A 1,132,383-nucleotide genomic window follows, 5' to 3' on the forward strand; every position below is an offset into this window, starting at 1 on the left:
CGCTGCACACAAAGGTTCGATTTAGGTGGCCAACGGACGGCTTGTGGTACGCGTGTCTGCATTTAATTTAATAATATGGTGTCATGTAGCAGTTGTTAGGATGCGCTAAATGCCCCGTCCCCAATGGCTGAGTCTGCGCTCGTACAGAGTGGAACGGCCAAAGCAGTGCCCCGTCCCGGCATCTGTTTGAGTTGTGTAACCTAATGCCCTAGCCAACTGTTCCCCAGCTCTGAATGGGCATTATGGCGTAGTGCACTTCATTTGAGACGATTGTTAGGTGCGTTGCCTTTATACTAACAAGGCGTGTGTTGAATGCTTTTTAAAGTATCTGTCCGAGAATTCTCGCTAAGCGCAAGTAACAAAGGATGCGTCTAGGTAAGTCCACTTGGACCAGTCCAGTTTAGTAGGAATGCGCTAAGAGCTCAGCTAAATACTTCAGCTGGCCACACAGGGTAGGATAGATATTTGAGATATGATCTGAAGAGAGATAGGACGTTAAGTAGCAGAGAGTCACAAGCAAGAATCAATATTACTGATAATTGGCAGATAAGAGGAAGCGTGTAGAAAACTAAACTACACATATTAATATATATGTATAACAATTTTTAAAACGCTTTATTATAATAATTATATAATCAAAATTAATAAACTATTAAAAATTGTAATATAATATCAATGATATACTATCTGTAATCATTTAATTTTCGAGTAGGAATAAGCCCTTAAATTAAGATATTGTATATTAAACAAATTTTTAAAAATTTTGTTTGAATGAATTTTGAATTTTAAACGAATAATTTAAAAATATAAAAAGAAATAATTAAAAAATGTATTTAACAAATAATTTAAAAATATAACTAAAAATATTTATTAATTTTTTTTAATGCATTTTTATTTTTATTTATTTATTTATTTTTTTACACAATTAAATTACACATATATTTATTATTATTTTTTTTTTTTTTGTTTTTTTTTTTAATGTATATATTCGATAATTCTCAGCTTGGAACAAATAATAAATTTACATATATTTATATGTATTCATATATATTTGTATTTTATTTTTAAAATATATATTTTTTCATCATTCACAATAAAAATTAATTTTCATTTCTATTGCCAGCATTCGTTGCTCATAAATTTCAGCTTTCACTCGCATTGAGGCCAAACAAATAATCCATAATCGCTTTATCTGTGCTTCGAGTTCAGTCGAGCATTTGCCGTCATTTGAGAAATCAGCTATGCAAGAGCCAATGCTCTGTAGTTATTATTATTTGAGGCAGTTGCCCTCGCTTATCGCTTTGTGATTGCCATAAGAGCCTGATTATCATATCCATCAGTTGTCCAGACAGCTGAGTGCGTCCTTTTACTTATTACATATGCAAATGGCAAACAGATTTCAGACCCTAACAGCCCGACGGACTGACGGACGGATGGACGACTGTCAACTTTTATTTGACAACTTTCTATACGGAGTAGCTGAACTATATACATACATATATTCAAATGCAAATCCCCAAACTAATTTTGTTTCGAAAAACATTTACGCCCGGTTGCATTCTTTTTTTATTGTTGTATTTTTGGAAAACCCTTTTCGAGGGTTACCAGCTGGTCCATGGCGAATGGCAGTCACAATTTTGGCCACAAAAGCCACTTGGATATATTAAAATCGAGCCACAGACTATGACAGCGACGTCTGACAATAAATCGCATCAAAGCATTTTTCATTTCATTTCGAAATGTTGCGTGCAATAAAATCTAATAATTTTCCACGGCTGGTGGTGGGGGGCAAGAGCGGCTAGATGGATACATACTTTGGGGTTGCTGCACGAACAAAACAGTTGCAAACAATTGGCAACACTTGTGACTCAGACGTAAAAGCCCAAAACAGTGGCAAGCAACCCTCAAGTGCACTTGCCTATCCATCCGGGTAGTTGGGGTGGACTGGGTGGACTGTGTGGAGTGGGTGGAGTGGGTGTGCTGGGTGGTGCGGGGCTTTCGTAATTGCAATCAAAACGAAATTATTTTTATGCTTACCGCCCCCAAACTAGCCGGAAAGCCGGCAAAGCAAACTGATATATGAGACATAATTAAAGCGGCGACCGCAGCCATCGACGTTGTCCAAATATTCGCAAATCAGTTTTTGGGCCATAGTTACATGGCCATGGCCATTGCGAGTGCGGGGGTAGTGGCTGCAAATTGGTCATAGTCTGTTGGTGACGTGTCTTTGATTACGCCGCAAGTCGTTGGCGCCTGTCATCGTACGGGATTCCAGCTTCAGTCTTGCTCCTGCTGCTGCTCCTGCTGCTGCTGCCTGGTTTGTTGTTTGTTTTTAATATAAATGCAAATTTGGCCAACGGCATACGCCCTGACTCTGGTACTTTGAGCAGGGCTCACACACACACACACAGCCATACACACTCGGATCTGTCATAATTAATATTTTGAAGCTTTGTCTACGATTTCCTACACGTCCTGCATAGCTGCATGCCGCATATTAAACAGGCAGCTCCATTTCCTGAGATAGTTGCGCCTACTGCCGCCTCGCAGTTTAATGCAATCTAAAGTTTTTGACAGACCCCCCGACCCATCACCCCGGCGGCGCATTGCCCGGCCTTATCTATCTGTCGCACCCAGACAACGCCCCTTTGGGCTTGGCTTGGCTCGGCTTGGCCTGGCTTAATTTATGGCTTGCAATTAGCAACTGGCAAATGTGTCATTTTATTGGCCCGAAAGTTCGCCTAACACAATAAGTGGACATGCTTGAAAAGTTACTACGCTAGTTGCCTTTGAATTGCTTACATATGACAGCTAATGAACAAGACCCTCGGGCTCTACGGACATTGAATTATATTTGAATTAAAGTATTCAGAATTTAATAAAGAGGCCTTAAATGAATTCTTTGGAAAGTGTGAAAAGTCTAGTGAGTTAAGAATATCTTAGTGTGGCTTGAGAAATGAAATAGTTTTAATTAATCTGTTTTTCTTATATAATCTGTTTGAATAATGCCAATCATAAAAATTTAAATCTGTCAGTGGTTTATAAAACAAACATTACAAGGTCTGCTGACAGCAATCAACACATTTTACAGAGTAAGTAGAGAAAATGTAAGGCTGTTCATTATGGAATTCGATTTTTTGAAGGAAAATAAATATAATTTTTTCTATTTATTTAAAATTAATCAGGGAGAGCTTTTCCAATGAGAACTTATTGAATTGATAAATTAATCAGGGAATTGCTAAATTAATCTTCCAATGAGAAATTATTATCAATTCATAAGCATAACAACGATATGTTAAATATCCCTATCGATAATATTAGTTCTAAAGTTCTTAATAATTCAATATACTCTTCATTTCATGTATCATCACTAGATCATCTGCCAAATACCTTAAAATGCAATAGATAGATCCTTATACCTAATAATATCATCAATTACAAGTTCAAGCTGTACCAAAGCAATTTCGTATATTTGGTAATGAATCAATATGCATTTCATTTAATTCATGCATCACCGCTAGATCATCTGCCAAATGCCCTCAGGTACTAGACGAGATAGATCCCTTTAGATAATAATATCATCAATTACTCCGCATGCTGTATCAAAGATATAGCTCTTAATGAATCTATATGTACTGCAATTTACCTGATGTATTACACTAGATTATCTCCCAAATACCCTCAAGTTTGCTACGTTTCTCATCTATCGCATAATTTGAAAGTAGCCAAACATAGACATCGCTTCGATCGCAGACAATGTCAACCTTCATATCTGTCTCTCTATCGGGCAGTGTGTATAAAACAAAACCATTAAATCGCCGGCTAGACAGATAAATTGACTCGAAAATCGGTGCTGCGGCTACGTGTGCTGTTGACATGCCACGAACTTGAAAACAATTAACGTAGCATTTTGATATGTGAGCTAATCGAAAATCCAGACACAAACACACACACGCACACACAGACACACACACACACACACACAGACATAAGCTAGCAGAGACAATACAGGTAACTCTGTAATATTTGCCAAATGGCTGAACAGCAACAAGCAGCCAAAGAGCTAGCCAGAGTGAGAGAGAGAGAGTGAGTGAGAGGGAGCGAGATGCTGATGGCCTTACCTGGCCAGAGGGAAAACAAGTGCTTTGAATGATAACAAAAGGTGTTGCACAAGCCCGCAAGGCTGATGGCATGCAGCTCTCCTGCTGGCCGCAACGATTTATGCGATTACATAAACCAGATACGAGGACGAGCTCCGGTCTGTGAACTGAGCTGTGGACTGAGCTGTGGAGCTGGGTCGCATTCTCGGGCTCATTAAATGTCAATTTTTGGCTCACAGAGGACATTGTCGAGTCGCGTCGCCTCACATCAAACGTTGTCCTGCTGCGCGCGTGTCGCATCGTTAGCGAGCCAGAGAGTCCCACAGTACTCAACAGTCCTGAATCCTGAATCCTGAATCCTTTGTGCAGGACAAGTGCATGCAATCCCCTATGTGAGAGACTAATGCCCAAAAAAGAAAAAAAAGCAACAACAACGAGAAAAAATCTATGCCCATAATGCGGTCAGCTCTGGTTCATCTGGCGCGCCTGAATTATTATTATATGGTCAGGTCCATTGTTTGTTGTGAATTATTATCCCTTTCGCATATGTTGTTGTCCTTTTATATCCTTCGTTCTCAAGCGTCTGTTGCCTGTTGCCAGTTGCCTGACTGCCCGCACGGCCCGCCTTGCCCTCGGCCTGCCTGCACATTTGAACTGCCACGCCCACGTCTTTTGTTTTTGTGTCGTATTCCATTTCTTTTAGTCTCGCTGGGCGTCGCGTTTCTAAAGTTCCCAAAGGCGTGTTCCGCCATAAATTGTTTTGCTTTCTTTGGAATTCTTGTGGCTTCGTTGATTGGGTTCGTTTTTAGTTCAAATTTCATAATTATCGGGGCGTGTATTGCAACATTCTGCATACAATTTCCAACTGCCTTTCGGCCGCGCTCCTGCCTCTGGCCCTGGCCCTGGCCCTCAGCCTGGCGAATGGCCACATTTCGCTTTTATATCCTGCACTTGTTCTCAAAGATACAAAATCAATTTATTGTTTTTGTGCTGCGGTCAATGTTCTGTCCTTTGCTATTGTTGTTGTTGTTGCAGTTGTTGTTGTTGTCGTTGTCGTTGTTGTGGTCAGCCAAGTGTTGGACAGCATTATAAATATTTTAGCTTGCTTTTGCAGCTTATGGACAACAAATGCTTGCCACCAGACTTTGGTTTTTCTCGAGCAGGAGACGGGAGCGGGGTGCAGTTGGCCTCTGGCTGGGCAACTACAGTCCATTGAATTGTTTAAGTATCCGAAAAGCTCAACTGTTTGTTGTTGTTTTTACAGCAAAATGTTTTGTTTGCATTTGGTTTTTAAGTCCTTGTAATGAAAAACTTCAGTCCACAAAAGAGATTTCATGATTTTAGCACATCTGAAGAGCAAAGTGCTTATTGCTCTAACGAAATAAAACGATTATAATAACTAATTTCAAGTGTTGCACATAAAATTTATTGAATGTGACAATATTGAAGAGAATTTGCCTTTAATAACATTCAAAGAATTTTTCTCAATAATTTATATTTATAAATGTATAAATTTTTTGGGCAGAGCTGTTATGCATATAAATAAAAAATAAATATGTAAAATATATATATTAACGCATTTTAATATTGTAAAGAGGGAAATAAATATATATATATATGTTCATTGACAAACCTCAATCATCAATATTTTATTGTAAAGTCAATAGTGTCTCTGCTCTTGTAATCTCCATTGCAATTTAAATCTCTCTAAATAGTAAAATAAATCTGAAATTTCTCACGCCCTACAGAATGTTTGATTTAACAAACAAATCGCTTAGCATTTGCACTCTGTGGCCCTCTAAAATAATATTAAAACCCCGAGCACATGATTCAGCAAACACATTTGCTGGGTACACCCCCCTCACCACCCTCCCCCTAGGGGCACCCTGACTCCACTTATGAGTAAGTGCTTCGTAGACAAGTCCTTGAACATCGACCACATTGCGGCCAAATGCCGGTCACATTCTGGGCACCAGCTGTTGTGCAACCACCACCACCACCACCACCCATGCCCGTGCCACGCCCCCAGAACAACCAACTGAATTCTAATAATTTTTAAACAAAAACAAACTTCCTTCCCATGCAACCGAACACAAATTCTGAAACATTACAAAAATTACAATGAGACACATTCGCTACGAGTTTCGTGAGCTTTGTTGTTGTTGTTGCTGCTGCTGTTGTTGTTGTTGTTGTTGTTTAGAGAATTCGTTTCGAAATTTCACGCCAACGTCTGTGACGAAATTTTCGCCGGCATGTTCGGTCGTTTGGGTCAGGGCAAGGAAACAAGTGCAGCAGCAGCCTTAGATGACAACCCCCACGTGAACGTGGAACCAAATGGAAATGGGAATGGGAATGGAAATGGAAAAGGTTGTGCAACACGAAACCAAAACGAGCAACAACAAAAAAAATCGAAGAACTCAACCCCATGGCCATCGCGTTTGCCACTTTTAATCAGCGCCCTGCGCAGCTATTTAAGGGACCGGGAGCAGCAACCGTCCGCCGGATTCCCCTGGCACTACGGCACTTTCTGCAGCGGCATTAAAATTCAGCTAGAGATACAAAATGAAAATTTCTATACTGCGGGCTTGGCGTTAGTTTTTTAACGCCACAGCCCAAAATGAACCGGGGAATGAGTCGCTGAATGCATGAATTCCAAAGCAATTTTGATGTTGACATTGAGTAATGTTGGCACTGGGCCCACGGCCTGAACCCTAGTTCGGATTTCGGATTTCGTATTTCGTATTTGTGGGGCACTTTCGTTGGGTGGTTGTTTGGTTTGGCATTTTCATATCATTTTCGAATATTACATGCGGATTAGCATTTCCTCATTGGGATTGCAACAAAACGTGCCATCGTTATGCCCAGCGAGAGCGGGAGACAAAGACAGAGATGGGGCTATGCGCGGTGGGAGGCGGGAGCATGTGGGCACCGTTAAAAAAGGGGGTAGCTTGCATGCGGGTGGTTGGGTGGCTTAATGGGTGGGTTTTTCCGACAGTCACCAGACGGCATGGTATATTGTCTCAGCCAAAAAACACCATAACTCATTGAAGGGTTACGAAATGAACTCTGAAGGAATATATCAGCGCATAAACGAAGAGCTCAAAGGAGTAGTCTGGGTAGCTAAACTGGGCTGAATAAAATAGATGCAGTTAACAGAAATTATAGGGATAGAAATTACAAGTTTTCTGGATGACTTTAAGTTAGTTTTTTTTTTTTTTCGTTTGAATAACAACCAGGGACCGCAAGAGTTATTAATTTTAAAAAATTGCAATTTTTTGTTAAATTTTTTTTTTTTAATTTTTATTTTATCAGAAATTATAATGATAGAAATTTAAAATTTTTTGAATGACTTTTACTTTTATAATTTTTATTTTATTTTATTTTATTTTTTTGCGTTTTGTTTAATTTAATTTTTTTAATAACAACTGTTCTGTTTGTTTTACAACAGTTATTTAAATATATTTAAATTTAAATGTTTACAGCGTAATTACAATAATTTCCTTCAAAGTATTCCATCATCGCCTTAAGACATAAGCTTTCAATTATATTTTAAGCAATTTCCGGCTATTTTGAAACTATTTCTTTAATTGCAAATATTTCAGTTACACCATTTCATCATCACTCTCATATCTTCTGCATTTTATAAAACTTTCAACAAATTATATTTCAGCCATCCTCGAGTATTTGGTAAACTTTGAAAAATCCGAGCAAATGAAGCCCTCTTAGAGCTTGTCTTAGCCCAATCGAATTCGCTGGCAAGTTGTTTCAACTTTTTTAGGAATTCTCAAATCAACAGCCTTTCACAACTCAGCCACGAGCAAGTTTCCAATTTGCTTTTCACGCTTGCAGTTTTACAAGCTGCTACATGATTGGGGTCGTCCGGCCATAGTTCCTACGACTGCTCGCTCCAGCCAGCAGTCTCCGCCGTCTGTCCGCCTGTCCGTCCGTCCCATAACAAGCTGCCAAATTTCACACTTGGCTCTGCTGCGGGAAAAATTCAATAGCCGAGCACCTAAACTAAAAGTTTCAGCGCGTGGCGCTTGAAATGTGTCAGTGATATGAAAAATTCTAGAGCTGCAATCGAACTTCCCTAATCCCTGCCCCAGCACAGCCCCAACGGCTACCCTTTCGTCGGGCGTCATCCAATTTACTCGGCATTTTATTATTAACTGACAGTTTATTAAAAACTCATCGAAACTGGGTCTGATTTCGATTCAGATTTGGTTTTCCACTCTTTGGGGTTGCCCCCTTATCAAGATCCACGACACATGTCAGAGCTGCGTTAGCTGATTACCGACGCTAGATAAATATTAAGCAACTATATAACAACTTCCCCCGCCTGGCCCCCTCCAATCATCGCCCTCTCAGCCAACAGTCGCTACTGTCTCCATTGCGAACGACGTCATCGCCTGTTTGTTTGGGAAGCGCCAAAACAGCTTCCTTTCTGTAATTGACTCACCGCCAAGGGGCAAGACCCCGCCTCGCTACGACCCTCGCCCCTCCCCCCTCTGCCCATGCAGCGTGGTAATGAAATTTTTTGGCTTCGAGTGCTATAAATGTATGCAGGGCAACTCCTGGATTGTTATTGTTGTTGTTTGGCACGTGGCACGCGGCAGTTGCTACGTGCAGCCGGGTGGGGCAAGGAAATGGCATCAAATTGATTTAGATTTTAGTTATGTTGTTATTCAACATGCTGCCCCACGGCATGTTCGTAATTATTTTTGAACAGGGAATTGTGCAATAATTAAAAATGATTAGCTCATAAAGATTTCCGCATGAGGGCAGGCAACCCTCGACACTTTCCATTGCAATGGATATTTAAAGTTGCAGCTTAATAAACTCCATCTCAATGCAAACAACATAAGAGGACAAAAAAATAAGTTTCGAAACAAAACGGAAAGACTTTAGCTCAGCTTAAACTTTTTAAAACTTTGCCTTAGACAAAGTCCTTTTCGTTAAATGCCTTCTCTTTAGGGGCGCAGCTCAGTTTGGAAGTGATAAATTTCCATCTTTTTTTTTTATGGCATCAAGAAAAATCAAAACAATTTCGTGTGAAAAATTATGTATTTTTGGAAAATTTATCACACTCACACAGACATCAGCATCGGGGCAGACAGATTCTTGGATTCTTGGGGCCGGCGCATGTCAAAAATCTTGAAGAGCTCCTCAACTGGAGCGAGGCATCGGATGCATCAAGTGGACGACGGACCAGCATGACGATAATGTGACCATGCTGAAGATGATGCTGATGCTGCTGTTGATGTTGTGCGTGCTTGCTGACGATGACGAAGCTGCTCTGCTCTGCTCTGCCTTGCCGGCACTTGCTCTATAACTCTGTATCTGTGTCTGTGTCTGAGTCTGGGTTTTATGGTAATGCCAAGTACGTGAATGATGCACCAAGCTTGGCTGCTGATTCCCGGTATATGGCAGACAGCGGGGCGAATTTGTGCGCCAGCCAAGATTTATAGAAATAAGTCGAAGGCACTTGTTTACCGCCCCAGCACAATGCGCTGCGCTACCAAGAAATCTGCACAAGCAACCAAATGAATCTTCGCTACAGACGAATAAAGCCGAATATAAAACTTACTACAAGATTATGGCCATCATATAAATTATGTTGCTTTAGATACTTTTGTCGACTTAGTAGCTGAAAGAGAGATGGCGAGTGACAGAGGGAGAGAGAACGAGATGTTGAAAATTTAAAATGTATTTTATAACAATTTAAAAGCTTACTAAACTGCTATTTAAACAGTCCATAAGAGGAAAAATAATTTACATAATATCTAAGAATTAATAATAAATATTTATATATATAATTATAATATAATATATAATCGAATCTAGACTTCCTATTCGAAAGAATCTTAACCTCTACGACATAATCAATAACTACTCTACTTAAGCACTGTCTGACAGCTCTTTAAACAATGTAAGGGTGAAAATAAATATAAATACATATATACGAATGTAGACTTCCCATTCGAAAGTGTATCAAAAAACCTTTCCGACATAATCAATAACTACTCTACTCAAGTACCCTTAGATTGCTCTTTAAACAATATTTTGCGCACTATTTTCTATTCTTTTCAGAGCTCTACTCGGATTAAGTTTACAAATTTAAGACAATTTGATGAAATGACTTACAAAACCCGGCTGGGTGCTAAACCCAGCCCCAAATCTAGTTTACAAATTAGAAACCGCAAAACCAACAACAGCAGCAACAACAACAAGGAACCGCAGCAACATCAGCTGCAACAGCAGCAACAACAACAACAGCTGTAAAATCAGTTTTCGCCTCTGCCCAGCCACAAAGCCACACCCCCTAAGGAACAGAAAAAAAAAAGTATAAAGCGCCCAACGTGCTATGGGGGGCAAGAGCTACTAAAGGCTTTTGTCTAATGTCCAGCTGGAGTCTGGGATGTGGGATGAGAGCTGTGGGATATGGAATATGAGTGTGTGTAAGTGTGTGTGTGTGAGTGTGAGTGTGTTGCACTTTTGAATTTCAACTTTGTCTGCTGCGTGTAAAATTTACTTGCTCCAAATTCAATTCAAAAGCGATTATCACCACTTAGCTGTCAACGACACGACGCCAGCTCCAACAGATCCCAGCCGGACGAAGTCCTAAGAGCGCGCAGAGCTCTGCCAATAACCAGCGCAGCCACTTGAGCACTTCACAAAGGGCATGGCCAAATGTACACACATACATATGCATCCGTGTGCATAGATGTATGTATATGTATGTCCATGTATATGCATGTAGCTACATCTATAACACTCGGTTGGCTCAAATAAAATTTACACTTACAAGTGGCGCTAAAGTCAAGTGTAATGCCTCAGCCCCTGCCCCTGCCGCTGCCCCTGCCCCTGGCCTAAGCAGCCGTCAGCTGGTTAGACATGGCCAAAAGGCTGGCGGTGGTGACGGTGGTGCTGCTGCTGCGGCAAATGTGGTCAAGAGTTTTATAAAGTTCATCATCCATGGCCTGGTCCTAAGCATTTTCCAAGTGCAGCGCCAAAAGATTTTCAATTTCAAATACACAAGTATGCATTATATAAGCAGTTGGCCGCCCAGCAGTCGCTGCCTCTGCGAATCCCCTGTCCACACCTAGCCGCAGCGGCTTTAAGCCATTTCATTATGCCCTGCACAATGGCCACAATGGCTAGCTCATCCCGTTGGCAGCGCTCCAAGTTTGCAGTTGAATCTGCTTTTCGGCTAATCGTGATAATATTTAATATATGATGTAAGTAGGAATCATGTGGACGTGAATTTTGAAACGGGATTTGATGGAATTATTAAATTAAATAAATACATAAAATCAATGAAAATGTATAAATGTTAGCATGATTAGAATTTCAATTTGAATTTATATAAAATTAAATACATAAAATAAATTTAAAAAAAAAAAATAAAAAATAAAATAAAAAATAAAAACTATACATGTGAGAATAACTAGAATTTGGATTTTTTTTTAAATAAAGTAAATAAATAAAATTAAATTAAAAAAAAAAAGAAAATTAAATAAAAATATAAGATAAACAATAAGATTAAATAATCCTAATATTAGAATTTGGATTTAATTTATTAAATTATTATTTTGATCATTATTAATTATTAATTATTTAGATAAACTTTTGACTGCTTTAATTCAAATTAAATACATACAAAAGGAAGAGCATCTGAAGCATATAATTGATATTTCTCACCCACTCTCCCTCCCTCTCATACACACACTCACTCGCACTGTCTAGCCCTCTCTCTTTCCGTCTTCAACTTGTCTTGACTGCACATACATAAAGTACATAATCATGTTCATGACGTGAGCTGAAGTGGGTTTGGGTTTTGAGTTTTGGGCTGGACGGTGTTGGCCTGTGTTGGGCGCCTGTTATAAAAGCTTAAACCGTTACAAGTATTTAAAAAGCACTTCACTTCAGCTTGAGGACTAACACAAATGTATTAAAAGCATATTGAAATGTATTGCATTGTTTATTTTAATTAAATCAACAGCGTTCGGTTACATAATCCTCCTCTTTGCTTGAGGTGCTGTCTTGAGGCGGACTACGGGCGCCTGGGCGGCATTCTAGCTGCTGCGGCAATGTTATTTTCAGGTTATTTTCGGTTATTTTCAGTAACTCTGGTTTCCTGCAGAGCTGTGACCTGTGCCAATGTGCGTCGTATAATAAACTAACGGATGGAAATAGAGAGAAGATGTGTAAATGACTAAATTGAGAAATGTATTGCATTGTACAAGTTAAGAAAATATAATAACATTTTATTTCAACCCACACAAAAATCAGTTAATCAATAGTTGACAAAATGAAAAAAAGTACGTGAATCACGCCCACTTTGTTGACTCAAATAATAATAATATCAAAGTGTGGAATTTTCCTGCGTATATGTTAAGTATAGTCTATATAGCCTCACTAATTCGCACACAATATCCAACAGGGGCGCTTATCAGTCAAGTGCATAGCTTCCCTCTATCTCTCTCCCTCGCTCTCTCACTCTTGATAGTTGTTTAACACTCTCTCTCTTGCGACTTTCTTAGCTCAGCCTAACTCACCACACGCATGCAGCTAAGCTTACATATACATTTGTATATTCACCACAGCTCAGCTGTTTCTGGCGCTGTGTCTACCACACAGCAATCAAAGCGTCGCGACGCTGCTCTCGCATGTAAACAAAACTTGATGAGATGCAGAGAGGAAAGCCAAACAACAGACACACACGCACACACACACATACAGCTCTATCTGGCTCTCTCTACAGTCGTCTGTCTGTTTGTCTGCCGATCTATCTGCTAAAATACACATGGTGATAATAAAGATTGCGAGCCGAAAACAAAATTTTTTGTGCGGCGTTAGTCGTTGTCATCGTTGCTGTTACTGTTGTTGTTGTTGTTGTTGTTATTGTTAATTTTTCACGCACACAAACAGGCCAAACAACGTAGGAGCTCTTGATACTCGTAATAAGCCAGCTGCACGTCCAGTCGCAGTCGCCTAGTTGACAGTTGTCGCGAGTGTCGCGTGAGCCCGAAGAGCAAAAAATAAAAACAGAAAGAATAAAAGTAAAAAAAAAATACCTCACATTTCACCATTGCTTCTGTGTATAAATTGCCATATTGATCGACTGAACTGATTGATTAAGTGTTTCGTGTGTGAGTGGAGCAAAGTGTGCTGAGTGGAGCAAAGTGAAGTGGAGTGGAGTGGAGTGGAGCAGTGCAGCAGCTGCTGCCAATGCGGATGCCAAAATGTCAAATAGCACATTTACGCATCTGGCCAAACTGCAGCCGCTCCTCCGTGTGGTGGGCAGCAGCTTCGCGGCGCTACCAGCCACCGACGACGTTTATTCACCAGACTTGCAAAGTATTCGCAGCTACAGCAACAACAACAACAACAACATGAATGTGGGCAGCCACCAAAACAACAACAACAACAGCCACAGTAACGATATTTTGGTGATGTACGAGCAGGAGAATTACACATACCGTTCCACATCGACCATTGTGCTAATGGTCGCCGCCTGGATACTGCTGATACTGGGCTTTGTCTTCTGCTGCTGTGCGGAGTGCTTCGGCGTGAGCGTCTGGCGGGGGAAGAAGCGCGCCAGCATCTCGCGGAGCGGCGCTGAGAGCTCTGCCACCAACACCACCGCCACTGGCAACCAGTCGAGCCAACTTCATGCAGGTGAGTTTCTTGGCTTTTCAGAGCTTTGCTGCGGCGCAAATGCCAATGCAGCGGCATACTTTTCGGCGCGGCTGAGAAATGTGACAGCAGCAGCAGCAGCTGAAGCAGAAGCAGCAGCAACAAGAGCCACAACAACAATGAAACTTTTGTGTCCCGTTGGCCAAAGCAACACTCAACTTCCTACACACCTCTCTGTCTCTCTCTCTCTCTCTCCCGCTCCCTCTACTATACAGTTCAAAAATGCAAAATGGCAACAATAACCTAAAAATGACAGTGTAACAGATAAATAACGAACTATAAATACCCTATATGAAAAATATTTGTGCATTCATTGAGCTGAGGCTGCCTAAGGCAAACTTAGCTATAATTCTGGTCACTTTTTGGGCAAACATCCAATGGGAAATACTTTTATGCAGCACTCTCTATATAATTAGAATATTATAATATTGCTATAAAATACTCTTAAATATTCATAGATATATAATTCGAATATAATCATGTTTAACATTTTTATTTAATCACACATAATAATTATAATAGAGTAACGTCTACTTACCTAAACCATACTATAATCCAATCCTCAATAACTTTCTCAACTGCAGCTACCCTCAATTCTATAGCTATCCAGCATATAGTTGCTATTGTATTTATAAAACCTGCCCGCTTTGTTACAAAGTTTTTACCTAAGAGTCATCAGTTTGCATTGAAAATGTCGAAAACTTTGTGCTCCATGGGGATGGCCGCTGCTGCACATGTGCGATTGCTAAACAAAGTGAATTTCTCTGGGGCTTAGGGTATGGCAACGCATTTGTAAGGGCTGTCAATGCGCTCAGCTGCCACTGCTGAACTACTTTTGGAAAAAGGCAAAAGGCAACGGAGCAGAGCTCCATGCAAATGTATTTTGCGTTTTGAGTGCTGAGAATTGTGCACTGCCTGCAGTTTTTCTGATGGGGTAGTCTGCCCGCCTGCACTCCCACCCTCTCTCCTGCCCGTCCCGCCCGCTCGCTAGCCTTATCGATATCATAAAATATTTAGCTATTTTTCGTATCTCGTTTCGTTTTGTTATTGGTAAATTTGGCATGCGTTTCGGCTAAAATTGGCTTTTGGCCAAGTAAACGAGTGGCAGCTACACACGTACGACTCCACACACACACACACACACACACACACACATCCACACATAAATTGCCCATATTTCTGGCATCATTTTGAGTTTATGCGCCTCTGCCTAGCTCCCCCCACCCCAGGCGGTTATCGGTTGAAACTTGTGCATTGCACAATGCCCACTAAATTCTCCAAGATATTGAGTTTCATTAAGCCAATGCTCATGTGTGTGTGTGTGTGTGTGTGTGTGTGTGTGGGTGCGGGTATGTAGGCCAGACGGAGCATCAGCAGCCGTCAGTGGGTCATTAGACTCTCGTATCGATAACGCAAAATTTGTTTGCAATTTATTTGGCCTACTAGTTGGCTGCAGATTTGTGGAATGTTAGCTTAAAGTGGCTTTTGCTTGCCGCATTCTTTCCAAAGCTGCTGCAGCTCCAAATATGCCTTTTGTTTGCTTCGACAAAGTGCTAAGCCTTTATTGGAATGTATATTTCATAAAAGTTATTTCAACTGAAATACTGAAATGATTTAGAAATATGAGCAAATTTTAATGAAAACTAAGGGAAGGCTGAGTCAAATATAAAATATTATTTGCAGAGGAAATGCCAATAAATGTTAATTGTTTGCATTTTCTTTCGCTTGTCAGCTTTCGATAAATATTTATTACCAAGCTCTTCAGGTCAAGTCTCTCAAATATTCCGTTCAATTGTCAGTTAACAGAGTAAATACTTAAAGGTAATAATAATGAGTTTTCAATGAGCTTTACCAAGCAATTGACTTTAGTAATAAATTATCGATAAATAAATTAAATTATCGATATACAAATGCAATTCAAACAAGCTTTTGATCAACATTTCTTACCAGCATTCCCTCCTTTAATATTCAATAACAATAAACATTTCTACTTATCGATCATCGATTAAACATATATCGATAAGCCGTAAACTGCAGCTGCAGTAAGAGCAGCATTGATTTGAAATCAGGACACATTGTTCTCCCCAACGACAGCGTCGTGAAATGTTATTTTAATACACCGCCGTGCGTTAGCAACATGAACCGTAAGCCGTAAATACTAAACTGCAAGCAGGAGCACGCCGTGCCGAAGAAGCCCGTAAGTAATCGATTTGATGGTCCGTTCCCCCACTCAATGTATGCAGTTGAGCGCATTGGCCCATTTCGATAACTACATAAGACCCGTCTTAGTGTGTCAAGCGATAAATTCGCGCACTAGCCGCACTCCCCCCTCAGCCAGCAGCAAATCAATGCCAACAAAGCGCAGCGAGGGCAAAGCGATGCGGTAGATAACTTTAAGTTGCAGCTATAAAAAATTGCGAAAGTCACAAATGTTTTATGAAAGTTTCTCATTTTATTTAGCCTTTTATATTATATTATGTACATACATACATATATATGTATAGATATGTATATAGATATCAGCGCGCCCTGTGCATCGACTCGGCAGAGTTCGCATACTGCACAAGTTTTTAATAAAAGTTCTGCAGCCGCTATTGCAATAGCCACCACAGCACCACTTCCACTTGCAGCACCACTTCCACTTCCACTTCCTCCAGGGGCTGTCTGTTCAGGAATTCATAACCGCATTTCTCTCAGCGACTGCCAAGCCGAGCAGCAGGCGCAGTTGTACATACCAATTACTTATATATCGACGATATGGGGGCTGAGACAATAACTGAGCATATCCCCACAGCCCAGCACGCCCCTCTCTCCTTTGTGCTGGGCACAGCTGATGCAGCTTTGGCTTATAATAAGTTTTTGTCTCCTCGCTTCGGATTGCGCTTGCCAAGTTCCATTGAGTTGCCCAACTCAAATCTATAATATAATTCAGTTTTCCTTCTCGATTTGTAGGCACTTTAAAATTGGGTTTCCATTTATTTATGTTGCGAAATATTGTCAGTTTTATTTGCTGTTTACGCGCTCCACTGCTATCTGTCTCGCCCCACCTGCTGTTTATTCGTGTACATCATTTTTTACAGCCCCTCATCAGCGGCAAGACAGGCAGGAGGCGCTGCTTAGTTAGTCCTTCATGGCACTTTGATTGCTCATTTGGCATTTATTTGACGGCCTTATTCTCCGCCTGCCATCTTCTATCTCCTACTGCTGCTCTTAAATTATTCATTGTGCGTGCCTCCTGCCCCACTCCTGGCGCCTGCAGCATCTTCAATCTTCTGCTGCCCACGTACAGCACTGCATTGAGAGCTATGCGAATTTTTAAAATATTCATGTCCTGCCGCTGGCATCGCTGGCCAAGAAACTCGCTGAAAACATCATCGGACCAGGCACTAACTAAATGTGCGTAATTTTTACCGACAGCGCATTGAAAATATCGCTCGCAGCTATCAGACAGCAGCTGTACGTGAGTTTGCAACTTGCCCCCCTCCGCTCCGCTCCACTGTGCCCCGCACAGACAGGGAGAGTCGGAGGCTCGCATCACATTGGATTTGCTGCCTGTTTAGCTAGACGATGTACACTGAAACCTAATATTCCGCTCTTTCGGTCAGACCAAATTGGCTGTGAAAGCAATGAAATTTGAGAAAACTTAGTTTAAATATAATATTCCTTCAATGTGTAAGCGTTACAAGTTTATTTACAATTTTTTAAATAGAATTCTCGTATTTATACTCATTCACGAAAGTGAATCAGTATATTGGTTTTGTGCAATGTCCGTCTTGCTGTCCGTCCGTCTGTCCGTCTGTCCGTCTGTCCGTATGAACGCAATCTATTTCGGCGCTATTGAAGCTAGAGACTTGAAATTTGGAACACATACTCGTGTATATCTCCGATTTATAAAGTGTTAAAATTTTCCCGATCCGCCCACTAGGGGCGTGGCAAATCGGAAAATGCATTTTCCGATATACCAGAAATCATGTTTGTTGAAGAGCTAGAAAGCTGAAACTTGGTATGTAGGTCCGCGTTGACCACCCAAGATCACGAGCTATGGCGGATATATCTACGCCCATTGGGGGCGTGGCAAATCGGATAAAACTGTATCTCCTAAAGTTGTAAACCTAGAATGCTGAAATTTTGCACGTCAGCTAATGGTATGATTCTATAAAGTCTGAAGATAAATTATAAGTCTACGCCCGTTGGGGGCGTGGCAAATCGGACCAGAAGATATAGTGATTTTTTAAATTCTCCTATATTTTGGACACTATTGATGGCAGAGACCTCAAATTTTGTATATATACTCGGACTGATCACCCAAGACCAAAAAGTTTTGTCGGATATATGTCCGCCCACAGGGGGCGTGGCAAACCGCAAAAGTGTATATCTCCTAAAGTATAATAGCTAGAAGCTTCAAATTTGGATAGTTGAGTTACTGGTAGCCTCCTCTATCGATTCCCCAAAAATAATTTTTACGCCTCTTTAGGGGCGTGGCATATCGAAAAATACCCTGTAATTTTCACATTTTTTTAGGGTAAGCATTCAAACTTTGCAGTTAGGGTAACGTTATCTCTTTCTAAAAACTGACCAAAAATGAGGTGTCTACGCCCAGTTGGGGCGTGGCAAATCGGAAAAACCTGTATATTCTACAGTATTAGAACGAAACTTAACTACTAAATTGTTGATGGGATGTGAATGAGTATTCCGCAGTCGGTTACGCCCGACTGCAACGTTCTTACTTGTTTATTTATGGTTTATGTTGACATTTATATATTTTTATGTGGAGCTTACAGATATTCTCTCTATTGAGATTACTCCTTCTAATATCAAGATTAAATTATTATAAATATAATAATAAAATATATAATTTTTTTTTTTGTTTTTTTTTTTTTTTAACATATTATTTCATATATATATTTTTATATTTATCGATTTGCTTACTACTTTTATGTTATTTTTTTTTTTTATGTATATGATATTGTTGATAGTCTTACCACATACAAAACAAAATATCTTATAAGAATTGCCAAAAATACATGTGAAATTCTTTTCTCTATGCAACACAATGATCCACTTTGAGTTTTACTCTCATATTTATTCTATATATTTGCCATTAGATTTTTATTTGCTTGGCTGTCAGTGGTGGTTCACCCTAATCCATGTGACCGACATCTCAGTGGACTTGCGCCTTAACACTGCCTCTAATTTATATTTATTCAACAATTTATATTTATTTTTTCGTTCCATTTCTATTTCTGTATATTTTTTTTTCTGCTATTCAAATTGTGCATAAAATTTACATTTTTTATTAGCGCTGACCACTCCAAAGCAGAAAAACAAGAAGAAGAAGCTGAAGATGAAGAGGAATGATCCAATGGCACAAATATTGCTCGGACTCTCTGACATTTCGCACGTTTCGACTGCTGATTGTGGGTAATTTTTATTGATTGTTCGCATCTACGGACATGGCAGATACACGCAGCTGAATATATGTTGATGTCGATAATGTTGTTGTTGTTGTTGTTCTGGTTGCTGTCTGTAGTTATACTTGTATTGGGGTCAATTGGATTTGTGAAAATGGGGCTGGAAGTGGAGGAAATGGAGATTTGAGCCTGGTCGCTGGGGCAGCTGCCTGTGCAGTTGCATTTGGAGCTGACATTATGCAATTTGATTAAGTTGCATTTAATTGCTTTTGCTGTACAATTATAAATAAATGCAAATTGCTTTGGTTTTGTAGTGTCATTTATATTAATTAATAATGTTAAATTTCTGTATTGATGACTCTGTAGCTCGTTCACCGAACTCTGTGTCATTTAGGCCGAAACAATGAATACATTTGCCTGACAACAACCATTGGCAATTGCCATTGCAATTGCCATTGCAATTGCTATTGCCATTGCCATTGCCATTGCCATAATTATGGGCAGGTGCTCAATTATACATGCACCTATTAAGTGCCTACCACTACATACATACATATATGGCATATACATGGCTTAGAAGTGCACATCCTTTATTTATGACGGCAAATTTCATATATTGCATTACTGCAATTACAATAGCAGCAAGTAATTGGTTTTCCATTATCTGGCCAAGAGCAAAGAGCCTAGCCTAATGCTAGAATATGCTATATACATAAATAAAGTTAATTATAGTTCTGCATAAGTAGTTTAATTTTAGAGCTATAGACAGTTAAATTATGAAACATAACTTTGGCTTTATGCTCTATTTTATTTTGACTCATTTGGTAAAGTGATAAAATAAATATATTCAAGCCAAAACTCCAATTTTAATATTTAGTGAGAACAGCTATCCATGCTGCCTTTGATGAATGAAATCAGAAATATTTGTTGATTCTTACTCAAAGGAGCAAAACCTTTTTTATCCAGCTTCCATCTAATAATTTGAGCAATCATTTTATATATAGTATATATGATTTGTTATGGAATCACAATTGATTTTGCATATATACATATACAGTGTCCAACATTCATTTTCGTTTTTTTTTTTTTTTTTTTTTTTTTTTTAAGTAACAAGTAATACTAGTTGAAATAAAAAATTTGAAAATACAAAATTGTAGATTGAAGAATTACCTTTCCGATGAGTTATATATCAATATAGTAGATTTAGTATAACTAATAAAAATTATACATAAACCGAAATGACACAAAATTTAACGTTACCTTAAAATATTTAATTTTTTATATATTCACACTCTTCTTTGCCAACACAAAACTTCAGCCAAAGCCAGTTTTCATTGCTGTATGATGCCTCGAGCACACAACAAATCATTGAATATAAAACTTATATGAACTATAAACCGTGCGAAGGAACTTTTTAAGCATTTCTTATAAATTTAATTTCCACCTATTCATACATTAAATTTAATGCATATACATATAAATCCCATATAGAAGCACTAAGAAACTACTCCTTTCACGCGCTATAAACTGTACGCTATTAAGCTCAAAAGAGCTCTCTCATTTCATATTCTTTTCTCCCTTTAGTGTTCTTTAAATATATATTTAATAACAAGCCAAAAATAATATGAACTGCATGTATATACTATATAGCATATGTTAACGATAAAACAGCTCCACAAACAATTTCATTTATGTATGCTTCATAGACTGTAAAGAACTATCAGAGAGTGTGTATGTGTGCGTGTGTGTGTGTGTGTGTGAGTATGCCCTAAAGTGATTTTTACGCACACTTCTCTTACTTACTTGTGCATATAAGTATGTGTACTCCTTGCTCTGGCCTCCCTGGGCAAATCCCTTGCTCACTTGGCAGCCTTTCAACGTAAATTACCATAATTCGCGCTTTCAAAAGGCGCACACTTAACCTTTAATTAAGATACTCGAAACTTTTCAATATTCAACGCTTTTGTATGCAATGGCGCCGCATTGGCGCCCATTTTCTTTTATCCCCCTCCAGGCAGGGCTGTCGTTTACACACGCACACACACGCACACTACTTACACCATTCACACACACACACACACACACGCGCTCACACGTCAAGTCGCTGCATTTTGCCATAACGAAATTAACGCCACGTCTGCCTGCGCTGCAAAGTATGCAACATAAATTTTTGCGTCATGCCAATAAAAATAATTGAAGCAAAATGTGCTGCACATGAGCTGACGAGCGAGCGAGCGAGCAAGCTGAGTGAGGGGCGGAGGGGGGGTGGGCTGGGCAGAGTTCATGTAGGTTGTTCGACTCCAATGAGGCTCCAATAAGACTCCGATTGCAATTTTACTTTTATTGCCAGCCGCTTGACGTGGCTGCCTGCCTTTTAAGTGCTTGCTCTTTGTTGCGGGCGCTGTTCATTGGCTCAATAGGTGTTGTTGTTGTTGTTGTTGTTGTTGGCTGTCTGCTGCCTGCTGCCTGCTGTTACTATTGTTGTTGGCTATGACAATACCCATCCATCCAACGTCAACGCTCACTTGTGCTTGTTTTCATTTCCGCTGCGCTTATCACATTATGGCAAGCTCATTGCCGGCTCCTCCTTTGATTCGCATTTTTCCGTGCTATTGCTATCAGTCAAGTTGACTTTAGCATTTCCTTTGTGACGTCACTGGCAAGCAGCTCTGATGCATTTGCCATGTACACCGCGCAGCAGCTGTCATATCATTCACAATTTATAGAATGTACACGTATATGAAATGACACGTAAAACTCCTCAGTTGGGTAAGCTTTAAAATCGTATGCCACAACAAATACAGTCACTGTGATATTATTAATAGCCTAAACCTGAATAATTCGCCTAATTCCGTTATAAGTAGACTTTGGCCTGAAAGCCGTTTATAGCTCACGACCAAACAAATTTCTAATCGATTTTCCAATGGCCTGTGACGCTTTTCACAGTCAGCCAGAGCCGAGCTAAATATAAATTCGAGAAAATAAAAAACCAACGGGAACTGTCAAAGTGTCATTCCTCTCAAGGGCTGCGAGCTGCCAGCTTAGCGACACATTTTGCATAGAACATTAATAAATAATTTGGTTTGTGTGAATGATTTTCACATGAATTCCCGTCCAGTCGTCGTTACTGTTACTCTTTGTATGTGTGTGTGTGTGTGTGTGTGTGTGTGTGTGTGTGTGTGTGTGTGTGTGTGTTGTCCTGTGTGTAACGTTTGTCTACTTTGCAGCTCATGTAATATTCATGATTATTTGAAATTTGCGCTTCGTTATCCTTTATCCTTTTTATGTGCACACACACACATACACACACACACAGTCACCAGAGACACACGACAATCATATGTTAGCGCGTCCGGGCGCCTTCTGTGTTTGCACAGATATACATGAATACAAACACTCGCACACACAAACACACACACACACACATACATACAGAGAGGGTGTGCAAGTCCTTGCATATCATCAGCCTTTAGTCGCCAGCTAACGTAATCGGTTTTCAATGTCGCCGAGGAACTCGCCTGGGGAATTCCAACAGCGGCATTGATAGCAGCTCCGTCCATCAATATGGCCCTAACAAACTGTTGCGTACCTTCAACAGCTCCTGCTACATACTCCTCCTGCTGCTCATCCCCCTCCTCATCCCGCTCTGAACTGTCTCTTGGTTGCGTTTTTATTTGTCACACGTTTGACGCCGCCATATTGTCAATACACACAGACAGGCTACTACTACTATGTGTGTGTGTGTGTTTGTGTGTGTGTGTGTGTGAGGCACTTCCGTTTCAGCGCTTATCAGTTGTCGCTGCGCGTTTGTTGTTGTCAGCTCCCATGGCGCGCTTTTTCCAACTAGGTTGATGCAAACGGCGAATGGCAAACGGCGAACGGCAAACGAGCAGCGAACGCCACTTGCAACGTGCCACCTCGAACGGTGGCAAAGTCAACGGCTTTTGTTAGGACTTAGGGACAGCGCCCGCTGCGCTTGCCTTGCCTTGCCTTGCCTCGCGTTGATGTGGGCGTGGCGCTGCGCGTCGTCTGGTTGCATTGCGATAAAATTGTGTGTATGGCAACTTCAACAAGTGAAGCGCTTCACTTGGCTTCGCATCGCTCGCGCGCTCTGCAAGTTTTGTTGACAAACTGAAAAACAATTATGATTGATTGCTCAACACTGGCAAAAAGATAGCCGAGCACGAAAGGTGTGCGCAGTCGTGTGTGTGTGTGTGAGTGTGGGAGTACTTTTAAGATAGTCAACTAAACAAGTTTGGAGCAACTTCGAATTGTCTGCGTGGATCGTGCTTATGAACTAGTTCCAAAAGTGAGCTAAGAAAACTTTGCAGATTGTTTGAGAGCAGGTGCTTTGCTAAACCAATATTTAGATACAAACTATGCGACAATGTACTCATATAGTTCTCCAGGATATTTCATTCATTCTCATTTGATTTGATGGAACTCAAAAATATTTATAATTAAAATGTCCGTTTTACAGAATTGTGCATATGGGAATAAAGAACGAGTAGCTTAAATTGAATAAAAAACTAAACAGCTTAAGACGTTTCAGCTCAGAAACTTGTAAAATTAAAAAATATAAATATTTATATATATTAAGTCTAAGGATATACAGTGATTTTATTTTCAACTTCAACTGCAAGCGCCTATAAAACATACAATATAAAATTAATTGAAATTAAAAAAGTGTAAATGCTAAATTATATACATATATAAATATTTTTGTCATAACTAACAAAAATACATAAGCCGGAAAAAGTTGAAAAATAAAAAAAGAATATCAATGTTACTCAATGTTACTGTATATATTAATATAGGAATTTTTATATTTTTCTTATTAAAAGTTTTTGCTGAGGAATTAATTAGTTCAAGAAACTGCTTTTCACGTTATAATACAATATATATTTATTGCTTGTCTGATAATTGGGAAAATATAATACAGCGCTATTACTAAGGAACTTCTGGAATATATTGACTTTTTCTAGTTTATGTAAGTAGTTCATGATAGTAATAAACATTTAATAATTTATAAATAATAAATATATATGGGAATTTAAATCACTTATTCAATAATATATTTATTTGGAATTAAGCCTAAGACTAACCTAATACGTAATCACAGCCAGTTACGTCTTCTAGCTGAATCGATAACATGATCTGATTGCCATACATGTATCAATTACCTGGTAAGCGAAAGGGAAATGGCAATTAGTTAACCCTAACGAAAGCAACTATTATTAGCCGAACATAAGCCCAATCAGCTGGCATGGCTCAACGAATTGCGTGAACAACCTGAGCTCTATTCTCTGCCGTCACCTTTGTCTTGGGCGACACGCAACTCGTTTAAGGCCAAGCCCACTATGCGCTACAATCTTATCAGGGCCAACATGCCGCATCTCCAGCGTGTCCTTTGTGCCAGCACATGTCAGCCAAAAAAGAAACAAAAAAGGATACAGATACAACAAAGTGCCGTCAGCTGTTGCCGCAGTTGTTGTTGTTGTTGCTTTGCTTTTGCCTTTGCCTTTGCCTCAGCCGGAGATAGCTGTTTAAGCCAATTTGTAAACCATCAAATCGCGTTAAATGCGCTTTTCCGGTCTACGTCGATGCTGCACGGGCCCCTCGCTATCGCTCGAGAGAAATCTCTCATTGTTATTGTTTTCTTTGCTAAACGGAAACGGTTAGGCACCCCTCGCAAAAGGCACTCACTGCACGGCTCGCTACGCGCATCCTTTGCGACTCTGTTGTATTCAGTTCCTCTTTTCTTTTTATTCCCTGCGTTTGCACCTCGAAGCGAGTGCACAGGTATGCGAGCATTCATTGACATATGTACAGAGATATATATAAATATGGTATATACTATAAAGGCATTGGCTGCAATCGTTGGCGCTTCTTTTTCATCTCTCGACTGGGTTATTCATATTGATTTGTTTGCCTTTTGGCTATGCTTTGTGCGTGAGAACGAGATATTGAATAGCGGCCGGGCACAGAGAGCAGGAGCAGACAGCCTCAGAGGCAATGCCTCATGCGAGTTATGCAAACGCTATTCAATTATCGATCCTCAATGCCGGATTGTCACCAACTCCAACTGGCATTCTTTGACCTCATTCTTCGACTTCCGTTCGGGCGGTGCATTCAAGCGACGCATGGAATGACCGCTGGCCCGGACCTAAAACCAAACCGTGGCCAATGAGCCTCGCACAAGGTGAAAAGCCTCTGCCTCTGCCTCTGTCTCAGCTCCCTCCCTCCACACATTAACTGCCTAAAAAATGAGCGTGTAATTTACGAGCTGATTGTCAACAATGTCCACAACAGAAACAGAGCCCAGAAATCTACTTTGTATTTTTATTAAAAAAGGAAACCAAATTGAAACTGAAACTGAGGCGTAATGAGGCGTTTGATCACTTCCGTTCTTTAATATATATCGAATAAATTTAAATGTGCCAAAGGATTTTAACATACAAATCGTATTTTGTGTCATTAACGGAGACAGAGGCTCATAAATTTGACTGCATTATGAGTTTGGCTCAACACAGCAGGAAGACCAAGTAGGGTTTGGTCGAGACTGGGGCTGAATATGCAAATGGAGACTTTGAACAATGTTGAGGCATTATTTATTTAGGGAAAATAAAACGTCTTATGGCTATAAACTACTTTTAATTAATATTCAAAGCTATGAGCTTCTGTTTATACAGCAACTACACATAGATCAATATACTAAACAGCAATTCAAGCGAATTATCGTAAATTAAATGCAACTTGGTATTCATCTACGCTCATCTACTTGAAACTGCATAGACTTTTAATTTATTTTATTGGTTAAGCTAAATTGAGAACATATTTAGCAGCAAGCTATGCGTAAAGATTTTAAATTAGCTGGCTAATTGCTGCTGCTATCTTCTGCGCTATCTGACTCTGAAAATGGCATATACATTTTTAAGAAACATACATATTTGAAAACTTGGCTAATTTTATAAATATATTACCATATGTTAAGTGTTTTTATTTTTTTATATAAAAACCTTAACTGTTCATTAAAATAAATTAATAAACAAATTAAAGTAAAAACAACTAAATTAATAAACAAAAAAATAATAATAAATAGACATATATGAATCGAATAATTAAACTATTTTTATTTTCTTTACCTAAGAAGGAATAAATAATTTTTCAGAAAAATATAATTATAATAAATATATAATAAAATATTTTCAGAAAAATAAATAATAATTAAAAATCACACATTTTATTATGAATACAATTTAATTTATTTAAAAATAATTACAAATTTATAATATATATGAAATATTTATTAAATACAGCCAAAAACCTTTAATTTGATAATGATTACAAACATATTTATAATTTCCAATTTATTTATTATAATTTATTTAAAAAAAAAAAAAAAAAAAAAAAACTCTTCTTGTATATTTAACTTTCAATTTATTCATTTTATTCATTTAAAAATAAATAAATAAATGAACAACAAATATGTTTATGTTCTTTATATTTATTTGCTTAAGACTATTTTGCTCGTGACATGAAGTATGTTTTATCTTTATCTGTATCATAAATATTTTCTACATTATTAATTTATAAAGAAAAGCAACAATTTGTTATCAACAACTCCTCCGTTGACTCCGTTGCGAGTTCTGAGCCCCTTGAATCACATACTTTTTGTTTATTTGCAAATATTATTTGCATTTTCTAATTATTTGCGTGAATTTCTCATCGTTCAAGTATGTTGTTTGTCAATAACAGAACAAAAATTGTTTAAATAGTTTATGTTTATTCAATTTGTCGACAGGCTGAGCGTCTGTCTTCGCTCAAAGAGCTAAACAGGTGTACGAAAGTCCAAAGAACTTAATCATAATCTAAATTTAAAGCGTAGTTAATGTGGCTGAAACTGTAGTACTATGGGCGCGCCTACCGTATACACTGAGTTTTGAGGTATATTTAGATTTTACATATATTTTATTACTTCTAGTATATTTAATCTGACTAGCAGCTTGTGCAGCACATAGAGCAAATATTTACTCAGTTAGACCTTAGCCGAGCCAACAGCCGATAGACCCTTAGTAATGCCTATAAATAGAGCCGGCTACCTGTGTTTTTGTACCTTCAGGCTGGGAGACAGTGCCAACAGAGATGACGCTGTGTTTAATCGTGCTCAACTCTGTGAACTTAAGAACTGTCCGAAAGGCTAATAGCACAATGCCAATATCAGCGTGACTCGCAGTCGCACGTACAAAGTCTACCTTGATTTTGTGAAATTCCAGAGATAGACAAGTCAAACAGCGAGGCGCATAGCTAACTGATAGATTTACAGCCGGGCTCGATGACAATCTTTTATCTCTCAGCCAGACTGACTGGCGCTTGAGTCAGTGCTGAGAAGACTCCACTGTAGTCGCTATCATGTGAGCCGTGTGAATCCCATGACTCAGTGAGTGTGACTCTGCGCTAGTTTTTTCCTTATAGTCATATTATTTCACGCATGCGCAACCAGTAACCAGTTTGCACCTGTTGATTGTCAACAACAACAACAGCAGGCAACAATAGCAGCAGCAAATAAAATAAGAATAACAAAAGGTACTCAAAGAATGTACAAAATATATATATTGGCCCCCTTTTTTGTTTCAGTGATGACTTGCACAACAGTCGCTACCGGGGTTGATTTTATTTTAATATTGTGGTTATCAACCCCTTGAATGCATACAATATGAGATTCTTATTGGCGAGTCTTATTGGAGTTCGCCTGCATTTAGCAGAGACACACACCTTTATATAGGTGCAATTAGAAGAGTTTATATATTTATAGCAGTCAGGACTCAACCCGCAGTTGATCTCCTTTAAATATACATATACATATTTAGCGAAGACGCAAACTCTTCTAAGGCTGAATCGATTCTCTTTGTATACTGTATAAGTTGATTAAAATGTTGGTATGCGTAAGACTCAAACCACCACAGTCGATCTCCTTTTTATGTATAAGTGATATTTTGACATAAACTCCTAAGTGATAATTTTCGTTGAAATTAAATACTGTTATGTTCGGAATATGCTCAGCTCAAGGCAAACCTCAATGCTCAATGTTAATTAATTATTAGAAGACACAGAACCTTATATTCTCCAGGCAATAGCCTGATTGATAACTACAATTAGGACACAAACCTGATTGTGATCTACATTAAATAAATATTATGCTTAGTGAGTACACAAAACCTTATATTTATTGACATGCTAGCTATAAAGGTTGCCGTCAAGTTCCTCATGTTAGTGTGGACATAAAAACTTATTAGCGGACTGCTATGCTATGCTAAATAAGGAAATAATTCAAATTCGAGCAAATAACTTTATTTGTTAGATTTACAATTGTAAAGGAAAAACAATTTGTTATATGTTAGCTAATTGCTTTAATTGGAACCAGCTGTAACCGAATTGTGCCGATATTTACAGCATTTTTCCGCATTGGTTTAAATATTTAATTCTCACATTTGAACAGTTCCTTGCACAGATTTACACAATTGTAAAAGTCAAATAATAGCAAACAACAGAATGCAATCAATGCCGAGAGATATGCGCAATAAATATTATATACATATATTTCGAGTGATACTTAACACACATATTTATAATGCTCTGCTCCATTTGACATACGCCAAATGGCAGTGCGGCATTTAAGTTGTCAGAGATAATAAACGACACTTCAGATAAGCATCCATCGCCATAGAATGCAGCCCACTCATAAATCATGCGAATTTCACACAGAATGTTTTATCTACGCACTTAAGACTAGACACACAAACTGGGTTAGGAGGCCACAGCGCGCTAGGCCTTAGTTGAGCTAAGTAAATAAATAGACTAGCTGTAAGTCCCACTTGCATTCATGAGAATCGCAAAGAGAGATACTATTTGTTGATTGTAAATGCTAAGTGTTTATGCCACGTGTATACGATATTCCGTTTTAAATACTATAATTAATCGAGCGACAAGCTGATAACTCAAATCGTGTGTAACTAAGCTGTGTGGAATGCTAATTGATTTGAGCACAGCTTATACAAATGTGAACAAAATGAATTGGAATGCTGTAGAACGCGAGGGAACGCTTAGCTTATACTCTGTAAGCATTGTATAAGAGATAAATATAAGTTCTGCAATTGCACTTATACACAATTTCAATACTATTCGTCTTATATGATTTACCATAATAATGCCAGACTTTGTCTTATACTCCAAACTTTAAACCTATCATACACATAAGTACAGGGTATATCAAGCACATCATCATAGATTGTTGCAGCTGAGGATTAATAGGACAAATATTTTATTCAACTCTTTAGCATAAAGTTCATATAATTTGCAAAGATGTCAAATATAAGTGCATTGAATGTGATTACGAGTATTATGCCATTGTGATTGTGAATGTGACTGCTATTGTGATTTTGATTATCGCCATAGCCACGCCTTAAACAATTGCATAAATTGCATCCATACCACAATTTGCATGCAAAAAGTTCACGCAACTATGCAACGCATGCCGCATTATTCGCATTATCAATGTTGCTGCCGCAAATTGCGCAAATAATCAAAGTGGAATTTTTGACTATAAATTTCGAACAAAATAATTAAATGCAAATTTTAATAAAGCCGCGCAGAAGAGGCATGCAATACGTAGAAATACCGATTAAAAACAGAGTAATTAATTAAGAATAATAAATTAAAAAATTAATAATAATTAAAAATTAAAAATAAAATATAATTGATCAAATATTAAATTTTTTAAGCAACCAGATATTAAATATTTTTTAAATATTTAAAAATCGTTCATAATATAAAATTGTATTCAAAATATTTATAAAATAAACTTAAGGCAAATTGAGACAATGTTTCCTATCTTTCTGACCTCGAAATTGATCTTCTCGTGTTATTACAGGGTATTAAAAGCAAAAATGTCTTTACGGTCAGTTAAAAGTTCAATTGAATTAGCCTATGCAAAATTGTCTGTGAAATTTGGCAGTTAATATAAATGAAATATTTTGCGTGTACGAAATGAAAAATGCCAGAACTAAGCCGAGAGGTGTTCGAAATGCACTCGGTAAAATAAACAAATAAATAGCACATATGCAATAAATCTACGTATCTCTTCAGTAACATTGATAGAATGTTGTAAGGCACAAATACTCAAGCACATGTTAAATTCCAATTAAAGTTAAAGAAAATTACGACTATGCAAAGAAAAAACTAAAAATAAAGTCGAGCTTCGCGTTTGCTGTTATCGCCACAATTAGCCCTGTTTTGTGATTGTTCTATTTTTGTTTGTATATACTAGAATCGGGTATGCTAGTTAGCTAACTGATTTTGTAACACAAATATAATAAATAAAATAAAATAAAAAAATAAAAAAAAAAAAAAAAAAAAAAAAAAACAATATTGTCAATAATATTTATGTAACATACACATATTAATAAAACAATATTGCCAATAATATTGTCTCTTATTCTAGTCTAGATTTGCCTGCAAGTTATAATTGTTTATATAAATATAAATATATTATTAACACTATTTATCAAATGTTATTGTTTTTTGTTCATCAACTGATGAAATAACAAAAGAAAGAAAAACAAAAGCAAAGAAATGAATCGAACTTTAGACTAAATCTGCTCGAATATAATCAAATATAAATAAAGCTGAATCAAAGCAGCTAAAAAAAATTTTTTATAAATCATTTTATTTTTTCATATACAATATCTATATATATACATATATTTAGATATATATTTTTACCATATAATCAATTAAATGAATTATTTTATGTGGAATTTGTAGAAAATAGGATAGAAAATAGTAAAAATACAGGCGAAAGTTGATTTTAAATCATATTTGCAAAGGTAAATTATATTTATGTATACATATAAAACCTAATCAAAATGCATTCTTATATGTAGTTCAATTGACATTTTGATGATAAATTCGCCAAGCAATTTGCAAGCTAAGAATTTCAATGTGCAAAACCAACAACAAATTTGATTACTAATTCTTGTAGCCTTGATTAGGATTGTCTGTGCATGGGCATACCCTACATCTGACGAATAAACACTCAAAGCAATCTGGGTGTAAGTGTATTTAAGCTTCGTCAACTCAGAGATAGGAATGTGTATGTATGTATGAGTGTGTGTGTGTGCTGTTGTTGTTGTTGTTTCTAATTTATTTCCGATAGTGGAAAACATTGACGATCTGCCTGACTCGCAGTCGGTGGGGCCTGCGTTGTTTCAGTTTATTTAATTTTTTATTTTTATTTTTGCGGCGTCTTCACGTCACAGACACACACAGGCACACCTACACATGGAGCGAGATACAGATACAGTCCGAGTCGGCAGCGCGGGCCGCAGTCAGCAGTCAGCTGTGTGCGGGCTCTTTGCTCTAGGCGGTGTTTGTTTGTGTCGCGCTGTCCAGATACAGAGACTCTCGAACTGGGACCGCAATCGCAGTCGCAGTCGTACAGCAACAGCAGCGGCAGTAGAGGCAGCAGAGGCAGCGACGTCAACTGCGTCGCTGGCAGCGCAGTCGGCGGCAAGTTAACGTTAACGTTAACTCAAGCACTTGGCAGCTAACTTGGCTGTAATTGCTGCTCCGCTACGTAGCTCTTTTTAATTGTTGTAAACAAGCGCGCGCGTTCGGACTCAGCTTAAAAATAATAAAAACAAAAATTCTAGAGAAAACATAAAAATAAAGCAACGAAATGACAAATCAGCCGCGAGTTGTTTTTCGACACACAGAAACATTTGTTGACAGAGGTCATGAAGTATTCGTGAATTTGTTTTGTTGTGCGCCCATATGAAAAACAGTTATGCAAATTAATTAATAGAAACGGCGCCAAAAATTTCAAATTGAAAGTCTACAGAATTTGCTTATAATTTGTGTCTCAATCAAATTAAACAAAATGTAAGCAGAGTCGTCAACAAAATCTCTCAATAAATTACTCAATATATATCTGTTTATAAGTGTACATACATAGCTATATAGATAGATACAGATATACATATATAACGAGCCGCATATAGTAATTCCATAGATATTTGCAATCGCTTCCTACTTTTCCATTTCGCGTGTTGCGCTTTTGTCTTTGCTCTGTATTCTATAGATTATTTGTTTTGTTTTCATTTCTTTATTATTTTTATAAATAATGCCATAGAAAATTGTTTCTGTGCTTTTACAATGCTGAGAATGCGCTCCTCAATTACATAAAAAGCGTCTGATTGAAATGGAATTGTCTATTGAACAAAAGTGCTAAGAATAAAAACCTATATATGAATCGAGAAATTCATTTCTCATATCTCACAATTGAACGTACAAGAAATACAAATGTCAGGCAAATTTTGATTACAAACCCAATATGAATGACAGTTGTTATCAAGTGAAAGATCAAAGATAGAGTGAACCATAAGTCTCAAGCAAATCAAATATATTTACTTTACTTGTTTTTAAAAATAAAAGTGCTCTAGTTGAGGCTAAACTCGACGAGGAGATGCCCTGTAAAGAGTTGACACTTCGATAATGACAGTTAATGCAGTAAATTTAAAATCTTTAGCTCGTAAGGTATTCAAGTTATGTTTCAAAATTGAGTGCAATTAACGATTTTTATTTATACTAATTGAAAAATGGATTGTGTTATCGATAACAATGGTAATATTCCAATTATGCTTACAAATTGAGTGAAATTATAGATTTTTATTTAAATTAATTGAAAAAAAAAATAATTGAAATATATCGATAACAATGGTAAATGCATAGAATAGACAAGAATACGTTGAATGTGTGGAATGTGTTATCGATAACAATGGCCAATGCATAGAATAGACAAGAATACATTTAAAATTTCAAGTCTTTAGCCTTTGGATCTACCCTAGTTCAACTCATTTCGCCAGCCTAATCAGCAATATGGGGTCTACCACGCCTCTTTCTGCCTGTCACATACCTTTCAACAAAATCAGCATGTCCTAATTTTCCCTTTTGCTGCCTGCATTAAAACTGCATTTAATTTATAAAAAAAGTATATTTATAAATATATTTATTTATATATCAGGCATTAATGGATGTTTGTTAATTACATTGATTCCCCACGACTTGAGCCCATTCTAATACAGTTATAATTTACTCTTTATGCAAGCGTTGAAAACTTGAAATTTTCCACTTGATTTATTCATTAATTGCGCCCTTAACGCTTGCAATTGTATAAAAAAAAATTAATATGTACATATATACAAATTAATAAAAGAAAATTACATTGCAAACAGCGCAGCTGCATATTAAGAACTGAGGCCTACAACACTTATAATTGCAAGTCGCTTAATGAGCGACAACTTAACGACTTTTATGAGCTGCAATCAAGTGTTAAGCTGCATACAATTGAGTCTAATTGGATCTGCCTGGAGATGTTCCTCTCCCCTTGATCTAGATAACAATTGGCGACAAGTTGTGTGAGCCACAAAATAAAAATGTTGCTCAAATCGTTTAATCAGTAATAAACACACACTTATGCATATATCCCTATATATGAATATGAGTGTAAGTTAATGAGTTGCTTTTATTTTTATCGAATTTAGATTTATATCTTTATTAACTCAGCAGTTTATATGTGCATGAGCTTTATTTATGGCAAGGCATTTAGTCTTATCATATTGGAATTTATACTTTTGATCAAGCTTAGCAAGATTTACTACATTAACAGTTAACTTTGTAAGCGGATATATAACCGAATACCCAAGCTGAATAGCTGCCATAGCTCACACAACCTCTGAATCGACATTGAATTATTTGCTGACATAAGTCAAGTACGAGTCTTACATAGCACCTACATATCAGATCCTAAGCTGGGCGCAATCTATAATCGAATTGCGCCAGCTTCGGCGATCTTGGCATGTAGCTAACAATTGTTAACTCAAACAGAAGAGCACTTTTTATGGCATTGCAGGCAGTAGGAAACGGCAGGTAAATGAAACAGAGCAAGGCACGAGCACGAGTAACACTTCCATACACTTTTACAGCCCGAACGAAATCAACTTGGCACCTTAATAAAAGCAGCGCCATATGGATAGAGAGATACCGATACCAAGATCGAGACCGAGCCGCGACTCACAAGTCAGATACATCATTTAGAAACGTTTATTGCTAAGATAAATTCAGCAAGGAGTTTAATAGCCACTATCAATATTTGTACAACAAATAAGCGACGAGCGCGACCGAGCTCAATGCGAGGCGGCGTAAAATGTCGCAGCCATAAGATAGAGACGAAATCGTAGCAGCAACAGCAGCAGCAGCAGCAGCAGCAACAACAGATGCGTAAGGCGAATTAACACAAACGCGTTAATACAATTAGTTTAAAAGTGAAAAATCTCGTATACAATATATATATTTATATATACACATATATATGCATGATTCGATGAGGCGAAAAAAAAAACTGTTAACTAAATAATAAAATTGAAAAAAAGAAAAAAACAAAATATATACGCAGCGAGGCTGTCGACAAAAAGCGCCACAACAAATTTGCAACTTTACACTCGTCGTCGGTTTTCAGTCGCGAAATGAAGCCACAGCCTCAGAGCTGAACCACAGAGCGCGTGTGCCCACACATACAAAACAGAAATATAAAACGAAATATTACAATAAGAGCATCAAGTGAATATAGCTGAAACATGGTCGAGTTACTCAAGGCGCTCAATTTGACGGGCAATCTGCTGGCGGGCCTGGAAGACAACAGCCTCGAGAATGTATCGAATCCAATTGCACTGATCGCTGCCGCAGATCCAAGCATCAATGGGACGGCCTTGAATGTAACCACCACCACAACGACGACCACCACGCTGTCCAATGCCACTGCCAGCAGCAGCGGCGAGAAACTCCAATTGGATGGCTTCGATCTGCCGGGCAACTATTCCATATTGATCAATAAGCTGGAGCAGCTGGCGCTGGGCCTGGACTCGGCGCTGGGCAACTTCACCATCGATCGCCAGGAGGTGGAGATCAACTTGAGCGGTGCCTCGGCCAACGATGTGGCCGACGTGGCCGACGACTTGATCTTCAGCGATGTCCTGCCCGCTGCACGGCCGCCAACGACGCACATTGCGCACGGCTCGCGGATCTACACTGGCGAAGAGGAGGATTTCGCCCATGTGGTGAGCGACATTTGGATTGGAGTCATCCTGACGCTGCTCATTGTGTTTGTGATCTTCTTCATCTGCGCGTGCTTTTTGTATCACAAGTTTCAACAGTGGAAGAATTCATGTGAGTGCACGCCACACGGCGTATACTTGATAAGCCATTAAGAAAACATTGTGTATACGAGGTGTGGGACACATAAAGAGACTTTACAGCCAGCTTGGCTTGTGATATGTGGTAATACTTTGCAGTAAATTCATTTCAAGATTCATTAATAACAAATAAATTATCTGTGGACTTTAATTATAATTAACGAGCAATAAGACTCAGACACATTCAGCCTATGAATACTTCCACTCAATAATGTGATTCAGGCAAATAAACAGTGTGGTAAGACAAAAGAGCTTACGCATCGATTTGGATAAGAGATTAAAATCAGAAAGTAAATCTAAAAACATATGGGCTCTTGCTATGCCTTTAACGCCCATGATATTGATTTTTGTGGTCTGACTGTCTCTCTCTCTCTCTCTCTCTCTGAGGGAATGACGGCCACTTAGAGGCAGACAAATTTTAGCACCAAGTATTTGCCGAGCATGCTGACTCCGAGAACTCTCTTGAAATAATTCCGTAGAATATGGAAATAAACAAATAACTTATTTATCTTGCCAATTGGAAAATAACTGTGGGCCTCAAAGCATAGGCCGAAGCAGAAACATAAGTTCTGTTCTGTTCTGTTCCGTTGTTGGGCTGGCGGGCGAATGCTGCTATCATAATTTGTGTCTGGCTTTGTTCAATTATAAATTATAAGGCAATTAGCTAATAAATTCTAAACTGCAAATGATTAGGCTCTTACGCACACAGACACGCACACAGACAGAGAAATGCATTTAGATCTTATCTCTGTGCGGCGTTGGCTCTGCCTTTTGCTTGACAGCCGAAAACAAACATAACATTTTCAGTTAATTAAAGCTGCAGTCAAGTGGCCCATCGGCTGGGCCAAGACCTGGGCCAGCTACGTACTATGCAATCAAGTGCTCTGTTTGCTCAGTTCGAGGCTCGATTACACTGCAAATGTGTGTTAATGAATTCAAATTGTTTTCTACTGCTGCTGCTGCTGCTGCATAGTGAACAAAAGAATCGTCATCTCGATTGCTTGTTAATGGCCAAATACCAAGTCACTGGGCCACTTTCGTTTTGATTAGCCCAGCAATTCAGCAGAGGTGCATCGATTGACACTGGCGAGGCGGCCATCAAATGCAGGCAGCAGCCGAAGGCAGCTCAAGTGCCTCACAAGGGGAAGGGGCTGCAGGCGAGTCAAGTGGCTTGTGGTGAACGAACGATATCCATTTCAATGGGCCAGATAACGAACTGGGCAATAAGATAGTAATCAAGTCCCATGCCACTGCTCTATTCATATTTGTTTGCCAACAAAAGACTTTCAGCTAGAACAATGCGTTCTACAAATAGACAGAGCTTTGCTGCTCTCGTTTCCTCGACTCGCCTCTCTGCTTAAGATTCTGGAAACCATCTGGAACTCAGACTCACGCCATTGTTATGCAAATATTTAAAAAATGATTTCGCCAATTAATGCAGGTCCAGAATGCTGTAAATAAATATGCAAGAATAAGGAAAAACACAGTCGAATCTCAATTACACTGTAAAGCTATTAAAAAAAAGTAATTTGCGCAGCGAAAGAGTGTGTCAACATATTTTATATTTTGAGCACATGTGCACACACTTAACAAACAATGCGACGTCACTCATACGCAACGCTATACGCATTGTCGGCGCGGTTATGGTGCGTATGAGTGACGTTTTTTCAGGCAGTTCACGGCTGTTTAATTTACCTTTAATGAGCTTGTTTATCTTTGTTTGGGCTGTTGTTGCTGCTGCTGTCGCTGCTGATTTTGGAGTTGCCTGTGCAGCTGTCACATTTTGGAGGCGCTGCGTGATTATTATCATAACTGTTTTTGGCAACAACTTTATCGTTGCTTTTTTATAGTTTTTTTTATTATTTTAGAGGAAAAACTTTTGCTGAAAGCTGTGAAAATATGTATAAAATGTGAAAAAGTTCAGAAAAATTTAATTTTATATGCATTGAAAACTAATGGCGATTTAAATAAAAATATATATTTCTATTTATCATTATATTATAATTAAAAAAAAAATATGTAGAAAATGCGAGATCATTAATTCAAAAATTTAGCTCGCTCTTACGACATATTCATATGAAAAAAATATATATTTTTATTTTTTTTTTTTTCCACAATTTAATTCATATTACCATTCTATGTAGAACATTTTTCCAAGTGTACTCACTGAAGGTGTTTCTTTCGAGCACTCTTTATGATACTTTTGGAGAATTAAAATCCTCAAAAAAGTCGTTAAACTTTTCCATGCGTCGCCCATCCACACACCGCCCGCACTTCAATACAATGTCTGAGTGGCTGGCAAATAAAGCTGCGAAATGTTAATTAAATTAGGCATTGATTAAATTTGCAAGTAATTAATAAAGCGTAAATTGTAATGGCAATGCAGCCGCAGCAGCAGCAACAGTAGCAGCGCATCATCATCATAAGCAACATCATTATGGCGTTGTCAGTTGGGAATTAAATGTGACTTTCACTTGCCCAAACCCCGCTTTAGCCTTAAGCAGCTTTGACGTCAATACATTTCCCACTTGGCTATGAAATGTTTTTCACAGCGTGCAACAAATTTAAGCCGCTTATTCATAAGTAGATAAATGGTATATGTGTGCGTGTATATGTATACAGAATTATATTATACGCACGCTAATATTATTTGTTATTTTCGATTTATTGAATCGCACGCAAATTTCGCAAAAATATGCTAAATGAATAAAAACCCCAGACCCAAAAAGCCAGCGAAAACCAACAGAAAGGCAAAGCGAATTAGCAACAGTAACTAAAATCAAGTTTGTTATTGTATTGCCAATGCTAATACGCGTAACAGGCCAATAACTAAACAGAGAGTAACCCACAAAGCAGCCAAAGCCGTTGGGGTCAGCGGGCGGAGTTTGGCTAACCAAAGTCGACATGATGCTTCAGTTTATAAGCCACAAAACGTGTTGGATTTGTTTCAATGGCGCTAATTGCTTAATTGAAACTGTTTTTGCATTGCATTTACTGTTAGCTTACTTTCCGCCCGCCTCCTCCGGTGCCCCCTCCAGTACCTTCCGCTGCCTTTCCGTTCTTCCGCACTTCGCCGCCGACGCGCCTGTTGTGCCGTTCATAGCAAAATGTCAATTAGTATTTGCCTGCTAAAAGCCAAAAAATCGACAATAGCCCAAATTAGCTGTTCGCCTGACACATACACACACACACACACATACACACTCGCACTCACACACCCTGCCGCGCCACTCCTCAATATTCCAACATGTGTCACGCTGTCGTATACGTAATATACACTTTGATTAGCATTGCGCATACGCCACGCCACGCTCGGCATTCGATATTGGAAATGCATTGCGAAAAATTGTTCCATTTTAATTACAAATTTGTAAATATATGTATGTATGTATGTATGTAGCCGATTCGCAGCACATCATCATCATAATTGGCCGAAGGGCAGCTGCATGCAGTTGCTGCTGCAGCATATTTCAATAATTGAAGCACGCTATATTTTTAATTAGTTAAATGCGCGTTTAATTAGCTTTATAAATTATGCACATGCAGCGGTTAGTTGAAAACCCGGCACAAGTTTTTTTATCTCCTTTTTTGTAATATTATTTACTGGCCTCTGCAGTTGTATCTCTCTTTTTTTCGATGCTCGCTGACTTTGGAGTTTATTTTTGTATAATTTATGAATATTTGCTTAACGGACAGCAATGCTGGAATGATGGTCTTTCAGTTATGATTTATTTATACATTTTTGGCATTTTTTTTTACCACACTCCGCTTGTTTGTCTATTTATTTGTTTGTCTTTTCGCTGTCGACGGAAATGAACTGTGATTTTTATTTATTAATCGGCGCATGATTTATGTATAAATAATTGTAATGCATTTTTTAATACGCGGATGAGCTGTCAGCAACGGTATTAAATTACGTGCGGCACGCCAACTAGAAAGAGCGAAAGCAAGTCAGAGAGAATATACTCAAAGCGGCTAAACTGCAGAGAATAAATTAAATCATTAAATGTGCTCAAATTTAAATGAAATAATTTGATATGCAAATTGCCAAATTTAATATGAACGCAAAAATTCTAAACTTCAGCATTTTACATATTTGACTTCATTATTTATTTAACATCAATCATACGCACCGTTACAATTCAAATATCTAAAATGCGCGCTCAGCATAGTATTGGAAAACGTCAAACAGCCGACAAGCGCTTACACAGCTGCCCAAGCGGTTTAACAAGCGGAGCGAGAGCGCGAGCGAGAGAGAGAGAGAGAGAGAGCGCACAGAAAGCCAAGCAAAGCAAAGCAAAACAAAACAAAACAAAATGCGACGCGCAATTAACACTCACACACGCGCACGCATACGCACACAGAACTAATAACAGACGCTACCAGACAATAACAACAGCAACTACAACAACTAGAAGAAGAGCAGTGAGCAAACATGTTCCACAGTTTAACGGCAGCGCATGTTAACGACCGCGCAAAGAATGCAGCAGGCAGCAGGCAGCGAGCAGCGAGCAACAAGCGGCAACCAGAACATCGTGCAGAGCGGCGCAGAAGAGCGACGCGACTTGGCAAGCGGACAGACTAAAGACAGGAGAGCGCAAAGAAGAACAAAAAAAAAACACACGCACACAAGAGAGGCACAACAAAGAGATTAAGAGAGAGCGGCAGTGAGAGCGAGAGCGCGAGAGAGCACAGAAGAACTGGCTGGTAAATTGTATTGGCGACAAAAGCCAAGCGGCGCTGCTGCCGCCGTCGCTGCGTGTGGCTTTTATGGCTAGTTTTAAAATTAACCACAGCTGCAAAAAGAAGAAAGAACAACAGCAAAAGCGTAAAAATCAAAAGAAGAGACAGACAAAGTCGCAGACTGAAACGAAATTCAATTAAAAGGCAACAGCACATAAAAGTGTGAAAATGCTGACACAGCCAAAAAGGGCTGCGACTCTGGCTGTGGCTGCGGCTGTGGCTGAGGTTGCGGCCGAGACTGTGGCTTTCGGCGGCGATCAGCACAGACACACTCGCACACTCGCACACACACACACTAGTGCATGCTTGGAAAGCAGCGCCGCTTTTGGCGTTGCTTTTGTTGACTGTACAACGGGGCGTATACTCGTTTTTTTCGGCTTGCCTGCTTTCTACAGCCGTCAGCCAAATAATGTGTATACGTTTGTGGATTTTTTTAATCATATTTGTTGGTATTGTTGTTGCGCGCTTTTTACGCTTTCTACACCAGCAGCAGCAACAACAACAGTAACAACAATGACAACAACGATAGCAAAGCTCGCCACACTTAATTTGCATATTTTTGCACAACAAAAATCGTTGAATCTGTCCAAGTGTGCGTGTGTGTGTGTGTGTTTGCTTGCGTTCTCTTGTCTGCATGTTAGCTGTCACGTTGACTATCTTTTTGGCTATTGTGCGACACACACACACACACACAACCACTTACACACACACTGAGACACGCGGTGCACTGGCACCACGTCGTATGCGTAATATTGCATTGAAAGCGCATGCAGTAACCAAATTTTTTGTTGTTCCATTTTTTATTCTAGCTTTTTCTGCTTAGCAACGTTTTTTTTCTTTATTTTTTTTTTTATATTTATTTTATTCTAGTTTTTCGCTGATTCTTTATACAACAGAGAAAAAAAGAGTAGATTTCATGCTTTTGTTTGTCGCTCGCTTTTGTTTACAAACGATATGCTGCTACGCCAGAGTGTCAAAAAATACACACACAAATGCATATATATTTATATAAGTAAAATAAATTGTCATAGCGACGCGCTACTGATGATAAGAGCTGAATAATAAAGAAAACATTTCGCCATTATAAACAACACAATAAATATACAATACGCTCGATTTAAATGAAAGTAAACTATGCTCAAATATTTTCATGGCAATGGGCAACAATGGAAATGGCATAGCTATTGATTTTTAGTTTCAGCTCAATTTATTGAATATGTTGAGCCTAAATCAGAAAATGCCTTCTAAGCCTCTTTCAAATATTTCGAATATTTTACAGCTGAACAGAGCTGATTCCATACCGAACTAGATCATTTCGTTCTCTTTCTCTCGGTGTTGCCACCCCTTTGAACCACATGCACCCCATTTGTGAATTGACAAACTATCTTGAGTTTTGCTCTCTAACATTTGCTCTCGCAATAAATACTTGGTACGTGTGCACACCCACCCCCTTTGCCGATCCCAATAGACGCCCTATAAAGTTGACAAAGGGGCTGATAGCAGCAGCAGCTGCTGCGGCTGCTGCTTGGCTATAAACATGAAACTGAAGGCCGTCGAAAGCACGCTAAAGGTAGAAGAGACAGATGCACACACACACACACACCAAACGACATTGAGGTAATTGCACCAGGGGTTGGTTGGGTTGGTTGGGTTGGTTGATTGGCTGCAGCAGTAAGCAACAATTGCATATATGGAAATCATAATAAATGTATTTTCATTGGATATCTTGGCTTATATATTATTTATATAAATGCTCGTTGTCTTAAATTACAAAAAATGCTTTATTCCGCAAAAATCGCAGAATTCATGCGTGCGCTTGTCTTTTCGCTTAGCTTAAGATTCGAGAGAAATATGATGATGAGAGCGAATCTCTTAAAAATGAGTTGCTTAAACCAAACTATGAAATAAATATATAATTATATATAATTATATGTGTAAAATAAGCTGCATTTGCGTGAGTTGGGTATGCATTAAGTGTTTCTGGTTGCATATATAGAAATATGTATGTATGTATAACTAGATTCAATTTGGAATTTGATTGTGTGTTATGTTAATGAATTTACACATAACATAAATTGCATAATTCATGACTGGCAATTTACTCGCTTCAATGATAATTCATTAAATTACATATTATTTGCATATATCAAATCAGATTCGGATGACAAAAATGAAAAACAACTCTGTATATTGACTGCGGTTGTTGTTTTTGTATACAATTATTATATAAACTCATTCAAGTCGAAATGTCATGGATCTATGCCAAATATTACCTTTGGCAATCCACAACAATTCAAGTTCAATGGAATTTCATTTGTTCTCTGCTTCGCTTTAACAATTCATATGGTACCTTAAAATTATTTACAATGTATATAGTTTGACTGTTTGTCCATATCAAAAATATGCTGTATATATAAATATATAAACTCTTTGCAGTCTCTGATTTTTTTTTTTTTTTTTTTAGTTTTCTTTTTTTTATGTTTTTTTATACAATTAATGCTTTTAAAACGTAGTCTTTTCTGTTCGTAAATGTTAATTAAATGCAAAAAATTAGATTATCTTTAGATGGGTTTGCTCTTCAAAATGTTTGCTTCATTCATTATGGTAATAAGTCTGTATACATAGAGAATACTTAATCCCTGCAAAATGGAAATTCTTATAAAGAGAGTGAAATCGTCTCCAGGTCTGCGAGGTTTGCGCTAAGCTACAGAATTTCAAGTACAGTTGCATCTTAACCTAATGAGTAAGAGTTGTGGATTGGAGTCTGATAAGTCTTTAGAGTTCCGCCTGCTGCCCAACTACCGTAAAGTAGCTTGTAATCTTGCGATTAGTCTTTGTCTTGCCAGTGCTGGCCACGGCGTCCGGTGCTGAGCCACTGGACAGTGCATTTTCCTTCTCCGGCGTTGTCTCCTCATCGTCATCCCCCTTGGCCGGCTCCACTTGCATTGAAACGGTGACCGAGACCTGTGCACAGCCACCACCGGTGCCTGTGCCTGCGCCCGCATCAGCTGCCAGCTCGGGTAAATTGCGTTTGCTCTCCGGCACCGGGGTGGCAGGTGTCTCCTCGGCAATGTCGTTCAGCGTGCTGAGGCTACGCTTCAGCTCATCCAGCAACTTTTCTTGTGCGGCAATCTTCTCCTGCAGCTTCTCGCGACGCGGACGACGCGTAGCTGGCTTCGACTTGTTACTGTCTGGAGACTCCTGTTGCGCTTGGTTACTCGATTCGTTTGCCGTTTGTCCGCCGTGCTCGCGCTGCTGATGACGCTGCAAATTGACGCGCGAGGAATAGCCACGCTGGCATGTGCTGCAGGTAAAGGGTTTTTCGCCTAAAAGAAAATTTGGATAGTTAGATGAAGGCAATCATGCCAGATGCTACCCGATCACTCACCTGTGTGCCGGCGCATGTGGACGCGCATGTCGATTTTGCGCGAGAAACGCTTGTCGCACATCTCGCACTGGATGGGCTTGTCGCCCAGATGCGTGCGCCGATGCACAATGAGATTCTGGCGTGCGCGGAACGCCTTGCCGCACAGGTCACAGCTGTAGGGCTTCTCGCCGGTGTGGACACGCACGTGAATGGCCAAATCGGAGCTGCGCACAAAGCCTTTGCCGCACAGCTCGCACTTGTAGCGCCGATCGTTCTTGTGGTGGCGCATGTGCAGCGCCATGTCCTGCTTGGTGGCCAGCGGGAGGCCGCACAGCTCGCACTTGAATGCCTTCTCGGTGCGATGCCGCAACTGATGCTCGGCCAGGCGCATCTTAAGACGGAACGCGCGTCCACACTGGCCACAGACATGCGGCTTCTCGCCAGTGTGCAGACGCAGGTGATCCTGCAGCCGAGAGAAGCGCTGAAAGGTCTTGCTGCAAAAATTGCAGGTGTGGATGGTGCCATTGCGCTGCAACTCCTCGGATGATTCGCGCTTGATGGAGACCGCTGCATTGCTCTCGTCCGTGGAGCTATTGTGCGGCGTCAAGCTCTCGACATCGGAATCAGTATCTTTGTCTTCCTCAAAGTCGTCGTCGTCCTCATCCTTCACATCGACCACGTAGTCCACATAGCTGCGAGACTTACGGGCACGTCTCGGCTGCAATTCCTCTTTGATCTCTTGCTGCAGCTCCTTATCATCCTTTTCAAGCTCTTTTCCGATCTTGGCTGGCTGCTCCTTGGGCTGCTTTTCCTCCTTTTCATCCCTCGCCTTTTCCACCTTCTGCTTCTGCTGCTCTTTGCTTTGCTTTTGCTCTGTTTCTTTCTTCTCTTGCTGCACCTGTGCTTTTTCGCTCTCTTTCGGCATCTGCTCATCCTCGACCTGTGCTGTCTTTTGCGCCTTGCGTCCTCGTTTACGGCTGTCATTGCTGACTGTGGCCTGACTATTTTCTTGCTGTTCCTTCTCCTGCTTTGGTTTCTCCTCTTTCTTGCGCTTACGGGCAGGAGCCCGCTTGGCCACCGGCAGTTTGATGATCATCTTCTTGACCTTACGCTCGGCTGAAATTTCCGCCACCATGGCGCTTATCATAGCGAGATCATCTTTATCAGCCGTCTCATTCTCTGGTGGCGGTGTCTCTGGCAGCTCCAAGGCTTGCACCTGCACCTGCAGCTGCACCTGCGGCAGCGCCTGCGCCAGAGCTGCAACGGACTCACTTGGAATACTGACCATGGGTTCGCTGGGTTCCTCTTTGGGCACCAAAAGCTCGAAGATGCCATGGCTCTCGCTGAGATGCAAATGCAGCTGTTTGCTCTGCTCAAATATTGAATCACAAACATTGCAGAGCAACTGCTGTTTGAGTCCATCTTGAAGGTCCACCAGCAGCAGCTGCGCGCAGTTCTTTAAATCGCTCAATCGGACTCCATCGCTCAGTTCCAGTGGCGGCTCCAGCTTCACTTGCTCATCCGCGGGCGTTTTGCTTTTGAAACGTTTGTTCTCCCTCTCCATCAGCTGCTGCGGCTGGTGCTCTTTGTGCCAGTGCTGAGAGAGCGCCAATGCATCCCCATAGAGCAGAGAGCAATTGGCGCAGCTGTAAATGAAACGATGCGCTTTCTCATCGGCGTGTATTTTGGCAGCCACAACGGGCAATGGAGCGGGGACGGGGACGGGAACGGGGGCGGAGACAAAGGCCGGCATATTAACTGCGACGCCTGCGCTAATGCTGGCGCTGGGGCTATTTGAGCTTTTGCGTTTGTTTTTGTTTTTCTGGTTTTTGTTGTTGTTTTTATTTGTGCTACCCGGTGGACGCCCACGCGGCTTGCGTGAAGCAGCTAGCGACTGCGACGACTCGGGCTGCGTCTCTGACAGCTGTTTCTGTTGCTGCTGCGCTGCATCTGTCATTTTACCGTTACTGACCTGCGACTTTGCTGCTGCGGCCGCTGCCTTCATATCATCCAAGCGAATACGCTGCGCTTCCAGCTCGGCCTCGTCCTCACTATCAATTTGCAGCACAACATCATCGGCATCGTCCAGCAATATATCCTCCTCTTCAATATCCAAATCCGACTCAGAGTCCTCGTCCGATTCGTCCGTGTCGTCTGTTGCGCAGCGCAGCGACGCAGCTGCGACGGCCGCTAAACCATTATGCTGTGTCTTTTTTGTTGTCGCTGCTGCGGCGCTGCCCAGCTTGAGCGTGTTCGGCATCGGCACATTTGTCATTTTGAGCATGTCAGAAAACAGCAAATGAATAGTTTGCGTTTTATATTAATTAATTACACCTTTTTTTTTGTTTAAATTATTATAATTATTGTTACTTTGAGAGCACAGCAACGCGCACCACTGAGGCCACTACAACAAAACTAAATCCACTGACGCCGCTGGCAGACTTTTTTTAACGCTCTTGCGCGCTCTCTCTCTCTCTCTCTCTCTTTTGTCGCTCTCACTCACTGCGTCTCTTTTGTTCTTTGAGTAGCATTGCCAGATGGTGGTTGAGTGAACTTGGTTCACTTTTTCGTGCTGCCAGACAATAACAAAGCAGATCATTATTGCCACCCTGTTAAGATCTTTGTTATTCTAAACGATGTGGCAAGACTAAAACGGTTTCAGCAATGTTATTCACATTAACATGCTAATTTATTTGTTATTTAGCATATGAATATGTACAGAGAGCAAAAACAAAAGATCAATCGATATACATAGTTTCTTATATTATCGATAATGATAATATAACGTATATTTGAAAGCAATGCAGCTGCTGCTTAGCCCTGCTAATGTCGTTTTGATAGATATTTGACTTTTACGAACCCATATTTGGCAGTAAACCTAAAACGTTTTGACTATGCGGCTCACGCGCCCAATTGGCACGTTTTAAGTGTGGCCTCCAGTGCATCTTTCGTTGTTATTTTTCTTCGTTTTATGCGGTTTTTCTTCAACTTGGTCTTTTTGTGCTATTTCGTGGTGAGCGCACAGACACACACACATAAATGGTAGCGCACAGGCCTATTGTGTATGTTTTCTTCTTTTTTTTTTATCATGCCCGAAGTGTGTGTACATTGTTTGGCCGCATTTTGTTACGCCGGGCAACATGTGCAAAAGTCAATTTGAAAATTGCGGCACAGCCAGCCGCAGCAATGTCGAGTTCCGCCTCCAACCCGCCCCACTACTAAACATGCTGCTGCTGCTGCTACTCTTACTGGTGCTCGTAGTACCAACTGGTACTTTGCGGTCCACTTTTCATTGACGCCGCCGACGCACATAAACAACGTGCTACGACGACTCCGGCCGGAACCCCTCTAAAAACCCTGGCCCGGGCCCGACCCCCTTCCATTGGCAAGTTGTTTATATTGTTTTTAATAACATTTAACGCTGTGGCAACATGTGCGCGGTGCACTGCATAAATTACTCCAAATGCCTATGCGGCATTATAAGTCAAATGCTTTCAACTTAAATTAAAAATAAACAACAATATCAAATCACTTCCATTTTTTGTATATATAAATTAAATTCTTTATATTTAAGTTAAAATTAGTTGAATGTCCTAAACCGTGTGCCATGACCTTTAAAATATAATACTTATACAGTTAAATTGTTGCAGTTTGAGATGCACTTTAATCAATTTTATTTAAAAGCTAAAGGTATCGATGAATTTAAACGCACCTGTTTGCTAACATTACAGGCTCTTAACAGGATCTGAAATCAAAACGATCATATTTGCAATTTAACAGAGAAGCGTTAAATTCAAATGACTATTGACATTTTTTATGAGTTCTGTGTATTCAGTAAATTTAAAGAAAGAAACCTGATTTCACACATAATTATATAATACAATGCGAATACCTGTACCTAACTAACTTAAGCTATAATTAATTGGCACAGACATCTGTTCTTCTTTTCGTGCAATCTAAACAAAATATATCTAATATAAAGCAATAATTAATTAACTTATAAAGCAAACAGCTTCATCAACGTTATTAGCTTTTCAGTTTACCTGACCCAAGCAAGAAGATAATCAGATGTGAAAACACTGTCGCCTAATATCTTGGCCATTGTTATCATAAAGTTAAATTAAGTTTTTGGGGTTTCGTGTTCGTGATTCGCTCATTTTTCTAAGCTATAAACGCATTGTGTGCGCGGCGTCTTTGCGCCGGTGAAGTGAAATAAAGGCACGGGAAATGAAATATTTGCGAACAAATAGACACACTTATTACATTTTCGTCCTGGACGCCACAGATGCTGATGCCGATGCTGGGCTCCTCCTTCCCCTTCGTTGTTAATGTTGTTGTTGAATGCTTTTGGCGCGTGTTCGCTGCTCTGGCAATGTCTTCTTCATGTTGTCTGTTTTGTCCCTTTTTATTGTTGTTGTGCCTCTAACTGACATGCCGCAATTTTTCTTCATTTTTTGTTTTCGCCTGTGCACGGTGAAGTCGGCGGCTAGCGCCCCCACCAAAAGGTCTCGGAGATGGATGGGTTACTTTCCTAATAATTTCGCAGTTAGTTTTAATGCGCTACGTAAAACTATAAGGAGTTTGACTAAACTAAAATAGTGGAGGATTGCTTGGGTTAGTTAAAGGTTGATATATCTATTTCTAAAATAACTCACTGATTAAATATATTATTTCGTACAGTTCTTGCCTGAAATTCATTTTGTAGCTCATCTAGAAGTCCTTACGATCGAACCACACACAGCATTCTTGTCCTGTTCTCATGTTCTGCGCAGCCATGCTAACATGTTCATAATCATTTTTCTTGTTTCCACAACGCCGCAGCCAAAGAAAAACATGCAATTTGCTCAGAAGTAGACTCGAAAAACATGTTGAGAGTGGACCGAAAACAAAAAATATTTGCATATACCTGGGAACAAGTTTAATTAGTTAAGCGAAATCCTCTTACCGTTAGGCCAGACGCATAAACCTTTGGGCGTCTCAAGTGCTTGACGAGAATCAGACTCCACTGGGAGGTATTGGTTGCAGTTAACGCCTACCGGATAATTCTCCAGACATTGTCTGACTGCCACAACTTCAAATATAAAGTTGAAGCAGAGCCGCCAAAGGGGACCTTGGAGCAGGGCGTCGAGGTATTTTTGGAGGCAAGCAACTAACAGTAGTCAAAATAATGTTTCAAGGCCGCCCATGCCCCACACAAAGGGAGAAATTTAAACGGCAATTTGGTGCCGTGTTTACCAACCCCAAGGACAAAGGACAACGTACAAGCGAACGACAGCAGCAGCATCCAAAACTGTGGCTTCTGCTGTTTTCTTTTTGTGCGCCCTTACTTTGATGAGTGGGGGGGCTGGGGACGCTACCGCAGGGGCAGCAACTGCTTACGTGCCTGGCGAGCATCACACAACGAGACCTTATCCTCCCGTTCAATGGGGCTGTTGTTATTCTTGGTTATGCCTGCCGGGCGGTGGAGGGCTCAGGGTCTTGCCGACATTCGCCAAACCTTCCTACTGGGCACGTCATTTTTGGCTGCTTTGGGCTGAGTCGTTTGTTTTCTTTTTTCCTTCGCTATTGGCGCCCAAATCCTCAAAAAAAAAAGAAAGAAAGAACGAAGAGAAGAAGAAGATAGAAGCACCAACGCATAGCCCCCCTTAACATAAACTGTGTTTAACTTTTTCGTGAACGCCCAAATATCTTTAGCCTGCCTTAGGTTATGCTTTTTGCTTCTCTGTTCTTGCTCTAAGCCGGCGCTGCTACCACTGCGTCCTAGTTATTTCTGTTTGGGTTCTTCATGACCTTTAGCATATTGACTAGTGAGGTTTTTGGTGTCCATTTTGCTTTTGGCTTATAACTTGCGGCGCATACTTTATGCACAACGCACTTACACTTTGTGCCTTCTTCTTTATATATGTATGTATATATATTGTATACATATACATATACCGTTTCATTCGTTTTACTGCTGCACTTCATTTTATTGTGGTGCTAAGCTGCGCTTGGGGAATTGAAATGCGTATATCCTTGGGGCTTATGGCGACAGACAGTTCATCAAATGAAGCTTTTAAGTGGCCCTCCATCCATCTCATAATTTAATATTTGATGCAGCTTTAGCACTGAGACTTTAAGCAGCGACGTTTTAAGTAGAGAAAATGCTGCCGGACTGATGGAAATTAGTTATGAGCAGTAACCGTCTTATCGCAACTATCGATTGCTCTGTACGCAAAAACAAAGCAGATCAATGTTAAGTAAATCATCGAGTAAGTTGTGCGGTCTCAGATAATTTAAATGCAGGCAGACTCATTGTTTGGAAAAATCAAAGAAGATCAATGCTAAGTAGAAAGTATGACATGACAGATTAGTTTAATTAGGTAAATTACATGGGCAGTCGCTGCTCCATCACACTCATCGATTCTCTTGGCACACAGAAACATCGATCGTTACATATGTATGCATGTACCATCGATATATCAGCAAATGAAGCTGATTTACCGCAATTAAACAAAAGTCAATTGAAAATTACATAAAGTCTTAAGCTTGCTAAGCTGCTTCCACAACTGAGCAGCTTTACAGAGTCAAAGTGGGGTTTTGCCATATGGTTGAACTACCCTTAGGGCCCCGTCCCCCGCCCCCACACGCCCACTGCCTACACACAAATGACAATGAGTTTCCATTTTGTCTGCTCGTCCTGTGCCCTGTGTGCATCATCAATTTAATTTCGTAAGCTTACAAAGCGTTGCATAAAAAATGAACGTCCGTTCATGTGGGTGTGAAAACGCTCCTGGTTTTTCCGGTACCACACCCCAGCCGGCAAGCTTCTGAATTTCCACCCACACAAAAGGGTGTGAATCGAAGCGTGCGCCATTTTCGTGTGTTTTTTAAAGCCACGCAGCATGCGGCTAATCTTCAAAATCGTGTAGCACGTCTCTAAACGCTTGCCGCATCAACAGTTTCCTCTGTAGTTCTCCCGGTGGCTGGCTTGCTGACTCACCTCTATGTGGGGGGAGGTGGGACATTGGGCATTTCCCCACACATTGTAGAACAGGGCAATTGCAATAAAAATTGTGTTGCCTACTTTTAAGGGTTGGACGCAGGTTGCACATTTCCGGTGGCAGCAGTTTTTAGTAGCTTTTAACAAAACGTTGCGACATTCCAACATAAAAATTTCATTAATGTAAATGCCGGTCCCCCCACCCCAGCCACTACTAAGAGTGCCTGGAGATGGGAGGCATTGCATAGTCCCAAAGGTACATCGGAATTGATTTGGCAATTCGGATTGCTTTTGTCTTTTTGCTGCCAGTTCCGGCAGCGAGCTGAGAGTTAAATAAAACTGGAAGTAGGGGAAGCAACTGGCCTTCCATTTACAGATATCCATCTCTATATATCATTCCACTTCAGGGCATTAGCAGGTCAGCTGGATTATGTTTATTTCATTTCTTTCTTCTTCTTTTTTCAGATCGAGCCAATCATGGCGATGCCACCATTGAAGTCTGCCGCCATTGCCCGCCTGAGTACGAAGCCGAATCTCTGCCCTCCTACACCATTGTCTCTGGCTTGCCCACCTACGATGATGCACTCGAGGAGTTCCGTAAAGCGGGTATCATACTAACTCCCTCCTTTGTGCCCGTCATCAAGATCTTCGAAAGCGCCAGCAATGAAGCCGGTGGGGCCAAGGAGCCAGCCGTTTCCTATAGCTTGGTGGAGACTACGGCTAGCGATGTCAATGCAGATAACATTTCAATTACCTCCATCACCTGCAATTGTGGCGGCTCCTCGCCCACTGGCTCGCTGCCCAGCTACAGTGCCGCCACGGCAGCTGCCATGGTGGCGGCCAGCGCCAGTGGCTCGCAGCTCAGCTCGCAGGTAATTGAGCTGTCGCCGGAGCATTTGGCCTCGCTCTCCGAGAAACGCCTCTCGTTGCAGATCTCATTCAACAACTCGCTACGCCGCCGCTCCCGCTCCACGTTGCGCAATCACTTGCTGCGCTCCCGCGCTGTGGGGAACACCGCCGGCCTCGGCCCCATTGAGACAACGATGCCCAATGTCACGATCGCCACTGGCACCGAGGTGCTGCCGCCCATACATCGAACCTCCTCCTCGGTGTCGCTGTCCAGTGAACGCCAGCTGCTGGATCAGCGCTTGAGGCATTTGCATCATCGTGGCTCCTTGTACTAAGGAGCAGCTCCGAATGCCAAACGCTCAAATTTCAATTACTTAATTTTTAGTTATAAGCGACAACAACTGATATATGGAATAATAAAGTGTTTATACAAATGTTGTAATCAAATGTGCCCATGATTATACTCATTCACGAAAGTGAATCAGTATATTGGTTTTGTGCAATGTCCGTCTTGCTGTCCGTCCGTCTGTCCGTCTGTCCGTCCGTCCGTCTGTCCGTCTGTCCGTATGAACGCAATCTATTTCGGCGCTATTGAAGCTAGAGACTTGAAATTTGGAACACATATTCGTGTATATCTCCGATTTATAAAGTGTTAAAATTTTCCCGATCCGCCTACTAGGGGCGTGGCAAATCGGAAAATGCATTTTCCGATATACCAGAAATCATGTTTGTTGAAGAGCTAGAAAGCTGAAACTTGGTATGTAGGTCCGCGTTGACCACCCAAGATCACGAGCTATGGCGGATATATCTACGCCCATTGGGGGCGTGGCAAATCGGATAAAACTGTATCTCCTAAAGTTGTAAACCTAGAATGCTGAAATTTTGCACGTCAGCTAATGGTATGATTCTATAAAGTCTGAAGATAAATTATAAGTGTACGCCCGTTGGGGGCGTGGCAAATCGGACCTGAAGATATAGTGATTTTTTAAATTCTCCTATATTTTGGACACTATTGATGCCAGAGATCTCAAATTTTGTATATATACTCGGACTGATCACCCAAGACCAAAAAGTTTTGTCGAATATATGTCCGCCCACAGGGGGCGTGGCAAACCGCAAAAGTTTATATCTCCTAAAGTATAATAGCTAGAAGCTTCAAATTTGGATAGTTGAGTTACTGGTGGCCTCCTCTATCGATGCACCAAAAATAATTTTTACGCCTCTTTAGGGGCGTGGCATATCGAAAAATACCCTGTAATTTTCACATTTTTTTAGGGTAAGCATTCAAACTTTGCAGTTAGGGTAACGTTATCTCTTTCTAAAAACTGACCAAAAATGAGGTGTCTACGCCCAGTTGGGGCGTGGCAAATCGGAAAAACCTGTATATTCTACAGTATTAGAACGAAACTTAACTACTAAATTGTTGATGGGATGTGAATGAGTATTCCGCAGTCGGTAACGCCCGACTGCAACGTTCTTACTTGTTATACTCATTCACGAAAGTGAATCAGTATATTGGTTTTGTGCAATGTCCGTCTTGCTGTCCGTCCGTCTGTCCGTCTGTCCGTCTGTCCGTCCGTCCGTCTGTCCGTCTGTCCGTATGAACGCAATCTATTTCGGCGCTATTGAAGCTAGAGACTTGAAATTTGGAACACATATTCGTGTATATCTCCGATTTATAAAGTGTTAAAATTTTCCCGATCCGCCTACTAGGGGCGTGGCAAATCGGAAAATGCATTTTCCGATATACCAGAAATCATGTTTGTTGAAGAGCTAGAAAGCTGAAACTTGGTATGTAGGTCCGCGTTGACCACCCAAGATCACGAGCTATGGCGGATATATCTACGCCCATTGGGGGCGTGGCAAATCGGATAAAACTGTATCTCCTAAAGTTGTAAACCTAGAATGCTGAAATTTTGCACGTCAGCTAATGGTATGATTCTATAAAGTCTGAAGATAAATTATAAGTGTACGCCCGTTGGGGGCGTGGCAAATCGGACCTGAAGATATAGTGATTTTTTAAATTTTCCTATATTTTGGACACTATTGATGCCAGAGATCTCAAATTTTGTATATATACTCGGACTGATCACCCAAGACCAAAAAGTTTTGTCGAATATATGTCCGCCCACAGGGGGCGTGGCAAACCGCAAAAGTTTATATCTCCTAAAGTATAATAGCTAGAAGCTTCAAATTTGGATAGTTGAGTTACTGGTGGCCTCCTCTATCGATGCACCAAAAATAATTTTTACGCCTCTTTAGGGGCGTGGCATATCGAAAAATACCCTGTAATTTTCACATTTTTTTAGGGTAAGCATTTAAACTTTGCAGTTAGGGTAACGTTATCTCTTTCTAAAAACTGACCAAAAATGAGGTGTCTACGCCCAGTTGGGGCGTGGCAAATCGGAAAAACCTGTATATTCTACAGTATTAGAACGAAACTTAACTACTAAATTGTTGATGGGATGTGAATGAGTATTCCGCAGTCGGTAACGCCCGACTGCAACGTTCTTACTTGTTTTCTTTTGGGAATTCACTGAATGGGATTTAATTAGTGGAAGCCTAAATTGTTCGAGTCTACACTTGAGTTAAGGAATTTTAAATAACTTAAGAATGAGTAAAATCATCAAGAGGTTGAAGCTTGAACAGCTTTAAAATATGAAACCTTTAGTGATCTGATTTATTTATGCTTTAATATTCATAGTAATATAGAAAGCGAATTTGAACTGTAGTACATTGGGAATTGAAATAGATAAATAATGGTATTTCAAGAATACATATTATATAGATAGCTGACATGGGATAAGGGGATAGGACTGCCAACATTTTTTTAATCTTATATGTCTAGAACTTCATTTTAGACTATTCTCTTATTTTAACTACCAATCCTCCCTAGCTAAACCAGAAATATATAGGGTACAAATCAAAAGTCGAAATGCTAAGAAATAGGTATATCCAAAAACTGCAATTTGCTTTCCTCTCTTACAGCTTGCCGTGGTTAGCTTTCAGATTGAACACATATCAAACTGACACGGCTCTAGGCGTAAAAAGAAAAAATGAAACATTGCACATGTATCTGACACCGCATAGGGGGGAATAGAACTGCCAGCTATCCATATAACAGAACGAAACTCTGGCTTGGCGCATGCCATGGCAACGATTTCGGTTTGTTTATGAAGCGCCGAGGGCTTTGGTGTCTTTTCGCAATAGTTTTCTGTGAACGATGAGCGGCACCACACGCAGCGGGCTGGTGCCTACGCCGAAGCGGCATATCAAATATGTGAGAAAGGTAAAGGAACAGGCGTCTGCTAGAATATGCTGTGTAGATGTTCGTCTAACGTGAGCGTATGCATCCACAGAGGAAAAATCACCATGCCGACGATTCGCGGATGCCGTTGAAATTCGAGGCACAGCCGATGCCACTATCGCTGCGTCCGTTTGGTGGACTATTCAATCCATTCGCCAAGGGCTGTTCCGTGCTCTGCAACCATCCAGCGCCGCCGGCCGTGAAGGATGTCATCAACCAGCTGAAAACATCGCTGGCCATTGAGGGCAAGTGTGTGACGCACGCGGCCAAGGAGAAGCCACTGGAGCAGCAGTTACAGCCGCACGAAGCGGACAATATACCCGAGGATTTGTTTCGGCGCTATGCTGAAACCGATTCCCGGCCCATGACACCGACTCCAACAGTGACCAGCATCCATACGCGCACCAGTGCCGGCTCTTTCTATCGGCGCTGCATCACGCCGGAGTGGGGCAAGCACGAGAACATTCAGCGCAAGAAGATCATATTGGATCTGCGACGGACACACTCGCAGGAGACGCTCTACTGGAAGCCCAGCTCGGAGCTGACACAAAGCGGCATCGAGGAGGGCAAGAAGCCAAAGAGCGCGGGCGCCAACGAGGACAAGAAGCCACGCCACCAGCAGTCCAATGAGCAAAGACCTAAATCTTCGCTAGCCACGGCGAACCTCTCACCTGGAGATGATCAGCATGCGGAGCTGGAACCGAAGCCACACAAGATTTGCATCAATGAGCACGACATGAGCGACGACGACGCGCGACGGGGCAAGAAGCGTAAAAGGCTAAAGCCAACGCCGGGTGCGTAAATCACATAGATAACCAGGAACTACATTCAGGAAACTGGCTCTAATTTCAGATAGGAACTTCAAATTTCATAAAGCTTTTGCTGTCCCATATTTCTAATCCTAAATACATAAATTATTATTCAACTCTTATTCATACTCTTAGCCACCACAACATTTCACCTAAGCGAGGATCCAGAGACTCAGGTGGCTGCATTGGGACCCGATTCACTGAATGCCAGCACCAGACCCAGCTTAATACCCAACGCGACTGGCCTACTGCCCAAGGATCGACGCGAGGTGGAGCGGGAGCCCATTTTGCTCAAAGGCAGCTTCCTAACCGATGAGGCCTTTCAGGCACTTAAAACGGATCTAACAGTAGATCTAATAGAGAACACCTTTGGCAGATATGTATGTTAATATAGGTTGAGAATCCCAGCTCCTTTTTAATAACTTTTGCTGCAGCTAAACCGTGCACTGCGCGAGGCCATTAAATACATACCCAAACCAGTGCACAAGACGGTTGAAGAAGTAGACAAAACAACTGTTGGTACGAATTCCAAAATGCCACGAAAATTCTCCAAGTCCGCGACACGTTTCGATGTACCCATGGACTTAGCCATGCTAAAGAGTTTGTACCTAATAGAGCATTGATGGAATATAAATTTTAATGTAATATTCAATTCTTGCAGACATGACTCCATGGGACTACCTCAGCAAGTATGTTTGGGTCTCGCAGCAACGCAAACAGCTCTATAAACGCGTTTTCCTCAAATATTTAAACCGTTGCGAAGAACCGGAAGCGGAAACGGATGATGCGACTCTCATTGAGTACAAAGAGCGCACAATGGTCTGGCGTAGTCTGCCGCAGGCCCTGGAGGATGTATTAGAGTTTCATGGCAATGAGAAAAATGTACAAAATACACTTAATCATTTGGACTATAAGGAGGATGGCAACGGAATTTTGGATTTTCGCGCCTGGTGCGGCATTGTGTCCTTTGCTGAGCGTTTGACACTATCGGATCCTGCCTGCAGTGATGATGATTCATGCGATGAATTGGAAAAGGCCGACTTCAATAGCATGGAGCAGATAATTGACCAGTTTGAAGTGCCCGATAAGCTACAGAAAATATTTAATATAATTCGTATCACACACAAAATAAAGCATTAACTTTTGAAATTTTCGCACCAACTTAAACGATATGTTTCCATTTAGATTTGCGATAGCTTTTTGGCATAATTGCCATTCACCAAATTCGACCACACAATCAGCTGTTGCTGCAAACTTATCGATACTTTTGTATACTTCGGATTGAGTGCTTTTGATAAATTTTCTATAATTAAATTAGAAAAATATAAATTAAAAAACAATCATGGCCACATTAGAGGACAAGTTATTAGGTGAAAAGCTAGAGTACTACTGCAGTAGCAGCGAAGGCGAAGACAATGGCGACGACGGCGACGGCGACTGCGACGACGAACAGGGTGCTCGCGGTAGCAAAGGGTCTGCTAGCTCCGGATTGACAATCAACACGGATCCTAATGCAGCACCACCGGGCGGTTTTCGCCAGCAAGGCTCGACCAATACCGGACCCAAGGGAGTTGTGCAGGACTGGCAGCGTTTCAAGCAACTCGAAGCCGAGCGCCGTGAAGAAACCGAACGCCAGCGCTTGGCTTTGGCTAAAAAGCTCAGCATGACGACTACAACATCTGCCGAGGACGAGGAACGCAAACGCCAAGAGGAACTGGACGCAGAATTTGCAGAATTGATGAGCGAAGATTTTCTGCAGCAATATCAAAAGCAGCGCATGGCCGAAATGCTGCGCCAAACAGGCCACCATCAGCAGTTCGGCAAGGTGCTGCAGCTCAGCACCCACGAGGAGTTTCTCTCCTGTGTGGAAGAGGAGAATAAGCACACGACCATTATAATACACATATACGAGCGCAGTCAATCGGCCTGCGCCACGCTCAACAGCTGCTTAGACACGCTAGCCAGCGACTATCCTTCCATAAAGTTTGCCAAGATCTGCAGCTCTGTGGCGGGCATGAGTCGTGACTTTCGCACCAAGGGCCTCCCCGCTCTATTAGTGTACAAGGCACAGGCGCTAATTGGCAACTTTGTGCGGCTGACCGACGATCTGAGCGACGACTTCTTCGCCTCCGATGTGGAGAGTTTCCTCATCGAGCATGGCATCATAGTCGATAGAGCCTTGTACAATTAAGTCCACAGATTGTGAATTTTATAGGATATAAGCTAAAAGAGCTGACCAATTAATGTGTTCGAAAGTCTCGCATTTAAGCAGATCACACTTAAGTTTTCAGTTAGTTTCTTCAGGTCTCAAATGTTTCAATTTAGTTATTTATTTTTCCCATTTCAATAATTGGTTACATTTTATCTTGAAGAAGTTTTGTATACAATTTCTATGCAACTTTTTCGGTTTTTTGTTATGAAAAAAAGAAACGCAGAATGTCAATTTATTTTTGTTCTTTATATATATGTGTGTTTATATATACAAATGAAGTCAAATTTGTTTAAAAATATATTCGAAATGCATTCGCAGCAGAATTATAAAATATGTATTTTATATAAATATGGAAATCGACCCTGCACATTTTTTATGGTTATTCCATTTCTCATTTGTTTTGTGTTTTTTTTTTTTTTATGAATCATATACAATAAACATAAGATTTATAATATTTAAGTGCTAATGAATGTACTTCACTCAAAATCGTACTATGTAAGATTTATACATATTCAATAATATATCTATATTTATTATATATATATATATAGCTTATAGCCTAACATAAACGGGCATTATAAAAAATGATGTTGGTAATAAAAGGTTTACTAATCAACAAATTGGTGTTGCTCGTATTCATTTCACTTTTTAGTAGGTCCAGCATAATTGGCTTCATACTATGTATGAAATGGCCAAATTCTTAAAATTTGTTTTCAACTTTAACTAAGCCTAATTAGATTTATGTAAATATAAATTCAAGTTTTCATATCTTCTTGTTTTCTTGTCAAACGAACTCTGCAGCACAACGTGTGAATGTTTTCTTAACTTTGTTCGATTTTTCGCTAAACTGTGCGAAATATCAGCAAGTTTTTTCAGTTAAATGGTAAAAGGCTGGGAAATGGTACAGATTTTGGGCATTATGTGGAGGATTTAGCGGGGCAGTGAACGAGTTTGGAGCGTACATTATGCAGAGGATAATGACATACTGTTCAGTTGGGATGGCTTGGCTTTAACTGGGCTAAAGATCGTTAAGTCTGTGTCTGCTTCGCATTTTACTTGAAATTTGTTTCAATATTTGAGTTTAAACTATTTTCACTTCTGCACCTTTACTGTGGGTTGCTCGAGCTGTGCTAGCACTAGTTTTAGTTTAACATTTTATATGTAAACATGTATAATATATAGTTTCTTTCTTAGTTTTGTTTTGTTTTTGGACACACAGACATTAGCTATAAATATAATTACAACTTTGTTTGAATTTTCTTGGCGCCTAGATATTATGTAATATTATTAATTAAATGCTACATATTTGTATATATACAATGGGTTTTTATAAGTATGTGTGTGGTAATATAATAGTATGCATATTTCGCAATTCATTCTCATGATTTACTTATTCACTTTTATGTTATTTTTTTTTTTTTAATTTTTTCGAATTTGTTTTTGTACTTTTACGTATATAATATATATAATATTGAGTTTTTGAGTTACGGTTCTAACAATATTGAACTCTTTTTATTTTATTTTGATTGCTGGGCGAGTCTTTGCTTTGAAAACTTGAAAAATCGTGTATATTCTATATACAATAAATATTATTCAAACTGTATTTAGCATTTAACATTTGTTGTTTGTTTGTTTGTTTGTTTCTCGTTGTTGCTTTGATATCTCTGTTTATGCTCAGGTCAATTGTTTCTAAAAGAAATGCAGCTAGCCTAAGAGTTTCCGGTTGACAATGTTTACGAGTGGATTGAATTTGAATGCTGTTCTCAGTTCAGAATTAAATTTAATTGCAGAGATTCTTTATATCAAAAAGGAAATAATTTATAAAATTCAACGTATTCGAATAATAAAATAATGCATTACATTTCATTTCGTAGTTTCTTCTTTTTTTTTTTTTTGCAATTTTGCTTTTCAGTTGTCTCAAATAAAATTTGGCAATTTGTTGCAATATCCGTTAAATTTTATCGTTATTAACTAAAGAAAATCAGCCTTTTCTTGCTATACACATAAATACAAGTACATATACATGTTAATATATAAATGTGTTTGTGTATGTGTGTGTGTGTGTGTTAGATTTCAATATTTAATTAAACGCTAGTCAAATATTAAATCCATTAAATCGATTTTTTTTAGAAATGTTGCTTGAGCCTGCGTCGCTTGCCTCCAACTTGGATTACTCCTGCTGCTGCTTCTGGTGTTGCTGCTGCTGTTACAGCCGCGGCGGCTTGAAGCTCAGCGTTGTGCTGCACTCCAAGCTCAGCTGGTGCTCCATGGTGTCCATTTTGTCATAGTCGTGGCTGCCACAGTCCGCTATGGAGTTGCGCACAGACGGCGGCTGCTCGGCGCCCGGCAGGAGGCCCACCAGCAACAGCGGCTTGTTCAGCGGCACTCCAGCTGCAGCGGCTGCCGTTGCGCCGCCAACTGTTGCTGCTGGCGCTGTGCTGCCGGTCAGCTGTTCGTTGCTGATGCTGTTGCTGCTGTTGCTCTGGCTGCCGCCAATCTGCTTCTCCTTGTGGCGTCGCAGCGACGATCGCAGTGGATACTGCCGCGGCACATTGATGAGCAGGCGGCGTGTGTTGCTGTTGGGATTGCTGATGCTGCTGCTGCTGATGATGTTGATGTTGCTGCTGTTGGGATTGCCGACGATGTTGGGTCGGCGCGTTGCGTACTGTATGGACTCGGCGCTGTTACTCAAACGGATGTTGCCAACTGATTAAATGCGGATTTATATACACAGGTTACGCATTGATCGCATATAGATATATATATGTACACACATCGGATGGCGGAGGGGGAGAGAAAGAAGAAAAACGAAAAATAAAATTTGTTTATGAATTTGAGCAGGGCTTCACATAAAGAATGGGACGTTGTTTTTTTTTTTATCAAATGTATATTATTTTGTTGTTTCATTTATGGTTTTAGTCGGATGGTTGTTGGTACAGCTAACTGTTCTTATGGTTGCTGTTGTTGTTGGGCGTGTTGCTGACAGCCAAAAACAACTCAAAACATACATGAAAAACACAAACATAAAATACAAAATTTCTTCCTTCTGGGTTGCGTTAGTACACATAAAATCATAATAATAATAATAATAGAAACAACAATTACAATATATGTGTGTGGGTGTGTGTGAGTGTGTGTATAGGTGTTGATGTGAGGTGTGTTTACAACAATTTCTAAATGTCATATATACGATTTTAAAAAAATAAATAAATGAAAACATTTAAACAAAACAAAAGCTTAACATTTAATAAATAAATGTAAATATTTATTGTATACAAACAAAATACTAATTGTTTACACATAAAAAGCATTCAGAAAACAAAAAGATATTTTCTATTTGTTGAAAATTTCTGAAAGCGCAAGCGTTCTACATATAAAACAATATCAAATAATTATCAATAATTACAATTAGAATTATAAATAAATATTTCGATAACAAAATTAAATGGTCTTTAATTTTTAATAAATATTTTGTATTCATGCAAATGGATGGATATTCGGCGAATATTCGCAAAATTGTATTTAACCCTAATTCTGATATTTAATCTAACTCATAATGAGCTAACTTTGGATTTTGAGAATTGCATAGGAAGGCTACTTAAACAAATATCGCTTAGAAATTGATTTTAAATGAGCTTAACTCTGCAGAGATATATATTAGGGAGATGAGCTGATTAAAGACTATGATATGTATATATATTTAAGGTATATATTAGATACAACTGACCGAGTCAGCTTATCATATCTGACAGGGCAGACGACAATTTATGTTCGATCGTTAATTAATGCATGATTTACACAAATTACGAGTTAATAAGTTAACATTCATGGCGATGCTTCGATAAATTTTGCATGGGGACAAAGTTCAGAGATCGCTGAAACATTTCCTATACATGTATGTATATAAATTACAATGTTAGTTCTGGTATGACTTGTACAACTCCACGGAGTTTTACAAATGAGCGCAATGAGTTCGTCGGGAGCTTTACTCGATTTATCTACAAGACACAGGACATGCCACTTGCAAACTGTTTCTGATTATTTGGTTAAGCGATGATTGTACAAATGAAAACATATTTTGGAACATAACGAAGATTTTAAAACAAGAAATCCAAAACATTAAAAATGACTGTGACAAAGTTGTTGTTGCTGTTGCCGCTGCTGTTGTTGCTGCTGCTGGCATGACTGTTGCTGTTGCTGTTGATGTTGCTAATGTTATGGTTGCTGTTGCTGTTGTTGCGATAAATGATGCTGCTGCTGCTGCTGCCGCGCTGCGTCTCAAACGACTGATACAGCGACAAAGCGGAAGCATTACTGTCCAAGCGCACGCGCTGGCGCTGGCGCTGACGCAGACGGCGCTGCAGCATGAGCGGCGTGGAGTGGCGCAGCTGACGCAATGTGGGCTGCACATGCTGCTGCAGCTCATGCGCCTGCAGCGTGTGCAGCACACGGCCATCTAGCGAATCGCAGTCGCTGTCCGAGTCAATCTTGTTGCTGGCGCTGTCCACATGAGCAACAACAACACCAACAGCGCCAGCAGCAGTTGCAGCTGCGGCAGCAGCAGCGGCTGACAGATTCTGTGTCGAGTAGTAACACGTATTATTGTTCTTGTTGCTGTTGTTGTTGAATGTTGTTTCGTGTAGATGAAAGCTACGAGCATGCGGCAACATCAGGTTGTTGTTATTGCTGCTGCTGCTGCTGCTGGTGTTGCCCCTGCTGCTGTTGTTGTTGCTGTTGTTAAGCATTTGCTGGGCAGCAGGTGCGTTGTTGGTGAATTGGTGATTGTTGGTTAGTGCTGCTGCCGTTTTATAACTACCCGAATTGGCGTCCAGCAACAGGCGACGCTGTTGCTGCTGCTGCGGCGGTCGCAGCAGACCCTTGGAATGTATATGTTGCTGTTGTTGTTGTTTTTGTTGCTGCTGCTGCTGCTGATGACGGCTGTAGCTGTAGCTGTCCTCGGTGTCCATCATATCGTCCAGCTGCGGCTGCTTCTCCCTTTCCAGTTCCAGTTCCAGTTCGCGTTCGCGCTGCTGCCGGCGATAGAAGTGATAGAGCAGCGCGGCTTGGCTGCGCTCCGCCTCGATGTCGGCGGCACCGCCGACGCCGCCCACCGTCTGGCGCATGTCACGCGTGCTGCCGCCACCCAGGTAGCCAGCGGCAGCGGCGGCGGCGACCGCCAGGCAGCAGTTGCTGCACGTGTCCACCGGCAGCTGCAGCGAGACGACCGCATCCCGTGGCCCCAAGAACCATTCGGAGCGGGTGCGCATGCGTGCGGTTTGGCGTTCATGGACCTAACACATATTTGTGTGTGATTTATATATTTTGGAATATTTTTGCATTGATATTGTTGTATTGTTGTAGTTGTAGTTGTTGTCATGTGTCGTTGTTGTTGTGGTTGTTGTGATGTGTTGTTGTTGTTTTGGGGAAGACGGGGATTCAAAAATTTCGCATTAGAGTTTTGTCATTTAAAGTATTCGATTTTGTTCATAATTAATATAGGATTTTTGTATTTTTATTTTTAGAAGCTGAATTTTAAATTTGTTTTCCTTAATTTGTAGATTTGTAGATTTTCAATAAAAATTAAATAAATTGAAAAAAAAAACAAACAAAAATAAATAAAATACAAAGGAAAATTGTAATAATTAAAAGAGTTGTTAACAATTTTAAATTAGAATTTTGTAATTATTTACACAAGTTTTAAGGCAGCGCAGCAGAGAAAAAAGTGCGATCAAAAATTATAGTTTATAAAATATTAAATAAACATATATTAAGGTTATTCACAAGGATAGCATGAAATTTAAAGTCACATATAATATAATTAAATTTTTTTAGTCACTTGTGAATAACCCTTTTCATTATAAACAAAATAAGATTGAAGCAAACGAATTTGCAGCTGATAATAAATTTATATATAAATAATAATTAGGGAACCGCCAACAAGCGTTTGCTGAGCACACTTTATGAAACATACAAAAAAAAATATATATATATATATAGTTTATATTATTTATTGTGAAACAAATGAAAGAAATTTCATATGCAGTTGCGGAGCTCTCCGAGGTGTGTGTGTGCGTGTGTGAGTGTGTGAATGTGTGTGTGTTCGTTAATCTGTGTTAATTCTGTGGCAAACTACAAATTAAAAGACAAAGAAACAAGAGACAAGATACAAGAGACAAGATACGAGCACAGGCAACAAACAAAGAGTTGGTTGGGTTAATTGAGGCAACGACAAGACGACAACAAAACAAAACTACGAATTAACAATAAACAATTAACAATTAACAATGCAAATTCAACAATTGCGTGGCTTAATCAAAACATAACTTAAGCTATTAACTAGATAGCTAAAAAAAACAAATTCGTTTGTGTTGGTGCGGCAGTTTATGTGTTTTTTGTATTTTTAGTTTGGCTTCAACATAAAAAAATAATTATTATAATGATAAGATATACAAACTATGTTTAATTGTCTGAACACATTCGGGAAACAATGATAAGACATAATTTGCTTGAGTTCCTTATAAACTTATAAATAAATATATATGTACAATGCCTAAATTGTTTAGTTTTTTGGTTTGCAAAAAAAGAAGTTTATAGAATATTCATTTTTTTTTTGTTTAATGGAAAAAGAATTAATTTAACAAAATTTCTGTAAAATTTTGTTTTATATTTTATATAAAATTTTATTCGTTTTTGGTTGATTCTTGTTTTCTTCTTCTTCACTTTTAAAGTTTGGCTAAAGAACATATAAAATAATTAAAATTATAAATGATTTTAATGTAGTTACAAAAAATGAACAGAGTACAGTTATTTTTGTTGTTTGCTCTTCATTTTTTGCATAATTAAATGTGTGTTTTTTGTGTAGTTTTTGTACTTTTTTTTCGAGTTTTATTCTGATCTTTTTTGTGCCAGATTTGCTTAAAGATATACTTAAATGTAAAAATAAATTGTTGTTTTATATATATTCATATATATAAATATATTTGTGAGCGTGTATGTGTGTTTGTGTATTTGTGAGTCTGTAAGTGGTAGTTGTTGTTTTTGTTGTTGTTGTTGCAGGCGCAGCTTTAGTAAGATTCATAAGTATATAGTATATAGAGCATAGAATAAAATACAAAACTAGTGACAGAGAGAGAGAGAGAAAAAGGCGCAAACGTTCAAAATTTTGAGAAATTAATTTCAAAACATTTTTGTTTTTGTGTTTGTTGTTTGTTTTAGATTAGTTAAAAAACAATTTCGTAAGTAAGAAAGGTGAGAGGGAGGGGAAGAAGTTCATAGCGTGGGGGCGGCCGTCCAAAGGTTATTTTTTTTTTTTTTATCAAATTAAGAAAATTAAACAACAAAATATATATATAATTGAACAAAATTGGTAATCAATTGGAAAATAAACAAATAAACAGCGTAAATGATAATATTACAGAAAAATAAAATAAAATCAAAATAAAGAAAGTAAAAATAATACAAATCAAGAGTTAAAAATTCATCAAATCAAGAAAAACTTATCGACTATCGATTAATTCGGAATTTCTTTTGCAGTTTGCTTGCTCAAACCTGCAAATAGAATACAGAACTTAAAATTCGAGCAGGATTGCTAATGGCAAAGGGAAGGTTGAGTGGATTAGGATATCGTTTCTTATTATTTTTTTTTTTTTTTTGAGGGGTAAGGATTTGATTGCCCTTTTCAAACGGATATTCTAGAACCAGGCCAGAACTTGTCCCTCACCTGTGGCAAATATGAGAGACTCTTGGTGCTCTCCGCATAGCGATTGACGGCGCGCAGCTCCTCCATGGTCATGCCGCCAGAGTTGGCACCGCTGTTGCCGGCAGTGACGCCGATGCCGCCAGCGCCCCCATTGGAGCCAGCAGCTCCGCCGGAATTCGAGCTGCACGAGCTGCTGTGGCGAATGCCACGATTGCAGCGACTGCAGGTCCGCTGCGGCTGCTTCAGCTTGCCGCCATTGCTGCTGCTGTTGGCCAGGGCTGCACTGGTGGTTGCTGTGGGGGCAGCAATGACTCCAGTGGAGGCTGCATTGCTGCCACGACGGTCGCTGCTGCCGTCGAGGCTTTTGGTGCCGGTGCGCAGGCGTCGCTGATGATGGCCGCTGGGCAAGGGCTTCTTTTTGTTCTGACGGTAGCGACGCTTCACGGTGGTCAGCTCGTCATCCTCGTCGTCCTCCTCATCGTCGTCGTCGTCCTGTGAGTTGCTCGTTGTGCCCATCAGCTGCTGCTGCCGTTGCTTGAATTGTTGCAGGCCCCGCAGCTGCTGCTGCTGCTGCAGATGCGATGGCGTGGCCGGAGCAATGCTGCTCAGCTCCAGATCGGCGGCAAAGTCATGGGCCAGCTCATCATTATCCTCCTCATCGTCCACATAATCGTCGTAATCATAGTCAGTGCCGTTGCCATTCCCGTTGCCAGCGCGCTTGGCCGGCAGCGGCGAGCTGGTCATGGCAAAGATGCCCGGCCCCTCCAGCGACACGGAGAGACGGGCACAGCTCTCGATGAACGAGTGCTCCGGCGACACGCCCAGCGACAGCACGCTGTTCTCCAGCGCCGAACTGGAGCTGGTCAGCAGTGCGGGCGTCGAGCGAGATTCCTCCTGGGCCACTGCATGCAACACGTTTCGATTTTAAGAGTAATTTATAGTTAAGAGGTTTGGTATGAGCAATGAAATAGACATGAAATATGTACAGGGCGTGTGTGAGTCAAAGCAGAGTGCAGAGTTAGAGGAATAGATAGATATAGCGAAGGCAGAGAAGACAGACATAGGGAGAGGAGAGACAGAGAAAGAGAGAGTGGGAAAAGCGAGTCTAGTGTGTGAAGAATTTGTGTTAAGCCCAAAGCATAGAAACCCCAAAAGCCTGTTGCCCAAGCAATGGACTTAAGAACTAAGCACATAGCTAGCCCCAAATACGAATAGTAGCACAGCTTATAGATAGCCAGATAGAGCTAATCAAGATAGTAAAGGTACTCACGTAAGCCCCAACGCTCGCATTGGCACTGCAGCCAAGTCTTTTCGGCCTCCAGAGAATGTTGTACTGTGATAAGCAAAAGGAAAAATTCATTAATCATTGTGTATTTATATTAAATATATAAATCAATAAACTTAGATATAATGATTATATTGAATTATATATATTTTTAAATTTATATATTTAAAACTTTATAAAAACCATAGTTGCCTTTGTTATAATAATTGAATTCTTATGCAATGAAAATCTATATGCCTTAATAATATGTATTCACTTATTGTGGGTGCTTTTGATACTATAAATATTCCATATCGTATTGCGACTCAGAAACAGGTCTAACTGCTTATATGGAACAAGCATTCCGTATTCATAATATATAATTATATACATATTGCTCACGTATTTATCTGACTTTATTTTACGAATTGACAATATTAAATAGTTCTATATTGAGTATGGTTCTAGAAATCAAATATGGATTATAGATCCTAACTTATGCAGACAGACTTGCAAATATATGATTCCATTCAGCTAAAGTTCTTAAGTACAAAGTTTCAATTCTAAATAGTTTCATTCAGTAAAGTAAGTCTAACTACAACAAATGTAATTCCTAATCTTAACTCGGGCATTACTCCGACACCTCTTCCCACTCCACTTACATGCATATTTCTGTTGTGCCAATTTGCCGCGTGGCGGCGGCGGATATTGGAAACTGCAGATCCATTCGTCCTGCACCTTTAGAATGCGCCCCGTGACGCGGGCATAGTATTCATAGTTGTCGCGCCCAAAGATATCGTGAGTGGCAAACTTATCGATTATGTGCTGCATGATCTTGGTGGCCACCTGAAATGGAAGAGTGATTAGTATACATTATAATCACTATAAGTATTTTATGTATTTGGAGCTCACCTTAAACTTGAGCACATCCTCCATGCGTGCGGTTTTGCCATCGCTGACGCAGGATTGAAAGAAACTGGGCGCAACCGAGACGCCGAGAGCTTCGCTGGTCATGCCCGTGGATGCGTGGGCCGCATTGCTGGCGATAACGCGGAATGTGCCAAAGAGTAAAACTAATAGATGTTGCGTATATTTGGGCAGTGATGCAAACAATCTGTAAGAAAAGCGGAATGCGGTAAAGAGGAAATGAGTACATTGAATGCGAAATGAAGGCAAGCGTAAATGTCAAGCCAGAAGCCCGTATAAAGATCGTCTTATCTATGCATATCTAGGTGGCAGTGGCGGCAGCAATTGTTACTCATGTTTTTATTACACAGTGCACTGACTCATTGTCTAGCCAGGGCCATCGAAGAAAGCCATCCAGGTGGGTGCAGCAGGCGGGCGTATGCGGGTGCCGGCGGGGGGTTGACGTTAGACAGAGGTAGAGGAAGACTAAAATTCAGCTGCTTGAATTGTTCACACTTTCATTTTGGCATGCGCGGCTTGGAAAACCTGACAAACAAACTACCAAAACTGGTCTGCCTCTCTCAGTCCCTCTTTCTCTCTCTCTCTCTCTCTCTCTCTCTCTGTCTGTCTGTCTTTCTTTATGCCTCTCTTTCGGTCTATCGTGCTCGTTACACAACCTAGAGACCAACCAAGCGAACTAAGCAACTATCACAGCCATCCAATCAATTAATGCTCTTTGCTCTTCGCATCTGCGGCTCCCATAAAAAAGTGAAAACTCGAAGATACAAACACATAGTCAACGTCCATAACCGACGCGTCGCTTGACAATGAATTATACTATAATACATGGTATATAAGAAGTAAGCTCCAGGGGCCGCCATCGTCTATTAAGCTGCCGGTGTGAATTGCCATACAATGAGCAAACAGACAGACTGAAAGAAAAGCGCACTAACACAAAGACAACAGCGACAACAACAACTACAACAAATGTAACACTCTAAAGGTGTTAAATGCATTGATAAGGCACAATAATAGGCCGCCAGCAAATGCAGCTCCAATTATAGACAGAAAAAAGTAAATAAATGAGACTTTTGTATAAAAAGAAATTATGACTTGGCAAAAGGTCCTCAGTAAACGAGAAGTTCATCCAATTATTTATTTGGATTATTGGAAACCAAGACGCAGGCTTCTTATTTCTATGATATTTGTAAACACAACTTACGGCAGACTAAGCAAATTCCGAACAGTATATGATAGATTCTACAGTAAGCCAAGTCGCTTGATAGCAGGCTGACTCGGTCTTCTTAAATACTTTTTGCTTTCTGTTTCAGCTCAGCAGATTTTACAGATTTTTTGTTAACTCTTTTAATCAACGGGCTGGGCATTAGTGATAAACATTGTTTACCAACAGCGTAGTGCTCATATCGTGGGTCAAGGCTTTATAAAGTTACTTCATCTTTAAACTATCAGCGCGTTCACCTGTTTCCTCATAGCACAAAAAAAAAAAAAAAAAAAAAAAAAACACGCAAATAAAGAGAAGCAAACAGAGCAAACCCGAGCAATGGCCGCCTAGCCTATGGCTTGAACTTTTTAGGTCTGGCCCCCAACGATATCAACGACCCGAAGTGCAGCAAACAAGACCCCAAAAAAATTAAATATTAAAAAATGAAAACGTGCCGCCGCTGTAATACCATAAATATATTGTACATGGCCCACGGTCCAATCTTATCGAAGAGTGCGTTAAGCTCCATTCTTTTTCAACTTCTTCATATGGAGGACAACGCCGTGTGATGCCTCGAACTCGAACTCGAACCCATCAAATCAAAGCAATCTAAGCCAAATAATAGATAACTTATCTATTATTATTAATACGTATCTGGCTATGTATGTGGCTTGGCTTTTGTTTACAACTTTATGCTGTTCGGCGACACTCGTAAATGGAATGCGTACAAATTGTTTACTAATTGCATTAATTACGAGGAATTCCGTTTGGAAAAACAACAACAGCAATAACAACAACGAAAACAATATAATAGTAGAATTGAACGATTGGTTAACGAAACAAGTGTTTACGTTGTCGTTTGATATGGACGCGATAAGGCATTAATTATTATTTTTGTATTTTATTTTTCGGGGTATCGTACGTAAACTCAAATGGATGATTAATGTCCCCCATCGATTTAATTATTCTAAATTATTTGATTTTGATTTAACTATACAATTTTATTATATTTTACAATCAGCTTGAATTAATCGAGCTGTTTCAAAGCTGTTTCCACATATTTCACATGGATGACGCGAAATTCTTTAAATTAAGTGAAAAATAGTTAAACTGCAATTAAATGGGTATACCCAGACTGCGTTGCACAGTATCAAGAGTGGTCCCTAGAACAGCTGTTACAATTATTTAAAGCATCTAAAATCTAAATCTAAAATATTTATTAGTTTCAGAGGTGACTACTACGCGTGAGTATTCGATTTATTTACACAGAAAGTCAAGTTCTCTCAATGAACTTAAGTTTAATTAAGTTTTCCTATCAACTATATAGATCCACTCTATTTAACGTGATCTAATTAATCTTCAAAATGAAAATCGCATAGAAAGGCGACCTCTTCACTTTATCTCCAATCAAACTTTCGTTTTCTTTAGGGCATTTCTGATTAAATTCTTTCAAAGAGACCCAATGTTTTCTTTTCGTTCAATATGATTTATTATGTTTTTTTCATATGAAAATCGCATAGAAAGGCTCACTGCCCATTAATCTCTCCTTTTCTTCAGGGCATTTCATAGTCGAGTTCTCTCAAAGACACCCAATTCAAGTTTGTATTGTTTCTACACATGACTTTATGCATATTATTAATGGGATACATTAGAGACCCGCATTTTGGGCACACGCACCCAGCTGCCTCCTTATATAATCGCTGATCGAGACGCGTTACGCATGCGCCGTGTTGCCAGCCAGACAGCGCTGATTTTACATAATGCTTAAGAAACCGGCTATATTTAAAGGCATTTCTGTGAATTGGATGCTAAATAGTATTTCGTATGCTTAACACACATATTTATATGTATATTCGTGCGTGCTCGTGTGTGTGTAAGTGCTACTGTTAAGGCCAACGCTGCGTCACATTATAGATGAATCATTTATTATTATTATTGTATTTTTTCATTCATAAAAAAGAAATATGTCAGCCGTAGCCGCAGTCGAATACAATGTTTGTATTTCTCTCGCACTCGTCTGCCTTTTCAAGTGCCGCATTTGATTTGCCTTTTTTAAATGTTGTTGTAACTGTTTTATTTCTTTCTTTCATTTCTTTTTTTTTTTTTTTTTAATTTCTTTTATATTTATCAGAGATATATGTATATGCACATATAAATGAATGTATGTTTTATATATATATATTGTTACGTATTTGTGCCCTACAGAGAAACCAGTTTTGATATTCCCACAACTCTTGTGCCACTTGAGCGACTTCAGATGCCAGCTCTACCGGCTGATAAGACCCATAAACAAACTCTGCAGGGCGGGGCACTGAGAGTTGAGAGTAGCTGAAGTGCTGAACTGCTGAACTCGGAAGCAACCAGGCTTTATCACAACTTTATACTATGCCGCATATAACCAGAATAAGAAATCAGGCGTAATTCTTATTAAAGAAATGTTTGCACATTAATTAGATCGCACTGCAGATTAGTCAAATAGTGAGTCAATGTAATATGTCTACATATAGTGCATAGGAATTGCTTGAGTCACAATTAAAACAGCAAGAACAAAGGACAGCAAATCGCATAGTTGCTGTAAGCCGCAGAGTTGGTCAGTCACTCTATTTAAAGGGCTATTTTCCCTCAAATTCTCAGTTATATCTTTAAAGTCTGCATCAGCTGCAGCTGCATCAATATTCATCGTTGCGGCGGCTTCGATTGCGTCTCATCGTCTGCGGCAACGCGGCTCCACGCCCAAAAGCCTTTGTGTTAATTTAGCAAAAAAAAAAAAAAAAATAAGTGGAGAAAAAAATGAGAGATGCGAAACGCGAACCGCAGCAGCAGCAGATTTAGCTGTTGTTGTTTTTGTTGTTGGCGGTAACAAAAAACAAAAAACGAATGAAAAATACAATACGTCATAATAATGAGCCAAGTAAAACAGCAAACGCAACGCACGATAATCATAAAAAAATATGAAGCGGTTTCAACATATAAATTTACTCACTTATACAAATATACCCTATATATATATGTATATATACATATACAAGTGCAGACAGCCAGATACTGACATGGCCCAGGCACAAGATACAAATGAGAATGGTAAAGTCGAGCGTACTTGACATACGGATACCGTTTACTCTTCACTTGCACGCTTCTCTGCGATTCTCATTTGGCAATTAATTAAGTCAAAAGGCACAAAACGTTGCAGAAGCATCAATTAAGATGGCATTAGCTATAAATTATAGAGAAATTTATATAGAAATACATAAGGCATCGTCGACTGATCTAACTTCTAGCTTTATAGTGCAGACAATTAACACTAATAATCCACATGCCTTAGATATATGTATATATATTTAACAATTATAATCTCAGCTGCAAAACCCATTTAATTTTTTATTTGACTTACATAATAATGTGAGCAAAGTTTTATATAGAGTCCAAAGATTAATATCGTAGTATTAGTCCGGCATATGGTTTGGTTATGACCGCGCCAAGAGATCAGCGTTCAGGGCAATCAATGGAAAAGTCAAGCCAGACAGGCAGCCCAAGCCAAGAGCGACCCAGAGAAGTAGGGTAAATGGAGACAGATACAGAATGTGAATATGAATATGATGATGATGATGAAAATGAGAATGAATAAGCCAAAACAGGGCCAGGCGAACAACGCGCGACGCACTCGATGAGCTCTACTGACGCACAATTTAGTGACTGTATGTACTGTGGAAGAGATCGCTGTTTATATGCGTTATATATGAATGTATATTTATATTGTGCACTCGCTTATTTTACTTTTATTGGTTTTGTTTGGGCATTGGGCATTATGTGTTGTTTATACTGGGCGACTGACTGACTGACTGACTGACTCTGGCGGCAGTTTAAGTTTATTTATGCAGCGTGGCCAAATGGAAACTCTGAGGTAGCAATTTTTTCTTATATGTATATACATACAGATATATAATATTTATTTTTTATATTTGTTATTGCGATTGGCGAAGCCCTTTACAACAACTATGACTATGACGACTTTAGCACACAGAACCCAGTAAAGAGTAGAGGCGACAACAAAATCGAACGAAACGAAACAAAACAAAACAAAACACAATTCTGTGCAGTCCGTGACTGACTACATAATGTAATAATCAGGAAGTGAACATCAGTCGATATTGCAATAGACCCAAACAGACGTCCACGTCGCCTCTTGTTAATGCATTGGACAATGCGGCTTTTGTTATAAACTGTTTCCCTGTCGCCGTCTCTGTCTCAATCGCAGTCCCTTCTTTTTCTTTAGCTCGTTTTTTTTATTTTTTTCACTTATATTCCAGACAGCCGTCTCTGCTCAGTTGCCATTTCGCCTGTCTAGCCCAACAAAAGCGGGCAATTTTTGCATTCTTTTTGCACTTATTGATATTCGCCAGCAGCAGAAGAAGGTTTGTGCCTAACTATTGTCACAGACAGGCAACTGGGCAACCGGACAGCCGGACAGACAGACAGTCCAATCGACCGACCAGGCAGCAATTGTGTAAATATCCTATTAGCTTTGGCAGTGTGCATGATATGACAGGCAGCTGGCATATGAAAAGGTCGAAACCAAAAAAAGAAATTTAAAAATAAATCTTTTCCGCGACACAAAGTCTAAATACCCTAGACAATAGACAGAAATCAGATTTGCCTCATCATTAAAAAGATTTTATTTTTATTGTCCAACTCAAGCACTAAACTACTTTTAACAATAAAAGAAAATTTTCATTTTATTTGATTAGTATTTTATTTGTAAGAGAATTCGCTAATCTTCACACTTCGTAGCAAATGGTTTGGTAAAGTTCTTAAGCTCTGCCTTGGGACAGGCGTATGAGCGCAACAGGCGTTCGAAAAAGCTTCAAAACGAAGCGAAAAAAGCTTTGGCTAGGCAACAAGTTGAAGCTAACAGGAAACCGAAACAATTGACAGAGCCACAAGACGGAAAGAGAGAGATAGATAGACAGATTGAGAGCAGCAGGCAAGAAGCGGGGTTGGGTCATTTATACACACACACACACATACATACGCACACACCTGACTGCAGTCAAACTTTTTTAGCTACCAACGACGTCAGCGTCTTGTTTGTGTTTTGTTGTTTGTTGTTTTTCTAACAGGTAAATTTACAAATAAAAGTCTACAGAAATAACAAACTCACATGGTCTTATGCATTTAGCACACTAGACAGATACATACGTGGATATATGTATGTACATATGCATTGGTATTGCTGAGGATTATCTAGTATATTGCAAAAACGTGCAACAATGACGTCGTAGGTGCCGTCGTTCGTCTGCTGCAATAATAATAACACTTAGCAGCAACCAGCAACAACAACAACAACGGCAACCAAATGAAGTGCCAACTGATTGAATTGAGTGCCAATAGTTTTGTGGGGGACCTGTTGGGCTGCTCTTACGTTTTACGTTTACGTTAATTGATACAAAGTCTCAAACGCGCGTCTACTGTGTGTATCTATTTATAAAAAGTTTCAGTGGCAGAGTCGCTATTTTCGCGCATTGGTTTGATTCGGCAACGAATCTGATTGCGATTGCTCAATGTGTGCGTGTTTGTTTGTGTATATACATGTCTATATAAATGTGCATGTGTGTGTGTGTGTGTGTGTGCATGTGTCTGTTTGTAGAGATATCATTTTGCCGTTGCTCTTGCTGGTTTGGCGGCCTGCGCCTGCCCTAAAATGTAAATAAACAAAAGAAAGGTAACAGCAACAGCAACAGCAGCAGCGGCTACACATAAACAATTACAACAATAAATGTGTATATAATTGTATGCTGGCCACGAACGCAAAGTTTACAGTAACCAAATTAAAATTTACGTTTGAACCGCTGCTCTGCTGAAAATGCTGAAATGGAAAAATCATTTGGCGGTCGATTTTTACGCATGTACCGATATCCGAATTTTAAATTTATGTTTTATTGCTGACGTTATTTGTTTACACGCACATTAGCATTAATGTAACAGCGTTGATGCTGTTGTTGTTGTTGCTGCTGATGCTGATGCTGTTGCCGCTGCTTCTACTTCTGTTTCTGCTGACGCAGTTGCCGCATCCAACCACCCATTCATCCTCATATATCAAAGTGGCAGAGTGTATTAACAAAAGCGAAATCTGAATAGACGCATATAAAGCGTTTGCAATCAAACAGCTGTCAAATGCCAATTCAGCAGCATTAAGTTGGCAAGGCCACTGCAGCTCCGATAAAAACGAAAGATAATATCGATTGCGATTGTTAATGCTTAATTGCCAGTGCCGCTCACTTCACTTCACTTCACTATGCTTCACGCACAGCCAACTTTAGCTTCTCCTCTCTACACACTTCACCCACATTGCAAACTGCGATTGCAATTGCAAAAACAAAACAAAAAGTAACAGAAGCAATTGTAAATTACAAAACTGCAATATTTTTTGTTTTATTTTAATTGAGCATGCGTGGGCCTGTCTGTTTGTCTGTCTCTTCGTCGGTTGGCCCACGCTTTATGCTCTAATTCAGTTCGGTTAGAAATCGATTGCAGCAACAAAGTAAAGCAAAGCAATGCGAATCAACGCAAAGCAAACAGGCAAACAAAACATTTCAATTTACAGCTGCAAACTAAGTACTTACTACAAGCCCAGAGAATTACTCTCCACCAATTTTTGTCGCCTGCGCTTAGCGCTCAAGTGAAAATTGGTGAAAATCTAGCAAATATGTCAACAAGTGCCAAGCCAAACGGGCGTGAAACGCAGCAAAAGCAACAAACGCAGCGATAGCAAAACATAGTCAACGCTTTTCACTTAATTTCAACTAAATTCGCAGACGTCTTCACCCGCTCGCACACCCACCCAACATCTGCCAACACATACACACATACACGAGTGTGTACATGTAGATACAGGTACAGGTATGTGTGTGTATTGAAGATTCTTGAGCTGCAACCAAATCTAGATCCGGTTCAGCAAGTTTACCGCAAGCTAGTTACAATATATACACACACACAGACACAAGATGGGTACATCAGTGCTGCTAGAGATGGTCGTGTGTGAGCACGATATACAGTACATTTAACTAGGCTCTATGAAGATCATGTGCCACATTATTTATGAAGTTCAAATTTAGCAGGTAAAAACAAACACTCATAAATATTACCTCAACTGATAAGGTATATTTTAGAAAATGGCGCGCAAACCATTTAGATATATACTACAGGTCGTGTCACGTCGCTAGCACATAGCTATATTCAATATACAAAAGTTTGCATAAATGTGTGTATATATTTATATGTATGTGCATCTACATCTGCACATAATTGACAAAGTTGTCAACTCACCTGTGTAAACGGTCCGTTTGCTCGGCTTCGTTTTGCAGCTCGTTAATGGCAAAGAGCTCCATCTCGCCACTGCGTCCAAAGATGCCGTTCGGTATCTTGCGGAGGAACTTCTTTAGTACGCTGGCAATAGTGAACACCGAATAATTATCAACGTTGACGAGTCGGCCCGCCTGCAGGAAATGGATGAGCTTCTTCATTGCGCCTTGATGGCCGGGCGCACGGAAAACATCGCGTCGATTGGGCGATTCCTTGTTCAGTTTCAATATTAATACAAGCAGAGGGCCTGGAATGTTGTTGTTGTGCTTGCACACCTCCTCCAGGGGTACACCGAACTTCACCTTCTCCAAGCGGTACGGATAGGCGGGAGCGGTAGCTGGATGGCCACAGGATGTGACAACGTTGCCCAAATCAGCAGCGCGTCGATGCACGCGTTCAGCCCAGCTGGACATTGTGTATGTGTGTGTGTGTGTATGTGAGCGTCGGTTAGTTTATGTGCGGCTATTTGCCTGCGTACGCGCGTATGTATATTAAATTATGTGTGTATGCGTGCGTGTGTGTGTGGGCAACACTTTTCTTTCGGGCGTTCGGTTTTCACAGAAAAATGTGCTCGCTCACAATTTTATGCTGTTTTATGCTGGTTGAAAACATGTTCCTCGGTTCCCCTTTACTTTCCCACTGGAATGTAACTGCGTTGTTATTGTAGTAGTTGTTGTTTCTGTCGCTATTTTGTCTCTGTATGCATTTATCTTTCGTTGTTGTCGTTTTTACTCTGCTCCTCGTACTTGTATCTGTTAATTTTGTGTTTTTTCTTTTTTTGTTTTGGGCGTTGTTTGAATTTTCTTCGTACGTAGTAATTATTTTCTTCGTTAAGATTACACAAATGTTAAATTAAATTTAACAAAAGCTGTGTTTTATGTATGTATTTATATAGATGAGTGTGTGCGCGTGTGTATGCTTGCTTAGATTTGGCAATTTCAATTTTATATGCTCGCGCACTCACAGCAGCAGCCACTCCTGTATGCACTTTTTTTGTTGCTTTGCTACTTCTTTCTTTTTCACAGTTGCCGTCTCTTTAGAGTTGAAGCGTAGATAGCGCGGCGCGTCGCAGCATATTGAGCGAAAGATATTTAATCCACATACTAAGTGATAAGTATAACGACGCGGCTGGTTGTTGCTTTGTTTTTTTTATTAAATTAATTGGTTAGTTTTCGTGGCTCTTAAAATAATTCTCGCGTCCCTACACGCACGACTTGCAGCTTCAGCACTTGTGTATACACTAGCGATGCGCAGCTTTTTTCCACTAGGGATGTACTGATAATATCGGATTGTTGATACCAAATTCGGAGTTATCGATGTATCGATATAATTCTCAAATATCATTGATTCGTGAGCTATGCTAATGACGATGTATCGACATCGAGTTACAAAATGTCACCCTGCTTGTTCCCAATAGTATCGAATCTCTAATTATGGCGAATATGTGTAAAGTGAAATTGTTGCAAAGGAAATAACAATAATACAAATCTATAAATAAGCCGTATATTCAATTTAAGTTATTTGGCCAAAAGAAGTACGTATTGAACACAGTAGGCTGCAAAGAAGCTGGCAACTCCACTGGCATATATTCATTTAATTTATTTTTGTTTGTCTGAATCATTTTGTTGTCTGCTTCAAAATAACACCAGCAACAACAACACATAATTTTCTTCTCATTCCATACAAAAAGTTAATAAAAAGGCGACAAAAGCAAGGCAACGCGACACAACGCATTTGTCCCAATCGTTTATCCAAAATTTTCAAGTTCCACTTGCAAAAACAATTTCAATATGTGTGAGTGCCGCTGCTCACCTTGAATCCGTAGTCGTTGTTGTTTTCCCCTCCCGTACGCGTTAACATATACAAGATATTGACCCTGTACGCTTGATTCATATACATACATATAACATTTAAGCACTCACATACACTCTCAAGCGTACACATACACCCATACATACGTACATACCAACAAAAGTCGCTGCATAGAAACATTTTTCATTTGGTAGGTGAACAAATGACCACTGCTGCCTCCACATCGCAAAATGCGTCATCGACGTTGATGGCTGCTGCCGGAGCTGGCGGCGCAAGCTCCACGACGACAGCAACGCTGTCAACGACGCCCAGTAGCTCAGCGGTACGTGCCCTGGCCATGGAATACAAGTCCCTGCAGGAGGAACCAGTAGAGGGATTTCGCGTCAAGCTCATTAATGATGATAATCTGTTTGAATGGGAGGTGGCTATCTTTGGCCCACCAGACACGCTATATCAAGGTGGCTATTTCAAGGCGCACATGAAATTCCCACACGATTATCCGTACTCGCCGCCAACCATACGCTTCCTCACCAAGGTGTGGCATCCGAATGTCTACGAGAATGGCGACCTTTGTATATCTATACTGCATCCGCCTGTCGATGATCCCCAAAGTGGTGAGCTGCCCTGCGAACGCTGGAATCCGACCCAGAACGTGCGCACCATTCTCCTCTCAGTCATTTCGCTGCTCAATGAGCCCAATACATACTCGCCGGCCAATGTAGATGCCTCGGTGATGTATCGTCGATGGCGGGACTCCCAGGTAAGCAAAGTTGGAATTTTATTACTATAATCTATGCTCAAGTATATACTAACTGTATTCTTGTATGTAATGCAGGGCAAAGACAACGAATATCCAAACATCATACGCAAGCAGGCGTTGGCCGCCAATGCGGAAGCCAAGCGAGAGGGTATTGTGGTGCCTATGACCCTGGAGGACTATTGCCTTAAGCCCACTGTTAAGCCTAGCACAGAATCTGGCCTGGATGCGAATTTCTATGATGATGATTTTGACTTGGAGACGGAAGATTTGCCAACAGACTCGGATGAGGATGAGGACGATGAGGATGAGGAGGATGAAGATGATGGGGAGGACGGCGGAAATGGGGATAGTGCAGCAATTAGCAAAAATAATGGCAATACAAAGTGCACGAACAACAATGGTCTCTCCGCGAAATCAGTTACGGCATCTGCAACAGATGATGCCGAGTCCGCTGACGACAGCGGTAAGGGCGAGACAACATAATGCAGATACACCCGCTCCGCTCCGCTCAACTCCATCTCCAACTCAACTCTGCTCCTGCCCTAGGCGTCTACGTAGCATTTAAATGAAATACTAAGTGTGCAAATGAATCGAGTTAAACAGCTAGGAGGCGCCCCGGATGCCAAACGAGCTGGCGTCTAATCATTTCTCCTAACACAATTATTAATTTTGTACTTTTAATTTGTGTACAATTGTAAAACTGAAACGTGAATCACTTATTAGCTGGCTTTTATTTCTCAGCTAGCCTCTGGCTAGGCACGTTTTGAATCCGTTCATAGAGTTTCAAGAGCTTGCGATTCCTTTTACAGCAACTAAATAACACTCAAAACTGATAATGATTATACAAGATATATATACAATATACATATGTATTAGCTATTAATTATTATTTAAAAATATACATACAATTACACACATCCGTATGCGCTTGTATATGGTACAGATCATTAACGGGGGGCGCTGCAGATGCAAACAATTTTAACGTGAACTAACCTCCTCCTAGAAAGCGAGAGACCTCCTAACAAAAGCTAAACTAATAAAAGAAACAACATAATTTACAATTTACAATCAACGGATTTCAACAATATAAAGCAAATATTAAACGTAGCAATTAAGCCATTTGTAAGTGCAAAATTAAAAGCAAAACACCAATTGCAATATTAAAATGAGAAACTGCATTGTGTAATTAATTGCAAAGATAAATAAGCCAAATAAAATTATAAAAAAAAAAACTCATGTGTCTATTTTAAACTGCGAATAATGGAAAATATTCTCGGGGCCGTTTAACTGGATAGTAAAAGGACAACTTAATAATCTGCTAGTAAATATAAAACTTCAATAAATATATTATTTGCTACATCAGTAAGTTTTAACGAGTTCATAAATATATTTATAGGATTGAGACAACACTCGAAGTAAATTTAAAATCACGATTACTGTATTTGATATCACGATTCGTGCTTCCAAGTTTATCTCAATTAATCGATCGATTGTGACAGTAACAAAAGTTGTTAAACCTCTAATTTATTTCTTAAATTTCGAAATATTTTAGATTTGAGTTATGAGTTTGGCTCGTTTGCGCCATGCAAGAAGCGCTGGAGTAAGATCCTTATCCTTAATGGTAGGCATGCGTATCAAAGAGCTATAGACGCCAATGTCTGCCACAGACATTTGATTGCCGCCAAAATATTGCTGATCATTTAGTCGCTTGTCGAGCAGGCGAACCATGGCCACTTGGCTTTTGTGTGTGTTGCACCGCAGCAGTTGATAGCAGATGTCTAGCACAGCATCGATTTCATTGCAGAGAGGCGAGTTCTCATAGCGATATTCTGCGGGGCCCACTCGTCCCAGGTATCTAATGATATTCACTTCACCATATATGGGCACATACATTGTGGGCGAGCTAATCATCTCGGTGTGTTCACCTGATGATAGATTAATTATTTGAAATAAGTATATTACAATGGGATTTTAGTAAAACAAGCTTACAGTTCTTCCAGATTAGTGTTACTTTGATCTTGGGCAACGATTCGTTGACTGCTATTTTGGCCAAATTAGCCTCAAATTCGCGCGCTGCTGGTCCAATATCTGCCATAGTCGAGTGTGTAAATGTCTTCACATCAATTGTGTACAAATCGCGCCAAGCGTTCTTCAATGCCAGCAGTGCGTATGGTATAAAGTTGGGATGCCCATTAACGACTACATCATGCAGTGGTACCTATCGAAAACCAATTCGTTAGCTTCCGTAATTTAAGCCATTAGGACTACCTCCTATATTACCTCTTTAAGTCCACCGTTATTACAGGCTGTCGTCTGCTGCACGCTCTTGTCGCACACTTTGACACCCAAACCTTTCCGCATAAGACTCAATTGTGCTTTCAGTTCCTCCAGCTGCTTCAGCACCTTCTCTTGGCGCTGCAAAATTGCTGCCGCGTCTGCGTTCTGTAAATAGTACAAACAAATTACATCATTGCAGGATAGCCGATTTATAAACTAAGAAAGTAAACCAAAATAGAGATGGGGGCGTGACAATTTGACTATGGCGATCGCAGTGCCTTATAAATGAAATTAATGTTTTCGTTTACTTAAGAAGCCACACTTATTGTGATGATTATGAGTATTTATTTAAATCACCACACTTTGACATAGAGTTTAAAACGGAATTCGATGGGAACACACACTTAACTATAAACAACACGTATTATCATGCGCCCATTTCCAAGATGAACACACAAATGCAAAAGTACGGTGCGTGTTATGCAGTTTTGTTAGTATTGTTTATAATTAGATTTGAATATTTTTATAACCTTTAGTAAATGTTGTATTTGTTTGCCTAAAATGTCCAAATCAAGTGCACAGGTGGCCGATTTTGAATTGTTCCTTTCACTCTTTGCAGCGCCATTGCATCGAATTTGACGGGCCTTTTTCGAAATCATACATTGAATGAAAATTAATGTTTTTGTTTCTAATTTTTCACGAAGTTGAGTTATTTAATTTTTGATAATCAATTATAAAGCAATTCACTGTCACAGTGAATTTCTGCTGTTCACAACAATGCGCATCTCTAATTTTGGCCACGGCAGCTGGGGACAACACACTTACTTCAGAGCATGGCGCAGAGCCAACAGAGAGGCTGACATTCTTTAATTCGTACATGCAGGTGGGCAGTTTAATATCGAATTGCGGCAACAAGGTTTTCAGCTCGTACATTTCACAATCCAATTTTGGATAAGCTTAAGCAGATCTAACACAGAAAAATGTGCTTGGCGGTAGTGTTGAGTCAAGTCTATTATCGAATCGTTGTACTTACGATAGGTTAACTATATTATGCAAATGCAATCGATAACGATAGCTAGCGGCCAGCTGATTAACATTAATAAAAATATTTAAATGCTTAAAAATAATATTTTCTATTAAGCAACTGATAATATATTATATTTATCCACTCTTGTTAGGTTAGTGATTCAGTGTAGAGAATTTATCATTATGCCTATTCTACAAAATATTTTCTATCATAAGCATTACAAATAAAATTTTCCAGCTCAGAATTAAAATTATGTGGCGTAACACATTGTTAATTGCAGACAAATCTGGAGGATGTCAACGAAGAAATTTGATGTATTAAAGTACAAAAATGTGACCGCACTTCTTTAATATTTGAATAAAGCAACCACACTATTTAGACACAATTTAAATATAACTGCTCAAATATCTTATCGATATATCGATAACTGTCAGTCGTATAGTAGAGGCGAAAAATAATTATACAAGTTGGCAGTCACATATATTATGGCGTCTGTATTTTAAATTACGAGAACAGTAATATTTATCTAACAAAACAAAATGAATAATAAGAAAGCAAGAAGTTCGGTGAGTAAAATATTAAAACAAATAAGCAGAGGCTATAAAAAATCTCCTATTCTAGCTTAAGAAAGTGTCGAAACTGCCAGATGAAGAGGCTGATCATGTACGAACAAAGCGTCGCATCAGTTTCAGCGGCAAAAAGTTTATACGGTACGTATTATACATAATATAAACGAATTCTTCTAGTTACGGAGCTCTTTTCCAAATACAGAGAATTTGATACAACAGAAAAAGCGCGAGACTATGACAACTCATATGAAATATCAGATCACACCAATGGAGAGGATAGCTCAGGGCACTCCCATGGCACAGTAGCAGCGTCTGTTTTGCAAAGTACAGCACATCTCTATGTGGCCGATGAGACGGATAAGGAAAATGCATCTCCCGAAGGTCTCATAGCTGCCGTCAACAGTGCATCAGTATTGGAGCAGAATTCGCGATTCAGCGATTTCACATTCAAATTGCAGACAAGCATCAATGTGACGCTGCTGCCGGATGAACTAAACCGAAACCGGCGGCGCAATGAATCGCCACCCCGATTGGAGCAAACGGTCAGTGACAGTTTATCTTTGAATGAAATAGAACGTGAGAAGCTGAGAGAAAATAGTGTATACAAAATGACAGTTTTAGAAAAAACTGTGGATCTTATGCCAGAAACGTTAGCTTATGCTGGGGTGAGTTGAAACTGGTGATAAGAGTTACACTGAAATTAAGAAATGCTAAGTACAGCTTTAATATGATGTGAAGAAAATGTACTTCGATTCTCATTTATACAGATCTTGACTAATTTCTGGTTTATTACAGTCGCAGCCAAAGCATATCGAAAAAGTCAACATGCAAAAAACTACTATAATGTCTACAGACATAAGTGTTTTACCTGAAAAGCAAACTGAAGTGAAGCAAAAGACAATGGTATTTGAGAACAAAGATATTACGTGTGACTTTAGTGATATTGGTAACTACAATTATATAGAAATCTGACAGACTGTAGATAAAAATATCAATTCTTTTATATCACAGAGCCAAAAGGGATGATTGAAGATGTGCCGAAGGCAACTCAAGAGAATTTATCTATGGATATGGCAGAACAAGACTATATTAACTATTTGGCCGATGATTCAACGTTGTCATCGCCTTTAATTCCATTAGACGTCATTTCAGAGAACGGCATTAGCAAGAAACTGAACTTTCGGCAATTGAACGATGCATTGAATTCTGGCCGCATACAGCTATTTCCCAATGGCCCAAGAACTCCAACTACTGATCGCAAAGGCAATCAGCGTTTCTGGCATGGATTGGAACAGCAACCCATGGAAGAGGAAGTTCCAGATAAAGTAATGATCAAGCCGCGCGGAACACTCAATTTCAATGAGAGCATGATGATGTCGCCCGCCGTTCCACAAAAGTCCGAAACAAAAGCAGACCATGCAGAGCAACATGTGAACGCGAAGAGCTCACTCAATGCTAAGCGCAATTATCGTTTCTCTCAGGCAGACGAATTAATGCTGGACAACACAAATTTTCTAGTTAATGCCAAAATGGGCGATGAAACACACTCACGAAATAACTCCAAGTGCTCATCGAGGCGTGAAACTACATACGATAATACTGCCATGGAATTGGATGACCTAGAGAAGCATGAGGCAGCGGTTGCAGCAGCTCTGGAAGGCGCAAAACTTAAGCAAGCCATGCATGAGCCAATGGAGCAAGATGATTTCTTAAGCCCCTGCAAAAATGTGAAGAACAATTTGACGACGCCAGCTGTGGCTCAACAATCCAATCAAACACATTTAAGATCTCAGGAAGCAGTCGTAGCTCAACACCGCACCAAGTCAAGGCCAACATTGCTCATGGCTGAGCCCATTGAAGAAGATGAGGCTAAACCAAATTCCGAGTCTTCAGCTCCTAAAACAAAATTCAATGTTCGCAGGCAAACATTGCATTTGGCAGAGGCCATGGATGAAGATCTTGAAATGCCAAAGCTGGAATTGCAATCAAATGCAATCAATAATCGTCAGCAGACATTACATATGGATGATTTCATGGACGAAGATTCGTTGTGCTCAAAGAAAGAAATTGATGGTGCTTCTATGAAATTCAATTCCAAAAAGCAAAGGCAAACATTGCACATGACTGAGCCAATTGAAGAAGAGAGCGTAAGGCCACAAAAGGAATCTCAGGCAATGCCCGTTGTTGACAAGGATTCCAGCAGACGTAGGCAATCTATACACTTACCCGAACCAATTGAAGAGGACTCGTTTTGCGTTCCAGCTTTTGCACCAAAGGAAGTGCATCAGAGCAAGAACAGACACACAATGCACATGTCCGAGCAGATTGAAACGGATTACGTACAGTCACGGACTGCAGCTCCTGCAGAAATTGTGCATCAGTACACCAGACATCGACAAACATTGGTCTTGTCTGAATCCATTGAAGAAGTTGCTGTTCAGCCGCAAAGAGAGGAACCATTGATGACAAAATCCAATGCATTGGCACCGGAGGGCACCAGGCGTAGGCAAACAATGCATCTGGCTGATCCAATTGAGGAAGATTCCTTTTGCTCAACTTCCACGTCTGCCGAACAACATAGGGAAACATTGCAGAGCAATAAGAAAGATGATGTAAAACCTCAAGAAGTGAAGCCAAAGTCAGCACCTACTGAAGCAGACTCTCAATATGATAGACGCAGACAAACTTTACATCTGGCTGATCCAATTGAAGACGATTCAATGTGCCCAACATCCACAGCTACCAAGCAGCAAAGCAAGGAAACCAATAGACGCAGGCAGACTTTACATCACACTGATGACATTGAAGAAGATCCCTTCTGCTCAGCATCCACAGCTGGCAAGCAGCATAACATTGATGGAGGCAATCGACGTAGACAAACATTACTTCAGGAAGATCCCATAGAAGAAGATCCAATCTGCTCAAGATTACAAGCTGAAAAGTCAGTTAAGGCTGCTAAGTTGGATCTACAATACAATAGACGTAGACAAACATTGCGCGTAGATGATCCCATAGAAGAAGACTCCTTCAGTATAAAATCCACATCAGCCAATCAGAATAAGCATAATTTACAGAGAGATGCCACCATGAAGGAAGAGAAGTTAAAGCATGAGGCACCTGTCAAACAACAATCCGCAGCTAACTTGCTATGCGCCCAACGTAGACAAACATTGCATCTAGCTGAACCCATTGAAGAAGATTCAATCTGCTCAACATCCGCTGCCCCCACGCAGCAATGGGAAGAATGCAATCGTCGTAGGCAAACTGTACATCACGCAGACCCCATCGAAGAGGATCCATTCGATTCGACAGTCCCTGCTGCCAATCAGCATAGACATCAACTTCGAGGAGTCGAGACAGTTGAGCAAGCAGAAAAAGAGGCAACATCAGCTGCCTCTCTTGTTGATAGGCGTAGGAAAACCATTATACAGGCTGACCCCATTGAAGAAGATTCCTTTAATTTAACATCGTTCTCTGAGAATCTGCATAAGCAAAATTTACAAACAGATGCTCCAATTGAGGAAGGTATATTGGAATCTAAGAATGAAATGAAGCAAGCCGTTAGCTTGAAATGCAATAATCGTAGACAAACAACTCACGTGGCTGATCCCATCGAAGAAGATTCCTTCAATTTATCACCACCCTCAGATAATCTACATAAGCATAATTTACAGGGAGGTCCGCCAAGTAAGCAGAATGCACCTAAGGTTGACCTGAAATACAATAACCGTAGAGAAACCACTCACCTGGCTGATCCTATTGAAGAAGATTCCTTCAATTTCGCACCACCTTCAGATAATCTACATAAGCATAATTTACAAAGAGATGTGCCAAGTAAACAGAATGCTCCTGAATACAATACCCGTAGACAAACAACTCACCTGGCTGATCCCATCGAAGAAGATTCCTTCAATTTAGCACACTCTGACAATCTACATAAGCATAATTTACAGGGAGATCAGCCAGGTAAACAGAATGCGCCTAAGGTTGACCTGAAATACAATAACCGTAGACAAACCACTCACCTGGCTGATCCTATTGAAGAAGATTCTTTCTGCTCAACATCCAACGCTGTCTATCAGCAGCAAGGGAATGCGGGAATTGAGAAGGATATCTTAAATATGCAGAAGGAAGTAAAGCAGTCCCATCGGCCTAGGCAGACGTTGCATGTGGTTGATCCCATGGACGAAGACTCTTTCTGTTCAAAGTCAACCGTTGGGTCGAAAGGCAATCACTTCAGCAAATATAGAGCAACAATGCTGGCCACAGAAGCCATCGATGTCGATCAGAATTTAGCTCCCACACATACAGTTGCTCTAGCTAAAAAAGAAAGCATCAAACATAGACAAACTCTACTCATGACGGAGTCCATTCTGGAGGAGGATAAAGCAAACGCAAACAACGACAGCAACTGCAAGCAGTTGCCCAGCGAAACATTAAATCTAAGTGAAGCCCTTGACGAAGTCAAGTCATCAAAGGCGGCTGCCCAAAGCCAGCGCTTGGCAAGCAAACCAAGGCAGACACAATACCAAGAGGAAGCCATGGATGTGGAGATGTCAAATGTGGAGTGCACTGAGCAGCGCGCCAGCAGATCCAAGCCCAAACTGAGGGAAGCTGTGCTGAGGAACGATCTCTTACGTAAAACTCTGGATAAAGAAAACGTTTTTATCAGCTCCAGCTTCGAAACGCCTGAAATGAAGAAGAAGCGTCAGATGTTTGCCCTTACACCAGGTCGATCAATGATTGAATTCGAAGACTTGGAGGAGGATTGCAAGGTCAGAACTCCAGCTGGAAAAACTGCTTGCCGATCCATATACCAAGCGATGGACATGGAGCTAGACATGGACACATCAAACTACGCCACGCCCGAGAAGAAAACTTCGTTCAATGTGAAACGCCTGCCAATACATTTGACACCCAATTTGCCGGAACCGAAGAAGCGCAACCTGCAGCTGCATCTGGACATGGAGGAGGAGAATATGTAAGTATTATCTTCGCTTAGACAGCGATGGGATCTCATTTGTTATTATTTAAATTAGCTCGCAGCCTGAACTGGAAACATCAGAGCAACAAGTGGAGGAATTGGAATATCCAACGAATAGGTCACGCATTCCTGTTTTGTGCAAAAGCTTGAATTCGCCTTGGCGTGAAACGGAGCAGCTGGACGGCACCGTGCAGATGGTTAGAGCACAAATGATTCGCCAAACGGGTAGCCACGGAATGGCAATTCCACACTTCACGGAGCATAAAATGAACAAAGATGCAACGGTCTATGAAGATAATCCCATTACCATATCTGATGTGTCGAACCATTTCAAGTCACAGCGAGAGTTGGCCAAGAACTTAGCTGAGCAGCGCCAGCAACCCAAGGAGACGTCCATTGAGAGTCGCAACTCGAATGAGCTGAGCAACAAGAGCTACGCTACGGCCCATAAGAAGTTCATAAATCTAAGTGGGGATACCATAATCTTTAACAATATGGATGATCTTAGCGACAAGTCGGACAATTGTGAAATTGACAAGACACGACTCAGTCTGGTGTCGACCTTGCTGGACGAGGCGGACGACGAGCAAATTCGAGCAGCTAACAGCAGCCACATTGACTTGGTGAACAATGAGACATGCCTTGGGCAGCTCGATCCGCCAGTCGTGGCTGGAGCTGAGGATGCGTGCAAGAAGTGCAAACATTGCCGGCGCTCCATGGACAGAACGAGGACACGTAGGAGTGCTGAAGAGACATTTGAGTTGCCGGTTTGGCCGGACCTGGGCGTGCAACTTGAGCGTCTAAAGCGTCTGCGACAAAAGCCACGCATATCAGATGTCCACAAGTATTGGGAGCTCAAGAAGCTGGAAAATAATTCCGAAGATGACGAGCACGAGGAGACGGAATCGGAATGCGATTCACGTAACACAAGTCGCTTAAGCTTGCTGCAAATGCAGGAGATGTTCAACAGCAAGTGGGAGGAGTAAGTGAAAATAAAATATATGCAATAGAATGCAAAAATCTAATATTATTGTTCTCTTTTCTCTTCTAGATACGCACAAAGCTTGCCCAAGCCCAAGCCAGCGGAAACGTTTGCAAAGTGCTTAAAAACAGCATTGCATGCTGAGCTGCCCAATTGGATATTTGATTCTAATCTGCAAATCTATCGTACCTACATATTCTCCCATCGTAAAATAACCACCTTTAAAATCTATATGGGTTATGAGCCGTTGGACTTGTTGGAAACCAAAATACGCGTAGGCAACATTCAACTAGAGTCAAAATACGCACCTCCCTCACGTAAGTGTAGATCAAAGGCATTCCAATTTGGTTTAACCTTACATTTTAAATTTTTGTACAGCTTTAAAGACTGCTTTTGCTGAGCTGTTGGATTTTCAACTTAAACTTAATCTGCCGCTGAATCTGGATAGGCTGTTGGACGGCAATGATGTGGCAGATCTTGTCAAATTTCTAAAACACATCGATGGAGTTTGTTTGCAAACCACTAACATATGCAGGAAGCTGCTCTTAACCATAATTACAGCAAATGCGCGCCTAATCAGGTAAAAATAATAATTTTTATAAGTAATTTACTTAATTAATTTGATATTTCTATTATTAGTGATTCGAATCGGATTATCGTGAGAAAAACTGTGCGCAGATCAGTTAAGAAAGAGGATGAGGCATATGCGCGCACAGAGAGGATCCATTTTAATATTCAAATTGGTAATGTTCAGGAGATCTCATTTGAGGATATTTTGCAGCCGCCGCTGCATCAATTCGATGAGAAGATTCGATTTTTGCCCAGGGGCATAGAGTTTTTAAAAGCCTTCTTGCAGAGCCCCGAACAATATTTAAAACACAACGTCGACTACAATAAATAATAATCCAGTGCGGATGTTTCGATGAGCCAGCAATATAACCAAAATATCTTATATTATATTATCGTCAAGATAAATGTATAATTTTATATATCAATGATAAGCAGTTCTGTTTTTTTTTATTAAAAAAAAGTATACATTTAATTAAATAATAGTTGTATAAATGTTAAATTAATATAAAAATAAAATTCAATTCTGATTTTCTTGTTTCTAATGTTTAAATTAAATATTTGGTTTTTAATGTTAACGGCCTTGAAAAAGTTCACCATTGAGTTTAGTATTTAGAAAGTATTTCAGTATTTAAATCAGTTTGCAAACTGGTCACATTCCTGTTGTGGAAGTCATCAAAACAAAAAGCTTGTAATCGTAATAAAATATAAACGCCAAAACTGGGCAAATATATTGAACATGTGGTTTGATCCTTCGGGCTACTATGTGGTGGCCTTGACCACTCTGTTGTTATGTATTCTAATAGCTCTTTATTTTGCCAACTTTTTAAAGGACGATGCCGTGAGTAAAGAATTGTTAGAAGCCAACCCCTCAGAATCATAATTCATATACTCGATGCAGGACCTGGAGGACGAAGGCCTTGGCGCTGACGAAGTACGCTTGGAGGACGATCCCGTGTTGAAGGCACAGATGCAAGCGCGCCTGCAAAGCGAGATCGATGATGACGAGGCGTACGAGGAAGAGCAGGAGCCGATGAGCGAGAGCGACACGGAGCCGGGACCAGGACGGGCACCCAACTATAGCAACCTGGTGGGCAAATTCAAGGCCAAGCGCTACCAGCACAAGCTGGAAAAGAACCTGTCGCCCAGCCAGATAGAAGAAGAGCGACGCATTGAGCGCGAGCAATTGGCGGCCATTTTCGAGCTACTGCGCAAACAGGAGGATGAACTGAATCTCAAGGATCGCATTAGCGATCGTGAGCTGAAGCAACAAGTTAAATTATATCGTTAGACTGCTCGATGTCGGCTTTAATCTTACTAAAACGTGTGATTATATCGCTTATGTGTATAGTATCTGTTTACCGCTTAACTTACAAAATGTGGGCTGGAGCCTTAATGTAAACTGTTGACCCCAAAGTCCTGGCGAGTAAACCATTTACTATTTGTAGTCAAAGACACTTAGATTTTATTCCATATATATATATTTATATGATGTATATACGCTATATAACGAGTATTAACTAACTGCAAAGCGTGTGCTTAGGCTAACTTAGCCCAAAGGATGTGAAATTTAATTTCAACTAATTATTATCCAGTTATTTTATTTCAAATAGAATCTGAATGTACAAAATGTTGAAATGAAATCGCCTATTATTTATTTATCTCATTTATCTAATTGCGGGTAATGCTCGACATCCACCCCAACTTTTAAAACTTTAGAATAATAACCACTGCAACCCCTTGATAGCTTCTCTTAGAAGGAACCTAGCAACCGGAGCCAGTTTAGTTTCCATGACAGCAGGAAAGTTGTTTATTTGAAGTATTATCCACATCATTTTCACTCGACGATCTTCTTGAGAAGTGAATAGTTTAGTAATTCAGTTAAATCATTTTAAAAATCTATAAATATGGTCAACTTTGTATATCCCGAGGAGCTGTACTTGTTTGTGGAGAGCATTCGCTGCTTCCAGGTGCGCGATGTGGGCAGCAACAAGTGGCTGGAAGTGCACGAGATGATCATCAAGCTGAGCCAGCAGGCGGCTCTGGAGGTGGCCGAGCAGCGTGAGGAGGAAGTCAAGGAGTTTCTCATATCCCGGGACAAGCTGTCGGTGCTTATCAATGAGGCCTATTGCGTTAATCTCTGGAAGTCGCGTGTGCTGCCTCATTTGCTGGAAATTGATCCGAACCCACAGGCCACGTTCCTGATTTACACCGTGCTTTACCATGAGGCGGCAGTGGTTGCACTGCTGGATCTCTGCCTCTACCATCCCAGTGGCTGTGAGTCACTGCAGGACTCGGTGCTAGATCTGATCGACTATGCGGCCCAAGGTGTCGCTCAGGTCATCGGCTTGGTCAGCATGGGATATCATGAGAACGAGACCAAAGTAGATGTGGACGAAGCCGTGCTCACAGAGCTCGAGCGCCAGAAGCGCGATCTCATCTATAAGATTGGGCTGCGTTGCGTGTCCCTACTCAGCTACCTGGCCGACAACGTGTCTCTCTTCCACTTGGGCGCAGCTCGTAGAATGCTGACCACCCACGATGTACCCTGGCTGATGGTAGACGTACTTTGCTTCAGGCCCTGGCAACGCAACACCAGCAAGGGCTTGGAGAAGTATATTGATGAAAAGTGGACTTCCGTGGAGGATGCCACTAAAATCATAAAGACTGAAGCCCAGGCCTGGTTCTGTGTTCGCCAGCTGCTGCTCTCCCCCCAGATAGCCGACAACTATCCCCTGAACGAGGCGCGTTGCAAGCAAATATCAAAGGTAAAATATGCTATAGGACTTTAAAATCCTTTCTAAATGCTTGTTTTCACAGCTTCTGGGCATGCTACATGAGACGCTCTTGGATCAGCTGCCCGTGCTGATCGAGCTCAAGCACTTCGTCAGTCGCTTGACAATTAGCGGCACAACCGGCAAAAAGACTCAAAACTTGATTTTGGAGGACATGCCACAGATACAGGACAATCTCATCAAGGAGGTGGAGCGTGACGGCGGCTTCTACCAGGTCGCTCAGAACCAGGATGGCGTCTTCCTCAACAACAATCGTGAAGAGATCTGTGCACTGGCTACAAAGCTGACCAATGCCTACGGCACCGAACTATTGTGTGAATTGGAGCAGCACATGGCAGATTTGGAACTGAAAAAGGATGAATCTAAATCAGAGGACAGTGCAACGGCTACCACTAGCGAAGACTCGGAGGAAAAGACTCACAAGTGCGGCAACTGCCAGGTGCCGGCCAAAAAGAAGTGCGCCAACTGCAAGCTGGTTCACTATTGTTCACGGTGCGTTCCACAGATTACACAGATTTGCGCGCGAATTTTCACAATTAAATTTCCTTCAAATTGCAGAGAGTGCCAGCTAAAGGATTGGCCACAGCACAAGGAAACCTGCTTGAGCTGCGTCGATTAGCTTTTATCATTTCATTTGTATTATTGATAATAATTATTAAATAAAGAACATTCCAAAAATTGCGAACGCCTCCATTGTTTGATTGTGAATGTTGGTTTTTCGTTAAGTTTTTGTTTTTATTTAGCAATAAAAAATTTGCCAGGTAGTCTCTCATTCAGCAGACAGGGGAACAGCAATGGCAACATGTTTAACTGTTCTGTCTGAGATGGTCCTTAACTACATCCAATGCGGGCGTCTCCTCACCGTAGTCCTTGATGACGACAACAGAGCAGCCGCAGACCTTGCGGGGCTTGCCCTCCTTGTCGATCTTGCACAGGCCGGACCATTCGCCCAATTTCTTGTGCGAATCGACGCGGATCAGTGGAATCTGATGCTCATTGCACAAGGCAGTGATCAATTTCTTGTAGTTGGGCTCATCAAAGGATTCGGCCAGAATGCAGAGGACAGCTTGACGCCTGTAAAACAAAATGGAAAAGTTAATTATAATGGTTTACAATAATTCGTGTATATATTGATTGAATTTAAGGCGTTTTCAGTAATTGGAAGAATTGATAATCAATGTAAAATTCATAAACACGGACCAATTAATTTCATCAGCAAAAAATTAAAAACTAAACTAAGAATTGCTTTTGCTTACTTGTCCAAAGCCTTGCAGGCCTGGTGGATGCCATGGACGAGTCCATCGGCGATCAGCGACTTCTTCAGCACTTCCTGTAGCGCGGTGTTTATGTCCATGGCGCCGCCAAGAACGGGCGCTGCGGAGGGCACATCTCTACCGGAAAGAAAGAAAATATTTCAAATTAATAATCAAATCTATAAATTATCACAGAGCTTCTAGCTCAAAACTTATTTCAAAGAACTTGCTCAGTAATTGGAAGGTTTCTAATCAATGTAAAATTCATAAACACGGACCAATTAATTTCATCATAGTGAAACCATTTCAAGTTCAAATTTTATTGTGTTCTGCACTTACACATCAACGTCGGCCATATCTGAAAGGTTGAGGCTGCACTGCACTGTAAAGGATATTAATAAAACTATTATTAGATATGATGCCGTACATAATTGTAAATTAAATTCTTCGTAGCGACTTCAGCACAAAATTAATACGCTTTCGTACCTATTTGACAACCGGAAAGAAAGAGAGCCAAGCCGCGTTGCAACCAACTTCATGTTTTTGGCTTTAGTGATGTTTTGACATATCGATATCAGCTGTTTACCTGAAATGGCATTCAAAAGCTAGAAGCTATAACACAAAGGCACACATTGCTTTTGAATTACTAGACTAAATGAATTTAAAACTTTCTTTTTTTAATATCCTACATCTTTATCTTTAACTATATTTTGATTTATTATGCATATTAACTCATTACTATATTGTTAAATAAAATATTGTAAATATGCAAAAATGGGTACAATAGAAAAATACAATTTTGATCGTTATGAACTGGGTATTTTTTAGCATATTATCAACGGTTGGTTTTTGTGCCATTTTGCGCCCAAAATCTTTGGAGCCAATCAGCTCCCGCATCTCGATAACAACGCTAAAAATAGCTCCTAATAAGTCTAATTAAACTAAGTCATAGGATATATAGTGATTTAAAATCAATTGTAAGCTACAGCTTCCTAGTGCAACAACGTGTTTATGTTTACATAAGCCGACGGGCAACATCACAGCACCCTCAACAACAATAACAACAAAATGACAAGCAAACTACAGTAAGTTGAGTGAATCCGCCCCGGCTGCCCTCAGCCCGCAACACTTTGTCGTGAATTATGAATGTCTACAAATTCGGTCCACGTGTTCGTGTTGATTCGTGTCTAATTGTCGAAATTTACAGCAACATGTGAAGATCGTGTGCCATTGGCTGACGCTCTAGTTAGTGTCGTCTTTTATTTGTATGCTTTATGTTATCTGAATTGGATTCCTGCACTTTTGATCCAATTGGAATGGGATTTTTGTATGAATGAATTTAACTAATATTTGCTGAAGGCATGCGACGCTCTGATAAGAAACATTCTTCTATACAAATACAACAATGCACATCGTAAACAACACTGGCAACCAAAAAAAACACCCAAGCTGAAGTTGATATCAATATTCGACACAACGTACCTACATATGTATTTGGATGATCTCTCTGTAATAATATAACATAGCTCTCGAACATTATACACAATATAGGCTAATATTATTCGGTATTTATTCAGTATCATTAGCAGTGTGCACATCAATTTAGCCCGCACTGTAGCTTTATTTGGGGCTATCGCTTCGGTTCATCGGCAAATGATACTGAATATTAACATTGAAGCGGCAGGCGTTGATATTGGACTAGGTTTCAATTGCTAGTTAACGACAAGCCCTCGACTAGACAACATGAGCAACAAAAGCAACGCGAGGTTGCGTATCTATAGGGCGCACCATCAACTGTAGCCTAATCCTTTTGAATTCGATTTTATTTGCAGAGAAGGCATCCTGGTAGGATGTGGGAATCCCCTGCTGGACATTTCGGCACCTGTCCCCTTGCAATTCCTGGAAGGCTATGGCATGAATGTGGATGATGCCATATTGGCAGAGGAGCGACACATGCCCATTTACCGTGAGCTGGTCGACGGATATCAGGCGGAGTACCTGGCTGGTGGCTCGGTGCAGAACTCCCTGCGCATAGCACAGTGGATATTGCGTCAGCCAAACGTTGCTGTCTTCTTTGGTTGTGTGGGCCAGGACGATTATGCGGATATACTGCGGGAAAAGGCGCGCGCTGCCGGCGTCGATGCCCATTATCAAGTGAGCCCAGACACGCCCACGGGAACATGCGCGGTTCTCATCACGGGCACGCATCGTTCATTGTGCGCCAACCTGGCGGCTGCCAACAAATTCACCATTGATCACCTGGAGCAGCCTGCAAATAAGGCGTTGATCGACAATGCTCAATACTATTATATCTCGGTGGGTAAACAATCTTCATAATCTCGCATACTTACTGATTAATCTATTGTGTAATCCTTGCGTACAGGGCTTCTTCTTGACCGTCAATCCGCCCAGTATAATGCGCGTAGCTGCCACAGCCAATGCCAAGCAGCGGCCGTTCCTAATGAACCTCAGCGCACCATTCATATCGCAATACTTCATGGAGCCGCTCATGGCGGTTATGCCTTATGTGGATATCATTTTTGGCAACGAAGCAGAGGCCCATGCCTTTGCCACGGCGCAAGGCTGGCCCGCCGATGCGGATCTGCGTGAGATTGGCAAACGTCTGGTGGCACTGCCCAAAATTAATTCAGAGCGACCACGCATTGCCATACTCACGCAGGGCTGTGACCCCGTGCTGCTCATCCAGCACGACAAGGTCCAGGAGTTCCCAGTCACACGTTTGGCGGTCCATGAAATTGTAGATACCAATGGCGCTGGGGATGCATTCGTTGGTGGATTCCTCTCGCAGTATGTGCAGGGCAAGTCGCTCGATGTTTGCATACGCTGTGGCAACTATGCAGCGGGTCACATTATCAAAAATCCGGGCTGCACATATTCCGGTGAGCCGGAGTTTAATGAGTGAAGACAAACCGGAATCACACACACTAACACAGACACAAGCACACACACACACACAGACACAACGAGCACTCGCAGATAAGCCTGTAAGAGGCACTAAGCATGGCGCAAATCTATTTGCAATTAATGCAAATAAGTTCTAAACGTGACTAAGAAAATGTTGTTAACACTATTAATTATTTGTACATATTATGTATACACATGAACACACACACAAACACACATGCACATATAACACAGTTGGCAACGAACATGTGAATTATGCACGGCCTTGTCGTTTATATACAATGTTAGAGCAATATTCGAATTTAAATTGATAATAAAATAACAAAAGCCCAGAAGCAAATCCTATTTAACCGTTGATTGGTGAGCTGACCTCTAAATGACCCCGAAGAAATCATAATTGATAATAATTGCTTAAGCTCGTTTCTTTTGGCAATTTGTCAGCTTTCGTTTGCATCCCTTTTGTGTTTTGTTACATTCGCTGTGTTTTGTGCGTTTTATGACTTTGGCTTTATTTAACAATTGAATCAGCGGCAGATTAGATACGACACGATTACTGCTATGAGATGTTGGGTTTGCTCAATTATCATAGTTTATTTATTTATTTTTTTCAATGTAATATATCACATCATAGCAAGCTAATTTATGTCGCTCGTCGTTTGTACAACCTGTTGATAAGCCTGTTTCTGGTTTATCATTGACATATTGATACAGTGAATCAGGGATTATAATCAAGCTATAAAAAACACTGCAAGCTACTGAAAAAAGACTTTGCACATATATAGGTAACAGAATGCATTACCTTATTCACACTTCTAAATTTATTTCATTGTTGCAAAATACAAAAAGATAATAAACAATAACGCTTAAATACATTCTTATACTTTTACATTTTGAGACAATACAAATAGACTCGATAATAATTGAAAAAGGTTCGTCACTATATCTATTGTTGCTCTGTGCCCAAATTTCAAAAGGGGAAAATACTAAGATTAGATTTGTTGTTTGCTTTGCATTAACATTTGCATTTGCATTTGTGTGGATGACATTTGATCCCGTAAATATGATTCCTAGTCAATCAGATAGCCTTTGATGAAGGGCAGCCCCGTTGGCACTTGCTTCTGATACCGTGCGTAGTCAGACTGAAAGAAGTAGAGCAGCGAATACTCCTCAACGTATATGCGATCGTGAAAGAAGAGCCAGCTGACTAATGCATAAATGCAGATGCACAGCGGGTTCATCAAGATTAATTGTGTGCCAATTGACCAGTAGAACCAGCCCACATAGGACGGATGCCGGCTGTACGCGTATACGCCGTGGGTTATCAGCTTGTGATCCGAGTGCTTCTCATCCTGGACCTATTTGAGAACACATTAGATTATAAATAGCCATTTCAACTGGAGATAAGCATGTACTTACTAAATGCGTAAAACTGCGACCTGCTGTGATGATTGCCGTTTTTCGTACAATCTCGCCGAAAGTGCATAGTGCCACGCCCACAAACCAAATGTGGGCGTATCGCTTGAAATCGGGCAGGAAGTGAAGCTCTAGACCGAACTCTATCCAACTGGCTGCTGCGGCCAAACCATAATGCACTGAATGGTTCAGCATGAAGGAGTCCAGTGAGAGTGTTCGAGGATTTGCTACCGCAATAACCAGAAACTCCGAGTAGTGGAAGAAAGCCATAAAGCAGCCATAGACGCCAAATTGCTGCCATGGTGCGGGCGCAAAACAGACGACTAGTACGCTCGCCGCCATGACGAAGCCAAGAAAAGAGGCGCGTATAGCAACCTTGTTGATAAAATAATCAGATTGAGATATGCTTGTATTTTTGTGCAATGGAAGTGTGAGTCATGCGAAATACCTGATATTCCATGTTGCGGAGGACAAACCGTATAATTAAGTTGATCAGGGCGTAATATAGCACTGGACCCCACAGAATGGCACCCCATACGTTTGGCACTATTTCATAGTATATCTGGGGTACTGAGGGCAACAGGATTAGACCTGCCGTCGCTAGAAAACAATATAAGCTGATCCGGCCTTCAGGACACAGATGGCAGCGGGCTCCTGCCGAAGACCGTGAATTCATTGCGCACATTATAATGCAATTAAATGTGCTTTTATGTGAATTTCTGTATAAATCACATTGAAATTTTGATTTTTTGTAGCATTTGCAGAAGCGTAAATAAATATTCTAAAACCGGCAGCAGCTGTGTATGTCAATAGTAAAGGTTAAGAAAATTAGAAGGTTGAGCAGCATTGTTGTGCGCAATGACGTCATAAGGTATGCAAAACCAGACATTCAGAGCTCTAATATTTTTAAGGTTCATTAACCATATAGTCGAGTGGTTTTATATATAGACTTTCTGCAGATTTCACATTACAATTTTAGTATTCCTTTTCTAAACAGGTTTTTGTCTATGCATTTTGTGTAACCTTCTTTGATTATTCAATGGCTTGATAGTTGTCATCGATAGTTAAGAATGCGATGTATAATGTATCGGTCGTCAGCTGCGCGTGCAAAACATCATTGCGATAAACTGATGTGTGCAGGTTATGTAAATTTATAGAATTGTTAATGAAAATATAAAGGATTGCTGCACTTCTTGTTAATAAGACATTGCTATGGTATTCTTGAATCTTCCTTTGATGGTAAGGGCCCGTGGCCCCGATGAATTCTGGCGAAAACGGCGTATTTTTAAGCTCGCTGCGGTAAGTATAAGAATACTATTTAATAACGTTATTTTAACTAGTTATCTATCCTCTTGTTAATTAGCATTATCGCAGTCGAACACGGAATGTTTACACCTTTGCCATACGCAGCGTACATCGTGCCCTCGCCTACGCAACCAAGGGACGTAAACTCAAGAAACTGGATATGGCACAGCTGTGGACAACGCGTGTTGAAGCCGGTTGCCAACAGTATGGAGTTTCTTTAGATGCCTTCAAGGAGGGCCTTGCACGCTCTGATATCTTGCTGAACAAGTCAGTTGCCGGTTAATGCATCATTTGCCTGATTATTAATAGTTTCAAATCTTAATTTATAGAAAAATATTGTCGGAATTGGCAATTTGGGAGCCACGCTCATTTGAGGCATTGGTCAATATTTCACGAGAACGTGCTGCTGTCGAAGGCTACCCCGACATTAAACGAAGGTCGGCCTTTAATCAGGTCTATGGATTGAATAACCTGAAACTGGATTAGTTTTTAAGTATCTAGATGCAAATATAGTTTTTATATGTTAACACTGAAGTTCTCAAGCTTTATTTTTTGTATGTTATGCAAACATAAACATTGCATAGGACTTTTATTGTAGGTAATTACGTACTAATAGAAAACAGAATTCATAGAATTGTTACGGGTCATCTATTCCAACTTAGCCAAAATATCCGATTCGCGGAAGAGGAACAGCTCTTTCTTGTCGTCGCTATCCAATTGGACCTTGGTGCCACCAAATTCAGGCAGCAAAACGCGGTCACCTTCCTTCACTCCAATTGGAATATGACTGCCAGTGGTCTATAAAAAATTCAAAGTTGATCATTAATGAAAAACTGTTGTAATCATCGCACCCAACAATGAAATACTTACAGTATTGCGAGTGCCGGGACCAACGGCAATTACAGTGCCCTCTAGCACTTTGCCCACCGATTTTTCAGGCAAGACAATGCCACCTTTCGTTTTGGTAAGAGCTTCCGCGCGTTGAATCAAAATACGATCCAGCATGGGGATGATTTTCTTGATTGCGGCTGCCTAAAAACATTTATAAATAATTTCATTTACTGAGCAATCTATGGTAATTGATGTCAGACAATATCCCCCCCTGGTGCCCAAAAGCTGCGACAGAGCAGAGTTACACAACAACCCGGCAAGGCGAATGAGTTATCAGCATATGTAGAAACTTCGAGAAGCGCAAATGGGTTTTTGTGATTTCCACAGCCGGTAAACAGAATCAAATCAAACTTAGCAATGTACTCACCATTTTTTATGTTATTAAATGCAAAACTGGACTGCTTTAAATATCTTTAAACTTAATTGATAACTGTAAGTGAAGATTCACTACACGTGCGGACCGGTCGCGGTTGTTCGTAATAGTGATACACAACCGTCCCATACTGTGTATCGATGCTTGGTGGGTGTGCGATGTATCGTTCTATCGGCGATACAATTTACTCGTTCGATTTAAATTTAACCGTTTTAGTATTTTAATAAAAATATAAACAATGCTGATTAAGGCTTGTGCAACTAAATTAGATATTACAAATTAATGTATTAAGAATCTCCATCGAAACAATTAAATTACATTAACTCTTATGAAATTCATAATGTCTTAAGTGGAATATTTTAAATACCTACATATTTCAGTTCAATAAAACACTATATTATTATTCGTTAATTATTAATGTATTATCGCAATAACAATCAAGTTTTATTACCTGAACTCATTGAAAATAGGAAATCAGCGTATAATTGATTTGTATTTATTTTTAGGACATTGTAGAGTTCAGGGGATCTCCTAGTCGTGCACTCTCGACAATTGCTTTCTTACTGGTTCTATTAAGAATAGCCCAGCACATAATTGATTATATTCTTTTAACTATAAGGAATGTGATCAGCATGCATGTGTCAGCTTCATACAAATACGAATATAATAGAACCTACTCTATAGATGTAGATATTTGGTAGTATGGATTTATGCAGTCAAAGCCAGTAGTGCTGCCTGGATGCATTTTCATTGCCACTTCATCGGATTTTGTTTGTTTGTTAAATTCACAGCTGAATTTTCCTGACATTTCTAGAAGATCGCTGCAAATATTTCCATAGATAAGCGTGTCGTGTAGCTTATGTTGTAATATTGCGAGTTTAGCCAAATACCGGAGTTGGCTCTTGGACAGCGGACGTGCTGTAAAGTTCCGAACTGATTCGTTAGCCTGCATTAAAAATAAGATATTTTTATTAAAATGTAAAGAATCACAATTATAGGTCTTACGCTCGTTATTTCATGACAGGTTAGCTCATTTGGCGATATTTCCAAAACTATCGTAATGGCATCCTGCAATGTGCAATGGCTACGATCCTGTCGAGCGACGCACAAGGCAACGAACGTGTCACTAACTCCATTTATTATTAGTTTATGCTGATGAAACAGAAGATCACATATTCGATGACTGTAGTGCAATATCTTCCTAGGATATTCCGCTTCCAGCAGAACACACAGTTCGGGAAAAATGACACCAAGGGCTTTCAGATCAAATACATAAGTGTTATTCGCCGTGGCAATCACAATCACAGATGTTTTACAGTGTCGGCCATAGAAACTGGGCTCCACCAATACCGAAATTATAGTCTGGTCGCGTATGTCTTTTAACGCCTGATGATAGGACTGGTCCGTTTGCTGGATTACAACAATGCGGTTCAATTTATGATCCAGTGACAACAATTCGTGCGGCTGCAGACTTTTTGTTTTAACAGACTTTCGCTCCCAACTATCAGCTGTAGCGAAAGATTCCGTGCTGGTATTATTGATGTCCTCGCAATTGCTCGTATCATCATCCATTGTATTTTTAGTCTTAATCTGCACAAATAAAATTGTATTACAATAAACAAGAAAGAATATGACATACTTTTAAATTGAAACAAGGTGGCAACGCTTCAATAACTATCAGCCGTTTAATGGTAAACAAAAGCGAGAGCGCATGAAGTGCCGATTTTATATTCGATTTTGTAATAACAAATTTATAGTTACGTTTAGTGTTTGATCATATTGCGAAACAATGTGTAGAACATTAAATATATTAACCATAATATAATAATCTCTTAAGCAACATACCCTTATAATTTTTCTAATTAACACAAGAGGCGAAACTAAAAGAAAGCAAAACAAAAACACATGTAAAAGTGAACGGGATCTAAGCAAAGCTAGAATTAGTGATGGCCAATACATACTACCATCACTGTTACTGCGATTTCGATAATTTCTATAAGTTATTAAAGAAAGAGAATGCAAATACATATGTACATGTATGTTTTTATTACTTTAAATGGCATTACTATTAAAGAAATGTTGTGAGGTATTTAATTTGCTATAATGTAATTTTTGCTGTCCTTTGAACTCAATTACGTCTAAAAGAGACGAAGCAAATTCAATTTCAAAGTGAAAGAAAATAAAACCTGTAAATAGACAATATTTGTTCACGAATTTCGCATTATTTTGCTCGCATTCATACAAATGCAATTCGAACTACCAAAAAATGCTGTGACAAAATGTAGTTCAATTTATTAAATGGCTTCTCGGTGTTAGGGCACAGAAACTTTCGCAATCGAGTGAAGTGCTTCTGGCGATGCAATAAGCTCAATTCATGATCTACTTGAAAGGGGCGCACAATGCGAATAAAGATTTTGCGAAAACTTTGATACTCGAATTTACTAATTGCAGTTGACTTTAGTTGCAATCATCGAAATACAGACGTGCCTTCAGTCAAATTAATATTTAGAGCTATCATCTAGGCCAATTTTGAGAACCTTCCTGCCATGGCAGCCAGACAGCAATCGGACGTTAACCGCACTTTGGCTGAGTGTGTTGCTAGGTTTCTGATGCGGACTTAATACTATAGCCCGATTAGCTTTCAATTTGAGCAATTGTGACATTTCCAATGCTAACCGTTTTTCTATGCTATTCTTTGTTATGAAATAAAAAAGAGCATTAGCCAAATAAAATATATATATAAATACATTTGCTTGTTTTACATATGTATATGTACATACCATATGTATATAGGTAAGTATATATGCTTGGAGCGTATACATAGAATAGTATATAAATAATCATATATCAGTATATATTAATTCATACATATAATATTGAAACATACATAACTTATATAAATTTAACATTATTCTAGTTAGTTGTCTATTCATTCATTCATTATTTTATATTGCCCATTATAATGTACAATGTTCGTCATTGTAATATAAATATATTATGAAATCTGTATTAAACCAATGTCTAGAACAAGCGTATCTATATAACTAAATTAGAAAACGCCAATGCCCGAAAAGGTATCGATATTTTTTAATTAATTAATTAGTTTAATTCATTTTTAATTAACTGTTCTATCCTATCCCTGCTCGCACAATCTACGATAACATTAGCAACTAACCAACCGCAGCTTTGCTCTAGGATCCAGCTATTGGCGACGAGGCGGTGCCCACTAGTATTTCCAAGTATTGCCCAAGAATTTCCTCGAAAAATTCTTCTAAGTATTTCCTCCAGGAATTTCTACTAAGTTCCTCCTCCATGGATTTTCCCTAGGTCATTAACGCTTAGCTTAGCGATCACTAAATATGTATTTGTACACACTTCACATAACTTCACTTTACCTTACTTCACTGCACGACTGACCCCCACCAGGCCTGGGCGACTGAAGAAATGCTGCAGTTGCTGCCCTTTATATACGGGGACTCACTTAAAGCCGAAGTTGCGCTCAAATGTTGAGCCCGATGACAGGTAGAGGTCGTGGTCGTTCGAGTGACCAATGGGAATACTCTCTGCTGCTGCAATCTAGCTTCGTTTTACTCAAATATAAATGCCCACTGAATACTCCTGCATAAATATAGACAACTTAAACGATCTTACGGAGAGACAGACTGTGAGATGCACAGGGAGAGAGTAGAGACAGAGAGCCAGATATACAGACAGACATACGAATAGATATATAGACAAACAACACACATACGTAGTTAAATCGGATTACTTCATAACGCTGCTCAAGAATATATATGTATGTATGATTTGATCTAGCCTTAAATAGGCTAAGCTGGCAACACTGCTACTGTACGCCGCAGCTGCGCTCTCGGCTGTGCGCTGTTATGCGCTCACTTCTATGCTTTCTTTGCTCTGCGCTCCCTCTCCGATGTGCGCTGATATGTATTGCTTCTATGCGCTCGCTTTGCTTGTGTTGGTCGCTGTTAATCCTCTTTCGGTTGTCTGTGTCTTCGCTGGATGCCGTTCTTCGTCTTGTCGTTGTAGTTGTTAAACGCTGTGGTCGTTTGTGCTGTTGCTGAGCGCTGCTATCCGTATTGTCGTTGTTCTCTGCCGTTGCTCTTTGCTGCTGCTCTGCGCTGTTGCTCCGCTTCACTTTGTCATTGTTGTTCGCTACTTTGTCGCTGTGCTTATACCCTGTACTCTGGCCGCTCCTCTATGGGGTATAAGCCTTACACAAGTCAATCTACTATTCATGTAAAGTGTTTTTAATAATGTTAAGCTAAAGTTAATTCTACTTGACCTGTTGACCACGTTGTGAATCACAACATATTTAGCTCATTATTTACCTTAAATAGATATGAAAACGCCAAGAATGAGCATCATGTTATAGAGTATCATAAAGTAACCTGCCTTTGATCAACCAACGCAAACTAAAAATGCTTTGATAATAATTCAAACTAATAATTAATTGATAAAGCAAGCTGTGGTTGCTGTGGGTGGTCATTTTGTACTTTATTTTTGTGTTTTCTTTCCTGGTACATTGGAAGATGCTTTCGATTTTCTACTCAATGGTCTTTGTGACTTAAGTTAAACTTCGTTTCGTTCTTGAAATCCACACTAATTAGGCGACTTACGAACGGTAAGCGACTGCGTGGCGAAAAGGTTAATTGCATTGTAAGCGGCTTGATGAAAAAATGTGGAGCTAACCACGCGGCATCCAGCTTGGCCGCTGACTCGACTTAATTGGCGCACGAGGCGCATACTTAATGCGCTTAGATGCGGGCCAGGCTCATCTCATCTCGTCTCATCTCATCGCAGCGCCTCGAATCGCATTGCACCGCCTCATTGCCATTACAGAAGCGGCTTTTGTGCTTCTAATTAGATCCATAGTGCAGCAGCTGGTCCTTTTGGTTCGACCTGGACCTCGAGCAACACAAATTGAAACGTTTCCAAAGACGAATTTGGTTTAATGCGTTTGCTAAGTAAATTAGGTGTGAAAATAAGAAGAACTTACCTGACTGTTTGTGTGCGTGTGCAATGACTGTGAAATGATTTTAATTGATACTGCAAAGGCTGCAATTCGAAATCTATCTGCCAACTTTGGCATTAAGTGTTTGATTTATTTAGCTGACATTACGGTAACTAAGGCCTGATTAAAGCTTCCACTTAACCCATCAAATAAGAAGCTGAACATAAATTTAATGACACCATTTTGTTCAATCTCCCTGCAATGTTAATCTTTGTGTATCTATTAATTGCTTTTGGTGTCACATCGATTGAAGGCGAGCTGAAATTTCCCATGGGCAGGTAAATGCAAATCAACTGTCTGATCGAAATTCCACAAATAAATGAACTAATTAAATATTCTGATTGTGCGACAAGCGACATATTTGATTATTGCAAATTTAATGCATAACAGCACCCAAAAACCTTAGCTAGGGTCAACTGCGGGCCAAGCTCTGATTCGATGTCACAAGTTAGATCAACAATAACAAACGAACAGAGGCAACAGCAACAGCAACAGCAACAACAACAATGATGATGATAAACACGCGACGACAACAAAAATAAATGAAACAAATTATGCTGCGGCACTGAACGAAGAGATACCCTGCAGAGTGCGGGGGTGTTGCGAGATATTATTGTACACGTTCATGTTGTGAAAAGGGTAAATAAATTGGGTTCGCGATAAAGCTATAAGATAGGGAAGGGAGATATACGTAAGCCCTTGATATTTCGAATTGAATAAAAACTCATTTCTACACCTGATATGTTGAATATGCTAGATTGCTAGGACCTGGGATTCTTCAATAACAAATGAACAATTTGGAACCTATAATTTCACATTGCTTTTACTATTATGCTGCTCTTCAAATTGTCTCAATATTATTCATTTGCATGATAACTCGTCTTATCCTGTATCATTGGAGTTAGAATAACCAAAAATGGTATACGGCTATACAAAAGTTCAAAGTAAACTCAAGTAAATTGGATTCATGTTGCTTAATTTACTTTAAAATCTAGCAGAATTATTATAAATATTATATATTATTTCTTATCCTTTTTGTGGTATAACTATCTTTGCTAACTACTTCAGCTATTAGCAACTCTTCTCAAATTATATTTTTATATTTATCTGGTCTTCCAATTATGCCTATGTCCTTTTTAATCTCACTTTCAATCGATCCATTTGCACACATATTACAAATACAGGGTGTACTAAAATAAATGAACGACTGATTGTGTTGGCGGTTTAATACTTGTGCATGTGAAACATGAAAATGGCTTTGCATGTTATGTGTGCTGAGAGCAACAACAAAGGCAGCCACTGCTACAACACCAGCAGCAACAACAACAAGAACGGCAATCGTAGTAGCAGCGACAACAACAAGAACGTTCCACTAATTACTCTAATTGTGCACGGGAGGTGTGGAAACACTTCGAGCAACGATGACGACAAAACTCCAATTTGGACTTTGACTTTTGTCTGCCAAAGTTTCTAACAATGTTTGAGCTGGTCACGTGACAGCATCATGAACTAACCAGCAGGTAGCAGGACAAGGTAGGTAAGGTAGCAAAGCAAGCAGCCAAAAGGTTTTAAGCTCGACGTATCACTTTACTTTATGCTACTAATTGTAACGGAAAGCTGCAAAGTTCCAAGGTAAAAATTCAACTTGATTTTCCCTTTCTCTTTTTTAATAGCTTAATTAACCATATAAAAAGTTTTGCTATAAGCAGCAGCAAAGCGGAAATAATTTGCAATCAATCAATCAAAAAGAAAATAGAATACAAATTTAAATGAAAATTATAAAATAAAATTATTGCTTTTATTTTTCTAGATTTTCTAATTATTAAAATAAAATTATTGTTTTTAATTTCATATGCTTACTTAATAAAAAATGGAAGCACAAATATTGTCTGTATTTATTTTAATTATAAATTCAATTTTTGTTTTCATTTGTATAATGATTATAAAATAAATAAAATATTTAATATGTAATATTTAAACTAATTAAAAATAAATATATTTTAATTCAGAAATCTAGCCTCATAGAAATCTAAAGAAATACAAAAAAAATAGCAAAACTTTAACAGTAAACAGAAAACTTTTAAAAAATATTTGACACTTGGCTACGTTTCCATTTCGACTGAATTGTCTAACTGAAATAGTGCAACACGATCTCAAATCACGTGCGCAGCTCTATTTAGTACAGCTTGTTTGGGGTGCTAGTGTTGCCGTTAACGTCATCAGGTTAGAAGGCCGCAGCACGTTGGCATCGCGTGCTCGACATGTGCCGACTGTTATTACGTATACGCCAGCGCGGCCAACTGTGTAGAAATAAAACATTAAATTACGTAGGTCGCCAGTTGCCCATTGTTTCTGTCTCTGACTTGGAGTTGTGTGTGTATGTGTGTGTGCGCGTGTGTATGTGAGTGTGAGTGTGTGTGTGTGTGTGTGTGTGTGTGTGCAACTGCGATTCCAACTGCGACTCGTGCAGGTGTGGCACACACGTAGACCGCGCACGTAGCTGAAATTTTAAGCAATCAGCCAGGTAGCGGGGCAGACACAGACAGACAGACAGACAGATAGTGGGACAGCAAGACAGGCTGACAGACATTCGGGAAGGGCTTGCTGTTGGTAGAGGAGAATTCGGACCGCCTGCGGTTTCCTACCGAAGTGGCCTTTAATAGTTTGCTGTCTGCAACTGCAGCAGAATGTGGCATGCACACATACACACACACATACATACCTACATATATCCAGCCATGCCGCATGTTGAGTTGTGCGATTGTGGCGTGTGTGTGCTCGCCAAACCAAAGACCAGCTTAATGAAATAGCAAAGAAAATTGTGGCCGCTGCCACGGCTACATAAATGCCACTGCTGCAACACGAACTAAAATTGTAATTATGCAGCAATTGCAATGAATGTCCAGTGCCGAGTGACGAGAGACGAGAGCCGTGAGTCCAGTGCCGCATTTCAAATGACCACAAGCGCGGCATCCACAAAACTAAAAGTCCACTTTGTTTAAGTAAATTATATAAATTCCACATTGGCCAATAATTATTCCCGACTGACTCGAAATGCTTCTGCCTCGTCACTCAAGCTGAATAGTATTTGGTCAACAATTTTTGTATAGGTCTGCCTCCTCTTTAAGATACTTAAAAAGCTAATAAGAGTGGTGTGAATCGAAACTTCATGGGAAACACAAATTTTGAACAGACACAATAATAGAGGGAATAACATATTCCCAGAATCAAGTTCGCAATTTCAATTTGGACGCTGATTGCAGATTTGCATGTATTTTATTTTTACGTAATTTTGTTTGTCAACGTTACATAAATGTGCCTCAAATAAACGGATGCACGTTTTTCATATTAAAATGTATTCTATTTTTAACTTTTTTCCAGAAAAAAAAAAAAAACAAGCACATATACATACACGCGCACGCACAAACGAGGCATTGATTTGTATTGGGAAACATTGCTCCGCCTTTCCAGAGGGGGAAAAATTCGTGTAAGCAACAATTGGCAATATTTCAATTCAAGCTAAGACTTTTATATAGCCTTGGGAAAATGCTGAGGCTTAAATAAAATCCATAGCAGCTGGCACGCAAGTAGCCACAAAACATGGCTTAAAGACTATTTGGCCACAACTTTAAGGCAACAATCCACAAGACGAAAAAAAAAAACCGTCGCAATAAAACTAAATGTGTATGTGTGTGTGTTTGTGTGTGTGGGTGGTAGTAGGGGGCATAGGACAAGCAACATTTGCATTGTACATGTTGTTTGTATGTGTATATATGTATGTGTATATGTTTGGGTATATATGTGTGTGTGCGTGTAATAACAGAGCAAACAAACAATGGCAAGAAAACAAATATTAACAATGCCAATAAACATAAGTAAAGCACATACTGCGAGAAGTACCAAGAAATAATCCTCAAAATAATCATTATGGCCATAAGGAGGCGATGCCAGAGAACCAGACCCAGAGCAAGAGGAAGAGCTACAGACATTGCCATAGCCATGTAAAAATTGCAATGGGCTATCAAAAAACAAGCAAAACAACATGAAAATGGACAAAACTGAAATATGTCCACATCCTTGGCCAAGCACTTTGGGTGTATTAGAGCCCCGAGTCACAATGTTTATCTTAACATCCATGTACTCGCATTAGGCAACCACATACCAGATATTTTAGCATACACAAGCAGACACACACTCACACACACATGCATACACTTGCTCAGCCCAGACAGCGAGACATTGGCTAAGCCCAAAAGGATAATCGGCAAAGATTTAATGGTATTTTTATGTTAGCAAAAGGATTTTTAATTGCTTATACGGGGCTTCTGACCCAAACACCTCGATGACTTGGGTCTCCTTGGGCTACTTATATATATATGTGCATGCGCATGTATGTGTGTGTGTGTGTGTGTGTGTGTGTGTGTGTGTGTGTGTGTGTGTGTGTGTGTGTGTGTGTGTGTGTGTGTGTGTGACAGGTGTATCGCAAATTAGACAAGAATTAGCAGGAGCCACAGACAGACGCACAAGGCCAGGCCCCACTCGCTCCCAAAATTGATGATAGCCCTGGGCATTCAAATGCTGTGTTAATTAGTTTTGTGTCCTTTTAGGCTTGAGGATATATATTTAATAGCAGATTCCAGCCTGATTGATAGGACTTGCAGCAAAAAGCTTGATTAACGCATTGGCAATTGACAGGAGGAGGCGGAGTGTAAGCTGCAGTCTAGGTTTTCCAATCAATAATCAAGTTTATTTAATTTACGGAAAATGTTTCTAGCATATGCCAAATAGCATATAAACTTATATAGTAAATATGTGGAAAAATAAATTTTTAAATATGCTTAAGTGTATAGGTATATATTTATATCTGCACTGTGGGATAAATATTTGCTTTTCCGTTGTGATGATTGGCAAACGAAATTGTTTTGTAATAGAATTAAATAACAGAAATTAATATATTTAAGGAAAAATGTTGGCCTACTTACATATAAACATTTATACACAACACAAATTAAATAAGTTTGTTATGTATATATTGAGATTAACACAAATTGTTTTATTTATTTAGTTATTGGTATTAAGCTAATCATCCTTATTGTCTAACTAGCATTTAGTACCCAATTTTATTTTAATGATCGCAGCTGTATATACATACGTATATGCATACATGCATGCGTAAATAAACTTGTACATACACATACATGCTGCTCTGACTTGGATGGGACTGAAATGCAAAGGCTTAATACTTCAGCGCACAGTAAGCGAACATAAGGAGAGCGAACGCAGGCAGAGCGAGCGAAGGAGAGCGAACGTAGGGAGAACAAGTGCAAGGAGATCGAACGTAGGCAGAGCGAGCGTAAGGAGAGCGTGCGTAAGGAGAGCGAGTATAAGGAGTGCGTGCGTAAGTAGAGCACAGAGAAATCGAACACTGGGAGAGCGAGCTTAGGGAGAGCAGCATGCCCACTCTTACAACACCAAATTCAAGTGCTGTTCTTGCAAAAGTAATGTAATTGAATGATACAAATGATTTGCACACATGCAAGCAGATGATCACACAAAACATACATGCAAGCATGCAAACGTACAATTATTCACGAGCACACATAAACATACACGCATACATAAACACTTCCATACAGCTGCGGTCATGATGATAACAGTCCGACTGAGCACAAAATGTTGAACAAAAGTGATAAGCTGAATATTTTTCAAACTATTTAAATCATTTATTAAGATTAACATATATTGTTATTAATGTCTACTAATAGAGCAAAAAGATGCTCTGGTGCTTCCTAATGAACAATAATAAAAAAAAAAAATAATAATAAAAAAAATTAATGTATATATTGATATTTGGTTTAAGTTTTTGTCCAAAATGTAACCATATATATTAGTGTATACATATGTACGCATGTCTATATACGTGTTTATAAAATAAATATGTATTTATAACATCCACTAGCATACATACATACTCACAAGTTTACAGTTTCTCAAATTTACGGCTTACCATAAGCCATGAAAATCGTGACTTTTACAATTTTTATTTGCTCAAAGCCCAGCTGGAAATCTTTATATATAGAAGAGGTATTACACAAAACTAATGCTTAAGCTTTGGCTTATTTAGTTTTCTGTTTAAGCGATTTCCGTTGCTTAACAAACAGCCAGACAGTCAATCACACAATCTATCAATCAGTCCGTCAGTCACGACAAACAACTTCTTATATTAAGAGGATAAACTAACAGCGATAATTCGAGCAGCAATAAATTATTTAGCTAGCGTAAATTATATTTGGTTTCAATTGATTTTCCTCTGACTTTTCACTTCACATTGTTGTTGCTGTTCTCTCGAGTCTGTTGTCAACAAAGTTTTGATAAATGTCTTGTCAGTTGCATTAATGATTTTGCGCTAGCCAAAAATGGCGAAGCAAAACAAATGTAAGCTCAGAATCTGGTCAGAAAACAGAAAAAAAAAGAAATCATAAATCAAGAAGATACTCATTAATTCAGAGCTTGACAATTGGTCAATGTTCACGATTTAAAATGCATTAAATAGCATGGCCTTAACACAAAATAAAATAAAATAAGAGTAAAGAAAAAACAGAAAAATGGAAACATTATGTCAAATAAAAAATAATGAAACTCGCCGGGCAGAGGTTCGGTGTCCCGGTCCTGGTCATGTCCTGGCCACGAAAATGATAAATGATAAATTATTTAAGGAACGTTGACAGCAAATAAAACAACAGCGCGCCACGGCAAGGCAGGTGGAATATTTACGGGCATTTAATGTATTTAAAATGTTATTACGGGTCGTGCGCCAAGCACTCGAAGGGCCCCAAACACAGAACAATATAAAGCACAAAAGGAAATAAATTATGAATATTAAGTTGCGCGACAAAGAACAAAAGTCAATTGCTCAACTTCATTGATGGGCTCCAAAGCTGACTTTGCCGCATGGCACTTGGGAGCTTAACGGCTTAGAAAATGCCAGCCATCAGACACAAAACACCAGCACATACCGCCCACCACCCACCACCCACCACCTACCACCCACCCGCACAGGCATCGCCCACCGCTTACGGACAGCAAATGCCATAAGTTTGATAAGATTGTCCGTCCGTCCAGCTATGATTCGAAATGGACCCGAGGGTACCAAATGCTTATGCAATTGGATTCAATTTTGCTATCTTCCGATTGAAGCAATTCTACCATTCAACAGCAGAGAGCACTATGACCCCACTGGGTGTAAGTATATGTATGTGTCTGTGTGTGTGTGTATGCCTGTGTTTGTGCAGTCTCTTGCTGTTTTAGCATGCAGTCTACTTTCCCAGCATTTATGGTTTCGTTTATCAAATTCCGACCACAAGATTTTTGAAGCTCTAACCAAATGCCTGTCAGCAGCACTCCCCCCCCCCCCCCATCCTCCTACCATCACGTGTTCACTCACAATTCCTGCACAAACTGTTTACAAAATTTGAAACAAATCTGTTAGGCTATGCATTTTTAAAGCTTCCATTTACGGAAATTTTCCCAAGTTTTGCAACTTTACCCCAGATGGCACTTTAGTGAACTAAAAGTGAGGCATGTTTCAAAAAGGGCATATCAATAGGTCAAATAATTGAAAGAATTTGTTAGTTTTTATTGTTCAAGAAATATGGATGTATATATATATATATATATACATATATATATATATATATATATGTATATGCCGTTGTAGCAGTTTTTTATTTTACAACGCCATAAAAATACTAACAAATAATTTTAATAATTTTATATAATATACAAATATATACATACCTCTATGAAAAAGTAATTCTATAACTACCTTTTGACCTTTTTTATTATAATTAATTTTATATTTATTTATTTGCATTGGGAAAATAAAATACGGATTATGAAGGTTTCACGCTCTATATCTTGCTATAAGCAAATAAATTTAGATATTAATAAAAAGGATTTATATTCAAATTTTGCACAGAGAAAATAATTGGAAGATCAAAAACCGTATATTAATGTTACATACGGTATAGCATGCCGAAAATAAATTTATTTTGATTGATAAAAATGTGGGGTTTCATTTAAATTTGGTAAAAAAAAAATGTCTAAAATTTTATATGTAAATAAAGTTTGCTTTGCTTATCGTTTAAATTTCATCATTTCTTTTGATCAATCTTCATATTATTATGCTTAATATTATTAAATTGAAATACTCAGGAATAGCTAACAAAATTTGACAGTTTAAAGCAATTTCAATATGCTTTCCCCAATATAATTTAATTTAATCTTTCCCTTTTGATTATTTTTATTATACGGTATCTAACAGTGCGGCATACCCTACCAGAGCACTTTTGTTTGTTTAAATATGCAGTCAGCTATTCCAATCAAATTTTATTGCATGTTAGCTTGACTTCCGGCTGAGTTGATATTGCTATGCTATTAGTATTTGTATACCCCGGACCTATTGATTAGTGATAGAAGTACGTAATTATACACTTGCGCTGGCAATTACATTGTGATGATTGTGATGAAAGTACGACAACAATTGCTGTACATGTGTGTGTGTGTGTGTGTATGTGTGTATGTATGTGTGATTGTAATAAGCCTGTGGAAATCTTAAAGCTCAGCAGCTCAATTGCTTGTAAAGTAACAATTTAATTGGGCTTACCTTTTCCACACATCTAAATGCCATGAAAATCTTATGGCAGCCATAAAATGCACAATTGTTGAACCGTCAATGGGGCACGCAAAATTCAGACAACATAAAAATAACACAGACAACGCAGCCGCAACGAGAGACAGAGGCAGCAGCAGGAGCAGAGGCAGCAGCAGAGGCAAAGGCAGAGCAAGCAAAGCTAATTTCATCTAAGTGGGTAAAAGAAATGCTGAGACTTTCTGCAGCAATGTCAGCCCAATTCCAGTCGTAATCCTCCCCAGCAACCAGGGCGCAATGCTCAGCTTTTCTTCTTCTTCCCACTCGGTATTTTTTTGTTGTTGCTTTTTTTTGTCATATTTGTTTTGCCTGAATTTTACTGCTTGCTGGGGAGCGGCCCAAGCCGGTTGTAACTTCAAAGGAAACCAAGGGCAAAAACAACCCAAGCAAATGACAAACAATAAAAATCGAGTATACGCATTGGTTACTTAAAGGATCAGCGCATGTGTCCTGAATTGTGTGGTGGCATTGGTGGGCGTGGCAACAATTTAAGTGCCTTGCTGGCCCGTTAAAGTGATTGCAGCATAATTTCTCCCCTAAAAAAAGAAAAAAAAAAAGTCCTGAACATTTTCGCTGCACATAATTACGCGCATAACGAGGCAGCGCATAAAATCTCAAGTGAATATATAACAGAGCCTAGCAAAATTCTAAAAACACCAAAGGCTCTGTATATATATGTGTATATATGTATGTATATATTAATATATATTGTGGCTGCCGCATGTGGCGCTGCGATAAAAAACTGCCTGTTAATGTTTGTGCTGCCTTGCCCGCTACAATTGTCCTGCGGGACGCCGTATGTGTGTGTGTGTGTGTGTGCCGCGGCCATTTTGCTGGGGCTTATGGCCGGCCCATTATGGACAACTGCAATGGCGACAATAACGTGCCGTTGATGTTTCACACCTGAGACACATTTTCTGCGCCATTCCGCCAGTCGAACAGGTGGTTGGCGCAGCGCCCAAAAGTGTGCTATTAAAATTGACTGCGCTATAGCCGAATACACACATGTATATATACATGCATACACACATGTATACATATACCAAGCTGGGCCTGAAGTGTTGCCAAACTGGCAAATGCAGCACAAATTTTGTGGTTTTGTGGTTATCCTTTTAAGATGCCAAATGCCAACAACAACGCCAACAACAACAACAACAGTGGCAACAACAAGGATACGCTGCTTACTAAGCTTGTTAGGCGTGAAATATGTTTATTTTGCACATTTTATTTGCAAAGGGTATTTAATAAATAAATCTACATGTGATTCAGCGCTTTGTGCGTCGCAGCAGCTGGCAAATTGACACGCATTGAATCAATTTTAATTTCTTTGTTGGATTTTCAGAAGTTATCCAACTGAATGGGGCTGGGCTATTAAATTCGAATTACATCTATGAGATGTAATCGAAATTCCTTCGGTTAGGGGCGCTTCAAAGAGAAATATGAGCTGGCACATTTTCGGTTATTTAACGGTAAAGGATTACATTTTGCACATTCGCTTGCCTTAAAGAGAAACCTTCTTTTTAAGGGCAGTTCTGCTTTACTTCGACTGCTTAGATAGCTGAGAGAGATACGTACTTCGTTGTTCAGATAGGTGACAGAGATGTGAGAGAGTGTAATCATATGGCATGGCATAACCAAAGAAAAGATTTGGAATATTTTAAATAACCCAAAAGATGCCTTTAAAGACAATGTTTTATATTACATATTAAAACAGCTGTTGTGCTGCTGAAAAGGTTATTGTCTGGCAAATTGAGCTGCTTTTGGAAATGCCTTCGGCCTTGGAGATTTCTAAGAAAAAGTAAGCAAAGCAAGATTTATCATATTTGAACTCGGTTTGTGTATGCTAAATATTAAAGCTTAACTCACTGAACTTTTGAAAGCTTTAAAGGCAGAGTTTGTTGGAGACCGAAACTCTTTAGGTGCATTTCATTTTTGCAGCTTAAAGTGAATTTTGCAGAGAGAATTAAAAATTTGCTTTGGTGTTCTAGAGTGGTATAAATATATTTGACTTGAAAATAGTAAAATGAAAAAACAGTCAATCATATTCGGAGCGTATGCAAAATATGAAAGGTGTACAATATATATTTTTTAAAATCCCTAAACAAATTTTGACGACTTTAATAAATTTGGCCTAAGTTTAAGCAAAAATGTAATGCTTAATTTTGTTGGGTTTAGAATATAGAAATATTTATTTATAATATAATAATAATATTTAATAATATTTAATATTTATTTACAATGTTCTACAATATCCTTAGGCTATAGAAATTGTATTTGAATCAAATATTTGTAAAGTGATTCTTTTTTTTTTTTTTTTTTTTTTTTAACTCGAGATGAATGTAAATATTTCAATATTCAAATCATTTTATTATTTTTACTAATTTAAAGTATATTTACCTGATAGAGATTTCTTAAAAATGCCAATTAAATATTTTTAAAGTCAATTTTTAGTTAAGTAAATTGTGAAAGATTTACCCAAAGCAATCAATTTTTTCAACTTTAGGTTAAACACAAAATATGTGAAACTCTCAAATTTTAATTAGTTTCAAATTAAATTTTGTTAACAATTTCTTTAACATTTTACGTAAGTATTCTAATAAGTCATTTAAACTAGAAAAGTGTTTAATTTATACAGTTTGCAAAGCATTTTATGCCAAGTTTGTTGAGCTATGAATGAAATCTAGCCAGCTTTAAGTTAAATCTACATAAATTCTACGATTACTTAACTTAGATTTGAGGCGAACAATTTATGCGCCTTATGCAAGTGGTAAGATTTTTAAGCAACGGTTTTCGTGCCTCACCGTAATTAGCCTAAGCACACAAAATGATTTCGTGTATGCCGCTGGCAGTTCGCCAATCAAATTGAGCATAAATCTAAACAAAATTCTAGGCTCACTTGGCGGGCTGGCACTTTTTGGGCTACTTGAGCCAGAGAGGGGAGCGGGGGACCGGGCGTTCGGTCTAGGTATGAGTTTAATTAAACCTGAGCCGCGCGAAATTTAAGCGTTTAATTGAAAAACTTTAAACGGCATTTGTCCCCGAGAGAATATAAACGACACTTTTTAGTTGAGTGCCGGCTGCTAGGTGGTAGCTGGTAGATGGTAGATGGTAGCTGGTAGATGCCAGGTATTGGGTATAGGGTGTTGGCTGTTGGTTGCTGGCGCTTGGTAAAAGGCATTCCACTGGCATCTAATAATGCCACAAGCGGCAACTTTGACGCAAAGTCAAACGAGAATTTTTGAGCGACAGTTTTTGGTTGCTGGCTGGAAAATAAATTTGCGACACTGAGCAAAGTTATCAAGAGCCAACAATATGGCTCCCAGGCAGGCAGGCAGGCAGGCAGGCAGGCAGGCAGGCCAGGCAACAGAGCTGGTGAATGGGCGGAGGGATGGACGGACGGATGGGTTTGTCAGGCAGGCAGCGAAAATTATGGCACTTGATAGTTGGCAGACAGTGGAGGTGCAGCATTAAAATCACTCATACGCACCGTGAGCTGGGAAAAGCGACTAACATCAGTTCTTGTTGGCAGTTGCTCTGGGAGCAGCATTAATTGACACGTGATAATTTAATTAACGTGGCTTCCAACGTGGCCAGAGCCGGGCTAAGCGTCATCATCGCCATCGCCAACACCATCGATGGCAGCAGCAGCAGCAGCAGCAGCAGCGGAGCCAGTGCCAGTGCCAAAGCAAAAGCTAAAGAAACATCGCTGGCATTTTTCTCTGTTTTTTTTTTCCCAGTGAGTCTGCTAATTGGGTCAGCTTTGTGGGCTTGGACAGGGCATGGCCAGCATTGTTTGCGCCATGCCATTGGCCACAGGCGCTACCCATTGGCAGCGCTCTGCCATGCCACTGCTACGCAGTTCTGTTGAGTGTCTTTTAATTACAGTGTGCGGCGCTTGTTGGCAAAAGGGATTTTCTTGTTGTTTGCCGATGACGCACCGTCACAGTTTTCCACTTCGCTACGTTTCAGAGCGGCAATGTATGCAGAGATAATTGACATCAGCTCAACGCTGAACAGCGCGTTTTGAGACCCTCAGCCTCGGTTGCCCCACACTCACCGCATTTATCATAAACTACATGTGCCTCGAATCAACTTCAAGTTGGCCCTCAAACTTCAGGCCGTTGTTGTTGCCAACCAGCTCGGCAGCTGGGCCCAGCACATTCTGTTAGTGCTATGAACTAACTGACGTTAGCAACGCTGGCCATACGCTGTAAATAGTATAGGTATTACTTACACATGATTTCCAGTTATTTACATTATATTCGGCGCATAACAAGACACAATTATTTTATGCAAATTCTTTGAGGAAATTTAAGGTTTGTAAGAAGTTGAGTGTAACTTAACGCTGAACTATCAGAATATAGTATTTTGCTATTGTCATATAAAGGTACATTTTGATGGATTGGTTAAGAGAAGAGACAATTTCTTAAAAATTAAGACAAAGTTTGAAAAGTCAAGTCAATAGAAGCTAAAGAGGAGACAGTTTAGATAGGTGAGAGAGCAGTGACTTGTTAATAAGAGGGGATAATGAGAAGTACTCCTACTACTAAGATAGATAAAATAAGCATAGAAAAAGCATTGATTAGCTTTATTAAAATAGCTTAAAATCCATTTGCCAACAATAACTAGAGCAGTTAGGTACACAAAGTAATTTTCTGCTAGGGTTTCATCTGCAAAAATAAAATCTCTCTTCGATACCAATAAAATGCAAATGAAGATACTAATATAGAGTAGAAAGAGTAATGCATAAGCATAAATATTCTCCATAAAAATTTAATATATTTTAAATCTGTAATTAACTGGAACCTTAAAGTACATAGAGTACTACGTTGCTAGGGTTACGTCCGTAAAATTCAAATCTGAAACTGCTTTTACGGTAGAAGGTTTGACTTTGAGGAGAAATCATATGACTTTGCCAAGAACATCTATTAAGCTTAAGTGTTTAGGGCTATCATTTCAGTCTAATTAAATGCCCTTTGACACGCCTAATTCTTGTCTGAATGGAACTTCAGTAAGTATCAAAAAGGAAATGTTTTGCCTTTGACCTTAATTTTCGGAACAGCATCTCAAGCAAAATCTCTTTAAGAATGATTTTAAATACTTTAAGAGTCTCAAAGAGGGTCAACAGCATAATCAAAGTGCGCAAGCTTTTCAGTTTCAGCTAATGCAGTGAAAATTGCATAAGTAGAGCGATGCTAAAAGTGACACGATTTATAATTCAATTTGGGTCTTGCTTGGTTTAAATTATCTGAACGTATATATAAATTTTTATACGTATATAAGTAAATACGTGGAACTAATTCTCATTCGCAAAAATTTAAATTTCTATTTCTGAAATAATTAAATTAATTAAAAACTCGCAATTTATTTAAATCAAGTTGTAGTTTATTTAATTAAATTCAATGGAAACCTGAGAGTTTTTATCAACGCTACAGCTGTCATAACATTAATTAAGTTTATTTGTGCTTAAATTTAAATGAGCAAATGTAAATTTGCTCCAGTGCTTCGCATTTGTCGTTGTTGTTATGCGCTTTGGATGGCTCCATTTAGTTGGAATTTCAGTTGATGGGATTTTCTAGTTTAGATTTGTTGCTGTGCTTTAAACAGTGCTAGATTTCCCATCAGGCTAAACTTACTGGCTGGGAATTTGGTTGTTATTTCATTCACGCAGCCATAAAGGCTTTAAAAATAGCAGCATGCGCTGAAAGTTAAACTTGTGATATTAAACATAAAATCATGTATTTTTTTTACATGGCTGTTTTCTTAATGATCAACCAACATTTTCTATTGAGTAATGAAACGCCCTGATTAGAGGGCGGTAGCTCGTTATCTGTTGTGCGATATACTTTAATAACGCCTCACTTTTAATAACCTTAAGCTATATTTATGCGATTAAGCGTATAAACTTTGTCAACCAGCAGTGACGCGCTAAAGTATACTATGAATATTGACCTACTTTAACAGTGGGACAAGATTGAGCAAATGCTCGACAAATAATTAACATATTTAATATAAATAATGTTTATATGTGCTATATGTTTTAAATTAAAAAAAAAATTCTATTATTATATACTATTATTATAAATTATTTTTGCAAAATGAATATATATTAAAAAAATATATATAGTAATATTATACAGTTTATATTGTCAGCTAAAAAAAAAAAAAATAAAAAAATAAAAAAAAATAAAAAAATAAATAAATTATAATTTGGTTAAAACATTTTATTTGATTAAAATTAAATACAAAACCAATTAAAAATGTTTTAAAATAAAATAAATATGATTAAATAATAATTTAATATATTCATTTTGTTCAAACAACAGTTGTCAGGATCAAAAGCCAAATCGATCTCTTCCCATTGCAGTTCATATATGTATGTATATGAACATTTTAATCTACTCTACAGAACTTTATATTTTGCCTAGTAAGTTTCGATCACTGATTGCAAAACGTTTGATCTATTATGCTCTGCTCGTGAAATGAACCGGAAAATCATATTCAATTGGTCTCGCTCTGAACAATATTCTTCTTCTTCATATTCTTCTATTGAGCATCTTGATTTGAACTATTCGTGTGGCGCTCTTTAAACGAACATTGTTCAGTGATCGATGCGATCGACGTTCATCAATGAGTGCGAGTCTATTCTTTGGTCTTCTCATTCACATACACATGCACACACACAAGTCACATGAGTTATTGATATGTATAACGAACACAATTCTCGTATACCAATACATACAGAAAAGTTTCTGCTTGATCTCGAACGAACTCGTTGAAGAACCGACCGCCAGGTGTTCTTCGGTAGCTCTCTGAGTTTTCTCTGAGTGCCACATATTTACTATCGAGAAACTAATTATTTGCCAGCTAGAGTTTTCATACATTAAACTCTAAAAAGTTTTATTACGTTTTGGTATACTCTAGAATAAATACTCAATACATTAAAAACAATCAGTTATCATTCAGCTGAAGCTCATATTTTATTTGAGTAAATATATGCTTAAAATTGCATTACATTTGAATTGCCATTGACCCAAGTATATTTTCTACTCTGACACTCTTTACAGCTTCCTTGCTTACACTTTAATTGCTTTAAAAATTCAGCTCTTCTGTCCCACAGTGCTGCAGCTAGCCAAATGGGCTGAGGCGAAGTTAAGTGCCGCTTGAGCCATTTTAAATATAGACACTCAGTGACGCTCGCATAAAAATTCTCATACGCATCATTGCCAACAAGCTCAGCTGCTCATGTTTCGTTCGTTCTTCGTCCCCATCTGCTCGGCGCTCGTTGGCATTGTCAGCCGACAATGCGGCCAGCTAGTGAAAGCTTGGAAAAGTGGGGGAAAACTGGGAGAGTAGTGGCGGAAAAGTGGGGAGAAAAGCGAAGCGTAGCTGTTGCAATGCAAATATTAATAGCGCAAATTTTCTGTCGCACAACAGAAATATTGCGGATACATGGCATGCATGTGTGTATGTATACATGTGTGCATGTATGCATGTATGCATGTATGCATGTTCGGCCGTGTCCGTGTATGCATGTCCATTCATAGCATACATACATATAAGCAAATACGGGCGTGTGTCATTCGAAGCTGATAGAGATGAGAAGAGCTTGACACGTCCAGATTACGGAATGATATAAAGTCACAGGAGAATACATTCACACAAATATGTGTAGACATATATACATATGCATATATACGAATCAGGTTTGATTAAAATGAATTTACATTTATTTTTCACTTGAAAGTGAATTTTTCCCCTAAAATTAATTTATGAAAATTTAATTCGACTTTAACCTTTGTTGTTATATTTAACTTTTATTTACAATAAATATATTCCAAGAAATATATAATTTGCTGTAATATTTCAAGCGAATTATGCTCAACCCAAAATACAAATTTTCTTTTTCATTGGAAACCGAAATCAATCGGAAGTATATTTGTCTTTAAATCATATTTATCTTGCGATATTTCATTTGAAATTGAAAATAATATTGGCATACATACATATGTATATGACGAGTGAAGGCTTATATAAAAAAACAAATATATTATTTTGGCAATTGTGAATAAAGCCACTAATAATTTTCAATGTTGATATCAATATTCACTTTTATAGCATTACTAAAATTCCCCAGCAAACACGAAACTTCAGCTGTCCATAATTAAATTTTCAGAAACAGCATATCCCCATTTAGGGATAGTTGATTGCATATTGAGTGTATCTCCTGCTTTTCAAAAACAAATCAATTCCGAAAACTGATTTAATTTGAGAATATGAGCATATTCTGTGCAACATTTATAAAACATTTCCGTGCAACTCGACACGAGTGCATTTCTATCTTTTCTCTCTTTGTGTGTGTAAAGCGAAAATCATCAGCTTGCAAGGGAAAATTGTTGTTGTTGTTTTTTTTTTTCATATACATTTTTTGCTTACTGAATTAATTTAATATAGTTATACAACTTGTTTACACTTGCAATACTCAGTGTTTGCGTTCTTAATTTGAGCACAATAATTTATTCCTCATTTATTTTTTAATTTTAATATGCACATTTTTGTATTAAAGGCTTGTTAATATTTTCAGGCCTTTGTTTTTTGTGCTTAACAGATAATTAATTAACCAGTTTGAATAGTCCATTTATAATTTGCAGACGATGTAGGGTATATATGTTTAAATAGTGTGATTTTGAGTATAGAGATAATTTAATGTGTGTAGAGTACTGAGAAACAGAGAGCGAAAGAGATAAAGAGAGAGAGAGAGAAGGAGAGATATAGACAGGTGAGCTGAGAAGGAGAGAAGTAGAGAAAAAATTATGAGTGAGGCGTAGGAAAAGATGGAAAAACAACAAAACAACGAGAAGAAAAATATATATATATATTGAGAGAGAGAGAGAGAGAGAGAAAGGGTTTCCACCTTTTTGGAAGGAGTGAGGCGTAGGATAATATGGAAAAACAACAAAACAACGAGAATAGGATACAGCAAGAAAACCCGATAGAAAGAGTGAGAGCGAGAGAAAGACAGAAAGAGAGAGAGAGAGAGAGAGAGAGTACAATAAGCAAAGAATGTTAAGGTACACAACGATTTTTCAACTTAACTTTATTGGAAATGGTTTAAGTGAAACGAAATTAACAAAACTGGGGATTAGGTATGTTTAATTCGATATTTAACAACATAAAAATGTTTTCTTCAATTTTTTGCAATCAAAAACAAAAAAGTTAGACTGAAATATGTAATCCGATACATGAGGTGTGTAAGTTTTATTGAAGCATTAACAGCAAAGAAGTGCAATCCAATTATGCTAAAAGCAGACAAGTTGCCAAAATATGGCAAACTAACAAATACAAAGAGATTCCGTTCCTCAAGCTTAAGTTTTTAGTTTTTGTTTACCATGAATATAGATAATCATAGATAATCTTGAACAAGAGCGAAATAGCAATGCAGAGGGCGATAAATATTTTCCTATTTAATATAATATCAAAGAAATTGCAAGCATTACTCTAACAAATTAAAATCTTACAGAGGTGGAAATCTAATCTTATTCACAGGATTTTAAAATAGTTTGGCTCACATGCTCAGAGCAGTGGCATAAGCAGCCTTATCGCTTTTACTTAATTAACTTTTGCCGAAAGTCAGAGAATGAGCCATGGCATGCAGGCCGAAGCATGCAACTGACCTATAGTAGAAGTCCAGCAGCAATTGCCTCTGAATGGTGGGGGCGGGGTCAGCCAATGGTGGCATAAGGTTTAATTAATGCCAGCATATGGTAACGAAGTGCCACAGTCTAGAAAAATGAGCAGCTCCATTAAAATTTAATTAAATCCGTTGCCAACTTGGTCGCATATGCAGCTAATGCCAAAGACATGTGCTGCACCCGCTTGAAAAATCGAAAAATAAATATATTTAAAATTGCAATAATCTGCGAGTACTAACAATTAGAAACAATTAAAGCGCTTGCTAATAATAGCCATGATACGCTAATACAGCTCAATGCAGTCTAGTGGAAAATGCTGATTAATTGCGAATAACCGGCTGAGTTGGAGCTCTGGCTGCTTGATTAAATTTTAGCTGCATGTGGTAATTATGACACCTCAACACACTTGACACACACACACACACACACACATAGAGGGAGCAATAAGCCAATGCAATTGGATGAGTTGTCATTAAGCAGACGAGTTGAAGGCAACGTTTGAAATATTGCACAATCAGCGCATTAAATAATTAAGTGCTTAATTAAATGGAGACCAGGAGGAGAATGGCCAACAACAGAAGCTGACTGTGTAGGGCAATATAATATCCTGATTGTATACCAGTCTATCTCTTTCTCTCCCTTTCTCTCTCTGTCTCTCTGTCTCGCTCTGTGTGTCTGTCTGCCTGGCTGAGCTTCGACTAATTTTTGTATTGTATTTCGTGTGCTAATGGCGCATACAAATGCGAATAGTTAGTGGCATGAGATGAGCAGGAACAGGACATTATCTGTTGGTCATCTAGTGAAAATGGAAATGGAAAGGCAAAGGGAAGTAGCATGCCCCGAGCATGGCACCACGGCATGCACATCACGTGCGGCCTCAAATTTGTAATGAAAATTAAATAAGAGCCGAATAAATGGAGTAAATGGCGGCATTAGCTGCGCCAGTTTGTTGGCCAGCCTGTTGCATGCCTCATGCGCGATACGCCCATTAACTTGTATGGCGATTAGCCGACCACACCCCCCACCCCCCCAGGCGATTATTGATGTTCAACGGGGAATATTAGTTGCCGAGATATGGAGATACTACCGGCGCCCGCAAAGTCAGCTAATGACTGTAATTAATTATAAGCGCCACAAGCTGAGCGCCTCATCAGATGCAGCCAAGACAGGAATGGTTTATGAGTCTGAAGCATACACATTTATTCGAACTATTTTTGTAGGACATTTTGTTTGGAATTTGGAAAATATGCAGTAGAAGATAGATTCAAAGATAGCATAGATTAAATTTACACAATACAATGGGGCAGCAGGTGAAGGACTAAAGCTTAAATATTGACTCGAGGCTAATGGGACACTCGCTCGCCGAGTCGTTTGGCTTATTACGGGACTTTTTGCCACGCGGCTTTTTGGCTTTCGGTGGGGTGACGCGACTCGTAGATCCTCTTAGGCGAGGTACACTGTCCATGATGTAGACGTCCTGCGCCTGCTTGAGTGCTGCGTGCAGTTCCCTCTGACTGCTGTGGCGTATTGGGGGATTGTTCGGGTTCTCGTAGATGATGAGCTCAATGGGTATGCCAGGCCGGAGCTGGGGAGTTGCCTCGCCGTGGCTCATGCTCATGAAGCTCTTCACCTCCGAGTCACGCAGCAGCAGGTAGTTGTCCTCGTTTGGCAGAAATTCGCTGGGATTCTGTGATTGAGTGTAGTCGCGCACCACACGAATAACACTGCGCGAGTTCAAATAGTAGCGATCATAGATGGTCAGGGTGTAGTAGAGTTTGCGTGTCGTTTTGGGTGCCACCAGCCAAAAGACGTAGATGCCGGCCTTCCTGGCATTTATCGACACCAGCTGGGCCTCCAGGAGCTTGTCCTTGAGCTGGGCATACCAGGTGGTGCGGCAGACGATCAGCATTATGGGCAGAAAGTGGTCGAACCGATGGTGATCGTTGATGAGCGCCGAGTTCGGATTGCACAGGTAGGTGAGGCCCGGACGCGTCCTAATTTTCCCCTTCTTTCCGCCGTACATCAGTGTGGCGAAGCAGTTATTGACACCAAACTCGGTGAAATTATTGGGATCGAAACACATTATCAGGGGCTTGTGCTCATAGATCTCCGAGTTGGTGCTGCCAATGGCGTTCACGTGCTTGTGGAGCATGTGCATCATCAGATTCGATGGGAATATAATCTCACGGCATTTGCTCACTGGACAGTTGCCTGGCACGCGGGATAAATGGCGCACGGCTGTGCGGTACTCGGAGTCTTTGCTCTCATTATATTTGGTTTCTTGCAATTTCTCTTCCAATTTTTTCTCAATTTCCTGCTGCATCTGTCTATATGAAATCCTGTCTTTATTCATGTTGACGGCTTCAGTTGAATTTAATTAGCATATCTTAAAAATAAATCTTAGCATATGAAATATTTTTGAAGAACTAACGAGAGTTCCTATCAAACTGAAGCACGTCACATGGCCGGCTTGACGGACTTGGCAAAGATTGCTTCAGACGAATCCCTTTTCTCTCAAAGTTCTGTTTCTGTAGAATAATTATTTTTTTTTTTTTTACAGAATTTCATTGCCAACTGTTGACCTCGAGCCAGAGTCGAAGGCCTCTGTTTTAGTGATTCAGTTTCGGGAGCTTTATCATTGTGTTGTTGTGTGTGTGGCTTGTTTATTCTTCTCATTTGGAGTTTTCTTTTGAACAGTCGGCGTCAAGTTTGGGCAAAGAATGAAATGAAAATTGGATTGGACTGCGAGTACAAAGAGCAAAAATGGTTGGCATTCAAAACCATTTAGAGAGGTGCGCGGGTAATTTAAAAACTTTGTGCATTGCCGCCAAACGGACAGCAGCCAGAGCAGAGCAGAGCTGAGCACTTCAATTTAAACTTTTGGCTGCTGGCAAGTTGCTTTTCTGGCCCAGAGACTGAGAAAGATGTTGCATAAAATTAGACTAGAGTATGACAGCAGGATGTTGCTGTTTTTGTTAGGCTTGGCTTGGCTTCGCTTGGCTTAGAGCATCTAATTTTTGCCTGGGTCGCGCTCTCTATCAAAAAAGGGTCGCGTCCGCCTTTAATTAATGAGAGTAAATTAATTGCTTCACTAATCGCCTTTGATTAGCCAACTATACGATATTAGAGAAGGGAAATGTATACATAATTATGTTTATAAAAATGTGTCTACATATATGTATGTGTATGTGTGTGATTGAAACTACATAATATTGGTTTGCATTACGGTATTCGCATTACTTCTTCGGTCGGCCAATGTGCATGATCCGTGTCCCACTTGGCCAGAAAATGTCGGAATTTGATGTGGGTGCGTAGCACCTATATCTCAATTTGACCACAAAAGCTAGCACTCTAATGCCATGAGCTGCAAAAAGGTCGACTCAGTCGGCTCTTCCCTTTTCAAATTAGCTTCAATTCGCTTAGCTCCAAACTTTGCAACAGAATTCAATTCACAAAAAAATTTCACAAACACTCACACACAAATTACGCCAGTGTCAATAGTTCCTTCACATTTTTTTTTTTTTTTTTTTTTTTTTTTTTTTTGATTTGGCTTTAGCCCCGAACTTTATCAAGACTTTGAAGTGAGTTGAATAGGTGCGTGTCTAATTTGGGACGGCTCTCTTAAGCTTTGACAGCTTCGACTCGCAGGCCGTAAAATTGAGAATCGCCCACTTTTGGGCTGGAAAAAACTTTAATGCGAATGCAAAGGGAAACATGAGTATGCATGCCAAAAAAAAAGGAAAGTAAAAAATAAAATGACATGCCATTGCCGAAAGGGCAATTTAAGACAAGTCAAGTATGCTCGAATAGCAGGTGAAGTATGCAAAGAATTTTATTCTGCTGACAATTTTGCATATTGATGGCGAATAGTACTTGAGGCAAATATAAAATGCATGGAGAGTTTGTCTCTATTTTTTTTTTTTTTTTTTTTTTTTTTTTTTCAAATAGGCAAAAAATTTTTTGTGGAAATGCATGAGGAAATTCAATTTAATTTACGCAATTGGAATATTAAAGTATTATCATATTAAAATATTATCGTATGATTTATTTAAATTTTTTTTATGGAATTACATAAGGACATGTAATTTAATATTTGTAAATATAAGCAATTAAATTATTTTCATATTAATATTGGTGTAGACATTAATAATGTTTTTTTTATGGAAATGCATGAGGAAAATAATTTTGTCATATATAAGCAATTGGAATATTATTAAATTAAAATCATATTAATATTGGACTAAACGTTGTTAATGTTTTTTTATGGAAATAAATGAAGAAATTGAATTGAATTTTGTTAAATATAAGCAGCTGGAATATTATTAATTTTATTAATTTTATCATTTTAATAATGAACTAGACATTGCTAATATTTTTTATTGCAAATCAAAAATAATTAAAATTTTTTAAAATTAATGTAGTTAAAATATTATTAAATCATTATAATATTTATATTGGACTATATACTGTTAATATTTTTTATGGGAATGCATGATTTATTATCATATTAATATTGGACTAGTATTGATAATTTTGAATTTTTTTTGGAATTGCATGTAGAGAATCAATTTAATTTAACGTAAATATAAGTAATTAGAATATTATTAAATCATTATCATATTAATATTATGTTTGGTAATATTTTTTATGGAAAAAAATGAAGAAATTCAATTGAATTTTTGTAAATATTATTAATTGATTATAATATTAAATAAATATTAAATATAAGTTGGAATATTATTAAATTATTATTTAGATTGTTATCATATTAATATTGGATGATCTAACGATTTATCAGTTTATTGATTCAATAAAAACGATGCCTTTTTTATTTATATAACCAATCATTTAAGCATCATTCACCCGATTAATAATTATTCCTCATATTCATGCACTCGATACACGCCCGACGCGAACATTAATCAAAAATGTTCTGAATGACATTGAAGCTCTTCCCTGTGACGTCCGGACAATGGGTTCAATCAGCGAATATATTGATTGACATATCAAATTTTTGGGAATCTAATAACGTGTGTGACACTCACTGAGGATGAGCAGAGCGAGTGCACATTTATAGAGTGGAGCGTATTTTGCCACAGTTAAGAGTGTAATGCGGACTGGATGCACAATTACCCAAACGAGAATCATCGAGTTATGCGCTAAATTTCGTCGACATTATGTGAACTGTAGTTTCTCATTTGCATGTGAACTCAAACACGAATACGAACACAAACACAAATACACACACACACACACAAATTCAAGCACAACTGCTAATACAAATACACAAATACAGATACACAGTTCGTACAAGGACAAACAAATACATACACATACACACACACACACACACACAGACAGAGAGACTCCACTTAATTTGTTAATAGATGCGGCTATACGAACTAAAGTTGTTTGGCATACAAACCGGGCGCATGTCGGTTGCCAATTTGAAGTTGATTTTGAAAACCCACTTAGGGGCACAACATCAATGGCGCAATGGTTTGTAAAATTCGTTGAATGGATGCAAATGAGCTGCGATAGGAGTGCTCGCTCATACACCAAAGGGCTCATAAAATGTAACAAAAACCCAATAGCGGACGATTCGATAATGATGTACCAGAGCAGTAGTACTCTGTGTTCAGTTTGCGTTCCGGCTTACCGCAAAATGCAAAACATGATGCTTATCTGCACTACTGGGGCAATGCGAGCACAAAAGGTGGCCCATCAATTTAGTCTGTATGCAAATACTGTTTCTATAGTGTGTGAGTTTGTATAGCTTCCATTTGATGTGAGCTTATATAATTAAGGAATTGTAATATTGGCCTACGAGCTTGTCTGACCAGGGGTTTGTGGCAGTGCATTCGGTCTATGGCAACAAAGGCCATTCAGAATAACAAACAATTGAATCAAATACAAATAAGGTTTACAAAATAATCAAATATCAATCGAATATGGGCAACATTACTATTGAATGAAATAAGGGAATCTGAGAGCTTCTCAAGGACATCTGACGTATGCCAATATATATATTTCATTACAGCTTTTTTTATACCCTGAACCCATTGAAAATGGGAAATCAGGGTATAATGGTTTTGTGAAAAAGTATGTAACGGGCAGAAGGAGGTGTGGCAGACCCCACAAAGTATATATATTCTTGATCAGCGCGATGAGCTGAGTCGATATAGCCCTGTCCGTCTGTCCGTCCGTCCGTCCGTATGAGTGCGTCGATCTCAGAAGTTATAAGAGCTAGAAAGCTGAAATTTGGCATGCATACTCGTGTGTACCATACGCAGTACGAGTTTGCTTTATTTTTTCGATAAATCATCCGATAACTTTTTTATCGAGAATAATCGAAAAATTGATTTTGTTTTTTTAGCCTAATTTGAACACTTTTAGACCTGGAGTCTTCAAATTTGCGTTGTATATAAAGTTAATGAATACAAAGATTTTGTAATTTAAAGATTTGGGATACCACGCCCCTTTTGCCCCCAATTTGCAAAAAACGCATTTCAAGTACTAGGGACTTGTGCTTTGGAATGTACACACATATTCACCATATAATTACGTTCTGAAAGTTTCATTAAGATCGTACGTCTACAAAAGAAACAAGTAAGAACGTTGCAGTCGGGCGATACCGATTGCAGAAGACTCATTCACAGCCCAAACGCTGTCAACCAGAGTATATAGTGCAATTTTCAAGTCTAGTGCGCAACAAAAAACAGGGCATGATCCCATTTAAAATGGGAAAATCATCGATAGCTATTGCTATGATCATTGCATAATTGCATTCAAATTACATGCATATGTATATAATTTATACAATTTTGACTTTTAATAATATACATGTATTTATATCCATATATTGGATACCGGCTTCAAGCTAGCAGCAGATCAGCGCGATTTTACTATACATGTGCACACACTCATCGTCTATTCTATGCGTACAGACAGAAGCGCGCCTTTTCTCACATTCTTAGAATTTCGATTGATTTCTGGACTTTCTAGCCGTTACTGTAGTTTTGTCTGATGACGCTCTCTTATTAAGCTATTCTATTTTAGCAGCTGAGTGCTCGAGCAAAGCAATGGCGCGGGTGCTAAGGGCGACGCAAGTAACGTTAGAGTAGGGAGGTTCGAACCTCTACTATGTTTTTTTTTTTTTTTTCATACATTTTTCGTTTTTTATAAAATAGATATTTTATTGGGAAGGTGCGAGCTTGACTGAATGGCACTTAATACTTTTCATTTTCTTAGTCGAATAATTTTATAAGTTTAAATTTGTTTCTTCTTAAATAGCCCTCAAATACATATATGCAAATACATACATATGTATATATGTAAGTCTGCACGCATAGCATCAAGCATTCCAGCCTTATACACGCGCTCATTTGTATGTGTGTATGTATGCACACATAAATGCGTACTCTAGCATATTCTAAGAATCTCGTTGCGATTGATTTGTCTTTGCATTGTTTTTGAATTTCCAGCCACCACTCTGGCTTTTCTTTGCTATGTGGCGTCATAACAATAATGTGATTTCGTTTTAACTTCTATTGATCGAAACGACGCGGTGGTGCTGTAGGCTGAAGCGCCGACGACCATTATTTTAGCTATTTTGACAAACATGCTGTTTGGGTTGGGTGCGAGTTCAAATCCCGCGGAAAACACTTTTTTGTAAATTGCAAATTTTTTGTTATTTTAGCTTATTTTAAATTTTTTTAAATTCATAAAAATGTTTCCTTTTGTATTATGAATATCTATTAAGCTTATTTATATGTACAAATGCATAAATAGATGGCTGACGCATATAAATGTCGCGATACGGGCACTGTAAATGCCGATTGCCACGCCCCTAGTGGCCGTCGACTCCTCAATTTTAGCCAGTTCTTAGAACGAGTAACCGGTTACCTAAATGCAAAATTTGAATTCTTACGCTCAAAAAATGTGAAAATTACAGGGTATTTTTCGATATGCCACGCCCCTAAAGAGGCTTAAAAATTATTTTTGGGGCATCGATAGAGGAGGCTACCAGTAACTTAACTATCCAAATTTGAAGCTTCTAGCTCTTAAATTGTAGGAGATATAAACTTTTGCGGTTTGCCACGCCCCCTATGGGCGGACATATATCTACCATAGCTCGTTGGACTTGGGTGATCAACCCGCGTATATATACCAAATTTCAGATCTCTAGCATCAATAGTGCCTAAAATATAGCAGAATTCGAAAAATCACTATATCTTCAGGTCCGATTTGCCACGCCCCTAAGGGACGTAGATATATAATTTTTTCACCCATCTTCATAGAATTAAAACATTAGCTTACGTGCAAAATTTCAGCATTCTAGGTTTATAACTTTAGGAGATACAGTTTTGTCCGATTTGCCACGCCCCTAATGGGCGGAGATATATCCGCCATAGCTTGTGATCTTGGGTGGTTGGCGCGGACCTACATACCAAATTTCAGCTTTCTAGCTCTTCAACAAACATGATTTCTGGTATATCGGAAAATGCATTTTCCGATTTGCCACGCCCCTAGTGGGCGGATCGGGAAAATTTTAACACTTTATAAATCGGAGATATACACGAGTATGTGTTCCAAATTTCAAGTCTCTAGCTTCAATAGCGCCGAAATAGATTGCGTTCATACGGACAGACGGACAGACGGACAGACGGACAGACGGACAGACGGACGGACAGCAAGACGGACATTGCACAAAACCAATATACTCATTTCACTTTCGTGAATGAGTCTAATTATTCAACAAATAAATTATCATAATATTGCCCACGCTGCAGCGCAGCCCAAGCGCAGTCACTGCTTACTGCGCAGTTAGCAGAGCGCGTTGTTATACGCGCGTCTGGATGCATGTGTACGTATGTGTGCATAGAAGAAGTGCAGAATGATTAGAAAATCAGCTTAGAGGGTTCAGGGTATCTCCTAGTTGAGCAGTCTCTTTCCTGTGACATAATCAATAAAAACAATCAGTTGCTGTTCAAGAATGATGTGTATATAGATATATTTAATTGCCATGCGAGAGGAAGATGAATCGACATTGTTGCATGCGCCACAGCTTTATCGGGGAGCTATATACTTTAGCCGTTAAGTACAGACACGTATCTGCGAAATGCTCTGGCCCAGATCCACTTGAAGGCCAACGTATGCACGCAAACGATGATAAATGATGACAGAGATGCTGTTAATGCAAAAGAGAATACCAAAACACAAAAAACACAAAAAAAAAAGAGGCCAACATTTCGACTGACCCATAAATACACCTTCGCTTAATACGCTATGTCTATATCTATGTTGTCGCCAGAGCCACATGATGGCCTCCAGGCGGAGCAGCCAGCAGCAGCCGAAATAAATTCAAGGCAGCCATCGGGCTGCCCCTGAGCATCATTAATATTCTCTTATGCACTAAGAAATTTATTTATTGATTTTATGACGCAAAAATGTGCGTGCGCTTTGATTTGGTTGCCTTTGATAAAATGGGGCGCGGTCGCTGGAAATTCAGCGCGCCTACGCGGCGTATACGTAATGTGCATAAAAAGCATTAACAAAGCGTTGTTAATATTTGCACATTCATACATTACACATGTACGTATATGTATATGTATAAATGCGCTTAATTGGCTAAATTATGTGCAGCCAAAAAATGTGCATGCAGCAGAATGAAAGCCAAAAAGGTTTGCAAAATAATACTACGAATTGTGAATGCCCTAAAGGAAGTTTGAATGGAAATATAAAATAAAATTAATATATAAAAAATTTGAGTTTAAAATATAATCTAATATTAAATAAATTTAATAACAAGTGTTTAGTTAAAATATATACATTTTTATTTTATTTTTTTAAATTTAATAATAATATATATATGTATATATACATATATTTTTTTAAATTTAATAATAATATAAAAAAAAAAAGCTTATGATACAAATTTATTTTTATACAAAGGTTAGCTATGCATTTTTAGCTGAAATATATATAGCTCTACTAGTTAAGGGTATTCTGTAGTTAAAATTTTTACAGCCAGCTGATGTGCCATGCTCTGTGGAGAACTGAGTAAACCTTGTGGCTTAAAATGCTGCCAATTGCAGTTGAGTTGTGGTGTTGGTGGTGCTGTGGTAGTGCGTAAATTGGGGGTATTTTCTCTCTCTCTTTTTTTTTTTTTTTGTTGAACTGGAACAGCGTTTAATTTAAAATGAAATACATCATGTTGGCCAATTATTTCAGCAATTTTGCAAATTAGTGGCCTGGACTATTGCTGTTGCCCAAAAAGCCGAAAAGCGACCAATTATCAAGGAAGCCACTGTCTCTATCCATCTCCTTGTTGTCTGCCTGTCTCTGTGTGTGTATGTGCGAGTGTGTGTGTGAGCAAATTTCCGTAGCATACTTTTTAGCAGCTGGCGCTAATTACGAATGGAAAAAGTAATTGCAAAAGTTGAAAGGGGCTAAGAAAGTCGAGCGGGCGGGAGGACGGGCTCGTGGTTGGTCGTGCCACAATGCAAGGCTAACAAGTGGCCATTGTCTATGTCTCAAGGGTCCTGGCAAACAATATGACAAGGGCCAAACGCATTAGCACAAAAACAATTGTTTAACTGACGAAGGAGTTAAATCAGAATGTGAATGAAACAACACACACACACACACACATAAAAAAAAGGGAAAAATAGAGAAAAGCAGTAAAAGGTGAACCGCATACAATGAAATTTTAATTAAGTCTGAGTCGGTTCGCTTTTGTGCTGATGCAGCCAAATGAAAATGCCACTGATTATATGTGTGTGTATCTCGCTCACTCGCACGCTCGCTCTCTCTCACTCTCTCGCTCTCCCTCTAAGCGTGTGTGTGCGACCGAGTGTATCTAAAATGTTGGCATACATGTATGTGTGTTTGTATGTGTGTGCATACATATTTTGTTTACACTTTGCTTTATGTACTTTTACTTTTGTATGTATGTGTGTGTGTGTGTGTGTGTGTTTGTGTTTTGTTGTGTTTTGTTCTGTTCTGAATGGCTGCACAAATACAAAACGTCTGCAACTTTGTGTGCGTATGTATGTCTGTGAGTGTGTGTGTGTGTGTGTCCCTCTGTGTGTCTGTGCATGTGTTTCGGTCTCTGTGCAACATAAATGCATTTGTGTAATTACACAACAAACACAATTGTATCTATATCATGTACTTTGTAGCATTTTAGCCTTGTTGCCGTTTAAAGCCTTTTTCCCTAATTGAAGTAAATGTGCTAGAAATACTCTTAAACTTATGGCAATAAGAAAATATCTTGAGCATTGTTTCCAATTTTGGCTCATTAGCCAATTTCGTACATTTGAACAACAATCCCAAATATTATTAGCATTTGCTGCAATTCGGCTTACTCAAAAGATTTTCCGGCCCCACAAAGCAGAAACAAAATGAAATTCGGCTGGAATTTTTGCATAAAACCGAACGAACTGTAATGTTGATTATGCGGGAATGCGATGCTGTTGGAAGCGAGAAAAGTCGGTTTGGTAAAGTTTGGAAAATTTCAATTTAGTTCAAATCACTTTTCACATTGAAGGAGAATTTATCTAAAAGGAATTAGACTCATCTCCAAAAACAAATTACATTTCAGGCCAGTGGGTCGAACATCTAAAGTTCTCTATGAAATTTCGGTGAATGATGTAAAGCTGAATTGAAATTGGCTCTTGAAATGCTTCAGCCTCAATTGAAAATGCTGTCGGCCTTCAAAAGGTCTTCCCGCGGCCGAGTGCGTCTGTTTTACTTCAATTAATTAAAAATGCAGCTCAATGCATGTTGAATGCGCTGAGAATTACCAGAGAGCCCAGAGCTCTGCTGACCCTGGCTGAGAAACTGTGTCGAGAAAGGCGAAAAGTAAAACGCGTTATTAATTTGACCTTTGTGCCCAGGGTGGCTCGGACAAGCCGTCGGATGAAGTTGTTCGTGGCTCTCGTTGCTCTTGTTGTGTTGTGCTGCGTGAAGTGAATAAAGCCCCTCAGCCGGCGGCACTCGAGTGGTAAGCCGGCGCGTTAAATGGCTCCAATTAATCAGCGCAGAGATTGCCACAGCATAACAAGATAAAATTGCGGCTTAAAGACAGTTAAATCGCCTTCCGACGGACTTACACTTACGCGTCCTGAAGGTCAAGGATCGGCCCGAAAAGGAACAGAAAAGTGACAGCAAAAACAAAAGGCGAGCGACGAAAGCAAAGAGCAACAGCAAGAGAATCTGAATGGCAACTGCTGTTTATTTTAATTTCGCAATTTGTTTGCTTAAAGTTAACAAATTTGCATAGGTCGCAGCATTTTCAGTTCTATTTTTTATAAAACTGAAATATTTTGTGATAAATGCACAAAAATGTCAATTGGCTCGTCTGCGAAATAGCAGTTGAATTTCATAAATAAATAAAAAGCAGGTCATGCCAAATGTGACCGAATCACACACACATACACACACACACACACAGAGAAAGAGAGAGCGAAACAGAGACAGTCGAAACACTAGCATAAACAGAAACACTCACACGCAAACAAGCCGAGAGACGATTTATTTCAATCAGGCTGGAAAATTGCGCATACGCCCCGTCAACCAGGGCCAACAACATCTGACAACTGAAATCATTATAGTAAAGGCAGCAAAATAGACGCTAAAGAATATATCGACATGCAGTTTGACAGTTTGACTATTTGACTTGAGCGAACTCGGATGCCAGCAGACGGCAGACAGCAGACATCGGCTAGTTGCTAGTCGAAGCTCAGTATTTCCGTAAATTTCGTATAACTTCCATGCGAAATGACGTTGCAAACGGGCTGCCAAACGAACAGTGAGCCAGGGGGCTGGCACTAAATAAACTCGCACAAGATGAAAATCGCAAACATGCTGCTGCTGCTGCTGCTGCTGTTGCTCGATTCCTTAGCCCCCAATGGTGGCCATAGCCGCTGGCAATGGCAAAACTTTTCCTCAATGTGTGAGCAAATAAAATATGTTTAGTGCACAGGCGCAAAACTGCAACTGCCAGCCTTGTTGACGTGTTGCATTGTCGTTTGTTTACACAGCCACACAGCGTCAAGAGCAGGCAGCAAAACTTTTCGACATGCTCCAAAAAATTGCACCACACTCGCAGTCGCACTCGCATTCGCCTCTGCCTTAAAGTCGAGCGAAAATTGCAAATAAATCTTAAATGATTTCCATACATTTGTTTTTTATTTATTCATTGTGCTTGGGAAATTCGCTATAAATAGGATTGCTCCTTAGAACTAATTCACGTATTCTCTATGCATTCATTCTCTCCGTCTGACTCATCAATCCACTTTATGATGGTGGCTTCTTGCATACCATGCATAATAAACAAAAAACAAGAGGAAAACGTTTCTGGCGCGACTCACGCGTTTCAAATAAAATGCTGCCAATAAAATGTCATAACGCGGCAGCGTGTATGTGCACAATTGTGAGACGTGTGTGTATGTGTGTGTCTGTATATGTTGCTGTGCTTTTGTTTATAGCTGTTGCGATCACGTGCTGGAAAGTTTGTCGGGCCGACAGTACCCAATCCCTTTATGCGGCTCACGCAGTTCGCTCCAACTGTAAAAATGTCTAAACAAAGCAAATAGAATCAGAGCCATGTAACAGCAATGGAAACGCCAATAAATGCACAAACCATATGTGTGTATATTTATTTAGAAATGTATATACATATATAATATATATGCATCTGCATGTCTGTACAGAAGACAATAAAAATAATCATGATTGCAAGTGCTTTAAGAATACCAAAAAAAAAAAAAAAAAAACATTAGCTATAGAGCTGAATGCATTTAAAGGTAATTTATACGTGCGATTTCTTTAATGGGGCCAATACGTGCATATACCAACTATATATGAGTGCAATATCAATAGATTGACAGTGGTAGATATTGAGGCAGTTGAATGGAGAATTTGACGTCACGTTTGCAACTGTTACGACACCTGTTTATCAATCAGCTTTGATATGCGTCAGAAGTGTCCTTATCACAGCTTAACTAGGAACAAAAGGTTTACCTTTCCCTAACCGAAGCTTCAATTTGCTACTAGAAATATTTGAAATATATATCATGATGGAAACTGAAATAAAAACAAAAAATCTTAAAAAAGAAAATAATAATAATAATAATAATAATAATAAAATATAAATAATATAAAATAAATAATAATAAATAAAAATAATAAAATAAAAAATAAAATAAAATAATTAATTAATAATAATATCAAAAATAATAAAAAATAATAATAATTTTGTTTCATTTTCATTTTTATTTTCAAAATAATTGTAAAAGAATTGGATTTATTTTGATTGGGTCCTTTAATTTTGAATATTTTTTGGAGTATAAAAAATTTGTTTTTATAGAAGAATGTTTTATTTTTTTTTATAAAAAGTTAGAATTTTTTCATTCCAGATAATTATATAAATATTTGCATACGGATTTTCTTTTGGTTTCTTATTTTTAATATTTTTTTCGTACAGAAAAATTTGAATTAATATTTATTTATATATATTTTTATTAATATATTTAATAAGTATATTTATAATAAGTATGTATTTATAATAAGTATGTTGTAGAATTTTATTTTGTTTTTGTTTTACTTTTTTTTTTATTTTTTTTATTTTCTTCTATAAATGTAATTATTTTTCTATAAGAATATCACAAATAACTATAGTACTATAATATAAATAATGTATGTACATAGTTAAATTTACAAATAAATTAAATTAAATTAATACCCTAAATGCATTACATACCTGCTGAGAAAATTATTATGCTCACCTGAAAGGGTGAAAATCCCATCAACTTTCATTGCGCATTTATTTACAATTGTTTTTTTGTGCTATTTTTGTATTTACGTTGCATTATTCAAATTCAGTTAGCTGGCAGGGCTTATGCAACTCATCGCAAGGGCAAATAATAATTTGTTAAATAAAATGGCTTGAAAACTCTGTGAGTTATTTCATTTATGCAATACAAACAATTTTTGTGCAGTTGATTTGATTGCATTAAAATAACTGGAAATATATGAAAATTGATTGCATTACATTTATTAAATAATCTTGTTTAATGAATCACAATTAAATGTTGCCCAACAATTTGCGAAATTCGTGTGCGCTGGACGTGAAGCGTCGAGCTGAGCGAGCTGAACGAGCTGGTCCTGGTCCTGGCTCTGGGACCAGTTAAATTTACAAAACACCGCACACAAATATAATTAAGCGACCAGCAAATAAGCAAACATTGGCAAACAATAGACAAATCGAGTGTGGGGGCGTGTCACGGGCGTGAGTGGATTTTCGGGCTGGCTGTGCAAATGCGCTAGGTGGACGTTGTTTGCCTCGCATTGCGTATACGCCATGTATTGCGTCAGAAAATAAAGCAGCGCTTGCAAATTGCAATGTTAAGTGCGTCAACATGGGCCACGAACATTATCCAATCCTCGCTCGCTCACTCGCTCACTTGCTTACTTCCGCCCTCAGCCCCAACAGCTTCGATTCACGCCCTGCCACACCGCCACGGTCGTGGCATAATGACACCAACAAATCGACGACAAATGTGCTGGCATACACACAACTGCTGGCTCTCCCCCCTCCCAGCCTTGGGGCCGACGAGCGAGCTGCAATAACAAATATTGGTCGCTGGCAAAGTGCTAGCGCATTTTCAATTGCATTGCATTGCGATATGGGGTTTTTGTTGATATCTATCATCAGATGATACTCGCAGCGGCTTTCGTATTATTTGTAGTTGAGCTATTTGTCATGTGACTTTCCTGCTGTTTGTTTAGCCAGCGCCAGCTGAAATGCATAGCAAAGTGCTTGGCGCATTACTTAACAAAGTAATTGAAAATGATTTCTCTGCCCTTATCGCGTGAAATATGATCGATTAACTAAACTTGTCTATGCGTTTCTCGTTACGGTAGAGTGCAGAGTGCAGAGTGCAGAGTGCAGAGTTTAGGGGGTGGTTAACTCCATCCATTTGCCGTTTGAAGTCTGGGGGCAATCAATGAACGGAAGGATTCTTGGCAAAACTCGTTAGGCTGCCAGTCATGAGGCGCAGCCAATGATTACAATCAACATGGACGCGGGCGAAATGCAATTGCTGTTAATACCAGAAACTCGCTGCAGCGAGTCATTGTCCCAAATGGATGGCACGGAAATCGATTTGCGCTTTGATTGACTCCTCAATGCAAGCCATTGCATGTGCGCTGTACGTGTGTGTGTGTGTGTGTGTGTGTGTGTGTGCGCGAGTGTGTGTGTATGGCAACAAAATGGCGGCACTGGCAAACACATGACTCGGACCATAACGCAGCGAAATTAACAAAAGTCAACGCATAGTCAATTACTGGCAGCCGATGTTGACCATGTCGAGGACATGGTGTCTCATCAGCCAAATGGCTGACTACGCCTAGCCTAGCCAGAGAGAGAAAGAGAGAGAGACAGACAGACAGAGAGCCTCAGCTGGTCAGCCCACTTACCGTAAAGTACGCACAATGCACACACCCACACACACACCCACACACACACCCACACACACCCACTCACACAGCTAGACACACGCACTCGTGCAATCGTAACCAATTTGTGGGCAGGATTTTCCGGCTGTCCTCGACTAAGTTCTGGCTCGTAGTTTGCGGCTTGCATGCTCAATGCTCATTGATCGCTGCACAAAAGTTTAGAAATAATTAGTAAACTTTTAATTGGAAACTAGTACGCAATGCTAAATCGATTGGTGCGCTTCTGCGCCAGCTCCAGCCCCAGCACCAGCACCAGCTACAGCTCCAGCTGCATTCCCAGTTTTTCAGTTCCATTCATTCAATGCATGCCTCCAGTCTATTGAGAGACCCTTCGTTTTTGGTATTTGCCGCTGATTTTTCGAGTGCTTTCTACTTCGATTGCATTTTCGGTGTTCTTTTGATGTTGTTTTCTTGTGCCAGCAATTGTTGTTGTTTGTTTTTATTTGTGTGTTGTATATTTGTTGGTATGCCTGTGTGAACGTGTATGTGTGTGTGTGTGTTTGTGGAAGTTTATTTCGTTGCAATTTTATTCCCATGAAATTTGTGGCTCCGCACAAATTTTCAAGTCTTTTGTGGCTTACAAGGATTTCCTAACGAAATATGCACTGCGTGCTGTCGGGTTTAGCAGTTGCTGCAAAACTTTACGGCCCATACTTTTAAGAGGGATTGCCACCGGAATGACGCAAAGTTGGCATTGGGGGGTGGTGCAGTGTGGTGTTCGTGCGGTGCGGTGTGCGGGGCGCCTGCGTTGCAAAATTAGCAACAAAAATAGCAACATCTGCCCTTGCACTTTGAGCGACACTGTGCGTATACGTAATTTCTATTTCGTTACGCCCTGTGCACTAGTTCGGCAATTTGGGTCAGTGCAGAGTCAAATGTGAATTGCGGTCGATAATAATTCGAGAATTTCCAAAGTGAACATCTTTTTGTACTCTTTATCTTTACGCTCTTTCGTATCTTAATTCGGCCTATTGGCACTTCCTTAAGAAACTTGCTGCAGTTCCTTCCGCCTGCTAACAAATTTGATCACAATTTATTATATTAAGTAGCACAGGGTAAATAGAATTTGTGCAGTGCACTTTAAATCTTAAGCGTAATTTAATTTCCAATGCAAAGCAACAGTCGGGCGTACAACGCACCTGGGCAGTCGCCTAAGCGTGCAAATCCGCCCACTGGGCTGGGTACACCTGCTGGTGGTGGAGAGAAGACAGGTACGAGGTTGCCGGAAGGAGCGCAGAGGCAAACAGAGGGTTGCATATTAGCAGTTGGGACAGCTTCTTTCTATCCATTCCGATGCGCAACACTTGCTATGAGTTATTTATATATATACATATATAAACAAGCAGGAATGCGGCAGCAGGCGATGATAGACTGTGAAATACCCTGTGAGCAAACACATTTTGTTGCTAATACTAAAAGATAAATTTTGATATCTTGTTGAAATTGAAATTGTATTAGGTAAATTTAAGTTTGTAAACTTATTCGTAGAAAGCTTTGCAATAATATTATATAATAATAATAATAATAATAATAATAATAATAATAATAATAATAATAATAATAATAATAATAATAATAATAATAATAATAATAATAATAATAATAATAATAATAATAATAATAATTATAATAATAATAATAATAATAATAACATAATGTATAAGATGTTAAATACCTATTATTTCAATATACACATTTGCTGTAGGCATTTATAAGGTATATTAAATGCTCAAGCATTCAGAACGCATTAGCGTGAATGTTCATAACTGTCGTTCTGTGCAAGAATGTGTGTGCTAAAGTGCGTGTGTGTGTGTGTGTGAGTGGATGTGGGTAGGTGAATTCATCTGGCAGCCACTACCACAACGACGACAGCGACGACGACGACAGAGACTCGGACGGTGCCTCTGACTCCGGTTTGGACGCCGGCTCTAAACTGTGCCTGTCTCTAATGCGTTGCGTACCTCAAGGCTCTGTTGGCGTAGCTCGCTAACGGTAACGGCCGCCATTTTAAACTCGTTTCGCATGCAGCAGTTTTTGCATTCTTATTTCATGCCCAACGTGAAAATGCCGCATGCTATAATGAAATGAAATGTAATTTGCATTTAAACACACACCCACACACTCACACACCCACATATATAAATGGCAGAAAAAAATGTTGAAAGGCATGCAAGGCTCGTTGGGCTGGAGGGGCCGTTGAACGTGCGTGTCAGGCGGCGCATTTACATTTACACCGTTGAGTCTGAACCTGAGCCCGAGCCCAAGCCAAAGCCCGAGCCCGAGCCCGAGCCGGAGCCCACATGCATTTCATTTCATTAAAATTGCAAAAATACATTTAAACTGAAGTTGGTTACATTTTTCCTTTACATTTTTTACCCTTCACCCATTGAAAAGCCAAGAGGGGTATAAACAAGCCGTGCATGTGTATGTGCCAGTGCCAGGCCTTGACTTCTGATATACAAATAGCTCACTCAGCGCACGGTAAATGGGCAATCTCTTGCATAATGAATGGGCAAGTTAATTAAAATTACAAAATTAATTAAAGGTGGGTATCTCCTAGCCGCTCATAGTCAGCCACAACCTTTCGGGTTTAGTTTTTATTTTTTGCTTTTTGTTTTTGTGTGTTTGGCATTGCTGCTGTGATCTTTACTTTTTTTTCATATTGACAGTTACAGCATTTGGTTTTTCATATTTATTTCAGTCTTTTTTTTATACGTAACTTTCGTTTAATTAATTTTTTATACGGAATATTTATGTGCAAATTTGTAGAGCTATGCGCTTTATGAAAATTCTGAGAAGAAAATGGAGAGTACATATGGAATTTCCGATGAGCATAGACCGTGATATTATTATATTTTGATAAAATATTTTTAGTAAATTTTAAATTTATATTTTCGAAAATGTAAAAAAGCTTTTTGTTTATATAAATATGAATTTGATTATGAATTAAAATATTAATAGTAATGGGTATTCTGTAAGTCGTGCTCATTTCGGCATAAAACACGCCTTGTTGTATTTATTTGCATATCATATGTAGCCATAAAAAAGTTATTTTTAGCTAACGTTTTGTTATTTCCTTAGCAATAGTCGTGACAATTTAGAATTTCATATTTTGTTTTTTATTTTTTTGCTGAAGTACGGTTGGAAGCTTTTAAAATGTGTATTGATTGGAACAATATAGTTATATTTATTTTGGATGGAATGTGTTCGCTGTACTCTACAATATGTTGTGCCATTTCAGAGTTTCCGAAAGCCTTTTAGATATTAAATAATGCGATACTCTATATAAAATTTAATAAAATATAATATATATATACATAATATGACATTATTATCAATATAAATTAATTTATACACATAAATGTAAAATAGTTATTATATGTTATACATATACACATATACACATATATATATATATATATATATATATATATATATATATATATTTATTTTGCAGTGTAATATTCAGCCTTATGAACTTTGTCTTTTCTTCCCTTGCCATTGAACTGCAAACTATTATTTTTTAACGAACTCGGTTGATTGAACACCAGCAAAGCGTAAAACTGGCCGATGACATGGACAACAAGTAAAAAGGATATATATGGATATACATATACATATATATATATATTTGTATTTACTATATAAATGGATTACGAGACGACGTTTTGTGCATATTGCGGATAGCTCTAAAAATATTTGTCCTTTATTTGAACAAAAATGAAAAGCGAAACTACAGTAATTCGATTTGATGCCAAACAGAACACAAATAGTTGATAGTTTTTTAAACCATCTATAGGTCATAAATTCAGTTTGTGTAAATATTTGATTGTTTTAAATATTGAGTTTGATTGATGTGGGAGCTGCTGTCGCAGCTCGACTCTAACCAATTCGGCCCATTTGTGAGGGCGTAATTGAATTATGTTTTCGGCCGGATCTCAATTTGTGATAATAGCCATTCCAGCCGTGACAGGAGAGGCCTGCCATTGCATCAGAATTGTGCAAGCGTATTAAATTGCTGAAAATTACAAATGCTGTGCTACCTGTTCAATGCAAATCGATAACTCACCTGTGGCCACAACGACTGCTGTACCGCCTGCCGCCCGCACGTTCATATGCACAATTTTGACAATTATCGCTGTCGGTGATGAACAATGAATGACCTTTATTCGGTCAGCATTTCCTTTATATTCACCCAGCGAACGCAGCTCGTAATCTTTGCTCTGGCTGTCTATTTGAAAATTATCGTAGTGAGCATATCGAATGCTTCCCTCAAGGTCATTCAGTTCTATATAGAGCCCATGGGGTCATTGTTTTGTTAGCATGTGCAGCTTTTAAAAAGCTATAAATAAGTGAGCTCTTAAAAGTTCTTTGCTTTTATGCCCTGAACCCATTGAAAATGGAAAATCAGGGTTTTGTTTTTCTAATAATATTTTATTAATTAATGAGGCACTCCAGTAGCCCCTTTGTGAGCTTATTGTCTTAGAAGTAAATAACTAAATGACGTAGCTAAAACTTAAGTCAGAAAATAAATCAAGCAGTCAGTTGGCTTTGATTTACATTAATTTTCATCGTATTCGTCACAATTCCTTTTCTTATAAATTATATAAATACAGCAAAGCTAAATAAATTTACATCTTACAAATTAAATCTAAAGCAATATGATATTAGGATTTGTAATTAATTTAATAGAACATTTATATATAGGAGAAAATACATGAACCGATGAACATATATAAAATATAAACGATACAAAATTTCAATTTACTTTACTTTAAGATAGTGCCAAATAGTCTGCTACATTATATAAACTGGGCTCCTAAACTGTCTTAGCGCAAACACAAACCACTTGACTTATTTAGTTAACAACGTTAAGCGAAGCTCAAAGCAGCTGCAGCTTTGGAGTTGACTGTATTGCATACCTTATGGCTAAATAGTTAAACGGGAATGATGTGAGTTGATATAACGTATAATTAAATTAGAATAAAATAAACTGTAAAGTGTCTAAATTTTTATAAGGAAATATATGTATAAATAAAACACAGAAATTTTAGGTAGATGAAATTCCTTATTAGTATAAAAGCTTGTTCTTTCCTCATTAACACAAGCTTTTAGCTGGCAGATATTCTAGTAAATAACTTCAACACTCAACAAACTCAGATTTTAAGTTCTACTCAGAAGTGTGGATCAAGGGATAAACCAAGGAATGAGAGAGGATTGCACTACAAAAAAAAAAATAAATAAATAAATAAAAAAAAAAATAAAATAAAATAAAAAATAAAAAAAATACTAATACAAATTCAATTAAAATCTGCAACATTTATAAATTTGTAAAGCAGCCAAGTGCTATGCATAAATATTATAAATTAACGCTGGCATTGTAGTTTACATATGACATTCTTGCCATATGAAGAAGATGCCCACGTTACAGGTGTTTGCCGTAGATATGAATAAAATATTAGTGTAGAATAGAGATAATTATGTGAGTTGAATAGAAAGCCAATAATTTTCAATTATTTATAAGCATTCTATGACAAGTGTAGAACGAAATCTTAGAATGATGGAGAAATAAAAATGAAATATGTAAACGCGAATATACCCCTTAAAATTTTTAATGAAAATAAATAAAAAAATATTAAAATTTCCTTTAATAATTTCACTTATGTATTGTTGAAATGTTTATTTTACAAAACAGAATTCACAACTTAAATTAACATCCACATCATTATTATCGAAGGTATTTTTTCAGTTTTCAGCTTTCATCCAAAATATACAAACTAAATTTGTTTAGGCCACTAAATAGCAAGTATTTCGCGTTCTAGTTATGATGATACCTAATAGTGTGCCGCATAGGGACTAGTGTAGTGTCCGTAGTGTCCTGCGTCGTACTGTGGCACATATTCGTATTGGGGCTGGTTGTAGTAGCTGCCGTCGTCGTAGTCGTAGTGGATGGGCGCAGCAGCGGGCGCGTATTGCTTGGTGACTGTAAGTAATGAAAGATAAATATATATACATATATATATGTATGTAATATGATGCAAAATAAGCTACGCTTAATGTTTGTACACTGCGCTAAGCGAACTTTGCAAAATGATTCGACAGAAAAAGTAAAGCAATGCTCAGCAGCAGCTGTTTGGCTCTTTGCATTTTTGTAGTTGTTGATCAAATTTTTATTTCAAACTAGTTCAGTTCAGCTGACGAAATAATTTCTCGGTTTGTCACGAATTCGTAGGCACCAAAGTCAATTGGTCACAGGTGTTGTTGTTGCTGTTGTTGTTGCCAGTTGAATTTCCTTTCAGGTATTTTGCATCCCACTGGGGTTTGAGGTTCGTTGCCTAAGTCTTTTGTGTTTTGCCAAAAGTCTTTTGCTTTTGTGTGCGAGTGCGCCCCTTATGATTCTTAAATATGAAAATGGCAGCCACAATCAAAATAATTTTCACATGCAGTCACAACAATAAAACCAACAACAACCATTCCCACGAGAATTCGCATTACGACATTGAGAAAAGATGTGGGCTTTTGGCTTGCAAATGAAAATGAAATGCTGAACATAATTTCCCGTACAACTCTTACACCTGCGCCCAAAGATGATGCGCTACTGTTTCTGCTACTGCTGCTGCTGCTGCTGTTGCTGCATCTGACATAATTAGTGTGGGAATATTGCGGAGAATATGAGAGCAAAACCGCAGCTAATCTCTTGATCAGAGTTGAGGAAAACGTACTCTCATGACATAATTAACATAAGGTGCAGGGGCGTGGCGGCTGTTGTTGCATTAGTCAACTAAATGCAGGTTTTGTAAATTAACGTACATTTCACGATGCGATGATTCAGTTTACATGCCTCAACGCACACGCTCTCAAAACTAATTGCAAATGCGAAGTGAACTAAAGCGTTTTTAATAATAATTTTTAAAAAATATATGGTTAGATATGGTATATGTATATGCATGTTTATGTATGTGTGATGGGAAACTGATTCAGTAGGCTGCATAATAATCGGCATCGGTAATAGCCTCCGCATCAGCGTTGTCATCATAGACGTCTGGGCGTAATTTGCGATATTGATTGTTAAAATAGTTGGCGTGACGCCTGAACAGCTTGAGCATGCGATACGTGTTCATGCCTAGAAAAGCAAGAGCAGCAAGTCAGTGTGCAGAATGCGTCGACTGATGCATAGAGAGTGCTACCACAACAACAACAACAACTAACTGGATGTGCGCCTGAGGAACTATCCATAAGCCTGTACAACCATTACGACTACGATAAGGATAGTTTGATGTCTGATTCGGACTTACCATAGGGCGCTGGCGAGGCGGCGACGATCACCGGCGCAGCCACTGGAGCCACATGTGGTTGGTAGTGGCTCAGAATTGGCTTGTGCGCCACAATGGGCTTGGTGACTAGCGCTTGGGCGTGCACAGTGGGTCCAGATTTGGTGACAACAGCGTTGAAGCCATGAATTGAATCAGCTGTGTAGTCCACGGTGCGAATGGAACCATCGGGCTCAACCAAAGAGTATTGGCCTAAAGAAGAGTTTGATAAACGATGGATATATACACATATAATGTGTAAAAGTGTGTGTGTGTGTGTGTGTGAATTTACGGAGTGAAACTTACCCTTGACAACATCGCCATCACGCGTCTCATGCTGGGACTTGACATCGCCTGTGCTGTGATCAGCAACGCCATAGTTAAAGGAATATTTGGGATGGTCCTGTAAAATATAAAAATTAAATAAATATAAAATTGAAAATTTATATATTTTCATAATTTTATGTCATATATTTAGATTTTTAAATATATTTATATTGTATATTTATTTACTTATCGCAATATAATTTATATAAATCAAATCTAAATCTCTAAATCTCTATTTCTATAAAAATCTGTCTTTCTATATATATATCCAAATATGAAAATTTTGAGATTCACAAATTATAATGAGAAATATGATATTTTTTTTAAGCATAAATGCATAAAAGTTATAGATACTTTTTGTAGCATAAATAATATTTCCTGAACTTTACTTCCTTTGTATATTTCTTTTATTAAGTTTTAAAATATTTTCCACTGAACTATAGTATCGATACTAGCTCCAAGACTCCTCCCTCTGTTTTGTCTCTCAAACTCGAATTATATTTCTCACACAATCACACATAAATCTCCAACTCACATAGTAATCCACAGCATATCCAGGACGCGCCACGGCTACGCTGGCGAACAGCGCCAGGGAGAGGATAACAAAGCACACGAAATTTGCCATTTTCTGGAGATTTTTTGATATCGTATTGTCGATTGCAAATTTGTTTCGATAACTGGCTAAAAGCAAACAAACACAAAAGGTTGATTTAGCGTAAGCACTTCACAGGGATCCTTAGATTTGAGGATTTACTTTTAGTACTGCAACGGCAACAGATACAAACAACGCCAAGTTCACCGGAATACTGTGGCTATTCTAGAGTCAAGTTGCCATTTAAATAAGCGCAAGAGCAGCGACGCAGCTGCGCAGCCAGCTCTTCAAGACACTGGGCCTTTTCTCAGTCAGTCAACTGTAGCGATGTCGACGTCGTAGCCACAGCCGCAGCCGCAGCCGCAGTCAACGTCACTGGCGTGGTGAGTACGACGATTGCTTGGCGGGGGCCATGTGAATGAAGTTGCAGCATGAATCGGGATGTTGCTACACAAGAGTCGTTGAATGGGGTCGGGTTGTGCTATATGTATGTATGTATGTCGATGTGTAAGTAGTGCAAATTGGCGACAGACTCGGCCATAGATCTCAAACGAGAGCTGCATTGTGAATACCTATGTAATGCCGCTATCCGCCGCCAGTCACTGCAGAATTGTTGGTGTTATTAATCATAGATGTTGTCATTAATTCCGCACGGCACAAACAAATGACTTGGGCCACAAGCTAGCCAGCTCCAATGATTGTGGCCCTAGACCAAAACAAATAGTGGCCAATAAAGCGCAATTTATTTAACAACTTAATTCAATAAAAAATATCTAGGCTATTTTAGCCAAGTTCAAGCCAATGCGAAACACACAAATGCAAATAGTGTAAAGAGCACCCTATGTAAAATTCTGACTGCCAACTGTTATTAGTTACTCCAAGCCACAGGCCTCTCCTCTGTCTCGCTTCCTCCCAGTTGAGTCTTAGCCATCAATGCCGAAGGTCAAGCGCGGCTAACTACCATTCTTGGCAACAAATGAAAGCAAAAGTTACGAAAACGAAAACGAAGCGAAAAGCAAATATAAAGATATGACACCAGAGCAATTTAAGCTAATTTATATCTTTATCTATAATAATGCTGACTAGTGACTAGTGCTGACTCAATCAGTGATTAATTGACTGCTCCCCACTTCCATATAAACAATTATGTCAGATAACGCGCATTATATGTAGGCAAGCCATACCGAGGCTAGTTCTAATTGTTGCCCAGGTACAAGCGCAGGATTTGAAGTCGTTGCTGGGGTGTTCTTTGCACTTATTGTTCCCACGGGTTCCGGTCGTAATACATTGAATTAATTAAGCGAAAAAAGGTGTAAATTGTGTGGATGTAGGCGAGTGAATACCCTACAGTGTAGGGTAAGGGAAGATGTGCATGTGGAATACTTTGTCTTCCATGATCATTTTCTTATATTTCTTGTATGAAAATACGTTGTACAGTCGAGTCTCGATAATTTGTACCCCGCGAAATCGAAAATTACGTCAAATCGGAACAAGTTCTATCTCCTTAAAAAACTGCGTTATCGATAATTCTCGATAATCTGAATTTTTGTGTAGATCGAAAAAAAAGACTGACCCCTTGCCTTTCGGGACTTGACTTTATATCTCGGTCAGCATAATACTAATATATATTTAAGAATAAACACTTAGTCAAACTCCTTATAATTTAATTGTATATATGTATAAAGATTGAGTCTTGATTATTATAATATAAATTTTAATATTTCAATGAGAACATGTACATATCATTATATCCCACTCACGACATTCTCATAGCTGCCTAGCATAACACATGAACTTTTATAGCTACCCACTGCAAGGGTATATTGAGTGACCTATGTATCCTAACGTAGTTAGAGCATGTTTTTGTAGCACTTCAAGTCGGTATGTTTTTAATGCAAAATTGTTAATTGAGTAATTTGTCGTTATGAAGTGCATGAGAACTGAACAAACAGTTTATATCAGAGTAAACCGATCAGGAATACGTATGCGTTTATCTAGTGATTTATTGCTAGCGGCCAATTTTCGCTTGAAGATAGCTGAGACAAATTTCAGCTTAGTCGGCTGAAGTTAAGTTCATCCTTGAACCACGCTGAGAACGTGCCAATTGAGGTTGGCGGCTAGCAAATTTATCAGAAATATTGACAAACCGCAAGACTCCCAGTCGCAATTGCAGCAGTTGAAAACAAAACACAGCAAAAATCAGCAAAAAAAAAGCAAAATAACAAAAAAACAAAAAGCAAATATAACAAAAGCGTTAGTCAAAACAATTTGTGTGGCCCACTATACAAGATGATAATGTGTGGTAGTTTATGTCTGGGTCAGCGTTACGGACTGCCCTTTTTCACACAATTAAATACGACGGGGCGTACTAAAGACTTTAATTAGAGCAAGCTCCAAGTGCAGAGAATTGCGCGAAAACTTACCAAAAAAAAAAAGCGAAAAGAAAAAACAGATGAAAAATGAATAAAAAAAAAAAAAAAAACAACAACAAAAATTAACCTTCAGCACTTGCATACAATTGTCTCAATGCGCTACGCCTCCGTTTTTTCCTCACTCCGAGGCTTGAATTTCCAATTCGACTTCGGCCTGCGGTTTGTCGGCAGCTAAAAAAAAAAAAAAAAAAAACTAAAACTAAATACTAGATTAAGACAATTTGCATGTTTGTGAGCGCCGCCAAAGCATTTGCTACGCAGACATGATAACTCGACTCTGGCCAAGACTCGACTCCGCTCTCAAGGGGCTGGGAAAATTTCAAGCGATTGTCGGCATTTTCCGAAGGTTTTTCATATGTAGCTTGACAGATTTTTAGCCACATATGCGTGGCTTCCTCCAATACGGTTGGACAGCCGTAAGTATGCCCAACTACCTAGAATGGAAACTATCATAATGTCTAGGCAGCAAAATAAATACCATTCATACATTCACATATGTTCATGTTAAATGTAGCGTGCAGCTAAACTTCAGGTTAATGACAAATCGTGCCAGCTGGGAGTGGAATTTAATATATGTATAAATAGTTTATTTCTGTGCGAAAATAAAAACATACTCGGCTTTAAGCATTATAATTAAGTGAATCGTAAAAATATGAAATGTGATTTGTTCGTTTGGGATTGGATCATAAAAGATAATACGACATTAATAATAAAACGGAAAATGAATGAATGTGAATGCTTGTAGAATTCTAAAGTTGGAATTATGCTGTAGAACAGAGAAAAGAATAGGGTAGTAAAATATATGTATACACACTTATGTAATAAATATATATATGCAGATATATATGTATCATAAATGTAAATTATGGATTTCGTTTGACTAATTTATATACCCATATATATGAGTTGCTGAATGGTGAGATTTGCTGGAATTGAAGCTTGACTATTAGCAACAACAACAACAACAACAACGACAATGATGGCGACTTTGACTTGGTTTACTTTGGTCGCCTAATTTCAGTTTGTTTGCACAAACTAATTTGACAATGGGCAATGACCATTGCTGGAGCATTGCTGGGGAGCATTGTCGCTTGCAACACGCGACAACTTCAAGGTGCAAATGTTGCAAGTCAGGCCACGAAAACAGAGACAGAGAGACAGAGAGAGAGATAGAGAGCATATGTACAGGCAGATACAAGGTAGTTTGTGTGGGTGTGGGCGGGCATCATTGTTGTCGCTTAGTTGGGTATGCTTCAGTGCTTTGGAGACTACCGCATCTGCAGTCCGAGCCAATTGACTGGCCATTGTTAACAAGAGATGTTTTTCTGTAACGCGCCATGAAAATGACCCGTGGCAAATGCGGCCGCTGTAATAAAATGCAAATTAATGTGCTTCCAGGCCCGAGGAGGTGCTATAAATTTTCAGTTGTTTAGCGTGTGCTCCAGAAAGAGATGGAGATGGATTCTCGCACCTTTTTGGCCAATTTGTTGCAGACTGTTGAGCTGCTGCTGCTGTTGCTGTTGTTACTACTACAACTACAACTACAACTACTACTACTACCACTGCCTGTCATGCATCAAATTAATCCTCAAATAATCCAGTTAGCTCTCGTTATATAATTGATGCTGACAGGCGGCATGCATAACTACAAAGATACACATCTCGGCCAGCCTCCAGTGAATCCGCACAGCTCTTGAGCTGTTGCTGTTGAAATGTTTATTTATGCGCGGCAAAACACAAATCTCTTATACCTGTAATTATGTCTGCCCAGTTGCTTAGTGGCTCGACTATCCAGTCGTTCAATTGCTAAGTTGCTCATCTACTGGGCAATAGTTAATTATTAATGGTATTTTTCAATTACGCCGACAGACGCGGCGACATTTACATGGCACAGTGGTTCGCAAAAGTTAATGGCAACGAGCAGAACTAATACTAATACTATATAGTTGCACTTATACTTATGCGAATATTCATAATAATGCAAGTACTTTTACTAATTGTCATATGTAGTAATACTATTGCTGATAACAATACTAAGTCATACTAATACTATTAGTAACGCGAACGTGAATGATAATACTAATTAATGATAGATAGTACCATTTGTCATAGTAATTCTAATGATACTAATTTTAAGTCATACTATGGTATGACTTAAAATAGGGGTTTTTGGAGTACGCTGTATTTCTTATTAAGCATACTACTTATATATATATATATATCTTATAGTAATACAATTAATACGGATAATACTAATTTTAATAGTAAAACTAATATGAATAATACAAATACTAAGACTAATGCTAAACAAAATAGCCAATAATTATAATTATATACCAACATAAAGAATCCCCATAATAGTTCTACTACTACTACTACTACTACTAATATCAATACCAATTATAAAGATCAATATTAATTAATGTATCAACAAATAAACCACTGTGCACTGTGCCTTCTAATTTCAAACGATGCACATCCAAAAGGTGGTCAGAGCTCTAAGAGCTTCAGTAGCCACAGCCGCAGTATGTGATTATCTATAAATTGTATCAACGACTTTAACTGTCGATGCATATCTGAGACTTGTATCTTGATGGTACGCGACAGACTACCAACAAAACAAATCCAGTCCAATCCAAGCACGTGTTGACGGGGGCAGGAGAAGCAGCTCTACTTGAATGTCAACTACTCGCATCAATTGGCCAAGTGCAGCAAAAAGTAGTTAGCCAGTGTCGTTTCAATGCTGAAGAAGACTCCAGCAATGCCGCATAGCTGATATTTCGCTCACATCTTTATTTCGTGTGCTGCGAATGAAATGTGGTTATGAAAAGGTTATTGGAGCAGTGGCTACCAGTTTTTGCTTACATTTTCATTAAATTTTTGCTGGTCACTGAGTCAGATGCTTAGCTGACTTACTTAAGCTTTACTTAAGCTTTGGGGTATTATGCATAAGTAAACACTGGGGCGTTGGGTTTGCCAGCTACCGGCACTTCCTTCCGGCATTTCCTAGCAACGCGAAAAACCCAATTGAGATGACCTTAACTGTTAAAGAACCCGGCCAGAGGGCAGCTGCCACAACAGCAACAGCCCGATCTCTCAGACGAGTCGCTGTCTAATTAATGGAGTGCACGTATAACTTATTTTAGGTATTTTTTGCTTTACTTTTTCCATGTATTCTTTTTGTGTTTTTAGCGCACATTTAAACGCTTCGCTGGGTTTTGATTTTCAGTCTATGATAAATACGTATTTTTGCGCCAGTTTTCAAGCGACTTGAGCTCTTTATTTTATTTTTGTTTGTTTCTGCTTTTTTTCGTTTTGTGTCCAAATATCTGCGTTCATTAAGAGATCAATATGTCGCTTTCTTGTTGCTGTGGACTGCTTAGACATAAAAGTGACGGAAATGCGAAGATTTGTGGATGGCGGAAGCAACTAGCTCGGCTCAACTTTTTGTTTTAAATGTTCATAACTTCTGTTACTTACATAAAGTTTCGCCCACTCGGGAAAAAGAAACACAATCACCTGTCTAAAGACGTTTGTTATCAAATATGAACTGCTCAGTGGCATCATTTATGTATCAAGTGGAAGTCTAATGGCCGAGCAATGTGCCTTAATTGTTCAAAATAAATATAATTAGATATATATATATATATATATATATATATATATATATATATATATATATATATATATATATATTTCTTTTTAACATATTTTATTTCTACTATATTACTACTACCATATAATTTCCCATATAAAGTTAATTTACAAAATTTTAGTTGATAGTATTTTAATAAAAGCAGTCAATTCGTGTGTTATTTAAGGTTTGACCAACTAAGCTGTCGTTGAAAGTTTTTCTTTTATAATCATTTGAAGATTTTGTTTTCCCTTTTTATCTACTAAATAGAAATACCCTTCTGCAAATACACATTTAAAGTAATAGCAAAGCTAAACCTACCAATCTTCATACTCTAAGAAGACTCAAACGGCAAGGCTTTGCCAAAACTATTGGACAATAGTAAAACCTCCACAACTTAAAATCCCCATAACTCGGTATGGGGTTCGGCTCTATTATTAATTTACCTTCCCTGTGTTGTTATGGTTCTATTTTTGATGTACCGGTTCTACACTTAATAAATATATTTAAAAAAAAAAAAAAAAAAAAAAAAAAAAAAAAAAGAAATCAATCTTCATAAAACAAAATGTTTACAGTAGAGCAACAATAAGATCTGAGTGGTTCCTAAAAACTTAAATAAAAAAATACAAAAAAATAATAATTTTATGGAATGTGGAATGTATTTCACAAAATATAAAATCCACATTTTTCCTAAAAGTAGATTTTAACAAAATTTCAAATTTTATCAGCCTAAAAGTATGATAGAGAAAACTATTTGATTTATTTATTTAAAATTTAAAAAAACATGAGACATGCGAGATACTAAAAAAACCGCTTTGTGATCTCAGTATCAAAAATCTAGTCATTTGGGCGCGCCAGCTAACTTAGCTTAGTTAGCAATAAAGAATGTACAATACATTTTTATAAATCAATATTAAATCCTGCTTTTATGTACGTGTGTATGGGGGATAATAAAATATTAAAAATTATATATACATATGTACGTAAAATTAGTTCAACATATATTATCCTACTATATTATTATTAATATTATTATTATTATTATTATTATTATTATTATTATTATTATTATTATTATTATTATTATTATTATTATTATTATTATTATTATTATTATTATTATACTATGATCAGGTTAGCAAAATTACTGATAAAAATATGATATTATTATTAATATTATTATTATTATTATTATTATTAATATTATTATTATTATTATTATTATTATTATTATTATTATTATTATTATTATTATTATTATTATTATTATTATTATTATTATACTATGATCAGGTTAGCAAAATTACTGATAAAAATATGATATTACACAGATAATATTAATATTAATATATAGATGATTGCAATTCTCAAGAGAATGTTAAATCACGCTCAATCTACTATGTTTATAAGAGTAGAGACAACTGTTAGATGAGTATGAGCAAAATAAGTGCATTCTTAATTTATTCATGTATGTAAGAATAAACATTTACGATATATTCTTGATACTAACTTTCAAAATGGTTACTAATAAGCTATTAGTACCTAGCTGGGTTTTTAGCTAACCCATAATTGTCAATCATGTGATCATGATTATGATCATGAGCTGGGCAATTATCATATCTTAGCTATATAAATAAGTATTGTAAATTATAAACAATTAAAAACCAATCGCTTTCGCATAAATTAAATGCTGAGAACTATCTGAAGCGATAATTATGTGCTATACACATCTTTACAGATATACTCGCATCTGCTGGTGAAGTAAAAGTTAATCAGTTTTGGTTTTCTGTAATTTACTACAGGTTATATTTATAGCATTTTATACAACTTAAGTACTAGGCAGAAATTATGAGACATGTTACAAGATATAAATTCCCAATTTATATTTGTGTATGTACATTCCATGCGGAGTTCTTCTGTTCATCATCATCTTCCATTTCATGATCATCTTTCGTTTATGCAATTACGTGGGTCGTGGTTTTGTGGGCGTGGCTTTGTTGATGGGCGTTTGTGTGTTGGCAGTATATACAGTAAGAGAAGTTTAATGTTGTATGTGAGTATGTATGGATGTATAAGTGAGACAGAGACGGTGCATGTGTGCGAGCAAGATGGATGCCATTTGATGGTTCCGTATAAGTGAACTTGAGTGACTTGAGTATTGAGCAGGCGATGCTGGAAGCCAAGGCGCATTGGTTAAGTCGTCAACGTGTGTTTAATAAATATGAAAGAATAGGCATGACAAATGGGATGCGGGCGGGTGGGGAGCTGTGTGAATGTTCCAAGCAGATTCCTTAGTAGTGGGCGACATGCGCGTGGGCATTGTGGGTGGCATAGCCGTAAGCGGGCACAGCAGCGGCATGATGTGCCACAGAGCCACCATAAGCCACAGCTGGAGCGGCAGACACATGGTGAGCGATGGCAGGAGCGTGGGCCACCAAGGGAGCAGCATGGGCAACCAAAGGAGCAGCATGGACGGCGGGCGCAGCGTGCACAGTGGGCGCACTCTTGTGCACAACAGCGTTGAAGCCATTGTGATCATCGGCGGTGTACTCCACGGTGCGCACGGAGCCATCAGGCTCCACCAGAGAGTAGGAGCCCTTGACAACATCACCGTCGCGCACCTCATGCTGGGACTTCACATCGCCGGTATGGGAGTCAGAGACGCCATAGTTGTAGTGGTACTTGGGATAGGCCTGCCAAGAGATAAGAAAGAGAGACAAAGAGAGAGAGAGAGAGAGAGAGAGAGAGGGAGAAGATTTTACGTTAGCTAGGCACGAATATAAGATGCACGCGATGCCAATTGGCCAATATGCTAATTGGCTAATGGACAATCGTGAGAAAACGCGCACTAAATGTCAGCATGACATATGACCCTGGCACACACAGCATTAATTCCAGCTGCTGCAATTCACTTACGTGATAATCCAGACCCTCATCGTGGTGGTGGCCATGAGCAGCATAGCCCAGAGCAGGAGCGGCGGCATAGACAGCGGGACCGCTATGCAGGACACCGGCGGAGGCGATGCTCACAAGAGCCAAGCATATCAGAGACTAGCACCAAAATAGAGCACAATTATTACAATATAGACACACTGGGCACAGTACTGCTGGCTGGCACTGTAGGTAGCCACAGTAAGCACTCACTTTGAAGAAAGCCATTTGAAGGATTTAGAGTTGGGATTTGCGGTGGCTTTATTTCCTGGTTAGCGGCGCGTGTGTGCGATACGTTGAGCGTAGTTCAACTGATAACTAGAACCCAGAAGGCAGTCTCTTTTATATCCGAAGACAACGCCCGACCGATCAAGCCAAAAGCTACACGATTACCCCCGAGCCGAACGAGCGAACGGCTGGTCGACAGCAGCAGCAGCGACGACGGCGGCGCTGGCTGAAACAATTGCCATTTGCAAGTAAAGCTTAAGAAGTTGCAACAGCATTAACAACAAACTTAACAATAACAGCAACAACCACAACAAAAGCAACAACATTAACGACAATAGCGCCGGCAGCAAAAAGCGACGTCAGCGCCGACGCTGACTGTGAAAACGAGAGTGAAGTTCAGTCAGACGTCAGTAAATGGACTGTGCATTGTTGTTGTTGTTGTTGCTGCTATTGTTGTTGTTGTTGCTACTGCTAGTGCTGATATTGTGGTTTGCGTCTTTGCTTTGCTCTACACATTAACGAACATTTGTTGGTAAATGTGACTCAAAGTTGACTCTGAAATTTTTGGAATTTGAATATAATTATGTCTGATAAAAAAATTATTAATTCTATTTGGTTTTATATATGTTGATTTATAATTTTTTATTTTTTTTTTATTACATATAGGAATGTATTAAATATTACTATAATATCGTAAATGTGAATTTGTGTACATAATGATACCAAAATATAAAAGCTATAATATCATACGATCTGGTTGAGAATGAATACAATTTGGTCATATATGAAATAATATATGCCTGAAGGCCTTTGTCGCTCTGGCTTAACAAATTGTTATTTAGAATTAAATCTTGACAACAATAAATAATAATAAGAATATAATAGTATATAAATAATAATAAATTCCTAATAATTTAAAGAGGATTTACGAAAGATTAGCCATACCTGCATTCATATATATGTAATATATGTACATATATCATATATACGTTTATAATTTGATACAATAAATTATCTATAAATTGTTAAAAAACTAAATTAACAACTTGTGCTATTATTGTGTTATTATTGTTATGTTATTATTGTTAGATAATAAAGTGAGTAAACTAATTGAATTTTATACAATAAACTCAATCTCAATCAATTTAAATTTAATAACAAAACATGAATAATTCATGTATAAATATTTTATCTTAACAAATCAAAATATTTTATATTGTAAATTAGGCAATGCGATATAATTACTTTGGCCTCTCCCTAGCACAAATTTCAACGAAAAGAAAAACACGATGCAAAAAATATGTATATTTATATATTTATAAAAAAATATATATATTTATACATTTTTGTCTACTTTGTAACGTACAAATATTGTATACATATATATTTGCTAATAAATTGAATGAAGCAATGGGAACTAAACATTGTCTGGTGGGCGGAGGTGTTGCCTCTCATAGTGTAACGTAGATTGCATGCGCTCATTGTAGTTGTTGTTGCTGTCTATGCTGGCATTGCATACTTCGTGTTCTTGTGCTTCATCTGCTGCCACGCCCCTCGCCCCCTCGCCTTCTCTTCTCTCTCACCTGATCGACCTCCTCTACAGCTCACATGATTCATTTATGCTTGTGGCATGCTCCGCGGACTTTTGATTACCATGTAGGTCGTTCGGCTTATTAAACAAAAAATGCTTGCGCAAAAGAGCTAGCGAATGTAGGTGGTACGTAATAAAGGAGGAGGAGACTGAGAGACCTCATACAATGAGTGTGTGGCCAGGGGTCAGTTTACCGTACTTCATAGTGTATGACACTTTTGTTTGTTGTTGCTCTGCTTTGCTTATTTAATTAATTGTCTTGAATTAGTAGCTCCAGCTGTGACTCTGGCTTTGGCATCAAATCAAGAGGCAGCCGGGCAGCGGGGACAAGTCTGGGGTTTGCTCTGCATGGCTGGCCAGCGTGAACTTACAAAATTGTAGCAATCGATTCAAGGTTAGCACGACGACAACGTGCAACGGCTCACTAACTGTCGCTACAACAATTACTGGCAATCGCAGTGGTAGATCTCATTGGATTTTTAGAGCTAAACAGATTTGTAACAGTTTATTTGCCATTTTTATTATACCATACTCTTGTTGTGCCATAGATAATCCACTATGATCGTCTCTAATTTTTGTTGTTTTGTATGCAAGTTGTCAATGAGTCAGTTAGTCAGTCAGTAATTCCGTTAGTCCGTTGAAGATAAAGGGGCCTATGGTATGAAATGAGTTGCAGCGAATCATGTAGGATTGAAGAAAAATGGGTCTTCAAATGAGTTACGGAGAATGTGTGCATAGTCCAAGGTTTGTATGTCTGTAGTTTTAATTGGAGCTGTATGGTGCTCTATAGCGATGTTTTGTGTAGTTCTTTATCAGAGAAAATACTTTTCATTTGATTTGTATTGTTTAATAATTTTATTTTAATAGTTATTATTTTATTATTTTAATAATTAAAGTTCCCACAAAAATCAATCCAGTATAATATAATGAATAAAGTATAAGTCAATTTTTGAAATTTTCTATTTCTGCATAAGCCTTAATATACTTGACTGAAAAATACCTTAATTATAATAAAATTTAATTTCGTTTCGCAGTCTCTTCTTCTATTCACTAGACTTCGCCAATTCATTAATTCATATGTGAAACATTAAAGCACTTTATAGAAACCTTTTTAGCTCTATACAAATTTTACTTGATTTTAGTTTTTCATTGAGCAACATATTTCCAGTGAATCATATCAGCAGATCATCTCAACTGTTTGTTTATATTGCTGCACAAATATGACTTTAGAACCACTGTGCCTGTGTCTCTGGACACTGTGCTGTGTGCAGGCAAAACGCCCAGAAAACGAGAGCACGATGACAATTACAAACGTGTTTATTGTTGTTGCCGTTGCTCTCATTGCTATTAGAGTTTTGCCATATTTTGCGCTTAGTTTTCATATAATTATACGGGCCATGCGGCCATGCAATTGCTTACGTCTTGTTTTGCATTAGATCCGGTCTACGAAATGCACCAAGCTAGAAGTCCAGAAGCAACGAGCCAACATAGCTGCAATCCGATTCATGGAAACGAGCAAGCATGAACATTAAGGCAGGCAAATCGACTCTCTCGTGATGTTGGATGCTGTCTGCGATTGGGTTTTGGCTGTTATGGCTGCGAATGGCAGTTAGCGCTGCAGTTAAACATTTGAAACTCGAGCATATTTCTAGTTGCGGGTGTTTGACTCTAGCAATTGTTGACTTATCTTGTGCGATTGTGCGGCAGCCTGGTGAGTCGGCTACCTGGCGGCTCGTAATCTCCATAAACTTACCATCAGACTTCAAGTTGATGCTGAGTGCTCGTAAAATTTGTTGCAATTAAAGCAATTTGTGTGCGTTGCTCGCTATTGTTGTTATTTTTGTTGTTGTTGTTGTTGTTGCTGTGTTGTTGTCGCTGCTGTTGATTGAGTGGCAAATTTGTTGTCCGTTGTTTTGTAATATATGCAAGCTCGCTGTCTGTCCGCGAAAAAGTAATAGTATATGGTTTGAGCAATTGTATCAGATCACTCGGGTAGTCATATTAACCAAGATATGAATTAAAATAATTGTGTGGAAATTATAATAAGCAGCTTATTGAGGCAAATCATTTTCAACTCAACAGTTGCTCTACGAATAACAGTGCACAAAGGAACTGCATTTGAAAATTATTAATTTGTGTACTACGCGGCGACCTTGAACTGCGGCTGCGAATGGAAATGGTAAATCGGTGAATTCAAATACCACAAAGATTGACCAAAAGAGCATGAAAAAATCATTCATAAAAGCGCCGACGAGATAATAAATAATCCGCTCTAAAGGTGTTTCACGAATATGCAGGTCATTATCAAAATGGATTGTGTGTGTGTGTGGAATTTATATGGAATTTCAAAATGTACTTTATCGCATTTATATGTACTTTATCTGATAATCTGTATGCTGTTAAAAGTCTCTTTGGCTAGTCGAAAGAGCTAAGAATGTTTCTTGGTATATATGTATATTATATATATTATAAAGTATCTGTAAATTTCGAATGTAGTTAATATAGGCATATAGTCATCCAATTATGTATTATAATAGAAATTTAATGAGAGTTTTTTCATGACCAATAAATTTGATTAAATATATGTAAATTTATGTTAAATCGTAAATTTCTTAAGAAAACTCCTCAATTCAATGAATTGAAAAGCAAAGTGCATTCGCTATAAGGTCATTCAATAGCTATACAATGTTTCATTGTTATTGACAGCTTTTCTTCTCGCCCAGCATTCAATAGCAAATTGAAATTTCGTTGGCTTTTCTGACAGCTTAATGTCAAAGTCAACGCAGCTGTGGGCGTGGCTGATCGGCCGTTCAATTACATAGGGCGCACAGAAAAGGCTTAGATAGTATAATGTAATCTATGCAATTGTGTCGAATAGTCGATCACGACGGCCTTGTGTGACTGTTAGGCAAATGGAGTGGGAGTCGTGGAGAAGGGGGGAGCATTGTGTTGCGGCACGGCAGCGGGAGCCAACGTTCAAATTTCCATGACCACAGCGCCAAAGCGAGCCCAGCTCCAAAAGTGGAACCGGCCCATTGCCTTACGAATCGGGGAGACTTACAATTTGTGTTTTGTAGCTGTGCATTTTAGTTGCTTTTCGCAATGCTGCACACCCATCGACCCGGCCAGTGGGCGTGGCAGCTGAGCCAACTTTACAACATTTCCGTTTTTATACCCTGAACCCATTGAAAATGGGAAATCAGGGTATAATGGTTTTGTTAAAAGTATGTAACAGGCAGAAGGAGGCGTGGCAGACCCCACAAAGTATATATATTCTTGATCAGGGCGACGAGCTGAGTTGATTTGGCCCTGTCCGTCTGTCTGTCCGTCCGTCCGTCCGTCCGTCCGTCCGTCCGTCCGTCCGTCCGTCCGTCCGTCCGTCCGTATGTATGAACGCGTCGATTTCAGAAGATACAAGAGCTAGAGACTTCAAATTTTTTTTAAAATGTCCGTAATTACAGCGCGCATATCAAGTTTATCATTAAAAATCGATAACTCATCCCGATCTTTTTTTATCGATAAAAAACCTTATCGAAAACCAGTTATAAAATTATATCTTCTACACCCTTATTGCTAGAGTCTCCAAATTTTTAATGTATGCTTATATGCAATTTATACAATTTCGGTTTTTGTGTAAATTTACCCCCCACCCTTAAATTCACCCCCTCACCCTCACTTTTGTAAAAAGCGTATTTCAAATACTAGAGACTTGGGCTTTGGAATATACACACATATTCACCATATGATTACGCTCTAAAAGTTTCATTAAGATCGTATGTCTACAAAAGAAATTATTTAACAAATAAATTCTCATAATATTGCCCACACTGCAGCGCAGCCCAAGCGCAGTCGCTGCTTACTGCGCAGTTAGCAGAGCGCAGGCTTATGCGTGCGTGTGGATGCATGTGTATGTATGTGTGTATAAAAGAAGTGCAGAATGATTAGAATATCAGCTTGGAGGGTTCAGGGTATCTCCTAGTCGAGCAGTCTCGACTGGAGCTTTCTTACTTGTTTAAGTTTGCCGTATCGAATTCGCTTCTAATAATTGTTGGCATTATCATTGTTTGTGCTCATTGTTCTAGTTTTTGGAAAAGGCTGCTTGGCTGGCTGATTTATTGGCTCCAGTTATTGTCTAGTCCATTGTTGGGCCTGCATGTCGATCTGTTGATTGCTTAGCGCATTGTTTCGACTCTGAAGGCTGGCCATGTCCAGCTGTCCAACTTTTAAAAGCCGCCGCCGTCGAATGTTAATTTTTCATTACATTTTGATTAGGGTGCCAGAATGTCGAAAATCGTAAGAGTATATATTATATAATGAACTTGGTTTCAAAAAATGGGTACCAAAAATGAAAATAATTCTAGCTAAGCCGGATTTACCATTTAAATGTAGTGAAATATTAAAAACCTTGAGAATAAATAAAAATAATTTTAAAAAAATTTTTTAATGAAAAGTTAATTAGTAAACTGATGTTGCATTTGCTAGAGGAGCCTGAACAACTGTTGCCTGGCATTGCTTGAACAGTTATGAACGTCGCTTGACCGTTTGCCATTTCCATTTTCGCAAGTTTTTTCATGCAATTTGGTTTTCTCGCCTGGCCAAGAGCCGTTGTTGGCTGCGTGTTTGCATAGTTTACCTTCAGTTGAGATCTGCCCCAGCAGTTGGACACGCCCAAACGTCCCTACGCCCACACGCCCACACGCCCACACGCCTGTAGCATTTTATTTTCACATTTTCAGGCGTCTCGTTTTGGGTTATTTATGCAGCAACCCTTCGGCCAGGCCCCGACCACACTTTTAATGCTATTTGCTTGCCATTTGGGCCAATAAATCATTTTGGGCGCAGATAAGTAATTTTTTACAGTGTTACGTCTACATTTTCTTACCAGCGCGCAGCTTGTGCACTCAGCTTTTCTTCTTTTTCAATTTTTTCATTTCTTCTTGTTCTTTTTTGTTTTCATTTTGCTTCCGTTCCGTTGGCTTCTGCTTTTGCTTTCACATCTTACAATGTTTTTCTTAGCGGCAATGCGATTTTGGGGTCTGTTGTGCCCTCGTCTTGAAATTCCTTTCCACAGCGGGAAGCAGGACTCTTGATTCATGACGCTGCTGTTTGGTCCAAACACAGCTCGATAGCTGAATGGTAGCTACATGGCTCTCAAGGTGGGGCCGGCTGGGCTCCTCCAGAGGAGTCGTCTGCTTATTGTGCTCTTGTGCGTAAAATTATTTGTGCTGCCTTCCCGAAACGTAGGCAAACGTCGAGTACACTTTGCTTTTAAATGACCTTTATCGAAACTGCGCAGCTATTTCAAATTTATCATAAAATTGCAATAACTGCTTTCCGTTCCTCTCTCTCTCTCTTTCTCTGCCTCGCCCTCTCTCTTGGTCACTCAATCTTGTAGTTTTCCATTCATAAATAGTCTTGAGAAGCAACAAAGGAAAGCAGCTTTCGAATAAATGTGAACTCTATACTTTCATTGTGAATTCATAATTGAGTCGAAAACAAATACGAATCCTGAATGTAAAAAGGGAATACGCAAGCTGCTTTACTGCGGACTGAAGCCTTTAAGCTGCACACTTAAGTCGGCTCTTCTTATCTTTAAAGTTTTGCGGTCGCGTGCGAACTGACATACTTTGCAAACTACCCACCCGGCGCAGCTATATTTGATTAGCTCTGGGAACTAGTTTATGTTTGTCATTTGCTGCCGCTGGCAAAATATTAATATTAATGTAATTTTAGCATCTGCGCTTAGAAGTGCCTAAATATGCCCAATCAAGCGTCTTGTAGTTAGCAACACCTGCGGATATACACGGCCGAACACACTGTGCATGTGTGTGTGTGTGTGTGGGTGTGCTTGTGCTTGTGTGTGGGTGAGTGGTTAGGTGGTTTGTTGGCTGTATACTTAGGTAGCTTGAATGTGTATCTCACGAAATTTCACAGACAATTTGTTTGTGGGCGTTGTACCGGTAAAGTGGCACGCATTAAGCGGTCTGATTGAAATTTACGCCTGAAAGTTTTTGGGATTCTGTGGTCGTGTCTTTGTTAGGGGTGTGTCAATAAATGCGCCAGCGGGGAGGGGGTGCCTCCACATTAAAGCAGTTTAGAACATATTCTTGTGGACAGGAGAGCTCAAGAGTGCTCGCCGTGAGCTGCTTGAAATAAGGTTAAAAGGGAAATAAATAAATCATGCTTATTATACTATATGTTCCCATCTTCTCCGAATTCGTGTCTAAAATTAAACTACAGAAGTATTTGATGTTTAAATTTCAATTCTATTTTGATATAGCAAGAATTGGTTATAGCATTTTTAAGGCTCTTTTGCTTTTTAGCTTTTAACCAAGCCACAGAAACATTTAAAGCTTAAGTTTCCGCTGCTTAAGGAGCAAGGATTTGGCATAGTCTGTTCGACAGGATTGCCAGGCGAAATGCAATCAAGGCGCATGGTGAATAGGAAATAAGACTGCGATGTTAATATTCTGCCAAAAACTTACCACAATTGTGTTTGTTTGCGTAATGCATGTTGCTTGCAGCTTGCTGCATGCTGCATGCTGCATGTTGTTTGTTTACCTTACCGAAAGTATACGTTTATTATTCCGAGCTGTCAGAAACGCTCGGCGCACATTTGCCAAGCTATTTCCTAAACTGACTTGATGCAAACCGCATTTTCAGTTTGTGTTTTGCTTTCTTCAAATAACGAACTCAACTTGACATCGGCCCTAACCATTTGGCAAGAGCAGCTGCTGCTAGCAACAGCAGCCAGCAGCTTATATGGGAAAACTTTTCTATTTTGTGTAAGAAAAGTTTATAGAAGCTTGTTATTTTTGATCTAATATAGTAGATGTTATAAAGGACTATATATACATTTTAGAGACTAATTGAAGTCACAGTTAAATATTTTTAATGTATGACATCCGGCTGGTCTAACTTTTGGCTAACTCACAGAGTCGAAACATGATCTGTGGCAGCCAATGCATGCAGAGTTCATTACACGCTTTTTACCTTGACTTTTATGCCATTTATTTGCATATGCCAGAAGCGACCAACTTTGGCTTACAACGTTTTTGGTAAAAAGGGAAAAAGTTCGACTCAAACTTTTGACTGCATGCAAGTTGTTTCATGCCTCATTGTTGGCCATTTATATTGCGGCTATCCAGCCAGAGTTGTTTTATGGCTTACACTCATTATATACCATTGCGTCTAAAATATGCAAACCAAATACATGCGTAAGCTCTGCAGACTCTGCCAGTTCCGGCTCGGATCAGAATTCATAATAATTAGCAAATTGAAGCCAAACTGACCGCAACTCGTGAGCTCGACCCACAGAGATGTTGCTAATTTCTGCAACATATTAAACGTGATTAATATTTTCTTGGACTCTGTTTTTTTTTTCTGCCTTTGGTTTGTTGCTGTCGTTGTTGTTGTTGTTGTTGCTGTAGTTGTGGTTGTGGCTATGGCACTCGTATCCTGCTGTGCCCAACATTTTCGTTAGGGCTCCTTATTAATGAGCCCTGTTGTGTCTGGGCAGGACTCGGCTATTTGTTGCTGTGTTGTTGTTATTTATTATACGAGTATTTGCCGCTTTGCCATGTTGATTGCGTTGAGGTTAAATGCGTTTACTTTTTGTATCGCCCCTTTCAGCTGACTTGCTTTACGGTCTAGCCGCCCCACCCGAAAATTCGGACCATAAAGGCCAAACGGCCCCAAGCGTTAAGTGTGTTCTCATTTGCTTGATGTGGAATGGGCCCTAATTAATATGAATTAATTTAAGTGTTAATTGCAAGTGGATGGGTGTTCCATACGACTGCCGTCTGAATAGCTACACATACACTGAGCGAAAACTAGCATGCAATTGTGCCTCAACTTTATCTTATTTGTCTTCAAATGAGATTTCTTTAAGAATTTCAATTTGAGTTTTGTTCTTACTTGCGCCTTATGCATGTTGCTTTAATGGCTGAATTTCATGTGTAGCCCGAACGAGGCCCATCAATCACGGCGACCCCGCCCCATCTTCCCCATATTGTAATGTATTGTTGCAGCAAAAGGCGATAAGAGCATTACTCAACCGAGTTCGGTGAACGTAATTTAGCTAACGACTTAATAATATAATTAACTGGACCAATTACAGTGTATACACTGGCATGACGATTGCACAATGTAGTAGCTAATTCTTGCAGTGTAGCAGGACAGCTTTGAAGATGTTTATCATCTTCAGTTACTTTGCTTTCAAATGTTTGCTAGATTTTGTGTGATTTTTAGTGAGACAGTCAAAGATTAGTGAGAGGCAAAGGCATAGTTGGGTTGCTTTGCTTTGTGGTGTCTATGTAATTAATATTAAGTATACGCCGTGCTTGACAGCTTGCCGTTGTGCACCGTGGCACGTACTGGAAAAGGACACGCAGGATCCTCGCTGCCAGCAATGTCAAGTCAATTTTTTTGGCCAACAAGGTGAGCCCTAGGACGATCAGAGGAGTAAATAATAAATAAATATTTACGAAAACGTTTCGGCGGCAGGACACGTACTGGGGATTAGCTGGAGCAACAGCACCAAACGCTGCTGCCAAGACGTGCCGGCTATCTGCCCAAATCTCTGACCAAAACTCAGCACAGAAAACTTTTCTAGCTATTAAACTTTAAAGATGAAAGTGACAGCTGCCGCAACTGCTGTTACTGCTCGGACTTCTGCTCCTGCTCCTTCTCTTGCTCCTGCTCCTCGTCGTGGTAAGGCAACCGAGACCGCAAGCGCTGACCCCCAGCGGCAATAACCGCAGGGAAACGGCCTAGGGATTGGTTGCCCGCATAGATTTACAATCAGCTGCTGCCTCTGCTGCTGCTGCCGCTACCGTTGCTGCTGCTGCTGCTGCTGCTGGTTGCTTGGCTGGCATTATGCCACAAATCATAAAAGCGCATCTAGTATACACGCCAGTTACGCGTGTTCTTGTTCTTGTGTGCGGCTCTGTCCTTCTGCTTTCACTGCTGTGCGTATACGTGATATTTTATGGGTCACTCGTTTCGCAAACGTCTCATAATTTTATGGCCACGCCCCAAGTGTCCACAACTCGATTCTCTGGACAACAATAGCAGCCGTAAAGCCCTGCTTGTAACTGTTACTGTATCTCATTACAGTTGATTTACAGATTGGGTAAGCGCGAAGCTATTGAAATATTATCAACACCTTTGTCTGCAGCGTTGGCATTCTCTTCCAGCTAATGGTACTCAAGTGAGGGCTAAGATTTCCACGTCTGCCTATTATGGGAGAGACGTGGGACGTAACAGACTCAAGAGAGCTTTTAGAACGAACTCAGTAATTACTTCTGAATGACTAATGCATGTTAATTATCAAATTTGAAGACAATAAAATATACAAATTTAATATATAATATAACATATAATATATTGGAATTAACTATAAGTGCTAGATCTAATTTAATCTTCTAATTTCAAATAAATTTTGTTGTCTGAAATGTTTGGTCGAAGGCTCACGGATGTTTAAGCCAAAATCGATTGACTTTATTATTTGTAGTTCATCAGAGCAATATGCCTGCATATATGGATATTTTCGTAAGCGTAAAGAAAATAAATATTCAAATACAGCAAATAAACTTGTCGAATGCAGAAATTCAATTAGTGAAATGAATTCATTTTCACACTTTGTTAAATGCCAAAATGCGAAGGACTGCTCACAATGGAGTCAAACATGCTCTGGCAATCCTTTTGCAGAGCAGAGAAGGAATCTGCATGATGGACCATTAAATACTCATTAATGCGTAGAGCTCGTACATGAACTAAGACGAAGGAGAAAGCTAAGAGTTAACTTTATTGTCATTGCATTTACTATTATAAGAATTATTATCATTAATATTATTATTACTTTAATTATAACTATTTTTAGTATCTGCATGTTCACCTGTGCATATAAATTATTCAAGGCTTTTAAGTCTCTTTGCTTGCCTCAATATTCACAATTTTTCACATCGCTGCGTGTTCGAAGCACAAAAACACTTCATATACAATTAAATGTCTAAAAAAGATTGTGTGAAAAATTCGAGTGCTTGTAAAATAATTCAATTATTTTTCATATCGTCCACTCACTGAGAATGTGCTACAACAATAAAATAAAGTAAAATAAAAGAATTGGTATTCATTATAAAATACAAGCATATGGAATATATTGTCTGATATGCCAGGGACAACAAATCTTTATTGACATCAAATTTATTGCAATATTTACAGAGTACAGACGAGTCTGACATTCTTAGTTTGTTTGCTTTGCTTACTTTGCTGCGCACTTTAAAATTCATGTGCAATTTTCGCAGCTGGCGAATAATTTATTGATAGATGCTGTTCGACTTGAGTAGCCCTGAGCAGGAGACAGTTCGTAGAGTGCTTGAATTATTTGTGGTAATTTTAATACATTTTATTGATGCTCTTTCGACGAAATGAAAATCGCACTCAGCTCTTGATTATATTATTAAAGTGTTGAAATTAAACACTTCTAGCTTAACTCCTTAACTTGAGGAGGCGTTCAATAATTGAAAATCATATTGCCAGTGGAGAGCACTGTGTAAATGTTTATGGGGCTAGCAGCAGCCATATTTGAAAAGTAAAATTGAAAAGAACACCAACGGAAGCCACACACTTGAGGAGATTGCACAGAAATTGTGTGCGAAATTAAAAAGAGCTTGATGTTGAAATAAATTGAGCAAAATAGTGGCAGCTACTTAAGTGAAAATATTTTTTTTGGCGCTTGTAATAACTTGACTGCTGCTCTGGTATTATGTCCTCCACCGGCCGATGGAGGGAGAATACGAGTCGAAAAAGAGCAATATGAAAAGGGACTTAAGTGCAGAGAGTGTTGCGGCTTTGGGTGCAGATGCCGGCTGCCGGCTGCTAGCTGGCTCCTGCCTCCTGCCTGCGCTACTATATAAGCATTTGGGAGTGGGCCATGTCCTATGCTTGTGCTACATTCATACGTTTTCGATTAAGCGGCTCTGGACTGGTTCGACGCTGGCAGCCAACAAACACTTGCCAAAGGGATGCGGAAATTTACACAAAGACAGGATGTAGCAGAACTTGCAGTTGTAAGTGGCCAAGCTGCAGCCGAAATGAGGCGAAATTGCAACGTGCTAGCTGAGGCACCGAAAGGCCAAACACGTGGCTGTTGCCTGTGCCGTGGAGGCTCTGACTGACAGGCCATTAATTTTGGATTACCCGAGCACTACAGGCACCGCCACCAAATCCGACGGCTGGCGGGCTCCAGCCGAACCTACAAATTCACAAGCTTGCGGCTTGCCACTTAGCTGGGCTGTTAAGCATTTCATAATGCCCTCAACATGCCTAGTTTTCTTCCTTTCCATATATATTTTTTCTCGTTGCCTCTTGGCCAGGTCGTTAACGTTAATGACAACTTAAGTGGTCATATATAATTTCTGAAAATTACTTCTACCTGTGCAACAAAGTGGCACAAAGCAGCAAACTGCGCTATTATTGCAAGGATAATAAGCTGCAGTGCGAGGATTGCTGTACTCGTAAAGTAAAATATAGCTCGCTTTTAATTACAGCTTTGGCAAATTGAATGGCCAAAAACAATATTCAAATGCCATAAATGTCAACAAGCAGCTGGAATCAAAGGTAAAATCGTTTGGAATGAATACCATTTGCATTGCAAGTCGTCCTCAATGCCCGAGTAAACACTTGGTCAGACTTCAAAAGTTTCGGCTAGTTTAGTTGGAAAAAGTATTTACTTTCCTTTTTGTGCTGTTCGGCATAATGCGACGAGTGTGTCAATATTCAAGATATTTCACGGCTGAATACGTATTGGCTTTCATCAAGAAATCAAGAGCTGGGTAAACAAACAGTTCAGAGCAAAATTTAAGGAAATAAATTGATATATGAAATAATATAAATACAAATAAAACATGCAAACAGAATTGAGTCCAAGCGAAAGCAAAATACGCTAGCGCTTAGTAGTTTAATATCCGAGCAGGTTTAATGTATTCAAAAAATCGATAAAATATGCCTCGGTATATGGACTATACATTATTCATAGGCTTATCGGCTGAGGAGACCGAAAATATATAATATATTGAGACCTGAGCAGTTATTAATTTGGCACTCCCACATCAGGCAGTGAGTGATATAGACTTTATAGGATAACAGAACTTTATGTAGCTTCCTGGACAGACTATTTATTTTATAAATACTATTTATTTTATAAATATTGTGATAGCACATATACCATTTTCCATTTCGTCGAAATGCTTAACGACAAATTATAAAAGAGTATCCATAAAGGGTAAATAGCCTGAAGGATATATTGCACGAAGTGCACATACACAACATAAGTTATAGACTTTAATAAAATTTTAAATAAATGAGTTCGGGCAAGAAAGCTGTTATATACATTTCAAAAAGCAGAAAATTGGTTAAAGTGCGTTTTGGGGCATCTTAAAAATATAACGTATACCCTTTGGAGCCACGTAACGCATTCGCCCAGTTGTCCAAACTACTTTCGCCTAATTTATCTTGTTGTCAGCCTGGCAGCAACAAATGCAGCCGCAATAGTTGAATTACTTCACATATAACCGAACACCCACACACACACAGAGAGAGAGAGAGAGAGAGAGAGAGAGAGAGAGAAAGAGAGAGAGAGAGAGAGAGAGAGGAACACAGAGACACACAGACTCATGGGCAGGTGGCGTAAAGTGCTAGAAAGTGTAACTGGGTCGTTGGTAAGTAACTAAGTAGGCGAACTAAAAGCAAAAGCAAAAACAGCCGAGAAAAGTTTTTCACTCGATGTTACAGCTTTTTTGGGGCCAACGAGATAAAATGGACACACCTTATGTGTTTTCTGTTCGGGGCCAAGTGTGAAATAAAGTGAAGAAAATTGCAGGTAGCTACACACACACACACACACACACATACATGGGTGCCTACCAACTGCTGCCTACTTATAAGCAGCCAACTCAGCCTGAGCGAAATGCCATAGCAATTTGTTAGCGGGTCGGTGGAGCATCGTGCAAATGTAATTTACTGGTTGCTCTTGCCTCATGCCGCCAAAAGAATGTAGCCGGAATTTATTTGCGGCTATTTGGTAAAGTGAAAGCAAATTCAAGTCTGCACATACAAAGAAAAAAAAAAAAAAAAGAAAATGCCAAGCCATGCTTTAAGATCAGGAAAAAAAACTAGCAAATCGTTAAGTACCTAATTAAACATTCGATTTAAAGCTTTTACTTGAAAAGAATATCCTTAAATATGTCGAGCCTATATAAGCGAATAGCGCAAAACATATATTTACGATAAATAAATATATACATGCATATGTATATATGAAGCCCAAGTCTCAGAATTCCCAGTCGCTTATTCAAATGTATTTTAGATCGCACTGCCAAACATTTCCGTTGGCTTCGTCTAAATGTCGTGACGGCTCTTGTCCTGTTAGCAACAAGCGAGAAATCGTTGAGGCACGACTGAGGCAAGTACACTGAAAGAAATCGTTTTTAAAACTGAATTTTAACATAGATAAATATTTATTAAATTAATAAGTAAATATATATTACAATTAATTTTGCTTATATATATTTTTATTTATATATTTATGTATATATTTATTTATTTATTTTTTATTGTATTTATTTTAAACAGTCATTTTTGTCAGTTCATAATTTTTGTATTTTTAATTCACGCTTTTCGCCATAATTTGCATCATCAATAATATTTAAAGCGTAACTTTTAGTTTTGTGGCAGTGTTCGCGGTTTGCCGTCTTGGGTGTCCTGCCACATCCTTTGTACTGTCGCCATTATGGCCATGGTGTTTAGGAAGCAAAGCCCGACGCTCTCGCTTCATCATCAACTTTAGAAGTGCCGCAAATCTTTGCGGTTTCGTCTTAATGGCTAAGAAATTGTGATTTATGCCTTCACTTGTATATGTATGTATGTATGTATGTGTATATTTTCCATGCTTGGCGCATGTTTATCTGTCTGCGAGTGTACTGGCGCGTGATTTACATGCTCGTTAGATTTCACTAAAAGGGTATATAAGCTATGGGCGTATTTCTTTTGATCTGTGCAAAAAAAATGTACGAACGACTAACGGGCGAATCCGTGGACTGGCAGTTTTAAGGCGTTGCGTTACCTAATTAGCCAGAAATTAATTGCCATCTGAAGGTGCTCAAAGAAGTCTCAAAGTAAGCTCCTCCTTTCTTTAGAGTTAGCTTCACAGCTTTTGCGTTCCCCATTCTCAATTTTTCGATTTTTGTTTGCTGTCACTGTCGTCTTGCCCATGAAATAAGTTTAATTAAATTACAAAAATTGGAGATTGGGTGGAATCTTTTCGTTTCGAGTGCCAAACTGGAATATTTCACTAATAAACTTAGCAAATAAAAATTGGTTATTAAGTAATTGGATTTGGATGAACTTAAATATCCGCTTCAGCTTATTTTCTGCAAAGTTCAGAAAGTTGAATGGATTGAGACAGTTTTACTTTGCCAAAATAACAATTACTATGGATGATGGAGCTAAATATGTTTGATATATTTTAAGGCTCTCCTTATGTTGGAAACCCCCTTCACAGTTAAGCACATATACTATTAATTATAATGCCAATAATTACCATACCGAGGTATTTTATTTTATACAATTTTTTATAAATAATTTTCAAATTTAGATATTTTCAAGTATGCTTCCGAATTTAAAGCGCTCTGCAAGAGAAATAAGAAAATATATAAACTTGATCAATATTTTTTGCACCGCTGTAAACTTACCTGCTCCGGTGTTAGGCCTGCAAAATATGGAACACGTAACTCTAGTGGACCTTGTTCGATTGGGTTCCTGACCGCCTTAAGGACCTTCAAGGCTGCACTTATAAACTCCACACATGCAAATCGTGTGCCGTAATAAAAGTCAATGGCTTTCAATTTGCAACACACTTCTAAAATTCGTAAAAGATCTTGGGAAATATCATGATAGTCATGGTACGAAGTGATTTCGAGCACTTCAAGATCTTTCAAATATGTTAAGTAATGCAAGCTTTCCTTTTTAGCCAATCCACACTTCAGTCTGCGAAGCGAATTTATTTTGATTATTTCCCGAATCTCTTCAGGGCTCACGTCATTTTCTGTAATATTCAGACTCTGTAATATCTGGTTTGACCTTAGCGACATCGCCTTGAGGAGACCCGTTAGGGATCCCACCTCTGTTGATACGACTTCAAGTGCAGTTAAGTTGTTGAACTGTGCAATGCATTTAATACTATCATTATCCGACTTGTGATGCATTAAATGCAAGGACAGATCACGAAGATACTGCAATTCACCCAAAAGCTCAACGCTCTCATTGTGGGTGAATGCGCAGTGTAAGCTGTCCAATGTTTGAATTTCAACTAGAAACTGTGAGTCGCTAAGGTCAATGGGTGTAGATATTATATCCAGGAGACGGAGAGTGCGCGGACCTCCAGCAGCCAATACTTCAATCAATTGCGACAATATTTCTTTTTCTATTGATGTTATAATAAGTTCTTCCAGGTTATTCATCTGAGCCAGCGATTCAATATTATGTCCATCAAATCCACATTCCAATCTCTTCAATGAGTTTACTTTTGAAACTTGGGCGGTTTCTTCAGCAGTAAGTCGATTCTCCTCTACGATCAAACATCGAAGATTTGATGACTTACGCAAAGATAGTGCTTTGAGGAACGGTGTAAGAGAGCCCTGCTTGTGGGTTGTTATGAAGAGCTCTTCAAGCGCTGTTAGCTGAGCCAAGACATCAATGCTATCACCATCCACGAATCCACATTTTAGTTTTCTCAGAGTCAATATTTTTGTAATAGCATTAGCTTCATCTATGTTGATCGTGGGCTTCGGAAAAGTATAACTAATCCTACTCTGCACAATCTGAATTTCCTGAAGAGCTGAATTCTTGACCTCTCCAAGTGCCTGGAATAAATCTGTAAATGAGCCAAGCGTGTGCACTCCTTCAATATATAGAGTATTCAAAGGAGGCAGCTGAGCCAGCAGCGCATAATCCCGAGCGTTGTACACCAACTCCTCGTAAGAAGCGTTTACAATTTTAAGTTTCTGAAGATTTTTGATGTACGTAATCTCACGGTACTCTCGAATAATAGATACTTCATTGCCGCACCCCAAGAGAACACTCAAAACGCCTTCCGCAATGTCGTTCAAATTATTCACCGACTTTATGCGCAAGTGCCGAAGAAGAGGCAGACTAGCCAAGAGCTTGATACTTCGAGGATCGATGAATTGACACTCTACATACTTCAGTGTTTTGATTTGACTAATGAGGAGCACTTCGTAATGGCATAAGGGATTCATTTCAATGCATATCTCTTGAAGAACCGTCGATTGCTTGTTGGCAAATGCTTTCAATAGCGGGGCCAGAGACCCAATGGCATGTGATCCGTTTATTACTAGATAAAGTAAATTGGGAAAATTTGATAAGGGTTCAAACTCTTCTGAATACATAGTCTTATTCATTTGAATAGTAAGTGTTTGCATACTCCTATCTACACTCAGGACATCCGTATAATAGATGCTAAAAGTCCGATTACATGACATTATTAGCTTTAATAGATTTTCTGAGATTTCCTTGAGCTTATGCCGTGAGATTATTCCAAATATTTGCAATTTTGGTAGTTTGCTAATCATATATAGGTTTTTAATGTCGGCAAATCCACATTTTAGGGAATTTAAGCACTTTAGCTTCACGATCTGAGAGATCTCTTCAGTGCTGAGTGGGTGTTCCTCTATGCGCAAATCACAGAGCTTTGAGTCTTCCTGCAATGCTAGTGCGCGAAGAAGATTTGCCAGAGATCCGCCTCTGAAAGAACGAATGGACAAGTCTTCAATTTGAGGCAATTGGGAAGGAAACTCTGTGTCTCGTAGATCACATAATTGACAATCTATAATTTTGAGGGATTGTATCTTTAGTAGCGCCATGAATTCTTCATTGTTAAATGTAGTAATTTTTCTAGGTGATATCTGCCTGTCGTAATCTTCAGAATTGATGCCATCAAAAATAATAGATGACGTTGAGCTTAATCGTTTCAGTTTCGGTGATTCTAGTGACGACATAGCTTCAAAGAGTGGCTTCAATGTTCCCATCTTGTGATTTGCAACAAGCAATAAAGAAGAGATGTTAATCAAATCTGGCAAGGCAGCCAAGACTGTGGCATCGATTTTTTTCTTAAAGTATATGGTCAGATCTGCTGACTTATGATTGAAGTTTATCGATCGAAGGATTATTTTAACACCTTCATTTCCATTGATTTCCACATGCTCTGAAGGCTGTACTTGAAGAAGTTCTGCAATCTCCTCAAAATCAATCTTAGCTTGATCAATAATCAGCTTTTTAGGCATATTGGGCTCTCTTGGGCTTAGTGCCATAATAGCTGTAGTTAGTAATTGACCTATTGACGTATGCTCAGAGTCAGTAGAATCCCTCTTTAGTTTAGAGTTCGTGTGTTAACAGTTAATAGTTGATTGCAATGCGACTATTATTAACCTCTAATCGGATCAATCAAATTCTATAGCTGTTGCTCAGCCTTCGATAAATTTCGAAAACAATTCAAACTAGATCCTGCAAATAGAATAAATTAATATAAATTTAAAAATATAAATAAATCAACAAACAAATAATAAATATGTATTTTTTCATATTTCTTTATATCAGTTTCTTTTTTATTTTTATGAATAAAAGAACACTCACCTTTTATACAAAATATTGAAATATTTTATTATCAGCATCAGTTCACTGGGAACACTAGCATGTGACTGATGATTATGCAATAGTTGTGTTTACTGTATTATATGTATTTTAGATACAGATATATTGATTTTTAAATATATTTATTTTCTATAAATATATATTTATGTTTATAAAATATTTGAATATTTTAGGATCTGTTTGCCGTGAGCACTAGTATGAGACTACTGAATATATCGTTGTGTTTATTGAGATATGCCTACAGATTCGGTTGAATTCTCAAAGCATGCTATTCTGTTAAAATGTTAATAAAGTTGTGTCTCATGTTTTTTCATTGATTAAGAAAACTGCCGTTATAGAAGTTCCTGAATTTTTGTTAACGAAATATCGCAAAATCTCTCAGTCAAGCGTCGAATGAATTAGATCAAAGTAAATACATTTTTACAATATTTTCACATCTGGTTTTTTATTTTAAATGTACAATTTTCATGCAATTGTAATTTATTTGTTACATAAATATTTCATTAAAATTGTTTGCATTTTGTGAGGTATAGTTACTAGTTTTATTTTAGAAGAAATATTCAGCTGTAAATAAATGAAATTTAATGGTTAATCAAAGGCCATAACTTTGTTGTATGACTCTTACAATAACGATATATATTAAAAGTTATGTTCTTACCTATATATGTATGTAACTAAAGGCTATATACACTTATATGTGGACACACGCAGCGTCAACTAGCTCACGATAAGAATGTAAGCAATCTAAGAGAGAAAGGGAGAGTCAGATCACATTAGAGCTAGACCGCATAGACGATAGCAATAGACGTGTGAGAGAGTGAGAGAGTACGAGTGTATTAAAGGTTTTATTGCTGACCTTCCACTCTAGGAGCATGAAATTCTTTTTGTGCGGGGAGAAATAATAAATTCTTTAATACACATATTTATGCTTTCCGCTGCGCGTGTGCAAACGAGCGTGATAATCGGCAATGGGATGTCTTCATAATAAAATGATGTGAATATGGTTGTTAGCCGTCAGACTAGTATATCTAGTCTAAGAGAGTGGAGTGCTTGTAAGGAATAAAGAGCAATAACATTGCTTAATACACTGCGAAGTCAAAATCTATATTATTAGACTAGTAATGAGCTCCTAGGCGAGGCAAACTGCAAAGCTTGCATTTACACAAATTGCCCAAGTCGTAATAATAAATCCAATAAAAGCAAATAAATTCAGTCTTAAATAATGGAATAATTAATCTTAATTTACGAACATTTTTTCGGACGGCAGTCAGCTGTATTTTTCACACTATTTTTGCCGAATAGTTGAAAGTTTGAATGTGAAGGCAGCTGAGCTGGAAAATCCGTTTAATTTTCATGGGCGATGCACATAAATTTCGCCGCTTGGGCATCATTGGCGAGCGGGGAAGGTGAGGAGGTAGTATGAGGAGGGGGCGAGAACGGATAGGGATCTCGGAAATCTTGTAAACAACACGAACAAAAGTCGCCGCTTGAAATTTAGTTTCGATTGAATTTATAGCTGCTGACCAAGGTCCGAAATGGGTCATACGCTTGCTGTCGGCCCAACCAAATCCGAACCCAATCCAAGTGTTTTGGCAATTTATTTAAGCTGCGGCCAAAAACAAGCGCGTAATTTTCAGAAATCCCCTCTAAATTAGTAGCATGTGCTGGCTGGCCAGCAACCAGGGCCAGCATGGCTGCGAGCAAGTGTTGCTCCAAGCCTAATTAGTTTAAAAGGCTGCCCTCCTCCAGCGAATCGATAAATCCAACAGTTGGACGCACTTCTTTACAGTTGTCAGTAGCCAAGATGGATGCCATTGCCATTGGCAATGGCTGCCAAGTATTCAAAGTGACTACCAGGCAAGTGGCATTTGGCTGGACTACGTCCATAAATTCCAGGCGGACACGCTGCCAGCCAAAACTATTACTCACACTCACGCCAGCCTCCCGTCGCCTACCACCCACACTCCACCTTCAATGGCCGTTATGCCTGCCGCCTTCACTTGGTTATAATTTAGATTGTCTATTTCGCGCAGCTGCCGCTCGAGTTGAGCTTCAGCTGAGTCCTGGCAATTGACGTTGTGTACGTGCCGCACTCGAGATCTATCTGCGGGGCAAGTCTATTTGGCCAGAACAACATTGTTGCCGTTGCCAAATTTTCGCCGCTCAGTTTGTCTTGGCGCTGCACGCGCCGAGCGCAAATTGAGTCCAAAGTGGCTAAAAGCATCAGTTCGCTTTTACATAATGCGAAAGACTGCAACTGCCCAATAGGATCAATAAAAATATCATATAGATATATACATATATACTATATAAAGTAAAGGTAGTAATAGAATGAAAAATTTAACGAGTGCACGTCTGCTCTGGTCCATATTAAATAAATGTTTTGGCTCTTGTTAGTTCAATTAGAGTTTCGACATGACAGCAGCAATTGTTTTCGATTTCTATCAATAGGAGAGATGCCAAAAGAGTTTCCAGTGGAACTCGCCATCAAGCAGAACTCGTTAGCAGCAAGCAGTGCTCAGCTAAAATTGACGCTAACTCTGTCAATCAATAAAAACAATTTAAAAGCAATCAAAGTTTAATTACCACAACAAGCGACCGGCAAGAGGTGACGCGCAGCAAAAAATAAACAAAAAAAAAAAAAAGCGAAAACAATAAACACTAACGAATTCACAAGGATAAAGAAACACAATGACTGGAGCATAAAGCGAAAGGGCCAAGTCAAGGCGAATTCATAGACATAGACACTCCCCCCGGAGCCAAGACAGAGGCTTACCATATGAGGCGCGACCGTACGAACCACATAAATATAAAAGCGACAATCAGAATGTTGCGGTGGGACGATGCAAAAGAAGAAGAGGAGGAGGAGAAAAAAAAGGAAGAAACGAAGGCAGCCATAAAAACAAGAATGGCCATAAACAAAGAAATAAACAAGGCATCAAGCGGTAAGTACGAAACATATACGAGTGCACGCCGAATCTGACTGTTTGCCACAAAGCTTCCGGCGGAAATGGAGTGTGCGCGCACACACACACATAGACAGACACATACAGCGAAAGAAATAGACGCACAATAATGCCAGCCAGCGCTGCTGGCAACAGCGACAGCAGCAGCGGGCTAAATATAAAAGACTGATAGCCGGCTTAAAGGCATCACATTATGAGGTTGACACAAATATAAAAGAAATAAACAAACGACTGTCTTCGTTATTTGCTTGTCACAGAAGCTTCTGCTTGATGTAGACAGTGCCTCAAAACGACAACGCACCAGCACATAAAAACATATTTACAGCCATAAATGCCGGCAAGCAAACACACCTGATCTCTTTAATAGAAACTGTGAAAATTATGGCTTAAAGTTTTGCACATTTCCCAGCGAAACGAATAAATAATAAAGCCAAAATAATTGTGTTGGCCAAAGGGCGCAGTTGGCAAATGCATTTAAATAGTTGAATATTCTGCAAATCAACTGAGCTTCATAAATTATGAAAGTTTCTTTTTTCCCTTTATTTTCAAATGCTATTTGCAGCAGCTTCACTTCAACTTCCGTTTGATTGTGTTTGGCACTTAATCCGGGCCAAGAGCAAGCTCATCTTTGGCATTCACACCTCCATTTCATATCCTGCCGAGCTAGCCAAACTGATGGCGGCCAGTTACATTTCTATTATGGCGAATCTCTGGCTTTAGCCACGGCAATGGCACCGCCAATGGCACAGGGAAGAGCAACAACGGTGATAAATCTGCACAGTGCTCTCAGAACTTTTGCAATTTTTCAGCAGAGACGAAACTTGAACACTTACCGAACGGCAAATAGAAATATTAAATATTTAAAAGTACTTTGGTTCGCCTTTTTATATTAATATTTAAAGTGCTCGCAGCCTTGACTAAAAGTTCATGCAAATGGGACAAGTTGCGAGCACCTAAATGGTTTGCTTTTCTTTTTTTTTTTGAGAATTGATGGGAAGCGAAGGTAGCCGTGGCAGTTAGTCGTTAATCTAATTGATCATATGCTTATTCCCAGGAGCTCATTATATACTATCTCTATTTTATTCCCCTATTACGTCCAAATTGCTCAATATCAAAGCAGTGCAAATTGTTTAATGAGCGCTTTGATTACGCCGCTCCATATTCGGCCTATAAAAGCTGACTCCAAGCTGACAGCCTGACTATATAAGTTTTGGACAACGTGCAGAATGCAGCTGTATGATTTCATGCACTACCCGAGCATTGGCTGCCGACTGGCTATGATGCGCCGCTACGAGTGGAATGGCAGCGGAATGCCCCGTGCTCATCAGAGTTTGCTGCAGCGTCTGTGGTTTCAATTTGGCGCATTGAATTTGATCTATCAAAACGTGGGCATGCTCATCTATTTGTGCCTGGCAGAGCCACCCGCCGAGCAGCTGGGCGCCTATGTTGCACAAATTTCAGAAACATGCAGCGTGATGGGCCTCACGTTGGTCGGTGCCACCAACATGTGGATGCTGCTGCACCGTCGCAGCGATATTGAGTCGATGCTCGCCGAACTGCAGCAGCTGTATCCAGTGCAAGGTAATCAAAGCCGAATCTATCGCATTGCCCATTACTACGAGAAGTCGACACGCCCAATGAGATGCACGACTATCTTCTTCATCTTCGCTTTCGGCTACTACAATGCGCTGCCCGTGCTGCAGCTGCTGTACGAGTGGATCTCCGAATCGCAGCATGTCAGCTACAAATTCCAAAGCAATACCTGGTATCCCTGGCTCTTAGTGTCCGATCTGCACCCGTCAGCCAGTTTTATGACATCGTATCTCTGCCAGGCCCTCTCCTCCCTGGTGGGCGTCGCATTCATCATGGCAGGTCAATTTTTGCTCTGCTTTTTCATTACCCAAATGCAGTTGCATTTCGATGCGCTGGCCAATGCCCTGCGCCTGCTGGATGCTGCTCGGCCTGGAGCTAATGAAGAGCTCAAGGCGTTGCTTTCGTACCACAGCCGCCTGCTGCACCTGGCCAACCGAATCAATCACATCTTCAATTTTACGTTCCTAATTAATTTCACGACATCCACAATTGCGATCTGCATGATGGGCTTTGCCATGGTCATGATCAATGTGGCCTCTGCCTTTAAATACTCTGTCGGATTAGTTGCATTTCTGATATTCACACTCTTCATCTGTTACAATGGCACCGCCTTCACATCTGCGGTAAGTTTCTGCCCCGAGTAATCAGAAATATTCAAGTGTTTTCCTGCAGGGCGACAAACTCCTGCCGGCTGCCTTTTACAATAATTGGTACGAAGGTGATATGCACTACAGAAAGATGTTGCTCTTCTTTATGATGCGCTCCTCTGAGTCCCGAGTACTGCGGGCCTACAAATTTACGCCCGTTTCGATGGCTACCTACACGGCCGTAAGTGAACGATTCTACAAATTTCTATATATTAAATTACATTTTATGCCTTGTTGACAGATCCTAAAGTTTTCGTATCAGCTGTTTACGTTTGTGCGTGCGATTATATAATAGGTTATTTTAAAAAGAAATTAGCAAAAAGTTTTTAGCTGCATATATATATTTAAGCAAAATAACAGCTAAAATTGCATTATTAAATCCAGCTCTAGATTGCACAGCTACATATATATAGAGTAATCATCATACGAAAATCAATAAAATATATTCTCAAGAAAATCCTCAAAATTTGTAATCGAAATTGAATTTCACTGAGGTATTTTGGTTATTGACAATTAAATTAAAAAAAAAAAAAAAAAAAAAAAAAAAACAACTAAAATGACTTTCATTATCAAATCCAGAGCTATATAACTACAGAGCTATATTTATATTACGTAATCGAATTAAATTAATTTTATTTTTTTAATTTTGTATTTTAAACTTGAAAATTATTGTCATTGATCTATTTTAAAGTTTGTAGTTCTATATTATATTAGTTCTATATTATAAAATTAAATAAAAACAAGTAAGAAAGCTCTAGTCGAGACTGCTCGACTACGAGATCCCCTGAACCCTTGGAGCAATAGATATTTCAATAATTTTTCGCGTCTTTCAGCTTACACAAGAAACACGCACACACACACAGGCATACATATACACACACGCATACAGACACACATACACACACACACACACACACGCATACATACACAAACGCATACACACACATACACATACACACACACATACACAAACACATACACACACACATACACAAACACATACACACACACATACACAAACACATACACACACAAGCACCCACGCATAAACACGCATGGGCTGCAGTGTGCGCTTACTATGAGAACTTAATTGTTTAATAACTTTTTTTATGGACGTACGATCTTCATGAAACTTTCAGATTATGATTATAACATGGATATGCATGTAATTGCCAAAGCACAAGTCTCTAGTATTTGAAATACGCTTTTTACAAAAGTGAGGGTGAGGGGGTGAATTTAAGGGTGGGGGGTAAATTTTAACAAAAACCGAAATTGTATAAATTGCATATAAGCATACATTAAAAATTTGGAGACTCTAGCAATAAAGGTGTAGAAGATATAATTTTATAACTGGTTTTCGATAAGGTTTTTTATCGATAAAAAAAGATCGGGATGAGTTATCGAATTTTAATGATAAACTTGATATGCGCGCTGTAATTACGGACATTTTAAAAAAAATTTGAAGTCTCTAGCTCTTATATCTTCTGAAATCGACGCGTTCATACATACGGACAGACGGACAGACGGACAGACGGACAGACGGACAGACGGACAGACAGACGGACAGGGCCAAATCAACTCAGCTCGTCACCCTGATCAAGAATATATATACTTTGTGGGGTCTGCCACGCCTCCTTCTCCCTGTTACATACATTTCAACAAAACCATTATACCCTGATTTCCCATTGAAAATGGGTTCAGGGTATAAAAAAAAAGCTTAAAATGATTTTCATTATCTCAGCTCAGCTATATATAGAGTAATCATCATTATGAAAATCAATATATTATAAACTCAGTAAAATCTCCAAAGTTCGTAATCGAATTAAATTTTGTATTTTTAAACTCGAAATTGAATTGCGCCAAGGTATTTGCTTTAATGTGCCGAGTGGCTGCCAAGCAGCGGCAGGCGAACTTATTAAAATTGGATCAGGTCCAAAGGTTGTTGTTCGTCTGGCTTTCATTTAAGCAAGTGAATTTCTTCAATTCCATTTGCCGGTAGCAGTATTAGGCGCCGTTTCATGTGCCTTCAGTCCCTTGGTTATTTACGTTAACATAGAATGCAAAAGCGTAAAATTAAGTTCGGTACAATGGTTGGCGAGGGAGGGGAAAAGTAAAAATTGAGAATTATATACAAGTCACCTGCCTGTTATTATGTCTGTCTATCTGACTGTCTGTCATGCAGTAGCCCGTGTTGACTGTACAGGTTGGGCTGGCGTGTGATTATCGCGTCGTTATCCGGGATCAGTGGCTGGCCTCGGCGGCAGCCACTTGGCACCACCAACCTTGCCCGCCCACCGCCCGTCCACCGACGCCCGTGTCCCTGGCTTCTACTTTTATTTTATATAATAACATTTTAATTCCCTTAATACACGCTACGCTGCCTGTAAAGCTAAACAAACTGAAAGCCGCAGCCCCATAGCCCTCGGCTGTTGACGTTGGACGTTGGACGTTGCCTGCTCTTAGGCGCCCAAGCTGCTCGCTCAGTTTTAGGCGTTTGTTTCTCCTTTCCTTTTGTGTTTATTTTTTTTCTCTGTTTTGTGTTTTTTTTTTTTTTTTGCTTGTTGGCGTAAATCATTAATCATAAGCTGCGCATATTTATTGTATTTTGCCCCTGTTGACAGCTTTTAGTTGCGCCTGGGCATAACCACGTATAGTCCTCCGTTCGCCATTTACCACGTGCACTCACAGCACTCAGCTAGAATTTATGGTTTTGCTCAGCGTTGGCTAGGCGCTCGCATCTGTAATTCAACATTAAAAAGCTGAAAGCATTCGCCTTTGACATAAGCATCTGATTTACTAAACTAAAAATGCGAAAAGCTCAGATTAGAGACCGCTTCAAGCCAGATGAATGAGCGACTGAAAATGGCCTAAAAATAAATGCAGCTATCTGCATTGGCTATAGTAGGTGCTCGGACATATTCGAAGATAATTGTGGCATATATGTATATTAGAAATCAATTCACTGACTCTTAGCGTCTACATGGCTAAACAGTCTCAGTCTGAGTCTCACTCTGCTCGATTAAAGGACTTACTTAAAGTAAAACCAACTAGCTTTAATACGTGTTTTCTGGCATCACTCTGCTGATTTCTTATGGGTATTGTGTGGGGCACATTGAAAACCCAAACACAAAATGCGATGTGTGCCAGTTAATTTACCCATCAGCTTTTGGGCGCTTAGACAATGCCCAGTTGCAAATTGCCCAATCAAGTGAACTGACCAGCAAACCCTCCTAGAGAACACACACACAAACAGACACACACGCACACACATGCAGACACGTATATATGTATATGTATATACAAACAGAGTGCATTTGGCTCGGATGGCCATGTGCAGAGGGTAAACGATATCGACAGTGGCCATAAAAGTTGACTATGCACTGAGATGGGCCAGATCAATGCAGCTTCAAGCATTTTGCTGCTGGATTGCGGTGGTTCGCTGCTCTTAGCCATCCACTTGCTATGGCCTTGATAAGTTTTAAGCAAACAAAGTCGGCTCGTTACAGTACATGAATTTTTGGACAGGGACTGTTACGTAGAGCATTTTCCCACTCAGGCTCCACTCACGCCCCTCTGCCAAACTGTGCCCCTTGAGCAAACCGCAAAATGTAGTTAAGGCACATGTCTCAATTTCCTACTGCAAGTCTAAACGAGTCTACGGGCCAAAGGGCGAAAGCCTCAGGTGCAGTTTGTACTAACTATCGGTAATTATCCGTGGTTCAGAAGCAAGTTCTTAAGTGCATTACCCAATGCTATATATGGGGAGAGAGCTCTTAATTGCATTAGCACATATTCAGTGAGCTAACATTTATTTATGGTTATATAAATATGTGTAGTATATGGAAATATGTTCCTGGTTGAAATTGAGGAAAGCAACATAATAATGATAAGCCGATAAGCAGCTGAAAGAAATATTAAACAGGAGGGAATAATTTAAATCTGCAAAAAGAGATGGAAATGAGTAGCAGCATTTATATGAGAATAATGAAGGATAATACGGACAAGAGTCTTAACAGGAATTCCTTTAGTTTGAAGTGCGAAAGGATAAAGTGATTTAGCTCTAGCTAATGCAAATTCATCTCTATTTATGTACTCCAAGCTAATGCGTGCATACGTTTATTTATGCTCTGTAATATGGAAAAGCATTTTGGTCTGCATTTGACTTTCGCAGTGTCCATCAATTACTTAGTCTTATCTGCGGGGGCCATATGGCGTCGCAGCGCGCGAAAAGAAAATAAAACAAATAACGAGAAACCAAAATTTTTACACACAATTTAGAGACATTTCCGCACGTAGCCAACTACGGGCTCCCCTAAGCTCCAACTGCGCCATGATGTCGCGTTAGAAAATAGCAAAAAAAAAAAGAAGAGAATTTATATATATATTCCCACTGCGGAGAAAGCCATGAGATGCGAGCTTAAACCAAAAAAAAAATATATATATATATATATGTATGTATGAAAACAAAAGCCATAAAAAAATGTAAGTTTGTTACTTTTGAACGAAGTGCATGTACACTGTACAAAATAAGTGATTAAAGGCATAATAATAATTGCTATTATATTCTTGTATTATGCTAAAATGGATTATAATCTGTTATTTTGTTTAAGCAAATTTATTATATAGATTACATATTTATAGTGTATAAAGAAGTCGTCAAACTGGAGTAGCAAAACATTTCAGTATGCATGAATGTACCTATTTCGCCGCCTGCTGCTGTTGTTGTTGTTGTTGCTGCTGCTGTTGCTGGTGCGTGCTGTTGCAGGGTAGTTGGCGGTTCTGGAACGATGGATTCAAAACAATGCTCGTGGTGCTCGTGGCATGACAGCATTTATGTCTATTAAACAAGTAATAAACTTCATAAATTTAGCAAATTGGAATTGTTAAATTTCGTGTCTGCGGCGTATATTTCTGTCTTCTGTTTAGCGACAGGCGCGTTTTGCATTAACGCTAATGGAGTTCCTCAATGGCTCACTCAAGCAAGGCCGAATAATTGATGGACCGTAATTTGCTAAAGCTGCGACAGTATTGCCGAAGCCGGCCTATTTAAAGCATAATCTGTGGCAACAGGTAGCCATAATGCCAGCGACCCACCGCAGATGGATTTGTCAAAGTGCATTTGTAGTGCCAAAAATAAATTGTAATTATGTCACGTATAACCGCTCAAGTGTTAGTTGTTCAATGCTCGAATTGCCATTATTTGAATGCTGCTCAAACGCGGCGTGCGGCATGCGGCATGCGGCATGTGGTGTGAACCGTGAGGCGTGAGGCCTGCAGCATGCAGCATGCAGCGTGGCACGCTAATAAAGTCATCAACATGACTGAGAGCTCGACACATCGCGTCATGTGATACTCTTTGAGTTGCAACCGCAATACAGCGGTGGGGGCGGCACGAGTTCACGCTGACCACGCCGTCAGAACGCCACCTATTTCCAATTACCGCTGACGCTGCAGCTGGTGGCGTGGTGTGTCGTTGGTGTCAGTGCCCTGGATCTGCCACCGGCACTGGCCATGATTGATTGCAACAAAACCAGATTTTGGTCGCTGTCATTTAAGCGCCGGCTAACTTTCGACATCGTCCGAATACATTATTGACATGAGCGACCTTTTGCTTGCTCGCGCTCGATGCGGCTCATTGCGTCCATAAGGCGGATCACAATTTAAATTACGGCACGGCTGCATTTTTTAATTAAGCCCAAATTAAAAATTGATTGCTTTTTGTCGCCGTAACTCCGTAACAGGCGATAATGCGATGTGGGCCAACAGCTATACAGCTACATGTACAGCTATCCAGCCAGCCCAGCACGGCCAGCGCTTTCGATATTTCTGGCATACTTTCAGGCGCGAATATATCAACATATTTTGCTGATTTCATGCTCTTCTTCTTACTCGTTGATTACACGTTTTAACACAGTACAGCGACGGCCGAGCGTTAAATTCGCCTATGCGTGCCACATGCGATGCGAAAAGTTTGAGTATTTGCCGCTTGCAGATTTTGTTGTTCTTTTGTTGTAGACATTTTAGCTGCATTGCAAACCGGAAGTGAAAGGTTTTAAGCGGAAGTGCGCAGAGTTGTAACGTCATTGGTGTGTGCGTGTGAGTGTGAGTGCATGCATATATTTTTATGTGTGCGCGTGTGTGTGTGTGTATTGGTAATTACATGGCTTGACTGCTAAATGTTAACGTCGCATGCAAACTCGCTAACGGTTTGTTTTTTCGAACACCAAAAATAGTGCCGGCCCTTAAAATACTCGCTATAGCGCAGCAGAAATGTGAAAATAATGAGATGTGTATAAAAAATTAAGATTAAATACTGCAATGACTGAACAATGAAAAAGTTGATAACCTGTGCTAAATGTGTTTGCTTTGTAATCAACTGCCGCCAGCCGACCTAATTCTCTTTTTATATAAATTATATAAATTATATTATATTACAATTCAATTGGAAAATAGGTATTTAAATCACATAAAAGATTGCACTCTCTAATGCATAATGCATACGTTTTAATAGCTATATACTACATATATATGTATCAATCTATATACCTATATTTCGTTTTTCAATCAGTCGCTCTTAATTGCATTTATTGTCTGGAGCTAAATGCATAATGACACAATTAATTATTTACATTTAAATGTGCATTCATTTCGCCATTTTTGCACACAATTAACGTAAATTTTGTTATGGAAATTAATTATATCGAACGGACGGATGCATTTAAATTTAGTTACGAGTTAAATGTATAAACGGCGACATTGTCAATATGCCGACTGGACGTACCTGATTAATGCAGAAATGTTAATGAATTACTTGCCAATAAATAAATATGCTCTGCGCTCTCATTGAAATAATGCTGCATTATCGGAATTTGTAAACAGCATATTTAATTAAAAAATCAACAAGTCGCAAATTAATTAAATTTCAATTGAAGTCACTCACCGATTATCCTATATAACCGATAGCCGATGGAAATTGCTGTGATGCAGCTAAACTATATCATGATTTATTTCAGCTTTTTTGCTTGCTTGTAATAAGAGCAAAATACTTAGCTTACTTGGTAAAAGTTCCCTTGCTGCCATTTCTTCCATTTCTTGCTTTTCCTTATTTTTTCCTCATTTCTTTCAATTTTACATGCTTTTAATGTTGCATGGCGTGAGACTGGTTAAATACCCCTTGCAGAAATTGAATTCCCCCAACGAATTTGGTGTGACTTTCGACCCTCGATCCCATCTCATCTCATCTCGTCTCGTCTCTCTCTCGTCTAGTCTAGTCTGGTGCTGTGTAGTCTAGTGTAGCGAGTGCAGTTGCGAGCTGCTCCTGCTGGAACGAGCTGCTCCTGCTGCCATGCAAAGGCGGAAGCACTTAAATTGGGCGTAACAAAATGTCTGACACGCCAATTATTTTGCTTTTTATATAACAGTCAGACAGACAGAGAGACAGACATAGAGACGGGCAGGCGTGTTTGTTGCTCTTGTTGGCTTTCCTGCTGTTCAGCCATGCTGCGTGTTAGTTTTTATACTCACGACTATGTGGGTGACTCGCAGTTTGGAGTTCGTCTTGTCTGTTGGTTGCTTTTTAAGTGGTTTTATCGTTTACTTGTTTGTATTTTATGTTAACCTACTCCACGGCTCGCTTTAACCCACATCAACTGTTGCCCGTTATTGGCCACTTTGTTGGCGGAGTCGACTGCGTGCAAGTATGAAAACTGCATTATCCCCTTCAATAATAAACCTGCATTATTAGCTTGTTACTGTAGACCTCAGGCAATGGCTGAGCAATTGGGCTTGGCTTGAAGAGAATATTTAAATATTTAAATATTTAAATTTGTGCCATTATCAATTTTTAATTCAAGTTATGCCAAGTCTGAAATGTGTTTACAAATTGATTGCATGATGTTTACTATATTCACTGATATTTCATTTGCATTTAAGTAAATGTATATTTAAATCACTATTGTTCTATAATGGAAAATGAAATAGTTTCTCTTGACATTTCGCATGCTGACCCTAATAGACTGCCTCAAGCTCTTCTAAATAATGTTCACAGAAAGCTATTTAACCTGTGCACAATTTGATTCTGGTTGGCCCTTTGCAGCACACAATCGTGTTTTAGTTATTCAGTTTGGTTTGTTGGCTTTCAGAAAAGTTGTTATTACCGTTTTGTTGTTGCTTGCAAACAAAGGAATAAATGTAGAAACACAAAAAATAAAACAAAACTAATAAATGAGCACTAACTACATATTGGAGTTTTTTTTTTTTGTGGAAAACTTTTCATTTGAATTTAGTTTTGGATTTTTTTTCTGGCAGCAATAATTGGATGAACATTTTTTTGGCTTGAATAATGTACTTAACATAGTTATTCTGTTAATTGGTAATCCAAAAAAGCTTTCAACAATTAGCTACAAATCTACTTTAGCAACTTGCCATGTTTTGCAAACCGAGTTTATGCACCACAGACAAAATTCCCTTTAATATAGCAAATGTAATCGACTTACAGCATTGCAAAAGGCTTGTCGAACATCAAAGCCGATGCGCATGCATTGCAAGTATTCGAGGAGGCAGTTACTCAAGTAATGAAACAGACGACGTCGGGTGGAACTTTTGCACTTACAGCCAGTACGATATATGCGATACTCATATATGTGCATATGTGTGTTTGCATGTCTGTGTGTATGTGTGTGTGTACAGTAGGTATACTGAAGCCTGTTTTATGATTATGTGCGCTCTGCAAAGATATTCATGAGGTGTATGTCGGAATGGTCTTTTAAGTGTGCCTCCTGGCATATTAATTTGTGATTGCTTTGCTCACAAACACCTGCAGAACTTTTACAGCCGAATGCTTCCATAATAAGTAGTACACAGAGTCCTGACATTATGCGAGTTAGCTGTTCAGGATGCCAGCTGGTGGCACACACAGACTTCTGTTTACGTTTATTAAATGTGTGTGTGTGTGTGTGTGTGTGTGAGTGTGGGTGTGTGTACCTGCTGCACACATGATGTGCCAGAACATTTGCTTACACTTACTGTCAGTTGCCATGCATCTGTTCGAACTTTGTCTGTCAATCGGAGCAGAGCGAAGCAGCAGTTTGTTTAGACAGTTCATTTGATTTCATGCTGGATCTAATTTGATATCGTTCCTTGTTGTTCAGGCAATTAGAAAATGAGCAGATTAAATGTCATGAACTCAACTTTTCAAATAAGTTTCAATCAGTAAATTCATGCATTTCTACTTACAGATCAAGAGACTCTCCCTCTCTCTCCCTCTCCCTCTCTCTATCGTTTTCTCTCTCTGTGTAGCAAATTTAAAGTTTAAAGTTGACATTTGTGTGCTAGCTAAGAGTTCCCTCCGCACAGAGCTATTCAGCTGAGTCCACCTCAACAAGAGCAGCTACAAATTAGCGCACTGCTGTTTAGAATTAAAAGCTAAAACCCGAAATGGCCAACTGCGATGCAGTTAATCACAGCGCCAATCGGCGTATTGTTGTCGTCATTGTCCTCATCGATGTGGTCGCTCTTTTCTCTGGCTGTCGCAATGGGACTGTGCAAGTGGCGTTCGCTTCGGCCATAGCCATAGCAATAGCCATAGCCATGGCCATTACGAATGGATGTCAGCCATGCCGCGCTTTCATTATGCCAAAGCAAGAGCTGCGAACACAGTTACAAACGGGCTCCTGCGGCCACAGTCTGCTCGGCCCTATGAATGAGAAATTTTCAGAGAATTTGTACGCATGGCATAATTGTTGCTGCGATGGCATTGGCATCGCTGTTGCTGGCCAGGCACAGATTAAATCGACGCTCCACAAGCGAACAAAACGGAAATGCAAAAATGGCACTAAACTGCCAAATGAACCCGGCTCACGGCTCACGACCATTGCCCCGCATCAATGATTGCAAAAATGTGAATGCAGTTTACCGTAAATTTACAATTCGCTTGAATTTACAATAAAAGCCGTATAGTATTAAAAAAACAAAACAACAGCAAAAAAAGAATTTTTACAGCACGTTCAATTGCCAATAAATTAAATTTTCACATTTGCCACAAGTTTTTGATAAAGCTCTCACAGTTGGCCCGTATTTATAAGGTTTATAACAAAAGCTGCATCGATGCAAATGTTAATCCACTTATGACATCTTAATTAGAAATTTATACTTGTAAAGTTGCGCATCGATGAATATGCTAATTCAATTATGATAGCCTAATGTGAGAACTGAGATAGAAATGATTTCCAATGATAATTTCTTAGTCAGCTGCTATTTAATTCCTATTCAAAATTTATTCTTGTTGCTTAGCTCTAAAATAAATTGTCCAAGAGCTAGAGACTCCTCTAAGTGCTGGGGCGAGTACCGAGCACGGCGAGAGCTTAATAATTTGAGTATATTCAAATGGTATTCATTACGCAGTCAAAGCTGTGCACCATTTCCGCTGATATAACAATAATCCAGCATAATGAACACATGCATATTCATAACACACAGACCGAGTGTACCAGCACACACACACCCACATTGGGGTGTACAGGTGTGTGCGTGCTACTCGTGCCTGCATGTGACATAAATCTTGGGCATATAAATCCGGCAAGAGGAAAAAATGTATACGTGAAAACTCCAGCATACGCAGAAGACAGCAAATGAAAACTCACGCGCAGCTGTAAATAACCCAAAAGGGGGCGTGGCAGCTGCTTGGCATAGCAATCATGAACACCTAGCCTAGCCGCCCATAAACGCAACTGTCGACGGTTTTTGCATTTAAATGTGCGCAATTTGCTCTGAGCGTGCAAAAAAAGCAAAGAGGAAGAGGAAGACAAGAGGGAATAGTGAGGGAAGAACTGACTGTTGCCTACTTGGCCGGGCAAGTTAAGAATATGGTGTTAACGGATGTGAAACATGTGCGATCCTCACACTCCAATTTCTACCAGCAACAGGAGCACGAACCAAAAAAAAAAAAAAAAAAAAAAAAAAAAAACTCCGAAAAGGAGAAATGAATAACGAAATCCGTGCTGGCAGCGGAAGCACAAAATGAAAATGATAATAACAATGCTGCGGCGGGAGTTCAATTATTCGATATGCCACGATTTGCATGGTAAGCATTTCATTTGACAGCGGAAGTTCATTAGCGTCGGGCGAGAAGAGCAGGCTCCCGCAGACTCCCGCACAACAATCGAGAGTCGACAATGTGTGCGAGTCGGCAAAAAATAAAAAAAAGTCCTAAACACTTAATTTGAAACCAGAAAGGCGAGGCACAAAAAGAAAAATCACAATGTAACCGCTGAGATTCACTTATTTCATTTGTATTTTAGTCAAGTGTATGGCTCTATGGGAGAGTGAGAGTGAAAGAGAGAGAGAAGTTAAATACATGGCAGCCATTAGGGAGCATCAGCGAGATTTATTTAATAATTTAGCCCGAGCTGAACTCATTATAATATGATTTATCAAGTGTCTAGTATAAATTGTAATATCTTTAATTTTGGCAGCATACGTATCAGAACTAATTCGATTTGAGCAGCATGTGAGGCGGCAGCTCTATTCAATTAAGCTGGACATTTTGTAGCCACGGCAACCGAGTGTGGACATTCTCGCCTTTGTCCTTTGCAATCGCTTTCGACTGCTGATGGGACAATCCAGCGCAGCTTTATTCAACATTAATTACGCTCGCGGTTGCAATTCGATTGGGATATATATAAATATATATATATATACATACATATGTATATATATATGTATATATATTTTTGTGATTCCTTTTCGTTTCGGTGCGCATTTAAATCACTGCCACAAGCTCTTGGCCCGTACAGCTTGATACGTACGTCCATCATAGACGTCGCTTTGGGGCCCGCCAACCACATCAGGCTGCACAAAAAAACGGGGCTGTGGCTACGTAATCCAGTTGGCTGCCAAATGCAGTCTTTGCCTCAATTGAATTGAATAATTTGCAGTGCTCGACGTATGTGTGTGTGTGTGTGCGTGCGTTTTATATGCTCTTAACTTTTGATTGCCCTTTTTATTGCTGTTAGTGCTTTGTCGCTCGACCAATTTGAATAAAAATTATATTTTTCTATTAGCTGAACATGATTACCTGCGTTTTATTTTATGACTGACACTTTACGGTTTAGGTTTAATTGCAGTTTGCAATTTGTTTTTAATATCCACTTTTGTGTTTCCTGCTTGACGAATGCAAATCTAGATAAAAATGCCAATTGGGGTTTATGACAGAGAATGGCAAAGAGAACCCATTTAGAGATGATAAATATTTAGACTAAAAATATAATTTAAAACATTTAATATTCAAACAATATAAAACGCATTTAGAAGGTCTACTAGGCTCTCGAAATTGTTTAATATTTTTCCATTTTGAAATTTCTACTCTACTCATATTTTAGCTTCAAATATGACGTATTTAAGAGAAACATTGCCCTAGCTTTCAATAGTTTAGCTTTCAGACATATTTACAACACATCGTATCGTACGATAACATAGAATTATGGGGGATACAGTGCAGAAAAAGATAAGTGTTGATATGCTTTGCGAGGTTTGGGAGCAGAAGCAGCGCAAGTTCGAAATGGACATTCGAATGCTACTCGACAGCGCTAAGCACTTGGCCGTGCAGCTGAGCCAGACTATAGAGTCATCGGCAGAGCCAATTGACAGGATACGGTCACAGCAGCAGTTCAAGCTAAATTACTTGATGATCCACTTGACCGAGGAGCTGCAGCGGCAGAGCGACAAAGCCGGTGCCAAACGGCGGCTGCAGGAGTGGAACAAGTCCCTGGACAAGATGCGCCTCAAGATCGCTGTACTGTCAGAGAGCCTGTCCAAATTGGGTCTAGTCGATGTCTTGGCCATGAAGAAGCTGTGTGAGCTACCGGATAATTCGCAGCAAAACTATGAGAAGCTCAGCCAAACGCTGCAACACTGCGAGGCCATGCGAGCTGAGCATCTGAAGGCTCTCATCGGCCACGTGCACACGGAGATCAACGAGTGGTGTGATCTCACCTTGCAGTATCCGAGTGCTCGGAATTATCAGAAGGACTGTTGCACAGTGGAACTGCTGGAGTTGCTAGAGGAGCAGCTGAAGGACATTAAGGACTATTACAATGCCAATAAGGCAATCTTCGAGGTGTACGCCAAACGCGCGAGGCTGTGGATGCGCATGGAGGCGCTGGACGAGAAGGCTAAGAAACCCAATCGCTACCAAAATCGAGGTGGCGCCCTACTACGGGAGGAGCGGGAGCGCAAGGCAATTAATATTAAGCTACCTAGGATCGAGCAGCAAATAAGGGAACTGGCGCAGGACTATGAGCGACGCAATGGACAACCGTTTCTGGTGCAAGGCGAGGATATATTGGCACGCATTGCAAACGAATGGGAGGATTATCGCATGGCCAAGGAGCAGCAAAGTGCAGCACGAAAAAAGACAGCTTCCGACAATCTGCTGGAGCCCCTGAACAACTCGGCCCGTTCCGGCTTTATATCGCTACGCAAGACGACATCGGTCCCATATTTCAACTCCACAACGGTCAGTCCCACATGGACTGCGAAGCTCCAGCCAGAGAAGAGGCAGAGGGAGCGTTCAAAATAGTTTCAATTTTTATAGGCACTAGCTCGCCTCGAGCGAGCACTGTGAGTTAGGTCGGTTTTTCAGTCTTTTATACAAGTCAAATTATAAATTGGTTGTACAGGGTTTTGTCAATGCAACTTATAATGTGAACATTAACTAGTAAGGTAAAAGCCGGCACTATGCAAATAAATGTATTAGAAAGCAACAATTGAGCTCGAGGCGGACTTGCATAGACAATGAATTGAATTTATGCAGAGTTTTTAAATATTCCCTGTTCGATTTTAGCCACAAGTATGACAGCTGGCCTTCTATAATTGTTTGCCTCAGCTAATCCATCCGTGCCCGCAGCACACTTGGAGACCTTCAAATTGGATATCCCAGTCCTTGCACTAAGCTGTCACTCAGCCATTTTGACAGGCATTTGGCAATTTCAGCGTTGGCCACTAATCCAGAGGAGCGCGGCTTAATTACTTCCAAGCAAATTGAGGCCATAAATAAAATACGGCGAAGGCACCGCTGAAACGGGAACTTCGGCGCCCGATCAATGCGAACTGCTGGGTGTTGGTAAAACAGTCGAAGTTAATGCCTATATTGATAACTTAAGCTGCAGTACACGCAGATATACACATCCATATATATTTCACTCAGCTGCATGGGCTGAGCAGCACTGAGCAGTTCACTCAATCAGCAGTCGAATTGTGGCCGTGACTTGTGCCAGGCTAAGTCGTATCGATTCGGCTTTTGATTGATACATAAGTTGGGTTTCATGCCAAACTGGCCAAAAGCGCACACGCGCTGTCTCGGGCTGTGTATTTGATTAGGCCAACACATAAATCTCCCCAAATGAAGTTGGTAAGCTCGCGCGTCTGGCTCAGCGTATCAATTTGAATAAATTTACACATGGTCCGCCATTAATTTGAGTTAATTTGCAATTTTTCATGCCTACCGCATGACACTTGGTTGCCACGCCCACGTCATCACCCACCGTGCATCTGGCCCACCTGGTTATCTTTTGCATACGCCAGCCGTACATCAATGACACACAGGTGAGCAGACAGCGCCGTAAATATCCACGGAGGCAGGCAATATGAACATATTGCACACACGCACACGATTTCAGCGCCTGAGCGGTTTTAGGCTTCCGCATTTGGCCTTAGTCCTCCTGATTTTCCGGCCCCCCGCCTCCTCCTCCTCCGGCTGTGCAGCACATTCAATGGATCATAAATTCTCCAATGTGTCGTAATTCTTCAACCCAGCTCTCCATATAGAGCGGTGCCGGAAGGAGCGGAGGGAGCGGAAGGAGCAGTGCTGGGAGCTACAAGTTATTCGGCTTATTGGCGCTTAGCAGCAGCGATTTGGCTAATAGTTGGCAAAACTTTCGCAGTCTGCAGCTAAAGACATTCAACTTCGACTGGGCTAAATATTGAAATTGTCAAAACTTTGCCAGCAGCTTCAGCCACTGCCGCTGCTTACTCAACTCAACCCTGAAAAAAATATCGAGAACTTGAAAGCTCCGGCAATTATTACAGGTTCATCCGAGCGGATACTTAGGAACTCCTTTCGGACCATGAAAAGTACAAGCTGTTATTTGATGTTTTTTTTTTTTTTTATTGAAGAACTCTATTATGATGGCTTGACTGAATTATGTGATTTATGTAATATTGTTTTGGGGCGCTTCCGAAAGGGATTGAAAAATGAAAAGTAAACTTTTGCGATTAGTTTTTAGCTGGTTGCGTGTTGCCGGGCTTAATGTGCGGCAGTGTGTTAATAAATTTGCCGCGGGCGGAATCCATAGCCGAACGCAGCTCGAGAATAGTTAAAATTTCCATCGTAGGCGCTCAACTAATTTGAAATTAATTAAGAACCTGTCACGAACAGATCGGGGCTGATGAGTGGCAACGGCCAGGAGGCGTGGCACAAGGCACAAGGCAGAAGGCAAAGGGCACATTCAGTGTGAAGCCATAGCGAATTTACACGCGCGATGTTCACGTGTTAAGTATACGCATTGTGTGGCATCGACGATGGAAAGAATTCCATCTGCCGGAAATTACCAGGTGAGTCAACAGTTCTGCTTTCCTCTTTTTTTCGCTCTCATATTCTGCGGCTCCATTATCAAGAAAACCTTTTAAAACGCATAACAATAACGAAAATTTGAAAGAGATAAAAGACGTACGTGGGCCGGCAACGGAAATGATTATATCTCCTTGCGAGCTGGCGCCAGGTGGAGGGCCTCAGCATTGTGTTGGCAGCAACGTTGTTGTCATTGCCTTCCATTGTTCCATTGCCATGCCATTGCAATTTTCATTTGGGGGGCGGGTGTCCTCCACTGGCCGCCGTCCTCCACTTGCGCCGTTATCAGTGACAAACGGCCAGGTCGTAAACTGTGAGAGCGAACCGGAGAAATCAAGCAACACGAGCACAATTTACACATTTAAAATTCAAATAAAGTCATTTGCATGCAGACACAATGAGTAGAGCAGTGGACCAGCCACCGAGCCACCGAGCCGCCAAGCGGACAAGCTGGACAGCCCGAAAGACCGACAGACGGACAGGCGGACAGGCGGACAAGCTGGACACTGTCGCTCTATACATATGCGACTATTTTGACCGTCTGACCTTTGCAGCGCGGCCCAGGCACCCACCGAAAAGGCCGTCTGCTATTTTTGCTTTATATACATTTGTCATCATTAGTCCCCCGGCCTAACAAGACTGTCAAAAGAGGAAAAAAATAGAAGGTGGGCAGGATAATGAAATGGCAGCTGTATGGTGACTAGACCAGAATCTGCTATCAGACGGGCCAGCAACAGGGAGTTATTCTTGTTTTGGGTCAATGCACAACAGGGGTGGCTAAAACTGTACAAAAAAAAAAAAAAAAAAAAAAAAAAAGAAAAGAAATAAACCGAATGTTTATCAAAACAAAAAGCTGCAAATTACAGAAAACTCACTGAACTATAAATCACTAAAAACTTTGACCTTTAATTCAAATTAACATAGCAACGCGATTTTTGCGTAAGTTATCCTGTGAAACGGGGCAAATTCAACAATTTCACATATGACTCAAATTAAAGTCAGCCAGCGAATGGCTACACATGCAGAGCGAATATTTAATTAATTGAAACGTAAAACAAGTGCCAGACAAATATTGAGTTTATTGCGTTGAAATGCATTTAAGCAAATATCAACTACTATTTGTGATGACTCTGCGGACTGCTGACTGCTGACTGCTGACACATTACTGTCCGTCCGTAATGGCCATTTGCAATGATTTATTAACTGACTCCATTGAGACTTTCAACTATTTTGTCCATTTTCCATTTCTCATTTCGGTTTGGCTTTCAGCCCGCATGACTTCGGCATGCCAAAAGGCTTTCTGACAATTTTGGCTAGAAAGCAAATATTATTTTTCTACTTTTCTCCATGTGGCACGCACAAAATATGGAAAATTCAGTTAGACTGGCCCAGTGTCTGGGGCCATGTCAAAAACTTTTCACTGTACAGAAGTATATGTGTCTAACAGATAGGCATACACAAACACACACACAGACAGACAAAACACAAACAGAACAACGAGTAATACTCGCACACCCACACACAGACACACACACACACATTTAGAGTTTGTGTGCCTGTTTATTCAATCAACAAACAGCAACTTGATAAGAGTGGAACAGGAACTCAGACGCAATGCGAGAAGCACATGACAAACGTTAGATGACAGTTGCCATGTTGGAAAATGTCCCAACTACACGTACAAGCGTGCATCTCCCTCTCTCCCTCTTTCTCTGTGTGTGTGTGTGTGCTGGCACAACAGTTGCTTTTTTTTACATTTGTGCCAGGTGTCTTGTCAAGGCTCCAAAAAGTTTTTCTGCCATTTAAATCATGTCAGTTTATCTAAGCAACACCTAACAATCCACCCTCGGCAACAGTTGCCACGCCCACACGGTACGCCCCTCCGCATAGGCCCCTTTTTATATTGTGGCCACAACATTTTCCGCTGTTTTTGGCATCTTGTCAAGTTTACCATCAGTGGGCAACATTTTCAGTGTGTGCTTCCCCTTGTTCGCTTTGCCTGACTTGCAATTTCCATTGCGTGCAGAGCGGACATAAAACATTTTATCCTCCAATTTTTATTTCTATACAAAGTGCGCTTAGTAGTTGCTTCGCATACAACTGCAGTTGGTCATTTCGATTTAGTGAGTTTTTTAGCGTAGGTTTTTTGCGGTGCTCTCAAAAGTCTTTTATGGTTTAACGAACTACAAAAGCAGTCGATTTTTGTTTTTTTTTTTTTTTTTTTTTTTAGTTTAAACAAATTCAAATGCAAATAATGATAATTTCCATTGTACGCGCAAATAACACACAGCATAGTCAATTATTTTAATTGGAAACTGCACGAGCAGCAGGATATTAAATAATTAAAAACATTTTCGCAACTGGGAAATTGGCAGGCGCAATGCATTGATCAACAATTGCTAATTAAACAGAAACAGTTAATTACTCAGCTTACAGTGTGTGCATTTGTGCTGCTGATGTTTGTTGAATTAATTTCAGAGTTAGCCCCGTAATTGAACAATAAATATGACCATGTTAAATGTTGTAAATATAAATGGAAGCTCACAAAACTGTCGACGCTCGGAGAGAATGCCAGAACAGCTGAACAGATGAGACAGCACCGTAATCAACTGAATGTGCGACAAATGTATGGCTGTCTGAGAGAGAGAAGACACACTCAGTGGCATTTAAAATTAATTATACGCCGAGTGTGGCAGCCAACAGCTATGCGTCATTCAGTTAAGCGCCTCATTTGCTGACCCCGCCCAGCCCCGCCCTGCCCCACCCTGCCCGGGAGTGTCTTCTGTCGAGCTGCAGCTCAGAAATGCAGAAAGCAAACTGCAAAAATGTATGACCGCATTTGAAATTCACTTTAGTATCTAATTAATGTGAGCCGAGACTTCATTTGTTTTGTTTTATGCTCAGTTGCGTGGCTCTGGTTTCTTGCTTTGGCTTCTATAGCCGCGTTTAATCAGCTCATAACGCGCTCCCAGGCCTCGCTTCTATTACTTATATTTATACAAAATCAACTCTGATTCTAGGTTGGAGAAACTAATTATGACTCATGTTAATAAACATAGCTAACGACTTGGCTTGTCTTTAATTGTTTTACTTATGTTTAGCTGTGCGCAGAGTCGACTTGAAGGACATTTAAAAAGACTTTGTCAAACCCCCAGGCAGCTCTGAGGAATAATTAAGTGTAATTCATTGAAATACAAATACAAACTGCCAGCATCAAGTTGAAGACATTTATTCAACATTTTACAACTAGACATGATGTGCACGCATCCACTGCACTGATCCATGGACACACTCATCTCAGCTGAGCTACTCCTACACAGTTGTGCTGGGGGCTGCTGGGGGCTGCCGGGGGCTGAGGGAAGCTGAACCAATTCAAACACAGACAGTTAATGATGCTGCAGCTCAATCCATTTAAACATTGTGTAAGTTTTATGAAACTTTATACTATTTGATTTTTGCTAAAGAGTGAAGTCATATGCATATATATGAAACAAAACGGTGGGCGTGTTCCAGCAATTCGGTGCCAAATACAGAAAACATATGTATGTATAATGTAAATGCAAGGGCGTGCTCTAGCAAGAGGATTGTTTGACTTGAATGTATACCCTGTAATCTTTCCTATAATTGTGTGGACTATACTCAATTTGTTGTATAAGAATTTTCGTAAATTTTAAATTGTATTTGTATTATTATTATCATCATCATTTATTCTTGATTATCTTAAACAAAATAAATTAATTATGCAATGAATTAATTTTTATAGTTTAGTATTAATTATATTAAAAGATTTTATTTAGTTTATTATTTTAAGTTTTTTTTAACATAAATATTTATTTATTTTATTATAAACATAAATATTAATCCAAATTAATTAATACTTAAATATTTGCATAGTTTATAAACATGTCTTTTTTTTCAAATTTAAATATTTAACTAAAATATTTTCATAATTAATAAATATGTTTTATTTATGTATACAGTTTAAATACTTAACTTAAATATTTTTATAATTTTTAAATATGTTTTATTTATTTTTAAATTAAAATATTTATTATATATTCATATATGTGTTTATTATATGTATTAATATTATTATATTTATATAATTTACAAAACTTATTTAAGAAGCGAACTGCACCTCGACCGATCAGCATCGTGCCCGAGAGTCAACTAAGTAAGCACAGCAGCTGGCTTGCTCTTTTTATACCTATCAAAATTTCACTAAAAATTGATCTACAATTGTAGAGCCTTGCTCTTGCTCACTCATTCACTCTGAAAGGGTTGGATATGGACAGGTAGTACAAAAGGAAAGAGACAGAGAGAGAGAGAGAGAGAGAGAGAGAGAGAGAGAGAGAGAGAGAGAGTCACATGAGTAGAGTGAATTCTAATCCACGCCCCTATTTCTCATGCTCCTATTTATCTATTACGAAAACTCGCTCGCAATCATAATACCCGCTTTTGTCATTTCAACTGATTGCAGGATATGCATATCCGACATATAAACATATAGCACAAGGACTGTGGCATTTCTGATTTGACCCCGCAAGGAAATTGAAAGCATATCGAAAACTCAGCCACGCGGTCAATGTGGCAAAACAGCGCAAACAAAAGTTTTTTTTTTGGTTTCTTTTTTTTTATTTTATGTGTGTGTGTGTGTGTGTGTGTGTGTGTGTGTGGATTTGTGTGTGGGCCATAAAATAGAAATTAGTTGCAATTGGAGTTTGCGTTTTGCTTTTGGTTTTACGGTTTTGTTGCGGTCGATTTTTCCCTGACCATCGTCATGTAGCTGCAGCTGCTGCCCCAAACAAACCGTATCCGCCGTCCCACTGTCCAGTCTGTAGTCCGGCTGCTCTGTCTGCCCAGCTTGCATTTCCGCTTTGGCTTGCCAGAGGGCAAACTATTTGGCTGCCTTGAAACTACAATTTCACATACTAATTTACAATTTTTCTATGCTAGGGCAGCAGACAAGGGAGCAGGGCATCAGTTGTTGTCCAAAGTTTAGCTGCCCAATAGATACACACATATATCTATATATGTATATATTTCGGATGATCTCTGGTTGAATTTTATAGCTTTAATATGCACGCCGGAAATGCGTCTTAATCGAACAGGAAGAGGAAGTGCCATCTAATGTTTGTTGGCAATTTCATTTGTATTCTAGTTTGTTGATTTAATTGTAATTAAAGATGGGATAGAACTCTGCACACTTATGCGACTCGTTTCTGATACTTCGCACAGAGTGGAGCTCGCATCTGTAATTTGATGACAAATTGATTTAGCTTCAAGTCGAAGCGCATTTCCGACTAAATTGATGTTATTACCGATAATTGATTGGCATCCATTGAAGCGGACATTTCCATTCCAGCTAATTATCGAAATTAAAAGCAATTTTAATCGTTGTGCCCAAAATCCATTTAAGCAAATTGCTGACTAATTCAGCAGTTATGCTCGTTTGCTACATAATGTTACTTAACGCATATTGCGTATACGCCGTGTCATTATCAGCGCTCGAATCGTTTTGGGCTTTCATGGGAATCAATTTTAAATTTGTATTGTTGACCTCACAACAATTTGTGGCAACTTTTTTAATTTTATCGAATAAGGCTTGCAATAAATCAATAAATATCCCTGGACTGTTCGGCTGACTTTTTGTCGGCTAAAAACGCCAATAAAAAAGAAAAGTTTTGTTGACCGCATTATAAATATGTCCTCACATGACAATCAATAAAATCAAACAAATATTTTTTACGCCATCCCGAATTGACACAAGCAACAAATCAAAAGCGCGTCCATCAATATAGAGCGTTTACCGCACGCACACATGCATCGCCAAATAACATATATAGACTTTGCCCGAAAGCCAAACACAAGTGCCACACGAGACACTTGACTGCCTCCAAAAATATGCAATTGGTTGGCTTTTTTCGTTCTTTTAGCCATTTTGGCGATTTGGCCGGGAAGAGCTCGTTGCCATTTGTAGGACATCATTTTTGGATATTTTCTTTTTTGGGTCAGATGGATGGAAAAGCGGAGTGAAAAATGCTTTGTGCATATGGGCGATAAATATAATATTTTTTTTGATATTTCCATTTTGCGTTTATCTGCTGTTATTTTCATTGGTAATATGCACCTGTGTTAACGTTTTTTGTCGGCTCCATGGCCTGACAACTGACAGCTGGCTGCTGCGCTTGGTTATTTCAATTAGCCTTATCACTTTTCATGGCATTACATGGCCGCGCATCGTACCGCGTAAATATTAAATATGTATTTAAAACTCATTAATTGACAACTTTATAAGCCATTTATTGCATATGCCTGACAATGGGAGCTTTTGTCGTACGGATTGCAGAGACATTGAGTGCCTCGACTTATTTTTATTGATTGGAATTCAATTTACCTGTGCGGGCTCCAGGGTATCACACAGTGAAGCATATAACACTCTCGTTTTCCCTTTTTTTTCCCTCCTGGTGCAGCTTCGCAATATTCCAATGATTTTCAAACGCGACAAATTGATTTATGTATGCATTAATTGGCCCAATTTATTTATAGGTACAGAAAAACAGATATTTTTATTTATTTCGACTATTCATTTTGCAGTTCGCGAAGTTTCGATTTTAAGGGTTATTAAAAAATGTATACTTTTTATATGTCAAATCTCGATATAATATGTCGCTCAATTAAATATTTAAAGCGCAACCAATCACTTTAGAAGCACTTTGTGGCCAACGGATCAAGCGGAGATATGTTATGACTGTATATAAAAAAAAGTAGCTATATTCCTAAATTTCGTTGTTTTTGCTTCTGTTTTGATACCATAAGTAAAAAACGTAATTTGAAAAAGAGAAAAAAGTTTATCTTGCGGTGATATCATTCATTTCCACGCGGAAATCAGCTTAAAATATTTGCAAAAATACGTAGATTTATGTATTTATATAAACGATTGCATGGCTAGACTTAAATATGGTTTTTCCATTGCAAGCGCAATAAATAAAATATCACAAATATAAAAAATCTGCTGTGTATACTAAAAATGCGCTTAAGAGCTTAGAGCAAACTCAGCCAACGCTTTTTGTGCATTTTGTGATTGGGCATTTTTTTTTTTTTTTTACCACTATATTGACGACACGTATTTCAATGACTAAAGTAAACTATAACGAGCTGTTGTTCTATCTTTTTTTTTATGTAAAGCTGCGCTTGAGCGCACTTAATATGATCATAGTACAATGTATGCACATATCGATGGCAGACTTTAGCCAAGAGTCGAACTGTTGTTTCACCTCAACAAAAAAGTCAGCTGAGAGCTGTCTTTCTATTCATGAACATGTCACAATTATCCTCGTGTGAGTGCTCAATGCATGCAATGCGGATTAAATAGCATTTAACATCTTGTTGGCCACCAATCAAAGTCCGTTTAAGCTTTTGTCTCATTTCAGTAAATAGGAAGACACATTCAATATTACATCCGCAATGGCTCATGTAATTGAATTCAAATGTTTAAGTATAACTTCTGTTCATTAGCCCATTGCGCAAACAGTTTCAATTGCAAATTGTTTATTCGATTTTCCGCAATCGCCTCGAGCAAGTGTAAATTATGCCTGTAAATGGACCGTGAGGAAAAACAAATGGCGGAAAATAGGCAAAAACATTGAGCAGCATGGCGAATGCTGTACATCCTTTCTTGAGACACAAAGTTAATTTGTTATTTGATTATAATTGTGTTTGATGAGATTTCACGACTTCAAACGCAATAATTATGCTTAAATTATGCAAAATGTATTAACATGCTGCTGCTTGTACTGTGCATTCGAGATGAGCGAAACGTTTGATGCTACTAATTTAATATTACCACACACACACACACGCAGATACACATGCATTCACTCATTCGCCCACTCACATGCACACACATAAATTCCCTTCGTTTATGTTGTTTGTTTAACTCATTTACCATGTTGACTTTCATGCGCGTAATTTGTATGTCAACAAGCCGAGTGTGAGGGACCCCCTCCCCCAACACTTCAGTTCGCCCCGTTTTTTAGTGAGCCAACTAAGCACTTTTTAATGAATAAGCCGGCGAATTACCTGGGAGTGGCCAACAGCAAAAACACACTTACCTAGCTCACCTGGCTACTGGCCGGGGTCAAGTGCACGGCGACCATAACTGTATATTTTGTAATATATACCATCTCTGCTGCAGACTTTAAGGTGAATTGTTCTAATGTTGACTTATCTACTCTGTGTATACACGTGTGTGTTTGTGTGTGTGTAAGCGCAGATGTTGCTAGCATGTTGTTGTTGCTATTGTATTTTATGTACTTCCCTCTGCCATATGTGTCGCATAATAATTAGAAATTTAATTGGATTTGAAAGAAAATGAAATTTTAATGTGTTGGCTATGCAATTACATTAAAAACAAGCAAAGCACACGCACACGCACACACACACACTGACACCCACGCAGCCACACACATATGGCATGGCAAATACATGAATAATAAAGCAGACACCGAGCACAGGTGTAAAGAAAAGAAAAGAAAGATAAATGGAGGCAAAAAATGAGTATGCCGAACAAGTGCAACTTACACTAATTAACTACGAACTAATTTTAATATATTGCGTATACGAAGCCTCTGTCACTGGCATGTCAAACAGTTAACGGGGGGTGGGGCGATGTGTGTTTGAACTTTGACACCTGCTTCGCCTTGGCCTGGAAAGTTTGACTGAAAATATTGCCTATGCGGTTATTATATTACACCTGGGAGTGAACTTTGTATGCAAAGGCACAAATTATATGAAATTCATCTGATCAACGGTAGTTAACAGCCTGCTACACCCTAAATCAAGTTTCGGTATCTGCTCTGCTTCTAATGCACGACCAGTAATTAAAGTCACTCGAAGCAACAATTACGCTCGTGAATTGTTGCTCTGGGTGATAATACAGCCAAGCGCTAGCTACATCATTGTGGATACATTTTTATGTGGGGCAACAGCCGAACCAGCAACAATTAGGCGCAGCGCCATTTTGTGCCAACAGGAAATTCAACGGAAAATGTGAAGAGGCGCAAAATCAAAGCACGCACCAAATTATAATTATTTCATGTGTGGAATATGTGTGGCATACCTAAACAGAGAGCCACGCAACCAACGCCGAGGGGCAAACGAACAGTTTGCGAGAAGCCCAACACACCTAAATAAACAGAGCGCTTCAATACGTTTTTGCGAAATTCGAAAGAAATCTTACACTGATTAATTTAAGAAATAATTTACATTTCAAATTATTTTTATGAAATTGTTTTGCAAACACTTGAAGTAAATTCTAGGAGCCGCCCTTCTGGAAAGTTTTGAATTAAATTTCATGAAAATTAACAGAGTGTGTCGCATTTGTGTTTTACATAATGCAGGTTAAACATGAGCAAGCGGGAAGGGACTCGCATCGCCGTAGATGTGCGAATACAGTTTCACAGCCAACGCACATGCATATAAATAAATGTTTGTGTGTGTGTCAGCATGTATGTGTGCATGGTAATCATCTATCAAATATTACGTTGTTGTAGTCGCACGGTAGCCCTGTACCGTATCCACATGGATTCGAATGCACGCTTATTTTAATTGTTGCTTTTGCTTTTGATATGCAAAATTGTGCACAGTTTATTATCTACGGTACGCAGGTTCCTTTATCCTTGGTCCGGCTTTTGGGTTTTTGTGGCTCGTTGACAAAATTGAAATATAATTTTCCGCAGTTTAGACAGCACATAATAAAAATGCATTTGGCGAGCCATTAAAACGGCTCTAAATTTTAATTAAAATTGCGCATACGCCATGTGAGCTATTATCCAATGTGCGCTAAAGCATTTCACGTGACAAGAATATTCATGAATATAAAACACGCAATAAACAGCGCCAAATTGTCCAGATACTGGCAAGCCAAGCCACAGAAATGGCCCAATTCAAAATATTTAAATATCTAGTTCTTGCAGATAATTTTAAGCAAAGCGCACAAAGGTAAGCGAATCAACTTTAAAAGGCAACCACAAATTGAAAGCACAAACAATAATAGTAAATGTATATACAATTTGCATTGTATTACAAGTCTGGGCAAGCTGCGAATGGCAGCGGGTTGATAAATCCCGAAGCGAGATTCGCTGAACAAAATATGACCACAAGCAGCCAAAGAGTGCAAAAGCCACGACCACGACCTCCGATTGCGCTGCATTCCGACAAATTTTTTATAATCAAAATGGCGCAGATAATAAATAATTAACTTTAGTAATAAATCGTTGCTTAAAGCAGTCACAAATATTTTCATAATTATATGCCCGATTAATTTATAGCAGAAATATAAAATAATGGCATAACAAATATTTGCATGATTCAATAAGCATGAATTATGTTAATTATTCTATGAAAGTCAATGAATTATTAAAGGCACAAAATCAACTTTGAGCATGAAAAACAGCTGCAGCATTTGACATTTTCCCGTCGTCATTTGACCACTGACTGCTGAAAATTTAGCTAAAAATTAATAACTGACAGCGGGAAGCTCGGAGTCACATTAACGGACTACAAAATGCTGCTGAAATAGCAAAAAAAAAAAAAAAAAAAAAAAAAAAAAAAAAAGAGAGATAGAGAAAGAATTCCATTGGTAGCTTTGGTAGCTTCATTGTTGAACTCGCAGCTGCGTTGACTTTTCCATGCACAGAATTACAGAAATTGTTGTTTGAGCTGGCTGATGCCGTGCTGTACGGCTGCTGCATCTATCTAGGATTTTCCAGCTGCACAGGACAATTGTGGCTGGCTGTATTATCTAGCGCTTTCGCCGCCCAGGCGTGCTGCTGCAGCTGCTGCTGCTGCTGCTGCTGCAATTGTGTCCTTGTACTCGTCGCTATAGAGACGTATTTGATATCTGTGTGGCTGTATCTGTTGCTAAATATGCATCTAGAGTTGCTCAATTGTTTGCCTTGTGAATGGTCGGCTGGGTGTTGTCTCTGCTCTTGGCCTGCTTGGTTAGCTCTCGTTCTGTGAATTTGCGCATCACGTGGCACTAACAAAACAAATGGCAACTGTCTGCGCTCGGACGATCATCATCGTTGTCATCATTATCAACAGCATCATAATCCTCTGTGGATGACGGGCTGAAAGGCGACAAATTTTGTTGCTGTTGTTGTTGTTGCTGTTGCTGTTGCTGCTGGCCTGTGTTTTGTTGTCTTTTGGTTGCTTAATTAAAAAGTCATCATAACTCTTGTTGCAGCTGCCTTCGACTTGCGACTTTGTTATAATTTTCTAAAGCTAATAAAATTGCTTTGTAGCTAAAAATGGGAATAAAGCATTTTAAGTGCTCCGCGCTTATCGCAGACGCAGTATTCAAAAATTTAAGCTCAATGCAACGGGCCTCAATTTCAACACGCCTCTCTCTCTCTCTCTCTCTGTCTCTCTCTCTTCCGCTCTGCCTTTACGTCACTCCCTCCCCGCTTCGGCCAACAAGTTCAAGTACTTGTTGAAAATTTTATGACATTTTAAAACTTGAAGCAGGGCCTCCAATGGCAACGCAGCAGCAGCCAGTTCCGAGGCCATTAAAATGTTATAAAGCTACATTTAAGCACTTAACTTGATATCTTTCAATCTCTTCAACTTAGTCTATACATAAAATGCTGAACAAGTCTAAGCTGGGCCAAAAAAGTTATTATTACAATGCGGGCAAAACAACAAAGATAAATATCAAGCATAGAATCGCTTGTTTGCATTTTTTGGGCATAAAAGTTAACAATTAACTGGCATCAGCCTGCTTGAGGAGGCAAAATAAAAGCAACCCTGACCCCGCCCACAATAAAAAATTGTAAAAAAAAGCGCCAAGCGAAATTGCTCAATTGGTTGCATGAGAAAGAATATCATAAATTTCAACGGGATAATGTTTATTTAGTCTGTAGCACAACATTTATACTACCAAGGGTGTTTGCTATAGGAACCTCTGAAATTGGAATTCTCGGGCAGAATTTTCTTAAGACTTTGCGAGTAATAATTGCGTATTATTCTTTAAAATTGGTTGGCCTACTAAGAATAAGCCGTCGGTCAAGATTCACAAAAAAGGTAATTTAATAATTGTTAAATAAACTTGAAGCTTAAAAACATATAAGAATAAGAAAAAAAATAACATTTCACATTTAATTAAATTATTATTTAGTTCAAGGGCTTATAAGAGCTTAGTCTGAGGTCCAAATATTTTTAGCTCAAGCAGAACATTTACAATCTGTCTTCCAAATAATTCCTCTTAAAAATAACAAAAATTAGAAGAAAAAAAATAAAAATAAAAATAAAAATAAAAATATTAAATCTGAAGGAATTCCGCATGGACTAACAAAATCGTTGAACAATTCTCTACTAACTTCAAAATATATTGTTTTTCAAGTGATTTTCATGCATGCTGACGAGCTTATCAATTTATTTCTGTCATGTGTAGCTCAAATGCAAGTTGAAATTGAGTTTAAAGTATGGGTGAAAAGTTTTTCGGGCACCTCGCTCGTTTTTATTCTCCCTTATATTAATATGAAAAATTTGTGCAGAAATTGAATGTAAGTTGGAGCGCCAGAGTCAGCCCGCATTGTTGCATTGCATTCATTTTTTTGAGTCATGTGGCGCCTGCAGGTATGCAACACGCAACGTGCAACATGCGCACAGAGCGCCCACATGGCGTTTGCGTAATAATATTTCAAACAGAGCGCTGCGAAATTTTGCATAATTTCAACTTATAAGCTTTTGCGTGAGAGGGAGACGCCGAGCAGCCAAGGGCGCGTGGAAAACTCGCGAGTGCCACAAACAGAAAATTAAATTTTATCAACTAATTTTCATAAAAAACAACTTCAAATTGCAACAAATTAGAAACATGAGGTCTGGGCGGCTGGGCGGCGGGGCGGCGGGGAGCGCAGCTTGAGGGACAAAACTCCTGTAAAGCTGAGCAGCGGCGCTTCATCGAAAAACATTTGGCACTTGAGCAGCAGCTTCGACATTGCCTTTGCTTGGCTCAACTTGACTTTTGCTTTGCCTCACGCCGCCACTGCCACATGTTGAGTGGCGCAAAATTGTGTCACAGCTTAGCCAGCGGGTGGGCGGTGGGTGGTGGGCGTTGGTGGTGCTACACTTTCTGGCTGTGCTGGCGGTTAGAATGTCACGCGTAGCATAAAATTTGCATAAATTAAAGAGCACAAGCTCAGCAATGGCGGCTCTGAAAAATACGTATAAGCAAAAAGGCAATAAGTTGTTTAATTTTGCGTAACAATTTTATGGTTGCTCTTAGCTACTTGTTGCATCCACTACATCTCAGTCTCTCTCTCTCTCTCTATCTCTCTCTCTCTCTCTCAATTATTGTATTCAAATGTGCGGTAAGAGTTGAAGCAGTACACGATAACTGCTTGAGTCGAGAGAACTCACTCAGCACAAAACAAATCGCAGTGAAGAAAGTATTTTTCTCCGATTTTCCGCTCGGTAAATTCAGTCATGGATATTTCAAAATGAAACGAGTAATAAATGCAAATACATAAATTGTTCAACTTTATGACTAATCCAATTAAATTATCAAAGTTCAATCTGTCGATGGTAATTGAAATGTATATCGTTTTGCCCAAATCTCAGCTCAATAAACATAGTTTTAAAATTGAACATAGTTTCTTTTCCCTACGACAAGCTCTATTCATGCTCACATTACAAAACAAACACTCAACTTTTATTGTATAGAAACACACACATACATACAAATATACACACACACACACAACCTTGCCTCTAGGAGAAGAACTTTATCTGCATTTTCACTTGCGTGGCAGAAAAAATGAAGCAAGTAAAAACCGAAAACCGCACAGAATATTTCTCTTATATATTTTTTACTATTTTTTTTTCGCTCTCTCTTTTTTGCACATTAAGCGTTTTTTCCCCACAGCATAATATAATATTTAAAAAGCAACAGCCAAAATCAAATGAGCATGAGAGCGTACAAAAAAAGAGCAACAGCTAGCAAAAAGTAAGCGCAGTGCATAAAAGAATTGGAAAAATAAGATTTTTGCTGAGATTTGACTGCTTCATTAAATGCTTCAGCACATGGCACAGAAATGGCAATGGAAATGGAAACGCGCTGCGTTCGCACAAGCGGAAGGAGTTGACAGAGAGAGAGAGAGAGAAAGTTGGGCGCGAGTCATGAATATGTGCGTTGACTATGCACAGATATCCTGTATGCGTAGCGATTAAATCAATCCTTCCTGTAGTAACGGCGCTACAAAATGTTAAACTAACGTTTTAATTTTTTTGTTGAACTTGTTTTTTTTTGTTCGTCATCCACTAACTGCTAAATAAGCCCCGGGCTACTGCCAACTGCCAACTGACGTAAAGTTGTACAACTTGCTCCTGCGCCCAACGTCATCCTACTCCGCCCGCCTCCTGCCAACTGCCGACCGCCGCCCGCCGCCCGCTGTGCCTGTGCCTGTGCCCGAAAGCGCTGCGAAGCGGAAATGTCAATGCAGCGGCACTTGCACTTCCGTTGCCTACTTTCGTGCGTCGGCAACGCCGTCACCAAACTTTGCCTGCGCCTCAACTTTTTGTTCTAGCGCGCTCAGCCTGCTGACGTTAACACAAAATGGAAACAAATGGCAGCCGTCGTCATCGTCGTCGTTGCAGCACTCCCCCGGGGTGCCTTCCACACAAAACTTCGATTATGATAAATGTGAGCATGTGTGAAAGTATATATATATATGTGTGTGTGTGTGGCACATACAGCTAAAACAAAAAAACAAAAAGAAAAAAGGGAGGCGGCCCATCTGGAGAAATGCACGCCGAGAAGCTTCCCTGCGAAAAAGCCACGAGTGATATATTAGTTTTACTTGAAAAGGATATAAGCCAATGTCGCTTGGGCGCTGCCAGGAGATAAACTGAATGCTCATGCATGCTCATGTATGTGAGTTTTAATTTCAGCAAAAAGTAAATAATATCGTGAATTGACATTAAGCGAACCTGACACACTGAGAAGCTTAACTTTTGCAGCCAGCAGAATGAAATTTATTGAAATATTATATATATATTCAAATTTCATAGACACCCCATAACTCTGAGATCCGTTACAGAGAATACGAACTACGCCAGAGTGCTGCTGCATGGCAATACAAGTTTTTAAAATTGTCAACGTCGCTTTTTACGCGTCATCAATTTCCGTTTATTTAGTAGCCACTGGGGCGCTGTCGCATGTGTTTGGTACAGAGTAGTTTTCTTAGATATTGACCGGCAGCTGTCTTTTGTTTGTAGGCCATAAATTTGCTCCTGTTGACAACACTGAGGGGTCGAGCGAGCTGGCCGCAATGCAAGACGCGCATAAATTACAAGGGCAAGGGTGCGTGGCAGCGCCCTGGGTGGGCCATTTTATTGTATCAGACTCAGGAATGGCATCAGAAAGCTCGTTGTGCAATTGCCGCATACTTAAGGTAATCTCGTAGAGCGTTGTGCTTACTTCTAATGGCCATTCATCAGCTCGTTGAATGCAAACGGCAAATAAATGGCAGCCCCGACCAAAGCAAAAGAACAGAGCATAACAGGGCAGACCAGGCCAGCAACAATGGGGCTGACCAGGCCAGCAATTGTCATACAAAACTGTCGACTCGAGTCCACTTGCTGAAGCGTAGTAACAGACAGACAGAGAGACAGCGAGACAGAGAGAGGTAAAGAGGAAAAAGTAAAGAACAGACAGAGAGACAGAGAGAGAGAGAGAGAGAGTCAGTGGAGCTGATTTTGAAGATGGCCAGGGGCAGGGCGGGTCGCGGTCTGTAATTGCAACTATAGCTGCACACTTAGCGCTATTTTACTTTAATGCGACTTTCTTTGCAATTTTCAAATGCCATTGTGTCTTTGTGCTGGATAAATGTTTTGAAAACTATTTCCATTTGCAACAAAATGCGTGTCAATAGAAAGCAGCAATGCGCGCTTAAAGGATTTGCCCCAACTACACTGACAAATACTTTTGATAAGTCTGTTAAATGTACTTCAGCAAAGTTTCTGGACGGCGACTTCAACAGAGCTCATCCATGCTTTGGCAATTAGAGAGTAAATGTATATTATTAAGAATCTTGGCACTTGGCTAGTAAGCAGCTCGTTTCACTTGACAGCATACAGCACAACAATGAAGTAATTATGGTCTGTCGTTCACCTAAGACCTATTAAATATAACTATAGTAGAAAATACATATTTTTAATGACAGAAATTTTACTTAAGCACTTATATAGAGAAGATTTCAAGTACTTAATGCAAATGTAACATTAACTTGCGCTTCGTTTTCCTACTGCGCCTAGGCTTATTGCTGCCAAGTTATGGAAACTAATGGGATTTTTGTAACAATATTTAACTAATCTCTAGTTGCAAGTTACGAGAGAATGATATTGCGAAAAAAGAAGTCAGAGTCCCATCAGAATTCGAAAACCGTATGGGCCTGCCAAGAAATGGCCACATGCCGCTGGCTTAGCGCCAGTTGCTCTAACAAGTTTAGCCACTTTTTGATGGCCATAATTCAAATTAGGACGCCAGCGGTTCGCCGTTGGGGTGCAGATGGGGCGCTTTGAATGCGGCGGTCATCTGACAAATAGGCCGGACAGCAGTCGCCTTTAAGCGTACTTTAAGTTGCCCCAAATTGGGTCGCAGATTGCCTGAGACAATGGAGAACGCATCCTCGCAGCGGTTACGACTGCGGCGGAAACAGCGGAAACGGAAGCGAGCAATGGCGAGCGCGGCCTAATGTTCGGTGGGCGTTAGTTGATGGGCAGCCGGGTGAATGGCTGGATGGACGGCTGCGCGGATGGGTGGTTGGGCGGTTGGATAAATGGCTGGCACTGGGCGGCGGCGGTAACGGAAGCTTTCAATTTCAAGCTGCAATGCAAAAGGAGCCACGACAGCCTCGGACTGCAGCTCAAAGCAGAAAAAGTAATTTATTTCGTATTGCGGTTTTTAACCACATTTTCCACTTTGTACAGCAGCAACGACAGTCAAAAAAAAAAAAAAAAAAAAAAAAAACAAAAAAAGAGCTGCCCCAGCAGTCGTAGTAGCTCCAGCTCGAGCTCGAGCTCCAGCAGTAGCCAAGACTATATTCTCTCTATGGCCGAGCCAAACGTTCCCTCCACGGCTCCATGACTATAATATAAATTTGCTTTGCTCTGCATTGCCGCCCTGTCTGTATAGCTCGATAAAAAAGGCTCAAATGCGGTTCCGCTTTTTCTTTTGCCCTCTTTTTAGCACATTTTCTGGCCATTTTTTGCCGCTCACGAAAAATTTCATCGTTTAAATTGCATTTGACCCAAAAAGTGTACCAAGTGCGACGTGTTTTCTATTTCGTTTTGTTTTCTTTCATCTTCTTTTGCACCTGCAAGCCTGAACAAAGCGCCAACTAACTTCAAGTTGAAGTTATGAGCGACAAGTGTGCGAATGCGACTTCCGGAAGAGCTGGCCGTGCCAGCGTTCGCCGTGTGGCTTTCCGGTCCGGACAAGATACACTTCTTGATGTCTACTATTTGGTATGCAAGGCGCAGACGAGAAGAGTTATTCATTGGGAAACTCGAGCTGAACAGTTGGCCGGCATTAATAGACACGCACAGAGGCGCAAAGGCTGCATGATGAATGAAGAGATAACTGCATAGTTGTCAAAGAGAGAACATTGCATTAGTCAAAGACCCAGCACGAAAGTTGTGAAGGATGAACGGAATTAACATTCGGGTAATCACTTGGCCCCAGAGGCCAAGTACATCCGAGGCAACTAATTTGAATATCAAATTAATTTACTCAACCAAAGTGCAGTCTCTCTGCCCTTAATTTGCCTATTCACCAAGGATATATTTGCAAGCAAATTGAATGTACGACTATGCGATAAGAGCTCCACTCTTGATAATCAAATTTCCAGGCACATCTAACACTTTGCTTTGTATTCTCCGAGCAGTCGGTCGGCTCTATTTACTTGTAATTTACCATATACAAAGTCTATTCCAATCAATTGTACGAAAGAGTAAAACAAACAAACAAAGAGGCTGACCATGTTATTTCTTTTGTATAATTTCATTTGCTCTTTTCGAGCAACTCTGACGACAAAGAACCGCCGAAGAGCGACGTACATGGAGTGTGCAAAAACCCAACCGCACTGAACCAAAAGCCAAATAAGCCCCATGGAGGAGGCAACTAAGAAGAATTGATTTGGGGCAACAGCATGCTGAAAGAAATTCACTTGATTAGGGACTCTGGTGCAATCAAACTGCTTAATGTGCAGTTAACGCCAAGAGGAACCCTAACAGCAGCAACAGCAGCAACAACAACAACAACAATGACATCGACAATGGCAATAGCAACAAAATCGAAAGCAACAACGACATCAACAGCTACAAAAACTAAGTGAAATCAAATCGCAGCTTCGAAGGGAGCAGCTCTGCTGAGCTAATTCAATTGGCAATGTCAATGTAGGTGAGGAAACAAGCAAACAGGCGCAAGTAGTCGGGAATAAGTAGCCAACGGCCAACAAAGCCAACGGCCAACAGGCAATGGGCAATGGCCAGGAGTCGGTAGCTTCGACCAACCCACTTAGCTGATCGATTTCACATCGTCTCACAGGCTGCCAGCTGTGGTTGGATGTTCTTCTTGCAGTTGCTGTTGCCTCAATTGAAGCTGATGACTTGACTTTCAGCATAGCTTAAGCCTGACCGAAGGGCAAGCACAGCTGCCGAGCAGCATTAAGTTGCATGCACTGTGTGCGCCGTGTACTCCGTGTTGCACAGACATTTGCTCCAGCCGAGCTGCTCCTCTTGGCAGCACAGCTTAAGTGGTATATACAGATGTTTCGAGTAAATTGCGCATACGTCACGTGGTCTGTGTGTGATGTTGTAATAATAAATGACAAGTGTCAGATTCAAATGCTTCAATATTTAATTTAATTTATATTCAAGCAAGCCAAATTAGAATGCACCGCTCGGGTGCTGGACTAAAGGTGCAACTTGTAGTAGTCGCTGCATTCATGTATTCAATGATGTCTTCAAGTTTTCTTTTATGCTACGCTAGACACACAACGCTTTAAGCAACTCGAGCGGGTTCGTCATGCAATGTGGCTTGCATGCCATAAATGTGCTCTCAAATATTTGCATATTAATGCAACAAATGTGAATCGTGCGTGTGGCCATGGGTGTGTGTGTGTGGGTGTGTGTAGGTGTGCGTGTCCTCGATGTCCACGTATGTGACATATTTGTGCAAACCCCTGACCCCTTTGTCATTGCTGCTGCTCAACTCTGTTCTGGCACTCGTGCAGACAGCTCAAACATTTACACACCGAAAAAAAAAAACACAGCACCCAACAAAAAATACCAACGATAGACATGCCAAACCAGCTAAGCTCACTTTGCGGAACTGTGGAATACGTGATTCCCAAATTTCACGATTGCATTCCGATTTTTGTGCACCTTTTTGACATGTTAAGTTTATTAATGACTGCGGATCATAAACCGGTCTAACACAAAATACAATATATTTATATATGTACATACGTACATATGTATATATTGTGACATAAATCATGCAAATGTTCTCAGCTAAGATTCAACTCGTTGCGGCTCTACCATATATTACCTGGAAATCTGTGACATTTGTGTGTCAAAATGCTGCTCACCTCTAAGGTGGAATTTTTGTATGCATGCATATGCGTCCCTCCGTGTGCGCCAGTGGGTATTCGTTTATTTGTTTTTGTTTTCTTTTTTCGGCTTAACCCTTTTGTAAATTGTTACATTTTCGCACGTCTGTATGCGCCTTGTATTTCTGACTGTATGTGTGTGTGTGAGTTTGTGTGGGTTTTGTGTATGTGTGTGTGTGTAAGTATAAATTGAGGTGTATTTGGGTGCGCACCTTTGCTTTTTAGGCCATTTGAAGCGCGCATGCATCTGCCCCATGTGTGTGGGTGTATCCTGTATGTCTGTGTGTGTGTGTCTGTGTGGGGACACATTCCCCATTAGGCTACGACTGAAAATGTATTTTCGTATGCTTTAATGGACTTTTCTGGTTAAGTCTGTAATAACTTAGTTTTTTTGCATTGCTTTAATCATTAGCCGTTTTATTGGCTGACCAGCTTTTGAAAATACATAGATGAGCACTGATAGGAAAATGTAGTTAAACACAGCTCGCATTTCATGCGCTTAGCCAGCAAATCTCGAACTTGAGTTTGCACTCAGAGCAAAGCTCTTCAGTTGATTTTAGCAACACAAAATGTTGCCATCGAAAATCTTTAAACATTTTTAAAATAATATTCACGAGTCTTAAATTCTTCTGCATTCATCGCTTTAATATTTCAATAAAAATAGCACAAAAGTAGAAACATAAGTTGAAAACACACCTGAGCTGAAAACAACACAGGCACCTCTAAAACGTTTTTCATTTTTTTAAAATCCCTAACAAACATTTTTGTTTCAGATTTTCCATCGACTAACAGAGGGATGAATACGCCTATAGACGTGTGTATGTATGTCTATGTGTATGGATGGATGGGCCTACCCCAGCCAAGGCTAGCTCTTCAATATTCTGTTGTAAGCCGCTTTATTGCCAGCCTGGGGCAATATGCAAACTCCGCTGCAATCCCCAGACAGAAAAACGCTTGCCTATGCAAATTTTGAAAGCATCAAAACAGCCAAACAAGCGAACACACTCAAATCAAACGCGAGCAACATTTCCAAATGGGAGTAACGGCCAGAAGCAAACCCTTTTTGCTTTTTGCTATGCATGAAAAACAGCAAACAGAGAACAGTAGTTCGATGAGCAAACAATTGAAGCAGTTTGAACAATTGGAAGCATAGTTTATTTTATTATTGTTTTTGTATTGGTTTTTGTTTTGGTTTTGGTTTTGGTTTTGGGTTTGCTTTGTTTTTGTTTTCGTTTTGTTTCGGCTCTCTCCCAGGAGGTGCACGTGCTTAAAAGGCAAACAATGCGGTCGGACAATAGCTCCATCAGAAGAGCAAACTAATTAAAATTAAAGCCACACTTTAACACCATCTGGGCAATAATTCATCTTTAATGCAGCACGGCAAATTCACTTGCATTGGCCTCTGCCAAATTTATGACCGTAATAAAAGCCAGGACAATAATTCTAATTTCCCGTTCGAGTGATAAGGCCAAGCGTAGCCATAAACCTGCCCACCATAACACCAATAATAAATACAATTGCAGACCATTAAAGAATACTTCATTCTTTTCCGGCTCCCCCCGAATTTAACATTTCGAATTGCATCATAAATTCCAAAAAAAATAGAAAATTTCAAAATAACTTTACTTTTTTCCTTCCTGGCATTTCTGCTGTGTGTGTGTGTGTGTGTGACATATCTCTTGGATATATCGTTCGAGTATTTAAGCCAATTGTTGCCATAAATTTGCAATGATTTATACTGAAAAGACATAAAATACAATTTAGCTCATTGGGACGATCTGCAGGACTTACAAAATAAATTGACATTCGAATTAATTAAATGCATACCAAACCTCAACTTCGCCTTCGACTCTCACCCACTAGCAGCAGCTTTAAACGTTATTTGCAACAGCTTTAATGGAGGCAACCAATCATCGACCTCAACCGAGTCGGTTGTAAACAGAAACCGCAGCCAAGAAAACGCATGTAACAAGCTACAAACAAGTTAGTTGGCAAGCCAGCTTGACTTGCACAGCAAACTTTCCATTCCTTTAGGGACCCTTGTTGAACACTTAGCTCTATTAATAATGTTATACCGTAGCTGTCGTTATTGCTGTTGGCCCACTCGCCTCGCCCAGTCAGGGATGCTTGCACTTTAAGCTGCCACTTCTTGAGCTATTTATCATTAGCAGCAAAGTGTTAATGTTCATGTACGGCAAACATAAACAAAGTGAGGCAGCTCCGTTTGCTGCTTGCAGCACCAGCAATCTGTGCCCTCCCATTCACTCAATTCCTTGCTTACATATACATATATAATACGTCAAGTGACTTGTGCTCTCAATTGTAGCAGCATGTGCAGCCATAATTATTGGCTTTAGATATGTATATTGCTTGTTTTAGATATTTCCATCATTGATTTTGAAATGATAACTAGTAGGTATTAGCAATTATTTTCGCAGGAAGGGCAGCCACAGCATTTCATGATTATTATCTTGGTATTGAGAAATCAAATTAAATTTAGAGTAAACTAAAGCCTAGCACTCGTTCAATTGAAAATCACTTCAGAGCTTTAGGTAATATTAAAAATTGCAGCATATGTGTACATATATTTTATTTGTATTTATTTCATGATTAATATCTTGATATTGAAAATTCAAATTAAATTTGGAATAAACTAAAGCTTAGCTCGTTGAAAAATCGCTTCAGTGCTTTAGGTAATATTAAAAATTGCAGCATATATATAAGTTATTTGTGTTTATTATACACATAGTAAATCTCTATATGGAGATATGCATGAACTGGCATGCTAATGACTTTTTGGGACAGGCATGTCAAATTGAAATTGTTATTGCTGGCAGCAAAATGGCCACATCAGTCTTGCGACGTTGCAACATTTTGTGTGCACTTCTTCCACTTGCCACTAACATCATTCTGTGGCACACATCTTTCGAACATTCGGCTAATCCCCGACCGATCCAACTGAGCTGGTATTTTCCCATGCCGGAGACTTCAAGTGCTGCAGTTGCAGCTGCAGCCTCTTGGCAGCATTTGCTTTTTTCTCTTCGCTCGTCCTATGCTGCTCACATTGTCACTGCCGGCAGCCCAAAGATGACAGTTTGGATGGCAAAGCGTATATCACAAAAGCACATGGACAGATTCTGCGTGAAGGTTGCGGGAACAAAAACTGCAAGCAGGCAGTAAACAATATATCTTTGCATGTAAGTATGTATGTACAGGGCGAAGCCAGCTGCCGAGAATGTGATAAAGCGTATGGGTAGGTGGAGCGAGCGAATGGTTGTGGGCGTTTTTTAACATTGTCCTGAATTTGTCGAGCAGTCGAGCACTTGAATCGTTTTCCTGGCATTCACATTCGTTATACGGAGCCGTTTTTACTGTTACTCGCGCAAGAAAGCAAGAAAAAAAAAACCACATCAGCTTTTGACATTTGTGGAGTGGAAGAAATATATATATATAAATTGCAATATATTAACCCAAGCAATATAGTCGCCCTGTTGTTGTTGTTGTTGGTGTTGGTGTCAACACATTGCAGGTGAGCATTCGAACGAGCACCATTCTGTGTGCCAATTCCATCTATAAGGGCTGCATTTTCTTTTACATGGATATGGATTATATCGATAAAGCTAATATACTGTAGGCATTCAGAATTTATAGAATAATAATTTAATGTGCTTTATGTACCTTCGTCTCTACTATCTATCATTCTTAATACCTATCTCTCGTTATGTATTTTTTCGTATATCCCTCTCTGTCTGTACTTTTACCCTTCATGCTCTCTACATCTCTATCTCTCTTTCTCTATCTCTATTCCTATCTCTCTCTCTCTCTCTCCCTCTCTCCCTCTCACGCTCGGTTACCTCTTCAACCTCTCTATATATCGTTCTATTAGCTATTTTTATTTATTTTCCGTATTTCTCACTCCCTCTCTCGCATATTAATAATTGTAATTTATCATTGACATTATATATGGTTAGGATTATTCTACATTTTCAGTCTCGTAGACTGTTCCTCAAGAGAGACCTCACTCAAATAGTAGAGCTACCATCGAATTAATTATTGCAGTATGACTGAGTCAATCTGGTAATCGCCTGTATATTGTTGATATTCCATATATGTATGGAAGAGAACACAATCGCCTGATATAAATTATGACTACATTATAATTTATAAAGTACTTATTGGCATAATAATGCCAAAAACAAAATATCAAATATTTTGTATATATTTTTAAATTATATTACTATATTATTATTATTTTTTAAATAAAAAAAATTGTATATTTCAATAAATAGTAAGGTAAATACTAAAGGAGTAGCAACTTAAATTAATTTTACACATATCAAATTTTTACAATGTTTTTCCTTGACTTACTTTGAGCTCAGAATGAATTTATGATGAATTGTTTAACATATTTTTGCAGCTTATTTTTAATTACAACTGCAAAGGACATCATTTGAAATACCATAATTTTTAGAGTGAATAAACGCATTTTGGCTTACAGCTGGGCTTGCTGCTTTGTCGGGCTGTGGGCTCGACGGATTAGCGGTATGCGTTCAGATGGAGTGCACAAGTACAAACGCAGCTACCAGTGGCAGTCGAATAACAGCAGGCTTGTGGCGTGGCCCAGGCCGCGTGGGCCGCTTTGCCAGCATTCTTATCCAACCACCGATAACAGTGAATAACTGCTATGAAAGGCATAATTTAAGTGGGTGCGGGCTGTTTACCGCATTTACGGCACTTACCCAAACCAGTCAATGGCCGTGCTCCATCATCGGGACTGCAGCGCACAGCACATATTTCTCATGATTAAAATTGCATGTGTGGCAAGTGGTTGGCTGCACTTGTTGTTGGGTGGTGCGGGCGGCGCCCCGAGCTCCCGAGCTCCCAGGCTGGCTCAGCCCAAATGCGCAACAATTGCCCAGCCCACCACGGCGTAGCTGTATACTCCATATAATATCCGAGCTAAGCGGTTTGTGATTTGCCATTGCCCGCTTTTAGGCATTCAAGCAAATTGTAATACAATTAGCGTCATTTACATGGAATGCTGAATGGTTGCATGTGTATTGAAGTGTCTCTGTGTGTGTGTGCGTGTGGATGCATGCACAAAAGCTGCTTAGTCCACACACCTTGCGGCTGTGGGAAGACTCAGGCTCCGACTCCGGCCTTTGGCAATTTATGTGCACTTGGTTTTCAATCAGCTGTCTGCTTATTATATAATAATGTGCTTACCACTCAAATTGAACCAATTCTGCAGGTATCCTGGCAACAGACTGCTCTTAGACTCTGCTGCACTCATGTATTATATTTCCCTGCATATTAGTCGATTATAATAGAAACAGTCAAGCTCATAGCTCATATGTGATTTTATTAGATTTAACATAAAATTTCAAAATCAGACGTGCTCGGTGCAGAGATTGTAATTGGGGCTAGAAATATTTAATGTAAGGCATGGGCATGAGCTAGATTAGCCTTGGTCTTGGAGAGTGGCTTTCTGGTGAGTGACATCTTGCCCGAAACTTCCCGATTAACAGTCCCCTTAGTGCGTGGCATTATGTACGTGGAGTACATATTCCGGGCCTCCTTCAGCGCCGCCTGCATCTCTGCCTGACTACTGGGATTGCCAGAGTGCTTTAATGGGGTCTGATAGACAATCAGTTCCATTGGAATGCCGCGTGGACCCTTCTTTCCGCCTTTGCTCTGAGCCAATCTGCTGATGGTCATTAGTTCGAGAACATCCGAGTCGCGCAACATAATATAGTTCTCATCAATGGGTAAAAAATCGCTAGGATCCTGGAAGTTGGTGTAGTCGCGCACCGTGCGAATCAAACTACGCGAGCTAATGTAGTGACGATCGAAGATGGTGAGTGTGTAAAACACCTTGCGCGTGGTAATGGGAGACACCAGCCACAATACATAGATGCCGCCCTTGCCTTCGTTCTTTGAGAGCATTTCGCGCTCCAGCTGCTTGTCCTTCATATGAGCAAACCAGGTGGTACGGCAGGCCATCATCATTATGGGCAAGTAGGTCTCATACTTCCGGTAACTGTTCAACAGACCCGAATTCAGCAAGCTCAGATTATCCACTCCCGGTCGCGTATTTGGCTTTCCCTTTACGCCTCCATACATGAGGGCGGCGATGCAGTAGTTGTCTCCGCGCTCGTAGCCAGTCGGATCGAAGGTCAGCAGCAATGGTCGATGATCATATACCTCGGCGGTTATGCAAGTGCTATTGGAGTGCTTGTGCAACATGTGCAGCATTACATTGGACGGAAATATGATGTCAGAGCAGCCGGCCACAGGACAATGGGCAGGCATCCGAGATAGGTTCTGCACGATAATTTTGCGTTTTTTCTTTCCTTTTACATCTTTATTTTTTGTCTGTCGTCCCCTTGGTGATTCCATGTTTCGCTTAGTATTCATTTCCGCAAATATTTTTTCAAATTATTCATACTTATTTAAAAGAAAGAAACGAAATTAGATTTCAGTCAATATTTGTCTCAAGTGCATATTAAAATGACTTTTGTACTTTCATCACTCATGAAATGTAAAACTTGACCTACTAGCAGAAATGATTTAGAATTAATTGTCATGTCTCACAAAGCAAAGTTTCTGCACTTTATCTTAAATATATAAATGGAACAAAGCTCTACACTTTGGCAGTGCAATTAAGCCAGGGAGCAGAGTAGAGTTCCTTCTGCCCCGGTGCCACTAAATATCCGCACTCCCTGGTCTTGTGGCACGTTAAGCCTCTGCAGCATGCATACATATATGCAGACATATGCACTAAGAGACACAGCTGCTGTGCGGCAGCTCTAAAGCTAGTAAATTGCCCTTTTTCTTCTCAAATGCTACGGCTGCAGAGTATAAAAACTGCCAAGTCTCTCTTTGTATGTGTGTGTGTGTGTGTGTGTATGTGCGTGTGGGGAAATAAACAAAAAACTGAATTAGTCGACAAAAGGCTAAAGCAAAGTGCCAAAATATTCGGTTTACTTGTTTCTCTTTTAGTTTTTTTTTTTTTTTTTCGTTCCTTTGAGTGCCTCAAAAACCACAAAACTTGAAATGCCTAAAGCTTTGAGCCAGCTGTTGCTAAGTTAACCGTTGTTGACGTTAAAAGCCTTTCGGCCAACACAACAAATGAGCCAGAAAAAGCCACGGCTGAAAGTATTAAGACAGTGTGCAAAGCCTCTGGCTCAGACCCCGATTCATATCAATATTTACTCGGCCATGGAATTAACTTTTGATTATGATTATTGATCTCCGAATTGCAGAGTTAGCCTTAAGCAATGTTCGTTGGCAGCAATTGCAGGATTATGATAAAAAATTGCATGTGAAGCGCTATCAAAATGGCAGTCAACAGTCAGCAGCCAAAGTTTCAGCCAGCTTCAATGTTGGCTTATGCAAATCGGCATAAACTAATTTTAGATTGTATGACAGCCGCAAATTAATTCAAATTGAGTGATCACCGCAAGGCAAACAATGGCAGCCATGCGGCCGAGCAGCGGACAGTGAGAGGAGCGAGCCAATTGCAGTCCATATACTTAAGCGTCCGGCGCCGGGCCCAGTGTGAGAGAAATTGTTAGCAAAGCCTCTAATATATGGCACAATATATATGCCATAATATATGCAGCCTTATTACACACACACACACACAGAGACAGACACACACACATGCATACACACGCTGCAGCAGTTACAGGCACTCGAATGAAATCGCATGCACATGCATTGTATATCAGTGAGATGGGTGTGGGCCATCGCCTGGGTCAGCTGGTGCCAGTTCAGCAGGTCAGGCGAGGTCAAACGCCATTGTTCAGCAATCTTAAATTTCCATTGCATGTTGCTAACAAAATTAATGTGCGCCTGGACAAACGGTGCTTAAAATGAATTTCAGCTGACTTTCATGCATACCAACATAACATACTTGGCCGTTACAGTGCTGCCAGTTTGGCCAATTTCCGGCTAGATGTAGCCTATTCGCAAATGTCGTAGCCTATTGAAAATAAATTTATGCAAAATGAGAATCGGATGGAATAGCCAGAATTTGTTTAAGAGAATAGAAGAAACTGTTGCCTGTAATTATTAAATTAAATAAATTAAAATATTAATCGACATAAGTTATTTAGCTTATCAACATTAAACCTTATCAAACATACATATTCTTTAGAAGCGTAGTGAGCTGTGTGGGTTGTGCCTATATATCTATTCATATGTCTGTATGTACATCTGCCTATTGTCTGTCTCTGTCTATCTGTCCCAAAAAGAAAGAGCCTAAGAAGAACTACAGATCATTTGTTGTCTCTATATATATAGCAGCAGTATTCATTTGGTATTTATAAATGAGTAAAACGAGTCAAGAATGCTTGCAGGAGAAGAGAGTGTACCCATTGTTCCCATTTGTCACATACAGCTCAACCGTAACGATCTCTACCTGGTGACGAGCTCAACATTGAGTGAAAGTCGCCCTACATAAAGGGAAGATGCTGCTGCATTTCTTCAGTCGTCTAGAACTCGTGGAAGTCAATCGTGCAGTGCAGTAAACTGAAGTGAAGTGTGTGTAAAAATGTAAAAATCGTTCAGCTAAGCATTAAAGACTTAAAGGAAAGAATTAGAACAAATGTTGAGAGGAAATTCTTAGGGGAAATTCTTAGAGGAAAGACTTGGAAGAAAATCTCAGAAAAGACTTAGAGGTAAAAGTAAGAAGAAATACTTGGAAACAATTCTTAGAGAAAACACTTAGCAGAAATACTTAAAGGAAATTCTTAGAGGAAAGATTTAGAAGAAAATCTCATAATCATACTTTGAGGAAACATGCGAGCTGATTTTCCTTTATTTTAGCCGGTTTTACTACTTTTAACCACAATCCAACTTACTTCGGAGCTCAACAACTGGCATCACTGGGCCGTTAGTGCTTGAGCTGAATCTAGGTTAATGTTGGCGGCTTATCGTTTGATATTAATATAATAATTGAATTTAAATTCCAACAGTTTGCCAACTTTAATATCGAACCTGGCTGTTCGGCCAAATGGTTGTTTGATTTGTCAACAGCAGTTAACTGGCATTATTGCTCAACTGCTGGCCGAGTCATGTCATCGCCGAACATTGATCGGAGACAAAGGACCCAGACATCTAACAGGCCGCCCATTTGTCACTGGAACAGCTCGACATGCTCAACCTGGGATGCTGTTTGCTGTCTGTAACTGGTCTGCAATTTGCGTCACGCACATCTTGGAGTCAGCTTCCGTTATGCCCTGGCTATGCCTTGGCTGTGTGTCATAAGCAGCCGACCGATAATCAGTCAAACCGTACGGGCGTGCTCTATCCAAGGGACGCCGAATCCTTGGCTGAGGATTTCGCTGGTCACGTAGCCAAAGTAGCCATTTTTGTTTGATTTATTTACCTGGCACGCTGCTAACTGTTAACTGTCATCTGTGGCGACATTAGCCACTCGCCGCCTGACCAAGATGATGTTCTGCGCTCTATTTGTGTTTGTATGTGTGAGAGTGTGAGTGTGTGTGTATGCTAGGATTTGGTTAACAGCAGCTGTGGCCATGCCACAGGCTGGGATAACGCCACGCATGCCAAATATCTGAGCGTCACGGTTGAACAGCCGACTGACTAGGTAGGTGACCGACTGACTGACTGCCAGACTGGTTGAATGACTGATTTTTGTTGTTGTTGTTGTTGTTGCTGCTGTTGCTTTTTGTGTCCACTGTCTTGGTTATCAACTGGCTTCCACGTGTGTTTTTGCGGTTTGCTTTGTAATGGTCGCAAGCTAAAAAAAAAAAAAAAAAAAAAAAAAAACCAAGAGATAAGAAAAAAAATTTAATAATAAAATGTTTGAAGATAAGTGCATGCAATAATGAAAGAAAGCATATATATATATATTTTTTTTTAAATTAAAATAATTTTTTTTCGTAACCCCATTTTTTAAATAAAGATATTAAGATTTTATATTTTATATTTATATTTATATCTATTCGATTACAAATTGAAGTAAACTAAATGTTGATTCCACCTAAATTGTAAAATAAAAAAAAAAAACAATGAGGTAAAATAAACAAAGAAATAAATAAGTAGATAAATAAACCAAATTTAATAAGTTAAATATATATAAAGATATATATAAATAAAAAAATAAAAATTAAGTAAAATGAACAATTTAATAAATTAATGAAATAAATAAAACAAACTTAGCATGAAGTAAATAACAAAAAAAAAAATATGAAAAGATAAATAGGAAATAAATAAATAAAGAAATAAATAGGATTTAATAGCAAGAAAGATTTACGATAGAAAATAGAACCATTTAAAGAATAGCATAAAAAAATAAAAATGTAAAATAATAACAACATTGTTAGTATAAGAAAAATAATAGATTTTTAATTTTAGTATCCCAATGTCTAGATGTTACTTAAATGAATGAAAATGAATACTATGAATAATAGGAATGAAACCAAGAATGATATGAGTCGTTGATCTGGAAGAAGGGTGAAATAATGGGGTAGGCTAGTTAGTGTTGGAGCTTCTTTGGGGTTTTTCTGTTAAAATTATTTAAGAAAAACTATGGTTGGGTGGGTAAAGAGCGCGTGTGCCGAATGCCATCTATGGCCACGCTTAGTTGTGTCGGTGTTCTTGTTAATTTGTGCCAGTCCTTCCCCTACTTCCCCAATATAATTTGTTTTTTTTTTTCGTGGAGTATAGCTCCACCTCGAGTTTAAGGGATCTTAAAAATTAAAATTTATGAACTCTGATCGCAAGGCAGAAAAGAACCCCCCCACACTCCCGACGAGCGACGGTACTAGAAGGTCCCGCTTATCTGTCTTGCGACCGAAAAACAAAGCCCAGCCCGTGCTTTGTTTAATCTCATCCGAGAGAGTCTCTCAGCATTGAAGAGTTTGTTTACATAAATTTTTGGCGCCCAACGTGGGGCATGAAAGTATGCAGCTTTATAGGCATCACGCTTTCAGAGTCCCATTTTTAATGTTCAAATAATCAACACGGTCTTTTCTCTATTCGCAGAGAAAGAGTTGGCTGTTTGAAACACCCATTTTGGTGATGGTTGAAAAACTCAGTGTCCAGAGTGCTGAAATAGATTGGACTTGCTTGGTCGGCCTATCGCAACTGTGACAGATGAGTCAAATCAATTCTTAATAGGGACTACGAAGCTGAAAGATTCGAGCTGAATCTCAGACCGAGAAACCCAAATAAGATAAATTCAACTTATAATAACACCTGTATCACCATGTTTGCTCGTTTGTTTTCGTATAGTTGTTATTTCATCTAGATATTGTTTTAATTGTGTTTTGTAAAATTATCAGATACGATTCCAGAATATTGTATATTGGGCTCAGCTCGGATATCAATACTGATTGTTCTCTGGTAGTTGTTGCAGAGCCAAATGAGATAAATCTGGGTGCAATATAAACTCATACTCGTCTGGCCAGTAGATGTTGTTATGACGGAAGTTGCTAATGTTGATAGTGTTGTCTGGAACTTGTGTATATGCTGCATTGGCGTATCCTTGCCGAACACTCACACTTTAGTTAGCTTTTGCATAGCAATACTCTATAACCAGCATTAGTAGCAATAGCCCAAAATCCATTGTTTCCCCTAATTGTATAATATAGCAAGAACAGCACACAACAGCACAAAACCTAGCTACCTTCCCCATTATATCAACCCAAACTTGTCACATTTATTAGCAAAGCATAAAATATTTAGATACAAAATGCCTATTTCAAGAAGTCCTCAAGATATGCGCACAGTAGAGAAAACTGTTAGTTTGTGTAGTCTTTGCAGCCAAGGGATGAGCAATACCCAGCAATGTTATTGTACCCCTTGTAAGCACAATTTTCACAAGTTATGTCTAGAACAGTGGCTAGAAAATAAGCAAGAATGTCCGGAATGTCAGTCCACATTGGACTCAAGGTCAATTAAGTTGGTTATTGGCAACTGTTCACCTGACCCGAAACCAGCTTCCACATCAGCAATTCCAGGTAGTTCGCGTATGGTAACGCGTAATTTAGCTAAAGCATTAGGTGAAGTTCCGCCTGAGTCTCTAGAGCATCCCCAAGAGCGATCGCTCGAAGGCAGTGAGGTAATTATATCCGGTTTAGATGCAAGCCATAATTCTGACCGAAACATAGTTCCTCCTCCAAGAGGCATTAGTACCCGTCGACGAGGCCGACCCCATCGAGCCGGCCATAATCGTCAAGAATCTGCAGGCGTTGATTATAATATAATTCAGCAAATGATCGAGCAGTCAGTCACTCGTGTGATGTCGGCGCTCCGTATTGATTCACGGCCCAGCTCAAGCGAGCAGCTGCCGTCTATTCCGACTCCTATGGCATACTCGCCCGGAAGCTCGTCTGTCCAAAGCAGAAGAACAGCTGACATTATGCAGAAATGGAATCTCCATTTTGATGGGTCATCTGAAGGATTAGGAGTGGAAGAATTTATTTATCGTGTGAGAGTCCTTACTGACGAAACTCTCGATAGTGATTTTATGGGGCTTTGCAAACATTTGCACATTCTTTTCTCTGGGAAAGCTAGAGATTGGTTCTGGAGGCACCATAAACAAGTAGATAGAATCGTATGGAATGATTTTTGTGCAGCACTTCGACAGCAATATAAAGATTATCGCTCAGAATTTATGAGTAAAGAGTTAGTGAGAGCGAGAAAGCAAAAGGTCGGTGAATCTTTTGTCGCTTTTCATGATTCGGTGGCAGCATTAATTGATAAATTTGGCCTCAAAATAGGCGAAGAAGAATTATTAGAAATTTTGCAAAATAACCTGTTGCCTGAGATGCGGCACAAATTACTGTACCAATCTATCAGTTCAGTTGGCCATTTGCGTAGGTTAGTGCAAATGAGCGAAAATTTAACAAATGACCTTATAAGTCAATCAGACAATTCTTCTCGACCCAAAACGGTTGCGTTTCGTCGTCAAATTAATGAAATCGAGAATACTGGTCTCGGAATTGAGGTTGAAGCAGAGACAGATTCAGCAGAGTTAGAAATTGCAGCGATGCAAAAAGCACATTCCAACTTGACATGCTGGAACTGTGAAGAAAAGGGGCATGTCTGGGAAAATTGCCTGAGGGATCGTAGAGTCTTTTGTTATGGTTGTGGCACACCACAAGTATACAAGCCACAATGTAAAATTTGTATCCGTAGATTGGCGGAAAACCAGCAGAAGGGGACATCCCCCAAAAATCGGATGCCCCCGAATTAATAGACCCAATCAGCAACAATCTCGCGCCATCATTACAATCTTCAAATGAAATTGATGCACGGGTGCTTGATCTCCGTTTTCTTCCATACAAGGACAAGCTATCTAAATATCTGGAAATACGAAAAAGAATTTTTAATGAACCAAATTCGGTTATGAGTAAGCGTAGTGCCAGGTTGAGAAAATACTATAGAGAAATGAAAAGTAGACGTAAATTAGTAATCTCAAACATATTTAGCAATCAAAAAGATATGCGCAGTTATGCGAAAGTATCTTTTTTGGATTTTCAAGAATCCGGCTTACTAGATACTGGCGCAAATATCAGTTGCATTGGCGCTACTCTAGCGAAAAATGACTTTTCAAAAAGTCCTTGTTTCAAGTCGCTCAAATCTTTTGTAAAAACTGCAGGTGGTGAAAATCAATCAGTCATAGGAGTTTTGAGTGTTGTCATGCAATATAAAACAATATCAAAGCCCATGAAACTGTACGTTATCCCAAGCATTAAACAGAATTTAATTCTCGGCCATGACTTTTGGAAAATATTTGCCCTTGCTCCAGATATTATCAGTGCTGTAGAAGCAGACCTCGATGTTGTTGACGAAGATGTTGAAGATAAATATCCACTAACAAGCCTTCAGTTGCAACAGCTCAATGCAGTTAAGCAGTTGTTTCCCAATGCTGCAGAAAAGTTAGGTCGCACTTCTCTTATCAAACATCACATTGACGTGGGAGAAGCAATGCCAGTGAAGCAACGCTTTTATCCTGTTAGTCCTGCAGTCGAGCAGTTGCTATATAAAGAAATCGATCGGATGATTAGCCTAGGTGTGATAGAGCCCTCAACCAGTGCATGGAGTTCTCCTATGAGATTAGTTGTAAAACCAAACAAAGTTCGTCTTTGCTTAGATGCCCGAAAGCTTAACGCGGTGACCAAAAAGGACGCATATCCATTGCCTAGTATAGATGGAATCTTTTCGAGATTGCCAAAAGCTAACATTATCTCCAAACTTGATTTAAAAGACGCCTACTGGCAAATAGAACTGACGGACGACTCAAAGCCACTGACAGCTTTCACAGTACCAGGTAGACCCCTATATCAATTCAAGGTCATGCCGTTTGGTCTGTGCAATGCGCCATCAACTATGTGTAGACTAATAGACGAAATCATTCCCCCTGATTTACGTAATTGTGTCTTTGGATATTTAGATGATTTATGCATTGTATCTGAAGATTTCAATTCTCACATCTCCGTGCTAGTACGAATTGCAGAGCAATTCCGGAAAGCCAATGTTACCTTAAATATTACGAAAAGTCATTTTGCAGTCACAAAAGTTAACTATCTTGGTTACGTGATTGACAAGACAGGCATATGCACAGACCCTGATAAAATCTCTTGCATACAAAACTGGCCACCTCCGAAAAATTTAAAGCAAGTGAGAGGCTTTTTAGGTGTATGTGGGTGGTATCGCCGTTTTATAAAAAACTTTTCAGACTTAGCCTGTCCCATAACTGAAGTCTTATCTTCTAAAAAGAAGTTTAACTGGACTCCAGAAGCCCAAACTGCTATGGAAAAACTAAAAGCTGTGTTAACTACGTCTCCAGTTTTGCAAAATCCAAAGTTTGATCAGAAATTCTTTTTGCATTGTGACGCTAGTGATTTTGGAATTGGGGCCGTGTTGGTACAACTTTCTGAAGATAATGAAGAAAAACCAGTAGCATTCATGTCTAAAAAACTCAGTCGATCTCAGCGTAACTATAGTGTTACAGAGCGTGAATGTCTTGCAGTTATTCTAGCTATAGAAAAGTTTCGTTGTTATTTAGAGCTTCAAGAATTCGAAGTCATTACTGACCACTCCAGTCTCTTGTGGCTGATGAGACAACAAAATGTTTCTGGACGATTAGCTAGATGGATTTTTCGTTTGCAACAGTATAAGTTCACTATGTCGCACCGTAAGGGCAAAGATCACATTGTGCCCGACGCTTTATCGCGATTGCACGATTGCAATGAAATCGCTTCGTTAGACATGAGTCCCATCATAAATTTAGAATCAGACGCATTTCAGTCGGACGATTACAATCAATTGAAGTCTAATATAGAGCAAAATAGTTCACGTTTTCCAGATATCAAAATTGTGGATCATAAAATCTATATCCGAACTGAACACTCCACCGGAGATGAAGTTCAAGATAAGTTTTTGTGGAAACTATGGGTGCCAGAGCCACTTAAAGGCGAGGTATTAAAGCAAGCCCATGATAGTGTCACGTCAGCACATTCAGGTATACAGAAAACAATCGAGAAATTGCGAAGAAATCTTTTTTGGCCTGGGTTAGCAAAAGATGTTCGCGATTATATTAAAAATTGTTCAGTATGCAAACAATCCAAAGCCCCGAATTATACTCTCCGTCCTCCAATGGGAGCTCAAAGTCCGACTTATCGACCTTTTCAGAGGTTGTATATAGATTTATTAGGGCCATATCCCAGGAGCAAAAGTGGACATGTAGGACTTTTAATAGTATTAGATCATTTCAGTAAATTTCATTGGCTTTGGCCTTTAAAAAAATTGACGTCATCTGTTATTCAAGAGTTTCTATTAAAACATATATTCCACAGTTTTGGCGTTCCAGAGACAATAGTAAGCGATAATGGAAAGCAGTTTAAATCTAATAAGTTTAATGCTTTTTTAACGGAACTGGGAATACGTCATATATATACAGCTTTATACTCCCCTCAGAGCAATGCTGCTGAGCGAGTTAATCGCTCTTTGTTAGCTGCTATTCGGTCGTACCTCGAAAGTGACCAGAGTTATTGGGATCAACATATTTCTAGTATCTCATGCGCCTTACGAGCAGCTTTGCATCAATCCATAGGATGCTCCCCTTATAGAGCTTTATTTGGGTTAGATATGATCACTCATGGTTCAGACTACAAGTTGATAAAGCAATTAACATTGCTTGAAGAACCATTAGTACCATTATCTCGATCAGATAACTTATCTCTAATTCGTAAAGATATACAGGCCAACATAAAACGAGCTTACGAACGGAATGTTAAACAGTATAATTTGCGTTCTAAGCCTGTTACATTTAGGGAAGGGCAAGAAGTGTATCGCCGAAATTTTGCACTTAGCAAATTCGCTCACAATTATAATGCGAAATTGGCACCCCAATTTTTGAAATGTAGAGTGAAAAAGAAACTGGGAAATTGCTTTTATCTTTTAGAGAATCTGCAAGGTCAAGAGATAGGTACCTTTCATGCCAAAGACATTAAGCAATAGACATCCGAACATATTCCCGCTAATATTCCGTCTAACGGTGGTATATTATCGGGTGGTGTAATGGTCGCAAGCTAAAAAAAAAAAAAAAAAAAAAAAAAAAAAAAAAAAAAAAAATAGCAAAAGTATCTGTTCAAAAAGTACGCGCGCTTGCAAAAGCTTTGGAAAGGTACACTGAACCCTTTCATTGCATGCAGAGCTGCATTGAGAGCTTTCGGTGGGGGCCGAAAAAGTTGTCGCGCACGCGCAACAGCTGATCGTGTCGCGCTGTGCGAATTCTGCAGCGACAAATATTAGTGCAGCCAACTTTAGGGGCAATAAAACCTTTAAGCTTTTATCTGCCCAAAGCTATATAAGCCGAAAAAGTAAAAAATTCAGCCTTTTTTTCTAGAACTCCACGTTGCGACTTTACAATAAGTCCATATATATATATAATATATATACATATATGGCGAGGAACACGTGCACTACAATAATTTAAAAAAAGCGCAGCAAAACAAAATTTTCTTGACGCCCGTGTCAAATTTGGGCACGGCAATATAGAAAAGCCTGCCCTAGACACGGGCTCTGCTTTAAATTTTTTTTGCCCCATCAAGATCGATCGGAGCAACTTTATCGAAAGGCTGGAGGAACTTCAACAGCAGGCGGGGGAAACACAAAATTGAATAGTGGCCCATAAATCGAATAGTGGCATAGTGACATATAAACATATAAAACTTTTAACCCCAAAAACTCTAAGCCGCGAAAATCTAAAAGTGAAAGAAAAAAAAAAAACTTTACACAGCCAAGAACAAAAACTCTAGTTCTATCATAATCAACTAAACGAAAAAACAAAAGAAAAAAAAAAAAGAACAAAAAAACACACCTCAATTACATATGTGACGTACACTGTAAAAATTTTGTTACTAGCAACTAAAATAGTTCACCCCAAATTAAAAAGTAAAATGTAAAATTAAAACTAGCATGAAAATAGAAAAAAATAATACGATGACGTAAAAAAAAAAAAAAAAAAAAAAAAAAAAGAAAAAAAAAAAACCCAATTACATAATAATGAAATCATAAAATTTATCATATATATGCATATATATATATATATAGATGCATATATACACATAACAAAGTAGAAAATACCAAAAGCAAAAAAAAAAAAAAAAAAAAAAAAACATGAAATAAAAGAAATAATAAAATAAATTATAAATAAGTGTATAACCAAAACTAAAAGAAAAAAAAATATTTTTTTGTTAAAAAAAAAAAAAAAAAAAAAAAAAATTCCAAAAAGTAAGAAAGAAAAAATAATAATAATTTGAATAGATATAAATATAAAAAGAAGTATAAAAATGTAGAGGTAAAAAAAAAAAAAAAAAAAAAAAAAAAAAACAACAAAAACTGTGTGTTTGTCCGCCCCTATATTCTTTTTGTAACCTCAACGCCACGCTACAGCTACCACGAGGAAAGGCCTTTCATCGCTGGAGTCAAAAAAATCTAAAGATCATGTAAGTGCTGGAAGATACCCTGTACTCCCACTCCCCCCAATCCAAACCATTATATTTTCTTTTAATTAATGAATTATTAAAAAGGAATATATATATAAAAAAAAAAAAAAAAAAAAAAAAAAAAAAAAAAACCAAGAGATAAGAAAAAAAATTTAATAATAAAATGTTTGAAGATAAGTGCATGCAATAATGAAAGAAAGCATATATATATATATTTTTTTTTAAATTAAAATAATTTTTTTTCGTAACCCCATTTTTTAAATAAAGATATTAAGATTTTATATTTTATATTTATATTTATATCTATTCGATTACAAATTGAAGTAAACTAAATGTTGATTCCACCTAAATTGTAAAATAAAAAAAAAAACAATGAGGTAAAATAAACAAAGAAATAAATAAGTAGATAAATAAACCAAATTTAATAAGTTAAATATATATAAAGATATATATAAATAAAAAAATAAAAATTAAGTAAAATGAACAATTTAATAAATTAATGAAATAAATAAAACAAACTTAGCATGAAGTAAATAACAAAAAAAAAAATATGAAAAGATAAATAGGAAATAAATAAATAAAGAAATAAATAGGATTTAATAGCAAGAAAGATTTACGATAGAAAATAGAACCATTTAAAGAATAGCATAAAAAAATAAAAATGTAAAATAATAACAACATTGTTAGTATAAGAAAAATAATAGATTTTTAATTTTAGTATCCCAATGTCTAGATGTTACTTAAATGAATGAAAATGAATACTATGAATAATAGGAATGAAACCAAGAATGATATGAGTCGTTAATCTGGAAGAAGGGTGAAATAATGGGGTAGGCTAGTTAGTGTTGGAGCTTCTTTGGGGTTTTTCTGTTAAAATTATTTAAGAAAAACTATGGTTGGGTGGGTAAAGAGCGCGTGTGCCGAATGCCATCTATGGCCACGCTTAGTTGTGTCGGTGTTCTTGTTAATTTGTGCCAGTCCTTCCCCTACTTCCCCAATATAATTTGTTTTTTTTTTTCGTGGAGTATAGCTCCACCTCGAGTTTAAGGGATCTTAAAAATTAAAATTTATGAACTCTGATCGCAAGGCAGAAAAGAACCCCCCCACACTCCCGACGAGCGACGGTACTAGAAGGTCCCGCTTATCTGTCTTGCGACCGAAAAACAAAGCCCAGCCCGTGCTTTGTTTAATCTCATCCGAGAGAGTCTCTCAGCATTGAAGAGTTTGTTTACAGCTTTGTACTCCGCGCACATGGCGTACATGTATCGTCTATTTGTTATGCTCTTTGGCTCTGCGCGCAAATTCAATTTGAACGTTGGCCTTGCTGCATATGTTTGTTTATTTAGGGCGCTGCCCACCTGCCCGGCCTAGACTCCATCTTTATTTGCTGTCCAGCGTGTAAACAGCTTTAATTCATTGCCGAACTTCACATTCGTGGAACCATTATGAACTGCGTAAGACACAAGCGGGCATTTGAAATTGAGTTGGGTCAGCTCAGTGAGGCCAGGGCCAAAAGGGTCGTCATTAATTTTTCAGCTAAGCCAAAGATAATTTTTAAGCCCTTTTGGAAACTGCTGTACAGAGTATCTTTTAATTGACTTTAATTTGGGTGCATGGAAATATTTTCATGTTGCCTAACCCAAAAGAAAATGCCTGAATATTATGCAGTTATGTATTATATATTTTCGCTTTATTTTTTAAGTTCGTTAACGGATTTCTGCTGGGCCATTTTCCCCAAATAAGCTGAGTGTATATGTATATATTTGTAAGAGTTTGGGCAATGTTCTTTTCAAATTAGTTTATCGCGTGACGCCTGCATAATTTGTGCCCAAATTAAGTATACGCCATGTGTTGCCGAGCTGCCGATTTGCATGTTAGTGGAGTGGCAATTTCGGTGTCTACTACTGCTGTCCCTCGCTGATTGCAGCAACAAATTGCAAACTTATTAAGTTTATTAAAAACAACAGCGGCTACAAAGACATCACTGGGCGAAGTAGGAAGCCAGAATAAATTCCACTTTGTTGTACGCTTAACTTTCGCTGCTGCAACTCTGCATAATTTACTTGAAGCATTTTGCAAACAATGCAAACAGCACTGCAGCCCCTCAACCACTCTACTACTCAACCCCTCTCACCGTCAACCCAGCCCAGCCCAACGCAACGCAACGCAACTCGTCCAGCTGCCAAGCACCAATTTGCAGTTTCAACTGTGAGTTGCAAGTTTTTCGCAGATGCTCGTTAATGTTTGGGCAATTTTTAGTTGCCAGCAGCTCGTCCAGTGCTGCTCGGCCCTGTTATTCATTATCAAAACAAGAGGCCAGCAGCCTTTTAGCGTCCTCAGATGCCCGCCACGTCGCGTTGTCACAGGCAGCTCTTCGAGGCATTTGCATGGCATGGCCGTCTGTTTGCCCCGTTGTGTAGTGGTGGCTGGGCTCCATATTGTTTTCATTCCATTTCTACTTGAAGTTTTTGGCCCTATTTATTTTACTTTTATACGTATGCTAAATATCTTCATTTCCAGGCCGAACAGCGAGCGGGCAAAGTTTTTTTGGCGCTGTTTGTTTTAAATTATTTTTAATGAGACTCCTAATGCAATTGTCTTCAATTTTATTGTTTAGCTTTTATTTTTCCGTAATTATGCGAAATCGGGAATTTTAATTTATTTTCTTATTTCTATGTTAATTTAACTGTTGTCCTTTTAAGCCGACAAACAACGAAAAAAGTTTCAAATCTTCTAAATTTCGATGAGACTGCAGATTGTTCTCTGCTGTTGTTGTTATTGTTGTTGTTGGCTGCATGTTAGATGATTTGTTTGACTTAGAAAGTTGGTCCACGATTTCATTTTCAATTTGTAACATCGCCTACAGCTGCATCCTGAGCCTGTTGCAATTTGCGCCAGTTTACAGCAACTTTCCTGTTCTGGCTTAGCTGGGCTATGCCTTTGCCCTTGCCGTTGCCGTTGCCGTTGCCGTTGCCGTTGCCTTGCTTAGATGGGATGGCAAGGAGCAGGTAAATGTCTGTGCACATTTTCTACATTAGTCAACATTAAAAATTTATTTGCTTTGAGTAGATTACACGCATACAGCGCGTTATGGATAAGGAGAGTCAGCTGGAGCCGAGAGCGCAGCGGGCAAGGCAACAATAAGTAACTGGGGTCTAAGTTTTTGCATATTCCCTTATAACCCACACAGAAGATGTAAATAAATGGTGGGAAGAAAAAGAAGAAAAAACGAAGAAAATAGAGAACCGAGAGCACAAATGAGCTGCCAGCAAATTAAGTGCAGCTGGCAGCTTCGGTTCGGATCGGCAACTACTTTAACAAACTTTTAATACTCGCTGCGCTTTAAGTTTTCCATTAAAAGCCGCAGCTTGAATGAATCCATGAATTGCGGCCCAGCACCTTGTATACCAGGACTTAATGACGCCAGCCAACCAACCAGCCTGCCGGCCTGCCAGGCAGTCAGCACATAGTTAATCACCAATGGCTACGGCGGCAGCAGCAGCCTCCAGTCGAACCGAAACATGTTTTCAATTCGACGCCCAGTGGCTGCCCAGCTGAGCGAGAGAATTATTGCCAACAGGTGAGGCTCCGGGCACTCGGATATGTGTTAAATTTTGTGTGAAAATTGTTGTTCGAAGCGGGAATGGGAAATTATTCACAGCGATGATTCAACGCCTCTCCGTGAACCTTTTCATTTTTTATATTTTCGATTTTATAGTTTATTTTTTATCGAGCCACATAATCAAAGACAAATAAAAATATATGTAGATATATGACTGCATACAATTTAATATTTTATACCACTTTAATTGCTTTTTGCAATGCTCACATATCTTTCCAGTAAAAAATTCATGTATGCATATTTGTCATGCATAACATTTTCTGAGATTCGATTGAGTGACTTGAATTTATATTTATTAAAATGCATCACACTGAAATCACTTCTGGATTTTAATAAATGTATAAATTTCATGTAATTATAATATTTTATTCAACTAATAATGAAATGGGTAAAAGTAAGGATGCAGTAAGCTTTGTTTTATTCATAAACGCTCACAAATGCAGCTTATTTATTTATTAATATCACAAATGTCATAAATAACAAGCAAAACTTGCACGGCCAGCAAATAAATACAGTGCAATTTAAGCCTGAAAATAATGGCAATTTAGTTGTTAGCTGTGATTTACAAGTTTCCCAATTCGAATTGCAAACATGGCACATTGCGAGTGTCGAAATGGAGGAAACAATTGTTTGCTGAGCTCTATTGAGGTCAATAATTCCTTAAACACATTTATTTATTTATTTATTTTGCATCTCAGTTGCATTTTAATCACAGCCAACCGCAGCTGGGCGGTGAAAATTGGGCGGCCCTTCGAATCAGAGACAGGTGTTTATTTTCGAGAATGCAATTGAGTGGAATTTGGCCGACAAGACATTTTGTCAGCTGCTCTGCGGCTTGAGTAATAATTAAATCAATCACGCATGAGAAACGAAATGCATGCATTTCGAGCCGGTGGGAAGAGAACTTTTCAATTAGAATGCATTTGTAATATCCCTCAATATTAGAGCTCTCATGCATATTGATTTAATTTATTGACTTGCTGTGAGTTTGTGAAATAAATAAATTAAATAAATTATTTGAAGATTTATTTGGTCGCCAACAATTAGAGTGCCCCTCGCATTTGTGCTGAAATTGCAGTTTTTCGCAAGCTACAAATGGAAATTGGCATCTAATAAACAAAAGGCATCTGCCGGTTGTCTGCCTCTGCCTCTACCTCTGCCTCTGCCTCTGCATGTGCGATGAAAGCCGCTCGGGGCGGATGCGTTATATGCAAATTGCGTATACGCAGCGTGACAAATATATGCTATACGAACAACAACGAAACTATCTGTGCTTCATTCACGCACTGAAAACTCACACACAATGCCAGAGATCAATTATTCAGGCCCAGTGCATTAGCGCTCAGCCCACATTGGCATAATTTGTCAGCTGTCGGGAGTCGTGCTCGCCTATTAAATATGCCAACGTGCAAAATAAATTGCCAAAGTGCTTGTCACTGAGTGCTAAACAAATAGCAAACGAATCAAAACCAAATGCTTAACGGCATGTCATTCCGCATTTCACTTCCAGCCAAGTCCGAGCCAAACCCAACCGAGCCACACCCAATAAAATCAAACAATTCGCCAGTCACCAAGAACTGCCCAAGTAAATGTATTGCACTTTGTTTTGTGGTCTAGTGAATTGCAATTGCCAATCAGACAATGTCAGCAATTCTCTGGCACAATTTCCAAATGTTAGTTTGTTGTTTTTTGACTTGGTCGCATTGGCTTAGCCCCGTTTTTTTAGACTAAGCCAATTTCACTGAAATTACTTACTGTTGCTAGCATAAATTGAGTTGTTTAAGATGCTGCCTAATACTGTTTAGAAATCTTAAAAATTAATGCTTATTAATGCAACTTTTTAATTTAATAATTTTCACTTGTAAACTCTGTATATAAACTCAGTATCTGTATTTTGTATTTTGTATTTTAACTCGGTCTGTCATGCAGAATATTTCCAGCAAGTCTATTAAAATCCACTAAGAGCTACGCCATGCTAATTATGTATTAAACAGTAATGTTTAATTTTCCCCTGCTGTATGCGTACAATATTAACTTTTGATTGCCGCTTCGTTGGGCTCGTACAAATTGAGAGAAAGTTGCTTTTACCCGCTTTGTTTTATACATCAACAACTGGGCTCAGAATAATTATGTAACGAGGCGTATGATTAACTGGCTTTAAAATTATGCATGCCCGCAAAAAGTGTGGAAATATTATGCTTTTTATGTTCAATTATAATTAACTTACATTGTTTATTTTTTGTATCTAGTCTTTTACTAAGAATGGGAAGGAATGCTGTGAACGAATGACCTATAGCTGTTATTTATCCAAAGTGACTCTGCATGTTTAAAGTGAAGTGAGGAATGTATTTACCGATGATGCGCTCCACTCGAGCCGCTATCAGGTTACAAGTGTATAAAAGACATTAGGGCCCTTTGGCGCACATTCAATTAGATTTTCTGATTGGTCGTTAGCCACATGCCAATTATGTTACCTTTCTCGAAAACCAATTAGCCATTTTATATATCCAGCCGGGAGTGGGTGCCACGAGCTGAAACTTCAAACCGGGCACCGACGGCAATTTGACTGGCTTGATGTGAAACCTTTACCTTTACCTTTGCCGTAAACCAATTAGGTCTCAAAAGGAGCAGCGCGTTGTCCTTGTGCATTAATTGGATTAAATATGTCTAGTTTGAGCGAAACAAAACGGTTTGCCTTTTAAATGGGCTACATAGGGCTAGCTCACGAGAGAAAATGGAATTTTCCGAACAATTATTGCGTCTATCCGATGCTTTATTACAATTTATTGTTTGTTGACAAGAGTCCTTCACACACCCACACACTCACACACACACATACATATATGTGTATTTCCATATGCATATTTGCCAAACATAAAAAGCACAAATTGTAAATTCATGTTAGAACAAACCCATTGAAATAATAACGAACAGAAAGCAGAAAGAGTATCCGCCATGGTGTTGCACTACATTTTGAGTAAATTTTATGCAGTGTATTTATAGCATGTATAAACATAATTTTCTACTTCCTTATTGAATCTCTTCTATGCACCTGGCCCACATTTATTTCAACTCCAATCATACATATATACAATAAATATATTAGTTTTCTATATTAATTCACAGCTTTGGCATACAAATTGAATAGCTCAATATATCCCGAGGCGTGGCAGAGCACAGGGTATGTATTTGATCTCATTAACATTTTCCATTTATTATTTTGCCATATATTGAATTCCACATTATTGTGTTAGCATAATCAAAATAAATTAATTACATTGTTCGCCAAATCAAACATATGACCGCAAATAGAGAATTTTGTGTTCAATATAAATTAAAATTCATGGCAAAATTGTACAAACTTGTAAATAAAAGGCTTAAACGTTGCAACTGCCCCAGTCTTAAATATTGAGTTATTGAGTTTCAACAAAAATTGTGACTGAAGACGACAAAATGCTTTCATATATGTATGTATTAAAATTGTTTGAAGGGCAGACTACGCTGTGGATGATTTACATAGGGACGCAAAGTGCCAATGCAAACGTCTTTCCATTAAGCTATGGAAACTGACATTGGGTAAGCCTTACAACTTCAGTGTATGAGTGTGTGTGTGTGTGTGTGAGGAGGCTCGTGTATCGACACTTGACATGTGCCTTGAAGGCTGACATAGCCTGTTTTTCACTGTTCAATAAATGTCAACAAGTTTTCAAGTTATAATTGAAGCACTTCAACAAGTTTACATGGAACTTCAAAGAAATTCACACAATATACACACATTTGTACGTACATAGTATATACCCATGAGGCTGCTGTGATGCTGTTGCCAAAAAATCTGCATCAGCTGCAGGCTGTCAAGTAAGTTCAAGAGTCAACAAGGCTTTCGTAGAGTTTTCCTTTTGGCTTAGCTGCCGGCCCTGCCGTAGACCGCTGTACATAAGTCAAGACTATAAACTGTCAAAAGGTCATATGTATTGCTGGGTCTTTGTCAAACAATGCAATTTTCAAGAAAATCTCAGACAACAACAGCAACCGCAACATGAGCAATTTGTCTCCCAGTTCCTGTTCACTACAAGTTAATTAATGAATGGCAAATGCGGACAAAATACTTTCCACACACGCAGCACTGCACAATGAACCCTCATGTGTTTCATAAGTTTTATTTTCCTGCTATAAGACAACAGAAAGTGAAGTAGTTCTTCAGAAATATGTTTAGCTTATGAATTTCTATATTTCTTCAGCTGTATTATTGCCAAGTTTACGCTAACCATAATAATAAGATATCGGAGAGTGAAGCTTGATATAAAAACTTTCATCATAATCGTTAAAGATTTTCTGCAAAGGCAAATAAAAGAAACTTTTCAAAATCAAATGGCTGATGATGATTTCTGTGCTTCGATAAGACTTATAACTACATGAACCACAAACATATATTTCGGATGAACTTCAGACAGAAAGTGCAAGAGAGTGTATTTGAATAAGAGTATGAGCTGAGATAAACTCAATTAAAGGTACAAACAGAAAGCATAAGGGAGAGTGTATTTGAGTAAGAGTATAAGCTGGGATGAAACTAATTAGACGAACTATCCCGAACGGCAAGACGTGAAATTACTTTGATGATGCCGACATTAATTGAATTCGGCCTCCCAGCCAGCATTTACTGTCTCGACTGTGAGCTGACTGGCAAACAGTCAGTCAGTCGGCCAGTGGAAACATTTTATATACTATGTTAAATGTTGGCCGGACAAACAAGAGATCTAAGGGTCAACCTGACATAACTTATTTAAGCGAAGTGGATTTCATACACAGCTTTAAGTCCTGGAGACGAGATAGAGCCCAGGGCTGGCAAGCCTGGCAATGTTTGCCATAATCTTAACTGAAAAGCTGTCTCACTGAACACGCTGCTCAGAGTGTTAGAAAACAAGAATAGAAACAATAATTTCCGTTATTGTCAACGCTTCACTCCACAGCGCACAATGGTGGCATCGAGGAAGCTGTCGCCTGGCCGTTTCCTGGCCATCTTTACCCGCTATCCGGCTATCCGGCTACCCAGCTACCCAGCTCATCTCATCGAAGGCTTTCAGCGCTCACACTTGATGTATTTCCGACTCCGACAGTTGCTATTTTGTTGCGTAGACATTTCATTTGTCAGTCTCTCGGGACGCAATCGCATTGTTTGCACTTGAATTGCTAATACCCTGTACTATGGCGCACAGTGTATATTTGTTTTCAACGTACCATCAATTTGATAATGTGCCATCTAGAGATTGTATATGAGTTTCCTTTAAAGTCGAGCAGGTTCATTTCATTTTCACACTGTCGCTTGTATAGATAATGCCAACTTGCTAGGTAAATAATTTAATTTTGTATTTTCTTTTCTTTTTTTTCTTCAACTTCATTATTTCTAATTATATACGTTGATGGCGGCTGTTAAGTGAAAATTTTGCCTAATTGTTTTTGACAGATTTAATTAACAGTTCGAAGTTTGGCATAATTGAAAACGTTGTTGGTCTTATATTGCGCTGTTCTTTTTATAAATTTAACTTTGAAGTTTTCTTTCTTTTTCGATGCCCGAGGGAAATTTCCAAGCTTCAACTGTACAAACACAATATTAAATGGAAAGTAAGTTGTTGTCTCCATGCTTTAAGCATATCCCACTTAATAATGATTTAAAGAACAATTCAAAATTACTAGCTGAATATTTACTGAAAATATTTTTGCTTCAGGAAAACTCAAACCAGGATTGTCGATCCCCCTTATTAATGTCTTTGGCTTCATATGGAAACTGATTTGCTGGAAATACGAACAATGGGGTATGTCATCTTTCAGAGTCTATATGTTTCCTTCAACCGTCAAACACTTAGCTAATAAATTCTTAGTGCTCAACGGTTCCTTCAATGATAGAAACTCCTGTTTTTTAAATCCCCTAAGACTGCAGCTTCGCATTTTATATAGACTAATACTTACACAACGTTTTATTTAATCTATATGGGTAGACCTAATATTATAATATTATATTACGTTTTATCAAATAAAAAAATGAAGCTGCAATATAGACGCGTCGAGTCATAAGCTAAGCACATAGATTGGACTTCATCCAAGCAATTAGCTAAACTCTTGATAGCCAAGAGCTGATTATAGTTGCAAAAATAAGTCAGAACGACTTTTCCAGAGTCGATTTCAAATAAATGATACAATTTGCAGTCGGCGCAGTTTGCCGTAAATGTGTTAACTGTCATTTTAAAATTCCATAAATATTAAAAAATATCAACAAGGTAGCGCAAATACCGGTATTCCATATGCCATTCACACACGAGCGCATTAACTTTTATTGGCATCACATATACAACGACTGACCTACTTTGTATAACCGAAGCGGGCTACTGGACCCGTACAAATGCACACGCTTCCAGTAGAGACACAGGTGCTGGCACACCTGCTGACAAGGCACACACGGAGCGCGCACACATACACACTAACACACACATGCAAGTGCAACCTGAGATGAGTTGCGACGATGCACAGCACGAGAGGTGCTTTGATCTATGGCTCGTCCCTGAAGCCTTCTGCCAACCGGGCTAAGCAAACAGAAAAAACTTTTCTGAAAGTAATTTCAGCCATTTGCACGTTAATTTAATTAACAGAGCAAGTGCTCATCATTAGCCACAAAAGAGCCGGCGCTCCGTACTAAATAAAGAATGGAGTATAGAATAAGCTGAAAAGGAACATATATTTGCCCGCCCTTTATTATATCCTTTTCAGCCCTAATGTAAGCTTATCTATAGAAAATAAAACTCACAAAAAGGTTTTCTCTTTTTTTTTTTTTTCTAATGAAAACCAAAGCTGTTTAACAATCGACCCACAGTCCATTAAATTGGGCGCTTAAGCATCTGCAAGATTAAATTCTGATAGAAATCCGCATCCGAAACTCTAAATCACAGTTTATGGTCCTTTGGCAAATGCAAAGAGGGGCGCGCCCATTATTTTATTTTTTCCTTATTTTATTTTATTTCGTCTTATAGATGTGCACGCATATGAATACATAAAAACTCGATCAAAATGCATGGCAGAAACAATTTAAAATAATTCAAGAGACCCTTGCGGGCAGCCACAAACAAGCAACTGGCAGATGGCCTCACAAGCCCAGTGGATACGCAGGATTATCTTGCAGATACTCGTACTTACTTATCGTACATGCGAGCACATCCAAGCCGGAGTGCGTGTATGCAAGGAATTATCAAGTGTTTGTCAACACACTCGCACAAAAACACACGCCCACACGGCCAGACACACTCACACACTCGCACACACACATACATACTCAGACACTCAGAGGGGTGTCAGCCAGTAAGCACTACAAAGAGCTTATGTAAAGTGAAAGTGTGCGCGGTCGTGTTATAAGAAAGTGTCCGTCTTGTCGCTCAGTGCGTCCCTCGGACAGCTTCAATATACATATATGTATGTATGTATGTATGTATAAGCTATGAGAAAATGCGTAAGCCAAACGACCGGAAAGATGTATACACAACCATATATATACATATATACGTGAAGACATATATGCTTCTGCACATACATAAATAAGTTTCCGGATTAAACACACACCTCGGCCGCCATTGTCATCAGCCCAAGTTGGCGCAATAAAACCAATCTGAAACTGTGCATGAAACTTTTCCTTTGGCCTGCTGACTCTAAGTAGGTAAAGTATGTCATTTTGTCTGATGCTTATACTGCGCCTGTATCTGTGTGTGTGTGTGTGTGTGTGTGTGTGGGTACGATATTGCTATCTTATGAGCAGACATCAAAGGCATAACTTACATGCGTGAGCCAGTCACATGTGCCATTTGCATACATATCTTACCAAATGTAAATTAATGCTAAATTTATTGCTTTTTGCCAAATTAAGTATCTCAAAAATAAAATGCTTAAAAAGGCTTGAATAATATATAAACATTATTTGTAATTCATTAATTAACAGGAATGACTATTAAATTGCTTACATATATCAAGATAACTTGAAGGTCGTTTCAGTAAAGCTGCTATGCATAGGTGTGTGTAAAAGCTTTATATTAGATTATATCACTAAGGACACCTTGAGATGCAATACATACAAAGTTTTTTCTCTGAAATGCTTTTCAGCATCCTGCATAAAAGGCTTTGGCGGTTTTCTAAGCAGATTTGGGGCGGGCAAATGATTTATATAAGCTATGAATATATCAGTTATGCATGTGTGAATATTATTTTTCCAGTTAAACAATTTCAGCAGAGATATGTGTATTAATGCACATGTATATATCACATACATTATACATTTACACATATATAGAAATATATATATATATTTATATATGTATGTATGTATGCATGCGTACTTTTACATGCTTTTCACATTGTCCTTGTTTCTGTTAATACGAAAATATTTCATTTTTATTATGTATTTGTTTTTGTGTCTTCTTGTTCTTGGGCCACATACAATATTTAACAGTCTCAACAAATTACTTTAACCCTTTTCAAAACTGTGTACCCTTAAGGCTTTAAGTCATTTGTCAAAAACTGCAAAAACGGCTCACGGAAAACTCAAGCCCGCAAACACACACACACACATACACACACAAATACTGACGCATCCCCATACTTAGTCATGGTGAGACTTTCACACTTTCTTATGCAAATTTTCTGCTTATACGCATGTCTTTAAGGCTATTCTAGTGAAGCCAAACAAACGTATCCATATATATAGGTATATCATATATGTATATAGCAGCTGAGAGCTGCCGAAGGGCGCATTTCAAACACGTTGCCGTCAACTTCTTCACACATTAAGCCTATTTATTTTTGGCTCTTGTCAGATTAAATTACTTGGCCAGTCGACAGGCGTTGAAATATCATTCTCCGCCTAAACAATTCGAATTGGCGCAAATCAACATGGATTCCTGTGTGAAAGCAAAAATCAAAGCATGTCAAACATTGCAAATGAATTTTTTGTGTTTCGTCAAAAATAAAACGAGACAGAACAAACATAACTGTTGCTAGTAGAAGCTGGAACAAAAATTTAAATTTAATGAATGCTAGAATTCAAGTGGTTAAATAGTCAAAATATTGCTACTATTATTATTAAAGGTTGACGGATGAATAAAATAAAATATCGTTGCATTCATTCTTAATCTTTTAAACATACATACTTGACATATCAATTACATAGTAAACTACGGAAACCTCAGAATTATATACAGTCTGCTTTACATGTGAGCAGCTTAGAAGAAGTTCTAGTAGTAAAACTTTTAGCGTGAAAATATCCCAATTCACCTATAATTATGTATTACACTACATTACATATACATACATTATACAATTAAACATACATACATACACATTATACAATTAAAAAGCAAATAAACTGGTAGATCTTATTATATTATCAGAGAGTCATACGAAACACAGAGCTGGTTCTATAATATATTTAAGTTAGATTAGATTACTTTTGATTTAATATAAATTTACAATAGTAATATGTTAAATAAGTCAATTACATCTTTAGTAACTTATTCACTTTGCATGCATGAATCAACTCTTGCAATCAATATAAAAATACTTCACCCAGCTTATTTGGCCACAGCTTTAATGTAATCAAGCCATTTACGTACACCACCAAGCCCTGGCAGATAATGTGCATTCCCTTGTACACAGGAACCGCATGCAGTGGTGTCAGAGTCAAGCCTACGCTATTATAAATGCTTATAATTGAATTTTTTATATTTCGCTGAGCTAGGCAACCGACCGACGGACCAGCTGAAACAACTCTGACCAACCGAAAGTGGTTGCCGGTTTTTTTTTTCTTTTTGCGCTCAAGGATGCTGTCCAGCGACCCAGCTACATTTACGTGGGCCACATAAAACACAGCCGGCGTGCGGCCAGAAACTCGGACGTTTAATAGTTGGAGCCATAAATTCGCCTGCTCTTTGATGCAATTAGGAAAAAATGCTGGGTATTGGATTCTGGTCATCGCTGATAGCCTTACGTGGCTGGTTTTGTGGTTTTCTTTATTGGCTGGCTGCTGTGAAGGGAACGCGAATTAGAGCTATTCAATTTAGCAGTCTCGGTGCTGATATTTAATGTCATTTGGAGGTTAACCCAATGGCATGGGCGGAATATTAGAAGTGTCTGCACAACATTTACATACACAGACTACAATTTGATTATATCATTAATTGAAAAAAACTCTTACTGTGTGGCATTACTATAGAAAATATTTAATTTGGTTCATCAAACCAGTTTGAAAAATCAATCAACAGTAAGCGATATGTTGCTCAAATCACAAACAACAACAAAATAAACACTTTTGGATATATGATAAATCTGAGATTAACAAATGTACTAACGATCCCACTGAGAAGAGGCAGAGCCAATTCCAGTTGATAATTTTTGAACGTATCAAATTCCAGTTGCGCTTTTAAGCCCTTAAAATATGTGCAGTAGCACTGAATCCACAAACAAGTCTAGATTTCAGATACAGTTGCTGGCTGACAGGAGTGTTGTATTAGTGAATGCGCGGGGCTATGAATCCGAAATATTTCTGCCCGAACTGCTAAAGGGCCGAGTCTGTTTGCGGAATGTGATATGTAGCCGGCAGCCCAAGTCGCCGCCAGGTGAGATGAGCTCCCAGTCATCGTCGTCGGATCTTCGATGCCCGAGGATAAGGAACCTGAAGCTGACCACAGCAACGGCTGGCTTGGCGCCCAACCCGGGAAGGAGGGATAACACTAGCAGGCTACGCTTCGAGCTTAAGCTCATTTCGAACGGCAAGGTGGTGCTTGTGGAATGTAATGGCTACGAATCTGAGATTTTCCTTCCTCACATTCGTAGCCGTTGCGTTGCTATGAAGCGCATCTCTGCTAAGGAGCTGGCGCAATGTGCATCTGCAAGATCGAGTAGAAGTCAGTGTACACAAAAGTCGCCAAATAATTCGGCTGCCTCTTTGGCAACCCAGGCTGTGGGGCTATCCTGCCTGTGGGCAACTTCCCCCAAGTCAGGAAATGTTATTGATAAACAGAAAAGTGGACAGAGAATACAGAAAAGCCAAGAAGTGAAAAAAATGAAAAAGCCGCTAAAGGACAAATCTTCAACTAGACAAAAAAAGAAACGCTGCAAGCAGTATTCTAAGGAAACCAGAGATGTGTCAAATTAATTTATTAAAGCTCGACAGAATTCGTATGAGTTGACAAAACAAACGGGTGCTAAACTTCAATATATATAAATACATTATATTCTGATGTGTAAATAGCAATAATATTTTCCAGTTCAGTAATGTAAAAGTTTGTCTATGATAAAGTAAAGATTTGGCCAAACCAATGCATTTCAAAACCAATCAGTTAAAATTTTCTTTGAAGCTAATACTAAGCCAAAGCGCTATTTTGGTTGAGTATCCAGGACGGGAGCCGCAGCTGTTTATGCCAACGTTGATCAACAATAAAATCGTATTGCGAAACATCATATTTGATCACATCAATCCGCCGAACAGTGATGGCAAGCCAAAGCTACAATTCTCCAATAAGAAGTGCCGTTCCGAAGCGGACACCGTGAGGAGGAAACGCAGGGGTAAGCCAAACAGTTCAACTAGCGGCGATAGCTCTGGAGTATGCGGCACCAAGAGCTCCAAATATGTGGCTTCCCGTGGCAATAACGATGAATGCTCCGAGTCGGTGCATTCCACTGACACCAAATCAGAGCCGCCCGACATCGACAGCCCCAAGTTGCTGCAGTTTGGCGATAACTATAACGGTAAAACATTAATGCCGAGTAACGACCGTTTCCATTGGGTGCGCTCTGGGAAAACCAAGAAATTGACACCATATGAGAAGCAAAAGCTGCACAGCGGCACGAAGACCACACCGATTGCGGGTCCCGCAATTAAACCGACCATTGAGGACTACCAGGAGCGATTGCAGCTGCAGCTGAAAAAGGTGCATTCTCATGTTGTATGCAATCCCTTACCGCCGTTCGAGGGCCTGCGATCCACTTACCTGGACAAAGAGCCTAAAAGAGGCCGAACGCCGGTCTTAAGAAAGAAAGCGAACACACGAGGCTTAGCATTTCGCAATGGACAGACTTAAAACTTACGAGTTTGTATAATCTATAAATTTTCGTTTTAATAAATTTTAGCACAAAAATAATTATTTATTTGTTAGTTATTTTGCACAGCATAGCTTACAAATGCAAATGCCATTTCAATGCTCAACCGAAAAAAATGATATTCACTCGCTTTTGCTTTGAGCAAGACGCTTTGGTTTACTTCGTTTCAGTTTTCTCTTGAGCCCTCGGGTTGAAAAATTCGTGTGACGCTCTTTAACGAACATGGTTTACGATTGACTTTCGTACAATGAGATTCCCAATGCAAGTGGTTAAATAACTCAAGAATTCTATGCATATTCTTCATATTTAAGTACACATGCATGCACTCAACTCGCGTATGCTAGTGATGATACCAATACTATTGCCCCAATGAGCTCGGGACAGAACCAGATTGAAAAAAGCCCAAGTCGATCGCTAACGAACTCAACGAAGAACCGACGTAATCAATTGCTCTCAGAGTTTTTCTCAGAAACATTGGGAAATCTTCAGCAAGTATTTACGAGCTATGCCAACAAGTGCTATTTTTACGACTTTATTAGACGATGATGTTTGTTATGAAATTATAAATAAATGAAATCAATTGCACAATAAACAGCTTTGCGGAGGGTCAGTTACAGTGTCCGAAGTAGAACCGGTCTAGCGGGCCGCACACTCTTTAATGTGTGTGTGTGTGTGTGTCTATTTAATCTGTGTATGAATGGCAGCTGATTACTCATGCTGTTTGAGATACGTGGCCTTTTGTTGGCATTGCAAATTGCTTCATATTTATTCACATTTGCGATTTAGTCTCACAATCAAAACACGGGGCGCTGCTCGTTTTGCAAAAATGAGCGCTTCACATATTTTGGATTTGAAGGATGACTGTCTAAGATATGTGCTTGACTATCTGTCGACTGAAGATCAAATAAGCTATGCCCAAGCCTGCCAGCGATTTCGCGACGTTTTCATCGATTGGGCCGGCAGACATTACCGACACTTCACGATCGATGAGAAGAGCTCAAGGCAGGAGCTGATAAGATTTTGTATTTGCCGCGAGGCTGTCGACGAGCTAACCATCGATCTGGATCACTTTGATTCGTCCCGAGCGCTGAGGAACTATGGATGTGTAGCACCTCTAAACTGTTTCAGCATATTAAGCTTAGCATTGACAGGCATGACAAATCTAAGAAAATTGATAGTCAAACAGCTCAAGTTTATGCTCCTTTTTGCGCAACCCTTTGAGAAGACATTGGCTGCAGTCAAAGACTTGAAGCAGCTTAAAGTCCTAGAGTTGCATGCGATCGATGGTATAGAAATATATTCAGGGATTATTTTTTAAAGCTCTCTTGATCGTTCTGATTTTTCAGATTTTACCTTTGACAACTTAGGCCAACTGAAGCATCTGGAGGAATTACATTTGATTGTGAAGACACTAAGTGGCCCAACTCTAACCTACTGCTGCAAGTCAAATCCCAATCTGCGTTATCTGCACCTTGGATTTTCCAGTGTCCAGCGGATTCTGAGCGACATTGCACCCCACTGTGCTAATCTGGAAACTCTTCAGTTTGGCATGATAGGGGAAGCGCCGGCATACAAAGCAATCGCCAAGCTGCCCAAGCTCAGGCAGCTCATATATTACGGCATTCGGAGCACAAACTCCTTTCTGCCGCTGCTCACTGGATTGGCTGCGCGACCGCAGCTTCAACGCCTCGACATCGACGGAGGCAGCCTTAGCACCGAAGAGACTCAACAACTGGTTCGACTGAGCGGATTGCAGCAGCTAAAGTGCTTCTGCTCGACAGCTGAGTGTGCGGAGATGCTAGCGCAGCTAACACAGCTCCGGGCACTTAGCATATGGACGTCCAGCAGAGTCGACATTTCTGCAGCTATGCTAAGAGTGATAGGGGAATGCAAGCAACTGCAGCACCTGCGCATTGCATCGGGCAACTTGAACTCTGATTTCATTAATGACGTCTCTGAAATACTCTGTGCAAACAAAACAGGACCGGATAAACGATCGCTAAAGCTCGAAGTTCCCGTTCTGAAATATGTGACTCCGAAACTGGTAAAGTGCTGAAACCTAAGTGATCTAATGTATATAAATTAACTTTCATTTTTATTTTCATTTATATTTCATTTATAGCAACTCATTGAAGGAAACCAAGCTCTCAGCTGCTCAGAGTTTGAGTTGGCTTCATGGAGAAACTCAAATTAAATTATAGGGTTAACTCACAGTGGGATCATGTATTATTGTGGCAATACTCGGTTCCGAAACCGACTCGAATATAGGTATTCAATCTTGTACTCACTTAAAATAGGTAAAAGTTACAGCACAAATGAAATAATTTATTTAATATTCACTTTCAATGCTTTTCAATGAATGCAAGCGCATCAGGGACAGGCGTAAAGCTTTGACTTAATTACAGACTGATTGATTATTGGTCGGGATTCAATTTCAATTTCATTCGCCGCCGCACTGCAAGCAATGAAATTAAAATCAAATTAAATGAGAGAATTTAACATTTCCATTGTCGCAGATGCTGATGGGACCACCTCATGCGCGTAACATGATACATGTATGTATGTATGTATGTGTGTATGTATGCATGATGATGATGCTGCTACTGCCTGTCAGACGAGCAGGCAGGCAGCAGTTGAAGTGGTTCGATCGTCTGCAAGTGGAGCCCATCAGTCAGCCAGTCAGTTGTACCGCCATTGCTTATTTGTATCAATTTAAAACAGTTTTTCTGTTTTTTCGCATGCGGGGCACGCTTTAACACGTTTACATTGAATTAAACGTTGCAGCCAGCACAACGGCAACATTACAGATACCAACAATAGCGCACACAAAAGCAACAACAGCAACAACAGCAACAGCAACTGCAGCAACATGGTAAAGTTAAAATCAACATACATTGTTGCTGAACATTTCCTTTTGTGCCAGAGAGCCCAGTGCTCAGGGAGAGCAAAAGCCGGAAAGTGAAACGAGCTACGTCTGAAGTGAAAGAAAAATAGCAACAGGCAACAGGCAACAAACAACGGAACAACAATGGCAACAATAATGCGCTTCAGGCGACCCTCTCTCATCGAAATGGATTACATATAAATATACTTATTGTTCCATTTGGCAGCCGAATAAATATTTCGGTCAGAATTTGTGCCAAGTGAAGGCACAGAGTACGTGATAATGGATAATCGCCATACTTTATCAATGAGACAAAAGACAAGCCCAACTGACGGACTGACATATTTGCAGCACTTTGGTTACCTTCAGTTTATGCAATTACAACAGAATTATTTGCTCCCACGCATGCTCGATCACGCAAGGTGCAGTCTTGAATCAAACATTATGATCTCAGACTTAACCCGTATAAGTTTAATAAAAGCTGGAGCTAAGCAGCATAAGGCACTCGTAATTTTATCAATAAAATTCAACGGCAGTCTAAAGTACCCACTGAGCCAGCATGAATATTTTATGGCAATGTGTGAAGCCGCACATTATTAATTAAAATTTGCTCCATCAACAACAACAAAAACAACAACAACGGGAACAACACGTAGAGCAACAGCGTGCGCGGAATTACAGCAAACGAGGCGGCAGTAAAAACTTCCAATTACTCAAGCGTGCCCTCATCCTTCTTCGACAACGGCAGCAAGCACACAACGCAGGGACATCACATAAACGTTCATACATACACATGTGTGTAAGTGTAAGTGTGTTTGTATTTGCATTTAATATCCTTTTCTTTGAATAATTCATGCATACAGGGCTGACCAAACGACTGAACAGCATCAACTGCACACAGCGGCGTTGCAGGGCACAGGCAAAAGGCTGATGACCGAAGGGCTTCCATTTCATTGCTGTTGTTGTTGTGGCTGTTGCTGTTGTTGTTGTGGCTGCTGCTGCTGTTGCTGGGCACTTTTTACGCATACCGATGGCGAAACTTATTAATTGGCACTTGAGCTGTGGTTACCACAGCTCGACAGAGTCCAGGTTTTTTTTTTAATTTTTTAATATTTTTTTTATTTTGTATTTTTGCCCTGGGCTCAACCAAAGCGCGCCGTCATTCAAATTTTTGAGCAGGCATAATTTAACAACTTTTTCGTCCACGGGCTGCGCCCGTCTCTTTGGATATTGGATGTTGAACATCACTGGTAATCCACTCAAGTAACAAGCTATAACCACCACAGCGGCAACAATAACAGTGGCAAAAATGTACACGAGACTGACAATGACAGAGCAACAAGATAGGCGGACATGCAGCAAGAGCAAACATGCAACAGCAACATGGGAATACCCTGCAATAGATAGGACACTACTACTCTAGAAAAGTACTTCACATTGAATAGTAATCTGAATTGTAGAGATTTCCCTTAATGGCAATTATAGCTCTGTGTCTGGGTCAATTCTATGCCAGATATGAAGAGAATAAGTGAGTTGTTGACTTGGAAGCTTACTGCCGGTAATGCTAGTGTGCATATTATGCATAAATGCATATGTCGTTGACTGACTGACATTTTGACGCACAGGAGACAGCCTCATATCCCCCAGTGACTGCGCCATCGTCACGTTTTACCATTTAAATTAAAATGTTTCGCTTAAAAGAAAGAGAGCTGCAAAAATTGCTTACGCCTGGCGAGAGCACAACAAAAATCTCAGCCACATCCCCTTCAAAAAAAAATAAAATAAAAAAAATATTAAAAAATAAAAAAATTAAAAAACAAAAGAGAGAAAAAAGCTACGAAAATGTATAAAAAATGAGTGCGCTGCTTTTTTCGCTGCCCTGTTTGGCGCTGTCTTTTGCAGTTGGCGCGTTTGCCAGCTGCACTTGAAAGCCGCCTTGTTGGCCATCAGTGCCAGTGGCAGTGGCCGGTTTGGCCATAGCCATCGCCATCGCCATCGCCAACGCCATCTACATTGCTCCTTCTTCTTCTTCTTCATTTATTCAATGCCGCGCTGCTGCCATCAACAGCGTCGGCCACACGGCGTATCAGTGTTATTCGAGGGGGCTTATACGCTATACAAGAGCTTTTCAGCTCACTCTTTACCAAACGTTGAACAAGAAGATGAAAAGCTATAACTATATATATATGCATATTTTAGCAGACGATTTCATTTCCCATGCACATTAAAGAAGTTTTTTTTAAATATTAAGTGACTGTTCTATATAGATAAATAAATATACATATATTCATACTAATCTGAACTTTATTTAAAGCTTCTCAGATTTCTTAACTCAAATATATGATATACAAAAATATATATACATAGTTTTTACTTATATAGTACTGTTCTTAGAAAGGAATCATAATTCATATCATACACAACAGTCTCAATATTTCAATTTTCCATCTATTGCTCTCATATTTAATTGCAACATTGTGCACAGAAATTATTTGCAGCAACGTTCAATGTCGTTTACTGCAGCTGCCCCTGACGAATTAAGCACTTTCATTAAGTGACTGCAATCAGGTAAGAAATTATCAGCCAGCAGCTGGCGCCTTAGCATTGGCGACCCGCTCTGCGATATCTTAATGCACTTTTAATTGAGCAGAGACCTGCGAGCTGCACTGAGCAGCCATCTGTCAAGGGCGATGGGGTGAACATTGAAAAGAAGTGCAAATGAAAAATTATAATTAACGTGGCCATTAGCAAGAGTGCCAAGTGCCAAGTGGCAGATGCTGTTGCTGTTGCTCTCTTGTGCCATCTTCCGTCTTCCTTCTCCCTTTTCCCATTTCTGATTTCAATTTGGGCAACTATTTTAATTGGCAACCAATGACAAGACCAATGCGTATACGCCATGTGTTACCATTAGTTAACATAAATTATTGAAAATCATAATTTATGCGCAAGTTGTCATTGCCAGTGCTGCCTAGCTGAATATGCAGCCCCAGTTATAAGGCACGAAAATGAATACAAGCCCAATTAACTCATTCATTTGCAGCATTTAGGTAGACAGCCAGGCAATTGTAATGGGTGCATAGCACAATTGCGACATGGATTTTGCGTTCGAGTTTTCATAAATAAATCAAGCTAATTAATAGACTGTCGATGTCATGTAGTCGCAAATTGCGTGAGAATGGCACTCGAAATTATTCCGTTGCCAAATCAGAAATTTTGGCGCCTGTTATCAGCGAACAGTGACAAGCGCCCATTGATTAGCACTTGCTTAGAGTAACTATCTGAATTAAATCAACAACTACGTCAAGGGCCATTCTATTGATAAATATTTCTTTTCGAGTCAATTGACATGCATCGAGAAGTGCTCACTTATTTATTGCATTTTATTGGCAGGACCTCTGTGGGTCTGTGGGTCTGTGAGTAGCAGCTGTCAGCAACAAATGCGAATAAATTGTATTTCTGCAAATCCAATTACCAAATGATTTGTTTTTACATATAATTTCGATGTTTTCTTTTCTCTTATGGAGCATACCCTATGCCCACAAAATGATTGCCGTGGGCTATAAGAGAAATCGGAAACAGTTTGCTTTCGCCTTGGGTCTGAGTGCAGGGTATTATATAGTCAAGCCCGTTTTCGTATTTATTTTCGACAGACGCTCTGCTTTTTTACCACCGAAATTGGGGAATTCCATTGCCGAAATTCGCACGCACGTACAGTGCTGCAAATTAGTCTACATACGCATCGGTAGATTATTTGGTGTGGGTCTTTAGTGCAAATAATCGCATGAAGTGCCTTTGCCTGTCGTTGATTTTGATGGTATTGATGCCAGTGCTTTTTGGGCCCCAAACAAATATTTGATTCCTGTGCTCATAAATGGCTTCTAAATTGCAAATGTCGGCAAAGGAAATCAATTAGTGTTTGACAGATCGATTTTGGTATTGCTTTTGTGCGCACGAATTACTAGGAAATATGCCTATTTCACTTCCAAATATAAACATTTTGTATAATCAAATAATTGTACCATAAACTTCGATAAGAAATTATTATGGCATTAGTTAGGAATTATACTATGGTTGGCCTTAAATGCTAAAAACAAAGAGTTTTTTTAAGAAATGCGACTATATCCAGTCATTCAGATATTGCAATAAATTCTATGCCCGTAGTCTAATAGTTGATAAGTCTATATATTGAACACCTGTCAGCTCATAAGTGGCTTATACATACATATATATTATACATTCAAGAGGTAAATTCCAAGTCATTTCGTGAGCGTTGGTCAGTCCACATCTACTTGCGCTGCCGCAATCGTAATCTGTAATACAATCAACTGCCATAAATAAGTGCGTCCGAGCACTGTTATGATAACAGTACTGTTATGATAACAGTATCGTCGCATTGTCTTGGCCATATAAAGAAGGCATTGCTCGACGAAAGGGTTGGCATAATGCACTCGCGTGTAGTATTATGAGGTGCGACGTGTCTGTGATCCTAATCCTAGAGCTGCTGGTCGGCCTCAGCTCCACCGCTGCACGTTTATCGCGTGTGTTGCCCTTTGCCGAAGGGGAGCAGGGCGTGACCGTGTTCGGAGACTGCGAGTTTCGAGTCAATGGCGATCTCAATGATCCCGCTCCGCTTTTTGCGCGACATAACTCTTTCGAGATTATCGTGCCAGACCCTACGGACACAGTGCGTCTAAAAAATGGCGAGCTACTGGATATGTTCTGCCCTGGCGCTGGTTTTGCGGCACCCTTTCAAACGCGAACGCAGCTGACTGCGCAGTGTCTGCAGCAAAAGTATTTCCTGATCGATGGCCTGATCTATCCCTTTGCCAACTTCAGCTGCACGGCCTGGCCGACCTTCTCGGCGCTGCGCACTGGTCGGCAGTGCAACGGTGGCACGGATCTGGTCAAAGTTGGCTTCGAGTTGGACGACGACGGATTCCTGCAAACCTTCGATGTGTGCCATGACGAGCTTGCCGAGGCCACACGCTATGTACACCATGTGCTGTACCCATCCAGCTACGATTATCAACACGGTGTGGCGCGACCGAATTTCATTACTCTAGACTTCTACGGCGGCCGAGATGTCAATAAAAAGTACACGCAAATAGAGCAGAATATCACAATAAGCAACATTCTGGGCCTGGACGCTAGCCCATACTTCAACTATAGCGACGATCGGATATTGGCACGCGGCCACTTGATTGCGAAAACGGATCAGATCTTTGGCGCTGCCCAAATGTCCACTTTCATCTTCATCAATGTGGCGCCTCAGTGGCAGAGCTTCAATGGCGGCAACTGGGAGCGTGTCGAATCGAGCGTTCGCAAATTTGTTGCCGATCAGCATTTGACTGTTGACTGCTATACCGGAACCTGGGGCGTGTCCACGCTGCCTGACTTCGAGGGCATCGAACGTGAACTCTACCTGGACTTTGATGAGAACAACAATGGCCTGATACCAGTTCCCAAACTCTATTTCCGCGTCATAATTGATCGTGCCAGTCGAGAGGGCATTGTCCTGGTGGGTGTCAACAATCCCTATGTCACCTTGGAACAAATTCAAAGTGATTATATTTTGTGCGAGGATATTGGACATCTGGTGAGTTGGGTTTCATGGATTAAGGAGGATCTACATGAGGGCTATTCGTATGCGTGCTCTGTGGAGGATTTCACGGAAGTGGTTAAGGACTTGCCCCTTGATGATCTGCACACGACTGGTATCCTTGGCTTAGATAAAGACACCACCAGCGATGCACCAACCACTGTTAGCACTACTGAAGTGCCTTCTCCAACGGCATCTGAGACCACCACTGAGATCCCCACGACTGCTGAGAGCACTACAGATATTCCAACTGAATTGCCAACGACTATTGAGAGCTCCACAGATATTCCCAGCACAGTTTCTTCTACCAGTACTACTGAACTACCGTCTACGACTTCTGAGAGCACTAGTGATATTCCTAGCACAGTTTCTTCTACCAGCACCACTGAGCTGCCATCTACAACGACTTATGAGAGCACTACCGAGTCCTCCAGCACCGCATCCAGCTCAACAACAACAACACCCAGTCCAGCTCCAACACCTCAGCCCAATCAATGCTACTTCAGCATCAACGGAGATCTCACAGATCCTGCCCCACTGCTCACGCCGGAGGGAGCACTTAGCTGGCTCTTGCCGGATGAATCGGGTATTTACACGGTGGATGATGGATCGAGCATTGATTTGCACTGCACCGCTGCACTGGCCATTCCATTCAATAGATATACCGCACTGACGGCACGCTGTGTGGGTGACCAGATGTATGAGGCGGAGGGCCAGAGGGTAACGATAGGGGAATTCTTCTGCCAAACTTGGCCCAGCTACCAGGCAGTTCGCACTGGAGTCTCGTGTGAGGGCGGCACTGAGCTCCTGCAGATTGGCTTTAGCGTGGCTGCCGGGCTGTTGTCGCAGCTGGAACTGTGCTATGACGAGAGTGCACAGATCACACGCTACGCTCGCTACGAGCTGACGCCAGCCAATGTTGCCTATCAGCGGAACGTGGCACAGCCCGGGTATCTGCGGGCCGACTTCTATGCGGGCAAGGACGTTAGTGTGGTCTACAGCCAGTCGCATCAGTACGAGATGCTTAGTGAAACTCTTGGCCTGGATGCCAGTCAATACCTGGACAGCAGTCGCGATCTGTACCTCACTCGGGGTCATCTCGCTGCGCGTCAAGATTTTGTGCATGGCTCGGCGCAGCGTGCGACGCACTTTTATGTGAATGTGGTGCCCCAGTGGCGCAGCATTACCATAGGCAACTGGCTGGCCGTGGAGCGTAGTCTGCGCCAATTCGTGGCCAATGAGGCGATCAACGTGAGCGTGCATGCAGGCAGCTGGGGCGTAGCCACATTGCCGAATGCCGAGGGCAAACAAACGCCGATCTATTTAAATGCCGACACGCAGCAGCTGCCGGTGCCACGACTGGTGTATCGCATTGTCATTGACCAGGAGAGCCGCAAGGGCATTGCCCTAGTGGTGGCAAACGATCCACATGCCAGCCTTGGCGAAATCTTGCAGGATTATGTCGTCTGTGAGGATGTGGGTGCGCAGCTGGATTGGCTGGACTGGGAGAAGGCCAACATTGAGAAGGGCTATGCCTACGCGTGCGCTGTCGAAGATTTCACTGAAGTGGTCAAAGATCTGCCACTCGATCAACTGAATACGACTGGAGTGCTTGGGCTGCCGGCAGAGCCATCTCAGGAGTTGTGCAGCTTCCGCGTGAATGGCGATCTCAAAGATCCAGCTCCGCTTTTTGTACTACGCGACGAGCAGGGCACCGCACAATATTTGGAGCCAAATCCACAAGGTGTGGTGGAACTGAAGCATGGCCAAGCAATAGAGCTGCACTGCAGCGGCCCAAAGTCATTTCAAGGAGACTTCGCCGGATTCTCTCAACTAAGTGCCAGTTGCTGGCAAGAAGCAAATTTCTTGGTGCAGGGCAACGTCCGCCATATCAACGACTTTGTGTGCGCCTCTTGGCCCGGCTACACGGCTCGACGCACAAATCGTGAGTGCAATGGAGGCACCAATCTATTGGAAGTTGGCTTTCAGCTAGCCAACGATGACAGCCAAGATGACTTCCTGCAAACCTACGATGTGTGCCACGATGAGCTGGCGGAGGTAACACGCTATGTGCATCATGTGCTGACGCCCAGCAGCGCCCAGTATCAGCGCTCGGTAAGCCGGCCAAGCTTTATCACGGGCGACTTCTATGGCGGCAAGGACGTCAATCAGAAGTATACGCAGGTGCAGCAGAATATCACAATCAGCGGAATTCTGGGCATGGATGCCTCGCAATACTTCAATATAGGCAGCAACGTGTATCTGGCCAGGGGCCATCTATCCGCCAAGACTGACTTCATATTTGGCGCCGCGCAGCAGGCGAGCTTCTTCTTTGTGAATGCCGCACCCCAGTGGCAGACCTTCAATGCGGGCAACTGGGAGCGCATTGAGGATAGCGTGCGAAAATTTGTGGCTGATGAAAACATAACTGTGGATTGCTACACTGGAACGTGGGGCGTGTCCACGCTGCCAGATGCAGAGGGCGTGCCCCAAGAGCTCTACCTAGACTTCGATGAGAACAACAATGGGCTGATACCAGTGCCTAAGCTATACTTCCGTGTGATCATCGATCGGGATAGCCGCAGGGGCATTGTGCTGCTGGGCGTTAACAATCCACACATTGGCGTGGAAGAGATTGAGGAGGACTATATTATCTGTCCTGATATCGGCGATCAAATTAACTGGATAAGTTGGTCAAGGAAGGACTTACAGAAGGGCTACTCGTATGCCTGCACTGTGGAGGACTTTATAGAAACTGTTCAAGATTTGCCATTGGACGATCTGCAAACGAATGGCGTTCTAGGTGTTACGGCGTAACGCTAATAACCACACTCTATTACTATATAATGGTCTAATCAAACTAGCTGAGCATACAATAAATTATAATCAACATTAATAACTCACCAACGATAAGCAATATTTTAAATTATCATTCCACAATTGCTCACGTGTCACACGTTTCGCATAGCCGAAACTCCGTATATTTTCATTCGGCTTGACAAGGCATATCAGCACTTTTAGATTTTGTAACATAAACAAAAACATTTTTTTTTTTTTTAATTTTTTTGCTATGATAATCTAATCTCTAAACGTTTACGTCTCGCGTTCATTAAAATCAAAAGTCAATGGCATTTGATGTTTTAATTATGTCTGTAAATCAACTAAACATTTGCCTTTTTTATGCACAAAATAAGTTTAAAATTTAGCTAGAGTACTCTGTTAAATCACCCATAACTATCAGAATTGCCACGTTTAATCTTTAGGTATTAATTAAATCAAGCAAGCTTCGCTTAAATCATTTGCACACTAAATGCTAAAAATCATTCAGGCATAGCTTGCAAATCATATAAAACGAAGCTCACATTGAGAAGAGAATTCAGTTATCAAATCAAAAGTACTTGAAGCAACTGGGTCATGTTTATAAAGTGGCAAGTCGGCTACATAGCCTGTTGTCTATTGGCCATAATTGTGGCCGTAACAGCCCATGTCAATGCCTACAAAAGTAAGTGATGGAAACTGCCTGCAATCGGGTCGCAATGATTTAACAACTTCATTGACTTTGTCAGAGTTTGGACGCGACTGTCGCGACATTAGTTGTGTCGGCACTGAACGATGCATATTAACCAGCGTGGCATGCGAAAAGGATCAACTGGATGGCGAACACTGTGGCCAATATCCGAAATGTGTCGAGCGTTCAAGTAGCCCAGGTGTGTAAAGCCCACTCAACCCATTCACCGTCTAGCGGCACGCACTCATTGCAAACCCTTTTCCTGAACCGTTTCAGATCAGCATTTGAATCGGTTCATGATCGACACCACATCCACCACAGCTAACACTCGCAGCATCAGCGCACCCATCTCCGGTCCCAGCACCAGCACGCTCCATTTGAATCACCAGCCGTACACTGAGTCGAACCCAGACAGGGACAATGGCTTTGAGCTCCTTGATGGAGTCACTGGGCCAATGCCAGGGGCCAGTCATGCCGATCAGCGACAGGCAAACGTTCTGGTCATTGTGCAGGATGGGTCCCAGCCGCCCATGCCAAATCCCAATTCCAATCCCAATCTCAATTATAACAGACAGCTCTGGCGACAGCCGTGCATTGTTAGTCCATATTATCCATACGCCTGCACCAATGCGCCCCCACCAAACATGCCCGTCTCGAGATCAGTTCCCCCTTACGGCAACGCACGGGCCGCCTCCGGACCGCAGCTAGTGCCACCAACTCCGCCGTGCTATTACAACTGTTATCCCAGACTGGCAGCTGGGTATCCGCTTGCTCGATCCTCTAGACCTACCGCATCGACAAGCAACTACTTGCTTTACATATCCATTTAGTGGCAAATAGTTTGTGCACCTGCTCCTGCTGTATGTTTCAGGTGTTCTGCCCGAAACAATACCAAGTTACTATTCCTGATCAGTCTCTCTGTTTTTCTTTTGGCAATTCATCTTCCTAGATTCGCCAGACTTCATTGACTCGGAATTCGAATCGTCTTACCCACTGCATAATGTAACCGCAAGACAAGTCTATATGCCTGGACGCATGCCCATGCCTATGCCAGTCCCAATGCCAATGCCAATGCCAATGCCCATGCCCATGGCAAGACCCCTTCCTGGTCCGGCACCCATTCCCGGTCGTGTGTACTATCCTCCGGTAAAACGCAGACCCATGCCAATGCCAATGCCAATTCCAGTGCCAATGCCTCCACCTCCGCCTCCGCTGCCAATTGTCATCCTGCCCATTGGTGTGGGCAGTTTTTCAGGCATGGGCTACAATTACAATCAGTATTATGGGCCAAGTGGCATCTACCCCAATAACCAATACAGCCCTCAGACTCCCAACTATGACTATTATAACAACAACAACAACAATAATAATAATAATAATTACAATTATGTTAACAATAATTACGATTACAACTCATACGGATAAATAAATAGCTTAAAAGTCAACTGATCCTCAGAACAATATTTTATTTTTAATGCTTATCCCAATTGCTTTCAGGATTTCCATTAGGAAGGCTTAAGCGACAAGCTGGACAGATGGGTGGTAATGGAATGGGGGTAAATGGAAGAGGTGGTAACGGGATGGGAGCCAATGGAAATGGCATGGGTGGTAGAGGTGGAAATGGAGTAGGACCCAATGGAAATGGCAATGGATATGGCGTGGCTGGTAGAGGTGGCAACGGAATGGGAGCCAATGGAAATCCAAATGGAATGGGTGGCAATGGAATGGGCATGGGAAGAAACGGAAATGGAATGGGAGCGAATGGTATGGGTGGTAGAGGTGGCAATGGAATGGGAGGCAATGGAAATGCCAATGGATATGGTATGGGTGGTAGAGGTGGCTATGGAATGGGACCCAATGGTGGTAGAGGTGGCAACGGCATGGGTGGCAATGGAAATGGAATGGGTGGCAATGGAATGGGTGGCAATGGAATGGGTGGCAATGGAATGGGTATGGGAAGGAACGGCAATGGCATGGGTGGCTACGGAATGGGAGGCAATGGAAATAGCAACGGAAATGGTATGGGTGGAATGGGTATGGGAATGGGAAGAAATGGTTACGGTATGGGTGGTAACGGTATGGGTGGTAACGGTATGGGTGGTAATGGAAATGGAGGCTATGGAATGGGAATGGGAATGGGTATGGGCGGAAGGGGTGGCAATATCAATGGAGGAATGGGCATGGGCTCTGGTGGACAGAGTCCACGGGTTTACACAATGTGTGGACCTGGATATCCTAGTCCATTAATTAATGGTAATAACGGCAATGGTAATGGAATAAATATGAATCAAAAGAATGGAAACGGTGTAAATACAAATGAAACGCTTGAGAGCACAAGTTCATCCTATCGAAAGAAAAGGAATGTACATGGATTTAACAATCGAAGAGATGCTGGCCAACAGAACCAGCAGGGCGGTGGCAATAGAGTGGAAGGCTATGGAATGGGTGGGAACGGCATGCGTGGAATGGGCTATGGTAGAATGTGTGGCCCTGGAATAGTCCACGGGCACGTTGGTATAGGCATGGGTGGAGGCAGGGGAATGGGCACAATGGGAGGCGGCAATGGACAATGGAGCAACAATAACTCTGGCGCCTACATGACTCAAGTGTCATTTAATCAGAGCCCAGATGGTGCCTCTGTGGATGCCAGTGTCACCGTAAACAGTTTAAACAGTGATACCTCACAAAGACCAAAACGTCGCAGGAACGAAACCGAATGGTGAAGAATTTTTGCTGGATCACATATTCAATTTGTAAGAAAATAAATATACAAACTTTGAACTGCATAGCACAATTTTTAATTGTTTTAAATCGATTACTATATTAACAAGTTAAGTTCTCTGAATTATTTATTGTAGCCTTTTGAACAACTGAAAGGCTAAGCTCATTTCGTAAATATCATGTGTGAAACGCTAGATAAAGGTTACAGAAATTTCCTGCTATTTCAATACCAAACAATATTACAGTGTATTCAATATGACAGCAATCATTCATGCTTGGCAGAACTATTACGAATCATAAGATTCTGGCTGATAACCGGTTTAGAGAGAGTTACACGTAAAGAAAGAATCAAAGAAGAGAGAGATTGAGAGAGAGATTGAGGGAAAGAGAAAATTAAAGCTGTGTATAAAAACACCTGTTGAGACCACAACTAATTGAATACGTAAACAGACGCCGCACGAGACAGTTCGAGAGCAGAACATGGCTAGCGTGCATATATTTTGGATCGCTTTGTTGTTATTCGCGTCAACGAACGAGATTCGAGCACGAGAAGCAATTAGGCCAGCAGAAGAAGTGGGTCAAATAATCAAAGATCTTGTGGGAGCGAATGGGGCAGCTGAAGACGGTAAGTGCATGATGCCCTCATTCAGCAATATCAAAATCAATATTTAAAAGTGCAGTTAACAATGAGCCACTTTGTATATCTAAGCCAGAACGAAATGGCTTATACATATTGCCAGTTTCGTGGGCTTAGAGTGAACTGAAGTGATGAGTAATTTCTCTTATACTACAAATTGTAAATAATGATTTGCATCTAACTACTATGTATTATAGGCGCCGCGTGTATATTGGACATTCAAAAGGATTTGCCACACTCCAAACAGCAGCCGCTTTACCTGCACCCCGACACGGACACCTACTGGCTGCCCAATAAAGAGGGAAAGTTGGAGATACCAACAAATGAAAATATCGAGCTCTATTGTGAGAATTCATTTTCGATTGGCGATAGCATTGAGCACGGCTCATCCCTACGGGTTCGCTGCCTGAATGACAACATATTTCAGTGGAACGGGCAAAAATGGGAGTTGGAAGACTTTACCTGCTCCACACCACTGATCTATACTGTGGAGCGACTGAGCCAGCCGTGTGGGGATGGAGACGACCTGTCGCCGGCTCGACTGTATCGCGTGGGCTACAACATCAGCGAGGGTCGATTTGTGCGTACCAATGACCTCTGCCACGATGCAAGTCAGCTACAAACACTCTACGCTGCCTACCAATTGATCCCGGCAAATTCGCTCTTTCAGCGAGGAGTTAAACGCATTAAGTTCAGTGCCGCTGGCCACTTTTCCGGTTACGATATGAACACACTCTACTCACAAAAAAGGCAGCTAAGACGAGTGGGGGAACTGTTTCAAAGACTCAATGCCACAGAGAACGGGTCGAGTTTCCTGGCAAAGGGACAGTACCTCACACGCGGCCACCTGGCAGCCAAAGCAGACTTCATTTATGCCAGCCAGCAACGCACGACCTTTAACTACATGAATGTGGCACCGCAGTGGCAGATATTCAATGGTGGCCCCTGGCAAATCATAGAGGACAAAATTCGAGAGCTTGTGTCTCGCCTAGATCTCTCGGTGAGCGTCTATACGGGCACCTATGGTGTCATGCCGCTTTCAAAGCAGACTGCCTTCCATTTGGCCAACAATGCAAATGGCAATGGCAATGGCGTGCTGCCCGTTCCGCTTCTCTACTATCGCTTGCTCATTGATAATCAAAATCCCAGTCGTGGCCTGGCCATCATGGGTGTCAATAATCCGCATGCTACGCAGAGCGAGATAGAGGAATCGTACATTATTTGTCCACGTGTCGAAGTACCCTCGCTTCATAGCTGGCTGCAGGCGAAAGATCTCAGAAAAGCATATCTCTATGCGTGTCGTGTGGCAGATTTGGCAATGGCCGTGGGCCATTTGCCGCCTCAGCTGCAAGATGTAAACGAGCTGATAGAGGAGTCGTAAAATCTTGAATTTAAATCATGGTCATGCCATTATCAGAAGACTGTGTGCGAAAGCTTGGGAATTTTAAATAAAAGTAGACACCACAAATAATAAATTTTGTTATTGTCAACAATTTTATTGTTTTTCTTTCGGAAACTCAAGAATATTAATGGAGACATGGTAATTTGTGAATTCCAAGGTAAAGTAAAGTAAACCGAGTATTTTGATATTTATTTTGGTTTTTTCTTAATTTCGCTCAACAAATAATTGAGCACAAGAAAAAAAACACCATAATAATGGAATATCAGTGAGCTCTTAAGTCAACACAGAAATTTTACGCACACATTGTTTACTGCCAGCTAACATGAAAAATATAATTTTCGTCACCCAGACACGACTTCACCTTGCCGGACGGACGTAGCGAATTGTAGACGTACGGAAGGCGGCTGGAAGTACGTTTCGGCGTTTTCAAATCAGTAAATGCAAATATAAATGTATTGAAAGCTCAAATGGGACCGAATTCAAAGCGAAGCAAAAGCAAAAAGAATTTATGGTAATGCGGAAAAGAAGCGCAACAGCAAAGAAAAGGAAGAAAAAAAGAGAATTCAAGGACGTAAAATACCGGAAAACGGCAACAAAGGCAACGGAAAATTTAAGAAATTGTGCCAAACGACAACGCTGTTGGATATGGGCGCTGTATATGTGTGGGCGGTGTATGTATGTGTGTCTGTGTGTGTTTGAGTGAAGCAGAAGAAAAGGATTAAATCAATGTTGCGGAACAAATTGTGTTATGTGGGGCGCCTTCATGGAGGTAATACAAACCTATTTCATTTCTTCAAGCCAACAAGTCATGGCCATAATGGGTAGCCGAATGTGAGCCAACTTTTCGACCACAAGCGACGACCCAATTTGATGGTGTCAAAGTCACACGAGCGTTAATAATGTGGGATACATGTTAGACGGCTAGTGTAAAGTCAAGAGAGAATGATATGATTAACTATGCACACATACATGTAAATATACTCAATTAACTGCATATGTAACGGCATTTAGGGTTACCTTAAGTCACCTTTATCGGGATGTTTGTTGGCAAAATGCCAAAGGAATATCTATTTCGTCAAAGCCACAGCAAATACATATTGATGACATTTATTATACGGGTGTATCGTTAACCCAATGTTTACCCAGACCGCAAATATGGCTGCAAACGGTCTTACAATTCAATCGATTGCAACTTGCGGTTGCAGTTTTTGCTGAATTCAACAAGAGAATTTCTTTCTCTGCAAAACAAAGTTAGGTCGCTGAAACAATTGTAAAAACTGAAGACATTGTTTGTCTGCTAGTGGATTTTGTTTTCAGGGTCGACGACATGACTTCAAATGGCTGCCCTGGTGACTTTCGTTTGTTTGTTTGTTTTTTTTTTTGGCAATTGTTGTGGGCTAAGCAGTGTGGGTTCTGTTTCAGTACAGACTTAAAAACTTGATGAAAGTTTATCTGCGCGGAAACGCGGGTGCAGAGACGGAGAGAGAGAGAGAGTGGCAAGAAACCCCGATGAAAACAGAGTGAAAAATACAACGAAAAAAATAATTGAACGCACTTTACGCAGCTGTTGTCGAGGGGTTTTTGTTTTCCTTTTTTTTTTCATTTGCCTTTCTCGTTTTTATTTGTTACTGTGTGGAAATGAAGGATATGTTATGTCCTGCGGTGGACTACGGAAATTATTATTTATATTTTCGTATTCGGTTCGTTGCATTGTTAGTGGGTTTTCATCTCGATGTACTTTTTAATATTGCAACTTTTTGGTCACGCATTTTTTATTTTGATTAAAATGCATATTAAATCTTGGCAAACAAAAATTACAGCAACAACTGAATAAAAAAAACATTAAAATAAAAATCAACACAAAAATAATATAAATAATTTCCTGTGACCGGCTGTGCTCTGTGCGCCGTACGCCTTGTTTCCTTCCGCCTTCAGCCGTGCAACTACAAGCCCTCCAGCCACACTGCCACTCTGCACGGATCCAATGGCCCGTACGTTCGAGCCAAATCGAGTCGAGCCGAGGCGGCCGCATTGCATGCAAAAGGCAGTCAAGTTGAAATATTTTGTTAACAGTGCGTAGGTTTCCCAAAAGACAAAAAATACATAATATAGCCGACATTCATACACACACAAGCACACACACACATACTTACAGTCATACATGTATGCTATATACCTACTTGGTATATAGGATATGCATATAAAGTTTCGCCTTCTGCGTTATTTACATGTGTAACAACAATGGGCGCTCCCAGAGGCAGGCGCCGGGCCGATGGAATCGGGGACTCCGACAAGACAGGCAGGAAGCACGCATGCAAGAGGCATGATTTATATTGGAAAATTGAGGTATCCATTTGCTCACCCATTGAAAATGGGTAAAAAGGGGTATAATGGATTTGAGCAAATGTCTTAAATAGACAAAAGAAGGTATTACCAGCGCCATTGAGTAGATATATATGTATATATATGACGAACATGTTCGTGCAAGCACCGCTCTAGCTCAGACAAAAGCTGAAATCAATAATCATTGCTATCGATTCGCAGCTCTGCTACCCATTAAATTTAAAAAGTAATTAAACAATATATGTCAACTAAGTTGAGAGAAGTAAGTTATATGAGAAGCAAATTCCTATTCAATTCATAGCGTAACACAATCATGTGCTTCGTATCTCCCAAGTGTAGGTTTACAACTTCTTGATTATTCATTTAAACATGGAACTTGTTCGAATCGGCGTAATTAATGCTTCATGTCAGGTCTGGGGTCTGGAGTAGATTGAATGATTCAACCACTCGTATTTAACGGCAGTTTTGTTAATTCCCCATAACTTGAATTTAATTTAATTCAAGATATGCTGAGGCAGAACAGAGCTGAACAGCACAGATAACAAGAAGGATAAAAGATGAATAAAGTACGTGCACACAATGAACAATGAACACACACACACAGAGATACAGATTCACACAGACGCACAGCAATGACTACAATATGAAAATGGCCAAGAAATTGCCGTTTCATTTTACTTGTTTGTAGGGAAAATCGAGAAGGAAAATGCATTGCAGTGGAAATTGCATTGCTGAACTGTAGACTCCAAGCAACGTACAAACAAGGCATGACGACAGTGACATCTAATATCCTTATTGTTAGCAAGAGGGAATTTATGGCTAACACAGTTCTTGGCTCGGTTTAACTAGGAAAGTGCCGCGTTTGCCTGAGCTGCCTAAGCTGCCTGAGCTGCCTGAGCTGCCTTCAGTTACAGACCAAAGGCACTCCTGATGTTGCTAATGAGCCCTGGGTCGTTGTGAAATTTAACACTCAGCTCGCTGTCGCCAGTGTCAACGAGTTCGAAGTGCGCAATCACCTCAATAGCTGTTTGGTTAATGGACTAACGACAGCTCACGTGCCCTGTCAGGATTGCCAGGATTGGGATACTTCAGAGTAAGTGCGCTTCAACTAAAGCTGTGTAAGTTTTCTTTTTTATGCGCCCATTATGGACTATTAACAATGGCTACAAGTGCGAATTAAGGTTTTACATTCTAGTTACCCAGACTAATTGATAGCTGCTATTAAAGTCAACGATAGTCTAGATATCAATCTGAGCAGCTGTAAAAGGTGTGAGAAATCTGTATATGTATATATAGAGAGTGAATACATTTGCATTAGATTAACGCTTGCTGAGTTTTGAAAATATGTCAGCAATGGTCGGGGCTGTTTGACCCCCCCAACTGAAATATCACAAATGCCAAGCCCTCGGCCGATTCGTTTGTCGTTGACGTCGCCCTTTCATTCTCTCATTCAAGTTATGAAATATTTTATATATAAATATTCACACATATTAAAATTCATACCTACAGTGGCCCTTTGTGCTGGGTGCCGAGTAATGGCTTTATGCGACAGAAAGCAATTTATTCACCCATCCTGTTCCCTTTCTGAAATTACGCCCAGGTGAAGTGAAGTGCCCTTAAAAATGGGCAAGACCGTGTAAAGTGGAACGAATTTAAAGTGATTTTTGCCATTGCCAGCTTAAAGCAGGCGTGATTCTCCTGACTTTATAACAAAAATCAATATGCGAAGTGAAAACTTAATGACTTTCGCAGTAAAAACTGAATGCATATCCTTAGATATTTTGAGGAGGAGCATAAATATGTGAAGTTGTTGTTTAAGGAATATTAACAAACTAACAAGATTTGCAGTAACAAGTGCTATAAACCTTCTTATTATATCATCTTTTGTTGATGCGTCTGGGAATCATATAAATCTAATATATACCTTGTACCTAAACTGTCACGATTTGCTTTTTTAGAGGTTATTAAACGGATTTATCACTCATTCATAGTCCAATAAAGGCAAAAAATAAGAAGAGGTTTTAGTACAACTCAAAGATGAGATCTTAAATTAAATTGACAGTAAAACTAGATGCGAATCAGCAGTAACTACTCGAATAAAAGAAGCGTCAATTGACAAATTAGGTGTCGAGGAAAATAAGACGTAAATTTATGTACATATAGAAAATAAAAGCGCAAAAATAAAATGTGAGCATAAAAAAATAGAGGGTAGTCAAGCGAGGCGTGAAAAGTCAAAGGAATCATAAAGCGCGAATAACTCAATGAAGATGAACCCGTGTTAGAGCTAGACGAAGGTCTCGCTAAAGGCTGAAACGTGTCACGGAACAATAACAGCATATTCTAAATGGATAAACATATTCTTAAGGCCCTCCCAGTGTGCTTGCTGAATTCTATTCAGCTATTCATGTAGAATGTTTTTTCTAAAGCTGTGAATGCGCTGCTCATTTCGTAGCCGACTTAATAGTCATTTTAGGTGCAGCATTTTGCAGAGCCCCTCAGTTTGCTGCTACATTTTGTGTATGGCAATGTGTGCAGTGCTTTCAAACATGTTTTCAAGCTTGTTTCCCCTGTATTGCCTCATCTGCAGAAATCCGCAACATTTGCCACAATTGGCATGTCGCTGTGGTCGGATCGTTGCGGATTCTGGCTACGGGCTACGGAGGCTGGGGACTGGGAGCTGCAGGCACTGAGGGCGCTGAGCAATGCATGTGAGACCACAAAAATGCGGTAAAACGATTACCAAAACTGTGTGCAGAAATATAAAAGACAGCAGACGCCAGACACGTAGCGTGTGGCAAAAGGAGCTACATAAAAATTCCAAGAAATACGCCAGCGACTGTCATGAAACTTCACGTATTTCTGATATCTTTCATTTTATTGATAGTACATTTTAATTCCATTTAATGTGTCTTTTTTGGTAATACTTTAAAAATGTGTAGACTTAATATTACATTAATGTTATAAATTGAATTTAATTAATTATTTAATATTAATATTAAAGGATATAAAATTTTATATTACAAATAATAATACAGAACTTTTAATATTTCAAATTGAAAATTAATTCTCTAAAAATGTATTCTTAAAGAAAAAATCACTCAAATAGGTAAAGTTCAATGCTTCAATTACCATTGGCAAACCGTAGGAATTAAATTCATTTTACACTTCGTGAATTGAGTGCAAAAGTTAGGTGGACATGGAATAGGTGTACGCCCATGCTCTCTGTCCCGAATTGGGTCAGTTGTCGCTAGAGACACTTCAAGTGTAAATTTGATGTCTTCGAGGCGTCTTAACATGTTCAATCAATGATGAAACCGCACGCACTCAAAAAAAAAGAAAGCCAAAAGCAAAAATACATTTGTGTCAAACATACAACAACTTGAACATGTACATACTATATGTACACGCATACATACACACGTATATATATATAAGACTTGACCCACACCAATTTTATTGGTTTTGATAGTATCAAAGCGATTGAATTGAATTGAAAAGCGTTGAAAAGGAATTTGGGGGAAATGTTTTTGCGCCAATCGATGTGGATTTGTAAAGGGCAGTTGAGTTCGTCAATGGCATTCATTAGAGCGCTTTAAGGCACTGCCACGGCCACCGCCACCGCCACCGCTGGCAGTGGGTTAACCCTGGCAATGACTGCTGCTCGCAGGGCTGACAAATTGCATGCCAGCAACTGCTGTTTAGGTTGGAGCGAATCCCCCAGAGATCTCAAGGGACGTTTGCCAGAAAATAATAGCAAATGCGCGAATCGGTATAAAAAATGTATTCCGTTCTATTTTCGACTGCCTGAAACTGGTTCAGTTGGAGATTTATGGGCCATGCGGTTAAATATGCCATCGGACAATGCGAGCACCCACAAAAGGGTTCGATTCCGGGCAAATAAATTGGGGGCGCAACAGTTGTACGTCAAGCCCTTAACTACTTATGTGCATATGATATGGGTAGCATTCTGAATTCTGTGACCCAACTGCCCATGGCACGCAACGCAGTAAACTAAATCTGTTACGCACATACCATTCCAAATGAATATTTCATGGTGCATTTATAGCTCGAAACTAAATATGAAAATACAAGACATGCCTATGCTTGGCCTGTATTTATAAAAACCTAAACAATTTTAGTTTAGTTACGCTCTTAGCGACTTCGTGAGTTCAAATAGTTTTTAATTTTGAAAAGAAAACTTTTCGGGGTAAGTGTCTCGGTACATGTTAATGTCTTTACACGTATCTGAGCTCACAGAATGTAGGACTCTCACATAAGTTCATAGAGCAGGATACACGCATCGCATACACACAAATGCAAGTACACTTAATGTCAAAACCTTTAAACTCTAGTTTAACGAGCTCTTGCCAAAAGCCCTGTCTCCTGTCCCCTGTCCTTTGACCCCTTTCCCCTTTCTATACCTTGCACACGCATACGCACACACACACCCATAACGTAATGTCTCTTGCAGTAGAAAGTGACTCTAATGTGACGTTTATAAGTGCTGTGCGACGGCATGTGCGACACATGATGAGAATTACAAAGTGCATTTCCCATCGTGCTGCCAAGGAGAACGAAACTTTCGCTTTTGCACTGAAAATCGTGAAATTTATTGTTTGTCCCACTTGTCTGCGCTTGCCCTTAGCATGTTAGCATGTCAGATGATTCTTTGTGTTTCAGCCTAATTGGAATGTAATAATAAATTAATACTTATACTCCATTATGGATTGCCTGCACAATTTCAATCTTGGCAGGCTTTTGGCCCAGCAGGCCCGTTCCAGCAGCTGGCAGTATGAAGATCTTGTCTGCCTCCGATTCCGTTGCTAGCATCACATCGTGTATGGCCCCGGCCACCACATCGACATTAGCCGCACATAATGCACCAAGATTAATGCGTCCGTTCTCGGGCACATAGACATGTTTACTGCGCAGCCTTCGCAGGTCATTTGGCTTCAGATTTGTGTAGAGATGCGGGCCAGTTTGCTTCTTGATGTGATCCCACTTGCCAGGTGTCTTCAGGACTGTCAATTTATTGCTTAAGGCCAGGCGCATTTGCTGCAATCGCTGATGCACATCTTGCAGAGAGACAGACCTGGTTAGGGGAGACATGTGGTTGGCTATTTTAAAAACATCTGAATCACTCGTTTTACCAATCACGCCGCAATGATGCATTATTGAGTATCTTGGCCACAATACGGCTTGCAAATGCCGAGAAGCACTTCTCCTTGCTTCGCAGCATCATGTCCTCGAACTGTCCCCGCACCACACTCAGCTGAATGGAATTGTTAAGCACGACCATTAAGTGACCCAGGGTCTCATCTGCATACAAATGATTCAACTTAGTGAGTGCATTGGAGCCGTGCCCCCATTCCGCCCCCTTCCATCACCCTTTCACACTTACTGTAGAGACCGAAATTCTTGACAAACGACTGAGCACACAGCAAATCAAAGCCACTGTCGACAAAGTAACGCACTGGCCATGAGTCCTGCACAGTATCGCCACTGGCGAGTCCGTGTGACTCCAAGTGGAAGAGCGGCAACAGTTTCTTGCACCTAATAATGTGGGCAATCAGCTTCCACTCATCGACGGTCGGATCCAGGCCAGTGGGATTATGTGCACATGTATCCAGTACCACAACGGCACCCTCCGGTGCCGTCATGAGGTCGGCGACCAGCCCATAGATATTCAGCTCGCCCTTCTCCTCGCTGTAGTACTGGTAGCTCTGGCAGTTGAAGCCAGCACTCTTGAATATGTGCACCCACTGGTCACAGCTGGGACGGGCCAGCATGCAAACGGTGCACCTCATCTTCTCACGCAGAAACTGTGCGGCCAGGCACAATGCATCAATGCTAGAACGTGTCTGGATGCCAAGCACCTGTGTTGAAAAGCAAGATAATGAGCAGGATTAACAGTGATGCTCCATTTGGTAATTTCCAACAGGTCTGTGCAAGCTCTGTCTGTGTATCTGCCCGAGCCTTTGCTTCTATGCCATGTCTATTTTTTACCTCTTACTATTCTGTTTTATCAGAGTTTCTTTTTCTGTCCCTCTTGCTTTCCCCCTCCCCATTTGACTGCATTGATTTGAGTTATATTCACACATTTTCACCTAAAACTGAGCTCTCTAAATCTTTTGCCCCTCATAGTGTAACCTCTCGGAGAAATTGGGCCAATTATTTCATATTATTTGCTTACACGATTTTGCAGCATAGCTGGCGCCGCTTTATTCAGGACCAGCTCATTGGCAGCTCGCGTAAAGTCCGGATTGCCCAGCGGAGGGTAAGGCTCATGGTTGTACGAGTCGTCACAGGCAACACCGATCTCAGCCCTGCGCACCGCATTGTGGATGTGGACTTTGCCGTCACTGTTGCGATAGACCTCCCCAGCTAGGTTGACCTTCTTGGGATCGGAGTCCAGATCAAAGGCCATCTGCAGGTTGCTCTCCTCCGAGGGCATCAGGCGCTCGACCCGAGTGAAAGGCTGAAACTTGCTCATTGAGGAACAGCGAGTGGTGGACATGCAAATCCGTTGCTGCAGAAGGCTCTGCGTCAGGGCGCAGATAGTGGCGGACATTCTGAACTAATTTGGTTTATTTCAACTGAGCCGAAATGGAATACAAAACAGACTGAATTTTTTTGTTCTTTTTTTTTTTTTTGTTTTAAATGAGTGTCAAAGTGTCAAAGCTAAGGTCTCAGTCTACTATAATATCAGAAATTACAGTTCTATTATAGCCAAGATTATAACAAGATGCTAGCGAAAATGTCTGTCTCTAGTAATTTTATTTGAATTGTGTGGAAAAATATAGTTTGTGCATACACATACACACTTCACTTAATCAAATGGTAACAAGTGAAAATTTGTTCAATGCACACGCAAAGCACAGCTGACGGGCAGACAGACAGACAGACAGACCGACAGACAGGCAGTTAGAGACAGAAAGACACTGACTCAAGCTGTGCCACGCCCCTAGCGGCAAGAGAACGATGCCGAAAAAGTATTTGCAACAGAAAACTAGCAGCAAAGGCATTTTAGACGCCCTCGCAATAGTTTCAAGTGCCCCGCGTGTGGATCCTTCGCAAGCCCGACGGCGTGACGACGTCCTTGTTTGGGCGCGTCTGTTAGTCTGCTCGTCTGCGCGTCCCTGAGTTTTCTTTCCATTGCTTGCAAGTTGCCGTTGCCGTTGCCTCTGTTGCCGTTGCCGTTGTCGTCTTTCCACTTTCATCAACATCATCAACATTTGTATGTAAATAATTTCGCTAAAAAGTATGCTATACAAAAAGTTGTTTCTTGCTTCTCGTTTGCCACTGTCATTGTGTGTGCGCACGTCTGCGTGTGCGTGTGCGTTCGCGTTAGCGAATAAAAGGCTTTCCTTTCCTTTCCATTTTATTTATTTATTTTTTATTTTTTTTTTTTTTTCATGTCCATCATCATATTTTGCTCTCACACTGAAATTGTACACGCTTTTGAATTGGAATCAGCATATGCACAACTCTACAACTCATTTCGGCCTGTGGACCAAGTTCGCCCCCTTCACGTTCTGCTTGGCACACGTATGAGCCATATTAAGTTCAGTTCGGTTTATTGCCATCTCAGACAACCTTGAACTCTGGCCAATTTTCCGGCTAAGGCATTAATTATGTACGAGATTCGGTTAGTTTCACATGTGTCAAATGCTGCGATAACAATTTGCCAACATTCGCTTAATTTACGAGCCTGAACTTTGAGTGATTCCGACTACTTTATTGCGGCACAAAACTTTTAGCTAAACATGTTAAAGCATAAGTAATTCATGTACATATATCGAAATAAGTTTTAGCCCACTCCCGCACGTGATTTTGGCTAATAGCTGGCGCACTCTGTTCATCAATAACGTCATAATAGCCAATCATTAACAACTGAGAATAAAAATAGAGCGTATATAAAAATAACTTTAAACACTTGTATTGGGTTTATTGAAGGTAAAATATATACGTATATGTAGCTTTATTAATACGTTTGCAGAACTTAAAATAGTTAACTTTGTTTCGAAAAGTTTTCCACTCGGCAATAAAAAGATGTTTTATTTCAGCAAAGTAATAAAACTATTTTGATTGAACAATCAATCAAATACTATAAGCTGATTAAAGTTTTATGAATTCAATATAGCATTGAAGAACTTTCAATGCAAAGCAATTCATTTGACACGCTCCGACCGAGAGCAGAGGAGAGATAACTAGAGCCCTCTACAAAGTGCAGGCCAAAGTACGGCGAATGTGTAAAGGGCCGAGTGAAATGCGTTCGCAATACGACCGCAAAAGCACTAACTGAGATGTGCCCATTAAATGGGAATAAGTATGTAATTATGAATCAGACTGGCACAGCCGCCTGCCCTTTATTGGCGCCCACGCCCACGCGGCGTATGAGCAATGGACGAGGCAGAGCAAGCGCAAGCGAAAGAATTGCCCTAATAAGGCAACCAGAGACGCTCGTTAAATATTTGAGCCACATTTACGACACTTATGATCCGCTTTAAGTTCTCAGCACTCTCGGACCTCGAATGAGAGTGAATGTGCATACATACATACATATGTACATAGTATATGGCATACAGCTAACTTAATAACTAAACAAGCAATTTGCCTTGGCGCACAGTTTGCTCTCGCCAAATGTGAAAAGTTTTTTTGGCAAGCAAAATTTAAATATCATTAAACTTGAAGCTGCTGTGGGTTGTTTGTGTAAACAACTTTAATAAACTCATACGTACTATATATGAAGTCAAATTATTAAACTAAATTATGTTGGGATTGCCCAAGTGCGGACCGGGCGGAAAAAGTTTCACGTACTTTAGTTGCATAATTCAACTAATAAATGTTCAAGGCCCGAGCTCTAATGACCTTAGTTGTAGTTCAGAACTTTGTAAGTTTTATATATTAATTAAATGTTGAAGTCCGCATTTCACATTCAGAATTCCATTTCAATAATTTCAAGGATTTGTCCGCGATTCACGCAAACCGAATTAAATCGTTTGCGTTATTCTCCTCTAATTCATTCAAATGCCAACAGCAAAAGCTAATCTACAAATATTTCGCTGTGCAAATTGAGACTGGCGTCAAATTACATTATTACCTGGCCTCTGCCACGAGCCAGCCAATTAGATGCGGAACAAAAATACTTTAAGGAATTTAAGCTGCTGCTTAAAGAGCAAACACTATTAGCAAACAGATAGGTCAGAGGGCAGATGGCAAAGGGCAGGGGACAGAGGGCGCTGTAAGTAGGTCGTAGAGGGCAGCTAAATTACTCGGGTCTGAATAGCTGTTCCGCTCGCACAACTGATCAATTATTTAGCAAGTATCGAACTGGGTCATGTTCAATGACTCGAGCTGCCTCTGAGCCGCACAGAGTCCACTGATTGACTTGAGTTAGCCAAGGTCACATTGATTTTTCCCTGCTGCTCCACGTTGCTAATTTTCCAAGTAATTTTTCTTTGAGCGTTTCGCTACGTAGCGCTAGCTGTAATTAAATTTGATCATGCCTAAATATAAGCTGCACAATTGTTTGGCATGCAAAAACTTCAACCACTGACAATAGCCAAATGCCGAACGAACCTTTTCACCGCTCACGCTGAGTACAGCTGGATACGCACAAGGACCTCAACATGGACTGGACGTGGGCTGAATAAATGGAGCGCACTGCCTCAATGGCAAATTAAATAACGCGCCTAAAGTTTGTACAACTGATGCGATTTCACGCAACGTAGCCCACCGGTTAGACAACGTCCGTCCCAGAAATAAATAAAAAAAAAAATAAAATAAAAACAAAAAATTAAAAAAAAAAAATGGAACGCAAAAGAAATGAAAAAAATACAAAAATAAATTGGAATAACTTGGCCAGAGAATTCGTTGCTGACGAGAGAGAGAGAGCAAAACCGAGAATGAAAATTGAAAACGTAGCGCGAAATAAACGAAATATAAATAAAAAGAAAATTTCAGCAACGTGAACACCAAACGATGGCTGTGCTAAATGATTTCGTGGATGATGAAAACAAATGAACCGAAACTAAACCAAATTCGAAGAGAAAAATTAAATAAAAGCAATCACAAGTCACGATATCTTCAACAAATTTACGGTGACTAGATGTAGATCTAATGACTTTAAAAACTAAAACAGAGAGCGAAATTTTCAACAAAGTTCATCCCAATTAAAAGTTGAGCGAAATTTAAAACAAATGTTAAGTTAATCAAGTCTAAGCATTGATTTCACTTTCCCTAATTATTTCTGCACAGATTTCCCCATTGGGTCGATAAGCAAACAAAATAATAAAGAAATTGAATACAGAAAGTGCCTAAACCTACATTTTTTGTATAAATTTCGGAGCATAATTTGTAGGGATGGCAACAACAACAAAAATATATCCAGTGTTATGCATGGCCCAAAAAAGAATTAGATGGAATTAGAAATAGAAATAGAAGCAGCGCAACACAAAAAACCGAATAACAAACATGTTACGAACTGCGGAGCTGCGGAGGGGGCAGATGATAGGGCAGAGATGCGTTAAATTTAAACAAATAAACAGCAGCAGGCACAAATAAAAAGCATGGAATATACATACATAGGTATGCGAGTGAATGTATGTATGTATGCATGTATGCATGTGTATATATCCAAATTGCTGCAGGCTGTAAAACGTGTGCAAATACACAGACCATGAGACCTGGCCCAAAAACTTTGCTATGCACTACACACATAGAGAGTGAGTGAGAGAGAGTGGTGGAAAGGGACACATATGTATATGTAAGCAGAGGATAAAAGCGCCGAAATGTGTGCTTCTGGGTCAAAGACGTTGGCGGCAGGGCGAACAAACAGACAGACAGACAAACAGTCGACTAAACAGGCTCGCAGAATGTGAGGAATAGACGGCGCGGCCTAGACAACAACTTGCATAATTTAAATGTAGATATGCGGTTGGATGGCGCCTAAAGATATGCCACACACGCCCACACCCACACGCACGCACACACACACACACACACATACACATACACACAAGCATAGACACTCCAAAGTCTCAGAGGAAAAACCACTTGAACTGGCTGCTGTGAACGCCCATGCGGCCACATCCTTAGTCTCAGCTGCTGTTGTTGTTGTGGCTGTTGTTGTTTGTGTTGTTGTTGTTATTCTTCTTGTTCTTTCTGAGCAGGTTCGCTGCCAGCTGCGTGGGTGTTGATAATGAGCCATTCACTGTGCGTGTGCCTATGGCTCTCCATGTGTGCTGCACATATGCTCTATATGCATGAATTTATAGTCTACTTTATGGCTTACTAATGAACTTTCAACTTTGGCTGAGCACAGCGCGCATCTTTGATCCAACCATTTGCAAAGCAGCATCTGTGCTAAATTAATAGAGCCGAGCATCTCAAGTGCTTGGCAGCTGATCCGCGTAATGAAATCTACGTAATGAATTACGTTTTTCTAACCATGTCAAACTAAAATACACACACTAGAGTATTGAAGCCTCTTTGGAAATTAAAGGACGATTATTGAAGGATTTGTGATTGGCAGAGAAGGCTGGCGAGGCAGGCTCTGAATTGGTTGCCAATTGAAATCCTAAATAAGACAAATATTGACCTTGGCAATTTCTGAGAAAAAAGGCAGCTGAATAAAATAACTGTAGAATGTAGAGTGGACTGAAAACCAAATCAATTGGCACGGCACGAGCCAGCAGAGACAGTAGGCCGTGGGCAGTTGGCAGCAGGACTCTGTTTTATCAATTGATAGACATTTTTTGCGCCAGCTGCTTCCATAAATCGCTCAACAGTGGCAAGCAAAGTTTAACAAATTGAAGTGCGGCACAACTGGGTAGGCAAATGCTGCATTTGTCGTGCAAAAGCGGCTGGAAAAAAGCAAAAAGGGCAAACTGGAATTGCTAGGCGCACAAATGAAGTCGTAAAGCAAACGAACTGCAGCCATTGCCCTTATATAGTACACCGTCTACCGTAGGCCGAGACTGGGATTGAGACTGGAATGGGCACGGAGATGGGGACGGTGACGGGAAGCCGTGCCTGGCTGTTACTCTCGGTGCAGCATGTGGCCGCATTTCTTGTTGCTGTTGTTTTTTTGTGTTGTCTCCTTGGTATTCTGCATGCATATGCACGCATATTTACGAGTATGATGCGAAATGCGCGCCGCGCCCCAGGCAGACTAGGCAGGAATTTGCAGAGCAAGGCAAGCTGGCAAATATGGATTTACTGGATGCGAACTACACCAGAGAATGCGCTACATATCGAAGCGATGCCAGAAATATATGAGAATTCCAAGCAAAATATCTTCCTTACGCAAGGCCTTTCATTCCTCTCCATTCGTATTCATCACACTGAGTTTAAAGAGACTGCGCTACATGTTAATTCAATTTTTCAAACAATAAATATGGATTTGTGTCTGCATAAAACAAATTATTATGCGCCACTTGGAGTCCTGCTGAATAGGTCTCGTCATTAGGTTCGGTTTCTTTATGTCAATCCGCAGGCAATTTTCCATCATATTGTGTAATGCGTGTCGGTCCGTCAGTTTGTCAATTTGTCAATACGCGACTATTATGCGCAATTATTTTCCAATAAATCAAATTAAAGTAGCACAAAGTCGTGCATTCAAAATAATTGCCAATAATTGACAGTAATCTTTAAAAATCATAGCGAAAAAGTTACCTAAAAAAAAGAAAGAAGAAAGAGTCGAATATACGGAATTATGACAAAGCTGTCGACTCATTAAAACACAATTTCTCTCCATTAGCCCGGGGTTCAAGGCGGCACAGATAGGATTTCTAGGCTGGACAAGGAGACAGCAGAAAGGCGAAGGACAATGGGGGAAAATGGGGGGTAAAAGGCAAACAAACTGATGATAAACACTCACGAGTTTCCCTTTTCCTGCTGCTGCATGTTATAAAATCAATAGGGCAACCTTTTATTTATAGTCTATACACGCCCCCAATGCGACACACGAGCCAGTTCCGCCCAACGCCCCTCCCCCCTCTCCGGCCCCACAACCAAAAAAGAAAATAAGAAAACAGAACTCATGCCCACCGAAAAGCAAGAACATTCGCCATTTTTATTTGAGTTTCCATTGGTGCGCTTTTCATTTGACTTGACTTGCAGTTCAAAGGCACAACGCTTCAGTCTGGCTGGGCCTAGGCTGGACTGGGACTGGGACTGGGACTGATCCCGGCCCATTGGAGGTCAGTAGCGGCAAAGTGTTTGCCTTGGCCTGTCAAGTGTCACGAATATGTGCGCGTGTGTGTGTGTGTATATGTTGGTCTGTGTGTTTGACTGCGTATATCGTGCATGTCCAAATGCCTTTCAATAAAAAAAAAAAAAACTTTTTTCATTCCCTCTGTTTCTGTTTTGCTGTTTCTTTTTCTTCTTGCTTTTCAAAAGAAAAACCATTAAGTCGATAACTGTGCGATTAGCCAAGCTCCGATGTCGATAGGCTGAGTGCCTGGTGGGCAGGCCGGATGACCGGCTATCAACCTGACCCAGCAGCTCGCTGCCGGCCGCCTGTCAATATTCATTTATTAGTTGTCATTGTTGGTCTACAACTTTGGCTACAACTGAATGACTCAAACAGTTTGCCAAGTTCTTGGATATGCTGCTGGCGATACGCAAGTCCGGTAAGCAAATATAGGCTTAAACTCTCAAGTAAATAATCCTTAACGAGTGTGTGCCTCGAAACAATACAGATTTATTGAATTTTCCCAAACTTAAATTTAAGTCGGCCATCATAATTGGCTACGATTTGATCTATTCAGAAGCCAATAAAGTATTTCTCTACATTACCTTAAGCTTATCCCATAGCTCAGCCAGCCACGCCCCCAACATGATGCGAAATGCAGAGCAAGTAAAGTCGAAACAAATTGCAATACAAGACATTTTATGTCTTTTACAAATCGTCCAACATTATGTGGTATAAAATGAGTATAAAAAAAATCACCCATACGCCCATCCTCAGCAGAGGTTGCTGGAGAGGCGGTGCATGTATTACACACAATTAGGCCAATATCGTGGCCATATTTATAGCCGCAAATAAGTTTATAAATTTTTACTGGTAGCATAAAACTATGCGGCCAAAAAATGACCGCAATAAACTATGTGAACTTAAGCAACGGAAGCGCCATAAAAATCGAAGCTTTATAAATGGGCCCGCATTCGGGGAAAATATAGAAAAAAAAAAAAAAAACAAAAAGAAATTGCCAACTAGAAAAAAAAAACTAAAACAAATTTCTAGCTATACGAGTTTGATTTTTCTTCATCTCTCTTCTTCTTTTTTTTTTTTTTTTTTGCTGGTTTCTCTTTGAAGTGCCGCCCACTTACACAAACTGATTAATTGGCCTGTGAAGAGCGGCTTTCAGCTGCCGGCCCCATCGCAAGCCTTTTGTGGCACAACGCATTGTGTGCGATTTGTGGCAGCAAGACTGAAGCCCGAAGACCAAAGAGCTGCCACTCAATGCTGCGTTAACCGTGCTCTGCTCCTGGCCGTGCTCCTGCTCCCGCTCCAGTTCCCACTCCTGCTCTTGCTCCTGCTCCTGCTTTATACTTGTAGCTAAAGCTGTGGCCGTACTCGTGGTCGTGCTCGTAGCCGTAGTCGTGGTCGTGGGCCTGTCACTGATTGTTGCTTTTACCCTCATCCCGACCCCAGCAGCTGGGGCCAACAATGCTCTGTGCCCCTGCCCCCTGTCCGTCTCCTGTCGCTTAGCATGGCAAATTAAAATGCTGTGCTGCGACTGTCGTCGGCCCCTGTCGCCTGATGAATGACAGAAAGTTAAACGAAACTTCAAATGCTTTGCGCCCACAACGTGGCTGCCTTAAAACTTATGTAAATCAAAATCAAACAAATCGAGACGAGGGAACAAAGGCAATTTCAATTGTATGATTTGCAGTTATTTGCCTAATAGACGTATGCAAACAGCAAAATAGTTTCATTACTGCGCCAGCTTTGGCTCAATTGACGTCATTGTCGAAAAACACAAACAGAAATAATTTAATATTCAGAATTCATATTTAGCTCCACTAATCACTTCCCCTTGGCGGCGCACGATGCTCAGTTGGAGCCAGACAGATAGATTCTGGCAATGATGTTGTGAAGCGGCATTTGTGCCACCAACACCACTCAGCACTCGCCGCGCACCACTCAGCACTCAGCAACCGCTCATTAATATGGCTTAGGCAAATGCAAATGGGCGTTGCGACGCCTCGTGACAAATGACATGCAATTTTCCGACACAACAAAAATGCAATTAAAACCGAGCACCTCCGCCACACGGAGTTACGGAGCTGAAGAGCCGCAATCTACGCCCGAAGGGTTTAAAATGGAGCAGACCCGGGGCCGAAAAGAATGGCGCATTAAAAGGACTTACAAGCTGGCGCCAAACATTTGCAGACGGTCACAAAGCTGGGTGTTGGCCAGCATTAGGCACCACAATGGCAGCGTTTTCAGCTATCATCAGTATCCAAGCCGAGCCGCGCCCACTCCTGGCCACTGCTGCCCTGCCCAGTCCCGATCCCCTCTCACAGTTGTTGCTGGACGAATGTGACTGCAATTTTTAGACGTTGGCGTCGCTTGGATTTTCATGTCAGCTCTGAGCAGCGGCGCAAACAAAGCGCCCGCAGTCCAAGTGCGATAAATCCTGCTGAAACACAACACACACACACACACACAGTTACACAAATGCGAATGGAATAAAAACAATAAAACAAAAGCCCAGGCAATAAGTATGTGTAAGCCATTCACAAAACAGGGGCAAGCGTTTGCCCCAGACACACATACAAACACACACACACACACACACACACATAGCTAAATATGCTTTGTATATATTGCAATATTATTATATTTTTATTGTTTGTGATATATGAATTCGACATCCATACGTATTATTTCCACTGAGCATGGAATTTGATTTCCAAGAAAGCACAAAATGTTTTGCACCATTGAACATCAAAAGCCTTTACCAATTCGGGTTACAGGCCGCACTCAGCCATAAAGCTCGCAATATAATTCTGTGTGAGACAACACAAATTCCAAACAACCATACCAAATAAATCTGCAAATTTCACAGCTGACCTAATCAAATAAATGGTTCATTCTAAATTGACATATTATTCGATTATGATTATTTAATGCACGACGATATCAAAAATTTAAATAATGATAAGTGATATATTATAGAAATTGAATGAAGAATGAAAGCTGATAATAATGGCAGAAATTTCCATTTTAATTATAATCACAAAATAATGATAATGATAATTTTTTGAGATGTATACTATACATTAATAGAAATAAAAATACTAATAATAATGGCAGAAATTTCTAATTTTTAGATTTTAATTACAATTTCAAAATAATGATAAAATATATTTTATAAATTAATAAAAATGAAAGTTAATTAAGTTAATTAAGTAATGAAATCTCTAAAAATATTTTATAAATTTAAAAATTAATAATAATTGCATGAATTTCGATTTTAATTATTATTTTAATTTAATGATAAAATTAAAAAAAAAAAAAAGAAGAATAATATCAATAATAATGACATGCATTTCAATTATAATTAAAATTTAAAACATTCTAACTGCTCTTGGGAACTTTAATATATTATTGACTTTAATACATTATCTTAGTTTTTTTATTTGAATATAAGCATAAATAAACTTTTGCATATTCTCCAGTCCTTTATAGACTTTCTAGATATATGCATATAACTAAATAAATATTACATAAAATTATATTACGATTCATTACTGCTGGAATATATTAAAAAATTAAAATACTGTCAACAAATATATTTTTTAAATTCAATAGAATAACAACTGAAAATAATGTCATCAATTTCAATGACAAAGTAAAAAGCTTTCAGAATTTTATTATAACTTACAAATTTTACATATCTGCCAGCTCTTTCATAGAAAACTTCAAGATTTGATGACTTCTTCGTCAGCTCATTTACATCTTTCAACCAAAGTGGCAACTGCCCTACGGCCATGGCCAAAACTGCAGCACGGCACGCATACAGATAATCTCTTTGAGATCCTTCGCCTGCAGGCAGCGCATAAGTAGGGGTGCAAAATGTACGTCCACAGACGGACAGACGTTTCCAGGGCGGTTGACACCTATGATGGCCAAGCGACGACTCTGATTTTGATCATCTATTGGCAGAAGTGGAACAGGCAGCCAGCCAGTGCCATTTGCATTAGTGGCCCAACGAAAGGTAACTTGGCTACTCTTTGAGAGCAGCATGACACCCCAGGTGCCCGTATAGACGCTCACTGGGAGCTCAGTGCGAGCCACGCACTTCGTGCTCCGCGATTCACCTATGGCCATTATTGAATCCTTGCCACTGGAGCGCCACACTCAGCTGCGCTGCTGGCTGGCTGAATGAAATGCGGCGCCGTGTCAGAAACTGTTTCGCTTTTAGGAAACTGAACGCGTGCTTTGTGACATTGGCTTGTTGAAACAGTTCCGCCACTTAATTCAGCTGGCATTTTCCGTGAATGGATCCGTTCATATTGCAGCCAGCAATGTGGCCAGCGGCACTAAACCTAACACATTTAACTCGTCGCCAAAAGAGCGAGCGCCCTGCCTGTGGCTATTCGCAGTTGATTTGCATCGTGGCGCAGCCCGAATAAACCAGCACAGATATCGCAGCCCCCACCACGAGACCCCACGAGCTCCGTAGTGCTGGTCATTTCGCACCTAATCCAATGTCGTGCTGTGTGGGCAACACGCAACCATGGAATAGAGGCTAAGGGAATCATTCTCGATGCTAGCGACTATTGAAAATGATTGACTACAAGAGACTTCGATGTTTGCAGCTCTCGCTTTGTGCCAGTAGGTGTCCATGGCCACGACATATCCGTTTGAATGTCCAGCATGCAAACCACTTCTAAAAGCAGTTGGAGTAGTTGTAGCTGCAGCTAGTAGCAAGCTGTGGCACTTCTAATAGTTCATTAAACTTTACGCACAGTATGCATGGGTGATATGCATCAGAATTCATCTTGCCTTGAATTGTGTGCTGCTTCTCTAGACGCTTAAGAGATTAGAGTGGCCCTTCGATGATGCGAATACAGTCGAATCCCGATAATTTGAAATGACAAGAGGATACATTTTTTTTGTTTTTTTTTTTTTTTTTTCGATTTGCACCGAAATTCAAATTGGAGAAAATTATCCAGAACGTATTTTTTCAAGGAGATTAATTTTTTCCATTTTAATTTAACGGGGTACAAATTTCGAAACTCGACTGCAGCAACAAAAGTGAAATATATCTGTATCAAATATCTATCAGAGCATATCATGAGTTTAATATTATCAACGATATCTTGTACATATGGTGAATTCGTATTTTATAAGTCGAAAGTGTGCAAAATTAAATGCAAAATAATTTTTAAATTTTATTTTATTTTATCAATTACATGATAATGGAAGAAAATTACGTTGACGCATGCTATAAACGGACGAAGGTGTAGAAACCCTAACTCTAGCAGGATGTGAGATAGACATTTTCAGACATAAGGATAACTGCACGACGTACAAAAAATAATTATAAGACTAAAATACTATGAAGCTGCATATTAAGAATTCAATATGTGCCTCCTTCTGTCTGGCATAAAAGTAATATACTTTGAATTACCATTTTTAATGGGCTCAGAAAAGAATAAAAAAATGCCCTGATGAAAGGGGTTTGATAATACAAATAAAGTTGTCATAACTTATGTTAATTCATCAGAAATCTACGATAAAAATGATAATGTAATTTCCTTTAAGGCTTTCAGTCATAATGCAATAGTCAGCAGTCTTAAATCCCGAGAGTACTATGTAATGTTATTTGCTAACGATTATCCCAGCTATATAATTCACTGATGAGTTTTATTTTATTGAGCAGCTCAACATGTTGAGAGAGAGAGAGAGAGAGAGAGAGAGAGAGTGAGAGAGAGAGAGAGTGAGAGAGAGCGCGAGTGTCATGTAATTGTAGCTGTCCAGTCGGCCCGACTATGAGTGTGTGTGTGTGTGTGTGCGTGTGTCCGATATAAGTTTTTTGTTGTTGTTGCTTTGTGATTGTTTCCGCTTGAGCGACAAAACACGAATTGCAAATTTCAGCCACGCATCAATGATATCTCGTCATTGGAATTCAATTTGCATTGTCCATACGCTACGAGGTCCGCCGCATTGCCACAAGGCCACATTCTACAATTCATGCTTTGGCATGGCCGTGGGTGTATGTGTGTATGTATGTGTGTGTATACGGAGTATACCATTTGGCTTTCGTCTTTTGGTCTGTTTGTGGTCCCACAGTGCGGAGTGGCTTGACCCGCAGCTTGTGGCTATCAATTTCCGCGAACGTTTCAGCAACAAAAACTACAGATACATATACATATACATATACATATGTATATGCATATATATTCTTCAATATTGTCATTAAATAAATATTGAAATAATAAATGTATATAGAGACAGAGATTTAATTTACACACACTTAATAGTATGCGCCGGATAATTAATTTAAATCACTTTTCGTTTTACATTTGCCCGAGCCTGAATATTATTTCAATTTAATTTTTATTTTTATTACTCATTCGGGCTCTTTTTATGGCCCTTACACTGTTGGCTAATTAGGTTTACCTGTTTTGACGGCTCGTTGTAACAAATTTGCATAATTTAAATAAAGTAAAATAAAATAATACCTTTTAATCACACACACACACACACATACGAAATAATAAGCGGGCGAGCATTTGCATTTGATTTCGTATTTAATTAAACTGTAACCATATCAACGGCGAAAAATACCTTTAAAGTCAACTAAAAATAAATAGGTTTTTGAGGGGTTATTAATCCTCATAATGCAAACAATCTGATGATTCGGTAACGGGAGTACTTTTCAGGCACTGCTACATATTATGTAACAATTGATATTATTTGACTAATGAGTGGCCTGGAAAAATTATTTATTTTAAAGTAAAATGAAGCTTATTTGTTTTTATGCTTATTCATATATTACATATGTTTTTATACCACGTAGTAGGTACATACATACATGTTAACTTGTTGAGTAATGAAAATGTGAGTATTATGCTTTTCTGCAAGTTTATGTAACAGAATAATAATAATATTATTATTATATATCAAAATATTATAGGTAAATATTTTTGAGTTAATGTCGAATCAACACATTTGCCTATCATTGCGAACAATGTTTATTCCATTTGCCAAGGTAAGCACCTGAATGCCCAAAGCAGTGCGAGTAAACGCAGTGCGAGCTTAGGTGTATGTGTGTGTGAGGGAGCTGTTAGTTATTTATGGGCTAAAAAGAAGAAAAGAAGAAGTCACAGTATCTGCTAGCCGGGCAATTCCAACTAGAACTGACTTGTTGTAACTGTGAACCTTTTTTTATTTAATAAACTCAAACTTTTTTGTATGCCACTTAAAAGTGGTTCATATCTTATCATGTTTCCATTGTATTTTCAAACAAACAATGTCCATAAGTTGACTTAGCACAGACTGCAAAAGGGCATCAGATTTACATTATACCAACAGAAAGTTTTCAAATTGTCCCGATCTCCATTTACATAACTAAATAATGTATGTGCATAAAAATATATGTATTATAAATATGCATATAAGTATGCCACACATATACATACATATGTGTGTATGTGGATTTGAATGTGTGTGCTTCGTTTTTGAAAAGGGCTTCCAAATTTGATGCTGTCGAATGGAAATGGCGAACAAAACTCATTAGCAAATATTTGACCTTAAAAAGCTGACGACGACAACGACAACAACAACAACAACAGCAGCAACGTCAATACTAACAAGGTCTACAGCAACAGCAGCAGCAACAACAACACGCACAACAAAAAATTCACTTAACACTTGGCCACAAAAGTTTTGCGGGTTGGCAATGAGTCGAGGGAATAGCCGCAAAGCCCAAAGGTCGCACTGCAGTGAAGTTTGGCGAATCGTTTATAAATCGTTTTGGCTGCCGGCAGCGTCAGCATCAGCATCAGCATTCAGCTGCCCAGCCAGCCAAGTGGTACAGGTGGTGCAGGTGGCGCCATTGGCGCAGGTGACGCAGGTGCTGGCAACCGCAGAGGATTTTGTACAGCTCGGCCGAGGCAAAGCAACAGAAATGTAGAAAGCTTTACGAGGGCTGCGGCACACATCCGGCGCACAACTAGGGCTGCAGCATTTGCAGCTGCTATCGCAAACAAAATTGTAGCAAAAGGTTAATAATTTGCAATATCCGCTGCATACAGCGCCACTTCCTGTTTCCGTTGTCCAGGCTAGAGCCAGCCACAAAACAATGATCCCAACAGCACACACACACACATAGAGAGAGAGAGAGAGAGATATTCACACACCCACACACACCTATACATTGACGCCTGCTCCCGCTCTCAAACAAAATCAGACAATTTTAATCCGGCTTTGATTGCGAAGCCCAATAATCACACACACATACACCCACACACTTTGCCTGTCTCTCACGCACACACACTTAAGCACATCACGTAAATTTAACAAGCAGCGACCGCGTTTATAATTTTGGCTCATTGTCTAAGCGAAATGAGTAAATTTGTGGTAGGTCCGCAGCACACGCAAAGCAACTTTGTGAACGTCCCGAAGGTCCTTGCTGTTAGATTTTTCAACTTTTCAATTTTTCATGTTTCACCGTCGGCATATTTGCTAGCGCTTGAAAAGCCGAAAAACTTCAGGATTTCAGCAAAGAAATTTTGACATACAAACATTGGTGCGTGAGCGTTTGCATAGAACATGTTTGAGAGAGACTAGACAATAACATACATGTTTGAGAGAGCATAGTCAACAGTTCAGAGAGAGCGAGAGAGAGAGCGTGGATAACATTCCTGTGAGAGTAACATAATGTTAAGTGATGTTGCAGGAGCAGAAGCTAACAGGTTCGATTCGAACAGGACCTGAACAACAGCGAAGGGGTAACACAAGTTCGTCTAACTTTCATGTAGAAGAGTATTTCCCTGTTTAGAAAAAGGGAAATAACTTGGTATGTTCGGCTAACACCGTAATTATACGAATTTATCATCGTATGCGGTATTTGTTATTGTCGGCATCCCAGCTGTGGCGCACGTGCTACGACAGCGATGCAACAAGTTTGAAGTACCAAATGTTATGCTGTCTCACTGGAATCGTAAGTAACTTAATTCTAGCTACATTTTTCATTGCATACTTTTACATCTTTGGGTAACTGTGTAACAGCTTTATAAACTCGCGCTGCCTCTCTCTATCTCTATCTCTTTCCTTCTATTTTCTTAATCGTAGCTATTGAAAGGATTCCGTTCAGCATGAAATTGCTTTAACAGATTGATGTTACAATTTAAAATTTTTTCGGCGGATGCTTTAAGTCGACCAACCGCAACGGGTGACGGGACTTGGCAGTGGATCTCGGTCTTCGCTAGAACAACATCAACACGGGGACAATGTCTGGGGCTGGCACAACAGCAACGCTAACGCAACAAAAACAATGCCAGCACCGAACACACTTACAACAACAACAACAAAGGGAATAACAACAACGTGAATAGCAGCAGGATAGCAAAAGCTGCTATGAGCTGGAGTGACTAGGCTAGAGTGAGATAGCTCGAGAGAGCTGGAGACGCGGGACAGCGAAGGAGCGAGAGAGCGGGCGGTGGCTCTAGTACTCAAAGTAGGCTTCATTCTAACACTTAACATGTTAAAATTACATTCGCCGCTGTTATTACAGTTTTCAGCATTTTTTTTTTTTTTTTTTTTTTGTTCCTTGTTTTGCTCGTTAAATGTCAAGCAGAAGTTGAGAGAAAGTCAATGACCGACAACCCTTACGGGAGAGCAAAATGAAAACAAAATGCAATAACAATAGCAAAAGTTTGTTTTTGGAGTTGAATGAGCGCACTTAGTTAGTGCACGAAGGGTTAGGGTTTGCCGTAGTTTGTTTTTGTTCTCTCCGATGTTTCTCGCTTGGTGTTGAAAACAAACTCCGTTATTCCGTAGGCGTGTTGACAACTTGCCAAACAATGCGAAATGAGCAAGGCGAAACGAGAGATGAATTGCATGAGGGAGCAAATAAGCTCTGATTAAATTAAGAATCGCAATTTAAATTTGTAATGCGATGCAGCACGTATAAACGCTTGAGCAGCACTGTTAAGCTTATGCATGTATAAGTATGTATGTTAAGTGTATATATGTATATGTATGCATACGTTTGTGTGTATATGGTTTTCGTTTTGATTTCGCTTAACGCTTAATTAAATGAGAAGCTTATGTAAATCGCGATTAGAATGCATATTATCTTATGCTATTTCTTCCCAATATTAGAGCAAAGCTCAATTTGCATTTGCGAACTGTGTGAGAAATTAAATTATTTATTTACCTGAAGCGAATGCAAATTTGATAAAAAAATAAAAATAAAAAATAAACAAAACATAAAAAAGCACAGGTCCTGCGAAAACATCAGTTGCCTGCCAATGCTGGAAGCGTGGGGCGCTTGGCGCTTGGCGTTTGGCGTTTGGCGAATAGTCTGAAAACGAACACAATAGTAAAGCGGTGTAAAATCAAGAAACAGTTACGTACACAGCTCTGACGGTTGCCCGCCAACCAAACTCCATTCCCACTCGGGGAATCCAGGCTTTGCCCACCTTTAAAGGGGCCAGCGGTGGCGGGGCTGGGGCGGCCGCATCGTAAAATCGCAGAGATCCAACCGCACTCAAAGAAATTATGCGAAAACAAAAATGTAGAGCTTGACGGTGGCTCAGCAGGTGGGACACGAGAAAAGTGTGGAATATCGCAAACAAAACGGAACAGGCAACAAAATGGCAATACACCCATACACACTCACACAGCCACTCGCAAAAACACACTCGCACACACACTTTACCCCTTGCTGGGTAAACATAAAAGCGACGCGAGCTGCTAGCGAGCGAATAAGCAAACAGCCTTAATAAAAATTTCATTTCCTTAATCAAATGCATTATCAAATTACAAAAACAACAACAACAACAATAGCAGCAGCAACAGCAGCGGCAGCAGCAGTGGCAGCAGTAGTAGTAGCAATGTAGGCGTGTGGGCGTGCTGAAATGATGTGCAGCCACAAGAGGCAGCATAAAAAGAATTTTGTTACCCTTCAGTTCAGTCAGCTCTGTCAGCGCCCGCTTAACTTCATCACAAAGCCAACTTCAATCGGTATTGGAGCACAGCGCACACCTCATTTCGGGTGCACACACATACACACGAAGCTGAAATTGTCAAGCGAAACTTGAGATTGAACTAAAGTAGTAGCATAAAAAAGCGTATAAGCCATCAGATACCCAACAATTATCAAGATAAGGTCTTTGAAACGATTTAAAGCAGCTGAGATTATCTGGAAAAAATACTAAAATACTTATCAAAGCATAGGCGGCTCTATGTACAATGTCTTGCAATCTTCAATAACAGCAATTGTTATTACACATCTATTATTAACGCTCGAGCTGCCTAAACAGAACACCCCATTAACATTTAGCAGCGATGGCAAGCGCATCGAATACATATATGTGTAGGTGTACGTGCGTGTGGGTGTGCTTGTAATGTGTTTGTATGAGAGCCACTTGCTGCTGAGTGTTTGAGTAAAGAGTAAAGTAGAAGAGCCAATGGCTGCAATTTAAACCACACTTTCAGCTTAAGCTGAGTAACAGAGCGGAGATTTTAATATGCAGATCAGGAGAGTATGTAAAAGAGAAGAGACAGCAGTATAAATAAAGCTGCCCACTACGAATACATTTTAGCTAAGCCTTTGAACAGCAGTGCAGTGTCACTGTTCTCTTCTGTTGTTTACGTATGTGCGTCTGTGTTGGTGAGAAAAACTGAGCTGAAGATCCTGCATTTACATGCATACATATGCGACCGCAAGCAGAAGAGCGAGCAAATACGTTTTAGTTGAGTCTGTGAGAGCGGAGTGTGACGTACATCGAGATCATACATGCATGATCGCATAACTAGAGCCAAAGCGGTATAAATAAAGCTGCACATGGCAATTAGAGTTCAGTTGGACTTGTGAAATTGTGTGGTGCGGACGGAGCAGTCGTGGGACGAAGAAAAATGGAGGAAGCAAAGTATAAATGGAGGAAGCAGGGTATAAAAGGAGGAAGCAGATTTTACAAGAAAGTGCCTAGGGATTTTCAATATCAATTGACAAGCGAGGTAAGCAAAATTATTTTACTTAATTTTATATTTTAATATATAAACTTTTCTGAATAAATATTAATATAATTCTATATATATTTGTCTTTTTTTTTAAGAGAAATTATAAATTTTTTTTATTTACAGCTTAGCGCACCGTTACCTTATTGAAAACTTAATCTACGCAGAGAATTACATTAATTTACCTGATATGCAAGGCAAAATTATTTTATTTAATTTTATATTTTAATATATGTTTTTCTGAATAAATTTCAACATAATTCTATATATATTTGTCGAAAATATATATTGTTTATGTATAAATTTGTTTTTCTATTACTCATATATTGTTTTAAAATTGAAAGATTATTTCATATATAATTTTTCTGATTATTTTACTCTTATTTTAGTATTATTTTTGCCCTTGCATTAATGTTGTCTGTCTTTCTGGTAGGCCTTGTTATAGTTCCTTTAATAGGAACAATTGGGCCAATGTTCTGCACAAACAAATACATGCGATGCACATTTCGTTTATAAGCTGAAAAATCAATGATTGCATTTGCATTTTGTTAGATTTCTGTAGTTCTGGAATTATGCCAACGTCTGGCGCGTCCTTCTACTTTTGCTGCTGCCGTCGGTGTTGTTGTTGTTGCTTGTACTATTGGGGTTATTGCTTGTTGCTGTTGCTACCGGAAACACGGCCAAGAAGGCGGAGGAGGCAGCTGCAGCAGCAGCAGCAGCAGGTCCTCCTGGTAGTTGGCAACAGCAAAGTCCTTTGGCATGGTGAGGAAATTAGAAATGGAAATTATTATCGTAATTCGTAATGTTGTTGTTGCTTTTGCAATTTCTGCTATCGCTGCTGTCATGTAATTGCACAGCAACACAACAACCCGCCGAACACCAGACTTAACCGCTCTAATCGTTGTAATTGTTGTTGTCGATGCTCAGCTGCGCTCCCAAGTATATTATTAAGCAATGCAATGCCTGAGCCCGCTTCAATGCTTAGATTAGCCAACTAATTGCGCTGCGATTAAAACTTTGAATCAAAGAAGAAATTAGTAAATACTTTATTTCATGAAAAATATAATCAGCTTAACAAAAGTGATAAGTCGCAGTGTGACTGGCATCGAAATGATTCCTTCTTAGTTTACAGCTAATTTGCATCTATTGCTTCTATACCAAGCATATCTTCGTGTCCGATTACAATTCCTATAATTTCGTTAGACTATAATAATAAAACGGAGCCGCTACCAATATACAAATCCAGATTCAGCGAAATTGGCGTCCAGCTCAAACACTGCATAGAGTAACATGTAAGTGGATATCCTGTAGGAGTCCTCTAGCCGCAAGACTAACCAGTTAGACAAACAATTATTCTCGACAAGCGGCATAGCTGTACCCAGTCAAAAACTTGAATTTTTTAAGTGCGCTCCTCCTCCTCCTCTGCGTGTGGCTGACCCTACTTAGGACTCAATGCGACTCAAGGGCCGTGCACATGGCGCTACAAGTCTCGAGCCCTTTTTTCTTTTTAGGAATTCCAAAAGTCTCCAAATTCTGACAAGTAAATGGGGAAAAAAAAAAGAAAAAATTAACATTTCTATCCTTTTGTTGTTGTTCAGTAAACTGTCAATTCGAACTTTAAACTTGAATTTTGTTTATAGCAACATTAAAAATATCTAAATATCGCTACTGGAACTATCGTTGCAACTATGTATATCAAAGCTGCTTTTCACTTCATTCCATTACTGCCAATATATTATGTTGATACCTTGTTAAGATCTGCTATAGCATATAGTGTATTTACACCAAGAACTGTCTGACATCTAGTGTTGCATCGCACTCTTATCGATAGTCTGGGCCAAAGCACAACTTGAATCGTCTAGCAGTCCTTGACTTTCACAGCTGCTAAATAATTTCTCAGAAGCTCAAATTCACTTCAAGCAGCAACATCTCGCTTTCAAATAATATTTAATTTTTTCTTGAAATGGTAAGTTAATTAACTTTTATTTCTAATATCAAATTTTCCCCAATCTGCTTTTTTTTTCCTGCAGGAGTCGTATAATCTACCGATGCCTAGCATTAAGTTGCCGACTCGAGTGCAGCCGGAGGTGATGCCGGAGCCAGGCGAAGCTGGTATGTACACCAATAAAATACACTATTTGCGGAAGTATCTGCTCGACGAGCTGGTCACTAAGAAGTTTGCCATGGACTTCATGGAGCCCGTGGACACAGCGATACTGCAGGTGCCCAACTACTACACCGTCATAAAGCGCCCGATGGACGTGGGCACGATTATCAAGCGGGTGCAGAATCGCTACTACCATCGCGTGGACGATCTGATCAGTGACTTCCAATTGGTCATTAGCAACTGCTTCACGTTCAATCGCCCGGGGGATGTGGTTTACCGCAACTGTCAGAAGCTGGAGAAGTTCTTTCATCGCGTGCTCAATAAGATGCCCAAGGGCGAGGAGAAGCCCAGCACCAAGGATCCGCGTGCCCCCGGCCGACAGCATGGCTACGAGAAGGCATCGGAAATCGTGCAGCGGCAGTGCCAGGAGCACCTGGCCAAGCTGCATATAGCTATCTCCAAGGAGGATGACCCGAGCATCTGCAAATACTTTAGGGCTAAGTTCGATTGCCTGTCGCAGAAAGTGGATAGATTCTACTTCAAGACCATCGAGGAGTTCCGCTTTGAGGTGACGGGCATCTTCAAGAACTTCGACAACCACATTAGGACGTTCCACGAGCTCTTCCACAGGACCTGTGATCAGGACACACAACAGTACTTGGCGAGCTGCAAGTGGTCTCGCGAGCTCGATGGCAATAAGTCGGCGGCCGCGGCCGACTCGACTTTGAAAATGGACAAACGCGATATAACCGAGGTGCTCCATGCACTCAAGAGAGCTGAGAGCAGCGTGGAGCACTGCCTCAAGTCTTACACCAAGGACAAGGCCAACCGTGCCAAGGGCCTGATCAACGCGTTCGAGGCCACCGCCGACAAACTCAAAGCGAAGCTATCGACGGGACGCAAGGTTGAAACAACTAGAGACGATAGAAGGAGGGAAGCACAAATATTTTACAATAAACTCCCAGATGAGAGCAGTGAGGAGCAGTCATCCGAGCAGTCCGACGATGAGGATGAGCCCATGGAAGAAGAGAATCCGGCAGTACAAGTTTTTAAAAACGATTGTGCCAGCATGGATGCAGATTCCGATTCAGATGCAGATGCAAATGGAGATGGAGAAAGAGATGGAGATAGAGATAGAGATAGAAATACAGGTGCAAATGCAGATGAGGAATCAGATGCAGATTCAGATGCAGGAGCAGAAGCAGATGCAGATCCAGATGATGAATCAGTTTCAGATGCGGATGATGAATCAGATGCAGATGCTAAAGCTGCTGCAGCAGTGGGTGCAGATGCTAATGCGAATGCAGTTAAGGCTGTAGATGCAGAGGAAGATGAAGAATCAGATTCGGAAACAGATGTAGAATCTTCTACAGATACAGATGACGAATCGGATGCAGCTGCTGGTGCAGCTGCAGTTGTAGAAACTAATGCTAATGCAGTTGCAGAAACTGATGCTAATGCAGTTAAGGACCTAGATGCTGCTGCAGGAGCAGCTGCAGCTGCCATTCCCACTCCCGCTCCCACTCCCACTTCAAATGAAGCTGCTTTAAAAACGATGAATTCAACGCTCTGGTCTGACCTGCAACTGACCAGCAGCGAAGACAGCGAAGATAGCGCAGGAAGTGCAGAAAGTAACTGAGGGGAATCATCGTAGTTGCCTCGGAGTCCGATTTCACATATCTGACAAATACATAAATATAATAATTATACATCATTACAGATATCAGCTTTAGCACAAATTTGAATACTCACCCATCAACTCACATGGCGCAGTGCAGCAGCTCCAAAGTTGTGGCTCGTTCCAGGGCAATGACACCGACACAGCCAATAAATGGAACACCTTTTTGATGGGGCGACCCATCGACGTCAAAGGCGCCCAAATGTAGGCAATGTGCGAACTTTACCAATCGATAAAAGTTTCAACTTCACGTGCAACACCAACACCTACCCGCTGCTCCAAGTTTCCGCCTTGTTAGTGGGTAAGTTATTTGCCCCAGCCTGCTTGTGTGTAGATAAGGCTTAGCGGCTGCTACCTGGTCCACCCTAAAAAAAAAAAAACACCCAAAGGTCCTCGAATGCAAATGTCCAGTTGTGTTTACCACTCAAAATACGTTTAATTGCGGGATATCTGCCGACTCAGCCTGTTGGCTGCACATAAGGAAAAACGAATTGGAAAAGAAAATGGAAAATGGAAATTCATTGATTTTCATTTTGGTGAGGGCAGAAAATATATCAAATATAAATAAAGACAAGGTCGAATACCCATTGCTGCAGCTGTTAACTTAGAAATTGTTTATTCAAGAATAAAAACTCTCTTGAATTCCATCTCAGCTGTTGCACACATTCATACAAACTCAGCATACCCGTTTCGTGTGCACAAAACATCAAATTACCTAAATAGCACTTCAATTTGAATGTAGCATAAGTTGACGCGGCTCCTTACGCATCCGCTTCGACTTGGACTCCTGCTGGATGCTGCCTAATTTATTTCATTTGTATTCATTCGGGCCCAGACAAACAGCAAATTTATTCAGACACCTGCCCCGGCGCGAATCTAAAATACAATTAGAATAAAATCAAAACTCCAATTATACGTCAATATTTTACATTTAAATGAAAAATAAAACCCCCATGATGTACACAAAAAAAACGAAAATAAAGCAGACTTTAATAAATTATTTTGTTTATGTATAGGATTTTTTATTATATTTATTCTTATTTCTATACACAAATTATTATTTTTATCTCAGCATTAAATTTTTAGAGCGCTAGTTTAAGGAAATATCCAAAATCTCTTTAAAAACATTCAAATCTCATTGGGCAAAACATTTAAATTTCGCGCCAAGCACTTAAACAATTGTATATTTCCTTTTTATACCCTGAAAACATTGAAAATGGGAAATCAGGGTATAATGGTTTTGTTCGAATATGCGCAAAAGTATAAGAACAAAAAGTCCTAAATTGGCACCCCTCAACTCAAAAAAGGGATGTTTAATTCATTTGCAAAGAATTTCCCAGGAGGGGCATATGAACCAAATATACCACTAAATGTCTTATAATTATAGCCACAGGACTTATGGCAATATTTCGAAATAAAATTCTTTAAAGATGGCGGCACAGTGAAACAAAAATATTTGAATTGTACAAAAGATGGCGGCAATGTTTTATAGTTAGTCGAGCAGCTCTTTTGGAATTTATAGAAACTATCATAAAGAGAACATTAATTTTTATGAAATTCTCGCTAGTAATTATTTCCCTAAAATTCCAACAATTTTCTGTTGAATCTCCTTAAACAATATGAATTTTATTGATATAAAAATATTTGGCTATTTAATGTCAACATTTTTATTTAAAATGTAAAGAGTACAAATAATTTAAAAATATTAACAATAAAATCTATCAAATTAATCAAATAAAAATTTATATATATACTTAGATATTTTTTTTTCTTCATAATTTTATTGTTTTTCTTTCGAAAATTTTCTTAAATTTCTCTTTAACATATGTCTGCATTATAATTATTACAGTTAAACGCACTTTATTATAGTAAAGGTATTGTTGCTAAAAGTTTTGCTAAAATATTTTTGAAAACTTCACTTCGATTTGTAATAACATTGCAACTAAAAGAGCAAATGAGATTAAGGCCGTAATATACTTATATACACATCAATATTAGCACATATACATACATCTATATATCCATACATATGTATGCATATTTGTGTATAGATACACATCGAAATTTGTTACTATTTTGGAACGGATTCTCTATAGCTAGCTTCAAAGTTCGACTGTTTTTTTTTTTTTTTTTGTGCCTTACTTTTGTTTTAGAGTATTATTAAAGCTAACTAGCACTCGAAAAAAACAAATAACATTTACTATTCCATCATCAATCATTAATCATTCAATACATTTTTTAGCAAACTATACTCGAAATGTTAATTTTTCGAGATCAAAATACACCCAAAGTCCTGCATCGCCAATAACTGATTAATAATTAATATACACATACGCATATATATTATTCATATGTATTATATATGTATATGTTTATATGCATATAGCCCTCACAACAATTATGACTAGCGTTCTTTATAAAAATATTCGTGATCTTTAACCAACAATATGCATATTTCCGTATTATCCATAACCTAATATACATACATAGGCACACAAACACACTTACACACACACGCAGAGACATAGATAGATTTGCACACGCACACAGGCACAGGCACACACACATATAGAATTCTCTTATCTAACTGTGCTTTCTTACCTAACTCGAAATTAACTTGGATATTAGAGCTCTTAATTTGAGTATATGTTAACAAAATAATTAAAGTTTTTTAAATACTATTAGCAGTACGAGTATTTGAAACAAGTACAGAGATAATTTGATAGATTTTCTATTATATGTCTTACGATCTGATCTATTTGCATTTGTCATGCATTTGAAGAAAATGAGTTTCGCTATCGACGTAAAGCCTTATTGTGAGAGATTTAACTCTTTTCGTTCCCACTTGCACTGTATACATACGAGGGTAGTCTGACAAGTTTACGAACTGACATAAAATATCAACTATAATAATTCAGGTTTTTCTATCTGCTTCATCTTGTCGTTCAAGTCGTTCATTGTGGATATCTCTCAGACCACACTCGTACAAATATATATGGACATACATATGGACTTATCGGTCGTATCATTTCCAGATCGTCTGAGATCCAAGGGGTTATTTAAAATGTATCTTGTAGATACTTTTAAGTCTGCACAAACATATATTTAAACTGGAGTCCAACTTAGATCTCCTGCAAGAGTGCCTCGGGCGTTTGGGGATCTGTTGTGCTGCCTCCCAGCTCTCCACTCATATCGCCAACCGATGAGGAGACCGCCGACAGCATCGTGGTGACCGTGGCATTGATCAACTCCGTGCTGGTGGTTGCTACAGTGCTATACAGGGCCAGAGCCGTGGTGGTGATCACTGTGGCCAGGGCGGGCACGGACACGGCGCTGGTGGAGCTTGTCTCTGTGCTGCTGATGCTGGCCATGGTGGTGTTGAGCAAGAATGGAGCAAGTGTTGTGTTTGCTGCCAGTGTTGAGCTGGTGGTGGGCAGCAGCGGGGGCAGATGGCCGTGGTAGTGATCCAGCATGCCGGTGGGTGGCGTATATGGATACATGGGACACGGATTCTCCAGCTGGGGGCCCAACATGTTCTCGAACAGGTAGCCAATCATGGAGCCTGCTGTGAGTCCAATATTGTAGGATAGTGTCATTATGTTGCCGGTGACTTCTTTGAGGGTGCCCGGCACCTTGGCCGGTGCCAACATCATGGGCAAGCTGCCTGCCAGGCCATTGCTGATGCCCAGTGCAATGGTGAAGAGAAAGGGCGCCGTCTCTCCAGAGATGATCGGGCGATGTCGCGGTGCACAACACAGCAGAAACAACGGCACCAACACAATGCGCAATCCGGACAACAGAATCAGCTGACGACGCGACCAGGGATATGGACTGGCCGCCAGTATCTTGCCAATGACGTCTGAAGTATTGAAGCAGAACATCAGTAGGACAGGCATCCAGGTGCGCAGGGAGCACGAATTGACCTCCACCTCGATGCCGGGATACAGGGAAAGCGTCACACAGTAGGCCAATGCAATGCACACCATGTACGGATAGATAACCTGGGCCACACGCCAGCGCGTCACAAATCCCTCACGTATATCGCCCAACTTGCTGGGTCGACAGCGACGTGGCGTTATCACATGTTCCACCTTGAAGGCGACAGTTGTGGGTGTAGCCGGCTCATGCGGTGTGCCTGGCAGCTCGGGCATTTGTCCCAGGCCCTCAATGATGCTCTCTCCAGCCGTGGGATTAGACAGTTCATAGACAGGATTGCTGAAGCTCAGCGTATTGGCTGTATTCGAGTTGGAATGATGGGGTCCAGCTGATGTGGTTGTCGTAGTGCCATCCATGGAAAGAACGCCGTACTTGGCGCTGGTGGTGGCACCATCGATCTCTTGCTACAAAAAGAATTTATGAATAATATACAGATTTCTCTTCCTTTTCACTCACGTCATCCGGTCGCAAGACGATCTTGGAGCACGCCTCCACGTGGAATCGCACAAATGGCGAATTGATGGTGGCCAAGTGCAGCAGGTAACTGAAGAGTATATACAGCGTGGATGTCAGAAAGAAGATGACCGTCGAGACGCGATCATTGTTGATGAGCAATTTGGTAACCACGCGATTGGAAGACACCAGAAATCCCGCAATGCTCTCGCCAGCCATCACAGCCTGTGTGTATTGCTTGGGCAGCATCGAGGCGAATCCATAGAAGCTGGACTGCTGCACAGTGCAGCCAATGGCTGTCAGTGCCACAGCCGACATGTTCACCACATACGCCGTATTCGTGGCGAACATGTGCCAGGCCACCTCGCAGACGGCCACAAAGATCAATGTGGTAAAGGACACCATGTAGCCAAAGAGCACGCGCGTCTGGAATGGTGCCAATGAGAGCACAATGTTGTTAAACAAAACCGTGATGAAGGCCACAAAGATGTACGTCATGGACATGTCCAGCGCCACGGGACGGCCGGGAAAGCGACCTTGCCAATAATCCGCAGCGATTATGAAACTAAACAAAAGATAGATTAAAAATAGACGTGGTTTAAATTATTCTATGTGGTAGTTGAATTATATTTTAATTTACATTTATTTACTTACACCTAATTGTTGAAAATATAAATTATGCGTTTTAATTAAAAATAATAAAATAAAAATATGTGTAAAATTACATTTAAAATAAATTCTAAAACAAAGCATAAATACACAGTAATCAATATTATTTTTAAATATAAATTTATTTATTATATATATTGTAATATTATAACATATAAAAATTAAATAAATATAAATGTATTTATGCAATAAATAAACAGAATAAAATTGTTATTAACTATCAACAATCACATTACCAACAACATTTATGAAGACTCACTCAAGTGCGCAAATTAATCCTAATAAATTACTTTTCGACTACATAAATTAAGTTGATGTCAACTCTGACTATGATAATCGCTCGTAATCAATCTTTGTCCCGTGCAAATCCCATTCACACAACGCCTACACATTCACATGCCCATTCACATTCACACACTCAAATTCACATTCTCACACACACACACACACACATCCCCATTCCCATTCTGCTTTACATTTGAATTTCTACATTGGTTTTGCACTCACCTATTGTATGGCAAAACAAATCCTATGCCCGCTGCAAGCAGTGCCAGATAGACGGCATGCCGATGGTCCTTGGGGGCGCGTGTATCATACTCGGGACTATCGATGCTCGCTGGATGCCTCATGCCAGAGCCCGAGCCACGGCCGCTGCGCCCTTCGAGTGGTTCGTATGTGGTTTCTTGTGCGCCTACGTCCATTTTGCTGTTGTTTTTCCTATTGCTTTATTTCGCAACTATTGTTGCGATTGTTTTGATCTTTCTTTTTTTTAGTTTTTAATTTAAATGTATCGCAATGCAATGGGCTTTTGCATAATTTACGCGTTCGATTCGACACGCCTGCAGCGAAGGGAGTACCAAACGCTGAGAGTTCGTCATACGCACTAATACAGGGTGCTTGCTGTCTCTTCAGGCTGCAGGAGAACAACCAAGCTGTTTTGACCAACACAAATCGATAAACAGCAGGCACAAGTTGTTGCTCCAATAAATTGCACTCACTGTGCCAATCGATTACAATGTAAATGTTGCAAAAACAAATCTGTTCCAAAGGCTGCTTCACATTTATGACTTTACGTAAGTGCTATTTGATTTTATTGCTGTGGTCAAATGCACTTGTTTTAATTGTTGATGTCTCCACGTCTGTTTTTTATTGACTATCATTTTAGGAAAACATGCCGCAAGTGTACACTAGGCATGCACAACTAACTGGCCATCCGTTGGCAGAAAATGTTACAGCAGGCTTTTCACCACACTTTTTTCACCACGGCATGCGCAATGGCCATTGGCCACTGCGTAAATGGCAGGCAGATGATTGATTTTCCATGCAGCGCAGACATGCAGTCACTTATCCTTTGGTCGTTGGACTGGCTGGTCGACATCGCTCCTGAGCTCTGCTGAAAAAGCACTCCCAGACGTGTGTATGTATAACAATGACAAAATTTTCTTGTCTGCATTTTTTATGACTATTGATTGACATAAAGTGCTTATAATTTTGAAGTATATTATCTGGTATTAAAATTGTTTTCCCGTTTGCAATTTGCAATAATGACAGTTAAGGCTGAGGACTATGACAGCTGTTCAGTAAATTGCTGCTTACATACATATATTTTGTGAATTTTCTTATTAGTTGGACAGAGAACTAATTTCAATCGTTTACAATATATTTAAATATTCGAAATATCAAATATTTTTATAACTAATAAATAATATATATGCAATACTAATTTCAATTTATCTTATGTTTATTCGCAGATGTATAGATGAGGTGGTCGATACGATGCAATTGGTAAAACAAAAGGTAAAACAGGTAATCATATAGCGGCTTTTTCCAGGTAAGAAAACGTCATGTACCAATCAAATTATTATTGCGATATTTTCCCCCATCAAATTTTAATTTACATAAGTACGTCTACTTGAAAGTGGTATATAGATTTGTATGTATCCAAACATCCCTCGAAAATCCGTGTATATCTAATATCTGGACATCCACCTGAAAATTGAATACATACTAAATTACCTGTTCAAAGGGTTGATAGACAGATACACATCTTTATATATCTATGAATCTACATACATATATACCTCCCATGCATACATGCAAGTGACTTGCAAATGAGACATGCATATGCAACTATGTATATAGGAACAGAACATCCCGCCGTATCCGTCGATGCTTTAAATAGTAAAAAGACAAATATTTTTCCCAACCACTCAGCATGGGCTCTTTTCCACTGTTCAAAGCAAAGACAGCGGCGCGTTTTTCCGTTGGAAAAATCAGCAGGAATACAATTAAGATAATTAAAAGTGATTTTAGAGTCTGTAAACGCCGTTATTAAAGATGTGGCGCAGAAGTTTGCAACTTAAACGATATCCCGCACTTGTCGCTGGCTATTGTGCAAGTCATCGTTAATGTTGCCGGATTCTGTGACCTTAAAGTACAACCACAAATGGTTTTTATAAAATTGGTAGGCCAGACTAATATAAGAAGTGCAAGGAAGTACCATTACTATAAAAGAACCGAACATCTCGCCGTATTTGTTGATGCTTTCATTAGTAAAAAGACAAATATTTTTCCCAGAAATCAGCTTGGGCTCTTTTCTACTACTCAAAGCAAAAACGATGGCACGTTGTTCTGTTTATCAGCTCAGCTAAAATATTAGTAATAGTATAATTAAGATGGCTAAAGGTGAATTAACCAGCCTGTGATACACTTATATTAAACGTATGGTGCAGAAGTTTGCAACTTAAACGATATCCCGCACTTGTCGCTGGCTATCGTGCAAGTCATCGTTAATGTTGCCGGATTCTGTGACCTAAGACAACATGCGAATGGACATTAAAAATATGAGCTAAGACGAGTTTTGATAAAGCTAATGCGTAGCCCATCATTTGTCGCGTTCTCAATCTATTTACAGCTTTAAATGTATTTATATTCCCCAGTTTCCTGAAGTAGCGGATGGCCAGGAAGTCACCATACATCACGGAACGAGGTCAACGTCCAACAACTTCAATTCATTTTAATCAAATATTATAATTATATATTTATTCCATTAAAAAATGTTTATTTGTATTACTTGGATATAACAATAATAGTTTTCGTTTATGCAGATATTTTAATGTTAATAATTATATTAACATAAATAAACAAAATAAAACAAATATTTTAACAGCAATCTTGTGACTTCACATTGACTAAATATTAAATTTGTCTAATAAAAAATATATAATACAAACAGCATTTAACATAATTTAATTATTTTTCAATACATATCGTGACTTTGAGGTGTGTAAAAATATAATGAAATATACGCCAATTAATTGTTATCGCATTGCCGCATTTGTTTTCCTTTAATCAAAGAAATATGTATTATTATTGTCAGCAATGCAAACATTACTTAAATAATGCTGTGTATTATTTTACATGCCGAAACAGACCTCAATCAAAAGGTGTAATTTAAGAACTACGATACTTTTTTGTGTTTAACTAATCGGAATGAGCCGTTTTGTTTTGGTCTGTTTTGTTAAATATATCTTTTAAATTTTGACAAGCTTGTTTTATTGTTTCTTCTTCGAGGCTTCGCTGTAGCTGGGTGGCAAATTCTGGAAAACCAAGAAATCGTATTAAATGATAATTTTGTGGAATATAAAAATATTTCGGATACTCACATTATATGATGGTGGCATATCGTTCGGGCCTGGTCCGCGGGATCCGCCTTGATTATAGGGTGTATTATAAGCACTAGCAGCGGCCTCGGCTTCTTTGGAATCTGTGTAGATTAATACGAAGTTAGTATTTCGATTCTTATATTAAAAAGACATACAGAATATGTATTTTATACGAATAGAGGAGTGTCTTACAATCCTTTTTATGGATATATAACTGGTATTGGTATAAAACAGAAGGGTCTTGCAACTTGGTAACAATTGGGATAATAATAATATTGCGTGCTGCTGGTTCCTGCAAAGTTTGCATGGAAAATCAAAAAAGAAAGAATAATTCGTTATACAAGTTACTAAAAACAAGTTTAAATTGCGGAACTATAGGCTCGGCTTTTGTTGGAAAATTTAAGCAACTGAATTTTAGTTATTTATATGATGTTCGAAACGAATAAAAGCATTACAAAATCTTACTTGTTTGCTTGGCTGTAAAGTAGTTTTGCACGAATTTGCAGTTTACACTGTGGAGTAGGTAAGGAAATAAAATTATTTCAGATGCCAAATAATTGATAAGGTGTTTTTGAGTTTAGTAACTTGTTAGATTTCTAGAAATTAAATACGAAAAATTAGAATGAAGGGATAAGTGTAAATCAAAAATTATGCAGCTAGGGATCTATTGTAAGGATTGCAAAAAATATCAGTTCGTCTCTGTTTCCTACTCAAATATTAATTTAACAATTTTCACAATATTTGATTAATTAAAATTAAAAGTTATGAAAATGTTACCAACCATTCAATGTTTAATTTATAAAGTTTTTATGATATTGACAGACTGCTCATTCAGACATGAGTCCAAATTCATTCTGTGAGGCGTGATTAATTAGTATGGACAACACTAAAAATGAATGATGAAGTTCTATGTAAAATACTAACTTCCAGGTGGCAAGCTGAAGCCCATAAAATTAGCCGCAGCACTACTTCCTCCTGCGTTGGCAGCAGACATTCCTGCAGATGTGTTTCCTCCAGGCTGCTGTGGAGGAGCACCGCCTGGGTAACCGTTTGGTTGCTGTGGTGGAGCTGCGCCAGGATAACCGCCAGGTTGCTGAGGCGGAATAAAGCTTGGTTGCATAAATCCACCAGGTATATTTGGATTAAAGCCTCCATAGGGAACTACGGGTGGCGGTCCACTATAAGGTGCCTGTGGTGGCATATCAGGCCTACATGCTGCGTACGGCGGCGGTTGTGCATAGCCGCCACCCCAACCAGCTTGGGGGCCATAGCCAGGCTGTTGTTGAGGCTGCTGATCTGGCGGTGCTGAAAAACCATACCAAGTGGGATCAGTTTGCTGCTCCTGCTGCTGCGGAGGGTGTGGTGCTGGTTGGTTGTTTGGTGGTGCTATTAAAGATATAGAAAGAAATGGATTGTGCAAAGGTGCGTTAGAGCTGGAGAATGCGCAAGCGTGTTACAAATATGCATTCAATTTTTTGGCCGATTAAAATACAAATGTCGTTATATGTACAAGAACAAAAGCCGAGTATGGGAAGGATAAAATCATATACACAAAACTTACTAATGCCCGGATACGGCGGAGGATTGTCACTTATAAAAACAGTGTTGGGTGCCGGTCCACTGAAGGCATCATGTTGTGGCAACCAGCCATAATAACCTGGTGGTGGCTGGTAAGCTGGTGGTGGAGCCTCATGCCAGGCACCGGCTGGCGCATATGGTGGCGGATCATCGCCAGCAAGACCGCCACGATGAAAGTTGCTTTGAGCGGTCTTAGCAGCCCGCAACAACGCTTGACCATACTCTATGGCTCCGCCTGACTTGAAGTACAGCTTGAACTTAACCTCGCCCACATAATTGCCATTAGGCTGGGCACGGACCTTGCCCTTAATGTAGTTGGCTCCAAAAACGGGTTGTTCAATTTCAACCTAAAATGCAATACGATTCAGATTATAGTGTGTCTGATTTGGAAAAGCAAAGCCATGTAACACTTACATCCGAAAGAGCTACAAAGGGTGCGCTAAACGATTGCATTACATCGCTTGGTTTCTTGCTGTTAAAAATCATTCTATGTGACGTCAAATAAACTCGTCCTTGCTTAGAGCCTCTGAACAGGTCATTATCCTGTCCAGAAAATTCCATTGAGACGCTGTCGCTATGCAACAGAATGCTATAGAAGAGGAGAAAATTTGGATTAGCTGTGGATATTCTTTTATAACAGAATGTTTTTAATTCTATACAGCTGTTGGGGTTTCCACTGCACGAAGTCAAACACCGTTTTCCGGCAAATAATTTCGCAAAATTATTTCATATTTCTTACTAATCCGCTCATATTATATATTTTGGAATTAAGTTTACAAATCCAATGGTTTTTTTTTTAGCGGCTTCGGTAGGAAATTTGAACGTACCGTTTGCAATTAGCAAAACAATATAATTATACTGATACCTATGTAAATATATGTATGTATGTATATTGTACTTTTATATGACGTCAGAGTTCGCTGGTTGCCCCAACAAAAGCTTGAAGTTCTCATTATACTTACTACTCTCCTGCATGTATGAGCACACCATTATTTGCGTGTGCCGTATTGATCGACATGTTGGATAGTTTTTTAAATAATTTTCTCAAAGATTTCAAAAGTTTGTTGTAAACTACGTTGTGCTTTCCTGTTGTTTTTGACCTAAACTTTCTCGAATTAACGACAGCTGATGAATCATGAACAGTGTGTACACATGTGCAGCGGTGCCGCATTGGAATGCCTAAAAAATACCACATTTTTGTTATGGAGTTATTTGCAGCAGCCCTGTGTATCAATGTAAGAAAACTTTTACACTTCTACACGGCACAGCCGGAGTCAAAATTTAGTTAAACTATTTTCATAACACAAATCGACTGCTTAAAATAGTCTTAAATGATTGTAAACGCACTACGTATGCTTTTACAACGCAAACTGTTTGGAAATCGTGCCCAACTATAACACAGCGTAACTAAATCGTTACCCTAATACTGAAAATGGTATTTATCGTGTAGTTCATATAAAACAATTTTCGAATGGCGTTTAATTATGCAAATTTGGCTGATAATATGTGTAAGTCAATGCTTTCGTATGTAATTTACCATAAAAGTATAGATATCTACTTAAATATGAATAATTTTTTGTTCAAACTACTGCGAGAAACGTCTGCTATGTCTAAAATAGAGACCCGACCACAAATCAGAACACATAATAGAAAAAAATACCGAACCACCTATCACGTTACGCTTTGTGTTCGTACATATTGCGTCGTTTGCTTTACTGTTTAGTTCGTGTCTGGTAAACAGCTGATTTTTATTTGTATTTTTTTTTTTTCTTTCTTCATATCGGCGTGTTCTACTGCCGGTTATAGTACCAGTTTTTGGGAGCATGCCAAATGGCGTCAGCTTGCCAAATCATCCAAATTTTATTAATCAACTGGCTGCTGCCATTACGACCGGCACGGTTGGCGTTGCCACGCCCACAGCAACGAACAGCATTGGCGCAGTGGCACAAACAACCGCCCCAACAAATAACAAGGCAAAAAGCAGTAAATTGAAGCAGCACAACGCACAGGGCAGTGCTCCTATGGATTTGGAAAATGACAATGATGCGGAAACAACAGAGGCCATGGCAGCTGTAAAATCTGTAGATAAATTGCCAGGCTCAGCTCTATCGCTGCCTGAAGCCCAGCAACTCTATTTAAATGGTTTGATGCACACACCGCCCGGCTACTTGTACTTTCCTACCGCACAAAATGCTGCAGCTGCTGTAGCAGCGACTACGCCAAGTGGCACAACGTCATCATCAGGTAATGCCTCGAATCCTAATGCACAAATGCTACTCGATCACTCCGCGATGATGGCGGCAATGCAACAAATGCAGCATAACTATGCAGCTGGCTATGTGGCCGCAACAACAGTTGGTGGACTGCCGTCTGATGGGGCTGGACCGGGAATAGATGGTACTATAGCAACCGGCAAGTATTAAATTATATTCTATTTCGTTAGTAATCTAATGTATCTTGTAATTTGTTCCGCAGATGGCACAAGCAATACTGCCGGCTTGAAAGAAGTGATCAAAACCAAGAATTGCATATTGTTTCCACCCAACCCGAATGCACCGCCACCTACCATACGCGAACGTCCGCCGGGCTGTCGTACTGTGTTTGTGGGTGGCTTGCCAGAGAACATTACAGAAGACGTTATTCGAGAGATATTTGAGTCATGTGGCGAAATCACCACACTACGCATGTCTAAGAAGAACTTTTGCCATATACGCTACCGACACGAGGCAGCCATAGATCGTGCCATTTACTTGTCGGGTTACCGACTACGCATCTCTAGCCAAAATGAGCCCCCGAATTTCGGGCGTCTGCATGTGGACTACGCTCAGGCGCGAGATGATCAGTACGACTACGAATGTAAGCAGCGTCAATTACAGAGGGAGCAGCGTCATAGAGAACGCATGTCGCTGGATCGCATGCGTTCACAATCGCCACCCCCAATACCACATTATACGGATCATGAGGCTACCGCAGTGGCAGAGCATCTGCGCAATAACGAAACGTTTGTGAAAGCCATACAAACTATTACCGCCTGGCTGGAACGTGGCGACTGCACTAAGCGCAATGCGAACGTCTTTTACTCAATGATCCAAAGCACACATGCGCATGTGCGGCGTCTGCATACGGATAAGCAGCAGCTCGAGGAGGATCTGCGTAAGGCGCGTGAATGTTATCGCAAACAAATGGGCACCATGTCAACACAATGTAAGTAGCCCATTTTGCAGGTCTAGTATGTAGATTTAGATGGGTTTTAGGTGCGCTCCTTTTACATTTCTTTCTGTTTTTGTTGCCGGTTAGCGTCTAGCGTCTGTATCATGAACAATCAATTAAATACAATTCACACTTAAACAGAACACACACGCTTACACACCCACACTTTCTAGCAATCTAGTCATCGTTCTCTCAAAAGCGAAAATAATACCAATTCCACATACAAGAATTCACTGTCTAAAATTTGCTCTCAAAGTACAATTCCAAAAACAAGGAGAAGGAGCAAATCAAGAAGCAAAAGCTGCAGGTAAAAGTTCAGTCACATCAGTGCTGCACAGTGGCCGAAACTCGATGGCGATGCGATCAAATTAAGATGATTTCTGACTCGATTGAATTGAATATGAGCAATTTCTCTCGTTATTTTGACGACTTTAAACTGAATCGAATTTAATGACACGTGTAAAGAGTTTTGCATTATTTGATTTTTTATAGCTAAGAAAAACTAAATCTTTTAAAGCTTAGTTCGTCATTACTTAACATATGTTTCTTTATTAGTAAGTGTAATGACTGCCATAGTAATTACATTTTTATCGCAACATTGTTTGTTTGAGCCACTGTGCAGTAACTCATTCTACTGTATCTGACTGTACGCCAAGTCTGAAGACTTAACATATGAATAAATAGATATATGTAAAGTGTAAGCCCAGGCCAAAGGTTTGTAAACCAACAGACATATACGATAAAGCCTTCGGACCAGACACCAACCGCCTTTCTGGCTGTCTGTAGAAAACAACTAACAACTAACTGCAATTGAAGTCTTTGAATATATATAACTATATACATAAACATATGTAGGTAACAAGCTGTTGTACAATATTTTTAGACTGTACTTTACCATATAAACTATACAAAATATTGTGTTATGCGAGGGACGCTGAAGTAGTTTTATTCTACTTATTATTTTCCATTGATTTTATTAGAAACCGCAAACTAGTTAAACGGTGAAAAATCAAACCAAACGAAACCCAAACAAAAAAAAAAAACAAAAAAAAAAATATCTACCCTCTGTCCTCCCTTAATATTATTATATATTATTGCATTATTGTTCAGTCACTCAGATTGAAAAAGTGTTCAATGCCGCTAGTCACAAGAAGGTTTGGGACCATTTCACCAAAGCCCAAAGAAAAAACATCGACCAATGGAAGAAATTAGCGACGGTACGTACAAAATTGTTCAAAGAATGTATTACGGCAAGTTCAGCTACGCAGATATCGTTCTAAACACATACTACATGTGGTACTCGTGCCTGTTCTTATTGTTCTGTCAGTATTGCTAGTCGTAAAATATTAATTAGTATCTTTGTTATCACCCTTTCGTATCCGTATCTGTTCTGCATGTTGGTTTCTGTACATATATCATATTGCTTTCCAACTTGAAATTTTTCATTCATTTGGTATTGTTTGCATTGTTCAGCTTAATTAATATTTGATAATTAGATCGATTGACAATCCAAATGTTTAACATCTTAACTTGTTAATAATGTTTTTCGTATATCTGTCTCTCTAAAACTTGCTATAAAATATGTTGATAATCAAAACTCACTTTCTTATTGGCGTCATGTTTATTGTTTTGTCTTTATTTGATCTATTTATATTTATCATTAATTTTTAGAATCATATATTATTTTTGTAAATAATTGAAATTGCAATCAAGGGAAACTGTTCCCCAAAATATATAAATATACGAGAATTTTATATATAAGATAATATACATTTTATTAAATCAGAGAAATTTTCTGATTTTATGGAACAGTTTCCCTTTTTCAGAGCTTTCTCATCTGCTTTTCATACTTAAGAATTATATTTTATAATATTTCCATTTGGCACAATTGATAGCAATATTTCTTTCTTTATCAATGACAAATTAACTAACCTTTTGCATAACGATTTTTTTCGATAAGCTTTCGATTTCCATTTAAGTCTAAACTTAACTTGTAGCCGAATGCCAAAGAACTTGTGTAATATATGTTCAATTTTCGAATAATTACAAACCCAGATAATTCATATATAGCTAAAATTTTGCAAGTTTCTAAGGCACTTACTGAGTTCGATTGGCTGTGCGTTTGCGTTGGTAAACAGTAAAACCTAAACATCTTATGATAAAACTCATTGTGCAACATTTAACATGTTACATGCAAATAATAAGTATATAAGAACATAATAAAAACAATTAAAATTAATAGAACTTTTTGAATGTGGCGAGGTAAGTAAGCGGACCAAAAGAGAAACGAAGAGCCAAATGAGAATTGTATGATGCATTTTCAATATACAAACCAATTATAATACCTAGGCTATAGAAATTACCATCGTAAACACTGGTTATGCAACAAAATATGTTATAACTCTATTTTATGAACTATTTAATGATAGTTAAAAATTTTGAAATGCCATGCAGGAACTGCGCACGGTCCAAATCGACGATGATGAAATGGAAATCTCAGATGACGAGCGCGACTACGAGAGGCGCAGCAAACGTACTCGCTACGATAGCGATGGACTAAAAGTAAGCGGGATTGATTGAATCAAGTTGTATACATTAATTATATTACTGATTATTTAACTTCTATTTTAGGATGAGAATGACTCACTACGTTGTCAATTAGAGGCCATTCGTAATGAGATGTCAGTGGAGCGCAGTGACTGTGTGCAGCGCGAAAAGCAAATCAAGGTGTTACAAGAAACAATACGTAACATGCAGACACAGTTGTTGCAAACAAAGCTGCGCGAGCAAAAAGACTGCAAAACCATTGAGCAGCTGGAAAGGAATCTCAAGGAGGCAGGCGTAAAGCAGCTGTTACTTAAGACAAAAATTAAGGAGACTGCAGATAGACTAAAAGACAGGGAAGCATACAGCACCAGTGCTTCTGTTGCTTCAAATCCCGAATACAGCAGCGGTGATTCGTGCAGTAGAAATGCGGATGATCTCAAAGCAGCTGCAAAGAAAGAAAATGCCATAGAATTAGAAATAATAGATATTGATAAAGTGGACGATGATGTACGCATTATCGAGCATCAAAGCGGTGTTGTCGAAATTCATGAGATTGAGGATGATGAGAAACTGGAGGCAGCTTCTGAGCCATTAAAGGCTTGTGATGAAGCCAAACAATTGCCCAAAACGGATGAAAGTCTAAAGTCTGATAAAATGGAAACTGTAGTGCAAACAACCGTTGAACCGTTGGCCACTCCAAAGGTAGATCCTGATTGCATAGATGTATACATGCGATAGATGGATATTGAACTTAACTTTTTTTTTATCTTTTGCAGAATGAGCTAATGTCGCTGGCACTTTTTGAAGCTAAGATTATAGCATTGACTTCCGCCTATTTGGTACTGCATCCCCATGGCGTGGACATTGACAGCATTTCCAGCTATTTACGTGGAATGTTGCTCAAGTCTCTTGAATTAAAGAGCAACGATGACCTACTAAATATACTCACAAAATATACAAATCTTTTCAAGTCTGAACAGTCGAAGTGGACATTCTGTGGTTTTTCCGACGAACCTACGGATGCGAATGCAACCACGGCGCAGTAAATCACAGGCGTTAACAAAAACAATTAAGGCTTTAACTAATTAACGTAGAAGTAAGGAATGAGCGCCAATGACATGTTAACCAAAAATGTGATTGTTGTAATCACAGAAATGAGACCAGTTTTCTAAACGTAGGAACTTGTAATTAAGTTAAGCTACACTAACGACAACAATTATTACAACAACAACAAAGATCTACCGTTTCAATTATTTTAACAATTAGATTGTAATGTGTAAACAAATACAATATGTACACAAATATACTGAATACATAATGCACATTATGTAAAGACACCAAACAAATGTTGCTAAAATTGCTTTTAATGTAATACGAACCAATAAATTTTATGCTATATTTACCTGGTAACAAAACTCGTTAAAATACCTTAAAAGGGTTTGAGAAACTAAGAGACTCTGCGAAGCAAAAAACACTGGGATACTTATAGAAATATATATTTAATGGTCTCTACGACTACCTATTCCTAATAGCTAATATGCAAGTGTTTCTCAGATTGGATTACTGGATCGTATGACGTAAAAGTGAGTCTCTATGTAAAATGTATTCAAAAGTATTAATTTTATTTCGCCTTTACATATTCGCCAATTATAAACCATAAAACCTTAACGTGGGCGTCTATACACAAAAATGCTCTCAATATTCTTATTGAGAGCTTATCCCTAAAATGATGCCTTTTATCGTTGTTTCGTCAAAATTTCGCAACTGCTCTACAATTACGTGCCAAGCTTACGATTCTTGCGTAAGCTTTAACGAAATATGAGAGCGTCCTTTGCCAAGGACACTCAAAAGCAAAACGTTTCTCACAGCATCCCTGCACACATAAGAGCCCACGCACACGCACACTGACATTCTTGTTAAGTTCAGTCATTCAAGCCTACTCACATTCGCACATCCTGTGCAAGGCCATGACGAAAATATCGAAACTTGAATTCCTGTCTCATTCCACATTTGACGTCATACGCTCTTTTCAATCTACATTTTATTATTCGATTAGTTAAAACCCAGCAATGAGATTAAATAACAACAAAGTTTAACAAAATCAAACGTAATTTTCCCGCTTTGACGCAGGCAGCATCACGGCTCTGTCTTTGAGTGTGTCGCTGTCGAGAGCAGTGGTTCGCTTTTTATAAAAAAAAAAAAAAAAGAATCTAAATTAAATGTTTATATACTATATATATAATGTTAAAATTTTGTAATACATTTTTGTTTTGTTAGTTTTTATTTATTTCCATTTTTTATTTTCTTACTTTTTGACTGCCAACTTGCATAGTTCGTAACACTGTGCGCTGTCGCCTCACCGTAAAATTCTGTTGAGCCACTTACCCAACAACGGACGCCCGCCATATCAACGATATCAGTTGTTTTAGCGAATTCGTCGCGCGCGGTTACTAAACGGGCGACGCGCTGAAAGACCAGCAGCCAGAACAGACTTCGTTATCCATGTCCATGTCCACTACATCGTAACTCTGTGTGTGTGTCACTGCTTGCTTGTGTACTCCTCCAATCGACAGTGAACTGTTTTTAAAAAATAAGAGAAAATACAAAAAGCAAACTGTAAATTTGTCTGCGCTGCGCTGTGTGCCTTTTCGTATATTTTAATAAAATTACGTGCACTTTCTTTTCACCGCGTGCTGGACTACATACCCAGCCTCCAGGAAGGACGAGTCAAGTTCAAAGTTTCTGCTGGAAGCTGCTGACGACCATCAGCGGGAGCTCGTGTTTGTTTTTGTTTTCTTCTTTCGGTAAGTTTTCGCCGGCATGTGTACAGTTTGACAAGCTGTGACTAACGAATGCCGGACAATAGATGGGACAATTGTGCCATGACTGCAAGTAAAGATAAAAGCAATGATAGCGAATAATAAAAAAATGAAGATTAGCTTCGTGCATATTAACTAAAGCAAATTGAAATTACTTTAAATCGATATTATCCCTTTAAATATAATTCGTTTAAGCTTCACATACGAACACTTAAAAAATAAAAATTATTTATTTCCGCTCACTCAATTCAAAAAGACATGTAATTATATTAGATGAGATAGCCAACTCAAAATTTTCTGATAACCAAATATACCAACAACAATTATTAATCATAGAGCGCTACATGCATTCTGGAACTGAACAATATAAAGCGGTAGCGTGTTACATTAAGGTCCAAGTTGAAAACATCGCTGAACTCAGCTGAAATTTTGGCGAGACATTGGAACGTGCCCGTTGGTAATCTTATGGAAAAGACAAATTAATTCATAACTACATGAGTTAACAAGACATACAAATAAATATCATCCGACATATTATAAATCAAACTAAATCACATCTCAAACTAAATAAAACTTTTCTCTGTAACTTGAGTTTTTTCCCTTTAAAAAAATATTTACTGCGCATTTTTCCCATCTTTCAAAAACAGATAAATAAGATACGCAAATACTAATCGAATCTGCCGACTGGAATTCCAGTATGCAATTAGGTAGAATGTTCTTTCCGAAACCAAAAAAATCCCCAGCTTTGTGATACATATATACTTATATATATACATGTAATATATATGTATAGCCAACACTTTAAACAACAGCAATTTTATATGGTATTTGAATTGAAAAAAATTCAACTTTCCTGAACTGATACAGAATCACGTACTTTTGGTTTTGGTACATGCTATAAAATTTTTTGTTTTGGATTTTATTTTACTGTTTTCGCTTGATAAGGCTTATAAATTTTCGTAATGTTTTAATCAAGATTTTGTATTAAAGTAAGGTATATTGATAAGCAGGTGTTTGCAATGAATGGAACAGAATCTTTGTTCCATGTACGTGCAGTTCTACCTGATCCCAACGTCATTCACAGATCGAATTGGGTAAATGGAAATCCAATGGATTCGACAGCGTGTTTAAAGTGAGTTAAATGGCAATAATATATTGCGCCTCATGATTTGCATGGAATGGAAAAACAACTCAATAGATAATAATTATAACGCCGTGTAAATTAGATAAATAACTGTAATTAATGATGAGCATATTATAAGAGAACTTCCATATAGGAAATCCGAATGCATTTTAATGAACTCGGCTTTTGTTTTATATAAATATAATAATAAATTTGCGTTTTGTGAAAAATAACAAATTGCGACAATTATCAGCGGGTGGGAAATCTGAAAAAGCAACTCACGTGCACACTATGCAAATGGCAGGTGAATGTGAGTGATGGGGCGTGGCTGTCGCAGTTCAACAGTATCCAAATGACGTGAGGTAATTTTCACAGGCAATTAGTAAACAATTTTGTGCACTTGCACCAGCTCAGATACAGATACAGTTACAGTTATTTGCCATTAGCCATGTTGACTCACCCCACCTGACAATAAGTTCAGGTTTGATTGACTTTAAATCAATGGAACTAAGATATGTACCCTGAGTGCAACAGCACCTGGAAAAGTTTTGGCAACATTGCTCATCTACAAAATCAAGTTCACAAATATGTAGATACATATGTATATAGATATTTATAGAAATGTGATTCCTCAGACTGTTGAACCGATAGGAAAAGAATAACAGACAGATCAAACGCATTCTTTACGCAAGATCTGCTTTGAGACGTACATTCAAAAATAGAGACACATAGACAAACAAAAATATTAAAAAAGTAGACAGCAACACCCACGCATTGCCTATGGATAACATTGAAATTAAAATAGAGAATGTAAAGAAAAGATATATTAGCCAAAGAGAAAAAATATGTCAACAGCTGCACAAATAGGAAATAGCTCAAATTGTTTATTTGGTTTTCGAATAAGAATTTCAAAACTTAACAGTTTTCATATTTATTTATTAATTAGCATCGCCAATGTATTTGTTATCACAGTTTAATATGAAACAATATGCAACGTGAAATAAAGTTGTAAACAAAAATCAACTCGGATGTTAATGTCGTTGGAAGAAATTCACGGGTCTGCGTTGTTGTTGCTTTACTTTGTTGATGTATTAGTAAGCAAGTATGATTCTTTTAGCAACATTTGTCAGCGGAAAACTTAAAGTCTTATTCAGTCATGGATTTTAGGCCTTTGTTCTAACTTAAACTAATACTGCACTTTGCACAATTTACTAGAAAATTAACTTTTATTTTTATTTCACTTAACAAATAGAGCAAAGAAAAGTGTTTTTTTGTTTTTGGTTTTAGCGTCTTACATAAACTCTAAAATTTATTTTCGTGTTTATTTTTTATTATTAAACCAAACCAACTAAATTAATAAAGGCAAAAACACACACAACGAAATTCAATTAAGTTTATTTTTACATCTGTTTAAGTTTCCGAGAAAGCTTTAAAAATGTCAATGTCTCATGACATATGTGAAAAATCTGGTTTTGCGTTCTTATTTTAAATGTTCGTTATTCGAGTTTATTTTGTTTGTAATACATTGAAATACGATTATTATATTTACTCGTTCCGGCACTGTTGCTGTACGATTCAGGTTCTTATTCAAAAAGACCGAAAATCACGGTGAAATTTCAGCTATCTGTTGCTCGAACTGGTCTGATAAGAAACTGTTTGATTCAGCTAATGTAAGCAGCAACCAAAAATTGTACTCATATCCGTATGTGTGGAGAATATAATTATGGACGTCACATGACTTGCTGCAGCTCCGAAGCACGCAATAGAATTAACAGCTGGGTGCTATTAGTATATATTATCGTATAAATAATATATAAAATATATTTTAACCGATTTCAAATGTTACACATAACAATAACTAAGTCCGGCTTGAAACGGGTTTAAAGAATTTCATATATTTTAAAGTATAATAAAATCGTACAAATCAAATGTCAGCATCATAATTAATTTTTTTTTAAGAAGCCTTAACCTCTAGAGTATAAATTAAAAATTTAATAGATTCGAAACTTTCTAATTATATGAGGTAATGTATAGTTGAATTTATAATCCTTTTTTATATATACTTGTAGTATTTGTAATCCTTTTATATACCCACTTTTTTCAGATTTATTGATAATAATTTATTTATTAGTTGTACTTAGATAACAGTAGAATGCTATATGAAACCCACATTAGTAATGACAAGTTGATAAGGCAGTTAATAGTTAATATATATGTGCCATAGACGTTTCAATTACATTGGAAAATACAATGTGATTATAAAGAGGTTACGATTCTCATATGATATGATATCAGCTGTATATTGAATGGCTAACTGTATATTGATGAAGAATGATCAGGCCTTATCAGAAGATTCTTTATTAATTGTAATTCATTTCAACAACTTGGGCTTGAGTGTCGAACTTGAGAGCAAAATTTTTAGAACGGGAACACGACCTTCAAGTGGAGGTTTAGTTCCGAGTTTTCCTATCTCTTTAAAATTGATGTGCATGTGTTTGAATCGTTTAATATAATAGTTTCCATTTCAAATCGACTTATCTATCAAATATTAATGGCACACGGCTTTAATCTTGTTTTATAGTATACGTATATGCATTATTATAGAAATCGTCTAGGCTTGTTATCAACAGATTTAACTACTGCTGGGAAAGGCTTATCATAATGCACTCAAACGTACTTTGAACGCTAGACCTTAAAACATTTTCAAGAAAGAGGGGCAAAGCGCTTTTAGCGAGTCAAGGAAAAATAGGCAAAAAATGTAAATGAAATCAAGCAAGTATTAAATTCAATTGAGATCCCGGAGACGGGCCTCTCCGCAGACCATTGATAACCCGCTTGAACTTTTGTCGTTCTCCGTTGTCAGTTGTCAGTAGTCGTTTGTCCTTGTCAGCTATTATTGTTGTCAACATGTGGACAATGTCGTTACGTGTGATAGCGATGCACAGGCGCATCTGGAGTCGGACACACCTCTGCCAAAACAAATCGTAAAATCCAGCAAATTGGCTCAAGTGCAGTCACTACAATATATATTAAATTGCTCAGTATGTATGTGAGATTAAACATAAAAAGAAATGAATAGAAACGTAAGTGTGTCTCATGTTTTTTGCAATCCTCTTTACGCAAATACAAGCTCGGTCTATGAACTTCAACTTGAGCAATTGTGCCTTACAAAACAACTTGCTTGAGGTCATGGTTGACTAATGTCGAGAATAGCCAATGATTATTTCAAGAACAAATACAAGATTATGCTGCCCTATGTTATGGAAAACCACAAGCTTTTTTATTTATAAAGTGCTGATACGGTTAATGAAATAATAAACATTTTGAATAAATATAACAAATATATATATATATATATATATATATATATAAATATATATATATATATATATATATATATATATATATATATATATATATATATATATATATATATATATATATTTAATAAATAGGTAATACAAAGTAAGCTCTCAAATACCCTGTAGTCATAAACTCTGATTTACAATGATATAAATACACATAGATATACAAACTCACAAAGTAAATTTAAAAATTGTTTCCCCCCGGTTGTATTTGTTTCTAGTATCTAGGGACCCTACCGTCTCTAGTTGTTCTTTTATATATCTCAGCACAAGTGCCATAAAGATTACTTTGAATAGAACACAAGCGTGCTCAATTGGCACTAATAAATGCCGAACTAGGTAGACTTATGTATGGCGCGTTTATCCTCCAAACTATGTATGTACACACATATATTAATTCTCAATTTTTTGTGCATCTAATAAGGAAATTACTTGTTAACGTACGCGTGTGCGTCTACTATATGTGGGCGTGTATTTTTCGTCGTGTTTTTAGTCAATGGACGAGTATTTACCACTCACTATATGAGCTGTCTATCCCGAGTGGCATCAACAATGTACTCCATAAATAATTCACTGTACGCATTTACATACATGTATATGTATATAAATAACCGAAAATAGGCGCACCATATCTGAGTAACTGATATCGATAGGGCCATAAAGCGATTTAGCGGCTCATATAACACCAAATGTCATAATGCGATATGGTATGGGAACTGGCGATAAGCCATCAATGATTAGTGCAATATCTCATAGCTCATGTTCACATACGTAAATACTATGTATGCATACATGTGTACATATAAATACGTACATAAATATATATATAAATATATTTTAGAGAGCTGTTAAATATTGCTAGTATTTGGCTGCACTGTGACATGTTTTGGTTAAGCTGATAAGCATTGAAAAGATTACGAAATTTGTCTTATTGCCTGCTCTTGATTTCGTTTCCATTGCCTACAAATATTTAATCATGAGAAAAATCAACAAGCCTAGACATTTTATGGACATATTGGTCTATGATATGATCAAGGTGTTACAGGTAATTACTGTCGGTTCTTTTTTCTGATTTGTAAAGCGTTATCATTTGTCATTTACTCTGTAAAAGTTGATTAAAGGTATTCGCTTGGCTGGATCTGTAAACATCACCATTATTATCATCTGACATTTTTGTATCTGCTGTTTTCAGCTACTAAATAATCTAAAAAAAATTAAATAAATAAATGATTACAGCTAGATCTGAATTGGTTTTGATCCACAGTTTGAGTTGCACTGCATACAGCGTTGGCAAGTAATGCTTTCAAACTGTTTGTAAAGCTTTCGCGAGGAGCTTTTGTGCTGCGCGTGATTTCAGCTTTAGCCGTTACAATTCAAAAGCGAATTTTTGCCTACATTAGATACAGTACAAGCTAATGCAATTTTATTTTATCTTCTGAGCTAACAAATATGTTTATGTTAATTCTGATACGATAGATTCTTGCGATAAAATAAATGCAAATTTCTCATATATATAATTATTGGTTAATTTTGATTGTGGTGTAGTTGTCTTTACTATCATATCAAAATTAATTTCATTTTATAAGTAACGACACATCAGCCGCTGCACGTGCGGAGGCGTAAATACCTTAATATACAGCCTAGCTGAGGGCGACTTATCGATTTTTTAATTTAAAAAATAAAACGAAAATATATCGAATTGTGACGCGTGTCTCTACACAAGTTCAAATGTAGGTCATAGTGAATAAAACTATATTGTGTTAGTTCAGCGAAATTCAGACAACTGCACTTGAACTGACTGAAATCGCGTGATTTGCGTGGGCCGACAGCAACTAAAAAAGCTGCACTGAAATTTTAGCACAGATGTTGAAATGTATGAATCACTCTGTATGTGTGTAATGTATAAATGCACCCTTATATGTGTGAGCATGCACGATTATGTGTGTGTGAGTAGAGGGGCACGCTTGCGTTTGCTGATTGGCCAAATGTTTTGGGGCTTGGCTCTCGTGACGTCACACGCACATCTAACTCAACAGACGTATAAATATGTAAATATAACTGTAGTATATACAGTTGCATGACGTCGCCGGCATTGACGTAGTCACAGTTCAGTATGAGGCAATTTTGTTGCCTTAATGAGCTTTTACGTAACACTCGAGTGCTGAGGGCAACTTGGTTAGATGGGCGGGTCTATAGAGTTTTGACCATGCTCTGCGTGTAGGTCGCCTGAGCTCCGTAATTAGTATACACACACAGTTTGGCATTGCGTGCTGCTCTGGCCATGGCCCGAAGGTTCGGCCACAGCAGCAGATACACACTGAGCAGCAATACCAAGAGCTACATGTGAGCATGCTTTTAGGCGCTCTGTGCGCCTGGTCCGAGCTTGAAGCGTGCCAAATGTTTGGTTGTATTTCAGTCCCAACTTGCAACGCAGCTAAACAATGTCACCCCAGATGTTGTTGCACGTGACGTAGGGTACACTCTTTTTAAAGAGAGTAAATCAAAAGCTCAACAATATTCACTCCGTTCTAAACTAATTCGTATGCCGGATATCCTTTCTTATGTTAATCATATAAACGATAGTAGACTCTGTTGTTTCAGGTTGTTGTTTTATTCTACATATGTGACTTGCGTATACGATGTGCTCGTTGCCTAACTCATATCGTCAGCAGCACTCGTTTTCAGCACTGTCATGTTTATTCATTTGTGGCGATACTCTGGAATTTTTAGTAATGCGGGTATATGTATTTGAAAGAGAACAGAAATATAAATGATAAGGAGAGTACATAATGAGAGATTTTTTTATTTTTGTAATCAAAATGGTTGCATCTTTAAGACACTTGAACTGAAAAATATATCTAATATAATCTTAATAATTCCATTGTCATGCAAATGCACGCATGCTACACTTGCACTTCTTTGCATTTCAAACACTTCTTAAGAATAAATTTAGATTGCTATCATATTCTGGAGTTTTGCTGGGAGCAGCTAAGGGTTGAAATATTTTGTAGATGTTTATTTTGGGATAACACTGAGCTTATTATATTTTTGTACTAATAATATATATATGAAGAGTTCGCGTTTGAACATATTTATAGGATATCATAGTTCGGTATCAAAAGTAAAGTACTTAAAGTTCTTGACGATACGAGGCAAATGTAATTTCTATTCGAATTTACGAAAAGAAAAACACTCATGTTTACTCACACGTACATATGTAGACGCACATTGATTCATTACCGCATATTCATTGGGGATCTACAGTGTCTGCCTTTCTCAAGTGTCAGAAAGACAAGCGTGATCCATTGAGTGAATGCGCTGATGCGTAAAGAGCGACGCATTACTCGAAGACTGAAACCAAACAAGAATGAGCGCCTTTATCGAAGAGTATAATATACTATATAAGAAAATTCTCGTATGCATTTTCGAATCGTATGTAAACAATGTGAACAGGCACCTGGAGCTGTGTGAGTGCGCGTGTGTGCATATGGAAATGCAACTGCGGGCTGGCTTATTTACACTGTGTGCATCTATATATAAATTGTGAATACCTCATATACATACATATTTGTACATATATTGTATATCTATAAGTTATTTGGAGAATTGGAAAATGTAAATTTCGCCTTTGTCGTGCGACAATTTCGTGTTTACTAAAATATGTAAACAGATTGGCCTGAATTTGTTAATTATATGATAATACAAGGCTCAGATAAAATTTATTAATTGTAAACAATATTTCCTTATATTATTAAGATTTTCATCTATACTATAATCTGAAAACAGTTTATTAACCATACAATATTCCCAATGCTATTTTAAATGTACTGAAATTTGTTATAGTATATTTTTATGTTTTCTATTTGATTTTATTATAAATATATAGTATTTTTATTGATTTAGAAATATATAAATCCATATGATAATTATATAATAATAAATATTTATAATTTATTTAGGCATTTGTATATTTAAAATACTTTTTATATTAAAATAATAATATAGGTATATATAATATTTTAAAAAAATATATATATTTACGCACATAATATTATTTATTGATTCATTCAATAATGATATAAAAACTAAGCCATTCCTTAATGTCAATTCCCATATTTTAAACGATCATCGTCTAGATTGAGCAGGAAATGTTTTGTAAAGTTTTGTAATTGATTTATGTATGGGATCAATTGTACACTTGATTTTACTTAACAGTACTATAAAGGATACATATTTATATAGAGTAGCCAATGAGCTGTAACCCAGTGTAACCCAATTAAGGTCACAATCTGCACGATGCAGAGGATCGTTTGCCTTTTAACGCAGCTGTGACAGAAATCTGAACTGAATGCATTTGCGTAGACTACAGAATGCACTTTTCCATTATTGTTGTTGTTGCCGGCGAAGCGAAAGCTGAAGGCGGCAGTCTGAAGTAGAATAAAAAGCAAAAAGGAAACAACGCACTCAATTTCCAGTTTTTGTTGCTGCTGCAAGTCAATAGCCTCAGCCTCGAAGCGTCGCGACGATGGCCACCCCGTGGCGGACTGGGAGAGCATTGAGAGCATACAAGAGAGAGAGTCGAAGACTGAGAGTGCTCGAGAGAGACAGAGGGAAAGAGAGAGAGATTCCACATCCAGTACAGAGCCCGGCGTGGCTGGTTTTATTTTATATTTTGGCGCGTCACTTGCGCTCAAGCAGTCGCTGCGTGCAGTTAAGAGATACAGATACATTTACGCTCCAGAGACAAGCGGCCTAACGAACTGTCTGTTGATATTCAAAAAACGCGGCTCAGCTGAAGCTGATTGTTTATCTTGGCTCGCCTGAAGTGCAGTCTGTGAACAGCAACATGTTCGCTATGCATTGCGCATGCGCTTAAAAGTATTCATTGTGGCTACGTGGGTGGGCCAGTTGTGTAAAAGGACAAACTGCCAAAGGACATTGAAACGCGCACGTATTATTCAACAGTCGAGCAGTGAAAAATGAACAGCTAAGCGCGAAAAACACACAAAATCTAAAAATAAATACAAAATTAAACATAAAATGAACTTCACAACTTAAGCAATTGAAAATAACGCGTTGAATACTAAACATATCCACAAGTGACACAATACACATCAGAAACGAAATCGAGCGCTGCATTTGTTTAAACAATTAGTGGAAATATACACGAAAAATATTAATTATACAAGAGCTACGAATTAGAGCAACATGTCAACCGTTTCCTCCAGTAACTCAAGCGGCGATGAGCCCAACAAAAAGCCCGGTGTCAACAGCGAGGAGAGCTCCCACCTGCTGGAGGCCACTGAGAACGGTGCCAAATATGGTTCCCGGCAAGCGGTAAAAATCATCAAGACCCCAGTCAATGACAGTGCCAATGCCAATGCCAGACCTCAAGTAGGCCCAATTAAAATTTTATTCAAATTTTTCTAACTGGTGCTGGTACTAAAAACCCCTATAATTTAAGTAACTCTAGGCTGTGTATCTATGTATCTACTACGTATGACCTTGACAGAGGTACGGAAAAAAATTAAAGTACCATTGCGCGCCCTATTAGCTGTGTGTAAAGCGACTCTCGCTTTGTTTGTCAAGAGCAAACAATCTTTAATGTCTGTTTAGTACAAAGTATCTGAAAAGAACTTGAACGGATAGCAGTCGAAATTTAGAGCATTTTCTTAGTCACCAGGCCCAAAATAAGATATGATAAAGAGACAAAACATTAGTCTCTTATCTACGAAAGTAGTTCAACAAATTAAAGTTGTGTTTGAGAAGAATGCGCTTCTTTTTTTTTTTTTTGATATATCAGATTTTCATATACACGCAATATATACGACTTTCAACATTTCAGAACCAGAATTAAAAAATGTTATGCTTTAATTCCCTGAAATCGTAAACCGGCTTACGGTTTGTGACCGTGAAATTTGTGAATTCATTCAAAGCATACTCTGGAACGGGTCTGAAATTAAATATCAATTTTAATTTTTTATGTTTTTAATATATGTATTTCGTTAGTGTATATTATGTTTATTATTGTTATTAAAAATTACGCATTATATGTATTATTCAGAGATACAGATTGGCTTTGCTTTGTACGCCCCACAAATACACAGAAGCCTCTTATCATGTTTGGTTTGTTTTCTTTTTTTTTTTTTTTTTTTTTTTTTTTTTTTTTTTGGCAAAATTGGTTAACAGAAAAGTGATTTGGTTGTTAATGAGTTGCTTTGTTTTCATTCGACGACCTTGGCCAGCATGGTATACAACATTGTATAGAAATGGAATGTTATGAAATATTTATTAACCTATTATCCAATTAACTGATAAGCCTAACAAGGTACGTCATAAAAATTGACAGCAAATGAAACCAAATTACCAAAAATATTTGATTCGTAAAATATCAATAATTATTATATATTACTTATTCAATGTGATTGACCTGTAAAGCTATTTAAGCTGTAAACAAAGAGAGTTTCCTTGCGTTGTCAAAAAGAAAGAAAAACCTCGCCCTGTATATCATCATATTTGAATACATCATATTTGAATACATAGTATTTCATTCTCCAGCATTTAAAAATATCCAGAAAATAAGGAAGGAATTTATTTTATGCATTAAGTAAATATAAACTTAATATGAGTAGTCTTGACAAATAAAATTTAATTTTTATTATGGGGTTTATTCGCATACCTGCATATCAGAAGCTGCGTGAATTAATCTGAATATTTTTATACATTTGAAATGGTTAAAGGAAACCTGTTTATTGCTTTGACAGTCGGACTGGAAGTATGTTAATGTAAATTCTGGGCTTTAAAATGCAATTTCAGTTATTTCTTACTGAATGTGGCCCACACAAATGCGTATTGCCTGACATTGAAATGAACTTGGCCTGGCCAACGATGACAATGACATTTGGCGTTCGCTTAGCTATTATCCTGACCAACTTAAAGCGTCAAGCGACCGTCGTTAATGCGTGGGCGCCCCACAAGTTATTGGCTCGGTTGACTGCCAACGTAAATCTATATATAGTTGCGCATATTGGCATTGGCAGCAGCACCACAACCAGTCGCAGTGACCACATAAACAACGCCAACGGCGTCGCAAATATCGATTTCAGTGCAGACTTACTGCCCAGCCGGAGGTGTGTCCCAGCCACAAGCAGGAGGTGGCGTGGGCGCGCCTCTTCTCGGTTACCGGTTGGGTAACGCTACTCTCGGCCAGCATTCTCCATGTGCGGAAATGCATTTGTAGACATAAACCTGCACCAATGTGGGCTTTGATTGGATATATAAGAGCATGTATGTGTGAGCAACAGTGATTGCCGCGCATTCTGCGAGTGGGCGTAAAATGAGATAAACTAAATGGCAAAAAGAAAAGTCAGCAGGGGAAAGAAATTTAAAAAGCACTTAGCTATATAAATGCATTTAATATCTGGGCAAAATCTGTAATGAGTGCGTAAATAGAAAAGCTTTTACGATATATATTTTGCTGATACTCTTTAGACAATCCATTAGTTTCATTACTTAAATATTCTGTTCTAAAATTAATCTAGACGTTAATTTACTTAGCTAATTATATTAAGCATAAGTTTCAAGCCAAAAATATATTGCGCATAATTACAATAAATATTTATATATATTCACAGCAATTTTATGAACAATAAATTTGGCAGAATTAACGTTTATTAATTAGCAGAAATGTTACAAAATTCCTCATATGTGTTATTGGTACATATGTATATGTATATATAGGTACTGGCCATATTCATTCGGCACTCGATAACATTACCTACATTCATATGTAGACATATGCATCGGAGAATATGGTTTATGGCCACGCAGCGCGCCATGGCCAAGGCAACAAACTTATAATTGGCGCCGCTTCACTAAGCTGCAGACAATGCCAAATGCACCTATGCAATAAAATAATATTTTAAGTTAATTATTAATAATTAAATTTACAATGATTTACATTATTAAGTCCATTACAAGTTGCAAATTATTTCATTTTAAAGTTGTGTTTGACAGCATAAAGTGTTAATTTTGATGTGAGCTGACAAAATATAATATAAGAACAATAATAATAACAGCAACATCACGTTTTCTATATTATCATATCCGTTCCAATTGAAAAAAGTTGCTTAGCTACTCTTATAATAATCTACTTAAATCTTATCACATATTCATATGTGCTTACATTTTCCATTAATATCGTTGATTGGGACGAATGAAATGGCTCTAATTAAGTTGTTTGACGTATATCTAATCTTCAGCATTCCATCCCAGTTTCTTGACTCTCAAATGGCTATAAAACTTATCAGTGATGCATATCGCCAAACATTAATGAATAAATATCTTGTTATTGCAATTATTGTTGAATAGTTTTATTATAATGCAGGAAGTTAACACTTGGGCTTATCAGTGCAAGCGTAAATAAACCTATCAAGAGCTATGAATTCTTAGTTGGGCCATTAGGCACCTTATTAAGCACCTTATCAATAAGCATTTGATACTTACCCATGAGAAATTTCTCTTTCCCAATCAACTTTTTTGTTTGGCAAACCAATAAAACTTGGGACTTTGGGGCATTCCTCTTTGGCACATGCCGCAATAAATTCCGTAATCGCAGGAGGTGGGCATTATTGCGGCTTACTTGCTGTCGGTGAGATTAGACCTATGTGATAATGGGCTTCGATTGCAGTTCTGCTCAGTTGGCCGAACCGTTAAGTGGTCGAATACTAAACACGCTACTTGTTTTCTACTGATTTGCAGGATCAGGAAAATCTACTTGGCAACATGGTACACACGTCCACCGAGAATCGGTCGAACACTTTTCCGCAATATGTTGCTGCTTTGGCAGCAGCTGGCGGTGCTTTTGCAGCCGGTACCCTGCTCGGCTGGACTTCACCGGCGGAGACGGATATCGTTAATGAAGGCAATGCGTATGGCTTTCATGTGAGCAGCGAGCAGTACTCCTGGGTCAGTTCGTTTATGACCCTGGGTGCTGCCTGTGTGTGCATTCCGATTGGCTTTCTCATCAATTTCATTGGACGCAAATGGACCATGCTGCTACTGGTCGCACCCTTCGTATTGGGCTGGGCCCTGCTGATCTGGGCACAGAACGTGATCATGATGTACATTGCACGCTTCATTCTGGGTATTGCTGGCGGTGCCTTCTGCGTAACTGCGCCCATGTACACTGGTGAAATTGCCCAAAAGGATATTCGCGGCACACTTGGCAGCTTCTTTCAACTGATGATCACCATTGGTATATTGTTCGTGTATGGAATTGGTGCGGGTCTCAAGGTCTTCTGGATGAGCATTGTGTGTGGCATTTTACCCATTATCTTTGGCGTCATATTCTTCTTCATGCCGGAATCTCCCACATATTTGGTAAGTTTGAGATAGACACATATATATTTCCAGGGTACTTTTAAATTTTTATCAGAAATACTTTATCATATTCAATACCTTTCAATATTAATGTATGTATATACCTCGCTCTGTATCAGGTTTCAAAGAATCGCTCAGAGTCCGCCGTGAAATCTATTCAATGGCTGCGTGGTACGGAATACGATTATAGACCAGAATTGGAGGAACTGCATCAAACCGATCAAGAGATCCGTAAGAACAAAGTGAATGTTTTGGCAGCCTTGGCCCGTCCCGTTACCATCAAGGCATTGTGCATTAGCTTGGGCCTGATGTTCTTCCAGCAGCTGAGCGGTATTAACGCTGTCATTTTCTACTCGGAAGCCATCTTTGAGGTAAGGCTTAGGCTGTACAGATCTAATATATGCTAGATATCTAATATGTATTTTTTTCGAACAGGATGCCAATACTGGAATAAGCTCCAGCATGTCTACGATTCTGATTGGTGTGATGCAGGTCGTCGCCACCTTTGTATCCACAATGGTGGTGGATAAGTTGGGACGCCGCATTCTGTTGCTCGCCTCGGGAGCTGTCATGGCGCTGTCAACCACCGCAATTGGCGTGTACTTCTTTATGAAAGATCGGAATGCGGACAGTGTGGAAAATTTGGGCTGGCTGCCGGTGGCAAGTTTGTGCATTTTCATGATCATGTTCTCGATTGGCTATGGCCCGGTGCCATGGCTGATGATGGGCGAGCTCTTTGCCACCGACATCAAGGGCTTTGCCGGCTCTATTGCGGGCACCATCAACTGGGTGCTCGCCTTCATAGTGACGAAAACGTTTAAGAATCTTAATGAATCGCTGGGCAGTGGCGGCACGTTCTGGTTGTTCGCTGGCGTTACTCTTGTTGGCGTAGTCTTCGTCTTCTTAGCTGTGCCCGAGACGAAGGGCAAGAGTCTGAACGAGATTCAAATGGAATTGGGTGGCAAACGAAATGCATCCACAATGCAGCCAGCGAATGGTGAACCCAAGTAAACCAACTTCACTGTTAAATTTAACGATTTTTTTATTTTATTTAAGTGTAACTGTATGTTAAGTGAAAAGTCAAGTTCCGTTTTGCAATTGATGAATTTGTTAAAAATTTAATGTGTAAAATCAGTTACATTGGCACAGCTAAACGATATAAAGACAGAAAGACCGTAACGAAGGAAGAGTACTAAGAATGAAGACTGAAGGTCAAGTGCATAATAGGCAGATATATTAGGGCTCTCTTGAATTCAACCACTCCAGGCTCAGCCTCAGGCCATACTATCGCATCTATCGCAATTTATGTTAACTGCTACCTTCGAGTGGTCCATAGAAAAGACAATAGATATCAACAGTAACTATAATTAATAGGCGAAAGCACAAGGTATTACACAATGAAAATAACTCATACAATGATTGTGTAGCCTGGCTTGGTATGCGTTTGTTTAGATATATCGAAAACTGTTCCGTGTGTTATTCGAAACATTCAGTTTATTTTTTTCATAAGCATTTTTAGCCTGTTTAGTTTTAAGCCAAGCATTTTGCCAACATATTTATTTACTAAACGATTTTCTAACATTTTATATATATTATTTTTAACATTATTTGATATCAGACATTTCGAATCGCAAGCATTACAAAATAAAATTATTCACTCGCGATCGCTACCTATCAACAAGCTCAACAGAAAAAGCGTTATATCATTGTTAATGCATCCGCATTCGTTTTGCAAAATATTGATGTACAATTAATAACCAAGTATCATATATAATGCCGATCAAATGTAGAGAAATATATGAAAAATATATATATATGTATGTTGTAAATACAATTTTGTCGTTTTTAATACCATATATCAGATATCCCATGCAGCTTAGAAAAATTAATTCTTCATAGAATTCTCTGTTTCCTGGCATTTGTTCTCTTGTTCTTTCTCGATGATTTCGTTTATATCAGCCTCAACATCCTTGTCTTCTTTGGACAGCTGCTCATCGTGAGTATCCTCCTCCTCCTCAAGCAAATCCTCCTCTTCAGTAAACATGTTGTTTGCACGATTGACCAATGGAATCGATTCCAATGATGCTTCCAGTCTCTCCATACGCTCCAGTAAATGTGTTAATCGTCGATGATACTCATCCAACGTGCGTTGATCAGCATAATTGTTTTGTTCACTATTTATCTCCATTTCAAAAGCCCTATTGACGTCTTCTTTTCAGGATTAAAATACAGAATTTATTTATTTATCGAATTTTGAAATATCCAGAGCTTGTCATTTACCAATTTATAGTTTTCAATGATACACTGATTTGTTGTTTAAATATGTTTGATTTAACAAAGCTAATGCTACAAAACTCAAAAGTAATATATATATTGATCCTCGTATCTCCCGCTCTTCATTCAATATTAATATAATGACTGAGTTTTCCCCTTATTGCAGCCAATAAAAATTTATATATATACACGTCTGAATGAATTTCAACATTTATATTTTATATTTGAATTTGTATTTAGAAATGTAATAAATATATTTCATTATATTAATATATTACATACTTTTAGTAATGCAATTACAGGATATCAAATATATATATGATTATATACAATTCATTGCCTATTGTTTTAACAGCTATCAATAAATTATTACAAGTTAATCCAAAAATATTTTTAAAGCGTCAGAACTTCATAAACCGTTACTTTTATAATATTAACATAATTATTTATTACAACTAAAATCTCAATAGTGGGTATATCAAAAATATTTAAATTTTTTATCCGCATCAAAATTGATTATACGAAGTAAACCATGCTCAGCACCAACGGCTACCCAATTACGTGCTTCAACATTCCAGTTCCATCGTACACAATTGAGACGCATAAGGGATACCAGATCTAAATTTGGTAGTCTCTTTATGTTTAAATAAGTTGACTTCTTCTTCTTCTGAGCTATTCTTGTAAGTGGCTTGAGGATCAACCCGTAGTCTTGCTTAAATTCTTCTGGGGTAACCAAATTCGATTCCGCACTGCCGTTCAAGCAACGCACATCCATTGTCGATGCGACACGACAGTCCCTCGATCGTCTTTGTAGCAAATTTAATTGATCGCAAAACAAGAAGTCCACATCTCCGTTATCCGTCACAGCAACTAATGTCAAATGCTCCCAATTGAAATGCACTGAACGGGCACTACTCAGCGTTATATCAAACGTCGCATGGCTGAAATTCATGCCCGATGGATTTAGCGTTAGCAAGCGCGGAAACTCTACAAATCAAGTACAAAATATGTAGTTCTGAATATGTACGTTATGAATTTAAGATAGACTTACGAGCTTTATAAACTTCGGTGCATCCAATAACCACGGACTCCCACAAAGGAGACCAGGCAAGGCATCCCAAATACAAATTACATACGGTGTCACCAATAATTGGCATCGGTTGCGATAAGTTTGCTACGTCATAGACCCAAAGCTTACGCACCGTGGTACCAATAACCAACCAACGGACTCCATTCGTGTCATAGTGCAGTTCCAGATCTTGAAAAATATTATAGATTAGATAAAGATATACTGTAAGAGAATTATATTAATTACGATATATATTTCTTTCGCCAAAATAAAAGAAATGAGCAGGTACACAGTAACGTTGATTATTACGTTCCATGTAATTCAGTCCTTGGTCGTCCGAAATGTCATAAAATGCCACATTTCCACTGACGTAGCCACTCACTATCAAACTGTGACCAGAACTCTTGAATAAGTGTAAAATAATAAGATTATAGAATTGTATTTAGCTTAAAACTGAGTAATCATTCTCTTACTTCAGACCAACATATTTTAGTGCACGCATCCTGCACAGGATTATCTATATCCAAGCTAAGTGTAAGCACTGGTTGCAAAACAATAACATCACGCTGTTTATTCGTATGGTCGCTCTCGTTCTTAAGGCATAATGGCAGCGCATAAATAACTGTACCCGATAAACTGCCCACGGCAAGTAAACCCAATCGGTTTATAGATTCATCGTAGCCGCCGCTAGGCATAAATGCTATGCTATGCACCGGTCCTTCTGGCACACATATACTATAATGCACTCGAATCTGCAATGGAAAGACGTTGTCCTCACAACCTGGCGACATCTTGCATTCGACCAGGAACAGTAATGCTTTTTCCGGGTTGTCCTTAAATTGACGGGAATAGCCGAGCACCTTATTGCGTTGAGAGCATAACAAATATTGTGTCTTTACAGTCGATGGTAAAGGCACCCATGCAAGCTCCTTAATAGGTGTGCCAAGATAGCAGACAGACTCATCTGGAAGAAAAATCAAAGTGAGTAAATAAAAATATAGGCATATCGAGATTTAAAGTACCCTCTTTTTGAAAGCCCTCCTCCGGCGTCAAATGCATCCAGGCGTTCTCATGCTCTTCGCCATAGGCGTAACGCATGGAAGTGGACTCCATAGATGGCAACAGTTCTTCAGCATCGGCAGGCAAAAGCTTTTCATATCGGGGCAGTAAATGCGGATACAAAGTGTCTTTGGCATAATTCTTTTTGATACTAATGGATAGAAATATTTTATTATTAAAATGATGAATATATAATATAAGAATAAGTAATATAATATGAAGCTCATTACACTCTTTAATACTTACAAATAATTGCTGCGCTCCTTCATCGCTTTTCTAATATTAATACGATTACACACTATAATTTCAAATACGTATTGAATAGAAAATAGAAAATAGAAAAACTTCAATCAAATTGAATGATGCAACTTACATGCATTTTCTCGTTTGGGCGGTATTTTAACAGGCTCATCACTTATACTCGAGACTTCCGACTCATCGTCTTCATCATCAGATGATTCTTTATCCGCGGTAATTTCATAGTCGGATGCGTCGCCATCGGTGTCCTTGCTATTTTCTGTTTGACTTGCAATCTTCTCCAATTTTGTTTCAGCTCTAAATTTAAAAATGAATCATTTAAATATATCTTCTAAGCATTCTTAATATGATATTTAACATACTTCAAGGTGGACTTGCGCTTGGTGCGACCTGTATTACTGTAAACTGTATCTACATCTGGCGCTGCCTCAGCTGCCGGCTCCTTTTCACTTTGCACTGACACACGCTTAAAGCAGGAGCGACTGTGCGTCGCAAAGGATAGCTTGGTATAACTACCGTTGCAGTGCTCGCACACTATGCGCTGCTTGGTACCACAACCTTCCAAGTGTATTAACAATCCCATAGCGGAAATCAGTTCACTTTTACATAAACGACAACTCAGTTGCCTGGTACCCCCATTCATATAAGTTTTAATCATTTTCACCACGTTATTGCGAGTGAGCAACTGTAATAGATGTATTATAGTTATCAATATACACTGGCTCAAAGGTACATACCGGAGCAGGTTCCCCGATAGGCCAGCCAACGCCGTAGTGCTCTGCGATATGCGACTGCCAGGCGTCACTGTTACAGCGCACGAGACACAAGCCACATTGCAGATCGCCCTCACCTCGGCCATCCTCTCGCAACTCCTCATCGGTCTCCAATTGCGATCGCTTGCGTATGAGTAACAGTCGCTTGTAGTAGTCGTTGATTTGCTTGCAGGAATCAGGGACATCATTGACGCCTTCCATTCCTTTGGGTTTGCGACCACGGCGCTTTGGCGTCGGTGTTATTAACGTCTTAGGAGTGGATGCGGCAGCCTTAGACAAGCTGCTGCTCTTATCTTTCGATTGTACTTTGGCTTTTGGTGTAATTAGCTTAACAGAAGAATCTAACGCTTCGGATTTTGGCGGCCGACCTCGCCTTTTCTTTACTGGAGATGGTTCAACTTCATCCGGCGTATTTATTTCCATGACATTTTCAATTTTCATAGCATCTGTCGAAGGATTCACATCCTTCGACTCGGGACTTTTGACGTTTACTGCCGACTTCGAGCCGCTTTTCGCGTCTTTTACTTTCATAGTCCTACGGGCACGTTTCGGCGCAGATTCTAATCCCGCCTCCTGCGCGCTAGCGTTCCTCTTAGATGCTTTTCGCTTCAATGACCCCCCTACAACTGGCTCAGTTGGAACGACAACTTCTTTACTCATGGTTTTTACCTCTACTTCCTGGTCAATTGATTCATTGGTCACATTATTATTTACAACAGCTTCAGTCTTTGGTTTATTGGTTAGCAATTCGATGTCCGAGTGGGGATCTTCTTCGGTCTCATCATAGTCCGGCGAGGCATCATCACTTATGTCCGTTTCTCTAGCCTTGGAATGCTTGACACGTTTACTGCTCGATTTCTCTTCGAAACCATGAAAAAATTCACCATCGTCATCGCTGGTGCTGGATGTTTTTGTTCGATGGGCCCCATTTGTATTGCTCTCCACATGAAGTGGTCTTTTCATTGCATGTAGAGATTCTGCTTTGTCGGATGCGGTTGCCTTTGCTTGGGCAGCTTTTGCAGGTCTCTTGGCGGTCAGCACCGGTCGCGTTTTCACTAGCTTCTTTCTAGGCAGCTTAGCTGTCGACTCCGGCTTGACCTCGTTGCTGCACGGCACCACTTTCTCTGCTGCCAAGTGGGTCACAAGATTTTTGATACCCAATGCTTCTGCAAACATATTTTCCATGGACATTAATTTGTTATTATTTTGTGTGCTTTTTCTAAAAGGTAATTGAGGCTCACCTTGTGGCGGAGGCTGTTTTTGCTTTACAGCATCGAAAAGTGACACAGCTGATGTTGGTGTAAATGCCGAATTAGCTTCCTCATGAACGGTCCCATTATTGTCATCCTTCTTGTTTGACATGCCAGACTTAAGCTTTGACATCTTAGGCGGATGATATAGCTGCGATAGGTCTCTTTCTTTGACGGGATTCACTTGAACCGTATTAGTAACAACATTATTTACGTCTTCATCATCTTTAGTTATCACACGTTCTATTTTATTTGAGATCACACTTTTATCACCTGATGTGCTGGTTAAATTTTCTATGCTGTTCCTGACTGTTTCTGTTGCATATGTATTTTCATTCATGGAATCCTTTACGTCTTCCATAGACTGTCCATTATATGTTTCTATTTCTTTTTCATCTATAGTTTCTTTTGATTGTTCAATTTTATTTTTCACTTCAGCGGGATTTTTATGGGACACGTTTTGATTTAAATCATTCCGTGATTGTGTTTTACTGTCCGTCACACCTTCAAGGGATTCATTCATTAAATTCTGAACACACTGTACATCCTTCAGCTCTATACTATCAGATGAAATATCCATATCAGATGTGCGTAACAGTTCTTCAGCTACATTTTTTCCTATACTCTCATTCGGCTTAGAAACATTTGGTTTTTTGTTACGTTGTACCAAATTGATTTTGCCCTTTTTGGGTTTGTAAGGTATCGGCTTAGCAATCTGCTTTTTTTCTTCCACTCCATGTAATTGAACTTTAGTCTCAGGCACTGAAATTATTTGCCCTTTGGGCGTGTCATCCACAGAAGACTCTGCTTCTACTACAGTTGAGGACTTCGATAAAGCATTGTTCTTTTCTGGATTGCCACACACATTTTTTAGCGCTGTTATCTTCATAGGTTTAAACTTGACCTTGTCTGACTGTTCTTCGTTATTGCTATCCAAGGCTGGAATTTCAGTATCTTTTGTACATGCGCTGCTCTCCACAATCGTTGCATTTGGACTAATAGATAAGACATTGGGTTCCTTGCCATTCACATTTAATGTGGCGTGCAAAAAATCCATATCCTGCAGTTGTAATATCTTGCCTATGGCCAAATCATCCTTCGGCTTTGTAGTTTGTGCAGGTGGAGGTGGAATTGAGGACTGAGAATTGCCAAATTTTGCATTCAAACTCATTTCCTCAGGGGACAGCTCAAAATAGTTATTTGAATCGCCATCCTCAGTTGCAGTCAGCTGTGCTATGAAATCCACGGCGGATAAATCATGGTTTGTTGGGTCGTTCTTAACCTCTGCTGACGCTGATAAAGAAGATGGCGCTGATGATGGCAGGGGTGACGACGAAGATGATGATGATGGTGAGCGAATCTCGATAGTTGTCTTATTTGTTGTTCCTTTGGTGGCCTTGCTTGGTGGGGAAACTGTTATTGTTGTCGAGCAAGTTTCAATGCTTGGATTTATTAAAGATGCGCCAACAGTATCTGTGCGCGGTATTGCTGTAACTGAGGATCGCGAGATTACTGAAGATGGGCCGGAAGATTCTAAATTTGTAGAAGCTTTAGTAACTAGAATTTTAGAAGGCGCGGCGATTTCTGGTGATGAACCAAGTTTAATGCTCCCAGGTGTTATTATCGAGGAAGCTATTATAAGTGACGAAGGAGGTTTTTTACTTGTGACTGAAGTTATCAACGGAGCTGATGATAATAAAGAAAGGTTCGGACTAGGTAACGTTTCAATAATTGGACTTGTTAGCGGTGAGGGTATTGCAGATGAGGAAGATGGTTCAGTACTCGTGGAAGTTTTAATGACTGGAGCATTTGAAGATGCACAAGTCGCATTCATAGGAGGTATGGTTTTGATATTGCTGGCGACTGAGCCTAAAGCTTCCACTAATTCTACAGCTTGAGTGTCTCTGCTGGGCGGCTTCTGCTGCTGGACATGCTGCATTGCTTGCTTGTGCACTTCTTTGGCCAATTGAGCGATTTGCTCACGTGGCAATTTTCGTTTATTCATATTCAGTATGATCTTCTTGATCGGAGCAGTGGGCTTCTTATCTGCTGTTTTTTCCTTATCTGCATGTTCCAAATCCGCTGCAGAGGATGGTGAAGTGGTCGGAACTGCCGTGGATTGGCCATTTGGCAATCGCAAAGCCCTCAAATCAATTTTCTCTTCAGGGGCCAGCACCTTGTTCTCCAGTACAATCAGCGGCGGCGGAGATTTTGGCTGATGTGCAGCTTCTGGTGTTTGTGGTGCTGGTGCAGCCGATACTGTTCGAGCTGGTGAAGATGCTCGATTTATTGAAATGTCTACATCTGACGCTCGTGCTGGCGTTGACTGCCTCTTTTGCGGTGATTGTATACTTCCACACTTTGCACGCTGTCTGGGCAATTGATTCACCAAATTGAGCAACAACGGCGGCTTGGAACGTACCGCTAAGTCGGCTTTGGCTATGGGCCCTGAGAAGCCACTTGACTGGCCAGAACGATGGCTTGTAGGTCCCAAGCTTGTCGATGCTGTTTTTGCCGTAGCTGCTGGCGCCCGTTTTGGTTGCTGTTGTGGCTCCAAATGTGCAGATTTGTTCAGAATTTTATTTTTTATTAGCCTTTTAATATATAACGATTGTTCAGTGCTAGACATCGGCTTATTATTCCCGATATGGTTTGCAGCTAGAAAAAAAATGTACAAATGTAAAATGTTAACAGAATCAAACTTAGTTCATAATAATTACTTTCAAACTAATCATAGTTTATTTATACATTTGTTGCATACGTTTATTTAAAATTGTATACTATTGAAAAAATAAAAAATCAAAACAATTGCAAATTTGAAAAACTGGCACAGACTGTCTGTGACGTGAATTGAACCTAGTCCACGTGTCTAACCCTAAAACAGTCATACATCCTACCATGTACATTATCATGCTACACCATCGAAAGCGTCCAAACATTGGGGTCGAATGTAATACTTCAATCAATCTAAAGATGTTCGGGCTCAAAAAAAAATTAATACCCTACATTTTAGTACAAGATTAATTTTAATAACTCACTAGATCGCTATAAAAGTAATCTAATATTGAAATTCATTTTTAGCATGTATTTTTTTTTATAAATAATTTGAAGTAAGTATAAATTTAAAAAAAAAAAAAAAAAAAAAAAAAAAAAAAAAAAAAAAAATTGCCCCATTTTCTTTTAATTTATAAAAATTACTTTCTTTAAATTAAAAACTTTGTTCGGTTCTTGACACGAACCAGGGCCGAACGCTCGTTCGCAACATTAAATACCAAGAACTTAAGCAGCAGCGCCACCGACGAATAAACGAATTGCATGGCTAACACAGCTACATAATGACATATCTAATGAAATCATCTTAACAAAATACCCATCAAAATTTTAAAGTATTCTGATTTTAATTATGAAAAAAAAAAAGAAAAAGATATATTAAATGTTAAAGTATTTTTAATACCATTCTGTTCCTCGCATTGTTGCTTTCCTTGTATGCGTGTTTGTGTATGTGTTGCAGGCGTTGTCGCATTTGTCGGCGCTGCTGTGGACAGAATTACAGAGTTTGATGGCGACGCTTTTGTTGTTTCTGATGCAATACTTTCTGTTCCGAGCACATTTTGTGTGCTTAACGCCACTGCCAGTTTTCTATGCAAGCCTGCATCTTTTAGTTTCTTAAAATCTAATGGTATTTGATTGATGATTCGCCTAGGCAATGATCCTTCTGTATCAAGTGACTGTGCAGACGACGGCGTAGACGAAGGCATCGGCATTTTATTGTTTTTGGCTTTGCCCTGCCCAGAAGTTGGCATTGTTGTTGGTGGTTTGAATGATTGCTGCTTTGCTTCATCCATATTTTATTTAAAACCGAGTCTACAGTCAAATTACGCAGCGAACTGACGTAAATTACAAGATTTACATTCACAATTTATTTTTCACAGCTCATATTTTCATGCAGCCAAGCTTTGAAAATACGACTTACATATTTTACATTTGTATAAAATATGTACATTTATTATTCTCAAATATTAGGTGCCAATAATTGGCAAACCTTTCAATATATTTCAACTTTTATATGCAAGAAATACGAACATGTGCAACTCTTAGCGCTGACCAGAGTGCCTGAATTTGGAAAATACAAAAATACTAGCCTTTTACAACTCATTTAATGATCGATATATCGATGTTCCGGACTTTTAGCATTCAGTAAACACTATTGTATACTATAAAAAAGGATGATTTCCACAGTATATTCTAGGAATAAATAAATAGTTCATTTAAATTGTGAATTCTTAATCCTCATGTTTCTTAATATCGGTATATTATGAACAGCTATCGATTTTATGGTTAAACATTTATCAAGCCAAATAAATAGCCTGACAACCCTGCTGTCAAGTAGCAGAAATACAGCGTTTTTTTTTCTTGTAGCAAGTAAAAAGTTGAATTAAACCATGGATTTCCAAAATCGCGCCGGTGGTAAAACCGGTAGCGGTGGCGTCGCCTCCTGGTCGGAGACAAACCGCGAGCGAAAGGAACGTCTCCGTCAGCTAGCGCTCGAGACCATCGATCTGAATAAGGATCCGTATTTTATGAAAAACCATCTCGGCTCATATGAGTGCAAATTGTGCTTAACACTGCACAACAATGAGGGTAGCTACTTGGCCCACACACAGGGCAAAAAGCATCAGGAGAATTTGGCCCGGCGTGCAGCCAAAGAAGCCAAAGATGCGCCCTCTTCGCTTCTGGCGCCAGAGAAACCCCGCGTCGAGCCCAAAAAGTTTGTGAAAATCGGCCGTCCTGGCTACCGTGTGACCAAGCAACGAGAGCCGACGAATGGTCAGCAGTCGCTGCTTTTCCAGATTGACTATCCAGAGATTAGCGATGGTATTGTGCCCCGTCATCGTTTTATGTCCGCCTATGAGCAAAAGATTGAGCCGCCAGACCGCAAATGGCAATATTTACTCTTCGCTGCTGAGCCATATGAAACAATCGGCTTTAAAGTGCCGTCGCGGGAGGTGGAGAAAACTGAGGGCAAGTTCTGGACGCACTGGAATCGTGATACAAAACAGTTCTTTTTGCAGTTCGCATTCAAATTCGAGCCAAAGATATTGCCACCACCGCCACCGAATTTGCATCGCGCCTTGGGCCCACCAGCTGGCTTCCCCATTCCGGGTCCGCCGCGTCCGGCAATGCATCCCATGTTCAATGGTGTGCCGCCTCCACCACCCATGTAATCGCACCAACTCTATTCGTATAACATAATAAAATGCAATAAGTCTATACAGTTGTTTGTGTTTCGCCTCAGTGGGAGTACGAATATTAGTCTATATATAGTGGCTGGGAAAATTGTGCACAGGTTTAAAATATAACAATTAAATTTATAGTAATCATTTTAAGGGATCATCAATCGTAATCGAAAACAGTATGAAACCATTAATCATTGAGGTGCGAGCGCAGTGGTATGGACTTGTTTCTCTTAATATAAAGTGGGTCCTTTAAATCAGGTGACGACGAAAATGGACTTTGTTGTTTGCTTAAATGTTTTGGAAAAAGTAATGCTGCCCCATGTGGAAGATAAGATGCTCCTTGATTGGATATTGAAACAAACATATGGAAAAGAAAGAAGATTGGATAACGAATTCGATTGACCAGGGCAGATATCAATTCCATCGAAAATCTGTAGGCAGTTGCCCAATCTCAGCCAGTCAGCAAGAGGTCATGGTGTGCTGTTTGTAAGCTCTGACTGAATCGATTTCAAGACGTCAGTCACAGTCGTCATTGTCAGCAAAGACTTAATTTCGGTCAAGCTAAGCACTTCGCCTTTCTCGACAATTGAACCAATTCATAAATGTAAAATCAAATACATATTATTATTTCATTTTAAGAACTTGAAAAAATATTACATACTTAATTTTAATTGGTGTTTAGTTGTTTTGTGTTGTGTGATTCCTTTTGCTTATGCATTTTTTGTAAATTATATCTTACAAATTTTGTATGTGTTCGTTAAATTAATTATAACTAATGACGTACATAGTTATCTTAGGCAATATACAAACTTATCGTTATTTGTATTAATAACTAAACGCGCAACATGTCGTTGTATTCTTCTCCAAACTGCTTTACATTTCTATACACGTAAATGTACTTAAAGTTTCTCGCGTTTCTTAAAATTGCGCTTCGATTGCAAACGGTTGATGATATCCGAGACATGAGGTTGATGATCAAAGATCTTCATTAGCTGATTTTGCGCCTCATTGATGCCATCGGTTATGATCTTGCTACGCTGAATGTTGCCCTGCATATGATAATAATTAATTAGTTAAATTCTGAAGAGGTAATTAATTACTTGGAATTTACCTTTAAAAGCTCGCTAATGCGCTCAATTTCGCCGAGCTTATCTTTGTCCTTTTCCAGAACTTTTAACATAGTTTCCAGTTGGCTTAAACTCACCATTTCCGAATCGTTCTGTAAATTGTAATGGATTTAATAAACGAGCAACGATTGCTTGGATTTTCTTTGTCTTACCAGATCCTCCATTTGTGAGCGTAGATGATGAATTTTCCAGCCACTAATTTTCTTCTGCACATTTGGTTGGTTGGCCAGATCAATCACTGTGGCGCGTCGCTCATCACGTGGCTTTACATCCGTATAGCGATGAAAATGATTGTTCGCTAGCTTGTGCGTCGGCTTGTAAGTCTGCATTGTGTGGAAGAAGCATATATAATAATCACAAATAGTTATAGATTACAACAAACTCACATTCAGCAGCGCACAATTACGCGGACGGCGCAGCACATAGTCCACCGGATTTGCGTTCTCCTTATTGCCTGCCACAGGCGGCGCACCGCCCAGTCGATGATTATTTACATCGCCAGTGCCACTGGCATTGGGAGTGGTGCTGGCGCTGCCCGCGGCTGCCAGTAGCAGGCCACCGTTGTTGATGCCCGACGGATGCTGCTGCTGTTGCTGTTGCACGAAAGTTGATGCTGCCTCTTGTGCGGTGCTGCTGCCCACGCTGCCCATTGGCGGCGGCAGCGACAGCGATAACGATGCCTGACTCTGGTTGGACTGCTGGCTATCGTTGCTGTAGATGATAGAGCATAAGTTTATTTTAGTATATGCATGTGCATATGGTAAGTCATTCACAACTCACGTGGATCGTCGCGGCTTCTTGCGCGCCACGCTGTACTCAGAATTGCTGCCACTGCCGCTGGTGCCGTTTATGCGCGCCTGCTGCAATTGGCTGGCCGTCAGTGTAGCGGCTTGCGTTGCCGCCAGATGCGAGTTCTGTTGCTGTGGCACATCCACAAAAGCGCTGGCTATGCCACTGCCACGCGCTCCCAGTGTTGGGTGCGTCACATTCGACGGATGCGTGGGATACATCTAAAGGACAAAACAATTGATTTGGGAATAGTTCAACATGGCGAAAACTTACCTCGTTTATGGGATTGAAGTGTGTTGCATTGTCGCGCACAGCCGCTCCAGTTGGCTCATCACCAATCCGATTAATAGACAGATTACTGTCCTGCATTTGCTGATCCACGCCGGGCGATGAATTGGCCGAGACGGTGGTAGAACCGTCCGAAGAAGCCGGCGAATCGGCACGCACATTCCGCGTGCTCACAATACTGCCACCTGTTGTCGAGACGGATGCTGTGGATGCCGAGGATGCACCCACTATGGCAGCAGCTGCCGCTGAGACGGAGCTGACGCGCTCTCGCTCCTTCTTGGCTAGCGCCTCAACAGTCAGAGCTGAGCCACTCACCGTTGTTGTGGCTGACTGCGTTGCCGGTGCCACCGAGACGGGCTGTATATTGAAGGCGGAGCCACCAGCCAGGTTAACGGCTGTTACATTCCCCACCGAGCCTGAAGCATTGCTATTGCTGCTCATGGAGAGCAGCGTGGGTGCCAGATTCTTGACGCCGCGTATAGGCGAGCCCTCGGCATCGCGTTTACGCATGAAATTGGACACCAGTGTATTCGCGCCCACTGGCACCGGCATCTGCATGGGCAAAGCACTAACTGTGGCGCCGCCGCCTGTCGTCGTGGGCACAGCGCCCGTTGTCACCTTGACGGAGGTGTGCAGCGGTATCACCATGTGCTGAGGTGGTCCGCCAGTCGCGTGTGCTGCGCTTGCTGGTATGATCAGCTGCTGATGTCCAATGGCCCGATTGCCACCTGCAGATGCCGACGATGGCAGCACCGTAAAAGTGGCCGTGGATCCTGCCCCAGTTCCCACCTGCTGCGCATGGGTGGCAAAGGGCAGCGATGATACGGAGAGGCTGCTGTTGCCAGAGCTGCTCACTAGCTGGGCCTGCGCTTGCTGAGCCTGAGCTTGAGCTTGGCCATGTGTGTGTGTACTCTGCGTGACCGTTGTGGTGGTCAGCGATAGAACGCCCGTTGAGGCCGGCATAGATTCATAGTAGATGGCAGAGCTGCCCGGTGGCAAGAAGGATGTGCCTGCCGCAGACGTTGCCACTGATGATGCAGTTGATGTTACGCTAACGCCACTGCCGCCTCCGCTGCGTTGCTGTATGAATACATTTGTTCCCGCACCGCTGGACGGTAGGCCACTGCTGGATGCTGCCGCATCTACTCCGCTCGACTGAGCCATCATCATTTTGCCCACAGTTATGCCACTGGCATTCTTGATGGGTGTCAGTGTGCCCGTCAAGATGTTGCTCGCGGGTCCACCACGCCCGCCAATCGTCAAAGGTAGCACCGTGGCAGAGCCGCCAGTAGACCCTGCCCCTGCTGCTGCAGCGGATCCACTCGACACCGAACTGGTTGTCACACTAGATGCAACACTCGGCACCGCCTGTATGCTGGCCACGCCTTGCGGTGTCATTGTAGGTCCACTTCCCGCCGTCGATAGCTTGCCAATAGGATTCAACTGCGTTATGGTTAGTGAAGGCTGAACTTTGGCTGTCATTGTCACCGGCGGTCGAATGCCTGCAAGAATTAATTAAAAAAAAAAAAAAGAGAGAAAATGATTATCCCGTTGAGTATTTGTATGTCAATGGAAAAATCATGGCATACTTCTACAGAATATTTCTTATACAGAATATTTTGCTACGTGTCCCTAATTATACGCACGAACTGTAGTCTGTTTAAGAATCTATCGATTAATTGCTGTGCTGACAATCAATTTAGTTTCTATTCGAATTTCATTTGAACGAGACACAGAAGGCTATGAAGCAAATAAATCTAAAATTGAAGTATTAGCACAGTTTGGAAAACATTTGGTTAGTTTTATAATAGTTACTAATTATCAGTTACTAATTTTGTTATATAAATTAAACTTTCTAATTGAATTGAAGTAAGTCAAAGCCTGTCATTTTTGACACTAGAAATTGGCTCTATATCTTCCGCAAAGTTTAGAGTTCGAATTATTTTAACTGAATACCTTAAATTTAGTTTACAATACAAAGCTCACAAAATCCTGTTATTTCTCTAGTCAATTTTTTTAAATTTCTCTTTCAGATTGCTTACCCATTTTGGCTGCTGCACTGGTGCTCATCAAAAACGGCTGCAGCATAACATTCGCCGCTAGGCGAGTGGTGGAGCCAATTATTTGCTGTCCCCCGCCTGTGGCCGGCTGCTGCAGCTGTATGATGCGTGTGGTGGGCAGATTCGCGGCAGTTAGGGCAACTGGAGCAACGCCTGCGGCTCCACCACTGCCGCCCGGGCCACGGCCGGCCACACTGACGCCGCCCGAGACGCTCACTGGTGTGGGCGGCGCAACGTTGGAGTTGAGCTGCGGTATGCTGGGCGCTCGAATGCTGATGCTTGTGGTGTTTAGCTTGGTGGCCGGGAAACTCTTGCCCAGCGGTATGGGACGCACCTGACGGGGCGTCACTGTGGTGCCGCCTGGCGTTGTGGACGCACCGCTTGTGGCGTTGCCTATTGGCGTCGCAACGGCAAAGCGAGGATTGAACTGTTGATTTGGATTCGTATTGGGCGCGCTAGTGGCAGACACGTTCGATGAATAGACCAGTGTCGCCTGATGTTGACGCGGTGGCAGCACAGTAGCCACATAAGCTTGCGGCACACCCGTGGGCCCCGAGGACTGCGTTGGCATAGACTGTGCTGCAGAGACGGTAAGAGCTAGTAGAAGTAGTGTAAACACAATTTAAAACTAGCTCATTCAAAAGTCTTAATAGATTTTATATTTACCTGTCGGTGCCTGCACAGGTGTTGCTGTTGTAGAGACGCTGGCACTACTCACGCTCGCCGATGTCGTTATGAGACGCTGCCTGGGCTGATGAATGGCACGAATAAGTTGCACCTGTCCATTACTCTGCATCCAGGCCGTTGCACCGGGCGTATTGGCCGACGAGATGACTGTTGTTGACGGCTGCGAGGTACGTACAAAATTGCCCGTGCTGGTAAGACCCGCTGGCGCTGGGCTGACACTAGCCGAGGATGTTGCACGCAAGGGGGTGACAAGGCGTTGGGCACCCGTCACACCCACGCCACTCATCTGGGTGGCCGTTACGCTTGCACGCGGCAAATATGTGGCCTGGGTAACGGGTCGAGTTACTGTAATCGATGCATTCGATACGCTGCGTGCCGGCGCTGCCGGTATGGCTGTGATTTGTGTACGGCCCGTGGCGGTGACATTTTCCAGCTGCTTGATCATCGGCATGACGACGCGCACCTGTGTCGAGGGACCGGCCGATGCCAGAGTTCGTATAGAGGCGGCGGTAGTCGCTTGACCCGAGTTTAAGGCGATGGGCGTACCGCTGAGCGATGTTTGTACCGTATTGCCGGCAGTGGCCACTTTAATGGTACCACCGCTAATGATGGGCGTGCCAGTGATAGAAATACCTCCGTCGGTCTTCACGTGCGTTATCTTGGCGGCAACTGTGGAGTGTGCTGCTGGTGGCAAATGGGGTAATGAATATCTATGTATAGCGCCACGCAATTGTACGTGCGATTGTGTGGATGATGATGATGCCATATGCATTGCATTTGATTTAGTTGCTGTTGTGTTCTGTGCTATCAAGTGCATTGTGTTTAGATGAGGATGAGTGCGTATCTTAACGGCTTTTAATGTGGCTGTGTTTTAGATAAATAAAAAACGGAATGGAGCAACACTTTTAAGCTAATTGGCAACGCCACGAAAATACTATTGACTCTGGCATCACTACGACGAACGAGCACACAATAACAAAGCACATACAAATACTCTCACACACAGCCATATGCTACGAATGTGATTGAAAAGCAAAACGTAACAAACACTGCGCGCGTTTGCTATGACAAAAGAGAACTAACAAGAAAGTACACTGGCACAAACACACACACACATGCATATATACACACATATGTATATATACACGTGCAATTGTAAAGCACAAATATGTTATGAATACACACTAATGCAAACAAATACATACACACACATATGTATTTATATCTACCTATGGACGTGAATACATTATAGATATCAAATACATACCAGGCGCCGTTGTCGTAGCTGTACCTCCAGTGCTACCACCCACCGCACCGCCTGCTCCACCTTCACTCGACGCACTCATGCTTTCCAAAATTCCAGTAAATTTATTGGTAAAAGTACTGCAAAACATTTCATTAATTAAACATTCTTGCTTGGAGTCTATACTGTTGCGTTTTTTCTTTTCTTATCAAACCACGGTTCATACATATATATAAACTTACGTATGTATACATTTGAATACGCATGTATGTATATATGCATTGCATGTTTAAACGCAATAGTATCAAATTGTGCACTACACTTCTTTAATAATGTTATGCTCGTGCAATTTTTTACCTTGGTCTTCACAAATTTTTTTGTATACGTTGTGTACAATGCAAAAGTTTTCACTATCTGTTGTGTACCCTTCTGTTTATTTTAATAATGGTAATGCTCCTTCTTAGAGACGTGTGCATATCGCTGCATACTATCGATATTGTTTACAAGTATTATATATCAATGGATTATTTCTGAAATGTTGGACTCGATATATTGGCGCGCTCAGTTTGTATACTTTACCACAAGTGTATTTTGGGTACAAATCATTAAAAATGTCTTATATGTAAATATTGGTATGTATATAAATATATATATACGTTACCGAGGTAATTCTGGTCGCCAGCGATCATTAAAGTGCAAAAGATATTACATGACAACTCTGACCGATACAACTAACAGCACATTGTGAGTATAACAGAGTTGTTGCATTGCCACTGCGACAAGAAGAAGACAAATGTTAAGCATTCCTAAAAGAAGAAGCAGTGCTGTAGAGCATAACATTGCCAATCGCGAAGTAGAAAAAGACATACACAATTGAGAGTAATTGGAAAAAATTAAAAAATATAGAACTTAGTTTGTTAACAAAAAATACAGACCGGGATTGAGTAACCTATTTTTCTTTTGTGCGCGCGCGTGTGTGTGTGTGTGAGTGTGTGTGTGGATACTGAATAAATTGCACACACAGCAGTACTAACACACAGTAATACACCAGTTTTATTTAATTACAAGCCAAAAAGTAAATGCAGGTGTGTGTGAGTGAGTGCGCTCGATAATTGTTTATGGCAAGTGCAAGCTAAAGAAACAGCTGGCAATAAACTAGCCCCAGTTCACAAAGGTTCACGAAAAGCTATCTGTGGCTGTTAGTTATGCGAAAAAATTGATTTTCCACAACGATTGCAGTTGCAGAAGGCAGCACAAAAACCAGCTGAAAATAACCCCTCGCCCAACACCCCCAATTTGTGAGTGTGTGCGTGCCATTGTAAGTGTGTGCGAGTGACGTGAGTAAGGGCTGCAAGTGATAAAAGCAGAGAAAAAATAAAAATAAAATAAAAAAATCAAAGCGCGTCTTTGCCGGCGCATGCAATGAATATTGTCGGGGAATATGAATACAGCTCCAAGGATATGCTTGGCCACGGCGCCTTCGCCGTGGTCTACAAAGGACGTCACCGCAAGGTAAGAAATTGCCATGTAATGCAACTAATTAATTGTTTAACTGTAAGACCTAAGTGTGTGAATGTATTTGTGCTTTGTTATTGTTAATTTCAGTATATGGGCTTGGCTCGAGTTTCTAAAAATAACAACAACAATATTATTAACAATACGCCATTGTCAAAGCAAACAACGCAAACACCAAACGACCTGCCATGCGAAATTCGCATAAAACGCAATTAAGAAAAAGTGTGCCCACACCTACATACATATTGTACTTCTGCAGTACCTTCTGCTCCTGCTTTTTGTTACACTTGCCAAATGTCAAAGGCAGCCTAAAAAGTGACAGCGCGATTTCAGCTGACGCCGCGTGTCGCGCCCTCATCAGCGCGTGCCTCTTTGTGTGTAAACACTTGCAAACATACACACATACATCTATGTGCGTCTATTATTTTCCTGTTTTCAACTCCTTATGCTTCGCTCTCTATATAACTTTGTTATTGGCAATGTGTTTTTGTTTTCGCGTTGCTTTTACTCTTATCTCACTCAGTTTTTTCTTACAATAAATAATTTCAAGAGAATAAATTCTATGAAAACAGTTTGAAACACGTGCGTTGGTTTCTTTTTCTATTCTCTGTTTTCGATTTGCGACGCTTTTCGAGGCCTATGGACAAGCATATGTATGTACATATGTATGTATGTACATAGTACACAATATATGTATGCTTAACCGTGTGTATGTGTGCGTTTCTGCGTGTTGACTTTCGAGTGTTTTGAACTATTTCAGGGTCGTGTCAAACAATATTTCACATGTGCTTGAATTCGTTTATGTAGGCGGAATTTTAGGCGTTGGCGAAGCTCATCAAGTTTGATTTAAATAACTTTTACCGTTCAGCTTGATAGACGCTCTAGGGTTATTTATTACATTAATTTATTTTATTATTAACATTTTCCCAAGATACGTTTCTTTTGTTGGAATATATTTTTTTTACATATATCCTTAACTGCAGTGATGGATTTGTAAGTTAGTTTAAAATATGAATGTATTTATTTTAACAACATACAATTTAAGCTAACTGTTATAAATACATATGTAAACAATGGGCCTTACTAAATGCCTTATTGGATGAGGCCGAAAACAAAAAGGAAAAACGAAAACAGGTTCCCCCAATCCGTGCACATATATATGTACATAGTATGTATGTATGTATATAAGAAATCAAAAGTTTCAGTCAGCTCTTGTGAAAAAGACATTTATTCACTAATCAGTCGGAAGATAAAGTAGAAAATAAGAGAGATGGCTATACGAAGAGCAAGCGAGACAAAAGTCTATTGTACATAAGCAACAAATGGGTCGCACTCTATTGTTGTTGTTTGTTATTGTAGGTGCCGCTTGTGAACGCGTTGTAATTAATAGGCTACACGAACTTGAGTAATTATAAAATATAAAACAAATGAAATAACAAATACATATGACTGTTTCAGCTTTTTTTTTCTACCTCAACTGATAAGCGCTGGGAATTTCATATAGAGCTCTAGTTTTTGTGTTTTTTGCTTGGCCCAGTTTCATCTGTTTGTTATAAACAAATTGAATTTGCTCTCACACAAATCTGTCTGCCGCTCTTCGGGCCATTGGGTGTGTAAGCACCAAAAATCAGTTTGAGTAAACATATGTATATATGTATATATGTATGTGCGGCAGTATGGAGAGAGCGATACTGTGTATCTGATGGATACACAAAAAACAGCTGATGCAATCGCGGGCAGCTGTTGCCGTAAATGTTTTCATTTAAAGCTTTTTGTATACTATAGCATTATGTGTTTTGATTATTGCTTTGGAAGTTTTATAAGTTTTACTTTTACCTTGATATCAGTTGGTTATGTGGTTTTTAATTTTGCGTGTTTATTTTCCATTAACACTAACTGATATTTTCTTTGATTTGACTTAATTGTAAAAGTTAAATGTCTAAAGTATATAAAAATCAGTAATTATATGTGAATTTCTTTATACGCTCCTCTAAGATATCTTGTTATACATATATACATACCTACAATATATATTTATATATGTATATAGTGCCAACATCTCAGTTAATTTATTGCTGTCGCATTCTTGTTTTGCGCTCGAATTTTCGATTGCCTTTTTGCTTAGCTGAAGCGTAATACTCTTTAATCTATGACATTTCGTTCTTAATGCTGGCAGACAGATGCACGTGTAGTGCATGCTAGCTAGAGCGAGCTATAAATAGATGACCGCATGGAGCATAGGCAGGCAGACAGCAGACAACAAAAGATACAGAGCCTTCTATATATATGCCCATATGCTAAGGGCCAGATAGGGAACGAAATTGCAGCCGGCAGACATGTGCGACAGTCCTTGCAAGACTTGCGATCTAAAATAAACACATATCGTATACGTTTGGAACGGAGAACTGAATGAATACATTCATATCTAACAGATACGCACACACATGGCCAAATCATTAGCGGTTGACACGTGTTTCAATATTATTCTGGTTTTGTTTCTACTGCTAGCATTGCATAATTTATACATACACACACACTTACATACACCCCACGTTGAGAATCATGCAAAAATGTCATATTGTGATAAATGTACATAAACGGGGGCTGCTCGACAAGTAGGAGACATGTCAAATGTATTTACATATAGTTTACAGAATTTTTATAGAATAAAACAAATAGTTGATTCGTTCATGAAAAAATATATTTGGATAATATGTGCATAAACGAGGGTTGCGCGAGGGGTTTGAAATGAATTTACGTGTAGCTGAGAGTGTTCATATAGCTAAATACATAATCAATTGGTCAATTTAGCTACCGAAACAAAAGTCAATTTAAAAAATGCTTATAAATATACTATATGTTATCTATTTCTCATTACATGTTACATGTTAAGCTTTCGCTTAGCCCTCGCAATCGTTCTTTATGTTTTATAAAATATGGCAAGGTTTCGTAATACCCTTTCGCCCCCTCGGTTTCGTTTTTGTTTTCCTATCTGTCTGCCGCACGGCTGCACGCGTTTTAATTCTGTCTCCTGTTGTTGTTGTTTCTGTTTATACTGTGCTTATATTTACTTTTTATAATTGTGCAATTGCATTTGCATTTTGCATTTGATTTGGTCATACTTGTTGCTGTTGTTGTTGCTTTTTATTGCTGCATTATACAGCTGCTTTAAATGCGTCTCTAGAAATTGACAACTTTAATGTGCAATGAACAGCGTCTAATCGAAATAGAAGATTAAATTCAATTATACAATAATTACAAAAATAAACAGCATTATTAAAATGGCAGTAAGTCGAGATATTTTAAAATATTTATAGCATTTTAAAATGTGAAAAGGTAAAATTCGGTTTCCAAATGTTCAATGAAAATAAATATATGCATACTTATGCATAAACATAGATTCGCTAAGTAGATCTGAAGTCAATGCAAGGTAATTAGATTCCACGTAGTTGCGGAAGTTATTTAGAATGCCATCGACTTCAATGTTGTGCTTAATTCTTGACCCATATGGAGAAAATGAGTACAAAACATATGCTCGAAACTCGAGCCAAGCAATAAATGAATATCAAATGTTTTGCAAATGCTGTAGAAAAGTGAACGTGAAAGTTGATGACTCTTCAAAGCGGAAGCTGACACCGCACGACCTCTCCGTAATACTCCTCCCGAGCAGTGCTAAAAAAACACATTTCAATTGTACTAAATTAGTTTGCTCATATGACGAATGTTAATTGGGGTTCAATGTGCCGTGAGGCTTTGATAAGGCTACCAGGCCACATAAAAAATAATTGCGAAGAGCAAAAGAAATTTCAGCCAAAGTGCATTGGCCCCCAACTAAAAGAGGAAAACAAAATTTTGTCTTTGGACAGAAATGGCAAAACGAAAACAACAACAAATAATAATTGCGCAGAAAATGCGAAAAACAAAACAAAGCTGCTGCCACAAAGTATCTGACAGATATAAATACATGTACATACATGCACACACAGATAGAGATACAAATATAGAGACAGAGATACACTTGAGCCGTTGGTTGCTGCAGCAACTGGTTTGGCTCGGTGAAAATGCAGCTGGAAAAGCAAACCGAATCGCTTGGCGGAAAACTCTTTTGGCAAAACTACGTCGCAGGTCTCGAATTTCGCGCAGCGCGTGATTGACGGAATATAAGCAAAGATGTGAGCAATGCGGCAGTCGAATGTGCCTGACCATGAAATACCCTGTTTCAATTTTACCTGAATTGTTATGCTATTTTTATAAAAATATATTGAAAAAACATCAATTTGTAGCTACTATTTTATTGTGTGTACAATACTGATATACCTGTTTACTGGCCTTAAGACAGGGTATTTGCCAAAAGTCTACCGGGTATTGTTTCCTCCATAATATGCCTCATGAATGGCTAAACTGAATATATAGAACATCAGCGAACTGCGAATCGTTTGCCAAACCAGTTTGTCTGCGAATTCTGAACTGACTATTTATTATATATGCGTCTATATATACTTAGAAGTATGTGTACGTATGTGTGTGCGTATTCAATTCAAGACCAGACAAGTTATGCGCATATTCTAATAAGTCTGTCTGCGCATGGAAGCTGTTTAATCTCTGGAACATGACTGAAATTCGATCGATTCATTATTGATTGTAGCTTTCGTTTCAGAATGTTTGTTTTGATTATGTAACAAAAGCTAATGTAAGATAGAGAAATATGCAAATAATGCGAAATAAGAAAGCTATAAATAGAATAAACAGCTAAAGCTAATGTGATTAATTTTACAAAAGAGTCTAAATATTTAATGCTAATTATGCCCAATAATGGAATTTAAATCATATTATATATTGTTATTCAAATATCATTATATATGTACATATACAGTGTTGTTGCTAATTATAATTTTATTTATTATGGGTTTGTGCTTATTAATTTTGTTTGTGGTTTCATTTTATTGTTATCTGCTTTGTTCCTCGCTTCGTAACTCTGACCTATGACAGAGTGTGTAATCTATCGCAAGTAAACGCCATATCTCCCAGTGGACCCCACGACGCTCTGCTGGAGTACCGTTAAGTGAATGTTTTTGCTTGAGTTGAGATGCCGTGTGGCATCAAAAGCAATTTATTACTATCTTTCATATAATTATACTTTGAACAAACAAACAAACAGATGTGTGTGGGTTATCGGTCAAGTTGGAAGAATTTCTTGATTGTAAATATTTATAGAAGATGCAATTCTGTTAAATAAATGTCTCGCTTATCAGCTGGGAGTTGAGATGTTGCGAAGCGATAGATTCTATAGAAAGTTATAATATTAATGTCAAGTTTAACAGGACAAAGAGCGAAATAGAAGCATAGTAGACAATAGTAAAGATTTAAATAACGAAGCGTGAAATGAAAGACTGAAAAAGTTCTTAAACAAGAAAAGAACAGGAGCGCAAAGAACACACTTCCGTATTTGGTAACACTATGAAATTGATTTTGTGCAAGAGTCTAGCCACGTTGGACTAGCGTATCAACGATATGGAGAATTATCGCATCGCGTCATGCCAGTGTTTTATACAAGTGCGAAACGAAAGGTAGTTACACAAATTAACACTTTCCTTTGTTGATTGGGCGGGTGTGAGGCGTGGCAAGCCAACAGGTAAACACAGACAAAGAGTCATTGTCGTTTGTTAAGTGCCAGGTAAATAATAACAAGCTGGACGAGACAAAGGGAAAGGGGAGACATTACTCTTATCATTTAAGGTAAAGTAACGACTAGTCAATGGTAAAGCGCAGATATCCCACAAAGTCTGGCAGACAGACAGTCATGCGCTTAGACAGTCAACGCAATTGAATGCATTTATTTTGCGTATCTAATTGGACAGCGAGACACGAGGCAGATTTAATTTATTTATACTTATACCACATATACAAATATATATGTATATACAATGCGACAGGCCGATAAACTTTGCTGCGAATCAGTAAACAAGAGTTGGGCTATATCTAAAGATTTTTGAACCTGAATTCGGGTAAATTTAGATTGCAAGTAAAAGAAAACGTTCTTCGAGATCATGTTAAATTAATATAGTTCGGGTAACTATAGTCTGATTCATAGTAACTCAATTGTTGGAGGAAGTTATCTTTCATATTATAAGTTTATAGCTTAGGGCATATAGAATACTGATAAAAATATCTATTTATAAATATTTTGGTCATAAAAATATGTATTTAGTTAATAGTATTCAATTTACTTTAAGCTACAGAAAAACTTATTGCTAACATCTACGCCTCTCTATGCACTTCTCACAGTGCTGACAATTGAACAATGAATATTCTGTAAAGTAATTAATTTTAATAATTTGACCTCATTATTCAATCAAAGCTCTTAAAGAAATAACTTTTTTAGTATATACCTAAGCAATTCGCCTTTACTGTTAATTGGGAATTATAGAAAATTGTACAAAAATTGCATACCTAAAATAGAAATTGCGTGTTGTTTACACCATTTAAATCATCTATTGCAAGCTGATTTTGTTTATAACCAACAATCGTAAAAATCGCACCTGAAAGAGCGTCATATTTAACGGTCAGCGGTACTAGTTTAATGCCTATTTGGTACTGCCAATCAGATTAACGGCAGTTGACACGTGACTCAGTATGATGAAGCAGTGAACCCTGACTTTATTGTTAGCTTTCCCAAAGAGCATTACGTTTAAATCGTATAGAATATTACTTGGATATTGACAGGTCAGCATGTTTTTTATTAATTAAAATAAAAATAAGTTCAGTGACTTCAGTACGCTGCTAAGCAACTCTAATGAATGTTAATTCATACTTTGTTTTTTTTTTCTGTTTTCACCTTTCAGAAACACATGCCCGTGGCCATCAAATGTATTACCAAGAAGGGGCTCATAAAGACGCAGAATTTACTCGGCAAGGAGATTAAAATTCTAAAGGAACTAACTGAGCTGCATCATGAGAACGTTGTGGCTCTGTTGGATTGCAAGGAGTCGCAGGACTGCGTCAATCTGGTCATGGAGGTGAGTTGTTTTCTTTTTGCTATCTATTACCTGATTCAAAACAGCCTAATCAGCAGTTCTGTACGAATTCTGTTGTGTCATTGTTTATGCCTTAGTGTTTTTTGTTGTTGTTGTTGGACAACTGGGTATGATACTGCGCGACGGCCATCATTAATGATATGTGGCCTAATCGTATGACTCAATTCGTTCGCCATTCGTTGCAAAAAAAGTGCACGTAGGCAAGATTTGTCGTCATTGAGCAGCGTTCCACATCCCGCTTCACATGAGGGCCCTTTCAGCTGAAAACACTACGCATTTAATCGCGGAAGTTACAAAGTCTGTGTGAAAGCAAAATAAATATGCAGTAACTAAACGAAATTAACCATTTAAGCAGCTTCTACGACTACAGAATACCCTTTAATGAATGCCAGATTTATTATGCATATATTATCGTATGCATATATTAATGATAAAGACTTTCTACATTTATGATCTGAAATTAAGATGTCTTTACTTTTCATCATATACTACGGTTCGGTTAAATTCCTCTTAACAACACATTTAAGAAGTCTGCTTTGTTACACATATACCTCGTAGTTTATTTAATTTCTACATATACCTGAAATGAGTCTTTCCTTTGTATTCCGTATCATCCTATTCTTGCATATAGCTATTTCTAAATTTATAAAGCATAGTATACATAAATTATTGTACGTTTGCATTCTACGACAATTCTTAATTCCACTTATCCACTATTTATTCAATATATTCACTAATCTGTTTCCCTGAATCTACCTGTTTCGTATATGTAAACAAGTTTTTAGTTTTTCGCAAATTTTGCAATTAATGAAAATATTTCTCACCTAAAACTTTGAATGCTTTGTTTATTGATTTATTCGTATGACTAAATACTTCCTATATATTTATGTATATGCCTATTTATGCAACAGGTTCATATAGACTTTTAGCACGCACTGTTTAACGATTAAATATGAAATTAGGTCAGACTCCTGTGCGAGGCATTAGTTAAGGCCTTGTTGATAAGATTAGATGGCATTGTTGTGCGCACTTTTATTTACATAGATATCAAGATCATTTATGAAAGAGAAATGCGGATGTTTTCATTTTGTCTACAACTGTAGAACCCAAGTGCAGGCTCTTCAAATTTGCAAATGTACGGATTTATCTATAGATTTAATTATCTAATTTTAGTCAAGTGTAAAAACGAAAAATATGTAAGCATTCAATTAGTTCCGTTTGTTTTGGCTGACTTTGACCTCATTTCGATGTCTGCGCCGTGTTTACCCGATTTCTCTCTATTTTTCTACTGTGCGCTCTAATTTCTAGTGTAATCAGTTTATTTTCGTAGTACTTAATGAACCTGTTGAACGAATTTTGACTTATGACAATGCTTTACTGTAGTTGACTTATGAAATATGATTGAGAATCAATTTGCTTATACAGTTCGAAAAGCCTCTTATTATTTTGGTAGTGAAAATCTTGTGAATTGCGCGCAGTTCGATTGTAACTTATAATGATCTAAAAACGGAATGGTGAACATTAGTAAAAGGCCGATTAGGGGTTTATACTATTTACAACAATTAATTTTATTGTATAATTGGCAAAGTATCTATTATTAAGAGTAGGGAAGTTCTAATAGCTATAGCAATTTATTAGACACTATCGATATGATGTGTATTAATGTGCTTGAAACGTAACCACAGAATATATTTATAATTTTAGTTGTTTGCTACCCGAAACACACAAAAATGCAAGACAAACTACAAATTATACATGTCCATGAAATCAATATCTAGTCGACTAGGTGACTTATAACTAGAGGGGGAACTATTAACTAAAATTTCCGCTGCAATTCGGAAATTTGTATTGAATACAATGCAAACAGAGTTCAAGTCTCGTAACGTTGGCAAATGCTGCTGGCTGTATTGACAATGTGGTTTTTATCATTTTGGAATCATCGAAGGCAGCGAGCGAGTGTGGTGTGTGCGTGTGTTTGTGTGTGTATGTATATCTTAGGCTAGCTTATTTAGCGGTATTTCCTCAGTGGGATGCACCTGATCCTTTGGCTCCGGTTTGCTAGTGCGACAGCATTTCGTTTTAATGCCGCCCAGATCTTTGCGACAAATCAAGCCCACAATGATGCCCACAACGGCAACGACCATGATGCCTGCGAATTGTTGAACAAATCAATTAATTGTTTATCACAATATTTGTACATCGTTGCACTCACATATGAGCAGTATATTGATGGTCTCCTGCGAGATGGGCACTTGATATGGCTCCTCCTTGTCTGTGGGTTTATCGCTGCTGCTTTCAGTCATGACGCCCGCCTTCGCTACGCTGGCCGTCTCGTTGGCCACCCGGTTGCGATTGCGATTGGCTGCTGAAACAATATTTGCACAGTTACTTAAATGCCCATATATTTGCTTATATTCGAGTTTTTGTTTATTACCAGTGCGTGGCGGCGCTGGAGTCGTTGGCTTCGGAGTGCTGGGCGCCGCAGTCGTTCGGCTGAAGGGCGGATCTGATGAGGCTTGGATGAGGCTGTCGTTAAATGATGTTCCTAGGACCAGCTCGAAGCAGCTGACATCAAAATTCTTGAAGCTGATGTTGTCAATTGATTTGAGCAGATTGCACAGTTCCTCAATGTTGGGTTGATCCAGTTCTGGCAATTTCAGTTTAATTATATATTTAAGCGGCGTGAAAGCTCTCGTATTGATTTGCTGTCAAAAAATTAAAAAGAACAAGACAGCATCTATATAAGTGTGCTCTGCGCAAGTAAGTGCCAGAACGAGACAACTATGTAGGCACACTTGGTAGTGCTGCCAACTCGTCAGCGGACTGCTATCGTCTATCGATAGACATATGCGATAGTTTGGCGCGTAACTTACTCGTTTGAATTCATTGTTGTCCAAGCGCAGTGCATTCAGTCCACTCATATTCGTAAATATTTGTTCCGGAAGCTCCGTCCAGCTGCAGTTCGAGCAGCTAAACTCAATCAAACTGGGCTGATTCAAAAACGAACCATCTGTGCGCTGAATGATGCTATTATTGCTCAAATCCAGCAAGGCTAAATCAGTGGCGCTGGAAAACGTATCTGGATCGATTTTGGTCAACTGATTGTTGGCCAAGCGCAGGCGACGCAAACGTTCCATGCCAGTGAATGCCTGAAAAATATAAACATTAGCTAATAATTCATTTTATAGGAATGTGCTTGACTGACCTCCTTGTCAATGCGTCTGATCAAATTGTGATTTAAATTGATTTCGACCACTTTGGACAAATTGGCAAAGTCTTCGGCACGCAGCTCCGAAATGACATTGTGGCTCAAATCAATAATGGCTGCCGTTTTTGGCAAATCCAGTGGCACATGAGTCAAATGTGCATTCGTGCATTGCACATACTTGAAATCCTCCAAGCATAGGCAATGCCGTGGACAGCTTGGCTCCAGCACATGGCTGCTGCGTCGTGGAATGCCTGAAAGCAAAATCAATGTATTAGAATTAAGCAATTTTCAACTTCTTCTTCAACTTACTAAAAATGGGCCTAAATGTGGTTGTTGTTGTCGATGAGGCTATGCCCAATTGTCGATTTGCTGCAATCTCTGGATGTAGTTTATCCGACGACTCGCTGCTCTGCACCTCGTCAGCATAATCATCATCGTCATATTCGTAATAATTATTAACGCTATTGTTGTTGCTGCTGTCTTTTTGGCTTTTGTCCGCGGGTGCTGTTTGGCTTATGCTGCAAAAAAAAAGTAAACAAATGGAAAATTAGCAAAATTAGAAGTGAACGCAAACAAGTACACCCTATTTTGGCTATTAGCCGAGGTAAGCGGGCTTAATTAGCAATTGCTGGCCAAGTGGTTTTGGCCAAAATAAAGAAACTCAATTGACTGCGAATGTTTGCCAATTCGAGATAATGTACGATTACATCACGAACACGGACACACCCAACAATTTGTCCTGAAAACCGCTCTTGACCCATTTGCAAACATGCTATCAGTGATGCCCTGTAATGGCTGTGAAATGGGGTATACCACAAATTGTTGGCTATGAAATACCAATTCTAATTGGAATTTAAAGAGAAGCCATTCTCACTGAGAATTCTAGAATTTATTATTATTCAATGAGGCAATCATAATGAGGTTAATGATTTTCACTATCGTTAGCTGATTTTTGTACTCCCTGTGTTTATTTACAGGGCATTTTGAGTACAACGCCTTAAGAACACTTTGCTTTGCTCTTTTTACTGGTATATCTTTTAGTTTCGTGCCTTTTTGCTGTCTGTTCGCTCTTTATCATTATTCGCTTTTGTTTGCTGTGGCCGTGTTTGTTGGGCTTTTCGAGCCACATGAATGAAAACAAGCGGGAAACCTGTTTACGTCATGGTTACAGTGAAATCTTAGCCGGTTTTTCTACGTTCTCGCTTACTCTCTACCTCTCACTCTGTCTCTTCTGCTCACTCTCACTTTCGTTCTCTGTCTCTCTCTGTGATAACTTGTCGTGATTTGGTGACCAAATAACTTGGCGAATTCTGAAACCTTCATTAGGAGCGCGTCAGATTGTGCGGGAATTAAATAGCTTTCCTTTCAGTTTATGAGTAAAAAAAAAAAAAAACATTACGAGCTGACACACATTACATACATATGTACATATATAGAGATGTGTGCTTGTTTGTGTGTCAGCTCAAGTGCTTCTTATAATCACCCGTTTGCTACTTGCTACTATAAATTGCGTGACTGTTGGATTCTCGAGTATATATAAAATAGTATATATGAGAGCTTTGTCTGAGCCGCCTGCTAGGAATTAGCTTGTTAGCAAAATGAGTCGATGTTTATAGTTTTTGGAATGAGTTTAAGTATAGCTCTAGTAAGTGCTATAAATAACTGTGTTTTAGATTGTTTACTTTGCAGTTTATAGAAAAAATGAAGTATTATTCTTAGTTCGAAATTTGTCTACTATAAAATTGAACTTCAAATGGCTTATCCAACTTGGATCTGGCATACAGTTTAGCTTGACTAACTGCAATTGAAATAAAATGCCAACCTTGAGAAATGTGTTTACACACACATACACATTCACAAATTTTATAGTTTGCGAAATAAATCGATAGAGAAGCTCCTTTGGGTCTTTTGCTGGCTGTCTGTAAATAGAGCCACGCTTGAGTCATAAAACGGTTCGTTTTGTTTGCACTCAAAGCGCTTTGACTGTTTACCGCATTGAATAAACATATTTGATAAGTGAAAATTATCGGTGCAACTGTGGCTGGCCTTATCAATGGGTCGATTAGGGAATTCATACATAAGTATAATAACATTAATTGCGGGTGGGACTTGTGTCACTGTTACCGTGTTACCGTGCCAGCCATAAATAAAATGGTATTTAATACAACGAAAATTGAGTTCGATTAATGCCGGTTCAAGGTCCGTTTAACTGATGTGCTGTCGGAGGCTTTTATTTTTCAACAGGTTTACGTTTCACTTTATACGAATACATATCTGACCACAGGGAAGAACTTTGTACTTTAGCTTAGCGATCTGTAATTGGCTGTCACACCTCAACAATGCGAAAGGTGATCGATGTGTCACGGAAGATTTGATGAATGAATTGGACGAGCCCGAATATGCTATGGGAATTTTATTTTTAATAATAAAACTAAAGTGTTTGGCAGGGGCTAGAAGCAGATTACAGATTATATATTATTTATGTTTATTCATTTGTGTTTACCTTACGCTCAGCAAAAATATTAGAAATAATCCAAATTTGTAGTAAACGTGCATATTGTTGATTGTTTTCTCTTTTCTTTGAATGATAGTTGCTTAGAAATGTTTTATAATTTTATGTTGCTTAATGTTTTTATTCAGGGCATTAATTTCATGTCATTGTTGAATCACTTTTTTATGCTGTTGAATAAAGGTGAAGAAATTTGATTATATAATAATACAATTATACAGTTCAGTCGACGTTAAACCAACTGGATGGGATTTTGTTTCGTGTTTACTTTATTTTTAATATATATTTGCTGTATTTTGCACAGTTTGGTAATAATTCGCTCATTTCAACGGCAAGTGTTTCGTATATATTTATATACATTCATCTGAACAGCTCTCAGATTTCAAAGAATATGTAATTGTGAAGCCCACATGTTAGAATCACATTTTAAGCTTGAGAACTGTAGTTAGCACACTTGCATACAAATCAATTTCTGATTCATATACATATATATATATCACATTATACCAATGGACTCGTGCAATATTTGTTTCACTGTGAGATTTTCCGTTAGCTTTTCTAAAACACTGCGATATAAATTATATATACATTCCTAAACACAAATTGCCGCTATTTTATATGTATAATATATCTATCATTTATATGTATATGCCAAAATAAATTTGGCATTTGTCTCGTCGACCACAACGCGCCACAAACCGAACACGCTCGCTGCCAACTTGTGACTAAATGGATAAAAAAAGGTGAGCGCAAAGCAAAAAAAAATTTGCCCAATGCATCAGCTACGAGGGAAATTTTACTTTATGCTATGAGCAGGTGTTTGCCAGAGAGAGATAGAGAGTGCAGGGACTTTTTTTTTGCATTTGGTTTTGCTTATGAGCGAAATGAGCCTCTCACGTCTGCGCTGAACTGACGTTTCCATGGCAGCGCATTTTGCACGTCATCTCTCTCTTTCTCTCTCCCTCTCTCACTGTCATCTTCATTTCTTTTTGGTGCTCTCTGGCTCTGCTGGCGTGTTAGACATTTTACTTTTACTTGATTTGTTGTTGCTAGTAAAAGTTTGCTTTGCCTAATCGTTAGAATGTTTAATTGCTAATCTTATCAAATTGTGAGCAGCGCTTATTACGGATTCTGCTTTAATTAAAAAATAAGCGTCATTTGTTGTCAACTGATATGTATTTCGCTCTACATTTGTTATTGTCCATATAATATTTGTTATGACTCTTATATATTCCAGTTTCAATTGGCCCATTTATTTATTATAACACAAAGAACTGAAACACAGACACACAAGCACATTCAATTGTAGGCTTCTTATAAGTATGCCGCAATAGACACATTTTTGTAATATTTGTATGAATATTTCTTTATCACTAATGTGCTGCTCTTCCAGCTAGGCACTACTAAGTATTTGCTTTATGTGGAACTGATGTTGTGTTTATCGCCTCAGATTCGCTACAAAATGATTGACCTTTAGTCGTTGAGTTTTGTTGTTGTTTAATTCTACATAGTTGTTTTGTTAAAACGCACTCAATGTTTGAAGTCTACAAATTCCGCAAGCTCTCAACATTTGTTGTTGCTTAGCACATGCTTCGATTTCTTCAAGTCGAGCGCGAGTCATGCGAGTGGTGCGAACGTCCCTGACAAACTGAGCAGCGCGCGATTGCGGCGTCGATGACGGTGCTTTAAAGCTTCAGTTTGGAGAGCGCCGCACATAGTCGACTCTCTGTCACTTTATCTCTCTCTCTGTCCTCTCCCTCTCGCTCTTTCAGTTCTTCGGCAAAACTCTTTTTGGTTCTCCACATTTGATTTAATTTACTATGTAATGTATTATATTAGAATTAATAGTTATTGATACGCTGACTCATGCGCAGTTGCATCATTATTATTATAATTAATTATTATTATTATTATTATTTGTCATTTCTTATAGCTCTTACATTGATTATAGAAATTTTGTCCAAAGTACACATGAAATAGCGCTCTTCCCTCTGTACGCTTTACATGTCATTGACTTTTTATATCTCTCTTTATTCTGAGTGGTTTTTGTTTTGTAAATGTGCCTGCCCGGCAGCCCAAACTGAATCTTTTGTCATTTTTAATTGCATAATGTTGTTGTTGCTTTTATTATTATTATTAGAGCGCTTTGTTTGCTCATTACAGTGGAAGCGGGCCACACATTTCGTCAGTTTTATCAAACAACCATGAAAATTGTTGCTCGTGCTTATTATTCATAATATTTTCCAGCTGAAGTCTTTTTTCCTGCCAACGAAATTTCTTATGCTGTCTGAAGGTCAAATGAATCCTTTATCATCTCGGATAAAAAAATGGACGGTTGTTTCTTGTATGTGTTATATATTATATATGTAAATTAGCGAGGGCTGCTTACATAGTTTACATAAAACAAATGACTCGATTTTATTCTTGCTTCCTTTAACTTACAGTAAAGCTCTCATGTCTTTATATCGCTATTCTTATTGACTCTACACTAATATATTCAACTCTCAAGATGTCTCCAAAAAAGGAAATATGCTCTTCAGCTCTTTGCCTGGAAGCTTCCTTAAACAGCAGCTGCTCTTGTTATGTTAAAAAAAATAAGTGATTTTAGCAGCTGCAGATGCTCACAAGCTATGCCAGTATACCCCTTTAAGAAACGAGAGCAAGATGAAGGGGTTAATCAGCTTTTTTGATTTCTAAATTGTCGGAAATAATTTCACTTTGACCTTGAGTCAACATCAGAGTCGGCAAACCTATAAAGATGCTGTATGGGCACACACATTTGTTCCATAATTGTCTGACGGGCGAACAAAAGACCTCGTTGAGCCTGAGGAACCAGCTGGAAAGAGAATCCATGCATAATTCACAAACTACAATCGCATGTGTTTTCACTTGATTGAGCTTAATTCATTCGCATAGTATGCGATTTGCTTGTCGCAGTTTCTCGGGCTGAGAATTTAATTCACATAATTTTTGTTCTTTTCTTTTGATTTCCCTTTTTTTTTTTTTTGGTTTTTGTTTTATTCCTTTTAGAACTTTGCATTTAGATTATACATTCAGAATTTTTTATAGAGCGCACTACAAATAATTGGTTTGTTATAGTAAAACTATTACAAAGATATTACGCATTCGGTCAGCTTTTCCTGTTCAAATATCACGCGAAGATCGGATTCCGGGTCGTCTGTGTCGTTGTCAGCGTTGTCCGCATTCGAGAGTCCTTGTTGTCATCATCGGAGCTCAGCTTAAGCTGCAGTTGTTTGCTGTTGCTCCTGGGTTGTTGTTGACGCCGCCGAGCTGGCCTCGGGCGCCTTCTCATTGATGGCCAGCCAGGGGCAACGTTTCTGCAGCTCCATGCGGTACCTCGGGTGGCTGATGGCATAGACGAATGGGTCTATGCAGGCCACCAGCTTGCAGGTGCAGGCCGGTATCATAGTGGCTCCTGGTGTTAGCAAGCTTTTGTCCCCGAACGCGCCTATTAGGGACATCACGCCGTACGGCGTCCAGGACACGAAGAATAGGAAGCATATGGTAATGGCTGCCTTTGCAATGCGTATCTCAGCCGTATCCTTGCTCTTGTCCACGTTGGAGCGCAGCGACTCAACGTTCATCTTCTTGGCCTGGTCGCGCAACGCTTTCTCATGGCTGATCACATGCCCAACTATCTGGCTGTAGTAGTAGATTATCATCAGAGAGGGGCACACGAAGCTGAAGAAGAAAATGGTGCCCACAAATAGGCGCGTATCAAAGTTATCCGTTAGGTAATCGAAGGAACAGGACGTCAGATAGCCCTCCGGCACGAATCGATCCCAGAACTGGGTGAGCGGCATAACAACCCACGGAGTGCAATAGAGCCAGATGATTATGTTCATTATAATCGCCTTGGTGAACGTCATGTTGCGATTCATGGGCTTCGTGATGACATTGAAGCGATCGTAGCCAATAGCCGCATTGGTCATTCCGGCGCCAATGCCCGAGTAGGAGCCGATGGCCGCAAAGATCTGGCAGCCAGTGTTGCCCAGGGCGAAGCCTCGATGGAAACTGTTGTAGATGAAGATGGGTGCTTTCAGGCACATTATGAGGTCAAGCACGGCCAGATTCAACACAAACATGTTGGAGGGCGTGCGCAACGACTTCGATGTCGAAAAGATCCAGATGACCATGCCATTGCCCACGGTCGAGGCGCAAAACAGAAATATGTAGAAGACGCCGAGCATGTAGTGCATTGAGGCCGGCGGCTCTAGCTGGGTGAGCCAATGCTCCGGTATATACTGTATCTGATCCGGCGGCACATTCCAGCCCAAGAACTGCAGCTCACCGTTGCCCGAGATCCGTGCCTCCGGCCTTAGAACAGGACTCACGCTGGCGTTGCACAGCGGCGGCCCCACAGCGTCCACCATGGCGCGTTTACGAGCTGCGATTCAAATTTGTGGCTTGTGGTCTGTGCGTGCCACAGCGGCTTTTATACCTTTGACAGACCTTTGGCTAATTGAATTTGGTCGTGGGCTCGCGTGCTGCCAAATACCTTTTTTTGCCAATTGTGCACTTACCACAAATGCCCAGCAACAAGCTGGCTTACATTCTGGCTTTGCAGGCCAATGTCTAGCTTGTATGATGGCTGGCTCTGATACTTTACTTTAGAGAATTCACAATAATGTTTGTTTATTAATTATTTAAATATGATAAATAATATTTATGTATTCTTAAATTTTTTATATATTTTTAAAGTCATCTCCGATTCTCCCTCGCTAATATCCTCCTTTGATTCTCTTTTCCAGTATTGCAATGGCGGCGATTTGGCGGATTATCTGAGTGTTAAGGGCACTTTGAGCGAGGATACTGTCAGGCTGTTTCTCATACAACTAGGTAAGTAACTTTATATATATATACATATATATATTTTTACATGATTGCTGACATTATTTATTGTTCATACCCAGCTGGTGCCATGAAAGCACTTTATACCAAAGGAATTGTGCATCGTGATCTCAAACCACAAAACATTCTGTTATCGCACAACTATGGCAAGACCTTGCCAGCACCATCCAAAATTACATTGAAAATTGGTAAGCCATAGAGATTATTGAATGTTTTTATGAAAAAATTAAATTTAAAATAATGTAAGAGGAAAGTCTGGGAAAAGTTAAATAAAATAAGTATTTGCAATCAAATTATATTTAAGTTAAAGTAGTTTCTAAACTCAATTTGGGATAACAGTATTCTATATGAATTTTAAAAAATTCACAGTGTAGTTTATAAACAGCTCGAATTAAATTTTTATTAACATATACATACATATTCTTTTCATATGTTTAAAATTGAAATTTTCTATACTATTATACTTATTTTTATTTTTATTTTTATTATTATTATTATTATTTTTTTTTTTTTGCAAGAATTAAAAAATATTAAATAGTCATAAAATCATTTTATGATTTATTTTCTATATATATTATTATATTATTTCTTACTAACGATACATTATTTCTGAAAATTTTCCTACAGCTGATTTTGGCTTTGCGCGCTTCTTGAACGAGGGCGTCATGGCAGCCACGCTGTGCGGCTCACCCATGTACATGGTAAGCGTTCGACTTCAGCTAAATTCATTTTCATTACAATAATATTATAAATACATTTACTAGGCACCGGAAGTGATTATGTCATTGCAATACGATGCAAAGGCCGACCTCTGGTCGCTGGGCACTATTGTCTACCAGTGCCTGACAGGCAAGGCTCCATTCTATGCTCAAACCCCCAACGAGCTAAAGTTCTACTACGAGCAGAATGCGAATCTGGCACCCAAGTAAGTGAGATTTGATATCACAAGTTATTTACATCGAATCACAGAGCTTAGATAAATAATGAATTTGTTAATTAATTAATTGGCCCAATATATTATGGAAATTCACACATTATGAGTAATTAAGTGTAAATTAAGGAAATTAACGCCAATATGAATGCCTTTTTAGAATACCGCATGGTGTGTCCCCGGATCTACGTGATTTGCTGCTCTCTCTGCTGCGCCGTAATTCCAAGGATCGTATATCCTATGAGAGCTTCTTTGTGCATCCTTTCCTGCAGGGCAAGAAGCCACCCGTGTCACCAGGTATAGCCATTATATTTGAATAAATTGGCATCGAATGCTCATTAACTCTATGTTATGGAACAGTTGATATGCCACCGCTGTCCAGTGGCACCCCGCCCGTGAAGGCCAAGAGTCCGTTGCAGCAGCAGATGGAGCAGGAGCTGCAGCTGGTGAAACAGGCCGAGCAGCAGCAGAAGGAGCGCGAGGAGCAGGAGGCTGCTCTGGAAGAGGAGAATACCGGTAAGCTGAATGCAAAGTGTAAAATGCGTTGAGCGATATCATCCAATCTAAAAGTTTTACCTCTTGCAGTCTCTGTGGTAGCTAATCCTGCTATTTGCGCCACCATTACCAATGTGGGTGTGCTGTGCGACAGCGAGAATAACAGTGCTTCCTGTAGCTCTCATGAGGACTCGGATGACTTTGTGTTGGTGTCGAAAAATCTGCCCGAGGATCAGCGCCAGAGTCAGGGCCATGCAGCGGCCACTCAGCCACGACAGCAGCAGCAGCAGCAGCCTACACAAAATCAGTCCAGTCCGCCGCGTCCCAGCAGCTTGCCCATTTCGGAGCCGAAGCCTGTGCCGGCACCGGCGCGACGCCAGCTGCCTAATGCTGGCGGTGCTGCTGGCTCTCCGGGCAGGCAGGGCGGAATGCCGCTGACTGTGGCCACTTTGGCTGGCGGACATCAAATTCCTCGCTCTCAGCCAATTAGTGTCAAGCAGCCGCGTGCCGATCAGCGGAAGAGCAGTGTGAGCAGCGACATCAATTCGATTTCGCCGCCGGCGGTGCAATTCGCAATTGGCACACCGCCAACCAGGGTGCGCTCCGCGTCTGGTGGCTCTCTGTCAGAGACACCGCCAGCGCATGCACCGAGCACGTGGCAGGTGTCGCCCGGGCACTCTCAGTCGCCATTGCGTCGCAGCGGCAACAGTTCGCCGGTGCTTCCGTCCGCAGCTCTGACCAAGTTGCCAACGCTGTCCAGTCCCACATTGCTAGTTGCTCCAGGATCGCTGGGCTCGATTGGCTCTGCGGGCAGTGGTTCTGAGAACAACAATCAACATCATATGCTGGGACCGCGTGCCTTTACGCTGCCCGAATTGGGAGCCACTGGCGGTTTGCAGAGCCTGCTAGATACGGCCGGTGTCGGCGGGCCAGGCGCTGAGCCGCATGCATTCCAGGCACCCGAGCTCTCGGAGGAGACGCTGATGGATCGCGAGCACAACGAAACTCTCTCCAAGCTGAACTTTGTGGTTGCACTCACCGATTGCATCCAGGAGGTGGCCGATTCACGCTGTGCACCGCTCTCCACACTTATGGTTGGCGGCAGCCAAACGGCTACGGATCAGAAACAGATACCACCCCACGCCCCGGAGCACTGCAAGCGAGCAGAGCGTTTGGTGTTACTGGTGCGCGCCCTCCAGCTGCTATCGTCCGGCCTTAATTTAGCCTCGCAGCAGCTGCGCAATGGGCAGTTGAAGCCGTCAGCGAACGTAAAGAATGGTAAGTCAAGCAAATACAATTATGATTATTTATTATTTATTTTTAATTATTTATTAATTCACTATTTTCATATGCACTGCAGCGCTGCTCACTATGAACGCTAAATATCGCAGCATTTTGTTCGAGTCGAAGCGTCTCAATGGCAGCGGTCTCCTCCAAAAAGCAAATGCATTTAACATAACGGCGGATAAAATACTCTACGATTATGCGCTGGATATGGTGAGTTTATAGAGAACCATCCAATTAACCAGATGTGTGATCCTAACTGTCTTTCGTTGCCTTTGCAGTGCCAGGCGGCGGCCCTGGACGAGTTGTTGAAGAACACCAAGAACTGCTTTGAGCGCTACAACACGGCACACATATTGTTACACTCCTTGGTGCAAAAGTGCAATCATCCACAGGATAAAAAGCAATTGAATAAATGTGAGTGTTCTTAGAATATTATTTGCTTCATTGAATTCAATTTTTATTATTTTCAGATCGCGATGCCGTCGAGAAACGTTTGAGTATATTGCAACAGCATGGCTACATCTACGTCACCGATGAGAATACTTAGAGAGAGAAAAAGCGAAGAGCATTCATTCGTCGATAATTCCTTAAATTATTTAACCCATTTTCGTTGAGCGTACAACATGTGATTAAAGCAGAACTACGAGTACTCTATATATCCATAAATGCATACATAAATAGAAACAAACATAGCTAAAAGTAATTGAGATACCTTACACGTCATTTCAAGTGCAACAAGATATTAGCTAAAGACTTGAAAACCTTTTTAAATAGACAGGCTAACTGACAAATGTCCAATGTAAATAGTTTGAAATATGTACGTAGTTTTTGTTTAACTTTTTATTTGATATATATACATATAAACAATTTTTGTTAAAGGTTATAAATGCGCCTGCGCTCGACGCCCATTTAGTCTTTAAGTTAATCAATAATAAATAAACACACACATTATATATAGAAATATATGTACGTTTCGATTTATATATATATATATAAATGTATACACAAAAACACAAACACGACAACAAACGGATAATCAATTAATGTTTATGGGCAAAATGCAAGCCAAACTCAGTTTAATCTATGTTTCTAAGCTTCATAGGTGCAGGCAACTTGAAGTAGGTTTGTTCGCATAGTTCATATGTCTTCTTTATATCTTAAACATACAATTTTCTCATAACAATTTTCATCTATATATTCCTTTATAAGCTACGCGTATTTATGGCTGCACTACACAAACAATTATAAATGTGCTATGTTCATAGTTTTAGTTAGGATTTCCTCTAAAAAAAAAAAAAATTAAGTGAACAAACAAATAATTTTATGTATAAAATACTTTAAACAAACCTAAGTTTTTCTACAAAGCCCACAAATTAAATAAGATTTATGTACATGATATACAAACAAGCAAACACATATGAAAGTGTATAAAATGCAAATTCAAACTAATAAAAAATAACTCGAAATGTAAGAACAGCTTGTACTTTGGTTTTTAAAACAATTTATTTTTGAACTATACAATTTTGTAAAACGGAGATATTGCTCTATCGATAGATTTGATATGGTTGAGCGAAACTATCAAAACTACCGATAGGTTTCTAGCTCTGTAACATGGTAGACGGAATCTGATATATATATTTAAACCTATTTCACTTTCAAATTTATCGAGTGGTCATCATTAAAAGCTCTAAAGTGGCGCCCAGTCAATGTTCGTCGCCTGTGGTTGTGGCATCATCATCGACGGTATCCTCGATCCGGAGTTCTTAAATCCTCGCCGCTGCTGCTGCTGTTGTTGTTGCTCCTGTTGTTGCTGCTGCTGCAGCTGTTGTTGGGACATATAAGGCGGACTGGCGTGGCCCGGAGATGGTGGCCTTGTGGGCGAGAAAGATATGAACGAATTAAGTCCACTGGGGCCGCTGCTGTTCACGTACTGATTGTATCCCATCCAAGGCTTGACCTGTTCTTCGCCTTCCGGCTGGAATGGCGCTACATCTCCGGCCATGAAGCGATCGTCTTTCTTCGTGGCGTCTTTGGGCGCTGATTGGCTTTTCGGTGATTTGTTACCATCCTTCTTTGAGTTTGGTTTTGACTGCTGAGACTTGGCTGGCAAGGGGCAGCAAGCACCGGCGGAATTGCTACAGCCATTGGAGCAGCCGTTGGAACAGCCATTGGAGCAGCAGCAGCTATTGTACCAGCAATAGCGACCCGTATAAGCATTATAGTAGCAGGCGCGTCGTGGCCACCGACAGCAGCCAGACGTACAACCGGAGCCATTGGCATTGTTGTTATCATCTCCGACATTGTCAGCTCCACCCTCAATATTCCTGTTCTGTGAGCTATGCACGGAATTTATCAATGAACATGGGATTCGCTGGATTCTGATTCGCAACTTACTTTCCACGGATTTCCGTATTGCAACCACAGTTGCGCATAGTGCGTGGTACGCATTCGTTTTGGGGTCTGTATTCGGGTCCACTATTGCCATAGCCGGCAGCAGGATTGTATTCTTGGGCGCCTTGATTATTACCTTTGGCATTTTGCCCGGCATTGTCTCTACCCTTGGTGGACATTGTAATTGGCAGCAAGAGATAACAGCTTTCCGGTGGACGTGGAACTTGCAGCGAGTTACAAATGCTGCCAAATAAAATGTCAACACATGAGCAATATATTACTCCAAAGAGGGGCTATTTCATTGTAGGTGCTAAGGTAATTTTTCAGATTTTTTTTTTACTGATATTGACTGAGCTTTTTTTGTGTGTGTGTGTGTTGTGAGCTGTGTTGTGTGTTGTGCCGAATGAGTGTAGAATTGAGACTGCTGCTATATAGATGTGTGTCTGACACATAACTCACCGCGTCATGAGATCAGGACTCGCATTGCAGCAGTTGACAACTTGAATCTCATTGTTACCCTGTCGTTTGCCCTTATTATTGTTGCTGGGCTTGCCGAACTTATTCTTATCAGCCGACGGCGAGTTGGTGACCTTTCTGCCATCACCGGCACTATAGAAAGAGACATTGACATTGGCATTAAGAGTGATAAGAGCACCAATACTACTTACTTTTTGGAGGGCACCTTTTTGGTCGTAGGATAATCAGGTGTGGTCTTCTTTGCTGTATTGGGCCCTTTGCTGTTTGCACTGCAACAATTACAACAATCATTTTGCTTCGGGCCTGCGGATGCTGATCTCTTGTCGCCTCGCTGCCATAGGACTTTGTCCACGCCTTTGTCTTGGGTATAGCTGTTGGTTTTTCTGACTTTGTTCTTGGCCTTGCCAAGGGCATTAGTGCTCGAGGTTTTATTCTTGCCCTTGGATTTGCCTAAGCTGATCCCCGATGAGGTTTTCTTTGGCGTACTTTGCATATCTGGCCATGAAGGACAGGGTGGACAGCTGCATCTGCTTAGGAGCAATTGGGGATCTGATCCAAACTGTATATTAGGAGCAAACGGGTTATTCATTCCTGGCAGTGGAAATGATGCTGGTATAGATTGAGGACCGGGTAATCGCGGTGCTGATTGGATTGGGTTCCATAATTCCCTGCCTGTACAGGGATCAAAGGGTGGGCATTTCTTGCTAGGTAAACCAGCCGGTCGAAGTCTCTGTAATGACGGGTCAGCATCTATAGGATTCAGTGGATTCATTGGAGCGGGATTTAATTGATTCACAAAAACATCAGGGGAAGACCACACCGATGGAAATTCAGGAAAACCAGTTAGCTGACCACAACATTTGCAGACGGGGGGATACTCAAAGTTAGGTGGCTCACAAGTATTACATCCAACATCTTTGCATTGACAACACTTTTTTTTATTGGGACAAGTTTTGGGTTTTGCTTTCGGCTTTGGTTTCACACGACTGGTCAGAAAGCTGGGCACCACCACATTTGAGAATTTTAGCTCATCATAATTCTTTTGAGACGCATTGGACTGGGGAAAGCTGAGACAATCAAGAATGTAAAATACCAGAAATAATTACATGAATTAAAATTCCACTTACCCTTTACCTTGATTAGGAGACACACTAGAATATATGGATATTAATCAAGAAAATTTACCAACATAAGTTATAAGAAAAAATTGCAATAGAATTTGACTTACCCATTATCTTGAAATGGAGCCCCACTGGAATGCGAAGAGGTAAAGCAAGAAAATTTACCAATATATGTTATAAGAAAATATTGCAAAAGAATTTAAATTACCCAATATCCTGATATGGAGACCCACTAGAATTCAGAAAGCTGAAATAAGAAAAAATTTATGAATACAAGCTATGCGAAAAAACTACAGTACAATTTGACTTACCTACTACCTTGATAAGGAGATCCCCCACTGGAATTCATAAAGCTAAAACAAGAAAATTTACCAATGTTAGTAATGCAATAAATTGCAGTATAATATTACCTACCCACTACCTTGATTAGCAGGCACCCCAGAATTCAGAAAGCTAACAGAAGAAAACTGACCAATATAAGTTATCATGTAACATTGCAGCAGAATTTTGTTTACCTATTATCTTGATGAGAGCCAACAGGATTCAGGAGGCTAAAACAAGAGAATATAAGTAAAAGCCACCTCGACTTCCCGTGGAATTTAACTTACCTATTATCTTCATAAGGAGACCCAACAGGATTCAGAAGGCTAAAGCAAGAGAATTGGCAAATATAAGTAAAAAGAACCTCGAGTTCCCGTAGAATCTGACTTACCTATTATCTTCGTAAGGAGGCCCACCACAATCCGGAAAGCTAAAACAGTAAAATTTACCAATATAAGTCATAAGAAGAGATAAAATGAATTTGGCTTACCTATTTTCTTGATAAGGACAACTAAAATTACTTATTAGAAAAAATAAAAAAATAAATAAGTAAAAAAAAAAGTCATCAAAATGAATGAACTTGAAGAACTCACTTCTCCGTATAACAGGCACACATTTTAAAAGCAATTTGTCCACCTAAAAGTTCATTGTAAGAAACATTAACTCATAATTTTTTTCTAAGATAAAAATAAATAAATATTTGATGTTTAGATCAAGGTTTGTTTCCATAATGCTACAGATATTTCTGGAGCTTGAAAAGCCTCTAAAATTATTATGACTATAAGAAATGAATGTTTACGTTTCTATTTATGGAGTGAATTAAAAGAGAAGTTGGATTATTTAAATTCCATTTTCTAATTGATAGTAAGAAATCGATAATTAACTATATGTATACTAAATTGGATTCTCGAATAACATAAATAGAAATGATTTATATATATTTTATATAGCAGTCAATGATCTATAATAGCTCTAGTGCATATGGGATATAGGAATGTGAAGACTCTTCTCTGTATTCACAGTACTTTTGTGTTGGTTAGATATTCTGCATAAGTTCGCCTGATTGACTTGACATTTCAAAATATGTTTCCAACACATCAAAGTTGTTTATTGAAATTCTGTAATGTGGTAGCAAAGTAAATTAGGGCGGAAGTGTTGTTGAATTCGGTTGCATGCGGTCAACAAAATGCGCAGAAATGTTAGCAGAAGCCAAGCAAGAAGTCGTAGTCCAATGTGGTACAACGCAGCTGCTCACTATGCACTGAAGGGCTGCCTTGCTGCTAATCCTTTGACAGCCAACCAAAGCCGGGATCCTTTAAGGTGCATGGCCGGACAGACCAACCAATTTCTATCGCCTCAATACCCGTCGAGAAACAGGAGTAGTTCGCCTCAACGGCGTCGCCTACTCAGCAGTTCCACGAGAAATGTGTTCTTGGCACCCAGGACTAGACCACAAACAAAGTTCCGCACAGAAGCGCCGTATGTGGTGGATATGCAACGACCAATTCATAACTATGAGGCGTTGGAGATAAGTCGAAGTTTTTGTACGAATGGCAACGAACAAGAGTTGGCTAAAAATCAGGAGGAAAAGTTACAAAATGTTGCGTCATTGGAGAGATCAGGCTCCAGGGATATGTTGACATCAGATGCGTTACCACTGATTATGGTGGATGCACAGGTAAAGAGAAGAAAGCCCTCAAAGACAACACAGAGTGTCAAAAAAATGCGCTCTTCGAAAGCGTCAATCACTAGCAAGGAAAGAGATGAACTAGAGCAGCAGACCAAACTTACCAAAAACGATGTAGAGCCAGAGGTTGCCGAGGCAGAGGAAGCAGAACCAGAGGAGGCCGAGGCAGAGGAAGCAGAAGCGGAGGAAGCAGAGGCGGATGCTGAGGCCGCTGGCGTCATCGAATACAAAGCGGAAACACAAACCGAAACCGAAGTAGAGCCAGATGCAACAACAGCTCAGGATCCACTGGTGAATAATTTGGATTTTAGTCAAACATTGAAATGTGAATGTCCAGGATTTCATGATCCCAAAAGTCCAGTGAATGTGCGTGAAGAGATCGGAAATGAGATGAGCGTGGTAGCTGCTTGTGAGCTAACCGAGGAGAAATATATATGGTAAATGTGTTCTGTAATTTCAATTTAGAAATATACTCATGGATATCCCTGTATAGCTTTGACAGTGCCGACATGAACCAGAGGAACTTAGAGGAGCTCGATTTGGAGCAAAGCAGCTTCTGGCGACCCGCTCCAACATTCTACATGTCGTCATTCATGTCGCCCGGTCAGCTGGGAAAGACATCCTGCATCAATGCGAACCAGCCAACGAACTGCGGATGTCAGCAGTGCCAGACCCAGTCAAACAGCAGAATGAATAGTGGCTGTCCGTGTAGCAATTGTGGCTGGAGCAGGCCGGCGTGCATGCCACAGCAACACAACGGCTATGCGGGCCCACAGATGCAGCCCAGCTCATGCTGCAACATGACCGGCCATCAGAGGCCATCCGTGCCAGTGCTCCACCAGGTGCCGGTTCAGAGTAACCCAGCCGGTCTGACGGAAATGTTGGCCCAGCAACTGCAGACGCAAATGAAACAGGCTCAGGCTCACATCGATCAGGTTCAAATGCAATTGAACAAAGTCTGCGCCACAAAGCGAATGTGGGCGCTGCCTCATACGACGAATGACAGAGAGCAGGACGCCTGTTGCACTTCGAAGGCGAATCAAATCGATAGAAATCCTCCACTGTTAGCGGACATCGAAGAGACACCGCCAAGACATTCAGTGCCGTGTGTCAGGCAGCCTCCGGTTTTAGCCTTTGGTTTCTATGCCATGAACGATGAAAATAAGCCATGCACGCCGTACTTCAATGCAGCAGGTTTAGCGCAACACCAACGAATATATACGCCGCAACAGAATCCAATGCCATTTTCACAACAGCAACAATTTCCGCCGCTGCAGCAGCAGCAACAGTCGCAGCTACCGGGCAATCAACATAGACAACCCTGTTGCCGGCAGCGTTATGCCAAGATGCGTTTCATGATGCCACGCTGCTGGCCGGGTGGCCAATAGGGCGCCTGGCAACTGGCAGGCTTTACCCACGAAAAGGGGTTCGTAAGGTAGCGTGCCGTGTACAGCGAGAGGGGAGTGCAACAGCGGCCCTATGTATAAGGTACGGTACGTTACAGACTCGATTTAACGGAGAGCTTCACCCAGATTTGGGCTACATTCAATTTGGGCTACATTCAATTTGGTCAATGCATCCGTTTCGAATGTATCACAAAATTTGTCCAGTATGAATAAAAGTAATTTACGTAGTGGTGGGCTTGCAGAAGGAATTACCTCAACATGACGATGATGTCGTTAAACATCATGAATTGATAATGCTGTCAATCGTTTCAAATATTTTCAAATAATTTCGGTACAAAATTTTGGGTTTTCCTTTCGATTTGTGAACTTTTTGCTTATGTGAATGGGATTGACGACATATTTTGTTTGAATTACAGATTTTTTGTTGAAAAGCTAGCTGGAAAGGCTTTTTAAAGAAAATGTATAATTCGAATGCAATAGGTTCCTGTCCACAGGAAGGGTGCAACTGCTCCCGCTGTTGCTTCCTTAGGCAAAAGTCTTATGCACATCGAATGGCAAGCCACACGGACAAATCCTCTAAAAACGGACAGATGTCTTCTAATTGCCCTAAAACTATTTCCAATAACGCTTCGACAAAGCAAAAGACAACGAAATGTTACTGTAGAGCAACACGAACATTAACTGTTTTTCCGATTAAATGTAATGATTTATCAAATTCTAAGGACACTAACGCAATGAAATGTGCAAATATTTACACTGAAAGTATAGTCCATAAATCATCTGAATCTCCGTGTAAAAATCCATCTGTTGATATTAAAATTGAAAACACGAGAGAGATGGAATTTCAAAGCATCGCTTCGAATGCGGCATCATCAGAGCCCGCCTTACCTCTAACAGTTCCCAGCGAAAACTTAGTGGAGGATGCTGAAAGAATAGGATCTCTGTCATCACATCTAACAGCTCTAAACGAAGAAAAAGTGGAGACCATTACGAGCATAAGGAGTATGTCGGCACCACCGATAGATCTAACAAATGGAACCGCTTTAAGAATAGGGTCTAAGTCGTCTGGTCTAACAGAACCAAACGGAGAGGTGGTGCAGGCCGGCTCGAAAAAGGGGTCGTCGAAGTCGTCCGGTCTAACAGTTCCTAACGGAGAAATATTTCCCATATCAAGAATGCAGTCCAAGACGTCAGAGCCAGTAGAATCTACAAAAGGATCAGAGGAGGTCGCTTCAAGAATGGGGTCTAAGTCGTCTGATTCAACAACGCTTAACGGAGAGTTGGTGAAAGGCGCTTCGTATTATGTTACAGCTTCAGAAGGGTTAATAGAGATTGATTCAGAAATTGGTTCAAAGTTGACAACTCTAAAGGCTCTTGGTGATAAAACAGAGAAGACCGATTCCGTAATTTGGTGTAAGTCGTCACCAACAAAAGCTTGCCATGGAAAAATAGTGGAGACAACTGCGGGAACGTTCTCGTGTTCGTCACCGCCAAGAGAGTCTACTAAAGGATCAGCTGAGCTAGCATCGAGAACGTACTCGCAGTCGTCACCTCTAATAATTCCTAAAGAACGACGAGCAGACACTAACTCAGCAAACCGAAGTAGGTTGATTCCTTCAACAACTTCCAACAGAGAGTCGGTAGAGGTCAATTCCAAAAGTGGCTGTAAAGCGTTGCCGCTGTCCAACAGATGTTTCTGTTCGGCACCTCGCAAAGGTAGATTGGAGACATCTGACAAAAAATCAAGAAGTGATGCAAAGCCGCAGTTTAACAGTCGATCGAACGCTTTGGAATCCTTGAAAAGATCTACCCGAGAGCCTCCAACAATGGCAACACAAAAACCAATCAAATCAATCAATAATAATAATAATAATAAGCCTACAGCATTTGGCAATAATTTAAAACTTTTCGAAGATCTAAAGCGCTATTTAAATGAGAAATGTTTTTGTGGGTTTCCTTTCAACTCCAAGTCATTAAAGCAACCACAAAAATCCGAAGAAATCAAGCCAAAACACAATAAATCGAAGAGTGAGCAGCTAGCGAAGATTAAACCCAAGACGAAGCCCAAGAAACTGAAGAAGAAAGCTCCTCAATCTCTTCCCCCTTCTGTGCCGACTACCGAGCCACCAGCAAAGCCTGGTCCGATGACTGATATGTGGTAAGTATTGAGAATGGTGTTTGTATCGTTGAATTCAATAATACACGCTCTTTGTTCTGAAATAGCTTTGAATGCAATGTGCCTATGAGAGTTTGCATCCCCATTTCCAAATGTATTGAATGTTTTTGTAACATGGGTACGAAGCTTTTCGCAACAAGCGATATGACGAAGCTACAGCCTGATCAATGTGCCGGGGCCTTGGTTAAGGCAGCTGACCACATGTCCTCTCCTGCACCATCGATTGAGTCGGCTTGCAAATTGTGCATCACATTGTGTCCGGTGGGATGCTGTTCACTTACTATGCCGCTTGGAGGTATAACTCCTACTGCACCGCCCCCTGCTGCTGCAGACCCATCTCCAGACCCAACAAATCTTGCAAAGAAGGAGAAGCCCAAGTCGACTGTCTCAGAGAAAGCTTTGAAGAAAAAGAAAAAAGTAGTGAAACCTATAGAATTACCGAGGCAACCAAAGGATATACCAAGGCAACCAAGGGAAATACCAATTCAACCGAAGGAGTTCAGAAGGCAACCGAAGGAATTTGTAAGGAAACCGAAGGAATTTTCAACACAGTATGGAACTTGCAGCTATTGTAGAAAGGCCCCACAAAAGAATCAGAATTATTGGAACTCAGACAATGATGAAAACATATCCAGTATATTAGATTTAAAGAAAACTGCTGATCGAACTCCACCAAACTCTGTTGTAACAATGGCATCCAAAATAAAAAGTCAAGAAATGATTCAGATCGATAACTCAAACTTAGACAATAATAATAAAAAGTATACTTGGCCAATCCCAGTTCCTGCAACTCTGAGTAAGAAAACGAAGAAAAGCCAGCAGATGAAGACAATATCATCCTCATACATAGAAAAAGAATCATCGCATGATGCATTATCTGAGGTAAAGATAGCAACCAATCGAGAGCTATTAACTTCTAAGCAGATAGCTGATCCTCCATGTGTTGGAGCTCGCATAAAGCTATCAAGCTGTGAAGGGATAACAGATCCTTCATGTGGTGGAAGCTCTGAGCAGATAACAGATCTGTCATTCGGTGGACCTCAAAATCAAAGAAGCCGCAGTAAACTTTCTAAAGAGAAGCCCAAAAATAATAGTTCCTCATCATTCCAAGGTTCACAAGCAAGTTCACTCAAATCTGAAGCTCTTAAGGACCTATTGACTTCCATTAAAGAACCAATAATAAATAATGTTGATGCCAATGAGAAATCGAGCAGAAACAAGACAAATAACCAAAAGCAATCCGAGGAGTCACAGAAACTTGTCGCTCAGCTGGTTCGCAGGTGCAACTCGCAATGTGAAAAAACATTCTTAGCTACTCAAGAGATTTTGAAACGTATTAACGATGTAGGCAATAGTCGCATTGTTGACAAAGGTAAATCAAATAATTCTATCTATGGCGAGAGGCAAAAAGAAGAGAGTGCAGACAGGTCAAGTGTGGATAAATCAGCTAATAAGTCAATGAGCCAAATACCCCTGCAATGTCATTCATCATGCCAAACAAATGATGAAGCTGATCTGAATTCTTTGAACAGCGAATGTAGAAAATGCCATCTCGTTAAAAATTCGCTGAATCTTAAGCTCTCTCGCTTGAAGCAGGACAATAGTGAATATCCTCCCACTTTGGTAGAATATAATGTGGAGGCAATTACACGTTGCCCCAGCAAGGCGGACGTTGACTCCAAGGCGAGCTTGATGTGTGATCTTCAAGACTTGAATGAATCGAATATAGAAGATATGATGCAAGACATGAAAAAATGTTGCAATCAGACGCAGTCAAAGTAAGTCTTTATTTGAAAAAAAAAAGTAAATACATAAATAAAAAAAATTAATTTTCAGTTCGAAACTTCCGCTGTTACTTTTGCCTTTTCCGCTGAACGGAGAAACAGATGGAAACATGGGCACCATTTGTCAACCAGATGAATGGTAAGTTTGAACTCGTTTACTTTTACTGTTCATAATATGAGGTACTGCCCCCTAAAAATAGGCAAGAGATTGATGAAAGCCAGTTACCAAATATTTTAAACAGCGTCAGTCAACGGCCGTCAGAGTGTTTGGATAATTCAAGCAATGGTCCACAGGCTGATAAGTCAGGTTTTAATAAGCAGAAAGATCCGTCAATTTGTGACGATAAGGAAAACGTCATACAAACATCCTTCAATGCAAGTGAAGCTCTAACAGAAGCTGATCAGGCCTCAGTCAAGTATGAATCCACTATAGCCACGGATTCAAAGGATGTCATAAATCAGATGAGATCAACTGAAGTCGATAAGCAGAACTACTCTCAAACATCATTAAATACGAGAGAGGCATTAGCAAAATCAGACCAGACTTCAGCCAAGTATGAGTCCACCTTAACCATAGCATCGACTGAAGTCGATAAGGAAAGCGACTATCAAATGTCGTTAAGTGCCAGTGAGGCTTTTGCAAAAGCAAATCAGACTTCAGCCAAGTATGAATCAACTAAAAAGACAGGTTCAAAGGGCGTCACAAATCAGATGGGATCACAGAACAGTTCAGTGGCCCCAATTAGATATAATTCTCGTCAAACATTCCCCAAGAACAAATGCTTAGATAATATCCAAACTACGAGAAATAGCTACTCCCAAACTGATGACAAACAAGCAATTCAATCGCAAAAAGATCGTAATGCATCCAAAGTGCCGGGGAAACGGGAGCTATTGCCAAATAAAACCCTTTATGATGCTGCTGAGAGACGTTCAGATCACAGAAAACCTTTCGAAGAAAGGGACAATCAAAGAAATCAAGCCGATGCAAGGGATAAAGATGTCGTCGTGCTTATGAACAAGCGTAAATTGCGAAGGACAAGCAGAGGGGTCACGGACATTGACGAACTGAAATCAAACATCGAGTGTCCACAGTGCCGCAGGAAGCTTGTTGCAGAAGCTGATTGTAATTTCAATGATAGAAGAGAACGACCGCAAATGTTGCAGCAGGAGCAACAGCTGAGACGGTTGCCGCAGGTGCAGCAACACCAATGGGGCAATGGCTATGCAACATTGGAACAATGTTATCAACAGCTGCAAGCGGATTATGGGCCGCAACAACAATTTCGGAGGATGATGCCACAGACAGTCCATCCGGCCGACATGCAACGTAACGGAGTTGCTAGAAATATTACAGATTCCTTCTATCAGGGCACTTTGTACAAATATGGCGTGCCGTGCATGCCCAGACAATACTCCAACCGTAATTAGGTAATAAATTGTAGACAACAGAAGTCGGATCAACCTTTGCTTTATTTAGTTCTTTTCCAATTTGTGTGACCAGGTGTAGCGACAGACGCGTCTGGTCAGCAATCGTGGCGGCGCTGTGGATGAGGAGGGCTTCAGTATCAAGCAGGTGCGTCCAAAGCGCGCCAAGAATACCTTTCCAGGCGCACAGCTGCCGCCCGCCCTGTTGCGCGCACAGTTAGCCTTCTGCTGCTGTGACGTGTCCAGCTTCTGCTCATCCTTGCGCTTGCTGCTGTAGGTCCTCATATGCCTGACAGTCGTTTGGGATGCGTTGGCATGCAGCTCCGTACCTGCCTTCTCCTGTATATCACAATATATATCCTCCTGTGGGTCCGCCAGTATATCCGCCTGTATATCCGCCTCAGTATCCCCGTGTAGGCTCGACTGTGTAGCCTCCTTAGATGGAGTCGTAGAACTCTCGCGCTGTAACTGCCATTTAGATGACTTTAGCTCTACCGTAGTTGATGGCTTGACATCTGAACAGCTCTTGTCACAGTGGCAGCCGTGTTGCTGTGGTTGCTGAGGCTGCTGAGGTTGCTGAGGTTGCTGCGGCTGCTTGGGTTGCTGCGACAGCTGTTGCTGTTGGCAATCGTTGCAGCGAGGGGTTATGCAAGAAGGGGGCTGCATCGGGCAGTGTAGGCAGTGCGGCGTGTTGCAGTTGGTCATGCTGACCGTTGGCGTTCTATAACACAGGCAAGGAGCCGTACAGGCTCCTACTGACTGCAATCTCTGTTGCAGTGCAAATGATTCAGGCGACGGCAACATGTGATGACTGCAATGGCCAGGTATCGCCGGTGCAAGGCCAAAGCCGAGCATGGTTTGAGCCATTGTTGGTTTCAACAAACAGCAGCTGCTGCAGCAATGGCCATAAGTTGCTGCTGGGCCAGGATGCTGCTGCTGTGCATAAGCTTGAAATTGTTGCTGCTGCTGGCAGCAGTGGCAGCGCATGCAACAGTTGCTGCAGCTACCAGCGGACTGCAGATATGGACAGCTTGCACAGATGTGAGCACAACTTGCAGCCGGCAGTTGTTGTGGCTGTTGCTGCTTTACAGGTTGCTGCTGTGCATTAATTGTGGATGCTTTGTGTGTGGCAACTGGCAGGAAGCTGATAGTCACCTGTGGCGTCGTGCCCGCCTCCGCCCTTCCACTGAGTGCTGCAGCACTCTCAGCAACAGTTGGCGTCTGCTTCAGCTTGGCCAGCTGAGCGGCGCACATCTCGCCCAGTCGCCGCAGCGATTTCACATTGGTGTTATTTCTATTGGCTGTGCACTGGCAGCAGGTGCACTCCGGCAACATGCAGCTGGCGTCTGTCGCCTGGCAGCCTCGACTCCTGCCCTTGTTGATCGTGCTCGTTCGCAGCGCGCACTTCAGCAGAAACTCGTCCGTCTGGGAGCCCATATGGGCGCTCATATCGGCGGGCGTTGTCTGCTGTTCGGCATGCGAGTGGCTGCTGGGGGCATGCAGCGTCTCCTCCACCCGTTTGCGTATCAGCGCATCCTCGAGCACCACAAAGCTGGGCTTGCCACGCAGCTTCTTATTGTAGCTCTTGACAAAGCGATCGTGCATTGTCTCCAAGGAACGCGCATCAATGCTAATGATGTCATTCGTCTCCCCACTGTTATCCACCTCGCCATCCGAACTCTCCTCGAGCAGCGCTATGCGTATGCGCTGTTTTCCCCTCTTCGACGACTTGGCAGAGACGTTGCGCATCTTCTTCGGGCTTCGGACTTGCTCGACCTGGTCGCTGGGCCGAACATCGATTTTACCATTATCGTCCACTGTTATCAGAAAGCTGCGTTTTCCATTATTCTGATTCGATTGACTGGCGTCATAGTCATTCGACTCATGCGCCACGGTGGGCATTCTTAAGTTTCTGATTTTTTGGGATCCGAAAAAAAAAAGTTTTTTGGTATGTGTATATAAAGTTTGTTATTAGAAGTTCACATCTGGATTTTGTTATGACCTCACGCTGTACAAAATTCCCGCCTACTTAACCGGAAGTGGTTGAGCTTTTCAATGTAGTAGGCCGAAGCCAGGAAAGATTTTGTATTATTGATAGTATTTGTAGCATAAAATGAGCAAAATTAGGTAAATATATGTATAGAAGTGATTTGTCACAACTGCCTCGCAGTCCGTTGTTGCAACTGAAGTGGGCGTGTAAGTGGGCTAGAGATCGCGTGCAGAAATGTTTTGTACTCAGAGCTGTGAGCATCATATCAATGCGACCTCATCCGGTCGAGTTTTGGGCTCGAATGGTGGGCAGCAGCAGCAGCAGCAACAGCAGCAGCAGGTGCAACAGGCGCAGCAGCAGCAAGGACAAGAGCAACAGCCAGAGCAACAAAATGTCAACAGGAGCTTTGCTCTGATACCAGCGCCAGGACTCGGGGCAGTTGCATCCCAGCTAGGCGTTTGCATTGTGACCGAGACTCCAGAGGGTTTAAGGTACAGCAGCAACAACTTCTCCAATATTTCTCTTTAATGGACATTTCATCTTTCTCTTAAAGCTTCGACTGCAATGTTCCATTGCCCAATTGTTACGACTTCGATACGGGCAACGAATCAATGTCAGTCAAAACTCCGCCGGGCAGCCCATTTTCCTTTCAACATATCGACAGCCCCTTCGAGGCGCCACTGCTGTACCAGGCGGCTGCGCAGCCGTGCCCGGAAGAGCAGCCACTGTCGAGGGACAGCCAGTACACGCAATTTGAGAATGACTGCCAAATGGATCGCTCACAGACCGGAAAGCCGCAGCAACAGGCAGCGGTGCATAACATGCAATCCCTACAGCAGATGCAGCCGCCACAATTTCATCTGCAACTGCCCATTTTGTTTGGCAGCATTCAATCTGCGCCTGCTCCGTGCACGCATCAACTGACTTCGTTTTGTGGTTTCTCCCAAACTATAGGCCAACAGCCTTGGCCACTGCAACAGCAGCAGCAACAGCCGCAGCAGCCTGCACAGTGCGAGTGTCCACAGCTGGAGCAGCAGCAACTCCCACAGCAACAGCAACAAGTGCAGCAACAACAACTGCCGCAGCAACTGCCACAGCTGCAGCCCTGCCAAATCCAGTTAATACCAACTTTTCTGGGTGATCAGTCAACAGTTGGAAGGAGCTTTGATCTGCCCTGTCGTATTATGGGAGTCCAAGGGACTGGCGCATGCACGAACCCAATGCAGCCCATATTTATCCTGGAAATCCTGCCCCAAGAGCGTGCCACGCAAGAAACTAAGGAGCTGAATCAACAAAGCTTGCCCATGCCAAGTATGTCCTCGGTCGCAAAGTGCGCAACAGAAACACCAAGGAAGTCAGCAACCTGGGCACCAATGAACACATCCTATCCGTGTACCTCATCACCACCAGCAACTCCTCCCAAATCGATATGCAAGAGAGTCGCCTCCAATGTAACGACTGTGAGCACTGGTCAAAAGTCTCGAAAGTCAGAGACTTGTTTTTCGCATCGGCTCTCGGGTTGTAGAACGCCAAATTCCTTGGCAAATAGAAATCGCAATGCAAAAGCAAGAGGAAATGCACTCGAAAATAGAAACGGAAATTCACAGAGCAATGGAAATGGCTTTGCACACAGAAGCGGAACCATCTTGGGAAGTAGAAATTGTAATGGAATTGGGAATAGATATGATAGTAAAGACGCTTACAGAACAGCCAATGGATGCACGATGGCAAATAGAAACGGGAATACCAATGCTTGTGGATATGGTAATGCAACCACCTATGGGCGGGCTAGTGCATATGGTCACGCAAGAGCCACTGCCAATTGTAGTGGAAATGAATGTACCAACAATGGCTGGTATCATCCACGCTGCTCTTATTGGCGTTATCCGGCGGGCGGTCGTCAAAGCGGTGAATGGAACCAGAGATTCTAGAGGCTTACGCTTGAGATGCTGTCAAAAACCTCCATCCAGAAGGTAATAGTATCTATCCAATGAAATGAAATGCAAACTGAGTATACATATAAATAATTCAAATTTTTAAGAATCATATTCATAAGATAAGTCAATTGGTCAGCACCTCCTAAGTCTTTTTTCTGAACTAGTTGACTGGCTTCCTTAATCATTTAAGCAACAGTCAATTAATGTTGTAAAATGGGACATAGGAAAATCTGCTTCTTTTGATTAATATAAAAATAATCGTGTCTTAATAATCTTATAGAGTTTCATACAACTAAATTATAAAATTCAATTACGTAAAGTCGGACACATTCGACTGCTTCGCATTCATTCACGGTCCAGCAATTTAATTTATTAAAAAATCAATGTTGTACATTTTGACACGCCTACAATAGGCGAGGCAGTTGAGCAGGAGTTTATCTTGTTCATCACGTGATTTATATTATTATTTATTACCTTAATCGACTGCTGTCAAGCATTGATCGAATGGAAAAAGCTATCAAAGTGTGAATATCTGTAACAAAATATAAGTAAATCAAAGACCACAGCTAATGCTTAAAAAAATATTAACATAAATATATATATGCATACATTTATGTACACACATATAAAAATACTCGCAATAATAATTGTAATAGGAACACTGCTCTCATTCAAAGCACTTATAGCATAAACAACAGATCACAAATAGAGTAATTAGCTATAATTAGTCTATAGTTAGGAATTGTTTGACTCCATATCGTTCAGATAATTGGAGACATAGTTGCTCATAATGGACGTTATCGCAGTTTGCTCAATTGCCGGATTCAACGAGCTCCTGCCACCAGGAGTCGGAGTTTCAGTCAGCGTAACATGATGGCCAGTTGCCATTATATTGCTTGTGGTTGTTGCCGTAGCAAAGCTTGGGTAGTTTGTTCTGCAAGGATTCACAAGGCCATTCGATGTGGATTGAAGTGGATGCGGAGTGCTGCATCTGTCCAGCGTGTGTCGATGTGGCAGAATGCTATCGCTGTAGGATTGGAATTCATTTGAGCGAACTGTCACCGGAGGTTGCATGTAGACAACTTGCGGCGGTGCTGGCAAGAGTCGGCGCTGTCCCTTCAGCTGTGAACCTGGCGACTTGGACCTGGCTACGCACTGTGCAAATGCATCCTGAAAGCATTGCAAACGCGGTTGATAGGCGGGTGGCGGCAAACGTGGAAGGAAAGGCTGTTGTTGTTGTTGTTGTTGACTGAATCCGAATTGCAGTTGCTGCTGCTGCTGCTGCTGTTGCTGCTGCATCTGTTGCTGTTGCTGCTGTTGTTGTTGTTGCTGGTATTCGTATTGTTGTCGCTGCCATTGCAATGACCGCGAACATTCCTGCAGCTGGTGCTGCTTTTTAGCAATGCGCTCTTGCAGGCTATTTAGTTCAGCATCCAGCTGTCTTTTTATTTCGTTCTTATGGGCCTGAATAGTCTCCTCTTGCTTTTTGCTCTCGATCATTTTAATCATGAATTTTCTATGATAGTCAGCATGTTCGCGTTCACAAATCAGCCGATTCGCATGGATCTCCTTGAGTGCCTTGCTAAATTCCTTGAGCTGCTTATCCTCATGGCCTTTCAGTTTCTGATACTGTGCATTGAGCTGGCTCAACTCCTTTTGACCCGCTTCTAAATATTGCTTTTGAAAGTAATTTTGCTGCTGCTGTAACTGCAAAGCTTGCGCTTGCGCTTGAGCCTGAGCCTGAGCTTGCGTCTGCGCCTGCGCTTCCGCCTCCACCTGCTGCTGCCAGTCATGTAACTGTTGTTGTTGTTGATGCTGCTGCTGCTGCTGCTGCCAGTTATGTAACAACTGTTGCTGTGCAGTTGGCTGCGAGTAATCATACTTATCAAAGCTATCTTTATTCCACTGCTGCATATAATCGGCTCGCTCTATATGCTGTTGCATATTTTCATTCGACAACAGATTGTTGTTGTTGACGATAGTAGATTGCAGTTGGTTGCCAGGATAAAGGGGCGGCAAGACAGTGTCTGGCATCAGGTGTGGCGTCTCACTGGACGCATAACTTGAGGTTGTGACTCGCTCAGTGGGCATTGCATACTGCCCATTAGGAATATATTGCATACTTTCAGCTGGCAACTGCTGCTGCGGCGACTCTTCTAGCTCCTCACATTGTTGCTCTGTAGCAGTATCGTAACATTGTTGTTGTAGCTCTGTATCTTCTGTATGCTCCAGTTGCTGTTGTTTCATTCTTTCTAGTATCTGGAATTCGTCTAGAGACACATCTGAAAAATTCTGAAACTGTCCATTGAGCTGCTCCTCTCGTTGTTCCACATGAACTGCGGCCGCTGTTGTTACCCCATTGAAGCCCACATTGGCCGACAAACTCATATGCTCCAGCTCCTCCACAACTCCCATTTTGATATCCTGCTCATTCCCGTCCGGATTGTGCCAACGTAAGAGTGGCATTTTGAACGGCTCTTGCTTGTCCACCAGCGGCTCTGGCTTGTCCAGCGGCTCATCTTCGCTCTTGGGCCTGCAAGTAGTCTAAATTAGGTACACACACATGCACATCGAAAGTACACTCTTTGCTCACTTTAACTCTAAGTTCGCAGCTTGACTAAGTTGACGATTGGAGACGACCTCTATGAACTCCTCGGTGCCATCCTCTTTGGAGCCGGATAAAGACGTATTGAGTATCTCTTCCAGTATGATGCAGCCCTCGTCATCGCTGTGTAGCTGATTTCTATTCGTATGCTCCAAGTTGAGGTTGGTCATGCTAAGAGCCTGGTTCAAGTCATCAAACTTATCTATCTCTGGGCTTTCGTTCGGCTCTTGCTTGATGTACAACTCTTCATTGCTGCTGTCTACTGAGATCTCGCATTTTTCTTTTGACGTTGTCTCGTCGGGTAGTTCTTTTGGAACTTCCATTAATTTCTTTGTTTTTTTCCTCTTCATTTGTTGGGCTACGTAACGCGCTCGACCCGATCCAACCGGAAATTTGAGCATTCTCATGCAGTAATCAGTGTTTTTACTAATTTGATCCAAAGACTGATATTTGCGCAGATAGAGCTTACCCCGAGCCAACTCTTTGGGTATAAACAGATTCTCATTGGAGTAGACGTTGGCCCGACGCTTCTTTGTTTCGGCTCTGGGTGAAGCGAAAGCATAGTTAGATAAATTTTTGTATACTTAATTTCCTTTAGAATAACTACATAGAAAGCGAGTGCCTTTCCTCCAGAACAAGTGGTCGCTCCTCACGCTCTTTCAGCCGATTCTCCTTCGCCTTGTTACACTCTTGCGCAGAATTATCATCTTCCTTGATTTGCCTATGCCACAAAATGTAATTATTTCTTCTGAATACGCGAGCAAAGTTTATATACGACTTACTCCAGGTCTGGTAGCTCTCCATTATTTGTTTCATGGCTCGAATCAGACTCTGCCTCTGACTCAAACTTTGAATCGTCCGCCGCCATATCCGTTTGACGACTGCTCTCATGCGACTCCATGCGTTTGTCTTTTATAGCACTTATCAATGTTTACAACAAACTCTCATTTAATAGCGAAGCTAATTCAATTGCAGGCTCTCCGATTTGGAAATCTGATTTTTGTTTACATTGGACTTGGCAAGCTTCGCACTGCTCGTTCCAACTTGTCCATCCACGCTAAAAGTAAAAAGAAAAGAAATACGACGTAAGCTCAGCTCTTCATATTTATATACACACATACATATGTATGTACATATATACATCTCGTATAACGGTTAATAAATTATTATTAATTATTGTAACCTGCTGCGACGTTTATTTTCTGCATTGTTCGCCCTCAAATTACCATCTTGTTGCTGTAAACTAAACACCAATTCGCGTCAATTCGCACACGTCAGCGTTTTGAGCTGCAGATCACAATACGCTTCTAATATGTTTATTAACATTAACTACCTTTATGAGGCAGAATTAGAACAGTTTATTTTAATATTTTAAACAAAATGAAGTCAATTCAATATTTATACATAGGTATGTTATTAAGCATTATAATTAGAAAATTATTTAAAGCCGATTTCGATGCCATTCTTTCATTATTGAAATATTTTTATTGTTTATTCAGGGTGCACATTATATTTGTTTCAGTTATCTTAAGTCGTATTTTTAATTTCCATTTGTAATTAGATAAACAATGATTTATAAGCTTAATTCTTTAACATGTGTAGGCTTATGTCAATTCGAAATGTTCACCGCCATTTGTATGTATACATATGTGTGAATGTATTTACATATGTATCTATGTATTTACATATGTATGTACATAAGTATTTCTGTACGTACAAAACTTTAGGTTTTTTTCTTGCGTTTCCCGCGAATTGGGCAATTAAGCATAATTTTGTTTGTTTACAATCGCGACTCGTTACTCTCAAGCGCAGACAAATAATAAACATAACGTTCCCTTTTGACAGGAGGTCCCGTTTGATTTTGGTTTCGGCTCTCGATGACGACGACGCCGACGCTGGCGCGACGAAATTTGAGTTGGCCGATACCGATAGAAAGCGAGCGTCGTGTTGCACCGCCGAAAACTGAATGAATGCAACGTTTTCTGTTATTATTATTATTTTTGCATTTCTACTTGTGTTAAAGGCGACGGAAACACCACCCGCCGGCCGTAAAATTATGGCACACTATACTTATAAAGTGAAACAAATAGTGGACTAAACATGTGAGCTGGATTCACCCGTTATACATACATACATACATACATATGTAGATCAAAGAGCTCAGATATTGCTATACAGCAATTCGTTCGTATTAGAATAACACCAACAACACAGGATTAACGGAGCTTGCCTAACGGTAAGGACACGTCAGCGTAATTCCTTTATGGCACATTCACCTGGCATACTCGTATGAATGTAGTTTTTTTCTTACGCGTAATTGTAATGTATTTCAAACGCCTTCGCCGCACCTGAGACACGTTGCAGCGTAGAAATGTCGGCCGTGTTAATTTTAAATGACAATTGTTTACTGTTCTATTAATAGCTATTCTATATTAAAACCGCTAAATGTGGCTAGGATGCGAAATAAAGATAAGTTGTCAAAGGCTTTGTCGACATAGCTGTCAAACTTGCAGTTGGAAATAGATTAAGATAAATTAAACGTCATATTTAACCATATACAATCATTAAATATAGTAAAACAAGTTTAATAAAAATAAATAAAATGTTATATCATCCCTTTTTCTTTTTATATATTCCTATGGTTAGAGATATATTCTAATTGAGCGGGTAAGCAAAAACTTTGAATTTTATTTAAAACTTATCGATTAGTCGATAACAAGGCAACAGCTATTGGCAGAGTTGGCAGCCCGATTCCCACCCGTATTTTCGTTTTCATTTTCTCTGGTCACATTGTCACTTAAAGAGTAGAAACAATTGGAAAATAATAATAAATTTACTGAAAACGTGGAAATTGTGCAATAAATATGGACAAATTAACGACAATTAGTGCTACGCTGTTCATGGCCGCCGATGTGTTCGCTATTGTTAGTCTAGCTCTGCCCGATTGGATAATTACAGAGGAAGCTGGTAGCCGCTGTTTAAAACACCAACAAAAGCTAAGCAATAATAATTTATTGTTTTTGTATATTGTAGGGGACATACGTCTTGGCCTAATGTGGACTTGCATGACGCTGTATAACCGCCCACAGGTTTGCTACACTCCAGATCTTCAGCCGGAATGGCTAATCGCGCTCGTTTGCATTTTCATCGGCTGCATTTGTATCACCACGACAATTATATTGCTGGCATCCAGCACTTGGGACCGCAACGTTATTCCATATGCTCGCTGGGTGGGCTTTGCTGCAATGGTTCTGTTCTGTATGGCAGCGGTTGTGTTTCCCCTGGGATTCCATATTGAGGAGATAGGCGGACAAGCGTATCAGCTGCCAAATACGTTTAAAATTGGCATATCATATATAATGTTTGTGCTAGCGCTGTGGATAACAGTTGTCTCAGAACTGTTTGCCGGTAAAGTCTGCTTGCCACACTTCTAAAGCGTACAGTCCATTGAATAGATTTACGTGTATATAGAGGACACCTAGTATTAAGGTTTTAAGTACAATTTGTTTACATATTTTCTGTGATTTGTTACATATTTTGTTTTTATGTGTACTGTTCATATCAATTTATTCAATAATTTTAAAAAAATATTTTTTAATGCTACTTGAACAACATAGAACTGTCCTGCGACGATTATTGAAATCTCGTTAGTATTTAAGTGTTTGATTTTTCTTTTGATTTATATACATACATATATATATTTATACTATATATAACATATAAAACTATACATTTCGGCTAGGCATTTACATTTACTAACAATTAAATAAACAAATAAAAAAAGAGTAATAAATCTGACATTTACTCACATTTAAAATATACAAATTTTAGATACTTTTCTTCACAACACTTTCGGTTTTAAATGTAAAAGACGGCGTACTTATGAACGGTCAAATGGCAACTGGATTATCGCCGCCTTTGCGCCTGCGTTGTGTCAATATGTAAAAAAGGCCGTCTTGAATAAAATATGAGATCCAGATTCAGATTCAGAAATACGACACGATAAGCAATGCTGAGCAAATGCATTGCCACGTATTCATTTTTAAAATTGTGCTGATGGAAGGCATTGCAACCGGACACCACTTGACGGCTGTCCACTTAGGGCATGAAGAATATAAATATAACTTAAAGATTTTTTGTGTACATACCAAGTGATCAGATTTTAGATGTGATAGTCATGCTCATACACCAACAGCTTGTAGTAGTTCTTGCTTAGAGTGTCCTCCTCCATCCAGCATAAAATTGCGAATATAAAGACCGTTGTTTGCCACGCGAACTGACATTTCAAACTAGTCAACATATCTTCAGCATTCTCCAGCCGCAGGCCATAAGTGGCCAAGTAAAGCTGATGATGGGCACGCAGTATTGAGACGAAACCAATCACGTATAAAACCAGCCAGAGACTCTTCGACAACCAGAAAATCTTAATCATCCACTTCCACAAGCGGTGATGAAACTCTTCGGTGGATAAAAATCGGAGACACAGCGAGTGCAGAGTATCACAGCCCATGCAGGCTAATGCGGCAGCTATTGCTGGCAGCGTGTACTGATACTCCCGTTCGTGGATCTCCAGGACTGGGTGTGTCGCATAAGGTATGCCCAAGAATGTCTTATACTGGTTGGTAAGCGTGTAAGGGCGCTTCGCCGTTATGTTGGCCAGATTCAGAAAACAGAGATACGCGACGAATAGCTTAAATATAAATTCGCAAACAAAACAGACATAATAAAACGAAATACTAGCTGTTCGGAGAACGATTTGACTTTACGTTAATTTTGTCTTGCAATAAATAAATATCTCAAGAAAACAATATTTACAATTAGATGGCGCACAGTGTTGTAACAAATTCTACTCTCTGACTGAAGACTTACAAGCAAACTTTACGTTAAGTTCAATTTCTGACACTTGCTCCAAAGCCAACTTCAATGTGTTGAATATAAGTATTTTTTATTCTTGGTACTAAACCAAGCCTAGTTAGTTTTATTTCTCGTTCATTGTAAGCCTCTAGTACAGAACCAGTGACTATGGGCGTCGCAACAAGTACTTGACAACGTTGGACAACGGAGATGAGCATAAAAGAGTGAAAGACGAGACTCGATGCTTTATATTCAAGTGTTATTTTGTTTCTAGTTCATCGTATGGAAAGGTATGGTCTTATATATGGTTATTTTGACTATCTATTTTTACATAGCCATAGCCTAAATAAATATAACAAGTTTTTAGTATGATCTGAGGGCTATCTTGTAACTGATAATGATGGGTTATTTGCTTACCGTCTGGTGCAACTGATGCCCCTTATACCTGGTATCCTAATATATTTAAAGTTATCTAAACTGTTGACTGTGGGATGAACGTAAACTCGCATATGAATGAAAACACTTCCTTGTCTTTTATTGTATATTTTATTTAATAAATAGTATTTGATAAAATTATTCAGTTACAATAATCGCATATTTTCTAAATAGCCAAACAACTTGAAATACTTATTAATATTTTTATTATATGTATTTATAAAAAAAAAGCACTGCACTATGTATGTGTAATTATTTTATATATATTTTTTTAACAAATTCAAATGAATATATATTTAATACATTCGTAAATATTTCGATTATTTTGTGGATATTTGTAAATCTTGATAGCAAATAGACAGATATGCATGCACACATTAATTTTCCATAGATAAGAAACAATCATCAGAATAGTGTGTATCGGAGGTATAGCTCATATTTGATGGGATATGTTCAGTTAGGGACTCTTTGACTCGCTCAGTTTGGATGTTATTTATTCAGAAAGAGTGGCACAATATCAAAAATTATTTGGTAAAAAAATATACAGTTACATAGATCGTTTGAGGTCTCCAACATTGCTAGAGCTCTGATGGCACATAGTTTGTTTAACTTTCGAAGATTAGAAATTAAATGGAGTGCTCCAATAGATAATAATAACAATAATAGAAAGATTGGCAATTAGTTCAAGCATCTATTGGAGCACCCACTCAATAAATAGGCTATGTCCTATAATAATGTGATTAATGTGTTGATTATTTACTTTGGGGTGGGCTAATTTGCATTTGTTATTTAAAGTTAGTTAGTTCTCTGTTCAGACGAGTATAGTTGTATTCCTTAAGCAATATTTTCTATATAATTATTCGCTGTTTAAGTGAGCTACGCAATTTGTGCTAAATAACAATTAAACATTAACTAAGACGAACACTTAATGCATATAATTCTTAATGTGCAACGCAAATTAAATGCTTAAAATTCATGAAATCACTTAAATAACATAGTTCCAACAGAAATAAATAACAACATGCCTTAACATAAATATGTATGTATGTATCTATACACAAATAGCATTTACTATTAACAAGAACGAATTGCGCGCTTTTTATTGGATCGCTTCCAATTACAATTTCCCATCGAAGGGTGTCTTTACAAAGTATGTGACTAGATTGCCTTTGCCCTTGACGTAGGTGAGGCCCCGGCATTCGCACTCATATCCGGCGGCCATTAATATCTTGGCTGTATTCTCCGTTGTCTGCCGCATATAAAAGAGTTTTGATGAGTGAGAGGCTGGGCCAGAAGGAGATGTCACTATTGTCACTCACCTGGAGTCGGCCCATGACGCCGCATGAGTCCATGCGGGACGCCACATTAACGGTGTTGCTCCATATATCGTACTGTGGCTTCTGGGCGCCAATCACGCCCGCAATCACCGGACCGTGATTCAGGCCGATGCGTAAGCGGAAGCGCTGGAACGACTCGCGATTAATTGAATCCAATATGGACATCAAAGCAATCGCAAATTCAACCAATATGACCACATTGTGCTCCTCGGTACGTTTCTCATCCTAAACGAAATTGCAGAAGATAAAAAACGAAAAAAACGAGTATGAACAAAAGTTACTCCACGTTGGCGTTTGGGTATTTTCATTATGCTCGTTGTCGCTTTTATTGGCCTGGTCAGCCGACGTGAAAGCCAATTGAGCGTATGCTGCCCAAAGTTTGGCTAATCCCTGCCCAATGCCAACCCTCATTTAGAATCCCTTTTTTTCCCTTACTTTTATTTTCTATTTTGTGAAGGGTCATTGTTTGATTTAACTGCTGGGTGCGCTTTGTGTGCGCCAACACGGTTTAATTAAACTACTAAATAGCGATTAAGAGACATTTAAACAGTAAATCAGATTCGAGCAGTCGAAATTGGTCTTTTGCCTGTGTCTCTCAAATGTGACCCAATTGAAATAAAATTGAGGAAATGCGGAATCAGATAGGAGCTATTAGCGAAGACTTAACTGACTAGTCCTTAGTAGCATCAGCTAAGAGTTAGTTAGTATCGATAGCTCTATTTTAATATAAAATATTAATTATAGTAAAATATACATGTATTTTATAAGCCCAACCCAGGGTTATTATATCGTATATTGACTACGATTTTATAGCTGCTTAAATGCATAGATTAACTTACCGCAAAGCTACGCGACTATTTATAGCATGCCAGGTAGTCGCAGTGTTGTTATTTATAGTATTAGTCAAGCGTTAAAGAAATATTAATTAATTTACATAGACATTCCAGAGTTTAAAGAAGCTTGGCAAAGTGCTGCAGCAACTTACCGTGGCGCCATCCTCCTTGCCGGGTCGCAGGCCAGATGCACACATATAGGTGCTGGCTATGGTTTTAATCTTTTCGATGCCACTGAATTTCGGTTTTAAGAGTAACTGCAAGAGAGGACAATTTTAATTAGACCTGCAAGACAACTGTTTACTCCCACACTCACCTTGTCGAAATCGCAAATGATCTCGTTCAACAGACGCAAGCACTCCAGGCCCTGCTTATTGACGTCTGTCTCATCGTAGAACTCCTTGTAGTTGGGTATGGAGGCAAACATGACGGCCACGCAGGAGTAGCTCTCGTGATACAGCTCCGTGGAGCGCTCCAGATGCAGAAAGTGGGTGGCCACGTGAGCCGGCAGAATGTTCTCCAGCAGAATCTGAGGGAATTTTATTGTGATGAATAAAGCAATTCACTTGCGATTTATGAGTCAACTTTACCTTATTGATGCCTCGCATTGTCTCGACCTCCTCCTGCTCCACCTTCAGCTTGGCCTTCCACAGAAAGTCGGTGCGTGCCACATATTCACCCTGACGATCCAGGGTATGCAGCACAGCAATCACCAGCAACAGCAGCAGGAAGCCTTTGACTTCCAGAGGGAGGCTAGCAGAGCAAAAAAAGGTTTAGTTCTAACTGTTCTCAACTGGATTTGGCCAGGACTCACCCATTGTTATAGTTGACCACATTGTAATGCACAAACAGATCGCTGTAGCCCAGCACAATCGTCTGTCCGATCAGGGCCAATATCATGGCAACCAGCTTGAGTATGAATCCCGATCTGAGGAAAGCCGAAATGGCCGCCAAGCTGACGGCGCAGCAGCAAAGGAATATGGGAGCTTTCGGTATGGCATTGGCAATATCCAGGGGTAGCATCTCGTCCGGCAGCGTGCTGTTGTTGAATGTATCGCTGCTGTTGGTACTGGTGGCATTACTCTCCCCATAGGACATATCGTCCGGCAGCGAGTAGTTGATCTATTATAAATGCTGGCTAAAGACCCGTTGGTTTACACATCGAAAAACCTCTTCCACTTACCACACTGAATACGGCACAGGACGAGATGAGTATGTTGACAATGATGAACATGGCCATGCGCAGAAAGCGACTGCTGGCCACCACCTGGCCGGGACCATTACGCTCCGTGCTCGAGGCATGCACATCCGGCACGGACATATTGCTCAAATAGAGAAACAATGCTAGGGATATGAAGCTGGCCAGCAACGAGCCCAGCATCGCCAGGTTCCTGTCATGGGGGGCATTCAAATCTGAGTTAAATAAATCGTTCTCGGTACTGGATCTCACCTACAGTTCAATAACAATCAGCTGCACCACGGCCAGCGAGAGGAAGAGCACGAAGGCGCATATCAGATCGAAGCGGAAGTGTGTATCCGGCTGCTCTCGGTACATGGCCTCCCGAGGCGTATTCCGGTACCACATGCTGAATGGCTTCAGCTCGGTGGGGGGCCCCAAGAAGTTAAAATTGAAACATTTACGCTCGGGCGGCAGCAAATTTGATTCAATCATGGCAATGCTCTGCAAGGGATAATAGAGGTTTGTCAGCTTGATGCCCAGAGGCGCAGTTGGAGGCGATGCCGTCCATAGAAAGCAAGAGTAGCAGCAGCAGCAGCAGCCGGTGTGCCCAATGGCTACGAAATCAAGCCTGTTGCTTGCTGTTTATTTAATTTAACCAAACGACCAAGTCCGCAAAACAAATTGAGTTTAATTCAATTTAATTTTAATGTCATTCTCGGCTGTTGCTGCTTGACCCCAGGCAGTTGGCAAAACTATGGTCCACACGGACCAACCAGGCCATCCACCCACACCCACTCACCGCCAGTCCAATGTTTTTCACCAGCTTGGATTCGGCAATGTTGGCAAAGGGTCGATCGGCGCCCCAGCATTCCACATATTTGGTCATCTTTGAAGAGGGACGATTGCGTGTGACATGGCCTGTTAAAAAAAAAAAACACACAACCACACACAATTCAATTTTGATTTTTCATTTAATAGATTTATGTAGGGCTTGAAGAGTTTTCCTTTAAAATTATAAATAAATTTGCATGCAAAAAACAAGCGCAGATAATCTGAGTTGAATAGAAAACCGACTAAAATCCGATTAGACAAGCGAAATGTGTTTAGTCTGATTGGAAAATCTATAAACATGGAATTTAGAAGTATATTTATTACATATTTCTAAATGTATAGCCTATATCTACACCCAATATTACAGTCATCTAGCTATTTGCTTTGGTTTCTGCTATCCATTTGTAATTCATTCTGGCTTTTCTGGCAATGCTCCGGCGTGATATTTATCGTGTTATTATCCTTAATCCTTGACTTTTAAGCTACGTGTTAATTCGTTTGTCAACTTCCCACACAATATTTAATCAGTTTTATTCATGTCCGAGCTTGCATTAAAAATGCCATCAAATTAAGCATTTGGCAGCCGTCGCGATGGCACGTGAGGCACCCATATAAAAAGCCATAAAACGAACAATGGGCCGCAGCTGCAGCAGTGGCAACGAGCACATAGCTCAGCTGGCTGTCAAAGGAAGCTTAATTGCCAGCGTTGGCCAGGTGCTGTGGTCCGGTCCGTGCACGCCTGGAAGCACCTGGGCCAGTGCGCTGCGCGCTTGGTCATGCCCAACTTTGCACAAAGGCCAACCAACAACAAACAACAACAAGCAACAACAACAAACAACAACAAACGCAAGCACATTAAGCTTATGATGCAAAAGTTGGGACACTGACGATAAAATTATGCATGAACTGGAGCTCATTTGCAAAAGTGATTTTCAACTGTTGCGCTTTATGCTCTGCCCGTGCCTCAAGCCTCTTTCACGCCCCTGCCGCACCCAAGGCCCGTTGCAATCTTCACTCCGTCTGTGGCAACTCACCTGCATGACTGCGAAAACTTTCGCCGCTGTGTATGGATAATTTGCGACCCTCGATAAAGGCGCCAGAGGAGCGACGTCTGTCGGCGAAGGACATCAGTCCTGAATGAACGAAAAAAAGAAATAAAATTAAAGAAGCTTTATTGAGAAAGACGCATTTTTATGCTGCCTGTATATTTATATTATTTACAAAATTAATCCATAGCTACAAATATAAATAATTTCTAAATTTAGGCAAGATTGGTGCAACTTTGAAGTCAAGTTGCATATATGTATGTGTATGTATATTTATATATTTATTTCCTTATGTATGCAGTCATTCCAGCTTTCAACTGCTCCAACTTACCCTGTACAGAGAGTTTGCGTCGGGAGCGCTCGGGTGCCTCGGCCACAGTCAAACTATTGGCGCCTCCTGCTGCAGCTGCTGCTGCTGTTGCTGTTGCTGTGGCTCCTGCTGCTGTTGATGTGGGCGTAAGATTGGCCGCATTGGCCGCTGTTGCTGGCTGGGTGCCACTGTTGGAGATGCCACTCTCGCTGCCACTCATGCTGAGCAGATCCTCGGCGGGCAAGGACAAGGCGGCCGACTTGGGTGCGGACTCGGAGGCAGCGGAGTCGCCGCTGCCGCGATGGGCCACATTTGGCGTTCCCTCATTGTTGATTTCTGGCTCGCTGCACTTGCCAACCAGCGGCTCCGTGGCATTAGCATCGTCTTCCTCTTCGGACAGCTCCTTGATGGACATGGATGCAGCCGAGGTGAGCGGCGCATGCAGTACCCCATCTTGGCTGTTCGTAGATATGGGTGAGAGCCTGTCAGGCTGTCCGTCGGCCACAGCAGCAGCAGAAGCAGCTGCACTAACTGGAGATCGTGTTTCAGCAGGCAGAAGCTTCTCAGTGACATCGATGTCTTCTTTGACGGCATGCTCCTCAGCTGGCTCCGTGTGCTCAATGCACTCCACCACCCGCGGCACACTGTGCATATAGGCAGGCTGTCGAGATGATGGTTAGCCGAGCAGCTCATTACGATAGATGAAACAAAAGACATACCTTGGGCGGCACAATGAGATACGTTTCAATTTTATGATCCGCTAGATATGCGTCTCGGCTGCCACCCTCGCCCTGCTCCACCTCAAACTTGTCGCCCAGAAAGTCCAAAGTTTGCTTTGTGATGTGCACGCGACTGTGAATTATATGTGGATTCATTGAATATATTCAATGCTCTATATATGTATGTATATGTATGTGTTATGTATATAAATTAAAGAACCTTTCTAGAATGCGTGTGGTCTCTCTCTCTCTCTTATTCCACTTGGCATCCATTTCCGTGCTTTCAATTGTAATTTTATTTTATTTATGCCTTTGTTGCGCAACCGAATTGAGTGTGTGCCCCAAGCCGTGGGCAAGGAATAAATAAAAATCATCTATGTGCAACTTGAAGTAGATTTTAGATAAAAGTGCCTCAGTGACTCAGTGAATAGAAATTCATAATCGACAACTGCTGATTAACCTTTTGATAACCTCTAGGCATTGCCACAATTGGCTGTACTTGGAAAGAGCAAATTTAATTGTAGATTAAACTCAGACTGAAATTGGATAAATCGCTATATAATGACCGGTGCTTGTCAGTTGCCTGAGCGTTTATTCTATTCTTAGGTCAGACACAACTCTAATTACATATAGCTTCGAGCCAGCCCGAGCTCGAGCTGCAATTGAAGGTAATGGCCCGAGGCTAAGGACGTGTTTAATTGCAATGCCCATGAAGACACATTAAAAATGGTATTATGACGTGTGGGGCAGCACCTTGTTTAGCTGCTTCACCTGCTGCCCGGCAGGCTCGCGTTTGTTTTGCTTTGGTTAGTTGGCTTTGTGTGGAATTAAAAGACAAAAAAACAACAAGTAAGAAAGCTCTAGTCGAGACTGCTCGACTACGAGATCCCCTGAACCCTCGGAGCAATAGATATTTCAATAATTTTTCGCGTCTTTCAGCTTACACAAGAAACACGCACACACGCACACACAGGCATACATACACACACACGCATACAGACACAAACACATACACACACTCACATACACACACACATACACAAACACATACATACACATGCACAAACACATACACACACATACACAGCCACATACACACACAAGCACCCACGCATAAACACGCATGGGCTGCAGTATACGCTTACTATGAGAACTTAATTGCTTAATAACTTTTTTTATGGACGTACGATCTTCATGAAACTTTCAGATTATGATTATAACATAAATATGCATGTAATTGCCAAAGCACAAGTCTCTAGTATTTGAAATACGCTTCTTACAAAAATGAGGGTGAGGGGGTGAATTTAGAGGTGGGGGGTTAATTTTAACAAAAACCGAAATTGTATAAATTGCATGTAAGCATACATTAAAAATTTGGAGACTCTAGTAATAAAGGTGTAGAAGATATAATTTTATAACTGGTTTTCGATAAGGGTTTTTATCGATAAAAAAAGATCGGGATAAGTTATCGATTTTTAATGATAAACTTGATATGCGCGCTGTAATTACGGACATTTTAAAAAAAATTTGAAGTCTCTAGCTCTTATATCTTCTGAAATCGACGCGTTCATACATACGGACAGACGGACAGACGGACGGACGGACAGACGGACAGACGGACAGACAGACGGACAGGGCCAAATCAACTCCGCTCGTCGCCCTGATCAAGAATATATATACTTTGTGGGGTCTGCCACGCCTCCTTCTGCCTGTTACATACATTTCAACAAAACCATTATACCCTGATTTCCCATTGAAAATGGGTTCAGGGTATAAAAATACAGAAATGACAAACTTACCCCGCAACGCCGCCGCTCTCCATGTGGTTGGCCAGGGTAACATCATCGCTCCAAACATCAAATTGCCACTTGCGGAGGCCAAGGACGCCGCAGAGCACGTTGCCCGTGTGTATGCCAATTCGCATGTCAACATTTATGCCGGTCGCCTCACGCACGTGTCTGCCGGAACGAGAGTAAAGCAAACGAAGGGCAAACAATGAATGTTGTCCGTCCAGTTGTGCTGGCTCATGTACAGAAATATTTACATACTTATATACTAACTAGTTCTAGAGTTGCGTAACGAGCACGATTTTATGTGCCATAAAACAACAGGACAACAACAGGCCAGCCTTTGTGAGCCCTGATATATGACATGTGGCCGACCACTCACCGAAGCACACACGTGTACACACAGCTAGGGGCTGGTTAACAAGTCCTTCGCCCGGTTATTAACAGCAAATAGTATTTTTGTAGTGCAGTGTGATGTGTTCGCAGCGCCAAATGAGACGCAGCAGAAGTAAATCGTCTTGGAAAACAAATCACATGGGAGTCCTTTAAGTTGATTTGTTTTCATTCCTTTTGTTTTACTTTGGGTCATTTGGTTTGCTCAACGATTGAAACACTTATGTGCACACTCAGATAACAACCTCCACTGGCTGTACCCAAGAAAAGCCTCAGGTTTTCCTAATGCCAAAGTTCTTTTTCGAGGCTCGCCCCCTTTATGAATTTGTAAAGTTTCGGGAATTAAATTTAATTATGCAGGAGTGCGATTACCTCGGTGTGCCTTATTCTTTAAAGTTCCAGCAGTGAGTACTCAAAATAAACGAATATGTGGGCGAATACAGGCTATTATTTCAACATGCTGGGCTCATCAAAAAAATGAGATAAGAGTTCACACAAATGTGCTGAGAATGCGAGCGGGCCTAGCACTTGTTTGTGCTCAGGTAAATCAAAAAATATTGCCTACTTTTGTGCGCAACGAAATGCTGTGCGCTCTTCAAGCAATGCGCTTTAAAGTGTTTGCTAAATAACACAAAACAACAGACGTCTGTTGCGTCTCACAATTTAACTTGTAGCTCTCACATACACACACACTCACATACACACACGAGATGCAAGCATTGTGGCATTTTCATAAGAAGCAAATTGAAAAAAACCCGCACTGCTTAATGGGCTGCATCTGCATGGTACAAACAAAGCGAGAAGCAAGTTGCTTTTCAGAACAGAGAGAGTGGGAGAGAGAGGGCATGAGAGAATGAAAAGCCAAATGCCTTCCGGCGAAGAACAAAAGAAATACTTAAAGTGAAATGAAATGTTAGAAAGCGGCCAAGCCAGAACAAAATAATAAACACAATAGGAATGCGCGTTGGCGAATAAAGAAATAAATGAAAAATGCGAATATATAGCAGCTCAAGTGCCGAAATTTAAATACCCTAAAATACTTTAAGCTGAGAAATTATATATTCAATATAGAAAAATATATCCAAAATGTATTTTTTAATGTATACAATAAAAAGATTTATGTGCACTCACATACTCAGGCAGTACCTCAGTAGCTTTTCGGACAATGGCCGTACGTACTTGCTACTGGGCCACTTACGCATGTAATAAAATTGGCTTTTGTGTCGATATTGTACAAAATATTCTGCTTTGTATATATTTTATGTTACTTTTTTTTTTATTCTTTGACCTATTCTTTTGTTTTGTGGGCGTCTTTTATTGCATGATACGATTTTAATAGGCGACATAAAAACTGGATCCATGTCCATCTACTGGCATTTAAAGCTGACATGGCCGCGCAATAAGCTGACAGCCAAGGCAGGGCGATAAAAACAATATCGTGACATCTATTTAGGCACAAATTAAAGCTTAACGTAAATCGACTTAATACTTGATGTATTAAATAAAAAGTGTGCACAATTTATTGTTGCATGTGTAGCTATCCCTGCATGCTAGTGTTTACGCTCGTGTCACTGATGCGTGTGTGTGTGTGTGTGTGTGTGTGTGTGCTTATCCACCTGTAACCCGATGGCCCACAGAAACTATCAAAGTGCTGAAAGCAAAAACAAACGTTTGCATAAGAGCTGGCGGAAACTCAAGCACACATACACACACAAACACACAAACACACATACACACGTACATAGGCACGCTCGTTCATGCAAGGAAAAACCAAACACCAAACAGCAAGTCAAAAGGGACGACCGAGGGCAAACATGTCGTATGCGTAACGCGCGTTCAATGTTGACTGTTTAAAGGGCAACTCACCTGATGGCATCGATCATTTGCAGGCCCATGTTGACACAATTTGTAGCATGCTGCGGCCGTGAGATGGGCAGCCCGGACACGCAATAATAGCAATCGCCCAGAATTTTAATGCGCAGGCATTGATTCTCCTATGTGTCAGAGGCAGGATAAGTCAGATGATTAATGCATCGCCAGCAGGTGCTGTTGCTACTCACCTGAGCTATTTGATCGAAGCGTCCGAAGAGATCGTTTAAGGTCTTGACCAAATCACTGGCCGTCAGGGAGGATGAGAGCGGCGTAAAGTTCACAATGTCTGCAAAAAGTATGGTGACATTTGTGTGCCGCTGCACGTGGAGCTCGTGGAAACGTGTGGCTGATGTTGACGCCTGGCCTCCAGCACGCTGGCAAGCATCCGCCATCTTCAGCATGATGCTCCGCTTGACCTGCATACAGAAACACATATACACACACGCACACGCACATACACACACACATTATAACGACAATAGCAAATCAGAGCACTTGCCAGCATTTGCTCACCTCGGCGGCGATGTAGGCGGGTATCACGCTCAGAAGCAGCTGCTCCTGCTGCTCGCGCTCGCACTCGAGCTTGACGCGTTGCTCGATGCCAGTGCGTGTTCCATCCACGGTGCGATTGTGGGCGGCATCCGACATGATGCGATAATAAAGACCGGAAACGGATGCGCTAGCCAGCATAACAATCTCGCCAAAGAGCTACGAGGGCCCGGGCGAGAGAGAAACGAGTGAGCAATGAGAGTTAAACGGGGTCACGCCAAGAACTGTTGAATAATAGAGTCTATTGGCAGGAGGAGAAGCAGGACCCACAATGCTCCACCACAGACCCCTAATCGGAATTCCCAACATACAATTGTGTCCCAGCTAATTAACTCTGCCACAATGCCCTGCGATGGGCATGGAATAAGTGAGTGAGCGAGTCACTGAACGAAGAATGGAGAGGGGGGTAATGGGGTGACTGGGTGAACTGCCACAGCACGAAAAATTGTGCTGCGGAAAACGAACCACGAGAAAAACTAAACAAGTAATTAAAGCGACAACTTTAAAAGTTGTTCAATTTCTATTTTGTCTGCCATTTGCAATGATTTGAAATACAAATTGGCAAATTTTAATTAAGCAAATAATAATTAAAAGTTGACACTGATAATGAGTAAAGTTTATGTAAATATAATTATCAAATATTACTTTTGCTGCAAATATCAATATTTAATTCAAAAATATATTTAATATATAATTTAAGAAAAACAGAGACTCGAAAATTTAATTGTACGTAATATAGTATAATTATAATTATACTATAATTAATTATTCGTAATGTAGTATATAGTGAAAACAGAGTGAGCGTCTCTCTATATCTACTGATTTATCATTTTATATTTTTATATACGAAATTCGTATTACGAATATAGTGTTGTATAGTGTTTATTGAAGCTAAGTAAAGCTTTTATATTTTATTTATATTTTAATAATTATTAATTTTAATAATTTTTAATAAATTTTAATCCGAGCCTTTTAATTGGATTGTGATATTTTTTTTTAACTTTTTTACCCTGAACCCATTGAAAATGGGAAATCAAGGTTTGTTTTATCGTAGTGTTCTCTCAGCCCACCTTAAATTGGTTTACATTAAAAATTTCCAATTTGAGCTTGCATTAAATACCAATATGAAAAATTGCATAAAACCTTACAAGCTTAGCACTCTATGAACTTTGTAAACTATAATAAACCCAATATTTTTCCGTCCATTTGCGCTCAACTTTTACGGCAAAAGCGTAATCCCAGTTTATGGCAAAACTGTTGCCACAGCGATGGGGCAATGCAAATAAAAAACTTACCATGGGCAAATTGCACGCGTAGTCCGGGCTGGTGCCGATTCTATAAACGATGTGTATGGCTGTCATAAATAAGGCTAACACCACAGAGACCGGCCAGGAAATGGGCAGCATCGTGTGGATGCCCTGCAATGCAAAGCGATGCAATTCATAAGCGGCGTATTAAATACGTATGCAGTCCACAATGTGGGCTTGCCACACCGACCACTTACCAGAAACAGGGCGTACATGGGCAGTGGGGCCAGCTCGCCGCCCGTGATGGCCGCAATGGTGCCCAGCGAGAAGGTGGTGACAATGGCAAAGGCCAATGCGGCCGCTGGGGAGCTAAGCACCGCCGGAAACTGCAGAGCCGTCAGTATTGAGCCGGAGATTACGGCTGCCAATGCCAGCAGCAGTGTCTGCAGCAGGTGCTATACACCATAATACACAGTTGTTATTTTACCCGACTAAGTATTAGTGCCACGGCTAATGCTCTCACCTGCTCGTAATAGACGCCAATCGCTATGGACACAACACATGCTACCAGCGACGTGAACAGGCCCGATCTGAAGAGCGACTTGCGCAGCCTCTGCCGGTAGCGTGTATATAAATCGTTCAGGTGGATGTCCTCAGCTGCAAAATACAGAAAATTCAAGTGCTCGAGCCATTAGTGTTGCGTGTTAAATGGGTAATTCGCTTTAAGTGCGACTCCAAGTACGGCACAGCTAAAAGCAGCCAAGCCATTCGATTGTGACATTAAAAAAAAATTACAAAAGTAACATGTATTTGACACGAGTGCCACAGCTATTAATTATACAAATAACCTATATACATATAAAGTATAATAGACATTTTTTCAATATCAAGGTTAGCGTAAGGAATAAATCGATAATAATCAGCCGATAATTGGATATTGATTGGCATATACTATGTAAGGAAATGCTGTACTGAATGAATACCAAAAACATATTCTGCTTGGGCTGCAAATTAAATAATATTAGTTGAATGGTCAATCGCTTTTAAATCTATATTTATGACTTTTATGAAAACTATGAACTAAGTATTTAAACTAAGTACTTGAACTAAGTATTTTCTCTAAGTGTTTCCTCTTTCTTTCTTTAAACAATTCCTCTGGAATTTCTCTCAGTATTTCCACTAAATAATTCCACTAAGTATTTCCTCCAGGTATTTAATGCCTAGTTGAACGATCACACACTTCACTTCTGACCTACTGACCCCCACCAGGCTTGGGCGACTGAAGAAATGCTGCAGCTGCTGCCCTTTATATAGGGCGCCTTTCACTCAAAGCCGAAGTCGCGCTCAGATTTTGAGCCGAACGACAGGTAGAGATCGTTGCAGTCGAGCTTTATGTGACGAATGGGAACACTCTCTTCTGCTGCAAGCATTCGTTTTACTTCGTTTTACTCACATGTAAATACCGAACGAATGCTGCTGCATACATGTAGAAAATTTGAGTGATCTTCTGTAATTGTTCGTCGTACCTTGGTGTCGTTCGGCAGATAGACATAGAGAGATGGGCAGGGTGACAGAGAGAGAGAGAGAGAGACGCATATACAAAAAGGTGCTGAACAGCCTATATATATTAATATTCATAATTATACTCGTATTTATCATTGTCAATATTCATAATTATTATGTGGCATAGGCAGCAGTTTCTTCTGCTCTACAGCTCTCTTAAGGACTAGGACTTCTTCATAGGACTTCTAGGACCTCTGCATGCATGCTCTGACATCAAAACGCACATACATACTGAACAGACGTTCAGACTAAATCAACTACTTATAAACCAATATAATTTATGGGGTTGTCCTCTTCCCCTTCCGCCTGCTTTATACATACAATAAAACCACTTTGCCCTGATTTCCCATTTACAATGGGCTCAGTGTATAAAAATGCTATTAGGGTGATGCTAAGTCCATTTTCAAATTATCTACTAAGTAGATATCATATATCTTACGCACGTCACTGCTGTCAAAACAAATTACAACGTGGCCAAAACACACTTTCAATAGCCAAAACACGTCAAATCTAACACATTGTAGTTCTTGTATTCTGTTTCGTCTATGTTAATCGATATGTAGAGTAACCATGTGGCCTGCTAATTGTCAGCCTTTAAATGCTTTGATTTATTTATGGCGCAAACATTGTTGGACAGTGTTGGCGTCAAAGTGTGTGAGTTGTTTATTTTTAGGCAGCCATACCTGCGCCAGGTGTTTATTGTTTATATTGCTTGAATTTTCGACTACGCGGACGAGGTCAACATTGATTTTTGTTCCAGCACATATACATCTAAATAAAAATATACATATACATGTTTTGAAGCCCATGTAAACCAACAGACAAATCAATACGAGCTCGTTTATAAACATAACATATACATATATTGGGAAAGTTTTGTGAATGGCCGAAATACACTTGGAGGGTCAAGTGCGTCTGGTTGCTGGCCTCTGTTGTTGACAGCCAGCTTGATTAATTAACTGAATGGGAACCGAATTGCCCAAATTACTTGTCGGAAAACCAGAAAAGTAATCCATTGAAAGGAAAACTAAATTTTCTCCTAGACTTCTTTAACATAAGAAAATCAATCGAAGCACAGATATTCGGCCAGCGCACAAGGATACAAGGATTCCTTATCGAATCAGCCAATTGATTACTTCTCAACAAGGACTTACAATTGTTATATCCCGCCTGGAGCACCCAAAGCTAAAGTTTTTGTCTGCTTTCAACTCAATAAAGAAATAAAAAAAAGTATTTTAAATACATTTTTATTAATGTAATGACATACGAAAAAAAACAACAGAAAACAGATATATGTATAGACTTTAACTCTAGCAGGACATAAAAAGGAAACGCAGTTAACCGCAAGCTTGAGACGCACATTAAGGATAAGAATCTCACTCCAGAGCGGAATGTGCGTAAAATTCAGCACATGCTGCAGGCAAAATGGAGCGCAAATCATCACAGTCACTTATCGACGTGGATGGATCGACCGCTAAGATGCCATACAAGCGGAATAATATATGTATATTGATGACATATTTGTTGTGTGCACACAAGTGCTGAATGGACGTCTAAGCCACATATCTAAATATAAATATATCAACAAAAGCATGTACACATACTTTCCGCTTAATACAGCTTGTTTTCGACAAAAGAAGTTTGTCACTCTCATTTATTCGTATAAATAAGTGTGCGCATTACTCAAGGAGCGGCCCTCGCAACTAGACGATGCCGAGCACTGCGGCTGCCTTCAGTTGTTTATTCTCAGCAATCAAACAGAAATTCTTTTGAAAGCGTTGGCTAAACTCACACTCTTTCACACACTGTATCACTTGCTCATATGTGTATGGGTGTGTGGGGGTGTGTGGGTGTGTGAAAGGATGACATATGCCCTCATATGTCTACGGCATTCTTGTGCTGTAGGTCATAAAAAGTACAGCATATAAAGCGAAACAGTTGAAGACTTTGACAGGATACAGGACGATGTTGACTGTGAAGCTTTTTGGCATAGATGTTATGCGACAGCATCGTGAATGAAAGCCGCAACGGCTTTTCACTGGGTTCCATGTGATTAAATACGTGCAGACACATATGTCAAGTCGTTCGGTGCCCCGTCCTCAGCCCGTCCTTTCCCCTCCCAAAAACTGTCGAGTAAATCCCCATGCGCTGCATACGGATTGACAGTGTGAAGGGTTAAGCTAGCAATCTTCTTATAGTGCTTAGATCAAACTGATTTCAAATGAAAATTCTTCCTCTTTACACATTGTTGCAATCGAGCGAGCTATGCTAATAATGTCAAAAAGCAATTTACTCACTTCGGTTAGACTAGAATACGGGCAAGTTATAATACATACATATATAGCGCTCTCATAAATTCTGGTAAACATCATGTTTAGATTTAACGGAGGTTCCCATAGAAATAATCTAATGTCGCAACCAACACGCCAATCCCGCGTAAGCCACCATCCACTTGGCACATCTTAGCGAATTAATAATCCTCTATGGGTTCCTCTTGCAGGTCAACTCGGACAGCTTAGCTGCTGAGAAGTGTTGGATAGACGACCATTTCTATAACCTGTTATACAAGAGCTACAATGGCAATAACCTTGGAATGAACTCTAGCCACAGAAATGAAGCAGACAAGAACAGCACTTCCAGTCTGATCGACTACAGGCGAATTGATGCACAGCTATCGCGCAGTAAGAATTTGACTTAATAAAGAGTATTGTAATTAATTTGCTTCCATTTAAGTACAATTTGAATGCGAGAACATGCGACACGCTCGATTGCGTACAGAAAACAGTGAGTATTATAGTTTATGAAAAGTAATATTATTGTTTTTCGTGATTTATCAAAGAATTGAGCGCCACTAGAATATGTTAGCAGGGATTGGATTGAATAATAAATTGGGCTTGTTCTTCCAAAGAGTGTATAGATCTTCTGTTTTACTGCAAAACAAATCATTGTAGGTTTAGTTTAATTAATTTTTTCCTCTTTCTTCATAACCAGCTAAGCTTCCGGATATATCGGATCATCACAGCGGCCGTGAATTCAATTTAACTGGCTCGGCATTAACAGCCGCTGTGCGCTCGCCACCACCGATTCGTGGTGCTGCGCCATGCATGGACTTTCGTTTAGCTGGTGCTGCTCGGGCAGCCCCAATTGCCACGGGGCCAGTTCAACAGCGCCGCCAAGCAAGCACTCTGGCGGAGATCTCTTACGGCCTGCCGCCAGAGGCAATGCTTAGTGGGGCGCAAGTGGATGCAGTGGGTGATGAGCTGCCTGCATTGCTACCATTTGAACTCATGTCGAGCCCATCCTTATGCCCAGTTCCAGATCAGTTGGATGCGAAAGGAGCGGACTCGAATGTGGCAATGGTGCCGCAGGCGGATCCATACAAGTGTCCGGTTTGTCTGAAATGTGTTCGCCAACGGAAGCCCGCCTCCACCGTGTGCGGCCATGTATTCTGCAGTAGTTGCATTAAGACCGCATTACGCGCCACCTGCAAGTGCCCCGTATGCCAACGCTTGATTACCACACGCCAAGTTTTCCGAATATTCATATAGCTCACGTTGTAGTAACTGATTTTATTATCGCTCAAGCTGTTGGTAGGGCCTGTTTTATCGTAAACTGAACTGCAATTATATTAAATTCATCCAAGTTTGTTTCGATGTGCACCCCAAGGTATGCAACGTTTTTTCTTCTACCCACCAACGTTGCACATACGCCATGTGGCGCGGCAAACATAAAATGCAACAAAATACAAGCGAAATCCTCAAGGGCAGCTGCAAGTGCACATGAAGTCTGCCACATTGTGCACCGGAACACCACCTGCTGCAAGATTGTAAATTACATGTCTTGAAGCTGCGGCAAGTAGCAAGCTTTACGTGGCACCGTGTGCTGCATGCCGCATGTCAATAGCAGCTGCTGCTCGGCTTAGCTGCGCTGTCTAATCGCAGGCGATTTGTATGACAAACACTCAGCTCGATTACCGACTCCAATCGATTTGCAACACTTAATCAAATTGAATTCATTCGACTGCAAAATGGGTTTCACTACCGGGCGGGCTCTTTAGCAAATATATCATGCTTGCCTTTTTAATTAGCTCTATGTTTTTATGCGGGTCACGCCCTGATCTTACCACAATTCCAAAATTTGCACAGATTCAGTTGAGAGCAGACTCACTCGCCCTAGATTCAACTGTTGGCCACAAAATAAATCAACGGCTTTGGCCATCAGCTGTGCTGAAGTAATCAACAGCTTGGCCCAAATGGAATGAATAATGCGAGTGCTGGTTGTAAGCTGCTAGCTGGAGTCGCCTGCACTTCTCTCACAAATTGGCGACACAAACGTGCCAGGCTAAAACAAATTTCCCCCGAAAGGGAGCGGGAGCAATTGTAAAAGAAAATGTCATGCCATCGCATTAATCAAGGTGAAGTTGAACACTTTTGTCACAGCCAGTGTCAAAGCCAAACAGACAAATTGGTCAACGAAGCACAGTGGTTAAAAATGTATTTAAAAAATTATTTGATTTACGCTACGATTTTTATTAATAAAATATGTCTTGAGTGTATGGATTTTAGATTTGTGAAAGTCACTGTATATATTTTTATTCTAATTATTTATATTACAGTTTTTTTTGCTAGGCCACACCACTGTGCAATAGCGCACTGTGCAAGAGCGCACGTATTTCGCTTGTTTCTCTTGCACAATGTGCGACTATTTTGCAATGCTTTTCAGGACCAGTCAATGGGCTTTCTGCCATTCTGTTGCCCTACGTGTGCTGCTAAATAATGGCCATCTAAGACAAAAGCCAGGAGCCAAGAGCCAAGAGCCGTCGAAATGCGAATGCCACGCACTTTTTCCCAATTTCGTTTCGGTTTGTCATTTCATGTTTGATGCCTTTCTATCCACAGTGAGTCAAATAGCCATTTGAGACTGAATTTCCTATTGCTTTTCGCAAAGCCCTTGCTGAAGCTTTACAGCTCTATTATTGTGTCTTTTTTTATTATATTGATGTGAACATATAAAAATGCCTTTATAGAATATTATTTCCTTTTTAAATGGGTTTCTTTCGGTTACTTTTTTCGATTTGCACAAATTTATTTTTATATTCACACATGTATGCATTACAGAAGAGGAATGTGGTCTTAAATCTCATCAACTTCAAGCTGAAACTAGATAGGTTTTAAGCTATATATTATATGTATACGTGCTGCACACTCGACTTGCACTCGTGCCATTACGTTCAAGGTCCATTTATTTAAATACCCTTGCCTCTTACTTAGTATTGTTTTTTATTAGTCACTACCTGCGGGCAGACACTTTCGGGCTTAAAGCTCTCACAACATGCAAAGTGGCCATCAAAAAGTTGAGAGAGAGAGAGAGAGAGAGAGAGAGAGAGAGAGAGAGCGAGAGAGGGAGAGCAAAGTGATGCAGTTTATTTACTTTCCATTGAAATCAATAGAGAAACTGAGCTTGGCCCACGGGCCAAACGATGCTCAATTTGTCGCAAATGTAAATTTTATAGAAGCACACCAAGAAGACGAACAAGATGAAGCAAAATCAGTGTCATGCAAATTGAATTTGCCACAAGCGACCGAGCCAACCAGCAAACGATTTGCCATACAAATGCGATTTATGTATTTTATGACAATACTTTCGTAAGCTGTCCAGAGCAAGGCAGAGCAGAGCAGAGACACGATCAAAAGGCGCACGCCTTGTACGCATTTAAGTGCGGGCGAATCATAGCATCATCAATTGTAAGTAATATGCATATATTAGTAATATAAAAAGAAAGAGATGGATGGAGAAGAAATCCCAACAATGGCTTAGGCATTTCCACTGTGACAGCAATTTGCATATATATCTCGTATTTTGTCTCTTGCTCTGTGCGCTCTCGTTTTATCTTACGGCAATGGCGCCTAATACCCGTTCATGTTTATAGATGTGCGGTTGTGTGATGATACAGCGTTAACCCCGGCATACAAATCCGTTCGCATTGTCTGATATTTCCACTGCTGGCTGAGTGGCATAAATCTCACATGTGCCGAGCCAGAAGTACACGGCCGTGCATTATGGATGCAAACGAGAATGCCAGGCTGGCAAACATCGGCTAGAAAGACTGCCGCTGGCGCACGGTTCGGCATAATGAGCCAGTCACTCACCCACATATGTATATACAGATGTACATGCAGAATCACAGATCCACATATAGTCACGAATTAAATGCAAACTCTGCGCTATTCAAATAATGTGTAAAAAAAAAAAATAATATTGTACTCTCCTCTGGGTATACATTTCAGTTATTAATTCACCATGTGATACCCAAGGCTTAATGGCCCTGACAATTATTGCATGGAGTTCAATTTCTGACGCATTATACTGGCCAAATGGTTTGTTTATCTCGGTTAGCCCACATTTACTGCCCAATCAATTTACAAGTTTTTAGTCAATCACAAGGCAAACCCTGTGGAAAAATATGTGTTGGCGCAATCAAACCAAGCCAATTGAAGGCCGAATGGATTCGTCAGCTGAAATGGGCTTGGTCTTGGGCTGGGGCTGGGGCTGGGACTGGGGCTGTAAACGAGGCTGGGAAGTGGGCTGTCATGTTGTGTTGATGGGGCAGAAGGGTGCTTTGAAATGGTGCGGGGAATTGGGGTGCGGGGCTGTGTTTTGTCGCGTTGTTGGCGCCATCAACTGTGAGCTGGCAGACGAGGCTCCCTGATGACGCTCCCAGAAGCACAGCAACAGCTGAATAAACAGCAACAGCAATAACAGCAACAACAGCAGAGAGGCATCAACCAAGCTGTGTATAAACGAAGGGGGCGGGGCTTGCGGCAATGTGGGTGGGGAGCTGCACACAAAGCGCTGAATACCGTTTCATCGACACTTTTTCATTGAATTCAATTAAAAGGCGAAATTGAAAATTGAAATTCAATTAAGATGCCATAAATACGTTAGGTGTGAGCTGTGTATAGAGTGCGAGCTGTAGAATCAATACCATCCAATAATCATAGATAAGCTAACAGCTGCTGCTGCTGCTGCTACAACCCCGTTCGTTGACGGTTGAAGGATATATGGCCAATACCCTGTCAAGAGTCCATTAGCTTACTGCAGCAGTTGGCTTCATAGCCGGAAATTAAGTTTTTACTTACAGACCTTTCGTTCTCTAACATTTTTTTTTTTCAGAAAAATAGTGTTACTTTTAATTTTAAATAAAAATTCATTTTGTTTTCTTATTTTACGTTATACACCATAGTTACAGCTGGAATGCGCATCAATCCGCATGTGAAAGCCAGCAAAAGTAAAATTAATTCTGTATTGGATATATGCTCCATATCATTTCGGTATATGTAATGTTTAGACTCTATAAGTGTAATTGGCAATATTTTTTTAATATTATTACAGCAATGTCTATATACATGTTATATACCGGTCTTTTATATTATCGGATGATCTCTGAAGTTTTCAGCAAGTATTCCCTATTTTCCACTAAATTATATACTAAAATATGTATTTTATTATCAGTATAATTTATATATATTTTCTATGTAAGTTTCTCTGCATATCCGTTGCACACTTTGTACACCTGATACTCTCACAAATGAAGCACTCAGCTATTGATATACAATTTAAGGAAATTGATGCTAATGGCTTCACAAATTGTACGCGTATACGGGGCGTATGCGCAACATCTTCATCGAGTTTGACTTTTGCATTATTTGCAATTTAAGCTATTTATATAATAGCCTCATTAGCATTAGGTGTGCGTGTGTGTGTGCCTGGCTCTCTGTGTTTCTCATTTTCATCTTTGAGTTCCCATCATTATGCTAATGGAATTAAAATGAAAATCAAGTCAACAATTGAATTACGCTCCACAGGACGGATGGCAAAAGAATTAGTTATAGACACGTTGGTACTCTGATGGAATGTGCTCGATACTCGCAGAAAATAATATAATATGTTTGTATAGAGAGCCAGCATATTATTCATTTCCAGCTACTTTCAATTTTATACTGGCCCAAGCATTTACTTTCAAATTGAAATATTTTATCCAGAAATGACAATCCGGCATTACAATAGCACAGGATGTTTAATGCCACTCGTTGCTGCGGCTGCTGGTCATTACTCATAGGATGCTATTTGATTGCATTTGTTACGTTCGTCTATAGTGTCTTGAGTATTCAATTTGTTTTGATATTTCACACCGATCAATGTAATGTGGCTTCCAATATAATATCATAAACCTTGATCGCATTAATACGACTTTTTGCTTTACTTGCAGATAGTGGCGATAGAAAAGGAACTAGAGGTGAAAATTATATTACTAACAGCTAATTTAAATTTGCTAAATACACATTGTTTTTCAAAAATAGGCGATTACGATTCATTCATATGTTTTGTGGTTCCTGAAGTCATCCTATTTTTGGCATCCTGCTCCTTAGTCCTTTATGGCTTGTTTGTAAGTATCAAGGCAATGAACTAACTGCGACTACAATTTACATTGCAGATCAACTAAGATTTATTTTGTACTATTTAAGCGCAAGAAGTTTTTAGTCTTCATATACGTTGGCCTCGTTGGTCCCCATATCGTCTACTTCATATTGATGTTCCTTATAACTACAGCGATCGGTATAAATATGATTATAAACAGGGCCGGCGATAACGTTCACATCTTTTGGCCTTTTTGTCTATTCCGATTCGGTGAGTGAAATTTTCACATTTCAAATAGAATTGATAAGTGATTGCGAGAGTTTTTCCAGCAACTACAGTATATTTTTTATATGTCGTCATCTCCTTCTATAAACAAAATGATGCATATTATGGGGATGATGTGATATAAAATGCCATGTACTATTGGGCGAAGTCAAGCATCTATCAAAATTATTATTTTTCAATTTTTCATAATTCAAAATTCTAAGCGAATCAAATAAAACGTCGAATGGTTCTGCAGCTGGCTGGCTTTCATTTACCAGATACCAATTAAATGCGTACTACATTAGTTAAGACAGCAAGCCCTTAGATCAGATGCCTCTACTTGCGGCAATAAGAAAAGCAACAATGAAACCAGCAAAATGTACAGAAGTTCTGTTTAAAATGTTGCTAGAACTTTGATGAAGTTGGCGCAGCAAATTGTAAGCTGGCGGATGCGTGGGCAAACTCTTCCCACAACACAACTCAGAGAACTCAACTCGCATTTTTTGACAGTCGATTCAAGGACTTTAACTCTTACAGAACTTTACCTAAATTGCAAAGACGCATTTAAAGGGCTTGCAGCTTCCACTATTATATGATATTCATGCACTAACCACATTTTTTCAATGTATTATTCCAGTTTTAAAGACGGCGTATACCTACCTAAGCATCTACTTTCAAATTTAATTCCATTAATTCACACTTTTCTCTAGAGGATGTTTGATGCCAAGCGGTTTTGTTGTTGCTTCTCATTGCGAATGGGATGTTTTGCTATTGTGGTGCTTACAATCCTTTTTAGCGTTATAATCTCCAAATTAATTTTAGTTTATTATAACATGAAGTGTAATTTGATAGTTGCATCCACGTGTTCTATCTATCTGATTCTAATCAAAATTACAACTACTTTCAGATCCAGGCCATACGAAAGGAAGTACAGGTAATATTAATTCATATTATCTTCCTAATTTCGCTACTTACTTTACTCAATGAAAGAGGATCATACTTCTATGTTACTTCATTTGGTGCCCGAACTTTTAATTGTTCTATCCTCACTCCTGCTAATCCTTTACGAAATGTGTGTAAGTTTTGGGTAAACACTCGAGGAATAAATTGATAAACTCAATTTGCAATCTAATTGTAGCCCAGGACGGCTTATGTCATAACTTTTGTATGCATCAATGGTGTCCATATTATCTATTTTATCATAATAACCATTGTAGCAGTTTTAATTCGCACAAATATTATTGTTAACTATGCTGGACTATTGATTCATCTGTATTGGCCGCTTTGCGTTTTACGAACGGGTAAGTTGCTTTGTCATTTCAAGTACTAATGGTAAACGCTTTCATACATCATTTCAGGAATAACAATATATTCTATTTATATCGTAATATCGTACTGTAAGCAAAGAAGGAAAGAAATGTAAAGACAGAGGAAGAGAAATGTACAAAGATTATCCCAGAATTACATGTAACAAAATTTAATAAAAGCAAATAGTGCTAGGCTTGGTGATAAGTGAATAAATAAACCTTCCTAGTTTTAGTAAGACCTGTTAACATAGTATTAGCAACCGGCTAAGTATTTGCAAAAATGCTAATCCATGCATTGGTCCTACTCCTTTTGGATACTACGCGTACTTGAGTCCCGTTTATGGCTCAGATTTATTTCTATATGGTTTATTTTGAACTGTCCCATAATTGAATACAGACGTGCTCCTACTACCCAAGCGTTTACTTTCAAATTTCAGCAGTTTTGTGTTTTTATCTAATATATTAATTTTTTTATTTAAACTATGATTTGCATTCACAATGAAAAGATATTTAACGCCAAGCGCTTTTGCGGCTGCTTTTCATTGCATGTTGGGTGGCTTTTTGCTGCAGGCATGACATTTATTTATTGCTTTATAAGCGGAACTGTTATTTGGGTGCTTTATGTGAACAAGTGTAAATTGGTTTCGTATAACCTTAAATTGTAAATTTTAGTTGCCCATTTTTCTCCATTTCTCCATTTACAGATCCTCACGAGCAGGGAAGTAGAGGTAATGTTAAAGCCATATAATACCATCAGAGCTCTTCTATATACTCTCCTCTAATTTTAACGAAAGCTGATTTGCAATATTTCGCACTTCATCTTGTTCCAGAAGTTATAGTGGGAATATCACCGGTTTTCCTATACGTTCATGAACTTACCGTAAGTGTAAAGTAGAAATATAATAAATGTAGTAATACAAATTTCATTTCTTTTTTTAGGTCAAAAAAATATGTATCCTAATTTTTGTGTTTACAGCTGGTCCCCACATGATCTATTACACATTATTGTTTCTCATAACTCTCGGAATGGGGACAAACATGATTGTCAATGAAACTGGATCGTACGTTCATTTGTTTTGGATTTTTCTAGTAGTAAGATTCGGTAAGTGGTATTCATTTTCAATTTCAAATATAATTGACAAATGCCATTGAATATATTTTCAGCAACGACTAGTTATTTCATTTACATCATAATATCCCACCATAATCAGGTACGCAAACGAGACATCCGTCTTACAGCTATAAACTAACCTACAAATTATTCAAGCATTGCATTAGTTGAAATTGAAAGCGATCAAGTTCCTTTTAGGCTCGATCCCATTTTAGGTAAATTTTCAGTAGTTTTGTAAGTTTTATTCCTTCTAGAAATGCCTAATTATTTATTGATAAACTATTAGAAATAACGAACTAAACAACTATTGCTTTGTACTATTTTTAAACGAAAAGCTTAACTAAATTGAATAACCTCGAGGCGTTTTTTCTTGTCTCTTTAAAGTGAAATACCAGCTTTTAAATTTTTAGCTTATTGATTGGAACTCACAAAGAGCTCAATTAACTTTCGGGTATCAATCCCGTTCACTCATCATTGCTTTAAATTAATTTGTTGAAACTTGTTGCCTTCCCGAAGTTTCGTCGGTTTTAATGAAACACTCGGCAAGGTGTCACAAGCATCAACAACTTTGACAAAAATAAAAGAAGCAGATAATTTTGGTTTTCACTTTGACGCCTATTTAAAGCACACAAAATTCCAATCAATAAACAAGGCACCCGCCGCCACCCAGACGCTCGACCGCTTGTTCATTCATAAATCTTATACCCAATCCTTACGCTTCAGTCAATATTTTGGTGCAGACTGTCAACAGGTTTTTCATTTGTAGTATTTTTAGCATAAATACAACATCAGTTCCAACTTTAGCTATTAGGATATAACAAATATTAAATGAATGAGATGGTTAAAGCCGTTTGACAGGCAACTGAAAATCTTCAAACTGTTTTCTTTCTCTCTCTCTCTCTCTCTCTCTCTCTCTCCCTCTACAATAAATTTTGCACAGGCTTCTCATTTACAGTCGCCAAATTTATTGTGTTTCTTTTCCCAAAATTATATGCTTCATTTAAATGCCTCACTCAGTCACACACATACGCACATGTCTTTGTTTTACTGCTACTATCCCCATGAATCGACAGCGTAGACGCGGCGTATGCGCAACATCTTCTTTTGGCATCATATTTTGCTTTATAAGCAATTTAAGCAATTTATATAATAGCCACATTAGCATCACATGCACATGTGTATGTATGTGTGTGTATTCTCATATGTCGCCCATTTGGCACATCTTAAAATTCCCTTCATCATGCTAATGGAATTAAAATGAAAATTGAGTAAACAATTTAAGCACCGAGCGTGAGACAAAAAAATTGATTGAGATTACTACAAGAGATATTCATCACTTTAACAGAATGCATAGATATTTTACTCTAATTAATAGTTTCTTCTGTTTTATATTTTTGTTAAATGTTAAATATACATTTGTATTTTATAATTAATGAAATAAGAGAAATTGAAAATATTTTAGGGAGTAAGTGGTAATGAGTAGTATTTTCTTAATAACATTATTTATTATTTACGTTTTTCGCCTCATGCTAGTCTTATATTGCTGGCAGAGAAATTTTTCTTTTAATGTAAATATCTATAAAGAAAAGGTCAACATTTTGTATGTAAAATACCTATTGAAAGCTATCATTATACGATGAGGATTTTTTCTTGGAACATTGTTTAAAGCAAAATATGCCAAAAATGTTATCCTACTCTTAAGAATCAATTTCTATCGCTGATTTCATAAGACCCTAGTAAAATTTCATATATATTAAACACAAATTAAATTTTATTTAAATTTTATCACAGCTAATAAAATGAAGATCGTAGAACAACTAACTAGTAATTCCAACTAAATTTAAAAGTATTGCAAACTGACTTTCTAGCAAGACTTGAAATGTGACATATAAAATCAAAGTGAACCTTTGAAGCTTAGCCATAATTATGTTTAGTATCGAGTTGGCTCTTAGCTAAATAGCGTAGGATGTGCTGCGCTGAAGGGAATAATAATTATTTTGACTCTGCCACACTGAAAGCCATTTAATTAATATAACAACTACGACGAAGTCAAAGAAATATCCGCCATAAGCTGGGCGTGGGTTGATGCTATCGTGACAAGCCCAAATTAACTAACATCGGGGTTACATCAGCCTAGGGCAGTGGCAAGTGGGCGTTGCGGTCGGGACGGTAACCCACGACCAACGCCATAACTCAATTTAGTACTATGCCAAGCACAAAGGCCAACTAATAGAGTTCAACGAGCAAGGGAGGCATTTGATGGGGGATTTTTGAAATTAAAATAAAATGGACTAACATTACTGTACTATACAGTATTAACTAGATATATATTTAAATTTTATTTATATATCATTATGTATATGAAATAGATTCAACAGAATTTATACAGGGTATGACATAGTTGGGCCACTTTATTCGGCACTCTGCTGACAGATTTCCTAAAGAATCTTATTGGCATTAGAGAACTTGGCAAAGCGCTTAGTAGGCGAAGTGCGGCAAGATTGAAAAGACATCCTTTACGAAACTAATTTGATTTGCAGCAGCTTCTGCATTTGCCTCACTATCTGCATCAGTGAGCAGTGAGCTGGCCTTCTCGCCTTGGCGCGTCGTCATGGATTAGCTGCGGGGCGTGAGCGCGTGAAACAAGAGCACTTCGCACTTACCCGTCGTCCCGTTCTCCTGGTCGCCCAAGTCGGCCTGCGATGCCGACAATGTTGTTGCCATCATCGTCAGCGGCGTCGTTGCTGTCGTTGTCTTCAAAGGTTGCGCTGCATTGCTGCCGTCTGTTGCAATAATAGATGCGTTCGTGCCATTTTCCGTTTTCACAATTTTCGCATTGCGGCTTACCATGGCAAGCGGGAAAAGCCAACACAGCCGCCAGCTGCGCGCTAAGATTGCCTGCCCAATGCAGGCGACTCGCAGCACTTGTTGCCGTCCGCTGAAAGGAAATCGACAGAGAGCGAGTGAGTAAGGTGAAAAGCAAGCAAGAGGAAAAAGAGAATACATGAAAATACATTTTCTGACCAGCAAATAAGCTATTATGCATTTAGTGCAGCTTTCAGGTTTTTATTGAATAATTCCAGTTGACATTTATTCATACAAATATTTAATACGCTTACAGACTGAAGCGACTGAACCGGTAACATATGGAGTGATTGATACACCACAAAAGCGGGGATTTTCGCTTATATAAACCAGAGTTATATATATAACATAAATAAAATAACAAGTTCATATTTCTGGCTAACTTTGTGCTTATACCAAGTTTTTTTTTTTGTCTGAGCGGATTGAAAAGAAAAATGGTAGAAAAAATCCGATTTGTGGGCTTATGAAATTTCTCCCTAGTAGCAGCTTCTTCTAGCAACTGCAGTTATTTAAGTTTTTTATTAAGAGTACTATGTTATATATGTTCTGTATTGTAAGCTAAAAAAGTTTGCCAAATACTTTTTAATTGCAACATGCTTCACACATTGCCGCTACACTTTCGGTTCGCTAAGGTAGGTTCAAACAGGTAAATAAATCCTGATTATACTTGACAATATGCATACATACGAACATTTTATACGCTTAACACCGTTAAGTTGAAGTTGTCCTTTCATTTGATATTTAATGCCTGGGGACTAAAGAAACATTTGCTCTATTTCAAAGCCCGCGTTGCTGGAAACCCTTTCACGCTCTCAAAATATCAAAAAAAAAAAAAAAAAAAAAAAAAAAAAAAAAAAAAAAAACCATTTTAACGAATGCCAACACTCGCCCTGTGCAACAAAGAAAGAAATTTGTTTTCTCTATTTTATAGCTCGCAGCACACAAGCAAACAGCAACAGGATGGGGCAGGTATTCGATGTTACATTTTGTTCGCACTTGACAAAGTAGACATACGCATACATACAAACACTTGGACGTAACTATGTGTATTTAAATTTGTCAAATGTGAGCAACACTTGGCGTTCTCCTTGGCTCAATTAAAAAAGTTTCTCCCTAATACATTTGAGTGCTGGCAGCAGAGCAGGCACATAAAAAGGATACCAAAAAGCATACTTCCAGGTATATTCGACAAAGTGTTGGGAACGGCTTTAAATTCCAGACCAGTTTAGTTGCCTTGTTACACAGTTCCTCTTGTCTAGGCAACGTTTAAAGTTGGGAAATGAAAGGAGACAAAGAGCACTTTGTTGTGGGCTTAAATTTTGCTCTCCAAATTTGGCAACTCGTATAGAAATATGTATTTATTATTAAAGAGCTTAAGACACTCTCGTCTCCTCTTCTCTTTATTGCCAGCCGGCAGTTGCCAGCGGCTGTTGAGCGTCGCCTACGACAAGTTTACTCCAATTATTTATCGCTTGAGCATTGCAGCTCTAGTTGCATCTTTAAGTTGCATTTAAGGTGAAATCGAACAACGGAAATGCATAAAAATTTGGAATGGCATTATATTGAAACTACTCAAGCACAGAAAATGTGCCGAACAATATTTATGGACGCCAATGGCCTCAAAATCTCTTAGCACAATTGCAATTGTGTGCAACGAGGCGTATGCGTTATTTCACAAAAATTCATTAAACCGCCAATGCAACAAGTTATGTGCATAATAAATGAATGCAAGCAATGCGAACCAAAATATACCATGCAAACGTGAAAAGTATTGAAATCTATATTTTATTTCAACTTGAATTGATAATAATTTTAGTTTTTTTTTTTTTTTTTATACCCTGAACCCATTGAAAATGGGAAATCAGGGTATAATGGTTTTGTTAAAAGTATGTAACAGGCAGAAGGAGGCGTGGCGGACCCCACAAAGTATATATATTCTTGATCAGGGCGACGAGCTGAGTCGATTTGGCCCTGTCCGTCTGTCTGTCCGTCCGTCCGTCCGTCCGTATGTATGAACGCGTCGATTTCAGAAGATATAAGAGCTAGAGACTTCAAATTTTTTTTTAAATGTCCGTAATTACAGCGCGCATATCAAGTTTATCATTAAAAATCGGTAACTCATCCCGATCTATTTTTCTCGATAAAAAACCTTTTTGTTAAAATTTACCTTAAATTCACCCCGTCACCCTCACTTTTGTAAAAAGCGTATTTCAAATACTAGAGACTTGTGCTTTGGCAATTACATGCATATCCATGTTATAATCATAATCTGAAAGTTTCATGAAGATCGTACATCCACAAAAAAGCTTGTGTAAGCTGATAGACGCGAAAAATTATTGAAATAGCTATTACTCCAAGGGTTCAGGGGATCTCGTAGTCGAGTAGTCTCGACTAGAGCTTTCTTACTTGTTTTTAATAGGCTTTTAGAACTATTTAAATGTTAAGTTATTCAGTGAAGGCTTTCGAAATTCCATGAACGATGCATTGCATTAAATTAAAACAATTTCAATGGCATTTTCACTTGAGCCTTATTGTTATTTTTATGCTCATTCTTATTTTACGTCTTCGTTTTTTCGCTATTTATACTTTTATTTTTATTTTTTGCTTTGTTTGCCAACCACTTGTAGATTTTCGCATTTTTAAACAGCCAACGAGCAAAAGGCGGCCACGCGTTTGACCTGCACACAATACAATAATACAGCAAAAGCGACGACAAAAAAAAAACAAAAACTTGGAAAAACTACTCATAAATAAATACACACACACATACAGACACACGTAAACATACATATAGACAGGCATTGTTCTTCTATCTCTTTCTGTTGTTGTTTTTTTTTTTTTTTTCATAGCCGTTTCGTTTTGCTTGGCTTTGCGCATCAGAGAGAATGTTTTTTTTTGTTTTTTTTTTTTTTCTTTCAGTGTATGCATATATATGCATGTATACTTATATATATATACTTCCTAAGTATATATGTATATACAGTTTGCTGTTTACCCCAGAAAATCGCCAGCAGCAGCACCACAACGTTTAGCTAGTTTGTTTAAGTTAGTGCAACCGAGTAGCACCTGGAGTGAAATGAAAACAAATAAATTTAATAGCCAGGCATGCCAGCAGGCGGTTTCAATTTCTACCAGGCCCGGCAATAAAATTCGCTTTCATACATATTTAATGTGCAATGCAGTAAAATTCAAATTGAATACATTTAAATGGACTGAACTATTTATTTAAGATCTTTGTTTATTGCACTCAATTACGCGTGTCGATTAATTGCCTCTATTTGCATTTGAGTTTTGCAGTTAATCCGTTCTATTTATAGATTGGCCCAGCACTTGAACTTTAATACTTTCGGGTCATATTCATGACGTCAGCAGAGTGCCGTATACATAATATTAATTACGTATACCGCGCTCTGATAAGGTTTACTGCAAAAATAATAAAAAAAATAAAACAAACAAAAAACAAAAAAATCGACAGCAAACGAACTAGAACGGAATGTTAGCCAATTATCATTAATTTGCATCTAAGTTATTATCGAAATCATCGTTAGGGGCAACAGCGAGCGCAACGAAATCAACAACAAATGACGCTCATAAAATGACAAATCGTCAATTTTCGCAACAGTTCAGCTTTACAATCTGAAACAAACAGAAATTTAACAAAAAAAAAAAAAAAACATCTAGAGCAACAACAACTGAGGAAATAGTAGTTTGATCAAATCGCAACAAATTACGCGCGTAATTTTGCAAAATGTGTGATTTCGTCCATTTCCAATTGGCGTGCTCGCACTTAGAATTTCCCTCATGGCTCTTCCTTTTCACTTGGCACACGCTCTTTCTCTCTTGTCCGCCCCTACTTGCCCCGCCTCTATCAATGGGCATTGTATACAAATCATACAAAATATATTTGCCTTCATAACCTTGCGTTCTTTTGGCGCTGCGCGTCGTTTTCCAAGTGTTTGCTGTTTGGAATTGATTAAGGCAGCCCCCAGCCAACGACCCGAGGCCTTTTCCCTAAACACTCGTTCACACATGATTGAGTGAGTGTGGGATCGTGTGCTCTGTGCTGTCAGTAAGTGAGCGTGTGTGTGTGTGTGTGTGTGTGTATGTAACTTACTGTGTGTATATTTGTGTTTCTGTATCTTTGACTTTGAGCTCTGATGATTAATGATTACGCCCGTGTTTATTGCCTCTGCTACCTTACACGATCTCATATGCCGTAACACACAACAGTTCTTTTTATCGTTCTCAGGGGTTTCCTGCTATGCAATGGTGTCATATTTCAATTGAAGCACACACGCAAATGTCTTGGCTTTCCTCACTCAAGTAGCTGACATACAGAATCGTTGTGTTAAATTTGTACCATTCATTACATGAGATAAATGATTCACTAAAATTCAAAATAAAAATTCTAGGATTTCTTGAGTAAAATATGGCTATTATTATATTTCCTTTTCAGTTTTCACTTTTCAGCCTTTTAAAGCAAACCCATTAGTAAGCATTTAAAAGTCAATTTAAATCATCAGCCTAACATTTCTGTTTATGCGAACTATGTATTTGTTTATGTAATTAACATTTGTCTGGTAAGCCAAAGACTCGCTATTAACTTTTTAGCAGAGTTAAGTTCGTCTGTTGGCAAACTATAACGTCTATCTGTTAATAACATATTTATGTTATTTACATTAGCATAGCACATTATGCTCTTCATTTGACACATAGGCTAGCAATTTTTAAAGGTGATTATCAGGGACCGTAACGATTATAACTTTTATAGGAAAAAATTAAAAAATAATTATTATTTTTTGATAAATTAAAAAAAAATTATTTTTAATAATTAAAATTGATTTTTATGATAAAAATCAAAAATAATTATTACAAAACAATTTTATATAAAAATCAAATCATAAGTCTTATATTTGATTTTTATTATAAAAATCAGACATAAGACTTATGATTTGATTTTTATTTTAAAAATTGAAAATAAAAATTGAATTGATATATCTCTTGAAGTAAAGGAGCTAGATCATATATCGGCATATATATATGATCTACGCATTATTACCTTTCAGATGATATATAATATGTATGTAAATATGTACATGTATGCGTACATATACATTAATTATATACTTAGACGCTTTCCCAGGGCACTTGCGCTGTGCACTTGCTCGTACCTATTCAGCATGTGAGGGGGAGACAGATGCAGATAAAGCATAATCACTGTATATATGTACATACATATGTTTATATGTATATATACGTATTATTGTCACCTTTCCCTGCTCCCATAGATAAAAAATTTACTTTAGGCGCAAAAGAGTGAAAGAAATAGATTGAACTAGAGCATAATGACATACGCACAGTGGGCATCTATCGGTCAATGCATTTTATAAAAAATAATACCAAACCTAAAAATTGTTCAATATTGTAAAAATATCCTAAAACTTTGAATTCCCAAAGCACATGTTCATTTTTAAACGCCTATTTGAACTCTATTGAGGTTGCGTCTGACTGTGAAGAGTCTGAGGAAGAGGACGAACCGGAACTCAAATTGGCTATAACGGAGAATTATGGATATTCCCCAAAGCCAATAGATTTAAACGTGGATATTATGTGCTATTGGGAGGACAAAAAGTTCACATATCCACGATTGTACCGTCTTGCCAAGATAGTTCACTCGGTGCCTGCCACGCAGGTTTCGGTGGAAAGGGCATTTTCTGCGCTTAAGCTTGTGCTGACAGAGTTAAGGTCTAACCTAAGTGCAGACTCTATAAAAAAAATAATGTTCTTAAAACTAAATAAATAGTAAACTTATACCAAGTGTTATATCTATGGGAGCAAGGAAAGGTGACAATAATACGTATATATACATATAAACATATGTATGTACATATATACAGTGATTATGCTTTATCTGCATCTGTCTCCCCCTCACATTATCTGCTGAATAGGTACGAGCAAGTGCACAGCGCAAGTGCCCTGGGAAAGCGTCTAAGTATATAATTAATGTATATGTACGCATACATGTACATATTTACATACATATTATATATCATCTGAAAGGTAATAATGCGTAGATTATATATATATGCCGATATATGATCTAGCTCCTTTACTTCAAGAGATATATCAATTCAATTTTTATTTTCAATTTTTAAAATAAAAATCAAATCATAAGTTTTATTTTTGATTTTTATAATAAAAATCAAATATAAGACTTATGATTTGATTTTTATATAAAATTGTTTTGTAATAATTATTTTTGATTTTTATCATTAAAATCAATTTTAATAATTAAAAATAATTTTTTTATAAAAAATTACCAATAAAAGTTTATCCTTTTTCGGAACTCGCCATAAAAAAATATCCTTATGTGTGTTTTCCTCTCTCTTTTTGGGAATACTTTTGAGCCTCAATTTTTTTAAATGCGTAACACTTATTTGCGGTCCCTGGTGATTATCTTAAAATTCTTGAAATTCTTCTTATATTTTCTGCCGTTTGACTTGCACTCGAAATTAAATTTCATGCATATTGGTTGGATACCCAAAGTTTGGCCAGCACTAAAATTGAATAAACATTTTGTCGAAGAACTGAATAACTTTATTAATTGCTTGCAAAATAAGTTTGCGGCACTTTGAGAGCGCACTGCAATGCAGCTCTAATGTAATTATGGATTGAGTGCAATAGCTTCACTTGAGTTTCATTAAGTCAGTGAAAGTTGTTGGGTTGAATTCAATTGTTGAACAAGAACATTGCGTGCTGCGTATACGCAATGTCGGCTCACTCACTTCGCTGCAGCAAACAGCGTTCAAAGCTTACAGAATGTGAATGGCGGACTAATTTTTAGTTTTCAAAACCAAAATCGCTGCCAAACGTGGACATGGGCGTAAATGGTTGTTTGGCTTGTTTGGATGGTTGTTCTTTTTGTTTAAATTTTGTATATGTGTATGTATATCTTTTTTTTTTTGGTATTTCGGCATGCAGCTGGGTGCTCATGAATGCTGATTCATTAGGAAGGCCCATGCACATGCTCACACACATACATACACACACTCACACATATGCTGAAAGTGAGCTACTTAAATGCGCATTAGGGTAACCGCTTTCAAGGGCGCCGCTTTGCTCATCGCTTTGCTCATCGCTGACTGTGGCTCTGCGGCTTAGCATTCAGACAACTGCAGGCAGACATCCGCCAGGGCACGTAGTCGTAGCCCAACACAAGGATTTGGCCACTGGAATCGCCAGAAACGTGACTCGCACTCGGATTTAATTTGTTGTTAGTTTGGATTCGCGCATTAAAGAGCATTTAATTGAAGAACAATGCAATCAAATCGGTTTGTTAATAACGTATGGTAAGCAGGTGGCTATTATAAAAGCATTTAAGAACTTCCCCAGTTAAGGCCAAAAGGCGAGCTTTACTCTTGGCACAGATGCACTTAAGTGTTAACATTTCGAAATTTCAATTGTAGATTTATGGTGCTGAGAAAACGTTTTCAAACATGTGCTAAGCGATTTTATTAGCTGCACGGCCAACATCAAACGTCTATAAATAATTCAGGCTAATAAAAGCCCAAAAGTCGAGCAACGGCAACGCCAACAGCAGTGGCAACAGCATCAAATGTAATTAACAAAAGAAATAAACAAAAGTAAGAGTGGGCTATGAAGAAGAGAAAGAAATTTGTTTTCATTTGCACGCGACCTTTAAAATTACCAAGCAATTCATTTTCATTCTTTAATACTGTTTTCTGTGCGTGTGTGTCAAAATGAAAAATATTTGTGCAACGTGCAAGACAAACCTGATTTGCCATAAAATAAAATTTCTCGCCCATTTGGTCGTCGCCAGTCAACCGGTGGACGAGTGGACCAGTGGACCAGTGGACCGATTGGACCCGTGGACAACAGCTAAGCGAACGGCCCAAAGATTTGTGCAAATGCGTACGATTTGCCAATGATGATGATGATTATGATAATGATGATGATGTCTATAGTGATGATGATGATGCTGATGACGACGTCAACTTGCATTCAGTTGGCAATTTTTGGTTTGTCGCATTCTCTAAATTATGGTCAAAATATTATGGGCAAATAAATCAATTTTGTGAAACTGTGATAAATGCTGTAAGATTTTTTTCGACATTTTAACGCGCTACAAGTGTGAAAAGTGCAAAAACAAATCTTCGACGATTGACAGCAGCAGCCAGAAATAGAGCAAAACTCGCCATTGGCAGCAAATGGCAAAAAATTAATAACTATAATATTGAAAGGTTCTAATTAGCTGATCACGCCAATCAGATACCCTGTTCACATTTTCATGAAGTTTCTAAAGCATCTCCAGTAATTGCTACAAAATAACAAATTATAATTTTAAATGTATATAAACTATAATATAATAATAATATATAATCAAACTATTTGTCTTCTAAAATCATCTGGCCGACTAATTCTGATTGAAGCATAGAGCAAAGTGTCAAAGCTACAAGGCTGAAAGCTGTTTGCCAATCTTTGCATTTATATATGAAATTATGTATGCATGTATGAATTTATAATGTGTAAATGCATTTATGTATGTGTGCTTATATGAATTTATGTATGAATGCGTAGACCTAATATGCAGACCAATTTCGCAATGCAATGCTTTTCCATGCGATTCTCAAAAATTCTAGTGTATACATATTTTGACTTTACTTTGTCATATACATATATAATATGGATCTCAGTTTTCCTCTTCTTATTCTCATTCCCTCTCCTTTGTTTTCCCTTTGTATTAATCAGTTTGTCTCTCTGTCATTCTCGTCTCCTGTTCAAAATGTCCATATTGTGTTCTTTAGCCCTATTTGTCTTCCCTAATTGTCGTCCCTCTCACTCACTATGTCTTTTGCTATATCTTTCTCTCATTTTCTCTATAGGTAATATAGAGAATCTTTGTCTTTCTCATTCTATTCTGTCTATTTCTCTCTCTCTCTCTCTCTCTCTCTCTCTCTCTCTCTCTCTGTCTCTCATTCTCTTTGACATCTCTCAATGTCCATTTTTTTTTCTTCCCTCTTTCCCTTTCTCCCTTACTCCCACTCACACTTCTACTACTTCTACTTCTTTCTTCTTCTCTCTCCCCCTCTCTCACACTCCCTTCCTCTCTCTCTCTCTCTCTCTCTTTTCTCACCCATTTTTAAATACATGAATATGTACAAAAATATCCATTTAACTTTAAGATAAACACACATTCAGTTTGTATACATGAATTGATGAGTATTTGCCTTGTTTACACTCCTTTGTTGTCTGATATTATATACGTAATATTCTAAATGGCTTTTACTGTACAATGGGTTCTGGAAACACAATCTACACTCAATATACAAATGTTCTGGCAGTTATTTTTAGCCCAAAATGATGACAAGCTGTTGCTTGTGTCAATATATATATTCCGGATAGGTCATTTGTGGTCATTAATGTTTCAATTGTATTCTCTTTATGCTTGATTTGTTCATTAAATTATTCTCTTATCATAATTACATTTAAATGCTTAGAAACAGATCAGATTCCTATCGATAGGAAAAAAGTGGGATAAATTTAATAATATATTATAATTTCAAAATTCAACTGACTTATGTACATGTCAATATAAATTCTACCCCTTATTCCCTCTGCCTCGCGCAGACATCGCAAAATAAATTAGACTTTTAATTACGCTTAATTAAGAGCAATTAAAAAACAAATTTTTTCGTGCATTCCCGTTTGCTCAAACATCGCTCGGCTCGACAACAAATTAGGCAAATACAGTAAATAATTTTTAAATGTTTTTTCTCCTCCGCCTTTTTTTGGCATTTGGCGATCGCATAAAAAGAATTTCGTGGGACTTTTTCAATAAGCCCCGAGCAGCTTATTGAATCTGTTTCTGTTTATTGTTGTTGCTGCATCTTTTGTTGTTGTTGTTGTTGTTGCTGCTGCTGCTGCTTTAGTTGTTGTTGTCGTCTATGTTTCACCTTCATAACGAATGTTTATTATATTTTATATATATTTATTTTTTGCACAGAGGGCTTTGAGTTTTTGGCTGTCGCCGCTGTTGCTGTTGCTGTTGTTTGATTAGGCGTCTAGGCTGACACATGGGGGGCACTTAGTCTCACACATACAGAGACAGATCGACCGATACAGTTACAGATATATACATATACAGATGCCAAAACGCCGCGCCGGCACAGACACGCCCCGCCTCGTGTTCGCCTCAAACGGACGACACATGTATATGATATTTTACACAAATGTGCAAATTTAATTAAATTCAAACGAGAAATAAATATAAAACACTTTGCCTCGACATAAATATATATTCATATGTATGTGTATATATATTTATCTCTAAATGATGTGTTATAATGTGCGGTATGTTCATGAAAATAAGAAGATGCGGATAAACATGAACAGCAACAACAACATTCAACTTTGATACAATTTGCTTAGCAAACTAAGCGCACAAATAAAGCATTTCTTACACATTATTTATAAGCCAGACATAGCCATAATGCATGGAAATATACATGAGAAACACTAAACACTAATAGAGCTCAAACTCAAGAGTGCGTGACTACGAGATATCCTAAGTGGCTTTTACAAAGACTCTAGCTTAAGGTATGAATTGGGAGCCATTTGATGCATATGACTTAAGCAGCTTTGCTTCCCTAAATCTTATGGGGAAGATAAGTGTTTACCTAATAGAAAGTATGAAATATAAGTACTAATTCAAATGACTTTATTTCTCAGCTTTTTAGCTGTTTACGTAGCAAAAAAGAAAGCCTTAACTGACTCAAACTGAAGACGATTTTCCCAATTTTACCAAGCCCCAAAGAACATTTGCATAAAACTAATATACTCCTTTCTCCTTTATAAAAAATTATTGATTATTTAATACAAACATTAACACTATTAATCTACCTAGCACTTACTCTGATATCCACAATGTTATATTAAAACCGATATACCCTTAAAATAAATACAAATTCGATGTATACATTCAACAATAAAGTTTGATTATTAACAATTTTTCAACAATGCAAATACGTGGAAAATTTAAAATCAAGTTATTCACATTTCTGAGTACTGCGAAAGAAAACAAACGATTTATTTCATTGTTAAATAGTGTAAATGAAATTTCAAAATGTTTGCCTTTGTCGAAAGGCAAACGAATAAAAAATCTTCCGCTTATATGTAAAACGTTTGTAAAATTCGTTCACATCACACGAATGCAATTTGATATATGCGATTTATGCGAATGATTACAGCTGCTATAGCTAGTATACTAATAATACCTGAGGGAATTGTGTCAGCATTGAGGCGCTCAGCTATTTATATTATGCAGTTCATATTTATTCAGAGCACATGTAAAAGAAAACAAAACATGTTGTGGAATATGCTCATTATTTATAAAACCTAATCTACAACTATGTCAACTAAATGATAACATCGGTCACTTGGGTTTCCGAATCAAATGAATCATAATAAAAATTAAGAATCGCGTAGAGCTCCAAGTGAGTCATATTAGATCAGCAAAATATATATATGTATAAAATGAATATTAATATATGTATATGTGTATACATTATCATTTAATTAATTTCTTGATTGACTTGAATTGAGAGTTATTAAAACAAAGAATATCTAGAATTTGTGAGAGCCGAGAAATTCGCAGTTCTCGACTTCAATTATTTAAATACGAAATGTGAAATATAATTTGTCTCTTTGCGCTTTATGAGACTTTCAATTCAAGTATTTTATCGACGCTATCGGCTTTGATAATACGCGTCCAAAATATAAATTTAGAATTGAACTCTGAAACGGCGCTTCCTCGCTTAGTTATCAGATAAGCTTAGTAATTTCGCCCAGGGGGCGTTGATTCCACTATATAGCGCATGGCGGCTATTTTCTTGAAGAATTTCAAAATTCGCTGTCTTGCCATAAAGATAATTAAATATATATATATATATAGTACATATACACACATATATATATATATAATAGAATAAATAAATAAAAAAGCAAAGTGTGGGTGGTAATTTATTAACGCTCAACCATGAGCCAAGAACAAAATCAACAAAAAAAGAAAAAAACAGCGCGAACATTTTTATAACTTGATTTATTTAAAGACAACATTTGGCAAATGATTTTGCGACTAGAGTAAATGGGTATTTTTGTACCCTTTGCAGTGGGAATTATATGATAAATCTTTGATTTTCTGCTAACGATCCGATTACTGTTAAGTTGTAGAAACTTTGCATTCAAATTGGAATTCATTTTAATTGGAAAAGTTTGGCAATGCTGTTAGATAACTAAATGTGCATAGCAGGGATATATCAATTTATATAAATATATTTTAGTTTAACAATCAGAACGTATATAGTACATAGTATAAATAAATAAATTCTTTTTGACCTCTACGGAAAGACAAAATACGCAAAACTCAAGTTTTTAATGCTAATATTTATGATAATTATAATCATGCCAAAGTCAATGCCACCCACAAATTGTCGAGATAGTTATGCATATAGTCGAACCGGCAAAATATCTCTACTAGTCGCAAACTAAATTTATTTGTGCCGCCTTTATATCATTTCTTTCATCACACCATCACACACACACACTCACCGCACACTCGTCCCGCCGCACAAATAACGAAAAAAAAGTGCAAAATAGCAACAAAAAGCATGTGAAAACATATACAAAAAAAAAAATAAATAAATAAAAAAAAACTGACGCAACGTGTCGCCAACAGCTGACAAATCGAGAGCAGCACACAATTTTTTATTGCTTATTTTTTAAACTTTTCATTTGTGCATACGTAGATATATATGCATATTCATACATACAAATATAAATATATTTAATTTTATACAATTTGGTCCGAGTACAAGAAAAGAAAACAGCCTTCGGGTGCTTTGAATTAGTTCATAAAATTAATTATAGAAATCTGAAATCAAAGCCGATTAGCGGTTATCGGAGGGCTTTCAAAAGGCGTTTAAACTTGATTTGGTCTCTTTGTTTTGTTTCAACTTTTTTTCATTCTCTTTTACCTTTTGTTGTGTGTTCTATTTTAGCTTAATTTCAGTTGCTATTGAACTTTGCAATTAGTTGGCGCCGATTTCGCCGGCTCGCCTGCATTTTGCTTGTTGTTTTCTCAAGTTCTTGCGTTAATCAAAACTTCTCATTGTGTGAAAAAACAGATACACTACCTAAATGATTGGAAACGGCTGCAGCTCCTCTATTGTTGTCGTTGCTGTTTTTGTGGTTTAGTTTTATTTTTTGGTGTTGGCAATTTAAACAAATTTCACATGTGTATTTGAATATATAGCTTAATTATTTATATCAATATATATTTATATATATATATATGCATATGTGTATGTTATGCTTAGCAGCGTGCGTTGTTAAATTAAATCACATATACACACATACAGAGACAGACACCCATACGTAACACACACACCAACACTCGCATACGCGGGCGCTCGCACAAACGCGCGAAATCAAAAACAGATCGAAATCGAAATCGCGAAATGAGCAACGAGAACGCGAACGAAAACGCGAAATGTGAACCGCACGCCCTCACGGTCTAATCAGAACTGAGCGCACATTCTAATCAGAATCGAGCAATGTCCAACAGGCAGTGGCAGTGGCTGTCAAACGGAGCAGCCAGTGTTGTCGTGCGCTCACATCAACACGAGCCGAAGGCTTCCGGCAATCGTGCGTCTGCAATCGTTTAATAAATACACTGTACACAAGCTGTGAGTACAAGACAGTTGGCTATTATATTTGTAGCAATTATTGTTACTTAACTGTATTTAGTCTAAATATTTATACTATGAATATTTATTAAAAAAGTAAAGCTTTTCTTAGAAGCCTTAATAATCTCACCCCATTTCTTACAGTGACTTACGCAGATACAGGTAAACAGTTTCAACGCTCTCTTGTTGCATATGCTTGATGCGAAGCAACAAGCCAAATGTTGCCGACCTTGTCTCAAATGTTGCTGAGCGCACGCAACAGGAGAGCGTGTGAGAGAGTGTGAGAGCCAACTGCTGAGAACGCTGGCCGTCTGTCGCTCTGTTTTGGTTTTTATCACTGGTGCCGGCATATCGCACACACACAAAAACACAGGCAAGCTCACACACTCAGCCAATGAGACACACGTATATAAAGACGCGCTCACATACAAAGACACGAACAATTTGATTCGTCACACGTTACGTATGGTTAATATTTGATGTGGCATTTCTTTCAAGTAGCATTCGGTCAAGCGACATTTGTTACATACTTACTCACATAGACGCTATCTTTTTCCCGTTAATCAATTAATCAATCAACATAAAGTTGATTCAATGCTTTATTAAGCCAACAAAAGCAAAAGTTTATTTCATTAGCTAATTGGAATTTCGTTTATGAGAAAGATTTTATGAACCTGAGAAAGAAACAATATTGAAGTAAAAAGAAACAGCATATGCTTATACATACATATGTATATATATTCACACATTTAAAGTGACATTCAGGCATTATTTATGCAAGTCGCCAAACAATACTTCGCTTAATTGAATTTATTGATTTCCATTTCAACTGGGGACAACTGCACTAATTCTTTTAACAGTTGGTAGCGTTGATTTTAAATGAAACTCGAATGGCGATTGCCGTCTGCACTTCAACCTCAATTTCCACAAGCTGTCTGTGGGACTTAAATTAAATTATATATACATTGCAGTAACGAGTCGGTGCGATTCAGTTGCCTGAGCACTTGTTAATGCCAGCTTAACAGGATATTGTCAACATTGCCTTCCGGTTGCGTAAAGCGCTAGTCTAAGAAAATGTCGACGGGCAAAAATTCCGTTAGCACGCAAACACACACACTTACACACACTCTTTAGCACACAGAGACATGTCAGACTGTGCTGAAGTTTGTTTGCAGACTTCTGCAATTTCCGCATGACAATACGTGGCGTATACGCAACGCGAGCCAATAAAGTTCAAACATATTCTAGAGCTCAAACACAACAAAAGGAGAGCTTATGTTAATCGTACACTTTAAAGTTTTTAGTTTAGCATTACTAGAATTATATGAACAAATTTATAATATTAATTTACTATTAGTACTCATATATAGAATACTAGAATTACATGAAAAAATTTATAATATTAATTTACTATTTGTACTCATATATTTCATACTGTTCATTTTAAGTAGTTATATTTTAATACGTGTGCTTAAATTATTTCTATTAAAACCTATTCATTTTCAAATATTAAATATAAAAATTGAGCATTTATATTTTTTTATGATATATTTAAAAAAAATAAAATTAAAGCAAAAATTTATATAAAATTGTATATTTTAATATAATTTTTAATTTATATAACCAATTAACCTCTGGCATAGTACCAAGGCAATTACAGTGTCTGCATAAATTATGCGCACAGCAAGCAGACAATATTACATGCATGCAAATTCCCGAGCATACACACCCACACACGCACGCTCAGGGAGCACAATATCCAAAAAGAGTTTTTTTGCAATTTGCATAAATCAAACAAAGTTCAGATTTAAAATTTACAAATAACAACAAAAACTAAACTTTAATAAAAATGATTTTCTATGAGATTTAGCTGGATGAGGACAGGAAATGGATTCAACGTAAATTCCAAATTAAAGCTAGCTTACGTCAATCCCTTGATTGACAAGATCATTGGATTCGCATCAAAGATTATTTCCACGCCATGCATAAGTCATGGTCTTATTGGAATCAAGGCATATTTAAGTTCGGACCAACGCGCGCCCAACAACGAAAACTTTTCCCAGCAAGTTGAGCTTAATTTTCGGGCTGGAATGAGAGGCCTTTCAAGAATATTGAGTTGCTGATGAATTTATAATGAGTGAACGCCTGTGGGTGTGTGCACTTTGATCAGGACCGCTGATGAGTCTCTGTGGACAAGTCCTAGTGCTACCCACACACTTCTGATTAGTATATATTTGCTGCTTGCGTAATTTGAATATTGATAGTGTCAGAGCGGACGTTGTTTAACAGCTGAAAACACTTTCTGTTATCCTTGAATGCACAAAGCTGTAAAATAACTATTTTTAACGAACACCGGCCTAGACCTGCTCAATGCTATTCCACGGCCAATAAAGCGCTTGCATTATTAAAAGCCTGAAATGATCCTTGAACTTTGTGCAAGGCGCAACCCCAAGAAAATCAATTGCATCAAGAGCAACTTTGGGTAAGTTTTCGAGAAATATGCTCTAATCAAATATGTGTTTGGCTGGGGAAGGGCTAGCAGCTAGCAGCTAGCGGGATGTCAGGATGTCAGTTGTGCACAGCATAAAACCTAATTACGGAATTTGCCTTAATTAGTACGCCCGACTTAATTACAAAACGGCAAAAACTGCACAGTCAACAAAGGCCACAACAGCAACATAGCTGTGTATGTGTGTGCCTGCGAGTGTGTGTGCGTGTCTGCGTGTGTGTGCGTGTCAACAGCTTGTCATATTTAACATGTACAACGCCCGAGCGTGTGCTTTGCTTTTGTTTATTCACATAGAACCCTAACCACTTAGTGTCAGCTTGAAAATTTGGGTAACTATCCGAACAAACATTACTTCAGAGCTTAACGAGAAAATTTAAGTGTTAAAGGCGGACCCGAAAATGATGTACGAATATATGTTAATACACCCTGTAGAGTGAACCCCAATTAAATTGGATCAGCTGTAGCAACAGTACAAAAGTCTTTAATAAATTCTTAAAGTCTCGAAGGTTTCTGATTATGGCCCAATATCATATTTTTACTGATTGACACAAAAATCTTGAATATCTAAAATCAATGCCCTTACAAAATGCAGATGAGTTGAGCTATTTGAATAAATATATTCACAAATCACCCAAATCGGCAAAAAAGAAACCAGCAAAAAATTTCAATATAAATGAAAATTATTCTGCTGTCCAATGGGGGAAAGAACACCTACAAAAAGCGCCACATACTACCTCCCCCGCCCCCACCCACTTGGACTCGACGCAAAGGTCATGAGCCGACAACAAAGTTTGGCTAACATTCGAAAAAGGAAAAGCTGCGTCCTGTTTGTATGTCTGTCTGTCTGTCTCCCGCATAATTCGCAATGTCCGCTCGTATAGCTCGGTGGGCGTGTCCAGTGCGTGCCTTTTAGCCCATTTGCCTTCTTATCTGTGGATACCTTTAAAAGACTTACAGGAAGTCTCTTTAAAGCTATCCTACTCACAGCTTATGAACTTTCCATGGTCAGAGACAATTGAAAATGGGTGAAAAGAAAATTTATGCATAAGGCAGATGTCATAGAGTATGTTTCCATATTACATTTGGTGACAATATGCATTTCTCATATTTATATTGCACATATCTATATGTCTCATATGTAATATAAGAAAGGACACGTCCTTCTACCTTTCATATGCATTTCACCCAATTTAAATTGTGTTCAAATATACGTATTCATACATATACATATGTATCGTATTATATATTATATGTATATTATATAGTCTCACGCTGCCTGCCAATTTAATACAATAAAGATCTCTGACCACTATTCAAGAATGAAACCTGTAAACAATTCCCTTTTGTTTTTCTACGCTTCCTGCTTTGATAAATTATGCAGCCAGCTCAAATCTCTTAAGTATATTAATAAAGTCGTGTGCCAAAAGAATACATTACTCAGCAATCCATTGTAGTTCATCTCAATATACCCTGCAGGGTGAGTAAATATTTTTATAGTAGCAGTAGTAACCTGTAAAATGAATAAATTCGATATTAGCACATTACAGAAAATCATATATAGAAAGCACAGGGATAGCATAATGCTATCACAATGTACCCTAAAGGCCTATATCATCATGTCGAGAATATACCATAAAGACACTAAGCTGAAACTACGCAAATGCTGCGTGATATACGCAAAAATATATTCATCATACGCCTCGTCGTCCGCACTGGCAGAGGCCTAAAACTTTTGCACGTTCGCTCGCCTCTCGGCATACGAAATGAACCGCACGCACAAATCGTTGGCACATTCAATTAAGTTTTAATAGACACATTTTGAAGGCAAAAGGGACAATATGAAATAATAAAATCATATTGAATTTTATGAGCAGGGAGAAAAGGTTTTCGGTTAGTTAGCCAAAAGTAAAAGTCATTAAACGTGAAAGTATTTTATGAATGCGTAAATTGCAATAGACACTGTAGTTGTTGTTGGTGTTTACGCCCATGTCAGCAAGCCATTATGTAATGGAAGGAGAAAAACAAAAATAAAATTATACCTGAAACACTGTAAATTGTATTCAGTTTGCTAGCGCTCAGCTGCCATTTGCAACAGCTGCAGTTAAAAGCATCGACCTACAGACAAAATGCCACAGCCATGCATTCATCTGGCTACCAATGAAGACCTTGCTTGTTGCTTCTATTTACTACAACTAGCAGAGGGTATATCAGTTTTAAAGCAAACATAAACATAATCTAAAGTAATAATTTTAAATATATAACTGAGCATATATTTTGTTTGTTTGCCTTTATACCGTATATCTATATATCTCACAGGCTGCCTTTATTCTGTCGGCCTGCCAAAACCAAGAAGAAGAGCTAGAGAAGATCATTCAAGTTCTCTTCACATGTATGTATGCAGCAGAATTCATTAGGTAAAACGAAGCTAGAATGCTTGCAGCAGCAGAGAGATTGCCCATTGGTCTGGCGTCGGTGTCAACATTTGAGCGCGACTTCGGCTTTGAGTGAAAGGCGCCCTATATAAAGGGCAGCAGCTGCAGCATTTCTTCAGTCGCCCAGGCCGGGTGGGGATCCGTTGTACAGCGCAATAAAGTAAAGCGGAGTGTGTGATCGTTCAGCTAAGCATTAAAGACTTGGAGCAAATACTTAAAGTAAACACTTACAAGAAATTCTTAGAGAAAACACTTAAAAGAACTCTTAAACGAGACACTTAGAAAAAAATACTTAGAAGAAATTCTTACCTATAGGAAATACCTAGAAGAAATACTGAGAGGAAATACTTGGAAGAAAATTCTGATAGAAAATAGTGAAGAGAAATTCTTAAAGGAAATACTTATTTTTTAAAGGAAATATAAGTTCTATAAAATACTCCCTACAAAGATGTAGAAAATATATAATTTTATTACTAGTTATAATTTAAGGCTAAAAATGACCATGTTGTCGTTTATGTGGATAAAAGACCAGCTGTTGCCATGCTTCTGCTATTTACTGTCCAACCTTTGTTGCCAAAAGCAGCGAGATAAGCTAGCACTAAATTTAAGATTTACCAACAATAATACAATTTTAAATTTAATACAACTTTATTTACATACTTTTGTATGAAAACATATATATTTATACAACAAAAATCCGAAAAATACAAAATATAATTGCTGAACATACAAATGTACGCCCTGCGGTTAATTGCTTTAAAAATTTATTAGAAGAAAATGCCTGCAGGTTCTTGTTGTTGTTGATGTTCCATTACACGCATTTCGCTTTTTATCCAGCCCCAATTGCCTGGGGACATTTGCTCGAGATTTTTAACTGTCAATTTAATTTGCCATTGTCACTGTCTTTTGTCAAATTCATCTTAAAATGTACAATTTATTATTTTATGCATTTTTATTGCGCTCGCGTCAAGCAACATGTTGATAACAAATGTAAACATGACTTAGGCGCTCTCTCTCTCTCACACTCTCTAACACACAAACACACGTATTCACGGCGCTTCATACAGTCTGAAGAAAAAGTTCGTATACATTTACCATGAATCTTACAGCATGTGAGAAATAAAAACAAATTAAACTCAAGACATTTGAAATATATATTTAAATACATTTTATTCTCATTGCTTTCAGTTGCTTTGCCTGCTCTCACTTAAATTGTACACAAATTACACAGACAGATTTGTTAGAATAGAGTACAGAGTATAGCATTTAAATGTTTTCAGCTTTTAAAATTATCAAATGCATTAAACGGTTTCTTTTTACATCTAGAGTACATACATATGTTATATATTAAAGATGCACCTGCGGTGGAATACATCTTTGGATATTGTTCTCATGTTTTACTTGAATGCTGCTTATATATATTTATCCAATCGAGGTTATATTTCCATTACGTTAACGCTTTTAATACAAGGCAAATGCACAAAACTTTCATAAAGTTTATCTTCTATATATCTTTCATCTTTAGAACATTTTGAAAATTTATGTTATACATATCCAATGGCATTTGAAACTGACTGATTTTGGTGGCACAAATGACTGACTGACTGATTGACTGACTGACTGACTGTTCGACAACTGACTGTTAATATATACCAACAAAGGCGTGACTTGCTTATTGTTAACACACAATCCATTTATATATAGTATCAAAAATACTTTGTATGACTTCATTTACAAATTTTAAAAAATATTTAGATAATACCTTTAACAAAAATACTTGACAAATAGGAATTTCGCTTTTCATTTTTTGACAAATTCACAAAAATAGTTTATATTAATTTGGAACCACAAATTAGGTTATTTGTATGCATATATGTGTGGATTTGTATTTGTGTGTGTGATTTAGTGTCTGTGCGAAGTTGTTTTTCTGTGTGTGATGTGCCTTATGCCCAGTCCTTCTTGATCTCAAAGGTCCAATCCCATTTCAGATGTATGTGCTTGTCATCATCCGTGAATACCGATGAAACAGAGTAGGTGCCCCTCGACACCATGCCCGAGGGCGCCTCCTCAGCTGGCGTCAAATAGAATTGAATTTCCTTCTTGGGGGGATACGAGCCAACCATATGGGTCATTTTATCCACTGCGATAAAGCATTAAACAAATATAATTATAAATAATAATGTATATTCATAAAAATCAACAAAGCAGGCTTACCAACAACTTAAAGCAATAAAAATTAATTATCCAGTATGTGTTAGGCATTAAAGTTATAAAGATATTTTGTTAATATTGTCTCAGCACATTATTAAAGTAAATATAGCAAATGTTATTAGTACAATATAAACCACACTAAATATGCCGCAGAGCAAAGCTGTGCCATCGAAACTGCTGCCCATGTTTATTATGAAATAGAAATGTGTTTTGCCTGAAGGTATAAAACATACTAACTACCCAGTTAGCTAGGGCACGACAAACCCAGTCGGCCATGACAATCTAAAGCCCTAAAAGTGCGGTAGAACCGAACGACATTGGTCAAATGTTACACAAGCCTGATTAAACATATTCTTAGCCAATTTTAGTTTCATGTATATACATGTTTACTATAAATAAAAAATATCAGTTTATCGAGATTCACAGTTTCTGATTTCTTATGAACGTATCGGTAACAAGCAATTGTTATGTTGCTCATTTGGCGAACGATATGCTTACCTGGCACTCCCATTCGATAGGTCTTTTGCACATACTTAAGGCCATGAACAATTTCGCGTTGCACAATAAAATCGATGCGCACCTTGTATTGAACACCTTCCTTAATCACAAAGATCTACGGAGAAAGTCCAACAATGAGTTAACTCTACATATGGTGGCATTCTACAAACACTCACCTGCTTTTTTAGGTGACTAATATCTCCACTCAAATCTAATTCCATATCATCGCGTCCTTCAACGACAAGCGCCAGTTTCTTAACAATCACCTTACGGGGATCATTAGGATCTTTTTAAATAAATGAAGAAACGCACAGTTTTCTTAATATTCTGTTATCAATATTTATGTGCCTCTATATTTACCAACGATTATAGTTTCGGTTTGAGCTGCACCCAGCAAAGCCTCCTTATAGCGACGCAAACTTTCATCTTCCTGATCGGCAGCCATTATCTCCTCGATTGTCTTCTCGGGTGGAGCCTGATAGTTGGCATCATGCACATCCTCATCATGTGGGTCGACATGTTGGTGCGTCTCTGTTTCAGCCATGGCAATCTAACTGAAAATATTCATATTGTATTTAAAAAAATTATAAGTTTTATAACCATTTTAATCAATAGCAATAATATGTATATTCGGAGTATATGTGTTGCGATTGTTAAGATATGGTGTACTCTTATAAAGCTTATTTACTGTTGCCCATCGCATCACTTAGCTGTCTAAACACTATTTGTATATATGTATGTATACTCCAAATGCGCAAAAGTTTGTATAATTTCTAGACGCTCAATAATATTGATTAAAATCGAATTATTAACGCATAAGTGAACGGCGCTTAGCCACAGAAAGAAAGCTTGCCAACCCATGGATGCAGCTGAGCTTGTATGCAAACATAAATACATACACATATACGAAGCATATACACATACATAAATATATACATATATAGACTTGGCCGAATACGGGCCCGCATGGGCAGATAAGGCAAAAAACAAAAATATATATATACACAGCAATAGAGCGAAAAGGCATGAGAGGGCGCTCGACCGGCATTGAACAATATTGACCAGAATGGGCTGGCTGCTATCGCCCCCCACACGCATACACAGAGTCACACACATACATATATAAACTCACACACACATTTAACATTTCGTTTTTTATCTGGTTTTTGTTGTTATTGTTGTTATTGTACTCATTGTTGTTCATTATCTAAATACACGTTGCTTAGCTTTATTTCCATTTCCTTTTCTGTAAAACATTTAGTTTGTTCGATTTCAATTACAATTTACTTAAATGGTTTTTCTATATACATATATGCATAATCTACTAATTTAAATATAGTTGTTGACTTATTGTGGGCATAATAATAATAATAATTGGTATTCTGACGCATGGTCAGCGACAAACGAGATAATAAAGTTGTATTTTTATACAGTTTTGTATATTTTACTTTCAAACTTTAGTACTTATACTGAAAAAAAAAAAAAAAAAAAAAAAAAAAAACGAATTCTAAGAAAAAACGTTTTTTGGCAACACAAATTCCAGTTTGCCATTGTGTTTGAATTGGAATTACGACACGAAAATTAATTAAGTGTGAATGCAAAATAAGCAGGCCAAAGGCAAAGCGAAATAAGAGCACTCAGAAACAAGCAAACCACACGATCAAAAGAAACAAATTTCAAACACACACAAATCCAGACAAGCAATTGATCGAAGACCAATGGAGAAAAAAATAGCTTAGAAGACCCCCCGTCAAAACTGTGAGCAATTCTGACCAAGGAAATTGTATTCAAGGAAAGTAACGCAGCGATGACGCTGCTGCTGCTTAGACAGCCTGATAAAATAATGCACGGCACGCAGCGGCAGAGACCCAGACGCATGAATCACAGACACTAACACAAACGCATACATCCGCACCCACACGCATTGGCCGCATAGGCCGGTGTTCTCCGATTATTGGCCAGCAAAATATTTTCGGGAGTGGCATATCTATGGCTAGAGATAAGCGATTGTTTCAAAAGAATTTGTTAACTCAATATTGTTATTTTGCGTGCACGCACACATGTAAGCACATGTATAAGTTGTAAATAACAACTCACCTCTCTATTCTTCGAATACAGGTTTTAAAATTTGAATACGCGAATTTTTTTCCACAATATATTTATAATACAAATAATTTTTATACTTTGATATAAACAAGAAAAACAACAAAAAACGCGCAGCAAAAGGTGCAAGCTGTGACAATCTGATAGAGATGAGTGAGGACCTTCTTTACTCGATACTTTACAGAAAATACAAACTTATCGACTTATCGAGTCGTACATTTGAGTAACTAATAAATAACAATTTTCTTATATTATTATTGTAAATATTAAGTAAATTTCAGTTTAATCAATATAAATCTGGTCTAAAATAATGTTCAGATACTAATAGAAAGATTGTAAAGAAATTGTAACCAATTTTTAAACTAGCAAGTACTTTAGTGCTCTGTTCTGAAAGTAGTCGTGAATGTAACTATCAAAAGCAGAAACAGCTGTAGAGATTACTTCATCGCCGCATTAAAGTCTTAACAATAATCAACAAAAAATGCAAACTTCCCAATACTTAAATCAACTACACACCGCCGACAAATTGTCCGAAGAGCCATGGCCAGAAGATGCGACGCTCTATCAGGTAAAATGAGAACAGCAAAATAATATTAAATATTTATATGGTTTTCTATTCCCGCCAGCCCTTCGAAGCGGAACAGATTTTATTACCAGAGAGCGCTAGTTGCTTAGCTGTGAAAGCATATTTAAAAATGTGCAATTTGCCGTTTGGTATACGCACTTGTGCAAATGCGGAGCACATGTCACCCGGCGGTCGAATGACCAAGCTACCATTCATCCGCGCGGGTGCATTTTTATTTGCGGAGTTTGAGCCAATTGTGAATTTTGTGGAGCAGAAAGACATGGCCATAGGAAGCTGGCAGGATGAGGATGAAAAGGCAGATATGCGTACATATGTCTCGCTTGTAGAGAACATCTTCACTATGGCGGAGCTGTATGTAAGCTTTAAAAACGAACGAGTCTACAAAGAGGTCACGGCACCACGAAATGGAGCCGTTTATCCGTGGCCATTGAATGTCATTCAAAATTATAGCAAACGTCGCAATGCACTGCGTCAATTGAAGGTCTATCAGTGGCACGATCTGGATATCGATCAAGTCATTGATAAAGTGGCCAAATGTTGTGAGACACTCGAATATAAACTGAAGGAATCACCAGATACACCCTTCTTCTTTGGCGACCAGCCCTGCGAATTGGATGCCATTGCCTTTGGTCATTTGTTTACGATCTTAACAACAAGGCTGCCAAACATGGCTCTGGCGCAAACTGTACAAAAATTTGGTCATTTGGTTTCATTTTGTCGCTTCATCGATGAGAAATATTTTCAAATGAGGTGCTTGCAAGAGTAACTATGAAATGGTTCACGCTCCTATCATTTTGTATATAAACGATCTATGACAATATCATATTAATTTTTTTTAAGTTTCGCTTATTTTTAGCCCTCAATTGTACTGTTAATATTTATGTTCAGCATTTATCCACAACACTTTAAGCATTTACCATGCTTTGTACAATACAATTACCTTAATGCAGTTCGTATTTAATTTGTATCACGGCTTCGCTTCAACAAACCCCAACTTGAATAAATAATTAGAATTTGACTTAATAACTCAATTATTCTTTTACAGCAAATAAATACTTTACCTCTGGGCGCAACTAACAAATATTTTTTCAATAAAATTTAATTTAATGTTGATAATAATTGTTAAATATTTTTTACAATAAATGTTAACTAAATATGAATATGATATTAATTTGTATATTTATATCGAAGACCTACATAGTCGACTTGTTATTCTTTCATTCAAAGCTTAGTAAGATTTTGAAATCAAATGGATTGACTAAATGGTGCGTCTTTTTCCCAATTACTGACGGTAGCAGAGTCGTACGAATCTGAAATACTTCAATTTGTTCTTTCCGTTGCAGCAGCGTAAATTTAATTTAAATCGTCATAACACAATATGTCCATTTCGGAACGGGAGCCCACATTGATAAAACTAGCTTAGTAAGGATTCTTACAATACTTATCAATAAGGAACGCTCCATTTGGGCAGCCAAATGTAACATGAAACTAAGTAGTATTAACTGTGATAGCCCAATGGCCCACAATCCAGCTTTGTTCACGCAACAGAAAAGAAACGTTTGAGACTTTAATAAATAAGCAACAAATTTGGGTGCACTGTAAAAATATATATGCAACACTTTATTCAGCGTAGCTTAAATAGATTTTGTTTATTCATTTCCTAAATGGTTTGATGGTTTGCATTTCGCTTTTCTGTAAACATTTTCGAGGCTAATTTACATAATATAATTTATAAATATTGAACTCGTATGGAATTCAATAGAATTGCATACATAAATTCATTTTGCAATGTACATGGTGTTTTTTTATAATATAATCAATCATACGTAATTATTACAATTGTTTAAATGGAAATATATGCATCGTAATCGTTAAGTATCTTGCATTCAAATATATTTATAAATATGTATATATATTTGTCACTGCATTTAATATTTATTTGGTACCTCAACTGTAAAATTGATTTTTTTATTATTATTTTCCTTTTTTTTTTTTTTTTGAAATATTACTGAACACGTTACTAATGTCCAATACGCTAAACGGTACACAATTAACACAACACAATAATAATAAAAATAATTATAATAAAAAATTATTCAATTATGGGAAAGGTCGAAAACCGATTTTGTATAAAAAAAACTCTAAAAACCAAACCAGAAAATCGAACGAAACGCCATCGCCTTCGATTGCCTCCTATTCGACCTCTTTCTGATGCAGTTGGTTTCTCAGTTGCAGCAACAGCAGCAGCGCCGCTTGCGTCAGCGCCTTTCGTACTTGGTCACTGGCACAGACAGACGCGTGCGCAGTCCATGGGACGGTGCTGCGGTGGTGCTGCTGCCCGCGCTGCTGTTCGACCTGCTGCGCTCCATTGCAGAGCGACGCCGCTTGTTGTTGTTGCCGTTGCTGTTGATGCTGTTGCTATTATTTGCTGGCAGTGAAAGATTATTGCTTTTGTTGCGCGTCGATGATCCGTTACCAGTGGCGTTGCCCTCGCTGTAGCGCTGCCTTTTGCTGATCACAGCAGTATCTGTATGTGTGTGTGCGCGTAAGTGCGTGTGCGTGTGTGTGAGAGAGAGTGTGTGTAAAATAGTTGGTAATATGAATGCAAAAGTTAAATGCGATTTACGAATTACATTTTCTAGCTTAATTATCTTTAACGGGGGCAGTAGCACTCCCAGTTACACCAACATCAACATCATCAACATCATCATCAACATCACCATCAACATCACCATCATTATCATCATCATCATCATCAATATCATCATCAATATGAACAGCTGCATCATCAACATCATTAACACCATTCCCATTGCCATTCTCATTGTCATTGCCATTGTCATTGTCATTGTCAGCAGCCAATACCTGAGGTGCATCCACAGCGGCCAGTTCTTCCAACTGCTCCACATCAGCCATTTCTGCTGTTTGCCAAAGCACATTGTAAAACAAATGTAAATCCGAAACAAACAAAAGATAGAAAACAAAGAGAAAGAGAGAAAAAAACATTGGGCAATTTGCCATGATAATAATAAATTTTGATTCAAATTTTGAATAAGTTTTTTGTTTTTTGTTTTTTTTTTTCTGGTTTGCTGGTCATTGGCGTTATCAATGAGAACTTCCCATGGATATGACGATGACGTTGGCGGAGTGATCCTTAAGATGTTAGTGTAAGAGCATGTATGCATATAAATGAATTAGGCATATGGTAAGAAAATACATACAATTTGCCGTAGCAATAATAAATTAAAATACAGTTATTTATAGGCTCTTACTGTCTTTAGTAAAGAACAGAATAAAAAAAAAAGAATACAAAAATATAAAAATACATAAGTGAAGAAGAAAAGTGTGGTAAAAGAAAATACAACGTAAAACATTTTGGAATTTGGGGTAATATAAGAGTTGTTCAAGGCACTCAATGGCCTACGCTGAAACTATGAGTATGATGAAGCAGAATGATTTGATTATGATGAATAATGAATGTTAGGTGATTGAGATATGTTAGGGCCTCGATGGGCCGACACTTACCTTTAGGGGGCAGTTTGCGTTTGGCTAAAGAATTGGCAGTTCTGCTGTCGGACGCACTTAATCGTCCGCCGTTGGCGTTGCGCTTGAGGCCCGGATCAGAACGTCGTTCGCGAGTAGTAGCCAAATTGGCAGTGATTGGTTGATCGGCACTCTTTTTGGCCACATTCTTGCTGCTGTTGCCGCCATTGGTCGACGAACTATCCTGGTCAAGCGCTGCTGCAGCTGCGGCGGCTGCAGCATTGGCTCGCTTAAGATTGGCCGGCATGCGTTTGGGTGGCTGCATGGCGCTGGCAGCGTTGCCCGATGAGGTAGTTGCTATATCATTGCTGGAGCTCGTCGCTGGTTTCTGTGGCGATCTTTGCTTCAGATCGTCCTGCTTCTTGTGCATGCCCACATCCAACCAGTATTTAAGTTGCGCCTCACGCTGTCGCTGCATCAGCTCCTGGCCGGCAGCATATTTGCTAAGCATCCCCTGTAGCTTTTGCACAGTCTTGTAAACTGTCTCTGCCGCAATCAGGCCGTAATCGAACAGCGAGCACATGTGCAGTATAAAATTGCGATAGAGATTCTTACGTACAATCTCATGACCTTTGGCATCCAGGAACATTTCGCAGGCCAATGGCAGCTGGCAGTCGCCTACAAAGCCATGGCGCATCACATGCAGATTCCAAAGCTTCATTAGCTCCTTTTCGCCTTCGTTGACATCGGAGAACTCATCAATCATTTGTATGGTCTTTTGGCGCAGCCAAAGTGGATCGCTCTCGCCTTCCGAATCAATGTCCAGCTCTTTAGGATGCACTGGCAGGCAGGTCTCCGTATGATGATACAACCTATGGTAATTATATATCAATTTTCATTATAATTATCATTGTAATGTTTATTTCTCACCTATTGTGCCCGGTTATGTAAGAACGCTGATTGCTAATGTCATCCTCATCTAACTCTAGGAATTCATCGAGGCAGGTCTTCTGGCGCCTGGGCCTACATACCATCAAGCTAGTGACTGAGGTGCGTCTTACCGGACCGCAGGTGCGTGCAAACGATGAGCCCGATGGTCCGGCCAAATCATAGGGTGACCCGGCATAGGATCCATCGTAGGCATCATTGATGGTCACATCGATACGAGCACCGCTACCCGCCGGCTGATACGTGAAATTGAAGCGCGCATGGCACAACTTGAGATGCTTTAACAGCGCATACAGACGCAGACAGTCTAATCCACACCATGGACAGTTCAACTCCTGTGTATACTCCGTCTGTTGACGCGTATTGTTGCTGTACATAAAATTGTATACGATTTGTATGAGCTCCGGGACTGCTTTGCAGACACTGCCATTCTTAAGGCTGCTACAATTGTTATTGTTATTATTATTGTTGTTATTGTTATTGTTGATATTGACATGGTCCGCCTCGGTATCCAAATGCTGTACATAACGTTGTATCTCGGATGCTGCAATAATGTCGGGTAACTGCTCATTAGACAAAGTCAAATGGAATTTGAGCATAGGACTCTGCTGGTACACATCGTAGGTCAATGAAAGTGGAATGTAGCTGTCAGGCATGGTCTCCCAGGTGCATTTCTTTGGTGAGAACGATTTAATGCTCGACGAATTCAACGGCTGGAGCATTGCCTCGTATTCGCCCTCAGTGATAAAACCACTCGACTTTTCATACAATATTAACTCCGAGCCATACATCTTCTCATTGCTGCGCGATCGCTTGTTGGGCGGCGTTGCTGTGGGAAAGTATAAAAAGTAAGTAATTTATGTTTAACTAATTTTCTCCACACTATCTCACCTGTATTTTCATCATTGCACGTTTGTGGCTGCATTTTGATACGAAAGAGCAGCTTGTACAGCGTATGCTGATCGCCCATGGGTCGCATTGTTTGCAGAGGGATGCTAATGGTTGCATGCTCATTGACGCCCTCATTTGGATTGTATACTATTTGGCAGCTCTTGCTCAACAGCTCCTGAAAATCCAGTGTGCTGTCCTTGCGCTTGCTGCGCGTGATTTTATAGAGTGTTGTCTCCACACAGACCCTTTCACCCGGCTGACAGAGTAGCTGATCTTGTCCCTGCCTCACCAGATCATCGGTGTCTTGTGGCTTGAGCTTCTCGTGTAGCGAATCGTAAATTATATGCAGGTAGTTTTGGGGTACAGCCTCAGACTTTTGTGTGATTATGTCCAAAATGGAGTCGATCTTAAAATTTGCACGTTTCTTGTTATTTCGTGACATGCGCTCCTTCATATAACTAAGTGTCCGATTTAGGAATATGGGCTGCATAATGACAAACACAATAAATACCTCAATTCGTATGCAAAAGGAAATAATTAGCTTACGTTTGTTTCGTGTCGATTGCGTAGGTAGCGATAGATTTGTGTGGGTTCTGCAAAAGTTTATTGATTAGTAACACTGCATCTGAACATGCTGAGATACTTGCAAACATACTTTCAAATGCCTGTAAAAAGAGTTCCTGCTCTTGTTGATGACCATTCAGTTTCGTATGGGTTTCATTGTGGTTTGTTGTTGAATGGTTCGCTGCTGCTGTCGCTGCTGCTGCCGCTGCCGACGCTGGCGCTGCCAACGGTTCGTTTGCGGCCGCATCTGCATGTCTGCCTCCATTATTTAGACCATTGATGTTGTTTGCCACAACACCCGCATTATCGCCATTGTCCCTTTCACGTTTCTTAGTGGGTGCCATTGTTTTGAGGGGGAGGCGGAGGGTGCTACCTTTGCCTCAGTCGTTTTACAAACGCACCGCCGCTGCTCACACACGCACTAACACACTTTGCCCTGCTGCCTGCTGTAGCGTTGCTGCACTTTCAGCAAACACGAACTAACGCTGCATTTGTTTGTTAACACATTTTTATGTTTGGTTCAGTGCGTGAATTTTGTTTATTTCCCTTTTTTCCGTAATTTGTTGCGTGTTTTCGCCTTTTTCTTTTTCGGCGCGAAACCGTATGCTTTGTGCAGCGTTTCTGGTGTTATTATAGGAGCCGTGTCACGATACAATTGAATGATGTGTGCTAATAAACTTAATATTTGGCTATATTAGAGTCGGAGTCATTTTCTGATCTATTTGAAATGAACTACAATTCCTGTTAGTTTTTTAGTTATACTAGTCAAACTTTAATTAAATCAAAGTAAACAATTTATTTTTAAGAATTTAGAAATCGTACCGTGCATGTGGCCTTACTGCAAAAACACACCCCCGCGGTGTTTTACAACATTGTATTTGTCTAAGTCTTAAATCAGAAATTATTTGATTAGTTATTTTTAAGAGATCCTTATAATGGTTCCAATTCTTAAAATACGGCTAATATATTGAGATTTATAAAACAAAAGAATTTCTGTTTGTAATGCTTTGAAAAATATATATAACATTGAATACATTGTCAGCTGTTTTCCAGTGTTGTATTTCGATGAATAGCAGTCTCACATATTAACATAAAAGCGTGCGCTGTTGGTTGCAGCTTTGAGTAGCCTTTACAAAATCGTCATAATTTTTAAAATAAATAGGTAAATATTGATATGTAATACATTTGCGATTGTCTAAGTGTTTAAGGAAAATATATAAAATATGCACAGTAACTAATAACACTCAGTAATAACTTAACGTCAAGTTGCAAGCAGACACACACACATATACAATTTTGAACAATGCCTTTGCCTAATTTTGTTTAACAAATTATTTTAGAGGCCCCAACCGGCAACTGTTTAAAATTTTGAAGAATTCTCTTAACAGCTAAGCATTTATCGTACAAAAATGGATAAAAATAGCACAGCCTTGTATAAAAAAATGCAAGCCGAAGTTGAGTCATATCAAAACCTGCAAAAATGTAAGCAAATTATAAATATTGTATACAATTTGTGCCTCTCATATGTACATTTTTCGTTTACAGCTTGTGTTAAGGTCGTAAAGCAGCGAGCACTTCTTGAGAGTCAGCTGAATGAAAATAAGTGTGTGCTAGAGGAATTAAATTTGCTTGGTCCCGAAAACAAAGTTTTTAAGCTGTTTGGCCCTGTTCTGGTGAAACAGGATCTGGAGGACTCTCGGCAAAACGTTGCTAAGCGTATTGAATACATCTCTAAGGAATTAAAAAGTTCCACGGACACACTGGAAAACATGTATGTTAACTGATTTCCCTCACTATTGAAGTATATTAATTGTTTTTCTTTTGCAGGGAAAAGGATATGCTGAAACATCGGGAGGCTGTCTCTAAATACCAGCAGCAATGGCAAGTCGCGGCAGCCATGAAATAATAGGAACTGCTTTATTTATTATTTATTACATTTTGTCACTTTAAATAGACATACGCATTGAAAATCAAATAAAACCAGTTGAATACAATTATTGGTGTATTAGTAAGTGTTTCTAATCCATGTTCTATTATTCTTATTTTCCATTTGTTCCTCTGTTAATGTCATTACGATAAAATCGAATCTCGATAACATTTATAACATCAGTCTCTTGCATCCCTGGTTGGTGTGCGAGCGAGATGCATTAATCGAGAGCATTTAAAACACTGAAAATTGTACCACAAAAATTGCCACGAAGAACAGAACTCTCTTTAGTGCCGCATCAAAATTAAACAATTGAAGCTGTTTTGTCAGCAAATTAAGTCTTTAACATATTTGTTGCGAAAAGCGATAAAACAATGGGATCAAGTCACAGCGTTCACGTACCCGGCGGCGGCACCGAAGGTAAATTACCACGTAAACTGTGTCAATTGCTCTACAAGAATTGACAACCAATCATATGCATACACGCACACACTGACGTAAACGAAAAATAAACACAATTTCTGCATTTTCAAACACAACAATAGGTTACCACGTACTCAAGGTGCAAGACAACTCACCCGGCCAAAAGGCTGGCTTGGAGGCGTTCTTTGACTTTATTGTAGCCATAGCAGGCACTCGTCTGGACCAGGACAACGATATGCTAAAGGAGCTGTTGCGTCAGAATGTGGACAAGCCTGTTCGCATCACTGTCTATTCGAGCAAAACACAAACCGTTCGCGAGCTGACATTGACGCCTAGCAACAACTGGGGTGGCCAAGGACTGTTGGGCGTTAGCATACGTTTCTGCTCCTTCGAGGGTGCCAACGAGAGTGTGTGGCACATTCTGGAGGTGCATCCCAACTCACCGGCCGAACTGGCAGGTCTTCGTGCCTACAGCGATTATGTGATCGGCGCTGATGCCATTCGCCATGAGAACGACGATCTTTTCACACTGATCGAGACGCACGAACAGCAGCCGCTCAAAATGTACGTCTACAACCTGGACGATGATGCTTGTAGAGAGGTTACCATCAAGCCGAACACGGCTTGGGGCGGCGAAGGAGCTCTTGGTTGTGGCATCGGCTATGGCTACCTGCATCGCATACCTGTGCAGCCTGCACCTGCCCCGGCTCCTTCAACGGCACCTGCTGCCGCAGCTACACCCAGTGGCCAATCGAATCCTGTTACGCCGCCTGTGGTAGCTACCAATAGTGCTGTTGTCGCACCAACGTTGCCTTATATACCGCCGCTGGCAAACACATTTGGCTCGACCAACGCTGAGATTCGGCCACCAACTGTTGAGCCACCGGCACAGAGCATATTCAAGACCTATTTCAATCCGGATGATGCATCGGATGCACTAAGCGCAGCACTTGAGAACCAGGCTACAATTGCTGAGCCCCAGGTAGCCGCCCCTGCCGGCAACATAGCACCGCCTACAGTTCCAGCTCCAGCTCCAGTTGCTGCTGCTGCTGCTGCTGCTGAGGCTCCAGCAATACCACAACCAGTTGCACCACCAGCGAACATCTATATACCCGGCGTCTTCGATCCCAATGTCCCACAACAGAGTACGAATGTGAGTGTTGGCGGCATACCGGCCGCCCAATTGCCATTCCCACAAGCAACTGCAGCTACGTTGCCACCACCAGCCGTGCCCATGTTCTCGGTGGCCGGATTGCCGCAGCAACAGCAGCAGCAGCAGATCTACATGACTGCACCGGCAGCTCTATCGTATCCAGCTGCTGGGGCCGCTGCCCAGACCGTGCCCACTTATCCTCAAGTGCAGCCATCCATGGGCGGTCTGTTTCCTACTCAGCCAACACCGCTGCCGCCGCAGATGGCGCATGCATTTGCGCAGCCGCAGCCACAGCCGGCGCCAGCAGCAGCAGCCAGCCCTGAACAAACACAGCTAGGAGCACCACCACAAGCAGCAGTAGCCGCACCACCACCTGCGATGTCAAGTGCTTAGGTTCCACTCACCAGATACTTGCGTTAACCACTTTGAACTTCTGTACGTTGTTGGCGACTGCATAAATTGTCGTTAAGTTTAATAATGTGATTTGTTTTTATGATTCTAATTGCGATGAACCGAAATCACAAGTGACAGCTGTCAAACATTTCAGTGCAAAATGCATAAATATAAAGCGATACATTTACATTTACATTTATTATTAAAAGAAATATATATATATACATTAATATGCATATGTATACACGCTATATATGTGTATATATGCAAAGTACTGTAACATATGCATAAATTTTGTATGTGGAGAGAAATGCGCAATGCGAGCTACATCAAGGATTAGTAAACAATTTTATTACTTGTGCAATGTTTAATGATGTCTTTTAATTCTCTATAAGATATATGCTTTATACTAGATTTACTTTACCCATTATGTATAGCCCACTGGGCCAATCATCATCTCTTTTTCAGCTGTGGGACTAGAGGATTTGATGAATTTGTTATACCTAGGTTTCTCATATGACTATTAAACTTTGCATTTCAAGATTAAAAGCATAACAAATGTGGATTTTTATTTATATAATCGTCTAATTAAGATATTACTGTTTTGAAGGTCAAATATTTGATGTCCCCCTACGTCCTTCTTGACAATTATTTTATAGGGGTGACGGTTACGGTCTAATGTCTTTAGACTTGACAGATTTAACAGCTCTTACCTTCTTAGCTTCGAATTTGAGTTTGAATTCAAATCACTTGTTGCTGTATTCGCGATCAGTTCTCAAGCGAAATGAAGTTCGGTCTATTGATTGCAATAGTTGGCTTGTCTTTGGCAGCTGCAGATTATCCATCAAATGTAAGTGCTAATATAAAAAGGAAAGGATTAATTTGAATAATCACATGAATATTATACAGAATCCAATAGAGCTTATTACACAGTTGGTGCAACTGGAAAATGAGAATCAAAGACTTCAGCAGCTTATAGCCCACTTGGTAGAGCAAGTAGCTGACTTTCGCTACAAGAATCAACTAGTTGTACAACTAAAGATGGTGCAGGAAATACTTAAGAATAAGTGCAATTCAGTCGTTGGTGGTGGTGGTGGTGGGGGATGTAGTAGTAATGAATGTGTCGGTGGTGGTGGTGGTGCAGTAGCGAACCTTGGATACTTCCAGAATTTATTGAATGATGTGAGGCAAGCGAAGCTCAACATTCAAGCTCTAACTAACAATGCACATACGTTGCAATATACGCTGCTAAACTTCTGGAATCAATTGAGAAACAAGTGCTATGGTTCATTTGGATATCCACAAATTAGTGGATTAAGCAGATCAGAAGAAGCCCAAACTACAGAATCATAAACGTTTCTTTGTGGACTAAAATGTACACTGCAAGCTACATCGATTAATTAACAATTTTATTCCTTGAGCAATATTTAATTGTTGTTTTATTCTCCGTAAGATTTCCTTTCTATATTATATAGCCCATTGACCCAACATCGTATAAATTTGGATTTCCCATACCTCTTCTTATGGCACGATTCTAAATATATCCTAGCAATATTTTATAAGTCTAATGGTTATGGTCAGATGTCATATATTCAAATATTCCCTTTGGTCTATTAATTGCAATAGTTGGATTGCGACTAAATTTTACGGCACTTATATAAAAAATCATCTAATTGAAGATATAAAGGATTGCATTGAATTCATCCAGCAATTAGGGAGACGTAACTGAAGTCATTCAAGGTGCAAGGAACAATCTACAATCGACTCAAAACAAATTGATGGAATTGGGGGAACTAGTAACTGCCCAACACGTCCAATTAGCATGGATTCATGGCTCACGGCTGGCAGGTTATGCAGCGAGAACTTCTGTAAAAGTTGGGACGAGTACCTCAGGGACTTCGGTACGGCAGCTCAGGCCTTTTGTATTGAGTGTGACGGAAATATGGATTTGTTATGCCAAAAAATTATTGTATATAACAAATGATTCTACAACATTCTAAAAACGCTTAACAAATTCGATTCTCTTCCGTTGATTTGGTCCGATCTGGCAATGATATGCTATGCATTAGAGCTGCCGACAAGGCATACATACATACATATATCATATTTATATATCAGTATAAGATATTGCACTTAATAAACTGTAAATGGATATACAAAAAAAAATGGAACAATATTTATATTAAGTTTTTATTTATTTTATGCCATTTTGCGTTAATTGCCAATAAAAAAGACGACAATTTTTAAGGGAGTTAGGTTTAATTTTGGGCTTTTCGTAAATGGGCGATAGTTGTTGACATTATTAATAGACGTGAAACTACTTGACGAAATTAGGATTCTTCTTCAATATGACAAAGCCTTCCATGACGGGTGTTAGCGAAATATACTCATCGGTGGCCAGCTCGGCGCGTTCGCCAATTGCCAGCAGCACGGGCGTGGTGTGTGTTTGGAAGCCGGTTATGGTCTTTGGCTTGCCTGCCTGGCCAACCACATCGATGGCAATGCCTACACGGACCGGCACCTGCAGCTGGTTGAGCTCCTCATCGAAGGTGATCAGCATGCGTGCCTGCATTGCGGGCACCAGGGTGTACAACAGATAATGGGAACGATTGAGGATCAGATTCTTGACGTCAAGAAGCGATACCAACGTGGCCATCAAGCCAGCAACGGCCATGGGATTCATTAACTGGCGATCGCTGTGATACGGGCTGAGGGAGAGTGTGCCTTTGCCCAAATGCGTCAGACTCTGGGCAATGCGCACCATGAACAAATTGCTCGGATCCTTTGAGTGGTATTGGGCCAGCTGACGGAGCATCGAGGCTAGACGAGCATTATTTGTGCCAGCACCCACCAGTCCCATGGCAAAGATGGCATTGTGTGCCACCTCTGCGTCGCTGTCGTGGGAGAACTTGCTCAACGTATCAAGAATGTTCAGCTTCGGATTGGAGGCAGATATCAGACCCAGAGCCAGGGGCACGGCACGCCGAATAGAGGGCTCGCAGTAGCGCAGCAGATTGCCAAACGAACGATACGCCATCTCGGCCCCAATGTCCTCGCCCATGGCAATAAGAGCAATGCCCAGCACGGCGATCGATTGTGTAGCGGACAGGTCCTTCTCGCGCTCCTTTTCCTTTTCCTTCTCTTTCTCCTTTTCCTTCTCCTTATCCTTTTCCTTCTCCTGCAATCGAAACATTATTAGCTATAGCAAACTGAGCTAAATTTTATATTTAATTACCTTCTCCTTGCTTTTGTCCTTCTTGCTCTTCTCTTTCTCTTCATCGGCGCTGGTGGACTCGTAATGGTCAGAGCAGATGTGAAGTAGCTGTTGAATTTTGAGCACGTTGCCAGTGCCAGCATAAGCACAGATGTCGACCATAGTGGTGGCCATGCTGCGGTACGGCTCCTCCAACACCTCCAGTGTCATCATGACGGCCTCTGTGGATTTCTGGCGTCCCAAATAGAGGAGACCCAAGCCCAGCCAAAGGAAACGCGTATAGGTATCCTTCAGATCCGCCTTGGTCAGACCCATGATGGTCTGCAGCAAGATCTCGGTAATCTCAGCATTGCACGAGCCAACGCTTATCAATCCCAGCGATAGAGCAGTTATGCCCAGAATCTCAACACTGGCGGTTGTCTTGCCATTGCTGGCAAATATCGTCTTCAGCGTATCGATGACAATGGCCCGGTTTGAGCCGGCATAGGCAATGCCCAAGCCCAAAATAGCGCCAATGCGCATGCACGTATTCGGATTATCAATATAATCGGAGAGCAATGCGTGTGCCGGATCCACTTCGTTGCGTATTCCGCAGTTGACAATGCCGCAGGCTAGCAAAGCACCTGACTTGATGTTGTCGTCGGTGGAGTAGAGATATTTATCAATCATGGTCAAGCCACCATCCACATCCCAAAGCAGAATCAGACCCAGGGAGGCTGTGGCCGATAGCATACCATGCTCCTTATTCTTGTACAACCACTTATTTCCATCCTCCGAGAGCAATTTGTCCACACCGAATCCCGCATTGACAAAACCATTGACAAAGCTCGCAGCCAAATTCTGCTTAGCCGAATCCACCTGAATGGATGCAAAGCGCGAGCGAGAGTTATCCAAATGCGATTTGTAGATATCTTCGGGCGTCTTGGGCTCCATAATGTCCAGCTCACGGGCCAAGTTCAAGAAATGCTTATTCAAATTTGCATTCGACATGATTTCCATTAAATCATCATAGTCCGGCAGGGACTCATCCAGCTCCAGGCACACCTGCTGGCGTGCGAGCATAAAGGCCAGTTGTTTCTGCATTGCTGGCTCCTTGGGCTCCTTAAATATTTCGCTAATCTTGTCCATATCGTTTAGCATAAGGGCCAGCCTCATGGCCTGCGTGTGCTGGTGAAACTTCCGGGCCAGCTGCAAAGCGGTCTCTAGAATGATTGTGTTGTCTGGCTCGGGCACGTAAGGGTAGCAGGACTGCAGATACAGGCAAACACGAGGATAGGCGGACTCATCCACATATTCGGCCAGCAAATGCAAATGATCAATCTCGATGAGCAAATCGCAGGCATCGGCCTCTGCATTATGCTCCATATCGTATGGAATTATCTGCTTAACCAACTGGATAAGCTGAGTGCGGAACTCACCGGTCGTATCGTGATAGTGTGCCGATATTTCGCCAGACAAATGGCGCACATATTCGTGACCCCAGTCACCAATGGCCTGGGTGCGATCGCACAGGAAACGATAGGCCAGACAATCCTTGCCGCTGCCCATGGTCATGGAGAGCACTGAGATGATGTCAGCGCACAGCTGGCGCGAGCGTTCATCGGGCATATGCTTGTACACCTTCTTCATGGTCTCATAGTGCGGACGCATGAACTTCAGAGGCTTGGGCACCGATGTCATCGAAGTCGTTGAAGCGCGGATCAGCTTGGCCATCATTTCGAGCGCTGGTTGATACATTTGCTTGTCTTTTTCCTGCAAACGCAACACCAACATCTCCAACTCTTCCTTCAGTTGTTGGTCCTCATCGGACAGCTCAGGCTGCTGATCTTTTTCATCCTTCTTGGACTTGCCAGCTTCATTTCCCTTGCCTTTAAGTTCCTTGGCATCGCCAACAGGCTTTTTCTCCAGCTTGGTTTCACCAGTCATGCTGTGTGAGCCCTTTCTTTAATTTTACAAATATAAAAATGTATTTTGTTAATATCTCGGCGTTCACTTTTCTCCGCTTATTCTCTTTTTCTTTTCTTTACTACTCAGCAGAATTACAAAGCGCTTTTTGAGCTGTCAAAAGCATGAATTGCCAACTATTTTATATTAGTGATGTGTAGGAATCGAAATATCATTGTTTGACAGCCGCAATATTTATCGATTCTTTCGATTTATTGCCACGCTTAAATGCATTTTACAGCACTGACTTCACTTTTGAAACACATGTTTTGATTTACTTTTGCGGCATTTGTGGAAAAAATGTTGCGAATTACACAAACTAAAAACACGCTCCTCGATGGCGCTACTATAGCAGATCAATTATATGCGACACCTAAGGATTGTGAAGATTTCTTTGAAAGCATTGAAAAACCCACTCAAGTTGTTCCTGTTCCACGGTCAACCTGTGAGTATCCCACCCAGGCTGCAGCTTTTCTGTTTTATTTATCAGCTTATCCCGTTTACAGTTATACGCGCTGGCGTTCTAACAACAGTTCGCGGCTCTGCGTACATGGAATATGGCAATACTAAACTGATGGCAATTGTAGCGCCGCCGCGCGAATTGGTTCGTTCAAGTGCTCACCGTGTAAGCATGGGCGTCATCAATTGCTACGTGAATTTTGCAGCCTTTGCCACTGGCGACCTAGAATCAGTACCAGAGCGTGAGAAACATTTGGGCAGCATGCTAACAAAGGCACTGGAGCCACTTGTCTGTCGCAATGAGTTTCTCAATTTCCAGCTGGACATTCGAGTGCTTATATTGGACGACGACGGCTGCCTGCTGAGCACCGCCATCAATTGCTGTGGCGTTGCTCTCATTGAGTGCGGCATATCCACATACGATTTGATTACGGCATCCACGGCATGCATCTATCGTGGCTATGTGTTTATCAATCCCACCGCCAAGGTTGAGGAACTGCTCTGGCAACATCGAGGTGGCAATGCTTTGCTTGGGAGCAGCAGCGCGAACAGCGACAAAGATAATGATATACAGGAGCATGGCTTGCTTATCAATGCCAGCATGGACAGCTTTGAGCAGCTGGCGCAGTGCCAGCAGTGCGGCTACCTTAAGCCCGAAACCTACGTACGACTGCTCGACTACACGCTGGAGATCAACAAATCGCTGAGACATCTGATTCGACGCGTGCTCAGCGACCGAGTCAAGGAACAGCACCTACTGGACATGCGGGAACAGGAGGAGGAGCGCCTGGAGGATAAGCGTCTCGCGGCAATTATTGAAAGGCTGAAGCAACAGGGTCTCCATGAGTTCATACAATCCAATATTAAGGAAGACCAGTATACAAAGAAATAAATGATGCGTCTAGTTTTGTACATAAAACTGAATGTTTATAATTTTAAACTTATCACCTAAACTTGTAACAAATTTTGTGGCCTAAACAGCTGCGTTGTAATATTGTTCACAAGCACATCAGCACTACTGCTGATCTGTGGAGGCCTCCAGCACGGCGCCGGAGTAGGCCAAATCCCAGTAGTGTTCAACCTGATGTTTTTGAAAGAATTCGCGAGCCATTTTCTCCATGGGAAAGATTTTGAATTTGATTTCGCCGAAATGGCGGCGCTGACTTGTACCTTCCCAGACGAGCACACATGAGTTGGGAACATCCTGGCCATCATTGCCATTTACCATGTCCTCCTCCCACTTAATGCGATGCAACATAAGCCGGCGGTATTTCTTCTGCTGCTTGGGCCCACCCTCGACGACAACGACGCAGCAGTCTCGGAATAGGACGACGCTGCCGGTCATTTGCAATTGCTTGGCATTTGTTTCAACTTTGAACTTCTTGCTTTGGTTATCCTGCAGATCGCGTATACGATAGACGCTTACGTGGACGCCGCAGCTGGTGTCCTCCTTCAGCTTGCGCTGTTTCTTTTCGCTCTTCTGTTCGCTGGTCAGTTTCCGTGCGTTGTTGGCATCCTCGTGCGCCTTCTGTCGCTTGGCCATTTGCTCGCGCACATGTGCCTCGATTTTGGTCGGGTCCTGCACAGCGTCTGTGCCCAGCACACGCATCAGATTCGAAATACGCAGCTTTGGCTCTGGTGGCGCCACCAAACCCAAACGTATCTTTTCCTGCTCTTCTTTCCAGGCTTCACGTCGATTCTGTCGACGCAGCTTTTTGCGTTCCTTTTTAGTAAGAAAGACGGGCAAGTAAACAGGTTTCAAGGGCTCATCTGTGAATGGGAAGGATATTAATGATATCACCTACAAAGTTTTGGCAGAACCAAATGGCTTGATACTTTGAGAAGTTCTACTCACTTGGCGGCTTCATTTGTGTGGGATGCTCGATAAGATTACTAATGGCAGTTTTTCGAATGCTGATCTTGCCACTCGTCTCATCCACTGTCTGCAAATCCTGGGTGAGTATGACTGAGTCCCACCACTCCATAGCCGGCACATCATCGGGCATATCCTGCTTGGGAGCAATCAATGCCAGCTTGGTTGCCGATGAAATGCCCGTCTTCCGGGCTATTTGGGATATCTCGTTTTGCAGCCGTTCCAATTGGCTCTTCATGCGCATACGCTCCGCCAGCTGCTGGAATTTGCCGGGCTCATGGAAGCGCAAGGTGCGTTTATTCCGCACTATCGGTTTTTGGGCAATCCGATCATCAAAATATTTAATGGCCTCGTCCTGCCCAGCGCTGGCTGCACCGCTATGACTGCTACCTTCGCTGCCCGTGGTTTGGCGCTGGAATACTTCGCGTTTCTTAGCGCGTATATTCGCCTTGAGCGTGGGCGTCACTGTAGGTATATTAATGGCACGTCCACTCTTGTCCACTGTTCGTCCCTCCTCATCTAGGATTAGGGGCTTGGGCCGTTCCTGCTGCTGTTGCGCAGCGGCAGCAGCTGCTGCCGCCACTGCTGTTGGCTGTTGTTGGATGAGATTGGCGAGGTTTCCCGTTAGTTTTGCCCTTATTTGAGCTTGCAGTTCTGCAATCTTTTTGGCCTTTTCCGCGTCTTCAGGTGTCGGCTTCTTGGATAGCGCCTGGGTGGCCAGCGCAACTGGCATTCCTATCTGAGGCACAGACGCCAACAATGGATCCTTATCACGCAGATTGCTAAGAGCACGTTTGCGCTCCTCGATCTCGCGCTGCGCATGCGCCATCATCAGCTTGATTTGTGTGGAGCTCAGCGAGGAGGCCATCGCATCGATGGGCGGCGCTCCACCATTCTTCTCCTTGACATCGAATCGTGACTTCTTTGGCACCGCATCGACGCCGACGTCTGGGCCAGCAGCGCTGCGTTTGGTGGCTGTAGCTGAAGCTGTTTTCGATTTCTTTTCATTGGCGTCGGCGCCTTCTGCTTCCTTGCGCGTTATAATGGACGACATAATATTCGCAATTAAATTGATCTGGCTAAAGACGTTATAGTTATTTACCAAAAAACTTTGCACATTCCGCTTTATCCGCAATGCTTTTTTTTTATTTTTGGTATAGAGTGTTTATCTGTAAAAACGTTTACGTGAAAATTTCTTTGGCAAAAAGACAGGGTTGCCCCATTCTTCTTCCGACTGGCAGCAAGAGTTGCTGTGTTCACGTTTGAACTAAATTAATCGAACTATTATCAAGAACTGAACTGCACATTTTGATTTAGTAACATGGAAAATACTTTAAAAACATAAAATAACATTGTCCGCCAATTTAAAAAATAATGTCTGATTAAAAAAGGCTTTCAGCTTACTTACTGTTGCAGTTGTTGCAATTGCATATTCCGAATTCTTATCGATAACAGCTCGTAGATTTAATTTTCACCGCTATACGCCATATTTTTTGAGCGAACCAGAGTCCCCGAAGTTATCGATTGTGGTTCGTTAACTGATTTCTAAAATATTAGAGCTTGTTGTGTTTCAATAAGCCAGTCAAACCTTAATTTTATTTGGTTTCTCTTCAAATCAAAGTTGAGTTTTGTTATGATACAATTTTTACGAAAAAAAAAAGTAAACTATCGATACTCTTAAAATATCGATACTTTCCCATCTCTATAGAGAAGCGTTTCGTATATTTTTTTCTCGTCGTGTCTGTGTGTGCTTAATTATTTGTTGTGAAAATTAGGCGCTTTTATTGTGCATAAAACGGTAAAAAGTTGCATTTAACTGCAAGCATGGCATCAGAGGAAGAGAATGACGATAATTTCCAAGGTAAGTGCAATGTTTTTATCTGCTTTTTGTTATGCTGAAAATTTTTCGGCAGAACCTGAATACCAAACCGTGGTCATGTTCAAGCGAGCAGCAGGCGTCAGCGGCTGCCGACGGTGTCTCGTTGCCGCTGCCGCGCTTAATTCATTTTCTTATTATTGTTTTCATTTGCTTTTGTTGTGATTCTCTATTATCTACATTAAAGAATGATGTTTCGTTTTGTTATAACAGCATATTGTTACATATTTTTGTGAAATTTTACATATAAAGCGCGATATCTCCCATTTTTTGTCTCCGTCATTCTAGACAAATTTATTATTGCATTTTGTGTGCCGTGTTTCGCAAATGCAGCTCCGATTCGATATATAGCCATCTCGCTCGCACATAAAAAGTGTTGGCGAGCACAAAACATATGTTTTACCGTCTTGTTTTGCTCGTTCTTTCTGTTCGAAATTATGGGCGCGCAATAGGAAGAAAACGTGTTAAATAAGAAACAATATAAAAATGGCGATATATAAATATATTAGAAAATATAAGACTTGTATTTATATTAATCGGGTGATTTATATTAAATATGTTTTTGTTTTTCGTAACTAGGAATGTGTTTTATTACATGACATTGAGTCATTTTTGTCTATACCAATTGATTATTTATACACACACTTATCACTTATATTATAATATTTTCCATCCTTACTATATAATACTTAATGGTATATTGAAAAATCTTGTATTTAGTTGTAATTCTTGTTAAATAGAGCTCTGATTGAAAAACAACCGCTCGTACAATTAAATGTGACACTAAATAATACCAGCTATATGGGCACAAGTGTTTGCATTTATTTGCAAATTATTGGTAATTTTGAAGTTAAGTGCAATATAGTTAGCTCGCTCTATACCATATAATTTCATATAGGGAAGAATATATATGTGAAAAATTCGTGTGTACACACTGCACTTGCGCGATGTCGGCAACACTCGTTCACTCTCGCAGCTCACAAACGCACTCGCAACCGCAACCGACGATAACGCCGCGTGAAGTGGGCTGCTTTGGAAATTTTACGATTCATTGTTGCTTGGACGTGGCAGCCATGACGTGATTTCTGACTTTGACTAAGAAAATTTTTTGTTAAAATTACATTTGTAAATTATAGAAAATTAACTTAAGGGAATACGTGCATTATTAAGCCAGCAACAAGAGCTCAATTAAGTGTAAAATTAAAAGTGTGTGAAAACTATTGCAATTTATACAACAAAAAATATATTGTGTAAGAAAAAATGAGAGAAATAATAATACATACATATACACATACATATGCATATGCAAAATATAATTGAAATGTGTCCAATATGGAAAATATTAAATTCATATTCTGGTTTCCGCTTCTTCCCGTTATGTCGTGTTTTACTTTGTTGATTGATTTCTCCACTTTTGGGTCTCGGGCGGATCGACGTTTAATCTATCCGTTTAAATGTGACACAGCAGTTGCCACCATTTACATTTACAGTCGCCGTTCAATATCATTAACGTAGCCGTGTATTATATTTTATTTAAGTGTATACATATGTACATACATGCAAATACATATATATATTCTGTCGTCTGCTTGCTTGTGAGAGTTGATTCGCTTGTGTACGGCAAGAGCAGCAGCTCCCTCGCAGTGTGAGGAAGCTTACGTACATACATTTGTATGTACGAAAGGTATATATATGTGTATGTGTGGTTTGTATATACGTGTGTTATGCACGCGCGCGCTCCAGCAGCACTCGTCCTCGTCGTCGTTGTCGTTGCCCTGTCTCGCTCACGCTCGTGCTCAACCACCAAAAACGTCAACCAACCGCTCTCTCAACGTCGTCGTCGTCTTGTCGCCGACGAAAATCAGCCGCTGTCGATATCGCCAACACCACCGCCGCCACCGTCATTATTTACGCGATTTCAATTAATTTATAAATAATTATACTTCCAACAACAAACACATGAATAGATCGTCAGCAATATCAAGTTTTGTGCATGTATAACAATTGCAAAAAAGTGCTTCAACTTTAAAATAACAAAAAAAAAAAAAAAAAGGCGAACATACAAAGTAAGCAACAGAGGGTGGTAGAAAAGAGAACGAAATTCGATGGAATGTTGACAACAACAACAGAACGACGCCGGTTCGGACAAATATAATACAAGAATAATAATTCAGAGTATTCTTTTCGCTCAGTAGCTGACGTTTTCTATTCAAATTAATTTAGAAGAAAACCAAATGCCATCAAACGCTGTTGCATTTAGATGCGAATGTGTATGTATGTATGTATGCGTATGTGTAAATATGTCCTAGAGATTGTATGTGGGCAGCAATTTTCCATATCTAAATTGGACGTGGGATGTGCGCGCACATCACTTTGTTGTTTTTGTTTAGAGTTCTATCGATTAAATGGCCACCTATCGATAGTCGGTCTATGCAAAATGTTGAAATTGATGTAGGATTACTTCTAATAACAATAACAAACAGTGCAGTCGCCGTGACGTCAGTATATATATGTATGCTTGCTCTCTTTTTTCTTATTGAGTCGTCTCGCTTATTTCACAACTCGGCATTCCAACAGCTGTCTGCGCGCATTAACCTATGATATGAAAGGGGATTTTATATCGTGCAAGGCCTAATTCACGCCAAATGTAGCAAAATTAAATACAAATTAATAAAAAAAAATAAACGACAGGTCTTTCACCAGCATCAATTTGTATGAATTTTGTGTATTTTCATTCATTATTATAATTTCTTGTTTCTCTGCTGAACTGTTGGCTTTAAATAAAAAGAAAGTGCTTCAATTCTTTTATTTTTTTATTTTTAAATTATGTGCTTACTATACGTTTTGTAAGGTTAAACTAATAGGTAAACACATTGATTTAACATTTCATAAATTACTGAAATGTCTAGGAGTAGATGAGAGAAGGACTGAAATCCGAGACAAAACATCCACGCGCCCCTTACCAAAAAAAGAGAGGGAAAGAATATTGAGTGGTGGGAGCGTCTCATAGTGAGTGCAGTCTAGTTGTTTGCCGATATTGCTTAGAATATACACTAATACACATATCAAATAGAGGGAAAGAGAACAGCGAGCTCTCTCTCTGCACACAGTAAAATGTGACTGTAAATGCAACTCCATATGCCAGGTGCCAAGTGCCAAGCGCTTTGACGCATGTAGTTGTTACTTATGTACTTTGTGCTTGCGTAGATAAGCCTTCAGTGCACTTTTTGCTAAATGTTGCTGAATTAACGGAAAAAATAAATACTAAATTAAAATATACAAAATGTTCGTTGATTTTATTTATATTCCGAGGTATTTATTGATTTAAAATCGAAAACAAAAGATCACGTTTAAGGTCAAACAGCCAAAGGTCATTTGGTTTTTGAATAACTTAAGATATCTTAAATTAATCCAAAGTGTAGGCATTTCGATATTCTTTTTGTTTCGATAACCCAGTTTCAAATGCATATCTCGATCACATTGCACCAACACGAAAGCAACTTTTTTTTTCTTACCTTCCTTTGTCGTTTGTGTGTGGAGACACTGATTTTCTATAATTTGTATTTTCGCTCGCTGTTGCTGAGGGCCTCAACACACGCATTTACACACACACAAGCTGGTGCGTGTGCATTTGTGTATGTATACACAAACAGAAAACTTGCATAAATCTGTTGAAAAAATATAAAAACTACAACAAAAATACCACCGTGGCGCCCCAACCAAAATTAAATTCAATACAAGAAGTGAAAGTATTGTATATATATATACATATATGTGTGTGTGAGTGAATCGGATCTTGCCTTGCTTTTGAGCATGCTAGAGAGCAAGTAGCAGCGTTGATAGTCATGCATTGTGATGCTGTCACGCTCGCACATATTGCATTTAATTATGCCAAAACAAGAAGCAGCCAACAACAAGTGGTATTATTTTCTGTCCATGTATTTGAGTGCTTAAAGTTGGCATTTAAACGATCAACAATGTAAAATAAAAAGATGTTAAAACAACAAGCAACCTGCTAAGTTAAGCTGAAAAATTACTAGTGGTAATTTGGTTTATTTCAAATCGTTTTATTTTGTTGGAATTTCCGTCAAATATTTTATCCACACGTCCGTGTCTAGTTCAGAGAACGGCTCTCTCAACGATGCTGTGTTGTAGGGGATATTTCTCACTTGATTTTTAGTTGTATTTAACGCGAATCTGTATAGACATGTGTGAGTGTATGTGTGTATGTAGTGTGCTTTGTGTCAGTTGCTATTGCTCTTAAATTGCTTTTGTGTTGTACAAGTACACAAAAATACAGTGAGACAGACAGACGGATATTGTTGTTGCTTGTTGTGCATGCGAATGAAATCGGCAGCGTTTGACATTGATTACCGTAATACCTTGTATATGTATGTATGTACATATATTGTGTGTCTGTGCTTTGCGGTTTTATTTTTTTTTTTATTTTTTTTTATTTGTGCAACTACGCGCTGTTGTCTTTTTCACCTATTTACTGTAATTGTGTTGTTGCTCGATCACGAGCGGAGAAGGAGAAGGCCGTATCGCTTCTCGTTATATACATATGTATATATGTGTACGTGCACACCAGCAACCATACATTTCTGTGTGAATGTATGTAAGAGTATTAAGCTACAGTAGTGCTCTTTATTTTTGTTGTTTCAGTTGATTTGTCACAAATATTTATGTATGTACATATGTACACATACATACATCCATGTGTGTAGCACATACAGGTCTCTCAACATGCTCTAATACTCAGTTTAACTAAATAACAATTGATATTTTGTAATGACATACGAGCATTCTTCATTAATTATGTATAATAGGGCACATTTAAACTATGATCGTTAATCGGAAATTCAAACAAATGTTATGTTAGATATTCATTGAAATTTGTAGATCTAGTTGAATTTTAGTGTTAATTACATTCTTGTTAATAAACAAAAATTGGGTCAAGGAACGTAATAAGTCTCCCCCTGGACCTTGTTTTAGCCTTAGCCCTCTGTAGCAGCAACAAAAAAGGTGAAAGTGAAGGTCGTTAATGCTAGCATATGGGAATACTTATGCATTGAGAGTGCAAGAGTAGAGTGCGAATATGCCAAAAACTTCAAAATGATTATATTTTTGTATATATGTATATATGGAAATACTATAAATATAATATATACTACTTATATATGTATGTGTGCCGGTGCTTCGTTCCCGTGGGCCTGTCTGCTTGACTATTTTGGTCGCCATTGTGGTTTTGTACGCTCTCACCACCTACATACCAATACTTACATACGTTTTTACGTATATTAAAAGCGTTGCTCTCCCTCACAAAGGCACACACAAACACGCCCGCATTTTTGTTACGGGGAGCTTTGTACATGTATGTTGCTGGAAACATGGTTTGTTGTTGATTTTGTTTTTAAATGGAACTTTGCTTAATTGGTTCAATAGTTTTTTAATTGGTATCATGTTCTATATAGCACAATTTTCGTATGGACTAAGACCAGCCTAGTTTATGTTTTTCAATTATTTCTCCATGTGAATAGGAAGGTGAAAATGTTACCGTTATGGGTGTGTCAAACGCCAATTGATTGTACATTATATGTACGTACACTTCATCAGTTTAAATTTCGCGATAAAATTACTTGAGCTCGATTTTCAATACAATGTACTATGTGTGCTATTTAATAATTTATTAGGACGGTATTCCAAACTGTCAGTTTGACGGGTGCTTCGAATTGTTAAGACTAATAAATGAATGTATGCATGAGTTTGTGTGTGCGCTTAAATGAAATATTGTGTCTGAGTTTTGATTATTGTAGTCCTTCGTTAACTTTGGCATAGTTTTATGTAGTCCACAATATTAAAATTTCCAGCTAAAAGCCAACAACGAGCTTACAAGAGCTGAACTGTCGTCAACGATTGTTGTTGTTACTGTTATTTTTCGTGGTGTTCGGCCCTCGTTTTTGTAGAGCCACCCGACTTGTTACATATGGCTGTTGTTGCTGTTGTTGCTGTTGTTACTGTTGCTGTTTCGCGGTTGGTCATACACCCGTAGCTGCCTATAATGTTTATATAATTTTCGTATCTTTTTTCCACTTGCATACCGTGGTTTCTTATTGGTTGTGTGCATTGTTGTTGTAAGTTGTTGTACATTGTTGGGTGGGTGGGTTAGGTTGCATTGCTTTGTTTTATTTAATTTTTCTGTGGTATAATCGCATTTTAAGTTCACTTTTTGTAGTTTTTAATTTTAATTTTTGAAAATTAAAATTCATATGTAGAATATTTTTAGTACGACTAACGACTCGATTAACAACTTTTCATCCAAGATCTCTCAACAGTAAGTTTATTTAAATTTATTTTGTTATGTCTGAAGACCATTTGAGAACAGAAACATAAAAAGCAAATAATACGAAGGTCTTTAGCGTTAACGTTCTACTTTTAAAATGGTAGTACATGGTTATACAGACACAACAAATGGAAAACAATATAGAGTTCATTGAAAGACAAATATTCCCTAAAGCCGAATTCGAAATTCTGCGGAAGATACAAAATAAACATCAAATGAGTTATCAATAAAAATATGCTAATTATTAGCTTTTTTCGCTAAATCGGAAAAAATAACGTTTTGAAGATGTTTAGTCTATTAAACTTTGAACATACATATATAATTAACAATGTATAATGCAAAATGCATTCTTATTTGGGACAGTAACAAACAACAAATAAATGTTTAATGGATTTTGAAAAAAAGTTGATTGTACGCTCAATTTGGCTGACCTTCAGTCATTTTAAAAGATATAGCTATAATATAATGCCGAATATAAAATGGAAATATATTTGTATGTATGTATGTGTTCATATATATAAAATATGTATATGTATACGCAAGTATAGAGACAAGAAATTGACAACAAGCTAGCTGGCTGGGGGAATACCAGTCTCTGTGGCTCAGTTCAGTTAACGGCTGTATGTTGCTTTATTTCTGATTTTTATTTTGTTTTTGCTGTCTGTTTGGTGTCCGTTTTTAGTCCAGTTCCAAATTGCCAACGTCGTCATCTCTGTCTCTGTCGTGGCTAGTCTTGCCTCTCGCTCTTGCTCTAATAAGAAGAAATAATCCAACTGAATCTGGGAAGACAAGTTTTTGAGAGCTTGCAGAGCTTTGAGCTTTAGTTCGCTTTGCCGCTCACTCCACTTAACTGGCGCGAGAGTCGCTTCTCGCTCATTCGTTCACTTCTCTCTGACAGTAGCTATGACTTGGTTACGATTTGAGCCTTCTAGCTATTTTTTATGTTGTTTTGTTTTAATCTGGTTTTATTTTATTTTTTCACTTTTGGGTGTTGTTGCTGATTAGCATTCACATCTACCTAGCTGCGCCTATGTTTGTATGTGTGTAAGCGGCAGAAGATATCGATGGGCCGATCGATCGGCCAGCATTACGAAACAACAACAAATTAAACAATAATAGTAGTTCGCTGTTTTTTATATTAATTTTATTTAAGTCTTGGCTTTCAAGACAGAAAATAAAACCACTTAATTGGGAAACAAACAAGTCTATAAGCTTCGAACCAGTTGTCAACGTAATTAGTCTGCATTGACGCAAATATAGTAAATACCTTTATTATCATTTGAAAAACATTTTGAGCCTTCAATTTATTCCGAATATACTCTTCGCAAAACTTATATTGCGAATATCAGCTGATGAATCTCATATATGATTACTGTCAATTTAGGTAACTGATAATAATATAAATATTCTTATAGGAAGAGATATAAAGAAAAACAGATTATTCTGATATATTAAATGTACAAAATAAATATTAAATATTTGCTGAATTTATGAGCATAGATATTGCAAAAAATATATATTTTTATGAACAGGTTTTTAAATTATTGTTAGCCGTTTTTAATGATTATAAAAACAACCACCTTCAAGCAATTAAAAAACTTAATATACGAAGCTTAGTTGAGTGCTCATCGTATTTCTCTCTTTTCTCGTTCCCGCTATCTCTCTCTCTATCTCTATCTGTGTCCCTCTCCCTCTCTTAAGCGACAAGCACAGTTGCTCATAAGTTTTCGGTACTTTTTTTAATTAATAAGATTAGAATGTCCATTGGAAGAACTTCTTATCTTATCAAAATAAATGAAAAACTTAGTTTTGTGCCCATTCACGGTCAATGTTTTTCACTTTGATTATTTGATTATTTTTGTAAAATTTGTTGTTTTAGCAGTAAGACAAGAGGGAGAAAGCTGGGAAAACGTATTTCCGTTGTCTTTGTAAAAAAAAAAACATTGCAAAAAATGCCAAATTATGCAATGTCTATCGCGTTGTTGCCTAAATCGGTCATTGAACGTTTGTTCGACAAGTTCGAGAACGAGCCATTTGTTTTTGTTTTTTTCTGGTGTTTTATTTTATTTTATTGCTCAGTGAGATTTTCCATATTGTGTGTTGGCCTGCGGGGGCAAATTCTCAGTCCGTTTGGGCCACAGTTCATTGTACGCCTTTGCTTTGTGTTTATATGTATGTGTTTTCGCTTCCTTTTTTCGAGAGCGTGCTATGAAGTTTGTTCTTTGATAGGGCTTATACGATAAAAGTAAACTGTCTTAATTACCTTGGCCTTGAGCTTTGTTTGCAGTCTTGAGTAAATACATATGTAGATTATTGTGGTCTATTTAAGACTAAATTTTTAGAATCCCAAGAAGTATATCTCGTAAATAAATGGGATTCACCTCGGGCTATAGTTTCGACTTTGATGTTTACTAAAAGAATTCATACATAAATAAAGGAAAATTTGCAAGCTCTTTACGGGGAATCACATTTATAGTGTTATGCCTTCTAGTTCGAATTATGATTCATATTTAATTATTAATATATGTACATATGTATGTAGTAATAATATATACACAACTTGGTTGTGAAAGCTTATCGACATTGAAATACCCTGTACATACCATAAAAATTGTGTAGTTACAAAGATGGCTTGATTATAGTTTTTTTATTTGAAACATATTTATAATAACGTGAGAGATTTAAAATTTTGAAAATTACACAGATAGAAAATAATAGCCGATTACAGAGTAACTACTAACAATCACGACTTGCAATCGTCATCATTGTGATATCTATGTTCGTCCATTTGTTACGTTTATATCATTTAGCGACGCTCTGAAGCAAGCTCTCTCATGAGTAGGCAACATAAACGCCTTTCTCAATATGAAAATAAATAAAATAATTGTGTGATACTTGCTCAGTGAGTCACATTTTCTTTATAATACTGTTGTTGCTATTTCTAGACTAAAAATAGCAAACGTTGAATAAACGAAATTCAAAATATTGCCATAATATATAGACATACAATATATATATAGACATACAATGTATTGATGCATGTATGCATGTGTGTGTGCGTGCGTCTGGTATGTTGCCTACTGCCGCATTTGTTGTTGCTATTGAAAATGCACCGTATACAAAGTGCTCATGTTGACAATTTGGGATTCCCGTGTGGCCAATTACCGATGCAGTGGCAGAGAGAGAGAAAGAGTAAGAGAGAACAACTAGAGAGTGAGAGTGAAGCGTCGCGTCGGCTGCTACTTATCTTTGTTGCGACAATTGATTATTCGTTTTACACCCAACATGCACACACACACACCCGCACACATGTTTAGACAACTTTATATGTATGTAGTTATGTCAAGCGTGATAGACTTGCACTTCACAGCGCGCCCTCTTTATATTGTGTAAAGGCATTTCATTTTTTGTCGCATTTCTACTCGATTTTTGAACATCTGTTCGCAGTTGGTCAGTCTTTGTTGCTGTGCGACATTTATAAAATGTGAGGTTTATATGGTTTGCACGTATTTGAGTACGTACGGTATTCCACTTATATTTGCATTTTGCTTGTGAATGTACATGTATGTGTGTGGATTGTCTTTCAGAGTTGCATGCGTTTTGTAAATGCGTTTGAGTGCGATTTGTTGTGGGTTTGTCTATTTATCGATTTAACTGAATTTCGATCGGCTTGGTGAAGGTGGCAACGCCGCCGGTGCAAAGATAGCCCCGAACATTGCTAGTCTTATTTTCGCTCTCCCTCTTTCTCTCTCGCGCATTTGACATTGTTATCAATGGCTTGTTGTTTTTGTTGTTGTCATAAACAAGCGTAACACAAAGCAAAAACTGTCTGCACAGCTGTCAGCTGCTTGGGTGTGTTTGTGTGTCTGTGCACTAGCATTTACGTACGTATTCCAGTTTTTTTTTATATTTTGTGAAACGTGTGAGATTTTTCCTACCGCCCTTTTTCTCGAGCATTCCGTTGCACACGTTCTCACGTTTTTCATAGGTTTCCTCCATATAAATATAATTCTTTTCGGTGGTTGTTGCTCCTGTTCTGCTGCATGAAGCCTGCGGCCAGCTGTTGGCTGCGTGAACTCGTCCTCATCACACAAACACAAAGGCACTCACAGACACACACACACACTAAGCTTAGGCACAGGCATTGCGTCTCCTCTGTTGGCTGTCTCGTGTCGTTGTCGTCACGCGCAGTGCATTGGCCTTTCCCTCGTCAGGCAGGGCTCTCAATGCTATTTAAGCGGCGTTCCTCCTCCGAACAACGTTTTAACAAATGGCCGCCGACAACGTCGTCGCCCGCTTCAAACTTGAAATTGTATTATTATTACTGTTGTTGTTTCTTCATTTTAAGTTTTGTGGGTTTTTTATTCGGCTAATTTGTTTAACGTTGACTGCAAATTTGTTGTTATTGGAACTGAGGAATACACATACACACATATACACATACAGGCACTGACACTGACGCAGACGCCGTCAAGCCAGGGGCAAAATTATTATATTGTTGTTTGTTTTTAAATGAACTTCAAAATGTTGCCTTGGCTCAAAACTTTTATTAGTGAGTCTGCCTGTTCTGCTTTTATGGGTTTCAACAAATTTTGCGGATTGGCTGGCTGGTCGGCCATTAAATTCATCCTGTTTGACTCAACTAATACAAACATACCCAAAAACACACACACATTTTCCAGTGATCAAGAAGACGATATAAGCAGAACAGAGACAGACATAGTTTACCTGAATTTTATAGTTTTGTTTTGCTGACACTTGGACAGCTGCAATGAACCTGACTGCCAGATTTGCTTCCTGACTGACTGACTTAATATAAAAGGTCCTCAAGAGAACATCAGGTGTGCTCTCAGTCTATAGTATATACAGTGAATGTTTTTCACAGCGTAATATAATACATATTTCCATGCATAAGTGTATGTATGTATGTATGTATATTTCTAAGTGTGGTATAGCTAAAATTCCTAGCACAAAACAAATATGAGATAAGCCCACCACATGGGCTAACTAAAAACAAAAATAAGGCACAACGACAGACACGAACCAACAAGCACACGACTAAATTACTGACAGGAACATACATAGGCACATAATACATGTACATTCAGTCATACACAAGCGCATCGGCTAAGATCTCTGCCTACGGTAAATCTACCTGAAAGCGGAAAATTTTCGTATGCAAAAATGTCAAAAGTGAACAAAAATTAGCAGCACGCTGAAAAATGACAATCGGGTGTCCGAACCGTGTGCTCTTTTGCTTGCTCTGTGCATCTGAGAGAGAGAGAGAGAGAGAGAGAGAGAGAGAAAGACGCGCGAGAGAGTTGCTTAAGAGAGGTTTTTGTCACGTAACGGTGTGCAACGTAAACATAAAACAGCTGTGCTGTACGTAACTAAAACGTATGATCGCGTGCGCGTAACATACACAAATACAAGTGAAAAAAATGCTGACAAACATAATTCGATAACTATTACTGACGGAAGGAAGCGAAAACCCACCTGAGTTTTTTAAAAATTAGACCAGTGACAATTGTGAATATAATTTATTTTCCTTAAAAATGTAGAGTGAAACTTAAAGCAAACGCATAATTTTAATTAAAAGCAACAAATTAGAAATTGAGAAAAGCACAACTTCAAAAACAACTAAACAACTACTCAACAACAACTAATTATCAAGCTGCAGCAACAACAATAACAACAAAGTATGTAAAAACACGTGTACGCATAAAAGAGATTTTCACTTCAACTGGTAACTATTTTTATAGAACCACCATCGAGCTGTATCAACAATATTTACTACTATAAATCCATCGTCCAATTGAAAAGCTATAAATTAAAGAGGAATAAACCACATACTTGCCTATCGATTGCCCGTCAAAGCGATATATACGCACAGTTTTCAACACTGTTCGGCTGAACAGCGAGAGCACAGCTGATTGTGCCTGCCTGTCTGGCCGTTGTGTTTTTGGTTGTGCGCGGGGCGGCAGTGAAAACTTTTCTGCGCTCGTAGTGGCCGAGAAGTAACAGTCCAAAAAGAATAAGAACAAAAACATCAACAACAACAACGGAATTAAGAACTACACTCTGTGTGACGTGGTAGAAGCAAGGCAACAATACACATACACACAACTACAGGGCGCAGGTGTCAGTTCAGAACAGCTGTTTCAACACATCTACCGATAAGCCACAGAAATCTACAAAGCACTATTGACTTTTTAATGTAAATACCATACATGAAAGCATACCTACCTATATTGTAAGTACCTGAGTAGTTGCGACTTGTGCTTTATTTCAATTTGTTTAAATATTTTGTTTCTATATTGTTGTGACGCGTGCCCCTATGTACGGCTGTAGCTTTTCCAACAGTGGGTGAGATAAATGCACACACGTATACGCTCAACCGTAACAACAGCAACAGCAACAACAAGAACCAAGTAAGCTAAAGTTTTTAAGTTTTTGCTCAGACGTGCAACGCAAGCCGCAAGCTTTTAAGATAGACATACCCACACAAACACAAGTATTTTTAAAAAGAAAAAAAAGAGCATATATGTATATATTATATATATATATATATATATGTACATATATATATGTGAGAAGATAAGCGATTGCTTTTCAAGAAAAGCATAGACTCAACGCATTTCGTTCGCTCTCTAAGAGTGTGATTAAAAGAGAGACGCAGAGCAAAGAGCGTAGACCAATGCGAATAACGGACTGGCCAACGGCCAGCGGCAGAGTGCCAAGTGCGCACATTAAATTGCAAACTCGTTTTTAGTTTTGCTCTCCGCTTCACTTCCATAATAACTATATTACAACAACAACAATAACGAATGATTGTCAGCAATAGTAGTAGTAGTAGTAGTAGCAGTAGTAGCAGCAGCAGTAGCAGCCGCAGCAAGTGATACAAGGCACGTACGTATTTCAAACGAAACATCGAGATGTTGTTTGGTCGCTGATTTTCAAGACTGAACAGCAGAGTGAGCGAACAAGCGAGCATGCGAGAGTAATAAAACGAAAGAGCGCCAAACTGAGCGCGTACACAGGAGTGCATGTATGCGTGCGTATAGTATATGTGTGTGAGAGACACGACAACGACTACTGCTGTTGATCTACTCCGTCGCGTCACACTCGTCGACGTCGCTGTCTTAGCATTGTCCACGGGGCGGTGGTGAACGGTGTAATAATAAACGAGTGCACAGCAGCAGCAGCAGCAGCAAAGCAGCAACGGCAACGGCAACCACTTGAAAGCAACTCGTTTCGATTTCATTTAGCAGATACCTTTTGTACGTTGATTAAGATACCTTGGACACACAGACACGAGCAAAATTCATGTGAAAAAGGAAATAAACTGCAATTTTACAATACATATAGTTGCAAACAAAACAAAAGATATAATGCGTGAATAGTACAATGAATTACTGAATTCCAGTGTGCCAGTAAATGGGTTGATTAAATATAACGAAGCAAAATTCCTCAGTAAAAATGTCTTGAGTAAAAGTGTTGGCGTAAAAACCCAAAATACATGCATATCTCTCTATATAAAAGTGTATACTCACTCACACATGAGTAAATGAAAGACAACAACGACAACAGAAACAAAATAAGTGGTAAAAAGGCATTAAATATTTAACATTATTTCGAGTGAACTCTGTGCCTACAATTTTCGACATAGATAGTGGCAGTGTGTGCGTGTGCAAAGAAAGAGATATTCACACATATGTATATGCAACTAATATAGAAGTGGACAAAAAATATAATAAGCAGCAGAAGAAAAAAATATGTATATAAAAAATCAACGTACAAACACAGATGATTTTTAGCAAAAAATAAAAAAGCGAAAAGAAAAAAGATCAAGCAGCAACAACAACAACAGCAGCAGCAACAGTGAGTGCCAATCAAAACAGCAGTTGTCCCGCTTCTACACGTTGCGATCGACGAGAGCAAGAGAGCAAAGCCAACAAACCAGCGAGCGCGCACACACAACCAAAAACAGTCAAGCGACGTGTGTCCATATTGGTGTATGTGACAGTGTATGGGTGTGTGTGTGTGTGCGTATGTGTACGAACAGCATTGATTGCTCGCTCTGCTGTCTTTGATTTTGCTTGTGGCTGCCGCCGTCGCCGCCGCCTGACTTTTGAGCGCTTACACTCATACGCGACTTCAACTCATACACTGACAGAAGTTGAGCGAGCACCTGGCGCAGGAGTCATACTTTCAACTCAAGCGAGCAAAAGTTACAACAGCCATTCGCACGCCTCGCAAGCCTTACACACCAACATGACAAATCAGCAGCAGCAACAACAAGAAGAAGAATAGCAACACCAACAACAAAAGTACAAGCATACATGCCTACCTTAACCCAATTAAAATACATACCATATTATTTAACAAAAGAAATTGTGTTATTTGTAAGTAGCACACAAAGAGAGCAGCAACAACGTGGAGTGCAAATAAATATGAAGCAGACTTGACAACAGTTAAGAGGCAGAGATAGAGATAGAGAGAGCGCAGGAAAAGAAGAGAGAAATGATACCTATGTATACGGAAGTGAAATTCTCAAGCAACAGCAAAATTATTAAGAGTTGTGAATGTATTTGTATTCGTGCCTGCATTTCAAATCAAAAATTAAAAGAAAAGAAACGCAACGACAACGGCATCAGCAGCAGCAGCAGAAGCAATAGCAACAACAGAAGCAAGTTTGCAGCGCAGCTCAAAACTCTCAAGAGAGCGAGCTCAGTTGCATACGCATACATGCACATATAGCTAGTTGTACTTGTGTTAATGTGTGGTGTGTTTTCTATGCATGTAAAGCTATGCATTTAGCTCGGTTCACGTCTTAGCAACAACGTAAATTTTACTTACGATTACAACATACTAAAAAACAAAACATTATTAAATTGTACAGAAACTGAAACAGCAATCAATTGCCATTGGCCCAGGCTTGTTCTACGTCACATTTGAGACCAAGAGTGGTGCCAGCAGCAGCAGGAGCAGCAACATTCAAAATTCTGCAACGTCTCTAATCAAAGTGCATTCGAAAAAAAGAATTACAAACAACACTTCCAGTTAAAGTTACTTCCATAAGTTTCTTCCTTTTAAAAAATAATTAATTGTGCAACACTGGCGCGCCAGCCAAAAACAAGAAAACAAAATCAAATTTTTGCCATTCACCACGCAACGTCACAACGACTAAGCAGCCAACTTTATTAAACAAAAGTAACTAACGAGAGTAGTTCAAGTAATAAGACAAAATTAGCATTAACATTGTGATCCACATCCACACATCATCAAGAAGAGCATTTTTGTGGGGGGCGGACACGTTATGAGCAATTCGATTGCATCAACAAAATGCCTGCCCAATGTCTCGTTCTCGTCCGGCAATTATGGTATGTCACAAAGCCACCGTTACACCGATGATACAAAGGAGTACATATTCCTCAAGCTTACCGACTCTGCCTACCGTGCCATCGAGGAGTATCAAAGAAATGAGAATGCCAAACGATTGGCGCCCGGCCAATGTGCCAAAATTCAATGCAATGGCAACACTGGCTTCATCCACTTCCCGCTGCCCAGCAGCGATAGCAGCAATTCTGTTAATAACGGCAGCGGGAGCGGGATGGAAGCAGGACGCAAATTTGGCTTTACCATTGACGATCTGGAGGGCACATTGGAGTGCATACAACAGCAGCAGCAGGAGCTCGATGTGCTTGGAGCATTGGCGCGACGCATGCGTATCCATGCCAACGATGATGTCTACGACACGACGCGCTCGAAAATGGCTCGAGTTGAGGAGACGGAGAAGAGCAAATGTATACGGGAGATCAAGCCAAATCAATCGGATATTGGGCGTAAGGTGAAGAAGCCGGCCTCGGCATCTTCACATCACAGTGGGAACAACAACAGCAACAACAACAGCAGTAGCAGCAATAGTTTTAACAGTAACAATAGTCGTAAGTTAGTTTCATCGCCATTTAATGGTCTGACGTCATCATCAGTTGCAACAGCAGCCACAGCCGTAGCAGCAGCAGCAACATCAATCGCCTCACGCTCGCCCAATCCCAATATCTTGGGAGCCAGCGGCACAGTCAATGGCAGCCGCAGCACAGCCCTGGCCAACACATTCGCCAATGGTATCTCCCAGGGTTATGCGCTGAGCGGCAGCTCGCCGAGAGACAGCAATAGCACAACAGCAGGAACAGGTGCGGGGACAGCGCTGGGTGGATCCTTCAACAGCAATGGACGCAATAAAATGCTCAATGGCAGCGGCAGCAATTCGCGCAGTGGCAACACCAAATCGGGTGGTGCGAACGGCAACGGTGGTGGCAATGGCAACAAAATGTCCGATGTATCGCGGCGCAGCATACGTGAGCGATTAATACATTTGCTGGCATTGAAGCCGTTCAAGAAACCAGAGCTTTATGCGCGCCTCAAGAACGAGGGTATCAAGGATCGGGAGCGCAATCTAATTGGCAATATACTCACGGACATAAGCACCATGTCTCACAATACCTTCAATTTGAGGCGCCAGATGTGGAACGATGTCGATGAGAACTGGCCGTTCTTTAGCGAGCAGGAACTGCAGCAACTAAAGCGTCGGAAGCCACAGAATCTGACGCCTCCAATGAGCTCTGATGCAGGCAGCTCAACTTCCGGTCAAAGTCCAACGTCCACCCATACAGGTAGTCCGCCGCCCCTGCTCAGCATGCCCTCAAATGTGGTACCACAAATGGCCAACCATAGTGGAGGACCAGGCGGCATCGGTGGCAACAGCCTGAAGCGGAGTAGCATTGAGTACGACGAAATGTTCAGTACGGTGCATCCGAAAAAGCAGCGCATCAGTCACTATACAAGGGAGGCGGGACCACAATTTACATCGTCCTCCTCATCGTCCGTTGGCTGCCCCTCTGGCAACTCCTCGGGCTCATCGTATCGCAATCGAACGGCTGCGTACACGCCACCGCAGCGACAGCAGCCACAGCTGGAGGATCACAGCAGCAGCGATTTAACATACAGCGTGCTGGACAACATGGACGAGTTTAGGAGCATGACAGCGGCAGCTGCTGTGGAGCAACATCAGCAACGAAGCAGCAGCAGCAACAGCAACAGTAGGCGTGGCAGCGGCAGCTCATCCAAGCAAAGCACGAGCATCGGCGGCCCCATTGACAAGCGCAACTCAACGGGCAGCAACTCGAGCAGCTCCAGTGGCTACGAGACTCAGCAGGAGCGCAATAGTCGCCAGGCATCGACAGTGCAGCAGCAGCCGGCGCACAGTCGAAAATCGTCAACAACGCCGCCCAAATTGACTGCTAGTTTTGTTCGTCAGTCAACGCCGACAGCAGCAACGCAGCAACAGCAGCAGCAGCAACAACAGCAGCAGCAGCAGCAACGGAACAGCTTCAACAGCAGCAGCAACAACAACAATAACAATGCGCACGATGAGTACAATTCATACAACAACAACACGCATGCCGCGTCCAACAGCAAGAAGCGCACGAGTAGCAGCAACAGCAACGGGCAACGTCAGCGTAGCAGCAGCAGTAATACTAGCAGCAACACGTATGCACAGCAACAACAACAGCAACAGTTGCCAGCGCCTGCGCAGGCGCAACAGCTCCATCATCACCAACAACAGCAGCAGCAACAACAGCAGCAGCCTTATCATTATAATCGCGAATCTGGATCAAGTGGTGGTAGCAATCATGGAACCACTGCGAAACATCCATCGCCCACACAGCAACTGGCAGCGGCTGCGCATGCGTACGCAGCGGCAACAGAGGACGCTGATGCGAATGCCACGCCCCGTTATGACTTCAGCCAATATGCGCCCATACGCACGCTGGAGGTGCGCAGACGCTACAAGACTGAATTTGAGAGCGACTATGATGAGTACCGCAAACTGTTGACCAGCGTGGAGGATGTGCGCAATCGTTTCCAGGATCTGTCCACACGCTTGGAGGGCGCCCGGCGACGCGGTGGCGGCGACTACGATCAAATCAAGCGCCAGATTGTCAGCGAATACGAGCGGATCAACAGCGATCGCAACATCCACAACGATAAGCTCAGATTTGACTACTTGCACGCGAAGTTGGCGTACATCAAGCAGCTGGTGATGGATTACGACAAGACTTTGATTTGTCGATCGGCAGCAGCCTCGGCAATGCCAGAGGCAGCAGCCGCACCGCCACCAACTGCAGCTGAAGCGCAGGCAGAAGCTGCAGCAGCAACAGCACGTTTGGCGGAAAGCAGCAGCATGCAACAGCAACAGCAACATCTACAACACCAGCAACACCAGCAGCAACAGCAACAGCAGCAGCATCGGCAACAGCAGCAACATCATGCAGTGGAAACGATACAGCAGCAACAGCAAGCACAGCAACATTACATCAACAACAATCACAATAACAACATTAACAACGGCAGCCACGAGAGCGATTCGGATGACAGTTCTGGCAGCTCCGATTCCAATGATGATGATGATGATGATTGCGATGATTCCAACTCCAATACTGATGATGACGAACGCTACTGATTAAATGGATAATCCAACAACAACAATCGGCAACAACATAAAGCTACTTCTTGATGAAACGATACAAAACAACAACAAAAACACCAGCGACTGCAGCTGCAGTTGCAAAACAATGTAAAAAGGCAAAAAAAGAAACTATTATAAATAAATATATATTATTATATAAATTTATGTATATGTATATATATATATATGTATATATATATATATATATATATATATATATATATATATATATATATATATATATATATATATATATATATATATATATATATATAATACGCACCTAATATAGTAAAAGCAACTCCATTAACAAAAAACTACAAAAAAAAAAAAACCTAGGCGTTCTAAAGAAAAATGTACTAAGAAAGTAAAAAACAAAACCAACAAAAAAATGTTAAAGTTATGTTAACAATTAAACACAAAACAAAGGAAAAGAAAAGAAGAAAAAACAACTATATGCAAAAAACGACGTAGAAAGCAAAAGGAAAAACACGCATATATTTTATGAACAAGAAATTAATTTTTTGATAAATATGAATGTAAACAATGTAATACGTTTTATATTTGTTTTTCTTTTTTTTACGTTTTGTGTGTAATAATAATTTAAATATTATTTCAAGCAACTTTTTAAATATATACTTTTATATATACATACATATATAGACAGAGAGAGCGTATGTTTCTTCATTTTAAAACACTAGAACCATTTTTCTTTTTTAAACTGTTTTCCTTTTATGTTTACCAACAACCATTTGTTATCAACACCCAAACACACATACACTTAACACGACGGCTTCATTATTAATTATTATTGTTTTTCTGTACGATATGTATTTGAGCATATAGTTTCCTACTATCCATAAACCCATGCACTCTGATATACCAGGAACAACAGCAACAATAACAACATGATTTAAAGCTTGCACAGTGGGCCCAGAGCCATTTGCTTTTGTCTTGCACCTATGCAGCTGACACAGACACACACACACATCCACACACTTAAATATATTTTCTTGTGGTGTTGCATGCGGGCGTGCCTCTTTAACAATAGACTGAACTTTTTTAAACGGCTTGTTAATTTTTCTTAATTGTAGCAGCTTGTGTAGAAAAAATTCATTTAATTTTTAATGTTTTTTTTTCTTCTGTATAACTAGTTAATTTTTTGTTATATAATATATATTTTTGTGTGTTTCCAAAATATGTCATTTTTGTTTCCGTGAATTTTAATAGCGCTAATTTGTTTTTGTTTTTCTTTTTTCAAATCCGAAAAGCAAGATATTTAAGCAATTATGTTTTTCGTTTGCCTTTAGACAAATTTTTGCTCAAAACAAAGAAATGTTAATACAAAATTTACTAAGCAAATGAGTTATAGACATGATTGTGCGGTTGTATTTCAGAGCTATGCGGCCACAAATAAAAAAATTAAATGAATAAAAAAAAATTAAAAACAAAGAAGCTGTTTCTAGTTTTAGTAAACAACTTAAAAAGCACCTTTACAGACGCTTCCTTAAAAATACTTATGTCTAAGGAAACAAAATATCAAGTCAAATATTTTGCTTGAGAAATTATTAAAAATAATTTGCTGAAACACTCTAGCGTGTCCAAAAACAAAACAAAACACAAAGAACACTAAAAAAAAAATCAAATTTAATCGGAAGATGCAAACACACAAAAATTTTAAGTAAAATGAAAATATATGAAAGGAAACAAACGACAAATTTTTTTGTTAGCTATTTCGTTGCAATATTTTTTATATACCATATTAAGGAAGTAGGGAGGAGAATAAATAAAGAAGAAAACAAAACAAACGAAACGAAAAGGGAAAATCAAATGAAACAATGAGATCAAGTTGCAAAAATCATGCGTTTAAAATCGATTTCTAGCAATTACAAAATAGCAAAAATGAAAATCATATATACAATTTATATACAAATACAAAAAAAGAAACAAAAAAAAATATACCTATATATATACAACAATGACATTTGATAAGTAAAAAGATGAGAAGATTGGGGAAACTTACTAGTTTTATACGCATAAATGCCACGCCCACACACCACACACAAAGCAAAAATTCACACACACGCAAACACTTATACTAATCTACTGCAATTTAAAAAACCACAAAAAAAAACTTATTGATAAACAAAAAATAAATAATGATTATGTAAGCCGGAAGGAGAAAAGGAGTAAAACCAGATCAAGAGACATGAGAAAATTATTATTATTATTATTAAACTTATTATTATAGTAAATTTAAGAGCAAAATCGCTGACAAAACCAGCAGAATTAAAAATCTTAAAAAAAATGAGATATTGTTATATACTAGTAATTCTTAAGGCGACAAACAAAACAACAAAAAAAAGAAAACAGAAAAAAACTTAACAAAAAAAGCAAAGAAAAATAGAGTCAAATAAAATATTGAATCGAAAAAAAAAACCACCCGTATTTATTATTATTTATATGAACGAGTTCTGAGCTATCGAGAGCAAAGGAATTTTTATTTGTCTTTAGATGGAAGTTGATTGGAGAATTTCATTTATATTGTTGTCTGGGAACATATTTACTTTATAACTGAAATATTAGGTCACATCGTCGATTGTTTTGAAGATTCTAATTTGAACAGCTTTTCGCTTGAACATGTACCACGGTAAAACTTGCATGAGTGCTCGCGCTTATGCGATAGATTTACAAACGCAATCACTAATCGATAACATATTTTACTCACAACTTGTAGAAGAGGAAGAAGCAGTTGAGGATAATGCTCAAGTCGCAGAGCTTTCCAACGATTCCGATGCCCCACTGAAGCCCAATGTGAGTAGATCATAATCAAAATATAAATAAATATAAATATTTTAATATCCTGCTGTGCAGAATGACGAGGATGATGATTACGATCCGGAGGATAATCGCAAGAAGAAGAAGGGCAAGAAGCGTAAGACCAGAAAAGGCGAGGAAAAGGGACGCAAAAAGAAGAAGCGTAAGAAAAATGAGAGCGAGGAGGACAGCGATTTTGTTCAGCACGACGAAGAGGTGGAGTATCCCAGCACCTCATCGAAACGTGGACGCAAGCGCAAGGAGGAGAAGCAAGCCCAAAAGGAGAAGGAATCATCATCCTCGGGTGAGTTGTAATTTAATATAGCTGTATGATGATTTATACTAATCAAGCATATATATTGTAGGCATGCCTTCTGTGGAGGACGTCTGCTCGGCGTTCAGTGTGTGCGACGTGGAGATCGAGTACAGTGAGGAGGAGCTGCAGAGCCTAACCACATACAGGGCATTCATGCATCATGTGCGACCCATATTGCAAAAGGAAAATCCGAAAATTGCTGCACCCAAGCTGATGATGCTTGTGGCTGCCAAGTGGCGCGAGTTCTGCGAGAGTAATCCGCATATACAGCAGGAGCAGCAGGGCGGTCAAGCGCAGGCGGCTGCTGCGGCGCCCGAAGCTGATGAGCCGCGTTCGTCGCGCTCATCGCGTAATGAGAAACCCGATGACATTTACGAAGAGGAGGAAGATGAAGAGGAAGAGGAGGAAGAGAAAAAACCACGTCGCAAGCGCAGCGGACGTAGCAGCAATAAAAAGGGACGTCGACCATCGGGCAAAGTGCCCACATTGAAGATCAAGTTTGGCAAGCGTAAGCGCGACAGCTCCGACGAGGAGCCCGATGCAAGTGGTGCCTCCGAACGTGATTCCGACTTGGAGTTTGAGCGCATGTTGCAGAAATCGGACGATAGCGCCGATGAAAAGGAAAAAGAAAAGGAGAAAGTTAAGCAACCGGCAGAGGCGGATGCCGCAGCTGCGGCTCAGGACGATGGGGCACCAGTTGTGCGCAAGAAGGCCAAAACCAAGATTGGCAACAAGTTCAAGAAGAAGAACAAAATAAAGAAGACAAAGAACTTCCCCGAGGGAGAAGATGGCGAGCATGAGCATCAGGATTACTGCGAGGTGTGCCAACAGGGCGGCGAAATCATTCTCTGTGACACCTGTCCACGCGCCTACCATTTGGTCTGCCTGGAGCCGGAACTGGACGAACCGCCAGAGGGTAAATGGTCCTGCCCCCACTGCGAGGCTGATGGCGGTGCAGCCGAGGAGGAGGACGACGACGAGCATCAGGAGTTTTGCCGTGTGTGCAAAGATGGCGGCGAGTTGCTCTGCTGTGACTCCTGCCCATCGGCATATCATACGTTCTGTTTGAATCCGCCGTTGGACACCATACCGGACGGCGATTGGCGGTGTCCGCGTTGCAGCTGCCCTCCACTGATCGGAAAGGCCGAGAAGATCATCACCTGGCGTTGGGCCGTGCAGCGCCGAGGCAGCAGCGAGGCATCCACCTCGAAGAACGCCAAGCAGGGCAGCCGTGTCCGCGAGTACTTCATCAAGTGGCACAACATGTCATACTGGCACTGCGACTGGGTCTCTGAGGTGCAGCTGGACGTCCATCATCCGCTGATGATACGCTCGTTCCAGCGCAAATACGATATGGAGGAGCCGCCCAAATTTGAGGAATCATTGGACGAGGCCGACACCCGCTTCAAGCGCATTCAGCGCCACAAGGACAAGGTGGGCATGAAGGGCAACGACGACGACGACGAGGCCGCCCTCGAGGAGCGATTCTACAAGAATGGCGTCAAGCCCGAGTGGTTGATTGTGCAGCGTGTCATCAATCATCGCACGGCACGCGACGGAAGCACCATGTATCTGGTGAAGTGGCGTGAGCTGCCCTACGACAAGTCCACTTGGGAGGAGGAGGGCGATGACATACCCGGCCTACGACAGGCCATCGATTACTATCAGGATCTGCGTGCAGTGTGCACCTCGGAGCAGTCTCGCGGCTCCAGCAGCAAGAAGAGTAAAAAGGGTCGCAAGACTAAGCATAAGCTGGAGCTCGATGATGAGGATCGTCCCGTTAAGCATTATACACCGCCGCCAGAGAAGCCAACCACGGACTTGAAGAAGAAGTACGAAGGCCAGCCAGCGTTCCTCGAGGATACGGGCATGCAGCTGCATCCCTATCAGATTGAGGGCATTAACTGGTTGCGCTACAGCTGGGGCCAGGGCATCGACACCATTTTGGCCGATGAGATGGGTCTAGGCAAGACCATCCAGACTGTCACGTTTCTCTATTCGCTCTACAAGGAGGGACATTGCCGTGGCCCATTCCTGGTGGCCGTGCCACTCTCCACGCTGGTCAACTGGGAGCGTGAATTTGAGCTCTGGGCTCCCGACTTCTATTGCATCACATACATCGGCGATAAGGACTCGCGTGCCGTGATACGCGAGAACGAGCTGACCTTCGAGGAGGGCGCCATACGGGGCACAAAGGTCTCGCGCCTGCGCACCACGCAATACAAATTCAATGTGCTGCTCACCAGCTACGAGCTGATCTCCATGGATGCACCTTGCTTGGGCAGCATCGACTGGGCAGTGCTGGTGGTGGATGAGGCGCATCGCCTGAAGAGCAATCAGAGCAAGTTCTTCCGCATCCTCAACAGCTATTCGATTGCCTACAAGCTGCTGCTCACTGGAACCCCATTGCAGAATAATTTGGAGGAGCTGTTCCATTTGCTGAATTTCTTGAGCCGCGAAAAGTTCAACGACTTGCAGGCGTTCCAGGGTGAGTTTGCGGACGTGTCCAAGGAGGAGCAGGTGAAGCGTTTGCATGAGATGTTGGGCCCGCACATGCTGCGCCGTCTCAAGACAGATGTGCTAAAGAATATGCCCTCCAAGTCCGAGTTTATTGTACGTGTCGAGCTGTCGGCCATGCAGAAGAAGTTCTATAAGTTCATCTTGACCAAGAACTATGAGGCACTCAACTCGAAGAGCGGCGGTGGCTCTTGCTCGTTGATCAACATCATGATGGATCTGAAGAAGTGCTGCAATCATCCATATCTGTTCCCATCGGGCTCCGAGGATGCGCCCACCTCTGCGGGCGGTATCTATGAAATCAATTCACTCACCAAGGCAGCCGGCAAGCTGGTGCTGCTCTCGAAAATGCTGAAGCAGCTGAAGGCACAGGGTCATCGTGTCCTGATTTTCTCTCAAATGACAAAAATGTTGGACATACTCGAGGACTTCCTCGAGGGCGAACAATACAAGTACGAGCGTATCGATGGTAGCATTACGGGTACTGTCCGCCAGGAGGCCATCGATCGATTCAATGCGCCCGGAGCACAGCAGTTTGTCTTTCTGCTGAGTACACGCGCCGGCGGCTTGGGCATCAACTTGGCCACCGCCGATACGGTCATTATATATGATTCCGATTGGAATCCCCACAATGATATACAGGCCTTCTCGCGTGCCCATCGTATTGGCCAGGCCAACAAGGTGATGATCTATCGCTTTGTCACACGCAATTCCGTGGAGGAGCGCGTCACCCAGGTGGCCAAACGCAAGATGATGTTGACCCATCTGGTGGTGCGTCCCGGCATGGGCGGCAAGGGAGCCAATTTCACAAAACAAGAGCTGGACGATATTCTACGCTTCGGCACTGAGGATCTGTTCAAGGAAGATGACAAAGAGGAGGCCATCCATTATGACGACAAGGCCGTGGCCGAGTTGCTCGACCGTTCTAATCGTGGCATTGAGGAAAAGGAGTCGTGGGCGAATGAGTATTTGTCCTCCTTTAAGGTGGCATCCTATGCCACTAAGGAGGAGGAGGAAGAGGAGGAAACCGAAATCATTAAGCAGGATGCCGAGAACTCGGATCCCGCTTACTGGGTCAAGCTGCTGCGTCACCACTACGAACAGCATCAGGAGGATGTGGGTCGCACCCTGGGCAAGGGCAAGCGTGTGCGCAAGCAGGTGAACTACACCGATGGAGGTGTAGTTGCGGCGGACACCTCACGCGACGACACCAACTGGCAGGACAATGGTAGCGAATACAACTCGGAATACTCTGGCGGCAGCGACGAGGATGGCGGCGACGACGACTTTGACGAGCAGAATGGCGAGCGAAAGGCCAAACGACGATTGGAGCGACGCGACGATCGCCCGCTGCCTCCCCTGCTGGCGCGTGTTGGCGGCAACATTGAGGTGCTGGGCTTCAATGCCAGGCAGAGGAAGAGCTTCCTCAATGCCATCATGCGTTACGGCATGCCGCCCCAGGATGCATTCAATTCGCAATGGCTGGTGCGCGATTTGCGCGGCAAATCCGAGCGTAACTTCAAGGCTTACGTCTCGCTCTTTATGCGGCATCTGTGCGAACCGGGCGCCGACAATGCGGAGACCTTTGCGGATGGCGTACCCCGGGAGGGACTCTCTCGTCAGCATGTACTCACGCGCATTGGCGTCATGTCGCTCATACGCAAGAAGGTGCAGGAGTTCGAGCACATCAATGGCTACTACAGCATGCCAGAGCTGATACTCAAACCGTGCGAGCCGGTGCGCTCGGCTGGCAAGCAGGAGGCAGCCGCAGTGGATGCTGCCGGAACAGCTGCAGCCAAGCCGCCGGCAGAGAGTGCAACGACCAGCAACAGTGCGACTCCTGCGACAAGCGCAGCGCCCAGTCCAGCGCCTGCTTCAGAGAAGAGCGAAGATAAGGCAACTGTAGAGAAGGCAACGCCTGAGAAACAGGAGCCCAAGTCGGAATCGGATGCTGAGGAGGATAAGAAGGCGGTCGATGCGACTGTTAAGCAAGAGAAAGCGGAAGAGTCGGCTGAAGCCGAGACCAAGTCTGGTGAGGCAAGCGTGAAGAGCGAAACACCAAAAGTGGAGCCCAAAGAGGAGGGCAAAGAGCAGCCAGAGGCAACGCCCAAGGAGGAGCCGAAGACTGAGCAGACCGACGACAAAGAAAAGGAGAAAGAGAAGGCAAGCGAGGAGAAACCGGCAACTAATCCGACCAGCGCCAGCACCACCACCACCACCACGAACATCATTGATGATGATGACGATGACGTGATGATTGTCAAAGAGGATGGTGAACTGGAGAAGCCCAATGCCAGCGCCAATGCCAATTCGCCCAAGGATCAAAAGAGTGCTGCAGTCGCAGGCACAGGTGCAGGCGGCAAGCTGGTGGAGGACAGTCTCGAGGTGTTGAAGCGCAAATTTATGTTCAACATTGCCGACGGAGGCTTCACTGAACTGCACACCTTGTGGTTGAACGAAGAGAAAGCAGCTGTGCCCGGCCGCGAATACGAGATCTGGCATCGTCGCCATGACTACTGGCTGCTGGCTGGCATTGTCACACATGGCTATGGACGTTGGCAGGACATTCAAAACGATATACGTTTTGCCATTATCAATGAGCCATTCAAAATGGACGTGGGCAAGGGAAATTTCCTGGAGATTAAGAACAAGTTCTTGGCGCGACGCTTCAAACTGCTGGAGCAGGCGCTGGTTATTGAAGAGCAGCTGCGACGTGCAGCATTTTTGAATCTCGCCCAGGATCCCAGCCATCCGGCTATGTCGCTAAATGCCCGTTTTGCCGAGGTCGAATGCCTGGCTGAATCGCACCAGCATCTGAGCAAGGAATCCCTGGCCGGCAACAAGCCAGCGAATGCGGTGCTGCACAAGGTGCTCAACCAGCTGGAGGAGCTGCTGTCCGACATGAAGAGCGATGTCTCGCGCTTGCCCGCCACCCTGGCACGCATACCACCAGTAGCACAGCGCTTGCAAATGTCGGAGCGTTCCATTTTATCGCGTCTGGCTGCCACCGCTGGCAACGCCTCCAATGCGGGTAGGTTTCACTAACTCTCCATATATACTTTTTGGGCAACTTTTAACCCATTTGTTTTTGTCAATTTTCCAGCTCAATTGATGGCACAATTTCCGGCCGGCTTTCAGGGCACCACCTTGCCGGCGTTCACGGGGGGACCAGCTGGGAACTTTGCCAACTTTCGACCACAGTTCTCAGTGCCCGGGCAGCTGTCCAACAACGCCGGCGGCACCTGAGCACCATAAACGCATTCAAATTCCATGGAAATTAATTACTCTTCAGCTAAGAATTTAACGCTACGTATATTAAAAAAAAAAAAAACAACAAATCGCATAACCAATATACACTTAAAATATTTATCAAAAAACTCTTGCAATGATATAAAATTAATCAACCGCTCACAACTTACCGTATTCTATAAATAGTAAATTTTGGCTGCTTCTGGCCGATTGACTACTAAAATGACAAATATATTAAATGCTTATTTACCTGCTACTTGAATTAATTTTATATGGCTACATATACAATACAATATATAAATCCGATTCCATTGCAAACCAAAATGATATTTGGCGTGTTTTTCTTTTTGTATTCATAAAGGGCTGGGAGATGGGGATTAAAATAATTGGGTAAACTTTTCAGCAAGATGAAAAGATAAATATGGTTAATTTAAATTCATATTCTCATATTGGTAAGTCCATCCGCCCTTGGGTATAAAATAAACCAAAAATCAATCAATCAATTCAAGCGACAGACTTTTATTTGATTTGATACTCGTAACTTTGTTGCTGTGTATTAATATTGTATAAGTATAAATTAGTTAAGTTTATATATATATATATATGTATATGTATATATGCAATTTGTAAATATCAAATACAATGTTATTAAACATAATGAAGTCCTCTGATAAGCGCAACACAGATCGCTGAAATATGAGTGGGGCTCATTATTGAAATGAGTGCGATTTCTGGGTGTTTCATTCGTAGCATCTCTGTCTAATAAAATATTGCTAATTAATATCAAGGTTTCGACAACATTTGACGAGCAATTCACCGACCATGGTCATTTCGATCTCTTTGTCGCAATATCGTTCTCCATTTCAATATTTACAATAATTACAAATAAATGGAATTACATAGTTTGTATATGCATATACAAATACGAGTAATTATAATTAATTACAAGCGGGCTCTGTTGGCCTAATACATAACACGAAGTACAACAAAGAGAAATTAAGAATAATAATAAAAAAAAAATATATTAAACAAATTTAACAAACAACTTCGCCATTAAATAATCTAATAATAGACTGACAAAAACAATAATTATATGCGAACTAAGTTTGAAATTACACATATAGTTATACAATAATAATAATAATAATAAAATATAGCATTATATGGTACATATGGTATGGAATATGGTACATTAAACAAAATCACATTTGCAACGCGAATGTGCGACTGCTCACAACAACAAAAAACTTCAAGCTTGTTTGGATCTAAAACTAGACATTGTGGGCAACTAAAACTAGAACAGCAAATCAGCTTAGAATAGTAAATAACAAACAAAAAGAAACACAAACACTCACGTACACGCACACGCACAAACACACATTCACTTAGATTATATGCCAAATTAAACACAAGCGATTGAAGAACCTCCATCGTAGCCTTAAGCCCTAAGCCTGTAGTACCGCTTTCTGCAGTTTGCAACAATAGAAATATACAATATTATGATATTGTGCATAGTTTCTCTCTCTCCGACTCATCCGCATCCAACTGCAGGTTGCCGACGTTGGGCAGCGGCCGTCCCTCGATGTTGGGCAGGTAGGGCTCGTAGTCGAGACCCTGGCGCTCATAGAATAGCAAATATGCAGCGCTCGGATCTATGTTCGGCTTTTGCGAAATTTCGCGACAGGAGCTATCATTGTAACAATACCAGGAACCAGTTGTGTTTGATGCATAGGAAATGTAGTGACCACCATTCAGCATGCCAGAATGCGACTGTAAAAATAAGGCATAATTGTTAATTCTCATTAATAATTCTATTGTTCGGTGTGACCTACCACTACGGCGTATAGCTTGTACTTGGGATCGAATTTATCAACATCCGCGTGCAGCTTGTGCTGATGATAGTCCTCGAACTCCCCATCAACAATAGGCGTCTTTGTGAGGCTCGTGGAAATGAGCCGCTGTCGTCTGGCTGAATTGGTCGACTTGCTCTGGCGCAGCACACACCCAGAGGCTAGCGGCGTTTCCCTTGCTGTGTCGTCCTTTTCGTCTTCTGCTTTTTCGGCTGGAGGAGGCACATCTCCTCCTGCTTTGTCGGTGGCGTCGACTTCATCAAGCTCGCTAGGAACGTCATTGCTGGCGATTGCCAATTCTCGCTTCAACTCCAGCAGCTCCTTGTGCCGCAGTATGGTCTCCTGTGGCACCGACGCCAAATAGGGCGTAGGGTCAAAGTCATCGAAGGGAAAGTGCACAACCTTTTGGGACTTTACCCACTTGCCGTTGACACAATTGAAGCGCTTCAAATGGACAATCTAAGCAGAAGGGATAAAAGAAAGAATAAGTCAGTTTCGCTCTGCCAAAGTCGAAGGCAGAATCGCTTACCAAAATGGGGGGCAATTTCCATATTTGTAACTTCTTTGTCGCTGGCTTTTTGCCTTTACAGTGGCTGCAGTGGTACCACTGTTCCAACTTCTCCTCGGAGGTGAAGGCACGCAAACAATGATTCAAATCAACGGGTTCCACTTGCTCCCGCCGGCATATCGCAATGGTCTCATGGTCGACCCAAAGCTGATTAAAAATGAACCAATTGATATATACAAATATACATAAACTAGCCTCATTTAAGTCGGTTCACTTACGCGCTCCAAGGTGCTCTGGTAACGTAAATGCAAGGCAGTTGGATCCCAGTCGATGGCGATGGTAAAGTCTTCAAAATATTTTGTGGTTGGTGTGTAGGATAGCGATGTGGTGTACTCCGTTGTACGTTTGGCCTCCAGATTTGGTAGCGATGGGCATTTAGCGTTCATTTGTGGGGTGCCTACGTTATCTAGAAGGATAAGTAGCTGGAGAATAATGTTCTTTTACAGATTCATGGTAACCTACTGGCCATAGAGTTGATGGGGGGCAGTGCGCCCTGGAGCACATAGTCATTGTTGCAGCGTATTTCGCAGCCGCGACAGAAACTTGACCAAGGACAAATTGCGCAGGTGAGACCGTCCGCTTTAACAGCGCGCAGTGTGAAGGGAAAATCATAGCCGAGGCTGTCATCGCTGCAACAGAGAATTGATGGCTTAGAATCGTTATTGGGGAAAGCGTGAGCATAGTTACCAGTCGGCAGCATGATTAGCTTGTTCGGTGGTGGCTGGTAGGGGACTCAGCAGGCGGCTAACTTGCTGCCAGACGGCGCAGTACAGATCCTTGTGGGTGCCACCATCACAGTTCGGTATTAGCAGCGGCACACCAAATAGACTGGGCCGGGTCTTGTGGTAGGAGAGGAAGTAGCTGTCGTGGCGCGTGATTTTGCGATGAACAGCGACAAGATATTTGCCCACCTTGTAGGGCTGCGAGGAGCGGCGCGAGTACACGCCGCTGGTGGTTTGATTGCCGCTCGTACTCTCCGGCTGTGAAGTGGTTATTTGCTGATCCGGCTCCTCACCCTCGATCTGCCCGTCCGCATCGTCATCGTCATCGTTATCAACGGCATCATCATCATCAACGTCTGCGTCACGGTCAAAGCTATTGACGCCCAGAGTATGAGCTGTGCTCCGGCCACTCGATTGCTCGTTGGTCGTGCGATAGGAGGCACCGTCATCGCTGTTGCTGCCATGTCGACTGGCAGCCAGTTCGGCCACGGGCATCGGCTCCGTTATCGAACTCTCCATGGAGTTCTCGCCAGAGTGATTCGTATACGAGACTGAGCTGGTGTTGCTCTCCGTGTGCAGCAGCTTGGTGGATGAGATGCGCTTCTGCTGTGCGGCCGCATCGTCCATAAATGTGTTCTCCGGGCTGCAGCTGAGGATCAGCGACTCCTGTGTCGGATGTGCCAATGAAGGTGGCCGGAAGTTTGCATTAGTTGTGCGTAGCTTACATTTATGTAAGTGTGTGAGTGAGTTTATGTGTGTGTGTGTATTTTAAAGCTCATGGAATTTAAACAATTAACAATTACTACTCGATTAAAGGCAATAATTTTATAAACTAGGATAAACGCTCAAAAATCTACAAAAATCGGAAATTATTGGTTTATTGCGGGTGTTCAAAATTAGCTGATATATAATTTATATACTTTATAAGAGCAAAGATTAAATTTTGTACTTTAACTTATTAGTTGGCATAGTTGGTAGTTGGTTTCTGTGGTGGGAATGAGTAGAATAGCATTTGCAATGTGTACAGAATAGGATGATTCGAGAGAAATGAGAATTATATTGAAAGACATATTTAATTATCATCTGCGAAATAAGTTCAAGATTGAAATTAACAAAAGTTTTCACTCAAAAAGTGTGATGAATTACGGAATGAATAATACGATTAGCAAATTAAGATTTATCATAAATAGTTGGAATTATAAATTAGAGTGAATCACCCCTGCATACAATTGAAAAGCTATGAAGTGTCAATTGGCTACTTGGACCTTGGATGACGAGGTAGATGTACAAAAGAACGAGTACAGTTAAATTATAAACTTTGCATACTCGATGTGACAATAATCGATAGTGGCAACTATAACGATAACGGAACAGTAACGATAGAAACTACTTGGTGAGTGTCTATAATATTAGAAAAAGTTTAAAGCAAAAATGTACAAAAGGTATTTGATTACAGCCAACAACAAATTAAGATATGTGTGTATTAGTATTAGGAGGAGAATAGAAATAACAATAAACTACAAAATACGAGAATATAAATACTCAGAGGTTTAGACTAGTTGAATAAGTGCGTTTTATACGAAATCAAAGAACAATTAGAAGTTTAGACAGGTGTGGGAGGATGGGTGTTCGGTCTATTGTACATTATACTAGGTAGGTGGCCCACAAACCAAACAGAAACTGAAACGGCAACTGTTCTTTTAACATATTTGTATTTAATATATATAGATTTGTTCGATATCGATTTAAGTATGTTTTGCAACAATAGACGGAGGGGGGCGAAAATGAATGCCAGTTACGCCGGAATATTGGTTTGAATATCTTGATAATCTTCATTTTGCAGGGGTTCGTCGCTGGAGCGAGTTTATCCTAGGCAATTGGGGAATTTTACAAAATATCATTTTAAATGCAACCCTCGAACGGGTCCATGAATCTAACATATTAAATACGTGTATGTTAATATAGTTTAGAAGCCATACCTTGAAGCAAAAAAGACTGTGGGGCATGCACTCTCTCTTTCCAAAGCACCGGCTTACCTTTCCGGCATCATCTGGTTGCAGTTCGTGAACGTGGCCGACGCTGCCGCTGCTGATGTTGGTGTTAAGATTGCTGTATTTGGTTAGCTCATGGCCTCCATCAGGACCAGCTGGGTCCAGCCCATCACTGATGTGCCCATTGCAGATGGCACGTGACGATGATCGATTCGATGTCTGTAGAGTGCTAAGCGATGACAGCGAGTCCTGTGTTGTAATGAGCGCTGCAAGGGACAGATTCATGTCAGCTGGACTCTAATCATAGGGAACTACACTTCAATTACCAGAGCTGCGCTGAATGTCTTTGAGACCCTGTTCAATGTGCATGCTGAGCGCTGAATTGGACCGCGTCCTGACGCTGCTTTGTTCCGGCAATTGATACACGTATAGATCTTTAGAGCTCTGTGTGCGTAGCTTCTCCTCATCGCCAACCACCTGGCGTATCTGCGAGTTCCAGATCTCACAAACCAGCATGAGGCTTGGCTGCAGTGGGCATAACGTGGCCAGCTTATGCTTTAAATCGCCGTACTTACATTCCGAGTTAAGCCGCAGGCCGTACTTAATTGGCACACTGCCATCCAAGAGAATTACTGCAAAGATATGGACAGGGAATGATATTGAATTTATAGACGGAAGCTGTAATCGACTTACCCAGCACCTCCAGATACACGTAGTTCTCCACGGGCAGGGGCAGACTTAACAAGCTGAATGGATCGAATCTCACAGACTCGTGCCCGCAACCCAGGCAGCTGACCTTTGACTTCAACTGTCCATAGAACAGATCTATGATTATGGATTGATTACGTGCATGATGCTGGGCCCATGCCTCGGCCGCTACAATCTTGTCGGGTCGACCATCAGAGTCCTTCAGCTCGCTGTACGGCTTTTCCATCACGCGATTTAGGTCCTCGTGCAGCGCATCGAGCAGCCATTCAAGCAGCTCTTGCGAATCGTGCTGCCCACCGCCAGCAAACTGTGGCGCATGTTTGTTCACACAGAAGCGCAGTTTTAGCGGAGCCACAGAGCGTGTCGTTGCCGTCCACACCTCCTTGAGCAGTTCCGCATAGCGCATGGCTAGTTGTCCTCGTGTGCCCAGCTTATTGGCTGCATTCAATTCGAAGCGATGCATCTGACGATGAAAATATTGGGCCAGTGGCTGGGTGTTGAAGAGCACTTGGAGTGCCGCATTCATGAAACAGGTGTTGCCCAGATTATGCAGCCCAGTGGCGCCTGGCGCGTGCACGGACATGATGGAGCTGCGCGTTAGACGCCGTCGGTCGCCAGGACCGACACCAGCTTGTCCGCTTTGCGTGCTGGCCAGCGAGCTGAGCTCTTCGGGCCAGGTAAGATCTTTGTTACGTATCTCTAGCAGCAGCTGATCGTTGTCACGTATCAGCAGCTCTTTTAGGCACATGGTATCCTCCTCCAACAGTATGGCACTATTATCCAGCGATGAGCTCGACGGCGGCACATGCCACAGTCGTATATCCTCCGGCTTCAGGCGCAGCTGTTCACACAGAAACTCACCCACTTGACGCACTGTGGCTAGCCGGCTAAATGCAGCCGTGTACGCCAAATAACGCTTGGGCGGCTGAGGCACGCTGCTGGCTGCAATGGCCGCGTAGCCGCCGCCAGAGGCCAAGACGCCGTAGCCACCGCTAGTTGTTGAGCCCCAGCTGGTAATTTGTGTGCCTGCGCCGCTGCCGTTAGGCGCAGTCTGCATCTGGTGCAGCAGTATGCGCAGATTCAGTGGATATAGCTCTAGCTCTACCTCCGAATTTGGTGGTTGTATCACCTGCAAGAAAGTAAATGGAGCTTAACTGAAGAAAGGAACACCTATGGACTGCTTACCTGTCGAGGAAGCGGTAGATTGTCGCCATACCAACGATTCAACGCTTTCCATAGCGACTTCGGCACCAGCTCAAAGTCGTGATTTTGTACAAGTGGCGTATCGCGCTTCAGATGCCCGCCTTCGCCTGTCAGAGTGCGTACGTTGCGATAGGGATTGGTGGTAATTAGATTGCTATTATCAATGGGACCCGGGCGGTGTTGACCACAGTGCCGGCCGGCGGAGATTCCACTGCTACCGGATACAGATCCCAGTGAATAACTATCGTGTTGCTCCAGGCTGTGCGTATTAAAGCTCTCGTCACAGACGAGCGCTTCATCAACAGCGCTGCGCTGGCTAGCAGTCCGCTTGCAGTAGTCGCACGTTTGAGACGTGTGCTGCGTGTACTGCATCCAGGTGAGCCACCAGTCTCGTGATATCAAATACCAGAACTGACCAACTCGGTAGGGGCGTCGCTCTTCGCGCTGCAACCAGCCGCGCACAATATCGTACTCCATATGCTTGCATTGCGGCCACAGACCAAACACTATGTGGCACAGCTCGAAGATGAGGTCCAGCAGTGGCTGCATCAGCCGCAGACCGCACTGCACGTTCCATATCATGAAATCCTCTGCTGTCAGCGAAACATTGTCTCTAGTAAGTGTGCTGGGCGTGCCATCTGGACTTCTACGTTGGGCAAACTCCAGCAGATCACTGATCACATGCTGCTTGGTCAAGTCCTTAAATTGCTGCGCATCTCGATTTTCCTTGGCAACGAATAACAGCACGTTGATCATTTGCAGCGTCTCCTCGTGATTGAGCACACCATCGCGATCTACGTCGAAGATCTTGAAGCAGACTGTCGGACGGAAAGAAATGGATCAGCCTGAGTATTCTATACTGTTTACAGAAGCACTTACAGCGGGTGCGCTCCACACCGGGTCCACGACAGGCGGCACTTACGCCACAGCAGAGCTCCTTGAAATCGATGTGACCATCACGATTCTCATCAAAGGCATTAAAGAGACCGGCCAGCGCATTCTTTGGTATCGGTGGACTAATGAGCGGTCCCAAAAATTGTAAATCGATTTGGCCATTCTGCGACGTGTTCTTCAAACGCCAGAACTCCTTCTCTAAGTCACCAATATCCTACAACAAATTGGTAAATTTAGTAAATGCTTCAATAATACATTGTTTAATATCAAGCAATTAACCATCCATTATCTGGCATAGCTCACCTTTTCCTCAAGATGCGTAACCCCGGCCAGACTCTGATAGAAGGTGGGCGTCTCTAGTTCGGAGGTGAGGCTGACACAATTGTCGGCAAGCAGCCACTTCGACAGGACTGTCGCATTGCGATGCTTGACTATCCAGTCCTGGAACTGCTCAAAGTTGACACGTTCGCCTTGGGCAAACAAGGAGACGCTCTCGAATGGAGCCAGGCTCACATTGCGCACATAATCAGATTTGATAATGTAGGTGCCAGCGTCATTGCAATAGAGGTTCCACAGAAATCTATTCATGGCATAAGCATATTTATTATTGTAACAATTATGTGTTTATTAGGATCTACTTACTTTGTTTTCTCCTCCTGAGTGCCACGAGTGATTAGCACCAGGCCGCACAGCAGGTCCTTAAAGGATATGCCGCGCTGTGTGCCGCCACAGGCAGCATAGAGCATGTCCGTAATCTTGGGAGGCACTCCCTCGCACAGCACATCCTGCTGGAATGCATTGCGACTGAGGTAGAGTCGACCCACGCCCGCTGATTTTTTGAAGGCATCTTTAAGACGCCGCAGCTCGGCGTCGCTAACTGTTTAAATTAAATAACAGATTAATATCGCTTGAATTATAAATAGAACACACATGAATGTGTTAATCCATATGCCGCAAATATTACTGTTAACTAACTAATTTATATTTAATTTATATTTAGACAATTTTTACTTTCTACGAGAGAGTTTGCAAATTGAGACATGCACGAACTGCAAATTATCTCTTCACTCATGGCCTATTGGAGGAATTCTTATTGGGTAATTTAATGCTTGAATAGTAGATAATAAAATATATTATAAATAATATTGTAGTAATATGTTGCATTATTCGCTCTTTATCAGTAACATACTATCTTTATTTTTAGCGTGGAAGAGAATAACTTATAATTCGTATAATTAGAATTTTTCGCACATTCAATTGGAATTAAGTGTAAACTCGTTATTTGAGAAGTGCTTAGTCATATATAAAATATAAATCCCAACTGTATATGTATGTACATATATACTGTCGGGAGTCATGCATATACCTTCTCATTATGTGTGTGCCCAAACGTTAAGGTAATTATAAATCGCTACGTTAAAATCAGTAAACAGAACCAAAAACCAAGCAAACAAAACGCTCTCCAAACGTAATACACGTAATCAATTAACTACATATAATAAAGTACATTTTTAATAGTGTTCTGAGAAGGGGCGACTTAAATTGCTGGGCGTGGCGATGTCGGTGAGAGTTAAACATAGGCAGCAATTCATAATCACAAATTGAGCATGAAAGGCAATGCGAATAATTTTGTGATTGCAAAGAATTATTTACTTTGCGACGTCACGCGACCAACGGTATTTCATAGCTGGTTTTTGTTGTTGATTTCGTTGTTGTTTTGCTGTATTGACAGAAATTTCTGCATTGCATTGCATTATGATGTGCATTTCAAACAGAGACTGTGTGTGTGTGTATGAGAGAGAGACAGAGAGGGGAATGTTGGGGGAAGGAACATTTCCACAATGGTCCGAACTGGACGTGCATACTTTTTCACAAGAAAGAAACCGGTCTTGAAGAGCTTTGTGTCAACAACAGCAGCTACAACAACAACGTCAACAATGGACACCCGCACCTGGCCAGCAAATATGGCCATACAGGTACAGGTAGTATATACATATGTAGACGGGGCCATCTTATCAGTAACGTTCGTTTTCTTTGCTGGTCATAAAATAACAACAACTGTGACAAGAGCAACAGGAACAACAACAACAGTAGCGAGATGAATGCCAATGCAAAGCGAGAGAAAATTGGAGAAGTCAACAAAACTTAAACGTCATTGCGTGTACATCAGATTCTAAATTATGAGAGAGAAACAATAATAAATATTAACTGTTTTCTGTTTTCATTTGATTGCATGCATTGTCAGCAATTTTGCTTTGTCTTTGTGCAACATTCCTGCCCCCGCCACGAGAAAAACGCGATTGCTGTGCTTTTCTATTGTGACGTCACTGATGGCGACGACGCAAATACTCATACACACACATGTAAGCGGTTACACTCTCACAACACACACAGTGTGCTGAAGTTTGCACAAAAAAAAGCCCAATAGAATAAGACAAAAAAGGGAAAGAATTAGCTGTGTCCAGCAACAAAAGTGCAACAATAAAAGCATGGAAGTATAGTGGAAACCACAATGGAATCGATAGTATAATTATAACTGTATTGGTGTCCATTATTATTGTTTTTGTTCTAGAGCCTTAAGTACTTGAATGACCCATTTTCCCCATGCTTTGTTGTCTGCAATTCAGATAGCACCTGTCCTTATGTATATTCGAGGTTAACACTTACCACGTTTGACTGCATCCTCGTAACTGATGCAAGCATGTTTAGATTCTTTTGTACCCATATTTGCCTACGGCAAATTCTTGAGTGCTGCTGCTCTGGCGTCGTCGTCGTCGTCTTGTGACTTCACTTCTTACATTTGTTTATGTTATTTGTTGCCGTTGTCGGGCCTTGAGGGTAAATCACAGACACAGAGTCATGTACATGCAAAATGCAAGTTTTTGTTGTATTTTATTTTGTAAAACACTTTGTTTTTTTGTCACACTTTCATTGCTTTACTAGTTTCGCGTTCGCTTGTATTTTTTAACTATCAGCGTTAAGTGTGACCACGCTCGTGACATAAAAAATACTGTAAGTTTGGGACATTAGAAAATAAGCAGCTGTTTGGCAGTTTTACTACAATCGAACAGCTGGCTGAATAGTTGTCTCAGCGCGTTTGGCAACACTACTTATCGATAAATCGTCTCGTTTTCGTCCTACACAACACTGCTACGTACCAATCATTTATTGTTCGGGCGTAATTAGAAAGCAATAATTAAGCGTAATTTTTACGTGTAACCAACAACAACACAGCACACAGATGCAAGTGCAGTACATACAAGTGTAAAACAGTGCGCGTCCATTTACCATTGCAATTTAAAGTGCTTAAAACTACGTCGCCATTTTTTGACATACACACAAAAGAAAACCACAGTCAGAGCTGAAAAAACCTGTGCGTGCTTGCGTGTGTTTATTTGTGTCTGCTGTGTGTGGTTACGTCTATGAATTTTTTATACATACCCTTCCTTACGTACATATAAATTAATACTACCCTGCGGCAGTAGCAGCAATAGTCAGTTATAGTAATTTAATAGCCGACATTAATGTAGTGTGTAATATTAATCGAAAACCACTGATTACCAACCACCGCCATATAACAAAAGCATCACCAGCAGTTATCGACGTGGACGATAACGCCAAAAAGGAAGAGAAGAAATTAAAGAGCAAATAGCTGCATCTTTATCTTTATCAGAAGAATCTGGCACAACCCTAAGCAAAACTGTGATTTAATCATACAAATACAACAACAGAAATACAATGGCCAAAACGTACGACTACCTGTTCAAATTGCTACTGATCGGCGATTCTGGAGTTGGCAAAACCTGCATATTGTTTCGATTCTCAGAGGATGCTTTCAATACGACGTTTATATCTACAATAGGTAAGTGTTATCAATATCCACCATGTATACAAAACACATAGGGGCAACAACAACAACAATAACAATATCAACATCAACATGAGCCAGCAAACCAAACATTTCAAAGTGCATACATCATCAGTCATAGCTCTCAGTCCGTCATCCTCAGTAATCAACATTGCTCTCTCTCTCTCTCTCGATTGCGCTCTTTTGCTCTGTGAAATTTTTTAATTAATTACGACGCCGCCGGGCAGCAATCGCACAAGCACAGACACAGACATACATTTGCGTATTCATGTTCATGCTCTCAATCTCGCCTCTTGGCTCAGCTGTAAGTAGCATGCACACAAACAGACATACACGAATACGTGACTCATTTTGTATGCTCTTTTTTTGTTCTCAGTAATGATATTTGTCATAATTATATCGTTGATGTTGTTGTTGTGCTTTGGACAAGGACGTAGTGCAAAGGGGAACAGCAACAACGCACCATAAGCAAAGCTAAAATAGAAAATGAAAGTGACCAATCTAAGATATTTTTAAATACAAATGAAAAACTACCAAACTTGTTGAGATATTATTTTGTATACGAATTAGATATCGATACTGCTTGTGTTTGTGTAGGCCAGTGTCATTGCACCACAATCGACTATTTTGTTTTTGTTTTTGGGCTATCTTCAAGTCTAGCGCAAAGTCGTTGCCGCTGATAAGCATCCGCTTTACAGTAAGTCTCATTGAGAGGGGTTCTATCCACTTGAAGCAGCACTGAGACACAACCCACACACATGGCACGAGCTCAGCAATTTGTCTATTTATATATTTGGCACATTTCCCTGCACTAATTCCAATTTGGGTTATTTACTTAACGACGCCAACGTCTCGAATCAATTGCGTATTTTCAACTGTTGTCTCTTGTGCTCTTCTGTTGTCTTAGTCTATGTACATATGTATGTAAGTACCTCTCTAACAGATGGAAGAGAGTAAACCAGCTGGCAGCTGCCAAAAATGATTTCAACTAATTTATTGCTGTTTTTACTTATCACGTGTCTTCTCTCCTCTCTTTATTCGCAGGTATCGATTTTAAAATTAGAACAATTGAATTGGATAACAAGAAAATCAAATTGCAAATATGGTAAGTTATCCATTAAAATCTATTTTTGAATATAAATGCTTTAATTGTAAATAATTTAAGGGACACTGCTGGCCAGGAGCGATTCCGGACGATCACCACGGCATATTACAGAGGTGCCATGGGCATTATGCTCGTGTATGACATAACACAAGAGAAATCGTTTGAGAATATCAAGAACTGGATACGAAATATCGAAGAGAATGCCGCAGCTGATGTTGAGAAAATGCTGTTGGGCAACAAATGCGAACTGAACGACAAGAGACAGGTAATCATTATGAAGCAAGAGCAATTCAGTTTAAAATTCTAAAAATGTGTTCAATTCATTTTGTAGGTTTCAAAGGAACGTGGCGAACAGTTAGCCATTGAGTATGGCATTAAATTCATGGAGACCTCCGCGAAAGCAAGCATCAATGTTGAAGAGGCTTTTCTCACGCTAGCCAGTGATATCAAAGCGAAAACGGAAAAACGAATGGTAAGTGGCAAAGAATCGTGGTCATCATCTATTTACACATTGTAATTGCTTTACTTGTGCAGGAGGCGAACAATCCACCGAAGGGCGGCCATCAGCTGAAACTAACAGAGATTCGAACAAAGGATAGTTGGCTGTCCAGATGCAGTTTGCTTTGACGTGGCAATGTGCGTGTGGCACTGATGCGGCATGGTGGAAATAATAATGATAATGTATGTGGTAGTAGTTTTCTTAACTCCTGTTAAGTCCCAATAACAACAACCAAGCGAGCAAACACCCCTGAATATGCAACATAATGAAATAATACATAATTATAATAATATAATAATAGAACAGATATAAAATTGTAAATGCGAACGAGACATGGCGATAAGAGATGTACGAAATATGCATAAATTTACATCTATACATATTCAATATTCATTAAACGTTAAAAAAAGGAAAAGAAGCAAAAAATAATGCGAGCATTGTGAGTAGCGTAAAGAAACTGAAAGATTAACGAAACAACAACAAAATTACAACCCGCCCACGCCCTGCCCTTTGCTCCGATCAGTTACAACTTTCATTTTACTATACTTTTCACTTTCCATGTATAATTTTTAAATTTTCTGTCGCAAGCCATGGTTGTTCACGATTTGTAAATCAATGACAAAACAATAAAGTAGAAAATAAATATATGTATTCATATATTATATACATATTTCATTTCCGCTTGCTCTACATCTATGCTCATTTATAAATGTTTAGTTGTATTTAATTTTTACACTTTTCGTTCAACAACAAACCACTCATGAAAGGCTCACAGATCGCAGGACCGCAATTTAGACTCAGACGCACAATTTTTATATCGATCCACTTAGATATTGCAAGTTCTAATAGTTGCGGGTGCTTCATAATACATTGTCAATAAACAGACCGTTAATCTTTAATGGAATCTATGAACATGATTAATATTTGTGCGAGTATATGGAAATAATAATTAATAAGATATGCGCATATGCAATACGAAGAAAACAATGCGAAGATAAAGGATAAATGCAGAGCAGTAAAATACATATTGTGAAATTAATTGATAACTAAATCTAAATGCATATTTGATATTAATTAATTAATTAATTATGTATGTACTTGTAATATTAATTATTAAACGTATACAATTTTATAAAATAAATCATGTGCAAAAATGCATTATTTATTATAAATTTACAATTTTCGGCAGAATTCTGTGACTATATCAAGTCCACATATAATAATACACATAATTTTTATTTAAACCATTTATATTTCATTTAAAGAATAGCAAGCAACTGCAGCTGAAAGAGTACGAATTATAATGATTTTCAAGAGTTCTTCATAGTTGTGATAAAAATTTCGATAGTCATTTATTAAATGCATAGATTTGGAAAATGCATTTTAATTTGTTGAAATCAGTTCTAGAAACGACAAACTGTTGGCTTAAATTAAAACATAGAATTGGAAAACTTAAGCGTAAATACAATTAATTGTAAGATTAGAATAATGAAGCAGAGCAAATCACACACACTACCAAGTGCACTCACAAAACACATCCACACTCAGAAAGACAGAGATTGGGACGACTGATAAGTTGACTCGAGACAGGTATTAGGATATGCGTCTCAGATACATACAAATTGAACAAGAAACGTAATGTATATATAATAATAAAAATATGTAAATAGTGGAAACATATAGGACATGATAGTATATATATCTATATATATAGCTAAGCAAATTGCACTAATTGTTGTGCGGGACGGCCCTCAAGATTGTTTTTGATGGGCTCCGGGTTACGCCTGCGGTATATTCTGGTAGTAGGTAGCGAGTATTTTCCAGGCCTGCGGCTCCATGAACCCATCGGGCGGACTAGCCCCGGTTTTGGCCAGTGTACGCATTTTGGTGCCAGAAATGAACTCGAATTGCTCCTTGCGTTCTGGTTCAAAGAAGGCCATGCGGCTGGCGGACTTATCATAGGCAGCCACCCGAAAAGGTAAGATCTGAAAGGATGAGAATATTGTAGTTAATTAATTTACAATTCATTGCAGTTTCACCATGCATTACACTCACCTCCATGCTGTCTAATCCTTGAGCCATTTTAAGCACACGTGCGCCGTGCGTTGCATCGTAAAGGTTGCCATCGGGATAAGCCTCTTTGTCTGGATGCGGCATACCAGCCGGATCGCGTCCCACAATATAGAAGTTGGCGCCCGCATTCATGCGCGCCTTCGCATGCCACTGCACCTCAGTGGGACCGGCGTACATCATGGGCGATGGGAATATGGCCAGCACGGTGTCCTCGCGTCGTAGGACTCCCGAATCGAGCACCGCCTGATGCTGCGCCATGCGCACCTGCAAAGGCACGTCATCGTCCTTGGTCCAGCCGCCAAGTGGATGCAGCAGCAGCACCGGCTGCTTGAAGCCACGCTCCAGCAGCTGTCGCTTGGTGTCCTGCATGAGCAGCGCGTGTCCATTGTGGATGGGATTACGCAGCTGGAAGGCGAAGATAGCATCCGCATTCATCTCCTTGAAGCGGGAGCGCAGCTCATTGGGCGTCAGCCGATACTGATCCAGACCATCTTTCCAGCGTATGCGCTCGATGACCGACAGCTCGCCGCCGACCAAATACTCGCCAGACTCGTACACCTGTTTGCTGTACGGATGATTGGGATTGCTGGTGCCAAACTGGCGACACACGCGTTCCTCTTTCCGCTGGAAATAGAACTCGGGGCGACGCAGTATGGCCACCGCTTGACCCTCGTGGTGCAGCGTAATGGCTGCCTCTCCTTCCAGGCGCTGCTTATCCGCTTCACTGGCGCTGAGTACGATGGGCACCGAGTGGTTCTCGCGGTAGGAGACATCTAAGCCACTCTGCAGCGTATTGAAATGCAGCGTCTGCAGATACTCGTCCTCTCGCATAAAGCCACGCAATGGATAAGCCCAGCCCTCTGAGAGTACCTGCACCCATTGGAGCTCAACGGTGCTAATCGATAGAGCCGGCAGGGACTTGGCCTCTTGTCTCAGCTCCTCCACTTCGCTAGCCTCGCTGGGATACAGCTCTGGCAGCAGATCCACATCCCGTAGCGAGCGTGGTATAATGCCCTCATGCTCCAGAAGTGCAACGAGCTGTTGCGTAGACTCGCGCACCGTGCAGTCGTGTGTACTGACTACCAGTTCCGGGTGCTGGGGTCGCTCATACTCCTGCGTGATGCCCGTGAAACCTTTGATGACACCCTCGCGCGCCTTCTTATACAACCCCTTGACATCGCGCGTTTCGCACACTGACAACGGCGTGTCCACAAAGATCTCGAAGAACTTCAGCCCCGCATCCTTGTGTATCTTGCGGGCCATCTCGCGATCGTCCGCAAAAGGCGAGACAAAACTGCAGATGGCTACGACGCCGCTATCAGCAAACAGCTTAGCCACCTCGCCCACCCGCCGTATATTCTCCTCCCGATCGGCCGGCGTAAAGCCCAGATTCTTATTCAAGCCGGTGCGTATATTATCGCCATCCAAGCCATAGGCGGGAATGCCTCGCGAGACCAGATACGCTTCCAGCTCAAAGGCAATCGACGTTTTGCCAGCGCCACTAAGACCTACAACAAAATTATGCCATTTACGTATAAGTTAAGAGTTAAGTTAAGTTAAGGTATAAATAAAATTAGAAATGATGGTTAAAAAAAACTATTGGCATTCAAAATTAATAAGATCTGTTGAATGAGAAACATATGATCTTCTTTTATTTATTTCTTTGAACATGATTTTTTCAGATTTCCTTTTTAAAGATCAGTTTGGGATCCACTATAATTATATTAATTATTTCAATATTCTTAGCTATATACCTGTTAGCCAGACGGTGCAGCCCCTGAAGCCGCGGCACAATCCCAAGTTCCTGCCCCGCGTCTCCCGGGTGACATGGTGCTTCTGTTCCGTCACATTCGTTGCGACCTGGAGGCACTGCAAAAGAAAACAAAATCAAATAGTTATGCCAATACAATAGAATTTTGCGTAGCTGCGGGCATTTCGAGAAATTAACATAAATTAATATTCATGCCCGACATCGGCTAGAGGCCCGAGACTCTTATTTTGACCCTAAGGCGCTATTTGTGCCGTTCGATTCGCTGAATCTGCACAGTTTGTTGACCCTCTTGGACGGGCTCACTCGCCAGCTCGCCAACTCGTGTGTAAAAAATCGCAAATGCTGTTACACAGAGGGAATATGAGATAATGATACGATATATATAAACATATATATGTGTATATACATGTGTATGTGCATATTCAATAGATAGATGACAGTAAATCATTACAAAGGCATTCAATAAGCGATCAATCCATGGAGCTTATATCAATACACCTTTGCCTTAAGAGAAATAATAAGTAGCTTATTACGAAAGAAGAGAAAATCTGTTCAAGATTCTATAGGAATGAAAATGTAAAACAAAAAAATTTAAAAAAAACTTGTAAGATTTACTGAAAAATATGTATGTATTGTTAATCAGCTTGGCTTAGAAAATATTGAATGTGAAATGTATTTATATCTTAAATACATTCCACATTCAATATTTTCTATCTTAAATACATTCCACATATTAATCACTTCTCTTCTATTAAAAATTGTTTAATTGTTGTTTTATAAATTAAATATTGCCACATATTTATCACTTTTCATCTATTAAAAACGTCAGTAAAAGACCGTCTAACTACACCATCTACAGGGTAAGCAAGAATCGACCTTCATCACAGAACTCAGTTCTATAATAGTTAGATTTTGTTGGCAATTCAATTTAGGTCAAGGCACACTTAACGTCAACTTGATTCTTAAACACATTTTATATTTTTTGCAAAGCACTTCAGTTCTTTTTATGAAACAGCTTAGAATGCGCAAGCGCACAGCTCTCAAATTGGCTTGGGAGCTTGAGCCATACCCTTCTTTTGATATGAGGGAAAAATCCAATGGGCGGATTGGGCATGATTTAGCTTTCTCTGCTTGATGCTAAACGGAATTTGTTATATTTGATGCACTTGAGCACTGGCCGAAGAAATGGAATAGATATATGTATATATATATAAGAGATGGTATTTTATCGAACGGAAATTGATCTCAGTTAAATATTCACGCAACGAGCACTGAAAGCGAACTGAAAGTTTTAATAAAATATTTACCGTGTTATATGTCGACCCGACCCGAACTAAGTCACCGAGAGCTATTGAGAGAGAAAGAGCGTCAAGCCGAGTGCTTCACGCTCGTCTGACTTTCGGCTCGGTTCCATCTGGTTTTAAGATCGGTTTTCTATCTGTTAAGCCAGGCAGTATTCGTTCATGTATTTCTGTTTGTTGTGTTTACTTTATTATGAAAGAGTGTTTAACAATTTGTCTATCCATTGTTTTTTTTCTTCTTTACTAGTTTTCGCCTGAATTATTAAAGAGTTAAAAATACAATTATATTTTTTATCATTAAATACAAGTTTCTTTTAGCTAAGATTCTCAGAGCAAGTCAAGCAAGAAATAGTGTATAAAAGAAAAAAAAAAAAAAAAACTAAAAAAAAGTTTCTACATATAAGAAAACAAAAGTCAATAAAATATTTATTTTATAAATACAACTTGATTAAATTGTTTATGATTAAGCAATAAAATACAAATTCCAAGGGTTACCTAACAAATTTCTCCCCATATAAATAATATTGGCGAACCAAATTGTTTATGATGCAAAATTAAAAAATACACAATGTGGCCTAACTACAAGATACCTCGTAAATTTACTTATATTAAATGAATAGGTATTTCATATTATTTCTATTTTAAATTATATGAATATTAGAGTATACAGAATTTGTATATAAATATCTGCTAGTAGTACATAAATCAAACCAAATAACAAAACTGTAAACATTCCACGTACTTTAGCCAAATATTTTAAGAGGTCGAGAGTTTAAAAAGTAATCAATGTCAAGACCTTTGCCACTTGACTTCGGCACGATTTAGAAATTGTTTACATCTTTATATAAACAAACCAAAAGAAAAAAAACTTACCAACTCACTGCATTTTTCATGATTTAATAAACAATTGCTATTGTTATTATTATTGTTGTTGTTATTTTTGTGTTCGCTTTTGAGCAAATTGGCGCGTTTTGTAAACATTTTCCGAAGAGTCTTAAACAAATAGCGCACAAAAAGAAAGCAGACACTAAACAGGCAACGAGACTCTGATAATTAAACAGGTGAGAGTTTTCGAACTGACTTTTTTCCTCAACGCAAAAAATGAGAAAAAAATGTAAGTAATATAAAAAAAAGCCAAAACCCGCTGAACTTTCTCGACGAAGCTCAAAACTGCAACTGATATTTCTCTGCTGTGGTGTGGATTAAATGCAGCCAAAAGTGGGAAAACGTAACTGAACACAGGCAAGCAGATATATATATATATATATATATATATATATATATATATATATATATATATATAGCTTGCTGGCCAACTATTGGCACGAAAAGGAATTCGCTAAAGCACAAATTGAATGTCTCTTGATGGCAAATCGTACCAGGAGAAATGCCATTGGAAATTACTGATTTGATAAGATATGGGTATTGCATATATATATTTATTATTTTGTAATAATTTGTCACTTTGTTATTGTTTGCATTCTCTTAAATATAACATGAAAACGAAATGTTAATATTCTTAAAAAAAAATTTTGAATATTTTTGTATTATAAATCTAAAATATTTAGGAAAGCGTTTTACTTTATTCATAACTATTTTTCTACTTGCTTAAGTTATGCAAATTAAAACCTAAACTCAAACGCCAAGTTGAATGAAGTTTCATGTAACGACTTGAGGGAATGGCATAATAACCACTGATATCTTCATCTTAGATTTATTGTTTTGAACTACGTAATAGTAATTACAAACAGAAAATATAAACACCATTAGCACTCGTGCCTAAGCAAAGATTGTATGAATTGCACAAATGTCTCAAGTTCACGTTTAAATTAATTAAAGTTTACATGCAACTTTGTAATTGCATTTACTTCGACTTTGTTAGGTAAGTCATGCAGCGAAATGAAAACCGAAAAAAAAAATGATGTAAAAACATATAAACAGAAAGTATAAATCCGTTAAGACTAGTAAATGCTCTGGAATAACCAGAATGTAATTTGCGATGAGTTTATAAATACCCTGGAATCAAGTAAGATTAGAAATGATCAACAATCAATCAAAATGATGGATAGAACGGACTCGCGACAAAAGGTTGATATACATATACATATATACATATCATACATATGCAAGAATAAGTAATTATTATTTGACTTATTATTAATTTATATATACATATATGCTATGATTAAATTATGTTACTAAAGTTTTTTTTTTGTAACTTTTGTCTATATACTTATATCTACTTTCAAGATGTTCATTGGGTTTATCGTTGTTAATTGAAGTCTGAATAAAAATATGAATTAGCACTTTAACAATACAATATGAACTAACAAGCCAATAATAATTATTTAACATGTATAGAAATATATTTGATTAGTTAAGAATAAGATTCGATTGTTCACATCGAATGTGAAATGACCCAAATATAAATTCAAAACAATTGTTACATATACAAAAACATCAAAAGCAAAATCAGTAAGATTTGCCGGTTAGCTTACTACAGTGGTCATTCAACCTATAGCTGACCAAGTTTTCCCACAAAAAACAACAACGGCAGTATGAGCGAGACACAGACGGAGAGTGAGAAATAAAGAGAGAGGCAACCAGAGAGCTATTTCAAGTTGTTAACAATTTGTTTGGTTGGCCCACAACATATTTACTTTGGCCACAAAAAAAATACACTTTCTTTTCAATTTATTTTCATGTAGTAAAAACAAATGTGTTTGTCTGTGTGTCATAAAAAAAAAAAAAAAAAAAAAAAAAACAAGTGTACAAGTACTAAAAACCAGTTGATTGCATATTGCATAAGTTTTAACATTGCGTTTACCTTATCTTTGGAGCAATAAACTGTTTGCAAACGGATGGCTGACGGATTAAAGGCCTCGTCTACATATAGTGTTTTTCCAAAATATGAATATATGTATATACAAATTAGATCATCTTATTTTTTTGAGAGACAACATAGAATTGATTACATTTCAGGCCAATAGCTTTAAGATATATATATTTTTTTTCATACAGTTAAGATATCCAAACTTGCATATCCTCTAGCTTAAAACACAAATTTCAATCTTAATCTTTCTTTGCCACCGATAATTAGAATTTTTAGGCCCATTCTGGACTCACTTATTAAATTATTTGAACTAATTATTTTGAAAACCGTAATGTATTTAATTATTAATAGATTATTTATAGATTATATATATAAAACTTATAATTTCTACATATTAATTTTCTAAATGAATTAATGAATTCAAATTTTGACAGACTACCGATTTTATTTATATGTACACTCATGATGAAAATAATAGGTACACCCCTTAAAATTAAACTTTTTTGAGTTTAGTTTAGCAAAACATTTTTTCTACTGCCCTTAACATGAAAATTTAAATGCACATTTGTGTATTAGGTATATATTAATGAAAATACATAAATTTGGAAAAAAAAATATTATTTTTTTAAAAGTTACAAACAAATTAACAAAAATGGAGCTTTTTTTGCTTGACAAAAATAATAGGTACACTTTACTTTCGTAAGATGTATTTAATTTTTTGATTTTCAAATCATTCAAAATCTTTTGCTATTATATTTTTGGATTAATATCCTGTATATCCTCTTTTATTTTCATACAAATTTTTTATCTGATTGGTCATACTCCTATTTAAAGCTTGGCAGGTCCCATTCGTAATCTTCCTTCAGGTTTCTTGGACACAGTCCATTATTTGGCGTTTAATGTCACACTTTTTCTTTACCATCTGCTTTATCAATGCACTACACACGTTTTCGGTTGGATTCAGATCAGGAGAATGACTGGGCCAAGCGAGAGTGTCCACCTTACTAACCTCGAGCCAAGCTTATTCTATTGTAGACGAGTGTCTCGGGCCGTTATCTTGTTGTCAAACCTAGCGCAGAGGCATGTTATCCTCAGCATATGGTAACATTATATTTTCGAAAATATCCCTGTAGTCTGCTACTCTCATAACGTCAGATATTAGGAAAATCAGACGATACAGAAGGAGCCCCACACCATAATGGTTCCACCGACATGCTTGACTATTTTTTTTGTGTAGCGAGGATCGAATTCTTTACCTGTGAGGAGTCTTACATGCATGGAATAGTCATTTCTATAATGGCAAATTTTGGTTTCGTCGTTAAATAGGGTAATACACCACTTTTTTTTGACTTTCAGATCCTTCCCAGGTGATGTGGTCTTTTTTTTACGACCTGATAGTTTAGCCATATGTAGTCATCTCCTAATTGAAGAAGCATTAATAATATTATCTATTACGGAAGCAATGACCTTTGAAGATTTGAAAGGGTCGGAAAAGTTGCAATCCTTATAATGCGTCGGTCCAGTTCTAGTGTGGTTTTCGATGGACTTCCACGTGTTCGCTTTTTATTGTGCATCTTTAAAGCATTTTGCACAACGTTAAGAGATCTGTTCATCAGTTTCGCAATTTCACGCAAAGATTTGCCATTCCTTCGAAGGTTTTTAGCAATTCTACGTTCCTGACTCGAACAATTAATATTTCGACCCATCTACATATGATATTGATAATTTTTTTTTACATCAAACATCTGTAGGAAGGTTACCTACTATTTTACAACAATAAAAGAAATCATTCTTATTCTAAACTTTTTTTTTCGGGCTGAAGTAATGGAGTGTACCTATTATTTTCAGCAGGCCCATTTCAGTTTATTGTGACTACTATGAATTTAGGGGGAAATATAATTTTTTTTTTGCATGCATCATATTGTCAGATTGCTCTCTTAAAGTTACCATTGATTTTTTTTCAAAAATATCAAAAATGAATTAGTTATGACAGAATCTTCAAAAATTTTTGGGTGTACTTATTATTTTCATCATGAGTGTATATTTACTATATTCTTAAAATATGCTTAAATAATAAATTTGACAGCTCATAATAAATAATGCTATTTTTTAAGTCAAATTACATGTTTAATCAGCATGTCTACAAATCAAACACGTGCTTCTTCAAGTATCCATATGGAACGAAATTATTTATTGTTCTTCTATTTCCACGTAAATTCCACCTTTGCTTAAGGCAGCTTTGCATTTTGTTTTTGTTTTGTTTTTGATTTTTTTTGCAAAGTCAACAAGTTGTTGGCATAGATATAACATTTATTTGAATTGAGCACATGTTATACCGTTTCTTGACACATTATAAGCTGTGATTAAGCGGCTGATAAGCTCTTTTCCTAAGTGCGTGTCTTTTTATATTTTTTCTCTTTTTTTTTTTTTTGTAATTAATTTCTTATCTATTTGGGCCATATTATATATGTGGCTACTTTTGTTGCTGTTAGATACCAAAGGGTAACTAAAACTGACCCTCTCCATTGAAATAATTTTTATACAGAATAGGTATTACGTGTGTGTTTTGACAGAGGAAACAATTATGCGGAAAATATTTGATAGCGTTCTGGGAACGTTTAGGCCAACTGTGCGAGGTACATAACAAAAGATAGGGCAATACATTAAAGCCCCATGTCTAATGCGGCAGCTATTCAAATATAGCTTTAGTCCGTTTTTGGGGGGGTTTCGTGACCGAATCACCATTATTTCCCTGGCCCATTTGTTCAAATATGCAGGTAGCTGACAAAAAAACAAGGTGTAAACACTTACCGTCTTTTGACGCTTTTTGCTCTGTTCAGGTGCTTCATTCATTGCTTTCGCTGGCAGTTAATAATAAACAAAACGTCCACCTGCTTCGCTAATGCAAACTATACTGATGTGGCCAGTGTAAAATCACTGACCAGAGAACACATAGACTAGACATGTAGAACAAACTTTTTCAACACCGAAAAAATGCGCTGAACGGACCGGACAACTTCGTATTTGGTCGGCTCGGTCTTCTGAGGCTCAAGCAGTGAAAATAAGGCAAGACAAAATCAGTGTGCTGCGACTGCTGCCACGAAATGCACGCATTACAAAATGAAGCACGGCTGTGCGCTCTTTTTCCCTTACTCACTCTCTCCCTCTCTTTATGCTCTCTCTCTCTCTCTCTCTATATGGTCTCTCAAATAGCAGCAGCGCACAGAAATTGAATATTGTTCGCGACGATCCCAGCTCTTTCCTTTTGAGTGAAGGGTATACCGAAATCATAAAAGCGTTTGTCACGCTCATGCAAGCAACATGTAAGCGTTTCGATGGTTATTCGTGGCAAGGGTATGAAAGCGTTGATACGCATAAACAATATTATTTCGCGACGGGCAAGTACACACACACTTGTAGTCCCTTGCTACATATATGAGCATTTGTGACCTGCGTTCGTTACTCTTGCTGCTTGTAGCAATTTTAAAGCCCAGCATTTGCATTTGGTCGGTCTTACGGACTGTCATAACCACTTTAAACAGATGTACTATGTATGAACATACATACATATGTACATAAGTACATTTATATATTATTATTGCTAATCATGTTTATAAATGTGTTTATATCCGTAAATAATTATATATAATTAAAATTATTTTATACACATTTTTAACCGAAAAAATTATCGTAAAACACTACTAACTTTATTAAATGCTTTGCAATATATGAAATACACATGTCATATTATACTCAAGCTTTACTCATTATTGTCAAAAATTTCTAATTAAGTCATAATGGCCCATTTGATAGTCACCCTACGATTCAAATCATACAAAATTTACAAACTACTAAATCCAGAGACAATTAGCTTGCCATCCCATACAAGCATACACATACACAAATGTATGTATGCATGTGCTCACAATTTGCACAGGCTGTTGTGCACAGAAAGAATACATTTTCGTGACGAGCATGCACACACACATTTACATCCTTGCTACGTGTATGTGCTTTTGTGTGCGTGCGTCGCGAAACTCAATTCTTTCTCAGTATTTTCGTCTATTATCAGCCCAAAAGTTGCCGTTGGTCTGCCTTGTGAAGTGAGCACATGCATACATACATTTGTGTATGTGTATGCTTGTATGGGATGGCAAGCTAATTGTCTCTGGATTTAGTAGTTTGTAAATTTTGTATGATTTGAATCGTAGGGTGACTATCAAATGGGCCATTATGACTTAATTAGAAATTTTTGACAATAATGAGTAAAGCTTGAGTATAATATGACATGTGTATTTCATATATTGCAAAGCATTTAATAAAGTTAGTAGTGTTTTACGATAATTTTTTCGGTTAAAAATGTGTATAAAATAATTTTAATTATATATAATTATTTACGGATATAAACACATTTATAAACATGATTAGCAATAATAATATATAAATGTACTTATGTACATATGTATGTATGTTCATACATAGTACATCTGTTTAAAGTGGTTATGACAGTCCGTAAGACCGACCAAATGCAAATGCTGGGCTTTAAAATTGCTACAAGCAGCAAGAGTAACGAACGCAGGTCACAAATGCTCATATATGTAGCAAGGGACTACAAGTGTGTGTGTACTTGCCCGTCGCGAAATAATATTGTTTATGCGTATCAACGCTTTCATACCCTTGCCACGAATAACCATCGAAACGCTTACATGTTGCTTGCATGAGCGTGACAAACGCTTTTATGATTTCGGTATACCCTTCACTCAAAAGGAAAGAGCTGGGATCGTCGCGAACAATATTCAATTTCTGTGCGCTGCTGCTATTTGAGAGACCATATAGAGAGAGAGAGAGAGAGAGCATAAAGAGAGGGAGAGAGTGAGTAAGGGAAAAAGAGCGCACAGCCGTGCTTCATTTTGTAATGCGTGCATTTCGTGGCAGCAGTCGCAGCACACTGATTTTGTCTTGCCTTATTTTCACTGCTTGAGCCTCAGAAGACCGAGCCGACCAAATACGAAGTTGTCCGGTCCGTTCAGCGCATTTTTTCGGTGTTGAAAAAGTTTGTTCTACATGTCTAGTCTATGTGTTCTCTGGTCAGTGGTAAAATGGAAGCGATTGATTGTGTTTCTCGTATACTAAACGTACAAATACGTTGATCAATGAATGAAATACTTTCGGTTTTCTGTATTATAATTGGGTCTACTGGATTATTATAACGGCCAATTATTAAATCTTGTCTTAGTATTCGTAGGAACTGATTGTATTGCACTATTTCACTTTGAACTTAGACCTAATTTTAATTAATCTACAACGAATCTGATATTAATTTTCCGATTTGTTAAGCACTCACTCACGCACCCACACATACTATCACACAAAGCCCCAAACAGCTGTTCGCAGTTACCTTGTTATCGATAGTCGCGCTTATCGTTGGCCGCAGTAAGTGGACAGCGCTGCGCGCGAAAAATCGAAATATTTAAAAATAAAATAATTATTTATTGCATTTCGCATGGATAAATATTCATACAAGAGAATGCCTTACAAAACTAGAGTTATCTATTCTAATAGGGTGGCGGCTGATGGGGGTACTGCTGCTGTCCCATCATATTCGGTTGATTGGTCATCTGTCGCTGCAGCTGGGCAACTAAATTGGGAGTTTGCTGTTGATTCATGCTCTGCTGTTGTTGGACCATTCCACCACCACCGCCAGCACCCGCACCGCCAGCTCCTTGTGGTCCGCCACCCATGCCGCCGCCGGCCATGCCTTGCATTTGCATCATTTGTTGGTGACGAAGTTGCTGCTGCTGGAATTGTTGCTGTGCCGGCAATACGCCCGGCTTGCCACCACCGGTTGGCTGCTGGCGTCCATAGGGAGGCACCTGTCCAACCCCGACACCCACACCACCTGGTCCAGGTCCCATCATGTTGGTCATAGTCACATTGGGTGCTTGGTTCATATATTGGCCACGATTGCCGGCCATCATACCACCAGGTACTCCGCGTTGTTGCTGCTGTTGTTGTTGCTGCTGCTGTGCAACTACCGCCGCTGCCATAAAATCTGGATTGTTACGTTGTGCTTGCTGCATTTGAGGATTGAAATTGTTCATAAGGCCAGCTTGCTGTTGCTGTTGATTCGGCGTCATGCCCACGCCAACACCGCCTCCTCCGCCGCTTTGCTGCTGCATGCCTTGCTGCTGTTGCTGCTGCTGATACTGATTTTGGAAATTTTGGAACTGTACCTGCTGCTGCTGCTGCTGGATCATGCCTTGCTGTGGCATACCACCCATGCCCATATTGGGATTGTTGCCTCCAGCACCAACACCGACGCCCACACCAACACCAACACCTCCATTGCCACCTGTTCCGCCGCCTTGCATCATCGGATTGGCATTTGGATTGACCATGCCCACCATGCCTTGGGCCATTTGCTGCTGCTGCATCATCGGGTTCTGCGGCATGCCTTGACCAACCATATTCATGCCACCCATTTGATTTGGAGCCATGGCACGCATATTCCCACGCATGAATTGCTGTTGCTGCTGTTGTTGTTGTTGCTGCTGCAGCTGCTGTTGATTGGGATTCATTTGTTGCTGTTGCTGTACATTCGGCTGCTGTTGTTGCATGGCATTAAACGCGGCCGCTGCCTGCGGATTCTGTTGTGCATTCATTTGCTGCTGCTGCTGCTGTTGCCGCAGCTGTTGTGCATTCATTTGCTGCTGCTGCGGTCCTTGCTGCTGCTGCTGTTGTGCCTGCTGCTGCATGGGATTAAATCCACCTGGTGGCTGTTGTTGTTGCTGCTGGAACGAGCTCGGCTGCCGCTGTCGCAGCATCTGCGACAATGCTTGCTTCGAGTTGGTATTCAACGGCGGTCGCTCAATACGATTCACTACAAGTACAACAAATTGTTGACTACATACATCTGAATGGAATTCCAGAGCAACTTACTTTGCATGTTCTGCTGATGTTGATACTGATTGTGATACTGTTGCGGTTGCTGCTGCGGCTGCTGGGGCGCATTGTGCCATTGCTGTTGTTGTTGCTGCTGGTTGGACATGCCCTGTGGTCCACCGGGCCCTGGTCCCTGCATAAAGTTCATCTGTGTATTCGGCTGCCCATTGGCGCCCACGTTCAGCTGCTGCTGCATTTGATTTGGACCCATTTGTTGCATCTGCTGTTGTTGCTGCTGCTGTTGCTGCATCAGTGCATTCTGTTGCTGCATCATGGCGTTGGGTCCAAATTGTTGCATGTTCATCTAGTTGGGAAAATCGAATCAATTTGTATCCAAGTTTTAGTTTTCAGTCACATGTAATGAGACGAACCTGCATATTCATGGGCATCTGTCCCATCTGGTTGGGCTGCATCTGCTGTTGCATGTGCTGCTGTTGTTGCATTTGTTGTTGTTGCTGCTGTTGCTGCACATTGGGCGGCTGTTGCGGTTGTGGGGCCAGCTGTGGCTGCTGCTGTTGCGTATTCACCACTGGCGGTGTCTTTGAAACCTTTGGCTTGCGTTTGCGCGTCGTGGTGCCTTTGCCACGACCACGTCCAGTTCCACCAACTACAGCGCTAGGTGACTGATCCACCGACGAGGGCGTATCGGCCTTCATCATTTCATCCTTCTGCAAAAGTATGTTCAGTTAATTACTTGCAAGAGTCCAAAGTACTGTGCAACTTACGATGCATATCTTCTCTGGAACTGGCTCAATGTCCTCCGGCGGCAGCGGCAAGGGCTCATAATAATAACTACTGGGCTTGACCAGACTGTGTGTGTGGTATTTGAGATTGCGATGCGCCTCCTCGTACGTAAGCGGCTTACGCTCCAGCTTGACGGCACCGAACCATACCCATGAGAGCGGTGCTGGATTCTTGTGACCCTCCAGAATGTCCCAGACGCTGATGCGCTGCTTATCCGAGATGCGCAGCTGCTTTTTGTCCATGTCGCAAATCTTGTTGCCCTTGGTATCCATGCCCGCATGCTCGCAGGCTATTACCTGAAAGAAGACAGCTTTTAAATATATCTTGAGGTTAATGTTGATTGATAACAAACCTCTGTGGGCTGCTTATAGAGTGGTAGAAGTTGCCGTATGACGCGTATCGAAGCGTTATTCTTCTCGCCAATTTCCTTCTTGAGTTTCTTCATCAAATTTAGATACAACTTCTTATTCTCATCACGTTCCGATTGGCTATCGGAGACAAGCGTCGAGTGCACTAAAGTGGCCAGCATGTCCACCACAGTGGTAAAAAGCTCTCGATTGCAGCTTAGATCTACGACACCCTGACAAACCAGTTGGGCGAGCAGTATGGCCCAGTCCATGGTGGGAGTGCTGTTCTTTTGTATGGCATCGAACATGCCGCCCACCAACGAAAAGCGCAGCTGTAGTGCATCAAGAATCTCCTCACGTGCTTGCGGCTCATCGATACCGCCAATGGTGTCCAGCTATGAGATGGAATCAAATATTAGCAATCAAAATCTATAGGTTGATGAGACTCACATACCTCAGAAAAGGATTGCAGGCACTGGGAGAGCTGCGAGTAGAGTGATACAAGTAGATTCTCTTTGTATTCATCCTGGCCCTTGAGACAAGTGAGTATAAGGCCCAGGAAAGGCTGATAGTTGAGCGGCATCTTCTTGTTGCGTGCCGCCATACTCCCGCCAGCGCCGTAGCTATTGCTACTATGACAGCTGTTGCTCTTCTCGCGCTCGTCGCCGCTGCCAGAGCTGTTGCAATCGGATTTGGACACTTTCGAAAAATAGTTCATGCTTTCGAGTACTTGACCAGCTACGCGCAAGATGCGCCCCTGCACAGCTGGCGTTAACTTGGCAATGAGCGGTGCTACCAACCAAGTGGACGGCTTGGGCTTATGTATGGGCTTCTGGGCGCCTGGAAGCGTCACCTCTTCCATGTGGAACACATCAATTGCTGCTCGTGCCACCGTGTCCAGCCAAACGTTGAGCTCGGTATTGTTGCTGACCGATGTGTTGTTGCTCATCGATTGCCGATACATTAGCTGCAAGTCCAGCCAGGATATGCGCAGAGTCCATTGATCTAAATTCTCCAATATGCGCACTATCATCAAGCGCTGATCCAGCTCTGATATAATATTGAATTCCGCCTCCGGATAGCAGATCATGTGCAGCACCCGCTGCGCCTGCTTGGCGGTCAGCATCTCATCGATAATCATGTCGCATAGCTGCTCAGCATTCTTCAAGCAGCGCTCGAGCACATGCTCCTGCGCACAGATCTGCTTGAGTACCGCCTGCGCAAACTCCAGCAGTGAGATTTGCTCGTTGCCCGCCAGGCTGCTGCCAGTTGGCTGCTGTAGGGACTCCTGTTCACTTCCCAGGCTGCCTAGCTGCAGATCGCTAGTTCCCAGTATCTGGCTGAGATCTGCCGGTCGTTGCTCGTTACTCTTGGGCGTGCTCCCAGGATGCACAGGCGTATTGAAACCGCTGCGTTTACCGCTGCCAAAGGCGCTGCCGCTCCCAGAGGAGCCCAAGCCGCTGGCACCGAGCGGCGTCTTCAGCGCCGCATTATCCACCACAATGAGAATGGCCTTAAGCACAGCTAAAACTGCCGCAATCGGTATGGTTTTGTGTGCGCCCACAAGCAGATGACGATCACAGCTTAGACGTATGCTAAAATCATTTCCAACTGCATGCAGCGGATTGGGGGATGTGCTGACCGAGTACATGCCCGGCTGTGGGATTTCCAGGGTCTTGAACAGTTTCAGTACTAGATGACAGGTGAGCCGTGCGCCTGCTTCTGCATCCACGCTTAGTTCTCCGCCACTAGCGCCGCTAACCGAACGCGCCAGAGTGGGCAGCGCAAATTTACTAACGAAGTCCGCAAGGGAAAAGCAATGTCGCGCCACCAGAATGCATACGAAGACGGCGAGCGCATTGTGCGTTTTGCTTTGGCCAATGTCCACTTGAGCCCCAAGATGAGGATATCTTGGACTCTTGCTGCCGCTGCACAAGCTCTGCAAGGCCGCGATCCACTCCTCGGAAAGAACATTGCAGCTGGCGGTTAGCTCGGCGCAGGCGAGCGCTACGTCGTTTAAACGTTCGTTGTCCGTTTCTCGGCAGACGGCGATGACGGCATTGGACACAAAGCTGTAAACGTTGGCAGGGGATTCATGCAGCTGACGCAGCCAGTGGGACTCCAATTTGCCACCACGTCGCGGCGCCACAAACAGCTCCTGCAGCAGTTGCGGATTGTATCCTTGCGGGGCCATGCTGTTAAATATCAGGGAATGATTAAACTTCTTGGATGAGCAATTATCATAAAGTAACTTACCTCAGCTGTTCGGGTGTATTGAAGATATCCTTGAATCGCTTGATACAGTTCAACTGTTGATAATATTCGGCTGCCTGTTCCTTGCCCTGCAGCAGTATGCAGGACTCGTGCAGATCGCTTAGATAGGCAAGTATACAGCGTTCCGCGGAGCTGCATTCGCTGGGATTGCTCACATGACGTATGGTGCGACAAAGTCCCTCAAAGACGGATACCGTCTGCTCGGGCGAGAGCAACAGGCAGCTGTGATAGCGTCGCAGTATGCTGACAATGTAGAGGGCCAGCGAGGTAGTATAGCTACGCACCATATTTGACTTCTTCTGCTGCAACTGATGCTCCACCTCGGGTAATTCTTTAAGCAAATTATCGCACAGCTCGAGCAGACTGTAAATGTTAAGCGCAAGCTCCATTAGATCGAATAGAAATGCAACGTGCTCCTGCACAGGCAAATAATTATTGTTGCCCAGGGCAAAGCCATTCAGTTGCTCCAGAACATTGGCCGCACACTGAGCGGTCACCACATGCTGATCGAAGTAGGCCATTTGCTGGCACTTGGCTGTAGTGGCCTCAAAGTTGAACTCATTGCGTGAGTGCTTCTTTACCTTGCCGCCTTCGGCCACATCGATGCTGAACTTCTTTGTGAAGAGTTTGCCAATCTCTTTGGACATTTTCTTAACAGCGTGCTTCTTTTCGTCGCGCTCCTTGCCTACGCCATATAGCAATATATAGCGCTGATTGCTTTCGCTGCTGTAACTGGACATGCTGGGATCGTCCTGCGGTATGGGAAAGTGCTTGGTGTACACGTAGTGTCTGGATATGCTGACGCCAGTGGCGGGTGTGTCAACGCCACCCTCTCCGTCGCCAGGTGGTCCAATTTTTGGACTATCGGGAGCCTCGTGCTGTTGTCCTTTTTCCTTAATATTTTGCACCAACTTATCCAGATCATCATCCACATTGGAGTCATCGAACTCATTGTGCTTAAAGTCAATGCCGATGCTTGACCCGAAACCATCGTCATCGAATCCGTGAGTAGTTGCACTACTATTAGGAGGCGGCGGCGCTGGCGGCGGGGGTGAGCTTTTCGCTGTTGTCTTGTGCACGAGCATCGATTCCAAGAGAAGATCGCCACGCGAGATTAGCGTGTGCATGTACGCATTATGCGAGAAGACATCGTGACGTATAAGAGCACTGAACAGCTGTACTAAATTAGTGAACTCGGTGCGCTGCTGTGGAGTGCTATTATGTTCATCCAAAACGGGCGCATCGTGATCCAGAAAGTGCATTAGAACGTGCTGAAAGACGGGCAGACCGTCAATAATGCCCGCACCAGAGGCCAGTGAGTCCTTATCCTCTTTATCGCCACATTGATCAGCCGGCGTACTAGTTACATCGATCTGACGCTTGTCCAGTAGAATTGCCACTACAATGGCTCGATGCTCTCCCCAACGCTGGCTGGATACTGCCCACTCGCAAAGGATACGCACCGTATCCGCATCCTGCTTTGGCTCGTATGGCGGACGCGGCTGCTGTTGCTGCTGTGGATCCTCCTCGGGACGGCGTAGCTGTGTGCTTTGTGGTGGAAATATATGTGCATAGAGCGTGTCAATTGAATTGCACTGATCCATGCGCTCAAAGCAGTGCGTGTCCAGGTGATCCAACGTTGCAAGCACAGTGGTATAATGATTCTTTCCAGCGCTCAGCCACTTGGAAGCGAACCAGCGTTGTTCTGCGTGCTGCGTGCGCAATACTATCTCCGCCTCAGCAGCACGTAGCTGTCGGCGGAGCTCGTGGTTGGTACGTGGACAACGAGAAGGCATTGGCAAAACCGAGGGAGCCAGTGGCAAATGATCAAGGGGACTGCCTACTAGGGATGAGGGCGCACGGTGTGCTGCTATGCCGCTCCACACCAACGCCGTGGGACACTCGATGGTAATCACCTGCAGTATGGTGCTCAAATACAGAATAATGTCACGATGATGCGGGCAGTTCATATAGTCATGAAGTGCCTGTTCATATGGATCAATATTTGGCTGTTGTTGCTGTAGCTGTTCGTCGGCCCCATCTATCTCCATGGCCTGCGACTTGATTACCGCCTGTTGTTGTTGCTGCTGTTCAACAGCCGCGTTGAGTAGCTGAGCCAGCTTTTTGGCCACTAGATTTGCCATCTTACGGCACAGCCGCTCGGACTGGACAAAATCGTGCATATACTGCAATGCAAAGCTCAGCACTAGTTTCTTTAGGTGCTCATCGAAACTGGCCTGTGTGCGCATCTTGTCCAGCAGATCCAATATCCAATTGAGAAACTCTTGGCGATCAAGCAACGACTCCTCGTACATATACTTGCTTAACTGGTGGCAATACTTCCAGTATTTTAGCGCATTGCGACTATCCTCGAACTGACTGCCAATACCCGAGATACTCGAGCCGGGCGGCACAGCACCTGCATTTGCTCCAGCTGCGCCACCAGTAGCAGAGCTACCTAAAGTAGCCAGCGCTGTACCTGGTGGCGCAGATGCTCCGGTCACAGCGCCGCCAGCTGCAGCATTGCCGGCGGCACTGGTCTGGCCATTAGCTGGACTGTGTATGGGAGGCAGTGGACTGGACATGCTAGGCACCGGTATTACGTTGGATGTGGCACTACTCACACTGCTGCTATTGCTGCTGCTGTTATTGTTGCTGCTGCTGCTGCTGTTCGCAGTGCCATTGCTGTTACTGCTTACACTGCTAGTGGTAGGTGAGTTGCTGCTTCCATTCGCTTGTATTCCATTCTTATCGTGCGCTAAAACGAAAACGGTTATGATACAGTCCATAATGATTAATTCTTTCTTACGTTGTTGATAATATTCCTGCAACTTGGGCAAGAGCTCCTTCATGAACTTGATCATATTGCTTGTCCATTCCGCTGCTGGATCATATATGCTGCGCTTTTTGTTCTTCGACTCAGTAAAACTTAGAGTGTACGCGGCGCTGAGTTTGATAAACCAGGTGGCTCGTTGCATATTGACTTGGTTCTCGCATAGCGTTATAAAGATTTCCTCCTTTTTGTTAAAAGAGGGCGCACGTTTAGCCAAACTAAGCAGCGGCTTATTGCCAGCCAAATCCTTAAACCACGCATCCACTGTACACTTGCGACGCGGCGACACCGGCCAAAAGTTGTCCTTGCAATTAATTTGCTGTTTCTTTCGTACCGTGTCTTGTAGCGTCATCAACTCCTCTTTTTTGGCTAGCACTCCGCTAAAAAACGCGCTCACCTTGCTAGCATTCACATTCGAGGTGTGCGCTGTGCCGAATTCGTCAGTAAGCTGTGGCGCCGTTGTAAAGCCATGTTTCACATGAGTGGGCGTCAATTCGTCCTCGCGCTGCTTGGCGTCTTGCGGATAGATATCCGGTGGCCCCAGACGTGTGCGCTTTAGTGGCCGCTTCTCCTGCAACAACGAAAGCATCGTTGCGGCTTTTAAAATGTGTTTTTACGCAATTATTTTGCAATTTTCTTCGTAATTTTCACTTTGCTCAGACACAACAAATAACACGAAAACAAATGTATGTATATCGTTATCGGACAGTCGATTTTCATTGCAATGTAGGATTTTACAACACTTAATAATTAGGGATGAGCATATTACCGTCTTATCGATAGCCAAGATTATGATTGTTACAAACTTTAAATTAATTTCTTGTTTATAAAAAATTAATTTAAAGTTTGTAACAATCATAATCTGGGCTACCGATAAGACGGCAATATATATATAGACGGTAATATATATATATATATATATATATATATATATATATATCAATCCATGTATTTTTGTGTTTTCCACTACAAATGTAAATAATACAGTTTGGGATGATTAAAAAGATGCTTAATTTATTTTAGAAATATGCGTTGTTATCGAGTAAAGCACTTAAAGTGTAATATAACAGAAATGAATAGATATATTAAATACTTTTATAAAAATCTAAATATATCATTTGGTATTCGAACAGCTTATTGGTTTTCTCTTATGCGAATGCATAATGATGTGTATAAGCTTAGCGGACTACTCGAAATTACGCGGCGTATTCCGGTTCGTCGCTGTAAAAATGTTCATTGGAATGCATCCCTTGACTACACTCAAAGTATAAGATAAGCAATTTAGAGGCAAACTCCGTTGGTAGCTAAAATATAAACAAATCAAAATTAGTCGAATTTCAGGAATGACGCCGCTTAAGTCAGGTACTCACTCTCTCAATGATATCGTGCCTAATATCTGTTGCTGCTGCATAAAGAACCAATGGCTGTTGCGTTCGTCGCTTAGCCAAGATGCTCAGCAAGTCCACAATGAAGGCATCTGTTATGCCCAGACAAAAGCAGATGTTCAGGTACCGCAACTGTTCGTTATTGCGGATTAGATTCAAAAGTTCCGATTCGCCAATGTCTCGGGCCAATTGCAATGAAAGGCACTCTAATTGCGTAAGATTCGCTAGATGGACCACGCAACGATCATTACGAGGCTTGCACACAAGCCATTTGAGTGTTTTTATTGAGCCAATGCGTTGCGCCTGCTCCTCGTCGATCCATTGTTTACGTTGCAAAATCAGAAATTCCAAATTCGTTGCGCACTTGCACAACGTTTTCAACAAACGCGTTTTCTGATTATCTGGACAATAAAGTTGAAGGTATTGCAAATTGGGAAACATTGACAAGACTGTCAGATCTGCATCGCTGTCCTGAAAGCTGAACTTAACTAGCTGTCGACAATTGATGGCCAGTTGCTTAAGCGCACTTGTAGTCAAAAATTTCTTGGCATTTCGCAGTTGGAGTGTGCGCAAATTTCTCATTGATTTGGTGATGGCAATGAAGTCGGACGCGGTTACCTCGTCGTACATTTGAAGCTCCTTCAAATTGATGAAGTGACGCAATTCTTGCACTGTAATTTATTGAATTAAACAATTAGAAGTATTAAAGAATCTAATTTTAGTCAACGCTTACATTCCCGGCGTTCAAAGCATTCCAAGCCAAGATATTGTATGTGGGGCAGTTTTAGCTTCATACATTTAATTAGATCTATGCTGGTGCTTTTGTAGTTACGTACGTAAACCTTCTCCAATGTTGTTAATTTCAGCAAATACGGCTGTGCTCTGACCACCGTAACATTACGCAGCGTAATGCTCTCTAAGCGGACGCAGAATTTTGACACCAACGATAATATTTGCAGCGGATGATCGTCGTCACGATAGCAAGTTAACCTTTTGACATTGGCACCGCACATCCATAAAAAGGCACGCCAACTGTCTAAATTACGAAGCTTTATGTCGCTATCCACTATTTCTTCGAATCGTTGGCGGTGCAGGTAGGCGAATGCATCGCGAAATCTGCGACAGCAAAGTGCTAAACTGACTTGATCCTCTAAGTTATGCAGAAACTTGAATATCAACAGTAGGCATTGGAAATTGAGATCCGTAAAGTCGGTTGTGCGCGCCATTTTATTATTTTATGCGCGTTAATTAAAGGAAATAAAAACATAGTTTGCAACAAAAGGTAATTGACACTCAGCTGATATCCAATTCTATCGACATATCTATCGCTATCGATTTTATAAAAAGAGTGACTGCATTTAATTTATTTACAAAATACTGAACTTCTTATCAAAAATGAGCTCATGCCATTCGATTGAAAAACATTCGATTAACAGCATAGATATCAACCCTAAGCACAATAAGAAAGAACGACGATAACGAAACACGAAAGAGAGGCAGCAATTTAATAAATTACAAAGGAAAAAAGGCAATACAACACTACAAGCTGTGTGTCTGCTTTAAGCAAGTGCTTAATTCGTGCAAGGACACCAAACTCCACGACACGCGTACAGAGACAAACAGACGCCAGCAACATCAGCACACACACACAGTTTAGATGATGAGCAGCAGAACGGACACGGATGGCTCCTCCATACGTTTCAGCGATCACACACTGGACAAAGCCACCAAGGCCAAGGTGACGCTGGAAAATTATTATAGCAATTTGGTGACACAATACGGCGAGCGAAAACAGCGCCTGGCCAAACTAGAGGCGCAGCTGAAGGACGAAAGTCTAACAGAGTCACAGCGTCAGGAGAAACGCTTACAACATGCGCAAAAAGAGACAGAATATTTGCGTCTTAAGCGATTGCGTCTGGGCGTCGAAGACTTCGAAGCATTGAAAGTCATCGGACGCGGTGCCTTCGGCGAGGTGCGTTTAGTGCAAAAAAAGGATACGGGACATGTGTACGCGATGAAGGTGTTGCGCAAAGCGGACATGCTCGAAAAGGAGCAGGTGGCACACGTACGCGCTGAGCGCGATGTTCTCGTCGAAGCGGATCACCAATGGGTGGTCAAGATGTACTACAGTTTTCAGGTAAGAGTGCAATCAGAACCAAATATCGCAAACGACGCACACGATTCGCAACATGCAGTTGAAAATCAATAAACCAATACAAGCGCAAAAGTGCTTGCCAAATCATATGGTCTGCGCTTTGTTGTTGTTTGCTATTGCTGTTACTGTTGTTGCTGTTGTTGTTTGATTTGTTCTTGGTGAAAGTTTTCACGCAAATACAGACACATGCATATGTAAGTGTGTGTGTGCTCGCGTGTGTATGTGCATTTGTGTGTAAATAATCCATAATAAAGAAATCAACATTTTTTGTACGCAGCTTCGTAACCATTTAGCATTCTTGATATACATTTATATACAAACCGGTTACATTATGACATTTTCAAGTATGACATATGTAAATGGAGGGAAAAGAAACGAAAATTCTTTATTCATATTTTGATTAAGAATTCATTATTCACATATACTTTATATATATCAATAATATAATATGTCTTTTAATATTAATATTGCAGTTCAATTTCAATTAACCTATTCTCTTCCAAATGTTTCACAGGACCAGGTCAATTTATATTTGATAATGGAATTCTTGCCTGGGGGTGATATGATGACGCTCCTAATGAAGAAGGACACACTATCGGAGGAGTGCACACAATTCTATATAAGTGAAACGGCGTTAGCGATCGATTCGATTCATAAGCTAGGTTTCATACACAGGGACATTAAGCCAGATAACTTGCTGCTGGATGCGCGAGGGCATCTAAAGGTAATCCAGTGTCAATGTCAATATTAATACATATTAACTATAACATTTATTTGAATAGCTCTCAGATTTTGGATTGTGCACGGGATTGAAGAAGTCACATCGCACGGATTTTTATCGTGATTTATCGCAGGCGAAACCATCCGATTTTATTGGCACCTGTGCCAGGTAAGTGAAATAAAGGAGTCAAATTAGTACATGGAATTATGTATTGTACTTGTGCAGTCCTATGGATTCTAAGCGGCGCGCAGAGTCCTGGAAACGAAATCGTCGCGCTCTAGCCTATAGCACAGTGGGAACGCCCGATTATATAGCACCCGAAGTATTCCTGCAAACCGGTTATGGCCCTGCGTGCGATTGGTGGTCCCTGGGCGTTATTATGTACGAAATGCTAATGGGATATCCGCCATTCTGTTCGGACAACCCACAGGACACGTATCGCAAGGTGATGAATTGGCGTGAAACGTTAATATTTCCGCCCGAAATACCCATATCGGAGGAGGCCAAAGAGACGATCATCAATTTCTGTTGCGAGGCCGATCGACGCTTGGGCTCGCAGCGAGGATTGGAGGATCTAAAGTCGGTGCCGTTCTTTCGCGGCGTCGACTGGGAACATATTCGCGAGAGGCCAGCTGCAATACCCGTTGAAGTGCGCTCCATTGACGATACGTCCAATTTTGATGAATTTCCTGATGTCTCGCTGGAGATACGTAAGTGCAATCTATTTACGTGTAGGTTCTAAATTATTAAACTGTTCCATATTCTTTTTTCCGTTGTTTAGCTTCGGCACCTGTACCGCAGGGCGGTGAAATTGCCAAGGATTGGGTCTTCATTAATTACACGTACAAGCGCTTTGAGGTGCGAAATTTGGAATGAAGCTGCGCAGCTTGCCGGTAGCCACACTTTGCCACCATCATTACCACCACCACCACCACTCACAACACCACCACCAGCAACAGCTGCATCTGCAGGAGTAGCAGAAACCATAATTGCAACCGTAGTCTCTCTAACACCATCATCAAGAGCATTCTCAATCGCTATAAAACTTAATTTTCATTTTGAATGTCTTACCTACATGTGTATTTAAATACTATAGCTAACATTTGTGATTAAAACAAAAAAAAAAAAGCAAACAAAAAAGAAACGAAAAAGAACAACAAAACAAAACACAGCAAACGCAAGAAAAGTGAAAAATATGTATGTATTGTATTTGTAAATGTTTTGCGCCTAAACTTAAGTTAAAATGCTTAAATTAACTAATTCACCACAGTTTTTGGCTTCGTTCAATCCTCCCCCAAAAGTCCCATTGAAAATCGTTGTGTTTTGAAATATGGCACTTGAATAACCAATTTGGCAATTGTTTATAAATTATATATTTGTTTTCCTTCATTGGGCAGCAGCGAAATTTGTTAATCAATTTCATATATTTATTTGTATGTACGTATATCCAAAATATTATTATTTAGACAATTGTGAAATGTTTTATATTTAGGCACGTTATTTAATATACCTACATATGTATGTTTTGTATTTATTAATTATGAAACACACCCACATTTATTCTATGTACCAATCACACAAATTAGTTTCTAAACTAACCACGAAAAGAAAACAACAGTAATTTAAATGTCGGTTTCGTTCAGTGTATACACCCCCTACACACACACCCAAAGTTCCCTTATCTCCTACAATCCTGAATGTAGTTATTCTTACAGTTTCTTGGAGTTTCGTGTGTTTTCGAACAAAATTTATCGCTGGTACGCAAGCAAATTAAATCGAATTATATACTACAGCTAAAACAAAACGAAAAACAAAATATAAATAAAAGAAAGGATCTACCCGAGCAAAACTTAAAGTAATTAAAGCATACCTATAAATAAATAAAGCGAGTAAACAAGTTTTAAGAAATTATTTTTGGTAATAGACTATAATAATAAGCATATTAATAATATGTAATGCAAAATGCAATAATAAATGAAACATGTGCATAATATTGACTAACAACTAAATTATATGAATGTGTTTTTAATTATAAATAAATGGGGAAATTTCCGAACGATAAGCGGGGGGAGCTGTCTAAATTGTCATACAAGTATTTAATTAATTATGCAATTAATTATTTGGCAGATAATTGCCAATTGCTGAGTGGGGAGCTACAGAAACCCAGAATTCCGAATAACGTAGCTAGAGAACGCTGTCCTAAGCATGGTGAAATGAAATTTCACCACGGGACTGCACTGTGAAGGGAGACGGGTGAGTTGAGCTGTCAGATTGTATTGCCAGAAAATTCAAAAAAAAAATCGTAGTGAAATCAATTTATCAAAGCCAAACAATTTTACTGGCGTTCTACAAGTACGATCCAAAAAGTATGCTATGTTACAAGAATGGCTGGGCATTTGCGTACATGCACGGTCCTGAAATAAGACTAATAATGATTTACTTACCTGTCAATACAGTAAAAGCACAAAAATGAAAAGAACAAAAATAATTTCGACAAAAAGTAAGGATTGTACATTTAAATGTAAGTATATATATATTTTTTTCTTTTCTTATCGTTCATCTCTTTTGATATTTCGCACTCTCTAACTGCTGGTTCTGTTGTATTGGTGTTGAGTGTTCGCGTGTTTTTATTGTTGTAATTTGGAAAGAATAAACCGTTACAGACATCTGAAAAGATTTCAAAAAAGCCACGAATCGGCGTAGAATCAACGCACTGTAACTGATATCTGCTAAATAGCCATAGAAGTTCTTGTTCGTGGGTGTACTCGTTGTATGTGTGTGCGTGGGTGAACCGGAATATATAGCTAGTTGTTTAAAGATATATATATATATATAATATATATACTACATACATAAGTATATATATGAATGTGTTTGCATATGAACTACAGACTACTAGAAATTGTTACAGCTTCTTAAAGAGGGGGGACTCAATTAACTTTACAAAGGAGTTCGGGACAAAGTACTGCAACGACACTGAAATTTTTACACGTAACTATGTAATTAGTTAATAATTAAATGTTCATCTCGATTAAATGTAAATGTTTGTAGGTTTTGTTTGGTTTTTCTTCACATCGTTTCGTTTTTATTTTTATTTTATTTTTGTTTTGTTTTGAAATCTTTATTGGATGCTTGTAACGACGGGCAGTAGATCCATAAAATTATAATCGTAAAATGTTAAAAGTTTAACTATGTGCTTAGTGTCTAATGAAAAATGTATACATAGACGAATATGTATTGTATTTCCGCTTATTCTCTCGATTTTGGTTGATTCTTATTATTTGTTTTATTTCTTCTTAATTTTTTTCTTACTTTTATACTTTCGTTTTATGCAAAAAGTTGTCAAGCAGAGAAGGGAATGAGGGGATTTCTTTCGAGGGATTTTGTTTTTTGATTTTAATTAATTAATTTATTTTTATTTTTTTGTGGGACCTTTGTTAGTTATGCTATGCGCTTTGCAACTATTTATTAATTTAATTTAAATTGAATTACATGGTAAAGTTTTTTTCGGATTTTGCTGCGTTATCTCAAATTGTAGCTAAACTTTCCCATTTATGCTATGCTAAGTTGTCCATTATGGACGCTTGCTTTGATTTACGCTTGCTACAAATTTTCGGATTACTTTTTCTTTTCTTCTTGTTTGGATTTTTTTTTTGTTTTCGTTTTTTTTTTCTTTTTTTCTTTTCTACGGTCGATAGTAAAATGTATATATAAATATATATACATATATATTTATATAGTTATATATACTTTAAGAATTACATTATAATAGGACATAAGTCTAATGGGAGGGCTTGCTAAGGATATTGGGAGAGGGGTCTCGTCTACTGGTTGGACAAGGAATTTGTTTTATCTGATTGGGATAGGAGCCTTGCATAATCATATATTAATTAGTAGTAAAATTTGTATTTACAATTCGTTACGTTGCTTAGGACTGATCATCGATCAATAACATGACCTGTTGCGTTGTCGTTTGTGGATTCCTTGCGCATTCCACCTGATGAGCATTCCAATCTTTACGCTGGCAAAATTCCGAGCAATACGGCGTCTTTCGACACAGCGAGCACTCGGCTAGCGCTTCCCGGTTGCAGTTGGCGCACTATAAAAAGTACAAATATTAAATTGTAAATAGGGCTTTATATAAGCTGGGATTTATTTGAGTCTACCTTCTTTGCCGATATGATCTCGTTGCCATGCAATGAGCCCGATATGTTGGGATCATCGATGTCTGTGTGGACCTGGACGCGCATCGCAGAGACCGCTGCATCGCGCTCCTTTTGCAGAACCTCGATCCGTCGCTCGTAGTTCTGCTTAATGTCGTTGAGCAGGCGTTTGAAATCGTTAGTTGCCTTGACCATGGTGCAGTAGACGTGCTCGATGTTCTTCATCGATTGACTACCATCCAGTACGGCAATTGAGCCCGTATCGTTGATGTTTACCACAAACGTTTCGCGCTCATACGGATTGCCCATTTGCGTTTGGTCAACCAGCTCGGTGGAGGTGTCTAAACTGTCATTGAGCGCCGCCCATGGTTCATCCTTGGACGTTATGTTGTCTTCCGCTAAGAACATGTTGTTATCATCCACAACACTGGTGGCGGTTGCTTGCGTTGGGTCCATATTGTTGCTGATGTTGTTGTTGATGCTGCTGCCACTTGTATTGTTGTTGTTAGTGTTGCTAGTGTTGTTATTATTATTGTTGCTATGTGTATTGCGTTTGCGTTTGGGCCCAGGCTCCACATCCAATTCGGTTTGATTCCGCTTTCGTCGCTTATACGGTGTGAATAGACGTACAGGACCAGAAGCTACAAAGATCAGAGGAACATATCATTAAATCGAGTACATGCGACAGGATTGCCTGGGTGAAATGATATGACTACATATCAGACTCAATGAGGTTTACTATTTTCAACTACTACATTTTCGGGCTGAGTTGATAGAAGTTTAAATTGATTTTACTCTGCAATTTGTAGAGGAGTGTTTTAGCTTTTAACTAAATTCATGTAGGAGAGTTTTAAATAGAGAACCCACATTGTATAGCTTTAAAATGTATAGCCTTCAACTTGTGATTTGAATTCCTGCTAAACAGATATGTCAATTCCTAATTCGATCCCCATTTGCAATATAGCAAAACTTGTTTTGATGGACTTGTCGAAGCCCATACATATAAACTGATAAGAATCTCGTGCCTCGAGCAGATGGCATTTCGAGTGAAATGTTTTTAAAGTTTATTTTGGAAAACTTAAATGGGGCTTGCGGTTATTTATATATGTTGTTTTGAAGTAGCTTCTCTCACCTGACTCACCTGCTTCGTCGTCACAGCAGACTGTGCAACTGCAGTTGGTTGCATGTGGCGTTAGAGTGCCCTCATCAATGAGGGACTGCAACGATTTACCACAGTATTTGATGGACCGTTTCCAATCCTTGCTCGAGCCACGACCGCAGACGTGTTCGAATTCACTGGGCGTATGCCATTTGTCTTTATATTTGACACAGCGTCCTCGTCCTCCAGAGCCCAGTTTGCTGCGATATAGTTCGGCGGAAGTCGTTTTACAGCGTATCGGAAAGACCTCCATGTGCTGTGTACTGGATGTTGTTTCCGCCCAGCCGGTGGAGCCAGTTGTGTTCCCAGCACCACCGCCAGCAGCATGCTCCAGTGTGTTCATGCTGTCATGGCTATTATTGCTACCAGAGCCATCGTGATTCAGTCCAATGGTATTTGTGGCGGTGGTGTTTGTGTTGCCGGCGTTACTATTAACGCTCGTCTGTGTTTGCTGCTGCTGCTGCTGCTGTATGACAATCGTTTTTAGGTCAGCGCCCATGCTGACCGTGCTGCTGGACAGGTAACCATTGTTGTCGACGCACAGCACCGGTTTAAAGTGCGGCAGCTGATCGGGCGTAATCACATTATAGGCTGTCCCAGTTATCATCGAACCGATTGGCAATGATACGGGCACTGATACAACACCGCCACCGCCACTCGCACCGCCGTTGTTGCCGCCGCCGCTGCCGCTGTTGTCGTTTGAGGAGGATGTGACCATGCGAACTTTCGTATCCAACTGCATTACCATAGCGCACATTACAGAGTCACAAAGAGTTGCAACGATTATACGTTGTTTTTGTTGTTGTTATTGTTGTTGGCGTCACATTAACACATTAGCAACAATTTGAGCGTTAATTGAATTTTATTTATGTTTCAGTTATAATTTATTTGGAATTTAACATGGAAGAAATCAAAGAAAATTACGTTTGTGTAAGTAAACAACACAGCATGGAAAAATGAAAATCGGTATACACAACAATTTGCGCCACACACAAATTCTGACGTTGTTGGAGTTGGCTATGATGGTGGTGGTGGTAAAGGTGGTGGTGGTGGTGTTGGTGGCGGGCTCTTGCTCTAGCTTTGGCTCTGGCTCTGGCACTGGCTCTGAGACTCGAACTGTCACTGTGGGCCGTGTAGGGCGCAAGCCCCGCGCGCATTTTTGTTGCGCCGCCTCCGCCTGCCCTCTTTTGCAAACCTCCTCAACTGTACGCCGCACGCCCCCACCAAACCCCCTCTTGTCTAACACTCACACACACACACACACACACACACCACTTGTTTTATAGACACACATTCACATGTACTCACACAAGCACTTGCACATCCCCACACAAACACTCACAGACACACACACACACATACATGTGTATACATATTTAACAGTAGGCAGCGCGTTCTACAACTGCGCGTTGGCTGCGCGGGCATCCAACGAAACGAAGACACGAAGGAACCATTTAACGAGCAAACACACGAGCCAACGAACCACCCTTGCCGCCAACGCCACTCTGAGTCGGTTTTTGTGTGTTGATTTACCTGATGATGATGGTGATTCTCTAATGTGACCTCTTCTTTCACAACATCGCGCACGTCGTCGGTTAATGCGGCCAAATCTTTCACTTCACGTATTCTGCTCAGATGCAGCTCAGTTGAGGAATCCTGTTCCATTCTGCACCACAACAACACGATAAAACAAATGCACTCTTCTTCTGCTTCTGTTGGTTTCCGTTTTCTGTTTGTTGGATATGAATGTGAAGTTGTTCATCGAATTGTTGCAATTGCAATTGGGCTACGACAACTACGAAGTCTGTTGTCGTTGCTATTGTTTTTGTTGTTTTGATTATTGTTGCGTTTGCGGCTGCTTTGCGCGCACACCATTCACATTGACTGTGTATTGTGCACGTTGTTTTTGGTTATTTACAATAATTTTAATATGTTGCAATTTACATTTTTACATTTCTTAAAAGTTGATATCCGCAGCGATATAAGAAACATAACGATGTATCGATATAATCGATATTTTATTTTCTTCTCATTCGATAGCTATTCGATGGATCTATATTTATATCGAAAATGTTTATTTACAAAGTATATTTTTAATTAGTTAAATAACTTTCATTAGCAATTCTACTATCTAAGCCATTAATACTGTGTTTATTTTAAGTACTGTAAACTATTACTTTTGAAATCGACTTGCAGGGCATGCGCTTCAACCTATTTATTAATCGAATATCTTGATTTGACTGCATGATGTGGATCACACGTTGAACTAAAAAATACTTGCAATAAATAAATGGTTCATGTTTTTTAGACATAGTTCGCTCTTTTAACTCTGCGAATATGTCAATCGAACTAATTAGGAGTGCTTCGATAAGTCTTTGATAATAATAACAAACATGGTAAGCTTAATGTTTTTAACCAAATGAATTTATGTTGAAATATATTTGACATTTCATTTGTAGGCAGATGTAGATGTTTTTATAAGCAACTATACACTAGTGGATCCCGAAATTTATCAATTATGGATCGAAGGATTTTCCTGTATGTCGTGAATTATGTTCACATTCTACCTTAAATTAATGCTTTGCATGTTTTCATTCCAAAGCTAGCGAGGCGGTTTGCTACCTAAAGCAAAAAGGATTTGGCCACTCAATGGGTGCGCCAATTGATTTGATAGCTTCCGATGTTTTGGATCATTATAGGACCTATTCATTGATTGAACTGTATTTGCATGCGCCCTCCAAATTAATGGAGCAATCCTGTTTCCAGCTAGAGCACCATACACGCGATCTAATTATCGAGAAATACTACTCGATTGATGATGTGGTGGCTCGTGAAATATTGGGTAAGAAATTGACATCCCGCTATCGCAAGGATCTGGACGAAGTTGGCGATAAAACGTGCGTTAAGCTGAAATCATGTCGGTATGTAATTTGAGATGAATTCAAATGTGTTTATTTAAAATGTAACTATTTGTCTACGTGCAGTCGTCAATTCGATAACGTAAAACGCATTTTTCGTACTGTGGAGGAGATGCCTGGCACGCTGACCAACAATATAATGCAGCATTTCTTTATATCCAACGACTTGGCCAAGTAAGTAGAATATATAAATATATTTTGTCACCTAATTGATTTGTATTTTTCTAAATCTTAGAAAATATGCCTGCATTGTATTTCTGGCTTGCCTTCGGTTTGAGACATCCAAAAAGAAATTGCAATATTTAACTTTCAGCGATTTGCTTACCTGCTCACACTCTATCATGATATATTGGACCTATACATATCAGGTAAAGAACATTGATTGAAAGTTATAAATTAATTTTTTAAAGCTTGATATTTACTTAGCACACTGGACCCGAATATTATGATACCGAAATGGATAAAGAATTTCTGCTAGACTTACGTGAATTGCGTTGTTTACTAGACAAAGAAAAGGAAATTAAGCAGTACGTTACTGAAATTGTAATTTGAATTTTGTATTAATAATTTATTCATTTACTTTACAGTTTGGTTTGTATGCGCCTAAAGCCTGTGTTGCTGGAGCGCGCCTTCAACGAGTTGGATAGTAATTTTCGGTCATATTGGCGTGCGCTAATCACCATAGCGTGTAATCTGCATCGAAATCGTGAGCTGCGCGACTTATTTGTCGATCTCTGCGAAAGACTTGTGGAGCCTTGGCGACAAAATGGTTGGAATCGCGAGCAAGTGAACAAATTTCTAGCCTCTATAACACAGAGCGTTCTAGATTTGGAAATATCTAGGTGAGTTACGGAATATATGCATTAATATACATATATAATTAACGATCCATTATTATAGGGACCAGGAAACGCGTTGTCTTTGGGATCGCTATATGCAAGTCATAACCATATGTTTAGATAGAATGTATCACGTTTAAAGAAAAATGTTTTGTTTTGTTTATGACAATGTTTTTTTTTTTTACAATTAATTTATTATTAGGCTGAAAAGAATTAAAAATATTTATTGTAAACTAATATGAATCGTAAGTTCTAAAAAGCTCTTTTTGCTGCAAATGCATTTAGCCTGCTATGCAGCTATGCGGAGAGTTGCCAGATAGGCAGAAAAGCTTAAGCCTTTGGAAAAGCTTGCATTTGTCAAACTGCAAATTCTTGCCAATTGTTCGCTACGATTTCTTACAACTGTTTGTAAACAATAATAATTATTAATAAATTGCATTTTATTCCAAAGTCATAAATTAGAAAAGCAAATTTGCAACACTTCGACAGCAAAGTCATGCAAGAGATATGGTAAGTTCTAATTGCGAATTTAATGTAAGAATTTTTACGTAGTTCTAAGTACTCACTCACAACCAGACACACACACACAAGCACACAGATACACACACGCACACACACTCTCGTTCGCATGCGTTTTACATGTGTTTTCCAGAAGGGGATGTGAGTGCCGCAAGCAACAGTTGCCTCATTTAATTTAATGGGGTTGGTTTTTCTTATTATTATTTTTTTCTTCTTACAGTGAAAATTTGGATGAACTGGAGGATGACACATACGATGATGAGAAATCAGCGCGCACCTCAGATGAAAATCGCAAGTAGGACAAATGACATGCCCCATAAATGAGACTATATTAATATGATTTGTATTTCTGTTTTAGGCAAAATCACAGTGAAATTGAGAAGCGGCGACGCGATAAGATGAATACATATATTAACGAGTTGTCCTCAATGATACCCATGTGCTTTGCCATGCAGAGGAAGCTGGACAAGTTGACAGTGCTGCGAATGGCTGTGCAGCATTTGAGAGGCATACGGGGCAGCCTGCATCCGTATAATGGGGGCGACTATAGACCCAGTTTCCTGTCGGATCAGGAGTTAAAGATGATCATATTGCAAGCCTCGGAGGGTTTTCTGTTTGTTGTGGGTTGTGATCGCGGACGCATTCTCTATGTGTCGGAATCTGTCTCGACTGTGTTGAATTGCACCCAGGCAGATCTGCTGGGTCAGAGCTGGTTCGATGTCCTGCACCCGAAGGATATTGGCAAGGTGAAGGAGCAGCTGTCCTCACTTGAGCAGTGTCCACGCGAGCGACTGATCGATGCCAAAAGTGAGTATTTACTTAAGTAATTTCAAAATCTAAATAAATTTCTTTTGCTTAGCTATGTTGCCCGTCAAGACGGATGTGCCGCAGAGCTTGTGTCGCCTGTGTCCGGGAGCTCGCCGTTCCTTCTTTTGTCGCATGAAACTGCGTGCCGCCAACAATCAGATCAAGGAGGAGTCCGACACATCTTCCAGTTCGCGCAGCTCCACCAAACGCAAATCGAAGCTTAGTATGGATCACAAATATCAGGTAATACAGTGCACGGGCTACTTGAAATCCTGGATGCCCATTAAAGATGAGGATCAGGATGGCGACAATGATGACCAAACAACGAATCTCTCCTGCCTCGTGGCCATTGGACGCATACCAACCAACGTACTCAACTCGAGTGTGCCCTCCTCCCTGGACAACCATCCCAACATTCGGCATGTGCTCTTCATCTCACGTCACTCTGCGGAGGGCAAGTTCCTATTCATTGATCAACGGCAAGTCCTTATTTAATTTGAGTAAGGTATATTTATATACGTCTGATCTCTGGCTCTTTGCAGTGCTACGCTGGTAATTGGCTTCCTGCCGCAAGAAATATTGGGCACCAGCTTCTACGAGTACTTTCACAACGATGACATTTCCGCTCTGGTGGAATCCCATAAGATGGTTATGCAGGTGCAAGAAACAGTTACCACGCAAGTTTATCGTTTCCGCTGCAAGGACAATGGCTACATACAGCTGCAGAGTGAATGGCGCGCTTTCAAGAATCCCTGGACAAATGACATTGACTATATCATTGCAAAGAATTCTGTATTCCTATAGCATATGGCCATGCCCGATGGGAAGAAATCCAACTAAATAAAATCTGGAATTGGAAAGTGGTATTGGAGTTTCCGTGAGCCATTTACTGGTATCAGTTGTTTCCACTTACTATTGATGTAAATTGTTGTTTGCTTTTTCAAAATAGGTGGATTTCCGATTTAAACAAAATAAATATATTTTTTTCGAGAAATATTTGGTCTTTTTTTATATTTAAGAGTCCAAATTTTTTTAAATTTAATTTAGATGATTTTTTTGAGAAAAATAATTAGAAACTACAATTTTAGTTTGATAAATTACTTCTCACCTTAAGAGCTAATTAGACTTATTGTATCTGCTCTCTTCACATCGCAGAGAGTATCGAAAAAGAGCAGAATTTAATATAACTGTAGTTATCAAATGATTATTACTGTTCCTTTATAATGTTTATGTGTTCAGTCAATGAGCCCACATTCATGCAAAAGCCGGCGTCTACGGTCAGACGTGTACGTGTGTATGTGTGCTTGAATGTGTGAGTCTCTCTCGAAGCTCTTTCGTGCTCGAGTGCGCATATCCAATTGGCTTTAGTTTTAGTTGGCATACAGCGTGCAACGTGTGTAGACGTATTGTGACTGCGGTGATCTCCAATCAGAATATTGTTCGCAGATGTCGTCAAGATGAGTGCCTTAATATTTTTAGTTATCATTCTAATTGGATTTATCATATACTCTCTGTTAAATTCAATAAGACGTCCTCACAATTTTCCGCCGGGTAAGTTTGATAAAAACAAACAAAAATAATTACTTGAAAAGACGAGGTAACTTCAATTCTTTGGACACACATTCCTAATTCACACATCTGAAAATCAGTTTCAAATGTTTATTGCATTTCAAGGCTGCAAACGACGGTTAATTAATTTAAAAAGTTTAGCTTAATTAGATTCTTAATAAATACAACTTTTTGCAAGTTTAAAAACGTGCAGATCAGCAAATCTTTGTACTCATATAATGTGCAGAGCCGTAGTGTTTTTTTTTTTACTTCTGAAGCATGGAATTTTGTTGTTTATAGAGGAGTTTATCTAGTATCAAATTTGTTGATGCCTTTTTGCAATAAGAAACCAACGAGCAAAAATTCGCAATTGAGAACGGCTTAGCAAGTCCAACTGGACTTTCAATTGGACTCACCAAATGGGCAACTAGAACAACTTTGGCAGCCCACAGCCCACATCAAACGCAAAGGCGACGACGACGGCGACACGCGTCTGGCATTTCAAATAGTTTTCATTGATAAAATGGTCACACAACTATTGCTGACACCTCAGTCTAACATTTTGAGTGGGGTGTCTTGTCATATAACTAATTTACATATACATTTTCCAAGCCCAAATTCATCTACTTATGCAACCATAAAGGGAAAAACGTATTATATTTGAATTAATAATTAGGCATCGAACTCTACATGGACTTTTTTGTATGCAATGTGCATATGTATATGAATTGCATTAATTAAAGCACAATGAGTAATGCATATAGTTATTATTTAAAAGTCCTTCTACTTCTCTACAGGAGTTAACCATGTGCCATACACAACACATAACAACTTAATAATTTGATAAGGCGTAAACTTGGGAAGAATATTATTTCAGTTTTCGATTATTATTATTTTTTTTTTTGCTACTGAGTTGATTAACAGATTTACGATAGTGCCAAATAGTTTTACGATAAGATTAAGATAAAGCTCTGTGTAAATTCGGAATCGAATCATCAATTTTTGATTTGCTCACGAAATTAAGTAATCATTCGATCAACCATTGCTTGCCAATTACTCTTATTAGTTTCTTAAAATCAAAGTTTATAGCGAGTTAGCGACGTATGCCTATCTATGTGTATGTATGAGCACAATATTCGCCTAGGACACCAATGTGTATAAGAGAGAGAGAGAGAGAGAGAGAGAGAGAGAGAGAGAGAATGAACAGCAAAGGGCAGTGGCAATACATACTCTTCTATCACTCGCTCTATCATCACATACTCGCTCTCTTTCACTCTCAGTATCTTGCTATAAAAATGTGTGCAAGAAAAGTAAAGAGAGAATTGATTTATTAAGAGAGAGCATAATGTTAGAATATGGCTTTAAATCATTTTTTAGATCGGCTTTAATTTAAAAAACTTACTTTGCTTTTTAGGACCTGGTTTCTTGCCGTGGCTGGGCAATACACTGCAGTTCCGCAGGGAGGCTCGAGCAGCTGGTGGTCAGCACATACTATTTGAGCAGTGGGCGAAGCGCTATCAGAGTCCGCTCATCGGGCTAAAGTTGGGACAGGACTATGTGGTCGTGGCGCTGGGGCATGAGCTGGTGCGTGAGGTGCAGCTGCAGGAGGTGTTCGAGGGTAGACCGGACAACTTCTTTCTGCGCCTGCGCACCATGGGCACACGTAAGGGCATCACGTGCACGGATGGGCAACTGTGGTACGAACATCGCAACTTTGCCATGAAACAGATGCGCCATGTTGGCTATGGCCGCAGCCAAATGGAACAGCAAATAGAGCATGAGGCAGAGGAGCTGATGCAGCAACTCGCACGGACTGAGGCGGCGCCTATAGAGCCCGTCAATTGGTTGGCTCAAAGTGTGCTTAATGTACTCTGGTGCCTGATTGCTGGGGAGAGAATCAGTAGAGATGAGGATGGCACGCTGCGTCGCTTGCTTGAACTGATGAATCGCCGATCTAAGCTGTTCGATATCTGCGGTGGCCTATTGACACAGTTTCCCTGGCTGCGTCATGTTGCGCCCAACTACACGGGGTACAATCTGATCCGGCAGCTGAACACAGAGCTGCATGGCTTCTTCATGGAATCCATCAAGGAGCACAGGCAACGAATAGAGGAATGCAAGAAGCGTGGGGAGCAGCCACCCGAGAGTGATCTCATCTTTGCCTATCTGCAGGAGATGAACAGCCAGCGCCAGGACACCGATAGCTTTAATGAGACGCAGCTGGTTATGACAATACTTGACTTTTTTATTGCCGGCTCACAGACAACCAGCAATACGATCAACTTGGCTTTGATGGTGCTGGCGATGCGCAAGGATCTGCAGGATCAGCTGTACGATGAAGTAGCTGCAAATTTGCACTCTACTGACAGCAAAACGGACTCCTTTCCACATCTCAGTCGGCGCGAATCTTTCTACTACATGGAAGCCTTCATCATGGAGGTGCAGCGCTTCTTTCACATTACGCCCATAACAGGGCCGAGACGTGCGCTCTGGAACACCAAGCTCGGTGGCTTCGATATACCCAGGAATGCCACGATACTCATTAGCTTGCGTTCAGTGCATCTCGATGAGCAGCATTGGAGTGACCCACACGAGTTTCGACCGGAGCGTTTCATTGATGCAGATGGCAAGTGTTGCAAGGACGAATATTTTATGCCTTTCGGACTGGGTCGACGCCGTTGCTTAGGTGATGCCTTGGCACGCGCCTGCATCTTTTCTTTTCTTGTGCGGATCGTTCAGCAATTTCGTGTTGTCCTTCCAGAAGGCGAAACACCATCATTAATCTTGCAACCTGGCATTACACTTACTCCCAAGCCGTACAAAGTTCAGTTTGTGAAGCGCAATTGATCCATAATTCATATGAATATATAACTTTATTTAGATATGTAAAAACGTTGTATTAAAATAAAAGCAATATAATAAATAGGTTTTTGGAGCTTTTGAACTATGCGCCCACTTTAACAGCCCTGCTTATACAGTTCCCATCGATAGTTTCGATATTTACATTTCGATAGCTCACTTTTTAAGTCTGTTCAAATATCACCGCGACATGTGAGACATATTTATCATTCCAATGCTGAATATATAGTCTACTAATCAATAGCATCGTATTTAAAATTATGTATTTATTATTATTTCATACTCCGCAGTGATTTTGCCGAAATTACATCTATTTATTACCTTTCCATCGAACTTGAGCACGACTTAAGAGCCAACTTACTAGCTAACCAACTATCCTCTGGCTCAATAGCATTACCAGCTACTTTATTTTTAAGACTTCTTCCCTTATAAATAAAGACTTCTTTCTCCTGCACTTGCTTTCGCGGGAGATTAGGCATCGATTAAATTATTATGCTCAGAAACGAAAACTTTGGTCTAGTAATCCAGTTGTAGTAAATTGCTTCAACAAATGTATTAATCGTAGTTCGACCAGTTCGCACGTAAAAATCCCTTAAGATATCACATCTTTTGGTAATTTCATAATTTTTTTTATTCTGTACTTTTTTGGTAAGTTTTTTTTGATATTTCAATATTTCAAAAATATATATACTTTTTTAATTTTTATTAAATATTGGAGTTTTTAAGGATATGTGGAAATTCATAATATTGTATGTAATTGTAAAGTTAGCTTCACACATTCTAGTTTGTTTGTTTAGTGTGAGTTAGTTAGTTCATCTTATTTTTAAAACTCAGGGTAGCTCCCTTTGGAAGATTTTAAACAGAGCAGAAAAAGCTAAAAAGAACAAATAACAAATAACGAGTTTATATTCGTTCTGGTCTGATTCCTCTTTATTGACAAGTATGTTAAACGAAAATTTGAATTAAATGTGGAAACTTATTTTATGATTTGCAATTTTTTTCTTTAACAAAATCAAAACTTTTCAAGTTAATCGTTATAAATATATATTATATTGTAGATGTAGGTATACATACGTAAATATGTATAAATAACAACACCAAAGCCGGCTTCGAACTCAGTATGGGAGATATATCCGTAAAAATGTACTTATATGTTTAATGAAAATATTTACAGGCATTAGGAAGCTTCGCATATACAAAAAATAGGGATTATTAATGTAGCTAGCTAAAAATCGATCATCAAAAATAATATATATGACCACAGATGCATTGAAATACGCATACACAATGTATATTTCGCAATATACATTTATATCTCTTGTGCTGTAACGTATTTGGATTAAAATGCACGAGTTGTGGTCCTGGACCGTATGCACACATCGAATTTTTGGAACGCTTTCGCAAATAATAATAATAATTAGAGTATATAACAAAAGAAAACAAAGTACTAAACGTAAATTAAATTTCGGGCCCTTATGACTTAAATGCTAATGACTGCACACTGAGGTGTTGTCAGTGCATGTCTTTCTATGCCCGCTCTGCACACATTATGGTGCTACTTTCACGGTTCATCTGAGAGATTACCACTTTAGAATGGTTTAATTTGCAGTGTTTGTTTTTTTGTCATGCTAGAAGTTAAATCCGTTATTGGGCAGATTTTGCGGATTGAACTCATACTGTTGACTGCCAGCAACGGGTGCCACACGCGTGTCCTCCTCTTCGTTGCCAAAGTATTGTTCAATAATGTAGAATGATTTATGATAAATATCGCGATTTTCGTGTGCCTGCAGATATTCAATTTTGTCGAGACCTGTTAATGTTCACAAATTAATAATTGTTTTGATTCACTCTGCAAAATCAATTTAACATACCGCCGCACTCTTCAATGGTTATTGCATAAGGATTTGGTCGCACTTGAAACTTTTCTCCGGCTTTCAGAATATTCTCAAGAGCATTCAAAGCTACCTGAATAATATCCGAATCCACTACAGTGAGAAAGTCGCACATTGGCGGCACACAGCCGACCTGTACTAAATAATTGATTTGCTCTGCGGTTCCACTACTGGTGGCATTAGTTATTGCCCAGGCCGCTTCCTTTCGTGTTTTAAAGTCTGCTGTTTGCATTATGGTCATTAGCTGTGGGAAAATGTTGGCATTGATGATTGCCTGAATTTGCTCGCGATTGCCAGCCGCAATATTTGAAATGGTCCAGCACGCTTCCTTCTTAATTGTTTCGGCCGTTGAGCATAGCAATAGACTGATGCACGGCAAGGCATTATAGCTCAATATCACTTGGGTTTGCTGATCATCGCCGGTGACAATATTGCCAACAGCGCGCAGTGCCGCCGTACTCACGTTCTGTTGTGGATGCCTAAAAGTAGACACATTTAGTTATCATCATAATATATATTATCTTAACATACAGTAGCAAATCGACGAGACGCCGACAGACACCCGCATCAATCACGGCCTGAATTTTATCGTTTGGCCCATCAGATAAATAGCTAATGGCCCAACACGTATCGCTGAGCACATCTGCGTCAGTGTAGTGCAGTAAGCGCGCAAGTATGGGTAGACCATGCACAATTTTAGAGAAATCAGCCGGAGGATTTTTGCCACGACATAAATTTGAAAGCGTCCAAACGGCATTCCGAACCATTGTGATACGGTCCGAAGTGCTCAGCACACTGTTGTAAAATCAAAAAGAAAGTTATAAAACTTAAATGAAAGACAATTCATATGGATGTAAGTACTTACTGCAGTAGTGGCAATAAAATGCCAGAATTAAGCAAATGATCACGACACGCCGGTGAATCACCAGCTATGTTGCCCAATGCCCACACAGCCTGCTCCTGCACATCGTGATGGGGGCTCGACAGCAGCTCAATGAATACGGGCACTGCGCCGGAATCAATGACAATCTTAGTTTGGTGTGAGGTACCCGATGCAATGTTTGTCAATGTCCAGGCCGCCTCGAATTGTAGTGTTGCATTTGAGTTGTTGCGCAAGAAGGTCACAAATTGTGGCACAATGTTCTTCTCTATGACGTCCTCGATTGGGGGATTTGGATCACGGGACAGTAGTTTGCGAAACTTTTGTGTTGCTTCCAGCTGATCGCTCTCTTTATCGCTATAGAGCATTTGAATCATCTCTGCATCAATAATAGGCTGTTGGCCTGAGGCCTCCTGCTGACCGGCTCCATGCGATTGCACTCCGTCCACGGCCACACCCACTCCCAGACCCTGCCCACTACTGTCTGCCATGTGCATGTCACTACTGTGCAGCTGGACTTCGCCACTGCCGCTGCTACCGGCGCTTGTGGTCGCCGGTGTTGAGTCCAGCACAACATTGCGACGCTTTGAGAGCTGCTGTTCTCGTTTTGTTTTCCGCAACTGAATTCCAACCTCTTCGCGTCTGCGGCGCATCTCTGTTGAGTCCAGAGCAACATTTTTATAGCGATGTTTATGTGTGGTGGACATTTTATGTCGGTAGCTATTATTTCTGTGAAAGACTAAAAATAATATATTTCTATATCTATGTGATTTAAAAAATTTTGTTTATGGTAACAGTTCACAATTTTTATTTAAGTTCTGTGGACTTGGGATTATAACAACAGACTTACACCAGAGTCTTAATCAGTGCCTACATGGATGACAAAATTGTATTGTGAATTCAAAAGCTTGCGCATACTAATGCAAACGTGTTGGAATCATATGCATCACGTATGTTATTATACAATTCCGACATGGACGGGTGGTATATACTCGTGTCATACACGAGTATACACACATATGAATTGACCTCACTTATAGAGTATAACTGCGTCGACCACTCTCGCATTTACGTTTACTTGCACCTTCTTTTTACTTCACTCAGGGTTGCCAGCTTACGCAGTTTGTATGAAGAGTCTAGCGTAAGCTAGAAATATTGCAATGAACAAGTATTACTAGCTGTTGCTCGTTAATAAAATATTATATGTAGTTTATAAGTACTTTTCTATTTGCACAGCAACAATCACTTTCACATTTTAATTATTAATACATACGAAAATGCATATATGTATGTGTGTAGGCGTGTATTAGCGTGTGCGTAATGTGTATATGTAGTGTGCGATGGGCTTAGGTCAGCTTCAGCAAATGCTGCTTACTTCCGCACAATTCGCTGTATATAACATTTCTTTTGAGTCCAAACACACTGGCATTAAGTTACAGCACCATTTGTTATCACTTTACCTGTATTACTGCCAATTTGAAAGGTTTATTTATAGCACAAAACACAAATGCAAATTTTTGTCACGATACGCCACACGTTTTTAGCTGGGCGTATAAGGTTGCCAGACTAAATTGATTGCACTACAGCTGATTGTGCAACTTAGTAAGCCTCGATATCGATATCAGCAAGACATTATTAAAATAAAATGGCGCCAACAATGAATGCATCCAAAGATCAACAAACAAAAACTGAAGTCGCTCTGCAACAACAAAAGCAAAAACATATGCAGCTTCTGCACGAATACAACAATCTGAAGGATGCAACCCAAACAGTGCTGGGAGCCTTAGCACAGGCAAAAGGAGTACCTATTAGAGACATGCATAAGATGTACAACCTGCCAGATGGGAAATAATATTTTCAATTGAATAGCATTGAATTATGTATTTATTTTCAAAAATAAAGATACATACAGATGCTTGTAAACAGCATTAATTCGTAAAAAATAGCTAGGCAGTTATTGATGATGACATACTATTTATAATTTTTACTTACAACTAAAAAATTTAAATTACTGCCTTCATTGCATGCTGACAACTTCACTGTCATATGTTATTGCATCAAACATAATATTTATTCGCCAGCATGAAAATAATTCCTGCAGCGTTCATTAAATGCCTTGTAACTCCGTTCCTTAATTATATCCTCCACATTAAGCTCCGCTTGCAGCACCCTCAGCTGTCAAAATAATAAGGTCTTTAATGAAACAAGCAAAATTTTAACAATATGAAAATGTACCTTGCGCTGCTCAGCCTTGAATTTACTATCGGTGTCCATATCATCTGGCTGTGCCTCCCTTTGCTCGCGAAGCTTCTTCAATGTTGCCGCTGATAAGGTTATGCAATTGCGTATATTTGTTTGCTGCCCGGATTAAGGAATCAAAATATATTGGAGTTGTGAAAATATGCAATAAATAGTTTTGTATTTACCCGTGCGAGATGTGACTGCTGCAGTTTAGTGTACAGATCCCTGCATGTGCTCTCACTATTCACTTGACCCTTGAATGATTCCGTAGGCAGAGCATTAAGAGCGTAAATAATTTTATCATCTACATCGCGCATCTTCTTTAGAGCCTCCTATTATCAAAGTCATATTGAATGGATACTGCATTTATTTTGCTTATATGTTGTCACTTACTTGAAAGCCCAAAAAGTCAAAGCAAGAAACAGCCATTGAATATTAAAAATTGAATATTATTTATCAAATTAACAAAATAAAAAACAAAAATTAGCCGGCGCAATGTGCGTTTTAACAGTGTTGCCACATTGTTGTGGTTGGGGTTATTCGAGTTGCCGATATTTTTCTATATTTTAATGTTTATATACAACAATCGTTTGTCAGATTATTTATTTATTTAATTTTTTTTTTTTTTTTGTATTCTAGATTCCGATTAGTTTATTAAATTTTTATAATACATTGTTCAATATAATTATGAATATCAAAAGAAGCTCCAAGTAATCGATAGTTGCTTACTAATAAGAATACGAAAGCTGTCATCTCTAAGTGGACCAACCATTTGGTAGAAACAATAACAAATTTGCCTAAATAACAAATCTGAGAACTTTACCTATGGCGAAGCACGAAGATATTCGTGATAAAATTGAAAGTGGAATCTATAAGTTAGCGACAAATGATAAAAGCACAAGAAGCACTGTTTGGCGTGTGTATCGAAAGATTGAGAAGGAGGACGGCAAAATATTAGAGCACGTCTTGTTTTGCACTGGATGTAAAAATCTAATGTCCTTTACCCATAAATCAACCACAAATTTGAGGCGCCACAAGTGCCATTTGCAATATTTAAAAAAACAGACGTTGTGCAATGGATATTCAGACGTAAACAGCTCAAAGGAATGGTTCAAAGACGACGAAGGAGAAATGTCAGTGGAAGACATTTTACTGGAAGCCGAGTCCGAACTTAAAGTGGACAACGAAGAGAGTTGCGATGCCCAGACAATGAGTGATGAGTTGGACAAGAAACCTACATCAACGGACGTTGCTGCATTCATGGCTCTCCGGAGCGCTGGTGTTGGAGCTGAGCCAAACGATAGTTGCGTGGACACTGGATCACTCGTTCAACAATCGAAATCCAACGATGATCCACTAAATGTTGGCGTTGCAAGCATTCCAAATCCAAGTTCACGTCTTTCTGAAGCCTTTGTATCCCACGACGTAAGTGGGGCTGAGGAGTCAGCAATTTACGCACAAACTTGGTCTTTGGAATACCGAAAACTTACTGAAGAACAAAAGTTCTATGCCAAAAGGGCAATCGATGAAATTTTTGTGCTGGGCCGACTTAGACGTTTAACATTAAATACGGTACCGCCGGTTACCGAGTGAAATAGTGCACAATTTATTTGTTATCTATAGGATAATTGTAATTTACTTATTTTTAACATAATATGTATGTAGATAATGTAAATATTTATTGGGTAAATTCTGTGGTCTCGGCTTATAAGATATTAATAAATGTAGAATGTAGTCTGTGGAAGACTAGTTTTTCCCACCAAGGCATATTATAAATGTAAATTACTTGTTTTATGTTGGCAAAAAAAATTTAAATAAATAAAATGAAAATAATACTTTCACAGTGTTGTTAAACACTGAAAGAGATTCTATCATAATGTTAAAATTCCAATACATTAATTTAAATGTTAACAGCAAACTCTTTATTGTATATTTATTACCAAACGAACTTTATTGGTATCATTGCTTAGTGTTTTTATGAAACGACTTAAGGACTTTAAATTCATCTGCAATGTATACTTTTCCATTTGAGTAATTCTATGTAACGTATTAACACATACAAGTACTTTCTGTTATGCTGACATTTTCTGTTAGTTTGACATTCTGTTAGATTGAGCATACACGTTTAGATTCTAAAAGCAAAAATTATTTTTTCTTCCATTTGATTACAGACAAGTTGATTATATTACAATTGAATTAAAATGACAAGCAGACGTCCATTATATAGCAATCGGGAACTTGGTGACTCCGGATCGCCCACTAGAAATGTGTTAAGTAGAAGTCCACGTCCTGATAGCTACAGGGAAAATATGAATGCAGATGAAGATGAAAATGAATTCGATGAATCGAATAATGAGCCAATTAATGAAGAAGGCGTGGAGACAGACTCAAATGAAGGCGATTCAATGGATCAAAGTTGCGGCAACCCATCAATACAACATAATCAAACACATCCGCAAACAGCACAGGCAATAAGGTCAAGAATAGCCCAAGGGACCGGCGCGCAACGACCACGAGAGACAAGCCTTCAACGACGACCAGAGACAAAACCACTAGCAACAGCGCCGCTGGTTAACTTAAAAATGAAATCATTTTCACCTTCTCAGTTAATGAAATATTCTATTATTATCATATTGCCGCTCATTGCCTACTCACAATATTACAAGTCGGAGCCGCAAGTGAAAACCTGTACATTCAAGGAATTGAAACAGCGCACTCCTTCGCAGTCGACGGATGTGTGGAAGGCGCTGAGGTGCAACATTGAAGATATGCTAAACAAGAAGAGCAAATCGCCCAATGTTTACTTGTTTTTATACACGAATGAAAGCAACGAGTCTGAAATGCAAAAACTGGTCAACGATATAGCACTGGAAACGTCCAAGTGTTTTAGTAAGCAAATGTGAACTACAAGCTGAGTCCATTGAATTTATATATACTTTTTTAATAGATGAAAAGCCACTTGTAAAGATGAGCTTGAAGGATTTCGAAACGCAGACCGGAGATGATTACGGCTTTCCCATTGAGCAGTACAAAAAGAAAATCAGAGACGGCAACGTTTTCCTCATTGTGGATCTAAATGATGTGAGTAGTGGCTTAATATATTTGATAGACTCTTGAATTAATTTCGGCACTCAATCACAGATACCTCCGAATGCGGCACGTGCACTGCACACCATTTGCGACACCTACAGTCCTATCGCTCCGGATGTTGTCATCTTTCTGACACTGCGCACTAATCTGACGACAGATGCTGGAACTCCAGTCCAATTAGCCCATCACACATTGCATGAGCTCTGGAAGGAGTTACCCAATAATGAACTGGATGCACTAATCACACGAGTCACCGATCAGGTGTTGCTGTTGCAAAGCTAAGCTTAACTTACTAATATATGAAACTTTATTTCGGTTATGAACAAATCAAACAAATTAGTTTTTAATATCTGTCCACCATAACTCAAGCAAAAATGCCACCACACTGCAGGACATGCCAAAGCACCACAACATGACCAGGCCGATGAAATTGTCAATGCCCAGCTTAACGGGTCCAATATCAAAGTTGGGTCTTTTTGAGGATACGATGCGATTTTGCCTATGGGCATTCATATAGTCAGCCACGATTTTCCACTCCCAGTACTTGTCAAATCCGGAGGAGTGCCAGGCGAGCGTGAAGTCATTATGAATGCCACATAATGGCCACAAGCGAGGAACGTACGCATTTGTGTAGGAAAAGTAGAGATCATCCACCATTAGTTTGAGTCGCGGCAATGCATTATCAGGAATCAATTCAGCGTTTGCCACGTGTCCAAAAAGCATTCGCTCGACCACAAAGCCCATCTGTTCAGTGCGGGATTTCGCTGCCATGGTCGCAGCATCATTTACACGATAGTGCTCTAAGATTCCCAGTAAGACGGGCTGCAGATGCCAAAGGGTAAACAAGCTAGCAGGGCAAAAATCTTACACTCTGACTCACATCATCATCATTGTTAACATCAATGGTGCTTATCCAGGCATAAGATGTCCCAGTCCAGGTCATCTTGTGCTCATAGAGACGTTGCCGCGAATCAGCTGCTTCCTCCAGTTTCGGCAGCGTCAGTATGGATGCCAATCCCCCACCATAAACGGTGGTCAAGATTATGTCGATCATATAGCTCGCTAGCAGGACAGTGCGGAGTGCATACGATTTGGCTACATAATGGGTGCTCTGGTTAACAAACAACTTGAGCGTGCTGACATAAGCAAAGCGCAGACTCTTTCGCCAGCGCGGCTCTGAAGCTGAAAACTCGCAGTGATGTGTGCCGGCAAGAGCTAGGCATTCTAAGGCAAGGCAAATGACGACACATAGCCACAGCTTGGCCTGGAATGGCTGCAGCGGCAAAGCCCAGTTGATAATTCTACGCGGCGCCGGCACTAGACATGTTATACCAGATCGTCCAAGAAAACTTGACATATCCATTTGCTTATAGACTTCGTACCACATAAACAAGCCGCCCATGGCGTAATCAATTGTTCTATTGACCACCATGCCCATCAATCCAACGCCTGTACCATTTGGATAGAGGTCGCCCCACTCGGATTTTTCGCCTGTAGGTAACAGTTGATACATAAATGATACATGCGTGATGTATGTATATATGTATATGTGTGATACATATGTACATATGTATAAATATAGAGTCAAATATCGCTCTCTTCGCTTGGAAATTCTAATAGGAAATGAGCAGCGCTCTAGCGCCCGAGCACTGAGCTCTATTTAAAGGGAAGATGCTACAAAAGGTTTTGTCTGTCGCAGTGCTCCGCTTTGAGTGCACTTGTAGCTCTCTGAGCTCAACTTGAGTGGAATGATGTCAGCTATAAAAGGGCAATGCAGCCCTAAAATTCGATCAGTAATTTCTCTGATCTGCTGCTTATCGGTCGAAGTGCTCATCGTTTGCTTTGTGGGTCGTCAATTTAAATGAAGCTTATGATCAATACAAATACATACATACTTGTATCTATTTGAAGAGTGCAATTGTAAATTTCGCAGAAAGTGAGTATGACACGGACCTCCGTGCCATCTGCATGCGCCTCTGTTTTATTGGAAGCGCGATCGAACATTGCTGGTTGTTTTTCCTGAATAAATAAAACTATAAAAATCTAGAAAAGAAAAAACCATAAATAATAATTATTTTCACTTACATAGCTAAGTAGCATAAATGGTTCATAATTAAATAGACCCAACACAACTTCGCGTCCTTCTAAATTTTTCATTTTACTTGATAAATCTTTAGCACTATTCCATATAACGTTTTCGGCTTGGGCATCATAAATATGCTGTGTATAAAAATGTGGTTTGCTCTCAAATCGGGAACCAACAAAGCGATTGGTTTTAATTTCAAATATGCTCGAATTACGAAGTTGGGCGTTGACCAAAAGAATGTTCGGTTGATCTGTAACGAGGAGACAAAGGCAAAAGTTACAGGAAAAAGAGAAGAGTTTTTATCAGCTTACCAAGAAATAGATAACCATTCATATAACTATCAGATTCCATAGGCTTTTCAAGCAACTCATCGGTGTACACAAAGATAAAATAATTTTGAATCGACCGCCAAATTGAGTAAGTGCTTGCTTTATAAAAATTACGAATAAATTGCGGTATATGCTCCTGAAATACTACAAAGCTCTATAATTTAAGCAAATAAACGCATTAATTAATTAAAAAGGAAAATAAATTGTATATAAATTATAACAGGCTAATTTGACTAGTCTTTTATTGCAACCAGTGCTGCATAAAATATTTGCAATATTGCTCTCTTTTTTGATAGCAAAATCATTTTTGCAATTTGCTGGTCACACTGTTTGGCCATAAATCAAAAACGTGCGTCACCCTAACAACCGATTGTAAACAATGGAGAAGTTTGGACTGGCTTGTCCGTTGGCATTTCTAGCCAGCAAGCCGCAGCGAATTAAAACAAATATATTGGATTTAAATTATGACTGCTATGTGCATATATTCTCGTATCTAACCGCGCTCGAGGACAAATTAAATTTAGCCCGAGCTCATCCGCAATTTCGCGAAGTCTTCGCACGTGACGCGCCTCGTCGTTTTGTTAAGATAAATATGCGGATGCTGAAATGCCTTTCCGATTGGGAATATCTGTTGAAGCTGTGCGGTGACTGTGTGCTCGAGTGCGAGCTACGCCATGGACGCTGGGACAATAATATCACTCAACCGTTCATGTGCCTTCTAAACACGCACTGCCAGAATTTGCGGCATTTGCATCTCATATTCGCGCACTCCGATTTAAAGCCACCGGCGGAGGGGGATCTAAATATTTTACAAGTGCTTGAACGGAAGAATCTACATAGCCTCAGCCTAATCGACGCTAAGGCAGCTGATGGTGAATATGATTAAATATCGTATAGACATAATAGACATGCTGTTTCGTGGATTTATACGCAAATTTCATTAAGCATTTGGAGTTAAATCAAGGAATCAATTGAGGTTTTCTGCTTTCATTACTTGAGTGTCAATAATACCAATAGATATAAATTACTAAGAGACCTAAAAGTTGAATCAACAATATTATGCTAACTTTTTATGATTACAAATTATAAATTTTGTTATAGAATTGTAGTATTTATTAATATTTTTGATTCATCTTTTAGATCTAAAATTTCTGAGAATCGCGGAGAACACGATATCCAGTTAGCAAAGAAACTTTATAAAATGAATCATATTGAATAAGAATCAGAATTAAATAAAATATGTGAGCTCATGTAAATAGTGATCAATAGTGATGAATAGAGTCTACATAGCACATTTCCCAATCTTCAACAGTTCTACAGCTGCATAGCTTTACTGAACTAGAGGCTTTGCATATTGATGGCTTCGATGCTGAGTTAACAAACGAGGATATCGTAGAACAGTTTAAGGCTTTATCAGGATTGCGTCGACTTTCGCTACGCTTCGTTTCGCGGCGTCAGTTACCGCCTCTGGCTGTCCATTGCCCGCTGTTGGAGCACCTGTCCTTGGAGAACTTTGAAGGCACTCTAGGGGATGTGGGTGACTTTCCCAGACTGCGATCTCTCCGATTGCTTTGGCGTTTGACAATACGTGTGAACAGTCAGCTCTTTCGATCATTGGCAAAGCGCTATGCGAACCGTTTGGAGCAGCTGCAGCTAACGAAAGTCAATTCGGAGTACGTCGAGCATATAGTAATGCTTCAAAGTCTGAAAGCGCTCACCTGCTACATGTGGCCGGCCACACTACTTGGATACATAAGCAAATTGGAACAACTCGAGTGCTTGGCATTACAGTGCACTGAGCCGCCAGCTCACATGATGCAATTGGTGGATGTGATTGCCAAGTGCACAAAGCTCCAACACTTAAAGCTGGGCAAGCGCTGGGAACTTGAGGAATGGAGTAGCTTTCTAAGCGCCTTAGAAGATGAGTTGCGCCAACAGACATCAAATGGGGCACGGGGCCAGCTAACGTTAACACTAGAGCAATCAACATCGAAAGCAACACAAAACCAGGTGGAATTACCTATCATATAAAACTATTTTCTTTTAAACTAAGCACAGAATTTCTATTTTCTCTTTTTTCAGTTAAGTGATACTGTAAATTCGCAATTGTTGCAATTGGATTGGCTTGGCACCGCGTGCTCGCTGTGTACACCCGATCGCCATACGAAGCCAACGATTCCAGGCTTAAATTGGCTCTGAAGGACTTACCTCGCAATGCGTCTGCTCGATGGCCACCGTCACCCGCAAGATCCAATCGTTGTAGGGCAAATTATGCTCCTCGAAATCCAGACGCTTTGGTTCATAGTTATAAAAGTCGTTGTCCTGGCCTGGTATAAACCATTTCCCAGGCTCCAAAATGAGCAAAGCTAGTGGCTCCGTTGTCCTCAGTTGTATATCGAACGCAGAGTGCCACAATAGACAAGTGGCATGTGAATCGATCAAATATTGTTGTGCTATATTCAATAATTTCTAACAACAAAATTAGTTTCAATCATAAGAAACGAAACTCACCGAGAAAACCTAAAACGGTTGACCAATAATTTGGTTCCATCAGCATGTTGACATCAAGTTCTGTGTTATTATAAAACCCAAGCTATTGCTTTATATAGCCATCGGAGAAGTTGCCAATGAGGGCTAAATTACATATCCATTGTGGAATTATAGCTTGTTATCAAATAATTGCTAATCAAATATTTAGAAAGTATTTAGAGAAATATATATTTGCAAGCTAGCTTTAAATATTATAAAAACCCTGGATATGGAATAGTTGTTAATTCGAATTCAACAAAGTCAAAAACATTTATTTATGAAAACTATTTATTTATATTGTAGTTAATATGTATAGTAATTTAAGTTAAAAACAAAACATATACATAATCTGATATATTTAGTACAAATTAAATCTAAATTGTTGTTTTTTTAAACTAATTATTCTGTAGCTCAATTTATAAATTTGTTAAAATAAGAAATTTTGACTACAAATTTTGTGGCCGAACATTAGGTAACAAAGTTAAACTTATTCAAAGAAGGAGCTATGCTTTAAACATAGATTTAGAAAAAATATAGTTTATGCTTTGGAAAATATAGAAAACAAAACAAGATGAAACCATTTCATATATAAATATTTTTACTTAAAATAATCAAAAGCTTAATTAAAACCAGACACGATTTCACGATATAAATGTAAGTTATAGAACATTTTTATAAAGTCCGAAAGTATCAGTATATGCATATATATATTTTTTTATATAAATTCCATTTAAATGAAGCCCTAGTCAATGTTAAACGATTTCAATTTAATGTGCCAAGGTAATTTGATCTATTAACTGCATGAATGACATATTTATTTAAATAAATATTCATATATATATATATTTATATGTATATCTGCGTGTATGTGTGGTAACCATTATCGCGAGTAAACATATCGTTTAAACAAATTGTGAATAAAAGTAATTACTAACTAAATAGAAATTATAAAGCAGGTAAAAAGCGTGGGGATTGTAGTATAGTAAGCTCCAGCCATGTCATCCGGTATTTGCTGTGTACAGTAGAGCAATTGATGCGTGTTTGAGACAATTTCGTAATCCAGATGTCTCTTTTTCCGCGTGCTAGCATTTGGGATTAGCTTAGTTTTCAGTTGAACTACATGTGGGTTAAGCCTTAACAGTTACTCCGCCATTGCCCAGTGACTTCATCAGTTGATAGCATTCCTTCAGCTTACGCTTGTCGCCCACTTTCTCTAGCGTTTTAGCTGCCTCGGCTAATAGACCAGCACGCTCGCCCGGCGAACTTAAGAGTGCAGGTGGCAGGTACTTGCAGGCCACATACATGGCTGCTGCTCGCTCCCGTTCCCCGCCTTCAAAGTTCTGATGTCGTCGATCTTTGCTGCCGCAAAAGATAGAAGATTGGGCATTTCGCGAACGCAAACTTCTGTCTAGCAGCTGCTGCGTGGGGCATGGTGAGGCGCCGGCCATTAAGCGGCAAACGGCCTCATACAAATAAATACGCGACTGAGCGTTCTGTGAATAAATATAATAAATAAATAATTAGTCTGTGATTCGCTAGATGTGTTCCCACTTGCTTACCGGTATATTTTCAACAATGCTGCGCAGTGAATTCAAATCCGTTTGGAACTTCTCGAGCACATCTCCAGGTACCTGATAGTAACCATCGTCATCGATGCCCATGTACTCCAGCTCCCACAAGGCCGTGCGTGTCTCCAGCAACCAATCGCAGGTCAGCAACTGGAACAGCTAAATCAAAAATATTTCATTAATTATCTTGATAACATACATTATCTTTACTCTAAGGTGTCCGACGTTGCGAGTGAACTGCACGGAGCTTGCACTGCAGTTGTATTGCCGCAGAGAATAAAGGATACAGACAATGCGACTACAATGCACCTCCGTCACAGCTCCAAAGATGTCGGAATGCTGCATAAACGGGGCAGTGCTCCAGCTTACCAATTTAATGCCCTTTGCATTGGTGATACGATTGACCGTAAGGCATTCTTGTAGTTGGGCACTAGACTCATCGCAGAGGCGGTTGATCGAATGCTTAAGGCGTTTATCCAAAGTGTTGCCATTGTTCCTGCAAGTCGAAGAAGAATATTAAGTACAGGCTACATACAATTGTATAGAGAGCGTATCACATACATGAGCAATATCATCTTGGCGCGCAGCACTGCATGCAGAGCTTTAGGCAGCTGATCATTGTCGCTACAGTGTTGCAGGTCCGTCGGCAGCTGCTTTATGCTATCGTACAATTTTTCCGCCAACGTGTCCTCTCCTAACAGCCAGTGCACAGCAATTTCCAGGACATTGGCCCACCAGACAACATTGGTGTCGCGCTCATCCTCGTCGGCCCATAAAGTATCCCGCAGCAGGGAGGTGTACTTCAGCACATTGCTTACGATGGTGCCGCTGTGTTGCTGCTGCAATTGTTCTGCCTCGCTGCCAGTGTTGTTGTTGTTGTTGTTATTGTTAGGCGTTGCTTTGTTTTGTCTATGTGACCCGGCGCCCACCAAGCACTGGATTGCCTTGTACAGCAAATGCTCGCGATATTGCTGTCAAATAAAAATAGTTAGCGACGAGTAGCTTATGAAAGAAATCCATTCCCTTACCTTGATGGCATATGCAGCCGGATCGCAGGGATTGCGCAAGCGTGTGAAGAAGCCATCCTGTTCGCCAGCGCTGAGTTCGTAATTGAAAACATGCGCGCTACAATAACCATAGCCATAGGTGGTAAATGCCCAGCGCAGCTCTTGGGTTTGCTCGGCGGCACGAGTGCGTCCACATTCCTGGCGTGCTCGACTCATGTAGTAACGGGCGAAGAGCTGTTGGAGCCACTTGGGTGCACTTCGCTTCATCCGCAGAGCTGTCATTACATGAATGCAAATGGTCTCGCGTGGAGTTAGCAAATTGTGCGCCACCTCAGCCATGTTGCTGGCGCAGAGAGCCAGCATAACGCCATTACGATCGTTGCTACGATCGCCCGTCAAATTGAGTTGGTTCAAACGATTGAAGAGCAAAGCCAGTTCCCGTGCGGAGGACAAAGCACGCTTGCGCGTCGCTGCATTGCAAAAGAGTCCGCCAGCACGACGGGAGAGCACCCGACCCAACCAGAGTCGATGGAATAAAAAGCGTAGAAACTGCCAAAAGGTATTCAGGTGGCATTCCAATCGGGACGTCGGCAAACTTAATCCATACATGTGCAGACAGTTCAGATAACCGGCATAGGCCTGCGCATGCTGGCCCTGGGCAAAGTGAGTTTCGGCCCGTTTCTTGTGCTGATAGTAGGCATCCGTTTGCACATCCAGCTGGGGATCACCGTACACCAAGACCTTCACCAAACAGCCAAGCATAAAGACCAGATTCAAAAGCCATAACCAAGAGCTGTGATGCCAGCCAATGTTGTCCACGTTATCTGAAATATTACAATTGGTCAATAATCTTTTTTTTTAATATTTGTTTTTTTTTCTTTTACCATCGTATGCCAATATGCTGCGCCTTTGACGGCTTATCTCGCCACCCAGATCGTCGTCATCAAAATCATTAGAGTCCGTGCCGAATTGACTGTGTTGCAAGAGCTTCTTGAAAGGATTAACTGCCAAGACGGCAAACATGAACATGCAAAGCGCCAGCCGGGAATGATTGGCCATGCCTCGCATAGAGCTGGGCGCCACCAACACCTCATCCTTGCTGCTGCAACTGCCTGTAGAGCCGCCGTATGGTGATGGTGGCAGCGAAATATCCGAATGCAGCGGTGATGATGACGGATCGGATATATCGCTGCGTGGCGGCGTCAAACCGGCATCCGTATCGCATGTGGATTGTTGGCGACGCTTCTTCGATGAAGTGGAGTTCACAATTGTGCTGCTGTTGCTGTTGCCCAGCTGTAGTAGATCCTTAACCTTTGAGCCGTCGCGTGCCATTATCTCACGCTGCAGACGCTGCAGCTCAGATTTGAGGTCATAGTTTTGTTTCTGTAAATCGCGTATCTTTTCAATGGACCTGCGCAGCACAGCCGATTTGTTTAGCTTGGCCGCATCGCCGACGACGAGATTTTTCAGCTCGATAATCTTGTCGTTTATTGAAGTGCGATAACGTCGCTCAATCGCATTGTGGGCCGAGCGTTTCACCTCCTTCACCTTTGGCTGCACGCGCTGAATGGCGACCTTAGCAGCAGGTGCTGGCGTTACGGATGGGACCGGTGCGGCTGCAGGTGCTGGAGCCAGCTCTACAGTCGATGTCTTCGATGTTGTTTTCGGACTGGCAGCCGGTGCAATGGTCTCGAGCAGCAGGGGCATCGGTGCAGCTGTCAATATGGTTGCATTGTTGCCGGTATACATCAGCGTTGCGGCCGGACTCACGGAAGGCGTCTGCAGTAGAAAATTTTGCTTAACAGTCGGCAGCATGGCCGGCATTTTCTTGTTGGCATAATGCGGAGCTTTTGCCGAAGTAGACGTCGATGGTGAAGCTGCTGGTGAGGTTGGTGCTGGCGATGAGCTTTCCGGTAGCTGATAGACAAAATCATTGTTGCACGTGGTCGTATACAATATGGTTGGAGCGGGTGAAGCTAGCGGTAAACGCTGGTTGCTGTCCATATGATGAATGGTCGTCGTAGGCTGTGGCTTCAGCAGCTGCGGCAATACCTGCGAGTTAAAGTTCGAGTTCGAAGCAATGAGCGGATCCGTTTTATACAAGGGCGGATCGAATAGATTGCTCTGCTGCGAGACTAACTCCTCCTTGATGTGTACCGGAGAAGCGTGCTCGCTCTTCACATGTTGTTGTTGCTGATGGTGCTGTTGTTGTTGTTGCTGTTGTTGTTGTTGTTGTAATGGTGGCGATTGCTGGGGTAGCTGTTGCATGTCCAAGGCGCATTCGAGTAACGGCGTTGAATTGTTCATATCTAAATCCAAGTCCATTTCATTTAGGAACGTGTTCAGCATATCAGAGGGTATCATTTCTTTGATGATACTCAAAGCATCCTCCTCCTCCTTCCACATGTCCATGGTATTGGACATGAGCTCCATGTCCAATGATGCTGGATCGATGTCCATAGTTGAAATTATTTCAGCTGACGTGTTTATTGTTTTGATTTTCCGTTGACGCTGCTAATAAATAAAAAACTTTGATTAATGGTCGACTTCTATATACCCTAAAAGTCATAGCAACAAACAAAATTAAAAACTACATAGTTAATCAATTCAATAAATACCCCAGTATAGATTTTATTGCTTGTAGGGTATTGTTATGCTGTAATCATTGTTTTGTTTATGAAATTTCTATTTCAAAGCGGCGCAATAACACCAGCCACAAACAAAAACAAATACACACACTCACACAAACACACATGTGCACACACACATACACAACGCATGCACACGCTTATGAACGTGAAAAGCGCCTCTCGACCAATCAGATTGCGCGCGAGAATCATACGATGTGACGGCAAAGCGCCGATGTCACCTCCACTTTCCAGCTAATTGACCAGCAAGCAATTAGAACGCATATAAACGTTGCTTTTTTAAGTACACTCCAAAGATTTTATAAAACTAACACTTCACCAAAGTTTTTGTTCGTATAAATCACTTACATATCCAATAAGCCTAATACTGTTCTTTTAAAACACTATTGCAGCTTATTGTCGGCCATAATATAAGCTCCAAACATCTATTGACTACAGTTTTTATATGCAAACATGTTTTTAAATTGTATACACATATTCCAACGGTATTTAGCTTTCTTCTGCAACCAATAAACAAATTGTCCAAGAGCTTTATGAAATAAACAGCAGACCGAAACGACTCTAATGAATATTTGGTTAAATTTATCGACATATATCGACAAAAGTGCGATATAACTATTGAATAGCCAAAAATATGTAAACACCTCATTTCGTGCTGTCACACGATACTTGACACATATCGATACGACACGAGCAACTATGTGCTAGAGCAATCGAAAAATTGTACAACACTTACTATAGCTGCCATGTTTCACTTCCTGTGCTTGCGAACAAAATAGAATCGCCAAGAAAACCCTGCGAGTGAGTGTTTTAACATCACACTCGAAAATAACATCAAAGTGGTAGTTGAAAGAGTGCCACAACTCGAACCGCACTTTTACCAACACCAGCCGATTAATTGAAAATAGCAACCAAAAACTCAATTCAAGAAAAAAAAACAAAGTTGCGGCAACCAGCAGACGAAAGCTTTGCCGCACTCCGTGTACAAAACAGCAGGAGAGGGTACTTTATTTATTCTTGCTTTTATTTTTGGAAGCTCGAGAGTGTAGGTGTGTGTGTACGTTTGAGATAGAAGAACAACGAACGTAGCTAGAAAGATGGCAGACTCGGAAAAACAGCAGCAGCTACCCATAGAACAGCAGCAGCCGCTGGCCCAGGAAGAACAGCAGGATGATGGGCAGCAAGCGCAGGGCAAGCCCGCGCCGCCTCCAAAGGAAATTATTGGTAAGCGTACAAATCAATTTGCATTTTCATTCATCTAAACACATGGCAAGTGCTACCGAAATAGCAATGAAAGGAACGGCGGGCTATATGTGAAAAATGTGCGTGTTTATGTGTGTGTGCGTGTCTTAAAATATACGCGCGCCGCCATTTTGTATGATGTACATACATACATATATTCACACATTCGCCGGCTCGTCCGCAGTCGCATGTGAAAAGCGGCGCAAGAACGAAATGAAAATTCTACATTTTGCCGGTGACACAGCCCACCCCCGCGGCCCCATCATACGGCTGACCGAACAAATGCTGGCAACCCAATTTGTTAGCCGTCGTTTTGGCTGCTTGTTCTCTTCACTGTTCTCACTCTCTCTCTCGTTCATTTAGTCTATTGGTGCGCGCACTCTCTTACCCAAAACGAGAGTGAATTGTGTGCGTTTCTACATACGTGTGCATGTGTGTGTGTGTTCATTGTTTTGGTAACTTTATTTGTATACACAGTAGTTTGAGCACCCAATAGAAATTTTCGGCATGTGAAACAGTCAAAAGGGGGGAACGTTGTTTTGGTAGGAATTAATAGCATTCACGACTCATTTGGTAATAAATCAGAATTAAAATTTAAATATATTTAGCTGTTATCTTATGTGAATGGTGTGCTATCGATTAAGTAATGACATAAACTTATTTTTGTTACAGCCACTAAAGTTACCGGCACCGTGAAATGGTTCAACGTGAAGAGCGGTTATGGTTTCATCAATCGCAACGACACCAAAGAGGACGTCTTTGTGCACCAGAGTGCCATTGCGCGCAACAATCCGAAGAAGGCTGTGCGCTCGGTTGGCGATGGTGAACTTGTTGAATTTGATGTGGTGATTGGTGAGAAGGGCAATGAGGCGGCCAATGTAACTGGGCCATCTGGAGAGCCGGTGCGCGGCAGTCAATTTGCTGCTGACAAACGTCGCAACTTCCGACCATGGATGAAGAAGAATCGCCGCAAGCAACCTGGCGAGGGCGACAACGAAGGTGATGAAATGGCGCCGGCACAACAGCAGCAGCAACAGCAGCTGGATGGTCAGCAGCAACAGCAAATGCAGTCGGGTCCACGCCAACCACGTCAGAATTATCGTCGTGGTCCCGGTGGCGGCCCTGGTGGTCCACCCGGTGGCCCACGCGGTGCTCCTCGTGGTGGCGGACCACCCGGTGGACTCGGACAGCGTCGCTACAATAATTACTATCCGCGCCAGACACGTCGCGTCCTAGGCGGTGGCGATGGCAGTGCTGAACCTGGCGTTCATGATTCCAATTCAGATGGTATGCAGCGCGGCGGCGATGGACAGCCGCGTCGTGGTGGCGGAGTTGGTGGACCTCAGCGACGCTTTTTCCGACGCAACGGACCACCGCCACGTCGTGATGGTGGCGAGTACAGTGAGTATTCGCATTCTTAAAATAATAAAAATAATTGTTAATGAGGCTAAAAACTCTTTTAGTCCAAGGCGGCCAAGGACCGCCACGTCAGCCGTTCCGTCCGCGCCGTCAAAATCGTAAGCCCAATGGACCTGGCGGCGGTGGCATGGAGCAACAGTCACAGCAGGTAATGAACTAAAAGCCAAAAGCAAACAAACACCAACGATAACAACCACAACATCACCAACAACAACAATTACTACTACATCTTTAACAACAAGCAGCACTGCAAAAACAACAATAATAACAACATCAACAGCAACAGCGTGGCTTTCGGTGGCGGCAACTACAAACTAACGAGAATAATACATTAAACTGTGCTCATAATTAACCACTAACACACACTCACAAGTAAACACACATACACACCTAAATATATTTATATATTATAAAAATATAAATATATATTTAGGTAGTTAACATAAGAGGCTTTTTGGTTCTTAACATTTCATTTAGAATGCATGTAACAGCGCGCCGCTGAAATAACGTTACATATGTATCTGTACATAGATTTATTTGTGGGGCTAACAACATGATGCAACGAATTGTGTTAACTGCATACAAATTACTCCAACATTGATCTTAACTTTATTGTTTCTCTTTATTATTTCTTATTATTCCAATATTTGACATAATTCCCGACCCCTTCACTCATAGAACGGCGCTCAAGAACTGCAAAATACAACAACAGAAAGCACCGCTTAGACAAAGCAAAACAAGAAAAGAAAAAAAAAAAAAAAAACGAAACTGAAAAAGTCAAACATCAAAAACTACTACAAAAACAACAACAAGAAGCAGCAACTACTGCAACAACAACATCAACTACAATATCAACTAAAATGCAGTAGCAATAACAACAACAACATGAAAATGCAAAATAATTAACAACAATAGATGGGAATGAAAATTCGTCCATGTATAAATATGTAAATGGGCCGCCGCATATTTGATGTTTTGTTTTCATCTGGGACAAACGACAGGAAAACGAAAATGTAAGATTTACAAATGATAAACCAAAAAAAAAAAAAAAAAAAAAGAAACTAAAAAAAAAAAAACACAAAAAAAAAAAAAAAAACGCCAAAACCAACAACTTCAAATTCAATTCAATGATATATTTGATATAACATTTTTATGTGTGTGCATGGCAAAAAAATTGCATAAATTTCAAATTGTATTATAAAATCGGCAAAGGCAAGCAATAAACTTCATAGACACAGAAGCCTAAACTGCGTATATTAGAGGCAAACGAAATGCATATATACATATATATGTATATATATCTATATTTATACACATATTTATGCAAAGAAACTAATTATTTGAACATCTTGAATTTGTAATTTTACATGAGAGTTTTGTTGTGCGTGATTGTTACCAGCTTTCAATTTTTAGAGTTTCGTATTGCAGATGTTGACCAAAAATCCTAACATTAAAAATGAATTCATTTATACACACACACGTATACACCACACACACCTCATTGATTGTCCCATCATTGAGATACATCTGATATACGTAAGCTCTCAATATCGAAAGTCACATTTAATTGTAATAATAAAATTCAGATCAGGAGAAACATATTCAATATTCAATATGCCCCGCAAATGTACACGAAACATCGAGCGAAAGCAGATGGGAGGAAACAGTTTGTAATTCACAGCAAAGAGTATATACAAAATGCAAAATGCAACAAAGAAAAACAAACAAAAAAACTAAAAAAATATATTGGAAAAAATAAAAAAATTGAAAAATATGAACAGCACTTTTTTTTAATCATTTATTGGGTTAACTTTATAGTAAATAATTTTTACAATTGATCTCTGTTTAAACTAGCCTCACAATATTAGCCATTATTGGAGGCTCCTCACACAATTTTTTGTTAAAGAATATATTGCGTGTTACAATGTTTTGATTTATTAACTTCCAGAGCAATTAAAAGCATTACAGAAGCCTTAGGTTAATAAGCAATTAAAATTTGAGAATTTTACGTCTTCGTAGTTTATATATGCTTATATAAAACTAAATATCAAGCTTATGTTAGCCATGTTTTATAGTTGATAATTCGAGCTTTATAAGTTGGTTGTCAGCGATGTCACCGTCGATATATTCAGTCGTTCCAATCTTCCCAATACCAAAAGCTCATCAATTGAGCGTTTCGCAAAGAATTTCTGCTCTTCGCTCAATTTAAGGAATGCGTGAGCCCAGGCCCGGGCATAGCTTTCGGCTTCAGAGATTGCACTGGCATCAATGTGAATTTCTTGGGAGGAATTAGGATGGATGGTTTCCTTACTGAAGTCTATCGATACGTCTTCAGTCACATTATCTATCTCGATGGGATGCTCTTCGGTGACCTCGGGTGACCAAACCTCATCCTCCGAGAATAACTTAATAAGTGGTCTCTCAGTGGACGTGTGATTTTCTTCCTGTGAACCAATTTGCTCAATCTATGAAAGGGTAGAAATATAAGTAAGTATTAGAAGCATAATAATCTGCTAGGCAGCACTCACCTCTATATTTGAAGCTGGTGTGATGTTGAGTTCCTCGTAGTCTTCCTCATCGCTGTACTCTGCTTTTGTATCTACGAAATCATTGTAGGTTTGAATTTGACGCTTACCCGTTGTCATTGGCGTCCTTTGCTCACTGTCACGGATTTGTGATTTCTTTGGCGACTCCCCATCCTTGCCGTGCTGCTTCAGGTAACGTACATGACATTTGTGTATACGCAGATTGGATGTAGTACCTCCAGTTGATTGCATTACACGCTTGCATCCCAAGCAATAGTATCTCCACTTTAGCTTAGTGCCGTCCGGACGGGCAATTTCCCTGTACACGTTCCACACAGAGCTGCGTTTCTTCTTCTTTACTAGTCTGTACTGGCCATCGTGGATTTTAAGTAATATATCCAACTGTGATTCAGTACACTTTGCCTCTTCTTCCTGAACATTTATTATAAACATTTCTTGTTTTATAGGCTTTTCCATAGCGTGTTGACCAGTGTGACCCTAATTAGAAAACGAAAAATACGAAGACATGAAAAATACTAAAAACACGGTGTTCATATTAACACTGATATTTTCAATTGTATCTCATTCGAGATTTAGATTTATTTTAAATTTGAATTAAAGTGTATAAATAATTTAAAAATATACATACATATATTTTTTTTAATTGCGTAAACTTTATTCTATTATTTTGCATTCCGCAGCAATTCAATTAGCGTTTTACTTATCGATGTTAGCTCTCGGGATATATGTTTCATGACCTGTAATTTTTGTTTCTCAATGGCTAATTTCTCTTCTTCAATATCCAACATACGACTTGTTGGATCAGTTCTTGTTGCGTGATAATAATTGTCTCTATCTGATCTTCGTAAATTTGACGGAGGTCGCCCTACTTTCTCATCTGCCTGGTCTTGCTCTTCTACCTCTTCTCCATCGGCGTGCTCAGTCTCGTCTGTGGGCATAGGTTGCTGCTCTGGTTCTCTATCCTGATGGGAATTGCTATGGATATGATTTTCTTCATCACTACTGTCCGCATTGAAAAATGTCGAGGAATCTGTGTTAAGAAGATTTAATTATGAATTCATCCATAAAAGTCTGGCTTTTTCAACTGGTTACCCGTATTATCGAATATGATTTCCTCAAAATCTACAGAGGGCGTTCCAATTAGCAGAGATTGAACTCGTTTAAAATATTGCCAATTCGTAGGATTCCCAGCTTTAACTTTCTGCATTTCTAGTCTAGAATTGAAAAGGAATTATGAATATTTGAGCAAACATATCACTCCACTGTAAAGTACCTGAATTTCCTAGACATATTGTCCATTTTTGATTTGATCTCTTTATGACTAGGCCCATATTCGCTCATTTCCTCGGCCATTTCTTTGTGTATGTGGGCATTTTTTCGTGGGCCCCGTAAGTCTTTTAAATGCTTTTCCCACAGATCTAGGAAAATGTTTGTTGATTTTGGCGACCACTCAAATCGACTGAGGCTGTCCAACCTTGGGCGGATTGGTTTATGTTCTGGTATACTTGGGGCTTCGTCAATCACAAATGCATTATGTTCATCTTGTAATATTGATTTGTCTTCCACTTCATCCCCGTCTTCTTCCTCTTCATCATCTTCTTCAGACGAAAGATTGATATTCTTATAAACAATCTGTTGGGTTTTCTGTTTTGCATCCTGAAATGTTGTATTGTGATCTGCATTTCTAGGTGAGCAGGAATCGTCGGAAAAGAGTTGAAGCAGCGGTCGAATCGTGGATGTCAATGTCTTCAGTGCATCTTTTTCATTGTCGGTCTGTTCCATCTATGAAGATATATTATATGATTAATTTTGAATTTCATTGTTTACGATGTCCTCCTGCCTCTGATTCTGTCACAAATTCCATATCACTCAGTTGGGACATGTCGTCTTCCTGGTAGTCTTCTGATTCAGGCAAAAGATTTCTCTGCTTCAACTTTGTTTGGGTAAATCGTTTGTTACCCATTTTATGAACTGATGGTGCAACGGCTCTGTGTGTTACTTTCAATTTCTTGTTGTTGTTAATGACCCGATATCGTTGAGCGATAGACTGACCATCGGTGGATCTCATTGCGTGCAATGTATTTATATTTTTATTGTTTACAAAATTTGTTATAAGCCTTCAGCTGCTTCTGTCCCGTTGGTATTTTACAACACCAATTTGATATTTGTAATAAACGTTTTCGATAACACTTCGATAATAATTGAGTTGGCTGAATTTGAATAAATACTAGTTCTAGTTCGATAAATAATGTTAGGCGCGCAATTTCAATTGAACTCATTGTATGGTAATCTACTTAAAGTTGCCATTGCTCAAAAATGTTTCAGTGCTTTATCTCAATTTAAAAAATACATAAATTTTTATATTTGCAGAATTGGAGCAAGACAAGTAACCATATGCAATTGGTGCTATTTAGATCTATGTAAATAAATTGCTGACATCAGCAATTGTCATCGACTCAATGAAGATTCGCACGCATTTTAGCTAATCATCTATATTTGGAAAGAGGGGCTAGCTGAGAAAGAGCACAAGAATAACGGACGACAACAATCAACGACAATTGCGCCACGATTACGTCTAATGGGAGCTGTTCCATCTCTCACAGAATTGAGAAGCTGAGCCCCCACAGGCCTCTGCGTTTGTTTCTACAAGCCGCAGGAGGGGTAGCAGCAGCAGCAACAACAACAGGAGTTGAGACGACTTGAAACACTGTCTGACCGAACGAACTGACAGCGACTTCAAAACCCAATTTATGTGTGCATCAGCTTGCAACCAGTTTAATAAGCGCATCTCAGCTTGTTTTATTCCCCCTTTGGAAATTCGGCTCGTGTTCTGCTTGCATGCAGCTGTTTTGGGTAAAAATTATCACTTAAATTGTCGATTTAACGAAATATTAAACCACACTGGAGGTGCCACAGGTGCAGAAGTGGCTGTGGCACGCGCTTGATTTGATAAAACAGCTGCCGCTTGAAAACTTGCTGGCTTGCCACAAAGCCATATATTTGTATAAGTCTGGATGCGCTCTATGTGCGGTTCCTTAGCGTTTCAGAGTTAATTATTTTCTGTGGTTGTTGTTTGGCTGTTGTCTCAACAACAGAAATTATTGTTGTTGCCAGTTGGGAAAGACAGCAGCAACAACAAACATGACCATGACTTTGTGCACGGGCAACTTGATTATGGCCCATGCATTGGCATCATTATGGTGACTGGCGAGTGGAGACCTTATTTGCTTCTTGGCGCATAATTTAAGTTAAAGCCTCTCGCACAAATGTCGCCTCATTGTTGCAATGACGTTTCTTGCCTACGCGATTGCATGCAGCCTGCTGATGATGGCCCAGACTGCAACCTTTGCTGGCTAGATGGCTGACTGGCTGGCTGCCTTCTGGCGCTTGATTGCAGGTTGTCATGAGCCTGGCTCTTGGCGCATCCAAGCTCCGTTGTGGCCTGTCGCAGCTGACATGGTGCATATCCTATGGCCATGTCTCTCAATTGCATTTATGTTCACCATGTCCCTTTTTCTTGACGTGGGTCGCTTGTATGTCTTGTGCTTTAATTTAACTGGTTTGTGTTTCGTTTTCTTTTAATTTTTCTTTTTTTTTCTTGCTACATGACGTGGTTTTTAAAGGAGCTGCACTCAGCATCGACTTCTTCGATTAGTTCTGGCTCGTGTCACGTGACCAACCCATCAAATTGGGCAACACACATCTCTAGTTGCAGCAGACTGCAAAGCGCATCCACAGCCCACCTTATTCATGCGGCCTGTGTGTGTGGGCGGCACCACTAGATAAGATATGTTTACCTAAACCAAACAAAATCTACATAAATGTGGCACAAACGTACCTACTCTACATACACATGCATATATGGATGTACACTCACACACACGCACTTGTAACTGTGCATAAGAATTGCGAGCTGGGAACATCTGGCAAAAGAACATTCGGCATTATCGGAGAAGGGAAAAAGGTTACAAAAAATTAAATTTGTAAGCAAACTAAAATTACAATCGGATATGGAAAAAAGTTTATAAAAAATACAATTTGTATGTAAACAAACTAAAATTACAATTTCAAAACGATTAATTCGTTAACCGTTATCAAGTTATCAAGAAGAATCTTTAAATGACCAACAGCTCTCGGTAAGGTCAAGCTGTAGACAAAAACACAAAGTCCCAGAGATAACCACAATAAAGACTCTGCTGAGCATACACAAAAATCAACTGCTAATGCTCGCTGGGATGGACAGATTGAACTCTGAAACTAATTTGATTTGACGCAAGGCAATTTACGACTGCCTCGCTTGGAGCGCGGCACGTTGGATTTGGAGGTTGGGGGCTTATCTGGGCGGCTATGCGCGCTCCTCTAACAATTCGGGGCCATCAAATTAATTACGTACTTCGTATGAAGAGGGAAGAAACAGTAGCTGTAAAAAGTTAATGAGCAGCAGCGTAGGCACAAAACGCAACGAAAGAACGAGAGACGTTGGCAACAACAACAACACCGATAGGCACAACCAGAAGTCGGAATAAAAACAAAAGCAAAGAACGCTTCTGATCGAAACGCGCGTTTGTTTTGATTATGTGACAAACAAAGCAGAAGAAAAGAAGCAGAAGCAGAAGCAGAAAACGACGAAAAGAAAAAGAATTGAAAAAACGTCGCCTGTTGGCTTTTAATTTAAAAAGTTGCTGGCAAAGGCAGTATAAAACGTGCAGAGCGCAAACGTAAGCAAGAGTAGCAAGAGATCGCAATACAAAAAAGTATGAGAGAGAGGGAGAGAGTGAGACGAAAAAAGGGGTAGATCGGCAAGGCAAGCGCAACAAGCAAACAAACACATTTGCCACATGTGGCAAGCAGTTAAACTCAAGCAAACTGGTTTTACACTCCCACACACACATACACACATACACAAATACAATGACAAACAAGCGCAACAAAGTAGAAAATGAGAGAGAGAGGTCGAGAGAGTAAAAGAGCGATTGAACGAACGTATGTATGTTTGTTTGTACTCACTCGCGCGCTCAAAGTTTGAAGCTCAGCTCCGGCTCAGGTTCAGTCGAGGTTTCAGGCTCGTTCGTTTTTGACGCGCTCGTCGTGGAATATTTATGTGCAAATTTTTCCTTTTGTTGTGAATTTGACAAGCATTTAAATCTTTAAAATATTAATAGTGTATAACAACTGTCTATCAGAGATTTAATAACACCAGTTCTGCACCTTTACGCATAAATAAAAGTTGTTAATAACAAGCAAAGAATATTAATATATTCAACTCAACTTTTTGTGGCTGTGCAAAGAAAGTAACTTTACTTCTTGGATAACTGTTAATAGTATTGCTGTGTAAAAACTAACAAAGCATTACAGGAATTACGATAGGTAAGTTAAATAAGTTTAAATTTAAATTGAATCGAATTTTTTTTACATAAATTGAAATACGTATATCGAATATTTCCCGCCACCAGTTCATATGGCATACAGCGTTTTCATTTTGTGTATGCAATAAGAGTAGCGTAAACCTGACCTAGCAAACAGAATCGAACTTGATGTATGATGAATCGTTAGCCATGAGCCCTGAACCAGAGTCATGTTCAATAATTTCTTTAGATCGGTTTTGTTTGATTAGAAACTGTTCGTTAAATTTTCAGGAATATATATTATTAAAAGAAAAAAGGCATATACATATATTTCCATAATATACAATTATCATTACAGTTAGGATCTCTCACTTTATCCATCCTGTTAAATGGAAAGCTAAGGCTGCATAGTTTTAACAGCTCATCTTATCTATCCAATTAACATTTTGACTCTCTCATATTTCATATTTTGGAAAAGCGACTACAATTGATTGCATTAATTTGATAACTCTCTTTTCAAATGTTATCCTGTCATTTTATAGACTCCAAATTTGTTATTGAACTGCGGCACGAGCATAAAAGTGGGTTATATTAATAAGCAAAAGGCGTTTGGCTTGGCATCATCTTTTTGCTTAAGCAGCTGGGCCAATCTTATGCTCTAGAGTTTCTCAGATTCGTGACTCGTTTGCGTGCTAGCCAACGCGAGTGGGTCGCTTGGAAACCTTTTTTTTTTTTGGCCATGCCAGACCAAGCCGGGCACTGGGTACCAAATATAATTGTTCGATTGATAAGTTAAGCCATTCAGTTGCTGGTCATGTTGCTCTAATTTATTTACGCCTTGAAGTTTCCGCCTCTTGCTCTACCCCAAAAGCAATGCAATAAAATATACACCGTAGCTGGGAAAGCTATGTATATCAAAGCACTCCGGTCACTCTCCGCCCACGCCAAACAATGCCAACCGACATTGCCCTCGACAGTTCCATAATTCTCCAACTTAATTGATTACAACAAAGTCCGAGTGCAAAGCTGTGGGTGGATGGTTTCTACATAACATGGTAGATAAAATATACAGATAGTTTAACAAAGTTTTTCTTTTGTTACGCCTACCTAATGTAAAATTACCTATAGATAAACCATAATTCCAGCATAAAATCTGCTATGATAAAGCTTGTATCTTTAGTGTTTTTCTTATCTTAGTTAACGTGGATTCCACTACATAATTTCTCCATAGCTGAGTACTTTTAAATGTACATATCTGTGTATATATGAGTATATATACTATATATATATATATATATATATATATATATATATACATATATATATATATATATATATATATACATTTATATATATATACATTATATATATACATTTTATTTTCGATAAAAGCTTCTGTTTTCAGGAAGTTGTATAAAATTTATGGAGGAAACTGATGATTCGAGTATAAGTGATTCACATTTGACATAGGAAAGATTATTTAAAAAAAAAAAAAAACTACAAACTCACAAATATGTTTTATTCATATTTTTAAATGTATAATATAATTAATTTGAAAGAATAGAACAAATCTAGGAAAGTTTAATAGAAATAAATTTCAGTTTTTCCAATAATCGAGAGTTTTCTTAAAATCCTACAGGCTTGATATGAATACCAAATATGAATATTTTATTATTATTTATAAATTTTTATACGTTTATTTATAAATCTAATTTTTATCAAAAAGATAAATTTTACCTAAGAGTTATAATTGTTAAAGAATCACACTCTCTTTTATTTCTACTTTTAAACACAGTCCTAACTACTGGCCACTGTGGCTCTAAAAATTCTTGAACGCAGATAAAAGAAAGTCCATTTACAGTGATTATTATGTGTCAAGTCTGTGCAAGATGCAGCAACGAGAGAAGCTTGTCGCTGTCCGCTGTTAGCTGTTAGTTGTTAGTTGTTAGATGGTAGACTATGTCTTGTAGAGTGGCATTGGATCGCAACGCCATCGCTTGTCACTAAATTGACCCATTTCAGAGCTTAAGGCGATGCCATACGAAAAATAATAAAGTAAAAAAAAAAATAGATACAGAAACCAGACTGACGACTCAGACAAAGCCTAGAATCTGCCTCTCTCCGCCTCCTCCCGCCACGAACCGCGAACCAGTTGCAAGTTGTGAGTGCATGTTGTACATGGTACATGCCCGAAACTGAAACTGTTGGCATTCCTTGGCCGTAAACTTTTGGCGGCCACTGTCGTCGGTCTGACCGTCTGTCCAGCTGTCCGGCTGTTGATCTGCTGCGTCTGACCATTACATTCTTATCTTAATATGCACATTTCTTTGTGCTTCTGGGTCTGGTCTGTTCCTCCCGGGGTCGCCACTGGAGCGAGCGAGATAGCTGCTTACGTGCTTGGCCCACAGATGAGCAATTGTCTCTGCCCCCCTGTCCCTCTCTTTCTCTCTCCCTCTGTTAAGCTGAGATGTGTGCTCATTAACAAGGCGAGTAACGGTACATACTGTTGGCGGTTATGTAATATATATGTATGTGTGCACATACTTACATATATAGTTTAGCATGGGCCTGCCACATGTAGTACCTAATAAATCAATGAGCCAGACGAGTCCAACTGGAGTTTCGGAGGCCTTCCGCACGTTCGTTTGCTAATGACATAAATTGTCCACTTCGCATATACACATAGACGTCGGGCAGTTATTGACGACTTAATTATGCTGATGAATGCATTTTCGCAAATGCTTTGCGCGGCGGCAGCCAATTGAAATGTGCAACAGTGCAACGAGCAGCTGAGTTATCTGACAGCGTTTAAATATGTATATGCAACTTAAACGATACGCAGAAATCAGACAACATCACAAAACTGGTTCACAGCGCAAGAACCAGCAGAAGAGCACGTACCACTCATAAAAATAAATTCTCCTCTTCTTCAATAATCAAATATACCCAGAAGTATGCTATATGCAATGTGCAAAATACATTTATGTGGAGGGAAAGAACATAATATTAATATTGTTTTAAGATTTACAAATGCGCATTGATGACTCTATATACCGTAGAAGCATAACTGAAAGTCATAAGCAAAATGTTGCTTCAACGTAAACTTATTAGTTCAGGTCATCTATACAGTAATGCAAATGAAACATAGACAAAATCACTTATTATCATTCCTAATGACAGCTTCAGTTCTTAATGAAAATAGTTCAAGCCTTGATCCTTAGTGAATTCATTGATCATTCATGTATGAGTGGAATTAGATAAAAAGCGAAACGAGTGCAATGCTATACTACAAAATTGTAGAGCATATAAAATAGTTACAGCTTCGGTTCACCATGAATAAGTACCTGAATCGAACTGGTTCACTCCATTTAAAACCTAGACCTTTGTTTACTACAGATCGGGGCTAGAAATCTATGGTTTCTGATTCCCCATTAATATTAAATTTGTCGAATGTTACCTTGATCATTATATATTCATATTTTATTCTCTCTCTCCCCCTTTAAAACTTTGAATACAAAGATTTGCAAGTCAATAAACTATATCTTATTCCACATACTTATTTATGAAAGACTAGTTTCTAAATTAATCCTCAACAATAATCCAATTATGTTAGCAAATGCCATAACCTACATTTGTTTAGAGTCGGTAAATCAACCTTCGAACGGAACCCATTAATAAGTATTATAAGTATTATTATGCCGTGGTTAATTTCTTGCCAAAAATAACCATAAACAAGCATATTTGTCTATATATAAGTATAAAGCACACATGATAATAAATCTCTTGTGATCCGCAAATACATTACACCAAATGAGATTAAAGCGCAAATGGAATCAACAATTTTTCCAACGAACGGGATGTACAGCTTAATTATGATTTTTTTTTTTTTTTGCACAGAAGAAACGTAAAAATAAAAGCTGTGAAAAGAGACTAATTAACATAAAACATGTTTTGCCTATGCCACACGACAAAGAGCTAAAAATTCAAAAGCCACGGCCACTCTCACTAAAAATAAAAACAATATTTGTGGAAAAAAATAAGCTGGCAAAAAAAAAAAAAAAAAAAACTTTTGGTTTGATTTAATGAGTCGAGGCGCATTTATCATAGTGTCAGTGATATAGCTTAAGTTGCTTGTTTTTGCCGTTGTTTATCTATGGATTAATGGATTTTGAAGTTGCGGAGTTGATTGAACTCGTGTTTTCATTGAATCTCTTCAGTAACGTCCAGATTGAACACGTAAATTCAAGCGCTGTAATTAAGTAGCGCATTTAAATTTGAATAAAATTAAACAACGATTTTTGGCTTAAATATTCATGTGATGGGCAGGTCCGGTTTTGACTTTGACTTTGAAAACCATTTTGACACGGATTTCGTTTCAGCCGGAAAGACCAGCGGCACGCGAGGGAGTGAACCAGTTGAACCAGTCGTGCTAACGGAACTATTATACAATTAAATTCACTGACTCAAATGAACATTGCGTATCTTTAAACATCTGAAATTATTTTCCCATTCATAAACTGTCTAACAAATTTCGACATACGAAATTTGTGTCAAATTTCTTGTATGAATTTTGTTTTGTGCTTTGTTTATTTTATTCGCAATGATTTTTTGTTTTCTACACTTTTGTCACACGCTTTTTCGATGTACTTAAACGTATTTATGTTGTTTTTTGTTTATTTATAGCATCCGTACCATTTTTGCCAATTTTCGATTACAGCTTAGGCATGTCCCCAAATTAGAGATTGCGCCCGGTTGTTTTCTTAATGATATTTTGCTTTCTTTGTAGTTATTCAATGTAAGCGTATATTTTGTTTTGGTTTTGGGAACGTGGGATAGTTTTCTATACCTGTATATAATCTTGATTTCTAATATTTATATATATAGATATTCAAATTCATAGTAGAGTGAATAAATCTTACTGGAAATCTAAAATTTGAATTTACTTATTTAACGAGGGTTATCCTTAAAGTCCGTATTTAATTATACTCTGTTTTCAGAGCATTTTCAATTTATCTCCAATGTCTTCAATACACGCCCCTTAGCTCTGAAGAAAATCAACTTTTCAGCAAAATAATAAAATACTTGACACAAATACGAGTATCTGAAGTGAGTGTAGTTCGTGTATCTATCGACATCTGAAAAGGTGTCAGTTGTGATTGCGCATTTGTGGCATGCAAATTGAAGAATTTCCAACGTGGGAAAACGAGTTCAACGTCGTGTTATTGCTATGGCTCTCACTGCTGCTGTTGTTGTTATTGTTGTTGTTGTTGTTGCTTGTATTGCGAACGCCCCAAAATCGAGTCAAGCTGAAAAGCGTTAAAAGTTTAAACAAACAACGTTGCAAGGAAAATCGCTCACGCGTTGCATTTTGTGGCGACATAAAAGACTACAAATAAAAAAGAAAAAGAAAACCAGAGCAAATACAAGTACCTGGCTGAGTGGGTACTCAGTCCGAGTACACGACTTCTACTCGTACTCGAATACATATTTGTACTCACAGATATCGATTACAAACAATTGCTCGTGTATCTGAAAGTTTTTTTTGTTGCGGTTTTTGGGGTCTGGGCAAATTGTTGCAATATTCACATTGATTGGCAATTTCCCGCATCGCCATTAGCTCAACGATTGCGCCCCTGCCCCGTGGGCTAATCTGCCTCGCAGTTGGCGCAGTTGGCTCACAGTTAATTGTGTACAATTATGCATTAATGAGTGCATCTGGCCAAGAGCACGAACTCAGGTTTGAGAATTCTTGCATGAAATGTTGTTGCATGCACGAGCAAACAAACAGATGGGCATCGGCTCTGCTGGATAGTGTGCATGTGTGTAAGAGTGAGAGAGAGGGAGGGAACGAAAACAGCAGCATCATAGAGATGGGCATAAATGATAGATTTTATACATGAATAGCAACTATTTGAAAATCGATAAATTTTCTAATTGCACGCCACGATTGCATGCTGAGATAATAATAATACTATCGTGTAAATAATGACGCACTCTGAGAGCCGTAAACTTAAATTCAAACAACTTTTTTCACTGTCTACAGCTCAGACTAACTTCGCCAGTTTGAACATAAATTTGAATTGTTTGCAGAATAAAATTTCATTATTCAATTGTTCTACGGTGGAAACAGAGCTTAATGGCCCATTCAAAAGGCAGCTTAATGGCAATTTGGAATTTATAGACCAAGCGCGCGCAAGCGACCTTCTAATTGCAACCCACACACACACACACTCACTCACTCATTCATATACACTCACACACAAACACATACGCTTAGCTTGACTTGAATACCCGGTGGCATTATTCGATAGACAATTTGCACGTTGGCGACAGCGATTTGCATCGGCAAATGCAAAGCATTATAAATCGTTGTAAGCCGTAAAGTGCATTATTCAATATATGCAATTTTGCCAATTAATTACAATTTTGATTAATTTACAAAGCAGCACGAAACGAATATTGATTCAAATGAACAAATATGCCTTTGTGTGTGGGATGTGTGGAGCACTTGACGTCAGAAATCTGACAGAAAGAGATATAAAATAAGCATTTAAGTGTTTTGCATTTTTAAATATAGGCTTTTCATGCACAATATACTTGTTTTCTTCAATTATAATATGCCAATATTTATTTTTTTTTATTTTTATATCCCTTCCTAGCTTTGTTGAGCTTAAGCCATATGTTCATATAATATCTGCTGATTTTGTAGGTATTCAGCAACGCCCCATAGGAAGTAGTTCAAGATAAACCATATCCATTGACCTTTAGTAACATTTGTTGTTTTACTGCTCTCAAGTTGAACCTGACTTTTCAAGCTTAGATCAACACGAAGCTTTTGTTATTTTGTGCCGCATTTAATTACCATAACGAAAATATATATGTATGTATTGCTATTATTCGTACATTCACAGAGCTGTATTTGTATAAGCGACCTTCAATTGCAAAATTTTGTGGTTGAAATGCAAATGTTAAGATCATATTCTTTAGGGAGACCTTAGCTTTTGGCGGTTTTGCCAAATTATTGGCAGCTATCAATATGAAGTCAAGGCAACGTGATTTGCTGATATTTTTCCTTATTTTATTTTGTCTGTTGTTGTGATAATAACAATAATAATGGTAATTACTGTAATTATAACAATTTTTAATTTTAATAACATATCAGATTTTGTGTATTTGGTTTATTGTTGTCTCCGTTTCGCATTAATAATTGACGTCAGCTGTAGCTGAGTTATTCATAAAGATCAACATGTTTTATTTACTAGATATTTATAGATCATTTTGTAGCGGATGAATTAAAATATATAACATAAAGAGTTAAAATTGTAATTAGATTTGTATTTTATTATTATTTCTTTTTTTGGAAATACATATTTGAAATTTTCTATCATATTTTTAATGGTAAATATTTTGTTTCGATTAACATGTAACATATAACAAAATTTATAGGGTATTTGACAACAGGTACAATAATATCCACTGCCGCAATATTTATTTTGATGCACAACATTTGTTATTCAATTATATATTTAGATGCTTGCATGCGAGCATATGTGAGAGTAAGTGAAGCCTACAGTTACATGGATAGGTTTACGGGTAAAGACAAAAACAACTAACTATCGGTTTAGTCAATTAATGTCAGCTTTGATTTCAATTAAGGCAGATAATACTCACGTCTCGCATTTTAGCCATAGCGATAGTTTTGCCTAATGTGCCTGCAATTACGTACATCGATTGGCATTTAATTAAAACAAATATTCACACACACACACACACATACACAAGCACGCATGATATGCGGTCAAAGCTTAGAGCGGAGCTGAGTGCTCAGTGTATACCATATTCGATATACGATAGGCGCTCGAGCTGACGTCGCTTATCTATTCGATAACGTGGATTTGACAGGTTTAGGTTTTAATTTTATTTTCAGCTGTCTGCTCGTTTATTTATACATGCGGCATTGTTTTTGTGTTAATCTGCAAAGATTTGCATTTGCTGTCTACGCAAATGATTTATTCGCATTGTTGTTGCTGTTGTTGTTGTCGCTGTCATCGTCATCAAATGGATTTTCATTTGCTTGCCATCCCCCGGGTTGTTGTTGTTTGTTGTTGTTTCATTAAAACGGCAGCTTATTTGCCTTTCAATCAAATTCGTACCCAGCCGAGCAAAAAGAGCTCTCAAGATCTACTCGATAACCAGTTACATATATAGAGAGACATATCTCTGTGAAGGTCTGCTGTCGGAAGTTAAAGTCTAGCCTAGAATTGCCCTTAAGTGGCAGCAAGCTGAATTTTTGTAAAATTCCCAACTGGTTTCTCGGTATCCAGTGTTAAATCTGAAGCAAAACTCTTTCGCACCTATATTAATCGGATTCAGCTATGTAGCATCACATCGCTCCTTGAATAACATTATTATTATGATGTATTTTCATGGGTTTTGACACAAAACAAGTTAGACAAATTATATATTTAATTGCTACATGGAAAGTGTGAAAAGTGTAAGAGCATCGAAACTGTTTGCTGTTGCTCTTGCTCAACTGGTATAAATAATAGAAATGTTGCCGAGCCTCGAAAGCCCAAAGATCAGCAGCAACGATTGGAGAAAACACCAGAGCCGCAGACAGAGTCCGAGCTCGAGTTAGAGCTGCTGCGGCTGCTGCTGTTGTCAAATGGCAAACATTTGCCAGAACATGAAGAGAAATCCGCAAAAGTGTTATCTATATATATGTATATATGTCTGTGTGTGTGTGTGTGTGTGTGTGCACAACAAACACCACATGTGGTCCACGGCTGAGGCGAAGAGTGGCTGTTGATCCATGGCAGCGGGCCGGCAACCAGGCAACCAGGCAGCCTAAAGCCTGCTTTAACTCAAGTGCTGTAATGTTAACCAGCCAGCGAGCAGATAAACTAATGCGTGTTATGACTTGAGCGGATTGGGCATTGGGTATCCCATTCAAGCATTTGGGCATTGCGCAAAACTAGAAAGCAGAGACCTGAACAAGAAAAGTTAAGCGGAGCTTACAGCACGTAAAGAACATCAATGTCAACAGTAAATAAATTGAATTAACAACAAAAATAGATATTTCTGGGCTCAGAATCAGATTATAATTGAGCTTGTGTAGTGGGATTGGGCCAGATTATTTTTTAATACTTACAGGATTAATCATATAATATAATAAGTAATATGTTACTTATTAATAAGTAATATACTTTATTTACTTATTAATAAGTAATATATTACATATTGTAAGTAATAATATATTACTTATTAATAAGCAATTCTTTTGTACAATATTAGTTTATTAAGCTTAACGTAGATCTACAATTGTTATCTAATTGTTAAGGACAGTTCAAAACGTACAACAAAAATTCTTAATTTAATATCTTAGTGTATTATTTATGCCAAAAAAGAAAAAGTATAAATGGGAAATTATATATATATTATAATATGTAAGAGAGTTTGTAGCTCTTAAAATAAATTATCCTTTAATTAAAAATGGAAATTTATAGCGTATATTAAGTCAGACTGTTGATTGTTGCTATTCTTACTATAAATATACGATTATATACCAATTTCATACATTAATATAGAATAGTTATAAACAAACAACTCGATACTTTTTGCTGCTGGAACCCGGATCTTCATTGCTCAGCTATTTAATACTTGTCTACCAAGAACTGCATCTAAATAATACTTTACCCATAGTTGCCTTATTTGAATTATGATACAACAGCTTGATTTACAGCGAGTTATTTATAAATCTTAATCATGTATCAAGTAATTTCTCTACACCTAGAGTATAAATCTCTAAGAAACTTGAGCTTTAGCAAGTTTCTTAGTTCTTAGCAGGGAAAACGGATTGCAGAACGCAGACGGCAGAAACAGGCCCAACAACTGTGAGCAGAGAAGAAGAAGAAGAAGCTGAGAAATATAGATATAGACATGTCGATAAGTTCAAGTTCTCTGCACAAGCAAAATGGAAGAGATGAAGTGGGGGGCAGTGAGCCTGCTGTTGAAAGGGGGACACTGAAGAGATTCATCAACAATGAGATTCTGTTTTGTTTCAGCGCACAGAGGCTGCTGCAATTGCTGCGAAAAGGGTTAAGCTGCGGGCAGCTGAAGCAAAAAGAAGAGTGTAAGAAAATAAATGAGACAAAAAAAAAAATAAAAAAAAGAAAAAACAATTATTTAACTAAAGACTGCAAGTCGACAGAGTTTTGGCCTGGAATACCCCTATGGATATAGCCTTGAGCTGACTTTGGCCCGTCTAATGAGTTATTTGCAGCAGTGAAACGAGCGACATGCAAAGCCAACAAGTGTCAACATTAATTTGAAGCAGTCCGCTGTTAATTTCCAATGCGAGTGTCACATAAATTTCTCATATGCTCACAAGCACATAACTCTATAGCCATATAGCCATATCTTGTATCTTGTATCTGTATCTTGTGTCTGTATCTGTTTGGCTGGCTCTGTTTTTTGTTTTTGTTTATTTTGTTTTTGTTTCAGTTTCTGTTTCAGTTTCTGCAAGCAGCGCATATTTTGCCACACCCTACGCTGAATTCTTTGCTCATTTGGTCTGTCAACTCTTATAAGCAAAATACTGTTGACGCCTGAAGATGATATGCAAACTAAAAAAAAAAAAAAAATTAAATAAAATAAAATAAACAAACTATAATTAACGAATATGTTATACTCTAACAAATAATAAATAAAACAAACTTGCACAAAATTTAATCCAATTATTATGATTTTTTTTTTTATATTTTTAATATAAAGATGATTTTTTTAAGTTTTTAGTTGATACAAGCACAATATTATTACATTTTCATATAATTAAAATATTTAATTTAAATTGTATACAGTAGTAAAAAAATTCCCATCCAATTATTATAGTTTTGCTAAAAAATGTTAAATGCGGCTGAACAATTTTTAAACTACTAACTAAACTTTTTTATTGTAACTTTTTTATAAAGATGATTTTTTTAAGTTTTTAGTTGATACAAGCACAATATTATTACATTTTCATATAATTAAAATATTTAATTTAAATTGTATACAGCAGTAAAAAAAATCCCATCCAATTATTATAGTTTTGCTAAAAAATGTTAAATGCGGCTGAACAATTTTTAAACTACTAACTAAACTTTTTTATTGTAAAACTGCTTAAATTATAAACATTAAGCCCCTTTTTTAAAACACTCTTAATACCCTCGGTTAGGGTATTTAAACATGCACAAGATGTAGCATAAAATTAAAATAATTTTGTGTTTTTCGCTTCGCTTCGGTTCGGTTCAGTTTTTGTGGTGTCATTTGTTGTCTCTTGGCTGAGTTCATGCGCAGCATGCAAAATTTTGTTGATTACTTTTTTGTTCAGTTTTGCTCTGAAATAAGAAAAGAAGCTACGTTATATGTCTTTGGCATAGTTAAATACTGTGATCTAGAATAACTATTTAAAAATATCCAACAGTTGAGCTTAAACTTAAATCAAGGCTTCCTATGCCATAATGAGTTAACTCAAGCTCACAAACTGAAGGCCTTAGTCACTATAGCATAACACTAGTCACGCATAATTAATTGGTATTTCAAATATATAAACTATGTTTAATGATATTATAATTAACATTCGTTTGCTCACGTTTAATTATGATAAAAAATATAAATCAAAAATATTTTAAATTGTAATTAGAATTTGGCAGACTCTTTTCCATTTAGTGGTTTAATTTTTTCTTGATTAATACTAATAATAATAATAAATATATTTTTTCTAAATAAAAATTACAAAATAATTGTTAATATATATTAAATTTATTAAATGTTCAATAATTTCAAAAATTACTTTATATATAATTTATGAAGGTATAATTCATATAATATAACAGTTTTCATTTTAAATGCTAAATAAAAATTGTATAATATTTTCAAATTAATATTCTAATTTCCTAAACATTATTTAATATTAATTTTTTAAACTATAATTATAGCTATTACTATATAAATAACTATAACTAAAAATAATACAATAAATTATTTCGGACTCCACATTTTTGTTTAATTAATTATTATAAAATATGCTAAAGTCACACAGTTTTGGGAATTACATTAACTATTTATATATGTATATACTTATTAAATAATTTAAAATATTTATAAATTTAAGATGCTTTTAGACAATATCTAATTACTAAAGCAGGACGCCAAAATCTTTAGAAAACAGTTTGCTCGATAGTTTATAACTGTCTTCCAGCAATCCCTAAAGTAATGCTATATATGTTAACATGCTCTTAGTCATATCTGAATGTCTCTATCACGAGCTTCTAAATTCTATTCCTTATATCAAGTGGCTGGCACTTTTTCTCCAATTTCTTAGTCATTTGAGCCAAGACGCCTGGCATTTTTCCTCTCGGCTTCTAGCGATATAGCCATCGGCTTTTTATCACCCCAATGTCCGTGTTCACTTACAATAAACAATAAATAAATGCCAGTCGTATTATTGTCGGGCAGACCTCTAAGATTCGTATATCTCATGGCTGCACCTGGTTCGCCGCTTGCCGCTTGCCGCTTGCCACTTGCCGCTTGCCCCTTGCCATATCCATATTCATGTGGACTTGCATTAAGCCTGGTCCCAATTTATGTGTTTGTGAGTGTTTGGCCGGGCGCTTAAGATACCATTTATAGGTTCAATGCTACGGTTAAGCTTAAAATTAATGCGACATCAGCTTTCAGTTGTCCCTTGGCCTGCAGACCCCCTCCGAACTCACCAATACTTCCCTTTTCCCTCTCTCTCTCACCCTCTGTCTTTCTCTTGATCCCATGTTGCTTGCTTTTGGATCTTAAATTCTGCTTAATGATTTTTTATGAATTTATTGCCGCAGCAGCCGGCGCACAATTTGCGCATGCGTTGCCCCCAATGAGGCTGAACCGACTCTGTGTGCGAGCGAGAGAGAGAGTGAGAGACAGGGGCATGCAGCCCACTCCAAAAGGAAACCTTAAGCAACGCTTGAAAAGCAGGCGCGAAAAGTTCGCCGCGCATCAAGGCAAAAAAAGTTGATTTCTGTGTTTGTGTGTGTGTGTGTTGTTGTTGTTGTGGCAGCCTTTTAAAATTTTAAGTGGTTGCGCGCTCTGGATGGGCATGCTGCATGCATATGGCACATGTTGCAACGCCTACTAAATCATCCAGCAGCATGCCACAATGTGTGTGTGTGCCTCCATCCGCAGTTGTTTGCACAAACAAAACAAGAAACATGAAGAACATTTCAAAATGTTGCCATACGCTGCATTTCCTGCTATATAGACACAAATATATATATGTATGTATATACAATTGTATGTATAGCGTATATTTTCGATCTATGCACAAGTTTCAATTATTGAATGAATGGAGCAGCTTTGTGTGCCACAAACAACTCCACTCAGAACTCAAGGCTGAGTCAACACACATGGATTTTAATAGCCAGAAGAACTTGCTGACACAGATCCCAGCACTGTAGTCGACTCGTCGGACTATATGCTATTATTATAAATATATTTAATTGTAAAATAATAATAAAGCGAACCCCTGGTTTCCATATTTTTATAACAACATTTTGCTTATGCTTCAATTTTATTTGTGTATATAAATAAATGGAAAATTTATCAATTTTTGTGGTATTTTATGGTTTAAGTTTTTAATATTATACTATTGAAATGGAATCAGTATAAATGGAGTTGAAGTATATATTTTAGCTATTTTATGGCTGAAAACTATACTCTTATAGCATTTAAATGGAATCAGCATAAATATAAGTAGGATTGTAATTGAATTACATATCCTTTATAAGTAAGTCGAAATATACTTATTTAGCTGTTTTATAGCTGAAAGCACCACGCTAATAAAATAGATAAATTCAAGTTTTTTATGGGTAAAAATTTTAGCCAGAAATATAAGTAAATAATAAATTTCATTTCAGTCATTCATTAAATTAATTAAAACTCTATTATAAACGAAATTTAAATTATTAATTTTGATTCATTTTAAATAATTTTTTTTGTGTTAACAAGAGTACAAATTTGTAGTAAATATGTATATGTTTTACTTATCTTAGTTTTACTTAATTATTAGTCTACACAAAAGCTGCCATTAAATTTGCTAGTACATCTGATTTTCAAGATCATAATATTTCAAGTGCTTATGTCACACAACGTGACCTTCCAAATTGCATGTATAAAATAGAGTGAAATTTACCCAAAATTAAAACAAAATTCGGCTTACTTTCGGCTGTCTCTTGCGCCCTTACAGAAAGTGTTAACAAAGGTCAAGACAAAGAAACATGTGTAAAGGCTCAGTGAAAAACACTAACCTAAAACCTTGGGGCTGCAATTTCGTGGAGAATATTTAAAACAATTAAAACACCCCACACAAGCACTCATACTCACTCAATTCGTTTACATATTTAGAGGCTGGTATATCAAATTGTTGTAAGCTTTTAGGAAATGCTCGATATAAGCTTGAATGTAAGTAAATAAATGTTGGCCATTAGAGATGTGTATATAAATAAATTGAGCGTGAGTTTGTTGTAACTCATAAATTGAATATAAATTTCTTATTATATTCATGGATAAAGGAAACAATCTAAAATCTGTTTACCATTCACTGAATATATATTTAACATATAATATATAATATATAACAATAAATACTATTAAGCCTAAGTCAAATACAATATAATACAATAAAGTAACATTATACTTAAAATTTCTTAAAAGTTTATTAAATAAATAATTAAGTTGGATTAATTCATCTGGCTCTAATATCGACAGCATAGATTCAGAATGCATTTATTCAATTAAATATAATTAATATTTAAATCTTTCTTCCATATTCTAAATGCATTCCTTAACAACTACTCTTTTTATAGAAGAAATTATCCCTCAGCTGCTCATAGCTGTTATGCTCGATTGCTTGCAAGGTGACTCCGGTCACGGTGCCATCTCTAGCCGCTAATGAAGGGCCCGCTTTAAAGGTGTTACAAGTTTGTACGCGATTTGATTAACAAACTTGCGACTTCCAAGTATTATACGCATTATGTGGGCTACCGCTAGGCAAGTGAATGACCATGATCGCCTCTGCCACAACCTCTGCCTCTGGCTCTAGCTCTGGCTCAGTGGCTTTAACTGTTCCAAGTTGTGAAGAGCGCCAACTTGTTGCTCGTCTTTATCAATCGCTGTGAATGCGAATTGACAGGCTGCGGACTTGGGCTTTGTAACTGAACTCAAGTGAAAATGATTGCAGTTGAAAAGCGAAGGCGTAACCAGATACGCCTTCAATCGCCATCGATCGGCCGTAGGAACCACTCGAAACACGTTTTCCCCCCTCCAATCTGTCTCGCACTCTATATCTTCTTCTTTCTCTGCTTGAGAAATGAAGTGCAAAGGCGTCAGTTTGCTTTCGATGAATTTCAATCACACGAATATCATTTGCCCCTTTAAACTTAATGAATATCAATTCCCCAACGATGGAACACTGAATGTGCAATTGAATTATATAAATTATATAAAATTGCTAATTGTACTTTGCAAATAGAGCGGGATTTTTTCTATTTTAAAATTTAATTTAAAAACTTGTTAATGATCATCGTAACACGATAATTGACATGCTATATTCGAATTAGAATTACTTATTCTAGTATGTTTACCATATACATATGCCTTTTTATAATTTATAAATGTTGTATATACAACAGCGGCTCGAACTTTTTTATTTTTATTTTTTAACTTTTTGTCGTATATATTGACGTCTCTTCCTCCCACTTTTATTTTATTTTATACATACATATACACTTTCGAGGCGTACGAACTAGATTCCTAAGAGATTTAGGGATATTTTGAACAAATTCTAATTTAATAAGTCATATTTACATATCATTTATTATTTATTACATATGTGTTTCTTATACGATAATTTTTCATACTTTTGCTTGCTTTTGATTAGACTATAAAATTATGATTTAAAGTAAATTCGTAATTGTATTTCTTACTAGATTCAAAATAATGTGTGTGAATATATTTATAAGTCCTTTAAGTCAAGATAATCCGCAATTTATAATGTAAAGTTTTCCTTGAGTTTCCCCACTTATCTGAGTAGTTTTCTCTAGATGCTAGTCTTCTATTATATTTTGGCAGCTCAGAAATGGGCTTTCAGCTAAGATTTGATTCATTTTCGTTGAAATTTCTGGTGAAAACTGTGCGAAACATTGATAAAGCATCAATCAATAGATATTTCCCATACGCTGCAAGCGATTTTAAAGGCCGTAAATCAAATGGCCCAAACTTGGATTAGCTAAAAGGAAAAAAAAGAAAAAACACCTTGCCATAAATCTTTGAGACTCATTTGGTTGCAACTGAAAATTGAACTCGACTTTGGCCACGGGTTCTGCGTTTCATTTATGTTTGGCGCGCTTTCTGTGCCCAGTTTTTGCGACAAGCCTCTCACGCAGCCCCCATTTGGGCGACCTTCAAATGGCTTTGCTTCACAGACACACACACACACATAGAGAAGAGGAGGAGTGGAACGGTCTGCGGTAGAGGTAAAGGTAGAGGCAGAGCGAGAGAGAGAGAGGGAGCGAGAGAGATACACACATATGGACAGAGATCACGCCACCTGAAGCGCTGTTGCCAAGTTTCTGAGCGGTTGCTTGTCCGTTGGGTACGGTGAGGCCTGGCCTGACGGAAATGTTGCCAATCGGATGAGCACGCAGAAGACGTTGATGTTTACGTTTACCTGAAGGCGAAGGCGATGGCGATGGCGATGGAGAAGGCAGCTCCAGAGCGATCGGTAACATGTTTTATGCATCCGTGGCAATGTTGAAGAAATAAAAAAACTTTTATATATGTATACAAACTTTATACAATGTTAAGAAGAAAACAACAGCAACAACAACAGCAAAATACTTTTAAAGGCAGCTCGAAATGGCGAAGGTCGTTTAAAGGCAATGCACAGTTTATGTTGTGTATACCCTTTACGCATAGAAAGTGTTTAATTGAGGGTATAACGATTTTCAGAAACTCTATGTAACGTGCTGAAACACTTATAAATATACCAACATAGAGAATATGTATTTAATAATATATATATATTATTCTTTTAATATATACATAACTTATGTATGTATATAAACCAATTAGATTGATCTTGATTCATGTTTAGTATCGATGTCTCTTTCAGTTTGCCTATTATGTTTGATAGATATTCTGATGTGTGTATGAAACAAAAATACATTCTTTGCTAGATTTCAACTCATTATATTTATTTATTATATTTATAATGCTATGTTTGCTCACACCAATTTTAAGGTTTGCGAAAATATTAAAATTGAATTGAGAATGTTATGCCTAGTTTAATATACATATGTATTTAATAAATTATTATTATATTATTATACTCAACAGATTATTATTATACTATATTATATTATTAAATAAATCCGAAATAGAAAAGTCTCTATTATTTTATACCGTTCAATTAAGTCTTTTAGAACTTACGACAGATTACACTCATTATCAGAGAGTTTATTCTATATGATTGCAAAAACTCGCTCTGTCTCTCTCTTAATACCATACCTTTAAAGAGTCTACGGTATTCGTTAAGGTAAAACATTTACATTTTTTGTTACTTTTATTTATTTATTTATTTTTTTTTTTTTTGCATATTCATGTTTAGCCAGAGAGTTACTTTGGAGCGTAACGTTCAGTAGTGGATCGTGGAGATTTATTTGCAAGACTGAGCGACATTGATAAGAGTCGCCTAATTGCTGCTGTGGCGGACGTCAACACAGTTTTCGAAATTTTCAATATGTTGTCTGTTTATTTTGTACGCTGGTTCCCATCGTAAAGCTGTCGACTGGTTTCCTTTTGGGCGACGCGCTCCGATTTTGTCAGCGGTCAGCATTCAGCAGTCGCTCGATTTGTGGTTTTCTTTTCTTTTTCTTTTTGCCAATTCGCATCTGATTTTGAATCGAGTTTCATTTGGGGAGTTGGCCAGCAGCCGCAGCAGCAGCCACTGCCACCGTCGCCTGATTACTTCTTACATACTTGGTATGTGGGTCAAGCGGCGACACTCGTGGGGCCTCACGCATAATATCTTGATGGATGTATTACACACAAGTCCAGTGGGAATCGCGATATGGACGTGAGGTGTTATTATCTGCTGTACATATTTATTATTGCCACCGAAATATGAAATATGAAGTACGTAATTAGTGTCCTACATCGTAAGTACTTTTCGTACAAAACGGAATTTTGTACCCGGATCTTGAGGTAGGACTTTAATAAATGATCTACCTTGGCTATTTACTGAATGTAATGGAGTACACTGTGTAGCAGAGTATTTTTGCGCTGTTAAATTTCTCTGTACTGAGCGTAGCACAGTATTATAGGGAAATTGTATGACAGTTCTGGATAAACAGAAATCCCTTCTCTCTGCTTTGTAGCGCAATATTGTAAGGGAATAGTAAAGCAACTCTTTATATACTTATATACGAAGTTAAGCGGTGCTATTCAAATGCGTAGACTAAGTTCTTTGATAGCAGTAATAGTGTCTTTATAACACTTTAACCAAAAGAGTTAAATACCATATAAGACTCTCACTGCTATTTAATATGTGCCTCTCACATCATTATAGCTTGCTCAATGTATAAGACTTCGACCCCATTTGACTATCTGCTCTTTGAAATTTCCCCTCTCTCGTTATCGTATCATGTCAATGTCTATTAAATTGTTTAGCCACACAATTGATACACAATTAGGTTTCAATCGAATCTCTGATAATAATTTTGTTTTTGTGCGCTGTTGCATAAGCATATGCAGGGGGTAACTGATATACAATACATGCATATAAAAAAATAAACTTTCTACAATTATTTTGAAAAGTATTGAACTTTTCTTCTACTTCACGCGATTTACGCAACTTTCACGAACGGCAACAAAAAACCACAAAACCACATGCAACACCACCAACAGCAACAACAACAACATCAGCAACAGCTACAATTTATGGCTGCAACAGCCGTTTGCAGCGAAATGAAAAGCTCCACTAGCCTGGCCCACGCAATGTTAAGTTGAAGAAACAAAAAACACAAGAAAAGCAACAGCAACAGTAACAACAACAACTGCATCAGCATCAGCAAAGAGTGAAAAACGAAACCCTTTAGGAAATTTGTATGAAATCTGGCAATGGATGCATAAATCCGTTTAAAATCGCTGTGTTTGAGGCAAAACTTAATGCGGCAACTGCACCTCCGAAATAACACCAACGCAGACCCTGGGGTTACGATTTTGGAGGCGCTGCACATCGGAGCGGCAGCGGAGTACAGTGGGCGTCGTCCAAGTATCAATAAAACTTTTTGAGAAAATCGCAATGTGATGTGAAAACATCTCTTACTAGTGTTGCGCATTTAAGCTACAGATTACAGGCAGTCTGCTTTTGTTATCTGCTTTTGAATTGAATATCTCAGTTTTAAACTATTTTTGAACGCAGCTTATGTTACCAGATTCTGCGCTGTTAGAGAAATGTTAAGTTAACAGTGGAAGCAAATTTCACTTTAATGCTAATGCTTATAATACACACTATTGTTTATGTTAGCGAACAGTGCAATTAAGAACTGTTAATTTAACAGTAGAGGAATCTAACAGAATCGCATAAGCTGTTAAGAAATAAAACCTTCTATTGCCATGGCTGCAAATCGACTGCAGAATTTCTAATTTTTATTTTTATTTTATTCTGGAAAAATAAATGTTTTGTAGTATTAGAGCTAAAATATTAGTATAAAATAAAGACTATACTATACTATTGGCCCACCGTGCAATGCATTGGATATATGCACATATACGTATATAAATCAAGGACGGCGTCTATCTCGACGGATCAGATCGTATTGGATTGGCTGTATTAATGAGTTTAAACTCACGTCTTATACGTCTTGTGGATTTCGAGAGCTCTGCTAAGACAAAGATTAGGCCAACTACGAAGATCGTGGCACTGCGGGGGCGTCATTGGCGTTGGCAGCACATCGCATATCAAAATGACACCATTATGGTATTAAGCCAATCTTTCGTTATTTTATGCTGTGTGTGTGTGTGTGAGTGTGGGGGAGCGTGCCACACATTATACGGGGGCGAACAGCAAGTGGCACACGTTACGGCCCTCGGCATGGTAAATAGCTCGTCTCTATGCCTAGAGATCCATTATTTATGCTAGTCCACTAAATTATTCCATTGACCGAATTCGATTTGGTAAAAGCTATTTATCACTATGTTGTATTTTTTTTAAATGTATTCAATTTTTTAAATTTCGCATTGGTCTTCTTTGGATTCTTTTCAGCTGAAATTCCTGGAATCCCACCTCTTCTACACTTTTAATGAATGAATCTGTATGGACAGGTGAGTGGTAGCTTAAATAATTGATATGATGGGCTGACATTTAATGTCTGGTATTATAAATATGTCATTGAACTTATATGGAGGTGAGCCATATTTGATGCCTGAACGCCTTTCTATGCGATTTTCATAGATAAATATTATAAAGAGTTAAAGGTGGCAAAGAAAATTTGACAATTTGGCTATGAAAGTTACTGATAATAGATGATCGTGATTTACACATAATATATCTATATACTATGATATTTAGATGTCTATTGATAAATCTGAATCAAATTAGACGCTGTGACAAAGATGGCACAGCTTGATATTTTATCAATCTGGCTTTTAATTTGTCAATTGCCATTGAACGTATATTGATGTCAGCCGATCGCCTTTCTATGCGATTTTCATACGTGCAAGAAAGAGGGGACAGTGACGATCTAAAGAACGGGTTTCCCCCATCATATTTCTACACAATATGGTATACATCCATATAGCTATCTATTATCAAATCAATAGCTTGCCTCGGGCAGAATGAATGCCAATCTTCTTGTGTATTTATTTAAGCAATTACAGAGATTTTTTTCATGTGTGGAATTTATGTGTTTGATTTTGCACTGACAGTTGACAGTGACAGCGCTTGAGAAACTAAAAAACAAATCACAAAAAGCAAAAAACAAAAAATACGCCAATTGGCCGCCGGCTGGCGGTTCAAATTCGCAGACAAACTCAATTTTTGTGGCCAATTTCGTCTTGTATGCAAATTTTTCGTGTGGTTTTTTAATTAACGTAGACACAATTTAACTCCTTTGTGCGGCCATTTGTGCACTTGTCTGGCTGCAATATTCACTAACTATTATTTACCCGCCCCAAAAATCTAATATTGAATCACGATTTGTCGTTGCTGTAGTCGTTGCTGTTGTTGTAGTGTGGCACACTTGGCACATAATTTGCGTAATATTTACCTATGCTAATCGGGCCCATTAATCTCACTGGTTAACAAAAGTTTTGAGCACGAGCCAAAAGGGCTCGACAGAGACCCAAACAATAAATAAAATTCATAAAGCACGTAGTTTTTATATTTCTGCTTAAATAAAATTGATGGAGCTGTAAAGCCGAGAAAACGGCTGACAAATATAAGCAAATGTTGTATTACACACACCCAGTGGAAAATTTAATAATTAATTATATCAAATCAATTTTATACTTAATTAATAATACATTTTGGCATAATAGTGTCAATAATCCTAGGTAAGCTTTCATACTCTATTAATTTCGATGTGTAACTACTTTTCGAAAATGATGTTCTACGCTGATATAAAATAAGCTGATATAAAATCTCAGACTTGGAAAATGGAAATTACTTATTAATGTATAACAAAATTATATATTCTACATATATATTTATTTTATGAGGTACAATACATTTTATACGTCTGTTAGATATAAATCTCTACATCTCAAATACTCTTGTAAATTTCCGCATGGGCATTATAAGGTAAGCGCACGTGCCAGCGAAATGTAATCGCAGCATCCAGAAAAAAAAAAAAACAACGAAACAAAACAAAAAGTGAAAAGGAAAGAGAGAAAAATAAAAAGCCGAACGAAAGTTGAAAGCATACATCATGAAAATGAGGCACACAAAGCTTTGGGAAACTACAATAGGGAACAAACAAAGTTTTATAAAAATGTGGAAAAAAAAGCCGACGCACTTTTCGCTTTTGAAACGAAGCAAGCGGAACGCGTTCCATGTTGCATTGCCGAGGCATAGACCCCGAGCTGATGAAATGTGCATGATTTGTTTATAATTTACACGATCCGGACATACCCCATGCTCGTATGCTGCTATTTCCCCTTCCAAATTTATGTAGTCAGCGCGTGCGCGACTCACGGCTACGGCTCAGAGCTCACGGCTCGTTGAGCAGCCGAACGAAATGGGCGGCAGAGGGGGCTAAAAGGTGTCGAAAGCGTAGACAAATATTACACATTTAATTATGACAAGTCAACGCGGTCGGACCTCTATCTAGAGATGATGATGATGAAGCCCCTTCAACGCCAACTCACCAAGAAAATTACATCAAGAAAAAAACTTCATCCGAAAAGCAGTTGAAAATTATCGTGGGATGTTGGAGATAATTTCGTAGGTTTTTTGACACTGAGATGATCTTTACAATTGATGAAATTCTACGAAAAGATAATCTGGATAAATTATGCATATATATATGAATAACATTACATATACATATTTTATTGGTCGTGCTTGGAGTACAGAACATAAAAACAAAACATGGCCAAGCTCAGAACAGAACAGACTTTCATCTCAACTAAATTTATTTACCCAAAACTTCATCTTTTATAAGGTGCATTGCATTAAGTACTCGGATGTCTGAGAAGATTCTCATACAGGACACTGTGATCCTCCCGGATGTGTTGTTGCAGGCGCAGCAGCTTCCGATGCAGTTTCAGATATGGTTGCATGCTGGCCGTTAGGCTGGCCAGAAGACCCTCTCGGACGAGCTTAACGGTGCTCAGCTGATAGAGATTACCTACGGCAATCATGCAGGTGAGCTCATCGTCACGATTTTGCAGCAGAACCAAGTGCTCCTCGATCTTGTTCATGCGCTGCTTGAGCTCCTCCTTTTCGGCAATTAGATCACGTTCCCGTATCTTTTGATCGAACAGATATTCCATGACTTCTTCAGATATATTTGAGTACTGTTGCGCCAGCTCCATTTTTTTATTCTATATATTTTTTTTTTTTTTGGGAAAAATTACAAATTTTCTGTAAACAAGATATCTGATTTTTGGATATGTCAAATTAAGTGTCGAGACGCCAGACACTCTGCTCGACATAAACGACAGAGGCAGACTCTTTTTCGATTGGATATTTCAACTGTCATTCGATCAGCCAATGTCTGGGCAGATCATATTACAAATATAGTTTATTATTTATTTATTTTTATTTGCTGTCAAGTTTAGCTAACCTCAGATTCTTATAAGGCGAGTCGCAGCCCTAAACAAAGGGCCATAACAATGCCATGCTAATAATAATAATAAATTATCAACACCTTTCGATAGACTTATACAAATTCTGGGTAACCCCCCCTAGTCGCCAGAGTCTGTTGATTTTAGCTATTTAAAAATAATATCCGACAAATGCTGTGGATAAGAGTTTTGAATTGTCTAAGATTCAATGCCCTTCCGTAGATCGATTTGTATTGTCTTTTGGCGTGGCTAAACATAATTTTGATTTATGTAAATTTACTTAATGGCCTTTTGTTGTTGACTTTTGTCAAAGTGCTAAATGGCTAAACATATTTCTATTCTCCTCTTTCAGTTATTTCGCATTGCTAGTTTAATTCTTAGCTATGCGCCAAAATTTTTGTCAATTAACATGACGTGAAAATTTCAGAGGGTGACGAGTTTTTTTTTTTTTTAACACTGTAATTTAAATACTATGGAAAACTACTAGAGTGTGAACTAATTACAAGTTTATAATTACTTTTATATTTGGTATTTTAATCTGATATTTTAACTAGTATTTTGTATATTATTTTTGTTTATAAATTTAATGTTTAGTATTTTTATAATTAGTTTACTAAATTTGGTTGTTACCTCTCCGTCTTTGTACTCATTTTCCAAATATTCACATCTAAAAGTAATTTTCAAGTTCTGCAAATATAAAAAAAAATTAATAATTATTTTTTATTCATTAAGTATTTAATTTCATTTACGCTCATGTATTGCCTCCAATGCTTATTGAAAGTAATCCACCTGGTCTTATTTATTGAAGTAAATTCATGAGCCTAAATAACTACATATATGTAAAGCCTGCCTGAATGTCTGGCCCATTTATAAATATTTCCACGGCATATCTGATATCAGATCCCTGTTATGGCTTACAACAAAATTTACATTTGTTACTTATACCTTGCGCACAATGTAAGATGAGTATATTCGTTTTCTGCAAATATATTAAAGAAATAACAGTTACATTGTACGCAGGATATCTAATAATTTGAAACGTGGCTATTCTAGAAATACTCTACAACCATCAACTGGCGTTGGATACTATTACATTTAAGTATATACTCATACATATCCAACTGCAGATGACAATGTTGCGTACCTATGCTATAACATTTTCAATTGGACTTTTCTCGAAATTCCGCAGCTATTTTGCTATAATCTCAAAGCTTGATCAAATAAGTTCCTATTGGTTATGGCGAATAGATATATGGATTTTTAAGTTTTTTATAAATACCTTCTGAATGACTCAAAATCTTTATTTGACAATTAAATCGACTTTAAACATTGTTGGACCTAACTAAATTTTTAAGCTGTTTCACTATTCTTCTTCTGTATATATGTAATCCCATAAAACTTAAGTTTCGTTGTCTTCTGAACTGGAAACGGGTATTATGCAGTCAGTAGCGCTTTACAATAAAGTTCTTACTTGCTTTTCAATTGTTTGGTCAACTTTCGCATTGCCTGGAAATACAAGTTTTTATATCATTTATATGGAAGACCACACACACAACATATACACATACAGACGGGACAGCAAACTATTGCCGGGGGTCATTTATGAGCATTTAATCCTTTTCTTTCGGACTATACAACGACAACGACAACAACAGCAACAGCAACAACAATGAGCATTACCAAAAAAGGGTGCGTTCCATGGGACATTCGAGTTGATTTATAAGGCTGTCATACGGTGTGCCTCATATTTCTATGGCTTTCACTGTCACACATAAATTTGTGTGAGCCGCAACACCCACAGCGAGTGAAAATTAACTTGAAATGAAGACATTAAACGAGTTGCCAACAGAGATATACATATACATATATATATGGGTATATAAAATACAAGGAAGGCGTGCCAATTGAAATTTATAGAAATTCAATTTTTTGGCTTCTGGATTAGAGTCTTTGCCACACCTCTGTCAGCAGCTATTCCCTATTAGGCGGCGGTCGAAGATCTTCAAATAGTTCCTCAACTTCAGTCGCTTGGGCTTGTAATTGCGTCTTTTTTTCTAGCTTTTACCAGACACAAGTTTCTATTTACCTTTATGACTTTACAAATTTTCGCTTTTAAGAGTTACAAATGAAAACTAACTTTGTGTGTGGTCTACAAAATGTTTTCTTTTTTTTTTTATATTTCTTAGGCAATTCGCTAAAAATAATAAGAACTTGTTTCTTACACATTTTGTACATGTTACAAAAACACCTTTTCAGCGAAGTGTTATTATTTTATAGCTAGACAAGACTCCGGACTAGTTGTACTCATGACAAGTGTCATAAAAACACGAAGCACTGAAAGTTTGAGAGTCGAAAGAGTTGTGTGGTGAAAATATTCCTCAAAGTGCAATCGTGAAATATGTATAATAACCTGGAAATTTGAGCTATGGTAATAGGCCACTAGGATTTGGAGGAGATAGCACTTTAAGGAACTATCGATACTTTACTGCTCTGCTATCGATACATAACTATCATTAGGGGATGAATTCAATTCAATACGATTCGAAAGGCAAAAGAGCAAAGTATATATAATTTAAATAAAGCCTTTCACATAGGCTCTAATTTAACATAGGCCATTGTTTTTGTTCTCTAAAAAACACAATGATCCAATGGGCGTATCATTAATAAAAAATGCAAACTGAGATACAATGAAAGTCTATCGAAAATGCTTGGTGTAGAAAAGGGAAGCTTGAGAATAAGCATTTCCAATTCCGAAAGTTACAAGAATTTTATAAATATTAAAAAGGTAGCCAATTTTTTTTTTTTTTTTTTTTTTAATTTAAGATATTCTTTTAACCTCTATATATTTTATTTATTATTATAAATATTATGCATTTAAATAGAGACTTATAATATTTTTTTTATATATACATCAAATTATTACTATTAATATTTAATTTTCTCAGAATCGACTTTGATCGTTAATAAGCAGAGTCATATCAAACGACTAGTTAAGACGAAACTTTTTAATTTACTAATTCTCACCCACTTAAGAATGTCGCATGTCGCATGTCACATGTTGCATGTCGCATGTAATGCAAATAATTTGCACAGTGTCTGTCATAATTGTGTGGACCGTTGCGTGCTGTCAGCTGGGGGCCATTAAGATGGCGAGACTTCTCTGCCTATGAAGACATACTAACAGTCGGTTGGTGTGATTATTGCATAGCCTTTAATTTGATAACTGAGAAACATGAAATGCCAGCGAGCGACTCATTAATCTGTCTATATAAAGAACGTTTTCCAACAAATCGCAGCGAATTGAAAACTCAATATCAAAATCTTTGCTCGTTTTATGCTTTTCGAAAAGTTGTAAATTGAGTTAGCACCAAAAAAGGCGAACACTGCTCTAAATTTTTAGCTTACTTCTAAAAATAAAACAAACAAATGGAAAAAATCAAGAAATCAAGAAATAGAGGGGAAAAAACTCAACTTTGTAATCGATTTGTGCGAAATTCGTTGCGAGTTTCCATTTCGATGCAAAAGTGATTTTGGCCTGATTCATGCTTGGAATATTTAATTTTCTGTTTTGAGTGTGTTTTTTTTTTTTTTAACTGCGATCATTAGGGACACAGCAGGTGGAAATGTAAAAGATCAATATATTGATATTGTTGTTGTTCCATAAATTTGGAATTCATAGCGCGAGAGATTAGCATATAAAACTCAGCCGCGGCCCATTTTATTAGTGCTACAGTAGGAGTTGTTAAAGCCTATTTATGTCGCTGCGTTATATAAGAGAAAACGAAAAAAAAAAAAAAACGAAAGAAACTGAAAATTGATAAATTAGTTTGACTACAATAAATCGTCATTTAAATGAAATCATCGTAAAGTTATTTATATGTAAATCGGGTTCGAAGAGCATGCGGGATACTTGGGCGGATCCGCAAAACAGAATATGGATGAGTGAGATATTGATTTGATATGCTAAAAGAAATATGGCATGTAGAGGGTATTAACTTGAAAAAGAAGAAGAAGTGGAAAAAGCCTAAAACCAAAAGGGCCACCTAAATAGAGCTAAAGAATTTCATTTCACTTTCATTAAAAAATTAAATTAAGTTGAAAAAGTATTTAGAATTTAGTATCGTAACAGAAGTAGAAAGAAATACATCAAAAGGTATTTTGAATACAGTATATTATTTTAGATATATACAAACAGATTCTACTAGTTAAATTAAATTATTAAATATTATTTCCAGTCTACTTTGGCTTAGAAACTTTATGTCTTTATTCAGACAAATTTGAGCTTCTTTATTAAAACTATTCTCCTTCGTTAGCTATGACTTTATTCCATCTTTCAGGTAGTATATGGATTACACCGTCTTTTAGTTATTCAAGAATTGACTTTCTTTGTATGAATTGAAGTGCGGTTCGGCCAGGCCTTGAGCGAATGACCTCAACAAATGGTAATCGGAAAGGGCAATGTCTGGTGTAATCAAACAACCCATTGAAGCGGCTCAAAAATTTATGCCAAAGTTTCCTCTTTGAGCATGTGACTTAGTGTTATGATGCGGAAAGATTACTTTGACTTATCTTTAAACATGCTGAAGTTTAAGTTGAAACCTCCTCTATTTCGTATTATACATACATATACTCGTATATCTAATCACTACAAATATTCGAAGCTTTTAATCCAAGTTTTAATTGGATAAATGCGAAATCTTCACAGCTTCAGTAATTTTTGCTTTATAGCTAAACTTTCAACTAAAATTATAAAATTGAGATCGACCGACTATTAAGGTTTAAACTGAGCATGAAAAACTAAGAAAAATTCATTTGCGGCTTTATTAAAAGCCTGGTTCCAGCTTATGTTTTTATTCTAGCTGGATTAGCTTAACTCTGAAACCGGTTTTAAGTAGCTCTTAAATTATGTGTGATTAAGGCAGCCTAATGTGCAAGATATTGTTCGCATTTGCATTAGGTTTATTCGAATATGAATATAGTAAACAGTCGCATATTTTAACATACATTTAACATTTAGGCCCGATGCACAAATTAATGAACGCGCTTTAGGCGCTGCTCAGTCATTTGCTCGTCTATTAATTTAATCGACACTTGATTTGTTTCGGGGGGAAATATTTACACAATCCCTGAGTGAAATATGTAATGTAATTCGGTTTCAAATTAGTTGCCAAACACGCGCTGTTGGGATTGTTGCTCAAACTCGGCTTTCCGCATAGACTGGAAATCTTTTGAAGGCGGGCGCCGCTCGCCTTATCGCCCTTAAATGTTGTCATAAATTTACGAGTTGTCAATTTGAGCTTGAACCTGAGCAGTGGCCTGGGTCGTCAGCTCATATTTTGTATTTTGTATTATAAATTGATAAATTATGGCAGCTGCCTTAATTTTCAATTATATACATATATTTTTGTAAAGCCAGGCTTGGGCATTTTGCTTGACATTCCTTTTTATTATTTCTATCGCATAGTATTTTATGAAGTTTTATGTGCTCGCTCGTTCAAGTTATGAAGAGAGTTTATTGGTTTTATGCAATGTTCCACTTGATGTCTGTGAGTCCGTCGGTATGAAAAGTTAAAGTCCTTGAGTTTGAAATATTTGTAAAGTCTTGATAGATTTTAAGTCGCTACTCATTTAGAATAGATTATGAAGACTAATAAAATATAAACTCAATAATATACAAGTATGGACTCAAAAATATGCAACGTGAACGAGCATTGCGCAGTTGAGTACACTCGCTTTGTACTTGGTGATATTTAGGCTTTGTTTTTTATGCGTTTTGTTGGAAAGTCGCTTAGCATATTTGTTTTTTTAATTGTTTGGACATAAACTATGCGAGGCCAATATCTTTTAATTGCCGCCAACGAGCTTCTAATTTATGATTGTGCATATACACATATAATATATTTGTATATACATATATATTTATTGTTATGCTCTAGGCTCGTAAAATTGAATAGAAAGTGGTATATAGAAATATTGAGATAGCTAACATAAATTTACATCCGTTTTATCCGTTTTATTTACAGGGTATTTTCCAGTCATTCATTCTGTTTTCGTTTAATTGTTTTGTGTCAGTTCTTTAATGTTTTTGTATTGTCCTCAATCGATGTGCACTTAAGCAAGTGGAAGCTTCACTCGGGCCCATTTTGTCATATTTCATCTCGCGCTTCCTTCATTGGCTTCAATTCTATTTTAAGGTCTTTTTAATTTGCATTCAGAATCAGCAAATACTGTTGATTGGGGCAGACATGGAGTGAGAGTGAGAGGGCTATAGATAGAGAGAGAGAGAGAGAGAGAGGGAGAGAGACTGTGGATGAATAAATCTGCACTTTTGCGATCTCGATCATTTCAATAACTAATAATTTATTGTTTGGCTGGTCATAAACTTTTAGTGCCCAATGTGTGTATGTGTGTGTATGTGAGTGGCAGGCACGTTTCGAAAGTCTAGATTATGACTATGGATAAAAAGAAATGGACTTCCCGTTGTTAACTGAATGGTGTAAATAATATACAATATATTTATCGTTTATTCTAACAAAGATATTCATTTAGAGTGCGATTAAAGCCATTCAAATTCCGCAGATGCCATTGCAAAGAAAGTTTTGACCCATATATAGATCAGAGATAGACTAAAAATGTTGTATTATAATTTAGTATAGTAACAAAAGAAAACATTACTTTATTTTCATGCGCGTTTAAACAGCTGGATAATTTGATAGAAATAGTCCCAAAGGTAGCTCAAAGAATAGCATTGTCTAGTCGAGAACCACACCCGAAAGTCTATCTGAAATTCTTTCGATTTGTTTAGCTAATCAAATACTATAAATTTTGTGTTATCTGTTAATGTAGGCCTTATAATTCAGAGCGTAAATATTGACGAACGAGAGAGCTAAGCAATCAATTTTCTACCCCTTCATCAAAATGGAAACCTTTCATGTTCATATTCATAATAATGTTTGACAGGTGAAACCCATAAAAGGTCCGGAAGGAAGGGTCAGGATTTGCAATGCACTCTGCACTCTGTTCTCTCTCTCTCTCTGTCCGAGTGATAAGGGCAAACTGAAATTGTTTGTCACTTCCGTGACTCACGTGCAGTCAAAGCAATCGAGTCGAGGGTCGCCTAGTGGACATTAGCATTACAATCGAAGTAAAGCCGTAAATTACCAGAGGCCAAAAACGTCGTCGTCGTCGTCGTCGTCGTCGTCATCGTCGTCGTCTTCGACGTCTGTTGGTGCTACCGTAATTAGCATATTTAGTCAACGTTCCAAAAGAAAAACTCGTAGCACAAATCGCAGACAATGAACAATGCAGGTAGTCGTAGCATATATTGTCAGAGGTACATGGTTTTTCGATTCTCTCTGGCCCTCTGCCCACACTGGAACCTAGCTGAACAACTGCGATTTCCCGCTGCATGCTGCGGCATAAACAGAACTGACTTTACAAGAGACCGATCCTGAGCATTCTATATTCAGTGTTTGTGTTTGTGTTTGAATAAAACCAACAGCAGCTGTCCCAAAAGTCAAGGCAATTGGCAACAGGACAACTGCGACTCTGCTCTTAGAGGTCCTTAAAATGGTGGCGTCGGCGAAACCGATCTTATTACACAGATCGTAAAGCAAACACAAGTGTCTGTTCATGGACGCAACTAAACAAGAGCTACTTATGAATTTAAAATATGTATGCAATATTTATGACAGATCTATATATCTATTGTGGGCCTATACAGCCCACATATTTAGTTATATTAGTATTCATATCACATTAAGCTGCATTAAATACAAATTCTATTTCTTAATTATATATCCAGTACTTCTTTGTAGATTTATAGCTGATGTACATAGAAATTTTATATACTTTTAAACATTTCCAGTCAGTTTCTTATGGATTCGTTATTGTATACTTTGTAACATTTGCCCAGCAACCAAATTCGAATCTCAAAATTTACCTAAGGTTGAGCATAATCTGATATATCCATAAAATGTCTAGTATAGTATCAGTATATGAGTTTTAATGGATACGCGTGGTTATACGATAAGATCGCGCTGCCTTTCCCGTCGTCGACATCGTCGTCGTCTTGTATATCACGTGCCCTTATGCGGCGCGACGTTAATGTCAATTTGTTGGGCTACCAAATTAAAACGCAGACTCAGCTAAGAATTGTCCTTGTTCTGAGCACGTCCCAGCGTCGTTCGACGTTCGTCGTTCGCCGTTCGATGTCCGACGTCGCGTCGTCTGTCAATCCAGGCAGCAATCAGCACACTGGGCGACGATCCCAGCCATTTGAGACGAGCCGAGCCGAGCCAAGTCGCACTGTAGTTGCAGCCAGTAAGTAGTTGGCTGTCGTTGTCGCATGATATATGAGTGCCCTGCCCTGCTGCTGCCGTTGCAACCGCGCCCAACCATCAAAACCCAACGCTAAGCCCCCAGGCCCAAGCCCAAGCCCAAGTTCTTGTTGTTGTTGCAGTTGCCGTTGCCGTTTGAGCTCGCTGCGCAGGCCGAAGCCGGTTCTCAAAACAAACATCTTCGTGGGTTGTGCATCGCGTCGGCGTCTTGTCTCCTTTGCTTTGCTCGTTTATTCGTGCGCTCGCTCGCTCTCTCGCTCACTCGCTCGCTCGCTCTTTGGCCGTTTTGTTGTTTTCACGCTCTTCGCCTATGGTGTCTACTGTTGTGACCGCCGCTCCGCAGCTCAGTTTGTTTTGACTCGCTGCGCGGCTAACTTCGGCATGCGCGTCGTGCTTAAAGAGCAAATGTAAAAGAAAAAGCAAAAACTCTTCGTGTCGTATCTTCCGGTTACTTACTTCACTTACTAAACCCAAGACCATATGAGGAAAATTTCTGTTTTTCATCTATACTGTGTGCGCATATGTTTTGAAACCAATTGATGATTGAAACTAATTGTGATTGTGAATCGTAAATTGTGAATTGTGCGATGAATTTATAATCTCATCATATGCTATCAAGCATCTCAATAAATACTTATATAAACCCAACACTTTGGCAATTTGCCCACTTACTTCGCTGCTGAAGCTGAATGGAAAAGCATATATAATCTATTTAAGCGCTACGTGACAATATATAAAGTGAGTTCGAACTGCTCTTAACTGATTACTCTTAATCAGTTATGCATGGGCTGTGTGGAAAAGTATATAAACGTAGCTGAATATCGGACCTAAGCTCAAATTGAACGCTTTCTCCTAGCCCGCATGATTTTCGTAATGCGAAACAGAGGACTTATATAAATAACTTAAATTAGTCACAAATATTATAAATAAATATAATAATATTGGTTGGTTTTAAATTTCACATAAAGTTGTATTTAAGGGTATTTGGTCTCCGGCTAATGTGTTCAGTCTATATATATATATCTAGTTATATATTGAATTATGTATGAATAATTGGCTTTATAACAAGACGAGTTTTACCAGATCAAACATTAGATGTTGACAATCCGTTATACGAGTAGATCCGCAATATATGCAAATATAGAAATTCCTGCATATTTCTCATTAAAGCAAATCTTTTGTTCTCTTTCATTGCAGCATGTTAATTCTAAAATATGACAAAATGCAGCATCAGCTATGGCTTCTACTTCTACTATTCTTAACCCTACAAAGCCCCCGGAGCACGCGGGCTCTACTGAATGGCTATCAGGCGCATCCGAACTTTGAGCTACTGGAAATTGATTCGCGTTACATATCATATCAAGGTAAGTTCTGGATTATCAAAAAACACCGTTACAAAACTGTGTCAATTGCCAGGCAATCAATCACTTGAAATATACGAAAATTGTTCTCATATCTCAGTCAGTTGTAAGTAGTTTGTTGCGCAAATGCTTGGATGTCCGAAGTCTTAATGGAGATGTCAATTCCAAAGAATCTTGACACCTATAAACTATATAGGTATATGTATATATATATACTCGTATTGTGTATATTATAAAAATATCTGCGGGTCTTTTAATCAGAAAACGCTCCGTGTTTATTGTTCAAATATTTGCGTTGCATTGTCTCAATCTGTGCTTTTTGCATGCCTGTGGAATGCATTTTCTGAAGTACGACTTCTCGATGTGCAAACTCAGCACCGAGGTTTTGTTGACTCTGATTTTCATTTTTATAGGCATTTATTTTCTTACTTATTCTGTTTGTTTCTTACAAGTCGAGGCTTTTAACTGTATTTTACCTTCCTTCGTTATGCAATGTTAAATAAAAAATATTATAGTAAACTTGATTTGGCGCATACCCTGTAAGCAGTAGAATGATCAATTTACGAATATGTATAAATATTATAAGTAACTTAGTTTATTCTTAAAGTTCTCAGAAAAATGAAAACTCTTTATATAAATATTTTCTGCCTCCCGCTTTTTGTCTAGACTGTCATAATTTGTTTTTCGATTTCGATTTCATATTAATAATCAAATTTCTCTTTACCTATGCAGATTTGATGTCAACAGCCAAACGATTTTACGATCCCGATACGACGTGGTATTCAGAATTGTTATACGATGTGGCCAGAAAGCAAGTTATTGTCGGTGCCAGGTAAGCTACGATAGAGACATAAATATTTGTTATATTGAATTACCTAAAAATTGACTCACGGACATATGACTTATAATGACTGTTGACCAAATATCAAATCAAACGGAAACTATTAAAGTTGTTAAGATCTGAAACGAACGGGAATACCCTTTAGCTAAATTATCAACTAAAGTAGCAGAGCTTATTGCGCAAATACAAATACTGATAAGGGTTTTCGGTTTTCTTTTGTTTACTTCTTCTTTTTTGGCAAGGTCTGAAAATCTCTTCTGAAAATCGAAAGTGCAACAGACTTACTTAATCTAGTATTTATCGGTGTGTTTTATCGCAATGAGGAAAACGCAGCAAGTAGAACAAGTTGAGTAAACAGAAGACAAAATACTCTATGCGCAACAAGTGGATGCAGATACCCAGATACGTACTTGTAGATACATAGATACAAACGCTCTCAGCTTGTTTGTAAAGCAATTTGATGGTACATTTAGCTGTTTATTTTCGTATACCCTGGTGGAGGGTTTTATAGTTTTGTCATGCAATGTATTACGCATGCAACCAAATGTTTTTTTTTACCTGCTTTTGATGGACATCAACTGCTGAAATATTAGGTGAATGTTCTTCGAATTTCTTCCTCAGCTTTAGTTATATTGGATAAGGTGACAATTGGTCATAGATGATTTTTATGGGAAAATCTCTTGGAAATAAAGTTTCAATTAAGAATTTCCGATTTACAATCTGTTTAATTATATATATATATATACTATATTTTGCCTATTACAGTGATTTAAAAGTCTCCATACAAAGATATTGCTTACGTAGATTTGTCAATTTGAGAGTATATAAAATTCGTCTTTCCAAGGCAGCGCCTTTCTTTCATGTGCTGCTTTATGTGCTTAGCGTGTAGTCAAAGTTTGTTTTTCATTTGCGCTCCGTCTTAAACTCCCAGTCATCTTTATAAGAAAAGAGAGAATCAGAACATACGAACATAAGATAAGAAGTTGCGTTGTCCCTTTGGGATCTTAACCCCTTGCCACAGAGCGAGGGAGATGCAGAGATACGCACTGGCTCGTTTATCAAAATGTCGTCGCTGTTTTCTCACTTTTTCACCTTATTTTGTTTTGTTAGTTTTACCTTGTTGTCAATCATTCGTCTCAGGTTTATTTTGTTTTCTTTCGATTTGTCATTCGTTGCTTTTCTTAACATATTCTCAGAGATAGTTTCTAGGCTCTGAATTATATTGGCCATGTTGTTGCTGTTGCTGTTGTCGTTGTGGTTGATAACGAAGGGCAGTTGCTCTACTTACTAACAGGTAGGCGTAAAGATAGCTAGTTGTATCTGGTATATATAGATAACTGCGTGGGCATATTAAATGTGATTTATTTTATTATAAGGTGTAGGCACCTTTAGATAGTGCGAATAGCAACTTGATGCGACCAAACTAGACTGGACAACTGGTCAAAGTTTTAGTTGAAGAAAAAAAAACCATATAATACCTTTATGAATGGACTTTAGATATTTCCTCACCTTAATTAAAGAGGCATTCCTTAAGTTTTGCTTATTACATTAAATCATAAAAGCAGGGTATTTTTGATATGACATAGATACTTTCCTGTGTTCCACTTTGCCCTACATTCATTTGTAGACCTTTTATTATATCTGAGCAAGTTTTCGTATCTTAAATCCTTTCTTTGTAAATAAGAATCATTTCTTTTTCATTTATAGTTCTTTAAGGTTTTTATAGTGCTACAGACGTATCATAGATACTTACAGATTTGTTGTTCGGTTCTCTATAAGTCTATGTCTTTATTGTTTTTATTTCTCTATAAATATCTATTTTGTTATATATGAAGACTTTTCTTATTACAAATCCGTTTATAATCATTATTTCCCTTTACTTCATAGTTCTCATTATTAACCCTATAGCTAATTATCTTTCTACCCGAAAACTCAGCTTCCTTTGGTCGTAATGGAATCCTTTCAAATTAACTAAAATAAACTGCGTGTCTATAATTTAAACAAATCTTCATTATGCTTGTTTGAACAACCGCCACTTGTTGACCTTCCCAGTGGTGTTTAGTTTAGATACTCTGTTGCACCACCGAGAAACCACAATGTGAACCTTTTTCCTTCTCTATCTTCTAATCACTAACCGCAATTTAATTGTTGCAATATTATTTCTTGGGCTGTGGACTACATTTATGATTTTGTGTTTTCTGTGGTCGGCACATATAAAAGTTGGGTAATTGTAGAGTCAATGGCACGATATGACTAGGGACACAGTCCCTATATATATGAAGCATTGCTCCTTGTCTGACACACACACACACAGGCATGCACACATACACACACTTGACACGACTGTTGGCTCGAATTACGAGCTCAAGCATTTAGTTTGAATGGCCCCCATGACGAGTGACGAGGCGCTGAGGCAACTGCCTCCGTGTTGCACGTCGCACAATTTCGTGTCATGTGCAGTGCAACGGACTACGAAATTTGATATAGACTGCATTAAAATAATATACCATTTTGTTTTCACTTTTTTTCTCCTCTCTTCCTTGCCTTAACAACCTTTTATATAGGTTCGTTTTCGGTTTGCAGTGTTCAGTTTGTTCATTGTTTATGTAGGGGTCTCTGCTGAGCAAATGGACCATGCAAATGTTTTTGCTGTGAAGCATTTGAAATGTTTATACATATGACTGAACATAACCTTATAAGTACCTTCGGCGCACAGGCAGCCAAAATGCAAACACATTTCGCAGTGCTTCCATGGGAAAGCAGTTTTTGGTTTCGTTTTTGCTGTAAGATTGGAGGAAAGTTACATGCCAAAAAGTTGAACATTATTTTAACAGATTATAATACTTAACATGGTATTTCCTTAAACTTATACTTACGACTTATGGACTTACTTAAATGAGTTTAAATATAAAGAAAAAGGTGCTCTTGGTTCGAGTCTATGAAAGTATGGTAAACTTAAGGTAAATAAAATAGGAAACTTAAATAAGGGATACTAAGCTTACGGATGCTAAGTTAAGACTTTTCGACTATCTAAAAAATGTATTGCATACCATCGAAGCTTGTCTTTAGACTTGAAAGGTTGGGATTTAAATATGACATTTTAAGAATCTTGGGGAGTAGCAAACCCTATTCAACTACCTAAAAATCTATATGATCTTTGTACGATTCAGTTATGACCTATTTAAAATATTTCTCACATCTATTCAAACAATTTGAATGCCTAGCACATCAAACCTTAGCGTATACCCATTGCAATTTATTTATGTATTTTTGTTGGCACTTTATTTGGCTAAATTTGGCAATCCGGGCACAAACCTCATTTGACAGCCGCAAATGCTAAGAGGCTGACAGGCAGTTTAGGCAGCTACTGGAATCAGGAATCCGGAATACGAAATCCAACGGCAGCAGCGAAATTGAAATCAAAATTAATCAAAGCTAAAGCATGTTAAGTAAAACATATCAAGGGGGCGTTTTGCATATTTCTATTCAAAATACAAAAAATACAAAAAAAAGAAGCAGACAAAAAATAGTGGAGCAGTTTTCTGAGATTGAGAGCAAGGAATGCGCTCGGCGTAGGCAGTGCCAATGCAGAAATTGAGATTGCAGTTGCAGTTCGCAGCAGTTTTGTTGCAGCTTTTTTCTTTTTACAAGATCTTAACGGAGCAGCGGGCAGCTTTTAATTACAAGTAACCCGCCTGCCCGCCTGCCCGCCAGTCCGCTCGTACGTCCGTCCGTCCGTCCATTGCCTCGAGCTGTCGCCAAACAGGCGCTAGACGAACGCCCACGCTCGTCCACTTGATCAGCGGCGCAGCAATTGCCACAGCCGGACAGACGGCGCCAGAGTCCAAGCCAGGCCTTAATAGCTCCACACACGACTCGCAGCACCGCCTTCATCTGCAGCACCACTTGCACCACTCGGCGGTGCGCAGCTTACAAAAAATTGCCTTTTTGTTATCTTGTCGCGCTTGTCGCTCAAAACTTAGCCACGGCGCAAGGTGTGCGAAAATTGTGGATTGTGAATGCATCCGCAGCCAAGCAGAGATACATTTCCAGCTAAAGATACAGATACAGTCAGAGATACATGTTTAGCAGATACAGATACAACTTGGAGCACGTAACGCACTTGATCGCTTCTGTAAATGGGTCAAACGGGCTGTTGAAATCTGATTATGCAATATGTGAGGATGTATATTTAAAGCAAATGCGTATATAGATAAAAATGTACTTATCTATTTAAAGCAAGTGGGGTTTAGTACTGTAAATAAAGTGTAGTAAGTGTAGGTGTAGTAAAACTAAAAGATAAGAAAGTATAATTAATGAAATCTCATTTCTTGGTAAATTTATATTGTGGTCGCTTGCTTATTGTGTTCTATCGATTCGCACAGTACATAAATATATTAATCATATTGCTTGTTATCAAAGTCGGAAATAATAATATTTTATTTAAGACTTTACGATTCGCAACAAGTTAAAGCTTTGTCTGACTTCTTAATTCGGTCACATAGACAGGCCACTCACTCATACTTAAGAGTTAAGCCTAAACTTTATATTGAATCATTTGTGGAGGTCTCAACTAAAGATAACGTCTTCTTTGCTATTTTTTTCACACCTGCCCGTATTTGCTCGCACGCGCCGTTTTAAGATAGCGCCCGCGAAAAGAACTAAACAAATACAAATTTGAAATAAATGGAGAAAAGAGAGACAACTGACAAAACAATAAGCAAATATTTGCAAAAAGCAAAATGCAATAACAACTAGCGCAATACAACACCAAAACAGAACAAATAACATAACAAAAATACAAATTAAAAGAAAACGAACACGAGATATGCAACAGCAAAAACATGTGTATCGACTTTTCACACCTCAAATGTGGAATTCGCTAGCTTCAAGTGAAGCGAGGCGAAAGATAAAAAAAAGCCGGCGAATGGTAGGCAATGGCGGGAGGGCGAGCGGGGGGCCTCTGTTGAACGCAATGCTAATTTGCAAGGCCGTTGCTTATCGCTGCTGCGCTGCCGCAGTCGACTGCCAAAGAAATGCTACACTAAAGTCTACAAACACGAAACTCTACAAATCATTAACTTAGTTTATGCTAATTTTGGCCATTAAAATGGAAATACATACATATGTCTAAATTTAGTTCATTTCTTCAAATTACCGATTTTTAGTAGATTTTGTAACTGATTTTTAGCTTGTGCAAAATGAGGCCTTTGGTATTTTAATTTTCAATTTTTAGCACACTTGTTTTGAAGTGTAATAGCACACGTTTTGGCGGCACTCGCACAGCTAAAACAACAAAACTTAACAACTGTACACAAGCAACAATAATTAAATTTCGCTTCCGTTAGGTCTGCCAGCAATTTACACGCCCTTTTTTTGTCATGCCATTTTTTTTTTGCTACGCGACATTTGTCACGATATTTTTTCATGCGTATAACAAGCTAAGGCGTGTGACTGCTTGAATGAAATAATAAAAAGCTCAGGTGTATTTTCGTCTTATATGATTCTGGTTTATTGACACACTTGTTGACGTCGTCAACCTCCGTTCCCGTTACCAACTGTTAAGGCTTATCACATAACCTTGCCCAACAAACACGGCTATTCACAGTTACTCATAAAAGGCATCGACTGTTTGACAGGAGAGTCTGTCCATTGATATTGCTCTCTATGCTCTTTACAGTTACTCATAAAAGACAAGCGTCTGCGTTGGCATAAAATATGACAAAAAAGTTTGTCCATATTTATATTTATATATATATATATGTATATGTATATATATATCAATAAAAACAAACATTTTGTCGATTAGATTTGTTTCGTGTCAGTCTTTAATTTAGAGTCTGACATGCTGTAAATGTTATGTATAGGCTATAAAATATTTTATAACCCTTGTCGGATTTTTTCTTTGTCTAACTGCGTTTTCGTAGCCCCATTTATGAGCGTTCTTCGTCTGCTTTGCCATTTACCTGCTGCTGTTTGTTAATGTATAAATTTAAATACCTTAATTTAAATAATGACAGAACTAAAAGCAGTTTTTGCTTTTTGCATCTGCCAACGCGATGTTATCGCTACACACACATACACCTATTTACACACACACATTCTCACATAGGTTGACAGCTGTATTCTTTTTTTGTTTTGGGGAAGGGCGTCTTTTGCAGTCGGCTTATTTTGCAAATGTTGTGCCTGTTTATTACCTCATCATCAACATCACGTACCGCAGCAGTCGGCTCTGCCTGGCAGCTCGGGTTACCCTGGTCAGAGCCACGCGCCACGCGCCACTCCGAGCCACGCTCCACAGTTCGCAGTCCACGCGCGGCAGCTGCGTTTGACTGATTGATATTGGGCGAGCTGGCATTCGATCCGATGCGATCCGGTCCGTGAGTCCCACATTGGCCAACGCAACAGCAACAACAGCAGCAGCAGCGTCAGCCACAGCAATAATTTCTATGTCGCTAAACTGCATCAAATGTTCGTTAGTGAAGTTGTCTAAAGCTGTCCAAAGCCAACTGTGGGCTGGCTCCAATATTATGGCGACGTCTGGTCGGCGGCATTCCTTCAAGCGAATTCGAATTCGAATGCGAATGCAACGACAACGGCGACTGCGACTGCGACTGTGAATTCTAGCCAGCGAAACACTGTCCAGTTCGAGATGTAACCATTTATCTACTTTATCTGCTGCTAGCCGCATTCGTATGCACTTGATCTATTGATCTTCGTATATGTTACGCCAAATACGTGCTGCGACAGTGGTTGCAGCTAAGACCTTGCACACTGGTTGACAGCTCAATAAAAAACCTAAACATGTGAATTTTAAATTATTCACAAATGTTTGTAACATTACTCAAATATAATTAATTTAGTGATAATTATCGAAATTGAACATTGCAATTTTAAAATTTAAATTCGACCATCTAAAATAAAAATAATAATAATAAAATTATAATTTTTTTTAAATTCAATATAAAAAAATAAATAAATAAAATAAAAAGGTAAAATAATTTGAAAAGAAAAAAGGAAATCAAATAAAAAATAAAAAATAAATTTAAATTCTTCCAAACCCATAAAAATACTTCATATTAGGTTAAGATATTAAAGACTGAGATTTATAGATGGAACTAATTCAGAGTTAATAAAGACGTTTGTCTCTGATTTTTCAAGTCTTTTAAGTTTAAAGAATTGTCATAAAATAAAGAATGATGCATTCATTCTGTTTATGTTTGATCTAGTTTATCTCTATATCTATATTAACACTTTGAATCACTTATGCCTATGCCACATTGTGATATCTTTGATTAGCCTGGCTAAGCACACACGCCGTTCGCTTATCTTAATTGAACTTCTTGCAGCAGTTGCCTAACGTGGCACTAAAGCCATAATTTCGATACGTTCTTCTATCATGTTTTTTGTTGCCCCCACGTGAGACGCCTACAAGCGGGTCTAGTACACAAATGTCTGTCGATTGTCGACCACTGTGCCTGCGTACAGGTATCTTTACCTGTTTGCCTTGCAGTGCATTGACACCAGAGACCAGTTGGAAGTTATGACAACTGCCAATAGTTGAGGCTGTGACAGGTGGTAGGGGAAGGGGATGGGGAAGGGGAAGGGGAAGGGGAAGGGGTAGAGGCCTGGGCAGAGGGACGGCGTTTTATTGTGGGCCGAATTTAGCTGTTACAATTCCCGCCATTCGCTCGGCTATAAACTTACCAGCAAAACACATATTCGCAACATTTTTATCGTCTCTCTTTCGCGCAGAGACACCTTGTACCGCATGTCTTTGGAGCTGGAGCTGCTGGAGCGGGCCAGCTGGGAGGCAACGCCTGGGAACGTGCTGCTGTGCCAGCAGAAAGGCCAATCGGATCGCTGGTGTCGCAACTATGTGCGCGTGCTCCACAGCTACGGTGAGAACCAACTGTACGCGTGTGGGACGAACGCCTTCCAGCCGAGCTGCTCGAGGCGCCAGGTGAGTGGTCGTCGTCGTCAGCGTCGTCTATGTCTGCTCGTCGAGTTGGCGACGTCTCTGACAGCCCAACAACTGCAGCTGAGCTAAACTCTTGTATCCCCCCTCTCTCTCTCCCTCTCTCTCTCTCTCTCTCGCTATCTCTCTCTGTGTAGATGGAAAATCTGAACGTTACCCAGCTGGACGATGGCGTGGTCAAGTGCCCCTTTCATCCGCAGGCGAACAGCACCAGCCTCCTGTCCAATGGCAACATGTTTGCGGGCACTGCCACAGACTTCTCCAGCAGCGACGTGGCCATCATTCGCACACCCATCCAGTCCAATAAGGTAAGTGGTTAGTCATACACGAGGGTGGCTTAAAAAGTTATATATGACAAAATACATAGTTTCTTTCATATTTCTTATCGTGATTTTTAAATTTCGATCGAAAGATACCAGGGATAGTCTTTAAATATAATATATAATATGTAAATTTTAATCAAGTGAATTTTAAGAAGCTTACATAGAGATTGGAAAATATAAAATATATAATTCTTCTTTTATAACTTCCCCCTCAGATGGATCGCAAACGTTTCCTGCGCACTAAGCAGTACAACACCAATTGGCTAAATGGAGCTCAGTTTGTGGGCAGCTTTGAGGCGGGCAACTTTGTCTACTTTCTGCTCCGCGAGTCCGCGTCAGAGCACATGAGCTGTGGCAAGGTGAGTGAGAAAGAGACAGAGAGAGAGAGGCGATATAGTCCCACTGCAATCGTTATATTCTCTGCTCTCTGCTCAATAGGTCATCTATTCACGCATTGCGCGCGTCTGCAAGAACGACGCTGGCGGGGATCAGGTGCTGCGTGACAATTGGACCTCGTTCCTGAAGGCGCGCCTGAACTGCTCTCTGCCAGGCGACTATCCCTACTACTTTGATGAGATACAGGGCATGACATATGCGGAATCGGAGCAGATGCTCTATGCCACCTTCAGCACACCGGGGTAAGCACTTAGATTGGACTCCCTCAATATCGATTCACTCATTTCTTCTTCTTCTTCTGTTCTCCCTCAGGGCGAGCATCTTTGGCTCTGCCGTCTGCGCCTACAACTTGAGCTCGATCAATGCAGCGTTCGAGGGCGCCTTCAGGCACCAGGAGCACGCGGATGCACCCTGGAAGACGGTAAACACGCCGCAGCGAAGTCAGTTCCAGTGTGCTAGTGGAGCCACTGCCTTTGGCCACCTGCTGGAGAGTTCGCGATACCAACTGATGGATCAGGCCATACAGCCGATAGGGGCTCAGCCGCTGTATCACTCCCGGCTGGAGCACTTCAAGCACATTGCCCTGGACATCGTGCAGACCAGAACGGAGCAGCTGCATGTGCTCTACGTCAGCAGCAGTGGCAATCACATCAAGAAGCTGTCGGTGAAGTATGGAGCGCAGGGCAAGACGCAAACCTGCCTGGTGGAGATGTGGCAGGCGGACGACACGGGCAGCAGCACCCTGTTGCACATGTCCTATCTGAAGGTGACGGAGTCCCTGTACCTGGGCACGGATCTGGCTCTGACGCGCATTCCCGCCCAGCGCTGCAGTCGCCATGTCTCGCAGACCAGTTGCCTCAATGCCATGGATCCGTATTGTGGCTGGAATGAGCTCGTGGAACGCTGCACACCACTCGATCCCACGCTGCAGCAGCCCTGGCTGCAGCCAACCGAAATCACCTGTCCTGTGCTCAATGCGCCCATCGATGGCGGCTGGTCCACCTGGTCGCCGTGGGCGGAGTGCCAGCAGCATGACCAGCCCGATAGCAACTGCATGTGTCGACAGCGCAACTGCAACAATCCGCAGCCCCAGCATGGAGGTGCAGCTTGCGAGGGCATCAGCACCCAGGTGACCAACTGCACCCAGCACGGCGGCTGGACGGATTGGTCGGCCTGGTCGCCCTGCTCGCAGACCTGTGGCGTGGCCGTCAAGGGACGCCGTCGTAGCTGCAGCAATCCAAAGCCCGCGCACGGTGGACGCATGTGCCTGGGACCCGAGCTGGCGGAGATGTACTGCACCCACTTGCCGCCCTGCCCCGTGGCCAAGCCGACGCCCATTGACGGCGGCTGGGGACCCTGGGGCGAGTGGAGCGAGTGCAGTGCGCAGTGTGGAGGCGGCTTCCGAATGCGCCGTCGCGAATGCGATGATCCCAAGCCGTCGAATGGAGGCATGGCCTGCCCCGGCTGCTGGCTGGACTACGAGGACTGCAACATGCAGAGCTGCGCCGAGGTGCGCAAGCTTAGCGCCTGGACGCCCTGGCTGACGGCAGCCGGTGGCAACTCGTCGGAGGCGCATGTGGAGAAGCGCTATCGCTATGCTTGCCGAGCGACCAGTGCGGACTCGAGCTCGGTGCGTATCAGCTTGGCCAAGGAGGAGACACGCAACTGCAACCAGGACGGCAGCTGTCAGCGGCACAGCGAGCACGAGACCGCGGACTCCGAATCCGAGTGGTCTCCGTGCAGCGTTAGCTGCGGCGGCGGCACACAGCAGCGTCGACGTGGACACAACACGCAGAGTCGCGCCTGCAATATGCACGCGTGCCCGACGGACGAGCAGCCGGACAACAGCATTGACACACAGCTGGAGCACGAGTGGAGCTGCTGGTCGGAGTGGTCCAGCTGCTCAGTGACCTGTGGTCTGGGCGTGCGCCGACGCACACGCAAATGCCTGGGCGGCCACGAGCGACTCTGTGCGGGACGCGCGCTCGAGGAGCAGAAGTGCGAGATGGCGCCATGTGAAGGTGAGTTGCTGTGAGTGTTGCATCAGCTCGATTGGAGTCTTACGTTTGATCTACTTGCAGACTTTCTCGGCTGGAGCTCCTGGAACGAGTGGTCAGCCTGCTCCAATGATGGCATACGCCTGCGCCATCGCCGCTGCCTAGTGGAGCAGCCGGGACCGCATGAGTGCCGCGGCGCTGAGTTCGAGAAAACCGCCTGCGTGCCTGGCGACTGTGAAGGTAAGTCCACGCATGCTCCACACCTGAAACACGTTTGCAATATCCACTGCCTTGCAGAGCTCCAAAGTGCTTCCAGCGCCACAGTGCCCATTGTGATCTGCTGCTGCATGCTGCTGACTGTCGCCTGCTGCTTGGTCACATTCCATTTCACGAAACGCCGCTATCTGCAAAACATCGAGGAGACGCTCAACAAGACGACCACGACCACAGCGAGCTTCGACACATATCCCAATCAGTATTCCAGTCTGCCCACCAAGGATGTAAGTGTCGCATTTATCTAGCCAATGGCAGTTGATACTGATTTTGTTTTTGCATTGGCATTTGCAGTACTATGACCAACGACCGAAGCGCCAGTCCAGCTTCCGCATGCCCGTCAAGACGAGTAATCTGCCAACGAGCACCTTGAATCGCAACAACATGCACCACAACAACACGCCCAAGGTGCTGGCCAAGACCTACAACGACTGCGAGACGGGCACGCTGAAGCGGCAGTCGGCGCTCAACAATTGCCGCACCAACATGGATGACGAGAAGTTTTAGCCAGATGACATATCCATATGACAACCGAAACAAGTGCCATCCGAATGGAAATGAAATGTTGAGCCCAACAACGAAAGCATTTTGCACGGCCAGCCTGCAAAAAGTTCCTTTTCTGACTCATATTGAGTCGCTGCATTTAGTTTAGCTATATCTCGAAATTAGTTTAAGTTATTAATATTTATGGTAAATAATTTGACATTTTGAATGCATGTTTTTAAAATTGTACAAATTTATGCTTTGTTTATTTTGTAAAAATTGTTTTTCAAATTATTTACCAGCAATTACAATTACAATTACAATGTAATCTGCTTTTAGAATACGAAAGCGAGACTGAAACTAAAATTTTGTTTTTGGACGTACGCCCAATAAAAAATTAATATATACTTGTGGCCTTGAATACGCGTTATATACGTATTATTTATCATTGTTCAGATGTAAGTGCTAGACTAAGATTTAATTTTAAAAACTGTTAACTGCTAAGAACATTTGTAAAAATAGATTTTGACTTTTACTAACCAAAATTTTATTAAGTTCGTCATTTCGTTTTCAAATCAATTTATTCAAATTCGGAATTTCTTTACGTTTACTCCGAGTTTTCGGTCTGGTTTGTGCATTGCAGTTTGGCGCCGCAATAGCAAAGACATAATGCTCATCTAATTTCAGCACCAAAAATGAAATTAGGAGTTTTTAACATTTACTCCGAGCTTTCGGAATGGTTTGTGCATTTGCTAGCAGTTTGCCGGGGCGATAGCAGAGACATAATCCCACCCAGTTTCAGCACCAAAAATGAAATTCGGAGTTTTTAACATTTACTCCGAATTTTCGGTATGGTTGGTGCATCCGCTAGCAGTTTCACTCCGCAATAGCACAGACTCACACCTCATCTAGTTTCAGCACCAATGCAGCTCATATTCTGCTGGCCCCAAAAGTATGTTATACTTTTATATTGATTAACATAATAGTTTCGCTTTTGATCTTATAAATTCGTATTTATTTGATTAAGCAAATATAAACTTAAATAATATATGTTTATTACAACTAGTTTTTACATGCTTTAAGAGAAAAAGAATGATAAAAAGTACATTTTTGTTTAAATTAATAAAACTTTCAAATAGCAATAAATAGTAAATAGTTAAGAACTATTATTAAGTTACGATTGTGATTCGAATGCGATACAACAACAAAGGACATTTACAAATCGGTCATCTCTTGCTGAGATTCGTAGACGGCACAGGCGCCAGCTGCTCCCGCGCCGGCTCCTGCTGCTGCACCAGTTCCATAGCCGGACAGCTTGTTATCCTCACTGGTGATGCGCGTCAGCAGCTCGGCCTGGATGCGCTTGAGGACTTCTACGACTTCGCAGAGGACGCCGCTTTGAGCCGCCTGCTGCATGGCCTCGTTGGCATCGACCAGCGCCTCATTGAGAGCGCCCAGCTCCATGCGCGCCTTGGCCCGGGCATAGTAGCCCTCGTAGCTATGCGGCTTCTGCAGTATGGCTTGCGTGGCCAAATCTATGGAGGCGTCAAGTTCCTACAAAGGCAATCAGAGTAAACCATGAGTCCAATTATCTCGCTAAAGATCTAATGTATACAACTTACATTCAGTTTTCGCTTGCAACGCGACAGATTCAACAACAGATTGGTCCGCAGCTGGGCGAAGACCGCATTCCGTTCGAGCAGTTGCTCCAGGCCAGAGATCTTGCGCAGCGCATATTGGTAGCGATGCGCGGCGTCCTGGAAGCGATTCTTCCGGTACAGCACATTGCCATCCTCCAGCAACTTGTTGAGCAGCACCACCAGGATCTCCGGCTTGCCCATGGCCATGCTCCAGGTGGTGGGACCCAGCTTAGCGCCCTTGCGCAGAAACACCTGCACCGCCTGTATGTTTCGGCAGGCTATGGACCGGTCCAGAGGACGCATGCCATGCACATCGATGTGCTCCAGATTGGCGCCCTGCTCCAGCAGGTACAGCACCAGGCTGGCAGCGCCTTGATAGGCGGCCAGGTCGAGCGCCGTGCGTCCCTTGTGATCCTCATGCTGCCGATTGCAGCCGTGCTCAATAAGGCACTTGGCCGCCGCCAGATGGCCGCGCAGGCACGCCCAGCTGAATGCCGTGAATCCCTCGTGATCCTCGGCCTCCAGGGCAGCGCCACGTGCCAGCAGCAGCTCCAGCAATTCCAGATGCCCCTCCTCGGCGGCGATCATGAGCGGCGTCTTGCGCGCCTGCCCCAACGGCTCGTCCAGCAGGGCGCCGCGCTGCAGCAGCTGCTCCACCACGCTCCAGTGGCCCTCCTTGACGGCCAACCACAGCGCAGTGTAGCCTTGACGATTCCTGGCATCGATTTGCGCTCCGCGGGACATCAGAATGTTGACTGCGTCCACGCAGCCGTGCCGAGCAGCTGCCGTGAGGGCCAGCTCGCCGCTGCTCGGCTCCAGGCCGTTCACATTGACGCTGAGGTCGTCCAGCTCGTGTTCGTTGAGATCCAACAGATCCTCGAGTATTTTGACATGCGCCTGCGCAGCGGCGCCGATGAGAGCTTGCTGCAGTGCCAAGGAGCGGCCCACGTCCTGGGAGCGGGCTCGCGGCGACCAATCGCAGGCCAACAGATATTGGACCACGCTGAGGTGGCCCATGCGGGCGGCATGCACTAGGGCGCAGCGTTGCGTGGTGTCCAGCTGACCGAGGCTACTGCCGGCGGCCACCAGTCGGCGCACCACATCACAGTGCCCCCGCATGGCGGCCAGGATGAGCGGCGTACAGCCCTGGCTATTGGTCAGACCCACATCCGCGCCAAACTCCAGCAGCAGACTGACCATGGGCAGGATGCCCTCGTGGGCGGCAATGCACAAAATTGGCGCGTCGCCCATGTAGTCGGTGCGATGGTCCGGCGAGGCGCCAGCGAGCAGCACCAGCCGCGATACCTTCACATTGGGACTGTAGACATTGCGCAGGGCACCCAGGGCAGCCGAGATGTTGTCCGCCGCACCGGCCAGCCAATAGGATTGCAAATCCCGAGGCGAGAGCGCCGCTTGGCTGTTACTGTAGAGATGCGCCTTGAGCATGTGATGGCCCAGCTCCAGTGTCAGCTGCGGCTGTAGCGGCGCCTGGAGGCGGGACAGCCGGAAGGCAATGCCGGCATGACCGAGTCGTGCGTCGCAGAGGAATTTGCTGGACTCGCCCTCGTCCCGGCGCATGAGCCACTCCCGCAGCGAGCTGTGGAAGAACATGTAGGTGTTATCCAGGCGCTTAATAAGGAAGCCGTCCAGGAGCTTGAAGCGCTGTATAAACTGCGACCAGCTGAGCGGCTCCTGGCCATGGTGCAGTGCCTCCATGCTGTAGTAGATCTCGTCCAGTGTCAGAGGATAGAGTGCGGCCAGGCAAACGTTGAGTATGGGCGACGTCTGCTCGAAGCTCTGCGCCGTGGGAAAACGCAAGTTGAAGTGGAGTAGGAAGATCTGGGCGAGGGACACGGGCAGCACCTTGTAGCTAGATGACTTGACCACCAGTTGGCCACGCGAGATCAGGTCCAGTATGAGCTTGGCGTACAGCATGGACCCGCGACTCAGCGACTGCAGATGCGAGACGAACTTCGCCTGCGACTGGGCCACCTGTCCGCCGATGTTGTGCTGGATCTCCGGGCAGTGCGCGATGCGCGTATTGATGTAGTCCAGCATGTCCTGCTGCAGGGCCTGGCTGCTGGCCCAGCTGTCCAGCGTGAGTTGGGTGTAGCTGGGCGCCTTGACCAGCTCCAGCATCTGGGTGCGCACCGTGGCGACTAGCTTCAGCCAGGGTGGGAAATGTGGCGACATCTGTGCCAGGAAGCTGGCAATGGTGTGTCCATGATCCGGACGATGGTACTCCGCCTCGCACAGTGCATCCACCAATATGATGGCCACCTTGGCGCGGATCTTGCCGGCACGATGCAGCTGCGCCAGTGGCTCCAGTATGGCCAATCGCATGACTCGCTCCGCATCCGCGATGCACTCTCGCACGCTCAGGATGTCCTGCAGATGCGGCTCCGAAAGCAGGTAGTCACGGTACGCCGTCAGCTGCGGCGCCTGGCAGAGCTGCGCGGCCAGCGAGTGCACAAAGTCCGGCACCTGGCACGTAAGATTGGCGTCCGCCTGGCAGAAGTGGTAGCCCACCATGTGGGAGGCCAGGCCGCGCATGCGCTCATTCTGGGCACCCAGCTGGCTGTAGATGGCGTCCGCGTCCTCCTGCTGCTGCGCCTGCATCTGTCGCCGGCCGAAGCAGGAGTACTCCACCAGCTGCAGGCAGAAGGCCGTCTTTCCCGTGCCCGGCTGGCCATTGATGAGCACCACTCGTGTGTCCGTGCCCAGCAGGATGTTGGACAGCTGCTGCACCAGCCACTGGCGGCCCACATACGGCGGATCGGGCTCCTGCAACGGCACCTCGAAGAACAGCGGCTTCAAGGCCAGCTGCACTGCAGCCAACGCGGCGGCTGCTGCTGCTCGCTTGTTGACAGCGCCCGCTGCAGTCGATGCTCCAGCGCCCAAGCTGGCCGGCAGCTGCTGAGCGCGCGTGGAACGGCGAGTGGCTCCCTTGCGTGACTTGCCGGGCAGCGCCAGCGGCTCGTAGGCATGCTCCTGCATGGTGCAGCCCATCTTGCTGAACTTGCTGCACAGGCTCAGCGTGTCGTCCTTGTGCGACGTGGCCACCGACAGCTGACTGCCGCTGAGGCCGGCGCTGGCCAGCGTCTGCTCCGGGCTGATCAGCTGCGAGGAGCTGCTGCTGATGCCCGTTGTGCAGATGTTGCTGCTGTTGCTGATGCTATTGCTGTTGCTGTTGCTGGTGCTGCTGCCAACTCCTGCGCTGCTCGAGATGCTCGTCGAGTGCAGCGTCGAGTTGCCATTGTGATCGCTGCTGCTGCTGCTGCTGCTGGTGGTTGTATTTGTGTTGCTGTTGTTGTTGACATTGACGTTGACGTTGTTGCCGTTGCTGTTGTCATTGAACAGCAGGCCAAGACGGGCACGCAGCTGATCCTTCTGCTGCTTCAAGTTCAGCAACGACTGCGGATGGTGTTCGATGCCCAAGGTGTCGCTGCCTGTGAAAGCAAAGAAAAAACACAAAATTATTAAAATGGATCAAACTAATGCAAATTTAAAATCATGCCAAAAATGGATTCGAATCAAAAGTGATTATAAGAGCACAATAATATTTAGTAGTATAAACAGGTATATGTTTGTAAAAATATTAATATTATGATATTATTAAACTGCCAGTTTAGCTTAATATAAAATGCTAATAGCATAATCAGCTTTACTTTTCCTATAAAATGCATTTATGCTAAAATGTTATTAGCATAAACTGGCTCAATCTAACAGCAAACGCATTGTTATAACAAACTGTTGTTAGCATAAACTGGAACAGCTTAACATAAACTGCATTAATGACAAAATGTTATCAGCATTAATCGCCACACTTTTAAGCAAATGCAATAAATTCTGACAAAATGTTATTAGCATAAAAAGGCCTCACTCTAACAGTGTTATGTGAATGGAAGAATTTTTATCTTTAACAGCTGTTATATTAATGACAATGTAAACCAATTGCATTCCATAATAAATATCTCATAAATCAAGTAATTCTAATCTGAAAAATATAAAAAATAAAACAATGCCATGCATAATGTACAACGAATAGAAGAAGATTGGTAGAGTAGACGCCATGCCTGCTAATTGATTGAGTCCTGCATCGCTTGAATTGGAGGAATTGACACTCCAAAGCGATTTGATTAGAGATTTGATAGAGGTGCCCGCCAAGCTGAGGCGATTCAAGCGATTCTCGCTGTTGGCTCCATGCTCCGCGGATGACTTCAAATTGTTATTGCTAAAGTTCTTGCGTCGACGACGCGTCACTGCTGAGTCCGAGCAGGTTGAGGTGTTCAGGGCGTTCGACTCTTTGCCGCTGGTTTGATGATGATGCGAATGATGATGATCTACATGAGGATGTGGTGCAGGGTGAAGGAAAGCGTTTAAGAAATGTGCAAAGCTTATAGTACTAACTAAGGGATCAGTCTAGGAGCTAAGTGTGAGTTTCTAAGATAAACCCAACACCTAAAAGGTGATATATAAAGAGAACTTACCTCCCGATAGCATTGAAGCTGTGTCAAGCGGATAGCCCCCATTGGAGGCAGTGCGTCGATGACCCGTGAGGGCGCTGCGTAGATTCTTGTGGTTAAAGAAACGCCGACGCGTTGGCGGCGTTGCGAATGCCGGAGCCATTCCATTCAGATCGTTGTATGGCAAGTGTAGATTGTTGTTGTTGCTGTTGTTTGTCGGCTGTTGCTTGGCCGGTCCATTGTGCTGATGTATGTCGACAGTAACGGTGTGTGTGTTGCCCACAAAGCCATTGCCATTGCCATTGCCATTGGTTGTTGCACGGGGCAATTTGCCAATGCTCGCATAACGGTGATAATCCGGCGACTGCGACTCTTGACGATGCTGCTGCAAATGCGAAAATGAAGAAACAACATGAGTTGCCTATTCGGACAGCCAAATGTCGAAGTCTATAACTAGTTGCTGCATGGTGTATGTTCGGCCTTATCAATGATGAAAGTTACCGAATATGAAACATGCCTCAAACGTTTGGGTCAGCCTGAGTCAAAGCCAAGCTAAGCCAGCACAGGCCGGGCCAGGCCCAAACAGAATGCGCTGAATAGAAAGGCGTTGCACATTGATTAGTCATATGTGTTTGAGAGTGGAATGGATCAGATGACGAGAGCATGAAAGCGTAGCATTATCCAGAGCTAAAAAGACGAGGGATACTCGCTAGCCAACTTATAAGTAAACTTATTAGATATATTCGAACTTCGAAACCAAAAATCAGAGCACAACTGGCTTGATTGATCAGTCCTCACTGCCTTAAAGTTCCCTCATTTTGCCAATTGGCTTTCTCTTGGCAGCTCCATCAGTGCTCTACTGTACCAAAGAGTTAGCTAATCCAACCTGATCCTACCTGTCTCAGCCCACATTTGTTGCGTTGATCTAGTCCTTAGATCATGTTACGCTCATCTTCTTTCTGGCCGCTCAGCCTACACAGCTGACATTGCTTGTTCGACTTCCTACTTGCAGAGCCCACTTGTTGCAGTCTGTCTATGTGGATATGTGAACATCATCATCATTATCAGCAACAACATCATCAACGTCATTATGAACATCATATTAATTGTGTCTGCCCAGACAGTGAACTGTTTGTGTGTGTGTGTGTTTGTGTGTGTCTTGTCCGTCCACATTAAGGCTTGTTGCGATCTGTCCGATTAGCTGGAGGAGCTGTTGGCGTTAATCGTGAGCTCCAGGCAAATGTGTCCAGTCTACGCCTTATCGAGCAACGTCTGCGTTGGCCGGACACCAGCCAAAAGTCCATTTCACTCAAATGCAGCAACTGTCAAGTGTATTTAGTGACCGTTCCGCCAGCCAGTGCCTTAGTCATCGTAGACACGGTCTACAGTCCACTGTCCTCTGTCCCCAGTCCTCTGTCCGCTGTCTGTCTGGGGCTTCGCGTCTTAATGAACCGCAAATCATTTTGTGTCTGCGTTGGTTTTGTATTCATTTTTTTGTTTTTTGTTTTGATTTCGTATTTTTTTACTCTTTGGGTAGGCTGAGCTGGACCAAAACGTGACCAGAACCCGTTCCTGGCTGCCTTTGCATTGTGTGGGATAATAAGTTGAGATTGCTTGGTTTCGGCACGGGGTACTTTAATTGACAGGCCAGGTGAAGACACAGTCTCGGCGAGCATAAATTTGAAGGCCTTTGGGTTAGAATTTAATTGAAAGTTGCGAAGATGTGCGAGCCGAGTCTGATCAGATTAACAACAGACTCTAAACAGAATCTCGACTTTTGCTGAGTGCAAAAAGAATACGAAACCTGAACTACTACATACTAAGTAGATGCAAACCGTTCTCTTTGCGCAGACGTAGCATTAAGGATGCTGCATGTTGTCAACTCCCACGGATGCTGGAATAACTTGTCGTCTTTGCCCACTTCCGCTGCGGATGCGGCAGAATCATGCAGTCTACCCACTGGCTAACTGTCTACCCCTCTAGCCATCCTGTCGTACCATCTGTCTACCTGTTTTTGTCTGCATCGTGATGCTGCGCAAACTCTGAGCAAACTTTGATTGAGCTGACAGTCCACGCCTTTGCCGAGCTGCCCCGCCAGAAATCTGACCTATCGATCCGCACTCGGGAGTAATTAAGTTCCGCTTCGATTCGATTGGCGGCAATTCGTTCCACGTCAGACAGCGCAGTCCACAGTGGAGCACAGTCGAGCACAGTGGAGCGCTGTGAAGAAAGCCTTTCTTTAAACTAGTTCAAACTGTTCGACCTGTTGCTTTTCCTCTTTCACACTCTAGTCCCCCACCAGGCTCTCACTCTCTCGCTCTATCGCTCGCACTCTATAGCTCTCGCGTCTTATCGTTGGCATCCCCGCGGTGGCTTTTTAATTGGCCACATCATTTTGATTAAGTTGTTGCTTGAAAATTAATTAACAAATTATGCCTGGCCAGCGCATTGGAAATTGAAATTTCTATGTCTTGTCCAGCAGCGCTTTAAAAAGTGATTTTCACTTTTCTACAGCGCACAGTCGGCCGCCGTTGGTAGATTGTATTATCATCATAAAACGCGTATGCTCCGCGCACTAAGTGAGAGGTGTTGGAATGCGCTGCACAACCCAGAGATCTGCATTAGTCGGGGATCAACGGATCATTGAACTGGCGAATTACAACGACATGAATTAAATTAATATTATAAAACTAATATCATTTCCACTCAATTTAGATTCAAGCGGTCCTCTTCTCTTTTTACTCATTAGTTGGTTTGCCTTCCTTTATTTATATCCATTTAAATATTCCGAATACTTTTGCATTCATCAAAAATGGTTTCGTTTTCTTGTTAGTCCCGAGGCCAATTCCCATTCAAAACTTAATAAATTGTCAAATGATTTAACAAGCTGTAAGCTGCGCCCATTGTGGTGCCCCAGAGTCTCCCCCTTCGCAGCTTAACCTTAAGACAAAGACAAACTGCGGCAACCTTTCACACAAAATGCCGGGCAGAACCAATTCGGGCTTGAAGCCCCCAAGCTTTTGGCACGTTAAGGCACAGGTGTAATGCCAACTGGGCGACGTAATTTGAAAAAATAAGACAAAGCTTTTTTTTCGTTTCCGATTTGGCGCACCCAAAGAGGGATTGGAAATATATATAATATTGTAAATATCAAGCGCTGAAATAGAAGTGAAAACTAAATTGAAAAATTTAATAAACAATTTAAATTGAAAAATTTAATGTGCATTCAAAATGTTAGACTCTCTAAAGGTCGGACAACAATTTTTATTGTTTTAAGAAGATTGATTGCCGAATCTATCCAATTTTCATAAAACTCATAGAGAATAGAATTTTTATTATTTTTTTCATATATTTTGAAATTATTGATACAAATACTAATTTATTCAAAATATAGTCTAAATTAATTAATTAATATTAATGAATTGATGCCACTTATAAAAACGATATGAAATCGTTTTTCCCTTCTATAATTGTAACGAGCTAACAGCCGAATATTCACAATGCCAATATACTTTTTATCACTTTGTGAACGGGCATTAAATGTAGTGGAAACAGGGGCAAAACCTGAAGCTGCAGCCGCAGTGCAATTACTGCAGCCATTTAATGATCGGCCCGGGGTGCGACTGCAGCCGGAGCAACCAGAGCTGGCCATAAGATTAATGGTTCATTCAAGAATTCGATTTTCAGACAAGCCAGACAACGAGCTGCCAGCGACAAGCAGCCCCAAACAACCGCAGCAGCAACAACAACAACAACAACAACAGCAACAGGTTCATAATCATTTTTTGGCAAGTTTTTAGGCGGCTGCAAAATATGAAATCAAAATGCTAAAAATGATCAAACAGAACTGAAAATACTTCTGGTTAGTCGCAGAACAAATACTCTTGCGAGTGTATGGAGTGAAATGTTGCTATACAAATGTAATGCATTATAATGAGAGAAAAAGCGGCAATATGCTCGAGGCAATGAAGACATATGCTCTATAAGAGAAACTTGTGGCAATGTATGTTAGTTGACATAGCCTATATACCCTCGATTAGGGTATATAAGCAGCTCGCATGTTACGCCGCGGGGCGTTGCAAGAACACCACCAACAACAACAACAACAACGACACCAACAACAGCTCCTACAATTGGTGCCTGCCGGTCTGAGACATGTTGACACCAGCCGAGGCAACGACTTGGCCGCCATTTGACTGCGCGTTTGGGCTTGGCCACTGCAGCAGCACAAAATGCTATTTGAGCAACTGTGTGGCAGCGTTCGAAAATAATTGTTTAAATGTCATAAAAATAGTTGCGGAGCCAAAACGCGCCGAAATGTGCAACAAAAGACTCTGAAAACCGTGCAAAAACTTTGTGCCGTCCAGCTGGATCCTTCAGACAACCAACAAAACATAACTCAAAAATAATTGATATTTAATGGGCGCATAAGCTGTTCACGCCAGCCAGCAAAGCTCTTCTAAATTGAACAAATGAAAAACCTGTTCAAATGGGCATCATTGGCAAAATGCACGCGCACGCGCGTTTATAGTCGCTAGCAAATCGCGCATGCCGCCCACTGTTTTTCGCGCATTTGCATTTAATGGAAAATCGTCGCATTCGCATTGCCCAACACCCGCTGCTTCCGCCCTCGCCTCTCAAGTTTTGGCACCCCGTTTGGCTTTTTGGGCTGCCGCCATTTGCACATTTTGTTGTCATTGTGTGTTGGCCGCGTTTTGAGCGCGTCTTGGGCCAGCCAAAGGGGGCCCACATTAGAGGGGCGCTTGCAATCCGAGCACCCATTGACGCGCCACTGCCCCGGCTCGTAATCGCACTCGTGCATTCTGTGCATTTGTTTTTTATGAGAATTACTTGCGTTTAGCTTGGTAATTTATGCACTCGACTCGACTCGCTCGTTGTATCAAATTTCGATTGCCAAATCATTTGGAGCGAACATTATTAAAACATATTTTTCGGTTTTTGTTATTTTCTGCTTTAGTCTTTTTTGTTGTTGTTGTGAGTATCGTAATCAAGGCAGAATTGTGGCCATATCAATGCTAGTGGCTTGGCTTAGATTCAGGTGCTTGAAATCGAGCTTACTCTAGTTGATGGACTTGGGCTTGGCCCACTTGCACTATGTTAGAGTAGATCAATAAATTTATATATACATATATGTACATATATGTATAAATTGCAGCCGATAGCTATAGATATCACCAAGCAGGCAGTTTAAATGACTTTGTTTGCTTGCGACGAGGAATAATGAATGCTAATGACCGCATTCGATTCATCTGATATTCGTATTCAAAGTTAATTCAAACATTTATATAATAAGCAATAAAAACAGTTTTACATACTCTACCTGTTATATATATGTACATATAACAGCGGGAGGCACTGTTTAACATATCCTAAACATTCCCAACTGAGATGTATTTCATTTTATGTTATTATGACACCTGCTTCAACGCGAAGATTGCTTCCATGGGAATGCAACATGTTTTTTTTTTCTCTTTCACTTAGTCTTTTAGTTAGGCTTGCTTGTAATTACAGTTTCTCTCTACTCATTTCTCCTGCCTAATTGCCATTTGCTTTATCTTACTTGAATGACGCCTTTCTTTGCGGTACACATATACATATTTTGTTGTCTCTTTCCTTCTCTGTCTATTAATAATGCTCTGTAATAACATGCTGATGATTTACTTTTTGTCTCTATTTTCCACCCGTTTGCAAAGTGTGTGTGTATGTGGTTTTTATAATGTAGTGTATTTTACTTCATATATATCATAATTTATCATATTACATATATTATAATGATTTTTCTTTTATTAGTTTTTATTCAAAGTTGTATTTCTTCGGCTATAATTACGCTTGCATTTACTCTCTCTCCCTCTCTCTCTCTCTCTCTCTCTCTCTCTCTCTCTCTCTGTCACTCCTTCTACTTCTTTTACTCTTCCTGTCTCTCTTTATTCGTTCTTGCCTTTTTATCTTCCTGTCTCCCTTCATTAATGTCGATTTCTCTTCTTGCCTCCCTCTCCTCATATATAATTACTTTCCAGTTTTTCTTTCTTCCTTTCGCTGTCTCTTCTGGTCTATTTTTCTTCCAATATCTCTCTCATCCTCTCTCTCTCTTACCCTGAACTGGGATGACATCCAGGATGAGTTTACGTTTATCGGAAGACATTCGTCACACCACATAGATAAATTGCATAAGAACTGATTCATTCGACTCAGACAACAAACGTTGGAATACCAAACAGGGCATAAAGCAGATGGAAAAAAACCACTAATGAAATGATAAACAATAGAGCAGCCTACATGCATAGCGTAGGTAAAAGCGACTCGAAAGATTAATCAGTTAGGCAAATAAGCAAAGTGTAAATCAAAGCGCAGTCACTGCACTCGCTGATAAACTTGCTGCTAGCTGCATTTCAACTGCTAACTGCCAACTGCCAACTTCCAACTGCCGAGTGCCAACTGCGATAAGAGGCGAAAACAGTGGGAAAATATGAGCTTTTAATAGAGCTGAGTACGTTTATATTCATAATTAATTGCCCAGGCTGTGGATTTTGTGTGTTGGCTGCGAACACGAGAAATGAATCAATTGCCTGATCGATTGGACAAGAAATCTGCGCAGTGGGGCATAAAACATGGCCGAATCGCGTTTTGGTTAGACCCAAAAGTCAACAAACAAAAATTGAAAATTACAAAAAATAAAAATAAAAATAAAAATAATGCATTAATTCAACGATCGATAAATTGAGTTTGGGAAAAAAGCTGTCCGACGACAACCGAATTGCGCAAAAATATTATGACCATCGTCATGTGGCATATATCAAAGGCGGCCTCCTAAGCGTTAAAGCCAACAAGCAGCCAACAGCGAGGCCTGAGAAATTGTTTCTCCACATGCAAATGCCGTGCGATTTATATTTGAGGAAGCGTCTCGCATGCCAAACGCCGAAAAGCCCCACAAAGCAGATAAAACAGATAAACAAGACATCCCAGATAAATGCCTAGATGATACAAGCATGCAAAGCAGATACGAGGCGGGAGAGAGATGAACAGGTTCAGGCCTCACCAGGTGAAATGGGTGAGAAAAATGTGTTCGACTCTGCATGCTAAAAATGCATTTGCTAACCAAGTGAAATTAAGTTGTTATTCGTATATTCACTTATTTTTGTTGTGCTTTTGGAAAGCGAACAATCCAATCGCAATCAATTAACGTAAGATCAACTGGTTAATCCTAGACAATCCTGAGCTTTGACACACATTCGGGAGACACGGAGCTGAGCCTGATAGATAGATTGTGCTGCTATGTGGGGCAGCTTTCAAAAGCACACTAATACTAGCGCAAGGGGAAAAAGCTTTATGTATTGCTCCCGCTATAACTCACATAATTCCATAACAAATGCTGCAGCTGAAGCATCTCTTCCAACTGTTTGTATCGAACGTGTTGCTTTTAACACTTTTCGTTAATCAACAGATTTCATTGGGTTATTTCGACAATTGTTGTTCGCTGCGGCTGTCTGTTTAATTAAGTTTAAGTGGGCTTTGGGCCAAGTCGGTCATCGAGTCAGTTGTGGTGGATCGCTTGTGCTTGTAAAACATTTTCCGTTTGATTGGATCGTGAGAGTGTGTGAAGTGGCCATGCCTGAAGCGGCACAGATTGGGCAGCGTTATTGATTTCCAAGAAAGTGAAATGCATTTCTTATAGACAGCACAGAGCAGCGCAGCTTATGCTGAATTATTGAAACTCCCAGCTCGCTGCGAGATCGCACTTTTAGTGCTCGCATGCACGTAACGAGAACAAGCTGGGCATAAAATCCATTGCACTGACCATCGCCCATTCCCGATTGCCCGTACCCAGATCCCCATTCCCCATTGGCAGCTTTCTAATGCCAGTGCATTTATGACCCTGTTGGGTTTCTTTTCTGCACTCTGCATCTCATCAGGTGTGTGCACCTATGTGTGTGTGTGTGTGTGTGTGTGACTGTATGCTCTGTGAGTATAAAACGTGCCTGGCATGCCAAAATTTACCAAAGCGTACAGTCATAACTATATATGAGTGCACCATGCTCGAAGCCCCATTGACCGCACTCAACCACTTGAGCCGAGCTTAAAGCATAACTAATCCACTGAACTGCAATTGCTGGTGAGAGTTTTACAATTGACTTATGGTCATGGTTAGAAAACAAAGTTCGCCATTCGCTGTTCTCATTGTTCTAAATGTTTCCAAAGATTCTCTCTATAGCGTGAAGCTGTAAAAAGTGCGCTTGACTTAAATGTTTCAAGTTGATTTAGAGGGTGATTTGCTAGTACTTTGCTCTTGAGTTCGAAACCTTTTCACATTCAAGAATTTCTTGCATAGGCCACTGCCCTATCATTAAACCAAATTACGTCACAAAAACCAAACAACAATGAAAATTGTTAATGAACAAAATGCGAAACCTTTGCTTAACGAAAAAAACAGAAACTTTGTTTACTTCAACTGGGCCTAAAAAGTGAAAGCCTCCACTAACAAACTTCAGCGGCGATAAAAACCCATTCGAGGGAAGTGCGGGGATCATCACTTGGCACTGCTTGATGATCAAGCGGAGGGGCTTTAAAAAATTTCTTTGATTTTTCTTTTGACTGTTGTCGTTGTTATTGTTGCTGGTGATAAACAATTAACTCTGTTTTGTCGGCATCTTTTTTTGTTTTCTCAATCAATCAACCCGAAAATATTTCGTTGATTTTTAATGAGCACGCGTTAAACGGGCTACAAATTAATTAAACTAGGTGAATATCGTGGGTGCCAAAGGGCCAAACTTGTTGACAGCTGCTAATTGTATTTGGGTTGAACTCTTGATGCTGTAAGAGCATAAAGGGCAATAATGGAGGCTTAGGTGTACCCGGCCTAATAATATTTAGTGTAATTTTAAAATATGGCATATATACTTCTAGTATATCTATACCAAGAGCCTAAAACTATATTATATTAAAATATATAATATAGAATTTATATAAAACCTGATATTTATACATAATATATCATAATCGATAGAGACGAGATGATTTCCTTCTTTTCTTTAGTTCTGTTGCAGTTAAAAGAACCTATATTTATATTTATTTACAAGTATTCCTCCATTAATTAACTTATCCTTGATAGTTTTTTGTTTTAAGAGTTTCTCTCTTCATGTCTAAGAATTCACTCTACATAATATATGAGTCTGGTTTCGTTGTTGTTGTTTAATGTGTAGAGCCCCTAATGTTATCGCGTACTTTTATCTAAAGGTGTCAGCATGTTTTATGCCTTTTTGCACTTCCTCTGCGCGACTGCGACTGAGCGACGGAGCACCTGAGGGGCCCAGCGAAAGACACCTTTCGCCAGTCTGGCCAGGCTTGGGCAGGTTGGCCTCATCCATCTTTCAGGGCAGGCAAATTAATTTCAGTCAAAACTCGTGCCTGCTTTTATTTTGGTGGGTGTGTCGCCCCACTGTGGCGACCAAATGATTTATATTTTATATATATACATACAGCTCTTTATATACACATTTATATACATGTATCTTATATTTATGATAAAGCGCATGGCAAATGCTGACATGTGGATGCTGCCCTGATGTCATTTGCTTGTCTCTCGGTCCTTTGACCCGATTGTTGCAGCTCAACTTTCTTTTTGATGTTGTGTTCACTGTACAGGCAGGCTTTTGACTGTGTCTGGTCTCTTTGAGTGGTTCGTTGGTGGCTTTTGTTTTTATCTTTAATTGCATTGGCATGGCAAAGGCTTTAATTTACTCGCTGGCAAATTGAAATTTGGGCCAGCTCAGATAAGCCGCGTAATTTGTTTTAAGCTCACATGCGGGCCAACAAAATTGAGAAAAAAAGAACTGAGTTTATTAATTTTGAGTAAAGCCGGAGTTAATTAAAGCCAATTTGAGGTGGGTGTGTTTGATTATTTTCCGTTTTCATTAATAAATAATTATTTGGCATAAATTGAAAAACGTATTTAAAATTGTTGCAGATAAGCATTTTGCAATGGATATAAATGAAGTGGGGGCAGTTAGCCTGATAACTGATCTCCAAGCATATTCCTTGTATGTAAAGTCCAAGCCGAATCCAAAAAATATCAAGCATACGCCAGGTGTAACAGAGCTTAGAAAACTATTTCAAACTAGATATACACCAAGTACCTAGAAAATAATTGGATAAATGCCAAGTACTTGGCAAATGATTGTTATAAATGTTGAGCAAGTTAGATTATTTAGTTAGCCCCTTTATAACGATTTGGCCAGACTTAAACCAGCTATAAATGTCAGGCAATGCGGCAGGCGAACATATTTTGCGCTACTTAATAAACAATTTTCCACAATTTACGTTTATTAGCGGCCCACAGCGAGCTGCACAACAATTGACAAGGCTGAGAACGGGTACACAGATTGGGGGAGGGAGGTAGAGAAACTTACAGCGGACACTGTTCATTTGCATAGTGCATGCGAATTTATGCAAAATAACAAAAAATGTATCTTGTGGCCAGCATAAACAACTCGCAGCTGGCAATTAGTAGCCGTGCGATGCGGGCAACGCCGGGTACTGGGGCACGACAGGGCATTAGACTCCATTGCCAATTGGCCAACGGGGTTATCCATTCGCAATTGGTCTGGTCGCAACTGTCCGGCGATCACTGTAACTAATTAGCGAGTGGTTTAGTCGAGGTTTATTGTATTGTTTGTTGTGTGGTTCTATCTATCGATAAAAATTGATAAATTGCGCCTTGTCGTGTTAATTAAAGGGGCCACACATACCGACCGGCAGGTGGCGCTGCCAAATGCTCGCGCTGTTTTTGTCGCCCGCAAATCGCGCGCGAATTCAACATGAACTTTATCATTTTTTCTCTGATTTCTCAAAGTGTTGGCATTTGTGTCCATTGATCGGTCGACAGTGCAATATATGATTTGATTGATTAAAGCTAAATTGGTCGTATTTGTGGCTTGATTGCACTTATTGTTATTGCTGCGAAGTGAATGGCTGATTAAGTGAAAGTGAAGCCCGATGCTAAATGGAAATGGAGTACAACTGATGATAAAATGAAGCTAATGCTGTGGCATCTCAGGGTCATCTGTTGTTGATTGGAGTTGCTATGGAAAATATATCATGAAGATATATATAATTTTAGCAAATATAAATTTAGCAAGATATTAAATATGCAAATACCGATAAAAGTAATATATATATATAAGAATAAATATAAAGAATATATTGAACAAACGTTTGGTTTTTGCTATCATGGATACAAATTTGTTTTTGAATTGAAAATAAACGTAATTGAAAATAAAGCTATATTTAACGAACTTTTTTTGAATGATTTCGTGATATTATATGAAAATGTATTTTATTATTTCATTTTAGTTTTTTTTTTTCATGCCACAAAATTACAAAAAAGTAAAATCTGTTTCCTAGATGCTATTTTATTTTATTTTTTATTTTATTATATTATTGCTTATTGTTTTTAAGTCTAGGATGGAATCATTCAATCAAAAATTCCTTTTCAGTTACAATTGGAAACTGTAATTCGGTTGATAAAAGTAAAACTTAGAAAAAAGTTTAGCTGACAGCGACTTCACATGCTCTTAGCTAATATAGTGTCCAGAGAAGTTACAATTGATTGATTGCCCAGCGGTGGGCCAGTCAGGCTGCCAGCCAGCTAGTGGACATATATCTAAAAAAAAAGTAGGTGTCAATTCGTCTCTGGCTGAGATCGTGTGCAGGTGTCACAAGTCGCAGATCGCATAGGTAATATAAATCTTCCGATATCGAGAAACAACTGCGGCAAATGCCATTCAAATACCAATTACAATGTTTCACATAGCTGCGAGTAAAAGATACATTTGATTGATTGCGCTTTTTTGTGTTAATCATGGATACGTGATGCTATCGAAATTGTGGGATAATTAACGCCATATTTGTTGTTGTTGCTGCTGCTGCTGATGATGTTGTTGTTGTTGTTGTTGACAATTAGACGGCGCACAGACCAAAAATAAATTGCATGCGCGATAAAAATCGGCTAAGTTTTGCTTTCGAATGTGGCCAAAATGGTTTCGTGAGCGACTTTTATGGCATTTTTAATGCAAACTATTTGAATTTGAATCAAACACAACAAGAGCAACAACAACGACGACGACAAGATTTTGGCTGCCGTTGCGCGTTGCAAGTTGCAAGTTGATTTGTCGCCTGCGCGTGTCAATCACAAACTTCGAGTTACAGTTGCTGTTTATTTCTATATATATATGTATATATATATACATATATTTATTTTTCTCTTCTTTTTGCTAATAACACGATTTCCAAACGATAATTAGCCAGAGGATAACCACCAGAGTGAGCTGCCACTTAATCTAATGACAGTTCTCAGACCCCAAGCCACGCCCCACAACTCCATTCACAGTCCACACGGCTGTTGGTTGTAATTGCTTAAACGACTTCTGGTTTAGACTCCGATAGCTACCTGCAGATCGACGGCAGATACACTGCAGATACTCGTAGTTAAAGTTATGTAAAGTGCTTGCTGGTTAGCTGCTCAGCCAATCACTGACACACTTCCGATATAACCGTATAACCATATCGCGTATAAGGAGAAAAGCCAGTTGCCAGCCAGCCAGTGATCTAGTCGGCCAGCCAGCCAGCCTGCTCTACTTGGCCAAAGACAATGATAACTCATTGAGTCGGTACCCGTTAGACTTATGGTCAGAGAGCCATAAACTCAATTCAATTCCATTCAATTGATGCGGCAATAAGCAACTTTTTCCGGGCGCATCATCAAATCAAATCAAATCGAGTCAAATCAACTCGAAAGGAAAGTTTCGTCTTTATTTTTTTCTCTCTCTCTCTGCAACTTGTTGTGCATGCATCGCCGAGGTGTTAGCTATTTTATGGCCAGACTCTCATAATATACTATATAAAACAGCTGGCAAACAGATGCTGCCATTGTTCAGCTCAAAAGGCGCCTGCAAAGGCCTTTGATGGCATAGAAACTGTAAGAGAAATGCTTAGATTGTAATACTCATATAAGTCTGTGTGTTCTTCCTTAATATTGCTTATTGATCTTTACACACGTTTGAATAGGCTGCAACTTTAAGAGAAGTAAATTTAACCCATATGTAAAGGCAGTTCATTGATTCCAAAAGTTTCCCTTTTTCAATGTTCCGGAAATGCAAGTGCAATCGTACATGGCACATTCACGGGTTTCGTAATTGCCCAAAGGTTAACTGCACCTTAGGATCTAAGGGTCGTCGGATCTCCGGATCTACAATACAATTACAGCGAATCACTTTTCGTGTAATTAATTTAATTTGATTTCAACGGCAGTGTCTCGCTTTCAGCTTGGCAGTTCGGCTCCATTGTCAGCGCGCAAAATGGGCAACAGGAGCATCGGGATTTGCGGGCTGACTGTCAGCGAATGTCACTTTAAATACGCCAAAACGGCGCAAAAGATTCAATTGGTGGGGCGCCGCCAGACGTTCAAGCAGCAGATCCTCGGCACAGATACAGATAGGCCAAAGCAGGCTGCATGGCTGGCTGGCTGGCTGGCTGGCTCTTTGACTGGTAGCTAGAGATACGATTACGCTCTCGGTCGTATCTCATATCTGCGCTTGTGTATCGCAAAAGCGACTGTCAAATGGCTGAACTGACAGTTGGCTTTTGCAAAGATGTGGATGTGGCTGTGGCTCTGGCTCTGGCTCTGGTGGTGCTTGGTTTGGTCTGGTGGCTCTTGGATGGTGCTGCCAAGACGGGAAATTGGGTCAGGCATTGCAGGCAGTTGCTTCAAGTCGACGCGCAGTCGGCTCAAGTGCCGTAGCCGGACGAACTGACAGATCTTCAGGTCCCCCACTGCCCACTCCACCCTCCCGGGTAGCTCCTCGACTAAGACAAACTGGCGGCACGTTGCTACGTCGGTGTCTTCTGCTTTCTAAGCCAGCCCAAAAACAAAACAACAACAAATACTGTTTTACTTTTCGCAGCATATTTATGAACATGAACACTCGACTTGGATATTTATTTCACTGCCGCGATTCCCCAATTGATTTCAATTTTCAGTTTCGTTGCCCGCTTGGACGCTCACCCGCTCGCTCGCCTGCTGACACGTGACATGGGATTTCACTTAAGACTGTTAATGCTCGCATAAGCAAACATAAAATGTGCCAAATGTTGGACATGACATGCAATTGGACGTACCGAGTAGCTCCAGACTTTGAGCCGACACTCAAAAGGACAGCAAAACAAATAAAATTTCAAAAATAAAATCCAAAACAACTACAACATTCAACATATGCTATTTTCATAAATAGAAAAAAAATATGATTTCAAATCCGACGTGTAAATTGATTTCTAATTATTAAAAAAAAAAATAATACGATTTCTGCTACTTTTGCCGCGAAAGCTACAAATAATTTCAAGTGCTTGTGAGAGCTTTATCTTCTTCTTGTCTTTGTCTTTCTACTTTTGTAGAGAAAACTTTCTTATTTGCGCTTTAAGCGTATTTTGAAAGCTCTTTTAAATAGATCGTTTGAGCAGTCTATAATTATGTCAGAAAGCACATCTTTGTATTTCATATTGATTTTTTTAAACACATTTCTTAATAAGTTTATAATATATTTTTTTTATATTCTATATGATTAACATTCTAAGCGAGTTACTTAGATTTTACTGATTAAACATTTAATAACAGAAAGAACTAGAAATTTTCACTTTTATATACTTATATATATTTTTTTCAAAAAATTGTGCTGCTGTAATAAAAGAACATTAGATCAAGTTCACGCCCTAGCAAACTATTTCCTATATATTTTTGTGGATAGCAATAATTATGTCAACGTATATAGGACAGATATATTTAATGTGGTATTCAGTCATAAAACCACAACTGATTTAGTTCACGCCCTAGGCCATACACTCTTTTATGTTCGTCTTATTAGAACTTTCTGACCACCCAAACATGTTCGACTTTGCTTATGCAAATCAGAATCGTAATAATCATATTGTATTATCGAGAAATAAATTGTTTGACACTTGGTTATGGCGCGATTAAAAGCCAATCAAGTCTTTTATGGGCTGGTTCAATATTGCTCTTTTATGTCACTTTCTGGGCTCCGAACACACAATGATCAATTAACGGTGCTTAGTCAATGCCTCGCCCACAATGCGCCTAAAATTGTGTTTTTGTGAGCGGGGCGGCTGCTGAGTCGAACAAATGTGTTAGGGCATAACGGATAAACTTAGTTGGCAGATAAAAGAGGCGCCTCGGCATATAAAGATGAACGGAAATGGTCGACGATAGTAATAACAAAAAGTCGTTTCGACAGTTACAAAATGATCTCTCGCAGCCTTTCTTCGGATCATTCTCTTTCTTCGACGCGGTCATCAACTAGTCGTTAGGGTCGACACGCAGACAAAATGCTCAATCGCCACGCATCTAATGCGCCTCCACTCACACATTTGTATCTTTGTATCTTTACATCTCAAAGTACGCACTCACCTGCATATAACGTGCTAAAGCTGCATTCCGCTGCGCATGTGATCTCAGCTGCGGCTGAGGTGAGCCCAACGGACTGACGATCGTCGATGTGGAGCCCCCGATGCCGGTGTCATAGCCCTGAGCATTGGCGCCATCAACATCTATATTAGGGGGGTAAAAAGAGTTACAGTTAGATGGATGTCTGTAATCGAGCCAAGAATCAACGATTTAACGACTTCAAAAGTGTGCAAAGAATATTAAGTAAAGTGGTATATGTTATATGAAACGTAGAGATCAACGATCAAGACTGCGGATGCAATATTGCAGTACGAATAAATGTCGATTCATTTTATAAAACCGATAACAGATCAGTCTGATCTAGTTATATTTATGACTATAGCAAGTGATCACTGGACACTTGATAGTATGCAAATCGAAATAAATAAGGCGTGTCAAAATAAATACCTATCTATAGGTACTCCTGCCTGATCAGAGGATTGATCGATCGCACGCTCTACAGTGGCCCCGTACGGCAGCAGCTTATAATACCTATTTATATACACATATGTATATTGTTATTATGTATGCCTATACCAGAAGTACATTTACATTTGTTATTCCCAGTCGCAACGTTTGTTGTTCAATTCATATGCCAACTGTGTGTGTTGTGTGCGCTGTGTGTGCTGAGTGTGTGACTTGGCATGCAAAGTAGGCTTACATGGGGCCAGTCGGTTAACTTCTGAAAGTACTCGAGTACAGCGCGACATACCGTTGCTCCACTGCCCATGAAAAATTGAAAGTTATGCCCGTTTTCAGTTGATGCTCTGCCCCACTGTGCACACTGTGCCCAACTTGTCGCTGAATTTATTGGCTAGCTGCCCATTGGAAACTCTCGTGTCCGTGTGAATTTATGAGCTGGCAGAGCTACGTCGTTGTCTTCACTTTATTTATGTTAATGGGAATTTAGTAGGTGTAGTGTACAACGTGTGTCTGCGCTAACCGAACCCTAAGCAGCAAACTGGCTACAGCTTATTAGCATAGCTAATTAAGTGATACAGTTCGAACGAGTTGTAGGGCTTTGAGTAGTCGACTGAATGAGTACTTGGCAATCAACTGAAGCATCGATACATGACAAGTACAAAATGAAACCCAGCTAAATAAAGATGTTGAGCCATAGCATGAATAGTTAAATATATTTTTAGCATACTGACTTTTTAGTCTTGTATAGAGATGCTGTAGATTCTTGACTTGCATAAAAATTATATGCTGGCATATTATTTTAGTCAAAGCCCATTAAAAATGGAATGGTTGGGATTGTAATGTAAGTAAGAGGTAATATACATAGCCCTGTCTGAATATCTTTCTTTTCCTGTTCATAATAATTGCATTGGTCATGAAATTGACCTATATAATTTAAAAATAATTTCAACATAGTAAATGTAATCTTATAAGAATTGCATAGGGCCTTCTTAAAATATACAAATTTGTTACATTTTAATATTAGGATTTCGATAGGGAGTTCTTTTAAATATATTAACACAAAATCGAACTGAAAATATATTTAGTGAAAGATTAGGGAATACATAAAATAACACAAAATTTATTAAATAAATAAATATTTCTTTTCGAATATTTTTGAAGAAGGTTAAGTGTAATAAAAAAGGTATACTGTTACCATATATTATTTCAATTACTATATATGCCACAACATAAACCATAATTTATCTTATTCTTATCAGGCTAAAAGCCATTAAAATTTATGTCTGACTATGTTAAATTCTGTGGAATTAATAATTGCTGTAATTTTCAAAGTGTTTACACTTAAATTTTTGTTTTCAAGTATTTGGTGTACAAATTGAAAGGATATCATAAAAAAAATAAAACATATATACTCTTAAAAGGCGAATTCCGAGATAAGAGTGCAGCAACAGCATAAAAAAACACTCGACACAACACCTTGCAGTCAGAGCTGTCGAGGGTTCGGCTGTTGTTGCACATATTTGTCCGCCTTATATGGCATGTCCATAAGATACGACGAGACGGAGACAAAGAAAGAGACAGAGACAGACACTGGCTACTACTACCACTCACCTTTCAGCGAACTGTTCATGCACATGGGGCACTGATCGTTGCGGAACATACAGGAATAGCAGCGTTCGTGTCCGCAGGTGTCGATCAGTTTCCGTCGCTTGCCCTTATCGAAGGAAATGCGGCACGAGGGGCAAACCGAGCCGCTGGCATCATGTTCCAAGAGCCGTCGAATCGATTGAAGATCTGCAAGGAAAATGAAAAAAGAAAAACAATGAATAAAGCATGAATGTGTGGGTATGTGTGTGCTTACATATTCATTTGGTATTTACAGTTTGCCACATCACAAAAGTGATTATCATTAAAGTGGCATTTAGCACAAGGTATTATAGTCTAAGCTTAAACATTTGCTAAATTTTATGGTAAGTCTTGAGAGTCGTAATGGATTGGATGAGCCTAATAAAGTTGCTAATGGTAAAATTGTTGAGGAAATGCTGATTGAATTCTAAATGACTGATGAACATAAAAATTATAAAAGTATACATAGTTTTACAAGAAACTGACACATGATATTAAGAATTACCCTTATTCTTGCTTACTATTTCGGGTTATTTAATTTAAGGACTCACAGCAAACAGATTAATTGTGTTGATATTTTTTAATTATAAAATGTATCGCCATATTAGATTTATAATAACTTTTCTATAATTCTGTTTTTATATATTTTTATTATTTATATATTTTTAATTTTAAACACATTTTATATATTCCATTCGTCATTTTATCATTTATTTAAGTCTCTTCATTCCTTCTGTAACTTATTGCTAGAAGATCGTTATTCTCCTCATCGCATATGACCATTAGATCTTATCCAACAAATCGCCACAAATTCTATGCATACATTAAGCTCGTTCAGCTTGATTTGCTTGCTTGAATTTTTTTCTCGTTTCTTGATTTGCTTGCCTCATGTCACAGCAATTTCCACGCTTCACAGTCGCAATAGCGGCTGCACTTGTTTGTTTATTATATTTACTTTATTTTTGTTTCATTTATCTTTTTTGTTGTTGTTATTTATTTGTATTTTTTGCAGCCGTTTGCATAAATTGTGACTGTCAATTAAATGTCGTTTGCGTTTGTCCCAGACTCCAACTGCCAATCTTTGACTGTGTGCGCAAGTCGTCTCACTGATATCTTGCATTTATCTCTGACATCAGTGGCTGCAACTACTCTGCCCCCTGCCCCTGATGCTATGCTGCTCAAGCTGCTACCGATCATCAAGCTGCTTGCCGAATGCCAATCGAAGGAATTCTTTGTTTGGCTGCACTTTAATTGATTTAATTTGAAACGCTTGGTTTATTATTTCTATTAGCACTTTGTCTTTCTGTGTCAACATTATGTAAAAATGTGTGCAACAATTGGTTGCAATTGTTTACAGCTTGGTGGCACAGCGCTGACAGCAGCACTTGTCATCATCAAGAGATGTCGATTGTTACCAGAATTTAAATATTAAAAGCTTTTCGTGAAATATTTTATCCGAGGTTGCTTAAACGATACGCAAGACTAACCAGTTTGTGACCTATGATTATATTGATAGAGTAAAAACTATGACGAGTTCTTTCTGCATATCTATCGTAATATATTCAAACAACCATATTTATTATTCATTCTATAGCAAAAACTCTACACTTATTGCTTAAACTGTGTTCAGTATTTACCCTCCTCTCTAACCTCTCAAGTTATATTTGCAATCACTTTAGAAAAGCAACTTTGAAGAGCTCATTGAGCATCGAGAATACATGATTAGCATGTTGCATATCTATAAGGATGCAATACATATATCCATATACAATATATTTCCATAGCAAGCTGCTGCTGCATTTTTCTCTTCTTTTTTTTTTTTTTTTTTTTTTTGCTCAGACCCATAAAATATGGAAATTGAACGAGGCTTTTGTAACTCTTGAGCATTCAACGTCCTATTTTGAAGCCCAGTCAAATGCCAGGCTGCAATTCCTGTTTGGTTTTTTTTTCTTTTTCAGTGGTGAGTGGGAACTGCAAAGTCGGCATCAGCTTCGACGTCGACAACGCCAACGAGAACCACGTCCGGTCGTCGTAAAGTGGATTACAAGCGCAGCCGCTCGATCAGCGTCTGGGCTTCCATTCCATTCATGCCCACTTGACAAACACTCAATACGAAGTCTGCCAGCTATTTTTCCTTTTTGCTTGCTTTATTTATTGCAAATCAAAAGTCAAAGTATTTCTCTCTTTATATGTTTTACGATTTTGTAAAGCATTGCTCTTGCCAAAAGATATTGTGATATTATTAGGCAATATGTAACGGAAAACCCTTTGGTAAATATATGGAAATCATTTTTGAATTGATATATAATTAAGGTAAAGATAAAGATGTTGGCTTAGTTTAGCACTGACTCTGTGTAGCCCTTACATTGTACTTTTGCTTATAGATATTTATAGAGCAATCTGATATTGGTAATAAAGCCAGATCCGAATTCCAATTTAAAATTGAATTCCAAATTAAAATATTATTAATTATTAATTATTAATTTATATTTATTATTTATTATTTATTATTTATTATTTATTATTTATTATTTCTTATTTATTATTTATTATTTTTTATTTATTATTTATTATTTATATTGCTGCTATTTATATGTGCTGCTATAATTTAAAGGGTATTCACTGGTCGTCATCTCACACACTTCCGTTACTCGTTTTAGTGTTTCGCCAGGTTCTCTGCGCAGCCGGCGTGGGCCGACGCCGCCGCCGCTGCCGTCGCTGCTGCTGCTGCTGCTGCTGCTGCCAGCTGCCAGAAACAGCCACGACGCACAGTCTGGGGGCCTCCAGAGGCACAGCCCACGTTGAGTCTGTGGTTGCTATAGCTGCTGTTGTTGTTGTTGCCGCCGCCTTATCATGTGGCATAAACTCTGAACTCGACACAGCTTGAACTTTCGACCGGTGTCATGGGAATGGGTAAGCCTAACCAGCAGAAGTGGACAAGGTGCCGCCAAGGCATCGAAAAAAAAAAAAAAAAGGGGCAGCTGCAGCTGCTATGCAAATTCTGCGCAACCCTCGTCCAGCGGTCGAGCCCTTGCCCCTGCCCCACTTGGCACATGGCGCAAATTATGAACAGTTGTATTAAGAGAGGCAACAAGTGTGGTCTGTCGCTGGCATTTCCCCCCACCATCCGCACCACACTTCCTCACCCATAGACCAAAAACAATTTACAAAATGTCATCCGACAATTGGCATGTCGCTTGTCATGCGCAAGCGCGGCAGATGCCACCGACAACTGTTCGTGCCACAAACAGTTGGGGTTGCAACTGGGCTACCTTTGTTTAGCAGTTGGCACGCCAATTGCCGCAAATTCCCAATAATGAGAGTCAACATAAGGTAAGCCAAATAGAGCCCATGCATGCAACAGGCTAGAAAAGAGAACTTTGAAGAGTTTGTTCAAGTAGGAAATCTATAGCAAAATAATTAAGAGCACACTGGGTCTGCTCGACTAAGAGATACCCTGAATAAAATTAGAAATTTAAATTGCTGAATATTATTCAGTGAATAATAATGAAAATAGTTTTAGGCTTTTCTATTTGAATTTATGAAAGGCAAGAGTATTAAATATTCAATAGACCTGATAACAAATAATAAGGTGAAAAGGTATCTTAGAAAGTCTACAACTTTTAAAACATTTCTTTTAAATTAATATTATGAGTAAGAAATTTATTTTTTATTTGCTTGAAATTTTGAAGAATTTTCCAAGCCAAGCCATATTATCCTTTTATATTTGTCTACCTTCAGGTTAAAATGCTTGTTCTTAAAAAATTATACACATGTATTCATTAAAGAAATATGCATGCTCGTAAGCCCGTCGTACTTTTCCCCTACCAGACGTGTAGGCCTCTCATTTTCATTGTCTTCCGCCCATGCTCACGCCCACGTGTGAGTGGGTTGCTTTTGTGGCTTCAATGCATGAAATTCTATAATAATAGTATAAGCAATTCCTCTGCCAGGCTATATAATTCTGTTTAATTTCATGGATTTTAAGCAGATTCATTTGCGCGTCTATGTGAGAGAGTGAGTCGATTTGTAAGTCAATGTACTTGTTGTACGTCCTCTCTCCCCCTCTCTCTCACACACACACACACACAAAACAATGCACTGTGAAATGCATTTAAATTGCAAAATTATGCAGCTACTGTAATGGGGGTGGGCGAGCATTAGGGGCATTCCCCCCTTTGAGCTGCGCGCTACGCATGCGCTGAACTTTTTTGCTTTTAATTTTATTAGATTTATGCGAATCGCTGAGATAGTTGCGGTTTGTATTTGCGGTTTGCGCCAAATTGATTTGAATTTTCAGCTGCATTTGTTATTTTTGTTTTTTTTTTTTTCTATTTTATTTTGGTTCAATGAATGAATTGTAATGGGCTGCCGGTTTGCCCCCACAGTGTGTGTGTGAGTGGAGCAGACATCATGTGGTTCATGTGGGCGTTTTATTTCAGTTAAATTGGCAAACCGCGGCCTGCGGTCGCCGTGAATTGCATGTAGGCGTTGTGTGTGAATATGTGTGTGCTACGTACGTATGTGTGTGAGTGTGTCTGTGTGTGGTGTGTGTTGCCTGTTGGCACCGGCACTTGTTTTCCTTTATGTAATTTCTTTGCAAATTACTTTGAATACACAAGTCTTTCTTGGCTCGACAGCAACCGCGGCAGCTTTGGGGCCTAATTCAATTTGCGGTTTATCTTCACGGCCTTAAATTGAGAATTTAACTGCCCAGCAGAGCGCACACAATTCCCAGGGCATGCCGTGGAATGTGTTCTAATAGGACTAGTCGCAAATTGAAATTACCCACAAAGTCGCTACAAAACGATTCCTTGGCATTTCTGGGAAATTGCTGCAAGGAATGTGGCTAAGGAAATTCTACAAAGACCTGCAAATTGCGCAGTTCTTTGAGCTCCAAAGATATATAATAGACTTGACTAAATTTGCATAAATTCTTAATATATATTTTTATATAAATATATTTTTGCTAAGACTATAAGCCTTTACATATATCATTTCATTAATGACTCAAGCTTTGTATCATTTTTTGTTCTTTGGCAAAAGTATCTAAAAATTGTTTTATGACTATGGAGAGCCCTTAAAAAACAGTTTCGCTTAAGATTATTTGCCATGTAGATTTACAAAGAAACTTGCGCATCGTTAACTTTTCTTGTTAACTATCTGGCAAAACTTGTTTGAGGTTCTATGAAATTATCGTAAAACAAAGCCGAATCAAGAAGAGGCACGAGTTGTCTTTTATAGAGTTGCTGCTTATAGATACACATGTATACACGCTCCTATGGATAAAGGTATGTATATAAAAAGAACAAAACTTGCTGATGCCAAAAAGATATGCGCCACAACAAATATATGTAAATTCTTAAATCTCTATGTAAATGTCGGTAGGTAGTCCATATTTATAGCTATGTAATTTGAGAACTGAAATGTTTCAATTACAGCTGACAAAATACAAAATGTCACCTGGCAGGTCAGGGCTGCCAATTTGAGAGACGGCTCAGGGTTAATTGGAGGTACACCATCATAAATAGAGAGTGGCATGTGACCCTCTCCTCCCCCATTCCCCCTACCCTAGCCTGATGTGGAGTTTCACAAATATGCGTATTCATTACAATTGATTGACAGACTAGACACAAACCACGAGCGTAACAATTCAGGCTTGAAGTGCGCACCCAACGAACCATGGTCCATTTACCATTTACCAGTTACCATCTACCTGCTATGTGCTAACCAGAGGCCAACGATTTGCAGTTCCAATTAAATTTAAACGCCAAACGCGCAAATCAGAAAAGGAACCAGAAAGAACTGGTATGTGACTGACAGATACTCTATAATGGAAAATATAATGTATTCAAACTATATATCTATATTCGACAAACAGAATTTCAATTTATAATATGACAATAAGTCATTAAACCCTACCATATCATGGATATTATTTCTATTTAACTATATTGATTTATTTTAATTTCTTGATATAAACCTTATATTAAGCTTCTCTTTATTTACTGGATATTTCAAAATTGTTTCATTTATCGTATTCATTTGTTGATATTAAAAGATCGATTCTTTTGCCAACTTCGGCTCTATATTTTCAGGCTATTTCTAGCGTATATAAATATTAATATCAAAGAAAATTATTTCTGTTTATTATACTAATTTTTCTTGAAATTAACTTCAGCTATTGCTACTTACTCTTCATTTACAGGGTATGTCTACCAATAACCAATCTGTGTCTGGCAATGACATGGAACATTTTCCAGCACAACGATTTTTCTTTGTTTCGCTGAGATTTAACAAAATTACTTTTGCGCTTTGGTCAGGCTTTGCAGTGTTTCTGGTTTTTATGCCCCTTTAATTGGTTTTGTAGCTTTATTTTTTGCTGTCGATTCCATTTCCCCCCCTTTAATTTAAAGGCGAAGTGTAAAAATAGCTTCATTGTTTTGGTAAAACATTTTCAAGTTCAGTGCGTGGGCAGCAAAAACAAAAAATAGTTAAATAAAAAATTTAACATTCAAGTTTCGGTTAGCTAGCCCTTGTTCGCTAGCTACATATCTCTCCATCCCTCTCTCTCTACCTCTCTCTTTTGCACTTTTTCCATCTTTCTCTCACTTGTTGAGTTTCCGATTTCGAGCTGTAGCTTTGCGTGGGTCATGGTTGGCTTTTGTTGTGGCTGTATTGGTTAGCGTGGCTATTAGATATATGTGTGAGACCATGTGTATGTGTCTGTGTGTGTGTTTGGATTGTGTTTGTCATCGCCTGTGCTCGCCTGCATGAGTCAGCATCCCAACGCGTCGGAAGTGGGACGACCATGCAAAGTCTGTAATTACATACACCACAAATGCATACCGCACACCACACACACACACTGCGCACACACACATCAGATTCGATTTGCATTTTTTCAAGAGAATATTTTTTGCACGACTGAAATCGACAGTTGAAATTAAAAATTCGCTTCGCTTTGATAACCATATGATAATTTATAGGCAACAACGATGGCCTAACTTAGTTCCTCTTAAATGCATTTAACTAAAATATGTGAACTCAAGTAGTGAAGCTCAACTAGTGTAAGAGATCCAATTTCCACAGTCATTGCGATTCCCTCAACTGTGTCAGAGACCACCATCAGCCCCACACAGGATGCATAAATCATTCTGGCAGAGTGAATTTACAAATAAACGCAAGGTAGAAAGTGCGAACGGTGTGTTTAAATAATACTTATACAGAAATTAAAAACAATGAAATGTGCAGCGAAAAGAGACAAGGGCCGAGCTGAACGGTAGGCAGGTGGTGAGAGTTGTTGGTAAAATCAAATTAAGCGCGAAATTGGTTGATTTCTCGAGTGGAACTGTGAAAACGAGTTAAGAGCTGAAGAGGAAAAAGTGTCATAAACCCTTAAAGAGTTGCCGGTTAAATGAGTTGCAAACAAATCGCAGCTCATAAATAACCCAAATGGTCGCTCGATTGGCAAATTTCGTGAGATTTTTGCCTTTTGATGCGCTCGCAGTTCGTGAAAACGTGAGCGAGAAGCGTTACCTAAGCATAGCCAGCGGGTCCATAGAAAAACCAAAAAAGAGACTGTGAGCAGGAAAAGCGAGGCGTAGCCCGACGTCGATATGAACGGTACGTGTGGTAAGCTCTAACTCAAGCTCAATTCCTGGAAAATCTATTAAACTCATAACTTTTTGTGGCTTTCGCAACGCTCTGTGCCATGTGTCAACTGTGGCAAGTGGCAAGTGGCAAGAACCAGTTGCTACCCAGCACGTTGGCCCTTTCAAATTATGTGTGTGAGAGATAAACAACATGCCGTAGAATGTCACAACTTTCAAGGAAATCAAATGTTGTTTATCTAATGTTCCGGTTCAGTCGGTAGCTGACATTGGCACATGAAATGTAACTGATTACGGAAAATGTTTGCTGCCATGTATCTGATGTGCGATTGCGATTCGCTAGAATTAACACACGTAGTATATCATTAAAATGAATAGTAGAAGCGTATATATAGATGGTGTGTGGAAGGCAAAAGTGGAAATAAAAGAGCTATAGAATAAGTAGACATCGAATAGAATAGGAGTGAGCAGGAAAAAAGAAAATTTTACATGGTAATTAGAAAACATACAATTATTCATATGCAATTTTAGATGCTTATGTAATGAAGATATATAAATCAAGGTACATATACAATCGGTACAGGTAAAAATATAGATAAATATATATAGCAACGTACAGATACAGATACATATACACATAGATACATATGTATATATAGATTCATTTGTATTCAAAAATATCTAGATTTATTAAATTTTCTGCAATACTAAGTATCTCATTAAAACAACTCCCACAATTCAGAATTAATTTATGATTTACTCAAAAATGGAAAGCTCTTATCATATGCCTTACCCTCATCAATAAGTCAAAACCAAAGCATAGTTGATGCAGCCAACACATTCACCAAAAACCAAAATGAAGAAGAATTTAAAAACATGCAAATCAAATTAAACCAAGCAAGAAACTCAAGTATCATATAACGCAAGTTCTCTTTTATCTGCTAGCATTGACCCAGTTCCCGGAAAGGTAAGACGGCATTTTCAGCAGACGATAAAAATTGTTGACACATTTCTGTGTGGACACATCTTCTTCTTCTTCGGGCAAATATAACTCTAACTCTATAACTCTATTAGTGATGTCAAAGCACACACACGTACGTACTGCGTGTGGTTGTGTGTGTGTGTGTGTGAGTGCGTAAAAATAAATGAATGTTTATTGCTTTTTAAGCTGCACATTTAAATGTGTGTCAAAGCTGGCCGGAAACTTGGCAAAAAACAAAAAGCAACACAAAATATACGAAAATCTATATGAATAAAAAAAAGCCACGCAACTGAACTCGTAATGCGAATATGCATAAATCAAATGGCACTTCCGCTGAGCGTGGGCTTTATGAGAGAAACACAAGAAATACGCTTAACCAAATGAAAAGTGACAATTTTATTGGAAGACAACGCAGCAGACAGAAGCCCGAAAATCTAGAGAGCAAATGTTAATGCAGACAGACATACTTGCTAATTATTTGGATACCCTGTTCCAATTGGTAAAGGTCTAATATACAGTTCCGAAGACCTAAAATACGAAAAACTGCAAAATGTGAATATTCAATTAGAAAATATAATATTGAAGTTTATGAAGAATGTTACAAAAGCTAAAAAAAAAAACTGGCCTATTTAAATAAATAATTTATTATCAGTTTACATCTGCATTGTTGATTGTTTTTCACTAAACTTGCAGGGTATCTTCCAATCCTCAAGTTGTGTGCATTTTGCCACCTTTTCTTAATCTAGTGCAAATTGTGCTTGACTTTTATTTTCAGTTTTTCTTCTTTTTTTTTTTTTGTGGGATAAACCCACACGCAAACAGCGCAGACAACGCGTCCACTCACTCGTCATTTCAGCTCATACGCCCCAGCTGGAGCGAACAGCTGATTCATTCATTCAATCGCTCATTCGTTGGTTCATTCATTAGTTTACGTTTCACGTAGCATTTATGCGACATTTTTGACAAACAATCTTCAAAGACCGGACCTCGACTCGACTTGACTCGACTTGCCCCAACTTAACTTGACTCTGCACTACTGTGGGTCGCAACTGTGGTCCAAGCGGTTGGGCTGCCCATAATTGGCAGCGACCATCGATTTCTATAGATTCCAGTTAGTTAATGCGGGTCGCTCTTGTAGCTGGTGGGCTAACACTCACATGATTTTGTGTTAAATACATCTCTTTCAATTTGTGGCTAATTTATGAAAGCCTCAATTTGTTTGGCTCTAATCGCCTACTACAAAAGCGGGCTAAATGCAGTCCGAACAGGTGTCAAACAAAAATGATGTAAATCAATTGGAAAATTCATTGTAATTGTGAAATAAAAGATTTTTATATAATAAGAATATAATTGATTTCTATTGAAACTTTAATTAAAATTCTCTTAATAGTTTCTCACGCTTCTGCAAACTCTTTTTGGCACTTTAAATACTTAAAGAGTAATTAAGATATGCTCATAAATCTATTTCAACATTCAGAATTTGCAAGGCAAATGATTTTTTTTTCTTCTATTTTGTTTTGTTTGACTAACAAAAACAAATTTTGAAATGCTCCTAAGAGCTGAACCCACAATTTGTTGTACCATCAATTTGTGGGCGAATTAGCATTTATTTATTTTTTCTTTTCTTTGCTTTGTCTTCTAAGTAAACAAAATTAATTAGTTTTCAATGAAAATGAGCATTTAATTTGTATGGCGGCTTTTCGTTTCGAAAGAAATTCCGAGTCTCTTAATTGCGTGAAATTAATTTCAATCTAATTTTTACGAAAACACTTCGCTAACTAGTCGAGGCACGTGAATGCGATGCACAGATTATATTTTATATATTTAGTCCTAAACTATGCATTTTATATTGGACCTCTCGCCCCTACTTATGTTCAAATTAATGCTACAAGGTCGGCTGGCTCTCAGTTGTTTTGATTGGACGATTTAATTTTGAACTTTGTTTAGTTTTTGAGGCTTGGTCAACATTTGGAGCTGATGCTTAGGTGATAAAAATGGTTTATTGTTGCGGCTTATATTAAAATCAAAATTCAATTTAACAATAACAATATTGATTTGCATAAAGTGATGAAATTTCCGGTCGAAATATTGGAAAATATACAATAACAAGTGAAAATTATATATACTATCTCATGGATATCTGATTACAAAGGGAGAAATTTCGAACAAGTTATGAAAATGGAGTTTATAATGATGTGACTTAATGATAGCTATTTGTTATAAAAACTGGTCCAAATTTATTATATCTGTAGAGATCGGAAAGTTGATTAGTAATCGAATGCCTATTTTGTATTTAATATCCGTAAATGTCAATGATATCAAAATACTTTGTAAAAACATAGATAAGAGTTGATTTTTCTCAAGTTTATTTTCATTATTACAGTATTTATTTATCGATCTTTAATATATGCATAATTAATATTCGCAAAGCAGCGCCGTTAGCATCGGAAATCGACTTTTGTCTTACGGTTTCTGGCAATATTTCTGTTGCGGCTGTCAAATATTATATTATTTTTCACATCATTAGAAGATCTTCGTAGATGATTTCCTAATATTGATTCTATGGCCATAGTTTACATTTATCTCATATGTGTTGAGCTTCTGCTGACTACCGATTGCGGTTGGGTCTATTATGCTAATGAGGCGTCTCTGGCAAAGCGGCTTAAAGTGGAAGTGCTGCTTGCCAATCGCCACAGAACTTGAAAACAAATTATATATATATAAAATATATACATATATGTATATTCACACAAATATCGATATATTCTTTTTTCAATATTGTGCATACATTTGCATAAATTGCGTTGTGGGAACGCGCGTGCGCTGCGGCCAGCTCCATAGATAGACTCAGCTATGCAGACCCCAGTTTGCGTCTGCGTCTCCAACTCTTTGCCAGCCCCGCAGCCGATGAGCCCCAGAGATTCTTGGTTGGGGATTGACAAGCTTTCAGCATTGGCTTGGCGCTCGATGACTATCGGTGCTTCACGATGAGGCGCTGAGCTGCATACAAATGAGTTTACGGCGTGTGGGCGCCACTTGATAGGGGGCGGGGGCAGCCGAGACGAGTTGCATGCAACGCCTGGGGACCATAACACGTCGACGACATGCTCCGGCTGCCGCTGCTGCTTCTTTTTCTTCTTCTTCTTTTTTCCTATTGGACACTCATTGGCCTCTTATTGTCATAATGGACTCATTTGTGGCGCTTTCTAAGCCGTCTGCGCCTCATTAATCATCGACGAGGCGTGGCATTTAGTTTTTCGGCTCGTTGTAAATATTTTGACCAATATTTTGTGCTAGTTTTTTTTCTGCTTGAATTTAATTTTGTTTTGGTTTACATGGTCGCCGGCTTATTGTTGTTGTTGTTGCTGTAAATAGAGCGTGTGATTGACAGCGGCTCTTTGAATGTATTTTATCTTTTATTTTCTACTCTTTTTTCGTCTCTATTTTTTTGTGTGAAGCTCTTTAATTCGCTTTGATTGATTGATTTGGGGGTTTTGTAACACAGAATTGGCGATATCTATATGAAATTATGAAATCTTTCACTAACCAACTTCAAATTACTCAAATTGGCTTTCAAATTTCTTTGATTGACAAGTTGAAAGATTGGCCGCTTAAAACAAATTGATGTGAATAAAATTATTAAATAATTTCGGAAGCAGTTTTAATAGATCTTAATTTGATATAATTTAGTCAAATTGAAAGGGTGCCAGAAGTGAGAAGAACGAATAAACATAAACGAAAGTAAGAAAATGAAATATCATATTTTTTGCTAGTATCAAGTTTGAAATATAAAAGAAAATCGCTTAACCAAAAATGTAGGAATTCTAAAGATGCTTTTAGAAAAATTTGGGATAAAGAAAAATTTAGATAAAAGTAGATGATAATTTCTTATTAAATGAACTGTACATAAATTATTATCAGCTTTTTTCAATTCAACTGAAGTGCTAATATTATATGATTATATTATACTCTAAGAGTTCTGCTCACATTAGCATATTTATAATAATTTTTCATGTTGCTAAGCCTCAATTAAAAGTCTATTTCACTAATGAAACAACAGCCATCCCAAGAGACTTCAACAGACACTGAATAAACTACTAATAAAATTGACATGAGAAACAGCAACAACAACAACAACATAAATAGCAGCAACAACAACAACTCAACTTCAGGTGTGCCTGACAAATCGATGTAAAGCTCATGTTAACCGATAATGGGGCTCTCAATAGACACACATGCAATTGGCTATGCTCTTTAGAGCGTGTAGCATATACAAAACGCAAAGTTAACAAATTTGCCGTCTAAAACGTGATCGAGTTGGCATTGAAAAGTGCCTGGACCAACCTAACATGACGATAATAATGCTATAGAGCGGCTTATGAAATTGTATACACATACATATATGTATTGAGAGACGTCTAATGGAAGGCATCCAGAACATTTCAATTGATAATGAAAACACACAATTAAAAGTTCAACTGATCTAACCCCGCGCCACAAAATTGAAACGCCTTCAAAAATAATAGAAAGAAAAGACGCGCTTTAGTTCCATTTGATGGCGGACTTTAGTTTCGGAAACGGTAGAACAAAGACATATCTAATACGGGTCTCTAAACTTATGAGTGCTGTTGTTGCTGTCGCTGTAATTGTTGTTGTTACTGTTGTGTTTATTGTACGCTATTTACACGAAAAATGACATAAGCCGTAGAAGTATTTCTTGAGCAAGTCGAGTACAGCAAACAACTCTGAAGTAAATTTGTAAGAAATAACATGTATGAGTGCTAAAGGCGGGAATGCTAATCAGCATATACCCTGCAATCAGTTAAGTCTGGTGAATTCTTCCTGTTTACGAATAGGGTATAAATATTAAATTGAATAGGGCATAAATATTTATTAATAAATAAATAAATAAATACTAAAATAAATACTCTATATGATCTGTGCACATTCATATCATATGGTATGTCTAGCATCAGGTTCTACTGAAAATAGCAAATTAGGATAAGACATGATACATACATATATGAAATCAGCCACGCCTTGTTCTGCCTATTACATAAGCTGTCACCAAAACAATATACCCTATTTGGACATATTGAATGTCTATAGGGTATAAAAACCATTTCGTATATTAACAATTGTAAATGGCCGTAACGAAAGAGAATATTTATACAAATTATACTTGAAATGTTGCTTGTCAAAATTTATGCCAAGTATTAAAGTAAATGCCATTAGTCATCAGCTGAAAGAACATTTACTTAGGCAGCCGTGCTAATATTAAGAAAGCTGTAGATGAATAAAATATGTACTAGTGCCCTATTGTAATAATTTTGATAAATTGCCAAATATATATTTAAGAGAATTCAAAGCCGACTACATTTGGCCGTGGCTTATGATTCGTAATCTCGGATATAGGTCTATGCCTCTAAATTTAAATAAACAAACGATGCACAATAAAAGTTGGCTAAACATAAACCTTGGCTATATGTAGGACTATCGGCTTTTTATGGCAAAGCAGTAGCTAACAATTTAGCATTGGGAAAGGCACTGACGATGTGGACATCGGTGCTTCAAAGCTTGTCAGTCAGTGTAGATCTTTAAAGTGTTTACGATGCTTAAATTACATTTTCTGTGTGCTAGTGTGTGCGAGTGTGTGCGTGCGTGTGTATCGGTGTATGCCGTGCAAAGTGGTAATATGTATGCTACGCTCTAAAGTTGTTTAGATTGAAACGTCTTTTAATTGCATGTTAATTGCCCGAACCACAATCGAGACGAACAACTGGCGAATGTGGACGCGTTCCGAGACGCAGTTAAGATCTGCAGAAGATACAAAGTGCCAGACAGCGACTTCGTCTTTTGCTTCTGGCCAAACTTGGAGCCCGGAGCTGCCGGAGCAGTCAGTGGACATTGCTTGGGGACTTTTGAGAATGGTCGCGTTTTGCTTTTTGCTTTTCTTTCTCTTTGCGGTCTGAAAAACTGGACAGAGGCAAACTGGAGAAGTGCATGAAGTTTGTTCTATAAGAAACAGTTGCACTCATTTGTTGTCCCAGTCGCCATCATTGTTCTTGCTCTTGTTGTTTATCTCGCTCCTCTCACCTGGCCGTTCTCGTGTTGTCCGAGTGCCCACTGCATAAAGTACGTGTGGCTATGGCTATGGCTATGGCTCTTGTTCCAGACACTGCCCCCGGCTTTACTGTCTCTCGACAAAGACAAGTTTTTCAAGTTTTCCGACAGGGGCACATGAAGTCATTCAAGTGGCAACCAGCAACAGCAGCCCAAAGCCAAGCCGAACCGAACCGAACAAGGGCCAAGACACAGAGGTTGCCGCAAGAAGGCACAATTTTGCTTCTGTTGCTTTTGTTGTCTGTTGTCTGTTGACTGTTTGTTGTTGTCCAGTTGTTTAGTGCTGTCATTTGCACTTGACGTTGAAGTGAACTAGCAGCAATTGCATTCAGCTGGCAAACTGTTGCTGTAAAGCTTATTTATCCATACCTAAAGTCTATAATTCCATCAGTTGAAGCTTACGAGGAATCAATTACCTCAGATAAGATTATTGTTACTAAGAAATTGGCCAGATAACAAAATTTTAATGAGTTGGTTTAATGGTTAGTGAAGAAAAAATGACAAAGCTAAGACAAAGGGAAAAGGTTGGTAGGGTTATAAATAAAACAATTTTGTTTTTATATTATAAAATATATTAGATAGTTAATCTTATATAAAATTGAAATTCCAATATTAAATATATATTACTTATATATTTTAGTTAAGCATTATCTGTGTAAACTCCCATGAATTCTAGCTACCGCATTCATTTCTAAATTTAACATAAAATGAACACTTAACAGACTTTCAACATATGATTATTATTATGGGTTCATGTTAATTGTAGAGCTATGTAATGACATAGCTCTACAATTAACATGAACCCATAATAATGTAATTTTTTTCCAATTGGAATTTCTAAGGAGTATCCCGTAAAAGAATATCTTAAGTAGATGTCAAATAAATGTCATGACTGAATATTTATCGATAAAGTCTCAAGTCGCTTTTAATGCCCTCTAACCACCTCAATATGCTGGACAAGTGGCATAACCTATTAAACACACTTACAGATATGACTAACTAGTTTACCTTTATCGCGAGTTTTATTGCCTTTATTTATGGGCGAGGCCTTCATAGCCTACCACGCCGCAGACAATGTTGAATCACTGACCCAATTCAAGGGCCCAATTGTTACGCTTCAGTATTTCACATTACTTTTGTTTCTCAGTGCTTTAGATTTGGCACAACCCGAATATATTCAATTCAAATTCGATCCACAAACTTCAACGAATATAAAGCGCACAATCTTGCTCAGATCTAGCTTTATGTGAGGCAGTTAGGGACAGTTTACAAAATACTGTTTGCTTTGAAATATATATTACAGACTTTTGAGTTTACAATGGGTTCATTGTAAGACTTTTAGTGCCCATTCGCAGTTAAGTGTTAATTAAATTTATTTGAACCTCAGCTGCAGAGATACAGATACGATTCATTGGATTTGAATGTGAGCCAAATGAAGCGTGCCCAAACAGATTTGTTTTGTGCCCTTTTCTGGGTTCGGTAGCTCTTAACACCACACACAACTTGTAATAGGCGATCGGGAAATGAGTTGACAATTTGTGATTTTGTGGGCATTCCAAAACTCAGCTCAACTAGTGACCAGTTTATGTGTATTATGCATCATGAAGTACGCCCGTAAATTGCGCACATTCAACAATTTTATTTTTTATTTTTTTCTTTTTATTTACTTTTTTATCAGCAATGCCCGTCACCAGATTCACATTGAGCTGTTGCAGTCGCTTGCAAAATGGCCAAGACATAAGTTTTGGACATAATTAAGCCATCGCGAATGGCATTCGGGGAAAATGTTTGCCATTTGCGTTGACAGTTGTCAGCAAGCGCTAACTTGGCTAATTAATCAAAATAATGACAACATATCTGGCCTAAGTGACTTGACAAAATTGACATTTCTCGTACACAAAGTATCACAATTAGTAGTTTAACCAAGTATTAGAAAAATGCAAATATCCGAATACACACTGAAATCCATTACAATTTGAGAAGATAAAAATTGTTATTAAAATATACAACAAGTGGGCGATACACTGAGAGAATAAGTTGTGAACTGAAAACTTATTTTAGAAAAATTAGATTGAAATTTAATAAATTAGTCTTACTCAAATTAATAAATATTATTGTTTTATTTTACTAAGGAAATATGAAACCTTTTTAAAATTCGAGAAAGATTGTATATAATATATAATATTATATATATAATATAAGAAAGTTGATATATATCGCACAAGAAGCAGAATAAATTATTAACACTATTTCATATTATCGGTCTTTACACATAATCCTATTCCAAAAAAATATGACGTAATAAGAACATAATCCTTACATGTAGCATTTCACATGATATTATGCAACCATAATGTGATTTACATATATAAAATAAATATATCATATAATATTATATCTCTGTAAATTATCATTTTCTCTCTCTCTCTCTCTCTCTCTCTCTGTCTTTCCAAAAAAGAAATTCATTTTATTCATACAATATATGGCTATTCAATATCTCCATAACTACGAATCGCGCTCCTTGACAACATTTAACAAACCCGATAATAAACACCCGACCAATAGCTGCCTGCAAAATTTTCAGTAAATTCTCCAGTTCAGCGCCATGCAGTACAGTTGGCTGCCACAGGAGCGACGCCAGGTGAAGATACGAGAGAAGCCGCCATTGGTTATATCGCTGCAGCGCTATGAGCGGATCCAAGCTAATGCAAACAAAGCGGCTGAGCAGCAGCTGCAGGAAAAACAGAAGCAACGTCAATTAGATAACGAGAGGTTACGCCTTGGCGGCGAGGAGCTACTTCGACGCTTTGCTGGACGCAATATATGCCCCACGGAGCAGGAGCAATGCCAAAGGGACCAATTGGAGCAGCAGCAACAGCAGCAGTTGGCCAAAGAACGGGCGCAGGAGGAGAGCATTGCGGTACAGCGAGAGGAGCAGCTCAGACAAAAGCAACGCATCGAGAAGGCGCAACAGCTGCTGGAGCAACTGCGTCCGGGTCCGCGAGAGCTGCACTGCGCCAAGCTGCAGAGCGAGGTGCTGCGCGGCATCATTACCCAGAGGCAGCTGCAGACACAGTTTGCGGCAGCCACCGAGCAGCAGAGAGATCTGGACAAACGCATCTACAGCGAACAGGTGCTCAATGGGCTAGAAGAGGCGCAGTTGCGCCAGAAGCAGCGCAGCCAGCAGCTGAGCGAGCACAAGCGGGAGCTGCTCAAGTCCATTGAGCAGCGTCAGCAGGAACGTAATGCGACGAAAGCTGAGCAATTGGAGAGCGAACGACAAGAACGAGAACGCAATGAGCTGCAAGTGAAGCAGCACCAAGAAAAGGAGCGCGCCGAGCAGACGGCCAAGATGCAGCAGACCCGACAGTATGCATTGGCTTCGCTGGAGGCAGCTAAGCGCCAAAGGCAGCAGCAGCAGCTGATAGACAAGGTGGAGCTGACGCTCTGCGAGGTGCACAACGAGGCCAAGGCCAGGCTGGACAGCCTGAAGAACGATCTGTCCAAGCAGCGCGTGCAGCGGCGACTGCAGCTTAACGAGCAGCTGGCACAGCAGCTAGCACCTCGGCTCCACTACAGCGCTAGCAAGGATCAGCGACGCCACGAGCGGCAGCTGGCGGAAATGCGACGAGCGCACAGTGTGGAGCAGCAGGCACGTCGCCAGCGGCTGGAGCAGTCTAAAGCCCAACGCCAGGCCATGCAGCGAGAAGAGCAGCTGCAGGCCGAGGCAGCCAAGCAGCGGGCAAAGGCGGAACACAACGACGACGTAGCTATGCGACTGGAAAACGAACGCATTCACGTGCAGTTCAAGCTGCAAGAACGCCAGGAGCAACTGCGTCGCCAGCACGAGCTGCGCGCTGAGCTAGACAAGCAGGAGCAGCAGCGACGCGACGCGGAAGCACGTCCGACCACGAACTACAATCGCTTGGCGCAGCTGGAGTGCCTGCGTGAAGATGCTCGCTTCATGGACTACGCCCACCGACTGATGATCGAGGCGCAGAGCAGAGGCTGTCCCCTGCAGCCCTTCATGCGCGTCTTGGAGCAGTACAAGAGCGCGAATCGCATTGGCGCCGAGGTGCGTGTGCCGAGGCATCTGGTTACGAAGTTGACCCTGGGACGACGCACCAAAGGAGATAGCCCAGCAGAGCAGCAAGAGAGCAAGGAACAGAGCACGAGTGAGGAAGAAGAGTACAATAGAAGAATAGAGGAGACGCTGAAGAAAATTGAAGCTCTCGTTTTGGAAGACTCCAAACGAAAAGATGAGAAGAAGAACAAAGAAACGGAGGGATTACAAAGTAATTCGAAAGAAGAAGGAATAAATGGAAAATGAATGTATCTAACTTGAATATGCAATTTAAGATATAATATATTTATGGAGCTATCCAAAACTAACTATAAACTTGTTTACTTTTTTTCTCATTGATTAACGAAAATTGAATACAAAAAGTTAAAAAAAAGGCAAGTTGAAATATAATATATATGGAAATCAAGAATTTCATATATGCATTTTCAACTAAATAAAAAATCAGCCAATAATATAGATAATATTTCCAGTTTTAGAAGAAGTTTAAATCTCCTACATATCTTTTAAGAATTAGAAATTACAGCTCCATATGAAAAGGACTGGATCATTTTTTCCAGTTTTAGAAAAAATAAATCTCTTAAATGGATATACTAGAAAAGCTATATTAAACGCTTTATTTCGTAGAGTATTTAACATTCGATACCCTTGGCATGCGCATCCTTACATATTTGTAGGAAACCTTTGCCATTAAAATTCTGTTTGCAAATTGAAACCGAAATAAAATATCAGCTAAATTAGCGAATACTTTTGGATTAAATTCCCCGTTGTAACGACCTCAGCGGACAGTTGTTCGAGTTCAAAGTGAACCTCGTATCAATTTCCCATTCGCAGGTTCCATTTGCATTACTCATGGCCTGCAATGCACTTGCGGTAATCGGAATCGAATACCAACATTCCCTCTCTCTGTCTCCCTCTCTTTCTCTTTCTCTCTCCAAATTACGTTAGGCGAGTCGCGTATATTTATGGGGCATGTTTTTGTGGATGCCACAAAAGTGTTTTTTCGCTGCCTTTTTATTTTCAGGTGGTGAAAGGCACTTTAGGCAGTTGCATGTGAGATTGTCATCAAATATTTGCAGCAGCAAGTGGATAAATTACTGTAATTTACATTTGCCAGTTGCAACAACTCGATAATTTATGTGGAACAATCAGATGAAGCTTGGTAAGTGCTCGAAATAAAAAATATTGCCTGAATTAACGTGCGACTACTAAGAAATTCTATATGGAAGCTGTATGGGGTTTGAATATGGTATTAACAGAGGCATAATTTCTTATAAAAGCTTAGAGCAGATAATTCATGATATTTTTAATGGACCTAAAAGCGTAAATTCTTCGTTGAATAAAAAAAATGGAAAAATATTTTTGCCATATCCCTAATAATAAAATAATGAGAAATATGTTAAAATTTAAAATTTGAGTTAAAATTTGCTTGGCAAAACCGTTAAAAAATATGTCTTAAACTCGATTTATATTAATTTCCAAATATTGATAAGTAGCACATTGTACAGGTCAAGCCATGTCAGTAAGCCCTTCGAAACTAGATTCAGCTTATTAGTTTTCCTAACTGGAAATTAATTAAAGTTTTCTTTCATTCTGATATTACTCATTCGTAAACTCAAGTTAGGAGTTTAATCAAACAAACTAGTGAAGCCAAAGAACTTCTCACTCGTTCCGCATTCTACCTACGCTACGTTCCACCCTAAAAAAAGCCCACTAAAGTGTCACAAAATTGAATTATCTCTGATCGAGTTACGTTCTATATTTGTGTCGTCTTTCATTTACGTGTTTGTGAAGTCATGTCAACTGGATTTTGGTGGTTTGTTTTTCTGCTGTTTGTTGTCTAAGCAAATGTCTGACAATGAATGGGAGTGTGTAAGTCTATGAGTGTAAGTGTGTGAGTGTGTGTGTGTGAGTGTGTATGCGTGTGTGTATGTATGCCTGAGGCTTAAAGGTTTTATCTTTTTCATGTTCGCTGTGAACTTGTTGATTTTAGATACAAAAGTCGCTGTCGTTGTCGCTGTTGTCGTTGTCGTTGTCGTATTTGCGCAACCAAAAACAACTAGAATTGTCGAAACAACCACAAATACGAAGGTTAATGTATCTTCACATCTTTCAAGCTATATCTATTGCAAATAAAACAAATACACTGCAATATATATTTCAATGCTTCAAAGAAGTTTCAAAGTGAGCTTCACTTTTCAGTTGACGTTTCTTATTTGATTTTTTTTTTTTTTCATTTATTTATTTTTGCAAGTCTGCTCGTTGCCAAACTTTGTAGCTTTGCCGACGCTTATATATGTACATATACATATATTTATATATATACCGCGTTCTGACCGAGTTCTAAGAAGAGACAACAGTTTTTATTTTATTTTTGTCTGGCCAAAAATTGAGCTGTGCAAACATAAATTTGATTCTGAATTATGAATTTTGTATGAAACAGCAGCAAAAAAAAGGGCAAGGTTCTTAAGTTTGAGCTCCTTTTGTTGCTCGCTGATGCGCAAAAATTTGCCAATTAATCAAAGGATCTGCGGAATGAAACTGGCTTCTGAGAGCGCATTCTAAATGCTATCCTAATTAGGTTTAATGAGCTGGCAAACTAATATGACAAAGGAAATTATTAAATTTATATTTGAGTAAAACAATAAAACAGGTAAACTTCAAGCTTTTAGATAAATTATGCTTTATCTTTTATCTATGTCTGTAATACCAGTTTTTAATAGTTATCTGTGATCATAAAATACGAAGAGCTCAGGTTAAGCACCTTTTGCCTTATCTAAATTTCTCATTATATTTAGTTTGCTTAGCCTCAACAACTGACTAACGCTGAAGTCACTCAGTTGAGTCATTTATCTCATCAATTCAAGGAATGTGTTAATAAACGCGTAGCTGAAGAAAAAAAAAACAGCTAACTAATTGGCAACAAATATATATGTTTTGAAAAGTTTTTATCCGAGCTTAAAGTAGATATCTCTTCAGACTTACGTTCATTTTATTTTCGACTTTCATGACAGACAAAGTGATGTAAAAGGCGTGTGAAACTTACCTGAAACAGAAAAAAGTGAAATTTATTAGTAAATGAGAAAAATACATACATATATTATATATATATTTGATAAAAATATATATTTTTTTATTTATATAAAATTAAATATATAAAATTAAAACTAAAGGAAATATGACTTCCTCGAATGTGCGAGAAAAAAAAAAAACAATAAATTAAATTAAAATAAGAAAATAGAAAATAATAAATAATAAATTGAATTGTAATGATGAAAATAATATTATTGTTAAATAAATATTATTAAAATAATTTTAACTATAGTTAAAGGATATATATATATTTTACATATATTTTGTAATTAAATAATAATGATGAAAAAAAATACTATATAAAAACATTTTTAAAATAATTTATTATTATAAATTATTATGTTATTATTATTTAATATTATAAAAGTCTGATTGTCGTCTGATTAGCTTTAATGATTCGAACTCTTTCAACTCTAGCTATCACATAGAGCTCATCATCTATCAGCAACGACAAGTAATCAATTTATAAATAAAAGCACTCATTTTGTTATAAATTAAATGAAATTTAATCACAATAATGATTTCACTTTTTTATATAATTAAAAAAGTTTTGTATTCCCATTCTAATTTTCAATTTTGTCTGTTTCATGCGCCTTAACTATTTTTGTTTACATTTCGAGCGCTTCTTCCTCTTTAGGGTTAAGAGTTTCACCCCATTAAACGCTATGAAAAAGTGTTTCCCATTATGCCTTTAGTACTTGTCTTTCACATCTACGTCTACGCACATTAATTTCCACGACAATTCTGTAGATGCTTGTGCATGGTCCACAGACCTCAAACATTTATATAGCTCATTAAAAAACAAAACAAAAAATTCCATACCATTTAAGTAGTTCAGCGTCGTAAAAAGGCGACACATGTGGCATTAAAAAACAACAGAAACTGCTGCGCTGAGAGGCAAAATATTTTGTACTTTTCTCTTTTTGTTTTGATGTATCTCGAGTTGATTTCAACTAATTGCTTTGACATCTTTTTCTTTTTGGATTTCGTGAAGCTGCAGCACAATCGTCTAACACATTCATGAGATTGCTTCGAGATCAAAAACAATTTGCAAGCTGAAGACTGCAGACTGCAATTGCGCTCAGCTTCCTCTTGATCCCCCCAGTGTCGGGACATCTTTGCATTCCATTTGCAATTGAAGATCAGGCGCCAACTGATCTCCAAGTGGATGTCTTTGAATTGGCGCCAGACGCCAGTTTGTGTAAACAATTTAAACGTTCTTCATAGACACACCCCAACAACATCGCAAGTAAATATTAAAGCAAATTGGGGCTGAGCCCATGGACAGGAACTAACCTTACCCTGTCTTTATGTTATTTTGTCAGACAGTTTTATGGATCGCAAGTAAATAATAAAACAAATAATGAAGGAAGTTAATGAAAGGGTTTCTAATAATATTTTTGCTATAAACATGTCACAAATCACATTGCACGATTATAAAAGACACGTTTTACTGAGCAAGTACAGTGATCGCCCGAAATGTGCAACTGTCAAAAAGTGAACAAATATAATTTTATGCGATTTGTATTTGTATTCCAAACGTAGAAAAGGCTTAGGCATATATTTTTTAAAATTATTGGAATATATTAATATAAATTTATAATTTAATTATATTAATTTTGTATAATATTAACATTTCTTTGTTATATTATTTTAAATATCAATATTTATTTAAATATTTCAGTTACTTCTGTCCAATTAGCTAACTTTACAAAATTAATATTTAACTGAATCATTTAGGTTTTCAACCATAAGAAACCCACAGCCCTTCGTTCCACTTAATGATGGTTCACTGTCTGCCCGACCAAGTGGAGCAGGTTCAATAGTTCAGTGTCATTCTGATAATTCATTGTGAGCTAGTGGCCTTCGATAGAACAATAAACAACACAACAAAAAACTAACCAACTGAGCCGTGACTTACACAACGTGCGTATGCTGAGCAGTTTGTGCTTTGTGTAATGTTAATAACATATTAATAATAATAATAATAATAATATTGTAATATATTAAGCATGAAAAATGTTTTCTGATGCCACGAAAACAAAGGCTTGGCTTAACACGAGCTGGAATCGGGCTTCAGGCAGCCCATCGATAACTTACTTCAGCTCTTCCGTTTTGTAATTAATCAATTTCAACTCCCAAATGCATACAATAAATAAATCGCGCGCATTGTGTGAAAAGTAAGCAAAAACAGCAACAGAAACAGCATTAGCCACAATCGACAACAATAACAACAACAACATAAACACTAACACATTTTGGTTTTATAATAAATATGTTAAGATTTACGAGACAAAGGCGCAACATTGACGTGAGTACAACATGTTGCAGGCCAGGAGCATGAAACCGAAGCTGCCAAAACATGACAAACACCCAACAGCGAAAGAGTGTTATGTATATGTATATGTATATTATAGTGTGTGTACATTTACTTCTGGAATAAACTGTACACTTTTGTTTTTAATATTTGTAAACAATATGATGGAAAGAGAAACTATAACTAAAACTTAAATGCAGCTGCCAGAAGCCGTAGGAAGAGATTATTATATGTACAATGGGTTAAATATGTTTCATTCCATATACAAAATTTTATGACTGCCTATCAATTTTCGCAAATTGGCAAAGTAATTTTATATTTATTAGACAGTTATTTCTCGTTAGTAAGATCTCAAAAATATGTTGAACATATGTTTTTAAGCAAGAACTTGAATTGAAGAGAATGGAGAAGATTTATGCTAGAGCTTTGAACTGTGAATTTATTCATATAATAACATACTAAAATTTATATGGTTATTATTTGTAAACAAAAAAACACAAATCATTTTTAAATATTTCTTGTAAAGAAAATTAACTTTGTCAAACCTAAATTAAACTAATATCTATAATATAATATATATAAATATATCAAAAATTATTTTAAAATACTATCTCCAAGTATTCTTTAAAATTTTCTAAATAAATACTATTTATGAAAACATTTTAACATTTTATTTTAGTCATTTAAACAAACTACCATGGTGCTTAGTTGCTGCTGCTGCTGCTGCTTAACAGTTTCCTATTTAGCCATGGCTTATAATTTATGTCTATGCAGCGTTTGTCCGCCGGGCAGGCGGCGTTAACATAGCGCGTTATTTTATTTATTTTTTTTCGAGTAGTGCCGTTTAGTTGGGTTATTTCTCTTCCTCTTCTTCTACTGGCTGTGGCTCAGTTCGTCTCGTCCCGTGCCGTCGCATCATATCGCTCATTGAGCATCTCGACGCATAAATCAAACTTTGGTCTGCAGTTTTTCTTCAGCACACGGAAAAATACAGAAACCAAAACCAAAACTGTTTGGTCAGATCAAATTGCCCGACTCTGGACTCGCGTCTTGGCAACTTCTTGGAACTTTGCCTGCCCCAACTGGGATACGTTGGTATATACACAATTTATATATATATGTATACAATTTATAGCCTTTTAATGCTGCACTTCTCTCTGCCGTGTCGGAGTCTGTGGCAGCGTTGACATTGTAGCGGTAAATGTTGATAAATTAATTCGCTGCAGTTTGCAACGCCGTGGCACGGACTGCCCAAAAAGCTGAACCCAAGCCGAAGGTGATTCATGTCCGCCATGACTCTGCACAAGTCTCAAAATAAAGGCAGCCCTATATACATATATACATATAAACATGTATACAAACAATTGGATTTATCAAGTGACATTTCGCATGTATTTGCTTTCGAGGCGGCGAACAACAAACAGCAGAAAAGGAAAGAAAAGAAGAAGCAAAAACCACTTGTCAAACTGTTGGCCTAGAACTTGACACATGGAGCGCTAAAGCTGGCTGTGAATGTTAATTGTAATACAAATTAATAAAGCTGTTGTCTTTTTGCCATTGTCACAGAACTTTGAATTATTCTAAAGGCAATCAAAATCAAAGCTTCCAGATAATTCCTTAAGGTAACTCTTTCGCAGGTCCAACTTTTCGAACCTTAACCTCTTTCACTGTAATCACAGTCTTTGACAGCCTACGCCAAGATTCTGAGGAAATTTTTATATACATTTTACAGAATTTATCTCAAATCTTGATCTGGAAAAAATCTCCTGAATCTTTTATATTTCGTCAAGCTTAATGTCGGATAAGATTTTAATCATTATGAATAATAATTCTCAATGCTTTTTTTTATAACTCTGTGCATTGCCCCTTGGCACGCACCTTGTCAACTGGGAACAGGTTCAACAAACTTGGACGTTGGTTCCGCCCATTGTCTGGGAACTGGGAAATGTTTTTATTGTAAATACTCTCGCATGATGAGTCTTCTAATTAAAAGAAATGCTCAGTCATTAGGCAACAATTTCACTTAAACGACTCAGGTGAAAGTTAAGCTTAAAGCACGAACAAAAACAAAAACAATCCATTAAATCATCTTCAGCCACAGCAAAAAAAAAAAACACCTTAAGAAATAAATCAAACACAAAATGATTCAATGAATGAAATTATTCATAAATACATTAGCAAACTTTTTTTAGGAAATTTAAATGAGAAACGTTTAGGCTGATGACAACTGAAGTTTGAAATTATTATTTTTGTGGCACAACTTTTTTATTTATTAGATTTTGAATAAATGTTGAAGTACCCTCAACATTTTATTGAGCAAACAACCCACGTTCGAAAATTGCCAATGTTTGCCTGATGTCAAATCGCAAATAAAAGATCTTTTAAGTGAATATCGAAGAGCGCAATCAAGGCTTTAGCCTGGATTATGCAATGGTTGTTCGCATCGAGGTAAGCGTATGAATAATTCATTGCCGAGACTTGACTTTCCTTCTAGTTACCGTGGAAATTAGTCACAGATAAGCAGCCCAGAGAAAGGTCATTTAACAAATGTCTGTCAATATATACAAAGAATATGCATTAACATATGAGTCAAGATTGAATTGCTGCGCAGAGTGCAAGGGTCTTACAATGCATTAATCTCTGGCTTCAGGTAACAGCAAATTAATTCTACTTATCATTTAGATAGATAGCTATTGTGACTTGAATACTAAATATGCCTCCTCTCTTTTTCTCTCAAGGGAATGATTAAAATCACATAGAAAGGTGGCATTTATGCTAGAGAGAAATTGATACGCGGTTTCGAGTTCACTAAGTAATGTTTGTGTATCAAAAACTTGATCATTCTTTCGCCCTTGCTATTACGCTTGATATACATATATATGTATGTATATGTTTATAAATATCTCCCTTGGTTTATGTATTTTTCATTGATAGGAATAAATATCTATGTATATATATCTATTTAGGGAAAGAAGTGAAAAATTAGCTTCAACTTAAAAATCTTTTTAAATAATAATTAAATATCTATCTTCTTGTATGTCACTCTCTCTCTCTCTCTCTCTCTTACTCTCTCTACCTCTCTATCGCTCTCTCTCTCTCATTCTCTATTTTATTTTGTCTTTTTTTTCCCTCTCTCTTACTCTCTCTCCCTCTCTATCGCTCTCTCTCTCATTCTCTATTTTATTTTGTCTTTTTTTTCCCAAATGACTTTCAGCATGCTTACAATTTGTTCTACCTACTTTTAAACTAAGCATTATTATCTCATACACACATATACATACATTTGACAACTGCTCAAACCATCAAACATATTTTTTCTCACACGCACGCACACACACACTCAAGTTGCTGCTCAACTGCTGACCCAGTACTGACCCTGGCTATCTCGCTGACCCACAGCCATGGCCGAACCTCAAATGCAAAGTCGGACAAATCTTTAGAGCTCAAATGCTCCACAGTCACGCTTTCTTACCGCTCCCCCGCACACTCAAACACACACACACAAACACACAAGTCCACATAAATAAAAACTACAAATTGCTGGGCAAACATTTGGCATCTTTTTTTTTGTGTTTGCTATTTAAGCAAATTCACAAATTCGTATTTGGAGACCGAAAAAAAGAGTCAAAGTAATTCGCTTCCTCAACTGTGGCGAACTATTTGTAATTGTTTTTCGCGACAATCTACAAAGCAAACTCGACTCCGATAGCAAGATATGTTTGCATACGAGCCGAGTTAACAAGCAAAGCCAATTACCTTCATTTTGCTTTAATTATTGGCAAATATTGAAGCGAAAAAACCACAAGAAAAAACAGCGACGAACGCCTGGCGCCGCCTACAAAGTTTATCAAATACAGGTGCGACAGGTGCGCCGGTCAAAAGGCGCGACAGCCCGGGAATTCTTATAGATATGTGCTACATACAATATATATATATATATATATATATATATATATATATATATATATATATATATATATATATATATATATATATATATATATATGTTTAGCTATCTTATCAAAAGTTTTCGCGTGCCAAATGTATGAAAAAAAAAAACAGTTGACTAACAATTTCATATAATTGTAGATAAAAGACAGGTAAGAAATGTGTCAAATGATAATTCTCGGAAATTCTTTTTGAGTCTATTATTAAAGAACAAAAACTAATCAGTTATATATTATGCTTAATATTTAATCACTGACTAGTTAAGATCTAACATACATTATAAGTAATACGTCATCGAAATGATTAAATAATAAATTTCTTTATAAATTTCTATCCAAGTTGATGGAATTCTTAAGTATGACTAACTTATTGAGGAATGTCTTTTAAATAAAGATTATGATTAGTGTTTAGTTATAAAATATCTCCACTAAATAGTTGGCGATGCTTAAGTATTTGTTAATTTGTCAATATTTTTTTAATGTTGATTACAAACGATCTTTACATCAGTTAATGAAATCGATATGGGCATAAAATGATTTGATAAACAAAAGTTGGATTGATTACCTGAGAATCCAATTTCCATAGCAATTGTCTTACATCAAATATTTCACACTAATTTAAGGATTTTCAGCTGGCAAAAAAAAAAAACTAAACAGAGAAAATCTGAGCTCGAATTGAAATGCTAAAATGATTTTTCCGACTAATTACATATTTGTATTCCTTCTGAAACAATCTCTTGTTTATTTATTCGATTGACTTTGATTGGTTTCAATATTTACCTTTATATCTGTTTTATTAATTATTCTTTAAAACATGGCATAAATTATAAGAATATTTTCATAAAGGCTCTTTCCTAAGCTAAATTTAACTCTGCGTCAATTATTATAAATATTTGTAGTTGTATTTGTATGGATTATATTATATTCAATTTTACATTTTCTCAAGTTCTCCATGTCAACTTGTTGATGTCTCTCTTGACAATGTCGAGGCTACCGTCAAGCAACGCCTACAACTTGACTTAGACACATATGAGATATGAACTGCTGATTGTTTTTTTTTTTTTTTTTTTTTTTTTTTTTTTTTTTTTTTACTAACTCTTTTGTTTTATCTTTGACCGACGCGTTTACTACAACAAAGTGTTACGCGGCTACTATTGCCATTTGGCAATCAAAAATAACAATTTTAACAAACAAATGTGCAAATAATAATAAAAAAAAAAAAAAAATAAAAAAATTGTATGTGTTTTTCAAATGTTTTCGGCAGTCGAGTCAAATTTTGTTGGAGGTCAACAATACAAATTTTATTTCAATGCAAAAATCAAATTTTCGTGTCGAAATCAATTGGAGAAGGTGGAGATTAATTGCTAACTGTATATAAAAGCAGACCAGCACTATGAAAACGAAAATTTCCTATCATTTATACCGTACGAAGGCTATTTTAATTTAAAAATATGTAATTTTCCACGTAGGCTTTATTATGTATACCTTATTTATTATTCGTAGATTAGAAATAACATTAATAATATGCAAAGGCATTAAGCAATCAATTATGTTTCAGATTTGAAGAATATTGGTAAATATTTAATATAAAAATATATATAATACTAGAGTATAGATCCATTATCAATCCATGACCTCAAAAATCCAACTGAATTTTTTTTTTTTTTTTTTTCGCAGAAGATCAATAAAAAATGACTCAAAATTTGTTGTACATAAGTTTTGTCCATGCGAAGCTTCATTTTGTAGTTGACGTCAATTAAGGATTACTCACATATTATTGATTGCCTTAATTAAAAGACAAGCTGCAATGTGATTAACTTTATGTTCGAAATTGCGAAAGCATGCAAAAGTGAAGAGAGAAAAAATATTCATTTCACTAATGAGAAAAAGAGTGCCGGGTACTCAATCAACTACAAAAGATTGTGCGATTCTCTCAAGGAAAGTTGTGCAAAAAATATAGAGAAACGCAGATAGAGCGAGAGTGTAAAAGAGAGACAAGGAGAGTAACAACTTGTCAAGGCAGAAAAAAAAACTTTTGCAACATGCTTTAGCCGTCGGCCAGAGATGCTCATTTCAAAATAATGAGTTAATAAACTGCAAGGAAAGAAAGAAAATACAGAAAGAGAGAGAGGGGCAAGGAACGATTGAGTGCGAGCGAGAGGTAGCGCCTGGAAGATGAGCGCATGCAAAGTGTCAAATAATTCAAAATGTGACTGCGCGCTGGCAACAACAAATCGAATGCGATTTGCCATGGCGCAGCGGCTTTAACTGTGCAGCGCATTTCGTGCGCAGGGCTGCCAACTTGCTTGGATTTTGCATGCTATTTGAGCTAACAGCAGCAACAACAGCAGCAGCAGCGGCTGCCGCATGTTGCAATCTAACATCGCCGACACTTTAAACGCTCATTTGGCAGGCGACCCGCTGAGCACAGCCGCGCAATTAACCATCCAAGAGAGCCACGGGCCACGTTCCAGTCCACTCCAGTCTAACCGATTCCCTCACCCCGTACTCCTTTCCACCTCCCGCTCGCTCGCTTGCACATTTCCAGCTAATTTGCCGCCAGTGTTTGCTAATAAATCTCACTCACACTCACACATGCCCGCACGCACACACACACTCAGGCAACTGCTCCTAATGAGCCCTGAGGGTGTGTTATAGCAACAAGACTTAACTCATTGCCACACTCATGGCATTCTTCTTCTTCATATTCTTCCTTGTGGATCTTTTGCCTTTCTAAATGAGGCAACCTCGATATTTAAACAGCTGCATGGAAATCGCAAAACTAAATTTATTCAACTTGTTGTTGTGTTAGTCATCTTAATTAGACTTGTTATGACGGATCAGTCTCATACCAATTCGCTGTTAAAAATAATTTTAATATAGCCACAATCAGCGTTTTTTTTTTTTTAATTTGCGAGCCATCACTGTACTGCATTATGCTTTTTTATTGTACTCCTAGTTGATTGGCATACGATGTTGGCCATTGTGTGGCTTAATTGAGTACCTGTTGCTGTATTTCTATATAAACAATTCGACAAATACAAATAAATATTTTCATTCTTCTTTTCTTTTGTGCCATTCAGTTTTGAAGGCCTGAGATGCGAAGACACAAAGGATTTGTCTGTTGCCACTCGAGGCACATTCAAAACTCTCAAGAACCAAACAAACACGCACACACACACACATACATGGGAAGATACACAGCCACACATCTGTACGCTCATTTTCTAACTCAATTGAAGAGAAGCTAGCTAAATCTCAACTTTAACCTTCAACTTGAAAGCGCAGCACATAAACAATATAAACGTTCAAACACTTGATACACTATTTAACTCTCCTTCTGCCGCTCCTGAACACAATTCAAATGTGGAGACCAGCATATGATATGTCTGTATTTGTATGTTTGCGAGAGTGCTTGTGTCTGCTTGTTAACAAATTTTGAAATAAAACATTTCTGGGAATTCTACACAGCAAACAAATAAAAGCACACACCGACAGCGCGCCGTATGCTCTCCACTCTTTCCATTCTGCAAGTTTCCCCTCACCGCTCTTTCTATTGAAGCTTTGGCATGCGCAACGAAAGGAGCGCAAAAGCAAAGAAAAAAGCTTCACGAATTGCGCAAGCGTAAAGCACAGCTGAAGACGCCGCCGTCGCTGCTGCTGCGCTTGGAATTCTTATGGCATTTCTCATGGCACACACAGACAGACTTCCTGCCGACCCGTTGCAAGCCCTTCCAGCGACAAAAGAGTTGCATTGTCTCTCCAAAATACAACAACAAACATAAGAGAAGTATAGGGGAACTGGATTATTCTGCGACGCGACATGTAAATGAGTTCAAAGCATTGGAATTTAATGCAACTGCTGCTAAATTGAAATGTTGCCAATGATCACAAAGAAGCGAGTGAGAGAATAAGAGGAACAAAGACGGGGATCAAATGGAAAGCAATGGTATGAAGAGACGTAGGCGAACGCTGCGTGAAATACCTTTCATAATTAACGCTTAAATAAATAGCTGACTATTCAATTCTTGATTTTTTACATGCTTCGATTTTTAATGATGAGTAATTAACTAGCCCTAACATTATGCAGCAATTAATAAAAAATTTTATGTTTAACTAATTTAATAGAACTCGAATTCAACGAAAATCTTTAGCAAAAATAAATAAATAAAGAATAAACCAAAAATGACGCCATTTTCCATGATTACGTATGCCAAAATGAACGCATTGACACTTAACGGTTATTTGTTCTTATGACACCCATGAGAATTTACCTAAAAAGCTGCAACTATACCCACTTCCAGCGCGTCGACCGGTTGTTTTATTGCAGCTCCAATTATTTTGGAAATTTATTTTATCCTTGCCGTTGTCGATGCTTTCAATGGTGCCGTTGTTGCTGCCGTTGCCGTTGCCGTTGCCGTTCTTGTCGGTGTTTTTGCCACTCGAAGAGCGGTTGGTTAGTGGGAACATCTCATGTATCTTTTATATGGCAGGCTGCCTCATGCATCTGTATCTGTGTGTTTGATGTATTCAGAATATCTGCATCGGCATCTATATATATAAATATATATACATATATATAGATGTATGTGTGTGGCAGTTGCAGCTGCTCGTTGCAGCCTGACGTATCCTTTCCAGTTGTTGCCAATCGATTATGGCCAAGTTACATTTTGCCTTCTCTACAGACTCACGATCTTTCTTCGTTTCCACTTTTTTGTTGTCTTCGTTTATAAAGATGTTGCAAGGGGAATTATTTCAAAATTTCAAGCAATTTTTCTTGAATATAATGGGAATTTTGAATTTTTTACCATGTACTGTTTAAATGGCAGTTATTTTATAGCTTTGTATTTTTATTGAATTAAATTTTGGATTTTACAAATCGTTTTACGTTTCTTTTCCAGTGCACTTCAAAGCAAACAGTTATCGATAGATAGGCACACACAGTAAGAATATATTTTAGACAACTTCCAGGTATTTCGTTACACATACGACCGGTATACGCAGTCGACATAGATTTTGTTAATTTTTGCAACTTTGCGATTTTCGGTTAAACAATTTACACACGAGGCGCGTAATGAAACCGTATCCAAATGATGTCGCGCTACACGCGATCGCTGCAGTTGTAAGCAAGCGCTGACAAGAATGACGCGACGTACGAGCTTTAAAACGCGTTTCAAGACTGAACGAAGGCACTGAGCAGAAAAGCCAAACAAGTGTCAGCCAGTGTTGCCGAATCAGCTATTTTGTAGCTAGATCTGGCTACTTTTTAAGGCCGATTGCTACACAAATTTTCAAACAGCTATTAGCTACAAATCTGGCTATTTTCAAATATTACATTTAGCTAAAATACAAACGAACTTATAACAAAATTGGATTCGATACTTTTTAAATGTAAATGATTTAAATGTACTAAGTTTTGTGTAGAATTAATACTACAACTGAAGAATAGGTAGACTTTTTAATATGTTATGCGAAATTCATTTCTTATCAATTAATCAGAAAATGGGAAATCAGGGTATAATTTTGGATACCACACCCTCTTCGCCGCCATTTTGTAAAAAACGCATTTCAAGTACTAGAGACTTGTGCTTTGGAATGTATACACATTTTAACTATATGATCACGTTTTGAAAGTTTCATTAAGATTGTATGTATACAAAAGATATGGATTGCGCCGACATGGCAAATGTTGCTATGAGTATAGCGCTCCACTCAACTACCTTAAAAAGCAAATTATAAAAGCGACAATGGTGAAAATTACCAGTTGGTGGTCATAGATGAGATATTATCGGAATTAAATTAATAAAGTTGACTTTTTATGAAAAAAACAGCACTGTTTTCTTATTTGCTACTTTTTCAGCTATTTTAGAAGAAAGTTGGCTACTTCTAGCTACTTTCAGCCCTTGGTTTTGCTACTTTTACTGAAAAAGTTTCGGCAACACTGGTGTCAGCCAGTCAGCTGAGAGCGCAACTCTACAATGGAAAGTCTACACAAAATGCTTTACCGGTTAACTAAAAGGCAGATCTGAGCGGCGTTCGGTGCGTGGGCTCTCTCGCGCTCTCCCTCTCCATCTCTCCCTCTCTGTCTGTTGCTCTTACTCTCCACTGCTGATATAAGATCTAAATGCGGCGCTCAGAGCGTGTTTGGTGCGCTTATCAGTTGACTATCGCACATTTCATTTTCATTTTCAATTTGTGTGGAAAAATTCATTCACGCTTCGTTGTTGTTTTTGTTGCTCTTATTTGTATTTATATTTGTATTTGTTGTATTTTTTATTTTTGTGAGTTTTGACTGATTGAGGCGCTGCTGCTTATCACGCGTACCCAAAGTAGCGACACAGCCAACGGCGCTGAGCTGATGACGCAAGCATCAAGACTTTGCCTCGTGCTGACTTCTCACAGGTTTTCAAATGCAGATAAGAAGCAGTAATAAGGGTTACATTAGGTGCAACACGGAAGATCTTTTTTGACGAGGGTTAACGAAGAATGGAAAACACGGAGAAGAAAATGGTAAGAAAGCTTCACTGGGAAATTGAATTGGGAACAACTAGAAGAAAAAGTCTACAAGTTCCAGAACTACTTAACGAATGTTCATTGAACTGCTTTTCGTATACATATGCTTCATATACATATGTACATGATTTATGTACATATGTATGTATATATTCTTGTAAAATTTAATCACTTTTGATTTCATTCCAAAGATGTGAAATCATTCATTTAAAATCTAATCAGAACTTTTTCAATTGCACATACTTAAAGAATCGCTTATCAACTATAAAGAAAACAAAACTGATTGATTTTTGCATCACGCTACTAAAAATAGAGCTCTAGCATAGATTTCCCTTTCGAAATTGTCGAATGTAACCCATGTTTGTGTATTACAAATCGCCGTCTGACACAGCTTGCCTCATTAATCAAGATTGTGTCAAAGGAATTACCTCATTTGTGCGCTTTACATTTGCTTCACTGTGTGGGTTCTGATTGGGCTACTTAGCGACTACCTGGTTCTATTGTGCTACGATCTATTATAGTCGATTCTTCTAAATGCCAACGGCGACAGAGTATTACGCGATTGGCAGCGGGTGGTCGACGATTTGAACATGTCTATAGATTATTAATATAGCTATATCCTATTAGATGATGTTAGATTCATTATATTGCAATCTAGTGTACTGGAATTGTAATTGTAATTGAATTGTATATTTCCGTAGTTTCTATTACTAGATTGGAGAATGATATATTTATTATATAAAAAAATATGATCTAGATTCTGGACACCCAATTCTCTAATGCTTTATTATATTATGTTATATATAAGCTTAAACAATTAATATTATATAATTTATTTTGATTTCTCTACTTTTTGTCTATGCCAACATTCACTTCCCAAGGAGCTTTTCAATTACTGTTCTCAATGAAAAGTGAAACCATTAATTTTAGAAAACTATTCAAACTATCCAACTAAATATATATCTCCGGCTTATCTATGCTAAAAACCAAAAAGCAATGCAAGAATGAAGAGTTGAGAAAACGAAGTTTACAACAGTTTGCAGGTCATAAATATTGGAAGAGCCAATCAATATATATGTATATACATTGGTATATATGTGCATATATCAGTTGTGGGAAATCGTTGAACACACAAAATGCATTCAACTAGGCGGACAGACGTTGTTATTGGGTGTTCGCTGTAGCGCTTGATGTTAATAAATAGTCGCTGGGGCAAGAGATGCGACTGGACGATGTTTGCTGCTTGTTGCCACAACAAAGTTGCAAGCAAAGTTTTCTTTCGGTTCTGTTTCTTCTCTTTCTCCATCTCTCTCCCTGTCTGCGTCTCTCTCCCTCTCCTTCTCTCTTGTGTCAGCCGGTTTTTGGTGCGACGGACCATTCATGGCAACTACCGTTTGGTCTTTTGTTTGAGTTTGTCTTGTGGCCGTCAGCTCGACGGAGTCTATTTGTAGATACAAGCAATACCTAACAAGCGGACACTCCAGCACTCCAACTCCAGCTCCAACTGCTGCCGCTGCCACTGCTGCTGCTGCTGCTGCCACTGACTCCTCTCGATCCTCGCACATACCTCTCGCATCCCTCTCGCTTCTCTTCAACTATCTCTTTCTTTGATGGCTTGCGATGTGTACTTAGGTCTTGTTGTACTCTGTACACTGAATACGTAAAACGAGTATATTCGGTTTGTTCATAATGAGTTTTTGAGTTTATTTGATATGAGCATTGCATGGAATATAAACGCTATTATTAAGAGTGGTATTATTAAGAGTACAAAATATATGTCTAGATTACTCTTTGCCAGGAGCTTTGGCAAAACAAATATATTTTTACTTTACATCGAGCTGTCTACTTATACTAATTTCGCGGATTGGAAAGAAGAGTATATTGGCTTAGCGTAAACTCTTTTGAGTAGTTCCTATAACTATATAGCATTAGAGCTGCAGAATATAAAACCGGGTTGCTCAGTTATGGGGAGAACATAGGGTCATAGGGATTTATAAAAAAATACAAATAGATTGCAGCTTAGACTTTCCCAAATTTAATATTAAGAACACTTTAAAGAATGTATTTATAAAAAATCATTTTTAGAAATGTAATTTGGGCAACAATCAAATTCCTGTCAATATTATGGATACGGATGCTGAAATTCTATCCCAAGAATCAGTCTAAAAATCGATAAAATTTCTTAAAATCCACTCTGCACTTAGCACTCATCTCGCTCACCAAATCCCCATTCAACTGCCCAACCAGATTCACTCTCCAAAAAGAGAGCAATGCGCAGTCGCTTATGCCTGGCTGGAGGGTTCTCACTTGTTCTACCTGTATCTCTTGGGGTACTGTGTTGCTTCTGGGTCTCACTGCACGTTCTCAGCGCGCTATCTCAAGTGTTTTTTAAAAGTTCTTCAGCGATAACCAATGTAACTTTATGGCCACTCGAATTCTATGCTTCAGAGTCTAGCGAGTCGGATGGATCGCTGGTGCCTGGACAGCTTAGCAAACTGCACTACACAATCCATATTATCACCATCATCATCATCATTATGATCATCAATATTATCATCATTAACATTATTATTCAGTTTGCAAAGGTGCGTTGTGCACATGATGTATGTATATATGATTCATGACTTTTCACTTTTGCACGCGAGGCAAGGCAAAAAGAGTGTGGAATATGGATGAAAATACACTGCACAGTGGGCTTCAATTGAAATGTTTAATCAAAAAGATTGAGAGTAAGCATTGGAATATAGATTTAAAGTACAATTACACTCCGGCTGTAGCTGTGAATTTTATTTAAATTAAATTAAATAAAAATTCGTGTAACTTTGAATAAACCAAAAATTTAAGAAAAACAAAATTTTGAATAGAAGGAAAAAATATATTAAAATTAAATAAAATTAATATAAAAAAACCAAAATAATAAATTTAATAAAAATATAATGAAAAAACACTGCACAGTGGGCAAAAAATGAAATCTTTGATCATAAAAGTAGAGAGCATTGGTAAATGGATTGAAAATAAGTAGAATTACATAAAATGAAAATATTTTAAATATTAATAAAACAAAGCTATAATCAAAATAACAAAATAAAAAATAAATACAAAATATAATGAGATGTTAAACAAAATTTAAATAAAAATAAGAAACAAATTAATATAAAAAAAAATTAATTTTTTGTTTAAATATTTTCGAATAAATTTTTGTATTGACTTTAAATAGTCGACATAAATAGATGAAAATTGGAGAACTATTTTAACAATAAGGCATTTAATCAGTTTGTTCTATATTAAATTATTATTTTTGTTTTTGCCCGCCAACTGTACAATTTGTGCCACTGTGCGCCGCTTCGACGAGTCTGACACTTAACCCTTTGCATAAATTTTCATCATTTTTGTGGTCGGCACGTAAATTACTGTGACATTGCACATTGCAGCATCATTTTGCAATTTGTTGAATAGATTTTGTTGCATTCTGTGCCGTTTTATTGATTAGTTTTAAATTAAAGTTGAGCGGGCGAGCGGGTGGAGGAGGCGAGATGCTGCCCAAACGGGGCGGCATAAATCCCAACAATTTTCTTATTAGAAACTGTCAATGTCAGCGAATTTCACCCGAGGGATATAGAAATATATACAAATATATACATATGCATATTCAAATTTATATATATATTTATATATATATGTATATTGGTCGATGATTTATGACCCTGACTGGCCTGTTAAACATCTGTGTGAAATGGTTTGCCTGGCCTGGCAGCCTGATGGCTTTCACTGCAGCTCTCTCGCTCGCACACTCGCATACGGCATCTGGCTCTCTCTGTCGTTCATTTCGTTTGTTGGTTTTTGATGTGGCAATGAATGTGGCTTCGTTTTTGTGGGGGTCAGCCACCGCCTTGCGGGCCACCTTTCTAATGCCGAGCACTGAAAGGAGTCTGCCATCAGCGAGCGGATCATTAAAAGCTCTTTGTGCATTTTGTTTGCTTAGCGGGTAATGAAGGATTATAAATGGATTGCAGTTGATCTACCTGGTTAACCTGTCCGGATGCAATTGATCGATTGCCTGACAATCGTCAACTGGCTTACGAAAGCTGAATAAGTGGGTTAAAGTGAAATTCATTTGGCTAAAGAAGCGCATAAATTCATCAGAATGTCATTTTGCAGGTAATTCGCATTAATTGCTTGAATATTGATGAAATGATTGCATTCAATATACACTGAAGATTCATTTAAAATCAAAAGCAATTTAATTAATTTTTTGGAGGCTTAATTAATAATTAAAACATCTCTCTTTCGACAAAACTAAATAAAAAATCGTATTGAATTTTAAAATGCGAAATTATACCTATGCTATATACATAAGTATTTAAAAATATTTAACCAAAGGCTCAAGCTGCCAGTGCTCAACTCTTAGGTTAGTCTTCATTTTAGATTTTTTTCTTGCTCCAATAAATACATATAAAAAAAATATTTTTTATATTTTTAAATTAAAAAATATTTGTTAAATCCATTAAAATTAGAATAAATAGTTATATATTTATCAGTTGGTAATATTTTCAACGACCGTCGGCACAGTTATTAATGTATATAATCTAAATATATCATATATGTATATATATTGAATTTCTATTATACTATCAAAAATGTGTTCTATATCAAATAAATATTCTTCTGTATATGCATACCATTTAGTATATATAAGTCTTTCTTACATGTATTCAACCTCATGAAATATGCTCCTCTCGTACAATATTATAATATTCTATACAAGGCTCTGACTTACCGCTCTCCGCTGCACTGAGGCACTTCGCTGCCGTCTCCTCGTCAAGCTCCTCGGCGGGATTGCCATGGCCAGTGTCCAAGACGCATGTCACACTGGCGGAGCCCCAGTCGAGGGCGCTGATGCCATCGTTCGATAGCAGGGATAGATCCATGGGCGGCACGGAGGCGCCACGCAACGTGCTCGCCGAGCTCATTATGTAGTTGAGCTCTAATGAGGAGTTCATGGAGCCGCCATAAATGGAGCTGGTCTGCGAGGCGCAGGTGGAGTCGAAGCTGCGATTGTTTTTGCGACGTTTCTCGGGCGTCGCATACAGCGGCTCTGGCGCCTTCTTGGGCGTGGCTGCTGGAGTGGACAGCTCACTGCCAAAGGAGCTGTTCAGTGTGCCATAGCACGAGGTCATCATGATGTCGTTGCGATTGAACCTGGGCTGCCAGAAGTCCTCCTCCGCATTGCCAGAGTCGGCCAGCTGAGCGTTTGCAGCCTCATGCTGCTCCTCAGCAATCAGTTCGTCCAGATAGTCGGCATCACACAAGCGCGACTCATCGATCATGGCAATGGTGTCCGGCGCATCGTCATCCTCATCCGTGTGCGCCTCATCCTCATCTTCATCGCCCTCCTCGTCCTCCTCCTCCTCCTCCGTTGCGTAGTTTTTCCCAGCGTTTAGCTTTTGAAACGTCTCATCTGCCTGCTGCATGAGATCATAGGCACGCGGTATGGACGAGCCGTGCAGAGAATCGGAGTCATTCTCCTCGATGCAGGACAAGTGGCGTGTGCGAAAGCCATAGACAATGCCGCTGACAGGAATGTTGGGCGGTGGATGTATGGGCAACGGGGGCGTTTCCAGCTTCAGCTCCGCCACGTCCATTGACTGCAGCTGCATTGTGGCCATTGACATGGGGTCAGCTGCAAATTGGAAAACGTGTGCAATTAGTCCAAATGAACAACTGAAAAAGAGCTCGCTTATTGCACATTAAAACGAAAATTGAAATTGGACGCCATTTGGGGGACTTGACTTTTACGATCGACCAAATGTGCCATTAAACCACAATAGGAAATGGAAGCAAAACTCGAGCAACTGAAGATTGAATACTCTTACTATACTTTTAGGTACAATAAATGTTTGCTATATATGCTATATAATTTAAACCGTTTTAGATCGACAAAAATTTTAGTAAATAGGAAATAATTAATAATATAATTAACAAAAAATAAATAAATAAATAATATTAAAATTAAGAAAAATAAATTATACATAGTAAAAATTAAATTATTTAATTAAAATTCAAATTATTATTTTTTATATTATATTCCACTTAATGTATATGTATATATTTTATAAATAATATACATATATATAAATAATAATAATAATTTTTGAAATATTAAAACTACAATAATAGTTGCAATAAATGTAAACCAAATCAAAAATAATAATAATAATTTAATTTGTTTTTTTTTTTTTTTTTTTTTTTTTTTATTTGTTTTCTATTTATTCATTCCTAATTTTATATAGCTTAAGAGTCTCTAGTTTTCGTTTGTTGTTCATAATTTTAGCCGTCTATATACCTTAACTTATAGTCTACATACATACGTAACATGTAACATGTCTAATTCTCTCTAGGCGTTACACATTTCTTGTCAACATTCGAATACCCTCTCTCTTTCCCATAAAAATGCACTAAAATGGCAGCTAAACTGCGCAGCGCCAGCGGAAATGAGCTCTAGCTCTGACTATTGCTCTACTCTTTAGACTGCTCTCTCTCTCTCTCTGTCTTTCTGACACTCACACTGTTTGCCTTTCCTTCAGCTTTGCTCAGCTCCATGTGTGAGTTTCCTACGCTTTTGTGTATCTTTAGGTGCGAGCTTGTAAATGATAAGCCTATGGCTTTAATGCATCTTAATGCCAGCGCAATGTGAAATTGTTTCAACATAAATCTGGCAGCGCACACGCCTGGTAGCCAGGCAAAACACACACACACACATACACTCACTCACTCACTCAAAGTGAGTGCGTGAGTGAGAGAGAGAGAGGGGTGGGAGACGGAAGTGGACTCACGATAGATGCGCACGCAACTTCCCCCATTTATGGGCAACTCCATTTGGTTGCCCCCTGCAACGATTCTGTGCGGCCTGTCTGCCTAGCAGTGGAGGGAGGATGAACGCGCGCGCGCCTCGGCTGCTGCTGCTGCTGCTGCTCTTGTTGTTGCTGTTGTTGTTATTGTTGACGGTACATGGAACTCGTAATAGTTCTGCTAGCGTCAGCGTTGACGTTTGCCGTTGCATTTCCACTGTCAACATGCAATGTCGACGCACTCTTGACATTTCCAGACGCTGCTCAAGTAGCTCTGCTTGTTGTTGTTGTTGTTGGTGTTCGCTCATCTAATGTTCACTATTTTTAATTTGCGAGCCCATGGGGAAAAACTATCACAAAGCGCACGCGCTGCAGTTGCAGTTGCATTTTCACTTGGCATCGCTTTTTGTGTTTGCCATAAACAAAGAAATTTTGCATTTTTCTGTTTATCGCACGCTTTATGTTTGTTATCGATGTTCAATTGAAAAGTATCGATGCCAATGGCGTTTGCCATTGATCAGGCACTTTGTTTGTTTGCCACTGTCGCTCTGTTGTCACGTCCAACAGCTGCCGTTATGTATGTATATTTATGTATGTATGTACACTGCGCGCCCAATTGTATGCCTTAAAACACCTGTACAAATGGCTAAGTAAACTTCTTATTGCAAAATTATGCACAAGGAGACGCATAATTTGCTAATTAGCAATTATGGGCTGCCAACTAGCTTGAAAGCTTTTTTGAAACTTGCTCAAGCTGAAAATTGGATATGAAATGGCAAATTTGATTCTAATTGGAACTGGTTGGAAATTGTGCAAATGACATTTGCGACTTTGAAATGAATCTAAAATGAACGACTTCAAGTGAACCAGCTTCTGCTTTGTAAACTAAGGCTCTAATAAACCCAAAATCTGCTGCGAGTCTAAGGAATTACTGTCATATGTTATCTAAAATAAACTACATAAACTAAATACTTAAAGCGATCTACTAAAAATTAAATCATGCGAACTATATATGAACTATGTACTCAGCTTATTAAGAACTCTGACTTACTTTCTTTTGATTCGTGTCGCTGTTTGTCTCGTTGGCTCTATATTTCATATTTTTATTTTATATTTATATAGATTATTTTCTTCAGTGTAGGCTGCACAGAAAAACTAACGCAACAAACAAATTACTCGAGGCGACAAAACAATGCTGGGCTTGGCTAGGCCAAAAATAGATCAAGCAAACTATCGGCTCGGGAACGGGAGCTGGATCGGCAATGCTCATAGGCAGAGGAACTAAGGCACTGTTGTTGTTGTCGCTGTTGCCGTTCGTGTTATTGTTGTTGTCGTGCGCCAAAGCGGGAAATAGCATCGGGGAACAGTTGGGAACAGCAGCAGCAGCAGCAGCAGAAGTCAAGGATCCCCAGCAAACTGCATTAAACTACTTTCGGCATTCAGTTTATTGCGTCGTCTCGTCGTGTGTTTCTACTTTTAGCTGCTGGGAGTCCGCCCCATCCCCGAGTCTAACTGTGAGAGAATCTTGAACTTGTGCTGCGTTCACTCTTTTGCTTGTTGTTTACGTTTTTCCTTAGGTTTTTCTTTATTGTTTTTTTTTTTTTCTCCTTCTTGTTTTTTTTTTTTTGTCGTTTGTTCTTTTCTTTTGTGGAAAGTGAAATGGAAAGGAGGAGAAAGGGGAGCTGCTGGCGACATATTTCAGTCGTATTTTCCAATTTAAATTGAAGCTGTTTTTGTTCCAGACATTGGCACTTAAATGCTTTGGGATGTGGTCACTCATTGGCGCTATATTTGGTATGCTGGCAGCATTTGATGCAACATGGAAGAGGCATGCTAATTCTGTCAGCCAGCCCTGACATCAAATTACATTCGCATTACTCATTTACCAGGGGCAGAGAGGCAGTGCAAGTAACAGTAATCAATGTAGGGTATACAATAGACAATGTAGAGAATACTCAATTGAAATAAGAAATACTTATAATATATACATATCTGTATATTGATCTACTATTAAATATTTAAATTGAATACATACATATATATTGAAAATACTTTTTTTAATATCTATATTTGATCTAGTTTTAGATTTATTTATTTAAACTAAAATTTTAAAACCTACCTATGATTTTTTAAAATTTGTAATAACTTTTTTTAAATTTTTAATCTTTCCCATATTTTATTTTTCTGTTTTTTACTTATTATGTAATTTAAAAAAAAAAAAATCTCGTTTATGCAATTCCATTTATTTTAAATCAGTTTCTGATTTTTATCAAAAAGTTTCAAAAATATTTTCATGCTCCATTTTAAAAGTGTTTAATTACATATAATAAATACAAATTTGTTAAATATTTTGTTCCTTTAATATTCGTTTTTATATTTAAATGTATTCGAAGCTCAAAAATAAATATTTATAAAATTAAATTAAAAGAATACTTTAAATATATAAAAATAAATAAATAACAAGTAAGAAAGCTCTAGTCGAGACTGCTCGACTACGAGATCCCCTGAACCCTTGGAGCAATAGATATTTCAATAATTTTTCGCGTCTTTCAGCTTACACAAGAAACACGCACACACACACACACACAGGCACGTATGCACACACAGGCACACATACACACACACGCATACAGACACACATACACAAACACACACGCATACTCACACAAACGCATACACACACACACATACACACACATACACAAACACATACACACACAAGCACCCACGCATAAACACGCATGGGCTGCAGTGTGCGCTTACTATGAGAACTTAATTGTTTAATAACATTTTTTATTGATGTACGATCTTCATGAAACTTTCAGATTATGATTATAACATGAATATGCATGTAATTGCCAAAGCACAAGTCTCTAGTATTTGAAATACGCTTTTTACAAAAGTGAGGGTGAGGGGGTGAATTTAAGGGTGGGGGGTAAATTTTAACAAAAACCGAAATTGTATAAATTGCATATAAGCATACATTAAAAATTTGGAGACTCTAGCAATAAAGGTGTAGAAGATATAATTTTATAACTGGTTTTCGATAAGGTTTTTTATCGATAAAAAAAGATCGGGATGAGTTATCGATTTTTAATGATAAACTTGATATGCGCGCTGTAATTACGGACATTTTAAAAGAAATTTGAAGTCTCTAGCTCTTATATCTTCTGAAATCGACGCGTTCATACATACGGACAGACGGACAGACGGACAGACGGACGGACGGACAGACGGACAGACGGACAGACAGACGGACAGGGCCAAATCAGCTCAGCTCGTCACCCTGATCAAGAATATATATACTTTGTGGGGTCTGCCACGCCTCCTTCTCCCTGTTACATACATTTCAACAAAACCATTATACCCTGATTTCCCATTTTCAATGGGTTCAGGGTATAAAAATATTATTTCTATAAAATAAATAGCTCATATTAAATATATAAAATTTATGTTTTAAATATTATTAATTTTTAATCCAATAATAATTTCATACATACCTTTATAAATATATTTAAACTAAAAATGTATATATTCCTTTCCGTTTTGAATAATTTTAGAAATAGAGTAAATTCCAAAATCTTCGCCGATTTGTTTTATGTTTGTGCATTAAGATATTTATTATATGAGTTTTAACACTAAATTTATTTATATGTTTATATGAGTTATCCTCTTTGGATATTTTTTGGTTTGTTTTATTAGGAACCGAGCACAATTGTTTATCACTAATGGTAAAATTTCGTATAAATCACACTCACTGATAATCCAAGGCACAGCATTAATTTTTGGAAATCGTATACGTATATCAATATCTATATCCGTTTCGAATTGGCTGCCGTATCTCTTTCTCTCTTTCTATACCGAACGCGCGTTGGAATGCAATTGAATTGATGCTCGAGCTGCGCCACTGTGTGCAGCCCCAAGCATCAGCCCTCGGCAACAAGAGACCCTCGGCTCCTAACTAGACGAGGCCAGGGAAGATAGGCAGATCAGCACGAAGACGAAGACGAAGACGAGAGCTGTCTAAAAATAGTTCCAGCCGTATTGGACGTGCAGTCGACACGGGTCCGTCACTTCTCTGTTAGATTTCTTACCTCGGCAGACGCTGTGTCTGTCTATTTCTATGGAGCTCGGCAATATGCAAATCCCACTGTTTTCCTTTCGCTGACAAATCTGTTTAGAGAAGTATAAAAGTGATAGTTCTTGTAAGTGAAAATTTCAAATTAATTTATATAGTACAAAGTATAGAACAGAAAATATTTCAAGTTTATGTTTTAGTTAAGTTTTCTAGTTTTAAGTTTTAGATAATTATAAAAAAATATAGTAATCAGTAAAATAGGAATAATATAAGTTCAAAGTTATATACCAAGTGTAGCTCTCTTAATATAATTGTAATATTATAAAGCATAGCTAAAAGCCCGAAAACCCTTTGTATTAATAGAATAAATGAGATTAGGCTAGCAATACAAATGACATAGGCAAAGAAAATGAAATTGATTTTTGATTAACAAATCTTTAATTCCACCACAAAAAATAGAAATAAAACTTAAATAACGAAACACACAGCTCTCAGACAGCCCAGCAACTGTACCCACTGTCAGTCAGTGGCAACAAGTCTCTGTGGATGTCAGGATTCGTGCGAAGTTCATTCAACTCGGCAACAGGAGCTGTCGCACGGACGGAAATGGACACAAATATTTCATATCGTATAGGTAGGGTGTTGAGCACGGAGCATGGAGGAGAAACCACAGAGACAGGCGACGCATGCGCAGCAGAGTTTGTTCACCTCTTGCGCCTGCATCCGTCAGACGCAAAGATACAGAGATGCATAGATACACAGATACATAGACACTCACGGAACGTACTAAGTAATTGCAGTTACGCACGGATTGTATTACACGAGGCCAGGTTTTCAGGGATCAGTGGCTGTTGTTTTTGGGGGGCAAATAAGATTGGTTGCCTCTCGTCTTTGATTTTTCCAAGCAACTGTTTCAATTTCTGTGTGGCTTTCTATTTATCTACGACTGCACTAATATCACTTCCACTTTCCTCCACCGAAAAGGTGGGGCCTGACACTCGAGGGGCAAATGATTTGTGACACATTCTTGATGGCAACTTATCTGAAATTTTGTCTTTGATTTGTTCTCGTGATTAATTATGCTGGGAAAGTAAGATTTGAGTTAGTTGTGTAACATTTAATATGGGATGTATATATTTAGTGTTCTTTACTTTGTTATCACATATTATGAAATTAATTTATTTAAACATTTTGAAAATGTTTGTAATATTTTAGTTTAATCTATGTATTATTAATTATTTAATCAGACAAAAATATTACATTTTAAATTCTCATCATATTAATTTTTTTTTTAATATAATACATTTTGAATAATAATATACATATTTGTATATAAGTTTATATATAAAATATTTGTAAAACTAAATGTATGTACATATGTAGGAAATAATGTATACTAATTTATACAAAAAGAATAGCAACAGTTTGTAATATTTGTATGTTTTTAGAACATTAATAATTAATATTAAACAAGAAGTGCAAGTTTAAAAGTTTAAAAAACTTGACTGGATGCTAAGAAGCAATAGTCCATTGTCACTACGCAGCAACAGACAAATATACATTGCAATAGTAACCCCTCAACTAAGTGAAAACCATTAAAGACAAAGCACTAAGGAAATGGATCAAAGCTGAATGGTTCGACAGAAACGAAACCCTGCACACTGACCTTAAGATGTCATTGCAGAACTCATTGGCCGACACAGCACAAGGTAAGCAGACAGAATAACTGCCCATCCAAACCAGCCAATTTAGCCAGCAACATAATAAACAGAAGATTAAAGATTGGATCTCAGTAAAGACTTAAATAAAAAGACTAGACTTAGCAGCAATAAAAGCAAATAGCCACTCTAATAGCTAAGGTTTATTTGAAAATGCATAATATAGAATTAAACACAAAAGCCGCAATAAAATTTATAAAATAATAAAAAGTTTTAAAAATTAAAAGCGCCCCAATGTATGCAAAACATTTTTTGTTTTAATTTTAATGCAATAAGCACTTTTTGATTCCGTGCTGGTCACAGCACAGTGGAGCAGCTGCATAGAGTTGTCGACCAAATACTAATGGCGTACGACAACAAGGAGTATTGCAACACACTCTATCTGGACATCCGGGAGCCGTTCGATCGAGTGTGGCACACCGGAATGCTGTTGAAAATCAAACGGAGTCTCCCTGCGCCATTTTTTGGACTGCTCAGGTCGTATCTTGAGGGAAGGCGATTTGCGGTACGCTTCCATACGGCGATATCCACTGAGCGCGATGTGGCAGCTGGTGTACCACAGGGTAGTGTCCTTGGTCCTCTGCTTTACTGCCTGTACAGCCATGACATGCCACAGCCTGATAGCAGCCTGTATGGAGCATCAATGCTGGCCACCTTCGCAGATGACGTATGCATCACATACAGGTCCCGATGTGAGTACGATGCAGCGGATGGCATCCAAGATTTTGCGATAAAATTTGCGGACTGGGCAAGGCGATGGAACATTGCCATCAACGGAAGCAAATCCGTCAATGTTTGCTATACGCTGAGGAGGAGTACGCCGCCAGCCGTGCTCTTGGAGGGAAACCCAGTGCCACAGGCGAATGATGCCAAATATCTTGGAGTGATACTGGATCGCAGGCTCACCTTTTCCAAGCACGTAACGGCGATTACAATGCGCTTACGTGCGGCAGTGAAGAAGCATTTTTGGCTTCTCTGCTCGCGCAGTAAATTGTCACTCACCAACAAGGTGACAGTTTATAAACAGATCATTGCGCCAATATGGAAATATGGGTGCCAAATCTGGGGACTGGCTTGTGATAGCCAAGTTCATCGAATCCAGGCCACCCAGAATAAAATCATGAGATTGCTTACCGGCTGCGAGTGGTTTGTTCGAAACACCATACTGCACAGAGACCTGAAACTCGCCACTGTCTTTGATGCGATAAATCAGCACTCTAGCCGGTACAATGACAGATTGGAGCGGCACAAAAACAGGCTAGCAAAAATGCTCATAACAAACAGAACTCCTAGGAGGCTTAAAAGGAGACAACCAAGGGACCTGATTCTCCGATCGCCCCGGATGACGGTCAACAGGAGTTGACTATAGCTGCCATCATTGTGTTATTATTATGTTGTAAATATTTGTAATTGTAAATATTCGTAAATTGCGACAGCAACGTAAGTTGCCGGCGCGCCCTAAAGGGCTGAATGAACAGATAAGAAGCTCACAAAGGGGTTATCGAAAAACCTCGTATGGCTTTAACAAATAAAATAAAAAAAATAAAAATAAAAAAAATAAAAAAAATAAGCACTTTACATTAATGCAAAAAATACTCTTATACTTAGCAGTAAATAAAATGAATCTTTTTATGAAATCGGTAATGCGTGCATAAAGTGTCACCTTCTCAGAATAAGCGATGGTGACTATACACTGATTTCCAATTTACTTGAAATGGCAGGTCGATTGATCGTTTAACCACAACCACAATATGTAGTCCAAAAATAATTGCTATTAGGGACAAATAACAAATATGCGGGCCATACTGGGGATATATAAAGAAGAACACCTTTCAAAGCTCGCATCATTGTTCCACATTCAAAGCTAAAGATGAAGTCGGTTGTTATAGTATTAATCGCTCTGCTCGTGGCCTCCTGTCAGGCAATCATCTACGAGGATGCGCTTGCCGCCGACTTTGAGGCCTTCAAGTTGAAGCATGAGAAGAGCTACGAGGACATCGACGAGGAGATCCTGCGCATGGAGATCTTTAAGCTCAACAAGGAAACCATCGACAAGCACAACGCACGCTATGCCAGGGGCTTGGAGACCTACGAGATGGGCATCAACCAGTTCTCAGACATGCTGCCAGAGGAGTTCAAGCAAATAATGTTGTCCAATATGAACACCACCGATTTCGACTCCAGCATCGACTCGATCTATTTACCCCGCCATATTGAAATACCAGAAGAGGTTGACTGGCGTCGCAAGGGCGCCGTTTCAGCGGTGAAGAATCAAGGTAGCTGCGGTTCCTGTTGGGCATTTTCCGCTACGGGCGCTCTTGTAGTCAACATTTCATAAAGACCAAGAAAATGATTTTGCTATCCGAACAAAATTTAGTAGACTGCTCCGTTCCGTACAACAATCACGGCTGTCGAGGCGGTTGGCCAGCAGCTGCGCTAAGGTATGTCAAGGACAACCGTGGTATTGACACTGAGTCGGCATATCCGTATAAGGCCCGCAATGGATACTGTCGCTACCGTCGCTCAGGTATTGGCGCTACGGTCTCTGGGGTGGAAAGAGTGCCACACAGCGAGAAGGCATTGGCTCACGCAGAAAGGGGTCCGGTTTCGGTGTGCGTCGTTGCTAGTAAATTCCATCACTATCGTAGCGGCATCTTCAGCTATCCTTCCTGTGGCCAAGACGTGAATCATTGCGTGCTTGCCGTAGGCTACGCTCGAGACTTTTGGCTGATCAAGAACTCCTGGGGTAGCTGGGGAGAGCAGGGCTACATGCGCTTGGCTCGCAACCACGGCAATATGTGTAATGTGGCCAGCTTTGGCGTTCTTCCAATAGTCTAAAGCATAAAAAAACATTTGATCTAACCTACCTAAGCAATTATAAATCAATCAATTCATATATATTCAATATATTCAATGTATAATCTATCTAATATTTCTCTCCCTCTCTTTTGAATTCGTAATAAAATATCCCGTATGCAGTGCAACTGAAGTTAGCATAACTTAATCTAATTGAACATGGACAACATAAATCATATTTACAATTTACAATAAGTTAGTTATTCGATTGGGGTATAAATAGAGGAATGACAACGAACCAATAGGATGTGTGGCAGTTAAAAACTTAACTAGAACTGTGAGAAGGCTTAGACATAGAGGTAAAAAATAGCTGCTTTGGAAGAGTATTAAATTGTGACGGCAGCTCCAACTGTGTGCGCTTCATCGTAAGCAATTTTGTTTATAAGCGAAGCTTCGATATGTTCACGTACTTTTTGCACTCAGTGTGCTCAGTTCAGTGACTATGTTGTCGGCGTTTGAGTCCACCAGCGGTGCAGTCACTTGCAAATGCAGCTCATAATTGGGAGCTGCAAGAGGAGAATATTTAGTGTAATCTATATATATCCATTGTATATCCATTGCTTACTGTGCTCCAGAATGAACTCCAGATCATTGGGACAATCTATCGTGGGAAAATCAATATTTGTCGACTCTTTCAGTATGACGCCAATATTCTTGTCTGCGCCCATCAGGAACAGCGGCACATTCGCCTTGGCCAGCTCCTTGTGCAGATTACCCATGCCGCGAGCGGCTGTGAAATCGAAATCTAAGATCGAAATATTGAAGAAATACAGTGAAAAGTACATACCAATCCGATATTCTTATCATACATACCATGCACCTGCGCGCAGTCCAGGACAACGGGCGCTGTGCCGTGCGTGGAGAGCGCCTTTGAGATGCCATTGCGCACCCACTCGATGGCCGGAAAATACAGCGAACTGTGCTTGGGCCGTATCAGAATATAGCTAATCCCATTGATTGTCTGCAATTTGGAGACGGTCAGAACTGGTCTGGCTGCCCGATAAACGAGGAAAGCGACATCGGCGCCAACACCCAGCAGCAGACCAATCTCCACGCCTATTGCCAAGCTCATGACAAAGGTGATTGCGCCCGGCAGCAATTCACGCCGGCTGCACCGCCACAGCGGCCGAATGACCTCAAACTCAATCATAAATATCACAGCCGAAATGATGACAGCACTCAACGCCGCCTTGGGTATATACTGGAAGTAGGGAGCCAGCAGACCCAGAGCCAGCAGCACCAGCAAGCTCGTATAGCAGCCCCCGATGGGCGTACGCACTCCACTCGCATGATTGACAGCGCTGCGCGAGAAGGACCCGGTGACTGGCATCGAGCTGCAAAAGGATCCACAAATGTTGCTCAGCGAGAGGGCGACCAGCTCGCGCGTCGGACTCAATCCGACGCCGCCAAAAGCTTTCGAAATGGCCACGTTGCCAAGCACAGCAATTATGGGCAGGATCAGCATGGAGGGTCCCAGTTCCGAAAGCTGCAAAATAGACGAAATATATTCGTAATCATTACATGAACACAGCGACTGCTCACCATATCCTCAAAATTCTGATGCTCCTCTGTGCCATTCTGGCCAATAATTGTTGTCTCGAACTTGGGCAGCGCCAAGCTCGGCAAGCCACTCTTCACCTTGCCCGTGAGTATGAATGGACAGTCCGTCTGCTGGCCGCACTGGCTATAAGCCAGCACGCTAGACATAAGCACAACGAGTGCATTGCGTCCGGTGCATATGACCCAAATGCTGCCGCTGAGCAGCTGCTGAGCCCGCAAGTTGCCCACGCGATTTGCCAGCTTGACGTTCTTCAATCTCTGTAAGATAAACGTTTCAGTTAGAGCTCAGGAAAGGACTCCATAGACAACTCACTCGCAGCAGCAGAAGCACAAATATGGAGACCAGTCCCAATGTCAGATCTCCATAACGCACCTTGTGCAGATTGCCGAAAACAGAGCGCATGGTATTCAAGAAATCCGACCCTGAGCCGCCACGCAAACCCAACAAACCCTTCAGCTGCGAGGTGCCTATGATGACAGCCGTTGCCGACGTGAAGCCCACTGTAACGGGCAACGAAATGAGGTCCACCAGGGCGCCCAGCTTGAGCACAGCCATTGCCAGCTCCACAATGCCTGAGATTAGGCACAATAGTATTCCATAGGCTGGACCCGAGTCCAGGCCAAAGCCCGTGTGCCGGCTGGTCATGAGAGCCAACAATGCTGTCGGTCCAATCGTCACCTGGCGACAACTGCCCAGCAATGCGTACACTATGCCGCCCACGAATGCGGAGTAGAGGCCATACTGCGGCTCCAGGCCGGCCAGCGTGGCATAGGCCAAGCCTTGTGGCAGCACCGTCAGGCCCACCGTAATGCCCGCTATCAGATCAGCCACCGCATCCTGCGCCGTATATCCTTGCAGCCATTTTAGGCCAGGCAGCAAAACACTCAAGCTCTTCATAGGCATCTTGAGCTATCTGTAAGAATTTTAGAAGAATTGTTTAGATTTGTTTATACATATATTTATCAATGCACATTATTGAGTTTCTTATTTTATTTACATAATATAATTGATCAGAGATCATATAAACACATTTGTAATATTAGGCGCTATTTTTAAAACTTCTACACACTCTTAAATGCCATAAATCAATTATTATTCAATAGTTCGATCTCTATTGCCCTTCTCTGCAATTCTATACAACGCTTTATAATTGAAATATATATGGTATAGTCTTTCCCGTCCGTGCACATCATACATATTGCAGACAATTGTTTAGATTACTGAATTCTCTGAATCAATGTAACATGAACTAGTTCTAGGATAGAACGAACACAACTGTATATAAACTGTATATAAAAAATTAGGTATAAATAAAGTGGGGATTTTTTTAACAAGCTGCAGAGTTCAAATTTATTTTAATGCGAGTCCCGATGGCCAGTGACATGAGAGTGGGAATATGTACTAACTGTTTTTTTTTTCACTCACTCTCCCTCTCTCTCTCTTTCTCTCTCTCTCTTTCTCTCTCTCTCACTCTCTCCCTCTCTCCCTCTCTCTCTCTCTCTCTAAATATCTAAATATCTACATGGCTTTCTCTGTCTCTATCTCTCTATACATCTACATCTAACTTTACCTACTTATAGCTCCCTCCCTCTAACTATATATCTCTCTCTCTCTCTGCCTCCCAGTAGATCTTTGTCTCTGTCTACCTCCCTTTATTTCTATTTTTATCTCTCTCTTTCCTTCCTTCTTCATACACCATAGCTTTCTATGCAATTCTCTTCAATTTAACTAAACTATTATTTAAATACAGAAAGTAATCAATATTTTAATTTTCAATACTATTTTAAGCATCGTACTTAAAACGAGCTGCAACTTTCACACATATTTCATAAGAAACCATTCACCTTTTTTCCAAATATGAAAAAACATAGATTAATGTTTGCACAAATGTAGCTTTGGAAAGATAAACACGTTACACAACTTCAGAACAACTATACGAACAAAATTGATAGCCAATTGAGACAGCGATCAGAATGCCTCGACAGTTGCTCGACGACTGACGAAATTTCAATGCAGTCGTCGATCGCGTGCAGAAATTGTTTATGTCGCACGATTTGATACAATTTACTTAATAAGAGTGCGACACAACAAAACGTGATCATTAAACTACATTCATACTACATACATATACGGCATATGTAAATAAAATAAATATATAAACAAATGGGCGCATTTCAACTGAATTTTAATTCGAGTGTTTCAATCCTATCTCATAAGAAATACTATGTATAATATTAATCATAGACGAAATACTACATTTACTGTTGATTCAAATTTATATTAAGAACTTTGGAATGCTTATTGAGTCGGCCTTGTCATATTATGAAATCAGATACGAAATAGGCGCGATAAGAACTTTATATACACTAACATAAATATTTATCGAAAGCATTCGCTAAAGATTACCAAATCATTGCGCGAAAAAAAATTAACTTATTTTTTTTTAACATATTTAATTATTCATATTTTAATTGTCTCTTTATTTATTATAATTTAGGCATTGTATATCATTTTATGTATTACGTCTAAAATCACGTTATTAATTTTAATGTAAGCTATAGGTAAACTTATATTTCTTTATTCTTTTACCGTTATTACATCTATATAATTAATTTTGATTATCCATTAATTAATCATTAATTTTTTGTTATTCATAAGCCTAAATTTGTATTTCTTAATACTATTTTTTAATATTTATATTTCTAATTTTTTTAGAAATATTTTTTAAATCACTGAAAGCATAGTTAAATTTTGATTGTATCAAATAAACAACCTGAAATACATACATACAGATGTCTAGACAAAAATATATTTTACAAATAAAAACTCAATTTCCAGTTGGCTATTTCTAGTTAGCTATGTTTTTTATTAAATATTTGTATTATAGCAATGGAAAATAGGTTAAAGCTAATAATAATAAATCTTTACTCCTGAGCTTTAAAACATGTTTTTGCAGTTTAAGATAAAATAAAAACAAGTTCACAGGCAATTAAAATGATAAATGCATAAGAATTCTCAAAAGCTGTCACAATTTTTAGATTCGAGCTCTAAGGAAATGCCACGTCAAGAAGCCTTTTCGGACACAAAACACTTTTATTATCACCGGACTATTTAAAAGAAAACAATTCAAAAAGCGCCGTCATGTAAATGTAAGTATGTACATATGTATGTGTGCTTGTAGGCTGCTTAATGAAATGCCCGCGTTTTTTAACCGCTAAAGCTCTCACTCGCAAGTCAATGCCCAATTGATTGCCTCTAATTGGCAAGATAAGAAAAAACTAGTTTTGGCTGAGGCAGATAAATAAACAAGCGAAACACACAGAGACACCAATTCGGCTCAATTGGCCTATGTGCAAATGTGGAAAAAGAGTATTTAACAACATTACCAACAACTCTTTCAGTTGAGCACTTTACTGTAAACACACACAAATAAAATGGGCCAAGTGAAAGATGTTTAGAAATTACTCACTGATGACGCTGGCATGAGCACGCAGCCTTAAAAACATGTGTAAATTAAACACTTAGCGAATCATTTCTTTCAAATTGAACGTTCATTTCTTTAGGTTTCCTGCATTTCAAACTTACTTCTTGTTTTCAAAACAAATCTGAATTTCTGGGCACAGTGGCCACCGGCAACAACGCGCTTCGATGTCTAAATCTCTACTGAAAACATGGGCAAAGACAGGTACGCTGCTCACGTATTACAAATAGCAGTAAAGCATTTTGCCAAACTCATTTACTTGATAAATGTCCTTAACGAAACTACTCAAATGGCACATCCTACTCACTTACTACGTTTTTTTATTTCACAATGCTTAATAAACACAATAAACGAGCTGCATATTGTGCATTAAAACTCAAACAGCTGATTGTGAAGAGCTGCCATCTTGACCGCAGATAGCAGCGCCATCTATTTGACATGAATGAAACTGTAAGTCATTTAAATAAACAATGAAGTGTATAGTAAAATTAAACCTAGTAAGTCATTGAGAATGGAAATATTTTTGTTTGTTTATTTTAAATACTTATTCACAGTAAGACATAGCTATACAAAATTCCAAAAAAAAGAGCCACAAGTTATTGTGCAGCCCAGGTTTTGTCTCTTGGTTTCTCGTTGTGCAACACTAGAAACATTGCGCTGTTTTTAACACTATCACAGATTCATTTCTTTCATTATGGCACTTTAACATAAACAACATTTACGCCAATTAATTTATTTAACGCCACAGTCATCGCTCTAATACCGGACTTCATTTCGGTTACCATTCGAAAAGCCGCAAATCCGTCTTAACGCTTACTGCAGCAATACCAAAAATATATAGAACCCGAAAAGTGAAACTCATTCGGCAGCAGCAGCCAAAAAAGCATTTTTGTAAAAACAACCAAGCATACTATGAAATGGGTAAGTTTCCAGAGGCAAGGTAATGCCAAATCAATTGTTATTTTAGGCCATTGACAGGCATAAGGGCTTCCTTATTACAACGGTGACGGCCTTCGATTTTCACGTTCAACTGCACACATTTTCCGCATATGCGTGTATTGATTACAAACACACTTGCATTCTATGTGTAGATGTGTGCGCTTGGCTATCTCTCTCTTTCTCTCAAACACACGCTCGCACACACATGCATATATGTATGTAAACAGTGTGTAATATAAAAAAGGCGGTTGCATTTAAAGCGCGGCAAAAATTGCAGTCGCTTTCAGCCGTGCCCCAGTTTAAATTGTGTCGCCAATCGTCTTCTTTTTTGTTTGGATACCTATGTGTCGCCATTATTTTGATAATGCACATCACATGACCCTTGACCGCACCCCATGCATGCGGTTTGCAAGCAACTGCTCAAAATGATATTCTAGCAGTGAGTTCTTCCTCCTTCACTCCTTTCACTCTTGCTGAGGGAATTATTAAATTAAAACGAGAGAGCATTTTGCAAAGAGATTGCACTTATTTTGCTTTCCGATATCTATGTATATAGAGTTAATATATGTTCACTTTCTTTGATTTTTGATTACCAATTTATGTTGATTCCAACCAATAGTTGTTTAAATATTCCAATTTCGCTAGCCTTGAAGTCAACGTTGCTTAACGTTCTCTTACAGGCGATGCTGTGAGATCACACTAAAAAGCTCAGAGAACTAAATCCAAACTATAAGATAAAAACAAACAAACAAACACACTCGAAAGAAAAAATTACTTATACATAGCTTAAGGTTAACTTTGGTGAGAAGGTGGCTGAAGCAGCTCTGCAGCGGCAGCAACAGACGGCGACCGTCGACGATGTAAGTAGCGCCCAAGTAACTCCCAATCACAAAGTAAACCAATCCTTAAAATCAACCAATTAGATCTCTCTATTGCCACTTTGTTTTTATGTGCATTTGGTTTTTCTTAAGCAGCGGGCAAAATTATGTAGCACCTCTCTAACTACAAAATTGGCAAAGAACAAAAAACACAAATATTTCAATAACTATTCGCACCCCAAAAACAGAAAAAAAATTTTTTAATTCCAACTGTGTTAACCAATTGGCCTGGCTACTTCGTATATCTTTATGTTGCTAACATTCCATTTAAGAAATTTCTATTTGGACATTTCCTTACATGCATATAGTACACTCAAATGGAGCCCTGCTGAATTCTAATGATAGTCGTATATTTCTTAAGATGTTTAAGGAGCGTCTCAGCTAGTCTCTGACGAAATTCTATATCATAATTAACGATAGTAAAATCAAGGGATAAAGTACTTTGAAACTCCAAGCAGTTAACCTAAAAACGAACTAAGTTTTCCATCAAATCAATTTTATGCCAAATTCCTAGAAAAAATCAAAATTTAAGATCAGTCTAGATAAATGATAGATCTATGAGATATTGTAATCATCATCATTCCGCTTTGCTTTAGATACTGAAATGTCTGAGGCCCTGCTAAGTTTCGATCTTGATAGATCGAGTCGTCTGTTGATGCTGTTTAATAATAGTTTTTATATATGTATTTTAGATATGTATATAGGACCAGAGACTTCTTTGTCTATAAATTTGAAAATATGATATTTATATGTATACATATATACATATCTTTATAAGCATATGTATATATGTATATATATTGTAAAAGCAACAAAAAAATAATAAATAAAAGAAGTCGAATGAAGACAAATGGCTGTGAGGAATTCTTAATCAAACGAATCATTCAAATGGGCTCCAACAACCGCAACACCAACATTCACATATTTTCACGAATATATATATTTTTCAAAAGGTGTTATACAAAGCTTAACCATTCACAGACAATGCCATCGGCCATCAGCGGCGGGGCGCATGGCCAGGTGCATATACCCAGCAATGAGGAGTGCGGCATACGGGACGTGTGGAAACATAATCTAGAAGAGGAGTTTCGCACCATACGAAAGGTAGTGCAGAAATATCATTATGTTGCCATGGACACCGAATTTCCGGGCGTTGTGGCGCGACCCGTTGGTGAATTTCGATCGACCGCCGATTATCATTATCAATTACTGAGATGTAATGTCGATTTGCTGAGGATTATACAGCTAGGCCTCACGTTTATGGACGATGATGGTAAAACGCCGCCGGGCTACTCCACGTGGCAGTTCAACTTCAAGTTCAATCTAAGGTAAGGTTGGCGTGTTAGTAAGGGTAATACCCTAACTCTGTTACTCTATTGCAGCGAGGATATGTATGCGCAAGACTCGATAGATTTGCTTCAGAATTCAGGAATTCAGTTTAAGAAACATGAAGAGGACGGCATCGATCCAATCGATTTTGCCGAGCTGCTGATGAGCTCAGGCATTGTGCTGATGGATAATATCAAATGGCTTTGCTTTCACTCCGGCTACGATTTTGGATATCTCCTGAAGCTGTTAACCGATCAGAATCTACCCGCGGACGAGAGTGACTTCTTTGAGTTGCTGCATATATATTTTCCCAATATCTTTGATATTAAATATTTGATGAAGTCATGCAAAAATCTGAAGGGCGGCCTGCAGGAAGTGGCCGATCAGCTGGAGCTGCGACGTGTCGGTCCACAGCATCAGGCCGGTTCGGATGCGTTATTAACGGGCATGGCTTTCTTCAAAATGCGTGAGGTACAACACACATTTGGTTTTCACTTTGACATTGAAGAGCCTTGCGTATTCTTTCCCCATGTACTTGAGCATAACATGCACCTTAAGTCGGTTGTTCTGGTCAGTTTGCGAAGCAATAATTTTATTGCAGTCCCCAGTGGCAGCTGCGACGACAATAGCGACAACAGCAGCTTCAGCAGTCCCCGTAGTACAACAACAACGACGACGTCGACGACGACAACAGCTAAGACGAACGGCGACAGCCTAAGCATGTCACAAATAATCACACGCTCTCAAGCCGTAGGCTTTACCATCACAGTCTATACACGCACCGTCACACCACCGCCATCGTCTGGTGCCCAGAGCCTCTTTGGCACCACAAGCAATAGCAGCAGCAGCAGCCTCAACAACACGCAATCTTAACGTTGCAAGTGTTGCTGTGACTGCTGTTGCCACAGCTATGTTGTTGACGTTATTGTTGTTGTTGTTATTGCGCGGATGCATTGCAAATATCTTGCTTTTTCATCAACCACTTATCATTTATCAGTTAAGGTTTAATGTTTCGAAATCACATTCTTTTTAACTTTCAACAATTGTTTTCTTATTTCTCTCCTTGTGTACATAGTCCTACTCCTCCTATTTAGTTTTTGTTTTTGTTTTTTTTTTTTTTTTTTTTATCATTTCTTACGCATTTATAATACTCCTAATCAGATTTTAGACGCCGCTGGATTCATACGAAATACATTTTATTTGTTATGCTGCATGCAACGCACTTTCATCGGCTAAAACCTAACCCAACACAATTTTTGTAAAAATCCAAACTTTATTTCTTGATGAAGAAAAACACAAACAAAAAAACACATTTTCTAACCATTTTTAGTTAGTTACAGTTGTAAAAAAAAAAAAAAAAAAAGAAGGAAATCATGTGAAACATGTTAAATTTAAAAAAAAAAAAAAAAAAAAAAAAAAAAAAAAAAATGAAGATAGTGCAACGAGCTAAGTTTGCTGAAATTTGAATAGAAAATTAAAACAATGAATTGAAATTCAATAATTTTCTTTTTCATTATTGTTAATCATTTGTGGTTTCTGGGCTTTACGTACACATTGACACATATCATATCTATATCTATATATCTTATGTATTTTGTTTATCAGAAATATTTTTTAATCACTATCATCTGCTTGCACACATTTGCTTAACTACAAAACATTTTGCTTTAATACATTATTTATTGCTTACAAATTTGCATCTTAACTAAAACAAATTTATATTATTACGGTATTTGATAGTGATAACAAAAATATTAGTATACATAGTTAATTCTTTATAGATTTCTTTTTATTATCTAGTGAAAATTATTTTGTGATACAGGGATAAAATATTCGTGAAGCAGTATATATAAATATTTTAATTATTATTTTTAATTAAGCTGGTTTAAGCTGGTGCTTTAATTATTTTTAACAATTTTGTGTCTAATACCAAAGCGTATGTTTTCTTTTATCGTTATAATTTTGAGTGAATTGGGATAATGTTTTCATAAAGTTTTCATTGCACTGTGGAATGTTATTAATAGCAAGTGTTTAACCCGTTTAAAAATAGTTTTACAAAAATCGTTTGCTCAAAGCAAAATTAAACAAAAAGTATATATAATTTCGACATCACAAATTGGTAAATGGTATGTAACTTGAAATTTATTTATCTATGTAAAAATATCTCCTTGTGTTTTTAAATTTCTTCTTTGTAGCTTCACACTTCACACACACATATACATATATGCTTATATAGTCTCATCTAAATGTTTGTTCATGTTGCTTATCATTAATGCCTTACTAACTCATTCTAAATTTTAAAGACAATAACTAACTTCTTTTTGTCCAATTTCAAATACTAATTAAACTGTTCTACACATACAAACTGTTATACACATAGAGCTGTTATACTTGTCGAAACTGTTATTAAATATTATTTATTTTCAGATGTTCTTTGAGGATAATATCGACCACGCGAAATATTCGGGTCATCTGTATGGCCTGGGCACTTCGTTTATTGTGAATGGCACCAATTTCCATGAGAGCAACGGCGAATCGAACAGCGCCTCATGATTCATACTGATGAAGAGCGCCGTCGTGCATGACAAGAAATTCGAACAAGCTGCTGGAGCTATTCTCGCGTCTCTCCTCCCAGCCCAGTTATGAGCAGGAGGCGCTGCTTTTCCTCTATTTTCAACAACAAAAACTATGAATATTTAAACAACCCAAAACACATCCGTAATTATGCAATCGCAATATCAAATTAATTTACTTACAAGAGATTTTCTACGCTTCTAAAGAGAATTTCCCACTCTGTAGATGTTTTACAACAAAAATTAAAAAATTATATAAAAAAAAAGAGAAAAGAACAAAGAATACATCAAACCGAAAATAGAAAAATACATAGTAAAAACTAAGCAAAACAGAGTTAATAAAATAAAACTGGTAAGGAATCATTTTCAAGATCTATATGTCTTAAATGTGTTAAGATAAAAAATTATAAAACATAAGCTAATAATATGTATAGGCCAACGTGTATTTGTATAAAAAAAAAATCAAGCAAATTAATATATTTAAAAGTTTATAAATTAGAACCTATTTTGAACACTTTATTACGTAGTTTAGCAGACTATTTAATACAGGTTTCCACTTGTCGAGCGTTTAAAAATTTATTCAGCTTTAACTCACCAAACGAATCCTTCCCTATCCCCAAAGCAAATGAACAGTTTAATATTTTGCGTTCGCTTTTTATACAGAAATTTGTTAGCAGTCAGTGTTTACATAGCGAATTTATGTTAAGCAAATTATCGAGCACAGGTTAACATCTTTTTATCGACTTGTACTCGATACCTGGTATTAGTCAATCGATATGGCAGATAACACATCACTAGCGTTGGTTTTTGTTGCATACAAGAGACGGATGGGCTTCCGTAAAATATAAAAGAATACAAGTTATTTAGGCTTTAGTTCAATGTATTTAAACAATTCAAGCTCTTCTTTTCTTATACGTTGTGCTAGTTTTGAAATTTTACCGATCGTGTGCGATGGGTGCTCAGTGAAAGTGAAGCTGCAGGCCTTACCATATTCATGTCCGCGGCAGCCGCAGCAACAACAAAAGCGAAACGAAAGAAAAGTGAAATTTGAGCAAAAGGAATAGCGCATGCTAGTCTAGAAATAACAAAGAAATGGAAAATTCGAAGATAAGCGAAAAGCTATTCGAGGATGTGATCTATTATGTGCTCGGCAGCCTGGATGATGAGGTAAACATTGAGACTTCTCAGACGAAGACCCAAGGGCTGTACGTGCGCGCTCGTTGTATTATTTGGCATTGTGTGTTTGTGTGCGTGTGTGAGTGTTACATGTGTACGCGCGTGTAGGATTATAGTTTAGTGTTTGTGTGTTGCTGATGCAGCTGTACAGGCCACAGGGCGGCTTTAACTCATGCATTTAACAAATAAACATTAAACGTGTCTTTTGGACATCAAAACAATACATTTGTTGATTGCATATCGAAGGCAAATTTATCAGTGCTGGCAGCACAGGGAGTTTCATGTTTGTGCAAGTCCAAATTCGCGCCATAAAATGTTGCCGGCAAATTTCTAGGCATATGAGTGTGTGTATGCGTGTGTGTAGATAGTGATGAGCGATATATTGCGAAATGTGATTAGCAAAATTTATATGAATATTTAGATTTTATAGCTCCAAACTAGATTTTCATTATTAATTTCTAAATTTGTTGAATATTAATAGACTTGAATGTATTAATTAGAGATGTATATTATATTGGAGTTGATCGATACATTGGCGAACTTTTATTAGGCAAATTTATATGAATATCAAAATATTTAAATGTTGAAATAGTTAATTTGTAATTATGTTGTATAATTATAAACTTGAATACCATTGCACCTTCTAATTGTTAACAGTTTTAATATACATATTTAACAATTGCCCTGCACACAATATTAAAGTTTGCACGTCTATAAACTTGATTCTTGCGAAACTGAATAAATCTCTTTTTGTTACTTTTTGCAGAGCGAGCGCTTGCTTAAGAACGGCGGCGCACAATCGAAGCTTTTCCTCTCCGACCAAATCACGCATTTGATATGTGCCAGCAACTACTCCGAGGAGGAGCTGTCCATGAATCTGGACCTCTACAATGTGATACCTGTGATCGAGCAATGGATATTGCACAGCGTCAAGCTGGGTCGCATGGCCTCGACGCGTGCCTTCGATCCCAGCCAGCCGCGTTTAATGCGCGGCATACGGGCAGCTATTACGAACGTGGTGCCCAGCGATCGGAGGCGTCTCTATGCTATGCTGACCTTCCACGGAGCCGTTGTCACCAACACGTATGGGGCGACTAATACGCATCTGGTATGCGGCGCCGCCACTGGGACCATTTACAATAAAGCGCTGGCGCTGCCCAAGAATGCGATGAATATCGTTACGCCCGATTGGGTCACCGATTGTATCAAATGCAAGAGCTGCCTGCCCTGCGAGCCCTATCATCCCAGATTGCTGAAACCAATCGAGAAACAACGTGCGCAAAAGCAGCAGCAGCAACAAAATCTTCAGCAACAGCAGCAACAACAACAGCAGCAACAACAGCAGCAGCAACAATTGCAACAGCAATTAGCACAGCAGCAGCAACAACAACAGCAACATTTAGTTCAGCAATTACCACAACAACAGCAACAGCAGCAGCAGCAGCAACAACAGCCCCCAGCAGCTTCTCAGCTCTCTGATATACTGGGCTTCGGCGACGACAGCGCTGCTAAGAGCATAGCCAGCATTAAGTCCCAGCTGCAGGCATCGGCAGAGCGCGCCGCAGCCGAGCAACAACAACTGCAACAGCAGCAGCAGCAACAACAACAACAATTGCCACAACCAGCGCAGCAGCAGGTTGTTTTTGTGCGACCACGGAATCTGCAGCAGCAGCAACAATTGCAACAGCAATTGCAGCAACAGAGCGCACCCCAAGCGCCACCGCCACCTCCGCCGCCAAATCAACAGCAGCAGCAACAAATCATAATACAACAACAAAAAATCATACCAGCCAACCTGCAGCAACAGCAGCAGCAACAACAGATCAAGCACATCTTGCAGCAGCAGCGGCAAATGAAGAGTACACAGCAGCAACAACAACAGCAACAACAGCAGCAGCAACAGCAACAACAACAGCAGCAACAACAACAGCAAATGCAGCTGATGCAGCAACAGGACCAACAACAGCAGCAGCAACTTCTACTTCAGCAGCAGCAACAACAGCAACAGCCACGTCTGCCTACCACGCCCACCATGCCCCAACCATCCATGCCCAGTGGACGCCAAACACCGCGCACGCCTCAGCCTGCAACAACACCGCAGCCCGTGCAGTCGCCGCAGCAACAGGTGGCACAACAGCAACAGGTACCTCAACATCAGCAACAGTCGGTGCCCGTCTCGCCGCAAGCTCTGCATCAGCACATTATGAAACAGCAGCAGATGCTGCAGCAGCAGCAAATGCAACTGCATCAACATGTTCAAAATGGCCAAAGCCTGACATCACAGCAACAGGCGCTGCAACGGCAGATACAGCAGCAGCAACAGCAACTGTTGCAACAGCAGCAGCAGCTGCAAATACAAATGCAGCAAATGCAACAGCAGCAACAACAACAACAACAGCAGCAGCAACAACAGCCACAGCAGCAGCAATCACCACGATTGGTCCAAAATCGTTCGCCAGTCATGCCACCCGGCACACCATCACCTTCGCTGCAGCAGCAACAGCACTTGAGCAACATGTTGCCGCCTCAGTCGCCGCGACAACTGCAGTCGCCCGCGCCACAAATGACGCCGCCACCGCCACCCTCGCCACAAAGTGCGCAGCAGCATTTGCGTCAGCAACAACAACAATTGCAACAGAGCCGCCAGCAGCAACAACACATGATGGGCAGTCCGCAGCAACAGCCGACACCAACATCCATGATGTCACCGCAACAGCAGCCGTTCCAGCAACCTGTGCATCAGCAGCAACGTATGCAACTGCAGCAGCAACAGCAACAACAGCAGCTTGCACAACAGCAACAACAGAGTCCGCAGCACATCTCAGCGCCGCAATCACCGCAGATATCACAAACACCGCCCATGGCCAACAAGCAACAACAGCAGGCAGCACAGCATCAGCAGCAGCAACAACAACAGCAATCATTTGTCCAGCCCATCGATCCAACAGATCCGGTGCAAGTGGCTCAAGTGCTCAGTCGTTCGACGCTTTCAAGCAATCAGGACTCGCTGATAATGCGGCAGCAGCAGCTGAAGCAACAGCAGTTACAGCAACAGCAGCAGCAACAACAGCAACAAATGCCTACACAACAACATACACCCTCGCCCCGACAATCACCACTGCATCAGCAACAAGCAACGCAACAGCAGCAACAACAACAACCAGAGAGGGTATGTCTAACAAAAGGAGTGCTCAAAGTGAATCTGAAATATGGATTATGTCGCTGTATACTCATAATTATTTTCCTTTCTAGCCGTTACAGCAACTGCAAGCTCAACAGCAGCAACCGCAGCAAATATCACAACAACTCGCCTCTGGACAACAGCAGCAGCAACAGCAACAGCAGCAAGTCATCACCCAACGACACGTGATAAACACTTCCACCGCACAGGGACAACAGATAATTCAGAGTCACATGATGAGTATACAGCAACAGCAGCAGAAGCAGCAGCAAATGTTGCAGTTGCAGCAGCAACAACAACAACAACAACAGCAGCAGCAACAGCAACATCAAATGATACCTCAGCAGCAACAGCAGGCACAACAGCAGCAATTGCCACAGCAACAGCAGCTGCAACCACAGCCGCAGCAGCAGCAGCAACAACAACAAGTGCAGTTTACGCAACAGCAAAATATTGCGCTTGGCAGTGGCGGTCAGGTGCGAATTATACAACAAACGATACAGCCACCGCAACAGCAGCAACAGTTGTTGGGGCAACAGTTTCCGCAGCAGCCACAGCAGCAACAACAGCAGCAAGTGCTGACGCAGCAGCCGCAACAACACGTAAGTTTACATACTAGTCAATTACGGAAATGTTTCTAATGGACTTTCTGTTCAATCTGATTTTAGCCACTGCAACAACAACAACAACAGCAGCAGCAACAACAACAACAACCCATGCAAACCAAAAAGTTTATCATAAGTCAACAGCAGTTCAGCCAGCTCAGCGCACAGCAGCAGCAGCAGATTTTGGCACAGAATCAACAAAACCAAAATGTGTTCATTGTAAACTCCACGAATCTGTCGCAGCAACAACAGCAGCAGCAGCAACAGCTTGTGCAGCAACGACAACTATTGCAGCAACAACAGCAGCAGCAGCAGCAACAACAGCAGATGCCACCAAATCAAATGATGTTGGCACAGCAGCAACAATCACCACAACAGCAACAGGCGCCCCCACAAATGCAACAGCAACTGCTCACACAGCAGCAACAACAGCAACGGCTGCAAATGCAACAGCAGCAGCAGCAGGCGCCACAACAGCAACAACAAATTGTGATCAATCAGCAAGTCATCAGCGATCCACAGCGCTTGCAATATTTACAGCAACAGCAATTGCTACAGCAGAAACAGCAGCAGGCGCAGCAACAACAGCAACAACTTGTCGGACCACCACAGCAACAGCAGCAAATACTTATACAACAGCAACAGCCAGTGTCACAACAGCAACAGCAGCAGCAGCCTGCTCAGCAGATCATGCAGCAAGTACTTATTAAGCAGCAGCATCTGCCACAGCGCACGCCACCGCCACAATCGCCACAGCAACAGCAGCAGCAGCAGCAGCTGATGTTGCAGCAGCAATCGCCTCAGCATCACACGCAACTGCAACAGCAGCAGCCCCATTGGTCGCCGCAAAGCCCTGTGACAAATCAGTTGGCGCCCACCACACCAGGCACGCCCACCACGAGCATGGGCATGCAGTCGCCCTTGCCGGGCACACCCACCACGCCCCAGCAACAAGCGCCGCAATTTGCGCCGCGCGGTCTGCGCCCACAGACGCCCTGGACCGCACAGCAGCAGCAGCAGCAACAACAACAGCAGCAATCGCAACAACCGCAGCAGCAGCAACAACAGCTTGTGCTGCCACCGCCGCAACAACAGCAGCAGCAGCGCCAACTGATCCAATTGGACGAGAAGATGCATGCGCACTTCATGTCGCTGGATGCGCACAAACGTGCCGAATACATAACGAAACTGAATCAGAGCAAGCCACGTGTCATGCTGCGCCAGCAGGTGGCCTACCAGCCGCGTCCAGGCGCACCGGGCAGCGTGGTGGCAACACGTGCACAGGGCCCAGTGCCGGTGCCGGGGCCAGGCACTTCGCACATTATTGTGCAGAGTCAAATGCCAGGCGGACTCACGCAGCAGGAGCAAATGTTGTGGCTGCAGCAGCAGGGCACGCGTCAGGTGGTGGTGCGTGCTAGTGGTGCGCCCGGTCTGAGTCCGATTACGCAGCAACAACAGCAGCAGCAACCGCCGGGTGGTGGCCAGCAACAACAGCAACAACTACCTCAGCAACAGCAACAGTTCAATCCCAATGATCCTAATCAGCAAATGTTGTTGCAGCGCCAACAGCTGCGCGTGCAGCAAATTCCCATGCAAGCGGCGCCGGCGCCTCAGCTGGGCAAGCAGACGGTGCAGTTGATACCCGGACCCAATGGCCAGCTTATTGAGCAGCAAACCATTGTGCAGCAGCAGAGCCAACAGCAGCAGCAGCCGCCCACACCGGGCACACCCACGACGCCTGGTACAGGCGTCGTTGTAGGCGGTGCGCCAGGAGGCAATATAATGACACAGACATTGGTCATGTCAGCAACAGGTGAGCTCGTAATTAGATTTGGATTGAACTTAGTGACTAATGCAGATTCTCCTTCTGACCCAGCTCCTGATGGTCAGCAACAACAGCAACAGACGCCGCAACAGATGAACCTGAAGACGAAGACGGCGTTGGCCAATATGCTGAGCAATCGCCTGGGCAACAATGGACAACAGGCGCCGGCACAACAACAGCAACTCATTTCCATGAGCGATGTACAGCAGCAACAGCAGCAGCAGCAACAACAACAGCAGCAGCAGATTGTACAACAAGTTGTTGTCAGCGGCGGCACACCACAACAGCAGCAGCAGCAGCAACAACAATTGCTACTGCAACAGCAGCAGCAACAACAGCTAGTTGTGGCACAGCAGCAACAGCTGCCGTCTGGAGCGCAGCAACATGTGGAGACACCATCGGCAGCTGGCACCTTACGCATGATGGGACAACAGCATAATGCTGCTGTGGGCGTGCCCGGCCAGCCGCGCACACCGCAGGAGCTGCTGATGCTGCAGCAACAACAGCAGCAACAACAACAGCAGCAGCAGCAGCAGCAACAACAACAGCAATTGCTGCAACAGCATCCACAACAAATGCGACGAGTTGTCGGCGTGTCACAGCAACAGTTGCCGCAACAACATCTCGTGCAGCAACAAATTGTGGTTGCACCGCCCAACATGCAGCAACAACAGCTGCCAGTGGGCGTGCCCGTACAGGTGGCCGGCGGACCACCGCACGTCTACATGCAGGTGCGTCCCGGCCAGCCGCCCATTCCGATGCCACCGCGTCCCCAGTTCTATGGCCATAATCCGAACTTGAAGCTACCCCCGGATTTGTTCCTGGTCGGCTGCACCTTCTACATCGTGGAATACGACGAGACGGACAGCGATGAGCTGCCCATCTGGCTGGACACCATTCGACAGTTTGGCGGGGACATCGAGCGCGTCTATTGCGCCCGCGTCACCCACGTCATCTGCCGCACCCAGCGCCATGGCATGGTGATGCAGGCGCTGCGGGATGCCAAGCGCTGTGTGACCGCCTACTGGCTGAGCGATATCTGCCTGAAGCGACAGCTGACGCCGCCCTGGCAGCCCCTGCATCTGCCCTTCCCCAGTCAGTTTGGCTATCGCAAGCCGCTGGAGCGCTACATCATCACCTCGGAGGGTTTCGAAGGCGAAGAGGTGGTGCGATTGCAACAGATGGCCGAGGAGTGTGGCGCCATTTACACCTCCTATCTGTCCAAGGTGAACACGCTCGTCGTCTGCAAGCAGCTGGAGGGCAACAAATACAATGCGGCCAAAGAGTGGAACATTCCGATGGTGAATGCCCTCTGGCTGAGCGATGTCTGCATCGGCAATCTGAGTGGGTTGACCCAGTACGAGAATCCCAAGTATCAGCAGTACAATCTGGCCGCACCATTCCGCATTGAATGCAATCTGGTGCAGCATTTGCTAGGTAAGAAATTGAAATGATATTAATTACATAGAATAATGGATTAAACGATTCATTGGCCTTCACATTGCAGCCGCTTGGAAGGCGCCCATTAATCTGACCCAGGAGGCGCATGAGCGCGTCAAGCGTCATCTTTCCGATCCGTATGCCAACGAGCAGAAGCTGAAACGCCAGAAATTGTGCGTCTACCAAGAGCATCTGCCCGAGCAAATTGTTTGCATTGAATATCCGCAGACAACCAAGCCGCCCAAGGTCATCTTCTCACAGGTCGCCGATGCGGAGGCGCTGAAGAAGGCTGTCGAGTGAGTTGATGAAGAAGAAAAATAATGATTCAATGTATTCATATATACGACTTTTAATTTTCTACAGGCTGCTGGGCGGCATTGTGGTGGACAGTCCGACGGATGCAACACACTTGGTCATGACACGCGAGAGTCGCACCTGCAAGTTGATTCAGGCCTGTTGCCACGTTGACTACGTGCTCAAGTCCACCTGGCTGATAGATAGCGCAAAGGCCGGCAAATTTGTGCCGCCTGACGAGTATCGCATTCGCCACATACCCGTCGATGAGAACTTGCAGTTCGATTTGGATGCGGTTCTCTGTGCGCCGACACGTTCCACACTCTTTGCGGGCAAATACTTCTATGTGACGCCGGATGTATTTCCGGCACGTGATGAAATCATACGCATGATCGAATCATCTGGCGGCAAAGTGGAGCTAAAACGGCGCAGCGGTGCGGCTGTCGCTGAGGCGCATGTGCAAGCGCCCGACTCATATATCATAGTTACCTGCCCAACGGATATGCATTTGTGCGCGGATCTGACGCGTCATGGCAATCCCAAGTGCCATATTGTCTCCACGGAGTTTGTGATGAGCTCCATACTGCGGCAGCAGCTGGAAATCGAACCCAACTTGATCCCTTATCTGTACAACAACAACATTTCCAACAGCAGCAACAACAACAAATCCTAGCGACAAGCTGTCTTCGTTTATTTCCTGCTAACAGCTTGATCCACCTCTTAACCCAAACATCATCAATGAACCCACATTTTCATCGAGCCTGTGAGCTGTGAATGCGAATCTAGTCCTCTGATTGCGTCAATACTGATGAAAATTGGGCACGAATCGTTTAGATTTACATATATCACCATATATATATATTTATATATATATATAGCATGGATCGTTATCAAGACAAATTGATAAAAACTCTGCTTGTTTCTTGTAAGCACCTCAAACTCAAACGCTGATGGCAGTTCAGCTGCGAATCGAGTCATTTAAAACGATCTATCACATCTATATATTAGCTAGTTACAATCTAACTGTAAGAAAAAAGTACTTTTATATATATGTATCGAGTACATATGCATATATATATATATTTTTGTAAACTAGATTTAGGCATATATATCTGTATATCTATATATATGTATAGGCGTATACGAAACGTTTCACAGAAATTTCAATCGGCTGGCTATTAGAATTTTAAGCACCTTTTCGACTTGGATAAAGTCCACGTTGTTCAAGTCAACTCAATGTTAGTTAGGTATACTCAACAAATAAAGCTTATGTTATGTATGTAAACAACAAAAGTGTTTTCTTTTATTTTCTTTGTTTGTTCATAAACTTTGGGTGAATTTTTGTATTATTTTATAGATTAAAAGAAAAACAAAGAAAAAAAACGTTACGTTAAACAGGCAAAAAAAATTGATAAACATACCAAATCTCAAAATAAAATGAATACATAGTTAAATAGTCCATGTTCTTTAAAATCCGGGCTTTAATTTATTTTTTAAACATTTTATGGATATAGTACTCTTTAATTGTAATTTAATAATATAAATAAATAATTTTGTCTTGCTCAAGGCCTTGACAATTTCGACGAACCTAAGAAAACTTTGGTAACTAAATAGTAGTGTCTAAACTTACTTACCAAGCTCACTTAAAAAATTTAAAACATATTTTTATTTTTAAATCAAAATAGCCAGATAGTATATTCTGATGGATAATGAATTAAAGGATATAACTCAGTTCATTAGTAAAATTATCAGACAATATCTCGGATATAAAGTTTACGAAATTAAAAAATATATTTATGCAGGCGACTATTAGTACTTTCAGATATAATATATTCAGAAAGAAATCAATTGTATATTGATATTCGGGAAGCTAACTTTTGACTTATTAAGTTATGTCATTTTGACAACTTGTCAATATTCACCACACAGGCTTATCGGCAAAATTCTGTTATCCATCAAAGAATTTTGACACAAATCTCGAAAAAATATTCCTAGCTATTGTAAGTCACATTCATAATGCATTTGGAATGCTTGCTTTATTATAAATTCTATTTGTTGTTGTACATGGAGGCTATGGCCGGATCCTCTGTCTCGTAGAGGATGAGAACGTCGCGGAACTTGTCGAGCAGCTGCAGCAGCTGGGAGCGACGCAAATTCTCAAAATACATAATCTCCTCCAGGTGATGTTCGCTTTTGAAGTAGCCCATCTGGTAGAGCTTGACCAGCAGCGACAGATCGTCCAGGTTGAGGGAGGCGGGTATACGACGTATGGCAGCGCGATCGGCATCGCTGAAGACCTGCAGCAGCTCCTTGAGTTTCTGCTCATCCTCCATGGAGTCGAGACTGTCACAGTTGTCCGTGCTCATGGAGGCCGTCATGCTGAAGTTCGACTTGTGGCTGGATGAGGGCTGCACCGCAATATTATCGGAGGCGACGGAGAAGTGATCGTCCGTCAGATGGCGACGATGCGAATTCGCGGGCATCGGCAGTGGCTGGCTGGACATGCTAAGCATGGAGCCACCGTGCACGGGATCATCATGCGGAACGCGATTCATAGTATCGTCTTCGGTGTGATTGCTGTCCTGCTCCTCCTCGGTAAGATTGCCGGCGGCGACATGCGCACAGGAGGCGGACTCCCCAAATTCGTCGTCCACGTCGCTGGGCATGAATTGGACGTAGGTGTGCAGCTGCATGAGCAGATGATGCTGCAGCATCCAGAGCACCATCTGGGCGAGTATGCCCTGACGTGCCGGCTGCTGCAGCGGCGTCGTCAGGTGTCCAATTGACGTGGGCAGCGAGAAGTCCGAGATGACCTCGAACAAGGACATTCCCGCAAAGCGAGTGGAGAACTTCTCCACCAGGTGGGAGCGCGTGTGCAGCGGTGCATCTGGCGCGATCACATACACATTGGTCTCGCACAGCGGATAGATGATGGTGGCCTTGGCCCAGTAGACCAGGTGAGAGACTAGCTTATAGACATGCTCGATGCTGAGATCCGCATTGGAGGCCATGCTCTGCAGGCTGATCAGCGGATTGTAGGCATCCACCAGCTGCCATAGCATTCGTGCGCCCGTCGGCGGCACACAGTCGAGCAGCTCAGCAAAGTCCACCAGCAGCAGCATGCCATGATACGGCTTGAGCGCGCGCAGACAGCGATCGATCGTCTCTGGATCCACCATGCTGCCCTTCTTGTGCAGCTGATGGGCCTTGGCCGGCAGGCAGAAGGTCAGCGTTAGATTCTGATTTAGTGTGGTGCTCAGCAGTCCGGTGGTGCAGAGATCATTGCAGATGGACTTCAGGGCCTGCGCCAGGCTGCAGCGCTCCGCAATCAGCTCGAGCGTGCGCTCCAGCGGCTGCTGCTGTTGCTGTTGCTCGTCGTGGGTACGCGCCATCAGCGCCGTCTGCTCCGTCACATAGCCGCTGCGCTGCTCCTCGAACTTGAGCGCCAGCCCCAGGCGCTTGCTCAGCTCGTGGTAGCACTTGACGATGGAGTAGCTGGCCTGGGCGTGCAGTGCGAACACAATGTTGATCAGCATCTGCTGCTTCTTGGCCGCACCGGCAGTTGTTATGCTACTGCTGGCCGCCAGGGCTTGGCTGTTGCCCGCATTTAGCTGAACTGTCGAGGCTGAGCTAATCAATGTGGGATGGCTAACGAAACGCACATCGTTCAGCTTCAGCTCGAACTTTTGGTTGCACAACTGTGGCTTGACAGCGAATAGAGCGGATAGTACGTCATCTGCGAAACCCTGCAGTTGTCCTGTGCCCTGCTGATTCTGGCTCTGTTGCGTGGGCGTCTGCAGCAAATCATCTGTGTGGGTGACGGCGAAGGGATTTCGTTTTTTGTTAACCATCTCCTCTCGGGGCTCTTCCGATTTGTGTGTTTGGCCGAGTGTGTGGTAGGGATATCGATACAGCAGGCGGTCGCCTTTGCTGTCGAAGTAGGCAAGTATTACAGCCAGAGGGTTTACTTCCATCGTAGCATTATTTATTTATTCTCTTTTTTTACCAGCTGCTTTAAATAACAAGTTGGCAGTGCCATAATAAAGAAATCCCTGCCATGAGGCAGTGCTGCAAGACGTTCAAGAATTCATTCCACAACACTGTTACTATATGTTTGTTACAAATATGAGCTCTGTTAATAGCTTAAAAGTGCCATTTGAGTAAAGTGTATGGCTAACATAACCATAACTTAACATTCTTGCGTTTACACTAGAGCAAGAAGAAGAGTCGGAGTAACGCGGAGTGTGAAACGCGTTTAAAGGTGTAAAAACAACAAATAAATTGTTAAAAAAATATTCTGTGCGCTGTTTTCCAGTGCTACTTACGCAATGCACTAAAATGTAATGGTGAAACGTGTTAGTTCTAGCTTAAAATGTAGTTTTAAAATTTATCTTATTAGCGTGTTGGTAAAGATGAAAAACACATAGGACGTGAAAGGTAAAATGCGCATAAAACATTAGAGCAAGCGAGATGCCATTAAAGTGTTGTAGCAGCGGTCTATATATATACATACATACATTGTATATTTTTGAGCGTGTGATTGTGTGCGAGTACGAAACGAGGTACAAAATGTAAAGAGGAATTGTTCAAATGTAGTTACAAATATTTTTGATCAAACTATAGTTTTTTTTTTTGCCATTGTGCATTTGACAGAAAATCTACGAAGAGTTAACTTTTGAGTGTATATAAATATCTTCTTAATAGCAGTAAACTTGTGCCGATTCGTTTCTCTAGTTGGCGGTTATGTTTACCCTTAAAAATTATTGTATATCAATATTCAAATATTAAAAAATTTGTGTATAAGAGCGGCAATATCCGCGTATAGATTTTTATATTTGTATGTACGTAGGTACATATTTCAGTGGCGCCGTGTGTGTACATGCATGCATATATGTATGTATCGACGAACAGACAGAAAGACAAAATTAATGTACGTACAGCACTATAAAGTACACTGTGAAATGGCAGGCGCAGTAGTAATAGGCTAAAGAAAGATCAGGTAGAAGAAGCAGCAACGCGAACAAAATAAAATAGGCGATAATAGGTATGATTTTTACTAGTTGGCATGCTTATGTCCGTATGCTGAAACGGCCACACTATATGTTGCTGTTATAATACAAGTGCGCGCGCAGCACAACTCAGTATAGTTATCTCACTCTGTTACACACTCAATACGTGTTTTGTGCGCATTTTCGTTGTTTCTTATGCCATACGTATTAATAATAAAATTGATTAATCAAAGTGTAAACGTTTATTTAAGCAGGCAGCAAACGTTAAAACAACGCCGCGTTTTAAAACAAGAAAGCCTGCAAGCCAAATTACAGTGTGTGCATTTAAAATTTGAGAAAATGTAAAAAAAAAAAAAAAAAAAAAAAAGAAATTAAAATAAAAAAACAGATCATAAGCAAGTGAATACAAAACAAAATTTAAGTATCAAGTAAAGCAAAAGCGACACATTAAAACAAAATCAAAGCTTGCCATTTAAATTAGTGTTGTGTACAATGAAGTGAAACTATATAATCATTCACGGTGAGTAAAACATTCTAAGCACATCAGTAATGCGCGCGTAAATTTTGGTTACTTGCATATAAGAATGTTAGTTGATTGATTTGTTTGTCAGTTGAAAATTAAACTACTCTGGGTTTATATGTGCTGCAATAAAGTCCGGTATTTACTAATGTTTATGTTAGTCAAATTAAATGTTTACAGTGCTATTGTCATTTTCGGGTTTTTTTTTCACGCAGTGCGTCGCCATATTTAATTTCATATTTTTCCCCCAATGAAAAAATATATTGTTCTCTGTCCCACTAACGCGTGTGGCATATAGCTTGCGCATTCGTTTGTTTTGCTTGCTATTTTCTTTTGTGCAACGTGAAGTTAGTTGTGCATAATAGAGCTCCACAGAGTTGCCAGCTATGCAAAGTAAAGTAAATATATACATATGTATATAAAATGTGAATTAAATGTTTTTAGTAAAAATTGTTCATTAAATATATGAAATAGAATGTTTACAATAGGGCTATAATATTTATACTCCAAATTGTTTGGAAGCAAATGCACTTTTGTAGGTACATTTAAGTCTTCAACCACATTATATTTCTTTTCATGCTGTATTGTTTTGACATGCGCATCAACAACGAACCAAAATAAAATAGTTGGGAACGTCTTATTTACAAAATTAATTCTTTTAAATATATGGTTGAGGTATTTGCGATTTTCCGCCATTTTGAAATTGCGTTTGATACAAATTTTATATGCTAGAACAGTACCGCCGTTGCTTAGATTTTTTCTTTTCAATTTCCTTTGGTTTTCTCATTTTTGCTGTACACTCCAATCGTGTGTTATGTTTTCGTCAAATGATTTATTATCAATTCTCGCTGTTGCACGGTTGTACTCCATTAAGTTGGCTGCAGTTGTTCACATTATTGGTATGTGTGTTATATGTTTGTCTCTTTTTCTCGCATAGTTCAATCTACACGCTGCCGATGCTACTCTTTACGCATACGTGATTTTTGCCTCGCCTGCTCTGTACGATTTTTCGCTACTTTCTGTAGTATGGGCAAAAATGAAAGCAAAAGTCGATGGACAAGTTTTTAATATGTATATTTGTATTCGTTTAGCGCATACGAAACTTATATGCACAAACCCCCCAATCTGAACAATGCCATGGAAAATCAAAAAAATATTCGATATTTCAAGGGATGCCAGTATTTGCCGCGAATACACCCCCGCCAAAACTATATGCATGTGTATGTATGTATTAATAACTATGCACCCAAATACGTACACATGCATAGGTATCATAAGCGAAAGAGGATGTGCAAGAAGTTTCTAAATGTGTAACCTATTAGATTACATACACATTTATATAAATATGAACAAGTACATGTGTATTTCAATTAATATTTATATATTTCTTATTAGTACTTAATATATTTTGCTTCATATTAATACCCTATAGGTAGGCAATTTAACAGATGTGCAAATTGTACGGGGCTGTACGAGGCTTATCCAATAAAACTATTCAAATATGCCTGCCCAGTGGGGCATGGGCATACGAGCGTATAAAGTACGCGCGACAAATAAAAAAATAAGACGCAATTAGTTGACACTCGGAACATTGAGCCGAGAGGTGGCATCATGAACAACAAACTCATATGCAAAACACAAATACAGATAGTGTGTGCCATGCAAAGTGTAGGTGTGTCTGAGGCTGGGTGTGGGGCTGCTGTATTGATGTCTGCATAGTGGGAATGCAATGCCAAAATTAGCTAGTCTTATTGCTGTAATCAAGTCATAGTAGTCGTAGTAATTTATTTACAACGTCTACTAGTGCGATTGCGAGTAGTCGATAAACAGTGTGTATTGCTATTGTTATCGATCGTTTGTTCCGATTAGATTTTTCGCTCATTTTTTAAATTGGGAAGCTTTGATTCGCTTTGCTTTGACCTGACGCCGTGAGTGACAGTGCCCAAGCTTTGCTTTCCTAAACAGTGAGTTCTTTCTTTCTCTTTTTAACGTTTGCAAAGCTAATAGAAAAGCACCGTGGTCATTCGCAGAGTTCGTATGCATGTGTATGTGTGTGTGTGTATGTGTTTGTGTCAATATGTTCTATTGTGCATTCAAACATGCTCTCTCGGAAGTTTGCTATTCACACACATGAACATACAAACGCACACGAAAAGCGATTTACGCGAGTGTAAATTGTTTATGGCGCGCATTTTAGCAGTTGGTTGGGGTAGGGTTATAGCTTTTGCTAATACATTTTTTTCGCATTTACGCTTAAGTGACGTGTGTGCTCATTTGTGTGTACGCATGTGCTAGTGTGTTAGATATTGGAACTTAACTACATGTAAAAATGCCCGCTTATTTTATAATTTGTTGGCTTTTTTAATACGATGTTGTATATACTTAAATACATACATATGTATATATGTACGTACGAGTCTACATATTTGTTGCTGCTGTTTGTTATCTTGGGGCTGTGTTGTTATTTGTCGCTGTTATTGGGAAACACATGAAACGGAAATAATTCATGTGAGCACACATGATTACACATACAGGCATATACGTAGGCCGTTAAAAACATATATGTATATGTATGTGTAACAGAAAAATTAAAAGATTGAAAGAATACTTGAATATTAAATTACATTTAAGCATCTGCATACGCTTAAGAGTAGGCATTGCACCGTTACATAACTGACTAAATAAGCTGTTATACATTGTTAATTTGTGTTATACATTTGGAAAAAGCATTTGCATACATGCATATTTATAACACAAATCATGGGGTTACATAAACACATTGACTGTGCAATTAGCATTTCGCAATTCTGGTGAATTTTGCGGTTTATTCTCTCTTTTTATTTATTTTATTTTTGTGTCAATTGATGGCAAAGTAAAGGCATAGGCATACACAAAACAACAACAGAATAAACACATGCATCGCGTATTCAATTGAGCAGCGGTCGATGCAAATGTGTGTTGCCCTCGCTGCCTTCGTCTCAATTAGAAATGAAATTTCAATAGGCGCGTACTCAGTAACTGCGAGAGCCAAGTGCAGCCCAAGAGGAGACGAGACAACTAGCAATAGATACTGCAAACAGCAGCAGCAACAACAACAATAACAACAATGCAGCAGCAAATAAGACGATGTCGTTGACTGCCATGAATGCCGCGCCGGATGCCAAGGCAAAATTAGTGCATTCACTTTTTGCTTTGGCTTTGGCAACGACCAAAAGCAAAGCAGAACTACAAGCAAATGCACACACATGCACTTTTACAGTACGGTTTATATATATGTACATATATAGTAGCTATGTGTGTAAATTGTAAATGCGAATAGCTAGGTGCAGAGAAACTGAAAAAAAAAAACTATAAAATTAGAGAAACATGCGCATAGCAGAAATGCCAAACAATGAGCCGAAGTAGAAAGAGAAATATACTAAATAAGATAATGCTGCTGGATGGATGTAAACAACAAATCAAACCATATAATTTAGAAACTAAAAAAAAACGAATGAAATAAATATATACGAGTAAAACAAATAAAAATGTATATTAATGTAAAATTTAAATAGGAATTCTAATAGGAACTTGAAACTGAAACTGAAACTCTTACCATTTATTATAGAGTATTAATGCCTTAGTATTAGAAGTGCTCATAAATATTGATTTACTGCCCTGAGTACGAGTCAAAATAACAGGTTTTATTTATTTGAGCAAAAGTGCACAGTTTTTTAAAAGGGGGCAAAGGAAATGATGGTTTGGCTCCACTGTACTTGCGCACGCATACAAATGTAAACAATGCAGGTTCATAACGTATTTCTTTGGTCTGCTTTGACTGCTTTGGCAGTTTGATGTTCGCGTTGCTTTCTGTGTGTTGGCTCTCTCTATTAACAAGTTTTGACGGGTTGGTTTCTTCTACTCGCGCTGCAAGTGTAAGCACAAACGACACACAAAAAGCAAACGAAAAAAATACACAAGAATTTGTGACGCGCATGCGTTTGGTTTTTGTCATTACATAAGCAACAAACTGGCAGCTGGCAACGCTGTGGCGATAAATCAGTTACACTAATCGATAATCGGTTGCAAAATTTAAATTAGTTTCTGAATATGCTTAGCATTTGTTTATTTATTTATTTTGTTTATTTATTTATATGAACATGAATGAGAAGAAATAATAATCTGATTTATAATTACCTAAATTTATTTATTGTTTATAGTAAATAAAACTTAAAAACTATTCTGTTTATATCATTGCAGCAAATGGAACATACAACGAAGGATCGTTTAATGAGTTAAATTTAAAGCAGTTTCGTTGTGCTGGACAACAACAACAATAAGAAGAAAAATAATAATAATAATAAAACAACGACACACACCCGAAACCAGGAACAACGAGTGCTAAAATAGAACTTGCAAAGCTACAGTTAAACGGGAGGCGCACCAAAACGGAAGCGTCGACTTGGTAGAAGTAGAGGCAAAAGAAAGAGAGACAATACACGCACCGTTATGTTTGTAATGGCTAACAATGTAATGTGGCACAGTGTTGGAAATCGTTTATGCAATTTGAATGCGCGCCACCCACAATTAGCAACCGCAAGCAGCGGTCAGGCAAACACCGCCGAAAAGAGCATTTCTGGTTATGCATTAGGCCCCCATAGGTTTGGGGGCACCATCACCAATAGAAGCAGCAGCAATTGCAGCAGCAGCAGCAGCAATAGGAACTGCAGTGCAACGCGACTAAAGTCACAAAATACAAAAATATTAAAGCAACAGCAGCAGCAACAACATCATCGGCGGCCGCAGCGGGAAAAGCTTCTAGTGAATAAGATGTCTAGTGAGGCAGTGTTGTGAAATGCCAAAAGTTAATACACAGCGGAAACAGCAGCAGCAAAAAGAAAAGCAACAAAAACTTAGCACCAGTTAAAAGCAGCCTCCCCCGCTCCATCTAACTTAGGTTTAAACCACTTCTATAAATATAGAAACAAAAAAGAGATATATATTAAAAAAAAAATATTATTTTGTGAGCAATTGAACTTCGTAAAAATGCCCATGTCCACGCATGATACGGTCTTCGTGGAGCCTGTCGTTGGCAGCAGCAGCAGCAGCGGCAACAATAGCAGCAGCAGTACCAGTAATAGCAGCGCCACCACACGAATCGGGATCAGTGGGACACAGCAGCAGCATCCGCCACACATTGTGATTGATGGCAGCAGCTTGTCGACGCAGGCACAGCTGAAGCGGATTATGCAGCGGCGCATGTCCATTCAGGCGCAGCCCGCCCAGAAGTACGCGGTGCGTACGACAACAGCGCAACAGCAACAGCAGCAACATTTGCCCCAGCAACAGCAGCAGCAGCAACATGAATTGCTCAATCCGCAGATCTACAAAATTGTCACGACCGATGGCAGCACCAGCAACGTCATCATCGACACCTCCGCTGCAACACCGCCGCATAACTCGAAGCTGTTGCTCAGTAATCTCACGGTGCTGTCCAAACAGGCGCCCGCCCTGTCCTCCCAGTCACAACACCAACAGCAGCAGCAGCTCAGCTATGTGAATGCTAAGAATCTGCCGTATGTGACGGCAACGCCCGCGCTCAAGCAGCAGCAGCAGCAAAAGTTTGGCACAATTGGCGCCTACAAAGCTGTGAATGCCAACGCCAATGGCAAGCAGCTACAGGGGTACGCGCAGGCGACGCAGCAGGGTAGCGGCACGCCGGTCATGCAGAAGGTAACGCTGGGCTCGCGGGTTGTGACGCGACTCCAGTCGTATGTGCCGCCCCAGCAGCAACAGCAACAGCAGCAGCAGCAGCCGCCGCAGATCATTGTGCAGTCAGCGTCAGCGGCGCAGCAGAAATACGTTAGCCGGCCGGCGATAACGACAACGGCGGCGGCTCTGCTCAAGAAGGCCAATCAGAAAATAACAGTCAAGAGTGTTGGCAACATGTTGCAACAGCAGCAGCAGCAACAACAGCAGCAGCAGCAACATCAGCAGCAACAACAGCAGCAGCAGCAACAGTTGAAGGCATTCATCTCCTCACAGCAGGCAACACACAAGACAGCCGTTAAACCCAAATTCGTCAAGCAGTACAGCAGCGCGTCCGGCGGCCTATCCATTGCTGCGGTGCCACAGCAGCAGCAACAGCAGCAGCAGCAGCAGAATGCCTATGGCAAGCAGCACCAACAGTTGACGCCCAATAAGCTGAACAAACTGACTGCTAGCAGCAACACAAAATATGTATTGCAACAGCAACCGCTGCAACAGTTAGCCGCCAACTTGCCGCAAGGCACGCAGCTGCAGCAGAAGACCACAACGACGGCTGGGGGCGGCAGCGGCGGTTATATGTTGCAGCAGTCGACGGCGGGAGCCATCAAGTTTGTCAACTCACACGGCACCGTCATCCAGCAGCATCCGCCCCAGGGCCAGGTCAAGCGCATTCACTACAACAGCAGCAGCAGCGACAGCAGCACCGACCACCACCAGCAGCAGCAGCAGCAACATCATCAATCCTCCCTGATCACAGACGATGTGATGATTGTGAATGGCACGCAGATGACAGATGAGCTCTCGGCGCGCATTCTGCAGAGCATGGCACAAAAGTCCTTTAGCCAGCAGCAGCAGCGCTTTCAGCAGCAGACAACACCAACATCAACACCAACAACAGCAGCGGCAGCAGCAGCAGCAGCAGCAGCAAATGCAAGCATGCCACCGCCACAGCCAACGTCGACACCCACGCAAATTATATACGGAGGAAATAGCAGCGGTAACAGCAGCAGCAACAGCAACAACAACAGCAGCAGCGGTAGCAATAGCAACAACAACAGCAACAACACTGTAACAGCAACGTCAAACAATCTGCTGTTGAGCCACTATCAAGCTGCAGCAGCAGCAGCAGCCGGCATGTCGCCCAGCTCGTCGTCAACAGCAACATTGACGCCAGCCTCATCGCCATCACCCTCGCCAGCCACGTCATCGCCAGCATCTGGCTCGTATCTGACGGTGACTTCCTCCAGCGCGCCCTCGGTGAGCATCTCTTCGCATGGCTTTGCCAGCGGCAGTGCCGCAATGTCCTCCTACATGTCGGCGACGGCGGCGCGCCGTCAGTCGGTCAGTGCGCCCACCAGCCGAGCAACGTCGCTCGAGCGCAAGCAAATCCAGCAGCAGCAACAGCACCTGCTCCACGAGGCTGTCACAGCAGCAGCAGCAAACATGCGCAAACCGCCGCCCACTGTGGTCGAGTATTACAAGCACAGGTGAGTAATTGGCGAGGTAAACATTATGTTGAGTTATAGTCAAAAGGAATAAACTTAAATGAAAATAAAGTATAATAAAAAAATAATCTATTGTAACTGGTTTTCAATCAAAATTAAACTTGATTGAGGAATTGAAATTAGAATTTTATTGAAAAAGGCAAAACATTCAAAGACTTTGAGAGGAAAGGGATTCTAATGCCCTCACATATAACAATAATAATATAATGTAAAAATAATATCAGAATTTTGTAAGGATTTTTTTATAGACCTACTATTATTAGATTCTTTCCAGCATTGACTTGAAGTAATTCTCATATTATTATCAAACTGAATTTGCATTAGAATGTTAAATAGATTAGAATAGAAAGCAATAAGATTCTCCTATATACTTGAAATATCTTAATTTTTAACAATATATTATGAAGGTATATGGAAAAGAGAACGGACAAAGTTTTCAATGTTAGGATTGGAAGTTTCATTAGGAGTATTTGAAATGAAATATTTGCTTACGATCTAGTTTGTTTTGCCTAGTGAGGTTACTTGACAGTTGGTTAAACACATCAATTCAATTTGAATGAGGGATCGAAAAAAATGGTTGCCAAGTTCATTTTGGATACGGAAAAGTTGCCCTGACTCCGAGCACCAAGCAGCACAGATTCTCAGCTTCTGTAGCTATCGATATCGAGAGCTTAGTCTAGTGATAGGTTTTGTTTCTACGTCGAGCCATTTCCTAACGAAAACTGTCAACGCGCACAACTAACGTAAAAATTAACTTCTGAAATTTATTGCAGCAGCAACAGCTTAAATAATTTAAACAGTGGACTGCGCAGTAGCAACTCCAGCACGAGCTTAAATACAGCGGCGACAGCGTTGGGCTCAGCAGCGAGTCCACACTTGACGCCTGTGCACGTGGAGACAGCGACGCTTTTGATGAAACCTCAGCAGCAGCAGCAACAACAACAACAACAACAGCAGCAGCAGCCACAACAACTGAACGCAAACGAGGAGGAACTGTACATAGAGGAAGTGCGTCCAGTGCCTGTGCACACTCAAGACCTGCGTTTGCAGCAATTGCACGCCATAATGCAGGATCACACGTACGCCTCTCAGCAGCAGCAGCAACAACAACAGCAGCAGCAGCAGCAGCAGTTGGCGACCGGTGGAGCCACAGCCGCACAGCAAATGCAGCAGCAGCAGCAGCCACAGCAGTGGTCCCTTGGCGGCATTGGTGTCACTGTCAGCGGCCCCGCAACGACTCCGGGGGGCTTCAACAGTTTCTATGGACAACAGAGTGAGTTAATATATCTTAATATTATAAAAAAATGTATAAATCTTTCGTTGTCGTCATTTACCCAACCAGTGGGCCGCCATGTGCCGCATGATGATGACGCCCAGTCGGCTATAAGCGGGAGCTCACGTCTGGCCAGCGCCGATATTGATCCAGGCGAGGAGACGGAAACAGCGCCCGAGGCAGAAGCTGAGGATGATTCGGTTACCCGCTGCATCTGTGAGCTAACCCATGACGATGGTTACATGATCTGCTGCGACAAGTGCTCGTAAGTATGCCAGCCCTCTAGATTGTTGCGTTTACTAATCAAAAATGTTGAATTACACCATCCATAGCGCCTGGCAGCACGTGGACTGCATGGGCATCGATCGCCTCAACATACCCGAGGAGTATCAGTGCGAGCTGTGCCAGCCGCGACCCGTGGACAAGGCCAGGGCACGTGCGCTGCAGCGCCAAAAGCGTCGAGAGCATATGCTGCTCGTGGCTACACAAGCGGCAAGTGGTGCGCCGACTGCAACGGGAACTACGGCAGCCGCTGTTGGCGCTTCAGCGGCAGCATCAGCAGCCAATTCAATGGGCGGAGCAGCGACAGCGGCAGGCTCCCTGCTTTACAACAGCCAAGAGCTGCCGCAGCAGCAGCAGCAACAACAACAACAGCAGCATCAGCAGCAGCAACAACGGCTCGGAGCCGGCCCGAATGGTGGCTTCGGCCCAGCTGCTGGTGGCATAACCAAGAAATCAAAGAAAACCAAAGATGGCGCAGCCGGCACGCTGAAGAAGAGCAAGAAGAGCGGCGACAAGCTGAATGCCAGTGGCGGGTCAGCCGGCGGCACTGGAAGCTCCAAGTCGACAAAGAAGAGCAGCAAGCGCAAGAGCAAATCTGGTGGCGATGGCGCCGGGGGCAGCGGTCCTGCCTTGACTGCCGCCGAGAAGCATGCTGCCAACTTGCGTCAGTGGATTGAGCACTATGAGTACGCCGTAACGAATCATTATTCGCCCGAGTTGCGTGCCCGTCTGCATGCCATACAGAAGCAGCCCAGCCTGTTGCAAAGCATACAGAATACGGAGAATAAGGCGCTGCGTCTGATTGCTGGCGGCTGTGCCTCGGAGCTGGACAAGCGCGCCCAGCTGATACCGTATGCGGGCGCCAAGGTGTTGATCAGCAGCGTGGATCTGGCGCCGCATTCGCCCATCCATGAGCTGCGCGGCAAGTACATGCTGACCACGCAGTTTCGCACGCAGAATCCCACCGTGAACATGAATACGCCGCCGCCGAGCAACTATCTGAACAGCTTCAAGGTGCACAAGACGCCCGGACAGTTTGTGTTCTTCTATCAGCTGCCCGGCGTGGAGGCGCCCATGCAAACGCATCAACAGCAGGCGAACCACCAGCCGCCGCCACCGTTGCCCGCCTATCTCAAGGGACCCGAGGTGTGCGTCGATACGCGAACCTATGGCAACGACGCCCGCTTCGTGCGTCGCTCGTGCCGGCCCAACGCCGAGCTGCAGCACTACTTCGAGAAGGGCACACTGCATCTGTATATTGTGGCGCTGACGCACATTCGAGCCCAGACGGAGATCACGGTGCGGCACGAGCCGCACGACCTGGCAGCTGTGGAGCAGAAGAAGTCCCACTCGGCGGTCATACAGCCGACGAGCACACGGTGCGCCTGTGATCTGGGCAGTGATTGCCTGTTCGCCCTGCCCCTGGCTGTGCAACAGCAGCTGCAGGCGCCGCCCGCTCAGCCGCGCAGCAGTCATCGCAACAAGGCCGCCGCTGCAGCCGCGGCAGCAGCAACGGCTGCCAACAGCGCCGCAGCGATACAGCTGACCATGGGCATGGGCAGCACAGTGGCAGCGGCAGCAGCAGCAGCAGCGGCAACGGCACGCAATCGCTCCACCTCCTCCAGTGGCGAGAGCAGCAGCCACATGGGCCTCAACAGTCCGCAGCTGAGCCAGTTGAATTTGGGCTTTAAGCCCAGTCCGGCTGCCACGATGAGTACGATGGGCAACGGCGTGACAGCGGTGGCAACTGCTGCTGCAATGCTCTGTAACAGCAACAGCAACAGCGGCAACAGCAACAACTCGTGCTCCGTTTCCATGTCCAGTGTGCTGCACGACTCGGGCATTTGTACATCGTCGTCATCGCCATCGGTGTCGATTCCATCGCCTACGCCCACGCAATTGCAGTCGCCCACGTTGCAGCAGCAGCAGCAACCGGCGCAGCAGCAGACATCGCTGCTGCATCGCAGTCCAACACAGCAGCAACAGCAAATACTCGCTGCATTGCCGACACCTATGTTGCTGTCGCCACAGCTGCTGCAGAAGCCGACACAGCAGCAGCAACCATCGCTGTTGCAAAACCAGCAGCAGCAGCAACAGCAGCAACAGGAGCCGCTGGCGGTAATTGCAGCTGCAGCAGCGGCACAGCGACCGATGGCTACTTTCTATTTGCAGCCACAGTCTCCGCACCAGCCACAGTCACAACAGCAACAGCAACAGCAAATCAATGTGCAGCGACAACAACAAGAACAGCAGCCGCAGCAGCAGCAACAACAGCAGCAGCAGCAGCAGCAATACGCACAGCAGCAGCAACAGCTGGCTGATGAGGCACGCATGGCGGTTAGCGCATTACAAACTTTACATGCCACGCCCACAGCGCACATGGCGACGCCCATAAAAATTACAACAACACAGCCGCTTAAGCAACAGCAGTCGCAGCAGCAGCAACAGCAGCAACAGCAACATCAACAACTACAGCAATTCCAATTGCAACAGTCACAGCAACAACAGCAACAGCCATCACCCCAGCAGCAAGCACAGATTTATCAGGCATCAGTGTCGCCCACCAAAACGCCTTCAAAAGCGAACTCACAGCTCAACAACAACTGCAGCAACAGCAACAATAATAATAACAACAATAACAACAACAATAGCATCAATTTAACTCCAACAACACGCAAAACGCCTGCAAAAGCAGCAGCAACAGCAACAACAATTAATAGCTCCGCCGTACGAGAGGCCAAGGTGGAGGAATCGTCAACAGCTGCCAGCACGCCGGCAACATCTACGCCCGCTGCCAAAAAGGACAAGCCAAAATCTCGCGAGGAACGCAAGTTGGAAGCCATTCTGCGTGCCATCGACAAAATGGAGAAGCAGGAGGCGCGCGGCAAGAAGGCCAGCGGCGGTGCAGCGGCGGGCGCAGAGAGTCGCCAAGTGGGTGGCAAGCAGCGCATGAGCAATTCGCCAGCATCGCCGCGCAAACGCAATGCCAGCAGCAATTCCATGAGTGAGTCGGCCGACGGCAGCTCTCTGAACTTGGGCACGCCCACCAGCACCAACAACAACAACAATAACAGCAGCAAAGCTGGCGCAGCAAGGCGCAACAAAAAGAAGCGCAAAGTGAGTCGCAGCTACAACAACCACAACAACAACAACAGCAAGCGCAGAAAGAGTCTAAGTGAATCGGATGCTGAATCGCATACCGAATCGGAGCTGGCTTCACCCGCTCTACAGAATCAAAATCTGAATCTGAATCAGCATCAGAATATAATGCAGCACAACAACAACAACAACAGCGTGCAACAGCAGCAGCAGCAGCAACAACAACAATCTACAGATCAGGCTGCGGGCTTGCTGCTGGCATTGGCGCACAACAACTGCGAGCCCTTCAAGCCGCCAGCAGAAACGTCTGCGGTCAGCAGCGCCTGTTTGCTAATTGAGGCAGCAATGGGTCCGCTAGAGCAGCAGCCAGAGCAGCAGCAATCGTTGCAATCGCCATCCGTTGGGGAGTTCAAGTATCCGCCCAGTGGCGCCAAGACAAAGAAGTCGCTCATGTCCAGCTGGTTTCAGTCGGAGCAATGCGAGCAACAATCTGGACTGGACAGTCTAGTCCAAGCAGCCATGAGCGAAATAAATGGCTCCAGGGAGCAGCTGCAACAGCAACAGCAGCAGCAACAGCAACAGCAACAGATGCAGCAAATTCCCGCACAGCAATCGCAGCAACTGCAAATCGATGCTCCAGCGTTGCTCAAAGTGGAGCAGTTCATACATCAAGTGGAGGCCACTGAGCGCTCGCAGATGCCTTCCGTGCAGAACAATTCGTCGGTGAAGAAGCGTTGGCTGCGCCAGGCCATTAGCGAAGAGACAACCGATGAGAATCAGCCCCAGGCTACGGTGACGCCCACGCCCAGCATATCGCCGCTGCAGCACCAGCAACAACAGCTGCAGCAGCAGACGCCGCCTTTGCTCTCGAACGGCTTCAGCACGCCGTTGAAGAAGCGTCGTCTGGTGGTCGTCAGCAATGGTGGGTTGGAGGCGACGGCAAGTGAGGAGCCGCACATCGACGTCATTGGCAGCGCCGGCGAGGAGGAGCACAAAGTGGAGCAGTTGGAGCAGGCACAGACGGAAGTGCTGAAAGTCGAGACGCATCAGCACTTCGAGCAGGATGATGATGTGGACATCTTGCGGTCGCCCAGTCCCGGTGCACAGCAAATCGTTGCCGAAGACAATCTGGTCAAGATTGAGCCGGAGGACACAAGTGCCGCAGCGGAGGATGTCAAGATTGATGTGGAGCGTGAGGAGAGTCAAGCGTGTGACAAGTTTGAAGAGCTGATCAATGTTAAGCGCGAGAAGGAGGAACAGCAGCAACAGCAGCAACAGCAACAGCAGCAACAGCAGCAGCAGCAAGAGCAACAACAAGCCATCGCCAAGGTGGAGCCTTTGCCAGAAGAGAAGCAGCAGGTGACTAAAGTAGAGCCCAAGGCGGAAATTAAGCCGGAGCCAACAGCTAAAGTGGACCCACTGCCTGAGCCCAAGCCAGGTGAATCGTTGCTGCGCACAGCAGCAATGACTGCAATGCCAGCAACAGCAACAACAGCCATTGCAACGGCGACTGTGGTTGAGTCCAAGGCGACTGCCAAACCGCGCGCTGCAGCTGTGAAGGATGAGGATGAACCGCTTAAAAAGAAGCCCAAGTTGGAAACAAACTCAACAGCAGCAACAACAACAGCAGTAGCAGCTACAGCTGCAACCACAACAGCTGCAACAGTTGCTGCGGTAGCAACGTCAACCCCAACGGCGACGACAACAACAACAGCAACGGCAATTGCTACGCCTGCAGCCAGCAGCAAAAACCTAACCGAGCTGGACATACAGGAGCGTCTCTTATCCTTCCATGCTGAGAACATATCCTATTTGCAGTCGCGCAATAAGAAGGCAACTAGCAGCTGCTCCGGCCAGAGCAACAACAACAACAACAACAACAGCAGCAGCAGCAGCAATAATATTGCAGCCGGCGTTGACTTGCCCACCAAAAAGTCCAGCAAGGTGAAGGATGAGAAGCGTGAGCGCGACAAGCAGATCAAGAAGTCGAAAAAGGACAAGAAGAAGTCAAAGGAGAAAGATAAACTGAAGGCGGCAGCTATTGCAGCAGCCTTGGCCGTTGCTGCGCCTGAGGCCAAAAAGAAGCAGCCCAAAGAGTCGAAGCAGCAATTCCAGCTGCCAGCAGCTGTAGCAGCAACAACACCCACACCTGCAACACTCACACCTGTCACAGCGGCAGCAATAACAGCAACAACGAATGGCAAGACCAAACACAACAGCAACGTGCTCGAGCAACAGCAGCAGCAGCAGCGACGTCGCACCATGTCAATGTGTGTTACAGCAGGCACGCCTGCAACGCCCACAGTGCCAACAACTCCAGTACTAGGAGCCACAAAGAAGCGTCAGACCAACTTTGAGCAGGAGCTCACGAAGCCCAACAGCCAAATACTCAGCAGCAGTCTATTGCTCAATACCAGCAAAACCCCGCAGCAGCATCAGCAAACGGCAGCAGCAACAGCAGCAGCGGCGATTGTTGCGCCAACAACAGCACAGCAGCAGCATCGCAAGGAGAACAATCATCATCATCATCACCATCATCACCACCATCAGCCGCAGCAGCAGCAACAGCAGCAGGAGGCAACCGGTTCTATGAGCTTGGCAGCGGCCATCGCCAGCGGTAAATTGACGCCGATCAGTCGACGGCGCGAATCTATGTGCGGCAGCAGGCAGCAGGCGCTCATTGCGGCCGCTATGAAAAAGGATAAGAAGGAAAAGAAGAAGAGCAAGAAAAAGGATCGTGAGAAGAAGCAAAAGGAGAAGGAGAAAGGCAAGCAAAAGGAGAAAGACAAGGACAAGGACAAGGAGACGACAAAGGCTAAGGCCAATAATCAACAGAAGCAACAGCAGACGACTGCAACAGCTGCAAATGCAATGGCCAATAAGACAGCATTAGCTAAGCCGGCCTTAACAAAGCCAGTTACAGCCACGCCCACGCCCACGCCCCCTGTTCATTCAGCGCCCATATCAGCTGCACCGATACCTGTGCTAATCACGCAACCAACATTGTCAACGCCACCAACAGCAATGCCAACAGCAGCAATGTCAGTGCCACCTGTCGGTGCTCCCCTGCCGCAGCTGCCCTTCTACAACACCATCTATGGCAAGTTGCAGGAGCCGCCAGTGATGCCGGCCATTGCATCGTTGGTGTCCTCGCCGCTGGCCAAAATGAGCAGCAGCAGCAGCATCCCTAGTTTGGCCGAGTACTTGGAGGCAACCAAATCGAAGGCGGCGGCCGCAGCAGCTACAGCGACAGCCCAAACAGTCGTTGCTGTTCCACCAACAGCCGCAGCCGCTACAGCATCAATTGCCATGGCAGCTAGCAATGGGCTGGCTACAGCACTGGAGAGCATGCCGCCGCCATCGACAACGCCGCTCAAGCTCTACACGCGCACTGCCAGCCATGATCCCCGCTTAAATCCCATGCTGACCGTGCCGGAGCCAGCGCCGATGCCGAAACGCAAGCTGTCGATTAGCGAATATCGCATGCGGCATCGCCCCTCGGTCGACACTGCGCCCACAACTCCGACGACGCCGACAACGCCAACGGAGCGCTGCTTTGCCAAGCCGCAGACCATTAACAAATGCTCGCTGCAGTCGCCAGAACGCTACCAGGCGATGCGGGATCGACGCAATTCCATCAGCGTCCATCAGAATCAGAACAACGGCAGCAGCAGCAGCGGCGGCGACAAGAATCATCTCTACCAGCAACAGCAGCAGCAACAGCAATCCTCCTCGACGCTCAAGGGCAACCCGAAGAACTCCGTGCTGAATTCAGCAGCGGCAACGCTGAGCACGGTCAACAGCATCCTGAGCACTGCTCACAAGCTGCACATGTTCGATGACAAGCCCAAGGGTAAGCTTTGAATCATATCCAAAAGTCCATTTGCTAATAGTTTTCGTTTTGCAGGTGGCCACTTCAATGCGGCACCCACGTTGCTGGAGCAGCAGCAGGAGAAGATGAGCGAGCGCTCGCGTTGTCTGCAGCGCACAATTTCCTGTGATTCGCGTGTCATTGAGCGCCTGGGCGCCGGTGCAACAGCTGGTGTCAGTGCCAGCCTAGTGGACAAAGTGACTGGAGCGAGTGGTAGGCGTGATGCAACATAGAGGCTATGAACAGGTGGGTCGAGAGTTTCGATGAAAGATAAGACATTTTTTTCATAGTCGAATTTATTTCACGACAGGCATTAAATCAAAACGATGAAAGCAGCAGATCCTTCGGATAAACCGAAAATCTAACCTCAACTCGAAATAGCAATCAAAATCTGGATATTGAAAACAATCCCTGGCGTATCAAATGATCTATATATAGATATATAAATCTATATATGTAAATCATATATATGCTACGCGGCTCTCCTTATTTAAACAAATGTACAGCAAATCCGGACATAGAAATACAAAGGCAGTCACAGAGAAATTGAAACCTTATTATTTGTGTTGTAAACGCTATAACTCGCTATAATTAATACTACTTAAAAATATATATATATAAATAAATTATTTATATATATATTTATTTATATAAATATGTAATCGCTTTGAGTTCGGGAGAAGAAACGATGACAAGAATATAGTGAAGAGCCTTCTGCTAAGCTGATTAGCAGTTCAACTGGTCGCGTTTTTTCGCAACAATCGATCAACTTATCTAATTCTACTCCATAAATATGTATCTTTATAATGTAGTATATATATAAATACTATATGTAGCGCTATAGACGTATATAAAACTTAGATATACAAAAGAATCACACACAAACAAACTACAACTAATTGAAAAGTTGATCAAGCTGTAAGCATTAGATTTCCTTTTGTTTTTAAAATAATTAAATGCATAATGTATTAATATTACTTTATACCTTAGCACTTTTAGTTGCGTAGAGCTTCGAGAATTTTTACATTTATTTAAACTTATTGAAATATGCAAACAAAAACTAAAGCAACAACAAAATATGATTATTGTTTTCACTTAATTTTTTTTCGTAGCCGTAATTAAAGATTATATGAGAATAATAACAGATTTAATAAAGAAAAGAAAGAATTGATAACAACATAACCAGGCTTAAAACGCAAGCAATACTATAAACCAAAATAAATGGAACTAAACTGTAAATAGGAATTTTGCCAGAGTAAATAGCGAATCGCATATTGTTGAATAACTGTATATAGAATCCAGAGTAAATAAAATTAATCCGTTTCAACACGAAACAACAATGCTAATTTAGTACGTAAGCTAAAAATTGAAAAAAGAGTACAAAAGGCGAGTTAATTGAACGTAATTAAATTTAAGTAATGCCTAAAAAAACAAATTTAAAATTTATATATTGTACATAAAAAAAGGGCCGTCGCGTATAAGATCAACATAAAACTTGAAATTATTTCCTCTTTAACAATAGATTTCAATATTTTTGTAATTCAGTAAAGAAAAACTCTCCGCCTAATTTCTTTCCTTAAATGCCCAAAAACAACAACAGAATCGTAATTTTTAGCCCTGTGAATATGTATTTCTTTTAAATTATTAAGAAATTTTGAATACCAAAATTATCTCTATAATTTGACTTTTTTACAGATTAAAACAGTTTTTACAGTTAACATTTAAGAGGTTTAAATCGTTTAGGTTCAAAGAATTTTAACTAAAATTAATTAATTTAGGGACGAACAGAAACTCTTGAGTATATGCTGTTAAAGATGGTTCAAATGAAATATTTAGTTGTCACGTTTCGGAGATGGATGGGTCTTATGCAAGAACTATATTATTACCTGTGCTATCTCCATGAACATATTTTTGATCAGAATTGATTTTAGGTGTTCTTGTCATAAAATTGAACTATTCTATACATAGATTATATCTCTCAAATAGTTTATATTACCTTAAAAACTTGTACGCCTAACTTTCGACAAGTATTGCCGTATCAGTTTCCTCATCGTTTATATCATATTCTTTTGATCCAACTAATACACATGAATTTTTAGTTCGAAAGTCGTGAAACAAAAAAGATTATTTTGTATAAGAATTTATTCTAATATATTTAAATGCTCTTGTTAACATTTAAAATCGGTCGGAGTATTGGAGTTAGGAGTATAGAAATTATATATTAACTTTTTAAGAATATGTTGTTTTTATGGGTTTATCTGTATATATATATAAAGAAAATAAAAACAAAAACAATTTTTTTTTTTTTTTTGTAATGAAGAAAGTGTAAAATACAAAATGCAAATTTAAGAAGCCGATTTTATATAAAACAAATATATTGTTAATTTATTTAAGATCTGTATAATACTAAACAAAATACATTTAGACATAAAATACATTTACAAACGAAAATTTCGTAATAAAAATTGAAAAGAAAAACAAAAACAACAAAAAAAAAAACAAAATTAGTTTTATAGCATTACAAACAGCAATTACGTATAAATTATTTGAAGAAAATTCAATATAATCATTTTTACTGTAAATTAAGTATTTTGCATAAATTTTAAGTGCGAATTTTGAATATAAGAGTAGAGTTTTTAGCCTTAACATTTGGTTTAACTGATGTACATTAAATATGTTAATTATTTACTAAAAGAGAACAGAAAAAACAAACAGAAAAAACAATGGGCGAATCTTAACACTTCCGTCTGTAAAATACATTAAAACAAATTGGATTCGTAAGATTCTTTACCACAGTAAAAAGAAAAACGAAAAACAAATAAAACGAAATAAAATTATAAACGTTAAATGTGTTTTCCTGCTTGACATGGGAATTTTCCTTAAGGGGATGTTTGTTATTATAATTATGGTTAGCAAACGTCAATTGGCCAATCTCTTATTTTCATAAGGCAATACTTGATATTAGCTCATCCGAGAATAGCAGCAGTTGCGATAAAGTGAGCAAAGTGCAGTGCCTAGCTGGTCATTGTCATCTAAAACTTATCGCCAGAGTGTAGTTGGGGTCAGAGCGAACGGCATAGAGCTATAGCTGTGGAATCGTAGAGCTTTATAGAGCTACATACATATATGCTTTAGTTTGAGATAAGAGGCCAAAGACTGGGATTACGAAGAGTATTGACATATGCTTTATTGCTTGTTCCTTTTAAAGCCCGCGGGGCGTGACACAATGTAGAATATATAAAAAATTAAATTGTACAATATATGCAAAGGTGACTACATATAGATATTTAAGAGTTTACATTTCGACATAGGTGGGCATGGTCATGACGCCGCAGTTGTTTTTGCGTGCAGACATCAAAATGTAGCCATCGTTGCCCCAGTAGGTCGACCAAGAGTTCTTCACCAGCCAGTAATCCTCGCCGTTGATGGTACCATAGCCAACGGCCAATACGGCATGATCGAGGCCATCCACATCGTTCTTGCACTCCGGCTCGTAGTAGACGCCATTCGAGTAGAAGCTAAAGGTCTTAGGTGAGGCGTCAATGGCCACTGAGAGTGGGCCGTGCTTAAGCATTGCCAATTTGAAGGCATTCGGATCGTTGCTAGTGACATTGACAAAGCCCTTGATCGGAGCGACAAGCGTCACGTTATTCACGTGGCAATAGCCGTCCTGACCCAAATAGGGACCATATTCCTCCTCTGTGGGCACGCCGCCGACTTGCATCATCCATTGGTATACGCGGAAGTCCTCGCCACCATCACAGCCATTGTTGCCATAGCCCCAGGAGCAGTCGATCAACGCCTGCTGCGAGAGACGAACCAAATTGCCACCGTTCTTGAGGAAGTACGCGCCCTCCAGATGACCCACGGTTCCAAAAGACCAGCACGAGCCGCACACCGATTGATCTGTGAATCAAGAAGGTATTGTTATAGAAATTAACGCGATGCCAGAAGCACTCACCCTTCACGGGACTGACAGCGCCAAAGAGACGCCAATCGTATTGCGAGGGTATCTCATCCTTGAACTTTTCCACATCATAGGGAAAAGGTTTGCCCGAGTTGTAGACACCAGATGACTTGTAGCCACGACGTGCCTTCATCTCCTCATCTGTCTTATCTGCCAGGTGGTTGACGGCCAGTTTGTAGGTGAGCTTGGCACGATTCTTGGAATGGATGTATCGCAAGTTCTGTCTGAAAATATTCTTGCGATGCTCATGCTCCTTCTCGGTGCTGTAGTCAATGGCATGCTTGCGTTTGAAGTGATGGAATGCCTTTTCCACATGCTCATCGCTTCCGGAGATGAACTCATGCATCGGATTGAAGGTGGCAAAGTGACCCGGTCCCGGGAAGCCAGTGCAGGTGAGACTCTCATCAATCTCAAAGACTTCATTGGGTATGTCATCGTGCTCATAGCTATCATAGTCCAGATAATAATGATCATAATGGGAGCCCAACAGGGTATTGTAGCCGCGCATCTCGTAACGCACTGGAATGGGCATTCGACTAGCCGGATAATGAGGCGACTTTTTGTACCGCACCCACAGAGTGTAAACATTCTTCTTCTGGCCAATTGTCTGCTCCAAGCGGAACTTGTCGCACGTATAGCCGAGGAAAGATTCAGTGCCAATCAGAGCAAATGGCTTCGCATCGGGCAATATACTTTGGATTTCCACTACCTGGTCGGCGGTTCCATTTACCTGCAGGCAGCTCAGCTTGTTTAGTTCCTCCTTTGTGGAAATGGGCGCCAGTTTCAGTGCGGTGCCATATTGACCCTCGCCGGCCAGCTGATAGGTCTTCACCATGCCGCCATAGTAATCAATGCGAGAGCGTTTTGTGTTCTTGTCATACCAGGCGTAAAAGGGTTCAGCTATCTCAGCATAGGGTATATAGAGAGTGCCTTTCACTATGTAATTGGGATCCCAACGAGGCGGCTTTGTGGCTTGAGCTGAAAAAATGCATAGAAAAAAGTAACAAACGGCATTTTAGCAAATTATTGCGGTACCAGCAGCCATTGCTACACATGCACACACATGTAAATGGGCTCACGCCACGCTTTTGTTACACATAAGCCCACATACACACGTATTCATGTATAACACACACACACACGCACCCACACACACACCTATAACTAACACAAATGTCAAGCGAAAAAGCCGCATCGACGATTTAAATTAAATCTTCGTTTGCTGCTTTTACACTTTAAATTTATGTAGTATTACTCACCTGCCAGTGCAATGCACACCAGCAATGTTAAAGTTAACCACGAACGCATTTTGTTTTAAATTTTAAATGTCAATATCTATTATTTCGCCTGCAGTCTACTCCAAATTAAAATGCACTTGCGTTAAAAGACAAAAACCTATTGAATTGCCGCTATGGCGCATCAAACGACGAAAGCTAGCATGAGCAAAGAGAGAGTAGAGAGAGAGAATGAGTGAGATAGTCGACTTGTGCTGTTAAAACTAACAGCTGTTAACCTTAGAATTTGATCGTATTATTTGTGTGACCAGCCCAGCCAATTAACAGTGTCCGAGAGAGATAGCTTGCACAGCTCAAGATAAGCGCTGTTAAAAGCTGAACTTATCATATTAACAAGAAGCGTGTGACCAAAACTAACAAACTATTAAATACCAATACTTATCGTTCAACTGCCAACTGTCAGACTGTCAAGTGGCGCAAAATTTTAAAACACGTAAGGATAATAGAGAACAGCTGTTTGTTGTGGATTTGTAATATGTTACTCTCAGTTATCTAGGCGCACTCTCACTGCTAGCTGGTCTCTTCGATGCGAGCTTTAAAACCCTCGCTGCCCAGGACCCGAACAGATGCCAAGCAACCACCAAGCGAGCAGCATTGCCACTATTCAAGACTAAAACGTCCGTGCAGTGAGTGACAGTGTGTAACACAACAACACGAGTGAAAAGTGCACAACTATATAAAAGCACACACACATATCCATGTCTCTATAGTACTTATTTGCCGTAGCCCAAAAAAGAGTGCTATATAAATGTTTTAGTGCGATTAGCCGACGTGCAAGACGTGAAAGTGGTCACTGTGAATAAAAGTACATACAAATATATGTACACACTCGCAATGCATTGAGAAGTATCCGTACAAGTGCGTGTAGCGAAAACAATTCCATTACGCTTTGACGGCATTTTATTTTTCTAAATTAAAATGTGTAAATAAGAAAATTCCCCAATCAAAAGTTGTGAAAATGATATGAAATTCATAAATAACGAACGAACATAACAATAAAATGCGAGTTTTCTACACTTTGCTTGGTAAGCATATCTATTGTTGTTGTTTATCTCAATTGTGTATATATCTGTTATATACACACAAATAGGTATTTATATTCTAAATTGTGTATCGGCGTCTTTGACATTATTTGCCCTTACCTTAGTTCTTGTGTGTCGAACGAAAATTCAAATTGACCCAAAATATTTGATAGTAAATTATGTAAAACTAGTTAAGTTGTAATTAAGGGTGTTTCATTTGTGAATAGAGGAAAAGAAGAGTACAGTTAGTAAAGTCCTTCGCTAAAATCTGACAGCAAATTACTCCAAGAAATATGATTTTAATATTATTATTATTATTATTTATTTTTTAGCACACAATATTTCATTTCAAACAAAAGCCTGCATTAAAAACTCCAGAGAAAAGCCTTTGACAAGCGCATTTGAAAGGAAACTATTTTACGTATGCAGCCATATACGTATATATGTACATTTGTATATGTTTGTATGTCTATGTGTGTGCTAGTAGATGTTTCGCTGTGTGTAACCTACATTTTAAACGACATCTACATGTATACATATGCACACACTCACACTTACAGCCTCACTCTTCGTACACAAGTGAAATCCGTGACCGACGTAGTCGTTGTCGTAGGCGCTGTATTGAAGGAGGCGAGGTTCAAGCTGTGACGGCGGCACATGTAAATTTGCTTTTATCAGTGCCTAAAAACGAACACACACTTGTACTCGCACACACATACACAACATGCATGCTTCACGAAATCTTATATACCGTTTGCCCAGCTCTGCTCTCGAGGGCACGACGCGCACTCTCGTGAGAGTTGCCAAATACGAAGTAACGTCGTTGCGTCGTTCGTTCGCTCACTCGCCCGCTCGCCATTTCAAACTCACCTACACACACACACACATATACAACCAATTATACGCGTGTTATGGGCGCGCGTTGTCCACTAAAGGCAAAGTGGCCTACCCTTCCTCTCTCTCTCACTCCCTTGCTCATCATTGCCTTGGCTAACCTGCTTGTTGTTGTGCGTGCTGCAATCGCAATTTCCGTTTTTCCACGCGGTTAGAATTTCCACGTAAAACGTTTTGGATTATGGACTTTTTTCTTTAATGGTCTGCAAGAGCGTACAAATAAATTGCATATGAACCATTTATTTTGTTGCGATTCAATTCAACTTAAATTGCATTTACCACTCGCCCACAGCCGTGCGTAATATATCATAATTAAATTATTATCATTTATATAATATACGATGATTTATGACGACGGCGACACAGCAATAAAATGTCACATAAAATATAAAACTTGGCGCCATAAAAAGAGTTTCTTGTATAAAGTAAATGGCAGGGGCAAAATGTTATATAAATGCCTATGATTATTAATTGAAATAATCAAAAACATTTTTTTAAATCTTAATTTTTATGCATGAACTTAAACTTGACTTTCCCTATACATATAATATTTATATTCAGTAAGAAATATTATAAAATATTGAAAACATCTCATATTATATTTAGTATGAAATATTATATAATATTATATGAAATTAAATAAATATGTAAATGAAAAGTATTAATTCCTTATCAAATTATCTAATACTATTTTATGTAATATTTTTCAAATTTATTATAGAATTCAACCGTGCCATAAAATGATATGATTTATTTTCAAAATTTATTTCAATTTCAATTTATTTCACTCTTTGTTATAATTACATGATTTTGTGAATGGTACTTTACAATATTTTAAGAGTTTAGGCTAATACAAATAATCAGTTATGCTATTCACATAAAAAAAGTTCAATTCCAGGATTCATCAACAATATGAATTGATGTTCCATGTACTTAAACATCAATCACTCGAAATTTATTTATTATCATGTATTAGTTCAATAGAAAATAAATATTAATTTGATATAAAAAGCATAAATCAAATCAAGGCGTACACACAGCGTTTCTATCCACGCCAAAGAAATATGTATTTAATTTAATCAGAAATCCACTTCAGGCTCGCCATGGCACTAAACACACTCACACAAACATACGCACACAACACACACAGCCCACTTGCTATAGACGGCTATTTTTATGGCATTCGTTCATTGTTTAGAGAACATTATCGCATTTTGCTCTTAAGGCATCAGCTACAGATATTAACATTGACTGAGAGGCAGTTTTTTTGTTTTGTTTGTTTGTTTTTTTTTTTTTTTTTTTTTTTTTTGCAAGCGTTGCGGAAATAGAGAACGGAGAACAGAGAACGGAAAGGAAGAGGAGCATCCACTGAAACGATGATTCAGATTGTTGCCACACTTTGGCACACACTAAGCTGCCTCAGCGGGTGGCAGCGAGTGTTGCGGCAGTTGAAGTGTCTATGCAATTGCTGAATGCTTTGGGTGGTGTGTGTGTGCGTGTGTGTGTGTGGTGCGGTGTGAGGGCGTGTGGGTGTGTTAACAATGGCTGGGAGGGGTTCGGCGGCTCGACTAACACTATATGCCAGACAAACACTTGGATATGATGATATGGCTTTTATACACGTTCACAATGAAAAACAAGGGAGTATTAGGTGCCTGACTGCTGAAGTCAAATAGGGAATAGATACGATCATAAAAATATTAAGTCTATCGGAAACTTTGTTCACATATTAATTTCAAAGTTTCATTGCATGGTCAACCGTCTGGAGCTTTGATCGAAGAATCAGCAGTATATAGGTATCGTATTTAAAGTCACACTGTAGCTGACCATACATATCGTTAATTTTCGATGACAATCAAATTACTTAGATTTAAACACAAACGTTGCCTTTTCTCTACCATAAGCGGGTATTGCAAAGTCAGTTAAGGCCAACTATAATACTTTAACGTTATAAGCTTGCCGCAGCACAGCGCAGTGAATTTCTTGTTGGCATTGTCAATGTCAGGATGTTGGGTTTGAAGTGAAAACAATGGAATCATTGTTGTTGCAGTTTATTGTTATTGTTGTTGCTATTGCTGTTGGTGTTGCTATTTAACAATTGTTGCTAGTGGGTGGCATAGGCTGCTTTTAAATTTTAATTACCCTTGGCAGCCGCTCTGGCTGCTATTTATGGCTGCCAGCGCACTTATATGGCGTCTGCTTATGTGGATGCATAAAATCCAATTGAAATTCTGACAAGAAAATCAAGTCAACACGGACTTGACGTCACATTTATTACACTTTTACAAATTAATGCCAATTTTATTGGGGTATATTAGGTGAACTATACATATATATCAATAAATATATATTTATATTATATTTGCAGTCTATTCATAGCCAAGGAACTCTAAAAATAATTCTAAAAATTGAAATATAAACGAAAATTAAAATAGATTCATGAATAAAAATTTGTCCAAATAAATAATAATTCAATTATTATATCAATTTTGGTAATTATTTATTAACGATACGAATTAAAACACACTATTCATATCATCAATAAATAAATAGTAATGTTAGAAGGCAAATCTATGGAAAGACAAAACCGGACATACATTATTGATTAACTGGATGAATTCCTTGCTAAAGAATATATATATAAATTTATTTATATGTACATAATTGTATTTATTTATATGCTCTTCTATAATTTAACAACAAACAAATTTCTGTTGTGCATGATTGCTACATTCGCATATAATACTCACTTATATAAGTCACAGACGAGTTGCGTAACTCGTTCAGTTCATGCACTCCAATCAATGCTTTTAATCTATTAAGTAAATAATTAAGTTATATAATATAAAATATAACTTGTGCATAAAAGTCTTAATTTGTAAAATAAAAAATTAACATATATGCATATATGCATAGAAATAAACAATTAAACAAATAATTTAACTTTGTATTTTAGGAAATAAGACTATCTCTATATTCCGTAACATGTTATTTTCGTTATCATTCTGCTGATATTTGTCATATATTATTGAAACAGAATTTGTCTTTTATCGATTGTGCCTGCAAATGTATTTATTTGTTGTAATTTTTCGTTATCTCTCCATTTCTTTCTCTCTATTTCTTTTCTATGTCTACTGCGTCACAGTTATTTATTCCTCTTTCATTAATGTCTTGTTCTTAATCCTATTTTGCTATCTTTCGAGGCTTTCCTCTTCCGCTTCGCTTTCCTTATTAATTAAAGAGCTGTTGGCCTTACTGTCTGAAATCTTTTAAGACCTCATCCACTCAGAGCGGGAAATACTTTGCTTGCGTGACATCTTGACATCTAGACGCCTTTGACCAATCAGGAAATCATGACCTTGAGCATGGAAAGAAAAGAAAAAGTTTTGATTAGGATGGAGATAAGACGGATGTTGTTGTTGACATTTTCTGAAAATCTTTTATCTACATATGCATAGCATCTATTATATATGTATTTGAATATCATTTATATAATATATTATATATGTATAATATATCATATATAATAATTCAACTAAAATTAGTAATAGTAGTATTTTTAGTAGTGTTGGCTTACAAAGATTACATTTGCAATTGTAAACATAATTATATAAGTTAACAACAAATAAATTTATGCCAAAATAAAATAATAATAATAATAAAAGCAGGCCGATGACATCGCTGTCAACGTAGCTGCCGCTAAAGCCACAGCTTGTTAGGGATAGATTTGATTTAAGTAAATCAGTTGCTAATTGGAGTCAAAAGAATAAACATCAATAAAGATCAAACTTCGAATGCAAATCCAATTATTATATTTTTTTTTTATCAATTTTAATTAATGATAATTTAACTTGTATGTACATATGTATATACTATATGTATATTGTTTATATGTATGTATGTATATATATATATGTATGTAGGCATTGCAATAATATAAAAAACAAAAACATTTTGAACAATATGATCATTACATCATGACGCATCACGATCATTGATAATTATTATCATAACGAGTTCCACTATGATAATGATCATTTATAATTAATACTATAATTAATTAATACTATAATTAATTAATAAAATAATTACAAATTTTTAAAAGAAAGGGATAAACATATTAAGAACAATTACCCCAAGCGTTTCACGGAAATGCGACTGAGCGCCAGAAGATCACGAGATCGACTGACGAATCTCCACAGCAGGCTAGGCTTTATATAGAGGGAGACTGAAGTCACTCAAATCGGAGTCGCTTAATCTATAGTCTCTTTGTTTATTTCTATGAAGGAGTATTATTTTTAGTTTTAGCATTGGTAAGAAAATATTACTTATGATTTGCAGTTAGACAATAATGTATTACATATAATATATAATCCTGTACAATATGGCTGTATGTCTGCCTAACTTAACTAACATATCTTAATGCTTACTTCAATTTATAAATTAAAACAAGAGAATAAGAGTGCTCTAGTCGAGACTACTCGACAAGGAGATACCCTGAATGCTGCCGCAGCCATGTTTGACAATTTCCTTTACATGATGTTGAATTCTTTCCCCAGGTCTGCACCAGCAATATTAATTTCCATATGATTGGAAACGGTTGAATTTTAATTCATCTGACCAGACAACTCGTTTCCAATCATCAATGCTCCAGTTTTTGTGATCCCTTGCAAATTTCAAACGCGCCTTCACAATTTTTTTTGGACAATGCAGGTTTGTTTTTTAACGAATGATACATATCCGAAGCCACGAATTTCTCTTCTAGCAGTCCATTTGCTAACACTTTTATTAATCGCTAGAGAAGAACCCTTTGGTGCTGGAAGCTTGTCTTTCTTCATTTTCGACGTCATTAGACGAGCATCAGAGCCCGACAACAGTTTTTTTCAACCTTTGACTTGAGTTTTCGGAGTCAAATTTCGGCTGATTCCAAGCTTTTCGGCAATAGTACTCGAAGGAAAGTCCTTCCCGGTCAGGCACACACCACTATTTTCAATGTCGACTGAAATTTTCCACATTTTAAAATTATTTTTCACCAATTATTTTAAATTTGTTGCGAAAAGAAAACGCGCTTCTAATCGCTTTACAAATAAGAATATTAAAAGAACTAAGATAACGGTAAATATACATGCTCAATCTACGACTAAGAAGAATACCCAAGGAACTAAGTTATGGGGAAATCTGCATGATTTCGGCTAAGAAGAGAAGTAGAAGAGCCAAAATATTGGCAATTCATGAAACGTGCAAAATTGAGTTTATGTGGATTTTTTTTGGTTTTTTATTTTTAATTCTTTGAATTTGGCTAATTTAAGGTTGCAACTTTTTCTATTTGTTAAGAACAAACTAATAAACAAGTGAAAAAAAAACAAAATCTTAATTTGCTTGTATGGTTTTATTGTTATGCGTGATGAAAGTCAAAGCTGTGAAACATTCACTCACTTTTGCTCGGTACTGTATATCTATATTTTTTTATATATAGAAAACCCGGTGTATTCATCCCCGATAATAATTTTACATAATATGTACTTATATCACTGGAAAAACGGGCCAGCTAGCGATCCCGCAGTAATTGTTTTTATTGCGGGCTACGCGCATGTAGCCAGATTCGCCCCATTTTCCCCAGGCGTTTTTCAGAAGCCAATAATCGACCCCTTTATCCGTACCGTAGCCCACCACTAACAAGGAATGGTAGGTAGTATTTTTGGTGCAGGGTTTTTGAGCAATTCCCGATATATAACCCTGCATATGCTGACCATTGAAGGTCACCGTAACGGGTCCTATTGTGGCTACGGCTGCCTGCAGAGCGTACTCATCATTACGATTGACCAAGACGCTGGCCGCGACGTTAGCTCCATTGTGATCCTTTCTGAAGCGACATTTGCCCCGCTTTCCTTCGTAGCCATATGAGCTGCGGGTATTGATGCCGTTTTCCTTAACGTACCTCAGAGATTCGTCAACTGTGCCGGAGTAGCAGCCCTTGTTCGTGTAGGGCGGGTTACTCGAACAGTCGAGCAGATTCTGCTCTGACAGCTCAATCATTTTCCCGGTCTTAAGAAACTGATGAGACTCAATTGCCGCGACTGTCGCAAACGCATAACAGCTAGCGCATTGGCCCAAGTGTCTAATGCCGCTCACAGCTTTCTTCTTGCGCCAGTCCACACTCTTCGGCAGCTTAAGATTGGCGGGTGGCATATAAACATAATCTGCCCGGACATCTTCCAAGGGAGAGCTGCACGACATCATCTGAAACTCCTCCGATGTCAGATCCGTGAATTGATTAACGCCCATTTCCCAGGTCTCCAGTCCTGCTGCGAACCGCCCATTGTGCGTCTCAAATTGATTTTTGTTGTCTTTGTATATTTGCCTGCGTAACCGATCCTCGCTCGACGTAGCGTAATTTTTATTGTACAGTTTTTTGTAGGAATTCCACTCCTCATCACTGACATCATCATTTGCCATGCATTGCACGACTGCAACTAGAAAGAATATCACTAAAACTGCTCTCATGCTTGAGGCTCGCTGACTGCTGCTGACTGCAACTGAATCTCGCATATTTATAGCTCCAGTTCCAGTGGATTTATTAATTATTTATTAAGAATGAAATTAAGCTAAACAAGTCTCCACTCGAGACTGCTGGACTCGGAGATACCCTGAACCCTCTAAGCTGGTATTCTACTCATTACAAAATCTTTGTATCCATTAACTTCATATACAACGTAAATTTGAAGTCTCCAAATTAGGCTGAAAAAAAACAAAGTCGAATTTTCGATTATTCTCGATCAAAAGTAATCGGATGAGTTATCGAAAGAATAAGATAAACTTGTACTGCCTATGGTATACACGAGTATGTATACCAAATTTCAGCTCTCTAGCTCTTAAATCTTCTAAGATCAGTTTGCTCATACGGACGGACGGACGGACAGACAGACGGCTTGTCGTGCTGATCAAGAATATATATACTTTATGGGGTTTGCGATGATTCCTTCTGCCCGTTACATACTTTTTCAAAAACCATTATACCCTGATTTCCCATTTGCAATGGGCTCAGGTATAAAAATTTGTAAACTCAACAAAAAAATGCAATGCATAATTAACCCATAGAAAAAGAATTAAGTAAATCGAATCTATTTAATACGGGTGTTACTTCTGTGGATGCATTAATTATTTAATAAGGATGAAATTAAGTTAAAAAAATTGTAAACTCAACAAAAACAAGTAAGAAGCCTCTAGTCGAGACTGCTCGATTAGGAGATACCCTGAACCCTCTAAACTGATATTCTACTCATTCTGCACTTCTTTTATGCACACATGCATACACACGCATCCATGCGCACGTATAATCACGCGCAGTTAGCTGCGACTGCACTTGGGCTGCGCTGCAGTGTGGGCAATATTATGAGAATTTTGTTGTTGAATAATTTCTTTTGTAGAAGGGGGCGTGGTATCTAAAATCTGTAAATTACAAAATCTTCGTATCGATCAACTGTATGTACACAGTAAATCTAAAGTTTCTAGGTCCAAAAATGTTCAAATTAGGCTGAAAAAACAAAATCAATATTTCGATTATTCTCGATAAAAAGTTATCGGATGAGTTATTGAAAAAATAAGATAAACTTGTACTGCCAATGGTATACACGAGTATGCATATCGGTTTGCTCATACAGACGGACAAACGAATAGAGCTATATCGATTCAGCTCGTCGTGCTGATCAAGAATATATATACTTTATGGGGTCTGCGATGGTTCCTTCTGCCCGTTGCATACTTTTTCATAAAACTATTATACCCTGATTTCCCATTTTCAATGGGTTCAGGGTATAACAAGTAAGAAAACTCGAAACACCGTTTTTCTGGAATTCATGCAGCACTCTAGTACATACATACATATGTAATAAGACCAGCCTTATGTTAAACTAATAGTGGCTCTGAAGAGCAACGCTTTTAGTTTAAATACATATTAAATAACTTATGTCTCCCACGGTGGGGAATTGGAGCAGAGGGCTCAAGTGTTTTGTCCGAATGGTCATAAATTCTATTTTCCTTCTTGAGCAATGTGTGTGGTGCTATGCCAGCAATATTGTCTACAATGTTGGCCTTGAGTATTGGGCTCGTTAGCGCCAATGAATTATTGAAAGATATAAGACAAATGCCTAAATCACATCGATAGCTTTAATTAAGTATTGAAATTGCAAAATAATACAAACCCCAATATATCAATATTATGCAGATAATTTATAAACAATAATTCCCGTTACTGTTAGCTTATCAAAGCTCTATTCAATCTAATTAAGTTGCTCAATGCGCAGCAATCAAATTGCGGTGATAAATTTTATATATGTTTCTAACGTTGACCTTTTCTATTGTATAATTTTAGCTGGATAAGTTTGCCAGCAAGTGGATGAAAACAGCAAAACGGAACAATTTCGTGTAATAAATCTGTAGATTGCATGAAATTAATAGCGAAATTCAACCACACTCACACATTCACACACGAACACACACACATGTATAAATAGTGCATGCAACGCATTTTTTTGGGTCATATGCACGCTGTGGTGCGGTGGTGGATGGCGGATGGTGGATAACAACGCCCCATCATAACAATACCAATAATAACGATGATGATGGTGATGATGATGATGACGACGATGTTGTTGCTGCTGCTGCTGATGATGATGACCACACCAACACGAGCACTCCTGGTATGAGAGCAAATTATATAAAATTATCATGCAGCGCAGGCAGCGGCCAACTTGGCCACTCGAATTCAACCAAAACGAGGCTAAACTTCAACTGCATACGTGGCGCTGCGTGCGGACTGCATGACGTATACGTGATATACGTATAACGTATACGTAATTGGCGCTGTGGCCAATTGCCAAAAAGCGGCCCAGGAACAAAACGTACAAAATCGAAAGCAAAAGCAAAAGCATAAAGCAAACAACGTGAGCAACAACTTAACTTAACTCAACTCAAATCAGACGTGCGACAACTGTGACAAGTGCAAAGAACAAATAGCACCACACACAAGTCGAGTGCAATCGAGTCATAGGCGTAGTCGCTGCAAATGACAAAAGTTTCGAAAGTGTTGAAAATGTGTTGAGGCAGCTGCCGCAAGATGAGAAAATGGCGAAGTTAACATTGCACCGTCTACTGCAGCGTTTGCAGCTGACGGCGCTGCAGTTGGCCAACGACACGCCCACTTTAATGCGCCGACCGCAACTCAATAACAACAACAACAACAATAGAAACCGCATGGCTCTCTTAAGCTGGCTGCACTTGTGCCATGGCAATGGACACTACTACTTAACGCTGGCCGTGCTCATCTATGGCTATCTAATGCTGCACGCCTCAGCAACCTCAACCACTACGAATATGTCGGTCGAATCGAATCTAACAACAATAACAACAAAAATAACAACAACAGAAATAAGTTTAGCTATAAGCGAAAAGAAACCAAAACGCGATGTTGTCCATGTGCCTGACGATGATTACGATGCCAGCTATCCAGATGACTTGGATGATTTAGATGCCTTGATTAATAATAAGTCAGGTGAGTATAGTATATATAGATATAAAGATATATGGATATGGACAGATTGAAATTGCAAATTAGTCACATGAATGAAAATATAATATTGCATAACGTATGAAATCGAGTTAAATGAAAATATTTAAGGCAGCAGAGTAAGAATATGTTTTTAGTTTAGAACTATATGAATCGAAGAAACAGCGTGCAATTGAAAACAGATTTAGTACTGTATTTATGAGTTAATCTTACTCAAAATACCCAAAGTTACGATTTATAGATCGAATTAATGAATTAGATTAGTGTGAGAAAACGAACGAAAGAGAGAGAGAGAGGCATATGTTGGTAAAATAAGTGATGAGATAAGATAATTTATAAAGGAAACAATTAACAAAGACAAATATTTCAAAGGTCTCAGAGATTAGATCTGACATATAATTGGGTTTAGTTGGGGCAATTGTATTTTTACAAAAAAGTAATCAAAATATTTGAGACTAGTTAAATGACCTCAGAAATTTCATGAATTATGAATAATTCAATTAAAAACAAAATTTAAATGTTGATTTCAAAAACAAAAGAACTTATGAAATATTTGCATTACCCAGCATAATTTAGTTAATAATACTTGAAATAAATAAGGTAATTGTAGTTCGAGTAAATGGTCTCCATAAGCTGACCTCTAAAATGGACCAGCTGAATGTGCGCAGAATGGCCCAAAAATAAATTGAATAAGCCGTTGAATCATTGCGGCGTTGTTAGGCAAACGAATAACCGACCTGGCCAAAAGCCGGCAAAATGGCACAGATAGAGCCATGGCAACAAGCTGGCAATCTCACGGTCTTACTGCGCTGTTACCAAAGGAGCTCAACAAAAGGCTGGGCAAGGCTAGGCTAGGCTAGCCTAGTCTGCAGCTGTTGTGCAATTTATGAGAATTATGCTCTGTGGGGAATTAACTCGCCGACACAACACGGCTATAGCCATGTGTCTGTGTTTTTGTGAGTCTGTGTGTGTGCTCGCCACAAACCTGGCCAACATTTTGGCAATGCAACATTTTGGCAAAGGTCAAGGGAAGGCCAACAGTACGTAATAAATACATTGTTAACCCCTCTATATTGGCTGCAGATGCAGATGCAAATGAAGTGGCATCAAAATTATAATTTAATTTAATATTATGTTTCTAATAAATATGTATGTCAATTCCAAATTTAATCTCTCAATTACAAAATGAATTTATAATCGTGCGCTAGAATCTGTTCTCGAGTAAGCTAAATGGTATGGGTGTAGATAGACACATGAGAGCTTACAATAATTTACTTAATGGTGACAATGACAATGACAATGACAATGACAATGACAATGACAATGACAATGACAATGACAATGACAATGACAATGACAATGACAATGACAATGACAATGACAATGACAATGACAATGACAATGACAATGACAATGACAATGACAATGACAATGACAATGACAATGACAATGACAATGACAATAATTCTGATTATGAAGAAAGCGGTAATGTCAAATCTAATGATAATAACAATGACAACAATCGATTTGCAGCTAAAGGTAAATACATTGGAGCGCCATGCAATGAGTTGAAGTGTGACGCAAAACTTGTGCATGTCACCTGCGATAAGGAGACGCAGTTGTGCAGTTGCGAGCGCAACTATCCCGTTCAGCTGGGACCGATAAAGGGCTGTGCCAAACGTGAGAGATTATATATAATGTCATCTATGTAAGTTTGGAACTCTATATTTCGACTTGTGTTTTATTTGTCTAGCTAAGAAACTGGGCGATCAGTGTTTCTACGACGAGACCTGCATCTACAACGATGAGAACTCCCTCTGTGTTCAGGTGCGACACAATGCGATGTGCCAGTGCGCCAGCGGCTTTCACTCTGTCAGCTATACGAAGCCAACAAGGCGGGTCTTTTGCACACCAGGTGAGAGGACACTCACTGTCCCAGTCTTAGCTGGCCTGATAAATCGCTTATCTCTTCTTGGACAGACCTGAGCGAGCTGAGCTCGGATTTACCCACGTTGCTGGGCGTATCCTCGGGCATTGCGGTGCTGGCGGGTCTCATTTGCATGGTACTGCATCTGTTTAGCAAAACCAAGTATCCGAGGCATCGGAACTTCGGTGATGCGAATATACCGCCGCCCATACTCTACTCCAGCGATACAGGTGAGTAGGCGGAATGGGCTTATGCATTGCGGATTGATCTTGATTTTTATGCTTTGTGCTCTATTCAGGCATACCGCTGACCGTGCACTCGGCACGTCCATCGTCGCGTTCCAGCATCCGTTCGACGGGCTCGATAGGGTCATTTGGTAATCGTCGCGCCTCGTCCGGCGGTTTGACTGGCGCCGCTGGCGGCGGTGTCGGCAATAGCAGCGGCGGTGGTGGCGGCGGCGGCGGCGGCGGCGGCGGCGGCAGCGGCAGCGGCGGACATGGTGGCAACTCGAAGGGCATACTGGTGTCGACGTCTCGTACAGGTGCGGCTAGATCGGCCGCCATATTGCTCATATCGTGTCACATTACGGCCGTATCCAAACAAAATTCACGCGCCTCGTCGCGTCACACATCTGGCGCCGGCTGCAGCCAGCATTCGCGCGACAATCTTGACGAGAACAACGGCTGCAACGGCTCCGGCTCGGCCGGGGCTGGTGGTGGTAGCAGCGCTGGCGGCTGCCGCAGTTGCGAGAGCACGCTCTCAATGAACCGCCAGCTGCAGAAGCAATTGAATCATCAACGGCACCTGCTCAGCTTTGAGCTGTCGCCGGCGAAGACAAAGAATCAGGATAGATTTAGGACCCTCTTGGGCTTGAATGGCATTCATAATTATGATGATGACGATGATAATAATGATGATGGGTTCAATAGCATAGATGCACTAGGTGCCAGTGGTGCCGGCAGTCGCGCTGGCGTTAGCGGCTATGGCGGCTATGGCGACTATGGCAGCGGCATTGGCGGCGGTGCCGAGCTGCATCATTTGCAAATTGGCGCCCTGCCCACGCCGGCGAGTGAAACGCCCAGATTTGCGGTAAATCAACTCATCAGTCAGCAGTCATTCAGCGTCAATCATCAACATCCACATCAACATCAACGTCAATCACAAACAATCACAATTGGCCAATTTGTAGCCTCCATCAATAACTCGATCCCGCCTAGCAACTATGTGTTCTCATTATAAGTTCTCTTCTTCTTCTTCTATTGGTGTTTTGAATTCCTGCTCTCTTCGCATATACATTGTGTACCAAAATCTCCATCATAAACACTTACTCTCAGCTAAGGTCAATGTGAACTGCCTCAGCTTCAACTGTCGTTTCTATTTTGGGCTAAAGCTAAGGCCTCTTTAAGCATTATGTTGAGTTTTATCTAGTAAAAAGTTGTTTGAATTAAGAGAAATATTATTTATTATTTTCAATGCTATATTATGAAATCATATAAAGCCTTATCCCATTGTTTATATATGAAATTTAATATATTAAAATTTTTGTATCATTATTATATATTTTTGTGGCTTGAAATTAATTTTATTTATATTTTTAAATATTTTTAATATGATATTTTAGAGCTAGAAATTATTATTTATTTTTTAATTTTAATATTTATTTTGAAGTATTTTTTTTCAATGCTCATATAAAATTACAAATATTAATATATATTTAACAAAAATTATGATTGAATAAAAGCCATTTTAGCTAGGCAATAAAAAAATGTATATTTACGTATACTTAATGTGCGAGCAGATCACTTTGGAGATCATTTTCGAGGCTTCTTTAACTTCGTTTATGTAAATTGGTATTCGCTTAATAAGATTGCAATAAAAATTGTTGTAGTTAAGATTATATCTCTTATAAGATCAGTTGCTTTTCCACATTGACCTTAGCTTCATTTTATCATTGGCTTCATTTGATGTGTACATTGGCTCATTTCAAATCATCTACTTGCAGTAATTCCTTAAATAGTTAAACAAAACCCATCGAAAATTCTAACTCTTGGTCTTATGTTCTAAATGATCGATGTTAAATGTGCTTCCAAATCTCTGTTTCAAATTTCAAAGTTGATTGTTTGGTTTCTTTTCGTTTAAGTTACAAAAAATTTAAAAATAAATAAAATAATAAATACAACATACAAAGACACATAAAACACACACAATTGTAGAAAAGCGCTTAAAACAAAGACAACAACGTATCAAATTATATATTCCAGCTCCAACATTTGATAGTTTGTTTAGTTCATAAATATCTAAGCAAAAGTCCAAGATATTAAAAATTAAAAGAAAATGAAATAAAACACAAATGCAGTTGAGCCGGCGGAAGTTGTAAACAATATTGAAAATATTTCAGAAGCTAACTTGAATAATAACGCAAATGATATATATGTATACTCCATATACAACTGCAGCTTGACAATATGATATCGAAGCAATATGGCGGTGACTATGTTCCTGTTTCCAGAAATTTTTATAACACCATTATCTAATTCTTTAAAACAAAATAACGCAAATTATTATGATATCTACACGCACACACACAGACATACACACTTACAGACACACATGAACACACATATATAAATATTTACACTTAATATTCCAAATTGCATGCATCCTGTGAGTGGACTGTGTGGAACACTCCATCGATTAAATGCACACCAACCGATCCCAAGTTTTATCTTATTTGTTATTCGATAATCTAATCTGTCTATGTCGCTTCTAACTGAATGAGACTGAATGCATTTTGTTCCTAAGAAAAAGCAAAAGTTTCTCTTATTTATATACTTAACTCATTTCTAGCATTTATTCGAGTTTTAACATACAACTTTGTCTTAATATCTAACATATAGCAAACTATGAATGTGCAGGGTATACTTTTTTTTGCCACCACTGTAATGCTTAGGCTTAGGCTGTGTTCTGTTCGCTGTTGCCGCAATTGAAAGACATCCACAGGTTCTTTGATTCCATTTTCGTCTATATCGAAAACTAAATTTGTAACTCAACTTTGAATTGCAGACAAATTTCCATGGAATATTAAATATGTGTCAGAATCAGATGTGTCTTCATCAGAGTCAGCAGACCTTCAATATATTAGCTTTTCAATTGCCTGCTTAATTTATGCATATGCAACGCTTTAAAGATATATAGATATTTTATGATACCTTTCTAGAGCTTCTTGACATATTAGATGCCTTGCCTCTCTCTCTCACTCTCTCTCTCTCTCTCTCTCTATCTCTGTCTCTCTTTATGCTGTCTGTCTCTCTTTATTGCTGACTATCTCTCTATTTGTCTCTCTGTCTGCTTCTGCCTCTGCTTCGATAATAACTAAGCTGCTTAGAGAACTACAGAGTTTCGAGTGAACATATTGTTTTGATACATTTTAAACTTATATCCGTTTGCAGGTTCTCGAAGACCAAGTCTAGCGTCTGTGCATAGCACAAGCTCCTCGGTGCGCAGCTACAGCATGATGCGTTTCGAGAAGGAGGTGCAACAGAAGGAGATCAGACAGGAGATGAAACTGCGCCTGGCCCGCCTCCAGCAGCAGCAGCATCTCACACAAAACAAGCCGCAGATTATAATTGGAGAGGCGCTGCTGCAGCATGGAGCGCTCAGTCGTGTTACAATGGCCACGCCCAGTCCGCTGACGCCCAATTCGCTGGACGAGCTGCTGCCATCGCTAGATGAGAACCAGGAGGTATGCTAGACTGGCATTCCAATATATTTCATATCCTTAATCCACACACATTTCTCCAGTATCCACCCAAGCTGGAGAGCACCTATAAGCAGCTGGTGCAGCCGGCAGCCGGCGCAGCAACAACAACAAGCCATGGCGCAAGCAACCGTTCCGGGTCCGGATCCGGATCCGCTTCCGTTTCCGGCTCCAGTTCCGGCCGCATAAACGGCTATAACGGTCCCTGCAGCTCATCGACTGAAGCGCTCTAAAAAAATAAAAAAAAAAGATCTTGTAACGATCGTACTAGCTCTTAAGTGAAATCCCCCTTAAGATTGTAATCTAAGTTAAGTTCAATGCTTAAATGTTAGTTCACTGAATTAAACGTCAAACGTGTTTAGTTATAGCCAATTAGATTATGTGTAACATAGTAAGCGTCTACTTTTGCGGGCAAGCGCTGACCTATAGAGCATTCAATAGGCGCAGTCCTCCATTGGGATGCGTACCTAGTGTATCGTATATACGGTGTTCTATATGCGCATTTTGTCGCCGTATTTTATAGACAAAAATACAAACATGAAAAACTCAGTTGTCATTATTATTCTGAACATTTGTTCCGTTACATTACGAATATACAATATACATATATATTTTAATTACAATTATTTGTTTTTCTTTTGTAAAAAGTATTGAATAATTTGAAAAACTTTTGTGTATAAATTTAAGCTTTATTAAAATTACAATTCAGCTATAATTTTGAATATTTTCCCCCTCTATATATAAACACACACACACATGTACACTTGATAAAAGTTATAAAAAAAATTTATGTATATTGTAAGCAATATGATATAAAAGCGAATAGTGTAAAGTTAATTGTTAATAGTGAGTTTAGGCGTGCATACCCTAAAGTTAGTACTGATTAAATATACGCAAATGAATTTATAAATCGGTTTATACAATTTATACATTATGGTATTATATGGTATACCAACTAAAAAGAAAAAGAACAAAGAAATAATGACACTACTCATCTAATTATACATAGAGTATTAAATAGGTGATTTATGAATAGCATTGGTTGACCCACAAAATGTCTAGGTAAAAGCAAATCTATACAAAATTCTACTAATCCCTTGTTGATTTTATGTTTATATAAATTTCATATAGTCAAATGTAATGTATATATCACATATATATGTATGTGTACATGTGCTAACTGAATGAATTGAATGGCTCTTTAGCTATAGGAATATACATATATTTATAGTATATATGATTTGAAAGCTTTTGCGGTGTTTGTTGTACAAATCGTATCTGTATTATCTACGAAATAATTAGTGAAGTCGTCAGTTATAGAGACAAATATTAGTGTTAATGATAAACCTATGGCACATAAATATGAATACATCAGATATACCTTGACCCAGTTGCGAATACATCTGTATAATTTATGCATTTTCCACAGAGGAGTTTCAAATTGAATACAATAACCGAAACGTATGTACTATAAACCAAATACTATCCAAATACTATAATTATACCATATATTAACTGATATGTAGTATTTGCCTGAAAGGTTGTTCAAAAACATTTCCTTTGACTTTGCCAACGTTGAACTATTTTACTTGTAGTCCCTATGTTGACAGCTCTGCTAAAATATACATACATATATACTATATATACTCGATATGTATTTATGTTTGCGATTGTCTATTGTTAAATATCTCCCAAACTACTCTAGGAAGTTGTTACATATCCAAATTGTGCAATTACAAACAGTTGAGGAATACATAATTCCCGTACACTCACATATACCTATTTTTGTATATATATGTATATGTTCTATTCAAAATTCCCATTATACATACATATATTTGATTTTATTTTCTTTTATTTAGAATCTCTTAGATTCCATCGTTCCAGTTTCAGAATCTGTTTGCTCGACTTCAGTTTCGTTTCCATTGTTTTGCGTTTCATTTCAACATTCCTTTGCCTAACTTTCATAATGCCAATTGCTGCTATCGAGATAGCCTGAAATACCCTAGCATTCATATAGTACGTGAAATGGCAGACAGACTCCGTAATATTGTGAAATAGTAAATAAGTTTGAAAATAAAGTCTAATAAAAAAATTTATTTATAAATATTTTATTTGAAAAATTTAAATACTCTACAATTAGCAAATGAAATTATTTTGCAAGATACTTCAAAATTGTAAGTGTATTTAAATAAATATAACATTTTCCATGTTTATATTATTTATATACTCTGACAATTTTCCTCTCTTTGACTTCATTGATCGTCAAGTCTTCTATGGGTATAAATATTTTAATTTTAAAGAATTTGAAGAGAAATTCCACTTGACGACTTATTAATTTATTTTATTTCCAATATTTTCACCAATTTTAATTTATTTAAAAATATATTTCGTTGCGCATCGAAAATTTATTGAAATACTCTATAATTTAGCTAGGGCTAACAAACAGATTGCAACAAGCTGAGAGGCGCTTGAAAGTATGCTAAGGGATAGCTTAGTCGACTTCTTCGATGGTTGGTCCGCCGCCTAGTCCGCCGGCGCCACTCCCACCGCCGCCAGAGGCTTGAGCAGGGGGCGGCTGCATGCCCGCGCTGTGATAGAGCCTGGTCATAATGGGATTACAGATGCGCTCCAGCTCCTGTTGCTTGTGCTCGAACTCTTGCCTCTCGGCCAGCTGGTTGGCATCCAGCCAGCTGATGGTCTCATCGCACTTCTGGACAATCGTCTGGCGGTCCGTATCGCTAATGCGGCTGCGCAGTTGCTCATCATCCAGCGTGGATCGAATGTGGAAGCAGTAGGACTCCAGCTGGTTTTTGGCATCAATGCGCTGGCGCTGCTCATCGTCTGCCTGGCGATACGATTCTGCCTCATTGACCATACGCTCGATATCCTCCTTGGAGAGCCGACCCTTGTCATTCGTAATGGTTATGCGATTCGCCTTGCCCGTGGACTTCTCGGCTGCACTCACATTGAGTATGCCATTGGCATCGATGTCGAAGGTCACCTCGATTTGGGGCACGCCACGCGGTGCAGGCGGTATGGACGATAGCTCGAACTTGCCGAGAATATTATTGTCCTTGGTCATGGCGCGCTCGCCCTCGTACACCTGTATCAGGACGCCCGGCTGATTGTCCGCGTAGGTGGTGAACGTCTGCGTCTGCTTGGTGGGTATGGTGGAGTTGCGCTTGATCAGCGGCGTCATCACCCCGCCCGCCGTCTCGATGCCCAGCGAGAGTGGAGTCACGTCGAGCAGCAGCAGATCTTGCACAGCGGCGGATGTGTCGCCGTGCAGTATGGCCGCTTGAACGGCAGCCCCATAGGCCACAGCCTCGTCCGGATTGATGGACTTGTTCAGCTCTTTGCCATTGAAGAAGTCCTGCAGCAGGCGCTGCACCTTGGGTATCCGAGTGGAGCCACCCACCAGGACTATGTCATGTATCTGACCCTTGTCCATTTTGGCATCCCGCAACGCCTTGGCCACCGGCTCCATGGTGCTCCGGAACAGATCTCCGTTCAGCTCCTCGAAGCGAGCTCGCGTCAAAGACGTGTAAAAGTCAATGCCCTCAAAGAGCGAGTCGATCTCGATGTTGGCTTGCGTGGAGGAGGAGAGCGTGCGCTTGGCCCGCTCACAAGCCGTACGCAGGCGTCGCAGAGCGCGCTTATTCTGGCTCAGATCTCGCTTGTGCTTGCGCTGAAACTCCTGCATGAAGTGATTGACCATGCGATTGTCGATGTCCTCGCCACCCAAATGGGTGTCGCCTGCCGTGGCCTTCACCTCAAAGATGCCATCCTCGATGGTCAGCACGGAGACATCGAAGGTGCCGCCGCCCAGATCAAAGATCAGCACATTCCGTTCACTGCCGCCCTGTTTGTCCAGGCCGTAGGCAATGGCCGCCGCCGTTGGCTCATTGATGATGCGCAGCACATTGAGTCCGGCTATGACGCCCGCATCCTTGGTGGCCTGCCTCTGCGAATCATTGAAGTAGGCGGGCACAGTGATAACGGCATCGGTAAGCGTGCCACCCAGATACGCCTCGGCGGTCTCCCTCATCTTTGTTAGCACCATGGAGGACACCTCCTCCGGATAGAAGCTCTTCTTCTCTCCCTTGTACTCCACCCGGATGCGGGGCCTGCCATTGTCCGAGATGACCTCAAAGGGCCAATGCTTCATGTCGCTCTGCACCGTTGGGTCGTCGAATTTACGTCCAATCAGCCGCTTGGCATCTGTAAGAGAGTCCCAGGCAGAGTAATAAGTGGACACACATCTCAATTTTGGGGCTTTTCGTTTCTTTATCTTTATTAACTAACGAACAGAATATCTGAGGACGGGGCTTGTTTTTATTTTTTACAAATTGTACTAAGCGTATTGTATATCGTAACTAGGCGCAGGTCTAGGCTTAGGCTAGGCGGGTTTGCGGGGCAAGGCAGATTTATGTGGACTCTGAGACTGAAATGAAAGTACAAAAAAAGAAAACATGTCAAACATGTGGCATTAGACCCGCACAAAATCTAATGGAAGAGAGCTCTTCTTGTAGAGCTGCAAACGCATCGAGCTTTAATTCAAACTAAATAGTGCTTAACACAACAGGGAGAGAAAGAAAGTGGGAGAGAAAGTTTGGATAGAAAGCAATGAGAATCAAGATTGTGATTCATTCATTCATGATCCTACGAAGCATAAGGATGCCAGACATTATAATTCAATTATTATATATATATCATAATCTGAGATTATGGAAATCAAATGAGAGTAGGAAATGCATTTAAATAAAGGAATATACATAGCTGTAAGCAAAGAGAATGGAATTTTGAATACCAATTCTATTTGGAAGAATATAATTCCTAAGATATTCCATTTGGCTTCCATCTCAGTCTATTTCCACCCAATAAAGAAGCTAAAGGTCTAAGTAAATCAATAGAGATAATCTATTGCTCTCTTGAGTGCTTAAGACATATGTTGGCCTGGTTAAGAGCTAATATGCAGCCAGAGCAAATTCAATTTGTAAATATTGTCATGTAAATAATCTATTTGTAAACATTTTCGTATTGGCTCGCAGTTGAGGTGGAACCATGAAATGCGCTGACACAGATTATGCTAATAAACATTTTGGCAGCGGGCGGTGGCATGCAACGAGTGAACTGACACAACAAGTGAATGCGACTCATTAGAAGAATGAAAGGGAGAGCACGACGCGGAGGAGGTCGAGTGAAAAGTGCAAAAATACATTTTGGGCAAATACTTTTAGCTGGCTGTATGCAAGAGCAGCCAAGAACTAGCCATGCGATATATATGTATATAATATACATATATATTATATATACACATATATAACATATGTGTACGTATGTACAAGTCTCAAAATAAAATCCTCAACAAAATAAAAGAGCCTTAGCTTGCGCGTGTTTTTCATTCATGATTTAGGTCATCAAGTGATTAGCAATAAGTGGGACTCACCAAAGATTGTGTTATTTGGATTCATGGCCACCTGGTTTTTGGCCGCATCACCAATGAGACGCTCCGACTCCGTAAAGGCGACGTAGCTGGGCGTGGTCCTATTGCCCTGATCGTTGGCAATGATCTCCACTTTGCCATGTTGAAAGACCCCGACACACGAATATGTTGTACCAAGATCAATGCCAACTGCTGGTAATTTGGGCATATTTGCTGTGTCTTTAATTAGACCACAAAACCCACAAAGTAGACGACGAGTCGTCAAGGTCGGCCAGCCAGAGAGCGAGAGTGAGAGGAAGAGAGAGAAAGGAGAGCGTAAAGAAAATTTAAAATGATATTTAAATCAAGGTAATATATTACACAATCGAAAAGTCGCTTAGAAACTTACCCAAAAAAAAATAAATAATAGGAACAACAAACTCTAGAGCAGTTGTTGGCTTAAAATGCAAAACGATATAGATAAAGGGATATGATTAAAAACAAAAGAACGAATGTCAAAATTCGCAGGAATTCGAGTGTTTTCTCTTTTTGCAGCTCCACTGCGTCTGCTGTTTATAATCACGTTGCCAGAATGAGAATCAAATATAGTCATTGAACCATTCGAAACTATATGAAATAGGCGAATTTCACACGATTTTCAAAGATGCAACCGCCACAGCTGCCACAAATAAACTGATCGCAGCAAATGTTGACTCAATTGTGCAGTCAATGTTGCTTAACAGACACACAACATGCCAATGTTAAACAAAACATACACTGTACACATACAAGAGTAAGCCAACAAGGCCAAGATTACAAATAGCAAAGCTGTGAATGTATTTATTTAACATAGGTTTCAAGCATAGCACAGTGCTTGCATGCAGAAATGTTAAATCAAAGTGCTGGTCATGTTAACTCTAACATAGGCTGCATACACAGGCACATTCCAAAGGACTCAAACTTGTTAACATACCTATGTACATACATATATGGAATGTAAGTATAAAAGGGAATCTATAATTTTTTATTTCTGAGGCTAGCACTAGTCATATAAATAAATATGTATAACATTCAACAAAGAATATACATTATCTGATAGGCCTTCATAAATTAATTTTATTTCAGAGCTGCAACAAAAAGCATATCATTATGTCCAGTAAATGTTGGATTAGTAGTTAGTAAGGAGGCTTGTCTATGCCGCACTCATCGGGTTTCTTGAACACCAGTGCGTAGGTGAGCACGGGATGAACGTTGAAATCTGTGGACGCTGTGGACAATAGCGAATGTGTGGATGGACTCTCCATGAACAATGTTTCCGCATCAAATTTGCTCCAACGTCCGCGTTTTAGCTGCTCCTTAACGTACTTTAATTGAGTGTTTATCTAAATGGAATTTTATTTTTATTTAGGGCGGGCCAAAGGTTTCATCTGAACTCAACTCACCATGGGCACCAGCAATCGTGTGCGACGGCAGTTGAAAAATTCACCTACACACTCTCTGACATTTTCGGGATTTTCGTTAATTACATGTTGCAAAATCACACGTATAATGGCACGTATCTTATAAAAACATTTAACTTATATTATTTGTACTAAATCACAAAAATGGCTCATCTAGTTATACCTCGGGATGTTCCTGTATGTACGCCCAGTTTCCTCTGCGCAACTGCTTCTGAATACGTGGCAGCGAACTGTAGTGTTTAATTTTATTTGAATCCCATTGGCCCATATCGAGGATCTTGGGTACAAGGCATTGCTTTGATTTTTCCATATTTTTGTTCTTTTTTACACAAGAAATTTAATTTAATGTTAGCAAATTTTGAAAGGAAACTGGAAGAAGGAAGGCTTGACCTCCAAGCATTTACAGTCAAAATAAATAAACAAATAAAAACACTGCATACTTGTAAGCTGATTATTATTAAATACTATGTATAAAGACTTTTCGTATTATACATATTCAGTAAATAAAAATTGTTTTATGATATGAATAAACTCTTCAAATTCACACAGTGACCACAAACTGTGAAATCACAAAATTTGAAAAACTGCTAGAAGTGCATAATTCAATTTTGTTAACTATTCTTGTTTAATTTGTATAGCTTCATGGCAATTAAATTGATATTGATTTTACGAGCGCTACGTTTGAGTAAAAAAATTGAAGGTATCCCAGCCCAACTCAAATATTCATGCAGATATGCTGCATACATTGTCGATGTCATCCAACGGACGCCTTCAAGAACTTAACTTTTTCGCTATTGGAGATTATGATAGTTACTTATATATAAAATTAATTCTTTAGAGTTATACCTATACCAAATTTCGCCCTAAGCATATATTTCACTTAAAAACTACATACATGTTATGTACACATATATATATTTGTAAAAATATAACATATAGATTGTATTTAGGTGATGAGCAAGACTCGTTTCTTATAGGATTTGTGTAACTTCCTCCTCCGAATCGCTTTGATCTGAAAATTACAAATATATTTGCTCTAAATGTTTTCTAACTGATCATATAATACAAACTCCATATACCTTGTTTCCTTATTGCTGGCTTCTTGCTAGCCTTATTTTTACTCCGATTGGGCTTGGACTTGCTTGTTTTGCCTGCCACCTGCGTTGACTCTTTCAAGCTTTGCTGCACATTTTTCACTTGTTGTTCTATCCACGTGTTTTGCTCCACCGACAGCCAGGTGGTTTCATCCATAGGCGCTTCTGACATAGGTAAATACATAATTTTAATGACGTCTTCACGAATACTCCCTAATACTCTTACCATCTATTTTTGTGTCCGCAGGCAACTGTTCATCGCCAACTGTTTCCGTTGACGGAATGGGCTTGTCACTAATCTTCTTCTGTACAACCTCCTGCCGCACGTTCTCCGCCATTAAATGCTTAAAACTCAACAGGGGCGCAGTATCGCTTAAGAGATCCACCAAACCGACCACTCGATTGGGCTGTAATCGACGCTCCGCATCCAGCTCCAATGCCTTGCGTATAAATTGGACCAGGGCTTTCGAACGATTCGCTGCGCTGCGTGCACATTGCATGATTGTGCGTACGTTGGTCGGGGCGGTACCGCCAGCATTGAGTGTACATAGCTCTTGGTACGAGTTAAAGCTCAATACAATGATCGAGTCTGCGGCATTCTCTTCCAACAGAGTTGGGTCGACCAATGGATTTGAACTACTTTTGTACAGACAATATGTTACGCTTACAGGATAGTGCAGAAACAGCAGAGGCATCAATTCGCGCTCCCTTTCGCTGAACGTGTGAATTTTCTCTTCAGCATAAGAGACTTCCGGTCGACGGAAGTGCATTAGTGCTGCAAGCGCAGCAATCGTACTTGCATCTGTAAGAAAAACCTTTTGGTAAAATTGACATCCTCTCATACACTTTTACACACCATATAAATTTCCATCATGGTTCAACACATTAATGTCAACGCGCACACACCATACATGCTGCTCGACAGCGATGCACAGGGACTCAAGATCTAGACAACGAGAGCTCCTAAATGTGCGCTCCAGCAACGAGTTAAGTGTTAAGAAGCGTTGATCGTGGGTCGACTGAATTTCATCGAGAAATGCCACACCCTTGATGTCCACGTTCAGATACAGTGTCCCCTCGTTGGCTCGTGCACTGGACGGTGTCCCAATGTCGCAGCTGACTTGTGCCAGTACCTTTGTATCACCCATGGACACCGCCACTGTGCCCCAATCCGAACCGAAGGTTAATTTCACATCTCGGAATTCGTTTGATTTGCGGCCATCAAAGCGTGTATTCTGCTTTACTGCACTCTGTATAAAACTGCGCTCGGACTTTGATTTGCCCGGCTCGAACAAATTTGCATTCATAAACATTACTTTTCTCTTTTAATCGCCACTTTTGTTTTGTGCCGGCATTTAAAAACGTGCATAAACCAGGGCTGCCTAAGCAATGTTGGTATATCGATACGTGTTTGACGAATACCGATAGCATCAGCAATTGCTATTAATACTTGTTCTGTGAAAGCAAGCAGTTCTAACTCAACGAATTAGCTATGATGGCAATAAGTTCATTTGATGTGAGTCGTTCAATCCAAATAGTTCCGAGTGTTTCTTTACAACTAATGCAGATTCTCATTTACTTCTTTTAATTAGGAAACATGAATTAATTAAAGCATCAATTAACACACATTGCTTCATGACCCAACCTACACACGATATTTAACACATCGTAACACAGAATCATGGTAAGCAAAAATTGCCAATGTCGGTTCGTTATGCCCGGAAAAATGGAATGTGCATAATAATTGACCAAAAATAGAATTGACCCAAAAATAGTTATAGATGACAGAAATGTTGGTCGTTGTGAATTCTAATGAAATAAAAATGTAATTTTAGGCCATACTTGGTGCCCAATTGGTTATAACGTTGGTTATGGTCAGCGTTATTCAGAAGCTGAGCCCCCACTATTCCTTTGCCAAGTGGATACTCTGCCGGACCGGGCTATTCCGTTATCTACATCCTACGGACGATGAACTGCGCACCAAGGCCGGCGTGCCGAAAGAACGTGGTGGCAAGGGTAAGCATAAGCACCAGAATGGACTGAGCAACGGCGCCTCCTCGCAGCAGTTTCACATACCACGCAGCATCGAGATCGAGCTGGAGACATTGCCAGTGGTGGAACGTGATGTTATACATTTGCGCTACTTCACCGAATACCAATGGCTGTTGGACTTCAGCGTATATGCTGGCATTGTGTATGTCATCTCAGAGCTTTTCCACTACTTCTACCCGCTGAAGCAGGAGATCAATCTTAGCATGGTTTGGTGTCTCTTGGTCATATTTTTTGCCATCAAGCTGCTTTCCTCCCTCACTGTGATGTACTTCCAAAGTGAGGAATCAATTGGGGAGCGCTCCATGGTGATAGTCGCCTGCCTGGTCTATTTACTAATTGCCATGATCGTTCTCATCATTGATGAGCGTATCCTAGAAACAGGTCTAGAGGATGCATATACAAGTTTCAATGCCAGCGCATCAAAGTTCCTCACCGAGCAGGGTCTACCGTCATCGTGAGTTCAATTTCATATATGTATATTACGTTATTTATATTCACTAATATATTTGTCGTTACAGTGGACCAGCCTCGAAGATTGTTGTTAAGTTCTTTGTCGCCTTGAGCTGCGGCCTTCTGGGCTCCTTGTTCACATTTCCGGGCTTGCGTATGGCCAAAATGCATTGGGATTCCTTAAAATATTGTAGGGGCAATCGCCTTCTACAAATTACGCTCAACGTGAGCTTTGTGTTGCCCTTCATACTAGTCATATTGTGGATAAGACCCATCAGTCGGGACTACCTGACAGTGCGTGTCTTCGAAGGCATGCAACATCCACTGTAAGTGAGAAAGCCGTTGGCAATTGATTGCCAAATATTGTATTATAGATTTTGTGTTTTCTAGACTTAAGCCTCATGTTTTCGAAACATTACGCCTCCTGCTGGTCATCTTTGTGGTTGTTATGCGCTTTGCACTGATGCCCATCTATTTGCAATCTTATCTCAACTTGGCTTATGACAAAATTGTCGATCTTCGTAAGGAGGCTGGACGCATCACCAATGTCGAGTTTCAAAAGAAGGCAAGCTTACACTGATCACTTACTAATCAATTCAGATTTCACTAACAATTTGCTGCTCTTTACATAGATCTCGTCAATATTCTACTATCTGTGTGTTGTGACGCTGCAGTTTGCTGCGCCTTTAATTCTGTGCCTCTATCTGACGCTAATGTACAAGAGTCTTGGCGGCTTTAGCTGGACGGGAATCTTCAAGGAATCGGTTGTCCTGCAGCACGAATGTGCCGCTGATGCGGAACTGGCACCGATTCCTGCTGAGAGCAATGTTGAAACCGAATTTAATATTATGGAATCTGCTCAGTCAATACAGGCTTCGTTCGCTAGTTTGAAAAATGTAAAAGCATTCACCCCATATTTTAGTTCATTTTTATTCAAGATATTTGAACTGTTTTAGGTGTTCACCACAGAAGTGTATAAAGGCTTTTTGGGATTTGCCACCTGGTGGAGCTACTTCACGCTCTTTGCAACTTCATCCTTGGGTATTGTCTATCAATCATATTTCAACAAGACCTAAATGGACGCACTTAACAAAATTTTCTGTACCACCAAAACAAACTATTTGGTAATCTAGAAATCATCTCTTGTTCTAAACTCGTTGATATTGTTTTATAGTCATGCCATAGGTCAAACTAATTGAAATATGTCATGTATTGTAAATATTACTAATTTATATATTGTTTACGACAAATTTTAAACCAATAAAATGTTCATACTAGTGCGTAAACTTGTTGCAGTTCTCAAACGCCTGTTAATGGTGATTCGATTCGACTCTTACAAACGGTTACAGATGACAAAGAAAAACAATGAAATTTGATCTGATAACAAACACCATTTATTATCTTCAAATGTGATATTTAGTAACTACCAGATTAAAGAAAATCTCATTTAACGCCCGTTTAAACCAATATTATGTTCCATTCGTAAGACTAAATTTCATATAAGCATATATGTATATTTATATAAGTATTGAATTCAGATGCTTTATATTTTCTTAGATTTTGGCAATTCCAATTACGCCGCAACCAATGCGAGCGCCAGCGTTGCCAGTTGTCTTGCTCAGCTCATGACCACCTTTGCCTAAGTCGTCAGCATCAGCATGTACCACAACAGTGCGTCCGATAATGCTATTGGCTCCAAACAACGTGATTTTGCAATCGCATATGTCGACTGGAGTGGGTCCGTCGCCGGTGGCTACAATATTGCCCAGATCACCTAAATGACGATTCTCATCAGTCGGAGCGCCATGTTCCTTCTGGAATGGATTGAAATGCGGTCCTGAGGACATGCACCCGTTCGTGTTGTCGCCAAACTCGTGCACATGGAAGCCATGCTGACCCTTCGCCAAGCCAGTAACTTCTCCTGTAACTTTCACCGGGCAGCCGTCCGCCTGTTAAAACAGATGAGAAGTGTTATACAAAGTAGAAACAATGATAGTGATTCCATGCCAGCTGATAAACACCACTAAAATGTGCTTAATCACGGCGATAAAGCATTTCAGGGCTTAACAGCGCGTATCATTGAATATGTAAGCCACCAGTGCTATCATACCAAATGCAACAATACATACATATGTATGTAAGTTAGGTGATAACATAATGTAAAATGTATACCTAGTATTAGCATGCAATATAATTGAAAAATGAAGTGAGGGGATGTATTATAGCAACATAGCTAAGATAGGAGAATTAAACTCATCCCACATACTTGTGCATCCCTTACATACACATGTGCGCAGTGTTGTGCTTATATAATAACGCATTTGTTAAATGACACTGCACAAATTTCATGCAATTGAAATTTAAGTAGCTTCACAGCGAATTTCTATGCACATATATGTATGTATGTATGCGAGTGCGAGTGTATGTATATTAAACACATTGTTGTGTTAGTTAGGAGAGGCGCGGTGCGGCCGGTTAATTGACCTTCGTAATTTTCAGTCGTCTATTGGGTTTCTTTAAAGAAAAAAACAAAAATGTTTACCTCCTGTTCAAAGAAAACGGTGCCCTTGGCATCACCATTAATAACGCATACAGCTTTAGCCACCATTTTAGGATATTTTATAGATTATAAAATGAAATGTAGATAATTTAATTACGAACGTCCCGAACAGAACTTGTCAATCGCACAGCAAGAAACCAAATGGCCAGATGGCGAGAATAAAAGGCTATCGATTATGTATCGATAAAAATAAATTTGAAACTTCCACCATTATCAAAGGTATTCATTATTATTATTGTAATAAAACTTCAAATATTGACTGCTTTTTATTAGTGCATTCATATTTGCTGTTTACATTATTGTGTATACATACATCAACAAATCGGTTTACAGCTGTCAGCTGAGCAACAGGAAGTCTTTGAACGTGGATCATTCACAAACAATAATCTATCGATATCGCTTCCAGAAGCTCGCTCAAAAATTTTGGCTGCACCAGAATTTATCACGCCTTTAGTGTATATACGTAATTTGAAGTTTTAAAATCGGTGGCGCAATTGAATTCTCAGGTAAGTTAATTGTGTTTATATTTACGGATACGAAATATGTATGCCTATATGTTCGGATGGATAGTGGATGTACTAAGTCATTTATCAGTGGTATACGAATAAATGAATTAATGTGTCGATGTACATATGTATGTATGTATGTACGTACGTATGTGTGTTTGCAAGCATGCATACTTTATGGGTATTCCCCACGATTAATTAATAGTGTGTCTTTTAAAATTGGGTATTCCCCATGTAACAAGGTCACTTTGAGTAATTCATTCGCTAATATGTTTTATTTTTACTATAATATTTCAGCTGTAAACATGGATAGATGGTAAGTATTTAAATACTGTTTTTTTTTTTTTTTTCGAAGATTAAATAATACATTTTTTTTTTGACTAAAGGTTCGCACCTGCTCTTAGTGGTATGGATACAGAGTTTTCTGACTGTCGCATTTTAGTAGGATCCAAAATATTCAAGTGTCACAAGCTAATTCTGGCATGTGCCTCAGATGTCTTTAAGCGCATGATGTTGATTGAGTGCAAGGAATCAATTTCTGGTGACATATTCTTAGACGATGTAACGCCAGAGACTTTTGAAATATTTCGTCAATATATTTACTCCTACAACACCGTCAAACTGAATGAACATGACAATGCAACGTTAATGGATCTATACCTATTCGGTAACAAATTTCTTGTACCTTCAATAAGCAACGATTGTTTGAAGTTGTTGATCGATCGTACCCGTGCCATGAAAGACGAAGAACTTGTTGAGATTTTTGAATTCGCTTTCAACCTCGACGACAAGACTCTTTTTCAAACAGTTACTACCTGTTTAAATCGCTCAAATCAGAAGATAAATAACCGAGTTTTTCTACTAGGCTCTGATATTTTCAAGGAATATATGGCCACCGTAGCTAAGAATGAACGGGTATTGTCAAAGTTTCGAGCAATTGAAAAATACCTGGAAATCAATGGTTTTCTAGATTATATTAACTTAAAAGAAGAGCCACATGATGCCAACAATAAAACAAATCTTAATGATAAAAATGCGACAGAGGATTGTCACAAAATTGTATTAAAACAATCAAATCCTATGGATAATGACTCAAATGAGGATGCTTCTCAAAAGGAAAACAAATCAGATTTTAATGAAGCGAATGTGGAAAACGAGAATAAAATGTTAAAAAACAAGATCGACCCAAAGCCAAAAGCAGAATTCATCAAATCTTTACTAGAATCTATAGATTACTCAAAAATGACTGGGTATGACTTTTATCAAGGTCCTGGAAAATCCAGTTTATTTACATATCAGTTTAAATTTGAAACTCTTAACAATATATTTAAAAAATCAAATTCAGAATACGTAAGAGGATGCCGAAATGGTTATTAAAATACTACAATATATTTTATGCTCAATTTTTTATATGAACAAAAGGGCATAAAAGCATTTACCTAATAAACTTTAAATAATAAAAAAGTAAAATTTGTTTGTGATTTCTATTGCTTTAGAGCCAAGAGCAAAGAAATATTTTCACATACTTGTCTTCGCCTCATTTCTAGTGTTAATATAAAATTCCGCTTTTACTAAGCTCCCTTGTATCCCTTGGATTTGCATTGACTTCCTTAGCTCACTATTCGTTTCGTCACTATCGCTGATCATTTCTTTGTCAATCTGGTATTTTTCGAAACATTTTAATACAGCACAGTTTGAAAACCTATTAATTTCCCGGTTTCCCTAAATTGTATCACTGACCAGTGATTGTATTAAAGTAGCTTAACTCTATAAAAACCAGACTCAGCTAAAAAAATATAAAATAAAATGTACTTAAATAAAATAGCCCAATGTGTCTATTAGGAGTCGATTAGGAGTTTTTTTTACAAAGGGATTCAATATATTATATATGTATATATACAAAATTTTAAAATAAAAACATTAAAAATATATAATAATAATAAAACAATTAAAATTAGTAAGACATCAAATATAGTAAAGTATTATAATTGTGATAATGTATAATAATAATTTATAAATAGTAAAAATAATATAAAAAAGAGTAATACAAGTATCTAAAAAATATAATCAGTTATAACACTGACCAAAGACAGTGGTTATAACGAGCAAGTCTATTCATAAATAACAGCCTGCAGTATTTATCGATAGGATTTGTATTTTGTGTTGATGTTTTTCAACACTAAATAAGAAGAAAAGCCAGCTGGAAAGAGAGAGAGAGAGAGAAAAAGAAAAAGAAAAAGCAGAAATTACTAAGTAACCGCAACTGCGAAGTTAGAAAGAGCTTTGATAATACAACTTATGATTAGGCAATTTACAACAGCGATAGCTCATCTGACGACTACATATTTGACTGTACGTGTAGCGAGCGTACTCAGTGCAAGTGGAGGTACGAAAATGAAAGCAACAACCGAAAAATTGGCAAAGCTGCGGGAGCTGATGCAAAGTGCTACCACTCCGGAAGGAACTGGAATCAGTGCCTATGTGGTACCATCGGATGATGCACACCAGAGCGAATATCAATGTGCGCACGATGAGAGACGAGCATTTATAAGCGGATTCACTGGGTCCGCCGGCACAGCGGTTATAACGAACGACAATGCGTTATTGTGGACGGACGGTCGGTATTATCAACAGGCGGAGAATGAGCTGGATGCTAACTGGACGCTGGTCAAGGATGGACTGGCAGCAACGCCATCGATTGGTACATGGCTGGGAAAGAATTTGCCCAAAGGCAGCGCCGTTGGCGTTGATCCGCGCTTATTCTCATTTCGCGCTGCGAAAACGATTGAGAAGGATTTGAATGCATCCGATTGCACTTTGGTGGGCATCGAAGAAAACCTAATCGATCAGGTTTGGGGTGATGATCAGCCGCCGCGTCCCTCTAACACTTTGATAACATTAGATTTGAATTTTGCCGGCGAAACCATCGCCGAGAAATGGGAACGGACTCGCGAGCAAATGAAGCAACAGAATTCGAATGCCTTAATCGTTAGCGCTCTGGATGAGATTGCCTGGTTCTTAAATATGCGCGGCTCGGATATTGCCTATAATCCAGTATTCTTTGCATTTATGATCGTAACACACGATGATATTGTTTTGTATATTGATTCGTCAAAACTTCCAGCTAACTTTGAACATCATCTTCAGCAAAATGGGGTCAAAATATCAATCTGTCCCTACGAGTCGATCGGTGATGGAGTACGTCAAATGACATGTGACGTGAACGATAAAGTATGGATATCGCCCACGAGCAGTCTGTATCTGAATTGTCTAGTACCGAAATCAGCGCGACATCAAGATATCACACCAATTGCCTTATTCAAAGCGATTAAAAATGATCGAGAGGTCGAGGGCTTTGTGAATAGTCATATTCGAGATGGCGTTGCATTGTGCCAGTATTTCGCTTGGCTGGAAGCAGCTGTGGAACGGGGCGAGGCAGTCGATGAAATTTCTGGTGCGGATAAATTGGAAGAGTTTCGCCAGACTAAGGACAATTACATGGGTCTGAGCTTCACAACGATAAGCTCGTCGGGTCCTAACGGTTCGGTCATTCACTATCATCCAGCACAGGAGACAAATCGACCCATCAACGACCAGGAAGTCTATCTATGCGATTCGGGCGCTCAATATCTGGATGGCACGACTGATGTGACCAGAACTTTTCACTTTGGCACTCCCACCGAATTCCAAAAGGAGACCTATACACGTGTACTGAAGGGCCAGCTTACATTCGGATCCACAGTGTTTCCTACAAAGACAAAGGGCCAAGTTCTGGATGTGCTGGCTAGAAAATCTCTCTGGGACATCGGCTTGGACTACGGACATGGCACTGGGCACGGCATTGGGCATTTCTTGAACGTTCACGAAGGTCCGATGGGCGTTGGATTCCGGCCAATGCCCGACGATCCTGGACTACAGCAAAATATGTTCATTTCTAACGAGCCCGGATTCTATAAGGATGGGGAATTCGGCATACGCATCGAGGACATTGTCCAAATTGTGCCCGCACAATTAAACCATAATTTTTCCAATCGTGGCGCTCTTACGTTCAAAACCATCACAATGTGCCCAAAGCAGACGAAAATGGTTATCAAGGAACTGTTGACCGAGATTGAAGTCAAACTGCTCAACGATTACCATAAATTGGTTTGGGACACGCTCTCCCCACTTTTATCCGATGATCCTTTCACCTTGGAGTGGCTTAAAAAAGAAACCAATGCCATATGAATAACGTTTTATAATAAAAGCCACAGAATTATTTCTTTCATTTTTTTAACAATTAACGTTCTTTAAATCAATGCCGTTTGGTTCACTGAAAAAGTTAATAACTAATAGATCCTTTTAAATTAGTAATTGAAATTATTTTCGATGAATTTTTTGTAATCGTTTTCCAGCACCTTTTTTTTGTTGATTTTCCTGTTAAATTGGATGCGCATCATATTCAAATCTTTGCCTTTGACATTAATATTCAATTTAAATATACATATACACATGCCAAATTCTCGGAATTGGATGGTTTTGTGAATGAAAACGAGTCAGGCGACGACTGAAATCGACAATAAATTAAAGAACGACGAAACAATCAAATTGAAATTGGAGCCAAATAATGTAGAAACGAAATATAAATCGAAGGAAAAATAATGTCGATTAATTAAAGACAAATATGCTCAACATCTGATTGTACATATCAGTTTTACTAAAATGTCTGGAGACGAGTTCTACAATAGTTCTGGCGCATCGAAATGCCTGACTCTAGATGCAAAGTATGAAATATTGTAAAAAATTCAAAGCCGTCGCAAAACGTCGCTTAAATGTTCTACTAAGTCAATATCGAGCAATGTGAATATCTAAATAAATTCAAAACACTGATTGAAGCATTAACCTAATCTACGGATCGTTTATCGCTAGCTTATCAAGGCATTATCTTCACGCTGTAAATTATAGCTTGGGTGATAAGCTGAAAAACATTAAAGCGCGAAATTGGTGAAGAACTTATATTTTATATTAAACATTTACGTTCTTAGAAAATAAAACAACAAAATGTTGACATTTTCTTTTTTCTTTTTAATACACAATTTGTCCAAACACTTAAATGGGATTTTCTTCATTATTAAGAAATAAAGTGCAATTGTTTTTAGATTTGTTTTTATACTTAGATGGTTTATGTATTATTATGTATTTGTATTTGTATCCGTAAATTTGTAGATATTTATCATTTCGTTTAGTTTTAATATTTTGTATATACGTTATATATATAGATATATATATCTTTTAATAGATATAGGTAAAGGTATGTAGATAGGTAATAATATTCATTCGCCTGTTTGTTTGCTTGTTTGTTACTTGTGTGGTTGGTTGCTAGGTTTAACCCCTATTTTCTCTCGATTCGGTGACATATCTATAACATCTTAAACATCATTACAATAATCAATCGTATATAATTATTTATATATATTATTTTTCTTTCTTTTTTTTTTTTTTTTTGTTTTTTTTTTTTTTTGTTTTGTGTTATTTGCATTACTTCGATTTAAATCTTAATATTATTATATGTACTTAGAGAGTAGCGTCATCGAGCATATTGAATTCGTCAGAGCTAAGGGTTAAATCGTAAATATTGGGCTTTTCTTTTGAATAGTGTTTTGCACGCCGTTTAACCGTTGTACGGTCAACACCTTAAAACACAATCTCACAGTTATATTTATAAACATTTCCGTATCAATTTTGCTTTGTTGTTTCTCTTTGCTTCCGCCTGGGTCTCGCAATGCTGTTTGGGTTTGGCAAATTCAATATACAAGATGGAGATACTATTTCCTTTCTTTTTCTTTTTCCTTTTCTTTTTTTCTTCTTTTTGTTTCTTTATATATATTTTTGTTTTTTAAAGTGGGCTTTGTTGTTGCATTTTGCTTGCTTCCTTACGGTTCTTCTGAGTTTCATCATCTGTTCGCCGTCGCAGTTGCATTCGCATTCGCATTCACATTTGCATTTGCATTTGCAACTTAAGCAGCTGCGCTGGTTTCTTCTGCGAACTACTATTTGCCTTTGTTTTGTTTCTGGCTCTGCATGCGTACGCATCAGAGTACCTCGGAGACGTATTTGGGACGCTTGGCCGCCGTGGCATCGGCAGTGACACACTCCTCCTCGCCCGCCTCAATGTGACCGCTATAATCGGTTGGCAGCTCTTCGTAAATAATCTCAGGATGCTGTTGCTGCTGCTGCTGATGCAGTTGCGTTGGCTGCGTCGGATGCGACACGGCCATTACGTGATTTCGCTTGAGCGCAATCAAAGCGCCCACACCACCGACACCGGCACTGGCACCGGCACCACCGCCACCACCGCTCCCGCCGTCCACATGCGCTTGCTGCACAGTGACGCTGGCATTTTGATTGGTTACATAGTACGGGCTGCCGCTGCTGCAAAATAAATATAAATAAACAATTGCATTAGAAATAGAGAACTCATATTAACATAAACTGCAAGCAAAAACCCACTTGAATTGATTGGAATTATTCGCCAACGTCTGTTGCGGCTGTTGCTGCTGTTGTTGTTGTTGTTGTTGATGCTGCTGTTGTTGTTGTTGCTGGTGCGCAGTTTGAGAGTTGTAGATTATTTCTGTAAATATAGATGATATAGATAATTTTAGTAATCTGTCCAGCAGGGTTTATGACACGAAAGTCATTAAACTTGTGTTGCCTAACAGAATTTAGACCAGTTAATGCTTATTGGTTTTTGGACCAACTTAATAACAGGTATTATTTATCTAAAGTAGAGGCATATTATTATCTAGCAGATAAACATTTGTCGTTAATGTATTCATTGACTCATATCTCACAAATAATATATACTACTATAGTAAATCAGCATTGAGTACAAATCGAATGGTTAACAGTTGTCTGCAGTTGTCTGTCTAATAATGCATTATACCTATATATAATAACAATTGCAACTAAATCTGAGTTATGTAGTCTATAAATCACCAACTGTTTGCTTGAAGCATTATTTTGTTTTTTAAATATGACTACACCCTAACTTTTTTAATTAGCCATGTCCCGGCTATACTTCTATTTACCTGCATCGGCGGCGCGCTGTTCGAGGGACATGCCCGGTGAGCCAGGAGCTGACTGCAGCACAATGTCCTGCAATGGCGAGCTCTCGCGTGAGTTATCTGTAAGGCAATCCAATGTGGTTTATTAATGTACGTCAATTAAAATGATATATAAGCGGGCATACCCATATGACTGGGCGAGACGGGCGCCGACCGTGGCATACCATAGGGCGGACGGAAGCCCTGACTGCTGCGCTGGCGACGTTTCTTGTAACTGTGATCGATCAGCTTGGCCCCGCTATCCGGATCGATGCGCCAGAAGGAGCCTTTTCCCGGCTCATCCTGCGAGCGCGCTACCTTGATGAAATACCTACAATTGAAGAATTTTTGATTTCATCTCCAATTTCAAACTTCCATCTTAATCGTTAACAAACCTATTTAAACTGAGATTATGACGTATGGAATTCTGCCAACCCTTGTTGGTCTCCTTGCGATAGTAGGGATAATGCTTGACAATGAACGAATAAATGCCAGAGAGTGTCAACTGCTTGTCCGGTGCAGCAGAAATAGCTTGAACAATCAGCTGAGCATAGCTATACGGCGGCTTCTCATTATGATTGTAGCTGGCTGTCGACGGGGTCTGGAATAGATCCTGCTGCAGTATAATAAAAATAGTATAAATGCCAATTCAACTATTTAATATATATTGAATTAAAGTTGTTTAATATTTACCGTATTGTTGTTGCTATAATTGTTGTAGCTATTGGTCTGATTCTGGTGAAAACCCTGGCGAGGACTAGCAGGACAACTGTTGGCAGCACTTATTGTACCTGTACGATTGAAAGGTAAATATATAAATATATATATATATATATATATATATATATGTATATATGTATCAGACTATCATATGAGAATGAATATACTATCACAAATATATCGCTTACACAAATTAGGAATTACACTTTGTTAATTTGCAATTTTAATCTACATTTTCAAATTACGTCAAATTATACAAAATAATATAATCAGGTTTGATTTGATTCTTCCAAATTATGTATTGGATTATTTGAGAGATCTTTAGTGCCTTTATGGCGTGCGCTTATTGTCATCACTTCTCTCCCGCAAGAAGTGTTTGGGCTTGAAAATTTGAGCGCAAGTCTGTGGAATTTCTGAATAACATTTTTTATTTGCACAGCTGATGCAGTCGACTACTGAAACGCTGAAGTTTCGAGTCGGTCTAATTGGAATTGAGTCTAATTTGAATTTGCTTTTTTTTTTGTGGCTCTTACCAGTTGGTGATAGGTAGGGACTCTTTTGCTCCTTTTTGGGTATTGAAATTTTGAGCGGTGCATAGATGGCAGCTCCATCGCCTCCGGTGGTTAACAGCTGTGATGCTGCGGGCGGTGCTCCGGGCAGGCGTTGCTGCTGCGGCTGTTGCTGCAGGGATGTGTGGTGAAGCGGGTGGTGTGGTGTGTTTGGGAGTGGGTGGTGTGGCGGCAACTGTTGTTGTGGTTGTTGCTGCTGCTGCGATTGCTGCAAGTGATGCGCTGGTTGTTGCTGTTGGCTGTGATGATGCGACGCCTGCAGCGAATGCAGCTCATCGCGTGGAGGCGGCGTTATAATAACATGAGCACCAGCTGTGCCAGATACTGTCGGACTGCTGAGCACGGGTGCCGCATCCGAGACAATGTCCACCGGCGCCGAGACGAAACTCTCGAACTCGATGCGTATCTCGGTGCTCGGAAATCGAAAGAAGCAACTGCAAAGCAAAGGCAAAATGAATTGATGCAATTAATGGATCATTTAGTTAAAGCATTTACCGTTGGGGCAGTCGCAGTGGATCTACATTGCGTCGTTGTAGAAAGTCATCAACGAATATGCCATTTTTGCTGAGGCACTGCACAAAGAAGGCGCGGCGCTCTGGATCGTAGAGCACCTGGAAATGTTTCCGAGAGACCAAATTGTTCTCGGCTACGTTGAAGTGCACCAGCGATGTGGATGAGTTGCGTCCAATGACGGTCACCTCGTCCGTTATATGGAGCAGATCCTCGTTGAAGCGCAGCACACCATACGCATTCTCCGGTGGAGAGGAGCTTAAGGAGACGACTTCATGGGCAGGTGGGTGGTTTGCTAAGTTGTTGCTGTTATTATTGTTACTATTTTGATTATTGTTAGCCAATTCGGCGCTGGTATTATTATTGGTATTGTTATTGTTATTGTTATTTAACGCTGCAGCGGCGCCATGATGAAGCTGCAGCATGTCCTTAGCAGCGGCAACAGTTGCCGCGTCTGCAGAGCTCGCTACTGCTGCTGCTGCGGAGGTGGGTGTGTTTAGAACGGTGTGTACCGTTACAATATGATTGTTGTTGTTGCTGTGGATGTTGTTAGGATTGCTATGGTTATTGCTATTATTGCTGCTGCTGCCGTTGCTGTTGTTGTTGTTGCTTATATTGATGGTTGTTGCTAATAATGTTGTTGTTGTTGTAGTGGCGGCCATTGAGAGGTATCCACTTGCGCACTGACTACTGTTGCTGCTTTTCCTGTTGTTGTTGTTGTTGTTGCTGTAGTTTAACTGAAAATTTCATTTATTACTATTATTGTTCTTCCGTTTAAGTAATTAGTGCAAATAAACAAGAAAATATGGCTCCCCCGCTCTTTCTCTATCTCTCTCTCTCTCTCTCATACACACACACCAGCAGCACATTGTTTTTGTTTATTTTCTTTTCTTTTTGTCTTTCGTTTTCTTGTGCTCTCGCCTTTTTCTGTATGCGGCGCGCTTTAAAGTGTTGTAAATAAAACTGGCAAAGCGCGTGTTGCACACCGACTGTATAATACATACATACATACATACATAGCTCAGCAGCTTTTCACGCGTGTTTTTCGGACTCTTTTATGCCCAAGGCTTTTCGCCAGTAATAGCAAATAAAAAAGGAAACGCAAATATATTTCCCAAATATACATGTATATATACACATATATAGACATGCATATATAAAGCACTCTTTGGGCTGTTTGTCTCCGTCTCCTACTTCGCAGAGAGCGCAACAAAAACAAGTACTTTTTCAGTTTTTTTTCCCCTTTTTGCTTTGGTTATGTTTTGCTACCATAGCCGTTCACATGCATGCATACAAACAGACACTCCTTATACATATTTACACACATTTTAAACCGACTCGCACTCGGCAACAAGCAAAAACAAAAACAGCTCGGCACAACAATAAAAACAATAATAACACTACTACTACTACGTTGCGGCACTACGTGAGTAAACGAACACATGTACACGCAAACACACACACACACACACATGCATACGAGCATACGAATTGAGTACATACAGTTCATAGCAAAACACAATGCGTTGGGAGACAATTGCACGCGCGTGCGCTCACTCTTTATGCGGTATCGGCTAGCCCGGGCAGCAGTCGGAGAGTGGTAAGTGTTAGAGAGAAAGAGAGCACGAAAGTCCCCAAATAGCTCTCAGTTGGAGCAGCTGCCGGCTGCAGAACTACATATGTATACAAAATTAAGTTCGGCAAGCTATTGGGCTTTAAGATAATATTCATTATTTTGAGTATTGAGGAGCGCGCGCGCAATGCGTTCAGTGTAGCATCATTCTGTTTACGCCTAACAATTTGTCAGTCTCGTTGTTTTCGTTTTCTGCTACGCCAGTGTTGCCAAATGTGCAAAAGTAATGAAAACGTGCTCATATTCATGCCCACACAGACAGATTACACGCACAACTGACCACAAACACAAATACATATCTAAAATAAACATGCATTGTTTCTTATAAGCAATCAAATCGTACAGATTTGTATAAACTATATCATTACAGAAGCTTTAAAATAATTGCTACTGCAGAAGTGCTCTTGTATTAACAATAACAATAATTACATTGATTTTTTAATCGACAGAGCTCGAAAGTCTTAAGCATCAATATTCATCAATATTGAATTGGCAACTCTACACTTGACAGTTACACTTTTGGTAAGAAGCTTATGGGCTTCAGTTGGCAGCACTGGCAGTAGCGTGTTCACTTTGTTTTTGTCTTTTATAGACTATCCTCATTGTTATGTGTACATATGTATGTATACTTGTCTGTATGAACACAGCTCATATATGAATGAATGTATTTACTTATACATGATAATATACATGCGTATGTAAATGTAATTTAAATACAAACATACATACAGTAAATTTGTCAAGCAGCTCAGCAAAGTCCTCACATGGCTCCCATTCAATCGATCGAGCGAGCTTGCATGCGCTAACATGCAAAATGAAACCAAAATAAAATTAACGAAAACAACGTAAATAAAATGCTATAAAATAAATACAACAAAGCAAACACCTATACACACACGCGCGCACACACAAACAGTTAAATATACATTTAAGTATATATACATACGTCGTTAGGTCACTGCTACGCCGATGCTGCCTCGCATCAGCAAAACAGAAACACAATAAATAAATAAAAACACCAAAATACACACACATACATATAAATATATATATATATATATATATATATATACCGAACAAGAGCGCGCATATACATACATACATAAACAAGCCCTCACACATACTCATATAGATGAGGCATATTGAAAATGCGTAAAAATGCCGCTCGTTGATTTTTTCAGCTAGCAACGGAACCGAAAAACAAAAAACAAAAAGAAAATCAAAAACAAACGACGTCGGCGCGACTCCACCTGCTTGAGTATACGTACATTTGTGCATACATACATAAGTACATATCTCTGTATGTATGCATGTGAAAAATGTAAATATGTATGCATGTGTCTTGTTTGTCTCTCACTTATTGCGGCGACTGCGGACAAAAGGACAGACGAAAAGCGTAAACATACAGAAAGCACACTTTTCTCAACGAACGCCGTATGTACATCATACATACATATATGTATGTAAATATGTTTGTTGCTTCGTTCGTTGGACGGCGATTGCGTAAACTTGCCGCCCGCTTTTTTTTCCACCTAACACCAAAATATGTACACACAGTTAAGGGTACACACACGCACATGCACATACGCATTTACGCACACAGTTCCACATACGAGATGTATGTACATCACCTAACATGTTCCAAAATAACAAATACATTTTATTTATATTCTCCTTATTTTACTTTTACTGTTCTATCCATATTAATTAATACATACTATTGTTTGTTTTTGTTACATTCGCCTTACGATTGATTATCAAACTAAACTGTTTTTGTTTTTCGCTTTTTATTATTATTTCGCTTTAGCTACTTTTTGTTTTTGCGTTTTCTATTTTTTGCACAGAAAATTTAGCACACAACACGTTTTTCGTGCAGTTCGTTCGACACTGAGCGTGTGTGTGTGATATTGTGTGCGTGAGTGTGTATCAACAGCATGTTTGTGTGTGTATCTTATTTTTCTTTCTATCGGCTCGTTCGCCTTGTTTATTATTATTTTTTCGTACCTTTTTTACTGCCGTTTTCGCTGTGTACTTTATGCAAATTTTTTAACAAATTCAATTTACACCTTATATATATGTTTACTTTTAACTTAATTTGTGCACTTTTCACAATTTTAATGCGGTTTTTTTTCAATTCTTATTTGCTAGCAGCGCGCTCCGCAGCAGCTGCCCACACGACGTGACGATAAAGAAGAAGCAGAGACGTTCACTGTAGCCCTGATTATGAAATTTTTTCCAACCAAATAATTTCAACTAATTGGCGATGCCTGGCCACACTTTGTTTCCAGCTGTTGCTAACAGTGTGCTGAAAGTCTGTTAATGGTACCGTTTTGTAACCAATTTGCATGAGATACAATTAAAAGGAATTTTCTGTGAAAATGCAAAGTCTCACACGCCTGCTTAGCAAATGCACATTAACACTGCAGCCGCAGCAGCGCGGTTCATTATCTGTGCTCCAACAGTTGCGTACCAAGACGAAGGTGGTCGAGAAACCCAAGCCAGGTGCCGGGCAGCAATTCCGGCGTATAGTTCATTTTCCGGATGAATATACGGTGGCACCTCTGAAGATAACCCATTTAGCTGGCCGTGATCCCGTCAGCGGTCGCATGGTCGCCAAGGGCATTGGCGGCGGCATCAAACAGCAATATCGTTGGATCAAATGGGTGCGCGATGGCCCCAGCGAAGGAGCCCCGCAGGAGGAGATCGTTGTGGAGCTGCTTCACGATGGCTGCCGCACAGCAAAGGTGGCACTAGTTGCTGTCGGCGACGAGTTGAAGTATATATTGGCCACAGAGAATATGCGAGTGGGCGATATACTGAGAACGTCGCGTGTGATTCCACGTATACCAGGTGAGCCGATGAGCTAAACTATTCCCACAGCAACTTTATCACAATCTTGGCATTACAGTTCGACCGAATGACGGCGATGCCTATCCGTTGGGCGCCCTGCCCGTGGGCACACGCATTCATTGCCTGGAAAAGAATCCCGGCCAACCCTGCCATTTGATCCATGCCGCCGGCACTTTTGGCACCATTCTGCGCAAGTTCGATGACAAGGTGGTGGTGCAGTTGCCCTCCAAACGGGAGTTTGCCTTCGATCGCACCTGCATGGCCACGGTGGGACGCTTATCGAATGTGGAACACAACAAGGAGCATGTGGGCAGCGCGCAACGCATGCGAGAGTTGGGCAATCGGCCCCGGTCTGGTCTGTGGAAGCGAAAGGAAGGCAAACATGGTAGGAAGATACGGCGACTGCCTCCCATGACGACGGTAGCGCCGCCACCACTGCCAAAGGAGCCGGAGCTCAAGCTGACCCTCAATTTGTAGAATTATTTGGAAACTTTGGACATTTGTTTTTGCGGGAATTTCATTTCTTACTTTTGCTATTTGCTGTTATGTGAGCCATGTGCAACATACGATTAAAGAATTATGTGAGAGGCGATTACATACTATTTGCGCGTCTTCTTCATTGAGAAGCCAGTGCCATGGAAGCTGTCCGTATCGGCGCCAGCCGCTTCGCCGGTCGCCTCGGCATCCTCCTGGCCGCGATCGCTGATTGGTTTGATGGAGCGATCGAAGCGCAGCAAACCGAACTGGTAATCGTAATCGGGAACGCCGCGCGGCAAGACCTTTTTGAGGACCGGCGTCTCCAGCTGGCTGTCCTTCTTTTTTTTGCCATCCAGACGCACGCCGGAGCCTTTGAAGGTCTCCACCAGCTCCTCGTGCACAGCAACGCCTGCACTTGCGTCATTCCCGCCTGCAGCTTGGCCACCTGACTGTGTAGCCGGCTGTTGTTCGCTGTGCTCCTTATAGCCCACCGGAGCTTCGAATTCCACATTCATATCACACTCAATGATGCTGACGGCATCGCCAGGTCGGGTCTCCAGCACGCACAGTTCGTACACCTTCTTGTTGTACTTGATGGCGATGACATCGCCCTTGGTCAAGCAGGCAAAGTTACGCAAGGCATTCTCCAGCACGGCCTTTGGATTGGTGATGTCCAAGAAGTCAGTGCTGTGTGGTTGAAATTTGGAGAACGTGGCCACTTGCAGGGAGACGCTCTCGATGTTCAGTATATCGCCCTCCTCCAGCAGCAGATTATCCATCATCCAGTAGGGCAAATAGCATTTGCCCTCGTCGGCAACAAATTCCAAGACGCCAGCGTGAGAGGAGCGCGATTTCTTCTTGTTGGTCAGCTTGAAAAGCATGGGATATTCCACATTTAGGCGAGTGAGTGAATCCAGTGCAGATGGCGGCATGATAACTGTAAGCAAACGCTTTGCCTGTATAGCATTCATTACATACAAATATATATATTTAGTTTTATTTACTTTTTCCGCCCTTCTCCACGTCGGAGCGCTCATTGCCTGGTAGCATAGAAACTGAGAAGCATTTGTAAGTAACTTGAAAGCTACGTCCGCCATCTGGGAACATCATATTGAAGCCACTAAAGTGGAACATTGCGACTTTGTTGGCAACCAAATATTTAATTTGTTGTTTTGGAATTTCCAAAGTTTTTTGTAATGTCACGATATGTTTTTGTTGTGCTTGAAGAAAAACAAAAGTGAGACCGAAATGTTACTTAACATAACAGCGGCACTAACAGCCCAGTAGTTGACCACTGTTAACAGCGGTCGCAAGGGGTTGAAAACCAGTTAAGCGCTTGCATGCAAAAGCTTTGATAGAATGTGCTTTGAAGTTTTGTTAAAAAGCTGCTTTATTAATTTTAATATGATTTCTGTTAAACTGATGGCTATCGGCTGTTAAGTTGGGTAACTTTTCTATCGATGATGTCAACATATCGATATAAAAGAACTATCGTCATTTTTCTGCAAGCCGGTGCTCGCAGTTGTGCGCGCGCGTTCATCACGCTTCAATTTCTCGTCAAATAAATTGTGATTTGAGAAAAGTGTTGCTATTTAAGTGAGTAATAAGCAAATTAAAAACCATTTGTTAACAACATGCTAATCATATGTAGGCGGCAAGCGTAGCGAATAGTTTGCCAATAGAATGAAATAGGTGCAGAGTAGCGAACAGCCGTGTTCAATAAGTGTGTGTACATATAGAAGTGGGTGTATGTATATGGTCTCCTGTGTATCCTTGCGTAGTCCTGCTGGCGCCGCGTGTCTATATTTTTCTGCTCTTCGTTTTATCAGCCCGCGTGGACTATGTTTGTATGTGCGTAAATTTCTGTGCATGGTGTGTACGAATGTGTGTGTAGGTGTATGTACATCTATATCATGCAGATTAGCAATTACCTTCTTTTCTTTCTCATCAAATCTCTTTAAACATTTTATCGGAAAAATCAATAAATGAATTGAAATTTTAAAGGCATGAAAGCGGCAATATATTTCGCTTAATAGTTGGCTTCTGATCTTGCATTCGTGCAAATGAAATGTACTTTTTGCAAATCCATTGTGTGTTATCTTTAGGGTACAGTTATTGTCCTTGCGGACGGCGTGTTCGAAAATATTACAGTTCGACATGCGCTGTTGCCATGTGCAGCTGTTTTCAAGTTTGTTGTTGTTGCTGTTGATGTCGCCTCGCAGCTGCTACAACTGTTACTACTAGTGCTGCTTCTGATGCGGCAATCACAACAAAAAGACCACGATATCGTGCTATCCTTTTCTCGTACTTTCTAGTTTTCACATTCCAATTCGACGTATTTCGTTTGCCTGTAAAATAATTGGTCATCCCTTTGTAGAGCTTTCATCGTCCAGCCCACTTCCCACTACATACGCAATAGCTTATGATTCACGCGCACAGAAATATTGACTGTCTTATTGGCATCTTATTGGAATTGAAGCATCGAGACGTTTCAGTGTACTTAATGATTATTAATAATTTTAAGAGACAATTAACTCAAAAGAGCTATAAATAATTATAAACCAACAACAAACTTGCGGCTGATAAACTGAGCAGTTACTGTAAAACTGTATTGGTCTATTGGTTGCTGTATTACAAAGCTACACACGAACACACATGGGCACATGCATATATGTATTTTTAACAGAGGAAATATTTCATATAATTTTCTTAAGCTTACGTCAAACAGGAATACATGCTTTTTGCTCATATATGTATATGTATATATGTACATACATATGTACTTATAATATCACGAGTAAACAAAGTGATTGGCATCAGCCGCAGCAGCAACAGCAGCCGCAGAAGCGGCAGCAACAACCCCAACAAGGTCGCAGACTATAGCCTGGGCAGCTGGACAGGCTATAACTCAATTTGTTCTCTATAGCAGCTCAAACTGTTGTTAAAGTACAGTTATCGTTTGATATACTCTTTACCTGTCTCCCGCTGACTTCCGCTGTCTCCTTCTCGCCCGCTCTTTGAGCACTTTGCACCTAACGGATATTGCTTGGATCTATCTGGATATGTCTGGCTTTCATCAATAAAGCTGAGCTTATTTTGCATTGTTTTTCGGTTAATTCTGTTTGCTTCTTCTACTCTACTCCACCTACGCTTTCGCTGTTGCCACGCTGCTGCCTCAAAGTACGTGTGTGTGTGTGTATATACATAGATATCTACTCGCTTGCATATAAATTTCCAATAAGAACTTTAAAGCGTCGCTCGCCTCATTGCCTCTTTTTTGTTCTTTACGCTCTGCCAAAATTTCTATTGTTGTTCATGCCCTCTCTTGTTTCGCACGCGTTTTCATATCAGGCGATAAACTCGTGAATTCGCTGTACTCAAAACAGTACAACAAAATAAAGCAAAACGAAAAGAAAACATATTTACATATATCAGTTGATATAGATATATATGCAGACATACGTATGTATGTGTGCTTGTGTGAATAATAATAGAAGAAGCCAAGTGGAAGGTAAAGAAAGGAAGGAGTAGAGAAAACTTTTGGTTACCAAACACAATTACTTTTTGATTGATAAAAACCCACAAGTCTTATTTTAATTCATAAGAATTGACTAGGGGCAGCATTTCAATAGAAGGTTTTTTATTTATTTATTTGCAATCGGTGTATACAGTTGATTGGCATATGTTCATACATACATACATACGTACATACATATGTATATGCATACATTCCAATCATGCCATTTAAACATTTTATGCATACATACATATGTACATACATGAATAAAAAGGTAAATATACATATGTATGTGTGTATAGGCATATTAATTTATGCAGACTAGCATAGCTATAAACATACGTATGTACATTTCATGTATATGTACATATGTATATTTTATAAGTACATATATTTTATATTATATATAACTATTTCGAAAACTTTTTAGACTGCCCTGGTATAAATGAAATATACAACATTTGCCATTTGCTATCCATGTTTACATATACATACATATATGCGTATATATATATATATGTATATCTATCGATAATTGTATTGTATACGCGAGGGTTGACAGAAAATATATATGGAATTTCTGATATATGTATGTATGTATTTTGGCATATGTATAAAATACTGTGATGAGAATCGCATAGTAAAGCTCAATGTGGAATACCATTGAATTTGAATAGGAAATATTAAAAAATATTGGTTAGATGGATAGTACTTTGAGAATCGCACAGCAGGACGTTTCATGAATCATATAAGTTCTATAGATTTCTCATACGAAAAAGTCTTCTGCGGCAAATTTGAAGAGGTCTTATCTGGGTAATGCGTTTAAAAACTTAATGTTTGCCATATTTCCAGTTTTATTGGGTACAGTTGACACTCTTAATCGATTCAATTTGCAAAATTGATTCATTTAACAATAAGCGACAAGCCCCGCTTTAAGGTTCCAATTCACTTGGAACTTCAATGTAAGCTACATGCTGGTAAAAGTTTCCACTTAATTGATTCGAGACCTTCGTATGTTGTTGTTGTCGTTGTTGCTGTTGTTGTTGCACTTTATGTTTGCACGTGCTTGTTAATTACTTATAGACAGTTGAGGCTCAGCGAGGCATAGATGAAAGCATTTCCAATTCCATATTATTGATTTGCATGGAGAATCGCGACGCTTCACTGGATACAGTTTGAGAGTCACAGTTAATTTTTTCATAAAAAAAAAAATGAAAAGAACAAAATATAGAAAATAAGGGTAAAGGTTTTGCATGACCTTGAACTTGAATGACAACAGGAGAAGAAAAAATCAAATAGAAACCACCCCAAAAATACCAAGTTGAGGGCGGGTTCTTCCATTGGGGGTAGTCCCCTTACACTTTGCCCGCTGGATATGGATATGCGGAGATTCGTCCTTGTTGGAATGCAGTAAATTAAATCAATATCTCTATATAAACGAAATTAAATGCACTTCTTAGTTGGCACCAAGAACGACAACAGCTGCCACGCCTCACGCCCAACCCCACTTTCAGGAAAGATATACTACGCATTCAGTGTCTTGCTGAAAACCTATGACAATCTATTTTATAGCAAACGCTTCAATAGGCCATAATATATAATTTATCTATGCGCACAGTGGGGCAATTGTGCAAAATATAATGCAAAATATATGAGGTTATTTTATGAGAGTTTTATTGAGCAGTGTAAAAAATTATATATATATATATATATATATATATATATATATATATATATATATATATATATATAGTAAAAGTAAGAAAACTACAGTGTCTTAAAAACAAAAAGAATATTGGTTTTTGTATTTTCATTTTTATTCGATTAAGGGTATTAATATATTTATATTGAAATAAATAATTTCAGAATAGCTTTATATACGTTACGGATATATTTATATAGTTATATAATTTTTATATATATAAATACATAATGTTTTTAAATGTTTTCCATATGTATTTCCAATATATCGTAAGGTCAGATAGAATTTCAAATGTAAATAATAATTTTATCAATAATATTCTTGTAATACTTGAATTGCTCAATGTAAATGGTTTTTTATCACACTGTGGGTTAGCTGTAATATCAATTCTTATGAAACACACACTTGATTTCCGTTTTATGGGATCGTTAAAAATCATAGTATTTGCATCAATAATTTAGCTATATACTCTGTGATTGGCAGTACTAAAATGGGGTATGCCGAACTTTATAGATTTTGCGTGTAAAATGAAAAATCAATTAGTCGCAGCAATATGATTTCATGTTCAGTCATAAATATAATTTGACGTAATGTAATTTATAAATAGAACTTTTTTGCTGGAGGTGGGGTATACCCACTGCCCAAAAATAGTTTTAGCGCCACTGCAATGCTGCTCAAACCTCAGTGGCGTGCGCTGTAGTATTTATTTATAGCCAAACGATTCAAAACATGCCATAAATTGCCAACTATTATTGTGAGAACTACGGTTATATCAGTGTTATAGTACATATAGAGGTTGTGGAGGGCGTTACTTACTGGAAATATGGCGAGCATATGTCAACGTGTCGACCTTGGCCAGCAGGCAGGCAGCCAAGCAGCCATTGTCCTGGTTAGTAGTTGGCGCCTCTTGCCCCCTTGCCCCTTGCCCCTTAATCCTGCGTCCTTTGGGTCTCTTTTGTGGCGCTCTTTTGTCTGCAGCCCGCCTTTGTTTAAATAGTTTTCAGCTGTCCTATGGGAGGCATATCAAGTCTCATGGTTTAATTAATTCTTGTAAAGTTTTTTTTAATAAAATATTCTTGACAGTTTACTATCGAAACTGTTAATTGAGAGCAATAATATCTATTGAAATATCACGGCATATGTAGAAGCAATTAGAAGCTATTATGATCATTGTCATAGTCATTATCTTGCTCATTATTATAATCGTTAGCTTTGTGGGAGACATTTTTAAAATTCTAAATTTGTAGAATTTCAACCTACCTTAGGCTTTGGGCTGTTAGCATCTGAAAAACATATTGGATAACTGCGCGCATTGTCATTATCATAATCATGATCATTGTTATTAAAACACTATGTACGAGACATTTATTAAGTTATATATCTATACAAGCCTGACCTATATTAGGCAGCTCTAACTACACCGGATAACTGGTCAGTTCAAGCATTCCTATACTTATTAGCCAACATCAATAATCAAATGACCGACATTTACGAGCATGAATAGCCCATTGAAATAATTCACATGCAGCTTAACAGGCACGTGGGACACGTGCTCAGTGGGGCGCGACCTTAATGCACAACCAAATTGCGCCAGTTTCAGCAATATGCAATTTTTCCTGAGTTCGTTTTTATACCCTGAACCCATTTTCAATGGGAAATCAGGGTATAATGGTTTTGTTGAAATGTATGTAACAGGGAGAAGGAGGCGTGGCAGACCCCACAAAGTATATATATTCTTGATCAGGGTGACGAGCTGAGTTGATTTGGCCCTGTCCGTCTGTCTGTCCGTCTGTCCGTCTGTCCGTCCGTCCGTCTGTCCGTCTGTCCGTCTGTCCGTATGTATGAACGCGTCGATTTCAGAAGATATAAGAGCTAGAGACTTCAAATTTTTTTTAAAATGTCCGTAATTACAGCGCGCATATCAAGTTTATCATTAAAAATCGATAACTCATCCCGATCATTTTTTATCGATAAAAAACCTTATCGAAAACCAGTTATAAAATTATATCTTCTACACCTTTATTGCTAGAGTCTCCAAACTTTTAATGTATGCTTATATGCAATTTATACAATTTCGGTTTTTGTTAAAATTTACCCCCCACCCTTAAATTTACCCCCTCACCCTCACTTTTGTAAAAAGCGTATTTCAAATACTAGAGACTTGTGCTTTGGCAATTACATGCATATCCATGTTATAATTATAATTTGAAAGTTTTATGAAGATCGTATGTCCACAAAAAAAGTTATTAAGCAATTAAGTTGTCATAGTAAGCGCTCACTGCCGCCCATGCGTGCTTATGCTTGTGTGTGTATATGTATGTAAATGTTTGTGTATGTGTGTGTGTGTGTGTGTGTATGTGTGTGTATGTATGCCTGTGTGTGCGTGCGTGCGTGCGTGTGTGTGTGTGTGTGTGTGCGTGTTTCTTGTGTAAGCTGAAAGACGCGAAAAATTTATGAAATATCTATTGCTCCAAGGGTTCAGGGGATCTCGTAGTCGAGTAGTCTCGACTAGAGCTTTTTTACTTGTTCCAATTGAAGAGCGCACTGGGTACGCACAGGAGCAGAGTCGGGAATATCGCCGTTATTTACAAGTGCAAGATATATTTTATATTCATTAGGCAGCAGCTATATCAAGGGTAGTTCATATGGAAACTTAAGAAAGTCCCAGTTAAATACCTGACTATATGTGTTTTAGTTTAGGTAATAAGATATACCTTATTAATATATGAAAATATTTTAATTTGAAATAGATTTGATTACATTGTACAAAACAAAAATTAAACTTAAATAATATTAAAAATATATTATAGCAGAAAAGATTTAGATATAAGAATGGTCTGGAATTATATCTCATATTTACAATTCTCCATTTATTGCAGACATGGTGAATAGCCCTTTGACGTGGAAACAAATTTGCTGTCCCAAACGTCAGGTAAGTGATAAAGTGGACAACAAATTTTGACATCAAGATTTCATCACACTCAATTTTACAGTTAACCAAGTCGACTACCATCAGCTCCTATTCAACATAACAAGAAACTACTTTGCAACAACAGCAACAACAACAATACTAACTTCACTCAATCAACAACAACAACAAGACGAATAACAGGAAAGGAAAACTTACTTTAAGTTTTTCATTCGATTCCAACTAGAGCTTTGGAATTTCGTCGTTAGTTATAGATCGAAAGAGAGAGAGATAGAGAGAGAGCGCGAGCAAGACAGTCGGAGGGGGTGCAAAGTTTTTATTATTTTATACTTAATATAATCTATTCTAATCAGTATTTAGTGTCCAGTCCAGTTTAGCACTAAGTTTTGTGTTTAGGCTAACGTAATTTATTGCATACTTTTAGGCAGGTCGCGCTGAGCATTCAGCTTCAGCTTGAGGGAGGGAAGGGCTCACAGAGGACGTCAGGTGTTTTCGCTCAGATTACAGCGTATCCTCAATTCGGTGTGCTGCACGCGTCTACTTCAGTTTTTCATTATGAAAATAACAACAATGAAGTCTAAGCGCAAATATGGCTGTTTAGAGAATATTTGAAAAGAACTTTTCAATTATTAATAATTAAGATTATTTTTCCGTATATCATTTATTATTGTAGTATTGTATTTTATAGTTTTCCCCAAGAGCACTAATTTTCTTTGCACAAAATTCGTAATATTTCATTTCCTCTACATCACACAACACTATAATAATTTCATTAAATTTTCAATATTTAACACTAGTTAAAGAGTTCCAAGAACAGTCCGACAGACAGACAGACAGACAGCGAGACGGTTAGGCTGTGTGAATAGGGGCTAGAGTTGTTTGTTGTGTTTTTGTTTCCCTTGCGAAAAAGTGAGTTTGTTGTAATCATGGAGAGCTATTCAGCGGATCTGCTATGGATGGTAATCATTGGCTTTCTCATTGCCTTCGTCTTGGCCTTTGGCATCGGCGCCAACGACGTGGCCAACTCCTTTGGCACTAGCGTCGGCTCTGGCGTTCTGACCATACGTCAGGCTTGCGTCTTGGCCACCGTCTGCGAAATTTCGGGCGCTGTTTTAATTGGTAAGTACAAAGCACATATAGCATCATGAGCAGAGCTTTAAGTAGTTCATTAAGAGCTTTAATAGTATAGGCTACTTTTTCAGTAGACCTTAAAGAGAGGTGTTTACTAGGCTGTTTATTAGTTGGCCCTCTGAAAGATCTTGAGCCAAATGATTTGATAGTCTTTTCGAAACATTTATATATGGCGTTACTTAAAGCTCAGTCAAGTCCGAAGTGGAGGGTAAATTTGTCGCCATTTATCACATCAATGTTGACTCGGCTTTAATATAGGTTAAAATTAATAATCTTATAAAGCTAAGCTGTTGATTCCTGCTCTAAGAATGTTCGATTTTTATTGGTTTATGTCTGCTGCTTATGCTTATGAATATAAAATCTGACATCATATCTCTTTTGTCTTCCATGCTGCGCAGGCTACAAGGTGTCGGATACAATGCGAAAGGGCATTCTGGAGGTGAGCCTGTACGAGGGCGCCGAGGAGGTGCTCATGCTGGGCTGCATGTCCGCGTTGGCGAGCAGCGCCATCTGGCTGCTGGTGGCGACATTTCTGAAGCTGCCCATTTCGGGAACGCACAGCATTGTGGGCTCCACCATTGGCTTCTCGCTGGTGGCCCGCGGCGTGCAGGGCTTGAAGTGGTCGACGCTGTGCACGATCGTTGGCTCGTGGTTCATTTCGCCAGTGATGAGCGGCTTCGTCAGCATTCTACTCTTTCTGGCCATACGCCGCTTCATCTTGCGCGCTCAGGAGCCACTCAAGGCGGGCTTCCGTTCGCTGCCCATTTTCTACGGCGTTACGTTCTTCATTAATGTCATCAGCGTGGTGCTGGATGGGCCCAAATGTAAGTGAAAGCAAAGAAGAAGAAGTTGCGATTGAGTAACCGAACAATTTGAATTTGTGTACTTAATCTTTAGTGCTCTATATGGATAACATTCCCACTTGGATAGCGTTGAGCGTCAGCGTCGCACTCTCGCTGCTGGTGGCGCTCTTGACGCAGCTGGTGGTGGTGCCGCTGCAGCGACGCTCGATTGCCAAGAAGTTGCGCGCCCAGAATCCGGTCAAGTTCAATTTCGAGGACTCTGTGGGTAAGTGGAGAGCCGATTGAGTAGCAGCCGCTGATGCAGATGCAGCATTTACTCACGATTGCGATTTTACGTAGAGTCCTCGCCGTCCGGCAGTCCGAAGAAGCAGCGCCGTCCGCTTTCGCTTGTTAGCGAGGGTAAACCACTGCCGGCTATTGCCGAAATCACCGAGCTGGTCTCGCTCAGCGACAATTCGCCGAAGACCTTTAAGCTAGCGCCTTATGGCCTCGCGGCCAAGAATAACAATGCAACTGCCGAGGACTACAAGATCGATCCAGATATAATACGCAAGGCCGAGGATCTGCTGGGCAAGGCCAGTCTGGATAATCCCGATCTGACCGTGACCAGCCTGAACTACATCGATGAGCAGCAGCAATTGCAGCACCAGCAGAATGGACGCAAGCTCCAGGAGTGCTTCAAGCGTGTCCAATCGCCCAAGGAGGAGCGCAAGACGGACACAGTGGACAACGTCAATGGCAATGCCAGTGCGAATGCTAACGCTAATGTCAATGTTAATGCCAATGTCAATGCTAATGCGAGTACAGCTGCCAATGCTACCAACAACAATTTGCAGGTGGTGCAAAGTGCCGGCAGCTTGGATCTAATGATCAGCACCACATTGTCGCCAAACTCGAGCAAGGTGCCGCTCATCGAGAGCAAGGAGGCGCTCAATGAGCAGGAGGAGGAGTTTAAGCGTGCAGCGGGTCGACGTGCCAGTAGCAGCCAGGAAACCCAGGAGGTGTCCATGCTCTTCTCGTTCCTTCAAATCTTGACGGCCACCTTTGGCAGCTTTGCGCATGGCGGCAACGATGTTAGCAACGCCATTGGACCACTCATCGCTCTCTATATGATCTATCGCGAGGGCTCCGTAATGCAGAAAGCAGAAAGTCCCATTTATATATTGATCTACGGCGGCATTGGCATCTCCGTGGGTCTCTGGCTGTGGGGACGCAGGGTCATCGAAACCATTGGCAATGACCTAACAAAGATCACCTCATCAACGTAAGTATGGAAACGAAGAGCTAATATGATTGTGGGGAAAAGGGAATGATTCGAAAGAAAACTATAGGATAGGGAGATGAAATGGGAGAGTCAAGGAACTCTTTATGAGAAGCTCATATATGTGAACAAAGAGGCAGAGAGAGAGAGACAGGAAAACAGAGACGCAGACACAGAGAAAGCCGTAGAGCGACCGATAGGAACATAAAGAGAGGGACAGAAGAGAAAGGCCAGTGACATAAAAATAAATGGAGACATAAGAAAAAGACTTGGACAGATAGAGAGAAAAAGTGAGTAAATGAGCGAGAGATTCGGTTATCCTATTTCATGTTCCACTTTGATTTATTATATCGTAATGAAATTGGCTCATTATCTTTTGATTTGCAGAGGCTTTACCATTGAAATAGGCGCCGCCATCACCGTACTGCTGGCCAGCAAAATTGGTTTGCCCATTTCGACGACACACTGCAAAGTGGGTTCGGTGGTTTTCGTGGGTCATGTGAGTGCAGCGGGTCGCAAGAGCGAACGTAAGGAGCACGAGAAGGAGCTGGGCGGGCCATTGGAGGAGCAGCATGCAGCAGCACCGCCAGCTGCTGGGGAAGCCATGGAGGATGGCAGCGTCGATTGGCACTTGTTCCGGAACATCGCCTACGCCTGGATAGTCACGGTGCCGGTGACAGCGATGCTTAGCGCTGGAATGATGTACGTACTCTGCGCCCTGGTCGTGAATGATGTGGATCCAGTTTAAAGAGGCTAACTTTAATAAGCGTCGTCATTCAATTATTAATTGTAAAAGTAAATTAATGTTTCGTAATTGTACCAGTTGATAAAGCAAAACAAAATGAAAAACGTACGAAAAAAGCAAAACAAAACAAACAACTACAAGTTTAAACTTAAACCAAATTACTCACCTAACTAAGCGAAAAAAACATAAGCAAAAAACAAATGTAATGAACATGATAAAGAAAAGCAAAGCATTTTACTTAACGTCTGAGCATAACTGATATTGGTATAGATATTGTTTATAAATATTCATACGCTAATGTTAACACTTAGACAGCACTAATATTGTTTTTTTTTTTTTTTTTTTTGTACTCAAATATTTTTTATTTCTGTTTTTTGTACTTTGTCCCAGAAATTAATGTCCAGTGCAATTGTTTAATGCATTCCAACACACACGAAATTATTTCAAATCCATTTTTTTTTGGACAGCTTTAATACGTATTTTACATTTTATAAATTACAAAGCAATAGAGCAGAACTTATGAATAAAATACAAACTACTACAAATTTAAAGAGAACCCAAATTGATTTTACTTGAGTGCAGTTAGACATTGAGAAAGAGCTTTGAATTGCCGCTAAAGATAGCTTTTCTCTTTGCTCCTAGAGCTTAATGAGCTAAATGAAGTTAAAGACTGAAATTATTTGCATTGCAAATTAATGCCTAAAACTTGTTTTTGCTATGCAAAAGCTCTCGCGCTCTACCTCTCTCGCTCTCTCCTACTGTTAGCACACGCATGCAAATGATGCTCGGAGAGCTTTTCTTTTATGGCGCAACTTTTGAGCGCCGCTTGCAGAAGTCGTCGCAAAAGCTGCCGGCAGTTGAGTCTCGAGCTTCGATGCGTTCGGTTGTGTTTCTTATATCGCTACTTGGGCCTTGCTCTGTGCCCGTTTTCTTCACATTGTATTGTACTAAGTCGTAACGCCTGCGCGTGTTTTATGCATTTTGAAACGGTTGCCAATCGAGCTAAATACAAAACACAAATTGTTTCAATTCATATACTAATAGATATGCAACAGGTGTAAAAGTGTGCACAGGTGTCTCAAATCTTTTAACTCGCTTACATTTGGATTTACGCAATCGGCAGCAGCTGCTAAGGAACTTTAAGGTAAGTCTTGCAAATTAAATAAATAAATAAATATATATAGGTTATAGCCAAAATTTAAATGAATGAAACTTGAGATAATAATTGACTGAAAAATTAATGCAAACTGAAAATATATGAACATATAAATTTACATATACTTTATATTAATATGATTTTAAAAATAAAATAAGATAAACAAAACACAACAATAATAAAGTAGAATATATAATAAAAAATAAAAATACAAAAATACCTCAATAAATAAATGTATGTCGAAATAAAAAAAATATATATACTAAACAAAACTATAATGGTAAAATATAAATTAAATAATTACACAAATATTTGATTCGTGTCTATTTATTTCTGGCGAATTTATCTTTCAACAAAATATAATATATATTCTTACACATTTTTGTAATTGATTCATTAATATTTTATAATAATTTTTCACAAACTTTAATAAACAATTTTTGGCAATGCTAAAATCCCGCTAAGACATTCATGTAGTATAACTATGTTAGTCTAGCACATCAAATTCTTATTCTTTTTCTTTGCTTACATACAATTTCCAGCATACTATTAGTTAACTTTAAATACCTCTTGGTTAGTATTAAGCATGATGATTCAGTCCATAATTATGCGGTGTTCTGCTTCCTGTCTGTACTTCCTGACATTCTAACGCCCATTGCGGTTCAATTTTCAGTTTGATTTCGTTCGATTTGGTTTTCCGTTTCCATTTCCATTTTCATTTCTCCATTGGCGGTAGCTTGGCTCTCACATGTTGGCATATGTATGTAGCTGTCTGCCTATCTATTTATCTATCAATGTCTGTCTATCTGCACGCTGTATTACTTAATTTCTTTGCTTAATCCGATTTGCGTGCATTGAACTCTTCACTTCTACCTGTATTGGGCATTTTAAAGGTGTGTTTTTCTGCTCAAATTCTCCGATTCTCCGACTTGTTGTTGATTGTTTTACACACACACTCACACGCATATATATATATGTGTTTTTTTTTATTGTTGTTCGACAAAGCGGCTTGTTCTTATTTTCTGGCATTTACTTGATGTGTAATGCTTCACTTTGCTCGCTCGCCGAGTGAAATGAGTTTCTTGGTTTTCTTTGACTTTCATATTCACTTTCAGGATGAGACAGTAGAATTCCTCGTCAATCTATCCACTTTGTCTCTTTTCCAAGGCAGAGTTGTTTTGACGACGAACGAGTATTATGCAGTCAGTATTATGCATTCCAGTGCAACTTTAATACTTGTTTTATGTTCTCTGAATTTTTTCGTAATTTGTAATGCGATGCGTGCTTGATCCGAATTGTTGTCAGTTGCTGCTTATCATATTTATTACGAATTAAGTGCAATTAAATAATGCAATAAAACAATTCAAATGCCTTTACGGCGATTGACACAAAAACATTTATTTTGACTTGAAATATATTTGACAAACTTGTTCTTTGAATTTGATCAATTCCTGGCCGTGAATGAGTATTCTGCAGTCTCTAAGGTTCTTACATGTTTTTAATATGCATTTTTCTGTTGTTTTTCTTTTTGTTTTTAGTTTTGTGTTGCTTTTATTTAAACATTATCTACTATATATAAATTTTACCACATACATAATTTTTAGCAAATTTCTTTCAATTTAAAATTTCAATTTCTTCTGCTTTTCTTTTCCATTTCTATCATTCCAATTGAAGACTTTCATTTCGTTTCCATTTATCTAGATAGCTAGAGAGAGATATATCTTCAATTAAAGAAACAAATCGTTTAGCATTAAAACAAATTGAATTTCTTTACGAATTTCTTATCGAGCGTAATTAATTAAAGAGGCCAGGTAGCATATGTGGCATGCGGCATGCGGCATGTGTGACACCTGACCCATTTGGGGAACAGTGAACAGGTAGATTAGTTATTCTATTTTTATTTTTAATTTTTGCATAGCTAGCTGTACTTTATTATGTGCCCGGTCTAGCGGTTTTGCTGTTTCTTGTATTTTTTTTTACCATTTACCATTTGCAAACAAATAAAACGCAAAATCTTAAAGCCAATTCACTGGCAGAACAAAAGCCCGACCGAAAGCCATTAGCCATTAGCTTGGCCATAGCAAATGGCCAAAAGTCATTAAAGACGCAGAGAAAAAAAATCTATTGAAATCGTCTGGTAAAACACGCCTTAAAATATTTTCAGCCAGCGCGGCGCACCTGGTGGTGCAGCAGGTGAGAAAGAGAGAGGTGGGAGGTAGGGAGGCTGGGACAGAGGCATACCAATGTAAACTGGTTACAATGCTAGTTAATTATGCGCTTATCAGTTCATTACTGGCTGCTCCTGCTGCTGCTGCTGCTGCTGCCAGAAGTCCACTTGGTAATTACTAACCTGCCGCAGTTGCTGCCACTCACCTGGATTGCCTGGCCGTTGCGATTAATCAGAACTCGCAGCCATTAGATACAATTTCGAGTGCACAGCACACATACGAGCCAAATACTGGCTTGGCTAACAACATGTTATTACCAGACTCTGATCCAGATCCACTTTTGCATATGCATATATGTATATGTGAGTGTGTGAGTGTGTGTGCGTGTGTGTGTGTACATTTGTAATGATAAGCCTTGCAGCGCCATCCTCTTAGCGCCCCACTTACTGCGCACTTTCTCTGCTCTGCCAGCTCTCCTGGTGCCTGGGTCTCTTACTGATTCTGGACTGAGATGTGGCGCAAAGACACTCCCACAATATATAGACATTTATTAAAGCTTATGGAAGAAGAAGACCTAGGAGGGACATAAAGTATTACTAGTTGAGACTTAAAGCTACAATACAAGATTATTGACTTTGAGTGGACTGCATGGAAAATATTGGAATTCGATTAGTATATTGTTTATGAATATTAATAATCTTGATCTACAAAAGCCAGCTTCGTAGGATCAAACTACAAGAGCAAAAAACCAAGGGAGGAATTGAAGCGAAATAAAACTCTTTATATACTTATATAGATCTCTTGCAAACTGAATTATGTTCGAGCTTCATCGCTCATAAACTGAAGGAAAACGAAACAAATTCCCTCTACATCTGCTTAAATTTCTAAATATAAATCTATTGCAAGTCGAAATGTTTTGGGCTATCTAAGAGGGTTCTCTTAGATTACAATGTTAAACATAGCTCCGTTTGATGGGCGCAATACATAAGAGTGCCTTAAAGGGAGATCCACTAGGAGATTCCCTGAACTCTTCGAAGAACTGATATTCCAATGCATAAATCCAAATAAAATGCTGACGATACGAGCAGACGGACGGGCAGAGGGACGAGCAGTGCTAAATCGACCCAGTTTGATCAATAATCTATAGTCTATATGATCTGCCACGCCTCTCCCTGCCTATTATTTAACAACAAATTTAACAACACCAATCAAAGAAAATTATTATACTCTGATTTATCAAATGCCACTGGCTTAGACTATAGATATTAGAGACATGTAATATAAATCTATAATCTTTTGCCTAGTCAACTCCCATTTAAATCATATGTTTACATAGGTTTTTCCTCTGGTAATTTTTGGCATCAACTTTCTAATGTGTTCGATTCGCTTCCTGCTTAATGGCTTTTCCTTGAATTTCCTTTATCAGCCAGCAGACGCTCCCTCCCCTCAGCCGGCTGCTGCGCTGCCATTGAAGTTTGGTGTCGTTGTCGTTCGTCGACGGTCGATGGCTGCATTTCCCGCATTTTCCACTCAGGACCACATTTCATAAAGTTTATTAAACTTTAGCCAAATTGTTAAGGCGACAAACCGCTGCCCACCCTCTGACTTCCCCCCTGGCCCCCTTCTCCGCCCTGCTCCCATTCACTTTTCGTGTTGGCCGCCGTAGGCGCTGCAAACAAGTTCATCAGCATTTGGCCAGGTTTGGAGCAGGCATCAACTCCAGCTACGAGTTTCGGCTCGACCAGACCAAAACAAACTGCCAGCAACTCGTCTGGTTAGTTAATGTTGATGGCAATGGAAATGCTATTGCAATTGCAATTGGAAATGGAAATGGAAATGAAAATGGAAATGCTTTGAGCCGGCATTGCCTTTGCCTTTGCCTTTGCTTTTGCTTTTGCCTTCGCCTCGACAAATGTCTACAAATATCTCTGCTAGTTTAAAAAAAAAAAAAAAAAACACTCACTGTCATTCACGCATTTGCAACACAAATTAATTGTTCAATGCAAATCTGATTGGGCGCACTTCAATTCGTCAGCTGAGATAGACAAAACACCTTATGGAGAAATTCAAATGCAATTTATGGCACGTTATGCAAGCTGTAAAACTCAATCGATTTTCATTTTCAAATTGGACTTAACACTCAACTTAAGATTATGGGCAGATGCTGAGACATGAAGATGTGCGCATTTAGAGTGAGAGAGAGGGACAGGGAACGAAAGAGTGAGACAGGGATAAAATTTCTCTTACTACCCTCTTAGCTAATGATCGCTAATCATTTGCACTTTACGTTTTATATTATATTTACCTATCTTTCAAAAAAGAGAGTTTTTGTCTCAAGTGTTAAACGATATTGATAAATTATTTTATTATTATTCATAGCCTTACATATGAGATTTCTTTGTTTATGAAATGAAATCTATATATATAAATATATATATAATATATAAATTAAAAAAAAAAAAACGTGTTTATATACAATATTAAAAAAATTATAATCAATAGACAACTTTAATTTTCATTAAACTTCTTTTATCTCATTTTGATTTACCACAATTAGTAATATTTGTTTATATATTATAATTAATTATAATCAATAGACAAATACACTTTAATTTTCATTAAACTCGCACAGCTTCTTTTATCTCATTTTGATTTATCACAAATTGAATTCAAGGTAAAAACTCATTGTAAATTCCCGTTCACCTGCATGAATACCGTTATAAACAAAAACCTTTGCAACATAAATAAATAAATAACTAAACGCTAAAGAGTATGAAAACAAATTGAAATAAAATATGGACATTAATTAAGAAAATGCTCAAGTGCATAACTTAACTTGACCAACAACAACAACAACGACAACAACCACATTTTGTTTGCATCAATCAAGCTGAGCGTATAATATGTCACCCAGCATAACTGACTAATCTCCCCTCGCCTGCGGCTTCAACAAGCTGTTGCTCCGCTGCAGTCGAGCAACTCACCTGTAATACACCTATTATAGATCAGTGCCTTATAACGGTAACTTGTCTTCGAGCAGCTGCATTTGCATTGAAAGTTGTCTGACCAAGCCACCGGCCTAGCCAACTATTCACGCTGGATTCTCTGGCCAGCAATTGAAATTGAAAACGAAATCGAAATCACAGTCTTAACATTTCCTGCTCTTAATTCGTATTTGAGCATGAAAAAAAAAACAACAACAACAACAACAGCAATTCTAAATATGGTTCTTGAATAGCTCTACATGGGACTAATTTGTTACATTAATGGTATCTCACTCTAGGTCTCTAGCTATGTTACTGAATTAATTGAAGCTGGAATTAGTTTGAACATTTTTAGATTAGGGTAAGTAATTATTCGAAATCTAATAATAATTAAATATATGTGGAATATTTTTTTTAGAGCTGAGATGTTTCCTAAAATTATTAATGCTAAAATGATAATATCATGGCTTAAATAATATAATATAATATAATGTATTACTCAACGAAAAATAAAAGAGCATTAAATTTTGTACAGTGAAAAAAAAATTAAGTAGCTTTTAAGCTGCATTATAAGATATTTATTTTAAAAAATTATGTCATGCTGAAATAAAAATAAACAAAAATAGAAAATATAGCTATTCTAAATACTTTAAAATTTTTATTATTAAAAAAAAGACACAAAAAAAAAAAAAATCACAAAATTAAAAATAATAATTATGTTTTTAATTACGATTTGGTTTTAAAATGTATTATTTATTATTTATGAATTTATTATTTTTTAATTTAAAGTTCCATTTAATTATTATTATTATTTTTTAAATATGTCAATTAACTTTTTTTTTTGTATTAACTATTAGCTAATCAATTTTACGAAAATTGAGATTACCATCAATATTTGTTAGATTAATTAGCTAGTTCTTTCACTTTTTCTATCATTGACCATAAAATTGTTTATGAATGGGAAAAATAGAAAAAATTCAACTGAAAACAAGTTTTGAGTCAAGTTTTATTTGTTTTATTTTTATTTTTATTTTGATACAACTACAACTACTTCCATGCAATATTGAGCTATCTGCTGCTCCGATTTCAACTCGATTCAATTCAATTCGATACAATTCTTTACCTTTTGTTTCCGAGAACAAGTTTCTGCTTATTTATGATTTTGTTTTTGTGTCGACTTATTATATAGTATTCGATGTGGAAATCGAAAGTTCGAATGCAATAGAAATCCGCAGAATGTGCCAATTGGACGCCTGTGGCAATCGAAATTGCGCAGCTCTTATACTTCCCTCACTTTTGGCCAATCATTATTGGTGGGCGTGGCAGTCCGATTGCTGCTGTGGCTTTTGTGTACAATTTGAGACGCTTTGATTTGCTTATTTCCATAGAAAAATCAATCAAAACCTTTGGACACACGTCACAGCTCGAAGCGATTTATTAAAAAAAGCAAAATTCCAATTCAAGTTGCGCATACGCCCTGTTGTACGTAGTTAACTACTATATGTAACTGTACTATAGCACACAATTTATGCATCCATGCAGCTTAAATTTTCTTGTTTTTTCTGTTTTGGCTAAATCATTAACTGATTTATTTAACAATTTGCAGTAGCCCAGTTCGGCTTATCATGCTGCACGCATGTCGACCCACATTTGATTTTCGTATCTCAGCGTTGCCTTGAGTTCGATTTTGTTTTGTATATGTATATATATGTGTATATATTTGTATGATATTTGCCGAAATTGAACTACATGACCTAAAAATAATTCAAAGCGAGAGCTCACACCTAAAAGGCTTTGCTGCAAATACAACAGAAACAGATACATCGACAACATGTTGCATGGTTTATGTGGGGCGAATGCGAACGCTGACCGTACAGGTGAACCCGCCTAGGCCCAACCCATACCACGCGAAAATCTTGTTCCAAATTCAATGCAAATCGCATTAAGGAAAATGCAGCAAAATAAAATAAAATAAAAAAAAGAAAAAATACAGAAAAAATAAAAACAGAAAAAGGCAACTGGCATGCGCATGCTACAAATAATTTGTATCAATTTCCTAAGAGTCGAACGCGAAGGCAGCTCAGCTAACAAGCTGCGAGTGTAATAACTAGGCTTAATTAAATCGCCGACGAATCAAAGCGAATTTCATGCCAATGGCACGCAACATTTTCGAGTGTAGGGTATGTGCCAGTCGACACGCTTTTAATTGGCAATTCGCTTATTGAGTGGCTAATAACCTCGGCTGATTACCTCCCATTTGCATTGTAAACGATTATTGAATGTGCCGCAGCTCTAGTCTGGGTTGTTGCCTCCATTTATGAGCTGCCACAAATGCTGGCAGCTGGCGAAAGGGGCGTTTGTATGTTATATATGCCTCTCTCTATCTCTCTCTCTCTCTCTCTCTCTCTGAATATATATTTGGTTATCTGCAAGTCTCGCCTTCTCATCGCAAATGCTAAATTATCTCAAGCATTTTTTAGTTTTTCGGCAAAACATTCACTTTTAAAGTAAAAGTCGCAATACTTTAATCAGGTTTATGCGAGTGAGAAAACACTTCTTTTTTTTTTTTTTGTTTGTTAAGAATTTAGTGGAGTTCGTTAGTAAACTTTCACAAGAGACATCGTTACGATTGTTGGTAGTTCATTTGACCAAAACTCAGTTTTATTTTATGTGAGCTGATTAGGAATTGAGCAATGATCTAAAACTTGAATTAAAACTGCTAATTAAACTTAAACGAAAGGCATCAAATTATAAAAGGTATGGATAACATGAGAAACTTGTGAAAATATTTCAAGCATCGAATTGAACTATTTATGATAGATAAATCAACATTGAAGCTAGTGAATTATATAACTGAAATACCGAGAAAAGATCTTTAAAAAAACTTAAGCCTGCCTCTTAATAATAATTTATAAAAATGTATAATAAATATATTCTCGAGAATAAGTTTATATATTTTAATTTTACTTTTGTTAATTTTTTTTCCCCTATACATCAATATCTTCTATTTATACAAATAAGTAAAAAACTATTAAAAAGGTTTCCGGAAGAGCTGCTGAATTTTTGATGCCATTAAATTACTATAAAAACTTAAGAACCAAAAAAAAAAAAAAAAAATATTTAACGACTTCCTTGTAATATATGAAATCTCTAATCACAGCATTAAAATATGTGGGTTTTATAGAAGTCTTTAAATTATGCGTAAAAATGTGTTTGCTTTTCAGGAGTTAAAAAAAAAAAAAAACAAGATTTGTTTATGCATATAATCGTATAATTAAATTCATATAAAATAATTTAAAAATTTGCTTTAATATCTTTTACATTTTTATTAAAAAATATACTCATAAGTTATTGAAAAATATATATATATATTTAAAATCTCCAAGATACTTATTTGAGGTATTTTAATCTTTTCTTTATGCTGAGTTTATGAGTGAGAGTACTAAAAAGAATAAATATCAAAAGAACATAATTTACCATTTTTTTTTTGTTTACCGATCTAGTCTATTTTCTATTTACGATTTATAATTTAAATTTGATAATATATTTTAGATTTTAAGAATTTCTATCGAGGTTTCTATTAAACTTATTCTACACGTTTTCTCTCTTATTGCAGGTTTGTGCTCGATACTTAAGCTAATGCTCCAACAATAAGCCAATCAAATCTGAGCTCATCGTATACAGCACACAGCAACAGCATTGGGTATTTAAGTATTTTTGCTATTTGTATATACATATATTTTGAGCATGATATGCGGGCTAGGCAATGCCAAAGACATCATCCGAGAGCCCAAGTCGAACAACAAATAAAATCCAAAAGCTAATTGCGCAGCCAAAAAATTGTTGATTGTGTGGCATAAATCAAATGTGGAAGATGTGCAGAAAGTTTGCAGAGCCTCCGAAAGTCACATTAGTGGGCGAGTCATAAGTGGAAATTCAAGTGGAAATTGTTTGTTGTTGTGTGTGATTTTTTTTTTGTTTTTTTTTTGGCTAGGCTTCAATTTGCCCAGTTTCAAGTTCAATGCAATGGGAAAATTTCAATTTTGAAATTCGAAAAGTAAAAAATAGAAATGGCTCCGAGCACTTGAAAGTGAGTCGCAACTTCTGCGGCAAGTCAAGAGCTTAGCAGAGGAAGTAGCATCTGCGTGCATAGAGATGAAGCCGCAAGATACAAAAGAGACAAAGCAGACAGAAGAGACAGTGGAGACAGAGAAGAGTGGCTTGTCAAAGCCAAACCTACGCTTGACCGTTAATGGCTTTTTTGCGTTTCATTGAAGAAATCGCTGAGGCCAGCTCTATAACTATATATGTATCTATATATATATATATATATATATATATATATATATATATATATATATATATGTATTATATATTTTTCTGACAATTTGGCAGCTTGTTGAAAGTGAAATGTGTGAAAATGGCTAATTAAATGCACGGATAACTTCAGTACAGACAACTTCATCGTCTGTCTGTGCTGTGCCTCTTACCTCCAGATAAAATGTGAAAAAAAAATAGACAAAAAAAAAAGTTTGATTCGCTTTGCTCACGTTGCTGTGGATTTCTCTCATTCGCCTGCTAATTATGAAAATTTGATGGTATAGGCCAAGTTTGTGGCCCAAGTCTTTTGTTTCCAGCTCTTTTCATTCTACACACAGTTCCGATCTTTGCAATTGCCGATGCTCAACTTGCCGTATGATTGCTCTAAACTACGTTTTGTTTTTGTTTAATTTTGTTTTTGCTTTGACTCTTTAATTTTTAATGCTTTAACACAAAATGCGCAGCACGTAGCCGTAATTACGCGCCAAGTTTGTTGTCTAAGTCTTTTGTTTTGCAGCGCTTGTTTATTTGCCTAAATTAACCAGAGAGCTACAAAATAAATGCCCCTAATTTAATTGGCCCCTGTAATGGTTGGCTTAATATGCCCAGATTTCTGAAGCAGCTGCGGATGCTGTGGACCATAATTTATTGAAATCTTATTCGACTCGCGTTCATCTCTAGTTTATGGCTAAACTTGAACTTAACCCCAACTTCTATAGAAATTTTAAATCTAAATACAAATAGAAATTTCTTGGAATAAATTGTTGGCCTTTGTTAAATTGACAGCTCGAAAATTCCCCAAATTTATTGGCCTAAAGAAATTATGAGATGAAAAATATGTTTAGAAGGGAGTTTCGTTTGGGTACGTTTACATATGCAAATTGAAGACAATATGATTAAAGCCATCTGACAAATGGCCAACAGAATTCAAATTCTGGCACAGTTCTGAAACCGGTTTCGGTTCTCCGAGAGATCGTTGCGAAAATTACACAAGCATTTCGAATTGAGAAAGATTTGTTTTAATCAGGTCCAAGGCACGCCGCAAATAACAATCTTAGTCTAGTTTTGCCAATACTATTCAAAAGTCGTTAAACTATGTAATTGGGTCTCTGGCTGCATAAATAAGCCCAGTTCATTGACTCTTTTTTCTTCTTCTCGTTTTATTTTCATATTATTTTTTGGCCATTTGGCATTTTGTTGTTGCTCAAAGCTTCTAGGCCAACAAACAGAGGCAAGAAATTAAATAAAATGTTATAAGTTGAAGAACCCGCCAAAAGTGGTAGATCGTAAATACTTTTAATTATGTAAGACATAATGGCTGCCGAGGGAATACCGCTAATGTGGCATTTGCTAAGAGAAAGGTATGGACAAAGGTAGAGAAGTGAGTCAAATAAATATATGTATAAACATTAAATAAACGTAATTTGCATTCAACTGCAGATGTGCAGAATATTTTGATTTAAAAGAATCCTCTTTAGAGATATTTAATATTTGTAAACCATTTTTTATTCATTCTGAAATGTGGTCGAATAACTGAAGTTCGAACAAGTCTTCAATTGAGTTGGTGCATGTGAAATAGGACGAAAGACTACAGGCTGGTTATAGAGCGAGTTTTCATTGTTTAGATCTCCTATATTCTTATATCTAAAAATGTATTCTATCTCTTCTGTTCATATGACAATTAAATGAACAAGTGCTCAATTTACTGTATAAAAGTTAAATAAGGCTTAATAGGATTTCTTATGCCTCTTAAATATATTTTTAGCAAACCCATTTCACACAGACTTAATACACATATATGACATTTTCTTAAAACATATATAAATATATCTATATATATATATTAAATTGTCTAATTAGGAACTTGTTAAGCAGAACCAAGAATAAGCCAAAAATAATAAATTTACTTTTACAGTTTATAAATCACAAATGAGGCACTCAAATTGAAGAGCTTTAAAAACGGGCATCTTATATAGTATATATATATATATATATATATATAAGTACTATATAAGATGCTTGTTATTATTATATAAATGTATATATAAGTATGGCGTATGGGTTCTTTGTACTTGTAGCCTTGGCGCATTCCAAGCTCTGAGGTGGGAGTCGGCGCTTGACTTAAAACTTTTGAAGCATTTCCTAATGCACAGAGTAAACTAAGCTTGAGGAAAATTAAGTCAAGTAAATACACACAAATGGATGACTACGATATACCCTAAATTACAGAAAATATAAATTACAAAAGCTAATTGAGAGTACAGTTGAATGAATATTGAATGAATATTATATATGAATATGGAAATTAAATAATATATATAATAAATATACATATGTAAATAAATGCAATAGAGGAGAATATTATGCAGCAAATGTAGAAAATTTATTTGTAGTCAATTATTAATCGGTCGAATATATGTCTTATATATACATATATTTAATGTATTTCTCTTCTCTAATTACTGATTACCAATTGGATAAATATTGTAAAAGTATAAATTACTAAATATATAGTTTTACAGGGTATGTGTACTACAAATAAATACTTTTCACTCAGTTACCATAATAGGAATTTTTGGCAGACTTATTATATATATCCCGCCGTTGATATACCCCACTAGTTTCCAACACTTTTACAGGGTATATGCAGTACACATAGCACCTTTTCACACAGGTACTATAATGGCAATGATACAGTTGCCTTAGCTATGCACGCCGATATACCCCATTGCTTTTGCATATATGCTTTTGCTGGGTATGTGTAGTGTATCCACAAACTGTAGATCAAATGAGTAGTGTATATATTTGTAGTTGCCTTTCTTGTTGTTGTCGTTGTTGTTGTTGTTTTCGCTTTGTTCTCTTTGAGCTACGTTTGATCTTTGTTATTTGGCTTGTTGTGCCATTTGCTGTTGTTGTTGTAGTATTTGTGGTTGCAATGTTGAAAATAAAAGTGAACGTTGTTGTTGTTGTTATTTGCGGTTTGGTTGCCACATTTGTGTGAGCCACTCGCTCGCTCACTCGTTGGCTGGCTGGCTCGTTCTACATGTATCTGACAGATATTCAATCTTCATCTTCATCAAAGCGTTCGTCAAACGTGTTTTATTGTATGCGACGACTTGTGCTATTTTCTGCCGAGCGATGCTGATTTCAGATTTCAGTTTTCAGCTTTGAGATTTCTTTCTCGATATTGAATTTATTGTCAGTACCTTTAAGCGTTTGCTAGCCGACTCTCTGGCTATTGCCACTCAGTTGTACTTGCTATAACTACTATTCGCCAGGGACCGCAGCGGGTCTTGGGCCAGTCACGACATCTCAACAGACAACAACGACAACAACAACAACAACAACGACGACGACAGCTCAAGGTCGCATTCCTTGGCACTGACGCAGTCATTCAATAATTCTTATTTGGATTGTTCTGCACTCGGCTCTAAGTGATAAATTATACGCATTGGCAATTGTCATGAATTTGATCAGGTATTTGTTGTATGTGTTGTATTTGGGCAATGTGATTGAAGGGGGTGAAGTTTCGATGAAGCGAGTGGGTGCAGAAATCTGGAGAGTTACTATTTGAAAAGTATTCAAGTGTGTGAGTGTGTGTGAATGTATTTGTATTTCTACTTGTTTTAGCCCAGGCTGTCCTTGGTGATATTGAGTCTAGGTGAGGCCGTAGCTCTACTATCTGAAATACCCATGTACATACTATATGAATTATTACAACATTATACAATAATAATCATATATGTATTTATAAGAACTGTGCACCCTGCCTCTCCACTTATCTTTATGTTAATCAGCTGCTGTTAAGTGATTCGTGGGCATGTGTAAGACGCAGCTAATTTGAACAATGTTTTGCTGCTTTTTTATATCAATGCTAGCTTAGCCTCCCATCCTAGTTGCATAGGTACAGTCACACCCATTCAGTATGTGTGTGTGTGTGTCGCCATTAATTGCGCAGCGAGAGGATGCCGAGCCGGCACTTTGAGATGCCATCTACACCTAATTTATGACGGCTCTGCTGCGGCACTCTCGGTCGAACCGACAACGCTCAGAGATGCCAGAAATGCGGCAGCTACGTGCACAACGTTGCCAAATGAAGTCACGATCGGGTCCGGGTCGAAGATACCCATGGATAGGCGGTGCTAGGTGTGTCCAATTACGAGTAGGCAACTGCGCCAGCAACAGCTACAGCTACAGCACAGCTAGTGGGTTAATAGAACGCCGCCTGGAATTGTTTTGTCTGCTTTTTCTTGTGGCATGGGAGAAATATATAACACGAGTAGTTGGAATGTTAATGACAGCTGGATACCCTGTATAAGGGTTTTATTTGTGCGTTATTTTAATTGTGAACGCCTTGTAAAACATGAATATAACTGAAATAATATAAATATAGGACTATTAAGTTTAATGAATGGAAATGACTTGTGACTCCTGTGGGGAATATTCTTAAAAATGTGAATGAGTGCTAGACACCCTGTAGAATGAAGGTAAAATTTTGTAGAGAAATTTCGTTTTACAAACAAAATATGAATGCTATAATAAAAATTGTTTCTGTTATATATTAAGAATAATAATGACTGTAAATATCCTATAGGTAAACAAGAATATATATACTTAGTGACCACGCCTCCTTTAGCTTGTTACATAATTTCCAATTTTCAATAGGCTCCGGGTATGAATAGCTTGACTGGTTTATTTCTATTTGAGAATAGCAGAACTATATATAAATAATTGCGAGCCACTAGAATAAATATTTTCTGCAAGTGTATTGCAAAGTGTATTGAGTCGGATATAAAATGAATGACAATTGAAAAATCCTTCTAGCCATTCAGTTAAGTTAGAATATTTAAGGAATAAATTTATTTCTTTTATGGTTTCTCTCATATATTTTGGAAGATAATTATATTTCTAGATACTTTAAAATAGTCCCAGTTTGCAATTCACTATATCCAAGATAATAGTTGTGCAATCAATTTATCTTATATGCGAATTTATTTCTTATCTAACATCTGAAATGCGAAATGCTACCCTGTAGCTACACTCTGTGTAGAGCTGTAACATGAGTTGAATGCACCAGCTAACATCTTATTAGCATCGCCGATGTTTTCTTTTTGATACAAGGCAAAACAATTTGAAAGATGGCAATTGGAATCAATTGGATGTGTTGACGCCGCCTCGAATGGTTTTGTTAGAGGGCAAAAACTACAAATATGTTAATTTGATTTGAAGACTTTGGCTGGCACTTGCTCCATTTTCTGCTGTTGTTGTCGGTTTTCTGGGCTGCGAGCTGTGCGGTTCGACAGCCCAAAGAAAATAACTTAAACTTTTACTTTCACTGCCAATAAGTTGTGCGGCTGCTGGAGGGGCAATGTCTCAATGGGGGCCGCAGACGCTTCGCCTCTCAATTTGCATCGGCTTACGGTGTTATTGTTTTTCTTCTTCATTTTTGTTTTTCAGTTTTTTTTTTTTTTTTGCTGTTATGTCTAAGTCTCATTTGCAAATGTATCTCGCGGCAATTTGGACCCCTTCATGTCTGTGCATTGTCTGTTACAGTGTTCACTCTTCAGCTGTTCGAGACGTCAGTCTTTGGTGTTCAGTCGTCACTTTTCAGTTTTCAGTTTTCAGTCTTTAGTTTAATTTCATTTTCACAACAACATCTACAACATCAACAACAATCTTTTTGTGTGCTCATCACACGTGTTCGCATGTGCTGCAATTTGATCGTCAAGTCGAGATCCCAGCTCAGCAGCCAGCAAATGTTAATGATGAGCATTTGATAATAAAAGCCCAGGGTCTCGCCTCTTCCAGCTTAGCTCCCCTTGCGCACACTTTGGCCTTGGCTGTTGTGTTTCTTTGATTTGTTTGGAAAATTGTTGCTGACTTTTGTCGATTTGGCGAAAGTTGTGCGATTGATCGAAGTGGAACTGCAGATTCTGCAGACAGGAAGGGGAAGTCTCATGTGAATGCAAGATTTAACAAATATGGCTTTACTCTATCACATCATTGAACTCCATTTAGCTGTTGGCTTTTTTGTAAAACGCCAAATTCCATTCGATTTGCTCTTATCATGGCCAGTGACGAGTGGACAAGTTTTTAGCAGCCGCCGGCGGCTGGCCAGATTGCCAAGTTAGCCTTGTTCTTAATAGTTAAACAACGTTTTTGCATAGCAGACTCGTAATTAAACGCCAACCAGTCGGCCAAGCTGGCTCATAAATTGAACAAGTGCAAGTACGAGCATGAGCACGAGCACTTGCACGAGCACGAGGTATCTAATGCTGTGCATCTGCAAAATAGTCGTAATCGAGCTGCACCTGTATCGGCTGTCAGCGTTGACCGCAAGCTGCAACCTTGCGGCTTGCAGCTGGAATGCTGAGTGCCTCGCCAGTTCGTTGCCTAAGTCTTTTGTTTTGCCTGCATCATGGAAATTCTAACTGGCACGCAGCGGGGCGTGGCCAGTGACAAACATAAACAAAGCCGCGCGGAAATCTTTTCAGATTGAAAGCAAACACACTTTCCAACCGCCAACACTCTCACTCGATCGTGTTTATCTTGCATCTCTCAGAGTCTACCCAAGCAGACGACAACCCGAAATCGATTTCGTAAGCCTTGTGTGAGTTTTCATTTCTGTGTTTTCATTATTGCTATTATGTGTTTTGTTTGCATAGTTTTATTTCATTTTCTTTATTTCTGTGGCATATCATTTCATGTTTCTCTCCTTGCCCACGTAATCGCTGCTGTCTGCACGTCTCTCGCTTTATTGATGAGTGACAAGATCTGAAAGTGGCTTAGGCCTAGTTAGCTCTCGTTGATGCGATGAAAGTCCAATAAGACAATGACAGCATTTCAATTGAATGATGCGACTTCCGTTTTCAGGCATTGTGCCGATGAGGCATCATTGTCTTTATCTGGCTATTGTCTTTATTTATGCACATACATACATATAATCTATATGTGTGTATACTCCAGTTCACACATAACATATAATCTTATTCGATAGTTTTTTTTTTTTTTTAATATTTCTATAAGAAAAGGCTTTCTATTTTTTAAATGATTTTTAAGTCCTTAAGGATAATAATAGCTGGTCCATAGCTCTTCATCTGCAGCCTCACTATTTACAGGGTATTATGCAAGCCAACCACTCTCAAGTGGATCACAGTTCCCCCAAGTCTAATTGGCCACATTACAGAACCTCCTCATGCTGATCAAATTGAAATTCCGGCGTCGCAGGGCTAGCTGGCTGGCTGCTTGGGTGCCATGCTATAAATTTGTTATTCAAAGTAAATTTTCAATTTCAATGCGAATAGATATTTCCATAAATAAACCACATAAATCAGAGCTATCGGCTAACCGAAACCGAAACCAAACCGAACTCAACCGAACTCAACTGAACTCAACTTCTCATTAGTAATCAAAAGCTGTGCAATCGACGCAGTCTCAGCCGCAGTCGCAGCCACAACTCAATGCATTCTTTTTGAGCAACTGAGACGGCAGAATTAGAGCTAGAGAGTGAGAGGGAGAGAACGAGAGACAGGCTTGCACAAAACGTTGCACAAGCGAGCGAGTGGGCCGTTTTACTCTTTTTTTTCTTTTTTAAATTTTATTTTATAAGGTGGCTGCCACTGGGAACGTTTGTCGCCAGTGCGCCAACGCGCCACCATCGAACCGGCGACGACAAGGCAGCCGCAGCCGCAGCCGCAGCAGCAGCGCCTTGTCTTGTTTATATTGCCTTAATGGCTATTTGCCTCTGTTGTTTAGAGGCAATTTAAATATTTTAGCCATTTCATTTTGAGCGCTGCTTTTTGGCTCTCCATTTGGCTGGATGTGTTTTTTCTTTTTATTTTTTTTGTTTTTATTTTTATTTTTGTTATGCCGGCAAAACTTGTGTCTTTGACTTTTTATGGGCGTTGAAAATATTTTAAAAATTTCTACTGTTTTGCATTTGCTCTGCTACTTAAAATTTAAGGAATTTACGAATTTCTTTTATACAACTCAAACATATCGAAACGAGTAAAGTGAACTCGACTATGCATACAATAGATATTTGCAATAGAAACTCATTTGGTTAGTAATGAGGCTTTATATTTTGATCAACAAGCGAATTTGATTATTAGATTTTGATTAAATAAGACAAGATAAAATGTTTGCATAAGTTGATATTTTCAGCGCATTGTTAACAGATTTATATTAGTCTAGCTGTGCAAAAGTTGAATATATTCTTCCGTTATAAATAATTTAATTGAAACTGCAAAAGCTAAAAAATTTAATCTGTTAGAATTTTGTCATAACATACAAATTTACAGCGAAATACTTGAATGTCAACACTTTTACAGTGCAATGTCACTGTTAAAAGACACAACCTACTATCACTCAATCGTGCTGCATGCCTCTATTCAGTTAGCGTTAATTATGCTCTGCTGAAATACATGTAAAGTTAACAGCTTCATGTTAACTGCTCTGACACTTTCTAAGTTCTGTTAGTATTCAGGAGACTGTAAAACGCTGACATATTACTTCTGTTAGCCAGCCGTTAAATTGTGCTATAAATTCCAATTAGATATGCATTAGCTAAAATATTTTTATTGATTTTACATTTACTGTAAATGATATTTATTTTAATTTCAAGTTAACAGCAATACATCAATTAATTCAATCAGTTTCAATTGCAATGGTCCAGTCGCCAGTAGTAAAAACTAATCTACACTAAGATTAATCAAAAATATATATAATTATTAGTTATTAGTAAAAATGTTAACTTTAAATTAATTTAGGTTTGCTTTGCATTCGCCGACTTTTTGACTTTGATTTTGGCGCCCACCAAAGTCGATTTCTTTCGTCCATTGAGCTTTGCCTTATTGGTCGAATTGGCCAAGGGCTTAGGCTTCACTACTTTGGCCTCCACGCGTACGTATAAATCGTAGTTAAAGTCGCCACAGAATTTTCCTGCCAAATAGATGATTCTAGAGCGATCTATGAATTGATTTCAGACTACTTACCCCAGCACAGTTCCTCGCCACATAAGTCGCAGGTGATGAGACGCGTTTCGACAATTCCCGACTTGTTTTTGATCTTCTTGATGCAGTTGTTCAGTGCAAATTCGCGTCTGTCACGCGCCTCAGTCTTCAGCTCCAATTTGCCCATTTCCACCATACGACTGAAGTACTCCTCCTCTTGCTTGGACTTCGGCCTCAGCGTGGTCAGCATTTTCCAGTCGATGGGCACGGCGCATAGTTCCATGAGCACAACGTCCTTCATTTCGCTGGGCATGGGATCTGCATAGGTGTAGACCGTCTCTCTTTCTCCATTAGCCTTCAGTAGCTTGCGCATCTCCTTTTTGGGCATTTTGAAGGCATAATCCTTTTCTCGTATCTTGATCTCCTCAGCGCGCACTTTAATGGGTCGCATCTTGTAGTCGGGCACCTTTTCCATGAGTCTCTTGAACTCCTCTATGGTCTGAATGTTGCTGCGGCTCAGATCCAAGACAGGCACCACAGTTTTCTTTTTCGCCAACAAATCATCCAATTTACTCATCTTTTATTGTTGTGAAATAACTTTACTCTGTCAGAAGTTGAAATATTTCCTTGCTGATTGATCAAACAATGCGGTTGCTAAATGAAGACTTCTTTAGTTGCTATGGTGGAATATAGAAATTTTTCCTGTTGAAATATGTGGTATATACTGAAAATAGGTATTTTATTGTACAGTAAATATAATAATACATACATATATAAAAAGACAACTTGTTGAGTTGATCTTTAATGTAATGAGAATCGCATAGTAGAGCAACATAAAAAAACAATACATTTAAGATTAAATGAATATAAATAGCAATTATTTGAACATTTATATTTATTTAATATCTAAATATTTATATATAAATTGGTAAATAAATCATTAACTCTCTCTTCAACTAGTCTTATTATTCATGAGTCCATCTGCAGATAGTCCATCCCTATTACTAGTCCTTAACATGTTATATCTTCTGCTAGTCCACTTGTAAGTCCATCACCTCATCTTAATCCCAAGCTGTTTACTTCTCATCTTTACATAACTATCTCTTTATCTTTGCATTCTTAAAACAATTTCTTAATATTAAAATTTTTTTATTACTCTGTAGATCAACGATAATTTTTATTTATTTATTTTGTTTGTTTTTTATAATTTCTTTTTAATGTCTACTCATTTGACTGCACGTATATGCATTAAATATTGAATAATTTCTTTCTCGTTACAGTGCCTTCGATAATAGCTCAATCAGCTCGGCTCAGGTCAGATCAGATCAAATCTGATCAGATCACGTGTCGGCAACTACAGTTCGTGTAATTCGGTAGAAGTAGCCGAAAAGTTGTCGTCCAAACAAATACTCGAAACGCTACCTAAGATCCAAGAAAAAAAAAAAAAACCAAAATAAAACCCGTCGAGAAGCCGAAAGCTGACAAAACAGTTGGCTCGTTGATCGTGTTGGCATTTAATTTAGCTGGTTACGTGGCTGGGGGACTCGTGCGGCCGCCGAAAAGAAAGTCACGACACTATCCAAAGCGGTTCAAAACAAGATTTCCAAGATTCTGCGCCGAAAGTCAAAGTTACAAGTTTACATTTTGGCCCGGTTCAACGTCTTATCAGTGTGTGCATGTGTGTGTGTGCCGCCTGTCGTGTGCGCGTATGTGTGTGTTTGTGCCACTTTAGAAAGTGAAAATCGAGTGCAGTCCCAGTTTGAAGCGCATTCGGTCAGAGCTGCAGCTGAAAGTGAATTTGCCTGCGAGCTCCATCATCATCTGTCCCAGTAGCTCCAGAGACAGCTACAGCTACAGCTCAGCTACTTGGCCCAACTGCCAGAAATATAAAATTCGTCCATATAGCAGCAGTCCAAACTGGCTTCACGTTCCACAATGGAGGCCGAAGAAATTACAAAACTCGTTGATGGTGTTTATAGGGTAAGTTTTTAAGGTTTTTTTTTACCTCTTCGGTTTTTGTCTATTTTTACCATTGCTCTTGTTGTTGCCCTTTTTTGGGTTAGCCCGAAGTAGTTTACGAGGTAATAAAGAAATTTCAAATGAGCTTTCTTCGGGCATTCAGTACGTTGAGGCAGGTAGGCAATTTTGTATAGAAACAATTATTGCTCGAGGATAAGTAGAGAGATTTAATTATTCATTAAAATGTATTTTTAACTTCTGGATATATTTTCAAGATTGAAATATCTTTTAAAATTAAATAAATGCAAAATAAAAAGAAAACTAAAAAATAATAATAAATATTCAAGTTATTTATATTTTTATTTAGAAGTCGAGCTCTTATAACTTATATCAGTCACAAAATTTATTTTTTATTTGAAGACAAATATTAATTAATTTATTAATTTATCTTAATGTCTTAAACTGCAGCAAGGAAAACTTGCTAAGCTCATTTTAATATTATATATAATAAATTATAATAATTGTCTAGCAAAACTTAAATTTTATTTTCCAATAAGCAAAAATGTATATGAAAGTCTCAAGAAGCCTTGATTTCCCATTTTCCATGGGTATATGAAAAAGGCTTAACTTCATTTAGTCATTATTCAATTTGGAGATAAAACATTTTATTGTATTTATTATTTATTTAAATTGAATGCAGGTTCGTTCAAGGTGAAAACTCGACTTGTTTGGCGTCTATTAGATGAAAATGAGATTTTAATCTAGGGAAAACAATTTGCTCTGTGGCTTACACAATTTGCCTGCCGGCAGCCTCACAGTGGTAGCCCCGCAGTTGTTTCTCTTATGCAATCGACTCGCAATTGGCCTAAAGCAAAGCAAAAGCAAAAGCAAAAGCGAATTGCGTGAAGGCCATTTCTATTAGGTATTAGGTGTCTGACGACTAATTTTCATATTTTCTAAACGCTTGCAGCCCATATAATGATGCCAACTATTTGAAAAACAATTTATTATGCTAGAAATGTGTAGCTGGGGCTGAATACCCTGGGCCAAATTAGAGAAAACTTGTTTAAAATTCAAATGATCAATTTTTAGTTAATATACCAATTTTCTTAAGATGAGCCAAACAAGCCTCCTCCCACTTTTATTTAGAGTGTTAATGGGATAATTGTTGCATAATTTATATTAGTATAGAGCAGAAATTGTATTTCGGTTTGAATAAAATTAGAAATTGAGAATATCTGACATTAAAGATTTTTGGTAAATCGAAGCTGTAATCAATAGTATTCGGGAATCTCAGGTGCGTATCTCTGCCTCGGCAATTCATTCCGTGCTGTCATTTAAGATCGGCTTTAAATTAATCACCGCACGCGATGTCCATAAAAAGCAAACACAAAAATATCAGTAAATAAACAACTATAAGCTAAAAAGTAAAGCAAAATAATAGTTGCAGATAAAACCATCAATAAATATGTGTCTTTATGTGTTTTGCTTGGGACCAGATCTCGTTTGGGGCTGACCAAACGACATTTGAAAGTGAATTTCGTTGGCTGGAAATCAACAGCCGAATTTGGTCACGTCCCGCTTCGGCATTAAAATATATGTATTGTTTATTGTTTTATGGACCTTTTTATTGTACACGGTCACATGGCAAACGAAACGGCGCGAAACAAGTTCAATTGCGTCTGTGCCACACGGTGTGGCAGTTGCAATAACACGACAACAACTACAACAACAACAATGCAAACAAAAACAACCAAATAAATGGAAAACGAAATAGTGTCTTGGGAGTTTGGCAAGTTTTCAGCTACTGACTGGGGCTGTGGCATCTGCCAGGGCAGCGTTGAAGGGGACAGTTCGGGGCGGCGCCTGGGGAGGGGCGGCGCATGTTGCACATTTCGCGCATCTATTTCATTATGCAACATTTAGTTTTCACAACTTGCAACAGCAGCCGCAGCAGCAACAGTTGTTGTCGTCGTCGTTGTTGTCGTTGTTGTTGTTGTTGTTGTCGTTGTTTTGCGGCTTTAAAAATTGCGGAAATTTTTCAGTTTCTTTATTTTTTTTTTTTGGCGCTTCCTCGGCTTTTCATGTTGCACATGGCTGCATTTTCTTGACTCGACTTGACTCGACTCGAACAGCATTTGCATTTTTGTTTTGTTTTGGCTGCATTTTGTGTCACAGTGCAGCCAGAAAAAAAAAAAAAAAAAAACAAAACAAAAACAAAAATTATTTAATTATTGTGACAAATTCGCGAAAAGATTCAGGAAACAAATTCGGTAGGACGTAACTCTCAAATGAATATGAATGAATTGCTGTGAATTAATCAAATAACTTCCTGCTCTTTTCCCTAAGATTATATTTAATACATCTGTGATTTATACGTCGCGTCCGACTCTGTCACAGACTCTGATTAGCTGTCAGCCATAAGTGGTTTATAGACCGATTATAATAATGTGACTGGCATTATATATTTATTATTGTTATTGGCAAATTAATTGATTGCCATCGATTTTTATTGCCAGCGACCCCATCTTAAATTTGATTTAAGTTTGTTTTTCGGATAAACAATATATGTGTTTTTTTTATGGATGTACTCTAGCGTTGCAGAAGCAGAGCTAGAGAGAGATGGACAGGGAAAGAGAGAGAGAGATAGCGTAGATAAATTTTGCACATCTACTTTGAGTTTCCTAGAGAGAGATTGAAACTGGAAGGTATTAAATTTAATGCTGGCAAATTAATTATATTTAAATATCAAGTTGAAATTTATTATTCAAGTTTGTAATAAATAATTATGGTTTTTTTATTTCATCAAAATTTAAGCTGGTGGAGATAGATAGTAGATGGGATATACTAAATTGCACTAAAATATTGGGTCTTTCCTCCATATAAATGATCAGATATTAGTGATAGATAAACCTTATCATAGGGAGAATATCTGTAAAAAAGAGAAAGTAGCAAATAAATTAAATGAGATTAGGGCGTAATAAATACGTTATATGGAGAGAGTAGGAGCATGGATATCGATAGTCAGATTAGCATAGATTCAGTCAAAGTAGGGCGATACATAAAACAGAATTAGGATTTATGATACTTCCTTATATGAAATAAATATATAAATATAAAACTGGAATGCATAAAAGAAATTGTAGAGTTAACAATTTTCCAAGCAGACATAGCTAATAGCTATATTATATTATATATTCTCAGCAACTATAATGATTTATAATAATAATGTGGGACATCATCTTCAGTTCTATAATTGTGGGCAAGTAAAGGCCGACCACAGCTCGTTCCCTGCTTCAGCATTGCCCACCTGACGATGTGTGCTTGAAATAAATCAGCAGCAATTGTTTGTCACACACTTTAATGGATTTATGGCACATTCTGTCGGCATGGCGGGAAACAGAGCTGCAATAAGCGGTTTGCTGGCCAGAGCGAATGATGCCCAGGTGGGCATACAAAAGACCTGGCAATTGCTTGGGTTTGTCTGGGGACTAGGCTGAAGACTAGGCGAAGCCACTCAAGAGCGCAGCTCAGCATGGCGCACAAGTGGGACGAAGCGACGTTGACGTCCAAAGGTGTTCCAAGTGCTGAGGCTACAACAACAACAATAGCAACAACAATAGCAACAGCAACAACAACAACAGAAACAGTGACAGCAGCAGCTAAAGATAGAGGGCAATGAGTATAAATGAAAAGTACAGAGACTGATGGAGACGACGGCTGTCTAATGCGAAGTGGGAGCAGGAATCGGAACCGAGACTGTGACTGTGACTGCAACTGTGACTGCGACTGTGACTGTGGATTTGAATGTGAATGTGACTGTGACGGAATGTGAGTAGTAGACCCAGGCATTTCTAAGGCTGCAGCATTAGAGAGGGAGGGAGAGAGAAAGAGAGCAAGAGCGAGAGGGAGTCTGAGCTTGGAACGATGTCACACGGTTCAGCTTGGGCCATAATGGAACTATGTCATTGTCCGAGTTGGACAGGCGAAGCCCTACGATTCGCATTTTTTTTTTTTATTATTTATTCGTTTTTGTTGGTCTGGGAACACACACGCAAACACTTTCAAACATTTTGCACGCACGCTGAAGCGGCATGCTGAGGCGGCAGGGGGCGAGGTTACGCCCTGACGCCTTTGCCAAAGTTTTGTCAACGGACAAGTTTTTCGTTGTTGTGGCTCGAGTACCTGTTGCGTGCTTGGCTGCCTTCCATTTGGCTGTCGTCGTTGCTTTATTTCGTTTTTATTTGCAAGTTTTCATTTTCTAATTGGCATAATTGCGGCTCGTGTTTCTTGCTGTTGTTGTAGTTGGTGTTGTTGTTGGTGCCTGGGCGGATTGCATTCTCGCATGCCTGCGGTGGGTGTGGCCGCTGGCGTCGTTGAATTATGGCCGGGCCCATTTGATACCACTTTGCCAGCCAAGGAAACAGAAGCGTAGAGGAGAATGTGTAGGGGGTGAGACAGAGAGAGAGAGAGAGAGACAGAGAGGAGGCTAACAAAATTGCGACTCTTTTTATTTCTGTTTTGTTTAATTAAAAAAATTACATGTGCCGAGCTCACTAGGCGATTTATGTTAAGCGGCGATTAGAGCCGGCCCAGGCAGGGCAGGGGGCGCAGCGGTTCGAGAGGGGCGCTCAATTTATTTTGGGTTAAATGTTTTGCGCCGTCCAAAAAGATTTGCGGGTGTGATAAAAGTTGCGTCAGGTCTTTTTCTAAATTGCATGGCTAAAGGTAACTCAGCTAAGGTGGGCAACAGCAGCAGCAGCAGCAGCAGCTGCCGGCTTAGGTATGAGGAATGAAATTTATACCCAAAGTATAACGAAACAAATTAGATTTGGTTGTGAAAATGATAAACAAGTATAATAGTGAAACACTATTCATGCATAAATAATGAAATAATAGAAACTATATAAAACTATATAGTAGTGGTAGTATTAATTTCAGTAAGTGAGTGTATTAAATTATAGCTTACTGAGTGAAGAGTACAACTAACATTGATGCAGTTCATTATTCTATTAGTATACTTTTCCCTATTTTCCCTACCTATACTGGAATATTGCCTTGACAATTACAGTACCATTGCTTGGGCCGTTACTTTCTGAAGGTCTGCATTGCTGCCTTGAACTGGGCTTACAGGCAGGCACATTCGTACCTTAAATACACCCAATCACAGCTAATTATCATAACTGTCCATTTAAATGCTGTGCTAACCACTATAATTACTCAAGCCACAAATTGTTCAAACTTTTTATAGCCTAATAAACCCGAGGCAAGTTGAAGGTGCACAAATCTATTTCATTGATGCATACACAGACACATAGATACATAGATATATAGATATCTAGATATAGATATATAGATATCTAGATATAGATACATAGATATATAGATATCTAGATATAGATACATAGATATATAGATATATAGATATATAGATACATAGATACATAGATACATAGATACATAGATACATAGATACAAAGATACATAGATACATAGATACATAGATACATAGATACATAGATACATAGACCCATAGATACATAGATACATAGACACGTAGATAGTTGAGTGCATGGCTCAGCTGATGTCAGGGTTGGCTCACTTGTCATGCACTCGCTTACTAATTAAACAATTTGGAGCTGAATGTAAATTAAACATTTAATTGCGATAGGACTAGCTCTTAAAGTAAGTCATGAAAGTAAACACTCGAATAAATGGAAGCTATATAGTATGAGCCGCGCTCTGACCTTGCTTATATGAAGTTTGATTTTCAGTTTGATTTCCAGTTTGAGTCTCAGTCTGAGTGCAGGCATTCCCACGCCTCAACGCTGCGATTTGCGGCTAATAAATTTTTGACAAATAAAAATAAAGCTGAAAAACAAAACAACAAAAAATTGTATAAATATTACTTTGAGCTGGTGTCTCAACTATTTGACATTCATTGTATCTTTTACGTTGCATACAAAAACTCAAATTGTTTTCGTAAAGCAAAATATTTGTGTTTTGTTATTGGCTCTGAATTTTTGACAGTTTGTTGCTAATTGTGTTTATATTTTGGCTGGCATGTACAGGCGAGTACTCACAATTTAGTTATGAGTGCTTTTCTTTTGTGCTGCTCGCTTGTCCGTCAGGAAGTCGGTTCTAGGCAAAAAACATTTGTTGAAATTCTTCAAGGGGCTCGTAATTAATTATGCTCGAACAGGTTCGCCAGCTCCGTCTGTCTGTCTGTCTGAGTGCTCCATGTCAAGTGGCTGACAATAAAGCGCTTTGTGAGTCACTCACAGCACTTGGAGCCGTTGTTGCGTGTCAGGGATTCAGAGGTTTGGCATTGTCTTCAAATATAAATAGAGAGAGTGATAGAGAGAGAGAGAGAGTAGAGCGGAGCAGAGCCCAGCCCAGGATTGCTCTACGCGCTGCCCAAATAGAGCTGTTGTCTTGCCCTTCTGTTTGTTTGTGTTGGGCTCGAGCTGATCTCATTGCGACTCCGCTGTGACCAAATAATTTACGTCACCTGAGAAACGATAAGTGCAGTCGCAGCTGTCATTGTATGCAAATGCATTTTTGTCGCTAGCTCAATTCATTATTATTTAAGTGCTTGTTTATTGCATTTCTAAGTTATCTAACTTTTCTGTGCGCTTAGCAGATTTTTATTGACTGATTACATGATTCACCGGCATATTTAATGTTTTGTTTCGGATGCCGTCATTAATCTAATAATAAATTTAAAGCACACATAAAAATTATAATAATGGGAAAAAATCAAAGAGATTAATAAATACAAATAAATATTTATTTTAATTATTAAATTAACATACTCATTAACTTAAAAAAAAAAATTAAAATAAAAAGAAAATTAATATAGTAATATAAAATTTGATAATAACTAAATGGGAATAAAATAAAACATTAAAAATGTAAAATCTATTTAATTTACCGCAAGCAAGAAAACACATAATTTAGAATTTTAAGATATTTTATATAAGTTATTTATATATATTAATGTATACAAGTTTAAATAAAAACTAAAATATGTAATTAAAATGTCAATGAATAATTTTTATTATAATATACCAAAAATAAAAAAAAAACAATTTTTATATACAATATAAATTTTTTTTTGTTAATATATAGTATTCAAAAATAACATAGAATATACATTTATTTTATATATTATTTGTATATACACATTAACTTTTACAAAAAAAAGAATAGTACAGAAAATGATTATTTGCAATTTTGCATAAGCTTCTATTTAAGTTTTCCTTTGTTAATATCAAAGCTCGATTCGAGTTCTGCCCAGTTGCGTAAATGGCTTTGTTTATTAATTAAACTTAATCCATTAAGTATTGCACTAAACGGTTAGCTTGCTGTGGCTGCCCATACAGAAGGCATAATTAAATCAATTCCCAATTAAACACCAATTCAGGGCGGATTTGTATTTCTGTGGTTTATACAACATTTTAATCTGACTTTAATCTGTCTGCTTATTTAGATTATTAAGCGAAGAAAGCTGTCGCAATGCTCTTACAGTGAACACATGATGACTAGATTACTGTCGTTAAGGTGCTGTGGTGGCATATGCCTAGTCGACCCATTCCATTCCATTCACCATTCGTGTGGCCTTAGCCAATGCGCAGGTGCAGTTAGCTCGGTACGACTCCAGGCGTCGACTCTCTGCTCTCTGCAGTCTTTGCTGGCGGCTTACGCGGAACTAATGATGTATATGTCTTTTGTGTTGACCACAATAATGTTTCTTTTTGTGTATTTCGCTGGGCTTATACAACAAACTTTTACTACCCGAAGCGAGTCGTGAAAAACCATTACGACAGATAGACAGGCTCGCGAGAAATGCACAGCACAGTGTGATATGAGACATGGAATTAAATAAAATATTGGTGTACCTCAAGCAAGATACATGTATGGCATATACCCTTTATACCCCTTAAAATACAACTTTTTATATGCATATACAATTAAAAAAGTTTTATATGCAGGGAAATTCGTTCCATACTGAGCTCATGAAGTTAAAGCTGCAATATTTTATATATTACAATTCTTTAAAAAGAACTCCATTAATACATTCTATAAGATATTAAGCCATATATGTATTTATATCAGAGATATAAGATATAAAAAGTTTTCTATTCGAAAAATAAAAATAAACAAAGCATCTATACCCTCTTTGCATGTCTACAGGGTAGCAAAAACAAAGCATAATTGCCGAGTTAAATGATCTGTCGTTAGGAATGCGATATGGCAGCTCATAAATTATATTGTAATTAATTAACATATGCGATCACATCACAATATTTATTCAAGCAGCATTAATTTGTTTTAATCTATGCAATTGCAGAATATACTCGATAGATTCAATCCGGGTGCCAGACAGCTAATTGCGGCGGGCAAAAGTTACCTGAAGGCGTTGCATGGTAATCATCATATAGACTATATACTCGACTGGCCATATACAGTTAACTAATTTGTAATGCATTTCGTGCCACTCCATGCAACAGGTGCCGCAACAGCCTCGCGTCTATTCAATGAAGCATTGGCCAAGATTGCGATGAACGCGCAACAAAGCGGAACGGGCGATATTGGTAAGACCTCACGGTGAAAGAATGCAATTGAGAGTGAGATTCATATTTAATCAACGATACTCTGAATCCATAATACAATGCAGGTTCAGCTTTGATGAGCGTTGTGAATGTCAACAAGGAGATTCAGGATCAACAAATGAATATTGTAAGTGAAGTAAAAGTAATATAACATGAATAGTTCATGAGAATCGCATAGAAAGACACTCATACGCATAGTCTCCGATACTCACTCTCGCAATTTATTCCTCTGGCATACTCTCGATCACACACACACACACACACACACACACACACACACTAACTCTCTTCTAGTCCTATTCCATTTAAAAATATACATATAATATATATGAAACTTCCCTTGCCTCCAGCTGAAAGCCTTCTATGTTGATCTATTGGTGCCATTGGAGACAAACTTGGAGAAGGACACAAAAGTGGTGCAGCATGAGCAGAAGAAGTTCATGCAGCAGCACAAAGTGCGCATGGAGAGCTACCAGAAGGCCGTCTCCACAATGAAGAAGCAGCGCAAGAAAAAGGCCACGCCCGAGAACACGGAAAAGGAGCTGAGAGTAAGTGTATATACATGTTTACTCATGCTGATCTTCGATTGCCTTACCGAGCACGATCACACGAATATTATTTTAGAGCCTACAATTGTTGGAGGATCAGAAGAAGAAACTCGATATATTTTGTGATCAGAGCTATAAGAATGTAAGTTCGTTGCCTAAGTCTTTTGTTCGACAGCTGAGCATAAGCAAAAACTCTTGTACGCACACAGGCCATGACACAGGAGCGTCGTCGCTATGGTTTCGTCTTGGAGCGCCAGTGCTCGATCGCCAAGCACTGGATGGCCTACCACACCACCGGCAAAACAGTAATTGATAATAATTTCGAAAATTGGCAAGAAATTGCCGCTTCCCGTGAGATAATACCGCCGGCCGCATACGAGAGCGGCTACAGCAGCAGCAACAGCAATACGAGGCGCCTGGTAAGTCCCAGCCCCCAGCCCCCAGCCCCCAGCCCCCAGCCCCCAGCCCTAGCAGCTCTCTTAGTCTGTCCGTCTGTCCCTCTGTCTCTCCAGGAGCGCATCAAAGACGCTGATGATGAGCAGCTACAGAGCCAAGGCATGGGCGCTCAGCTAAAGAAATCGCGCAGCATCGATGCCCCGTACGGAGACATGCGCACTCTGCACGAGCGTGAAGGTGGATCGGGATCAGCGCTCTATGGACAGAATTCCTTGCCGCGTGCCAAATCCGACTTCAATTTGGCGCTCGTGGGAGCTGGACCTATGACAGGTAAGCTAACTCACCTGGCCTGCTCTATTTATCTATATCTATATCTTTACCCGTCTTGCAGGCAGCAAACACAAAATCATCGAGGAGCAGCTGCCGCTCTGTGAGGCGGAGCGTGGGGATCAGCGTCCACTGGTCAAGGCACTGTATGCCTATATGCCTTCGGGTGAGAATCAGCTGTCCTTCGAGGAGGGCGATCGCATTGCCCTGGTGGGCGGCAAGGCCAAGGGCTGGCAGTTTGGTGAGAATCTGCGCACGCAGCACTTCGGCTGGTTCCCTGTGGCCTACACCAATGCAGAGAGCCTGGAGGTGGCGCCATCTAGCGGACGACGCTATGAGAACATGCACATGAGCTACGCCAGCAGCGGACTGCGCAGCTACCAAGAGCAGCAGCAGCAGCAACAGCAGCAGCAGCAATACGAAGCGCAGATGGAGCTGATGGACAACGAGGCCACGTACAGACGACGCCGTAATCACAGCGCCGAGGAGTCCTCGCCCACGCGCATGTTCGGCGACACCATCAAGCAGCAAAAGAAGTACCGCTCCGGCTCGGCAGCCAATCCACGCCCCGGTCCGCCGCCCACGCTGCCCGCCCCAGTCCCGAATGGCCAGAGCCAGAGCGCCCGTATGCTGAACAGTTCGCAGAGCTTCTGCGCTACCAACGGCGTGCCTGCTGCCGTGGAGCGACGCAAGCAGAAGCTGCTGAATGGAGCACAGGTGAGCACATCGAATTGCACTGACCGAATTCTCCAATAATTGGCCTGCCCCTGCAGAGCTCCATGAGCCAGCCGTCCACAAAGTCCGCAGCGGCGGCAAAGACCTCGCTGCACAGCAGCAATGACAGCGGCTTCGCCAATGAGCCGCCGCCACAGCCCGAGGTGGACTACTCCGACGAGGAGCCAGCCACACAACGTGTGCCCATACGGTAAGTGTATATTATCCATGTGGATATTATCCATGTGTGTATGTGTGTGGCATTGATAGGATGCATCTTCTGCATTAGAGAGACTCGCTTGAATAATTATTTTTATGTTATTCGATTTCAATTTCATCTTTGACTTTTACTTTTATACATTTTTTCAACATCTGAGAACTTTAGGAAACACCAAATCAGAATATAGGAATTATTTTTGCATTTTCATTTATTTATTTTGTATACCTTGAGTTTTATTAAATTGTATGTAACAGTCAGAAGAAGGCAAGGCGGACCCTTATAAAGTATATATGTATATCCTAGATATTGATGACGAACTGAGTCCATTTAGCCCTGATCATCTGTCCGGCTGTCCGTATTATGAATGAATTGTTCTTAAATGTCAACAAATCTGAAACGAAGATGAATAAGAATTCAAAATTACTTTCTTGAAAGGATTGCTTCAGCTAAGGTTACCCATTAAACAGAACGAGCTAAAAATGATAAAGGCTCTACCCAGAGTTGAGGGTATATTCATACCTATACTTGCTAAAACATAGTTATATACTTTAAGGATATTTTGGTTAATTATTCTTATTTTATTTATGATATCTAAATATTTTGAAACACAAAAATAAGTGAATTTCCACTTTGAATTTAATAACTTTTTAATGGAATCATTTATTATTTTATTTTCATAAATTTGAAGAAGTTCCATTTTGTAGTCCAACTAAGTTTTAAGGAGTTGAAGCTAATTTGAATAATTATTATAGACTATCAATGCCCCACCACCAGAAATATATGTATGTATGAGTGTATATAAACTTAGCATATGTCAATATCATTGCCCACTCGCTGCTATTGTCACTAATCTGCGCACCCATCGTAACCTCATCCGAATATATAATATATGCTATTAAGAACCTTATTTATTTTCGTTTGCTCTTTTATTGTTCTTTTGATTTCATGTATCATCATTATATACTTTGTTGCCCTTCATCATTGTCGCATCCTTTGTGTTAACCACGCCCGCACACACCAACCGCACCCACGACTATCCGCTTAACCCACCAATAAAAATAACACCACGAAGGCGACGCGCGGACACCAACACCCACACGGTGCCCAGGGACGTGGCTTCGTGGACGCTGAATCGTAATTTCCGCAACAGCGTGGACAGCCAGATCGATGACAAGAGCTTGAACCGGCTGAGTCGGCAGAGCGGCGGAGGCATCGGTGGCAAAATGCGATACGATCTGATTGCCTCGGACGATGAGATACTGCAGGCTTCGAGTGCTGGCTTGAAGCGCACCAAGTCCTTCTGGAAGTTTGGCGGAGGACGCACTGAGGACATCCTAGCTGGCATGTCGCTCTGGCAGCATCGCGACCTGGTTGCAGCGCCCAATATGGAGGAGATGCGGGACGTCGGAGCCCTGGACGAGGATCGAGAGCGTCACAATCACAGCAATGGCAACGGCACTGGCACGCTGACCAAGTCGCAGAACTCCAGCTCGTCGCAGGAGAAGCGTGGCCGCAAGGACAGCATTACCAGCACAGAGATCTATGGCGACGATGATGAGAACATCTATGGAGTGAGTCCGGCCATGCCGCTACAAAAACAACAACAGCCGCAGCAGCCGCAGCAGCAGCATCAGCAGCAGAGGAGCAGCGGCTATACGCCCAAGTCACGCATGAAGATCATGAAGACCATTGAGATTGATATAGAGGAGCCGTCGGAAAGCGAACGCTTGAGCACCATCCGCCGTAGTCAGCAGCAGCAGCAGTCAGATTATGGCCATGGACACCGCAAGCTGGACAAGCAGGGCTCTGGTTCCGCCTCACTGGCCTCCTCCACGCCGCAGCACAAGGCACAAACGCTCAGCCGATCGAAGCCATCGCAGCAGCAACAGCACCAACAACAGTTTCCCCACTCCACGGATGAGGGCGACAGCGATGATCATGGCACGTTGAAGATGAGCGACGTCAATAACTTCTTCGATGACATGCAGCACAATGGAGGCGGCAATTCGGGCAACGGAGGAGGCGTTGGCAATCATGGCCTGGTCATGAAGACGCTCAAGCGCAAGGACATACTCAAGCAGTACTACACCAGCGAGGATGAGTCTGAGGCAGAGATCAAGTCGACCAGCTCCGACCCCTATGACTGCATCGTGATCAATGATCATCTGGTGCGCAAGGATGACAAGCTGAGACGCCGAGAGCATCAACACCATCAGCAGCAGCAGCAGCAAATGGAGTTTCACACGTTTCGCTCATCCACATCCACGATTGCGACCAATACGCTGAAGAAGTCCAGCTCCAAGGATCAGGACAGCACGCTGACCCGCAACTCCACAGCTAATGGAGCTAATGGTGCACCAACTGCCACAATTCTGCCGCGCACGCGTCTGCTCAAATCATCCTCCAACAACAACAGTAGCAACAACAACAGCAACAGCAACCACAACAACATCAACAACATCAACAACAACAACAACAACATCAACAGCAGCGCGACACTGGAGCGCAATCTGAAGGCGCATGTGGGCAACAAGAGCTACGGTCCGTGGTACGACTTCTGGGACCAGGAGCAGCACGGCATTACCAGTCAGAAATCTGCCAGCGCCAAGCTGAAATAGCTACCAGGGGCAATGGGCCAGGAGCAAAACAAATTGCGGGCTCTGTAAGGAGTTTGTAGTTTCGCCGTTTTCTTACCGGAGAAGAAAATGCGCCGAGCGTGACGGCGATTGAGGAGAGCATGTGAAATAACCAAGCATGATTCGATTCCCAGTGAAACATTAGAAATAAGCACGTAATATTCTGTCCTGTAACTCTTAAGTTACCAGCAATCTGATCAAAAATGTATTTAAATAATTACTACAACTATGATATATCTCTTCCAAGTGCTTCCAAATATCTGTTATATATATCAAGAAAAAGTCAACTATGCTCCAATCATCAATCGCTGACTGCTTAATACTCTTTCAGGGCTCACAGCGTGTGAGAGCTTCCATTATTTTGGTGCCTTGCATAACGCACAGTTTTAAGCTAAACATAAACACATAAACCATATATACATACATAAATATACCTATATTATATATATATCTTATTTTTTTTATTTAGTCATAAGCTCTTGCATCATGTTACATTCTCTTAGCACACACAACAAATGAAGGGAGTATATAATAAATGTATCTTATATATTTGCAGCAGGCGCGGTATTTATCGCAACTATTCCATGGGCTACTGAAAGCCAACACACAAATTACAATCCCGTAGACGGTATTCCACTAAAACACACAAAATCCACACTTTGTAAAAGTCGCTTACTAGCCCTGTCTCCACAAGTCTCTGTGCCTCCCTTATAAGCATAAATGTATTGTACAAACAAGTCTGTAGTAAGTGCTCCGCCTTAGTAGTAACTAGAGTAGCATAGCATAGCTGCCGTGCAGCCTGGTTCTACTCGCATTGTTCGTTCATCTTTGCAGCGCCTCCCAATTCGCCACGATCAAGTTGCGCCACACGAAGACTAACGATCGATCCGCTCCAATGATATACCGGAGCGTCAACAAGTAGCAACGAATGCGCAAGGTGGAGTTTTTGTTATGATCAGGACAGCTAAAGGCTTCAGCTACATCTACACACACACACATACACACTCGAACACAATTAAATCCGAACACAAAAGTAATATAAACCTTATATATATTTTAAATAGAGCTGATCGGTCTGCTCTTTCATGCCCGACAAGCTGCGAGGATCGCGTCTTAGTTCTTAGGTTGAGCAGCTGGGCAAGGATTCTTGGTAGTCATTAAGTTGTATTGTTTGTTATTAAAAATTATTATATGTTAAATCTCGAAATATGTAAATTCAAATATTATGCCGAATAAAAAATTCAAATGGTAAATCATTCAATCTGGAAAACTGCGTCTTTAATATATCTGATCTATATACAATTTATTGATTCAATTAATATTAATTTTTATGACATTCTTATATTGCAGTCGCATGCCGTTTGAATAACAATTTATTTTAATTTGACTAAATACAATTTATTTTAATTTGACTAAATACAATTTATTTCCTACCTATTTATCCTCTTATGTTATTAAACTAGTTCAATCAAACTAGAAAATCAACTGACGTCTTTTTATATCCTGAACCTATTGAACTTAGAATATAAGGCAGATGGAGGCGTGACACACCCCATATATAATGATAAAGACGCAGGAATCAGGATATTGGGCAGTCTCGACTAGAGCACTTATAATTGTTATTCTTGGCGTATTACCTTTAAATAACTATTCATATTCTGCAATTAAAAATTACATATTAATTTTTAAAATTGATTTTAGACTCAATGCGAATGAGCTTACCTTGTCTAAATTTGTACAATTGATGCCCAGCAGGAGTATTAATGGCTCCTGTTTGCTTGGATCTCGCACTTGTTGCAGCAATTTATATGCCTCAGCAAGAAAATTTGAACCTAAGTTTGGTAAATCTATTCTTAAAACATTTAGCTTCTGGCAATGTTTGATTATATCTAAAACCAAGTCGTCGATAGGTCCACAGTCTGGCAGCTGTATAAATAACTCAGTGAGCTGATTGAGAGCAGTCAAAGGTTCCAGGCACTGTGGATCTGTAAGATGGCAATCTAATCGCTGCAAACTACTTATACGTGCAATTTCACAGGCTTCTGGATAGCCAAGTCCAGGCGCATTAATCGTTAAGGTGTGCAGTTGCTGGGAGAGCTTGGAGGATATTGCTTTTACTAATGGTAGCAGGGGGCAGCAATCCTGTTGCTGGGCATTGCCAAAGATATGTAGCTCCCTTAGCGCAGGCAGTTCAGCCAGAGGCACGTACTCAGCAGCCTTTTGGGTCATGCGAAACGTGAGCTCCTTTACACACGTTGAGTGCCGCACAAGATCCTCAAGAGTTGGCCGAATGGATGCATCATTGAATAGCAATACGCGTATTTTCGTATGGTTTTCAATGAATTCCATGAGCGGGTCTCTACTGTGAGCCGATTCCCTAAGCAGGCTTTCACAGTCGTTGAATTGATACACACTATCAATAACGTTATCTGAAAGAAAGCTATAAATAAATATCTCAATGAATTACTTTTTGTTTGGGTAACCAACTATCTTGATAGGTAGCAATTCCTTGCATCCTTGGCAATAGCTCAAGAGCTCGCAGGATACATTCATAAGTCTTATGTGATTCATTTTCCTTAATCCAGAGTAAAACACGTTCAAGTGCAGACATATTTTGTAGGATGGCCATGAACTGTGCTAATGGCGTCCCACTCCAGTCGAAGTTCCTGTTCATATTTATAGTTAAATGCTTTACATGTTCACTTATTTGTCGCAGTAACAACAGCTCTTGTTGAAATCCTTCAGCGCTTGTTTCTCCAACCTCAAGTCGAGCATATATGTATTTACGATAATTCAGCCAAACGTTTCGAAAACGTGTGCAAACTCTTGCGAAGCTCAGGTGAGTATCAATCGGAAGACATTTAAATAAACACTCAATGCAGTCATCATTAAGATCTAAAATAGTTTTGCTCATTTCAAAATACTCTCAAAACCGAAAGTAAAAACATAAACAATGTAGAATGCACTCGCAGAAAGTATATAAGCAACAGCTGTTTTTTTAGACAATGTGACCAGACTTCATTTCCTGGGAAATATTGTTCTTTTATAGCAAAAACAGATTACTAAAACATATTTCTCAAATACCTGTTGCTATCTTTTCCTATAAATTCAAATCAAAGGATTATTGAATAAATGATTTGAAGCAGTTTGAAAAAGCTCTGTAGTTCAACCAAAATACTTTAAATTAGAATATGTCATTTACAAATTTTACGTCTCAATGTATTCAAATGTGTTTAAGGTATCTTTATGTTTTCCAGTCAACTTAATGTACTTCAAGTTTGACTTTAGGGCTATATGATTAATTGCAACATTAATATTGTGTTTCTTTCGAATGCGATTTGTCGTTACAATTTTTATTCATTTTTGGTAATTGTAAACAGTTGCAAATTTATTCCACGTCAAATTTCAAAATAACAGATCTGTTAAAGGAAAGGTTTTGGTATTATTAGGAATTCTATCATAAAATACCAAAATATCGATAAGTTTCCAGCCGATAAAATTATTTAGATTAGCCGGTTCGTCGTGCAGAAATAAACAAAGTGTTCTGATCAATGGCACTTTGAGAATGTCGTTGTCCTGGAAATTAGTACTGCCTGTGGGCTTTGTATTATATTCGTTGCCTCTGTTTCTGCGCGTAAACGGTACAGCTGAGTACATCATCGACGAAGAATTTCACATACCTCAGGGCTTGGCTTTCTGTCGCAAACAATTCGATGTGGTATGTAAATGCAATTGCAATTGCAACCATGACAACAGCATCAAATCAATTGGCAATTGCAATTATTATAGTGGGACTCCAAGATCACCACCTTTCCGGGCTTATATCTCATTGCGTTGGTGCTGCAGCCGATCAACTGCTGCACAGTCACGGGGCTCCGTCTACTAAGCCTCATTGGCGCTGGCATCAACATTCTATTGCTCTACAAAATACGGCGTCGAACGCTGGCAGGCGTAGGAGGCAATGCTTATGCGGCGCATGAGGCAATTACAATGTCTGTGCTGCCTCCACTCTACTTTTTCAGCCATTTGTACTATACTGACACGTTGGCTCTCACCATGGTGCTTTTGTTCTACAACTATTGGCAACAGGAAGCTCATTTGCCCGCCGCTGTGTGGGGTGCTGCAAGTGTGCTCATGCGCCAGACCAACATCGTTTGGGTCTGCATGTGCTGTGGCATGACTGTTCTGGACACCGTTGTGCAGCAGTGCGCGAGATCTTGTCCGGCTAACGAACGACCGGTACGCCTATTTAGCAGCAAGGTGCGCAACCATATCTGAACGAACTTCTCTAATTTTAATTTACATATATTAATTTATTCTCTTATAGCTTTGGCAACAGCTGCTAGGCAGCCCGCAGCTGATTTGCAATAGCATTTTAAATATTTTGGCTAAATGCTGCTTCTACGCCTCCATTATATTGCCCTTCATTGGTTTCATCTGCATCAATGGCTCCATTGTGTTAGGCGACAAGAGTGCCCATGAAGCTACTCTGCATTTACCACAGCTCTTTTATTTTTCCATTTTCGCCGCTGGCTTTGGTATCTCCAATACACTGCGCCAACTTCGATTCGCATTAGGACTGCTGCGACGTCATTTAGTGCTCTCGATATTGGCCACATTGCTCATAGCCACGATTGTGCATTACAATACTGTGGTTCATCCTTATCTGCTAGCTGACAATCGTCACTACACCTTCTACGTATGGAGTCGCCTCTACGGACGATTCTGGTGGTTCCGCTATGCCATGGCGCCAGTTTATCTACTGGCTTTGACTCTGCTCTGTTGCGGGTTAAGGCATATGTCCGATAGCTTTAAGCTGATGTTTCCGCTGGCTCTGGTGTTGGTGTTGTGCTTCCAACGTCTGCTCGAGGTGCGATATTTTTTGGTGCCATATATAATCTTTCGGCTGCATACGCGACCCGCTCGTAAGGGCTTTGCCGAGTGGCTGGAGCTGGGCGGAAACCTGCTCCTGAATGTGGTTACGTTCTACGTGTACTTAACAAAAGAATTTTATTGGAAGAATTATCGCACACCGCAGCGAATTATATGGTAGAGAGGGAAAAAAGATCATTTAAATATTGCTTTTCTTTATTCATTTGAATTACTAATGGAGTAAGAAATTGCTCTACGATTGACAGTTGACAAGGTTTGACATTGGTTGTATGTATATAATATATATCTCAATGTTGTGTTTAAATGTTGTGCATGCAGCCATGAGCACCTTAAAAAAGTTCGGGTTCGATTATAGAGTCTCTTAAAGGCTAGTTAAAAAGTTTTCCATATATAGATAATACTGCCGAGGCATACAGACAAAAAATAAATAAGTACACGCATTTACTACAAATATCAGTAAAATTTTTGGACTTGGACATGACACTACTTTGAGCATGCAGAGAAAATTCTATAAAAATACATTTATGAACGCTAATGAGTAATATTAATATATATATATAAATGTGTTGTTAAATGCAAGAAATTAGGCAAGAGCTGTTACTGGAAATTATAATACTAATGTTTGGTCGCCAAATACATATCTAAGAAATAGTTTGGCACACAACGGAAAACCATAAAACTTGGCCAGTTCCTAATCGAAGGCCACCTTGCGCGTAAAGGAGGTGAGTGACGAGATTTCGCTTGGGTTCGAATCGGAGGGCAGGTTGCTGAATTCGATTTCCTCGCTAGCAGCAGAGGCGACAATATTCTCATTAGATTGGGTCGTCTCGTCGCTGTGACGCATTGTCGGCCATTGCTTGTGACTCGGAGCGTACAAGATGAGGAGGGCAAAGATGTAGATGTTCCACATGCCATAGACGCCAGTAAGAAAAGCGGAGGTCAGCTGTATTTCGATATCTTCATTCCACTTCCAATGTCCCTCGGCCATTTGGCCCATTATGAAGCCGGCGATGGTCAAACCAGCGCACAGCAAAGTGGCCAGCATAAGGAATTTGAAGCGGTAGATAAGGCCTACAATAGACAGATCTTCCAATTGTAGATTATAACATATCGAGATTACGTTCAAAAAAATTATAATTAATTATATTCATGAATTATTCGGCAGTTTTATTTGGTGAACAAATAGATGGCTACAATGAGCCCGTAGAGACCTAATACTTCGGCAAAGATGAGTATCAAGACGAGACCAACGAAAAGTTTCGGCTGCATTGCAGTAGCTCGGATTCCAGCATCGCCCACGATTCCAATGGCAAAGCCGGAAGCCATTCCCGACAGACCCACAGCAATCCCAGCACCCAAGTTGAGGAAGGCCGTAAAGCTGCTGTACAGAGGGGAGAGCGAGCCGGCCAGCAGGACAGCGACAACCAGGCCATAGATAGCAATAATGCCAGCCATAACAACTGGTATAATCGCTTTCATAATCAGCTCCGGATGCTTTATCGACATCGAGGCAATGCCCAAGCAAGACTTAGCCGTGCCATAGGCGGCCCCCAAAGTTGTGAACACAATCGCCGCGGTTACGCCCATTACACAGAAGAAGCTGGCGTAAATCGGCTGATCCATTGTCGCCTCTGGAACATGTTTGGCCATTTTTATGAAGATTTCAAGTGAACTATTCCGTTGCTAAATTCGATTTCGAATGTAATATATAATCGCCTACTATTTGATTATTTTTTGGTTTTGAAAATCCCGTAACAGGTAATAAAACAAGTGGCATAACTAATATTTTAAATAATTGGTTTTCACTTTAGCTTTCGACTTACCCTCGTAGTGCAGTCGACGGGCTTGGGACATGGATGGCAGCGATGTGCGCTTGTCGCCAATATCCTTGAATACCTTCCAGACCATATAGCAGAGGAAAAGAAAGTAAATGCCAGCCGAGACGCCAGCAAGCACAATGAAACTCATGGCCACTTTAGCGCCCAATGGCGTTGTCCAGATGGAGTAGAAGGGATTCCGCAGTTGCATTCCTCGTTCGCAAATGTCAAACACGAAAAGCGAAATGCAGCCGACAACAACTGCAGACAGGTGCTTCCAGTAGCGTGAACGTATCGTGGACTTATTGGGCGAATCCTGTATCAACATATGTTCGCCGGCAAAGACCAGCCAGAAGGACAGGAGCATCGCATAGAATATGCCCTGGCGAACATCGCTTAGTAGGAGCATGTACGGCATTTCGAAGCTCAACGTAAGGTATTCCAATGGCAGATTCAAGAAGCTAAGAGCGCCGCCTAGATACAGCAGCATGTACTCCAGCAGTGCAGGAGAACGCTGGAGTATGTGGACACGTCTCCAAAACCAGACCATTATACCGATGATGAAGGGAAAGAGCACGCTCTTAAGCAACAGCCAGACCTGTGTGAAGCCTCCATTCTGATGTATGGCTGTCAATATGATATCGTGCATGTGTCCGAACTGGAGATTTAATCGCTTTGGTGTGTCCATGGGAAATCGCAAATTGAGCAGATAGAAACTATGATGTAGTGCACCCAGTTCGAACAGAGGGATTATGTCGCAAGTGTAAAGTATTTCCTGAAGGCCGACGTGTGCCGCGCGGCAATCCAAGAAGCGCTTCTCAATGCTGTGCGCATAGGGCTTCCAATCTGCGTCTCCGTCGTTTTTGTTGCGATATGCAAGCCGTGTGTCAATTGTCAGTTGAAGCTCTTTGGGGGGCTCTCGCAACTCCGACGATGAGTCGTATGCAATGTCCATTTGAAGCACTCCGATGAGATTTTGCTGCCAACGGGAGTAGTCGAGCGTTCGATTGTCTCGTGGCAGCGGCATTTGAAACACATAAACCAATTGATTGGCCATCTTCAGTGGATCCTGCTCGATGTCTATATCCTGAACGGAATCACAAGCGCCGTTACCTCGTGAGTACAGAAAAAAGCTGGTGTCATTCTGACGGCCAGCAACATCCCGGCATTTGATGCCCATCACGATCTGATGGCCAGCAGGTACAGGTGCATACAAGCCACCAATCAGGAAGCAAGCCACTTGACAGAGCAGCAGGCTGCTAACCAATATGGACAGCTTGCGTCCGCTTAAATTTTCAAGTATGGTGTTTGACATGGCTTTTAGTGTGTACCACTCACTGTGAATATCTAGGACTGGCTCTTTTTCTGCTGCTGCTTTGCTAAGGTAAACAAATGGTTTATGTTTTAGATACCACGCTATAAAAAGAACTGACTCTGTCAGATGTCGGCGAAACAAACAAAGCGGCGTTCGTATACACAAATAGCAGAGATGTCACCTCATGCGTAGTTAAGTATGCAAGCAGCTGGTGGTCACAAAAGCACATTTAAGTGAATCCAAATAATTTAATATTTTTATCTTACTTAAATATAACGCTGTTCATCATTTTGTGCAATGCTATACAGATACTTTTGAAAAGAATTTGTTTACATTAAAAGAGCTGACATCTCTGAATCATCATCACGCTCGATAGTCGCTAAATACCGATAGCAATACACCAATATACAAGAAAATAGGGCTTGCACACAAATTTTATAATATTGATATTGCTTTAAATAAAAAATATATATTGCATTTAATAAAAACATCGGCGATAAGGTATAATACACTAATTTGGTGCTACTGTAGCATCTGATTCCAAATTCTAGTAGCACTCAATACTTGTTGGGCTGGAATTTAAATTTGGAATTTGAACGTGTAATCGATAGTTGTGCAATGAATCCTTAAAGCCGAAGATAATCGATAGCTATCAGACTACGTCAAATAAACAGATATACATTTATATTGTTCAAAATGTGAAACTAAATAGAATGTTTAAAATCATGCTCTAATTTCGGTACATCAAACACATATATTTTATTTTAAAATTGTCAAATTTATATTTTATGTAAATTAATTTTGCTAAAATTGATAGTTACTGTCATTAACATTGTGCGGGTATGCAACAACTGCAGATATGCGGTGAACAGCTGTTTGGCAATGTTTAAAATAAAAGAATTCTGTTGGAAATGCTACAAACACCTGTAAGTGCATAAGCGTCATATTTATAAAAACATTGATGTATTGTTTGAAAATATTGATTTCAGAATTTACGATATGTTAGCAAGAAACTGTGGGTGCCGAGACAATTCCATAGCAAGCGTTCCACAGCCCAAAGCCAAGTTAGATCCCATTTCAAATGGCGTAATGTGTCCTACGTAAGATTGGGAAGTCTGCTCGCTTGTGCCTGCGCTATTGGTTATGATGGGGTTGTCAACGACTTCACATACTGTGGATCATTTGTGCGCTTCGGGAGGTCTCTGAAGACCGCCACACTGATAGCCGTAGATTATTTGGGGCTGAACGAGATTGATCCAGATTATGAGCAGAAGCGAAAAGTGGTGCATCAAACCAGTGCCAACCGTTTATTGGAAACATGTCTGCTTAATGGTGGTCTCTATATAAAAGTGGGCCAGGGATTTGCAGCCATCAATCATATATTGCCCATTGAATACACGGAAACATTGGCAAAGCTTCAGGATAAATGCCTGCCAACATCAAAGGAGGATATACAGAAAGTGTTTCGGAAGGATTTTGGCAAACTGCCCGAAAAGATTTACAAGGAGTTCGACTACACACCTGTTGCAGCGGCCAGCTTGGCGCAGGTCTTCAAGGCGAGATTGCATAACGGACAGCAGGTGGCTGTGAAAGTCCAGTATAGCGATTTACAGAAGCGGTTCATCAGCGACTTGGCTACGATTATCTTTCTGCAGGACTTAATTGAGTTAATTTTCAAAGACTACAATTTTGGTTGGATATTGAACGATCTGCGCAAGAATCTTGTTCAAGAGCTGAACTTTGAGCAAGAGGGTAAGAACGCAGAACGCTGCGCCAGGGATCTTCGTAATCTGAGCTACGTACATGTGCCCAAAGTGTATTGGGGATTCACCAAGAAAGTAAGATTTATTTCTTCAAAATATTTGGAATTTTTAATAATTTAATTTAATATTTAAGCGCGTGCTTACCTTGGAATGGATTGATGGCGTTAAAGTTAGCGATTTGGCGAGCATTAAGAAGCTGGGCCTTAGTCTAAAAGACGTTGATCAAAAGCTTTTCACAATGTGTGCTGAACAAATCTTTAAATCGGGGTTTGTCCATGCGGATCCCCATCCCGGCAACAGTGGGTAACCAAAGAAACGCTTCCAACTATCACAGACATAAACATAAATCTCTCTCCATTTAGTATTTGTGCGTAAAAACAAGCGAAACGGCAAAGCGGACATTGTAATACTCGATCACGGACTCTATGAAGAGATGCCACGTAGCGTGCGCGTCGCTCTGTCTCAATTCTGGGTGGCCTCTGTGCAGCGAGATGAGATGGGCATGAAGGCCGCCGCTCGTAGGATGAATGTTGTCGATTATATGAAGTTTGCCTCAGTGCTTTTCCAGCAGCCTGTGACAATTGAGGGGCCGAGAATACGCAGCAAACTCACGCAGGAGGACGTCGATCATATACAGAAGGTGGCCAAGGAACAGTTTGAAATAATTATGAGTACACTGAGGGAGATGCCGCGGTGTTTGCTCTTTGTGACGTGAGTGCATTGCTCCTACCGAACTAATCTATTTATAATAACGTATGATTCTGTTATTCTAGCCGAAATTTGAATACTGTTCGCGCCATTAGTAATATGCACGGCGACGTGGTGGATAGACCCTGCCTCATGGCACGCTGTGCACAGCGCTCCATCTATGATCACAGTAGCCGATCGCCTCTGGAGTACTTCAATTGGCTGACCCGCCGCGTCTACTTTGAATATTGCTTGTGGATATCTGCATTTAAAATTCGCTTGATTGATTGGTATTTGAATTTCTTATATCTGGTGGGGAGAGCACCAGAGGGCGCTAGGTCTTTAATGAAGGATGCTATGGATCAGGAAAAGCAAGTACTGAGGTAGACAGTGACCGACTTCATATTATTATTAGATAAGCATTTTGGTTCGGGTATCAATTTTTTGCCATTTGCTTTTTAACGACATTCGGATATGAAAATATTTCTTTTTTTAAAATAACAAAATCATGTATAATAATCGTGTAATAATACCAAATTGTAACATAATAAAAGCCATTTGAAGCTATCAATGTAACGGACAAGTATTTTAATTAAATTGCATCACACATGTTCCAAGGTTGATTTGAAACACAACTTGTTAACCAGCTAATCGATTATACATTTCAAAAATATGAAATGATGAATAGCCGAATTTGTGTACTCTGTAAAATCCAGCTAAACTGAGCTACTAGGCGTGTATATGCTTTTCATATAATGGAGAGTATCTGCTTGTTAAGCAGCCAAAAAACTAGACAATGGCTGCAGCGACATGTGTACATCATTCAAATAACTCGTAATGTCGACCATTAAGCTGCACACATATGTTCTTCTGGCCCCCGCCAACCCCACCACGAAATAGGCACAAATGGGCGCCAACAACTACATATTTCCGGTTGTGCGGGCCGCCATGGCAGGCTTCAAACATGCCAAAAAATCTTGGCGCCCTTCTCTTCTTCTTCTCTTTCTCTCTCTCTCTCTGTCTCTTGTCTCTTTCTCTATATTACTTTCACTTCTCCAGTCATATGTATATGTATATATGCAGCATATCGGATATCGCGTGGAGCACACAGAACAAAATTCAATTCAATTTCATTTAAAGTTACTTTCGTTGACTGACAGACGAGTGAGCCAAGTCCTCTGAAATTTACCCGCACAGTGGGCCAAAAATAATATATATATGTTAGGGAATATTTATTAAAATTGTATATGATAATATTTATATTCGAATATAGTATTTTATGGAATGAAAATTAATAAAATATATAATAGTAAACATATATCCATAAAAAATATGAATTATTGAAAGCTCAGGCTCAGCTCTACCTCAAACTTGAGGTAAGATAATGCCTGAAGCTAATGTAGTTTTTGTTTTAGGGCTTGCATTCACTATCTAAGGACTCATCTCATTTATCTCGCTATAAAACCTAAATTAGAAAAACCTAATTTCTTACCATTGTACTTAAAGGACTTCCACAATTTAATGTGCCATCGTTCGTGACGTGTTGCTCTTGTTGTTGTTGCTCGGCCCACGACTAAATATGAAATTAAAAATCAACGTTGAAGTGTGAAAGGCCTGAAATGTCGACAGTCAGTCAGTCCGTCAGTCAGTTTCCCAGTCGGTTAGTCAGTCAGTCAGTGAGGCAGTCAAGCAAATCTCAACCTAGAAGCGAGCTGTGGGAGCCAGCTGAAGCACATTTGCAGTCAAATCGTGGAACGAAGCAAAAGTCTCTTTCGAGCGGAAATCAAAATTAGCTAAACGGAAGCAAAAAAGAAAAGCTGGAAAAGCGCCCAGACCAATTAGCACCATGAACAAGGAGTTTATCATGCAAGGCGGCACGCCCATCACCAGCGAATTGGCAACGGTAAAGGACAGTCCTCTCTCTGCTCTAATGGCAATCCCTAATCCCTGTTAAATAGGAGCTGCGCAAGCTGGTCTTCGGCACCGCCGGCATACCCATGCGTGCCGAGTGGCTGCAGACGTCCTTCGTTTTTGGTGCCGCCGGCAAGGATGAGCTGGCTTATGGGCTACGTTCCCCAAGGAATGCTACCCGCGGCATGTTGTCCGTGGTCCAAGGGTTCATATTGAAGTATCTGCTGTTTGCACGCAAACCCAGCCGAGCTGCAGCCACGGCCAAGTGCGTCCTCTCTAACTAAGTAATTCCTTCCGCTCAGCTAATTAGCTTGGATTTCCTCGCAGTCCTCTGATGGCCACCGCTGAGATGCAGCGAGATGCTCTCTTCAATGCTCTACTTGAGATATTGCGCATTATATCGGACAAGGGCAAGGTTACCATGGTGCTGCCCTCGGCGGACGAGGTGTTTGTGGATCACAGTGCCACCTACTTTCACGACACGGTGACCGAGAAGGTGAGCCTGTCGGATTGCATAACTCAAACTCTATTGATTTCCCTGATTGGCCAGAAATTGGAAAAAAAAACAGGAAAAAAATTATAATTTTTAAAATTTGAAAAAAAATGAAATTCAGCAACAAGGTTATTAGTTAGGATATCTTCCAAGACATATCACAATGAAATCTATTTAAGTATGTACCAGCTTTTATTATCTTACAAGCTTTTTTCAAATTTTCAAAAAATATTCTATTATTATATTAACTGAGTTATCAAATGTTTTAAAAATCATTTTACATTTTTGTATTTCTCAACAACTTTTTATCAAATAATATTCAATTGTTTTATTTAAATAATATTTATAGTATTTATTAGTTTCTTTTTTTTTCATTACAGCACATATTTATTTATTATTATTTTTAATAAAATTTTCTTTACAGCAATATTTTTTCTCTTTTAATTTTAGATATTTTTTCTGTTTTATTTATATATTCTTATTACAGCTCTATACTTTTACTCTCTCGCCCAACGAAGAACTGGAACACTTTTTGAAGCGAAACTTTCAATACGTAAGAAAAGAAGTTAAAGAAATTGTTTACGAAATATTGAATGAAACGATTTCTTTAGCTTGAGTTGCCTTTATTGTTAGTCTATGTTTATTTAGTGCACTTGACTAATGCCATTCAAAAGTTTACAGAAGAGGAAACCCCGGGCACTCTGCTGTTTCTTTATAGCGCTGTACTCACTCGCTCGATGGGAAAGTAAGAATTCAGCGAAAGCGAGTGTACTTTACGCCCACATATTAGATTTGACATAAAAGAGTTTTTATAATCCCATCCATCTATTATTCTTTTCAATGCGACCTACACAGAGTGCGCACGGATCTGGATTCCAGCAAGTCGATGCCATTGACCATGGGTAACCATGAGGAGGGCTCGCTGATGATTGTCACCTTGTTGCTGACAGGGCGTGCCACGCCCTATATACACAATGGCGTTATCAATGTGGGCGATGAGAATAGCTATGTGAGTGGAAGATTCGATAGGCCAGAGCTTTGATGAAGATTTGCATTGTTTTCCATTTCCATTTGCAATTGGATTTCAGGCTGTGGCACAGTATGGAGTACTGAAGCGTTGCATGATTGGACTGCTGCTCTGGGACACAGAATCAACAAGTGTAAGTGGAATGTGAGTCGAGTTAAAGCTAAGGAACAAGTTCATCCGGATTTCCCACTGCGCTAGGCTGCTGTCAATCAGTCACGGCAACCGGGGTCTCGCTTGAAGACGCCCAACTACCCGATTTGGATAACCAGCTGCACTGGGCACTATGGCGTCATATTCAATCGTAATCCGGATCTGTTGAGAAATTATCATGCCGAGTCACGTTTCGATGTGAATTACTATAGCTGTTCGGGTCATCAGATACTGATGACCATCGATAATCGCACCTACAATGAGCAGGCATTGGTCATGTTGGAGCGACAACCAATCACGCCGGAGAGCAGCTCGCAGACAGTTGGCAAACAGGCCAAGGACGAGGCAATCACGGCCGTTGGAGGTGCTGCTGCCGGTGGTGGTGTGGCTGGCGCTAGCGGCGGTGGTGGTGTTGGTGGTGCTGCTAGTGGCGCTAGCGCTGGCAACGATGTGGTCGCCAAGGAGGAGTCAACGCTCAACACCCCATTGCAGCGTTTGATTCATACCAAGTGGGAAGAGGCAACTATAAGCTTTCACGTGCAGCCATCGATGTTGAGTTATCTTTTCAGTACCACACAGTAGAACCACATTTCGAACAGCAAACTATTCAATAACCAAAGCAATTCCTATCTAACCCCTCGGGTATATTACAATCTCTAGTTGATATTTAACTATAATCAAAAAGTACTATTCGTATAGAGCAGTGACTCACTAAGGCATTGCATCCAGCTTGCTACGTTGTCTCTTGAATCTATGATATAAATCGACTTTCTTGGCGAATGACCAATCCAAAACTCTCAACGAGAAAAATTATGCACATAATTCTACCAGCATAAATAGAAAATTTGTCGTTATCTCTTAACAGCCAGCCAAGTAAGTCTCTGCAAACTACAAAGTGTAAGCATTCAAGAATATGCTCGAAAAACCTTTCGTATAACTCCCATGAGCAAATCTTACCTAACTGCTTATTTAAATAGATTATAGAAAAAACCAAACACATACGAACGAGAGCATATGTGAATTATTAGTTTCAGATCTAAAAACTTTTATTTTTGACTAAGTATTTCTGAATAATATAATTTTACATTCATTATAGGATCAATGACAGCTTAAAAGTTATCTATACCCCAATGCTTATAAAAAGATCTTAAGCCACTTCTATATTAAGCCCAACTTTTGTCAACTCTTACATAGTTTTTATCGAATATAAATCTAGACCAAAATGTAGTTCTAATCGTATTATAGTTAGCTAGTGCCTTGATTTGTAAGCTTTCTAGTTGAACTAGTTGCACTATGAATTTAGTTTTATATCTCGCACTTTACATAGAACGACTCTACTGTTGCTGTCATTTAAATATTGCGAATGGGTATTTGAAAAAGATATAAAAAGATATCGAAACGTAATCCGAAACGAAATTCTCAAACAGCGATGGTAAATACACGTAAAATATTTCGAGTATCGTAAACAAGTATCAGAAAAACATCAACAACGGGCAAATTTGTCTAAACAGAAAAAACAATCTCATATCCTTTACGCAAATCTGCCTGCTTAACAATGTTACTGAGGCCTCTCTGCAAAAGAAAGCGATCGCTGGAGCTCAAAACTCAACCAGTTGCCGCCTGGAGCCACTAGAGACGACATATCTATGCAAATTATGTAACACCAACATGCTTCAAAAGTCTCCAATGCACCTAAATATAAACTAAACATACAAACATATAAATGATTTGTTAAATTCTAATAAATGTCAAACTAATCAAGAAATTTTTTATGAATTTGTTTTCATGGCTGAACTAAATGAATGGAATGAAATTTGATGGTGTACAAAATTGGATCATTTTCTATATCGGCATTTAAACCCAAAAAGTAGGCTTCAGAATATTCTCTAGGTTTTTAGAATATTTTTCAATAATTCGCTTATCAAGTTATTCAAAGTTCTATTTTTATTATTCCCCCATACCAAATACAAGATTTGTTTGTTTATTTTCCTCAGTATTTCATTTATTTTTTAAATATTTAAGAAATATTTTTTATTATTAAATGTTGCATAAAAATGATTGAAGTTCCTTGTTTATCCATTTACCAGAGTTTATTGTTGTTTTTTTTTTTCTTTCAGTTTATTAAAAAATGTGTTTTAATTATATTTTTCTGAATAGGAGAATAGAGTTTACTCGTAATTGTAGATTGGTTTTGTATTGTTAAAGTTAAAGTTTGAAATAGTAGAGAATATTTTGTATGAGGTATATATATAATATATATATTACTATATATATATATTCATATATATGTATGCTTTAAAGAATTTATAAGAATATTTTAGTTTGGTTGCCATAACAATTCACGAAGATTTTTTACCCTTGAGATTAGTTTATAATTATTTTTATTAAATTTAAAGATTTGGTAAGTTCCTAACTAAGTAATTCTTTGAGTGTATGTATAAGTTGTAGAGTTCGTTCGTTATTTTCTTTGTATTATATTTAGTGATTCGATAGCTGTGTATTTACATATATAGATATTTTAATTTGGAAAGTAAGTTGGAAATTTGTAATTAAATATTTTTTCGTAATAGTATCTCTTGTGTTTCATGTGTTTCTTTATGCTGTTGTCTATTTTGTATTCCTTTTAATATTTTTTGCCACTCTTTGTAATTGAATTCCATCAGCAAGACCATTATCTGAAGTTTCCAAACTATTTGCAGCTATCGCTCGTTCAATTGCCATTAGCCACGGTATCAGTTGACACGCGATTTTAGGTCCGTGCTCCCACCAGACCGACCATGTGACCAAATCATCGGGCACTTCTTTATCTGGTACTGGCTTTCCGACTGTCTGTCTGCTTGTCTATCTGTCTGTCGGCATGCATTATTGAAATGGTTGCGGCCCACATTTAAGCTGCTGTTTGTTTGCATTCCGAATGGGCTCTGTATAAATAAATACTTTGCACGACTTTGGCCCCATACCCCGCTTCCAATCAGCCAAATGGGCCTTGAACTCCTTTACATTGAATTGAAAAAATTAACACAGCATTTGAGTAAATAATATTTAAATAATATCATAAATCAATGTACAACATATACATAAATCAAGGAATTGCAATCAACTTTAGTCAAGTTAAACAAAATTGGAATTTTAGGAACAGAAACCATAAAGTGTATATTGTTGTCTGAGTGTTTTGTTTTCAACGAATTATCATATTTGAATTGCAGAACGTGGAACCTTATCAACTAAAGCTTAAACATAGAGGCTGTTGTCTTTCATAAAGTAATGCACTTAAATACTTTTTCGCTTATCAAAAAATTGGCCTAAGCCTCGCTTCGTGTGTATTGCAAATCTGTACAATATATATGTATATTATAATAATATAGTTTAGGTTGAGGACATTATAAAATACAATACTAAAGGTATTTAGTGTGTGCAGCTGTAACCAATAGAGGCCTTGGCCATATCTTCAAATATCGTATAAACTTGTGCGCTTAGAGCCTAACTAAGTTACATTAATACAATATGTATATGCGTCTATATCTGCTCATCATTTACAGGGTATATATACTCTGTGCAAAACTAACGATAGTCGATATTCGTGTATATATATAAAGAGGACGACTTCAACACAGGATTGTACCTGTACAACTGGTTCGAAGTCGCGGACACTTTGTGAGCTCACTCGCTGCGTACACAATCGTAATCGCATATATAATACCTATCTAAGGCTAACTACTACACTTGGACAAACTGGGGGCTCCTGCATCTGCTCCTGCTCCTACGGTCGCACCAGCAACTTCTCAATGAAAGCCAAATTCGTGTTCGCGTAGCGCGTCGCATTGAACGGCTGGGCGGGTGGATTCTTTTTCGTTTGCGTATGCCAGGTGAGTATCTGTGGCAAGTGCCTTTAGTTAGTTATGTAAAAGCTTATATTGTATCATACTTACATCCCGGCATTCGTCGGCGAGCAGCTCGATTTCGCTATTCTGCAACGGCGCCAGGCTGCGCAGAAAGCCATCCTCCTCGTAGCCCGGCTTGAAGGGCATCTTTGCGTTTGGCCGCTCGTGCAGGAACTTCACACTCACCGCAAACCCAGCCATATCGACGGGATACTTGCGCCCCCCTATCCAGCCGTCGTAGTAGCCATCCAGCTTACCCTCACGTATGATGGGACTGCTGACACCCGTTTTGGTTACCAAGCCCACGGGCCACATGGACACCTTTTTGGTGTAGCGCATCTGTAAGTATATTTTGGTTGAACAGGTATAAGCAAGTGGGGAAGTTGATGTATTCATATTAAAAAAATGGGTTCAGGGTATAAAAAAAAGATTCCTTTTCAATAATACTGAAATTAATTGAGCTGAAGTATTGGAACTACATTTTCTTGGGTCGGTAGACATCGTATAAGTAACTAAATTGTTGTAGGCAATATTTTTTCAGCCTGCTATGAAAAGGACAATAAGTGAACAGAAACATGCAACAGGCTATTTCAAATTTCTAATTGAACATCACAATATATAATTTCTAATTATTTCTAATCGCCTTTATATGTTGTGACAAACTGTAACTAGAGCTAGACGTGAGACTCAAATGAATGAAGACAATAATATTTTAAATTGCCTTGCCAGCAGTATTTTTCAGATATATTTACTTTTATATACTCAAATCAAACTCTGTTTATTCTCTAGTAATAATCATTAACATACGTCAGACAGAAATATGCTCAAGACTCGATGGCATATGCTCGACACAGACTCTCAATTCTCGCCGCTCGATCCGATACAGCAGCTACTACTTCCTGGGCAATCAGCCGTGCATAGTCATGATATTACAGCATGTGTTTTCAGACAAGGGCTTCATTTGCCGGTTGATTGCTCTATGACAGGTGAATGATTTGCATGTATATATATTTGGATTTACTCAATCGAAAGGCAAAAGAGAGAATAGCGACATGCGTCAATAATAATAAATACTGAGCAATTTAAGGATCGATGTAAGCAAAGACCTAATACATGGACAATGTAGACGACCCTCTGAAATCCATTTTACTATATACGGCAAAAGCAATATACAAAACTACAGCTCAATTTGTTACATAAGGAGGGAAAAGAAGTGTAAATTTTCAGTTTGCTGTATAGCTAGCGCCTTTCTATGCGGTTCTCAATGCAATTGGCAAACACAATTGTATAAATTAATATTATATAAGAATGTATATCAGGTAAATAGGGATCTGTTTCTTTTTCCCTCTCTCTCTAACTCTCTGTCATCCTCACCTATCAACAACTCGTGCATTACATCAAAATATTTATCTTATTTCTGTTTCAAAGGCAATTCAAGTGCATTTAATTTATGTATTTAGCCATAATGGCCTTTACACACCTGTTCAAATATGTTAACATCGTAGGTGTTATCATCGTCGGCAAAATACAGTACGCCCTCGCTGGCATTAGCGCGCAAGTAGTCGAGTCCACGATTCCTATTGGAGACACCGCGGGGCTTGGCCTTCTTGGTGTGCTTATACTGCTCGGGCATGGGCGCTGACGGGGTGGCAGAAGGGGGCGTTAATATGCGGCAAAGGGGCGCCAGACCTTTAGGTTGTTAGTGGCAATACTCACCGACCAGGTACTCGTAGGGCACGCCAATGCGGTCCAGGGTGTGGGCGACCAAAGGGTTTGTCTTGTTCGCATCCTCGATGACCAGCCAGAGCAAGTTGAGCACATGCTTCAGCGTGTAGCCGAGTCGCGTCAGCTCCGCCAGCTGTTCGGGGCGTCGATAAGTAGGCGTGATGATGTACAATGGCGGCTAAGATGGGCAAGAGTTGAGATATTAACATAATTCCATCAAGGCTCTATACTCTATTATCTATTATAATATATATATTTATAAGCGTGTCAGTGAATATACATATGTGTGTGTTTGTCTCTCTCTCATTCTGTGTGTGTGTGTGTGGGTGTTTACATGCGTAACGCGGCGTGAGCTCTCGCTTTATGAGCAATTATGCAAATTAATCCACAGGCTAGCAGTTAACTAGTTGAATAGTTGGAACTAGTTGACCGGGTTTAGCTGCGTGTTGGATAACCCGCTGTACTTTAAGCAGGCCACTCAAATGCCGCACACACAAACACACACACTCACTCACTCACACACACAGCTGATGCTGCTGCTGCTGTTGCTGTGTCAAATAAATATAGACGTAGCGCACTTTGCAAATTGTCCATTGTTGACACACAAAAATGCATTCAAATTTATTTGCAAAAATAAACAAAGACATTCAAATAAATAAAAGGGCACTGAAGCAGAGAAAACCAATTCAGAAAACTAAAAAAATAATAATAATAATAATAATACATCAGAAAAACTATATTATAATAGAATTGCATGTAAAGTAGTTGCCGCCGAGAATGTGGCACACACAATTTGCATTTCAGCAACGAGAGCACACCAAGTTCATGTCCTAAGCTCTACTATATATTACTTGATATTGGATGCCTGCATTGCTGCTGGCCTAGTAAGTGAATTTGCTGCTACGGTAGCGCTACTATTTATTTGATTATCATTGATTATAATTTGAATTTATGCTAGTGATGGCTAGATCATTTTATCACTAATATTATCATTATTAATGGGATTAGATAGGAATGATAATATAATAAATATATATTATATTATATAATATTTTATTTGTATCTAATTATAACTAACATTGTTATTTCTTTGATTATTTTCATGGTTATTCAAAATAATTATGATTATAAGTTAATCGTATTATTCATTAGTATTAGCATTAGTTTTCTTTCTTTTATTGTTATTTTTTTTATAATATTTGAAATTATTTGTAATCATTAATATAATATTATTCCTATTTTTAATGAAATTATTTATTCATTATTATTAGTATTACCATTACCATTCACTTTCTATTACTATTATTATTATTAATTTTAATTCATTGTGATTATTATCACCATTTGCATTGTCATCAGCATTCGTTTTCTTACTCTGATTGTGTTATCAAGTTATTACTTATTATCCTTAGTATACAATTATCATTATCATTACCATTATGTCAGTTTCCTCATCATTCAATATCTACTTTAAAATTTTAGTTAGGTCTACTATATCCGCAGCTATTTGATATTGAAACAATTCTCCAAGCAATGGAACCTGCCTTTGACATTGACTGTATAATACACATAGATACACATGCATACACACACATATGCATACACACACATATGCATCCACACATATGTACGTATATAACTACTAACAGCGAGAAACCCACAAATGCACGAATCTTTTTCAATTGCCTTGCATTTAGAATGCATTTTGCAATCTGGATCATCATTGTGGGACCTCTCTACCCTACACCTCAACACCCTTCGCCCGGCCACTATCCAGAACTGGAACACGCCTCGGCTTGGTGCCATTCAATGGCGCATTGCTGTTGCTGTTGTTGTTGTACGCGGTTTCGGCTTTTGGGTTTCAATGGGCAATGAGCAATTTATAAATTAGACTCATGCAAATTTCATACCAAGAATCTGTTTGTTTGCATATTATTTATAATTCGGTAGGCGTGCGAGTGCCATCTGATATAATATGGCAGCTGATTAACCCAGAAAACCACACTGCTGCTGCTGCTGCCTGCAGTTTGTAGAACATGCGACTGGTTAAACAAATAAAGCTATTTCCATTGCCACATTAGGCACGGATATATCCGTGCTATAGCCAGAAAGATAAATTAATGGATACGAGTCGACCACTTATGAAACGGATTATTAACTCATGCTTAACAACAATTAGACCAGAGCAAACAAAACGAAATTTGTGTGCTCATCAGTTGAGGACACAGCTAATGAGTTTTCTAATGTATCTATGACTACATACATATTTAGTATGCATGTTTACAAAGGACATTTGCACACACAGACAACATCAATCAATCCATTTAGGTGTGCGTGCGCTTCTAGCCAGAGCTGCACGTACATAAATTATATTTTGCAAACTCATCTGTCTAAGTAGATACAGAAGTACCTAAGGAATATAGTATCAGCACACAGTCATCATCATCATTATCATAATTATATTTGTGCTGCAAAGGCGATTAATCAGTTTAAGGATTGTTGCTAAATGTTCAGGAAAAAAGCCATAAGAGCTGAGGAAACAACATATGTATATCATACAGGTACAGCAATAATAATACAGTCGAGTCCCGATAATTCGAATGTTTCGATGCAAATTATCGAGAACGAATTTTTTTCAAGGGGATAGAATTTTTTCAATTTATCGCGATTTTCGATATAGCGGAGTACAAATTATTGATTAATAATAATTTAAAAAATTGAGAGCTACCTATAAAATAAATATTTAATATTCGATATGAAATTTTAGATCTTTTAAATTTATTCCACAAATTTATTTGTCAGTTGAAATTCAATGTTTCGATATTGAAACCTAAATTTCAAACAGGCACAAAAATACAACGGAATTCCCCGCCCTGGCAAAACGATGTAAACTTCAATGTAACATTAACTTTAGCAACGCCCAATGCAGCGCCCGCCCCAAGTACTCTACCCTACACACTGAGTTGCAGTTGGGTTGACTTAAAAAAGCAATTAAGAAAATTGGAAAATAGTTAAAGTTAAAGCAAGAAACAGAAACAAACAAAATGCACAGACAGCTGCAAGAAATTTTACAAGTGCAAAAATTCCCATTAAAAGTGAGTAGAAGTAATATACATATACATATATATGTAGATATACATACCTATATTAATGTATGTATATATATACTAAACTATTTACATGTACTCTAGACTGAAAGACAAACATGGAGGAGGAGCAATAGTAGAATGCGAAGAGACTGTGTAATTTAGTTAAATGTGCACCAGGAACAAGCAACACGAAAAACGCAAGCAAAGAACTGAATGGAAAACAAAGTGTTATGAAATATGTTTTAAGTAGGTGTGACTTAAAGTTAATATTTAATATTAAGCTAGTGAATTTTATATACACATATACATATACATATACATATATATAAACTCCTTTGTTAGAGACAAGAATGGTTAAAGGAATATTTACGGGCTCGGAGACGGCAACAAATCGTGAACGAATTTTATGAGCGGCTTTTCCCATTAAATTGTGGGCGTGGCTGGATTGGGTCATTGGTGTTTTTAGTTTATCAATTGTAGTTGTTGTTGTTGGTGTAGTTGGTACTGTTGCAGCAACTGTTGTTGTAGTTGTTGTTGTCGTAGTTGTTGTTGTTGTTGTTGTGGAGATGCTTTTGAGATTGCCGTTGGATGACAATGTCTGTGGCAATGAAACCGTCGAATAAACAGACGCACCAGAGCTAGACGCGGATGCTGCTGCTGCTGAGGAGGCGGAGGCGGAGGCTGAGGCAGAGACGGAAGAGTCTGTCGTATTTGGTCCATGCACCCGTACCTGTCCATTCACCTGTACCTGTTCTACTCCCATTGTGCCATTAATGACGGAGCTATTTAACATGGGCGCCCACAAATATGAAGCGATGTATGAAGATGATGGTAATGATGTCTTTTCTGGATGCTGCATAGACTGTATTGATGCACATTGGATGTTGTGTTGGAGTTAGGCATGGTGATTAAGAGCAAGAACAAAAGACACATTTGTATATATATATGAGATTGACGGCTGAATGAATAGATATTAAAAACTATAGAAATAGGTATTCCTAGGGAACTACGTGAATAACTAATGAAATATTGATATAAAACTGGATTAAATACATTAAATTATCTTGACAGTATAAAAACATTCCTAGCAACATTTGGAATATTTCAATATATTCCATTTGCAAAGATCGTCTTATTATTATCATAGAAAAACATTTGTTAAGAGGCTTTGCTTTTTAAAGTTATTTCTTTCATTCTCTCTAAAGCAAGAATTAGCTCTTTTAAATAGAAATGGAACTAGCCTATTGTGAATATACCAATTTACCAATTTAATATTTAAATTAACATTAGCCTAACATATTGGATGTCGAAAAGAGCATTTTGAGAAGAGTGAAGCACTACAAAGCACGAGAAGTCTTTTGTTATTTGTAATACACTCTTCAATTTCTAAAACTTTGATCTTAAATTTGTAGTTTATTTTGAGGTGATCTACAATAAATTATATAAAGAAAGTCCATAACTCATCCTTTCATCTCTATACAACATACTTGAGCGAGTTCGATATTTCAAATAGGGCTTAGCTTGATAATATTTTGTGCCTTTCATTAATATTTTTAAATAATACAAATAAAATGTACCCAGGCCTTTACCCATATTAATTCCAAGTGAGTTCTCTCTTGTCAAGCATGCAATCTTTAATTACCTACTTAATATAAGAGTGGATGCAATCAAAGTGCGCAGTTCTACTCAATTAACTAGAAGGTGCATCTATATAAATATATATATCAATCTACTGGTCATTTTCGACTTGAGTTGATTGTACTACTCAGTTCTCAGGAACTTATCAATGGCGCATAGAACATGAGAAACCATTTGACGCTGATTCTTATCAATAGATTCTTATCAATCAATCTACAACATCTCTCTCTCTCTATCTCTGTCTATCATTTTCTGTCTTGCATCTTTCTCTATATATATATATTTAGAACTTTCCATCAATTTGACAGAGAGTTAGGTCACTCACCTTGACGACCTCGTTGGCCGTGAGTGGCTGTCGGGACAAATGATATTGATAGAGCACCATATAGATGCAGGTCGTGGCTACGAATATGGTCAGGTACATTTTAATGGATTTTCCCAGTGCCATTTTGTTGCTGAGACTTCCAGTCATTTTGTTGCTGTTGCTGTTGCTGTTGTGTGTGTGTGTGTTAGTCATCTAGTTCTTATTCTTCTTCTTCTTGTTGTGTTGTTGTTTCTTGCGTGTTGGTTTTGTCACTCTTCTTTGGTATTTTGATTTCATTCGTTTGGTTTTGATTGCAACTTTTCAATACTATAATTATTTTCGTCTTTTGCTTTATGCATAATTTGCTTTACAAGCATTATACTCTATATACGTACATATTTAAATACATATGTACATACTATATAGTTCTTAACACCTTTTGATTGTTCTACGCTGTGGGCGGCCGATTGGGGACATGGCTAGCCGACTTTGCGGTATTATCTAAAATGCAATTCAAACATTTTACTTAATTATATTATTCCACTTTCTGATTTCTTTATTCCCTTATTCTACTAAACTTACGTTTATTGCGGGCTTTGCCATAATTCTATTTAGTCGCTAGAGCACCTGCAAAGAGAGAGAAAGAAATGTTCAATTATTATTTGAGACTCAATTATAGCAAAATAAATATCATATATTATATTTTATTAAATAATTATTTTGATAAATGACGTATTTAAATGCTACATACATAAATGCTATAAATATATTGCAGACATAAGAATCATTTCAGCATTTAAATGGACAGCTGTTCAACCGATAATGTTATCGAACGCACGGATTTATACATAATATATAATAAACAAGCAAAAACATAAAGACTTCCACAACTAGACTATACTCTATAACCTGCTCAGATCCTCTGCATACATTTTGAGTTTTTTTCTATACTTCAGCTATTGATGTTAGAATTCCATTATATATCTTTAGTACTGGAACATGAACTTCAAATTTAATGTGTCAACATTTGTAATATGAATATAATATAAATTTTTAGTTATACAACTAATATTAATTTATTAATATAACATATATTACTTGTTTATATATCTATTTTATTCTGAACATTACCCTGCAAAAGGAATATACCCCTTTTTCGCATTAATAAAAAAAAAGTTCAGGGTATAAAGGGAGAATTTTAATAAATTGAATTTCGAATTACAGTCGCGGCGGCAAGTGAAGGTCAACAGAAAATGGCTTAATAATCAATATATCAAACGGGGCAAATATTTGTTCAACTGGGCTAATTATGCTTTGCAATTGCGAAGTAGGCGACGCAGTTTGCTTCATCGATAAGTGACAGAAAATTGAATGTCAAACAAACATTGTGAATGTCAAAGTCTTGTTGCTCCTCTAATTGATTGGCACGTGAATTCATAAGGAAAAATCTTTGCCAAGGTAAGAGTTACCATAAATTTATATAGCTACATATATGCAAGAGAATAGCGATGCCTACGCCAATTCTCTAAATACTCTTAAATTACTTGAGAAGCCTGTTCAGGCAATTGTCAGTTAAAACTTTCCGAAGTTGCAGCTGTGCAGCAAACATCATACTGAACATTCATGTATATTGCATTTTTAGCGCTAATGGAGCACTTGCGAGCATTTAACTAAATGCTTATCGCGAGCATTAGCAGCTGCTCCCAACTGGCAGCCACTTTGATTGCATTATGCGATTGGTGCTAGCTGTAGGGCTGTAGGCCATTAAAGGTGCATAGATGGCGTTGCCACATCAGCACAAATTTCGGAAGTTCAATTTGTGCTGAGCTCATATACCCTGCAAGTAACTAAGCTGGGAGGGTTTCGTAAATTTCAACAATTTCATATATATTAATGTGAGACACTTTATTTAGTTTTTACATTAGTAAAATATATTTAAAAATTTAATTTAAATTCAAGATAACATCGAAAACTGTAAATAATATTAATATTCATATGTACATGACATTCATATATATAACATACCGTCATTATATAAAAACTTTGTTAAATCATATTAGTTTTTTATTAGATTTTCATATAGTTATAATATATACCAATATATAATAATATTATTTAGTTATTATTATTTATTTTAATATATAAACATTTCTGTCTCTATTGTAAACCATATCAGCCATGGTTAACACTTCTTCAGTAATATTTTCCTCAATTTAAGCTGTATTTAGCAACTCCCAATTTTCCTCTTTCGTTTTCCGTTTTCCACTCTTACTCCTCCAATTATAAGTGGGCGTGGCAGTCAGCAGCTTGCTCGCGTGCTAAAGCGTTTTAAAAAGCATTTCGCCCGTTGTGCTGATATGAAAGTTCAATGGCCAATTTTAAAATTGTTTTATTTTGCTGCGCTTTGCATTCCATCGGCTAAACTTGGGCGCCGTTCTTGTATATGCTTCAAAAGAGGTTCACGAGGAGAGTATAAGCATGTACATATATATATATATATATGTATATATAAGTATATCTCTATAGCTGTATCCCAGTAGAGCCAAAAAGCGTTCAGTCTTTAGACTTTAACAAATTTATTGAAGTGGGTTTTCTATATAAGAAATTTTAGACAATAGAATGTAGAAATAGCTTGCTTATATATATATATATATATATATATATATATATATATATATATATATATATATATATATATATATATATATATATATATTAACAATATTATTGATGTCGGAATTCTTTGGACTGCATAATTGTATAAAATTTACTATTTATACAAGTAAGGTTAATGAATTTATTTATGCATGTGTTTTTATAGAAAGGCGCACGAATCTGGCGTGAAAATCTTCACAAATCATAATTGGAAAATCGTAAAGTAGTAATAGCAATTACAAAGTGATTAACATCATTATAAATAGTTTAGTGAAAATGATGTTAAACGTCATTGCGTTTCTTATGGTGAACATCATAGCGGGAATCCTCACGACCATTTTTATGAGGATCCTCATCACGAACTATATTATGATGATGGCTATGAATATCATTTTGAAGATGACTGCGGACATCATTCCGAACGTTATAATGTACAACACCTTGAAGATCATCATGGACATTGCTGTCGCCATCATTATTAACATGCTCATGATCATAGCGCTGAGCTTCCTTATGAGAATCATAATGCAGCTCATTACGAATATGATTATGAACGTCAATATAAATATGTTGCTGAACGTTACAACGAATATCATTATACACTTAATGATGCCCGCGATTACGAGAGTTATTTCAAGCCTTCTAATGAACATACTCATGAACATTAATATTAATATAAAATTTAACATGATTATGACAATGAGTATCACTAAAATGATAGCTACACTAATAAAAAATTAACAATCACAAAGTACTCTAACATTAAACTTAAATTATTGTATTCTTATTTACATATTAAAAAACCAATAAAAATAAAATATAAAATTTTCTAAAATTTATGTTGCACTTAAGTATTACACTTTACACAATATTATTAACAACTTAAATGTTTAAAATATTTACCACTGCACTGCACAACGACTGACCAGAAGGAGCTTCAATTTCCGACTGAAGAAATCTCGGTAAGAGCATCGTCTTTATATAGGCAGCAGTCAGTCGAATTGAGAGCAGCTCAGAGCTCAGAGCTCAGAGCTCAGAGCTCAGTAGTTCAGTAGCTCTCTACATTGAATTGCTTTCTATGCCTTGATCACAAACCATTTGTTTTTGCAAATGTGATTTATTCTCTCTCAGAGCATATGTATATAGAAATTTAGAATAATATTGCCTTGAGCTGGTCAAGAAACGGCATACAAGCTGTTCAAACGTGAATTTCAATGTTTTCCCTCTCAGATTACTAATAAAGTTATTTCACACGAAGAATAGATACCCGATCAAACGGACCTGGGCAGTTTGACTCATTAAGTTCTATATATTTTCCTTTTATGAAATTTCTTTTCCGTTTACTCTAAATATAGACATCCAACGCTTAGTAAGGATTCCTTCCAATAGCACTTGTATACAGTCGATAAAATTATTAATAAATATTCAATTTTAAGCCAACATCAAATTCAATTCTCATTTACCCATTACGTTTACATAGAGTGAAGAATTTAGTCTATGGAATGAAAGACATATATGTATACTGCACAAATCTTGTATTATTTTTTGACCTGGCTTACAATTGTTGCATTTTAATGAATAAAATGGGGAACATGGAGAAAAAGCAAAACCAAAGCTTTACATAAAAATTCATTTTGCAAAACATATCGAAAACAATAAAGCTGAAAACTAAGCAAAAGGCTTTTCGGAAAAAACAATTTAGTGTCAGAACTTAACCCATTTACATGACAATTCCACAAAATTACAAAAGAAACATAACGAAGAGTCAACACACACACATACAGACACAGTCGCCCACATACACACACATACGTACGCACAACAGCAGTGGCATATACATAAACAACAACAGAATGCGGCTAGATATTAAAATGTGGGCGTGGCTGTGTGCAGCGAAAATACCACAAGTGGGCGCAGAATTCTCTGTCAACAATGATAGAACGAGAGGCCAACAGAGACAGAGAAAGAGAAAGAATGAGCAACAGAGTGAGAGAAAAATAATTGAAACAGCGAAAAACTTACGACCCGGATGCCACTTTATAGCGGCATGTGAATGATGTCCTTGATAAGAGCGTCATAATTTCAGTAGAGACAAACATTTAACGAAATGTTCTTAAACATAAATTTGTAGTTAGTTTCTCATAGAAACTGTTAGTTTGAATAGAAGATATAAAATACTACTTAAGAACATCCTTAATGTTCTAGAAATTAATTATGTAGTAATGATCTAAATATATATTAAACTAAGAAATCAATTAAATTCTGATGACGATTTTGCTGATAAGCTTTAAGAAATACTAAAGGTTTCAAAGATAACATTCGGCAGCGCTTTCTATGAGCGATGATTTATTTATTATTTCCATTAAATTTCTTATCAAGCTACGGCTTCCTTTCTATTCCTATATGTATATATCGACTTCAATAATATTTATATGTATATATTTTATAATATATTTTTTAAAAGGGTCAGCTAGTTTTTCAGAACCAAATTAAAAATAATTTTAAAAATGCATTATATATAAATATTAAGAACCGATTATAGCTATATAAACTAAAATATTTCTCTCTCATACTTGCACTGTTCGGATCATAATTTTGCGTAGAATCTGTACATATTTGTATATGCTTGTCTAGTAAGTAAAGTTATTCATTAACATATTAATTGTTAGATTTTAATAATAATTAATCAAAATATTGAATATATGTCTGAAGTTAGTAGCTAAAGTAAAAACGAGCAAGTTAATTCAAATTATTCACAGTTTGATTTGGGTAATAGATTAGACGTATAGATTGTATAAATATTTCCATAATTTACATATTGTTTATTTATTTATCTATATGCTGAAATATTTCTATAATTTATATTATATGTCTTCAAAGATTAACAAAAGTGTTCCTAAGTACTTTAGAGACACCAAAATTCAAGGCGCGCTGCTAAGCTTAGTCAGGCCGGCGGCAATGTGGTCTATTGCGGTCTGAAAATGTGCGGCATTCATTTGGCTTAGCGGCAAAGGACGACTTGAATAGTCCTAGCGAATTGCAGTCGCAGCTCTATTATATGTAATTTACTTCACACATAATCCCGAGCACTGGCGTCCGACGAGCTTATAAAACGGCTCCACTGTGCGGCGCTGCTCAGCTGGATGACAACAATTGCGTAATATTGTGTGTGCATGGGCGGAGAGGGGAGTGAGGAGAGTGCACGTGCCTAGCCAGACATGAACACAAGGAAGCCAAAAGTGAAACCGACGCATATGAAGGAGGAGCAAACTCTTTGCATGATTTGTACGTTGGCCTCGAACTCTGACCCCTGCCCCGCCCACTCGCCTGCCCAGACAGCACCGTGCCACGACTTGGCACAGAACTTATTGCATTTATCCAAAAATTCCGAGCGTCGCTTCCATTTCTGGTCCATTTGAAAATGGCTGTAAAGTCGCTGGCGAAAATCATATTTCAAATTTAATGGATTAGCAACAGCAGCAGCAGCAACAGCAGCGAGAGAGCTGAGAGAATTCCATGCCCCAATAAGTTATAGTATATCAAGCACATTCATATATCAAGCAATACAGAAAAAAAAGTATCTGAACGTGCGGCAAATATTTTATGGCATGTTTTTCTCCACTTTTATACTCAAATAGTAATCGAAACCAAATGGAACCTGTACGAATAATGAATTATGGCTATCGTTTTATTTCTTTGGATGCGCGCACTAATCAAGGCAATAAAATCAAGTCTATAATAATTTAATAAACTGCTCTGCGAGGTTCCTATCATTATCTTGAAGAATGGTATCATCTAAAATTAAAGACGTCAGGGTCAGGATGATAAATCTAACATCGAGCTGATTAATACGCTTCACTTATTGCATTGCAAATGGATATTTGTTTATCAAATAGTCATATATATTATTTCCATAGCTAACCCTTTTAGAGTTACTTTGCGATTAAATGCACAAATCAAAGCCACAGTTCATAAAACTTATGAAAGCAAATTAATCGAACGAACCAAATAGCGATAAGCCATTAGCAATTAGCTTAATGCCAGCACAGTGGGCTCTTGACCTACTTTGGAGGAGTGGTTACAGCTACATGAGACGCTGTCATTATCCCACCAAAAAAAAAAAAAAAAAAAAAAAAAGAAAGTTCTTCAGATGGATTACCTATTAGTCTAATCATAATTTTAATAAAAAACTGAAAATCATCATCATATATGATTTCATTCAATAATTTCACCATTTTCATTGAACATTTGTTCCACTGTAGCGAAAGGATTTTAATGATTTGTCAGCTGAACAAAGGACGACTAAAAAGCCATCATCAATCGAAGGCACGCACAACGCCACATGGGCGACTCACAAAATGTGGCCAGCCTTCGAGCCATAATGTGGCAACTGTTGCGCCTCTTCCCGCCCCACACATAATTTGGCTGGGTGTGGCAAAAACTCGGAATCGAAAGGCACAAACTTAACGAGGCAACAGTTTAAGAAAGTTGTTCAAAAATAGGTGTGAAATATTGCCGATAACAAATTTCCACCTTTGAACATATACATATACCTATAGCTATATGTGTATTTAGATATAATTAGACTACCATTTAATACTTTTTAGTGCGTCATGTATATTTCCCCATTTATTTAAGTTTTTAATCAAAGTCGTGCCCATTCAATGCATTCAATTCTTATCTGGGCTAGGGATAGGCCTTTATAAGACCCCAAAAACTGTCAAACGATTTTTGATAAGTGTTGATCAAGTAGGGATTTTCCCAGCCCATTCAAATTTTGTTATGACAAGCAATCAATATCAGACAAATGTCATATATATAAGATATATGTTTGCTTAAAACAATTTGTTATATCCAACTTTATTTTAGGTCAACTGAAGTTAGATAAGAAACAAGCAATAATGCCCTAGTGGAAGACTACAAAATCCCCTGATCCCCTCGAAGAAGTGATAAACCATCCATTATATAATGAACAAAGCATGCAAAACTAATTGCCACTTTCTAGCCCTTATACTGGTTTCCATATTTCATACAGATTTCCAATTTTCAATGGGTTCAGAGCGTGAAAAAAAAATCAGTAAATGACTTTTTTATCATAAAGTTTCGAGCTCATTAAAAAAAACAGTAAACTATTTTCGCAATTTGTATATCTACAAAAGAAAACAAGGAGGCTAGACATAAGACTCATTACGATAAGAATGTTTCATGTTTAGAGAAATATATATGTATAATATGTATGTACATGTGCTGCTTATAAGATATATAAGTAGCATGTAGATAAATAAGTACATATGTTTGCTATACAGGAATGCACATAAGTCAAATACTATAGAAAAATTAGCTTACTTAATATACGATATTGTATATATACATATATCTAAACAATATTATATCGTGTAATGTAATGTATATATTAGATATAAACGATATTATGTACCATTTAAGCTAGCTATATAATTAGTTATATAGTAAACAGTTATAGAGAGGTATATACATAGTAATATAGTCAAATGCAAAACACATATATATAATATGTGTATGAGTGCTATATAATAGCATACATATTGTAGAATGAAGGCTTCTATTGTGAGGCGACTCTTTTCGATAGAGATATATGTATACAGCAGCTTGTATAGATTAAGTCTGCTTATATCAATTATTATATATTTATATAAGTATAAATTAAGAATATAATATATAGCGGAATACCGTATATGCTTGTCTACGAAATGAGGCTTAAGCTATTAGCAATCGTTTGCTACGGAATGGGTTTGGATACTTTACATTTACATACGTAGCATATATGGAGTATTGTCTTGCCCGATAACCATAAATATAGTATGTGCTATAAGTTAGGGTTTCGATTGGCTTCCAGTTGAGTTGTTTTGCTGGTTGTCGTCCGACTCGGTTTGTATTCTATGCTTGTTCTGCTTGAACAGCATAAATAGCATTTTAATATATATATATATATTTTTATCTATATGTAACTGGGAATACAATATACACATACATCTTATATATACATATATTGTATATACTATTGTACAATGAAGCGGAAGTAACGATCTGATTGTGGTTTTACTCCACACACTCGCTGTATACATGTGTCTATATGTATATACATCGTATCAGCAGTTACTCTTGTTGTTGCAAGTGTAAAATATTAGCATACTACAACAAACGGACTCAGCTTGAGGGAGAGAATTTTTAGCTAGCAAAGATTGTGGCAAATACCGAAACATAGAGCTGAAATTCGTGCAAAATTTTAGATATATATGGGTAAAAGTTATGTATGGATATGTATAAATTACATATACAATCTTAAATTAAGGTTATTCAACTGGCTTACGAAAAAGATTTATGTTACTTTAAATGTATCAAATTTTTCTGTCATATGATTCATTTTATAACATAGTTTTGTATTATATATTATTCTGGTGTCGATCTATAGTTACATGACAATTTTTAGTTAATTATATATAGAGCATATGTAAGTATTTTCACTATTATTTTTACCTATTAGTCATTTTCTTATCCAAAGAATAAAATTAATTTTCTACACAACTCTCTACCTAGATCATACTTTATGCAGTTCGCTTCAATCTATCATACAAAAAATATATGAAATATTAGACAAATTTTGATTTCTAGTGTAGGACGTGTAGTAGGACGAAATGCATTTGACGTATCAGACTTGATTTTTCTTGATGCTGTCAAGTGGGCTGCGGCAGAGAATTAAGGGATCTAAGAGCATACCCATGTTCCCATGTTCCACTTACACAACGTGGGAAAAGATTTTTTCCAAAACTTGAGCCTAGATGTAGGGTATTCTTACTCGTCAAAGATCGTCGTTATAGTTCATTCATTTGGTCTATTGAGCCTCTCTCAGATTCCCCAACCACTCTCAAAAAGAAGAGCAATTCAGCATCGAACGACGTAGCTCGCTCGTCTGATATATTCTCACTCGTTCAATTAAATTTTCCTTCAGCTCAGTTCTCAACTACATTAATTTAATCATTTTAGGTATACCCTGCAAGCCTCTTTTATTTATGCAAAATAATCTCTAATCTTTGGCACCTTCTATTCAAGTGCTTTTCTATTGCATTTTCATTGCTACAAATGTTCAAGGACTTTTCTACTGCCAAGTTTTATTGCAACTTTCTTAGATAATCGATTTTGTGCTGCCAAAATCTTTGCTAGCACAATGCCTGAAATACAAATTATAAAAGAAAATTCCATTTCCTTTGGCAACCTAAAGCCAACTCTTGCCCCTACCCAGGGCGCAAAAAGTGAAAAATTGTGAAAATTGGCAATTAAATTACAACAGAAAAGAAAAAACCAAACAGAAAACAAAACACAGATAAGCAGAGTGAGTGTGTCTGCGTGAGAGAGACAGGGAACAATCAGAGACAACATTGTGAGAAATTGCAATGCGGGCCAAAATTCGCCTGAGGTCTCAAATCAAGGAGAGAGAAAGAGAGAGAGAGAGACGAGGACCCACTTGTCAGATGGCCAAGAGAAGCAAGTGCCAGCTGCATTCGAACAGAGTCCTTGAGCTGAACAGAGAGCGAGAGAAAGCGAGAGAGAGTGAGAGGGAGAGAGTGAGGCACTGGCCGCCGATGACACGAGGAAGTTGGCAGCAAACGAGTCAAGTGATTCAGCGGTATGCGAAAGCTGCAAGCAAAACAAAGACGCAAAAAATTTGAATGGCCTCCACTCTGCCCCAATGCGCCCAGCGCATGCCACAAGCCAAGAGGTTCGTATACACGGAGCACCAAATAATGTTGAATGCTAAACTAGACAAAGCGAAAGCGAAATACGCTAAAGAACAGGCTTATTATCTACATTATCCGGCGTTCTTATTCATGCGCATACTTGAATAGAAAATATTAAAATTATCGTAAATAACAAGAATCGTATAGAAAATATAGCTAGCCTAATATTAGAAATATCCTACACATTCATGGAAAGAGATAAAATATGTTCAAATATTATCTGTAATAATATATGTATACTCCAATAGGTCTGTCTGTCTGTATACTCCAATTATGCAGCTATCAGTAGTAAAATACCAAACATATCAAAAATCCTACTAATCTTTTCTCTAATGCACAATTTGCTTCGTAAAATAATAAAAATATGTTTAAAATATATAACATTCAGATAATCCACAAAATTATTATATAAAAATATTTATAAAAAAATTATATTCAATCAAATTTTCGAAATATAAAATTTATTATAATATTTTAAAATAATTTAATTACTCACTTCGAAAGGCAACTTCTATGATCTTCCATGCTACGAATATTCACTTCATACTTATACAGTTATATTTTTGTACAATCTCTGTTGATATAGATCTGAATCTACTTCATACTTTTCACCCATCTAAATTTATTATAGAAATGATACTCTAATCCCACATGTTTACTTCATTTTATATCCAATGCAATATTCCTTTAACTCTGCTCGCAAGAGTATATTTTGGTCTGTCCACACACACACACACACACACAACAACCACATGTACTCAGTTCTAACTGAAATTGAATTTAGGTTTATTTTGTGAAAATATTGTCATTGTCTGTCCGCAATGCCAGGGCAATTTCTTGGCCTAAGTACTAGGTCCTCGGTCTGTAGTCCTTAGTCCTGGCAGGCACGCAGTTGCCATTGCTCATTCGCATAGGCGCTCCAAATAGCTTTCGAAATGGCATTTTAAAAATTTAATTGCCAATGCGGGGCAGCAAGCACCAGCAAAAGAAGGGCAACAGGAGCAGGAGGAGCGTCAGAAGAAGCAGAAGCAGAGAAGTGTCTGTCCAGGGCAAATTGCAAGTCAGCTCCGGGGGTTTCTGTGTCATGTTTGTCAAATTGAGTAAAGTCCTTTTCCTGCTCGCTACTCGTTGTTGATATTCATGTCCAGTGCCTGCCAGCTAGTGAGCCAGCCAGTCAGCCAAGGAGCCAAGCAGCCGGCCCGTCAAAGCCATTCCATCCATTCACATCAACTCACGCAGCTGCCTGTGGCAGAAACGCACGGCAAGGGTCGGCAACTCTATGAAATGACTTGCGTGCTCAGGAAGTAGACAGACAACCCACCCGGAATCTGCCCAACCGTAACAATTTTCTGCTCCGACAAAAAAAAAAAAAACGAAAGAAACTAATTTGATCTACTAACTAAAAGTTTTAAATGGTTTCAATCGGATGCCTGAATTTCTAAACACATTCGCTTATAAGATTAGAATTATGATGGAAGAAACTATTGCAAAAATCTGAAAGCTTGATTGAAATTTTCTAAAAGGAGTCACATATGTATATTTATATATTTATTGGTGTATCATAATTTATAAGAAATTCAATTAAATTTATTTAAAAAAATTAAAAATAAGCACACATGCATAAACAACAAAAACGTTTAAAATCTGATATTTTTCTTTAAAAATTTCCATTTCAAAATTTAAATTTAATAGGAAAAAGTTAAATAACTTTATATCCAAGTCCAAAAATATGTACGAAAATATGAAATGATTTAAAAAAATAATCATTAAAAAAAAATCAAAAACGAATCTTCGACAAAAAAAAAAAAAAAAAAAAAAAAAAAAAAAATGATATGCTATTATCAGATATATTTTTATGACTCACAATAAATAGCCTTACGTATATAATAAAATATTTATATAATTTTAATTTATTTTAACTATTTCCGAAAATACAAATTGATAAAAAATAAAAGTGCATACTTTTTAAAATGTTACTAAACGTTTTCCAGTTTACACAACTGAAAAAAATACGTGTAAAGTAATTCTAGCTGATAATTCAAAATTCAAAACGTGTTTGCAACTTAAAATTAAAAATAAAACAAAATAAAAATAAAAATGAATCATAAGGAACATACTTTGAAAGAAAATCTAGTTCACACATACATATATGACTCATATAATAAATATAAAAATATATATATTGGCCACATATCTACATACACATATGTATTATACTTAAATATTTACCTATAATTCATTTATGTACATAACCTATTCGAAATTTTATGACATATGATTAAGTTGCAGGCAAAACTTTAAACCAGATAGGAAATGGAGTACAGATTTAAGCCGCTGGAAGGCTTTTTTATGGCCCTTATAATATGCAAATGTCTGCTTGGGGGAAGGCTCAATGAGCACTTGGCCTGTTGACAGGGCTGAAATCCTTCAAAAATGTGCGTGCAAAATCTACGCGTATAAAATTTATTAACAAAGTCCCCCCTGAGGTGCGCTTCAGAATGAGCGAAAGAGAGCAAGAGAGAAAGAAAGAGAGAGATAGAGAGCTTGGGAGACACCAGAGACAGTACGCGGAAGGCTTTTCGTCGCCCTCGAGCCCCTCGGGATAGACGCAGTGCAGTAGCCGTGCGAGGGAGAGAGAGGGAGAAGACACCCTGTTAATGGAATTTCTATGTGTGTGTGTGGTCATATGTGTGTGAGGCCCTCGGAGGCTAGTAATTTGTGTCACGTTTTAATTTTTCACGCCGCAAAGGGCGCTCTGCAAAATATGGTAACTAACACATACATATACACATATACTTATGTATGTGTGAGTGTTTGTGTGTGTGTGCTGGACCTCCCCTCGCTGTGATTATGACAATTAAGATTGCGTGGAGCTCATGTCTACTTTTTGTTACTTTTTTTTTCACAGACCACAAAAGAGTTTAATGTTTAGCTGTATTTAAAAACTTGTTTCGTGTTCACGCGCAATTATTTTATATTTTTGTTATATGTACTTTAATCCTTACGCCGTGCAGTTTTTAAATCTAAGAATTAATAAGGCATGGAACAAGCGGATGTAGACGAGTAGAGGGTGCAAAATATAGTTGAGAAATGAAAGCAAAATGTATACAATAAATAGATCTTCTACTTGTATGCAATACTTTAATATTATGAATTTTTACTCTTATATGAGTATGCATCCATGAAGACTCCCTTTATTGTTGTTAATGCCCTATCCTTGTCTATTTATCTTTTTATTAGTGTATTCTCAAGACTCTTGTGATTTCCTACTACAAATTACAGGAACCAGAACATTTGCTTAACTATAGACAGCAATTTTATATATATACATGTGTAGGCATATGTATGTATCATATACATATAGAGCATATGTATTCAATTCCACTGCACTTAAAACATGCAATGTCTGTAAGTAACAAGTAAAGAGACACGCTCAAAAGCAGATTGTTTGCTTGGCTTGCCACAAAAGATAACAGCAAAGTACATCCCAGGACATCGTTTAAGTTATTTGAGATGTTTTTCACTCAAACATCCTTGCGGCCAAAGTCCGAGTTCTGTCAACTGCCAGCTAAATGTCCATAAGGAACACTACAGCAGAAACTAAACTGACAAAAATATCTGCAGGCGACTTTCCGCTTCTATTTGGCAACTGCCAAAGCAGAGCTCAGGAATTCTTTTTCCTGTGTGAAATGCAGAGAAAACATTAAACTAGCCTTTAAATGTATACTATATGGAATATATAAAATAATATTTATTGTATTTTTGAGCGTAGTAAAAAGATTGTTACTAGAAAATAAACAGATCGGCTAAAAAAAAAAATATTAAAGTAAAGGGAATTTTATTTTGCTGCTATGAACCTTAACTAATTTCAAAATAAATATATGTATATGGTTTGTATTGCTTTATTAACCCTTTTATATGTAAAATCATATATTGAACTGTTCTTCAATGATTTTATATAAAATACTATTCCATAGCTTTAAAATAATACAAATTTCTTTACAATTCTCCCACTCATACTCATGGATCTTTGAAATTGAAATTTGCAAAATACCTTAGAATATATTGTAGACTATAGTTCAATTTCAATCTTTTCTACCACTACCACCGCTAATTTGATCAATAATTAGTGTATTAATACGTATCTATATTATTATTATTATTTTTTATTTTTTTTTTTTTTCAAGTAATAAGATATGAATAATAGATAAATAAATATTTCATTTTATAATAATAATGCATTAAATATTCATTGACAAATATTATATTCTAAAACTTCAAGAAACGAATTTTGTTCAGTGTACTCTAAGATTAGAAATGCACTTAAAGAGAATTGTCAATAATCTGTCGAGTTGAGCATATGTTCGATGCAGTTTTATTATTAGCATCCAGTTTCTTATGTCCCGTTACACAGTTGTCGCTCCTCTATGCTTCGCTTATGCGTCCTACACTTCCCCCGCCCCTCTCCAACACTTGGCTGTGCTCAGTGTTCACGACCTGCCACCCCAATTAGCAGCTGCTTAGCTAATTTCAAGGCGGCTAAGAAACAAAAACACAGCGCTAATAGAAAATATACAGCCCTACTCCCATAAACACATGCACACACACACTCACACACACAGACTTACACCCATATGTGCACTCACCTCCAGCATTGGACGGCTCCCGAAACACGAACGTATCGCACAGTAGCGGCGACACTTTGTATGCCCTCCCTCTGTTCCATGCTCGTTAGGCAACAATTCGAGGCGAACTTTCAGTTTTAATTCGCCTGATCATTTGCCGGCTGCCAATTGGGAGTTGGCGTTGGCGTTGGCGTTGCTGGTGGCAATGCAGATGCAGTTACACCAGATAGTTGCAGTTACAGTTCTTTGTTGCTGTTATTCTATATGTGATAATTTAATGTTTTTAACGGTTCTTTTTTTTGCCACGTTCGGTTTGCACGAGCTTTCGTGTTGTTTGCTACATAAAAAGGAAATTCAAATAACATAAGCTATGGCTCGTGCTCTTGTTGTTGTTCATGTTGTTGCTGCTGTTGTTGTTACTGTTGCTATTGTTGCCAGAGCAACTCCGGGGCGCAAATAAACGTTGCCCAGGTGTGAGCAAAATGCGCGCCCCTTTTTGCTCCACCTCTACAACTAACAACGTGCGCGCACACAAATAGCCGAAAAGTGTAAATAAAATAGTAAAAAATGTAGGCAAGTAAAACAGGAACAGAAAAAAAGTGGCAGCATAAACAACAACCACAAGAATAGCAACAACAGGAGCAGAGGCCACACGCACGCGGAACAGGAAAAAGGAAAATCGAATGAGCCGCTGTACGAAATAGTCTAGAATAGGGCAGCATGAATGAGAGAGAACGAGAGAGCGCGCAGAAGAGCCTGTGACCGAGAGGCAATGTCTGCGCTGCCAATAACAAAACTTTTGCCTTGCCCTTTTGCTGTTTTGTTTGTTTCACTTTTCACAGGATGCGGCATTTCGAGCACTTCTTATTCGATTTATGCACACACATATTTAAATTTATTCAACTGCGACGCACAAACACGGATAAACGCACACTTACACTTGACTGCAATGGATTGACAAGAGTTGTTGCTGTAAAATATTTGGCTATTTTTAAGGGCAACACTCCAAACGCACTTTGCGTTGTCCAGGCGCGCCAACAGCTAGGCAAGAACTAACTGTAGATGAAGAAGCGAACGGCAACATGAACGCGCCCGCGAAAACACCCGCACGTACTGTTATTCCAAATGCGACTGAGCGCAAGCAAAACGAAACGGAAACAAGAAACCGCTGCACGACGGAGCATTTACCCATTTACACTGTGCAGCAAAAGTTTATGTTTGCATATGCAAAACATTCTTATTGGAATGCAACAATGAAGAAATCCAATAAGAATTTGAAATTCTGTAAGTTTAAATGATTTGCCTATGTATAAAGATTAATATCTTAAACATAGCTTATAAATATTATTTTATTAGTCTTCTTTATATGAAAAAGGGGAGCACAAACTGTTAAAAGTTTGTGCTGCACACTGCTATGCTGGCATTAACAGAGTTCAGCTAAGCAGTGCACTGCTTGCTGTTAAAGCAGTATAAAATAACAGCGCTCTTATGCGCGCGCAATTCAAATGTGAAAAATTAAAACAGCTCTACAGACATGTAAAATGTACCTGTACATACGATATATTTATCGTACCATTTATTAAAAAATTGCTTTTTTGTGTACATCTTTTTGTTGTATTTGCATAGTGAATTGAACACGATTCGAAAAAATTAGATTAAACTTAAGGCTTAATAAAGTTTTGTGTCAGACCTTGGAATTACGAAGACAAACTTTGCGTTTTGTCAGGATATTTGGCAAACGAACGACCAACTAAGGCAATTTAATGGACCACATTCCAAGACTAAACTAGATTTGATTCGAGTTGCTTACTTTAAACTAACTATAAATTCTTTGGAGTGGCCTTCCCATGGCAGTTCATATAGTAGCATCGACTGGGCAACGCCTACGGATCGATAAACGAAATCATGATATAGCGTGTGCCCTTGGTCACCAGCAGACCCTCATGGAAGTGAGTCAATCGACCCGGATGCATTAGCATCCAGCCCTTCTTCGTCTCCGTCACAGAGCAGTTGTATCTCAAAAACCGACAGCCGCCGCCTTCGTAATCAATGCCCGCCCGATTCATTGCGATGTTGATTGTGTAGGTCGAGGAGTCGTGATGTGGACGCAGAGAGGGCTGCTCATCGGGCTTGTAGCGCACCATGAAGTTCATCAGAGACCGCGGAGGCTGGAGAGCAAGCGAAATGTGCATTAGCTAACTTGAAAAACGAAAATGTCTCTTAAGCTCGGACTTACATCATGGAAATAGCCCATGAAGACACGCTCCTGCAGCGGACGCACAAACATTTGCAAAAACTTCAGATAGAGCGCATCGAGTCCCACTTGTCGCATGTGAATGTCACGCGTGGGCACCGCCTCGTAGCCACCCTCCAATCGCGTATCGCTATTGCTGCCATCGGACCACTTGCCATACGCTTCCATAATAGCCACCAAATCGTCGCAGAAGGCGTCGGTCACAATCTGGAACCAATAGACGTCGGGGCAGGGCTGTGGAATGACCACGCTCTCGTTCAGCTGCGACGAATAGTTCGGATGGATGTACTTCAAGGTCCAATCATAGCGATTGCTGAACAGGGTATAGAAATCGGGACGAGCTACGGTCGTATTGAAGTTATCCGCATTGATCAGATGGCCGAAATAGCGCTCATTGCTGACGTACATGAAGACGCCCTAGAAAGATAATGAAAAGAACAGAATTTTGATTTAGAGTACATGAGAGCGAGAGAGGGGAGCGAGCGAATTTATAATTAACAATATCTAGGAAAGTATATAAGTCTGAAACATGAATCTAAGAAACGACCGAAAAACTTTTAGATCTTTTAATCTTTAATTAGAAGGGGCTATTGAATGAAAGAACGAAAAATATAATATAATATGTAAATAAAAATGTTTATACAATATAAAGTATTTCTTGTTTAAAGAGTATTATGTATATATTATTTTATTATTTTTAAACATTGTCTAATAATTTTGATTTCATTTTAAAGGGAAAATTACTTTGGATTCTTCCCGATAAAAATATTTAAAATAAATTATTGAAAAACTATTAAAATGAAAATAGAAGCGATTGCCTAGAACTTTTCTTTAGTGTTCTATTAAAGCAGCTGTAAATGCTTCCTCAAGCAAATAATATAAACAGGTTGATTAAAATAGTTCAATGTTGAATTATTTTATTGTGGATCACTTACCGCATCTCTTAGAGAATCAGACATGGCCATATCAGGGTCGAGTTCCTTGTGCTCGAATTTGACTGCATCGAAGGCGCTCTTCTTGATCAGATAAATTGTCGTCACATGTGGCACATTGAACATGCCGCTGAAGAGAGAGAGAGAGAGAGAGAAGCAAAATTAGATACACTATATAGATGCAGATTCACAGATATATATGCACACACACACACAAACATATATATGTATTTCGCAACAATGTTGTGGAAATGGAAAGTAGCGAAACTCTCGCGAGGCTGAGCGAGGCACAGATTAAATTCAATCAGTGAGATAAACAAACAGGGGCTAACCCCTAAACTCTGGTCGCAGTTCGAACAAAACATTGCACGCTGACAGACGAGTGCAAAGCCGAATCAGCGCAGTCACAGATCGCCGATCACAGATCACAAACAAACAGATATGCCCACTCCCTGGTTAAACCAGAGCAAGATCAAAGCACTCGCTCTGCTCTGGCTGCTGCTGCTGTTGAGTGATCTTAGTCAGGTGCAGGCGCAAAGTGAGCAAGATCTAAGATTGTTCCATACGTGTATAAACAGCTCTGTTTAATCATATATTTATCTATATACCATAGGAAGCACTGGCGGTCGCAATGTCCTACGTCGCAATTATACGGGCAAGAAGCCAGTTGTCATTCAACACAGATCACAGGACGCGGTCAACTATTACGATCATGAGAATGTGAGTCAAAGTTTACAAGGTTAAGCTATATGGCCTGAGAAATCTATTTTAAAAGAGTTAATTTACTAAATAACTCTTTGTCTCTCTCTCTCTCTCTTTCTATCTAACAGGGTGCCAAGATCATAAAATCATCGCACTTTGAGCTGGATTATACGCTGGGTCGCAAGATAACTTTCTTCTGCATGGCACAGGGTTAGTAGGAATTAAAATTGCCTCTCTCTCCCATTCTCTCTCTCTCTCTCTCTATCTATTTATATGACAATAGGCTTGAATTGCACAGTCTTAATTTACTAAGTAAATTTATCAGCTTTCTGTATGTCATGCAGTCCACAAATTATAGGCGAAGCCTAACATGTTATATCATTCGTAAAACTCTCTCATTACAAATTAATTTATCTCTCATATGACTAACTATCTATACATGTCGCTCTCTCTCTCTCTCCCTCTTCACATTTATCTATTCTTAATATATATCGCTTACACATCTCTCTATACTTTTAGGCAATCCTCGTCCAACTATCACCTGGTTCAAGGATGGCGCAGAGCTCTATCAACATCGTTTCTTTCAGGTAAGCTAACTTTAAACAACGATCAAATTTTGTTAAAAACATGATTTTCATTTTATATTTTAGGTACACGAATCCCATCCAGAGCCAGAGATTATTAAATCGAAAATGGAAATCGATCCAACTACGCAAATGGATGCAGGTAATCTAAGATTTAGCTACTCGTAACCCTAAATATTTAGAGATAGACTTGAAGGCAGTATTCTACGTATTTGTGAAACTATAGATGAAGTTCTATTTTAATAGTTCCAGAACGAAACAAATATAAGATAATCAAAACGCTGTTTTTGGGAATTAGAAAATCTAAAGAAATAGTTTTATAGAAATATTTTCATTTATAATTTCTATATGCAATGAGAAAGATAAACTATTAGCAAATAACATAGTCTCTGTTAGAATTAATTATGCAACTAAATTTCCGATTTCTTTCTAGGTTATTACGAATGTCAAGCGGACAATATCTATGCAATTGATCGTCGAGGTTTTCGTACCGACTATGCCATGGTTAATTTTTAACATTCTCTATATCTGTTCATTTTTCACTGACATATTGTAGCACATTTTTGCTGTAATATTTGAATAAAACCAAATATAATTTGTAACTTCAAGTTCGTTTTTGTTTGTATCAATTGATATTATGTTTGTTCTCGACCTTTCGGCTGATATTCGTTTACTCTTCGCTGTCTCTCTCTCTCTCTCTCTATCTCTGTCGCACCCTGTCTCATTCTGTTATTCTGTGTGCGTAACCGACAAATTGTCTTCAATTACCTGATTGTAACAATTTTTTTGCATTTATTTTATTAAAATGTATATTAAAATGAGTGCAAACGAAGCCAAAACAAACTGCGGCACTTGACTATGCAAATGAGATCGGTTATGTAGGGGATCTGTATACCCAGTGCACAGTGGTCATAGGTTGGGGGAAAATGTTAAAGAATGTGTACGAATTGAATGGGAATATAGGTATGAAAGTGTTTATATTTGGAATTTTTCTACAGTAAAAATATTACAGAGCACTTTCCTTGCTGTTAACGCTTTACATGAGGTTAACAGCGGCTGGATAAGTAAAAGTCAAAGTTCTTATGTGATCAGAGATGAATATAGTTAATATTTACAGATTAATTCATCAATAAACTGCAGAATAACATGCATTGACCACGATTAATTGATAAAAATCCATCGATCTTAGCTATATTCTTCTCTGATCACTAACTAGTTCAGTTTAAAAGCATAAGAGAGAATGTAGTTTATAAACTATCAAGTCATTCAAAACAGAAGAACGTATAGGAGTAAAACATCATACCTAAATATATATTAATACAAATAGTTGACTAATTTGCACAGCTCTTGCCCCACTGTGCGCAAAGAGATTGGCCTTTGGTCAGACTATTGCAGAGGCATGCAGATTCAGCGAGTGCGCAAATCAAATCAAATGAAATTGAGTGAAATAAGGCAACCTGTGGAGCTGCGCATATCAGATGCGAACTAAAGCGATCTGAGAATAAAATGCCAAAATGTCGAGCTGCTGTCTACTGCCTACTGACGGCGATTTAAATGCGAGACGATTTAAAAGCGACGCCAATTGTGGCAAATTGGCCGAGCTCAGTGGAAGGCGAGCAATTGTGCCCAACAGCTGCTGCTCAGTCGCCGAGCAGACGAGATTCGCACAGCAACGTTTGAGTGAGAGACAGCATAGGATGCAAGCAAAGTGCCTGCTAATCAGCATAAGCCTGGCCCTGGTCCTCCTAATGCTAACTGCACCGGTCGTTGAGGCGCGACGTGGACGCGGTCGTGGACGCACCAAGTCGCGCGTGCAGATCGGGCTGCCGATAACGGGCAAATACCGTGATCCTGAATCCGATCAATACTACAACAATAATAATGTGAGTTAGTCAAGTAGTCAAAGGATTATCAACTAATCTCTTCGTTGCAACAGGGCGCCAAGATCTTGCAAGCCTCGCACTTTGATCTCGAGTACGTGCTGGGCCACAAGATCGCCTTCTTGTGCGTGGCCAAGGGCAATCCGCGCCCGCACATAACCTGGTACAAGGACGGTGCCGAAATCTATCAGCATCTGTACATGCATGTGCACGAATGGACCATTGGTGAGGACCGCGTCAAGTCAAAGATCGAAATAGATCCGGCTACCCAGATGGATGCCGGCCTTTACGAGTGCACGGCGGACAATATGTATTCCATAGACAGACGCAGCTTTAAGACCGATTTCTCCATTGCCTTCGATTAGCTACTATAGTTTCCTTGTTCCATTATATGCATAAGCAATAAAGTTGTACCCGAATGAAAACCTTCTAAAAAATTCCCGACAAGTCTTTAGCTTACATCAGATTCCGCTTGACAATGTCCACGTAGTCATGGGAGCGTGCATAGTAGCCCGTCTCAGAGAGCGCGCCCCAAAAGTTGCTCCACAGCTCGTGATACTTGGAGAACACCGGCGCCACAAATTGTCTGCAAAGGTTAAGCGTTTAATGTTTAATCAGATATATTTAAATATAAATATCTGTGCTGGAAGACCTACTTGTTCATTCTGAGCAGCTCGCGCAGCACCTCGCTGTCCTCGATGTGTGCATCGCCGTCCACGTAGAAAATGTAGTCGCTGTGCTTCTGCTTTGCTTTGTCACTGTCAAAAAAAAATTGAAGAGTAAATCAACCAATTATATAGGTAAATTACATTTTATAGATATGAAGCAACAATAAACACTTGAGTATCGACTGATATGGGCTTTCAATCTTAGTAGATTTCACAGTAGATTAATCAAGCCTATTGAGTCACTAAACTATTATCATATTGAAATGTGTATGATATCCATATAAATATAAATGAGATAATACTCGTTAAACATGTAAATATTATTATTATGAAATAATTAAAATATTTTCAAAAGTTCTCAACTAAATTAAGTATTTTAAAATATTTCGACTATTTCCCTTTAATTCTATTTACTACCTAAACAAGGGAGCTGTAAAGTAGGTATTGGAAAACCTAAAACGTTATTTTTATTTCTATACAGAATATAGATGTGCTACAAGTGAAAGATACTACACTATATAACATAAGTTTCTCACACTCTCTTTCTCTAACTTTTCATTAATCATCGATCATGTTATTATAAATCTATCTTTGTATAGAAAACGCAGAGCATAAGAAGCAGTCTGTATGAAAGACTTACATCTGATTATAAGCATATCATACCAAAGCATATTAAATAATTCCATATCCTTTACTATGGCCTATCTATGTCCTATATATATGCATGTTTAGTTACTCACAGTGCCAATTGCCTGCCCTGACTTTCAGTCAATCCATCCGTGGATAGGATATACTTGACGCTGGCATAGCTCTTGCCATGTTTAGTCACATAGGACTGCACGAGCTCATCGTGTAGCTCTGCGTTGCTGTACATGAAGAGGTGCATCGACTTCTTAGGATAGTTGAGCTTCTCGATGCCAGCGAGGAACATATCAAGGAAAGGCACAGGTTGATTGACCATTACAGCTAGAGTAATGATAGGCAGTTCTTGCTCCTGCGCAGAAGAAAGCTCATAAGACAATTATGTAAATCCTATATGTAGCAAACATTCACTCACATTCAACTCTAGTGGATACTCCTGACAGAAGGTGCAGACGCCACTAAAAGTCTTGGCCAGATAGTTGGCATAGGCGTTCAGGTTGATTTTGCTCGGTCCATTGCCATGGATAATGGCGGGCGTGGTCAGGAAATCAATATTTGGCAACACGCCTTGATTGGAGTCAAGATCCACCTCTAGCTTTACATCGTTTTGGGCACCATTCAGGCTTTGGAACAGACGCGACTGTGTATCCAGCTTGATGTTCAGCTTGGCACGCTTTGCCTCATCCAGGAAGACTTTCGTGTAATACAACTGATCATCGCCCGTATCCTCGATTTCCTCCTTCAGCAGCTCAACCACCTGTGGCGCGTAGCCGATGAAGGCGCCCGAGTTCAAATAACGTGACTCCTTGGCCCCCACCGCAGGATAACTATCCGCGAGACTCTTGTCGGGCCAGCAATATTTCTCTGCCGAGAACAGCACCTTGGCACCGGATTCCTTGAACTTTTCCAAGATCTCCGTAAGCGGAGCTGTGAAGACGACATCGTAACTGTGGGCATTCGTGCGGGTGTTAAAAGTAATCTATATAGTAGGAATATGTATATTGTCTACCTGTCCGTAAATAGTATGATGGTATCCTCAGCATCCTTGAGCTCCTCGACAGCCTTACGCAGCAAATTGATTTTGTAGCCGCCGCCAAGGCCCTTCATGTCACCTCCCTGCCATTGCTCGCCCAGGCCAAGGGTGGTCACCTGTTTTGAGAGAAGGAGCAGAGATTGTTATTGCTTAGCCTTACAATCATTGTCGCGTCTACATATGTATGTCTGTAAGCACAATTCACTTGTCTCCAAATAAATCTTTCCTAAGCACATTAAACGGCTACGTTGACATAATTCTTGAAATACAAATTATAATCATTTCGAAAATAAAGTTCAAATTTGAAATCTAAGAACTGTGAACGAAAGCCGGCTAACCGGCTAATCAGCATTTTATGAAATTTGGTTTTTTGTTTTTTTCTTTTGTGAATATTTCTGTCAAAAGATGAATATGAGAAGCATTCGTAAGACTTTATGCGACACATTTCGTTTAGGAAAACCGGCTTCAGCTTCAAGCTGATAAGCGAAACATCGAACACAATACAATATATGTAGTATGTATGTACATGAGAGGAAAGTACTGAAGCACAATCAATGGAACAATCGGGAACTGAATTGTGCTAATTACACCCGGGCTTCCAACTGGATGCATGGACTACGTGATTAAAACACAACAAAGTAAACATCGAAACGCGATCAAACACATGTGTTCAGTATGTGGTGCCCCCATCATATGTGGTATATAATATTTATATATATATATATAATGCAACAGCCAATCTCTGTGTAACACATCAGAGACGCAGCCAGAGCAGTCATCTGGACGACAGTGCCGGATGCTTGGACGAATGTCTAAACGCTCACACACATACTACACATATACTATACACTCTATATATATATGTACTCTATATACTGTATATATACAACAGCTACAATCTTCCTAGTAATAAAAGTGTGCCGCAAAACCGAGATATGTAGGCAAGAGTTCGTCTTCGGGCCAATCATTTGTTTAGGAATAACAGATGTATATATAAATGTATATATGTATACTTAAAGGCACATGCGTATGATTTATATATATGAAAAATACAACGGCATTTAATTAAATCTCGAAATCTATTTATAAAAAACAATAAGACTTGCATGCTATAAATTGCTAACAGGCAGAGATTTATTTTCCCAATAAATTAAAGTTTACATAAATTAAAAAAATTTTCAAACAAATAAATTGATATTAGGAAAACAAATAAAATGTCAATATTTTAGTTACTCACTAAGAGCTAAACTTAAAATCCTTAACAGATTTTTACCGCGTCAGATGTATATTGAATAATCAATCAATCAAAGGTCGTTAATCGTGAGCTACAAATTTCTTAAATGACTTTAAATGATTTTAGAATATAAAATATATTGTATTCTTGCATTAATTGACAAAAAGCTTCGCTATACAAGCTTCCGGTCATTTGCTCACAATCAGTTCTTTAGTTTCAATCTATGAAATATGAAAGCCTATTGTATATATCATTTTGTTAGCAAACGACTACTATTTATATAAAATATTATTAGAAGTTCTGTTTTACCCGAACAAAACGGTAAAAACAAGTTCAGCATTTATTTGAAAAATATTTAAAATCGTCGAACATACAAAAAGAGACTATTCAGATAGGCGAGTTAATTTGTAGGCAACAATCGAAGCTAAATTTTAGCAATTCTCTCTATACAATTTATTGATCGTAAAAAAAAACAATAAATGTTATATAAAAATTTGAATAACAAATTTCAACAATAGATAGTAAAATGACGCAGCTAGCCGATTAGAATTTAACGGCTAACTGTGCCATTTCGACGCTTAGCAAATTTAAAGAACTTACCTCAATGTCGTAAACTTGGGCGGAGCGTATATAACGCCGATATCCATCAGTTTGTTCCGTGGCAACGGTGAAGACTTTTATTTTATCTGAATTGGAAAAGATAAAAATTTTAATGTCATAAATTGCCAAATAATAACAAAATTAACAGAAAACAAGTTATATAGAGCATAAAAAATGGAATAATAAATTTAAATAAATTCCCAGTTATTAATTTATTGCTCTTAGTTATAAAAGGAATAATTTTGTACATATTATATTTAAATGTATAGTTAAATTTAAGAGAATTCATTTTTTGTTAACTTCATTATTATACAATCGAAGAACTTTCAGTTTGTATAAATACATACTAATATATATGTTTAAAAAGATGAAATATCATATAGAAACATCTATGGATCAAGAATAGAATTTGAACTCAATTTTCTATACATTTAACAAAAGGAAGTCATTTAATATATATTAAATGTAAACATTATTGACTTAGTAACATTGTTATACTCAAACATGGTAAAAATGTTATACATATACATATATGACCCAATTTGTTGGTTGTGTCAGGGACACAGGATCTGTATAATGACATACGTCGTACATTAAAACAAAATGGTGTATGTAAAACGTTATTAAAAATATTTTTTATGAACTACAACAATTAAAATAAAAAGTGAGCATCCCGAGACATCGTTAGGCACTTTGAATGCTAACGACCGCATGAATTTCAAGCAGCAAGCGGAAAGAGCAAAGTAATATAAACAAAAACCGCAGCAAGGGAAAGAAACACACAAACACACACCCGCATACACGCATATATAGCTGCTTAGACAATGCCTGCATCTGATGTGTGTGGATGTGTGCATGTGTTTGTGTAGGCACATCGTTCTACAGCTGAATGCAATTTAATAATTTTTAGTGCTTATGCTTTGCTAATTCCAGTGATGAACTCATATGCTCCAGATTCTAGACACACACACACGTACCATTTAAGTTTGGTTGAGCTGGTGCAGCTGCAACAACTTCGGCGGGTGCAACAACATCGGCGGCGTTCGCTGAACTGGCGCTGGCTCCTTGCAAAAACAACAAGAGCGACGCCAAACACAACAATGCGCAATTTATATGCTTTTCCATGTCGTTGGCTTTGTTATTCCCGAAACACTGAATTCCACACCCACTCACACTCGCTCACTTTCACAATTCTAACGCAGAGATTTATGTTATGATAATTGTTGCATATTCCGAGAGGCAACTTTGCTTTGAAATTAAACAGCCTTTCTCCGCTGCACAACCGAACGCAACAACGATGATAACATGAATGAAAATGCAAAATACGACTCTCGCGAACGAAGACAATATGAATGCAGAGGCAGTGCTGTAAAGCGAGCGATGGCTGCACATCCACATATCGATTGCAAACAAATGAAAATTTATCGAACGATAAGAAAAGCAATCAATTGGCACACAACTTAAAATTTATTCAGCAAATTTTTATGCGAGCTGCATTACAAACGTAAATTCATGAGTGTATGAGTATGCGAATAAATGTAATTTATGTTATATACAATTAACTGAGCGACATAGTAAAGTATATAGTTAGTTAAATCAAGTTTTGCTAAGTCTGCTTTCTTGCCATCGCGCCACATTGAGGATTTACACACACACATATATATATATTGTCTCATTTGAACAAGTTGTATCAAAAATAAATGACAAATTCAAAAACAAACTAAAGCTCATCAACTAATTAAACATCGTCGTTATCATCAACATCCTCATCATCATCATATTTTTATCGGAGGTGGTATCTGTTGCGTTCCTGGAGGTATGTGTACCAACTACTTTGGCATTATTCCTTTGCGGCGACTACAGCATGCCGAAGCCCTTGGAGTAATTGATTGCCTTGAGCAAGCGCTCCTCCAGTTTCTCCTTACTACTGTACTCGGGCAGCAACAGTACATTAAAGCACGTGTGCGATGTGGGCAATCTATCACTGTCCGGTCCATGGCGTGTGATTAACAATCGTAAGCATTTTAAGCCACCAACGGGAACGCGCGCCGATCCCGTTGTGAACTCGAGCAGCTTTCGCTTGGACTCGAGTGGCATGGCATGGACAATACTCCAGAAATCTTGCACGATTTGCGTTTCCTCCGTATAGCCACCCTCGTACTCCGTCGAATGCTCCAATTCCACAAAATCAAACTCCTGTAAAATACAACAGAATTATTGAAAGCCCAAAAGTGAATTGCGAAACTCTTCTCTAAACATACGCGACTGCCGCAGACTAGCTTCTCGATTTCCTCTGGCCTGAAGAGCAGCTTCAGTGGTGACTCATCGGTAACCATTTCGAAGCCTTTGCGAAAGGCTTTGAACTGCTGTTCTATGTTCGAGTTCAGCAAGAAATCGCTATATAGATTGACAAACAAACGCTTGTTATGCTGGCCGACTAGCACCTCGCTGCCATGTGGAACCAGTTCGTGCTCCACTAGCTCGCCAAACACATTGCTATAGCTAATCTTGAACGTCTGCTCAAAAACCTCTTCCATGTCATGGCCCTGATAGTCCAACATGGCCTTTAAGCTCTTGTACAGCGTCGGACTCCAGTCGCACAGGTCGTAGAAGGTGCCTCGATAGCCCATCAGCTTGCGGTAGACAACCATGGGAAAGTTCACAGCCAGGATGACATTGTTGTAAATGGCCAGGCCAATGATTATGCCAATCAGCGTGAATTGTGCGCCGTTCTCAAAGGGCGTGGGATTGAACCTATTAAATGGAATGATTGGAAGGGTTAACACATTAACGATGTTATTGAGACCTCGCACTCACCACATGTTATTGGTCTCCTCTTGCTGCACAAACATGCCAAAGGCTGGATTGAATATTTCCTCCACGATAAGTTGAAAGAACTCTTTGGATACGCCGCCCTCATCAATTCCCTGTTCACCCACAAACTCCACCACAAGCTGCTTCTTCAGATCCTTCGGATTGCTCATTGCAACAAGCTCGAGCTGTAAGTTAATTCAGTTATTAATTACAAAATTCTTTGTTTCTTTATGTTTCTATTTGAACTTACTCCAATAAGCGCATCGTTGATCAGTTGATCGCGTCGCACCGTCAGCTTGAGATCGGGTCGCGCACCCTCTTGGCCATCCTGGCCATAGTTTTGTAAAATGGAATACAACGAGGAGTAACGTTCGCTGTACATGCGCATGCGGCAGTCGTAGTAGAGGGCATCGACCTTGGTGGCCGGTGTTAGGATGAATGCATAGAGCATAAAGCAAAAATATTTGGTGTGCCTGGAGCCCAGGTGGCTCTCCATGGCCAGCCTCTTATAGGACAGATAGTCTTGATGCATTTGTATATGCTCGCTGAGCGCCTCGTTGTAGAACTCTTCGAGCGGCACTAGGGGACTACGACAGTCAATGTACGAGACCTGCAACCACTGCTCTAGCGGATCTTCAGCAAATTCCGGCATATGCGGGTGTTGCAGCGAGTTGTAGACGAACAGATCCTCGCCATCCTCCACGGCAGCGGCGGTAGATTCAGTCTCAACTACCTCCTGTAATGGCAGCCGACAAGAGGGACGCTCCAACACGCTGGCCAATATGTTGGCATAAAACACGATCTATGTAAAGGGAAAAACTGTTTAAATAAACTGATGAGTTAGAGAATATTATTGTTCAAGTCACCTTCAGCACTTTGGTCACGCTTATAATAAGCTCGTTCTCGCGCACCGAGTCCTCGTCGAGCAACACCTGGAGTGTTATCTGCTGTTGGCATGAGGACAAGAGAGTCTGCAGCTGGTCTGCACAATACTCGCTCCAGATGATCGCGAGGCGTGCCTGCGCTTGCACAAACATTGAGGCTGCTGCATGACAAAGCTTGGGCAACACGCGGTCCAGATACTCCATGTCCGTGACGCTGTTGTTGGCCGTAGCTGAAAAGGGATAGAGTTAGAGAGGAATTAGCCATGTATTTATCTTGCTAAGCAATACTTACTGTTGGTGGCCATGTCAAAGCATATGACCAAGCAATGCACCACCTGCTCCCACAAATCCGGCCAGGACAGTCGAATGTCCCGTATAGAGTCCGCCAGTTTGATGACGCTGCTCATGATCTGCTCAGCAATAGATTGACAAGGCGCACCGAAGAGCAAGCGTTTTATGTGGCGCAGTCCACGGAAATCCACCTTGGTGCCCCTACGCAGAAACTCGTCGATTTGCTCCTGTTGAGTCATCGGTTCGTCGTCGTCGTTTTCATCTGTATCGGCTCCAGCAGCATTAGTAGTTGCATGACCGGCATCGTCTGCACTAGCAGCTGCACACGGTTCGGTTGGCGTTGTTGACCGCTGAGTGCTATCCTCGTCCTTGTCGGCCTCGCCTTCCAGTTGCCGCAGTTGCTCCTTATTCAGGGCACTGTTTGATTGGCTTTCCAAATGCAGCCGCTCTTGTCCAGGCCGGCAGACGAAGCTATTGCTGAGTCGATCGACGCTGGAAAAGACATGGTCAATGATTTGGCACAGCCTTTCGTAGTTGCCAGCCTCCTGGCACTGCGTGTACAGTCCCTCCAGCAGCTCAGCGTCCACATACTCCACAGATGGCAGCGTTGGTGTGCAGGGGCCCGAGTCACCAGCTGTTGTCGTCGTCGTCGTTGTTGTTGCTGTTTCTGTTTCTGTTTCTGTTGCCGTCTCCGATCCAAGTGTGGACAATTTAACAAAATCCAAGATCATTGGCGGTCGTTCCGACTGTTCCATGGAACTTTGTGGCTGCGTATTCGACTGGGACTGCGATTGCGATTGAGATTGCGATTGCGACTGGGATTGGGTGCTTGTGGTGGTTGTGGTGCTAGCGGATGTAATGGTGCTAGTGGAGCTGTTGCTGCTACTGCTACTGCTGTCATTTGGCGAAAGCATGTCCACGTCCTGCTGTGGACTGTCCGGAGGCAAGAGACGTTAGTAAGAGTAAATTACTGATACGCTAGCGTGATCCACTCACCTATTCACTGTGGGCACACTATCGCACAGCTGTGCGTCCTGTGAGAAGAGATGAAGGGCTCGTGCGGCCACCTCATTGGGCGTCATGGGCGGCACTTTGCCGCTGGAGGCGCAGTTGGCATTCTTGCAGTGGACATTGCCACAGCCGGACTGCAGCTGATGAAAGTAGCGCTGGATGAGGCTGCGCACAGCCGAACGTTTCATCTCAGGTGTGGCCCGACCATTGCCCCCGCTGGTAGCCACCGTGCCGGCCGCAGCAGCCGCAGCTGATGAAGTCGATGCGCTGTAACCGACAAAAAATGCAAATGCGTTTAGCATTAAACATATATTCACATAGATACATATTTACGTATTTAATTCTATATATACATATATATATATATACATTTACTCACCTTGAGACACCTGGCAACGGCGACGTTGACGTTGGCCGCGCCTTCTGTTTCAGCTGCTCGTGTTCCTCGCCGCCGCCGCTCATTGAGCGCCCCTTTCGCACTGGGAGACACTGAGATTCAATAAACTAATAGATGTTTACTGTTTGGGTCGTTGCTTAGCGTGCTTCCTTGCCAGGCCAGGGCGACACTTGTCGCTTGTCGCCTGTCTCTCTTTGTGTGCTAATTTGCCTACGCAAAATATATATATGTGTGTGTGCGCAACGAAAAGGGTGCAAAAAATCGATGTCGATGTCCCTTTTTCTGCCTTTCCGAGAGTGTGTGCGTTTTGTTGTTGTTGTTCCGAGTTGTTAATGCCAATGCAGTTGCATGTCAACAACTAACAGTATAGCACTTGTAATTCACACAAAGTTTTGCACAATTTTACATCTATACCTAACAAAAATTTAAACGTTTTGATATTTAGAACAGTTTTTTGTTTAGAAAAACGCAGCCAAGGCAAAGCAGAGTGCCTTTAATATTGAAAATCATCAACAAACAGTGTTGCTAAGGTTCGCAAATGCTCACCGTAAGTGCTGCGTAACGATATATCGTTTTGGCGCAATATTTTTCATGGACCAATAAATTCAAAAGACACATTTTTCATGGAGAGAATGCTGTTGGTAAATTATTATATATAATTGTAATATTTTTGTAAATAATACTAATTGGTGTATTACTATATAAATTACTCATTTAAGCAGCTATTAACTGTATACTACTGATTTCAAATGTAATGAAAATATTTTAATATATAGTATAGTATAGTAGTATAGTATTTAAAATAAATTTTCAATTTTCCAGCTAAAATTATTTGTTTTCATTCTACGATAATTTACAAAACTATCCAGCTCACTTACAAGTTGCCAAACGAATCCAAGTGTCTGTGTGGCCATTTCAAGAAAGGGTGTTGTATTTTTCCAGTTAGAGTCCAGTATTTTTTAAAATCCAGTGCTGCTAAACGCGCGCGTACGAAAGTGAGCTGCCAGTCAGACGATTGTTTTTATCAGCTGTGTCTCATTTGCCTGCCTGCCAAAATAGAATAAGAACGACAAAACGTAACGAACGCGAAACGCAAACGCAAGAAAGAAAGTAAACACATCAGCAAATACATTCCATACTGGTTAAAACACAACATATAATGGCCAAAACTATTAAGAGGCAGCAACAACAACTAAACTGAGCACTGCGACAGGTAAACAAACCAGCGAAAAGAGCGTTCGCAGGTGGAGACGATGACGTCGATGGCGATGTCGACGTCAACGACTAAGACGACGGCGACAGAGGGTGGCAACTGCCAGTTGCAGTTGCAGCAGTGCGTGCGTGGAAATGTCCCTTGGCAGGAGCTGCCAGTGCATCTGCGCTCCGTGTTGCACAACAACCAGCGCGACTATGAGAAATACGTATTCAATTACAGCTTGAAGAATCAGCTTCGCTTCCGAGGCAATCTCGTCTCGAAGGTTTTTCGGCAGGAGCAGCGCTACTACGAGTTGCTCATCCAGAAGAATATCAATAGCCTGGGCGTATTTCCCTATCATCTCGCCGATATTGTGACCAAGGGTCTCCGCGTGACGCCCTTCAACTATTACCTAGATGTGCTCAGCCAGCTGCTGCGCAGCGACAAGAGCTACGACACGCTGCCCAATTTCACAGCTGCGGACTGTCTGCGAGTCCTGGGCATTGGACGCAATGAGTATCTGGCGCTAATTAGCGAATTGAAAACCCACACGCCGCGCACGCTGCTCTTCAGTGCCAAACCGAATCCGCTAGACTTTCTGCCACGTCTGCCCGTGCACATTCATATGGAGCCCTGGTGGCGCCTGGACATTGGCTATGTCCTGGAGTCGGACATACGCCTCGTGACGCCTGCCGAGCGCAGCCTGCTGGACGATCTCATCGACTTTGGCGCCCAGCCAACGGGCAAATGCGACTACCAGGTGGTGCAGAGCCTCTATCGCAAGGGGCTCATCTATCTGGATGTGCCGATTAGCGGTGAGGATCGCATTTGCATTCCACCGCTGCGCAATTTTGTCATGAATCGCGTTAGCGGTGATTACTTTGAGAATCTGCTCTACAAGATCTTCGTGAGCGCCGACGAGCACATGAGCATTGCGGAGCTGGCGCAGATGCTGCAACTGGAGTTGGATAGCGTGAAGCAGGCGATCAGCTTCATCTGCCGGCTCGGCTTTGCTCAGCGCAAACAGACGGAGCACGACTCGGCACAGCATCACGCCAGCTGGGCGGCCTACAACGAGCAGCAGCCGCCGCAGACGCCGCAAATAACGCCGCTCAACTACAACATGTACGCTCAAACTTTCGAGTTCGAGCAGCAGCAGCAGCAGTCGAGTCCCAAAACGCCCAAGCAGGAGAAGGACAAAGATAGCGACAAGGAGAAGGATAAGGACAAGGAGAAGGACAAAGACAAAGACAGCAGCTCAATTGGCTATCTCTCGTCCGATGGCAACACTAGCGACTTTAGCTTTGCCAACCTGACCACGCCCACAGCGCCCACACACAACAATGGCAACAACAGCGACGACCACGAGCTTAGCTCCGAGCTGGAAGAGGTCAGCGAGCGCACGACCACAACAAAACCTGGAGTTGGAGCAGCAGCAGCACCAGCACCAGCAGTCGGTGCTTCACCAAAGAGCGGCAAGCGCGTGGGCTTCTTGTTCGACTCCACGTTGACTGCATTCTTGATGATGGGCAATCTGTCGCCTGGGCTGAAGAATCACGCCGTCACCATGTTCGAGGTGGGCAAACTGTGCGAGGAGAGCCTGGACAGCTTTCTGGCCGAACTGGAGCAGGTCTCTCTGCTGGACGCCGAGGGCGAGGGCGATGTCTCACGGTACTTCGCACACGCCGTTATCTTACGCTCCACCATCTGTTCGTTGCGTCCGCTGCTGCCGGGTGGACTCGACCTGCTGCGACTGGAGTGCTTGGAGGGCCTCGATTGGCAGACGCGCGATCGTGTGCTCGAGAAGAAGTACAAGTTCATTGTATCGGCCACGCCGCTGACGGCCACGCTGAGTCATATGTTTAGCATTCCGTTTTTCGGACAGTTCGTACGCAGTTCCGACGCAATGCCCATGTGGAGCAAGCTGTTCTACAACCATATCACGGGTGAGTAGCGAGTTGCCCACTTGAGTCGGAGTCTAATTTGATTTCACTTCGCTCTCCGCAGGCTATGGACCGCCCAGCTTGCTGCTGTGTCGCGGCACGGTGCTCAAGACTCTGCCACGCCTCTTCCTGGGCTATGGCAAGCTGTTGGTGAACATACTCCATTCGGACGCCTATGTGCTCAACTCGGAGAACTTTCGCAATCTGAACGATCAGCTAAAGAACGGCTGCATCCTGCTGCAGGGCTACGGCATCCGTACGAGTGGCGAGCTGCACTACGAATCGTTTCCATTCCAGGCCACCGATGCGGGCCAGGCCAAGTGGGCCACACATCGAGCTGTGCAAAAGCTGTCCAGCCTTTTGGATTTGCGTCATCAGTGCGGCTACATAACATTTCTGAATACGGGCGTGCCCGATCTGGGCTGCGAGGAGTACGAGCTGCAGGTGAAGCTGAAGCTGCCGCAGCGCAAGCGTCAGACGCAGGGCGCCGCCGTCGCCTCCGCCAGCAAGTCAAACAGTGTGCCAAATGATCAGCTGACAAGCTTTCAGCTGAAGAGTCCCGACGAAAATCACTTCGCCACAACGCCCGAGCATGGGCCAGCTAACGAATACACCTCGGCGGACTGCACCCAGCTGCTGGCCAGCGAGCTGGCCAAATGCAATGACCACAGCAGCAGCAGTCGTGGCGATCTGCTCTCGCAGAGCTCTGTGGAGCTGCCCATTGGGGATGCGGCAGCCGAGCCGGAGCCAAACACCGAGGAGTGGACGCTGTTGGATGTGAACTTCGGTGTGCCGCTCTTCGATGTGGACACAAACACGCGCATCTGCGAACAGCTCGTCCGCCAGTTGAGCAGCGATGCCAATCTGCAGGCGCTGCCCGCTGCGGTGCAGCAGGCGCAGCAGCTGTTCCTGGAGTTTGTGCGTCAGTGCCTGCTGTTCGAGGACGATCCGTCGACGCCCGCCCAGCTGCGAGAGCCACTGCAGCCGGGCAAGGCGCTGCCCCATCCACGCATCAATTTGGCCTTTGAGAACGGACGCGTTGGCTACTGGAACGGTCGCTAAAGGCCGCCCAAACTTAATCTTCATGCATTCCTGCGGCCCGACCCAAAATCTTTTGCCCAGTGCAGCGTACAAGTATTTTGTTTTATTTTTGTGTTTCTGTTTCATTCTGTATGCTTTAGCCTGTGTTTGCTTAACACACGTTTATCAGCTTTGCCCCGGGCCTTGTACAGTTAGAGCTATATAGATATTTATTTAGAAAAATAAATACCTTATCAGTCCGCTACCCGCTAACACTTAGACCCAATTCATTCCCCCATTCCCCGCCTGCCTGCATATATTCCGTTGTTTATTAGTTCTGTAAGTTCGACCGAGGGGCAGTCTGCAATCAGAGGCAATGCAAACTCTTAACATACCATATACACACATATATATGTACACATACATACATACACACAAGCGTATATATATATTTAACATAAAATATATATGTCTGAATAAATGCAATTTTAAAAATTCTGTAAAATGTGAATGTATAACTGTATATATTATATATTTATTTATCATATATTTCCTCAATCAGGTAAAACTACGGGGGAGATAAGGAAGGTCTTATGAGAAATAATATGGGCTTGCGACTCGAACTATAACGAAAAACTGTTAATAAGAAATCCATTACAATCTAATTTTATTTTTATTAATTTCAGAGTGACTCATAGAGGTAGTTTCTATAATATAAAATAGTTTATATGTATATAAATGATTCATTGAATTCAGAGTATACAAAATATCTGCAAGGTGAGAACACGAGAATATAATAGAATTTAAAGACATAATAGCCCAATTGGTGCTAAGACTATTCCGGGTCATTATATGCATAATATTAAAAAAAAAAAAAAACAGGAAAACTGAGTGCCTTTAATTGAATTTCATGGAGTGTATTATATGATATAGATTTATGTATAAACGTAAAAGAAATATTCCAGTTTTACTTTTACATAAAAACTTATATTCGAACTGCAAATACGTAGAAGCTTTACTAACTGAGCCGAATAATAGTAATGAACAAACTTAGTTTACATATAGCTAATTTGGTTTTTATTTTTTTTTTATTTTGAGACATATTTTTTATTTCATGAATATATTTTTCCCCCTTCCATGTTATTTCCAGAACATTTTTGTAAACCTCGAAGAACTACAAATTAATTGATGTACATGCATATATACATATTATATAAGAATTCCAAACCATTAAGATAAAAAAGCAGGAAAATTTTACTTTAAAACATTAAAAAAATTTAATTAGATTGAAATTTAAAATTTTGTTCTCTTTGCTTTAACAAATTTGTATGGATTATATTATAGCCAATACATGCTTAAGATCTGTCTAAAGTAGCCTACTAGAAGCTATAGTTTATGTACAGCTACTTATTGTACACTAACTTTAGTTTATGTACAACTGTACATATATTTATTGTGCATAGATTTTAGTAATTAAACATCGACTAGTGCAACGCGAGTGATGCAAACTCAATCAACTTAGGTATGCCACCCTTTTTAGCTTTATTATTATCCAATCTATGCCTAACAGCCATTAAGACCTGTGTAATTAGATGTCAATTTAAGACTTACAAAAGAAAAAGCAAATCCATTAGTTAATTCATTTTAAACGTATTGCTCACCTATATAAGGAGGCCACCAAGTAGCTAGCGGAGATTTGTCTGCAATCCGTCGAAAATGTGGCTACGGAAAGTGCTGAAATTATGGTGGCAAAGCTTCGAGCGGAGGTCGAAGGAATTTCTGCGCAGCACATCCTTGCAGGGCTTGAAATATGTGTGGAACAACGAGCTGCCCGGCTGGGTGCAGCTCTACTTTGTGAAGGTGTTCATAGTGGCCGTCTATGTGGCCATCAACCTGGCCGTGAATGTGTTCCACAAGTGGCAGAGCACGCCCGTGATCATTGGCATTAGCCCAACGGTGACTGCGATACAGAGCATACCCTTCCCAGCGATAACTGTGTGCAGCATGAACAAGGCCAAGAGCTCCATAGTGTCCACATTTCAAAAGTACGTAACTCCCATAGATATCTGGAAATTGAATACTCAAGTTCCCTCAGTGGTTCGCTGGAGCACGCGATGCTGCAGAAGGCGTGCAACCAGGAATTCAATTACACTCGCTTCAGTTCCTTTAGGCCACGCCTCAAGCGCAATTCGTTTGCCGATTTCATTTTTAATATCTCGCACAAGTGCGACGAGATGATGGTCTCCTGCGAATTTGGCCAGAAGACTCTGCCCTGCACGGATCTATTCCGGGAGATCTACGTGGACGAGGGCCTCTGCTGCGTCTTCAATTTTCTGCATCCGTATTATTTATACAAGCACAGGTGGGAAATAATATGAACTGCAAGTTTTGATATAATACAAAATTAATTAATCTGAACATTTCTATTAAATTTTAAATGATTATTACTTGAGTTTTTAATTTTGATTATAAATAAATTTATATTTATTTTTAATATCTATAATAATTTTGATATTTTGTTTTAATTTATATTTGAGTTTATATTTTTTTTATTATAACCATAATTAAATTATTTATTTGTTTTTATTTTATAAATAAATGTAATTTTTGTTGTTGTGTGCTGTTATGAAATTTGGAATGTATATATTTTAATAAGAACAATTTCAATATATATATTTTATTGTTTTTGTATTGTAAAATAAGTATTTTTTATATTTGCATAAATTATTTAAATATTTCTTTACATTGAGATCATAATAATTTAGTTTCATTCAGTGACTCTACACTCCGTGATTATACTTCCTCCAAGGGTCTTTCGGATATTGCTGTAGATTGGAATCCCATCACGGGCTATCCAAAATATTTACCTGCTGGATATTATCCCCGTCCAGGTCTTGGCATGGGCATTTATAACGGTCTGAAAATTGTGCTCAATGGGTTTACAGACGAGTATTATTGCTCCTCAACTAATGGACAAGGATTTAAGGTTTGGATTTTTATTATAATCAAGATTGTATAAAAAATCGTAAATCGCAGTAGAATAGAGATGAGAGTACAAATATTGATATATAAGTACAATATCATGATCAAAAAATCGTAAGTCGTAGTAGAATGGAGATGAGAGTAAAAATTTTAGTATATACTATATCATGAGTTCATCTTCTAAACGGTATGCATACTTTTATGATCCCTTAATATTTTTGATGCATCATTATCATATTTATTTTACAAACGCTGAGGTAGAGTGTACGTTTCTTTAATCGCTTCGTATACTCTATAGCTCTATAGTTATTTATTGATACACATTCATTCTAATGATTCTAAGATATCTATTTGTATATCTCTATAGATGTATACTCTCCCTTATACCCTAGGTACTTCTATACAACTCCATCGATCAGCCGCGCTTAAAGGAATCTGGATTACCCATCATGCTAGGTCACGAAACCAACTATCGCATCGTGCCGAATAGCTATGAAGCTGTCCCATCCATACGCAACATCGATCGCATGACGCGAAAATGTATTTTCAGTGATGAGCAGAAGCTCCTCTTCTACAAGTACTACACACGGCGCAACTGCGAGGCAGAGTGTGATGCGATCTATTTCCTAAGGCTCTGCGACTGCATACCCTATTACCTGCCCTTGATCTATCGCAATGCCACCGTTTGCCATGTCGCCCACTTCGATTGCGTGAATCGGGCGGAGCTCGGGAATGCGGATGGCGAGAGTACGGAGTGCAAGGAACTCTGTCTCACTGGCTGTCACGATGTCACGTACTTTCCCAATGCGTTCAGCATACCCATCATTCCTTTCCAGCAAGATAGTGTTAGCTCTCAGGGCGATTTCTTTAAAAACTTCTCAACGGATTTCATTGTTACGAACTTGGCGATAGTTAACTTCTATCACGACGACAATTACTTTCGCAGCCATGTGAGATCCTCCTACACGGGTCTCACGGAATATATGTGTGAGTGGAACTGGATCTTAAGAATCTATTATACTATATATTAATAATGCGATATATTTGCTGTGTTTTAGCTTTAACTGGTGGCATTATGAGTCTGATGTTTGGTTTTAGCGTAGTTTTCCTTGCGGAACTATTCTACTTTATCTTTCTGCGCTCACTCTTCCAGTACATACAGCATTGGTCACCAAATCGTCGAAATCGGGTTAATATGCAATACTCGGATGAAAATTAAAATGAAAATATGGGAGAATTAATGTAAACTAAAAATACAAGTATTATTTAAATTAAATAAATAATATTTTATAATTAATATAACTGTATATAGATAATTGATATACTTCTATTTTTAATATTTATTAAATTTTTTTTTTCCTTCATCTTTCCAGTTTTAATTCTCTTCACTTAGCTTCATTTAAATTGATCTAATTTACATTTTGCATTTGGATTTGTATGGCTTCTGTAGCTTTTGCAGAGCCCCTGGCCTAGGGATACGCCTCGACGTCCAGTGGGGAGCTGGAGGGAGCTGCTCCCTCCGCCAACTGCTTGGCGGCCTGGCCCAGTGTCCGGTGGCGGTGCGAGGCGAGCTGAGCGCGCGAGAGGACGCTGCAATCGCAGGTGGTGCAGTGGTAGTGCGTGTGCCGCTGCGCATAGGTGCAGCCAGGTGAGTCGCAGGGCTCGTTGCTGGCGATCTTCCGGAAGCCGGCCGAGCGCACGTACTCCAGTCGCAGGTGCAGCCGCCGATGGGCCACCACCTTGTTGGAGTCGGTGCAGACGTAGTCGCACTTACGGCAGTGGAAGTGCGAGGACTTCTTGGGCGCGCCCAACGCCAGGCTGTCGTCTGTGAATGAAGAAGTTCTCGCATTAGCAGGAGAAGTGAGAGTGCGCGGAGGATTCGCCTGCCCACCTACCTGCCGCACCTGCTGCCGTCGCCTGCGTGGCATAGCAGCAGTCTGGCACGCCGCAGCGCATGTTCGCGCGATACTGGCGAAAGTCCTCGCCCATGAGGCTGTCCATCCGCTCGTGCCGCGCCGTGTGCTGCACGAAGCGCGTCTTGTCGCAGAAGCTGTAGTGGCAGTCGCGCCGATTGCAGTGGAAATGCGACTGGTGATTGCGGTAGCCGCAGCGCTCGAAGCCGCAGTCCTCGTTGAAGCGGAACTTGAGATAGCCCGTGGGTATGTCCTGATCCCTGGCGCGCTTGCCAGCAGCGCGAGCGGCCGTTGGGGCCGCTGCAGCTGCAGCTGCTGGCACCGTCTCCTCTGCCGCTGCGCCCGTTGGGGCTGTGGCTGAGGCTGCTGCTGCGGCCGCTGCTGCTGCTACGGCGCCCGCTGCCGCCGCATTGATCAGCAGCATCTTCTGCTGCGCCGCATTCTCCAGCAGCAGGCGCATGTCCAGCGCAGCGGGTTGGCTGGCCGCAGCCAGGAAACTGGGCAGCAGCACCTGCCGCTGGTACAGGTCGAGCAGCTGCTTGAACTGCAGCAGCTTCGTCTCCGGCTCGCCACGCCCACTCGCTGAGACCGCTGCGCCGGTGCGCATGCTCAGATCCTCCGGCTGATCCGCACTGCAATCTGCGCTGGGCAGCGAGCCGTATCTGCCGGAGTTGTCCGTCAACTCCGCAGCTTGAGCCGAGCTGGCGTTCTCTGGATAGAAAGTGCCCGCTGCACGAACCACTAGAAGGAGGCATATTTCTAGAAAATCATTTATCATGTATGGTATATAGAGGTTACTTACCAGAAACTCGCTCCACGGGCTTGCCGACTGCAGCTGGCTGCGTGAACATCAGCTGTAATTAAAGAAAAAAACATTAATAAGCATTTTATATATTGATGTTGATGAATAATGTTATATTAATATAGAATATATTTTTCAGGTTTGTATTAATCTATAATAATCTAATCCTAAGATAATTACTCAAAGAATACAATTTTAAGGATCTATCTTCATAGTCAAGTTGTTATAGTCTATTAAGTAAAGTTTCTATAGATGTATAAATATGCTCACATGTCCATAAGTATCATATATTTTAATATAGGATAATACTTAAAAAAAAAAATTTTTTTTCTTTTTATTTGCAATGTGTCTTGTACAAATCAATAAGCAAATCTTTAAACTATAACTATAAACGAAACAGACTTTTAATACAAGATTTCTGCAAAAAAAAAAAAAAATAAATAAATAAACTAAAAATTTAGCTAGGAAGTCAGAATCCTAGACGTACGCTTTCTTGCTTTCCAGCTTTCGGAAAAAAATAATAATAAATAAATAAATCTGAAAATCTATAGAACTACCACAGGAATTATCTTAACAATATTTTTGGAAAAGTAAAAAAAAAAAAAAATATATATATATATATATATATATATATATATATATATATATATATATATATATATAAATAATGTGCTTTTCATATTTGTTAGTAATAGACATTGAAATAAAATCAATCTATTTTAAAGAATAATAAATTCTGGTTCACTCACCGGAACTGGCGATCTATCCCTATCAGGTAATTCCCTCGTCGATGTTCTTTCTGTAGAAGGACTGGCACTGCGCACATTTGCGGGACTTCTGTGTAGATCCACAGTCCAAACGCGGGCTCTCTTTCTGCTACGACTAGGTGTGAGATCTGTTGCAGTCGATTCCCCAGCGCCAGCGCCAGCCCCAGCCCCAGCCCCAAGTCTCAAGGCAATGGGACGCTCTTCGGCTGCATCTGAGGAACTTGCCAGGCCGCAGCCAGAGGATGGATCATTTTTTTCCAACTTGAAACTGGTGAAGATGGCCTGAGGTGACTGCTGAGCCTGAAAAGATAAAAGATAATTCATGAATGATAGATAATAGATAAAGATCATTACTTATATGTTAAAGTAGTTACATAATAAATATATTTTTCTATAGCGGAAATAGTTCAGATCTGGTTAAACTTCTAGTTCAGTGAGATCATTTGAAGTATTTATTTTTATAGGGATTATATTGTAAGTCTCGACTATTGCTAAATTATTGGTAATCTCTTCTTGCAGCCCCCTCGAAAGTTGTGGGCGGTGTTTCATTGAATTTCTTTGGCATTGCTGTACTTGAGGTTGTCTTTGTTGTTGTTATAATTGTTGTTGTGGTAGTTGTTGCTTTTGTCATAGTTTCGGATTTATGACAAACAGTCGCAACCAGTTTATTATTTCCGAAATTACTGTTAATGTTTATTGTTGGCCCAAAATGTCACTATTTAAATTTTGTTCACGCATCAAAATCAATAATAAAAAAATATATATATAAAAAAAATAAGCGCATAAACAAAATAAAAACCAAATACAAAAAGAGAAACCATAAAGAAGCAAAAAGGAAATCCAACCTTTGAATACCCTTACCACAAATGGTCAAACGAAAGTCTTGAAGAAAATTTCGAAATATTTTACAATTTATTAAAAATACTTGAAATGAATCTCATAAATTCCGATATTAATAATTTAAAAATATATTTAAAAAAAAAATTATGTCACATAAAATCAACTAAACCTTTATAGAGCATATAAAAATAGTTATGACTCGAGGGCATCTATAATTAATAATTACTCCAAAAGATTGAAAAAAAAAGACAATGAAACGTGTTTGGCTTTACCTGATCAGTTGTCGCACTCACACACACACACACATACACAGAGAGACATGCGTATGAGCACACGCATACACACCCGCATATATAGAGCCATTCATATAAGTACACACACCTTATATGATTAAATACAATATATAGAAGTTATTGTAGTTGTTTCGTTCCTTTTAATCGTCGCATTCGACGGGCGGCTGATGGCGGTCAGAGAGGGTCGCCACGAAACTAATGCAACAGCCTATCCATTTAATGATAGAGTAGAGTATCAGAAATTTATATTACAGATTGATTTCTTTATTTCCAAGAATTTGTAGGCTTTACTTTATGAGTTTACAATTTCATTTCATATCCAAATGTTCTTATTTTTGTGTAGTCTTCCTTTTGTAATAAATCTCACTCGTTGTCTCTTTCTATTTCCGGTTGATCTATATACATATTTATTTCTTTCTTTTTAAAATGACACTCTCTTTCTCCAAATTTGTCCTCCATTTCTCAGTCTCTCTCTATATATATCTCCTTCTCTCTCTGTATCTCTATTTCTCTCTCTCTCTATGTCTATATCTCTTTCTCTCTACCTCACTCTCTCTGTCTCTCCTATAATCCGTCTCTAGCTCCCTTTCCTATTAGTTTCCTATATTTCTCTCTAAATCACTATCAATGTTTTCTCCCTTAATCTCATTCGTACTTAATTTTATATACTTCGCACTCTGATGCTGATATTTTAACTTCATGTTTACTATAAGAGAGACTTGGCAAAAATAGGGTCTATAGATTATGATGTGTACGGCTTACGTTAATTAGTTAAAGAGTATTTCTTGGTTTTGGTTTTCGTTTATATACAATTATCTAAATATTCCACAAAGCCCATTCTCAAATTCAAATCTCTTATGACTATATACATACTAATATTATAAATCCGAAATATCAGTAACCGTATTCTTGTTAAATTTCAAGTTCCACTCATAGCTCTTCCTCTTAGCCCTATCCAAGAAGCCCTCAAATGTAGGTCTCTAGTACCGCTCAGTCCTCAATAGCGTCGCCAGCTAACATATTTCCCAAAAAACAATCAAAATAATAATAATAATAAGAAAAGTAAAAAAAAAAAGAGAATACCGCAAAAGGCAATGGACAAAATATTTATTCAAATTATTCGATTCACACCGACAAAATAAACGACTCTCACAGAGAGCCCCAAGTACAATTGTGTGTACTTGGCCAACACCTGCCCCCCTCCCCTTCTAGACCCCCTCTGTCCACCGCCAATCACTGCCTGGGCCCGCGTCACTAGAGGCTGACGCGTGGGCTGTGTAATCGTAGCTATGTATTTGTGTGTGTGCGCGTGTGTGTGTGTGTGTTTGTGTGTGTGCCGACAAACTGGGCTCAAAAATGTAGAAATTATGAAAATGACAGTTAAAAGCACAAAACGTTCGACGAGCTCCACTGTCTCGCTGGTGGGCGGTGTGGTGCGGTGTGGCAGGGGAGGCGTGGCCACAGACACAGGCAAGTGAAATAAATGCGGAAACACTCGTTGTCAATATTAATATGACGAATATGGCAAAAACCAAATCCGAAAAACTCAATTCAACACACGGCACATAAAATGCCGCATTAGGAGCCCCATCGATGCCTGATGGCACCCTCTACTGCCCCTCACCACCCCGCCCACCCCCCTCCCTTCTGGTAACCCATTGCGACGCGACGCAGCACGCAAATAGGCGCAAATTCCTAATTACAATGAGTGTGTGAGAGTGCGATTGAGTGTGTGAATGCATGTGCGAGAGTGTGTGTGTGTGTGTGTGTGAGAGTGTTAATATGCATTGGCATTAGCTAGGGCGCGTCGCGAACTAGACAAACCGAAAAAGAACATCGAGACGAAGAGAAAGACAAAGTAGAAATCCTATTTATAGAACGATGAACTAAAAAAGAGCTATACAAATTATTGATATAAGCTAAATGTATAATAGATATACATAGATATTAATATATATATATATAAATTAAAACACTTTTCGCCTCGTACTCGATAAAGCATTAATTCTTATCAGCTGGAATGCAGCGTTGCAGATTAACTATTGTATAAAATATTTATATTAAAATTAGTAACAAGCCATTTTCAATGAGAAATGCCCATATATTATAATTGAAAAAAAAAAAAAAAATAATAATTATATTTTTTATGAATAAAATTATTTAAATTATAGTCGTCGTTTGGAATTCATAGCAGAACTATAAAAATACTGCAAATGAATTTACAAATTTTAAATTACTTAAAATTTTAAAATTCTACAATACAAAAGTATTAATATAAATAATTAATTTAATTAATTTAAATTAATTAATTAATTAAATTAGTAATTCATTTAAATGTCAACTAAATTATAACAATAGTAATTTAAATGCGTTTATTTATTGAAAATCTTAATAAATAATTTTAGCTGTCATATTACAGTGACTTAAAAGACTGAAAATGTAGAGAAAGCCAGCGAGCATTAATAACCTAATAGTATATATAAAATACTATCAAAAGGAATTTGAAAAATAATTAAAAGTTAAAATATCATCAGTTAAATAAGCTAAATTAAAGTCTGATAATGTAGAAAATGTTTATTCTAATATTAATGTTAACATAAACTTTTGATATAAAATATCATCAAACTCAGAAATTAAGTAAACAAATATATAGATATATCATTATTAAAATTGTAATATACAACCCTTAAATATAAAAATAAAACAATAAATAATACTAAATAAAATTAAAAAGCTACATAATACTGTGTATTTTAATATAAAACGTAAATTAAATTAAAAATAACACTAGTTCAAGTAGCAATATAAAATATAATAACTTAAATATAAATGAAATAAAACTAATACTAATGTAAATTTTAATATAAAATCTCATCACATATTTAAAACTAATACTAATGTAAATTTTAATATAAAATCTCATCACATATTTATAATCAAAATACAAATAATACTTATGTAATTTTAATTATAATAATTTGAATATAAAATATACTCTCTAAATATAAATCAAATAATAAATAATATAATAATTTAAAATAGATCTCACTTACGCTCTTATAGACTTCCACAAATCGATTTTTGGGCGGTCTGCCGCGCTTGCGATTGAAGAATCCGTCGATTGATGTGATTTGTGTGGCCAGAGTTGGCGGCGGCGGCGGCTCATCGCAGCTGGCCGTGGACGTGGGCGTGGCACTTGACTCCACTGGCTCGTTGCTGTTGTTGTTGCTGCTGCTGCTGTGCTCCATGCCGCACCCGCTGGAGCTGGAGCTGGAGCTGAGGCTGTCTAGGGTTAAGGGCACGTGCTAAAAAAAAAAAACGTAAAAGAAAACAAAGCAAAGCGGGGCCAAACAAGTGTTAATTTCAATTGCAAATTGATATGTTGGGAATGCAATTGGCAATTGAGCAGGTAATGCCAACAAAAAAGTTGCCAAGAAACATGCAGAAAGCGAGTCATGGCCCAAAGAGGGGGCCAACGGTACCTGCGCCAGGCGCCGCCAGTCAGCAAAATGAGTAACCAAAATGACAAAAAAAAAAAAATGAAATGAAATGAAATTGAAAAACAAACAAACAACATTGGGACCCGCTTCTAGGTAGAGCCCTGGCCAATACTTGGCTAATCGATCGGTTCAAATTGCACAAACTCAAAACTCAAGCTCAACTCTCGACCCGGTTGAAAGACCTGCCCCCTTGCAGTTGGCCAAGTTATTCGTCAGAACATCTCTCCCTCTCTCTCTCTCTCTCTATCCCTCTCTCTCCCTCTTCTTCTCTATCGCAGCACTGCATCTGGAGGCCACCAGCACTCAGGGAGGCAGCCTCTGCTCGGCCTGGGCTTCCACTTCCACGAACTGTTTGCATATGGATCTTCTCCAGCTTTCAGATTGCATAAATGTTATGAATGCAGTTTTTTGCATTTTCTTTTGAGGAGCAACTATGCAATAATTCGGATGGAGTTTTTTTGTGGAAAAATATTTGAATGGAATTCTATTATTATCTATTTATAGATTTTGGATAAATATTAATTGTAAAAAAAATTTTAGCTGGGCTTAAATATTTATATGAAATATAATTATATATATATATATAAATATATATACATCGCACAGTAATAAAAAATGTGTGTATACATATAAAATATAAAATAAAATAAATAAATGAACAGTATATAAACTAAAAAATAACAAAAAAAAAAAAAAAAGTGCAAAAACATTATTTTAATGAATGTATAAATAAATAAACTATAAATATAATATAATAATATAATATACATAGAATAATAGTCGAAAAATAATATAAATAAGTAGTACTTCTACATTTTATTAATAAGAATATTAAAACAAACTAGAAAATAAATAAATAAATATAAATTTATAAAAATAATAATAATTATACGATGCATCTACCAAACCATTTTTTTTTTTAAATAAATATATAAATTTTGTTCATGGTACTTCTGCGTATATATTTGCAACTTTTAATAATTTACAAAGATACATATGCATATATGTATATTTAAAATATTTTCTACACTTTACACAAATTCAGTCTATCATTAGAATATAATATTTTATATTCTAATATTCTTAGAAAATGTAATTTATATTTTATTCGTAGTATTGTTATTCGTATTATGGTTTTTCCTGATTTTTGTATAGATGTCAACTTTAATCCTTGCTTAAATGAATGTAAGTGTCGTTATACTATATTTAATAAATATAGACAAATATTCCATATTTTACGATGACCATAACATCCATGGAAACGCCCAACAAATTCCGAAAGTATAATACAGCTTTAAACTTAATTGTTTATAGGAAGCTCTTTCTTATTATTATTATTATTTTTAAGAATTATTATAATTAAGAATCGCTTCGAAAATAATACAGAGGACTCGAAATTAGTTTATAGCTTAACAATTGATAATCTAAAAACTCACATAATGTTTTTTTTTTTCTTCGTCAAGAACTTTGATTGCAATCACATGGAATTTCCATTTTGTGTGTAATTAGTGGAGCTGAAGCTGAGCTCCATTGTTTATGAGCTGGGCAAATGTGAAACTTATCTAGTGGGCGATATTGTCAATTACTTGAAGTTGACTAATTGGATTTGAGCCAAGTCCTGCATGGAGTTAAGCCTGGCAGATGGCCTGGCATCGATTAGCTAATTTTAGCCAAGTTCTGGCGGAGGCTGGGGCTGGGGCCTGGGGCTGGGCGCGTCTGCAGTTCCTGCAGATAGACGATCTCAGCAGGCGACTATTCCGACTCATTTATTGGTATCCATATGAATTACTTATGCACACACACATATACACACACAGAAAGTAAGAGAGAGAGAGAGAGAGAGAGAGAGCTAGAGATAGGGAGGGAGAGGCACTCATTAGTCTTGGCTCAAAGAAATGCCGCAACATGAAACCGAATGTGAATGCACAAGACTTAACAAAAGACTAGATTTCTGAGATTACGTTGACATTTTGGAAGGGCAAGAGCAGCTCAGCTTATCTGCCATACATATCACACACTAACACACACACATACACGGCATGATATAGAGCCTGATTGCACCTACCTATCATAGAACTAGCATTATTTTCGCTCGAAAAGCTCAGTCTGTTACAATTGTTCGGAAATCCAATAAGAAAGAGCAATGACGACGACGACGACAACAACACAGGTACACGCGAATCACGGCGAATTGAGCAACGGCGCAGCGAAAACGCGTCTTCTACGGCCAAGCAACGTTGAACGAATGACGAAGCCTGCGCGCACAAGCAGTTGTTCAAGCCGAGCTGCAACACGAGCTTGCTTGCTCTCAGCTGATTGGCTCAATGAAAAGCTTCATGAGGATCGAAAAGTTGCGCAAGTGTGCGTTGGAGCGAGAGCTGCTATTGGTTGCAGCGTGTCTGACTGAGTGTGTGTCACTGCTTAGGGAACTTAGCTCAGACAAGAACCAAAAGCTTTTACACGCCGTTCAAATAAAAAGCAGTTTGATTTTCACATTTAAAAAATTTATTTTTTTTTTTGTATTTTTTATTTTTTTTATTCAACTTTTACACAGAGAAAAATGAAATTGCAGTTTTTTTTTGCATTTGTTTCGTTTTGTTTATATATATATATATGTATATATATTTTTGTCATATTTTGATTAATTAAAATTTGTTAAATTGCTAGAATTTGTTAAGCGCTACTAAAGTTTAAATTTGTTGTTTTACATACACACGTGTATATATAATATTGATTTTTTGTTTTGTTTTTGTTTGCATTTGCTTTGTTTTTCCTCATCTTTCCTTCTTCTTCTTCTTTAGGCCTTAACGCTTTTCACTTGATTTTTGTAGATATAATATATGGAAATTGTTAAACATTACTTAGTCACGTGTATATATATATATATATATATAAATATATATATATATATATATATATATATATATTCATGCGTAGCTACTTGATTTACAACATTGAGTTCTTATCAACTTTTGTTAACTTAAGTTAAGTTTAGATTTTTTTCTTCTTCGTCGTGTTTTCTTGGTCTGATGAGAAAGAAATGACAATACACTGAAAGAAACTCGAGTGGAGTTTAGATTTAACCATGGCATCTTTAAATTTTTGTGATTGTATCCGAGTCTTTGCAACAAAATTTTCATTTCCTTTTCTTTTTCGTTTCCCAAAACAAATTTCAACATCAAAAATTTTGAATATATTTTTTCTTTTTATAATATTAATTATTTTCGTTTTTTGAAATTAAGGGTTTTCAGTATTTAAATCACATGGTGGGATAATCGCTTAAATACATAAGATTATTAATTTTTTTAGTTTTTAGTTTTTATATAATGAGTGTGTGGAATGTGTGAAGTGATTTGAGGGTCTTCGAGTTGGGTTTCTCTTTTAAGTATTTGATGTGCTCTGCTCTAAAAATATTTTGAAGAAGAATTTACTAGTATTTTGTTTACGTGTACTTTGCTTTATAGATATATATATATATCGATTTTTTACTTGAGGCGTTTTCTAATTGATTGATTATTGTTTAAAGTTCTTTTGTTTTTCATTGAATGCATTAATTGGTTCCCTTTTAACACACACACATACGTATTATCATATATATATATATACGTGTATATATATATATATATATATAGGAGTATGTAAAAATTCTACACACATACATATATATAACTCTATCCATAGTTTGGTATTTAGTTTTATTCCTTTTCTTTAACCATATATCATTATTGTTTACAAATACTTTGAGGAGCACTGGACGTGTCTAAGATTCTTCATCATCTTCTTCTTCTTTTCCTATACATCCATCCATTGAAGAACGTGGAAATCAAAAAACAAAAAGAAAAAACATTTAAAGCGTTGCATACTACTTTTTTTTTTTTAAAATATTATTATTTTTTAAGCCTGGCGTAAAGTAAAAAAAAAAAAGAAAAACACATTTAATTTTGTTTTGTTTCTTTTAGCTCTACAAATTAAAAGTTTTTACATTTATTAATACTCTATTAAAAAAAGAAAAAAACAAAGGAAATTAAATTTGTCAACTGTTTTTTTTTTTGCTTTAGTTTTCTATTTGTTGTTTGTTAATTATTAAATAGATCACATTCATGGTTCTATTTCTTTCACTTGCTTGCGTAGTTTTTTATGTTCACATTTGTTTTAAACTTGTTTCTTTTACGTTAAATACATTAAATACGCTTAGAAATTGCGTTTTGTGTTTTTGTTGTGTTATATTTACATGTGTATTTTATATTTATTAGTTTTAGTTTGCTTGTAATGTTAAACAAAGTGTAAAGAAAATGCGTATTTTGTTTTTTTTCCTCATGTGTGTGTATGTTTTTTTTTTCTACTTTAATATGAGTTTTTTTTTTTTAGTTTTAGTTTTTAAATTAAATATCCTTGCAGTATTTATTGTTTGTATATTTTTGCGGAATAAGAATTCTATTTTTGGGGAAATATTTGTTACTATTGTTTTTTTTGTTTGTTTGATTATTGGGTTCTATAAATGTTTAATTAGTTTTTTATTTCTATAAATTTTGTTTTGCTTTTTTAGATTTAAGCTGCAAGCTGCAAGGATTTTTGTATGTAGCGAGATCTTTTTTGGGTGTTTTTTTTTTGTGTTTTTTATTGATTAAAGTATAAATAAATTCTGTTTGTTGCACATGCGTGTGTTTTTATGAGTGTGTGTGTGTATTGTATGTAAATTGTTTAAATGTATTTTAGCTTAAATTTGTCAAATACTTGTTTTACGGCTTGAAATGTTTTTCTTTTGTGTTTTTTTTTTTTGTTGTTTTTGCAGCTATAAAAGTTTTGAAATCGGCTTTTAGAATTTGTTTTAGTTATTAATTTTTTAATTTGTAATTTGTATTTTACGCTACGCTATAAATTATTTTAAAATTTATTAACACAGATGACTTTATAGATTTCTTTTCCCAAACATTTTGCTTTTACAAATTTCTTCCATTCTTTAGCATTCAAATTGGATTTTCTTTCTCTTACTTTCCTTTAAATTTTACTCACAAATACATTTAGCTGCCCCACTGTATATTAAGCATATATATTATTGTTGAATGCAATGCCAATTGTTTTCTTGTTTTTTTTTTTTTTTTTTAATTGTTTAAACTAAACTACGAGTTAAATACACAGCTACACACATTGAATTCTCTGCTTTGTTTATGTTTTTCTTTTTAATATTAAAATCTTAAGCTAGAAACACATCAAATATTATAAATATTATATATATATTCATGTATATATATATTCTGTATTTTGTTTATATCAATGTAGAGCCAGAGTTTAAAACGCTGCACAAGAAAAAGAAAACGCGGAGTTTACATTTGCAAAAAATCAATAAATGAAAAAAAAAAAAATGTTTGTTTAAAGACAAATTGAAAAAAAAAAAAGAAATGAAAATATTTTAAACAAATTTGCAAGTGTTCAAATTTTGCTTGATTTAAGTATGTGTGTGTGTGTGTTTGTTTGTGTTTCAATATTCATAATTATTATATAATATCACATCAACTTTGTTTTTTTTTTTCATTATTATTATTATTATTTATATATATTTTGTTGTTTTGCATCAACTCTTTTTTACTTATTGTTTGCTCTGTTTTTCCCCCCCGTATGTTTATATATATTGGTTTTATATATAGAGATTTTATAGCCTAATAAGATCCTGAAGAAAAACATACATACATATTCATAAGTGTATCAGCGATGCTTCATATACATACATACATGTATATGCATACATACATATACATATATATACATATCTCGATTTTCGTATTCATCCTTTCTCTGATACACTCATCTATATACTTATACGATTAATACTCTCTTTTTGCTCTTATACATTTTTGGGAGGTTTTCCTTTTTGTTTTTTGTTTTCCCTTTTTTTTTTGTTTTTGTTTTTAAAAACGGATAACCGGCAACCGTTTTCACTGAGTGACAATTTTCCTTTTTTTGTTTACAATATTTTCAATATTTGATTTTTTTTTTTTAATTTTTTGTTTTTTGTTTCAAAAAGTTTCATTTTTTGTTTATAAGCCAAAAAGTCAGTCCAATAAGAGTTTTGAGTTGCCTGCAACTGCAGTTGATTTGTTTTTGTTTGTTTTTAGGATTTTGTAGGTCTCAAAATACATAATTGTTTTTGTTGTTGGGTTTTTGTTTTAATTATTATTATTATTATTTCTCCTAGTGTTGCGTTGATTTGTTGTTTTTGTTTTGCAGGATTTGCTGAATTGTGGTCCAAAGTTTGCCTCTTTATGGGTTTTGTTGTTTCTTTTAAATTATTAATTTTTGTTTTGTATGTTTTTGTTTGTTTTGGATGGGTTTTGTTAACGACGCCGACGTGAGTTTGTGTTTAAAGTGTTGGAGCTGTTGCATTCGCTGTTCTTCTTCTTATACATTCATTTACTTATTCGGAGGGATTTGTGTAATGATTCAAGTGCAGCATCCAAAGTACACCATCGAAACACGCCCACATCGACATCTACGCCTTCCATATGCCTCATATGATGCTGCCTCTACTGGGAGAGTAGAGTTTGTTCTTGGTCAAAGTAAAATCGGGACTGATCATAATCGTATTGCTGCGTGTTATATATCTATATATGAGAAGCGAGAGAGAGAGAGAATGGGAGAGTGAGTAAGGTGTTTATATGATCTTAAAGGCAATAAGGGCTCACTTGAACAGCTTGGGCAGCAGGCTGGACCAGCCGCGCTTGTCCTGCTTCAGCGTTAGATAAAGCTCAAATATGGACACCGTATCCGGATCCACCTTAAACGAAGCAATGCGTCTGTAGAGTGGGTGAGAGAGAGAGAGAGAGTGTGAGTTAGTTTTATGCTCCTCTGCTGTTTCCACCGATCATCAATTACTTACCTAACGTTGTTCGGCTCGCTCTCGAATTCGATGAATATGGTGCAGGCCCTTTCGCCGCACGGCTCCCGCTCCGACATGCGAATGATTTCGGCTGCGATGCGCTGCATCAGATTGTTGGGCAGCGTCACCTCGGTGCAGGCCAGATGCTGGCTCTTGGCGTCGCGCAGCTTGGCCTGTAGCTGCTGGGACAGCTCCTGCACCGCAACGGCGCTCACATCGTCCAGATTGTCGATGGCGCCGAAGCGTGACGTTGGCGTCGACTGCAGCGGAGAGGCGGGCAGCGCTGTTGTCTGCGGTGCTGCCTGCAACACGTTGGACATGTAGCCGGCGGTTGCACTGCCTCCGTTTAGCATATCGAAGCTGGCCGCCATGGGGCAGACGGGGGCCTTGACGCCGACGCTCGTCGAGGAGGCGGACGACGAGGAGGAGAGGCGCGGGCGGGTGTTGAGCGCCTGATGCTGACGCATGTGCAGCACTGAAGCGGGATGGCCATCCACAACATCAACGTCGACGTCCACGTCCACGTCCACTTTCGCAACGTCCTCGTTTGCAACGTCCACGTCAGCCACGTTCACCTCTGCGGCTGTTGCAGTTGCTGGTGCCGTTAGCGGACTCGTCCAGTCTGCAATGCAAGGATAAAGAGCACAAGAAGAGGTAAGACTTTAGTCACCTTATTTCGACCGGCAGAAAACCACATGAAAGAAAAAACCATAAAGCAGACACAAAAAAAAACAGCTGATGTCTGCGCTGCCACCGGCAAAAGCCTTGCATGCGCACTCATTCTCCTCCTCTCTCTCTCTCACACATACACTCACACAATCGAAGAGCTTGCGCAAGCTCAAATTTGCACTCACACTTTATGCGCAGGCTCGACAAACACACTCAACGCTTCCAGGGCGCGGGGGCAGACGGGGGAGTGGCTCGAAATCACCTGGCAACAACAGCTGGAAAATCAGCCGTTCGCTTAAGCAGCAAACCCTCTCCTCCCCTATCCACTTACAGCAGTCAACCAGCCATTAGGTAATGTGTTTTTTTCTCGTTTTTTTTTTTTTTTTTTTTGCTCGTCTTCCCCTCTTTTGCTTAGCTTGTTTCGCTTTATGAGCCAGAGGCCTCATCGTTTCCAGCTGACGATTGCGCGTCCGTCCCCCATCCGTTTTGTTCACTCGTTCGTTAGTCAGCAGTTTCTTTTGCGTTTGCTTTTGCTTGTGCTATGCAATTGCTATTGCTGTCCCACATCTCCCTCTACCTCTACCTCTACCTCTCCCTCACCCGCACCCGCTCCCACACCATCTCCTTCCTTCGCATTTCAATGACCGCCAGGCCTTGCTTTATGTGTCTTCTCTGTCGTTTGCCTTTGGCTGCACGCTTTTTATTTCTTTTGCTGTTATTTTAATACTCAAGTATACAAATACAAAAGCCAAAGCTGAGCACAGCAGCCGCACGCACAGTGGCTCGAAATGTCGACATTATGTTTTGATAAATGTTCTACCTAATTATTTGAAGGTAAACACATTCTCTATGATAACAAATGTGGAAAAGTCAACATTATTATTTCTTTTCGTTTAATTAACATTTTCTTCTTCAGTAGCTTTTCATTTGAATTCATAATTTACATTTTCTCCCACTGTCTTTTGCTGTCTTTTCTGTTTATCTTTTACATTAAGGAATACATATATGGAATATATGTACATATGTATGCATGTGTGCGTGTGTGCGTGTTTATGCTGGAGTGTGTTTATTTAAGGTGCCTGTAGTATGCAAATAAAAAACAGTTAAATATCTTACTGTTGTCCCGTGCTTTGTAATATGCACAAATTAACCACTTGGCTTAGCTGGCTCGACGATGTCATGTAATTAGCACTGAAACTCTTTCAGCTCACCCATCGCCTTCCCCTTCTCGCACCCTGAGCAATTCTATTGCAACGGCTGAATGGATATTGCTATCTCGCTCGAACGCACTAGGCGCACCCGCGTAATTAAGAAATTAACGGCACATGTTTGCGGCTCTCCTTCTGTGTTTATGTCTTTCGCTGCGTTTGTCACAAATGAATATGTGTATACATATGCATATATAAATATATATACACACAGCCTTACACACATGCACACAAACGTGTTTTGTCAAGTGCTGCATGAAAAGGGTTTGTGTAAACTTTACATTGTAAAAGTCAAAAGCGAAAACGAAAAGGAAACAGACAAACGACCGCATACACATTTAATTACACACACACAAACAGACGTGCATATGTATACACGCATGTAAATTCTGTTGAGAGCGTCTCCCCCGCCTTGTTGTCATGTCTTATTCATCACTGCGGGCACATCACGCGACATTTGCGGTTGTCTCTTTTATGCATTCAAAATCGCCAATAAACAACAACAACCACAGCAAAAGCAGCAGCAGCAAGAAACACAGTAACAGCAGCCTAGCAACAGCATCAGCATACACGCACTAACACACATATGTACATATGTAAATACATTGTATACTTGTCTCTTGCTTCCCCACACAAACATGTCTGCAGCTACCGGCGGCTAGCGCGAGGGCTTCGCATTTACTTTACAGAACATTCTAATTTATCTCTCCAAATGCAGTAGCTAAGGGAAGCTCTTTTAGCTTCTGCTTGCATTGCTGCGTGCGTGCATATGTGTGTATGTGTGCATGCGTGATAATGCGTGCGTGTGTGCACATAGTGTTTGGCCTTGAGTCGTGCGTTTGAAGTAAATGGAGTGTGATTGATACCTTTGAATGAATACTTTGACCACGCGATAAATCCTCATCGAAATCTCAATCACAACAGTTGTAAAACACTCGAGACTTATGCTTTGCATACATACACAGCTTATGTGTATGCACATATGCATGAATGTACTTATGTACGTACGTACGGCTCGCGCTTTAATCAAACACTGAGCAACATGCATATCAGTGTGACCATATGCTGAATGCACAATAGTCTAGAATTTAACCAAAAATACCAAAAACCGTTGAAGTTTTCAGCAATATTGATGAGCATATGAAATTAAAGCTGACTTAAAGCATATTAAAAATGCATACACACATACATATATGTACATGTATGCATATGTATTTATGTAGGTTTATAGTGCTTGGAACCGTCCTCTAATAAAGATCACAATTAAGTTGCTTAAGTCAGCGCACAGGCATGTTCACTCAAAGGAAATTAAGTAATTTATTTTACAACATTATTTGGTTCCTAGATTTCCCAGATTGAATAGCATATGAATATGCATGACTAATTACGTGCCTATGTATGTACATATGTGTGTGTGTGTCGGTGTCCTTCGAATATAAAATTGCATGCGCCCAGTCAGTCATGAAATTAAATTGACTGCAAACACATTCACACACACACATGCAGCACATATAACTGCCAAAGAACCGTTGCGAGGAGTGAGATGGCATGCTCTGTCTTTGCTGCTTCTGCAAGGTGTGCATGTGCATGTATTTGCATTTGCATTTGTGTTTATTTGTGTGCGAGTGTGTGTAGACATGTCGTTGCATGTTGTCGTCAACATAAGGCTGCTGCTGCTCCCTGCTTCCTCTCTCCCCAACGTCTGGCCCTCTCTCTGTCTCTCTGCCAATCCCTCTGCTGGAATTTTGGGCTGGTTTTCATGTTCCCAGTTGGGTTCGTGTTCGGTTCTAATTTGCAGGACTTGCCGTGTGTTTCTCTCTCTCCCTCTCCCTCTATGTGTGTGTGTTAGCCAAGTTTAAAGTGACAGGGATTAACAGGATGTTGCATAATCCGCACGTCAGACACAGGAACAGGATATGCCTGCTCCCCAGGCGCAAAAACAAGCAAAAAACCGAAAAACACGTTGCACAAAAATGCATAAAACAAATTTCGTTTCATTTCAACCCCTTGAAAACTTGCATGCCAAAAGCACTTTATTGTCATGCCATCCATTTACTTAAGCTGGCGAACAGAAACCGGAAGAAAATTCCCTTGGATTCAATTTATAACACTGCTGATTCTATTAACTGTAGAACCTTGAATATCAAGAGCCTTTCGTAATATTACAAATTCCTACATACAATATTTGAATAAATGTATATACATAAAAAAAAAAAAAAAAAAACAATTCTCAATAAACATTTTGCAGTTTATTATGGAAAATTTTACATTCGAATGCCCAAAAAGATCAGATAAAAGTTTCTCAAGCGCTATCAAATTAATTGAATCAAAAAATAGGCCATAAAAAACAGGCAAACACAAAACGGAATGAGTATAAAAATATGTTCGAGGCACATTAAAAATTTGTAGTGCAAATGTTTCCTAATGTGTTTCAATAAATAAAAAATACATCATTTATAATGAATGTATATTCCAATGGGGAATAAAAACCCATTTACGTCAGAAGTGCGATTCCAGCATTAATCTTGAGTATGTGCTTCAAATTAAGACTTGGAATTTCGTATTTCAAATATTTTATGAAGCTTTAAATCACTTTTTTTGTGTTCGAAAATGTTTGCCAATTTTTCGCATATTTTTTGAAAAATTTTAAGAGCCGATATAATTAATTCATTTTCATATTTGTTTCAAATATAATAGAATTTTGTTGAAATGTAAAATTTGGGGGGTTTTTTTTTTTTTCATTTATACCGTTGGGAAAAAAATTTTTTTGTTGGGCTTTACATAAGTTGATTTTATACATATTATTTGTTTATGCAATATTTTTTATATGTTTTTAAAAGTTTATGAAACAAAGACCTAAAATTTATTTATTATAGTTGCATATATTAAAAATAAGCATATGTTTTAATAAATATTTGTTATAAATCATTAATATTTTTTTTATTTTATTATTTCAGTAATAAAAGCTTGTTTTTAATTTTTAGTTGAATTAATTCAATAATGTTTTAATTTGATTTAAGAATGCTTTTTGTTTTTATATTAAAGAAAACAATTTTTAAATAAGTGATTTAATTTTAAGATAATTTTTCAAAATTGTGAGAAAAACAAACTATCTAAAACATAGTTTTATTAATTAAATTAGTCGAATAAATGTTTAAATTAATAGCATTCAAAACAGACTTTTTAGTTTTATTTAAAATAAATTAATCATTGGATTTACTTCTTTTACTTGATCTTTTATATATAACATTTGGCAACTTTGCTTATATTCTCTTTAAATTAAATTATTTCAAAGAAAAGAAAATTTTATTCAAATTTTCCCCCAACACAAAAGCTCTTAGAATAGCAAAAAAAATAAAATAAAATATATATATATATATAAGAACAATCTTAGCTAATCAAATTCAGCAACAGAATTTAATTAAATTCTTTGAGCGAAGTTTCCACTCTCTTTAAATTCTTCAGTTCTGCTATTCAATGGGCAGCGAAAACTTTAAAACTTTCAACACTTTACAGGGGGCGCACACACACACACTCACATGCTTTCACGCACGAAAAAAAAAGAATAAAACTCTATTTATAGCTACTAAATTTGTATTACTCACCTTTAACTTTTGTTGTGCCAATGCCGCCGAATTGTCCCTGAATGTGATTTTGTACTGAGAGCACTTCCATCTTCATTGCCCAGTTGGAAAAATATCTCACTCGTTGCGCTTGCTGTGTTGCCTCCAATTGGATTTATATTTGTGCAGCATTCAAAGTCTTTTTTGTTGACTGGGATTTTCGATGCGTTTTGTTTTGTTGGTTTTTTTGTGAGTAGTTGCATACATACATCAGTATGTATGAGTGTGTGTGTGTGAGGGTGTGTGTATATATGTATATCTATGTATATATGTATTAGAAATGCACTTTAATCACAAGAATTTGATTTGATTTTCGTGTGTTTATATGTGTGTATGTCTGTGTATGTGTGTGTGTATTGTGTTTAACTTTTATTAATTTATTAATTTCCGATTTTGCTTCTATTTAATTTTATTTCACGTTTTTCATTTACGGCACACAATTTTCTGACTGAAGCTTTGTCTCTCTCTCATACTCTCTGTAGCTTTCTCTCTCTTTCTCTTTCTGATGCTCGTTTAACAAATAATTGCAAAAAGTATCAACAACTAAATTTGTTATTCTAGTTTAACATTTAAATTTTTTAATACATTCTAAAAAAGCCGAATTTGCCGCCTCGCATCGCTCTCGCTCTCTGTCGCTCTTTTTCTTATTTTCAATTTACGCACAGCACTCGAAATTTAAGTTGTTGGAAAGGAATTGCGAATTAGTTAAAGTTCTGCACACATACACTGACATGTGTCTATGCATGTGGTTGTTGCTGTTGCTATTGCTGCTTGCTGTGTTGCGGTTGGCTGGCGTCGTTCCGTCTCCGTGCGTGTCAATTGGAGCTGATGCGTTGCGTGCGGCGGCCGCTGCTTGACTGGACGTCCGTTTACACAGCGACAACGGACGAGGGCGCCCTCTGCTGGTGGCAGCAAATTTGAGTTGCTCTGCTGCTGCTGCTGCCGCTGCTGCTGCAGCTGCTCTTACAACTCAATACGACTCAAAGCTCAACTCGGCTCAACTCAACTCAACTCAACTGCTCACAGCTGTTTGTTGCGTGTGTGAGTTGGTGTGTGTATGTGTGGGTGAGCGAGCGCCGCGCTGCCAGCTGAAAAAAACTTGCAACAGCAGCTAAGAATACGATGTGGAAGAGATGGACGACACACGGCTGACGGCTGACGGTCGACGGTCGACGGTAGAGAGGAGCTTGGGCGGCAACTTCTGTGGCGGAGCAGTTTTCCAAAGCTACTATCCGGCCGGCGGTATGTGCCTCTGCTTTTATAGCAATTTTCCGGCCAGGCTGCGCTGCCGGCTGCCGGCCGCAGCAGCGCTGCCGCTGACATGAGTGAGTGACTTTTCCCCTTGGCCGTGAATTGTGTCATTTGCTGTAAACGGCGCAAGCGTAAGAGCAAACGCACCCTCAGCTCACCTCTCGCCGCTCTCTGCTCTTCATCACTCTCCTTCTTGCTCTAGCCGTTCTCTGCTCTGCTCTATCATTTGAGCTGCTTGCCACCAGCTGCGCTCGTTTGGCTGCGGCAAACATATGTTGCCAAGCGGTATCATCAGCTGTTGTTGTGCGCTGCTCGCACTCACACACTCACCCAGCTCTCACACTAACTCCTCTCAGACAGCATTTGAGTGTGCTCTTAAATTCGACTTGCTCTTGAGCTAAAGAGTATTTAAGGGAATTGCACTCAAGAGCGCAGGTTATGTTCGAATTGAGTGTATTTTTGATTTCATTTTGGCACTGAGCCCATTCTCTTTGATTCTTGATTTGAGTTTTTTTTCTTTCTTTTTTTGCAAATTTGTTATGCTGATTGGAAAGTTTCGTATGCCTGTGAAATTGGTTAGGGCTGTGTTCTATAGTTTACGAAATTAGATTTTGATTGAAAACACCTAATTGATGGATTACAGTGTGTTTGTAAAAAATTTAAGCAATAATTTGTAAGTCGAGTAGATTTCAAGATTATTTAATTGATTAGATTACATACTTAATTTCAATTGGAAGATTTAGCTTTGTTATGTTAGTTTGACTGGAAGTATATTATTGCAATAGTTGAAATGTCTTATAGTAATATCTCTCTCTCTCTCTCTCTCTCTCTTTCTATTTCTATATTTTTGAAATATAAATTTGGTTTCCAATTGGAAACGGTAATTTAGTTAGCTTGACCTCAAAAGCATCTTATAAGAATATCTTAATATATAGCTGCTTTCTCATGTTATCCTGTTGACAGGACACACACTTCCTATCGCTCTCTCTCTCTCACTCGCTCGCTCTTTGCTATTTAGGTTAAGTCCGTAGAATATATAAATCATGTATTTGATTAATTGTATGCGAGCGACTTTTATCCTCTTCGACATTTGCTGCAGTCTACTGCAAAGGGATCAGCAGCGGTGGTGCGGTAGAGAAGGGGGGAGGGGGATCTGGGTCTTGGATGCTGGCCTTTAAAACTTTGGCAGCCGTGTGGCCACACGCTGGGCCGCTGTTGCCCCGCCCCCCCACAGCAGCAGAGCGACAGAGCGCCTCCCTCGTGGCAATTGTGTTGTGTAAACATTTTTTCAGCATTAACTGACATGTGTAAGTCCCACACACACAGAGAGAGCGAGCGAGAGAGAAAGAGAGAGAGAGAGGTAGACAAAAAAATGGCAAGTTTTTGTGGCAGAAGTTTTTGTGGCACATAGAACTGGCTGCAACAGCCGCCCGCAGCTTCAACGTCTTTGCCAACGAAACTGTGACAAATAGGCAAGCGGCGGTGGTGTCTGTGAGTAGGGGCAGCAGCTGAGGCTGCGGTGCGGACAGCAACTGTGGTTGGGGTTGGGGCTGAGGCAAGGTGGCGCTTGGCATGACTGGCCATTGGCGCCATTTTTTATTTTTTTGTATTAAGATGAATTGTTAAAACAGTGACAGCTTCAGAGCTCCTCACAGAGAGCATTTGCCGTTTTCTTTTTTTTTTATATACACATACATATATATATTTTTATTTTATTTATTTTGTTGCTGTTGTTGTTGCAACAACTCAACCTACGACTCGAGCTGAAGGAAAACTATGGAAACTCCTGACAGCGAAAGGAGGCAAGATTAAAATCCCATTTAATGGTTTGTCAGAGAGCATCGAGAGTATTGCCAGTCTATATAGGCGTGAGTACAGTGAGCCCTCGGCTAAATTCTTCAATTGAAAATTTTCACTGTACAGTAAACACTCATGGGTGATAATCACTCACCTCACATATATAGAAATGTTTTTATCTTTATCTTTTTGCTTTTCACTTTTTCTGATCTAAAAAATGATTTTTTTATGTAAATAAAAAGTGAACTAACTACAATAAATTTCTATTTACAAGCTATTTATATATATTATTAATTTAAATTTATTCAAAATGTATAATAAATTAGATGTTTTTTTATCAAAAATTTTAATTTAGTTTATTATTATTAATTTATTATTAATATTTTTTTCTAAAAAATTTATTCATTTCTAATTTATTTTTAGTTTAATATAATTTAAGTATAATGATAATAAAATGAATATAATTTTAATATAATAATAAATGATGATGAAATTTTAAGTTTTGGTTTAAAGCAAATATTTACTAATACAATAATAAAAAAATAATACAAAATTATTTAATAATGAATATTAATAATAAATTAAATTAGAAGTTTACAGTCATCATTTATTATTTAAATGCAACTTTAATTTGTATATAACACAGTGAACTTCCGTCGTCTAAAAAGATCTTTAAATGATAATAATTATACTACATTTTTATTTTATTTATTTATATTTGTTTTAAATTTAATTAAATTAACAATAAAATTAAATAAAATGTATTCATTTAAGAATTTTAGAACATTGAGCCACAATTTATATTTTTTGATTCAGCAAATAATAAATTAAATAATTAAAATTTTATACATATATAAATGATTTTCATGATTTTAAAATGAACACCAAATTTATTTACATTTATCAATTCTATAGACTTTTTGTTCTCTTCTACTCTGTCGCTATAAAACTATTTAAATTCCAATTGGATATTTATTCTTGTTATTACTTTAGCCAAGTCTGCCCAAGTTTTAGCATTGTCATTCACATTTTAATAGGAATTATTGAGTAAGGAGTATTATAATTATTATGTTAGTCATTCATATTCATATCGATATTTATATTTTTCAATAGTTACGTCAGCTATATATTATTATTAATATAATTTTCACAATTTTTAGAGAATTGCTATGCAAAGCTCAAAAATAAATTCATTCCTGTTCAAGTTGTTCTCTTACTATCGATTTATACATATACATATATATAGTATAAATATCTATACTTGGAAAGTCCTACCGATATGTTCTTTGGCCAGTTGAAAGCTCTTTGTGTTGTGCGCTGGCTCTTATTGTTAAGCTGCAAAGAAAAGTCGCAAAAAAAAAAAAATTTGAAAGAAAATTGTGGAAAAATTGTGAAATTTTGAACACGTTTCGCGCATTCACACACTGCTGAAAGCTGAGCGGCGAGAGAACAACACTTGGAAAATGTGAAAAGTGGGCGAAAAGTGCGAAACATCAAAGGGCAAAATATAAGAAGTAAATTCCACTAAAAGCTCCGATTGTTGTTCTGTGTGCGAAAGGCACTTAAGCTTTACAGGCCAATCCTTTCCAATCCAAACGAATCGAATCAAATCGAATCGAATCGCATCGAAGCAAAACTACTCAAAGGTGTCTAGATATAGGTATGCATGTGTACATGCATATATATATATGTATGTATATGTATGTATGTATATCCACTCTGGCTAACTCACAGCCATAATCAACAAGCGCTTGGCCCGCTCTACGATTGAACGAGCCCAGCGAATGGACCACTTAATGCGCTTTTGTGTAATGCCCCAAACGCGAATATACATATATATATATATTTCTCCCCTTCTTCTTCTCTTCTATACCCTAACTTGAGGTAGCACAACTATGTGTATAGGCTAGTTAAGCAAAATATAGGGTGTTCATAAGTAGCATAAATACTCTGCTTCATTGAACTGACTAAACCATATTATTATCTTTTCATATTATGCCAAGTTTTCTTATCTAATTCTCTTACTTACAATGATCCTTTATTATATTTCCAGTACACTACTTTTAATAATCTAGGCAAACTGGTTTCAAATTTATATCTTATGACTTGCTAAGAATTCTGATATAATTTTAATTTTAAAAATTTGAATATATGACCTTGTTTTGATCTTGCATATATTGTTTTTAGTTTTACATATTTTATTTCTTAAAAAAAAATAAATAAATAAAATAAAAATAATAATAATAATAAATAAACAAATAAAATATAAATAAAAAAATAAATAAAAATAAAGAAAACAATATATAAAAAAAACCATAAAAAATGTTTTAAATAATAATTTGTTTTAATATTGTATACGATTTTTAATATTTAATATTAATTTTAATTTGTAATATATTATAAAAAATAATTCATATTATTTCTATATATACGTATTTAGATCAGATTTTTATCATTTCGCTCTACTGAACTCCTCTATTATTCATTATCAGAACTCAACCTATTCATTCTCTACTTTACTCTTTTCAGGGTATTTCATATTCGGTTATATCCACATATTTATTTTTTTTTCTGTTGCTTACTTTATAATGCGTTGCACGTTTTACCAATAAAACATCAACAGCAGCAACAACAACAACAACAACAGCAACATGAACAGCAAGACGCAATCCTTTAAGTTTCGGTTACAACGCAATCGTAGTTGCCACGCCCCCAACCAGCATACATCTGCCCCAGTGGCGCTGCCCTCCCGCTTTACCGATTCACATCGATTTTCATGTGATTTGTGTAGACGTGTTTGGTTTTTATTGATTTTCACTTGATTCTCTCCATATGCTTAAATATACTTAAGCCAGTACGTGAGCATTTCCATCTCTTGGGCAACCGCAGCAGCAGCAGCAGCAGCAGCAGCAGCTGAAGCAGCAGCGGCAGCGGCAGAGGCAGAAGGAGCTAGAGCAGCTCTAATGTCAGGATCATGCGAGGTTATCAACATAATTTCCACTCGTGCCGCCAGCTTCCACAGCCACAGCCACAGCCATAGCCATAGCCACAGCCCGACACAGCACCACAGCACCACATCCATAGCCATTGCCACACCCACAGCTCCAGTTGCCCACATGTTTCTAGTTTATGATGTAGTAAGTTTTTTTTTTTTTTTTCGCTTCATCTTCTACTTTTCTGCTGAGCTGAAGCAGGAGGCAAAGAAGGAGGAGGAGGAGAAATGGAGGTTGGAGGTTGTTGATGGGAGCGTGTGCGGTTTGATAAGACCCAACCACTCGGCTCAATTATGTGTTGGGGGCTCGCTCTCAGCTCTTTGACAACTTGAAAACAAGTTGAAACTATTCAAAATAAGCCAGGAAATTTTAAAGGAAAACTGTAAAAAAAAAAAAAATATAAGAACTTTAATTAACAATTATATTGTTTATGTTTTTTTAAAGAAGTTTTAAAGTTTTACACTGGGGATTTGCATGCTAATGAGATTAAATTTTAATTTTTACAGTATTTTTAATGAAAAGTTCTATGAACCATATTAAACGTATCCACTGTAAATATTAATCCGAATAATTGAGGGATAATTGAGAAATCGAAACAGAAACACTTTACATAGGATTTTTGTTCAACTTTAAACTAAGAATTTAAATGTTTATTAAAAATAAATTTTATTTAAAAAATTAAAAAAATAGATTGCTTGTCTAGAAGATCCGCTAAGCGCTTCTAACAGCTGGTACTCCAATCAGTCTATCTTCTTTCGTACACGGTTGTTGTGAATTCCGATTCATTTTGTTCCGTTATTCAAACTATAACAAAAAGCTAAATTGTATAAAATTCATATTTAAAATTTGGAGACGCTAGCTCAAAAGCTGTACGAGATATAATTTGATAGCCAATTTTAATCAATTTTATAATCGATAAAAACGATAATTATCGATTTTGTGCGCGTGCTTTACTGGAGTCTATAGAAAATTGAAAATCTTCAGCTCTACATATAATATAATACAATATTTACATATATACTTTATAGCATCTGCCATGCCTCATTCTCCCAGTAAAATAGATTTTCTCAAAGCCATTATATCCGGATTTTCCATTTTCATTGGGCTCAGTGCATAAAAATGAGTCAAAGAGTTAACCGTCTTTGCAAAGCCTCTATCAAGGCAATTACAGTTACAGTTCAAAGGATCTTCTAGGACAACACATTAAATGCGCTTGATATGAAAATCCCTGGTCGAAGCAATAAGTATGGTCAATAAGGCGATAGGTAATGCCCGACCAAATATCCTTGAACGACTTGATACGCTTGCAATTACAGAGGCGATTACAGCTAAAACCCAGCCAAAAGGATCTGCGTGGCCCAAGGACGAACAAATGGCCAGACTGGATGTAAAACCTTCAAAGCACTAGGAGAGATAGACAGACAAAGAGAGAGCGTGAGTGTGAGCGAGAGAGAGAGAGAGAAATGCCTTGTAATCCGCCTATTGGCTTTGTGCCACGCCTTCATTGTCCAGCAGCAACAAAGCTCGAATCCCCCTTTTAGCCACGTTTTGCTGATTTTCCATTTCCATTTGTTTATTTTCAAATTGTTTAGCGACAGCAGAGGGGCAATGCTAGGTCAAGGGACGCAGAGGGGGGGGGGAAGGCATAGACATCGCGAATCAATCACTTTATGGGCAAGGATATCATTTACAGCGTTTAAAGCTATGAATGAGAATATTGTGATACAATGGAAAGTTTTGATATCCGACTGACAATCACATAATACTAAACAAAGAAGAGGAAATACGTATACATATACAGTAAAATCCGGCTATAACGACTCCGCTTATTGGAAAACTTTAATATCGGGCTGAAAATCATGTAATACTAAACAAAGAGAGGAAATACTTATACATATACAGTAAAATCCGGCTATAGCGACTCTGCTTATTGCGGTCGTACGGTTATTGCGACGAAATTTCTGGATCCCCTGACAAATTTATTCGAGCAAATTGATGCGGTAATAGCGTCTTCCTCAAGGGAGTACATACAAATATAACAATGATATAAAATCAAACTGAAATATTCCTCTTTGTATGCCTCAGTAAAAATTTAGCTGGAATGAAACACTCACTTAATATAATTTATTTACAATTCCAAAAGCTGTGAGTAAATTAATTTGACTTGTAATTACATTTCTAACGAATCGAAAGGGATTTTTAATTAAATAACCAAGCCTGCGTCACCTTGGCCCCCATTCAAATGAAATTTTACTGTTACACTGGAATGAAGCACTGGCCAAATATGCAATAGTTGCAGTCAGAGGAAATGCAATGCAAACATAATTGCATTTCTTGCATGCCAAATGCTTTTCTAATTAAGAAACCAACATTTCAAGTCACTTTTGACCGCATCCAATGCGAGACACATCAAACTTTGTCCTTCGACCGCAAAAGGACGAGCAAATGTGTGTGTGTGGGTGGGTGGTTGGCTGGTTGGGTGTGGCTGCAGTCGGCGTGGGCGTCATATTCCTGTGGGATAGATGAATTCCGGATTGAAAGACAAAGTGCTTGATATTTGAGCTGTTGATTTATGCGAACAGAAGGCCTCGAGCCGAGACTCAGCGAGTCCTTCAAGTGTGCCGCACGGACCGAATTAGATATGCAATTGTCAATATTTGATGGTCTCATCAATTTTACCGCAATTTCGATTCGCAGAGAGCCAATTGAAATGCCAGCTGCCGCTGTCACGAGCAGCAGCAGCAGCAGCAGCAGCAGCAGCGCCTGGCCAGGACTTTGACTTGGACTTGGGGCCATCAGCCATCAGCTACCAGCCTCGCCTCTCCAGTCCTTCGCCACGCCCCTTCCCGCGCTCTCATATTGTGCATTCGTCTCAGCTGACATTTGACATGATTATGTACATTTGTTGTGGGAGCCGCAATTTGCATGCCAAGGGCGCGAAAGTGGGGGGCGTGGCCGCGGCTGTGTGGGCGCTCTGTTGAGTGGGTGTACAAGCAAACCATGCAAAAAAGCAAAAAAAAAAAAAGAAACACCAACAACAAAATCAAGTGAGAACGTTCCAGTTGGGCATGAACGGTTGCATAATACTCATTCACGTTCTAAATGCTGCCAGATCCATTTGCCGACTGGTCACGCCCCAATTGGTATATATACAGTGAGTAACATTAATACTAGGTTTTTTATTTTTCAACTTTTTTCCGGTTTATGTATAATCTTTGCTTGTTATGTTAAATATACTATATTGATATATCGGATATCGGAAAGGTTATTATATTTTTTATAGGCGTTTGAGGTTTAAAAATAAAAAAAACCCGAATATTAATGGTACTCACTGTATATTATTTTTATGCAAATCAATGGAGGATTTCAATTATTATTATATCAATTAAATTATATAGTATAGCTCTAAAATTGCCAATGGGCGTAGATATAGCCGCCATATCTTTATGAACTCCAGCTGTATATATATGTATATATATATTGTATAGCATTTCATAGTTTTCGAGATATTGCAATTCCGATTTGCCATGCCTCTGTGGGGCGGATCAGGAAGGCCTTGACATTTTATAAGTTAGGAGGGTACACGGGTATTTGCTCCAAAATTCAAGTTTCTATAGAGGCGTGTTAGCTTGCATTCATATAGACAGACGGAGGGACGAATGGACGCACACCCAGCCGAACATTGCACAAAACCAATATGCTCATTTCAGTTTGGTGAATGAGTATGAAAACTCTAATCTATCAGCGGTTTGTTGCCTTCTCTCGGTTTGTGTGCTTTTTGCTTGACTCTGTGTCGCACTTTGCTTTCCACGAGGCTTTCCTTCACACTTCCTTATTCGTGTTTTCCCTGCTGCCACACACACACACACACACACACACACACACACACACACAAGCAAAGAGTCATTGAGTGTGTGTGTGACTGCTTCGGGTTTTCGAGTGTCGAGCTAGGCTAGAAGTGTCCTTACAACATTTTTTACTTTGTAACGCAAATTCTGAAGTAAGCATGAATAATGCATGCATTGTGTGTAATTCTTCAAGTACTTTTGGCCCTGCCAGCGACAAGCACACATCAGGCAGCCTTCTACCCTAAAACGGCAGGCTCAACCCCTAGCTAACCTTTCCTTCGCAACTATCCGAAAAAGAAAAGAATAAGTACAGAAATAACAACAAGAACCGCACACAGAGTCAACCTATTTATATTTTCCTCATGTCGGCTCCGAGCGGGTGTTGAAATTTATTGCGCGCTTTTTTGCATTACAAATTTATTTTAATTTTTTTTGATACTTTCGTTAGGCCAAAGCAGCTTAAATATTATATAAATTTCTATATCTGTATATATATATCTTAATATATATATAAACATATTTGCATTTATTTGAAATATTTGCTAAACTACTTAAGCTCTAAATATGTTTCATATCCTTCTGAGGCGACTGGAAGGCGCTGGCTAGCATATGAAGCGTGTTGCCTCAGGATGTGGATGTGGCTGTGGCGGATCTCTAGATTCGAATACAGATTTGGCCATTATTTTTGGGGGTGAAATTATATATGCAAGTCCAAGAATTATGCCTAATCTACGTGAATAGATCAATTAGATTGAGTCTACATATGTATGTGTAAATATTTTATATATATGCCTATACCTATATATCAAAGGAAATATAAATTGAAAGTGATTTTTGCAATTTTTAGATTATTTGCATTAGATTTTTTATCTACAAAAATATTATAAAATAAACTTTGATACTTACCGGAAAATATAAATATAAATACTTAATACAAATATATAATAAAAAAAAATATTTTGGTAGCAAAAATAAAAATAAATATAAAAAATAAAAATTCAAGTATTTAGTTACAGATTTAGAGACGTTTTTATAAATTCTTTAAATGACAAAAATAATAAAAACACAAATTTGAAATATATTGGAAAAATATATAATAATAAAATTATAATTAGAAAATTGAATAATATAAAAAAAATATATATACACGATAAAAATAAAAAATTAAAAAAATAATAATATGTAAATATAATATGTATAATATAATATGCTATTTTAATTATCATATGATAATATTTTTGTATTGCATATCTTATTTTGTATTGTATAGTATGTTTCTATTTTTAAAGTTTTTTTTTCAATAATTTTTAAATTTGAAATTATATTATTTAATTTAATATTCTTAATTTTTATTTTTATTGTCATATATGTTTATTATAGTGTATTATTATATATATTAGAAAAAAACTTAATTCACTTTTAAATGCATTATTTATACAGTTTGTATATATTTCCTATATATATTAGTACTATATATATTATATGTCAATCCTCTCTTTGCGTCCTTATATTTCTTTCCGTATTGCATCATTATAAATTTCATATAATCGGTAGTTACACAAATAATCGTATATCTTTGATTTATATTTATGGAATTGGTAAAAACTGATATATTTCCAAGAATATGCGTGTGTGTCTGTAAAGGCAAGAGCTGTAATATGTATAAAATTCTATCTTCCGCCTATTTTCTAGTCGGGTACATCCGACTACAGCACTCTTATTCACAGTGAGTAATTCTTTTAATCACCTTGCTAACTACTCATATAAGATGTTTTACAGCATGTGGGCCTGGAATTCTGCGTATTCGCAACTCGATCCCTTCCGATTGCAGTTCTCGTATTTGTCATTCTCATAGACTAATTGTTGGGCAATATTTAATCATCAATCGATGAGAACTCAGCAAACTGCTGCAAATACCAAATTATATGTCATGGAAATGTTAACCCCTTTGCATTGACTTAATGACTTGCACTTAGCTTATCAATTGTCGTCAGTCAACAAATATATGGAACATGTGCAAGGCAATGTGATTCTCTCCTCCAACATTCAGCACGTCTAAATTATTGATAGTTCCCGGGCATGTCTCCATTCGTAGCCACGTTGCGTGGCATTGTTTACACTGATGTCATTGTTTGTGGAAATCCATAATTTTATTGTAATTTCACATTTTACATTTTACATTTTGCGCTAATAATATGCGACAGTCCGTTGTCCACTGTCCACTGTCCACTGTCGCAGTCTGTGCAGTTGACAACTGTGGGAACTCTGACAAAGTGGACTCCTACTTAAGCTCTAACCCACAATTACTTGCGGTCGTCCGATAGCAAATGGGCTTATAACTCTGTTAGTCGACTGTGGCAACTGTGGATGGAATATTTTATTTTTGCATTATTTACCACTGCCACTAGTCTATTGTGGAACGGATGGCTCTTCAGCTGCATTAGGTATCGATTGTGGCTATTACGTTTGCTCGTTTGCCCGTGCGTTAATCATCGCCTGCAATTGTCTGGAAATTATTGTAATGATGCACTCAATCGCTGACTACTGCAGCAGCGGTAATGCAGTATGATATTTCTTTGCTATTGGAGAGTTATACATATATACTATATTTCACAGAATTTGCATAATATTGTTTACCCTTGAATTCAGCAAACATTTCTCTTTCATTTTATTTTCTATAATTTTTGCGTGCATTTCTCTTACTGCCAGATGCATTTCATGTTTATAAATGCAGCCAAGGAAATGTAGAGGGAAATGTAAAGACTGAGAGAGCGGAGCTAGGGAAAGGCAGAGAAGATCCCATCTTTCAAGTGAGAGGCACGTTTGTGTATTACATATTCCTCAGAAAATATGAGTGAGAAGAAGCTTCGCATGAGAAAAGAACAGCGAGAGCCTGAGAAGTCTATGAATAGTTGTGAAATCCTTAGGTTGTCATATTACTCATATTACTTGTACGTACTCACAAGAGCATATCAAGGCAGGGCTAAAAAAATAGCTTTGATTTAGTGATAATTGGAATCTGCTTGATAAACTCTTATAGTTACTCTAATCTCCCATCTCAGTAGGCTCTATATGAGTTTTCAAGTCAGTAAAATGGGTGACGTCTTGAGAGAGTGAGGGCAAGCAAGTCATGCTAATGTGTAGTCTATATAGTATGTGTGCGTGTCTGAGCTGGAAAGCTAACTACAACAGTCAGAAGTTGAAAGCAGCCGCTGACATCACAAAGAGAGAGAGAGAGGACATCGCGGCATAGCTTCTCTCTCTCTATCTGTCTCTCTCTTTCTGCCTCTCACTCTCTCTCTTTCTCCCTCTCTCTCTCTCTCTTTCTGCCTCTCTCTCTATGTGTTGTCGCAAAATGAGCTTGCAATATATTTTGGAAAATAAGCTAAAAAATTAAATGACGCCCGTCCCCATCCATCCTCATATTACTCCACATATTTATCTCAATTTAGTTATTTTGTAGGCATTCGCTCATGCATGCAAGGTGCTTGTTGTTGCAAAGTCTTCAGCTCTTGGTCTATTTTTGGTCCTCGAGAAACTTTTTCCATTCATCCGATGCCATTTAGCTAATGTATGTTAATGTATCCTTGCCATACCGTTATATGTCCAATTATTTCGTTGCTTTAATTTAATGCAGCAGTCAGTTCGTGCTCGGCCTTAGGTATATAATGCTATTAGTGACCTCCTCACCCGGGCGCTAAGCTTAAAAAATAAAATATATATACATACATATACATTTAAGTTTGCGCTGCTGCCTGCCACTGAAAATTCACTTTGTCATTTACGCAGCCATTAGCCGGAGCGACAAAACGTATTTCTTGCTTGGTCCGTGTCACGTCAAGTAGTGGGGAAGCTATCTAAAAAAAGCTACCAAGTCAGCCAGGCAGCCAGGCAGCCATACCAGCAACCAGACCCAAGCAACTTGGCCAACTAAGCTGACCAAATGAGCACCGGCCTTCAGTTGTGTTCAGCTGCTGGCCCCCAAAGTGGCCAACTTTGAGGGCAGCTGGGGGCCGCTGGGGGCGTGCCACCGACAAAGATTGAAACTTTTAAAAGTTTACAGCTTTTCACTTTTTTTTCTTTTCTTTTCAATTTAAGAAGCTGCAAAACCCAACTGCCTGGGCCCAAAAACGTAGCCACGGTGCGTCGTTAATGGTTTTTGCAAAACTTACGAAACAAACTACAGCATTCCCTGACATAGACGTCCCACCCGGCCCACCAGCCAAACAACCAACGACAACAGCAACAACAAGCTAACAGCGACCAGCCTTCAGTAGCAGGTCCACGTCCACATCCAGGTCCAGGTCCAGGTCCAGGTCCAGGTTTGGCTACAGCTTCAGCTTCAGCGAGCGAATGAAATGTCGAGCACGTCAAACTTGTCGCCGACTTGAATAGCAGGCGTTGTGCGGGGGGCGAAGGTAATGGACTCCTGGCAGGAGGTTAGATTGTTAAGTAAGCAGAACTACAGTGGACATCATGTATAGAGACTAATTAGAGCAGCTCTTGAAACTGGACAGTCAAGTGGAGGAGTTGTCACTGAACTGTCTCAGCTGAGACATTAATTACGCAAAATAATATGGATTGTCGTTTGAATAAGGTCTAGCTTGAAGATCATAGCTATGATATCGATAAACATAAAAATCATTATATGCCAAGATATCACTTATACTTATTTGTGTGGGTTTTTTATTTTATTTTGATAATATAAATTATGCGACTATATAAAATTATCATTAAATATTAATAAATTTAGGATTATACATAATTACTGAATAAAATATATTTAATAAATAAATATATTGGATATAATATTATATTAAATATTAAAAATTATTAAAAATTATATTAAATAATACTAAGAATGCATGCCAAATTCGTATTTAAGATAATGTAAAATATGTATGGTCAAAAATTTTTTGACTCAAAATAAGATTTGCTCGAGTTAAAGTTGCTTATATGATAATGAATAATTTATTTTGATATAGAAATAATTATTACAGAATATGGATTTATAGAAATTTGGTATATAAATCAAATTTCTAAATATGAATATGTTATATATTTTCATTTATGTTTTATGTTTTTTACATTTCCACCAAAAGTTCTAAAATTTATGTAAATAATTGTTAAATAGCTCTTATAAAATATTATTTGATTGAAAATCTAATTCTCATAAAATGTGAATAAGTTTAATATGTTATAGTATATTATTTTTGCGAACAATAAAACTAAATTCGTATTTAATTATTTCATTATTAATTGCTAGTAACTAAAAATCTATTGATTATTTTGCTATAGTGCAAATAGTGCAAATAGTGCATATGACATATTTATAAAATAAATTTTGTGGGATTTAGTAATACACTTTAATTGAATATTTTAATAGATAATATCAATGCTCTAAATGGTTTTATAATAATAAAATAATATAATAATAATAATATTAGAAATGAATCAAGATTTGATCAAAATATTTAAGTATAAAATATTTTCTGGTAAATTTTAAAGATATTAGACGTACATGAGCGAAATATTGAAACTTCACTTGGTTCTGATGTCAGTAAATGAAACTGAGACAAACACCTAACAGATTTTTTTTTTTTTTTTTTTTTTTTTTATATATAATGTAAGTATAAATATTTTATCTTATAGTTTTTATTTATATTGTTAAATTACTGTATTTAAATATTTTGTACAATGATTTAACTCAATGAAATTCGTAGTAATTTATTGAAGTAGTTCCTAATGAAATGGATTGCAAATGCTCCCTAATATATCAAAGAATTTGATGTATGTAAACGGTTCTTGAAAATCTTGGGCAAATCGTTTGGAATAATTTGAATTCACATAGCAACCCTCGCAGTTAGGCACGCACAATGCAGCGTAATGTCACGTACTTTCACTTTTCTGTTTTCGCCCGGGCCCCAATCGCAGTCCCAGTCCCAGTCCCAGTCCCAGCGCTAGCCCCAGCCTCAGCCTCAGCTTCAGCTTCAGCCCCAGGGCCTGCTTGCTGGCTGGCGCTGTAGTTGGAGACGTTGCCTCCTGCTCCAGCATAGCAGCAAATGGGCATTGCTTGACTTGAATGCGTCGCCTATCGACAACGAACCTATTCAGAGGCTTCATGCGTTTGAATTCTATTAGCCGGAGAAAGGATTTGGCTGTGCTTTCAATGGATGGTGAGTAGTGGTGGGAGGGTGCAAGGGCGGAAAGGAGGGCGGGTTGGCTGTTGCTGTCATAAGCACTTTTGCAGTGTGGCCATATCTTTGGCAATGCCTCCAGCCCAAGTCCGGCCGTTACGTTTGGCCATTTACCCTGGGGTGTATTTTCATCATGGTTGCCCTGACGGCCCAGCTCGCTGTTCCCAGTTCCATGCATCCAATTGACATTTCAGCTTAAGTCATTGTATGAAGCGTACACACACACACACACACACACACACACACATACATACAACCAGGACAAAGCTGGTCTAAAGCTGTCCGCCATTCAAGCCAACATCTAACCGACCCTTCGACACAGCCCCGACCCAAGCTCGACATACCGACCGACCGAGCGACGGACCAAGTCGTCAGTCGGGCATTCAGACAGCTCCGCTCACCCTGTTCCGGAGACGGTGTCGCTGTACCGTTATTCTCGCCAGCTAGGCGAAAAAAACAAAGCGCTAGGAAGGAAGTGCAAAAGTAAAGTGCAAAAGCTGCAACGCTAACAAAGGCGCAAAGTGCGAGCAAGAATGAGTGGCTGCCACAGTAGCCAGGAGGCGGGTCGGAAGGGGGAGCGGATGGGGGAGGGGGTCCAGCAACGAACTGGACTGAGAACTTCGTGTTTACATAAAAACATTTAGACTGATCCAGAGATAGGCGTTGAGCGAGGCGAAAAGGAGAGACAGCAGGAGACGGAGACGGATAAGGAAAAGGAGGTGAAGAGGGGTGAACCGAGTTGCTGCTGTAACGGCGTTTCGCTAAATCCAACAAAATGTGGGTTAAGCAGAGTGTTAAGGAATCAGATGAAGAAAGCGCAGCAAAAACAGAAAGAACAAAAAAACACAAGCACAGTAAATAAGAGAGTAAAGAGAGAGAGAGGGAGAGAGAGAGTTAGAGACTTGCTGTTGTGCAATATATCAAATGAAAATTCTCAGTAATGAAGGTCCAAGCGAATTTTTAATCAGCTCTGCTTAAAGCTAGCACAAAAAAAAAATAAAAAATATAAAATAAAAATAAAATAAAACGAGTTATAATATTTAAGTGATGTAAATATAAATTAAGCGGTTCTTTTTCTTCTCTTTTTTACTGGCTTCAAATGAAGCTTAGAGTTTTGGCAGTTATTATATAAATGATTATATAAATTATTTAATTAACCATTTCACTTAATATATTCTTACAAAAAAATTTCATTTTTATTTTAAATTAAAAACAAATTTAACTTTAATTTAGTATGGTATGAACAGATGTACATATATAGCTAAAGGAGTATTTGTGCAGTAGGAACCCGATTTGAAGTGGAAAGGGGATAGGTCTTTTACGATTTACACAGCTATTCAAATTATCGAGACATATAGCAAACGAATTTCTTTCAAGGGGATAGCATTTTTTCGATTATTCGCAATTTTCGATTTAAATAATCGAGGCTCGACTGTATAGCGCGTACGACCCTTTTCAGCTCCCAATTTAGTTGTACAATATAAAACAATATTAATTGATTCAAAGTACATATGATAGCTGTTCGAAAGGCCAACAACAAATCTAGTAGATGCTTTAAGTAACAACTATGCAGAGTTTTTAAAAACTACAGCTCTTTAAGGGCGCATATGATAAAATCTATTAATTGAACTTGAAGAGAGAAGCTGAGAAATGATTTCCACATGATCTGCTTGAGGTCCGGAGTTCTCGAGGTCTGTAGCTTCGGTCGGGCAGCAACTGTCGCCGCTAACAACGCTCGAAATGAAGGCAATATCTCAAATGCGTACCACATAAACGAAATAATAAATACCAAATGATTTCATTATGAATGTCGGCCAGACATTTATTGCCAAACAGCCAGCCGTCGTCTATGCCCGGCGAGGACGAGCATTTTCGGACTGGAGATGGAGAGGGGGCGGTGGAGGGTAAAACGTTCTCGGTTGGTGCTGTATATTTGGTGGCATTTCTTTCATTACGAGAAATTGCGACGGGCAAAATAAAAAAATTTCTTAATTTCGTTTCATTTCATCAGGAACAGCAGCAGCAGGAGCAGCAGCAGCAGCAGCAGGAGCAACAGCAGCTACAAGATTTACAACATACTGAGAGCATAAAATAAAAATCTCTTCTCTTTCTCTTATTTTCTACACATTTCTTTTTTTTTTTTTTTGTTTGCTAAAATGCCAGCGGGAGCTACGAGAGGGGAGCGGGCATCGGGACGAAATAAATAAATAAAATAAAAACCTTAGAAATAGAATGAATAAAAATACTCGAACGTACAAAAGGCAGCGCCCAACTGACAATGCTTCGACTTTCCTAGTGCTCTCCATCGACTCCACTGACTGACTGTGTCGCCCCTTTCAGCCACGCCCCGTTCAAAGTGAAGGCGTTGACAACATTAATAGTTATGGGTGTGGTGCGTCGAGTGGGTGTGCATGTGGGTGTGAGTGGACTGCCCTAGCTACCCTAGTTCCAATTGGAACGCATATTTCTGCGAATGCAATAAAACGCACATGTGTTTCCAATCGTCCTGTGCGTCCTGGGCGTCCTGCGAGCTTCTCGTCATAATTTCTATGTGGTTGGCAAATAAATTTGATTTTGAGCGAATTTTCTGAAGATTGACTGACTGTCTATCTGTCTATCTGCCCAATGGACTGACTGACAGTCAGACTGAAGGACTGACACTTGCTTGGCATGGGACGCATGCGGCATGCGGCATGCGGCATGTTCCCCTTGACAACGACTTGTAGTTAACTCCAGGGATTGCAGCTCTAGCCCAGGCAACTGGCATTTTGCTGAGTTCGCCGCTTTCCTCTGCCACTGGCACTGTGCATCGACCCAGCCATTGTGCGAAAGAGACGACCCCTCGACCCCTCGCTTCCTTGGACTAGTGACGCGTCAATCCACACGGAAAGGAAATTGAAACCGTATTCAAGTAATAATAATTCATACAATGTTATTTTCGTAACACAACACAAGACAATCCATTGGCATTCCGAAAAGGAATTCGATAAAAGCGAAATGAATAATTTAGCTCTATTTATAGATGGAGAGAGACAAAGAAAGAGAGTGTCAAGTTTCGCACAGACTCGTATAGAAGAATCAATTGCTTCAATTTCTTATTCATTGTCAGCTGTAGGCTTGGATATATATATATTTATAGAAATTTGGGCCAAACTTCTTAATTGAAGTTCACTATGCGAGGGTTGCCAATTAAGTTATTCGCTACTCAACTTCATTCGAGTGGAAAATGGTGCCAAAAAAATCAAGGACAGCGAAGAAATATGAGCTTGGAATAATGATTTATGCCGGTCCAATAGTAATTATTCATATATATATATTATGTATATATGTATGATATAGTATATATATATATATATAAGCTCACACCCACACCATTCCACAGAAAAGGCAACTGAAAGGACAAACATGCCAGAGGCAAGGACAAAAGTCAGAGCTGTTGCTGTTGTACGGTCCTCAGAGGTGTTGCCTACAGGAAAAGCTTCAAATCAGCAAAAAAGTGAGAGAAATCAAACCAGGTCGAAGATTTGGTACACTTCTAGGAATATTACTTAGTCAATATATATAATGAATATATAGAAACTAAAGCAGATCTTGGGTAAGAATTTATGAAGTAATCGTTAGAATACTTCATAGCTGTAGTCTAAAGGAAAGGAGGTGGAGCCTAATTCCAATTTCTACTACTGCCATAAATCACAATCCTTAGACCCTGAATTTATTATTTATATTCTACATATGTCCAAAAAAAACTGTTAACTGGGAGAGAAATTTATATTTTTACTAAAAAGTTAAAAGAATGATCCAAATTGAGTAAGCAAAATCCTTTCTAGAATTCATCTTTTATATGATTTGAAATACCTAACTAAAAATTTATTCGTTCAACAAAGTTCAATGACCAAACAATACCGTACAGATCTCAAGACAAATGCTGAATACCCAATGTGAGTGTATGGGAACGAAGCACGAAATGAAATGAAACTGTCGTGGGTGTGAGGAGAGATAGGGAGAAAGAGAGTGAGAGAGATGTGGAGAGTGGGGAGGAGGTGACATTGGACAGTGGAAGGGAAAGCAAAGCAACTACACATTTAGTGTTTATTTCGCATTTATTGAGGACAGTCGAGGACAGTTGGGGGTGGGCGGACTGTACTTTGAGGGGGTGGGCCTTAGCAATAGAATGAAATCAGCAAGAAATAAATATCCTTGTCGCATATACGCGTTGAACAGGCTGTCATAGCTCCCACACGCTGGCTGGCACACACTCACACACGCACACACTCACACACACAAGGGAACAATATAGGAGTATAAATTGTTTCCAGGTCATTGGTTATCCAGCCACAGAAATACGAAAATGAAATTAAGTACAAAATGAACTAAACCCAAAAATCATATGACATTGATGATTATGATGGAAACGACAAAGTCGAAGCCAAAGAAAATGGAAGAAGAAGAAGAAGAAGAAGAAGCAGTCGAATACGAAGTATTAGAAAGCAAGAAGCCAGCCAAGAAATGTTCGCTTCATTGATTGAGTAAAGGACCCAGACATCGAGTCGCTGGCAATGGGACTGCCAACTTGTCGGACGAATTGGCCACATTAAAATAAAAGTCAAATATTTTGGCCTTTGTGATTGTTGCCTTCATTGATGCGTGCCGTTTTAATGGTCAAAACATTTCGTCAATCGCAAATCGGGCACGTTTTAAACTACGCCACTTTGTTCAACTAAATGGGATTTGGAAAAAATGTGGGAAATTAACAATAAACTTCAAATGTGTGTGGAAGGAAGTTGAAGATAAATTTATGAAAAGAATATGAAATGATTAATTGTAAAATTTATTATTTCATTAAAAAAGTATTTAAAAATAAAATTATATTTTTGATTGATGTTAAAAAATTATTCAATTAAAGAATATATAGACAATTTTTTCATGAATTGAAAAGATATTTAAAGTCATATTAATTACTATTTTATAATTATATTATTAAAAATATATAGTAATAATATATATTAAAAATATATAGACAATTTTTTCATGAATTGAAAATATATTTAAAAGTAATATTAAGTAATATTTTATAATTATATTATTTTTTACACTAATCAAAAGATGATATCTTAGAGATAATTTTAAAATTTTTTGAAAAGGAAGCTGAAATGCTTAAAGATACTACACTATGAAAGAATGTTATATTAATGATAGATGACTTGAATTTATAATGAATACCTCATATATCCTTTTCTGTTTCATATTTTGTTTCAGCACGTCGAATGCCTTAAAACCCTATAAACTAGTTCTTGTATACAAAATTTTATGAAATATCACCGCCGTCTATTAAAAGACAACGTTTAGTAATTAGTCTAAGTGTCCCCTACATCAGGGTAACAATAAATCATAATTAATAAAGTATTTAATTTCCTATCAATTATAGTAATGGCACGGCTAAATATGAATCATTCCCATTTGGCGTGGGGAAATAGAAATTTTATCTTATATCTCCCATTGAGAAACGTAGAAAAAATTAAGTAATTCCTTTATTGATATTAAACGATAATTTTTTTTATTTAATTGCATATAAGGAAACAAAAATAAGAATAATTTTGTAATTATAATATAGGGCAGGCATTTCTGTCCACATAAATTCCTTTGGCATAATAAATCTCAATCGATAAAGTATTTTATTTCTTATCAATTATAGAAATAGCTTAGAGTTAACTTTTGCTCTTTAGTCACCTGCTGAGAGGTGGCAGGAGGAGTTAAGTAATGCCAGTTAATACATATTTATTTATGTTACTCAACATTTGAATAAAGTGTTTGCTCTTAATAAACCCATTTCGCTAAGCACTTTGTCAGCCTGGCAGAGAAAGTGGTCGATGGACGGAAGGGGAGGGATGTTGTGGGTGGTTGAGGATTGCCTGCTGAGTGTGGCGTACATTTTGGATATTCAACTGTTTCCGTTTGTGCTTAACGTCGCACCGCTCACAATACAAAACGCAGGATTCCGTAGAAGTAGCTTCTCCTCCTCCTCCTACTCTTTCTCATCCATTCGACACCCCTCTGCTCCTATACTACCCCCAGTTCTATGTCTTAACCGCACGCATTTGCCGTTTTTACTGTTATTTCAGCATTAAAAGTTCAGTCGAGTGGCAAAGGAAGTGAAAACAATTATCTGCAGGAAGGTGAAACATAAATCCTCGAATCCAAAAGTAAATTGCAAATTTCGTTTTATTACACTCGATGGGTGTGGCCGCCCCACAGGAGGCGCTGCGGTTAAATCGAATCGATATTTTATGTTATCGAATTTATTATGCAAACACACTCAACGCTAATGCCAATTGGTGTTGAGTTGCCAAAAAATGACACACGCGCCAGCCTTCGCATATGCTCCAAGAGTCCAGCCACCCTCAACCTTGAACCTCTCATCTCTCGATTCACGTCACCCGCCTGGGAGACCAGCTGCATGGGGCTCCAGCTCAGATCCTTGAGATGGCTGACAGGCATCATTTTGAGGGATTGTATAAACAAGCAATTTGAGGGCATGGCACAGCACCAGGTAGGTTTGTGGCGTACTCTGTTTAGCATTAAGTGCGATTATGGCCATTCGCATTGATGATGTTTATGGCTTCTGGCTCATTTATCAAGTGAAATGATGACAAAATGCTTTCATCTGCTGCATACAGTTGGCCATTATCACATAGGCCACATAATTGCCAAAGGCAATGCCAAATGCCTAAAATATTAATTAATTTCCCATTTCCAGGTGAAACGCTGTGGAGTCGAGCATAAAAATTGGGTATTTATTTATGCTGAGGCAGTCAGCGTATAGGAAAAGGGAATGAAATGTTAATATGATGCTGTATGCTGGGGGAACGAAATGGGAATGGAATATGTATGTTTGTGTAATACATGTGTGTAAACGAGGAAATCATTCAACTAATTAGATTTTATTTTCCAATTATTATTATATTTATTTATTTTAATTATTATACAAATAAAATTGTTGAATTGTAATGAAAGGAGAAAAATAACTAATAGAATTTATTTGGAATAGAACATATGAAGAAGTACATTAAATTAACCCAGTGGAAATAGAATATTCATTACAAAATTATATAGTCTTGAATTGGAAATAAATAAAGAAATAGAAAACAAAAAAATCTGTTTATTTTGTAAGAATGTTAAGCAATTAAATGAAAATGGAACATGCAGCAATTTCTATTTTTCATCTTTTTTGTAATCTATTCAATTTAAATTTTACATGCATAAATTCAATGAAAGGGAAAGCATGTGTAATTCAAATTCTTATTTTATTTATTGTCAAAGACTTAGAACTTGGTATATAGAAAAATGGCCACAATTAAGCCGTATAGACCTAGAACTTCGGCAAATATCAGGATGAGCACCATGGCCACAAAAAGGCGTGGCTGCCTGGCTGATGCACGTGCACAGGTATTACCAACAATGCCAATGGCCATACCCGCAGAGAGACCAGAAAGTCCGACACAGAGTCCAGCGCCCAGCTGGGCTTGCGCCTTTTTTATAGAGTATGAATCACCTATCGAACCGGCTATGAGGACAGCCACAACCAAGCCATAGATGGCTATAATGCCAGCCATGACCACCGGTATGATGGCCTTCATAATAAGCTCCGGCTTGATCAGGGCCACTTCGGCAATGCCTCTACCTGACATCGCTGTGCCATATGAAGCGCCCAGAGCTGAGAAAGTAATGGCCGTTGCAGATCCCAAAGCCCCAATAAAAATTGCATAGCTTGGACTGTCGTTGTCAGCCTCGGCGGACATGTTCCTTCTGCTGTTAGCTCTTCGATTGTTTCGATTGGGTCGCTGCAAGTTGTTTCCTTTCTAAATCTGATTAGGATATAGAAAACGAATTAACAGATGACTGGATTGAAACTAGTTTGGTTATGATGAATTTCGATAAGCCTATTATGGTTTGAGAGAAAGAGAAAGACAGAGAGAGAGAGATTGATAGAACATTCAATTCATATAACATACTATCATACTATCATACTATCATACTATCATACTATCATACTATCATACTATCATACTATCATACTATCATACTATCATACTATCATACTATCATACTATCATACTATCATACTATCATACTATCATACTATCATACTATCATACTATCATACTATCATACTATCATACTATCATACTATCATACTATCATACTATCATACTATCATACTATCATACTATCATACTATCATACTATCATACTATCATACTATCATATTATCATACTATCATACTATCATACTATCATACTATCATACTATAATATGCTATCATACTATTAACATACTATTATATGCTCATAAGTGTATCCAATATTCGGCTATCCAAGTTAACCTTTTTCCGTGATTTGGGTTTTCAAAATTTTTGCATGATAATTCGAATATTTATGCGCGTGCTGATATGCCCAAGTTGGTTGATAACACAAAGCGTTAAATGTATGTCTATTATATAATATGCAATTTTTTTTTTCTTTCGCTCCGCGTGTTTTGTTGCTGCTAACGAGGTTTATCTTTATGTGCCGTTAAATTTTCCGGCTACCCATGGCACAGAGAGAAAATGTGAAAATTTATGGCGAAATTCGTGTTAGCGGTTTGGTCTACCCTAGCTAGTCTATCCGGCGAGTAAACAAACCGCAAAAGCAAATTCTGACTATTGAATATCGAAGCTGCGGTTTTTCCCACTTTTTCCTTTGTTTTTTTTTTTTTGCTGGCTGTTGCTGCTGCTCCTGCTGTTCTTTTTTGTGCATACTTTGAATGCTTTCAGCATTTGCTTGCTTTCCGCACTTGTTTCAATTAAACAAATTGGAATATAGTATGAGCCCCTGTCGAGGGGAGGGTCTTCGGTGCTTTCTCTTCCCTCGGTCGGAGCTCTGGGCGTAAGCTTAAAATGCGACAATTTTCTTCGCACAAAACAAAATGGAAATTTGTTTCTGGCACCACTGGGAGCAGCCTCACTGTGTCCGTGTATGTGTGTGAGTGTGTATGTGTGTGAGTGTGTGTGTGTGTAGCAACGACAACAACAAACTCTTCAATCCCTGCATACCCATGGCCTGATATAGAAGCTTCATGACATTTTTATTTGTGTGCCATGGAATGTTTTGCATTTTGAATGTTTTTTAGTAAAGCGTTTCAGTTTCCACGGGGGGCTTGCGGGTTTTTATGACTGGGACTTTGGGGTACGTTTCTTCTGCAAGCAGATGTGATTGTTAAGTTGTCATAAGGTGCCACACAGATTCGCAACGCCTGGGAATCAGGGGCCAACTGCTGTGTCGCTGCCATCAGCCAAATGAAATTCTCAAAGCACTTTAAGTTGCTGCCACCGCAAATATTTTTAATGCATTTTCATTTTTTATTTGGTATACAAGTAGATGCCCACAATCATGCCGTACAGGCCCAGGACCTCGGCAAAGATCAGAATGAGTATCATGCCCACAAAGAGGCGTGGCTGCTGCGCTGTGCCACGCACACCGGCATCACCCACAATGCCAATGGCAAAGCCCGCCGCCAGGCCGGAAAAACCCACTGAGAGTCCAGCGGCCAGATGAATGTAGCCCTTGCGTATGGTGTAGTCGTTCGACAGCGAGCCGGCAATCAGCACCGAGATGACCAAGCCGTAGATGGCTATAATGCCAGCCATGACCACCGGTATGATGGACTTCATAATTAACTCCGGCCGCATTACGGCCATTGCGGCAATGCCAGTGCCGGACTTCGCTGTGCCATAGGCGGCGCCCAGTGCCGAGAATATGATGGCCGAGGCAGCGCCCATTCCGCCAAAGAATAATGCATATGCCGGCTTTTCTTCCGTAGTCGATGATTCACTCATATCTCACTTTTTTACCTCAAGTAGTCTATCTCTGCTTTGATTAGTCCAGCTGTACTCTTTCTCGTCCTCTTCAGTTCTGTTTCCTTTTCTTGCTTCTTAAGCTATTTCTCAAATTTCAACCGTTACTTTGTTTGCCTACCAGATGAGCGGAGAAAATTGTTTAGTTCTCCACGATTGAATATAAAATGTAATTGTATTTTCATATCTCTAACTAGAATTGCCTCGCTTGCTTAGCTCAGCTTGTGTTTTTCAGGCTTATACTCGTAAAATTGGTGCATTTCAGTAGGAAACTTGAAAACCTATATTATAAAAGACTAGTGTAGACTAGATAAAAGAATGAATATGAAATGAGAATAAGATCTATGAACTATGAACGAGTGAACTATGAATTGCGCAACGGCTCTCTTAAGTATGTATATGGAGGGTTGAAGAGTATCAAAGGAAAGGTGGAGATTATTGTGGAAGTGGTCAGGGATGAGATGACTTATATTTAGATATATTTAAAATCAAAGACGTAATATCTTGTGAAAAGTTATCCTCTCTATAAATGTCTCTCTCTCTTGTTCTCTTCATTATTGCGAATATCAGTTGAGAAAACAAAAAGGAAAAACTTTTCAGCTATCAAACTCTGTTTCGCGTGGCTTAGGAAATTTTCTTTTCTTTCTTTTATACCCATAGATCCATTGAAAATGTAAAATCAGGCTATAATGGTTCTATTCCAAACCAACTAAAAAGCTCAATGAGTTGGGCAGACTCTTAAGCTATATATTCTGGATCAGGGCAACGAGCTGAGTCTGTCTGCTATTCATTTTTTAAGCCACATAAGCTAGTGACTAAAAGCTTTGTTGCTTGTTTATTTTTTGGTATATCAGTTTCTGTTTGGACTGCCCTCGCTGCATATGGTCGTTCGCCTGCTGCCAAGATTTTCCATTAAAGATTTATGTTGCGCCGGGATTTGGTAACAGCAGGAAAACTTGTTCCTATAGCTGAGGCGCTGGCCGTTAGCTACTGTGCCCCTTGTCCTGCTTTTTTTGCTGTTGTATTTTTTTTTTTTTTTTTTTTTTTTTTGCTATTGTTGCATTTTGTGCCGTTTGTTCAACTATAAATCGTTTATGTATTTTGTTGAGTGCGAGGATTTATCGCTGAAGCTGAATATGAGAAAGGAATCACATAAATACAAATAAATCAAAAGCATTTCGAATGCCATTGGCAATACAAACAAGTATTGAAGAAATAGAGAAATACGCAGATAAATATACAATCTATACATATATGTATTTGTCTGTGTATATGTATAAATGTATATGTATATAGATTGTAGTTGCTGTTGCTGTGCGAAAATTGATGTCTTCGCTCATAAAAATAAGGCATCAAAAGAATCGGGTATGCCAGGACCAGGCTCTAGGCAGCAGGCAGGCAGGCAGGCTGAATGTGTTTTTGTTGAAAGCAACATTGTAAATTTTATGACTTTTTTATGCGCTGAAATCTATAAATTATGTAAACTGACACTGACAGCTGTCAACCGAAGGCTACAACCAAGAGCGAGAGCGAACGAGAGAGAGCGAGCGAGAGGGAATGAGAGAGCTATACAGTGAAACCGAAACGCTGGCAAGTGACACATGTGTCAAATGGGCTGATGGCCCATTGCTAAAGCCAGAGTTGGCCATGGCAGAGCCCAACTTGAAGCTGCGCTGGGAGTAACTTCTGCCTGCCCCATCCAGCGAATTGCAAAATATACCCCACACCAACAGCTCAGCGAGCGAGTGAGAGTGAGAGAGAGTGAGAGAGATAGATGGGGAGGTAGGGCGACTGATGACTCGAGATGATTAAATGATTGCCAGCGGCAATAAAAAATTGATGCTTCAAATTATTGCTGATATATATTTTATATATTGTTTTCCATCTTTATTTTCGTTTGCTCTCGCCCTAGCTATGTTAAGTATTGCGCACAGTTGTTTATGATATTTATGTTTCGTTATTTTTTATTACATTCAAGAGCCTTGTGTAAGTTTAAAAAAAATCATAAAAATGAAATTAAAAACAAGGAAATGGCCAAACTGGCCACGCTTGAAAAGTAAATAACCCAATTATATTTAAAAAAGGGCTTGCAAGTGATTTTGAAATGAATTGCAGATTGTTTCTGATATAAATATTATTGATAGGAGAAATGGGGTTGACTATATTTGAGAATAGAAATAAACTTAATTATGATAATAATAATATTAGAACTGAAGCTATTTAAGAAATTGCGAAACTGTTAAGGTGCGGCGTGGTAGACCCTATCAAGTATTTATATATATATTCCTGACTGTGAATGCTTACTTAGCTAAAGATATTATAAAAGCAGAAAACCTCTGTTTAGCAGAAGCTAATTTTGATATGTGGTATATATTAAATCTAATAAATTTCTATTTAAACTATTAAACTAGATATGATTTACTTAGTAAAGTTGATTTATCTTCGTTAGTAAAAAAAAAAAAAAAAAAAAAATTAAGAAGATTATATAGATTATATATAATTGGTATTAGTTGAACGATTTTTTGACAATTCAAAGTCTTTAAAATGTACATAATAACTTTAACGATATGGCTAGACCAGACTGATACTGATACTGATACTGATTATAAAAGAAAAACGAATCTATACGTTTATGATGAAATGAGACTAGTACAAAATCAAGTATTGATACATTTAATATATTCACAGACTTGAACATAGATTAATATATTACATATTTTAAAAATATTTCTTAAAAAATTATTAATAACTTCTGTACTCTTTAATTTATTATTATTTCTATATCATATTTATATGTTTTATGTACGTATATTTACACGTTTCAGTTTACATATGGTTTTTTATAGTTCTATTTTTTGTTGTTTTCTTTTTTTGTTAAGCTTTAGATAATACTTTTAATTTGTGGAGCGTAGATCCTGTATTCCTGTCTGCTCGTTTTCTTGCTCTGTGCCTCACGTATTGCCATTAACCTTTGCGCTTTATAAATTGCTTGAGTGCGTTCCTGCCAAAATGCAATAAATGCTGGAGCATGGGTTGGATTATGTTCGGCTATGGTATGATATGGTTTTTGTTTTTGCTTTTATTGGAGTGGGTGCGTGTGGGTAGAGCAAGTGGCGGGCACTAAAATAACAAACGAAGGAAATTAACCAAAAATAAATTAACTGGAAAACGCGGCCAAAAGGGTTTTCATTTACGCTTCTCTGCCGGCTAAGGGGTGACAACTGTGCTGCTTCCGCAGCGATGTTGACGAGGACGACGACGACGACGACGACGACTACAACTGCGCTGCGACTGCGGCAGCGACGTCAACAGCAACTGCGACGCTGACTTTGTGTGTGACTTTGGGATTCCCAAATGTGCTTTCAACATGCAATTTTTATTATTGACTCGCGTTGTCGTGTCAGCGCGCAGCTTTTCAGCATTTTCCGCTCGACGAGTCGCAAAAATGCCATTACTGTCAATCAAGAGACGGAAAAAATCCTGGAATGAAATCAAAAGCATTAAAGCCCTCTGCGCGTAAGTCTGTTTATACCAAATATATATAGAAATGTTTATATATATGTATGCATATATGTTCATATATATATATATACACTAGTGTATAGGCATGTTAAACTTAATGATACCCTGAAAGTTCACTACCATATGTATATTCTAAATTTTAAAATGATATATCATATGAGAAAAAAATGAATTCATATAATTAATAACTGAATTTATATAAATTTATTGTTGAATAAGTTTAAAATATAATAAAAATATATACAGCATAATAATATTTATAGACAAGAATAAATTACTTTTATAAATATAAAAAAAAAAATAAAAATAAAAAATAAAAATTACTATATTAAAAAAAAAAATAAGAAAAAATAAATAAATAAAGAAAATATCTGTTATAAAAAATAAATGAAAAACTATTTAAAATGTAATTAAAAATGATTATACAAACATTTAAAATATACTGGGCCAATAAATAACAAACCAAAAAATTATTAAAAATTAAAAAAAAATATATAAAATTTAAAAATGTATAATATTTAATAGTACAATATATATATATTAGTACGGAAAATATGGTATAATAATATATTAAAGATATAAAATAAATCTAAAAAAAAAAAAACAAAACATATTTAAAATATGTAATTAAGAAACATCAGATAATAATACGAACTGAATAAAATGTAATACATATATATATTAAAAAAAAAAAAAACACTCAAAAATAGTATATAATTTATATATATAAAATCTATATACATATTTATTATGTGCGCACTTTACCATACATACATAGTTTAGTCTTAAAAGTACAATCCACAATGACTACAATGCTTTGGGCGTGGCAAAGACTGTGCAAGTGCAATGACCAATTTAAAGTTTGGCCCAAGTTTTCTACCAATTTCTGTTGTTATTTGCTCATTTGATAAAAGAAAGAGAAGACGCAGCTCGAGTCTGGCAAAGGATAAGGTATATTAGATATTTTACTCTCAGTTGCAAGTTGCAAGTGCCAGACTAATGTACCCCCACTTCAAAATTGTGCTGTGAGACGCGACAGGATGTGGGCGAGGGCGAGGGCGAGGGCAGGTGGTAAGGTTGTGGGTGGGCAGCTAGGTAGGTCGGGGGTGTTGACCACTCAGGTGACAATAATTTCGCGCTATCGCGCCAGCCGGAATAAAGGTGAAAGAGTATTAAAAACGGGCGACTAGTTTGCGTGTCACGCATCCATTTCGTTGTAGCGGGCGAGGCGTGTGGGGTATAGAAATTGAAAATTGTCAGAAATGAGCCCAACAGGCCGAAGAGTGATTGCCAACATGCATCGCATCTATTGGCGTGCCAGAGCTAACGATTTAGCTGCTAGTACATAAGTATATTAAGTTTTTCGCGTCAATACACTGGAAATAAAAGCAGAGAAGGGTGTGTTGGCTTTGCCCAGATATAATGGTATGCAGCTAAAAATTTGCACTTGGAGATTAATTTATCACATAGAATAATTCGAAGTGGCAAGGGGATCAGCTATTTTTCGATTTACATAGAAATTCAAATTATCAGAAATTATTGAGAACGAATATTGTGTAAGGGGATAGAATTTGGTTTCGATTTATCACTATTTTCGATTTAGCAGGGAACAAATTATCGAGACTCGACTCTGTATAAGAAAAGAAGTATTAGTATTGAGAGCATAGTAAATAAATCTATATTTAGTGCCCATAGAAGTGGAAGAAATATTTACATATAAATGGCTTGTACTCAAAATTCTCTTGATAGAGTCCTGATTGGCTGGTTTCTTCTCTATTTGACAGATCTGAAATATGAAAAAATTAATTCGAAATATTTTCGTACTTTATATATAAAACATTTATTGGTCTAATTAGTCCACATTAAACTCTTCAACTTCAACAGTAAACCAATATTACATTGTTGATTATACCCGACTGCATGATTTCTACTTTGCTTTGCTTACTTTACCCAGATCAAAAGATATCGAAGCTAGAGACTTTTATTTTCCAACAAATTCAATTTATTTTCGGCTTTATGCCTTAAGGTAATCATAAACTATTGTAATATTGCTGTATGTTATTATTTTCTTTACTTGAAACATATAATCATTTCATACTATTATATTCAAAATCACATTTCAGATACACTTATCTTGCGCAAAGAAATACATCTGTGTTAAAATATTACTTTATCTTCTAACACAAGGCAAAAACTATACAAAATATATAAAAAGTAAGATAGTTTACTTTTTGCTTGTAAATAAAAATGTTTTAAGGACACACAATCAGAATCCTGAAAAGGACCGATTTGTTGGACGTTGCTTGTAATATATACAAAACACAATAGCGAAGCAATATATAACTAATTGAAAAATATCTACTCATTTTGTATACCAAAACTATCCAAATTGAAAACGATGAATCAATTGTTGTTAATGAATTCGAGATTTATATTTAAAGTTTTCATCGATAGGCGAGTATAAGCAAGTCGATTGTACCCGATTGGACTATTCTCGTTTGTCCGCTTCTCTGAAAGTGGAATAGAGCTCAGCGCTTGTTGATATTGGTCAAAGTTGGAGTTAGACGCTTGCGCTGATATATCTTTTATTATGTAGTTTTGTGTCATCGTAAAATCGTCGGCTATTACTTGATTGTCCTTCATGAAAGCCATAAAGGCGCTGACAGCTCCCCAGAAACGAAACCGGCCTACGGGTGCCATTGTAAAATGATTTACTCGCCTCACTGCTAGCTGCTAGCTGCTAGCTCCGACTTGCCCGCTTCTCTCACTCATTTGTGGCGAACGAAACGTTTTGGGCTTCTGCTCCATCTACACCAAAGACTACTCATTTTTTATGGGTTCGTTTCATTTTTTCTTTGGCCTCTGCTTTTACGGTCTTTTACAGTTTAACGACGCATTACTGACACACAAACTCAGGCAACCAGCTACGAAATCTATTCATGATTTCGTATAACAAAATACTCTTCACATTTTATCGTATTCATTCTGTGTGCCCTGTCTGTCTATTAGGCCAGGCCGCATTTGATATTTGGTTTTCCGTTTCCCGTTTCCCGTTTCCCGGTCTTCGCTTTTAATTTTTGGGCGTAGCAATTTTCTACCATTTTTATGATATGCCATTTCGTTCGTCATTCCCTTTGTGTGTATACTCTATATTGATATACATATATACATATACATTTATATATCTATATATATCTTGTACTTTAATTTCGTACTGTGGGTTATATTTTTGCTGACGAGTTCGTTATTTTTTTCACAGCCCAGCATTAAGTAATTTATACGGCCCGTATATTAGAACAATTTCGGCCTAATGGACGTCTTAAAAATGCATTAGATTAATGAAACTGGATTTGTTTATATGCGTATTTCGATCTATTGAAAGCAAGTTCCCGCTGGGGCCATGATTTTCGATTGAAAACCAGAAACAAACTAAAATTTATATATATGATTTTATTGCAGATTATTAAAAATTTCATTAGCAGAATTTTATTAGTGAAATACTTCAGGAATTCTCCAGAGCGGCGTGTATTTATAATGCAAAAATATAAGAAATTAATTATTAAATTCAAATTGAATTGTCTTTTGATATCCAGTTAAACAAGTTATATGAAATCGAAAAATATTAATAAATAACAACTCATATATCCAGTTATACATCAAAAGTCGAATTTGGTGTTTTGGCTTTAATATTTACTTTGAACCTAATCTTAACTTTTTACAACTGACATAAATATATTTACATTAAGGTTAGTTAGGAATATATTGGCTCCAACAATTCGTTGTTAAATTAAATACACTTGAAATAAAAATGTCTTATAAAGAGAATTATTTTGCTGATGTCAAGCATATCTGAATAACGTATATGTCACTAATTAAGTTTGTGGTAGCCAAGATTCGGCTACTGTTTACCTGAGCGCCGCATTTGAAGTTCTCGGCCAGTGAGAGCGATGAGCGGTTGGCAGGAGCAAATAACTTAGCTACTTTATGGGCCAGAGGATTAGAGGGATCGAGCCGCACAGGTGGCACACAGCATGGGTTTTTGTTTTTCTGGGCCCCTAGATATGTCCTTATCACACGGCTTGTCAACATAACTCGCACAGCGAAGCGTGAAGTTGTTGACATTGATTAGGGTGAACTCTGAACTCACCGACGCTCACTGCGTCCTCCCTCCCTAACTCCCTCCCTCAGTCCACCTGCCCAGCTTGCCACGATTGCGTTAAGATAGGTCAAAGCATGCCTGTCTGCCTGTCTGCCTGCCTGGCATATACATTCTACATATATTCTAGCTGAATTATTGTTGCACATTTCTTGGCGATAAGCCGTCGAAGTAAAGCCCCCCCGGTTCTGCAACGCCTCCAACACTCCGCTGCCGGTTTTTGGCCTGTTTGCCGTTTTTCTTTTCTATTTTTTTTTTTTCGCCGCTCGATTTTACATTTAATGCCGTGTCATGGCAACTGCCCCGCTTGGCTGACCGACGGAACACACATTAGATAAATTAGCCGTAATTATATGTAGCAGCCCGCGGGTAGTTTATATTCCTCAATGCTTTCGTAACATCTATGCAGAAGTCTTTTGTTACATTTATACAGGTTAGAGTCTAATATAATTTTTTGTTGGCTCAAGCTTGAAGATAGCTTTAAGCTTTAAGTAGGGTTTTCTCTGTATTTAACATATTTTTATACAAATGAACAAACTGTATAAAATATAAATATATTCAAATTCAAAGCAAAATCAAAAACGAATTTTTTAAGATCTCTGGATTAAACTTGGGAGTTAGAAAGGAACTATTATATCAATAATTGTAATAGGCACAATAATAATTGTCGTGTAGTTGATAGTTAGATATGGTATAAACTAAATTATGCCATATATGAATTTGTATTACCTAAACTAGTTTATTTTGTAGTCATTATTTGAAAAAATTCTTTAAGGTAGGTTCGCATTATAAACACATATTTTATGTATCAATTTCATAGAGTTCGGAACCTGTTGACATAAGTGGAGAGGGCGATATGAGAGCGCAGAATGCGAGCTAGAATGCCCAATGCCCAATCATTTTCTCATCATTATATCCACATAAATGATTTTGAATAAAGTCGAATCTCTAGTTTTTAGTAATAAATATTAGTTAAATTATATACAATAGATATTTTGCTTTATTATCATATCATTAACTTAGTCAGATTTGTGTGAGTGCATTTAAAATTCGTTTTGCTTAACCTTTTTGATGAGACACCTTTCCACGAGCGATTTCATTTTTTGTTGCTGACGACGCTGACAAAAGTCTTTTAATGTTCTACCAAAATGTTCATTTCATGTTGAGTTCTCGACCATTTTGGCCATAACTTATGTGTCATGGCTCAGACATAGAGGCTTCGGCCAGACGTCTTTTTGGGCCTGTGCCGTGTCGTGGATGAGGTGGACAGGCAGTCCGACCGACAGACAGACAGATTGAAAGACAGACATGTGAGGCAAACAATCGGCATTAGGTAAAAACCTCATATCATTGTTAGGCGGGTGGCTCAAGTGGAACAAATTAATTTCGTTCGTTTTAATTATTTTCTTCTCATGTCGTTTCATTTATTTCTCCTCGAGTCGCCTCTCAGCACAGTCAACTTGGTTTAATTCGAGTGCTATTAACTCACATGCTGTTAAGATCAATTTATACTCGAATCATGGTTTAATTATTTAAATGAATTCACATTTACATTATTTTTTCTCATCTTCGATTTTTTTTTCCCTTCCTTCTTTCTGTTTGTTGCGTCTGCCCATTCGATACACTACAAAGCCGCAAATCATGCACATCATCAAAAATTTAATGATGTCTCCTTGTCTAACGATATTTTTAGCCAACAGACAAAGCGGAAATATCCAATGAACAGAGATCAAATGATGAATACTAAAAATCCTTGATAAATAGTGTACATTTCTGTGGAGATAGATGATACTAAGCTTTTATCACAAATGCTATATGGAAAATTTATGCTGAGTCATGATGTTATGAGAATCTATGAGATTAAATGAGATAACATTATGTGATATAATTAATATAATATAGATCCAATTTATATAGCACAGATATCTTTATATAAAGTATAACAAATATATTATTTGTAATAATTCTTAAGGCGGATAAGATTAGGATTTACTAATACTATTCTGTGTATGTACTGGAGAGAACTTTTTTTTAGTCAATTAATTAACAAATGCATGATACATATACATATGTATATTCATATGTTATACACAAAATATTAATATGTTTTTCGATTTTATAATTTATATACTCATTTTTTTAAAGCTTAGCTGCTTTACTATCTGTGTCCATTTCATTCAAGTGGCTTCAACACTTTTTTGCTAACATTTTTGATGAATTATTCAAAGGGTTTGTGTTTGCATTTGAAATCCAGGTTTGGGATAGGAATAGTCACCAAATAATGAAACCAAAATTCAAATTGAGTTTCGTTCTTTTTTTTGTTTTCCATTTCATATTCTAAGTATTTTCGGAAATTTTATTTGGCCATAGATGTTTGCTAAACGGATTGGAAATGCAGTCGTGCTCGGGGCGATAATATAGGATTACACCATTTTTTCACGCAGCCTTTCCGTCCGAAAAATACAAAACAAAACCCAACTGTTGACCCCTGAGCCCTGCGGATATTGTTGTTGTTGTTGTTGTTTGCGTGTGTGCCCACTTGAACCTGCTTGTAAATTCACATTCACATTCACACCCAGCACACACACGGACACACATACGCATACATACGTGAGCTGTAACCTTTACAGAATAACACAAGCGCACGCAATGTTTCCGCCAAGAAGTTTTTGAAGAAGTCGATGTGGAATGCCTGGCTCTGGCACTGGTTTTGGCTCTGGCTCTGGCTCTGGTTCTGACTGTGGCTCTGTTCCCGCTTAGCTGCCAGTCTAAAGTGTCCAATCAACTTTTTGAAATGAAACCTAAATAACATGTCATAATAAATAACCTTCAAGCGACCCAGCGAAATGGACACGACCACAGAGCCGCATGGCCACAGAGCGGGCATAGTGTGGCGGCCTGGTGGCCCGGAGGCCTGGAGGCCGGTAACGTGGCCGGAACTGGGCGCCATGCACTGCACAAAGACGAAAATCCAAAATTCTGTAATTACAACGTAAATCCAAAATGTCTCAACAGCACACACAGCCGTTTCACACACACACACACAGACATACACTTTCACACACTGACTTGGACTGGGCAGAAGCAAACTTAATTCATATATCAAAAAGTTTGTCCGACTTGCTGCTGCTGCTGCAGCCCCCGGTACGACCCGGCCCGTTCGGGCCGTCGAGCATGCTCGAGAGTAGCAATTTACGCGCAAGTAGCCCGGCTTCCAAGTTCGAGTAATATATTGTACACACTTTATAGGTCCCCAGGTTTAGTGGGCGTGGCACGTGGGAAGGCGCTGGGTCAGCTGGTCAGCTCGACGGCTGTTGCTGTCGTGTCGAATGAGAAACACAGCAATTATGCAATTTGATAATACTTCATTCTCGGGTAATAAATATTAATTATTTTTGCGAATGTGATTTCATGTTTCGCTCTCTCCCTCTCTCTCTCTCTCTCTTGCACTCTCTGTGTGGGCCCTAGTTGAGCTTAGATTTATGGGGTTCGCCGGCTGGCGAATCAAATGAGATGTTGTTGGTCTTGCTTGCCTCTACAATCCCAGCTCTCCCACGTTTTTCACATTTCTCTTTGGCTTCGACACGAATGCGAATAAGACATGCGGATTTGCTAAAGGTTTTCGTGTTGTTATTTGCTTCCTAAAGATGGGCTTACTTTTCGTGCTCGAAATTCTAATTTTGGTCAAAGAAACTACGAAAACGTTTGGTAATCTTTTACTATTTGACAGGCTACAAGATAGCTTTCTTACTAGAAATGATAAAATGGCAAGGCTTCTACAAAATTAATTAGTTATCGAGCATTTTACACTTAGAGTAAGGGTTAGGCTGAGTAAGGATTTAACGGAGCATTGTCTTTCAATACAATGAAAATAGTTTACAAGTTATGCATATGTGATGTTGAATATATAATAATAGTTTCTGCAGTAGAATATTAATAAATATGAGATAAATGATATAGATAATTCATAGAATAATTTTTAACACTTTGATGTGGAATAAAATATTTGCTCTTGTTATTTTATTGCTATAGTACCATAAGAAGTACTATTTTCGATTCAACAAGAACTTAAGTCTGAACACATAAAGAAATAATTATTTTATTATAATGAACAATACTTAAAAATTTTTCGTAAAATGGAAAAGGGGTTAAAAAATTAAAATTAAAAAAAAAAAAATAAATAAATAAATAGATTTAATAAATGAATTATTTATTTACTTATTCCATGTATTTAAAATATATATATATATTTATTTATGAATTTTATTTATTGCTTTTATTTAGTATTTATTATTATTTATTTAGTATTTAAAATTGAATTCATATTTTTAACTTTTTTTATTTGAAATTTTTTTTTTATTTTATTTTGTGTAATTCATGTAATTGAACAATTTTATTGGTATTCTAATAATTGACCTATTCAAGATTTCGCAGATGAATTTAAGGAGTTAGAAATAAAACTCCATATTTATAACTATGTTAATGCTAGACTTGACATTCATATAGAAGCATTAATGTTTATTGTAACTTTTGCTTTTACATAAACACTCCAGCCAAAGAACTCTATATCTAAAGCAAGCTAAAATTTATATAAGAAATGTTCGATGACTAACCGTTGTCACAGAAAGCTAGTAGACTAAGTGCTGTGTATATTGTGAATTTAAGTAGAAATTTCTTGCACATGCCCATGTACTTGGTATGTATATTCATAGCTATTATATATACATATAAATATATACAAACATTTATAAACATATACTATATATACCCTCACTCCTCTAGGGCGCTCAGAGTTCCAGTTATTGTCGTGGTTCGTGTATTCGGTAACTTCCAGGCCGTTACCTTTTATTCCGTTTGCCCATCAGAAATCTCTCGTGCATAAGAAACATTTTAATTTTGAAAGGAACTGACTCCAATGGAAATTGCCATAATATCGCATCACACAAACACAAATACACTCAGACATACCCACACACACACACACGTACACACATTTTCTTTATAGAGTGCCACACAGAGACGAGTGTGCTTTTACATAAATAAAAATAACACAGCACGGCAAAGAAATGAAAAAAGTTAAATTGAATTGTGTTCGCTCAGGATATTTACTTGTATTTTTCTTTTTATTATTATTTTCAATGAAGGTTCAGTTCATGCAAAAGAGTATATTAGCTTGCACAGTTTGTTTAGCTAAAGGAAATTGAGATTAAAGAATGGTACGAAAATCCGATTAGAATTTTAGATTTATCTGGGAATGAGCGAGTATTGTGCAGTCAGTTCCACCCGACTTTAACTTTTATACCTGTGTATTTTTTATTTTCGTACTTGGCTCACCACAATTTCTGCTGTCCTTTCTGCACTTGAAGCACGAGCAAAGGCAACTTTTGCAGTTGTTTCTTTATTTACTCTGTTTCTTTTGCTTGCTCCCTGGTAGGTGTAACAGAACTGTCAAACTTGCTGAAATTGTCGAATTGACTCGCCAGCTGGAGAAGAACTTAAATACAAGTATTTCAGTAGTACAAAAAATTGAGCGGCATTGCAAGATTTTAATTGCACATTTCATTAATACTCCTCTATTAATCTCTCTGTTTAATATCTGCTATCTGCCTCCCTTCTTGTCTCTCATTTTCCATTTTCATGTTTCATTTTTCCTCTTCTTTACCTTTCTGCATATAATTACTTCTCTCTGAGTCTGTCTATCATCTCTCATTCTTTTTTATGTAGACTTCATATATACTTAATATATTTTATAAGAAAATTCTCGTTCAAAACTTCTCTTGCTGAAGTTGACACTCCACATGCTTTGAGAGCATTTAAGTTGAGAAATGAAGAACTCTTTTATTTCATAAGAAACATGTCTGCTTTTATACGTGCATATATATATATATATAAAAGAAAAGCAGAAACATATATTTCCATATGATTAGACTTTATGAGATCAGCTGTTTTATAAGCTGACATCCAATTATTATCAGAAGGCTGTATGGCCATGACGAAGTGAACCCAACTTTATAATAATGTTTAAGCTGTGTATAAAATATGACCTGAAGCGAGCCCAATTTCCTACGCACCACATAACCCAAATGACCAACCTGTCGCCAGTAAATGGGCTGCTGTCACGTCATTGGTCTGGTGTGGTCTGGTCTGGTTTCCAGTTCCGAGCCCTGGCTGGGTTTCTGTTTGCTCATGTAGCCAACCCATGTCAATGGGCTCTGCAACAATCAATTTCCATATACCGCACATATCCACATATTGCCCGCCTCGGCCCAGCCTACCCTTCGCTTTCGCCCTGGCCAAAACGAAAAATAAAACCAAAAAAAGAACCATTCGCAGTTGCTGTGCTTGTTTATGAGTTGATGTTGATATTCGTGGTCACATTAAGCCATACGTCGCCATATTACAACGCGTCACGTCACGTCACGTCAGTCAGACATAATGTCGCGGCCATGTACTAACTGGCCGCACTGACGAACTGTCAACTTACTGTCAATATATCGTCGCACTCACTATACCCTGTACGAGTTTCGCATAAGTTGAAGATGGGTATGATGATTGATGGGTCAACATATATAGCAGGCTGAATGGAGACTTTAAACTTCTATCTGTACCCTCGATAAAGCATAGTAGATTTCTACACAAAAATGAGACAATTTATTTAAATTATGCAAATCGATAAATATCGATCTTATAAAACATATTAAGATTGCATTTCAAAATCGATAGCTGTAAAATATTTAAGATTGGTTGTTACAGATTGCTTGATATCGATAATTATTGATTATATAAATCGGTAATTATCAATGCTATACAATTACACTACACATTATATATTTTATTTACACATTATTATTTTAATGAAATATTGATATTTATGAGCTATCGACAGCTCAAAAGTATGCCAGAAGAAAATTAAGTGAAGTCGATAAATATTTATCATATAAATTTACTACAATCATTCGAAATTGTAGAGCTGTCTACGGAAAATTTTTATATCTATATATTTAATTTTAAATTATCAATTTTAGAAAATCAATAAATATCGATTATATATGCTAATATTTTGGTAAATACCATTACACCGATATTTATCGGTATTTATTAATATAAATTAATGGATAAAAATTGATTTTCACATAAAAATGTATATATTCAATTTCATATTATCCCCAACCTAATATCATCTACTGTGCTAAGCACTCGCATAGTCGTGCACTCCCAAATGGAGCACCCTTAATCCGGTCTCGCTCACCCATGGCTCGTCTATTTGGCATGTTATTGTTGATTTTTGGTCGTCGAGTGTTGGAGAGTGCATAAATTTATTCTTTACGTTTTGTTTGACTTTCGTACAAAAATTTGTGAGCCCTTGCTTTATTCTTGATGACACCCCCTGCCCGCCCACGCGATTCCCTCCCTCCGTAGCCTGATTCACCCGCACACAAGTTGTGCACGTTGTTTGGCCTTCTATTCTGGGCTTTGTTTTTGGTCATGTGTGCGCGGTAATGTTGTTTTCTCGACACTCTGTACTCGTAATAGTCTCGATTTGAAAGTTAATGTAATCAGCTTGAATATTGTGGCGCATCAACATGCCAACCCAGTGTCCCGCTGCTCGATGATTGGTTGCGGCATGGCAGGGGTCGAGCATCATAAATAGGCAAACATATTTTAATGAATGTTTGTTTGGATCATATCACGATTTGGTAGCACTTCAATCATATTCAATCTCCTGACATTTCGCTGATACACTCTTGATATTTGCTGAACCATTAACTTCGTACTAACTAACTGTGCTGCCTCTTCGCTTGTTATTTGTGAATAGGTTGGCCTTAATTTACCACTTGCATATGTTATGCGGGTTTCTCTTCTTTAATATGCATTTTGGAAAATATTTGCTTGATTTCGATTGGTAGTTCTTCTTAAAGTTTCTTTATTGATAAGCTAACACGTAAAATAAATATTGATATTTGTGATATTAAGATTGATATTTGTGATATTAAGAGCAAAGTAAAAGCTTAGACTTTCTAGTATTTTAAATACTCAATGTATATTAATTCATTTCGTAATTGTTATTATTAAATATTAATATTTTATCTAAAAATATTATAAATCTAATTATTCATGAATTATTATTTATTGGAATAGTCATTTATTTATTTTGATTAAAGTTTATTATATTTATTAGATTATATTTTTCTTGCATTCCATAATATCTTAAAAACAGACATAATGAGACCTTAACAAAACTCTTTTTTTACAAGTAGTCAAACTTCGAAGTAAATATTGATATATATATATATGTATACTATACTCATATACAATATATCAGTCCCTTCCTCTATTTTTGAGTATCCCAAATAATTAGCTCTACTTCTACTGATTTAAATGTCCAATTTATAGTCACTTAAGCTCTTCTCGTCAATATGAATTTTGTAATGCGATTATTTATAATTTTAATTTGTATATATTTCGCAGCATAATTTTGGCTCATTGGAAAAGAAATGTTTTCTATAGTAAGCTATTAAAATATCAGTGACTACAAATAAATATAAATTCATAGGCTATAAATTAATTAGGTCTTATAGCATGGGAAAATTGGTAAGCACTTGGTTACATAGACATAACACGCACAGACGCACCCACTTGTATATAATATGTATATAATAGCAGTTTCAATATGCTTATGTAACTAATTAATATATGCAGAAAAAAATAAATGTCTGGTGCTTAATAAATAATTCAATTGATTAATCAATCAATTTAAAAGAATTAAAAAAAAATTTTTTTTTCATTAAATTTTTTTATTACATAACAAAAATGATAAAAAAATAAGATATATAAAAAGTTTTATATTCATACTATATAAAACTTAATGCTATGCTCATACAGATTTTTATGCTTTAATAAAATATACAAGCATTCATTTTTTTATACATATATAATACTATATTCAACACTCTTCCATATGGCCATTCGAAATGCTTTGGATGTTGGCATCGTTTGATCGCTGATGGATAACAAGTTGACAGGAACAGCACACAAATGGGCCCCTACGCCAGTTGGATGGTATCAATGCCAGGACAATTGTTGAGGCGAAAGCGCAGTACCTAATATTGGATGACATAGAGTGGCGGAACGAACGGAGCAGAGACAGAAGCGGGCAATTTGATGCCCGCACAAATGCACTCGGAAGCGGAACAGGAAGAGGAAGAGGCAGCGGCAGCGTCAGCGCTGTGACGCAGGCTGCGACGATTTGTGAAACGGACTGAAATTCGCTTCCCTCTGCCAGCAGACCAGCAGCAGAAGCAGCAGCATAACCAACAACCGACAGCCGACAGCCGACAGCAGGCAGAAGGCAGCAGGCAGCAGGCAGCCTGGGATATTGAGTGGTTGATTGCCCTAATGAACGACTCAACGCCGACAAGTTGTTAGTGGTAAGGACATTCTCTCCGGCTGCCAAGGACATTTTGCCTGCCCGCCAGCTGTCGCCGACGCATTTGTCGCATTCCATTCCCATTCCCATTCCCACTGCCGCTCCCGCTCCCGCTCCCGCTTCTAGTGCCCTTCGCCAGCCTTTCGTATTCCTATTCCCAGATGCCGTTGTCCGGAATCGCTGATTTGTGATGGTTTTACGTCTTTATATACATATGAATATATTTCTATGCTCTTACTTAAGAGCCGCGTGATTAATGGTATTTGATAAGCTTGCAACAAAAAACGAGAGCATATTGAAAAGAAAAAAATCGCGAAAGTATATAGAAAATATAAACGATTTGATATATCGAAGATGAAGTAAAGTAACATAAAGCCATAAAATTTAATTTATATATACATACCTATAGTAGAGTATTAAAATTTTATATGATTTCCCTGCTGGTTTCTGATTACTGCTAATGAATTTTGATAATCTGTTATTAAAAGTAAGCGTAATGAGAAAATGAGTAGAATATGAAAGACCATTGCTACAGCTCTATATACACATAATGCTTTAATAGGATTCCATATTTCCCGCCAGCTTAATAACAGAGTAAAGTAGCTTAATTGCTAACAATCTTAATTAAATCGTGGAAATCAAGCAGATATATGTGATGAAATACATAATAACAATATGTACAATAATTTAAAATAATAATAAATATAAATATTTAATATACATATATGAAATAACTATATTCATGATTTATATTTATAATTACGATTAAAGTTTTATATATTAAAAAAATTAAATGAAAATACCTTAAACAGATTGTAAGATAAACAGATTTCACATAAATAGTAGAGTAAAATAAAATATATAAGAAAAACGTCTATTATTCTATCATTAATTATCGACAAGGTCAAACTTTTGTATGCAAATGAGTCTCTATTTGGATAGAGAAGTTCAAATATCAACCTGTCTACTCGTAGCGGTTAGCAAATGCTATCTTTATGCATTACGCAACATTACGAAAGTGTAATATTCACTAGAAGAGTCTTTAAAAGTAATATGCAAGGCACAAACCCGTTCTACTTAAATGCTTGACAAAAGGTCAATGAACTCTGCCTTCGGGCAAGACATTGTCTTAACCCATTAGCTGAAGCAGCGCAATTTTTTTTGACAAGCTCAATTGATACGACTTCTTAGCTCGCGCGCATCTTACGAAATATTTTCCTTAAAAGAGATTAAATGCCATCGTTTTTCTGCAAATTTGTTAAAAAGAAGAAGAAGAAGAAGCAGGCGCAGCAGGAAAAACGCACATTGCGCGAAGTTCAAGTTGAGAAGTGAAATTCAATATGTGGATTTAGATGTATGCCGTGGGCTATGCTTAATTAGGTTTCTTGCGTTTCGTTTCGTTTCGCTAAAGGTTGGGCATAATTAGAGCCCGAGGACCTGAGCTGATTTGGTACCCAAGGCGGCATCCAGGCAATAGGATGTGCCCAGCCAGAGTCAAAATGTTGGGCCAAGAGGTCGTCCGTGTGCGAGCGCGCTTTTCCTTTCTTCCGTTAGGGTCGAATGCGAGTCGAAATCAAATTATTTTAATGATACACAAATTGATACTTTGAGACAAAATAACAAACCAAATGAAAATTGCTGCCAGCATTTTCGACTACTTTTCTCTTTTTTTTTTATCGTGTTGCAGCGTTGGTAGCCATGGGATACGTAGGGACAGCAGAGATAACAGAGTAAGAGAGAGAGAGAGAGAGAGAGAGAGAGAGAGAGAGAGAGAGAGAGAGAGAGAGAGGGAGGGAGCGATGCAAATAGATGGAGAGAGAATTCCAAGAAAGCAACGCTGCGATGAAAATTAAGTGAAAATTGGATTCTCTACATTTTGTTCCATTCTCTTCTCTTTTTTTTGTTGGTTGTTTGTTTGTGTTTTCTTTTTGCTCATTTTCATTTTTGGGCAAATTGAGTTGAGGATGGGTCGAGTGGAGTGTTTAATACCTGAAGCGTGTGCAATTGCTATTATTATGCAAATTTCCCTTTTCCTTTTCTCCATTGCATGCGTGTTTTTCCCGGCGTTCGCCCTGTCAGTCGTAATTTAAATAAGCGCAACAAAAGGTTCGCACAATAATGAGAGACAATTGAAATGTCAATAATATGCAATTGTCTGCACTGATAGGGTCTTAGGGTAGAAATTCATTTACCAGCACGAACAAACAACAGAAGGACGAAACCAAAAGAGCCCAAAACAAAAGCTGAATTGACGGGGATTTGATGTCTGGAATTAAGGGTTGCTGCTTAGGGTTGTCTTAACACCAGAATTAAAAGAATTCGAATTGAAAACGCAGCGTATAGCTTGACAAACCTGGATTAAATTTGCAATGCATGTTAAATATTTTACTGTGACTTTTTGATGGAACATCCGCTTATCATTCTGAAATATATGTATGACTGTCATGCGGATAAATTTGCCATGCACGTTACCAAGCTGTCTGTCAGTTATTTTTTGTCTGACTCGAAACCATTTACTTCCAATACTTTCTGTCCATAATACATACATCTTTATATCATGCGGGTAAAGCTGCAATGCATGTTAAAATTTAATGACGAACTTTTAGTCGAATATTTACTTCTTGCTATTGCTTGCAGCTACAGCTATAGGTTAGGTACGTGAATCTATTATTATATCATGTGGGTAAACTTGCAATGCATGCTAAAATTTTTCTGCTGCTTACACCTGATATATTCACTTACTGTGAAGAATGATTACAAATATATATATATAGCATGTCTATCATATGTTTATGTAAGTTTATCATGTGGGTAAGCCTACAAGACATGTTAAGCTGAAAACTAACCTTAACTCCACTGCCTTAGCTTTGTGATAAGTTTGGCGTACACATGCAGAAATTTACGCATCTGTAGGTACATGGGAATAATATGTATGTATATCAGGAATTAGTTTTTGCCTGGCAGCAAAACAAATTCCTAATGATAACAGTTTAAAGTTACAAACTTTGCCAAAGCACGCACATACATACATTAACTAAATGTCTTAGATGAATTCGAGAAGTTGTTGTTGTTGTTGTTGTTGCTGTTGTGCTTCGGGTCAGAGTGAGTTGTCTTGGGCAAATGAATGCTAACCATAGATATGCCAGATCTACAGGTTCTGTAAGCCAACTGCAAACAAACAAACTGGCAAACAAACAGGCAAACAAACTGGCATACAACAATAACATCACAATGCTTCACTGGATGCATAAAATCTTGACCAAAGGCAAGAGTAAAGCAAACATGTTCAACTGAGAGTGGGAGTGGGAGTGGTAGTGGCTGGAGATGGCTGGTGGTTGAGTGTGGGTAGGTTGAAGTCGTGTTTATCGTGAGCCACAAGGCATTAATTACGTATACGCAACATTGACCGCAACCGAGCAAACGATTGTAACAGCCGCCAGTTCGTCATGTTGAGGGCTTTGGGGCGGGTTGGGCTCTCGCTCGGTTAACTCTTGAGGCATCACATGCAGGTAAATTACAGGATGAGCACAGGCGGTGACTTTTTGAATGCCCAAGGTTCGCTTTAATTAAGTAAGCGAATCGATATCGGGGTGGCTACGTCCATGCATGTATGTACATGTAAATCAGACATACTCGTACATAAGTAAATAAGAAAATTCCGTATTGAATTTCTTGCATTGAGAACAACGTGAATAAAATCCGATTAAAATATACGTATTTAATTTTAATTTGGAATTTACGCAAGCTGCAATCTATATTTCCTTAAAGTCAATTTCATATGGAAATAATACATTTCTTATGGGAATATTAAATGTACATTAAATTATATTTCATACGAGTATATTAATCATTTGTCTAAAGTTAAAAAGCTATGGAAAGAAAGTCAGAAAAAAATATTAAACAAGTTTTTCTTTCAGAAGAGTTAGTGAATTTATGAGAATCGCATAGCAAGGCAGTGTACTGCAGCGGAAGCGAAACAACGTTAGAGTATATGTAGTATATGGAAATTTACATACAAGAAAGTCGTACGCAAACTCACATTTATAGAAGTCTGCAAACATGCATATACACGTCCATATCCATACATACAACACATACATATATCAATACACGCATACAAAAAATAATAATATTCATCAATTCCCCTCAATTTACAGATAGAACCCTCATGTATTAGAAAAAGTAATTACATATCTTAAAAGTAATTGCTATCAGCCTGTGCAAGGTAAAATCACCTTAGATGACTGTGGGATATGAAAAACTTTTGCTAAATATGAATGAAAGTTGTTTTTTTCTTTTACTTGGGCTGAAAGCTCAAGCTGGGTCAAACGGAAGCGGAAGTCAATTTTTGTGTTATAGAAATTGAAATGAAAATGAAATGTCAAGAAAATGAAGCCAGGCCAACAAAATGAGAAAAGTTTGTTGCGAGCATAAAAGAAAACGTTGCAAATACATACATTGAGCCGAAGATATACAACATGTGTCCATATCTCTCCATATATGTGCGTGTGTGGGTATAAATGTATGTGTACACAGGCACAGCTAGCTAACTAAATACATAGTTGAGTTTTATGGCTGCCAGGAACAGAAAACTGAAGGCAGAGCACAAGGTCGCTCTTCAAACTCAAATTGCTGCCTTTTTGTTTGGCATTATTGAAGGATGTGGCTTGTTGTTGTTGCTGCTGTTGTTGTTGTTGTTCTTCAGGTCCTTCGTTTGCTTTGCCAGCAGTAAAAGATACTGAAGGTACATATCGTATTATAAAAGAAATAAAAGCACTTTTGTCCCAGCATCCATGCGGGCTATGTAAACAACAACAATGAGCGACCCAAAACGCGCTTTGATCTGCCGCTGCCTGGACTCATCGGAGCCCCAGAGAGATGTGATGTGCGCTGCGAGGGCGGAGAGAGAGAGCTGAGAGTCTCCGTTCACTGCCTCCGTGTTGGTGGCGCTGCTGCTGCATTACGCGGACATTGAACTGTCAGTGTATGGCCCATTGTTGCCTCGTGTCTCGTGCCTCGTGCCTTCTGCTGGACAGCCAAGTTACTCAATTACCCCAAGTGTCCAGTCGAGCTTATCAGCATTGGCACAGGGACCAACTCAGCTGCTCCCTGCTCCCAGCTCCAGTTCCCAGCTCTGTGCTTTGCCATTTTATGGTGCATCCTGTATAGCAGGCGACAGCACCCGCCAGGATTCGCTTTGTTGCTCGCTTTGATTAAATGTCAAAACAATTGTGCGCTGCAGCATAATCAAAGCGCTGCTTGCGTAATTGCCCAATGAAGCGGAAGTGGCTCGAATACGAGACGCGAAAGCACAAAAAAGATTTGTATATATATATATAAATATATAAAAAATAAGACAAATGCGCGCCAGTCAAGAGTAAGAGATACCCTGTTTGCACACGTAGCTATAAGAGATAATTTAAAAAAATGTCAGATTTAGAAAATAATATTATATTAAAAATCACTCATGGCAGCTACTCTATGTACATTTTTGAAATGTTGAGAAACCTTAGCCCTTAACAAAGATATACACGTTCACATATTGATTAAAAGAGCTGTAAAAATAAAACAAAAATGTAAATACTTAAAAAATAAAAGAAATATACAAAATAAATAGATTTAAATAAATATTAACAATATTATTAATTTATAATGATAACGATAAAAAAATAATTTGTATTTATTTTCATGTTTAATTTTATTTTGATATCTTCTGAAATTAGTATTACTAATTATGAGGAACATATAATTTTATGAAAATTGCATAGAAAGGCACAACTGTATATTCGTTGCAAAAACTTTCATATATGTATATTGTATATAGATGTGATATTTGTATTTTTTGAGTACGACTTATACGCTTTTTATTTTATCTTATGGTTATTCTAGGTTTATTATTTTTGGTAATAGCGGTTTATTGATCATATCCAAATGTCCTTTATACCTTTATACCACAAATACTTCATAATAAACTCTTGAAACGCATCTAACATCTACCCTAACATTAGTTTCCGATTGGAGTACATTGTTGATTTTAACTTATTATGATTATTTACTTTCATTTTAAATTATGGGTGATCCTACAAATTTGATAGCATATGGAATAAATTCCCATATGATTAGTGAAGAATCGGGTAAAAAGGAAAGTTTAGGAATGTTAGGAATATTTTATGCTATATAAACTTTTTATTTTCTCGGATCTACTGTATGAGCAAAGCCTGTGTCTTGCCCATTTATGAGAATTCTAAAGGAAAGCCATTTGTTAATGCATTATATTTAATCTAATAAGCGTAAATTAATTATTGATTTCTAAAGTATTTATCTGTGTATTAGGCTTCACTACTAATTTTTAGTTCAGCAATGCCTGCTTTGCTATTTTGCATAGATAGGGTATTAAGCCATGGTACATATCGACAAGTGAAGGCAACAGATACTAGTTAAATTTGTGTTTCGCAACTGAGTGGTAATCGACACTGCTCACAGCGACAGCCCAGACGCCAATGTGCAGCTGTTTAAGCAAATTTAGCATAAACTGAACTTAAAAATTGCAAATAGAACATTAAAGGACACAGATTTGCTTCAGCAGGACATATTTATAAAGTTTCAAGACTGAAATGCTGAATTCATCAAATGTTGCCTTAAAGGCATTTGTTTAATTCTATGTGAATAATTACAAGGAAAGGCAACAAATTATTAATCTTCGAAGATAAATAGATAAGAGTTTCTCAAGTAATTACAACAGCTGAAACAAAAAACTTTTGGCTCGAACACGCAGAGAGAGAGAGAGAGAGGGAGAGAGAGCGAAGGTCGTATTCAGTTCTTAATTTGATTTCTCAATTTTTGAATTGAAAAATTGTTGACTGGAAAAGTGCAGACAGAAAGATTCGAGTAAACAATAAAACAGAAATTGTTATATATTGCCCCCCAAAAATATGAAAATAATACAAAAAAATTATTCATAAATATTCAAATGAAAAACCTCATGCCACAGACGCTGGCGGAATCTGCGTCAGGACAAGCCAAGTCAAATCAAATTATGGATAATTTATACATACAATTTCCACTGGACTGATGCTGTTCCTGCTGCTGCTGCTGCTGCTGTTACTGCTGCTTCAGTCAGCTGCTGCTTCAGCTCCAATGCCAGGTCCTGCAGGATCGCCAAGGCAGGACGAAAGGAGCTGCGGCTGCCGCGACGGAAACTGGCCGACTTTGGCTTCACTTCTGCCGCTTGATTGAAACTCATTTATCATCATAAATTAGTGCGGCAGAGGGGGGCCAAATTGTGGGCGGGGCACAAAGAATGTGCCACGAAATCAGGGAAGAGATTCATCATGCGCCTGACTGTGGGCGTGGCCGTCAGCTGGACAACTGGGCAGCAGGCATGTAATCCAGCTCAGATTGAAAATTAATGAGGTCATCATGCTGCACACACACACACACATACACACACTCCAATTTCTTAGCTGTAAAATCAGCGACTACAAAAATTATTCACAATTTTCTTTTTTTTTACATCTTTTCTATTGTTGATTTTTTACCATAAACAGTTGAGCAGGAAGTAAAACGCCTCTCCACTGTCTTTCACACGCAAAGTGGAAGAAGTCAGTGCTAATGAGTTGACGTTTGGCAATCGGGTATATTCGGCTAGCAGTGCACATATGCAACAGGAATATTAAATGTAAGAAAATATGTTGAATAAAATCGTTGTGTATTGTTTTTTTAAGAATTAATGGGCATAAATCTGATGATAGAAAGGATGAGAACAGAAGATATATGTGGATGCATAGAAGAGCATATAATAAAGATGGAATATTTTTCGTAAATTTATAGAGGAACACAGACCTAGGTTTATTATAACACTATTCTATTTAATTAATTTTAGATTATGTTAGCTAATAAAGGTAATGAATTGATATGTTTTAATCTATTTCTATGACGAAGTTATTCATAGTATCATGACTTATGACTAGTTCAAAACGTGAAAGTAAACATAATTAAAATAATAAGAAACTGAGGAAGCATCAGATATACTATATCAATAATACATATACATATGTAATATATGTGGACAAACCTTCACACATTCTCATTCCACATTCAAATTAGGTAAACAAATCAGTCAGTCTACAATTAAGCAGGGTATACCATAGTCGATCATGTAGGCCCAACTTGGTGTTTATCTTTAGCTCTGGCTTGGAGGTGTGTTTATTGTGGCACACTTGTCTCCAGCAGTGTGATGGGAACCACCCTCTGGACTTGCCACTAAAATGAACTGCGTTGGAAATAAAAATTAATTGCGGACACTTGAGGGTGAGGTGAGGTTGGTTGGAGGCTGGCAACTGGGGTGTTGGGGCTTTACGCCGGCTGCTTAGGGGAGCAGGGCAGGAGGCATGTGGCACTTACATAAATCAAAATTCTGCACATTTAGGGCGTTTAGGCATTTGAAATTTTTTCCACAGCCAGCCAAATGCAAATAAGATGATAAGGAATGCCCTTCATTTGGGGTCTGCATTGTCCACTCTGCCCAACTCACCCCATCACCCCCATTGCCTTCCCTCGTCATATAGAAAATTATGTGAGCCATTCACTGAGAATGCAAATAAATGAAGCGTGCCTCTTAATCTCGATGCCAAATATTTAATTTTATTTATGCGTGAGTATATGTAATTCTTAGAGTAAAAGTTCTATAATGAATATATATGTATATATATTTATATAAATATAATTTTTTATTCCCAGAGATTTTCAAGAATTAGACATAAAGTACTTTAATATATTTCTTCAAATTTAACTTAAGATATTTGCTTTGTTTTTATTTTTATATACATTTATTTTAAGCCAGCAGACTTATGAACTCGTGGGCAAAAACTTAGATCAATAGTTCTTTGATTAAATATCGATCAATATATCAATAGATCACAGATTATACATCAGTCAGTCAAAAGATCAATAGATTAAAGTAAAGAAGTACAGAATATTACGGCATGCCATTATTTCCATGGTAAGATTTCCAGACTATATTTACATGTCCAGATATTAAAAGGATTGTTTTCCGTGATTATTTTATCATACTGACCTTTGCTATGAATATGAATAATGAATATTGTTGATTACTTTGAAGGAAATCATAATACTATCTGAGATATGTATATGCAAATATACATATACATGCATGAAATTTAAGGCTAAAGAGACATTCTCGTACATATATAAATATAAATCTCATAACTATTTACTTTCGTTAACCCGTTCTGTTGATACTATATAAATTGTGTGACTGCAGAGATATTAAGTCCTTAATCTGTTGGAGCTTCATCAGCTGGCCTGCAGCAATTGGGTGTCCGAAATCTCTACGTTGATATTGCAATTTATTTAAATAATCTAGCCATAATTCAAATAGCCCAAAAGCCCATGAAAAAGGCATTCCAAAGAGAAATGCTCCAAATGTTAACCCTTTTCAACACGAATATAAAATGGTGATGCAGCCATCTGCAATCAATTGAATTTATATGTATATATATCTATATACATATATAGCTGATAATTTATTACCTTGACAGCAGTTGGGGCTGGACGGCAAGGTAATTATTATCGCTGGCCAACGTGGCGCATACGTAATGAATGGCCGGTTTAAACGGTTTAAGGTTATGTGACATTTTTTTTCGCTCAGCATCGCTAGCCGAGACAACAATTTTCCATTTTCCGTTTTCCATTTTCATTTGCCATTTTTGCGACTTTTTACACCAATTTATGGCTTTGACCTTTGGGCGTCGTTGCAAGGGAAAACATTTTTATTACGTATTATTTATTATTTTTCTTAAGCTCTTTAAAATGCTGCCAAAGAAAATTAATTCGGAATTCAATCAGTAATTTATTAGTTGATTTTAAAAGAGTTGAAAAAAGGGTATGGAATTAATAGCTGGAAGATAAGTCTTTTTCTGCGCAAGGGTTCGGGTATGTCCTTGCCGGATACTTCCGTCTAGAGCAATATAATTGATTTATTCTTATATTGAAGAGCAGAATATATTCACGTATTTAATTCTTGATAAAGATATATATATGTATACATAGCTATCTCTTAAACAATTTGAAATATCAGTTTACTCAGTATATACTTCTATAGGTTAGGTAGGCTTTATTTCATTTATCGTTCATTATTGTTTAGGCTTTATAAAGTTTTTTTTTCAGCTTCCCAAGCATGTCCTTTCCTCATGTTTTCTTTGACGTGACCGCGGATGGAGAGAAGCTGGGTCGCATTTGCATGGAATTGCGTACGGACGTAGTTCCAAAGACCGCCGAGAACTTTCGAGCTTTGTGCACCGGAGAGAAGGGCTACGGCTACAAGGGCTGTCCATTCCATCGGGTCATACCAAATTTCATGTGTCAAGGCGGAGACTTTACCAATCAGAATGGCACTGGAGGACGCTCCATCTATGGCCACAAATTCCCGGACGAAAACTTTGAGTTGAAGCATTCCGGCGCCGGCACCTTGTCGATGGCCAATGCCGGACCCAATACGAATGGGTCGCAGTTTTTTATATGCATGGGCAAGACCTCGTGGCTGGACAATAAGCACGTTGTTTTTGGCAAGGTAATTGATGGTATGGAAGTAATACGAAAGATAGAATCACTGGGCTCGAACTCTGGCAAGACATCCAAGAGAATTATTATTGAGGACTGTGGCGACTTGGAAAGCTAAATATTAGATCTACATTCAAATACAGATTTAAATGTTTTTATTCCCAAATATAGATTTTTTTCATGGTTTATTTTGTTTCCGTAATACTCCTCTTAGGTAGGGACACCCTTAATGTACCACTTTTTCTACGCCCGTGTGACATATGACGTTTCGAAATACGCCGTGCTGGTTGCTGGCCTGTGGTCGACGCCTGTTGATCCTCTGGCTCGATTTCTTGTTCACTGTTGGCATTCGAAACATCTTTAGGCTCATTTATTTCGAATCTGTTCATTAATTTGGTAGATAGTTTTCCATCGCTAGTCTCAAATTTGCGATTCATGTACTTTCTACAAATGAAATGCTCTGACTCATCATCCTCCGAATAATGTTCCGACAGCTTATCATCATTATCTATGGTCACCGGATAGATCTGGAATTTGGCTATGTGATTGTAGCCCATTCGCGTCGTCTTAAACACCGCCACACGATTGCCGTAGGCCACAGCCGCAGGCAGGGGCATCTTCCTCAAGTACAGCGCATAGATGACGCCAGCTGTGAAGCACTCGCCGACGCCATAAGTATCGATCGGTTTCCTGCCAGCAGGGAGCGGCAGGTCGTAGTACTGGCCGTTGGTGTCCAGGCAGCCAGCACCGTACGGTCCCCAGGAGCAAAGGATGTTTGGTCTGCGTACTTGAATCGAGTGTGGCAAGGGCAGAGTCTTATCCAGTCCCAAGCAGGTCTCCTTCACCGTGCGCCAGCCCAGATCCAGGGCCAGCTGCCTCGAGAATATCAAGTAGTGGCACATGTCGAAGAGATCCTTGTTCTCGTTGTAGCAGCCATCCACCTTAAGTGATATTTTGATGCGCTCTGTGCGTCCGCTGTTGTAGTTGTGTATGGCCCGCATCATGGGAATGATGTCCAGCTTGTTGCGCGCCTCGAAGTGCACCCAGCCATAGCGATCGAGGTCTAGCTTTTTGAACTCCTCTATGCCGATGTATGGAAATTTTCTGCTGCATTGCAGAATGGAGCGACAGCCAGTCTGGCGATCTATCACAACCGTGGTGAAAGCCGGGCTTTTGTCTGTTCTCGGGCAATGGCTCAAGTCGATGTTGATGTGCTCCATCTCCGCCAGAATCTCTCGCAGCAAGCTGGACCGACTCAGCACGCCAAGGAACTCCACCTGGGCGCCCAGCAAGCGGAGCACGTAGCTCACATTGCTCGCATGGCCACCTCGCAGCCAATGCGCCTCCACGGATAAATGATCCGACTTTCCCGCGGGCATTGAGTTGCATTGCTCCACGATGTCAACGCCCATGCCGCCCACACATAGCATGGGCTTGGTTATGCTCAGAGCGCAGTTCATAGTTGAGAAAAGAAATAAAAAATTTAAAATCTTAAATTTAAATTAAAATTTGAAATAATTTGTACAAAATGTGGGCCGTAAATGGGCTGTCAAATATTAAATTCTTTAGTATCTATTTTAATACTAAGTAAGAAAATTAAAAATTCCCTAGTTGAGGGTGTTCCGCTAGAAGATACCCTTAGCTCCGTACGATCTCCATGCACAGCTTTTATCTAAACTTTTATTCAGAACTGACAGACTTAAAAATCTATTTGAACCAGAGGACAATGATTTCTGTTGTCTTCTCTGATAAAGTGTTAAGATTTATACCATGCATATCCAACAGTGGCATGAGAAGTACAATCTCTGGTATCTCAGGAACCGTATTGTTAAAACCTTAAAGAATTGATATTTTGTATATATACTCGCGTTGACAGACCAACGAAATTCGTATATTGTGGATATATTTGCGACCACAGAGGGCGTGGCTAACCTCTAAAATATGGCATCCGACAGAGATAGAAATTTGAAAATTCGATAGTTATATATACTGCCTCCTTTATTGATGACCCACAAATACATTTTAGGCGTGGCATACTGAAAACGAAACTTTGGCAGTTTTAGAGCCTTAGTCTACAAAAAATATAGTGACGTACCTACAATCTTTTTGTTTAGAGATAGTTCCAAATTATTTCATCGCCAACTTTGTTTATAAAGGTTCAAATCTTCATCTTTATCGGATTGCCAACAATTTTAGATATTTGCATCTTGTGGCAGGGGAAAATAAACTTTATTTTCCAATGCTTGAACTTCTAAAAGGAAGAGTTAAGTAGATCCCTTCCTTACTCCTTTACCAAATAATATTAACGTGATGCACTGGAGTTGCTTTTATGGAAGTTTTTGCTTTTAAATATTACACTAAATTAAAGAATAAATTGCAAAGTGTCTGTTCTCGGGCAATGGCTCAAGTCGATGTTGATATGCTACATCTCCGCCAGAATCTCTCGCAGCAAGCTGGACCGACTCAGCACGCCAAGGAACTCCACCTGGGCGCCCAGCAAGCGGAGCACGTAGCTCACATTGCTCGCATGGCCACCTCGCAGCCAATGCGCCTCCACGGATAAATGATCCGACTTTCCCGCGGGCATTGAGTTGCATTGCTCCACGATGTCAACGCTCATACCGCCCACACATAGCATGGGCTTGGTTATGCTCAGAGCGCGATTTGGCCTCATTCCTAACAAATTTCCAATAACAAGGAAAGCAGTTCAAACTTTAAAATATATTTGAAAGAATTTTAGCAAAATATAACGAAATTGGGTTTCCAAGCATTCAATGTGGATAAGTGCGATCTTCGATAAGTATATGAAATAGTTTTATAAATAATTATTCCATGCTAGTAATTAAATTTATTCAGTTTTTTTTAAATTCCCTTAAACTTATAAATCTCATAATTTATAATATAATTATAATGTAATATATTAAAATATGCATAGTATAATATAATTTAAGATGAGCAGTGTGGTATATTAAAATACAAAAATAAAAAAAAATATATTTAAAAAAAAAAATATTTTTGTGTAGTATATAAATATATGGGATATCTCAGGATATTAAATTTATATTAATAACTAAAAATTTTTTTTATAATTTTAATTTAAATAAAAAAAGAAACCATTCTTAATTTATAAATTATTGAAATATATCAAAAGGTTTAAAAATTCTAAATTTATAAAATTATATTTAGCTAGTTACATCAATTAAAATATCTGTTTGACTATGATAATTAGTTTCACTTCACAAAAATATATCGAATGAAACTAAAATTCGGTAATCTCTAGTAGGCTTTGAGTTTGTGTGTTAGTTAAAGTGGTTATTTAACATTTTATTCTCGACTCAGTATTCCTGCTCGAGTTACAGAACAGAACGAATCTGAAATTATTTCACATTTATTTGTTTTAGTTTTCAAGTCAGTAAAATATATTTTTTTTTTTTGCTTTTATTTCTATTATTATATATGTATATATATATATTTTATTTATTTTTTTTCAGAGCTGGCTTTGTTTCGTAGGTTTTGCAAGCAAGCCAAAATGTCGTCGTTACCTCGTGTTTTCTTCGACATTAATGCAGGCGGGGAGAAGCTGGGTCGCATCGTAATGGAGCTGCGATCGGACGTCGTTCCAAAGACCGCCGAGAACTTTCGTGCTTTGTGCACCGGAGAGAAGGGCTACGGCTACAAGGGCTCTCCATTCCATCGGGTTATACCAAATTTCATGTGTCAAGGCGGAGACTTTACCAATCAGAATGGCACTGGAGGACGCTCCATCTACGGCCACAAATTCCCGGATGAAAACTTTGAGCTGAAGCACTCGGGTCCCGGCACATTATCAATGGCCAATGCCGGACCCAATACAAATGGCTCGCAGTTCTTTATTTGCACTGAGAAAACCACCTGGTTGGATAACAAACATGTTGTCTTTGGCAAAGTTGTTGAGGGCATGGATGTCATTCGTAAGGTTGAATCGTTGGGCTCGAACTCTGGCGCCACAACCAAGAAAGTGTTAATTGAAGACTGTGGCAGCTTATAAAGTCACTCAAGTGATTTCAATGTTTTTCCAGTACATAGATTAGTAGATGCAGCTGCAGTTCAATGTCATTGATTTTAAGGCTAGAAATAAACGCTATTGCTCGTGGGTGTTACAAGTAAATACTAAGCACAATTTTCATTATAAAGGTAACAGAAGTTGAAACTTGTACATACATATAGCACTTGCAGATCTACTTTGTTTCTATCGATATTTATCGCTTCTTTATTAGAGTCAGTCTCTCAATTTTAAATATAGTTTTGGGTGTTTTAGAATTTCTCTCAAGCCTACCATTTTTTTCCAATTATTTGTTCTAAGTAATTCCTCTGTTTGCTCTGTTTTTCTTTAGGCATTGCCTTCGAGTATTTTCACTAAGTATTTCCTTCAGGCATTTCCTCTAAGAATTTTTGCCAAGTTTTTCCTCAAGTGTTTAAAGCTTAGCTGAACGATCACTCACCTCATTTCACTTTTCTGCACTGTACGACTGACCCCCACCAGGTATGGGCGACTGAATAAATGCTGCAGCTGATGCCCTTTATATAGGGCCTCTTTCACTCTGGCACTAAATCACGCTCAAATGTTGAGCCCGACGCCAGGTAATGGTCGTTGAAATCGAGATTTTAGTGACCAATGGGAACACTCTCTGTTGCTGTTAGCATTCTAGCTTCGTTTTATCACTGACCATACAACACATAGAAGAGAGTAGAGCAAACTTTTTCTACGTAGAAAAAAATGAGCATAAGGGTCTAGTCAACTTCGTATTTGCTCGGCTTAGTCTCTATAGGCTCGGGTCAGTGGTTTTATATACGATATGTATAAATACCAATTGTACAAATTTGTTGCTCTCCATATTGTCTTGAAATCATTATTATTTCAGTTTATTTCAAATAATCGATATATAGATATCGATTAATTTATTCGCATATCGAGCATCAGGTATTGAACTTTACCACTGACCGGTGACTTTACCAACCATTTGGCTCTGTTCCCAACAGAAAGGAGCTAATATGTTCTTTAATTTATTACTCCTACTTTTTATACCCTGAACCCATTGAAAATGGGAAATCAGGGTATAATGGTTTTGTGAAAAAGTATGTAACGGGCAGAAGGAGGCGTGGCAGACCCCACAAAGTATATATATTCTTGATCAGCGTGACGAGCTGAGTCGATATAGCCCTGTCCGTCTGTCCGTCCGTCCGTCCGTCCGTCCGTCCGTCCGTATGAGTGCGTCGATCTCAGAAGTTATAAGAGCTAGAGAGCTGAAATTTGGCATGCATACTCGTGTGTACCATACGCAGTACGAGTTTGCTTTATTTTTTCGATAAATCGTCCGATAACTTTTTTATCGAGATTAATCGAAAAATTGATTTTGTTTTTTTAGCCTAATTTGAACACTTGTAGACCTGGAGTCTTCAAATTTTCGTTGTATATTAAGTTAATCGATACAAAGATTTTGTAATTTACAGATTTTGGATACCACGCCCCCTTTTCCACCAATTTGTAAAAGACGCATTTCAAATACTAGAGACTTGTGCTTTGGAATGTACACACATATATACCATATGATTACACTCTAAAACTTTCATTAAGATCGTATGTCTACAAAAGAAATTATTCGACAAATAAATTCTCATAATATTGCCCACACTGCAGCGCAGCCCAAGCGCAGTCGCTGCTTACCGCGCAGTTAGCAGAGCGCAGGCTTATGCGTGCGTGTGGATGCATGTGTATGTATGTGTGCATAAAAGAAGTGCAGAATAATTAGAATATCAGCTTAGAGGGTTCAGGGTATCTCCTAGTCGAGCAGTCTCGACTGGAGCCTTCTTACTTGTTTACCTTATACCATTGAAGCTGGCAATATTGTTTAGGTGTTAGAAAATGTTGTAGAGTAGCATTTAAAAGTCACTACATTTTATTTATATATTTATATTCTTATTTTTCAAAATTATGAGTCTAAAAAAATCAATTCACAGAATATAGTTTCCTGTTTGGCATTGCAGAATGGACGAATCGAATAGAGTTCTCAGCTTGGCCGCGGCCAAGAAGACAGTGTTGTGTGTGGGTAATTCGACTATGGATTGCATATCGATTGTCAAGCGATTTCCCAAACTCAGCAGGACGGAAAAGAGCGGCGTGGGCTATTGTCAGCGCGGCGGGAATGCAGGCAACAATTGTACAATCCTGCGAAACCTTGGTGTCGATGTGGAGTTCTTTGGAGTCCTGTGCTCGTCGCCCATGTGTGCGTGTATAAAGCGCGATTTGACGTCGCGTGGCATCAAGTCGCATCATTGTCCGCAGTGCATGGACGATCCGCCATTCTCGTCGGTGGTTGTCAATCGGCGGACGCGCACCACCCATGTTGTCACTTGCAATAACGCCTTTCCGTATCCCACTCTGGAGGATTTCGAGAAACTAGATCTGAGCACATACGGTTGGATACACTTTCGCGGCTGCCGGCCAGAGATAACCATTCAAATGATGCGAGCCGTCGATGCCTACAATCAAACGCAAAGCGATAAGATTATCATATCGATGGACTTTGATACGGACTTGACTGCGATTTGGCCCCTGGTCGACTACTGTGACTATGTGTTCTTCTATGGGTCGCTGGCCCAGGAAACGGGCTGGAAGTCGGCGAGAGAGGGCTGCGTCAACATCGATGAGATGTTGCGCTTGCGATTCGGGATCAATATGAAACGGCCCTTTGTGGTCTTCATATGGAGTATACAAAAGATCGGGCTGATGGATCTCGATGGCAACTATATTCGTACGACCTCCTACAAGCCGACACGATTCGTCGACAATCTGGGCGCCATGAAAGTCGTCGTTTCTGGCTTCATCTATGGGCTGTACGTGAGAGGCCGTAGTCCTCGCGTCGCAGCGAATTTCGCCAGCCTCATTGCCAACTACAAATGTACAAAATACGGCTTTGATCATATTTCGAATATACTAGAAGTACCAGACCTATGAAAATTCAATACATATATGTTTGTATATATTAGATAAATATACACGATTTTTTTGGTTTTGTTTTAATTTTTATAGTTTTGATTCTTTAATCAACAATTTAAATACTTTTAATACAATTATATATTATATAATATTATATATATATTTATATATTTATCTTGATTTTCATGCATATCTTAAACATCTTAAATAGAACTTTAAACTGCAGCTGAAAGCCGTAGATGAAACTGAAGCTGAAGCTGAAACTGAATGCTGTAGACTGAAGGCTGATGGCTGACGCAGAAGCTGCAATAGCTCGTAAATTGCTCACAACTTGTGCAAGGGACTATGTGCTCGGCATAATTGTGGCATGATTAATTCCAGAGTCGGGCAGAAGTTGTTCAGACGCAAAATAAATGCACAAAGTTACAAGCTTGTAGAAAAATTGTACGTATTTATGTATATTTTGTGGATTAAGCGATGCGAGTTGAGAGAGACAAGCAAGCAGTCAGCCAGTCAAGCAGGCTGGCAGTCAAGCAGGCTAGCAGTCAAGCAGGCTGGCTGGCAGGCAGTTAGTGTAAATGTTATGCATGGCATCAAGCGACAGACACAAAACGAGAATGTTTGCTGGTCATTTATCATGGGGACAACAACAATGCGATGGCCATGGACAAGAATAAGGAGAAGAAGTGAAATTGCGAAAGCAGAAGGAAGCGACAGCAACAATTTCGTCAGGAATTTAAGTGACAATTTTCATACAATTTCCATGGCAAAGGACACGGCACAACGCGGCGTATGAGCGATGATGACGATAATTTCGGCCGGCTAAGAGAAATCGATAAATGTCCAAGCATTTGACATGCGACAAAGACAACCAAAACGGGAAATACATCCGGTCATGGAACTGCCTGCCTTTTGTAGACGCTTTTTTATTGTTAATATTTTTCTTGTGTTCATTATTTTTCGGGGGGGAAATACCCTGTATTGTGAAAAAGAGAGAGAGGGTGAGAGAGAGGCAGATGATCAGACAACTTATTTTATATAGAAAACATATTTGATCACATAGATATTCTAACTAATGGGTATGTATTAATCGGAATAGATATAAAAGTCAATGAGAGTCTAGAAAAATGAGAAGAAAGCCAAGACTGCATAGATTGAGCATGCTGTGACATGTTTCTATGTGCTAACTATTTTATAGTCGTGATCTAAAACAAGAAATGAGAGCTATAATAAGAAGAATATTCGCTTTAACTAGGGGTATTTTATAGTCGTAATCTATAATAAGAAATGAGAGCCATAATAAAAAAAAATATTCGGTATAAACTGAGAAGCATGATCTAGACATATTCTAGTATCTAATGGGTATTTAGTTCGTATTTGTATCTAAATGTGCCCTCTAATGGGTATCAGTTAGTCGTGACATATATAAAATAGGTAAGCCATGCTGAAAACTCTGAGAGATCTATATGTCTAAAGCATACTCTAGCATATCAATATCAATATCTCTGTGCTAGCTAATGGGTATCTATTAGTCGTGACAGCTCTATCTCTGCTTTTCTGCTGACTATTGCAACGTCGAACAATGCAAAACCCAAAAATTATGCGTCGCAAATGCGACAAAGCCGAGGAAATGTGGAAAGGGAGGCGCCACTCCAGGCCAAGACGCAGACAGTCAGCAACGCTTCAAAGCGGCTTCCGGCTGGTTTGCACGAGCACACACCAACACACACACACACATATATATATACATATACATATACATATATAGAGCAGGCCGCCATTTATGTAAATTAAAAATTATTTCGACTGTAAAAATTCAGTGGGAATTGTTTTTGGCAAGCGTCGTCGCTGCTGTCTCTGCAGCCCATTTGCAACAAAAACACCAACACACACACAGCTGGCACATACACACGTACACACACAGCGCAACAAAAGCAACAAGGAGCGTTGGCAATTGAGAAAAACATTTGGTTTTTAACTACATTGGCTGTTAAGCAGATCTAAAAAATAGTTATTGTTATTATTGGCGGTTGTTTTAAGCCACAGCCACAGCCAGAGCCACACAACCACGCACCACATGCAATGCGCCAACAAAAAAAAAAACAAAAAAAAAACAAAAAAAAATACAACAAAAACAAAAAAAGAGAAAATGGCAAGAAAAAACTTTGGCTAAGACGATTCACATTTGAATTTGAATTCGGAATATGGCATTCAGGAAAGGATAAGTACGAACTTATGATTATGTGCTCAAGCATAAAGTTGCGGCTATATGGCTGGCCATAAATGTCAACAGTTTTGGAGTATAAATGCATATATTTCAAATAGTTTTCATTTTTGGAACGGCAACTAGAGTGAGACATAGAAAGAGATGTGAAGAGATACAGAAAATGCTCTGAGAAACACGCCAAATATGTTTTATATTGGAGAGAGAGAGAGGGGGAGAGAGGGAGAGAGAGAGAGAGAGAGGGAGAGATAGAGAGAAAGAGGGAGAGTGAGAAAGAGAGAGAGAGAGTAGTAAGTATATAATACTGAACATTTAGTTAAGAAAGCTGGAAGGTGATGGGAAGTGGTAGAGAGAGAGAGAGAGGGGTAATATTTAATATTTTCCATTTGAAAGTAAGCTAAATAATGGAGGGAGATGATTATTAGAGAAACAATGGAAGATAATCGAAATCTTGTTACTCTTCTTGGAATAAAGTAATCAAGAAATTGAGTGAGAGAAAGAGAGATAGATAAAGAGAGAGACAGAGAGAAAGAGAGTGACTGAGGAACAGAGAGTGAGGAAGATACAGGAAGAGAATGAAAGACGGCGCGAGAGAAAGACAGATATAGAGAGATAGAGATAGATAATGAAATAGAGACGTAGTATGCTTAATTTAAAATGTAACCAGACAGAGAGAGTTCGAAAAAGCGAAGGAAATAGAGAGAGAGAGAGAGAGAGAGAGAGAGAGAGATAGAGAGAGACGAAGAGTGAGTGAGGAAAAGAGGAAAATTATATCTTTTAAAGTATGACAAAACAAAAGCTTTCATTGAATTCATTTAATATACTAAACAAATCCAAGTCATTAAGATGAAGCCAAATATCCCAGAATTACATTTTCATGGGAAACCCAATTCCATTGAGGCAAGCACAATAAAAGGTGAATGCATTTTGTCCATTTGTAATTTATGAACCTTTAGAGTGAATAAATAAGAAATATATGTATTTTGCACATTTCATGGAATTTATTCAATTGCATTGCCTCCTGCGTATTAGGTTTTTCATTTGAAATAAAAAATTCGTAGACATTTGCAAAATTCATCTTCTTCTTCTACTTCTACTTCTATTTGCTGTTACAGCTGTTGTCCCGGACATGCTTTACTAGCCAAGCTAATTTCTGTCGTCCTGCATATTCCAGGCTAGAAATTGTTCCCATTTTCAATTTCATGCAACGCCACTTTGCATTTAAGCCAACCGAACTTTAATATATTCCATTGGCGTTTCAAATGTATGTTGGTATGTGTGTTTGTGTTTGTGAGTGTGTGTGTGCGCGGGTGGCTGACTGTGTGTAGCTGTTTCTGCATGTGAAGTGCATAGATTATGCAGTTGGCTTCAGTTTATGATTGGCAAATCCAATATACGTCGTGCACTTTGGCATGCAGCCGGGTCGCAGATTGGCAAGCCGGGCGAGCACTTGGACCGCAGCGACTGCAATTTCGACAGAGCTGCCACTTTATGGCAGTCGCACGCATATTTTCCATACCATATAGAGGCTGGCGCGGGCACACAGACACAATCAGCTACACTCATACACTGGCGCAGAAACAAGATGGCGGCGCGCCCGTTTCCGGTTGATGGGCAACGGCGTGATTATCGGCAGGCGGCTGGCACCGTCAGTCGACCAGAGCTGAACAGGGCAGAGCAGGGCAAACCGCAGCTGCCGAAAAAAAATTATAAAAAAAAAAACGAATACACACAGAACAATATCAAAGCAGGCATATTGACTGATAGATACCCTGCTATAAAATAGAGCACAGAATATTAATAGCAGGCTTGTAGAATAGTTAAAAATGCAAAGCGAATGCCTGGCGGAGTGTGAATTATTACAATCAAATTGACTAGAGACTATACTTCCTCATGCAGAACCCGATAAGAATCTTACATCTATAACTATACCTACAATTCTATTATTTCAGTTACATTTCAGGTCTTTCAGTTATGATTCTTTTTTTCATATCAATATATCTTTTCATTCGATTGCTATATATTGCTCATTAAATGATTATAGTTTGCCAAAAAACAGATATAAGTTAGAGTAAAATAAATACAAAAAATATATAAAAAATGGGTAAGAGAGAGATAGAGAGAGAGAGAGAGAGAGAGAGAGAGAGAGAGAGAGAGAGAGAGGGAGAGAGAGGGAGAGAGTATTGCGAAGTGGGATAAAGGAAAGGGAGATTTATATTAATCTATATTAATCTTTAATTTTAGGCAATTTATAAGAAAGCAATCAAATAATCATATGTAATGATTAATTACATAAATATATGTATATAAAAAGCGGTTTGAGTTTTTGCAATGTTTTGTCAAAATACTTTTGTCCTCCATTGTATATTTTTTTAATTTATTTTATATTTAAATAAAATTTATTTATTTATTTTTTCTTTAAAATAGCAATTGTTAATTTTTCCATACAAACCGAAGTTTGATTTATAGATATATAATAACACTATGATGTGAGATCGATCTCATATATGTTCAAACCTTACTTTTAATACATTTGCTTTTTGTGTAGTATAAAACAGATTGCAAAAAAAAATATATATATTTATATATATATTTGAATTTTTTTTAAGTACAAATAAAAACAAAAAATATTTCTAAAATTGAAATTCATGGAAGACAAGATTTATGTATTTACGAATTTGAATCTGACAGGTGAGCCAAGAGCTAAGTCCAGAATGCTGTAAAAAAAAAAAAAATAAATTTGTCTGATGTTTAGTAAATTTAAAATTTAATATAAATATAAATTTAAAAGAATCATCAAATAATCGTACAGGGTATCAACAGGGCACACACACTCATAATAGTAGCCCACAAAATTGCTGCCGCAGCAGTAAGCTGCAAAATAAGCCAAAAATATGCGTTATCAAGCCGAGCCAATATAAAAAGAAAAAAAAAAAAACTCTATGGCAGAGACGAGCACACCCAGTCAAACACACACTCTCGCACACACACACACATGTGTGTGTGTATGGCAAGCAGCACAGCTGGAAAGACAACAACGTCAAAGGACATGGGCATGGCTAGGTAAAGGCGGGCCGGGTCGACTGGAGGAGGGCAGCATTATAGGAATGGGCTCCTGGCCGGGATAATGGGGTATACCAATTGCAGTTGCCGTTGCCATTTTGCATTACTTTGCATAACCAGCGTGGAATATCCCGCTGTGTGTCCTGGCGAGCAGCAGGCACATAGATGGAAGCCAGCAGGCAGCAGCAGGCAGCAGGCAGCAGGCAGTTGCCAACACATCGTGTCGCCTCTTCCTGTAGCTGTGAGCCTCCAATGTGGAATCCTGCAAGTCTGCTCTTTAACCATAAACTGCTCGTCCAGGGTCATTATAAGAGGCTACTCCAGCTCCACTCGCTCTCTCTCTCCCTCTCCCGCTCTTAGCTCACTCCATTCCCTTTCTTTCATTCTTTTCCTTCTTTGCAGTTTCCACACATTACTCTTATTTATCGGTACTCAGCAGCCCGCCTGGGTCCACAAGTGGCCAGAACGAATCGTTAGTTACGTTTAGGCCATAAACTGTTGCACATTATAAACAATTTTTTTATGACGGCCTGAATTTTGTTGCCTATATATCTGCTTGTACTTATGTACATATATAATATATATAAAATTTAACTTTGCCAATTTTCTAGCACTCGATAAAACATCGACTTAGACCTTGGCTGCAGATTGCAGACTGAAAAAAAAGAAAGAAATAATAAATATTTATGCTGCTTGCTGAAACTGTTGAAGCTCCTGAACTTTGGAAAAGTTAGGAAGGATTCGTAGGGCATTTGGAGCAGAGAATTTAATAGCATTTTAATGCAAAGCATGGAATATAGAGAGTGAGAGGAAAAGCAAAGTGTGAAGAAATAGAGGACGTATGAAGGAGATAGACAGTGAGAGTGATATGAAAGGACAGAGAGTTAGAGAGAATGGTAGGCTGAGTGAGATCTATATAAAGAAAAATATTGAGCAAATATTAATTAAATAATAAACAAATAAATAATAAAGGAGTGCAAAGGAGTGCATTAATATATCAATAATATTAATCTATTTTCAATTATAGAAGTGTAGAGAAAAAGAAGAAGAGCTAAATATGAGAAAGGAAGATAAAGACAATGGGAAATGGGAAACAGCTAGAGTAGTACCGGGAAATTGAATTGACAACCTTTACAAATTCGTCACATAGAAGAAACAACTTTCCTCTCCTGGATTTAGTTGGGGTAAACCTCGGTAAGAAGCGTGACAGAGTGAATGTGTGTGTGTGAGTGAGTGGGTGTGTGCATATCCACTGTCAAGAGACACACATCGGTGATGTAGCCATCGTCGAGTGGTTAGACTGTTTTATTTTTATTTTATTTTATTTTATTTATTTTTTTTGCATTTAACGAAGAATTATGAAATTCATATATACATGATGGAACACTGAAGAATAGCGGCTTCGACAAACTTATTTGAAACAAATTACTTGAAGGGAAGAGCCAAGAGGTGGTGGGCCAAGCTCCCTATGAGCAGTGAGCCATGGGATTGCTGAAGGTCTCGAAGCGAGACTCTCGAAGGACAATCTCGTTCTCAAATTCCTGAACCGCCTTCTGGGCACCCACATCCGAAGAAGAAGAAGCGTGACGAATGTCACGCAGCAGCGGAAGGCGCAGACCCATGCCATGTGTAGGAAGAAAACGATTCCGACCGACCAAGAAACTTGATGTTTTATTTATGTATACAGAAAAAGGTCAAATAAATTGAACTTTTTCTAAATATTTTTACATATTTTATATAATTGCGGATCTTTTGCTTTTCAATTTACTGTGCGTAGGCTAGCTACGGAAATTTTGTTAAGTAAAACCGAAGTTACTAAAGCCAAAATGTTGCTAAATTAACAAAACTAAAAGTAAAAGCCCGTTTTGTAAAATCTTGCCGTGATTATTGATTATTTCCCGTAATAGGTATTTGAAACAAGCTAAATATGACGGGAATAAAGCTAAAATGGCATCAGTGTCATGCATACAATCATAATTATGTACATAAGTAATAGAGCTGCGAAATCAACATCATTTGAATCTTGAGAAATATCATAATATGGTATATTATCTATTCCGCCCGGATTGATAGTTTAGTTCTACGTAATATTCCATAAAGTATGCTTATTCTTGATTAAGACGACGACCTGATTCGACCTAACTCTGTCCGTTCGTCTATTCGTCATTCTATCCGACGTTCTATCCATCCGTCTGTGAAGTAACAATTTTGACTATATTTTCGATAACTCAATTTTCCGATTTTGAAAAAGAAGTATTTTTGAGAGACAAGAATCTTAAAAAATTTTAAACTAAACTTGAAATTTACTATGTAGTTTTTTTGCTACCTATAAAAACTAAAAATTTATTCTATTTTGGATACTTGCCCTTGGCCTTGGTTTTGCATAGTCATTTCGCATAGTAAAGCCTAAGGCCCAAGAATTCTTATTTGTTTTAAGTAGAAGATTTTTGTATTTACGATGCCTAGCACATTATGCGGTCGTCGTGTGACAGGAGCTAGAATCTCATATTGTTGTTTGCGAGTAGCATATTTTAATATTTGCATAAAATTGTATATATTATTAGCTGGCAAGCATATTTACATATATGTTTATGTACATATGTATGTGAGCATGTGTTTCGGTGTATGAATGTAATATACAGATGTAAGCTAAAATGTTGGCATAGCTTAGGGGCTCGGAGTATTTTCTAATCGGGCGGTTACTAGAGAAGAGTTCCCATAATCACTCTGCTCATTCACGAAAGTGAAATGAATATATTAGTTTTGTATAGTGTCCGTCTTACTGTAAGACCGTCTGTCCCCATGTCCGTATAGCTTTGAAATTAGGTACTAATTCTCTTGTTTCGAATGACAATATTTACTCGATTCACCCACCAGGGGCGTGGCAAATTGATAAATGGAGTTGATAGTGCTTATGCTGTAAATGGGTATTCTTCAGTCGGCCATGCCCGTTGCCTTTAGAAACTGCAATATATTATGTAATTTATAAGAAACAAAGGAAAGCTGACTTTAATGCAAAAAGCGAATCCTTTTTATATCGGTAAACAGCTGCAGGTATTTCTTAATTAATTATGTATACACGCACACACACACACACACACATACATACATGTATAATATTTAAGTGTAATCTGCTTAAGGTATGCTCCATGACATTCTTCGCCATCAAGTATTTATGCTATGCATTTAAAGATTTTCAGCTCAAGGCTGCTCCGTTGCTCTGGCTATAAGCCGCTTTGCAATTTCAAATGAGTTTTCATTTACATATATAAAATAAATAAATAAATAATATAGATTTTCGCCTGCAGCCTCTCCAATTTGACGGGCTCTTTAAAATTTCGATTGAAGCTAAGAAAAAATCCTTGTAAATTCCTGTACAGCTTGTCAGTTGGTAATTTATGAAGTCAGCTTTTTGGACATTTCAATCAACTGCAATCCAATCTGCTCTTGACAACAACAACAACAACAACAGCAACAGAAGCAGGAGCAGGAGTAGCAGCAGGAGCAGAAGCGGGAGCAGCCACAACGCCAGCTAAATCAGAAACGTTTCGCATGTTTTTCTGATTATTACGCTCATTACATCATCAAAAAGAGGGAAAAGCCAAAGGAAAACATTGCTCATTCTTTGCTTTCAATATATACGATATGCGCTGGGCTTGGCTCGATTTCCCTTCCACTCTCTCTCGCTCACTCGTCTCTCTGTCTGTGAGGGTTTTGTTATTATTTTTGTGCTTCGCTGCGTTTTCACAGCTCGTCGGCACAAAAAATAAAAAAAAAAAATTGAAAAGAAAAGAAAATGAGGGAGTTGGCAGAAAGTCGAGCCACGTGGTTGTGGAAAAACAGTCATTGTTTACCCTTTTACGCAGCATTTTCGACTTTGTGTGTGTGTGTGTAGAAAGCAGGCGCAAACATTCGATTTTGTCGCCAAAATCTAAACCTCGCCTCACTTAAGCCACGTCCTGGACGCCTGCCCCTCCCCCTTCCAAATGCGATGTGTTAAAATCTTTTCAAGTCTTTCTCTGATAGGGGGCTGGGGAACATGGGGGCATGGGGCATGGGGCATAGGGCAGGGGGCACGGCAGCCACTGGCAATCGCGCGAAATTCATTTGTTAACCCGGAAAGGGCGCCGTCTAATCCACTGGCACTGCAATCGCGACCCGCCAAACCGGAGTCGAGGAGGATGCAGACCCAAAGTCCCCAGCGCGTGACACAAGTAATGATTGATGAAGGTATTGGCGAAAAAAAGTTGTGCCAAAAATAAGCAGAAGAAAAATGAAAGAAAAAAACCACAAAAAAAAATAGAGAAAAACGAAACGAAACTGAGACAAAGACCAAACTCAGATATGGAACGAACCATTTGAATGCATTAAAGCAAAAATATTTCAAGCCTTAAATTGAGCCAACAATGCGCAAGGAGGAGAGACAGGGGAAGAAAGAGAGATTCCTGATTTAACAAAGCGTAATGTGGAATGTGGAATGCAAAATTAAATTGAACATTGAACTGGAATTAGAATAAAGCAGTCGACGTGGCAGGGAGGGGGAGAGAGAGCGACAGGGGAAGAGAAGTAGAGCGACTCTGGTGTAAGTATATATGTGTGTATAGACAGATTGGTAAATATAGACAGATAAGTGATGGATAAGCATGGCTATGGTTGGATTAGGATATGTATATTTGCAGATCGATTCGATTATATACATATATAGATAGATAGAATGACAGAGAAATAGAAAGAGTTAAAAATAAGGTTAAATAGATTCATAGCTAGATGAATAATAGACTGATGGCTGGATAGACTAGATATATAATTACAGTTAATATATTGGGAAAATCTTAATAGTCAATATACAGAAGGATATTTATTTAAATATATAATTATGGAGATATACATACATAAAGGAAAAATGTATAGAGAGAGAGAGAGAGAGAGAAAGCAAGTCACAGTGCTAAAGAAGAAGGACAGAGATGATAGTAGTAGAGAAAAGAATATGAAATATTGAGAGAGAGAGAGAGAGAGAGAGAGAGAGAGAGAGAGAGAGAGAGAGAGAGAGAGTAAGAGAGAAGGAGAGAAACTATGAGAAAAGAACTGAGAATGAGAATGAGAACTGGCAATAAAATTGAGATTGAGAATGAGAATTAGAACAAGACCTAGAATGATAATGAGATTGAGAATATGAATGAGAATAAGAATGAGACCTAGAATGATAATGAGAATGAAAATGAGTATTGGAATGAAAAGGAGGAAGAATAAGAATGGAAATGAAAAAATAGAATGAGAACTAAAATGTAAATATGAATTCAAATGAGAATGAAAATGAAAGAGAGAATAGCATTACAAAAAGAAAAGAAAAATACATATAATCAGAATAACAATAGAAAAAGAAACGACTAGAAATTATAGAATATATAGAATAATATTTATAATTTTAATATATAAGAAAAAAGTAAAATATTTTATTATACATATGAGAATCGTCTAGAAAAACTCTAACAACACATGCACTTATGAGAACATATACCTGCATGCAAATACACACACACACACACACACACACACACACATAAGACTGTATTGCCTTAATTATAGCTCAAATTTTTCAAAAATTGATATGAAGCCAAGGAACATCGAAGGCTCAGCAGCTGGCGCTAAGTGCAGCGTCCATATACAGTCAAGCATCGAGTGGGCGGCTGGCTGGCGAGTGGGCATGGACAGATCGGCGCACATAAGTGTGCTACACTTAATTTGCTTTGAAAGTTTTATGTGCTAGTCGCTTTTAATGTGCACATAAAGTCATCCGTTGGCTCATTTATTGGCCCGCCTTTGTTGTTGACCACACTCCATGGCCATTTCCATCAAAAGTTGATGGCACATTGCTCTCGCTCGCCCTCTCACTCTGTTCATCTGCCACCCTCTCTATGTCGCTCTCTCTCTCACCCACTCCCACTCCCACTCCCACTCGACCATTGGCCATTTTACCGTGTGCAGCAAACAGTTCGCCTTTATAGTTAAACATTTAGTGCTTTTATGGCTGGTTACTCTTCTGTTTTGATGGCATTAACATAATTTATGTATGTGCACGAAGCAACTAAGCACAGGTTCAAAGCATCTCACACTCTGTCTCTCTCTCTCTCTCTATCTATCTCTCTCACACTATTTGCCTCTCCCTCGCTCAGTCTCTAGCAGCTGTGTGTGTTCACTTGCTAATCAAGCAATCGAAGGCTCGTAATTGTTCTCGTTTGAGAATGCACTCAATTATAGTATTAAAGCCTGTATCTATATTAAATGTAAGTATATAAATATACATACATATATAAAGTACATATATTGTATATATGATGTACAGAATATATATTTACCAAATTTTAATATACATTTTTGTATGCATATCCCAAACATAAATATGATTTACCATGCAGTATAAAAAATATTTATAGCCCTGAGCCAAACAAACAAAACCCTAATGAAGCACAACAACAAAAACAATACAAAAATTAAAAGTAAAATAATAATAATTAAATAAATAAAAAAAGAGGAACGTAAACATTTTTCGTTCATTTAATTTTATGATATGCAAAATAATCATAAAAAGCGCAACAGCAATAATGCTCGCAAATATTGTAATAATAAAAACACGAGCACCTAACAAACAACAACAACAACAAGAACAATGTGTAGCAACTTCCGCTTCCGCTCTGCGAGCAGCGCCCTCGCACACAATTACAAAATTCGCACAATGGGCGCCATAAATTTGAAAACTTGCGAAAAAAGTAAAAACTGCGAGGATTCTAAGGCTCATAGGATCACATTGGATCTGAAATGGGCTAAAAGGAATTGAAGTCTATTGAAAGCGCCCCCTACTGAAGCTAGTTATCAAATAGTCTATTATTTATTTATATATTTTCTTTGCATTTGAAAGAGAAATTATTGGTAAAGTCATAGTATAAAGTTTATACTATGATATACCAAATATATGTATATCACACCATAATAGAGGCATCCAAAAGGAACCTAGTACAGTTTCAGGAGCATGGATGTCACTGCTCAACTGGAGATCAACATAGAAGTGCTTCAGCTTCAAGGTTAATGTCCTAGTCTAAGGTGGGAGGCAGTTCAAGAAAAAGGAGGTTTTTAATCAATAAGCATCCATAACCTGACTGACGGTGCAGAAAACATTTATCATATTACCTATCAATTACCTAAAAAATATTACGCATTATCATCGTTATAATGAACACCTTGCTGCATGATTTATATATATAAATAAAAAATGGATTATATTAAAATATCCTAACCCTCCTTGGTCAGCTCTGCTAAACCTTTTAATATTGCCCAAACATTTTATTGCTGTAAGTTCTATAAGTATATTCTCCAATTTAGACCTATTAGAGCAGGACAGCTTATCAATTCGCACAGTTCCGCCCTGAAGTCTTCGCACACTTTCGTTATTAACATTATTCATATTTACTAAAAATATCTATATACTTGAGATTACAGTTCGGAAAGAAATTCTGAATATGTCTAATAGAAGAAAAAAAGGTTTTTAGAATAAATTGAACTTTATTTTTTGACCACTGTACGCTGTCCACTTGGGTGGAGTGATGTCCATGCTGACATTTTATATACCCGTTCAAATTGGGCGCATGCATGTACCACATGACGTGCCACGCCTACCACGCTCACACACATACACACACATCTACATATATACATATAGAGAGACATACACATAACCATAAACATAAACAAGGAACGACAACGACGAGCGCGACATTTTATAGCTGGAGAGGCGGGTCCGGTGTTTGGGTTTTTGGATGCCGGGTCGAAGGGTTTCCGTGTTGACTGGGGCGCGAGGTGGTGGGTGGAGTGGGCTTCTCGGCAGGGGTCGGCGAGGTCGCTGGGTTTCGTGCAACGCGCCTGGCGGCCAACTCTTGGGCACTTGGCATAAATTAAAGCGCCGTTAAGCATAAGCTCGTCCAATTACCAAAGTATCCTTTGCTGTTATATTTACGGATTTATTATAGTGTTGACTGTCGCTGGCGTCTTCGTCCTCGGCCATGTCCGTGTCCGTGTCCGTGTCCGGGCTCTCGTCCTCGACTTTGTCTAACTGCATTGGCAGTGGCCCTCACCTCTCCCTCTCTCTACCTCTATCTCTCTCGCTCACTCGCCCACTCTCGCTGGCCCGGCACATGCATGCATGTACTTTTATCGGCCCTTTGTCATTTGTCATGTTAATTTAATGATTTTTCCTTGGTTTTTTTATTTATTTCTTTTTTTTTTGTTGGTCTACCTTTTCGCCTCGTTTGGATTTTATGCCTTAATGGCAACCCAGCTGAACATGTGTGTGAGTGTGTGTGGGTGTGCTTGTAATGTAAGGGTAAATTTGTATAGCTGAGTCGCGAGGCTGTCAACAAACGCCAAATTCGGCTCCAGCTCAAAACTGAATGAGCAAACGCCCCAGCCATTAGGAGTTATGCGTGAGTCGACCAATTTGTAAATCGACCTCCATAGACGGACGGAACTGCCCAATAGATCCAGACGAAATGATTGCGTTATCAGTCACAGAAGCGGGCCAGGTTAGATATAATGAAAGACTGTGGAATATGATTAACGAGCCGAAGCTAAGATCTATTTGAATTGGATTTTGTTTCGGAATCATAATTAGTGCTATGGTAAACTCTATTTACTTTGAAAAAAACTCGTTAAAATAAATTTGATTTGTGCGAGGAGATAATATGAGGGATATTGATGAAGTATGTGAGATATAATTATTATTATGTAGAAAATGTTATTTATTTTATATTATTATTTTTAAATTTACTAGTAATAATTTATTGGGTTTATTATTATTATTGCTTTTAATATAATTATATTTACTTCCAATCAAAATTTAGTCATTTAAAAAATAAATTTAAAGTCTGATTTGTTAAAATTGAGATAGAAACATTTAATTTTTTATGTATATCAAATATATTTATTTCAATATGAAAACAGAATTTTTATTATGATTTATACCATATATTGGCTATTTAAAACTGGTCCATTTATTGTTATTCAAATTCAAAAAGAAGCTATAATTATAAAGATAGCCGCACACTCAGATACCCTTTACCAAAGGATCATGAAGTATTTAAGACTTGGGCAAGCAGTGGAAAAAAAATGCGATGGGCATATTATGAATCTATGTGTGCGTATGCAACGGCAACTTGAAGCTCACAAAGGGATATTCGATAGTCTCCCTTGCACTTGTTCATTAATATATGTATTTCTTTAGAAAAAATAATTTCCAACAAAAAATGTGCATAAGAGACCAGCAGAATATGTTTGTATGCCTGTCTCTTTTTGATATGCCTAATTGTAGTAGGGAATTTTAGCATGAAGCAGGGAATTTTTGCATTTTCTTCTTGCCCTGATCCGCTGAAATTCGATATTGGAATTGAAGTTCGCTTTCGCCGAAGTCGCAAATCAGTTGAAAATTGCTTCCTTTCAGAAAACGTCGCTAAGGAAGCAGCAAATCTTTCGTTAAGTTCTTTTTGAATATTTGTTCAAAAAGAATGTTAATTCTCGTATGAATATTATACTTAATATCGCAACGCGTCAATTGAAGCCTAAAATTTGTAGATGTCGTGATTTGCAGCAGTTCTTTTTTTTATTGTGAAAAATTGTATGTGAAGTGGAAGGAAGCTAGAAGAAATTTAAATATTGGTGTACGTGACACCGAGTGCTCTTTTTTTTAATTTTTTTTTTTTTTTTGTTCTAGTATTATTTTAAATATGTGTTTGGTGTAATTTAAACAATCTTTAATTATAAGGTTAATCAAAAGAAATCATTATTTAATTTAAATTATTTCAACTGAAGTACGTGACGTCGCGACGCGTCGGCTTAAGCATATAATCTGCTTATTCCGTTTCGTTTGCTTGCCGTAAGTGTGAGTGTGTGAGTGTGTAAGTGTGTGTGTGCAGCTGAAGGAAAGTGCCAGAACGTTTGTCTGCTTCTGCTCTACAAATAATTGTTGCCTATTTATGCATATCTTCATTTTCGCCGATTCTTCGCTGTGAATCGTGAGAGCAATGGAGATGAGAGTGGGCAGACGGAGAGCGGATAATGGCGCGCAGCTGGAATGCAAGCAATATTCCAGTTTAATTTTTGGTTTGCATATGTATGCTATACATTACATGCATTATATTTTTGCGTGAGTGTGTTTAACGTAATATTGCAATGGAAGCGCGTTCGTGGTTGGAGTGAAGTGTGTGTAGGTAAGTAATATTTCTACAGAAAGTGAAAGAGCGGGACGGAACTTATTTATGCTCATTGGATAAATATGCAATTCGAAGGGGAAATTCCTTTTTGGAATTAATGCTCGATATGGTGAGTGAGAGAGGGATAGAACTTATTTAAATCAATTGGTAATTATTATTACTCGGAAACGAAATTCCCCTTTGGTATATTTATGTTCGAAAAGACGCCAATCGATTATTGTACCAAATTCTTTTGAAATTCAGATAATAATAATAATATATAACTAAGCATTACATATAAATACCATAAGCATTGCATATAAATGTAATTAATTTTCGCATCATTGTCAGATATCGAGTTAAGAAATACAATATTTCATAACAAGATATATTTATTATATGTTGCACTGCTTTGGAAACAAGCAACCAATTTCGATTGGACAAACGTCTTTTAATTAATGCGAGATCTAATTGAAAAACCGATACGCACGCCACTGTCTGCAATAAATTCAACTGAGCGAGCGAGCGAGCCCAAGTATCTGCGGTGTTAATTGAAATTTAATCTAGGCAACACGAACGCATCGAATGCGAATGCCAAATGGAATATGTAAGTGTCTGTGTGTATGGGAATGGGCACGGATTGTCTGTCTGTGTGCGTGTGTGCGTGTGTTATCGTCCAGTGGCAGTTGGCGGCACAGATTAGAAACATTTGTGCGTCTAAATAGCTAGATGGGACGCGAGTATCTCATGGATACGGATGCGAAAAGCTGGCAATCCAGCTTTCTTTCATACTCTTTTGCCAATCATTTTCCCAGCCATTGCTATCTCATTCTCTGTCTCTCTGCCTTTGTCAGCAGAACGGTTTGCTGTAAATACGAGTAATGCGTAGCTATTGCTTTTGTTCTTGTTGTTGTTGTTTACCGACTATCTGCACTTGAATATCTATCTTGAGGCTTTGCTGAAACGTTGAATTCTGTTTGTCGCTGCTTTAAATCAATTGCCCAGTCGTGCCATTAATTTCTCAAAGTATCTGTTGCCTTTGCTTACAGCATTTTGCTGCTGTCGTTGGTTGCCGCTTTAATTTATTTTGTCTCCTCATGCGAGCTTCGCCGGGAGCTGAAAGCCAACCCAAGTCAAGCCAAACCAAAAGCCAACTCAAAGCCAAACTCAAAACCAAACTCAATGTGGGCTGCTTGCATTTCTTTTAATTTATTTGAGTTGCGATTGATTCGTCGTTGCGACTTCTGCACTTTCGTGGCTACAAAATGTCTCTTTGTCTGTGTTACATTTCTTCTCCTTCTCCTTCCTCTTCTTCTGCTGTTGTTGCCTTGTTTGGCTGCTCATTAATGCCACAACAGTTGTGCAGCAGTTGCACAATTACCAACCTTAGCAACATGTACGACTCCCGAGTGCTTTACGACTCCACTCTGCCCTTAAATTGACGCAGAGCAGCACTCCGTGCGTTCCTCTTTCTCTGGAGAGTAACAGTAACCTCAATTGCTTGAAAATGTTTTTTTTTTTTTTTTTTTTTTTTTTTTTTTGGCTCACATCACATAAATATTCTTGTCGAACGTTCTTTGACTTTGACAAACAGAAATTTTCGAGAACTTCACATTAATTTCATAGTAAACTTTCAAAGTTAGCATTTTATGTGTTAAATTTATATGTAGGAGTTTAATATACAATATACTATATATTTAATGTGGTTAATAGATTTATTGTAAAATATATATATATATATATATTTTAGTTAGTATAGTATAGGAATAATATATTTGAAGCAGCTTGAATTAATTATTATATAAAATATATATTATAAAATTTCAAATATTTTTTTTAATTATATACTTTTCTTTCTATTAAAAGTCTTTAAGCAGTATTTCAGCGTTGACATTTTCGTATTTAATATACAAAATAATTGCACTGTGAATAAGTGAAATCGCTTACTGAAATAAGAAGACACATATTCTAATATATACAATTTAGTATTTTATGGTGTTATATAAGAATAATATGCTTTGTAAGCAACTAAAGGTAGCTGGAGTAGAGTTTGCTCAGGACTAGAGATAATCTACTAATTGAATAGCTTTTTATCTCTTTATGTGCATTTTCACCTAGTTTTCTGCAGCTGCACTTGCAGCACATTTACGAGTGTGTGTGTGAAGTCAGCCCTTTGACTTTGTGGCCTTAAGCGAGATATAGTTATGTATGTGACATTTACTGTTTGCCGGGTCGTCGTAGCTGCGCTGCTGCGTAGCAACCAATTTATTTCATTCATTTCAAATCATTCGACAAACTATGGCCCGGCCCGGGCAGCTTCCTTTCATTATTTATGGGATTTTGTGGACGCACTCAGCGTGTGATTGTTTATGCTGGCCATCCCCTCCAGTTCCATATGGAGCCGGCAGTTGCAGCAGCATCAGCAACAGCATCAGCAGCAGCATCAGCAGCAGCATCAGCAGCAGCACCAGCAGTTGCAGCACCAGCAATCATAATAATATTTTTGCAAGTGCTTCGAATGGTCGCAATGGCTGGTCGCAATGGCTGTCGAGTAAACTGGAGACTGGCTGACTGGCTGACTGTGGATGGCTCTGTGTTGTCATCGCATTATTATTCCGCTTCGACGTTTTCTGCTCTTTTCCTTTGCTACTTTACTATTATGTGTTTCTTTGATTTCATTTCGTTTCTGCTTCTTTCTATTTTTTTTTCTTTCTTTTTTTTTTACTTGCCATAAATGGTTCATAAAATTTTATACGCTCGTCCATAAAGGAAACCGTTTGCTCCACTTTCCACTCACAGCTAGCGAATGCAGCTTGCATTGAAAATAAGTTCCAAAGATCTGCAGCGACAACTAAGTAGATATTGAAAGGTCTCTGGAGACAAATAAATGGCAAAATCAACATTTGATGAATGCTAAACTTGTGCAACTTTGAGTTACATTTAATAAAATCTCTATTGTTCAATATGGAAAGGAAATGAAGGAACTTATTATTAAATATTATATGTATCAATATCAGCCTCTAACGGTCATTGCCACTAGATTTATTATTGGCCTCAACTTCCATTAAATTTCATTGGTTTATCTATGGTATTTAAAAGTTTTCCTATATTATTTTTATTTTATTTATAATCAAATATAATAAAAAAGGCTTAACCGTGCAAGGCTTAACCGTGCAAGGCTAGCTGATCTAAAATAATTTTATAGTCTGCTTTGGCTTTTAATTCTAATTGCTATCATATAATATTTATATCATTACCTGTGATAGTTTTGATAGTCATGATTTCTGGTAATTTCTCTTTCAATATGAAGGTTTATTCACTTGTCTATATTAGTTGCCGTTAATTGACAACTGATTTGATCTAGGCATGAGTTTCCGCATACAGTCCGCATTTTCATTTTCATTTCCATTTCGATTTCCGTTTCCATTTGATGCTTAGAAGCGATCAAACGAGATGCAAGTAGCGATTGCAATTGTTTGACTTCAAAATGGTTTTCGGGCGAAATCGTTTAGATGCTTGGCTTCAGCCACATACGAGCATATCCATCCCTGTGGCTTGGTATCTTCCGCGTTGCCAAAATCAAATTCGTGGGGCTTATGCAACCCGGGGCCAGCAAACGGCGACAGCCCAAAAACAAAGCTGGCCAAATCGCTATTGGAATCGGTGCGGTGCTTACGTGACCGGCCGAACGACTCAATTTCAGCAGGCAGCAAACAAAAAGCTATACAAAACTAAAAAACTGAAAAACTAAAACAGAAAACACAGAGAAAAGTTACCGGTGCATGGTGCAAGCCGTTGCCATGCCTACAGTCCCCCAGCCGCAGCCACAGCCCCAGCCCCAGCCACAGCTCCAGTCCAAGCCCCAGACCCAGCCTTAGCCCGCGCCTCTGTCGCTCGCCCACAGCTACAGATATTCGTTTTCGTATTCGTTTTTTGTCTACTTTTTGTGTTGTTTTTTATTTTTTTTTTTCTCATATATTGTATGTGTATCTTATTATCAAGTCGCGTTGAGTTCGCTGGCCGTTCATGAACTACAAACGCCGCTGGCTGCGTTTTACGCTTTGCATTGCATCGCATTGCAATCCGCAATCGGCGATTGCCAATTGCCAATTGGCAACTGGCAGCCGCGCGGCCACGCGGCCTGTCCTCGATGCGGTTGTTGGCTCTTTACGCTTTGCCGTATCACAGGCGAACGCACTATCCGCGAATAGCTCAAAGATAATCGACTTCAAGATACTCTCAGCTGTGCCGCCTATGAAATATATCGCAAGATGAAGGCAATAAAGACTTTATGATATTCTCAGCTCTTGATGATTTTACTTTATGTGTAGCAGCAATGTTTGGTTGCTGTTGAGCATATACGAAACTGGAGCTGCTTAGCTTATTTATTAATAATAATATATATTTGCGATGTGAGCGCAGTGTTTGTCTTAATTTTATGTTGGGATTTCAGTATTTGGGCACTAATTTTAAACTGAAATAATATAAAATACTTGTAAATAATAAAATAATACAAAATGCAAGGTATAAATCTGATAAGAAGAGAGTATTTAATCGTTGAATCGTTTCTTGGCCTTCCACTTGCTTTTATACCATAAATATTATAAGCACCTTTATGATGCCAGTAATCAAGAGTTTATACAATTCTTCAGCTAGTGATAAAAATAAAATAAACTCATAAATTGCATAGCATTATTGAAACTAACTTAAATAAATTATTCAAAAAAATAAAAAATAAAACAATAAAAAAATAAAATAAAAGGTATAAAAGTACATTTATATTCATAAATTTCATAACATTAACTGTGGTAAACAAATATTATAAAATTGCTGTCATAAAAAAGGGGTATAACTATATGTATTTGTGCTGAATGTAATGTAAGAATTTGATACTCGAATTTATATATTTACATATTTAAAATATTATTTTTATTTACTGTGTTCTATTACTTTTGACAGAACCTTTAAAAAAGCTTCATCTGCTTTGATACCCTCACCTGCAATTCGCTTGTCTGAATGAAAGAGATCGCTGCTGTCTCTGTCTCTGTCGCTGTCGCTTCAGTCTCTGCTTCTGTCGCTGCTAGCATATATAAATTTGTATTTAAATTGATTCAATCTCCATCTCATGTTGTATTAATTGCATTAAATTTTAATTTGCTTGCAGTTGTGAAAAAAAAAATTCTCAAAATAAGTTCAATTTCCTTTGCAAAACTAATTGCAAATCAATTTAGATTCTGTTGAAAGTTCACTCCTAATATCATATTCAACCTGTTTAGTTGGATTCGATTCAAGTCTCTAAATTAATGAAATGTAAATTTTATTTTCAATGCCATTCAGTTCAATTTAAATGAATTTATATGCTATACTATGTTAATTTAGTTATTTTTTAATTTATTTGAATACAATGGAATTTTATATAAACTTTTTGCAAAATTTAAAATTAAATTAAATATTATTTTATTTAGATTGAACAACCTATATTAATATATATTAATTATTGGAATTAAATAATAAATAATTAAAATAATATAAAGAGAAATATATTAAAATTATATTCTGAACTTTTTCCTTTAATCAACTTTTTGCTAATTAAAAAAAAAAAAAAGGAAAAAATAATATATATAATTTTAGTTTGATGTATATAAAAAATTGTATTCAATTAAAATCATGAAAGGAAATTTTAAAGTACTTAAGTGCTTCATTCTGTGAGCTTAACCTACAATTCAAATTAGCTTAATTGCAAACTTTTTCTGTTGTCGCACTTAACGGAAGCTTGTTGCCAAGTTCCTGACAGTGAAAGCCTGTTATAGGTGTTATATACACATAATCTCGTGCGTAGCAGCAGGAGAGGAGGCTCCTCACACACATCGTGCTTATCATGATGTCTTACGATGTCTCACTTTTGGTTGTAGCTCTTCAGAAAATATTCCATTGTAGCGAAACGTTGGCGAAGGCAGAAACAAAATCAAGGCACTTTTCTATACTTGAAGTTATGATGTGCTGACAACGACGACGACGATGATGATGATGATGATGATGAAGCAACCTCCGAATTTCGAGTGATAGACAAATATTTCTAAGCAGTCAGTACTTAACGCAGTGCGTAATGTAAGCGCGAGCGCGCTTCTCTCTCTCTGTCTCCCTCTCACTCATTCTGTCTCTCGCTTTGCAAGCCCTCGTCTCAGAATCTACTCTTGTCGTTTGCATGGGTCGCACTTCAATGCTGGCCACTTGAGTCACCTCTTCGTCGCACTTCACTCAAGATATGCCATGAACGATACCAGAGGCCAGACTGGAATAATAAGAAGCAAGTACAAACTTCATTAGGGCAAAGCATGCATCGTTCACTTTTCTCTAAAGATCTACCACACACAAAACATTTTTCAAGTCTAGTTCATACATTTAAATTTTCTGTTTGAGTTCTTTATTTTAACTTGAGTTATTTAACTGAATGCCAAATCATATAGAGCGCAGCTGGTGATATATAATTAATTTCTTATGGCATTTTACCTTAAATTAAAAATAATATAATTTCAGCATATAAATTTACCGATTTGGTATTAAATTTTTTTTTTTTTTTTGCAGCTCTAATCATAATCATAATCAAGAAAACCCTTCAAATTTCTAAACGTTTACAGCACGAGCAACATATGAAGAATTGTTTTCTTAATAAATTGACCTCGCTTATAGCAATTACGACATTCACTTTTAAGATTTTATTGTACTCAGACTGAAGTGGAAACCAAAGATCTGTCCTCTCGATTCCAAGCTATATACATACATACATGTGTGTTATATAAATATAAACATCATAGATCTTAGAGCAAGACAGTTTCATTATTGTTTTATTGGCCTCCGGTGAAGTACACTAGTATTATTATTACGGTAAAATTTGGACAAGTTGACTACGTTAAAATTTTAGACAAATGATGTAGACGAAAACTTGGAATGGATTAACAACGACGATAACTTGACTCAATGTGGATCCGAGAGACCGTGCTGTATCAGGAGTGGACGTATGCGCTTGCAGCCCGCGTCCTCGACATCGAGCATCACCTCCTCAATGATGTGGGAGATTGTTTGCAAGTCCAGCGTACGCTGCTCCAAGTGCAACTCGTTCTCCAGACATTCCAACACTTCGGCTCGTCCGAACGAGCGATAGTTAATGATGGTCGTTTCCATGGGCAGCTGCTGCAGCAGCTCGTACTGCTGCCAATAGTATTGCATCTCCAGGTTGAATATGTAAATCACCAGCACACTTTGATTGGCCGCCTTGTAGGAGTCGCCCTCGCGCTCCAGCAGCAGCTTGTTGTAGATGGGCACAAAGCTGTAGTCACAGGGCGACAGATTGTCGATAATCAGCAGATTTTGGCCACAGCTGGACAGCTGCTCCACAAAGTTGCGTACCACATTGAACTTGTGGGCGGCGTCCGGGACATAGGTGCTCCATGAGTAGCTGTGCACGTTCTCCGGCCAGGGAAACTGTTGGCGCAATACCATTGCGGTCAGTGTTTTGCCCACGCCCGGTGGACCAAGCAGAGCCACCGATCGCAATGGTCTGTTGCTCTTGGCGGCGCGTTCTAGTCGCGCTAGTGCCTGCTCCTGGTTGATCACCTGTTTGCTGATCTGACGGAATATGCGCATCGTGTCCAGTTTCTGATTGCAGTGGAAGGCTCGTGGCGAATCTGGATCCGGGTACTGGATGTGAGCACTTTTCGCTACGGTGTCCAGACCTAGGATGCCCGATACGCCCAGCCAGAGGGCATTCAGTGAGCTGTATATGCACGATTGCAGGCTAAGTTGATCATCCGATGTGGTTTCCATGCTCTGCAGCCAGAGCACCAACACCAATGTGGCCATGCCCGTCAGTAGCATCAGGCCCTGTAGCATGTTGGCATGCTGGCTGCTCTGCAGCTGCTGCCGATAGGAGTGGCAGCTCGTATTCCGCAAGATGCCACGCTTACGAGGATCTTCAAAGTCGCCGGATAGTCTCGAGTCCGCAGACCGTGAGTAAGAACCGCGTGAATGCATCCTATTTAAGTTTATATTTGCTAAACAATTTCCTATACGAATTAAAAAAAAAGCAAAAAACACTATGGATTTTTTAATTTTTTTTGTTTTTTTGTTTTGTTTTTTTTTTTTTTTGAACAGAGTTTCCAGAGGTTTGAACTAAATTTAAATTATTGAGATTTGTTAAAAACGAAAATAAATACTCAGTCCTGACAGTTGTCTCTGCTGAAAGGGGTAAAATGATCTATGAAATTAAAATCAGGCAGTGTTCTATAAACATAACTCAAACCAGAAAGTAGTTTTGTTAACAGTAAAAATATCTGCTAAACTTTTGAAGGAAAATGCAAACACTCAAATATTTATTAAATGGGTGTTATTCATAAGTTTCTGGTAAAACTTAAAAAAAAGTAGTACAGCAAAAAAATGTTCCACAAAATCAATTTATTCTTCTCATTTTTGAGGCAACTTTAATACAATATTACAACATTTTTATTTTTATTTTATTTTTATTTTTTTTCATTTAATTATCTAACTTGATTTAGGTAATTAACTATTTGATGTGAGTCAGTATTGATTATGATAAAATGCATCATTAGCATTGATGAGCCTATTAATGAGTCTTGAGAGCAAGTCTGATCAATGTTATGAGCGGGCCTGATCAGATTTGAAAAGGAACTTCGATCAGCCATGTGAGCAGCATTGATCAGTCTTGATCAACATTGATAGTGTTAATAGAAATCTTAACAAGTAAGAAGGCTCCAGTCGAGACTGCTCGACTAGGAGATACCCTGAACCCTCAAAGCTGATATTCTAATCATTCTGCACTTCTTTTATGCACACATACATACACATGCATTAACACGCACGCATAAGCCTGCGCTCTGCTAACTGCGCAGTAAGCAGCGACTGCGCTTGGGCTGCGCTGCTGTGTGGGCAATATTATGAGAATTTATTTGTCGAATAATTTCTTTTGTAGACATACGATCTTCATGAAACTTTCAGAGTGTAATCATATGATAAATATGTGTGTACATTCCAAAGCACAAGTCTCTAGTATTTGAAATGCGTTTTTTACAAATTGGGGGCGAATGGGGCGTGGTATCCAAAATCTGTAAATTACAAAATCTTTGTATCGATTAACTTTATATACAACACAAATTTGAAGACTCCAGGTCTAAAAATGCTCAAATTAGGCTAAAAAAACAAAATCAATTTTTCGATTATTCTCGATAAAAAAGTTATCGGACGATTTATCGAAAAAATAAAGCAAACTCGTACTGCGTATGGTACACACGAGTATGCATGCCAAATTTCAGCTCTCTAACTCTTATAACTTCTGAGATCGACGCACTCATACGGACGGACGGACGGACGGACGGACAGACGGACAGGGCTATATCGACTCAGCTCGTCACGCTGATCAAGAATATATATACTTTGTGGGGTCTGCCACGCCTCCTTCTGCCCGTTACATACTTTTTCACAAAACCATTATACCCTGATTTCCCATTTTCAATGGGTTCAGGGTATAAAAAGGCTTGATTAGACTTGACAGGAAGTTTAATCAGCTCAGAGAGCAAGTTTGATCAGTATCAGGTATCATTCAGAGCCAGTTTGATCAGTCTCGGGAGTAAGTATGAAAAGTCTCGGAAGCAAGCTAGATCAGTCTTAGGAGTAAGTTTGATCAGTCTCAGCTGATCAGTTTGATCAGGCTTCATATATCGTTCGAGCAGTGACAAGAGCAAGCTGAAGAGTCTCGAGATCAAGTTTGATCAGTCTTCTGAGAACGTTTGATCAATCTCAGCAGCAAGCTTTATCAGTCTTAAGAGCAAATTAGATCAGGCTCAAGAACAAGTTTGATCGCTCTCAGGAGTAAGTTTGATCAGTCTTCATCAGTCTTGAAAGCAAACTCAATTAGTTTTGATTAATCTTGGAAGCAAGCCTAGTCCGTCGGTAATGTTTGAAAATTAAATAATAAATAATGTTTAGGAGAAAATAATACGTTTAATTATACGTAAAACGGAATATTTATACAAGTGAAGCAAAAATACAAATAAGTTAAATTATAGGTAATTATAGATATTTTTATTGTATATAATTAATAGTCTTTCATTTATATTCATATTAGAGTGTATACGTATATGTGCACAGCACAGCTGCTTTTTATTTAAATATAGTTGGACTTGATGGCCGTTCTGCTTACAAATATAATTATACGCTTTGCTAGTGAAACGCCACATGAATCCATGTGGAGTACGGATGCGGTGTTCTAAGCATTTCTTTTTGCATCCAGGCATTAAAAGCGCTTACTCATCATTATCAGGCAACAGTCATCAAGGCAGGCAAACAGCCGCAGCGGCAGATCAGCTGATTCGTGGCAGCGACAGAAAGACAGACATTACCATTAGGCTGACAATTAAGTTTAGACTCGCGCGGAAAGCCGGCAGCCAGCAACTGGGCCACGACTCTTTGAAAGCTGAGATCTAACGATCGTGATTGCCAAACAGAAAACAAGCAGCCAGCCAAAGAGACGACGGGTCTGGCCAGACGTAAAAGCCCAGTTCAGTTCAGTTCAGGCCAGGTCAGCAGGCCAGGCGAGACGTGGACGTAGACGTAGACGTAGACATAGACGGAGAAGAAGACAGCCACAAACAGAAACAGAAACAGAAAACTGAGCCATTTGGGTGCTTGGCAACAAACAACAACAGCTCAGAGACAACAAAACACTTCAATTCGTAATAGACCAAAATTGAGAATACCTCAACTAACTATGCATAAAGCCGCACTGCAAATACTCTGCCGAAATCAAAATCTTGCATAGTAAATACAATACAAAGATGTTGCTCGTTTATAAATTAATCCCATGTTTATAACAAAATACCGAAATGTAATAAATGCTAAACAAAGTTGTTTGTTGTCTACATATTTAAATTTTTCGTTAAACTTAATTATGTTTCAGAAATCACGTTTGAGGTATCGAAGCATAAATTCTAAAGAAAACTTTCTGATTGGCTTCTTCAATTTGAATTGATAAGAACTAATTTTAATCTACCTTGCTGGCTGTTTGAAATAAAGGGTATTCAGACAAAAGATTCGGTGAATGTGCTGACAAATAGATAGATGGATAGATAGAAAGATTGATAGATACACACATATATACATATACAAATATATATATAAATATATGTTTTTATTTATATATACAGAGACAGAGACAGAGACTGTCAGACAGAGAAGCAGATGGTGATGGAAATGGAGAGACAGATTGAGAGACAGACACTTGTTGGAGCGCAGAGCCGTAACGGTTTCTCAAAAAAAGTAAAAAATAAAAAATCAAGTTGGGCGACTTGCAAAAGTGTCTTTCATAAATCAGTCAACGGCTCTGGCTAACAGCTAACAGCTACCAGCTAGCAGCTAGCTACTCCGTCAGCTGTCAGTCGAGAGATCATTTTTGGTCGCTTGGGTTCGGTTCAGCGCGGTAATTATGTCTCTACTCGCTGCAGTACTCATATGTGTGTCATTATGATCCAAGAGCAGGCAACAACAATAACAATGATTATGATGGCGATGATGATAATGATGATGATGATGACAATAATAACAGCTTTAGACACTTGGCAGACTTGGCGGCTCTGGGGTAAAAGTTTGTTGGCCCTCAAGTGCCGCCTGGCTGAGACATTTGGCTGACTTTCCGTTTTTGGCCATATTTGATTTGCTGCTGTTGCCAACCGTTTTGGAACGGGCCAACTGCGACGGCAGCCGTTGCTGCTGCCGCTGCTGCTGCTGAGTCAGCGCTTTTAATTGTTGCCAAAAGCGGAAAAGTTTTGCAAGTGAAAAGTAGGCAATGAAAAAGTCATTTGGAAAATTGACAATCAGCAAACTAAATTTACAAATTCGTTGCTAGCGGAACGCGTAGCCCAGTAAACATTAACAATGGGTCTACAGAGTGAAAACTAAAATAATAAGAAATAATAGTAAAACACAAATAAATATTCACATAAATTAATATTAAAAAAAAAAAAACACAAAAAAAGAAAGATGCAAATTTAAAGAAGATATAATAATATAATAAAAACATAAATAATAAGTCTCCAAAAATAATACTTTATTACTAAAACAAAAATTGTTTAATTATTAATATTGAATAAAAAAAAAGGAATCAATCAATTTAATTATTTATTTATTTGAGAGCTAACTTATGAATAATAAAATTAAAAGGCTTATCATTATGTCTATGGCGGCAAAAGCCTTCAGCTCAAGAGTTGTATCTATAAGTGTATTTGTTTCCTAATAGCATTGTGTGCTGTATTAACAGTGATGAACATGAGTAATAAACAATAAATCGATTATAAATTTAAGCATTACAATAAAAATAGCTCTAATATCAGACATAATTTAAACCACAAACTTTATCTTAATATTATATAAAATCCAATATGCAGTATTATAAAGAAAAGTATTATAAGGGAAAACTTTCGTTTGCGTTTAACAAATAACAGAAATTTTTGCCAATGACTATCACAAAATAAACCTCTTTAACTTTACATTTATTTTCCGGTCAATTTTCTTAAAGTCTTATGCTTGCGAATAACATAAGCTAATCGATGGGGGAAAAGCATAAAAAAGAAAGAGAACGTAGCTAAAGAGTTTGGCGAATTGCAATTTATAGACGCTGCCAGAGCATCGAGAACACGAACGTGTTTACGCCACCAACTTGGCGAGTGAGTACGTGGGTCTGTAAGCTGTAAGCCACAGATACATGCAACTACGAATTGAGTACGTGTATCTGCAAGATACAAACACATGCAAGCATTCTGCTCATTAGCTCGTTGCGGCTGACGTTGCTGTGGCTGCTGTTGCTGTTGCTGCTGTCAGTTGCAACTTCAATTGAAACGCATTTAATTAGTTTGTGCCTAATTTATGCTGCCATCGACATCGCCATCAACATCAACATCAGCTCTCAACATAGAACCTGTCAGCGAGGCGCCTACCCAAAAGGAGCTTACGCGAATTCTCAACTAGAATGTGCGCCATGTGAACTGAATCAAACTTTCCTATATCCTGAATTTATTGCAAATCGGAATTGAGAGTGTATTTATTTATTTATTTATTTATTTTTTTTTTATAATATATGTTACAGGCAGAAGCAGTTGTTGTATCAAGTATATATAACCCTAAACGGGATATATTGTATAACATAGTCAATTTCATTTTCTACATCTTTACATCACTATATTTATACAATAGTTTTTACATCACATCGACAATTAAAAATCGATTTAAATAATAATATACACTAAATTATAAAATATATTTAAAAATAAAATAAAATTTGTACATATTTTTACCCCTATTAAAAGTTTTTTATAAATGGGAAAAAATATGAAATATTTATTTTAATGCTTTACATATACAAAATCCTCCTAGCTTGAGTAAAGAAAATTTCTTTTAGCATTTATATCAGATATATAGAAAAATATAATATAATTTTTGTTATATCAATTAAATTACAAAAAATATACAAATAAAATTCGAATAAATTCGTATCCCTATTAGAGTCGAGTCTCGATAATTTGCACCCTGCTATATAAAATATCGCGATAAATCGAAAAAAGTTCTAACCCCTCGATTAAATTCCTTCTCGATAATTTATATTTTGGGTAAATCGAAAAAAACTGATCCCATTTCCATATCGAATTGTCGAGACACGACTGTATTAGTTAATTTAATTTAATATAAATAATGCAATAATCCAATATACTCCCAATACACGAATGTAGTGTATTTAATTTTCAGCTATTCGTTAGCTAGACATGTTCTCCTATTATGTTTTTTATGGCAGACATTAGAGCAAATCAACGAATGACGGTGACAGTTACTGGTCTGTCATTTAGGTATAGGGGTACGAAATGCTGAAAGACGTGGAAGTGCATTGGCATGCGACATGTGAGAGCGCGGACAGAGGGGCCCGGCTTGTAGGTCAGTTCTCTACATATGCCGGCATTTGCCTTATGGCCGGGTCGGCCTGGGTTGGGTCTGTTCGGCTCTGGTCTGGCTTGGTCATAAGTAGCATAAGGGGCGACATCAACATCGACAAAAGACGCCACAATTAATTTAATTAACGAACGTGCCTCGAACGCCTTCCAATTGACGTTTGTGGCATTTGTTAAATTGTTTAAAGAACACAATGAAACGAAAAGCAGAGAGGCGAAGCAGAGAGCAAAGGCAGAGGCCGAGGCAGAGGCAGAGAGGCGAACAAGATGTGGGCGTCATGATGTCTTTTGCTTTACTTATTTTGATGGCATTGCGGGGCTTCGCAGTAAAATCTACTGAATGCGTTTCTATGATTAACTTTCATTTGATGAAATATTTTCATTTCGGCTTTCGCTTATTTCCCTGCCCCATTGAATTCTATCATCATATAGGGCTTCGCAATTGCGTTCGCCTCGTCTTCCACATTATTGTTGCTAACCGAACTGAGGTCATGGGGCTTGACAATTTTCCAGTTTCTGTCGGCCAACAATATATGTGTATGTATGCACCTTATCTATATATGTATATATGTATTTATCTTGCTATTGACACTGCTGATATTTCTGATTAGTCACAATCGCAGTTAAGCTTACAACTTTAATTTATTGTGCCATTTTAGTTATTGAAATGTGGCTGTATTATTATATTTATATTTCGTATTAAATTTTACACTGTTCGAAATAAAATATATACAATATATATGTCGGAATTAAGTTCGTTGTGCATTGATTGCCGATATTTTTGTTGTAAAGTGTTAAATAATTTTATATATTTTTTTAACTTTTAATTTATTCTCTTCATATTAAGAGGCCTTGGGAATATTATTTTAATTAATTGGGAAAGTCAAAGGACAGAAAGTGTTTTAGCAATTAACTTCTCCTAGTTGTTGTTCCTAATTATTCGCTATTAATATATAAATAAATATACAGGATCATTGAACCAACTCGGTACTTGAGTTCAGGGTATCTTCTAGTCGAGTCTATTGTACTTGTTTTGTCTGCAAATCTTGGATATAATCTAGTAATTTTTAGCTTCACTAATCCTAGTTTAACTATCATTTATGTTAAGCAAAGCTATTAATTAGTATTACACTAGTCATTATTTCCTGCTTACGAGTTTTCTTATAGATTGTTGAAGAAATATATGTATTTATTTATTTATACTTATCGATGTATACATATATATTTATACTATTAGTTTGTATCTTTAGGCTAATGAATTATGGGTTGACTTTTTATGTCAGGCTACCAGGTGGAGGCTGTGTGACGTTGTTGTTGTGGCTGTTGCGCTGCAACTTTGTTGTTGTCGTTGTTGTTGTTGATGACTTTTAGGTGAGGACACTGCGCCCGTGGAATACACGTATTTTGTGCGACGATATCGCCACATGTTGATCTTTAAGCTCTCTTTTATTACTATTATTGTTATTATTATTATTATGAAAATGCAAAAACAAAAACAAAAACGAAGCAGAGAATAAATAAAAAAAATAACAAGGCAGCCGGCAATCGGGCAACCGGACAATGGCAACGGGGCAGCAGACAACTGGCTGAACTGGTTCTCCTGCTCGCCTTGCTTGGGGCTCATTTGCGGCTGGGCCAGGCCAGGCCAGGCCACTACCGGAGTTACACCTACTCCCGCTGGCGAGTTGTGGACTTGGATTCAGCTTTCAGATACAGATACACAGCAACAGCTTCAGCTTCAGCGTCAGCTTTGGCTTTGGCTTTGGCTTTAGATTCAGATACAGTTGTTTGGCTCGACGGGGTGTGTGTTGGGTTGTTTACGTTTAGCGTTCATTCTTTCATTCCACGCTCGTTTGTTTTGATTTTAAAAAAGGTTGGGCTAGAAAAAAACACAAACCAAACCAAAAAAAAAAAAAAAATAAATAAAAATAAAAAAAAAAATAAATCCGAAGAAAAAACTGGATGCCCTTGTTTGTACACAGTTTGGTCTTTAAATGTTTGGTCTTTGTTTTCATCGCGCTTGCTCTCTTTTTCTCTCGCTCTCTCACTCTCTCACTTCTTTGGCTATGCTTTGCATTATTATTTCAAGTTGTCATTGTTGTTGTTCTCAAAACAATCTTTTTCTTCTTCTTCTTCTGGTACCATCATTCTTATTTCGTTTTTTTTTTCCTCGTATGTTATATGGGATAGGGTTTGAGCATGGGTTTTCGGGCTTGGGTATGGAATCGGATCTCTAGGTTTTGCGTAATGAGTCTGTGTGTTGCTTGTCCATCAACCAATTCACCACGTCAGCCAGCAACAGTCCCTCTTCACTTCATTTTTTTTTTTCTTTTTGCTAATTAAGATTCATGACGAGTTAATCTGCGGCAGAGTTAACTTGCAAGGAGAAGGCTCTATATAAAGGGGTCTATATATTTCTTATATATGTATATACATTTATTTGTATGTGGTTCGTTCCCACTTGAGGTTTTTATCTGTGTACTGGTTCCATTTGGGGTATTTTCACATTTCTAGAGTGTCAACAATGGAGCTGAAATTTGTTATTATCTAATTGTCTGTTGTTCCTACTACTACTTAAGCTCCCGCCGCCAATGGCCTCCTGGGAGTATAGAGCATAGCTGCTTCTGCTGCTGCTGCGGTTGTTATCCCCCCATTCCATCGTTCATTTCGGCTCCATGACTAACCGACAGCGCGGGAGCTGCAAACAGAAATAATAAACACCAACAAGTGTCGTAAAAACAAATTAACGGCGCACAAGTAAACACTTGTCCCTGTTCTACTATGGCAATGCGTTGCCCCTAGCCACCCTCTCTCTAGCCAGCGTACCTACTAGCACCGGCATAGCAGCTCTCTAAAGCGGCAGCCAGCCCCTAAGTTTTAAATGAGCAAACATTATTTTAATTTATTGCATTGCCCGGCGAAACCCCGCTACACTAATCCGCACAATAATAACAACAGCTACACCATTTGCTTGTTCCCGTTCGACCCTCTGCTGCTGCTCCCCTCCCAGCTCCCAGCTCCCAGTTGCATTGTTTTGCTCCCCTCGTCCACTTGATCCAGCATGTGGGAAAACAAGGGAAACACAGCATACTGGTCGCTGCTTAACAACGAATTCCTCTGGGCTCAGCCAACGAGCACTTCTCATATTTTCGATTTATATATGTTATGTATTATGTGCCGAGCAGGAAGTGGGGAAAGCGAACCGGGAAGCAAGAATTGTTCGCTGAAAGTAAAGCAATTTAAGAAATCTCCAACTCTACATACAAATAAAAAACAATCAAGTGCAAATATTAGCTAGCTAAGTATATGCTAATGAGATACGAACAGATTCGAGATTTTATGCAGTGTCAGAAAATAAGCGAATAATAATAATAATACAACCACTCAAAGTGCAGCCTATTCAAAAGGCCATTAATTTGAATTGATAATAATTTATTTTTTATGTTTTCAAAAGTAAAAATTCATAATCATTAAATTTTATCTCGATGTGACCAGAGCTTGCTTTGAATATTCAAGGTCATACTGAACTTATTGGATAATCAGCGTTCAGGGATAGTTTACTTGTTCACTGGAACCATGAGCATCAGAATGGCCCATAGGCCAATATGATCGAGGCTGATATTTGTTGGAACAGCCCGAGGATAAGAGGTCCATAGTATAGGAAAATAGCTACCTTTTAAATAGCAACCCCTTTGAGCTACCCCCTGCATAATATTCGCACAAGGTTGTATGAAAAACATTCATAGGTTTTGAAAATAATACTGTAGAAGATATATATCATATAGTTTATAACATTTATTATGAGACTATATGTAAATATATATATATATATATATATATATATATATATATATATTTGTTAAATCATCATACTTCAAAACTCTTCATTTGTGGTAATTTAATTAATTGTGTTTTACAATGAGAAAAAATTAAAAATAATAAAAAATCATTTTAATATCTGTTCAACTATTCAAACAAGTAATAAAATACAATTGATTGATATGTTTATGAAACAAATATAATTACAAAATAAATGAATATGCATGCATATAATCGCATGTATGCTCAGCTGATGTTTGTATAATTGTCTAAACTGAATTTTGTTTTCTTTTTATATTCAATTCAAATTTGAATGACGTGCACATTGCCATTCGAATATCAAATTAATTTGTCAAAAATATAATTAACACGTCGCAATGGACATTCGTTTTGTGTGTGTGTGTGTTTCTTCTCCATTTTTTGGGAGAGGTTGAGTATTCAAATAGTATTTGAAGTGGGTATATGCGGACATAAGTAGTGGCCATATCAGCCCGTTCCCATGACCACGCCTCGAACGTGCCTCGCATAAGCAGCATTAGTACAATTAAATAAATAACAATGTTCCAGCTAAGCAATGAATCACCAAGAGATACCCTGTAAATTGTATATGGCATACGAAATGAAGTCTTAAATATATACTAGAATTACAAAATATATATTTATGTTCGAGTTTTTTATCCAGCTTATACGCCTATGCACTGGACACAGGGCATACTAGAAAAAAGTTATTCAATTCACTCATTGGATGTAATTTAATTTCATTTGCTGTCGTCTGTTAGTGGCTTTTACAAAGTCTATTTGACTTTAATTATAGATTTCGTTTGTAGCCGTCATTTCTGGTCACTTAATTGTGGCCACTTCACACACGAACCTAATTATTCTCGCAAAATGTATAAATTTCCACGGCATTTAATTTGCATATAAAGAGCGGCGCTCTAATGGCTCGTATTTGCATAATTTGGTGAGGTCTGTACGCATATACATATATATATAAATATATATATATATATATACAAATTATATCTACACATATATATAATTCCGCTAAATATCAACATGCGCAAGTTTTAGTTGCATAGAGATACAGTAGCGTTAATATTTGGCTTTAATGGCCTATTTGGCTTCTTTAGCCATCCACACCCACACACGCCCACTCACATACACACCCATACCCACAGCTAGAGCACTGCTAATGCTCCACATTATGGCCTAACGAAGCTATTCTAAATACAAATTATATATTTCTACCAACTTTCATGAATAAATTTCCAAAATTTGTTTGTGGCCATTGTGCGTGAAAAAAATTGGATAAGTTTCTAGGAGAAAGGATGGGCATTATTTACACATTTTAGAGTTTTGAAATTTATGAGATAAGCGTATATATATATTTATATTATTATGTACATAGCTTAATATGTTTATTATGGAAAAACAATATGATGTCTAAATTTTATATTTTGTATTTAAGGGAATAAATTTAAAGCTCAAGAGAATGGCAAATGCCACTTTTTAATTACATTTCTTTAATGCTAAACAATTAAATTATCTAGATTTAGTGCCCTCTATTAATTTACTTATACACTTTTTCTGTCTTTTCAGTTATATATTTATATATACGTATGTATATGTTGTGTATTAACATTTTATATTAATAACTGTTGCTACACATACGACTTTTAAGGTAAGGCACAATTTATCTATTGCTTATTTAAATTATATAATTTACGTAAAAATATTTATGTATATTATATTAAAAGATACAAATTTTTTATACTTCTAAATATTTTTGTAGATTTATTAATACAATATAAAAAAAAAAAAAAAAATTTTGTTTAATGGTATTTTATATTCAGTTAATTTTAACTAATGTCTGAGCGTGTACTTATTAATTTATTTATTTATTTATTATTTATTCAAGTCCACAAGATTCCGCTGCAGTTCAAAAAATCTCATCTCTACAGCCTGCGCATTTCTGGAGTTGTGTTTTATTATCTGAAAAACGATAATAGTATATTTATGCTCCCCTTTAGAAATAGCTACAAAGGATTTTGAAGAGTTTTCAAAAAGAAATATGCTTGATTTACGATTTAGTGTTTGCCATAAAACATGAACTGAAAACAGATTCGCATGTAAATTGAATAACCTGTGCACTCCATTAAGGCGGCATGTGCATGTGAGAGACCCCATACTCATCGCCATCCTCATCCTCATCGTCATCCCTCCATCCCCAGCCCCTTGTTCCGCAAGTCTGGCGATGATGCGTGCTGCACCATCTGGCGGCCTTATGAGTCATGCGAATGCTTCATATGTTTCATGTGCCACAGCCACAGATCTGCGCTCCACATGTTTTCACTTAGAGCCTAATCATTGCCTATGCTCCAACTGGGGTAGCAGGGGTTGCCGGGGTTGCTGATTGCTGGCGATGCTCCAGCTTCAGCTTCAGCATCAACTGCAGCACTGACTGCAGCGTCTGTTGCATTTAACGATGCATTTCAGCTGAAATTTAGTGGCAAAACATTGTTGAGCGCATTAAGTAATTACGATTATGTTGCATTTGTGCTCACTTCACCGTCAGATAAATATGAAATGTAAATGAATTCGATTCATTGGCTACACTGCAAGTCAATGCTAGATGCCCGACCCTCTCCCTATACCCGAAGCAGTTGCAGCAGAGGGTACTCGTTCGATGGGGTCGCTTTATAAGGCATACTGTTCCCACCAAATCATTTCACTTGTTCACATGATATAATAGTGTTCTTTTTTTTCAAAAAATTTATCTACTTAAATGTTTTGTTTCACATGCAACTAAAAGCTGGTGCAACGCACTTTGTTTATCGCCCTGGCAAGAACGAAATGGAAATTATATAAAGATTATTCAATATTCCTTCTCATATTCATGTACTTTAATCTTTTGGCTATATTTCGAGTGTAGATGCCAGAGGACAGCCATTCATTATGGTCGCCATTTATCAAGTGCATAGTATCACGGAACTGCCCTCACTCGTCTCTTTGCTTTTTTCTGGTCAAAACGGGAACTGCGCCAGCTATGGTGGTCAGCGGCAGCAGTTGACCCAACCGTCGCGTTGCCGGGGTCATCCATCAACTTCATGTGAAGCAAAACGGGCAAGTGTGCGTGTAATTTTTGTGAGGCCCGCCGCACACTTATCGAATAACGGTCTTGCTCTAGGGCTCGGGGTATATGGCATGCAGCACCTATATTTGTTTGGCCCAATAAGCTCTTGGCTCTTGAGAGTAGAGCCTTTAGTACCATCCAACCAACCATCCGCCCATCCATCCATCCATCCATCAGCCACATCACTCACTCGCTCAGTCATTCACTCACTCATACATTCGCTTACTTCGTTCACTCGTTCCTCTACTTCCTGTTTTTGCTTGGCACTTCATCAACATCACAGTCAAAATCACAAAACAGTTCTGCGTCCATCCACCCGCAAACAAAAAGAAAATCCCACTCGCTAAGTAGCTCCCCAGTTAGCTACAAGGGGTTAGACGAAATTTACAAATCTCTAAGCTGATTCTCCGACATGAATGTTTTGTAGGTACTTTGAATGCTGACCATTTACTTAACTGTCCAGCTGAAACATGTTATCAAATTTTAATGGATTGCTTAAAACTTGTTCAACAAACTTTTACATAGACTTATCTGGATTCATGCCATGTTTTATAATGTTTGTCACGTTCCAGGCTTGATTTCTGCTTAAGCAATCTATAATTCTTTTACTAAGAAATATTAGCTGTCTATAAGATGAAAGATGGGAAATATTTGTAAGCCTATATACATATATGTATATTCATACTGACCATATACTCGAGAAAGGGCTAGCCGTTCAATAACTATTCAGATGCCCGATCGAAATCCTGTTGGCTTTCCCATTTCGATGTCAGCTTAGGACCATGCACCGCATTTGATTTTCAAAATATATATGCCATGCAGGTCTGAGCTTATGCTGTGCCTCGCATCCTTCTTCTCAGCATAAACTACCCACATCTAGCTTTTGCCACCGCCCCCGCCTCCGTGTCCGCCTCCCACTCCGGCAAACGTTCTATTTCGCAGAATTTCGTATTTGGAATTTGTATCTGCTGTTTGAGAGTCTGCACGTTAATATTTGGATTGCGTGTATTTGTGTTTGTTTTCTGGTCTGTGTTTCCTGCGCTCGGATTGTGGAGGGATTGGCTCTGAATGGGCGAGGGCTGTGTTACCGTGTTGCCAAAAATAAATCCGCTATAAGCCCTTTGCGCAAAAATGCTTCTTTTTTTTATTTTCTTCCTATTTTGCATAAAAACGTTGCGCTTATCCCTTTCGTATTCGCATATTTAAATTTTGTTTCTCTCTCTGATATTTGAAATTCGATTTTTGTACATTTTTCTATTTTGCTTTTTATTTCTTTTTATTTCATTTTATTTCCTGTACTGCTCCTGGTCCCTTCGCCCTTTTTCGATTCCTAATTCGAGCAGGTTTTTTAGTTACATACTTATCATTCAAAAGGTTTTCGTCCATTTGCGTTGCGTGTATTTTTCACGTGTGCCACGTGTCTGTTTATTTATCCTTCAAATTCTCACACACACACAGACACACACATGCTCACACGCATACCCACATACATCCTGCCTGGTTTGTTTGCTTGCGTGTGAAAATTCACAAGTGCGAGTGGATTTTGGGGTCAGGCTGCGTTTCAGGTTTACAACTAGCCGAGCAGAATTTTAAATTTTTTACAACGATTTCAATCGGCAGTTAAATCAGCAATTCGAGACATTACGCAATATATGAAAATACACATACAGTTTTTCCATTTTTCCATCTGACAGCCAATGCGAATTATAAACGAAATCTGTAAAACTTGTTACAGACGTATACAAAATATCACATTTTATTGTTAATTAATATGTCAGCCTTTTCGAAATAACCAATTATGATTATATTGTCTGAAGTGTGAAGCCAGTTGAATTTCATTTCGTTGTACTTAAATTAAGATGTGTTCTTAAATTAAATTAAAAAAAAAAAATGTAATTATTAAAATACATGGCTTTTAATTTCTGTTATATAAATAATTTTATTGCAATTCATAAAAAACTTCAAGTTTTTAATTTTTTTCGAAGTACTTTGTTTTTCATAAACATATAGGACAATTTTTCTGAATATTATTTCATGCTGTTCAATTTCCATTCATATCAGACTTTAAATGTATACCCATATACATATATTGGTATAGAATATAATTGTATATAAATACAGCTTTCTATAATCAACAATGTTCCCTATAACTCCATTGAATTTCATGTTATATGATTCCCTTTGTTCCATTTCTATTTAAAGCCTCTATTAGCTAATACTTTACTATTAGCTACTAATAAATAGCTCTCTTTCTCTATTGTCTCAATTAGCAAGTCTCCCTATAGTTCCGACACACGTTTTAATTGCATACATTAAAGAGAATGAAATATTGAAATTGGTAATAATCAGTTAAAATAGTGTCTAATAAGTTCAAGACTTTTGACTTCCGTCGACAAATCACATGGTATTTCGGAGTCATGACAATGCATGCTAAAGCGAATGCAATTGTTGTCAAGGACCCGACGGGATGCGTGCTGCAGCCAGCGCAAAGGTCAGCCCAAGGACAAGGCGAGACGCCAGCGAAATGCATAAAGAAAAATTGTGCTCTTATTAAAATCGATATTTAGTGGAAGAGATAGAGAGAGAGAGAGAGAGACTAGACTAGGTGATGGGACAGGGAGGTCGGGCATTGTGCTGGGGTATTTGCATTAAATTATGCGACGAGCAGCGGAAATGTTTGCCATCAACTGTGAAGTGGAATGGCGAAGGGGCGTGGGGCGTGGGGAGGCAGGGGAGGTTGGCGAGGCACAGGGCAGGGGCACATGAGGCAAGCAGTAGGGTAACATCAGCCAGACGTGGAAGATGAAGCAGAGCGCAGCATCGTTAAGTGCGCCGGAAACAATTTCACTCTTCAGCACAAGGAAAGCCATAAAAGGAAATAAAAGGAAAGCAAGCAACAAACATCGACTGCGACGCCGACTGAGGCAGTGGTAGCGACTGCGACAGCATCAAGGTATTTGTTAAAGCGAAGCGCCGCAAAACAAATTGTAACAGAAATCCTTCAAACATCTGTGAATAACTCTCGCCTGAAATTCAGTCAAAGTCCCAGTTCCAGACCCGCCATTCACACACACAGTCACACACGTTGCACACATGTGAGTGTGCGCGTATGTAGGTATGTGCGTGCGTGAGTGTGTGTGTGTGTGTATATGCTCGTGTGTATATGCGTGTGTGCACTTGTATTTGTAATTGTTTCCTTTTTGCTTTATGAGTTTTTCATGTATCGCACAAAGTGTCACCCTATTCCAGCCCAGCTGCTGCTTTGCCTCCCTCACTATAGCAGACCCCGCCCATCGCCCACCGTCAACCGCCAACCGCTCCCCACTTTTCCCCTATTAGCGACCGGCTTGCACCTGCGTGGCTGTTCGCCATCCCACCACATACCACGCGCCACCTCAGGCTCGCCCCCTCTCAACCTTTTGGTTCTGCCCAGCGCTCTACTTATGAGGCGCAACTTTTGTGGAGCGCATTTTAATCGTCGTCATTAAGGCGGCAGCGCGTGCAAAATGTCCTTTCATTTCAGTTTTGTTTCTCTTCACTTCTTCTCCATCATCCCGCCAGCAGGATATATTTTATGTTTCTCTTTTTTTCGTATTTTATTCTTGAGTGTTTAGCCATTGCAATCTGTCCAAAAACGACATCAAAGTGCTTCAACACAATGCCAGCAAAGCGGGAGAGCGGACCATGTGTGATGCGCATCAACCTCAGTCGGCTGAGCATGCAAAACTTATTCGGAATATAAAAAAATAGGTATTTCATACAGATGTTGCGATTTATTTCTGTTGCACTTATCAATTAATAAGTTAACTAATAAAAAAAAATTAAGAGCGGAATCTCCCAACGAATTGCGTCAGATGCCAAAAAATCATGATTATATTTATCTTAAAATAAAATTTTGAAATAATTTGGAGGTGGAGAATACTTTATTATCTACTTTTTTTAAGGTACAAAACCCCTTTATAATAATTAAGACTAAATAAAATATTTATTTCCAATCTAAGGGTATTGGTATTTTTATTTGATTTATTTATTTATTAAAATAATAATAATAATAGTAATATTAATAATTAATTTAATCAAACATAAATATAAATACATATGTATATATATTTTATATTTATATTTATGTTAATATTTTATATTTATTTATTTATTATAAATTTTATTGAATACCACTGCTTATCATTTTCGCATTTATCATTTTAAATTCGTCCTAAATTCCACTTGATTTACTTCAGTTAGAGAATTTTTCTATTACTTAAATTATTTTAAAAGTTTCTTAAAGAAAAGCATACTAGCTTAGAGGGAATAACTCGGTCTATCGTGCTCGCAATATGGCATTCAAAATCGTCTAAAATTACGAATAGGTTGTCTCAGTTCGAGCGTATTTATTTTGCTCTGGAATACCCCTGTTTATCGTGCTTGCTTTTTAGCATTTATAATGCGCTCCCCCCACTAAATGCTGACACCTTCAGCCGAGCGGAAAAAATGGTGAAGAAAAATCATTAGACACAGCTGGACGCCAACTGGGCTCGACTAATAACTTTCAATTGCGGTTATGATGGACCCAAGGCACAGAGCCAGAACCAGAACCACAACCAGGCCCAAGCCCAAGCCCAAGCCCAGGCCCAGGCCCGAGCCCAGGCAGGAGTCCAGGCCTTGTCCTTGGCCACCTATTAAATATTTACAAAATGTGTTGTAAGTAGGAAATTGTGTTCGTTCACTTTTCAATGGACCACAAAGTCATTCAACCCAGCAGCACGAAATGTCCCTAAGTTGTCCATCTATTCGTCCTTCTCTCTCCCTCTCTCTCTATCGCCGTCTCTGTCTTTTATTTATTTATTTATTTTATATGCTTGTGCGTCGCTTGCCTCGTTTTGTGCCTCGTTGTGGGCCATTTTCAAAAAGCACAAAACTTATTTTAATTTTAATAGAAATTAATGAGGTAATCTTCTTTCGGTATTCGGCTTCTTCCTCGCCTCCGACTCTTGCTTCTTCGTCCAACCTCCTCCTCATCTGCCTACCCTGTTGTCCGTTGCCCTTTCGTTTGCTCCCTTTCAGCAAATGGTTTTCAATTTGAAGCAAAATGGTGAAAACTTTTTGAAAAACCAAAAATGCGGCCGTGGCGCCGTCTTTGTACAGATTTATAATTGTTTGCCATCAACGGGGGGCTGGCTCGTGGACGTGGCAACATTTTCCTTAAATACGTATTTAACTGAGCAGCGGCCCAGTTGAGAATTTGTTGCTAGGCACGAGTCGGCTTTGATTTGAGACTAAAGCACTTTGAAAGGGGCCTCAGCGAAAGCAAGATAAGAATCTTAAAATTAGTTTCCTTATCACGGTTCAAATACGGCTTACTTTACTGTCGCTGCCGATAGGGCCACACTTTACACTTAAATCATAACTTTAAGTTGAATTAAACTGCTTTTATCAGGTCCTGGCTATGACATAAGTGCAAATAAAACTTTGACAATTAGGCCGCGGCACGACTTAGCGGAAACTTTGAGCTAATTATTTAACTCTTCCATAAGAAAGCCAAAGGGATGGCACTTAATTTACCTTCCTTTGCCCTGATCTCCTAGGCAAACATATGAGCAGCCAGCATAGATACTGAGATGTATAGGGTAGAGTTTCCCCTCTTTAACAACGCTTGTATACGGGCTATTAACAACGTTTGATATACATACATATATATACCATGTGATATAGGTTAAGTTGTAACAGGGAATTTAAATATGTATGGTTTTTTTTATTATTTTAGCTAATCAGAAAGCATTTTGAAACAATGTTTTTAGATGGAACTTAGAATTAAACTATTTAATGATTAATAGAATTCATCAGATGCATATATTTTTATTTCTATTTATTTGTTGTTTCTCTCTATTTTTAAATTAGCAACTAATAATCCTGTTGCATAACATTTATTTTTTATTTTCTTTTTATTGATTATTTTTATTTAATTATATTATTGTTACAATTTTTTTTAGTTATTTTTCTAATTTATTACAAAAAGACGTAGGACGTATATTTTTATTCCATTTTTTGCATGATATTTTTATTCTTTATAAAATATATAAAAAAGTTTAAAATAATTATTTAAAGCGAAACCGTAATTTATTGCTTTATAATAATTTTACCAGTTCTTTTCTTGTGCCCATTTTCATTCAGTCAACGATTATTTATAATTAATGAAAACAATAAGGGGTTTAATAAATATTCCAGAAACGTTTTCATTTTGCTTATTTCATTAAATTAAAACGAGCTGTCGGAGAAATCATTTCTCCTCGTTTCATTTTATATAAGATATTACTTTGACCTCTACTGCGATCTATACGACCCAGCCCTCTGTGCTCACTCGTTCTCTCCCTCTCCATATCTTTCGCTCACTCTCTTCTGGGTCCCTATGCGAGTTTCCACTGGTCGAGTATTGACCGAACGCGTAATTTATGCAAATATTCCAATTTGTTGAACTGAAACACTTGGAAGGCGAGAAGCGCTGCCGAAATAATTGCGTCGATTTATATGACGAGAGGCGACAGCAAATGGCGCCTGCTGCTGCTGCTGCAGCTGCTCATTACCCCTTCAGTGCGAAGTATGTCCTGCATCCTGTGGGCCAAGTCCCTTGCTTCTTCCATCAACTGGGTATTTTTCGTACACGAATAAACTTTATGGCGCCATTGTAGCAAAGTGTCGCCGTCGACGTCGCCGTTGGTCCTGCTCCGGGATGACATAATAAACTTGGAGGATATTTGAAATTCGAGTGAATTTGAGGAGCTGTGGCAACACGAACGAACTACGAAAGCTGCGAGGCTTCATTACACGAATATAGCGACACCCAGCCCAGCCCAGCTCTTCCCTGCCCTGCCCTGTCCTGCCCTGCCCCGGCCTGCCTTGCCCGCTTATTAACATAATGAAACAATGAAATAGGGAGGAGAGCAAATCAGCTCCAGCAGCTGAATGCTTGCTTGGTCATAAGGGACCAACATCATCATCGTTGCACGCGGCCACTTGCTCGAGAAGCTGTCAAATGAACGCCATATCTTTGAGCATTATGCTAATAAATTTACAAAAATGAGAAACTTTCGGCTCTAATGAAAAACACCCAAAAAAGAACCAAAAAACAAGGCAAAGTTGCGTACAGATTGAGAAATCAAAAGTAAATACACCTGACTACAAAGCTCAAGTCAAGCCAAGGCAAATTTGATAGGTTATCAGGGCATGACCAAGGGACTTAAGCGAAATAGTTTTTTTTTTTTTTTTATATAAGAAAGCAAAATGTGATTGAACTGGATATACTCTGTAATATGAAAAGTAAATGAGTTAGAGTTAATAACTAATAATTTAATAATTATTTTTATTGGCTTAATTATGGAAAAAATAATAATAATTTATTTAGATATATATTTTATATATTTATATATATATATTTTTTTTTTCATGTCAAGTTGTATATTATTCATTATTTATTTACAAATAAGAACATTGCTGTCGCACGTTACAGACTTCATTTGCCTATAAGGTCAAGTCGTACGACTTATATTTTCAGGGTATATTCAAGTTCTGCTTGGCGTTTACAAAACTTCTACATGCTCCAGGGATGGCGGCCGGGCAGTGGCAATGGCAATTGGTGTTATGCCTGATGGCCAGCTGCTATTTTGGTGCGGAATTACGTAGCACGTGCGAGCTTCCAATCATCGAGCCGTGTGGACGTCGATGCCGGGAGAGCTCGTCAACTGGATTTGATTTGCGCTGCCTTTTCGGTTGCCTTGGTTCACGCCAAACGTCCTGTCTTCCTGATTATAAGGCACAAATTGCCAACGTCGAGGCTTAGGCTCGGCCATTCGTCTCTGCCGCTGCCGCTGCGTCGCGTTGCTTGTTGGCTGCGCAAAATATTTATTTTATTTATGACAGCTCCGTTTTTAGAGGCATTCGGAGAGGCCAGAGAGCCGCACAAATTGCCAAATTCACTTTGAGCCACAACCGTGGCAAACTTTGACTTCCTTCCATTTTGACGCAATCAGTTTAATGCGCAAAATATAATGCGAGCGCCCATCGAACTGGAAATCAATTCTGATTGCCAACTATAGTGTAGACTATAGTCAACCTAGCGCCTGTACCAATGCTTCCGGTATTGTGCAACTCGAACTCGAATATCATTTTTTGATTACTCGACTTTCAAGTCCTATTCCGGCGAGTGACTGGCAATGAAACTACTTTTGCCATTTGTCTGGCTTCAACTCTGTTTAGAAACTGCAAATTGCGAGCACATTCAAAGGTATTTAGAGATACACATACTCGTAAAGGTTATTTAGAAAGGAGCAAAGTATGACAACGATCAATATTAATGCATATTGTAAATATGATAAAGAAGGGGTTTCCTAAGCAATCAATCTAATTTAATAAAACTAATTACAGATTTATTTCTATGCTTTTGAACTATGATCCGCTTATTCGATAAATTTTACTTTAAATATCGAAATTTAAATGTATAGTTTTTTTAATATTTAAATCAATTAAAATCAATCAATAATAATTTTTATATTTCTTATAAATAAATGTAAAATAAAATATTTCTATATATATATTGAATGCTTAACTGTATAAATGCTATATAACTATGTTATATTATTTAAATTAATTTTTAATATTTTGTATATTTGGTATTTCTCTGCAAATAGCTAATGAAGTAGAGATTTATATATAAAATTTACATATACATACATAACATTCCTTGCTAATCTTTGATATCGTGTAAAAAAATGTTCAGCATAAGCAAAGATTTTAGTCCGATCTCTGTGATATATATAGATATCAACCAGTTTATCTAAATGAATAATCCTATTGGACATTAATCGAATTGGAGAATATGTGTATATAATTTCATATATTATTGAGAGATGTTTTCACTAAGATTATTAGGGATTAGATTTGATTAAATTAGTGTCCTTTGATAACTGATTTGATTCAGCGTGAAACTATCTCTTGATATTTCACCTATCCCACTAGCAGCCATGGCAAGGGATCTCTTTAACTTCATTGTGACTTTCTTACGGAGTCATCTGACTCTCAGCTTCCTCCCTTTTATGGGCTTTGGAGTTTTTGTTAATGCTACCACGCCCCCTTTCCCACCCAAATGCAAACTGTTGACGGGGCGGAGCAGTGAGACGTTGTGACGGCTTGGGCGCGCTTTAGCCGCCAAATGCTTTTCGCTTAATGAGTTTTCTACTTGCGGTTTCGAGGAAAATTTGCGCAAAAATGCGCCACTTTACCTACAACATGAAGTGGAGGAGGCTTTTACCTTGACTCCCCCAGCAGCAGGAGGCGGGCATGGCACGGCAAACGGCAGCGGTAGCGGCTGTGTTGCTGCTGTGTTCGTTGTAAATGTTTTAGTGGTTACTGCGTTTAAGTCATTAGAGAAAATTCTTAGCTAAAGTGCGGCTCAATGGGTTGCGACGAGAAACGACGCGAGAGGCGGAGGATGGGAGACAGGTGAGAGGCGGGTGAGGCGCGGGTACTGCTAAGTCTTAGAATTTGGCATCTTTTGTAGCTCTTCAAGGAGTATACACAAACACACACACGTGGGCATACATATATATATAGACATAGACATACCTATATATGTATGTATATGTGGAAAAGGGGGCTTGCAACCGCAAAGGTGGCAAATGCGGCTGCTTCGACTGTAAAATTGCTGGAAGCGTAGCGAATTTTACAGCCTTTCGTGTTGATTATTTTCATCGTAAAAGCCCATTTAAGCATTTATATATATACACACATACATATGTATATATGGCAAATTTTAATTTATTTTAGCTCAAGCAATTAAATGCAAAGAACTTATTAAGTATAAATAATTATGTTTAAACACGTGTGCGTGTGTGTGTGTGTGTGTGTGTGTGACAGCTACACACAACCACATACATATATAAATATACATACATATAAATCCATTTGTGGATTAATTTATGGCAGTGAATTTTACAATTCAATATTAATATTTTAATGTGCCGAAGTGAAGCTAATTGAAATTTGATTAACTAGCTAATTTTGAATAGAAGAAGAAGCCACAGAGCAGATAGCAGAAATAATGCTTAAAGTAATTAAAAGCGGACTAAAACATCAATCGCTCAATGAAATGAAGTGATTATAAATATTCGTATAAATGAAATTTTTGATACAATGGAGGACAAAAGTATTTTGACAACGCATTGCAAACACTCTAACCGCTTATTTATGCGTGCTGAGAGAGGTAACGGTACCCATTATATTTTTCAGAGAGAGCAAACATAAAAAGCTATAAATGACCAAAATATTGCAGTGATAACATAACTCATTATTTTTCTATAATTATATGCATGGCAGATTGTCATTATTTGGGTGGACAAAAGTATTTTGACATTAATATTTATTAAATAAAGTGAGACAAAAACTTAACAATGGTAATAGTAACTAAAATATTAATTAGAATTAAACCCTCCTTTACTATCTGCAAGCGTCTAGGGATCGATCTAACCAAATTTTGTAATGTTTCTATTGAAAAATCCTGCTAAGGTCCTCAAACCTCAGCAATCCGTCTCCTTGGGCGTTCTTGATAAGTCTAAGCTACGTTTTACTTTTGCGTAAGCCTACACATTCTCTATAATATTGAGATCAGAGTGCTGAGGTGGCCAATCATATGTATTGACTTCAATATTCCCAGAAAATTCAGTTAAAATATGGACCTTGTGGCATGGAGCATTGTCCTGCTGCAGTATACATGATTTTCCAATGAGCCGGTAACCGGAATTCGATGAGTGGTCATTCAGGACACGTAAATAATTATCCCTCTTCATTTTTTCATTAATTAATATCAAATTGGAGAGGCTATTGACACATGCGAGCCCCCAGAGCATTACCGATTCTTCAGCACGTGGGTACATACGCCTCTTTTTTTGCGAATATTCTTTGGCAACCTGTTATAAATCGCTTTTTTTAAATCCAGGATACCCAAAGGAACTATCGTCCATCCATAATACTTTTCCACAGAAGAATTGCGGCTTGCCTATGAAGGTTTTAGCAAATCGATACCTTTTTAGTTTATTTTATAGTGATATTAAGAGTATTGGAACATCTATAACGTAGAAAAATTTGCCTTCTTTCGCCGACTTGTGATAGTATTTCTGCTTATTGATAATTTATGATTATTTTTGGGCTTAATCGACATGACTTTTATGAAAATGCGCACATTTTCTTTAAGATTTGTTAATATGATGCGACCTTCTACAGGTTTTTTTGAATGAATTTTCCGATCTGGCCTTCTTGTTTGAGTGAATCAGTTTTTTATTTTTTGTTAATTTAGTTGTAAATTGCGCATAGAGGTGCATTTTATAAGGCTGTAAGGTTTTCCACGGAAATACCTGCACAATTCTTCGTTTGCGACTAATTTTTTAATGATTTCACTTAATCACGTTGTTTGCCCATAAGTTACCGAAAACTATTATCAAATAATGGCTATAATTAAAGAGGACACCAAAAATAACTTAAAAGGAAAAAATATGTATTTTTGAATCCAAGCAAATTACCGAAAATGAATTTGAAAGGGAATGTCAAAATACTTTTGTCCACCTAAATAATGATAATCCGCCATGCAAATAATTATAGAAAAATAATGAGTCATGTCATCAATGCAATATTATGGTCACTTAAAGCCTAGTATGTTTGCTCTCTCTAAAAAATATAATGGGTACCGTTACTTCTCTCAGCACGCAGAAATAAGCGGTTAAAGTTTTTGCAATGCGTTGTCAAAATACTTTTGTCCTCCATTGTATGTGCAGTTTTTTATATTATTTATTTATTTATTTTTTTCATACATATTTCTCTTTTGAGTAGTGAATTATAAAGAATATTAAAGAATATTATATTAAGGCAATTATGTATTATGTTGAAATAATAATTACACTGTGCAAATCCAAATCGTATTACATTTAATATACTCATATATATATATATATATATATATATATATATATATGTGTATATGTATAGCAATCCAAAACCAAAAATTGATTTAATATCGAAAATATCAAACAGATGTGATTTCACTCAACTTCTGAAGGCAGAAAGTAGCTTGAAGTTCCAGTTAATTAGCAGCAGCTGATTCCACTCTTGAGTTGCTGCCGCACAGTGTGGAAATAGAAAGAGAGAGAGAGAGAGATATTGAGCAAATGAGTGAGTGTTTCGTGCTCTTGAGTAATTTTTGCTGTATATTCTCTTAAATTGAACCCACTCAATGCTCTTAAGTGACAAATACGCTGAGCGCACGCTCACCTCTCACTCACTCTCTCCCTCTCACTGACTCTGGCTCTGGCTGTGTCTCTCAATTTGTGTGCCTTTGAGTCAGTCTACGCAGCAGACCGACTGGGTATGAGTCTCTGCCTTTATGTGTGAAGTGTCAGAAAACTTGGCAATGTTTCCATTTTACCTATCTCCGAATATGCGGCTAGTAGCCCGACTAACTCACAATGTGCCTAAAGTGTTGTAAATATATAATGATTTATGCACGAATATACCCCTATAGCTGCTCGCTTATTACTAGGCAAATAATGAATTCGCACATAAATCTAATATAGGTCTGCATATATATGTATGTATGAGTATATATTTATATACACATCGACATAATGAAACTAACTAGACAGCGTGTCGTTTATTATTTTGCGTGTTTACTTTTCGTTTTTGTTTCTTTTTGTCACTTTTGCCAGACGGCTTAAATTTTATGTGCAAATATTAAATTTAGCACACATTTAACAATAAATGATGCAAATAGCTAAAAAAAAAAAAAAAAAAAAAATAATAATAAAAAAAAAAAAACATAATAATAAAGTAAAAGAAAAATCGTTAACAAGCAATTATTATGAGTTTGTGCAGTGTACTCAAATCAAAATTGAATATATAGGAAAATTTTAATATAAATATTTGATTTGATGGTAAACTATTTTTAAGCTATTTATGATTTGCGAATGTAGTTCACTGCCTATAATAACAAATAAAAATAAAAAAATACGATTTTTATTATTAATTTTAAAGTATAGAAAATATAAGGAAGACTGTTGCAAAAATGTATGCTGAATTTGGGCTTACAATTATAATAATAAAATTAATAAACTTGAAAATGAAAAACAGTAAATCTACATATAAAATAATTGAAAAACAAGTAAGAAAGCTCCAGTCGAGACTGCTCGACTAGGAGATACCCTGAACCCTCCAAGCTGATATTCTAATCATTCTGCACTTCTTTTATGCACACATACATACACATGCATCCACGCATTTTAACAAAAACCGAAATTTTATAAATTGCATATAAGCATACATTAAAAATTTGGAGACTCTAGCAATAAAGGTGTAGAAGATATAATTTTATAACTGGTTTTCGATAAGGTTTTTTATCGATAAAAAAAGATCGGGATGAGTTATCGATTTTTAATGATAAACTTGATATGCGCGCTGTAATTACGGACATTTTAAAAAAAATTTGAAGTCTCTAGCTCTTATATCTTCTGAAATCGACGCGTTCATACATACGGACGGACGGACGGACAGACAGACGGACAGGGCCAAATCGACTCAGCTCGTCGCCCTGATCAAGAATATATATACTTTGTGGGGTCTGCCACGCCTCCTTCTGCCTGTTACATACTTTTAACAAAACCATTATACCCTGATTTCCCATTTTCAATGGGTTCAGGGTATAATAAGTATAAAGTTTTTATAAAAATAAAAAAAAATTCATAAAAAATAAATAATACTATTTTAATAAATATACAAAAATAATAATGATAATAGATATAAAAATTTTAATCAATTTTGGAGGGTTAAGAGTTAGGGTACTTTCGACTAGATGTAGCCCTAAAGTTTATAGATTCGATTAGATGCGCAATGCCAATTTTTCGCAGTTTGCGTATTTGCTTTATGCCTAAGGAACTAATTTGAATCCAATAATATTTGGTAATCATTTGAGTGTTGTTGCAAAATGAACTTTAAAAATTCCACTATCATTTGTTTGCTTTATGTTGACAAGACTAAAACTATTTATTCGTTTACATTGGACAACAATTTCAATGTAATTAAAATCCAGTTTAATTAACTTGAGTAAATTAAGTTCTAGCTTTTTCAGTTGAGCTTTCTAGTACAAAACATTTAGTGTTAATTAAAGCACATATATTTTATGTATATATTGCCCGTGAATATATTTTCCAGTCAAGTTGCAGATTATAAAACATCAACATTTCTTATTACACTCCCAAGCTGGCATTGCAACTTCTCTCTCTCTCTCTCTCTCTCTTTCTCTCGTGTCATAAAAGTGAAATGAGTATATTGGATATTGCGAAATGTCCGTCTTTTTGTCCGCCCAACTGTTCGTTCGAGATTATAGAAGCTCAAGTTTTCATACTGCACTCCCAAGCAAGCATCGTCAAACTGATCGATTTATTCTCCGCTCTCTCTTTCTCTCCCTCTCACTCACTTTCTGCCTCTTTATTTCTTTCTCTCTTTTATGTTGTCGTGTGGCAATTTTCAATTGACAAATCGTGACCATTTTGTAACGTATTTCAGCAATTACAATCGGTCAACTGTCTTTTCTTGTTCCACTTAAGCTTACGCACACGCATACACGCACACACACACATACACACACTCTCATACATATACGTACTTATAAATAATCTAACTAAATATGTACACTGCAATTAGTACAAATGTCTATTGTAAATATTTGAATGTGCGCGCGCAGCTTATCAGCCGCAAAAATACGAAGAGTCTCTGAACTGAAAGGAAAATGAGTGTGAATGCGACCGGGTGTGCCTTTACCCGTGTGTGTGTGTGTGTGTACTTAGGTTATATATAAATATGAGCATATATACTATACATGTACATATATACATAAATCTATGCATATAGAGTATGACATCTGCGCGACTGTAGCGATAAGATGAGACTCGTGGATTCGGAACTTTGAAGACAGCACGGGGCCGTCGCAGTCAGTCGTGTCGGAAAGCTTTGATAGTTGATGTTTTTGTTTGTACGCCGCTGCGTCTGGCAGCGAAAATTGCTGTTTTTTCTTTTTCTAGTTTTTGAAAATTTTAACCGACTCTCCCACCAGAAAGAAAACCCCTTCACCCATGTTAGTTTTTATTTTATTTTACTTTGGTATGGGTCTATGAAAAGGTGCGATAATTTGTTATTTAGCTAAAGAAAAGGGTTTGCTGGCTGTCAACAAGGGCGCTGCCTTATGTTTGAACTAGTTTTTTAATGTTTTCCGATGTAACACTAGAACTTACTTCATTTGCATAACATTTAAAATAGAATTTGTATATGTCTTCCAGTAGATAGTAATAATGTTCCATACGATATACGATTTTATTTGTACAACAAATCGAATTTGATCCAGATTTCTATCAGGAATTTTGACATATTGTTTTACGAAACAGTTAAAAGTTAAACAAAATGTTTTTGTATATTTTCTTTTCTATTTCTTTGTCCCATTCGTTCTGCAGCAATTTCTGTGTTTGTCAAATTTGTATATAAAATATTATATAAATAAAACTGAAATAATGATATGTTAATCTGACGGATATGTGAAGTGATGTAACTTTTAATATAAGTTTATCGATAAATCATGCGAATAAACTAGAAAGGAAAAAAGATATATGTCCTATTGCTCAAATTGAGAAATTTTAGCTTAACTAATTTTTATACCCTGAACCCATTTTCAATGGGAAATCAGGGTATAATGGTTTTGTTGAAATGTATGTAACAGGGAGAAGGAGGCGTGGCAGACCCCACAAAGTATATATATTCTTGATCAGGGTGACGAGCTGAGTTGATTTGGCCCTGTCCGTCTGTCTGTCCGTCTGTCCGTCTGTCCGTATGTATGAACGCGTCGATTTCAGAAGATATAAGAGCTAGAGACTTCAAATTTTTTTAAAATGTCCGTAATTACAGCGCGCATATCAAGTTTATCATTAAAATTCGATAACTCATCCCGATCTTTTTTTATCGATAAAAAACCTTATCAACAACCAGTTATAAAATTATATCTTCTACACCTTTATTGCTAGAGTCTCCAAATTTTTAATGTATGCTTATATGCAATTTATACAATTTCGGTTTTTGTTAAAATTTATCCCCCACCCTTAAATTCACCCCCTCACCCTCACTTTTGTAAAAAGCGTATTTCAAATACTAGAGACTTGTGCTTTGGCAATAACATGCATATCTATGTTATAATTATAATCTGAAAGTTTCATGAAGATCGTACGTCCACAAAAAAAGTTATTAAGCAATTAAGTTCTCATAGTAAGCGCACACTGCAGCCCATGCGTGTTTATGCGTGGGTGCTTGTGTGTGTATGTGTTTGTGTATGTGTGTGTGTATGTGTTTGTGTATGTGTGTGTGTATGTGTATGTGTGTGTGTATGCGTTTGTGTATGTATGCGTGTGTGTGTGTGTGTATGTGTGTCTGTATGCGTGTGTGTATATGTATGCCTGTGTGTGTGTGTGCGTGTTTCTTGTGTAAGCTGAAAGACGCGAAAAATTATTGAAATATCTATTGCTCCAAGGGTTCAGGGGATCTCGTAGTCGAGCAGTCTCGACTAGAGCTTTCTTACTTGTTTTTTATACCCTGAACCCATTGAAAATGGGAAATCAGGGTATAATGGTTTTGTTGAAATGTATGTAACAGGCAGAAGGAGGCGTGGCAGACCCCACAAAGTATATATATTCTTGATCAGGGCGACGAGCTGAGTTGATTTGGCCCTGTCCGTCTGTCTGTCCGTCTGTCCGTCTGTCCGTCCGTCCGTCTGTCCGTCTGTCCGTCTGTCCGTCTGTCCGTATGTATGAACGCGTCGATTTCAGAAGATATAAGAGCTAGAGACTTCAAATTTTTTTTAGAATGTCCGTAATTACAGCGCGCATATCAAGTTTATCATTAAAAATCGATAACTCATCCCGATCTTTTTTTTATCGATAAAAAACCTTATCGAAAACCAGTTATAAAATTATATCTTCTACACCTTTAATTCTAGAGTCTCCAAATTTTTAATGTATGCTTATATGCAATTTATACAATTTCGGTTTTTGTCAAAATTAACCCCCCACCTCTAAATTCACCCCCTCACCCTCACTTTTGTAAAAAGAGTATTTCAAATACTAGAGACTTGTGCTTTGGCAATTACATGCATATGCATGTTATAATCATAATCTAAAAGTTTCATGAAGATCGTACGTCCACAAAAAAAGTTATTAAACAATTAAGTTCTCATAGTAAGCGCACACTGCAGCCCATGCGTGTTTATGCGTGGGTGCTTGTGTGTGTATGTGTTTGTGTATGTGTGTGTGTGTGTATGCGTTTGTGTGTGTATGCGTGTGTGTGTGTGTATGTGTGTCTGTATGCGTGTGTGTGTATGTGTGCCTGTGTGTGCGTACGTGCCTGTGTGTGTGTGTGTGTGCGTGTTTCTTGTGTAAGCTGAAAGACGCGAAAAATTATTGAAATATCTATTGCTCCAAGGGTTCAGGGGATCTCGTAGTCGGGCAGTCTCGACTAGAGCTTTCTTACTTGTTTTAAATTTATTTATTTAATAAAATTCTACTTAAAAAAAAAAATAATTTTAAACCTGTCGATAGTTTGGATACTAACAGCTTTTATAGAAATGCAGTCATGAATGATAATATATTAATACTCGTATTTAAAAATATTTGCTATACATATTTATATTTATATAAAGTTTAGTTAGTTAATAAGATTTTGATTTATTCTCTTATAGCATTCCATATGTACAACATATGCTATTCATGCAGTTTGTATTGTTTTTCAACTGGCAATCACTTATCGTTTCTCAAAGAATACATAAACATACATTTATATATGTATGTGTGTTTTATATATATATAAATTACTTTTCATGTCTTCGAGTTGTTCTTATCATGCTCGTAATTAACGTGTTCTATTTTTAGATGTCGTCTTTTAGTTGAGCGCTACGTTTCAGTCTATTATCAATTGAATCATCAATTGACTTTTCAGTTTGATGTGGCTGTTGTTGTTGTCGTCGGACTCGTCAACGAGTGAAACGAGTGCGAGTGCGCACAAAGAGATTATCAAGCTAAAAAATCAACAGTAGCTGCCTCTGCCTCTCATCTGAGTATTGCGGCAATATAAAGACAACTGCTGCTGATGTTGCTGTTGCTGTTGCCGTTGCTGTTGCCGTTGCTGCTGCTATTACTGCTCTTGCTGTGGCAGCATCTGTTGTTGATTGTTATTTTTGCTGTTGATTTAATAAATTAAAACCCGTAAATTAACTGTGAAGGCAAAACGACGCGCGACAAATCAAATAAATAAATAAATGGCAAGCAAAAGCTAAAGACTCCAACAACAACAACAGCAGCGGCAGCAGCAGAAACAGAAGGGGATAGAGAGAAAGAGAGAGAAAAGAGACAGACAGAGAGACAGAGAGAAGTAGAATTTGCAAATTGATGCTGGGCTGAACATTAATTGAACAATTCTAAAAAATCATTGTATGCTTTGAACTCTATCTATTTCGGGCTTGCCCTAGACTTTGTTTAGTTCGGAGTAGATTGCGTTGCGGAACTAGTGAAACAAACTAGTCTTTTTTATTGTATTTTATTTTGTTTTATTTTATTGGTGTCTTCAACAATTAAGTAAATAAATCAATTGTTGAAACCATGAAAATTATAAATGAATCATTATAGATATACATCTAGTTTCACTTCAATATATAGCTAATAGATATACTTATTCTTATATTTATAATCATACTTATACTTATGCTTAGACTGGCACTTAAAGTAATTCTTATACCCAAAGTTTCATGTATTTACTGATACTTATATTTATACTAATGACTTAATTTTACCTATACTTATGTTTATAAATATACTTTCACTTATGGAACTATATATATACTTGGGCGTACAATTATATTTACAATAGATCTTATACTTATACATTCAATTTTTACTTATATTCATACTATTCTTTTATAAGTAAAACCTTATAATTATATTTCTATTTATACATATATATTCATGCTCATTATTTAGAATTAAAATTTTACTTTTACTAAAATTGATGCTCATACTAATATATGTATATATTTTACTTACGCATATACATATTCATACGTAGTATTTTTGTACTTATAGCAGAACCTATACGAATACTTATATGCATATATAATTCCGTATTACGTATGAGTGAGCATAGTCGTACATTTACTTTCAGTCATACTTAAATGTTTTATAATGCAATAAATATAAAATTTAATTTTGTAATTCTATTTAGGCCGATTCCAACACTGCTAATAAAAGCTTTATCACTCTATATAGTTCTAATTATATTTCTAATTACTCCTTTACTTCTAATACTTAAATGAAAATCATAACATAAATTTGGCTTATACACATTTCTAATTATGCTTGAGTAGCACCTCAAATTATTCTGATTCGTATTCATATATGTGCTATGAAAGAATACTTTCCAGTCATCCTTGAGGGCTTTTACATTTATCAGAGTATTTCCCCGCCCCGTTGATTTGTGTAAAGTCCGCTCACTTTTCAGCTACTATTTGCATTGTTATTGCTGCTTGCTGCTTGCGGCATCCCCATGAATTTCAAAGAGATGGAACATTTGTGCGGCTTCCCATAGTTGGTGTTACACTAACTAATATTTAGGGGCTAAGACCGAAAATTAGCACACGTGTGCAGGCGGCTCGGCTGACTCAATGATAAAGCCACTAAGCCAAAGGTATGCGACCCATGGGCAATTGAACGCACACACGCACACACACATGTTAGCATTTGAATATATGGATATACCCACATGCATATATATACATGCACACATATATGCCCATCAATATCCCACCCACAGCCCTTCGGCGAGTTGCCTGTTTATTTAGCCACAGCTGGCAGCCCGATGACGACGAAGACTTATCAATGGGTCCCATCTGTGTTAATGATGCCATGGCGCTCTGATAACCGTTAGGTATCAGGCCGTACCGGCACGTGTGCCCTGTCTGCCAATCCATGTGTGTGTGCTAGTGTGTGTTCCTGTGTGGGGTGTGGCAGTTATTTCGTATGCTCCCATTCCTCCTCCCCACCACCACTTGGTGTTTGTATAATATCAGCTGTGATAAAACCTTTGGAAAACTTGAGTCCATCGGGCAGTCAATCGTCAGCTTTGCTACAAAGTCGTTAACCCCTTTTGGTAGGTAATGCAGCATGATTGATTTATCACTAGGGTCGACCAGGGTCCATCCGCGAGCTGCTGCAGTTCACAAGGGGCCCATAACTTAATTGACTAGAGTGCGACTGTGACTGCGACGGCGACTGCGACGGCGGAGTGGGGGGGCCTTGAACGGTGTTTACTGAATCACATCATTTCACTATTTTCATATTGATCGATCGTTTTTACGAGACCTCAAAATACCTTTAATAATGACTCCAGTGCTTATTTGCTGAAGGGGGAGCTTCCACCGAAGCTATTAGATAGAGACATATGGATGTCTTTGTTGTGTGAGCTTTTAGGGGGGTCATGGAGGATAGGAATTGTAATCAAATAGATAAATAGATGTATTTAGTTTATTTACTTAATATACATATACCCCTACTATATGTTTATTGCTAGATTATCTTCAGTTTATGGCCCAACAATATCGTCAGTGTTCTTTCAGCTATGGATAAGTCTGCAAATCTCAACTAATAATCAAATAATGGATATATTGTATTTAGCTAATGTATATATCTACATAAATGTGTAAGCTTGTCATATAAATATCACTAGAATAACTTTGGTCTATCGTCAAGCAGCAATTCTCTCAACTATCGATTATTAATTATCGAAAATTGTCACTCCACTCCACTAATTATCAAATTGCGACTATCGACAAACTATCATCACATCTCATTACATTATTATAGATCGGCATATCTTTTCTTTGTCTATCAACAGTCGTTTCAATCTATCGCCTATCGATACATCGATGTTGCAATTCCCTGCTCTTAGCTCGTAGAGCGTACTCGAACATAAATACTTGAGTGTGTTGCACTGGGACATGTGTTGCCGGGCGCCATAAAGCGCCACACACATGTCATACATACACACATATATTGTATAGCCTATAGCCTTTTCCTTCCCTGTCTCCTCCTCTTGCTCCGTCTTCTACTCATCTATCGGCCCCCATTTGTAGGACGCTTGGGGCAATCTGAAGTGCGGCACTTCAATTCCAATTCGACAGCAGCCAATTGCAAATCGCAGATGAGACAAGAACAAGGCTCGGGGCGCACTCCAAATGGCAGTTTTTGTTTTGAAGATGTCCTGCGTGTTGTTTTTGTTTTTGTTGCTGCTCCTGTTGTCGCCTGTTTCTGTCAGCTTGCCTTATCCACTTGGGACACGAGGCAGCTGCAGTGAGGGGGTCGCTACGGGGCATAAACTGACATACAGTGCAGCTTTTGTTGCTGATGTTGTTGTTATTGTTGTTATTGCTGGCGGTGCTCCAAGGCCCCTTCACATATCCTGTGCAGAAATTGAAAAACTACTAGAGCTAACTTCAATTGAGACGTGCTGCTGCTCGTCCGAGCCTGGCCTGGCTTGTCCGAGCCACGGAACGGACACTATGATTGAAATTCCGAGCACTGCTCGAGGCGCCGCATCCCCGCCAGCCCAAGGGAACAATCCGATAAACACTTGAATACAAAACCGTTTGATGAGTGAACGAACAGCGAACGGACAGCTCTTGTAGGCTCTAGATGCTCGCATTACAACTAATTACGACGAGGATGAGAACGGAGACGGGGAAGGGCCCAGGGACGGGGACAGAGACAGCGACAGGGCGCAACGAAATCAATATCGAAATTGTGCGCGCTACGCCTTTCAGTGAGGCCATTTCGCCATTTCGTTTCGTTGGCCATATGCTCGAGCCGGGTCGAGTCGGGTCGAGCCGTGTTAGTCTTAATTACAGATGAAGATGCGCTTCGATAAGGCTACAAAGCGAACGGCCTGGAAGCTGGCCGCCGCCAAAGGAAAAACAAATAAATATTTACAGTGCGCACTCGCATTTAATTGCCCTGCGGTTGGGTCGCCACTCGCTGACCACACAGCCCTATGGCATATGGCGTTGAAATGTGAGTAGCGGCTCACTTTGGTGGTTGCCACGTGAGTTGCAATGGACAGACGGTCGATGGAAGGTCAAATCAGCTGGCCAAAAAGACGAAACCATTAAGAGATCCCTTGCTCAGTTAGAGCATGCCCATGTTACAGCTGATATTTTGCAGTTGCCGGAATGTAAGTGAACACGTATATCAATTTGGGGTTGGCTCTTCGAAAATGAAATATGAATTATGGGATTTTCAGCTGATTAAATGGCGCCATCTTCGAATAGATCTAAAATAGTCGTAGGGTAAAAGTTAACGGAATTTGGCAATTACATGTGTATTTTATAAATATTTGCTTACTCATTGATTTAATTTATTTATTTTCTTTATTTCAAATGATTTGAAACCAATTTCCAATTTACCATCTCATGAATATATAAGTATATTATGAGTATATTATGTATGGTATGGTATTAGTGAGTCTGGTAGTATTTTAGTATATAAGTTAGTTGATTTTCACAAATACCTGAATGTGTGGCAAATATTCGATACTAGACCATTCACAGTCTTTATTCTCTAGCGCGAAAATAGAGTTACATTACTGTAGATTCTCTCTTAAGATTAACCTGATTATATATTTATTTATGCCAACTGCGATTTTAAGGAACCGCAACAATATTCTATGTCTTCCGCTCTTTCAATTTGCTCGCTGTTCAGATACTCCACAGTTACAGTCCGTCACATGAAACGAGGAAAGTCTGAAAATATTGATTTCTAAACGAAATGGACTGTTTTTGAAAAGAATAATATTATATAATATTTAAATATAGTAAAAACAAGTAAGAAGGCTCCAGTCGAGACTGCTCGACTAGGAGATACCCTGAACCCTCCAAACTGATATTCTAATCATTCTGGACTTCTTTTATGCACACATACATACACATGCACGTATAAGCACGCGCTTTGCAAACTGCGCAGCTAGCAGCGGCTGCGCTTGGGCTGCACTGCAGTGTGGGCAATATAACGAGAATTTATTTGTTGAATAATTTCTTTTGTAGACATACGATCTTAATGAAACTTTTAGAGCGTAATCATATGGCTTAAATGTGTGTACATTTCAAAGCACAAGTCTCTAGTACTTGAAATGCGTTTTTTACAAATTGGGGGCGAAGGGGGCGTGGTATCCAAAATCTGTAAATTACAAAATCTTTGTATCCATTAACTTTATATACAACGCAAATTTGAAGTCTCCAGGTCTAAAAGTGTTCAAAATAAGCTGAAAAAACATTGTCGATTTTTCGATTATTCTCGATAAAAAAGTTATCGGATGAGTTATCGAAAAAATAAAGCAAACTTGTACTGCCTATGGTATACACGAGTATGCTTGCCAAATTTCAGCTCTCTAGCTCTTATATCTTCTGAGATCCTTTTGCTCATACGGACGGACGGACGGACGGACGGACGGACGGACGGACAGACGGACAGGGCTATATCGACTCAGCTCGTCGTCCTGATCAAGAATATATATACTTTATGGGGTCTGCGATGATTCCTTCTGCCTGTTACATACTTTTCACAAAACCATTATACCCTGATTTCCCATTTTCAATGGGTTCAGGGTATAAAAAGAATATACTCATTTCACTTTGGTGAATAAGTATAATAATAATCATAAAATTATATAATATTTATAATACAAAAATAATAATCCTAATCTTATAACTTCTAATCAAATTGAAAGTATATTGGTTCTACTACAGTCCTATTCGAAGTATTCACAAAATGTCATTCAGTTGAGCTAGAGAGTTGTCATCTTTCAGTAGCTTGAAAACTGCAATTTGTTTTGCTTACGTTTGGGCTTTGCACATGAAATGTTATAAGAGACAATATTTTCATTTCGAATAATGGCTCAGCACCTTGCTGTGTACTCCGCTTCCATTATCGCACACACACACACAGCCAAAAGGCAAAAGGGAAACGCTGAAGAAGAGAATAAAACATGACGCAATAAAGACGTTTACATTGGCCTGAGACATGGGGTTAAGTCTGTGTCCTTTTCGTTAAGGATGCGCCTCACTGTTGCTGATTCTTTTTGTTTGTTTACTTTTTATTTACATGCGGCGCAAGTAATTTTTATATTTGCACAATAAATGTGGCAGCCTAATTGAGTTAGAGGCGTTTCGTGTGTGTGTGTGTGTGTGTGTAAATACGGTAAAAGTGACAAGAGTCCTTGAGCAGCACACAGTTGCCTCCTCCATTTGTTTGTCTTCGCTCTGTCCCAGCAAAAGTCTCAAGCCAAAGAAAAATAATCTGCAAAATGTTTCACTAACAACTCAAGTGAGCTCTGAAATATTCAAGTTAACTTTGCAATCTGTTAAGCCGCTTAGGTTTTTGATGCACATTCAAAAATCATTTGAAAATGTTCATATATGAATCAAAAGTAATCCTAATCGCAAAATACTGTTAAAAAATTTTCATTTAAATTTTGTTTTTTAATGTGCTATATTTGCATTGATGTTTTATGGAATATGTTTAGGATAGAGCTGAATATATTTTGTATATATAAACTGTGCAAACGAGAGAGAGAGAGAGGTAGATAGAGGGAGATAGATAAGGAAGGAAGGAAGTAGAGAGGGAGGTAGACAAAGAGAAAAAGAGAGAGAGCGAGAGAGAGAGAGAGAGAGAGAATTGGTACAAGGAATTGACAACTTTTAAAAGAAAGAACTTTAGCTCAAATCAAATTCATAAAGTATTTTCCTAAACAAGGTACATATATGGATTAATTTCAGGTTACCTAATAGGAATTTTTAGTCAATTGGCATTTTGTTTAATTTAAAACAGATTGTGACTAAAATGTAAAATTATAAAAAAATAAAAATGTCCTATATCAAGTTCTATCAGAACCAGAAAAAGAGAACGCGTGCAATAAAAATTCATATGTGTCATAATTTTAAAATAAGCTAGAAACTTACCAAACACCAAGAATTATATTGAAAATTGACCTAACTAAATACTAGAAAGCCAAGACACGCACTGATTACTTTGAGTAACACAAAACGCCACAACGATTTTTAATAAGAGTATCAAAAACCATAACAAATCAAGTGTGATCCATAACGTCACAGCTGTTAATGGTCTATGGCCTATTTATAGTGACATTGACAATTTATCGTCTAGGTGGAGCAACGTTTGTGGTTAGCAAATATGCATAAGACGAGCCTCGTGCTCCACTTGCTGGCCGGTGTGCATCTTGGATATACGGTCTACTATGAGTACTTATATGTGCAGATGCCATACCTAGCCATTTATTTTGGAGTGCTGCCGTCCGTGGGTGGCAAATTCAAGTACCTGACCTTTCTCAACGGAGTGCTGCAGTGCATTTACTATCTGATCGCCATTCTGCACGATCTGCTGAGGCTGCGCCGACTGCGCCAGCTGCGGGACTATCTGCTGGCCAGCCTTGTGCTGCCGCTGGCCCTAACTGTGAGCTTGACCTTCTGGACGCTGTGCGTCATCGATGGCGAGTCGATATTTCCGTCCTTCATTCAGGTGATCTATCCCGAGTGGCTCAACTGGACCATGCACTGCGGTGTCTCGATCTATCCGTTCCTGGATCTGTACATCAGTGCGCATCAGTATCCGAAACGTAGCCATGGACTTTCGGCCCTCACGACTGCCCTCCTGCTTTATCTAATTTGGATGTATTACGTGGTTTACTCCACGGGCAAGTGGATCTATCCGTTCCTAGGTGCACTGTTGCCAGTGACACGGATTTGCTTCTTCGCTGTGGTCATAGTGGCGGCCTTTGGCTACTACCTGGTCGGCGAGCGTATAAACTGTGCGCTCTGGAAGTGCTCCAAGGAGAGTGGGCCCTAAGGAATGGTTCCTAATAAAGCAATTTCCGTTTCTCCAATTCATGTTGACTGCTTTGGGGGGTTGGGGGTATTAAATTTGCATAGAAATGCGCTGAAGTCGACTCGCTGCTCGAGGGCCAACGGAAATTGAAGGCAATAATAATGACAATTGACTTGTCAAAATGTTACGAGTGCGAGAGCTCGAGTAAAGTAAAAACCAAGCCCAAAAACCAAATGCGAAGCGGACTGTGCTGTCCGTGCCAAGGGTTGGCCTGCACTTTTGTCAAGGTTTGAGGTTTGCTTCTTTTCTTTTGCGGTCGTCGAAGCGTGGAATTAACTCAAATCGATTCGCTGCACTCGAACTCAAGGGACGTGGCGATGCTTAGGGTTATAAACGTAGAATCCACTTTAGAGTTTTTCAGTTTTTCAATTGTTACAGTCGAGTCGGTTACCGAAAACCTTGACCATGACAAGTGTATGATAATTGTATAGTGTGAGTGTGTGCATTTGTGTGTGCTCAGAGTGTATATATAAAATTATATAATTTGTTCCCATAGATTCTGATAAGGCACTATTGAAAGATAAAATTCAACGGGCCCCGATATGTAGCTGAATTACAAAACATTCACATATGAATTTTTCATTTATTAGCGTAGGTAGAGTTAATACTAACCTAATTTATCTAAATGTTAAAAAGAATTCCATTTGAATACGATTTTAATTTACTTTTAGGGACCTCTTTACATAGTGTTGATTTTATACTTTCGATAAATTCAATTTGTTACACACTTTAAAGAATCTCTTTATTTCTAATGGTCCACGTACTCAAAAAAAAAAAAAAAAAAAAAAAAAAAAAAAAATTGAGCTCCGCTGATTAAATCTAACTAATTGATTTAATCTTTAATAAAAATATAAAATAAAATAAAATAAAATAAAATAAATAAATAAAAATATATAAATATATATAATAAAATAAAATAAATTAAAAAAAAGTCCTCCATAAGTTGAGAGCTCCTTCAACTGATAATCGAAATATGTTCTACGGCAGTTAGAGCTAAACAAATCGATTAACATGAACTGATTGTTGCGAATGCATTTCTCATATTCGATGCGATTAGTCAACCCCCTTTGCTTTCTTGTTGTTGTTGTTTTTGTGAGCGAACGCCAATTCGGATATTCACTTCGATACAGATTTAGATACATAAATCATTGGCCGGCAGCTGTTTTTGGGTCACGTGTAGAGCTCGCTCGGGAGTCGAAATTCAGCTGTGAATTGCTGAGAAACAGCTGAAAAGGTTGGCTAGAGCAAACCCCGAGCATGCGTCCCTCAATCCTTTCAGCTTCAGTTCGAGGCTCGTTTGGGTTTCAACGGAAAATGGGAAATGGTAAATGGAAAACATGCGGCGCACCCACACGCGGCACTTGTGCTAAAAATATTTCAATATTGAATGGGAACAGCTGAAATGCATTCGCACACACATACAAACACACACATAGAGAAAGAGAGAGAGAAGGTCGCATGCCTGGGATTTGTTTATGGCAGGCCGGAACCAGTCGAACGTTACCGGAAACGTGTTTCATATGTCAGAGGAAATGCTGTTAGCTGCCTGCGTCTGCGCCTGCGCTCGCTCATGAATGGGCATTGGCAAGGACATGGCAAGGCAACGGGACTCGGGACACGGGACTCGGTGCTGAGAACGATGAGAAGAGAAGCACTCAGGTACTCGAGCCCAGCATGCAAATGAACCGACAAAAGAAACACTGGGAACGAGGGCATCAATTGAGTCATATGGCATCGGGCGCATGCCTGCCTCAGGGGCTGCTGAGAGGATGTGCCAGGATCTGTGTCAGCTGTCGATCGTGCAGTCGCTCGACCCCTGGTCTGGCTCAGTCTGGCCTCGCATTGTTCACTTCCACGCACGATTGATTCAATTGGCGTGCTACCCCTCCCCTCCCCACCTCCTGTAGCTACACATGAACGAGTCAGCCGTTGCGGTCTGTATGTCGGATAGCTTTTATTTCATATGTGTGTGTATGTATATGTGTATATATATTTTTTATTTGGATCTCTCCGCCCCGGCCCGCCTCGCCTCGCTCCGTTCTCAATAATTTGTGCAAATATTTTGTGAGCCGCTGGCAAACAATGGGATGCTCCTTTGTGTCTTCCTGCTCGCCGCACACAAATTGTCAATTTGTCACCCGCGTGAATTGCAGAGCCGTCCGCATGGCATGCAGCAAACAGTTACAACAATTGCCCGATGCGAGTATCTTTCAGCCATCGTGCCGGAAAATTGTTTATTTATTGTTATTCATCGCCAACGTCGACCTCGTCGCCGTCGCCGTTGCCGTCGTCGGCTCTCACAATGCAATTTCACGTTTAATTGCGTGCGTCTGTTCTACCAAACGATATTATAACTCTGAAACTCGCAGCGGAGCGAACAAAAAATGCAGGCTGTTTGTTTTACCAATCACACACAAGTACACACAAACACATACACATACAGGTAACATTTTAATGATACGGCCAAACAATGCCCAGACTTGCGCGAGTGAGCCGTACGCATATAAGTAGATAATGATATTTCATACCCTGCCACAAGTTGTACATAGGAGCGTATCAAATATTTATCTGCTTTAAGAGTTTGTTCGCATAGCCAAAGAATCGAGTCTATATATGCTACATAGAATGAATATATAGTACATTGATAGAAAACAAGAGCTTATTTAATAGTAATCAATGCTATCTGCTGTAGGGTTATATATTTTACTATTTCATTATTTCGTTATAGATTATAGAGATTAATTAAACATTTTGCTGAGGAATTGATAAGTGCAGAAGTTTGAAAGTGATCAGAGCTCTCAGTATATATATAGATATACAATAGAATCCGGTTATAACGGCACTCAAGGGACTGTCGTTATGCTCGGAACGCGCTCATAAAAATTTGCCTGGGGACCAGAATTTTACGGCTATAGAGCCGTACAGACGATATAAGCGAAGTCGTAATAACCGGATTCTACTGTATATTCATTTATTAATTGCATTTAGGCAGAATTTAGTAGTATATAAAATATATAAATATCTAGGCATATGTAAATAACTATGCATAAAGACATTTTTGATAATTGCTCATATTTCAGCAGGAGTAAATATTCCAATATAAATATTTTAGATATTTAAAATATAATAAATATTTAAATATCTATATATAATATAATTAATAAATATAAATTAAGAAAATTATATTATATATTATGTTTAAATTTGTAGAATGTAGATGATACATATAATTTAAAAACATTTAATTTGTTAGCTATTGCTTAAGGTAGAAAAAGAAAACTACAAGTAGAACTCAACTTAGAACCTTCTTGAAAATGTCAGCTGAGGTTTGACTGCAAGAATATTCTGCTCAGATTTGCAACAAATAGTTTAATGAGACGAGTCAATTTGAGCAAAAGTCTTTCAGACGACTCTTTCATATCTCAATGAGCGGAAGTTTCATTTCAAAGATATTCAATTCCGTTTTGCTTGAGCTGAATTCGTGAACGTTGCCTGTAATCAGTCTTGAAGCGTCTCCTGCTGTTGTTGCTGCTGCTGCTGGTATTCCTTCAAAGACAACGAATCCCCTAGTGCACCCGTTGCATCATTCATCGGCCCCCTATCTCGCATAACCCCCCAGTCTCCTCTATCCGCCCATCGCATTGTCTTCTGTCAGCATTGATTAAACTTTCTGTCTGCGCTTGTCTCGCACGACGCGTCGCTGCTCCCCGTTGCATGCGTGAAATTTCGCCCATGTTGCACAAATTGATGTTGCATGCCGCTGACATTGTTTTTGCTATTGTTGTTGTTGTTGTTTTTGCAGTTGCCTGTGCTTTTGTTGTTTCGCTTGCTGCTGCGCTGGTGGCATGTTCGCGAAAAGTCATGCGATTTCCTCCGACGTGCGCAATTAGGGTGGGGATAGCCGACCCCTGACAAGACGACCCTCCTTGTCGGTCACCCTACTCACAGGGGGAAACTTGTTTTCAATTTTTTACGTCTTTTCTTCTTCTTTTACGTTTTTTTCTGTAACTTCAGTTAAGTATTCAACTGCTGGCGCACACTATTAACCCAATTAACTGCAAAAGTTTAGCAGCTCTGATTAGAATCAGCTGCAAACATGATGACTACAAAGCGTTACGACACAACAGCTCCAAACATTGGCGAACTCATGTTTATGCTTAATCACCTCGATAAGGTTACAAAATGTACAAAAAGAAACAAAAATTACAAATGACTTGAACACAGAGATAACAGAGAGCATTTAATGCGCTTGTCAATTAAATATTATTTTTAAATTATATAAAAAAGTTAATATACTACAAGATAATAATAATAAAATAAAATAAAATATAATAAATTAATTTAAATTGAAATATAATAATATCATATTAAGTTGGTATAACCATAATCCCATCAGTATGTTTTCATTTATATAAAATATTAGCTCAGTTATTTATAAAGAAATTAAATCTTAATAGCTAAAAAATCAACATATAAGAAATTTATATATTTAATATTTGATATGAAATGCGTCGCAAACCAAACTCTTTTCAATTAATAGAATAAATGAAATATCTGCCACTCTACGATTCTGGTACACATGCAAAATGTCCAATTTGCATAGATTCCTTTCAGCTGCCAGCTGAACGGCAGGATTAAAGATTCTAAACTATATAATATTTAAATGGAAAGGCAGGCAGCGCCATTTGCCCTTGTCGTTGAGCACGTTTGAGAGTGATGCGAATTTTTTCGCATACATTTGTGAGCAGAAAAAGAAAAATTTGTAAACATCGTTGAGTGGGAATTCTGTGGGTGTGTGCGAAAGAGAGAGAGAGAGAGAGGGAGAGAGAGAGATGGAGGAGTAGGCAACATGTGTTGGCCGTGCGAAGGGATTGGAGCGTGGCGTATCACGATTGCGGCAATCAACAAATGGAGCGGCAACCTCATTAGTCAAAAGGAGGGAACAAAGCGCCGCAAAGAGGAATCACAACACAACCTACGAAGCCCCCCTCGCATAGCACAGCACACAACACAGGATAGCATAGCAGAGCTCAGCTCAGCTCAGTTCAGCTGCCAACCATTTGTACAGCTCCTCAGCGCGGTTGTCGGCCTGCAAAGAGGATGTGCGGCATATGTGGCCACATTAGTCAGTGGGTCGCTGAGTGGGTGAGCATGAGCATTCACTTACAGATACAGTAACACACATACACACACACACACACAAGCACACACGCATTCACTGTACCCACGTGCGTGCTCGCGAAATGGTCTCGTTGGGGTAAACGCAGCGGAAATTGTAAATTTTTTACTCGCAAAGCGAAAAAAATAAATCATATGCGTGAAATGTTTGCGATGCCAACGAATATACCTCCGCGATGGCACACAACGGACTAACAGGACAGCAGCAGCAGCAGGTGCACAGTGGCACAAAGTCTCTACAAAGAAGCCAAAACTACATTGGGCCTCAACTCAATATTTCAGAAATGTTCTCAATTGTTAGTTTATGATTTGACCAATTATTTTTTTTTTATGAATTAATTTAATTTTAATTTAATATTTAATTCAATTTAAACATAAGTTCGGAAAGCTGGCAATCACAGAATTAAATGCTAAAGCGAAGCAAGAAGATATTGGGTTTATTTGCAGGGAAATTTTAAGGGGATATTTGAATAGTTTTAGGATGCTCTAGTCTGATACATTTCCCAACTGCAGTAGATGAGCAAACAGACTTTTCTGCTGCAATACTTAATATGTAGTATTTCAGGATATTTTTGGCCTAAAAGTATGCAACACAAAATTGAAAATATGTGAATTTTGCGAGAATTATGCATATTTCTAGAATACAAGATGTTTCTTCTGATTCAAATTGCTTGCAATTAGATGTTTTAATAGATTACATCATTTAATATTTTGTCAATGACTGGAATAAAGACAGCAATAATTAATAGAAATAATTAACAGAAATAATTAACTACAAATAAAAAATCTGCATCAACAAATCAATTATAGAATTTATTATTATTCGCCTTGTAGCTTTCATAAATAACTAAAACAAATAGTTAAACAATTTATTCAATATTTATTCATGTATATTTAGTCATCAACTAGAAATATCATAGTGACATTCTCTCTACACAAACCTTTCGATGCAACCAATCAGAGATAAGTGATTATATTATCAATATGTCAGATTATCAAGCTTAGCTCACTGTGCTGACTACCAAATGCACAGAATGACAACACAGTCCATGTTTTAGGACTGTTGAATAGAAAGAAATGGCAAATAGGAAGAACTAAAAGGCAAAAAAATCTCGTAACACAGTCACAGACACAATTACGCTTTGCTGCTCCTGCTGGCTGTGAGCAGCAAACGCCAACACATGCCACATTCCCTGCCAGCTAAGGCACACATCACAGGGTATCCTCGGCGAGGAGCGACACATGGCTGTCTGGTGCCTTGGGCCTGGTGCCTTGTGCCTGGTGCCCTGTGCCTGGGATCGGGCAACGCGCTGAAATATATATTTACATATTCACAAATGCAAACAATCCACGTTTGGTGTGGCGAAAATAAAAACGTCATGTTGTTTGAGCCTCCGCCTCATGATGAAGAAAGATGCGAACGGTAAATTGCTGTGTCGCTTGAGCGAGTGTGAGTCTGTGGAGCGGCTGGGCGTGGCAGCGAAAGAGGCTGGGCTCGCTATGGCGTAAGCTGTAGCCAACATTTCCAGTTGCCACTTTGTAAAAGACGAGATGACAAAAAAAAAAAATAAAATGTTTAAATTCGGAATAGACGAAGAAGAAGCAACAGCAACAGAAGGTAAAGAAGGAAATTTCCACAGCTATGAAATCCATAAGCAGCAAGTGTTTCCTTCGGGAATAGATAAGGGGGATAAAGGCGTTGGAGTAGTGGTTAAAGGTGGTGGAGCAGGAGCAGGAGCAGGAGAAGGAGGCGGAGTAGCAACAGCAGCAGCAGCTTGTGGTTTGAGCAGGATGAGCCGCTGATGGTTGCTTTGCTCCTTGCTTGCTTGCCTGTCTGTCAGCTGCTGCCCTCTCACACCGCACACATACAATCATACACACAGACACACACACTTACACACATATCTCAACGCTTTGCATAAAGTAATTTCGAGTGACAAGCGCGCATTGTTGGCATTTTTGGTGGCACAAGCAGCGCCGCTTCAAAGTTCCGCTTGTGCTCATGCTTATAAGAAATTCTATTTCTGTGATTGTCACACACACACACACAGACACAACCCACACACATATATTCCCACACTCTCATAGGTATATAAATTATGTGCGAAAACTTTTTGGTTAGCCACTGTCGCCGCACAGGTGCGACCAAGTTCGCCGTAGGCCCCGAGGGGCCATCGGGTAAACAAGTGACATTTTTAATTATGTCGCATTTGAAATGATGTAAAATATACTCCACACACACACTGACACACACACACGTATATACATCGTGTTTTCTCGCATTGTTTACACGGCCGTCGCTTATTTATTTAAATGCATTTCGCGCGCCCTGTCACAGAAACCGCCCACCCACCACCGCCTTGTCACCCTCCGCACCACCACCTTGAACGCACCTGTGCACCACCTTCATCATCTGTAGCCGTATTTCAATTTATTGCCTGTCCTAACCTGATGGCAATTTAAATAATGTCCTGCCGGAATTGCCAACTGCCTCAACCTGACCCCCAGCCGGCTTCATTTCGACGCCTCTCCTACAGCCACGCCCATTCATTTGAAATTGTCAGTTTTGGTCGCAGCTGGCAAAACGGAAACTGAATTCCAAATACTTATTTATTTAGGCTTTTACTAGAAAGTTTTCAAAGCAAAGCAAACTACGTACATAAACAATGTCAATTGAACGATATAGAAATAATTAATGTTCTAATTATAGTTGACATCGAATATGGTAAATCTATTAAACTAGTATATATACTATTATATATAAACTACATAGTGTATTTTCTGCCAAAATGAAAATGCACGTTTTAAGCTTTAAAGTTAATTTTAGTTGCTCAATAAAAATATTTACTAAACGTGAATTAAAAAAGTATTTAGTTTTATGCGGGTATTTAATTAAAGCATTAAATGAAAGTTGCATAAATTTAAAAATATTTAAGAATTAAAAATTTCTGTGTATGGAAAAGCTGTAAAAATAGCAAAGGAATTTAAGGATGATCATTATTGATGGCAGTGTAAACTAGTCAACAGGGATCGGAACATTATTCTCTTCACAAATATTCCACATTGATAGCTATAAAATATATATAATAAAATATATCTGTCCTAGATGGAGATTTGGTCCTTATACCAAAGGGCCAAACCGTAAAGCGTATGTCCTATTAGCTGGACAACATTTTTTTGCCATATAATTATCTGATTGAACTTCACTAGTTTGGCTTAAATTGAGAAATTGGCTTTGGGCGAGACACACAATTGTGGCACAGTGAAAAGGCTATGGACTCATTTCAGTTCTATGTTTTTGTATGTTTTGTTTGCCTTGTTCGGTTGCAATGAATGAAACGTGTTGCGATAGGAAAAATAGCTAGGCTAAAGGCAAAGTTGGGGCCTACTAGTTTTTGTTTTCTCTTTTTTTTCTCTCTCTGCTGAACTTTTCAACTCGGCGAAACCTGACACTTGAAATGGAGCCAGGGCCCAATGCCAACATTAGCAATTGCTGCGGGCCTACCAAACACACTGGGCACACATACAGGCACACGCACACACTTACAATGGAGGACAAAAGTATTTTGACAACGCATTGCAAAAACTCTAACCGCGTTTTTCTGCGTGTTGAGAGAGGTAACGGTACCCATTATATTTTTCAGAGAGAGCAAACATAAAAAGCTATAAATGACCAAAATATTGCAGTGATAACATAAATCAATATTTTTCTATAATTATTTGCATGGCAGATTGTCATTATTTAGGTGGACAAAAGTATTTTGACATTCCTTCTTAAATTCATTTTCGGTAATTCGCTTGGATTAAAAAATACATATTTTTATTTATTAAGTTATTTTTGGTGTCTTCTTTAATAATAGCCATTATTTTATCATAGTTTTCGGTAAATTATGGGCAAACAACGTGATTAAGTGAAATCATTAAAAAATTAGTCGCGAACGAAGAATAATGCAGGTATTTCCGAGGAAAACCTTACAGCCTTATAAAATGCACCTCTATGAGCAATTTATAACTAAATTAACAAACAATAAAAAAATTATTCACTAAAACAAGAAAGCCAGATCGAAAAATTCATTCCAAAAACCTGTAGAAGGCCGCATCATATTGACAAATCTTAAAGAAAATGTGCGGATTTTTCTAAAAGTCATGTCGATCAAACTTAAAAATAATCATAAATTATCAATAAGCAGAAAAACTATCACAAGTCGGCAAAAGAATGCCAATTTTTCTACGTTATAGATCTTCCAATACTCTTAATATCACTATAAAATAAACTAAAAAGGTATCGATTTGCAAAAACCTTCATAGGCAAGCCACAATTCTTCTGGGGAAAAGTATTATGGATGGATGATGGTTCCTTTGAGTATCCTGGATAAAAAAAAGCGATTTATAGCAAGTTGCCAAAGAATATTCGCAAAAAAGGGGCCTATGTACTAACGTGGTGAAGAATCGGTAATGCCCTGGGGGCTCGCATGTGTCAATAGCCTCTCCAATTCGATATTAATTAATGAAAAAATGAAGAGGGATAATTATTTATGTGTCCTGAATGACCACTTATCGAATTCCGGTCACTGGCTCATTGGAAAATCATGTATACTGCAGCAGGACAATGCTCCATGCCACAAGGTCCATATTATAACTGAATTTTCTGTGAATATTGAAGTCAATACACATGATTGGCCACCTCAGCGTTCTGATCTCAATATTATAGAGAATGTGTAGGCTTACGCAAAAGTAAAACGTAGATTAGACTTATCAAGAACGCCCAAGGAGAGGGATTCATGAGGTTTGAGGACTTTAGCAGGATTTTTCAATAGAAACATTACAAAATTTGGTTAGATCGATCTCTAGACGCTTGCAGATATTAAAGCAGGGTTTAATTCTTATTAATATTTTAGTTACTATTACCATTGTTAAGTTTTTGTCTCACTTTATTTAATAAATATTAATGTCAAAATACTTTTGTCCACCCAAATAATGATAATCCGCCATGCAAATAATTATAGAAAAATAATGAGTTATGTTATCACTGCAATATTTTGGTCATTTATAGCTTTTTATGTTTGCTCTCTCTGAAAAATATAATGGGTACCGTTACCTCTCTCAGCACGCATAAATAAGCGGTTAGAGTGTTTGCAATGCGTTGTCAAAATACTTTTGTCCTCCATTGTACAGTGGTCCAAAGAATGCTCAACTTTAATTATCAAAAAATTGTTTTCATGTGCGACTACTACAAAGTGTGTGGGCTTGCCAAGTTGTTGCCTGTTTTAGTTTCAGTTTTAGTTTCGGTTTTGTTTTTAGTGCCAGGCGGCAGCAACAGCAACACCAACAACAAAAGCAGCAGCAGCAACAAAAGCAGCAACAAAGTTGGCACAAAGTAATAAGTGCACGCCAAGGGAATTTAAATTAAGTTACAAACTTTGCATATTAAGCGCCTTATATACCCGCCCCGCCCCTGTAGTATCCACCGCCAGCCTAGCAAAACTAAACAAACTCGCTTGCAAATACAAACACAAAGCTCGAATGAAATTTACCAATACTCGCAGTTACCCTTTCATAACCCGCACACAACCACATAATGGGCAACACTGTTGGGTCTGCAAACACATACACACACACGTGTAATGGTCCGACAACAACAACAAGAATGATGTGTAATCATGGCACGACTAATGTATACTCTGTACCAAAATTCTCTAAAATCAAAAATTTGCACATGCAAATTTCTTCAATTTATAAATTGATGTATGTATACATATATACGTTTATATTCATATATTACATTTTTGAATAGTCTCTAAAAGTAACTCCCTCGAATTAACTAATATTGTTGCAGAATAATCAAGAAAAAAAATTAAATTTTTAATCACTCTTTCTCTTCTTATTTTAGCTAGAAGATTCAGTTTTATAGTTTATTTATATTTATGTATTTTTTAAAACTCTGTAAAAGTTGGGCTTTGGTTTTATATTTTTATAGCCAGAAGTTTTTTTAAAATTTTTTTTAATATTTTATAAACATAAATTTTTTTACATTAACATTTTTTTTTTTTTTTTTTTAAAGAACTTTTAATACAAATATTTATACATATATGTACATCGACAATTTGTTATATATAAAATACATACATATACATATGTGTATTTAGGAGTGATTTCATACCTCTTTTGTACAACTTACAGGGTATTAGAAAACATTATGCTCCAAGTTTTTTGGACTGTTCACTTGAAGGCTCTCGTTTGGTGCGGAATGCAGCTTTTGGGCATCGTTTGGCATTGGGTCGAGTGAGTTGAGTGGGTCGGTCAACTGTGCTGAGTGGGCCAAGAACTGAATTCAGCAACGAGCGGGCTCGCATGATTCTCATATTAATGCCAGGTCTGCTAGTTAGTCGGTAACATTCGTTTTCCGTTTTTGTGTGTGATTTTTTTTTATTTGTATGAATAGCTTCTGGGTTGAAGCCTGTTAAAAATGATGTTTTGACTTGTATTCAAAGCTGGTAATTGCAAACTTTGCTTTTTATTTGGCCGCTGGGCGAAAATGCCAGAACAGATTTCAAGTTGTTTTGTGACTGAGATTGGGTTTTTTTTCCTTTTTCGGATGGGGTTTAATAGTAACCGCAGCAACACATTTTATTATCAAATGACATTTAATGGCATTCCGTGGTTATTCTTCAGCGGGGCGTGGCCGGTACTCTAGCGGCCAACCCACAGCAGACACGCTCCAAAATTTTATGATGTGTAAATGGCAAATGAAAGGAGACAATCGTCGAGGCTGACCATTCCGTTCCGTTTCGTTCCGTTTCGTTTGATATTGAAATCAGACCATAAAATATAATGTGATATTATATGCACGTAAGCGTTCGGTTTCAACATTTTTGGCTGCCAAGCGCAGGAATACATCAGGAATGGGGATGTGGAAACAGGTCGTAAAAGACAAGCAACAACAACAACAACAACAACAACTTGAGAATGCTTCGCACTATCCAAGAGCAGCTGATTTCAGCTCCGTTGTCCTTTACGACTGCGATAGGCCCGCCAAAGCGCTTTCCCAATTCCCAATTGCCGTTCGCAAATGCTGCTTCAATTTTTGCCTTTGATATGGCGCTTGTTATGGCAGAGTGTGAGGCACATTAAAACCGCACACGTTTCGTTTTTATTATTGCTGCAGAAATATATCGCTGCCATCGAAGTGTTGTGTAGGTGTACAGCAAGACGCCCGATGTCCTAGTCTGTTCCTGGCAGTTGCCATCAATGACGTTGCGTCGTCGACGACCGACGGGCGATAAAAATAATCAAGTGCAATCAACTGTTAACAATTTATGACATTTATTACAGTTTTAATGTCAAGCGCTTAACTTTGTTGCCATCGGACTGTTTCATCAAAAGGCCCTTCAAGTAAGCTACTTTGATTGTAAAAGCTCTCAAGTTCAACTGACAGATAAATATTATTTTTACAATATTTATAAAAACTAATGTGCCAAAATTTTACGTAGTTTCATCATATTCAAAGATTCAAGCACTCCTTGAATAATTTTCAAGTTAGAAAAAAAAATATATATTTTCAATATGTTTACTTAAATAATAATAATACATATATGTCTATTAAAATTCTTTGAAAAAAACAAATTTTTTTGAACAATTAACATCGTTTTTAGGTAAGCTCAAATGGTCCGTTTCTTTGACTTTGTTTACAAGCAACAAGAAACGCTATGAATTTTAAATAAATATTTCTATCTAGCTTACACACAAATTTATATAGTCGAGAGGAATGAAACAGAAAATCGTTGAAATAAAATTTAACAATAGTTGAGAAATAAATTTATATCTTATTAATATGTGTAGATATTTTTTTTTTTTTTTTCAATAATTTAATTTAAAACAAAAAAGTGTTATGGAATTGTATTTGTGTAGCATTTATTTGAAGTACTGACAAAGTATTTAATTTTAATTAAAAAAAAAAATCGCAGTTCTTACTTTCTTTATGCAAGTGTAAAAAAACCCCATTAACAAGCACTTGAAATGAAATTTCGATACATATTTTATTTAATTAAATGCTTTTCGCTCTCTTTTTTTTTTAATAACAGTAAATTTTTGCCACCAAAGACTTCATATATACATATATGTAATTTACATATATATGTATATGTAATTTATTTTCAGTATTTGAATGATTGACAAACAAAATTGTTATAAAATCGAAGGAACGTGTACTGTAAATACAGTCTATGTATAGGTGTACGTGTGTATGTATGCAGCTAAGTGTGTCTGTGTTGGTAATTATTGGCATGTGCCACGTCTAACGGTGCACAATTTGAATATTAAATGGAAAATGCTGGGCGAGGCAAAGTCGGTAATGTGGAAAAGTCAAGTAAGCGTTTGCAATATGCATTTGAAAACGTTGGGGGATATATAATTTTTTAATTGACGCCCTTCCGGGTGTTACATGGGCTAAAATTGAACTCCAAGGATAGCTCAAAGCGATGGGAACTCGAACACGCTGCAAAGGATGAGCTGTCTAAGTGAATTGGCATGTTGTGTAGGGGAGGGGAGGAGGGCAATTGGCAGTGGCAAATTAAACATCAATAATTGAAAAACTTGAGCCAAATTTGCTGCGTAACTTGAAACTAATTGCCAATTAAAAGTTAAATGAATCACATCAAAAATTTATAAGCTCATGCGCTGTTGGGCAACAGTTACAGCCACAGTTGGATGATCCAAAAACAACGAGGACCATATTGCCGGATTCTCAACAATTTGAATATATGTCTATCTATATATATATACATATATATATATATACATATACATATATATGGAAATGGCCTATTACATGTAGCTGCTTCTTCTGGCTATGTGAAACTGTTTAACACAGAGTAAGAAGAAGAAGAAGCGACTGACGAACTCGCAGCTAATGAAATGAGGACGGAACTTTGCATATGATTTATGATTTTCTATTACGATATTTTGATTAAGCTTGTCAAATTATGTTATAGATGTTAAACGAAACTTTGAAATAACTGCTGCTTATTTATGGGATAGAGAATGTAAAAGAAAGTAGAAGACTTTATACAGGAGGAGGATATACAGTTTCTTAGCTGCGATATTGAAAACGTTGCGAAAATGGATGACAAAGTTTTGGCCGTGTTTCACAAATTGAAACTGACTGAGAGTAGTTCATATTTCGATAAGCATTTCGACTGTGCAACAACAATATTTGTTGCCACCGCTGCTGTCCAATTTTTGCTGCTATACAATGCATACAGGGAAACAGGCAGCAGAGGCAAAGCCAGAGGCAGAGGCAAAAGAAAAACTGTTTCGGCGTGTACATTTCAAAAGAGAAACGGAGCGGAGTTCTTTGTAAACGTGTTTAAAACTAGAGCTCAATGCGAGCCATACAAACAATGTCTGGCATTGTGTTGAGAGTCAGGCGCAAAAAAGTGATGGAAAAGGGCGCTGTGGAGTGGGAGTAGGAATCGGAACCGGGGTAGCATTAGGAGTCGTAGCAGTAGCAGTAGCTGTAGCTGTAGCTCGCAAAAAGAACGACACTGTGCGCACTTTTGTGCGTTTTGCATGAGTGCCAAAGAATCGAGAGGAGTCCCTGACTAGAATACGAACTATGTGAACTACGTGCACCTCGCCCATGTGAAACAATGCGAGCAAACAATGTAGAGCCGACAAAAACCTCGGGCAAATAGCCATACACCCTAGACACACGCACACACACACACCCCACACACAGACAATGGCAATAACAATGGACAAGTCCTAGTGCTAGTAAATATGCAGTCCAAGTATGTCTGTGAGTAAACACTAGCAAAGTGAACCTGAACCTCACGTCCAAAGCTCGCAGCTTCCTCGCTGTGTTCTTTGAAAAGTTTATTCCGTTATCTGCATCAGATGTCAGAGCAAGTGGAGGATGCTTCAAGTTTGACGATGAGCAGCCAGCCGAAAATGCATGCATACTCTGCTCTTATATTAGTTATAAAGCTATGGCTGAGCAAAACTCATTCCGCATATATTATGTATGTATGTGTGTAGGCTTAGCCCTAAAAGTTACTGTTAATTGAATTACGCCCTCTGAGAGCAGAGCAAATTCTTCTTATTTATTGATTAATTACCTTTGGACCATACATATTTTAATATTTATTGCGAGACGCGTTTAAAACAAGCTTGTATAGATTTTAACTTAATTGAAAAACATCTTTATTTTCTGAATTTCTTTTTGTGAAATTGCGATTCCATTATATGTGCTATAATATTTTTATAGACAATCCAAAAAGTTTGGGAAAAAGAGAAATTGTAATAGAAATATACAATCACATATAATTTCGTGATTTATTATATTCGTAATAATAATAAAAATCTAATCAAAATTAACTCGATTATTTAAGTTTTGGTTGCCTTTCCTAATCTATTTGTATCTATACAGTCCCTCTTTATAAAGGCATTGCTTTACAATTCGGATATTGAACACACCTCTTGTTAGATATAAAGTAATGTTAGTTATTCTTATTTGATACATAGCACATTATCGTATATTATCGAGGCTTCTGATATTGTCATCAGTGATCAGGGGAAGTATCAATCAAATTACATGGCCAAAGTCTGATTAGTCTTATCTGTGCAAGCAAATGTTGGTCCGAGCTTATCGCATATCAATCCTAATAGCAGCTGTCGCAGCAGCGTTATCACCGAATCATGCCCCCGAGAGTTCGATGTCAATATGTAAGCATTTCTATTAGCCGGCTATCTGGAGTTATCCTAACCATTGCGAAAAACCCGTCCCATCCCCAAGAAACTCGGTTGCCGGTTCATTTGGGCAAAAGCTTTCCATTTTCCTTCATACTTTTCTCTCTATTATTATTATTATTTTTTCTTTTTGCTACCCCATTTCCTTTTTTCCGTTTGACCTAGACATGTGTAAGTAAGCACATGTGCTGGTGTGTGTATATGTGCATGTGTTACATAAGTATTTGTGCCCTGTTTGCAAAATACGCACATTTTTACCCAATTGACATTTCAGCTAATAGCCTTTGCTATCAGCGGCACGGAAGTGCTGGGCGGGACTGAAACCGACTCGAGGCAGAAACCTTTCCCAGTTTCCTGTTTCTCGATTGTTGGTTGTTGTCCTGCCTTCCCAACGGCAAGCGACCAACAAACAAAGGCCCTCGCTGCCACTGTCTGCCTCTGTATGTGTTTCTATGTTCCCTCTCTCTCTCTCTTTCTCTCTCCCGCTCGCGCCATTTCTTTGCCTCTCTTTCTGTTTCCTGACATTTCGCTAATGGTGTGTGCGCTATAAAGCCGGCTAATGCCCGTAGAACCCTTTCACTCTGCCTTCGCTCATTCTCTCTCTGTCACTCTCACTCTCTATGGCTCTCTATGGCCCTATAATTGCTGTCCTTCGTCTGGGCATGCGAAAAAATAAGTTGTAAGTATTGAACACCGCCTACCCTCGGTGCCTTTCATAAAAGGCAACAATGGTTCAGCAAAGCAGAGGTCCTCAAAGGCTTTAGAGAGCACAAAAAAAAACGAAAATAATTGAATGGAAAAGTAACAGTTTGCTGCATTTATATACATATTATAGATATATGTATGTAGCTCGGCTGATGGATGGATGGTGAGCTAGAGCTGCTCAGGATCCGAACGGAACCCCGGCGAGTGTTGTCATGGCCAATGATGTGTATGCTACAATAATTGCGGGTTTTCCGCAGGCAGGCGACAATTGAAACGGTTAATTGTCAACTCAGTTTGGCAAACAGCAGCAATTGAAATTTGACACATTGTTAATCATGGGCATTTTTTAGGAAATTTCTAAATATTTCTACCAAATAGCATTATATACTTTCAAATAGTCTTTTATAGTAGTGCAAATCATGAGTATTCTATGGAATTCGTATATACAAATATGTATATAATGTATATAAATATTATTCTAGACAAACCAGCTCTCAGAATTTAGGCGCAGGTTTGTTTCTCATTCCACTAAAGCCTCTTTAAGCATTTTGACCAAAGCCCCAAAGGCAATCAGGGAAACTCAATTACGAGTAGCTGCCAAAGAGTGTACTAGATAAGGGGCCAAGAAACCGGGACTACGGACAGTACCAAGACGTAACGCAACAGTTAAATGGGTCATTTGGTCTATTTATCATTTTTGACTGGGCCTGTTTTGAGCAGCAGTTGGTCATTCAATTTGTGCCCTGTAACTGGCAGCAATCAATCAAAATGCGCAAATCGCAAAAAACAAAAAAAAAAAAAGAAAAGGGGGAAAAAAGGGAAAAGCACAAATAGACCGGATCAGGGCCTGGCTATCAACCCTTTTGTTTGTTGGGTACTACAATCTAAACACGTGAAATTGGGTAATCGTTTGTGCGTCCAAACAGGACAGACAGGACAGAGTCAATTCAGGAACAGCTCAAAGTTGTAAGTCCTTAAATCGATACGGGCAAGACAAATGGACCCATTTGCCAGCAGCTGGCCCCGCAGCCATTAAAATGTTTGTATGTACATATATATTTGCCTGCCAAATAAATAAATTTGCGTCCACTGGATGCTGTAACTCAATTGAAAAATGCCATTGTAATTGAAGCATTGATAAAAATATGAAAATATTAAATAAATTGTATATGCAGATATCTCAACGTTTACATGAATAGTTAATCTGATTTGATCTTGGGAAATGCCGCCTGTTAACCTGTAGCTCGATTGTATCTCCCTTTCCCTGTCTCTGTCTCTATCTCTATCTCTGTCTCTTTCTCTCTCTCTCTCTCTTTCAATGTTACTCTACAGACTCTTCATTTAGCTCAGGTGATTTACACTTTTTGTGTGGGTTGAATTGTCTCGCCTCGTTGCATGAATAATGCATTGCAATTTAAAAGCATTCTGTAAGTTTCAATCGTAACATTTTCATCATAGCCATCATTATTATCATTGCCATTCTTGTTCCAATTGTTATTCTCATCATGTTGTTTCAACGTTTTGAATTACAAATTTATGCATCAAGTTCTGTCTAGTTGTAACTTTGCTGCTCCGCGCCTTCATTTATGAAAATACCAAATGCGAAATGCAAACTTCAACAATTTTGTGTTTTTCCATGGAATTTTATTTTCCCTCGGACCAAAATGAATGGAAAACAAAAATATCTATGATTTAAATTTATACTAACTGCAATTATCAAACTTTGTACCAACGAAAACAAAAAGAAGCTGAATATGAGAGTCTATATACGAGTATATTGTTATATAATAATTTATGAAGCGCTATAAAAAAGGCCAGAAAATTTTTGGGGTACCTTAAATCTGTATAAAAAGGTTTTTGCGGCAAATTTACGTTTTAAGCAAATTAATTTAAAGTAAATGTGTTAGGTTCGAATATTTGATCTATGAAAATTAAACGTTAATAAAACGGAAACTAAAGACCGATTCGTTATAGCAGATAACGTTATAGCAGATGATTAGCATTTGGGACGAAATGACGAATCAAGAGAAGATTCAAACAGAAGCTGACACCATGAGGAATCCTATTCATTTTAATGAAACTACTAACGTCAGCCTTTGATATAAAACATATATTGATACATCAACTTTTTCTTTAACTTGGATATTAAGACTCAACCATCCGCTCATAGAAATAGTTCAATTTAATTCCATTTGGTCAACCAGAGCGCATATGAAGCGTGAATATGAACTTAACGCTAAATAAAGCAAAACCACAGACAACTGTTATCCATTTGCCAAATTGAACATTTTCTTGTGAAACTTTTGTTTTATATTTATATACATATTTCATTTTAACACGCCGACGAGGCGGCGCCTTGTGGAAAGAAAATAATAAATTCGAAGCAAGCAAATAACATTTAGATGACGATTTTGGGTCCAATGCTCGAAATGATATTATACTTAGTTATTAAAAACAGCACGAACAGCAAAATATCGAAGGCTCAATCTAAGGAAATTTTCTGTGGATCAGATGGAAAGTTGAGAATTATTTTGTTACAGATAGAAAAAGCTAACTTGTCTTGATGATCCCTTCTGTTTCCTGGCAGAATGACCCTCAACTTGTTCCTTCGATTTTTTGCCACATTTTGGCAACTTTCGTCTGTCATATAAACAGCAGTATATGCTGCAGCAAATTGTCAAAAACATGCCCATGATTAGGATTAGGCCAATGCGCACAAGCCAAGTGGCATGCTCGTAGTCTGTACCCAACCAGGAGGCTTGGTAGACTTGATCTATGGCTTGTATATAGCGTACGTAAGCGCGTATGAGCAGGCCATTCGGATGCTGCCAGAAGGGCATTGGCTCTATTTCCTGCCATTTGAAGTTCGCCAGTTCATGTAGCTCCTGAACGTTTTTGCCTATTGGCAGCTTCCGGAATACACCGTCCTTAACATGCAAAATTGTGGGCAACTCATGCAAGGAAAAGCGCCTGATCACGGTTTCCGAATACTCCAGCTTCATGCTGGCAACAATCATGTCGCTCTTCTCCAGCTGCTTCTCGTGAGCGAACTTGCTCCATGCACGCTCAAACTTAATGCAAGCCATTATCAGCGGCACACAGAAGCCGATCATCCATTCGCCCTTGAGCGTCAGATCCCACGAGCTCTCATCCAATATATATTTCTCGTTTCTTGGATTCTCACTCCACACACAAGGCTGCAGTTCGCCGACAACGTCGCAGGCTACCAATAGGGCAGCTAAGTACAACGTTTTTTGCCAGATTTTCATGTTATTCGGTTATTCAAAAAGATTCGATAATTCAAAAAAAAAAAATAAAATAAAATAAATTGTATAATATATGTATATACATAAATGTAAATACATATGTAATATGTGAAGCAGAAGGAATAAAGTGAGTTTGCAAGGCCTCCTCATTACAGAAAGGGATGACAAGTGCTCAATGCTTGAACTTTGGTAAACATGAACAATTTAGTGTTAGTTGTATTGATTAATAATATTTTATTAACTGAAAATATTTAGCTAAATTCAGAAGACAATTTTGACAATGAAGAGGTAAAAGTACTACTATATTTAATTTATTTTATTTCTTATTCTTTTATTTTATATTATTGTATTTATTATTATTTTTTTTTTATATTATTTTATTTATTATTATTTGTTTTTTATTTATTAATTTTTTTTATATCTGTGTTGGGTTTTTTCAGTTTTAAATAATTATACACATACCAGACATTTAAAAAGCACAGAGCTTTAGGAATCTTAAAATATTAAGAATGCATAGAATCGGGTCGAAGGCTCCTTAAAACACCTCATACAGCGCGAGCAGGATTATTAGGATTAAGAGTACACCATTTTGGGATTTGAATAGCAAGCGAGTTGATGAATAGCAACGGGATTGGGAAATAAGATTTCTGAGTTCAAAATGTTGAACTATGGGATGGTGCTATCTTTAGCTGTAGAGGGATACGTGCGCATGGCCGACTAACTGGAGAGCAAATGACTATTCGATGCACTGGCAACCTGCGGCCAGGTAGCGCGAGGCCAAATTGCTGCCACAGAGACCCATGTCAATGGCGACCTGAGACCTGAGACCTGTGCTCTGCGCCCCGCGCCCTGAACTCTGACCCAAGGCCCAGATGCATTGTTTGAGAAACGCTTCGCATTTTCAATATATAGGTATTGTCAGTATTATGATGGATTTTCTGCACATGCCAGAGTTAGGGTCATATTTGGCTCTAGATTTTCCCACGGTTACAGAAGCGCGCTAAACCTGCAGCCATCACCTGTGTCCTTTCACGTTGAGGATACCTGCAATTCTCGGATAGACCGTGACCATTCGCAGCGCTTAAGGCAACCAAAGGAAGGTAAATACTTATATTTAATTTTGTCAAATATTCCCAGACATCTCACGCGCGCTTTTCATGCTCTCTATTCTTCTTGCTCCGTCTGATTCAATTTTCATACACAGAAGCCCCTGAACTTAGGATCTTTACATCTTAGGATATATTGGTTTATTTTTCTACTCATTCACGAAGGGGATTTGAGCAATGTCCGTCTCGATCCCCCGTTAGGAGCGTGAAAATGGATGTGCAACTAACTTGGTTTTTAATATATCTAAATAAGAAGGCGCGGTGGACTCTATAAAGTATGTCCCCTAAATCTGAGATGTATATCTGAAGATATATGTCGGGCCCTGGGTATCTCTTAGTTGGGCAGTCACAATTACTTTATGTTAGAGGATATCACTTTTTTTTGCGACCTTTTCCATGTTGACTGGAGCAGTCTTTCTAAAGAAAAAAAAAAAAAAGGAAGGCAATAATAATAGGTGTTGAGGCAGCATTTTCATGTCTAAGATACATTCGTAAGCCAAACAAACTTACCAAGAACAACAAAACGCGGCCAAATTTTCATAGTGAAGCGCAAATACCAGCACCACACCAATTAAATGTAATATTGCTTGTATTACTGTTAGGAATAATCTGTTAAAAAAAAAAAAATAAGAAAAATATGATTAGAAGGATTATTGCCGAATACCCAGATACCGTCTAAAATATTTTAAATTCTTAGTGTGAACGGGAAATTAAAAAAATATGTTATATATGATTGAAACGATAAGTCAAAAGGTATTCAACATGGTTATTTTCCAAGCAAAATTTTCATAAATTAATTTTGATATATCATAGAACATATTTTTGAACATCATATTAGCAAATTTGAAACAAAACATAATACTCTTCTTTCTTTTAAATTAATAATTATTATGTATGTAGTATGTTTTAATAAACCCACTTCTATATATTATTATACATATGCATGAGCCATAGAATTATATTAAATAATAAGTACATATATCGGAATTTTTTTGATGCACTGAATTTAATGTTCGTATATACCCATTAGGCAGGGAACCATTCTGAGCGAGCATCAAATAAAATATCGCCCCATTAGTGGCGTAAATTATATTCACTGCTGAACACGAATGAATGAATGTGAAGCACGTGAGTCTCGCAAATAATGTTATTCCAGATAGGCATGCCGCAAACGCGTATTTTGGCTTCGTTTTAATTAAAGCGGAACCCAAAGCTATGCACCACGCACTACGCACTACGCACCACGCACTACGCACTACGCACCACGCACCACGCACCGCGAGCCACGAACCACAGCCTACGAGCCATGCACCACAGGGCGACAGCCGACAAATGACAACCGCAGTGCAGTATGGAAACATGGTGCTAATTACAAATCGCATTCATCAATTTAATGTCACATACCACCATAATTTAAACCTCACAGACCGGATGTCGCAAGAATGGCCGCCACTCAGGAAACTGGTGAACTGTTCCACAATAAACAACATGAATCAAATTCTACTGCAATTTCAAATATTTCATTGTATTACCAAATATTGTATCACAATAAGTTTGTAGTTGATCAATTTTCCATTGGAAGAATTTTGAAAATTAAAATACAAGTATGAAAGATCTAGTAGAGGATCACCGACTAAGAATGGTTTTTAAGACTGTTGCACAACTCCTATGTTAGCGGTACTATTTAGCAAATTGCAGACGTAAGAAAAAATATTAGCGCTTCTAAGTTATTTTCAAATGTGTTATACATAAACTAAATTAGTTAATTATCGTCTGGAATTTATGCATATGTATAACGCCAAATATAAATTCGTCTTGACAGGAGCATATGTCTTACGGTATACTAGAATCAATATTTTACATATGTATTTCAAATACTACCAACGACTAAAAAACAATAATAATAATCATAATATTAGTTCCATAACTAAAATTTATTCATACAGTACACGTAACCATATCTAAACCGAATTAAGCCGAATTTCTTCCTCCTTTTTCTAAATAAATAAAAATCATTAGAACTAGTCAATAAATAATACGTCAAAATAATTAACTGCATATATATATTTAATAGTGCCATATTTGAGAATATCTTTTATTTATATTCAATATATTTGCACCTAAAGTCTAAATGGATATTGGATTATTTGTGGTCCCTATCCATATCATTCAGGTCAAAATGATGATGTCGACAATATAACTGATGCAAATAATACAACTGATGTAGATTAGTGTGTTAGTGCGGAGGCAATTGTTTGTTTTTAATATTATTTAATCTTAACGAGCACATACGGGACTTGAGGGTCTAGTTTAAATGAATTATTATTGTTTTCGGTTTAAGTTAATGAAAAAGAATTTTAGTTATAGGAGTTTAAAACTTTTGGTTTGTTTGGTTTAATAAATTTGTTCTTGTTTGATCTCTAACAATCTGTTGCTTTTAATTTAATCTTATAATGGTTGCCATTTAATCCATTAAGAAGTCATAACTAATATAAGTATTATAATAGATAATAAACAAGAAAATTAATATTTGAAGGAAGTGCTCGATATATCGATATTATCGATTTTTCTCTAAAATATCGTAAATATCGATACTACGAAATATCGATTTTTTATTACTTTATTTGTGACTAAAAATTAGGTACCTATGGCCTAGATATGGTATACGCGTTTATAGATATATAGTTTATAGATACACTTCGCGTCATCAGGTTAGCGCCCCCCTTACACTCATTTTCTTTTACGTTTTTCTCTTTGCCTATTGCACGCAACTTCTTGGTTTTTTTTTTATTTCATTATCATCATATGAGATGTCTCTCATACCAAAAAAAATCGCGAGTGAAAACCCGTTATGTTTTATTTTCTATTCTTTTCTATTTTCGCAAAAAATGTGTGCACTTATTTTGCGTCATCAGATTAGCGCCCCCAAATGCAATTGTAATTATCTTGCTTATTTTGGCAATTACACTCACCAAATTTTTTGTGAAGCTCAAAGCATTCAATATATTTATAGTATGGGTAAAGAAACAGTTTTATCTTTGGTTGAAAATCAAAGATTGAGGCATACTTTGAATCTAGACTATGCAACCATAAAATTGCTGAAAAAACAGGAAAAAACAGAAAACTAAGTGGCAATTTTCTTACAAATAGGGAAAACTATGGAAAAAACTATATAAGCGGCAACAATCAAGCGATTTCAAAAGGAAATAGAAGAGCATTAGTTCGGGAAGCTTTGAATTCCCATGAATCGACCACGAAGATTAGGGATAAAATCGGTGTTAAGACGAGCTTATCAACGGTCCAAAGAGCAATAAGGAAAGTTAATTACCTAAAGAAACAGAATGTAAAAAAAAAGACACCAGTCGATATGCTGAGAAAAGAAATACGCATTAATTTTGGCCGGGCGAACATGACGTGGTCTATCCAATGGCAGCATGTTGGCTTTTCTGATGAGAAAAATTTAATTTGGAAAAAACTGATGGCTAAATTTATTATATCCATGACCTACGTATAGAAGAACATTATTTGGAACGGTTTCCAAGCCGTTGCGGCGGCGGGGTGGTGTGGCATTGATGTAGGGTGCAATATCTTACTACAGCGCTTGTAAGCTCCAATTTTTGACATCGCGCATGAACGCATAGGACTATAACACCGTGTTTAAAACTGCGGTTCCGCATTTCTATAACCTGTCTGAAAACCGGCATTAGATTTCCCAGCATGATAATGATCCAAATCCAAATCCAAATCCCTGAAGTCCTGGATTCAGGGCCAAAAAATTGATCTCATGGAGTGGCCACCATACTCACTCGACCTTAATATCATTGGAAACGTCTGGGGATGGTTGGTCAGGAAGTATATGAGTCCGGAAAGCATTATAGTGCAAAGACAGAGTTAATCGAAGGTACTGAACACGCTTGGCCAACCATATCCTTGAATAATATTGAACAACTTTATAATTCCACTCCTAATCGAATTTTTGAAGTAATTTCAAACAAAAAACGGCACTACGCACTACTAATATTACTTAAAAATAATAATAGCTTAAAATACGGTGTTTTTTTTGGTCATTAACTTAAATAAATTGAATTTAGCGCAGGGGGCGCTAATCTGATGACCAAATTTTTGTTACATGTTTTTTTGTACATTTTACAAAAAGAATTATTTAAAAATAATCCTTATTGTTACAGTAGCCATTCTTTTTGTATTTTAAAGATAAATAAATGGAGTATAATATAAATATATCATTCAGGTCAAAATGATGATGTCGACAATATAACTGATGCAAATAATACAACTGATGTAGATTAGTGTGTTAGTGCGGAGGCAATTGTTTGTTTTTAATATTATTTAATCTTAACGAGCACATACGGGACTTGAGGGTCTAGTTTAAATGAATTATTATTGTTTTCGGTTTAAGTTAATGAAAAAGAATTTTAGTTATAGGAGTTTAAAACTTTTGGTTTGTTTGGTTTAATAAATTTGTTCTTGTTTGATCTCTAACAATCTGTTGCTTTTAATTTAATCTTATAATGGTTGCCATTTAATCCATTAAGAAGTCATAACTAATATAAGTATTATAATAGATAATAAACAAGAAAATTAATATTTGAAGGAAGTGCTCGATATATCGATATTATCGATTTTTCTCTAAAATATCGTAAATATCGATACTACGAAATATCGATTTTTTATTACTTTATTTGTGACTAAAAATTAGGTACCTATGGCCTAGATATGGTATACGCGTTTATAGATATATAGTTTATAGATACACTTCGCGTCATCAGGTTAGCGCCCCCCTTACACTCATTTTCTTTTACGTTTTTCTCTTTGCCTATTGCACGCAACTTCTTGGTTTTTTTTTTATTTCATTATCATCATATGAGATGTCTCTCATACCAAAAAAAATCGCGAGTGAAAACCCGTTATGTTTTATTTTCTATTCTTTTCTATTTTCGCAAAAAATGTGTGCACTTATTTTGCGTCATCAGATTAGCGCCCCCAAATGCAATTGTAATTATCTTGCTTATTTTGGCAATTACACTCACCAAATTTTTTGTGAAGCTCAAAGCATTCAATATATTTATAGTATGGGTAAAGAAACAGTTTTATCTTTGGTTGAAAATCAAAGATTGAGGCATACTTTGAATCTAGACTATGCAACCATAAAATTGCTGAAAAAACAGGAAAAAACAGAAAACTAAGTGGCAATTTTCTTACAAATAGGGAAAACTATGGAAAAAACTATATAAGCGGCAACAATCAAGCGATTTCAAAAGGAAATAGAAGAGCATTAGTTCGGGAAGCTTTGAATTCCCATGAATCGACCACGAAGATTAGGGATAAAATCGGTGTTAAGACGAGCTTATCAACGGTCCAAAGAGCAATAAGGAAAGTTAATTACCTAAAGAAACAGAATGTAAAAAAAAAGACACCAGTCGATATGCTGAGAAAAGAAATACGCATTAATTTTGGCCGGGCGAACATGACGTGGTCTATCCAATGGCAGCATGTTGGCTTTTCTGATGAGAAAAATTTAATTTGGAAAAAACTGATGGCTAAATTTATTATATCCATGACCTACGTATAGAAGAACATTATTTGGAACGGTTTCCAAGCCGTTGCGGCGGCGGGGTGGTGTGGCATTGATGTAGGGTGCAATATCTTACTACAGCGCTTGTAAGCTCCAATTTTTGACATCGCGCATGAACGCATAGGACTATAACACCGTGTTTAAAACTGCGGTTCCGCATTTCTATAACCTGTCTGAAAACCGGCATTAGATTTCCCAGCATGATAATGATCCAAATCCAAATCCAAATCCCTGAAGTCCTGGATTCAGGGCCAAAAAATTGATCTCATGGAGTGGCCACCATACTCACTCGACCTTAATATCATTGGAAACGTCTGGGGATGGTTGGTCAGGAAGTATATGAGTCCGGAAAGCATTATAGTGCAAAGACAGAGTTAATCGAAGGTACTGAACACGCTTGGCCAACCATATCCTTGAATAATATTGAACAACTTTATAATTCCACTCCTAATCGAATTTTTGAAGTAATTTCAAACAAAAAACGGCACTACGCACTACTAATATTACTTAAAAATAATAATAGCTTAAAATACGGTGTTTTTTTTGGTCATTAACTTAAATAAATTGAATTTAGCGCAGGGGGCGCTAATCTGATGACCAAATTTTTGTTACATGTTTTTTTGTACATTTTACAAAAAGAATTATTTAAAAATAATCCTTATTGTTACAGTAGCCATTCTTTTTGTATTTTAAAGATAAATAAATGGAGTATAATATAAAAAAATTTCAAAGATGGAGCTCTGATAGTTTAGATTTTATTTAGCTTTGAGGTTGAGTGTAAAGGGGGGCGCTAACCTGATGACGCGCAGTGTATATATATATATATAGTAGTATAGATATATAGTAGCTTGCACATACTATCCACTTAAAGTCTCGAGCCTTAAGAATGGCAGTATATTTTGCGTTCACACATATAGACGGACGGAAGGAGAGACGCAGGACGGACATAGCATACCAACGAAATTCCTAGCTCGTTTCTTAAATGAGCATACAAATGCGATATAGTTTAATGTAGATAATGCTTCTACAAGATACTTCAGCTCAAGCGCAGTTAGTAGAACGCAATCTTATGCATGCGTATGTATGGGGACATAGAAGAAACGTAGAATTATTGGAAGATTAGCTCTTTGCGAAGATCAGGCGACCTACAAGTCGAGCAGCCTCGTTTAAGGCACTCAGAATTGGTATTATTAGAGAATTAGTCAGAAATAAAAATACATGATCAATTCAAAAGGTTCATTTCCACAAGTCATTTATGCATTTTACAAATATCCAACAGCTCTCAACACCAGGAAATAGTAATACTCTAACAGCTGCCCAAATACATTGGATTAACAGATCTATTACGGTTTTCATTAATGTTAGACATTGTATTATTAGACTTATTAGCAACACAATTAGTTTAATTATAGCGAAAAGCTTCTTAATTATTAGCAGCAATATATTGCCACGTTTCTCCACCATAACAGATATACATTCCTTTATTCCTGCGATTAGTTGGCCAAGTGGGCTGTTTTCATATAGGCACTTTATAAATTCATATAATGCTAGCCCAATATATTTAAATAAGTGCATAATTGCGAGTATCAGGCACTTAAATATCATCAACGTAAAAATGGCTGCTACAAGCTTTAAAAAAAATTGACCATCCATTGCCAATGATTTTCCTTTTGCATCGCAATGAACACTTAGTAATACCAGCGCAAATAGAACCAAGAAAGCCATTTCGATTGAATTCTGTAGCTTTCAATAGATGTTTATTTAAGACTGTCGCACAACTTCGATGTTACTATTTAAATGTTACTATTTAAATATATGTTACTATTTAAAGAATCGAGATTTGCTATACTTATGTAACTTTGCATAGCAAATTGCAGACTTGCGAAAAAAATACTAGCGTTTCTAACTAAGTTGGGTGTCATTTTCTCAGGTGTTATACATAAATACGATTACTTAATTATCGTCTGACATTTATGCATATATATAACGGAAAAAATAAATGCGTCTTGACAGGACCATGTGTCTTACGGTATTCTTGAATCAATATTTCACATAATTCAAATACTACTAACAAACAAGGAACAATAATAATAATCATAATATTAGTTCCATGACTTAAATTTAGCTGTGACTATGCTTGTCTAACCGTTTTTCATACGGAACACGTAACCACATCTAATTCGAATTAGATCGATACTGGTAGCGTATGCCTCAGGAGCTATAAAAACGAATTTTCCCCCTTTTTGCCAGCTGCAGTACAATATTTTTGAGCATGAGAGTTTTATTTGTAGCTCTACTTTTTGCAATTGTTACATCCGAGACTCATATTAAAAAAACTCCGCATTCGGAATTGAGTAATGGCGCGCAACATCATCATCAAAGTCGTCCTCTTAGGCGCAATACTCAATTAAAACCCGACAACGACAGAAAACTAATCATTTCCGGTTCAAATGAATTCGATTCTGACAACATTCCGAATATCCCAGTTCATCGTCGAATAAGATATAGACCACCAAAACGAAAACGACCACCAAGACGACGAACAACACGACGAACAACACGACGAAAAACACGACGAACATCACGCAAACCAAAACGGCGAAAAACCAAAACCACTACAACAACAACAACCACAACGACAACTACAACTACAACTACAACTACAACCCCAACAACAACAAAAAAAAAAAAAAGAAGAAAAAGAAGAAAAAAAAAAAAGGATAAACCGACCGATTATACAACTGATGTAGATAATACAACGGATGAATATGAAACTACTGATGTAAATGATACAACTAATGTAAAGGATACAACTGATGTAAATGATACAACTGATGCTGATAATACAACTAATGTAAAGGATACAATTGATGTAAATGACACAACTGAAGCTGATACACCAAAACCCACGACAAAATCATTCTCTGAAGAGTTCGCAAGTTTTGAAAATAGAACCGGAACAACGGAATCATGGAAAAGACCATCTGAGCCTCCACCGCAAGATATAGAAGAGCCTTTAGTGAGCCAGATGTCCGATATATTACTGGACTTTATTGGTGGAGGTGGTGGAAACTGCTTTTCTGATATCATAGAGGATCAACTGAGTAGGTCTATTGATTTACTAGATGTTTTAGATATGTGCACGGATAAAGAAGAGCCATCTCTAAAAAGTACAGAGGACTACCTTAGACGTGAAGTTCAAAAAATAGTGCAAACAATAAACCGGTTTATGATTAAGTGTAAGATACGGAAGTTCACTTTTGTATGTTTCCCACCTACATTGATAGCGCTTGGCTTTTTAATTTATGTAAATATTAAAATATCGCATCATCTGTTCTGGAAGAACATAAAACTTTATAGCCGATGCAAACGACGTGTAGTGATTGAGCTTTTTACCTTGTCACTTCAGATCGGCGGCGATGTGGCCGTTTGCACATATTTAACCATATTTAGACAAAAATTATTCGGTTAAAAAATTTAAAAGTGTATTTATAATTTAAATAATAATGTGAAATATTTTTAATCAGATGCATATGACTGTAAAAAAGAATTTTAAAATGCAAAATTGAAACAATTAAGAAAGATTTAAAACTCGTTTCCGAATCTATGTTTTTGAATAACTTCACAGCTTATATCTAGCCTAAACTTATAAAAATTATTGTAATTAAACTTTTAGAATGTAATAATTTCTGTCAAATGTTATATATATAGCAACCTACAAGTTCCTAAATACACGTTTTCAGATTTGTAGGAAAGAGAATGGAAATTGTATTGTAAAATAATTTAATATTAATAATAATATTAATTAAATTCGGCACGGGTTTGAATCGATAGCGTTTAATAATAACAAAAATGTTATCAAGTTTATTTAACTAAGTCAATATTAACCCTCTAAGACCCAAGAGTGACTCTAGGCACTTATTTTATTTTTAATTTAAAAAAAAATAACTAAGAGCTTTTAGTTAATTTGGTTAAATGGTAGGACTGTTAAAAACACTTGCCAAAATGCCCTGAAAAAGTTTCAAAGCTTTCGGACACAATAATCGGTACTTTTAATAAACATATGATCGAGTCATATGTTATTTGGCGTCAAAAATTTCAGCTGCTGCATATTGTCTTTTGAAGTGTTGATAAAAGCGAATTTATAAAACCTATTGAACTCAATATTTTTTTCGTGAAAGGTAAGGTAATTTACTATATAAATGAAGTTTAAAATGTGCGAATATGTTGAAATTGTGCTTTGTAGTATCATGAAAGTGATAAGAGCCTTGAGGCACTCTTGGGGCTCCACGGCAAAATTAGTTGTCAGCAGCTATTTCACAGCTGCTTGCATTTCTTGTGTGATTTGTGTGTGATTTTTATTTATTGTTGATTTCTGTTAATAGAAATTGTATAATGGCTTTGAAAGTTCGCTATAAATGGTCTGATTTGACGGATGAACAACTGCTGGAGTTGTTCGAATCAGTTCCGTCGGATGTGGATATGTCGAGTTTATCAAGTGATGGAGCAACACATATAGCGTTACCATCTTCTGGTGGCTTTAATGGGCTTAGTAAGCGTCAGCCAACATTCTTATTCGCTTGACGAAAACCGTTGAAAGTTTCAAACATCATATAATATATTTAGACAATTTTTACACATCGCTGCCTTTAATGGTATACCTTCGGGCAAAAGGGATTTATAGTTTGAGAACTGTTCGAGTAAATCGGATACCAAACTGCAAACTCCCAAACTATAGTGAAATCAAGGAAAAGTCAAGAGGTTTTTCAGTTGAGTACGTGGGTCCCTCACATGAAGTAGAAATTAGTAACGTACTGTGGAAAGACCACAAAGCCGTTCGGTTGTTATCGACCAATGTGGGCGTTAAGCCGTTTAAGAGGTCACATGCACAAGAAGAAATAGCAAAGACAGCTCGTTACGATAGAAAGTCGAAGCGCCATGTAGAAGTTGACTGTCTACAAGTTATTAGAGAGTATATATCACATAATATGCAGTCGCCAATTTCTCAGCGATCCTTACAGCCACAACTGAAACAAGGCACTATGGTCAAAAAGCCTGATATTTTGGCATAAAGTCTTTTTTTTTATGTATTCATAACTGAAAATTTAACTTATTTTTTGATTATAGACACATTAGATAAGAAAAAAACGTTTTTAAAAAAATTTTCAAATTAGTCATTTAAATTTGGCGCGCAACTAAAGTCAGCGGTTTCAATGCAAGCTTAAATTATTGGTATGCAACCTTAAAATTTATTAAGCTTTGTCATTGTTTTGAGCGTGATTGTTTAAAGAAAAAGAATATTGTAATCATGGAAAGTAAAAGCACAGGTATTTAAAATTAATGTTCAGTGTTAGTTTGTCAAGATTGTGAATGTTTAGCTGTGTATGTGCAATTGTTGTTGGTGTCTTTTTACAGGTGAAATTTAACAAATAGAGCCGTGTTTCGTGGTGTATTACTTGTTCTGAGCGCGCTTGAGCGCGCAACTAAAAACGACATGTTCAAGATTAATGTTTATATATTCGGAATTAATAAGTTTCCTCTGCCCCTTTTTGTTCCTTTTTGAATAAATTGACATGTTGCAGCCAAATATGAGTTTCGGCGCTTAACGTTGCTGGAAGTTTGGGACAACAACAAGCGCGATGATGGTGCACTTATCATATGGCTATTGGAAAAAGTAAACAAATCTGATCTCAGTGCTGCTCAGGTGGATATATTTACTGAAAAAATCAGGATTTTTCTGAATCATGTCAAAAAATATTTTCCGCAGTGCAATCGAATGTTGCAAAGATTTAAGGCTCGACACGCAAGGTGGCTTTCGCAGTCAATTAATTTGACGTTAGATGAAAATGTGACGGATCTGGCATCTTCATCTGCAATGGGTAGACCGAAGCTAAACTATTCAGATGCTGGAGAGCGCCTAAAAAGAAAGTTAGCATGTGACCTAGCATCGGATAATAATTTTAAAAATATATAAAATATTACTCGAAAAAAAAAGTTTGGATGTTCAAATCGCCCCCTTAAAGGATTATTTATATAAAAAGGGGGACAAAGAAGTTGTCATTAAATATGCTACGCAAATGACACTTATTGATGGCAAGGTGCTTAAAACCTTAACTGGAACGACATCCACTCAGTGCTGCCCAATATGTGTTGTAAAACCAACAGAGCTTCTGGAAACCACAGATTTTTATTCAGGAAACTTTGCCCAAGACCTGAAAGTCTTCAATACGGCGCGAGTCCATTGCATGCCTGGATTCGTTTTGTTGAATTCGTCCTAAATGTGTCATATAGGCTCGAAATTCGAAAGTGGCATATTAAGCAGGCTGACAAAATGGAAGTAATGTCTCGAAAAAAGAATATTCAAGACATGATGTGGAAACAAATGGGTCTCAATATAAACATGCCCAAGCAAAACGGTAGTGGCAATTGTAATGACAGAAACACAGCCAGAAGAGCCTTCTCTAATACCCGTTTGTTTTCATCAGTAACAAACTTTGATCAAGCCCTTCTACACAATTTCTTCGTGATTTTGATTAACATTTCGTCTTACTATTCTGCAGATGTTGACAAATTTAAGGAATTTTGTAAGAGCACATTTTCAATGTACTTTAGTATATATCCTTGGTACCCAATGTCTCCGACTGTCCACAAAATATTAGTTCACGGCTGGCAAATTATGAACTCATCCTTAGTTCCGGTGGGATGTTTAGGCGAAAATGCTTGAGAAGCTCGGAACAAATATTACAAAAGTGACAGAAAATCACATGCAAGAAAAAATAGCCGACTAAACACCATGGCTGATGTGTTTTATAGTGCAATGGATTCATCAGATCCGCTTATATAAAGCATATGTCTGAATAAAAGACAAAATCAAATCAAAAAGAAAAATCTTCCACAAGATGTCATATATCTTCTAAAGGCAGTATCTCCGCCGACCCAGAAAACTATTAATTTCGATCCGGAAACTTCAGATTCGGATTCTGATTTATATCACGAATCTGACTGTGAAGAGCAATATAACATTATTTTAGACAACAAGGAAGAAAAAAAAATGTATTAAAAAAAAAAAAAATATTTTAATTAATTAAAAATATTTTAATTTTATTTTAATGTGCTAGGGCAGGTGGCTGAAGACATGGGCCGATTAAAAAAAAACAAAATCCGAAATTCTATAAAAATTTAGCAAAAATATGTACCAAATTTCAAGGCTCTAACTTTAAAATTGGACTTTATGCCAAAAAATCCGACTTTCTGACCATAGTGCAAGGTCAAAAATGAAATCACCCAATAATGGACTTAAGGTGTGACCTTCTGAATCATTTTCCAGAGTGGTTGGATCGCAATACGGGAAAAATGTGGTGTAAGCACTGCAAAACTTCACAAACGCAGTGCATTTGCACAAAATGCAAACTGCATGTATGCTGCTCGGCCAGCAAAAATTGTTTTGCAGTGTATCATCGATACAAATAAAATGTATTAAATAAATAAAATAAAACAAAAATTTAAAAAAATCAATTTATGTGTAAACTATTTTTTTACCCTCTAAGGCCCAAGAGTGCCTTGAAGCACTTATTTACATTTCTCACCTTCCAGGTAAACGAAAGCTTCTATATTTTTTCTGAGTTCATATTTGAGTTCAGGAGCCCCTATTTACTTTAAAAAAATTATTCTAATTAATTTCTGAATTTATTATAGAAAGTAGTCTTAGGGGGTTAAATCATAATTTCGAGTCTCTAGCTGACGATTTTTGAATTGCCCATTAAAAGGTGTACCAGTATTTAACTATTAAGACGGTATCCTTTTAAGTACTTTTACTCATTTTTTAATGAATTATTTTAAATTGTTATGTATTCATTATGTATAGATTTTTTTTGAGCATTTGCATGTTTAACTTCCGGGTGAATATGTGCATATAACAACATCGCTATTTTATACAATATTTGGGCCGAATGTTTCTTAAATCTGGATTGGATTTTCATGTTTTTTTTTTTTTGGTTATGCAAGCTCATTTTGAATTACTTTCAAAATGAAAACATTATTTTAAATATCCCTCTCCTCTTGCGCGCAATCGCCTTAAAAATAAAGTTTGTCAAATCGTTTCGGCGAAAATCATTAGCATATAATAAGCAGTAGCTCCTAAATAACTGGTATCAGTCATCATCTCCGCCTAAAAATCACATGTTTTTGCCACGTAATCTACATTTTCAAATGTGCTTTGAATTTTACAATACATTATAGTATAAAAATCATCCAATTGAGCTTTTAGCGTATCAACGTTTTTCTTTACTCGATATAGCTTTAGAGATACTTGATAAGTACAAATATCGAAACCAAAATATCGAGTATGAAATATCGGTATCGGCGTACGAACATACTGGATATTAGAAATATCGATCTTTTTTAGTGTCCCTAGTTGTAGCGCCTCTTTAAAAGTTTCTATTTAGAATCAGTTTTAAAATTATACCTCCTAACGCTAGAGTTTCTAAATTTTACATTTAGATTTAGATACATTTGGATTTTTGTTATATTTTCGATAAAAAAATTTATCCAACTTTTTTTGACTATCAGCTTAAACTGGCTATATTGCGAATGAGAGTCATTAAATTCGATTAAATACCTCAACATTTCTTAAATAAAATTAAACAATTAACCACTCAAACGAGTATTGCCCAATAAATATTATTAGTTCATCAAAATGAAACATTCAGTTTGTATTAAGAGCACTTTTATTAGTTTTACTTAAGATCCAAATTAGCTGATGGAAAAACACTACTCATTAATGAGCAATACATAATATCGGATACAAAGGTTAACGCTGAACCTAGTAAACCTCGGGCACTTGGTAATTTACAAGTATCAGCTATTGTCGCATTTAAAAATAATATATTTTGCGTTATATCAATCGCTAATTTGTTGGCTTCATGATATTTCTCTACATTCCTTTGTAAGTTTTCATGGTTTTCCGACAGTTTTCGCTTAATTTCGGTGGCCGATTTCTGTATGATGACAAAATCAAATCGTCCTACCGGCGTTTTTGGACAGTCTCGCATTTTGGTTAAAAATTTGTCTGCTCTTTTTATTAGGACGTCGATCACAGTCTTATGACAGCCTGAGGATCTAAGCTTTTTATTTCCCTTCAACATTTTGAACAATGTTTTGTGCTTCAATAGGTCTATCTTTATAGAAACTTCAGGTATAAGAAACGCAGGGAAATCCATACTTTTTGCTAAATGTCGTTTACGCGAGCCATCTACACGAACAACCAAAAACAATGTTGCAAACAAAATCAGCAATGCCAACTGTCCACCCATTTCTACGCGAGGTCCGAATTTCAATGATCGCATATTACGAAACTTGTTTAATACCATGCTAAAAAATAAAATTATAATAATTTTAAATTAGTAAGATATGGTAAATTTAGATTTAGATGTGGTTCAAAGTGAATTGCATTATATATCACATTATTCATATTCTCTACTGAGTAAAGAATAATGAGAAGTCTGTAACAGAGGCATACACCGAACTAGATATATCAAGTAAAACTGAGTTAGTCGTGACGACTAGACGGTACCCAGAATCCTACGCAGATCTAAAATTCTACTTAATTCACACTTCTTTATTACAGACATTCAATGTGTAACATATATAATATATATTATTAAGCATCTAATATGTCAGCAATAAATTTATAATTTATCTCAATATATTTTGTGTGAAAATCATAAGTACACTTTTCAAAATACATATATGATCAAATGCTATAAGAGTAATAAGATATACTGAAGTAATTTCCGATTTATTTACATATTTTAATTTTTTTTTGTATTTTATTTTAGAATAACGTGTCAGATATTGTTATACAACCTATTAGTTCTTGTATAAGATTAGAATATGGAGGAAATAAACTTCGTATTTCCTTATAGGTGCACAATATCAGTGGTATTTTAAAGTTGAATTTTCCATTAAGGGCTGCCTCGATTATCTCGGTGCCCATGTCAATGATTGTGAGCGCATTTGTTAGCATAATGGCTGCGCAGCGTGTCTGTTCATAAGTGCATGGTGTCTTAGTTTTCTCAATAGCCTGGACAAAACGTATCAAATATTTTGTCACTTTGTCATTGATGTCACCCGTGCAGTTCTTCGCACGGTTACGAAATGCAGTTACTGCTTCTCCTAGAGGCTTGACAGATTTCTGAAAACACCTGTATACATTGGGCTGCGTAAAGCTCAGTATAAGCGAAGTGGTAAAGCCAGTCGGGTATTCCAACGTCAAGCACGTAGCATGGTGCAAGCCCACAGCAAGAATAATTAGAGCAAATAGCTTATGCATGGATGTGATTCACGACTGTACAAATAAATTGAATGCAAAAATATTTATTACATATATATATATATATTTGATCTATAATATGCTTTCTCGTCCATTCAATTACATCCGCTACGCAAAGTACATATAATTAAATTAAGTTACTTCATGGAACATATTAGTAAGGAATTGATTAGAATATGCTCTTTAAAATGTTTATGAAAATTACAATAAAAATTCTGTACGTATTCTATTTGGAGAAAATGTATTCAACAATATAATAATATTATTACAAGACAAATAAAAGAGCTTTAAACGAGACTGATCGACCACGAGATGCCCATAATTCTTCGAGGAATTGATATTTAAATTTTCAATTTGTTTAATTCTTATAATATATTTTTGAATAAACGTTGAGAAAAGGATATTATTATTATTATTATATTTGTAACTGTACGTTTTACGCCAACAATATTAATTTCAATATAGACGAATACTAATTTAATATAGACGAATCACAAGCTGAATCAGCATCGTGCACATTTGGCCAACTGTTGGCCATGCCAACTGGCCGTAATAAGTATATCATACATGCAACATTAAGCTGCACGGAATAGTCCAGAGCCAACAATTTGTTGGCCAAGTCAACACGTAAGCAGAATCCCAGTCTGTATGAAAGGATTGCCAGTTTGCTGAATGTGTGTGCGTGTTGGTGTGTGTATGCTGACCTCAGTATATTTTGCAAATGTCAGAGTCAAATCCGGGCATTTATCATGATTCAAATGAATTATTGAAGTATATATCTTTGGCATTCCCTATTGGACTATCGAAACACAGCTCTCGCAAACACACAAACACACACACACGCACATACACAGTTGACTATTCTCCTTTGTAGTAAATGGGTTAGGTCAACGGTTGTTTGTTGGGTCACAATGCCAATGTGATTTGTTGATTTACTTAATATCTGGCACTGTGCTTAAATATCAGACACTCTCTCCTAATGCTCTTAGAGGTTATGTTCAAGCAAGTAAAGTCCGATTAATACTTTCTATCACTCCTCACTGACTGGCATAGAACACGTATTACAATTACTTCTCCATTTAAATTAGAAATTGTACTATCTAGATTCCTAACTTGTACATGCCATCAATTTAAAATTTGCTGGATGCCATCTGGAGTTTTTGCTCCATCAATATAATCTAATCTATAATCTATTATATGCAATAATGAAATGAGGTAGCTTTAAAAAATTGCATGTAGATCAATTTATTCACAAAGTAAATTCAAGTATTAACTGTTATGAGATATGCTTAAAAAAATGGAAATAATCAAATCAAGAGCTTGCTCTATTTAGTGTCTGTGTGAGCTTCAAATGTCACAAGTAAGATTTCGATGGTGCTAAGGTGGACGATACGAATAAATGGTCCTTTAACATTTCACAGTCGGTCGCTTTCAATAAGATTTACGATTTATGCGATCTTTAAGAGAACTAATATTCGAATGTTGTCAGCTACTAAGCTAAACTAAGTTCACGCATTCAAATGAGCGTGAGCTATAAAGTTAATACATTTATTACAGGAACCTCACAGTAAATTGGATGCTGCCACTTTTTCTGGTATTATTTAAGCTGCAGATAATCGATTTTGATCGATAGTAAGAATGTACGACGATTTATCGGACAAAAAACTTTGATACAAATTTTGTATGGTATGTAGGAATAAACATTTAAGTTTTTATTAGAATATTTAGTATATTTATGTATATATACTATATGTGGTAATTTACGCCAACTTTCACCTTTCAAATAAAACATAACAGCCTCAAAGAATTGCACATAAATTAATTTATTCACAAGGTAATTTTAATAAACACTTTATATATTTAACCCAATTTCTATGGTTGCGAGACATGCATTAAAAAAGATGAAAGAAATTAACCCAAGAACTTTTTTAAAATATTTCTTGATCGATTCAGGACCCATGTATATTTCTTCATATACTTATCTTCGCATTTATTCAAATCGTCAATACCAATTGTATCCAATAGAATTTCAGTTGTTCTAATGTGGATGATATTCATCATAAACTTATTGGCCCAGCTGCATTCTGATGGAACCCCACAATTTTTGATTAACTTTCTGTTTTCGGGTATTAGTTTCTTTTTTATTTTGTTTCTAAGCTCATCTAACTTCTCACTATTTCCTTTACACTTTTTAATGGACAAATCCAAGTTTTGTAACACTTCCTTATAAGTCTTAAAGAAGTTCATTGTTAACTTGGTCATATTGGCAAGAGAAAAGTCTTCAGAGAATTCATTTAATGAATTTTGTGAAAGAACCTAAAAGTTTTTATTATATTTGTATATTCGAATTAAACTGATTTAAATATTTAATAGCTTACGTTAAAGACACTGAGACAGAGAAAAGAAAGAACAAATAGCAATAAATAGCCCTTTGACATTTTACAGTCGCTCGCTTTCAATACGCTTCACGATTTATACGATCTTCGAGAAAACTAATATTTGAATGATGTCAAGCACTAAGCTAAACTAAACGCATTCGATACATTTGTGAACCTTGTAATTGGATTTATCACACATAAAATGCACTTAACTTGCAAATGCTGATGTGAAAACTGTAAATAAATAAATCTATGTTTTTTTGCCGTTCAACCTAAGTTGAAAAAACAATATGAAGCCTTCGATTAGTATTACTAATAAGTATATAAAGAAATAACATGTGTTATTGGTTATCATTAGTATTAGCTCGTATTGGGTATGATATACATATAAATATGGCATCTTTCGAATTACATTCTTCTTAACACATAGCTCATATCGTTAACCTGTTCAAGAATATATGTATGAATATACTTTATGGGATCTGACACGTCTCTGAATTCTCAATTACAGTTTTCGGACGGATACTCTGATGCACAGACGGATTTTGCTATACCATGATTTGGTGAGAAATGAAATTGCATAAATGCAGTGCATAATTCATTGTGTAACAAGTACATCCACGTCATCAGCGATTATGATGTCCACTTTAAAAATGCCCAATCTCACGGTAAGAAAGCTGAAGTAACATCATCCAGAAATCAAAATTTATATTGATGATTAACCCAATTAACGATATAAATTTATTTATAGACAGCAAATTCAATATCGACTGATATCGTCATACTCCCTACGCCCTTATTGTTAGACTACACACACAATATACTTTACATACCATGCAAGTAGAACCATTTCAATAGTGGTTAGTAAATATTTTATCCATGTCATGCTATCTCAATACTTTCTCGAACTATTTAAATTGCCGGCTATTGGCTAATTGTGAACACGAAGGGACAGAAGCTTTTGTTACCAAATTACTTAATCTGCATGCGAAGACAATTATCAATCAACAAGATATTACACGTTAATCGCTTTAAACAATGCCCAGGCAAACAATTGTGGTAGTGGAATGTCCTGGCACGCAATTGGCATTTACTGTCTTAGGCAAGTTTTCGGCCCGGGGAAATTATCATAGGCCCGACCAGCAGCATTTAATGAGCGGCCCCAAATCGAAGACAACAAACGATTTTTCGAAGAGGCAATCAGTCAACACTGCAGCTCGAGCAACTCGAAGAGCTGTGTCACCCGCATCTGCCCCATCCCCAGAACGTGTCCAATTTTACTAATTAGAGCAAATATTTGTCTACTTGATAAATTTGGTGGGTGGCAGTAGGTTTCCACCCACACAGCACCGCCCGGTCATTACCAGCACGCACAGCGGAGCGTTTTGGTCCCCTGCCTCCCAAAGCTTCTAAGCAAGCCCCGTCGCCTTGCCAAGAATTTAATTACGCGCCCATTCAATGGGGACGAAAAATCAGTCAGCCCCATACCAACCCCCTCATTCCCTTCAGCAAAGGTTATTCAAGCAACAGCTCCAGCTATTTGTTAGCTAGAAATCACTTTTATGTGCCTGACAGGAATTTCCAGAACTCAACAGTATTGCTCCTATTCGGTCTGGTCCTTTTGCCATGGAATCAATTCTCTTTAAATAGTTCGCAAGTTCTGAGTTTTCGAAATAATAACAAAACACTCTTTAATATCCTTCAGCCAATCTCTACTATTCGGGAATAATAAAAAGAAATCTTATATTCTGATGCATTATTTCAATAGTCAATAATTAAAAATGAGAATGGTTATTCCAAAGGACGATGAACAAGAAAAACTTTCACTATGTAGGAAAAAGTCAAAGTTGTAGTGTGTTACAACTTTAACTCCATCTAATTTGATTTGCAGCATTTTATTGAACTCAAATAATAATATATAATAGATGTAGTGCTTCAAGTCATTATCTCTAATGCTCCGAGAACTTTTTAAACACCAATCTGGCATTATTGTATGTCCTTCTCAACATATGCAACACTTTCTCCATACATGGCTTAGGGTTTGAATAATCAAATGTGTCAAATATGCCACCAATAGTCAGCGCATTAATAGTTTCCATTATTGAAGTTGCTTCGTCGCTACAGCCTAAGCTCCCCCACTTGCGACAGTCTGCTGCAACTTTTAAAGAACTTTGCATAATAACATCAAGTCTTGTTATCACCGGCTTTATCTTTTCAGCCGATTCAGCACATTCAGAAATAGCGCTCTTAATTTCTCGCAATTTCTCCGAATAATCAGAAAAAAATGTTGGTGTTAGTTTTTGTAAAAATGCCACAACATTTGGTCTATTGAATACATTGGCGTTTGTTGGATAGATCTAAAGGTGATTATTGTTCTTTATTTAGGATTTGAGCTGATTTATATATTTATAAACTTACGTTAAAGACAGAGACACAGAAAAATATAGCTAATAAATGACCCATTGTGCAGAATCTCAATTTATATATGATTTAAATATTATCTTTAAGAAAACTAAAATTCGAACTATTTCAAACATTAACTAAACGCTTTCAATACATTGGATAGCCTTGTAATTGGATTTTTCACACATTTCGAAATTATGTGAAGCTAAAATTAATTACAGCGTGTATAATTCACCATATCTACAAAATATATTTTTAAGTCACATATAAAAATAAATACAATATTTCTGTCTATTGACTTATATAATATTATTGAATTGATTTTATTTGTAGAAAAAATTCACGTTGTCGAGCAAAATATCATTATTGGTATATTCGTTTGGTATAATTTACAATTCAGATGATGTCAATAGCAACTTTGGGAGTGAGCTTATTAAAATGTATGTACTTAATATTGCTAAGAACCATACCGGCTATATAAATATATTAAATCAGTTGTTAAATTCAAGATCTTATCTTTTCATAACTAAAAGATTCCAAGTGAGCGACTTAAATGGTATAATGGTATTGTGTAAATGTAGGGAAGTTTTTCTCCAAAAATATATAAGCGTTTTTTCAATGACCCATCCAATTTTATCGATAACAATCGATAATTGATTTCGTTTTTAATCCTAACTTTAATACGTTTACTTCCAATTTGATAAAACGTATTTCAAGTACTAGAAACTTGTGCTTTGGCATAGACACACATATAATGTATCGCTCCGAAGACTACTTATTAAAGAATTCAGTCCCCATAGTATAGTTCATATTACCATGCAAAGAAAAGTTGAATTATTGGAATATCAGCTCTTTGCACGGTTCGGTGGATCTCATAGTCGAGCAGTCTCGACTACAGGCATCTTGCTTATAATTATCAAATTATAAAAAATCATAAAACACTGTAAAGCTTTTGGCAAACTATGCCGACACATTCCAATACATACGTTTACATATATACACGTGCGCAGCCCACGTCTTAAATAGAATAGTAAACATCTATAAGGGATTAGTCAGAGCATTTACCGGTTCGCTGATTACTAAATAATAAAAAATGAAAAATAAATAAATAGTAACAAAGTAGGCACAAAAAATGAAATAAAACGCACATAAATTTGTTTAAATATTTTTGGCAAATGAGAGAAGATGAATGATGTTCAGCATGTGATATGTGTGTGATCCACGCTCCTTACATTAAGTTATAGCATGATTCCTCTATTTTAGCTGCTGTCAACTAAGCTACCCAATTAGTTCCGTATGCTTGAAGATGACGAAGATGTCTGCGATTCACTATATTATATGGCTGGTATTATGGACAGTGTTTGTTGATCGGCTCACGACTCGGAAAGCACAAGAGTTTTTCACATGTTTAGCAATTTGTATAAATTATTGTTAGACTTATGAGAAGTATTTAAATTTCAACTAAAAAGACGATTTAGTGTATTCAGAATTAGGACAAGGAACCTCTAAAACTATACAATGATATTCTTTTGTAGGAATTATAAGAAGAATCGTATTAATTAAAATCTTTTCATATACGTTATAATATTTGAAGAGCACTTCTAGAGGACGTCCAAAGGGAGTTCTTTAGAAATGTCGCCTCTGGCAATACAAACACAGCTCACAAATGAAGTTGATTGCTCTTTGCTGAAATTGGGACACTTTCTAGATGAAAGGATTATTAAGAGATTTTCTAAGAGAATCAAAAGTTTTGCTATTTGCGACAGACTCAATAATTCTCGCATTTTATGGCTCAAGTTTTATTCGTATTGTTTTGTGTGCTTTGTTCCTCCCTACGCCTCAGTCACTCTCTCTCTCTCTCTCTCGCACTCTATCTCTGTGTAGTTTGTAAACTTTGCACTTCGTGCCATAAAATTATATAAAATATATCCTCTCGCAGCCGCTCTGTCGTTTGAGCTGCTGTCAATGTCGTTTGCTGCCAAAAAGTTGAAAGGATACAATTTGTGGTACCATCAAAACAATGCCCGAAGAGCCAGAAAAAAAGGAGTAGATACGCTAGCAGAGGCACAAAACAAATGTGCACTATGCCCTCATTTAAGATAAGATAAGAAACGACTTTTGTATGTAGAGAAGGAACTTTAGATGTGTTTTTACTATTTTTCTCTCTTATTTACTATTTTGTTTATTTATGTCATACAATAGGAGTTTAATTTGGTTCGAGAAGCGCTAGATATTAACTAAGCTAAGCATATAGGTGTATATATATACAAGCGATACCCTGTTTATTTGATAACTGAAGCTCAAATGCTTCAAGCTTCAAATTTTTCCAATTAAAATAATTATAATTATAAAGCAAATGACAGACTACTTGAGAAATTGATTCCAAATTATTTTGGCAATAATATTATTATTAATATTATATTATATTTTTACTTTTACAGAACAATTTGTGTATGCGAAATGGGTTTGATATTTATAGCATTTATATAGTTGAAAGATGTTACGTTCCAACATTTAAGGTTAAGCATAAAAAAATTGACTGAGCTTAGAAGGTTTACCAATTTTGAAAGCAAATGCTCATCTGCTCTGTTGTAAGCATAGCAATTATGCAGTTATATTGTTTCAGATTGTGGGCTACTACTTATAAAAAGTACAGACAAATTGTCCAAGACATCCGGCACAACGAGGCTAATGAGGGGCGAACGAAAACGTGGTCAAAATTGTTGCACTGATTGTAAATTAAATGCTGAGAAGCACCACCGACAAATTTAAAAAACATTACGAGTAATGGGTGTGAAAGATTTATAAATATCAATTCTCAGCTGGGGACAGTTGAAATAATTTGCGCAGATTAAAGAAATGAGACCTCTAACAGAGAGTTGTACATACATATGTACACGAAAATTAGAATATATATTAGATGTATATATTCCACTTACTAAATAATGCAAACATTTTAAGCTCATCCAATTTTTGCCTGTCACTGACGACAAATACGTAAATGACAAGCGAAAAGACATCTTAATGAGTACATATGTATATATGCATATACATATGATTTACCTATATGCCGAACCGATATATTCCCACAGTCTGTCCACTGAAAATAATTTCTTACCTCATCGAGAACGTTGATCTCGCGTGCCAGAATCCGAGCCACGTACCACGTACCACACCACGGAGCACAACTTGTGCTCATAGTGGGTTTATTTAATTTTAAAAATGATCTGTGTGCGACAAGCAATTTTGTTTTCTAGCGAACTACACCGAATAAGCTGCCATACAAGAGATCTATGCAGGTATACATATACACAAATACATACATATATGTCTATGCAAAAAGAAATGTTTAAATATATTTAAAATGAAAAATAAAACAGTGTAAAAGTAAAAAGGTTTCTTTAATTATTCAAATATTTGACTGTCAAGCTATTTACTTGGTATTCCCCAAAACTTTTAGCGTTCAACAATTGTGCAGATATGTGACTCTGTCAACAAAAGAATTAACAATGCTTAGGAAGTTCAAACTATTTTCAGCCAGAGAGTGTACAAAAAATAAAGTTTTTAAATATTTATGATCAGAATTAGTTGAATAAAAATAAAATAATAACAATTATATGTGTAGTAAAAATTTCATATTATATATTTTTTTTCTATTTTAATTAATTTTAATACTTTTGTATATATTATTATTATTTATTTGTTTAAAAATAAAATATAAAATGTTTACAATATTATAAAAGTCTATATATTTACACATATATAATATAAACAGTTTGTGACCAGATTATTAACTGTTCTCTACTATTCGCCCTTGTCGATTTGTAAATATGTATGAACCTTGTACTTGCAGCAGTCTGCCTATTGAGAGTTTTTTGTAAATACTTTGTAAGTTTTCAAAGTTGAATATTTGTTTACAATACCAAAATGTTGTTGCTGACATGCTCACAACGCCAAATGGGCAAACATCACAATACCAAATTTCAATGTAAAAGCGAGAGTGCTTGATACGACGAATATGCAATGCTCTTTCTAGCGCTCTCCAACTAATTGGTTAATATGTGAAATTCATTTCAACAAATGATCGACGGCTAAGTTTACAATGAGCAACAATTAAGTTGGGAGTAAAAAAGAGGATTTACTTGAATCATGTAAGTGTATAGAACGTAAGCACATATTTACATTGTTGCATGCGTACATACATATGTACATATATGTACTTGGCTATGTGCTTTGCAGTGTCACTTGGAACATGGCCTGCCTGTTTTCTGTTTTCTATTTTCATTTGTTTATTATTATTATTTTTTTTTTTAATTTTATTTCTTTTTTAGAAACTTTTCCATTCAAGCTGCAAAATGTCAAGAGAAACATCAAAATGCCTGCTGAAAATTTGTTTACAGATCAGAGCCCTTTACATAAAACCGATTCCTTAATTTTAAAGTTTTAAGAATTTATTTGACTATATATTTTTAAGTACCTAAATTACACTTTCGTTATCAAAAAAATGATAAACAAATAATTTCTAAACTGTAAAAACAATATAAGTTCAATAAATATTTTCATTTTTTATTAAAATGTATAAGTATTTGTTATATTCATATTCATTTTTATTTTTATTATTGTTTTATTCAAAATATCATTTTTTTTTAACTTTATTCTATATTTCTCTCATTTTTTTATCTTCTATATTAATCTAAATTTATCTTATTTATTTTATATTCATATTATATTTATTATTCGATTTACGAGTTTACCCTTTTATAAAATTTATAATTATTACATTTATTAGTTGTACGTGAATACCTAAGCAGAATATTTACTTCAATTCCTTGAATAATTTTCTTTGTTTGCTTTCAAGTTCAAATAAAAACCCAGACAAAGTTTGAATGGTCGAAATTTATTGTGCTGAAATCAAATTGAAGAAGAAGGCTTGTGCAACTGTGGAAATGTACAAATGTATTTGGATATAAATGTATGTATGTATGCACATATATGCATGTGTCTATTCGCTTTTACTAAGAAAAATGTGTTGAAGGTCAATTCGAATAACAGCTGAGCGAGCTTCACATACATACATACATATACTTATGCTACATAAGCATATGCATATGTGTGCACATATGTATGTATAGAGGCGAGAATGAATGCATATGCATGTCCATGTATGTGTGTGTGTTTGTGACTCTTGTCATATGCTTTTCGTTTATTTGTTTGCTTGTTGAGGCTGCTGTTGATGTTGCCATTTCGCTTGTATTTTTTTGGCACAAAAGGCAACGTGCATTAAAATTGATAGCCTTTGACACGACGGCGGAGTGCGCGGGCAGCAGCAGACAGTCAAGCAAAAGACGAAATGGAATTGACAGTCGCTGTGAGAGATGGCTTCAAAAGCTTTGCCTTTTATAATGTACGCATACATGCACACTTACGTACTTGCTTCTATATGAATGTATAAATGAATGAGTGTATGAGAGTGTGAGAGTGTGAGTGTATGGTATGCTTTGCACTTTGCTTTTTGTCGTCGCCTTTGCTCTGGCAGCAGCTGCTGCTGTTGTTGTTGTTGTTGTTCGCTGTTCGCTGCGGTGCCAATATGTCTGCCATAGCACACATCAAATTGTGTCCGTATACCTGTGTGTGTATGCGTGTAGCTGTCTGCTTGCTGGCTGTATACTCAGATAACTGCCAAAACAACAATAGCAACAATTACCTCAGCGAAACAACAAACAAAAGCATTAAGATAACAAAACGACATGAAACTTCGTGTCTAGCATAATTTGCAAAAAGTAAAAAATAAATAAAGAGGCAAAAAAACTATGAAAATATGTTAAATAGAGCCAAAACAATTAAGTTGGCTGAATCAGTCACACAACCAAACGCACACAGGCACATGCATCATAAATATGTAGCATCTATTCGGAAAATAAGCTTCAGAGTTAAAAAATAATTTTACCAGTCGAGATTTTGAATGGAACAGGTGAAAATGATATAATATACTGAATACTAAAAAATTCGCTATTTCTCTCTCCTTTTCTATCTCTTTCTCTTTTTCTTTCAATCACTCGCTCCCTTTCTCATTTTCATTCGATTTGTTCTTCTCTTTCTCTTTCTCCTTCTCTTCATCTCTTTAATTTATGTTCGCTTTTGCTTTAGTTTAATCGTTTTTTTCTGCTTATCTTTTTCCTTATCTTTCTCTGCATCTCATTATCTTTCCCTTTCTCTCCGTATTATTCTATTTCTGCTTATATTTTTCCATATCTTGCTCTTTTATGAATCTTTTCATGTCTCTTTATTTTCTTTCTCCATCTTTATCTTTTTTTATTACCATCAATTTATCACTCTATTTGCGGTATTATTTTCTGTATTGCTCTTTTCCGAGTTTCCCTATTTCGCCCTCTATCCTTCCTATACCACACGCTTCTTATTCTCTATCTCTTTCCCTCTTCCATTCGTGTCAATTTTTAGTTGTATCTGCCCCTCTTTTTTTCTCTTCATCTCTCACCCTTTCACTTTCTTTCTCTCTAATTAGACTAACTACTTTATATTTAATAGAGTATACGAACATATATGATTTTTATATAGCATGGGACTCTAGCTCTGATTGCTTTGATTAAGTTATTTTCGATGTGATAGTGAGACTTCCAAAAATAAATATCTGAAAATCATTATCAAAGAAATGCTTAGGAAGGTTCATATCAGTCAATGTTCAAAGTAGCATACGAAAATCGAAATAACTGAACCCCAATTAAGTTCAATCTAATCGTTAGAGATTAGATTTCATATCAATGTCAATAGAATCGAAGTTATCGTTGTCGTGTAGCTGAATTTAGTTCATTTTCTAACATCCAACATTAAACTTGAACTACAAATGACGCCACAAATACGCCCCCTATCGGCCAATTTGCAACGCGTTGCCATTGAGGAGCTGAACGAAGTGCCCGAACGTCTAGATGCGGATATAGAAACATTACGCACCTGGCTCAAACAGCAACCACATCTACGCGCACGCAGCGACGATCAGTTCCTGGTGGCCTTTCTGCGCGGCTGCAAGTTTAGCCTGGAGAAGGCCAAGTCTAAGCTGGATAAATTTTATACGCTGCGCACTCGCTATCCGGACTTTTATACGATACGTGATGTGGACAGCCAGCGCCTACACGAGCTACTGCGCCTGGGGTGAGTGGCTGTTCCAGATGGAAGCGAATACTGTGAGCCGGATCTACATATCTTAACCCTTCCTCAGCGTCGGCTTACGTTTGCCACGTCCGCTGCACGATGACGGGCCACGGATCATTTATGTGCGACCCGGCTCCTATGCAGCGGACAAGTACACCTTTGAGGAGATAATGGGCGTGTCGCACGCCCTGAGCGCGTTGAGTCTACAACATGATGACTACGCCGTCATCTATGGCTGCCTGCTGATCCTCGACTTTAGCGGCTATACGGCGGCCCATCTACTACAGCTCACGCCGAGCATTGTAAAAAAGATGTCCGTCTTTGCCGAGGAAGCCATGCCCATTCGGGACAAGGGCAGGCACATGATCAACACGAATGCCGTCTTCGAAAGGGGTTTCAATATGATGCACTCCCTACTCCCTGCCAAGGAGCAGAGTCGGGTATAGATACATGCATACATAATATATCTGTCTCGCCCTCTAACAGCAGCTTCTGGTTCTGCTTTAAACAGATCTCAGTGCACGGCAGCAATTTGGAATCACTTTACAAACACATACCGCAAAAGTATTTGCCCACACACCTGGGCGGGGAGCAGGGCACGATTGAAGAACTCAAGCAGCAGACATGGGATATCTTTATGGAGCAACGGGAATACCTCAGGACGGAGGCTGACTATGGAGTGGACGAAACGCTGAGGCCTGCCGGACAGAGCTGCGATTATGAAAGCATCTTTGGTGTTGATGGATCGTTTCGCAAATTAGACTTTGATTAAATCAAAGGTCAATGCACAGAAAGAAGACTTTCCTTTGTCTCATCTAATTATTTTTTAAGACGTCCTTGAGTTCCTCTTGAATCTATTTTTCAAATTTAATAAAACTTTCTTCTAAAGGCGATGCATATCAACAACTTTTATATTATTTATAAAGTAAGTATAGTATAGCCAACAGCTAACGAAAGAGTATATTAAAATATCTTATACACTCGTCTGATAAAATATTTTTTGGAAGTGGACATGCTTCTTTTTCATGAAAACGCTTTCCATTTCGTCAGCTTCACTTTCTATGGAACGACTCTTTTAAGGTTTGTAGTCTATATGTATATCAATATATGTAAAAGGGTATTTGATTTTCGGCATTGGATTCCATCAATTTTTTTATTATTGTATGCATTTTTATTCGGATTCGGAATGAGTGGATATACGGCGCCCACGCAAAGAATTCAGCTCATGTTTATGGGAATTGCATGTTTCTATTTGCTTTCTGCTCAGATGAGTATATACTTAATGGTCCGATTTATGGCCAAAGTCTTCAATGAAATCGTAAGAATTCGGCCATTCACCTGGCATAACGCCCACATCGGGGCGCCACCTGCTGTCGGAATATGTGAATCGAATTCATATTCGATAACTGAATCGATATACATCCATGCAGAGCTTTAGAACTAACCATATATGTACATCAAAGCAGTACCAAAAATCAATTGAAAACTTTCTTTTGCGTACATAAAAGTTCAGTGTTAGAATGTTATTAGGGATTTATTAATTTGTACAGCTTATGTTTTCCCAACTTAGTTTTTCTGTGTCTGCAACGAATCTACTTTGTTCTTTGTCTTTGTTTGTTGTTTTTTTTTTTTTTCTATTTCCATTTCACAGACAAATTATTTGTGTGTATAGATTTTCACACTCGAAAATCGCAACAGCATTTCGTACATATAGAATTGGATCGATCCGATCCGATTAATATTTATGTCTAATAATTTATACTGAAGAGCCGTGGCGCAAGAGACATGAACAAATTGGCTTCGTTTCTTCTCACTAGCTGAAAATCGAGGCCTTGCCTAACCAGACCCAGTTAACATCAATAAACTGTAATATAAATGTGTAGTTCCAATTGATAAATCTAAAGCTGAACGACCCATCGATCGTGTCAATTTGCATACCGAATTCAGACTGTCGTAAATTTATTGTTTCACGACTGATTACGGTCGATGGCGAGTGCTATAAATCGAATGTGAAAGGTTTTGTTTTTTGAAGATTTACGACTCATTGATTGATTTTGATATTTGGAATGAGATTAGCGCTCGGGATAAATGGAGATGTGTCGGCATACCCAATGACAGCCAACACGGTGCTTTAACGCATTTCCTTAAACTGTCTTTCGAAAGTGTTGTAAAATTATCTTGAAGGTTGTTAATCAAACACCCAGTCTATAATATTTCAATACAATGATTTGAAATAATCAAATTTGTTTCATTTCACCTTCATGGTGAGTTTTGTATGTCACCGTTCATAATGTAATCAATAGAGCTTTTCAAGTTTTTAGACAAACCTATTATCCATTGAATTGTCAATTATATTTCTCGTAGCGTAAGTGGCTCTATAAGTAGAAACTAATTCGCCTCATTTGGATTTAAATCGTAAATTATATATAATGACGTTAAAAGCTGCTGTAGGGTTGACGGTGCTCTTCGTGGCACTGTTTGGTGTCAATGCGCTCAACGACTGTGAGGAGAATCCGAAGTTATTTTGCGTCCTCCAGGCAATGTTCAATCCACTTAAGTCCTTTATGTGTCTGCAGACTACAGCTGGATCTTTTGAACAGACTACCAACAGGTATTATTTATCTATTGTCCAATGCAACAAGGAAATACCACCCAATCTGGCCATTGATGTCTTTGAAAATATCATGAGAGACATCCTGACAGCTAGCACCAAAATCAAATATGCTTGCAACTTAAATACATTGGACATAATCAAGGAGAGTTTTTGGTGTTCCTCGAAGATTATCTATGAATACATCCGTCTGAGATTTCTGCTTGGCACGGCGGAATCTACTGGGAGCAGAAGTGAACAGTTCAATAATTGTGTAGCACCTCACGTCAAAGAGTATATTGAAAGTTTTCCAGCTACTCACTCACAGTTGAATGCCTGTATTTTCAAAAAAAATAAAAATGCATAATGAGAAAAATGCTCAAATATTATAATTAATGTACACATACATATGTACGTAATCTGATCATTTCTTATTGCTTTGAATATAAAGCTTGAACTGAATGAGGATAATGGTTCTTATCTGTTTTATTGGCTTCTTGAACTAGAAAAGAAGCGAATACGGAGTATCGTGTAATCAATCGTGTCTCCCGAATCACTTACACACGTCGCACTAAATCTGAGAATCACATAGAAAAGCAGAAGTTTAAGAAATAACAGCTGCTTATCAAATTTAATTATTTAAACTACAAGCGCCTCAAAATGACAATAATAAATAAAGTCACTCTCAGAATATACGACAAATTGAATTTACTGCCCGACTATGCAAATTCGCAGAATCTATAAACAAACTCATATTAGAATACTATATGACTAAATAGTGTGACAAAGGGAATATAGAATGGAATGGAATAGAACAGATTTGGAATTGAAAATTGAAATGGAAATGGAAATGAATATAGTGGAATAAAATATAATAGAATTTACATTTGGGTGTTGGTTAGATTCGTTTTGTGAGCCGCAGCTGCTCAGTTTTGATTTATGGTCACAAATATTTACTTGTCGTATTTAAATATGCGAAGAAGCTTTTTCATTAAAATCATAGAAATAGAAACTAAATAAATATTGTTTGTGACAACAAGGCAATGTGGCTCGCTCTCTCACTTTGTTTACTTGTTGGCCAAGGTTATAAATCAAATTGTCAAAATAATGCCAAGAACAGCAGGTGAAACCAGTTAGGCGGCTCCTAAATACCCTTTGCAAACCTTCCGCTTCAAAAATCAGCTGAATAGCTCATCTATCATATCAATTTTATTATTGTTATTATTATTATTTATTATTTATTTTTTAACAAGTTTAATAGCAGATTTAAACATAATAAATAATAAGTATTAAAGTATTTTTAATACAAGTGTTAAGATTATGATTAAGCTCTTTTATGCTAAATGCAAATTTAATTATCTAATTTTTTAATGTATTCATATTTATGTTTTTTCATTAATTCTAAAATCTTTTATTTCTACAATGATTTTTAGTAATTAATTTATTTTTTTTTATTTTTAATATATTTTTACAAAATTATTAATATTCTTTTTCTTTGCATTTCTTTTATATTTTCTCGCTAAAGAAAAAGAAAAAAAAGAAAAGAAAATAATATTGGCTATTATCACTATATTAAAATTTACAGATTGATTGAATTTATAAAACCAATAGCGTATGTGTTAGCAAAATAAATATGACCCATCAGAATTATAGAGCATAGCGAATATATATAGAATTTATTGATGATTTACGCTTATCGCATATCGCGAATCCGCGACTCGCGTTAAGTTCTTAAACAAATATTGAACGGTGGCAAACAGTGTGGGGAATTGGTTCCGCTGGTTCCATTGGTTCCATTTGGGTCCAATTGGTTCCAATCGGCTCTGCTGACTATTCCCCACTAACGGCTTATGCGGCGCCCTGCAACGACAAACTCTTAGACAAATTGATTTTCGGCTACCCTGTTTATTTATTTAAAATTCTTATTTATTATTATTGTGTTCTTTGGCATTTTTGTTGTTCTTCTTTTCTTTCTCCTCTTATATTTTTCGATTGTTTTTGGTTTTTGTTGCTTGACTCGTGCTGACGTCAACGGACGTGAGCCTCAGCACACGGACAGGGGCGCGTGCCAATGGGGCAGCCAGAGGTACATACATACTTATATGTATATGTACATATTAGTATGTATAATCGCCAAAATGCTAAAGAAAACATCATCCGTCGCATTGCCGATTTGTCTGTCAGTTGTGCTGGGCTTGTTTCGGCATTGACCTTGAGGCAAATCGAAAACTGAAAATCGAAAATCGTTGAAAATTTCATTTTGACTTTTGGCATAAATAACAACTTTTACAAAAGCCAACAAATCAGCTGTGCCAAAAATAATCAGCTCAAACGAATACTTGAACACATCGAGAATATGTACAAGTACAGTACCCGGCAAATAGAGACAACTGCGGCCAAAATTAATCAACTTTAGTTTACTTGAACTAAGGAAGGAATTATAAAATCAATTTTTCGATAACTAATTAACCATGCAGTAGCTTAAATCGTATAAAGTATTGAATGTTGACCCTTTCAGTAGAAATGAAATGGATATAACATTTAATTTTATATCACGGCATTTAATTTTATATAATCACGGCAGGTTTAACATCGCCTTTAAGTACCTCAGGTTAGGCATGATATTCGGACAGCTGAAAACTAGAGCTGGAAGAATGTTTAGCTCATGTACGCCCTCCTCTGTGATGAGCAACATACTGTTATGAAGTTAAAAATAATGAAAATCACTTTAGTTTAAACATCTCTCAAGCATAATCTATCAACACTCCCATCTGTTTTACATAAACTTGTATTTCTAAAGTTGTCAATTAATACGCATACTAAAATTGCATTGCTGTATCAAATTTATTTTGAATGCTTATAATTTAAGAATTAAAACCCTATTGTTAAAAAAATAGCACAAAAAACGACTTATCTAGTGGAGACTGTTTGGCTATGAAATCTATATCGACTCAGTTCGTTGCCTTAAAGAACACTATATATATACTGTATTGAGTCTGCCCACCTCCTTCTGCCTGTTACATACATTTTAACAAAAGCATTTTACGCCGATTTCCCATTTTCAATCGGTTTATGGCATGAAAATATTTGGGCTCTATTATACCATTATATCCAATACCTGAGACGAATTTGCTTTGAATGAGCCTAAGAGTTTTCAGCATATTGGATAACTTATCATAATCTCTAATCAAATCGTTTATAAAATTATGCATTTAGTTATCTAGTTTTAAATAATATAGATAGATACAATGCGCAAATTTTGTTTGGACTACCCGCTAGCAAAAGGGGAAATTCGTTGAGCACCGCGTGGGGTCAGCCACCTAACTTTTCTCATACATTTCCTAATACACATTTCATTAAATTGTCTTTCAAAATCGATGTAAAATGTTCTTAAGGGCTGTTTATTTCAATAACCTTCATGGTGTCATATGTGTTACCGTTCATAATTGTATCAGTTGAGCTTTTTAAGTTATTAGACAAACTTATTATCCATGGAATTGACAATTGTTTCTCGTTGCGTAATTCGCTATATAAGTAGAAGCCGATTTGCACATTTTCATTTAGTCGATTTAAAGGCTGCATAATGATGTCTAAAAATCCACTAGTGCTGTCCGTGGTTGTCGTGGCACTGTTTGGTGTCAGTGTGTTCTGCAAGTGTGAAAATGACTCGACTGGATTTTGTGTCACCCAAGCACTGCTCCACCCGATTAGGTCCGTGCGGTGTTTTGTGAACTTAAGCACACCGTTTCTAAATGTTACAAACTCGAATTTTATTGAACTTACCCAGTGCAGCAAGGAACTTGCACCTAATCCGGCCACTAGGGATTTTATAGGTCTCGTTGAAAAAATCCTAAATGCTTTGAATAATGTTATTAATTCTTGCGGCAGAAGACAAAATGGCGAACTTGCACCTGGTTTCTGGTGTGGCACGAGGTCTGTGTATAAATACCTCAATTTGCGAAAGCTGCTTAAGAAGGCGGAAAAAGCTGCCGCAAGAATTGAACAATTCAATAGTTGCGTTTCAAAACACATTTCAAGCTATGTACAAGAGTTTCCCAAATTTCGACTTGCCGTGAATTATTGTATTTTCCATAAATAACAAAAAAGAGTAATTAAGAAATTTGCTCGAATATAATAAAAATGTATACCATACGAATGAATACTACCTCATTTATTATTTCGCATATGATTGACTCAATGTGTACAACGAATTGTATCCCAAAGACACACAAAAGCCCATTTCCCAATTGCACATATATGATATATATATTAACAAATTTCGTTTGGGCTTGGCCGCTATCAAAAGTGGGTATTTGATGAACACCGCGTGGGGTCAGCCAACTAGCATTTCTCGTAGACTCATTTCCATATGTTCCGACCGCTGACAGGCCCCACGGTGCGCAATGTCAGGTAATTATATTTTTGACAAGGGCCCAGATACATTTGTACTTTTTATTTTATTTATTTTATTATTTTTATTTTTTTTATACCCTGAACCCATTTTCAATGGGAAATCAGGGTATAATGGTTTTGTTGAAATGTATGTAACAGGGAGAAGGAGGCGTGGCAGACCCCACAAAGTATATATATTCTTGATCAGGGTGACGAGCTGAGTTGATTTGGCCCTGTCCGTCTGTCTGTCCGTCTGTCCGTCTGTCCGTCTGTCCGTCTGTCCGTCTGTCCGTATGTATGAACGCGTCGATTTCAGAAGATATAAGAGCTAGAGACTTCAAATTTTTTTTAAAATGTCCGTAATTACAGCGCGCATATCAAGTTTATCATTAAAATTCGATAACTCATCCCGATCTTTTTTTATCGATAAAAAACCTTATCGAAAACCAGTTATAAAATTATATCTTCTACACCTTTATTGCTAGAGTCTCCAAATTTTTAATGTATGCTTATATGCAATTTATACAATTTCGGTTTTTGTTAAAATTTACCCCCCACCCTTAAATTCACCCCCTCACCCTCACTTTTGTAAAAAGCGTATTTCAAATACTAGAGACTTGTGCTTTGGCAATTACATGCATATTCATGTTATAATCATAATCTGAAAGTTTCATGAAGATCGTACGTCCATAAAAAAAGTTATTAAACAATTAAGTTCTCATAGTAAGCGCACACTGCAGCCCATGCGTGTTTATGGGTGGGTGCTTGTGTGTGTATGTGTGTGTATGTGTTTGTGTATGTGTGTGTGTATGTGTATGTGTGTGTGTATGCGTTTGTGTATGTATGCGTGTGTGTGTGTGTATGTGTGTCTGTATGCGTGTGTGTGTATGTATGCCTGTGTGTGCGTACGTGCCTGTGTGTGTGTGTGTGTGCGTGTTTCTTGTGTAAGCTGAAAGACGCGAAAAATTATTGAAATATCTATTGCTCCAAGGGTTCAGGGGATCTCGTAGTCGAGCAGTCTCGACTAGAGCTTTCTTACTTGTTTATTTTTATTTTATTGTCTGTGTGTGTGCCCCAAGTGTCCCGCTGCTGCTTGCGAATCGCGCGCGTCTCTAGAGGCAAATGATTTAGTGCCTTGTAAAATAGATTATTTTGCTACTGTAGTTCCACGCAAATATGTCAAACAGAATATTTTAAAAATACAATCAATAAATAAAAGTTTAAAATAAAAACTAGCTTCGATATCACTTATTCTTCCTTGATGAACTAAAGTCAGTCAGTGCTTAACACAAATTGGTTTTTATGCTGTCGAATATCAATTTGGCCCACTGTATTTACACATATGTGCATATGTGTGTGCGTGTGTTTGCCATTTGGCAACGTCGACCCACTTAATTGCCAATCGGTTGTCAGTGGACGTGGACGGTACGCTGTGATCGCTTTGCCCATTAGATCATTATTTTTTATTTATTCGAATTTTATTTTTATTTATTTATTTTTTTTTTATTCAATAACAGATTTCCGTCAAAACAAACAGAAGGTAAAAATGTGTTAAGATGGGCGAAATTCAGAGGAAAACAAGAAAAGTGCGTCAGCATGCAAATTTTGTTTTTCGGTTTGTATGCCCTGCACATATTTAAAATGACTCGAATGGGGTATGATACACGGATTATGATATGATCGTGATCAATTGTAGATCTTACAGTTTGATTTGAACGAACTATTAATAGCTTGAGCTCGAGATCCTGAAATTGCTTTATTGTTCGCAATGAACAATAAAACGAGGCATATGAAATATTAAAAGCAAATTCTTCATAAAATTTTAATATTTATTTGTCTAGCCTATTGTCTAGTCTATATTTATTGTATGTACATATTATTTCTACAATAGAGTCTATGTCGACGTTTTGATTCATATATTTCATGTTCAATTTAAGCTCGCGTACTTCATTTAGCAAATTTCATATCCCTATCATTAAAATACTATTATTATTCATTTTTGTTCGTTCATATTCACATATTACAATGGATGGGTATTCTGTAGTCGGGCACAGCCGCCTAGAACACTTTTGCTTAGTTGAAAATCTTTTCTGTTGCCATTCGTCACTTTTCAGCTGTGTGCTTTATATTCTATTCTTCAATTTTGTTGAGTTGTTTTCCCCCATTTTATGCGTCTGTTTATTTGCCTAGCGGCTGCAGAGGATTTTAACCTCAGCGTCTTTTAGGCACATGCAACTGTTGTTATGATCTGCCCAAATCGTATTGCTATATACTTATGTATCATTATCTGTATCATTATCATGATACATGATCATGATCATGATCATTATCATTATCATTATCATTATCATTATCATTATCATTATCATTATCTGTATCTGTATCTGTATCTGTATCTGTATCTGTATCTGTATCTGTATCTGTATCTGTATCTGTATCTGATCTGTATCTGTAATCTGATCTGTATTGTATCTGTATCTGTATCTGTATCTGTATCTGTATCTGTATCTGTATCTGTATCTGTATCTGTATCTGTATCTGTATCTGTATCTGTATCTGTATCGTATCTGTATCTGTTATCTGTATCTGTATCTGTATCTGTATCTGTATCTGTATCTGTATCTGTATCTGTATCTGTATCTGTATCTGTATCTGTATCTGTATCTGTATCTGTATCTGTATCTGTATCTGTATCTGTATCTGTATCTGTATCTGTATCTGTATCTGTATCTGTATTCTGTATCTGTATCTGTACTGTATCTGTATCTGTATCTGTATCTGTATCTGTATCTGTATCTGTATCTGTATCTGTATCTGTATCTGTTGTATCTGTATCTGTATCTGTATCTGTATCTGTATCTGTATCTGTATCTGTATCTGTATCTGTATCTGTATCTGTATCTGTATCTGTATCTGTATCTGTATCTGTATCTGTATCTGTATCTGTATCTGTATCGTATCTGTATCTGTATCTGTATCTGTATCTGTATCTGTATCTGTATCTGGATCTGTATCTGTATCTGTAATCTGTATCTGTATCTGTATCTGTATCTGTATCTGTATCTGTATCTGTATCTGTATCTGTAATCTGTATCTGTATCTGTATCTGTATCTGTATCTGTATCTGTATCTGTATCTGTATCTGTATCTGTATCTGTATCTGTATCTGTATCTGTATCTGTATCTGTATCTGTAATCTGTATCTGTATCTGTATCTTGTATCTGTTGTATCTGTATCTGTATCTGTATCTGTATCTGTATCTGTATCTGTATCTGTATCTGTATCTGTATCTGTATCTGTATCTGTATTTGTATCTATATATGCATCAGTGTCTGTATCTGCTTATGTTCATATATTTCTAAGCCAATTCGTATCTACTATATCTGTATTCAATATACTTCTGCTGTTGGCTATATTCTGCTAATCGTGGTCGTGTTTATTTGATTTGTCTGTGTCTCTGTCTAGTCATCTACCGTTTAGTTGCTTTCGGTGCTTAGTAGCTTGGACTTGGGTGACTCATAGCTTTGCCTGGGGTTAAACTAAATTCATTGCGACTGTCACGTAGCCCCCATGAGGCGAATGACTATGGCTATACCGAGTGCGATTAGCGAAGAACTTTGGAACGAACCAGCTACGATTAGGCAGATAATGATAAATATTTATTTGTATTTGTTTGTTTCTGTTTTCCTTTTCTTTATTTCATTTTGTATGATGAATGATTGATTGATTGTTGCTCGCTAGACCCAAAAGTTTTCACAGGTCACAATATACAGTTAGTAAAAAATTAAATTAGGTTCTCGATAAAAATACAAAACACTAAATTGAGTTCATTTGGTAGTCACTTTTTTAATGTAAAACAATTGCAACTAATTATTTTGCCAACTGAGAAAGGAAAATTCAATTATTTATAACAATTTGACAAGCTTTTTTCTTGTATTTTTCATTTCGATTCCCGCTAAATAATTAACAATGCCGGCTTTTACCTAACTACCCATACCGCGCACTCTCTCACTCACTCGCGCTGTCTTTTTTCTATAACTCTCTATCTATCTCTCTCGGTCTTTCTCTCTATCGGCGCATGGCAACAGTCGCGCATTGAATAAGTTTACCTCACCTTTGTCATGCTGTGCTCGCTCTCAGTTTGCTGACGTATTGAGGTAATTTTATGATTTGCTCAAGCGTTGCGCTTTATTATTGCGAAAGAGTTTCACTCCACTAATACCCTGTGTATTACTTATGTATCTGTGATCGCATCATCCTTGGTCTTTATACCAGGAGCCTTTGCTAATTGCAAAATTTTTGCAAACAGTGCCATTAAATGGGTTCGCAGTTTCAAAAGATGGCGACTGGAATGGCGTCGACTGAAAAACTAACTGTTACGGCGACATTACAAGCAACGGTTAAGGCAATGGCGGCGGCGAAATGTTGATCACCGTTTGATTTAGCTGTTGGCGCAGTCACCGTTGCTGCTGCTAGCGCTGCCCCTGGCTCTGCTACCGCTTAGCAACAGCAACAGCAACAGCAACAGCAACGAGCAAACTTCATCAATTCGCAGTGCTCGCGATTCGCCTTTGTCTTATGCTTTGACTCTGTGACGTCGGCTGACGCCAAGGAGGAAATGAATGTCAATTACTCACGTACAAATACATATGTAGATATGCGCATGCATATGTAAATGCATATGAGCATGTGTGTGTGTGTGTTGCTGCCGGCCCCTGACGACAGCCAACGGCGGCGTCTGTCGGTCGCTCGGTCCGTCTGTCGCTCGATTGCAGCAATCGCACGTTTTTGGCTTTTGATTTTGTTTCTTTACTTTTCTGTTCATTTTTTTTTTTTTGTTTTTTTTTTTTTTTTGTCTTTTCTGCTGCCTTGGTTTATCAGACGCAGCGAAATGAAAGTAGCAGCCGCAACATTTGCATAGGCGCCACAAAGAGACGTTAACCTTTCGCGTTTGTCGCCAGTTGGCCCCAGATACAGCTGCAGAGATACTGAGATACACAGAGAGATACAGAAAGAGCGAGAGAGATAGAGAGACAGCTACAGATATTCATTTTCGCTGGCTTTGATTGATTGTTACCTTCATTGATCGTATGCTAATTAATTTCAACATTTGTTTTATTTTCCTTTTGATTGTTTTTTTCTTTTCCAGTTTGTTAATATTGAGTTTGGCTCAGCCATATCATTGAACTCTGCTAAATTTATGCAGTGCATAACCCAAAACTGGGCCATAAAACACATTCAAAACGCATTGCGGGATAAATGCTAGTGGATACTCTGTAAATGAGTTTACGTAAATAACAATAAAAAAAAATGGCATGAGATCTAAAATGATTTGAGCAATTAGTAGAGTACCTGGTGACGAAACTGTAACTCTTTATATTTATCAAAAACTCTTTATATATATCAAAGATAATTTGTAAGACTATCTTCAATCATTTATAAAGTACCTTTTATATAAATATATTTGATTATTTATTTTATATAAAAATATATTTTAAATAAATATAAATTATCGATCGATTTTTAATTTTTATAAACAAAAAGTATCTTGTAACACAAGCAAATATACACATTAGGATAATTCTAAAAAAAACATTTGCTCTTAAACTTATTGATTACATTTTAAAGGTATGTTTGTCGATCAGTATTGTTTTAGCAATATATATTTTTCAGCTTAATAATTACAGGGTATAGTCTGAAATCTGTACGTCCAGCTAATTTATCGGTATTCCAGACCTTTCCAACAATTTGGCAGTGTGCAGCTGTTCGCTGTTAAATTGTTACATCAGTGCAAACTCAAATCGATATTTACATACGTAATCCAAATAAATAAACAAACAACAATTTAGTGAACAATACTACTACTTATATGCAAATAATGATCATTTTATTTTTTTTTTTTATATTTTTATTTTTTTTATTTTTGTTTACTTACAGCCAAAATGCTGACGCAAAAGGCGACGCTTCGCAGATTTTGATGCGCTGCAAAGACGAAAAACAAGAAAACAAATTCTACGTATGCATATACACATATATATAAATGTATATATATACATATACATATATATAAATATATATATTTCCGATTTTTCGCACGATTTCAAATGCTCTCAGTCACATTTTGTATGATAATTGACTCTACATATATTGTAGATACATACATAAATATATGTATATATATATATGTATGTATTTATATGTATATAGATCTCTGAAACTTTAGCTGTTATCAAAGCTAATTGCATTAATTGTTCGATAATTATTTGTTCTTCCAATTAATAGCTGAAAGGAACTTTTGTAAATGTCGAGTAAATATCAAAACTGCAAACGTCAAATGTGACAAAAACAAATTTAATCAGATAATCCGCTCGAACCGGAAATAACTCGTGATTAGAACAAACAATTTACGGTTCGAATTCAATTTCGATGCGATCTGATGCAATGTGAGCTTTATGTTTGACCTAATCAATAATGATAGTAATTTATTTATTATATATATTTTGTTTTGTATGTATGTAAATACGTATATTTGTATGTTTCACCATATATATATATATATATATATATATACGTTTATATGCATGAATGGGCAGCTGTGTATAGAGAGCACTAATTGTAAGATAAACTCAATAATATGAAAACAATTTCAGGCAAATATTAAGATTAACAGATTTTTTATTAACTTAAATGCAGTTTGGTTATTAGATAAGAAACTTCAGGGTTTTAAAAAGAAAAGCAAACAGCATTTAGTAGTTTATGAAGAATAGTAGTGTATGTGAAGGTAAATAAGCAAATATATAGTATAAATATTTATTTATTTCTTTACATGTCTATATCGACATCTTTTATTTTTTTTTGAAGTTTTCAAATTTATAACTTGTTGACGAATAACCCAATAATAAAAAAAAATTTGGTTTTACAAACACTTTAACAATTATGACGAAAAAAGGGGTCATATCTGTAAATTTCATTTAGCACAAGTTTTTAAATAATTTCACTAAGAATTACTATTATAAGTTATAAAAAGTCTTATAGAATTTGCATTTGAAACCTTCAATCAAAATGTTGCAATAAATTATTTTAAAATGACCAAAAATGCGAAAGGAGGAAGAAATATGCATACATATTTATATAGATATACATGCATGTCTAGCATTCTTAACTAGATTCGATTCTTAACTAGAATTTTTCATTTATCGCTAAGACCCATCAACTGCCTCTCTATGCGATTTTCAGTTTCACTTAACAATTAAACGAATCACTCCCAAGGAAGCTGTTGACTTTAATTACAAGTATGCTCGACTGTGATCAAGAATTGTGCTGTGCATGCTCGAGCATTCAGTGACACGTTCGCAAGCAACTACTATGAGCCACCCAATGAGTGCCTGTGTGTAATTAGTGCCGGGTGTCAGTCAGAGCCTGGCGACACGTGATTTCGACGTCATATGCAGCGGACCCCTGCTTAAACTTTGGAGCTACCTTTGAGGGTGCCGGCTGCCGGCTGCCGGCTGTTGGCTGTCGACTGTCGGCTGTCGGCTTTGATTACCATACGAATTCCGCACGTGAGCTCGTGGTCGTCTTCCTTGTTCGTTACGTCACAGCTCATCCAGCTGACGACGGCGTGAATTGTATGTGTTGTGACGCCACGACCTCCACATGGACCTTAGACAGCTAGCTCAGCTGCTAGCTGAGCTGCTAGCTACGTCGCGTCCGTGTCCGTGTTCGTGTCCGTGTCCGTGTCATTTGGTCAACGTGTCTGTCATCATAGTTGCGGGCCTTTTCGCTACGTGACTGCAGCAGCATGAAAATTCAGTTTTAATAACCATTTAATTCCGAATATGCTTACACATGGCATATATATAATTTCATCAGCAATTTGCATACATAATGACACGACAAACGTAAGCGAAGTGAAATTCTTATTAGAATAAACAAATCTTGCGCTATCAGTAGAGCGATCTAGTTACCAAGCTGAAGCTATCAATGAACTAGGTCTATATTTATATATTTACATTTACATATATATAAATATTATTATAGATCAAATTCAATTTGTAACAGAAATAGTTACAAATATACTGCACTTTCCGGTTAGAGTCCAATTTGAATAATGTTATTCACTAAAAAACTAGAAGAGGTATAAAAGATCAAATAAAACGTAGCCAACTCGGTTCAGTCAATACTCTTCCTGGCAAAAAAAAAGAACTTTACTGTCGAGCATTACCGATTGCAGCATACTCATTCACGGCCCAAACACAAAACTAATATGCTCTTTACATTTTCATGAATGAGTATAGAAACTATACAAGTTGAAGATAGTCTGGTTGAAAAATTTGGAATTATATCACACCTGCGGCACAAGTGTCACCATTTGCTTGGATCGCTTAGATAATTTCTGTGCTCCATAAACTTAATACTTAAACAGCATTACGGAGTGTTCAAAAAATTGGGATGGCAATGGCCCGGTTAACAGCGCAGAGCAGCGCAGATGCATCAAGTGTAAAGCTCACAAAATTGCCACCATAAAAAAAGAGACACAAATGCTTCACTCCAGAGTGAAAACTTTCGCCCATATACACAGAGAGAGAGAGAGAGAGAGAGAGAGAGAGGAAGCAAATGATAGAGAGATAGACTCACGCACACACACTTGCTGATAGAAGATGGCAAATAGTGCGATTCGTTGCCATAAAATTGGAAATTATGATGATCAAGGCGCCTTCGGCCAGGGAAGGGCACACCCAGCCCAGCTGGGTGGCATAGTCCGGAAAAAATATAGAAAAAAGAGCAGAAAAATTAAAAAATAAATAGCAAAAAAAAAACACGCAGAAAATAATAAAACTAAAGCCCTGGCTACGCACTGCAAACGGGTGCGCCACAGCAACAGCTAAGGCTAGAGATACAGCTACAGTTACATCCACATCCACATCCATATCCACATCTACATCTACATCCACATCTACATCTGTGATATGGAGCAAGGCAAGCCATGCAGTGGCAACGGCAAGGCGAGGCAAAGTTTGGGAGTCGTAAAAAGCGCCCGCGTCTGGCGTTTAAATTTATGACTAGTTGAGGCGCGAGTGACGCTGATAGATGATAAACCTCCTCCTATACCATATATATATACTCCATACATAAGTGTGTTTGTGTGTTCATGGAGCTGCTGCTGTTGCTGCCACAGTCGTTATTATGGCAGTCGTAAAGCTGCAAAGTGGACGCTGCTGAACGTTGAGCGCTTGTCCAACTGGAACAAAGTCATCAAAAATTAGCTCGACTAGAGCGCCTCTTGCGACACACTCGACATTATCGCAAGCAACTGCCAGATGCGAAAACTCATTCTCATTACACGCATTGACAGCCCTCATTTATTTATCAATTTCCATTTGCCTACCAGAGCTCGCACTGTTCGCAATTAGTCCGGGCAATTTGAATAAAGTATACGAAAGACGAATTACTTATCTAGAGGGACTTTTATGCTATGCTTTGGATTTATAATGTACACATTAGTCTCTGATAACCCTATCTTAAATAATTTGAATTGGCTTAGTTATAGACATTGTTTTTGGATTAGTTAAAAAATCAAAATAAAATAAATAAACAAGCTACATTCTATTTTTTTTTAATTGAGAGTAGAGAGTAATTTGGATTATTGCCCGGGAATTATGTTATTACGCTACCGACTGTAGCACGATAACAATATACATACTATAAATTGTTCATTTAATGAATTTATTATTTTAAAATTAATTTTTTTACTATTTCTTGTTTACTTCAGAATGCATATAAAACATGTTTTACATATTTAAATTAAAAGAGTGTAAATAGCAAAATTAACTTAGGAATCAGTAGTAAATCAAGGTAGTATATTAACCATACCTAACAAAAATTATATATAATCACAAAAAAAAACACCATAATAATGTTACTCACTGTATATTAATCATTTAGTTTTTGTTTATATTTTATTAAATCATTATTTTATCATATAAATTAAATATAGCAAATTTAGCTATAATTAAGCCATTGTATTTCATATATTATTATATAAACAATAATAATTAATATATTATTCTATTTTTAAAAGCTTTAAAATATATATATTTTTTTAATTTGGTTTTTATAAAAAAACATAAATTTATACTATAATGTTCAGCCTGTAATTTATTTATTAAATATAAATAAAATATATTTACTTATCATCTAATTCACTTATCTCTTACACCCTTTACTTATGCTCTTAGGCTTTATAACTTTGGATTTAACTTCCTTTATTCCTTAAGTAAAACTGCTTCCATTTAATCATAGCAATTTATATATGCTCCTGAATCACATATTATTTATAATTACATTAAATTTAATACGATTCGCATCATTCTGTGTGCTTCGCTTGAACTTTCCGGCTTATCTTTACTTCTGATTCTGGGTGCTTTTGTGAATTAGACAGCGACGATGGTAGAATGTGCATATCTAGTACTTTTGTAGTATGCAAAGCTGAACTCTTCCGTTCCCGTTTTCGTTCTAGATCTAGTCCCAATTTCAGATTCAGCCGTTGCTAAAGTCGAGCTAGCAAAGCGGCATATTAACATTTGTTTTTTTGTCTTTTTTTTTTTTCGACGAGACTTGATTTCATTGTTGTTGTTGTTGTTGGGATCGTCGCATGGTTGGCTGCATGAAACGCACCAAAGAGTGACAATGGCCCATGGATGGCAGCCAGGGAACCGTATCCGTATCCAAAGTTGGCTCTGGCCAAACGCGCACAATGGCGCCCAGTTTGGTGAAAAGCTGAGCGCATTTACAAGCTCCACAAAGCCAGGCAGGGGAACACACACACACACACACACACGAAGCCGAAGCACGTCTAGGTTGTATACATAATTCGCTCCATTGTTTCATATGCATTTTTCGTCTTGCCGGGGGTGGGGAGAGGAAACGGTAGACAATACCCTTAGTTGCTAGCAATTAGTTTCAGATACAGATACAGCTACGGCTGCAGGTACAGGTACACATACACATACAGCCACACATACAGTTACAGATACAGCAGCAAACAGACAACGGAGCACAGTTTCACCATTTGCCATTGGCGAAAGTTCCATTTGCCGGGTGAAAGATTGAAGATTAAACATTCTGCGTTAATCCAGATACGTCATAGTGCAGATTATTCAGCGCTCTGATTAGGGCTTAGAACATGCACAACTTTTCAAATCAATTATGTATGCATGCACAAAGGGGAGCTGAATAAGCTCTGCAAGCATAATAATTTGTAAATTTAATTAATAATTAATTAATGAAAAACTAATTGTGTATAAAACAATATTAAATTCAATTTACCATTTTATGGAAAATAAAAATATAATTGAAGATTTTTATATGCATATAATGATTTCCTGTTGTATTGCTTGTTTTTTGGAGTTCGAATTTTTTTTTTTTTTTTTTTTTTTTTTTTTTTTTTTTTTTTTGCTTTATAAGATTTTTACTAAAATAATAAGAGTTTCATTTAAACAAATAAAAATTACTTTATATTTATATATGATTTTTACAATATATTAAAAAAAAATCTATATTTTTAATGGAAATTTAATATGAATATCAATTTGTGCTTCATTTTCACAGCTGGCTGATGTCGCTAGGTTTATTCTTAATTTCAAAAAAATTTCAAACCAAACGCAATAAAAACAATAAGTTAAAGTTTTCAAATAAATCACTATATACTAATATCTCTAAGTTGTAAAACTGTCAAAAAAAATACAGTTATTTGTTTAACTTTTCAATTAATATCTTAAAATTGCTCTTGGCTTGGAATAATTGATATTTTGAGATTGACTTTTGTAAATGTTTGCTTTAGATTTTACTTCAGTCAATCTAAAATTTAGATCTATCTCTTACGGAATATTAAATCCAACAGATCTATCATTAGTTTCGAAGATAATATATAAGTAAAATATAAATATTACATAAATATTTTTTATAAATATGTAATTTGTATATACTATTCAAATAACGCTCAGTTCTTAAGCCTATTTCATTTGCAACTCATTTATATTTTAACTTACTCTCTGGCTTGTGGTCAGATCAGCTGTGCCTGGGTGTTTAATTAAAATGTAGTCTAAGCCAGTCAAGTTGGGCGGACGGCTTTACGGCCAATTCTGTCCATGAAGTTAGGGCCCTGGGCAATGGGCAATAAAAGGCCTGTCGATGGCAAAAGCGTTCAACTTTGCTGCTGATTAAAGCGCAACAGCGAACATGACAGATAGACAGACAGACGACAGATAAACGACAGACAGAGAGACAGCCAGGCAGAGGAACAGGTAGAGTGGGAGCAGAAGACACGTAACACGACACAAAAGAGGGGAGAGAGACGATATAGGCGGGGGAGGAGCGGAGGTCTCTGATCGTTAGTTCAAAGAAGCCCCACAAGTTGAATGAATAACTGCCTCGACATAGGTGGTAAATGGCAAATGCTGGCTAGCCAGCTAAGGGCCATCGCGTAGAGGGGGCCATGAGCGCAGGGGGAGGGGTCGCACCATAACACGGCGTGATACAGGCAATTAAACAATTGTAAACCAATTGATACACACGCTCATTAATTAAATTAAATGATGGAGAAACAAACTAAACGAAGAGAAAAGCAACCACAGCACCACTAAACCACTGAGCCACATGCGTCGGCCATACAATATAACACAGAGAACAAGGGAAGCAGAGGGGGTGGGGCCCTCCCCCCAGTGGTGTCAGTGGAGAGTGAAGAGGCTATACCACAACAATCAATCATGCCAATTAGTTTTAATGGGCCCCCTTCGCACACAGTAGCCGAACAACTCAGATGCAACTCAATGGCTCAGCTCTCTGAATGGCCAGGCCGGGCAGGAGGAGGCTGCGAGCGTGGCTGCAATTAAAGCCCAGAACCGGCTAAAACAGTCTGGCTATGGCTACAGCTATGGCTGCGGCTGCGGCCTGCTCGTTAGCTGGCCCTCGAGCTGGCTGCGAATCTAGGATCCGGGATCTGTTTGCAGCCTCAGCTGTTCCACAGCTGTTGTTGCCTCGGCCTTTTATGTCGGCCATAAAATTTTGCTAAAATTGTCCAACTGCAGCTGATGGCATGTAATCAGCACATTGCTGATGAGCCACAGCAACAACAGCAACAGCAACAGCAGCAGCAGCAACTCCACCTCATGCCCAACGGCAATGGGCGACAATCAAGACACTCAGCGGCATAAATTAAATGTCGGCAATTAAATGCAATTCGCAAACTCAGACCCCATTTAGAGCCCCGCGATGTGCAGCAGAGAGCGGATGACTCACGATGTGGCCAAACAGGAAGACATTCACCTCTGCTCGAATCGAAATGCTGTCTAAACAAAAACTGGGCAGAGTGCCAAACGAGAATTTCCACAGTTTCTTATGCTAAGCATTTTACAGTTATACGCTGGATTATTATGCCTACATATTCTATGGTAAACTGGAGTCCCATCACATATATCTACGTGCTCTATGTCAAATCTCTTTTTTTTGTGACTGAGACAGTTTCCTTTGTTAATTAGAGAATATCGCCTCTCTAAGTGATTCACATGATATAGTGAGTGAAGTCTTTGAAGTCCGCTTTGGGTGATAAATTACCCGGCTCTGTCTTTCTCTCTGTTTCTCTCACTTTTTCTCTTTCTTTCTGTCTCATAGTCTTTCCCTCTCTCTCTCACAGTCTATCTCTTCTGTTTCTCTACAGAGCTCTCCCGCTCTCACTCTAACTTTCTCAGTTCATCTTTCTCGCTCTCTCTCTCTCTTTTCATCCATCTGTGTTCCTCTTTCTTTCTCTCTGGCTCTCTATACATTCGTAGTATTATTTTTCCCTCTCTGCTTCTTTCTCTCTTCACCTTTCTCCAATTCTATCTTAATTTTTCGCAGCCCCTCTTCAAAACCAACAATCCTTTTCGCCCTACTCTCACGCTTACTCTGTGACTAAACTCTCCCCCTCTCTCTCTCTCTCTCTCTTTATCTCTCACTACCCCTTCTCTATTCTTCTCTCTTTCTCTTCTCCCTCTCTATTTACTCTATCAGTCAAAACGTTACACTCTTTCTCTATCTTTTATTCCCACACTTTTCTGTTTATTTTTCTATCTCTTGACTCTTCGCAAGATAGCTCGATCCATCCATCAATCCTTCCCACCTCTAATTTATTGAACCCATATATTTTAATTAAAACTGTCTCATCTCTTACAAAGTTTTTTTTTTTTTTCAAATCAGACTGCTGCTGTTCTTCGATAAGTCTATCAATTATTTTTAGCCCACTTGTCGTATCTATAGAGGCGAACAACCAGGTCGAGAAACACCTATTAAGTTTAACTTCTCGCTGACCGATAAGAACTAACAAGGCAGAGAGTTCAAGCAACTTTAACGAATAAAAACAACAAAGTTAGAGCAGCTAAAAAGTGTTGTCAATGAAAGTGCATTCCGATAACAGACTATCGATCACTGAACTCGAATCGAACACAAGTCGTGCACACAGTTGACCAAAATTGGCTCAAATGTGTTATAACTTTTTTGGCCAAGAATCTGCAGCGAATTGGAGTACAGTGAACCCAGTCCAGTGCTCAGCACTGAAAATTATTTATGGAGGTGCAATGTACTCGATGATTTGATAACCTGTTGATCGTGACACGCTAAGTAAACACAAACGCACAGGGGGCGGACCGGAGGGGGAGGTAAATAGAAGGCCTTGATTCGGACGACACAGTTCAGTTAAGCTTGATTCAATATTTTTACAGCTGTCGCGCTGTATTAATTGGAAATTAATTTCTTGTCAACAGAAGAGAGAACCAGATGCACTTGCCCAGGTAGTCGACCCCATAGAAAGTATATTCAAATGGATTATGCTAAGAAATATATCGAAAAAGCACTTGCTGATAATTATGATAATAATAGTAATAAGAGTAATACTAATGACTCTTGCTAGAAACGAAAATCTGCAGCAATTTTCCAATTGTTGGAGACTGCAACAGTGCCTGACTTTCCATGGGCTTTTCCTCAGCTAGATGTTTTCTAAGTAATCAATTTGATCGTTTCTTGACTCGTCGTTTTTATTCACTCTTTCTCTCTCTGTCTCTCTCTCTCTCTCTCTCTTTCTCTGTCTCTTTCTCTGATTTTTAGTAGGTTTATTCACCGTTGTCGCTGTTAGTTGAAGTTGTCGCTGTTGTTTGTTAGTCTAAGTCGATTGCCGGCCAGCGATTTGTTGCCAAGCGCAGCTTTCCTATATACTCACATACATACACATATAGCAGCAGATATATATATGTATATATATATATATATATATATGTGGCTTTTTTGTTCGTCTTATTTTCTTATGGGTTGTTATTGCTAATGCCTTGGCTTGGTTGTTTGCTGGTCTGTTTGCTCGCTCGCCGACTTGTTGCTGCTGTTGCTTTTGCTGTTGCTGTTGCTGTTGCTGCCTCGTAATCAACGCTAACGATCGCTTGCCATTGCCAAGCTGCGCTACACCGAGTGGGAGTTGTGGGCTACATTGATACTTCATATCAGTTGCTCATGGCTACTACTATATATCAAATGAAATGCGCGTTAAGTTTATAAATACTGGAGTAAAATTTGATTCAAGAGATTTATCTATTATAGACTCATATACCATACCAGGGCAAGTATTAAAATACTACAACCTACATCAAATACTGCGCGAAATCCTTTATTTCCTTACTCTATGTCACAATGAGTAGAAAATATATTTTCATACTTAAATATTAACTGTAAAGTCTTCATTTCATTTTATTAATGTTTTATAACCATTCTATTCTCAACTTTTTTTTTTCAAAATATATTTTTCTAAAATAGTATTAAATGTCTTCATAATATTAGTATTTAAATATTGAGATCAAATTCCGTTTCATCTTCTAACCTAGCTTAACTTATATTTTACAGAAATATAATTTTATATTCTGAAATTTAAACTTATATTGAGAAATATTTAAAATTCATTATATTGAGATATATTCATATTGGCAAATATTGGAAAATATTTCAATTTTTCATTAATTTTTTCAATTTATCATTAATGAAATATTTTAAAAATGAATTTTAATTAACATACAAATTGAAAATGAAAATCAATAAAAGTTTTTCAAAATTCCTTGAAATTTAAATTTATTTGAGAATTATTAACACACTGATATTAAATAATGATATTAAAAAATATTTCGAGATATATACAAATTTACAAATGCCTAAGGGAGCAGTTCTCAAATTCATTTTAATTAATATACAAATTGAAATTGAAAATCATTAGGAAAAGCTTTTAAATATGTTGAGGTTTATTGAAATTTCAATTCTTTGAGAATTAGTTGAATACATTTATATTGAAGAATAGTGAGCGATATAAAAATTAAAATTGAAAATCATTCAAATTAACGTGCTAGGAAACATGTTTCCGAATTAGTTTTATTGAATATTAAAATTGAAAATCATTAATAAAATCTCTGCAAAATTAATTTTTGAGATATACAAAGCAGGCAGATCTTTCGCTTAAATTATTTATATACAACCAGCTGATATCTGATGGTACCGCATTCGGTATGTCGGCCAGGCCGAATCAAACCATATTCATGTCTTTAACAAAGTTGTGTGCAGCTTTTCGTTGTTGGCATCATTGTTGTCGTTGTCGTTGTTGTTGGGTAACAACAACAGCTGATGTCTGTCGTCAGATAATGATGAATAACTGTGCTGTTGCGACTGTAACACACACACACACACATACGTATATACACGTACAGAAACTGCTTCGGTTAAAGGGGAAAATGGGTGAAATTCAAAATAAATCGCTGGCAAAGCAAAGTCGAGCCTCAACAACCGAAGCAGCGAACCAACTAAACAACTAAACAACCGGGCTACCTGTGTCCGTGTTTGTGCCTGTGTCTGTGTATCTGTATCTAAAGCGCCTTAGTTGCATTTGACACCCAGCGGCCATAATTCACCGGCCTCCACTCTGGACTCGCCATTAGGGGCGTGCCACGGCGAGGCGAGAGAGTTGGACTGAGGGAGCTGTAGACTTGGGGAGCGGGGTAACTGCTGATAATTTGGTCACGAAACAAGTTTCTCGAGCCGAGCCAGTTAACTAACAAGCGAGCATATAGTCGTAACAAGAGGCTCGATAAGATGTGCCACATAAATCGATGAGTCATTTGACAGGTTCCTGTTAACCTACTCAGCCCCAATCCTCTTCAACCGTCACCCGCCACCGCCGCCGCCGCCGCCACCGCCCCTGCCTCCTGCTGCAGCTCTTCTCGAAAGTGTTGGCCTTATCACCGAAAAACTTGACTGAGCCATTGTTGCTGTGGCCCATTTGCATATCTCTGGGTCGAGCATGTTTCGCCTCTAGTCTGTGCGCACACATTTAATGACCGTTGCTCCAGATACGCCTCGCGTCCCCCTTACTTTTCCAACTAGATCTGGGCCGGACTGCATTTCTCTAATTGGAAATTTCGTAGTGCTGTTTATTATTTGGCTTTGTCTTATCAGATTTGCAAGCAGCATAAAAGTTAGTTTCCTTTTTTTTTTCTTTGTTTGTCTTGTATTGTTTTTGTTTTTATTGTTTTTAATGTGAAACGTGACGAAATCAAATGATTTACTTAGCTCAGCATTTCAAATGACTTTTGCACAGATTTTAGAAAGTTTGCGCAGCCACTCGATGGGAGAGTTTCGAGAAGTGATTTATAGGAAATGGAGTTCTATATAACAAATGTGTATCACATTCATTTGAAAAGCTTTCTCTGACTTCACAGTGAAGCTGGCTTCAATTCACATTTCATTTTGATGAGGCTAATCCATCTAAATTCTATATAAATATATACTATATAAATTTTTTATTATTATTTATTATTCACATTAGCTTATGAGTTATAATATTTTACAATTTTAATGTCTTTTCAGCTATGGTAAATTACCTTTTTATGACTTGTTTTGGAGTAGTTAAAAGTAAGTAAAAACTAAAATTATTGTAAAAAGCTTATACTTTATTAGTCATTATATTAGTCTATATATCTAGCCTGCCGAACACTTGTTAAATTTTTGCCGCATAGAGAGGATTTCATATCATTTAAAAAATTTTTTTTCTGTTTTGTTAAACTTTGTAACATTGTTATATATTTCTTACAAAGCCTTTCTGTTGCTTAAGTTTTTGATTTGAATGCTGAATGGCATTTATAAATTTTGAATGATGTTTATAGGTATTTCTATATTTAAACACAAAAAATACTCTACGAAATATATATTTATGTAATTTAATTTAAATTCTTATTTATTTTTATAAATTTTTCAAGTTTAAACTTTACTTTACAATCTTTAATTTACAAAAAATCCATAGATTCGTGGAGAATTTGTATCGACAAAACGTTTATTTATTTATTTTTTTTCCCCCTTCAAGATTTCCCAATTCAAATTATATTATTAAAGTAATTGATTCGATCGTTATTTCATTTCCATACTCATATTTCGCTTCATTATTCATTAAAAAAAAAAACTGGGAGAATCAATGCCTGAAATTCATTTCATAATCCAATTATTTATTCTGAAAGACTGAAAGAGTTTAGTCACAATTAATGTGACTCTTTGCCTGGGCTTAACCGCATAATTATCAACTTATCAAGACTTCCGAGTCATTCAATATGACGCCGAAAAATGGTATAATCGGCCGGGCCTTGGCAACAGCAGCTGGTCGCTGCAGATGAGTCAATACGCAAGTTTCCAGAGTATGGCGAGTTGGAGAAATTAGATCACAGCCCCATGGCTGATGTTTGATGGCTGGTGAAATAACCTAGAGCCCAGAAGTAAGTGAGAACTGAGAGCCCAGCGAACAACCAGCTCAGCGGTTGTGCAAATATATGGCTAAGTATAGATGTGTCATTCTGTCTTATATAAACAGCCAGAGTATGCGCGACTAGCAAATATGCTGTAATCATGCAAATTGATTATCAGACTAAGTTATATGAGGGAATCCTTGGGTATCAGAAGTAACATATGATAGATAATGGCCTATGATAGGCATGTTTTATATACACTACATAATCTATATCAGACTTACTTATATGAGGGAATCCTTCGGTATCAGAAGTAACATATGATATATAATTGCCTATGATAGGCATGTTTTATATACACTACATAATCTATATACTCTAAGACTGTTCATATACTCTATGGACTTTATACTCTATATACCTTAAACACTTCATATACTCTCAATATTCGGTTTATACTCTATAGACTATATATGTAATTTTAATTAACTAATTTTGTATATCCTATATGTCAATAGCTTCACCTGAGTACTCCATATACTCTATATATCTTTTACATTCTCCTTCGTACTCTATAGACTATTCACTCTGTAAACTTCTGTATATATTATAATCTATATAATATATAGACCGTATTACTCCATACTCTCTATTCTCTCTATATTGTATATCTACTATATATTCTATTCTCAAATCTTTCTTTGCTTCAAATGGAGCACACCGCTTTGCTAGTTGTTTTTTTACAGGGTATACGAGTCGCGTGACGACGGCCATATACTGTTTACCGAGTGACTTAAGTACGAATAGTTTAAGGTCAACTATGGCTTTAGTCATAACTGTATAACTGTTGCCTGTACCCAGGGGCCTGCTGCGGGACGGGGAGGTGAGGGAATGGGGGGCGTTTGCGCGGCAGTGGGAGGGGCGACGTGGCTGTTGCCAACTTGTCTGTGGCAGCCAATCGATTTTCCTAAGCACGACGTGGACTTTAGCTAATGCCAACTAACTAGCCAAGCTCTGTCGGTCCGTTGGCCGTGCCCCGCCCACCCGCTGCCCCGCCTCCTCCACGGCGAGCGAGTGACGGTGACTAACAGTACTTTGCTAGTCAGCATTGTAGTTGTAGCTGTTGCTATTGCTGTTGCTGTTGCTGAGCTTCTATAGGTAATTATCTGTTGAGCCTTCAACAGTCGTTGCTCGCGTGCTGTGCGCAGTTGCCGCTACCTCTCCCCCGCTTGTCATGCCCCCTAACCCAACACCGTCTCCATCGAGCTGCTCTGTTGCTGTGTTGCCGACCCAACCGGTCGATGAGTAATCATCAATCATGCGATATCATTAAATGTGCTTCGTCTCACAATCGCACTGAGCGCACACGATCTAAATCGCATTTGATCTGCTCAAATTCACTCAACAAGCGTGGAACGGCTAGCAAATACCCTAATATTTCCGAGAAAGTGAAGCTTACCTACTTAAAATCAGAAATTTAAAGAATAAGAGCAAATCTAGTTGAAGAGAAATCCATCAAAGCTAAGAGAGATTCGAAGTGGAATACTAAGAGTTACTTTGGATTTGTTAAAATAGAAATGGAACAGTGAAATGGAACGCTATGAATGCTAACACGATAGTAGACTGAAATATGTTAAGACAGCCCAATGATATTGTGAAATTAATATGGAATAGTGAAATGGAACTTAGGGTCTGCAAACAACGGAATGGCAATGGTATGGCCTAGTCAAGAGAATAACGTTGTCGTGTAATGTCATAGTAATGCAGTGGAATTTAAGTGGAACAATGGAATGCAACACATTAAGGCATGGAAAGGAATTCAAACTTTGCGATGAAAATGGTATAGTGGAATTGAAGACTTTTCAGCAGCCATGCATATAGCTTATATATAATATTGTACTCTATTAAATCATCCAAATGGAACAGTAGAATGAATCACACTAAAAAGAATTGCGAGCTTGCTCGCATAGAATATTATGCTATATTATAAAAATGAAATGGAACAGTGGAATGAACCACTTTAAAGAGGCAAATATGTGACTACATAGAACTCTCTTAATACTATTCATATAGAATACTGATAAATATGTGAGAATTTCTGTATTTATTTTTACATCTTTCAAGGTGAATGCTAAGCAAGTACTAGAAATTTGTTGCCATCTCAATCGATCAGTTGCTGTGCCATGTGTAGAGTATACAATGTAGCATAGAAAACCGCAAGCGCAAACTGTAAACCCAGTCCCCCATTTGCCTAGGCCCCTGCCCATCGCCCGTTGCCCATCGCTGGGCCCCGGCACTAGCGCAAGCCCCAGCCCAGGCCCAGGCCCCAACCCGATCCAACCCGATCCCCATGCTGGGGTACAGAAAATCACACGCTGCCGTCAGCTTGTCTGGCGCGTTTTGCTGTTCGTTTTGCTGATGTGAGGGGCCTGCTGGGGGCTGCCCCTGTTGCCCCACTGTTGCTGTTGCTGTTGCCGCGGGCCGTGTAATTGCAAGCGAAACAAAAAAAAAAAAAAGTATAAGAAAAAAATGAAATGAAAATAAAAATAAAAAAAAATAAATAAAAAGGTGGCACAAATGTCGTTTCCCTGTCCCTGGCACACACACCCGAAACCGTATTCGAATCCAAATCCGAATCTGAATCCGAATACGAACTTGGACCCCATCTGCCCCGCCTCGACCGCAAACGTTGCCGCTGTCGCCCACCGGGAGCTCAAGCTCTTGGCACCGACGGCACCTACTGCATTACATTGTTGTTGTTGTTGTTGCTGTTGTTTTTGTTGCTGCTGCTGCTGCTGCTGCTGTTGCTGCTTACGTAAGCGCCAAAGGCGGTAAAATGAAATGAAATGAAATTGTTGTAATGGACGATTTTCATTGCGGCATTACACGCCAACAGCTCTTACATAGTCATTCGCACTAGAGGTGCGCCCGGGGCCCACAAATTAGCGAAATCCAACTAAATACAAAATAAGCGAAATTCACAAGAGGATTTCCAGTTAAAATATGTGCAATTTATTTCTTAAATATATTAATTTATTTTATTTGTTTTTTAATTCTTTTCAATTTATGTCAACAGTTTTATATATTTATTTTATATATATTTATTTGCTTCTTTTTTTTTAGCAATATTCTCTTACATTGTTTATTTTTCAAGTATATGATTAAAAAAATAATAAATTTAACCATTATTTGTAATTTTATTTCAAGTTAAAAAAAATCAATTATTATCATTATTATACTAGATTATAATTTTTTTCTAAACATTATTTAATATTAATAAAATTGTGTAAATATTAATTTTTCCAGCCTGTAAATACAAATAAATCTTAACTTATCTAAATTTTATTAATTTTTTTATTTAATTTTTTTTTAATCATAGTTGTGTATTTTTAAGATAATTTTATTTATCAATTTATTTTATTATTATTTAATATCCTTTTAGTTTATTTTATCTTATTTTTTAAATACTATTTTAATTTTATATCACTTAAATTTTATATTTGCTTGTGAATTAAATTTATTTATCATTTATTCAATTAGTTTATTGTTTTTTATTTTATGAATGTATATTTTGTTGTATATTTATTTGATTTATTTCTTTATCTTTTTTAACTTTTCAATAGAAATATGTACTTGAGAAAATTAAATTACTTTTATATAATTACATAAATTAATTTTTTTATTTTATATTTATATATTAATTTTTATTAATATTAATACTAATTAGTTATTACATTTTACCAATTTTTTATCCAATGAATTGCAATGTATATAAATAAATTTATATGTACATAAATTTATTATAAATAATAGATATATAGAAATATAACTTTTTTTGATATACTTGGTACCAAATCCTTTAAATTTTGAACCTTTATAAATTAAAATTTTAATTTCTCAACAAATATGAAGCCTCAGACGAATGCTTGTCGTGCTTTACGTGTCACGTGCTCGTCACGCGCTCATCTCTGGCTCGTAACGTATTCACCGCATTCGCTTTGAATGTATTGTGCACAGTCGTTTGCCCATTTTGGGCCTCATCTGCTCCCCACCCGCTGCTGGATAGATGTTGGCCCCCCCACCCTGGTTTCGGAACAGGCCCCGTTCGGGTTGCTCCACTGTTTTGTGTATATTTGTTCTATAATTACGGCCTATTTGCGCTCTATTCTCCGTACACATGAAAATTTAATGGACCTCTGGCCCCGGCCTAACGCTTAAGCTGGACATTTCCAAAGAAACGCCCATCCGCCCGGCCGCCCAGCCGCTCAGCCGCCCGTGCGCCTCTCCGTCGTACAACTGGCTTGGTGTGTGGTCTTAGACGCTGTCTCTTGGCTTTCAGATTTAGTCATTTGGATCAAGCATTAGGCAGCACTTCAAAGGCCCCGAGCGTCATCTACGTGTACCTGCCTGGCACTTACATATGTATTTTAGATGAAGGTTCATTGCGGGTCTCGAGACGCTGCCGCTACCACAGTCGCTTCTTCTTCTTGCCAGCTTTTTTTATTTATTTATATATATATATTATTTTTTTGTTGCTGATTTTCCGCAAACGCTTTCTTTGTACTTAGTTGGCACTTTCTTTTCTTCACTGGCTCCTCGTGTGTGGTCGACGGGGTCTAATGGGTTATAAGACGTTGGGTCGTTGCGGTACGGTGCCGTGCAATGCAATTTGCAGCTCATTGCGGTGATCCAGTGGCAGCTCGACATGAGCCACTGTTAATGAGCACTCTTGGCACTCTTCTCACAAGGTTTCCGCGTCTTCGACGGCTCCATTCGCGGCAGTAGAACAACATCGTTTGAGCTTCTGACTTCAGTGTGAGCCGGGTCGAGTTGTCACCATAGTCACACATGAAATTTAGAGGCTCACCACAATTCATTTGGAGGCTTAAGCAGTTGAAATGTCGTTGTGGAACGAATGGAAATGGAGCATGACAATGAAATATATTGATCAAATTATAAACATATATCTTGAATGTGTATGAATCAAGATATATACCACTAGGCCAGCAACACTGATTTCAGTTTTCCTAATGTACTGTAGTATTAAGTGGAATGAGTGGAATTGAAATACAGTTTTTGTTTTATTTAATTTATCAAATAAAATCTAAAATATTCCGAAAAGACTTAATAAATTGCCGGTACATAATTAGTTGCCTCAACCAAGCTATGTTCCATATTGCATTTCGTTCCCTCGCATTGGTATCTTCATTAAAATTGCAAACAAAAGTGTGTCTGAGCACAATATATTAGTTGCATCAATCGGTCTGTGTTTCATATTCCATTTCGTTCCCTCGCATTGAAATCTTCATTAAAATTGCAAGCAAAAATTTGACATTGGCTGTGTGTTTCATATTCCATTTCGTTCCCTCGCATTGAAATCTTCATTAAAATTGCAAGCAAAAGTGTGCCTGGGCACAATATATAATTAGTTGCCTCAATCTGATTGTGTTCCATATCCCATTTCGTTCCCTCGCATTGAAATCTTCATTAAAATTGCAAGCAAAAATGTGCCTGGCCACAATATATAAGTAGTTGCTTTTAAAGCCAAAGAGCTGTGTTCCATATTCCATTTCGTTCCCTCGCATTGAAATCTTCATTAAAATTGCAAGCAGAAGTATGCCTGGGCACAATTTATAATTAGTTGTTTTTTTTGACTGTGTTCCATATTCCATTTCGTTCCCTCGCATTGAAATCTTCATTAAAATTGCAAGCAGAAGTGTGCCTGGGCTCACGTCATTCAAACCCACTTGCTCTCAACTTTTCTTATTATAAATTTACTAAATGTGTGTGTGTACATACAAATGCAAGCATATGCATGTGCGTGTGTGTGTGTGTGTGTGTTCGAACAAAGCAAACTCGTAAATCTACAATTCTGGCTTAATAGAACTTTTGTTCAGTTTTAATGCGGCTAACAGATTTTGCCTTTGTAATTGTTGCACTTGCTCGGGGCCGTTTCCATCCATCGAGTATAAAATTTAATTTATGCAGTTAAATGTGGCTCAGTGTGTGTTTAATTCGTGCTCTGTGCATGTGTGTATGTGTGTGTGTGTGTGTGTTTTCCATAACTATTGCATTTTATACAGCAATTAGCGTAGGTAGCGATGCTTTGTGCGCATTTTGATCGTAGTTAAGATTAGTTTCCATGTTCGTAGTATTAGCTGAAAAATTTTAATACGGCTAATATCGTGACATGGCCAATGCGGAAAATGCCTTACTAATTATTCCACTTTTTTCTCGTATCGTTTCGCGCTTATACCATTATTATACTTTTTTTTGCATTAATTTTCATTTAACAAATGATCGAGTAAAATTCTGTTGAAATTTTTCACAGAAATTGAAAAATAACAACAACAAAATTGAAACTTAAACAAAGGCAATTTCAAATGCGGTTTTTAATGGATTATAGAGGTGTATATATGTAAAAATATATGAGAGATATAAATGTATATATACATGTATATTATTTTTTCGAAGAACTGAAATTAACGTATATATATAATTATTTATTTTTCTATCTGTAATTATTATTTTAAATTTTCTTGATGAATTATTTAAGAATTATTTCATTACCCTGAGTATACCCTTTAAAAGGAAGGTTAATGAACAAAACTTTAACCTTTTCATATTCCAATCGCTCGACCTCCATCATTATTTAGGGTTAGGGTAACTATTAGTCGTTCATTTTTATATGGAAGAGTCTTTCATCTATCTCTTCATTTTTGATGTGGTTAGAGTATCTGTCAGTCGTTCCGTTTCTGTATCTTTAACCTTTCCTTACTCCATCAATACAGCTTTCATTTGTATGTGGTTAGGGTATCTGTTAGTCGTTCAGTTATAGCTTGTTGGTATTGTATTTATGTAAGTTTTATGGGCGAATAAATCAAGAGCAGCAGCGTGTTTCGTTTCTTGATTTCTTGCAATGGATGGCGAAGTGGTGCTTCTGCTTCTGCTGCTTCTTCTTCTTCTTCTGCATTTGCTGCGTTGCCACAAATCTTGGCTCCCATTCAAATGCATTTCGAATTGATGGACGAGCGCCAATGTTGGCAGCAGGCGTTGACAATCAATTGGGCTGCCGTTCGAGCAGAGACAGAGAGTGTGTGTGAGAGAGAGAGAGAGAGAGAGGGAGATGGGGCGATGTGGCGTTGGGGCAGGGAGATGCAGAGAAAAAGTCATGAACTGATGCAATTCGAAATGAAAGTTGCCAAATCGAGTGCAAAACTTGCGTCAAATCGAAACAAATTAGAAAACTGTGTGAAAAGCCACTGAACGAATGTGCGAACGTAAAGCCAACAGCGGCAGCATGAAAATTGTATTCGAAAGATACAAAACAAAACACAAGAAACGGAAAACAGAAAACCAGAAAACGAGATGAAATAATATGAAATTTTACGATGCGATTTTCATTTCAATTTGAGTCGCGATTTGTTTTGCCAATTGCAATTTGTGTCTCTAGTTGCTGTTGATGTATTTGTGTCTCTGTATCTGTAGCTGTTGATGTATCTGTATCTCTGTATCTGTATCTGCAAGTAGCTGACGGACTGCGAGGGACCCCAGCCAAAAGATCAAAAGATATTGCTGCAGTCTGGCGGTCGGCCCAATCGGACTGAACTAAACATTTTTCGCCGTGTTTTCACTCTTCCTCTCTGTATCTCTCCCTCTCTCTCTCACTCTCTTTTTAACAGCCCCACTCATTTTGTGTTTCTTTGTTGATGTTTGTTTATAATTTTTTTTTTCCTTCTCAAAATAATCATTTTATTTTGGTTCGCGCTTGACTTGTCTATAAATTATCCAGGCACAGAAACAATTTTTCTTATCGGCAACAACAAAATTTAAAAAATAAATAAATAAAAATTAAATGAGTTAGGCATAGATAAGAATTTTATTTTTGTCTACTTAAATTTAAATACATTCTTTAATATTTCTGTATGATACAGTCTGTCAAGAATGAGTTGGCACACTGAAAAAAAATTGAATTTTTTGACTTTGGATGCAAATATCTAAGTCAATAATGCATAAAAATTATTTTTTTCAAATAGGAATATGTTTAATATTATTTCATTAATTTAAATATAAAAATAGAAAGCATAACATTCAATATGTAAAAAAAAAATCAACAAAAACAAAGAATACTCATAAATAACAGTGTCAATAATGTGTTGGCACACTTACAATCTATGAATCTTAACTTAAAATTAAAGCTAAAATATGATTAATTAACATAATTTTAATATTTTGTGTGGCCTCCCTGGGCATTTAAAACATGTTGAAGGCGTTTTTTCATAGAAGCTATAAGGTTTTTAATTAAATCAAGAGGGATTTTTTCCCATTCCTCAATTATAGCTGATTTGAGTTGTGTGCGGCTCTTAGGATTCCTTTTTCCAACTTTCTTTTTCAAGTATGCCCACACATGCTCAATCGGGTTAAGGTCAGGGCTCTGGGGGGGTGTGTCAATCACTTTGCCACAGTTGTACAGCAGCCAAGTGCGAACAGTGAGTTCTTTATGCTTCGGATCGTTGTCCTGATAAAATTTAAAATTTGGCTTGTTGCCATTCAGAAAGCCGAATTTAGCCGCACTTGCTCTCAAATTTGCTCTCAAAATTTGGAGGTACTGCTCTGCATTCATTGTGCTTTCAATGAATGCAATTTCTCCGACTTTAAAAGCAGCCTATTTTCTTTTTCGGCCCGGTTTATAACGTTATAAACCGTTCTCCTGGGCACAGAAAACATGTCCATCAATTCTGGAACGGATTTGCCCATCTCGTGGTTGTAATAGATGAGCTGCACCATCTCAAAGCTTAATCGCTTTCCAGGCATTTTAAAAAAATATTAAATTTGTGCTTAAATGCGTAACTAGCGAAAATTGACAATCAAATGGCAAGAAATGTAAAAGAAAACGTTCATAGATGCATAAAATATCAACAGATAACAGTAAAATACCGTTACTTCTAAGAATTAGAGCAAAGCAGATGTGCAAAGCGCTCAGTGCCAACACATTATTGACACTGTTATTTATGAGTATTCTTTGTTTTTGTTGGTTTTTTTTTTACATATTGAATGTTATGCTTTCTATTTTTATATTTAAATTAATGAAATAATATTAAACATATTCCTATTTGAAAAAAATAATTTTTATGCATTATTGACTTAGATATTTGCATCCAAAGTCAAAAAATTCAATTTTTTTTCAGTGTGTCAACTCATTCTTGACAGACTGTATATGTATTTTCCACATTTGCTAATACACACACTCATACACACCTATACAACTACATACATATACAAACATGTATAAACGCTTCTACTGAGTAGATTTGCAGTTCCAGCTGCTGCTTCCAAATTGGAATATATTTATATACTCTCCCTCTCACTCCCACTCAGCACAGCAGCCAAACGACAAGCCTTTGGCCTCTCGCCCAATCACAGCTTCTCTGTGTCCCTCTCTCTGCTCATTCTGCAATTCGTTTATTGATCCACTGTTAAAAATGAAATACAAAATGAAAAAAATAAAAAACAATGTGACTTAATTTAAAAATTGTTACAATTTCGAGTAAATTACACATGAGCCAATTTTTGCCCATTGCATGCGCCCAATTAATGCGCACGTATGCATGTGTGTGTGTGTGTAAGTGAGTGTACTTATGTAGCTGCTCTCGCTCGCTCGCTCACGTTCGATCTGCAGCCTGTGTGTGCGTGTACATGTGTGTGTGTTTCTGCGTTTGCTGTGAAGTATACGAACGCGCGTATGCAAATTGTTGTGAGGCAGGTCGCAAATAGCGCAGCGACTTTTTCTAGCGTAAATTGTTCAAGAGCATGGCTACAGCTACAGCTATAGCTTTAGCTAAATAAGTAGCTAAATAGCTGCATACACACACACACAAACATACTGGCATATATGCATGTATATGTATGTATATAAGCAAGCTATCGGTCGTTGCGCCATACACAAGCGCTCGCACACACACACACACACACACACATAGTATATACATATGTCGTGTATAAGTGTGCTTGCACTATAAGAGGAAAAACTATAATAAAATCAATGTATAGATGCAGATACGACAAAACATCGTGCCACATGCTGCCACTAGATGCATGCATGTTAGTTAGTATGCAACGCTGCCCCCCTGCCACACGCCCCAGGCCCCAAGCCAGCGCACAGTATTTATTGTTTGCCGTAAACAAATGTGTTGTTTTTTTTCCTTCTACATACATACATATACCTACATATATTTTTTTATTTTCAGCTCAGCTGCGCTGTTTGCGCTCTGTGTGTGTACACACATAAATTTGTATATATTATATGCACACAGGCATAAACAACACGAACTACACTACCTCAACTCGTTTGCTATTCATCGTCGCTCTCCCGTTTGCTCGCACACTCTGAGTGAGCACTATTCCACTGAGCGCAGTGCTCAGTGACGATCGCTGAAGAGCGCACAATTAACTCTTTGCCTCAATATAAAATACACTCAAGAGCTCATATTTCTAAACGCTCTCTTCTCGGTTCCCACGTTATCATTTTACTCTTAGCATTATCAGTCACAGCTGTGCGTAGCAACGCTCTAAGATTGAGTGATTGTCTGTCAACATGACTGCGCTCTTATACTCATATACACTTATGTACAGAGAACTCAATTTTATCATTCGCTCTAGCTGAATTGCTCTTTGTTTGCGTTCTCTTATAACCTAGTTCACTCCAAATCAATTACTCTTTGCTCTCAGCTAGATCACTCATATTCTTGCTCTCTTGCTCTCTCTCGCACTCGCTCTCGCTCTCTCTCACTCAACACACACTCTCGCATAGGCACGTTTTGTCGCTCAGCTGTTTCGTTACCCCCGTTACACTCACTGACAACACATCAGATCACTCGACCCAGCGAAACGCGAACGTGACTTGGCTCGCCTGCTTCGCTTCTATTTAATTTTTTTTCCATTTCTTATACACAGTGCTTGTTGTTGTTGTTGATGTTTTTTCGCTCATCGCTTTTGCTGTTGCTGGCCGCTCCTTTGTTCGGCAGATCGTTTGCCAGCCTCTGCCACCGTCGCCCCACCCCCAACAACACACTAGCGCAAACTTTATATACATATGTGTTTTCTTCTCTTCTTCTTGTTGTTGTTTCATTGTTTCTGTCTTTGTCTTCGCTGCGGCTTCGCATGGGGGCTGTGCCGCAGCGGATTATTTGAGTGTTGTCTTGATTCGCTTGCTACCGCCGCTGCTGCTGCTGCTGTTGTTGTTGTTGTTGGTATTATTATTGTGCTTTGTTTTTCACTTTTTGCTTTGTAGATGCACAGATACGGATACAATTCATAGGCCTGACTTCGTAAGTGTATGGATGTGTATGTGTGTGTGTGTGATGGTTGGTTTGCTTGCTTTTTAGTTTTGTTTATCGCTGCTTTCCTCATTTTACGCTTATTTGTTTTGAAATCAAATTAAACGACGCATAACAAATCAAGGGGAAAGAAACGAAACGATAAAAAGCGAAAACACTTACATGCACGCACACACAAATACCTACATGTGTATATACATACATATATTAACATGTACATATGTATGTAAGTCATAAGCTTTTACTTGTGAGCTATAAAGATTTGAAGCGCCTGGAAAACATCCAAGTTTTCTAGCCATTTGATGACTCAATTTTCTGGCAACGAGCCCCCCTTATACGAAGTGAATAAACAAACTTCCAACTGGTCGCACAATTTGCATTCGCTTGCAAATTAATTTATAATATATAAAATAATATATTAGAATATATACGACATATTTGTATGTACATATTTGTATTTATGTACATATATACACATTTATTATTTTGAATATTTTTAATTCGAGCTTTAAATGGTTATATTCAACATTCAGCAAATTATCAGTTATTAAGCTTAAATTTAACAATTATTTCCAGTTTATAATAGCATTAATCCAAGCTAAAATGGAAATAATAAAAAAAAAAATTTAAAAAAAAAAAAAAAAAAAAAAACTTTATATAAGTTGTTGTTTTTAAGAATCTTAAGTATTTTTTGTATAGCAATAAACACATTCGATAAGGCAGTGTATCGAATGGCTTGAATATTTATTTATATACATACATACATACATACATACATACATACATACATATATATATACATATAGACAAGTTTACATTTCAATGGGAACTAATATTATTATTATTTATTATAATAATATAGTACTTATACACAACAAAAATTAACTAGTAGATTGATAAAAAAAAGTCACAATAAAGTTAACTTTAAAATTTATAATTAAATATTGTAAGTATTTATGTTTATTAATATAAACAAATTACAAAAAAAAAAAGAAAAGAAAAATTAAAAATAAAGCACTTTATAAGAAAACAATATTTTAAAAAGTATATAAATTAAAATAATATATTACACTAAATAAAATTAACTTACAAATTTAAATCAATAAAAATATCGATATTGAAGGAATCAAATATTTAAAGTATTCATATAATAGGTTAAAAAAAAAAAATACAAAGCAAACTAAAAATAAAGTAATTTAAAAACAATATTTGTAAAATATACAATTATAATATTTTTAAATATACATAAATTACAATAATAAGAAGAAAATAGAAAATTTTATTGTAAATTAAAAATAGTAAACAAATAATTTAAAAATTCAGCCATGAAATGAAAAGGATAGAAGAAAGTGAAAGTGAAAGAGAAGGAATGTTTTCTAGTGAGTTGTGCTGGGAATTTATTTGGCAACTTGCGAGCAGGACGGGGTCAAAGGACACTGCACAGCGTGTCGTATGCGTAATATACGCTTATTGTCCTTCCTAACGACGACATTTGTTTGGCTTAATTGTCAATAAATAATTGTGAAAAGTGCGCACTGTTTGGCCATTAGAGAGCGATGTTTGTTGTTGTTGATAGTTGTTGTTATTGTTGTTGTAAGCGAAAACACATACACACACACTCACAAAAATTCGCACATCATTTTTCAAGCTCAGCAGCGATAACAACAGCTGCAAAAATACGAATCATACGAAAATGCTGGCACAACAGCCAGCAACCCCTCTAAAGAGCGAGAGAGAGAGAGAGGCAGAGAGAGAGAGAGAGGCAGAGAGAGAGAGAGAGACCGAGAGAGTAATGATGATGATGAGCTGGAGTTGAAGTTGGTGTAGCGGTTGGGGTAGGGGTCGAGGTACGGGGTAGTCCCGCTGCCAGGCAACGTTTATCCTTTCACCATGGCCGATCAACCGCAAGTTACAAATGTCAAATGTTGTTTTTGTCGAAAAGGCTTTCGCAATGCGCCACCTCCTTCGCGGACAACCCTCGTATGTGCCACGCCTGCCACCGCCCCCCGGGCCGCACCAGGCTCTAGCCCGGTTTGCAAAAGGTGCCATGACGCATCATTTCTATTATTTGGCAAAAATAAAAAGGAGTAAGAAAACTGCAATCGAGCGTCGCCGACTGCAAAATACTCATTCACGGCCAAAACGATGCGAGGTACAATGCACACCAATATATTCTCTATATCTAATATAGATACAAATTTCTAATCTCTGGCATTAATAATCGGATTTGTGTAAATTCCACTATAATTTCGGATCCGATTTTGATATCTTCTTTTCGATCAATCCTTAATGAATTTTAACAGTAAATCACGTGTCAAAGTTGGGCTTAGCCACGCCCCTAATGATCATAAATATGTTCATCATATCTTATTGATTCTCGACTGTCAACCCGAATATATGTTCCAAATTTGAACTGTCTATCATTTCAACTGCCATGATTTCTGAGATCCCGTTTCCGGGATGCATTTTTAATATTATAAAAATCAAAAATAAGAGTTATAATTTGATTTTTATATAAAAATTGTTCTGTAATAATTATTTTTCAATTTTAATAATTAATATTAATTTTTTTTTAATTTATCAAAAAAAAATTTTTTTCTTTAATTTATTGCTAAAAAAAATTATAATCGTTACGGTCCCTGATTTTTATGTATTTTCCGATTCACCACGCCCAAAGAGTATATGTTCCAAATTTCAAGTCTTTAGCTTCATAGGGACACTTCGCAAAACTAATATACTCAACTCTCCTTCGTGAATGAGTATAAAACCAAAGAAGAAGAGGAACAGGAAGAAATATCTACGTATTACGATTTGAAACGTCGCTGACATTGACTGACATTGATGACAATGATGACGCACAAAGTAGCTGAGAGCAGCATCCCCCCGCACCACTCTCTGTCTATCTCTCTTTCTCTCTCGCTCCCATAAGGATATTGACTGACTCAAGTGTCTGAGTTCTTAACTCTTTTGATGTTTTTGCATGTGCCATCAGCTGCATTTCGTATCTAAAAAAAAGAGAGAGAGAGAAAAAAAAACAGCTGCAGCATCTGAATTCTGTCATGAAGCATCATTTGTTATCAGAGTTGGTTTTAGCCAAAGAAATAACTATTGATTGATTGATGGATTGATTACCAAGCAGACGTAGAAAACATCAGTGTTAGTAGGAAAACCCAAATTTATTATAGATGATTATCTATGTATAAAGATATCATATTTTTGATATCAGAATATTTTGATTTTGAGTGAATATAAAATAATAGAATATAATATAAGTTTTAATAACATGTAATATTAAATGTAAGATAATATAGTAAAATGTAATATAAAAATATAATAGAGTAAAATATAATATCATATAATGTAATATGATATAAAATAATAAATATCATATATTCATGAATTGGTTGCTTAAATAATTTTTTTATTTAAATTAAACAATTTCAATGATAAAGTAAAAATAAAATAAAATAAAATATATTTCATTTCCTCATATATTGTAATTAATAATTTGATTAATTAAACAATATTATATATTTTTATATATAATTTAGCCTGTATTTCAGATGAAACAAAAAATATAAAACAAAAAATATCTTTGAACTTTAAAAACTCCCATTTCTCGAGATTATTATTATTTTTAAACACATGCTAGTTAATATTAAAAAAAAAAATAATGTTACAAAATTAAAAAATTACAATTCTATGTTTATATATTTTCAATTGCTCATTCAATTCGCAATATAAATGTTTTATAGAATATTATTAAAAGATCATCCATTTAGATGAGAAAATAAACGGCAATCCAATAAGAACATTCCATTAAGATATGTGTGTACATAAGTGATAAAAATAAAATATATTATAGTCTTTCCTATAATAAAAATTAGAATTGTCTCAAGAATATGAAAATATAATAGGTATATAAAATAAGAAATACCTATTACCTACTTAAAAAATATTATATATTATGTAGAAATATGTAAAAGACTTCTCTCTCGATATCCAATATCGGCTATATATCATTCGGTTTGCCCTGCATGCGATAGATTTGTTTATGCATGGGAATGTGAACTAGTTTGTTCTGGAAGCTCCAATCGATGTCAAAGTCCAGGTGACGTAGGGCGCGTTTCACCTGGAATTGGCCCTTCACAGAATCTCGAATGCAGAGCGGCAGATGGGCGTCGATGTGGAAGAGCGTCTGCTTCCATTGGGTGGGCGGGGCATTCGGGCTCGTGGTGATTGGCTTCAGCTTGGGGAACTGAAAGTCAAAGTAGAGCAGAAACCATTTGGCCAGGGACTGGCGCAAGCTGAACAGCCGGAAGGGCACAGTGAAGCTCAGCTCGTGGAGGCTGAGCGTGCTCAGGTCGAAGCGGCGCAGCAGCTGCCGTTGGGTGAGCACCTGGGTGGCGTCCAGGCAATCGATGACAGGTGTTTGCTGGACGATGCGCCAGGCCAGATGCAAATCCAGGCCGGAGTAACGGGTCCAATAGTCTGACATAGATGGCTGCTTCTCGGGTTGCTCGGCTATGGCCATATAGAGATTGGCCAGCTGCGGGAAGATGCGGCCGCCCGGCTTGAGCCACTTGTCCCGGGCATAGATCACAGCCTCCAGGGTGGAGCTGTACATCAGACAGGCGCTGGAAGTAGAGGAAGGAAGGTGTAGAGTAGCCTACCCGCTGGACATGGGCTTACCCCATCCACTTGGAGACGATGATGTCGACGGGGGGCAGCTGCAGCTGCTGCACATTTCCCTGGATCACCTCGATCACGTGCTCCAACCGATTGTGGCGCACCAGCTGACGCGCCACTTGGCAGACGGCGCTCGACTCCACGGCAATGACCTTGGCCGCGCCCTGCTGGGCTGCCCACAGGGAGAGACAGCCACTGCCGCAGCCCACCTCGAGCACCGTGGCCTGACGAAAGAGCTCCGCGTTGGCTTCGATGGCCGCCTTGAAGCCCAGCATGGTCACCTCGTCGCGCAGGATACCCTCGTGCCCTTGCAGAAACTCTGCATAGGTCGTCGCAGAGATTTCCTCTACTGCAAGTTTTCCATTGCCATCTGTTAGCATATTCGCATTCAAAATTCCAGAAATTGCATTTCAATTGAACATCCGTGTTGAAAGCGTTGCCAGATTGTTGTGCATTTTACATGCAGAATGGACACACATACTAAACACATCGTTAGCTAAACACAACACAAGCAACTGCTCGAAGAGAGAAAAGAGAATAATTGAGCACAATTCTAACGGAATTTGCTTATGGGCATATGAGCGAAAATCCGAGTTTACAGTGGCTGTGCAAAAACCTCGTCGACGTGAGAAGAAGTGTTGACATAATAAAAAAACTGATTATTATTATAATCATTCATTTAATAATAATAATAATAATAATAATAATAATAATAATAATAATAATAATAATAATAATAATAATAATAATAATAAAAAATAATAAAAATATATATAATTAAAGCCATATCAAACTTACATACTCATACATTTATTTGCAAGTGAAACTTCATATACAATTTTATATTGGCAAAAGTTCTTTATTGACACACTGTACATAGGACAAGCATAGAATA

The 1,132,383-nt window shown here is 38.9% G+C and overlaps 129 protein-coding genes, 13 long non-coding RNA genes, 2 other non-coding genes and 7 pseudogenes across 284 annotated transcripts; 75 read left to right on the plus strand and 76 right to left on the minus strand.

Moving 5' to 3' along the window:
- The first annotated feature begins 13,091 nt into the window (after positions 1–13,091).
- On the plus strand, positions 13,092–51,905 carry comm3 (protein commissureless 3). 6 transcript variants are annotated; one of them, XM_089467126.1, is made up of 4 exons: positions 31,587–32,149; positions 33,936–34,195; positions 34,252–35,491; positions 51,075–51,905. In XM_089467126.1, the coding sequence occupies exons 3-4, from the start codon at positions 34,903–34,905 to the stop codon at positions 51,791–51,793; spliced, it is 1,308 nt and encodes a 435-aa protein (XP_089323252.1). In that variant the 5' UTR covers positions 31,587–32,149; positions 33,936–34,195; positions 34,252–34,902; the 3' UTR covers positions 51,794–51,905. The 6 variants fall into 6 exon arrangements, with proteins under 6 accessions (XP_089323256.1, XP_089323252.1, XP_089323254.1 ...); XM_089467128.1 differs by having other exon boundaries at positions 34,154–34,195; XM_089467129.1 differs by having other exon boundaries at positions 34,179–34,195.
- Positions 41,950–46,140, minus strand: Phs (Phaser). Its single transcript, XM_018007589.2, has 2 exons — positions 43,649–46,140; positions 41,950–43,586 (listed from the first exon to the last, which is right to left on the minus strand). The coding sequence occupies exons 1-2, from the start codon at positions 45,909–45,911 to the stop codon at positions 43,036–43,038; spliced, it is 2,814 nt and encodes a 937-aa protein (XP_017863078.1). The 5' UTR covers positions 45,912–46,140; the 3' UTR covers positions 41,950–43,035.
- A 134-nt stretch (positions 51,906–52,039) lies between the features above and the next one.
- On the plus strand, positions 52,040–56,741 carry LOC108613844 (uncharacterized). Its single transcript, XM_018007598.2, has 5 exons — positions 52,040–54,747; positions 54,818–55,559; positions 55,710–55,954; positions 56,009–56,174; positions 56,236–56,741. Exons 1-5 carry the CDS (start codon positions 54,682–54,684, stop codon positions 56,712–56,714), a joined length of 1,698 nt encoding a protein of 565 aa, XP_017863087.1. The 5' UTR covers positions 52,040–54,681; the 3' UTR covers positions 56,715–56,741.
- Positions 56,742–56,802: 61 nt separating this feature from the next.
- LOC108613849 (phosducin-like protein 1) lies at positions 56,803–58,021 on the plus strand. Its single transcript, XM_018007603.2, has one exon. The coding sequence runs from the start codon at positions 56,917–56,919 to the stop codon at positions 57,763–57,765; it is 849 nt and encodes a 282-aa protein (XP_017863092.1). The 5' UTR covers positions 56,803–56,916; the 3' UTR covers positions 57,766–58,021.
- A 1,163-nt stretch (positions 58,022–59,184) lies between these two features.
- Positions 59,185–77,507, minus strand: RhoGAP71E (Rho GTPase activating protein at 71E). 6 transcript variants are annotated; one of them, XM_018007591.2, is made up of 7 exons: positions 76,201–77,506; positions 67,662–67,863; positions 67,412–67,595; positions 66,756–66,818; positions 65,507–66,387; positions 62,603–63,077; positions 59,185–60,492 (listed from the first exon to the last, which is right to left on the minus strand). In XM_018007591.2, the coding sequence occupies exons 1-7, from the start codon at positions 76,647–76,649 to the stop codon at positions 59,993–59,995; spliced, it is 2,754 nt and encodes a 917-aa protein (XP_017863080.1). In that variant the 5' UTR covers positions 76,650–77,506; the 3' UTR covers positions 59,185–59,992. The 6 variants fall into 6 exon arrangements, with proteins under 6 accessions (XP_017863080.1, XP_017863085.1, XP_017863083.1 ...); XM_089467124.1 differs by lacking the exons at positions 59,185–60,492; positions 76,201–77,506 and adding exons at positions 72,269–72,579; positions 72,652–73,589 and having other exon boundaries at positions 61,006–63,077; XM_018007594.2 differs by lacking the exon at positions 62,603–63,077 and having other exon boundaries at positions 60,333–60,492; positions 76,201–77,504.
- A 105-nt stretch (positions 77,508–77,612) lies between these two features.
- LOC108613848 (ubiquitin-conjugating enzyme E2 R2) lies at positions 77,613–79,725 on the plus strand. 2 transcript variants are annotated; one of them, XM_089467134.1, is made up of 4 exons: positions 77,623–77,770; positions 77,886–78,030; positions 78,243–78,808; positions 78,884–79,725. In XM_089467134.1, exons 2-4 carry the CDS (start codon positions 78,027–78,029, stop codon positions 79,289–79,291), a joined length of 978 nt encoding a protein of 325 aa, XP_089323260.1. In that variant the 5' UTR covers positions 77,623–77,770; positions 77,886–78,026; the 3' UTR covers positions 79,292–79,725. The 2 variants fall into 2 exon arrangements, with proteins under 2 accessions (XP_017863091.1, XP_089323260.1); XM_018007602.2 differs by lacking the exon at positions 77,886–78,030 and having other exon boundaries at positions 77,613–77,770.
- Positions 79,726–80,171: 446 nt separating this feature from the next.
- Positions 80,172–82,129, minus strand: AIMP2 (aaRS-interacting multifunctional protein 2). Of its 2 annotated transcripts, XM_018007600.2 has the most exons (5): positions 81,911–82,129; positions 81,616–81,729; positions 81,089–81,250; positions 80,798–81,026; positions 80,172–80,733 (listed from the first exon to the last, which is right to left on the minus strand). In XM_018007600.2, the coding sequence occupies exons 1-5, from the start codon at positions 82,016–82,018 to the stop codon at positions 80,357–80,359; spliced, it is 990 nt and encodes a 329-aa protein (XP_017863089.1). In that variant the 5' UTR covers positions 82,019–82,129; the 3' UTR covers positions 80,172–80,356. The 2 variants fall into 2 exon arrangements, with proteins under 2 accessions (XP_017863089.1, XP_017863090.1); XM_018007601.2 differs by lacking the exon at positions 81,616–81,729 and having other exon boundaries at positions 81,911–82,127.
- A 243-nt stretch (positions 82,130–82,372) lies between these two features.
- Spc105R (Spc105-related) lies at positions 82,373–89,744 on the plus strand. Of its 3 annotated transcripts, none has more exons than XM_018007588.2 (9): positions 82,373–82,678; positions 82,734–82,822; positions 82,884–83,223; positions 83,477–83,627; positions 83,693–87,662; positions 87,721–88,647; positions 88,717–88,964; positions 89,026–89,227; positions 89,287–89,744. In XM_018007588.2, exons 1-9 carry the CDS (start codon positions 82,652–82,654, stop codon positions 89,546–89,548), a joined length of 6,216 nt encoding a protein of 2,071 aa, XP_017863077.1. In that variant the 5' UTR covers positions 82,373–82,651; the 3' UTR covers positions 89,549–89,744. The 3 variants fall into 3 exon arrangements, with proteins under 3 accessions (XP_017863077.1, XP_017863076.1, XP_089323246.1); XM_018007587.2 differs by having other exon boundaries at positions 82,374–82,678; positions 82,884–83,346; XM_089467120.1 differs by lacking the exons at positions 82,373–82,678; positions 82,734–82,822; positions 82,884–83,223 and adding an exon at positions 83,350–83,413.
- Positions 89,745–89,850: 106 nt separating this feature from the next.
- LOC108612590 (uncharacterized) lies at positions 89,851–90,667 on the plus strand. Its single transcript, XM_018005519.2, has 2 exons — positions 89,851–90,055; positions 90,116–90,667. Exons 1-2 carry the CDS (start codon positions 89,954–89,956, stop codon positions 90,503–90,505), a joined length of 492 nt encoding a protein of 163 aa, XP_017861008.1. The 5' UTR covers positions 89,851–89,953; the 3' UTR covers positions 90,506–90,667.
- Positions 90,668–90,983: 316 nt separating this feature from the next.
- Zmynd10 (zinc finger MYND-type containing 10) lies at positions 90,984–92,694 on the plus strand. Its single transcript, XM_018008797.2, has 3 exons — positions 90,984–91,982; positions 92,035–92,501; positions 92,568–92,694. Exons 1-3 carry the CDS (start codon positions 91,122–91,124, stop codon positions 92,626–92,628), a joined length of 1,389 nt encoding a protein of 462 aa, XP_017864286.1. The 5' UTR covers positions 90,984–91,121; the 3' UTR covers positions 92,629–92,694.
- Positions 92,695–92,723: 29 nt separating this feature from the next.
- RpS12 (ribosomal protein S12) lies at positions 92,724–93,836 on the minus strand. The gene is made up of 4 exons (XM_018008799.2): positions 93,749–93,836; positions 93,602–93,644; positions 93,266–93,400; positions 92,724–93,083 (listed from the first exon to the last, which is right to left on the minus strand). Exons 2-4 carry the CDS (start codon positions 93,616–93,618, stop codon positions 92,816–92,818), a joined length of 420 nt encoding a protein of 139 aa, XP_017864288.1. The 5' UTR covers positions 93,619–93,644; positions 93,749–93,836; the 3' UTR covers positions 92,724–92,815.
- On the minus strand, positions 93,156–93,228 carry LOC149269374 (small nucleolar RNA U18). Its single transcript, XR_016270144.1, has one exon. It is a non-coding gene; the product is annotated as a small nucleolar RNA U18 (small nucleolar RNA).
- Positions 93,488–93,559, minus strand: LOC149269375 (small nucleolar RNA U18). The gene has a single exon (XR_016270143.1). It is a non-coding gene; the product is annotated as a small nucleolar RNA U18 (small nucleolar RNA).
- A 248-nt stretch (positions 93,837–94,084) lies between the features above and the next one.
- Adk2 (Adenosine kinase 2) lies at positions 94,085–96,527 on the plus strand. 2 transcript variants are annotated; one of them, XM_018008556.2, is made up of 3 exons: positions 94,085–94,347; positions 95,095–95,578; positions 95,646–96,527. In XM_018008556.2, the coding sequence occupies exons 1-3, from the start codon at positions 94,331–94,333 to the stop codon at positions 96,183–96,185; spliced, it is 1,041 nt and encodes a 346-aa protein (XP_017864045.1). In that variant the 5' UTR covers positions 94,085–94,330; the 3' UTR covers positions 96,186–96,527. The 2 variants fall into 2 exon arrangements, with proteins under 2 accessions (XP_017864045.1, XP_017864044.1); XM_018008555.2 differs by lacking the exon at positions 94,085–94,347 and adding an exon at positions 94,871–95,028.
- Positions 96,528–96,962: 435 nt separating this feature from the next.
- Positions 96,963–98,626, minus strand: Icmt (isoprenylcysteine carboxylmethyltransferase ste14). The gene is made up of 3 exons (XM_018008558.2): positions 98,049–98,626; positions 97,604–97,975; positions 96,963–97,542 (listed from the first exon to the last, which is right to left on the minus strand). The coding sequence occupies exons 1-3, from the start codon at positions 98,283–98,285 to the stop codon at positions 97,255–97,257; spliced, it is 897 nt and encodes a 298-aa protein (XP_017864047.1). The 5' UTR covers positions 98,286–98,626; the 3' UTR covers positions 96,963–97,254.
- Positions 98,627–98,679: 53 nt separating this feature from the next.
- On the plus strand, positions 98,680–99,439 carry mRpL20 (mitochondrial ribosomal protein L20). The gene is made up of 3 exons (XM_018008559.2): positions 98,680–98,899; positions 98,964–99,172; positions 99,235–99,439. The coding sequence occupies exons 1-3, from the start codon at positions 98,813–98,815 to the stop codon at positions 99,389–99,391; spliced, it is 453 nt and encodes a 150-aa protein (XP_017864048.1). The 5' UTR covers positions 98,680–98,812; the 3' UTR covers positions 99,392–99,439.
- Positions 99,419–100,322, minus strand: LOC108614437 (10 kDa heat shock protein, mitochondrial). The gene is made up of 3 exons (XM_018008560.2): positions 100,164–100,322; positions 99,776–99,937; positions 99,419–99,703 (listed from the first exon to the last, which is right to left on the minus strand). The coding sequence occupies exons 1-3, from the start codon at positions 100,164–100,166 to the stop codon at positions 99,554–99,556; spliced, it is 315 nt and encodes a 104-aa protein (XP_017864049.1). The 5' UTR covers positions 100,167–100,322; the 3' UTR covers positions 99,419–99,553.
- A 244-nt stretch (positions 100,323–100,566) lies between these two features.
- Positions 100,567–103,830, minus strand: LOC108612679 (protein Exd1 homolog). Of its 4 annotated transcripts, none has more exons than XM_089467133.1 (3): positions 103,349–103,830; positions 101,175–101,759; positions 100,567–101,115 (listed from the first exon to the last, which is right to left on the minus strand). In XM_089467133.1, exons 2-3 carry the CDS (start codon positions 101,739–101,741, stop codon positions 100,843–100,845), a joined length of 840 nt encoding a protein of 279 aa, XP_089323259.1. In that variant the 5' UTR covers positions 101,742–101,759; positions 103,349–103,830; the 3' UTR covers positions 100,567–100,842. The 4 variants fall into 4 exon arrangements, with proteins under 4 accessions (XP_089323259.1, XP_089323258.1, XP_017861128.2 ...); XM_089467132.1 differs by lacking the exon at positions 103,349–103,830 and adding an exon at positions 101,931–102,175; XM_018005639.2 differs by lacking the exon at positions 103,349–103,830 and adding an exon at positions 102,015–102,172.
- A 20,945-nt stretch (positions 103,831–124,775) lies between these two features.
- Positions 124,776–126,080, minus strand: LOC108612676 (uncharacterized). The gene has a single exon (XM_018005632.2). The coding sequence runs from the start codon at positions 125,951–125,953 to the stop codon at positions 124,919–124,921; it is 1,035 nt and encodes a 344-aa protein (XP_017861121.1). The 5' UTR covers positions 125,954–126,080; the 3' UTR covers positions 124,776–124,918.
- A 19,685-nt stretch (positions 126,081–145,765) lies between these two features.
- Positions 145,766–148,653, minus strand: Cpr62Bb (Cuticular protein 62Bb). Of its 3 annotated transcripts, none has more exons than XM_089467924.1 (5): positions 148,516–148,653; positions 148,297–148,442; positions 147,741–147,837; positions 147,420–147,647; positions 145,766–146,107 (listed from the first exon to the last, which is right to left on the minus strand). In XM_089467924.1, exons 2-5 carry the CDS (start codon positions 148,384–148,386, stop codon positions 145,959–145,961), a joined length of 564 nt encoding a protein of 187 aa, XP_089324050.1. In that variant the 5' UTR covers positions 148,387–148,442; positions 148,516–148,653; the 3' UTR covers positions 145,766–145,958. The 3 variants fall into 3 exon arrangements, with proteins under 3 accessions (XP_089324050.1, XP_089324051.1, XP_017860756.2); XM_089467925.1 differs by having other exon boundaries at positions 148,297–148,438; positions 148,516–148,590; XM_018005267.2 differs by lacking the exon at positions 148,516–148,653 and having other exon boundaries at positions 148,297–148,509.
- Positions 148,654–156,195: 7,542 nt separating this feature from the next.
- Cpr62Bc (Cuticular protein 62Bc) lies at positions 156,196–157,698 on the minus strand. Its single transcript, XM_089467923.1, has 3 exons — positions 157,564–157,698; positions 157,336–157,470; positions 156,196–157,112 (listed from the first exon to the last, which is right to left on the minus strand). Exons 1-3 carry the CDS (start codon positions 157,576–157,578, stop codon positions 156,711–156,713), a joined length of 552 nt encoding a protein of 183 aa, XP_089324049.1. The 5' UTR covers positions 157,579–157,698; the 3' UTR covers positions 156,196–156,710.
- A 16,054-nt stretch (positions 157,699–173,752) lies between these two features.
- Positions 173,753–177,112, minus strand: LOC108612706 (uncharacterized). Its single transcript, XM_018005666.2, has 3 exons — positions 176,882–177,112; positions 173,923–176,752; positions 173,753–173,859 (listed from the first exon to the last, which is right to left on the minus strand). The coding sequence occupies exons 2-3, from the start codon at positions 176,557–176,559 to the stop codon at positions 173,803–173,805; spliced, it is 2,694 nt and encodes an 897-aa protein (XP_017861155.1). The 5' UTR covers positions 176,560–176,752; positions 176,882–177,112; the 3' UTR covers positions 173,753–173,802.
- Positions 177,113–181,080: 3,968 nt separating this feature from the next.
- Or69a (Odorant receptor 69a) lies at positions 181,081–182,694 on the plus strand. Of its 2 annotated transcripts, XM_018005268.2 has the most exons (3): positions 181,081–182,081; positions 182,131–182,286; positions 182,347–182,694. In XM_018005268.2, the coding sequence occupies exons 1-3, from the start codon at positions 181,092–181,094 to the stop codon at positions 182,395–182,397; spliced, it is 1,197 nt and encodes a 398-aa protein (XP_017860757.1). In that variant the 5' UTR covers positions 181,081–181,091; the 3' UTR covers positions 182,398–182,694. The 2 variants fall into 2 exon arrangements, with proteins under 2 accessions (XP_017860757.1, XP_089322809.1); XM_089466683.1 differs by having other exon boundaries at positions 182,131–182,694.
- An 11,738-nt stretch (positions 182,695–194,432) lies between these two features.
- LOC108612390 (uncharacterized) lies at positions 194,433–195,868 on the plus strand. The gene has a single exon (XM_018005269.2). It carries the CDS (start codon positions 194,584–194,586, stop codon positions 195,679–195,681), a length of 1,098 nt encoding a protein of 365 aa, XP_017860758.1. The 5' UTR covers positions 194,433–194,583; the 3' UTR covers positions 195,682–195,868.
- A 26,880-nt stretch (positions 195,869–222,748) lies between these two features.
- Positions 222,749–223,970, minus strand: LOC108612705 (uncharacterized). The gene has a single exon (XM_018005665.2). The coding sequence runs from the start codon at positions 223,821–223,823 to the stop codon at positions 222,840–222,842; it is 984 nt and encodes a 327-aa protein (XP_017861154.1). The 5' UTR covers positions 223,824–223,970; the 3' UTR covers positions 222,749–222,839.
- A 20,314-nt stretch (positions 223,971–244,284) lies between these two features.
- LOC108614510 (uncharacterized) lies at positions 244,285–253,483 on the plus strand. 2 transcript variants are annotated; one of them, XM_089466999.1, is made up of 4 exons: positions 244,285–244,637; positions 244,742–244,828; positions 252,491–253,188; positions 253,267–253,483. In XM_089466999.1, the coding sequence occupies exons 1-4, from the start codon at positions 244,631–244,633 to the stop codon at positions 253,336–253,338; spliced, it is 864 nt and encodes a 287-aa protein (XP_089323125.1). In that variant the 5' UTR covers positions 244,285–244,630; the 3' UTR covers positions 253,339–253,483. The 2 variants fall into 2 exon arrangements, with proteins under 2 accessions (XP_089323125.1, XP_017864156.1); XM_018008667.2 differs by lacking the exons at positions 244,285–244,637; positions 244,742–244,828 and adding an exon at positions 251,903–252,430.
- LOC108612686 (uncharacterized) lies at positions 249,258–251,185 on the plus strand. The gene has a single exon (XM_018005647.2). The coding sequence runs from the start codon at positions 249,481–249,483 to the stop codon at positions 250,198–250,200; it is 720 nt and encodes a 239-aa protein (XP_017861136.1). The 5' UTR covers positions 249,258–249,480; the 3' UTR covers positions 250,201–251,185.
- A 4,878-nt stretch (positions 253,484–258,361) lies between the features above and the next one.
- LOC108614509 (uncharacterized) lies at positions 258,362–262,534 on the plus strand. Its single transcript, XM_018008666.2, has one exon. It carries the CDS (start codon positions 258,491–258,493, stop codon positions 262,442–262,444), a length of 3,954 nt encoding a protein of 1,317 aa, XP_017864155.1. The 5' UTR covers positions 258,362–258,490; the 3' UTR covers positions 262,445–262,534.
- A 374-nt stretch (positions 262,535–262,908) lies between these two features.
- LOC108614511 (uncharacterized) lies at positions 262,909–265,929 on the plus strand. 3 transcript variants are annotated; one of them, XM_089466939.1, is made up of 3 exons: positions 262,909–263,129; positions 263,194–263,334; positions 264,633–265,929. In XM_089466939.1, the coding sequence occupies exons 1-3, from the start codon at positions 263,042–263,044 to the stop codon at positions 265,856–265,858; spliced, it is 1,455 nt and encodes a 484-aa protein (XP_089323065.1). In that variant the 5' UTR covers positions 262,909–263,041; the 3' UTR covers positions 265,859–265,929. The 3 variants fall into 3 exon arrangements, with proteins under 3 accessions (XP_089323065.1, XP_089323066.1, XP_017864158.1); XM_089466940.1 differs by lacking the exon at positions 264,633–265,929 and adding an exon at positions 264,085–264,605; XM_018008669.2 differs by lacking the exon at positions 264,633–265,929 and adding an exon at positions 263,412–264,162.
- A 350-nt stretch (positions 265,930–266,279) lies between these two features.
- On the plus strand, positions 266,280–267,968 carry LOC108612710 (salivary endonuclease). The gene is made up of 2 exons (XM_018005671.2): positions 266,280–266,481; positions 266,691–267,968. Exons 1-2 carry the CDS (start codon positions 266,337–266,339, stop codon positions 267,872–267,874), a joined length of 1,329 nt encoding a protein of 442 aa, XP_017861160.1. The 5' UTR covers positions 266,280–266,336; the 3' UTR covers positions 267,875–267,968.
- Positions 267,969–274,824: 6,856 nt separating this feature from the next.
- Positions 274,825–276,809, minus strand: LOC108614748 (aspartate aminotransferase, cytoplasmic-like). The gene is made up of 4 exons (XM_018008994.2): positions 276,432–276,809; positions 275,640–276,114; positions 275,389–275,557; positions 274,825–275,330 (listed from the first exon to the last, which is right to left on the minus strand). Exons 1-4 carry the CDS (start codon positions 276,807–276,809, stop codon positions 274,949–274,951), a joined length of 1,404 nt encoding a protein of 467 aa, XP_017864483.1. The 3' UTR covers positions 274,825–274,948.
- Positions 276,810–296,473: 19,664 nt separating this feature from the next.
- LOC149269377 (uncharacterized) lies at positions 296,474–297,320 on the minus strand. Of its 2 annotated transcripts, none has more exons than XR_016269795.1 (2): positions 297,199–297,320; positions 296,474–296,984 (listed from the first exon to the last, which is right to left on the minus strand). It is a non-coding gene; the product is annotated as an uncharacterized LOC149269377 (long non-coding RNA). The 2 variants fall into 2 exon arrangements; XR_016269794.1 differs by having other exon boundaries at positions 297,068–297,204.
- On the plus strand, positions 297,282–300,236 carry LOC108614245 (uncharacterized). The gene is made up of 2 exons (XM_018008277.2): positions 297,282–297,417; positions 297,482–300,236. Exons 1-2 carry the CDS (start codon positions 297,415–297,417, stop codon positions 299,195–299,197), a joined length of 1,719 nt encoding a protein of 572 aa, XP_017863766.1. The 5' UTR covers positions 297,282–297,414; the 3' UTR covers positions 299,198–300,236.
- Positions 300,237–300,887: 651 nt separating this feature from the next.
- Ent3 (equilibrative nucleoside transporter 3) lies at positions 300,888–305,559 on the minus strand. Its single transcript, XM_018008276.2, has 3 exons — positions 304,802–305,559; positions 303,629–304,190; positions 300,888–303,576 (listed from the first exon to the last, which is right to left on the minus strand). Exons 1-3 carry the CDS (start codon positions 304,993–304,995, stop codon positions 302,359–302,361), a joined length of 1,974 nt encoding a protein of 657 aa, XP_017863765.1. The 5' UTR covers positions 304,996–305,559; the 3' UTR covers positions 300,888–302,358.
- Positions 305,560–305,577: 18 nt separating this feature from the next.
- On the plus strand, positions 305,578–307,366 carry LOC108614247 (uncharacterized). Its single transcript, XR_016269793.1, has 2 exons — positions 305,578–305,711; positions 306,046–307,366. It is a non-coding gene; the product is annotated as an uncharacterized LOC108614247 (long non-coding RNA).
- A 241-nt stretch (positions 307,367–307,607) lies between these two features.
- Positions 307,608–310,732, minus strand: Wbp2 (WW domain binding protein 2). 7 transcript variants are annotated; one of them, XR_016269791.1, is made up of 8 exons: positions 310,500–310,732; positions 309,952–310,126; positions 309,521–309,884; positions 308,884–309,345; positions 308,741–308,813; positions 308,425–308,471; positions 307,960–308,060; positions 307,773–307,893 (listed from the first exon to the last, which is right to left on the minus strand). XR_016269791.1 is itself a non-coding variant. In XM_089467242.1 (6 exons), exons 1-6 carry the CDS (start codon positions 310,730–310,732, stop codon positions 307,849–307,851), a joined length of 1,299 nt encoding a protein of 432 aa, XP_089323368.1. In that variant the 3' UTR covers positions 307,608–307,848. The 7 variants fall into 7 exon arrangements, 2 of the variants coding, with proteins under 2 accessions (XP_089323368.1, XP_017863769.2); XR_016269789.1 differs by lacking the exon at positions 307,773–307,893 and adding an exon at positions 308,152–308,251 and having other exon boundaries at positions 308,020–308,060; XR_016269790.1 differs by lacking the exon at positions 308,741–308,813.
- A 171-nt stretch (positions 310,733–310,903) lies between these two features.
- LOC108614243 (uncharacterized) lies at positions 310,904–316,640 on the plus strand. The gene is made up of 7 exons (XM_018008274.2): positions 310,904–311,045; positions 311,344–311,949; positions 312,013–312,741; positions 313,858–313,964; positions 315,202–315,309; positions 315,379–315,996; positions 316,071–316,640. Exons 1-7 carry the CDS (start codon positions 311,009–311,011, stop codon positions 316,338–316,340), a joined length of 2,475 nt encoding a protein of 824 aa, XP_017863763.1. The 5' UTR covers positions 310,904–311,008; the 3' UTR covers positions 316,341–316,640.
- Positions 316,641–317,699: 1,059 nt separating this feature from the next.
- Positions 317,700–333,816, plus strand: nebu (solute carrier family 2 member nebulosa). 3 transcript variants are annotated; one of them, XM_018007344.2, is made up of 4 exons: positions 317,700–318,098; positions 331,362–331,982; positions 332,102–332,353; positions 332,418–333,816. In XM_018007344.2, exons 2-4 carry the CDS (start codon positions 331,386–331,388, stop codon positions 332,991–332,993), a joined length of 1,425 nt encoding a protein of 474 aa, XP_017862833.1. In that variant the 5' UTR covers positions 317,700–318,098; positions 331,362–331,385; the 3' UTR covers positions 332,994–333,816. The 3 variants fall into 3 exon arrangements, with proteins under 3 accessions (XP_017862833.1, XP_017862831.1, XP_017862832.1); XM_018007342.2 differs by lacking the exon at positions 317,700–318,098 and adding an exon at positions 327,281–327,995; XM_018007343.2 differs by lacking the exon at positions 317,700–318,098 and adding an exon at positions 327,281–327,938.
- On the minus strand, positions 317,711–326,147 carry LOC149269378 (uncharacterized). 3 transcript variants are annotated; one of them, XR_016269796.1, is made up of 2 exons: positions 325,809–326,147; positions 317,711–318,180 (listed from the first exon to the last, which is right to left on the minus strand). It is a non-coding gene; the product is annotated as an uncharacterized LOC149269378 (long non-coding RNA). The 3 variants fall into 3 exon arrangements; XR_016269797.1 differs by lacking the exon at positions 325,809–326,147 and adding an exon at positions 324,229–324,437; XR_016269798.1 differs by lacking the exon at positions 325,809–326,147 and adding an exon at positions 320,532–321,273.
- Positions 328,729–329,590, minus strand: LOC149269379 (uncharacterized). Its single transcript, XR_016269799.1, has 2 exons — positions 329,429–329,590; positions 328,729–329,370 (listed from the first exon to the last, which is right to left on the minus strand). It is a non-coding gene; the product is annotated as an uncharacterized LOC149269379 (long non-coding RNA).
- LOC108613704 (uncharacterized) lies at positions 333,801–342,804 on the minus strand. Its single transcript, XM_018007333.2, has 11 exons — positions 342,120–342,804; positions 338,657–341,323; positions 337,380–338,581; positions 337,005–337,327; positions 336,758–336,939; positions 336,631–336,682; positions 336,348–336,535; positions 335,799–336,289; positions 335,572–335,728; positions 335,308–335,514; positions 333,801–335,243 (listed from the first exon to the last, which is right to left on the minus strand). Exons 1-11 carry the CDS (start codon positions 342,508–342,510, stop codon positions 334,735–334,737), a joined length of 6,369 nt encoding a protein of 2,122 aa, XP_017862822.1. The 5' UTR covers positions 342,511–342,804; the 3' UTR covers positions 333,801–334,734.
- Positions 342,805–343,010: 206 nt separating this feature from the next.
- Positions 343,011–343,940, plus strand: Sf3a2 (splicing factor 3a subunit 2). The gene has a single exon (XM_018007350.2). The coding sequence runs from the start codon at positions 343,108–343,110 to the stop codon at positions 343,888–343,890; it is 783 nt and encodes a 260-aa protein (XP_017862839.1). The 5' UTR covers positions 343,011–343,107; the 3' UTR covers positions 343,891–343,940.
- A 567-nt stretch (positions 343,941–344,507) lies between these two features.
- On the minus strand, positions 344,508–350,616 carry Sap130 (Sin3A-associated protein 130). 7 transcript variants are annotated; one of them, XM_089467232.1, is made up of 10 exons: positions 350,454–350,616; positions 350,121–350,236; positions 348,833–349,717; positions 348,149–348,745; positions 346,092–347,608; positions 345,810–346,039; positions 345,416–345,740; positions 345,182–345,352; positions 345,014–345,121; positions 344,508–344,951 (listed from the first exon to the last, which is right to left on the minus strand). In XM_089467232.1, exons 2-10 carry the CDS (start codon positions 350,197–350,199, stop codon positions 344,802–344,804), a joined length of 4,062 nt encoding a protein of 1,353 aa, XP_089323358.1. In that variant the 5' UTR covers positions 350,200–350,236; positions 350,454–350,616; the 3' UTR covers positions 344,508–344,801. The 7 variants fall into 7 exon arrangements, with proteins under 7 accessions (XP_089323358.1, XP_089323357.1, XP_017862823.1 ...); XM_089467231.1 differs by having other exon boundaries at positions 348,149–348,763; positions 350,339–350,615; XM_018007334.2 differs by having other exon boundaries at positions 348,149–348,763; positions 350,454–350,614.
- Positions 350,617–350,882: 266 nt separating this feature from the next.
- On the plus strand, positions 350,883–373,421 carry Atg1 (serine/threonine-protein kinase unc-51-like protein Atg1). Its single transcript, XM_018007337.2, has 12 exons — positions 350,883–351,608; positions 358,454–358,627; positions 369,135–369,222; positions 369,297–369,422; positions 369,862–369,935; positions 369,999–370,159; positions 370,326–370,462; positions 370,526–370,681; positions 370,751–371,938; positions 372,021–372,157; positions 372,226–372,361; positions 372,418–373,421. Exons 1-12 carry the CDS (start codon positions 351,519–351,521, stop codon positions 372,492–372,494), a joined length of 2,544 nt encoding a protein of 847 aa, XP_017862826.1. The 5' UTR covers positions 350,883–351,518; the 3' UTR covers positions 372,495–373,421.
- Positions 360,189–366,030, minus strand: LOC108613710 (uncharacterized). Of its 6 annotated transcripts, none has more exons than XM_018007348.2 (8): positions 365,893–366,030; positions 364,357–364,532; positions 362,163–362,371; positions 361,851–362,104; positions 361,519–361,794; positions 361,080–361,350; positions 360,858–361,007; positions 360,189–360,794 (listed from the first exon to the last, which is right to left on the minus strand). In XM_018007348.2, exons 2-8 carry the CDS (start codon positions 364,407–364,409, stop codon positions 360,640–360,642), a joined length of 1,368 nt encoding a protein of 455 aa, XP_017862837.1. In that variant the 5' UTR covers positions 364,410–364,532; positions 365,893–366,030; the 3' UTR covers positions 360,189–360,639. The 6 variants fall into 6 exon arrangements, with proteins under 6 accessions (XP_017862837.1, XP_017862835.1, XP_017862836.1 ...); XM_018007346.2 differs by having other exon boundaries at positions 360,858–361,010; XM_018007347.2 differs by having other exon boundaries at positions 360,858–361,010; positions 365,834–366,021.
- On the minus strand, positions 367,330–368,807 carry Rh4 (Rhodopsin 4). Its single transcript, XM_018007349.2, has one exon. The coding sequence runs from the start codon at positions 368,754–368,756 to the stop codon at positions 367,602–367,604; it is 1,155 nt and encodes a 384-aa protein (XP_017862838.1). The 5' UTR covers positions 368,757–368,807; the 3' UTR covers positions 367,330–367,601.
- A 10-nt stretch (positions 373,422–373,431) lies between the features above and the next one.
- LOC108613708 (uncharacterized) lies at positions 373,432–377,008 on the minus strand. 3 transcript variants are annotated; one of them, XM_089467239.1, is made up of 14 exons: positions 376,851–377,008; positions 376,748–376,777; positions 376,649–376,687; positions 376,545–376,583; positions 376,452–376,487; positions 376,351–376,389; positions 376,248–376,289; positions 376,145–376,183; positions 376,044–376,067; positions 375,943–375,966; positions 375,007–375,882; positions 374,798–374,947; positions 374,342–374,581; positions 373,432–374,283 (listed from the first exon to the last, which is right to left on the minus strand). In XM_089467239.1, the coding sequence occupies exons 1-14, from the start codon at positions 376,871–376,873 to the stop codon at positions 373,635–373,637; spliced, it is 2,250 nt and encodes a 749-aa protein (XP_089323365.1). In that variant the 5' UTR covers positions 376,874–377,008; the 3' UTR covers positions 373,432–373,634. The 3 variants fall into 3 exon arrangements, with proteins under 3 accessions (XP_089323365.1, XP_089323366.1, XP_089323367.1); XM_089467240.1 differs by having other exon boundaries at positions 376,748–376,768; positions 376,851–377,006; XM_089467241.1 differs by lacking the exons at positions 376,649–376,687; positions 376,748–376,777; positions 376,851–377,008 and having other exon boundaries at positions 376,358–376,389; positions 376,545–376,581.
- A 269-nt stretch (positions 377,009–377,277) lies between these two features.
- On the plus strand, positions 377,278–379,577 carry LOC108614295 (uncharacterized). The gene is made up of 2 exons (XM_018008348.2): positions 377,278–378,381; positions 378,438–379,577. The coding sequence occupies exons 1-2, from the start codon at positions 377,444–377,446 to the stop codon at positions 379,330–379,332; spliced, it is 1,833 nt and encodes a 610-aa protein (XP_017863837.1). The 5' UTR covers positions 377,278–377,443; the 3' UTR covers positions 379,333–379,577.
- A 135-nt stretch (positions 379,578–379,712) lies between these two features.
- LOC108614293 (uncharacterized) lies at positions 379,713–384,764 on the plus strand. Its single transcript, XM_018008346.2, has 4 exons — positions 379,713–381,508; positions 381,574–383,304; positions 383,363–383,449; positions 383,511–384,764. Exons 1-4 carry the CDS (start codon positions 379,809–379,811, stop codon positions 384,739–384,741), a joined length of 4,749 nt encoding a protein of 1,582 aa, XP_017863835.2. The 5' UTR covers positions 379,713–379,808; the 3' UTR covers positions 384,742–384,764.
- A 1-nt stretch (position 384,765) lies between these two features.
- schuy (schumacher-levy) lies at positions 384,766–386,779 on the minus strand. The gene has a single exon (XM_018008347.2). The coding sequence runs from the start codon at positions 386,638–386,640 to the stop codon at positions 384,787–384,789; it is 1,854 nt and encodes a 617-aa protein (XP_017863836.1). The 5' UTR covers positions 386,641–386,779; the 3' UTR covers positions 384,766–384,786.
- Positions 386,771–388,923, plus strand: hale (hale-bopp). The gene is made up of 2 exons (XM_018008350.2): positions 386,771–387,219; positions 387,282–388,923. The coding sequence occupies exons 1-2, from the start codon at positions 386,963–386,965 to the stop codon at positions 388,657–388,659; spliced, it is 1,635 nt and encodes a 544-aa protein (XP_017863839.1). The 5' UTR covers positions 386,771–386,962; the 3' UTR covers positions 388,660–388,923.
- A 90-nt stretch (positions 388,924–389,013) lies between these two features.
- On the minus strand, positions 389,014–396,154 carry LOC108612393 (uncharacterized). 3 transcript variants are annotated; one of them, XM_089467238.1, is made up of 6 exons: positions 395,419–396,154; positions 395,080–395,360; positions 392,053–392,327; positions 391,878–391,991; positions 391,259–391,813; positions 389,014–391,198 (listed from the first exon to the last, which is right to left on the minus strand). In XM_089467238.1, the coding sequence occupies exons 3-6, from the start codon at positions 392,169–392,171 to the stop codon at positions 389,401–389,403; spliced, it is 2,586 nt and encodes an 861-aa protein (XP_089323364.1). In that variant the 5' UTR covers positions 392,172–392,327; positions 395,080–395,360; positions 395,419–396,154; the 3' UTR covers positions 389,014–389,400. The 3 variants fall into 3 exon arrangements, with proteins under 3 accessions (XP_089323364.1, XP_089323363.1, XP_089323362.1); XM_089467237.1 differs by lacking the exons at positions 395,080–395,360; positions 395,419–396,154 and adding an exon at positions 393,582–393,979; XM_089467236.1 differs by lacking the exons at positions 395,080–395,360; positions 395,419–396,154 and adding an exon at positions 392,988–393,401.
- Positions 394,097–394,889, plus strand: LOC108614300 (uncharacterized protein C16orf52 homolog A). Its single transcript, XM_018008359.2, has 2 exons — positions 394,097–394,237; positions 394,304–394,889. Exons 1-2 carry the CDS (start codon positions 394,135–394,137, stop codon positions 394,702–394,704), a joined length of 504 nt encoding a protein of 167 aa, XP_017863848.1. The 5' UTR covers positions 394,097–394,134; the 3' UTR covers positions 394,705–394,889.
- A 1,472-nt stretch (positions 396,155–397,626) lies between the features above and the next one.
- Ac76E (adenylate cyclase type 2 Ac76E) lies at positions 397,627–437,809 on the minus strand. 5 transcript variants are annotated; one of them, XM_018008345.2, is made up of 23 exons: positions 437,403–437,809; positions 424,174–424,264; positions 423,990–424,109; positions 409,187–409,320; positions 408,921–409,118; positions 408,712–408,834; positions 407,381–407,575; positions 407,056–407,283; positions 406,862–406,989; positions 404,615–404,773; positions 402,816–402,948; positions 402,118–402,757; positions 401,775–401,873; positions 400,709–400,827; positions 400,184–400,410; positions 399,913–400,120; positions 399,544–399,851; positions 399,320–399,482; positions 399,046–399,258; positions 398,882–398,986; positions 398,736–398,750; positions 397,879–398,121; positions 397,627–397,808 (listed from the first exon to the last, which is right to left on the minus strand). In XM_018008345.2, exons 3-23 carry the CDS (start codon positions 424,051–424,053, stop codon positions 397,677–397,679), a joined length of 3,834 nt encoding a protein of 1,277 aa, XP_017863834.1. In that variant the 5' UTR covers positions 424,054–424,109; positions 424,174–424,264; positions 437,403–437,809; the 3' UTR covers positions 397,627–397,676. The 5 variants fall into 5 exon arrangements, with proteins under 5 accessions (XP_017863834.1, XP_089322630.1, XP_017863832.1 ...); XM_089466504.1 differs by lacking the exon at positions 437,403–437,809 and adding an exon at positions 437,244–437,393; XM_018008343.2 differs by having other exon boundaries at positions 423,990–424,264.
- Positions 412,498–414,309, plus strand: LOC108614298 (uncharacterized). The gene is made up of 4 exons (XM_018008352.2): positions 412,498–412,662; positions 412,727–412,907; positions 412,960–413,010; positions 413,218–414,309. Exons 1-4 carry the CDS (start codon positions 412,597–412,599, stop codon positions 413,772–413,774), a joined length of 855 nt encoding a protein of 284 aa, XP_017863841.1. The 5' UTR covers positions 412,498–412,596; the 3' UTR covers positions 413,775–414,309.
- On the plus strand, positions 418,190–419,163 carry LOC149269380 (uncharacterized). The gene is made up of 5 exons (XM_089466509.1): positions 418,190–418,426; positions 418,496–418,522; positions 418,587–418,672; positions 418,752–418,914; positions 418,974–419,163. The coding sequence occupies exons 1-5, from the start codon at positions 418,300–418,302 to the stop codon at positions 419,051–419,053; spliced, it is 483 nt and encodes a 160-aa protein (XP_089322635.1). The 5' UTR covers positions 418,190–418,299; the 3' UTR covers positions 419,054–419,163.
- LOC108614299 (uncharacterized) lies at positions 419,355–421,693 on the plus strand. Of its 4 annotated transcripts, none has more exons than XM_089466505.1 (9): positions 419,355–419,748; positions 419,816–419,842; positions 419,899–419,984; positions 420,047–420,209; positions 420,267–420,848; positions 420,920–420,943; positions 421,010–421,095; positions 421,155–421,317; positions 421,380–421,693. In XM_089466505.1, the coding sequence occupies exons 5-9, from the start codon at positions 420,698–420,700 to the stop codon at positions 421,463–421,465; spliced, it is 510 nt and encodes a 169-aa protein (XP_089322631.1). In that variant the 5' UTR covers positions 419,355–419,748; positions 419,816–419,842; positions 419,899–419,984; positions 420,047–420,209; positions 420,267–420,697; the 3' UTR covers positions 421,466–421,693. The 4 variants fall into 4 exon arrangements, with proteins under 4 accessions (XP_089322631.1, XP_089322634.1, XP_089322633.1 ...); XM_089466508.1 differs by having other exon boundaries at positions 419,899–419,980; XM_089466507.1 differs by having other exon boundaries at positions 419,355–419,842.
- Positions 437,810–444,039: 6,230 nt separating the features above from the next.
- On the minus strand, positions 444,040–447,875 carry RhoGDI (rho GDP-dissociation inhibitor). Of its 2 annotated transcripts, none has more exons than XM_089466907.1 (5): positions 447,702–447,875; positions 445,965–446,154; positions 445,781–445,890; positions 445,605–445,719; positions 444,040–445,035 (listed from the first exon to the last, which is right to left on the minus strand). In XM_089466907.1, exons 2-5 carry the CDS (start codon positions 446,146–446,148, stop codon positions 444,839–444,841), a joined length of 606 nt encoding a protein of 201 aa, XP_089323033.1. In that variant the 5' UTR covers positions 446,149–446,154; positions 447,702–447,875; the 3' UTR covers positions 444,040–444,838. The 2 variants fall into 2 exon arrangements, with proteins under 2 accessions (XP_089323033.1, XP_017864173.1); XM_018008684.2 differs by having other exon boundaries at positions 445,965–446,158; positions 447,702–447,874.
- Positions 447,876–447,970: 95 nt separating this feature from the next.
- LOC108614522 (metaxin-2) lies at positions 447,971–449,458 on the plus strand. Of its 2 annotated transcripts, XM_018008681.2 has the most exons (3): positions 447,971–448,275; positions 448,334–449,043; positions 449,339–449,458. In XM_018008681.2, exons 1-3 carry the CDS (start codon positions 448,189–448,191, stop codon positions 449,343–449,345), a joined length of 804 nt encoding a protein of 267 aa, XP_017864170.1. In that variant the 5' UTR covers positions 447,971–448,188; the 3' UTR covers positions 449,346–449,458. The 2 variants fall into 2 exon arrangements, with proteins under 2 accessions (XP_017864170.1, XP_017864169.1); XM_018008680.2 differs by having other exon boundaries at positions 447,974–448,275; positions 448,334–449,458.
- A 421-nt stretch (positions 449,459–449,879) lies between these two features.
- On the minus strand, positions 449,880–455,176 carry Su(z)12 (Polycomb protein Su(z)12). 6 transcript variants are annotated; one of them, XM_018006189.2, is made up of 7 exons: positions 454,271–455,011; positions 454,162–454,208; positions 453,616–454,099; positions 452,707–453,553; positions 451,819–452,648; positions 450,927–451,214; positions 450,680–450,820 (listed from the first exon to the last, which is right to left on the minus strand). In XM_018006189.2, exons 1-6 carry the CDS (start codon positions 454,521–454,523, stop codon positions 450,937–450,939), a joined length of 2,739 nt encoding a protein of 912 aa, XP_017861678.1. In that variant the 5' UTR covers positions 454,524–455,011; the 3' UTR covers positions 450,680–450,820; positions 450,927–450,936. The 6 variants fall into 6 exon arrangements, with proteins under 6 accessions (XP_017861680.1, XP_017861678.1, XP_089323027.1 ...); XM_089466901.1 differs by lacking the exon at positions 450,680–450,820 and having other exon boundaries at positions 450,910–451,214; positions 454,271–454,911; positions 455,002–455,176; XM_018006191.2 differs by lacking the exon at positions 450,927–451,214 and having other exon boundaries at positions 449,880–450,820.
- A 23-nt stretch (positions 455,177–455,199) lies between these two features.
- On the plus strand, positions 455,200–456,173 carry Pfdn6 (prefoldin 6). 2 transcript variants are annotated; one of them, XM_018006202.2, is made up of 4 exons: positions 455,200–455,341; positions 455,520–455,661; positions 455,725–455,950; positions 456,007–456,173. In XM_018006202.2, the coding sequence occupies exons 2-4, from the start codon at positions 455,589–455,591 to the stop codon at positions 456,083–456,085; spliced, it is 378 nt and encodes a 125-aa protein (XP_017861691.1). In that variant the 5' UTR covers positions 455,200–455,341; positions 455,520–455,588; the 3' UTR covers positions 456,086–456,173. The 2 variants fall into 2 exon arrangements, with proteins under 2 accessions (XP_017861691.1, XP_089323034.1); XM_089466908.1 differs by having other exon boundaries at positions 455,568–455,661.
- Positions 456,174–456,289: 116 nt separating this feature from the next.
- Grasp65 (Golgi reassembly-stacking protein 2) lies at positions 456,290–458,446 on the plus strand. Its single transcript, XM_018006198.2, has 2 exons — positions 456,290–456,526; positions 456,652–458,446. The coding sequence occupies exons 1-2, from the start codon at positions 456,481–456,483 to the stop codon at positions 458,073–458,075; spliced, it is 1,470 nt and encodes a 489-aa protein (XP_017861687.1). The 5' UTR covers positions 456,290–456,480; the 3' UTR covers positions 458,076–458,446.
- A 323-nt stretch (positions 458,447–458,769) lies between these two features.
- Positions 458,770–459,501, plus strand: LOC108613027 (uncharacterized). The gene is made up of 2 exons (XM_018006201.2): positions 458,770–458,925; positions 458,985–459,501. Exons 1-2 carry the CDS (start codon positions 458,860–458,862, stop codon positions 459,426–459,428), a joined length of 510 nt encoding a protein of 169 aa, XP_017861690.1. The 5' UTR covers positions 458,770–458,859; the 3' UTR covers positions 459,429–459,501.
- A 750-nt stretch (positions 459,502–460,251) lies between these two features.
- Rpn1 (regulatory particle non-ATPase 1) lies at positions 460,252–463,356 on the minus strand. The gene is made up of 2 exons (XM_018006186.2): positions 461,311–463,356; positions 460,252–461,253 (listed from the first exon to the last, which is right to left on the minus strand). Exons 1-2 carry the CDS (start codon positions 463,213–463,215, stop codon positions 460,393–460,395), a joined length of 2,766 nt encoding a protein of 921 aa, XP_017861675.1. The 5' UTR covers positions 463,216–463,356; the 3' UTR covers positions 460,252–460,392.
- A 41-nt stretch (positions 463,357–463,397) lies between these two features.
- Mtr3 (exosome complex exonuclease Mtr3) lies at positions 463,398–464,611 on the plus strand. Its single transcript, XM_018006199.2, has 2 exons — positions 463,398–463,678; positions 463,740–464,611. The coding sequence occupies exons 1-2, from the start codon at positions 463,534–463,536 to the stop codon at positions 464,582–464,584; spliced, it is 990 nt and encodes a 329-aa protein (XP_017861688.1). The 5' UTR covers positions 463,398–463,533; the 3' UTR covers positions 464,585–464,611.
- On the minus strand, positions 464,598–467,216 carry Prp3 (pre-mRNA processing factor 3). Of its 3 annotated transcripts, XM_018006197.2 has the most exons (4): positions 466,974–467,214; positions 466,668–466,896; positions 465,548–466,595; positions 464,598–465,462 (listed from the first exon to the last, which is right to left on the minus strand). In XM_018006197.2, the coding sequence occupies exons 3-4, from the start codon at positions 466,431–466,433 to the stop codon at positions 464,708–464,710; spliced, it is 1,641 nt and encodes a 546-aa protein (XP_017861686.1). In that variant the 5' UTR covers positions 466,434–466,595; positions 466,668–466,896; positions 466,974–467,214; the 3' UTR covers positions 464,598–464,707. The 3 variants fall into 3 exon arrangements, with proteins under 3 accessions (XP_017861686.1, XP_089323032.1, XP_017861685.1); XM_089466906.1 differs by having other exon boundaries at positions 465,548–466,896; positions 466,974–467,216; XM_018006196.2 differs by having other exon boundaries at positions 465,548–467,216.
- Positions 467,217–467,261: 45 nt separating this feature from the next.
- Positions 467,262–495,304, plus strand: Mi-2 (chromodomain-helicase-DNA-binding protein Mi-2 homolog). The gene is made up of 5 exons (XM_018006181.2): positions 467,262–467,426; positions 489,054–489,130; positions 489,191–489,437; positions 489,499–494,997; positions 495,070–495,304. Exons 1-5 carry the CDS (start codon positions 467,390–467,392, stop codon positions 495,210–495,212), a joined length of 6,003 nt encoding a protein of 2,000 aa, XP_017861670.2. The 5' UTR covers positions 467,262–467,389; the 3' UTR covers positions 495,213–495,304.
- Positions 468,343–488,759, plus strand: Su(Tpl) (Suppressor of Triplolethal). Of its 4 annotated transcripts, none has more exons than XM_089466897.1 (5): positions 468,343–468,691; positions 479,346–479,483; positions 479,547–480,037; positions 480,136–480,215; positions 482,687–488,759. In XM_089466897.1, the coding sequence occupies exon 5, from the start codon at positions 483,104–483,106 to the stop codon at positions 486,308–486,310; it is 3,207 nt and encodes a 1,068-aa protein (XP_089323023.1). In that variant the 5' UTR covers positions 468,343–468,691; positions 479,346–479,483; positions 479,547–480,037; positions 480,136–480,215; positions 482,687–483,103; the 3' UTR covers positions 486,311–488,759. The 4 variants fall into 4 exon arrangements, with proteins under 4 accessions (XP_089323023.1, XP_089323025.1, XP_089323026.1 ...); XM_089466899.1 differs by having other exon boundaries at positions 468,343–468,647; XM_089466900.1 differs by lacking the exon at positions 468,343–468,691 and adding an exon at positions 468,712–469,507.
- An 806-nt stretch (positions 495,305–496,110) lies between the features above and the next one.
- On the minus strand, positions 496,111–506,210 carry Usp32 (Ubiquitin specific protease 32). 2 transcript variants are annotated; one of them, XM_018006182.2, is made up of 14 exons: positions 505,819–506,210; positions 503,794–504,028; positions 503,455–503,731; positions 503,137–503,365; positions 502,240–503,075; positions 501,040–502,183; positions 500,673–500,978; positions 500,335–500,612; positions 498,321–499,021; positions 498,096–498,262; positions 497,852–498,039; positions 497,595–497,780; positions 497,048–497,524; positions 496,111–496,985 (listed from the first exon to the last, which is right to left on the minus strand). In XM_018006182.2, exons 1-14 carry the CDS (start codon positions 505,874–505,876, stop codon positions 496,713–496,715), a joined length of 5,355 nt encoding a protein of 1,784 aa, XP_017861671.1. In that variant the 5' UTR covers positions 505,877–506,210; the 3' UTR covers positions 496,111–496,712. The 2 variants fall into 2 exon arrangements, with proteins under 2 accessions (XP_017861671.1, XP_017861672.1); XM_018006183.2 differs by having other exon boundaries at positions 500,392–500,612; positions 505,819–506,201.
- A 31-nt stretch (positions 506,211–506,241) lies between these two features.
- On the plus strand, positions 506,242–509,764 carry Rab8 (RAS oncogene family member Rab8). Its single transcript, XM_018006200.2, has 5 exons — positions 506,242–507,013; positions 508,064–508,124; positions 508,185–508,389; positions 508,456–508,596; positions 508,659–509,764. The coding sequence occupies exons 1-5, from the start codon at positions 506,890–506,892 to the stop codon at positions 508,749–508,751; spliced, it is 624 nt and encodes a 207-aa protein (XP_017861689.1). The 5' UTR covers positions 506,242–506,889; the 3' UTR covers positions 508,752–509,764.
- Positions 509,765–509,950: 186 nt separating this feature from the next.
- Positions 509,951–521,976, minus strand: Papss (3'-phosphoadenosine 5'-phosphosulfate synthase). 5 transcript variants are annotated; one of them, XM_089466905.1, is made up of 5 exons: positions 521,768–521,976; positions 519,413–519,500; positions 512,451–512,565; positions 510,679–512,204; positions 509,951–510,608 (listed from the first exon to the last, which is right to left on the minus strand). In XM_089466905.1, exons 2-5 carry the CDS (start codon positions 519,452–519,454, stop codon positions 510,402–510,404), a joined length of 1,890 nt encoding a protein of 629 aa, XP_089323031.1. In that variant the 5' UTR covers positions 519,455–519,500; positions 521,768–521,976; the 3' UTR covers positions 509,951–510,401. The 5 variants fall into 5 exon arrangements, with proteins under 5 accessions (XP_089323031.1, XP_089323030.1, XP_017861684.1 ...); XM_089466904.1 differs by having other exon boundaries at positions 521,741–521,976; XM_018006195.2 differs by having other exon boundaries at positions 519,413–519,538; positions 521,741–521,976.
- A 94-nt stretch (positions 521,977–522,070) lies between these two features.
- On the minus strand, positions 522,071–530,472 carry kto (mediator complex subunit kohtalo). The gene is made up of 8 exons (XM_018008531.2): positions 529,718–530,472; positions 526,891–529,666; positions 525,089–526,829; positions 524,640–525,029; positions 524,269–524,583; positions 523,915–524,211; positions 523,541–523,847; positions 522,071–523,481 (listed from the first exon to the last, which is right to left on the minus strand). The coding sequence occupies exons 1-8, from the start codon at positions 530,328–530,330 to the stop codon at positions 522,157–522,159; spliced, it is 7,764 nt and encodes a 2,587-aa protein (XP_017864020.1). The 5' UTR covers positions 530,331–530,472; the 3' UTR covers positions 522,071–522,156.
- Positions 530,473–530,728: 256 nt separating this feature from the next.
- LOC108614513 (uncharacterized) lies at positions 530,729–532,494 on the minus strand. Its single transcript, XM_018008671.2, has 3 exons — positions 531,860–532,494; positions 531,112–531,797; positions 530,729–531,045 (listed from the first exon to the last, which is right to left on the minus strand). Exons 1-3 carry the CDS (start codon positions 532,350–532,352, stop codon positions 530,938–530,940), a joined length of 1,287 nt encoding a protein of 428 aa, XP_017864160.1. The 5' UTR covers positions 532,353–532,494; the 3' UTR covers positions 530,729–530,937.
- Positions 532,495–532,575: 81 nt separating this feature from the next.
- trc (Serine/threonine-protein kinase tricornered) lies at positions 532,576–536,011 on the plus strand. Its single transcript, XM_018008670.2, has 5 exons — positions 532,576–533,263; positions 533,796–534,005; positions 534,064–534,170; positions 534,228–534,712; positions 534,784–536,011. The coding sequence occupies exons 1-5, from the start codon at positions 532,784–532,786 to the stop codon at positions 534,876–534,878; spliced, it is 1,377 nt and encodes a 458-aa protein (XP_017864159.1). The 5' UTR covers positions 532,576–532,783; the 3' UTR covers positions 534,879–536,011.
- On the minus strand, positions 534,984–541,335 carry Deaf1 (deformed epidermal autoregulatory factor 1). 2 transcript variants are annotated; one of them, XM_018008691.2, is made up of 4 exons: positions 540,858–541,335; positions 539,307–540,060; positions 538,169–538,806; positions 534,984–538,101 (listed from the first exon to the last, which is right to left on the minus strand). In XM_018008691.2, exons 1-4 carry the CDS (start codon positions 540,987–540,989, stop codon positions 537,931–537,933), a joined length of 1,695 nt encoding a protein of 564 aa, XP_017864180.1. In that variant the 5' UTR covers positions 540,990–541,335; the 3' UTR covers positions 534,984–537,930. The 2 variants fall into 2 exon arrangements, with proteins under 2 accessions (XP_017864180.1, XP_017864179.1); XM_018008690.2 differs by having other exon boundaries at positions 539,298–540,060.
- Positions 541,336–541,526: 191 nt separating this feature from the next.
- Positions 541,527–543,324, plus strand: Fibp (acidic fibroblast growth factor intracellular-binding protein). 2 transcript variants are annotated; one of them, XM_089466379.1, is made up of 8 exons: positions 541,527–541,720; positions 541,784–541,862; positions 541,931–542,245; positions 542,309–542,416; positions 542,478–542,610; positions 542,669–542,769; positions 542,830–543,084; positions 543,143–543,324. In XM_089466379.1, the coding sequence occupies exons 2-8, from the start codon at positions 541,843–541,845 to the stop codon at positions 543,219–543,221; spliced, it is 1,011 nt and encodes a 336-aa protein (XP_089322505.1). In that variant the 5' UTR covers positions 541,527–541,720; positions 541,784–541,842; the 3' UTR covers positions 543,222–543,324. The 2 variants fall into 2 exon arrangements, with proteins under 2 accessions (XP_089322505.1, XP_017861062.1); XM_018005573.2 differs by having other exon boundaries at positions 541,534–541,720; positions 541,927–542,245.
- A 106-nt stretch (positions 543,325–543,430) lies between these two features.
- On the plus strand, positions 543,431–545,401 carry cyc (basic helix-loop-helix ARNT-like protein cyc). The gene is made up of 5 exons (XM_018005570.2): positions 543,431–543,591; positions 543,821–543,895; positions 543,959–544,407; positions 544,460–544,886; positions 544,950–545,401. The coding sequence occupies exons 1-5, from the start codon at positions 543,578–543,580 to the stop codon at positions 545,209–545,211; spliced, it is 1,227 nt and encodes a 408-aa protein (XP_017861059.1). The 5' UTR covers positions 543,431–543,577; the 3' UTR covers positions 545,212–545,401.
- A 366-nt stretch (positions 545,402–545,767) lies between these two features.
- Positions 545,768–548,880, plus strand: Cyp305a1 (Cytochrome P450 305a1). The gene is made up of 2 exons (XM_018005272.2): positions 545,768–545,958; positions 547,370–548,880. The coding sequence occupies exons 1-2, from the start codon at positions 545,865–545,867 to the stop codon at positions 548,800–548,802; spliced, it is 1,527 nt and encodes a 508-aa protein (XP_017860761.1). The 5' UTR covers positions 545,768–545,864; the 3' UTR covers positions 548,803–548,880.
- Positions 548,881–549,333: 453 nt separating this feature from the next.
- Positions 549,334–555,609, plus strand: LOC108612636 (uncharacterized). Its single transcript, XM_018005589.2, has 2 exons — positions 549,334–549,462; positions 554,467–555,609. Exon 2 carries the CDS (start codon positions 554,653–554,655, stop codon positions 555,418–555,420), a length of 768 nt encoding a protein of 255 aa, XP_017861078.2. The 5' UTR covers positions 549,334–549,462; positions 554,467–554,652; the 3' UTR covers positions 555,421–555,609.
- Kap-alpha1 (karyopherin alpha1) lies at positions 549,717–553,185 on the minus strand. 5 transcript variants are annotated; one of them, XM_089468346.1, is made up of 5 exons: positions 553,047–553,185; positions 551,572–552,315; positions 551,238–551,501; positions 550,686–551,185; positions 549,717–550,624 (listed from the first exon to the last, which is right to left on the minus strand). In XM_089468346.1, the coding sequence occupies exons 2-5, from the start codon at positions 552,291–552,293 to the stop codon at positions 550,443–550,445; spliced, it is 1,668 nt and encodes a 555-aa protein (XP_089324472.1). In that variant the 5' UTR covers positions 552,294–552,315; positions 553,047–553,185; the 3' UTR covers positions 549,717–550,442. The 5 variants fall into 5 exon arrangements, with proteins under 5 accessions (XP_089324472.1, XP_017861041.1, XP_089324473.1 ...); XM_018005552.2 differs by having other exon boundaries at positions 551,572–552,325; positions 553,047–553,182; XM_089468347.1 differs by having other exon boundaries at positions 551,572–552,342; positions 553,047–553,158.
- LOC108612645 (DNA repair protein SWI5 homolog) lies at positions 553,232–553,507 on the plus strand. The gene has a single exon (XM_018005599.2). The coding sequence runs from the start codon at positions 553,232–553,234 to the stop codon at positions 553,436–553,438; it is 207 nt and encodes a 68-aa protein (XP_017861088.1). The 3' UTR covers positions 553,439–553,507.
- Positions 553,453–554,416, minus strand: Ccdc58 (Coiled-coil domain-containing 58). The gene is made up of 4 exons (XM_018005596.2): positions 554,221–554,416; positions 554,013–554,159; positions 553,822–553,944; positions 553,453–553,761 (listed from the first exon to the last, which is right to left on the minus strand). Exons 1-4 carry the CDS (start codon positions 554,254–554,256, stop codon positions 553,657–553,659), a joined length of 411 nt encoding a protein of 136 aa, XP_017861085.1. The 5' UTR covers positions 554,257–554,416; the 3' UTR covers positions 553,453–553,656.
- Positions 555,610–555,900: 291 nt separating the features above from the next.
- TORIP (Torsin interacting protein) lies at positions 555,901–557,253 on the plus strand. The gene is made up of 3 exons (XM_018005576.2): positions 555,901–556,716; positions 556,775–556,908; positions 556,969–557,253. The coding sequence occupies exons 1-3, from the start codon at positions 556,029–556,031 to the stop codon at positions 557,197–557,199; spliced, it is 1,053 nt and encodes a 350-aa protein (XP_017861065.1). The 5' UTR covers positions 555,901–556,028; the 3' UTR covers positions 557,200–557,253.
- Positions 555,988–562,075, minus strand: Ir76a (Ionotropic receptor 76a). Its single transcript, XM_089468345.1, has 7 exons — positions 561,844–562,075; positions 561,541–561,785; positions 559,315–559,486; positions 559,003–559,253; positions 558,813–558,936; positions 557,798–558,408; positions 555,988–557,739 (listed from the first exon to the last, which is right to left on the minus strand). Exons 1-7 carry the CDS (start codon positions 561,887–561,889, stop codon positions 557,254–557,256), a joined length of 1,935 nt encoding a protein of 644 aa, XP_089324471.1. The 5' UTR covers positions 561,890–562,075; the 3' UTR covers positions 555,988–557,253.
- On the plus strand, positions 559,675–562,806 carry LOC108612617 (uncharacterized). The gene is made up of 3 exons (XM_018005566.2): positions 559,675–560,204; positions 560,645–561,342; positions 561,415–562,806. Exons 1-3 carry the CDS (start codon positions 559,712–559,714, stop codon positions 561,529–561,531), a joined length of 1,308 nt encoding a protein of 435 aa, XP_017861055.1. The 5' UTR covers positions 559,675–559,711; the 3' UTR covers positions 561,532–562,806.
- SREBP (Sterol regulatory element binding protein) lies at positions 562,608–567,681 on the minus strand. 3 transcript variants are annotated; one of them, XM_018005527.2, is made up of 7 exons: positions 567,433–567,681; positions 565,321–566,947; positions 564,458–565,260; positions 563,991–564,400; positions 563,799–563,925; positions 563,421–563,588; positions 562,608–563,354 (listed from the first exon to the last, which is right to left on the minus strand). In XM_018005527.2, the coding sequence occupies exons 2-7, from the start codon at positions 566,894–566,896 to the stop codon at positions 562,989–562,991; spliced, it is 3,450 nt and encodes a 1,149-aa protein (XP_017861016.1). In that variant the 5' UTR covers positions 566,897–566,947; positions 567,433–567,681; the 3' UTR covers positions 562,608–562,988. The 3 variants fall into 3 exon arrangements, with proteins under 3 accessions (XP_017861016.1, XP_017861015.1, XP_089324470.1); XM_018005526.2 differs by having other exon boundaries at positions 565,321–566,950; XM_089468344.1 differs by lacking the exon at positions 567,433–567,681 and adding an exon at positions 567,055–567,187 and having other exon boundaries at positions 565,321–566,950.
- Positions 567,682–567,774: 93 nt separating this feature from the next.
- Positions 567,775–570,521, plus strand: yps (Y-box binding protein ypsilon schachtel). Its single transcript, XM_018005577.2, has 4 exons — positions 567,775–568,308; positions 568,999–569,727; positions 569,790–569,893; positions 570,424–570,521. Exons 1-4 carry the CDS (start codon positions 568,182–568,184, stop codon positions 570,469–570,471), a joined length of 1,008 nt encoding a protein of 335 aa, XP_017861066.1. The 5' UTR covers positions 567,775–568,181; the 3' UTR covers positions 570,472–570,521.
- LOC108612634 (uncharacterized) lies at positions 570,479–572,786 on the minus strand. The gene is made up of 2 exons (XM_018005587.2): positions 572,274–572,786; positions 570,479–572,210 (listed from the first exon to the last, which is right to left on the minus strand). Exons 1-2 carry the CDS (start codon positions 572,745–572,747, stop codon positions 571,836–571,838), a joined length of 849 nt encoding a protein of 282 aa, XP_017861076.1. The 5' UTR covers positions 572,748–572,786; the 3' UTR covers positions 570,479–571,835.
- A 52-nt stretch (positions 572,787–572,838) lies between these two features.
- Positions 572,839–574,458, minus strand: LOC108612621 (uncharacterized). Its single transcript, XM_018005571.2, has 4 exons — positions 574,132–574,458; positions 573,565–574,073; positions 573,384–573,505; positions 572,839–573,321 (listed from the first exon to the last, which is right to left on the minus strand). The coding sequence occupies exons 1-4, from the start codon at positions 574,357–574,359 to the stop codon at positions 572,954–572,956; spliced, it is 1,227 nt and encodes a 408-aa protein (XP_017861060.1). The 5' UTR covers positions 574,360–574,458; the 3' UTR covers positions 572,839–572,953.
- Positions 574,459–576,258: 1,800 nt separating this feature from the next.
- Positions 576,259–623,545, plus strand: Sema5c (Semaphorin 5c). 2 transcript variants are annotated; one of them, XM_018005530.2, is made up of 12 exons: positions 576,259–577,658; positions 597,987–598,045; positions 610,546–610,712; positions 611,442–611,541; positions 619,306–619,513; positions 619,666–619,836; positions 620,067–620,210; positions 620,290–620,489; positions 620,560–622,268; positions 622,329–622,484; positions 622,542–622,744; positions 622,812–623,545. In XM_018005530.2, exons 2-12 carry the CDS (start codon positions 598,038–598,040, stop codon positions 623,022–623,024), a joined length of 3,279 nt encoding a protein of 1,092 aa, XP_017861019.2. In that variant the 5' UTR covers positions 576,259–577,658; positions 597,987–598,037; the 3' UTR covers positions 623,025–623,545. The 2 variants fall into 2 exon arrangements, with proteins under 2 accessions (XP_017861019.2, XP_017861020.2); XM_018005531.2 differs by lacking the exons at positions 576,259–577,658; positions 597,987–598,045 and adding an exon at positions 609,680–610,086.
- On the minus strand, positions 600,338–600,901 carry LOC108612644 (uncharacterized). The gene has a single exon (XM_018005597.2). It carries the CDS (start codon positions 600,755–600,757, stop codon positions 600,395–600,397), a length of 363 nt encoding a protein of 120 aa, XP_017861086.1. The 5' UTR covers positions 600,758–600,901; the 3' UTR covers positions 600,338–600,394.
- Positions 623,546–624,038: 493 nt separating the features above from the next.
- rols (zinc-RING finger and ankyrin repeat domain-containing protein rolling pebbles) lies at positions 624,039–692,085 on the minus strand. 12 transcript variants are annotated; one of them, XM_018005523.2, is made up of 8 exons: positions 688,184–688,602; positions 686,128–687,030; positions 646,667–646,849; positions 644,597–644,736; positions 629,131–629,491; positions 628,717–628,983; positions 624,623–628,089; positions 624,039–624,554 (listed from the first exon to the last, which is right to left on the minus strand). In XM_018005523.2, the coding sequence occupies exons 1-8, from the start codon at positions 688,224–688,226 to the stop codon at positions 624,216–624,218; spliced, it is 5,703 nt and encodes a 1,900-aa protein (XP_017861012.2). In that variant the 5' UTR covers positions 688,227–688,602; the 3' UTR covers positions 624,039–624,215. The 12 variants fall into 12 exon arrangements, with proteins under 12 accessions (XP_017861012.2, XP_017861009.1, XP_089322509.1 ...); XM_018005520.2 differs by lacking the exons at positions 628,717–628,983; positions 688,184–688,602 and adding an exon at positions 691,699–692,085; XM_089466383.1 differs by lacking the exons at positions 628,717–628,983; positions 688,184–688,602 and adding an exon at positions 689,250–689,267.
- LOC149269381 (uncharacterized) lies at positions 648,617–662,216 on the minus strand. The gene is made up of 2 exons (XR_016269590.1): positions 656,434–662,216; positions 648,617–656,375 (listed from the first exon to the last, which is right to left on the minus strand). It is a non-coding gene; the product is annotated as an uncharacterized LOC149269381 (long non-coding RNA).
- Positions 663,865–665,768, plus strand: LOC108612212 (uncharacterized). The gene has a single exon (XM_018005086.2). It carries the CDS (start codon positions 664,005–664,007, stop codon positions 665,727–665,729), a length of 1,725 nt encoding a protein of 574 aa, XP_017860575.1. The 5' UTR covers positions 663,865–664,004; the 3' UTR covers positions 665,730–665,768.
- A 3,483-nt stretch (positions 692,086–695,568) lies between the features above and the next one.
- LOC108612626 (cathepsin L-like peptidase pseudogene) lies at positions 695,569–696,858 on the plus strand (annotated as a pseudogene).
- An 11-nt stretch (positions 696,859–696,869) lies between these two features.
- LOC108612607 (sodium-independent sulfate anion transporter) lies at positions 696,870–708,297 on the minus strand. Of its 6 annotated transcripts, none has more exons than XM_089469261.1 (6): positions 708,207–708,297; positions 698,724–699,324; positions 698,393–698,668; positions 697,664–698,336; positions 697,416–697,595; positions 696,870–697,356 (listed from the first exon to the last, which is right to left on the minus strand). In XM_089469261.1, the coding sequence occupies exons 2-6, from the start codon at positions 699,312–699,314 to the stop codon at positions 697,253–697,255; spliced, it is 1,824 nt and encodes a 607-aa protein (XP_089325387.1). In that variant the 5' UTR covers positions 699,315–699,324; positions 708,207–708,297; the 3' UTR covers positions 696,870–697,252. The 6 variants fall into 6 exon arrangements, with proteins under 6 accessions (XP_089325387.1, XP_089325384.1, XP_089325383.1 ...); XM_089469258.1 differs by lacking the exon at positions 708,207–708,297 and adding an exon at positions 702,204–702,310; XM_089469257.1 differs by lacking the exon at positions 708,207–708,297 and adding an exon at positions 701,881–702,278.
- On the plus strand, positions 702,410–708,112 carry Pop2 (CCR4-NOT transcription complex subunit Pop2). 4 transcript variants are annotated; one of them, XM_089469263.1, is made up of 5 exons: positions 702,410–702,813; positions 703,617–703,691; positions 704,691–705,037; positions 705,092–705,509; positions 707,466–708,112. In XM_089469263.1, the coding sequence occupies exons 1-5, from the start codon at positions 702,805–702,807 to the stop codon at positions 707,589–707,591; spliced, it is 975 nt and encodes a 324-aa protein (XP_089325389.1). In that variant the 5' UTR covers positions 702,410–702,804; the 3' UTR covers positions 707,592–708,112. The 4 variants fall into 4 exon arrangements, with proteins under 4 accessions (XP_089325389.1, XP_089325391.1, XP_089325390.1 ...); XM_089469265.1 differs by having other exon boundaries at positions 702,412–702,813; positions 703,477–703,691; XM_089469264.1 differs by having other exon boundaries at positions 702,412–702,813; positions 703,512–703,691.
- Positions 708,298–708,331: 34 nt separating the features above from the next.
- On the plus strand, positions 708,332–721,473 carry Ptip (PAX transcription activation domain interacting protein). Of its 2 annotated transcripts, none has more exons than XM_089469243.1 (8): positions 708,332–708,778; positions 709,554–711,983; positions 712,040–712,570; positions 712,637–714,386; positions 714,450–715,835; positions 715,906–716,134; positions 716,202–720,472; positions 721,396–721,473. In XM_089469243.1, exons 1-7 carry the CDS (start codon positions 708,704–708,706, stop codon positions 716,803–716,805), a joined length of 7,005 nt encoding a protein of 2,334 aa, XP_089325369.1. In that variant the 5' UTR covers positions 708,332–708,703; the 3' UTR covers positions 716,806–720,472; positions 721,396–721,473. The 2 variants fall into 2 exon arrangements, with proteins under 2 accessions (XP_089325369.1, XP_089325370.1); XM_089469244.1 differs by having other exon boundaries at positions 709,554–711,956.
- Nprl3 (GATOR complex protein Nprl3) lies at positions 718,131–720,106 on the minus strand. Its single transcript, XM_018005542.2, has one exon. The coding sequence runs from the start codon at positions 720,104–720,106 to the stop codon at positions 718,181–718,183; it is 1,926 nt and encodes a 641-aa protein (XP_017861031.1). The 3' UTR covers positions 718,131–718,180.
- A 5,213-nt stretch (positions 721,474–726,686) lies between the features above and the next one.
- On the plus strand, positions 726,687–740,280 carry upSET (SET domain-containing protein upSET). 2 transcript variants are annotated; one of them, XM_018005600.2, is made up of 6 exons: positions 726,687–728,896; positions 729,688–730,187; positions 730,257–730,452; positions 730,520–737,421; positions 737,476–737,685; positions 737,750–740,280. In XM_018005600.2, the coding sequence occupies exons 1-5, from the start codon at positions 726,687–726,689 to the stop codon at positions 737,670–737,672; spliced, it is 10,005 nt and encodes a 3,334-aa protein (XP_017861089.1). In that variant the 3' UTR covers positions 737,673–737,685; positions 737,750–740,280. The 2 variants fall into 2 exon arrangements, with proteins under 2 accessions (XP_017861089.1, XP_089325368.1); XM_089469242.1 differs by having other exon boundaries at positions 729,691–730,187.
- A 321-nt stretch (positions 740,281–740,601) lies between these two features.
- Positions 740,602–742,851, minus strand: CtsK1 (C1 family peptidase 26-29-p). Its single transcript, XM_018005553.2, has 3 exons — positions 742,666–742,851; positions 741,401–742,384; positions 740,602–741,345 (listed from the first exon to the last, which is right to left on the minus strand). The coding sequence occupies exons 1-3, from the start codon at positions 742,712–742,714 to the stop codon at positions 740,735–740,737; spliced, it is 1,644 nt and encodes a 547-aa protein (XP_017861042.1). The 5' UTR covers positions 742,715–742,851; the 3' UTR covers positions 740,602–740,734.
- Positions 742,852–743,232: 381 nt separating this feature from the next.
- Positions 743,233–761,975, plus strand: LOC108612642 (uncharacterized). 5 transcript variants are annotated; one of them, XM_089469254.1, is made up of 8 exons: positions 743,241–743,726; positions 752,989–754,167; positions 755,716–755,862; positions 755,936–756,097; positions 756,163–756,339; positions 756,408–756,650; positions 759,559–759,851; positions 759,911–761,975. In XM_089469254.1, exons 2-8 carry the CDS (start codon positions 753,741–753,743, stop codon positions 760,097–760,099), a joined length of 1,638 nt encoding a protein of 545 aa, XP_089325380.1. In that variant the 5' UTR covers positions 743,241–743,726; positions 752,989–753,740; the 3' UTR covers positions 760,100–761,975. The 5 variants fall into 5 exon arrangements, with proteins under 5 accessions (XP_017861033.1, XP_017861032.1, XP_017861034.1 ...); XM_018005544.2 differs by lacking the exon at positions 759,911–761,975 and having other exon boundaries at positions 743,233–743,726; positions 756,408–757,198; positions 758,371–759,625; XM_018005545.2 differs by lacking the exon at positions 759,911–761,975 and having other exon boundaries at positions 743,235–743,726; positions 756,408–757,198; positions 759,559–759,721.
- LOC108612627 (cathepsin L pseudogene) lies at positions 749,988–751,159 on the minus strand (annotated as a pseudogene). Its single transcript, XR_016269810.1, has one exon. The product of XR_016269810.1 is annotated as a cathepsin L pseudogene (transcript).
- Positions 761,976–762,254: 279 nt separating the features above from the next.
- Hsc70-1 (Heat shock protein 70 cognate 1) lies at positions 762,255–766,006 on the minus strand. The gene is made up of 3 exons (XM_018005539.2): positions 765,704–766,006; positions 765,319–765,534; positions 762,255–764,090 (listed from the first exon to the last, which is right to left on the minus strand). The coding sequence occupies exons 2-3, from the start codon at positions 765,521–765,523 to the stop codon at positions 762,361–762,363; spliced, it is 1,935 nt and encodes a 644-aa protein (XP_017861028.1). The 5' UTR covers positions 765,524–765,534; positions 765,704–766,006; the 3' UTR covers positions 762,255–762,360.
- A 384-nt stretch (positions 766,007–766,390) lies between these two features.
- On the minus strand, positions 766,391–767,094 carry LOC108612639 (uncharacterized). Its single transcript, XM_018005593.2, has 3 exons — positions 766,918–767,094; positions 766,737–766,853; positions 766,391–766,676 (listed from the first exon to the last, which is right to left on the minus strand). The coding sequence occupies exons 1-3, from the start codon at positions 767,062–767,064 to the stop codon at positions 766,470–766,472; spliced, it is 471 nt and encodes a 156-aa protein (XP_017861082.1). The 5' UTR covers positions 767,065–767,094; the 3' UTR covers positions 766,391–766,469.
- A 93-nt stretch (positions 767,095–767,187) lies between these two features.
- On the minus strand, positions 767,188–769,252 carry Rrp45 (exosome complex component Rrp45). Of its 2 annotated transcripts, none has more exons than XM_018005568.2 (4): positions 768,705–769,252; positions 768,075–768,650; positions 767,834–768,010; positions 767,188–767,766 (listed from the first exon to the last, which is right to left on the minus strand). In XM_018005568.2, exons 1-4 carry the CDS (start codon positions 769,159–769,161, stop codon positions 767,726–767,728), a joined length of 1,251 nt encoding a protein of 416 aa, XP_017861057.1. In that variant the 5' UTR covers positions 769,162–769,252; the 3' UTR covers positions 767,188–767,725. The 2 variants fall into 2 exon arrangements, with proteins under 2 accessions (XP_017861057.1, XP_017861056.1); XM_018005567.2 differs by having other exon boundaries at positions 767,834–768,013; positions 768,705–769,251.
- Positions 769,253–769,270: 18 nt separating this feature from the next.
- On the plus strand, positions 769,271–773,052 carry emei (transmembrane protein 161-like emei). Its single transcript, XM_018005554.2, has 7 exons — positions 769,271–769,364; positions 769,441–769,532; positions 769,684–770,354; positions 770,419–770,676; positions 770,741–770,915; positions 770,983–771,246; positions 771,307–773,052. Exons 2-7 carry the CDS (start codon positions 769,530–769,532, stop codon positions 771,424–771,426), a joined length of 1,491 nt encoding a protein of 496 aa, XP_017861043.1. The 5' UTR covers positions 769,271–769,364; positions 769,441–769,529; the 3' UTR covers positions 771,427–773,052.
- Sod1 (Superoxide dismutase 1) lies at positions 771,722–773,034 on the minus strand. Its single transcript, XM_018005594.2, has 2 exons — positions 772,893–773,034; positions 771,722–772,299 (listed from the first exon to the last, which is right to left on the minus strand). Exons 1-2 carry the CDS (start codon positions 772,956–772,958, stop codon positions 771,904–771,906), a joined length of 462 nt encoding a protein of 153 aa, XP_017861083.1. The 5' UTR covers positions 772,959–773,034; the 3' UTR covers positions 771,722–771,903.
- Positions 773,053–773,218: 166 nt separating the features above from the next.
- Positions 773,219–774,886, plus strand: LOC108612396 (uncharacterized). Its single transcript, XM_018005275.2, has 3 exons — positions 773,219–773,416; positions 773,714–773,732; positions 773,803–774,886. Exons 2-3 carry the CDS (start codon positions 773,722–773,724, stop codon positions 774,791–774,793), a joined length of 1,002 nt encoding a protein of 333 aa, XP_017860764.1. The 5' UTR covers positions 773,219–773,416; positions 773,714–773,721; the 3' UTR covers positions 774,794–774,886.
- A 716-nt stretch (positions 774,887–775,602) lies between these two features.
- Positions 775,603–777,695, plus strand: ApepP (Aminopeptidase P). The gene has a single exon (XM_018005541.2). It carries the CDS (start codon positions 775,715–775,717, stop codon positions 777,641–777,643), a length of 1,929 nt encoding a protein of 642 aa, XP_017861030.2. The 5' UTR covers positions 775,603–775,714; the 3' UTR covers positions 777,644–777,695.
- Positions 777,696–778,870: 1,175 nt separating this feature from the next.
- FoxK (forkhead box K) lies at positions 778,871–783,034 on the minus strand. Of its 2 annotated transcripts, none has more exons than XM_018005535.2 (8): positions 782,283–783,034; positions 781,752–782,221; positions 781,192–781,289; positions 780,894–781,114; positions 780,645–780,829; positions 780,484–780,579; positions 779,906–780,026; positions 778,871–779,827 (listed from the first exon to the last, which is right to left on the minus strand). In XM_018005535.2, exons 1-8 carry the CDS (start codon positions 782,957–782,959, stop codon positions 779,488–779,490), a joined length of 2,208 nt encoding a protein of 735 aa, XP_017861024.2. In that variant the 5' UTR covers positions 782,960–783,034; the 3' UTR covers positions 778,871–779,487. The 2 variants fall into 2 exon arrangements, with proteins under 2 accessions (XP_017861024.2, XP_089325378.1); XM_089469252.1 differs by having other exon boundaries at positions 780,894–781,111; positions 782,283–783,023.
- Positions 783,035–785,186: 2,152 nt separating this feature from the next.
- Positions 785,187–787,382, plus strand: mRpL2 (mitochondrial ribosomal protein L2). Of its 2 annotated transcripts, XM_089469266.1 has the most exons (3): positions 785,187–785,364; positions 786,082–786,780; positions 786,839–787,382. In XM_089469266.1, the coding sequence occupies exons 2-3, from the start codon at positions 786,309–786,311 to the stop codon at positions 787,255–787,257; spliced, it is 891 nt and encodes a 296-aa protein (XP_089325392.1). In that variant the 5' UTR covers positions 785,187–785,364; positions 786,082–786,308; the 3' UTR covers positions 787,258–787,382. The 2 variants fall into 2 exon arrangements, with proteins under 2 accessions (XP_089325392.1, XP_017861074.1); XM_018005585.2 differs by lacking the exon at positions 785,187–785,364 and having other exon boundaries at positions 785,930–786,780.
- On the minus strand, positions 787,280–788,663 carry Ufd1 (ubiquitin fusion-degradation 1-like). Its single transcript, XM_018005580.2, has 2 exons — positions 788,262–788,663; positions 787,280–788,194 (listed from the first exon to the last, which is right to left on the minus strand). The coding sequence occupies exons 1-2, from the start codon at positions 788,389–788,391 to the stop codon at positions 787,380–787,382; spliced, it is 945 nt and encodes a 314-aa protein (XP_017861069.1). The 5' UTR covers positions 788,392–788,663; the 3' UTR covers positions 787,280–787,379.
- A 41-nt stretch (positions 788,664–788,704) lies between these two features.
- NaPi-III (Na[+]-dependent inorganic phosphate cotransporter type III) lies at positions 788,705–799,901 on the plus strand. 2 transcript variants are annotated; one of them, XR_016270138.1, is made up of 8 exons: positions 788,705–788,853; positions 795,356–795,408; positions 795,470–796,524; positions 796,935–797,360; positions 797,434–797,604; positions 797,679–798,603; positions 798,671–798,890; positions 798,988–799,088. XR_016270138.1 is itself a non-coding variant. In XM_018005538.2 (7 exons), exons 3-7 carry the CDS (start codon positions 796,332–796,334, stop codon positions 799,346–799,348), a joined length of 2,076 nt encoding a protein of 691 aa, XP_017861027.1. In that variant the 5' UTR covers positions 788,705–788,853; positions 795,356–795,408; positions 795,470–796,331; the 3' UTR covers positions 799,349–799,901. The 2 variants fall into 2 exon arrangements, 1 of the variants encoding a protein (XP_017861027.1); XM_018005538.2 differs by lacking the exon at positions 798,671–798,890 and having other exon boundaries at positions 798,988–799,901.
- Positions 799,902–800,187: 286 nt separating this feature from the next.
- On the plus strand, positions 800,188–835,600 carry IRSp53 (Insulin receptor substrate 53 kDa). Of its 9 annotated transcripts, XM_089469246.1 has the most exons (13): positions 800,188–800,489; positions 805,953–806,014; positions 809,270–809,356; positions 820,205–820,904; positions 829,237–829,312; positions 829,397–829,480; positions 829,564–829,625; positions 829,849–830,046; positions 830,123–830,188; positions 830,256–830,772; positions 830,834–831,486; positions 831,543–831,694; positions 832,776–835,600. In XM_089469246.1, the coding sequence occupies exons 4-13, from the start codon at positions 820,860–820,862 to the stop codon at positions 834,319–834,321; spliced, it is 3,399 nt and encodes a 1,132-aa protein (XP_089325372.1). In that variant the 5' UTR covers positions 800,188–800,489; positions 805,953–806,014; positions 809,270–809,356; positions 820,205–820,859; the 3' UTR covers positions 834,322–835,600. The 9 variants fall into 9 exon arrangements, 8 of the variants coding, with proteins under 8 accessions (XP_089325372.1, XP_089325373.1, XP_089325371.1 ...); XR_016270137.1 differs by lacking the exons at positions 805,953–806,014; positions 809,270–809,356 and having other exon boundaries at positions 832,776–835,083; positions 835,174–835,600; XM_089469247.1 differs by lacking the exon at positions 805,953–806,014.
- LOC108612397 (uncharacterized) lies at positions 818,597–820,118 on the minus strand. Its single transcript, XM_018005276.2, has 2 exons — positions 818,967–820,118; positions 818,597–818,913 (listed from the first exon to the last, which is right to left on the minus strand). The coding sequence occupies exons 1-2, from the start codon at positions 819,499–819,501 to the stop codon at positions 818,738–818,740; spliced, it is 711 nt and encodes a 236-aa protein (XP_017860765.1). The 5' UTR covers positions 819,502–820,118; the 3' UTR covers positions 818,597–818,737.
- LOC108612622 (uncharacterized) lies at positions 835,596–837,761 on the minus strand. The gene is made up of 4 exons (XM_018005572.2): positions 837,424–837,761; positions 836,827–837,364; positions 836,062–836,768; positions 835,596–835,997 (listed from the first exon to the last, which is right to left on the minus strand). The coding sequence occupies exons 2-4, from the start codon at positions 837,251–837,253 to the stop codon at positions 835,959–835,961; spliced, it is 1,173 nt and encodes a 390-aa protein (XP_017861061.1). The 5' UTR covers positions 837,254–837,364; positions 837,424–837,761; the 3' UTR covers positions 835,596–835,958.
- A 54-nt stretch (positions 837,762–837,815) lies between these two features.
- On the plus strand, positions 837,816–839,911 carry Alg10 (alpha-1,2-glucosyltransferase Alg10). The gene is made up of 3 exons (XM_018005564.2): positions 837,816–838,057; positions 838,129–838,599; positions 838,667–839,911. The coding sequence occupies exons 1-3, from the start codon at positions 837,905–837,907 to the stop codon at positions 839,390–839,392; spliced, it is 1,350 nt and encodes a 449-aa protein (XP_017861053.1). The 5' UTR covers positions 837,816–837,904; the 3' UTR covers positions 839,393–839,911.
- On the minus strand, positions 839,410–842,787 carry wls (Wnt ligand secretion mediator). 2 transcript variants are annotated; one of them, XM_089469262.1, is made up of 3 exons: positions 842,631–842,787; positions 841,056–842,428; positions 839,410–840,303 (listed from the first exon to the last, which is right to left on the minus strand). In XM_089469262.1, the coding sequence occupies exons 1-3, from the start codon at positions 842,651–842,653 to the stop codon at positions 839,924–839,926; spliced, it is 1,776 nt and encodes a 591-aa protein (XP_089325388.1). In that variant the 5' UTR covers positions 842,654–842,787; the 3' UTR covers positions 839,410–839,923. The 2 variants fall into 2 exon arrangements, with proteins under 2 accessions (XP_089325388.1, XP_017861040.1); XM_018005551.2 differs by having other exon boundaries at positions 841,056–842,572; positions 842,631–842,784.
- LOC108612638 (V-type proton ATPase 16 kDa proteolipid subunit c pseudogene) lies at positions 840,374–841,049 on the minus strand (annotated as a pseudogene).
- Positions 842,788–842,997: 210 nt separating the features above from the next.
- Positions 842,998–845,390, plus strand: Adck5 (aarF domain containing kinase 5). The gene is made up of 5 exons (XM_018005550.2): positions 842,998–843,290; positions 843,354–844,202; positions 844,261–844,426; positions 844,490–844,838; positions 844,901–845,390. The coding sequence occupies exons 1-5, from the start codon at positions 843,276–843,278 to the stop codon at positions 845,199–845,201; spliced, it is 1,680 nt and encodes a 559-aa protein (XP_017861039.1). The 5' UTR covers positions 842,998–843,275; the 3' UTR covers positions 845,202–845,390.
- A 1,128-nt stretch (positions 845,391–846,518) lies between these two features.
- On the plus strand, positions 846,519–850,160 carry LOC108612616 (inactive ubiquitin carboxyl-terminal hydrolase MINDY-4B). The gene is made up of 8 exons (XM_018005565.2): positions 846,519–846,717; positions 846,773–846,990; positions 847,053–847,221; positions 847,706–847,771; positions 847,893–847,963; positions 848,074–848,227; positions 848,307–848,378; positions 848,444–850,160. The coding sequence occupies exons 1-8, from the start codon at positions 846,661–846,663 to the stop codon at positions 848,975–848,977; spliced, it is 1,341 nt and encodes a 446-aa protein (XP_017861054.1). The 5' UTR covers positions 846,519–846,660; the 3' UTR covers positions 848,978–850,160.
- A 593-nt stretch (positions 850,161–850,753) lies between these two features.
- Positions 850,754–875,237, minus strand: GlcAT-P (Glucuronyltransferase P). 6 transcript variants are annotated; one of them, XM_018005556.2, is made up of 9 exons: positions 875,026–875,237; positions 874,109–874,424; positions 859,615–859,659; positions 859,054–859,533; positions 857,461–857,952; positions 853,993–854,179; positions 853,757–853,914; positions 852,325–852,615; positions 850,754–852,269 (listed from the first exon to the last, which is right to left on the minus strand). In XM_018005556.2, exons 4-9 carry the CDS (start codon positions 859,243–859,245, stop codon positions 852,156–852,158), a joined length of 1,434 nt encoding a protein of 477 aa, XP_017861045.1. In that variant the 5' UTR covers positions 859,246–859,533; positions 859,615–859,659; positions 874,109–874,424; positions 875,026–875,237; the 3' UTR covers positions 850,754–852,155. The 6 variants fall into 6 exon arrangements, with proteins under 6 accessions (XP_017861045.1, XP_089324557.1, XP_017861046.1 ...); XM_089468431.1 differs by having other exon boundaries at positions 859,054–859,557; XM_018005557.2 differs by having other exon boundaries at positions 875,020–875,237.
- Positions 856,734–862,441, plus strand: LOC108612398 (uncharacterized). 2 transcript variants are annotated; one of them, XM_018005277.2, is made up of 4 exons: positions 856,734–857,096; positions 857,193–857,336; positions 860,257–860,490; positions 861,854–862,441. In XM_018005277.2, the coding sequence occupies exon 4, from the start codon at positions 861,964–861,966 to the stop codon at positions 862,426–862,428; it is 465 nt and encodes a 154-aa protein (XP_017860766.1). In that variant the 5' UTR covers positions 856,734–857,096; positions 857,193–857,336; positions 860,257–860,490; positions 861,854–861,963; the 3' UTR covers positions 862,429–862,441. The 2 variants fall into 2 exon arrangements, 1 of the variants encoding a protein (XP_017860766.1); XR_016270013.1 differs by lacking the exons at positions 860,257–860,490; positions 861,854–862,441 and adding an exon at positions 857,433–857,573 and having other exon boundaries at positions 856,751–857,096.
- Positions 875,238–875,624: 387 nt separating the features above from the next.
- Positions 875,625–885,966, minus strand: Plod (procollagen lysyl hydroxylase). The gene is made up of 10 exons (XM_018005534.2): positions 885,594–885,966; positions 884,617–884,702; positions 882,759–882,898; positions 882,165–882,696; positions 881,848–882,101; positions 881,096–881,197; positions 880,900–881,025; positions 877,277–877,403; positions 876,324–876,758; positions 875,625–876,255 (listed from the first exon to the last, which is right to left on the minus strand). Exons 1-10 carry the CDS (start codon positions 885,739–885,741, stop codon positions 875,971–875,973), a joined length of 2,235 nt encoding a protein of 744 aa, XP_017861023.1. The 5' UTR covers positions 885,742–885,966; the 3' UTR covers positions 875,625–875,970.
- Positions 877,595–879,167, plus strand: LOC108612637 (immunoglobulin domain-containing protein oig-1). The gene is made up of 6 exons (XM_018005590.2): positions 877,595–877,811; positions 877,887–877,993; positions 878,104–878,185; positions 878,495–878,562; positions 878,626–878,701; positions 878,993–879,167. The coding sequence occupies exons 1-6, from the start codon at positions 877,715–877,717 to the stop codon at positions 879,073–879,075; spliced, it is 513 nt and encodes a 170-aa protein (XP_017861079.2). The 5' UTR covers positions 877,595–877,714; the 3' UTR covers positions 879,076–879,167.
- On the plus strand, positions 880,076–880,876 carry nkt (noktochor). Its single transcript, XM_018005588.2, has 2 exons — positions 880,076–880,442; positions 880,496–880,876. Exons 1-2 carry the CDS (start codon positions 880,257–880,259, stop codon positions 880,802–880,804), a joined length of 495 nt encoding a protein of 164 aa, XP_017861077.1. The 5' UTR covers positions 880,076–880,256; the 3' UTR covers positions 880,805–880,876.
- A 98-nt stretch (positions 885,967–886,064) lies between the features above and the next one.
- Ube3a (ubiquitin protein ligase E3A) lies at positions 886,065–890,537 on the minus strand. Its single transcript, XM_018005532.2, has 8 exons — positions 889,996–890,537; positions 889,602–889,883; positions 888,607–889,538; positions 888,297–888,544; positions 887,681–888,232; positions 887,434–887,615; positions 886,878–887,370; positions 886,065–886,812 (listed from the first exon to the last, which is right to left on the minus strand). The coding sequence occupies exons 1-8, from the start codon at positions 890,076–890,078 to the stop codon at positions 886,474–886,476; spliced, it is 3,111 nt and encodes a 1,036-aa protein (XP_017861021.1). The 5' UTR covers positions 890,079–890,537; the 3' UTR covers positions 886,065–886,473.
- A 335-nt stretch (positions 890,538–890,872) lies between these two features.
- LOC108612598 (protein FAM91A1) lies at positions 890,873–894,682 on the plus strand. The gene is made up of 2 exons (XM_018005533.2): positions 890,873–893,154; positions 893,216–894,682. Exons 1-2 carry the CDS (start codon positions 891,267–891,269, stop codon positions 894,211–894,213), a joined length of 2,886 nt encoding a protein of 961 aa, XP_017861022.1. The 5' UTR covers positions 890,873–891,266; the 3' UTR covers positions 894,214–894,682.
- Positions 894,683–894,821: 139 nt separating this feature from the next.
- ppk5 (pickpocket 5) lies at positions 894,822–898,462 on the plus strand. The gene is made up of 5 exons (XM_018005278.2): positions 894,822–896,216; positions 896,267–896,533; positions 896,947–897,157; positions 897,546–898,140; positions 898,212–898,462. The coding sequence occupies exons 1-5, from the start codon at positions 895,888–895,890 to the stop codon at positions 898,370–898,372; spliced, it is 1,563 nt and encodes a 520-aa protein (XP_017860767.1). The 5' UTR covers positions 894,822–895,887; the 3' UTR covers positions 898,373–898,462.
- LOC108612400 (uncharacterized) lies at positions 896,843–910,197 on the minus strand. 4 transcript variants are annotated; one of them, XM_089468427.1, is made up of 7 exons: positions 907,334–910,197; positions 906,705–906,830; positions 904,822–905,073; positions 900,618–900,935; positions 899,869–899,920; positions 899,049–899,807; positions 896,843–898,978 (listed from the first exon to the last, which is right to left on the minus strand). In XM_089468427.1, the coding sequence occupies exons 3-7, from the start codon at positions 905,014–905,016 to the stop codon at positions 898,623–898,625; spliced, it is 1,680 nt and encodes a 559-aa protein (XP_089324553.1). In that variant the 5' UTR covers positions 905,017–905,073; positions 906,705–906,830; positions 907,334–910,197; the 3' UTR covers positions 896,843–898,622. The 4 variants fall into 4 exon arrangements, with proteins under 4 accessions (XP_089324553.1, XP_089324554.1, XP_089324552.1 ...); XM_089468428.1 differs by lacking the exon at positions 906,705–906,830 and having other exon boundaries at positions 899,049–899,795; XM_089468426.1 differs by lacking the exon at positions 906,705–906,830.
- Positions 910,198–910,343: 146 nt separating this feature from the next.
- Positions 910,344–918,883, minus strand: chrb (charybde). Its single transcript, XM_018005581.2, has 4 exons — positions 917,625–918,883; positions 912,143–912,764; positions 911,949–912,059; positions 910,344–911,867 (listed from the first exon to the last, which is right to left on the minus strand). The coding sequence occupies exons 1-4, from the start codon at positions 917,698–917,700 to the stop codon at positions 911,774–911,776; spliced, it is 903 nt and encodes a 300-aa protein (XP_017861070.1). The 5' UTR covers positions 917,701–918,883; the 3' UTR covers positions 910,344–911,773.
- Positions 918,884–941,015: 22,132 nt separating this feature from the next.
- Positions 941,016–941,682, minus strand: LOC108612401 (V-type proton ATPase 16 kDa proteolipid subunit c pseudogene; annotated as a pseudogene).
- Positions 941,683–943,078: 1,396 nt separating this feature from the next.
- LOC108612718 (V-type proton ATPase 16 kDa proteolipid subunit c pseudogene) lies at positions 943,079–943,879 on the minus strand (annotated as a pseudogene).
- Positions 943,880–970,770: 26,891 nt separating this feature from the next.
- LOC108614746 (peptidyl-prolyl cis-trans isomerase pseudogene) lies at positions 970,771–971,490 on the plus strand (annotated as a pseudogene). 2 transcript variants are annotated; one of them, XR_016269769.1, is made up of 2 exons: positions 970,771–970,851; positions 970,912–971,490. The product of XR_016269769.1 is annotated as a peptidyl-prolyl cis-trans isomerase pseudogene, transcript variant X1 (transcript). The 2 variants fall into 2 exon arrangements; XR_016269770.1 differs by having other exon boundaries at positions 970,825–970,846.
- LOC108614745 (ketohexokinase-like) lies at positions 971,443–973,380 on the minus strand. 2 transcript variants are annotated; one of them, XM_018008990.2, is made up of 2 exons: positions 973,237–973,380; positions 971,443–972,794 (listed from the first exon to the last, which is right to left on the minus strand). In XM_018008990.2, exon 2 carries the CDS (start codon positions 972,762–972,764, stop codon positions 971,490–971,492), a length of 1,275 nt encoding a protein of 424 aa, XP_017864479.1. In that variant the 5' UTR covers positions 972,765–972,794; positions 973,237–973,380; the 3' UTR covers positions 971,443–971,489. The 2 variants fall into 2 exon arrangements, with proteins under 2 accessions (XP_017864479.1, XP_089323277.1); XM_089467151.1 differs by having other exon boundaries at positions 971,443–972,747; positions 973,237–973,361.
- Positions 973,381–974,559: 1,179 nt separating this feature from the next.
- Positions 974,560–975,451, plus strand: LOC108614725 (peptidyl-prolyl cis-trans isomerase pseudogene; annotated as a pseudogene). The gene is made up of 2 exons (XR_016269761.1): positions 974,560–974,712; positions 974,796–975,451. The product of XR_016269761.1 is annotated as a peptidyl-prolyl cis-trans isomerase pseudogene (transcript).
- Positions 975,452–977,168: 1,717 nt separating this feature from the next.
- LOC108614724 (ketohexokinase) lies at positions 977,169–978,364 on the plus strand. The gene has a single exon (XM_018008967.2). It carries the CDS (start codon positions 977,330–977,332, stop codon positions 978,296–978,298), a length of 969 nt encoding a protein of 322 aa, XP_017864456.1. The 5' UTR covers positions 977,169–977,329; the 3' UTR covers positions 978,299–978,364.
- Positions 978,365–1,000,620: 22,256 nt separating this feature from the next.
- Positions 1,000,621–1,002,126, minus strand: LOC108612671 (uncharacterized). The gene has a single exon (XM_018005626.2). It carries the CDS (start codon positions 1,001,831–1,001,833, stop codon positions 1,000,778–1,000,780), a length of 1,056 nt encoding a protein of 351 aa, XP_017861115.1. The 5' UTR covers positions 1,001,834–1,002,126; the 3' UTR covers positions 1,000,621–1,000,777.
- Positions 1,002,127–1,013,491: 11,365 nt separating this feature from the next.
- LOC149269382 (uncharacterized) lies at positions 1,013,492–1,016,456 on the minus strand. The gene is made up of 3 exons (XR_016269698.1): positions 1,015,447–1,016,456; positions 1,015,279–1,015,383; positions 1,013,492–1,015,220 (listed from the first exon to the last, which is right to left on the minus strand). It is a non-coding gene; the product is annotated as an uncharacterized LOC149269382 (long non-coding RNA).
- A 20,390-nt stretch (positions 1,016,457–1,036,846) lies between these two features.
- Positions 1,036,847–1,039,981, minus strand: LOC149269383 (uncharacterized). Its single transcript, XR_016270066.1, has 3 exons — positions 1,039,875–1,039,981; positions 1,037,429–1,037,676; positions 1,036,847–1,037,191 (listed from the first exon to the last, which is right to left on the minus strand). It is a non-coding gene; the product is annotated as an uncharacterized LOC149269383 (long non-coding RNA).
- Positions 1,039,982–1,040,046: 65 nt separating this feature from the next.
- Positions 1,040,047–1,074,700, plus strand: LOC108612786 (androgen-induced gene 1 protein). 4 transcript variants are annotated; one of them, XR_016270061.1, is made up of 5 exons: positions 1,041,144–1,041,249; positions 1,041,314–1,053,647; positions 1,061,153–1,061,812; positions 1,061,917–1,073,115; positions 1,073,179–1,074,700. XR_016270061.1 is itself a non-coding variant. In XM_089468808.1 (4 exons), the coding sequence occupies exon 1, from the start codon at positions 1,040,107–1,040,109 to the stop codon at positions 1,040,776–1,040,778; it is 672 nt and encodes a 223-aa protein (XP_089324934.1). In that variant the 5' UTR covers positions 1,040,047–1,040,106; the 3' UTR covers positions 1,040,779–1,041,249; positions 1,041,314–1,053,647; positions 1,061,153–1,061,812; positions 1,061,917–1,070,145. The 4 variants fall into 4 exon arrangements, 1 of the variants encoding a protein (XP_089324934.1); XR_016270062.1 differs by having other exon boundaries at positions 1,061,917–1,072,738; positions 1,072,827–1,074,700; XM_089468808.1 differs by lacking the exon at positions 1,073,179–1,074,700 and having other exon boundaries at positions 1,040,047–1,041,249; positions 1,061,917–1,070,145.
- On the minus strand, positions 1,059,536–1,060,845 carry LOC108614700 (thioredoxin-related transmembrane protein 4-like). The gene is made up of 2 exons (XM_018008931.2): positions 1,060,002–1,060,845; positions 1,059,536–1,059,946 (listed from the first exon to the last, which is right to left on the minus strand). The coding sequence occupies exons 1-2, from the start codon at positions 1,060,713–1,060,715 to the stop codon at positions 1,059,929–1,059,931; spliced, it is 732 nt and encodes a 243-aa protein (XP_017864420.1). The 5' UTR covers positions 1,060,716–1,060,845; the 3' UTR covers positions 1,059,536–1,059,928.
- A 1,024-nt stretch (positions 1,074,701–1,075,724) lies between the features above and the next one.
- On the plus strand, positions 1,075,725–1,077,113 carry LOC149269384 (uncharacterized). The gene is made up of 2 exons (XR_016270070.1): positions 1,075,725–1,076,978; positions 1,077,037–1,077,113. It is a non-coding gene; the product is annotated as an uncharacterized LOC149269384 (long non-coding RNA).
- Positions 1,077,114–1,077,188: 75 nt separating this feature from the next.
- Positions 1,077,189–1,085,740, minus strand: LOC149269385 (uncharacterized). Its single transcript, XR_016270069.1, has 3 exons — positions 1,085,641–1,085,740; positions 1,083,509–1,083,601; positions 1,077,189–1,077,756 (listed from the first exon to the last, which is right to left on the minus strand). It is a non-coding gene; the product is annotated as an uncharacterized LOC149269385 (long non-coding RNA).
- On the minus strand, positions 1,079,549–1,080,560 carry LOC149269386 (uncharacterized). Its single transcript, XR_016270064.1, has 2 exons — positions 1,080,120–1,080,560; positions 1,079,549–1,080,057 (listed from the first exon to the last, which is right to left on the minus strand). It is a non-coding gene; the product is annotated as an uncharacterized LOC149269386 (long non-coding RNA).
- Positions 1,081,951–1,082,698, minus strand: LOC149269387 (uncharacterized). The gene is made up of 2 exons (XR_016270065.1): positions 1,082,538–1,082,698; positions 1,081,951–1,082,476 (listed from the first exon to the last, which is right to left on the minus strand). It is a non-coding gene; the product is annotated as an uncharacterized LOC149269387 (long non-coding RNA).
- LOC108612589 (alpha-tocopherol transfer protein-like) lies at positions 1,085,708–1,090,582 on the plus strand. The gene is made up of 6 exons (XM_018005518.2): positions 1,085,708–1,085,821; positions 1,086,559–1,086,673; positions 1,087,381–1,087,494; positions 1,088,670–1,089,689; positions 1,089,757–1,090,129; positions 1,090,201–1,090,582. The coding sequence occupies exons 4-6, from the start codon at positions 1,089,385–1,089,387 to the stop codon at positions 1,090,459–1,090,461; spliced, it is 939 nt and encodes a 312-aa protein (XP_017861007.1). The 5' UTR covers positions 1,085,708–1,085,821; positions 1,086,559–1,086,673; positions 1,087,381–1,087,494; positions 1,088,670–1,089,384; the 3' UTR covers positions 1,090,462–1,090,582.
- Positions 1,090,583–1,091,873: 1,291 nt separating this feature from the next.
- LOC149269388 (uncharacterized) lies at positions 1,091,874–1,092,741 on the plus strand. Its single transcript, XR_016270071.1, has 2 exons — positions 1,091,874–1,091,953; positions 1,092,011–1,092,741. It is a non-coding gene; the product is annotated as an uncharacterized LOC149269388 (long non-coding RNA).
- A 3,023-nt stretch (positions 1,092,742–1,095,764) lies between these two features.
- LOC149269389 (uncharacterized) lies at positions 1,095,765–1,105,491 on the plus strand. Of its 2 annotated transcripts, XR_016270068.1 has the most exons (3): positions 1,095,815–1,098,211; positions 1,102,610–1,102,688; positions 1,102,955–1,105,491. It is a non-coding gene; the product is annotated as an uncharacterized LOC149269389 (long non-coding RNA). The 2 variants fall into 2 exon arrangements; XR_016270067.1 differs by having other exon boundaries at positions 1,095,765–1,098,211; positions 1,102,610–1,105,491.
- Positions 1,105,492–1,130,404: 24,913 nt separating this feature from the next.
- On the minus strand, positions 1,130,405–1,131,888 carry LOC108614676 (protein arginine N-methyltransferase 1-like). Its single transcript, XM_018008901.2, has 2 exons — positions 1,131,492–1,131,888; positions 1,130,405–1,131,436 (listed from the first exon to the last, which is right to left on the minus strand). The coding sequence occupies exons 1-2, from the start codon at positions 1,131,866–1,131,868 to the stop codon at positions 1,130,812–1,130,814; spliced, it is 1,002 nt and encodes a 333-aa protein (XP_017864390.1). The 5' UTR covers positions 1,131,869–1,131,888; the 3' UTR covers positions 1,130,405–1,130,811.
- Between the last annotated feature and the right edge of the window lie 495 nt (positions 1,131,889–1,132,383).

The sequence above is a fragment of the Drosophila arizonae genome, chromosome 4 (assembly GCF_054131065.1).
Source record: "Drosophila arizonae isolate 15081-1271.41 chromosome 4, UAZ_ARI_1.0, whole genome shotgun sequence".
Taxonomy (NCBI): domain Eukaryota; kingdom Metazoa; phylum Arthropoda; class Insecta; order Diptera; family Drosophilidae; genus Drosophila; species Drosophila arizonae.

Coding starts and splice junctions, on each gene's coding strand:
- comm3 (XM_089467126.1), top strand. CDS start 34,903: ATGGTCGAGTTACTCAAGGCGCTCAATTTGACGGGCAATCTGCTGGCG. Junction 35,492..51,074: donor TCAACAGTGGAAGAATTCAT/GTGAGTGCACGC, acceptor TTCTTTTTTCAG/ATCGAGCCAATCATGGCGAT.
- Phs (XM_018007589.2), bottom strand. CDS start 45,911: ATGCTCAAAATGACAAATGTGCCGATGCCGAACACGCTCAAGCTGGGC. Junction 43,587..43,648: donor CCACATGCGCCGGCACACAG/GTGAGTGATCGG, acceptor ATTTTCTTTTAG/GCGAAAAACCCTTTACCTGC.
- LOC108613844 (XM_018007598.2), top strand. CDS start 54,682: ATGAGCGGCACCACACGCAGCGGGCTGGTGCCTACGCCGAAGCGGCAT. Junction 55,955..56,008: donor AGAACACCTTTGGCAGATAT/GTATGTTAATAT, acceptor CTTTTGCTGCAG/CTAAACCGTGCACTGCGCGA. Junction 56,175..56,235: donor GGACTTAGCCATGCTAAAGA/GTTTGTACCTAA, acceptor CAATTCTTGCAG/ACATGACTCCATGGGACTAC.
- LOC108613849 (XM_018007603.2), top strand. CDS start 56,917: ATGGCCACATTAGAGGACAAGTTATTAGGTGAAAAGCTAGAGTACTAC.
- RhoGAP71E (XM_089467121.1), bottom strand. CDS start 76,649: ATGTCCAGCTGGGCTGAACGCGTGCATCGACGCGCTGCTGATTTGGGC. Junction 67,864..76,200: donor CAAACGGACCGTTTACACAG/GTGAGTTGACAA, acceptor CTTTTCTTACAG/ATTGTTTGCATCACTGCCCA. Junction 66,388..66,755: donor ATGCGAGCGTTGGGGCTTAC/GTGAGTACCTTT, acceptor TGTTGCATGCAG/TGGCCCAGGAGGAATCTCGC.
- LOC108613848 (XM_089467134.1), top strand. Junction 78,809..78,883: donor GTCGATGGCGGGACTCCCAG/GTAAGCAAAGTT, acceptor TATGTAATGCAG/GGCAAAGACAACGAATATCC.
- AIMP2 (XM_018007600.2), bottom strand. CDS start 82,018: ATGTACGAGCTGAAAACCTTGTTGCCGCAATTCGATATTAAACTGCCC. Junction 81,730..81,910: donor GCTCTGCGCCATGCTCTGAA/GTAAGTGTGTTG, acceptor ATTTCGAAAAAG/GCCCGTCAAATTCGATGCAA. Junction 81,251..81,615: donor AAATACAACATTTACTAAAG/GTTATAAAAATA, acceptor TACTATTTACAG/AACGCAGACGCGGCAGCAAT.
- Spc105R (XM_018007587.2), top strand. CDS start 82,652: ATGAATAATAAGAAAGCAAGAAGTTCG. Junction 82,823..82,883: donor AGCGGCAAAAAGTTTATACG/GTACGTATTATA, acceptor TTCCAAATACAG/AGAATTTGATACAACAGAAA. Junction 88,648..88,716: donor TTCAACAGCAAGTGGGAGGA/GTAAGTGAAAAT, acceptor TTTCTCTTCTAG/ATACGCACAAAGCTTGCCCA.
- LOC108612590 (XM_018005519.2), top strand. CDS start 89,954: ATGTGGTTTGATCCTTCGGGCTACTATGTGGTGGCCTTGACCACTCTG. Junction 90,056..90,115: donor ACTTTTTAAAGGACGATGCC/GTGAGTAAAGAA, acceptor TACTCGATGCAG/GACCTGGAGGACGAAGGCCT.
- Zmynd10 (XM_018008797.2), top strand. CDS start 91,122: ATGGTCAACTTTGTATATCCCGAGGAGCTGTACTTGTTTGTGGAGAGC. Junction 91,983..92,034: donor GTTGCAAGCAAATATCAAAG/GTAAAATATGCT, acceptor TTGTTTTCACAG/CTTCTGGGCATGCTACATGA. Junction 92,502..92,567: donor CTGGTTCACTATTGTTCACG/GTGCGTTCCACA, acceptor TTCAAATTGCAG/AGAGTGCCAGCTAAAGGATT.
- RpS12 (XM_018008799.2), bottom strand. Junction 93,084..93,265: donor GCCTGCAAGGCTTTGGACAA/GTAAGCAAAAGC, acceptor TTTGTTTTACAG/GCGTCAAGCTGTCCTCTGCA.
- Adk2 (XM_018008555.2), top strand. CDS start 95,006: ATGAGCAACAAAAGCAACGCGAG. Junction 95,029..95,094: donor AGCAACAAAAGCAACGCGAG/GTTGCGTATCTA, acceptor TTTTATTTGCAG/AGAAGGCATCCTGGTAGGAT. Junction 95,579..95,645: donor CTCAATACTATTATATCTCG/GTGGGTAAACAA, acceptor CCTTGCGTACAG/GGCTTCTTCTTGACCGTCAA.
- Icmt (XM_018008558.2), bottom strand. CDS start 98,285: ATGTGCGCAATGAATTCACGGTCTTCGGCAGGAGCCCGCTGCCATCTG. Junction 97,976..98,048: donor TCCGCAACATGGAATATCAG/GTATTTCGCATG, acceptor TTTATCAACAAG/GTTGCTATACGCGCCTCTTT. Junction 97,543..97,603: donor GTCGCAGTTTTACGCATTTA/GTAAGTACATGC, acceptor GTTCTCAAATAG/GTCCAGGATGAGAAGCACTC.
- mRpL20 (XM_018008559.2), top strand. CDS start 98,813: ATGGTATTCTTGAATCTTCCTTTGATGGTAAGGGCCCGTGGCCCCGAT. Junction 98,900..98,963: donor GTATTTTTAAGCTCGCTGCG/GTAAGTATAAGA, acceptor CTTGTTAATTAG/CATTATCGCAGTCGAACACG. Junction 99,173..99,234: donor TCTGATATCTTGCTGAACAA/GTCAGTTGCCGG, acceptor CTTAATTTATAG/AAAAATATTGTCGGAATTGG.
- LOC108614437 (XM_018008560.2), bottom strand. Junction 99,704..99,775: donor GTCCCGGCACTCGCAATACT/GTAAGTATTTCA, acceptor AATTTTTTATAG/ACCACTGGCAGTCATATTCC.
- LOC108612679 (XM_089467132.1), bottom strand. CDS start 102,128: ATGTATTGGCCATCACTAATTCTAGCTTTGCTTAGATCCCGTTCACTT. Junction 101,760..101,930: donor AATATGATCAAACACTAAAC/GTAACTATAAAT, acceptor TTATTTGTGCAG/ATTAAGACTAAAAATACAAT. Junction 101,116..101,174: donor CCTGTCATGAAATAACGAGC/GTAAGACCTATA, acceptor TTTTTAATGCAG/GCTAACGAATCAGTTCGGAA.
- LOC108612676 (XM_018005632.2), bottom strand. CDS start 125,953: ATGAATAAAGACAGGATTTCATATAGACAGATGCAGCAGGAAATTGAG.
- Cpr62Bb (XM_089467924.1), bottom strand. CDS start 148,386: ATGGCAAATTTCGTGTGCTTTGTTATCCTCTCCCTGGCGCTGTTCGCC. Junction 147,648..147,740: donor TGATGGCGATGTTGTCAAGG/GTAAGTTTCACT, acceptor ACTCTTCTTTAG/GCCAATACTCTTTGGTTGAG. Junction 146,108..147,419: donor CGCCTCGCCAGCGCCCTATG/GTAAGTCCGAAT, acceptor CATTACTTACAG/TCACCAAGCAATACGCGCCC.
- Cpr62Bc (XM_089467923.1), bottom strand. Junction 157,113..157,335: donor ATGAGGGTCTGGATTATCAC/GTAAGTGAATTG, acceptor ATCTCTTGGCAG/GCCTATCCCAAGTACCACTA.
- LOC108612706 (XM_018005666.2), bottom strand. CDS start 176,559: ATGGCACTAAGCCCAAGAGAGCCCAATATGCCTAAAAAGCTGATTATT. Junction 173,860..173,922: donor CAGGCCTAACACCGGAGCAG/GTAAGTTTACAG, acceptor TTTCTCTTGCAG/AGCGCTTTAAATTCGGAAGC.
- Or69a (XM_089466683.1), top strand. CDS start 181,092: ATGCAGCTGTATGATTTCATGCACTACCCGAGCATTGGCTGCCGACTG. Junction 182,082..182,130: donor GCACCGCCTTCACATCTGCG/GTAAGTTTCTGC, acceptor GTTTTCCTGCAG/GGCGACAAACTCCTGCCGGC.
- LOC108612390 (XM_018005269.2), top strand. CDS start 194,584: ATGGGGGATACAGTGCAGAAAAAGATAAGTGTTGATATGCTTTGCGAG.
- LOC108612705 (XM_018005665.2), bottom strand. CDS start 223,823: ATGAATACTAAGCGAAACATGGAATCACCAAGGGGACGACAGACAAAA.
- LOC108612686 (XM_018005647.2), top strand. CDS start 249,481: ATGTGCAGTAGCACTGAATCCACAAACAAGTCTAGATTTCAGATACAG.
- LOC108614510 (XM_018008667.2), top strand. CDS start 251,971: ATGAGCGCTTCACATATTTTGGATTTGAAGGATGACTGTCTAAGATAT. Junction 252,431..252,490: donor AGAGTTGCATGCGATCGATG/GTATAGAAATAT, acceptor CTGATTTTTCAG/ATTTTACCTTTGACAACTTA. Junction 253,189..253,266: donor AATATGTGACTCCGAAACTG/GTAAAGTGCTGA, acceptor TTTCATTTATAG/CAACTCATTGAAGGAAACCA.
- LOC108614509 (XM_018008666.2), top strand. CDS start 258,491: ATGAGGTGCGACGTGTCTGTGATCCTAATCCTAGAGCTGCTGGTCGGC.
- LOC108614511 (XM_089466939.1), top strand. CDS start 263,042: ATGTTTATAAAGTGGCAAGTCGGCTACATAGCCTGTTGTCTATTGGCC. Junction 263,130..263,193: donor CCATGTCAATGCCTACAAAA/GTAAGTGATGGA, acceptor TGACTTTGTCAG/AGTTTGGACGCGACTGTCGC. Junction 263,335..264,632: donor CGAGCGTTCAAGTAGCCCAG/GTGTGTAAAGCC, acceptor AATTGCTTTCAG/GATTTCCATTAGGAAGGCTT.
- LOC108612710 (XM_018005671.2), top strand. CDS start 266,337: ATGGCTAGCGTGCATATATTTTGGATCGCTTTGTTGTTATTCGCGTCA. Junction 266,482..266,690: donor GAATGGGGCAGCTGAAGACG/GTAAGTGCATGA, acceptor TATGTATTATAG/GCGCCGCGTGTATATTGGAC.
- LOC108614748 (XM_018008994.2), bottom strand. CDS start 276,809: ATGTCCGCCACTATCTGCGCCCTGACGCAGAGCCTTCTGCAGCAACGG. Junction 275,558..275,639: donor CAAGAATTTCGGTCTCTACA/GTAAGTGTGAAA, acceptor ATTTGTATGCAG/ATGAGACCCTGGGTCACTTA. Junction 275,331..275,388: donor GCATCATTGCGGCGTGATTG/GTAAAACGAGTG, acceptor TCCCCTAACCAG/GTCTGTCTCTCTGCAAGATG.
- Ent3 (XM_018008276.2), bottom strand. CDS start 304,995: ATGGACGTAGGCGCACAAGAAACCACATACGAACCACTCGAAGGGCGC. Junction 304,191..304,801: donor TTTGTTTTGCCATACAATAG/GTGAGTGCAAAA, acceptor TCTTTTGTTTAG/TTTCATAATCGCTGCGGATT. Junction 303,577..303,628: donor TCGTCTTGCGACCGGATGAC/GTGAGTGAAAAG, acceptor TTCTTTTTGTAG/CAAGAGATCGATGGTGCCAC.
- Wbp2 (XM_018008280.2), bottom strand. CDS start 310,732: ATGTGGTATTTTTTAGGCATTCCAATGCGGCACCGCTGCACATGTGTA. Junction 309,885..309,951: donor CCTTTGTAGCTCTTTCGGAT/GTAAGTGTTACA, acceptor ATTGCATTTTAG/GTTGAAATTGAACAACCCGT. Junction 307,894..307,959: donor ATATGCCACCATCATATAAT/GTGAGTATCCGA, acceptor TTGGTTTTCCAG/AATTTGCCACCCAGCTACAG.
- LOC108614243 (XM_018008274.2), top strand. CDS start 311,009: ATGGCGTTTAATTATGCAAATTTGGCTGATAATATGT. Junction 311,046..311,343: donor AAATTTGGCTGATAATATGT/GTAAGTCAATGC, acceptor TGCCGGTTATAG/TACCAGTTTTTGGGAGCATG. Junction 313,965..315,201: donor AATGGAAGAAATTAGCGACG/GTACGTACAAAA, acceptor AATGCCATGCAG/GAACTGCGCACGGTCCAAAT.
- nebu (XM_018007342.2), top strand. CDS start 327,810: ATGTCAACCGTTTCCTCCAGTAACTCAAGCGGCGATGAGCCCAACAAA. Junction 331,983..332,101: donor CGGAATCTCCCACATATTTG/GTAAGTTTGAGA, acceptor GCTCTGTATCAG/GTTTCAAAGAATCGCTCAGA. Junction 332,354..332,417: donor ACTCGGAAGCCATCTTTGAG/GTAAGGCTTAGG, acceptor TTTTTCGAACAG/GATGCCAATACTGGAATAAG.
- LOC108613704 (XM_018007333.2), bottom strand. CDS start 342,510: ATGGATGAAGCAAAGCAGCAATCATTCAAACCACCAACAACAATGCCA. Junction 338,582..338,656: donor AAAACAGCCTCCGCCACAAG/GTGAGCCTCAAT, acceptor ATATGTTTGCAG/AAGCATTGGGTATCAAAAAT. Junction 335,244..335,307: donor CACCGAAGTTTATAAAGCTC/GTAAGTCTATCT, acceptor CTTGATTTGTAG/AGTTTCCGCGCTTGCTAACG.
- Sf3a2 (XM_018007350.2), top strand. CDS start 343,108: ATGGATTTCCAAAATCGCGCCGGTGGTAAAACCGGTAGCGGTGGCGTC.
- Sap130 (XM_089467231.1), bottom strand. CDS start 350,199: ATGAGTGCGTCGAGTGAAGGTGGAGCAGGCGGTGCGGTGGGTGGTAGC. Junction 345,353..345,415: donor GTAATTGTGCGCTGCTGAAT/GTGAGTTTGTTG, acceptor CACACAATGCAG/ACTTACAAGCCGACGCACAA. Junction 344,952..345,013: donor GCATTAGCGAGCTTTTAAAG/GTAAATTCCAAG, acceptor TATCATATGCAG/GGCAACATTCAGCGTAGCAA.
- Atg1 (XM_018007337.2), top strand. CDS start 351,519: ATGAATATTGTCGGGGAATATGAATACAGCTCCAAGGATATGCTTGGC. Junction 369,223..369,296: donor GCTGTTTCTCATACAACTAG/GTAAGTAACTTT, acceptor GTTCATACCCAG/CTGGTGCCATGAAAGCACTT. Junction 370,160..370,325: donor AATGCGAATCTGGCACCCAA/GTAAGTGAGATT, acceptor ATGCCTTTTTAG/AATACCGCATGGTGTGTCCC.
- LOC108613710 (XM_018007346.2), bottom strand. CDS start 364,409: ATGCACGTTTACTACAAATTTGGATTATTTCTAATATTTTTGCTGAGC. Junction 362,372..364,356: donor ATATTTTTGCTGAGCGTAAG/GTAAACACAAAT, acceptor TTTTTTTTGCAG/CATAAGCCAAACAGCACCCG. Junction 361,011..361,079: donor TCCAGCGCCGCCACGCACTG/GTAATAAACAAA, acceptor ATATTGTTTCAG/CAGCCAATCGCAATCGCAAC.
- Rh4 (XM_018007349.2), bottom strand. CDS start 368,756: ATGGTGGACGCTGTGGGGCCGCCGCTGTGCAACGCCAGCGTGAGTCCT.
- LOC108613708 (XM_089467239.1), bottom strand. CDS start 376,873: ATGTGTGCCTGTTATACGGAGAA. Junction 376,688..376,747: donor TGTCCTTATCAAGAAAATAG/GTAAGCCAAATT, acceptor TTACTGTTTTAG/CTTTCCGGATTGTGGTGGGC. Junction 376,068..376,144: donor TCTCCATATCAGGATATTGG/GTAATTTAAATT, acceptor TTCGCATTCCAG/TGGGGCTCCATTTCAAGATA.
- LOC108614295 (XM_018008348.2), top strand. CDS start 377,444: ATGCGCAGAAATGTTAGCAGAAGCCAAGCAAGAAGTCGTAGTCCAATG. Junction 378,382..378,437: donor ACCGAGGAGAAATATATATG/GTAAATGTGTTC, acceptor ATCCCTGTATAG/CTTTGACAGTGCCGACATGA.
- LOC108614293 (XM_018008346.2), top strand. CDS start 379,809: ATGTATAATTCGAATGCAATAGGTTCCTGTCCACAGGAAGGGTGCAAC. Junction 381,509..381,573: donor GGTCCGATGACTGATATGTG/GTAAGTATTGAG, acceptor GTTCTGAAATAG/CTTTGAATGCAATGTGCCTA. Junction 383,450..383,510: donor ATTTGTCAACCAGATGAATG/GTAAGTTTGAAC, acceptor CCCTAAAAATAG/GCAAGAGATTGATGAAAGCC.
- schuy (XM_018008347.2), bottom strand. CDS start 386,640: ATGCCCACCGTGGCGCATGAGTCGAATGACTATGACGCCAGTCAATCG.
- hale (XM_018008350.2), top strand. CDS start 386,963: ATGTTTTGTACTCAGAGCTGTGAGCATCATATCAATGCGACCTCATCC. Junction 387,220..387,281: donor GAGACTCCAGAGGGTTTAAG/GTACAGCAGCAA, acceptor TTTCTCTTAAAG/CTTCGACTGCAATGTTCCAT.
- LOC108612393 (XM_089467238.1), bottom strand. CDS start 392,171: ATGGAGTCGCATGAGAGCAGTCGTCAAACGGATATGGCGGCGGACGAT. Junction 391,992..392,052: donor GGAGAGCTACCAGACCTGGA/GTAAGTCGTATA, acceptor TTTGTGGCATAG/GCAAATCAAGGAAGATGATA. Junction 391,814..391,877: donor GAAAGGCACTCGCTTTCTAT/GTAGTTATTCTA, acceptor CGCTTCACCCAG/AGCCGAAACAAAGAAGCGTC.
- LOC108614300 (XM_018008359.2), top strand. CDS start 394,135: ATGGACAAATTAACGACAATTAGTGCTACGCTGTTCATGGCCGCCGAT. Junction 394,238..394,303: donor GATAATTACAGAGGAAGCTG/GTAGCCGCTGTT, acceptor TGTATATTGTAG/GGGACATACGTCTTGGCCTA.
- LOC108614298 (XM_018008352.2), top strand. CDS start 412,597: ATGTTTAGATTTAACGGAGGTTCCCATAGAAATAATCTAATGTCGCAA. Junction 412,663..412,726: donor AACCAACACGCCAATCCCGC/GTAAGCCACCAT, acceptor TTCCTCTTGCAG/GTCAACTCGGACAGCTTAGC. Junction 413,011..413,217: donor TCGATTGCGTACAGAAAACA/GTGAGTATTATA, acceptor CTTCATAACCAG/CTAAGCTTCCGGATATATCG.
- LOC149269380 (XM_089466509.1), top strand. CDS start 418,300: ATGTTTAATGCCACTCGTTGCTGCGGCTGCTGGTCATTACTCATAGGA. Junction 418,427..418,495: donor GATATTTCACACCGATCAAT/GTAATGTGGCTT, acceptor CTTTACTTGCAG/ATAGTGGCGATAGAAAAGGA. Junction 418,915..418,973: donor TTTTTGTCTATTCCGATTCG/GTGAGTGAAATT, acceptor GAGTTTTTCCAG/CAACTACAGTATATTTTTTA.
- LOC108614299 (XM_089466507.1), top strand. CDS start 420,698: ATGATTTGCATTCACAATGAAAAGATATTTAACGCCAAGCGCTTTTGC. Junction 421,096..421,154: donor TATACGTTCATGAACTTACC/GTAAGTGTAAAG, acceptor TTCTTTTTTTAG/GTCAAAAAAATATGTATCCT. Junction 421,318..421,379: donor TTTTCTAGTAGTAAGATTCG/GTAAGTGGTATT, acceptor ATATATTTTCAG/CAACGACTAGTTATTTCATT.
- Ac76E (XM_018008343.2), bottom strand. CDS start 424,176: ATGGTAAGCCGCAATGCGAAAATTGTGAAAACGGAAAATGGCACGAAC. Junction 404,774..406,861: donor CAAATGATCGATGCCATCAG/GTGAGTTGCCCT, acceptor TCGTTCCGGCAG/ACACGTGCGTGAGGCGACCG. Junction 402,949..404,614: donor GAGAGCGGCGGCGTTGCGGG/GTAAGTTTGTCA, acceptor TATAATTCACAG/TCGCGTGCACATCACAAAGC.
- RhoGDI (XM_089466907.1), bottom strand. CDS start 446,148: ATGGCTGAAACAGAGACGCACCAACATGTCGACCCACATGATGAGGAT. Junction 445,720..445,780: donor TTAGTCACCTAAAAAAGCAG/GTGAGTGTTTGT, acceptor CTTTCTCCGTAG/ATCTTTGTGATTAAGGAAGG. Junction 445,036..445,604: donor CTATCGAATGGGAGTGCCAG/GTAAGCATATCG, acceptor GCTTTATCGCAG/TGGATAAAATGACCCATATG.
- LOC108614522 (XM_018008680.2), top strand. CDS start 448,189: ATGCAAACTTCCCAATACTTAAATCAACTACACACCGCCGACAAATTG. Junction 448,276..448,333: donor AAGATGCGACGCTCTATCAG/GTAAAATGAGAA, acceptor TATTCCCGCCAG/CCCTTCGAAGCGGAACAGAT.
- Pfdn6 (XM_018006202.2), top strand. CDS start 455,589: ATGGATAAAAATAGCACAGCCTTGTATAAAAAAATGCAAGCCGAAGTT. Junction 455,662..455,724: donor ATATCAAAACCTGCAAAAAT/GTAAGCAAATTA, acceptor TTTCGTTTACAG/CTTGTGTTAAGGTCGTAAAG. Junction 455,951..456,006: donor ACGGACACACTGGAAAACAT/GTATGTTAACTG, acceptor TTTCTTTTGCAG/GGAAAAGGATATGCTGAAAC.
- Grasp65 (XM_018006198.2), top strand. CDS start 456,481: ATGGGATCAAGTCACAGCGTTCACGTACCCGGCGGCGGCACCGAAG. Junction 456,527..456,651: donor ACCCGGCGGCGGCACCGAAG/GTAAATTACCAC, acceptor ACACAACAATAG/GTTACCACGTACTCAAGGTG.
- LOC108613027 (XM_018006201.2), top strand. CDS start 458,860: ATGAAGTTCGGTCTATTGATTGCAATAGTTGGCTTGTCTTTGGCAGCT. Junction 458,926..458,984: donor CTGCAGATTATCCATCAAAT/GTAAGTGCTAAT, acceptor AATATTATACAG/AATCCAATAGAGCTTATTAC.
- Rpn1 (XM_018006186.2), bottom strand. CDS start 463,215: ATGACTGGTGAAACCAAGCTGGAGAAAAAGCCTGTTGGCGATGCCAAG. Junction 461,254..461,310: donor AGGACAAAAGCAAGGAGAAG/GTAATTAAATAT, acceptor TTTCGATTGCAG/GAGAAGGAAAAGGATAAGGA.
- Mtr3 (XM_018006199.2), top strand. CDS start 463,534: ATGTTGCGAATTACACAAACTAAAAACACGCTCCTCGATGGCGCTACT. Junction 463,679..463,739: donor TCCTGTTCCACGGTCAACCT/GTGAGTATCCCA, acceptor TCCCGTTTACAG/TTATACGCGCTGGCGTTCTA.
- Prp3 (XM_089466906.1), bottom strand. CDS start 466,619: ATGTCGTCCATTATAACGCGCAAGGAAGCAGAAGGCGCCGACGCCAAT. Junction 465,463..465,547: donor CACACAAATGAAGCCGCCAA/GTGAGTAGAACT, acceptor TCCCATTCACAG/ATGAGCCCTTGAAACCTGTT.
- Mi-2 (XM_018006181.2), top strand. CDS start 467,390: ATGGCATCAGAGGAAGAGAATGACGATAATTTCCAAG. Junction 467,427..489,053: donor GAATGACGATAATTTCCAAG/GTAAGTGCAATG, acceptor CACAACTTGTAG/AAGAGGAAGAAGCAGTTGAG. Junction 494,998..495,069: donor TGGCAACGCCTCCAATGCGG/GTAGGTTTCACT, acceptor TCAATTTTCCAG/CTCAATTGATGGCACAATTT.
- Usp32 (XM_018006182.2), bottom strand. CDS start 505,876: ATGGGTACAAAAGAATCTAAACATGCTTGCATCAGTTACGAGGATGCA. Junction 500,613..500,672: donor AGACATTCAGCGCAGCTCTG/GTAATTGAAGTG, acceptor TGTCCCTTGCAG/CGCTCATTACAACACAGGAC. Junction 499,022..500,334: donor ACAGTCTTTTTTGCTTCAAG/GTATGGCTTCTA, acceptor CATCCGACACAG/GAGTCGCTGATCCTCAGCTG.
- Rab8 (XM_018006200.2), top strand. CDS start 506,890: ATGGCCAAAACGTACGACTACCTGTTCAAATTGCTACTGATCGGCGAT. Junction 508,390..508,455: donor AACTGAACGACAAGAGACAG/GTAATCATTATG, acceptor TTCATTTTGTAG/GTTTCAAAGGAACGTGGCGA. Junction 508,597..508,658: donor CGAAAACGGAAAAACGAATG/GTAAGTGGCAAA, acceptor TTACTTGTGCAG/GAGGCGAACAATCCACCGAA.
- Papss (XM_089466903.1), bottom strand. CDS start 514,749: ATGTTTACAAAACGCGCCAATTTGCTCAAAAGCGAACACAAAAATAAC. Junction 512,566..514,641: donor ATGAAAAATGCAGTGAGTTG/GTAAGTTTTTTT, acceptor TTTCTTTTGCAG/TGCCTCCAGGTCGCAACGAA. Junction 512,205..512,450: donor CTGCACCGTCTGGCTAACAG/GTATATAGCTAA, acceptor ATTTTGTTGTAG/GTCTTAGTGGCGCTGGCAAA.
- kto (XM_018008531.2), bottom strand. CDS start 530,330: ATGCTTTCGTTGTTGCAGGAGAAGCGGCCACTAAAGCGCACACGTCTG. Junction 529,667..529,717: donor GCAGGAATATTATCAACAAC/GTAAGAAAGAAT, acceptor TTTTCGTTTTAG/CGCACGATAAGAATGGAATA. Junction 524,584..524,639: donor TCTATAAGCAGCCCACAGAG/GTTTGTTATCAA, acceptor GTCTTCTTTCAG/GTAATAGCCTGCGAGCATGC.
- LOC108614513 (XM_018008671.2), bottom strand. CDS start 532,352: ATGGCGCGCACAACCGACTTTACGGATCTCAATTTCCAATGCCTACTG. Junction 531,798..531,859: donor ATGCTTTGAACGCCGGGAAT/GTAAGCGTTGAC, acceptor AATAAATTACAG/TGCAAGAATTGCGTCACTTC. Junction 531,046..531,111: donor GGCACGATATCATTGAGAGA/GTGAGTACCTGA, acceptor TTTATATTTTAG/CTACCAACGGAGTTTGCCTC.
- trc (XM_018008670.2), top strand. CDS start 532,784: ATGATGAGCAGCAGAACGGACACGGATGGCTCCTCCATACGTTTCAGC. Junction 534,006..534,063: donor ATGCGCGAGGGCATCTAAAG/GTAATCCAGTGT, acceptor TTATTTGAATAG/CTCTCAGATTTTGGATTGTG. Junction 534,713..534,783: donor TGATGTCTCGCTGGAGATAC/GTAAGTGCAATC, acceptor TCCGTTGTTTAG/CTTCGGCACCTGTACCGCAG.
- Deaf1 (XM_018008690.2), bottom strand. CDS start 540,989: ATGGAACAGGATTCCTCAACTGAGCTGCATCTGAGCAGAATACGTGAA. Junction 540,061..540,857: donor AGAATCACCATCATCATCAG/GTAAATCAACAC, acceptor ATGGTAATGCAG/TTGGATACGAAAGTTCGCAT. Junction 538,807..539,297: donor CGACGAAGCAGGTGAGTCAG/GTGAGAGAAGCT, acceptor TGATCTTTGTAG/CTTCTGGTCCTGTACGTCTA.
- Fibp (XM_018005573.2), top strand. Junction 542,246..542,308: donor GTTAAGCTGAAATCATGTCG/GTATGTAATTTG, acceptor GTCTACGTGCAG/TCGTCAATTCGATAACGTAA. Junction 542,770..542,829: donor AAAGAAAAGGAAATTAAGCA/GTACGTTACTGA, acceptor TTTACTTTACAG/TTTGGTTTGTATGCGCCTAA.
- cyc (XM_018005570.2), top strand. Junction 544,408..544,459: donor GCGACTGATCGATGCCAAAA/GTGAGTATTTAC, acceptor TCTTTTGCTTAG/CTATGTTGCCCGTCAAGACG. Junction 544,887..544,949: donor TTCCTATTCATTGATCAACG/GCAAGTCCTTAT, acceptor GGCTCTTTGCAG/TGCTACGCTGGTAATTGGCT.
- Cyp305a1 (XM_018005272.2), top strand. CDS start 545,865: ATGAGTGCCTTAATATTTTTAGTTATCATTCTAATTGGATTTATCATA. Junction 545,959..547,369: donor TCCTCACAATTTTCCGCCGG/GTAAGTTTGATA, acceptor TTTGCTTTTTAG/GACCTGGTTTCTTGCCGTGG.
- Kap-alpha1 (XM_089468346.1), bottom strand. CDS start 552,293: ATGTCCACCACACATAAACATCGCTATAAAAATGTTGCTCTGGACTCA. Junction 551,186..551,237: donor CGTCTCGTCGATTTGCTACT/GTATGTTAAGAT, acceptor GTCTACTTTTAG/GCATCCACAACAGAACGTGA. Junction 550,625..550,685: donor AACCATTGAAGAGTGCGGCG/GTATGTTAAATT, acceptor GAACATTAACAG/GTCTCGACAAAATTGAATAT.
- LOC108612645 (XM_018005599.2), top strand. CDS start 553,232: ATGGCGCCAACAATGAATGCATCCAAAGATCAACAAACAAAAACTGAA.
- Ccdc58 (XM_018005596.2), bottom strand. CDS start 554,256: ATGGCTGTTTCTTGCTTTGACTTTTTGGGCTTTCAA. Junction 554,160..554,220: donor TTGACTTTTTGGGCTTTCAA/GTAAGTGACAAC, acceptor CTTTGATAATAG/GAGGCTCTAAAGAAGATGCG. Junction 553,945..554,012: donor AGCAGTCACATCTCGCACGG/GTAAATACAAAA, acceptor TAATCCGGGCAG/CAAACAAATATACGCAATTG.
- LOC108612636 (XM_018005589.2), top strand. CDS start 554,653: ATGGCGAAGCACGAAGATATTCGTGATAAAATTGAAAGTGGAATCTAT.
- TORIP (XM_018005576.2), top strand. CDS start 556,029: ATGACAAGCAGACGTCCATTATATAGCAATCGGGAACTTGGTGACTCC. Junction 556,717..556,774: donor GGAAACGTCCAAGTGTTTTA/GTAAGCAAATGT, acceptor CTTTTTTAATAG/ATGAAAAGCCACTTGTAAAG. Junction 556,909..556,968: donor TCATTGTGGATCTAAATGAT/GTGAGTAGTGGC, acceptor ACTCAATCACAG/ATACCTCCGAATGCGGCACG.
- LOC108612617 (XM_018005566.2), top strand. CDS start 559,712: ATGGAGAAGTTTGGACTGGCTTGTCCGTTGGCATTTCTAGCCAGCAAG. Junction 560,205..560,644: donor CGACGCTAAGGCAGCTGATG/GTGAATATGATT, acceptor AATCTTCAACAG/TTCTACAGCTGCATAGCTTT. Junction 561,343..561,414: donor CGAAAGCAACACAAAACCAG/GTGGAATTACCT, acceptor CTCTTTTTTCAG/TTAAGTGATACTGTAAATTC.
- Ir76a (XM_089468345.1), bottom strand. CDS start 561,889: ATGCTGATGGAACCAAATTATTGGTCAACCGTTTTAGGTTTTCTCG. Junction 561,786..561,843: donor AACCGTTTTAGGTTTTCTCG/GTGAGTTTCGTT, acceptor TATTGAATATAG/CACAACAATATTTGATCGAT. Junction 558,937..559,002: donor CATTTATGCTACTTAGCTAT/GTAAGTGAAAAT, acceptor TTATTTATTCAG/GAAAAACAACCAGCAATGTT.
- SREBP (XM_018005527.2), bottom strand. CDS start 566,896: ATGGACATCGATCCAGCATCATTGGACATGGAGCTCATGTCCAATACC. Junction 564,401..564,457: donor CGGCTGCATATGCCATCAAG/GTAAGGGAATGG, acceptor TTTATTTGACAG/CAATATCGCGAGCATTTGCT. Junction 563,355..563,420: donor GCATTGTTGAAAATATACCG/GTAAGCAAGTGG, acceptor ATTTATTCACAG/AACGCTCAGTCGCGTATTTA.
- yps (XM_018005577.2), top strand. CDS start 568,182: ATGGCAGACTCGGAAAAACAGCAGCAGCTACCCATAGAACAGCAGCAG. Junction 569,728..569,789: donor TCGTGATGGTGGCGAGTACA/GTGAGTATTCGC, acceptor AAACTCTTTTAG/TCCAAGGCGGCCAAGGACCG. Junction 569,894..570,423: donor TGGAGCAACAGTCACAGCAG/GTAATGAACTAA, acceptor CTTCACTCATAG/AACGGCGCTCAAGAACTGCA.
- LOC108612634 (XM_018005587.2), bottom strand. CDS start 572,747: ATGGAAAAGCCTATAAAACAAGAAATGTTTATAATAAATGTTCAGGAA. Junction 572,211..572,273: donor CACCAGCTTCAAATATAGAG/GTGAGTGCTGCC, acceptor ACCCTTTCATAG/ATTGAGCAAATTGGTTCACA.
- LOC108612621 (XM_018005571.2), bottom strand. CDS start 574,359: ATGAGATCCACCGATGGTCAGTCTATCGCTCAACGATATCGGGTCATT. Junction 574,074..574,131: donor AATTTGTGACAGAATCAGAG/GCAGGAGGACAT, acceptor ATATCTTCATAG/ATGGAACAGACCGACAATGA. Junction 573,506..573,564: donor AATATGTCTAGGAAATTCAG/GTACTTTACAGT, acceptor TTTCAATTCTAG/ACTAGAAATGCAGAAAGTTA.
- Sema5c (XM_018005530.2), top strand. Junction 619,837..620,066: donor CACCCATCCAGTCCAATAAG/GTAAGTGGTTAG, acceptor CTTCCCCCTCAG/ATGGATCGCAAACGTTTCCT. Junction 620,211..620,289: donor AGCACATGAGCTGTGGCAAG/GTGAGTGAGAAA, acceptor TCTGCTCAATAG/GTCATCTATTCACGCATTGC.
- LOC108612644 (XM_018005597.2), bottom strand. CDS start 600,757: ATGGAGCTGGCGCAACAGTACTCAAATATATCTGAAGAAGTCATGGAA.
- LOC108612212 (XM_018005086.2), top strand. CDS start 664,005: ATGCAGTACAGTTGGCTGCCACAGGAGCGACGCCAGGTGAAGATACGA.
- rols (XM_018005523.2), bottom strand. CDS start 688,226: ATGGAGTTGCCCATAAATGGGGGAAGTTGCGTGCGCATCTATC. Junction 646,850..686,127: donor CCTCAGTGCAGCGGAGAGCG/GTAAGTCAGAGC, acceptor TTTTCCTTGCAG/ATCTTCAATCGATTCGACGG. Junction 628,984..629,130: donor AGCTTCAATGCTATCGGGAG/GTAAGTTCTCTT, acceptor ATCCTCATGTAG/ATCATCATCATTCGCATCAT.
- LOC108612607 (XM_089469261.1), bottom strand. CDS start 699,314: ATGCCTATGAAGAGCTTGAGTGTTTTGCTGCCTGGCCTAAAATGGCTG. Junction 698,669..698,723: donor TTGTGCTTCTGCTGCTGCGA/GTGAGTTGTCTA, acceptor TTTATCTTACAG/AGATTGAAGAACGTCAAGCT. Junction 697,596..697,663: donor GGACTGCGCGCAGGTGCATG/GTATGTATGATA, acceptor TTTCGATCTTAG/ATTTCGATTTCACAGCCGCT.
- Pop2 (XM_089469263.1), top strand. Junction 703,692..704,690: donor AGACGGCGACCGTCGACGAT/GTAAGTAGCGCC, acceptor AACCATTCACAG/ACAATGCCATCGGCCATCAG. Junction 705,038..705,091: donor AACTTCAAGTTCAATCTAAG/GTAAGGTTGGCG, acceptor ACTCTATTGCAG/CGAGGATATGTATGCGCAAG.
- Ptip (XM_089469243.1), top strand. CDS start 708,704: ATGGAAAATTCGAAGATAAGCGAAAAGCTATTCGAGGATGTGATCTAT. Junction 711,984..712,039: donor TAACAAAAGGAGTGCTCAAA/GTGAATCTGAAA, acceptor TTTCCTTTCTAG/CCGTTACAGCAACTGCAAGC. Junction 716,135..716,201: donor GCGCTGAAGAAGGCTGTCGA/GTGAGTTGATGA, acceptor AATTTTCTACAG/GCTGCTGGGCGGCATTGTGG.
- Nprl3 (XM_018005542.2), bottom strand. CDS start 720,106: ATGGAAGTAAACCCTCTGGCTGTAATACTTGCCTACTTCGACAGCAAA.
- upSET (XM_018005600.2), top strand. CDS start 726,687: ATGCCCATGTCCACGCATGATACGGTCTTCGTGGAGCCTGTCGTTGGC. Junction 730,188..730,256: donor CAGTTTCTATGGACAACAGA/GTGAGTTAATAT, acceptor TTACCCAACCAG/TGGGCCGCCATGTGCCGCAT. Junction 730,453..730,519: donor ATCTGCTGCGACAAGTGCTC/GTAAGTATGCCA, acceptor CACCATCCATAG/CGCCTGGCAGCACGTGGACT.
- CtsK1 (XM_018005553.2), bottom strand. CDS start 742,714: ATGCGTTCGTGGTTAACTTTAACATTGCTGGTGTGCATTGCACTGGCA. Junction 742,385..742,665: donor GGTGTGCATTGCACTGGCAG/GTGAGTAATACT, acceptor GCATTTTTTCAG/CTCAAGCCACAAAGCCGCCT. Junction 741,346..741,400: donor CGCTGTCAGTCCCGTGAAGG/GTGAGTGCTTCT, acceptor CTTGATTCACAG/ATCAATCGGTGTGCGGCTCG.
- LOC108612642 (XM_018005543.2), top strand. CDS start 753,741: ATGGCGAAGTTAACATTGCACCGTCTACTGCAGCGTTTGCAGCTGACG. Junction 756,098..756,162: donor GCGGGTCTTTTGCACACCAG/GTGAGAGGACAC, acceptor CTTCTTGGACAG/ACCTGAGCGAGCTGAGCTCG. Junction 756,340..756,407: donor ACTCTACTCCAGCGATACAG/GTGAGTAGGCGG, acceptor TGCTCTATTCAG/GCATACCGCTGACCGTGCAC.
- Hsc70-1 (XM_018005539.2), bottom strand. CDS start 765,523: ATGCCCAAATTACCAGCAGTTGGCATTGATCTTGGTACAACATATTCG. Junction 764,091..765,318: donor TCCAAATAACACAATCTTTG/GTGAGTCCCACT, acceptor ACTCTCTTACAG/ATGCCAAGCGGCTGATTGGA.
- LOC108612639 (XM_018005593.2), bottom strand. CDS start 767,064: ATGGAAAAATCAAAGCAATGCCTTGTACCCAAGATCCTCGATATGGGC. Junction 766,854..766,917: donor ACATACAGGAACATCCCGAG/GTATAACTAGAT, acceptor TGTTTTTATAAG/ATACGTGCCATTATACGTGT. Junction 766,677..766,736: donor CACGATTGCTGGTGCCCATG/GTGAGTTGAGTT, acceptor AATTCCATTTAG/ATAAACACTCAATTAAAGTA.
- Rrp45 (XM_018005567.2), bottom strand. CDS start 769,161: ATGTTTATGAATGCAAATTTGTTCGAGCCGGGCAAATCAAAGTCCGAG. Junction 768,014..768,074: donor TGCGGACACAAAAATAGATG/GTAAGAGTATTA, acceptor TACCTATGTCAG/AAGCGCCTATGGATGAAACC. Junction 767,767..767,833: donor GCCAGCAATAAGGAAACAAG/GTATATGGAGTT, acceptor TGTAATTTTCAG/ATCAAAGCGATTCGGAGGAG.
- emei (XM_018005554.2), top strand. Junction 770,355..770,418: donor GAGCAGGGTCTACCGTCATC/GTGAGTTCAATT, acceptor TTGTCGTTACAG/TGGACCAGCCTCGAAGATTG. Junction 771,247..771,306: donor CGTTCGCTAGTTTGAAAAAT/GTAAAAGCATTC, acceptor GAACTGTTTTAG/GTGTTCACCACAGAAGTGTA.
- Sod1 (XM_018005594.2), bottom strand. CDS start 772,958: ATGGTGGCTAAAGCTGTATGCGTTATTAATGGTGATGCCAAGGGCACC. Junction 772,300..772,892: donor CCGTTTTCTTTGAACAGGAG/GTAAACATTTTT, acceptor CTGTTTTAACAG/GCGGACGGCTGCCCGGTGAA.
- ApepP (XM_018005541.2), top strand. CDS start 775,715: ATGATTAGGCAATTTACAACAGCGATAGCTCATCTGACGACTACATAT.
- FoxK (XM_018005535.2), bottom strand. CDS start 782,959: ATGGCCGCCACTACAACAACAACAACATTATTAGCAACAACCATCAAT. Junction 781,290..781,751: donor TCCCTACCTATCACCAACTG/GTAAGAGCCACA, acceptor TCAATCGTACAG/GTACAATAAGTGCTGCCAAC. Junction 780,830..780,893: donor CATAATCTCAGTTTAAATAG/GTTTGTTAACGA, acceptor CTTCAATTGTAG/GTATTTCATCAAGGTAGCGC.
- mRpL2 (XM_089469266.1), top strand. CDS start 786,309: ATGCAAAGTCTCACACGCCTGCTTAGCAAATGCACATTAACACTGCAG. Junction 786,781..786,838: donor TGTGATTCCACGTATACCAG/GTGAGCCGATGA, acceptor TTGGCATTACAG/TTCGACCGAATGACGGCGAT.
- Ufd1 (XM_018005580.2), bottom strand. CDS start 788,391: ATGTTCCACTTTAGTGGCTTCAATATGATGTTCCCAGATGGCGGACGT. Junction 788,195..788,261: donor CGTGGAGAAGGGCGGAAAAA/GTAAATAAAACT, acceptor GTTTGCTTACAG/TTATCATGCCGCCATCTGCA.
- NaPi-III (XM_018005538.2), top strand. CDS start 796,332: ATGGAGAGCTATTCAGCGGATCTGCTATGGATGGTAATCATTGGCTTT. Junction 796,525..796,934: donor TTCGGGCGCTGTTTTAATTG/GTAAGTACAAAG, acceptor CATGCTGCGCAG/GCTACAAGGTGTCGGATACA. Junction 798,604..798,987: donor ACAAAGATCACCTCATCAAC/GTAAGTATGGAA, acceptor TTTGATTTGCAG/AGGCTTTACCATTGAAATAG.
- LOC108612397 (XM_018005276.2), bottom strand. CDS start 819,501: ATGAGTAAATTGGATGATTTGTTGGCGAAAAAGAAAACTGTGGTGCCT. Junction 818,914..818,966: donor TGGCGAGGAACTGTGCTGGG/GTAAGTAGTCTG, acceptor TCTATTTGGCAG/GAAAATTCTGTGGCGACTTT.
- IRSp53 (XM_089469246.1), top strand. CDS start 820,860: ATGGAGGCCGAAGAAATTACAAAACTCGTTGATGGTGTTTATAGG. Junction 830,189..830,255: donor GTGATCAGAGCTATAAGAAT/GTAAGTTCGTTG, acceptor GTACGCACACAG/GCCATGACACAGGAGCGTCG. Junction 831,487..831,542: donor AGCTGCTGAATGGAGCACAG/GTGAGCACATCG, acceptor CTGCCCCTGCAG/AGCTCCATGAGCCAGCCGTC.
- LOC108612622 (XM_018005572.2), bottom strand. CDS start 837,253: ATGAGCAAAACTATTTTAGATCTTAATGATGACTGCATTGAGTGTTTA. Junction 836,769..836,826: donor AATTGCTACCTATCAAGATA/GTTGGTTACCCA, acceptor GCTTTCTTTCAG/ATAACGTTATTGATAGTGTG. Junction 835,998..836,061: donor ATTGTACAAATTTAGACAAG/GTAAGCTCATTC, acceptor TTTTAATTGCAG/AATATGAATAGTTATTTAAA.
- Alg10 (XM_018005564.2), top strand. CDS start 837,905: ATGTCGTTGTCCTGGAAATTAGTACTGCCTGTGGGCTTTGTATTATAT. Junction 838,058..838,128: donor GTCGCAAACAATTCGATGTG/GTATGTAAATGC, acceptor CAATTATTATAG/TGGGACTCCAAGATCACCAC. Junction 838,600..838,666: donor TACGCCTATTTAGCAGCAAG/GTGCGCAACCAT, acceptor ATTCTCTTATAG/CTTTGGCAACAGCTGCTAGG.
- wls (XM_089469262.1), bottom strand. CDS start 842,653: ATGATGAACAGCGTTATATTTAA. Junction 842,429..842,630: donor ATGAACAGCGTTATATTTAA/GTAAGATAAAAA, acceptor TGTTTACCTTAG/CAAAGCAGCAGCAGAAAAAG. Junction 840,304..841,055: donor CCGTCGACTGCACTACGAGG/GTAAGTCGAAAG, acceptor TGTCTATTGTAG/GCCTTATCTACCGCTTCAAA.
- Adck5 (XM_018005550.2), top strand. Junction 844,203..844,260: donor ATTGGGGATTCACCAAGAAA/GTAAGATTTATT, acceptor TTAATATTTAAG/CGCGTGCTTACCTTGGAATG. Junction 844,427..844,489: donor GGATCCCCATCCCGGCAACA/GTGGGTAACCAA, acceptor CTCTCCATTTAG/TATTTGTGCGTAAAAACAAG.
- LOC108612616 (XM_018005565.2), top strand. CDS start 846,661: ATGAACAAGGAGTTTATCATGCAAGGCGGCACGCCCATCACCAGCGAA. Junction 846,718..846,772: donor TCACCAGCGAATTGGCAACG/GTAAAGGACAGT, acceptor CCTGTTAAATAG/GAGCTGCGCAAGCTGGTCTT. Junction 846,991..847,052: donor CGAGCTGCAGCCACGGCCAA/GTGCGTCCTCTC, acceptor ATTTCCTCGCAG/TCCTCTGATGGCCACCGCTG.
- GlcAT-P (XM_018005556.2), bottom strand. CDS start 859,245: ATGACTAACACACACACACACAACAGCAACAGCAACAGCAACAAAATG. Junction 857,953..859,053: donor CGGCCAACGAGGTCGTCAAG/GTGAGTGACCTA, acceptor GCATCAATACAG/TCTATGCAGCATCCAGAAAA. Junction 852,616..853,756: donor ATGTTAACATATTTGAACAG/GTGTGTAAAGGC, acceptor ATATACTTACAG/ATGCGCTACACCAAAAAGGT.
- LOC108612398 (XM_018005277.2), top strand. CDS start 861,964: ATGATGTTAAACGTCATTGCGTTTCTTATGGTGAACATCATAGCGGGA.
- LOC108612637 (XM_018005590.2), top strand. CDS start 877,715: ATGCCCACTCCCTGGTTAAACCAGAGCAAGATCAAAGCACTCGCTCTG. Junction 877,994..878,103: donor ACTATTACGATCATGAGAAT/GTGAGTCAAAGT, acceptor TCTATCTAACAG/GGTGCCAAGATCATAAAATC. Junction 878,702..878,992: donor AACTACGCAAATGGATGCAG/GTAATCTAAGAT, acceptor ATTTCTTTCTAG/GTTATTACGAATGTCAAGCG.
- nkt (XM_018005588.2), top strand. CDS start 880,257: ATGCAAGCAAAGTGCCTGCTAATCAGCATAAGCCTGGCCCTGGTCCTC. Junction 880,443..880,495: donor AATACTACAACAATAATAAT/GTGAGTTAGTCA, acceptor TCGTTGCAACAG/GGCGCCAAGATCTTGCAAGC.
- Plod (XM_018005534.2), bottom strand. CDS start 885,741: ATGGAAAAGCATATAAATTGCGCATTGTTGTGTTTGGCGTCGCTCTTG. Junction 882,697..882,758: donor ATCATACTATTTACGGACAG/GTAGACAATATA, acceptor GAATGCCCACAG/TTACGATGTCGTCTTCACAG. Junction 876,256..876,323: donor TCATGGGCTATTTCCATGAT/GTAAGTCCGAGC, acceptor CTTGCTCTCCAG/CCTCCGCGGTCTCTGATGAA.
- Ube3a (XM_018005532.2), bottom strand. CDS start 890,078: ATGAGCGGCGGCGGCGAGGAACACGAGCAGCTGAAACAGAAGGCGCGG. Junction 888,545..888,606: donor CTTTGACATGGCCACCAACA/GTAAGTATTGCT, acceptor ATCCCTTTTCAG/CTACGGCCAACAACAGCGTC. Junction 886,813..886,877: donor AGCTAGTCTGCGGCAGTCGC/GTATGTTTAGAG, acceptor TGTATTTTACAG/GAGTTTGATTTTGTGGAATT.
- LOC108612598 (XM_018005533.2), top strand. CDS start 891,267: ATGACGTCGATGGCGATGTCGACGTCAACGACTAAGACGACGGCGACA. Junction 893,155..893,215: donor GTTCTACAACCATATCACGG/GTGAGTAGCGAG, acceptor CGCTCTCCGCAG/GCTATGGACCGCCCAGCTTG.
- ppk5 (XM_018005278.2), top strand. CDS start 895,888: ATGTGGCTACGGAAAGTGCTGAAATTATGGTGGCAAAGCTTCGAGCGG. Junction 896,217..896,266: donor ATAGTGTCCACATTTCAAAA/GTACGTAACTCC, acceptor AAGTTCCCTCAG/TGGTTCGCTGGAGCACGCGA. Junction 898,141..898,211: donor GGGTCTCACGGAATATATGT/GTGAGTGGAACT, acceptor GCTGTGTTTTAG/CTTTAACTGGTGGCATTATG.
- LOC108612400 (XM_089468426.1), bottom strand. CDS start 905,016: ATGGAGCACAGCAGCAGCAGCAACAACAACAGCAACGAGCCAGTGGAG. Junction 899,921..900,617: donor GGGATAGATCGCCAGTTCCG/GTGAGTGAACCA, acceptor CTTTAATTACAG/CTGATGTTCACGCAGCCAGC. Junction 898,979..899,048: donor GACGGCAGCAGGTGCGGCAG/GTAGGTGGGCAG, acceptor CTTCATTCACAG/ACGACAGCCTGGCGTTGGGC.
- chrb (XM_018005581.2), bottom strand. CDS start 917,700: ATGAAGATGGAAGTGCTCTCAGTACAAAATCACATTCAGGGACAATTC. Junction 912,765..917,624: donor TGGCACAACAAAAGTTAAAG/GTGAGTAATACA, acceptor CTTGCATTGCAG/ACTGGACGAGTCCGCTAACG. Junction 911,868..911,948: donor CTGCTGCCCAAGCTGTTCAA/GTGAGCCCTTAT, acceptor TCTCATATATAG/ATATATAACACGCAGCAATA.
- LOC108614745 (XM_018008990.2), bottom strand. CDS start 972,764: ATGAACTGCGCTCTGAGCATAACCAAGCCCATGCTATGTGTGGGCGGC.
- LOC108614724 (XM_018008967.2), top strand. CDS start 977,330: ATGGACGAATCGAATAGAGTTCTCAGCTTGGCCGCGGCCAAGAAGACA.
- LOC108612671 (XM_018005626.2), bottom strand. CDS start 1,001,833: ATGCATTCACGCGGTTCTTACTCACGGTCTGCGGACTCGAGACTATCC.
- LOC108612786 (XM_089468808.1), top strand. CDS start 1,040,107: ATGCATAAGACGAGCCTCGTGCTCCACTTGCTGGCCGGTGTGCATCTT.
- LOC108614700 (XM_018008931.2), bottom strand. CDS start 1,060,715: ATGAAAATCTGGCAAAAAACGTTGTACTTAGCTGCCCTATTGGTAGCC.
- LOC108612589 (XM_018005518.2), top strand. CDS start 1,089,385: ATGACGCCACAAATACGCCCCCTATCGGCCAATTTGCAACGCGTTGCC. Junction 1,089,690..1,089,756: donor CACGAGCTACTGCGCCTGGG/GTGAGTGGCTGT, acceptor ACCCTTCCTCAG/CGTCGGCTTACGTTTGCCAC. Junction 1,090,130..1,090,200: donor CTGCCAAGGAGCAGAGTCGG/GTATAGATACAT, acceptor TGCTTTAAACAG/ATCTCAGTGCACGGCAGCAA.
- LOC108614676 (XM_018008901.2), bottom strand. CDS start 1,131,868: ATGCTAACAGATGGCAATGGAAAACTTGCAGTAGAGGAAATCTCTGCG. Junction 1,131,437..1,131,491: donor ATCGTCTCCAAGTGGATGGG/GTAAGCCCATGT, acceptor CTCTACTTCCAG/CGCCTGTCTGATGTACAGCT.